Below are 1,153,433 nucleotides of genomic sequence, written 5' to 3'. Positions count from 1 at the left end.
GCTTTTCCACCTGGATGCAGCTGTCAACATTTTGACAGGAAAAAAACCACCTGAAATGAGGTTCACTCCCTGATCCGATAATGAGTGACCAGATTATGATTGAATTCTGTGTAGCTCCTGACTGACTTCCCATTAATGTTCATTCTGGTTTCACTGGGTCTGCAGGATTAACCATGGCCTACTCCCAACATAGTAACAATATGAAACTCCCAATCTTGCCCCAAGTGTCTAATTGTCCAGATGCTGTTATCAGACAATGTCATTGATTTACTGTGTTGGTGCCTCCTGACTGATGGCAATCCTCCTCGACTTGACTGATGATCAATTTCCCTTAGACTTTAAAACTGGTCCATGTGGCTGACACATAGTCAATGTGTTTGCTGCAAACGCTTCTGCCACACATGCCACAGGTATGATGTTGGTGTAGCATGGTACTATAAAATAACATGTCTTATCCCCTTGGCTTGCCATTGCGGCAAACCTGACAAACTGCCTGACTTTGCATTTGCGCTAAGAGGCAAGCTAAGACAGAAAGGCTGCAAGCTTGTTAAGTTCAGAATGATGCAACAATGCTCAAAAAGATGAGCCAAGGCAAGGCAAGCCAGGGATACTATGAAGATCCAAGTAGGCGCAGACCAAGTGAGCACTAAGAAAGCAAGCAAAGCACCCTGAGATGTATCCTGTTACAAAACTTCAGTTAGGTGCTTGTCCCTGCTCACAGAGAGGGCTGGCAGCAGCAGTGCAAAGTGAGAAGTTGATGCATTCTAAAATTCAGCATTGAAGTGGACAACTGTATTTAAATTGGTCTGAAATATGTCACAATGTGGTTAAGCTGGTCCATTTCTAACCTCCATGGGCTGGAGTCCAAGCCATTATTGTCAGTTGACTGGATCCAGAGATGTTGGGGACTGGTGGACAAAATTGAGGCTCAGTGGAGCAAACACCCATTCTCCTCCTTCCTTTGGAATGTTTCCGAAAACCTACCTCTTTAATCAAATATTTAGCTATCGGCATTCTCATAGCCTTTTTTGAATCAGTTTCAAATCTTACTTTATGTCTCATTTTATTATAATTGAAGTGTTCTATAAATACAAGTTGTTGTTGCAGCCTCATTAAGCCTGAGGCATTTCTTGAAACAGCTACGCTAACAATATTGCATGGGTCAGAGGTCACAAACTGCTGCTCTCTTCAATTATTATCATTCCAATCTATTACTGAAAAGCAGACATTTCATTAGTGATCAATGATTCCATATGAAAATGAGCATTTTCTTTGATCAGCAAACTTTAATCTTGAATAACAACAGTTAATAATCTAAAACTACCTTACTCATTGTCCTGTTGGGCAAAAAAGAATTGAATTGTGCCTGAAGGGAGTTTTTGTTAAAGAGGTGCATCTGAATTTGTGAAGTGCCAATAGAAACAATTCTTTAAAAAATAGGCTTCAATATTGTGTTACCCGATTTTAATTCAAATATAATTGCTCTATAATACCCCAACTTGACATTGACAAGTGTATTAGTGAAGGATTTGAGTAGCAAACATTGAAGAACATCTCACTGATATTACTTCATGGGAAAATGACTGTTATAAAGCAGGCGTTTTCTATTGGGAAATAAGCTATTAGAAGTTGCTCAGTTGTAACATGTGATAAGTGTTATAATAATAATATTGATGATAATGCATATTTTCTTTTGAAAAGTGGTAGCTATTCAAAATACCTGTCAAACACATTTACTGCCAGGATGCACTTCATTATACTCAAAGGCAAACAGGGTCTGAATGGGCAAATTAAGAAAAAACAAAACATTCGAGATCCAGGCATTAACCAGACTAAGCACAATCAACAGAAGGTATACATCAAGCGAGGGCAGCAGTACAAGAAAGGTGACAAGGAGCATTAATGGTGAGAAATTTCACTTTTACCCCATTTGATGGGAGAAGCATTGACAGGATATCAGCAGAAATATTGTTAGGGCTGCGCTGACCTCAGGCTTGTGTTTTGCAAACCACAAAAGAAACAATAATACTGCAATAACCCCATAAGCCTCAGTGAACAATGTTACTACTTAGCTGTTTCTGTTAAACATGTGTGGTGAATATCTTGTGGATATGGAAGTGGGGAACCATGAGAGCATTTACATTATGCATTATATTTTGTGAAGTGGATTTTCATGTATGCTGTTACTTATCTCTGTGCAAAATTAAATATTTAATGACATCTTTGTTGCTACTAAACTCGTATCTTGTAGTCTGAATTACATCTTTGACATTTAATTGTAAAGTAGATTTTTTTTAGCTTTCCTTACTTTAGTTCTTCAGCTTAATAATTTACGATACATCTGTAATAGACTCAATGCCTTCTGTACCACTACCAAACAACCTGCATATATCCTATTGTTTTACTTATTGAAGCATATAAATCTTCCCCTGTACAGAAACAGGAGTTCCCTTTTGGAGAATAATATGGGCCTGCTTCATACGTACTGATAACAAATTATCTCGTAAACTGTTGAGCAAAAAAATCTTTCATTACATTTCTATCCCTCAAGCATCCTTCAGGATCTTTCAGTAGTTCAAACACAAACCTTAATGGTAAAGTTTTACTCCCTGTGCTTAAATTCAGGCCCTGAGCTAGAGTTTGGATCTAACGATTTAAGCAAGACAGCTGAAACAAAAATTCAAGGGGGGAGAAACAAGAGTAGCTAAACCTTAAAGTTAATTAAGTTGCGGCCCCTGTCTCTTAGGTTCAATTTTAAGCTAAGTTGGCATGATTATGTCATTGGGAAATATCCAATAACACTGGGAGACATTAACTGTTTCCTCTTACTGAGGCAATATCATAAAAAGCTCATTGTATGATGGGTTCATTTAATTTTGAACAAATTGAACAAATAAAAATAATGGACGAACAAAATAAAATCAGAGCAGTTATGATGAAAGAAAATCAATGCATCCGCCAGATAAAACATGAACTCTACAGGGTTGCGAATGCCAACCGTTTTACATACAGAAGACTTTGCAAAATGGAAAAAGATGAACGACCTGTTTGCATCTTTTTTGTGCTGTGTGAGTGAGGAATCTTGGCAGATCACTTGGCAAGTTTTCTGTTTATCTTTAGTGTAGTACCGTGGCATCATTAATATTCACCTGAGCATACTGACTGAGCTTTGGTTTAACAACTCATCTGAAGGTTGTCATCTGCGACATTGCAGCATTCCATCAATACTACACTGTATTGTATAGATTACGTGCTCAAGACCTGAAGCGATACTTCAATGTGTGACTTCCAAGACAGAGGTGAGAATGCAATCAATTGAGTCACTCTAGCACCTAATACCAATATACTCCATGCAGAATACATTATTAAACAGTAATATGCAGAAAGATGAACTCATTAATATAATTCAAATGTTTTATCACTGGCTTATGTCAGATTGCAGGCGGCAAAAACAAACAAAAACACTCAAAATAGTTTTGGCACAACAAATTTTAACTTTCTGAGTATGCAGTAAGGAGGATCATTGGAACGTTTCACTCTCTTAAATGTGCTATGTAATTATTGAAGGTTGTGGTCCAGGTGGGAGTCATGTCTGTTGGGACCACATTTTAGAATCTTCTGTGCCATTTGATACAGTTCTGTGATACAAGTGTTCCTCAGATGATTGCAATCACCAGTTGGCCTAATTCATGATCTATGGAGTCAGTGAATGAGGTTTTCAACCTGCAGTGTAGTTTGTATCATTACTCCTTATAAACTACAAGATGTTGACATATGTTTTAAGATTGTGGCAAACCTTTCGCTGACCTGTTGTTTAACCATTTGAGATTTGCTTTGGAGACATATTGTCTGAATCTATTTACAAGCTGCTGCCACATAACACCATTGTTTTTTAGATTTGTGTTTTTCTCTGGCACTTCTGCATTTCCACCATCGTTGATCATTGCTTCAGTTGCCTAGACTTTAAAATCTGGAATTCTTACACTAGATATTTCTACCTTTCTGTCTTACTCTCCTTGCCCACTTTAAGATACTTCTTAAAATCTATTTCTTTGAGCTACAATTTAGTTATCTATTCTAATATTTCATTGTGCAGTGTAATACCAAAGCTTCACTGATCTAGCAGCTGTGAAGTGTTCTGTCCTATTTTATTAGGGTGACAGTATATATAAATACAAGCTGTTTTTCATAGAATCCCTACAGGGTGGAAGCATGCCATTCAGCCCTTTAATTCTGCACCGACGTTTCAAAAAGCATTCCCGCTAAATCCACCCCATCCCTGTAACCCTGCATTTCCCATGGTTCATCCATTCAACTTACAAATCTCTTAACACTATGGCTAATTTAGCATGGCCAATCCATTTAACCTGCACATCTTTGGATTTTAGGAGGAAACCAGAGCACCCACAGGAAACCCACACAGATATGTGGAGAATGTATAAACTCCACACGGACTGTCACCCGAGGGTGGAATCGAACCCAGGCCCTTGGCACTGTGAGGCAGCAACGCTAACCACTGAGCCACCATGCCACCCGTTTTTGCTTTAATGCTGTCATTGTAGGACCACAGAGGACCAACTTCATCTATCACTTCATGAAAGCACCCAATCAATTTGGAAAATTTACATTTTGAGGGAAACATTAACATTTTGTTCAAAACATGCCAGTATTTTATGCACTCAATGCACTCTAGTTAACAGAGATAATGGGAACTGCAGATGCTGGAGATTCCAAGATAATAAAATGTGAGGCTGGATGAACACAGCAGGCCAAGCAGCATCTCAGGAGCACAAAAGCTGACGTTTCGGGCCTAGACCCTTCATCAGAGAGGGGGATGGGGGGAGGGAACTGGAATAAATAGGGAGAGAGGGGGAGGCGGACCGAAGATGGAGAGTAAAGAAGATAGGTGGAGAGGGTGTAGGTGGGGAGGTAGGGAGGGGATAGGTCAGTCCAGGGAAGACGGACAGGTCAAGGAGGTGGGATGAGGTTAGTAGGTAGCTGGGGGTGCGGCTTGGGGTGGGAGGAAGGGATGGGTGAGAGGAAGAACCGGTTAGGGAGGCAGAGACAGGTTGGACTGGTTTTGGGATGCAGTGGGTGGGGGGGAAGAGCTGGGCTGGTTGTGTGGTGCAGTGGGGGGAGGGGATGAACTGGGCTGGTTGAGGGATGCAGTGGGGGAAGGGGAGATTTTGAAACTGGTGAAGTCCACATTGATACCATATGGCTGCAGGGTTCCCAGGCGGAATATGAGTTGCTGTTCCTGCAACCTTCGGGTGGCATCATGGTGGCAGTGCAGGAGGCCCATGATGGACATGTCATCAAGAGAATGGGAGGGGGAGTGGAAATGGTTTGCGACTGGGAGGTGCAGTTGTTTGTTGCGAACTGAGCGGAGGTGTTCTGCAAAGCGGTCCCCAAGCCTCCGCTTGGTTTCCCCAATGTAGAGAAAGCCGCACCGGGTACAGTGGATGCAGTATACCACATTGGCAGATGTGCAGGTGAACCTCTGCTTAATGTGGAATGTCATCTTGGGGCCTGGGATGGGGGTGAGGGAGGAGGTGTGGGGACAAGTGTAGCATTTCCTGCGGTTGCAGGGGAAGGTGCCGGGTGTGGTGGGGTTGGAGGGCAGTGTGGAGCGAACAAGGGAGTCACGGAGAGAGTGGTCTCTCCGGAAAGCAGACAGGGGTGGGGATGGAAAAATGTCTTGGGTGGTGGGGTCTGATTGTAAATGGCGGAAGTGTCGGAGGATAATGCGTTGTATCCGGAGGTTGGTAGGGTGGTGTGTGAGAACGAGGGGGATCCTCTTGGGGCGGTTGTGGCGGGGGCGGGGTGTGAGGGATGTGTCGCGGGAAATGCGGGAGACGCGGTCAAGGGCGTTCTCAATCACCGTGGGGGGGAAGTTGCGGTCCTTAAAGAACTTGGACATCTGGGATGTGCGGGAGTGGAATGTCTTATCGTGGGAGCAGATGCGGCGGAGGCGGAGGAATTGGGAATAGGGGATGGAATTTTTGCAGGAGGGTGGGTGGGAGGAGGTGTATTCTAGGTAGCTGTGGGAGTCGGTGGGCTTGTAATGGACATCAGTTACAAGCTGGTTGCCTGAGATGGAGACTGAGAGGTCCAGGAAGGTGAGGGATGTGCTGGAGATGGCCCAGGTGAACTGAAGGTTGGGGTGGAAGGTGTTGGTGAAGTGGATGAACTGTTCGAGCTCCTCTGGGGAGCAAGAGGCGGCGCCGATACAGTCATCAATGTACCGGAGGAAGAGGTGGGGTTTGGGGCCTGTGTAGGTGCGGAAGATGGACTGTTCCACGTAACCTACAAAGAGGCAGGCATAGCTGGGGCCCATGCGGGTGCCCATGGCCACCCCCTTAGTCTGTAGGAAGTGGGAGGAGTCAAAAGAGAAGTTGTTGAGTGTGAGGACGAGTTCCGCTAGGCGGATGAGAGTGTCGGTATTCCGCATTCCGCATGGAGATGGCCTCAAGGCCCTCCGCTTCTTCCTCTGGACTCCATTTTCTCCCCTTTGGTCCAGGAACTCCCCACCTATGTCCGTGACACCACCCACGCCCTCCACCTCCTCCAGGACTTCCAATTCCCTGGCCCCCAACACCTCATATTCACCATGGACGTCCAGTCCCTGTACACCTGCATTCCGCATGGAGATGGCCTCAAGGCCCTCCGCTTCTTCCTGTCCCGCAGGCCCGACCAGGCCCCCTCCACCGACACTCTCATCCGCCTAGCGGAACTCAGGTTACTTTTCCCTTCTCTTCTACATTTTCCCAAATCCCACCCACATCACCAAAAATATCTTGGATCACAGAGTGTATCCAAACGGTTCTTTTTGCATTCGGTTAAATGTAGTTAAGAGGATGTTTGATGACAACAATTTGCTTAAATACGAACATTTACTGACGAATAATAAGACGAGAAAAGAAAGGAACATTTATTAAGTAAATAAAAAGAATGAAAAAAGTGGGAAAAAACATTAGGCCTCAGGCCTTTCTGCCTGCCAGGGACCCCTCGCTCTGATCTGGTCTGGAGGCTGAGGCTGGGCCTTGCCCTGTTTGCAATCCCAGTCCGAGGTGAGGTCTAGCAAGTTGGAACAAAACTCTCTCTCTTATACAGTGTAACAGTCAGCCAGGCACAGGAAAACAATTGCAGAAAAACACATTAATTGTGTCATCTTCAGCATGTACAGGAACGTTCACAGGACGCATTCAAGGGCATGGGGCTGTCAAATATTATCAACAATCTCAGCCTTTTAGCCCATCCCATATACCTCCTGACAAGTTTTATTCCCTTATTCAAGGCTTTTTGCCTCATGTATTGACAAGTAATTGTTAACTTTATCTCTGCTACTTCACACAAACCTGGTCCCAATTTTATTCACCTTTCTGCAATAAGAGATATATCCCTCCCATTCTGATTTTCTTTCATCTTTCTTTCATCTATCATCTGCTAATAGGAAAATGCAAGCATTAGTATGAAACAACATAGTTGCTGATCTCTACACAAATCATGATATGGTGATCTGCATTCCATTTATAAATTATTGCTTTCTCACGCAACAAAATCTCCCCTTCCCCCACTGCATCCCTCAACCAGCCCAGTTCATCCCCTCCCCCCACTGCACCACACAACCAGCCCAGCTCTTCCCCCCCACCCACTGCATCCCAAAACCAGTCCAACCTGTCTCTGCCTCCCTAACCGGTTCTTCCTCTCACCCATCCCTTCCTCCCACCCCAAGCCGCACCCCCAGCTACCTACTAACCTCATCCCACCTCCTTGACCTGTCCGTCTTCCCTGGACTGACCTATCCCCTCCCTACCTCCCCACCTACACCCTCTCCACCTATCTTCTTTACTCTCCATCTTCGGTCCGCCTCCCCCTCTCTCCCTATTTATTCCAGTTCCCTCCCCCCATCCCCCTCTCTGATGAAGGGTCTAGGCCCGAAACGTCAGCTTTTGTGCTCCTGAGATGCTGCTTGGCCTGCTGTGTTCATCCAGCCTCGCACTCTAGTTAACAGTCTTGTTATGTTTCTGAATTATGATGAGTGTGTAATTTTATTAAGATTTCAGTCACTGGTTCACAGTGAAGCCCAGAGCTGTTGACTTTAGTGTAGAGAACCCTGCAGAGAAAGAGAGTTCAACATTGGACAAAAAAAAATGAAAGACTGAAGATACTGCAAATCACAAACGGGAATAGAAATTGTTAGGAAATCTCAGCAGATATGGAAACATCTGTGGAGAGAAATCAGAGTTAATGTTTCGGGTCCAGTGACCCTTCTTCAGAACTGATGGTAGTTAGGAAAAGGATGGTTTTTATACAGAAGGTAAGGTGGAAGCAGAGGGGAGAGTAAATGACAGGTGGATATGGAGCCCAAAGAGAGAGAAAAACAACTGGACTTGGAAAGGAGTGGGTAAAAGTCAGTCTGGAGAATGAATAGCTGCTAATGGGTTATTAGTGGCTAACAATGGATTAGCTGCCCATCTAATGACAAGGCCTGGTGGGTGGGTGTGGAAGAAAGCATGAGGAAAGATGCCCAAGCCCTAAAATTGTTGAACAGAAACAGGAGTTGCTGGAAAAGCTCAGCAGGTCTGGCAGCATCTGTGAAGAAAAAAACCAAAGCTAACATTTTGGGTCCAGTGACCCTTCCTCAGAACTGAAGGTAGCTGGGGAAACGTCAGTTTATGTGCACTAGCTGTGTTGAACTTGATATTGAATCCAGAATGTTCCCAGACTCTAAAACTAAAAATGTAACACTGCTCTTCTGGCATGCACCGAGCTTCACTGGAGCACTACAGCAAGCCTGTGACAGAGATGCTGGCCAAAAAACATAGTAGTGTGTTGGAGTGGCAATCATCTGGAAAATCAGGGTTTTTCTTGGACAGATCATGGGTGTTCTGTGAAGCTGTCACCCAGTCTGTGCTTTATTCCCCCAGTGTAGAGGAGACCATAGAGTGAACAGAAAAGACAGTAGACTGGATTGATTTGAAGTGCAGGTAAAGTGCTGCTTCATCTGGAAGGCGTGTTTGGGCCCTTGGATACTGAAGAGGGGAGAAGTAAACGGGTAGGACTACACTTTCTGTGATTGTAGTGGAAGGTGCCATGGAGCTGTTGGGGTCTGGGGATAGAAGTGGGTGGGGGAATGTTGAGAGTGAAGGAGGAGTGAATGGGTGTTCTGTAAGGAACAGTCCTTGAGGAAGGCTGGCAATGGAGGAGAGGGGAATATGTGTCTGGTGGTGGCATCCCACTGAAGGTGGCAGAAATGGCAGCTAATGATCCTCTGGATGTGGATGCTGTGGGAATGGTAGGGAAGGACAAGGAGTCCTTATCACTGCTGTAGGAGGGAAGAGGGGAGACGGCTGAAGAGTTGGACATGGATCAGATAGAGTTGAAACCCATTTTGAAAGAAAATGAATATGTATAATTTTCTTCTCTGCCAAGATATACACACAGTAATTTTATACATTCATTTAATCAACAAAATCCATTTACTATTTAACATATAATGTGACGTAAGGTGTTCTCAAATATATACATATATCATTTATATATTGAAATTGCAAGTAATGATGTGCTTAAATTTTAAGATAAACAGAACTTACATCATTGAATTTATATTTAATTGTTGTTCATTTTCCATGTTAATTCTTAAAAGTGAGTATCCCAGACGACAAGTGGTATTGTTGCGTGAGAAAGCAATAATTTATAAATGGAATGCAGATCACCATATCATGATTTGTGTAGAGATCAGCAACTATGTTGTTTCATACTAATGCTTGCATTTTCCTATTAGCAGATGATAGATGAAAGAAAGATGAAAGAAAATCAGAATGGGAGGGATATATCTCTTATTGCAGAAAGGTGAATAAAATTGGGACCAGGTTTGTGTGAAGTAGCAGAGATAAAGTTAACAATTACTTGTCAATACATGAGGCAAAAAGCCTTGAATAAGGGAATAAAACTTGTCAGGAGGTATATGGGATGGGCTAAAAGGCTGAGATTGTTGATAATATTTGACAGCCCCATGCCCTTGAATGCGTCCTGTGAACGTTCCTGTACATGCTGAAGATGACACAATTAATGTGTTTTTCTGCAATTGTTTTCCTGTGCCTGGCTGACTGTTACACTGTATAAGAGAGAGAGTTTTGTTCCAACTTGCTAGACCTCACCTCGGACTGGGATTGCAAACAGGGCAAGGCCCAGCCTCAGCCTCCAGACCAGATCAGAGCGAGGGGTCCCTGGCAGGCAGAAAGGCCTGAGGCCTAATGTTTTTTCCCACTTTTTTCATTCTTTTTATTTACTTAATAAATGTTCCTTTCTTTTCTCGTCTTATTATTCGTCAGTAAATGTTCGTATTTAAGCAAATTGTTGTCATCAAACATCCTCTTAACTACATTTAACCGAATGCAAAAAGAACCGTTTGGATACACTCTGTGATCCAAGATATTTTTGGTGATGTGGGTGGGATTTGGGAAAATGTAGAAGAGAAGGGAAAAGTAACCTGATGTTCCAGAGACATTCCATATTCCAGGGTGGAACGTGGCAGACTTTGGATTTAGGTCTGTATCTGATAATGTTAGCAAAATTAGAACCCCTGAAAGGGTGGGGGTAGTTATAACAGGAAAAACGATCAACAGGAGGCCAGGTTTCTGTGTTGCGCACATGCACTGAACCTTGTGGTAGTGTTAATTCTTTGTGGTCTGATTTGAATGCACCTTTGTTTGTTGGTTGCTAAAGTCATCCTGTACAATTTGTGTCTTTTTGTTCAATGGCCCTCAAGATTTGGGGGTACTTTGAAGTTTTAGTTTGCATTTTTGGAAAACATGGTGATTTGAAAGTATATGATGTGTCTGTATTAGTGTAGAACATGTGTGGCTAATAGAATGCCTTTTGAAGAAAACATCAGTGGCTGTGTAAAGTAAAAAACCCTGTGCCAAAATGTTGATTCAAAAATTTTGTTTGTAAAGTTTGGTAAAAATTTACCTTTTCGAATTGGCTCCATGCTATGTTCGGTCTGGGTAAATTTTAATTCTAGAAATTAACATGTTTGGAATTTCATTTTCTGGCCAGAGTGAACTTCTGAATACTGTTTTAACAGAAGTGAATCTTTAAAGATTGAGTCATTGTTAATATCCAAGTGATAGAGGCATTGGAATATTGAAAATGCAAATTTAACAAAGGAGTGGGTTTTTCTTTCCTTCAATGAGGAGGAGAGACGGAAGGCGTAATTAGATGCCAGAGTTTACACCCAAACTCATTTTTGAATCCATAGTCGATTACTACAAATTAATCCATTCTGCTTGAAATGGAATGGATGGAACTTATTTTTTTTTAGAAATTGTAGACACTGAAGGCTGAACCCACTTGCAGAACGTCAACGTCACAACACAGTGATGGATGAGCACCCTCAACCCATCAAGCCATTCATCAATAACACATTTCAGTGCTGGCAATTACCGTGGAAATATCGACTCTAAGCAGGAATCTTGAAGCCATTGAGTCTGGGCACATTTAAGCATATCATGACAAAAACTATATTTAGACTCCTGTGCCCTTGTATTCTAAAGCATTTAAATTGAATAGTTAACTGAAATTTTAAGGAGATTCTGTGGAATGATAAAGTGCATGCAGACCATCTCAATGGTTTCAATACATGAAAATGGATAGTGACTTTAAGATAGTAAACAGAATATTGAATTTAGACAAATTTACACAGAGATATATATATGAACCATCAAGTAACTTAAAAAAGTGGGTCATCTTAGAGAAAGAACAAACAGTATGTTGTGCCTGAATCAAACGGAAACGTTTGACTTGTGTCTAGAAATATTATAAGATTATGTTCCATTGACTATAAACTTCCAGATCTCTGGAATTAGACGTGGTAGTAATAGTTAAGTTGCAAAATTGGATAAGATGAAATAATTAAGGGTGGAGACTGGTGGCCGAAGAAAATACATAGAATAATGAGTTGAAATGACAATTGAGGTTAAAATGCATTTTAGTGAAAAGTAAGTTTAAATGAGTGTACCGTACTAACCATTTTCTCTTGGTGATGTTTGTGTCCTTGTCCTTCTTTTTAAGAAAAGTTGAATTGGTGATCAAGCCACTAACCAAGGCATCGGGATCATATTTGGAGAGAGAGGTAAAACCTCATAGGTCATTTGATAAGATCATGTGGGAGTCAAGAATGTGTGACACGGCCTTGGGATACTGGCGTAAACGTGCAAAAGTGAATGTTATCTTGAAGGTAGCAAACATGAGATAGTAAAAAACATGCACTGAAACATGTGCCTCAGACACATACACCTACTTGATGAAAGCATTAGTATCGCTTGGAAAAGCACAAAGACATAGTTTAAATGATAAGATACTGGCACATAATCCATAGAGAAACCGACTGTAAAGCAATTAATGTGGTTGTTGTAAAAGGGATGTAAGAAGAATTATGATCAAAATAAGGAACTGTGGCAGGTTATTGTGTCAAAATGCTACAGAAATGAAAGAAAATAGACCCTAGGAGGTGTATTAGTGGTCTGAATGAAAGGGCCCATTGGATGCCATACAGATACCCCCATCTTGAGCTTATGTACAACTCAGCCAGTTGGTGAAATTATAATGCTTTAGGGCTGTTAGTGTATGTGAAAGAAGGCTGAGCTAAGAATCAGGTTATGTCGGCCTCTATGGTAAGGGAACCCTGGGAAAAATAAAAAGCAGGAAGCATTAGCTGAAGGTAAAGCCATCTAATGACGAACATTAGAGCTATATTGTTTGACACCATGGATATTGTAGCTCAAAGGGGGTAATTGCCACTCAATGATACAATCGTTCATAAAATTTGCAAGGAAGGAAACATATTAAAGGCAGATACAGATGAAGAGAGCCGGAGAAATTTTGAGTGCATGTATGATGTTATTTTATTGTTATTGGGTGAGGTGATCTGTGGATAGGGAACTGTAGGATTAAAAGAAATATAAATTAAGGAACCTGAGTCTGGAATATACTGAATTTTAGAGCAAGTTATGTAACTAGATTAACTGAAAAAAAAAATGCAGACCATATTCTGGTTACCTCAATAGAACTTAGAACATAGAACATAGAATAATATAGCGCAGAACAGGCCCTTCGGTCCTTGATGTTGTGCCGACCGGGGAACTAATCTAAACCCTTCTCCCTACACTATCCCATCATCATCCATATGCTTATCCAAGGACTGTTTAAATGCCCTAATGTGGCTGAGTTCACTACATTGGCAGGCAGGGCGTTCTACGCCCTTACCACTCTCTGAGTAAAGAACCTGCCTCTGACATTTGTCTTAAATCTATCACCCCTCAATTTGTAGCTATGCACCCTTGTACAAACTGACGTCATCATCCTTGGAAAAAGACTCACTGTCCACCCTATCTAATCCTTTGGTCATCTTGTATGTCTCAATTAAATCCCCTCTTAGCCTTCTACTCTCCAATGAGAACAGGCCCAAGTCCCTCAGCCTTTCTTCACAAGGCCTTTGCTCCAGACCAGGCAACATCATGGTAAATCTCCTCTGCATCTTTTCCAATGCTTCCACATCCTTCCTGTAATGGGGCGACCAGAACTGCAATCAGGTCATATGAATTGTTGGTTCTATCACAACCTTGATTGTACAACAGGGGTGGGATATATATTTAAGGGTAGGTCCCCAAAGGTCACTGTGATCATTAATTTGATGGTACACCCTATTGTTATCTTCTTCCTATTCATGATGGTTATTTTCAATGTAGTTTTAATTTTCTGGTGTGCGTTACAAACCCTTATTACATGTTCTTGCGTGGCTGTTGCTGATTTGCACCTGCGTCTGCAATTGCAATGTGCTGTCAAATATCATCAGGGTCGGATTGTGTAGGATGAGTTGAAGGGTTAAAGTTGTTGATGATATTCAACAGCTGCATGACTTTGAACAAGTCCAGTGAATTTTCCTGTACATGCCAAAGATGGCACAATCAAGGGGTTTTTCTGCAATTGTTTTTCTGAGCTTTGCTTTTTGTTACATTGTATAAGACAGAGAGAGTTTGACTCCAAGTCGCTGGGTTTCACCTGAGACTGGGATCGTGAACAGTGCCGGAGCAACCTCAGTCTCCAGACCAGCCATCGATTGAGATATCCTGAGGGCGTGATACTTAATGGTATTTTTCCTCTCTTTGTCATTCTATTTATTTACATTAATAAATGTTCCATTATTTTATCATCTTTTACTATTATTTAACAAATGTTCGCATTTAAATAAATTGCTGTTGTCAAGTCTTCACTTAACTACATTCCACCAAGCCGGAAAAGAACCATTTGGATACACTCTGTGATCCCAGGAAGGAGGCTATATCGCTTTGTAGTTGAAGATAACATTTCCAAAATTTTCAACTGGTTGGAACTGTTGGGAATTGAATTGTGATGATGCAAACTGGTTAGAAATACAACCCTACCTCAAGGCGTAAGTGAGGGGACAAATGAATCATTCTCAGGTTGGTTGGGCTACTGACCGTGACTCAGTACAATCCAGCCCCATCAAAATCTGTTATATTCCAAGCAAGATATTAATAAATGCAGATTACTTGACAGTGACACCACAGACAGACATGAAAAGAATGATTTGGGAGTACAATTGGAACCATTTATACTTCAAGGACGCCTCCTCCTTCACTAACTCCTCTTAATTTTGTAGCATGTGTGCGTTATTGAGGTCCCTTGTGACCACACATGAGGGCCGTATGCTTGATGCTAATGTTATTAGTTTCCTTGGGGTCGACAGATAGCAAGATTTTTTTTTAATGAAAAACCTTGTGATTGGGTCCTTACTGCTTACTGTAAAAATAACAACATGTTTTAATTGGAAAAAGGAATATCCTTGCATTAAAAAGAAAATTTTGTTGTAACCAACCAAGGAGTCTTAAGAAAAGGAGCCAGGTCACCCCTTCTCACCTGCTTATTACAAACTATGCTGCCTTAGATCTTGAGACTCAGCTGTTAATTTTAAAACAGGCAGGCATTCTTAAAACAGCACTGGCAGAATGTCTTTCCTGGAAATTTCTAACGCTGCATGTTATTCCCTGGATTCAAAAACTATACACGATTTATTTCATTTCCTGAATAAAGCCAATAAGCCAGTACATTTTATTTGTGAAAAGACAGTAAATTCTGTCACAACTGTCAAAGTGGTTAATGCATGAAAATATTCCATCCACTGCACATAACACAATTAGTGACGAAAAATATTGTTGGTGGTAGAGCAGCAATCTGTCTTTTTAGGGTGCACTATCAGTTACACTTCAGTAATTAGCTTTGAATAAACATCAAAAGGATGCATTGCACAATTGGTATATTAATGCTACTGAAGTGAACTTGTATCTACTTTCCTGTTGAGAATGTGGCTGCAATCCACGCTGGAAGACTTATTTTTCCTATTGGGGCACTTTGTGCATCCTATGAAAGGAAGATTTACACCTTTAAATACTCCCTTATTTTTCTATTTGGTTACATTTCACCAAAAAGCAAAAACTAGAAATTTGCATTTTTGGTGCTCTACATCCTGCAAGTTCAGTATGGGTAGGAGGTTAATTGAAATTTTATGAAGTGTCCTTCAACTTGGAAATCAAATCAAAGTTGCAAACTGTTTACTCAATGCATTTGATGGGTGCTGCTCATTCAAAGAACATGAGTGCTTTTTCCCTAATTGGGCAATGTAAAGACCAAATTTTAACAATCTGAACTGCTGTACCGTTTATTCTGTAACACACTTTTGCATCCCTGAAAATAATCCATATTTGTATTAGCCTCAACATTTTCTTGACTTTTCTCAGTGGGACAAGCTTTTGTTCTGGTGCTTTTCACCACAAGTCTATTCTTCAGGCATTGAATGCACTCAGCTACTGTATGTACGATCCCAGTATATCAGCAGTATTACTGCTAATGATCAGGAACCAAACAAAAGCTATAAAGTCAAAAGCTATTAGAAATGAGATAAATGGAGAAAATGGTTCTGGTAAACTAATTATACAAATGTGTGGTTTATTACTTTTGATTTAAACAAATATTAGTTGCATACCTATGATCTATTACAACTTTCATTTCTCTCTGTTTAGTTCCACGGACTGCTAAGGAACAGGAAACTAAAGTAATTATTTATCTGAAATCGCCATATGAGAATATTAAGCCCTTTTTATTATTTTTCCAGCAACGTAATTATTTTTGGTTCTGAATAGCAATATAAACACACTAATCATTTAGTTCTTAAAATCCTTTGAAGTCTATTAAAAATACTTTGGTTTGAAAATTTTCAAACAAACCACATGTTCTATCAAATCAATCTAACCAACAGAAGAATATTAGCAAAATATTAAATGGCTTGTGATCAGATGTTAAGCATCTAATAAGAAGCAGCTGTGGTTTTTAACTTGGCTCTGAAGTTGTTGAAGTCCAAATAAAGGGGCACCTTTACAATTAAAGTCATCTGCCTTCTTTGAAAAGCAAGCTGCCAATCACTGCAAAATTAAAGGCAAGTTTATTACTTTGTGTGCAGAGTTTCAGGAATTAATTGAGTTTCATTTGCAAACTTCTCCTGAACAAAGGCTCCTATTAAAGAGAAAAACAAGGTTTTGATAGTTAACGCAGTCACATAATTCCAAGAAGTGACTACTGAGATAGGTAGTCCACCCCAACATATCCCCGATGCTGTTAGAATTTTCAATTAATTCATACAATATTCATTAGAAATTTCTTTTAATGCCACGGTCCACCCAAGAAGTTAACAGTGGGATAAGGGAAAAATAAAGGTCAATTCATGAGGAACTTGATCATTGAAGCCAGTCTGCTTGGAAGCTGTAAACTTCAGTAGATGGTGCTGTCTTCTTGCTTTACTTGAAGTGGAACCACAAGGTCATTCTCTCTATTGATAAATCACACTACTGTGATACGTAAATGACAGCTCAAACTAACATCAAAGTAGATGGCGGAGAACAAAAGACTATCAACCAGCCATTTCCTTGACACTTTTATTCAATCATCAGAAGATTGCTTACGACAGGGATACCAGCTGTTTTGTCTTCATCTTTCCACATTTGATAAAATGTGTCAACTCAAATTTTTGTGAATTCTTCACTTACCACTGCTGCAGACACTAGTAATGCTCAGCATATGTATTTCACGTGGGCGGATTGTACAGGCAGGTCAAATCTTTCTGTTACCCAATAAAGGTCAATATGGTTCTGAAAACAACAGTAAGAAAGCTAAAACAACTCTCAAAATCAAAGAATAAAGGTCACTTAACTCAAATGAATTGAATACAAACATAATCCCATTTTGAACACAAGATATAAAATACAATGTATTCATTAAACTCAATGCACACTTATTTATTTCTCATGTTACAAACAATTCTTGAATATTGGTAGCATTGCTGATTTAGGATATAATACAATTAGAATTAATTTTTGGTCAGTGGACAAGATATAGCCTATTTGTGAAAGTAATTTTAGGTTTATAGCAAACAGGGGCATTGGATAGTTCTTTGATAAAAGACATTTTGCTGTCCCCAGTGTATTGAAGAAACTAAATAGTGCTAAAGATAAAATACACTCTATGCAAAATTTGTTGTATAGCAATGCTGTGCTGGACTTTTCAATCTAAAATCCAATTGCTCAATGTAACATTGGAGTGCTTTGCAAAATTAGTTAGCAGTGATATTTGAAATGATTAATAGACAGTGTAGGACTGGCATGATACTATATCGTATCAGGATCAATTACTGTTGTTATTTCACATTTGTAGTTTGAAAGCCAGTTATCCTTTTTGTGAATTGGACCTAATATCAATGGCACCACATTTTTTATTAATCACTCATGCAATTTATGCACTGTTTTCTAGGCTAGCATTTATTGCCCATACATAATTGCACTTGAGGTGGTGGTATTGAGCTGCCTGAGATCGTGAAATTTGCCAGTGGCTTCTTTGTTTGCACTGTCAAATATAACGTGACAATAGGGAAGCAGGTTGAAGAGCAGAGTAGAGCACATCAATTACTAAATTAATTAATTACATTAATTGCATAATAAATTAATCAATTACATGATAGGAACAAATATGTTATATGCATAAGCAAGTTAACAAGGTGAGGAAACAAGTTCTAGTGTTAAGTTGATAAGGGATTCAAGCAACCTTCAGTTTGACGAAATAAACCACTCAAGACAAGATAAGTGCCACATTTCACAAGGGAAACAATATGGGAGAGGGAGAGGAAGGAGGGAATTAATAAACTACAAAGGAGGATAGACGAAGGCAATTGTGGCCCTTTGTGGGAAGAGGAGATCATTTTGAGTGAAACAGAAGCCACAGATATTGTCAATCTTCCTGAGTTCAGAAGGCACCATCTGAATTGTGAACGTATTATGTAAACAAGGGACTTTGAACTTTACACATAGCACATTATTCTCTCAAATTTAGCCATCTTCTAGACATTTACCATACAAAATTAGAAAACGGAAGTATTATAGAAAATAAAAATACTAACCAATAATGCAACATTAATAAATCATTAGTTATTTCTCTTTTGAAGGTACAGCTAAAATCCGAGATGTCTTTGCTAGATAGCTGCCATCAAATCCTACTAGTTAGTATCAGTATAGGCTACTGATACTATGTTGGGTGGAATGCCTACCTGATGCCCTAGACAGAAGATAGACTCAATTTTAAAGGCACATAAATAGTTTATTATGTAACTTATTGGTAATTATATGACATCTAGATACATGATATTCTTTTGTGAGACATCAGGCTCAACCTTGAGTGAAGCCACATGCTGTTCCTGCCAAGAAGGATCAGTGAACTTATGGAGAACAGGTAAGCAATTTCAGGAATAATCCTATGTATCCTGTTGGCGGGGAGCTTATCTTATGATTCAGTGGACTTGCTCAGGTACTTTTTGTTTCATTCAACAATACCCTTCTTGTGCACAGAACCCATTTGCTCTAGAACAGTTTTCTGAAGTGAAAGATAAATACATGAGCACCAGTAGTGTCTGAGTCCAAGTAAATGATACCAGTGAGCATACAGTTTGGTAGATTTCTTCACTGGAGCATCTAAACCATCGTATTTGTGCATGATCATTTTGATTTTAAATTCAATGATCTTGCCACATCAACATCATTGGATTTAGTTCCGTTGCGGCAGCTCTAACACAACTGGAATTTCTTCAGTCTTTGACTTAGTGTCATTGTCTTCATAAGTATTTGCCTTGTTCTTCCATTTTTCATCTTCTACACAATTTCTCTAATGGGTATAGGTTCTGTTTCATGTTCTTGTTTTGGATGCCTTTGTATATCAGCATAAAAGGACCTTGCAGCATTGTGTAATCAGAAGAATCTTTCCAGTAACTTGATAGGACTCCCTTGTATCCATCTGGAGGATGTTTGCATGAAACAGTTCTTCAGTAGTATTAGATATCAGTTTCTTAATTTAAAATGTAGCAGAGTGTCCTAGTCTCACAGATGTTATTGCCTTGCCTAGGTAATGCATTAAATAATGTTGGCACTAGAAACCGTTGGAAGACAAATGTGTACTGGTGGCTTCTAATCTGTGGTATTATGGGATGCTACTATGCACATATTACCAGGATATTCATTAAATAAAGATCCTTCTCATGTGTGACAAAATATTATATTCAAAAGGAGCCAGTACGACTCCACCCTAATATTTTTGGGAATCTAGTCACCTCAAGAAATTGCACCCTTCATCCCTGTAACTAGTAACATTGATAATGCCAAAGATCGCTAGTGGTCTGTTGATATCAGTGGTGTGTAAAATGGAGAAGGGTGTAAAGCCTGATTTTGGTTTCCTGACAGACAGGTGGGATTAAAATCACTCCCTATACTGTTTTTAAACAAAGGCTTCAAAACAGTGACTGCACTATACTTCACAGCAGTCCATTATTATGAGAAACATCTTCTCAACATCAGGGAGTTCCTTCATCCAACAGTATAAGTACAAGCAAGTTGTAAACTTAACCAGTGTTTAATAGATCTGTGCACCTTATTGAGCAGTTAACGTAATGTCATCTTATAACATCCTAATTTGGAATGTCATCTTATAACAGAGATGCAGCACAACATCATGTCCCCATGCCTTTGTAACTTCACTAGTTAGCATAAACTGCAGTCCTTTTCAAAATTTGTTTTGAAAATCAAAGATTAGTATTGATGCAATTGACTTTCCAGATGTTAACTAAAACTTTGGTCTGGTCTGACTGAAACATAATTATGTGACTGAGACAGAGAAGAATCATTTGCCCTGTTATTCTGTTCATGTTCTAACTATAGTTCCATTGCCATTGAACAAGATCACAAATATTGAAAATTCCACTAACCCTAAGAAAAGTTATTGGAGGGAGAGGTGTGGGAGTGAGGAAGCAGCTAGAATGAGTATAATAACATTAATAAAAAATATAAATAATTTACACTGTTATCATCCAACATAATCATGTGTACGTCTAAGTGAAGACATTGTTGTTTAATTTTTGTGTTTAGGTTGATGTTTGGAGGGGCAACACATTAGGCAATCGTCATTCCTCTGACATGAAGTACATGTTGTAATTTTGTCAAGCCATTGTATGTTATATAGTTCACTCGTACAATATTGTTCTGGAAATTTGATTAGCAAAAGATGGTTGGGGCTTGGAATTGTCCTTGTACCACCAGTTTATCTGGTTGCACTTTTGCCTCTAAGCCAGAAGTTTTTAGACTCTGCTCATTCATAATACTCATTCAGCAGCTGAATAAAGCTCTTAAGGAGATGACAATTCTGTTCTTGTCACTAAAAGTCCTATGATTTCAACCGAATGAAACTGGCTTCCCACACCTCCCCACTGTCTGAGCAAATTTCTGTCTTGTGTCTAATATGTTTGGAGGAATGCATTTGGAGCAGTGCTGAATAGCTTGCCATTGTCATGAGACATCTACCTTTGCTATAACTTGCTTTCACTTTAGTTTGTAGCAGCCAATAAAGACATCACATAAAATATGATATCAGAAGTATGAAGATAGATTGAATGTATTTTTTGAGCTTTGAGAAATCCAGTTGCCGTAATTAACCAGCAGGGAATTGGTAGTTCTACTATACCGCATGTTTCATTAATGTGAATTAGCTGTAATGCAATTGATGGATAGTGGATACTGTTTGGCTAACATGAACTCGCTGCTGTACAGGTGTAGTGATTTTCTACAGTGATTTCCCTTTAAAGCGATTTTCCATGGCAACTTTCTATAGCGTGAGGTCATACAAGAATGCAACTATCACGTAATAGGAGAACTACCCGTAGTAGTCTGCAAGTTTGAAGTGCTTTTCTGAATAAAAAGGTGAGATATGTGGATCATTGGTGTTCATGGCCCATCTCTAGTTGCAATTCAAATGGTGATGATGAACTGCTCTTTGAACTGCAGCAGTCCATTTGATGTAGATGCACCCACAATAAGAAAGCAGTCCTAAGATAATAACTCAATGACACTAAAGTCGTGGTAATATATTTCCAAATTAGGATGGCAAGTGACATAGAGGGGAACTTTCAGGTGGTTCTAATGTATCTGTTCTTCTGGATGGTAGTGGTCAAGAGTTTAGACAATGCTATGTAAAGACCCTTGATGAATTTCAGCAGTGCATTTTGTAAATGGAACACTAGTTGTTACTCCGCATTGGTGACCGGAGGGACTGAAAGTTTGTGGATGTGGTGTCAATCATCCATCATTCCCTCTGCTAGCAGCAGGATGTACCAACTAAATGATCCACTGCAACAACTCATCAAGGCTCTTTTGATAGCAATCAGAAGGACAAGGGTAGCAGATGCATGGAGACTTCGCCACTTGCAAGTTCTCTTCTAAGTCACACCTCACCCTAATGTGGAAATATATCACCTTTTTTTTCACTGTTGCTGGTCAAAATCCTGGAATTCCCTCCCTAATAACACTGTGAATATATTTACATGATATGGGCTGCAGCTATTCAAAAAGGCAACTCTGTAACACATCCTACAGGACTGAAGAAATGAATAAAGAAAATGACTCCACAAGTCTCCTCAAGAGCATCTAAGGTTTGAATGTGTTTTATTCTATAATCCTTTTCAGGCAATCTTTATTTGTAGAATTTAAGCTGAGACTCAATCATAGTTGTAGTATTGTTTTCCATTTTGATCACTGCTACAAAATATCAAGAAAAGAATGCTAATGGTAAACTTAATGTGAAGAAGCTCAGACAGATGATGGTAGAAAGTTTGTGCCTCTTAAAAGAACGAACAGAGGAACTATTTGTACCAGTAAACAATAAAACTCAGATAATAATTTCTATTATGTCAAAGACACTGAAGCAGTTGTAAATAGAAAGATAATTTTTAAAACGAATTCAATATTTGATAGGGTTCGGGATTAAGGTAATATGTTAACTGAACAAAAGCATAAGGTCATTCAAAATTAGATGTTAGTGCTTGTTAGAGTCATTATAACATGGGAGTCCATTCAGCCCAGAAAGCCTATTTAAGACAACTAAGAAGAATTTCAACATGCCCAGTGAGCCTTTGCGTTTTTGGCCATGTTTTAAACAAAAAAATCTGTTCAATTTTTGGACAAACTAAATTACCAAAAGTATTTAGCTATAAATGTTCGGAAATAATTTTTTTTGTGAATTTGAAGTTCATCAAAGGAAAAAATGTTAATGCTACGGAACATGGCAATTTCAGCTACCCAAGTCAAGTACAGGATAAATAGATGTGGAGGTGCCAGTGTTGGACTGGGGTGGGCAACGTCAAAAATCACGTGACACCAGGTGATAGTCCAACAGCATTCCCTCCTAAAGTGTGTTGTGGGACATTACTACATTTCATCCTCTTGTATCTTTTTATCAGCTGTATGTTTTTTCACTCTTTGAGTTTTAGCTCCAAATTCAAGTTCTTCTCAATTTGCTTTCTCTCTTCAGTTGCTGACCGGCCAAAATCTTGTATTTTTCCAGAATCTTATATCTTTCTTTCTGATTTCCAGTGTTTGCAGTTTTATTTTGCTCTTTCAGATTTAATCAGCAAAAGCTTGCATTCAAGTAACAAATTTTGGCTCAACTATGCATAAACTTGCCAAGTATTTTAAGCTACAACATTTTAAATGTGTTGACTTTACATCGAGAAATTGAGGCCCTACTTTCCGCATTTACTTAAAAAGCCTTATTATTTCACTGCACAAATGTAATTTTCAAAGATGTTTACTTTGCTCTCTTGATATATGACATGTCACGATCTAATCATAAACCAACTTTATTGTATTTGATGTGTTTACGAAGGTCATGTGCACTTACGACTAAAATAAAGCCCTGGATATCTTTACTGTGTAATCAAATTGAAGAAAAAACAATCATCTAGTATGCTTCCTTCACATATTTTTCTTTATTATTGTGAGTACAATGCAATCATGGTCACATGAAATTGTCACAAAGAATTAACAAAATGAACTGTCCATATTTAATTAATCAAACTCCACTACAACACTAACAGTAGAAAAGCAGGAAGTGCCCGGAATATCCTGAGTAGTGTCGAATATATATTCACTTGATAGCTATCACATTTCAAGTAAACACTGCTAACAAGATCAAAAATGAAAGACAGTCAATTCCAAAGTACTTTTGAGTGAAAGAACATGGAACTTTATTTTATACTGTCCTGAAAAAAAAGCTCATCATCAAATACTACATAACAAAGTGTGAAGCTGGAGATCTCTGATGAAGGGTCTAGGCCCGAAACGTCAGCTTTTGTGCTCCTGAGATGCTGCTTGGCCTGCTGTGTTCATCCAGCTTCACACTTTGTTACCTTGGATTCTCCAGCATCTGCAGATCCCATTATCTCTCTCATCATCAAATGCTGACTGGAAGGGGCAGAAAATATAAACAGAAGAGTGCAGTGGAAATTACAATCAAAGTAATATTGGTAAAAAGTCAAAGCTTAAGACTCGGTCAGCATGCATATAATATTTGTAACAAGATGGATGAGTTTACAGCACAAATTGAAACAAATATATGTATGCATTGATAGTTGCTACAGGGACTTGGGTTGCAGGGTGACCAATGCTAGTGACTCAACATTCAAGGAGATTTGATGTTCCATAAAAATCGGCCAAAGGAAGAAGAAGAGAGTATAATATTGTTAATAAAGGATTCAATGTCATTGGCATATGTGAAATATGTGCATTTGATAGTGATGTGGAAGCAGTTTCAGTGAAAATAAGAAATAGCAAGGGAAAGAAGAGTTGCCTTACTGTAGGACAAAGTATAAATCAGGAAATAATGGAAGTATGTAAAAATGGCACTAAAATTGTCATGGGTGATTTTAATCTAGTATTAACTGGCCAAATCAGATGAGCAAAGGTAACATGGAAGATGAAATGCTGACACAAATGCTTACAAAGAAGGCCGAGGGGTTATTTGGTACAGACAGAAAGGTGGAGACTGTTACAGTTTTTGGTTTTAACAGACTGTTGGGTTGTGAGAATGAAAATATCTAAGTCCAACTGCTTAGATGTTGTCCTGATTCCTCTGTAATGGTGAAGCCACTGATGTCCCTGAGTTATCAGTGAATCATTGTTTTTGTTCCAAATTGATTTTTATTGGTTAGTTTTTGAGCTTAAGGGAGATTGAGAAGGGTTTCCAGTAATCCTTGTTGTTATCAATCCAAGTTGTTCAGTTGCCTTGTTGTTTAAATCGAGCTTCTGAAACAGAATTTGTTAGCTAATTCCATGACTGGCTCCTTTGTCTTTTCCAAATGGAACACTTTGCAGGTAACATTTCATCTCCAACATGTGCTGTTACCATGCAAGAAATACAGATTTCTTTATAGCTCACTAATCTAGAGTGCCTCTTGATTAAAAAAGATGGTAATTCTGAGGCAGCTAGCTTGTATGTTTCATCTCAGTTATCTGAGCTTGTCAGGTGAGTATAGCAGCCATTTCAGATTGTCAGTGATCTCTTTAAAACCATTTTCAGCTCAGGAATATTAATAGTCAATTTTCAATTTGATCATAACTGCATTTCACAAAATCTTAAATGTTATAGTTTCATAACTGCCAAACACATTTATTAGCTCAGATATTGAGATAGCCCTAATTTAATTACAGTTGATTTATGCTTACAAAACAAACTTGGCATTTGGTGAGTAACTGGTGAATGATAAAGATTGCCTTCCAGTACAATTTTCATTATATTTATTGATCCAAAAAAGAAAAGTAGATGTCACTTGAAAATGCAAATATCTTTCATTTGACCTGAGTGTTGCAAAAATAGAAGAGATTCCTGATGTCAATCATAAAAACTTCTATTTTCTTGCAAAATGAGATAAACAGGACTGTTTATTTGATACTATCAAGAAAATGTTAGCAAAATAATGGTTGGATTGAAAAGCTGCCATTCTTTAGTTTGTAACTTTACCTAATTTTGGCCTATGATGTTGATAATGGTACCTTGTCTTGTAGCATAGCTATCAGGTAGGACTACATATCAATTTGACAATGCAGTCAATTTCTTTAGATTTTCACATTGGCTCTGTTGAAGAAAGTTTTATTTTAGTCTTCCTTTTGGTTGAATTAATTTGGCACTAGAATAAACAGGTAGTTTGTCTCTCAAAAAAATCAAAGGGCATGAAAAGTAGGCAACAAAGTGGAGTTGAAGCCCAAGATGGACAGTTACTGTACTGAATGATTCAGTAGTCTCGATTAGTCATAGACTCTAGCCCTGCTCCTACATCTTGTGTCACCGTGGTGAGCAGCTGTACTCAGATTTCACACTTATCTATTTCTGTGTTCTCAATTTCCACAATGCCCTGTAGGACTTATTTGAATGTGGACAAGGACATTCCTTCCACATGGGTCTGCTTTTATGACCTGTTATTTCACTGAGTGTGCGTGCACTGACTCCTTGCTATTGAACTTTAATCTTATAACAAATGGGTCATTAATAACAATAAAAGAACACAGATTGGAAGATCTGACTAACAAGATGCAACTTAAAAATATCTCTGATACAAGTGTTATACCATTCAATCACTAACACTACATTTTTATTGAGGAAGGATATTTGGAATGCTTGTGTTTTCTTTGCTATTTGTACAAGTGCAAAGGCAATAATTCATGGCAACGCTTCCACCAATTCTTATGTTAGAACAACTCTTCAATGGTCTGTTAATCTTCACAAAATTGAAGCTGCATTATTTGCACAAAGCTTTTCCGTAAAAAAAAAGCATGGATGGATGAGGAAAGATAATGGTGATAGTAGTTAAATTGGTGAGTGAAGTCTGATTTACAGCTGCAAAAAGTTAAAATTGAAGTTCAGTTGAAATTGCACTATAACTGATGAAAACAACATTTTATTCCCTGTTCATTTAACATAATAATACTGAGATTGACAGGGTAGCTATGGGTAAAGTCTTATACAAATAGCATAAATTATTGAAAACTGGTTGGTAAACAAGTAGTGAAGAGCAGCAAAAATCGCTCTATATTTTATTTGTTTCAATTTTTTTAAATATGAGAAGTTAGCAGGATATTTCTTCATCAACCTAATCCATTAAATATGTTAGTGCATCTTGGCAATAAAGTATCACTAGCTGTCATCTTCAAACAGGTCAATTCTGGATGGTCAATAAATTCTCGCCTTACCTGTGATACCTGAATAAAGAGAAAGTCTAAAGTCTGTACATATTGATATAGATAGTAGTCCTGTAGAATTTAAATACAATGGACGATGGCAGGTCCATTTTCAGAAGGCATATAGGTTGAGTTAAGCTGTTTAAATATCTACGGAGCTAATGTGGCATGTTGCTTTGATTTTGCAAATGAGAGTTTTGATCACTTTGGTGTCAAAATATTGCCTTTGCTAATAATAGTTACAAAAAAAATGCAGTGAAGAAAATGCAATATAGATTGAAAGAACTAACACTTCAGTCTCTCATCAAAATGTATAACTAGGACCGTAGGTTTGGGTTTAACAAGGGGGTGAGGCTGAAGTTGGGGGGGGAAAGGGAAAAAACATTTAAATAAAATCAAAAAGGAATGAGAGGGAAGACGTACAAGGTAGTGAAGAGGCAAACAATAATCAAAGTGTGATTGGAAGGGGCAGAAAATGTAAACAGAAGAGGGCAGTGGAAATTACACTTAATGTAATATTGGTAAAAAGTCAAAGTTTAAGACTCGATCAGCATGCATGTAGCATTTGTTACAAGATGAGTGAGTTTACAGCACAAATTGAAGTACATATATGTATGCATTGATAACTACTACAGAGACTTGGGTTGCAGGGTGACCAATACTAGTGACTCAAGAGATTCAAAGAGATTTGATGTTCTATAAAAATCTGCCAAAGGAAGAAGAAGAGAGCATAATATTGTTAATAAAGGATTCAATGTCATTGGCATAGGTGAAATATGTGCATTTGATAGTGATGTGGAAGCAGTTTCAGTGAAAATAAGAAATAGCAAGGGAAAGAAGCTTTGCCTTACTGTAGGACAAAGTATAAATCAGGAAATAATGGAAGTATGTAAAAATGGCACTAAAATTGTCATGGGTGATTTTAATCTAGGTATTAACTGGCCAAATCAGATGAGCAAAGGTAATATGGAAGATAAAACTGCAGAGTTCATAAAGGACTGCTTCTTAGAACAGTATGTTATACACCCTACCTGAGGATGGACTACTTTAGGTCCAATCATGTGAAATGAGGGTGGATTAAGAAGAGATCTCTTAATGAGGAACCTGTAGGGGATCACAATGTGTTAGAATTTCAAATGCAGTTTGAAAGAGAGCATTCAGATCTCAGATCAGTGTCATCAACTTAAATAAGAACATTTATAGTGGTATGGAGAAAGAATTGTCTCAAGCAGGCTGGGAAATAGATTAGTGGGAAGGTTAGTAGATGAGAAGTGGCAAACATTAAGCATGTATTTCATAATGCTCAGCAAAAATTTATTCTGGTCTAAAAGATGCACTTGGTGAGAAGGATGTGCTACCTAGGTTAACAAAGGTAGTCAAGGAGAGTATCCAGTTATAAACAAAGGCATAGAACGTGGCAAATAGTAGTGGGATACCCCAGAGAGTTGTGGAATCTAGCCCACTGAAAGTACTTAAAGCAATGAGAGAGTGAGTTTTTCACATATTGAGGTCATGAGGAGCTGGCACGAAAGAAGAGTTGAAGACTGGGGCAGAACAGCCTTGATCTTATAGAATGACAGGGTAGACTTGTGAGTTGACTGGTCTACCTCTGGTCTATTTCCTATGCTGTAAGTCTCCAAGCAAATGCAGTAAGTGTATTTCTTTCTGTATAATATCGGAACATCATTTTCTAGTACCTGAGGAAATATGCATGCAATTGTGTTGAATTTGCAAAGCAGTAACAGACCATTTTGGTGTTTGTGCCCCAAACAAGCTTTCTACTAATGCCACGTTAATTAACAATATCAGCATATCCTTACATTCCTCATTTTTTCATGTACGCACGTAATATACCTTTCAATGCATTTATACCATTCTCTTTATTTCAAAATATACGATTGTTCTTTTGGTTCATACAGAACCGAAACATTTCAATCCAAATAAGATTTGAAAAATATAATTGCTTTTCAATATTTACATAATCCTCATGGTTTTCTGTAAGAGTCTGTTTTGCCTCAGACACATATATGTAAAACAAAGTGGATGTGGCATAGCTTTTTGATTCTGTGTATTTTGTTTGCCGTTATTGGAACGTACTTGATTTTGAATATACTTAATATGTACTGCCCAAGAATTTAATGTTCCTGATACAAGCGGATGAATACTAAAAGCATTCTTTTGCCCTATTTTAGCAAATGCATTGAACCATTTAAAATAAACAGGCTGCTGTCTGTCTAAGCCTGAAGGACTTTTTATTTTGAGGATATATTATGCAAGCATATAGCCACAGCTCTCCATGTTTGTACTGTGTGAATTAATAGTGTTACGTGCCAGTGAATCCACTTTTTCCTCTTCAGTGGGTTGACAGCTGAAGTTGATCCAAATCCTAATATGAATTGGTTGATCCACTCTGGTGGTTTCAGGTTTCCCCAGTTTAGACTTATTAAGTCAATTAAGTCCATACAATCTCTCATCTGTTCACATGAGTTGACCAATTGAGTCACTGAGATGAGAAATTTTCAAATGGCTTTGTGGAATATTATTACATTGTGCAGATATTCTATCCTATCCTTGTCTCTTGACCTTTATGTTTACAAAGATAAAACTTTTAGACATATTAAATCTTATCTTGGTTATCCAGGCAGTGAAAAAAAGTCAAAAGGTGTGAAACAAAGTGTCCTCAGTTTCTTTGTCAATCAATGAGGCTTTTTTTCACTTTGATGTTTTGTTTTGGGTTCTATCAAAAATGATAGATTTAATCATATTCTTACAAGTACTGTTTGTTTTAGAAGCACAAGTAATGCACTGTTTACCATCAAAAACTATTTTCGCTGGAACATTTATCCAGATAAATATAAGAACAAATAAACACTCTAAAAATATGAGACAATGGGAACTGCAGATGCTGGAGAATCCGAGATAACAAAGTGTGGAGCTGGATGAACACAGCAGGCCAAGCATCATCTTAGGAGCACAAAAGCTGGTGTTTCGGGCCTAGACCTTTCATCAGAAAAGGGGGAGGGGGAGAGGGTTCTGAAATAAATAGGGAGAGAAGGGGAGGCGGATCGAAGATGGATAGAGGAGAAGATAGGTGGAGAGGAGACACACAAGTTAAAGGGGCGGGGATGGAGCCAGTAAAGTTGAGTGTAGGTGGGGAGGTAGGGAAGGGATAGGTCAGTCTGGGGTGGACGGGCAGGTCAGGGGGGTGGGTCGAGGTTAGTAGGTAGGAAATGGAGGTGCGGTTTGAGGTGGGGATAGGTGAGAGGAAGAACAGGTCAGGGAGGCGGTGATGAGCTGGGCTGGTTTTGGGATACAGTGGGGGGATGGGAGATTTTGAAGCTTGTGAAATCTACATTGATACCATTGGGCTGCAGGGTTCCCAAGCAGAATATGAGTTGCTGCTCCTGCAACTTTCGCGTGGCGTCATTATTGCACAGCAGGAGGCCCAGGATGGACATATCGTCTAAGAAATGGGAGGGGGATTTGAAATGGTTCGCGACTGGGAGGTGCAGCTGTTTATTGCGAACCGAGCGGAGGTGTTCTGCAAAGCGGTCCCCAAGCCTCTGCTTGGTTTCCCCAATGTAGAGGATGCCACAACAGGTACAATGGATACAGTATACCACATTGGCAGATGTGCAGGTGACCATCCGCTTGAGGTGGAAAGTTTTCTTGCGGCCTGGGATGGGGGTGAGGGAGGAGGTGTGGGGGCAAGTGTACATCTTCCTGCAGTTGCAGGGGAAAGTACTGGGTATGGTGGGCTGGAGGGGAGTGTGGAGCCGACAGGGGAGTCATGGAGAAGTGAGCATGTTTGATGAGGTTGATTCATATGCTCTCAATTAAACTCAACCAAATTAAACCAACCTGAGATATGGAAACATAGAAAATAGTTGCAGGAGTAGGCCATTCAGCCCATGAAGCCTCCACCACCATTCAATTTGATCAGAGCTTTCATTCAATTTCTGTATCTCATTTCCACTTTCTATCCATACTCCTTGATCCCTTTAGCTGCAAGGACCATGTCCAGCTCTCTCTTGAATATATCTAACAAACCAGCCACTACAGTTTTCTGTAGGAGACAGTTCCACAAATTCACAGCTTGTTGAGTGAAGAAATTCTTCCTCATCTCAATCCTGAATGACTTACCCCTTAGTGTTTGACTATGGCCCCTAGTTCTGGGATTCTCCAACATCGGAAATGTTCTTCCCTCTCTAGCCTGTTCAGCCCTGTCAGGATTCTATATATTTCTATAAGATCCCTCCTTCATTGTTCTAAATTCCAGCAAGTACAAGCCCACTCTATCAAGTCTTTCTTTATATATCAGTCCTACCATCTCAGGAATCAGTCTGATGAACCTTTGCTGGACTCCCTCAATAGTGAGAATGTCCTTCCTCAGACAAAGAGATTGAAACAGCACAACACTAAAGGCATGGCCTCACCAAGGCCTTGCAGGACTGCAGCAAGACAGCCCTGCCTCTAAGCTCAAATCCTTCTGCTATGAAGGAGAGCATACCATTCACTTTCCACATTGCCTGCTTCACCTGCGTGCCAAACTTCAGTGGCTGTTCCACCATGACACGCAGGTCTCATTGCACCTCACCTTTTCTTGAGCTGCCACCATTCAGATAATAATCTGCCTTCCCGCTTTTGCCATCAAAGTGGATAACCTCATTATATTGCATTTGCTCACTTACCCAACCTGTCCGAGCCACCCTGCAGCCTCTTAGCATTCTTCTCACAGCACACACTGCCACCCAGCTTAGTGTCATTTGCAAATTTGGAGATATTGCATTCAATTCCTTTGTCCAAATTATTAATATATATTATAAACAGCTGGGGGTCCCAGCACTGAACCCTGCAGTACCCCACTAGTCACTTCCTGCCACTCTGAAAAGAACCTGTTTATTCTAACTTTCTGCTTCTTGTCTGCCGATCAGTCTTCTACCCAAGTCAATACATTACCTCCAATACCATGAGCTTCAATTTTCCTTACTAATCTCTTGTGTGGAACTTTGTCAAAATTCCAGATACACAACATCTACTAATTGACCCTTGTCCACTATGCTGATCACATCCTCAAAAAATTCCAGAAGATTTGTCATGCATGTCTACAGAACACGCACTACATAATGATTTAGAAAAAAAAAATTGAAATATAATTGAAGTGTAATTCTAGTCTCTATTGAATAAAATGTTTATAGAGACATGGATTATAGCAGAGATGGGGCATTCTATTAGGATAGAACTTAAGACCATGAGATATAGAAGCAGACTCACTAACAATCTTTAGGCAGCACTTTCCAAACCCATGACCTCTTCCACCTAGAAGGACAAGGGCAGCAATTATAAGGAAACACCACCACCTTCAAGTTCCCCTCCAAGCTACCCATCATGCTGACTTGGAAATATGTCGCTATTCCTTCAATGTTGCTGGGTCAAAATCCTGGAATTCCCTCCCTAATAGCATTGTGGATCAATCCACAACAGGTGAACTGCAGTGGTTCAAGAGGGCAGCTCACCACCACCTTCTCAAGGGCAGGTTGTGACAGACAATAAATGCTGGCCAGCAAGCAATGCCCACATCCCACAAATGAATAAAAATAAAATCAGGCCATTCAGCCTATTGAGTCTAACATTATTCTATCATTCTAACATTGCTGATATCTTTCTCAACCCCATTCTCCTGCTTTCTCGCTATAACTCTTGGTCCCCTTACTAATCAAGAATCTATCTACCTCTGTCTTAAACATTCTCAATGATTTGGCCTCCACAGCCTTCTACAGGAATGAGTTACACAAATTCACCACCCACTGACTGAAGAAATTTCTCCTCATCTTGGTTCTGAAGAGTCAGTCCTTCACTCTGAGGCTGTACGCTAAGGTCCTGTGCAAACATCTTTTCCATGCCCACTCCATCAAGGGGCCCAGGACTGCTTACTATATTCCAAATGTGGTCTGACTGCAGCCTTATACAGTCTCAGCAGTGCATCTCTATTCTGAAAGACTGAACAGTTTGAGGCTCTTTTCCACAAAAATGAGAAGTCTATGCAATGGACATGGATCATTATAATTACAGAGGGGTATAACAGATAAACATAGAGAAGATTTTTCCGCAGGTAAGGAGTACAAAACTAAACGTCATAAATGCACTAATGAAAACGAAAGGGAATTCAGAAAAAAAAATGTTTTTATCAAGACAATGGTTAGAAATGGAACCTACTAGAACAAGGAATAGTTGATATGACTAGAATATATGTTTTTAAGGGGGAACTAGTGAGGTAATAAGGAAGAAAGAAGGGCATGCTGATATAATGAGAGATGATTATGGGATGAAGATGTTCATAAGCAACAGCATAGAGTATTTGGTCCATCTGGCCAGTTGCCGTGCTATAAATATTCTGGTCACCAATGAGAGTTGATATTAGTGCTCCCGGAATGGGAAGGAGAGAAAAAAAATTGGTAGAATATTCATGACTAGTTTCTATTTAATTTTAGAAATGTATGTGTCGAGGTTTTGCACCTGGTCTATTGGACAAAAAGCCTGCTCACAGTTATGAACCAAACTTTGATGTAATTTTTTTTGGGGTGGAATATTGTTGGCAACATGAAACTTCACCTCAGTAACAATCTTTCGATGCTGGAATGAAAGAACCAAGAAAACCACTGAGATGGGGGCAAAGTAGATTAAACTGGGAAGGTAAGTACAATATGCATTAAAATTGTATAGTTTATAGTCAGGAGAGATCTCATGCAACTTTAATGTGAAATTGTTCTAAACTTTTTAAAAAGGAAACATTAACATCACCTAGGCATTATCATTAATATTTTAAAACAACTGAATAATATGAGCATTAAGTAGAAATTCATGTCATACCCTGGAGTCATCTTGCACCAAATACTTCAATCCACTATAGACATTTGGGGTAAAATGCTTTGGGTAATTATCATACAGTGATTTCTTAAGTCAACTAAATACTGTGAAAAATGTTAACGTGAATGTTACTGTCAGTGCTTAGTTTCTCTAGCTGCCACCAGTTCAGAAGCTGGAATAGGTTTTTAAAGTCTGAGAGATTAAGAATAAAAAATTTCACTGAAAATTCACAAAAATTATTTGCAAAAACATTAATGCTTAAACAAATACAAGGAATTTAGAAAACATGCATTTACTCTCTAAGCAGCCATTCTAGGTTGACCAAATATTGATTGTTGATTCTTGATAATCTCGCTCCCTCACTGCTATATCAACGAGTATTCCTGGCACTCACTTATACCTAGTCGACACTAAATCTAACCTTGTGCCTTATCCTTTGACGTCCTTTGCTTTATAAAGTGCATGATCAGTCTCTGATTGGTCCACAGAGAGCTAGACATAGTCCAAGATATCACCCACAGGTGGTTTTCCCTGCTTGAATCGCTTTGCATCTATTCGTTTTATGACAACATGACTAGTGCACCTGCCTTTGGTTTCTATCAAGGCCCAACTGCCTAGAGGTGATTGTGCAACTATCTTCAGGTCATGAGCTGTTTGTATCAAAGTATCTTTGAGGAAAGGGAACTGCAAAATTTCTTTAGTCTGCATGCATCACATTTAAGAGAATTGTCAACTCAATTCCATTGCATCTTTGCAAGACCAACAATTTTTAAATATGACTTCACAGGTTTAATTGTATACATGAACTGAGGCAGTGCAAGCAGACACATCCAATTACTCAAATCTTAACTAGTTACTAATCTCCAGTGCAGAATGTAAATACAACAGAAGGCCAGATCTCATTTAATCCAAATCAAATTCTTTATGCATTGTTCAGCATGAAGACGAGAAACCACTTCTCTTTCAACAGGCAACTGATCAGTTTGATGGCCTGCCAAAGTTCCAAGTTTTATCCTTCTTCCAACCAGGTGCTGCAAACAATTATTCGTTGCTAAATCAAAATATTATACCTGTATCTAAGCAATGAACGGAGTTTGATTCAATAGAAGCTAAAAATAACAGAAATGACAAACTTTCAATTGTTGCTGAACCTTAATGAACAGGAGCCATTATCTTTGTTTGCATAGCTCAACTGTCTGTGTCTTAACTCACAATGAATCCCATCTACCCATGATCTCCAAGCTCACTAATTTGAATCAGTTCACCATCCAGTGAAACCCTGATTTAAGATTCTCATTCTTGAGTTTAAATTGCTTTAAGGCCTTATCTCTTTCTATGTCCACAACCTCTTCCAATTCTATAATCTTCTGAGATCCCCAACTCCAGTTTTGTTAACCTCCCTGATTTCTGTTATCTGCCATTGGTGGCCGCATATCTTCTGTGCCTTGCTACTAAGTTCTAGATATTCCATTTTGAGGTTTTCTACCTTCTTTGAATGAAAAACCTGCGAAAATTGAGAATGTTAGATATTGGCCCAAATTGTCTTGTACATTTCAAAATCTCCCCTTCCCCCACCGCATCCCTAAACCAGCCCAGTTCGTCCTCTCCCCCCACTGCACCACACAACCAGCCCAGCTTTTCCCCTCCACCCACTGCATCCCAAAACCAGTCCAACCTGTCTCTGCCTCCATAACCTGTTCTTCCTCTCACCCATCCCTTCCTCCCACCCCAAGCCACACCTCCATCTCCTACCTACTAACCTCATCCCACCTCCTTGACCTGTCCGTCTTCCCTGGACTGACCTATCCCCCCCTACCTCCCCACCTATACTCTCCTCTCCACCTATCTTCTTTTCTCTCCATCTTCGGTCTGCCTCCCCCTCTCTCCCTATTTATTCCAGAACCCTCACCTCATCCCCCTCTCTGATGAAGGGTCTAGGCCCGAAACATCAGCTTTTGTGCTCCTGAGATGCTGCTGGGCCTGCTGTGTTCATCCAGCCTCACATTTTATTATCTTGGATTTTCCAGCATCTGCAGTTCCCATTATCACTTATATGTATTCTGCCTGTTCAGATGTTGTTCAGATGGAATTTGAACCTAGATAGCTTGGCTCTAAGGCAGGGAACCTACCACTGCATCACAACATTCTTCCCAAGTCACTCTAATGTCTCCTTCATAAGATGTCTATAGTACTTTAACAAGTTCCAATAAGTTGAGTCTGAAGTTGATCAAGCACCTTTCTTGCAGCAGGCTCACATCATTGATATAAGGGTTAAGAATCCTGTTGGTTGGGCTTTAGTGGATCACTGGTAATGTCCCTACCTCTGAGCCAAGAGGCCCGAGTTTAAGTAGTCCAGCGATCTGTAATAACATCTCTGAACAGGTTAATTAGAAAAGACCTCAAATTTCATAGACTGACTACTTCCTATTCAAACAAATTCCAGGGGCTAGGCCGACTGATGTTCCCAATTACATAACTGTGTTTGCTTACAAAAATGTTATCATCTAACTGAATATATGTGAACTGGTCATATCGCAAATTATTTTAATTTGATTGTGCAGCAAGGGAGTGTACTACTATTGGTCATTAATCTTGCCAACAAAAAATTTAGTTTTTTTTCAGGATCCCAAAGTAAACTTGAGGCAATTCAGTTTTTTTTAAAGTTGCAACTGAATAATGCTGTCAGTAATAAAAACAAAGTTGCTGGAAAAGCTCAACAGGTCTGACAGCATCTGTGAAGGGAAAAACAGAGTCAACGTTTTGGGTCCAGTGACCCTTTCTCAGAACTGATAGTGGCTGGGAAAACATTAGTTTATATACAGAAAATAGGTAGGTGGCAGGGGTAGAGAATAAACAATAGGATAGAGCCCAAAGAGAGAGAAAGATTTTTGGGCAGACAAAGGAGTTGCTACCGATCAGGCTGGGAGGGTGAATAGTTGTTAATGGGAGCTGTTAGTGACTAACAACAGGGGCTGTGTAATGGCAGGCTATGTAGTAACAAGGCCTGGTGTCTGGGATAGGGAGCTGGGACATGGACGAGTTCAGGCCCTAAAATTATTCAACTCAATATTGAGTCTGGACGGCTGTAGGGTCCCCAAGTGGAAAATGAGGTGTTGTTCCTCCAACTTGCTTTGGGCTTTGCTGGAACACTTGGGCAAGCCAGAGACAGAGATGCTGGCCAGAGAACAGGGTGGTGCATTAAAGTGGCAAGGAATAGGTAGTTCAGGGTCTTTTTTGCGAGCAGAATGTAGATGTTCTGCGAAGCAGTCGCCAAGTCTATGCTTCGTTTACCCAATGTAGAGGAGACCACATTGTTACAGGGGAAGGTGTCGTCGGGCTGTGGGGATGTGTTGGGCTGAAGGAGGTATGGGCTTGGGGGTCCTGGAGGGAATGGTCCCTTCCGTCCCTCATCCACCTTCCGCAGGGACCGTTCCCTCTGGGATACCCTGGTCTACATCTCCTTCAGCCCCAACACATCCCCACAAGCCCTATGGCACCTTCCCCTGTAGCAGGCGAAGATACAACACCTGCCCATTTACCTCCTCCATCCCCAGTATCCAAGGGCCCAAACATACCTTCCAGGTAAAGCAACACTTCACCTGTACTCCCCAGATCTGGTCTATTGCATTCGATGCTGTTGGACCTGCTGAGCTTTTCCAGCAACTTTATATTTGTCTCCAGTTTGCGGCATCCGCAGTTCTTTTGGTTTTTGTTAAAGCTGTCAGTAATGCCTGGTTTGGACAGAAGATTTTTCTGCCAAGTACTGTTGAAGCTCAAGAGTTAAAATATCGTCGGCTTCAAATTCAACTCATGGCGTCATGAATCACGGTTACTTGCGATTTTCACAGAATTAAAATTTGAGCTCTAACTTAACGATTTATTCCGTACAATCAATCGGGATTATTTCTGGATTTTACATCTGATTCTGCTTCAGACTGCATGAAGTCAGAAAAATGGTAATTTGATGTACTAAAGATCAGGCCCTAATTGTGCAAACATGAGACTTGTCATGGTGGTCTCATAGTGACCCTGGCAATTATTCTGTGCTGTGAGATGGGATATGTTTTTCTTTCCTATGCAGCACGGTGCAGGCCGTGTAGCTTCAAATATTGCAATTTAATGCAACAGTAAAAATATCACTAGTCTTCAATTTGCTGCTGTATTCTACTGCGTGGATTGGAAGAAAAGGCGATTGTTGATGTCCATGTGTACCTGAAACTTCATATGGATGAAATATGGATAATTGTTGTATAAGGGAATGATTTTGAAGGACTTATTGATCATGTTACATTGGCCATTCCACTATGTTACATACATGGTGTTTGGAATTAAGTTGTTCGACTCTAGCATTTGGAGGGAGAAGATGCATATATACCAGCTCTCTAAGCTCTGAGTAATCTCCAGACATGCTGAATTTCTGCAGTATTTTCTTTCTTTATTTCAAAACTCCAGCTTTTTATCTGAGTAATTATGCCTGAACAAACATGGTTTTACGTGTGTTATCATGCAATAATTATGATTATTATCTGAGCATAGTGCTCTTCTGTGCAACAGGTCACTCACTCATTTGTTGAAACATTAGTCCAGCAACAAACTGTAATCATTGAAGAGGCCACAAGTGGAAGATTTCATTGAAGTTAGACTGATGATAGAATCCAAAAAGAAGAAAGTATCTGTTGAGATTGCAAAGTGTGGCACGGTTGCATTGCACAGGCTGCAATGAAATGGGAATCAGGCAGGCCAAGAATGACACAATCAAATTTACCAGGACAAAACAGCAAGCAAAAATGTGCAACTTTTCACTAGTAATGCATTGAAATATGGCCAGATCATGAGTCTAGCAAATTGGTCTAGTTTATTTAATTTGCTAATGGGATGTGGGCATTTGTTGTCTATTCCTAACTGCTCTGAAGAAGGTGGTGGCAAATTGGCTTCTGAAACCATTGTACTTAGGGTGTTAGGACATTCACTGTGATGTTAGGAAAGGAATTCCAGGACTTCAACCCAACAATATTGAAGGAATGATGACAAGCTTCCAAGTCAGGATGTTGTGTACACATACTTGGAGCATTGACCTGGAGGATGTTGTGGGGAAAACGTAGACATTGCCAGCTGTACAGCCAGAGCTGGCTGGAAGTCTCAAAAGAGATTGAAGACTTTATAACTCACAACGAAACCTGTAAGTATACAAGAAAAGAGCAGGCATGAATTCTGCAAAACATGCCTGTCAGCGCTGAAGGTCAATCCGAAGATAAAGCTAAACAAAGATTGCAGGAAGAAGTAAGTATTGAGGACAACGTTGAGCTGAGTTAGGAATATTTAACTGGTGTTGTTCCAAACACAGAACAGTCTTGTGAACAGATTGGTAGAGCAGAGTTGCAAATGCCAATGGTGAAGATTAAGCTGAGTGAGCAGTATTCTTTCAGTAACACAACAAAAAATTCAAAAATGTTTACTTGACCATTCAAAACAAAAACAGTGGATGACTAAGACATCCAACCTGATCGATAGCTTGAGGATATAAGTTGCATATCCCTGGGATACAAGCCAACATGTGCACATTCAGGACAGGGTCAAAAGGAAGAAACTGCCTGGTCTTAGCATCCAAAGAGAAGAAGGTGTTCAATTCAAAGACCTGCTGTCTACAAGGAAGTCAATTCAGATGTTAAAGGATCTTCCCCATGATTGAATGATTCACAAATCAGAACTGGGGCCAACAGTCCTCATGCAAATTTGTAGTGAGCACGTTCTGATTGAAATAATGTGAAACATCCAGACCAACTGCATATGTGAATTTAGGCATCTGTCATGAAGTGGTGTAATGGTAAATGCAGTATAATTACACATATGATTATATAATAGGTTATTGACAGGGAAAAAAATGCTTAGAGGAGACTGCATATAAAGAAATGGCTCTGAAAGGGTTAATGTTCATATTATGCACAGGCTCCACCGATTCTACGGATGTGAGTGGCAACAAGGCGATCTACTTTAGCTTTTAAAAGGAGTTATTGCATTTGTGTCAGTCATTGAACGTCCTAGTAATTTGGCCTGACCAAATGTAATTGCAATTATTGCTATCATGCAATAAATCTTCTTGTTATCAAAGAAAAGTGCTGCTTCTGCAGGTTCTCTTTGGTAGTATAACCTGTACTAATACTCATCTGATAGGCTCAAGACAAAGCAAAGGCAAACGAAGTTTGATGGCAGTAAATTATCCCTCAAACAACTGGATATATGCTGTTAGAGGTGGTAAATACCACATAAAACCAGGAATGGCCATCTTGAAAAGTACCATGCTAACCATAACTCAAGTGAAACAGAATGTGTCACTCAATATGTAACAAATACAAAATAAAGTTATCAATCACCAATCTCTGAAAATCTCCAAACAAGATTGAACTCACAGCTATCAAGAGATTTTAAAAAAAAGGATGAGTAAGTGGAATAAAAGCAATTTCACTAATTCCTCTAGTTCACCAGCGGCAATCTTTTCTTTTACAAGTCAATTACAACACTGGTAACAAAAAACTGTAAGATACTGATATGTAGAAATAAATGAAATTACTTTGGCATATTTAGATGATAGTATAAAGTTACAAACAGCTATTGATAGAGTAAGTGAAAAGAAAAAGAATTGTGGCAGATGGAGTTATTGAGTCATAGAGTCATACAGCATGGAAACAGACCTTTTGTTCCAACTAGTCCATGCTGCCCATAACCCCAAGTTAAACAACTTCCACCTTTCTGTACTTGGCCCATATCCCTTCACACCTTTCTTATCCATGTACTTATCTAACTGCCCTATAAACACTGTGACTGTACCTGGATCCACAGTTTCATGTAAGTAAGTGTGAGGCTATCCATTTTGGACAGTGAAAGGATAGACCAGATACTTTTTGGATGGTATGAAATTAAATACTGTAGGCATCCAAACAGATTTGAGCATTCAGGTGCATTGATTGATTTGATTGATTGATTTATTGTCAAGTGTACCAGAGTACACAGTGAAAAACTTTGTTTATAAACAGTACAAGTAGATCATAGCAAACAAGGATGTGCAGATCAGAGGTTGTAAAAAGACTTAGACAGAGGCATACAGGCTGTAATGCACAGGCCACGCGCTAGGTGAGATCAACATTATCAAGACCAGCATTATTTGAGGCTAGAGTGTCCATTACTCAGTCCAATAATGGCTGAGAAGAAGCTGTTCCTGAATCTGCTCATGCATGAGTTCAGGCTTCTATACCTTGTGCCTGACGGAAGAGGTTGGAGGAGATCATTACAGGAGGCGATGGATCTTTGAAGGTGTTGGCAGCCTTTCAACGGCAGCAAGCCATGTAAATGGAGTCCATGGAGGTTGAGTTCCATGATGGTCTGGACTGTGCACACCACCTTCTGTAGTTTCTCACGGTCGTAGACAGGGCAGTTGCCATGCCAGGCTGTTATGCACCCGGACAGAATAGTTTCAATGGTGCATCTGTAAATGTTAGTGAGGGACCTAATGGACATGCCAAATTTCCTGAGTTGCCGGAGGAAGAAAAGGCGTTGTTGTGCCTTCATGACTGTCACATTTACATAGGAAGCCTCGGACAGGTTGTCGGTTATCGTCATTCTGAGGAACTTGATGCTCTCCACTCTCTCAACCGAGGGTCACTGGACCCGATACATTAACTCTGTTTTCTCCTTCACAGATGCTGCCGGACCGTCTGAGCTTTTTCAGCAACTTTGTTTTTGCTCCTCACTTCTGTTGATGTAGGTGGGGTATGTTCTGCTGCTTTCTTTCTGAAGTCAATGGTCAGTTCCTTAGTTTTGCTGATGTTGAGAGAGAGCGTGTTCTCATTGCACTATGTCACCAAGCCCTCTATATTCCTATTGTATTTTGACTCGTTGTTGTTAGATATCTGTTCTATCACAGTGAGAGATAGTAGGAACTGCCAATGCTGGAGTCTGAGATAACAAGATGTAGAGCTGGATGTAAACAGCAGGCCAAGCAGCATCAGAGGAGGAGGAAAGCTGACGTTTTCTGAAGAAGGCTTCAGGCCCGAAATGTCAGCTTTCCTGCTCCTCTGATGCTGCTGGCCTGCTGTGTCCATCCAGCTCCACACCTTATTATGTCCTACCATGGTGGTGTCATTGGTAAACTTGTCGATGGCGTTCATTTGGAATTTGGCAACATAGTCATGGGTGAACAAGGAGTACAGTAGACGGCTGAGGCTGCATTCTTTGGGGCCTCTAGAGTTGAGTGTTATTTGGAGGAGGTACAGTTACCTACCTTTACTGATTGCGGTCTGTGGAAAGCTGAGGATCCAGGAGCAGAAGGCGGTACCGAGACCAAGGTCAGCGAATTTTGAGATCAGCATGGAGGGGATAATGTTGATGAAGGCAGAACTCTAGCCAATAAGCAGTAGTTTGATATAGGTGTCCTGGTGGTCCAGATGTTCCAGGGATGAATGCAGGTCTAGAGGTATGGTATCCTCTATAGACCAGTTATGTCAGTAAGAAAATTATAGGGGATTAAGACAGACTGAGGGACTGGAGTTGACGTGGGCCATGACTTTTCTCTCAAAGCACTTCATGATTATTAAGGTCAGAACCACTGGACGCATGCAAGTGCTTTCTCAGGTTGGGGATAACGGTGGTTTTCCTGAAGCAGGTGGGTACTTTGGCTTGTAGGAGGGAGAGGTTGAAGATGTCGGTGAATACCTCCACCAGTTGGTCCACACAGGATCAGAGTGCTCAGCCAGGGACAAGGTCTGGGACTGCCGCTTTCGTTGGGTGACTCCCAGGAAGACCGATTTGATGTCTGCAGTGGTGAGCGAGGGAACATGTGTCTGGGCCTGAGAGGGCAGGTGACACTGTGCGGCCAGCATTCTGCTCAAACTGAACATTGACGGCATTGAGCATGTCAGGGAGGAATGTGATTTTGTCTGCTGTCTTGCTCTGCTTAATTTTGTATCCCATAATGTAATTTACACCTTGCCATTGACAGCAGGAGTCTATTTGGTAAGTTTGAGACTCTAACCTGGTACAGTTCTGCCTCTAGACATCCCTGACGGCTCTGCAGAGGCTATGTCTGGATTTCCTGCATTGGTCTGAAGCATCTGACTTGAAAGCTGTTTGTCTGGTCTTCTGTAGGATTTGGATAGATCTTTAAAATGCTATGGACAGGTGTAAAAAGTAATCGAGAAAGCTAATGGAATGTTGGTCTTTGTACTTAAAGGACTTGATTACAAGGACGCAGAAGTCATGTTGCAGCTATACAAAACCCTGATTTGGGCCCACTTGGAGAAGTGTGTGCAGACTTGGGCACCACACCTCGGGAAGGATATATTGGCATTGGAGGGCATACAACAAAAGTTTGCAAGACTGATACCAGGGGTTAAGTTATGAGGAAGATTATACAATTTAGGACTGTTTGTTCTAGAATTTAGAAGGTAAGGGGTGATCTGATCATAGCCTTCAAAATATTAACTGGAAAAGACAGGAGATCATATTCCGCCTGGGAACCCTGCAGCCATATGGTATCAATGTGGACTTCACCAGTTTCAAAATCTCCCCTTCCCCTACTGCATCCCTCAACCAGCCCAGTTCGCCCCCTCCCCCCACTGCACCACACAACCAGCCCAGCTCTTCCCCCCCACCCACTGCATCCCAAAACCAGTCCAACCTGTCTCTGCCTCCCTAACCGGTTCTTCCTCTCACCCATCCCTTCCTCCCACCCCAAGCCGCACACCCCGCTACCTACTAACCTCATCCCACCTCCTTGACCTGTCCGTCTTCCCTGGACTGACCTATCCCCTCCCTACCTCCCCACCTACACTCTCTCCACCTATCTTCTTTACTCTCCATCTTCGGTCCGCCTCCCCCTCTCTCCCTATTTATTCCAGTTCCCTCCCCCCATCCCCCTCTCTGATGAAGGGTCTAGGCCCGAAACGTCAGCTTTTGTGCTCCTGAGATGCTGCTTGGCCTGCTGTGTTCATCCAGCCTCACATTTTATTATCAGAGATAAAGATAAATTGTTTCCACTGGAGAGTCTAGAATGAGGAAGCATTGTCTGAGAATTAGGGCCTGATCATTAAGGAGAGGTGTTAGGGAGCACTTCTAAACACAAAGGATGACAGAGACTTGGAGCTCCCTTCCACCAGTGGCAGTTTATGCTAAATCACTTGTTACTATTGAATCTAAGATAGTTTTTTTTTGTTAAGCACAGTGTAATGGGAAATGGGCCAAAGGCAGAAATATGGAGGTAGGCCATAGATCAGCAATGATCTCAGTGAATGGTGGAACAAGCTCAAGTGGCTGAATGGTCTAATCCAGTTCCTACATTCCTTTGATTGCTCAATCCCTGCTAGAAGTTATGCTATTAGGCTTTGGTCCACGGGTATAGCACTCTACACTATGTGAAAGGTTGACAGGCAAACAATGAAGTGAATAACACCTAACCAAGTGGGATAGCTGACTCCCATGGCAGGGAATAGATGAGACCATATCATCCACTTATTTTATATCTTGCCACAAAACTTTATGCCTACTGAACCCAAATGCTTCATTATTGCCATTATCAAATTCTTCCTTACTCCAAATGCGTTTGTTGTTTTCTCCAATTATTTGAGATTGCCCTGTCTGATCTGTACAGTGAAATACTGTGCCTGTTAAGAGTATTACAGTGTCTTCGTAACAGCACCCAAGTAATAGATATCTTTATGCATTGGACGTTATTATAGATATGGTAGAAAATATCTGTATTTCTGCTGGCTTCTTCTAGTCCTGGGTGCCAAAACTGGATTTTATAAACCATTAATGTGGATAGGAGTGATAATAGCTCTACTTTTGTAGCCTGTTCTTTTACATTGTACAACAGCGTCTATGACATTTTACTTGTATTGCTTCAAAGTTAGGGTAACATTTCAGTATCTTTTTCGAGATCCTTTGTTAAAAGCAAAATTATCGGTTCAGATGTAGAGACACATCACCGGGATAATTGCCCTAACTTCCCTCTGTTTTAAAAAGTCTCCATGTGAAATGGACTTCCCAGAAACCTAGATTTAAAACTTGTATTATTTTATGCCAATATTAACTCATTAAATTTAAATTGTTTGAATATCTTGGGATCTTCATGCAAGCACAGGCCAGGCTTCCAGGTTACTTTTAAACGATAAATTGAAAAAAAAAACTGGATGCTGGAGATCTGAAACACAAAAGTAGAAATTGGCAGAGAAGCTGAAGACAGAACACTGGACTCAAAATGTTAATGCTGTTTTCTCTTCACAGATGCTGGCAGACCTGCCAAGTTTCTCCAGCAATTTCTGTTTCTGTTACTTTTAAACAATGTTTATGAATAAATTGTACATAATGGCCAGGCAATGTAGCAGCGTGCTCTGCATTGTACAGGTTCCAACCTCCTAACAGAGTACTAGCACATCTATTGAGATCACATTTTTGTCACCTTAGCTCAGAGGTTCATATGCAGATTCATTGAATTCTGCACAGATGCTGATCTTATAATGTGTTCAGTTGGAGTATTGAAGTTATGGTAGCTTGTTTTGAAATCTATGCTGATTAGAGAGACATTTTCTATAGTATTATAAATAAATTTATTTATGTTTTTAAAAATCAGATCAGGATACTGCTATGTGCATTCTCCCAAAAAATAGTTGGCTGGAATGTCATCACATTAGACTAAACTTTTGTTTAACATCTGATAACCAAAAGTTTTGTCAAAGAGATAGGCTTTCAGGAGTACATTAAAGGTGAAAAGCAAGGCAAAAGAGTTCTGGGAGGGGTATCTTCTGCCTTGGTTTGGTGATGCTGTTTCTGATCAGCTCTAGCTCTGTGACTCTTGTCCAATGATCACTTAAAGCTGATATCTCTCATTTAATAGTTCTAGAAATGCAACACTGTCGATGTAACCTTTAGCACAGTGGAAGCATTCTTGACCTTTGAGGCAGGAGGTTGTGCCCTCAAGCTCCAATTCAAGAATTCAGAACATAATCAACATTGACACTTCCAGAGCAGTGATGCTTTACGGCTTTGGAGGTGCTATCTTTCAGTTAACATGATAAACTGGAGCAAGAACAAAGTTGCTGGAAAAGCTCAGCAGGTCTGGCAGTATCTGTGGAGGAGAAATCAGAGTTAACGTTTGGGGTCCGGTGACCCACCCTCAGTTCTGAGGAAGGGTCACTGGATCCGAAACATTAACTCTGTTTTCTTGTCCACAGATGCTGCCAGACCTGCTGAGCTTTTACAGCAACTTTGCTTTTGTTCCTGATTTACAGCATCCGCAGTTCTCTTGATTTTAAATATGCTTATCTGGAGCTCCATGTACTCATTCAGGGTGGATGTAAAAGATCCCTTGGTAACAATTGAAGTAAAAAGGGGGCCTCTTGGTATCTTGCCCACCATGCGTCTCTCAAAAAACGTCATCAAAAGGAATTATCTAGTCAGCTACCTAATTTCTGTGATATTGCGGTGTACAATGTGTTTATTAAATTAGCTTACAAAGCACTTTGAAAGTAATGTTATTTATTGATTGTAATGAACTTTGAGAAGTTCAGATACTAAATATCCTAGACTTTTTTATGCTCTTGATGGCATTATAATCAAATATATCATCATATTGTCACATGCAATAAAATGCATCTAAGTCAGAATATTCCAAATTTACAAACCTATCTCCACCAACGAGTAGCTACAAGTTGACAGAGAAATATTTCAGATTTTGAAATCGCTGTCTGATTATCTCCTATTATTGCTTCCTGTCAACCACTATGAGACTGATGACAGGAGAGGTAGAAAGTGGTGAAAATTGAACTTTGGGGTATTCTGTCAGAATTTAAATATTCAGGAATCATTTCAATGCAGGATTGTATAACATGTAATCACAGTGCAGATTTAATCAAGTAAACAGTTTGACTGACAGATTTGTAAGGAATGCCAGAATTTACCAGAAATCCATTCCCCGAGGTACCCAGTGTAGGAATTCATATGCGTGTAAAATTTATAAATATAAAAGATGCAGAATGCTGTGTTATCTGAATAAAGTAGCTTTTTCTTTGATCTGGTTCAAGTGTTGGCTCCAAAGGATGGCTGTTCCAGTGAGACAAAGATTGGATGTGAAGAAAGAAGGTACTACAATGATATTGTTTATTGCTGGTTATTAAGTGCTAAATGCTCAAACAAGCTGCAAGAAAAGAAAAAAATGCAGGCAGATGAATATAATATTCCTGGTTTTATTATGCTGCTAAAGGATATTTACAGTCTTCCAGAGCAAGGAAAACATTAACTTTATTGAAGAAGTATCTTACTGTGGCTCCATCTTGCCATAGGGCTACAGGAAAGACAAAAAAATCGTACTGTATTGCATTACTTCCTGTGATGATGTAAATGGTGTTACAATAGCATATCACATACTCAGACATAACCCTCTAAATTGCTTTTAATGTTCAAGCTTTCCTTTCAGTGCATCTCATCACACCTCCAAAATGTATCAGTTCATCATCTGCTGTCCAACATATATGGATTATTGAATTTCAGACATCTCCCACGAGTGATTTATGACAGTACTGCACAAAACTAAACTGTCACCAGCATTCCAGAGGCTCGATGAAAAGGACTTTTGTGTGAGTCAACATGCACTAGCACGGAGGCCTGTTTATTGATAAGCCAATTCTGATGGTCCTGCAGTGATTCGCCGTACATGGCATGTGACTGTGGCAGACTGCTGCTGCTAGTGTCATTGTGCTATCATGTTCTTGTGGCTAACTTCCTGAGGCCTCAAAACGAGGCAGGCTGTGACTGAGCCATTCTCTTGTATCAAATTCAAACCTCCTGCATGTCATTGGCTGCTTCTCTACCACATGTTACAGTATTGGCTGGTTCGTCCCAAAGTTGGAAAGACTCGGTCTACTGAAAGACAATTAGATGAAAGCAAAATGCTGTTGATGTTGGAAACCTGAAACAAACAGCTCTGACAGGAGTCATTCTGGACTTGAAATGTTAACTCTGAATCTCTATGCAAATGCTGTCGGACCTGCTGAATATCTCCAGCATTCTCTGCATGGAGCAAAAAGCATGGTGAATGGGATCTGCAAGTAATAGCCCCCATCTCATTTTGAACAGATTCAGTTTCTAACAGTAGGGGAAAAAATGGCCGTGATGGGGTTCATGCAGGACAGAGCTTGTCACAGCTACCTGAACTCAAAGACCTTGAGTTCTGCTTCTTTCCTGATTTCCTGGGCTCCTCTTTGGAAAGAATAGTTTAAGCATGTGATTTTTCACTCCAATGCCTGGGGAGAGATGAGAGTCAGAATCAAGTCCACTGACCCCAGAAATAGATTCTAGCTTGTTATAGGAATGGGCAAGTGTCTCATTAGAAGGACCACTTCAGTTCTTCCATTAGAGTTACACCTTGCCTCCTGCTTCTAGATCCCTTCACATTTCATGGCCAACTCCATGCAAACACATGTCCCCCATTCAGCTCATGGCCACCCATACCCCTCTGCCAACTCATTGATAACTCAGGCCCTCCGTGCACTCCCATGCCTCTCATACACCACCATGCCAACTCCTTAGTCAATCATCTCGCTTCTATCATGGGCAGACATTCAGTGCCATGTGTAGCTGAAAAATAGTTCTAAAAATTTAATGTGGTTCACACCACTGCATGCCTGATATTGAAACAAAAACTTCCATTCAAAGATCTAACTCAAAGCATTAAAATGTCTTCAAATGGTTAACATCTTTGAAAAAAAAAGCAATCATATTTAGATCCCACATCAGATACAGATAGGTCTTTAATAGACTTTCTAAACTTTTAACCAAGCAGCGATCTAAGAATTTGTTGCTCAGATAATTGTCACATCTGACACTCACCCAAGCATTCATAATGACAAGGTAATAGGAAACAAAAAGCAGGTACAGCTGCTGTGGTCAGAACTTCAAAGTGATAGAGTGAAACAACTTTCTGCAGTTTTAGTCCATATCCCTATCAATATGTGGGGATTGCAGAGCATATGGGTGTTTTCACTTGTACCTTTCACCATGGGACCATGGGAAATCCTTTCAGGCCAGCAAATCCAAATGGTCTCTCCACCTGTTTCCCTGTGGAAATAATGATAATGTCTCTCCTTTTGTACAGGGCCTCTGATAACTCCCTAATGCTGTGATGGATAGCATGTTGCTGATGATACCTGCTCCTACTTGAAAAGACCCACTGACATAGTGATTTAGGATGATGGTGACCTTAATGACCATTGACAGTGCTGGCTTTGTCCTACCATGGGCTTGCAGGAGGTGGCGCAATTCAGTGACCACCTGCTTGGTGACACACAGTTATCTCAGACGCTGTGTCTGAAGGCAGGAGAAGAGTTTCTGAAAGACCCTCGTTGGACAGGATCTTCAATTGTGACCTGTGAACTAATCTAAGCCCCTCCCCCTACACTATCCCTTCATTATCCATCATTATTATGCTTATCCAAGGACTGCTTAAATGCCCCTAATGTGGCTGAGTTAACTACATTGGCAGGCAGGGCATTTCATGCCCTTACCACTCTCTGAGTAAAGAACCTGCCTCTGACATCTGTCTTAAATCTATCACCCCTCAATTTGTAGCTATGCCACCTAGTACAAGCTGAAGTCATCATCCTCGGAAAAAGACTCTCACTGTCCACCCTAACTAATCCTTTGATCATCTTGTATGTCTCTATTAAATCCCCTCTTAGCCTCCTTCTCTCCAATGAGAACAGACCCAAGTCCCTCAGCCTTTCTTCATAGGGCCAACATCTGCTGCCTGATCTCTATTTTCATATCATTCTGTAGAATTGTGACTGCAGGCCCTGTTATTTCTCCTGTTATGGTAGAAAACTCCACAGAGCTCCCTGTCAGGATCCAGGGCCACTCCTTGGAAGTGCTCAAAAGCCAACTGATCTTTAGTGGTCCCTTGTAGACAAGGATGGTTCTCTTCTACTCTCAGGTTGAGTCAGTAAGTGGCTGTATAGACTGATGTGGCTTCTGCAGGCTCTGTTACACTTAGAGCAGAAGGTAGTTGCGGGAAGGGGAGGGTGGGGTCTTGGTATGGCAGCACAATCCTTTCGCTGTTCTCGCCTGGTTTCTGCTTTTTCACAACAACAAGTCTCGAGGTGCTCGACACCTTCCCAGATGCTCCTCCACCACTTTGGAGAGTCATGGGCCAGCGATTCCCAGGTGTTTGTGGGAATACCGCACTTTGACAGTGAGGTCTTGAGAGTATTACTGAAGAGCTTCATCTGCCCACCTGGGGCTCTCCAGCCATTTTGGAACTGGGACATTTTGGAGCCCCTGCTTAGAAATCCTTGTATCTCAGAGCCTGTAAGAGGTTGGGAGCCACCACAGCTCTGTATACCATGAGCTTGCAGTTAGATCTTATGTTGGTTCCTCAAACACGCTTTACCTCATGCGGCCAAAGGCTGCACTAGTGCATGGAGGCAGTGCTGGATCTGAAAGCCAGCTGAACACCCCCAAGAACAAGCCACATCATTTCCGTCCACCCTATTAGCAAAAGTGAATCATACACACCTCACTTGGAATTTGAATGGTATCTTTTTAATCGCGCTAAGATGGAAGGGAGATGTGATAGGCTCTTTCAATGTAGGCAGATACATTTAGCCGGCATTTTTCTGAAGAAGGGTCTCGGCCTGAAACGTCAGCTTTCCTGCTCCTCTGATGCTGCTTGGCCTGCTGTGTTCATCCAGCTCTACACCTTGTTATGTCAGATTCTCCAGCATCGGCAGTTCCTACTGTAGCTGGCTTTGGTTATGAGAATGCAGTGACTGAATCCAAATCCAGGTTAGCAGTTTGTAAGTCAGGCCAGTTTTAAAGATGGGTTGGAACATGTGATCTTCCATTAGTTCACTTCATGACTTATATTCGCTGACACCAGCCCCGTATTGCAGCCTACAAATTGTAATGGGAATCAGCTCCTAAAAATCAAACAGTGGTATCCTCATTAGCTATTGAAAATCATACATAGTCATGTGTAAGTACACAAATCTACACTGATGCAAAATCTAAAAGATAATTTGCATGTGTAACTAAACTCACCAGACATTTCAAACATAGCTGGTAGAGCTAACGGAGTTACACCGTTTCTTTTCTTTTAAAAAAAATCAAACAGCTTGTAAACAAGAAAAATCCATCTGTGAAGTTTTTAATTGGGATCAAACCAAGAAATTCCTCTCTGCAGATTTACTAGTTTTGGCATAGTGTTTTTCTTTGAACTGTCCTAAATCAGAACACATTTCATAAAATCTGGCAACTCTGAATACATTGTATCATCTTTTCCACGTAACATATCTGTAGTTTCTGATTGAAGCAACTACCTGTGCAAATACTAAAATCTTCCAAAGTCATGATAGGCTTTTCTTGTACAAAGGCAACATTGTAATATATCTTAGAGGTAGCAAGAACTGCAGATGCTGGAGTCAGAGATAACAGTGTGAAGCTGGAGGAATACAGCAGGCCAGACAGCATCAGAGGAGCAGGAAATTCAATGTTTCGGGTTGAGACCCTTCTTCAGAAGTCTGAAATGTCAACTTTCCCACTCCTTTGGTGCTGCCTCATGTTTCTGCCTGTTTCTTTATTCTGGTACTTCCCAATACATAGTGAAAAGTAAGAAATCTTAACTAGCAAATGTTTTATGTGCATACTATGACAAAACGAGATCACAGTGACGTTTGCATGTCATGTCTTGAAGGATTTTGTTAATTACTATATAAAGTTAATTGTGAGGAATTATTAATTGCCACAGGATGAAATGTGTCAGTCAGAGTGCTAAAAGATGGTAGGTTTGTCCACTTGTCTACTTGCAAAGGCTCTCAGCTAACTAGTTCTGACCATTCTGATGTTATCTAGAAACTAACTGCTGGTGTAAGGCCAGAGTGCATCATATTCACGATGGTAATTGGGCCTTGTGAAGTTGGCAAGTATCTTGCTCTTGTGACCCTTTGTTTGAAGTCAAAATGTAAATCATGCCCCAATTAACAGTGAGATAACCTGCACAGGTTTACTGGGAACTCTTTTTTAGCTGTTCTGCTTCATTTTGAGGGTGCCAGTATTTGCAGGAAAAGAAAGTTGAATGCAAAACCTTTTTAAAACCATACAATAGACAGAAGAATTTTAAAATGTACCCTCACTGGAAAGAGTCGGATTTGACAAATTGGTGCTCTCAATGCAGAGCATTTTATGATGGATTTGAGGATGGAGTTAAGCTCACTCTGCTTTATTTCCCTACTAGTAATTGATGTGTTGATCTGGACTCCTGAATTCCCGATTTGCTCTGCTGTTGCACAAAGTGCAGCAAAAGAAGCATTAATTCATAAAATCTGCCACTATTTCTTGCAATGTGAAGTGAAACATGATGTTAATACACAAATATTTAGCTACGCGGTTCAACCATTATGACTGCTTACTGCACTTTAAACTTTCAGTTTGAAGTTAAAAGTTACAAAATCAATGTGTTATTAAATAGATCTGGGAACCTCAACTAATTTAAATGGTTATATTAGTTCTGAGTTTATAGAATCATTAATGTTTGCCTTGAAAATAATGATACGTTGCAACAATAATAATGTAAGAAAATTATGCTTTGGATAATGGAATTTTGAACTCTTGCTCTAAAAGGTCAACTACAGCTGGCAAGGTGATCAAAGCAACTAACAAAATGACCAACAAAATTACAGGAAAATGGCCATCGAAGCATTAGACTTGATGATCAATATCTATGTCTGAAATGCAGTGCACAGAACATAAATTAATATTGATGTTTCTCCAAAATGCTTAGTGGCTAATACCTTGAGCATCATTCTGAGTATCCCAGAGATTTTATCAGTTAGGTCTGAACAATTATTCTTGAGGCAAGGATATTAATGGTTATGAAATGAAGGGTGATAGATGAAATGTAAACACAAATCAGTTATGATCTAATTGAATGGCAGCGCAGACTTAAGGGGCTGAATAGCCTTCAGATTTCTGATTGTCCTATTAATCTTGATCACAAAAAGTATACTAGTGTGGGATACTTCTGGAAAGGGGACAACCATTTTCTCCACTGAACAGCAGAGAAGTGGAAAATTATTGATGAAAATAGGGACTGGAGCCTGTTTCTGAATTTGTTTGTGTCTTCACTCTTTGCAGAATACTAGAACATAGAACATAGAAAAGTACAGCACAGTACAGGCCCTTCGGCCCACGACGTTGTGCCGTGGAATAATCCTAATCCAAAAATAAAATAACCTAACCTACATTCCCCTCAATTCACTGCTGTCCATGTACATGTCCAGCAGTTGCTTAAATGTCACTAATGACTCTGCTTCCACGACTAAATTCCACAATTAGAGAAGTATGATTTTGATTAAAAGGAGAACACCTTTTAATTTGGGAGTGCTATACCCAATCGTAAATGCCATGCTACCTTATTTTTCACGAGTAGAACAGTAAATCAGAAGAGTACTATGCCTGTATCTGTAGGTGATCTTTACTAGCCTAGACAACCTAATGTATTATTTTTAGCTGTAGTAACACATAACTCCCACATGAGGGAGTTTTGATGATGTCATTGAGAATTTATTGTTGAGTAAAAACTTGACAGTTTTGATTCTGCCATGTGTATCCATTTTTAGTCAATATTTTAGAATGATTGTTCTGATTGTGCTGACTAAAGTTTATAAGTTAATGTTTCAAAATGGCCATACCTGATATTAACATGGCACCAAAAATAAAACAGGGTTTTGTTTTATCACCTCCTTCAGGATGATTAGCAGAGAGGGCAGAATATTATGGGGTCTGAATGACTTGGGCTATGGTGCTATTTGTGGCAGAATCAGACACAAAGTTTGGCCTCTCTTAATATTAAAAGCGTCTCATTACATTGTTTAAGGATTTGGCAAATTGTAAGACCATCTTCTTATTTGGCAGTGGTGGGATACCACCTGGGGAGGGGTGGTTACAGCATGTTAAACATTTTATTAATGTTGCAATGCACCACATCAATATTCAGCTGCCCATCATATGAAACACATAGGAGAAGATAGATGTCAAGAGTTTTTGATGTGGAAGTCAGAGTGGGAGCAGTGGGCACCAACATCTCAGGGGATACTCCATGGGCTCTGGCAACCTTGAGTTGGGTTGGCAATGCTCTGGTGCCCTCATTGCTGTCTTGGGACAAGAAGAAGTCCTGTGCCTACACCACCCCGTCCAGCAAGGCCTTCACAATGCCAGTTTCCCCTTGTCTTTCACGTCTGGGGCAAAAGTCTGGAACTGAACAGCGCTCCAGACTGACTGTGCCCATTCAGTGCGCAATGGCCTTTTACTGGTGGTCTGAGAGCAGGGCCGTCAATATTTTTAATGGATACCTGCTGAATGGTGGCTATTCTGGGAATGGCATGTGTTAAGATGGCGATAGCCATGTGGTGAGGGACGCTGTGTGGTGGGATAAGTAGTTACTAAGATGAATTTGGTGAGATAGAATGAGAAATCCCATTGTGACCCACATTGAGAATGAATCCAAAAAGTTTGATGTAAGATTTAGTCCAATGGACAATTGGATTAAGTCTAATGGTAGTTAGGGGTACAGTTGGGGCTGCTGTAGGGTTGGAAGGGCAGTGACAGCAGTCTTCCCAGGGATATTTGAGCACAATGAATATTATAGCCAGCCAAGGCAATACAGATGAGGATCCTCACTTTATCACCGTTCCCAAACTGTTGAGTTCCTGAATGAGGAGCACTGCCTTTCTTTCTTCACTCACACACACGCACCACTGCCCATTCATAGAATCATAGGATCCTACAGTGTGGAAGCTGGCAATTTGGCCCATTGAGTCCACACTGACCCTCCAATGAGCATCCAACCCAGATACAGCACCCTACCATCTCCCTTGTAACCATACATTTCCCATAGCTAATCCATCTAGCCTATACATCCCTGGACAATATGGACAATTTAGCATGGCCAATCCACCTGACCTTCATATCTTTGGACTGTAGAGGGGATACCAGAGCACCCAGAGGAAACCCATGCAGACACGGAAAGAACATGCATAATCCACACAGACAGTTGTAGAACAGTGTGATCAAACCTATATCTCATATGCTGTGAGGCAAGACCGATAACCACTGAGTCACCATTCCCTCCTCAGTTGGTGGCAATGAAGTTAATTTTAAAAGGAACCTTCCCTGTGGACAAGTTTCTCTCAAACCCAATATGTGTATGTCTTAATAGACTCAATTTCACCAAGCTTTCTTGAATTACCAGAAAGGCTGAGTTTACTTATTACCGCACACAACTCTTCATACTTACCATTCTGGATTGGCAAGGGAGACTATGTGGAGTAAAATGTAAAATTAGAAAGAAAATCTGCTTTTAAGGAACTAGTGGTTTGTTCAATACTATACTGCAAACATTTTTGATGTCAGTGGAGGTAAATCCTGTTGAATTGCTTAAGAGAAAGAACTACTGGGTCTTTGGAAGGGTGGTTGTGCTGGTAAGTTTTTATTTAGCTGAATGAATCACTGTTTTCTTTATCTTTTCTTACAGCAGCATTTGCTATTTTTAGGATAATTGCACGTTAACTGAGATTCTGCAGTATTAAATAATATCTGCTGTTTATCTGCTGACTTGCCGATGCCGTTAAATTTTACTTTCTATAATGTTCTGAGGTCATACATAGTTTGGGATTTTCCAAAACTTTAGCCATTTCACTTCAGTTGTCACTAGTCATAAAATTAATTGATCAGACTGCTCACTGCTGTCCCGTTAGAACTCCTGTTTCTAATCCTGACTCTTTGTTTCCAAATATTCATCTGATTAAGATTTCTTTGTCAGACCTAATGAATAATATAACATTAAATATTTACCAGGTTTATTTATGGGATACAAAGTATTCCAGTAAATTTCTCATGGCCTGTTTCTCAAGCTTACATTGTCTTGTAGTTACTGGCTTCCTTTTTAAGTGGGCTTCCTTCATAATAGGAACCAATATTTTATCTATTCAAATGTCGAGTTAAAGCACTTGTATTTCCCTAGATCACTGCTTCTAACCTTGCCTCAAAATTAGAGCGGCAATAAATTTGACTACTGTGCACAATGAGCAGTGAGACATTTCTGCTACAATTCCCCTCCTTCAGCCTGCATTTCCTTAAGCATTTTTGGATCCATTCCATCTGATCCTGATGCTTTAAGGATATTCAAATACTTTTTAATGACTGCGTTTCATTACAAACTTTTAGTTTCACCATCTAAACATCTGTCCAAACCCTACTGAGTTGGTAGAGAAGAGAGCAAGTAGCCTTGTGGCACTCGGCAGCTGCCTGATGCTGGTAGTGTATCAGCTATGAGGGTCTCAGTGGGTAGGCGGCATCTAATCTTGATTGCCAAGTAGTAAGTGAAGTATTGATAGTTAGCATTCATCAAATCTTTCAGAAGGGATAAGGCGAGTGTGTATAACTTGGCTGCTATTAGCTTTGGAATCTCATTATATCTTCTGAACGCCAACCAAGAACGGAAACTTTGGCAATGTTTATTATGTCAGTGTGTTGCACAAACATTTCCACAACATGCAAGGCTACAAAATCTTCTTAAGCTGCCAGGTCCACTTAGGAGTTAATTAATGAACATAAGTTGCTTGCAGAAGAGGAAATATACATGGCTCAACAGGTTTATTTAAAATCACGAGCTTTCGTAGCACTGCTTCTTTGCCAGGTGAAGGGCCTGATGAGGGAGAAGTGCTCTGAAAGTTTGTGATTTTAAATAAACTTGTCTGACTATAAGCTGGTGTCATGTGACTTTTGACTTTTTCCACGCCAGACCCACACCAGCACCCCCACATCATGGCTTCATTTTAAAGTCATTTTGCCCTCCTCCTTCTTCCATACAGGTTATGGAATTCTATATCTTGTTAGCTGAAAAAATTGATATTTCAAATCAAAAGAAGTCTGTGAAATGACTTGCTTGTAAAATACTCCAAACACATTGAGCAAGCTTAAATTGAACAATCAGTACGGAACCTATAGTGTGATAGTATTTCAGAGCTCAGAGTAAGGTTCTAATGCCAGGGCTCATTAGAGTAAAAGGAAGGGCCAATTATAGGGTACGCTGCCATGTCAAGAGACCCAGATTCTAATGTTTAAATTTGCATACAGTACTAAAAGCTATTGAAGGGACAACCAACCTTGAACAAATAAAATTTTGTAACATTGTGAATTATATTGCAAAATAGTATGCAACGCTCCTTGGAAACGGGAATAAATTTTTCCAACCCCAGATTAATTCTCCCATATGAACACGTTGGGCAGAACTTTGCTTATTTTAGCTATGTCTGAGTTCCGTTGCATTTTATTGGGAAGGTTTTTGACTGCAAGGCCGAGTGCATTCTCTCATCATTTCTTATTAAACTTGCCTCACTAATTATATACCATGCTCTCTGGTGTCCTTCATGTCTGATTTCTGCCGCATCTTACCATGTGCCATTTCTGGAACAAATTACCACTCACTGGATATCCGTCAAAACACTGGCATTCCTTGCGCTGGTGCCATCTTTAATAGCAGCCAGACAAATATCGCCAGTCTGGACCTGCCCTGTGTAATTCACAACATTTGCCAAAGGCATGGCAGACAAGGGGGGATGTTGGTGCTGTGCTTTGTGAGCAGAGTCCTGGAGGTCTCACAATGCAGGGTGGTGCTGATGTGAGACATCCTTCACCCTGAAGAGCAGCAATGCAAGCCAATGACAGCAGTCTGTGCCAGTCTAGTCAAAAGCACTCTCAGCAGTCTGGAGGAATGTCCAGCCGTGTATGATGAAGTTCGATGGCCTACTCTACCTTGACATTGTATGTGTGCCATCATCTTCTCCCTGCTCCCACGCAGTCACCCTATCTCTGCTACTATACCCAACTCCAAGTCTCATGTTGTGCCACTCTCACTGTCGCCAGCAACATCTTCTCTCCCTTGCTGCTGCCACCACAATGTCCAACATTATTAACCTCAAATGCCCCTTTCTGCTGCCTACACACACTCTTGGGATAACTCCCCTTCTGCACCAAAAGTAATACCTGTGCCATCAAATTCCAACTCCCGTCATATCTGCCTGTCTCTCTCTCAGCCCAGAAGGAAAACAGCCCTACAATAAAGTAGGAAGAATCAAGACCGGTGACGTGTGGCCCATCATTCTATTCCTTTCCTGTTTTGATGAGAGAATCCTGGCTTTGAATGCCCTGAGCAAGAGCTGGTCTGGTATCAGAAGTTACCCTTTGACTCACTGTGGCAGTATCTACAGGGTGAAGGCTAATCGCTTTTAACTTGACTGAGGCTTCTTGAAATCCATAACAAACTTCCTGGCTTTGGTAAACACCACAGCAGACAGCAGCCATTTCTTTCATGGGGCAGCATCCAAAAATGTAAGACAAGGCTGCTAGGAACATCCAAGTAGGCTCAAAGTGAGTGAGGTGCAATCTGGCTCTGAACATGAGCTGGGTGCATGCCACGAGTGCACAGTGTCCTTGCTGTGGTGTTACAATGAGAGATTCTGGTGTTGCCCATGATGCAACACTGAAGTACAGAAGGGTCCTATAAATGGATTGATGGCGCACTGTGGGGTTGAGATTGGCGAGTGTTAGAAGCCAATGTCCATACATGTGGGCTGCATGTGGCTACTACCCATGGGGTTGCCCTGAGATGTTGGTGCCTGATATTCAAGATGGCAGTTGTTCGGTACAAAAGGTGAACTGAACATGCCAGATACCTACTTTTCTTTTCAATGAACTTTCCCACCATCTCGTGTGCTCAGCAAGTTTGGCAAGATGTGAAGCTAAATATTAATGAGGTGAGTTGTGCCATTAACATGGCAAATTATGAGTGTTAATCGCCGTCACTTGGCATTTTAAGACCATAAGACATCGGGGCATAAATGAGGCCATTCAACCCATTGGGACTGCTCCGCTATTCAATCATGGCTGATAAGTTTCCAAACCCATTCTCCAGCTTTCTCTCCGTAACCCTTGATCCCCTTGACAATCAAGAACGTGTCAATCTCTGTCTTAAATATACTCAATGAACTGGACACCACAGCCTTTTGTGACAGTGAATTCCAAAGATTCGCCACTCTCTGGCTATAGAAGCTTCTCCTAATCTTGATTCTAAAAGGTCTTCCTTTTACTCTAAGACCTTTCGGTCCTAGTCTCTCCTATCAATGGAAACATCTTCCCAATATCCCACTGTGTCCAGGCAATTCAGTAGTCTGGACGTTTCAATTAGATACCCCCTCATCCTTCTAAGCTCCATTGAACATAGACCCAGAGTCCTCAAACATTGCTCATATATTAAGCTTTTCATTCCTAGGACCATTCTTACGAACCTCTTCTGAACCCGATCCATGGCCACTACATCTTTCCTGAGATATCAGTTCCAAAAATAATCACAATACTCCAAATGTGGCCAGACCTAAGCCTTATAAAATCTCAGAAGTACACCTCTGCTTTTATATTCAAGCCCTCTCGAAATAATTGCTAAAGTAGCATTAGCCTTCCTAACTACTGGTTCAACCTGTAGGTTTACCTTGAGAAAATCCTGGACTAGAACTCCAAGGTCTCTTTGCACTTCAGACTTCTGAATTTTCTCCCCATTTAGAAAATAGTCCGTGCTTTTATTTGTCTTACCAAGCTGCATGACCTCACACACGTTCCCACATTGTAGTCCATGTGCCACTTCTTTGCTCACTCTCCTAACCTGTCCAAATCCTTCTGCAGTGTCCCCGCATCTCAACCTGCCCCTTTACCTATCTTTGTATCGAATTCAAACATCTTGCTGATGCCTAGTGAGAATCTCACCATATTGCTTATCAAAAGCAAAAAGGATGGAACAAGGTGATCTTGACATTGACAAAGATCCAAGAGCATTCATTGCCTAATTCTGCCATATAACTCAATATAACCTACGTCACTCAGACTCTAAAAAAATTACATAAATTAGGTTTAGTACTACCGAAACAATAATAGGGCACATTATCACAATCACAAATTTTTGGAGCAGGAGCAGCTGAACAAGTGGGGTTCCACAGGGCTCTGTCCTTGGGCCTCTACTGTTTGTAATTTTTATTAATGACTTGGACGAGGGAATTGAAGGATGGGTCAGCAAGTTTGCAGACGACACAAAGGTCGGAGGTGTCGTTGACAGTGTAGAGGGCTGTTGTAGGCTGCAGCGGGACATTGACAGGATGCAGAGATGGGCTGAGAGGTGGCAGATGGAGTTCAACCTGGATAAATGCGAGGTGATGCATTTTGGAAGGTCGAATTTGAAAGCTGAGTACAGGATTAAGGATAGGATTCTTGGCAGCGTGGAGGAACAGAGGGATCTTGGTGTGCAGATACATAGATCCCTTAAAATGGCCACCCAAGTGGACAGGGTTGTTAAGAAAGCATATGGTGTTTTGGCTTTCATTAACAGGGGGATTGAGTTTAAGAGTCGTGAGATCTTGTTGCAGCTCTATAAAACTTTGGTTAGACCGCACTTGGAATACTGCGTCCAGTTCTGGGCGCCCTATTATAGGAAAGATGTGGATGCTTTGGAGAGGGTTCAGAGGAGGTTTACCAGGATGCTGCCTGGACTGGAGGGCTTATCTTATGAAGAGAGGTTGACTGAGCTTGGTCTCTTTTCATTGGAGAAAAGGAGGAGGAGAGGGGACCTAATTGAGGTATACAAGATAATGAGAGGCATAGATAGAGTCGATAGCCAGAGACTATTTCCCAGGGCAGAAATGGCTAGCACGAGGGGTCATAGTTTTAAGCTGGTTGGTGGAAAGTATAGAGGGGATGTCAGAGGCAGGTTCTTTACGCAGAGAGTTGTGAGAGCATGGAATGCGTTGCCAGCAGCAGTTGTGGAAGCAAGGTCATTGGGGTCATTTAAGAGACTGCTGGACATGCATATGGTCACAGAAATTTGAGGGTGCATCCATGAGGATCAATGGTCGGCACAACATTGTGGGCTGAAGGGCCTGTTCTGTGCTGTACTGTTCTATGTTCTATGTTCTAATTGCTTACCTTTGGGCTCAATCCACTATCTTGAACATGCTGGTGCTAAAGTGGTGTTGAGAAGGAGCCATGTTTAAAGCTGGATCTAATAGATGATTCACAACAATAATAGGCCTTGACCAGGAAACTAAACAAGAATTTAAAATCCTCCTAACTTCATGGAGTACCAAGTTCAGACTGGCAATTAACTAGTAGGGACATTCTGCACATGCAGAAGTGCCAGTAAGCTGAGGCCCATCTACCCTCTGAGATGGATGTAAAAGGTCATCCAACACTCTGAAGAAGAACATAAGAATGAGGAGCAGGAGGAGGCAGTTCAGCCCCTGGACCCTGTTCTGCCATTTGACACAATCATGCATGATCTCATCACAGCCTCAGCTCCACTGTCCTGTCTGCTCTCCATAATGTTCAACTCATTATTAATTAAAATCTGTCTATCTCCTCCTTAACGTTACTGAAAGTCCCAGCATTTGCCATTCTCTGGGATAGTGAATTTGACACATTCATGACCCTTTGAAGGAAGTAATTTCTCCTCATGCTTATTTTAAATTTGTTACCTCTTATCCTATAGCCTCTTGGATGAGATTGCCCAACAAGAGAAAACATCCTTTCTATAACTCCCTTGTTAATTTCCGTTAGCATCTTATGTATCTTCGATATATCTCTGATATATCGTTACCATCACTGAATCCCCCATTATCAATATCCTGGGGGTTACCATCGACTAGAAGCTCAACTGGACTCACCACATTAACACAGTGGCTGTGAGAACAGGTCAGGAGCTATGAATACTGCAGCAAATAACTCACCTCCTGGCTCCTCAAAGCCTGACTGCCATCTACAAGGCACAAGTCAGGAGTGTGATAGAATACTCCCCACTTATCTGGATGAGTGCAGTGCCAACAACACTCAAGAAGCTTGACACCATCCAGGACAAAGCAGCCCGCTTGATTTGCATGACATCCACAAGCATTCAGAACTCCCTCCACTACCGACAGTCAGTAGCAGAAGTGTGTACTATCTACAAGATGCACTGCAGAAATTCACCAAAGATCCTCAGACAGCATCTTCCAAACCCATGAGTACTTCAATCTAGAAGGACAAGGGCAACAGACATATGGGAACACTACCACCTGCAAGTTCCCCTCCAAGTCACTCACCATCCTGACTTGGAAATATATTGCCGTTCCTTCACTGTCTCTGGGTCAAAATCCTCGAATTCCCTCCCTAATAGCATTGTGGGTCAACCCACAGCAGGAGGACTGCAGCGATTCAAGAAGGCAGCTCACTACCACCTTGTCATGGGCAATTAGGGATGGGCAAGAAATGCCGGCCAGTCAGCAATGCTCACAAGTCTCAAATGAATAGAGAGAAAAAAATTAGATCTCCTCTCATTCTTCTAAACTCTAGAGAGTACAGGCCAAAACTGCTTGATTTCTCTTCAGAAGACAAACCCCTCCCCTCCAGAATTGATCCAGTGATTGTCCCCTGAAATCAATAAAAATGTCTGTCAGGTGAGAAGACAAGTAGACTTGGCCATGATTTAATTCCTTCATTGACTAATCTCGCTACATGCCTGGCACCTAGAAGAAGGCCGACTGAATGAGTTAATCCAGGGTTGCTGAAAGTGATGGAGTCCTAAAAGCTAGTTCTATCAAGAATGAAAGATAAGTTGAAAAGTCTTTCTACGTTTGAACTCTGTTAAAAACGTTATAGTTTTTAGTTGATAGTGTTGGATAAGAGCAACTAAGGCAGGAGAGCTGGTGAGCAAAGATCTTATTACTGGCATTGGTGGAGAATACTGACGGTCCAGCTGTAACTCCGATTCTTGTTTAATGAACTCTATTTCAGTGAAAGTCATTGTTTGGTCTTACTCTGAGCATAATCATAGAGCTGATTGACAGTCCAGCTACACATCTCTGCTACATTAGCAATAGGGTTTCACAATGGATAGGCTTTTCTCATCAAATCCACTATTTAAGAATACACTGACTAGCTTCATTTGTAAATAGCTCTTTCTGTATATATTTTTATGATGAACAAACTCACCTTTTCAGCTGACAAAACATCTTCAACAATGGATCATCAGGGATTGCACTTCTTTTAATTAAAGATTGCTCTGGGCAAACCTTCCAGTGACTCTGAAGCCACAATGCCCTTCAAATGTAATGTTTCTTTGAAATGAAGTGAATAATTCATGCCAACAGTTTTCTTGACAGGCATCGATATTTTCTTGTCTTTTATTAGCGAGTGGGATAACTTTCTCTGTCTCTGATTTAACTGAAAAATCAGGCGATATTTGCATTCGTGGAGCAGAACTCTTGCCATAACTGTAAAGGGAATAAAAACTTCCCCTTATATAGCTCCTATCACAACTCAACAATGACCCAAAAAACTTTAGAATCCATGAAGTAATTTTGAAGAGGAGTCACTGTTGTAATTTAGGAAACATGACTGCTAATCTGTGCAGCAAGATCCCACAAAGGCAATTAAATAAATGATCAGCTACTGTAATATGTTTCAAGTGTTAGTTGAGCGATATAATTTAGCCAAGTCACTAGGCAGAATGCTCTTGCTCCTTTTGAAAAAGTGCTGTGGGATCATTAACGTCTCATCTGTTTAGATAGCAGCCATGATTTAATGAATTGTATATGCACCTCTGAGTCAGATGTTTCCATGTTCATATTCCATTCCAGAATTTGAGCTCAAAATACAAGGTCGCACTCCAGTTCAGCACTGGGGGACTGCTGCACTGTAAGAGCTGCTACGTTTTGAATTCTACATTAACCCAAAGTCTTGTCATCCCTCTCAGGTGGATGTAAGAAATTAAAACAAAAGATCCTATTTTTAAGAGGAGAAGTAGGAGAGCTATAACTATTGACCTGGTTAATTTTTATCCCTCAACCACTATTACAAAAACTTTGGTCTGAAATAACTACATGCTGCTTGTTGGAGATTGCTATATTCAAATAGGCTGAACATTTCCTAAATAGTAATAGTGACTACTCTTGAAAAAATACTTCTTTGGCCTTGAGGCATTTAAAAACATCCGATGGCCAGGAAAGACTCTACATAACTGCAAATCTTTCTTCCTTCATCTAAGAAACAATACTTCCGATTGTGCTCATCTCCCTCAGACCTTCACTGAAAAAGTATGAATGCAAGTGTTGAGTTTAACTTTTGCATTGTTCTTTGTTCTAGATCCAGTATAAAAATCCCTGTATTTGGAAAGGAGCAGAACATGTCTCTTGTCTCTACCAAAAATTCAACCTTTCTGTGCAACAATAATTATTAAATAAATCTGGCCCAAAGTGGCCAATGAATCCAATGAAAAGGAAGATTCTTCTGTAAAGTACAATTATTGCTAAAAGCTTCTGCCACTGTTATGTTCTCTGAGATTGATTCTTAACAGTATTTGTGTCTTGGTTGGCTACTCATCTGTTTTTCAAGTAACAGCATATTACCAAAACATAGATAAGGTTGGATAATTCAACCCATGTTGCTTCTCTCATTCTCGGACTACTGTCCCTTTTTTATAATCTTTACCTCTGATTTTAACAGAAGTGATAACAGGAAGGGTCCCTGTCTCCAAGAATGTATCTGTCCCTCCATAGGTTGAGACAGGAAGATTTTAACTCCAGAACCTTGCTGACATGGACTCTGTCAATCTCCTGACCAGACCTGATGGAAATCGTTATTCTGTCAGAAATTTTGAGCAGTATGAATCTACAGCTGAGGTTCAAAGAAACAATCCTAAGTCGTCAACGTAGATGACTGTCGATTGGGATGATTGAGAGGCCATGCCAGAGGTTCGGAATATAATGTGTGGAAGTTATTGCTGAAAATATGGGAAGACGGAATGATGCCAGTCAGATTTAACATTATTAATATTACATGTCTAACATTTGATTTTACAAAGCCATAGGATTGAGACTGAGTTATTCTTCCAAGGACGAGCATCATCTATTTTTGTTCTCCTATATGGTGACTGTTCAATGGTGGATTGATCGTACAAAATTTGTACATTACTGATAGAGAGTCATGTAGCCAAAATACTTGGTACTACTCTCATCAGGCCAATTGCAAGAATGCTGCATTTCAATCAATCACAACAATTTATCATACAGGGAAAAAGGTGATGATTGGTATCAATTTGGCTTTTATTATCTGAAGCATTGGCATGAAGAAAGCAAATAGGAATTTTAGCTCATTAATTTCCTTGCTAATTCAGAAAAGACACAGAAATTGAATGTATTCCTTTTGTTTGCAATTTTGAAGTTTGACATTCTTGCAGTTACTTTGATGCATGCAAGACAAAAAAAAAAGCTTTGGTAGAATGTCTCTCTTTCCTGCAGCATTCAGCAATTCAATGATTCTGAAGAAGATTTAGGTTGTCCATACAAACAGAGAGATTGGCTTCATTGTAAAATGCTCCTGCATAAAGTTAAACATACGAGCATGAGTGCATGTCAGGAATTTGGGAAAATAGGTCAACATAGCCAACATTAACTTTAATGGTTCGAAAATCTAGCAAGGCTTATCAATGTCTATGACTAATCAGAAACGTGCTCCGGATATGGAATGCTGTACAGAAAGAGTATTTTCTTTTTATTTGTTCATAGGACATGGCTGTCTCTGGCAAGGGCAAAATTTCTTGCCCATTCCTTGAGAACAATTCAGAGTTAGTCGCATTGGAGTCTGGAATCATGTGTAGGCTAGACCAGGTAAAAATCATTGATTTCCAATCTTAAAGTCTACTGGTGAAGCAGATGGCGTTTTACAGAAATTAATGATAGCAATGCCAACCATAAACTGACATTGACTTTTAGCTCCAGAGTTTGTTTTGTATATAGGAGAAAATTGATATAGGTTTTGATCATGTGTTTGGGGTTGAAGGGTTGCAGAAATCTCCCTCTTATATGAGTCATTGGATTGAAATTGTAATTCATTCTAGTGGAATGATTCAGCTGGTTTTACCCTGTCCTTTGCATTGTCCATTCTGAATTCTCCAGAGCACTAATTCTGGTTCCTATTCACTCACTTCTCTTCGATTCTTGTTCAACATCTTCATCCACTAATGATCCTATTTCATGACAGCTCACCTTATCCATGGGAATGTATGTTACACAGACAGTAATCATATGATTTCAGCTTGCTAGGACTGCACTTGATTACGTGTCATTCATGTGGTTGAGTACCATTAGGGAAACATCAAGAAACTTGATTCCTCCCTATGCTGAACAGCCTCCTTAGATGGCACTTCTGCCACAGTATTTAATTTTCACTGTGGACTGCAGCAACTGTACTGTAGCATTTCAACAAGATTACTTCAATGCCAATGCTTTTGTGTGATTATCACTGAGGAGGAAGACAGCAGCAATGATATGGGATCTTCAAGTTACACAATAAGTTGATTTGAACATTCAGCATTCTTCCTGAAGCATCAGAGGGACAGTAACCAAAAAGCCCTGCCTCATGTTGTATTTTAACAGTGGTTGATGTACAAAGCTCACAAAAGCATCAAGAGAAGAAAGGGTAGGCAACAAATGCAGTCTTACCCAAGATTTTTAAAGTAATTTAGGGGAAGCTCCATGAAAGAAAATCTTTATGTCCTGGAAACATTATCTTTCCTGATTGTTTTCACTTATAAAGTCTGTCAGCATTTGGAGATCGTCCTAGCAATTTTTATGTGAATGCTGCTGTCAAATCACCCCTAGTGACACCAATCACCTACTATTGTCCTCCAATTTTATTTTTACATCTCTGAAATTAAGAAGGCTGTTGGATATCATGTTACAATTTTGCAATTAATATAATCATATAAATATGATGCTTCAAAGTCAGTGTAATTAATGTATGCTTAAGTATTTATTGTACATTGTCCTTCACAGAAATATTAAATAACACATGTGTACTGAACATTTGTTATTAACTGCAAACAAATCTAGGCTACAAACTAGTTCATATTCATTATATAAAACTTCTAAAGACAGGAAATTAGTCTCAATACAAAGGGCCATGATCAACTTTTCAAAAAATAACCCATAGAATGATTACAGTCACCGTAGAGAATGACAAGTATTATCAACAAAAATTAATCTGGCACATCTTCTAGTGAACTCAATTAATAACGTGCAACAACGGGGCTTCTTTCTCGGATGAAAATTAATTAGTGGAGATAAGGTCACTTGGAGATGCTGACATCACTCATCAGAACTCTCTGGCAGCTCTAATTATTTGTCTTCCAGGCTTGGGTGATCAGAAATTATTGCAATACCTGAGCATCATTTTGAAAAATCTTTGTGCAAACCTTATTTTTAATTAGAGTCGGTATTTGATTAATACTGAGAAGGCATTTGGAACAATCCCTTATCTTGAGTGACTGCTACATTTCGAGTAATCTTACTGTGAAAGACAGGTCGCTGACCCACCACTCAACTCTTTCTATCTCCATTCTCATCTTATTCTCCGTTTCGTCCTTTCATCTTATTTCACGAGCTCTTTCATCAGATTTTGTCAGATTTTGAGTGGGTTTCTTTGCTGCCAAAGCAATGTCCGGTAACAAACTTACTTTCATGTTCCCGGATAATGACACAAATACCAAAAAGATTGCCATACTTTTGTTTCTTGTTCTTTTTTTCGCCACTAATTGGCCTCTGCAAATGTCCAAATGAGATTGCTTTAAGAAATATTGTGAGGCATAGAGAGTTCAAGGAGGTATCCTTTTATATGAAATAATATGACCAAATTTGTCAAGAAATATTTATTTGTACTTTTCAACAAAGTGAGATAGAGTAAGAGATTTTTCCATAACGGTTGTTGGACAATTTTAAAATTGATCATTAAAAATGTCAATATGTATGAAATGTATATTAAAGAGTTTTTTTTAACATTTCTAGAAGAAACTGCTTACATTTATATAAGGTCTAGCACAATCACAGAATATCCAAAGCACTTTGCAACCAATACAGTCCTTTCGAAGTGTGATCACTCTTGTTGGAATTGTTGCACCCAAATTGCACACAGCAAGCTTCAAACAAGCATCAAAATGTTAATAATTCAATCACCTGTTTTTGCTGAATAAATGATAAAGAGATGCCTGGAAAGTGTTGAGAAATCTGTTGCTCTTATTTGAAATTTTGCTGGGGTTCTTTTACATCCAATTAAGATCGCAATGGGTCCACTGTGACAGTGTGGGCCCTCTCTTGGTATTCCTGAGAGTGTCAACCCTGACATTGTGAATTCATGCACTGAGAGTAAGTATCGACACACACACACACACACACACACACACACACACACACACACTTGAATGAAGTTATTGTTAAAGTAATAAATTATAGGCTTCATCCTGTGATTTTTTTTGGTTGCTGTTGTCTTTGCATTGCAGATGATTCCAATGAATAGAGATCTCAGCTCTTCGCACCTCCGGTTTAACGGCCTCAGCTGCAATGTCTGGAAGTCTAACGACATCAATTTAAATTACCAGCAAATTAACAGAGTAACACTTTAAACCTGAGAGCAGATTTGATCCAAATAGTCTTTAAATGCCATTTCTGTTCCTATTAACCTACAGATCTGTGTGGCGGAAATTTTAATGCAGCTGCTCTGAAAAACAGGGTGTTAATGGCTGAATTGTGACAGCACAATTCATGATGATTTATGATTCTGTGTATAACTTGATTACTCTACTGCTGACTCTGAATACTATTTCAATTAGTGCACTGAAGGTCACTTCTGAAATATCCCTCTATAATCTATTCCTATTAACACTAATACACAGACTATCCAAATCTTTTCACCCTTGTTGATTCAAATCATCTGCAGCTCTAACAATAGACATGTTTACAGATTTACCAGTTTGGACATCTTCACAGATGTTCGTGTTGAATCACTTATTAAGTTTCATTACTGGCTGCAGTCTGATATGATTCTTAAAGTTACAACTCAGAGAATGAGCAGAGTCATCCAACCGACAAGCATTTCTCATGAATGCATTTGGGGCTTTGCAAGAGGCAGATGGCTATTATATTGTTTCCACAAGTCATTAAAGTTCTTCAGATGCTAACAGCAAATAAGAAAAATGCCACCAGGATTTTGGGTAGTTTGAGTGTTCTGTTATTCTGACAAAGCCACAGGGCAGAATTTTACCAACACATGGTTGGGGTGGGAAAGAAACTGGCTGGTGTGGTACCTGTGTAATAAGTAGATCCCCACCAGGTTGGTGCAAAGGGGATAGGCAGACAATTTACACAACCAAGGGTGCTATTGATGTTCAGTGGCAGGACAGCACCCATTGCCTGTAGACACTGCTGACTTTGTGGAGCACCTTCCATTGGCAGCTCAGGAATGTTCCGAGCTAGGGGATCCATGACAGAAAGAAGGCAATAAGTGGCATGATCATGATGATAACTCAGAGGAGATTTTTGTTTTCTGAAACCCATGGACAGAAGGTTAAGATTTCACGTTCTTGCTGGACCCAAATATGTCTTTTATTGCTCAAGGTTTACAACATGGTCTCACTTCCATCATTGATTACAAAATAACTTACATTAAAGGGCAAATCACCTTTCCTGTGCTTGAAAGAGAGTAGTGGAAAAATTAAGAGCACTGTATAATGATTTGTTTATAACTAATATGGATCAAATTTAAAATCTGCGTGAACGCTCAACTCATGTAGAGATGTGTCTTATTTCAAAATGTTACCATATCATACAAAGAGCATCAAAAACTGGTCACTTTATTTTTTTCTTATCACTGTTTGTGGGAATCTACCATGTTTGTATTATCAGCTGCACTTCCAGCATTACAACACTGATGATGTTTAAAAAATCCTTAATTGTCGATAAAGCTTTTGGCAGGTCCTGCAGTCATGAAAGGCAGTATATGAATCGAAAATGCATTGCACCTTCTTTAGAAAGCTTTTTTCTAGTATGTTTATTGTAACATAGATCCTGACTTTAGCTCAGGGCCAGTTTTCAACAGTGGTGCGATTTACAAACTCAACGAGTCCTTCAATGTCCTGAGCTATTTTAACTCTTAGGACTTCAAATCAATTCCACTGATCAGCTTCCAATTCATTTTATTTGGGAAGCCAGTGGAAAGTGCTGTAAAATATAGCAGGCTGTAAACTGCTCGCTGATAGCAGAAAGGCAGTAGGTTTGACTGCCAGCTTGTGAGTGGGGGAGGTAAGAGGGAAGGTATACCTCCTACTTCCTACAAACAAAAGGAGTGGCCATGGGCACTCACATGGACCCAAGCTAAGCCCGCCTCCTTGTCGGGCTTGTGGAACAGTTGCTCTTCCGCAACTACATTGGCACCATCCCTCACCTCATTCTCCACTATATTGCTGACTGCATTGGCATTGCCTTATGCTCCTGTGAGGAGTTTGAGCAGTTCATCAACTTCACCAACACCTTCCACCCTGCTCTCAAATGCACCTGACCCATTTCTGATGCATTCCCCCTCTTCCTTGGCCTCTCCGTCTCCATCTCCAGAAAACGACACACCACTGACATCCATTTCAAGCCCACTGACTCCTACAACTACCTCAACTACACCTCCTCTCACCCACACTCCTGTAAAAGTACTATCCCGTAATCTCAATTCCTTTGCTCCCAGGATGAGGCATTCTACTCATGGACATCCCAGATATCCTGTGACTTTAAGGACCATAGTTTCCCTTTCTCTTAATTAAGGATGCCCTCAATTGTATCTTCTTCATTTCCCACACTTCTGCCCTCAAGCTCTCTCCCCCTAACAACAATAAGGATAGCGACCCCTTGTCCTCACATAACACCCCACCAACTTCCGAATCCAATACATCATCCTCTGACATTTCCATCACCTACAATCAGACTCCACTGCCAAAAAGGCATTTCATTCCCCACCCCTGTCCGCCTTCCGCAGGGACCATTCATTCCATGATTCCTTCAACAGCTCTATACTTCTCATTAATTTCTCCAAAACACCCGGTGTTTGCAATTGCAAGAAGTACAACACCTGCCCCTACACCTCCCCTCTCACTTACGTCCAAGGCTTCAAACAATCCCTCCAGATCCGGCAGAGTTTCATCTGCATTTAATCCAACCTGCTCTATTGCATTTGTTGCTCCGATGTTGTCTCCTCTATATCGGGGAGACCAAGTGCAGGCTCAGGGATCAGTTCACAGAACATCTCCTGGTTGCCATCCATCTTAGTTCTTCCTCCCACTCACCTGGCAACATGCTCATCCTTGGGCTCCTCCACTCTCAGAATAAGGCCAAATGTAAACTGGGGGAACAACACCTCATATTTCTCTTTGGGAGCTTACAGCCCAATGGCCTCAATATTGATTTCACCAGCTTCAAAATCCCTCCAACATTATCCCATGTTCATCGCCACCCCTCCTCTCCACTTCCCTGGCCTGACCTAACCTAATCTGTCTATCTACCTACTCACGTATCTGCTCCACCCTTCCCACTGACCAATCACAATAACCCTCTACCTGAATTCACTTATCATCATCCCACCTACCCTTCCCGCAGTCCCACCCCATGCTTCTATTTACTTCTGGGCTTCCCTCCCCCTCCCTAGGCCTGACTAAGGGTTTCAGCTCAAAACATTGACTTTCCTGCTCCTTGGACGCTATCTGACCTGCTTTGCTTTTCCAGCTTCACATCAATTGGCTCCGGCATCCAGCATGTGCAGTCCTTACTATCTCTAAGGTAAGAGGGATGTCACCTTGTAGCTGCTGAGGTTTCCATTTCTCCCTGCTTTTGAACTATCTCATTCACAAAGCCAATTTCAATACCCTTGGCGTAACCATCGATCAGAAATTTAACTAAGACAGTCATATAAATATTCTGATTACTACAGCAGGTCTGAGGCTGAGAATTCATATTAATGCACCTCTTGACTCCCCAAAGCCTGTCCATCAAATACAAGGCACATGCCAAGATTCTGAAGAAATTTTCTTTGCATGCCTGGATGAGTGAAAATCCAATAACACATAAGAAGCTCAGCATCATTCAGGATATAGCAGCTAGCGTGATTGGGATCTCTCCCGTTACCTTCAACGTTCAACTAACACACAGTGGCTGCAGTACTCACCATCTGCAAGATAAAATGCAGCAACTTGCTAAAGCCCCCTCACCCATGACTTTTATCACCAAGAAGGACAAGGGCAATAGACGCATGGGAACATGACCATTTTCATGGCTTCCTACTCCAAAGATAATGATTTTAATTCAGAACTGTAGCACCATTTCTTCACTGTCAGTGATTAAAATTCAAAAACTCTATCCCAAATCATATTGCGCCCAAATACCATATGGCCAGGAGGGCAGGGACAATAAATACCAAACGAGCCAGTGATGTTCACAGCCCAGGAGCATTTTTGTTTAAAAATAGGGCCAATCTTTAGTGATCCATGGTTTAAAGAATCTCAGATAATCAGGAGATAACAAGAACTGCAGATGCTGGAGTCAGAGGCAATACAGTACAGAGCTGGAGAAGTACAGCAGATCAGGCAGCATCAGAGGAGCAGGAAAGTCGATGTTTCATGTTTACATCCTTCATCAGGACTCGGGAGGGGCAAGGGAGCTGGGAAATAAATAGAGGGAGAAGGGTCGGATTTGGGGAAATTAGTTAGGCTGGCGGTAGTTGGATGCAGGTAAGCGGTTATGGAGAAAGGCCCTGGGAAGGGTGGGGCAGATAAAAAAGATGGACAGGTTGTGTCAGGTCAAGGAGGCAGGGATGGGGAAACTGGTGAATTTCGTGTTGAGATCATTGGGCTGTAGGCTGCTGAGGCAGAATATGAGGTATTGCTCTTTCAGTTTGTGTGTGGTGTCATTGTGACACTGGAGGAGGCCCAGGATGGACACGTCGCTTAAGGAATGGGAGGGGGAGTTAAATTGGTTGGCCACTGGAAGGTGTTGTTGATTGTAGCGTACAGAGTGTGGATGTTCAAGAAAACGATCCTCGAGCCAACGCTTGGTCTCACGGATGTAGAGGATCCACATAGGGAGCATTGGATACAGTACACCAGGTTGGAGGATGTGCAGGTGAACCCCTGTCAGATATAGAAAGCTTGCTTTGGGCCTTGGAGGGAGGTGAGGGGCTAAGTGTAGGGACAGGTGTAGCACTTGCTGGGTTACAGTTAGAGGGAAAGGTTTAGTGGGTTTAGTGATGAGTGTGAAACAGACAAGGGAGTCATGGAATGAGCAGTCCCTGTGAAAGGCAGATAGGGCTGGGGAGGGGAATATTTTTAGTGGTGGGGTCGGATTGCAGGCGACGGAAGTGATGGAGGATGATGTGCTGGATGCTGAGTTTGGTGGGGTGATATGTGAGGGTGAGGGGGATTCAGTCCTTATTTTTGTTGGGTGGAGGCAGTTTGAGGGCAAAAGTGGGGGAAATGCAAGAGATGTAGTTGATAATCAGACTGGCTTAAGCATCTTGTTGTAGTTAGAACACAGAACAGTATAGCTCATCACAGGCCCTTTAGCCCACAATGTTTTGCCAACCTATTATCCTACTAAGATCATTCTACCGTGCATACCCTACATCTTAGTATCCACCACGTGCCCATCCAAGAGTCGCTTAAAAGTCTCTAAAGTATCTGACTCCACTACCACTGCTGGCAGCGCATTCCACTCACCCACCATTCACTGTGTGAAGAACCTACCTCTGATGTCTCCCCTATACCTTCCTCCAATCACCTTAAAATTATACTCCCTCGTAATAGTCATTTCTGCCCTGGGAAAAAGTCTCTGGCTATCCACTCTATCTATGCCTCTCATCATCATTTACTATAGAACACTGTAGGGTTAACGGAGGTCTATGAAAATAATTAAAGGATAGTATGCTGAGTGAAAGACTATTCAAGTTATATATATCCAGGAAGGAACATGAGTTTAAACTACTTTAAGTTTAGGAACAGACTAGATATTAAATCATTCTTCTTACCAGAAAGAAGTGAGCTGTTGAAATGCATTGTAGTCTTGCCTAATTCTGTGCTACCTTCTGGGGAAAGCAGAATCAGTTCTCAGCCAGGAGAATAATTGCGTTAAGTAGAAGCTAAAGGGATGATTTAACACACATGAAAGAAATGGACAAGAAGTTGGATATTCTCATAACTGGAGTATTGTGCCCACTTCTGGATATCACACTAAAAATGTGAAGGCTGCAGATTTCGAATAATGATTTGAGGGATGAGAGACTTCATTTACCTGGATAGATGGATTACTCATGCTGGTGCTGTTTACTTCAGAGAAGAGACATTTGAGAGGAGATTTGACTGAGGTATTCAAAGTCATTAAGAGTCTGGGCAGAACTTTTTCCTTTGTCACAATGCTCAAGAACCTTAAAATTGTTTTAAGGTGAACAGCAAAGTACCAAAATGACACAGGGTGAAAAATTTTTACATCATGAATTGTTAGAATGGGGAAGACTCTGCCTGAGGGTGTAATGGGTGCAGATTCATTTGTGACTGTTAAAAAATGAATTGAATAATTATCTGAAGAGGAAAAAATTTCTGGGCTATAGGAAAAACATGGAAAGTGATCTGGTTGAGTTGCTCTTGCTTAGAGCTAGTATGGATATAAGGGAATGGTCTTCTTTTGGGTGTTCAATGGTTCCTTGATTAAAATGCTGGAAGTGAGATTCTCAACCAAAAGTCATACAGTTACCTTTGAATGGAAACATTAATGGCTGGTACCTTGTCACAGAAAACCTGGCAACAACATACCAGTGAAAACTGTAAATTGAATCCAGGAGGTAAGAGACTTTACATCTACTTGCTGCAGTCGGTATGCGACCCTGGCCAAGCCTTGCAATCATGCCTCCTCCATTACATCTGACCTCCTCACCCTCCCCACTCCCCCAACAACATGATCTCCCACTCCCAGGCCACTGACATTTCCCTAGCCTACTGCTCAGCAATGTCCCCAACACCATCATGTCTTCTCCCAACTCGTACTCTTCCCCTGTCCAAGCCTCCAACCTTTTTTGAAAGCATCCTCCCTCTAAGACCTTCTCCCATACTCAGCACCATCAAACATCCTGAAAACCTTTACAGTGTGCAGGGGATGAAATGATGCATGCCTCCTTAAATCTAACTTAGCATTTCACTCTGATCTCATTCTATTCGCACAATTTAATTCAAAGAATTAGTCAGTCACTACATCATCAAATGCCTTCATTGCCTTAATAACCTGACTCATATTTCCATTCAATCTTCTCTATTTAAAGAGTGTATAATTTAAATTCTTTTAATCCATCTTTACAACAAAAAGCTTTGAATCCCAGAATCATTCATCTTCTCCTCATATTTTCTATGGTGTATCAATTTCCCTTTTGAGATAAAATCACCAGAACTAAACACAATTTTTAAACAATGAATTTACTAATGAGCTATAGAGAATTGTTGCAACTGGTTTTGGAACATAAGATAGTGAGTGAACCTTTCAACTCCTCAACTATACTCCACCATTCAGTTACAGCAAACCTTTTATTAACCGGCATAAGGCAACAATGAGTGTGTGTGTTGTTTAGATATTCCGGATAATCAAGACGTATGCACTATTGTAAACCCTAACCAAGTGAAGCTTCGTGACATCAGCATTCCTCAAAAAAACTTTGTGGAAACATCAACATACCTCCTAAAATCAATGTAAAAACACACAGTAAGCAATAGAAATATAATACAAGGTATAAACACGTCATCATAAATTATCCTTTATTTAAATACTCGGACATCGTGGTAGAGCACGGTACTTGCCGGTTTATCAAGAGTACCTGCCATTAGGTGCCAGTTAAAACAAGGTTTATTGTATTTGATGGCAGATCTGTATCCTAACTCCATCCAGTTATCTTAGCATCACATCTCTTCATATCTTTACTTAACCAAAATCTACTGATCTTCCACTTGAAAGTTTTAATTGAAATAGCCTCAACAGCTTTTGGGTGATAAAAGTTCCAATTTTTACTACTCTTCAGATAAAGATGAAGATCCTGTAGCTCAATGTGCAGCATCCCCATAAGTTCACTTCACAGGGGCTGGCATTCTGCCACCACGTCATCCTTTATTTACACAAAAATAGTCCTTGACTTTAGTATTGCCTCTTCAGAGTCAGCTATCAGAGTGGCAGTATTTCTGACTCTCCCTTTTTATCTGTCAGCCAGGGCTCCCTAATTGTACCAGATTAACATCCCCAACCAGGAACTTTTATTCTATGAGAATCAAAAGACTGTGGATGCTGTCAGAACTGCTGATGAAGGGTCACTGGACGTGAAATGTTGACTCTGATTTCTCCCCATAGATGCTGCCAGACCTGCTGAGCTTTTCCAGCAATTTCTGTTTTTGTTTCACATCCTATGAGGTCCAGCTGGCTGTCCTCATTACAATCACTGCACCCCGGAAGGTCTGGATTTGAGGCCCACTCCTGGACACGATGGTCAAAGAAGGTACAGTCATAGCACAACCAAACAGGATGTATATCAGCTTGTAAGTCCTCCCAGTACATGGCAGTATTAGGTGGTAAGAGCAGGAGGTACACCTAGTCAGCCACATGATGGAAAAAACATAAGACCCTCTGGCATCACAACCTACAGTTCAAGATTGCAGCATGCATGCAAAAGTGTATGTTGCCATGGGAAGTCAGACCCCTGGGGAGACCAGCGCCTGGACAGGTTCTTTGGATTAGAATCGTGCCGCCAGCATGGTGTTCAATCCTTGTTCCAGCTGGTCTGGTAAAGGGATTTGTCTCCTTACTTTAGGAGAGATTACAGTGTTGTGGGTCATACAGAAAACGCAGAAAGCAGAGCTTCCTGATGTAATAATATTCTTATGTTATCTAAAGATAGCGCAAACGGTGTAAGTATGTTCCATTTACTGGAATATTCCTGGTTGATTTATTTACAGCTGAACTAACATACACAGTACAGAGAAATCTCCAGATACAGCCTCTACCTCAAGAGATGCAGAACAGATAGCCTCTAGTTATGTGATAGCACCTGGGTACTTGGCTCAATTGCATGCTGCGCTCTTAAAGCAACTTCACTGCAATGTTCTTCACACAAATTCCCTTTTATTTCCAATAGCAGCTCTCAAACATAGAAAATACATAAACCTTGTATAATAACAAATTGTGTCAGAGATAATGGGAACTGCAGATGCTGGAGATTCCAAGATAATAAAATGTGAGGCTGGATGAACACAGCAGGCCAAGCAGCATCTCAGGAGCACAAAAGCTGACGTTTCGGGCCTAGACCCTTCATCAGAGAGGGGGATGGGGGGAGGGAACTGGAATAAATAGGGAGAGAGGGGGAGGCGGACCGAAGATGGAGAGTAAAGAAGATAGGTGGAGAGGGTGTAGGTGGGGAGGTAGGGAGGGGATAGGTCAGTCCAGGGAAGACGGACAGGTCAAGGAGGTGGGATGAGGTTAGTAGGTAGCTGGGGGTGCGGCTTGGGGTGGGAGGAAGGGATGGGTGAGAGGAAGAACCGGTTAGGGAGGCAGAGACAGGTTGGACTGGTTTTGGGATGCAGTGGGTGGGGGGGAAGAGCTGGGCTGGTTGTGTGGTGCAGTGGGGGGAGGGGATGAACTGGGCTGGTTTAGGGATGCAGTGGGGGAAGGGGAGATTTTGAAACTGGTGAAGTCCACATTGATACCATATGGCTGCAGGGTTCCCAGGCGGAATATGAGTTGCTGTTCCTGCAACCTTCGGGTGGCATCATTGTGGCAGTGCAGGAGGCCCATGATGGACATGTCATCAAGAGAATGGGAGGGGGAGTGGAAATGGTTCTTCTTTAAGGACCGCAACTTCCCCCCCACGGTGATTGAGAATGCCCTTGACCGCGTCTCCCGCATTTCCCGCGACACATCCCTCACACCCCGCCCCCGCCACAACCGCCCCAAGAGGATCCCCCTCGTTCTCACACACCACCCTACCAACCTCCGGATACAACGCATTATCCTCCGACACTTCCGCCATTTACAATCCGACCCCACCACCCAAGACATTTTTCCATCCCCACCCCTGTCTGCTTTCCGGAGAGACCACTCTCTCCGTGACTCCCTTGTTCGCTCCACACTGCCCTCCAACCCCACCACACCCGGCACCTTCCCCTGCAACCGCAGGAAATGCTACACTTGTCCCCACACCTCCTCCCTCACCCCCATCCCAGGCCCCAAGATGACATTCCACATTAAGCAGAGGTTCACCTGCACATCTGCCAATGTGGTATACTGCATCCACTGTACCCGGTGCGGCTTTCTCTACATTGGGGAAACCAAGCGGAGGCTTGGGGACCGCTTTGCAGAACACCTCTGCTCGGTTCGCAACAAACAACTGCACCTCCCAGTCGCAAACCATTTCCACTCCCCCTCCCATTCTCTTGATGACATGTCCATCATGGGCCTCCTGCACTGCCACAATGATGCCACCCGAAGGTTGCAGGAACAGCAACTCATATTCCGCCTGGGAACCCTGCAGCCCAATGGTATCAATGTGGACTTCAGCAGTTTCAAAATCTCCCCTTCCCCCACTGCATCCCTAAACCAGCCCAGTTCATCCCCTCCCCCCACTGCACCACACAACCAGCCCAGCTCTTCCCCCCCACCCACTGCATCCCAAAACCAGTCCAACCTGTCTCTGCCTCCCTAACCGGTTCTTCCTCTCACCCATCCCTTCCTCCCACCCCAAGCCGCACCCCCAGCTACCTACTAACCTCATCCCACCTCCTTGACCTGTCCGTCTTCCCTGGACTGACCTATCCCCTCCCTACCTCCCCACCTACACCCTCTCCACCTATCTTCTTTACTCTCCATCTTCGGTCCGCCTCCCCCTCTCTCCCTATTTATTCCAGTTGCCTCCCCCCATCCCCCTCTCTGATGAAGGGTCTAGGCCCGAAACGTCAGCTTTTGTGCTCTTGAGATGCTGCTTGGCCTGCTGTGTTCATCCAGCCTCACATTTTATTATCATATAATAACAAATTGGTTGGATAGGATAACAATTACATTTGTAAATACAGACATCTAAGAATCCATATATCATTTTGGCTGTTTAACAACTCTTTCAGAACTTATTTTGTGTGACCTTTCTTTTTCTTGTTTCTTTTGTCACCCTTGGTCTATATGTCACCAATGCATTTATTGATCTTTCAATGTTCCAACAGTGTTTGTTCTTTACAATTTGCTGTGCATAATCCATATATTGTACACATCCCCTTGATGGTTTCTGTACCTTCTCATGTTGCACCAAAAAATGGTCTTAGTTGACATGTAAATAACTCGCAGCTTTCCCAAATGACATATTCAGAACTTTGAGTTGCTCAACCTCATCCCACAGTCTCTGTTCAATCTCCATGAGGTCTGTTGCTAGTTTGGCTGCTCTCTTCTCTTCTGATTCGTTCCTTACGATGCTGGCCTTTGCTGTAGAATATTGGGTTTCTTTTCATACTTAGCTTCAGTGACAGAGCCTTTGCTCAGCTTCCTTCTCACCCATGACAACTTTCTACTCAAGCATAGGCAGGTTTTCGGCTGCCACCATCTCCTCATCCAACTATTGTTGAAGCAGCTTCACAGGCCCATCAATTGTTAATTGTTCCATTTCTTCTTTCAATTCATCAATGGTTCCGTTTGCTAACTGCAAATGTTCCTCCTGATTCTGTGTCACTCCCACCATATCTCTGTGCTCCTGATGACCTCCTCTGAACCATTCTCTACTTTATAAAAGCCTCTCCATGTACGGTTTCTCACTTGCCACCTCATTAATTCTTTTGAGTGGAGTTTTTTTGGAACTGCTGCGCTGAGAATCTTTGAATAAAATCATCTGGTTCCCTCTTCCCATCCCCCTTTTCTGATGAAGGGCCTAGGCCCGAAACATCAGCTTTTGTGCTCCTAAGATGCTGCTTGGCCTGCTGTGTTCACCCAGCTCCACACTTTGTTATCTCCATAAAATGTGTTACGTTCAATATGTGGAAAACCTGTTCATCCCCTGTATGGAAGCTGCTCCACTCTGGGTTTTGAAATGAGTCTCTATTACTGCGAACTTTGTGCATCAACTTCTGTTTACACATGTCTCTGGGGCATTCCTTGCTGCTGTTGCCATAGTGCTGGGCCTGTCTTTTATTTGATTGTTCTCTGTTGTAGTCTTTGGCTGCATCTTTAGAGCTGGGTTTCTCACATAGGTGGGCCCAGTATCCTTTTGTAAGGTGCACTTTGTGCAGAACTTGGAACGCAGGCAGTTTCACGGTATGATAGGCCAGACTTTACGCACTGCTTGCTTTTGTTTTGTGCTCTGGCATCACTTTACCTAACACTTGTAGATGGCGTTGCCTATCTACCATAGTTTTGTATTTTCTGCCCTCTGCTGGCAATGAATCAATGTTGTGAGCTTTTTGGATGTTTCAACAGGTGCTGTGGCAACCACCAGCTCAACTTGCAGCCTCTGAAAAGTTGCATTTATTACCCTTACTACCACATTTACTGACAAATTGACTTGTGGCTGAACATTATTACCAATTGATGTGTGTTTACGGCTTGCTTAATTGGCTCCATATCTCCTTGGTGTATTGGCATAGCTGGATCATTTGTTTTGAGGTGGGCCTTCTACCCCCATTCAAGGGGAAGAAACATCTGCTGCCAGCCAATTAAATAAATAGCAGATCTTTTGTCTCAACATCTCCCCTGTGAGTTGTGGCCAATGCTAGTAGTGCAGGCCGATTACAAGAGCCGTGAATTTAAAAGTAAATCCAGGATTTTGCTGGAGTGAAGCTGGAGGACTCAGTCATTGGAGAGGGGATTGAGACATTCAAGTTTTTGGGTGAGGGGCAACATGGGGAGTGGTGATGAATACTTGGGGGATAGGCCTGAGCAAGAAGCTGATCCTCTACACGCCCATTTGACCCTCCATCAGTCCAACCACAATCTTGGAAGGTTATATCTCATAGCCTGAACACTTGGCAAGAGTCTCCCCGTCGTTGACTAAATATTGCTGGGATCAGTTCGGATAAGTAGGTTTTTGGGAGCGATGCCACTGTTTGACACCCAATTTTGTCCTCTCTCTGTCACCTAGCATGCTGCCCTGGGGAAGAGTATGAAATTCTGTTCATAGATGCCAGTATAAGGAGAACAACACTGGAATCATGATATTCCTGGCATTCCAACAAGTTGTGCATGTTTCAGAAAATATTCGAATATTTTCCATTCAGCAGCCATAAATCAAAAGCATTTTCACCAGGCCAATGGCATGTAGACAGTGTTTGACTTCCATTTAATGCCTACTTTCCAGTGTTTATCCATGGGTTAGACTAAGCGTCAACCTGCAACGCTTCATGGAAGTCAAGCAAAACCACAACCTTCTGTATCAACAGTGTTCACAGTCACTGGAATGGTTGAGTGAACCCTAATATGTGCACAGGCTATTTGTCTAGAAATCATCTGCTTAATTGTCACTTCAGTGTTTTGAATATTTTCACTTGGTTATAAAGAGAAAATGGCATGATGTTGTAAGATTCTTGTGAAAAAGTCCAAATTCCTTACACAAGATATTCTCTGACTGACCAGGTGCAACTTTGCAGGAGATGCACCCTGAATTACATGTACTTCTTTGAAAAATGAATCAAGAAAGATAAATAAGCTGCCATACTATTTTTTTCCGTGATAATCAGATCTGTTTCATATTGAAGTGTATTTTAGCAAGGCATTTGATAAGGTTCTACATGATAGGCTGATTCAGAAATTAAGGAGGCATGGGATTCAGGAAAATTTGGCTGTCTGGATACAAAACTGGCTGTCCAATAGAAGACAGAGGGTAGTAGTAGATGGGAAGTATTCAGCCTGGAGCTTGGTGACCAGTGGTGTTCCACAGGAATCTGTTCTGGGACCTCTGCTCTTTGTGATCTTTATAAATGACTTGGATGAGGAAGTGGAAGGGTGGGTTAGTATGTTTGCCGATGACGTGAGTGTTGCTGGAGTTGTGAACAGCGTGTAGGGCTGTTGTAGGTTGCAACGGGTCATTGACAGGATGCTGAGCTGGGCAAAGAAGTGGCAGATGGAATTCAATCCAGAAAAGTATAAAATGATTCATATTGGAAGGTCGAAGTTGAATGCAAAATACGGGGTTAATGGCAGGATTCTCAGGAGGGTGGAGGAACAGAGGGATTTTGGGGTCCAGAGGTCCACAAAGAGTGGTGGGTGTGTGGAATGTGCTGCCTGCAGTGGTTGTGGAGTCAGACCTAGAGACTTTTAAGCAACTCTTGGATAGGCACATGGAGGGTAATAAAGGGTAAGGTTTGCAGGGTAGATTGATCTAAGTAGGATAATAGATCGGCACAACACCATGGGCCGAAGGGCCTGTACTGTGCTGTACTATTCTGTGTTCTATGTTCTATGTATGGTTTGTTGCTGGTTACATGATGAAGGCTGCACCCTTGTCAACACAAATGAGGCGAATAGGAAATTGATTTCAAAGCAGGCAAATGTAATTTCAGCTACTCTAGACCCAAATTGGATAAATCAAAATATTTTCTAAATGGTGAAGGACGAGAAACTTTGGCGTTCCTGAGAGACCAGGGCTCGGTGGGTCCAAATACAATTAAAACATATGTTAAAACATCATACACTAGAACTGAAAATAATCACAAAGGATAATATAATCCATGTCTTTTATCTAAATGATCACAATACACGGAATGTAAGTTATGCCTCAGCTGTACATAATTATTGTTAGACTGCATCTGAAGTTTCTCGAGCAGCTCTGAGCATACTACATTTGAAAGATTATATTGGCTTTGGAAGAAATACTGTGTGAATTTACCAGTCTTAGTACCTGAATTATAGGGATTCAATTATGAAGAAAGTTTACACAAACTTGAGTTGTTTTACTGGGAATTTATTTGGTCATGTTTTCATGATATAAAAGGGATCAGGTAAGGAAAATAGAGAAATATAAGTTCTGCCAGTCAGGCGATCCAGGATTTATAGAGTCACAGAGCCGTATAGCACAAAGCAGGTTTTTCAGCCCAACTCGTTCATGCCAACTAGATATCCTAAATTAATCTAATCCCTTTTATCGACATTTGACCCATATCCCTCTAAACCCACCCTATTCATGTATCCATCCAGGTGCCTTTTAAATATTGTCATAGTACCAGCCTCCACCACTTCCTCTGGAATCTCATTTCCTACATGCACCACCCTCTGCATGAAACATTTGCCCATCTGGTCCCTTTTAAATCTTTCCCCTCTCACCTTCAACATATACCCTCTAGCTTTGGACTCCCTTACCCTGGGAAAAAGACCTAAGATATTCACCCTCTCCATGTCACCCGTCATTTTATAAACATCTATGATGTCACCCCGCAGCCTCTGACCCTTCAGAGAAAGTCGCCGCAGTTTATTCAGCCTCTCCCTGTAGCTCAAACCCTCCAACACTTGCAACGTCCTTGTAAATCTTTTCTGCACCCCTTCAAGTTTAAAAACATCCTTATTATAGCAGGGAGGATAGAATTGAAGGCAATATTTCAAAAGTAGCCTAACAAATACCCTGTACGGGTACAACGTGAACTCCCAGTTCCTACACTCAATGCACTGGCCAATAAAGACAAGCATACCAAACACTTTCTTCACTATCCCGTCAACCTGCAGTTCCATCTTCAAAGAACAATGAGCCTACACTCTAAGGTCTGTTTGTTTGGCGACACATCCCCATGACCCTACAATTAATCCCTGCCCTGATTTGCCTTACCAAAATGCAGCACCTCACAGCATCCAAATTAAACCCCTTCTGCCAATACTTGGACCATTGGCTCATCTGATCATTTGAACTATAGTCTAAGAAGACTCAGGAGTGAGGCTAGGAAATACATTTGCATTCGAAAGAGTAAGAACTATTTGAAAGTATCACCATCAACCATTGATGCAACATCCGTTGTTGAATTTAAGTTGCATGTTGATAGATTTATATTGACCAAATGTATGAAAGGGTACAGAGCAAAGCTGTTCATACAGAATATACTGTCTGTAAGTTTATCAGCCATGAGCTCCATGAATGTTGAAACAGCTTCAAAGGATTAGATGATCATCATATGTTCCCATGAAACAGTAACCCTGCAATATCAAGGCACATGTTCTGAAACAGAATTACCCCCATAATTCCCTGCTTGCCCCCTTGAATCATTTAGCATAGGTACTCCGTCTTCAAAATGAATGCTACCAGTCAATGGAATCTGGTTGTTTTTCCCAGTGAATTCACTCAAATTGTAGCTTGAGAACTAAATCAATTATTAATTAGTATCCTAAGCCTCTCAGTGTAGATCCCAGGGCTTAGCCCAGCTAAATTCATTTCCTTACTTTCAACCCAGCAATGTCCTCCCAGGGAGCTCCAGCGACATGCAGATGGGTAGTACAGAATCATGTTGACCTCAGCTACGCAAGATAGTTAAGTGCCAGATCCAAATAAATTTACCAACTGTGGAAACTGTTAGGCCATGATGACAAATGAGGCCCACATAATAAAGCCTATTGTCATAATCTTCGGATATGTGAGTGGCACAGTGGCTCAGTGGTTAACACTGTTGCCTCACAGTGCTATGGATCTGAGGTTGATTCCAGCCTTGGGTGACTGTCTCTGTGGAGTTTGCAGATTGTCCCTGTGTCTGTGTGGGTTTCCTCCAAGGGATCCGTTTCCTCCCAAGATGTGCAGGTTAGGTGGATTGGCCATGCTAGATTAACCATAGTGTTCAGAAATGTGCTGGCTAGGTAGATTAGCCATGGGAAATGCAAGGGTAGGATAGGGGCATGAGTCTGGGTATGCTTTTCAGAGGGTCAGTGTAGACACAATGGGTTGAATGACCTACTTCCACACTGTAGGATTCTATGATTTCACATCAGCCTTTGGCAAAAGCTAACCTTGAAAACCTAAAAAGAAAATGAAAATAATTCAGAAAGTAATATGCAATCGCTTGAACTCTTGGTTCGCAACAATAGTTAACTTGCGGGAATGTTTCCTTTGCAAATACCATGTAAGAACACACAGATCATGAACTGTAGTAGACCATTCAGCCACTTTAGCCCACTCTACCTTGTGGTTGATCTGATTGTAATCATAAATTCACATTCCAGTTTAGACCTGAGCATCTTTGACACCCTTGTTAGTCAAAAATCTAGCTACATCTGCCTTAAAGCAAGTGAAGCATGACGTCCAGTGCTCTCTGGGGAAGAAAATTCCAAGAAACTCTGAGAGAAAAAAAACCTCTTATGAAATGCTTTTTAATAACTGGCAATGGATGATAAGTGGTAGATCACAAACTGGTTCATTTGGGTCATGAGGTCATGAAGAGTCCAGAGAACAGTGATATTGGCTGCAACAAAAGCAGTTTATTTTCTACAAACCTGTATAACCTACAGAAAGTTAGACAGGAAAACATTGAGAGCTTAAATGGCATGTTAGTAATTTGAGGTGGACAAGTGTGAACATAGCAAAGACTACCAGTAACACTATTTTCATTATGTGAGACTGACAGGAATCATTATGAATTTAGGGAGGAAAATAAACGCGTTAAATAGGGGTGATCAGTTTACAAGAAAGTATTACTATCCTGCTATTTTGAAGCACAAAGGTCTGGCAGTAGCTCAATAGAAGCATAAGGTGGACTATTTAAGCTTTACATAACTTAACTATTGTGTAAATAAATGCATCAAGACTCCTCTGGCAGCACCTTCCAATCTTCATCCCCTACCACCTAGAATTAGAGAAGTGTATTCGACACATGGGAATACCACCAGCTGTAAGTTTTTCGAAAGCCACAAAGCATCATGACTTGGGAACGTACCGTCATTCTTTTACTCACTGGGTCAAAATCCAGGTCTACCCTCCCAAACAGCTCTGGGGATATCTACGACAAACAAACTGCAGCTATTCAAGCAGACAACTCAAACAAACTCCCAATTAGAGGTCAGGAACAAACGCTAACACTGCTAGCACTGCTCAAATCTCATGAAAGAGTATTAGAAAAATGATCTCAATCTGAATAACCGACCTCTCAATAAAATCATTGAATGCTGAAACAAGTCCAGCAGTTTTCTTATCTGTCATCTGGTGATCCAATTCCTCAAGATGAAAGCCTGTGATCCCACCTTTATGAAATCAAACTGACGAGCCAATAAATGCCCAGTTTACACTTGAGCAGAAATGCCGAAAAGCTCATGATGGATCTGCACTGGGAGCAGGAATCTTTGTCCAGTTTACATGTCAGTTGACATCTTCCTTTTTATCATTCCCGAATAAAATGACCAGGATCAGTGGGAACTGTCCACTTGACTGATCAAATTATGTCAACCATTGGCTATCACAGGAGTCCAGTGGAAATGCACCTAGTTATAAAGTACTTCAATTGTAAGAGTGGGGCAAGGCAGATCAGAGTTGGGGCTGTGTTTTTTTTCCAATGACAAGTCCTAGTATCTTGTCGCATTTGCCACCTCTGCCAGCATGTAGTGCTGGGTAATAGTTGTTTGAGTAGGTTGTTGCCACATATCATCTTTTATTCTTTGCTTTGTCTTGAACCTACCCATTGATTTGTGGAAGAGGATACATTATCATAAAGTATCTACAGGAAAGGCATTATTCTTTAAATTTGAACAATCCTCTGTGGAAGTTTCATGATACACCTCTATGGCCATACATCCTGCAGGGAAATTGTACGGGGCCCTTCAAGATCTGAGGTAGGGATGTTACCTCTGTGCCAAAAGACCTTAGTGGCTCTGGCCTTAAATAACAAAAAGGTTTTTTGGACAACTACAGTATGTATAACCTCATTCTAACTAGGCTTAATTGCAAAGACCCTCAGGAACATTAGAGAGTACATCTGCTCCAGATGAGATGAGAACACCTGTCTCCACCCGAATACTGCAGTCTTCAATGTGAAATGAACAGTAAGACCTTCAAAACCATTACCTTATATGACAATGAGCATTAGGAAGCTAATGAGGAGAATTCCCATCAATAGGATGGGGTTTCTGAGCAGGTGAGCCACAAACTTTCTTTTTGTGCTTTGCATCTTCTTTCCCCTGGTTCACTTTTAAATCAAAACTCAGCTTCTGAAACGCAGCCGTATTTAATGTGAAACATTAACTCTGTTTCTGTTTCCACCATTTCTGCCAGATGAACTGAATATTTCCAGCTCCGTTTGTTTTCATGTTTGTTTCCAGACCCTGGTTACTGTTGTCGGCTGCTTTTTGCTTTGGCAGAGAGGCCATTACATCTTCCCCATGCCCAGGCCTCCATGTGTGAAAGGCTGATTAGGCCACAATGATGTATTTACAGTCCAATTTGTAGAGTTAAAGAGCACCCTTAGCAGGATGTTGGCTGCATTCCCTAAAACTGGAAATGGAAGTCGATCAGATCAGACCTAGAAAGTGATAGGCAATACACAGAAGGCTTATTAGGCTGATTCCTTGGATGGAAAGAGTGTCTTGTGAAGAAAAGTTTGGCCTATACTCATTTGAGTTTAAAAGAATGAAGGGTGATATTTTGGAAATATATAAGGCTCTGTGTCAACTTGACAGGATGTTTCTCCTCCAAGGGGAATCCAAGACCAAGCATAGACTAAGGAATCTCTCATAGAAGTTTCTTCTCTCAGAGGATTGTTAGTGTTTGGAATTCTCTACATCAAAGAGGAGTGGAGGCCCGGTTCTTGAATATATCAAAGACCGATTGAACACAAGTTTGATCTACAAGGGAATCAATGGATGTGGGAGGCAGACAGATGAGTGGAAAGTGATGGCAATCAGGTCACCCACAGTATTATTCATTGCAGGAGTGGGCCAGTTCTGCTCCTATTTATTTAATGATATAACATTTGTCAAATTCACTGCTTTGTTTTGGAATTGATCCTTGATCCCACCTGGTTAAAATGGAGGTCTGTATAACTCGTCTTTATAAGATGCTCTAATTACCTTTAATCTACATTTATATTGCTTCAACAAAGATGTGTTACCACACATAAATATCCATCTCTTCAAAGTTCTTTGTTTTCTACGTATTGTCTTTAAAACATGCAGTAATGTTTGGTCTATTCTGATTTGTAAATCCAAATTGAATCCAATTATGAAAGCATTACTTTGTCATCTGCTGTGAACCAGGATTTACATTAGCTGCAACCGAACTGTTTGCCACTGCATCAGTGGCCTATAAGGCAGTGCAGGAGGCTGGTGGGAAATGTAAGATGATTACTTGCACCAGCCACAGTAAAGTCTGTTTGCTTTGGGGATGATTTTATATTGGCAACTTGTGGTAAGAGTTTTACAGCTAGTTTAAACATTGCCAGAAATAAAGTGGTAAGATTTATACACTATCCACTCTGAATTGTAGATAAAAACATACCAGGCTGAAACAGAAATTCCCATCCATCAAATCATTTTCCATTTACATAAATTACAGCACATCAAATTCACATTTTCACAAGGAGCTGATTATAGTCAAACTATTGCTTGCTATGACCTAAAGCAGCAACATATGCTGCAAGTATAATTTGTCACACATTAACAACTTCCAGAGAAGAATTGGATTTCTTGATGTGTTTGAAACAGGACTTTTAAAAATTTTTATTTGAGACTGTTTTGAAGTAGGACTTCATTTTACTGTTTTGGTATGGGGATAAAATGATGTTAACAAAATTAAGAGGGCGCTGATTAATGTGGTCTGTAAATTGTAGTCTCCCATTGATCAATGATGCGGTCCTTCTTGTTTAATGTCATCAAAGTGTCAGCTTTGACTCAATATCAAATCAGAAGGTTGTAGGTTTAAGCCCTGCTCCAATGGCCAGAGAGGGTAATTGGGACTGTTATTCCAGTGCAGCACTAAGAAAATGCCGCATTATTGGAGATGCTGTATTTTACATGAGTCATATACCCTCTCACGTGAATGAAAAGAAAGAAAAATCCATGACATGATTTTGAAGTATCTGGCCAATATTTATCCTGCAGTCAACATCACTGAAGCAGATCACTACATTGTCATCATATTACTCTTCGTCGGAGCTAGGCTGCTGAGTTTCTTACAGTACAAAATAGAACTTCACTTTAAAAGTACTTTATTGGCTACGAAGCACTTGGGTGCATCTCGAGGTCATGAAAGGCACTATATAAGTGCAACTACATCAAAAATATACCCTTTTGTGTTTGATTTGTTGTTTCTAACCCAATTGACAATGCTCAATATGTATAAAAGGATGAATAATACTTTCTGATTATAACATTTAACTATTTACAAAGCCTGTATTAACAAGAGAACAGATAATTTCAGTGAAGCTCACAAGCTTGTGGAACAGAATGAATGTTGACATTCTCTGAAATGTCCGTGCTTTGAATGGTTAGTTTTTAATAGATCAGTTTTAAATTTTCAAACACCACAGTCAAACGAAGCTAATACAGATGAAGGATTCCTTTCAAATGAATTTGAAAGACTTGGAAACAAATTGATAACAAATACCTCTCTCCCCCTTGAAAAAAGATTTGTAAAGAAACTTATAACCTAAAGAGAAAGCGTGATGTCTTTTCTTCGCACTATTATCTTTAGAAAATTAACATCAATGTTGTCTGAGCTATTCTATGAACAATTCTCAATTATTTGCTCCACTAGAATTGCCAACATTATTGAGGCCTATTTCCTTGTGCAGTCAGGTACTTTGAACAGAAGCAACTGTCTCGAGAAATAAAGTCATACATCAGTGTGTTTTAACATAATATGAACTTCAAAAAAATGACTGCCACCTGGTATTTTAAAAATATCTTTCCATGCAACTAAGAAGTTGATCTGTTGTAACACATACAAGAGGGGGTGAATGACACAGGAGAGGCCAGTCTCACAGTTTCGGCCGCTGAAATACTGATGCAATTTATTTCATAATCAGGGACAAATAAGGTTCAATGTACACAATCAGAACTAAAAGTTAGATTCCCAGCTGAGACAACACAATACAATTTTTAAAAATTTCCACATGACTGAAAAATTTCCTGTAGTTTTCTTTCTAGAGAAGATACTTGTGTGCAAGGCTTTCATCCTTCCCATTTTTCTACAAGTCTCAGTAACTTGAATTACATAAAGACATCACTTCAAGGCCCTTGAGAAGTACCATCAATGCTATTCGAGATAAATTCTCCACAGAAACTGGGAGGATGGGCAAAACCAGCAACAGTGCCCATGAAGCAGCTCACAGCACAATGTCAAGGCCGTGATCATCCAAAACCAATTTTGGGTCATTGACATGCTTTACCCAGCCCAGGAAAGTCACTTGAAAGAGAAGGAGGTAAAGAAAGCGTTTCAAAGATTTCCTGAAGGCTTCCCTCAAGAAAAGCAACATTGATGTCAATTGATGGGAGACCCTTGTTCAGAAGTAACCAACTTGGAGGAACCTCCTGTAGGAAGGGACACAATTATTTCAGAACAGCTGCCAACAAGAGGAAGTATCAAACAGGAATCAGAGAAAGGAATGCTAGTGATTTCAAGGCTAAGGACCAATTATACCTCCCAGAGCCTCCAGCCAGATGTGTGGTCAGGCATCTGGTTCTAGCATTGGACTCATCAATCACACAAAGACCAACAGAACTCATGACCAGTGACACAGAATTTCCGAGGTGGACAATCATACTCGATAGCCAGTGATTGCCAATTATGACTGCATGCCCTTCTCAATTTCTGTAATATTCTCCAGCCCGACAATCTTATAGGTTCTATGCACTCTTTCCATTCTGGTTTTGTAAGAATCAGATTTCCATGACTCTACTACTGCCGGCCATTTCTTCAGAAATGTAGGCCCTAAAATCTGTAAGTTTCTCATTGAACCTGTCAGTGTTTTTGTTTCTTGTTCTTTTAAGACTCTCCCTAAAACCTTCCTACAAGAGTAGGCTTTCTGTCATCTGGCTGAATATGCTGTTATTTGGCTCAGTGTCAGCTTGTGATCGAGCAGACTCCTTTGAAGCACCTAGGGATTTATTACTGAGCTAAAGGTGTAATATGAAGGCAGGTTATCTTTGGCACAAAAACAAAATGCTGAAAACGAGATGTTGAAAATCTGAAATAAATGGTAAAAGTGTTTGAAAATACTGGTCAGTTAAGGCAGCATCAATGGAGAGAAAACAGTTAATGTTTCGTGCCTGTGACTTTTTGGTAGAAGTCAATTGCTCTTACCATTGTTAGGTGCCCTCTGGTGACAGCACTTGGGATAAATACAAATAATAACTGAGTGAAGGAAAAGAATTGCGATGACAAGTAATTTTGATTAAACTTGGCCATTTTTCTTGTAATACTCAGGAAAGGATGCTCCAAACTTTTGAGGAAGAAAAAGACTTCATATTGCAGTTTTTATATATTTCAAAATATACTTGTAAAAAAGTGCCTTTATACATTTAGTTTTTGTTCATATATAGTTACAACCTCAGTTTGATTCTGTACAGTAACACCTCAAGGATACAAACGAACATTAAAGTTTGACTCTATCCAAGCAAACCTAAGGCATCTCTTACTTGAACAATAATACATTTACATGTATTTGAGGTGCCGGGGGATCAGAAGACCAAACGTTCTTTTTCTAATCAGGTGACCTCTGAAATGGGTGTCCCTTGTAACTCTTGCTTTCACAAGAAGGAATCCTTTGGTGCAATTGCTTCTGAATTAGGCTGTCTCTTTACTCTGATCGCTTGATATTGTAGCTGTCCTGACCTTAAAGAACAACTTTTATCTGTATAGCAATTTTCAGACATCAAGATGACCCAAACTGCTTGATAGCTGATTAACTATTTTTTGAAATGTTGGAATGTAAGAAGTGCAGCAGCCAGTTTCTGTACAGCCAGCTCCTACAAACAATGGGATAATGACCAGATAATCTGATTTAATCTGATAAATCTTGGTCCTGGAAATTGTAGTGCATGAAAAATTGCATTAGGTGCTTTGCCCACTTAATGCTTTCATCCTCAACTCCCAGTAGTGGGAATCCAGAAGGAGAATAAAGGAAAATATGTTTTAACAGCACATGCAACAGTTATTTCTTCTGTAGAAGTGCTTAAACTTTGAGATAATTCTCCTGCTCTTCAAATAATTCTGTTGAATTTTTGTCATTGTTGAAGACAGCTGATGCAGTCTTGGTGTAATGTCTCATCCAAGAAAAGAGCATTTTTGACGCTGCAACACTCCCTCAGTATTGCACTCGTGTGAGTGTGGATTTTGTGTTCAAGTCTCTGGGGTTTAATTTAATCCACAATCTTCTACCCTATGGTGATTGCATACCCAAATGACCCAAAACTGACACCTTGCTTGGCATGTTAATTGGAACTAACTTGCACAGTGGCAATAACCACACACTTTTTGTGTCCAAATTGTTATTGTTTTTGCTCTAGCCCGCAGATTTGGATGCATTAGGAAATAGCCATTTTGAATAATATTCAAAACATTGCAATGCTTCCTCACTGCTGCACTAATGCAGCAAGAGAGATTGCTTGCATAACTTTGGAACTTAAACCCATGACCTACTGACACAGAGGCATAAGTGCCATTCCTGAGAAAAGGCAGATGCTGTGAATGCTACCTTGTAGGTGATAATAATCAAATCTTCGTGATAATCATCAGAGTATATAATTGGTTGTGAAAAACACAGCATGCTATGATTGACCTGTTTCAGAAGTATAATGGTTAGCCATCTCTGTACACATTAGATGAATGATACAACCCAGCTTCAGAGTTGGAAAGTGTGCATGCACTATTTCGAGGGCAAGCTGGATAGGTAAAATATGCACGTCAGTCTGCAGATGTAGGCTTACAGATACTGGCCTATGGAGATAGATCATTCTTGATGTGCCTTGCATCCTTTCACAGGTTTCCTCCTTAGTTTAAGCATTTATGGCAGAGTTCCTTTTTAAACCACCCATTATTGATAAGGACAATTAGAAAATTTAAAAATTAACAGAATGTGAAGAATAATTCCTGACTAATGGAAATGAATTGTCACAAGTCCAGCAAACTCAGCATTTCTAGAATCAATGAGAACCATAATTTATGTAGACGGTCATATAACATTTCTTGCAATCAGAAAGGTCTGTCCTTAAGTAAAAATTAGCAGTGGTCAAAACCAATCATGAAATTAAAGGGACTGAACCCAAGTACAATCAAAATACCATTCTAAAACGCAATATATTAGCTATACAAACTCAAAATACTGCAAATATTGGAAACAGACATGGGATTTTTAGATTCACTCAATTCAGACACAGTTTACAAAGGACAACAGTTAAGACTCAGTGAAGATGGTTCTCCCCCCAGCTGGGACAAAGTCATCTCATTAACTCTGTGCTCAGCAATAGGGAAATTAAGGTAAATTATATTTTAATGATTGGATCTCTAACTCAAAATATTTTATTGCATAGTTGAAATTTTAATCTACATTATATTTCTTTTCTTTTTGTCATCGAACTGATGTGAGATTCTAATTGATTATTTCTACTTGACTTTAAATTCAATGTTTTGTTCTTCAATATTATGCATTGTATTAGAGAATTTATCTGTCTTACTGTATCGTTAGCTTCAGAACCCAACTCCAATCTTACCGATGACGAATTACATCTGGGATCTCCAGGGGGATGCTAATGTCTGGAATGTTACAATCTGACTTAAACATCTTTCAAAGGTCATCTCGAGGATGATAATACCCTTATTTCACTACATTCTTTTTGGAGAAGGCTAGGGGATGCTCGGAGATGTAACACTCATTTGGGCCCATGTAACATCTTTGGAATCTGTCTTTTGAAACCAGAAGTTGAGGGGAATTGCGTAAGAGGTACTTGCGATCTGGGATTGTCCCAGAAAGAGATTAGATTCTGATCCTCCACAATAAATCTTTAAGAGAAACTAAATGCCAGAAAAAAAAATGATGGAGACAGATGAAAATTAATTACCAAATAATAGAAGTAAATCCTCTTAGGTCTGCTTCAATTATATTACTCAATGCTCAATTTCCACAACATGAAAACATCATGCAATGTTTATAATAATTGCATCGTTTCTAAGGCATTTTCAAATCATTTAGAGATTTCTGCTTGTTCCAGCTTGGAATTTCCTACACTAACAGTGTCCTGTCTGAAATGGGGTCATAGAGCCATACAGCACTGAAACAGACCAATCAGTCCATGCTAAATATAATCCAAAACTAAACTAGTCCCACTTGCCTTGTCCGAGCCCACATCCCTCCAAATCTTTCCTATTCATGTTCTTATCCAAATGTTTTTAAACATTATAATTTTACCCAAATCCACCACTTTTTCACTCCCTCTGTGTAAAAAATTCGCCCCTCATTTTAAAATCTCTCTCCTATCACCTTAAAATTGTGTCCCCTAGAATTGAAATCCCCCATCCTAGGGAAAAGACAACTATCATTAACTCTATCTGTACCTCCCATCATTTTATAAAGGTCTATAAGGTCATTCTCAACCTCCTATGCTCTAATGAAAAAGGCCCAGCTTATCCAGCCTTTCCTTATAACTCAAACCTTCCACATCGGCAACGTTCTGGTAAATCTCTTCTGATCCATCTCCTGCTAGATAATAACCTTCCTATAACTGGGCGAACAGAACTACACAGTATTTAGAAGAGGCCTCACTGACTATCTTTTGTCAAAAATCTGTGTGACCAAAATCAATTGAAATGTTCAAGATGGAAGCTAATAGATTTTCATTCTGTTGGGGTAACAAGAAAAACAGACTAAAAGCAATTGAGTGAAATAGAGATGCTGATATTTTGTGATCTAATAAAATGGCAAAACAAGGTTCATGGGCAACCGGTACTCGTTAACAGAATCTACAGAGCTAGGAATGTCTTTAGAATTGAACTATGTTAATACAACAAAGTTATTTTTCAAAATGCTGTGTGTCTCTGATAAGAATTGTTTATTTGCGTGGCTATGCAGAAGTAGGGACTTGTTTACGTTAGACCCATTTCACACGGTATAAAGCATATTGCTTATCATTGGACAGCCTTGTTTCAGGCAGGTGTTGGACATCTTGGTTAATCCATGTGGCTCCTTTTCTTTTTAATTGTTATTGGGGAGTGCTTACAAGAAATATTATGTCCTTTGGAAATGTGAATCTAGTGGGTACATTCTGCCAAGGGACTCATTGAAAGTTTGTCAGTGACTAATGTAGTAGTCCTCAGCCATATTTGACTGTCATTTCTTCAGAGTTCTCCACAGCTGCCAATGTGAGATTTGAGGGTTCTATTTTCTAGCTCCACTGCAGCTTCACAATGAGCTAAGTAAATCAAAAAAATCCACTGTCATGATGTTTTTCAGCCACACCTGAGAGTCTGGATTCAGGACACACTGGTTGAGGAGAAGGGAAGGTCGAGAGCTGTCTTCAACCTTAAGCTTCTGTAGAACATGTTATACATTAGCACAATTTACAACTATATGTGGTAATCTGAGAGATATCAGCTTATTGATTGGTTCAGAGACTGTGATCTCTGTGGGTTTCTCTGTTCACTTGCACTTACCTCCACCCCACTGTGTTATTGATGCCCTGTGGGTAGCAGATCTGGAACATCATTGTAAGAACCCTGACGCAACACTATACATCTTTGGGATAGTAGGAACTGCCAGTGCTGGAGTCTGAGATAAAAGGGTGTAGAGCTGGATGAACACAACAGGCCAGGCAGCATCAGAGGAGCAGGAAAGTTGACGTTTTGGGTCTGAGCCCTTCCTCAGAAATGAGGGAGGGGAAGAGGGCTCTGAAATACAGAGTGGGGGGGAACGACGATAGAAGGTGGATAGAGGAGCATATAGGTGGAGAGAAGACAGACAGGCCAAGGAGGCGGGGATGAAGCCAATAAATGTGAGTGTAAGTTGGGAGTTGGGATGGGGGTTGGTCAGTGAGGAGGGACTGATGGGTAGGTGAGAGTTAAGATGGACAGGCCATGGAGAAGGAGATGAGGCCAGTGGGTAGGATATTGGGGTGGGAGTTGGTCAGTGAGGTGGGAGGAGCAGATAGGTGGGAAAAAAGATGGACAGGTCAAGGAGGTGAGGATGATCTGGGCTGGTCTTGGGATAAGGGCAGGTGTGGGAAGATTTTCAAGCTTGTAAAGTCCACATTGAGACCATTGGGCTGCAGGGTTCCCAAGTGGAATATGAGGTTCTGTTCCTCCAGCCTTTGGGTGGCATTGGAGGAGGCCCAGGATGGACATGTCGTCCAAGGATTGGGAGGGGGAGTTGAAATGGTTCGCAACTGGGAGGTGTTGTCGTTTGTCACGAACCAAGCGTAGGTGCTCGACAAAGCAATCTCCAAGTTTAGTGTATCTCCAAGCCTGCTGTGTTCATCCAGCTCTACACACTATACATCTTTGGATGGATGTTTACACCTACTCGCTTTGATCTCTAGCATCTCTCATTTGTTGTTAGCCTGAATTAAGGCTCCTTGTTCTCTTCAGTACTGAAACACACTTTATTTACAAACCAATATACAAATATTGCTGAATACTCTCCTGTATTGTCAATGTCATGGTCCTTACACTTTTCTATCTGGTCTGCTGTGTTCTGTCAATGACCACATTCATGCAGTGGAGCCAGGTCTGTAATCATCTTGGTTGTCCCTATCAATGAACGTAAACATTGTTCCATCCAGGACCACACTCAAGCACCTTTCAAGCCCTCGTAATTAAGTTTTGGACCGGAACATTAGGAGCCCGTAGCAGTGACAAACTTCAGTACTGTACGGCTACCATAGACTAGGAACTCCAACATGTTGATATACACATCATTAACCTGAATGGGACATGGTGGGCAGAGAAGATCAACTCACAGAACAATGTGGCAAATAAGCCTTCTTCTGGAAGGGTAAATTCAAGGAAGATGCTGACTCCAGGAGCATAATTTCATCTTAAAACAAACTAGTTATTTAGCTTGCAAAATCTCTAACAAGAAAATGAATGCCACATGAATCTCTGCCTCACCTTAGAGGCAGGACAGTGCATTTATCAATGCAAGCAATGAAGGTGGTTAAAAAGAAATTCTGTACCAGCTTTAAGCAGTCTCAAAGGGAGAGCAACTAACTCCTCTTAGTGATTTCAATGTTATAGTTTAGAGGGGCAGAAGAATAACCTTTATAAAGTCATAATTGGCAAAAGGAAGGTGTGGGAAAGGCAGACACCAATCCTCCTGACAAAACGCCCAGAATGTAACCTGGTCATAATGAACACCCTATTTCAACAAATACAACACCTTGTGGTAAAAATGTCACTCTGGATATTAAAGATATTATCAGAGATAATGGGAACTGCAGATGCTGGAGATTCCAAGATAATAAAATGTGAGGCTGGATGAACACAGCAGGCCAAGCAGCATCTCAGGAGCACAAAAGCTGACGTTTCGGGCCTAGACCCTTCATCAGAGAAGCTCTCTGATGAAGGGTCTAGGCCCGAAACGTCAGCTTTTGTGCTCCTGAGATGCTGCTTGGCCTGCTGTGTTCATCCAGCCTCACATTTTATTACTCTGGATATTAACATCTGTTTGTCTATGTCACCATCCAAAACAAAGTACCACCAGAATGTTCACATCACCTATGCCATGGTAGGAACTGGTGACTGCTGGATTGACCTGAGTCTTACTGGTCTACAGTCTACATTAGCTTGGCACAAATACTGCATTGGCAGCTGAAGTGCTGCCACAGGAAATTCAATGTACAAAGACTGAAGGAGTCTGTGGCAAAAGCCCTACTCAAATTTAACCTGGCACTTTTCAATAAGCAGGAACCACAATGTTTACAGTGCCTGTTCTGTCCTCATATCCATAATAAACAAGCAATTTGAGGGGGCGTTAGTTTTCTGTACTAGAAAATTCTAAGGCTGGTTTGATGACAATGAGCAGGAGAATTAAGAATTATGAAATCACAAGTACAAGGTGCTCCTGAGCTGGAAGCAGCATCCAAAACTCAAAGGCAAGAAAGCAAGTCCACAGATAAATGAAGGTCAAAGTCCAATATGAAAGCTGTGAAGTAAAGAACAGATGATGGGCAGAAAGAGTGCAGGAAATTCAGCAGCTCATTGACAGCGATGATGTATATGGAATTTTCAGCACAGTCAAGACTCTATGACCCAAGCACACAAAGATGTACCCCACTAAGATACTCATCGAGGACAGAGACACAGTGAGCTCTTGTTGGAAGGAGAACTTTAAGGATCTCCTTGACCAAGACTCTGCCTCGATATGAGAGCCCTCAACCACATCTCAGAACATGCTAACCACCACCATCTCAACATAACATCAGTGAGCTCAGTTCTCAGTTAAGAACGAGCAAGTCTATTGTTGCAGGTGAAATCCCTGCCAAATTACTGAAATATGGTGAAGAAGCATTCTTGGCATGAACTTTTCATTACCCTCATCTGAAAGAGGAGAGCATGTCAGTGGATCTCTTAGTCATGATAATTATGGCTGTCTTGATTAAGGGAGATAAAACCAAGTATGGAAACTACAAAGCAGTGTCTCTGTTGAGTGACATAAGAAAGATCAAAAATCATCCTCGAACACTTTCCTCTAGAGGCTAAACGCTCCTACTGGAGACACATGAGGATTCCATCCATCAAGGGGCATAATGGATATACCCTTCACAGCAAGACAAGTCCAACAGAAGAGAGAGCAGGTGCAACCTTTATACGTGGCCTTCTCCGACCTCACAAAGGCTTTCAACTTTGTCAACTGGGAGGAATAATGAAATGTCCTCCTACAATTTGACTGTCTGCAGAAATTCACCATCAGCTTCCACCTGCTGCACAAAAACTTGCAAGAGATGATCGTCAACAACAGAATCCCGCACAGACCCTAGCTCTGTGCACTTGGGGTAAAACAAGGCTGTGTCATTGCACCAATGCTCTTCTCTATCCTCCCCATCGCAACACTCCATCCCGTATCCATGAAAATTTCTGATGGAAGTGGAGCTTTTCTACAGGGTAAATAACTATTGAACACACCCCACCGTTCATCCAGGACCCTGTTTAAAAAGCATTATAAAATGTAGCGCATACATTCAATGAGAATATCAATTGTCAAAGACAATATCAAGATTTTGGGACATGTAATACAAAGCAAGATATCACCATAGATCTCAGAAAGATGAAATCCATAAGTGAATTTCTGCAATAGAGGTGGATAAACAACAGGCAAGGCTACTTTGAAGTGGTGAGCCAAGTGGGAAACTTCATTCATAACTTACTCAGTCTCAGTCAACCCCTAAGAAAGCTTTTAAAGAAAGGTCAACAATGACACTGGAGTCAAAGCAAATTACAGCTTTTCAGAGAACTAGGGAGAAGCTACAATTGTAGATGACATCTTGGTGTACAACTGTGGAGTTGTACTGCAATCGATGAGGTTGAAAATCTGTTGATTTTAACTACAGCAGTCTGTCAACCAGTATAAAAAGGATTCACCCAGATTCAGGTTTAAATTCTGTATTAAACCTTTTCACTTGTGGGATGATAATCTGGAATTTTGCCTTGATCGCTTTGATCGGTATCCTTGATTCTTGGATTTTTGTTTTTCCAAATGAGTTTTCTGTTTGGGACTTCTTCTCTGTGTCTGTGGTGATGCACCAGTTGCTGATCTCCAGTATTCCTTAAAGTTTCTTACTCTTCCATGTTGATAGCATTCAGCTGTCACTGCTGGGCATTTGTCCTACTTGTGATGTTGCCTTGATTGACAGCTTGAGCATCCTAATATGGGCGATGATGCTGTTTGCCACCCTGGCATTTTGGCAGAATTTTTGGAAGATGACAGTGCCAGCTTGTGGTCTATTTACCCAAACAAATCAAAAGGATACCTGGTGTTTCCTCTAATAATGGGCCAATTCTGGTCCTTGGTTTGGCTTGTAACAGATTGAATTGCTTCCTCCAATGTGAATCCTCTTTTGACTGAACAAAATCAGACAGATTTTAATCCTGAAACCCCACAGCAATTCTAGTTTTTCAAGGCTTCATACTTGAGCACTTTGCTAATCTGTCTAAATCTGTTAAAAACATTTCAATTAAGGGGCCTTTCATTGAGTCCATTCTTTAAATCTCACTCTTTCTGTGACCAGATTCCCCTTCAGCGTAAAGTATGTATCAAATGCCTTGGTTAAAACTTTAAGATGGTGGTACTTTCTTCTACACCCAGCCTCACAAAGACTTAGTTGGCAGTAAGCTGAACAGTGTACAGGAATGCTCCAACCCCATGTGTGACATTGTCCTGTCTTTTTGGAACTGCTACTTCCGGACCTCTCACTTCTGGTCTCATTTGTGACACTTCAGCATTTTCACACTGCTATGGCAATGACTGGAAACACCATTCTGATCAATTATTGTACTGTACTAACTGGGAAATGCAGAGGATCTAAGGGACCTAGCTATATATGTACACTGGTCTCTTAATTTATCTACATAGGTTGATACAATGGCTAAGGAGGCTTGTGGTATGCTTGCCACAATTAGCCAAGGCAGAGATCAGGGAGATTATGCTGGAACTGTATAAATTTTGGTTAGGCCACTGCTAGAGTATTGTGTGCAGTTCTGGAATTCACATCATAGGAACGATGTGTTTACACCAGAGACAGCACAGAGGAGAGTTACTAGGATGTTGCCTGGGCTTGACAGTTTAGTTATGAGAGATTGGATAGCCTTGGAGTGTTTTCCTTTGAGCAGAGGAAACTGGTGGGATATTTGATTGAGATGTCTAAAATTTTGAGGGGCAAAGTTGGGGAGGACAAGAGGGATCTTTTCCCCTTGATGGAGAGTTTATTGACCAGAGGGCATAGAATTAAGGTAAGGGGCAAAGCTTTAGTGGAGATGTGGGGAAAGACCTTTCCACCCGGAGGCTGGTGAGAATCTGGAACTCACTGTCCTTAAAGGCAATACAGGTAGAAACCCTCATGACATTTAAGATGTACTTAGATGTGGGGTTGGGGTGTTCTTTGTCCAATTAGTGGCCTGTAACCAGTGGGATTTCACAGGGATCAGTACTGGGACCGTAACTGTTTAGAATAGACATGAGTAACTTGGAGGAAGGGATATAGCGTAGCCAAATTTGTAGATGACACAAAAATGGATGGAAAAGCAAGTTGAAATGGGGATACAAACAGCTTACAGAGAGATAGAGATAGGCTGGGTAAGTGGGCAAAAAGTTAGCAAATAGTGCGAGAAAATGTGAAAATTCCTCACTTTGTAAGGAATAACAAAAGAACAGTTTAATTTAAAAGGAGTGAAATTGCAGAAAGCTGCAACACAAAGGGATAATGGGAACTGCAGATGCTGGAGAATCTGAGACAACAAAGTGTGAAGCTGGATGAACACAGCCAAGCAGCAACTTAGGAGCACAAAAGCTGACTTTTTGGGCCTAAACCCTTCATCAGAAAAGGGGGATTGGGAGAGGGTTCTGAAATAAATAGGGAGAGAGGGGGAAGTGGACCGAAGATGGATAACTTCTTCAGGTTAGGCCATGGGCGTACTTGTGCATAAAACACAAAGCTGACACATGGATGCAGTAGGTAATCAGGAAGGCTAATAGAATATTGGCCCTCATTTCAAGGGGGTTGGAGTATAATTGTAGGGAAGTCTAACTCCAATTGTACAAGGTACTGATGAGACTACATGAGCAGCTTTTGTCCCCTTATTTAAGTGAAAATATCATTTTATTGAAGGCAGTTCAGAGAAAGTTCATTAGGTATGGAAAGGTTCTCTTCTGAGCAAAGGCTAAAGAAGGACTTTACTCAGTGGAGTTAAGAAGAATACGAGGTAATATCATTGAAACATGTTGAAGTCTTGAGCAGCTTGATAAAGTAATGAGAGGATATTTTCCCTCATGGGAGCGTCTTGAACAAGAGGGTGTATTCTCAGAATAAAGGGGTGCCAATTCAAAACTGAAATGAGGAGGAATTTCTTCTCTCAGAGGGTTGTGAGTCATTGGAACTCCTTGCCACAGAGAACTGTGTGGGCAGAATTTCTGTGTATAATCAAAGGCGAGATAGATAGATACTTTGTCAGTCACAGAGCCAAAAAGATGCAGGAGAGTTGACTTGAGGAACATTGGATTAGGCATAATCCTATTGAAGAGTAGAGAGGCTCAACGGGCTGGATGTTTTACTTCTGTTCTTGCTTATTATGGCCTTTTAGATGCTTTAGGAGGCTATGTAAAATAAAATATAAAACAAAATAATTAAATGGTGTTTTTGATGAACATGGACATGATGGGCCAAAAGGCCTTTTTCTGGCCTGGAAATCTTTATGACTTCATAACTATCCTGGATAGGTACTTCAATTCTTTTCTTTCTTTACTTGATGTTTTGGGATGAATTTGATGTGTTTTCTGAAGACTTCCCATTGATTTTGAAGTTTTATGAGCTACTGTCCTGTGTTTCAGATCTCACTTCTTCCTCATGCTGCCTGGACTGGCATTGACTTGAATTCCACAGTTTTGAAAGACCTTCTCGCTGGCATCATGCTTTTATATAAACTACTGTATATCTCTGACATTTGGTGTCTGCACCTATGCTCTTGAGACCATACTGTTTGACCTCAAGAATCCCTAGTTAATCTTTATTCGAAAGTAAAGGCTCTCTCATTTTCTTCAGGACTCTATCGCATCTTATTTGGATTTGTACATTTAAAGTTTACTGAATACGGCTTTCTAGTGTTGTATCTGAGTCCTCGTCTTTGCAAGTTTCTTTCTAGTTCATCCTTTTACTCTGGTCTGCTGATGTCAGACTAACATCATCAGGTATTTTTCTCATTTTCATGCTTCAGGAGATTGGCTCCTAATATCTGCCTTGGCCATGATCACATCCATTGCAACCTTCTATCCTTCTTGCCTCTCAAGATCTATCCATGGGTCACTTTGAGTCATAGAGTTTTACAGCTGAGAAACTGACCCTTCAGTCTAACTCGCCCACGCCAAACAGTTATCCTAAATAAATCTAGTCCCATTTGCCAGCATTTGGCCTAAGTCCCTCTAAACCCTCCCTATTCATATACCCATCCGGATGCCTTTTAAATGTTGTAATTGTACCAGCCTCCACCACTTCTTCTGGCAGCTTAATCCATATACACGCCACCCTCGGCGTGAAAAAGTTGACCATTAGGTTTCTTTTAAAACTATCCCTTTCACCCTAAACCTATGCCTTCTAGTTTTGGACTCCCCTATCCTGGGGAAAAGACCTTGGCTGTTCACCATATCCATGATTTTATAAACTTCTAGAAAGTCACCCCTCTGCCTTCGATTCTGCAGGGAAAATAGTCCCACTTCTTCCTTTCTTCCTGAAAGTTACACTTTTTTCATTAGCAACTGTGTGGGGATGTAAAGCAGGTGCTTAAAGCTCAGTGGTGTGATTTAAATAAGGCTCGAGCCCTGAATTTGATAAGGTCCCAGTGCAAGATTATGAGAATTCAGAGCTGGCGTAGATCTTTCGGCCCCTTGAGCCTGCTCCACTATTCAACAAAGTCACAGCGGAAAGGATTTTGGCCTTGTGTCCCATTTCCTGCTGGTCTCTCATCACTCTAGACTCCGTTATCAGACAAAAATAGTCTAATCCAGCTTGGAAAATGTTCAGTGATGCATAGCCTGCACTGCTCTCTGTGGAAGAAAGCTTCGAAGATTACCAAAGCAATTTCCACATCTGCATGCCTTATGCTCCCTCAGGCATCTTTCTTGGGTGAAATCAAAGTAATGGGCTTGCAGTTCTCTGATTCTGACTTGGTCCAAAACATGAAACATTTAGGATTTAATGTTTTAGTAGTAATTTTCAGTCTGTGCAGACTGAGAGCAGCGTCAGTGATTATTTACTGATCTCTGGTAACTCAGACACTTTGGGTAGAAATTCTTCATCGCTAGAAAAATGGGATCAGTCCCTATCATTGTCTTCATTGATGAATGGCCAAATATAGAGGTGTATCCAAACAAAACTACACTTCTTTTCTTTTTTTATTGATACTAAACTGTACCTGAATTACACTGCTTATTTTACAAAAATAGGCTGTTTCTTTAACAACGTTGACTTTGCATTGAAAGATATGTGTTCAGGTGAGGGATCTCAGCTGATATTCAATTTGAATATTGTGAATTTAACTTGCAACGCAAATGAGTCAGCCAGAAGAAAGGATGTGCACAGTTAACAGTCAAAATTCTTGGCACAGAATGTTACAAATTTTTCAGCATGCAAGCCTTTACAGAAATATTTACTGGCAAAGAAAGGAATGCTCTGATTGCAGGTATGAGATCTATCTTATTTAAAAAGTATGGTTGCGCATCTAACTGTGCTGAAGGTTATTTGTAGACTGAAGGTCTTTTCTTGTCAAGACATGATGAATACCATGTGCATAGAGAGAAGAGCATTGGGCCCTGCATTAACCGGAAAAGCCACTGATCTGTGAATAACTTAAAAAAGAAAACCTGAAGATTAGCAGTGTTGCTTTTTAAAATGATCCATCAAATTCAACTAGCACATCCACAGAGATGAATCATCTGCAGCCTTTGATTTGTGCTGAGAAGAAAATCCTCATTTCAATTTTTGTTAAGGAAATAAAAACACAAACAAAAAAATGAAAACAGAGACTTCTATTTGCTTCCTGCTCTTCCTGGGGATTATATTTCATGGGCATATCATTTCTCCTGAATGATGTGTTTCATCTACTCTGAAGAGTACTGGATTGTAGAATCAATCTTCTCCCTGAACCTTTTTCCATCCATAGGAAATCTGTGTGTTGCTTTGGCTTTACAACGTGCTGTAGATACTTTGACAGCTTGTCTGAGGGCTCAGAAACAAGATGACTTGATGGAAATCAGTACAGCTCGCTTTGTAACTTATATTCAACTCAAACATTGCAATAAATGAATGTCTGTTCATAGTTTAAACAAACACTTGGAATTTACATAAACATGCAATTTCAGCATTCAGTATGGACTGCCTTTTAGCTAAAACCTGCCTTCCCACATTCACTGATTGACATTTTTGCTGCATTGGGAAGTAAAACTGGGTAATAATCAATAAGCAATAAGCACCAACAACAGTGTAAGAACTCAAATCAACATTGCCTGGCACCGACTGTACCCAACAGGGCTATTTTCTTGCTCCATTTTATAGCTCACATATAGAAATTACTCAGGCACAAATAATGTGGACAGGATGTTAAACCACCTTTGTTCAAATTAATAAAGGAAAATGAGGGGAAATATTTTCTGCCCTTATTTGGTATAGCAACACAAAAAAAAAATGCTGCCTTGCATGAGGATGACTCAGTAAGGGTTTCCTGAGTTTATGCGACTTTGACCTCTTTTTAAGTGCGTAGAATGATTGCACTGGTCAGAAAAAGAAACTGAAGTAGAAAAATGTGGCCTTGGTAAGATAAATACATTTCTTTCATTCTTCTCTCTTGCTCGTATGGCAAGCTGTCTAGTTAAATGAATAACATTATGTTACATTTTATCTTATCAAATTTGAACAAAACTCTCCCTTTTGTTTTTATTTTATAAACTTCCTCTGTCCATTAATGAATGCTTTCAACATGTTTGAAATATGATTGATGAAATATGAAACTCTCCTTTATTAATAATATGCAATATGATTTGGGTGAAGTGGCAAGTAATACTTATGCCACACAAGAGCCAGGTAATGATCATTAGCAGCAAAAGAAAATCTAAACATCATCTTTGATGTTGAATAGCATTACTTTTGATGAATTCCCTGCCATCAATATCTTGGTGATTACCATTGACTGGAAACTTGAGTGAACAAACTTACTGCATCGACGAGAATAGGTTAGAGTCTCTGTGGCAGATAATTCACCTGCTGAATCCTAAAAGCATGTCCAACATCTAAAAGGCAAAATCAGTATTATAATGGAATTCTTGGCAGTTGCCTTGATGAGTACAGCTCCAAAAGCGCTTGAGCAGGTTGGCAGTATCCATAGCTAAGCAAAGTGCTAGCCAGCGCCCCATCTACCACCTGAAATAATCGCCCCCCCATCCACTTCTGATGCACATGGCAGTGGTATGTACCAAATACAAATTGCATTTTAGTAACTGGCCATAATTCCTTTGGCAGCACCTTCCAAACCAGCCACTTCCACCACCTAAAAGATGAAGAGAAGTAGAGGCAATGACCATCCACAAGTTCCCCTGCAAACGACACACCATTATGACTTGGAGCTAAATCTTCATTATTTCCTAGCTTGATTAAAAACCAAGCTGCACTGCTAATGTATCCACACCACACCAAGTGGTTTGAACAAATTTTGCTTCATCTAATCTTTCCTGGGATTCACTGGCTAGGCTAATATTCATGGCCAATTGGGATGGAATTCCAGGATTTAGATCCAGCAATAATGAAGTGGTGATATAGTTCTGAGTCAGGATGCAACGTGGCTTGCAGGGGAACTTACAAGTGATGGTATTCCCTGGCATCCATTGCTCTTGCTACACCATTTGGAGAGTTTATGGGTTTGGAACATGTTGTTGTGGGTAGTACATCCTTGGTCCTTATGGAATGGTGGGGAGCTGTGGCACTATGCAAGGAGGGAGTGAATATTTTAGGTGGTGGATGAGATGTCAGTTACGTGGGCTAATTTAATATGAATTATGCTGGGCTTCTTGAGTTGTTGGAGCTTCACATATCCAAGTAGAGACCTTTCTGTACTTATTTCTGATTTCTGCCTTGTAGATGGTGAACAGGCTTTGGGAAGTAAGGAGATGAATTACTCACAGCTGAATTCCCAGACTCTGACCTACTCTTGTAACCACAGTAATTATATGGCTTTTCTGGGTCACGCTGAAACACAGGATGTTGATAGTAGGGAATTGAATGATTGTTTTGACATTGCTTGTTAAGCATTGCTGGTTATATTCTCCTACATTGAACATGTTAATTGCCCGGCCCTTGTGTGTCATGAATGTTACTTGCCATTATCAAACCAAGCATGGAAATTGACCAGATCTTGCTGCATATGGACATAGACTACACTGTATTTGAAGAGTTATAGATGGTGCTGAATGCTGTGCAATCCTGTTCTTATGTTGTTGGTGGGTTGTCAAAGCAGCAGCTGGAGTTGGAACTCGGACACTACCCTGAAGAATGTCTTCAGTGAATGTCCTGTGACTGAAATTATTGACCTCCGATCACCACACCAATTCCTTTTGCATGACACCTACCAGATGAAAGGTTTCCTCCTGATTTCCATTGACACCAGTTTTGCTAGGGCTTCTTGATACCACATTCAATTCAGTGCAACCTTGATACTAAGGTGAGTCACTGGCACTTCGCCTCTGGAGTTTAGCTTTTTTGTTCATATTTAGACCAAGGCTGTAAATGAGATCAGGTTATGGCACAACTCAAACTTCACCTCAGTAAGCATATTATTGCCGAAGAAGTGCTGCTTGTTAGCACTGTTGATGACCTCTTCCATCACCTCTCGAATGATCAAGAGTAGACTGATAGCACTGCAACTGACCAGATTTGATGTATCATGCTTTTCATTGGAAGAACATCTCTAGACAATTTTATACATTGCTGGGTAGAAATTAGTATTGTAGATGCTTGAGGCACAGTTGGTTTTGGAAAACAAATCTTCTGTACTGTTGCCAGAATGTTATCAGTTCTCTGAAAGTTTGCAATGTCCAGTGTGTACAGCTGTTTCTTGATACCACATGGAGTGAAACAAGTGGTTACTGTGAAGGAGGAAATGAAAGCTCGAGAACTTGAGGAAATAAATAGCAAAATCTTGAAAAATGTCCTAGTGACAGAGGAGGAGGTGCTGGACGTCTTAAAACACAGAAAGATGGATAAATCCCCAGAATCAGGTATAAATAGAACTCTCTGGGAAGCTAGGGAAGTGGTTGTTGGGGGCCTTGCTGAGATATTTGTATCATTGATAATCACAGGGGAATTGTCAGAAGACTGGAGGTTGGCTAACATGGTGGTACTATTTAAGAAAGATGGTAAGGAAAAGCTGGAGAACTATAAACTAGTGAGCCTGACATCAGTAGTATCAGAGATAATGGGAACTGCAGATGCTGGAGAATTCCAAGATAATAAAATGTGAGGCTGGATGAACACAGCAGGCCAAGCAGCATCTCAGGAGCATCTCTCTGGTGAAGGGTCTAGGCCCGAAACGTCAGCTTTTGTGCTCCTGAGATGCTGCTTGGCCTGCTGTGTTCATCCAGCCTCACATTTTATTATCCTGACATCAGTAGTAGGCAAGTTATTGGAGGGGTCCAGGATTTACATGTAGTTGGAAAAGCAAGGATTTATTAGGGATAGTCAACATGGATTTGTGCGTGGGAAATCGTGTCTCACAAATTTGATGAGTTTTTTGAATAGATAATGAAGAAGATTGATGAAGACAAAGCAGTAGATGTGACCTATATGGACTTCGTAAAACATTCAACCAGGTGTTACATGGTTAGATCATGTAATATACAAAGAAAATGAGCTATTTGAATACAGCACTAGCTTGAATGTAGGCGATAGAGGGCAGTGATGAAATGTTGCTTTATTGACTGGAGGCCTATGATCAGTGATATGCCACAAGGATCAGTGTTGGGTCTACTGCTTTTTCTCATTTATATAAATGTTTTGAATGTGAAAATAGGAGGTATGGTCAGTAAGTTTGCTGATGTGACCACAATTGGAGGTGTAGTGGACAGCAAAGAAGTTTAACTCAGAGTACAAATGGATCTTGATCAGATGGGCCAATAGACTGAGGAGTTGAAGTTGGAACTTAATTTAGATAAATGTGAGGTCCTGCATTTAGGTAAGGCAAATCAGGGCAGGGCTTATACAGTTAATGGCAAGGAACTGGGGAGTGCTACTGAACAAATAGACCTTGGAATGCAGGTTCAAAGTTCCTTGAATGTGGAGTCAGAGATAGACAGGATAGTGAAGAAAGCATTTTGTATGCTTGCCTTTATTGGCCAGTTTGTAGGAGTTGAAAGGCCATGTTGTAGCTGTACAGGACATTGGTTCGGCCACTTTTAGGATACTGCGTGCAATTCTGGTCTCCCTGCTATAGGAAGGTTGTTGTGGAACTTGAAAAGGTTCAGAAAAGATTTACAAAGATGTTGCCAGGGTTGGAGGGTTTGAACTATAGGGAGAGGATGAATGGGCTGGGGCTATTTTCCCTGGAGTGTCAGAGGCTGAGGGTTGACCTTACAGAAGTTTATAAAACCATGAGGGGCACGGATAGGATGAATAGCCAAGATTTTTTCCCCAGGATGGGGGAGTCCAAAACTAGAAGGGCATAAGTTTACAGTGAGAGAGGAACTAAGGGTCAATGTTTTCATGCATGGTATGGAGCGTGTATAGAATGAGCTGCCAGAGGAAGTGGTGGAGGCTGGTACAATTACCATATTTAAATGGCATCTGGATGGGTATATGAATGGGAAGGGTTTACATGGATATAGGCCAAATGCTGGCAAATGAGTCTAAATTAATTTAGGATATCTGGTCGGCATGGACCAGTTGGACCAAAGGGTCTGTTTCCATGTTGTACAACTCTATAATGCTATGACTCTAAATGATGTTTAATGACTTGAGCACTGCAGCATAGGCAGTGCCTATCAGATTGTTCACATTAAGATCCTCAGGGAACTTTATGGGCATAAGCAGTCAATTTGTTTTCATGATGTTGGTTGAGGGATAAATAGTGGCCAGCGTACATACCAATTGTGACTACAAGTTCTAATCCTGTCCAAGCTTTATTTTGCACTTCAGGGAATCATGTTCCCAAGTGCCAAATGGGAATTGTTTGCTGATTGCTTTCAAGATTTCCTTTAAGGGATGGATTTACTTGTAACAGTGAACATCTTAGCAAATCTTAGTTGGTTAAGATTAGTCTGAAATTAACCCCTCCTTGTTAGAATTTAAACTTGAATTTTAATTAGTACTTGCATTTTGTTAATGCTTATTTGTAAACCAGTCCTTGGACATTAAAAGTGCATGTGCTTTTCTTCCTGCTGCTGCATATAATTCTGTATTCATTTTTATTTATCATCGGTTTGGGTTCAAGCCTCAAGGGCATTTCTTAGTAAAATGCCTTGTTATCAATGATACTTTCCTGTTCCTGGCTTTCTTCCATTTACTTGATATATCCCTGAGTAGAACAAGTCATCAAGATGAGAACAATACTGCAATAACAAATTTAATTGTGCTTATCAGCAGAGGTAAACACTTAAAAAAGACATGACCTTCACACAACAATATTGTTTTTAATTCCAACAGAATAATGAAATGCTTTCCATTTATATCCTTCATATGTGAAACACAAATTCAATTTACCTTAACCCATCCAATGAATGCAAAATCCATCAATTATTTTGGCAGAATTTTATCAACAAACGTCTTAGCAAAATGTAGGCTTTAAGCATTGGCCTCTGCAAACCATTTCTAATGGAAATATATGCAAGCTGTTCAAGGTTTAAATAAAGAACAAGATGACTTTTCTTGTCATTACTCTGAAAAAAATGAAAATTGAGTCCTGTGTCTTAACAAAATATTTTGGCGCATCTTTGTCTCCCACTTTTTCTCTAAACAATGTTATATATTAACAAACCATTAGATTCTTTTGTTTCGTTATCTCTTTTTGCCCTTTTTTATCAGTCTATATTCCTGTTTCTAAGCCTATTGTATTAATCTTTTTTCTCTTCTGTACATCTTCCGTGATGTTTTATGATGTTTTGCATTTGATTTCTTGGGTTGGAGATTGACATTTTGATTCTGACAGTGGGGAACCCAGCAGAACACAGGGAAGGCAAAAGGTTTCATCAGCCAATTTCAGTACTGTTTTAAATGCAGCTGCAACTTGCTTACAGGTTCGCAATTCAGTAACACAAGGGGGAAAATGGTAACCTTGATTTCATTGCTAGGATAAGTCTTGAAGAGATTCTCAAATCAATAGAGCAAGAAACTGGAGCAATGGGCTCCCAACATTTTAAGAGACTCTATCAATACATTGTTGCCTCCCTGAAGGTAATGCTGTGAATTATAAGGAAATGTAGGGAGACTATATTACCCGATGAGGAGGGGAATATATCTGATTTCATAGAATCCCTACAGTGCAGGGAGAGGCCATTTGGTTCACTGAGTCCACAACAACCCTTGGAAGAGCATTCCACCCAGACTGAGCCCACACTCTATCCCTGTGTAATCCCCATGGCTAACCCATATAGCGTGCACATCCTTGGCTACTGTATGCAATTTAGCATGGCCAATCCACATAGCTTGCACATCTATGGATTGTGGGAGGAAACTGGAGCACCCAGAGGCAACCCACTTGGAGAATGTGCAAACTCCACACAGACAGTAGCTGAGGCTGGAATTGAACCCAGGGCCCTGGCAGTGTGAGGTGTCAGTGCTATCCACTGAGCCATTGTCATGAGGAACAGTGGACAAGAAAGTATGATTAGAACCTGATGAGAAGATCAGCTGCAGGAGTGAAATGGATGCTCCCGGATGTGTGCTTAAGGAAATGCTAAAAGAAAGGTCAGAGCATTGGCACATGCAACTACATCCTGCCACAGGCAGTGTGGCAACCACCTCAACTCAGCACATCTGCTTCACTTCCACACCAACTGCACTTTACAGGTGCAGCCCCTGTAATTGTGCACTGACTGCATCACATTTCCATCTAACTATGCAGTACCATCACTCACACACTTCGTGAAAAGTTGCTTTCATTCTGCACTATGATCCTCTACAAATGTTGTCTGTCCATATGCTGAATTCATCCCAGCACTTCACTTGTGAGCCCCTTCTTTCCTTCCCTGCAGGAGAAGTGATTGCAGAGCTAAAGGGAGAGGCACAGATCCAGCACTGGTTCTCTAGCCCTCTTAATACTAATAACTTTAGAGAGGAGACACGAGAGGTGAACAGAGTTGTGAGTTGTATGGCTATTTGAGATGTGGATATCGGAAGCTGCCAACTATTTTGTGTTAAATACCATTCAGCCACTTGGAATGCAACTTCTAGATCTGTTGGCTTGATGTCAACTGGCAGTGAAATAAGATTATGTGTGATAATTTAGTGCTGCCTTACCTGACAGTTCTCTATCACATCATTTATTTCCCTCTTCGCACCAGCTCATCAAGCATCCTGCAGGGAATGGTGCATTACCAGGATGAAGGATTTTTAGAAGAGGGGATTCACCCTGACAATGCCTGACCATGGAATTCAATGCACGCCATCCACTAGCTCAGATATATTTCCTCAGTTCCGTTGTCAATAGTAGTTCTCCTATGATGTCTAACAAGTTGAAGTTGGAAGAAATTGAGAGTTTTTTTGCATTAAATGCAGCAATTGCTGGCAGTGCTCAGAAATGTCTGCCTTCCTTCAGTTCTGAAGAAGTCAAAATTGATATGATACTTAATGCTGTTTGTCTCTCGACATTTGCAACAGTCCTACAGAGCATTGCAAGCACTTTCTATTTTTATTTCGGATTTTCAGCATCTGCTGCATTTTGGGGACGCTATGAGAGAGTGTAAGCTACGGTGGCAGTTTTGGCTCCAAGCAGAAGGCTCTTGGTTCAAGTGCTACTTAGGGGCTTAAGCATAAAAGTTCAGGCTGATACTCCAGGGTAGTACTGAATGAGAGTTGCACTGTTGGTGGTTCTGTTTATCAGATGGGAGGTTAATCTGTGACCCTGTATGGGAGCATAGGAAATATCTAACTACATTACTTTAAAGAAGATTTAAATTGTGTTTTGGTCAATATTTATCATTCAATCAAAATCACACTGATTGTCAGGCTATTATAACCTTGCTGTTTATGATATACTGGTTGCTTCATTTCATATATTACGAGAGCGATTGAATGTCAGGAGTAGTTCATTGAGTCTATAGCATTTGTGTCCGGTGGTCAACATGAAAAGAACCACAGAAATACAAGAGATAGCATAGTGTGGATCTGGAGGAACGCAGCAGGCCAGGCAGAATCAGAGGAGCAGGAAAGGTGATGTTTCGGGTAAGAATCCTTCTTCAGAACTAGGGGAGGGGTTAGGAGCTCTGAAATAAATAGAGAGAGGAGGATGGGGCTGGGGAAGGTAGGTGGGATGGTGATACATGAGTGCAGCTAGGCAGCGGTGGTGATTGGTCAGTGAGGTGGGAGGGGCATATAGGTGGGAGAGAAGATGAACAGGTTGTGTCAGATCAAGGAGGCGGGGATGAGAGGAAGGGTCTGTCATGGGATGAGGCCGGAGATAGGGAGATTTTGAAACTGGTAAAGTCCATGTTGAGACCATTGGGTTGTAGGCTCCCAAGATGGAATATGAGGTGCTGCTCCTCCAGTTTCCGAGTGGCGTCATTGTGATTTTGGAGGAGGCCCAGGAAGACATGTCTTCCAGGGAGTGAGAGGGGGATTTGAAGTGATTTGCAACTGGAAGGTGTTGTCGTTTTACCACAAACAGAGCACAGGTATTCTACAAAGCTCAATAGAAATACAAATTTTTGTTTTCAATTTATTTTGGAAACCAGAGGAACATTTCTGGGCACCAAGTGGGAAAACTATTAATGTTCATCTTTGAGATGGATGCTCAATGTCAGTTTTATGTCTTTCCATTTCTTGTGCTCTGGTCCTGCTGCTTTTCAATTTTAATTTACACAAGGAATCTGTACAAAACTCAGCTGTTCAGCTCACTTGAGTTCTGCAGAATGTTCAGCTACCTGAAAAGTTTTTTTTTATTTCCTCTGACTGACCCGCAGTGATTTCCAGTAGTTTTTGTTTTCTTCTCAACAACTACAGAATGTGGTGTCCACAGCCCAGACCATCACTGAAGCCAACCTATGTCCATGGACTCTATTTACGCAGATTGCTGCCATGGAAAAGCAGCCAACATCATCAAAGACCCATCACACCCTGGTAATGACCTCCTACACCCTCTTCAGTCAGGCAGAAAATACAGAAGGCTGAACACACACACAAGCAGGTTCAGGAACAGCTTCCTTCTGGCTGTTATCAGACTGTTGAATGGGCTCTAACCTCAAATAATGTAATCTGCAATGTAATCTGTATGTCTCGGAGTCTTTTTGATCTGCACATCCTTTGCTTGCTGTGATCTGCCTGTGCTGCGCATAAACAAAGCTTTTCACTGTATTTCAGTACAAGTGACAATAAAATCAATCTTTGTCACAAAGTTGAGTAACCCTTCTCACTTGAAACCTGTGGGCAGCAGGATCACTCAGTGAGAAATTGAACTAGGAAGCAGAAGGGCAGCCCAGGAATGCCTGGGTGAGAAATTGGAGCTAGAGAGAGTAATCCCAATGGGACTAGAGATTGCCAAAGGCACATGGGCCCATAATTATCCCTCAAGTTATTCTGAGGAAGGGCAGAGGCAGAATTTTGGCACTAGATATGGATCTTCTGAAGCTTTTGCTGAGCCAGACACAACTGGCCTGTGAATAAATGAAGCATAGGTGCAGGTAATGCAGTAGCTTTTGATGGGAATGCTAGAGTGAAATGGGAATGAAGGTTAGCAAGATCAAAAAATGAAGTTGAAGTGTAGCATGATTAGATGTCTTACTGAATTGGTAAATGGACCGTAATTAATGATTAAGAGACAGGGTTAGGGAACCTTTATGCAATTTGAAAACATTGAAAATAAAAACATTTTGAAGCAAACTGATTGATTAAGAATCTCAGATATTTAGCATGACTCCATCTGCTTCCTAACAAAATTGCTATAATTCAGCAAGTTTGACAGACAGGCAAATATTCAGTTATTTAATTGGATACACGAAACTGCAACAAAATCATTCATTGGAATATAAACACATGTTTATCTTTTGACTATTTTGAAAAATCAAAGAAAAATATTGCCATAATAAATTTCAAATGGACTTCTCCTTTGTCAGTCTAGAAACTTACAACTCTAATTTAATAAACATGTATAGCCAGACTGCCTGGAACATTATTAAAGCAACTTGCATCCAGTTTACATATCATAATTCAACTATAATTAGAGACATGAAACTCCAGCTTTCCTTTTACTTACACCTTTCTGTAATCTCACAAGTTCCTTCTGTTTGAAATGCTCCATACTTTTATACAGATGGCTTTGTCATTTATAACCCTAGCTGGAGCTTAAATCTCCTGTAGACATGAAAAAGGAATCTTCCAGCATCCCTTTATACAGCTGTTTGTATAGATGCTGTATTGTATTGGGCTACATTTGAAATGTACAACACGTTGGGTGGTTGTGAAAGAAGGAAATCTTTTTCACATAGCTCTGAGTTAGCATGATAACTGCTGAACTTCTCCAATGTTATTTATTTTTGAGTGGAATGCAGGTGATTGTGGATCTTCTGCCATGTTCGATGTTGTCTCATTACCTGGCTGAAATTCAAGCCAACTTTCTTTTGTATCTACCCTTTTGTGTTTTGAGCAGGTGTAGTTAACAAAAGCAGGTTTTTATATTTCCAGTCTTTTGCCTTTTGTTTTCAAAATCTGTGTTGGAAGCTCTCCTGATGGCTGATATTCTAATTTTGGCACTAAACGAAGTATAATATGTGGGCCTGGTCAATGTGCCTATCATCAAAATCACTCAAAACCAGTTTTGCTGTGTGGAACACGTTGCTCATCTGCCTGACATCAGAATCCTGAAGTAACTGCTCTGCTCAGTACTCAGTCTTAGCAGGAGACTCCCAGAGGAGAAGCAGAAATTGGGATATCCTTACAACATCCTTGAAGAGGTCCGACATCCCTGCTAGTTCATAAGAGATGGCAACTTGTGAATGATTGTTTGTAGGAAGAAGTTGTACACTATACACTGCGACTTGCCATAGTCAGGTAACTTCTGACATATTCCTTGTTATTTAGAGAGAACTCATTAGAGCCAGCATATGAAACATAATGTTGAAAGTGAGAATCTGAAATTATATGTATTTTGAAAGCTATTGGAGACTCAGCTTTTGTAAGAACTAACAAGAAATCATTATAACGACAGTTGTACTACTTATATGAGTTAGGATAGCTTTGAGTTTTCCAATTTTTCTTGTTAACTTTACAAAATCCCTGCAGTGTGGAAGCAGGCCATTTGTCCCATTGAATCTGCACTGATCTTCCAAAGAGCATCCCACTGAGACTCACCCACACTACCCCCAGTCTTAATAGAGATGAGGAGGAGGACTGCTCAAGGAAGAGAAACATACACTCAGGACGTCTACTGACATATCCAGAAGCTTAGAGGTGGCTAACTGTCCGCTAAAGAATATTAATTGAAGAATGGCAGAAGATTTGCGTTATGCTGATAGCCATACCAGGCCTAACAAAAATAACCTAATGGAAAAGGGGGAACAAACATTTATAGAACAGCCAGCAGAAAAAGCAAAGCCAGGGCATAGAATGTAAATATTGCAAAGGACACCACATGAAAGGATGCATTCACAATGTTGGAAAGCAGTGACCAAACTGCTAAAAGCTGTGTAAGTTTGCATGCAAATACTTTGATAGAAAGAGACAAAGCAAGATTATAAACATGGCTGCCGAGAGCTTTCAGATGCCTTTTCTATTAACTCACTCTACAGCGTAAAACATGTCAGCACTGATTGTTCTAAAGTGATTCATGGTTTGTGACTGTGAGAATGATGACTGAGAATCAGAAGGACAGCATCAAGTGAACGTCAAGTGTCATATAGACACAAGTGCAATGCGCGACATCATGAGCTTTACAGAAGTGTATAAAGTGGCTGAAGAATGTGACACAAAAATGAAGCCCTCAAAGGTATGTTCCAAGTTTGTGGCTGACTCATACTCATTCCAAGAGGACAAAGGATGATGACCATCAGTGTAATACAAAGAACAAAGATCCTCACTTCCAGACAATAGGCATTAAGTAAAATCCACTTATCGCAGCTGAAATAAGTCTAAAGCTTTAACTAGTAGTCCCCCATGTAGCAGAAGAAATTCTTAGCATTTTCCAAGATAGCAGGCCATTGACTGCTGAAGATTTTTTTAAATTACAAAGATGTTTTCTCAGGTCTTAGATGCAGCTCTCGGTGAATACCATCTGGAAGAGAATGAAACAGCAAGGCCAAATCAACATCTGCTGAGGAGAGTTCCAGCGGCCCACAAGTTCAACCTGAAGACAAGATCGGGGAGTTTGAAAAGATGTGAGCAATCAAATAAATGGCAGATCCTACAGAAATGTATTCAAAAGATGGAATTAAAAACCCTGGAAAGCTGAGAGTATGCCAAAGGATTTCAACGAAGCTTTGAAGCGACCTTGATATATATATTGATGACCATTTAAAAAATTTACAACAACAGGGCAGTGCAAAGTTCTTTAACACTCTAGGTGTGAAGGATTGATACTGACAAATTCAGTTAGATGTAAGCAGCTGTCTGCTGACTACGTTCTGAATGCAAATTGAAAGGTACAAATAGTTAATCATGCCATTTGGATTTTCTACGGCTCAGGAAGAGTAAACAGCATAAAATAGTGATCTTTCTGTGTGGATGTGATCATGGATGATCTACTAGTCAGTGGAGATTTGATGGAAGAAGCCATGAACAGAAACAAATGATATTGCAAAGGGAGAGCTTGTCAGATGAATCTGAAGTTGAACAAAACATAAATGCAATTGATAATGACTGAAGTTAAATATACAGATCATGTGAAGTTGAGGGGGCCTTGCTGCCATCTCGATAAGGTAAAAGCTTTAATGGAGATACAGCAACCATTGTGAAGGTGATGCAAGAATTTGTTGAAGGGTCACTGGACCCAAAACATTAACTCTGATTTCTCTCCACAGCTGCTGCTACATCTGCTGAGTTTTTTCTCCCCCCAGCAATTTCTGTTTTGTTTCAGATTTCCATGAACTGCAGTTATTTCAGTTTTTTTGCCTAGTATGTGATGGTTGGGTCTTTTGTCCCTGCAGGTGGTGAAAATAACTCCAGCATACTGGTACCTTGGCTCCATCAGATCTCAAAGTCTTTGTAGTGATTAGAACTGACTGAACCTTGTTGACTATGAGATCCTTGATTGGGGCTGTTAATCAGGAGGTCCTGGCTGAGCAATATTAACGGGGGTTTTAGAGTCTCCTCAGTTCAGGAGACTGACTCTAAGGAGGTTGGCCACAGCCAGTATACTGTGCACAAGTAAATAAAGGGTGACTTGGTGACAGGACACTGGCCTCTATGCGGTTATTTCAGTGGCAACAGGTGAAAACAGTAGGTGCCTGAAGAACATTCGCTCATAAAAGTCACCCTGTTGTAGGGACAAGCATTTCAGTCATCATGCCTTTATTTGGGATGCTTCATTTGTTTGATCCTATTGTCAAAGACTGGGCCCATTATGTGAAAAGAATGTGATATTTTTTCCAGACAAATGCCATTGAGGTAGATGAAAAGCAATGAGTACTCCTTCTGGCTGCTTGTGGGCCAGAAGCATTTTCAGTTATAAGGCGCTTAACCTTCCTCAAGGCACCAGACGCTAAAACTTTCTAAGAGATGCTGAAGTTGGTTCAGGAATATTATGACCCCAACCTTCGTCTAATTCTGAAATGCTATTGGTTTTATTTGGCTGTTCCCCTGAACCAGGGGAATCCATATCAGGATTTTTGGTGAGGTTACAACAACTTTCAGAGGCATATGATTTAGGGTTAACCCTGAATGTGATCCTGACAGACCATTTAGTATGTGGGATTAACAACATAACCATGCAGAAGCACCTACTAGCTTGACTTCAAGTAGGCTGTAAGGCTGGCTTTATCATTAGAAAATTCAACAAGTGGAGCATTGGAATTACAGGTGGAAGTGGACTCCTTCACCACTCTGTCTGAGCTTGAGCATTGGCAATTGTAGAGCCTCATGCAGGACATATTCTGAGCAGAGGCACCATAGGACCACCCACAGCAGAAACGCACAACGAAGCCATGCTTCAACTAAGTGGCTAAAACATTCTTCAGGCTCAGGGCCGGCAAGCCATTGTCGCTGCTGCGGGTACGCAGACTTTAGACAGCAAAGGCGTCCTACAAGGTCTGACTTGAATAAGAAAACTCGTAGGCCAGTATCCAGGAGAGTGCACACCCCGGAAAGATCCCCTACGTTAGAACAATGGAATCACTTGGCAACATCCAAATCGGACCCGATTAAAATTAATGTTTGATTAAGTGGTCATCCTATTCCCATGGAGGTCAATAACAGTGTATCTGTGGCTACAGAGCCTGTCTTTAACAAGAGTCGCTCAGGTCTCCAACCTTTAAGTTTGCACAAGACCTCAGCCAGATTAAGAAACTACATCGAAGAACCATTGCAGATAAAGGGTATGACTTTGGTTCTGTTCTCCTATAAGAAGCAGTGGGTTGCATTACCATTGATGGTAGTAAGAGGTTTGGACCCAAGCCTACTGGGGCAGAATTTTTTGAGAAAGATTCATCCGGATTAGCACAATGTTTTTCAATTAGAAATTGGCTGCCTCAGTGAAGCTCTAATAAAATGTCCAGGAGCATTTTAGGAAGGACTTGAGATAAAACCAATTCACATGTCGATCAGGAAGCAATCCCACGATTTTGCAAGGCCTGCCTGCTGCTATTTACCTTGTGGGCAAAAGTAGGGGCAGAAATCAGCAGGCTAGAGAGTGAAGGAATCATCAAACCAGTACAGTTTGCAGAATGGCCAGTACTAGTCATACTGATTGTGAAACCTGACTGCTGAGTTGGCCTTCGTGGGGATTTTAAGCAAACAATAAGTCACTCCTTGCAGTTGGATAAATACCTGATCCCTTACATAGGACCTTTATGCGAGGGGACTGTCCTTTATAAAGCTGGAGATGAGCCACGCCAACCTGCAACTGCGGCTGGATGATGAGTCCCAGACATATTCTACAATTAACACCAATAACGGTTTATACCAATATATAAGATTGGGGTATCATTACCCTGCGCTGTTTTCCATTGGGCCATGGAGAACATTTTACAAGGGTTACCAAAGGTTACAAAGTCATTGTTTACCTGGATGACGCATTAAAAACTGGGAAGGCCAATAAAGAGCACTTGGAAAACTTGGACATAGTGCTTAAACATGTCTCCCAAATGGACGAACACCTTAGATGGGAAAAATGCGTATTCCAGGTGCCCTAAGTAACCTCCTTGGTTACAGAGTCAACAAAACCAAGTTATATCTATTGTAAGATAAAGTGAGGGTGATCGAAGAATCTAGCTCCCACATCTGCACCGGAGCTTAGGTATTTCCTTGGGTTAGTGAATTAATACAGAAAATTCATAATAACCTGGCATCTATCTTGGCACCCCTACACCTGCTATTGAAAAAGGGTCAGCCTTGGAAACGATAGCCAAGAGGTAGCCTTTAGGGAAGTATAAAGCAGGTATTGTAATCTAAGGTGTTGGATCATTGTGATCCTATGCGGGAGGTAGTTTTGACATGTGATACTTCCCTGTACAGTATCGAGGTAGTGTTGACTCGCTGGTGGCCCAATGGAGAGGAATAATGTGTGTTCCCTGTACTTTGGCTCTTCCTGAACGCAAATACACCCAGATAGAGAAGGAAGACTTGGCGATCATTTTTGGTGTGAGGAAATTCCATCAGTACTTCTATAGACAGGAATTTGCCATAGTAACAGATCACAACCCCTGCTCGGGCTACTGAAGGAAGACAAGGCAGTTCCACCCAAAGCTTCCAGGAGAATTCTGTGCTGGGCTATTTTTCTCAGTGCATACAAGTACAAGCCAGAACACCATCCAGGGGGACACATGGCTAATGCAGATGCTTTGAGCCACCTCCAACTGGCAGATACTCTACCACTGGTGCCTTCCCTAGCATGTCCACTCTGGTTTTAAACTTCTTGGACACCCTTCTGGTCACTGCTGACAACATCCCAACTGTGGACACAAAGAGATCCTGTCCTCGTGAAACTTAAACAGCTGGTGGTAATGGGGTGGACAGAAGGGCCATCACAACCAGGACTGCAAACCTTCTGGACCTGGCGACACCAGATCACCATAGAGGATGACATATTACTATGGGGAGCAAGGGTAGTTGTCCCAAATAAAGGTCTCTACCAGATACTAGCTGAACCTCACCAGGGTAACCCAAGGGTTTCCAAGATGAAGATGCTAGGAAGAAGCTATGTCTGGTAGCTAGGGTTGGGTGCTGACATAGCTGCATTGGTAGGGCAGTGCCCAGGGTGCCAACAAGGACATAAATTGGCACCAGTGGTCACCCAACATTCATGAGAATGGCCAGGCCAACTCTGGACCTGGTAACATGACAACTATACCAGTCCTTCCATCAGCTCAATGTTCTTGATCGTTGTGGATGCCCATTCAAAGTGGTTGGATGTACATAAAGTCCATTCGGCAAACTCAGGGACGACAATTGATAAGCTGCGAGCATCATTTGCAATTTGTGGACTCTCAGAAGTATTGGTCACGGCCAATGGGTCAGCATTTGCCATCAGAGAATTTGAGCATTTCCTGAAATCAAGTGGCATTCGACACATAAGGACAGCTCCATACCATCCGTAGTCCCACGATCTGGCAGAAAGAATGGTTGAAGTGTTGTAGGCAGGCTTAAAGAAGCAGCCTATGGTATCACTCGATACCAAACTGGCCCAGTTCCTGTTTGATTGTCAGACCACCCCACATGTAATAACAGGGATAGCTCCAGGAGAGTTGCTGATGGGGAGAAGACAGTGCACCAGGTTAAGCTTGATATTCCCAGACCTGGGGTGGTGGGTGTGGTGGAGGGTGGGTTTCACTGGGGCGTCTTGATGCTGCTCTTAGTCAAATGCTGTCTTGATTTCAAAAGACAGCTGCTCCCACTTACCTCTGGAACTCAGCGCATTTGCTCATGCTTGGATCACAACAGCAATGAGGCCAGGATCTGAGTAATTCTGCTGGAACTCAAATTAAGTGTTCATGAGCAGGTTGCAGCAAAATAACTATTGTATGAGAGCATTTTTGATGACTTATTCCATTTCTTTCCTGATTATCAAAAGTAGACAGATAGGGTGATAAGCTAGCCATTTGCTTATCATTACAGACAAGCTCAACATCATCAATTAACAGCTTGTCTGACGATTCTCTTCTTTTGAAATGTATTTCTAAAAATTCCTAGAATTGATTTCAGTATCCCTGGAAAGTTTCTCATTATATTTCCTTTTTATAGCTCTAACACTCCCTTTGTCAACTTTTGCTGTCCTTTGTTTCTTCCCCATTTACCAGTATCTGTTTTTTTTTGCATTTTTTATGTGCTTTCTCCTTTTGTTTTATATAGTGTCTTGTATCTTTAGCCGTCCACTGCTGACATTTTTGGCATGTAGAATGCTTGCCCTCTAAGGGCACAAGCTGATTCTGTATCACAATAAAAGGTTTCATACTTTTATAGAAACTGAATTGGACTAACCACGAAAATATAGTGGCTGCAGGATCAGGTCAAAACCGAGGAATCCTGCAGTAAGTTACTCACCTCCTGTCTCCTGAACACTGGCTAGGAACTACAAGGCACAAATCAGTCATGTGATGGAATAGTCCTCTTTTGCCTTACCAAGTGTGGCACCAACAATGCCAAGAAGCTTAACACCATCTAGGACAAATCAGTCTGCTTGATTGGTACCAAATCCAAAAACATTCACTCCCAACACAAATGCTTAGAAGCAGCAGTTTGTACTGTCAATAAGATGCACTGCAGAAATTCACTAAAGTTCTTTAAATTGCACCTTCCAAAGAAAGACAGCTTACATGGAAACACCAGCACTTGCAAATGCCCCTCCAAGCCACCCACCATTCTGGCTTGGAAATATACCTCCTTTCCTTCGGTGTCACTGGGTCAAATGCCTGAAACTCCCTCCTCAACAGCATTAAGGATCTACCTAAGGCAAATGGACCACAGTGGTTTAAGACAACAACACATCACACCTACTCAAGGAACACTAAACATGGGCAATAATTGCTGGTCCAGCCAGCAACATCCACTTCCCTTGAATGAATTGAAAAATGCTGAATAATTTCTTTGTTTTAGTATTTAATATTTACTGTGGTAAAAGTAATCAGCAGGCATGAAATCCTTGGGGAACAATAATTGAAACAATGACAGTGACTCCACAAAATACCATAAATAAGTTAACAATAATGTAGCAATTATTGGCACCAGAAAGCAACAAAGTCTCCAGAACCAGATGGTTTCCTTCAAAGGTTTTAAATGAAAGGGGTGATAATGTTTTAGATGCCCTATCTATAATCTTACAGTTTTTAAAATTACAAACTAATCCTTCAGATTTGAAAATTGTGCTTATTAATGTGCTATTTAAGAAACCCAAGAGAGAGAAACCAGGAATTAAGACAATAAGACTATAAGACATAGGAGCAGAAATTAGCCCATTCAGCCCACCGAGTCTGCTCTGCCATTCAATCATGGCTGGTAAATTCCTCACCTCCATTCTCCCACCTTCTCCTTATAACCCTTGATCCCCTTGATATTAAAGAAACTATCTATCTCAGTCTTAAATGTACTCAATGATTTGGCCTCCACAGCCTTCTGTGGCAGTGAATTGCATGGATTTACCACTCTCTGGCTGAAGAAATTTCTCCTTATCTCCATTCTAAAAGGTTTTACCTTTACTCTGAAGCTGTGCCCTTGGGTCTGGGACTCTTCTGCCAACAGAAGCATCTTCCCAACATCCACTCTGTCCAGGCCATTCAGTATTCTGTAAGTTTCAATTAAGATCCCCCTCATCCTTCTAAACTCCAATGAGTTTAGTCACAGAGTTCTCAAATGTTCTTCATATGTTAAGCTTTTCATTCCTGGGACCAATCACGTGAACCTCCTCTGAGCCCACTCCAGGGCCAGCACATCCTTCCTGAGATATGGGGCCCAAAACTGCACACAATTACAGACCAATTAGTCTGACTTATGATGACAGGAAATTACTAGAGTTTACAATTAAGGATCAGATGGCTGAGCACCTTGAAAGTTTCTAGCTAATCAGAGAGACCTGTAAGGATTTATAAAATGTATATCTTTTTTGAACTCTGATATTTTGAAGAGCTAAGTCAAGTGATGTACAGGGAAATGATATTGGATATTATTTATACAACCTCCCAGAAGGTATTTGATTAAGTATCCATAACAGGCTATTAGCTAAAGGAGAAGCCCATAGGTAAATTATTGACGTCATTGAGAAATTGACTGAACAGCTAGAGTAGCATAATGCGCAGAAGAGATCTAATTAGAAGGAAGTGAGTAATTGCCCAAAATGGCTCTGTGTTAGGGAACCTATCATTTTCCAAAGCTGTCTTTGCTTCCAAAAAGCTCTTTGTTTTCTTGAGGACTGTTGGAGTTCAATGTTACCAGCTAAATGTGAGCATCTCAGTTTCATTAAAATGATGAGTCTCTCTTCTGGGAGTATGTCAATGGTCTGGCTCCTGTCCTGTTACAGTAGAAATGGAAGTGGACATATCGCGATCGGGTTTTGAGACTTTGAGAACTTTTACATCTCTCTCAATCCCAGTCTACCATTATTGTGAGTAAACATTATCCTCCTGTCAGCATAGGAATGGAAAGAAAGAAATATCGACATAATCTTATTATTGCTCAGAAAAAGCAGAAATCAATTCATGGAGAAACTCAACAGTTCTGAAGAAGGGAAACTGGACCTAAAATGTTGACTTTGCTTTCTCTCTACACATGCTGTTGAATTTCTGTTTTTGTTTCAAATTTCCAGCATCCACAATTCTGTGTCTTTTTGTTTCACACATTATTTGATGTTCATTGAGTTGCATTTAAGTGCAGACAAAGTTGTTGGTATGATGAATGAGATTACCACTTGATACACAACAACATGGCACAAGTGCAATGATTTTTTATATAATTGTTGAGGGGAATAAAATTTCAAGAGCTGGAATGTTGGCATCTCTGGAGCCTTAGGTCATGGTTCAGTTCATATCATCTTCACTTCTGGGTCAGAAGTTGTGGATAATACCACTTCATGATTTGAGTGCAATAAGTGGTCAGTGTTCTACTCTTCACAGTGCGCTGTGTGGCTGCTGCAGTGTCAAAAGTGTCAGAATGAGTTGTTACGTTGAAGCACTGTTTACATCTTGTGGATGTAAAAAGTTCCCAGTTCACTACCTTGAGACAAACAGGGACCTTATCCCCTAATTTTTATCAAATATTGATGCTTCATTTAACATCAGAAAATCAAACCGTCTGGTCATTGGAACAATTAAACAACTCACTGGAGGAGGAGGCTGCACAAATATCCCCATCCTCAATGATGGAAGAGTCCAGCACATCAGAGCAAAAGATAAGGCTGAAGCATTCGCAACAATCTTCAGCCAGAATTGCAGAGTGGATGATCCATCTTGGCCTTTTCCAGTGGTCTCCAGCATTACAGATACCAGTCTTCAAGCCAATTCCATTCATTCCATGTGATATCAAGAAACGGTTGGAGGCATTGGATACTGCAAAGACTACAGACCCTGACAACATTCCGACAATAATACTGAAGACTTGTACTTCAGAACTCGCCTCTTCCCTAGCCAAGCTGTTCAAATACAGTTGCAACACCGGAATCTACCGAACAATGTGGAAAATTGCTCAAGTATGTCCTATACACAAAAAGCAGGACAACTCCAACCCAACCAATTACCACCCCATCAGTGTCGTCTCGATCATCAGGAAAGTGATGGAAGGTGTCATCAACAGTGCTATCATGCAGCATCTGCTCAGAAATAACCTGTCCAGTGACACCCAGTTAAGGTTCTGCTAGGGCCACTCAGCTCCTGACCTCATTACAGCCTTAGTTCAAACATGGACAAGAGAGCTTAATTCTAGAGGTGAGGTGAGAGTGACAGGCCTTGATATCAAGGCTGCATTCAACTGGGTGTGGCATCAAGGAGCCCGAGCAAAACTGGAATCAATGGGTATCGGGGGTAAGCTCTCCAGTGGTTGGAGTCATACCTGACACGTAGGAAGATGGTTGTGATTGTTGGCAGTCAATCATCTCAGCTCCAGGACATCTCAACAGGGAGTTCCTCAGGGCAGTGTCCTAGGCCCAACCATCTTCAGCTGCTTCATCAATGGCCTCCCCTCCATCATATGGTCAGAAGTGGGGAAGTTCACCGATGATTGCACAATGCTCATCACCATTCATGACTCCTCAGATACTGAGGGCATCCATGTTGACATACAACAAGATCTGGACAATATCCACGCCTGGGCTGGCAAATGGGAAGTGACATTTGCACTACAAAAATGTCAAGCTATGACCATCACCAATAAGAGATAATCTAACCACTGTCCCTTGACATTTGATGGTGTTACCATCACTGAATCGTAACTATCAACATCCTGGGGGTTACCGTTGACCAGAAACTCAACTGGACTCATCACATTAACACAGTGGCTACAAGAGCAGGCCAGAAGCTAGGAATACCGCAGCAAGTAATTAACCTCCTGACTCCTCAAAGCCTGTCCACCATCTACAAGGCACGAGTCAGGAGTGTGATGGAATGCTCCCCATTTGCCGGATAAGTGCAGCCCCAACAACACTCAAAAGGCTTGACACCATCCAGGACAAAGCAGTCCACTTGATTGGCACTTCATCCGCAAGCATTCACTCCCTCAATTACCGATGCTTAGTTGCAGAAGTGTGTACTGTCTACAAGATGCACTGAAGAAAATCACCAAAGATCCTCAGACAGCACCTTCCAAATGCATGACCACTTCCATCCAGAAGGACAAGGGCAGTAGACATATGGCAACACCACCACCTCCAAGTTCCCCTCCAAGTCACTTGCCATCTTGGCTTGGAAATATGTAGAACATAGAACATTACAGCACAGTACAGGCCCTTCAGCCCTCGATGTTGTGCCGACCTGTCATACCGATCTCAAGCCCATCTAACCGACACTATTCCATGTATGTCCATATGCTTATCCAAAATATCGTTGTTCCTGCACTTTCACTGGGTCAAAACCCTGGATGTCTCTCCGTAAAATAGCATTGTGTGTCAACACACAGCAGGACGACTGTAGTGGTTCAAGAAGGCAGCTCACCACCACCTTCTCAAGGGCAGCTAGGGATAGGCAAGAAATGCTGGCCAGCCAGAGATGCCCACATCCCAGAAATGAATAGAAAAGAATAAGTGCTGTTTGCTTGTGCAATGTCCACATAGAGGTGGCATCTATGTACTTTCACTCACTTGCGACATACTCAGACAGTGCACTGATCCTCTTCTACATCAAGATCTCACTGTGGGCTCCAAGTGGTATACAATGGCACACTGTCTCTGCTGGTAACCAAAACGTAGTGAGGAATGAAGTTGGTGAACATGACCCCAACTTGGTAGTTGTCTTCCTGAACAAAGATACTAGTAAGTGCAGAAAGGTTCTAAGCAATTCCAATGATCAAAACAATTGTAATGTTCTGAACCAAAGGTGGGTCACAGCATTTTCAGTGGATAATGGTTGTTGACTTACCATCTATGCATTAAGTAACAAGGATAGATACTCCCTTCAAATATTAGTTTGCAAACCCACCCAGGAGAGGGAAAATTCTGAGTCAAATCTATTGCTTGGTGACTTCTCTGCTGCCATCTTAGCTGAATGGATGGTGATAGAAGAGCTTCAGCCTCAAAACATGTGTCTGCAAACTGTGCTCCACCTCAAAGGGGCATCTGCTTCAGAAGGACCAAAAAATGTTTCACCCTGAACGCAACAGGAGTAAATCCTGTAGTGACAGGAAGCAGTTTAAGATGATACTGGGAAATGCAATTCCAATCCTGCAAGTAGATTGGTCAATTGACCATGCTTGATTTTGGTAATAGCAATCATCCCCAGTGATACTCAGCCCCGAGGACCTATGAGTTTTTCTTTAATTTCAAAAAAATACTTTATTCATAAGAAAATTTATACACATAAATGGTTACTGAACCAATTCAGCATTTCATTTGGAGAGCAAACAAACTTTTGACTTTCCTGAAAGTTCCAACAAACCCAAAGGCATTTCTTACTTATGCAATATATTAATTAAATATGTTAGAGGCACTGTGAATGTCCAATAACTGCACGGACCCCATTGTACTTTGGAAGAAATGCCTTAGACAGAGACCTTTCCCCTTTGCACCTTGGCAGCAGCAGCTGAAGATTTGGTGCATCCCTCAGCACTAGTCCTGGACCTTGGAATGTGTCAGTCCACATTACTTAGTTGAGGTCAACTCCTTGCCCTGGAAGATCCAGCAATTTCAGGCAGGTCAAACAGTGTCTTTTATTGAGTTGATGGTCTTCCAGGGGCAGTCAATGTTTATCTTGGTATACGTTCCAGGGATTAGAACTTCGAGCACAGTGTCCTGCACCATGGTACTGCTCAGGGCAAACCTTGACAAAAACCATTGCATCTCTCTCCAGACTTCCATTGCAAAAGAACAATCCAGCAGGAGATGTGTGACAGTCTCTACCTCTTTCCCTCAGCTGCTTCGAGGGTAGCATGTGGTTGGTGTGGGATCGTGTTCAATAATGATTGAGATTGGTGAGTGGTGAAAATAGCCTCTTCTTTGAGCATCCACAGTAAGACAGTTTCAGGTGGTGATGGAATGTAAGATACTGTTTTACAGTAGCCTCTTTTATACATAGTTTTTACATACGTTAAAATTTTAGCATTCTGTTGTCACATAGTTGTACGTATTGTACACAGGTTTGTGTGACATCTGCCCTGGGGAAGCAAGAGATAGTTTAAGCACTTGCTAAATTCTGGCTGTTACTCCTGATGGGATTAGAATATCTGTCCGTGCTGAGCTTGCATAATTAAGAGGTGTTAGTCCTTTTGTCATTAAAGTTAGTAATATAAGTAAAAATAGTAGACCTATATGATCTAAATAAGTATGAAATTATGCATGTACTAAATAAAAGTATAGAGGATATTAAACTGATCTCCCACAACTGGGTTGTGGGATTTCACTTACTGTTGACAGCTTTTGACAGTCCCTATGCATTCATTCATGCAGTTTCATGGAAGCACCATTTTGATAGTAAGTTTCTTATAGGGGTAGCGGCCTATTTAATATGTATTTAAAAAGTGCATACCAGTGGAAGAAACTGTTTGATGTTCTGTAACCTATTCAGGTCCCAAGAAAAGGTTGCTAAGGGATAATTAATATTATAATCTTTCCATAGTTTGGAGTGAGTTATGGACACATGACTGGGGAGATGGTATTGTTCTGAGTAGGTTATAGCATTAACACTTACTCGGGGTGGCCTTTGACACAGAATCTGGTCTAATCACTGCTTGCAGCATGGGGCTAATAAGAATTGAAAGGTGTAAAGAAACAGCAATGGGTTGGAAGGGATGCTTAATTTAGTCTTTCTTCTAAGAGTAAAATGTGCAACAAAAATGCAGTTTTATGAATGAGTGAATAGAAACTTGGTATCGTAAACCTAGTGTGCTTATGAGCAAGTCAGGAAAGCAAACCATAACACTATATCTCAAATTGGATGCAGAGGCTGAGCGCACATGAAAGAGCTGATGCGTACTACCATTCTCACCATCAGTCAAGTGATGTCTTGGTGCTTGTTGGAAAGTTCTGTCAATTAGACATTCCACCTAATTTTCCTGCAGAGTCTAGAGGACACTAGATGCTAACCACTTCCTGATGAACATATGTTTCAAAGGTGTTTCTCTTTGCAAATTTCTGTATGAGGGACAGGCAGAACAGAACGTTCCAATTGCTTGGAGGTCAGTCCCATTCCTCTCAAGGTTGGGGACAAGTAGAAGCTCAGTACATAATAACTTGGTGTTTGCACATCAAGGGCCAATGCACAACTTGTTGCAGCTGCATGCATAGGTGGCCATCTGGATGAGGGTGGCATTGCGTATGTTCTCCCCCACCTTAACTAGAACTGTGTGTAATGTGACAAGGTGGCAGCAGAGTAAGACATTCCTGCTCATCTGCTTTGCCCATTCCTTTTCTTTCTTACCTCTCATTCTCCTCCCTCTCTGCATTTATTTTTCAACTTTTGACTTGGACTTGTCCGGAGGTGAATCCTGGAGCAAAGGCCGGCATGATGAAGCAATCCTGGAGCAGAGGCCGGCACAGGGATCATGCCCCGGAGAGGAGGCTGGCAATGGGAAACAGTCCCAGAGTGGTGGCTGTGCAGCGAGCAAGTTCCAGCAGAGGCCAACGCAGTGAACGAGCCTTCGCCTGAGAGTAGCTTGCGGAAGCATGCCCTGGGGACAACATACTTTGGAGCAGCTGAGAGCTACTCTACAGTAGAGGCTTGGAGCGGAGTAGGGACAGCTGTCAGGCTCGGGTCTGACACAGCTGGTCGGACCACATGTGGAAGCTGCTGCCCTGAGCTACTGCAATGTAATGCTTAGCTGTAATATGTAATGTCGGTGGAGTTTGCACATTCTCGTCGTGTCTGCGTGGGTTTTCTCTGGGTGCTCTGGTTTCCTCCCAAAGTCCAAAGATGCGTAGGTTAGGTGGAACGGCCATGCTAAATTTCCCCGTATTGTGCAGGCTAGATAGGTTAACCATTAGAAATGTATTTTTAAGGCCTAGGCTACAGGTGTGGATCTGGGTGGGATGCTCTTTGGAGTGTTATTAGGGTTTTGTTGGGCCAAATGGTCTGCTTCTGCACTGTAGGGATTCCATGAAACCAACAGATTCAGCACCACCAATTGAAATGTGGTCATCTGAGGAATGTTGTTTTCTCCTTTCACAGTAGGGAAATATTCATATCTTCACTGCAGACTCTGGTTCTTTTTTCATGGCATCCTCCCACCCACACAATGTAGTTCGGCAGGAGGGTACACATAAACCACATAACCTCCTTGACCTCTGCGCTGCCTCACAAACATAGTTGAAAGGCAGATATTGGAACTGATAGCTTGTTTGCCTTATTTAAATATGTAATTGATGGGTAATTAAGCTTGTAACCAAGCCAGTTGATCCAGAAAATATGTTGCCCATCTGTAATATTGGCAATTCTTTACTTAAGCAAACTGCTTAAAAGGTTGGGATCCCAGAGGCAATAAAATATTTAAAAGATCTGTAATATTTGGAAATGAATGAACCGGTCACCCTTGGACTCCATTTTGTTGTATACAAGTTGAGTAGAACGAGTATGTGCCACTCACAAGTTTTTCTGGATTTTGCTTCTGGGAAATTCAGAGATGATGTTATCCCACTGCCTTCCTTGCTGCCTGTCCTCCAAAAAACACCTGTCCAAGCCTCTCAGCACATTCTCTTTCCATCCAGAAACCCTAGGACACGGCTGCCTCCAGCATCCATTTTCCCTTCTCTGTGGGTTTGTTTGCAATCCTGCCATATTGCTTAGTTTTTCTCATGATGCTGGAGCTGCTGGGCTTGCAGGCTAATCTGATTAGTCAGTGGCTCTCGATGTTAGGATTTACTCTAACTGAAGGGCAGAAGTTCCACTGTGAACTATCTGAGCCACTCCAATAGCAACTCCCCTATCCCCTCACCAACCATCACCCCAGTGTGTTATGGCTATTGGTAGGTTTCATTCAGGTATGTTAGTTACTAATTGGCTTTTCTTCCATGGGTGTGTGGCTGTGTGCCACATGCAGCCCTATATGTTGTTAAAAATAATTGCATTTCATTTGTCCTTTATAACAAGATTAGTTGCAGCTGCAGATTGATAGTTACGTGGAACCTTTTCATGTTTCCATTAATATAACTCTTTTGCATTTCTTTCCTTGTTGCTGCTCCATCTCCAAGTTGTGCTGAGATCTGGTTTGCAACACTCTGGATGAAGGGTTATTTCGCATGTCGTTCTTTATCTACTTGAAAAAAAATCCACTTGGTTCTTTTCATTTCCTCAGTCAAACATTTTCTGATCAACCTGCTCGGAGATGGTACTGCACCTTCCTGGAGCAGGTGAGACTTTAACCCCAGCCTCTTTGCTCAGAGGTAGGTGCACAATCACAGGGTCCCCTTATAACTAGGTTGGCAGGTAAATGTTTTGAAGTAACAGTGATGTGAATTGTAGTTCTGGGGAAAGGGTTATTTGTACTCCCACCGATCATTAGCCTGAAGTGACTTTCATCCAGCAGTCTTTTACAGAAATCTCTGAACCAATAAAACAAATGTTTTTCTCCCTTATAAGTAGAAATTTTGTTTTAGTTAACGTATGTACTAAGTAATTAAAACATCACTTCTATGAAATAGGTGAGCAGTATTACCTTTTAATTTTGTAAACAGGTTGGTTAAGTGTGCTAGCTACCTTCAGTAAAAGATACCAACAGTATATATTTATTCCTAAAAGAAATACATTAGTCAAAAGTGATATATCATACCACCTTGTGTATTCTTTACAAAAGGGTTGGCAAAAAAAAACTAGTTAGCATAAAATTAAATGGTGAATCACACCTCTGACTACAGACTCCGTATAGAGCATTTTCAGTGCATAATAAAGCTTTTGCATGACTGCCAGTGGGTTACTGGAATAATGATAATATAGAATGAATAACTACTAGAGAGAAAGATTAACAGCATAACAATGTATGTACTTGACTTTTTAAGATGCCAGTATAGGCACGGTTTATGGAGTCATGGCTACAGTTATTTAGGAACATATTTACTGGGAATTGCATACACCTAGGAGGCACATTGCAGTGCATCAGCACAAATTGTTCTTCTTAATTTCATCAGTGTCTGTAAATGAAAAATAATGATGCTGACACACATGATTAAGGGTGAAAAATGTAGATTATTCTAATTACTTTCCTAAAAATGGAAACGTGATCGACCTGGTCCTTGTATTACTTAGAACTATTAGATAAACCAAAAAAAAAATTTCAGTTGGACTCAGAAGAGAAGTTAGAATCTTTTCCTGATAATATTCTGCTCTGTTGGGAATTTATTGCTATGCATAATTATGCAAATGTGATTGCAATTAAGCATGAGATCTGTTGTAGGCTTCTATAAATTTATTGCAAAGTTGGCATCTGCATTACTCATGATGAATTTTGGCAGTACTATTTGGAGATGCAATGACATTCAAAAATGGTCAGATGTAAAGGACTATTCTGTACATCAATTAAATTCCTTTCCATACTTTAGATACAATATTATAACCAATATGCAGCTATCTTAAATCTCAATATAATTTATTATTATGTGTATGCAGACAACACAATGCTGTTCATTTGTCTGCAGCTTCACTTTGCAAAATTATTTCTTATGCAGTGTTACATTCACAATTTTATATAAGCATGTGCATATCATAACTATATAATTACACAAATACTGCATCCTTGAAAGAAATACATTAGCAAATCTATTCCATTGGAATGCGTTGTCCTGATCTTGAAGTATAATGCATGAATGCTGAAGGCACATCAGAATGAACAGGTTCTGGGCCAGAAATGAAAAATGTTCTATATTCAGAATGGCTCCCATTCGTATTCAGATCATTTAAAGTGACAGTGAGCAGCATCATCTTGTTTGTATTTACCTGTGGCTTCATGAAATAATTTAGTTTTGACACTTTTAACTGTAGTATGTACTCTTGAGGACAACAATAAGGTATGAAGACATGATCAGATAATGAAGTGCATGTGGTTTGGTTTTCCAAAGGTTGCTTCATTAATTGCTATGTATTATACCTATGGCTATGTTACGGGGTGCGGGGGCGTGCTGTTCTTTAATAAATAGATGTGCTGTCCCATGGGTGTTATCTAACTGGTCTGTGGGCCACACAAATGATATAAATAGCAATACCCATCAGCAGATACAAAATGGACATTTTTGTTATCTCAGTGTGGTAAATTATTAACCTGTGAACTGCTACAAAACATGTCCTTCAAGTCAAGTATCAGTTTGGAATTAATGGTCTTCCATCAATCTCATCAGTAGATATTGTATTCCTAGTGCATAATAACATGAAAATAAATATGTGTTATCATTCCCTGACAAATGCCAAGTAATAGCTGAAAGATACAATCTTGATTTTATTAAGAAACAGGATCGATCTTGATTTTATTAAGAAACAGGAATAAACATTGTTGAAGGCACTAGAATTTGAAGATTTTCATCTTGCACTTTTCAGAACTCGAATGCAAGAAGGAGACTTGAGAAAAGAGACATCATTTATACAGTATAAGAAGAGGGCTCAAATTGATTGGGCCATACTCAGGACCTTGTTTTAAGTAGGTAAAAGAAATTGCACCCTTTAAAAAAAAAGCTCTGATGCATCCCAGTGCAATGCCCTGAATAATCAGAATGTATCTACCCCAGGCTCTACGCGGACTGTTCCACTTAAGTGGCTACAGATTGCACATTTAGTGAAGAGGAACTGTGTTTATATTTGATGTATGATGTTTTAATCAACCCAGAGTAGAAAAAAAAATGTGAATTTTATGTTTGAGGAAAAAGTAGAAGAGAAGGGGTAAAGGTGGTGACTTCAAATATTTCTTAATGCAAAGTAGTTTGAACCGTGCCACTGTGTCAGTGCCTGTATAGCTCAGACTTACTGGGATGACAGGGTGTGCAGTTGGTTTGTGGGCTTGGGCATCACAGACAGAGCTAGTGGCAGAGACACTGAAAGCTGAAGATGACACATTTTTTTCTAAGTGAAAAATAAACACAAATTGCCTGATCTGTTTTACAGCAGTGGCAGGCTGATTTTGTTGTGACGGAAGTGTTTGTTTAAGTGAGAATCATGGTGGCGGTTCCACCATGGTCCACGGTGACTTTTCTCAAGCAATATGCCACTCTTCTTCTCATTTATTAGGCAACTGAATTTCCCAAAACTCACCTTGTGGAATTGGACAGCAGGAGAACTGCAAGTGCTCGCTGTTGCTGAGATTTTGCAAACCTTTATACTGCAGGCATTACGGTTCACCTCCAGCTCCACAGCATCTCAGATGCTAAAAACCAGTAACTGCCTCTTACTTTGTGGTATTATAGTGTCATCCTGAGATAACGTCCCATCAAGGTAAATTAGTTGCCTGCTTAATGGACTGAAACTCTAAGTGTGGTGGAGATAAGGGCCATCCATTTTCCAGCTGATTGCAAAGGAGGTCACACCACCAAACTCAGTTAGCAAGCACTGGGAGATGACTGAGTTTAGTGCATGTAAATGATCTTTAGAACTTTGCAAGGCTAACTGCCACCATCGTCTTCCATCTACCTCATATTCATCGAGCTACCGTTCAGTTTAACTGTACAATAACACAAGACTCTCAGAGGATTCATGGCTGCGAATCTTACTACTGCATGGCAACTCATGCAGCAACATGTCCAACTTGTTGACTGTTTAGTGTTCTGAATAGTGATCAGCCTGCTGAAAATAAGATTCTAATGATTGGATCGGTACGGAGGGAACCTGCAGTTCACCTCAAATTTGCCATGTAACCCTACATCTTTGTGCTGTGTGGACATACAGCAGGCAAAATGAGGTTTTGATGGATGCCACAAAGCTGGAAGAAGAGCAGCAGTCTTCTAAGGAGAAAGGTAAGGAAACTGAGTAGTATGAACCTCGCCTTGAGTATGATAGAGTATTTTAGGGAAGGTACAGCAATCCTGGGAGGACTTATTTGATACCTTATTCCAATAGGGGTGAACTGGGCGCAATGATCATTCATTGACTGTAAATTAGTTTTCACTTGAAAGACAAATAGTCCCTGTTTGGTCATTGACAACTTTTTGTCTTGTTTGTTTTTGCTGTTTTGAATAAATTGAATGTTTTAAACTTTAACTTTAGGCATTGTAGAGTCAGCCTGTTCAATTTCTCCCAATCAGGCAATGTCCTCATCTCTGGACCAGGCTTAGTGACCATAGATGGACTGGATCTGTGTTTGATGCCCTCAGTGGAGGCTGAATAACAAGCTGACCATTACAATCTAAGTTCACCCTTCTGTATATATAGGCACTCTTTCAAGCCTGGTTTTTCATTATGTGCTGATCACATCTCAGTAATCATTTACAACACCAAAGGTGGTCATTCTGCACATTACAGCCCTGTAATGTTTCACTACCAAATTCCCAAATTTTATCCTTAATCCTAACAAAGCACTGTTATTGCTAGAAATATCTAACCACTACTCTCTTCAAAATTGCAATGATTTCTTGTTTCAAATACCCTGACAAATTGTGCTTTACTGCAACAGCTCTCACAACAGGTCTTTTCTAGTCAGTGCAATTATATCATTGCCAAGGTCATTCATTTTTTTCATTAAAAATTGTATCATGGTTTAATTTTTCTGAGCTTAGCACAGGGGGAAACCAACTCAAGGTGACTTCTTGGAAATGGTTCCACTGAGGCACTATAGTTGAGGTGAAGTGCTACATATGTTAGGTTAGAATAAAGAACATAGTGGCACAAATCCAAAATATAATGAAATAGGTGTATTGAATGCATTTTAATGCTCTCCAATGTAATTCTTAAAATGTAAGGTATTTTCTTGAGACACCAGTGTTACATTTGAATTTCAACATTAATTATCTATTTGGTCTTTGTGGATGAATTAGCTGTGCACTGCTACTTACTGTTGAATTATACAGAAGGTGGCCTTATGCTCTCCAATTATCATATTGGTACTGTTCAAACTCATTTAAGTCTTAAGGCCAAAAAAAAGGACTTGCTATTATATAAAGCCTTTCATGATCACAGGACGTGCTAAAGCACTTCTTTACTATTAAGTATTTTACATAGGTGATCATGATCTAAAACCTGAAAGACAGCAAATAATTTCAAAATAGCAAGCTCCTACAAATAGCAATGTGATAATGAACAGACAGTATGTATTGATGTGGTTGTTTGATGATACATTTTGGTAAGGACATTGTGAATAACTTCCCTTCTTTGAAATATTGCCATGACATTGTTTACATCACATGAAAGAGTGAATGGAGCCTTAGCTTAACATCTCACCAGAAACACATCACTTCTAAAGGTGCAGCACACCCTCTAAACCTCACTGGAGTTGTCAGCTTCAAGTTTTGTGCTCAATGGGATTTAAACCTACAACAATGAGAGAGAAAAAAAAACTTTCACATTGGAAATTAAGCTGGATTTAATATTTGTAATACATCTGGTTGATGTATTCAAAGAAAAATCCTTTATTCAGTATTTTAACAAAATTAAAAACCTGTTTGATAGACAATGCTCTATCGTCAGGAACCCAAGATTAATTCAAGTCTTTGGAAGGCCTCACAAAAAATTTATTGACGTGTGCTGTTACAACAGCTAAAGCACTTGGCAGAAGTATTTCCATCAAATTAATTCCAACCATTTGTGCAAGAACATTTTTATGTTCGAATACATTTTTTAGTTTAACCTCTCATTATTTCTAACCTAAACAAGTCAGCCACCCAAATTTTATTTGTAAAAAACCCAATCTGGTTTGTAGGCTTGAAGCTTTGCCTAGTGTTATTCTCTAAGACCCTCCTTCTCACTTTTATCAAATAATGATAAGGCACATGGTGAGCACTCCTATAACATCCTTGGGAGCTAGGAATAAAGAAAAATAGGTAGAAGGAATGGAACCAATGAACTGCAGTTGGAAAATTTAGACATAAGCAACAAATGGAACACTGTACATGAAAAAAAAAGGAACACATGCAGGACTGTACAACGTTTTCCACTTTTACGTGGTGTGTGCAAACTTCTCTGATAGTTTAAGATGTTATTCCTACATTTTGAACTGTTGCTGCCTGGAGAACTTTCCAAACTCTCTCTAAGATGCTTAAATTGGAAAGTCAGAGTATGGTCAATGATAGTGAGTGTATAAATGGAGAGGTCCTGGAAATGGTTCTATGATTCACGTGCAGACCTAGCTGCTGTAAATATTGGAGGAAATATTTTATTTGTCAAGCAGACATTCCATCTGTGAATCAATTCTACATTCTGCTATTGAAGGAACTCAATCAGAATATAGCAAAACAAATTGAAGCCTGTGGCATTGAACAACAGCTCCTAAATACTTTTTCTCTCATTTATGGAGAAGCTTACAGGAATAGACTCTTTAAGATGGTGTGTGCAAAATCATGCGTTTTGAAATTCTTGGACTGAATTAGACACTGATGTCTGTTGAACTATGATGGGGAAGTGCCAGTGTTGGACTGGGGTGTACTAGGTCAGATATCAAATGACACCAGGTTATAATCCAATAGGTTTATTTGAAAATACAAGTTTTCGGAGTCTTACTCCTTCTTCAGGTGCTAGTCAACAGAGTTTAATTAAGAAGATGTTGAGAATTCCACCCACTGTTCCAGACAGCTGTATTCTGTAACATATATTTCTAAGCGTAAATGAAGTGTATTAAAGTACTGAAAAGAGTGGTAGAACGTTACTCTTGGAAAAGAGCAAATTAAGAATGCTGGAGACTAAGAATGGTAGGAACCTAGTAAAATAGAGCAGTCTCAAACAGTACAAGTGCAGACACCCAATCTCCTTAGAGAATCCATGAGGGGCAAACAGCCCAAGGCATGGTAACCACTATGTGCTGTCTAAATTTACTGGCAAAGATATTTTCTTAAAGCACCAACCTCTGGTTTACAATTTCCTAACTTTTCAGATTTTATATTCATATGGGATTTATTTTTCTCTGGGGTGAAGATGAGCAAAGGCACAGTTGATGTGATTTATACGTAAACATGTTTACAAATGCTAATTTATAAAATATACTGCTTGATGTAGTCAATCAGCAATTCATTCATCTGGAGTGTTTTTTTTCTTTTGTGTCTGCAAGAGTGCCGCTACTGTACATCTGTTGAGTGTTTCTGTAGGCAGCAAATTCATTCATTTCAGTACACAACGTGTCTAAAAAATGTGGCCCTTTAGGAGTCGTATTGAGGATGGGAAATTATTTGCAGAGCTGTGGTCATATCACTCCTTTATCCACCAGGGTTTCCCAGTAAATTGTGTACTTCTACTGGCTAGCCCTTCATTTCAAAATGGTACCATTCACTTCTATAATCCTGTGTAATAGCGTTTATCACGGTCTATAAAACAGGATTTGAAAAATCTTTAGCGGGACTCTTCATACAGGGTTTACACACTCCAACAGCTGAATACAAAATATTTATTATTTATACTAATCATCTGCTAAATGAAGTGCTTAAGAAGTGTAAAAGCAGTAGTATTATAGATGGGTCCTAATTAGCAGATATCCTTTCATTAACACTAATGAATTTAGTTTCTGAGTAAAGGAAACATCTGAAGCAAAATGGCACATGTTTGTCATTTTCAAATGAGTACTTTGTTTTGTACAAAACGGATAAATAATTGTTCTGATTGCTTCATTTGGTCATACTGTAAACCTATTACTGATAATGTTGTAAAACATGGCAATGACGATAATTTTTTTGCCATTGAGAAATATGGACCTTTGTTAAAACAAAGCAATATATACATTTATATAATTTGTATCTGAGAATGCACTTTGATAATCAGATCTATTGCAATTAACTGATTTACAATTTACAAAGCAGTAAATTGCTTCATACATTAAACAAATGGCAGTGATACAGGACTGCTCTGTTAGGGGCTGTCCTTGAGAGAAGTAGACTAGGAGGCAGTGGGATCTGGTAAACAGTTTTCCCAAGCGTGAGATCAGCTGTGTAGTGGCTATATGCTGAAAGAGGGCAGTCTGCCAATTTAAATAATCAAAGGCTGCATAAAAGATTACTTTTTTCAGGTCGCTGGCATTTTAATAGCAGCATATCAATGACCTGCCCATCAACTTCAAGAAAAGACTGCAGCCATCCAGTAGGACATTGGATTGAGAGTATCCATACCTTAAAGAGAGTGCTACTGGCGGGGAAGGGTGCTTGGAAGTCACAGCCACCCTGAAGCCTCAAACACCTATTTAGAGGGCTCTGCCTGCTTTGCTCCTCTGCTCTTTAATTTGATACTCAGCATGCCCAATGACACTTCAAAATGCCCTCAAATTCTCCAAGTTGCTCTTGCACTCTCCACTACTCTAATGGCACTGCCAAGTTTCAAAGCTGCTGATTGTCTGATTTAGCCAGTGGGAGCTAAATCCCATTCACCAACTTTAATTGGATGCAGAACCCAGAAGTGGACAATTACATTTCTGTGACAATTGAGGAGTTAGTTCCAGTGTTAGTACCTGTGTGCTGTGGATTTTACTGTTGATTCACGAATGGTTTTATTATCTACAAAATAACTTTATCATTAGTTCTATTCGTAGTAATGCGTTGAGGGTTGTCAATAATTCTGGTTCCAATGAGAGGTGTTTAGACTTTTGCTTACTTCCAGCACAATTTAATTATGTATAGATTGGTTAACTGATGTCAATAAGTGAAGATGTATTGAGTAATTGTGAACAATTGTAAAACAAGAGTGGTCTTTATGATTCAGTCAACTAGTGACTGATGAAAATTTATACTGTATTGTATAATTTGCCAATGATGAAATTTATGCATGGTAACTTCAATGTCATTAAAACAGAAAAAGTTAGAGGAACTCAACAGGTCTGGCCCGATCTCTCATGATGAGAGAGACAGAAGAGTCATAGAGTACTCTAAACATTAAATCTGTTTCTCTCTCCTCAGTCGTTGCTAGACCTTTTGCATTCCTCACCCACTTTATGTGTTTTATTTCAAATTTCTATGCTTCTCACTATTTTGTTTCTATAATTTCTTTGTGATTATTTTCTAATAAATAGGGACTAAAGTATTACTAAAAAATATTTCAATTTTAAAATTAATTAACATTTCCATGTAGTATTATTTCCATATGGCAAAAAAGAAGTTGAACATTTACATAGGGTCTTTCATGCCCTCAGGAACATTAGGTCCATCCTCACTCCCAAATAGTTTTACAGCCCGTTAACAAGTTATGAAATCTAACCATAATGTACTGTAGGTATCGTGGCAGTCGACTTGCACAAAAAAACAATGTGATAATGATCAGAAGATCTATTTTTGTAGTGGTGGTTGAAGAATGAATGCTGTCCAGGATATGCGGATGCATCCTTGGCCCTCCTTTGAAAAATGATGCCATATATATTTTATGACTCCTTAAGAGGACAGACAGAATCTTGGTATAATGTTTCACCCAAAAGATGACACCATTGGCGATGCAGCTCTCCCTTAACAGAACACTGGATTACTGAGTTAGATTATGTACAAAAATTCTTTGGAATTGGGACATAAGATGACAAATATCTGAGAAAATGATGTTATCCTGAGAAAAATATGACACTTTTGTTGTGGTCTAAAGCATATAATGACATTTCTAGCAGCAGTACAAATCCCTAGCCTCAAACTGAGAAATGCCTACTGAGAGGAAGAGTTCTGGTTTACCTATTTTAGAAAAAAATAATTCATGTGATCTCTGCCTCATTGCAGAGGGCAGCATTTATTGTCTATCCCTAACTGTCACTGAGGTGGTGGGGGTAAACTTCGTTCTCGAACCATATTGGATTATCTTTTTCTAGACTATACAAATGAAACATTTAGGCAAACAGAGAGGCTGAACACAGACTTCTTGTGGAGACTTGTTGGCTGCTATGCTTGTACATGCTGACTCGTTCTGCAAAGCAACTGAACCAATTGATATTGCATCACTACCTGTGATGATATTTATTAACATAAACATAGTATGCTAATATATATTTCTTAAAAATGTCAAATACACTTATTACACCATTTATTTTGCAAAAGGCCTGTGACAGACTTTCAACTCAAGTACTAACTCCCCAACATGAACTGCCTTTTACCCAAATACATAATAAGGAAATGTTTCTGTTGGACAAACTGTTTTGCATGCTAATTATATTTCATATCTTCAAGGAAATCCTACATTTTTTTGTAGAAAAGGAAGATATAGTAAATGCTAGCAGTTCTTTTATTAATATGACTTACTTCTCCTACTTTATAAAAGGCTGTTTATTTCAAAGGTATAATAGACATGTTCCTGGCTGGGGGTACAAAATACTTTGCACCAAGAAATGTGAGATAATAACAAGGACAATGCACAGCTTTCATCTGTAGGATTTTTGAGGGTGCAAGTTAATTGGAATCAACTTAAAATAGCAGGGCGTCATATTACAAGTGTGATAATGATCCTTTAATACTTTACGATCTTGCTAACACCCCCTAAAACAACTTGAAAAGTCCAACATTCCAGCTGCAATGAGTACAAGTTTTGGAAAATATTTTAGAAAGCTGTAACAGCTAATGCAGCGATTGGAATAAAACAGTCACACTGGAGGTTAATAAGATCTCTCTCTCCCTCAGCCACACACACACACACACACACACACACACACACACACTCTCTCTCTTCACCACCCCTCCATACACACACACAGACTCTCTCATCCTCCCAACCCCCGAACCCCCGACCACCACACCCCCAACTCCCCCCCGCACACACACACACACACATACACAAAACATGCACCTCCCATTCCAACCCACACACATTCTCTCTACCTCTCTCTCACACACACACACACACACACACACACACACACACACACACACACACACACACACACACACACACACACACACCCAAAAAGCACACAATTTATGGACAGTCAGTCAATATGGCGTTTTATAAATTTGTAGTTTAGAAATAAAACCAGTCTGACTCCAAACTGAAACACAAACAGATTCTAAATAAGGTCTGACAACTAACTTGCACTGTCTGACCTAAAATGTCATCACTTCTTTACACTGATAAAACCTTTAGCTCTCTCAGGATTATGACTCGAAAGGAATTTGGGGATGTACATATACATATTAATCAATTAAAAACTTCTAACTGATTAAAGATTTACCAGCATCTTAGGTTTGTTTTGTACATCCTCATCAATGGTGTGAATCTTTGATCTTATAAATTCTGTGTCTGATACTGCCTCTCTCAGTAACACCTGAAGAAGGACTGAGGCTCTGAAAGCTTGTGTTTTCAAATAAACCTGTTGGACAATGATCTTGTGTGATTTCTGACCTTGCCCAACCATATAAAGAAGGTACAAAGTGCATTAGTTTGACTTATAGGGCTTTTTGGAGCACGGCAAGAAAGATAGCTAGCAGTTCTTTTACTGCTAGTAAAAGGGTTGGCTGTGGTTTATGGTATGGCTGCATAAGAGGTGGAAGAAATGTGCCTGAGGAAGGCACCAAACATCAGAGAAAGATAGAAGCACTGTACACTACTCTGATGTTACAACCAAAATTCGGGACAGAAGAAATTTAAACTTCAAAGGCATAGCTAAGATGCATTTTGGTCATATGCAAAAGTTGGAAACAAACATCACCACTTCTTCACACTGAAAAATTGATCAAACAGAAAGAATAAAATAATTTCACATTTTTAAACTCAATTACCTAATTAAACGCCAGGGTAACTGATTCTGCAGTGATAAATACTGTATATGTTTTTATATTTTCAAGTGACTCTACAGTGAACTACAAGAAGCTTGACAACGTGATTCACATAGATTTCATGAAGACATTTTACAAACTTCCATTAATTTAATAGATGCAAACAATCCATTAGTTACCCTCAAGTATAGGACAGCCACATTTAGTCATAGAGTTATTCAAAGCAATGTTGACTACAGATACATTTTCCTTTCTTTCTTCTGATACTCTACTGATCTCTGTTTGCCTGTCTTTCCACTAAAATTAACAAAACAGCATCATTAGCTTGTTGATACAATGATTTGCATACAATATTTGGTCCTGATTTTCTCATACTAATCTTCAATCTGGGAATTATTTCAGAACATAATTTACAAGACAGTGCTTGATGTTAATAGTTGTGACTACTATTTACTGTTACCTGCATTTACCTATCAAAAATTGAACAATATTTGCTTATTTTTGCCTTAAACACCAGCATATTGATGACTAAAATGTTGAAGACTAAAAACTGTTATGATAATGAAGTCCATACATGACAGTATCGGCATTAACATTATCCCTGGAATCAAATGCTAATATCAAACATTTCCAATCAATGTTTCCACTATTTCATTGCCAAGTTAGTGCAACATAAGTAGCAAGCTACCTGTACCAACAATGTCTTTTATCTTGCATAAAATTCAGTACCACATTAGTATTCTTTACAGATACTTCAAGGGAAGTAACTACAGCAAGTGGTCAGGTCATAAAATTCTAATTGTGCATGCAAAGTAGAACTAACCAGTAAGTGCCAATTAAAGAAAGAACTTGTCTTAATATGATCTTTTATGCATCCAAATGCTTCACTTCTAAAGAATTGCCTTTGAAGTTTATTCACTCTGTAGACTCTGCAGTGTTGATCTGTAGACAAACATGACAGTAATTTATACAAAACAAGGTGTCACAAACAGCAAATGAGGTTAATGACCTGTGTGTCTGGTTTTCCTGGGGGCAGCTATAGGAAAAATTTGGGAATAATTTCTGGCTGTTCTTTGCCGGGGAGAAGAGACTGTTAATCACCTCCTTCTGGAGTGTGCCCATGCGCGCGGGAGGTCTGGAGGGGGATGCAGGGGTATTTGTCAAGGTTCGTCCCTGAGCAGCTCCGTGACATGGGACTCCGTGCTGTACGGGCTGTTTCCCAGGACGCACACTGAGAACAACACCAACTGCGCCTGGAGGGCCATCAATGCGGTGAAAGATGCTCTTTGGTCTGCCCGCAACTTGCTGGTCTTCCAGCTGAAAGAACTGACCCTGACTGAGTGTTGCAGACTGGCACACTCCAAGATCCAAGACTACGTGCTGAGGGACGTACTAAAGCTTGAGGCGGCCGCTGCCAAGGGATGGTGGGGAAAGACCACCGTATGAAACCTCTCGTCCAGAATAGAAATGAAGGCCCTATCTGGTAACTGGGCTCAGCTGGTGCCTTCCCCAACTGGTCAGGGGGCCAACGGGGACTGTGCGGGGAGACGACTGCCGGGGAATTTTTCTTTCTTTTGTTTTGTTTTTGCTTTGTTTTGTTTTTGCCTTTAGTTGGTGTACGTACCCCCTGGGTAACCCGGAGCGGCTTGCATGACTGGGTAGGCGTATAAATATGTTTATTTTTTGTACATCTTATGAATAAAGTATATTTTTTCAAATAAAAAAAGTGCTGGCTGTTCTTTGCGGGGGAGACGAGACTGTTAATCACCTCCTTCTGGAGTGTGCCTATGCGCGGGAGGTCTGGAGGGGGATGTGGGGGTATTTGTCGAGGTTCGTCCCTGAGCTGCTCCATGACACGGGACTCTGTGCTCTATGGGCTGTTTCCCAGGACGCACACTGAGAACAACACCAACTGCGCCTGGAGGGCCATCAATGCGGTGAAAGATGCTCTTTGGTCTGCCCGCAACTTGCTGGTCTTCCAGCTGAAAGAACTGACCCTGACTGAGTGTTGCAGACTGGCACACTCCAAGATCCAAGACTACGTGCTGAGGGGCGCGCTAAAGCTTGGGGCGGCCGCTGCCAAGGCAAGGTGGGGAAAGACCACCATATGAGACCCCTTGGCCTCAATGTAACAGGGGCCCCACTCGGTAACTGGGCCCAGCTGGCGCCTTCCCCAACTGGTCAGGGGGCCAACGGGGACTGTGCGGGGAGATGATCGCCAGGGTTTTTTGTTTTGTTTTGTTTTTTTTCTTTTAGCTGGTGTACATACCCCCTGGGTAACCCGGAACGGCTTGCATGACTGGGTAGGTATGTAAATATGTTTATTTTTTGTATATTCTACGAATTAAGTCTATTTTTATTTTAAATAAATTCTGCCTGTTCTTGAAGGATTCTCTGAAGCTTTTGTATCCTGTTGAGCAAGCAGACACAAAATTTCAGTTTTGAATCTTAATTGAAAGGCAGGACTTTGGATTATAAGGTGCAATGCAGTTTTCTGGCCTTGTGGTACGAGGCACCATTCCTCAGGAAGAACGTATTAGCTTGGGGAAACAATGCAGCACGATGTGCCCTACTGATGCAGACAGAATTAAGTTATTCAAGCGTATGACCTTTCATCAGATTTGCAAAAAGTTAGAAACATAACGATTTTCACTAAGTATGGAACAAAGGCAAAAGAGAGATCTGTGATAGCATCGAAGATAGGAGAGATTGAATGACTGAAAACTTAGTGCTCATGTAACTTTTTCTAGTTCTTATGAAAGATCACAAATCTGAAAATTCTTAAATCTGTTTTTTTCTCTTTCAATCTGCCTGATCAGATTAGTATTTCCAGTGATTTCTGTTTTTAATTCAGATTTACAGCATCTGTAGCATTCTGCTTTTCTTAACAGAGGAGAGTCTAGAACAGTTGAATTCTGAGGAAAGGGTGCAGAGCTTGTATTCCCTCAGGGATGAAGGTGAAGGTGATTTAATTCAGGTGATCAAAAAGATTGAAAGGTTTAATAAGGGAAGTAAAATGTTTCCTTTGCTGGACAGACAAGGCCAATGGCTACATCCATTGGGAGTAGAACCTCAGATTATCCCGGACCTGCGCACAGCTCCTGCTTTTTGCCTTTTCCCATTTGACTACGTTTGAAATTCTAAGTGTCAGCTGATATTGGTAAAACACATTCAATTTCACTGCTGGTAAGCTTTTGTATTTGTGAATCCCACCAGCAGCGGACAAAGCTGCAGCTACGAGCCAATCATCACAGAGCTCTGCTCTACATTATAGGCAGAACTTCCCTATCCAACTGTATTTTCAGTACCATGAGACTTGAGAGCATAAATACAATGGGCCTTCTTCTAGTTTAAATTTCAAGTAAATAATTCATATCACTTTGATTTCATTTTATTCAGATGTATATCCTTGTTATTTGTTGAGTTAAACTGAGCCAGAGAGGTAAAAATACTGACACACATGCACTGTTGATTACAGCAGAGATAGTGTATATTTCTTTATTGTGGAAGAAACAGTACCGTACTTTTGTCTTTAATCTTAATGGAAAGACCATATTAGTGTTGAGTATTGTACTACCCTATGTGAGATTTGGCTGAATTTAGCCCTACCTTCTGTGTATTATTTAGGGCATTTTCCAAGAACAATCATGCCAAGGGTGAAACATTGTATATGGACAGAATCTCTGCCAACAATCTGAGATGGATGTACATTTGGACAGTACTAGCACTGCCATTTAATCCCCTTATTTTCTTGACTGACTGCCCCAGCATACACAGGGAGCTGAGCTATCACATTCTTCCATGCCTTTGAAGCTCTGTTCTTCTCTAGGTCCCTCTTCCAATCTCCATACAACCAAATTAACTAACTCCTAGAATACACCTCCTTCCACCAACCTTCCTTCAAAAATGCCATCCCCTATTCCCTATTCCTTCTCCTCTGTCCCATCTGCTCCCAGGATGGGGCATTCCACTCCTGAACGTCTCAGATATCCTTAGTTTTCAAGGACTGCAACCCCCCCCCCGGCCTCAGTGGCTGAGAACCCCCTCAACCGTGTCTCCCGCATTTCCCGCAACTCATCCCTCACACCCCCGCCCCACAATAACAATCAAAACAGAATACCCCTCATCCTCACGTACCACCCCACCAACCTCCGGATCCAACACATCATCCTCTGACACTTCCACCGTCTGCAATCCAACGCCACCACCAAAGACATTTTTCCCTCGCCACCCTTATCTGCTTTCCGGAGGGACGACTCGCTCTAGGACTCCCTTGTCCGCTCCACACTCCCCTCCAGCCCCACCACACCTGGAACTTTTCCCTGCAACCATAGAAAGAGCTGCACCTGCCCCTACACATTCCCCCTCATCCTCAAACCAGGCCCTAAGAAGACTTTTCACATCAAGCAGATGTTCACTTGCACATCTGCTAATGTGATATACTGTATCTGCTGTTCGCATTGTGGCTTCCTGTACATCGGGGAAACCAAGCGGAGGCTTGGGGACCACTTTGCAGAACACCTATGCTCGGCTCGCAATACACAACTGCACCTCCCAGTAGCGAACCATTTTAACTCCCCCTCCCATTCCTTAAACGACATGTCCATCCTGGGCCTCCTGCAGTGCCATAATGCTGTCATCTGAAGGTTGCAGGAGCAGCAACACACATTCCACTTGGGAACCCTGCAGCCCAATGATATCAATGTGGACTTCACAAGCTTCAAAATCTCCCCTTCCCCCACCGCATCCCAAAATCAGCCCAGCTCGTCCCCTCCCCCCACTGCATCCCAAAAGCAGCCCAGCTCGTCCCTGCTTCCCTAACCTGTTCTTCCTCTCATCTATCCCCACCTCCACGTCAAGCCGCACCTCCATTTCCCACCTACTAATCTCATCCCGCCTCCATTTCCTGTCCTTCCTCCCTGGACTTACCTACCCCCTCCCTACCTCCCCACCTTTACTCTCCTCTCCACCTGTCTTCTCTTCTATCCATCTTCGGTCAGCCTCCCCCCTCTCTCCCTATTTATTTCAGAACCCTCTCCCAATCCCCCTCTGTGATGAAGGATCTAGGCCTGAAACGTCAGCTTTTGTGCTCCTAAGATGCTGTTGGCCTGCTGTGTTCATCCAGCTTCTCACTTTGTTATCTGCTGACTTTATTTCTCTACTTCAAATGTCCAATAGAAAATCAACATTTTGCATCCTGCAGGCCAAGTATTCCCACACTTGTGGGTTCCATTGTACCCCCAGCCAATGTCTCAATTTCTACTTCAATTGGACTGCCTTCCACATGTTAAACTGTTCAGTACTTAAAAGCAAACACAAAAGAAAATTTTGAATTTCATTTGCCACAAGGAATAAACAGAATTCTGTGGAGGGGTCACTCGATACGAAACGTTATCTCTGTATTCTCTCTACACGTGCTACCAGACCTGCAGATCAGTTCCAGTGGTTTGTGTTTTTGAAACAAAATCTTATTTCTTTTGAAATTTGATGTCTTTTTAATATCATTAATGTCAGCAATGGAGCAAGCATTAAGTGGACAAGTCAACTGAAATATCTACTGCCAAAGACAAAAATCTCACTACTGCCGAAGCAGTTTCCACAGTTTACAATCTAAGTGTTCACACAGTTGCACACAGGATGTCTGCTGATTGATGTAACTACAGCCAGCAACAACAATTTCTCTGAATGAGTTCCGCAGATGGCTACATTTTTCTTCTTCTTTCCAAGAATTGTGAATAGCAGCCTATCTACTGGCGTGTCTACTGTTTGATTGAAGAGAATCCAAAAGCTTAATGTTACACCTTGCCATCGAATCTTCCTGATTAGAATCTGCCTGCCAGGCACCTGTTGATCCTTTTACAATAGTAATCAGCCAGTCATACTTTAAGTTATTTATAATTCGCTAGTGCATAGAGATAGGAAGATCAAGAAACGAGAGGCTTTGTTTTCACCCAGAGGGTGGTTCCTGTGTGGAATGAACTGCCAGCGGAAGTGGGACAGGCAGGTACAGTTACAACATTTAAAAGACATTCGGACAGGTACATGAACAGGAAAGGTTCAGAGAGATATGGGCCAGGAGCAGGCAGGTAGAACTAGTGTAGTTTGGGAATGTGGTCGGCATGGACTGGTTGGGCCGAAGGGTCTGTTTCCATGCTGTATGACTCTATCTATCTATCACTATCTTATGATTAGTGAGGAAGGAGTTAAAGTTGTCTCCAGCAAAAGTGTCCCCAGCGACAAGTTTCCAATATTCAGCTCCCATCTTTAAGCACAGCTCTGCTTTTCAGCAAACACGTTGGTGAGTTTGCGAATTCAAAAGAAAAGCAAGAGAACACTGTGTTCTTCTGCCTGAAGCATGCCGTTTGTGTGACGCACTGGGTGATTTTGCTTGTTCTCCTAAAAGTTCTCCTCTGTATTGCCTTAGGCTTATCTTTGCATTTCAAAGACGCCTGGTGCAGCCTGTCCAAATTGATGTGTCTCTGGTTTTCCTGGGAGATTTGAAATTCATTGCACTTATAACGCCCCTGGCTTAAAGGCACAAGCTGCACTGCACATATCATTGTCAATTATAAGTTAAATATCTCATTACGAAGTAATGTCTTTAACCAGTTGCTAGCAACCATCACAATCTGGAGTAATTGGGTTCTTCGAGGTACAGTGCATTACAATGTTGTCCTGGAGTAAAATCTCTTGTATCTCTGGCAGTGGAGTCTACAGCTGCCCAAGTTTTTTTTGCAAAAAAACATAGATCCAGAGAGGATCAACTTTAAACTAGCCTGCTTACCCTAAAGCTGAATTTATAATACAGAGATAATGGGAACTGCAGATGCCGGAGAATTCCAAGATAAAATGTGAGGCTGGATGAACACAGCAGGCCAAGCAGCATCTCAGGAGCACAAAAGCTGACGTTTCGGGCCTAGACCCTTCATCAGAGAGGGGGATGGGGAGAGGGAACTGGAATAAATAGGGAGAGGCGGGGAGGCGGACCGAAGATGGAGAGTAAAGAAGATAGGTGGAGAGAGTATAGGTGGGGAGGTAGGGAGGGGGTAGGTCAGTCCAGGGAAGACGGACAGGTCAAGGAGGTGGGATGAGGTTAGTAGGTAGATGGGGGTGCGGCTTGGGGTGGGAGGAAGGGATGGGTGAGAGGAAGAACTGGTTAGGGAGGCAGAGACAGGTTGGACTGGTTTTGGGATGAAGTGGGTGGGGGGGAAGAGCTGGGCTGGTTGTGTGGTGCAGTGGGGGGAGGGGACAAACTGGGCTGGTTTAGGGATGCAGTAGGGGAAGGGGAGATTTTGAAACTGGTGAAGTCCACATTGATACCATTGGGCTGCAGGGTTCCCAGGCGGAATATGAGTTGCTGTTCCTGCAACCTTCGGGTGGCATCATTGTGGCAGTGCAGGAGGCCCATGATGGACATGTCATCTAGAGAATGGGAGGGGAGTGGAAATGGTTTGTGACTGGGAGGTGCAGTTGTTTGTTGCGAAAGAGCAGAGGTGTTCTGCAAAGCGGTCTCCAAGCCTCCGCTTGGTTTCCCCAATGTAGAGGAAGCCACACCGGGTACAGTGGATGCAGTATACCACATTGGCAGATGTGCAGGTGAACCTCTGCTTAATGTGGAATGTCATCTTGGGGCCTGGGATAGGGGTGAGGGAGGAGGTGTGGGGGCAAGTGTAGCATTTCCTGCGGTTGCAGGGGAAGGTACCGGGTGTGGTGGGGTTGGAGGGCAGTGTGGAACAAACAAGGGGGTCACGGAGAGAGTGGTCTCTCCGGAAAGCAGACAGGGGTGGGGATGGAATAATGTCTTGGGTGGTGGGGTCGGATTGTAAATGGCGAAAGTGTCGGAGGATGCTGCGTTGTATCCGGAGGTTGGTAGGGTGGTGTGTGAGAACGAGGGGGATCCTCTTAGGGCGGTTGTGGCGGGGGCGGGCTGTGAGGGATGTGTAGCGGGAAATATGGGAGACGCGGTCAAGGGCGTTCTCGATCACGATCTCGATCGCAACTTTCCCCCCACAGTGATCGAGAACGCCCTTGACCGCGTCTCCCGTATTTCCCGCTACACATCCCTCACAGCCCGCCCCCGCCACAACCGCCCTAAGAGGATCCCCCTCGTTCTCACACACCACCCTACCAACCTCCGGATACAACGCAGCATCCTCCGACACTTTCGCCATTTACAATCCGACCCCACCACCCAAGACATTATTCCATCCCCACCCCTGTCTGCTTTCCGGAGAGACCACTCTCTCCGTGACCCCCTTGTTTGTTCCACACTGCCCTCCAACCCCACCACACCCGGTACCTTCCCCTGCAACCGCAGGAAATGCTACACTTGCCCCCACACCTCCTCCCTCACCCCTATCCCAGGCCCCAAGATGACATTCCACATTAAGCAGAGGTTCACCTGCACATCTGCCAATGTGGTATACTGCATCCACTGTACCCGGTGTGGCTTCCTCTACATTGGGGAAACCAAGCGGAGGCTTGGAGACCGCTTTGCAGAACACCTCTGCTCTTTCGCAACAAACAACTGCACCTCCCAGTCACAAACCATTTCCACTCCCCTCCCATTCTCTAGATGACATGTCCATCATGGGCCTCCTGCACTGCCACAATGATGCCACCCGAAGGTTGCAGGAACAGCAACTCATATTCCGCCTGGGAACCCTGCAGCCCAATGGTATCAATGTGGACTTCACCAGTTTCAAAATCTCCCCTTCCCCTACTGCATCCCTAAACCAGCCCAGTTTGTCCCCTCCCCCCACTGCACCACACAACCAGCCCAGCTCTTCCCCCCCACCCACTTCATCCCAAAACCAGTCCAACCTGTCTCTGCCTCCCTAACCAGTTCTTCCTCTCACCCATCCCTTCCTCCCACCCCAAGCCGCACCCCCATCTACCTACTAACCTCATCCCACCTCCTTGACCTGTCCGTCTTCCCTGGACTGACCTACCCCCTCCCTACCTCCCCACCTATACTCTCTCCACCTATCTTCTTTACTCTCCATCTTCGGTCCGCCTCCCCGTCTCTCCCTATTTATTCCAGTTCCCTCTCCCCATCCCCCTCTCTGATGAAGGGTCTAGGCCCGAAACGTCAGCTTTTGTGCTCCTGAGATGCTGCTTGGCCTGCTGTGTTCATCCAGCCTCACATTTTATCTTTATACTACAGACCAGGTCTTGGGGAGCAACTCAAGTGCATCATTCTGTTGAATGAGTGTCTAAGTAATGAAGTTGCTCTCCCTACAAACTGGCTGGAAAAGCAAAATCCTGGTACTTTGCATATCTCATGGTTTTTTTATCGTCTGTGAGAAGGGCACATCAGGACAGTAGGTAATCAACTTATATACTCATTGGGTTGTATTAGTAGTTATTCAACAATTATTGTTCGATTGTGCATGAACTTGAAAAATTATGAGCTGTATCTGGAGCATCTTAAGCACTGTATCTTCACAAGCCACTTTGTTGTGGATCAGTTTCCTGATACACATATGAAATGTTTTTATCCATGCTCCAACAGAGTGTTTGAAGTGATAACCAGATAGATAAAACACGGTACGCAATGCGTTCGTGGAATTTTGTAAAGTGTTCAATAAAGCATCATGCAGGAGGTTTGCTATGTAAATTCACATGTGTGTATCAAAGGAAATACATCAATTAGCTAGAAAGTTGGCCAATGGACAGGAAAAAAAGTGAAGGTATGTTCCTTGGATTGAAAAGTATTTGATGGTGTTGTGTGCCCTTGCTAATCTGTTTTGTGTTCAGTAGTTTTAGATAGGTATTCATAGATGACTTGGACTTAAACATAGAATGGACAATATTGCCCTTATCTACGATCAATGAAGTAAAAGGTTTGACAAAGAAGAACTGTAAGTAAACATCACAGGGACAGAGATTGCCATGAGCAATTAAACTTGCACAGTTTTGCGTATTTTAAAAATAGATAGGCAATTAAAGCAACTTAGATTTTGAAAAGCTGAAGGCCATTCTAACTATCAACCTGACTTGTATAAAGCAAAGATTTTACTGCTATGGCACACCTATTACCTGAGTTATAGTCATAAGAGCAGGCAATTCATTAAACAAGTGCCAGGTTTAGACATGAGCAAAACTTAAGCTATTTGAAATATTGTCATTGGAGCTGAGAAAAATGGGGAAAGGTGTCTTTTTTTAATGCACAAAGTACTTGGGAAAAGAGGAAAGACTATTTATTATGGCATGAATGTCAGAGATGGTTACTAAGGGAATGAGGGAAAAGTATTTAGGCAAAATGTATTTAATATAAGAAAATGTTTAGGGATCAACTGAATTAACTGAGGGAGAGACAACTACCAGCTATTGTGGTGCAGTGCCTCTACTTCTGGACTAGAAGGTTTAGGTTCAAGTTCCACTTATCAAGAAGCTGTGTCCAAGCAGTTTGATTACAAACATTTTCTTTAAGGGAAAAATGAACACATATTGCAGCAATGCCAAATGCAGGGCTTTGGAAAATAATGTGGGGAAGTGGGATGAACATTGGAGATCGACAGCATAAAACTAACACACATCAGGGTGGGTATTATCAGATAGGGTTGCAGCTCCTGACCAGAGTCCAATGGTTCCTCCTAGGGTTGGGTAGGCCCAGTTGATGGGTAAGGGCATGATCAGGCTGGTAATGTGTTCGCCCTCAGTTGACTAGTCCACTGAATATATACTCCACAGTCACTTGGAAATGAGTGTGAGCTGGTCAAAGTACCTGAGGTGGCTAACACTGATGGAGTTGCACCTCAACTGTTGCAGAGGGGGAGAGATGGGGAAAAGTAAAACTGGGGAAGAAGGCATAAATTAAGCTGGATATGGGAATAGAAAAAACACAAAACTTTTACTTCAAGAGCCACATAAAGGTAATACGCACCAACCACCAAAAAATTGGCAGCTAGTCTGAAGGAAGCTCTCATAACACCTTGAACTAAATTGTAGTGATAGCACATCACATCTGGTCCACTCCTATTGACAGACACTTACCTGCAAGCTTATATTGAACCAAGGCTCTTGTTATCCCGGTGCTCAAGTAAAGTTTTTTATTTGGAAGAGTTTGCGAAAATACAACAATCCAGCGAAATCTCAGAGATTACTGAAATTTGAAATTATGTTATAATTCAGTACAAAATCGGTAAATGGGAAATGTTTGTGAGAGTTAATAGCCTGGGTTCCCTGCCAAAGTCAAATAGCCACAACACAAGACATGTAGGTAAGGGAGAATGTACCCTGCAACTCTCTCATTCTCACCTATTACTCTAAGTAACTAATTGATTGTTCACATCAGCAGTCATATCCCATCTGCAAATTTACAAACAATTCCTCCTAGGTTCTTATCCAAATAATTTGTATAAATAACAAACAACAGTGGATCCAGCATCAGTCTGGTGGCCTGCTGGTCACAGACCTCCAGTCCGAAAAACGACCCTTCACCCACCCTCTGCCTCCTACCATCAAGCCAATTTTGTATCCAATTGTCAAGCCCTCTCTGAATCCCATGTGATCTAGCTTTTCTAAACAGTTGACCATGTGGAACCTTGTCAAAGATTTTAACAAAGCCCATGTGGACAATATCTACCACTCTACCCTCAACAATCTTTTTAGTTACATCCTTAAAAATGCAATCAAGTTTATCAGACATGATTCTCCAGGCACATCTGGATGGTGTTGAGCTGCACTCATCTAGACAACTGGAAAGGAGTCCATTGCACTTCTAACATGTGCCTTATAGATGGTGGACAGACCAACTGTACTTTTACAGCTGGTTCAGTTCCATTTCTGGTCAATGGTTAGTCTCCAGGATGTTGTTAAGGGACAATCAGTGATAGTAATGCTGAGAGTGTCAAGAGGGAACAGTTGGATTATCTCATGTTGGAGACAATCATTGTCTGACATTTGCGTGGTGTCAATATAACTTATCACTTATCAGCCCAAGCCTGAACTCTTCATTGAATCAGGGTTGATTACTTAACTTAGTGGTAGTGTTAATGAAGAGAACATGCTGATCTATGAGATTACAGATTGTGGATTAATATAATTCTGCCACCGTTGGATATCCAATCTTGTGTTGCCAGGTCTATTTGAAATCCATCCAAAGCAGCACAGTGATTGTGTCACTGAGCATAGTAGTGGGTATCCACAATGTGATAATGGGATTTCACCTCCACATGACTGTTTGGTGGTCACCCCCAGCAATAATATCACAAACAAGTGCATCTGGAATCGTATAATCCTAACCATGCAGAAAGAGGGGCCATTGGCCCATTGAGTCTGCACCCACCCTCTGAAAAATATCCTGCTCAGACATATTCCCTTCCCTAACCCCATAAACAAGCATTTCCCATGGCTAATCCACTAACCCTACATATCCCTGGACACTACAGATAATTTAGTATGGATAATCCACTTAACCTGCACATCTGTGGGCAGTGGGAAGGAACAGGAGCACTCAGCTAGAATCTATGCAGACACAGGGAGAATATGAAAACTCCACACATAGAGAAGCACAAGGCTGATATCAGTCCTGGGTCCATGGTGCAGTGAGGCAGCAGTGCTAACCAATGAGCCACTGTGCTATCCTATGATGCTTTGATTCTATTTTTCAGCATCTTCTCCAGGCAGATTAGTGAGGACAAGGTAAAAAATATGTTTTCCCTCTTGTTGCCTCTCTCACCACTTGCTGTAGGCCCAGCCTCGCAACTACAACCCATGAAAACATTTTGCATGATACAATTAGTAGTGCTTGGGAGAGGATATGGCTGCATGCAGCAGGTTAATGCCTAAGATTCACCAGTATGTTTCAGCTTCAGTGTATGAGTGTCTGTGTAATAATTATGCTATCATTTGAAGGGATGCTCATTTCTCAAAATTGAAGCCCCCTCCATTGTAGAAGGTAACACAACCCGCCAGCTCTCAGTGTGGTGCCAGCTATCTAGGGCTCGATTTTTTTCCTTGAGAAGGGCAGATGTCCTACCCTGGCCCCATTAACGCTGCCCTCAGCTTCTTATCACTGCGGCGCAACTGAATTTCTATTCAGCAAGATGTGAATAATCTACTCCTCCCTAAAATTCACCCAAATGTCACTGCTATGCTTGCCCTCTGAGTACTGAAGCACTTATGCCGTTTCTTTATGGCACAGAAACGTGGTAACAGAGTGAACTGTTGTCAGAAAAAAAAGTGTTTTTATTTTGCTGCTGCTCTTGCAAGCAAGAATGGTGATTGTGACAAAGTTGATGCAAGTAAAAATCTTATAAAATTACCAGATCTACACATTTCATGTTCTAAATCCTGTTTGAGAGAAGCAAACATGGTCAGATCAAAGGCAGCAGCCTGTGGTTTTTCTACATTATTACTTTATAATTAAGGAACTTGTCTTTGCCTCATTCTGCAGTTACTTGGCCATGTGTGTCACCAAGCCAATTATCAATTCATTGTTCACTCTTCTCACATAGAAGTAATTTAAAGACTTTTACATGTACTTTACTACGCTAGTTTAAAAAAAATTCTCTAAAATTTCAACTATTAATCAAAAGAAAATTAAGTTTTATTTATATAATTTATTATGATTTGTTCAGGAGGAAACTATGAAAATATAATGTTCCAGTTTTCAGATTGAGGGCCAGAAATGAGAGAGAAGACTTTAACTATGTTTCACTTGCTCAAGATTTGAGTGGTTTAATTATATACAATGAGTCTTGATCTCTGCTACTTATAACCTCCACAGGGAATTGGTAAATGTTTGATCAGGAGAATACTTTTGCCATTTTTATTTCAAATCTGTGCATACCATTTCCTGAGGGGAAACTATTATTAGATTATGAGATGGAAAATGGAGTTTGTACAAACCATTTGAGCTTAGCGGAATCCCACAACAAATTTATGTCCAAGATATGTTGACATAGCCCTGAGATGTGATAGATAATAAATAGAGAAATTATGTCTAATAATGTATAAGCTTTTGAATTTAGATAGATGAAGAAAATCATAATTTCACCAAAGACTTGTTACTACATCTTAGTGACTACTTTGATGCATTTAACAAGGTCAGCAGAGCACTGGGCACTTCAGGGAATGGACCTTTAAGCACATCGCCTCACAAAAATTTGCTACCATAAATGCTGATACATTATTATGCGGTAGATTTTTTTGCATGGATTTATTGAACATAAATGCATTCAACTGCACTATTTGTCAAATACTTTGGACAATATACTATTTTTTGAATAATTGTCAGCATTGCAGGATCTATTTTCAAGCAACAACATGCTTCTATGCAAGTATTATCATACAGAAAATATGTTGACCGAGTAAAAAGCCAAAAGGCCTATATTGATATAGTACTTGATTCATCTTCAAGATATCTCAAAACACATTTCACCCAGTGGATTACTTTGGAGTGCAATCATGATTGTTATTTAAAGAGTGATAGCTGCTAACATATACACAGCATGATCCCAAAAACTATAAAAAGATTAATGACAAGAAAATCCATTTTTGACAGACCAAATCCAAACAGATGTAAAATTAAACAAAAATCGGAATATTTGTAAGAATTACATTTTATTTAGACTCCCTGTTCCATGACTGTTTTTCTCTTTTGTTCATAGTTTTGTAATGTCATGTGGTTGGCTAATAATGCACTGGAAACAATCAACTGAGCGAGCAAGAAACCTACTCCCAGTCTCGAAACTCTTAGCTGAGTGCCTTCATTCTTACTGACTTTTAAACTAACCTGTGGGTTATAAGCATAACAATGCTGAAAAATTTAATTTAGTATGGTGTTATTTTAACTGTGAAAACAACAGTGAATGACTTAAAACTCTCACACATTGATATATTGTATAATTTGTAGACTTAAGTGTCCCAGAGTCGATTTTGGCTACAGACTTTCATACAATCATAGAATGATTGAACACAGAAGAGGCCATTCGGCCCATTGCAACAGTGCTATCTACTTGGAAATGCTAACCAACTTAAACCCAGTCCAACACAAGAGGAAAATATTACTGGTGTAGGAAATCTGACAAACAAACAGAAAATGTTGGACGTTCCTGGCACATCAGGCAGCAAAAAGATAGCGTTAATAGGCTGGACTGAATTGTCTCCCAGCAACACCTTTGAAGTCGGTCTTGTTGGATCCAATGTGGGGCTTTGCACTGCTCATCCATCCGTCCCAGCCTCCACTGCAATTACACCAGAAGTGGGACAATTGAGACTTTTAATGGGGCAAGGGTCTCATCCTTCCAGATAAGAACAACTTTGTTTTGAACCAAAAATGTTCCCTCATGACATGTCTGGTTATTTTGCCAATCATCTAAAATTTGTTTCAGATCCTTTAGCTTCTGTTGGCAGGTTCCTCTGTCAAATCTCCTCTTAACCTTCTCTGCTTAATGGAGAGCAAATGAACAATGCTAGCTTGTCAATTAACTGAACTCCTTCATCATTCAAGTGCAATTTGAGTGAATCTGCTTGGCACCCTTTTATGGGAGTACGTGGGAAGAAAATATTTATATGCTGTTCAGACCTGATTATTTGGGTAGTTGCTTTGTAGTGCACAGCTTTTGTGGAGACAACGAGACTGCAAACCAATAAAAAGTGGCCTGTGTTTTGCAACAGAAGTAAATGTTTAATTTCTGGCCATTGCATTAATGAACCAATGTGTGTGTGTCTCTTTCAAAAATGTAGATTGTAAGAAAGCTGGTTCATCCTTGCATCATTTTACTTGGGGAAATTTTTTTTTGCAGAATCTTTTGCCCTGTTTCTCTATTGGTGAGCTTGGAGGTAAGGAGGGCACTTGATCAGATGAAACAGGCTCATATCTGAACCCTTTCTGCCTCCACTTGATTTAAGTTCAGAATAAGGAGTCCATGGTCAGTCTTTCTGCCACCCCTCACCCCCACCCACCACCCCCATTTGGCAATTGAGGGACTTAAATAGGTAATTGACATTATCACTTAAAAGTCTGAACCTCTGGTGCTGGAATTAACCGAAGGTCTGAAACCATGTAGCCAGCTAATTATCTCATGTAGGTGGGTAGTGAGTATTGATCAATCAAAGGTAATCAGTTCCTGATGAAGGGACTGGACATTGGGAAGGGAAAAGCCTGCTGAGAACCACTCCCCTGTCCTTTCTACTGACCACATTGTCTCTCTCTGCCTAACATCAAAGGATGCATCAGGATGCATCAAACAAGTGTCGGATGCCTTGCTTCCAAGACACAATGGAATCACCACTTACAGTTTTTAGTAGAGGCACCAGTTTGCAAGAGCATTCTGCTGCACAAAGTAAACAGGATAATAAATAGCATTTGTGTGCTGTACAATAGTTTTCTCATGCATTGGACATGGACGTCACTGGTTGGGCCAGGAATTATTGTCCATTCCTAGTTGCTCTTGAGAATGTAGTGTTGAGCTGACTTCCTGAACCATTGCGGCCCATGTGCTGTAGGTAGACCTGCAATAGTGTTTGGGAGGGGTTTCCAGGATTGTGACTCAGTGATGTGAAAGAAACAGATGTATTTTTCCATGTCAAGATGCTGAGTGACTTGGAGGAGAGCTTGCTGTTTCACATATCAGTTACCATTTCACTGCTAGATGGTTGGGTTTGGGGGTTTGGAAGGTGCTGTTGAAGGAGCCTGGTGAGTTTCTGCAGCACATAGGTGGTACACATTGCTGCTACTGCGCACTGATGGTGGAGGCAGTGAATGTTTGTGGATGTGGTGCCAATTGAGCACTTGCTGCTTTGTCTTGGCTCATGTTGAGTTTCTAGAGTGTTGATGGAGCCACATCCATCTGGAAAAGTGGGGAGTATTCCATCACACACTTGACTTGTGTCTTGTAGATGATGGACAGGCTTTGGGGAGCCAGGAGGTTAATTAATTGCTGCAGGACACCTAGCCTCTGACCTAGACTTCAAGCCATTCTATTTATATGGATAGTCCACTGCGGTTTCTGAGCTTGCTTGCATCCTTTTGACATTGAAAAGAAATAAAGTTATTCATGTCATCCAAAAAAACTTTGCACCCAATGACGTACTTTAAAAGTGTAATCACTGTTGAAATGTAGAGACCGGTCAACCAATTTACACACAGCAAGATCCGATAGAGACAGCAATGTAAAAATTACCATCAAAAAAATTTTTGGGGATGTTGATTTTGTTTATAAATATTAATGGGGGCATAAGGGAGAATTCTACTGACCTAGAAGTGCAGGATGGTGGGGAGAAGCATGAAAATTGCAGAGTGAATTGTGAATTGCTCTTCTGAAGATCTAGTATGAATACTATGGAATGAATGCCTTCCTTGGAATTGTTCATAGTAATTCCACAGAATCTTTTATATCCACTTGAAAGAGCAGATTTGCTTTATATCTTATTTGAAAGGCAGCATCTGTGACAGTGCAGCACTTTCTTTGAATTGCACTGGAGTGTTGGTTAAATTTTTGTTTCCGCAGGAGATTTGATCCCGTAGCCTTGTGATTCAGAACTGAGAGTGCTACCTGTCGAGGCAAGGCTGACACTGCAACCTTCAAAATTTGCAGATGCTCTAAATTTTGGAAAACAATAACATGACCAAGAAATTGCGGTCGATGGAGACTGGTTAAAATATAAATATTAGGAAATTATTCCCACCGCTATCAACAGTGCCCAGACAAATATCTACAGATCATCACCAAGTTTGTAAACAGAAACAAATTAAATATAAATTTCAACCAAAAACTGTTTTATAGATTATCAGGGCAATGAAAATAATTATACTAATGTTGGTTAACTGAAAAAAAACTTGAAACGAAGTGCATTTTTGCTCTCTGATTGTGTAACTTTGCCTTAATAGTAAAATAATTCCATGTTAAATATTAAAAACTGAGATATTTAATGTTGAAAATAAAACAAATCATAAGGACTGTTAACACTTAAGGCAAACTAAATGCTTACACTTCATTGTTAATTGCTATTTTAAAATGAATCCTTATTTCTTTTGGCAAGAACAATTACCAGGAATTAATTGATTTACAGTTAATTGAGCAACTTAAATAGTTGCAAGGCCTGTAAATTAATCACTTTTAATAGATGTGCAGTGTACCAGATTACTTGGCAATTCTGTATAAATTTGTTTTGTAAACGAATAAACAATTGCAACAACAATAAAGCCTTATATTGAGATGATTTTCGTTGTGAGCACTTGTTCCTTACTGTCATGTGGATTTCTTTGAAGACGCTGATTGCAAAGCTTTGCTAGAACTAATGGATCTTTCTAAGGCAGTCTCACATAAAGTCAAAGCAGAGCAAGTATAACATCTCTGTGGTAATGGAAAATGAATAATAGATACAGGCAACATTACATTCAGGAGCAACAATTAATTCTTCCCATCATATAACAATGCCAGAAGCAGATCAAACAGCATTGCATTTACATTAGGAATGTAGGATTCATCGTCAGTAAATGGCGTGCATTCTATTCCAAACAAGCACTCTTCTTTTGATTACTGAGTGCCATTGCTGTCATTAATCGCTAATAGTGAGTGAAAGAAATGAAAAAAAGTCTCTAAATGGGCATGATTGTACAATCTAATTAAATTGTCAATTAGTTTAATTATAAAATTAATACATAGGCGTAGGACTCTTTCTATGTGAGGTACAGAATCGCAAAGAGTATTGTCCCCAACCCATTTGCTCTTAACATTTACTTTACACTTTATTTTTAAACAGTAGGAGGTAAAAATTGCAACTTTGTTAACTTTGCTGATAATCTTTAATAAACTACACATGTGCAACTGCAGGCACAAATGTACAATTCACAGTCAATGTGTTTTTTTTAATGTTCATGTATTTTATTCTATAATTGGAGTTGTGGTGCTGAACTAGTGAAAACAGAAGAATATAATACATGAGAAGGTCCTCCAAATAGCAATAAGGACAGCTGGACTCACTATTGTTGGATATATCTCCCACTAATTATAATAAGCTTCCAGCATGGAACCAGGATTTAAGCCCAGTGATCAACAGGATTCCAAAAAATATGATTGGAAGAAAATTTTAGCGACTTGAATTTGTTTAGCATTGTCACCAGATGGCTTAAAACACTTTAATCAAGCCACTTTTGAAGTGTAGTCACTATTGTATAATAGGCAAGGTAGCAGCCATGTTGCACACAGCAAGCTCCCAGAAACAACAATGTCATAATGGCCTGATAAACTGTGATGTTAATTGAGGCTTTAGCTAGGAGACCAAGATAATTTCCCTGCTCTCTTTCAAAGTACTGACATGTGATCTTTTACATTCACATAAGTAGGCAGATGGGATCTTGGTTTTATTTCCTACTCTCGGCATAAACAGCACTGAAATAATTATGTTTGAGGTTCAACATTTAAGGCAGCTTAACTCACTGTGAGGACCATTAAATAAAAATATTGGCATTCAGTGCAATTGGTCATTCACAGGAATCATTTTAGTATGTTTTAAAGGAAATTAAGATTATTAATATAATGATTATTAAATTTAATCAATTCTTGCTAGTAAAATTATGATACCAAGATTACACCATGACACACAAGGCAACGCAGGCTAGGTAAAGAAATTAAGGAAATATGAAAAACAGTGACATCAACTCAGTTCTTCCACAATCAAAGTAAATTATTAAAATTAATGTAAGTTAAAATTGGCAGATTGGGAATAATTGGCGCTGATCCAATATTTAACACCGTCGAAGTTATCCCAATGGAATCAGAAAATATAGTTTTCCCATTCTGACACATTTCTAATGTACAAAGTTATATGACAGTAACTAAAATATTTCACTAGGCTATTGATTAATATTTTCATAGTGTGCTTTGGCTGCAGCACACAAGCTTCAAAATGTTAATTCAAATTGCAGGGTTGTAATTGTTTGCTCATAATTTAATTCTACTATCTTTTGGCTCCTTCAACATTACTTTGTTTTTGCTATTAATATGACAAACCTAATCCACTATAAGAACAACTTACATTTATATAACAACTCTAATGTAATAACACATCTCAAGGGGCGTCAGACAAGAAACATAAAGCAAAATATGACACAGAGCCATGGAAGGAGATGTCAATTTCATCATTACCATTCTTGTAATAAAAATCTTACCAATAACAATAATTTGTATTCAAAGGGCACCTTTAATGAATGACATGTCACACGGGGCTTCACAGGAGTATTATCAAAAATAACTTGGTGCTGAATAACATTAAGGATATAATAGAACAGATATCCAAGAATTTGGTTAAAGAGGTAGATTTTAAGAATTGTCTTAAAAGAGCTTAGAGATGGAGAGGTAGCAAGTTTTAATCCACAAGGCTAAACAGCTGCTGTAAAGGAAAGTGATAATGGGAACTGCAGATGCTGTAGAATCCAAGATAACAAAGTGTAGAGCTGGATGAACACAGCAGGCCAAGCAGCATCTCAGGAGCACAAAAGCTCTCTGATGAAGGGTCTAGGCTCGAAACGTCAGCTTTTGTGCTCCTGAGATGTTGCTTGGCCTGCTCTGTTCATCTAGCTCCACACTTTGTTATGCTGTAAAGGAAAGATGTCTTGAACCACAAATCCTCCACAGGAACCATCAAAATACTGAAAGTCATAAAAAGTCTTTCCAGTCAGTAATAAGGGAAACAAGCCCTTTTTTAAGGAAAATGTCATAGGAACCGTAAAAGCCCACTAGTTACTAAGAGGACAAACCTGAATAATTGTGAATATAGACTAATGATCAGATAGCCTTCAGGGAAGGGCCAACAAAGTTTTGTTTCCATCTGAAAAGCCTAAGTTGAGGAGAGATATTAAGACTTCTAGCAGTGAGTTAATAGGTTTCTGAACTATATACTTGATAGCAAAGTTAGCAACAGGAAGTTATGATAATTCTTCAGGCACAGTCTTTAAAAAAATCACTTATAAGAAGGAAAAGTGAGGAGTTTTATCAATTTTATTAAGTAAATCACAAAAAAATTAGACCAAGAGGAAGAGCAGGAGCCCAATCACATACGGTCAAATTTGCTACGTAAGTCGCTCAGAAAAGGAAATTTGGTGCAAATAACATCACAGCAAAAGCCTTTGATGCAGTCAAAAATATCACTAAATCTTTTTAAGCCAAGCATTATGAAAATGTTCTACTCACAAGTCTTTGGAAAATCCTACAGCCATCTTGGAAAGTGAATATCATCTTTTACCTCTATATAATTTGCATTAAAAATAGCATTTAAAGTGACAATCTTAAAAAGCTTTGAACTACAATAACAATTTTTGCAATAACAAAGACTTAGTAACTTTAATCAACAAAGAATTCAACAAAGCAACAAAGGATGAACATCTTAATAATCAGCTTCAAATGGCTATCAACCAGCAGTCAATGCAAAATGTTTATCACTATCAATCTTTCCTCTATTCAAGTTATCAGATTCATATCATAAACTGGCAAATGTGCAAAGCGTAATTCCCAGTATTTTGACTAGCTTCAGTGTCGGGTGCCAAGTCAAATGTGGAACAAGTTACTACATTTCTCTTCTACATGGGTAAATCAACAGGTTGTGTGTTGTATAGGCAACAGGTCGATGAGAAACAAATTCCATTTGGTAGCTTTATAACAGCTTTTGATTACATTTTTATTTCAAGAAGAAATAAGACACTGGTGAGATCATGCTTCAATAGCAGTTATCAATTTCCAGGAAAGCCTGTTTATTTAATGATTTGCACATACAATCTGAATCATGGAGCTATGACAACTTAAGGCAAGAGTTCACTTGTAACAAAATTTAATTGGCTTCTTCTTTAACCAAAAAGAATATAACTCTAGAATGAGCAGTCCAAATGACAGTGCATGGAGACAAGAAAACTGCTTAAGACGCATTATACAGCAAAAGTTCAATTCCATGAAGATCCTTCTCCAAAGTGTGTTGAACGACATATGATATGCGTAATATTTATACACCGCATGTCTAGCTTCAGCTCATACTGTAATCTAGCACATTCTCCAGAAGATTAAACAGTTATGTGCCAATTTTTTTTCCTTTGGTGGTTTCAATAACAATTCACCATGCCAGTTTACCATCCACTTTACAAAGAAGCAATGCACAGAAAGCATTTGTTTTCTATTACTTTTGTACCACAGGCCAACAGAAAGATGCATCTCTGCTGGTATGCTGCTTGGACATTTTCCTTTATTGTTTAAGCTTATAGTTTCTTCTAAAATCATGTAAAATATGACATTCCTCAATACTGAAAAAGGGGTTCATTGCTCATTTTTCATTAAAACATGCTCCCACTTATACCAGTCATGTTTGGACATCGAGCAGTTCTTCCGCCGCCTTTGCCTCCATTGTTACTTCTTTAACCGGGAGCCTAACCCTCCCTCCACTGACCCCTTCACCCGTCTCCAACACAAGTCCTCTTCCTGGACACCACCCCCAGGCCTCCTACCCTCCCTTGAGCTCTTCATCTCCAACTGCCGTCGAGACATCGATCGCCTCAAGCTCTCCAGCCCTCTCACCCACTCCAACCTCTCCCCCGCAGAACGGGCAGCCCTCCGCTCCAACCCCAACCTCATCATCAAACCCGCAGACAAGGGTGGTGCAGTGTTAGTATGGCGCACTGACCTCTACATCGTCGAGGCCAAACGCCAACTCTCCGACGCCTCCTCCTACCGCCTCCTTGATCATGACCCCACCCCCGAGCACCAAACCATCATCTCCAATGCCATCCATGACCTCATCACCTCAGGGGATGTCCCACCCACAGCCTCCAACCTCAATTTTCCCCAACCCCGCACGGCCCGTTTCTATCCACAAAATCCACAAACCTGCCTGCCCTGGTCGACCCATTGTCTCAGTCTGCTCCTGCCCCACCGAACTCATCTCCACCTATCTGGACTCCTTTTCTCCCCTTTGGTCCAGGAACTCCCCACCTCCGTCCGTGACACCACCCATGCCCTCCACGTCCTCCAGAACTTCCAATTCCCTGGCCCCCAACACCTCATTTTCACCATAGACGTCCAGTCCCTATACACCTGTATTCCTCATGCAGATGGCCTCAAGGCCCTCCGCTTCTTCCTGTCCTGCAGGCCCGACCAATCCCCCTCCACCGACACCCTCATCTGCCTAGCCGAGCTCGTCCTCACCCTCAACAACGCTCTCTGATGAAGGGCCTAGGCCTGAAATGTCAGCTTTTGTGCTCCTGAGATGCTGCTTGGCCTGCTGTGTTCATCCAGCTCTACGCTTTGTTATCTCCCACTGAGCATGTTTGCTAGACATCATGGATCAATATCAAAATAACATTATTGACCAATATTTATCAAATGAAGCTTAGAAAAGAAATCTGGCCATGTTGTCATTACTGTTAATGGAAGGTGGCTGTGTGTAAATTGACTCACACGTCATGAATTATTCCAGGGACTTGACTTCAAAAAGAATTTTTTTTAGAAGTGTACTGAGATGTCCTTGGTTTACAGAAAGATGAGTTTTTTTTTTCATAGTTCTCTGATAAAGAATAACAAATTTTACCAGGGAAGAATGGAAGACCTAAATCTCCAGCGATGAAGTGTATACATGATATTACAAATTCCAATTTCCTACACATAACTACAACTTCTCTACTGGAGAAATGTGAATGGAAAAAGAAACTGCAAAAGATATGGACGTGTTGCTGAATTTATCAACATGATTTCAGCCACTTGCATACTCCAGAAGATCAAGTGGAGGATGAGGGTGAGGGAAGTGATTAGGTTAGGGGACTATGATAATGATCAGGAGGGACACAAAGTGATGATTGTGGAAGGCATTGATCTGACAATTGGGGGGCAATGGGGTCTCCAAATATTGATTTGAGGTCACTGTGAGTTGTTTGGGTGGGGATTTTGATCTGGCTTGTAGAAGAAGGCGGTTTTAGCATTCAAATAAGAAGAACACTCTTTAAAATGCATTTTAAAAGGTATTTCTTCCAACTTGCCTTTATGGCAAAAGCTCCCAATAATCCCTTTGAAGGCATTTACCGAAGCTGCATGTGGACCAGGATTTTCTGAAAGTAGCTAGCCAGTGTTGGCCGTATCTAGGTCAAACGTATTTGGTAAATGAGGTGTCACGCAGTCATTAGGTCACTTATCTGTGATTGCAAACAGCTCTAAAACCTCTTTTGGGTATTGGTTCTCAACTGTACTATTGATGTTTCTATCAACAAGATGGTGATACATGCCAAGCTGGATAATTTGGAACTCAGTGATGCCTGGGAAATGAATGCAGCCTTATCAACTACAAAGGCATGTATGTTTTTAGCCAAGGTGCTAATATGCTGAATCTTTGTTTCAAAACTAAGAGCTGTGTATGTATTTTGAAGTCTGGCTGTCTTGGTTTAGAAAAATAAGATCATATAAAACTCATTGTCCAGGCAGCTCCTGCCTCTAGCTAGATCAACTGGACCAAGTGTCTGATTACTATAAGGCAAAACCTCATAATAACAGAGGGAATACCAGAAGGACAGGAGCCCGAGTTTCTCTGATGCACTGTCCAGTATTAAAGGACACAGAAAAGGTCTCTTTTAAGCACTCCCCAATAACAATTAAAAAGAAAAGAAGCCACATGGATTAACCAAGACGTCCAACACCTGCCTGAAACAAGGCTGTCCCAATGATAAGCAATATGCTTTATACCATGTACCCACTAGATTCATTAAAAAAGACATGAGATAAATACATAGAATGAAAGACACACAAAATGAATATTATATTGCGATACCTAGTGCGGTTCATTCTGAAGTGGAGTACTTAAAGTACATATCAATCTCGAACTGGCATTTTAATTTCAATGTCAGATACTACTTGCAGAAAAGGGAAATCATTCACAGCAATGAAAATAGAAAAAGGGGACATTTGTCAATAATAATCCCTGGCAGCACATTAGACAATTGATTAATAGAGTGCTTAACTGAAATTTTCATAAACATGTCTTTCCTTGCTAAATGAAATGTGCAGAAAACATTTCTGTACTGCTTGTTCCAACAACCGAAATGTTATATAAATATTAGCACAGCCTGACTATCAAAGATAATTTCCTCTGACATTAACATTACCTTATCCTCTACATTATCCTAAGTAGGTTCAAACCTTCTTTAATTCAACCCTGCACAATATTCTCTTCCATTTATCTCAGCATGCTTAGAAAATTTGCATGTATTTAATATAGTTCAAAAAAATGCTGACTTATTTGATTTTATCTCTTCTTCCCTTTGACTCTCTCCTACTTGAAAGCCAAGAGAATTCATTAAATTGAACCTTCTAGGGAGAGGGTGAATAGAATCATATTGGATCAATCACTCTGACTTGCTTCCTCCACAATCCCGAATAAAAAAATTGGGTGGCACCTACTTCGTCTTCCCTGTCAATTGGATGAGAAAACAAGATTACTGTGTGGGCATTAATAGGTTGGCAGCAAACTAAGTTGCCAATGTTTTGCATTAATGCATAACTCATGCCATTCTTAATTTCAACCCTCGCTCTTAATTTTATGTGCCACATTAAGCTTCTGCCACCTGTAATACGCCCAGCAACATCTCCAAAGAAAACATCCCAAAATTTCATAAACACACTTTTTCTGCAGAAACATCACTTTCTCTTTTAACATGTGGTATAGAAATAGAGAAACGATGATATCGGGTGGGACATTTTTCCAAGGATGACCAGGAGAGAATATCGGAAGTATTGTTCTGAATCCCAATTCATGTTTACTTTTGCTTTTTGTCACCCATCATTCCCTGTAAGTGAGCTGCAGGCATACTTTTACCAGCATTATTCAGTGATCTGAAACATGAGAAAGACAAGCAGTTGGAATTTCTGTTCTCCACTGTGAAGGGACAATGCTGCATCATACTTCTTGCAAGTCAGTCCAAGCACTCACCAGTGTGAGATGGTGATGTGTTCATTCAAGAAGTCTGAGGTGCTGTAACAATATGCAATTTTAGCATGGATGTTGTCGCCTGCAGAGCATATGATAGTTATGGATAATGCTGGTAGAGGCTCGAACATTGTTTCCGCCACATAGCTGGCTGCTACAGCCTGCAATTAACACACTTTGGAAGGGTTTGCAGGGTTGATACTTAACCTGTTTGGCTTTGTTATAATTCACATTCTTTAGCCATCAAGTGCTGGGGTGCTACTCAAACCCATGCTTTCTGGCTTAGAGGCAAAAATGTTAACTACTGCAGCACAGGACATCACTGACTTTCCTGCTCCTTGGATGCTGTCTGACCTGCTGTGCTTTTCCAGCCCCACATTTATTGACCCTCACAGGACATTCATATCCTTATACTCTTTTGGTATAAAATAAAAGCCAAGAGCTGCAGATGCTGGAAATTTGAAACAAAAAAAAACTGAAATTGCTGGAGAAACTCAATAGGTCTGGCAGCATCTGCGGAGAGACCAGCAGAGTTTACATTTTGAGTTAGAACCCTTCCTCAGAGCTATTGTGTGATAATTGTCAGTTTACTTTTAACAGAAATTGGTGCTTGTTGATATTATTATAAAGACTTTGGAACCCATGTATACATAAACATTGTGAAGAAATGGATATACTCTAAGCTATTTTGTAATAAAGAAGTCAGAGAAAGTTTTGTTATGTTGTATATCAGCGATTCAGACTTCCGTCTTTTTAAAGATAATGAGCCTATAGGTGAGTTCTTGAATGGGTTAACATCAGGTCCAACTAGTCACAGCAGACTGTTGTAATCTGTGTCAATGCATTGAGATAGTCAGGATAACATTCAGTCATGGCTGTCAGTCCTGATTGATGTCCAGTGATCCCTGCTGGAAGTGAATATTGGGTTCAAGCAGGAAAGTATTGGCCCATGATAGTTCATCTCTTGAGATTCATAACATAAGAATTATTTTCCTACTGAAGAACTACTGTTGCATCATATCATGAGCTATCAAGCTCCAGGGACAGAACAACGAGTGGAAAAAGGGAAGATCAGGGAAGGAAATTACATAAGTAGGGAATCATGGACTCTTACAAAGGAGGAGAATTACACTTGAAAAAATGGCTCTTTTTGAGACATCGACAGCTATTAATAGTAATGCCTTTTTATATAAGCTCATCTTGTGATACAGTTGAATGAGCGAGTATATTGATTTTTTTTCTCCTCTTGACAGTACTGCAGTGTAAATGGAAAATATCAGACGCAGCCATCACTTAAATCATGTGAAAATTTCATAGACTGTGGAGTATTTTAGTGTGCCCTCAAATGACCAAATAGAAAGATTTCCATGTTTCTGCAGATGTGCTCTTTGACAGCTGGTGAAAGCAAACTTCTCTCTGTTCTTTGTAATAAGCCAGTAAGTCTTTAGTCGAGGCCTGATCCAATGCTTTTTCTGTCACAAACTGAAAGAAGATGGAAGACCTGGACTTGTATTAATGGCCTTGCCGAACCATCAGTCTTTTAGCTGTGCAAGGCTGCTGTGCCATTTACATTAGTTTGCGCACCAAATAAAATTGAAGCAAGTTAGCTGCGACCTTGGCTTTGACAGTTCAAGTAGAAATGAACTGTACTGACAACAGAATTGCACAGTGACAAATTTGTCAACCTTATTCATCCTGAACGTACAGAAAATTCAGATGCATTTTCGAAGTATTTTTTATTTGTGTTGAAATTTTCTTTTAAGTTTGGCTCAATGAATCGAGGTAAATATGGACCATGATGTAACATTTGAGGTTATTGTCAAAAATACATCAGAGAATTTTTAAAACAAAAATTAACCCATCGAGTGGTTCTGAATTAAAAAGCACTGGAAGGGTGGTAGAAGGGGATTGAACAGTAACTTGGAAAAGGGAACTGGATAAATGTATGAAGGGCAAACATTTGTGTGGATTGGAGAGAGGGTGATGGAGTGGTATTAATTGAACGTATCTTTCAAAGAGGTGTGACAAAGGCTTGATGGGTGAAATGACCTCCTGTGCTATGTTGTTTTATTATTATGTGACTTCCTGTAATCAAATATTCCATCCTCTTCTTGAAAACTTTTTTTCTCTAAGTTTTGGAATAGAGGCAATGCTGGTCATGTTGCCACCCACTCTTTTCCAATTTATTGCATGTTACACAGGAATGTTTTCACAGGATTCCAATCTCAGTTTTAGAACCATGAGGCAACAATTGAACAGTTGTGAAATGTGGGGGACTTTTGCAGCAACAACATATCATACATATTATTATAACAACATTGTAATAAAGGGAAAGTTATATTCATGTCAGGAAAAGACCCAGGCAATGAGCATTCCAGAAAAGAGAGCTGAAACATCACTTCATAATATTCACCAACCACTCCTAAGTCAACTATAGCACGGTGCCTATTCATAGAGTCATACAGCCATAAAACACGAAAACTGACCTTTCAGTCCAACTTAGCCAAGATTCCCCAACTAACTAGTCCCATTTTCTTGCATTTGGCCCCCATCCCTCCTTTAGCTCTTGATGAACTCCCCAATCCATTAAGTAAAATAATAACAGAAAGTGCTGGGGAAACTCAACAGCCCTGGCACCATCTGTGGAGGGAGAATCAGAGTTAACATTTTGCACCCAATACAATTCTTCTTTGTTTTTATTTCAGATTTTCCAGCATCTACAGTCCTTTGCTTTCACTCCATTGATATAAAGTTTTTGATGCAAAGAAGCTCCTTTTGCCAACATTATTGTTCAGCTCTCAAATGCAAAAATTCACAACGAGAACACAATTTAAAGTTTTCTACTTTAGCCCTAAGCTCAAAAAATTTGAATGCCAGTTTCTATACAATAAAGTTATACAACCACTCTGATAACCCTGCTGATATTAATCCTAAAGTAGAGCATTAGAAAGCTTCCACCAGGACCTGCCAAGCTTTATCAGAGACAGCGATCAGACAGAAATAATTTTCATCCTATAAGTATGGCTGAATTTTAACCTAGAGGGAAAACAGCAGCGTTTAATTCATTGCAACACCTGGTCTAATTTTCGCTCGGTGCCATCTGCCTGGTATGCTGAATGCTAGGTCATGTCTGATTGGCATCAGCAGAAATAATTTCAGAAAAAAAAAGATGCACTGTAACTTTTAGTTTGTCTTCTGTAGCAGCCTCTAAGGACATCTATGTTGCATACAAAAGTCAGAAGTGATGTAAAGAAAGGGAAGCAGACAACGTGAAAAGGCAGGAAGAAAATTGAACAGATGGCCCCTGTCCTGCATGCATCCAATAACTGCACGTAAAGATTTTGAGCAACTCCCAATGCCTTAACGTAAAGTTGTCTTAGACGCGAAGAAACTGTACCTTGCATTCATTATTGCTTTCCTGATTGTCTCTGCAGATCAAAAATTCACAACTCAAACAAAAATGAGAACTTTGAGCTGAATATTCTCATTTGCTGTTAAATAGGATAACAAGTGAGATTCACAGTGTCTGGTTCAAGGCAAACTTTATCATGTGGCCCTTCACTTTTCATCTCTTTAGCTATCCAATCAAGATGGTAAGTATGCTCTATCGTAAGTCACAGACTTCGAGAGATGGAAATGTTTGCCATTGCCAGGCCTTTCTGGCCTATATGCTTCTGGTGCCATAGTAAATGCTCACTTCAGACACTGAAATCCAGGAACTACCTCTTGCACTTCAATATTCAGCCTTGAAAATGAAATAAAGGAGGGGCAGTTGAGGAGGGCTGCCCTTTCTCATACTGACAACCAAAGGACACCATGCCAACTGACCCAGCTTGCCTAAGTATAAACTGCAACGTGGTTCAGTGCGGCACCCTGAATGAAAAGGAATGATCAACAATCCCACATAATGCCATCAATTTGCTGAACACCACATGTGTGATGGGAACTGCAGATGCTGGAGAATCCAAGATAACAAAGTGTGAAGCTGGATGAACACAGCAGGCCAAGCAGCATCTCAGGGGCACAAAAGCTGACATTTTGGGCCTAGACCCTTCATCAGAATGCTAGGTCATGTCTGATTGGCATCAACAGAAATAATTTCAGAAAAAAAAATGGACTGTAGCTTTTAGTTTGTCTGCTGTAGCAGTCTTGAAGGACATCTATGTTGCATACAAAAGTCAGAAGTGATGTAAAGAAAGGGAAGCAGACAACGTGAAAAGGCAGGAAGAAAACTACACCACATGTGTAAGTGCCAGCTTCTTCTCACTGCTACCTCTCTCCCCCATGGGTCACTAATTCTGCCACTGAACACACCTCTCAGCAAGCCTCATGGGCTACAACCTTTACTATTGTATACATCATATCCACTCAAGGGCTCTCATCCTTGCAAACAACTAACTGTTCCAAGACATCTACATATCCTACTCACTTAATGGGGATACATCACCATGCTTCTACATCACCAATAACATCTCTTCAATCCACTTTCTTCTCATTTAATGGCATCTATTGTCTCCTTACAGAATAAACTGAACAAACTCTGGACTCCTGTCTCAACTGCACCTTAACTAACCTACTTATAATTCCCAGATAACAAAGTGTGAAGATGGATGAACACAGCAGGCCAAGCTGCATCTCAGGAGCACAAAAACTGACTTTTCAGGCCTAGACCCTTCATCAGAGAGGCTTGGCCTGCTGCGTTCATCCAGCTTCACACTTTGTTATCTTGGGTTCTCCAGCATCTGCAGTTCCCATTATCTCACTTATAATTCCCAGATTGCTTGCTTTTGATCTGCAGGATTTACTATTTTTTATCCCTAAATTGCAAAGAATTGGAGCCTTGGACTCTTGTTGGACAATTGCCTGATTACCGTGGCCAATCCCCTCAATTGAAATCACAGAAGTCCCTTGACTGAATGAAGTGGTATCTTGGTTGACTGTATTGCTTCTTCACTCCATTCAGGACGTTTATCCTCTGGTTTTCACACGTCACCATTAGCCTGAAGCACATGTTGTGCAGTTGCCATGTAAGCAGCCGGTATATGCAGCAGGTCTGAATTAATGATGCATGGTGCTGTACAGCAATATGCCTACACCATATATGGCTAATAGATTGATTGTTCAGTGCTCTCCTCCAACACAAGCGCTCCTGACTCTCCATCTGTGCAAAAAAATCAAGCTAAACTTCAGAGACAGAAGTCCACTAAGAAAACAATTTGATGCAGGCTAATGCTGGCAGCCTACAAGCAAGCACTGAAGCATGTGAGCACTAAGGAAACAAGCTAAGAACCATTATGTATGTGTGTCCACGTTGGCGTAAAGGCATCCTGTGTATGTACGTGAGACGCACAGATGTCAATGTGCAAGATGGATCAGCAGAAACACAGATCTGATACGTCTCCCTGAGCACCTTAGCAAATTAATGACAGGCTCAAGTGTTATCTGAGTTGATTCAAGTGCAGGTATGATGGTGGTTTACTGATACAGAGTTGCATAGCTGAAAGATCAAGTGGAATGGTAGCCATACAGCATACAGGAATGCTGAACAGAAGAAACAGCAGTATGGTGGCCAGGACAGGCCTTTAGTGAGCTGCAGCCATTAGATACTTGCTCAATTTACCTTTGCAGAATTTGTGGCATGTAGATTCTCAGTGGTGGAGAGAGGCATTGTAAATAGGTCCAGTTGGGACGGGTGTTCAATGAGGTGCAAATGATCAGAAATAAGCTACTTGTCACAAAAGTGCATGGTTCTGAAATTGTCATTTAAGGATTAACACGAAAATCAGGAGAAATCTTTCTCAGAACTGCGAATTTGGATTTTTTCCAGCCTCACAATACACCATCATCTTTCTTACCATTACTCTCGCCACACCAGGGAGGGAAAATTTCAACCCATTGAATCATAAACCTGAATTTTCTATGAGACATTCTTAAGCAGCTGGTGGCAGTCAATGTGCTAACTCTTTATTTTGTCCTCATAAAAACAGACACAACAACATCACTGTGCTCATGACATTTGTTGTCTGCTATGTCATTGGACTTATCATTAATACTTTGACCAGTCTGTGCAGAGCTAAGAACAGCATAAGTTACACTGTGTGATGCCCTGCAGTTTTAAAAGACAAAGAAACTCATCTTGCATTCCTCTTGTTTCCTGTTGAATAAGTTAAATAACAGGATTGAAGATTTGCCGTAAGTATTAATGCTAGAGAAATGCAGAGAATAAGGAAAGATGTAGTTCCTGGAAAAGTGGGCAAGTGTCTCCTTCTCTAACATTTAGCCTCCATGACATTTCAGCAGAGTACATTCCCTTTATTATGAAAAGTCAGATATGGATTTGGAAATATTGACATTTCTGAAATTCTGACACAGATTTTGAAGGGATATCTAGAAAAGAAAATTTGTCACCCTTAAGGCTATTTTCATGCAAGGACAAGGGATTATTTGCTTACAGTGTTGGTTTGCTACCTTCATGTTATTGTTAGCCATGGCTGGGTCTCAGCTGTGATTCAAATGGTCGAACACTCACCTCTGCATCACAAAGTTCTGGGATCAATCCCACTTCAGGAACTGAGCACACAAATCAAGGATGACATTTAGGTAGCACTGCACTGTTGGAGGTCTTGTCTTCCAAGTAAGATGTTGAAGTGATGCTCCATCTGTCTGCTCAAGTGGATGTGAAGATCCCGTATATGATATTTTTGGTGAGCTATCTTCAGGGTCCTGGCCAATATTTCTCCCTGGATATGCACCTGGAGATCCATGAACTCCTGTGATACAGGCCAAAAGTTGGAAAATGGGCCTAGGCTTGGTGACAAGTACAGACTTAGTGACATGTACCGAACTGGTGCCAGTATGGCCATGATGGGCAAAATGGCCTCCATTTGTACTGTAACTTTTTCTTTGTTTTGTAAATATTCCAATGTTCTGCAAAGAAGGTGCAGTATTATTGTGCAGATTACAGAAAGGCAGAATACCTTTCAGATGGCTAGAAGACACCATGTGGCTATCTGATATAAAAGTGTTTGTCTCACATTCGAAGTAGTAGCATTTGCAATATGTAATCATTGCCATGTGTCATGTTACAGTCGTGTGATGTCTTCATAACATCAGTGAGCAAAGATCTCAGACCATGTGTTAGTCAGAGATCTTATTATTGTGTAAAAAATTAGTATTGTTTATAATCTTCAAAACATGTATCTCAACAAGAATCTTGTCTTCAAGATATATGTTATACAGGAAAACTTATTATTTGACCCAAGAAATCACATCTGAAAAATATGCAGGAATGTGAAGAGAGGACAAGGGACTGGCAGGACATGAACTGTTTCTTAGGAAAGCTATTATGTCACAAGAGATTCAGTGACTTCTGTGATGTAATAATTTGTGATTCCATGTTCAATATTATAATCAAATTGCCATTTGTGGAGCGAACATTAGTTTCCAATTTTCCGATGTTAATATGGTCACTGTACTTCAAAAAGTCCTTAGTTGACCGGGAAGTGCTTTGAGATGTCCAATAGTTGTGAAAAGTGCTGTAAAAATGCAAATTGTTTCTCTTTTTCTCCCTGTTACATTGCCATAAGGAACACTATTTAGAATCTTAAGTTGTAGTTGTAGTTGCCATTCTGTCAACTTGATTTTCACGTTAGTTCTAAATGTGACAGTATCCAATTTGAGCATTAACATTCATCCTTCATTACATAATAAATAATTAAACAGTGGCCTTACTTCTGATTGCGAGTGCAGAAATTTAGAATTGTGCAGCTCGGAACACAACCCTGGTATGGCACCACCAATTTACTGTTGGATTCATCCCTGTGTCTGTGTAAATCCAACATTAGACTGATTATCTAACACTTTGCTTTACCACTTCAATTAGAATCACTGTCACTGTTCCATTTACAGTTTCTGTAATAAACAAGAGAGAAATTCTGAGTCTGCACTCCCATTGTATATGCTCAACCATAACTATCGATGCCAATGTATCATTCTGGCGAACCTAGACAAATGCATGCTTTATCTTGTACTACCTGCACACTTATTTCCTTATAATATAAGAAAAAGCAATGGTTGCGCCGTTGGGTACTGGAGAGTGCTGAATTTTGGAGCGCTTGATTAAGAGCTTTATATTAATATGAAATGTTCACCAGTGAAGCATCACAGCAAGATCTGAAACGTGCCATCCATACTTTTCAAAATACAAGCCAATGGAAAGTAAATCTGCCATAAATCCACCTTTTGCACAGTTTGATACAAAGTAATCAGCTTGAACCACTAACACTCTTTATGCTGTCTGACCTGGTGAGCATTTCCAGTCTTTTTTTAAAAAGAATGATTTAAGACTTCCAGGATGTGTAGCATTTTGCTTTTATATGTCCAGGAGGTCTTTTGAAATACTAGTTTAAATAAAAATGAGAGAGCACCAGGGTTAAACTGCTGAGTTATGGGGACAGATAACAAAAGACATTGATATGACGTTAGTCTCAAACTTGTGGCAAATGTTAATGAGAGATCTATAACTATAAAATATCAGATCTTTTAATACCTCTTCTTAATGTGTCTTTGAAAGAACAACATTCAGTGTTTCAAAACAATTCCTGTTGCCAAGCAGCTTTAACAAAAAAGCTAAGTTACTATATTTAGCAATTAGTTTGATACCAGTGAGGTTCAGAGAGTTAGATATTTAGAGTGAGAAATCATTGCAAACCAAATGAACAAAGGAAAAATTTATACATAAATGCTCCATGTTTGAGACACTCAAGCCTCTCCGTGAATTTGATCATACTCTTCAGAAAAGTGACTCCCACTTGGCAAACTGAGCAATTTAGCATTACTTTGGCATTAGAGTGGATTTAATATTTTCCCTTTAAAAACTGAGCTCTGCTTTAATTGAACTGTCACCCCATTGTGGTGTTGTTGCTCATTTATCCTCTGCGCCATTATTCCTTTTAATATTGTAATATATAACCTTGGCCTGCAGTTTCATGCAAGGCAAATATTTGTAATAGTTACATCTCTCTTTTAACCTTTTGTCAATCCATGTTCCACCAGACCAGATTTTACTTCTTTAAACTTGGAACTAAACTGTGCTCTTGATTCAACTAATGTATTCTATTGTCTGCTTCACTATTAAGGCCCAGGCATGTTGCAGAATATTTTCTTTTTCACAACTTTTTGCTTGTTGTTTCCAATTTTTCTATTGTTCACATTAATATCCAAATCCAAAACTTCTTCCTCCTCCAAGATCTTGAAGAGATCTGGATCAATTGGGTCAGTGGGCCGAGGAGTGGCAGATGGAATTTAATTTGGATAACTGTGAAATATTGCATTTTAGCAAGACAAAAAAAAAGGACTCATATAATTAATGATGGGCCCCGGGTGGTGTTGTAGAACAGAGAGATCCAGTGGTTCAGGCACTTAATTCTTTGAAATTTGTACCACAGGTAGACAGAATGATTAAAAAGGCATTTAGCATGCTTGCCTCCATTGCTCACACTGTTGAGTGTAGAAATTGGGCCGCCCTGTTGAGTTTGTGCAGGACGTTTGTGAGGCTTCTTTTGGAGTACTGTGTGCAATTCTGGCTGCCCTGTTATAGGAAGGATATTACTAAACTGAAGGGGGTTCTGAATTTACCAGGATGTTGCTGGGAATGGAGGGCTTGACACATAAAAACAGCCTCCTGCAGTGCCACAATGATGCCACCCGAAGGTTGCAGGAACAGCAACTCATATTCCGCTTGGGAACCCTGCAGCCCAATGGTATCAATGTGGACTTCACAAACTTCAAAATCTCCCCTCCCCCCCACCGCATCCCAAAACCAGCCCAGCTCGTCCCCGCTTCCCTAACCTGTTCTTCCTCTCACCTATCCCTTCCTCCCACCTCAAGCCACACCTCCATTTCCTACCTACCAACCTCATCCTGCCATCTTGACCTGTCGGTCCTCCCCAGACTGACCTATCCCCTCCCTACCTCCCCACCTATACTCTCCTCTCCACCTATCTTCTCTTCTATCCATCTTTGGTCCACCTCACCCTCTCTCCCTATTTATTTCAGAACCCTCTCCCCATCCCCCTCTCTGATGAAGGGTCTAGGCCCAAAACGTCAGCTTTTGTGCTCCTGAGATGCTGCTTGGCCTGCTGTGTTCATCCAGCTCCACACTTTGTTATCCTGGAAAGACTGGGACATTTTTCCCTGGAGCATAGCAGATTGAAGAGTGAACTTACAGAGGTTTCCAAGATCATGAGGGGCACGGATATGGTGAATGACAACAGTCTTTTCCCTAGGGTGGGGTCTTCAAACTGGGAATTTTGTTTTTAAGGTGAGAGGAGAAAGATGTAAAAAGGACATAAGGAGCAATATTTTTGCACAGATAATGGCTTGTGTGTGGAATTAATTGCAGGAGAAAGTGGTATATGCAGGTACAGTTACAAAGTTTTAAAGACATTTGGATAAGTTAATGAGTAGTAAAGTTTTGGAGGGATTTGGGCTAAGTGCAGGCATGTGGGACTAGTTTAGTTTGAGAACATGGTCAGAGTGGACTCATTGGAGTGAAAGGTCTGTTTTCATGTGATAAGATTGCATGACTCTATGTCTCCTATCATCTCTCAGCCATCTAAACAGCCCACCCGCCATTACTAATAGCTTTCAACTTTTGTGCCTTTGAAATAAATTATTACGGTTCATATAATCATCAAGCAGTAATTAAACCATTGGGTCATTTACTTGTGATTTTTTTAAAAAAAAAGTTAACTCTATTATAGCATACAATGAGACTTAGCATCACATTATCTGTTGATGTATTTCCTGTTTTATTCAATTCCTCTGATGTTATAAAAATATGATAGTATGAAAAATACCTTAATGATATGGACAGTTTAGGCTTTCCACCTATTTTGTACAATTCAACTGAAATTGACCATGTTCTGAAGTATTAAATTAGGTATTCTACTCCATCTATAATTTGTTCATCCACTGATATACAAACATTAAAAATACTTCAGAGCTTATCTGCCTCAAGAATTCCTCCCACCCTAACTCTCAGACCACAACTTTGTCTTGTTTTCCTAACTCCTCTCATGTTCTCTCCAGGCACCTCTTGTTCTGACTATTTGCCTCATTTCCACTAAATTATAAAATACTGAACTTTCCTTTCTGGTTCCCACACCAGCTGAAATTGTAAACAGCCCTCTGCCCTCCTTTCTTTCAAAATGACTCTGTTGTCACATCTAAAAGGAAGCAATTTCCTTGGTCATCCGTCCCTTCTCTCAACAGTGTAATTATCCAATGGGACATAGGATTGAGACCCACATGTATGCTTGATGGCACAGTGCTGTGCGTCCTTACCACTCGTTACCTTAGCACCAGCTCACTGCCCACCTTTAAATCCCCGCTTTGACACCAATTTTCTAATTAGTGATTTATTTGGGAATAATTTGCTTCCACTATCCCTGTTACTCAACTGGGTTTCAGCGCTGCCAAAGTTTACAATAGTGGAGGAAATCACTGGAGCATCTTACTGAGAAAAGGCTGTTGTCTTAAACAGGATGGACTTTATTGCATGAGAGTAATTAGGTAGAATTTACATTAATATGTTAGACAATTGTTACTAAAGTTATTAGGAGATTTGTGGATGTAGTCCTCACCCTGCAGCATCCTGTCTTTCCCCGCCAAAATACTTAATAAATTCATCTCATTGGGTGTAGTCTCCAACATTAACACTTTCAGAACGTTCACTTTATGCCACAGTCAGCACAAACACTTTCAATCAGCACCAGTCTCATTTTCAGCATCAAATCCCTGCCTTATCACCTCCTCTTTTCACCCATTCATCACCACTGTGTTATGCAGATAACTGTCCAATATCCAGTCGTGGTGTTTCATTGATACACACTTGAGCTATCCTATTACATTATGGTGTTGTGGGCTATGAAGCTGATTAAACATGCTACTTTCTTTCATTAGTTATGCATCAATTACACCGTGGTTTGAGCGTGGAATGAACTTCCAGGGGAAATGGTCGATGCAGTTATAATGTTTAAAAGAAGTTTAGAAGTGTACATGAATAAGAAAGGTTTGTAGGAATATGGGCCAAAAGCAGGTAGGTGGGACTACTTTAGTTTGGGATTACGTTCTGCATGGACTGGTTGGACTAAAGGGCCGGTGCTGTATGATTCTGTGATGCTGTTTGACTGTATAAATAATAGTCGTGTCAGCGACATCCAAATCCCATGAAAAAATAAATTTTAAAGCTATCAGTGCTGATCTCAAAAACTGGGCCAATAACCTCCTTCATGATACGTGGGCACTTACATCCATTTAAAAATGAAGAATATTAGATTTACTGGCACGGTGACTCAGTGGTTAGCACTGGAGCCTCACAGCACCAGGGACCCGTGTTCAATTCCAGCCTCAGGCGACTGTCTGTGTGGAGTTTGCACATTCTCCCCGTGTCTGCGTGGGTTTCCTCCGGGTGCTCCGGTTTCCTCCCACAGTCCAAAGATATGCAGGCTAGGTGGATCGGCCATGCTAAATTGCCCGTAGTGTTCAGGGGTGTGTGGGTTATAGAGGGGTGAGTCTGGCTGGGATGCTTCAAGAGACAGTGTGGACTTGTTGGGCCAAAGGACCTGTTTCCACGCTGTAGGGAATCTAATCTAATCATTCTCAAACACCATTTCTTTAGGTCACTTCACGCAGAGATGTATTTTGCTGAGAAGGTAACCGGTGACAGCTGTAGCTGACATATTCCTCTCCAGGAGTTGAGGAAAATTAAAAAGATTTTTTTAATACTTCACCGAACCTATTAATTAGATGTTAATTGTTAATTGTGTATTTAATTGATAACTCAGAGGCCCTTGTGGTGAAGTGACAATGCCCTTATCTTTTGGCCAGGAGGTCTTGCTTCAAGTCCAAGCTGCCATATAATATTGTAGGATGTCTCAATAGGTTGGTTAGAAGTAATGTTTTTATATTGTATGATAAGGGGTTATCAGAAAAAAAAGACTATTCAGATTTGGGAGCTTTAATTTAAAATGATAGGTAAATATTTTTTGGTTTTGGTTCTGCAAAAGCAATGCTGGAGATAACAGTGGGTCAGGCAGCATCCATGGAGAGAGAGCAAGCTAACATTTTGAGTCTATATGACTCTTTATCGGAGCTGAAGATCTGATAAAGAGTCATCTAGACTCAAAACGTTAGGTTGCTCTCACTCCACGAATGTTGCCTGACCCACCGTGATCTCCAGCATTTGTTGTTTTCACTCCAAATATAAAAACAGGGTAAGTACAGGCAAAAACCTAAGCCTGTGCCAAGGTAGCTATTGCATTCCACTAACATAGGGAATTGTGCAGCAATCTGCACACTGTGAAACTGGCAATCAAAGAGCTAAACTTCACAGGTAATTACATGTGCATATGCTGGGATTTCTTCAGGTTACTGAGAAACATTAGTGACTTGAGTTATTTGCCTCTGCCCATTCTGATTATGGTCAATGTCTATCCCCTTTCAATCAAATATTGTATTCAGTGCTTTGAGGAGATGCTTCAAGCAATAGAAGCAGATTTCAGACAAGTAGTCACAATGCTGTCTAGGGACATCGAGACAAAAGGAATGGGTGACCACCAATAGCTCCAAGAGGACCAGCCAACAGTGAAGAAGTCCCCAGAGGTCCTGCTCACTATTTGGCTTCTGTTTTGGATATTGGGTGAGGGTAGGGTCCTCGGAAGAGTGCAGTCAAAGACAAGTATGGCATCACAAACAGTTCATATGTACAAAAGGGAAAGAAAAGGAAGGGAAGAGCAGTAGTGGCAGGGAATGCTTTACTTTTGGGAACAATCAGATGATTCTGTGACTGTCCATGTGACTTAAGAATGGTATATTTTCTCTCATGGGACTGGGAAGGAGATTAAAAAGCAAGACTATTAACAGTAATCTCAAGAATATATCCAGATTATATCATTGAGTAGGCATAGAAATAGGATAACTGAAAAGTTGAACACACGAAAACTGGTGCAAAAAAAAGGGCATTGGATCTCTGAAGCATTGAGACCAGCTGTAAGTGGAGAACATATGCCATCTTATCAGGACAGGGGCTGACGCCCAAACAGAGAGGTTCACTTTTCTGTTAGAAGGGTTTAAACTAAATTTGCAGGCAACGGGAACCTTAGTGGAAACTCAGAGTCAAGGGAAACAAAACTTAAAAGGAAATGAAAAACAGCAAGCACAGATGAAGTGTAGACGAACATCAAATGTGATAGAATAGATAATAATGTTAAAAAACTCAAAAAGAAAGGCATTATCTTTGAATGTTCTGATCTCAGGTGATGGTAATACTGGATGAACCAGTTTTGAGAGCGAAACCTGATGGATAAATGAAAAAGTGATAATGGGAACTGCAGATGCTGGAGAATCCAAGATAGCAAAGTGTGGAGCTGGATGAACACACCAGGCCAAGCAGCATCTCAGGAGCACAAAAGCTGACATTTTAGGCCTAGACCCTTCATCAGAGAGGGGGATGGGGAGAGGGAACTGGAATAATTAGGGAGAGAGGGGGAGGCGGACCGAAGATGGAGACAAAACAAGATAGGTAGAGAGGAGAGTATAGGTGAGGAGGTAGGGAGGGGATAGTCAGTACAGGGAAGATGGACAGGCCAAGGAGGCGGGATGAGGTTGTAGGTAGGAAATGGAGGTGCAGCTTGAGGTGGGAGGAGGGGATGGGTGAGAGGAAGAACAGATTAGGGAAGCAGAGACAGGCTGGGCTGGTTTTGGGATGCAGCGGGGGAAGGGGAGATTTTGAAGCTTGTGAAGTCCACATTGATGCCATTGGGCTGCAGGGTTCCCAGGCGGAATATGAGTTGCTGTTACTGCAACTTTTGGGTGGTATCATTGTGGCACTATAGGAGGCCCATGATGGCAATGTCGTCTGAGGAATGGGAGGGGGAGTTGAAATGGTTAGCGACTGGGAGGTACAGTTGTTTGTAGCGAACCGAGCGGAGGTGTTCTGCAAAGCGGTCCCCAAACCTCTGCTTGGTTTCCCCAATGTAGAGGAAGCCACACCAGGTACAGTGGATACTGTATACCACATTGGCAGATGTGCAGGTGAACCTCTGCTTAATGTGGAAAGTCATCTTGTGGCCTGGGATAGGAGTGAGGGAGGAGTGTGGGGACAAGTGTAGCATTTCCTGCGGTTGCAGGGGAAGTTGCCGGGTGTGGTGGGGTTGGAGGGCAGTGTGGAGCGAACAAGGGAGTCACGGAGAGAGTGGTCTCTCTGGAAAGCAGACAGGGGTGGGGATGGAAAAATATCTTGGGTGGTGGGGTCGGATTGTAGATGGCAGAAGTGCCGGAGGATGATACGTTGTATCCGGAGGTTGGTGGGGTGGTATATGAGAACGAGGGGGATCCTCTGGGGGCGGTTGTGGCGGGGGCGGGGTGTGAGGGATGTGTTGCGGGAAATGCGGGAGGCGCGGCCAAGGGCGTTCTCGACCACTGCGGGGGGAATATTGTGATAAATGTTAGTTTTACAATTTGGTTATTGTGCTGGTCAGACACTCAACATATTCCCATGAGATTTTTAACAAATGAACATTAAAGTTTACTACACATTAATCGAATGAAATAAAAGCTCAAATTCCATTAAATTATATAAGGGCTATTTGAAATGGTCTTATTACAAATTTCAAAAATACAGACCCAACATTTTTTTTCCCCTCAATAGTTACTCAAACCTCAGAGAAGGGTCACTTGTTTCCACATTAAAATTCCTTGTTCATCTAGAAGTAATTATGCTCAAATCCTAGACTGACTATAGTCTTGGTGTAGAGCCGGATTAACACAGCAGGCCAAGCAGCATCAGAGGAGCAGAAAAGCTGACATTTTGGGTGACAAACTGCCTGCCTCTTCCACTGCATGCAGAAGCAATGCCCAGCCACAGAGAATGGCAGCCTCCAGGTAACTGCAAAGTAAGGGGGTGCTAAGCCATCAAGCTAAGATCCACAAGGTGCATCCTGTGTGAGGTGCAAGGGGTGCCTGTGTCCCCCCGCACACAGTGGCCTGGCAGAAGTATGCAAGATTGATGGTTTGCTGACACCGACTTGGGTGGGTAAAGGGGGAAGAAGTAGGTGTCCATGAAGCATGCAAAGATGTTGCAATGAAACCACAGTCAGATAAAGGCCTCGAAAAACAAGCATTGAGCAGCTACCTCTAAGCAACCTCTCTGACTTTCATGTCAGGAATTGGTACTGTCTAGTTTCTGAGAAAGACGGGAGAATTGGAAACTGAAGGGAAATGAGATGAGTTAGGCTCTTAATGAGATGGAATTGTGTGGAAAATCACAGCGGCTACAAGAGCAGGTCAGAAGCTAGGAATACTGCAGCCAGTACCTCACCTCCTGAGTTCCCAAAGCCTGTCCGCCATCTACAAGACACAAGTCAGGAGTGTGATGGAATACTGCCACTTGCCTGGATGAGTGCAACTCCAACAACTCTCAAGAAGCTTGACACCATCCAGGGCAAAACAGCCTGTTTGACTGGCACTACAATCGTCCACTGAGCATCCACTCCCTTTACCACTGATGCTCAGTAGCAGCAGTGTGTACTGTCGACAAGATGCACTGCAGAAATTCACTAAAGATCCTCAGACAGCACCTTACAAACCCATGACCATTTCCATCTGGAAAGAAAAGGGCAGCAGATGCATGGGAAAACCACTACCTTCAAGTTCTCCTCCAAGCCATTCATCATCCTAATTTGGCAATATATTGCCATTCTTACACTTGTCAAACTGCTGGAATTTCCTCCCTAATGGCACGCTGGGTCAACCAGCAGGTGGAGTCTAATGGTTCAAGAATGCACCTCACAACCACCTTCTCAAGGGCTGCTAGGGATGGGCAAGAAATGCAGACCTGTCAGCAATACCAACATCCCACAGGTGACTAAAAGAAAAGCATTTGGTACTCAATAGCAAGATTCTGAGGCTGTTATTTAAAACTTAAGAAGAAAATTAGATTCTTTTTTCCCAGTGTCATGTACCTGGCTTTTTTTCTCATTTTCTCCCATTCCTCACCATTTTTGACACTGCTCAAGGGAATAGAAAATTTCCCACCCCCTCCCCAAAACTGCTCTAATTGTAAAATTGTAAAAGCCCTTGACAGCATACTCAATCCACTGCCAAGCATGAGCTTTACACTGATACCATTTTACAGTTATTGTGTGATCTTTTCTCATCATGTTTTTGACTTTGCATTTCTTTGTTGAAAAATCGTTGTGACATAGAATTCCGCAGACAATTTTGACAACTTCACAGCTGTTCATTAACAATCATCAAACACCAAAAGTACTATAAGAAAATTGTTCTCTCATGATTAGAAAGATGCTGTCCATTTTTCAGAATGAAGGTCATGGTAACAATGATCAATATTAGTGGCAATGACTAGTGAACAATTCGGATAAAAACATGGATTGTGTTTCAGAATCAAATTTCATAATTTTTGCAGTTGCATAGACTCAACAGTGTGCGGCTGGTTGTCATTAGCCTATTAATATCAATATTGTTAATTATTTAACATGAAAACAAATATTCCATTATACATTTACTAAATTCAGGATAAATAAAATATGTCCTGTCGTGTTTGTGTTTAGCAGGTAACTCAAGATCAATAATACCAATTATTGAAAAGGGTAACAATTTGTCTTGCTGTTGAGGCTGCAAAATTGATTTCCAATGCTTTTCATTTTCCACGCTTAGATTAATCTTACACCATTTTGTACAAAAAATAAACATTACAGAATTCAGTGTAATCTACTGCATGAACTATAGCACTTTCAGACTTCAGGCGTATTCGTTACAGCATTATTATATAATGTATACAACTGGAATTGAAAATACAATATAATGCAATATAATTTATGTGTACAAATGCTTGCTATATTTATAAATCTATATCCTCTGAAGGGGAAATAAGGGATATGGTTCTAGAAAGGGACACAAATTCGAAGTAGATAGTCAACTGTGATCATATTGAATGGTGAAGCTGGCTTGCTTGGACTTCTAGCTTACTCCAAATCCTATTTCTAAGATTCTTGGATGCTGACAGCTTCATTCAGGATCAAAGCAATAATGCCAATAATAATGATGAAGCATGGTTACCTACCTGAATGGAAATCCATGTTTAGAATATACTTGAGTCACAAAACTTGGCTCATGTGGAACGTAAAAGTAATGATGCTATCTATTATTAATTTTATTGGTCTGTCATTTGTTTATTTTCTTGGTTTCATCAGTATGAACTCACAATTTAAACTATTACAAGCTTCAACTTACAGGTAACACTGCTTAGTCATATATATATTTAAGTGTCACTGTGGTTAGGCATTTTCTTTTGCTTGCTAAAGCTACTCCACCATGTATGGAAAGCAGATTAAGTTGTGCTCAAGTACATGATGAAGGTAGACTATTTTGACTTGGATCAATTAAATAAAGAAAATGATAAAGTATATTTGCTGCATAGTTATCTAATAGTTCAAGATCTGTGGAGTTGTTTTCTAAAGTAAAATATGAATAGTTACATCATGAAAGTAGACTTCTACATTTCAGAACTACAATAAAACAGTCAATACCATTATTTAGCACCCTATAAGTGTGTCGGAGCAGGAATGAGATCTTCAATCCTTTGAGTGTGTTCCTTCAATGAATAAAGTCATGTCTGATCTGTGACTTTAAAATTACATCTTGAATTCTAGAAATTTATTAGGGATTGTATACGGATAAGAACATAAGGTAAAATAACATCAGTATGCTCTCTAGCTCATCAAACTTGGCTCACATGCAATATGATCATTGTTGATTTTTTATTTCCACTTCCCCATATTATTCTTGCTTCTTCTAATTCTCTTCATATCTATCAATCTCCATCCTCAATGTGTTCAATATCTAAGCAAGCACAGTTCTCTGGAATAGAGCATTTCAATGATCCACAACTCTTTAAGTGAAGACATTTTTAGTCATTTCCATCCTAATGCGATAGACAATTTCTAACCATTTTAGGGTTTGGGGTTATTGAGACAAATGTGGAAAGTGGAGTTGAGAATGATCAAATCATGATCTTATTTAAGGACACTGTGGACTTAATGGGCCAAGTGGCTTTTTCTCCTTCTATGGCCTTACCTGGACAACTTCTGTTTTTTCTGAGACTGATCTCTTATTCTTTGAATAAAATACTTTGTATCTGTATTGACAAAGGAGAAGGACATGGTGAATGGTGAGTCTAAGTTGATATTCAGTATATGTTAATATAAAAGAGGAGGAAGTGTTGGGTGTTTTGAAAAGCATTAAAGTAGACAAGACCTCAGGACCTGATAGGATCTCTCCCAGAATATCAAGGAAGGCCAGGAAGGAGATTGCTGGCACCTTGCATGAAATATTTGTCTCCTGTTTAATCATAGGAGAGGGCTCAGAGGACTGGAGAATAGCCATTGTTGTTCCTTTGTTTAGGAAGGGCAACAAAGATAATTGGGGAAATTACAGACCAGTGATCCTTACATCAGTGATAAGGAAATTATTGAAGAAGATTCTTAGGGACAGGATTTACTCACATTTGGAAAAATATCAACATATTAGCATAAGGCAGCATGGTTTTATGCAAGGAAGGTTGTGTCTCACAAACTTGATTGTGTTTTTGAGGAAGTGACAAAGGTGATAGATGAGGGTAGTGCAGTACATGTAGTCTACATTGACTGTAGCAAGGCCTTTGACAAGGTCCCTCGTGGCAGACTGATACAGAAGGTGAAGTCACATGGGATTCATTATAAGATGGATACAGAACTGGCTTAGTTATAGAAGACAGAGAGCAGCAACGGAAGGGTCTTTTTCTGACTGGAGATCTGTGACCAGTGGTGTTCTGCAGGAATCAATGCTGGGACCACTATTGTTTGCAATACATAAATAATTTGCTTGGGAATGTTGCTGGCCTAATTAGTAACGTAGGTGGTCCGGAGAATTGGGCAGAGAAATGGCAGATGGAATTTAATCCAGGCAAATGCAAAGTGATTCATTTGGAAGATCTAATGCAGGAAGGATGATTAGTGTAAATGGCAGAACTCTTAGAAGCATTAACATACTGAGGGATACAAGTATAGAGGCCCACGGTTACCTGGAAGGGGTAAGGCAAGTAAATAAAGAGGTTAAGAAGTTGTATGATGTGCTTGGTTTCATCAGTCGGGGCATAGACTATCAAAATTAAAAAGTAATGTTGTAGCTGCATTGAACTTCAGTTAGGCCATATTCTGAATATTATGTACAGTTCTAGTTGCCACACTACCAGAAACATGTGGAAGGTTTGGGGAGGTTATAGATAAGATTTACCAGGATGTGGCCTGGTTTGGAGGATGTTAGCTAGGAGGAGAGATTAGACAAGCTTGTTTTTTTTTCGCTTGAACATTGGATGCTGAGGGGTAACCTGATGAAAGTTTACAAAATTATGAGAGGGATGGATAGAATGGGTAGCTGTAGTCTTTTTTTTGCCAGAGCAGAAATATCAATTACTAGTGAGCATAGATTTATGGTAAAAGGGGGAAAGTTGAAACAAGACACAATTTTTTTTTGTGTAGAGGATGGTAAGTGCCATGAATGTGCTGCTGGAGGAAGTGATTAAAGCAGAAACAATAGCAATGTTTAAGGGCATCTTGACAGATACATGAATTGACAAGAAATAGAAGGATACACACTCCGTAGAGACAAAAGCTTTTAGTTTAGAAAGGTGTAATATGTTCAAGCAGCTTTGGTTGGCTGAAAGGCCTGTTCATGTACTGTACTGTTCTTTGCTCTTTGTTCTTTGTTCTTTATTAGCTTCATTGCCAGATGAAATATTCTTCCAGCATCCATTTTAACAAGCTCTTAAGGAATTGCATGTTTCAATAAGGTCATCTCTGATTGTCCCAAATTCCAAGGAATGCAATCTCTGACTACCTATCCTAATATGGCCATCCTCTCATGTCTGGAAACAACTTAGTAAACATTTATTGCACTTCCTCCAGGGATAATATATCATTTGTTAGGGAAAAAACAGAATTGTATACAGTACTCCAAATGTGACATTGCCAAAGACCTATGCAACTGCATTGAGTCTTCCTTTCTCATGTAATATAATTCCTTTTCATTGAAAGCTGTAGATGTTAAGTAAGGGTAAACACAAATGGAAGTGATTGAACGTTACATGAAATATGTTGATTTCTGAGTTTCTTGTAGCCATGTCACACCAAGAGTGCAACAAAACAAAGACATATGACATTTGATCTAAGGTTAATGTGTATGCTCACCTTTTAGTTCAGAACCAAGCAATTGTGACTGGAGCCATTGAACTGTGTTAATGGCTGTCAGCCACACAGGCATGGGAAGAGAATGCCTTAGATTTTGCTTTACTGTATCAGTCACTCGTGTACAACTTAGTTTTATGGTGTGATATGTTCTGCAAAGAGATACAACTTTCTCAGTGAATTGTGGTTTGGCTTTACAACCTTTACCTCCAAAATATGCATTTACATAGTTCATTGGCATGTGCATGACAAACTGTAGCTACGACAAATCTTTTAGTTAAACAGTTCATTGTTAAATTATCAAAATATTTCATTCAGATTGCATTTAGAAGTATTTTAAAGGTAATTAATCAACTTAACAACCTCTTTCTTCATAATCACTGTATTTTGTCTGAACGTCAGTGCTGTAAATCTGTGCCTGCTAATTAAAATGGAGATCTATTAGCGAGTACACAAATTAAGTTCTGTCATTGTGATTGCTTTGACTATTGGTCATTTCTAAATGCCTTTTTAATCCCCTAATTTATATATTAAAATGCAATAGCTTTGCCGTTTTAATCGCTCTGGGATCAAATTTATCATTAGCAACAGGAAACCAGATGGTATAATTTTGATTTACCGGAGTTAAGCATGAATTAATGTACTGAGTGCCGATAATGAATACATCAAACCTGATATAGCCGAATCTCATCAATCTGGCATATTGAATTAATAATATGCACTATGCATGGATTGAACATAATCTCATACACAACTGAAAAGCAATTTATTATAGTACAACATCATAATGTTTTTCAATCCTACTTTTGGGACAGCATTTAATCATCTTTTCAAGCACAGTCCAGTAAAAAATAATATGAACACAATAACATTCCAGACAAAACAGTTTTGAGGAGACATCGGACTAGCGTACTTTTGACTCAACATCAGAAGTACAACCCTGAATCGCATGCAAGACTAAATGCTATCCTATTATCATTTAACACTGTTGCAGGTGAGTTTAGTTTCAGGAACAAATGACATCAAATCTATTGAATAATTGATGAAGCCAATAACATTCTCTGCGGTTGACAACCATTCATCCGCATAGCCTCAATTGATTTTTTTCTCCTTAAGTTTTTGCTGATAGTTTTTTTTGCTTGTTGGCTTCTTATGCATTGCTATTTCATAAACTCTCCTGTGGTTAAATAAAAACAGGTAACCATCAAAATATATTTGGAAAGGTTTATATGATTCTATCCAACCTAGAGTAAATTTTGACCTGCTTTCTTGCCTTAAAACCTGGTAGGTAATACTGATCACAGCAGTTCCACAATCATTTCACGCTCCAGTGACTGTTTATTGGCTTGATATGGTCCTTCCAACTCTTACTAAGTCCCACCTTAGAGAGCTGCTAGCCAATCTAATTAATTGGCAATTCTATTGTCACAGCAGCACCAGTGGCAGCAATGGCCAGGATTTGGGACTACAAGCCATACCTAAATTATAAATCCAGAGTTCAGGACCAAGTCAGTGCATGGTATCACATGGCAGGGAGAGGAGGTGATGCTCAGCGAGTGGTGGGCTGGGGTCTTTATTGGAGGTGAATGGACAAGGAAGCAGATTCAGGGGATGAGGCAATGCCTGAATGTGGGCACAAATCATTTCAGAGAGTTGACACCCTACTTTCTTCCTGAGCAGTGTGACTTGTCAGTCACCCGTCCTCGCTCTTAAATTCCTTCCACAATTCCTTTCAATTTGAATAGGAAATTGCCCTTCAGTGGTCAGTAATTGGTCACTTAAGAGTCTGGATTCTGCTAAGGATGAGTGGGCCATTAGAAGTTTCACCACCTCCCTTAAAATTGTGGGCATGTTGGAGTGGTTACTTCCTGTGGCCATTTTATACCTACCGTCTACAAACTTACCATAGAATCATAGAGTCATAGAGTCACACAGCATGGAAACAGACCTTCAGTCCAATCAATCCATGCTGACCCACGTGCACTTGGCCCATATCCCTCCAAATATTTGTGGTGAACAATGAAGGCAAGTGTGCTAAATGACTTCTCAACTACCCTGTTTATATGTGATGCAAGCTTCAAAGAATTATGGACCTAACACCCCTAGGCCTCTCTGTTCTACAACACTACACAAGGCCCTACTTTTAATTGTGTAAGTCCTGCCTTTGTTTGTTTTACCAAAATGCAATACCTCGCATTTATCCAAATTAAACGCCATCTTCCACTCATCAGTCTATTGACCCAATTGATTGCGATCCCTTTATAATCTTAGATAACCTTCCTCACTGTCCATAATATCACCAATCTTGGTGTCATCTGAAAACATACTAAGCAACCCTCCAATAATCTCATCTAAATCATTTATATAAATGACAAACAAAAATGGAGCCAGGACCAATCTCTATGGAATGTTGTTGATCACAATCCAAAAAACAACCCTCCACCATCACTCACTGTCTTCTACTGATAAATTAATTTTGTATCCAGTTGGCAAGCTCACCCTGTATCCCACATGATCTAACTTTACTAATGGGTCCACCTCACAGAACTTTGTCGAAGTCTTTATTAAAGTCCAAGTAAACAATTTTTACTGCTCTGTGCTGAGACTGTAAAATTCTGCCCATCGACAATGGTGTCTGCTCCTAAAGTTGCTGCTTTTATTTTGCTTACGCTTTATATTTAAAGAAAAACAATGTTGAAGAATAGACGTTATGAATCCCTGCTAGCCTAAATGGAGAGTTGCAGAAACCAGGCGGTCCCTTTGATCTGTGCTAAACACAAAAGATGATAATTATGACGCATTTGTTTCAGAGCTTTAAGCAGTTAAATTGGAACGCAATTCATTTAGAAATTAAATTCACACCCAAATAAGTGAACACAAGGACTCTTATGCCTTACTACACAAGGCTACTTAATTGTAATTATAACAGAAAGTGTTGGAGAAACTCAACATGTCTGGCAGAATCTGTAGAGAGACAAATGAAGTAAATATTTCGAGTCAAGTGACCTTTCATCAGAACTAAAAGCAAATGATAAATGATGGTATTTATGCAGATGACCAGGAGTAGGTTTTGGGGAGGGGGGTGCTGAAGGGCAGAGGCAGTAGGAGGACAGAGTGATTTAAATAGCTGGAGACAGTGCCCAGAGACAGAGTGTGCAGATTTGACTGAATAATAACTCTACCCAGCTCAGTTCCATTGGATGAGTTGCCAGAGAAGCCCTGTCCAGACTTCTTCACCTGCCTGGTTATGCTGTAGGATGGTGAAAGCTCATCCTCTTGATGAACATCCTCATTTTCATACTTGGTACAATGCAGTGGGTGTCACAGTCCCTCACTGACTATATTTTCTCCTCATTGCTACCTCCAGACATTTAAAGTAAGATAAGCAAGGATCATATGGTGGCATCAGTCTGTAGTGTAATGCAACTAATGTCCAGACTTGGGCAAGGGGGCAGCACAGTGGCACAATGGCTAGCACTGCTGTCTCACAGCACCAGGGCCTCGGGTTCGATTCCACCCTCGGGCGACTGCCTGAGTGGAGTTTACACATTGTCCTCATGTCTGCACGGTTTCCTCCTGGTGCTCCGGTTTCCTCCCACAGTCCAAAGTTGTACAGGCTAGGTGGACTGGGAGTGCTAAATTGCCCGTAGTGTTTAGGGGTTTGTAGGTTAGGTGGGTTATAGGGAGATCGGTCTGGATGGGATGTTCTGAGGTTCGGTGTGCACTTGTTGGGCTGAAAGTCCTGTTTTCATACTGTAAGTATTCTATCATTCTCTGATAAGCATGGGAAATGAAGAAACAGGAAAATGAAGGGAGTCAGAGATGTACCATGATGATGTGGTGAGGCTGGTGCTTAACCAACATCAGCCTGCATAAACAAAGGGTAAATTGGGCATTGTCTACTGAGTGTGCTCTGAGGTGTTGAGGAATGTTGGACAGAATGGAACCCTGGCAAAGATGCCAGTAAGCTGCAGCCACCATATTACAACTCCGGCTTTCAAGTCAGGAATTGTTGTTATTTGGTTTCACTCCACTGCCAGGGAAAATAGCAACCTGCATATAGATGAGGTGCCATGATGAGTCATTGATATGTGAATATAGGCTCTTTACTGCTCACTGGTGAGCTTTTCATCTTGCCATTGAAACCTTATGTACAAACTCTGACTTGATGCCACTTCTCTATTCTCACTACATTTTCCCAGCTCTCTCACAAATGACCATGTTATTTAGGGCCTGAGAAGTATCAGCCCAGAATTAACATTTCAGTTTGATGAATTTTCATCAGAACAGCTTTCCAGGATGGATTCTGATTCTTCTTTCTGCAATGAATTCATGATAATTGCATGGAACACCTTGCATCATATGAAAATGCTATTTAATACCAACGATTCACAACCATGTGATGATACAAGGGAAATTTTGAGTTTGTGAAAACTTATTCATTCCACATTTTATTAAAACAAAGCATGTTTTGAAATTGCCTGGACATTTTTCAGTGTGTGAATAAATTTTCATAATAAATCGTGACTGACTCACTGTTATATCATCACTGACATGAATTACTTAAAAGTTAATTATCTGAAAAACAAACTTCTACAAGTTTATGTACCTCTGCCTTTTCCAAAATGCTCTCTGTTATATATCACTCCTATTAGAATGATTACTTTGACTATATTCTTGTTGACACTTCTCTTTTGTATCTGTTAGCACATAATTGTAAGTTACCTAAGAAGGAAAACATCAGTGTATTGCTATTACAGTGTGAATTACAGAATGTTCTGGCATGCTAGCTAGATTCCACAGTGCATTGCCAATCAGCACTATCTCCATTCTCTACAAAGTAGATTTAGTATTATTGCTACTTTCTACAAAATATATTTCTGTATTAGTTATGTCTTCTATAGAAACTAGCTCAACACTATTTACTATCCACCTCGTGATACTATTTGTTGTGTCATTAGCAATGCATGCAAAATTTACCTGTAATGTTGTGATACTTTTTATCTGTAAGTAACACCACATTTCCCATGTCGTTCTTTGGAGTCTTACTGATACTATCACACTTAAAAATATTTTTACATATGAGACACAGTTACTCAAGGAGAAGATGTGTTCTGGAGACTAAGTTTCTTTTTACTGAATTGATAGCTTCATTTTTCATGAGCAGGAGGTTCGTTGTTGGGCATGCAATTGGGATCTCACCAGCTTTGTACAGTTTTATTCCATAGTATTCCAAAGCTAAGTCTTAATTACTACTAACTTCCAAATGAATTCTTGGAGATATGTAAACAGTTTGTGTTCACCATGAGAACAGCCCCTCTAGATGGAACACACAAGTAAAAGCAAAAAAAAGGCATAGAAATTGTTTGGGAAGATTTATGAGGTGCTGGTGATTGAGTCCCATGTCTCTTGTCCTTGGGTAGCATCGTAATATTAGCCATAAACATCATTTACCATTTGGAAGACCTCTAGCATCTCTATTATAGGTGTTACAGTAAGTAAAATTTTTAAAATGTACCAAGTAAAATCAAAATAACTCAATTTCCACAGTAGACAGCATTCCCTTTAGAAACCATTAGACAAGCCCAGAAGAATAACTGTGACCACACAGAGCTTTCAGGGCATGGTCCATGTATATTTCTTTGTGGATATCACTCAAGGGTCTTGAAACAATGCAGTTATTTGCATAGTTAGTTTGGGGCAACGCTACTTTCAGGTGGCCTCTAGAGATGCCAAAAAAAAACGAGCAAGGGCTCATCTGCTTACAGCATGCTGCCATTGCAAGTTGGCTGCAATTCCTTCTAACTAGAAATTAGGCAAATGATTTGTTCACTTTATGTCTGAATAATTGCTACCTTGTACACCTAAAGCCATATCCTTCCCTCCAGCTACCCCGCCCCTCCCACAACTCCATTTAGTTTGGAGGTCCCCTCCCCTTCCCCAGTCCTGATGAAGAGTTTCAACCCAAAATGTTGACTCTCCTGTTCCTCGAATGCTGTCTCACCTGCTGTGATTCTCCATCTCCTCATTTGTTATTTCCCATACAATTTATTTGTATAGATTATTCTTTATGTCAGCAGGAACTGATTGTATATTAGCGTGATTTTTCTTCTATGCCTGGGATTTGGCTAAGCAAATAACTCATAACAATTTAAATGCTTTTCTTATAACTGCATGCTTTCTCTTTTTGAAAGGCCAGAGGACCCTTTCCGAAATTTTCTTTTCCTCAGTGAGATAAGGGTTTACTCTGAATGTGTCTCCCATATTGAAACATTCTTCTTGTTCCTCTGTTTATTTTTATCTTTATGACGTTCCCAAAAGAGGCACAAATGTTAAGAGCATGACCTTACCAATTAATGTGATTGTTCAAAGTGGACATGTGTGATATAAGTTACCTATCTATTTTTAATATTCTTTATTTTATATGTTTTGAATTTGAGTTAGTAACGTGGGCTTTCTGTGCACTAATAATTAACTTGTAAGTACTTCTGTAGCTATGGTGATGTCTTTAAGTCAATTTATGAAGGCTACTTTTGTTTACTTTAGGATTTTAAGACCTAGTAATGTAGGCAATTGTACCTCAAGGTTTCTGTCAGGAATTTCTGCATTGGGAGAATACATGGCCACTTTTAAAGGTTTTTTAAATGTTTATTAATTTTATTTGGGGTTCTACATATAGCTATCCTGTCCAGCACCTCGTAGATACATGAAGAATTTCTGTTTGTACAGAAATAAATAGATTGAGATAATTTGTGCAAGTTTGTACAGTTTCCAGGTGTTTGCTTTTAGCATGCAGAGCCAGCATCAAAATACTCAGCCTCTCTTTCATTTCCTTGAACTTATTCACAGCACGTGACAAAAGCAAATAACATTTTTGATTTTGTCATGTAGTATACAGGATGGATTATTGATTGAATTATTTATTGCTGGTCACGTTATGTAAATAATCTCCATTACAGGCTGGTATACATAGACATTAAAATGTCACTTTGAAATGCTTTTATTTAATTTGTGTGTTCTTCCTTTTGATTGGAAGTTAATGATTGTTGGGTGCAGAGGATGAGCTCTATTTTGTCCCTTAATGTCCCTGATAACTACTAGACTAAATATTAATGCTGTAAAACTGCAGATCCAGAAGTTCAATGAATATTTGTGATCTTAATTTTCCAGCAAATATCCTTGAAGTCTGAAGCCTGTGAACGTAATAACACAGTTGAGGAATAATATGCTTAACATATTTTATTTGATGCATCCAAAGAAGTAATTGTGAAGCTTGGAGACTGATTCTTAAATTGGCCATTCCCAATACTCATACGAAGGTGATCAGAACAGGAATGGGCAAGGAAGATGTGATCACGAATGGACACATCAGTAAAAGAGTAACCTTGCTTCACGAATTAGTATAGAAGTCATGTCTATGTTGTCCTTGATAGCCCGAGAATAGTAAAGTCTGCAAATTATTGAGAATCTACCATTTTATTTACCTGTTTAATGGTCAATAAATCTGCCTGCTAGTTTAGAGTTTGAATTATTGTCTGAAAGAACATTTATTCTCCGCCTCCCAAAGTCAAGGGCATCATGCAGTGTTAAAAAGCGCACATAGTAAGTTATTCAATGTACAGTGATAGCATTTGCTGTTTCAATCTTTAGCATTAAATTTATCTTGATATTGGATGAATATGGTATGTAATGAAATACATTTCCTTTAAGGGAGTTGTCAGTAATACTGGCCAAGAAATTATCTGGAATGCACTATTTTTAAAAAATATTTATTTATGTGATCTAGGGGCTACTGGCTAGTGACAATGAAGAAGTGGCAACATAGTTCAAAATCAGGATGTTACGTGGCCTCCAGACCCAAAACATCAGCTTTCCTGCTCCTCTGAACCTGCTTGGCCTGCTGTGTTCATCCAGCTCTACACTGTGTTATCTCAGATTCTCCAGCATCGGCAGTTGTTATTATCTCTGAAGCAATATTGAAGATAGATGGGTAGAGGCACTAATCAAGTAGGCTGCTTTGTCCTGGATGTTGTTGAATGTTGTTGGCATTGCATTCATCCAGGAAAGTGGAGAGTATTCCAGGTCAGACAGCATCTGGAGGAAAGGAGCAGTCAACATTTCGGGTATTACCCTTCTTCAGGCCTGCTATGTTCTTCCACCAGCCAGTTTGTCTACCTTGGATTCCAGCATCTGTAATTTTTTGTATCTAACCAAGTATTCCATGTTACGGCTGATTTGGGCCTTTTAGACAGCATACAGAATTTGGGGAGTTAGGAGGTGAGTTACCTGCTGCAGAATTCCTAACCCTTGACCTGCTCTTGAAGCCACAGTATTTATATGGATGGTCCTGTTCTGTTTGAGATAGTTGGTAACCCTAGAATGTAGATAGGATGGCATTTCAGGACAGTCACTATCTGGAATGTCAAGAGACAATGTCTGGATTATCACTTATTGGAAATGATTGTTGCCTGGCATTTATGTGGGTACAAATGTTACTTTTCGCTTCGTAGCCATAGCCAGATATTGTTCAGATCTTGCTGCATTTGGAAACTGGCAACTTTGGTGTCTGAGTAGTGGCAACAATGCTGAACAAATAAGCAGTCCTTAGTAAACATCCCCACATCTGACCTTAGAATGATGGGAAGGTCATTTGTTGAGCAGCCGGAAATGCCTAGGCCCAGGGCACTGCAGATATGTCCTGTGACTGAGAATGTTGCCTTCACAATGAAAATCATTTTACATTGTGCTAGATATGACTCCAACTAGCAGAGAGTTTTCAACAAGATTGACATTTAAATCAATTTTGAGAGACATCCAAGATGCCTTACTTTGTCATATGCTGCCTTGATGTCAATGATAATCAGTCTCATCTCACCTCTTCAGTTCTTTTGGTCTATGGTTGGGCCACGGCTGTAATGAGGCCAGGAGCTGAGTGGCCCTGGTGGAACTCAAAACTGACCAGCAATGAGCAGGATATGACAAAGCAAGTACTGCTTGATAGCATTGCTGATGATTCCTTCCATCACTTTGCTGTTGACCAAGAGTAAACCGATTGATAACTGACCACGTTAGATATGGTTTGCTTTTGGTAGGCAGGGTATAGGTGTGCAATTTTTCATTACAGGTAGATGCCAGCAGTTGTACTGGAACAGCTTGACTAGGGGTGTGTTTAGGTCTGAAGCACAAATCTTCAGTACTATTGCTGGAATGTTGTCAGGTTTCATAACTTTGCAGTGCCTAGTCCTTCCAGCCATTTCTTGATATCACGTGTAGTGGGTTAGGTACTCTGATTTAGTGACCACATCATGTTACTGATTGCTGAGTTGAAGTAACTGGATCAGAAATTTTTGCAATCTTTATCTGTAAAAGCTGAAGTAAATCTAGTTTATGCACCAATAGTTTCCTGGTGCTTTAAAGTATGTCTTTCATACTTAATACCTTATTACCCTTTATGGGTGTACGAGGTGAAAAATAATGTTTACTTATTGATTTTATGGCAAAATACTGCACTTTAGAAATATTTTATTGTAATTACTGTGGCTGCTTAAAAGAACCATATAAATTATAACTGTCTGATATGAAAGCAGTTTTTCAGTCAGTTTGCAAGTTTGAGTTATGGAAAATCAAATAATAAGCCAAACTGTCCCTCCAAGATCAGGAATTCTAGTTTCCAATGTTGTCCATATTTTGGATTCTTTAATCAGTTTAAATATTAAAAACACTTTACCCAAGTGTTCTTGTCTGTGAGTCGGACAAAGAGACAGAATTCAGTTTGCAACTCAACTTTATTTTCCTTATTCCAAAATATTCCGTATTAAAAGCATTATGTGAGAATTTCCAAAATTCCCACAATATTTACTCTGCCTAACTCTATCATCTGGGAAAGGATATTAAAAACAGAAAGAACTGTGGATGCTGTAAATCAGGAACAAAAACAGAAGTTGCTGGAAAAGCTCAGCAGATTTGGTAACATCTGTGGAAAAAAAAATCAGAGTTAATGTTTGAGGGCCACTAGACCCGAAATGTTATCTCTGATTTTTTTTCTTCACAGATGCTGCCAGACCTTTTGAGAAAGGATATTACCTTCACTGATCCATCTGTTTGAGCTGGGCCCTTAGGATCCCTCTCCTCTCTGACATCGGGCTGGTCCTCGTCCATGATGCTGGGTCTCACAAGTCAGAGTGGATCTTTTCCTGTGTCTTCTTGGTTTGCTGCATGGACTTCCACCCCTAGTCTTACTGCAAATCTCCTCTGAGTGTCTTCACTGAGGTGCTGGCTTCCAAATGAGTGTTTTTATCCCCCCCTTAAACTGAACCTTCCAGGATGTTCTGTGGCCTGTGGCCAATGAGGTCATGAGCTGAATTTAAGTCATTCAATGGGATCACAGAGTAATAGAGATGTATAGCATGGAAACTGACCCTTCCATCCAACTCGACCATGACAACTGGATATCCTAAATTAATCGAGTCATATTTGCCAGCATTTCACCCGTATCCCTCTCAATGCTCCTTATTCACACCAAGGCCCTTCGCTATTGGCATGTTGGGAGGTGTAAAATGCACGTACTCAGGTAGTCAAGATGCCAGAACATCTGATCAACATTTCTCTAATACAAAAGGTTGGTTGTAATGGGTTCCCCTTGAAACTTTATAACCTCTTTGATTTTGGACTCCAATGTTCTCTGTAGCTGATAGCTGCTGCTTAACTTAATTTGGCCAATTTTCTAAGAGGCCTGATTTTTCTGGCAGTAGGTCAATTTAGAATGCCCAATTTTGGGCCCATGGTCGCTTGACCACAACACTGACCATTGGTGATGTACAAGAAGCATGCAAATGTAGACACACTAGACTATTAAATTCTCTGGGTATGCCTTGCAAGTTGTGTTCAACAGTTGCCAGTTAGATCATGCAGAGAACATGTCTCACACTCACACCTCTTGAAATGGGAATCCATCGTTCAGCTAAGATTTGCTTTAATGTTGCTTTGTGTGATTCCCTATGCCAATCCCAATCCAACAACAATTGATCTGTTAAGTAGCAGTTATAAGTTTTCATCTTGCAGCATTGGAACGTATATGAAGTTCCAATGACAATAGGGCTGAATCAGGAGATTAGTGAAAATCAACCTGTTCTGGTCAGAAGGCTTCGAAGGGAGGCCCCAGTTAGCGCAAAATGGGTCAACTTTGAGGGTGAAACCCGTCAGTTTGGCACAAAGCATTGTGGGAAAGTTGGAAAAATACAGTCAGAATAAAAAAGATCAGAATCTCCGGAGTGAGGAAAACACCCCCATTTTCCCCTCAAACCATAAATTGCAACTTCACAATCAGTCAACGATAACCTTATTTTAATGCATCACAATTTGTTAAAATCTCACTCAGCTTGTTTAAATGCCACTTCTCATTCCCCTCTCCTTCCCTCAGAAACAAAATAGCATAAAATTTCAAAGATTCAGCCAAAGCAGGGTAGCTGACGATTGAAGATCACCAAATGCTTGTCCTGGCCATCATCCAACTGCTTCTTCACCACAATGACCCTGCACACTCCTTGGCCACCATCCTCCTTGACTCTTTGTCATGCAAACTTGCATCTTCAAACCACATCATCATGCCTGTTCTTGGACCAACTCACAGAACACCTACAACTTGCACGCTTTCCAGGGTGTTTTACTTATAGAAACACACAAATGTCTCATATATAGGATGCATCTGATCACTCTTCACTTGCTTGCTTAGTGTTCTCTCACTTTGAGTTTTTCCAGTGATTTCCACCTGCCAAATCCTTCACGAATTTTTTTAAACACAGAATGCCTTCAGTGGTCAGTTACCAGTTGCAGGTCCTTTGTGGCTTGCGTTAATTTTAGCTCAGAGAGAGAGGCAAGCAGCTTGTCATATTATGGAGACCCTTGTACAATCACAGCTACGCCTTGATCCCATTATTTTCAAGGACCAAGTTTCCATCCTTTGGAAAATGTACCATGACATTAAAGGACTTTGAAGATGAAAACTCTGAAGACTCACTTTATGTTGGCCTGGCCAAGGAACAGCACAGGATGAAAGGTCATCTCAAAGGAGCACAAGACCAGTAAGAACCATAAGGCTCTACGGGTTGTCCTAAAATCTTTTAGACAATTTTCCCCAAAGCCTAAGGGAGCAGGCCAGTGATTTTATTTTTTAACAGTTAAACAGTTAAGAACAGATAAGAGAGTGGGCATGTCGCTGTGTGCTACATCAACATCACATTTGCATCATATGTCAACGGTCTGAGTGGCAAACACACTGCTACATGCTTTTTGAACAAATGGCCATGTGTGAAAGTCAAAAGGTCCTTAATGAGGAAAAGGGAGCTGCAGTCATTCTGTGTGAGGCATCTTCCAGTGCAGTGTAATGTAGTGAAGCAGTGCCCTTAAGGCCAGAGAGGACAGTCCTTCTTATACTCACTATTTGTAAAGTGAGCTCATAGATCCATTGAGATAACTAGGTGTAGAGCTGGATGAACACAGCAGGCCAAGCAGCATCAGAGGAGCAGGAAGGTTGACCAAGGGTCTAGGCCCGAAACATCAGTCTTCTTGCTCCACTGATGCTGCTTGGCCTGCTGTGTTCATCCAGCTCTACACCTTGTTATCTCAGATTCTCCAGCATCTGCAGTTCCTACTATCTCTCGTAGATCCATTAGTTTGGTATGCTCAACAACTGCATTAGATTTTTAAAAAATTTGTTGCCAGATCTTTTCTGTCAGTCTTTCTTTTGTTTATTCATTTGTGGGATGTGGGGGCCACTGGGAGACAAGCATTTATTGTCTGTCCCTAGTAGTCTGCCCCTTGAGAAGGAGGTGGTGAGATGGCTTCTTAAACCACTGCATTCTACCTGCTGTGGGTTGACCCAGAATACCATTATGGAGGGAAGTTCAGGATTTTGACATTACGACAGTGAAACAACAGCAATATATTTCCAAATCAGGATGATGAATGGCTTGGAGGGAATCTTGCAGGTGATTCCAAGCATCTGCTACTCTTGTCCTTCCAAACGGAAGTGGTTGTGGGTTTGGAAGGTGCTGTCTGAGGATCTTTGGCAAATTCTTGCAGTGTAACCTATAGATATTGCACAATGCTGCTATTGCTATCAGTATAACATCTTGCAGTTTCTACAATCTGCACATTTATATTTGTGAAATTTGTCTGTAGTCTTAAATATGCAACCCTTTTTGGACAAAATGTCATGCAGAAAATATCTATAATTTGAGAATAAGAAGCTGCTACAGTGATTGAGAGGCTTCACAGAGTGCCAATTAGTGGTTTTCTCATTCTAGTGGGGAAGGTAAACCAAAATAATCATTATTACTGAATGATTCCCAAATAAAGGTGTGCATAGAATCGCCACAGTATGGTAACAGGCCCTTCAGCCCAACAAGTCCGCACCAAACCTCAGAGCATGCCACCCAGACCCATCCATCTATAACCCACCTAATCTAGATACCTGAACACTATGGGCAATTTAGCATGGCCAATCCACCTATCCTGCACATCTTTGAACTGTGGAAGAAAACAGGAGCACCTGGAGGAAACCCATGCAGGCAGGGAGAGAATGTGCAGACACCACACAGACAGTCACCTGAGAGTGGGGTGGAATTGAACCCAGGTCCCTGGTGCAATGTGGCAGTAGTGCTAACCATTGAACCACTGTGTCATCAGCAAGTTTTCACTTTACGTATCTTGTACTTTAATATGAATCAGAACTAACGTAACTGAGACAAGAATAACAGAAAAATGATAATTTAAGTAAAAGAAATGTAAATTTTATTTTTAATAGTCTTTAGCAAAGAAATGATTTTACCACCACAAGAGCAGGCATCACTCCCTGCAGGCATGTGGAACTACATAGCTGTACAGCTTTTTACATAATGTTGTTTATTCACTCAAGGTAGTTCAGGAATCTTATCCAATTTCAGCCCAGTTTACTGTTTGGCATTTCCAAGCTTTTCACACATATTTACAGGCTTTAGACCTTGTTAGTCAGCTTTCTCATTGTCTCCAAGAGTCCCTGAATAATTTTATGCCAAACAGGAAAAAAAAACTCTTCTTAAAAGCGATTTTCTTCTCTTTGCAAGAACTTTTTGTGTTGCTCTTTCTTTTTCTGTCTGCTTTCCTTTTTTGCCTACATGTGGGCTCTTGTTCCAGCTCCTCTGTTTGAGACTTTCTTTTGCATCCACAACCTCCATTGTTGCTAGACAATGTCCATATTTTAATTTCACTTGTTGTTACTGATACCAGAAGAGGGTTTAAACTAGATTGGCAGGGGCTTGAGATTCTCAGTAGAAAGGAGGCAAGTGTGAGTCTGGTAGGAGATACAGTAATCAGAAATAGCAAGTTCAAGACACAGGTCAGGTTGGAACAGGACAGGCAGCAAGGAGTGCCTGTTGGAGTAAACTGCAAGAAGGCTGACAGGTAAAACCAATGAACTGAGGGCATGGATAGGTACATGGGATTGGGATATGAGAGCCATTATAGAGACGTGGCTAAGGCACAGCATTGCCAGCATAATGTGCAAGGGTACAGATGTTTTGAGCTGGACAGAGGTGGAGGAAGGAGGGCAGGGGGAGTAGCATTTTCACTTAAGGGAAGTATCACAGCAGTAGTCAGAGATGAAAATAACTGAGGGATCATCCAGTGAGGTTTAGTGGGTGGAGCTAAGAAGTAAGAGGGGGATGGTGACATTATTGGGGTTGTACTATACGCCCCAAATCAGTCAACGGGAATTAGAGGAACAAATACGTGGAGAGATTGATAGACACTTTAATGCGGAGAGATGATGAGCTTTTAACTATATTTCCTTATTTTTCTACCCTTTTGTTCTAAAGATTTTGTACATAGATACCTTTGCAATAAGAATGGTGACGTTGTATACTTTTTCACTTTTAATCCCTTACTTAAGCACATGTGACAATAAAATCTAATTCTAGTTCTAGAAAAATAGGTTCTACAAACGTTTTAGAGAAATTACAATTACAATTACAATTATTTTTTTTCTTAATGGCACTGCTTTCAGGTGAAACAATAAATAAAATTAGTACCAATTTCAAAAATGAATCTATGATTCCAAATTAGCAAAACTGGGAGATGAATTTGAATCAAATTCAGAGTTTATTTTCACCACACAAAGATAAAAAAAATCTAGATTGCTGCAGTTATTGATAGGAACTAGGTGCCATCATTTTTTCTAGTCATTTACACAGCGACTCATCTGGTAGAACTCTTCTCACTATCTTCATCCTCCATACTTTGTGTCACTGTTTTGCCAATTGTAAACACTTGTGACAATGCAGTTGGCAGTTATTGAGTTGCTGTGTACATTTGGCAGTGTTTTTAGCCTGTTAAAAACTGGTTTCAAGAGACATCCTGGTATTAGGATCAAAAGCTGACCTGGTCATTGAACCCTTTATTTTTCCTCCTTTGCCTCCCTTGAAGGCTCATGGCCTGTTTCAAGTTTTCAACCATGTGTTGGGATGAACGTGTGTTATGACTTATTGCACAGGATATGACCTTAACCTATTGTATCGAGGGTCCCAGAATGTTAGACAGTTAATAGCCCATACTGTTTGATAGAGATATGGTTCAATTCACCAATTTCTCACTGCCAGAGAGGCTAAACAGGAATTTCGAGAGCATTGGATGAAATTACAAATATATGCATTTTAAATGAAACATTACCTATACAGAAATATAGTTTATATTGCTGTGGTATAGGAATCATGTTTTTAATGTCTAATCTGATATAATTCCTGTCAATTCCTTGTCAATTTGTTGGATTAGTCAAAGTCAACTGCTTTTTGCTGTCTTCATGGAATTACTTTTGTCCAAAGAATAAGATGTGTAGGACACACAAATCTTGAATCACCAAAGATTGCGATGCAATGCTACAGCACATTTAGCTATTTGGAGCTCTGATCATTAGATAGCTATTGTGTCATAAGTTAGATTTGAAGAATTAATATTTATAGCTTGAAGGAATACGTATTGATTAGTCGGGCACAAAGATCTTCCCATTCTAAAATATTATCCTTCTATTAAAACTCCATCTAAAGAACACCTGTCCTGGTAATCCACATTTCCCTTCAGAGTGTACTGCAGTGTCAGCCTAGATTATTCGCTGTCATTCCATACAACATTTGAAACTCAAAACTTTGCCATACAGAGGCATAACCTCATAATTTAAATATCTTAATCTTCATAGGTCCTAAATTTTGGTTTCCTCTCTGCACATCTCCACTTCTCTCTGATCCTTGTAACTTTCTATTTGACTAATCCAATTCTAATGTTTCCTTTTGTTGATCAATATCAAACTTTGTTTGAGAACATGCCTGTGAAGCAATTAGGAAGTTTACTGCTTTAAAAGTGCTTTAAAAATGCATGATGTTACTGACTGATGAATAGATTGCCCATGTGTGCCTCACCAAATGAGTGCAACAAAAAGTTTACAAATCTCTACTTATGGGGCCATTTTAGGTACAAGAGTTCCTAAATACAGAATCATAGGTACAGAATCTTAGGTAATGCACAGACAATTATCAGACATTTTGCCCTGAAATATATGGTGTTCTGTCAATTTCCACTAGGGAATTTCCATGGGAGATGAGAGGATGACAGAATTTCAAGGTCAAACTATTGATTACCATGATGGGGGAATTTTCAGTCATGCCTGCTAATAACGCAACTTAAATGACGATGTATCACTTGTGCTTCCAAACTAGCCATGAATTAGTGTGATTTCTTTTTTCTATAGGCCATTGTTAACAAATTAGCTCTCTTTACTGCTCAAAGGGTTGGTATACGGTGGTATAGATCCATACAAACCAGTAAAACTTTGGTTCAGCACCAATATTTCAGAGTCAACTGATCTCAGCTGCTGCAATATTTGGGTATTATAATTGTTCATAGGCAAACTGCAATAAAATTCAGTCAGGTCAACGTTCAAAATAAGGGGCTTTCCATTAAGGATGTGGATTGGGGGCAATTTCTTCTCTGAGAGAAGGTGTAATCTTTGAATTTCTCTACACCAAGGAGCAGTGGATGTTGTGGGTCATTAATTATATTCAAGGCTGAATTGGACAAATGTTTGACAGATAAGTGAATCAAGAATTAGGGCTGCAGAAAGATGGAGTTAATACCACAATAAGTTCAGGCATGATCTTGCTGAATGGCAAAGTGGCCTCCAAGTGTCAAGGGACCTAATCCTACTCCTATTTTTTGCTTCATACATTCATTTCAATTTATGGCTCTTTGTGTAAAGTATGTACACAAAGGCAACGAGAGATGGTAAGCTTAGCTCAACTGTGATGCTTCCTGATGGTTCGACAACTTAATACTGATACTTAAACAATGATCAACAGAGTGATATATATATTTATGCCATGGGACTGTATCCCAAAGATGAGTCAGTACAACAAAAATAATAATAAAATTCGAATGTTTACTATCTGACAAAAATTTGATTGCATAAGCAACTGCATGTGGAACTCAATCATATTAATTTTGTCTTGTAGTTCTAAAATTTAAAACTAGTTACAGTGACCATAGCAGAATCAAAATAGTTTTAAGGAAATAAATCAATGTCTTTTCTACTTTGTTTCTCAATCTTGGAATCAGACAATGGTACGCTATAGGAGAAGGCTATCCTGGCCCTTCAATTTTCTTTTGAGAAATATTTGAAACTTCGCCTGACAAAGGAGCAGTGCTCCAAAACCTTATGGTTTCAGATAAACCTATTGAAGTATAACCTGGTGTTGTGTGACTTCTGACTTTGTCCACCCAAGTACAATACCAGCAATTCCACACCTGGAATTTCAGAATCCTAGAGCTCCTTAGCCAGCCATTACAATGGACATGAATTCAGTAAGGGTCTGGTGATTTGATTGCAAACTCTCTTGTATCCCAGTGGATCCCAGACTTAACCATTTTAATCATGCCAAGCCAGTGATCTGAAAATCTAAACATCTGAATGTTCTTCCCATATTTTTAATTAAAATTCCTATTATCCTATCCTTCCAAAAATGGGCCAAAAATGATTGTTTCTGGTGTATACAATCTGTTTCTTTATTTTTATGGATTATTAGTTGTGGACTGAAATGGGAAGATAAATAGTTTTAAAATCAAGGATTGCTACATATTTTGAGAATGAGTAACCTGACACTTGTAAACATCTTCTGCATACAACTGACTTGTGATCATGAAATCCCCACAGTGTGGAAACAGGCCCTTCAGCCAAAAAAGTTCACACTGACCCTTGGAGCATCCCACCCAGACACAGCCTCCTATAACCGACCTAAGCTACATATCCCTGAACACTACGGGCAATTTAGCATGGTCAAACCAGCTAGCCTGCACATCTTTAGGCTGTGGGAGGAAACTCATTCAGACATGGGGAGAATGTGCAAGTTCCACACAGACAGTCACCTGAGGGTTGAATTGAACCTGGGTCCCTGGTGCTATGAGACAGCAGTGCTAATCACTGAGCCAGCGTGCCACCCAGTATGGTTTGCAGGTAAGCTGGAGCCAATGGAAGGGTCTAGGCCCGAAGTGCCAGCTTTCCTGCTCCTCTGATGCTGCTTGGCCTGCTGTGTTCATCCAGGTCTACACCTTGTACAAACAGAGCTTCGGTTAGCAACAGGAAGCTAATATGTCCATGGACTAGTGACCAAATATTGATGGCAAAGGCATTCTGCCTGCTAACAACTGTGTGATTGGTTCTCAGGTAGCTGAACAGCTTAGGGCTGCAAACAGGATAATGAGAAGATTTTAGACTTCTGCAAGCTCAGGACCTTTTCCTGCTGCCTGCGATAAAAACCACTTTGAGCCTAAGGAAACCAGTTTATTTTTACTCCAGCAATTGTTGCAAGCTTTGACTTTTAATAAATAAGTCAGAGACATTGGATGAATTAAGGCTGCAAGGTAAACAGTCACAACCATTTAAGGCTGCTCAACTGAAAAGGAACACGAGCTCCAAAGTATTGGCTATTGACGGTAATGTTGGCTTTCCAAAACTGTTCATCATGGGCTATGACCTGCCCTATGGAAATATTTTGATGCATGGATTTACCCACGTTTTCTCATTATAGGCTTATTTTTAATGAAAACGGACTTTTGGGGCTACAACAATGCCTTTTGGCAGTGTGATGGACAACTCTTCCATAATGTGGACCTTTTTAATGTTATCTCGGAAGCTAGAAAAATGATGTTTGGCATCTTTTCTTGTGTGCTTCCCTTGTTGCTATGTTGGCAGGTCTACAGTACCACATCCTCTATGACAGCTCTACTCTTGTTTAGCCTATATGGGTCATTCAGCAATTTATTGTGGATAGGATTGGGTAGAATTCAATACTTGCTTAAGTTGAAAACCATCTCTGTGCTGCTGTCTATGTTGGCCAGCAGAATATTCTGCTGATCAGCTTGTCTTAAGGTCCTTTGCCCACTACACTTCACTGCCACTAAGTTTCTATTCAGGTTTCTCCCTTATCCTGCAGTCATATTACTGTCCTTATCCTTCACACATAATACTACAATATATGTCCTTCACCAGACATTTTTGATGGTTGCCTCCACTTCTGTGAGTGTGGAGACTTTAGCTGCCATCGAGAATGATCAGGCCTATGCTGAAATGAACGAACATTAACAGTGTTTATTAAGCACAACTACGTACAATGAGTGGAAAGAGTAGGCAGCTTTGGAAACTTACTTATTCAGTTCCCAGTTCCATGTGACTTTGCATCGCATAGCTCCCAAGTCCATTCTTAGTATTATGCTTGGACTAAAGAAAAAGGTTTCTCTTTACTCCACATACCTTATGAGTGCATCAATCCGCTTCACATTTTGACATCTTTTGTCAAACCCGCATATGAAGTCATTAATATGTGGACTACCATTCTGTAAAGTGTATTACAATCTGGCTTTATTATGCATCAGGCAGGCTCATAGAATGCCTATAGTGTGGAGACAGGCTCTTCAGCCCAAGAAATCCACACCAACCCTCAGAGCATCCCACCCAGACTCATCCCCCTAATCTACACATCCCTAAATACTATGGGCAGTTAAACATTGCTAATCCATCTAGCTTTGGACTGTGGGAGAAAACCAAAGCACCCAGAGAAAACCCACAGACACAGGGAGAACGTGCAAACTCTAGACAGACAGTTGCCCGAGGATGGAATCAAACCCAGGTTCTTGGTGCTCTTATGCAGCAGTGCTGACTATTGAACCACCATGCCACCTGTAATGTCTACTGGTTTAAAATATTTCAACTCAAAGTCCATTATTTTAAATTCCAAATAGCTTTGAAAGCTCAACATTGTGTTAAAAGATTTAAAGCCATTTTCTGCCTCTTTGAGTCAGTCATTCATTTTCTTTCAGTTCCTCTGCATTTAAGTGTTTTTAAAATCGCATCATGGTGCTAATAGACTTCAAGAATTTTATTTTCTTTCGATTCTACGTGAAATGAAATAGCTTCGGTTTTACTTGGTGGTTGCTCACATGTCAGGAGTTGATTACCATTTACCTCGTTAATAGACTCCATGATATGAATCTATTTATCAGAGTTCCACAGCTTTTTCCTCAGTGTCTTCAGTATCGTTGCATACACAGAAAAATTACTGATTCTTTCATTACAATAACTTATCTGCTGTCAGTTCATTAGTGCAGATAATCAAGGAAAATGAGATCAGTGAAAAATATGTCATGCTATTACGTACTAGAAAGCAGACTGTAAACAAGCAACAAATTCACTTAAATTGACATGAAGAGAATGGTTCTTGACCATGTTCTTTGCAAGTTCACATTTGTGAAACTAAGCTGCTGTGACAGCTCTTTATATTTTTAAAGCAAAAATACAGTTCCCAATGAGAAAATGCTAGTGTGAAAAAGTAGTTTCACAGATGACAGATTAATAATAAAATGAATGTGTACCTAAAAGAGTGTCATTTGTTAAAAGGAAACTACACTCAGGGAGTAAAGTCATCCCCATTCCTTTATTATTCATTTTCATTCCCTTTTCCTCAGTTATAGAGTCATGGAAACAGACAAGGCGATCCAACTCACCCGTGTCAACCAGACATCTTAAACTGATCCAGTACCACCTGCCAGCATTTGGCCCACAACCCTATAAACTCTTCCTACTTATGTACCCATCCAGATGCCTTTTAAATGTTGCAATGTTGCAATTTTACCTGCTTCCATCACTTCCTCTGGTAACTCGTACCATATATGCACTGCCCTCTCAATGAAAAGGTTACCCTTCAGTCCCTTTCGGATCTTTCCCTGTTCACTGTTAATCTATGCCTTCTAGTTTGGACTCCCATAACCTAGGAAATTTTTCACTGACTACAGTGCCACAATCTCCATGACAAAGAGGCAGGCTCTCAGACCACCCCAACCAGAATAAATATCGGAGCCTGTACTGCTGGCACAAATCTGATTCACAATGACTATCTATCCAATTGATCCCAATCTCCACAAGGGGACTGAGTTGCTGTGCCAAATGCACGACAAATAGCAATGATAAAGGCATTAATTTTATTTTTTTCCCATCTCGTCACTAATCAGGAATCTGCCCTGCTTTCTTATCATCTGCCATTTGTATGTATTGGAATGATTAACTGATTCTCAAAGCTTACGGCTACATTATTATCGAACATCCCATGGCTATCACAGGACAAACATAGAACTTCTAACTCCGTTGTAGGGAAGCCACTGCTGCACCAGAAGACCTCCATGCTCTTGATTACAGTTCACTTCTTTTGTCATATTTGTAAACAGCACTGCAAATAACTTTTTTAAAGGTGAATTGACTCCATGTCAATATGAAACACATTATTATTCGTACTCATGCTCCAAATGTTTGCCCTGCTAATTTCACTATTGTTGTACCTGCTACATAACTAAATTGGGCTCAATAATTGAGATAACAAGGTGTAGAGCTGGATGAACATGGCAGGCCAAGCAGCATCAGAGGAGCAGGAAGGCTGACATTTCGGGCCTAGGCCCTTCTTGTTGGTTTTTATGTCTTAGTGGTTTGAAAAGACAACACCAGATTCTATGTCAAAACAGGAGTTTCAGTAACAGCTTGACAGATATGACTAATATTACAGAGCACAGAGATACTCAACAGTGTGGTAGATAATAGTTAAAAACAAAGTAAAATGTCATGGTGATTTGGTGGCAGTAAACCCATTTGCTTGTGTATGACTGCACTTCCAATACATAAAATGGAACTCAATAGACACAGATGATCAAACACTGAACAAATTGAATAATTGATTATTACAACCATGTTAAATGTTTAGACCACGACTAACTTTATCATAGCTAGTTCTTGACCATCAAAAAGTATAAGCATCAAATCATGACTGAAATTAGAGTACTACATTAATTTTAGTTGACATTAGTACTTTCATTTTTAATCCCATCAATGTGACAATGGCAGAGCCATTGAGAGAAAGAGAGAGAGAGAGCTCCTCAGAGAGAGCTCCTTCGTCCATTTGTATTACTTTTGTACAGTTTTTCCCCGGATACCAACAAAGGCAAAGATGGAACAACATCAGCTTTAGCGAGGCTTTTAATTAGTTTATTGCACCATTTTATAACCTGAATGCTATTCTTAGATGTTTTAACATCATTGGCAAAATCCTGTGGGAAGAACTTTAAACTGTGAAAAATGTCTGAAATGACCGTGTAATTAGATTCAACCAACCAACTGAACTGGAATGAGTTGAATGGTCAGCTTCCTAAAGGAATATCACACTTATTTGCATTTCGAGAAAGTGAAACAGGAGGTAGCTAATGCATTGTTGACATACCTTAGAATTTCTGCTCTTTATGCTTTAAATCTTCTGGTAAGAAACAAGCTTGAATTATATATTTATTAAATGCCTACCCACTCAAGACCATTTTGCAGGAATAACAATATGCTTGACATTTTCACTTTTCATTCATGAACACTTTAATGTACTCTATTGATGGGCAGTTAAAATATCATTATGAATGGCTACTTCAGTGCAATGCTGCAAAATAATTTACTGAAAAGAATAATTTTAGAACAATTAATTCAGCTTCTGTATAGCACACCCAACTCTTCAGATATATTATTGTGTCATCTGGTATTTGAAATTTGTATATTTAAATTGTAGCGTAATCTGCCTAAGGCAAGTCCTTTGCTCATTTCTCCATTCCTCATGGGCTTACATTTTCATCTTCAATATCCCAAGGAACATTCAATTTTTTTCAGTTTCACTCAACAATGAATAATATGGCTGGAGAAAAAAAATGTGTGAGGTGTTTCCCATGGCCTTCCTCATATGTGACTAAAGAAAGTCCACTTCCCAAAGTAACTCATTTTTTTACTTGATATTCTGACTCTGCCGCCATCACCCCCAGTAATTTGCTTGTTCCCTAGTTAGCCATGGGTTGAACGTTGAACATTGGAACCTTGGGCCTGTGGTGGCTCAATAAATGGCAAGGAAGACTACCCCTTGAGGCCTTGAGTGACTCTGCTACCCTGTAAGTATCTTTACATGTAATATACTTTTGTGATATGCTTTGTCGTGCATATAGTTTAAAATATTGTTAAAGATAATATGTATCATCATAGTAACCTTTGGCCCTTTCTCATTTAGTGACCAGCCAGGTAAACCAGGCAATTGATATTTTCCAATCAACTTGTTCAGAGATGTTATTACGCACCTCTGGAGTAGGATGGAATTTACCTGGCTCAGGAGTAGAGGAACTACCACTGCACCACAAGAGCTCCAGACCCAGGACCATCTTGAATTTAAGAATTGAAGAGGAGAATGAACTAAAGACTACCTGTTAAGTGACTGTTAATGAATGACCACAGGAAGTGGTCCAGACAAAATCAAAGAGTAGTGGCTGAACAAATATTTGTGTTGATCTGGCAAACTTTTAAGTTGTACTGATACCAATAGTTTATTGATCAAATATTATTTCAAACCTATCCCTAACACAAAACACAATAAGGAAATTTTGTTTTGAAACTTCTTAAAAACTCCTGTGAATACTTTCCACACCTTCATATTTGTGAATATTGCATAGGCCTATGTAGAGAAACCTATGTTTGCTAATGCAACATGATTAGGTAACAAACTGAGTAAGATTTCTTCATACAATGCATGTCAGGACAGGTACTAAATGGTAACCCCATTATTTGTGTATAACCCCCTAAAATGATAAAAAAATCTTTTCACACTTAAGCCAAATCTTAAGTGCCCATCCAGTCTAAACAATTGCCCACCAGTGTAGTGAATGAATGTTTTAGTTTAGTATGCTAACTTATTCATCATTAGTTTTAGTTCTCGTCATACTTCATAGTGTCCATTACTGTGTATCTAGCTTGTTTTCCACTTTTCTCAAAATTTGCTTAGAAACTCAGAATTAGGGGAAATATAACCTTCAGAGAATAGTATTGAGAATGTTGATTCAGAGCTAGCAGGAACTGCAGATGCTGGAGAATCTGAGATAACAAGATGTAGAGGTGGACGAACATCAGAGGAGCAGGAAGGCTGGAATTTCGGGCCTAGGCCCTTCTTCAGAAAATGGTTTTCTAAAGAAGGGTCTAGGCCTGAAACGTCAGCCTTTCTGCTCCTCTGATGCTGCTTGGCCTGCTGTGGTCATCCAGCTCTGCACCTTGTTATCTCAGTATTGAGAATGTGCTAAATTTTTGTTTCTTACCATATCTCATCATCCATAAGACAAATATATTTACATCAGTGCAGGAAGCAATGCTAACCTGTGGGTATGGTTATGGTTATAGAATGAAAATCAATAGTTATGAGAGTGCTTTGCATTCTTTCTCTTGGATTATTGCTGTTAAGATGCATTATAAGACAATATTGTACAATTAGACAAAGTGTGAACATACTCTACCTGGCATCCTTTCAAAAGAATTTTCTTTATTGTATTAAAACAGAAAACACTGCAGAAACTCTAGTCTGGTAGCATCTGTGGAGAGTTCCAGCATTCTCAGTACTTTGCTTTCACTTAAGTTTCTTTTTTTAAACCCCTGATTGTGGTTTTAGGAGAAATAGCTTTGAGTTTATTCTTTTTGTTTCATCTACACTCCCCTTGCACATTTACTATAAAACAAATGCCTTAATATTTGAAAAAGAGTTACGACCCTTCTGGCAAAAATAATTTACATTATATCATAGAAGTAAACTATTTATCATCCTAATCCAACCATTTACATTCTTACTGTCACACTTTCAAATGTTTAGAAATGCCAAGAGGTAGGTGTATTAGGTGCATGAATATTAAAATGGGAAACCAGTCAAGATTTTGTTTTATGCACAATTTTGAGGGTTAAGACAGCAGTGCTTTTAACACGGGAACTTTACTGAAGTGAACATAAGGCGTCTGAACACAAAATGCATGTTTCATTGTAGAGGTCACATCACTATGGCAGACTAGGTCGACATTTGTATCTGACTGCATTTCAATCAAAACATCCCCCTCCCGCACTTTGATACAGATAAAAGAGAAAATGCCATGCTTTCCCATGTGCATTTTTCATTACCCAAGTTTGCAGAACCAGAAGTCACAGTGTAAGGGCATTTTAGGGCTGAGATGAAGAGAAATTTCTTCACTCAGACAGTCATGACCTATCTGTGGTTGATGCCAAAACATTAAATGTTTCCAAGAGGAGTTAGATATAACTATTGAACATAGGGTCATAGAGTTATATAGCATGGAAACAGATCCTTCGGTCCAACTCATCCATGCCAACCAGATATCCAAACCTGATTACATCCCATTTGCCAGCATTTGGCCCATATCCCTCTAAACTCTTCCTATTCACGTACCCATCTAGATGCCTTTTAAATTGGACCTGCCTCCACCATTTCCTTTGGCAGCTTGCTCCATGCACACATCGCCTTCTATATGAAAAAGTTGTCTCTCAAGTGCCTTTTAAGTCTTGCTCCTCTCAACTTAAATGCATGAGCTCTAGTTTTGGACTCCATTACTGTAGGAAAAATACATTGGGTTTTCATCCTATCCATGCCCTTCATGATATTATAACCCTCTCTCAGCCTACCTCAGCTCCAAGGAGAAAAGCCCCAGCCGAATCAGCTTCTTCCTCTATCTCAAACCCTTCAAACCCAGCAGCACCCTTGTAAGTCTTTTCTGAACTCTTCCAATTTGAACAACATCTTTCCTGTAGCAGGGAGGTCAGAACTAAATGGAATATTCTAAAAGAAGCCTAGTTAATGTCCTGTACAGCCACAACACAGCATCCCAACTCCACTACTCATGGCACTGACCGATAAAGGTAAGTGTGCCAAAAGACTTCTTCATCACCCTTCTTGGGACTAAAGGGTTCAAAGAGTATAGGAGAAAGCAGGAATGGGGTACTGACTTTTATGATCAACCATGATACAGGATAGCATAACAGCCTCGAAGGGCCAAATGGTTTACACCTGCTCCTATTTCCTATGTTTCTATGTTTACCAATAATATACAAGTACTATTCCCATGTATTAGCAGCTGTTTGTTATCCCAGCTAGTCCCACTTTTGTTAGTTTATGTTCAGACACGTCACATATTGTCCTTGAAATGCGTGTATCCTGTGATGGTATACATGTGAGTTGTAGGGTTTTTCTTCAATGCCTGCTGATTGGAAGGATGTGCTCTCTGATTTGGTTTCAAAGCTGACTCTGCAGATTTATGCTGCTACCTGAGGTACATTATTTTCCTCTTAGTTTTTTTCAGCTTGACTGACAAGGGAATCTTTTGTGCCTTCTGCATCCAGATTCTTTTGCGTTCCTGCTGTTGGACCCATTCTGTCTTGCACAGCTTGTTTGTCTGTCCATTAGTCAATGCAGCCTGTGAACCATTGCAAGCCTCTTCAAGAGCATTTAGGGTTATGAGTCAAGCTTTCAGCTTGCTTCGGCTGAGGCGAACGGCTTTTCTCCACATTGTTGCATGTGTAAAGTGTAGGATTATAATCTTAATTGATGCAATTGTCCAAGCTGCTTTTCCAATTTGTGACAAACTTTCCTATTCTTCTGCATATGTGCTGTAGCTGTTGATTTACAAGCTCAGAGTTTCTACACATAGTTAAGACTTCAAGAGCTAGATTCTCTTCTCTTTGCAGTTGCACTGTCATGATTCTGCCTCAGATGATTCCATCTTTAATTAGCTCATCTTTTAGTCAATCATATTCCCCTGTCACAATGAGCTGCATTAATGACGTCACATTGATCGATGGTCTTGTTACTTTTCTCTCTTGGTCTCTAACACTGAACAGATACCACCTAAGCATAACATTTATTTGTATGTTCACTGTAAACGTGTCTTCAAAGCTTTCAAATTCCTGTTGTGTGTTCTTTTCTGCTGTAGCAAAAGATTTATGGTGAAATATATTCTCAAACAATCGCTTTCCAACAGTGATAACAGTGACATTCACATGTTCTGGTTTGCTCAACAAGTCCATGTATTGATGCCAATCTTCATGGAAGATTTCTCAATTCTGCCTCACATCCCCAGTAATTTGAATAGGAGTTGGAATAGTGAAAGTGCAGCGATTTTCTGTTAAGCAGTGCTTTAACTGTGGCTTGCTTTGTTGATCGATTCTACCAGCAGTTCACAGCTCAACATGGCTGTGTCTCCTTGTCTGTAGCTGTGCTTTCTTACAGCTCTGCAACACTCGCTTCCATGCCTCTCCTGACACTTTGTTTCAAGTGTACAACTGGTGTGTTTAGCATGAGGACTTTATTGAATGAACTCAACTTGTCTGCTCGTGGTGTATGTGTGTATATCTCTTCACAGTGGCTACATGAGTATGCCAAACTAGGGCAGATATTTGTACATGACTGCACTTTAATTCAAAGAAGTGTTGTGTGCTCAAGGCTACTAGGTTATTATTGAAAATAAGCTGAATTTACTGAGACTTGAATTCAGCTCCTGGCAGCACAAGGAAAACAAAATAGCAGAGATAACATGGTGTAGAGCTGAATGAACACAGCAGGCCAAGCAGCATCAGAGGAGTAGGAAAGCTGACATTTCGGGCCTAGACCCTTCTTTGGAAATGGGGGAGGGGAAGAGGGTTCTGAAATAAATAGGGAGAGAGGGGGAGGCAGATAGAAGATTCTCCAGCATCTGCAGTTCCTACTATCTCTGAAACAAAATAGCAGAACTTTCACAGCAAAGAGCTGGAGTCATATCAACAGCCTTTCTATTCTGTTATGAAGAAAACTATGAGAAATGAGTTAATCTTGCTTAGTTTTGGTTTGCCAATTCTTCCAAAAAGCAAAAGCGATGTTTCTTTTTAAATGCTGAAGTTTAAATTCCTGTTTCAAACGGTTGCAAATTTTTGCACATTTTGGTAGCACAGGCTGGAGAAAGGTCATTCTGACTTGATGCCATGTGATGATCTCAATTTCCATTTCATTGACATTTCCTTTCAAGATCATTCTGGTCAAGCATTCAATATCCCATGGGAACACCAAGCATTCAAAATCCCATAGGAACAAGAGGAGACCTTCCTGCCCGTTGAACCTTTTCTATCATTCAACACGACTATGCTAATAACTGCAATAACTACCTCCTTAGTTCCTGGACACTCAATGTCCTCGTCTGGCAAAAATTCATCACAGCTATTCTCCTCTGGTCATTGCAAACTGTTTTGTTCAAATCAGAGAAGCAATCCAAAGAGATACAATCAATTTGTAATCCCTGAAAGCAAGAGAAAAAACAAGTCAAAATTACCAGATGCATTTTGCATAAATAAAACACTAAGTGCTAAAAACAAAACTGGAAAATAAATTCTCTCTTTGTAAACAAGTATTAAATAAAAACTAGCTTAGTTCTTATAATTGCATTACTTTTAATTTGTCCAATGTAAATATGACTACTCTATGTCCAAATACTACAGGAAGCTCAATAAATAGTAAGGAAAAGATAGATATTTTCAAACATTCAAGAAGTTAGAGTTCAGAATTAAGAATTATTTGAGATGCAAGTGATGAAATAACTGTGGATGAGACTGATAGCAAAAATGGAGTAATATGACAGTTGAAGAGAAAACGTTGATCTTCGAGGTGAACTTTTCTTTAGCAAAAGCCAATTCACAGGGAAACCACCTAGGATGAAGGGGATCCATTCATGTATGTTGAGTATATTGGATCTAGATCCTCTGGAGTTAAAAAGAAGAAATGAAAGGTGATCTTGTCAAACATACAAGACTGTAAGGCAGCTTGACAGGGTAAAACACTGCAAGTCTTGTGGAAGTTCAGACAATGGACAATAGACAATAGGTGCAGAAGTAGGCCATTCGGCATTCGAGCCCGCACCACCATTCATTATAATCATGGCTGATCATCCACAATCAGTATCCTGTTCCTGCCTTATCCCCATAACCCTTGATTACACTATCTTTAAGAGCTCTATTCACCTCTTTCTTGAAAGTATCCAGAGAGTTGGCCTCCACTGCCTTCTGAGGCAAAACATTCCATATATCCACCACACTCTGGGTGAATAAGTTTTTCCTCAACTCTGTTCTAAATGGCTTACCCCTTATTTTTAAACTGTGTCCTCTGGTTCTGGACTCACCCATCAGCAGAAACATGCTTCCTGCCTCCAGAGTGTCCAATCCCTTAATAATCTTATACGTCTCAATCAGATCCCCTCTCATCCTTCTAATCTCAAGTGTATACAAGCCCAGTCGCTCCAATCTTTCAACATATGATAGGCCCGCCATTCCAGGAATTGACATTGTGAACCTACGCTGCACTCGCTCAATAGTAAGAAAGTACTTCCTCAAATTTGGAGACCAAAACTGCACTCAATACTCCAGGTGTGGTCTCACCAGGGCCCTGTACAGCTGCAGAAGGAGCTCTTTGCTCCTATACTCAATTCCTCTTGTTATGAAGGCCAGCATGCTATTAGCTTTCTTCACTGCCTGCTGTATCTGCATTCTTGCTTTCATTGACTGATGTACAAAAACACCTAGATCTCATTGGGCTTCCCCTTTACCTAACTTGGCTCCATTTAGGTAGTAATCTGCCTTCCTGTTCTTGCCACAAAGGGGATAATCACACACTTATCCACATTAAACTGCATCTGCCATGCATCCGTCCACTTACCTAGCCTGTCCAAGTCACCCTGTACTCTCATAACATCCTCCTCACATTTCACACTGCCATCCAGCTTTGTGTCATCAGCAAAATTGCTAATATTACTTTCAATGCCTTCATTTATATCATTAATGTATATTGTAAACAGCTGCAGTCCCAGCACCGAAACTTGTGGTTTCCCACTGGTCACCGCCTGTCATTCCGAAAGGGACCTGTTTATCACTACTCTTTGCTTCCTGTCAGCCAGTCAATTTTAAATCCAAGCGAGCATTTTTCCCCCAATACCATGTGCCCTAATTTTGTTCACCAATCTCCTATGTGGGACTTTATCAAAGGCTTTCTGAAAGTTCAGGTACACTACATCCACTGGTTCTCCCTTATCCATCTTCATAGATACATCCTCAAAAAATTCCAGAAGATTAGTCAAGCACGATTTTCCCTTTCTAAATCCATGCTGACTCTGACCTATCCTGTTACTGCTATCCAAATGAGTCATAATTTCATGTTTTGTAATTGACTCCAGCATCTTTCCCACCACTGACGTCAGGCTAACCGGTCTATAATTTCCTGTTTTCTCTCTCCCTCCTTTCTTGAAAAGTGGGACAGCATTAGCCACCCTCCAATCCGCAGGAACTGATCCTGAATCTATAGAACGTTGGAAAATGATTACCAATTCATCCACGATTTCTAGAGCCACCTCTTTAAGTACCCTGGGATGCAGACCATCAGGTCCCGGGGATTTATCAGCCTTCAGACCTAAAATCTATCCAACACCATTTCCTGCCTAATATGAATTCCCTTCAGTTCACCCATTACCCTAGGTCCTTCAGCCACATTACATCTGGGAGATTGCTTGTGTCTTCCCTAGTGAAGACAGATCCAAAGTACCTATTCAACTCTTCTGCCATTTCCTTGTTCCCCATAATAAATTCACCCGTTTCTGGCTTCAAGGGCACAATTTTAGTCTTAACCATTTGTTTTCTTTTCACATATCTAAAAAAGCTTTTATTATCCTCCTTTATATTTTTGGCCAGTTTTCCTTTCTTACCTCTTTTTTCTCTATGTATTGGCTTTTTAATTATCTTCTATTTCTCTTTAAAAGCTTCCCAGTCCTGCGGCTCCCGGCTTCAGCACAGAAGGCACAATCTTCAGAACAGTCAGTAATTTAGAAATGAGATGAGAAGAAATTTCTTCACTCACAGGATAGCGAATATTTGTAATTCTCTACCCCAGGCGGCTATAGATGATTCATCATTGAACATATTTCTGGGGAGGCAATGGCTGAGTGTTTTTTTTGCTGGACTGTTAATCCCGAGATCCAAGTAAATTTCTGGGGGCTTGGGTTTGAATCTCGCAATGGCTGTTGGTGGAATTTGAATTCACCAAAAGTCTGAGATTAAGAGTCTAATAATGGCCATGTATCCATTACCGATTGTTGGAAAAAAACATCCGGTTCAGTAAGGTCCATTCAAGGAAGGAAACTGCCATCCTTACCTGGTCTGACCCACATGTGACTTTAGAGCCATCTGGTTAACTGTGAATTGCCCTCTCGGCAATTAGGGATGAGCAGTTAATGCTGGCCTAGCTAGCAATGCCCTCATCCTGTGAATGAGTAAAAAAAAATATTAAAACTGTAATAAATGGATTATTCACCTGTCAGAGAATCAAGTGATATGAGGAGCTGGTGGGATAGTGAAGTTAAAATCAGTGATCAGTCACGGACATATTGAGCAGGCCAAAGGCCAATGGGCTGTATTGTCTGCTTCTGCTCTACCTGTTATGTCATTTTACCAATCATTCCCTTTTATTCCAGTAAAGTCCCTGCTACATTTTATGGTAAATTCTATGTTAAGAAATGCACAAAACTCCTGGTTAACTACATTCCCGATAGTTGTACTCTTGTTACAGGCCGACAGACCAATTTGCTCAACACAATAATGTTCATGCTGAGTGGAAAATATGAAGGTGGGTGTTTTATTGTGCTCGTGAGGCGTAAAATTTACAAAATTACTTCTGGATTGTACCAAGCTCATCACATAAAGCATTTTTTCAGTCTACTTTCATGGACTGTGAAATATTCACAAGAATGCAGCAGCAGGTATATCCATCCATGTCACCATGTGGAAACTTCTGTTGTATCCCGGAATTTCTCTGTTCTATTGTTATGGGGAACAATTGAATATTGAAGAACAACATTGAAGGAACACCCATAACTCTCACATGCTCAGACCACAAGGCTGACTAGCACTCTACTTCTGAGACATCGAAGGTGAGTCCTTATTTGTAGCTAGATCTGATTCTTAAGTTCAGTTTGTTCTCTTGCCAAAGTATTGAGTACCTACAACAATGCAAAATTCAACCATTATCATTACAATGAAGATCGTCTGCAATATCATAAGTTCTCTGGCAAAACATAGCGAGCTTACCCAATAGTTACGGTATTGATAATAGGACTGCTGCTGTATCAAGCCATTTCCTGTTAATTAATGGCAGAAAAGTTGCATAAGCAAAGCATAAATAAGTGGTGTAACTTTGGTGAGCAGTAGATTGTGACCAACCATCACAGCAAGATTTTAATTCAATACATATAATAGTTTTCTACTACAAAGTAAATATTAATAATTGAATGTTCTCTGGATGCGTAAGGAGGAAAATAATTTGAAAATTAGATAGTGGATTTTGTAAGCACAAATTAGACAGTTTTTGAAAATTAGTATTTGTAATTTGTGAAGAAATAGGACAATTTATGGGCACAGGTACACAGCCCACTAAAAATGGTGATGTAGCTCAAAAAAAATTAAGTCAATAAGGTACTGATGTACATTTCCAGAGGACTAAAATTGAAAAGCAGAAGTGTTGTGTTAAATGTATAACAGAGCTTGATAAGATCATGCTTGGAGTCCCTGAAACCATTCTGGCCTCCATATTATGGAGAGCAAATTGAGGCATGAGGCAATATACAGATAAAATTTACTGGAATTAGGCCAAAACTAAGGTTATCGGGAAACATCAGAAAGATTGGGGTCTGAATCTAATTGGACAATGGCTGTTAATTTCAGTAAGTTTCATGGAGACTCCACAAGCCCTAATGAGTATTCTTATCTTATCTTCTCAAACTTAACAAACTGCATCTGCACCATGCCCCTGGTCATTGCACTTTCCCACTCTCTGTGGTGGAAATACTCCTCACAGTCAGGACCTCCTGAGATACCTGGTGTAATATGCCAGGGCCATATTTAAAAGACAGTCCAGGGCTGCCTTGTCTCGGAAATGTCTGGTGCAAAGTAAAATTAGCACTCCACTTTGCAGACGGAGGTCCTGTTTGATAAACAGATGCAGATGAGAGCTCCCCTTTTCTTCTAGGGTCAGCAGAGGAGGCCATAACACGAGACCCTGCAAGCAGGGTTCAAAGTTGCTACCTCAGTCAGTGCAGATTCACACATTAGAGGAAATAAGCATCAATGTTGGTACAAGGTCAATGATTGTCTCTAATCCATGATGGTAAGTGCTTAAATCTTCCATCTGCTACCTCAAATTCATTTGCTCTCTGCTACCTTGGAAGGCCATTGCATCCCCTACTCACTCACTCTGGTTACTATTTTCCCCACCTGAACCAGTATGAACAGATATCACACATTTTCATCACATTCCTCCCTTTCCCTCATTTCAGGACAGTACAGACCATAACAGGGTAGAGTAAGCCCAGATCGGTGGCAGGGAGCCCAATGTTCAGCTGCTCATCTTCTTTTGAGATGTGGTTCCTGACCCTGGCTGGAGAGAACCACAACTGGTCCTGTGGAGAGGCTGAAGCATCCATGTCTTTGTATGACTCATTGTTAATTGTTGCCCACCACTGCCATTACAGTCACTGTGAAAGTCCTCATAACATCTTTAAACGGCTGCCTCTTGTTTACAATGCATTCTCTTTTGTCTCTTGTCGGTATCCATCGTACCTGCACATCGTGGCAGCCAAGAAGTTGGCTCGCAACACATTTCTGTGTCTGCCTGTAAAGAAGAAGACGCAAAACCATCAGCATACAACAACAAGATTGCTTCGACTCGCTCAGATTCTGATACCTGTGTGGCTATTTTAGCTTGGATAGAGTTGGAAACGTCTGCTAATAAGCACATCCTTGCCACGTCTCAATTGCTGGTGGAGGAAGAAACACTCTAGGTCACTGGCACTCAGGGCCACCAGAGACCAGGCACCTCTCAGATCCAGTTAGAAGAGGGACCCCATGGTATCAATAACTCAAAACTCCATTCAAATGCAAAAGTAGACACAGGAGCACCAGACAGAGGTACTGAGCAAACTGATTGAAAGGTTCTAAGACCTCACCAATGCTATTTGTACCATGCTGTTTTTCTAGCATGCAAGGGCCTGATTATCCCCATGGACTGGTCCATAGCTGCCACTGAGAGAGCCTGGACACTCAGTGCCTTGTTGGAAATGCCTCAGATCTGCTCAAGGAGTATTGGCAAGACGACAAGGGACAAAAGACCTTGACCTCACTCTGGGTGTCTTTTCACAAGGAGACAGGACAGTGCCAGTTGGCACCCAGCCAGAAAAGGAACCCATACACAGGCATACCCCCACCCCTAGAAGTCTCTTCTCGGGACCTTCTAGAGGTGGCCAGGCTTTCCGCCTCCACCCTATCTGCCACACTCAAGCCTGTGGGAGTTCAAGCCAAGGACGGTGAACCCGCATCTGGGCAGGATACACTCAGTATGTCGGTTTGATGCAGTATGTTTGACACAAATGCTGCTGAGACATATGTGCTAAAAGGCACATCAATATATATGTAAGTCTTTAGGTTTTGGCTGAAGGCGTAAACCACAAAAAGGCAAATCAGGGATGCTACTGGCATTCAAGTAAGTGTAGTGTACGTGAGCACTAAGAGAATACGTGGGGATCTCTGAGATACACCCTGATCATCCATGAGTTAACTACCTATTCTTGAGTGCAAAGTATTCTGGATAATAAAAGGTAATAGTGCAAACCAAAGTAAAGCACTGAAGCACAGAACCATATTATACAAAGATTGGCAACATCCTAAGACTGCAGTGAGGCTGGTAATTGGATATCAGTCTCTGTGGATGGGGGAGTGTGGGCCATCATTGCTCATGAAGCTGACCCAAAATGCTTGCAACTGTTCGCTAAGATTGGGGTACAGAGGATTGAGTGGGTAACCACTCTGACTTCCACGTCAGGAGCTGCTGATGTCTAATTTCTATCAGGCTGGTGGGAGAATGGGAAATGAAGACAATTAATTCATTGTGGGATGTTAAAACACATGAACCGACCCTTCACTACTCACGAGTAAGAATCTCATCTCCCTGTTCAAACACTTAGCTGGAAAATGGGACTTTTGCCCTCAAAGTTTGACAGCTCCTCACTGCCAAGCTCATGAGATTTTCTCAACTTTGTCTGCAATGCTGACATTTTCCAGGGTCTGGAAAGTTTGCAGTCAGGATATCTTTTTTCCTAAAAACAGAAAACTGAGAGGTGACCTGGCAGAGACATTCAAAACTATGTAGGAGTTTGCAGCATAGATGTCGAGTAGATGTTTCCACTTGTAGATGAAACAAGAGCTTGTGGCCATAAATATAGATTAATTCTGTAGGATACAAATGAGATATAGAATCTGCTACTACAATAAGTACTCAAGGTGAACAGTACAGATGTAGTCGAGGGGAGTCCAGGTAAGAACATGACAAAGGAATCAAAGCTTATAATGATGCAGTCAGATGCAAAAGTGTGAGGACCGGCTCGTGAGGAAAGCATCATGGACCAGTTGGGCCAAATGGCCTGTTGCCACGACATAAATACTATGTGATATGAAGGGCCAATGCATTGACTAAAATTATATATAAAAGGAAGAAGTGCCATGAAAGAAAAACTAAATGTCAAGTCAACATTGTCAAAGTAATTGTCAAACACACACTCTTGTGCTCATAAATGCATCTTTGCAATGTGCCACAATACATAATGACTTAATACAAGGTAATATAAGGTAAAAGCTAAACTGTGTCTAAAAACATTTGTGTTACTAATACTAAATAGCCATAATTCAGCAAACACTTATATAGGAAATCGTAAATCTATCTGTCATGTTGTTACCCAGGAAATAAGAATGTATTATTTGTCCTCTCTGACTTCACACCATTTTAGGAAGGAGCAAGTTAATAAAGCTTATAAAAATATAAATGAGATTTAAGGCTTTTAAGTTCAATAACAAAGAGGTCATGCATGCTGCATAAATCATTAGTTAAACTACAGATTAGGAACTAAACACTGGCCTGATATAGTGCACGACAGTCTCTTGCTATTAACACATGATGTTAGGTGTGTGGCTTTCTACAATCTCCCAAATCTAATGGGGCAAACACAGTTTCATTTTTTCAAGGCATAAATGGGCCTAAGAAAGTATGATCACTTACTCCTTAAGTTAATGCCAGCTCTTGATGTTAGATTGCTTTCTCTACACAAATTGCATTTTAACTCGACAAAACAGAACTTTTGTGCATGACAGCCAAGTGTTATCAACTCTGTTTGAAGAATTCCTGGAAGTTTTATCTCATGACCCATCACTTCAAACATTTTATCCTACCATCTCACCTCTGCCACTGGTACAAACTCTAGCTGTAGGGTCAACTGGAAAGGCAATACGTATTAGTTAATAATTTTTACTCATCTTGACTGTCCATTAAACAGACCTTCACCATTTCCCATCATGCTGTTAACTCCACCCAAAACCCACTTCAACTAATTCATATTCAAGAAAAATAGAAAGGACACCTTCAAAAACAAAAACAGAAATTGCTTGGGAAGCTCAGCAAGTCTGGCAGAGTCTGTGGAGACAAAGTAAAGTTAATGTTTCAGATACAGTGACACTTCTTCAGAACCCAAAAAGAGTAACTTTCTTTTTGATATCCTGATATTGTTCTGATCAGCTGTGGAAAAAATGCATCCCAAGGATAGTTTCTTCATTTCCCAGAATGAACCTAAAAGTTGGCAAATCTCACCAGAACTAGACTATTACTGAACTGAGGAAATGCAGCGCTGTTGAAGGAGCAATGTTACAGATGACATGGCGATGTTAAACCTAAATTGTCCAACCTATGGCCTGGGAGCCAGAACCTGGTGTTATGCCTTTCTCTGTGATCAAAATTGTTCTCACTGGAGCTGAGTAATTAACAAACAGCTCCTCCTGCATTCACAAGCCATGTCCCTCCCACATTTGCAGCTGGTAGTCACACTAGGAAGCCTACCAACAGAAAATATGAGAGAGAATTAGTTTCACAGTCAGTGCATGTTCTCTTTCTGCACTTAGCTGTGGTCTCTCTCACCTTTCTATGCATGTACTGGCCCTCTGAAAAAAGCACACGGGTTAAGATGATGGAATGGAATTTGGAGGTCATGATGAATGGAGTTGCACCAACAGGACACACCCATCTGCTCACGTTGCTGGAGTCACGGGCTAGGCAGATTGAGAACATGCGTCTGGCTACATTCAAAACCATCCAGAGTTCACCTTCTGTGGTAAATTGTCCAAAACCTCTGCAGGCCTATGTAATAAGTGAGTGGGTCTGTCTCTATGTGAGAAGGAGAGAGTTAGTGGGAAGGAAAGAACGAGGAAGAGAGTAGCCTGTGGGATGAACGTATGTGCATATGAGAGAAAATGAGCACCCTGAAATTGGGGAAGAAGGAGACACAAATCCACACTTCTCCTCCTCTCTCCGGAAAAGCCTGTGTACCCTGCAGGTTGGGAGAGGATAAAACCGAGGCTAAAAGGCAAACCACTTCCAACACCCACTTCTGTAAAAATTCCACCTTGGCAAGCTCTGAGTATACACTAACACAAGGTTAGGATTAGTTAAACCGTACTCTTTCGTTTAACCTTTGTCCCCATCCATTTCCCCGGTGTTTAGAACTTAGTCTTAGTATCTCTCGTACTAGATATGCTAAAAGGCAAAGCGTTTAATTGGTTAGGTCTGCAGTTTGGCACTTTTTATTAATTACACTTTTAATGATCAATATATTTGTTTTTTTCTATTTCAGTTGCACCATTTAAGAGGTATTTGGGTAGACACATGAACAGGCAGGAAATGGAGGGATATGGGTCATGTGGAGGCTGATGGGGTTAGTTTAGAATGGCATCATGGATGAGATAGGGTGGGACAAAGGGCTTGCACCTGTGCTGTACTGGTCTATGTTTCAAGCTATTGCTTCGATATTGACTTTCTTCTGGTTTCATGAATTTCATGTTTAGTGCTGTGCCACACCTTCTGTTTCTAAAACTTGTTACTAGACCCTTGGCAGAGAATAAAATTGAAGTGAGATCAATCATATGAAAAGTTTGGACAAGTTTGTTAAATCAAAGTTTCATTTAGTCTCTCAGGTCGACAGAATACATTCATGGTGCTATTCTGGAGACTTTTTTCCGGTATCATTATCAAGATTTACTCCTCCATAAACGTAAATAAAAACCGGTTATCTTGTCATTATCATTTTGCTGCTTGTGGGACCATCAAGATGTCTCCAACTGCTTTGCAGCTAATGAAACAATTTTTGAAGTGTAGTTAATGTAATAATGTAGAAAATACAGAAGATAATTGTATTATACGGGATCAATAGGTGCAAGTTAATAGTGAGACTGCAGGTAAAATGTGAGATATTGTAGCCTCAAGACACTGGGATCTGAGAGAATCTAATATCATGAGAGATCTGGGCAGAGAAAATCAAGGGAAAACCTTTCCACACATGAAAGAATCAAGAGGAAGAGGGCATGGGCTTTAAGTAATTTGTTGAAAAAGAAAAAGTCTTCAGAAGAACATCATTTTCATGCAACAAGTGGTTAGGGTCTCGAATACTCTGCCTGTGAGTGTGGTGGAGGCAAGCTCAATTTGGGCCTTCAAAAAAGAAATAGACAATTATTTGAAAGGGAGTAATTCACAGGGTCATGAGAAAAAGGCAGGAGAATAACACAGTGTGAGATGCTCATTTGAAGGGGCAGTGCAGACATGATGGACCTCCTTCAGCATTGTAACTATGATTCTGTGATTATATGTCTCAAGGGCAATTCCGGTGGACAATAAATACTAGCTTTTCCAGTAATGCTTACATAACTTGGTCATGTGTGGCATCAAGGAGCCTTAGCAAAATTAGATTCAATGAGAAATCACAATTGGATAGTTGTAGTTGTAGTTGTCAAAAAATGAAGATGGTTGTGATAGTTGGATATCAATCATTCCAGCTCTGCAGGAATGCCTCAGAACAGTGCTCCATGCCAGAACAGTTCCAGCTTTATCAATGACCTTCCTCCATCATATTGTCAGCACCATTCATAACTCCTCAGATACTTGTAAAGATCCTTTCTTTTTCAATTTTCTGTATTTTTCTTCTTATGGCCTAAAATAGAGAACAAAAAGAAATTATTTTAAAACCTAAGCATTGTGGAAAGATTTATGGCTATTTTAAAAGTAATTAGCCTAATATTCATTTTAAGTATTGTTTACACAGTTGTTAGTTGCACTTGAGTGGTTTGGTAAGTTGCAGTTGCAAATGAGCTGGAACCAAGGGGCGTGCAAGAAGAAAGATTCAGCCAGCATTAAGCACCCAAGGTTAATGTTTCAGCTGGTGTAAAACCTAAATATTACTACATCAAACCCATTCACACACTTCCAACTCTGTCTAAAACATAAGAGTTGGAATCATTACTTGGTGCTACCAACTTTTATCAAAAATCTGTTCCTAATTGCAGAGGGACAGTGTAGCCTCTTTGGAAGCTGTAAAGATGCACAAAGAAAATGCACATTCACACAGTGAAAACTGTTTATTTTGAAAGCTAACATCTCTGCCAATCCTCACAAGTTCCAATCACAGGCAGGAAAGTGTGTCATGTGACAGGAATGAGATTGGAACATCTGTCATAGTATGGCGAAAGAAATCAACAACCAATTGTTGTGCATCAGGACTGTCAGAATGGCGATTAGGAACCATTAGCTTGCATCAATATTTGAGAATATATTAAAAGCAAAGTACTGCAGATGTTTGGGGATCGGAAATTACAAAGTGCTGGAGAATCCATGCCACCCCACCATCCCTCCCATTTTTTGTTACCTGGATTTTTGCTCAGCAGAACTGAGCAATTTCTGCCATTGACAGTCACAATTAACACCTACTCTTTATCTTGAACTCATCTACACTACATTCGCATTCCCTTTGTCTTTTGCTCTTGGCAAGATTTCCATCTGCTCCATTTGCTGCTCGCTGTGACAACCACCAGCCCTTCCAAAGAAAATATCACTTTTCAAGGCTCCTTTAGTTCTAAAGGATAATTATATTAGGACTTGAAACGTTAACATTATCTCTGTCTCCAAGATGCTGTCAGATCTGCTGAGTTTCTCCAGCATTTTATAGACATTGGCACATCATCTCTAGGGCTGAAAGTTCACTCTCCACTCGATTACCAAAAGATGACTACATTGTTAGCTACATTGTCAGGATTTGGTCAGCAAACTCTACTGATCACCCTCATCAGCGCAACTTCAAGCTTGAGTATCTCACTGGTTCATGTAATAGAATTTATTGCACAGAGCTGTAACCTCATTCGTAGATCTCAACATGCTTTTTATGAGCTCAGACAAATGAAGATAATTAATTTGTTTTCACTTGCTGCTTGATGGTGACAATCAAAATAGAACTCCAACCTCCATGCCACTAACTCCTTCTGTTATGGGCCAGGCTAAACTCCCTCAAAACATATCAAGGAGATAGTCTAGACCCTGACATTTTCTTAGCTTAAAGGCAAGTGCTAGGCGTTAATTTCTGGATGCAATTCAATTGGTCAAACTGCCTGACTTGAAGAGAAGCACACTTTATCCATACACTGTAGTTGAAATACAGACAAATAAAAAATAAAAAAAGAATAATTTAATAAAATAATAAGCTGCTCTTTAACTGTTTCAGTACAGCAACATTCTATGAACGCACCTTTGGCAAAGGAAAATTCAATAACATGGATTGACTTACATGCAATTCTGACAGCAGGGAAAGAACCCAAGCATTTATCTGTAAGAGAAAGAGCTTCCACATCCAGCTTCAAGATCCCAGCGACTTCTAGTGAAAGCTAAGCTAAAAGCCATGATCCTGTGGGAGCTTGACTTGAATCATTAAGGCTGCTTCTATTGATCCAACTTTTAAAAATAACAAGGCCTCACAATCTGAGATAATGGGAACTGCAGATGCTGGAGAATCCGAGATAACAAAGTGTGGAGCTGGATGAACGCAGCAAGCCAAGCAGCATCTTAGGAGCACAAAAGCTGACGTTTCGGGCCTAGATCCTTCATCATAGACCCTTTTTTGATGAAGGGTCTAGGCCCAAAACATCAGCTTTTGGACTCCTAAGATGCTGTTTGGCCTGCTGTGTTCATCCAGCTCCACACTTTGTTATCAAGGCCTCATAATCTGTTTACTTTATTGGCTTAAAGCAGACCACTCAGTACCCCGGTCTCAACCTCACTGCATAAAAATAACCAGGACAAAATACACCTCTTAAAGCCATAGTATCACCACACGTCCCCTTCCTCTGCTCTCACCTTTGTCTTTCCCACTGAAATAAATGAGAATTCGAGAATGATATGTGCTGATGGCACAAAGAGTGGATCAGTACTGCAGATAGTAAAGTTCTTTATGTACAGCAATGAGGTAAGCTGCAGTAATTACAAATTTACATTGGTTTTCTACCTGTGCTGCGTAAATGTACTCGCAAAAAAAACCAGGACTGATGAACAGGAGATTGTGCTGAGCAGTCAGTCTTTAATCTCTTTGTCATTGCCTCTGATATTCCAGTAGGTGCCATTAGCATTTGTTTTGGCATAATGCTGAAAGGTTCTAAGATTAATCTTTTCTCAAATACAGAAGGAATTTTTAAAAATTTTTTTTTGAAATGCAAATTTTGACATTTGCCACTAAGATTCCAGATCTGTTTATAGACTGTAAAACTGTGCATACATTAACTTGGAGCAAGTGAAACAACAATGTTTACGCAAATACACTTGGATATAATAAAAATCTGATTTATTGCCCATATAATAAAAGTTTTACTAGCTTTGATTTATGGCATGTGCTGTCATTAATTTTCATGAATCTAGTCAGTGCATTTTATAGAGTTTCCTTTGTGTTGTGTTTGAATTGCACTAGAATTGAGATCTGCATTGACGCAGCCTCAGAAGAGAGCTCTGCCCCATCCACCCTGGCCCCAGCCCCCCAAAAAACAGTGTCAGCAGTTTTTTATACCTTTCAAGTCAACTTTCTGAAATCTATTAGCATTCTTAATTGCATCAAAGCAGTCATTCATTTCCAACTGGCAAAACACCCAGTAGTCATATCATTTCCATTTTTTAAGACTGCAGATATGCATTGAGAGATTTAGGTCCAATAGCTAAATCATTTTACAGTGTGCCAAGTGTGCAGTTAAAGTTTCCTGTGGAAGACAATAACTGCTTAGCCCTGATTACGTTCTTAAGGGAAAAAAACAAAGATGAAACAAATAATGATTAAAGCAATTAAAACTTTCCTAAAAGTAGCTGAGTTTCATTGGGAGATGCCTACTGTGATTACTGAGTTTCAAATTAGACAAAATACCACATTGGGATGAAATCTGTCATGCATTCTACTTACTGTAGACACACTGGCTACTTTGTTAAAAGAAGGTACAAAGGCACATGATCATAATATTAGCACAGGTCTATTTTTTTTACACTCAAGCACTATATCTAGATAAACTCAGAAAGGACATTCATTTTGAGTCAAGAGAAGGTGATTGTTTAAATTACTTTCAAAACACAATTTCATTTGCTAGTCCCACATATCTTTTTCAGGCAGCATCCTCAATGACTCAGGGGGACTGAACCTTTATGTATGCTGATTTTACAAAAGCACATGTAGAAAGGCATATCCCAAGTCTATCCCCTCTAGAATGGGAATTAAAATTTGCATTGTTGATGTAATTCCAAACCATGTGTGCTAGTTGTCTAACCTACCGAACCAACCATGCCTCCTTCCTTCTATTTGTGAATCTAGTTAAGGAGCACAAATAGCTTTTTAATACCTTTGCTGACTTTCAAAAGCAGCTTTTTTCTGAATGTTCGTAAATATTTCTGCAAATTTTGTCAGAAATTTCTTTTTCATTGGGGGTGTGACGTAGAAAGAACAGTGGTAAAGCCCTTTCCATTTTATTAGAAAGTTATATCTATTTTCATCCAAATTCTTTTTCTCCTTACCTGTGGCAGCTTTACATTCATTTGCGGTGTGAGTGTACAGTCGCACTGGCAGTGGTAAACACATTACAACTTCAAAATGTTATCTCAAGTGCTATTAGAGCTTAAAAATCGGCAAGGTGCTGAATCCTGGTATTTGAATAAATTTGATGATACCACGTGATAAAACTAATATCATGCTGATAACATGCGGAGTTGACAACCATCTATGTAGCTGACTTGAATAATTTAATAACCAGTAATGGTGAAAAATGTACAGGAGATTAATCTGGCACACTACCTTCAATTCTTTAAAATATTGGCTTAAATCTTGTTGAATTGATGAAATGAACAAATAACTGAGATTATTTCTTAAAGAGTTTCATTGCAAAGCTAAGAGTTATGTTAAACTGATACTGAGCCTCAGTTCAACTGTACTTGAAATAATACAATGAATGATTCCGGTGTCTATTTTATCAAAAGGAAAGCCAGGCATTGGAGAAGGCATTCAAAAAAACAGTTCCCTATCAGGACCGCAAAATTCAGACTTGATACCTATCAGGGGACTTTAAAAAAAACAGGCTGGGCACTTCAAGAGACCGCAAACATATTTCCTGATTGAATTGTCCAGTTTTATAAAAATGTTTTTTGACAGGGTAGCTACAGAAAAATGTATGTGGACAAGACCAGAATTAGGGAGTATAGAGATGAATAATTGCAATAGGTAACTCAAGAGAATAATCTTTAGCCAGAAAGTAGTTACAGAATTCCCTACCACAGGGAATAGCTGATGTAATTGATGAAGATGAAGTCAAGATGAAGCTAGATAAGTACACGATTAAATGAAGAGAAGAATATCTTGATAGGGCGACAATAAGAAGGATAAGGAGGAGCAGAAATTGGAACTAGAGAATAAGAGTAAAATGTCCTGATGAAGGATTTTGGCCCAAAATGTTGGCTTTCCTGCATTTTGGATGCTGTCTGACCCATTGTGATTTTCCAGCTCCACATTTGTTGACTAGCTTTCAGCATCTGCAGTCCTTACTGTCTCCAATAACAACAAAATGTTAAGGATTAAGGGTCTTTATCTGAGTGCGCACAGCATTTGTAACATGGTAGATGAGTTAACAGCATAAATAGAAATAAGTTAATATGACTTGATAGGTACCACAGGGATGCCGTTACAGGGTAGCTGAATGGGGAACTCAGTATTCAAGGAGATTTGACAGCGTGCTAAAAAAGGTAGAAAAGTAAAGGAACTTGGATAGCTTTGCCAATAAAAGAAGATATCCATGTGTTGCTGAGTACCATATGACAGCATCATAGAATGTGATATGAATTCAGTTTGGGTGGAAATAACAAACGACAAGAGCTACTGTGAATGTATTAAAAAGAAAATTGTTAAAACAAATGCAGGACCCTTGCAGGAAGCATCTGACAGAAGCATTTGACAAACATGAAGTCAAGGAGAATTTATAAATTTATAATTTGAACAGATATTTTGCATTTGTCTTCATGGCGGAGAACACCATAATTGTCTCAAAAAGATCAGTAAGCAAGGTGCTGATGGGAGGAAAGGTCTTGTAACAGTCTCTGTCATGAGGAACATAGTATTTAACAAATTAATGCGATGAAGGCAGGCATTTTGCCAGGGCAGAATAGCCTGCATCCAAGGGCTTTAAAGGATGTGGCTGCAGAGATATTATGGAGTCATTGGTCAAAATATTCTAGAACTCATTGGATTCCAGGAGGGTTTTGCTAATGTGATGCCCTGTTTAAACAAGGAGATTAACAGAAAGCAGGAAGCTACAGGCCAGTTAGCCAAACATCTGGAACTGGGAGAAATAATCAAGCCCATTTGGAAGGAAGATATATGAGTATAGCTTAATATGATCAATCAGAGCCAACATGGTTTTGTGAAAAGCAAGTTTTTTTAGACATATTTGCTAGAATTCATTGAGGATGTAACAGGCAGAGTTGATAAAGGAACAGGGAGATGCAGGTATTTGGATTTCCAGAAGGCATTTACTAAAGTGCCAAATAAAAAGTTTATTATGTAAAATGGGAACTCATGGTATGAGTGGTAGCGTTGCATGAATTGAATTAATCACTAAAACAAAACATAGATCTGTGAATACTGGAAATCTGAATCAAAAAGAGAAGTTGCTAGAGAAACTCAACAGGTCTGCCAGCATCTATGGAGAGGGCGCAGAAAGGTCACTGAAGATTTCCAGTATCTTCTGTTTTTGTTTGAGCAAATGGGAATTGAGGATGGATTGAGGATTGGTTCACGCACCCAAGATAAAACATGGGATTAATGGATTTCAGGTTGGAATAAAGCAACTCGTGAAATGCTACAGGATCTGTTCTAAGGTCTCAAATACCGATTGTCTACATTAATGGCTTGGAGGGGGAAACAGATCATAATTTATTCATATTTGCTGGGTTATGTGAGAGGACATGTTTTGATGAGGACATAAGGGATATTCAAGGGGATATGGGTAGGTTGAGTGAGTACACCAACAATTGACAGATGGTGTTTAATGTAGGAAAATTTGAGATCATATGCTTTGGTAGAAAGAATCAAAAGGCAGAGCGAAATGGAGACAGTACCCAAATAAAGTGCAGCTAAGAGCAATCTGGGTGTTCTTGTACACGAAATACAAAGGGGCAGCATTTTAGTGCAGCAATTAAGAAGGCAAATGCAATTTGGACCTTTAATTGCCAGAATGTTGAAGGTTAAAAATAGGGACATCTTTTAACAATTGCACAGGACATTGGTTTGGGGGGACCTGGATTGTTTTGTGCAGTTTGTGTTCCTGTAGTTAAGAAAGGATTCATGAGAATTGGAGGCAGCTCAAATATAGTCTAATTCCTAGAGTGAAGTGTTTGAATTTGTCAAGAACTGCGAAACAAGTTAGACCTTTATTCATTAGAATCTAGAAGCATAATGGCTAATCTTATGGAAATATGCCAGAGTTTGAGGCATTTGTAGAATATAAAACATAGAACTCGGACACTATGAAACAGGGTCAGGCCTTTTGGCCCACCATGTCTCTGCCGATCATGGTACCATTCAAAGTAATCCAATCTGCCTGCACACAGTCCATATCCCTCTATTCTGAGTCTGTTCAAGTGTGTTTAAATGCCTCTTAAACTTTGCTTCTGGCACCTGTCCCTGGCAGTGCATTCCAGGCACCTAGTACCTTGGTGTAAAATAAATTTTCTCACGTATCTCCTTTAAACTTTCTCTCACTCATCTTAAACCCATGCCCCCTAGAATTTGACTATTACACCCTGCGGGGGGGGGGGGGGGGGAACTCTGACTATCCACACTATCCATGCCATTCATAATTTTGGATACCTCTATCAGTTCCACCCACAGCCTCTGACACTCTAGTGAAAATAATCCAAGTGTGTTCAAACTCTCCTTTTCAATAATATATACTAATCCAGCTAACATAGAGTGATGAAGTCATAGAGAATAATAGTACGGAAACAGACCCTTCGGTCCAACCTGTCCTGGCCAACCCAATATCCTAAATAAATCTAGTTCCATTTGGCAGCATTTGGCCCATATCCCTCCAAAACCTTCCCATTCACATACCCATCCAGATATCTTTGAAATGCTGTAATTGAACTGACCTCCACCACTTCCTCTGGCAACTCATTCCATGTATGCACCACCATCTGAATGAAAAATTTGCCCCTTATGACCCTTTTTAATCTTTCCCTTCACAACTTAAAACCTATACCCTCTAGTTTTGGACTCCCCCACCATGAGGAAAGACCTGGTCGATTTACCTTATCCATGCCCCTCATGATTATGTAAACTTCTAAAAGGTAGCCCCTCAGCCTTCGATGCAGCAGGGAAAATAACCTCTGCCCATTCATCCTTTCCCTATAGCTCAAACCTCCAACCCTAGCAACATCTGTGTAAATCTTTTCAAGTTTCACAACATTCTTCCTATAGCAGGGAGACCAGAATTACACATCGTATTCCAAGGTGACCTAACCAATGAACTGTACAGCTGTAACGTGACCTCCCAACTCCTGTACTAAATGCACTGACCAATAAAGGCAAGCACACCAAATGCCTTCTTCACTATTCTCTCTACCTGGGTCTCGACTTCCAAGGAACTATGAACCTACACTCAAAGGTCTCTTTGTTCAGCAACACTCTCCAAGGCCTTACCATTAAGTGTATAAGTCTTGCCCTGATTTGCCTTTCCAAAATGCAACACCTGGCATTTATTGAAATTAAACCCCATCTTCACTCCTTGACCCATTGGCCCATCTGATCAAGATCCTGTCGTACTCTGAGGTAACCTTCTTTGCTGTTCTCCAGTTTTGGTGTCATCTGCAAACTTACTAACCACACCTCCACTGCTCACATCCAAATCATTTATATAAATGATGAAATGCGGTGGATTCAACACTGATCCTTGTGGCACACCGCTGGTCACAGGCCTCCAGTCTGAAAAGGAAGCCTCTACCACCACCCTCTTTCTTCTACCTGCAAGCCAGTTCTGAAACCAGATGGCTAGTTCTCCCTCTGTTCTGTGTGATCTAACCTTGATAACCTGTCTACTATGTGGAACCATGTTAATGCCTTACTGAAGTCAATATAGATCACATCCACCACTCTACCCTCATCAATCTTCATTGATACTTCTTCAAAAAACTCAATCAAGTTTGTGAGACTCAATTTCCCATGCACAAAGCCATTTTGACTATCCCTAATCGGTCTTTGCCATTCCAAATACATATAAATCCTTTCCCTCAGGATTCCCTCCAACAATTTGCCCACCACCGGTGTCAGACTCATTAGTCTCTGGTTCCCTGGCTTTTCCTTACCACTTTTCTTAAATAGTAGCACCATGTTAGCCAATGTCTAATCTTCTGGCTCCTCACCTGTGGCTATCAATGATACAAATATCTCAGCAAGGGACTCAGCAATCTCTTCCCTAGCTTCCCACAGAGTTCTAGCGTGTACCTGATCAGGTCCCAGGGATTTAATCATCTTTTAAGACATCCAGCACGTCTTTCTCTGTAATATGGACAATTTTGAAGATGTTGCTATTTATTTTCCTGTGATCTTGATCTTCCAAATCCTTCTCCAAAGTAAACACTGATGCAAAATACTTATTTACTATCTCCCCCATCTCCTGTGGTTCCACACAGAAGTGGCCTTGTTGATCTTTATGGGGCCCTATTCTCTCCCTCGTTAGTCTTTTGTCCTTAATGTATTTGTAGACTCCTTTTGGATTCTCCCTATTTGCCAAAGCTACTTCATGCCCCATTTTTGCTGTCCCAATCTCCCTTTTAAGTATGCTCCTACTGCTTTTATATTCTTCTAGGGAATCTCTCAATTTCTGCTGTCCTTCTTATTCCTGGCCAAAAGAAAAAAAACAATTCCTCTAGATTTCCAGCTTTCCTTACACCTACCAGCCTTTCCCTTCCTGGTAAAGTTTATTTGCACTGTCTCCAAAATCTGCACTTCCTTCTTATTGTGTAATGACCAGAACTGCACACAATACTCCAAATGTGGTTGAACTAAAGTCTTCCACAGTTACAGCATGGCTTGCCAAATTCTATACTCAATAACCTGACTGATGAAGGCAAGCATACCATATGCCTTTGTTACCACTGTAATAACTCCATCGAGCCTAGCATCCGTAATTTGCATGTGAAAAGTCTTTGGTACAGGCCCAGTTCCATCAAAGCCAGATCACAGAGCGTCAGAATGTTTGACACCCATCTTTTGTCTGTTAACCAGTGATCCCTGATTGGATCAGATTAACAGCTCCAATCAGGGAACTCATATTCTATGAATTCTAGCTGGCTGACCTTGTTAGAATCATGACAAATACCTTTTGTATAGCCATTTTCATGATGCTATGGACTTGGACCCAAGATCCCTCTGTATATCAATGCTCCTGATGGTTTTCCCATTACTGATCTTCTACTTCTCTCTTATATTTGACATCACAAAATGCATCAACTCACACTTTCCACCTGCCATTTCTCCACCCAACTTTCCTTCTGAGTTATATTTTTAGATTTTGTTTGCATAGTTAAATTTGCATGCCATCAGCAGCTTGAAAGATCAGTTCTCAACATTTCTCTTCCATTAATGACACAGCACTGGAGGAACTGATCATTTTGTACAGCACCGGATGCAAATAGACAAACGTAGAAACATTAAATTAAAAACTGGAAATATTAATTGAGCTTAGCAGAGGAGGAGCAGTCCCTGGAATAGCCATTGCTACTCATTATTTTTCTTTTATTAAATAGTAACCCAAATCAATTTAAACATTAATCTTATTCATACTAATCAATATAAACTTTGAAAATGCAATGATTCAATTCCATGCAGTGATTTTTTTGCATGTATTTCATTTCCTTTAAAGTTCAATGTTACAGTTGAGGTCAACACTTTTTCAATTCTCTCCTAGATTCTAGCTTCTAAATCAACGTGTCATATTTACTTGTAATTCACAGTTGAGAATTCGTGCTAATCTGACTTCCCTCCAAACTTAACACTTACTAAAATTTAATGAGGTCGGCACTCTAAATCAACAATATTCCTCATGTTTATATCAATTCTAATTATTACGTATCTAACAGTTAATCCAGAACTATGCTGAATTGGAATGAAAATCTATATTACTGTTTTGATGTTCCTTATTCAATTCTCAATACTTGAGGCAGAATTACATGAGAGCATTATTTTCATAGATTGTTTGCCCACTTCACCTTCCCATCCCCAATTCTATAGCCCCAATCTGAATTTTTTTTAGCTCTTTTGAAATAACTCAGTAGAGACCATATTTGTCACAAAATCACTCTTTATTTGCACACAGAGAATCCTTTACCCCTAATCCAGCATCCTCGGAGCCAGCTCTCAGACCAAGCAAAATCTCTGACATTCCTGTTTGTACCTGCCAGCCTGCACTCTCTGATTGGACTAGATTAACAGTCCTAATCAGGGAACTCATATTCTAGGAAGCCCACCTGGCTGACCTCATCACAATCACTACATTCATCCCCCTCTAAGTCTGAGAACATAAGCCAGTTCTGTTTTTGTAACTCCTGTTGGTGTGTTTTAGCACCAGATCATACTCCTCCAACTGTACCTCGGTTATGCATGACATGTAATGCACAGCAGCTCACCTCTTGCATCTGGATCACATTGGAGCATCTCAGAAAATATATTCACTCTCCTATTTAGGCGGCAAAGGTGTCAAGGAATTGATATCCGCTACTTTCATCTCAGGTTCTGAGCTATCTTCAACACTTGACAGAAAGGGAGATTCCACGGGTTCTGGATCAGTCAGAAGGTCTGTGGAGGAGCTGGGCATGTCATACTCCTGTACAATGTGCAGGGTTGCAGCATTCAAATGGTCCACATGCTTGTTCAGGACCATCATACTTGCCCAAACTTAATACATTGCTGAGCTTAACCTTGCATCAACCATGCCTCTTACCCATGCAGAGCCATTCCTGCGATTCCTACACCAAACTTCATCCCCTGAAGTAAACTGTCTCTCTCACTTAGTGGAGTCTTGTGTCCAGCATGGCATTTCTAATGCTGTTTCACCTCCCCTCTGGGCCCAGCTCGATCAGATTTAGCCTGGTGCAGACTCTTCTTCCCATTAGTAACCCTGCTGGAGCTGTCCCTGTAGTTTCATGAGGAGTGGTCCTATAATCAAATGGGAACGGGGCAAGTTTGGTATATAGTGAAGCTGTAGCCTGTTTCATTAAGCCTGCCTTCAGAGTGTGGATTACTCTTTCAGGATGGTATAGAGCTGTCCTTATTTATTGAGTGCCATGCGACTTTCGGAGATATTCAAATTGTTTGCTGGTGAATGATGGCCCATTATCCTTGACCAAAACTTCTGGAAATCCATATGTTGCAAGTTTTTCTCTCATCATTCCTATGTTTGACAAATTAATTCCTTGCATGTTCAGCCACTTCGAGTAACAATGACTAAGACCATTGAGCCTATGAAAGGCCCTGCATTGTCGACGTGTAACTGAGTCCAGTGTTTGCCCAGGTATGTGATGAAGCTGCCGGCTGCAATTTCTGTCCTTGTTGACACTGTTCCACCAAGTTGCTATGTTTGCATTCAATCCAGGCCACCAGACATTATGTCTCACTAACATCTTCATTCTGGAAGCTCCTGGATGACCCTAGTAGAGTTCAGACAATATAGCGAACATTTACTGAGAACAATCATTCTCGCTCCCCATAATAATCTGCTGTCTTCTACTGTGATCTGGTGCCTCCAGGTCCAGAAAAGATTTCAAGTGGTGTTCCCCAAGCTCAATTGAACTGATGAGGGTGTCCACTGTACCCTGTAGCTCATATGCTCCACATGTCACATTTTCCAATGATAAAGTCAGTTGTAGAACCTGTTTGAAGTCCAGTTGGGCTTCAGCTCATAAGTGCTTTTGCATGGTTACATAAGTAATCCCACATGCCAAACAGCCCCTCAGCATCTCTTTAAAGTTTAAACCAAAACATGCCTCTGCCAGGCATTTTAACCTCATCAAAAATCCTGATACAGATTTCCATGTTTTTCAAATTGCAGAGTAAATCTGACAGTGCCTCAGAATTACAGGAGGCTTTGGGTTCTGGTATTCCTTAACTAAATCCATCAACTCTTGAAAGGTTTTAGTGTTTGGTGCTCAGGGAATGTTAAGCTGAAAAAGCTAAAGGTCTACAAGAATTCAGGATAATTACTTGTTGCTTTTCATCTGCCACAATGTCATTTGCCTGGAAAAAAAACACTTTCTTTCCATTACAGGGCCCAGTTTGTGAAGGCAGGATTGAATGAGTCAATCTTTGCTAATAGCAGCATGATGCCAGAAAAGTTTACCTCAAATCAAAGACAAGTGTTGAAATGAATTCCTTCATGAGCATGTTTTTCTCTCATCGCCATGAAATAGCTACACAGAGGCCAGTAACTCATCACCAACTCACCCTGTATTTACACATGGAGAGACTTAGCAATGATTCAGTTTTCTCAGAGACAGCTCTCAGAGTGAGCAGAACTTCTGCCATTCCTGTTTATATCTGACAGCCAGGGCTCCCCGATTGACCAGATTAACAGCCCAAGTAACCTGCTTGACCTCATTTCACTGTCCTTGTAACTGCATCTTGTGGAGTCAAATGTATGTAGCATCAATGGTCATTGGAAGAGTTGAAAACTCTGTTACACTCCGACATCTTTTTCTAGTCTTGACAATTGTTTTTGCAACAAGTTATTCTCTTTTCCCTTGGAGATCACTATTTTTACTTCCTAGGACATTTGAGCATAAGTCGTTAAAATCTCAGTTGCAGAAAATTAGAAGCTGTGGGGTTGTACAGATGCAGCTCTGGTTGTCAACAAGAAAGTGATACGTCTATGGACTAATGAACTATTATCGATGTTAGAGACATTTCGCTTGCAAACAACTGTGTGGTTGGTTCTCAGGTCACTTAATAGTTTGGAGTTTTGAACAAGTTACAGAGAGAGAAGAGTTCAATTCTTCCACAGCTTGGGAGTGGGGTTTCTGATAGCTGTAGTTAAAACAAACTTTAAACCTGAAGTAAACCAGTGGATCTTTCTTGCAACACTTGCGAGCTTTGATCGTTAATTCAGAGACTTTTTTATGAATGAACCGGCCACCTTGTGTCATGTTGTGCTTTAGTGGACCCATGGATGAGAATGTTATCCCTGTGGTATCTGGTTCTTTCCATTCTTGCTCATATGTTGGACATCATTGATGGGAAAATCTCAGATGCAGACGTGATTGCAAAGGACAGGCAGTTACAACAATGACATCCAAAGTATATTATGAATGTAGTTAGTAGTTTGGAAACCTAAGGAAACCTGCTCAAAGCCAATGTTGGCATCCAGTTTGATGAAGATTGTGTTGTTTGAAATTTTAATTATGCTCTCAGATGCCATTGTCCTGTGCCATTATCTTGTCAGATGTGTTCAATCAAGGCAAATTCCAATGGATCTGTTTGGTTTGAGAACGAGCACTATATCAGAACACCACATAGTCAGCTACCTGGAATATGGGCTCAATCCTGTTCATATACTGTCTTTAATTGGTTATGGATAATTGCTTATTGTGAATAAGCATAAGAGTATGGCATTTGTCTTCCATGTGATGCAATATGCAATGTTCAATGTCTCCAGAACTTTAAAGTTTCCTCTGAAGTAGCTGGCAGTCTGATATAAGGGAAACAGGACAATAAAAGGATTGTCCCACACCCTGAATACTGGAGCTTAATTACAGTGGAAAGGAATTAGAGCTACTGAACCTCGCTCTGCAAAACAAAAGATCACAAAACTGACTGTTCAACTACATCATACTGAAGACAAACGTCAAACTCTTCTGCTTTATCAGCAATGCAATAGTGAGTAGCAGATAGTTCTTCAGGATGTAACCTTCAGAATGCAACAAACTTGATCCCAGCTGGGTGCAAATGAAAACATTCTAGCACACTCCAGTAAAGTTGAAACTGGCTTTTTAACCCCAGCCCTGTATTTTCTTCAAAAGGAAAAACAAAACAAAATGACCCTGGGACAAAATCCACAGCCTCTCATTACATTCACCATCACAAGAGATCACAGTTCAGTCTGTTTGAAGTTTTTTGACACCTTTAGGTTTTATAATCTATCAATCCCATGCAAAACTTTGTCAGCCACTGAATTTTCACTTGCAGTTATTTTGTAGCAGTCTTCTTTTAAGAAACACATTTGGAATTAAGGGCTAAAAATGCCCATAGTATTTCATGATTCCAACCCATTGTCATTACATGCTAAATACATGCCAGTTTAAATAAAAAAAAACAGATCTTAGGGATGTTCTTGTGCTGCAGTGGTAGCATCCCTCTCCTGGAGCGGGATATGTGTAATAACATGACTGAGCAGGTTGACTAGAAAGCAGGTTAATTTTTTTCTAATTAATAAGCAGATACAGTCAAAGGGCACTTTTCGTGCAATTGTGGTGCCCCTATCTCCAGACCAGGAGACCCAAGTTCAAGTCTTTACCTATTCCAGCAATGTGTAATAGCAAATCTGAACATGCTGATCAGAAATGATCTAGAATCCAGCTGTAGGCATAAATGAATTCAGAATCTTTTCTTTAAATTAAGCAGACCCAGGGATCAGTCTGCAAAACTGTCTGTCCAGGGCTGGGACTAGCCTATGTATACATCAAGTAGTTGCTTTATTTTGGTGGTCAACAATAAATTATGTTCCTTTCCTGTCAGGCTTCTGAGTTATTTCAGAGATATCTAATACTTGGTTGAGTCTGGAAATAAAAAAAGCACGTTTCATTATAAAAATCTTTGAAATAATTTGAGACATAAACAATAAGACAATTAGGTAGTTAGGCAACTTTGCTATTAAAATTGTAGATAGATTTAAAGGATGAGATAAGTGCTCTCAGTCAAAAGAAAAGTGATACATTACATTGGCAATCAGAAAATATACATCTTCTATAATCTTACAAAACACTTTCTGAGAGATATTTTTAAGTGTTCAATGAATTCATTGCATATCAGCGATAGTATTTCAAGAATATTATGAGGGGGTGAAATCTTTGCACTCATGAAGGCAAAAAAAAGTGTGTCAGTGTGGATTTTAGACACCCAGTTCTAGAACCCAAGCCTTCCAAATCAGGAACAACATGGTGAGTGTCAAAGCAAAGCTCTCACACTCTGCCTTAACTCTCCAGTCAAAGGAACACTTCCACTACTCTAAAATGAATATTTCCATTTCCAACATTGTTCAAGCTTTTTTCCAAAGAGATTCTAATGAAGTTAGACCATAACAACTTAAGGCCATAAGACATCGGAGCAGGAATTAGGCCATTCAGCCCATCAGGTCTGCTCCGCCATTCAATCATGGCTGATAAGTTCCTCAACCCCATTCTCCCAACTTTCTCCCCGTAACTCTTGATCTTTTTGGCAAGCAAGAACCTATTTATCTCAGTCTTAAATGTACTCAATGACCTGGCCTCCACAGCCTTCTGTGGCAGCGAATTCCATAGATTCACCACTCTCTGGCTGAAGCCATTTCTCCTTATTTCCGTTCTAAAAGGTCTTTGCTTTACTCTCAGGCTGTGCCCTCGGGTCCAAGACTCTCCTATCAATGGAAGCATCTTCCCAGCATCCACCCTGTCCAGGCCATTTAATATTCTGTAAGTTTCAATTAGATCCCCTCCCTCATCCTTCTAAACTCCAATGAGTATAGTCACAGAGTCCTCAAACGTTCCTTATACATTAAGCTTTCCATTCCTGGGACCATTCTCGCAAGCTAGTGAATTAGTAGCAAAATAGGCACAATTTTTTTCTTTTCCAATTTGCAAGAAGTATAACTATTGCACCCATTGCATCATTTAGTCCACCTCATAAATTGCATCCTAGAAAACAATTACAGAATTGTTTACTATTACATTCTATGAAGCTAAATGTCCATGAAATTGTCACATTGAATTTTTCCGTTAGATGCCATTGTTGTGCCAGCAAAGCACATTTTAAGGGAGGCTACAATAATGGCAAATTCTTGTCCATAAGTATGTCTCTTCGACTTGCAGAATTATCCAAAAGCCAACCCGTCAAAACTCAATTATTTCATTCTTATTGATGCTATATAATTATTATTTCTCCCCCTTGCTATTTGCACTCACACAGTAGAATGTCAGTAGAATACGAAAAAGAGCTTGTTAGTACTTATTATGCAATTGAGAATCATTAAAGTTAGGCTTTGTGCCAACTTATAACTCAAATTAAATCCTACAGACAATCAATTAGCGAGTGGCATTGGGTGAAGTGTCGATGGTTTAGGCTCCCAGAAGAGTCTGTTTGTTCAAACAAAATGCAGAAAATTGGCTAAAAATGATTCAGCCCAGAATTTGCACTTGTATAACAATGAGACCATTGTTGGTCGTCAGAAAAAACTACCTGGGTCACTCATGTCCCTTAGAGAAGGAAATCTGTTGTCTTTATCTGGTCTGGCCTACATTTGACTCCAGACCCACAGTGATGTTGTTGACTCTTAACTGCCCGCTGGACGATTGGGGATGAGCAATGAATTCTGGCCTAGCCCAAATCTCCTGAATGAGTATTAAAACAAATGAGATGAATTTTATTGTATAAAAATTAGTGTAACTTGTGGCATCCACAATGGAATACAAAAATCAAGAAGTTGCTGCTGGTGATAAATTGCTTCTCCACGTGGTATACTATCACAGACTTCTGTTAGAACTAAATCCTGATGTTAGCATTCCATATTACAGGCTTCCTTGATGTTATGAACAAACAAGCTCATTTAAAGTTTTTGGCAAAGATCTGCAGCTCGGGCCATGGGTGAGGTTGTTGACCTATGCGCCGAGCTGGCTTGTTTTTGTTCATATGTTTCATCACCTTGCTAGGTGACATCACCAGTGGAGCTTCATCGAAGACCACTTTGTCCTGAATTGTGTCAAGTTTTTTGAGTGTTGCCAGAGATGCACTCATCCTGGATGTATTCCATCACACAACTGACTTTTGCCTTGTAGATGGTGAACAGGCTCTCGGGAGTCAGGAGGTGAGTTACCTGCTGCAATATTCCTAGCCTCTGACCTACTTCTGTCACCACTGTATTTATATGGTAAGTCCAGTTCAATTTCTGTCCACTGATAATCCCCAAATATTGTAAATATGGGATTCAGTGATGGTAACACTATGGTCTGTCAAGAGGCAATGGTTAGTTTGTCTCTTATGTACAGGCCAGCAAACTCCTGACCTGAACAAAAATACAAGACATTAAATCAGCTGAAGAATTTTACGATGAGTGGTTGATATATTTTAACTTCACATATTTATTTAGAGATCAATGATATATCGTAATCCTCAAGCATTTTCACACTATTGTCACTGTAAGAAGAAATAATGAAATTAAAACTTGTTGGATTGAGAGTGACTAAATTCACAATGGTGTTCTAAGTTCTGGTTACTATTGCACAACCCTCTTCATCCCTAGAAAATAAAATGTGAGGCTGGATGAACACAGCAGGCCAAGCAGCATCTCAGGAGCACAAAAGCTGACGTTTCGGGCCTCATCCAGCCTCACATTTTATTATCTTGGATTCTCCAGCATCTGCAGTTCCCATTATCACTCATCCCTAGAAAGTTGGCTTTACAACGGTAGTTTCATTTCCTCAGTTTAAAAAAAATTATAATTTTAGTTAGTAACTTTTAATTTTTAATGGAGAAAATGGAGTTAACATTCCAGGTCCGGCGACCCTTCCTCAGAACTGTTCAGAACAGTTCTGAGGAAGGGTCACTGCAACCGAAGCATTAACTTTGTTTTCTCCTCCACAGATGCTGCCAGACCTAGTGAGCTTTTCCAGTAACTTTGTTTTTGTTCCTGATTTACAGTATCCGCCATTCTTTTAGTTTTTATTTGATTTTTAATGATGTTTTTGTATTTTCCTTTATGCGTATATCCTAGTCTTTATTTTCTTTTATTGTGCAATTATTTAAAAGTCATTCACATTCATTTCTTTTTATTTCCTGTTTTGCCTTCTATGAGAACTCTTCAATTTGGTTGGTTAATCAGCCAGTTTATTTGCAGCCTGATAACAGAATGTCCCAAATCCCTTCATGATGTTTCCAAATCAACCAGACAATCAGGAGGACCAAATACACCACAAATGCTGTTCAACATTTCCAGGCAGCTTTTAAAATATTGGCAGTGAGAAATAGTATTTTACCACTGACTTCAAAATTCAGGCCATTATACTTCATTTTCAACATCAAAGGAAATGAAGAAAACAAGCAAGGACCTAAGTATCATCAAGTTAGAAATGACAACCCCTTGTATTGGCAGAATTAACAGGTAATGTTTATGGGCTGACCATCAGAATACTCATTTCGTTCCTAGATTTGTTCAGTTTTAAATTGAAAAGGTTGCCCTTTAAAATTTGACTCTAGCCGCTTTGTGGTGTAATATGAAAGGTTTAGCTTTATATGTGCATTGGTTGCAATCTTGCTTCCAGTACCTACTACATCTTTTGTGTGATTGGAGTCAACACTTAGTAACTTCATGTGAAGTGGATTTTCAGAGTCTTAAGCTGGAGTTACCCAACAACAATTGGGGAAGGGAGATAGGTGCCTATTGCAGTATAACATGTATAATCCCTGTTCCCGCTCAGGATCTAAAAAATAATCCAGTCCCCATTGAAAAGAAAACCCTAATTTGATGCTGCCACTGATTCCAAAAAGGTAGATGCAGATGTGTGCATATTGACACCTTGTAACACATGCTAACATTGAGAGTGCAATAGGTTGTACCTGATTTTTCAATCCACTAGTGTAGGAAATTTGTTTCAGAGATAGTAGGAACTGCAGATGCGAGAGAATCTGAAATAACAAGGTGTAGAGCTGGATGAACACAGCAGGCCAAGCAGCATCAGGAGAGCAGGAAGGCTGATGTTTCGGATCTAGACCCTTCTAGGCCCAAAACATCAGCCTTCTGACTCCTCTGATGCTGCTTGGCCTGCTGTGTTCATCCAGCTCGACACCCTATCTCAGTGTAGGACATTTCATGTTTTTCTCTCATTCAAATTCAGCCAGTGTTATATTTAATATATTCGGCTGCTGAAATGTTGTCTCTGATTCTGATTGTCTTTAATCAGAGTGAACTATTGACTGGTTGGAACAGTCAAAACCACTTTCAGAAGGCCAAAGGTCCACTTGGTCGCACATCAAGTGTATTGTTCCAACTCTTAATGAAAGAAGATAATCGATTAATATTATTAGATAGCTCTTTGAATTTTATTGTAATTTGATGAAAGAAAGACATCTGGATGAGATATCCAAAGCACATACAAGGACATGTTTTTAAAGGAGAAAATGTCATAAAATTCACAGGAAACTTTGACATAATTTCTTTTGGTCCCACTTTAAGCAATAATTTAACAGATTCCTATCCTATGGAATCTACCACTTTACAAAATTGGTATATGTTATTTGTATTTGTTGAAAAAAAGAGAATGAATTCATATCCTCCAGAAATACTGTATTCTAGTAACATTGGCTATTCTTGTGCATAATCAAAGAAAATGCTGTTTACTTAAACTAGCTCTTTCATTTATGCATAGGAGTAGAACTTTGCTCAGCCTAATCTTAGTGGATATGACAGGTGGTGAATGTCCACAATCAACAAAAAGACCTGCCAATTGTGCATGCGATAACACTCTGAAATGCAAGTAATGTTCCAAGGCATTGTCAACGTCTGCTTTATCTTGAAATAATAGTACATATAAGCAGGTGTAAATGGAGTGAACTGAAACTTTCTAAATTATTCCAACTCTCCACACTATGAACCATTCAGTAAAAATGTCACTTTTGGCACTTTCTACTTTAGTAGCTGCTATCGGATAGTACAATAAGACTACAAAGTCTGCATTTGCTGAATCTGTGGCTGAATGCTATCTAGCTCTTTCTGATATCTATCATTTGATAACCACAAGTGCTGTCTGTTTGTTTGAAGTTGCCTGCAGATTTGTTTTGGTTTGGAACAGAATATAGCTTGAAAATTTTGATGACAAAAGATAGGGAACATGTTTATTTAAAACAGTTTTAATCTGCAGAATATTTTTCTCTGATCGTGCACTTGCCTCACACCGTACTTTGATCTTCTTCATTTCACAACGTCTGGTTCAAAATAAGAATGCAAATCTAGTAATGCTAATATTATTGATGTTTTTATAACATGAGAAAAAACTTACATTATCACACTGCCAAGGTATGGTGCACTGAACTACCTAAATTGAACGGAATACTAGTCTGATGTTTGATAACATTCAGTATATAATAAATCATGCAATTAATGCTTGTTGACATCAATAAACTATAAAATATGTTTAAGCATAAAACCAACACCCCAGGCAATATCATCAATATGGCAAGGTTATGTTGGATTGGACACTTTAACTTTGTTTCTCTCTATGCAGATGCTTTCAGACTTTTAAGAATTTCTAGCACTTCCTTTTTTTTAAAATTTCTGTAATGTTCCTGCCTGACAAGACAGAATAAAATAATCTACATTGGGGATTTCAAGATGTTTATTACATAGCGAATGGAATTTGGTGTTCATAACAGTGGACCATCCATTCGATGGAGTTCAACAGTCTGCTTCAGTAGGAAGAATGTCAGATGAATGCATTTTTGCTTTCACATTGTTCCATTTCTGGGCTTAAAATATGTAAGATGCACAAAATTTGTAAGATCTGGAAGTTTGACAATGAGTCTTTGTTGGGAGATGAGATTCCTCTTTTTCATATTTATTTTGCAACTGGAAAAATTAGCTTGTCAGAATTTGGGTACTGTCTTTTGCTCACATCGAATATATTCCCTTCTCCTCTCTCAAAAATCATTAACTGGTTTGGAGCAGTTTCCAGATCCATGCTCTTGCTGCTTGTTGGAATGAAGAAGAAAAACTGCTCATGTTTCATTGCAATATTTGAGGAGACCAAAAAACACTACAAAGACATTTTATATAGCTTTCTCTCCATTCTTAACCAAAGTTGTTGACATAAGAAAATTTGACATTTATTCAAAAGCCTGTTTAGCTACGTACCTTGACTATACATACTTCGGTATTCAGATGAAACATGGCAACTGGAGATTTTGACTTTCTAATGTTTCACCTTTGCAATTCAGAACACATCTGACAAGCTAAGCCCATTATGTAGAACAGACAGATCAAAACTTAGCAATTCAAGTTAGTTTAATTCTATTGATGCTCCATATGAGTCTCCTCCCATCCTTCCTCATTTGACTTTGTCAGCATTGCCCTCTGTTTCTTTTCCCTCATGTGCTTGTCTAGTTTCCTACTTACTTTGACTACTTTCAAGTAAATAGGGCTACTTTACAGGTGGTATGGTGGCTCAGTGGCTAGCACTGCTGCCTCAGAGCACCAGGGAGTCGGGTTCAATTTCACCCTCAGGTGACTGTGTGGAGTTTGCACATTCTCCCTGTGTCTGGGTGCTCTGGTTTTTTCCTACAGTCCAAAAATATGCAGGTTAGGTGGATTGGCCATGATAAATTGCCCATAGTGTTCGGGGATGTGTAGATTAGGGGGATGGGTTTGGGTGGGACGCTCTGAGAGTTGGAGTGGGCTTGTTGGGCTGAAGGGCCTGTCTCCACACTATAGGGATTCTATGACTTTCTGCATTAGTAAATTTCACAACCTTACCCACTCTCTAAGAAGAGGTTTCTTCTGAAACTCCTGTTTGTTTACTAACATATATTTCTTGCATATCTAATGACCTGTGTCATTAGCTAATTGCTGAAAATACTGAAAATATCTGAAACACTAAATGAATGATTTTGCACAGAATCACAGTGGGAATACAAAATCTCTGGCCTTCCATTTTCTGCAAAATTTCTTTTCAAACCCCAATATTTATGCTCCATTTTTTACCGATGCTGAATGATGTAGGTTTGTCAGAATTCCACTGAATGTCTATATAAAACATCTCATTCAGCAGAAATATAGTGCATTTTGCCACATTCAAATATGTTTCAATAATTTCAGCCAACTTGAATTGAAGGTTAAATAATTTTACACCCACTAATGTTGCGGAAATATATTAATCATTTAGATTTAGGACACATTGAGAAAATATTTTTTAAGAATATATTACACTTTAATTTTGAGTTTCGCTCAGGCCACTATGAAGCATGTTGAATTTGAGTGGGCAGTACCTATAGCCTGTATTTATGGAATTGATTACAAGATGGAAAGTAAATTTGGATTAAAAAAAGAGCAATTTGGTTTCTTTGATGTTAATGCGATATCACATCAGTGAGACATTTTTGTCACTGCTTTCCAGCACATATAAAAAATGTAGATCAGGAAATTGCAGAACTTGAGCCTTTTCTGTCCGTTAAAAGACGAAAAAATCATGGACTAAATTTGTGTAATCGCCCCGTATGTGCTCCTGGCAGTTGTCACCTAGAACTATAACTCAGTCTCTCCAAGGAAGAAGATAGCACAAGTGAAGAGTTACAACTAACAGTTACATCTTTAAAATCATTGCAAAAAGTTCCAGAGGAGAGAAGAGAAATTATCTGCTCAGATTAATCAGCACCTGGAAAGGTGTTAGAAGCTGATTGCATAAATAATTTTAAGATCATAAGACCATAAGACATATGAGTGGAAGTAAGGCCATTCAGCTCATCAAGTCCACTCCACCATTTAATCATGGCTGATGGGCATTTCAACTCCACTTCCCTGCACTCTCCCTGTAGCCCTTAATTCCTTGTGAGATCAAGAATTTATCAATCTCTGCCTTGAAGACATTTAACATCCCAGCCTCCACTGCGCTCCGTGACAATGAATTCCACAGGCCCACCTCTCTTTTAATAGAGAGTTAGACAGGTATTTGAGAATGAGGACCTTACACAGAGAAAAGAAATGGGGATGTCTGACAAATCACAACTGTGTTTCAAAGAACACTAGCAAAGTAGTGGAATAATGTACCCCTGTGCTGTTAGTTTGATTCTAATTCGTGGAACTTATGTTTCTGTTCAATGGTTCAACATCTTGGATACAGTATCCCACAAATTATTATTGATAATATTATATAAACTATTGATACCCTTAAAGTTTTTGAGAAGATTTTTAGCTCGGATTGTGGATGAGGTTGTAGGCTTGCTCGCCGAGCTGGTGTGTTTGATTGCAGGTGTTTTGTCACCCTGGTAGGTAACATCGTCAGTGCGCTTCCGGTGAAGCGTCGGTGTTGTGTCCTGCTTGTTAGTTACATGCATCAGCTTGCTGAGGTGATTGCCATCACTTCTGGTTTTGTTTGTCAGTAGTTTCCATATTGGAAGTGATGCCAAACATCCCAGCAAACCGAGGCATATAATAACAAGTGGGACAGAACACCAACGCTTCACTGGAAGCGCATTGATAATGTTACCTAGCAGGATGTCGAAATGTCTGTGATCAAACAAACCAGCTTAGCAAGCAAGTTTACAATCTAAGTAATGCCTTTGTATGACTTCTTGTTGTTTATTGCATGAAGACTACTAACATACCCTAAGCTCCCAACAGAGAGTGTAATATAACAAATGCTTAGCTATTACAATACGTTACATTTCCTCTGCCTACTATTTTGGTTGTATTAGTCTACTTAAATACATAATTTAACATCTCTGGTAAAGAAAATCAGACAGAAAAAAAATTAAACAAATGCATCAAATGTTTGTTACTATCTTTTTGATTCAAATGACTAAAATGCAGTTAAGGATCATATAATCGAAAAATACTGGGATGACATTGAACAGTTTGCATTTCATTCAGTAGTTTTTTTTGTATGAACTGAATTAAAACATATAGTATTCACTTGGAGACAGTTTCCTACTCTTTCACTTTTCACTAATGTCAGTTCAGATGAACCAATACATTGTTACACGTGGCATTGACTAAACTATTGGCAGGAGCTGCCACTACATTATTTTGGTTCTAGTTTGATTCAGAGTCAGAAGACCTATAACCAAAATATCTGAAATACTTACTGAATGATTTTGGACACTAGATTCTGAGCACAGCAGAATCATAGTGGAAATACAAAATCTCTGCCTTTCCATACTCTGTAAAACTTATTGATGGTTGTTAAGTACATGATGGCATTGTTATTGAATCATCAGTTCAAAGCCATGTTTGCTAGAATCTTAAAACTTCAGCTATTGAATTCAATTCTCTAAGGTGGACTGTGCACTTGAGTAGGATTTGATCACCTGCCCATATGCAGTAATTGGTCAGATGGGAAAGAACACATGCATAGTTAAAAATAGCAGCAAAATGAAACAATCAATAGTTGAATTATTGCTAATTGATCTTCTCATACCTGACAGGGCAATAAAAATTCTCTTTCTCTAAATACATCAAAAAAATGGCCCAAGATCCACACCTTGTCATTCAAGATTTTCTGTTCAAGTTATGTTGGTCCTTGGTTATAACTCAGAATCATGAAAGCTGAAATTTCTTCAAGGGCTGTCGATTTCTACCCCAGCCACTGGAATGCAGAACATGTCTGCCCAGATATGGTTATGTACATTGTGATGATAGATAAAAGGTAGAAATGGGGACAGTGCGCTTTCATCCAATCTATGTTCTGTCATTTTCACCATTCACTTGCTGGCACGGGGGATGTTTGTTCAACCTTGACATGCAACAACGAAATAGATGGTGAAGGGACCATTAATTACACACTGCTTTTTGCTTCCTCAGGAACACTGTAGGCTGTGATCCATGCCAAACAGCAGGCATTCCTTAATTAATATCTGTACTACCCTCCCAAATGGCTTTTCAAACAGAGTTCAAAATGTCCTCATCCAAATAAAGATCACTATAGTGTTAAAAAAATTGCCCTGAGACACTGGTAAAGCCATTCTCCTAAGTCTTGCCCTAATAAAGATGCACTGGTAGCTGAAAATCCCAGCTACGCTTTTTTCATGATATATTTTGCAAGTGTCATGAACACAATTTCTGTGTTTTGTCATTGTCGATGATGATGTTCCATACGTGAACCATGCTCTTGATATTCCTCCTAACTTGCTATAGAACTTATGAATGCAATCTTATTATTATAACCTCACCGACAAGTGGAAAAATCCTTTTTATGTTTAACCTATCAAACACTTTCATATCCATGAGGACTTCTCACCCAATGAGGAAAGAAGTAAAGTTTTGGTGTAATGTGCAATTATTCAGCAAATAAGGGTCCATTCTTTGGAATATTTGGTCATAAGTGGCATCCAGTTGCATTGGATAGGATTGACATTTTAACAATAAAGATTAAACTTCAGTCAGTTCAGACAGAAGAGAGGACATAAAAGAAATAAAGTAGTAACGGGGCACAAAAGAGAGTTAAAGACAAAGACAAAGAATTCCTACAGTTAAGGAAGAAGAAAGACTGATGTAGAGAAAGCTTCTACATTATTGGGAGGACAGATTGCACAATAAACTCATTATTCTAAATTGGGGAGGAACTGTCCAAGTAGTCTAATGTATACTTATCACTTTCAAATACTGATATGAAATTGCTCCAAGTAACCCACAACATTCTCACTTTGCTGCAGTTGATTGATAAAGCAACTGATCATAGAATTCCTACAGTATGGAAGCAGACCATTTGGTCCATCGAGCTTACATTGCCCCTCTGAAGAGTATCCCACCCATACCCATACATGTGCTCCCCTGCATTACCCGTGGTGAATTTAGCTAGCCTACACATCTTTGGACACATAGGGCAATTTAGCATGACCAACCCACCTAACTTGCACATCTTTGGAGAAAACCCATGCAGGCATGGTGAGAATGTGCAAATTCCACACAGACAGTCACCCAAGGAATCAAAATCCATGTCCCTGGTGCTGTGAGGCAGCAGTGGTAGCCACTGAGACATCGTGCTGCCCTTCCTGGCCATGGCCTCTTGGTCAACCCTCTGCACCTTTGGAGAGATTAAGAAGTAAGAATGGAATCCATATCACAAAGGAATTTCATTGTTACAGTTCTGGGTCCCATTACGGTGCAACATGTACAGGATGCTTGGAATTAATACATTTTTTTCAAAAAGAGCAGATAACCAGGTTTTTTGACTTCAAAGATAGTAGGAACTGAAGATGCTGGAGAATCTGAGATAACAAGGTGTGGAGCTGGATGAACACAACAGGCCAAGCAGCATCATAGGTGCAGGAAAGCTGACATTTTGGGCCTAAACCTTCCTTCAGAAATGCCTAGAAGCATGGCATTCCAACCAGAACTCCATCAACAAACACATTGATTTGGAGCCAATCTACCATCCCCTGAGAAAAAGAACAGGAAATGACATCACTAATGCAGGAAATGACATCACCAACCCAAGGAAACCTAACCAGATAAATAGAAAGCGGGACATAACACCAGCGTTTGTCGGAGGCTCACTGATGATGTTACCTAGAATGGTGACAAAACGTCTGAAAACACCTTCCAGCTCAGCGAGCAGACTCACATCTAGAACCTCAACCTGAGCTACAAATCTTCTCAATGTCTCTTTCTCTCTGTCTTATGGGAGAGCAGCCCTATGGTTTGGTAAGGCTATGGTGACTTTATTGCTATAAAAAGACATATTGTCTTGATTTTTTTAAATCAAGGCAAATCTCCAATGCTAAAGTAAGGGGATAGCAACATTTAAATTTACATGAGAGTGCTAATTGGTTGGTAATTGGAAGCCAATAGTAGAAGTATTACCATGGGGAATGCACTAGTTAATGATGACTAGTGGTTAACTGCCAAGCTTTGTTCAAATTTTAAACAAGAAAGGTTGACTCTGGTTAGTCAAGCATTGCCCTAAGAAATGTAATAGAGAATATTTATCACCTATTTTGCTGAGTTGAAACCAGTGCTATGTTTGTACAGGCTTTTTCTATCTGCAAAGAACAAGACTCTGTGCCATAATATATATTGCATCCAGCACACATGGGCTAGTTGTGTATAGGCCTTCCTTTGATTGCTGAATGGATCTAAGAACATCATTCTGGTCCTGGAAAGGGCCCAGTAAAACTTAGGTCACCTAGAAAGGTAAGCTATCTCAAACGTTTGAGCAATGGGTGAAACTAACTGTCCTATGCTGCAACTATGTAGCACTGACATAAGTTGTGTTGAAGGGCAATGGATTGACCAATAAAGTTTTCTAAATTCACTTACCTGTGGGAAAGCCTGTGCTAAATGACTCTTCCCCTTTAGCCAAAAATGGGTGAATCTCTCAAATCATTTGATGGCTGCAGAATACATTTCTTTAACTGTAGACTATCTCCCTCCCACGTCTGCTGGTGGTAATTTGCAAGAAAAGGCCTCTACTTTCCATTGAAAGCAAAACAGGCACTGTCTGTCCATCATATTCATTGATTTGTAGAAAATGATCTCAAAAAGTGACTTTCTTTGTACTGTTCTCCAGAACACTGTGACACACATTAGCCCTCAGGTAAATTCTGTTAAAATTGGACCTAGGTGAGGTTTCACAGTTTGGTACAGAATAAAACAGGATATCTCAAACCGTTACAATCCCTGATGAGAAAGGATAAGCTAGTTCCTCTTCTTTATTCATGCACCATCTCAGTTGATCACCATAAAATAACAACAGATCTCTCTTGGGACTACTTAATTCACATCTGCATCAATTTTAGGGCCTTCTTTAAGAAAGACACATTTTGGAATTGTAAGTTTAAAATGTACACAATACTTCGGGGTTCTGACCAGTCATCATGGCACAATGCCATGGTTGGTTATTCTGGATAACAATTTGAAGAAAGAATAGAAACAAATTGACAGTTTACAACATAACTGTTTAGAACCAGATACCTTCAACACCTCTCTCGGACATCAGGAGACTTGATGAGTAACATTGTGAATTCAGAGACTGCTGCTATTACACCTGAAACCATGCTATATTGATACTATAAGGGCTTTGTTAATACAGTGAACTGCCCTAGTCCTGTTGTCAGTAAACCTCCGAAGAGGACACACAACTCCCTTGACTTTTACCTTGTTAAAGGCACAGTTCCAAAACAAAACAAACTCTTGACGACCATAATTGTAACAGGTGATTTCTCCCCCACAAAGCACAGCCATCTTTTATTTTATTATATATCCCAACGGCTGCTGGAAGATATTTCCTTTGAATCCTGTTGACTCTGATTTACTCAATCTCTTTGTATTGTTCTCTGTGGAATTCTGCTTTAATTTTGAGTGATTGTTCTCCCCTCTTCTTTTTAGAGTTTAAACTTGCATCCATGTTTGTGATTCAGACTGTTTTGTGAACTAAACTAAGGAAGATTTACCAATGGCCCAGATTTTACAAAAATATTGGTGTTGCTGTCATAACCTGGAAACTGAAAGCAATCTCTGGAGTTGACAGATATGCAGTTCAAGGCAGGAATCCAGAAGTTGCTGTCAGTGATTTTATGTCTTCTCTTCAGGCCCACTATTGAAGTCCTCCCAGACTACAATCACATAGACATCACTGAACCGACTAAACCATGCGCATTTATGCTTTTAATTTTGTTGAATGAGGGTTAAGTGGAGATTTTAATGTTGCACTAATTTATAATTACTGTTAAACATTTTATGTGCTGTGTAAAATGTATTTACATATGTGGAATATCAAATTTCTCTTATGACAAAGATATGGTTTTTAAAAAAATTCATTTTAAGGTTTGTTTATATTTCAGCTTCTGCCCAGTTGCGTCAGTCCCAGTTGTTGATTTCATTCTGTACAACCGACATAAAAAGTGAAAACTCAATGGAATTCACTCTGTAGTTTGCTATCTAAGAATATTTCAATGCATTTTGTCTGATTTCCTTACTTGATTCAATCACAGTTGTTGAACACCTGATATCTGTTTGACTCAGTACCAGGCTCAAGCTGATGTTGGGAAACAGAAATCGTACTGCAATCAGCGCTGAATCTTTGGTTGGTAGCTTTTCTCAAGAGTAGTGGTGAATGCCTTTGCTTCATTGCTGATTAGAAAAATCCGGACTATGTAATGAATGTTGAACATTACAACAAGGTTATTATTTGTTTTCCTCTAAGTTATGGAATGTCCTACTTAGGACTAGATGTCCATAGTGTTTGTCCACAAATTGTCAGATTCATAGAGTCATATTCATGCAGTCAACAGCATAGAAAGAGGCCATTCAGCCTCCGTGTCTGTGCTGACCAACAACTACCCTAATCCCATTTACCTGCACTTGGTCCATAGCCCACCCTACCCTGGCATTTTAAACGCTCTTTCAAATGCTTCTTAAATGTTTTGCAAGTATGTGCCCCTGGCACCCTTTCAGACAGCACATTCCATATTTCTACCATCCTCTGGGTGAAAACATTTTTCTCAGATCTCCTCCAAACCATGTACTCCTCATGTTATTCTTACGCTCACTGATCTTCGACATGGGGATTAATTCCCATTTACTAATTATCCTGGCAGTGACCCTACACTTCTCTGCCTGTGTAGTCCTTACTTATGGTGTGACCAGATTACTAAAATGCCAGTCACAACGTCCTCACTCTCAAAATCAGATTTCTCTTTCTCACTTTCTATTTTGTTAAAAATAAGGAGTTTATGGTCTGTCTCCTTCGAAGGGCTAGAGACTCATATTCTGAAGCTGGTTCCTAAGCAACCAATCTTGCATCCCTCGGTCACTTTTTGAACCATGACATTACCTCAGAAGTTCCGCTGATAGATTCAGGGAAAGTACCACCCACACCTTCCTGTCCCACTCCTGCTCCAACTGAGCTTGATCTGCTCTGCTCTGACTGAGCTCAATCCACTCCTCTCCTGCCCCGACTGAGCACAATCCACTCCTCTGCTACTCTGATTGAGCACAATTTTTCTGATGAAGTGTCTAGGCCCGAAACATCAGCCTTTGTGCTCCTAAGATGCTGCTTGGCCTGCTGTGTTCATCCAGCTCCACACTTTGTTATCTCCAACTGAACTCAATCCACTCCCCTCTGACTACACCTGAGCACATTCCACTCCTCTCCCACTCTGAATGAACACAATCCACTCCTATCCTACTCCAACTGAGCACAATCTGCTCCTCTCCTGCTCCGCTGAGCTCTATCCAATCCTCTCCTAATCTGATTGAGCACAATCCACTCATCTCCTGCTCTGACTAAGGTCACTCTACTCGTCTCCTACTCTGACTGAGCTCAGTCTACTCCTTTCCTACTCCGACTGAGCTCAATCACTCCTCTCCTACTGCAACTGAACTCAATCCACTCCTCTCCTACTCCGACTGAGCTCAATCCACTCCTCTCTTACTGCAACTGAGCTCAATCCACTCCTCTCCTAGTCTGACTGAGCTCAACCCACTCCTCTCCTACTCCGACCGAGTTCAATCCACTCCTCTCCTAATCCGACTGAGCACAATCCATTCTTCTCCCACTCTGACTGAGCTCAATCCACTCCTCTCCTACTGAGCTTAATTCTCTCCTCTCCCACTCCAACTAAGCACAACCCACTCCTTGCCCACTCTGACTGAAATTCAATCCATATGTCTCTCACTGCTGCTCATGTGATATGATTGCCATGGGAAAATACATGTTACTGAAACATCTTGGAATTTCCCAGTGACAACCTTCACAAATTCACACAGTAGGAGGAAAGCTGCTCTGGGAGACAGAATACAAAGACAAGGGAGGGAGAGAATGTGGGAAGAGAAAAGTGGCTAGAGTTGCGGTCTGCACGGAAAGCCTGTATTTGTTTCAGCAACTGTGCAGGATGCTGATGTGGGAAGCTTCCCTGTGTGTAAAGGAAAGGACAGGACAGACCTGACTTTTAGAGATATAAGGATCAAGGAGTTTCCAATGCAGCTCTTGCTGCTGTAAATCTGCTCTGGAATACTAAGACTAAGTGGAATGTTTTTTGGAGGACACTGAAAATTTGACCCAGAACGGCAAAAACAAATTAAACTGCTGGAAAATTGAGAATACCTGGAGCCTTAATCATATATTGCTATACACACACCAGAACTATGCTATTCAAAAAAAATCTTGGAAGATATACCTCAACTGCATTAAAGAGTTAATATGGAAATACCTTTCTTTAGTTTGATGTACTAACTGCCATTTCAATAATGTTTCACCTATGTTGATTTCAGTTTATTTATTACAATGAAACTCCTAAAACAGGAAGTCTGTCCATTGCAAATTTCTATCAGTTGCTGGGAAAGGCGTCTCTTTCAATAAGTTATTGATCTCCACAAAGATTGAAATACCAGCACAACTAACAGAAGACAGTAATGGACGACTACTATAGAAATACTGACAATGGTCCACCATATTCTATAACCTGGGTCAATAGTTAATCAGCTGCATTAATCAATAGGATTTCCCACAGTTGCAGCAAAATGCCATAATCTAATATATGGTTAATTTTGTGTATATAAAGTCTGTGAAGAAAATAAGACAAGCTATCGACTTATCTATGTATTTCTAACCCATGATTTTAAAAAAAAGTTATAAAACTTTTTTTTAACATCATGTGCTTAAATGCTATTGTGGAATGGAGAGTGGGTGGATTTTTAACTCAACACTGCATGATGATGACAAATATTTGATTGAAAGCAATCCAAAAATTTAATTTTTTGCAATGTCAATTGACTCATAACTCCTTGATAAGGCTGTTATTTATATGGTTGTTTAGATTCTTTATTGCCAGCTACAAATGGAAAACTGAATAATTTCAGATCTTACAATATGCTTCAATATCACTTTTCTCCATTAAAATTTACAGCTGTACAACACTGTCTGTTAAAGCTTTTTGTATGCTATTCAAATACATTATTTGAATGCCTCAGCTTTTCAGTGCCTTTTATAACTGTTTCATTGAGTGCCTTTGCTTTAGGACTGGGAGCAACTGGACTTTGCTTTCAGTCTCAAAGAATTCATTGATCTGACTGATTGTTTGAATTAAATATTAATCTGAGCCATACAATTCAAAACAATGTTGTCATTTTATGTATCTGGAAGATGTGCCCAGTTCTGTTTTCACTGTAGCTTTATTCAAATTACTTCCCAGTCACTTTCAGAGGACGTTAACAGCAGGTACCTCACTTCCACCTTCTCCCCATTGACTCCCTCTCCTTTTGCTCTGCTATATTTTCAACTGAGGGGGCACATAAAATAAAGCACGTGGCTAGAGATAGTAGGAACTGCAGATGCTGGAGAATCTGAAATAACAAGGTGTGGAGCTGGATGAACACAGCAGGCCAAGCAGCACCAGAGGAGCAGGAAAGCTGACGTTTCAGACCTAGGCCCTTCTTCAGAAAAGATTTTCTGAAGAAGGGTCTAGGACTGAAACGTCAGCTTTTCTGCTCCTCTGATGCTGCTTGGCCTGCTGTGTTCATCCAGCTATACCCCTTTTTAAAACAGGTGGCAAGTTCATTCCTTTCCTCCCAAGAGCCCTCATAATAGAGTGGACTGGTAATGAGACACTCAGGCTCTCCACCTTTAGCCATGAAGGCCCTCAACTGGCCATTCAAAGGTCTCATTATATCTCCATCACTGTGGTACAGTGTGTGCAGAGGAAGGCAGAGTTTCGGAAACCAATCTTCCAGAGCTTCGGGTTAAAGGGGATGGTATCTCCTCTGGCGGTGTCCTGTGTCCATCTAGGCATACCCACAAGATGGTTTCTCCACTCTGAGCCTCTTCCTGCTAACATATCCTTTAGATCATATCCCTGCTTTCTCAAGGTCTTTGACCAACAACAACCATCTCATTTCAAAACGCCTACTGTTTTCTTCGATGGATTCAGTTCTAGTTCCAGCAGAGGTCACTATTTGCTTCTGTTACTGTGGCGATAACGCAATTTCTGGCCAATTTGATTGGTCTGTAGCATTCAAGGGTGGGTGATTCCTTCCACTGAGACCAAGGCCCACATGTTATTTAGAAGAGGAGGCTTGCATGAATAGTCAAGCAGAAGAACTCCAGAGTCGCTGAGCAAGTAATGCTCAATCTGACCAGGTTGATTATAAAATATCCATAGCGTTCTTATAGTGCAGTAGTAGCGTCCCTACCTTTGAGCTAGAAGGCCCAGGTTCAAGTCCCACCTCCTCTGGAGGCATTCACAATACATCTGTACAGTCTAATTAAAAATAGCAAATAGAACATGATTAAAAAGCTCACTTGAAAGAGCATAGAAAATAACTAGAGGGTTCTTCTGGTGCAATGATAGTGTCCATATCTTTGAGGGAGGAGGCCTGGTTTTGAGTTGCATCTATTCCAGTGGGATATGATAACATCTCTGAGCAAGTTGTTTTTTTTTTAAAAAATGCAAGGAAATATTTCACAGGCACAGGCTGTGTAATGCGGTGACAGAATCACTACCTCTGAGGCAGGATGCCATATTTCAAGTATCACCTTTTCCAGAACAGGTTATTGGGAAAATGCCTTTAAAAAATAGCCAGGCAGAAAAAGGGGGAAAATGTATTTGAATGAAGAAGTTTCCGTTGTGAGAAGAAATAAATTAGAAATTATCTAGAAATAGAAACATACTCCTTGAGTGTCTTGTGCTGCAGTGATAGTGTACTTCCCTCCGGACCAGAATGTCTGGGTTCAAGTCCTACTTGCTACATACGTGTGTCATACCATGTCTGAACAGGATGATATAAAATATTTTTAAAATATAACTCTATTCTTGTGATGAGGTGGTAGTGGCCGTATCTCTAGACTAGTAAGTCTCAGTTCAATTCTTACCTCCCCCAGGACTCTGTCCAGGTTGATTAAAATATCTAGAAAATATGTAAGAGCTGGGTTTTTACAGTGCCCACTACCAACCTTTAAACAATTTGGGCCAGCTTCAAAGTGCAGATGGTCCAAGTAGTGTCTACATGTATTCCCTCGAATGGAAAAGATAGGGCAAAAAATCCAGAGCTTCCTGAATGACAAAGATTTGAGAAATTAACACTAGAAACAAAACTATGCTTATGACAGGTGTAAGGCGGAAAATGCAATTGAGAATCAACAGGAATACTGAAGATGTAGAAATGAGTCAAAAAGCAAATAAGAAAAACAAAGAGGAACCATGAGAAAAGGCTAACAGCTAATAAAGGGAAGCCCCAAAGTTTTCTGTAGGATTACTAGAGTAAGAGAATGGCTAAAGGAGGAGTAGGACCAACCAGAGACTTAAAAGGGGATTTATTCATTGAGGTAGGGCCATAGCTGAGATGTTAAGCGAATGTTTTACACATGACTTTGCAAAAGGGGAGGATTCTGCCCAGGCCAAGGTAACAGAGGAGGAAACTTTGTCACTAGAAAGGTTCAAAATTAATAATGAAGAAATCTTAGATTGTAGCCATTTAAAGTTGACCCCGAACTGAGGCTGGATGAGATGCATCCAAGGATTTTGAAAGAAGTGAGGGTCGAAATTGTGAGGACTCTGGCCATAATTTTTCAGTCTTCCCTGAACGCAGTGGAGTTGCAAGACAGATTGCAAATATTATGGCCTTATTCAAGAAAGGTTGTAATAATAAACCCAGTGTGCGTAGGCCAATCAGTATAACTTCAGTGGTATGGAAACTTCGCGAAACAATTATTTGGAATAGAATCCGTAGTGAATTGATTAGGAAGAACCAGCACACATTTCTACAGGAAATCAGTGTTTAACTATCCTTCTGGAGTTTCTTTGAAGAAGCAATAGAGTCAATCAGGGCAATGTTGTCGATGTGTTAAACATGGTTTCCGAAAGATGATTGATACAGTGCCACACAATAGACTTGAGGAAAGCTATACATCATGGCATTAAAAAGAACATTAATAATATCAATAGGAAAAAGTATCTGACTGAGTGTTCGGAAATAGTGAGTAACGGTCAATAGATACTGGAGTCAGTACTGAGGTTCTTGCTTTTGCTGATTTGTAGTAATGATCTGGGTCTTGGTATGAAGGTGGCAATTTCAAAGTTTGCAGATGACACAAAACCTTGAATCTGTGAGGAGGACAGTGTGGAACTCTAAAAAGATAGTGACAAGTTGGTGCAGTAGGTGGATAGGTGGCAGATGAGGTTCAAAGCAGAGAAATGTGAGCCTGCCCTGGTCGACCCATTGTCTCAGCCTGTTCCTAGCCCACTGAACTCATCTCCACCTATCTGGACTCCATTTTCTCCCCTTTGGTCCAGGAACTCCCTACCTACATCCGTGACACCACCCACGCCCTCCACCTCCTCCAGAACTTCCAATTCCCTGGCCCCCAACACCTCATTTTCAGCATGGATGTCCAGTCCCTATACACCTGTATTCCGCATGCAGATGGCCTCAAGGCCCTCCACTTCTTCCTGTCCCGCAGGCCCGACCAGTCCTCCTCCACCGACACCCCATCCGCCTAGCGGAACTCGTCCTCACCCTCAACAACTTCTCTTTCGATTCCTCCCACTTCCTACAGACAAAGGGGGTGGCCATGGGTACCCACATGGGCCCAAGCTATGCCTGCCTCTTTGTAGGTTACATGGAACAGTCCCTCTTCCGCACCTACACAGGCCCCAAACCCCACCTCTTCCTCCGTTATATTGATAACTGTATCAGCGCCGCTTCTTGCTCTCCTGAGGAGCTCAAACAGTTCATCCACTTCACCAACACCTTCCACCCCAACCACAAGTTCACCTGGGCAATCTCCAACACATCCCTCACCTTCCTGGACCTTTCAGTCTCCATCTCAGGTAACCAGCTAGAAACTGATGTCCATTTCAAGTCCACCAACTCCCACAGCTGCCTAGAATACACCTCCTCCCACCCACCCTCCTGCAAAAATTCCATCCCCTATTCCCAATTCCTCCACCTCCGCCGCATCTGCTCCCATGATGAGGCATTCCACTCCCGCACATCCCAGATGTCCACGTTCTTCAAGGACCGCAACTTTCCCCCAGCAGTGGTCGAGAACGCCCTTGACCGGGTATCCCGCATTCCCGCAACACATCCCTCACACCCCGCCCCCGCCACAACCGCCCAAAGAGGATCCCCCTCGTTCTCACATACCACCGCACCAACCTCCGGATACAATGCATCATCCTCCGACACTTCCGCCATCTACAATCCGACCCCACCACCCAAGACATTTTTCCATCCCCACCCTTGTCTGCTTTCTGGAGAGACCACTCTCTCCATGACTCCCTTGTCCGCTCCACACTGCCCTCCAACCCCACCACACTCGGCACCTTCCCCTGCAACCACAGGAAGTGCTACACTTGCCCCCACACCGCCTCCCTCACCTCAATCCCAGGCCCCAAGATGACTTTCCATATTAAGCAGATGTTCACCTGCACATCTGCCAATGTGGTATACTGTATCCGTTGTACCCAGTGTGGCTCCCTCTACATTGGGGAAACCAAGCGGAGGCTTGGGGACCGCTTTGTAGAACACCTCTGCTCGGTTCACAATAAACAACTGCACATCCCAGTCATGAACCATTTTAACTCCCCCTCCCATTCCTCAGAAGACCCCAAGTCCATCATGGACCTCCTGCAGTGCCACAATGATGCCACCCAAAGGTTGCAGGAACAGCAACTCATATTCCGCTTGGGAACACTGCAGCCCAATGGTATCAATGTGGACTTCACAAGCTTCAAAATCTCCCCTTCCCCCACTGCATCCCAAAACCAGCCCAGTTCGTCCCTTCCACCCACTGCATCCCAAAACCAGCCCAGCCTGTCCCCGCCTCCCTAACCTGTTCTTCCTCTTGCCATCCCTTCCTCCCACCTCAAGCTGCACCTCCATTTCCTACCTACTAACATCATCCCGCCTCCTTGACCTGCCTGTCTTCCCTGGACTGACCTATCCCCTCCCTACCTCCTCACCTATACTCTCCTCTCTACCTATCTTCTTTTCTCTCCATCTTCGGTCCGCCTTCCCCTCTCTCCCTATTTATTTCAGAATCCTCTCCACATCCCCCTCTCTGATGAAGGGTCTAGTTAGGATTAATGGATTTTTTTTCAGGTTGGGAAGAAGTAAGTAATGAAATGCCACAAAGATCAGTCATCAGGCCTCAATTACTATCTATTTATGTTAATGACTTGGAGTTGGAGACAGAGCGTAATGTATCCAAATTGCTGCTCATACAAAAATAGGACTTGTGATGAGGACATAAGAAATCTGCAACAGGATATAAATAGTTTTTCGGAGTGGGCAAAAACTTGGCAGATGGAATTTAAAGCAGGAAGGTGTGAAGTCATAGATTTTCCTAGGAATGATCAAGACAGGCAGTTATTTAAGTGAGGAGAGATTCCAAAAAATAATGAAGCACAGAGGGATCTGGGTGTTACTGTGCAAAAGACACAGAAAGTTAACGTGAAAGTGCAGCAAGTAATTAAGGAGGCAAATTAAATCTTAGCCATTATTGCTAGGGATTTGGAGTTTAAAAACAAGGAAGCCTTGTTACAACTGTATAGGCGGTTAGTGAGGCCACATCTGAAGAACTGTATGCAGTTTCATTTCCACATGTAAGAAAGGATAAGTGGATTGGAGGCGGTTCAAAAGAGATTCACTCAGCTCATTCCTGGGATGAACAGGTTGACTATTCAGGAACAGTTCAACAGGGTGGACTTTTATTCATTAGCATTCAGAAGAACAAAGATGATCTTACTGAAACATATAACATACCAAGATGGCTTTATAGGGTAGATGGTGTGAGATGTTTGCACTAGTGGGCAAATTTACAACTTGGGGACATAGTTACAGGATAAAGGAACACAATATTTAAAACTGATGTGAATGACCTTTTTCTCATGGAGGTTAGTGAATGTCTGGAATTCTTTAACTCAAAAATTGCACAGGCGTGTTCACTTAAAGTCATTTTTTAAAACAGGTGGCAGATAGAGCTTGCAAATATGAGGGAAATTATTGGTTAAACTTAGCTTGTCTGAAAGAAGAGGTGAGGCCTTGGGAAGATTGGTAACAATCTTGTTGAATGGCGGGATAGGTTTGCAGAATCAAATAGCCTACTCCTACTCTTATTGCTTATTTTCCAATGAAGCGGGATACAGTTATTCTGAAGGTCAGAACTGAGGAAAGCTAGTTGCTATGTACTTCCACCCTTTCTCTATTACTATTTTAGAAAAGTTTTGTTTCACTTTCTTAAAACATCAACAACCCTTCTATTGGTTTGATAATACTTTGGAATTTTTTGGGGATTTGAAAGGTCTCATTACAGAAATGCAAGATTTTTATTTTACTTAAATGTTCAAATTTGTATGCATTAAAATCATGATACCCATAAGTGACAAACTCTTCAGTTCAAAGTATTCCTCTAATTTGTAGGCCAACTCAACGTACTCAAAATGTTATTAATGATAGTTTTTTTAATGTAAGCTCCATTAAGTTGAATCTCCCTGCCTACTAGGTGGCTGCTAACATTGGTGATGTGGAGTGTTTTATTCTTCTGGAGCAGCCTCAAGTAAACATTAAGAATCATAACTGTACACCAACCTTAAAGCTGGATTGAGCAACTAGATATTAGGAAAACACATTCCCAACTCAAAAGCATGATTAGACAGGATCTTATGGCTCCACACTGGCCCTTGTCCTGTAGGATGCAAAATCTATTGTTTGTCGTAAATTAGCCAGAGTAAAGTTAAAGCTACGACATTCCTACCAGACAAGGAATGCTGCCATCTTACAGAGAAACAGTGGTTTAACCTGACAGTCATCATGCCTCAGGTAAAGGGAAAGTTGAGAAGAAGAGTCTCTTGATAACTACAGCCAGTGTAGGAATTGAATCCACACTGTTGGCATCACTCTGCCTTGCAAGCCAGCCGCCCAGCTACCCAATCCCTAGTATTAATTAGAGCAGAGAGCAGGAGTGAGTTTTCATGTATGAACCTCAATAATAAGGGAAACAGTTATCTACTGAATTTATTAGTTACATTATTTGGCAGCATTGTACCAATACAATATCCAATGCGAACTTAGAGAGGAAGCATGTGTGCATAATTCCCACCAGAATTACAATAATCTGCCATATTAGGAAAGGGAAAAAAAATTACCATGTCCAAACCGAAAAGAGATGTTAGGCCTCAGCAATTTCAGTGAAGGGACCTCAGGCTTTGAGAATCCTGTTCCAAAGTTGCATTCAATATAATCAAACCTGGGACAGCCTATTATTGCAACCAACACGATGAACTGAACTATACTTGATAGTGTGCTGAGAATAGCAGGATCGCTTGCTCCTGACACTACGTTTAAACAAGGAAGTCAGAAACTTACCCCTCATTGATTTTCTACTCCTCTGTAAGACTCACTAGCCCCTGATCTCTCTTCTCATCCTCTGATACCTAATGCCATTTATTCTATGTGGCCTCCAATCTGTTCTCCTTCCCGAGGTCCAATGCATTTTCCCAGAACCACCTCCATCTGATTTGCAATTTCTTTCATGCCGATCACCAAACCAATCTTCAAATCCTTAGACTCAAAATGATAGCAGCTTAGTTCATTCTTTGTTCATTGCCAAGATGATGGAAATGACGCTGAGGCTCAATAATCAGGCTCATCTAACCTCGTTGTTCAATTATAGTAATTGATACTCTGCCCCTGTGCGCTGAAAAATGTGTCTCTTCAGATTCCTAAGCAATTACTTTCCAATAAATTGGAGAAATACTTCAACTAGAAAGTACATTCATTGAATTATGGTGCATTGTAAACATTTTTCAATTTGTGTTCCATTGCTTCGACTACAGTGTTGAAGCTGATCAATTAAAAAAAATCTTCGTTTATGAAATATTATTTTCTATAGGGCTTGAAATGGATATTTTTAATCAAAATAATTTACAAGATGAAAAGATGAGGGTGTCAGAGGTATATAAAATGGTTTTGCTACAGGTATCCTGTTGCAGGTACAAGTAAGTGATAATATCACTTGCAATAATTGAGTGACCCAATCAGCTTTGAGCTATTATCTTATGAAGGAACACAGCAATTCTCATTTAAAGTTACAATTGATCATCAACTTTATTTCAAAACATATTTTGACATACATAGAATCAGAGAAATGCTGAAATGTTTCACTTGATTGGGGTGAAACTGCAGTGGCACCAAAATAAACTGATATACCATTACTGAAGAATTCAAGATAAGGTAAAAACATTCAAGTCATAACTTTATACATTGTGCAGCAGAACTTTTACACTGGCTCCTGTCCTGACTTCAGAGTTATATTACCACTTCTCCTGTCTCTGTGCTACCTTAATTCAATCAGTACAAATAAAGCACATAAGCCTTTGGGTGCCCTTGGCACAGAAATCCATTAATTTGTCATTTATAATGTTTTGTCAAAGAAAAAGCTACAAGTTGAACTTTGCTGTTTTCACTTATTTTAAAGGTTTTTCGGACGACTCACTGAAATTTAATACATTATGCAACTGTCTTTTTTTCTAAATGACCCAACAGCAGTTTAAGCTACAAAAAGCAATGTTCAGTTAGTTACATTTGAACTCTGTTTTCTTCTTTCCACCTAAGTATTTTGCCTAATGGCAGTGGAAATTAATAGTGATTAATACTCTCTGAAAGTATAAATAATAATTGTTAAATAAGGTTACCAAGCCTCCTTTGACAGCACCTTTCAATTGTATAACATCCACCACCATCGTCTGAGCTACAAGATCTAGATACAGGACAAATATTTGTTTTCTGTTTGCATGTGAGAAGAAGACATTTAATAACTGCCCTCCTGTGCAGAGCAGCAGAGACCAGGTTTATGAACCTGTAACTGACTGATCACACTGCTATTCAGCCAGGGCTGAGCTGGGCGTATCAAATATGAAAATTATGTAACGCTAAGACAATAGCTGTTAGTTGCATAATTGTTCCCTGCTTGTAAACTCCAGTGCACAGAATAAATTGCTCAATTAGTTCACTTCAAGTCTTTAGAAACTTTCAGGTGAACCTTCTATAGATTTTAAATCTAAGCAACAAAAGGTCATACAACACATAGGCATTAAATATAGTAGAGGTAATTAATGCCACAGAAAAGATTTCTGAGAAGGCTAAGGAAATCCGGCATGTCCATAATGACTTTGGCCAATTGCGGGTGGCATGGTGGCACAGCAATTAGCACTGCAGCCTCACAGCACCAGGAACCCTGGTTCGATTCCAGCCTTGGGCAACTATCTGTGCGGAGTTTGCACATTCCCCCTGTGTCTGTATGGGTTTCCTCTGGGTGCTCCGGTTTCCTCCCACAGCCCAAAGATGTGCAGGTTATGTGGATTGGATGGTGCAAAATGTGGGGTCATGGGGATAGGGCAGGAGCTGAGTCTGGGTCCGATGCACTTCAGAGGATCATTGCAAACTCAAGGGCCAAATGGTCTTTTACTGTCCCCGAAGGGATTCTATGATTCTACCCAGTGGGTTCGGGCAGGCACCTATTAAGAAAGTCACAGAGTTAACATTTCTGATCCATGAATCTCATCCAAACTGGGGAAGGTTAGAGACTAGAAAAGCTAGATGAATTTTGAGCAAGAGATAGATTGAGCAAAATCAAGAGGATAGGTGAAATTCAGGAGTCATGAAGAAGACAGAAGAGATAGATGCTCTTCCTGGGCCAAAGGGAATTGAACATAAATTGAAACTGCTGTTTTAAATAAATCAGACTTTTCAGGATGTGCAATATTCTGCTTTGAAAAGGAAGTGGAGATGGGGAAAGAAAAGAAACAGACAAGACAATGTTTCCAAGTACTAGTGTGCCACTAATTAAAAGGAAAAAAGGAAAGGAAACAAAACTGGGGGCAAAGATTACAATACAAAATTGTTGAAGTCAATGTCGAGTCTAGTGAAGCTCAGTACAGTCTTGAATAACAGCACCCTGTCTTTTGACTAAACACTTTACAGGCTTTTGGATTTGGGTAGAACAGTCTCAGACCATAATTTCTGCTCCACTTGGACTCCTTTTCTTATATTTTATATTTTTCTTTTGGACAGCAGCACTGTTTCATCCCCTCCTTTCTCTCTTTCTTCCAATCTTCTCCTTTGCCCCAACATCACTGTCTTTGGCTCTGGAAGTTTAACTCTTCTTTCACTCTATCACAGTCCTTCCTTTGCCGTCTTCCCACTCTCTCCTTGCGCAAAACCTATTACATCCCGAAAACCTTTCCTAGTGCTGGTGAACAGTCATTGACCTAAAATTTCAACTTTGTTTTTTCCTCATAGATACTGCCATAACCAACATTTTCTGTTTTAATTTCAGATCTCAGCTTCCACTTTTTAAGGGCTCTTGTTAGAGGAGATGGAGAGAAGCTGTTTTCATCAACAAGTAGTTCAAAAACCAGAACACACTAATTTTTACATTATTGGAAAAAGGCAAGTTATTTTTATACATAGTAAGTTATGTTGATAGGCAATGTATTACTTGGGTGGGTTGTAGAAATAGATACAAATAAGTGAGGCCAATGAAAATCACTGATCCTTTTGGCACTTAATCATTTGAGCCTGCCAATAAGGCCACAATTGCCCATTTTTACATGTTCTCTTCTCCACTAACAAATCCTTAATCCATGCCCATATTTTGTCCTCAGTTCCATAGGCTCTAATTTTGTCCAATAAGATCTTCCATAAAAGATTTTGAATGCTATTTAAAAATCCAAATACACTATACCCACTAGTTTCCCCTTATGTCTGCACTGGTCTATCATAATCAAGTTATGATTCTTGAAGTATTCTTTCACTATGTTCTTCCTAGTAGTTTCTAATGTTTGTCGAACTGAACTTTCTGCACACATATTTCAACATCATTGATGTACAAATACTTTTGATCTTTAGATATCTTGAGAGATTGTGATAAGATGGGTTCTTTATTGGAAGTAAGTAGCTGCCTGTATCCTGTACCTGTCCCTTTGCTCGTTTAGCCCGTGAAACACTGGAAATCACATGCTATAGCAATAATTCCATGATGATCTGCACACAGTAACACTGAGGCCATCACAAAGGCTTCACACCGGGTACCCAAAAATGTTATGTGTTACCTAAAACTCGCTCACACTCCTGAAATATTACTGTTGATATTTCATATACCTTTGCCTCAAGGTGTCTCAATGGTAGCCTTAAGCAGCCACTTTGGAGATGGTGGAATCAGAGAACAGGGTGACTCATGCTCTTGTTCCTCACTTGGCTGGGAAAACACCTGAGATCTTCAATTCATCTGTCTACTTCCAGACATGACTGACATAGCTCAATGAGTAGAAAATTGTGAGCTTCTGTGCCTCAGAACATTGAAACAATTCAAATGCACATGATTTCACCATTTAGTTGGTGTTGTAAAACCACACATTGAACAATTGAAAAGGGCATATTTCTCAAATATTAGAAAAGTCTTTTATGTTGTTGACAGGCAAATTAATTATTGTAAAGAGCTTTAACATTGACTCTGATTTAAATTACATCACAGGAGTTGTCAGTTTTGCTGGCTTCTCATATTTAACTGACTATACCTAGAACGCATCCCTCATAGGCTGAATTACACTTCAGGAAGATTGGTCCAATTATCTTTCCTCAGTTAGTTGAATCCAGTGTTAGATTAGTAGATATGTTCAGCCAAGGCTTACAGGAAGCAGTATTGACCAGCAATCCAAATTAACTTAATGTAAATATAGATTTGCCTGCAATGGTTTTTAGGTGGGCCATTCAGCTTTCATCCAGGTATCATCAGACTCGGTCCAATCAACCCTGCTAAGTTTAACCCCTTTGTCTGTCCAACTGCCTTTCTCTCTCTTTGGGCTCTATCCTATCGTTTACTCCCTACTCCACCCACCTCCCTATTTTCTGCATATAAACTGACGTTTTCCCAGCCACCATCAGTTCTGAGGAAGGGTCACCGGACCTGAAATGTTAACTCTGTTTTTACCTTCACAGATGCTGCCAGACACGTTGTATAGATCTTAGTTTGGATTTCTCTGCACCAGTCCTCAGCAGTCTGTATGTATCAGATGTATCCATCCATGGTAGTATTGATTGAAATGGCTAATACATTCATAGCTCTTGTGGAGACAAATCCCATCTTCACAATTAGAATAGACTGAATAGTCTCCTCTTAGGCAATTTGATTCTATGGTTCCAGTTGCTGTCAGTGAAAATGCCAAGTTATAGTTGCAAAAAAACATCTATTGCTATATTAATAGCCCATACCATCACTAATATTTTTCACACTGGGCTGACCAGCCTTACTGTGTGTAAAAATTTAAATTGTCACTGGGCTCATCATGATTTCATCAAGCAGATGTGTATTCTGAGCGTTGGTCAATTCAAACTGCCAACAACAATTCCCTTACTGTTTGGAAGCCTCCACTTTGACATATTTATTACCCAGGAATCGTCGGACAGAAACATCCTGGTCTAACTCTTAGGAAAGTGCAGATTGATTGGTAACTCACATTGATTCACTTACATTGATGATTTAACACAGCCACATTACCAGCCTTCACTCATCAACCACTGCTTACTACCTCCCATCACCCAACTGCTGACCTGATCCAACTTGATTAGCCCCTGTTATAACTACCCCTCCTGGACCAACTCACTATCCTCAATCCACCTCATCCACTACAGCCATCTGCCATCACATCCAGCTGCCATCCTCGCTGCCTACTACCTCACCCACCTATACACTTACCTTCTTGTCTGACCCACATGCTGCAAACCCCCACTCATTCATCCATTCATCTCCTCACCCATTCACTCTGGGCATTTAAACCATTCATATGGCAGCAAATGCCACAAAAAGTGGGCAAGATTTCTGAGCTGATTCTCTTCTCGGGTCTCTGCAAGGATTTCAATGTGGGCTGAATGAGTTTTTCTGGATGTTGTATTGGAATTTGGGTTCTTTTAATTGTAAACAATTCAGGGTGTAGTTTCTGACTGAACAGTGACAAATGCAGTGGTTCCTATGTTAAAGGGGGGTTAATGAGAGCCAATGTTGCATCATTACAGTTAATGCTCTTCCCAGGGATAAGCTCAGAGGCCCCAGAGTTTACATGATAATCTGCATTTCAGTCAGAAAAATACAGTGATAATGGGAAGGCGCTCTTAACTGGGGCCCTAGATGTCCCATTTCATTGTTAGGTGTTCACACCTTTGATGACATTTTGTGGCAGCAGGAAGACGCAAAGTTCCTCCCCTTTCCCCACCATATTAACAACCCCCGATCTCCCAGCCCCCTGTCCTACTGCAGTTTTGGGAATTTTGGAGTTGTGCTCAACTTATTTAAATGACCAGTTATCTTCTTCACAAATATCAGGAAATCCGCATGCCCTATTTCTAGGCACAAATATTGCTTCTGTTAAAGAACTAAATATTTGTTGGGACCATCCAAATACAAGAAAGGGAGCATTTTCACCTCCAATAATAAAATGGATCCTTAATGGAAACAGTAAAGATGAACAAGACCTTTGGAAAATCAATATGGCATTGAAACATCTTGATATTAGAGCTGCTTTGTGACAGCAGCCAGCAGTCCGGAGTGGAATGAGAACAGCCAAGTGGGCCAGGAGCAGAGCAGCGATGGCAACCTGCAGGCCCAGAGTGAAGATAGCCACTGGTTGGGAATTGGTGGGACCCATGGTCTGTGGAATCTCTTTTAGATAGACTGTAAGGTCTTTCCTTTTTAGCTTTATTTTTTAAAAATTTTCCTATACTGTGTATATCTTTAATGTGGTGTAACTTTGTTTCATTATTTTCTCTATTTTTCGTACCTAAGATTTGTATTTAGGTATTTTGTACCTAAGATTTTGCTGTGTCTCAGCAACATTGTATACTTTTCACTGTATTCTTGTTCTTTTGCAACTTCAGTAGACATGACAATAAACCTAATTCTAATTCTAATGTTTTCCCAGTTAGTAACTAAAAATCTAAGCAGCAATAGGTTTTCAATTATTTTATCAAGTAGATCTAACAAGTACTTTACCGGAGAAATTGATGGCTAAGCTATTCATTCATATGTATTAAATCACACATGAGGGTATGGATTTCTTTCAGCAGATGGTACAGAAATGAGCCTGGGATTTGTATTAATTCAGAATTTATATAATAAGTGCCCACAATAATTTCAGCATTATATGAATCTGATCTGATCTGCTTTGCAATGATGAAGACAAAGAAAAAGTGGGAACTCAGGGCATTGGCAAACCATTGCTGCACACTGATGTATTGTATTTTAAGGATCCTCTCATTCGGGATAATCTGTTTACATGTTTCATTATGATTCATGCCTTTTTATTTCAATTTAAAGAACAGCCAAGGCGAGTTCCTACCAGCAAATAGAGTTCACGGTCATTAGCTTTAGAAATGCATCAAGATGTCCCTGTGGGAAAATGAATGGGCAAGCTAGATGGTCCAAAGATGTATTGCTACCTGCAATTATGACTGTGATTGCTTTGCATCAGAACTATTGGTGCCACCACAGTGTATCATCATCTGCAAGTGACAGGTGGCTTTGTGGAGTCAATGTCAACAGATTATAAGTGTCCTTGTGATTATAAGTTTCCAAGTACAAAAACTATGTTGTCATTATATATGCTGGTCATGGAATTTCCCAGTAAATCAGCTACCAATTATCTTTTGATAAACTTGCAATCACTTCATAAGTGGAATAGCTTCATGCATCAAAGACATGGAGTACACTTGCTATTGACCTTTCCTGAGATGTGTTGCTTTGACAAGAACAGAGTGAGAACAAGTAAAGGCACCCTTTAAAGTTGATGCAACCTACAAATGGCACATAGCTTGAAATATCTTTTAAAGTAAAAAAAAAGTACTTGTAGTTATGTGGCACTTTACCTCAGAAAATTTCCAAATACTTTCCAGGCAACAAAATACACCTGGTTAAGATAACAAAGTGTGAAGCTGGATGAACACAGCAGACCAAGCAGCATCTCAGGAGCACAAAAGCTGACGTTTCGGGCCTAGACTCAGAAGGGTCTAGGCCCGAAACGTCAGCTTTTGTGCTCCTGAAATGCTGCTTGGCCTGCTGTGCTTATCCAGCTCCACACTTTGTTATCTTGGATTCTCCAGCATCTGCGGTTCCATTACCTCTGATCACAAAATACACCTGGTGCTTGCTCACCTTTCTAAAGTAAGAATTACAGATGGCCCTCATATATACTAAGGTTCTACAAATGAGAATGTGATCATGACTAGATACAGTCACTTTATGGTTGTAGTAACGATGGAATAATTACCAGCCAGGACACCAAAGATAAGTCTTTTACACTTCTTCAGACTAGTGGCATGGGACACTTTATATGTACCTGACAGAGCTGGTACTTCCTACAGTCATAATATTACAACCTTTTAGAAAACTGTTTTAAGTATAGCAATTTTAAACCTTGAGCTGATTTTTCACAATGGACTCCGAGAGGCAGTTGATATTTTACAACTACAATGTTTGTCCCAACTTCTATAAAGTTACAAGTAGGTTACAAACAGACATGCCTCGTTCGGTATACTTCTTAGGCTAAAAGCATCAGAGGGTATGGGGAGAAAGCAGGAATAGGGTATCAAATTGATGTGATCAACCATGATCACATTGAATGGTAGAACAGGCTTGAAGGGCCAAATGGCCTACACCTGCTCCTAGTTTGTACGCTAGTGTGTTTCCAGACTGTATACCTGCGCAGGTTTCTGCAAGCCATTCACAAGCATCAGCCCAAGAACGATGAGCCAGACTTTAAACATATTGAGGACCCAAAAATATGAATTAGTTATCAAAGTCTTTTTTGATTCATGATATAGTAATTTATCTAGGTCACATGATGCACTGTTGATCTTTGCTTGCTTGCCTACAAAAAAATGATACAAAGGGTATGGTAAACTGTTGAAAATCATAACAACCATGCCAGGCATTTTGAGATATCTTTGGAGAAAGACAAGGTTTTCAACTCAGAGAGAATGTGTGCGAGCGAGAGATACCTGGAAACATCCAGACAGCTGCTAAAACCAGTTTAAAATGCTTCAATCACAGAACCAGAGAAGCATTTCTCCTCTTTCTCCTTTATTCTATTCCACCTGCAAAACTTACCTGTGAAAAAAACCTTCAGAAATGCAACTGTGAATACCATCACAGCTGCTGAGACAAGCCTGAAACTCCAAGCACTCACTTCAGAAAAACACAATATCTTGAATGCAAATTACCACGTTTTCAATTAACAAAAGAGACTGAACTTACTTAATGTTTTGAGCTAATTTTTTGTGTTTTTTTTTAAATACATTCATGAGAAATGGGCATCACCAGCCAGGCCAGCATTTGTTGCCCATTCCCTAATCACGACTGAGAAGGGGGAGGTGAGCTGCCTTCTTATGCTAATCTATTGTTTGTTGTTCAGGTAAACCTACAATGGTTTTAAGAAGAGAATTCCAAGATTTTGACTTAGCAACAACCAAGTAACTGGTATTGTTTCTAAGAGATAATGGGAACTGCAGATGCTGGAGAATTCCAAGATAATAAAATGTGAGGGTGGATGAACACAGCAGGCCAAGCAGCATCTCAGGAGCACAAAAGCTGACGTTTCGGGCCTGGACCCTTCATCAGAGAGGGGGATGGGGAGACGGAACTGGAATAAATAGGGAGAGAGGGGGAGGCGGACCGAAGATGGAGAGTAAAGAAGATAGGTGGAGAGGAGAGTATAGGTGGGGAGGTAAGGAGGGGATAGGTCAGTCCAGGGAAGACGGACTCCCCCTCTCTCCCTATTTATTCCAGTTCCCTCTCCCCATCCCCCTCTCTGATGAAGGGTCCAGGCCCGAAACGTCAGCTTTTGTGCTCCTGAGATGCTGCTTGGCCTGCTGTGTTCATCCAGCCTCACATTTTATTATCTTGGTATTGTTTCTAGTCAGGAAGGTGTGTAATTTGAAAAAGAACTAACAGTTGGTGGAGTTTCCATGCATCTGCTCCCCTTGTCCATTTGGAAGGTTTGAAGAAACACCCTAACATTATGAATGACAGTGCAACAAGCCCATGGTTTAAAGTCTTTATTTAAAAGGCTGCTCCTTCAACCATGAAGCTTACCTCCAGTACTAGACTGGAGCTTAGCCTTTTTGTATGCAGATATCTTCAGAGGGACTTGAATACAAAACCTGCTGACTCTAAAGGCTTGATCACTACCGAATGAGTCACGGCTGACACAGATAGTTCATCAGTGTTCAGGTGTTAGAAAAATTCATCAAAGTAATCTCATTCCAAACAAAGCAGGTAGACTTTCCTGCTTTAGATAACAGTGTGGGGCTGGGCGAAAACAGCAGGCCAGGCAGCATCAGAGGAGTAGGAAAGTTGATGCTTCAGGTCAGGACCTTTCTTGAGAAGAGTCCCAACCCGAACTCTAGATCCACACTGTGTTAACTCTGACTGCAGCATCTACAGTTCTTGCTATCTCAGGCTTTCCTGTCTTGCAGTTTTGGAGTGGCTGCCAGTCACTCTGTTGATGTGTGGTAGGCCAAGGGCATTTTGATGGGCAATAGGCCAATGAATAGAGCCCCTAGAGCAGGCAGCATATTGACTCTGCACACCCACTTTGGCAGAGAGAATTATATAAAGGATTGCCTCAGCGTGCTGATAAAGTCTACACACTTTGTAATGGGGCACGCCACATTTAATTGGTCTGTGACATGGTCCTTAATGGACTCAAAAAAGTAATAATATTCTGATCTTTGCTGTACAATACCACCTTGACTATTGCTGAATTTAACCTTATTATCATTACAAATGAACAATAATTTATGCTAGCTTTTATAATACATCAGAGCTTAATATGAACTAATTTATACTGAAACTATTTCTCATTATAAAATATTCAATTAATCTGCATGCACTAGAATAAAATAAAATTTCCAGTGACAGAGTAGGTTCAAATTGTAACTCATGCTTAGTTTCTCCTATGTCTGTGTAAAATCCACTGACAGCAACCATTGGATTTTGGTGTTTAACAGCACATATGCAGACTGCTGAATTTGGGATTAGCTTCACAGGGATAGCGAATATGAATCCCAATGGTTTCACCATCATTATTACTGCTCGACCTGGCCATTTTGTTGACCTTTGTTAAGTGAGCATAGCAGAGAAAAGGTGTTTTAGCTCACAGGCTAATAATTCACTTTTGTGTGAATGGAAGTAAATGAAAAGAAAGCAGATAATAATGGTGTATTCCACTTGACTGAGCTTGTGGCATCTGGTTTGCAGCTCCTTGATAGTGGAATAGTATCTGGTACAATTACAATCCATCAGAAAGTCTTTATTTAATAACAAGTAAATACGATATTAAGAAGCATTTATTGACGTACAATTTATTGTTAAGTGTAATTACTTATTTGAGAACTAAGTCGAAATAGCAATGCTCTGCTTTGAACATGACTGACAATATATTTAAATTCAAGTCTCGACTTATCCAAGAAGCTCACCATTTACTTTCAAAACTGAATAGTGTTTAGAAAAAAAACCTGGCTCCACTTCCATCTTCAGCACTGTGGTTAAGTGTAAGGTCTCACAACGAGACCATTCACTGAGTCCAAACTAGGCATTGAAACAGCGTAGTCCTCACCTTAGAGTGCAGAGTGCATTTACCTCACTTTGTCCCAAATTACGTAACTTTCCTCCGTTATGGGAGAACCAGTGGCGTGTCTTATTATAATTTAATCTATAATTTAAAACAACCCAAAGAAGAGTTCAGAGATTTGCATACACTTAGCTAAATTTAATAATTTAGCATACAGGTAAGGAAAATAATGATAGTCCATTGTGATTACCAGTATCATTCTGTAGGCAAGCATGAAGCCATTAGTAATAATGGGAACTGCAGATGCTGGAGAATCCAAGATAATGAAATGTGAGGCTGGATGAACACAGCAGGCCCAGCAGCACCTCAGGAGCACAAAAGCTGACGTTTCAGGTCTAGACCCTTCATCAGAGAGGGGGATGGGGTGAGGGTTCTGGAATAAATAGGGAGGGAGAGAGACCCTCCCCCCTCTCCCTATTTATTCCAGAACCCTCACCCCATCCCCCTCTCTGATGAAGGGTCTAGGCCCGAAACGTCAGCTTTTGTGCTCCTAAGATGCTGCTGGGCCTGCTGTGTTCATCCAGCCTCACATTTCATTATCAAGAAGCCATTAGTAGTTCAGTTAGCCGAGATAATTATGAGTTAAAATACTTACGTGAAACACTGATGTGGGAGGATATCAATTTGCACTAGCCTAGATGCTAAACACTGGATCTGTACTGCAAAAACCAATTCAAGGCCAGGTGCTTCTCCATGCTAAACAGAAGAGCTTTCCAATTAGCCTCACTGCACAGAGTTGTTCTCATTTCCTGGAGTCTCTTTCCTTTGCAAGAACATGTTCAGTTTTATTGTTGGAAGTTTCAGACCAAGCCACCAACCTTGAGAGTTCAGGGGGGACACAGAGGAAATCTACCAAATAATTCCAGAAATGTAGGATTTTATCTCCAAAGTTAATCTTAGTGTAAAGAGCTGTTTCTCTGAGCTGAAGTGAGACCTAGGTTTTAGATCAATGATGCAGAAGAGCATTTTAGAGAAATTCTAAAAACAATGCTTTCACCAAATTTTCCAGCATTAATTTGGGGACAGTCAAACAAACGCTTGTAAACTTCTTGAATCCTGGTCTGCAAGTATTCAGGCAAAACTTGTGCGAAAATAAACTTCGATGGACTGAGCACTGTCAAGATGGCAGAAAAGTCTGCCCCGCCAGGTCTTGCTTTCTCAACACACATTAATAACCTTCCAGAGAGAGCAAAAAATTGCCTCAAAGACAGGTTGAAGTTCTTCTTGGCCTGTCAGTATTGGCATAAATGATTGGGAGGTGTTTGTTAACAACTGTTCAAAATAGCAACATGTTGTCCATCATACTGCATCATGCTTTGAGTTACAACATCCTTGTGACAAGGCAGAAAGAAAAGGAAACAAATCTAACCCTCTCAATCCCACTATGTTATGGACATCCTGCCTCTTTTGCCCAAAGAACTGTGGGTTGAGGATCAGTCTGTTCCATTAAATGAAGAGCAATGGCAGTAATCTGCAACCCTGAGTGGATGTCAACGTTGATAGAAAGGCAGATGCCCACAATGAGATTGACAAAGCTGGGGTTGTTTACTTTGCAGCAATGGAAATTGAGCAGAAATCTAACGGAACTGTATAACATTATGACAGATTTGCAAAAGATAGACAACAAAAAGCAAGTCCCATCTGTTGACTGAACCAAGGGCCATAGAATAGATTTAAGGTTTTTTGACATGAAATACAGGGAGGAGTAAGAGGACAAACATTTTACACTGTAAGTGGTAATGATCTTGAACTATGCACTATCAATGATCATGGTAAAATCAAAAATAAAAACTGTGGAGTTTGGAACTGTATCAATCACTCTATGACCTGCTTTCTAAGCTAAAGTCCAGCTGTTTTCCAAGATGATCAGGAAATAAGAAATATGAATACCAGAACTAGAATTAGGAAAATCAGTTGTTGTACTTTATATTTAAGACCTTAATACATTCATACTTGAGGAAGAACAAATGTCTTTGTTTTTCTTCAAATGTGTACTTTACCACAAAATTAATGACTAAACATGAAGTTGTAATTGAACTTGAAACAAAATATCTCAACTGCAACATGCTTTGAGATGGGCCATAATATTCTCTTGAAGCTGAATATTCAACACACAGCTACGATACCAATTCATCTGCAGGCTTCTCAAAGAAACTTCCAGAATTGTTGCAAGGGAATTGGCATTGTTAAGTGCAGCAGATTATATATTTTCCTAAACATAGATAATTCCTGCCACACTGCAGTTAATAATCCCCAGCTGATTTTCAAGTCTCCAAGACGCATTTTCTTCCATGATGCATGTGCTCAATGATTTTTCAGGTCTCCAATGGCAAGTGCAACATGATTAGGGTTTTATAAAGTTACTGTAATTTGAAACAGGAACCAAAAGAAAATCACATACAATTTGGAATTGGTTTCTAAGATGCGGGTTAATTTTACTTGAAGATGAGAAATATTATACTCCAGACATTTACTCTTCATAGGATTCATCTGAAAGCTGCGGGAGGACAGTTCATTAATTAAGCTAGATACAGGAATGCCACCTTTATTGAATGCATTTCCTACAAGCTGCAACAAATGTCCTCTTTGCACTGCAATTGAAATGTGATTGTTTTTAATCAATCAAAGAGGTCAAAGAGCAGCTTCTGTCTGCATTTTTAATAGAGAGGTCAAGTGGGATTCATTTAAATCATTCTGGCTGCCTGTGCATAAGAACAACAACCTTTCTCAATGGCAACGTAATTACTTATATTAATCCAGCTTCTCCGTGTTAATTCAGATGGCCATAAATTCCAGTTTAGTTTTATGGTAGCTAGCTGGCTTAAAAAGGACTACCCACAGATCATGATGGCTTTAAAGAGGCATTTGTTAATTGGTGCAGTTTATCATGAATACCAGTTGTAATGGATTTTTCTGTAACATAAGCCTACATTAAGCTTGCATCTCAATCTGTGGATGAAGTATATCAACTTAACTCCAGTTTAAAAAAAACACACAATTGTATAAGGTCCGGATTATAAATTGTTTATAGCATTCTTTGCAAATGATAGTGCGTTGTTTATCAAAGTTACTGTATGATGCCATCTTTAGCTCAATCTCTGGTTCCTACCCTCATACAATTCTCAGAAAGCCAATTGCAGTGAAATCCCAGGCAGTGTTTCTATTAATATGTCTTTCATTTTGCTGTTTTAACAAAGACTGGAATATCTAACGGATTGAATAAAGAAATAAATTGTACACTGTGTATAAAATTTAGAACCTTATGATGAAGTCTGGAGCCATTATATGCTGGTCTGAGTCTTGGAGGTGTTGCAGGAGATTCCACTATGATGTCATATGCACACTAAGCACGTCTCAATATGTTGTTGGGAATTATGATACGACTGCATGTAATTGAATTTCCCAACTGTTTACTCCTCTCACACATCTTGGTGTGGGTGAACAGAAGCCGAACTCTCAACAATTCTACTTCATTTTCCAGGCTGAAAGACAATGAAACTAATTGTGCTAATTCCATCGCTGTTGCGACTTGCTCAGCTAGTTCAATTCAAGCTGACATCGGTGCTTTCTACATCTGCACAGTTAGACCACTGAAGTGGTTTGCTAGTCCAAACTCCTCTGTATAAAGGTATGAACATACTGAAAGCATTAACTATGACTCACTTCGTCCAACCCATACCTGTGGTTTCAATTTCCGTCAAGGGACTTGAGAACAAAATCTGGCTGACAAGCCATTGCAGTACTGATGGATTCCTGTGCTGTTAGAAGTGTCATTTTTCAGGTGAGATATTAAGTTAAACCAAGGTGCTATCTCCCCCTCAGATGTAAAGAATCACATGGAAGGAGAAGGCTTGTTAGTTTCCCAGATGACATTTATTGCCCAGTATACGGTTAAAAACAGATCCAATCATTAACATGAGTATGGCGCACTGACCTCTACATCGCCGAGGCCAATCGCCAACTTTCCGACACCACCTCCTACCGCCCCCTCGATCATGACCCCACACCCCCCAACCATCATCTCCAACACCATTCGTGACCTCATCACCTCAGGGGACCTCCCACTCACAGCCTCCAACCTCATTGTTCCCCAACCCCGCACGGCCCGTTTCTATCTCCTTCCCAAAATCCACAAACGTGCCTGCCCTGGTTGACCCATTGTCTCAGCCTGCTCCTGCCCCACCGAACTCATCTCCACCTATCTGGACTCCATTTTCTCCCCTTTGGTCCAGGAACTCCCTACCTACATCCGTGACACCACCCACGCCCTCCACCTCCTCCAGGACTTCCAATTCCCTGGCCCCCAACACCTCATTTACACCATGGATGTCCAGTCCCTATACACCTGCATTCCGCATGCAGATGGCCTCAAGGCCTTCCGCTTCTTCCTGTCCCGCAGGCCCAACCAGTCCCCCTCCACCGACACCCTCATCCGCCTAGCCGAACTCGTCCTCACCCTCAACAACTTCTCTTTCGATTCCTCCCACTTCCTACAGACTAAGGGAAGGCCATGGGCACCCGCATGGGCCCCAGCTACGCCTGCCTCTTTGTAGGTTACATGGAACAGTCCCTCTTCCACACCTACACAGGCCCCAAACCCCACCTCTTCCTCCGTTACATTGATGACTGTACCGGCACCGCCTCTTGCTCCCCAGAGGAGCTCGAACAGTTCATCCACTTCACCAACACCTTCCACCCCAAACTTCAGTTCACCTGGGCCATCTCCAGCACATCCCTCACCTTCCTGGACCTCTCAGTCTCCATCTCAGGCAACCAGCTTGTAACTGATGTCCATTTCAAGCCCACCAACTCCCACAGCTACCTAAAATACACCTCTTCCCACCCACCCTCCTGCAAAAATTCCATCCCCTATTCCCAATTCCTCCACCTCCACCGCATCTGCTCCCACGATGAGGCATTCCACTCCCGCACATCCCAGATGTCCAAGTTCTTCAAGGACCGCAACTTTCCCCCCACAGTGGTCGAAAACGCCCTTGACCGCGTCTCCCGCATTTCCCGCAACACATCCCTCATACCCCGCCCCCGCCACAACCGCCCAAAGAGGATCCCCCTCATTCTCACACACCACCCCACCAACCTCCGGATACAACGCATCATCCTCCTACACTTCCGCCATCTACAATCCGACCCCAACACCCAAGACATTTTTCCATCCCCACCCCTGTCTGCTTTCCGGAGAGACCACTCTCTCCGTGACTCCCTTGTTCGCTCCACACTGCCCTCCAACCCCACCACACCCGGCACCTTCCCCTTCAACCGCAGGAAATGCTATACTTGCCCCCACACCTCCTCCCTCACCCCTATCCCAGGCCCCAAGATGACTTTCCACATTAAGCAGAGGTTCACCTGCACATCTGCCAATGTGGTATACTGCATCCACTGTACCCGGTGTGGCTTTCTCTACATTGGGGAAACCAAGCGGAGGCTTGGGGACCGCTTTGCAGAACACCTCTGCTCAGTTCGCAATAAACAACTGCACCTCCCAGTCACAAACCATTTCCACTCCCCCTCTCATTCTTTAGGTGACATGTCCATCATGGGCCTCCTGCAGTGCCACAATGATTCCACCCGAAGGTTGCAGGAACAGCAACTCATATTCCGCTTGGGAACACTGCAGCCCAATGGTATCAATGTGGACTTCACAAGCTTCAAAATCTCCCCTTCCCCCACTGCATCCCAAAACCAGCCCAGTTCATCCCCTCCCCCCACTGCACCACACAACCAGCCCAGCTCTTCCCCTCCACCCACTGCATCCCAAAACCAGTCCAACCTGTCTCTGCCTCCCTAACCTGTTCTTCCTCTCACCCATCCCTTCCTCCCACCCCAAGCCGCACCTCCATCTCCTACCTACTAACCTCATCCCACCTCCTTGACCTGTCTGTCTTCCCTGGACTGACCTATCCCCTCCCTACCTCCCCACCTATACTCTCCTCTCCACCTATCTTCTTTTCTCTCCATATTCGGTCCACCTCCCCCTCTCTCCCTATTTATTCCAGAACGCTCACCCCATCCCCCTCTCTGATGAAGGGTCCAGGCCCAGAATGTCAGCTTTTGTGCTCCTGAGATGCTGCTGGGCCTGCTGTGTTCATCCAGCCTCACATTTTATTATCTTGGAATCTCCAGCATCTGCAGTTCCCATTATCACTCTCCAATCATCAGCACATTGCTTTTTTTGTGGGAGTTGCCGTGTGCAGATTGGCTGTCACAGTTCCTTCAAAACAGCAGTAATTATGCTTATGAAGTATTTCAATGGCTATGTTATCCTGTGGGGATATCAATTGTGATATCTTCTGGTTTTGAAATGTGCCTTATAAGTGCAAGTCTTCTCTCATATGTTGTTTGTAGCATTGTGTGTCATATGGATTGTGTATCATGTGTTGGTGATGGTTTTACTTTGACATTAGCTGTTTCCGGCCATGGAAAATACCTCATGCTATGCAAATTGCTACAAATTGAACAAAAAGCAAATGAGTTGAAATCATCCTTCATTATTCAAACGCTAAAGTACTGTCAATGCTGGAAATCAGAAATTAAAAATACAAAATGCTGGGAATACTGAATAGGTCTGGCTGTGTCTGTGGAAAGGCAGAAAGAGACTTAATGTTTCAGGTTGTTGACCTGTCCATCATTAGTGCTCTGGGGACAAGTTATTCACACTATTTCCCTCTTGATTATTCTCCCACAGTCTCAGAACACTTTCTAACATGCTAAAATACAAACTATGTACAATCTTTTCCCACTCAAAGCAACAATATGTAAAACTTGTTAATAAACTTGCATTCATCAGGTCAGAGCAATTCAACCTTCAGATGTATCACATCAACAACTCAAAACTCAATTGTATCAATCATTGCTGCAAAGCAAATACATTAAGGTAAAATAAAAGTCACTGATCAGCTTGACAGTTTATACAAATAAAAGTAAATAGCCTGAAGTAATTTCAAGGCAGAATTGCAACCCGAGTGTTACAATGGCTTAGACTTTACTTTTTTATTGTAAAATCATTTGAACTGTAAGCATTTCAATGTATTAACTGTTTATGACAAAACAGTCTCTCCACAGTGTGAAAGTAAAATCTTTTACTTAACTAGATTCACGGTCTACTAAACATATTGAACTGTATTTTACCTAAAGTTAGCAAAATGTGGCCATTTCAGGGAGTTTCATGCAAGGTTTCTCTCTGTGAGTCCGAGTGAGTTTTTCTCACAGTTTTATACCACTCACCTCGTTATATATGGACCATGCTTCTATGGTGCCTTGTTTGCTACAGTGCACTCAGCAATTGAAATAGTGCTTGCCACGGCTATGATCTCCTGGGGTTTCCAGCATTGGCACCATTTTTACAGCTTAGATGTGATCCAGGTCAAGCACTGCCAACCAGGAAGTGCCCTTCACTGTGGGTATAATGGGAGCAGAAATGAAAAGGGAAGACTTATGAGGGCACATAGTTGGCACACAATACTTCACAACAAATACAAGCACATATTTATAAATGTATTGCTATTTTACTTCATCAATTGTCCCACTCTCATTGTAACTGCACCTAAAAGAATCAAGCTATACAGCCTGTATTAGAGTCTTAACATGTTGGTCTAAGGGAGTGTCAGACTTTCCCTGACACCCAATGCAGTATAACATCCCCTTAATCAATGTGGGAGTATTGCTATACTGGAAAGCCTTCAAATGGTTGAAAATGCTACTTTTTAATCAAACATCAGCAAAAGCTAAGGAGAAAAGAAAACAGAAAATGCTACACTTGCTACTACAAAACAAATCAGGACTGCTGGCTTTTTGAGTAACACCAAAATCTACTGTCAATGAATGATCACTGCACCTCGCTCACATCAGTTGGAACTGGGAACCAGTTAAGTTCTGTCTGGCATTTTTTGACTGACACAGCACTGCTCTATCATGCTGAAGGTAATATGCCTCTTGCTCAATGTCTTCATCTTCTTCGCCTGAAGACTGCTGTGCCTACCATCCCTTCCAAGTCCATCACATCCTTTCTTTCCCTGCTTTAGTTGCTTAGAATGCTGCTTGCGAGAATTATGCCAAGCATTCTGTTTGGTCTCAACTGCAAACAACTCCAGGTTAATCCAAGCAATTCAACCTCAACTTTAGGAAGCCCAGCATCTGCTCCTCATGGTCCTGCATGAAGACTGGCCAGCACTGGATCTACATTTGACCTCAGTAAAATCATCAGGCATGGATTTGGAGGGTAGCTTTTGTATCTCAATAACTATCCTGGTAAGGAATCAGGACATTGAATCAAACCAGGAACATGACAGGTCTGAAGGATATAGGCATCATGAAGCTCCTAAGGTACCTGTGATATTTATGATCAAAGATGACAAGTGCATTAATGGAATGGAATCCTTTTCTATTGATAAACTCAGTTGGATTACGATATGGCACTTACAATACAATGTGTCTACAGCCTGTAGTGGCCTGCACCTGGGTGAAGCCAGCAAAGCTTACAGACTGGGCTGCAGCACTGACCTTCCATGGGGAAACGAGGTGAAGTGGTGAGATCTGACAGAAAATGTGTCAAAAATGGTCTTGATGCATTTATATGTTAAGGATTGAAAGATCCCACACAGGTCCCTAGTGGAGTTTGGAAGCAGCTAGCTGCATCTATGTTTAGCACAGCTGTCTCCTTGACAAACACTGGGGTAGGATGGTCATGCACCCCTTCAGATCCAGCAATTGACATTGTTTCATGTCATTATCCCAGGACATCCTCATTCTGTGGTGACACCGAGTCCTGTTCATCTGAAGGAAATGGCACCATGGATGATTGATTCTGGGCCTCTGCACATTGTGAAAGGTCCTTCAGCTGCAGCTTCTTCCTGTGAAGGCTGTTCAGCAGCTGCTGAAGACTGCTGTTGGTCCTGGGTTTGTTGGTGCATTTTTTTGTCCTTCCTTTTATACCCATGTGGCCACAATGTCAATGATTCTTCCTGTGGTTCTATGTTGAACATAGAAGCATATGCAAAGTATTAATGTACACATCTATGACCTTGGCAACATTAACAGTCCTGCTTCCTTGTCAATTTACACATGAAGAAGAATTTCCACCAGAATCTCAATTCTGACTTTTTAGTTAATTGCAATACCTTTAATTGCTTTGATGCTCTCTCTGAATGACGTCACTCCAAAGCCACCTCTAAAGATGCCAATCAACTGTCGAAGAAAGATAGTGGTGGAGGAGGGCTTCTGAGCCTGATGTTAGTCCACTCTGTCCACTTTTCTTTCTATTTCCTTTGGGTTTTTTTTATCTCACTTCTCTCATTTCTTTTCTCTTCCATTTTGTTTTACTTACCTCTAGGTGAAGACCTCAGTCACAGAGATGGTGTCGGCAGATGTGAGTGGGCCCAGCAGTGCAGACACGAGTAGGCCCAGCAGTGTGGATTCATGGTGGCAGTGTAGGAGGCACATTTGGGTTCCTGGTGGCTTGCGCATTGCCAAGGCGGTCCTGGCACCAACTCATGGCTGCTGCGCCAGACGTGAGTTGAGATTTCCAACTGAATCTGTATCCAGCGCAGTTTCATGGAGGTGGGGGCGGAGGTAGGTTTAGGCCAATATGAGATCTGGCAGCATCAGCAACAGCTGCGTTGGTGAAGTGGGTTCAAAGTGGACTCATGGCGGCAGCAAAGTCAGGTTTGGGCTATTGCAGTAGCTAATGGCATTGGCACTGTCCTTCTTTTAAGTGACAGTGAGCCCTACACCCCTTATCCCACCAGCGCTTGCAGAACAAAAATCTGATTATTTGGAGCACTTGCTGCCAGATTAGGTTTGTGGAAATGGGAAACTTTTCAAATTTTCACATCCAAACCTGGAATGGAAATTTAGGGCCAGGTTCCAATTGTGACCTCCAGTGCATACCCAGTGAAGGCTAGTTCCAATGACTATCCAGTGCCTCCAGGGCTATTACAGGCTTCCAAGTTTCCTGCTGAATTGTATGCTCCATGATTTTCTCAGATGTCCCAAGCTGCATTTATGTTGACTTGCTTGCACAGGTGATATGTTGAGACAGGTAAGTCTGGTGCATATTAAAGTGCAAATACATCTCCTTGCCCAATTTCTGATCATAATGGCATGGGCAGCATGTTATCAAGTGGCTTGGAACAAGCTCATTTGACCCTTAATTATTTATTTATCTCTGGCAATCTGGCTGCAGATTGTGGCACATCCCCAGCTACCAAGTTATGGAATCAGTGGGAAGGTAGTTGCGTGGGCACCTGCCTTATTTTGCCTGACTCCTCAAAAGCTGCTCCAGGGTGGCACAGTGGTTAGCACATTCTCCCCATGTCTGCACGGGTTTCCTCCGGGTGCTCTGGTTTCCTCCCACAGTCCAAAGATGTGCAGGGTAGGTGGATTGGCCATGCTAAATTGTCCATAGTGTTCAGGGAGGTGTAGATTAGGTGGGTAATAGGGGGATGGGTCTGGGTGGGATGCGCTAAGGTTCGGTGTGGATTTGTTGGGCCAAAGGGCCTGTTTCCCCACTGTAGGGATTCTAACTGACATGACATGAGGCAGACAAAGCATATATTGTTTCAATCTCTAGGTTTTCCTGGAAAACGTCCTGAATCAGTCACTTGAGTCTATAGCATGAAGCATGCAATCCTGCCTCGTGCATGACTGACAAGGCAGAGTCATACACTCTTGGCACTTGACATAGGCATATTGGAAAGATTAGCAGGTTGATGATGAATCTGATTAGCAATGTTATATTTACCTACCATGCCACCAAGTCCTGGAATAGGACTAAAACCTAGACCTACTGGCTCAGAGTAGGGCCTCTAACCATTGTGCCATAGGGGCTCCTCTTGTTAGGAAAATAAGACATAAAATTGCTGTTAGGATACCTCCTAGTTTCCATTGGATATGGATGCTGCACAATGGGAATCATTCCGGGGACATAACAAAATAGGATTAATAGATATAAAGAGAATGTAAAAGTAAGGATTGTTTTTTACAAGAAATCTGATTGAAACATCAATTAGTATCTGAATGGCTATGCTATCATATTTGTAAAATTGGCATTTTAGTGCCAGGGTGTATCTCTATTGCTGTGCAATTTTCTTTTTGATATTAGTGGAATATGATTGCCATGGTGTTTCATGAAATTAAAATAGCCTACTTGGAGCTGTGCAGAAAAGTGTACAATGTCATAGCGGTCTGAGCAAGATGGGCTATGGCAAAATCTGTAGCAGAATCAGATGAGAAGTCTGGTAAGACCTATCTTGATGTTACAGAGTATCTTGCTTAACTTTTTATGCTTCAGATGATTATGATGGCAAATGTCTGGTAAATGCTCAGCCTGCAGGGCTGTCACCACCAAACAGAGGAGACCAGTAATGTTAGCCTGGGAGCCCCAAACACAGCAGTCAGGGGTCTGGTCTTTCATGTGTAAACGCTACTTGTTGAAATTGGTCAGAGGTCTGGGTGATGGCGATCCTGGGAGTCAATACCCCAATTGTTAAAGATGGTGCCAGGGGTGTGGGGTGTTTCTGTAAGGGAGGCAACAGGGCCACTGCCACAAAAAGGGGAAGGTGAGGGAGTCAAGGCTGGAGGGAGAAATCAGAGGCTTTTGCAAAAGTGGGGACAAGGACAGTGTGAGGGAAAAATTACAGTACATGGGGGAGGAGGGTACATAAAACAGCATCAGAGGCCATTGTCAGCTCTGTCAGGGATGTTAGTAGCAGTGACCATCATCCTGAACTCCAAAAGAAGACTATAGAGGAATAGAGTGGACATCAATAAAGTGTAACATTGATGTTCAGAGCAGTGAAGTAAGTTAGAAGTGAAGTCCAATGCAGTGGCTCTTTCTATTAGTAAATGGCTGCAAATGAGCTTTCAGGGCAGTGGGAGGTAAAAGGGGATATGGAGGTTCTTTGGGTGTTACCTGGTGACCAGGCCCAAACCAGAGCTGATTGCGCTTATTGTGAGCTATGTCACTGTCACCACCTTCCATTCTCTGGCTGTGAAGGACCACTTGAAACCGACTGGAGCAATGCCCAGTTTGGGAAAGTCATTGCTAGGTTCAAGGGCGACAGCACAAGATCCATAGATAGTAGGAGCTGCAGATGCTGGAAAATCTGAGATAACAAGGTGTATACCGAAATTTCTGAAGAAGGGCTTCGGCCCGTAACGTCAGCTTTCCTGCTCCTCTGATGCTGCTTGGCCTGCTGTGTTCATCCACTCCTACACCTTGTTAGCACAAGATCCATGTCTGCTGGACCCTGGAACATTGAGTAACAAATGCATGAAGCATAAGTTTGCAAACTTTAGCTACATTAAATTTTTCTTCACTCATGGAACCTGGGCATTGCTGACTGGTCAGCATTTATTGCCCTAGTCAACCTTAAGAAGGTGGTGGTAAGCTGCCTTTTTGGATCACCACAGTCCATGTGCTGTAGTTAGACGCACTATATGCTTAAGGAGACAATTCCAGGATTTTGACTCCAAAACAATGGTGATATATTTTCAAATCATGATGGTGGGTGGCTTGGAGGTAGAGGGGTTCCTTTGTTTCTGTTGTCTTTGTCCTTCTAGATGGAAGTGGCCATGGATTTGGAACACGCTGTTTAAGGATCTTCGGTGAATTTCTGCTGTTCATCTTGTAGACAGTACACACTATTGCCACTGAGCATAGGCACTGGAGGGAGTGGATGCTTCAGCCAGTCAAGTGGACTGCTTTGTCCTGGGTGATGTCAATCTTCTTGAGTGATGTCAGTGTTGCGCCCATCAAGCAAGTCAGGAGTAGTCTGCTGCAATTCTGACTTATGCTTTGTAGATGGTTTTGGGGGTTCAGGAGGTCAGTTACTCATCACAATATTCCTAGCCTCAGACTTCTCTTGTAGCCACTGTGTTTATGCAGTGAGTCCAGTTGAATTTCTGGTCAATGGTAACCCCAGGATGTTTATAGCAGGAATACATATTGGTAACATCATCGAATATCAAGGGGTGGTGGTTAGATGTCTCTTACTGGAGATGGTCGTTGCCTGGCATTTGTGTAGTGCTAAAGTTGCTTGCAATTATTTTATGGCCAGTTGTTATACATGCAGAATAAATGTGTGGAGGGTTTAGATGCTGGTCAAAGTTGATTTGTACTGTGCTATTGGTGCTTGCACATTGAACATTGGCATCTCAATGATGGTGATGTTAGCAGTGATGACTTAAAAAAGAGGTAATGGTAACCAAAAGGAAACTCATGCAGCTCTCAAGGGTGATAGAGTCATATCATCATTTTATCAGCTCTCTGTAATGAATGTAATGAAAAGTTGAATGATAACGTGAGATTGCAATAGCATGGGGTTAGGAGCATAGCAGACAATCTCTTAAAATATAATAGGCTGGTCATTCAGATAGCGTGGGACCTTTGCCAACACTCCACATGTGCTGATCCTAAATCTGAATGAATGGTAGATACCTGACCCTTGTTAATCAGGATGCAGCATTTCTCAGTGCATGGAGGAGTGTCTTCATCCCTTATCAGCAGTGTATGTCAACATGGCTTTTATGAGATCTCAGAAGCTCTTTCGCTGCTCGTGTTCCCAACATATGTATTTTCCACTGAGAGTCCTGTGCCCTGCTATTGGTGATATGTTGGTCCTTATAGCTTCCTTCCTAAAATGGTGAAAGTTGTCGCAGGACGGTCAGGACCAGGAGTAAGCCCAGGTGTAGCAGCAGTATACCAGATGACAAGGAGCAGCCAGCTCAGGCAAAGTTCACAGCCACAAAGTTCATCAACATGTGAGGGGTCTGCAGGAGGTCCAGTGATTTTCAACCCCGCCTCTATTTTCTGGCACAGGCTCCACATATCCCAGGACACTGACAGAGTCATGCTGTATGCTGGAGCATGAACTCTGGCCTGCAGGAGGGGCAGAGCAAGTGGCTGTGAAGTTGACAGTTGCTCTGACCATCTATGTGACTGGCTCCTTCCACATTATAACGTGTCCTGTGTGGGATTTCTCAGTCCTGCTCCCATAAACATATCACGACAGTGACTGTTACCAAGTGGACAAAGTCAAACTGGATCATTTTGCTCACCCATAATGAGGCCAGTGCTGTAACCCAGACAGTAGGATTCTGGAACGCAGTTGGCTTCCTTCAAGGCAGGGCAGTGTTCCCCATAAATTTTCTTACTGGCAGCACAGGTTTCCAAGAAACAGAAATCAATGCTGTGATCCGATTGCTTGTGCTGATTACCATCTGCAGAACATCAGAGCAGCGCAGTGTGCGCACAGCTTAGAACTGTTGCAGGGAGCCATTGACTGCATACACATGATACAGAGAGGACCACATCACAATGCTTCATAATTCATCTACACGAAGGGGTTCCACTCTATTGATGTGCATGTGCTTTGTGGTCACCGGTCCACTTCCTGGAGGCAAGGAGAGCGGTTATGACTCCTAGATGCTAAAGCACTCTTATATGCCTAGTGTGTTTGAGGCTCCAGATGCCTTGCAAAGCTGGTTACCGAGGGATAACATACACACACTGTAACCATTGAACGTGACACCATTGCACAGCCCCAGAACCCAGACCACATTCGTAATGCTGCCACCAGTGTTGTGATGGAGCAGATGACAAATTTCCTGACAATATAGTTCTGCTATTTAGACCTGAATGTGGGAGGCCTCTACTGTCATCCAGACAGGATGTGACACATCATCCTGGTGTGCTGGGCTCTACACAACTGGAGCAGGCAAGGAGGTGATGTGCTGCAAGCTGAGGAACTGTGGGAATAGAAGCAATCTTCTGAGGAGGAAAAGTACAAGGATACTGGGGAGGAAGAAGCTCTACTTCTGCATGACAGAGCTCAGCTGCATCAGGTGCTACAAGCCTGACAGGACCTGACTGACATCTGCTTACTATAGATGGAAGCTGGGTGCAGCGCACAATCATGGAATATTAAATAGTTGTTGGTCACAATGCCAGCTTTGTACCTCCAGTTGTGCTGATTTCCACCTACAGTCCATGCTAGTTTGGTGGATTAGCCATTAACCATTAGCCAGTAGCTAAATTGCCCATAATGTCTGGGGATGCACTAGCTAGGCGGATTGGACGTGGGAAATGGGATAGGGTAGGTATATGAGTCTGGGTGGGATGGTCTTTGGAGGGTCGGTGTGCACTTGATAAGCTGAAAGGCCTGCTTCCATATTGTAGGGGTTCTATGATTCTATTTGGGTTGCATTGTGGGGGCGAACTTCAGCCTGTATTAGTTTTGTTAGTAGATCTTCCTAAGATGCTGCTTGGTCTGCTGTGTTCATCCAGTTCCACACTTTGTTATCTTAGATTCTCCAGCACCTGCAGTTTCCATTATCTCTCTCTTAGTTTTGTTAGTGTTCCCTTTAGCAGTCTGTAAATAAAAGCTCATATCTGGAAATGTTCATTTGCTTACATGTGCAAAGTCATAGAGCCTTAGAAGTATACAGCGCAGAAACAAACTCTTCAGTCCAGCCCATCGCCCATGGCAACCAGATATCCAAAATTAACCTCGTCCCATATGCCAGCATTTGGCCAATATCGCTAAACCCTTTCAATTCATATACCTATCCAGATGCCTTTTAAATGTTGTAATTGTGCCACACTCCACCAATTCCACGGTTAACTCATTCCGTACATGCACTACCCTCTATTTGAAAAAGTTATCCTTAAGACCCTTTCAAATCTTTCCTCTCTCACGTTAAACCTATGCTGTCTAGTTCTGGATTCTCCCAGCCCAGAGAAAAGACTTTGTCAATTTACCCTATCCATGCCCCTCATGATTTTACAAACCTCTATAAGGCCACCTCCCAGCCTCTGATGTTCCAGGGAAAATATCTCCAATCTACTCAGCCTCTCCCTATAGCTCAAACCCTCCAAACCTGGCAACATCCTTGTAAATTTTTTCTGAACCCATTCAAGTTTCACAACATCCTTCTTAAAGCAGGGAGACAGAACTGCATGCAGTATTCCAATAGCGACTGAACCAATGTCCTGCACAGCCGCAACATGACCTCCTAACTCCAATACTCAGTGCACTGACCAACAAAGAAAAACATACCAAACACCTTCTTCACTATCCTACCTACCTGTGACTCCACTTTCAATGAACCATGAACCTGTAACCCAAGGTCACTTCGTTGAGCAACATTCCCCAGGAACTTACTGTGATGTTCCCCTACAGAATGATAACAAGGTTTCAGGTCTATGGTGCACACTAGTGACAGATTAACCGTGATTCAGAGAGACTGGATGTCGCAGGACAGGTAAATTGGGGCCTGGTCAGAGAGAAGGATGAGAGAATGAGGTTGTACGAATCAGCTGTGTACTGTGAGCTGCTTTGTTTTTGTCTTGCTGTGCCATGATGTTGCCAGTGAGGGGCAACACCAGGTTGCAAACACTTGCCTGGGTGCACAGCGGTCTTTCAAAGGTGCAGGCACAAAGGATGCCAATCTTTTGGCAGATATCCAGTGTGTGGTAAATTGTTTTGAGCACAGCTCATGGTAAGATAGGGCTGGGATCAGATGTGAGAAACACCTCAGGGGTCAGATATGTAATTAGTGAGGTTCGTTTGGGAAGATACTGGAAGAAAACTCACTAGACCTCATGGCAGGAAACCCTCCATAAAACTTGTACAACCCGCATTTAGCCAAAAAATATAAGATTCAGTCTAGAGTGCCTATTAATCTGAATCACTTGATTCCAGAGTGCTTCAGTGTATCATTGAAGCAGCCACAAATTTTTCTTCAAAGTATTTAGTTATATAAATGGACGTTATTGAAATGAGTTATAACCATAAAATAGATGTACTGAAATAACCATAATAGCTTTACTGTAATAAGTTCTTGTAGGGCAGTATTTACTTGCCTTACTCAGCCTCATCTAGATTTTATTTGCACTAATTTAACAATTTAACTTTGTTGTTGAATGAATATCAGTCTTTTCTGGGCACTGAAGGAATGAAGTTAAAGTTTGAGTTTATCAATCAGCCAGCTTATCTTCAACATCTTAATAGAACAAGCTAATTATTATCACAATCTCTCATGACCACTTCCATCTAGAAAGACAAAGGCAGCAGATATATGCGAACGTCACCACTTGCATGTTCCTCTCCAAGCCACTCACCATCCTGAGTTGAAAATATGTCAACATTCCTTCACTGTTGCTGGGTCAAAATCCTGGAATTGTCTCTCCCTTATTGCATTGTGGGTCAAGCCAACACAGGTGGACAGCAGTGGTTCAACAAGGCAGCTCACTACCACCTTCTCAAGGGCAACTAGGGACAGGCAATAAATGCTGGCCCAACCAGCAACGCTCACATCCCACAAATGAATAAATAAAAAGTATGTATCTGATTAGTATCTTAACTTTGAAAGTTACTTTATAAGACATTGCATGTGTCTTTCTTTTGCTGATTTCATACTCATCTGTGAGTATGATACCATTAATATATTTTAACTTGAGCTCATAATTTGATACCGAATGGAATTTTTTAGTGTTCAAGTGGGATATGTTAAGATAAATTATGCACGTTAAGTATTGTGCAAGTATGAAAACAAGCTGAGCCTTCATCCTAAGCCTTACAACCTTTTCATCCTAAAGACTACCCATTTCCATCTCATTGCTCACTCCAGCTCTGCATTAGCCCCTCTATCATAGAAAACCTTGTGCACGTCTTTGTCACCTCCACATTGCACTATTTTAATGTCTCCTGGCAGTGGTCCATTTATGAATATTTGCTAATCTCAATTCATCCAAGAATGTCCTATCCCTATCCTATCCTGCATTGAATCCCATTCATCCATTACTCTTCCTCTGCTGACCTCACTTGAATCCCCCAACTCCTAATACTACCATTTTAAGATTCTCTTAAACCTATCACATTTAGATCTTACAATAGTCTGATTGTGCTTGCAAAATTATTTGTGATGGTTTTCTATGTAGAGGTTAACTATGTGGGTACAAGCTGCCGTTCACTCCATCAGAAGCAGTAATACTGTATATCACTTTTGTGATCATAATAATAGGACTAACAACCCATACTAAATGGATGCACCATCCACAAAAAGCTGTTTGTTAAACAAGCAATAGCTCTGCTCTCCCGTATGCCTGGCAGCATTTAGACTTTCAGGGGGCACTGTGAATAACTACCATTTACTTTTCTATGGATGTTTCTATAAACTGTAACCTAGTGGCGTACTTTGCATGGAACTGATAATTGAATCTAGAGACTAGTTGATTCCATCTTACTTTCACCCATGAGATGAAATTATTTGTTCACCTTGCCTTCTGTTAGAGTGACTCTTTTTACTGTTTACAACTTTGTCCTTGTCTTAGCTCGATAGCCCTTTATTACCATCTTTTTGATGTTATTAAGCTTCTTTCCACAGTCCACTAGATCGCTTTTGCTTTCTGAAGGGCTATTTATTTTGTGAATACTGATGGCCTCAGCCATTTCAGGAATCAGTAACTATAGGTAAATGGTTTTCTGCACTGATATCTTGGCTCTTGTTTAATGAATTCTTTCAGTAAAAAATGACGCTTGAGCTCTCTGCAACGTGACTTCGATCTTAGTGCAGTTGAGTAAGTCATTTTTATTCAGTTACATCACAACAGGATAAGTTGCCCTTGTTAACAAAGGTCAGGAAGGTCAGTTCCAGTTGTTAGGCTGTTTAATATGTATTATTACATCTTGTGTTCCATTGGACGGTTTAACTTGCAGTTAACGTGCAAAAAAGCGGAAAATGGCATTTTAACTGTTGAATAGTAACTGGGTGATTACCATGTGTTAACTGCCCAAATAGTCTTAATGGCTGCAGAGTGGAAAATCAAGCTGCCTCTTTTAAGAAAACACAATTGTTGAACAGTAGGTGAGACTCACCTTAAAAAAAAGAAACTGGGAATGTAAAACCAAAGCACTAAACACGCACAAGAATATTCAGTTATGATTAACGCAATTCAGCACAGTTCAGAAGTCATTGAAAATTTTCCATTGTTAAAGGTAAACTATTAAATGCTCAAAGAATGCTGGTGATTATTTTAATGATCTCGGCTGAGGGATAAATATTGACCAGTCTCCAATCTTTCTAGGACACTTGAGATAGTCTCAAAGAAAACCCAAGTTATTGCTTCACATGCTCCAGAGTTTTTCACAACATGTCTGCACAGGTTGATGAAAAGTAGCTACGCGTGTTCTTCGAAAGAGTCTGGACAATTTTTTTATACCGTACCGTCTTGAGAGGGTAGATATTGGTGTTTTAAATCTTATCTAAAAGGTGTCAATTCCAACAGCACAGTATTACCTCTGTGGTATAGTGGATTATCATTCTAGATAAAGTACACAGAACTCCAGACTGGGATTTGAAGCTATAACCTTTTGGATGAGGGCTACCACTAAGCGACAATTTGATTTTGAGAACTGCAGACTTGTCAAAGCAGCCAAAGCCATTCGATGCTCTAAGCGCCCATGTAGAGAATTTGGCTGTAGAATGTTGAGTAGCCATGGAAAATAGCTGAATATCACCAGCACAAAACTGGTCTTTTTTCTTTGTTGGCATGGCAGTAATCAAATTCAACACTAACCATACATTCAACAGCTTCAGTTGACAAAGCACTAACAACTACAATATCATCAGGAATAGATCTCTCAGGTCAGACATTAAGTCAGTTTATGGTAATATTCTGTTTAGATAATCACAGTCACAATTTGAACACCACCTCAAACTCCACTTGTGAAGTGAGTGATCACATCTTCCTTGGTCCTTCTGTTATGATGTCATAAAATACAGGGCATTAACTTTGAATTTGGCATTAAATTTAATAGATGGGATTTTGTGGACTGTAATGGTATTGAAAAGGGCTCAAAAATACTGACTTCGAATGGCCACAGGTATCGCCTGATCCACATTGGTTGACCAAGTTTCATGAAGCCAAAATCGATTAGACAAAGACAACTCAAGTTGAAATTAACACCTTCTCCCCAAGGGCAATGAAATGAGCCATTCTCCTCCATGTAAACTGAAAATTTTCTCGTCTGCTCTGCCAGTTACACCATTATGAAAATCTTGATACAACGGAGATGAAGTATTACCAAGCCTTGACACAATGAACTCAGCACACAGAATGTACAAACATGTTCCATTTCTATGAACATCTCTCTATGGTAGAAAGAGAGGAGATTGATTTTAAACCCCAGAACTGAACCAGTTCTCTCTCACCCCCTTGTCACATTGTATGTATGTGTATGTGTTTGTGTTTTACTGGATGGGAAGCATATGCTTGAATTTGTGTTTTTATTACTTTTTACCGGGGTTTAACAGTTAATAAAATAGCGCTTTCTTTCTCAGAGCTTTTAATTATAGCCTTTTGTTTTTGCAACTTCTAACTTTATCTAATGATTTGCTCTTGAATTTATACTCTTTATTCCTTCTTGTCACAGCCTATTCATTTCTTTCTTTTATACATTGTCTCTACGTTTTTATTCACCATATTTTCCCAATACTGATCCTTCAATCCAACTTTTGGTTTAAAATTCTCTCTAAATCCTCATTATGTGTATCATTGGAAAATCAGCTCCAGCATGGTTAAGATGTAGATCATCCCAGTGGTACAGCAACTATTTGCTCCAATACTGGATCCAGCTCCTCATTAATGAAAACCCACCTCTATCACACCAATCTCTGAGCCACACATCCATTTTGCTAATCTTATTTCTCCTCCACAAATTTTGCACGTTGTTCTGGTTATAACAGAGTGTATTACCTTTGAGATTCTGCTTCTCAATTTGGTGCTTTGCTCCTCAAACTGACTATGCAGAATCTCTCCTGCCTATCTTGTTGGTATCTACAAGAACTAGAATGACGGGATTCTTCCCTCCCACTGTAAATTTCCCTTAAACCCAGAGCAGATGTCCTGAACCCCAGTACACAACAAGCAACACAACTTTCTGAACTCTTGCTCTTAGGCTGAAGAGAACAGTGTTGATCCTCTCACTATATTATCCGCTGCCAACACAACAGCTCTATCATTTGAGTGGTTTTCTGTACGCTATGCCATGGACAGTTAGCTCATCCATCCTGCAGTCCTCACTCTCAACCAAACAAGCTGAAAAGACTTCAAACTGTTGGGCCTTATATGTGTAAAGCACCCATCAACAATTAGTCTTTTCATGGTACTAAGTCACTTTTCTATCCAAGTTGTCAAATTTTCTTGGATCACATGAGTATTTTCTGAACTCATCTGTCATATGGAACGTTGTCAAAGGCCTTTCTTGGAACAATAACTCCGTGACCCTGTGACAAATAGACCACATCAATCCTTTGCCAAGTCTCCGTGTGCTTCTTCCAAAATTTAAATCAAGCTTGGTCTTCCTTTAACAAATTAATGCTGATCTTTGATTAATCTTTCCATTTCGAGGCAACGGTTTGTCCCATCTGTAAGAATTCATTATGATTCTTTACCCACTATGCATATTAGTCCGATTGTTCTGTAATTATTTGTTTTATCCTTTGCTCCCCTTTTAAAATAAGTACAACGTTAGCAGTCCTCTCATTCTCCTGCTCCACACCCGTATCCAGTAAGGATTAGAAAATGATGGTTAGACCCCTCACTCTTTCCTCCCAGGATTCTTGTAACGCACAGGGTACATTACATCTAGTTGATTTATCTACTTTCAAGAATGCTAATTCCAATTATATTTCTTCTCTCCCTATTTATCATGTTCAATACTTCACACTCCTTTTCGTTAACTTCAAAATCTACACCATCCTTTCTTTTGTGAAGGTGGAGACAAAGAATGCATTAAGAACTATAACTACATCTTCCTCTTTTACACTTAAGTTATCTTTTTCGTCTTCATGGGCCCAATTCTTTCTTTAGTTATTTCTTTATTCCTAACTTTTTTTTTGCTTTACACTTCTACTTCTTATGATCCTCTCAGTTTTCTGTAATATTACGTCCTTGGTGTTAGTCATTGATTTTCCTTTTCTGCCTTATTTTACCCTGTGAGCCCTTTGACATCCAGGGAACTGTAAATTTGACCATTCCAGCCTCAATCCTTCTGGAACATATTTACTCTGAATGCATTGTATATCCCCTTTGAATGCTTCCCACTGCTCTAACTCATTGAACTTATGAGGAGGCTCTTACAAGCACATACAAAATGAACACTGTCAAATGAAAGGATTCCCTGGGCAAAATAGATTCTTACAAATCAGGATCATGCCCTCGAATGGCTCTTTTCTAAATTACATGGTTTCTCCTGATACTGAGGTGACTTGCCCTCCTAATGATAAATTTATTAATTCTTGACATTATCCCTATTAGGTGTCTGGAAGGTTCAAGGGACATGAAAGTTGAAAACAAAGGTGAGATTTATTGACATTTGTAGACCATGGCAGATGAGTAATTATCACTGGGCACTGCAAGGGGCAATGCTAACTCAATTGCAGCCTCCTGCTGAACCTGACCCTCCTCAGGCACTGATTCTGTGCCTTGTCCAGGAATTAAAGCTGTGAAGTTTTGTGAAGAAACACTTCACCTGCACTTCCAAGAATCTAGTCTACTGCATTCGCTGCTCACAATGTGGTCTCCTCTACAATGGGGAAGCGAAGCGTAGACGTGGCGACCACTTCGCAGAACATCTACGTTCTGCTCGCAAAAAAGACCCTGAGCTACCTGTTGCCTGCCACTTCAATGCACCACCTTGCTCCCTGGCCAAGTTCTCTGTCTCCAGCTTGCCACAGTGTTCCAGTGAAGCCCAGCGCAAGATAGAGGAACAACACCTCATTTTCCGCTTGGGGACCCCACAGCCCTCCGGACTCAATATTGAGTTCAATAATTTTAGGGCCTAAACTATCCCATGTCCCAAACCCTGACCCCCACACACCAGGCCTTGTTACCACATAGCTTGCCACCACACACCCCCTGTTGTTAGTCACTAACTGTCCTCAATGACAACTATTCACCCTCCCAGCCTGACTGTTAGCGACTCCTTTGTCTGTCCAACTGTCTTTCTCTCTCTTTGGGCTCTATCTTATCGTTTACTCCATACCCCACCCACACCCTATTTTCTGCATATAAACTGACGTTTTCCCAACCACCATGCATTCTGAGGAACGGTGACTGGACCCAAAACGTTAACTCTGTTTTCTCCTCCACAGATACTACCAGATCTGCTGAGCTTTTCCAGCAACTTTGTTTTTGTTCCTGATTTACAGCATCCATAGTTCTTTTGGTTTTTAATTTTGTGAAGTTTGTTGCTTGATTTAATATTTGCTACAACTCATGGCCCTCCCTGACACTAGTCACTGTTTCCAGATGTTTGTGAATTAGATTAGATAAGATGAGATTACCTACCGTGTGGAAACAGGCCCTTCAGCCCAACAAGTCCACACCGCCCCTTGGAGCATCCCACCCAGACCCATCCCCCTATAACCCACACACCCCTGAACACCATGGGCAATTTAGCATGGCCGATCCACCTAGCCTGCACATCTTTGGACTGTGGGAGGAAACTACAGCATCCGGAGGAAGCCCACGCAGATGCGGGGAGAATGTGCAAACTCCTCACAGACAGTTGCCCGAGGCTGGAATTGAACCTGGGTCCCTGGCGCTATGAAGCTACAGTGCTAACCGCTGAGTCACCATGTCACCCCTGCAATAGTTTACATAATTGTAATATTTGATCTGAAATTACATTAAACGATATCCAAATACTTTCTAGATGTGCAGTGCTATTTTAGATGCTTATTTATGACATTTAGAAAATTTTAAGAGATTCCATTGATTTTGTTTTGCAATTTTTATCACATATTTGTAGTTTTGAATGCAAGAATGGAAAATTAACACATTTCAATTTCAACATTCTTAATATTCTTTAATTACATCTATTTTGCATAAAATTACCTTTGTAATGGTTCTAAGTTTTTCCTTCCAGAAAACTATGGTGTGAAGGATGGATCTGAAGCCTAACCTTAAATTATTCTATAAACATTTATTTATAGAGATAAACATTACAAATATGCATCTATTAACCTAGCAGCCACAGTTTCAGTCTGGACTTATTTATAGGGTTGCAAGTGAAAACTCTGTCAGTGCTCTACCTGAAACAACTAGGTACCCAATTCTAATGTGATTAACATTAGGAACCTATAAATAGGAACAGGTAAATGTATTTTTGAAAAGAACAGACATGTTTTTGAAGCTTTTTGTTTTGCTCTCATCTGTACAGATGCAAAAATATCAAATTAGCATCCTTGCATCTGTCCTGATCAGTGTACAATGAAAATCTTTGACAGCATGTCTCTCTTTGCAACAACTGTCAAGTTTTGTACTGCCAAGTGATTTTTTCTCACTATAGTAGCTATAGAAGCCTAGCTCTCTCAGAAATCATTCCTCAATCAACAATAACTGAGCACCACAAATCTAAACAATCATCAAAATAATCATTCAAGATTAAAAAGTACAGTCATATATGGTGCAATTTGTTGCCTGTAATTGGGGGAAATACAATTTGATCATTCGTCTGACCCTTTACATACAGCAAAGTCAAGTATCAATTTCCAGTTGGGTTGAAATGTGGTTACTAAAACATTAACTGACTTGCAAGGGCATTGTGCTGTTTTACTGTAATTATCAATCTAGGTGACTTTGGAGCTCCATCTGTGAAGAATACTGGCTGAGTGCTACATGTTTACTGGCATTATGCTTCAAAAATCCTCTATGTTATGAATTTATTACATTCCATTCTTATGATGATGTATTTTACACAAAATGTGCTGCTCTAGGGATCTATATCAATATTACTTCTCAATGTTTCATTTAGAGTTGTGACAGCCATAACATCTGAAAAACTTGTACAATTGCAGACTTAGGCTGGTTTACACAGAGCATTGAAATGCTATTTATTAGTGTAAAGTTATGAACCCAAATTGGTATGAAGTGACCTGTCTTCACCAACAACAAAGGTTGCTGAGAGGAACAGTATAAATGTATCCTAGAATATTTAATTCGACAGTCTGTTAGTATTGGCATTTTGTGAATCTATGTGGTATTCAGACTTTAGATCAATGGTTCTGCATAAACAATCAACTGAGTCTTATATTTCTAGTGCCTTGATCACAAGAAAATGCCTTTACAGATTGATGTGGAAAATTCTGATGATACAGTAGAATAAATTTCAAAATAGTGATTAAAATGATAAACTATAATTAGGTTCTAAAAAGATGGGAGAGATGTGCAGAAGTGGAAGAGTTTGGAGCTTGAATTCAAGTTGAAGACATGACTGCAACATTAAGCCACAGAAAGGAACACAGAAAAGACCCAAATTAAAGGAACAAAGATCTCTGAGTGAATTGAGATTACAGGTCATTTGGAGGTGTGGGGGGCAATAGTAGTATAAGACATTACAGATACAGCAGCAGGTAAATCTGTGGGATGACGTAGAGAGGAGAAAGGAAAACAGGAATGAAGGGATAATAGGTAAAAAGGTAAATTCTGAACAGGGTTCAACAGAACATGATATTAATTCCAACTAAAACAAGAGCTGTGTCAGGAATTATCAGATATACTATGGACTCTAAAAATGAAGATAGTCTGACATTGGATCTGGATCACAGGTCCAAGACAATGCTTTACTTTTATTGTACAATTCAACTGCAATATCATTCTTTTAATGTAACACTGCCATACAAACAACTTTCTGTTTCACTTTTTATTTTGTAAAAAGGAAAAAAAAATCCAGGAGGGAGAAATGTATTCACTTGCTACCATCACAGGCCTGCTTCAGTTCCTTGAGGGCAATCAGTATTGTTGTCTGTTACTTGAGTGACACACACATGTTCTCCATTGAAGGACTGTTACCCAAATAAATTCCTCCCCCTCTCTCTACTGGCTGCGAATTAACTTCCATAGCAAAAGAAAATACTCCCCAGTTGACGATGAGATGTGATGAGACCTGAAGACATGGCTTTTTCTAGCAGTGCTACTATATGATCTGACAAGAAAAGGTCACATTGCTCTCCCTTAGTGTGTTCTCTTGCATAATGTTCCTCTTATGAAACAGTTCAGTAGCTGACTTTTGGGAGTGAGACCAGAGAAATTTTATTGGTATATTGTGACTTGTAAGACTGAGCTACTACCTGATTTTTCTCGATAATGGCTAAACATTCTAAGTTGAGGTGACTTTTAAAAGCAAAATTGTCTTTTTTGATCTTAAGCTGTATACTTTAAGAAACAAAACAATTGACCTAACAAGAAATAATTTGAAAGGACTGAGACAATAAATAAACTCACTTAGAACTCCTGTTAAAGTGGATTAACCTAGTTATCCTTGATTATTTTACAAGTAAGCCTTCATTCAATCTAGCTGAGCCCTACTTTACAGATGACAACTCTCAAGCAGCTCAAATACGAACTGAATCTGATTGACTATCAACTCTCATTTATCGATATGATATGTGAACAAGGCCCAAAACTTTATAACCAAATTTTTGTCCATAGAGTGAAGGATCCCTTCCCATTTGCGAAGACTATTTTGGACTTACATATCGAAAGCAAATCAATGTCCACATACGCACATTTGACTTTGCTAACCTATTCACCACTATACCAACTCCTGCAAGCCATACATATCTAAAGTACTGCACAGTATCATGCAAAAATAGACCTGCCTCCATTGTGTGAATTGGTGATTCCATCCTGTACTCAAGCTTACCTTTGATCTGGAACGGTCAAATGGCCTCCCTTTTCTCAATGTCTTAGTTGAGAAATTATCCATTGATTTCTCTACTGCTGTCGACCGCAAACCTAGCTCCATTCAACAATGTACATATCATCAAGCTTCACAAGTTACAACATAGGTCTTATTGGCAACCTCGTAAATACCTGAACCATGTGTTCACTGTGCAAACCTGGAGCTTAAATAGACTTTGTCAAAGCTATCTTGATATAATAATGATCCTGATAAGGTTGTTTCTCGCCGTAAATGCACAAACTTATGAATGGCCCAAAGTCACCTTTGGTCCTGAAAAATGACTGGTCCACCACAGATTAAAATGGGGAGGTGATGGCCTAGCGGTATTATTGCTAGACTGTTAATCCAAAAACCAAGATAGTGTTCTGGGAACCTGGGTTCGAATCCCGCCACAGCAGATGGTGGAATCTGAATTCAGTAAAAATATCTGGAATTAAGAATCTAATGATGACCATGAATCAATTGCTGATTGTCAGGAAAACTTATCTCGTTCACTAATGCCCTTTAGGGAAGGAAACTGCCATCCTTACCTGATCGGGCCTACACGTGACTTCAGACCTACAGCAATGTGGTTGACTCTCAACTGTCCTCTGGGCAATTAGGGATGGGCAATAAATGCTGCCTGTCCAGTGATGCCCTCATCCTGTGAATGAATAAAGGAAAACAAAATTACCTTCACAAGCAGATGGAGCCAGCTGTTTCATGCTACCCAACAGTTGCAACACAAATGGGAGTATTCACTACCAGCTGGATGCAGCTATTAAGACAAATAAACATTCTGCCTATCATCAAATAGGATTAATCAATATCAGTGATGGCATGGTGCCATGTGTGTAGGTCGTAAGCCCTAAGGTTTGGCAGATCTTATTAACCACCTTCGGCTGTTTGTAACAAGCCCTGACCATGCCCTACCGACCTGCCTTTGCAATTCTCACAACAGGGCATTCAACATTAAATACGATTCCATAATTAGATAACATGTGCTGTATAGCCCTGAGTGTGTAAATAATTGCACTGAAAACCAATTTAGGGCAGTCAGTTGGGCTCACAGTGTGGAGCACTTGCATGCAACGAAAGCTACACACATTATTAAACGCAGTCCAGTTATTTGCAGACAAAGAACATTTACGAGCACTGCTCCTTTTTCAATAAGGTAAATCAAATTACAACAATACTTATTTCTCCAATTAATACCTTGACTGATTAGGGTGAACGTTCCTGGTTTAAAATTTAAACAAAACTTGGCAGTTTATTGTCAGTCATCAATAACCAGTGCATACTCCATGGCAACATCTCTAGCAATCAATGTTCACGGGCAACAAATTGGCACTCTCATGTTAAGCAGTATAAATGCTAGTTTCTCCTGAAATTGGTATTCTTGCAAATTGTTCTGATGAGTGCAAGGTAGAGGTCTGATGAAATGTGTCTTGTTTCAGAAATACTCAAATTCTGTTTTATTTCAGTTTCCTCCAGCTCTAAATTCAAACAATAAAAATTGACATTTAAAGAATGTTTTCTAATTCAAATACAATTGACCATACATCAGACCATAATCAGTCACAAAAATCAATGTTTATTTGTACAGCAACTTTTATTATTTTTGTTTTAAATTTCTAGAAATTCAAGGAAAATGCCAATATAGAGAGACAATCTCACAACTCATTGTGAGCGCCGCTTCGAATTCAAGCAGTTCAAAATGATAAAAGTCACTGTAATGCAACGCAGCACAATTGTAGTTTAATGCCTTAAGTGGAGGACAGTGACCAAATTAATCTCTTGCCACTGCATTTCCAATTCTCAAGCTTACTTGAGAATGTAATCCTTTGTGGCAACAAATCCAAATCAAGATACTCACATTTCAGCTAAATTTCTCTCTGCTAGAGTGGGAGTAATAAAGCTTCTTGCGAACAGCCTCAGTAGGAGGAATTTGAAAATGCTGTTGTAACAGTAGCTTTTATGTATCGGTTAACTGTACTCTGGAGACTTGCAAACTATGTATTAATATACCAGGCAATCTCAGTACGGGAATCTCATAATTCTGGTTCATGGGCTATAAGGTTATTGATTTTGCAATTAAACCAAGCAGCATTAAGAAAATACATAATATCCAGCATACAACAAAAGATCTATTGCAGCACAAAAAGAATAACGTCACTTTTAGTTTCCCTTGATTACAGTTTACTTAATGTCTGACAGAACTACTGGACTGAAAAGTTTGCAAAGCCCGTAGGAGATGTAACACAATTTTTTTGTTCCAGTGCAAAACATTTTGGCTCAACAAAGCCCTTTTTAACAAAATTGTATTTAATAATGCAATCAGATCATTCATATACGCTTATTTCACGCCACTCAAATACAGTTTTGCTTTCTTTTGCATCCAATAAGGGTTAGACTGCACACTTGTAAATTAGCATTTACATAGGATATTTGTCAGCCACCAAATTGAGAGTCTGCTGTTTTATGTACAGCAAATCTGCCAAAGGCAGATGTTCGCTCAAATGCCATGGTCATTTCAAGGATTTTGAAACAATATTGTCATGTTAACCATGCCAAATATCATTTGCTTACAAGATAATGATAACATGTTTGCAAACTGCTTTGATTGCAATGTTACCTTCATGTTGAACAGTGAAAAAAGATTAGTTTTAATACTAACATATAGTGCATATTATATTGGATGTTTAATTATTCACCATCAAAAATAGCCTGGAGTTTAGAAAAATTCTTGATCATGAAAGTTATATTCAGTAATCTTGTGTTTTGCAGAATGATTTTGATGAATTTACCAGCAAAAGTACACCATTGAAACAATGCTAAAACTAATTACCTACAGCAGTGACTACACTTCCAAAGCACTTCAGTGGTAGTAAGGTGGGATATCCTGAGGTAGTTAAAGGAGCAATATAAATGTAAGTCTTTCCTTTCAGAAATAATGTAAAATGGCGTAGATGTTGAAATAATTAATGCAATGTAGCCTCGTTAAACCATTATGTAATTGTCCTAATTCTCAAATTGGATTACTTCCTTGCATATTGCTGATAGGTATTCCATAGCTTTTAAGAATTTTGACTTTTGATATATTGAACAATTACTTACTGATGTGGCATTTTAGATATGTAGACTGTGCAGCTGTTTGAAGACTTTCACACTGACTTCTATAATAATCAATACAACCTCCACTAGAAACTAGTTATTATAATTCCTGTAGTTGGAGATTTGAGTGCTGTAGAAATAACAGTGAGTGTGTAAAGGAAGTGAGAGTGACAGCTCTACATTTTCCACATTGATTATAAAGTAGACTATAAATAATGCAGCTGACAATATGGTGCTTCACTAGGGATGATGCGCCATTTATAACCAAATAGGACAACAGCTGGAACAGTAGCAAGTGAAAAATAAATCAAATGGCTTTTAAGAACAGACACATCAATATCAAATTTTCTTTTCCACATTTTATTAAATCTTATTGTAACAAGGTTAAAGAACATTAACCAGACATATTTAAAGATTGCCGAACGTCATCTGATTTTTTTTTTAAATTTTAAATTTAATAACTTGAAGTGAATAATGGCACTAATTAGGAATCTTTACATGCTAACTGTAAAACTCTTATTTACAATTTTGTTGTTGCTGAATTAATGAATTATTGCTTAAGATAACTGACATTTGCAAAATATAAATTAGAAAACTACCTCAGTTAGATTGATATGATATTTAAATTGTCAAATACAATAATACAAATGTTACCTTGTTAACAGACTTATAGAACATAGAACACTACAGCACAGTACAGGCCCTTCAGCCCTCGATGTTGCGCCGACCTGTGAAACTAAAGGAAGCCTATCTAACCTACACTATTTCATTATTGTCCATATGATTATCCAATGACTATTTCAATGTCCTTAAACTGGCAAGTCTACTACTGCTGCAGGCAGGGCATTCCACGCCCTTACTACTCTTATACTGATGTGGAATCTGTGGAGATTATTGAAAGGGTTTCAATGATAATATGACATGTTTGAACATAGAACATAGAACAATAGAGCACAGAACAAGCTCTTCAGCCCTCAATGTTGCGCCGACCTGTGAACTAATCTAAGCCCATCCCCCTACACTATCCCATCATCATCCAAATGCTTATCCAAGGACTGTTTAAATGCCCCTAATGTGGCTGAGTTCACTACATTGGCAGGCAGGGCGCTCCACGCCCTTACCACTCTCTGAGTAAGGAACGTGCCTCTGACATCTGTCTCAAATCTATCACTCCTCAATTTGTAGCTATGCCCCCTCGTACAAGCTGACATCATCATCCTAGGAAAAAGGCTCTCGCCGTCCACCCTATCTAATCCTCTGATCATCTTGTATGTCTCTATTAAATCCCCTCTTAGCCTTCTTCTCTCCAATGAGAACAGACCCAAGTCCCTCAGCCTTTCTTCATAAGGCCTTTGCTCCAGACCAGGAAACATCCTGGTAAATCTCCTCTGCACCTATTCCAATGCTTCCACAACCTTCCTGTAATGGGGGCGACCAGAACTGCACGCAATATTCCAAGTGAGGCCGCACTAGCGTTTTGTACAGTTGCAGCATGACATCACAGCTCCGGAACTCAATCCCTCTACCAATAAAACCTAACACACTGTCTGCCTTCTTAACAGCACTATCAACCTGGGTGGCAACTTTCAGGGACCTATGTACATGGACACCAAAATCCCTCTGCACACCCACACTATGAAGAATCTTTCTATTGACCCAATATTCTGCCTTCCTATTATTCTGCCCAAAGAGAATCACCTCACATTTATCTGCATTGAACTCCATGTGCCACCTTTCAGCCCAATTCTGCAGTTTATCCAAATCTCCCTGCAACCTGCAACATTCTTCCAAACTGTCCACCACTCCACCAACTTTCGTGTCATCTGCAAACTTACTAACCCATCCATCTGTGCCTGCGTACAAGTCATTTATAAAAATGACAAACAGCAGTGGTCACAAAAAAGATCCTTGAGGCACACCACTGGTAACCAGACTCCAGGCTGAATATTTTCCATCAACCACCACTCGTTGCATTCTTACAGAAAGCCAGTTTCTAATCCAAACAGCTAAATCTCCCTCAATCTCATGCCTCCACATTTTCTCCAATAGCCTACCATGTGGAAGCTTATCAAAGGCTTTACTGAAGTCCATGTACACCATGTCAACTGCCCTTCCCTCATCCACATGCTTGGTCACCTTTTCAAAAAACTCAAATGAGGTTTGTGAGACACGATCTGGCCTTGACAAATCCGTGTTGACTATCTCCAATCAAACTGTTGCTTGCTAGATGATTATAAATCCTATCTCTTATAAACCTTTCCAAAACTTTTCTTAGAAAGGACGTAAGGCTCACTGCTCTATAAATACCCGGGTCATCTTTGCTGCCCTTCTTGAACAAGGGCACAACAATGTGCAATCCTCCAGTGCTCTGGCACTAAACCTGTAGACGATGATGATTCATAGATCAAGGCCAAAGGCTCCACCATCTCCTCCCTAGCTTCCCAGAAAACCCTCGGAAAAATCCCATCCAGCCCACAGGATTTATCTACCTTCACACCTTCTAGAATTGATAGCACTTCCTCCTTATTAACCTCAATCTTTTCAATTCTAATAACCCATAACTCAGTCTTCTCCTCTACAATATTCTCCTTTTCCTGAGTGAAAACAGATGAGAAATAGTCATTTGACACCTCTCCGATCTCCACAGGGTCCACCCACGACTTCCCACTTCTGTCTTTGACTGTCTCTATTCCTACCCTCGTCATCCTCTTTGTTCAGTTAGTTTTTCCATTGCAAACACAAGAAGGAGCTTGAGATTTCTACCTTGACAGAGAGTATCTTTTTTGCAGTTAAAGTGTTGTAAGAAGTCAGTAATTTCAAGTCCGTCTCCCTAAAATCGACTTTACTCATAATCAGTGGTGGGGTGTGGGATGGGGTTGCTACAGGATTTGGAGGTGGTGCATAGGTCATACATGCCTGGTTCTTGGAGGCAGCTGGCCATTTAAATACCTGCACTACTATTTGATATCGCTAGAGTGTGGAGATTAGACAGAGTAACAGCAGATCTAACCTCAGACATTTCAATTCAGGTGAGGTAACATATCCCTTTGGATCCAGTTGTGGAACATCTTTGGGTAAATAAGACACTCACTGTGGCAAATTAGACTCCATTTGTGATGTGAATACTTGTGTGAAAAATTGCATAGATATAGGCAGTTCTGGCATTTATTAACCATTCTTATTTTCTCTTTAGAACGTTGTGGTGGGTGGTCTGACTCCTTGGTGTAACTTTGATGTGTCCACTCAGTTTAACAGAATCCAGACAAAGAACACCACTATAACAAAATCTTGTTGCACCATCACCAATTATGATTGTCTCTCAGAGCAAAACTGAGTTGAATGAAATGGCTCAAATATATTTCAATTTTATCCTGAAACCATGATAGAAATAAGAACATGACTTAATCAAACATGGATTTATACATGGGCTACTTAGATCAAACTGTGTTGCTCTAATCCACATCCCCATCCAAATAAGTCTTTACACTGCCACATTCCTTTATATGTAATATTCTCCCTCATCATCCTTTGTTAATGCAAATTCTCCATTGATTGGCACCTTACAACATCACATTCCACTGATTAAACTTGAGGAGATGTGTAACACAACTGGCTGACAGCAATAAAAAGAATGAAATATAATGGGTTGGGAGTGGTGGTGTTTAATAAGTCAGGGGATTATATTGCATGCTTTACTGAAGATCTCAAACTGGATACTCACCTCACAAGGTTAGCACTGTGCTAGAATTGGAACAGAGATTGTATTTCACTTCCATCAAAACAGATTAGGAAAGTGGGTGAGGTCAAAATATTGTTTCAATGAAACAGAGACAAAATGGAAATTGTTTTGCAGCAAAGTGAGACTTGCTCATGTTAAGAATCTTGTCCAACCTCCTTGTGTTGGGAATTGACAATGCTGGAGGCAGTGAGAGATTTATCGATTTTGCGTTCCGTCCAACTCCTACATAATAGAGCATTCTGATTATTCTTTAGGAATGCAGGTAATTGTTGGCACATCTGAATTTTGATTCCTTACCACGAACAAATGCTTTATTTCTTTAAAAGCTATTAAAACGGCCTTCACTTTTCTGGCCTACCATTCTGTTCCATTTTATGTTGCCAACACAAAACCTTTGAAGTTGTCAAAGAAATGGCCTGTAAAGCAGAAATGTTTCTACTACGAGGTTAAGATTTTTTAAAATTCAAGTTGTGATCGTTGGAGAGTTAATGGCCTCAAAATTTGATAGTGTTTCATCCATTTTAAAGGCCTTTGGGTCTAATGTGACAGGCGCCTGTGCATCCACCTATATTGTGCCAGAAGGGCATTGGCAGCCATATTGGTATGAACTGTAACACCAGCATCCAGAACATATTTTGGAAATATTTAAAGGACTGATGAATGTATTAAAATAAGCGTCCTGTGCATACTGTAGAATCCTTTGTCAAAATGGTGCACCTGCCTTTCCTGTAATAAATGTACCCAGTAAATCACAGAACTAACAGCCAGAAACATTCCTGCTATTTAAACGGCATATCTACATGATATAGGCTACTTTCTGCTTTGGCTGCCCAGTCTGATGATCACTCTCTACGTCTTTATGGACACTTTCCTACTTTCTGCAAATGAAATCTGAATATTTGGAAGAAAATCAACGGTTTTGGATTTGCTTGGAAACTTATTCCTCACCTCAGATGGCACAGTGGCTCAGTAGTTAACACTGCTGCCTCACAGCGCCAGGGGTATACAATTCCACCCTCGGGCAACTGTTGGTTACACATTCTACCCCTGTCTGCCTGGATTTCCTCTGGGTGATCTGGTTTCTTCCCATTGTCCAAAGATGTGCAGCTCAGGTGGATTGGCCCTGCTAAATTGCCCATAGTGTCCAGGGATGTACAAACTGAGTGGACTAGCCATGGGACTTACATGGTTACAGAGTTGAGGGAGGAGTCTGCGGCTGGATTGGATGCTATTCAGGAGGTCAGTGAAGGGCTGAATGGCCTCTTTATGCATGGCGGAGATTCTATGATATCTGTCTGCTCCTTTGACCTTGGTTGGGATCACTTAGGCATTTGGGATCAGTTTAGGGTGGTGCATGTGGCTAGCACTGTTGCTTCACAGTGCCAGGGACCAAGATTTGATTCCACCCTCGGGTGACTGTCTGTATGGAGTTTGCACATTCTCCCTGTGTCTGTGTGGGTTTCTTCCACAGTCCAAAGGTGTGCAGGCTAGCTGGATTGGCCATGTTAAATTGCCCATAGTGTTCAGGGATGTGTAGATTAGGTGGGTTATAAGGTGATGGGTCTGGGTGAGATGCTCTGAGGGTCAATGTGTACTTGTTGGGCCGCATTTCCACACTGTAGGGATTCTATGATTCTATGAAACTTAGCATGGGGGCCTATGCAGACCAAAATGATGTGGGCTATGGTTAGTGTTGTGGTAGGCTCAAGCACGAAGCCTGGTGAGGCCTATTACGACATTTCGAGCACTTTGCTGCATCTTTTGCATATTTTCCAATGGCAAAGTGAGTTTCTCACCTGGCAGCAACGAATTACCAAGTTAGGAGGATTATTGCATGCAAAATGCCTTGTTAATGACGCAACTCGCCTCATGACTTTGTAGAGGTTTATAAAAACATGAGAGCATGGATAGGGTAAATAGCCAAGTTATTTTCCTTGGGTAGGGGAGTACAAGTTAGAGGGAATAGGTTTAAGGTGGAAAGGGAAAGATTTAAATGGGATCCGAGGGCAACGTTTTCATGCAGAGGGTGATATGTGTATGGAATGAACGGTCAGAGGAAGTGGTGGAGGCTGGTAAAATTATAACAGTTAAAAGGCATCTGGAAAGGTACATGAATAGGAAGGGTTTCGGGGACATGGGCCAAATGCTGGCAAACAGAACTAGATTAATTTAGGACATCTGGTCAACGTGGAGAAGTTGGACTGAAGGGTGAATTACCATAGAGTACATCACTATGACTGTAAGTATTCCTACTTTGATACTAACCAGACAGGGCTATTTTTGGAATGCAGTCAAGCTCTGCCATTTGTATAGCTGCTCTTTGTAAATAGCTTTATCATTGCTAAGCATAATGTCCACCTTTTCACCTGCTGTGAGTTTACACTTTGTGTATCCACAGTTTTAAAGGAAAAAAACCCTTTCTAAAACAACCTACTTCCTGCAGTGAACAGGGTCTATTTTGTATCAGAGATAATGGGAACTGCAGATGCTGGAGAATCCAAGATAACAAAGTGTGGAGCTGGATGAACACAGCAGGCCAAGCAGCATCTCAGGAGCACAAAAGCTGACGTTTCGGGCCTCGACCCTTCATCAGAAAAGGTCTAGGCCCGAAACGTCAGCTTTTGTGCTCCTAAGATGCTACTTGGCCTGCTGTGCTCATCCAGGTCCACACTTTGTTATCTAGAATGAGATAGATGATCAGCTATGATTATATTGAATGGCAGATCAGGCTCGAAAGACTAAATGACCTACTCCTGCTCTTATATTTTATGCTCCTATCTTTCTATCTTCAGGGAAGCTCTCTGACCCAATTACGAGATGTTTAGGAAGCACAGACCTGTAAGGCTGATGTGAGGTCGCATTGTACACAGGAATAGGGACCCTTTTTACAAAATGAAGCAGCCACATCTCAGAGTTGCTGACAAGCTTTTCTAGTGCTCATTCACTTAGAGCAAACGTGTACACTCACAGCATCTCTGCCTTTATCTTGCTTTCTCATCTCAGTTAGCACAGTCATGTAACCAGGCAGCTTGTTCTATTGATCAAAAGTCCTCCATCTGGGGACCCACACCTTGCTGTATGACATCAATTTCACACACGCACCAAGTGCCTTACCCAGCAGACATATTGCAAGTAGAGCAAGCAGACAGTCGTGTCTCAAAATGATTCAGGAGGAGTGCTGACAGGAGTCCATAAAGGCATAGATAAGTCAGGGGTCCCAGCACTGTAAGTGAATGGCAGCTGCGCATTCCAGTCCAAAGCATTGACCAGAGTCAGGGTGATGTCAGTCAGGAGATCTGTACCTTTGCATTCCAGTGTGGATCATGGATAGTGCCTAATGTTGGTCAGTGTGTTCATGGGAAGGAGTTTTGTGAATAGCACATTGTGCTCGAGACTTCAACAAAACATAGAAGTGGTAGCTGGAACCCACTGGCCAAAGAGCACTCGCTCTCATTGTCCATCATGCTGGAAACCCAAAGTATGGAGATAAAAATGGCTACTAAACACCTGTAGTGGGTGGGGCAAGTATCTCATTCTGTAAGGGAGGGGACTGCAGGGCACCCAGATGTTTTGCACAAGACACAGGACGGCAGAGCCCCTCAATCCCGTTGACCTGAAGGTGTGGGCTCCCTGTGTGCACCTCAATGCCTCAGGCATCACTGACCACCTCATTTATAATAACACTTTTAGGCACGGTGGCCAGGAAACAAATAGGTTAGCAAAAGGAACAATAGTAACAGCATAACCCAGAACCGAATGACCTCCTTGTTCATCTTACTTTCAACTATAATAACAGACCCTCAATACAGCCATTAATCTATGGCGTAGACTATGTGGACATGACATTAGGCAGCATGCTGTCATAGTTACATATCAGTTGCACAGAGGGTTATACAAACAGGTATAATACAAAATCAATCAAACTTTTACAAACATGATATCTCATATGCAGTGAGCTGTCACCTGTCCACCAAAGCACCCTGCTGCCCATTACATTTTACTGTTGTCTCAGGTTGAAGTGTGAAGGGAGTTGGCTTCCCAGTGCAGATGTTTGGCTCTGGAGGTTTGAATAGAAGACCTTAGCAGTGGTTGTGTCTGGATGACCCTGACACGTTGAGAGTCTACTTGCAAGAGGCATTCTAACACAGCTCAGCCTGAACTGCAAGGGCCAGAGGAGGGGAATGCAGGATGGAAGTGGAAGTGTTTCTACATCTGCAGAATTCTGCGTGAATGCTTTTCATAATTCATGGCATGTCAACATCGTTGACTGGTTCAGCATTTATTGTCCATCATTTGTTGCCCTTCAGAAAGTGGTGGTGACTTGCCTTCTTGAACTGTGTAGTCAATCTGATATAGATAACTGCATGATTATGTTAGGGAGAGAGCTTTAGGAATTTAACTCAATGACTGAAGGAACAGCTATATATTTCCAAGTCAGGCTGATGAGATATTGGAGGAAAACTTGCAGGTTGCAGTGGTCCCATATATCTGCTGCCCTTGCCTTTCCATATAATTGTGGCTGTAAGTTTGGAAGGTGCTGTCTAAGGAGCCTTGGTGAACTTCTGCATGGCATCTTACAGATGGTGCACATTGCTGATACTGAGCACTGGTGGTAGACGGAGTGAATGTTTGTGGGTGTAGTGCCAATCGAGTGGGCTGCTTTGTCCACGATGGTGTTAATTTTCTTGATTAGTGGAACTACATTCACACTGGCAAGGGAGGAGTATTCCACTCCTGATATGTGCTTCCTAAATAGTGGACAGGCTTTGGAGAATTGCAAGATTTATTTTGTGAATCCAATTCAGTCAGTTGTAACCCCAGAATATTCTTGTCATTAAATCAAAGATGTCTAGAGCAGAGAAAAGTCTCCTTCAGCCCATTGAATCTATGCCAATCAAAAACAAGCATCCGTGTGTTCCAATTCCATTTCCCAATGCTTCATCGAGTGCCTTATTTGCCTTGGCATTGTCAGTGTACATCAAAATACTTCTGAAATGTGATAAGGGTTTTTGCCTTTACCATAACTTACAGCCAGTGATTCCACCCATTGGTGAAGCAATCTTTCCTCACACCCTCTCTAAATCTCCTGACCCTCATATTATATCCATTGTCATTGATCCCTCCACCAAGAGGAAAAGTTTCTTTTATGCCTATCTTGTCTATGTCACTCATAATTTTGTGCATCTCAATATGTTCCCCCTCGTCTCCTCTGCTCCAAGGAAAAATCCCAGCGTATCCAATCTTTCATCATAACCAAATCTGTTCAGCCCAGGAAATATCCTGGTAATTCTTCTCTGCACCTTCTCCTCTACAATCACATCCCTCATATCATGTGGGTTCCAGAACAGCACACAACACATGGTGGTCCTGATCTGAGGAAGAATTGCCAGAGAGTGAGCACGATAAAATGAGATTTGTTCCTGGGATGGCGGGATGTTGTGTGTGATTCCAATTCCAGCTGGGCACTTCCTGTCACTGCCCTGCCTACTTGTGAGGAAAGGATACCTGCGTTGAAAACCATGTTCCCTGTCACCATGCCTTTGGTCCGGAGGACTAATGGCTGGTGCTGAAGTGCAAGTGTGTGTGCCTCTCCCACAGACGCTGAGGGTGTTGGGCTTTGTTCTCCATGGCACCTACCAGCCAATTCAAGAATCACAGGCTTGAGGCAGTTGAGTCCCCATAAAGGAATAAACATGAACACAGCATTTGTACACACTGATTTGAAATAAGACTTGAGTCGAGAAAGATAACTGTTCGTTAAAGAAAAGACAGCCTCTTAACAGTTCGTGAAGAGCAGATGATTGGACTTTTACAGTGGGTGTTACTGGTAGTACTGACATTAATAACTGAAAAGTCAATTTCAAGATTCATAGTCTTATACATTGATTCAAATGGTTTCTGTCTAGATTCCTTTCAGGAGTGGCTGACTGGCAACACTCTGAGTGGGAAGAAGTTAATTTTTCTCTCTTTTACCTGCACGGCAGGGGTGTTAAATTATCTCTTCTCAGGGCTGTGAACCTCATGTAGCATCAGTCCACACAGTACAACATCAGGCATTAGCACACAGATCAGAGTTGCAGTCAGCTTTTAATTCTTTTGCTTTGTAAATTCCAGGAAGGTGAAAACACAAAAGTCTTGCAAGAGATGAAAAAGATTCTGATATATTTTCATGACACTCTAAAATTACAAGATGTGTGACTTATATTCTACATGTATTGAATTCTTTTGCATCTGGCTTGAAAAGAATATTCCTAAATCACATTCTTAAATCTATTTTAGATTTCATACACTCAGACCGAAGACAGAAATGATCCATGTCACCCATCATCCCTATACTTGCTGGTCTACATTGGCTTTAGGTCAAGCAATGCCTCAATTTCAATATATCTTCTTTCTTGCTTTCAAGTCCCAGCATGATGCTTCCCTTCCCTATCATTGTAATGCCATTGAGCATCTTGATCCTTCAAGATATATGTGCTTAAATATATATGATCTCTTGTATATCTCCAATTGTAACTACTCTATCATTGATGGCCATGGCTTTGATTGTTTAAGCCCAAAGCTTTAAAATTCCTTTCCCAAAACTCTCCAATTCTCTATTTTTCTTTCAGGAGCAACTGAAACTGAAAAAAAATCCTCCTGCCTTACACGCATGTGACCATCTGTCCTAATATCACCTCATGTGACCTATACTCAAACTTTGCTTGATAGCGCTTATGTGAGTCTTCTTGACATGCTTCATTATGTCAAAGATACTATATGAATAATAGTTGAAGTTATTATCCAAATAAAGAAAATTTTAAAAGTAATTATAACTGAAATCAAAATCCTGTTGGAAGTAAATTAAAATACTTTATTGAATGACTTGAAAGGGGGTTACGCTATTAGAACATTTTCCACTTTCTTTCATATTTACCAATCATCCTGTCTCAACTGAGAACCATTGATAGGAGATCCTGATGATGCTCACTAAAAGCACAACTAAAAGTTTTTTTTTCTCTTCCCAAGTTAAAAAAGTACTGAGTAAATGTGGAACGTTTTCCCATTTTCCAATATTTAACACATGAATCTTTCATAACACTCTGTGCTTACAAATCTATTTAAGGGATTATTTAACTTGTGCTCTAGTCACTGAAATAACAGCACAGAGAGCGATATCCTGTCATCCTTTATTTACTGCGCATATTACACTGGCTGTGGCCAGTCTACTCAGTTAGTCCCCTGAGCTGAGGATATTCTAAATCCCCTGTTTATATATATTTTTAAATAATCAATTTTTCTAATTAACCTGTTCAAAGATGTTATTACAAAGCTCTAGAGCAGGCAGGACTTGAGCCCGGGCCTCCCGGTTCGGAGATAGGTGCTCAACCTCTGCATCACAAAAGGGCCCAATCCCCTGTTTATATTGATCAGCCAAAGCTTCCTGATTAGCCCAGGTTATCACCCCCAATCAAAGATCACAAAGTCAACATGATCCACATAGTTCCAATCACTGCAGTCATCTACAGGCAAATTTCAAGGCCCGATTGGGCTGGGCATACAACATGTATTTATTGTAATAAGCTTTGCAATAAGATACACACCAGCAAACTTGGTTATAAACTAGAAGTAAAGTCATCATAATCCCACACTCTCATATAAGAGATGCAACTGGTTGTAGTTTAACCTGAGGATTGCAATGCTTCAGGTGAGGGGAGAAGTTGAGAAGAGGAGCCCTTCATGGTAACCTCAGCCAATGCAGGAATTGAACCCACACTATTGGCATTTCTCTGTGTTATAAACTAGCTGCCCTCTCAAATGTCATTGATCTGAGGAGAATAATCCTAATTTCTTCAAATAAATGAAGCCCATTACTTCTGGTGCCACTGTACTAAACATCATCCTCATTCTGCTTCATTGTTATGTGTCATCCAAATAGTTATTTCATGAAGAAACAAAGAATTATTGCCTCTTCTCAAATCTGATTGCTCACATTGTGGAGACGTTGAGTGTATATTACAATGTGTAGATGTCAGTGTGCAGAGACTCCACCTTCAGAAGGATCAGATGGTGGGGTTCTTAATTGGGTGAAATCAATATTTTCTGCATTCTGACACCAGATTAAGCTGTTGCTATTAAGTTCTCTGAACATTTTTTGCAGGTCAGGTTTCCCAATTTTGATCAATGGCAACTTATTTTGCAGTTATTAGAATGTCATGGATATTCATTGACAATCCAGGTAGCTGGAATTACTTTCAGGGACACAATCTTGTTGGGCAAGAACAAGAAACCAGTTTGTTCACAAACAAAATTATGTACATAGTAAAAACAGGAGATGGCCACAAGATAATGACACTCATTTGGAGATCCAGTGTAGGCACAATGGGTTGAATGGCCTCTTTTTTGCTTAACACTTGTTGACAATATGATATATGGGACATGAATGTGGCAAGCGTAAATATCTTCACTGACGACTCCTCCAGAAAAAACTGGCATCTTTTGCATAAATGCTTAGTTTTAAGGGATGATAGTTCTCCACGTGGATTAGCTCATGCAAAGTCTCAATCATGAACAGAAGTTGAGTGATGCTCCTGGGTTGTAGAAAATGAAGTTCCATCTAGCTGCCTTTTAAAGATGGCTCCCAAGCTTTGAAGTAACAAAAGTCTTAGCAGGGGACACAACACCCTGCCTGAGACTACATGGTGGCGTTTCATCCATTCACAAATGTTTAATGAACTAAGAATGATGCAGGATAACCCTAACTGCCCACAAGTGGGTGATCCTTCTGTTTTCACATTGCATTCACATTTATTCTCAAAAGAAAATACTGCCCAGAAAGAAGTTTTAATCAGAAAGTATTTTTTATGTCAGATGATATGTTGGGAACAATTAAAACTTGAGGTTGGATCACCTCAATGGCTTTGGCTAATCAAACTATATTGTCACATTGTTGGAAACTCCAGTTTACTGGAAATTCTTTGAACAGAACCATGGTACATGCAGCATCATTTTAATGCAGTAATTTGAGAGTGGAAAATGGAAGATACTATATTTGGATAAGTAACACAATTTTTATTGCTGCTTCAGAATGTTTCAACACTGTTTTATGTTTGAAGTAAATATTTGCCTTGGGTGTGCTTACACATTTGCTATGAGGCATCCTAATGCCATTCCATAATCCTGAAAATTCCAAAACCGAGGTATGGCTTGGTCCTGAGTATTTCAGACTCAAGACATAATGGTTTATTGACTTGTTTATTGCGCACAAAACTAAAAATAGTTTGACAATTTTTCTCTGTCTCTTGGCTATGATCGTGGGGAGTGAAAAAAAACTCCCTCACTGAGATTTACAATGATCAATGGAAGGTGACTGCAGATAGAATGTAACTTTAATGTTGTCAGCTATGTTGAATACGTATAAATCTTCAAAGTTGCTACTAAATGTCACTAATTTGATGATCACTTGGAGAAACGATAAAATCAGAGAGTGTGGTAATTGGAAATGTCATGCAACTGAAGCTTGGGGTTAAGCTCTATAATAAGGGGGAATGCACTGCTCACTCTTGAAATTTACCAGACCTGTGTTAAACAATTATCAAGGGTAATTAATGGAGCCACTGTAGTGTCAGTGTCCTGGCTGTCAGCAAACCCTCACTTTAAAAGTTAAAGAAAAATGTAAAACAAATCTTTTAATGTCTTAACAATGGGATAATTTCAATGGCATCAGCTCACTGGTAAAGCTGATGAAATGTATCACCTTTTTTAGTCTCAGTTCATTGAGGAAGAGAGTAATTAACTTTCTGTTTTGTCATTGTTACTATAGGAATTTTGGGGATCGGCAGTTTGCTTCATATTAGGATGGTAATATTGTTTTTATTTACTTACTTTCCTGAAAATAGTTCTTTGGTTTCATAAAGCTTCTCTCTTAGAAATAATCTATCTGCAAGATTTGATGAGAATGTCCAGTTGTCCATCTTTCCCCTTTGAACCAGACCCAACTATCGTAATGGTGTCTTTTTTAATGCAAAAAAATTTTTATTTTGAAACGTCCATGGTTAGTTGTAGCATTCTTGGTGTTTCAACATTGTTATGGACAGAAAATAGAGCAATAATTTGATTAGTTGCTTTTATTTGAACTATGATGATTTGGTAGATAATTTTATCTGAAGATGACACAAGAATCTTCCTTTGAGGTACAGTTCCAAGAGTTTACTGGCTCTGTTTTACACCTTGTAGTGATTATGCCTCTGTGTACGAAAAGATCTTTGACTTGAATCGTCAGATCAAACTTACAATTAATGTATGAAGATACGTTTTACTGTTGCAAACAACTCAAGACATTAGCAAAGGGCATTGATACACCTTATCATGCCTCACTATTGATTATTGTCAAATTCATGGGGTAATGTGAAACTTTTTTTATGCTGGAGATGAGTATGTGCCCCAATATGCAAAGCAAACTGGCAGAAACATTCCCGTCATTGGAATCCTTGAGTTCCAAACTGAAGTGTTATAAGGGTGAAGCAGTATGTGAGTTAGACCGAAAGGTTACGAATTGATGTGGCGAGGTTGGTGATTTGATAATGCTGAATTGCCTGGCTGAATGATCAAGAAGTTTAGAGATAACACGTTTTGAAACTGGATGAACACAGCTGGCTAAGCAGCATCAGAGGAGCGGGAACGCTTGACGCTTCGGGTTGGGATCCTTCTTCAGAAAATCAAGAAGTTTAGTGACCGTGGAGTATGCAGTGCTAGTGTTGTGAAGACGCAGCTGGATGACGGCTAGGACAAGCAATCAGTTGTCAGCTGGGTACTTGTTCTACAATCTAGTTTCTCACGGGAGGAGTGAAGAACTGGAAGTAATGTGTAAAGAAGGTGAATTGGGGCTTTAATGTTATGGAGATAGTATAATTGTTGCTCCATGCACGATTCTGAAATTGCCATTCATAGCTGAGGGGGCAAATCGGAAAGGATTTCTTCAACATTGAGATTTTGATTTTCTCATCTCTACTATATTTTCCATTTGTCTCATCACACCAGGAAGAAGACAATTCTGTCAATGCTCAATATTACTGAATCTAGATATCAATTTTTATTGTAGTTCACACATCCTTTGTCTGAAAACTTCGATACCAATTGTTTGGTACCTGTTTCTGTTATTAGATACAAGGCAGGAAATAGATTTGTACAGTCTTAATCAGTTGTTTTAATTCAGCAAATGGAGTTAAAATCAAGGTCACAGTGTCTCTTTCAATTTCTGGAACTTATTGAGCTCTGCCAACTGCTGGGAAATCTTTGTCACCTTACTTGATGAGCCAATTAAATAATTCAGAATGGCTACTACTTCCCAAATAGCGGCAACCAACGATTATTGATTACATTGTGTGCAGAGGCGTGTATAATTAACTATTCACAGAATAGAAGAATCAGGCACAAAACAATCACCAAAAGACACACATTTACCAGGAGACACTTAGGTCCACTACAGGTCCATTCTTCTCTTAAAACTTTACTTAACCCAAACAGACTCAAATGGACTTAGAAACAAACTTTTTCCAAAGGGCACAGATGGACTTGTAGATGTACTGAGCCCAGGCCCCTTAGGGGAATAAATAGCTTCACTTTCAGTTGCTTGGGTCCAGGTGAGTTTTCAGACATGGATAAAGTTTACCTAACCTGTAAGAAAATTGAAATTTTGCCTATTGCTGTGGAAGGAATTGAACCCATGGCCCAGAGCATTCGTCAAGATCACCTGGTTATCAGTGCAGTGACATTACCACTATCTTCCATCTTGTTGAATTGCCGTCTTGGCAATCCTCCTGCACCTGAGTAATTGCTCATGTGAAGCTAAGAGTTTTGTTCTCCTGGCTACATCTCTGTGCTTATCATTGCTGGGTGAGAACCTTTCCCCTGGATAGTCATGTCATCGACCCCTTCTAGTGCCAATATCTGCTGCTTTCACTACTATTGGGTATATCACCACACACAAGCCTGTGTAACTCACTTGAAGTGCTGGTGCTTCCTCAGAAGGATTGTCCTCCTTTGAAGTACTTTCTATCAGATCTTGCTGCTGAGAGCTTGCTGAAGGAAAATGGTTACAGCTAATCTGGCACACTCAGAGCAGCCAATTACAAACTCACACAAAGCAAGTTGCCATCAACTGTCTGCTTGACTGCTGGATTTCCTGATTAATACCAAGGATTGCAAGTAATAAACAGAGATGTTGTAAAGAAGAGGCCAGCCTCTCATGATACAATTCGGGTAGCCATTAATGGCACTTTGGCGGTGAGAGCTGCCTTGTTCAGCTGAATGGGTATTCCGTCCCCATTCTTACTCCACCTTTTTTGCGCTGGGCACTGTTTGCTTCTTCAGAAAGACATTATGAAGCAGGAAGCACACATGCCAAATGTGTCACTTTACATATATATGCGGAGCCAAGAAAAATGCAACATTCAAACAGGATGACGAGAGACCAAATAAAAAGTGAGAGCAAATTACTGCAGATGCTAGAATCTGTATTGTAAACAAACAATGCTAGAAATCATAGCAGGTCAGGCAGCATCCATGAAAAGAGGGCTAGCTAATGTTTCAAATCTGTAGGATTCTTCATCAGATCTCTGGCACATTGTAATTTCCAGCATTGTTTGTTATCAAATAAAAAGCATATGGCTAAAGTATGAGGTGGGGAAGTTATCATCAGAGCAGTGGTTTCATCTGCACTTGCTATCATATGAGAAAAGAATTAATGGAAACACTGAAGTCCTGAGATTTCAGGAAGATTGAGTTTGTCTCTAGACTCAGAGGTGACAGAAAGCAATGTGACAGGTGGAAAAGCATGTGATACAGAGGAAAGAATTAAATGTTGGTTATGTAATGAGAGAGGGGATATATTGTTCTGGGAGTCATTGAGATGATGCAAAGAAATGAAGAGTTCTGTATTCACCTTTGCTGAAGGTGTTAAGAATATTGAAACTCTATTCTTGTCCAGAAAAATGATCACAGCGGTGATGATCTTAACAACCTCTTTCTAGGAAATATCTAGGAAATTCTGTGAAATATCTTCTTATTACGTTTGTCATTTCCATTATTCTGATGGAGAAGTCTCCACTTCACCTTCACCTTCACCTCTTCTGGGGAAGTTTCAAAAAACCTCATCATGCATTTTACAGCAATGAAAGAGTCAATGAAATGAGAATGACCTCAATGTCAAGAGGTACATGTCTTGCTTTAAATAGATTCCTTCCTGTTCTTAAAGTGAATCATCAGGGAACGCACCAATGACGTTGTAAATCCCTATAGAATTTATTCTCGGAGAGGCCTGTTCCTGTATTAGAAGCCTGAGGCTATTTTTGGAGTAATGCATTAGCTGCAGCTTGATTTATTGGGTAGAATGTTGCTAGTGTTTTCGTGTAAATGTTTTGATTTCTCCTTGTTATCTGCTTTCCATGCCAATAAGAGAAAACCATTTCCCTCTTTATTTAGGCTCTGGATTGTCGTTAATTATTGCTCCCCCTTGACTTTGTTGAAGGAGTGCATCTGAAATTCCCTTTGCTCCTTCCAGTCCAACAAGAAAATAAATCCAAATAACAATAAAGCAACTGAATAATCCCTTTGCACAAAATTGACTTAACCATCAACTTTGTTAGGCCTCTTCCAAGGCAAATAACAGGATTAACACCATACAAGGCAACTGTTTTTCTAATGTTATATATCTTTATATTTTGTAAAAATGGGTGATTATTTTCCCCATCTTGGTGTAGCAAGATTGAAATAGAGACAGAAATAATGGAAAGAAAGTTGGGAAAGTACAGTCAGAATGAAAAAAATCAGAATCTAGACATTGAGTTTTTTTTTCATTTTCTCCTTAAGCTTCAAATAACTTAAGACTCTTGCTGTTGAACAAAATTGATTTTATTTCCAATATTTGCATCTCATCATTAGTCCAACTTGCCTCATTTACACTTTCATTTTTCTCCTTCTCCAAGAAACAAGACAGTGCAAATTCCAAACATATATATACATCAGAGAATCTGCAATTTGCTGATTTCTTTGCCCTGGCCATCATCCAACTGTGTCTTCAGTAAGTGGCTCCTCATGCCCAGAGCTGCCTTCATCCTTCATCCACAAAACCTGGCATTGGCAGGCCACTAGCCTCACCATATCACCAGGCTTCATCTTGAACCAACTGTCAATCTAGCCCAGCACTTCACTTTATTTTGGAGCTCAGGGATATCGATGACCTGTGCATTTCTTTCAAGTCAGTTTGCATGCAGGGACACACGAACATCTCATCCATTTACACAAGATTCTGGTTCTTTGTTACATTTCTTAGCACTCACCTTGTGCTTATATGATGGCTACCAGCCTCTGGTTTGCATTGTTTTCTTCGCACACAGGCTGTCAATCTCTGCTACAATTGCCGCAAATGCCGGCAATTTGTGTAGCAAGTGCATTGCATGTGCTTCAGCCAAATGGCCCTGTCTGAAAGTCAAAGGGGAGCTGTTCTTGTGGAGTCTATGGGGCCTACAGGCTGTCACAGTCCGTCTCAGAACTGACGTGAATCCAGTCTAGGCGATCACCCATGGATGATCAAGTCTTAGGACTTATCAGAATCTGGCGATTCATGTCTTCACAGTCTGATGATTGGGCCAGACCAGAGATTCCGGATATGGCATGTCAGAAATCAATAATTCTCTTGCATTGTAGCACATTCCTTTTAACCTGCAACACAGGACAGACCTCGGCCACTCTCTTTGACCAGGTTGGCTATGTCTACTGAGCTGGTGTCCTTCAGCAGTGAGCAGGGTAAAAAGAACGTGGTTCTCCTCTCCACCAAACCATTCAGCAACCCCTCTGGGTTCCCGTTAGCGAAGCAAGAAGCAAAGTTGATTTTCTGGGACACATCCTCAGTGTGATGGGTTGAGCAACACAGACTGAGGGGCAGTCCCAAGGCTTGCAGAGTTCTGAAGTGGTGCACAACTGAGCTTTAAACATGACGGCAGTGGACTGAAAGTTGGCAGGTCCCAGATGAGGCGAATACTTCCTCTTCCCTGCCATTTGATTCCATGAGAAGGTGCTCGAGAATCTGATTGTATAATTAATGAGCTGAAGAGTGGAAGATTGCTTTGGAAAGGCCCATTCAGGCCATGGAGGACCAGCCACCATGAATTACTCTTGACAAAAGAGTTTGAATGAGAAGCTAAAAATTCAGCTTGGGATCATTTTAAGGTCCCTGTCAGTCCATGGTTATGTCTCCTGAAAGTAAAGAATGCACACTCTGAATTTTGTTGAGGTAAGCATTATGACATAAAACAAATATTCAAGTTTATTTCACGTGCAACATGTAAACTTTCACAAATGTTAAATTTTATTGCTGCTTTGGTTACTTTCTAGTAGTTACAACAGTCTCCTCTCCTTTATCTGCTTAGTTTGATTAATAAAATTTAAAATTACTATTCTTCATGTCAATAGATTGCTCACAAGGAAAATATGTTGATTTATTACTTGGAAACCAATTTAAAATTATCCACTGCTTTGAAGAAGAGATTGCTGACGAAATGTATACAGGCAGATCTTGGGACAGGCCTGCTCTAAGACCCTGACAACCGATTCCAGTTGAGTTCAGAGTCTCACATTGCATGGAGAACATTCACGTGGTTGCAATTTGACTGGTGAGAGTGAGAGGGCAGATTCATCATGTAACTAAGGATGTCAGATGGGTACTTGAAGTTGGAGGGCCAATAGTTGTCTGTCCAACAATGGTGAGAAAAAGCTTGCAATGCAAGGCAATGGGGAGCAGTCTTAAGATGGAAGCTCCCTCTCTTCAAATATTTTAAAATTTTAACTAAAAATCTCACCCTAGTGTCCAGGTCACTATTACAGAGGGAAGGTCCTCCACTGTACATCAATGAGGCAGGTGGGAAAGCAGGACTCTACAGCCTGCCTGGACCACAGCCCTCAGTCCCTGCCCAAACTCTTTGTTTTCTACCTGGCAACTGGCCTTGTTCCTTGATGCTATGGGTGGCCTGGAAACTGGGAAATTTTGGTCAGCCTCTGAAAGTAGGCGTTGTACCATCATTAAGTCATTATGAACTACCCTTGCAAGCAGGTAGCCCTGTCATCCACAATTCCTGCACTGCTAAGAAAAACACAGTGACAGGGATGTATGGAGCCAACAAACTGGCACAGTGGCCAGTTGCACAAGTTTCATGCCTTGGTGCTTACATCCATCAGGAGATGAAAGTCTCGCCCTTGGAATACCCATTTGATGTCTGTTACTTTTCCTTTGCCACACTTTCATTACAACAAGTTCCTGGATCAAACATATTAATGGTTGACCAAAAACTCCCAAATCATGATACAGTGACCATTGCAATTAGAGTACTGGAACAATTACAAATAAGGGCAGAGAGTTGTGTGCATGGTTAACTATATGTTTCCTCTAAGAAAAGTTCCTGACCATGTGAGTAAGAAACTATATCACAATTGTGTCAGATTAAATGGAACTGGGACCGACTATGTAGAGCTCCAGAGATGTCTTTTCTTACCATTCTTTGTACATATTTATGTTCAGTGAAACCAGTCAATGTTCACTCACCGAAGTGCAGACTTGCTGCTTACTGAAAACAGAAAGGAAAATAAGTTAATTGCAATTTCAATTCCAATCAATATCAGCAACAGCTATCACTGAAAAGGACCAGAAGAAAAACTAAGCAAATTGCTTGTGTTCGATATTTGCAAAGATTTTGGTCACTGTTTTAATTTTGCTCTGCAAGTGTACATTGAATTGGAAGTGATATATCTAGCCAATATAATGATACAAAACCAGCCAAGTTAGCAAGGAAAGGAATAAACTCAACTTTAAAGTAATACTTCCTTCATGTGCAATGGTTCTCATGCAGTTTTCTCCTGCGGCCTGTCCATGTTGAAGTTCCTGACTTCCCAAATCCATCAATGTCACCCAAAGGATCTCTTCCCAATAAAACACATTCCCAACATGCATTGGTGTTTGTTTTTCTCTCTAAAACTCATAATCTTCTCAAAAATCAAGTGCGGCTTTGCAGCATCATGTGCAATTTCATTAGAGGATCATTAATCAAGTGAGGAACTATTCAAAGAGGAAATTATGTTATAACGTCTAGTCTAACATCAAGATATTATCTTGACTTGTAGCACATAATCTGCACTAACTTTCTTCAATATTAGTTCTTCTGACTTAATTCAGTCCAAATTTGTGGCAAAAATCAAAAATGCAAATTCAAAAGAACTGATCACATAACATGAAACATAATATAGAGCTCCATTCTGGAATCCGAAATATGTGCAAATACCATTGCTTTGTAACAATAGGATACTCCGACAGTGTGAATTCTCCTAGTTTACATAACCAACAAGGAGTCTCAGCCAATGTCAATGCTCATCAGGAAGTTGTGGGCCTGATGCCTGAGATTCCCTGATATGCGCCGCTAGCCAGAGAAGCTCCGGCTGCTAGATTCTAAGCAGGAAATTGGTGCAAGACCTAAGTGCTTACTGCCTAAGCTGTCAGTCTTAGATAAGCCTGAGGCAAGGCTTTTTGCAGCTTGTTACTTTTATATGCAAAGTTTTAACTCATTGCATTTTTACCTCTATATCGCGTCATATTACTTAGAAACATAGAAGATAGGAGCTTGGAGGCCATTTGGCCTTTCGAGCCTGCTCTGTCTTTCTTCACGATCATGGCTGATTGTTCAACTCAACGGGCCAATCCTGCTTTCTCCCGATAACCTTTGATCCCATTCATCCCAAGTGCTATACCTTGTCGACTCTTGAATACATTCAATGTTTTGGTATCAACCACTTCCTGTGGTAATGAATTCCACAGGCTCACCACTTTTTGGGTGAAGAAACGTTTCATCATCTCTGTCCTAAATCATCTATCCCAAATTCTCATACTGTGACCCACCATGTGGAACATTTTCCCTGCATCTACCCTGTCCAGTCCTGTTAGAAGTTTATTAGTCTCTATAGGATGCCCCTTTATCCATCTGATTCCAGCAAAAACAATCCCAGCCGAGTCATTCTCTTCTCATATGCCAGTCCCGCCATCCCTGGAATCAGCCTGGTAAACCTTTGCTGAACTCCTCAAGAGCAAGAGCTTCCTTCTTCAGAAAAGGAGACTAAAACTGCACACAATACTTCAGGTTTGGCCTCACCAAGGCCCTATATAACTGCAACCACACACCCCTGCTCTTCAACTCAAAACTCTCACAATGAAGGCCAACATACCCTTTGCCTTCTTTACTGCCTGCTGCACCTCTATCCTTGCCTTCAGCAGCTGATACATAAGGGACCCAGGCCCCACTGTACACTCCCTTCTCCCAATTTACAGCCATTCAGGTAGTAATCTGCCTTCTTGTTTTGCTTCTGAAGTGAATAACCTCACATTTATCTAAATTGTACTGCATCTGCCATTAATTTGCCCACTCACCCAACCTCTCGAGAATATGCTGAAGGATTTTTGCATCCTCGTCACAGTTCACCCTCCCACCCAACTTGGTACCACTTGGTACAGCACTTAGCATTATTGGTTCCAAGCTAGTCTTCCTACCTACTCATCCATTTTAATTATTCTGTTTTCTTCTGTGATATAATTAATTTCTATTTTATTATTTAAGTAATATTTTTCATTTTGTTTGTTCCTCATTTTCTGCCTTTTATCCTGAAGACATTGACTTGCACTGACGTATTTCCATGATTCTACATGTCTTGAGTATTTACAGTTCCTCACAGCTCTCCATGATAAACCTGAACAGTGAATATCAGTTTCTGATTTGACCACTGAATCGCCATAGCCTAGATCAACATTACTCTTCCATCCATGCATGCACACTTTCCAACAGTCTACAATGTTCCAGATACTAAATCTTGACATAGTCTAGTTCTGCTTGTATAGTATTTTAAATAGCAGGGATATTGAATAGACACTTTGTCATGAATTTGACTGAAATGGGTGTCAAAGACAAAAACAAAACAAAAGTAGACCAAGTCTGGAAGGATTGTGCAACAGTGAAGAGAATAAGAAAGTAGATACAATGCAAACTCACTAAGGACAAGAACATAGAACAAAACATTTGGGGATACGCTATGGAAGTTTGGTAGAGATTGTAGATTAAAACACAATTTTTAAAAAATCTGTAGGAAAAGTAATAGTAACAGAGGGTGACATACAGTAAGATTAGCTCCTAACTTCAAAAAGGGAGATACAACAAATCCATGAAACTGAATTCCAAATTGATTAAAGTTAATATTATCGAGGATATAATATACTTCACTGATACCTTTCGGGGCTCAGTACAGAAGCTAGCATATGATTTGGGTTCTATACATGAGCTGGGAAATGCTCTGAGACAGAGTGCATCAGTGAGGTAGCAATGTAGTCTTCACTTTTTCCAGGACAGCTTAACGATCATTAGCTGGAGAGGCGGGACCTGAATGGAGGAATATGCTTGGCTGCACTAGAAACTTAGTGAGATAGGCTTACATCTGAATTGCTGTTTTATTTTATCTCCTGCCATAAATCAGTCACAGAAGTACTAGTTTCAGTCTTACTGCAATTAATATTATTATTTAAGCCATAATTATCAGTTTTATTCATTGAAATTAACATTTTTTAATCACACTTCAGTGAACTACTGTGTTTAATCATACTGCAGCTAATAGTTTAATCACAATGAATTGCTTGAAGTCCCAGAACCTTCTGCGCAGTCTGAGTTCAAATGAATCTCTTGCTCAGCTGTCTTCTGCTTCACCAAATGTCTCACATAATCTGAAAGCAGTGTAGAGTATGTGGTGAAGAACGCATCTTGGGTCACCTCTGAGGAGCAGATGCAAAATGGTAATGAATCATTTAATTAGCAATATCAAATTACAGAGAGACAATGGTTAATGATCTTTCATCTTAAGTCCCACCAATGCTGCAATCAGGCCATAAAATAAAATAAACACCATTGTTTAGATAGAAAAGCATCCTATGTTTGAAGAGATTTTATTTCCTTGATGATAATGGAATATTTATGGGCTGACCATATGACTCCAATACTGTGCTGCTGGGTCCTAAGGTATCCTTTGCTACGAGCATGATAATATAAGATCAATTCTATTCACTATCTCTTTGGTAAGACTCGACACAGTGAAAGATGTAATGCCACAGATAACTTTAAATGTGTACACTTCACATCGTGTAAGGTTGTCTTCATTAGTTGAATGGAATGCTGAGCACCAGCAGTGGGACCACAGTTAAACCACCACATCATTAACAAATTGACCAAAGGAGGCTTTAACGAAGAGGACCAGCAAACAAAGGGCTCGAAGCAAAAGGAAAGGGTCCTCTGAGGCTTAAATCTGAAATGTCTTGAGGGGCTTCTTTCCAGCTTCATTATAGAGTACTCCCTGACTTGGCAAAATTTCATATAAGGTTTTTTGTAAGGTTTGTGCATCCTTTGGCATAGTGTCTCACTATCCGTCAGTCAGAGGCTCTAGGTTTGAGTCTACCCCAGGCATGATAGTCAGGAAGGCATGATCAACTATGGTCAAACGGGTTGTGTTAACAACCTGCAAGTCTTTGCAATGTGCCAGTAGAAAAGGGTAACAGCGAGAAAGATTCCTGGTCGCTATGTACAGATATTTCTCTTTTAACACGATAGTTGCGATGTTGTGTATCTTCATGCTACAGAAAATTGTATGATAGAAAATCACCGTAGAAAGTTACATTACAGGAAAATTACTGTAGAAAATTGCTATACCTGTGCTGTAGACAGTTTGTGTTATAAAGACAGCAACCACTATTCATCAACCATATTACAACCAATTTGTGTTCCAGCAGAAATGCCTGTAGTGAAAAGAACATCAGCCTTAACTATCATTGTCCATGTTTCCAGAATGCAAGGTGCATGTGGAAATTCATATCATCACATCAATTTGGACGTGCTGAGTGCTCTGTAACATGAGGACCACCCTCGGTTATGCCTGAATTCAATGTGCTGGCTGCTTGCATTGACAGGTACAGCACTCATGAGGCACTAAATAAATCTGAAACGCTGAAGTGAGCTGTCAGTCAGCCCCAGAAAGATGAAATTATTTTGCTAGAAGCGCTGAGCACATTATCAGCCCTATGCTTCTAATTTTTGAATCATAGTCACAGTGTAAGTGGTTGGTCATCTGGCAGAAGTGATTGTTCATCCATTATAAGTCTTCAATTTTAATTTCATTGAAGGCATTGATTAGTCATGCAAGTAAAATGCTGTAAGTATGCAGTATGCCATTTTTATACCATTCCTGTTGTTTATGGTTATTCTATACGTATTTTTGCCATAATTTCAGTTTTCGATAATCTGGTGAGGGATATGAATGTCAATCAGGCTTAAAGGGTACTTTGGCAAAGGTATACTTCTGCATGTTGGCAGCCTTTATAGAAGTGATGGGGCACATGAAATCCTTGGTTAACCAATAGGAAAAGGCATGTATCAAGTCCTTGTTGGTCTAGTCGTCGGAGGACATATATATGAATTGTAATTATTTACAAAGAAGAATCTGTATGGTGTTAGCAATTATGCATCCAATCCCTTAAAATATGATTGACACAAGCAGTCATGGTTGGGAAATCATGGAGATGTAAACTCCAATAGGTTGATCTCTTTGTGCAAGAACACACAATCAAAACAAAATCACCCAAAATGTCTGCGTGGCCGATCATCGAGTGGATTCACTCCTATGAAAAATTCTGATTTAATGGGTTTTATTTAAATTTATTGAATTGTCTAATCTCATGTATAACTAGACCCTTCTATAATGACATTACATTAGTTCCATCGAAATATATCATATGGAATTGATCCTCTAACTAAGACAAGATGCATTCTTAATCCATCTGCGTTGATTACACTCACGAAATAACACGTCATGCCTCCAATAAAAGAAAATGCTGAAAGAACTCTTCAGGTCTGGTACCATCTTTGGACACAGGAAAAGATTTATCATGCAGAATCCAATGCTTCTTTGGAATAGGCCTTTAACTCTTGTTTAATGCATATACTTTGTCACCTGACACAGCAAAGCATGTTAAAACTGTGTTCCTATAATTGAACAAGATAAGGTATCATACTTGACATTAAACTTAAACTTAGAGTTCAAAGATCTAAACAGTCCCATTAAAGGATATTATTTCAATCTTTCAACTTAAGAAATTATGTGTTTTTTGCTGGTTAATAGTATGTTAGAAATTGGATCCCGATTTAATTTCTGTCAACTGAAACTGGATAAGCAAGTTTCAACTTATGAAAGTTCAATACTCTTCATGGAAGATGCAAATTTCAATGGCTTCCCTTCGGCATTGATTCAGCTCTGAAAGTATATCGCAAAACTATATGATAGATGAGCAGAATTATGGTGTAGACACATTGATTGATGATATAATAGCATAGAATTCATCCAACGAAGAACATGACAATAGACTTCATAAAAAACTCGAAGTTACTGGAAGATTCAACCTGAAATTTTAAAAAGACAAATGTGCATTTGGAGTCACTGAGCTGACATTTGTGGGTGACATGTTGACTAATGAAGGCATTAAACCTGACAATATAAAAGTCGTAGCTATTGTCCACAGTGAAAGAAAGACACACAAAGGTTCCTAGTTATGGATAATTGTTCAATCCAATTCACATATAACCTTTTGGAAAAATCTACCACCTCTATTAGTAAATGTGTTTGAAAGACGATTGAACAAATTGGAACTACAAGCTGGGAATATTTAGAGGCAATGCAACTCACAAAGCAAGAATGATCTTCGAATTAATAATCTACAAAGACCATTATTTCAGCTGATGCTGAATATGAAAGCACAGCATGAAACCTTGTGGCCAAACCATTTCTTTGAAAGAGTTCTAATTTTTATGCTCCCTGTTCATAGGAATATTGGATCAATTCCTGTTTAACTGCAGTTAGTTTCCTTTCAGCTGTACACCAGATGAGCTTCTGAAACTTACTGTTGGGCTGCTTTCAGGCACTGCAACAGCTGGCTGAGTAAAAATGCTTCTCCTTACCTCCTCATGCCTGACATTTTTGAACAATCATTTTAAAATCTGAGCCCCGGTTTACCAACCCTCCCAACAGTGGAAATAGTTTCTCCTCAGTTTGTCCACTCTAATTTACCTCTTCAGCTTGTAAACACCCCTTATACTTTAGAAAACCCCAACTGAATCTTTTGTCAACCTTCAGCAATGAAGAAATACCAAGGATACAAGTCAGGGCATGGCACTATGAAGTTAAAATGGTAATGCCAAGATGATAAGCACAAAATCACAGACGATCAAACAAAAATTTAATTCTTCATAAACATGCTTTTCCACTTCCAAGAGGGAGTGCATTTTGATAGTTCTTAGAAGTCATGCTAAAAAAGTATTGGGTGCAGGCAATACTTGTTAAAGTTAGTATCATTCAGCTCATGGGAAGAGAAAACAAAAGAGGCTCAAAGAAATACATTTTTAATTTTTTCACTTCATTTGAGGGACCCCTTGTTAAGGCCACCCCTGCCCCAGTCACATACAATCCAGAAACTCTCTCCCACAATGTACCCAAGTGCTGGGAACTGTTTCTTTAGCCCTCTCCTGTGGTCTGCTTTCACTTGACATTCTACTCGTGCCCACCGGCCAGTTGTCACTTCCCATGGGCTTGAGCCAATGGCTTACCAGGGACATGCCAATCACACGGAGGAGTTAGCATCATTTACCTTTCATGCTGCCAAGTTTGGAATGGATTGTAACTATCCTCAACCCTGTTACATACTTACTTTCACCACAGCAGGAATATTTATAGTGCAAAATTAAAATTAAAATTGTTTCTTTTAGAAAAAATGCCTTTGAATAAATTGCATGCATTTCTTTCTTACAAACTGATAGGATGAATAGTCATTACAAAGTAAAATATTCCTGTGTCATGATCTATACAATAAACTAACAGTAGTAAGAGCTGTTTTAATTTGCTACCCATATCATTCGAAAACAATGGGAAGTAAAAGCAAACCAGTTCATATTCTCATAACACACATATCCAGGCTATAAGGACACCCTAAAGGTTGTAGAAAGAAAAGCAATTGTTATCATTGGTTTGTGAATGTTGCCAACAAAAATTGTAATGAAAGCAGTGAAGGTCTTTCTGTTTCTTACCATTGTGTCTGAAGGAGGAGTTTCTTAAATGTGATTCCATGCATGCTAATGACAGATTTTTGTTGAACCTAATGAACAATTCCGGCACAGGACCCCAGATCTGATTGGTAAACACTAAACTGTCATTACTTTTCATGTCAATTTGTTTCCAACTATTGAACGGTTTGTCCTCCTTTGGGAACAAAGCATGCCCAGATTAGTTGCAATATGACCTATATTGTGCTTCATAACACAGAAATATGCAGTGAAGACACACACCGGGTATCTTGTGTGACCAGGACTTTTCTGCATAAACATTTTATTATTGTTTGCTGCCATAAGCATTCAGTTTATTTTCAATTTATGTTTTTTCTTCTTTAACTACATCCACAGGCTTTATGCTAACAGCATGAGGAACAATCAGTGGATTCTTATAAAACTGACACCCATCGCTATGGATATTTGCCAAGGTATGTTCAAAAAAGCAGGACAAATCCAACCAGTCAGTTACTGCCTGTCAGTCTATTCTCAATCATCAACATTATGTTGTCATCATTGATGGTGCTATCATGTAGCAGTTACTCAACAATAACTTGCTTACAGGTGTTCAGTTTTACCACTTCCAGGCCCAGTTAACTCCTGGCCTCATTAATGCCTTGGTCCAAACATGGAGAAAAGAAATAAACTCTAGGGAAAATGAGGATGACTGCATTTGAAATCATGGAAGCAGCTGTTTGATTGTGGCATCAAGGAACCCCCAGCAAAATTAGACTCAAAGGGAATCACGAGGAAAGTCTCTGCTGGTTAGGGGTGTGCAAAACTGCATACCCTGAGTTATGAAGCAAGTGACTGTTTGTTGGAGAGCAAAAATCTCTGCCACAGGACATCTCTGCAGTGGTTTCTCAGGAAAATGTCCAGGCTTAACCATCTTCAGTAACTTCCTCAAAAGCACCCCCCCCCCTGCCCACTCCAATATAATGTTGGGGTTGTGGTGCAGTCCATGTGGTTCAAGGCAGCAAAGCACCACCTTCTCAAGGGCAACTAGGAATGAGCATTATAGGGGATGAGCAATAATAAATGCACAACCAGCGATGCCACATACATTCCTGTATTGATGGTTTAAAAATGGAAAACTGAATACAAAAGCAGAGTAAAACTCCCTCAACCATTCCAATAAAATGTGCTTTCATTCTATTCTCAGCAGAGTAGGTTTAAGGCACATTGGCAGCAGTGTGCATTCCCTTCACTTCTAGTTAATGTTATAGTCTCTCCCTGACTGAGTTGCAAATTTCATCAACTTGGACTTCCAGCACAAAGATTTATCCAACAATATTGAGGATCAAGAATACTGGAATTTTCTGCCAAGTGAATTTAATGTGGAAAGTCAGGAGTATTATATTCTGTTGTCGAGTGAACCTCTACATCAAGAACACAAATTCTCTGAGCTACCACATTAGATTAAACTTGAGTTGAAAGTTGTAAACCTGTTTTCTGAATTCTATGAACTGGATGGAAATTGACTAAATAATTTTGATTAAAGATGGATAAACCTGAGAGAAATTAAGGGAATATTTTATGAAAAACAGCGGTACTTAAATGACTATAATATTTATTAGTCTGAACTGGTCAGGGTAGTGTGCTAACCTACTAAAATTCAACTAATTATCTTTTGATAAATATTGATTGCCTGCACTAAAGTACACAGCTTCATTTCAAGTTTTGTAGGTGACATTTTTAAATGTTCTTTCATAAGATGTGGGCACTGCTGGCTGAACCAGGGATTTACTGTTGATCACAAGTTGCTGTTGAGAAGGTGCTGATGAGGTGCCTTCTTGAATTGCTGCAGCTGTTTTGTGTAGGGACGCACACCACAGTGCTATTAGAAAGGGAGTTCCAAGATTTTGACAAAGAAACAGTGAAGGGACGCCAACATATTTCAAAGTCAACATAGTGAAAGACTTGGAGGTGTACTTGTAGGTGATGATATTCCCACATATCTGCTGCCTATGTTCTTTTAAGTGGAGGAGTCAGAAGGTTGGGAGATACCATTGAAGCAGCCTTGGGAGTTGATGAGTTGCTAGTTATTTTTCATTCTGAGCTTCAGAATCTAATTCCACTGCACACTTACTTCTTTCACTGTTGTAACATTTACTAATTGTTTATCATCCCCACTCACACAGCACCCTACCCACCACCCTTTCTCCTCCAGTGGAACATCCCTTGATTTTTCCTCAATTTTAGTCCTTCTGCAGAAGGCAAATAGTTGAGCCTGGCAGAGTTGCATACAGAGGTCTCAGATCACCTAGACAGAGATCACCCTGGTGGACTGCACATTGTGATCTCCTTGGTGGAGTGGGCACAAGGGGCTACCCTGACAGAATCAGAGGCATGGGAGAATGATCAGAAGGAAGGCTGTTATGGCCACTAGAAGTGGAAGAAATGAGGGAAGCTCTCAGGAGAAACATTAAAAATACATGCTGAAATTTGTTTAGTTTTGTTTATATTCTGACTTGTTGGAAGCTTTTGCTGAAGCTTAGATGCCTGCATGCACATATTTCATTAGATGATTGTTTTCAACCATTCTGGTTCGCTTCCATAAATGTAACAATCTGTGATCATTTTCAAACAAGTGGCTGCTTGACCATAACCATTTAGAATCGGGGCTCATTCCAAATTGTACCATTTTGATATTCATTGATGCCTACCACTGTTTTGAGCATTCTATAACACAATCAAATACTCAAACTTTTCTGCAAAGGACTGTAGTTGAAAAAAGGGATTTATGCATGGAGCCAAAATGCATGGCTAATAAAATCAGTAAGCACTTCCAATCCATTTTCATCAAGGAAGAACTTGACGCCAAAATCTGAGTAAAGCAGAAGGGAGATTGGACACCACACTATAATGAATCTTTAAAATCCTGATTCATTCTTAATTGGAATATTATTTCCAATTCTGAATACCAAACTTTAGGAAGGGTGTGCAGTAAAGGGGATGCAGAAAACACTTGCAAAAACTGTTGCAGGTAGTCAGTTCCCCAGAATATCAGATTCAAGTTTATTAATTACAAATAATTGCATTTTCATGCTTGTATTTGTAAAACACGGGATCTGTATAGAATTTAGCATTCTACATTTCTTCAGAAAGTCCACTTGGCAGCAAATTATATGCTGTCTCCTCCCACAGACAGCACTTTTAAATTTGAGCTCTGTTCCTTGCTGCAAGAGGTTCAGATACAAGTTTCACAACTATCCAGTACAGTACGATTACTGGAATGTGCTTTAGTGGAACCAGGGGACATCTGGTGAGTGGACTTGAGGTACAGCAAAGATCCACTGGACCTTTATTATTGAAAAAGTGTTGCAGCCTACATTCTGAAACTTTTTCCTCAATTCCAGCCGTACCCTATTATACCATTTAGTATACACAAGTTTCATATCAGCCACTGATATTTTTAACCTGTTGCCAGTATGCTTCTGAATGAAGTATCCCTCCATTGATGATGGCTGCATAAAATAGAGGCTGGCAGAAGATAGACCTTTTTAAGGTACTGTTTATTGCTGTCCGGAGGTTTGCAATCTTTTGTCACAAACTGCCAGCTAAGTGCAGTGCAGCACAACATCAACAAGAGACTACAGAAGCTATTTATGATGTATAGAGAAAAGCTCTGGGTTAGCTAATTTATTCCAGTTAATTACTTGAAGATTCTACGCCCAGAACATGTTAAAGGAGAAAAAACTGATGGTGGTAACTTGTCTGTGTTTGGACACTGTTAAAAACGCTTTACTTAAGTCCTGTTGTCCGTGAGGTTGACAACAGGACATTAAATTCAGTCTGTGATTCAACCTAATTTTATCAACAATATATTTCTTATGTTATAGACCAGATCAACACCCCTCAAAACATATCAATTTGATAGTCTACACCCTAACTCTGATCTTATTTAAAGGCAAATATAAGATGCTGCATTTCAAATTGGTCAAATTACTAGGTTTTAAGCAAAAGACATTTTATTCTGGCACCACAATTAAAATACACAGAAACAAAGAAAAATTGACTTAACTTTAACACTGTTGAAATACTTAAAATAATATATTATTTAACTCCTACTCATCAACTCTTCCAATATGGCTCCATCCCATAAACACATGTTGTTTGGCAAAGGCAAATTAAGTAAAACAGATTTTCCCACACTTGCCATCTCCTCCAGTACAGGAGAGGGAACACTGACAGAATGAATCCAACAGCAGAGAGAGAACTCAAGCTTTTGCAGCAGTAGAGAGACAGCTTGATCTAGCAGCTTCAACTCCAAAACCCCAACTTCAACAACTGAAAGCAAAACTAAAACTCTGGGCCCATGTGAGCCTCACTCTACCACTCATGCTGCTTTTGTCTCATATTAAAAGAAAACAAAGCTGTTTACTCTGCTTTCCATGGAGCTGACATCTTGGCACCTAGTTTACAACACCTACCTTCAAGAGAATCAAAACAGTCAAATCCCTCAAAGGCACATATTATCATATTTATTAAAAGCACTACATGATCATTTCCCAAATTCCTGCAATACTTACTCTTTATCTGGCTCTCTCCATCTAAGAATCAATGTTACACACACAATCCACATGTTTTGAGTTGGCCATTGGAATCTCCTTCTGCTCCGATGTAGGGCTGACTCTCTTTAACAAAGACAGGTTTCAGAGGTCAGAGTAGAGCTTCTCCTGTGTCACCTTGAGTTGGCAAACAATCTTCTGCCATGAATTTTGTTGTGAATCTTCCCAATGAGTCTTTGCTGAGAGGGTGGTGTTTTTATGACCCTCACCCGGGCCTTCCAGAATGTTCTGTAGCTTTTGACCAATGGGGTCATGAGGTGGTTTCAAATCATCCAATGGGATTGCGCCAACACTCTTCACTGTTGTCATGCAGGAGGTGTGAAGTACGCATACTCAGGTAGTCAACATGCCAGAAAGTCAGACTTCTCTAATATGAACTCTCAGGCTGGTTTTAACTGGATCATCTTGAACCTCTGTAACCTCTTTGGCCTTGGTTTCCACTTGTCTCTGTGGCTGACAGTTGTTAGCTACTGTTTAATTTAGTTTGGTCAGTTTTCTGTCAGGCTGGGTTTCTCTGGCTGTGGTTTAATTTAGAATATCCAACTTCAGGCTTGTGGTTGCTTGACCACTAACTTAAGTTTATAAAAGTTTCAACTGTGCAAGCTCAGAGTAAAAAAAATGTTGGAAAACTAAACTGAACGTATGGAATGAGGAAGAGGAACATAGAAAGTAACAGGCAGTGGAGTTGGGGGGTTTGGTAAAGGAAAACATGACTGGGGGAAAGGAGAGAAAGCTAGGAGGACAAAGGGGGTTGAATGCTGGTGGAAGCGAGGTGAGACTAGTGAACCAGGGGGTGCAGAATGTTGAAGAGTGCAAAGTAGGAACAAAAAAGGAGAGCATATTGGAATAGGGTAGGTTGGAGAGGAGGGAACTGGAAAGGAGATGAGGAACAGGGAAAGGGAGAAGGCAGAGAGAGAGGAGAAAGTGAGTAGGAGAGGAGGACCATAACAATACAATATCATATTATAATAACTAATTACGGCAATCATAATAACCAGTATGAAACCAATAACACAACAATGGTCATAATTTGAGGCTGGATGAACACAGCAGGCCAAGCAGCATCTCAGGAGCACAAAAGCTGACGTTTCGGGCCTAGACCCTTCATCTCTGATGAAGGGTCTAGGCCCGAAACGTCAGCTTTTGTGCTCCTGAGATGCTGCTTGGCCTGCTGTGTTCATCCAGCCTCACATTTTATTATCTTGGAATTCTCCAGCATCTGCAGTTCCCATTATCTCCAATGGTCATAATTTATTTGTTTACCTTAACCGGGACTTAGAAAAGTATGAGTTATTCTTTTTCTTGTTAAACAATGAGAGCTTGCCGGGAGGACTGGACACATTTGATCTCTGGGTTTTCCTTCTCTCAATGGCCTCTGGCTGATCAAGCTTTTATTTCAGCTTGCCTTCTCTTTTACTGATTTTTCAATGATTTCCATTGAACACTGTTCAGCATTTTAAAGGAAAACATACATTTGCAATTGATGTATTTGGAGCACCATGGGATTTCACTTCATGGTCATTATTTTCAAAGATCACTGATCATTGATTACAAACAATGACTGAATGAATGCTTTGGAGCAGACATTGAATGCAGTTTGACACAAATCTTTGCAAATGACTGCTGAGCTCAAAATAATGTCAGTTTTCTTCTGGTAGAGATTAGCTACACTTAAACCCCTTACTAGCCTTTTACTATTTATATAGGTACAGAAGACTTCATATTATTTCTTTTTATTTTAGCTGCCAGTCTTTTCTCATTCTATCTCTTGTCTTCTTTCATTTCTTTTTCCATTTCCTCTCTTGATTTTCTATATGCATCCTGGTTCTCAAGTGACTTTTGTTATATATGCCTTTTTAAAATCTTCTTGAATTCTATCTGTTTTGTTATCCAAGGAGTAATGGCTTTTTATCCCATCTTTCCCCATTGGAATTCTTCGAGGAAAGTATTTCAACCATACCGAAATAATTTCATCTTTAAAAGCATCCAACTGGTCAACCACAATTTTGCATTTTGATTCTGAAGTGAGTACATTTGTTAAGATAAACATCCATGGCTGTTGATGAACAATAATTCATTGAAGGTTACTCCTTGACCTACTGAAAATTGCTGACCTTTCAATTCAATGAACTATTCACAAATGAATGTTGCACACTAGCATATTCCGAGGTCACTACTGAGGGAATCAAAATGTTTGGGAAGCTCAATGGGGAAAAGTTACTTGCTAAGACCCTCCCACCATTGTAGAACGAGAGGCCTGAACCTGCACAAGACCCCTAAGCCTATATGCATGAAAAAGTGTTTAATATGAGATATAAATATAAGTTGTGCATATAGCGTGTAAATTTTAGTGTAGTGGGATATCTCAAAGTACCATATATGTAACTGAAATAAACTAAACTCTATTGCACTTTGTGTAACATTGATTTTTTACTATGATGTGATGTATTTGTGTAAATGTTATCAATAATGTACAATTTTCAAGACAAAGAAAGTAAATGAGCATCAGAGGGACCAAGAGATTGCATGGAGATGTATTGGGTCTGGTGTTAATTCAAGGCATTGCAAAACACGGGTTCTCACATCACTTGTTTACAGTATGCTTGACAGTCAGACTTGGACCTGATTCTATGCCTTCTACATCATGTACATATTAATCTCCAAAATAACTGGCCGAAATTGATGAAACATGATCAACATAATCCTACACTCTTTATTTCAGTAAGGCTTTATGTATGCGAGTTGTACTTTGTTATAAACTATGTGAACAAATTGCCACAAACTGTCTGAGGAAGTCTAAACTTGAATGAAATGATAGAAAAATGTTAAAATGATATTATTACCATTTGTTTACAGATACAGGCCATCAAATATATTTTGATTACTCAACAGCTTTTCTTGCACATAATTTATTCATTTGTGTGGTCTGGGATTAATTTTCTGCTCTACTTAGTCTGTAGAACTGCCTCAGTTAATGCACAGAAAACTATATATTTTAATAATGAGTCTTTTGGCAAGCTTATTTTGTCTCAAATAAATTGTTAGTTCTATGATTTAAATATATATATTTTAAAGCTTTCAGGCATCATAGTGGGATGTTAGTCAGGTGGAAGTATTGCATTATTGACAAATGAAACCATCACTGCAGTAATGAAGGAAGTTTCCACGAAGGGTTGGGAGGTTATGTTGATGATGTACAGGACGTTGGGTAGGCCACTTTTTGTGTGCAGTTCTGGTCTACCTGCTATAGGAAGGATGTTGTGAAACTTGAAAGGGTTCAGAAAAGATTTACCAGGATGTTGCCAGGCCTGGAGGATTTTAGCTATAGGGAGAGGCTGAATAGACTGGGGCTATTTTCCCTCGAGCATTGGAGGCTGAAGAGAGACCTTATAGGGGCTTATAAAATCCTGAGGTGTACGGATAGGGTAAATAGGCAAGGTCTTTTCCCCTGGGAATGGGGGGGCGGTGTCCAAAACTAGAGGGCAAAGGTTTAAGGTGAGAGGAAAAAGATTTAAAAGGGGCGTAAGTCGCAACTTTTTCACACCTAGGGTGATGTGTGTGTGGAATAAGTTGCCAGAGGAAGTGGTGGAGACTAGTGTAATTACAGCATTTAAAAGGCATCTGGATGGGTATATGAATACAAAGGGTTTAGAGGGATATGGATCAAATGCTGGCAAATGGGACTACATTTATCCAGGATATCTGGTCGGCATGGACAGGTTGGACCAAAGGATCTGTTTCTGTGTTGTACATTTCTATGACTCTATGACTCTATGACTCGACAAATCAGGCCATCTGGGTAGAGCTCGGAAATTTTAAAAGAAGGGTGATTAGTTTGCTGAGCTTGTACTAAATGTCTCCCAACAGGCAGAGGGAAATACTGAAGCAGATATGTAGGCAAATCATAGAAAGATGAGAGAAAAAATAACGTTAAATTTGGAGGGGATTTCAGCTTTGTTAACATTAACTGGAATTATCTTAGTGTTAGAGGATTAGGTGGGGTAGAAAATTTAAAGTACACCCAGCAGAGCTTTTTGTACCATACATAAATAATCCTACCAGAGATGGGGCAGCACTTGATCTGATCATAGGGAGTGAAGCTGATCAAATAGTTGAAATTTCAGCAGGTGTGATTTTCGGGATTCTGACCATATCTCGTTAAGTTTCAAAGTCATTACGGAAAGGGATAAAGGATAGCACATAAGTTATGTATCTAGACAGGGGGAAGGCCAATTTTAATATCATTAGACAGGACCTGGCAAACATAGACCGGGAGCAGTTACTTGTAGGTACATTTATATTTGGAAACTGGGGACTTGTTAAAAGTATTGTGGGAATTCAGGGCCATAAGCACAGGGCAAGGGCCATAAGTCCAAGGAACCCTGGAGCAAGGAATGTTGTGTATTTGATAAAGAAAAAAAAGAAGCAAATTTCAGGTTCAGTGTATTCAGAATGGGGGGGGGGGGGGCCATTAGAAGTGTTGAAAAAGCTCCAGCCACGTCCTCTTTAACATGGACATGCAATTCCTTTATGCATCCATCCCCTATGCTGATGGTCTTAGGGCCCTTCACTTCTTCCTGGAGCAAAGTCTGAACTGTCTCCACCTACCACCACCCTCCTCTGCTTAGCCGAGATTGTCCTCACCCTCAACAAATTCTCTTGTAGCTCCTCTCATTTTCTCCAGGTCAAAGGGATAGCCATGGGTACCCACATGGACCCCAGTTATGACTGTCACTTTATGGGCACATGGAACATTCCTTCTTCCAATCCTATCCCAGCCCTAACCCTGAACCGTTTTTCTGATATATCAATGATATCATTGGTGCTCCTTCCCTCTCTTTTCCGAAATTGGAAATGTTAATTGATTTCACTTCAAATTTCCACCCTGCCCTCACTTACACGTGGTCTATCTCTGAATCTTCCCTTCCCTTCCTCAACATCTCTGTTTCCATTTCTGGGGATGGACTGTCCACTAATATCCACTGTAAACATAACCAACTCCCACAGCTACCTGGACCATGAATCCTCACACCCCACTTCCTGTAAAGAGTCTATCACATTCTCTTAGTCCCTATGTCTCTGTTGCATATATTCAGATAAGTCCAACTTTAGCAAGCCAGCCTCCAAAATATTCACCTTCTTCCTCAACCAAGGATTCCCCGGCACTTTTGTCAACAGGGCCCTCAACTGGGTCGGACCCATCTTCAACTCTTCTGCCCTCACCCCTTTCTCTTCCCTTCTGCAATAGCGATAGGGTTCCCCTTATCCTTACTTAACAGCCCCTTCCATCCACATCCAGAAGATCATCAGACACCATTTCTGCCACCTCCGGCAAGATGCCACCACCAGACATATAATCACCTCCCTGCCTTATCCAGCTTCTGCAGGGACCATTCCGTCTGGGACAAATTGGCCCACTCTTCCACAGCACCTTCCCCTGCAACCGCTGAAGGTGTAACACCTGCCTATTTATCTCCTCCCTCCTCAATATCCAAGGGTCCAAACGTACTTTCAAGGTGAAGCAGCACTTCACATGCGCTTCCCAGAATTTAGTCTACTGCAGTCACTGCTCACAATGTGGTCTCCTCTACATTGGGGAAATGAATCACAGACTGGGTGACCGCTTTGTAGAACATGTATGTTCTGCTCGCAGAAAAGACCCTGAGCTTCCATCAGCCTGCCACTTTATCACACCACCCTGTTCCCTGGCCAACATCTCTGTCTCAGACTTGCTGCGGTGTTGCAGTGAAGTTCAACGCAAGCTAGAGGAACAACCCCTCATTTTCCACTTGGGGACCCTGCAACCGTCTGGACTGAATATGGAGTTCATTAATTTTAGGGCTTAAACTCTCCCATGCTTTAGTCCCTACCTCACACACCAGGTCTTATTATCAAATAGCCTGCCATTACATACTACCTGTTGGTAGTCACTAAAAGTCCCTATATCAACGCCTTTGTCCAAACAATTGTTCTTGCCTCTCTTTGGGGTCTATCTCCACCTACTGTTTATTTTTTACCCCCTCCCTCCACTCTATCTTCTGCATACAAACTGATATTTTCCTGGCTACCATCAGTTCTGAGGAAGGCTCCCCAGACCCAAAACTTTAGCTCTGATTTTTCTTCACTGATGCTGCCTGACCTACTGAGCTTTTCCAGTAGTTTCAGTTTTTGATCCTGCTTTACAGCATCCACAGTTCTTTTGGTTTTTATTTACCAGAAGACACTAGTTCATTTTGAGGAGTATGTAGTTTAGAGGAGATCTGAAAAAAAGTTTCATCCAGAGAGTAGTAGAAACATGGAAAGTGCTGTCTGAGAAGGTGGTGGAGGCAGGCACCCTCACTAAATGTAAAAAGCATCTTGATGAACACATAAAATGCCAACTATGGACCAAATGCAGGGAAATGAGGTTAGTGTAATTTGGTGTTTATTGGTTGTCTTAGATATAGTGGGACAAAGGGGCCTGTTTCTAAGCTGTATGACTTGATTGCAAGGAAATGTGTCTAATAGCTAGATGTTTTGCAGTATTTCAAGAGTCAAAAACAAAAATACTTATAACCTGAAGTCTCAATTGGTGCAATTTGCCTGCATTTCCGTGTTGGTGCGAAGTAGATTGGTGGTAGAAATATGATGCTAGAAATCCAGAGTGAATCTTGATGTTAATCAGAAATGGAATAGAATGAGGTCCAGTCAGATAAGCTGTCTATAATCACTTGGGCTTAACACCACATACAGGATACTTCTAATTGCATTATCAAACCAGGTTAACCAAATAGTTCAATAGGTTAGTTATACCTCCTGGGCACTCTGTGCATTTAGGCTGAGCCATTTCTTTAAAAAAAACTGCTCCTTGAAACCAAATTTCCTGCCTGCAGTGTAAGTTTGCTAACTGGTGTTTGGGACCCCTATGCATTCCCATGCTGAGGTTTCTTATGGCGGTCACATCTTTTAAGAGGGGTCTTAAAGTTATAATTTACTTCATGTACCTCAGGATCGCCGAGTGGTCTGTACAATGTTACCACAGCAAAAGGGGTCAAGAAGCCAGAAGTATTAACTTACTCTGCAAGAACGTCATAAACTGTAGGCTATTGCTAGTAATTGTTTTAACTCTCTGCTGACATAATATTAGGTTGGTGGTCAAATGTCTGAGTGCAGGGTAAACTATTTCAAGAGGATGAATTATATACATCCTGTGTTTGCAAAAGTCTACACTGTGGTAATCCTGAAGCCTTAAACTGACCTCACAGGCTTACCATTGGTCAATATTTAAGGTAGTCTGCTTTCCCACATCAATTGCAAAGCAACGAGATACTTTGGTTTCTGATTGGATTCTCCATGATGATGCCATCAACCCTTTATTCCCCATCTGCAACACTTGTGTAATTAATAATTGAAAATTGTTTGAAAGAAAAGGAAAAAGGCACACTGATACTAATCCCCCGATGGTGTAACTGGCCACCTTCTGCATTCACTACATTAACCACTTCAACTTCCTGTACCTAAGTGGAAAGCCAACAGGCCTATAATTCCCTATTGGAGTGATTCTCAACTGTCATTCATATAGCATCCTACTTTGTCTAACAATTTTGCAATGCATGAACAAAGGTCTTCAAAGCAAATGATGAGTAAACACTTTTTATCTTGAGTGCACTTATTCTTTTTTACCAGGCTGCTTAAGCTTATCAAATGTAAATTGTGCATATAAACTGGAGATTAATTTTTGAGAAGTCCAGCACAATCCTGGAAGGTTGGCAACCCCCTACCAACACCATTTGAGCAAGCTGCCAATTATTTTGTGGCTGCAGTGCAACTCTTTATATTCCCTCAATGTCTGCAAGGAAAAAAAAATTACAGTCTTAACAAAGTTACCTTTTTAAGACACAGTAGAAATTTCACCTTTAAGACTTACAAAATTGCCAGGATGTTTGGGTTGAGAAGTAAGCTCCTTGGCCATGTGTAACAGATTTATAAGATGTCAATCTTTTAGACGGATCATATGGGATGAGCCCTTTTAAAACTTTCTTGCTCTCTCTCTTTCCTGGGATTCTCTCAGTCTCCCAATTATCTGTTGCAATGAAAGAGTGCAAGGGAGAGTTAATAAATTCCCTGCTTTTCACTTTTGACAGCATTTACCATCATGCTTGTGTTTTTTAACAGTTGTGTTTTCAATACAATTTCTACTCATTCATGTTAAAAGCTTTATGAAGAAATAAACCACACAGGTAACCACAAAGAGCTTGTTTTACTATAGAATCACTCAAATGAAGTATAAAACTTCCTAAAAAAAGTCTTGTTCCCAATCCTGTGACATACAGACACACTATCATGCATGAGGGAAGAGTGTTGAAAGAGGTAAAACCTATAAGCAAATTAATTATACATTTAGAAGATTTTTTTGCAGTCTTGAAGGTTGTGAAGCTGAATGCTGGTTCTTCTGGAGTCAACCTCTTTAAAATTGCAGTCTATCACCTTCCTGAGTGGCTGCTATGGTATTTTTCTATTCTACATGCTAATAAGAGTGCTATTTTTAAATTATCTATCTCTGTGATGTATTCCAACTTGTAACTGAGATAGGGTCCGAGCTTGAAAAACACTGTGATTCCATCCTGCAGGCCTCCTTTAACGTCCTTCTGTAACCAACAGACAGACAAAGGGAAGTTTTGGTCATCTGATTGCTGACTGACAGCACAAAATAGGGACTAGCCATTATAGTGAAGGAGATCCAATCTCCTTTTGTCATAACTATCAAGATAGATTGGGGATTCTTCGGCATTCTTTTGCATAATATATTCTGGTTGTTTTTTTCATCTCTGGTAGTTTCTGCAGAATAGGTGACTGCTGCTTTACTGCCCTTTCTCTTTAACCAGAATTTCAAACAATGATAATGTACAATTCTATGGGGATTTTCCAGGTATGTATTCTATTTATCCATATTGCAGGCATTTAGAAATTCGGCTATCTTGTGGGTCAGGAGACCTCGGAAGCAATTTGAAAACATTGTCCTGTTTTATTTAAAATGGTGTTCTTTCAAATTAAAATCCTAGACATTAAATCAGTCAATGAGATTAAAGATTAATAGTCCGTATATTGCAACTTCATTATAACACAGCTTTTTTTATTGTCTTATGGGATGTGGGCATCGCTGGCTGGTCAGCTTTTACTGCTTGTCTCTAGTTGCCCTTGAAAAGGTTGTGACAAGCATTTCTTTTGGTGTGGATAGTTTTCATGTTTTTGTACCCTCTACTACATCATGTGCCATGCACTAATTTTGGTCTACTGTTGCTCATTTTTTGTAATTTGTTTTCCAGCAATACATTACAAATTATTTCCCAATTGCTGCTGGCAAAAAGTTTGCACTTCTGAAGAAATGAGAATGAAGGTTTTTTGGAGTGGGGAGAATTTCAAGTGCAATGCTAATTCAAAGGAGTAGGAAGTTGCTACAAAGGATAGGTACAATTATTCATGAGGGGTGGCCACATCAATAACAACCTGTTTTATTTCAAAATATACTTTAGTCAGAAAAGATATCCTTACACATATATATAGCCACAAATGCAGTTCAGTTCTGTACAGTAGCATATCAAATAAACAAGCAAACAGTGGAGTTTGACTCTATTCAAACAAACCAAACCCAAGACTTACTTTGACATTCCTCCTTCACATCTGCCTGAACATCTCAACAGCCAATTCATCTTTAATGCCTGTACCTCATAAGACACATTGACTGCACATTGATCAACACGTACAATGTGAATCCTGCAGGGATATTGAATGTTCATACACCACCTCATTCTCCCCACCTGTTTAGGAGACATGAATCACATAAGGCAGGGTGCAGAACATGAATATATCAATTAAATGGCAATGCCATACTTGCAAGGGACAGCCTTAAAAGGCATGCATTGGATGGACTCTTCATATTTCATTCGGTCCTGTTCTTTGAAAGAGTCATTTATGTTTGTTACTGGGCATTGGGGTTCCTAATCATAAATTCCAAAGCCAATAATAGCATGAAGAATTTACAGTGAATGAGTGTTCAGATAATGGACATAGTAAGATTATTGTGCACCTCAATGGCCAGTATTCTGAAGCCACCACAATATCAATGGAGGTTTGGAAGGAAGAGACATGACAGACAAGGTGATCAAAATAACAAGTAAATAAATCCAGAAGGAGTAAGAGAAAGTCATTATAATGATCTAATGATGTAGCAATTGCCAATAGTTATTGTTATCAGGTTCTGGAGATAGCAGTAATTCTGATACTCAACATGGTGTAAAACTATGAACCAGAAAGTGAACGGTATGATTAATTATTTAACTAGATTGCTTGACTATAAGTTGGAAGGTGCCCTACTCACCTTTCACAAGGCTGTGCTCAAATTTACAGAATCATACAGAAGAAAGACAGACCCTTTGGTCCAACTCATCTGTGCCAACCTGACATCCCAATTTGACCTAGCCCCATTTGCTACCATTTGGTCCATATCCCTCAAAACCCTTCCTATTCATATACCCATTCAGAAGCCTTTTAAATCTTGTAATTGTACTCACCTCCGTCACTTCCAAAGGCAACTCACTCCATATACACACCATCCTCTGTGTGAAAATGATACTCCTCAGGTCCTTTGTAAGGCTTTCCACTCTCACCTTAAACCTACCTCCCTTCTTCAGAAATGGGGTGAAGGGGGCTCAGAAGTAGAAAGAAGATGGTTGGGACAGGGGAAGGTAGGTGGGATGGTAATAGATGAGCGCAGGTAGCCAGTGGTAGGGATTGGTCGGTGAGTTGGAAGGAGCAAATGGTGGAAGAGATGTTGGACAAGTTGTGTCAGTTGTAAAATCCACATTTATGCCATTGGGCTGTAGGGTCCCACGGTGAAATATGAAGTGCTGTTCCTCCAGCTTTTGGGTGGCATCATTGTGACACTGGAGGAGGCCCAGGATGGACATGTCACCCAGCGGGTGGTTGGGGGAATTGAAACAGTTCGTGACCAGAAGGTGTGGTCATTTGTTGTGTACAGAGCACAACCTGTCCATCTTCCCTCCCACCTATCTGCTCCTCCCATCTCACTGACCAATACCCACCACTCCCTACCTGCACTCAACTATCACCAGCTCACCTAGCTTCCCCAGCCCCATTCATCCTCTCTCCATTTACTTCTGAGGTCCCAGCCCCTCGCCATTTATGAAGACAGGTCCTGATCCAAAACATCAGCTTTCCTGCTTGTCTTATGCTGCCTGGCCTGCTGTGTTCCTCCAGCTCCACACTGTGTTATCGTCAGACCATTCAGCCTCTTCATACAGCACAGAATTTCCAGTCCTGGCAACATTGTTGTAAATCCTTTCTGAACCCTCTCAGTTATAGCAACATCTTTCCACTAGAAGGACAGCCACAATTGTATGCAGTATTCCAAGCGTGGCCTCAGCAGTGTCCTGTACAGCTGCAACATGAAATCCCAACTGTGCATCTACATCCCCATAGTCACTTTTTTCAGCAACACTCCACAGGGCCCTACAATTAACTGTATAAGTCTTGCCCTGTTTTGTCTGATGAGATTGCAACACCTCACCTTCATCTAAATTAAACTCCATCTGCCACTCCTCAGCCCATGAGCCCATCTAATCCCATTGTACTCTGAGATAATCTTCTTCACTGTCTACAACAGCACCTATTTTGGTATCATTTGCAAATTTACTAGCCATGTCTCCTATATTCACATGCAATTCAAACGGCAATGCAGAAGGATGCAAACAAAGCACAGAGGTGAAATAAGGCTGATCCTTAATATCAAAGGATTACAGTGCAAGGCAACATTACCTTTGGTAAGAGACAACTGAGAGGAAACTGCTTGAAAATCTGCTTGCTATTGAATTTTACAGATAAAATAAAATTTTGTCCATCTATAATGTGATAAAACATCTCAAGGTATACACAGGAACGTTTACTGTACATAACTTGACTACAGTCAATATGAGGAAACATTAAGAGTCCAAGACCCTAGAACCAGGGTTCACAGTCTTAGGTTATGGGATAGGCCATAAATGGCCATGACGGTAATTAACCTTGAAATTATCTATCATAGAATACTGTGGAAGCCAAGTCACTGAATATATTCAAGAAAGAGATACATTATTTTTTAGTTGTTAACGGAATTAGGGGAAATGGGGAGAGCATGAGAAAATGGCATCAAGATACAGAATCAGTCATGATCATAATGAATGATTGAGTAGCCTCAAAGGGCCAAATGATCTACTCCTGCTTCTAGCTTCTATGAATCTAAAAAAAAGGTAAATTTTAAGGTGCATCTAAATGAAGAAAGGTGGACAGATTTAGTGAGAGACTTTTCTGAACTTAGGACCTGGGTAGCTGAAGGCTCAGACAGCTATGGTGGAGTTGAAGTTGAATAAATTGGGGATGTACAAAAGACTATTGCTGGACACACATGGAGGTCACAAAGACTCCAAGGACTGAAAGTCATTTTAGAGGTATGGAGTGGTGAAACTATGGAAGGATTTGAAAACAAGGAGTAGAATTTTAAAATGTAGGCATTGCTCGAACTTGTAATTAGAGGTCAATGAGAATAAGTGTGATGAATGAACAACACCTGCATTAACAGTTACACAGATGGGTTGGGAGATGAACAGCAGACCAGGCAGAACCAGAGGAATGTTTCAAAGTGTTGTAAAATAATAAAACAAGGAACCATTAGTTAAAATTAGTGGAGGCTAAACTAATGACATTGTTGAGACAGTTTCATGACTCACAAAGTGATGAGCCTTTGGAAAAATTAAGTCTTTGATTTGGGACAATGGCAGTGAAATTCTGGGATTTAATCATAAACTAGCAGGAACCTGACGAAAAATCTGTATTGTTACTTTGTGCTTGATCCATCCAAGATGAAACAAATATTTTTGTCCCCTGTACATCTCATTTTAACTCAACCAACTGGCTAAGCCCCAAATGAAATCATCGAGGGAAGAACCGTCACTAACCAAACCTATTTTATGTACTTTCCTTTTCTAAAGAAAACTGCGAATGTAACTTGCGTGCAAATACAATTGAAAGCACTTGAACGATTTTGCATACACGTTTTTTGTAAAATATTTGGTAAAAAGAACAATTATTACCTTTGTCCTATAGAGGTCGCTTTTATCTCATTATTTTGTTTCAGTCTGTCCTCAGAAAACAAACGGATAGCAAAAATATCCCGAATCGATTATTTTAGAAAAGCGCGCCTCGTAAATGATATTCGTTTCAAAAGTTTATTACCGTTTTCTGTTAAAAATGAGTTGTAAAAAGTAATAAAATATAAAAATGGGCAAAAAGTAATAACATTATTAAAAAAAACATTTTCCCAATAGATTATAAACTGGGAAGTCTAACGGGAATTTAAATCTTTAAAGTTGAGGTCTGGTAAACGTAAGAATGTTTTCATAATGAGAATATTGAAACGCAATTTTCTTCAACACACATGCAACAGATTAACACAAAGTGACACCTTTGCAGCCTCCAACGAAAAGAAATGGATCAATGTTAGTGTGTTAAGAGTGGATGCACTTTTCTAATAAATGCGCACTGACGAATGATAAAAGAAGAACTTTGTATAATCAAGAAGGTATTGTCGAAAGGCTGAGAGGTGATTTCAAACGCAGCAGAGCTGTGTTTAGTATGATTAATTCTCCAGAAAGGTCGCTTCGTTGCAAGACGAAAGCAAAATCGATAAACTCTCTCATGTTTGTTTACTGTTTTAATGCATTTGGATAGTACTTGGAAGTGTCTCACTTCCTTTCACAAAACACTAAGACGGAGCGTTTGGACTCTGAAGGCTGCGAAAGGAGACTCTCAGTATGCATTGAATACACTTTTTGTTTAAATCATTACAGTTTAGCAATGTTCCTGTCACTTGCAAAACTGTCCCTATTAATATGAGCATTGTTCCCTTTGCATAAAGAACGAGTCAGCATTAATTCGATTGCACTCTGCTGTGCAGCTTTATAACTCAAATATACGGACCTTGATCTTCAGAGCCTGTATTTGGCCAATAAAGAAACAGTTCAGTAGTGTGTTAAACAAAAGTCATTTTTATCCCGCGCCACTTGAAATCAGGCCGATTAAGATTCTGAAAATTGGCTGAAATGTTCAGAAACCTTTAGCGCACATTGTAAAAATCGTTCCTGGGAGTGTTTACGGGTCGTTCTTGCAATTCAAATGCAAATTAAAACCTTTCCATCCTTGAATGTCCAAGCCAGGGGGCTGCAATCAACCTCAGAAAGCACCGATTTTTAAAAAAAGTTTCTTTTGAAAACTTCTAGCCGTTTAGTTCGAACGATCTGTCCCGGTTATCGGCCTACTCCAGGATTAAGTCAGTTGCACCCAGGAACCGACATCACAGGGACAACATCACAGAGCTGCGTAAATAGCATTGGCAAACAAATAGGTAACAGTCCGCGGATGCAATTAGCTCAAAATGACCATGCATCATATTTACGTTGGAAATTAAATAAACCCTCCCTTTTTAAAAATAATAATAAAAGCGCACGATATAGTTTCCGCATTTAGTTCAATTCCTCGTTTCTCCTCTTTGCCTGTGTGTGTGTGTGTGTGTGTGTGTGTCACGTATGAATCATAGCTGTTCAGGGAGTTGCGGTAAATTTGAATATATCTGCTACCTAAGCAGCTGATGCATGCTGATGAAACTGACAAGCAACGACCAGATTCTTCAGGGACGTGTCGAGACAAGATGGACCTGCTCACAAAATGTGCCTTTTTTTTTATTTGTTCGCTCGCTGATCTGCCACAATGCAGGAGAGGAGCGAATTAACATGTTCTTTTCCTCCAGTCGCTTCCATTCAGTTTCTGTCTGGTGCCTTTGGAGCAATCACTTTTAAATCACTCTTAGTGTGCATTACGGGTTATTGGTTATTTGCAGTTTGCACTGTTTCCGTGAATCATTGATCAATTTAGCGATTTATTATCCAGTGTTTAATACACTGAGCCACATACTCGCGATGTGATTGGTTAATGTTTATTGCCTGTTCTGTCCCATATATAATGGCTACAAAGATTGTTAACAAATGCTGTACTTGGTCAATGGTTCGTGAATACATTTTGATCTCAAGAGAGGACCAAAATATTGTGTTACATGGGCCAATAGATAGCTGTGATTTACTTATTAATTAAAGATGAAAGGGATTTATTGACCGAAAATTCTTGCGCAGCGTCACTTAAAGGGATGGAGAATATGGTAGAACTGGAATTCCTGTTTCAGCAATAAAAGTGCGATGAAACCTCCATTAGGAGGAGCTTGTGGTGTGAATTTAAGTTTCGGGCAGTTTAGAATATCCGTTCAGTAAGCGCGTATCAACCCGGACTTAACCGTGTATACTGTAGGTGTCAGTACGAGTGTTTACAAAATATTTGACTTCCTCTGCTGGCTTAACCTCCTTCCTGAGTTCCTATCCGAGTCAGCATTAAGACCGTGCAGTCAACCTGATGTGTTTGGTACCTTTTACGGTAACCCAATAAATTTGAACTTGTGATCACGTAATCCTAGTGAAATTAGTGAGAGAGAGAGAGACGGTAGCAGTAGCAAACGGCAGCGGTCTCAGCCCGCATAATGCCGTCTCACTGGAGAAGTGTGTGTATTTGTGTTGGCGGGACAACTCCAAACAAGTCTGCGATCTTTCTGCACACTTTGGCTTCTCTCTCCAAGCCGCGTCTTTCCAATTTCTCGCCGCGTCTGAACTCATATTCTTCAAACGGCTTCTGATCCTGTAACAATTTACAGACAGAGTGACCCCGCAACCTGAGAATTGGGCACGGCTGAGCAGAAAAAAGCCGGATGATTTGTTAGATTTTGCGGGTTAATTGTGCGCGATTTTCGTTTTATTTACTGCTACTGCAGATTGTGAAACGTTGCCTGTTTGTCAGACCTGCTTCAGTCTTCATCTACATATATCTGCGGTCAAAGCGGCTGCTTTTTTTAAATATCCCTTCCATATGAATTGAAATGCAAGTTCTTGAAGCGCCCTGACTTCAATTAAAAGCAAACACAATTACACTGGGTCGTGCCTGGAATGCAAGTTCGACACTTGCATCTATTAATCATGAGATCCTGCTAGTCGCTATTTAAATGAATTTCAAGTTTGACTGTCAGCTGCTTTGGGAGCTAAGCCCTGTTTATTCACAGCTCCTAATCTCACATATGTAGCCCTCTATCTAAGGTCAAACACAATCGTTTTTAACGGGATAAACATAAACAAACTCTTCCCCCAAGCAACCAAACATGCCGTTATTAAAAGACTGTTTCTGGAAGTGTGTGGACCGGAGCTGAGGCTTGTTGGAAAAGGGGGGATATGTGCAACTCTGCTGACGGTCAGATCAGTACCGCAGGCGTGAAGCCCAGTTCTTGGAGATAGTAGCCTTTTCTTCACTAATGGAAATGAGGGCTCTCGATACCTTAAATTGTGACAATGTTGAATAAGCAATTTCTCCGGACCTCGGAGAATGTGCACTCGCCTCCCCCACCGCAAACCCCCATACTATATTGACAAATTTTACAAATCAGCTGTTTGCGCGTTCCTCCCGCTGCCCCCATGGAGATGAGAAACTGTGATTAGAACTCAGGATGTGTGAAAGGACGATAACAAAAGGACAAATTGAAGCCGTTGTTTCAGGGCCTCTGAATTTGAAATGATCTTATAGATCTGCTTTGCATCATGATCTGCCGCTTCCGCACTTAAAGGCTGGTCATTCTTTATGTCAAATTACAACGGTGTCAACCTTTTAAATAAAATGGGGAGGTGGGTAACTATCTTTCATTTAATGTGTTAATCTTTGCGCCAGGAGTAATAATTGTTCCCATGCACCGAGGAACACCAGCACTTTCCATGTCCCCTTAAAGGTCTTTGTGAATTTTTTGAAGGAGAAATAAAATAAAGGAAAAAGGGCACCCATGTGTCTTATTTAGTCAGTTTGTCGTTTCGTTTGCTAAAACTTCCCGTTCCTAACGTCTTTTCTTCCCCTGTAAGGATTTCAAGCAACTTTGGCGCACTCAGTCATAGCGTTTAAATTGAGTAATCTTAGCAGAATCAGAGAGCGGGCCCGCACAATGGATGTTATAAATTCGACCCCGCTGCTGCTAATCTCGTCTATGCTGTCTGATTCCTATTTTTGAATAGAATTCAGATTCGGGAATCGATCGTGTGTAGTTGTTCGCTCGATATGAGTGTGTGAGTTCGTGGTTAATATATCCCTTGGCTAAAGTAGAATTTCCCAGCTGGAGAGTCAGTGGTGTAAAAAGCTGACCTGGTGTGTTTTTAATAACTTTGGTATTTCTTGTTGTTTTCATATAAAATTAAAGAAGGCTGTCCGAGTCTGAACGCAGATTTTTCCAACTGCAGATGTAATCAACAAAATTGATTACCCTATTACTAAAAAAAAGAGTCGATGGAGCTGAATGAGTAAAATCATCTGACCGATACATATTGGTGGTTTGGAAGTGGCTAGAGTGCAGGATGTCTGGTAGGTCTCTGTAGGGACCCACATAAAAGACTTTGCTTTATAGAGGGAGGCATGTTGTGTATGGAATCTGATGTAGCTGCAAAGTTGATCTCTTGACTTTGAACAATGATGCTGACAATGTACTGAAGGATGGACTTGCATTAATTTATTGTGTGTGCGGCGGGGGGGGGGGGAGTGTGACGGGGCGTCTTCAGTTTAATTGGTATGGTTTTTTTTAAAGTAGGGGCAGGTTAATCGTGGTACTGCCTGGTTATCATGTTCTGCGGTGGGTGGATTTCTGCTGCCCTAAGTGAATGCTACTTGGCGAGTTGATCCCTCTGTGTTTCCACGAAATTGCGATGAACAGATCCGAGAAGTGACTTATTTGTAAACTCGGCCCGGCTCGGCTCTGCAACTCGTTCTCTCCTTGGCTGTGCGGAGCCAGAAGAAGCTGCTCGCTTGTCTCTCTCTCCCTCTCGGTGCGAGTGGATAGGGTGCTATTTGATTTATTCCTGGCTGGAAAGTTAATTGCTCCGCCCCCGGGATACCGTGTGACATGTCATTCCTCCTTTTGATGTTTATGTGTGTGTTATGTGTGTGTGTTTGTCCGACAGTCTTTCGCCTTCTCTCCGCTTCTCTCTACAAAAAAAACAATAATAACAACTTCAACGGCCGAGTGCAGGAGCCGAGATCAACTTTGATCAGTCACAAAACCCACCTTTTCTTTTAAATGAATGTGTGTTGATTCCTGTTCTGGTTCAAGAGGAGAAATACAGTGGGGATTTTTTTGTCTTTTTTTTCTTTTCCCCCAATTTTTCTATGTTCCAGCAACCATGGCCGTTCCGGTTGCACTGATCCCACCAGCTCCGGTGAATCAGACTCCAATCTCGACCCCTTCATCCTCCTCATCTTCCTCCTCTTCATCCTCCCCTGCAATCACTTCCTCGGCGGCCGGAGCTGCAGCGGGAGCAGGGCCAGGGACAGCGGGGACAGCACAGAGTTTATTCCGGGCGGACGGCGGCACGAAACCGGTTTACTCCACGCCGTCTCCGGTCGAGAACACGCCGCAGAACAACGAGTGCAGGATGGTGGAGCTGCGGGGGGCCAAGGTGGCCTCGTTCACCGTAGACGGACACGAGCTGATCTGCCTGCCCCAGGCCTTCGACCTCTTCCTCAAGCACCTGGTCGGCGGGCTGCACACCGTCTACACCAAGTTGAAGAGGCTGGATATAACGCCCGTGGTCTGCAATGTGGAGCAAGTGCGCATCCTGCGGGGCCTGGGCGCCATCCAGCCCGGGGTCAACCGCTGTAAACTCATCTCCAGGAAGGATTTCGAAATCCTCTACAACGACTGCACCAACGCCAGGTAAGAGAGAGAGAGAGAGAGAGGGAGTGTGTCCCGGGCCACACTATCGTCTGAGCGGGCAATGGTCATTGAGGCGGGGAGTGGGGTGGGGGAGGTTGACAGAGAAGCTCCTCGTGATGACCAGAGAGAGACCAACACGGCCATCCAGGGCACAATTCGGGCTCAGGGATACTGGACAATGAGTCCTCACCCTAACAACTCCCCGTAACTTGGCTTCCCTGGTAAATCTCTAGCCCTCCGCAGCAAACAACAAAAAAAGTTTAACTCTTACGTTCCTTAGCAGCAGAAATTTAAGTTCGGTTAAAGCGAGAACATTTTTTTTGAAACGCTGATAAATGTAACAGCTCTTTGTGCCCAGTTAAAAAAGACTAAAGATGAGTTGTTCCCCCAACTTCCTCTTCATTTCACTTCTCATTCCCCTCCTCATCCCTCCCCATCCTTCGTTCCTTATCTCCCCCCTTGCCCTCCCTCTTCATCTCCCCCATCTCACCGCCATCTCCCCTCTTTCTCTGATCACCCTTCCCCCATGTCAATACCCCATCTCCACTCTTTCTCTGATCATCCTTCCCCTTCCCGAGCCCTCTACCCTTGCACTCGCAGAGCCTTACAACTCCTTTTCCCACCCCTTCACACACGCATGCCCTTACCCCGTTAACTCACTTCAACCTCCAACCGGATAGTTTCAGTTTTAAGTTGCAAGTTTCCAAAGGTGAGTTCTCTCAAGTCCCAACCAACTCAACAGCTCTCGGGCAAAATCTCCCAAACTGTATGACATACCACAAACACCCAACGGTTCAAGCAACTCATTGGTAACGCGCCACCTGCTCGGTATCCCCTTGTTCCTGGTCGCCAATAACCTGTGCTGATGGCTAAAGTACCCTTGCTGGCGTGTGTGTGTCTCTGTGTGTGTGAGTACATTTGAAAACCTAGTTTCTTTATTCTGATTATATAAATCATCAACTGGAGCCCGCGCACCTCCCCTTTCTAATCCCACCTGCTGGTCCGAACGGAAAGTTTAGCCCTAAAATGAGGTGATCGGAGCCAATCCCACGAAAATAGCGCCCATGCCTTTGGTATGATCAGAAAGTGCATTCGGGCCACAGGTTTCGGCGCTTAGAGAGATAATCTTCCGCTGCAAGAGAATGCTTCGGCAAAAAAAAAACTGTTGTACGTAGGGCATGTTAATTGCACCCTGTTCTGGAGCTTTGCAATGTTCTCCCTTTCCATCTATTTGTATCGAGTTTAAAAGCAAATGACAATGTCTATCCCTATTTTGTTCTTTAAACGGAGCTTTAAGCTAACGCTTTATAGTATCTCTCACGTATCCCAAAACAAATTTCCGAACAGTTTCTTAGAGAGGGTATGTGTGTGTCTGCAACTTTCTTCCCCTTTAAGAACAGGCAACTTTTAACTTCTAAGAAAGTACTTTTTAGAGGAAAACTAGCGAATCGCAGTGGTGCATTTTGCAATAATAAGCGCTGAAATGTTTCCTGTAATGTTCTCTACATTTTCTCCTGTCCTCCTAAAAGGATTGTGTTTACCTAATGCTTGCACAATTACAAGTAACATCAGTTTCAAAGGAGATAAGGTGTAATTGACAATACCTTTTGTTCACTTTACGCCCATCTCCAACAGTAAGAGGCTTCCATGAATAAATGCTTAAACTAATAAAAAACCATTGAGTATACCCTCACTTGCATGATGTTATAAAATAACAAGCTGTACCAGATGGCTGCCAACAATTGTGCTTTTACACCACCCATTAATAGTTTTACTTTGATCTTTTTTTGCCTTAGAATATATGGCACATCACTGAGTTCTTATGTACAATGTGCTGTTTAATGATCCATATCAATTTTAAAGAAAGTTCTGGCTATATTAAATGTTGCAAGGGCAACATTCACAGCATCCACATTGATAACTATCTCTTTGCCCTCATCAGGTTTCTGTTGATCTAAAGTAATTAAACTACTTTAAAAAATATAGGCCAACTTTCAGTATTAAAGGAAAATTAGCATTAAAAATGATACTTTTCTATCTGTTGCCTATTATCACTAAACCTGATTTTTTTTTCATCTGAAGAACTTAGTAGTAAATTGGAACATGTTGGTGTCTTTCCTGACACAATGTAGTCTGGTATTCAGATGTATGATCTCATCCCATGGAATAGTTACTTTGAAATATGTTACCTTGATAACTCCTAGTTGAAAGATATCAGAGCTTTGTTGTAAGTACGGTTAAATAGATTATCGTTAGCCTATTTTGTTGAGAAGTTCACAATGATCTGTAGCTGCTGGAATATGGTTCCACAGGTTTTTAGAATGTGATTGTAAATATTCTTTTTGGAAAGAAAATGTTGTGTTAGCCTGTTTTAGAATCTTATCAAATCATAGCGCTTACACCCAAAGTTATGGCACTTGATCAGCCATCACTGTCACTTAATGCTCATTGGTGCATAAAGAGGTATTGAATCAATTTACCCTTCAGATAATCAAAGCGTTAACACAATGCAATGATGAAAGTGACTTCATAGTATACCATGGAGCAGGGATAGACTGTTTTGAAAATCATAACTTTACCCCCACCTCCTATTGACAAATGTTTATTTTTGTTAGATGTGTGATTTTAGTTTCTTTCATCACAGCTTAATCCTGTGATGGAGCATAAAATATTTACTGGCTGAATGGAGAATCTTTACACACTGCACAATTGCTGCATGCATTACTGTGTAGTAGGATGAGCTTTTCTTTAATGCAATAATATGGGATGTGACATATTGTATTGCACTGGCAAATATATATGTGATTTATGCAAATCTGAAACTATTCAACTGTTTTATAAAAGCAGAAGTTTTGTCTTGAAGATCATTAAATCTTTGCATAGTGGACTAGCTGTGCACAATTTTTAGTATTGTGCTCAAGCACCTTCTCAATATGGAATTAGTCTGCTTAATATTTTAATACATACCATTATTGTCTGTTACATATTTAACATGCAAAATCCCTTTTTAATCAGTTAGTTTTTTTATAAACAGGCTATAACATTTAATAGAAGATGCAAGATTCTACTTCATGAATCTTGTTCTATGAGAATACATGATACCATTGCTCAAATCCAGTATTCTGTGCACATTACTTGAATAGATGCATGCATAATCAAAAGTATCAATATGCTTGGATCATGTACATGAGCTTGAGCAGAATGCATAATATGTTATTTCACAAGTGAAGTAAGCTATACATTAGCAATATATTCACTACGTCCAGCAATAATACTTTCTTTAGTGTATATACCATGCTAGTTTTCTTGATAATAGTGGAATGATTTCTTGGGTCATTATACTATTATTACTGCTTGACTCCAATACACACATTTTCATTAAAATATTTAATTAGAACGATGACTTTTTTTGCTGAAAATGATCTCAACATACCCCTGATATATACAATAGACTTAAGGAAGCCAAGGATGTATCCACTGATTTTATCTCCTATTTCTATTTATAAGCACAAGGCTTGGAGTCTGTGTAGAACTTTAAATTTCCAAATGTGACATCTGAAACTCTTCAATGACTCATATTATGGAGGAACTATCCAGATTGACTGACAAATAAAGATTAGTTCCACATCATGTTTTGCAATTAAATAAATGCTACTGCTATCCATTATCATATGCCACATGATAAACCTATGTGTTGTGTATTACTTACAAAAATAGTATTGCACATCTTGAACAGAGATACACCAATTCCAAATCTACTTTTCAAATGTGTGCTTTTTCCCCTCCTTTAAAAGGTTTTCAAAAACTGCTCTGTGAGGGAAAAGCTGAACAATTTTAGTCAAAATCAAGTCTCAATGACAACAGCAAAATGTAGATTTCATGGTGCCAAAGTCTAAGTTAACACAAGTATAGGAGTTCCCCAACAAACAGTACAAGAAGCATTTCCATCAGAAATTCAGTGGAAGACTGAAGAGGCTTTGCATTGTAATTATCTGAAGCTTTACAGGTATATCTCGTAATTTGCAATCTACTTTGTGATTCCTTGCATTGTTAAGATGTCTTTGTACAAGGGAGAAATACAAATATGTTCTATTTGTGACATCTGTAGAAGAATCCTGAAGTGTGTAACCATTTCATGCTGACAAACCAGTTTATAATGGTTGAGGCAATAGGCTAGAACAGGCGTGAGTGAGAATATGCAACATTTTTCCAAAAATGTAACTCTATTCCCCATAGGTAACTTGTTCTCAGTCCAGCGTCTCACAATGAGGAAAAAAGAAGTAGGAAGAGGACTGTTGTGATAATAATGGCAGCGTTACTGAAAGGAGATGCCAAACTTTATATTGTCACTTGAATGTGGCAGAAACAGGGTTTTTTTAAATGAAATAGATACCAGAAGGGAAGATCCGTTTGTACAAAAAAAAGCCACAACTGACATTGGGAAGCAATTATGTCATAAGTTTGAATTACTGCTTACTTCTATGCACTGGAGTCTGATAGCAACAGTTGGATAAGGAAAATGCATACTTTTTAAAGGTTTAAGTAAAATGACAATTTGGAAAGTTGAAATTTCTTGGTAAGTAAAACTTACTGTATCTAAAATCTGAACCCGTGGACCATACAGGTTATCAACAGCTATAGTTTGTTAATGAAAACTATGGTACACTTTTGATACAAATGCTTATCATGCCAAGAAATATTCAAGCAGTTTGAAGGATTGCCTTGTATTGTAAGGACTTTTTTTAAAATAACGTTTTCTGTAATTACCCTTAAACTTGTCTGTGATTTCTGAAATAATCTGCTTTGTTTCTTTTGAGTCAGAAGAAAGCAATTGTTCCCAGAAAGCATGCTGGATGTCTTTAATGTCAAATGACTCGCTTTGAGTCCTTTGGAAGAACAATTGTTCTTTGAACAATTATTGTTTCTTCCAGTAATTTAGCAGAATGGGCTTCACAATTGATGTGACATGGTTAGAGAATCATCTTAGAAAAGATAATTATTAATTGGAGAGGTACAGACAGGATCATTAAGACTAAAGGATTTCTGAGATATTAGCTCAGTTGTCAAGATGACAGGAAGTTGTTACCCGATGTTGATGGACAACTAACGTCCCTTAAATGTTGCTTTCATTACATAATTTCAGATTGTTGAACAAACATATATCTTACACACCCTAATAAAGACTCTGTTGTTGAATAAACTAAAAGGCTCAAGGGCCACATATTTGATATTGCAAAAGATTAATTAACCAGCACAACTTCATGCACGTACTTCCAAAGTCTGAACATTTCAAAGTTAAGTACATTTAGATTAGAATCAGTACTGGAACAATAATTAGCTATTGAGTAATAAGGGAACTGTAATTTTGACATAATACCTGCAATAAAACTCTGCGTATGCGTTTGTGAGGGTGGGCTGGCCGTTCTTTAATGCAGTGATACATGGGAGTTTAATGGCAGCGAGGTGCTTGGATAATACTAGAACACACAGGCTTATAATTGCCTTTCAAAGCACCTGGTAGTGGCCGTGAAGATTAAAATCAATCACTTTCACAATCGCTCCGAACTATTTCAGGAAGCATTGCATCATTGCTGAAAATGCAAGCGTCCACATAATCGGAATTAAAGGTATCTTCCATCAGACAGTGAGCAGACTGGATCCTCGCACTGTAACATCTTTTCGCTGGCCATTTCTTTTACAGTGTGGGCTGCTAACTCATTTGTTGTTTGCGATGCCATTTGGTGTCATCCGATAGTTTGACAGCGAGATGCGCCTGCTGCCAAGAAGTGTCATCAAAAGGTCATGGATTCTAAGCAGTATTTCAATCAAATCCCTTTGAAAAGGCAAGATTAAATGAGCCGTATCCCTTCGGCTGTTATATGCAAGGTACCATTCCAAACTACCAAAACTTAAACAAAAATGCCACTATTGTTTTATTAACCGGTAGGTTACTTTAAATACTGTGAATCACAAAGTAACACGTGGTCAAAATGCCAACCTTCTTCGCAAACTGAGCTTTCAAACGTGGAAATGTTTCCCACCGCTAGCAATGAGAAATCACTTCAATTAAATTTTAATAAAACAAGAACGATCGAACTCCCGTTACTGTCAAGGCCTCCCCGTGATCAAAGCATCATTTGCCCTTCTTTCCCAGCCCATCTCTTCATGAAGTCCAATGATATTATGATAAATCGACAGCAAACTGGAACTGATGTTCTTTGCCGAAACGTAAAGTTAAACAAACCCACTCTCACTAACTTTGCTTTAAGCCGGGCCAAAACTTTTCTGCTTGATTTTCTGAAAGTAAATGAGATCTCAGCGCCAACATGCCAGTGTCCACAGAGCAAGTGTGAGATGTTTAGTGAGGAATGATCTGGAATGATGCCACTGTGACTATTTGATATTGTTGCATTGAGCTGCCTGTTCTGCTTCACTTTAGCAACATGCGGGTTTTAACTAGACTCCTGGTATATCGACATTTATAGCTTCTGGAGAAGACCTTATGTGTTTGTCATGAGTATTTCACATCGACGGTACAGTTGAGACTGCTGTGTCTACGTGAGGGAAAGATCAGTCGGACGAAAAAAGGCAACATTTTTTTCTCACTGCGCCTGATCTATGAAGATGTTTCTTTTATGAGAGAAGCTGTGCGGTCTCTTTTTTTATGTCGCTCTTTGGGGAATTGCTGGATCAGATTCAGATCATATCGAGTGGAAATGGGTGCTAAGATACCAGTCACCCAGCAACCGCATCCAAGCGGGAATTGGGATAATAATAACTTCAAAAAGGAACGACATACGGTTGATCAGGGTGGGAACCAAACTGCTTGAAAAATGAGACAGTGCAGAATTCACTCAAGTGGCCTTAATGCCAATTAAGGCAAAATGGCGCATTCTGATCCAATAAAATCATTTTTCAAATCATCTCCTTTGAGATCGACTTCTTTAGTAGACGGCTGAACTTATTTAAAAAAACGTCCGTGGAGTCTTTTAGTGTGATCCTTTCAGTTACTGTGTTAGCTGCCTTGGAGTTTTTAGAGACAGGGACGCACTGATTCAGTGCATATCTGCAAATACAATTTGTTCTTTTTTAAAGTAAATGGAACGGAGACCCTAACAAGCTTCAACTTTATTCTTTTAAGGGCTCAGCAACGTACGGTGGTCAGCAGTTAATGGGTTAACACTTACCTCCATGGGTTCGCAGGTTTACAAAGCCGCTGCTAACGCGGTGCTTCAATGGTCTGGGCTGCCCTTAAAGAGACAGCGGTGCTTCACGATAACCCTTCCTCCTCCATTCTATTTAGACTGCATTTCAAGGCTATGAATAATCCAAACTGCATCACCAGTACCTTTTTATCATGCAGCGACCTTCTCGAAATGTCCAATGCAGTGTGTTTAACGATTCACTTGATGTGCTGTGGAATAATATTTCAAAAGGAGGGGGGGAAAGTGACTGCTAATTGCATTGTAATATTGCTGTCATTTTTTTCCTTAATGTATTACTGCTGGGGAGTGAATCAATGAATAATCAATTACAATGGCTGAAGGCACATCCTGCTGTTGTGTGAAGACTTGCTTCCGGGGGGTGCAAATTCGAGAAATGTGTAGAATTAATCTGGATTTGCTGTCTTCCCAATCCACCCCCACCTCCCAATATTATAAATCCACACTACCCCTTGTCACTACACCAATCGCAATGTTTACTTCCATAGAGCTGACCCCCCCCCCACCCCGAGAAGACTTGAAGGAAACATGACTTGGGTCTTGGTTAGGCTTCGGTTTTAATATGATCACGTACAGAAATTGATTTTCTTCAGAAATTAATTAATTTTTCATATCGCCCTGAGCTGCGGTTAAAAAGAGTGCATACTTGCCTGTTTTTATTTTCAGAAATATTGCCTAATCATATTAATACGATTGCCCCAAGGATGGAAAGATAATTGTACAAACGCATTTGGAAATATGTATCACTGCGTATTTATGATTAGATTATGCAAATCGTCCATCGCCCGTCCTTTGCAGCCCCAGATCTTCTAATTAGGATTGATAAGCTGAGTAGCTGTTGCTGAATCTAAATACAAGCATGACCAAAAAGCATTAAATTGGAAATGACAGGGCTAGAATTTAAGAAAGTATCATCCGACTCTTTTGCAAACTTGAGTGGTGTAAGATAGCTACAGGAAGGAACATCCCAGTGACCTTTAACTGCTCTCGCCCATTGTTAAAGTGGGTAGGCAAGTCATTTTCCAGCTCCGCGCCGTTCCTGCTTCCCATCTGCGGGGTGATGGATTGCCTTGTTTCATACATTTCAGCTTTTGTCTGACTGTCTTGCTGGGGGAGGAAAGACAGACGCAGTCAACGAATTTTCAGCAGCGATTACAGACGCAGCTCCGCGCTCGCTTTCACATGTAAAGACTCAGCCCTGGGAAGGTAAAGCGTGGCCCCTAACTGATTGGGTTTGGAAGAGCGACAGCGGGATTGAGCACCGCTTCGACCCCGGTGTTAACCCTTCATGTGAGACGTGCAAGGAACAGAGGATCGCGTCAGAGGAGATCTTCAAGTGGTTATTTTGACGATCTGCCGGCCTGTGTAGTTGACTTCCACAGCCAGCGTTTGGCAATAGTACATCGTTCTCCCATTCGCTGTTGGATAGATCGCTTCCAACCGCGGTTACTTTGAAGTTTGTAATCTGCAATCTGGAATGGATCTGAGAATATCTCGAGATAAAAGGGGGAGGTTGTGGCTATTGTCCGGGCAAGAGAGAGAGAGACTTGGCTCCTGGCTCAGTGTTCAATACCCCCACTTAGCGCATCAGCAATTTTAGCATACCGAGAAAGATAGTGGTGTGAATATGTTTCTGTTGCATTTACAATTTGCCTAAGTATGACAAACTGGGGAGGTTAGCCTGGCTGCTTGCTGCTTTCCCCGCTTGTATAAATAGAACGTCCATATGGTTTGCACAATAAACGCCGTGATTAGTGGTACAGGGTGAAAGCTGTACAAACATTTCTTTCAGGAGAGCTGCAAGTGGCTGAAATAATCACTCATAATGGAATCAGGAGAATGTGATTTGGTCATTTTTGAAACACCGAGCAGGCGCGAGCGCACATCAGACTTGCTTTATATCGTCACCCCCAAAAACAGATCTCAAAAAAGTACTTTCATTAGAGAGGGCAGTAAATCAGAGGAGTTGATATATCGGTTAGTTTTCGAGCTAAACAGCTCGACTGTCTTTTGCCAGTGGGCTGTTACTTCCAGAGCAGCTCACCGAATGATTTGGAAAACTTGGATTATCGGTCCGCTTTAATTCTATTGGCTCAGATCATCCAGTTATTTTGACAATGAACCCCGCAGCTGTCAGGCTGCTGTACAGAAGGGTGGAATGGTCTCCAACTTGGCTTATCAGAAAGATGGCGTCATTTTGCAGGTGTTAGTACCGTTGTGACGGCGGGTTAGGGGTGGTGAAGGGGAATGAAGTGCTTTCCTGAGCTCAAAGCCACCAATACATGATTGGGGCGGGGGAATTCCGAAGATGCAGCCTATCGTTTAGGTGCGAGCTTTGGAACTCTTCCAAAACTCTAATAGTGGGAGGGAGGTTCAAATGCTGGGAGTACGTGAACGCATAACGTGCTCGATAAAATGCCATTTCATAATTTAGAATTCTTTAACACTATTTTTCTTTTAAGAAAAGTGCAATCTTGGCAGCATTGATCAGAAGGCCCACTGTAATTATAACACTGCTTAGATTTAGTAAGAGAACAACGGTGATCAAATAAGTTGTACTATACTGATTAATTTCAGCATCTGCAAGAACCCACTATCTAATTAGTTGTTTTATTTGTGTATATTAGAATAGCCATCATATTTCCCACCAACAATTACTTGCAAATGAACAGTCCTGCTTGTACAATAAATTTGCATGTAGCTTGAATGTGTAATATACGCACGAGCTGTAGCTTCCACACCACTAAACTGCGAAAACACAAGTGCGTTTTTTAATGAAGTTCAGTGTGGTGGCCGGGGCGGGCACGAAGTTTTCTGAAGTTTGCAAAGTGTGATGATGACCTGAGAGAGCAAGTTGGGGGACCAATGTTTTAGATTAGATTAGATTCCCTACAGTGTGGAAACAGGCCATTCGGCCCTACAAGTCCACACCGCCCTTTGAAGCATCCCACCCAGACCCATCCCCCGATAAGCCCACACACCCCGGAGGAAACCCGCGCAGACACGGAGAGAATGTGCAAACTCCACACAGACAGTTTAGAAACATTAATAACCATAAATGAAAAAGGAAAAGAAAAAGTGGTTTAATGACGTGATTGACGGCCTGGATAAGTTTTTCTTTTAATACTCAGCAAGTTAGAAGCCAAAGCTTGACATCAAATCGTTTAATCTGTCAAAATGAATGCGAATCGAAGAAAAATGCTTAAGCAATCTTTTGCAAAGTGCAGTGGGAATAGCAAAAATAAAACATGATAAATAAAAGTCATAATTCCCCAGTGCACGGGAGAGCTGCTTAGAAGGACTTTCTGCTAGGCTTAATGCTGTCCCATCGGAGATTTCAATCCCAGCGTGGTAAATATAATGTGAAATGTATCGCTGGGAAATCAACAGCAGAAGTTTAAAGAGGTTCACATGATCCTTCAAGGCCATCATTTAGTCGAGTGATTTATCTGGTGTCGTCCTCGGATTGCAGATTGTGGATTGGTTATTCTGAATGGAGAATGAGTTAAATTGAGCTGACATGGTATGCCAATAAGCATTGTTTCATTATTGGAGCGGAATTCATCTTTGGAGTCCAATGATTTATTGCATGATTTGCAATTATGAGCAGATGACCTAGTTCTTTGGAGGAGAACACAAACGATTTTCATGCCTCAAAAAGAATTGAGACATTACCTTTTTCCGTTAACATTTTCCTTTTGAAACAAAAAAAAGTATTGCACAGGCTTAATACAGCTCACCCACTTCCGAGGGGGTTCCCAGTGACTTGGGGTCGATTTGGGGTGGGGATTTTCGCTCCATGGAGCTTCAATAATTCCAGCTGGACCTAAAATGAAAGCATGTGCTGCAATGTTATCATCCTGCAAGATTGCTTCGCCAAACGCCCCAGAAAAGTGTAATTTAATGACAGAAGAACCCGTCCACAGGTTAACATTAGCTCTTGTTTTTGGTGAGGACAACGGGCAGTAACGTATAGAATGGCAAGACTAGGAGATTGGCGTTAGGCGTAAACACATGGGTACAGCGGATTGGCATGTTCCCTTTTGACCATGTGGGTCGTTTCATGTCAACAGTGTTGTGTGTACTAGAGATAATGGGAACTGCAGATGCTGGAGATTCCAAGATAATAAAATGTGAGGCTGGATGAACACAGCAGGCCAAGCAGCATCCCAGGAGCACACCTGGGATGCTGCTTGGCCTGCTGTGTTCATCCAGCCTCACATTTTATTATCTTAGTGTTGTGTGTACTGTCAGCTTCCATATAATACAGTCTCAGTGCCAAACCGCATCAATAGAACGCAATGAGGTCACTTTTTTGGGGGAGAGGGCTCAAAACAGATTTGTGAATCATCCGAACAGTTCTTAAGATTGCTCAGTGATCGACTTGAATCCAAAAATCAACGTGACCACCCAGCTCTCGTGCGCCTGACCAGATATGTGAAATACACTGACGGGGAAGCAAATCCGACTCTCCTGCAGATAAAGTTTCGTTTCCTTTGTAATTTTTTTTGAATCATTTTCGGCGACTTCCTGGTATTCGCGCAATCAAAGAATCTTATAAAGACCTTATAATTTTGCTCTTGGAATCGGAAAGGAGCTCGCACTTTCTCAAAGACCTTAGAAGCTCTGGAGATCAAAAAGCACTTATTACAGACTAAAGCGAACTTTGGATTTATGTTTAAAGAGAGTTCTTAGACCTCTTTGAATTTATGTCGGCTACAGATAGCTTGTGGTATTCTGTTTCCCAAAATAGTACTTAGGTCGTGAAAGGAAAACAAAATCGTATTTAAATCGCACTTTTCCGGAGGTTAGCCACTGTTGCTGGGAACCCGGGCAGCCAAGCCATATACAAACTCCCATAAATGGCACTGTGATAGTGACCAGTTAATCTGACATGAATTGAGGGGTAAATATTAACCAGGATACCAACTCCTCTGCTACGTTTTGGCCCAAATATGCTTGGCCTCAATAGCTCAGTTGGGGGCGTTTTAAAAGCCCCTGTCCAGTCCTAGAAGGGGTCTCGTGCTGCACTGGTTCTGCCCCTACTTCTGGACCAGGAGACCTACATTCACGTCGCATCTGTTTAAGAATTGTGGAAAAACATCTGGGAATAGGTTGATTCAACAATATCTGGAAACACAGATCTTTCTTTCAAAAAAAGTTGAACCAGTGCAATGGGATTAGAGTTATAGAGATCTACCGCACAGAAGCAGCTCCTTCACTCCAACTTGTCCAGAAAGCCGAAATAAATCTAGACGCATTTGGCCCATATTCCTCGAAATCCTTCCCATTCAGATGCCTTTTAAATGTTGTGATTGTACCAGCCTTCACCATTACCTCTGGCAGTTTATTCCATACATGCATTACCCTCTGCATGAACAAGTTGCCCCTCATGTCCCGTTTAAACCTTTGCTCTCGAGTTTTGCATTCCCCCAACCTGAGGAAAAGACTCTGTCTATTTACCCTATCCATGCCTCTCATGGTGTTAAAACCCTCTATAAGGCCAGCCCTCAGCCTCTGATGCTCCAGGGAAAATAGACCCAATCTATTCAGCTCAATCCTTCCAACCCTGGCAATATCCCTGCAAATCTTTTCTGAACACTTTCAAGTTTCACAACATGCTTCATATAGCAGAGAGACCAGAATTGCATGCAGTGTTCCAAAAGTGACCTAACTAATGTTTTGTATAGCCGCAATGTGACCTCCCAACCCTTGCTCAGTGCACTGACCAATAAAGGCAATCATTCAAAATGCCTTTCTTCACTATCCTCTCTATCTGTAATGTCACTTTTAGGGAACTATGAACCTGAATTCCAAAGCATCCTTGTTCAGAAAAACTTCCCAGGAACTTATTATTAAGTGTATAAGTCCCTGCTTTGCCCTTCCAAAATGTAGCATCTCCCATTTATCTAATTATCTAATGAAACTGCATCTGCCACTCCTCGGTCCATTGGCCCATCTGATGAAAATCCCATTGTATTCTGAGGAAACCTTCTTCACCGTCCACTACACCTCCAATTTTGGTGTCATCTAGGATTCTTGGCTTCCATCCAAGAGGGTCAACAGGACATTCAGTTCATGACTGCTCCCAACCCCACTACACTCTTTCAAAATTATATTGGCACATCAGGCTTGATCTTTGTGCTGCAAACATAGAATGGGACTTTAATCCAGAACCTCATGACTCAGGGAAGGGTGCTACCACTTCACCACAACAGTCACACAAGGTAATTCATATAAATTCGGCTGGAACGCTCTCTCTTTTCTTACCAAAGTACTCTCCTCCCATTCTTTTGCCCCCCAGGTATTTCCATAGCCCTTTTACAATGGCTTGATGACTGCCCAATCAGTAAAGGCTTTGGGACCTGTACTGTGTTAAATGCTTTGTAAAAAAGTAGGTTACTCTTCACAGCCTGTGGGTATGTCTAGTCAATAGAAAATTGTTTCTGTTTCTTTGGTTGTTTTATGAAAGCTACATAACAAAGATGGCATCTGACTTCTGTTATGAATGCTAACTTTTAGTTGGTGTTTAAATAATGTGAATATAAAAAAATCCATCAGAGTAAATATTGGATAAAATGAATTACTGAGCCCAAGACTATCTGTATGTTAATATTTACTGAAAAGTTATTACTGATTTAGAAATAAATCAAAAATCAGTTACACAAATAAGGGATTGTTTTGCCACCAATAAACAGAGATCCCAGGCAACAAAAGGGAAACTTGTCTCCATGTGGCAGTAATGCTTATTCATGTTACCTGACATGGGAAAACTGGCAAATTAATTTCTGTTGGCTGTGTGCAATAGGAAATGTACATTTTGCTTGCTGACTGCCTCAACAACACGGCCTCAAAGCAGTCACTCTTCATTGTTCCTAAGAAGCTGACTGATTAATTGTACAGGCTGAGTGGAAACAAGTACAGCTCTGTACGACCCCCTCCCCACCTACAAAACAAAGTTGTTTTAATTAACAGAAGAGTACAAAGGTTGGCCAGAGACTTTTCTCCATCATACAGCGCTAGATACTTTGGGAAAACGTTATCCAGTGTTAGCCGTGACCAGTGCACAATGGAAACTTGTGGAACATACCACAGCATGCGTTGAAATCTTATAATTAGTATGAAGCAATATTTGTTGGACACTTGGAGAAAATGACAGCCTGAATCAAAGTGTGTTCCTGAATATTTTTTTAAAATTATTGATCTTGTCAAACATCCACTTGCCATTTACCTCATCTTCTAGCTTCACTTAATCTCTCATAAAGATTTTTCCAGTAGAACTGCTTTTTAGTCGACTGCTGAATACATTAATAATAGTCCTGAATGCCTCAAGCTAGCACTAAGGCTACATATCACGAGAATTTAAAAAAAACTCCATAAAAGTTGACAGACAGTAAATAAAATGCATTAAGTGCCCTCAAACTTTGCTGAGTCTAGGCCTCTTTACTGACCTCAGAAGACTATGCACCCCATGCATTGTAAGCACACCGGAATGTGCACTCTGTATCAGTGTGTCTATGGTCCCTAGGACGCCACAACGTGTGCTGGACAGTCTTTAGAATTTCCATAATTACATGAGGTAAATGTCTCTCAGTGGTGAGGACATTCATTTGAGCCCCACCTCAACATTTACGTTGATTTTAAACTTCTTAGTGTTAAAGGAAAGCAACTGATATACCTATGAGATGGAGGACAAGTGCTTCTAACCGCTGTGATAAAATTATACTTGCTGGTGTTGAATATACTACCAACAGCTTTGAAAATTTGTCATCAGGTAACCTTTCTTAATGGCTGGTTTTAGAAACACAGTGGGTTAGAACTAAAATTACAGTGTATTTTCTTGGATATTTGCTATCCGTGTTTTTAAATCTGAACTGGATGTGCACTTCTCCCTTTGATTCTCTGTGATTATTGTATTAAAGGAAGTGCTTATAAATCTTCACAGTTTTCTAGTTTACAAGTTAAAAGTCTAACATTGTATCCTGTATGTATAAGGGAACAAACCCCAATTACACTTGTAGGTGACTCAAGTATATCAAACATCTACCAACAATGCATAGTATCCTTATTTCATTTGTAGAAACCAATGGTAAAGTGATACAGTATAACAAAGTGTGAAGCTGGATGAACACAGCAGGCCAAGCAGCATCTCAGGAGCACAAAAGAGTTTAGGCCCAAAGTGTCAGCTTTTGTGCTCCTGAGATGCTGCTTGGCCTGCTGTGTTCATCCAGTTTCACACTTTTTTGTCTTGGATTCTCCAGCATCTGCAGTTCCCATTATCTCTGTAAAGTGATACAGTAAACAGTTTTCCCGTTTTAAGAGAAAAACACACTTATTCAAGCCTTGAGTCACTCAGCAAAACGCCTTGACTCTAAGCCAGCAATTTGTGGCTTCAAGCTTCATCACAGAGTTAGATCTTACAATCTCCTTAACACAGTAGTGCAGTATCAAGGGAATACTGCATTATCAGTGGTGATATGCTGTGGATGAGTTGTTAAACTGAGGTCACATTTATCTATCCTGATGATTCAGGTGGACATTAAAGATCCAAACCACCATTTAAAAAATAACTGGCTTCTTAGCAAATATTTTTCCTGCGACTAATGCCTTTCAGAAAAGAAAAGGTTATTCTTTGGAATTTGAGGGAGTCTCACCATTCAGAATGGTTGCTGTGTTCATCTTTATAATGGCAGTTTTTGCTCACAAAATTAAATAATGACTTAAAACAATTTGAAATGGTATGAGCAGGTAACTCTAAATAAAATCAAGATATTATGGTTTTTGCCAGATGTGATTCAATGCACCTGTTTTGAGTTTACATGAACTTTGTAATGTTGTACTAAACAGTTTTACCTTAGTTTCCTCACTCAAGCCTATATTTGTATCAGGTTTAATTAGCACTTTGAAGTGGATGACTTGGAAATGTTTTTTGAACATAGAGTGCCATCAAAATCCTGGAACATTCACAAGATTTTAAATAAAGGCAAAGCACAAATTGATTGTTTTAGTAAAAAAGAATGACATAGTCACATGACAATTTGACTACTTCTCAAAACTTGGTTCGTTGTTGCTGCTGAGCTGACATCGAAAGCTGATTTTATATTGCATGAGTCAGTGGTTAATATAAAAACCAAGGCTCAACAGATCCAAATGTTTTAATTCCTTTACAGCTGGACTAATATTCCCAAGAAAAATCATCATCGATTCCATATTGATTTAAGCTTTTCAATGCCAATAATATGCAAATAAGGACAATTTGATAAAGTTTATCAGGCTGTCAGATGTAACTTTACAAATGATAACATATTTTTATTGACATTCTTCCATGTTGTTATCAAATGCTTGATCAAAGGAGACAAGATTTTAAACCATTACAGAACTATCAATATGTAGAGTTTGGTTTTCTTTACTTTAACTTCCATTGCATTATTAATTAACCAGCAAGTGGAAAATTTGTAAATTTTAAGCTAAATAAATGAAAAAGAAATAGAGCAGTGGAAGGAATATCTTTTCTTAAAGCTTTCTTAAAGCTATTGTTAATAGCTAAAGTACACAATAGTAAATAGATACATTTTCGGATCGGCAATTTATTATCTCATGGTTCAACTGGATTATTAAACAACATTTCGAAGAGTTTTTAGAAAGAATCACATCTTTTAACTTTCCTAATTGTGTGGTTTTTAACACAGTCTTTATTTAACGTGGGTTCAAATGCATACTACATTTGTATGAGCACTGATAATGTGTTAATTTATGATTTTCCTTTTTGTCTCCAACAGCCTCAGTAACATTTCTTTATAAGCATTGAGGGTTAGGACTGCAAGACATAGGAGCAGAGATAGATCATTCAGCCCAACATGTCTCCTCTGTTATTCAATGAGAACATGGTTGATCTGATAAACCTCAACTCCATTTTCTTGCTTTTTCTGCAAAACCCTAGACTCCTTACATGTAAAAAAAATTGTCTATCTCGGTCTTGAATATATTTCAGAAATCAGCCTCACTTTGCTGTGTAGAAAAGAATGCCACCGATTCACTCCACTTTGACTGCAGAAATTCCTTCTCCTATCTTCTTAAATGTGCAGCCCCTTGATTCTGTCCTGTGGTTCTAGACTCTTCCATGTGGGGAAACAGCATTTATCCATCTACTCTGTCAAGTCCTCTCAGAGTCTTGTATGTTTCAATAAGGTCACCTCTCATTCTTCTATATTTCAATGAGTACAGGCACAGTCTACTCAACCTCCCCTCATAAGACAGTCTCTTCAAACCTGGTAGCAACCTAGTGAATCTTCTCTGACTGCCTCCAATGCCAGTGTATCTTTTCCTAATTAGGGGTGTCAGAACTGTTCATAGTATTCGAATGTAATCTGACGAGTACCTTGTATAGTTTTAGTAAAATCTCTCTAATGTTGTATTTCATTCACTTCGAAATGAAGGCCAGTATTCCACTTGCTTTTGTTAGTACTGACTGAACTTGAATGCTAGCTTAATAAAAACTGAAAGGACCAATAATGCTGCAAATCAGGAACAAAAATTAAGTTGCTGGAAAAATCCAGTAGGTCTGGCAGCATCTGTGAAGGGAAAAAACCTCCTCCCTCTCCACTATCCAAGGGCCCAAATGTACCTTTCAGGTGAAGCGACACTTCACCTCCACTTCCCAGAATATAGTCGACTGCATTCGCTGCTCAAAATGTGATCTCTTCTACACTGGAGAAACAAAGCATAGACTTGGTAACCACTTCACAGAACATCTACATTCTGCTCACAAAAAAGACCCTGAACTACCCATTGCCTGCCACTTTAACACACCATCCTGTCTCTGGCCAACATCTCTGTGTCTGGCTTGCTGCAGTGTTCCAGCGAAGCCCAATGCAAGGTGAAGGAACAACACCTCATTTTCCACTGGGGGACCCTATAGCCCTCTGCACTCAATATTGAGTTCAATAATTTTAGGGCCTAAACTCTTCCATGTCCCAGTCCCCTACCCCACACACCAGGCCTTGGTACCACATAGCCTGCCATTATTCACCCCCTGTTAGTCACTAACAGTCTACATGAAGAACAGTTCACCCTCCCAGCCTGACCATTAGCAACTCCTTTGTCTGCCCAACTGTCTTTCTCTCTCTTTGGGCTTTATTCTATCATTTGCTGTCTACCCCACCCACCTCCCTATTTATGCATATGAACTGATGTTTTCCCAAGCCACCATCAGTTCTGAGGAAGAGTCACCAGACCCAAAATGTTAACTCTGTTTTTTCCTTCACAGATGCTGCCAGACCTACTGGGCTTTTTCAACAGCTTTGAATGTGAGCTTTTTGAAAGCCATGGAAAAGGATCCTCAAATCCGCCTTCTGTAGTTTTCTGCAGTCTTTCTCCAGTTAACTAATATTTAGTTCCTCTATTATTCTTGCCAAAGTGCAAGAACTCACATTTCTCCACAGTATATTCCTTTATTTTTTAATCTTTCACAGGATGAGGGCATCACTGGTCAGGCAGCATTTATTGTCTTAGTGATAATGGGAACTGCAGATGCTGGAGAATCCAAGATAACAAAGTGTGAAGCTGGATGAACACAGCAGGCCCAGCAGCATCTCAGGAGCACAAAAGCTGATGGTTCGGGCCCAGACCCTTCATCAGAGAGCATTTATTGTCTTTCCCTATTTGCCCAAAGGGCAGTTAAGAGTCAACCACAGGACTGAGGGTCTGGAGTCACATGCAGGTCAGACCAGGTAGGGATGGCAGTTGCCTTCCTTAAAGGACATTAGTGAACCAGATGGGTTTTTCCCCTGACAATCAACAATGGATTCATAGTCATCCTTAGATTCTTAATTCCAGATATTTTATTGAATTTAAATCCCACCATCTGCCATGTTGGGATTCGAACCCAGGTGCCTGGAACACTCTGGGTCTCCAGATTAACAGTCCAGTGCTGATACCACTAGGCCACCGCCTCCCCACTTCTTTCTGCCAAGTTTTTGTTCACTCACGTAAACTGTCTATGTCACTCTGCGGACTCTGCATCATCCTCAGCACTTGCCTTTCCACCTATTTTTTACGTAATCCTTATTCACTTCCTTCATCCAGTTCACTAATATATATTGTAAATAATTGTAGGCCCAGCACGTGATCTGTATGGCACGCCATTAGTTATAGATAAGATTAGCTGGATTATTACTATTTCTTTGGTTTACTTTGGAAATCTGTGCATAAATGCATTGATTTGAAGCAATACAGTTTGGTCTCCTTACCTAAGGAAGGATGTGTTTGACAGAGAGAGAATGTATGGGTGGTTCACCTGACTAATCCCTGGGATGGCAGGATTACTTATGAGGAGATATTGAGGAAACAGAGTTTATATTCACTGCAGTTTCAAAAAATGAGAGGTAAACTCATTGAAACATAGACATTACTTTCAAGGCATAACAACGTAGTTATAGAAAAGATGTTTCCCCTTGCTAGTGGGTCTAAAACCTGGCGACATAGTCTCAAGATAAATGGCAGGCCGTTTAAGATTGAGGCAAGGAGGAACTCCTTCAGTCAAGGTGAATCTTTGGAATTGAACATGTTCAAGACGTAAATTGATAGACGTTTAGATAGTAATTACATCAAGGGACACTGGATTGTTGAAATGCGACGTAGAGGTAGATAGTTGTGTGAATAGTGGAACAGGCTAGATGGACCAACTAGGGGCTCTTCCTGCTCCTATTTCCTGTGTTCCAGTGTAAACATGTGTGATTGGATTTAGATGGATGGGATTTGTGAAGCTTGGTTGAGAGGAGCCATTGCAGCAATGACTTTGTTAGACAACGATTCTTTTTAAGAGAATACAATACAGCATCCTTTATTGCCAGATGTACTCCAGTACAGAAGTACAGAAATACAGTGAAAAGTTTTTACAATGGCTGCCTTTAATGGTGCCATCTTAGGAACAAGTACCTAGGTACAAATCTTACAGAGCAATAAAATATAGAGTTGTTACAGAAAAAACATATAAATGAGCATGAAACAGTGAAAAAGTCCAGAATGATAATATGCGGCCATAAGTGCTTAAGTTCCAGTCTGTGCCTGCAGGCCCCAGAGCACGAATCTATGCTGTGTCCACATGCCGGCCTCCATCCAGGTCTTGCTCTGCCGCCGCTCTGGGAAACGCTCATTCTCCCTGCTGCAGGACTCAGCCACTACTTGTTCCACTGTAGGATTCTGACTGTACTTGCTCTGCTGCGTGACTTGGCCTGTATTCGCTCTGCTGTGAGACTCGGCTTATACTCGCTCTGCCAGTGGACTTGGCCTATGCTCTCTCTGCTGTGAGACTGGGCCTGTGCTCGCTCTGCTGTGAGACTGGGCCCGTGCTCGCTCTGCTGTGTGACTTGGCCCGTGCTCGTTCTGCTGTGAGACTGGGCCCGTGCTCGCTCTGCTATGCGACTCGGTCCGTGCTCGCTCTGCTGTGAGACTCGGCCCGTGCTCGCTCTGCTGTGAGACTCGGCCCATGCTCGCTCTGCTGTGAGACTCGGCCTGTACTCGCTCTGCCAGTGGACTCGGCCCATGCTCTCTCTGCTGTGAGACAGGGCCTGTGCTCGCTCTGCTGTGAGACTGGGCCCGTGCTCGCTCTGCTGTGAGACTGGGCCCGTGCTCGCTCTGCTGTGAGACTGGGCCCGTGCTCGCGCTGCTGTGAGACTTGGCCCGTGCTTGCTCTGCTGTGAGACTCGGCCTGTACTCGCTCTGCTGTGAGACTCGGCCCATGCTCTGTCTACTCTTTGATTCCACTCTCCAGGTTGGCCAGGGGTCACGGGGGCTGGTGGGAGAAAAGAAAAGCTATGGAAAGGAGAATAAATGAAGGGAAAGGAAAAAGGCTCTGGTGAGCAGAGGAGCTCTGGCAAATTTTTAATATTTATTTTACAAGAATAAAACTAAAACCTGGAACTGTGTTAAGTTTTCACTTTACCATTCAGCATATTGGTAATTTTAATTTTGATGTTCTCATTTTGGTTTGAATTGGGCATTGTCTTAGTCCATGATACTCCTGCTTCTGTGCTAGTCAATTAACTCATACTGACACTGAATATTACTGAGGCCAAGAACAAACTTCCCCTCTTTCTCTTGGATGAAGTTCCCAAGTGAAATAACTGCAGACATTAACAGCACAGCTGAGATCTTCCATTTTCCAACTTAAGTGTGTGTGTGTGTTCTGTGGTGACTGACTCTCTGCTGCTAGAAAGCTCACCAGATCGAGCTAACATCAGCTTATCAAGAGCTGAACAGCCAGCCTTTTGGTGAATCACTGGCCTGCACAATTGATGTTCTGCCTCACCAGAAGCTGTCAGCCAAATGGAGGCCATCAGCTGCTGGGACCTCAAGGTCACTGTTGGAGAGTTGGGCCTCAAGAAATCCAGTAGCAAGAAGGTAAGTCTTTTTCCTTATTTTGTCAGGTAGGATTGTGGGGAGGGGATTGGAAATAAATGGAATGATGTTGGATTTCAACGGTCAGCATATTGCTCCCCCCCGATCCCTGCAGCCAATTGGTACCAGACTGGACAAGCTAATGACCTGTCCAATCTGGCAGACAGGCCAATGGGAAGACCAGCCATCTTTCTCTGCTATTGAAAAGGCAGGTAATCAGGCTGGGGTAGAGTTGAGTTCTTTCAATGGCTGCTAATTGAACACTTCAGGGCATTTCTTTTCGGCGAATTGAGATTGACCCAATATTTAATTGCAGAGGTCATGGGAAAGGTGTGACTAACTGTGCAAGGCCAGTTGCACCATTATTTGCCTTTCTTTCCAGCTCCAAGAGACCAAATTTATGCTTTCTGTGTTCTGACAGCTAAGAATCCACAATAGCACACAGCCACTCATGATTCAGCATTGACTCAATTGGAACATTTCAGTTTGAAAAAAATCATGGTGTGGGAAATGGAAACAATGTTTCAGCACAGTGTGACTATTTTTCTGAGGCTGGATGTTTAGGCATTGTTGATAATATTGTATCTGCATCTCGTATCTGTACAATTAGCTGATTGAAGAAGTGAAACTTGACAATGTTTCAATTCCTGATGCTTTCATCCCTCACTAAGAATCATATCACTGCCCTCGAAAATCACATTATCTTGAGAAAGGGAAGAGAAATCAAATAGTCATTTTGGTATTTGATAAATCAGCTATTTACAGAACACTGATTCTGGTTTAGAATATCTCTACAGATCAGAAATACATTTCTATACTAGGTGATTACCACTGTTGATGATTTATTCTGCCCAACATAACTTATCTCACAGTGGAGCCCGTTTTTATTATGCGACAAACTTTGCAATCTGAGGTGTTTGGTCTTGTGTTTATTGTCATGATTTTTTTGCTTATAAGTCCAATTCATTTTATCACTCAATTTCTTTTCAAGATAGTGGAGTAAACATGAATGGGCGTTCACTGAAATAATTATTTACCAGCTGTGTTCTGCTTTGTGGTCATCTGCTCTTGGATAATCCAAATCTCATATAATTGTCTTTTTGTTTTTGTATTAAGTTAAAATTCTGTTGAACCAACATAACAGCAATTCATGTGGATAATGTGGTGTGTCAGAAATGCTTGTGTGATGACAGACATCCCACAGTGTTGTCACAGCAGGAAGACATCAGTTAAAGTAACAGATATGGCCCTTATATAAAGTGTGGTCAGCAGAATGGACAGGGCTACACAGGATTATAAATCACTCCAGGGTCACCTCTTTCCCACCAGAAGGACTGGGCTGTTGTTTTATTATTGTAATCTAATAAGTGAAGCAAGCGGGGACAAAATGAGCCTTTTGCCCTGACCTACAATTGGTTTTCTTTGAAAGTGAAGTGTACAGTTACTTTTCCTCTGATGTTGTGTAGGCTTATGTGTAAAGGAAATGCTTTGATCCCAGTTGCTCTCCATGACACAAGAAAAGAGTAACACACTCTTAAAATTTCCATTTGTGGTACAACGAGAGTTGTTTGGGAAAATGATGAACCCTATTGCACCATGCCATGTGAGAAAATACATTTTTCAGCTGAAATGAAAACAGCTTCACTAGCAAAAGCAGGCAAAAATGGCATTGCGCAAGCAACAATGAGAAATTGAGTGTTCTGATGTAATATTTATGGGAGATTTTATAATGGATATGTTTTCTAAAGTTGTTATCCTGGTATTAAAATACATACAATTTTGTTTTAAGTGCTCTATTATCTAATGTTTGGTCTCTGATATAATTACAAGCCATTCTGAAGGAAAACATTTGACTGGTTGGAGGCTGCAAATAAGTATAGTCTTCACTGATACTTAAAAGTATTGAGCAAGCAAAATACTTTTTCTACAAATGTAAACTCAAGAGCCATTTTAGCAGATGGAAAAGTTATGACTGAATCCTGTGCCCTTGCTTACTATTCTCAGGGTAGAATACATTTAAAAATAATTTTAGTCAGCAGTATAAATTCCTCACAGAAATAAAATTACAAGGCCTATAAACTCTCGATTCCTGTTTGAATCATTTTGAGTGACTGCTAAGGCTATGTTTCTATTTATTTTGCATCTGTGAAGTTGAGGCTTTGGAAAGCAAGAGATCGAATAAAATACGATTTGTCTGTCGTTTTTCTCTTCGCTCAGTGTATTAAAATTTCAAGCCTTATCCATTCAGCTTTGTCTGTCAATGGGTTATGTTGGGAATCAAACTGACCCCTGGAGATAAACTCTGTCAGATGTTAGGGTGATTTATTAAATTCAGATTTGTGCAAAGTACTTTAACTGTTGAGGGAATGAAAATACATTGCAGGTGGCTGACAGCTCGAGGCAAAATTTGTGCTAAATTGCATACTCCAAAGGCAAATGAGACAAAAGCTTAGAAGAAAACTCTGTTAGAATTCAGGACTTTGTTGTGGGATGGAAGCTGAAATTACTTGATCTAAATTTGGCACATTTCGCTTTTGATAAAAATAGAATTTGGTACTTGTTCAGATCTTTTAAAAGAGACAGTGTCATTTTTGTAATACCCCTCAGTTTTTGTTGAAGTTGCTGCTTCTTCCTAAGGATGGTCTGTTAACCATTCACTTAGACTGGTCTAGCTTTTTTTAAGAGAGTTTGGAAAACAGTGCTGAATCTCTCAAACCTCAACAGGGCCACTAGATGGAGCACCATATGACAGACAGCTTCATCTTGCAGGGTGGGGAAGGACGCTCTCATTCTGGTCATTGGCCATAAGGTCTCTGAGGTCCAGTGAATGCAGAAAGTTGTTGATTAGAGTGAGTATCACATACATCAGCTAGTAGATGAGAGTGAGGCAAAATTACTGTGATGCTGAAAGTACAACTTCAGTAAGTTACTAATATATTGATTGTCAGCCATTTGAGAGCCCACTTTTGAGTTTGTTGAGTGCTTACAAGATCTAACTGATGGTTTTCAATGCTGACATTTCAAAATGAGACGGTGTTTCCTTTTAAAGAAGACAACTTATTTAGCTTTATTTGGCAATATAACTACAGAGGATACAATATGTAAAGATTTACTTTAAGCCAGAAGGGAGAACATGTTCAGGGCTGCTAAGACATTTTGTCCTTCCCTTCAAAATTCCAGAAGTGATATAATTAACATTAATTTTCCTTTCAATTGATTCTCTGATACCCAAGTATGTATGCCACTGTCCTGGCTATGATTTGTGAATTTCATATTATCTTAGAAAACGAAGGTTTAAGTATGACCATTCGAGATACCTTTTTCATTTTAATACTTAAGAAGGATTGTTCAAACTTTGCAGTAAAGAACAGGGCCCCATAGGTATCTCGAAATGTAACATTCAATGAGTTTCTTTTTGGTTGAGGAGAGAGGGAGCATATCAGGCAGTGGCTGTATGGTTGAATATTGAACTCCCAGCATGTGGGTATGAGTTTGAATCAAAGCTGAGTCATTTATTTTCTTGCAGTCAGCATACCACTGTGTCTCCTAGGCTGGTTGGTAGGTGTAAAAATGATTGGGAGCAGAGGAAGATTTTTCAGAGGGGTGTGTAACAAAATTAAGATGTGTTTGAGAAACAAGGAGTAAGTACCTACTTTTTATTGTCTGTCTTCCTCTTCATACTGTAGCACAGAATCAATTCTGGCAGAAATATTGACCTTCTGTTCCCTGGCACATATTGAACAAATATTTCTGCAGAGCTTTGTGTGTTAGAGAAGGATATTGAACCGATTTGTTTGTTTACGAATAAACATGCTTATTAATGCTCTGAATAAAGCATTTGCTATGCTTCATCATTGGCCCAGTGAGTTTCTCCAGTGAGCAGTTCTAGGTCAAATGAAGCTGCTGTGAAGTTAGGTAGAAAGTATTAGGAGAGTTTTCATTTGTGGACGGAGTGAGTACTGACACCACAAATAAACTTGACTTCAATCATTGACAGCATCCACAGTTCTACATTTTTGAGGAGAGACCATGGATAACAATGAGCAGCGGACATCTTGATTAATTGTCCCCCCTAAACAAGAACATTTTGTAGCCAACTATAAACCAACACTAAATCTTGAACTGAGATAAGCTAACTCAGGAATCAAATATGGGATCTTTTTGGCCTAGATGGTTCAGCTGATCACTGGAGAAACTCACTGGGCCTCGATGAAGCACGAAAAGTGCTTCTTTGAGATCATTAATAATCTTGTTCTCTTATCATCAAACAAATCACACCAATATCCTTCTCACATACATAAAAATTCATTCAGCATTTGCCAGGGTACAAAAAGGCAACATTTTACATGGATATTGCTCCGTATTTTCATTTCATGGTTATGGTAGCATGTTAGTGAATTACTAATCCACAAGCAGGGCCTAATGAGACAGAGAGGTGAGTTCAATATTACCAGAGTAGTTGTTGAATTCAAATTTACTGAACCTGAGGCCTCTGTGACCCTGGAAGGCAGCCACTGAGGTGGGCAACTCCCAGGTGGGCTGGTTAGAAGGTCAGCCTCAGTTCTCTGGGACCTTATCCCAATTAAATAAGAATTCTTAGATCAAATAACTAACCACCCTTGCTCTTCATTGCCCTACATATGCTCAACTCAGTGCTGACTCATGACCTTTAAATACTCTGTATGGCCCCTCAAGCTCTCCTTGCCAACTTGGTACCAACTCATGCCCCTTGCGTTACTATTCAACCACCTTGCAATATGCATATAACCAGTAAGCCATACAACATGAATGGTAAGTGTAGAAATGCTGGGAGAAAATAAAATATATTAATTTCAAAATGCCTTTGACAACAAGACTACTGTTCCTATAATTCTACAAAAGTGACATTCTGACATAGCATTAACTTGTCAAAGACTTTTAACATTTCACAGCTTTTAATTTTGTGAGATAGGCATTAAGACATTGACAAAAGTGATCACAGAAACAGCAACTTATTAAAATTACTTAGAAATTCCAATCAAGCAATGTCAACAATTCACCTCACTTTCCAAACTGATTCCCTGCTAAGTGAATGCGTTTGTTGGCTTCAGCTCTCAGCTAAACATGAATATTACTGACAGTTGAAAGTCTAATTTGGTCCATGGGGAGCGGATAGAGCTATGAGTTAACGTTGAATTGGCACTGGATGATATGACGGACTTGGAAGTAGTTCTGGATCATTGGTAAAATCTTTTGAATTTATCTTTCAAAGTTTCTTAAATTCAGTCCAAGATCCATGACTCCTTTGAAGGGCTTTGAACTATAAGTTACTGAAAAGCTGTCCTTATTCCAACAAATTTTGGGGGATGCTGGGAAATGCACACCCTCACTGTAGAATTGATTAAGTCAGGACTGCTGGGTACAGGCTCACTATGTGCACCGCTTTTCCACACTGGTGAAAACTACTGGTGCCAGGAATAGGGGTTGGATTCCCATTACATGTTTCTTGAGCAATTCATAAATGGCTCCCAAGTCATCACAGCAAAAATCCAGCTCCCAGCATTAGCAATGGAGACAGTGAAACTATATGATTGTTGTAAAAAGCCAACTGGTTCACTAACATTTATTAGTAAAGGAATGTCCTCACACAGCTATTGGTGGCACAAGATGCGAGCTTAAATGATCTTTTAGACCAACCACACAACTCACTGCCAACATCTCAGGGGCAAATAGGAATTGTCAACAAGTTGTTTTTTTCCAGTGAGGCTCACAAGCCCTGAACTCACAAATAAGGTATGTAACTATCTAATAAGACTTTTATTATCTTCTGACAGTTATGAATACTTTAAGCCTACATTTGTGTATTTGTCTTGTAATGAAAATGAGAAACAACTGTTTGAAATACACGTTAGGTAATATCCTATGGTTCCTTAGTTTTCTTCTGTTCTGTAATAGGATTAGAAATGTAGAAGAAGTTGTTTAGTATGTCACCCCAGAAAACAGCACGCATCTTGAAAATAGTCATCAAAAAGTCACTGGGCTAATTCCCCCTTTCTTGCAAAAAGACTCCTGAAAAATTAATTCTATAACTTTTGTTAGTAACTATTGGTATCATTACGATTAGTTGAGATTTCCAAAAAGGATTTTAAGGACTAGACTGACTGCTCATAAAGTTCCTGAATGTATTGGCTTTAGGGAAAGGATGCTGCTTAGGATTTGTTGCTAGCTCGAAATTCATATTGTTACTTTGAAGTGAACATTTTGAAAGAGAAAGCGATGTTTAGTAGTGAACATGCTACTCATTTGTAACAAATCGGCACACCCCATTTTCTTAAATAAAATAATAACCTCCTCATTATAACATTCGAGATTTCATATGTACTTTTTAACTTAGTCAACACGAGCAACATGATGCCTCAGCATGAGGAGAAAAATCCAAAGTGACAACATCTGAGCAAATGAAATGAATTCAGTGCTGGCTATCATTTTAAACTGATTTAAATTGATCTGAATTAGATTTATCCACAGAGTGTTGGACCTGGGGCAGATACGGATTTAGATCAATCTGCTTTAAGTCTAAACTCTTAAACCATCTGTTACACAGAACTTGAATTGATCTTAAAAATGCTGATGTGGAAACATGGCATTGCAGAATATGATTACTGTATGAAGCAACAGATTACCTCTCAACAACTGAGACCAGAACACAGACCGGACCATAGAGAACTCGGGTTCTTTTCTCTTAGCAAGACAATGGCAACATTCGTGAATTCATATGGAAATGATTGCTGTACTGAAGCTGAAATTGTCAGTTAGTAAAGAAAGCAAATCTGACTGGTGGTGCTCAGGCATTAAAATTAAATAACACACCATTTTGAACAGGCACAAAATAAACCGTTTATTGCGTGTGTGTGCAAATTTGTACCCAGCCCACTAATGAATATTGCATCAGTTCAAAATGTAAATCAAAAGCATTCATGTTAAAATGACATTGATACCAAATAAATGTGCAACGGATTGAATCTCCTACAAATAGCAATCTCAGCAGATGATATACCCATTTGTTTTTATCTGAAGGTAAACATTGTTTTTTTGTTTCTTTCTCAAAACATGCATTCGTTTGCAACTGATCAGCAGGGTGATTTTGGGCTGCCAGTGTACTTGCTAGTGAGTGTGGCATGGAACTTGCCTAGAATGAAGGTTCCTCTGTTATCTGTCTCCTCATCCTCCACAGAATGTCATTGACATGCTTGTAAACGTATTGGCTTTAGGGAAAGAAGATGTTTCTCAGTATTACATTACACAGTACATTGATACTACCATGTGCTACATGAATTCACAATTCAAAGGAATGAGTTTGAAGTTCACAATGTGTAAATGCAAAGATTACTTAGAGGGACATGGTAGACCTCAAGTATGCTGATGGCAAGAAGGTTGTCAACTTTTCTGCATTGTCTGGTAATCTCTAGGAGTTAAGATTAATCTCCCAGATACTGCAGAAAACAACATAGTAGAGAAAACATAAGTGTACTCAAGATAAAAATGTTTCTTCTTCATTTGCTTTGTAGATATTTGTTCATGATTCACAAATTGATTGGAGAAGGTTAGGACACTCCTTGAATGGCGGTTGAGAATCACTCATTTGGAGAAGGATAGGCCTATTGAGTTTCAATTTAGGCTTGGGAAGTTGGCATGGTTGAGGGTGAATGTGTTTGGACGATATTTGCAACAAATAGGTGAGACAGAGTGATTGAATGAAGGAACAAAAACAAAGTTGCTGGAAAAGCTCAGCAGGTCTGGCAGCATCTGTGGAGGAGAAAACAGAATTAACGTTTCAGGTCCGGTGACCCTTCCTTAGGTTAGTTCTGAAGAAAGGTCACTGGACCCGAAACATTAACTCTGTTTTCTCCTCCACAGATGCTGCCAAACCTACTGAGCTTTTCCAGCAACTTTGTTTTTGTTCCTGACTTACAGCATCCACAGCTCTTTTGGGTTTGATTGAATGAAGGGATTCATGAGATGAAACCTCCAGAAATATGTCCAACTTGATTTGGCAAACTGAGTTAGTGGCATCTTCTTTTTCTTTATTCATTAACAAGCTGGGGGCATTGCTAGCTAGGCAGCATTTATTGCCCATCACTAATTGCTCAGAGGGAAGTCATGAGCCAACCACATTGGTGTGAGTCTGGAGGCACATGTAGGCCAGATGAGGTAAGGATGACAGTTTCCTTCCCTAAAGGACATTTGTACAGCGCAGCCACAGAGCAGAAGACAGAAGATGTGATTTCAGCTAGAACTGGAAGAACGGAGTTCTCATTGAATGAGGACTGATAGTTTGCTTGCTACTGTGAAGAAGTAATTGAGCAGAATTTTGATCTTCCCTGTAGCAGATACCAGAGAAACAGCTCTGTAGTTTCCATAATCAATCTTATCTCCTTTCTGCAAGGTACACTTGATGACAGTGACGCGGAGATCCACTGCGTGCTCTTCTCCTTCTAGAAAAGGGCAACAAGACCATGAATTCATTCTCTCTGCCGTATCTCAGTATTTTGGTATGTCATCACCTGCATCATTGGTTCTCAGTTGATTAATGTCCCATTCAACCTCACGTCAGGCTTAGATTATGCTGAGATAGAGTCTTAGTCATAGAGTCACACAACGCGGAAGCAGACCCTTCGGTCCAACCAGTCTATGCTGAACGTAAACCAAAACTAAACTAGTCCCACCTGCCTGCTCCTGCCCAATACCCCTCCAAACCTTTCCTATTCATATATCTATCCAAATGTCTTTTAAACGTGTCCAGTTCTAGTTACCCAGTTATACCCAGAAGGATATTGTCAAGCTGGAGAGGGGCCAGAAGAGACTTATCAGGATATTGCCAGGTAAAGAAGGTTTGAGTTATAAGGAAAGCCTGGACAGGCTGGGATATTTTTCACTGGAGCATTGGAAGTTGAGGGGTGACCTGATAGAAGTTTATTTTAAAAAAAAGAGAGCTGTAGATAGAATTGATGGTAGTTGTCTTTTTCCTAAGATGGGGCTTTACAAGATTAGGGTCACATTTTTTAAGGTGAGAGGACAGAAATTTCAAAAATACATAAGAGGCTATTTTTTTACGCAGATAGTAGTTCACGTGTGGAATGAATTTCATGATGAAGTTGTGGATAGTATACTCTGAGATGTTATTCAGTATGCTCAAATCAAGTATTGAGACTTGAATGTATAAAGCCTCAAAGTGCTCCTTCCAGTGACCATTGACTGCCTCTGTCCTTTGTTTTACATTCATTTGCGGGACATAGATGTCACTGGCTGGGCCTATATTTACTGCGGTTTCTCATCACTGTTGAGAAGATCATTGTGACCTGCCTCTTTGAACCACTGCAGCCTATGTGCTGAAGATGAACCATTAAGCAGTAGGTTTCAGCATAGTGATCCAGTGACACTGAATGAATGGTGATATATTTCCAAGACAGGACAGTGAGTGCCTTGGAGGGGAGCTTGCAGATGATGGAGTTTCCATGTATCTGTTGCCTTTATCCTTCTAGATCATAGTATTTGAAAACTTAGAAGGTGCTTTTTGTAGTGAATCTTGTAGATGCCATATACTGCTGCTATTGAGTGTTAGGGAGTGTAGATGTGGTGCCTGATGAAATGTGATGGTCTGCAGAAATTTGTCACCATTCTCCATCTACTGCTGAGCGACTTGCAAGCTGTGATCCTCACCAAAGGATTCACAACAAACGCAACGTGGGTCAAAACTTGGATGAAACAATGCTATGTCAACACACCAACTCTCTATCTTCCTCACTACACCACTCCACCCTATATCCAAGAAGCTTCCTGCTGGAGTGAAGATTCTCTACTCGTCAAGCAGAATACTGTTCAGCCTGTATCACCTGCAGTCCAAATCCAAACTGCTCCAATCTCTTCCATTGAGTTCCTGTAATACACACACTGCTTGTGCAAACTTTCACAGGTTTAGCTTCAAACATATTCATTGAGCCATATATGAGAATGGGCCTTCTGTTAAATATCTGGAAGACAAAGATCCTCAACCAGCCCGCTGCCACCACACAACACTGTCCTTGATGACAAACATCCATGGCTAGCCGCTAGGCAAGGTGAATCAATTTTCATACCTTGACAACCTCCCTTCAGTGTGGGCAGACATTGACAATTCAGCATCACCTCCAGTGTTAAGGAAGAGTGTGTTTGAGGTCAAAAATACTAATCCAGAGTAAGCTCTTGGTTTATATTGTAGCAGTGTCACCTCCCCTTCTGTATGCATCAGAGTTATGGACAAGTACAGTAGATTTCTCAGATTCCTAGAGAAATATTACGACAGCTGCCACCATAAAACCTGACCATCCAATACCAGAACAGGCTCTCCAATATTAATGTCTGCTCCCAGTGCAACATCTCCAATGAGAATGCGCTGGTCATGGTCAATCAACTCCGTTGGGCAGGCCAGGTTGTCTGCCCAATGTAAGGCCCCCAAAACAAGTTCCCTATTCTGCACTTCATAGCAAGTGGTTACCAGAAGAAATGCTTTAAGGATATATTTCAAGCTGTCAGGAAAAGAATGCAACATCCCCACTGGGAACCTCTTGCTCAAGACCAAACTGGAGGCCGAGCATCTCTCAAAGTGCCAAGCATGTCGAGCATCCCTCTCAGATCCAGGTGGAGGCCAAGCATAAACCCCAGAGGAAAGAGTGTTGGAAAATTTGAGCATCCTGCCCATGCAATTCTGCACCATCTGTGGCAGAGCATGTCTTTTACCTCAATGAGTTCCTTCTGCGCCACACCACTTCACGAACACCTCCTTGAGACTGTTCTTTTAAACTATAGAATATTGTCCTTGAGTCTTTCCACCATTCATCACTTTTCTCTTTCCTCCTTTAAAAGTCACCATTTTACTAAACATTTGGTCATCAGCCCTAATAGCTACTTATGTTTCTTGGCGTAAGATTTTGTTTGATAATTGCTGCTGTGAAGTGCCTTGAAATGTTTTGCTATTTTACAGGTGCTAAGTAAGCAGAATTTGCTTTTGTTGGGGACAGATTCATGTTTATGATTGCTCCAGACACACACACTGAATTACAAATCCAAGTTATATCCCATTATGTAGACCATATGAAGCAACATTAGGAAGAAAATTAACTGACATTTCTCTTTTACCCCTCCAAGTCATCACACATGAAACTGTATCAATACAACTCTTTGGATAAAAGCCAAGGTGCTTTCAACATGGTAGATCATTCAGCATATGTAAATTAGTACGTATCCTGAAAACAAACACATCTAAATCTTCAACAATAAAATGTGAGGATGAAGCAGCTGGATGAACACAGCAGGCCAAGCAGCATCTCAGGAGCACAAAAGCTGACGTTTCGGGCCTAGACCCTTCATCAGAGAGGGGGATGGGGAGAGGGAACTGGAATAAATAGGGAGAGAGGGGGAGGCGGACCGAAGATGGAGAGTAAAGAAGATAGGTAGAGAGAGTATAGGTGGGGAGGTAGGGAGGGGATAGGTCAGTCCAGGGAAGACGGACAGGTCAAGGAGGTGGGATGAGGTTAGTAGGTAGATGGGGGTGCGGCTTGGGGTGGGAGGAAGGGATGGGTGAGAGGAAGAACCGGTTAGGGAGGCAGAGACAGGTTGGACTGGTTTTGGGATGCAGTGGGTGGGGGGGAAGAGCTGGGCTGGTTGTGTGGTGCAGTGGGGGGAGGGGACGAACTGGGCTGGTTTAGGGATGCAGTAGGGGAAGGGGAGATTTTGAAACTGGTGAAGTCCACATTGATACCATTAGGCTGCAGGGTTCCCAGGCAGAATATGAGTTGCTGTTCCTGCAACCTTCGGGTGGCATCATTGTGGCAGTGCAGGAGGCCCATGATGGACATGTCATCTAGAGAATGGGAGGGGGAGTGGAAATGGTTTGCGACTGGGAGGTGCAGTTGTTTGTTGCGAACTGAGCGGAGGTGTTCTGCAAAGCGGTCTCCAAGCCTCCGCTTGGTTTTTGTGCTCCTGAGATGCTGCTTGGCCTGCTGTGTTCATCCAGCCTCACATTTTATTATCTTGGAATTCTCCAGCATCTGCAGTTCCCATTATCTCTAAATCTTCAACAATCTATTTATTCTCTTTCCTATGCCATCAGTCTGCTGCCAATTTCCATCAGCGTGTTTTTGTTTGTGACTTTTGCAGCATTTGCTCTTCCTTTACTCTTTTAGGTTTTGGAGGGTGCTGCACATCTATGTTCTCAGTCATGAATGTCATGTGATTCTAGCATTTGCTGGATCTGTGTGATGCAAGGAATACAAACATAATACTTACACTATAGCTAGAAGCCAGTTGAGTGAAGGAACAGTCAGGAAGTAGTGATACATTTTATAGTTACAATTAGAAGATCAATGGACTTTTCTGTAGCAAATTCATTGAAGCATGCATGCTCTATTAGGTAGTCAGTTTTATGCCGCTTGTCCCTGATTGTAAAGCATGAATAAACATCCGTATTCTAATTGCTTGGTTCATCTTCCTTTTTCCATAATCCGTTCAAAATAATAGACATCGAAAAGGAACCTAGACAATTCTTTATTACAAAAAGACAGTAAAAATGCTGGAAATCTAAAGGTGAGATGTCTAATCTATTCCACTTATTATATATCTGCCCATAGCAAAAAGCAAACTTGCATCTGTGTAGCATGTCTAACATTGTAAAAGGCCTCGCAGTGTTTCGAAGGAGTTTTGTCAAACAAAATTTGCAAACATCTCACTGAGGGAGATGTTGGTTGAAAAGTTTGGCAAAAGAGATATGTTTGAAGGATTATGCTAAAGGATAAAAAACAGATAGTTAAGCCAGGAGATTTTGAGTAGAAAATCATTGTGGATCACATGAACACCAACCGTGGGGCTAATGAAAATCTAAGATGCTCAAAAGGCCAGAATTAGAGGAGCACATTAAGAAACTATATTCCACTGCTTTCCCACACATGTGCCTATTCTTCATGCAGTATGTATTATAAGCCTTGGAGGACCAGGCAAACGTTCATAGAATCATAGAATCCCTACAACATGGAAGCAGGCCATTTGGCTTATACAGTCCACACCTACTCTCCAAACTAATCAACAACCAAATGAAAAGCTGAAAGAACAATAGCTTTAAGATGCCTCTGCCCAGATGGATTCCACCCAGAGGCACACACCTATATCTCTGTAATTCTGCATTTCCCATGACTAATCCACCTAACCTGCACATCCCTGGACACTGTTGGAAATTTAAAATGGCCATTCCACGTAACCCGCACAACTTTGGACTGTGGAGGAAACCAAAGCACCCAGAGGAAACCCACACAGACATGGGGAGAATGTTCTAACTCCACACAGACAGTCGCCTGTCAGTGGAATCAAACCCAGGACCCTGGCAGCAGTGCTAGCCACTGAGCCACCACGCTGCCCAAACATTAGAGCTGTTAGTTTAGAAATGAACTCAGATGCTTTGATTTATCATCTCTGACATTATCATGCTATCCACTCTGCCTTATAGAAACAAAATGAAAAACCCATCTCCACCTAAGGACAAGGATGTAAACATTGCTTTGATTATTAGCAACAAACCATTAAATTCTGATGCAAGTCCCATTAAAACCACAGGCTTCAATCACAGGGCTGCATTTCAGAAGGCAAATGCAGCCCGTGAGGTAACGGATGAACAGCTTGCAAATAGGTATACCAGTCAAGCTGTAATTGAAAAGACTGTATTCCCGTTTGCTAGCTTACATAGACAGTATTTCATTGTTTATTAAAAATTAGATCTGTGAGACATCCTCAGCTATGTACATCTATCTGGGCAGGGGCGGGGGGGGGGGTGCAGGTGTGTCATAAAGCTGTTGCTCTTTCAACTTTTCAATTGGTTGTTGATTCATTATTTTCTTGTAAACCTTGTTTTCATTAAATCTTTGGAAGGATCCTTGTTTGCACATGTCTTTGTGCTCATTGTAAAGTATATTTGTCCGTGTGCCTGTCCACATGTATATTGATGTATGTGTGTGTGTTAACTCATTTGTGAGATTGCACAAAATGTATGTGTGTGTTCATATGCTTGTATGCACATGAGGGGGGTGGCTACATGTTGGTGCATACTGTGTGTGAGGCTGTCTGCCTGTACACATCTGTATCATTGTTAGCATCTCAGGCTAAATGTCACTTTGCGCGCATCATGCAATATCAAGCTTATCGTAGAATATTCCAATTTGTTACTTTGAGTGAAGATGTCTGGAAGAATTTCTACTGAAGGAAACCACGTGCAGATATTCAATTCACTCTGTATGTGTGCAACAAGAAAATGTTTGCGCTCATATTCAGAAACCTCTCATACCTTTTACAGTATCAATCCATCATGTGGAAATTTCTAGTCTCTGATTTTTGCATGGGGTTTGTGACCAAATTGGCTAGATATTACATATAATTGCTAGAATGTGCAGCATAAAAAGAGGCTGTTTAGTTCAGCTGAGCCATAGTTGCTTCACAAGTGTCTTTCTCCATCCCCTCTCATTTAACTCTATTAGAATCACTTTCTAATTTTTAACCCAATGTTAATATATTACTGCCTATCAGATCTTGGGATGAGAAGTGATCACCTTTTTTTGTGTGCAAGGGTAAATGAGTACCAAAGTGAGGTTTTGTGTCTTATAACAGAAGAATTCAAAGAAGATAATTAAGATTCGTGATCTACAATTTGTTGGAATAGATTCATGTCATTACATGGCTGCAATCAGGGAGGTGGCTAAATCAGTGCCCATATCCATGGTAAAATGCAGAACAAGTCAACTCTGTTGATTTTGCCAAAGATGCCACTGATCTGCTGAGTATTCCAGCATTTTCTGTTTCTGATTCAGGTTTCCAGCACGCACAGTATTTTGTTTGATTGAGAAAATAATTAAATAGATGATGGATACCATTGTACAGTTCAAATTTTTCAATTTGCTAAATGCACCCCTGATGTTCAGAATTGATGAATTACCATTAGAAATTCACTGATGTACCTATGTTTCTTTCTAATTAAATTACTATGCAGTTACTGCGGTCAAGGAGTATGCACCGTCAGGTCTTGGCTATGAAAACAGAGTGCTGACAAAGGGATATCAACCTGTAATGTTAACTCTGTTTCTGTTTCCACAGATGCTGCCAGACCCACTGAGTATTTTTAGTATTTGCTGTTTCTCTTTCAAATTTCCAGGATTTTCTGTATTTGGCCTTTACCAACTATTACTTCAATTGGAAGATGCAAATTGTTCAATTCAAATTGAAAATTACTAGGATGATAACATTGTTTTCTAAAATGCAACACATTACTGGTGGATCCTACACAAGATCTGGTCAATGGTAGGATCAGGGTGCCCTAGAGTTATTTTTTTAAATTCATTCTTGGGATGAAGGCATTGTGGCTAGGCCAGCATTTTAAGGCCAGTTAAGGGTCAACCACTTTTGTTGTGGATCTGGAGTCATATGTAGGCCATATCAGGTAAGGATGGCAGTTTTCCTTCCCTAAGGTACATTAGTGAACAAGATGGGCTTTACCTGACAATTGGCAATGATTAATGGCCATTGTTAGACTCCTAATTACAGATCTTTTTTAAACATTGAACTTAAATTCCACCATCTGTCATAACTGGATTCAAACTCTAGTGGTCAGAATATTACCTGGATCACTTGACTAACAGTCTAGCGATAATATCATTGCACTGTAGCTTCCCCTATCCTTATGTTAACAATTGTGTTGAAGACTGATCCACTGGAAAAATAAAATCTTGATGTATTCTCTCATTCTTTTAAAGCATATTTTGGTGTGCGCAGCAACCCAAAAGTAAGATGTTGGTTGTTAATTTTTTAAAATGTCAATTTAGATCAAAATTATTTTGGTCCATTTGACTTGAGACATTCCTCACAGTTATAAAATTGAAAGAATGATAGCAGCAAGCAAACGCTGGCGTGAGTTTGTGTAAACGTAATGAGGGCCCACTAGAATGCAGTTTAACATTTTATATGCATTGCTGTGGCTTCTAGTAGTCATTTAGAGCCCCAGTGGTGATAAGCATGATACAGACAGATTTGCTAAGTGCTGATCTGGCTTGGTCCTGACTCCTCTCCAATGATTTCCTCCAATGTCTCATTTGACATGAGCTTTTGCTGCTTGACTGGCTTTCTGAAACTTTATGGAGATTCTAAGATGTCTCTTTGTGAAAGGAAGCTAAATAAAAGGCGATTAGGCTAATTAAACTGATGCCTGTCAAAGGCTTTGACAGAAATTACTTTGGCTTTTTCTCCATTAGAAAGATTGTTATGTTCCATTTCTCATATCAGAGAAGTAACTTATTTAAATGACTTCTCAATACCTTGAAAGCTGAGAGCTTCCACTATGGATGTAGCTAGCAACCTCAGCCCGTGCTCAAAATAGTGCTGTATTTCCAAATTGAAGTTATGCTGATTTTTCCTCTCAAACCCATTGTTACATCAACCATCATTGAATTTTCCTTCCACCTGTGTAATCAAACACTGATTTGTTTTGGGAAAATACTCATTGATAAAATTTGGAGTAGTGATCTGGTTCTGTAAATGTGTTCATCACAAAAGGATGACAATTTTAATCAGAGCGTAAAGTCACTGCTTGGTGAAACAAGTTATGTTCTGAAAACTGATTTCCTTAAAAATGGCTAAAATTGATCTAACTTTTCAATACTTCTGTTGTTTTTCTTCATGTAGTTGTAGAACAACTAGTTTTTACACCAGCTGCATTTAAGTCAAAATGTTAACTCATCTTTCTACAGAAATGTTGCTCGATATGCTGAGTTTCTCCAGCCCTTTCCATTTCTATTATTCTACCGTTTCTACACAAAGAACCTATAGAGCCTCAAAATCAGCATCATTGGGAACCAATTGAACCAGATATTGGATATTTTCACATTTTGGATTGAGCAGTTTAGATTGTGGGCAAATCAGGTCAAGCCAGATTGGGTAGAGCCAAGGGTCACTTGGAGTTTTGAATAGAGTGCTGTGCGAAGTGATGACTAAACTAAATAATCTGAAATCACATTGTGCCAATGCAGCAGCTAACAGAACCTTTGAGATAGATTGTTGTTAAAAGTTTACTCAATTAAAATTAGTGAAAGAAAGATTATTATAATGTCTGAGTTTCAAATATCACTGATTTTCAAGTAGTTAGCTTTGAGGCACTCTACGTATAACATAGATTTGCTCTAACATCATTATTCCAAACATAAGGGAAGCTCAAAATGCCCTGATGGGGTAAAAATGCTCCTTTAACAAAAACTGAGGAACTTTGTCGGTAATTAATGAGCTTTAAATCAGAGGAGTATGCAGTTTTGAGATGTACAGTCTCTGGGAATTCCAATTTGCACGTCTGGTTATGGCCAAAAGCATTTCCCTCTTTTTCTGTTAAGAGGAATCACTGCCTTCTGCTGAATAATGTATTCACAATGTAAACCCTCACACAAAAATCTCACTCTCAGTCTTCCCTGATACAACTTAGTTGCTCTTATTGGACTTGACTATCTTATGGACTCTGACTTTAGAGATTTCAGTCAATAGCAAAACAACTTTAGTGATAGCATTATATATGTGAAGCTCAATCAAGCTGTGCTCTTTGCTAAACATATTGCAAGTTTTGGAGTGGACAAAATGTAAACTTTGCCTTCTTTACTTCTTTAAGATTATGAAAGTGTTCAATAGGAAATTGTTTCCACTTGTGAGGGAGAGCAAAGATAGATGGCAAAAATTCAGAAGAAACTTTTTAAAATGTTTTTGAATTGGATAGGAACATTGCTGACAAGGCCAATGTATACTGTCCAGCCCTCATTGGCCTTGAAAAGGTGCTGGTGAGATTCCTTTCTGAGTTGCTGCCATCTACGTGGGGTAGGTAGACCCACAATGCTGTTAGGGAAGTTGTTCCAGTATTTTGATCCAGTGACACTGAAGAAATAGTGATATATTTCCAAGTCAGGATATAGTGTCTTTGATCTGCAGGTGATGGTGTCCTTGTATATTTGCTGTCCTCTCCTTCGAGATGGCAGAGGTCACGCTTTTAAATGTTGTCAAAGGAGCCTTGCTGAATTTCTGCAGTGCATCTTGGAGATGGTACACATTGCTGCCACTGGGTGTCGGTGGTGAAGGGAGTGAATATTTGTGGACATGGTATCAATCGTGGGAGCTGCTTTGTCCTAGATGGTGTCAAGCTGCTTGACTTATTGGAGCTGCACCCATCCACTGAAGCGGAGAGTATTCTATCACATTCCTAACTTGCATTTTGTCGAGGGTGGACAGGCTTGAGGGGTCAGAAAGAGAATTACTTTCTTCAGAATTCATTTCTGATATACTCCTGTGGGCACTATATTTATATGGTTGTTCCAATTTTGTTTCTAGTCAATGATAACCCCAGGATTTTGATACTGTTTTGATAGGAATAGATGTTTGGCATTTAGAGTTGGATGGAGCATAGCAGGATCCTGATTTTGGATCTAGTATAGATCTTTTGGTTGAATAGTCTTTTCTTGTAAATGCTTTGTATTTATGCATTATAAGGAAAGAAGCTGTATAAAAATATTTTTATTTAATGCTTCAGTGTTGACTTAGAAACTAATCACACTCGTGACTTCAGCTCAGATGTAATGAGGATCGTTTAAAACCGTAGACAAAGTGGACTCAGTGCAAGGTAGCACTTCTATTTGAAGTTGTCTTCAAAAATATCTTTGTATAATTAAACTAGGATGTAGTTAAATACTTGCTTTTATTTACAAAGTTTATTAGCAAGCTTTGAAAATTATCATAGAACATTTTGATTATGTTTAAATTTTAAACTATTTAGCCTTTCCTACAGTTGACATTTATTTATAAACATCATGAAAGCATGGTGAAGTGAATCTGAGTGTTTGCTCTTTTGTTTTAAATCAGGGCTAGGAAGTAGCTTTGTGACTTTGATATTCAAATGGTTGATGGTATTGAAACTCAAGACTTAAATGAATGTGTCAGGTTGAATTTTGGTTGAGGGAGTATCTGAAATTGGATGTCTTTTCCAATTCACCAGACCTGCTTTGGCAAAAATGTGAGATTTTCCCTTTGGTGAGGAGGGTGGCAGCATTCTGGGATAGAATTAGGGCTGTCAACTCTGCAAGTGGAGTGTAAATGTCTTTTGGCAGTGAGCCAATGCCAAGGCAGGCTACGAAGAAGGTTCTCTAGAACTTTGTCCCAGTTGTTTTACAAGTTGTTACGCCATTTAGCACTCAGCCTTTCATTCCCACCAACCTGCATTGTCACCTCATACCCTCTGTGCCAACTTAAAGCCAACTCATGTCCCCAATACATGCCATCATTGTCCTTTATGACCTCCATGCTTACTTCATAGACACTTACTCATTATCCACCCTGTCCAACCTCATGAACCATATAGAAATGAAAAAAGATAAGCTTTCGGAATGTATTATACCTCTCACTTTCCAACACACTTGATAGTAACTAAAATTTCTATGGTCACAACATCAAAGACAGCTAATTCTATATTGGCTTCTTTAAAATGTCAATCGAACTGTGAACTCGGACCCCAGCTGAGATAAGTTTACTTTTTAAAACTCAGCCAGCTGTTCATTATGACATAATAATAGCACTTGCAGAAAATGACAATAGGGAGAATTCAGACCTTGCGTAATTCTTCTTTTATCCCTAACTTATTCCTGTCAATCAAAACAGCTCAGTGAATTTTTTTGAAAGTAAAGTCTTGCAGCTAGCTGCATCCTTTCCTTATACTGTTTAATGAGCAGAACATTTTGAAAAGCTCCTGATCTTGATGTTTATGCAGACTTTATCCATCCTTCAGGGTGTTATGTCTGCTGCAAAGTTTTGGGACTGTGGATACAGCCTAGGAACCAGCCAAAAAGGGGTCTGTTTGATTTCAGCCCTAAATTGAAGTGACCTTGCTGAATTTGTGTTTCCTACCTCTGTGATTTTGTGCCCTTGTGCCTTTGCTGACAAAAAATGGATGTGTTGGAAATGGAGATGGAACCTTTGTTATTGGTTCTTGCATTTTACATTTAAGCTTCTTCAACACTTTCCATGAATGTGAAAATTTGGCCTGGCTTCTCTTTTGGTTGCATTGTTCAATATTACATTATGTGACACTTTTAAATTGCATTATGAAAAGGTGGAAGCAGACTGCCTGCAGTAATTCAAGAGATTAGTGAGAGGAGACAAAGATTTATGGTTGAAACAGTGCAAAGAAATCTTCTTACACAGGAATTGGTACAGATAGGTTGACATGTTTTGGAGTGTGTTGAATTCACTTCCAGAGTTGGTGATTGTATCTAGTTCAAAGTTAGGACTGATTTAAGATTAAATTGGATAAGTCGATGAAAGCAAATAAGATAGAAGGAGATATGTACAAGGCAGGTAAATATGATTAGGATGAAAGCATGAACAGATTTGTTGAGTTGAATAGCCTTTCTTCATTTGTAACTTCGCAAAGTTACAGAAATCGATGGATGCTCCACTCTAGTGACATCATTTGTAGTACAGAGGGTCATGAGTAGCACTCAATGTTAATGAAGAAGGGTTTTTAAAAGATTCGCTAGCTACATGAAACAACTGCCTCTAGCTAGTTTTTCAAAAGTATGAAGAAAGAGGTGACCAGGAAGCATCTTTCATCATATTTTGAATTTTTGCAGAATTTGGTCAACTATATTTCTCCCTTTAATGGTTACTCATGTGGTTCACAAATACTAAAAGGTCCCACTGCTCACAGGGATAACTTTCTTGAAAAACATTGTAAATGATCATTTTCATAAATGACAAGCATAGCAGACTGCATATGTGGAGCGCCAGACAATTGCACAGTATTCACTTTTCACTGCAGGAAGTACGTTGTTTTCAAAAGATTTTTTGCTTTGAAACTGTGGATACACAAAGTGTAGACTCACAGCAGGTGAAAAAGTGGACAGTATGTTTTGCATTGATAAAGCTATTTACAAAAAGCAGATATACAAATGGCAGAACTTGACTGCAGTCCAAATATATCCCTGTCTGGTTAGTGTGTGGTTAGTATCAAAATAGGAATACTTCGAGTCATAGTGATGTACAGCATAGAAACAGACTCTTCAGTCCAGCTTGTCCACACTAACCAGATATTCTAAATTAATCTAGTCCCATTTGCCAGCATTTGGCCCATATCCCTCTAAACCCTTCCTATTCATATGCCCATCCAGATGCCTTTTAAGTATTGTAATTGTACCAGCCTGCACCACCTCCTCTGACAGCTCATTTCATACATCCACCATCCTCTGTGTGAAAAAGTTGAGCCTTTATCCCTTTTAAATCTTTCCCCTCTCACCTTAAATCTATGGCCTCTAGACTCCTGTTATCTATCTAGACTTCCAAAAGGCCTTTGATACGGTGTCTCACAGGAGGCTGCTGAGCAAGGTGAGGGCCCATGGTGTTCGAGGTGAGCGACTGGCTTGGATTGAGGATTGGCTGTCTGACAGAAGGCAGAGAGGTGGGATAAAAGGCTCTTTTTTGGAATGCCAACCGGTGACGAGTAGTGTCCCGCAGGGTTCAGTGTTGGGGCCACAGCTGTTCACCTTATATATTAATGATCTGGATGAAGGGACTGGGGGCATTCTGGCGAAGTTTGCCAATGATACAAAGATAGGTGGCCAGGCAGGTAGTACTGAAGAGGTGGGGAAGCTGCAAAAAGATTTAGACAGTTTAGGAGCGTGGTCCAGGAAATGGCTGATGAAATTCAATGTGAGGTTTTGCACTTTGGCAAAAAGAATGCAGGCATGGACTATTTTCTAAATGGTGAGAAAATTTGCAAAGCAGAAGTACAAAGGGATCTGGGAGTGTTGGTCCAGGATTCTCTAAAGGTTAACTTGCAGGTAGAGTCTGTAATTAAGAAAGCAAATGTAACGTTGTCATTTATCTCAAGAGGGTTGGAATATAAAAGCAGCGATGTGCTTCTGAGGCTTTATAAAGCTCTAGTTAGAATACTGTGTCCAATTTTGGGCCCCACACTTCAGGAAGGACATACTAGCCCTGGAGCGTGTCCAGCGAAGATTCACACGGATGATCCCTGGAATAGTAGGTTTAACGTATGATGAATGGCTAAGGATCCTGGGATTGTACTCATTAGAGTTCAGAAGGTTGAGGGGAGATCTAATAGAAACTTACAAGATAATGTATGGTTTAGAAGGGGTGGACGCTAGGAAGTTGTTTCCGTTAGGCGGGGAGACTAGGGCCCGTGGGCACAGCCTTAAAATTAGAGGGGGTAAATTTAAAACTGAAATGAGACAACATTTCTTCAGCCAGAGAGTGGTGGGCTTGTGAAATTCATTGCCACGGAGTGCAGTGGAGGCCGGGACGTTGCATGTCTTCAAGGCAGAGATCGAAAAATTCTTGATCTCAGAAGGAATCAAGGGCTACGGGGAGAGTGCAGGGAAGTGGAGTTGAAATGCCCATCAGCCATGATTTAAATGGCGGAGTGGACTTGATGGGCCGAATGGCCTTACTTCCACTCCTATGTCTTATGGTCTTATGGTCTTATGGAAAAGATTTTGACTATTCACCCTTTCCATGACCCTCATGATTTTATAAACTTCTGTAACATCATCCCTCAGCCTCCGACACGCCAGGGAAAATAGCCCCAAACTATTCAGCTTCTCCATATAACTCAAATCCTTCAGCCCTGGCAATATTCTTGTTAATCTTCTCTGAACCCTTTCAAGTTTCATAACATGTATAGCAGGGAGACCAGAATTGAACACAACATTATTCCAAAGTGGACTAACCAATGTCTTGTGGAGATGCAACTAGACCTCCTGCCTCCTATACTCAGTGCAATGACCAATAAAGACAAGCATGCCAAACACCATCCTCACTATCCTGTCTTCCTTTGACTCCGCTTTCAAGGAACTACGAATCTGCACACCAAGATCTTTTTGCTTGGCAAAACTCACCAGGACCTTACCATTAAATGTATAAGTCCTGCCCTAATTCGCCCTCCCAAAATTTATCTAAATTGAACTCCAATTGCCACTCCTTGACTCATCTGCCCATCCGATCAAGGTCCTATTTGCACACTGAGCTAACCCTTTTCACTGTCCACTACACCTCCAATTCTGGTGTCCCCTGAAAACTTACAAACTATAACTCCTATATTCACATACAAAGGTGGCATAGCGGCTCAGTAGGCAGCACTGCTGCCTCACAGCACCAGGGCCTCGGGTTTGATTCCAGCCATGAGTGAATGTCAGTGTGGAGTTTGCACATTCTCCCCGTGTCAAGCATGGGTGTGGTCCAGTTTCCTCCCACGGTCCAAAGATGTGCAGGCTAGGTGGAATGGCTATGCTAAATTGCCCATAGTTTTCAAGGCTGTGTAGATTAGGTAGGTTATGGGGGATGGGGCTGTGTGGGATGTTCCGAGGGTCAGTGTGGACTTGCAGATCTAAAGGCCCTGTTCCCACACTGTAGGGGTTCTGTGATCATTCCCATAAATGACATTAAGCAGTGGGCCTAGCACCGATCTTTGTGGCAAACCACTGGTCACAGGCCTTCAGTCTGAAAAGCAACACTCTACCACCACCCTCTGTCTCCTACCTTCAAGCCAATTTTGCATCCAAATGGCTAGCTCTCCTGGTATTCCATGTGACCTAACCTTACTAATCAGTCTACCATGCGGAACCTTGTCAAAGGCCTTACTGAAGTCCATATAAACAACATCCACTGCTCTGCCTTCATCAGCCTTTTTTGTCACTTCTTCACTGGCAGATACTTTCATGTTTTCTTTCCATGGGTAAAATGTGATTTCATTAAATTCTTCAACTAGATTACATGCAACTTGTAGTTATATATTTTTGAGGGCACACTCTTTAATCAGTGTCTGTTGTTGCTGAATGTTTAATGTAGGTAAAGTGACATTTGTATAATGCTAAAATTAGTTATGCTAAAATTATTACTTAAGAGAAATCTTTTACTTTCCATTATTTATATCTATATATATAAGTAAAGTTTAATGAATTTTTAAGCTGATATACAAAGAAGTAAAACAAAAGAAATCAGAGAACTGTGGATGCAGGAGATTTGAAACAGAAACAGAAAGTGCTTGTGAAACTCACCAGGTCTGGCAGCATCTGTAGGCAGAAAGCAGAGTTAACATTTCGAGCCCAGATACTCTTTGTCAGATGATGACTCTGGTGAAATGGACTTGAAATGTTAACTATCTTCTCTCCACAGATGCTGCCAGAATTGCTGATTTTCACCTTCAACTTCGATTTTTGTTACATCTTGAGGTACTTAGCTTAACTTTCCCAAATGGTCGCAAATGCACAACACAATGGCATACAAGTGACACACCAACAGCTTTTATTTGACTACATCAAACTGATAATGATGTACAACCCTGCTGATTCCTCTCATGGTCAAAAGGAAAGTGAAAAGACTCTCCCTTGGGTATTATGTTGTCCAGGACTACAAAGAAATTGTATCATGAAAAGCTGAGATAATCATAAAGTGTGACCTTACTACTTTTGTTTCACTTTTACATCAAGATGATTGGCAGTAAACTGACTTCTAATGAGATATGATAATAAACAATTTGTGATGTAAAATGGTATGAGTTTATTAAGTTTAGGCCATTTTATGGTATTGGTTGGCTGCTTCAAGCTCCATCATTGAGTGTGGCAGATCCACATAGCTAATCCAGCTCACTGTATCTTGCTGTCATTCAATAAAGTACTATTAGCTTTAACAAATCTCCCACCATCAACATCCTGAATGCTTCAATTAGCCAAACATTTACCTGGACCAACAACTTAAATAATGCAGCTTCAAGGGTGGCTCAGAGGCTAGGAATTTTCATGTGTGTGACTTACTTTCTCACTTACAAAAGCTTTTGCATCTTCTACAAAATACAAATCAGATGGAAGAATGCAGTTCCAACGACGTTCAAGAAATGACACCATTCAGAATAAAACAGCCAGCTTTAATGGACCATCCGTGAATGTAAGTATTTATTCCTTCTCCTATTAGTACACAGTGGGTATCGTGTGCAGCATTTACAGCCACAACTTGCCAGGGTAACATTGACAGAACCTTCCAAACTCAAAACCTCCAACACCTAGAAGGACAAGGACAGCAAGGGAGAACCCATCATCTGCAAGTTTCTCTTCAAGTCCTGACCTGGAAATATGTCTCCATTCCTTTGTTAAGCTCGGGTCAAAATCCTGGAGCAAAGCTTTGCCAGTGATGGTCACATACTATGAAGGAATCGAAAGAAACATTGAGCTATCATCTTCATTATGAGTATTGATCCCTTGTTAAAATTCTCATAGTGATATATTTCCAAGTCAGGACATTGAGTCACCTCCACATGATTTACCATCCTGATTTGGAATTTCATTCTTGCTGCTTCAATGTAACAGCATTGTGGGTCTGCCTGCAGCATATGGGCTGCAGCAGTTCAAAAAGGCAGCTCACCACCATCTTCTTCAGGGCAACTAAGGATGGACAATAAATGGTGGCCTAGCCAGTGATGTCTGCATTTCGTGATTGAACAAATTTTAAAACTGTTCATGTCCAAACAAACAATGTATCCCCAGTTGTAACCTGATTGCAGAAAAAGCTTTAATTTATTATCTCTTTTAAGGATCCTTCACTTTCGAGTGGATGCACAAATGAGCAATTCTGATGGCTTTTATTAGGCATTTATGATTTGAGCAACAGCAAAATGAGTTGGGTTTGTCTTCTTTAAATAATGACCTTAAATTTATCAACGTATGTTTTCAAGATTATGAGATGAGTTGACAGTATTAGTCCCTACAAGTTAGGAAATATGAGGCAAGTTCAGTGAACTTAAGCAAAATCGATTTATATGTGGAATGAATTAATAGATGTGGTCATTAACATCAGGATATTATACATAATCACATAATAGTTATAGGATAGAAGAAGGACATTCAGCCCTTTTTCGTCTCTCTCCGCTGCTCTTGCAATTATTTTATTGAGATAATTATCCAAATTCCTTTTGAAAGTCATGATTGAACTTGCCTCTGTCACACTGTTGTGCAGCACAATCTAGATATTAACTACTGACTCTGTTAAAAAAATTCCTTTTCTTCATGTCACCTTTAGTTCTTAATCATCTTAAATTATTGTGCTTTGGCTCTCAGTGCTTCATTGGCAACAATTTCTCCTTATCTCGTCTGCCAGACCCATCACGATTTTAAACACCTTGATCAAATCTCATTCTCTTCTCCTTCTCTTCCCTTAAACAATTCTCATAAAACTTTGCTGCATCCTGTATAAAGCCTTCATGTCCTTCCAAAAGTAAGGTGCTCAATTTGAGACAAACCAGTGTGTTATAAAATTTCACCATTACCTGCTTTCTGTCATGTTGCATATCTTTATATATAATGCTCAGGCTCTTGCACACTTTACTAATATTTATCAATCTGGTTTGCCAACTCCAATGTTTTGTGTCCTTATGTTCTTGAGTTCGTTAGCCCCATCTCCCTTTTTGGATTAAATTGTCCCCCTCTTCCTTCAACAAAAATGCATCCTTTTACATTTCTATATTTCACCAGTCCATGTATTCTAGCTGATGTTTCAGTTCGAGACCCTTTTTCATTTTTCTGAAGAAGGGTCCTGACCCAAAACATCAACTTTCCTGCTCCTTTGAAGCTGCCTGGCCTGTTGCGTTCTTCCAGCTCCACCCTGTATTGTCTCTGACTCCAGCGTCTGCAGTTCTTGCAATTGCCATGTATTCGAACTGTCTGCCTATCTTCCTCATAATTCGCAATATGTTTGATTCGGTGTCAGAAGCAAATTTTGAATTTGTACTCTGCATGTTCGATTCTATATTTCTAATATAGTTCAAGAAAAGCAGTACCAGCACCTGAGGAACACCATATATGTACCTCCACTCTGAAGAAAAAAAAATTCACTCCTATATTTTCTTTAATTTGTTCAAGTGACACAGGCATTATTGGCTAGTCAGCATTTAATTCGCAACCCTAATTGCCCAAAGGCCATTAAGAGTCAATCAGTTTGGTGTGGAGACTGGAGTCACATATAGGAGAGACCAGGAAAGTATGACATCCTTCCCTAAAGGACTTTGGTGAACCAGGTGGATGTTTGTAGCAATCAGTAGTGGCTACATGGTTGATATTAGGTTGTTTTTTTATTGAATACAAACTTAGCCATCTGCCATGGGGAATTCAAACTTATGTCCCCAGAACAATAGCCTGGGATTCTGGATTACTAATCAAATGATGCTATTACTGTGCCACCATCTCCTCATGCTGCCCTTGTCCTATTTATTCCATGGGCTCTGACTTTGTTAACAATTTGTTTGTTAACAATTAAATGGAATTTTCTCATTATTCTTTTGGAAAACTCTGTGCATTGTGCACATCACATGGTCCCAATCAACATTCTCTGTTACCAACATTTAAAAAAATCTTTCTTTTAGGCAGCACTGCAGAATTGAGGATGGCTTGCTTCCACTCCAGCTAGAGGTGTTCTAAGATGTCTGATACGTCCAATTTGTGAACTGCAATCTCCCACATGTAGGGCAAGTGGTGCTTGAAGGAACAGATAGGTGAGCTCTTGGAGATTTGTAAACCCCCAACGATGCCTTCATTCACCTGGGCATGTTCCAGATGAAGTTTCTCAAGGTGTTCAGTGTTTTCCCAAAGACTTTCTCCATTTGGATGAGTCACAATCCAGCAACTTCCATCAGTCTGTGCAAATGTTTAACCTCTCTGGCGATGCTTGGAGGACACCCCTAAAGTATTTCTGTTGTTCTTCTGGTAGGGTCCTGTTGTGACCGAGTTCTCTGCCAATTGTGTCAGGCATGCAAGTTTTATGTGCTGCCCAGCAGAGCTGGTTGGATGCAGAGTGACCTTGCAGGAGGGATCGCATATTGCTGGCAGGCCCCTCAACACATCACCTGGTGCTTTTCCTACAATGACATGCTACAGGCTGCGATCTTTAGGTGGCTCCCAATTGACTTCTGAGCAGGAAAATTGTTCTGAACCCTTCCTGCCGCAGACTTAAGAAGGAGTGAGGTTGGGAAGGTGATCGGCTCTCCACTCTCACACCTTCTCATCTATTAAATATCATTCCTGACTTAGTTGGGGAACTTGGAGGGCTGTGCGGTGATGGGGGAATGGGTATTAAATTACAACCTTCATTTCCAAAAGCTTTCCCACAACCAATGTTAAACTGATTGATGTGTAGTTGCTGAGCCTAAATTTGCACTCCTTTTTAAACAAGAGTAGTATATTGTCAATCCTTCAGTTCCTCTAGCAATATCCCTGTACCATGAAGGATTGGGCTCATCATCGCCAGAGAATGTGTAATTTCACCCTTTACTTTCTTAAGAATGTACAGATGAAGTTCATCTAGTCCTGGTGATTTATCCACTTGAAGCAGATGCAACTTTTTGGTTACTTTTAGCAATATTTAGCTCAGCCAGTGTCTCAGCAACCTTTCACCAAGACTTTGTCAGCAGTAATGGACTTAGTATAGACAAATGTCAAATACTCAATAAGAACCTTAAACTTGCTCTCCTGCTTCCAATCATTCCATTTATTGCTTCCCAGTTGGCCCCATTCTCCCTTTTAATATTCTTTCATGATGTATATATCCAAAGAAGATGTTTGTATGCCCATTTATGTTAGCTGCCAGACTCTCCTCATAATGTCTTTTTGCATCACTTTTGTTTCAGTACTCCTTCGGACTCTGTTCAGCCTTGTTTTCACTTGTATTATCAACTGGGCTTCTGTTGCATGTTTTTTTTCTGACTCATCTTAGTTACTATCAGTTTCATTGCATAAAGAGCTGTCTTTGCCCTCCTTTTTCCCTCTGAGGAATGAACCCTGAATGTATTTTGTCAGTTTTTGATTCGAACCCACTCAAAAAAGGAATGGCTTTTTGGCCCAAATAGATAGCTTTTGGAACAATGTTAATGCTTCTGTAATGATTTCTCCTAAAATAAATAAAATTTTGAATTTTCATCTGCCTCTTCACAGTATCATTTGATTGTATCAGATGTCAATTTTGTGTTCTTGATTATAGTCTCTCTATCTGAAGCAAAAAGTTTTTACAAACTTTTTTGTTCTCTATAAACTATGACCTGAAAATGTGAAGAGGTGGAACTGCACATTTATTGTACGTAGATTTCCCCACCCCAACTGGTCAGACCAAGATGAGGTTATTGCGTTTTGACCCATGATATTCATAAAGTTGTGATATTGTGTGGAACATCCTGAAGAGATTAACGTATGTGAACATTCAGTAGTGGTGTTCTGCGTCCATTTCTTCCACTAACTCTGGAAACCTATTTGGATTGACCTACATTCAGAAGATTTGTAATTCAAGCAGATCCTACCCTACATCTCAGGCAATGCAAAAAGCAACTTTATGAAGTAACCAAAGAAGAGGCCAGTGTCAGACAAATGCCTAATATTGCCTTTTGTTTTTGCTGAACTTGTTTGCCTCATCAACATGATTGCTTATTCAATTTCTTTTGAAGTGTTTTATCTGGTTCCAAAAATATAAATGAGCAACATGGCTTGTGGAAAAGTAGGTTTTTCTCTTGCAAAACTGACTTTGCATTTCTTAGGGGATAAAAATAAATGAAATACTCCTGAATGATGAAGGCTGTGTCAAATACAATTTGGAAAAATCTTTGTTGAGAAACAGACATCTTAAGTCTTTTCTGAAGAAGGGTCCAGACCCGAAACGTCAGCTTTCCTGCTCCTCTGATGCTGCTTGGCCTGCTGTGTTCATCCAGCTCTACACCTTGTTATCTTAAGTCTCCTATTCTTCTGCTAGAATACCATGTATTTGGTATGGGCCTCATGTTAAAATGTACTGATTGATCCCATTGAAGATAAAATCAATCTAGATTTAAAGGAAATTCAACACTCACTCTTATTTTTGGCAAAGAATATACCATTGAAAAGTGCTGTTTTTTTCACTTCTGCCTCTACTAAAATGATTTAGCTCAGTTGATTGCATTATTGCATGTGTATCAGGAAAATTGTTGGTTCAAGTCCCAATTTAGACTCAATATCCAAATTAACTAGCCTAGTGTGGTTCTGACGGAGTGCAGCACAATTAGGAGTTGTACCTTACGGATGTGAAGTTAAGCTTAGGTGTCATGTGCCCTTTTGGGTGATGTGAGTGTTCCCCTAGCATGATAGAGCTGTTCTCAAAGCGTATCGTCTGGTTGCTAGCTGTTTGCGGGATCTTAACGTGCAAAAGTTGGGAGCCACACTTCTGACATTACCATGGTGACTACTTCTAAAAAAACGCATCTGGCTGAAAAGCAATTTGGGCCAGTCTGAGGCTGTGTGAAGTGTGAGCTTTCCTTTTTATAATTTTTACAGCCCGTTCAGTTATTTCAAAACGTGCACATTTCTTTCTATGACTGAAAATAATGACCTCGGATGACCGTTAAAGGGGCAGCTACCTTGATGTTGGCCGTGAACTACGAAGATATATACATCAAACCTTCTCAATATTCACTTTTATTTTAACTGCCTTAAAGTTCAAGGCATTTTAATTACATCCAGTCGAGATGACAGTTGTAATACTGAAATCAGCTCTCATCTTTATTTATGGTTCCATAAACATTATCATGTAGCAATCAAACTAATTTGCTTTTCAAAGTGAAGACATGCAATGCAGACCGAAGCACTGGGAAGGCGCGGGGGCGCGGAATGTGGTTGGTGAATACAATGATACAACATGAGAAGATTTAATCTTTAATAACACACAGGGAAGAATTTTTGTAGAATCTCAACAAGCCAAAGGATTCGGAAACTGTCCTTTACATTTGAAGTGCGTTCCCTATTGCATTTCGGTGTCAGCTAGAAGACAACGACTGCATTCTGTCGTGTCCCACACTGTCACAAACACCGCACAGAGAAGCTGTACATTAGAGCAACAGCTTCTACATCCATGCCGTAAATGAGTAATTAGCCTTACACACACTAGAGTTTTAACCAGCTGCATTGCGATGAATGTTGAGGCAAGTGACATGGTTTACTTGTTGTAAAGCTGGACATCTGGCTTGTCAAAATAGTTTAAAAGAAAACTGTTTAAAAATAGAAAATGAACTAAATGCTTCCTTATTTACAATTGGGAGAATAACTTATTTTGAGATTTGTGCCAGGAGGATAGAAAAAAAAGGCAGAATATATTTACTCTAAAAAGCAGACAGTGTGAGTGGATTAAAAAGCTCTCTAATCAGATAGAAATGGTTTGGCCACTTGATTAGGACTGATTTCCACCATCTGGTGATACTTAGGGCGGAGTTACCCTTGCTCATTGAACACTGTAGCTGCTTAATTTGTGCAGTTCCTAGACATTTAAAGCTCTCTGCAAGCAAATTAACTAGAAGGGCTGCTGGGTAATAACGGAGTGCTTCAGGTTTTTGTTCGATCAGACAGATGGATGGAGCGAGCTCAGATTGAATTCAGCCTAATTGCATTGTGCCGTTTACAATTCTATCTGCTCCATGTGTTTTGTTTACAGGTTTCTGGAGCCAAGACCCTTGGAAGTTTGAATGCAAAGTGAGACAAAGCACTGTAATTCTTTGACTAGGTATTCATTATTGTTGTTCGCCCTGGAGGCGAAATTGTTTGAAAGGGCACAGAAATGTTGTGTGTGGCACGTTGCATTGGAACAGGCATGATATCCACTCCAAAGTGTTGACTTATATCAAATTAGCAGCTATAAAAAGTGGTGATATGAGCTTAAAACTTGAGCTTGCCAGTACAGTTTTTGAAGAAGGTCACCTCACAAAGCGACAGGATCTGTTTTCTATTCCTTCTCTCAGTTACCAAACTGCTAGGGCTAAGTTTAACGAAAAAGTCAACTAATTTGAGGTCATTTAACCAACTGAAATAAACGCACCTGTTTACCTCAGATTCTGAATGCATCCCAGCGGAAATGTTTTGCACCCGTTCTTGTTTCCAAGGTAGATCGCATACATGGCTTAAAGAATAATTGTCTTTGTCATCTGGATCTAGCAAACACATTCTGCTCACTTGTGGCGTGTGCAAAGATTCCCAAGCATCTTCTAATGCAATGTACAAGAAAAGTCACCACTACATTATATTAGGCAACCATCATTGTTGTTAAAGTGAAATTGTTTCATTTAAACACATTTTTAATGAATAAATGATTTGTTTTAAAATCTGATGGCTCCACATTCTGCAAAAATGGGGCATCCGGGCCAATGTTGTGGGATTATGGAATGGGCCACAAGTATTGCATCAAATTCTATCAATGCTTTCTAACTGATGTGCTAATGGAAATCATCAAATAAATGGTGATGATGGGGGGAGGGAGGAATCAGTGGAAAAAATAGTAGACTGCTGTGCTGCATAGGATGTGTTAAGTTGTAGGACAAAAAAGGACATTTCTTATAGGATTTAAATATAACGTTCTGGATGTGAGTATTTATCAGTCATTGAGTGAGCACGTGAAAATCTGAGAGACTCTCAAAAGCACACTGAGATTTGCTGTATGTCTCAGTGTGAATTCTGGATCCATAGACTTGTATATGTGTGTCTAAAGATGGTGAGAGAATTGAAGGTGCATTATTCAATGTATTCGTACTTGATATTTTCCTTTGACATGACAGCAAGTACAGATGTTGCTAAGGAGATCCAAACAACTAGTTTATTGATTTTTTTTTCAAATCTCAAGTCCAGATGTCTTTTGCATGGTACAGTGCAAAAAGAAAACACCACCAGTTTAAATTTGGGTAGCAATGTGTCAGAAAGCAGAACCATCTTCTAGAGTCTGTTTTGCTTCACATCTGAAACCTTTGACAGGAAAGCCAGCATTCACAACAGACATATTAACATCAAGTTTTATATTAAGCAGAGTGTGTTTTGTTTCTTTGGAAGTTTCTGAGAAGTAAACTGATTGGTCAACAGCATACAAACAAATAAAATCTGAAACAGAAGCTTGGCTTTGCAACTGATCTTTGCTTTCAGTAGCAAAAGGCTGGTAAAGCAACAATTCACTTTTGGTCCCAATATAAACATGAATCTTCTTGTCTGCATTAATCAAACATTGACCTAATGTTTCTGACCAACTTTTGATATTCAGGGTCAAACAACCAGGGTTTGGGGCAGTTTTGGTGTAGCATTGGTTGTAAAATAAGATAAATCCTGCTTCCTTTTCAATATAAAGTGCATTTCTCAGTAATTTGTTTTCCTGTGAAATTAGTTCCTTATTTCCAAAGGAAGCAACTTAAAAATAGAACTTCTTTGCGTTAACAGCTGAGGGGTTTGGTCGGGACAATGTTCACAGGGGGTGTAGTGGGAAGACGAGTGACATTCTTATGTTGCAGCAATTTTAGATGGACAAATTACAGTCGGGAAAATTTCCTGACTCTTGTAAAATGAGCAATGATGACATCTGTGGATGCAGGTCTGTTCATATCTTTGTGAAGCCTTTGGGGAAATAAATATCTCTGAACATTCAGTGAAATGAAGCTCACTTAATAAATCAAACTGACATAATAACACTTCTGGCATATGACTCTCTCTCCCCATCTCCCCCACAACAACCCCCCCACCCCCACTTCCCTTCCCAGCAATACTTACTGTATTTATTCTTGCACCACCAAATGGTCTGTCTCTACAGGCGCCTGAAACAAATCAACTCAGAAACACAGGAAGAATTTATCGAGAGCTACTTCTGTTTTCTGAGGGATATCAGTTGTAAACAGGTTCAAATGATGATTTTTTTTTACACACGTTGGGCAGATTGTTGCAGTCTCTAGGTTAGCAATTTAGTTGCATTGAACCCCAGATATATCACATGAGGGTACAGGGTAAGGAAGTGATGTCCTGTGGACTTGGTTAACTGGGAAAGAGTTTGTTATTCTGGATGCATTGTTTTAGCACAGGGAAGGACAATGACACAATTAAGTGAATTTCTAGCCCATCAACATACCTCATAGCCCATATTTATGTTATGTTGGTCCACCAGCATCCTAAGGTTCAAGAAATATAGCATAAAAATACAGTTTTCATTATGATACTTTCTAACTGCTGTCATTAAATTTAAGATTGAGACATTTAGTTCTCTTACTCAAGTCCTTGACCTCATAGAAAACAACAATATAAGTATATGATACCTGAACCAGTTATTGGGGACCAGAGGCTGCATAAACGGTGCTTAAAGTGTCAAACATCATTCTCATTTGATTCTCTTTATCAACAATGTCCCCACAAAAGAGAAGAGGCTGTCAGTAACTTCTCTGTGCTGCTGTGCTGGTTTGATTCAGGTAACTGTAGAGAAATGCCCTCTAACTAATGACTTTAAGATACTCCTTGTATTTGCCCATGAGCAAGGATGGTCTCTGATCTGTGATACCCAACACTCTGACTCAGTAAAATGCACTGTGTCGTGAGCCAAATTCTTGACTTTATTTTCTTAAGATTTATAGCCCATAATTTGTAAATGTCTACTGTTCACACATATTTCTCTAAATCTTTCTGATATCCTTTAGTGCTGTATTTGTAAGTGGCAGCAAGGATGCAACTGGGGTTTAACACATAGCAAGGGTGTTCATTTTCTGTCCTGTCACTTCTGAGATTTAAATTCATCACAAAAGGTATCCTCCCAGCAAGGACTGACAATGCAACACAAGCAAAAATCAACTCAACTTCGGTATTTGTACTAAGCCATACTTTGCACCTGCACCATGTTCAGACTTTACTTACAGCTGTGACCATGAGAAGCCCACTATAATTATGTTTGTTCAATTAATGTGTTTACAGTTCACTGTAAGTTCTTAGTAAGTAAGCAACTGTTGCTTAAAATTCACGTTTAGTCAGATTTACAGCCCATTTACTCAATTGAGGTCAGGCAAGTTTCTACACATTTGATACAGTCACACATTTATTAAGTTTCAGGAAAGAAATTTGTCTGGTTATCTACAAGTGTTATAAAGGGGAAGGTTGTCAGTGATGATAAATAGGACAATTTTGCATTCCTTTGTACCTGATATCAGCGTTGAGGACGTCAGGTATAACAGGGGTTAGATTGAGATTAAGACAACCTCAACTGCATATCAATTCAACTGTTATCAATAGATGATTAATTATCCCCATATTATTCTAACACATCTGTGTAAAGCACTGCAGCAGAAAAGTTCTTTTTTTATTCTTACTGTAGAAATTGGAAATTTTCAATGTCTCTAGCTTAATAGTTCTAGTACTCTAATTTCAATCATGGGTGTTCAAGCTGAGCTGCCCATACACATTTTCAAATATTAGTTGACACAGATGAGGAATAGTTCTGTGAGAGAAATTCCTTTCAAACTCTTGCTAATATTGAATCCGTTAAGTGAACGAGAATAATCTACACATTTTGTTTTAAAAGCCTAGGTGTAAAACACTAATTTCATTTAAAATGAAAATGTTGACTTTTGTTGCCCTGTTGAACCATTTCAGTCATTAATATATACATTAATCAATATTGAAAGATGGGACAAAGTTATCTAAATACATTGTGGTATTGCTGGTAATCTGTAAACGCATTGAAATAGATTTCCGTATAGGACAAATATGGTCTCATTTGGGAAACACACTTCTCAGTGCAACATGTTCTATTGTACTGCAGTAATCACACAGCACTGTCAACTGGGAACCTTTAGACGGAGCAACTCCCATCCAAAATCACTTTACAGTCAACAAAGTACTTAATGCTTGAGGAAACATAGCAGCTGATTTGTACACAGCACATTTCCATAATCAGCAATGCAATGATGACTATATAACCTGTTCTTGTGGGGTATTGACTAAGACAATTGGTAGAACAGTGTAAGAGCTCTATGCATCTGACTAAAAGGGAAGATAGGACTTCAGTTTAAAGTTTCATCTGAAAGAACAGACATGCAACTTGGGCAACATTTGAGGATCAACCTAGATTTGTGTGCACAAACCTTTGGATTGGGGCTTGCATACACAATCTTGGAAAATTGAGGCAAGAGTGCTATCAACTGAGGCATAGCTGACACAAATGTAATCATTGACTACTTCAGCATTGGTTTTCTCATCGTATCGTTTTATTTAATAAAAAACATGTTTCTCAATGGCAGTTCTCCTCAGTGGTCTAATGTTTTTACTGTACTGTTGATGGTCACAATGTGTTCTCCAATTCTTCCCCCATTTGTTTATTTACAACATCCTGTCGGATGATTCGAGGACCACAGTTTCTTTAAAGGAACCCTTGCCTAAGGAAAGTGCCATTTGGCAGATTTCAAGGGGAGGAAGAAAATTTGTATCAATTTTGGCAAAGTAACATCATGTGGCAATAAAACAATATAATGCTTTTGTGTGCAATTTACGCCCCGGTACTGTGTTTTTTTGTCTAGGTTGTTAATCACAGCAGTGTCCAGAAGATTAATCTTTAATTCCCCTGGACGCTCCAGGACAATTTTGGCAAGTTACTGTAAATTAAAGGAATGTTGGCAGAGTATTGGCATTTCATCTTCAAATGGAGTCATGGGACCTTTAATGTTCACTTAAATTGCTGGAAGCTAAGTTTAACATTCTGTCCAAAGCGCCCCACCTCTGACAGAATAGAACAGGACCATCAGTGTAGTTTGTGGATATTTTCCTAATCAGCTTGTTCAGACACCTCTGGAGCAGGTGGGGCTTGAACTTGGGCCACCTGGCTGAGAAATAGGGCACTATCACTGCAGCATGACGGCATCTCAGTATGATTTGTATTCGAGCCTTGGATAGGAGATTTAGTCTTTTCACTGAAAGAAATGTTTTTCAGTGATGTAGAGAGAACAGAGATATAGAACAGTGCCAAGTATAATAGTTTGTAATCGTTGACATAATTATTTTTATAGTTAACTCAAGAAATATTGCGACTGCCTAGTTTCTCTCCATTTTCTTATCTCCTGAAGATATAACATGTTTCTGTGGCATAGTTCCTCTGATACCTCTTATCTCACCGTAGTGGCCTGTTTTAGTTTTTAATTCTTGGCAGTGGCTTACAGTTACCAACCCTCCAGGATTGGATTAGGCTCTCGAGGAATCAAAAAATTATGTTCAGGGTAATGTTGTAATAGGTGGGAGTTGGGGTGGGGGTAAAAAAGCTGTTTGACTCACAGTCTGGAATCATTCATTTGAAAACAAAAGCTCTATTCATATTTCATTTGATTTGAGAATGTGGACTGCTGTTAGGATGAGCACCTTGGACAAACAAAACTGTAGATGGGGTCTTTGCAGGCATGATTCAAATATTGTGTCATGTATAGGCAAGCATAGAATTACAAAGCGATATTGATAAGCTGGGTGAATGTACACAATTGTAGAAAATGGAATTTGTTGCAATGCTGTATTGGCAAAAACAAGGTCATCTACTTTGAACCTAAAAAGGGTAAATAAGATTATTTTATAAGTTGTGAAAAGTCAGATGCAATGGAGGACTTGGTATCCATCATTAAAATGTGATTTATGGGCATGAAAACTGATCAGAAAGGCTAAAGGCATTTTGGCCTTTATTCGTAGAAGACTAGAATACAAGAAGATCGTTTAAATCAAAACTGACATCATGGGAACAAATTTGGGCACCACACTTTATAAAATTTACATGGGAGTTGAAGTGAGTGCAGCTTAGATTTACCAGGGTGATATCTGAACACCAGGTCATTCACAACAAGGTGACAAATCAGGGTTGTACTTTCTGGAATTTGGAAGATTTGGGAATCATTTGGCCAAAAGTTTCAAGAGAATTCATAAGGTTGAAAGACCTTTTCTACGAGTTTCAGAAATTGGAGCCTGATCTAGGACTGAAGTTAGTAAATATTTCTGCGTGAGTAAAGTGGTAGAAATTTGGATCTCACTTCTGCAAAGAACAGTTAATGCTAGTTCAGTTGTTGATTTTTAACTCTGAGCTTATGTCGAACCGATTCATGCAGTTAACGCACTGTGGCTGTGAATCTGCAGAATTTGCTGGTGAATTTACATTTCCAATCATTTACCTCACGCATGCAATATCTTACCCTCCACCTCTGCATTGTTTTAACAACTTGCTAAGTTGCTTATTAAACTAATGAAACTGGTATGTAATAACCTTTAACAACATGGTCACTTGTTCTAACACCTCCTTTTCTTGGTACCAGATATTTAATAATATTTCTATCCAGGACCTTGGTAAGTTTTACAGCAGTGGATGTGTTACATAAATGCAAGTTTTTTATTCAATTGTTATTCCCCAGAGCTACACTTTTGTAAAAATGGATATTACATAATGCAGACTCAATAGTGAGCCTAAGGCGCTCAGCCTATTTACTCCAGTGACCATGCCTAGTGCACCATGTGAGAAAGCTGGAAATAGATCCTAAACTTGTAATAGTGTTTTGATTTCTTTGAGTGACATGGTTTGATATGCTTTCAGCCTCTTTGGATTTAGGGCTCAGAAACATATGTTTGCCAGCATTTTGAAAATAAGCCTGTGAACTCCCATTTCCTTGAGGCAGAGTTTGAGTTTTCTTTTAAATTAATCATTCTATATTCACAAATAAACTTCATTAACAGGGTCCTGTGAAATTGCAGTTAATTGATTCAGTTTTAGAAGATGTCATTTTATGTGCCATCCCCTTTAATTTTGCCAGTGACACCTCACTGATCCGGAGTGTATCAAATTTGAGTGGTACAAATTAGGCCAGGTTTGAACCTCCTCCAAAGATACCACTTTAGCATAGTGCATATTAGTATGTCCGTGCCATAGACCAACTAAATCAAAAGTATGTTGACTAATGTTATGTCCAAACTACAAACCATGATTCATGCTTATGCTGACATCAGTCATTGACCATGCTCATTCAGAGATGCTGGAAGATATTAGCAATTTAGTGCTTGTTCTATGTTAATTTTGGTTTTTATATAATCTCTTGCCCAATGAACTATAATGTCTCTCTCACTGTGCTGAGTATTCTTCTAATATACTTTGACCACTTCAGACATATTGGCACGGTGGCTCAGTGATTAGCACTGCTGCATCACATTACCAGGGACCCAGATTTGATTGCAGCCTTGGGTGTCTCTCTGTGTCGAGTTTGCACATTCTCTCTGAATCTGTATGGATTTCCTCTGGGTGCTCTGGTTTCCTTCCACATTGTGAAGAAGTGCAGGTTAGGTGGATTAGCCATGGAAAATGCAGGGATGGGTTTGGGTGGAATGCTGTTTGGAGAGTCAGTGTGGATTTGAATGGCTGAATGGGATTCTATATTACCACAACACAAGACAGAAAGGATAGCAAGCTTAAGTATATATATACTTTTAAAGAAGGATGAAAAGTCAGAGTAAAGAATGACTTGAATGTTTATTCATGAGAATCTTGTTAATGATAATTTTTCATTCAAATTTCACTTCTGTGGTTTACAATGTTTCTTTGGTTAGAAACTTCTAAATTAGTTACAGTATCCCTGGCAGTGGCAGGGACAAAGTCAACCAGGGCTTCTATGACTGGCCACAAACCAGTGTCCTATGATGAAGGGGCATGTATGGATATTGAATGAGGATAGGGCAGGAGATGACTGTCTGGTTTCCCATCCTTCATCCTGCCTACCCACCAATGATTGAATAGACTCTTAATGAACACCTGCAGGCATAAGGTTGAGGGCAGAATGCATTGACTATGTGAAAACATAAGCCAGTGTCAACTCTTGAAAGAATTGTTCAATAAAACTGCACTTGGGGAGGCAATGGCACAGTGGTAATGTCATGGGATTTGTAGACAAGAGGCTGATGCTATTACTCTGTGCACATGCTGGTGGGATCTAAATTAATAAAGAAATATGGAACTGAATGCTAGTCTCAGCAACGGTGATCATGGGCATAATCTTTTTCTGCCAGGGTGGGTCTTGGCTATTAGTTGCAAAACTGATGAGAGACCTGTGCTACATCTTCTGAAGAAGGCCCATTATGTTTTCTGCCAATTGGGAAGTTGTGAGGCCACAAGTGGGCCTTTGTCTGGAATTAGGTCCAGGAGTGAAAATGCCCCTAATGAGATCTGTCAGCAAGAGACTAGCAGTTCCTGGGCATGGCATATAGAAGCCCATGGCTGCTGGCAGGAAACAACCCCAAAGTCCACAGTTTACAGATGGTAGTGGCTTACAAATTTGGGGACAGTGGCTGGGGGAAAAGGAGAACAGGTGGGATTAAAAGCAGGACCCTCAACATGCACTTCCTGCCCTGAGTGCCTTTGCTCATGATTTCTCTCCAGTGTCCCCCTGTGACCAGGGGCCTCTTTTTGACCCTGGGCTGCTTGTTGGCAGACACACTTGCACTTGGGTTAACCCCAATAATGGATTGTTGGAGGTCCATTCGTAGTCCTTAATTTTCCACTTAAACGTTTTAATGATGGAGCAAGAATGTTGGCCATGGATCTTCACGGCTAGAACTTAATTCTAGAAGACACAGGAGGTGACATGGATTGGGTATGCTACCATCCCAATGAATTGAATGACCTTCCCACCTCATGCCTGAACCAGAGGGCCAGGTTGAATCCCTGCTCCAGAGGTGTTTTAACAGGTTAATGAGAATATATTTAACTCCTCTGGAAATGAATATTTCCAGTTAATGCAACTATTATTGATATGCATCTTATTCACTAATATAACCAAACTGGTTCACCAGTGTCTTTTATGGAAGACATGTGGTTGACTCTTGAGTGAAATAAGCAGATACGATTGTTTGCAAAGGCCTTGCCTATGACCCCCGTAAAAGAATAGATTTTTAAAAAAAACTCCCTGATACTTTCACAAAGTGATTTCTTCTCACTCAAGTACTTATTCAATTGCCTTCTACAAGTTATTATTGAATTATCTTGCAACACACTCTCAGGTGGTGGATTTCAAGATGCAACCTATTAAACACCAGTTTATTTGTCTTATTGATTCTGATTCATTTTCAATTCTCTAAAGCTTTGAGTTATGTGGAAAGAGCAGATGGGAGAGGAAAGGGAAATATGTAGTGACCAACAATGTAGGCCATTCTGCAAACCCCACAGTGTGCAGTGAAAACATTGTAGCAACCTCTCATTATACATAGCCACATACTTCTGGTTTGATTTTAACTGGAATTTGCTGGAATGAGATAGCCGTATCAGCAGTGGGACCTGCAACCTGTCTGAACAGGGTAAGGAATAGTGCCTTTCTCTTATCAATTTATCTCATTATTAATGATATTGCTAATCATCATGACAGACCCCCATATTAAGAAGTGTAACTTAGAATAATCGAATTCAGTGCCAACCCCTGTACATAATATAGGAGCAAATAAATTAGCAATTGAGAAAGAGATAAATAAAAGAGTAACTCTCCAACAATAGCAAAAATTTGAAGGAATGATTATCACAAGGATAAATGTTAATTTTCAGTCTCAGAGGTGTTTTGGCAGTAATCAAGACTTACTGTGGTGTCAGCTAGGTATTTATGAATAAACTCTAATTTCTTCTGACAGTTTTTTGGGTGTATACCACATACATCCAGCAACCTTACTCTATTTAATGTGTTTCCACATTGTGGATCTTGCTGAGATACAAACATACTTGGGGAGCAGGGAAACTCAAGTAGCAACTTCCTAATTTCAGCATATAACTGTATAAGCACACAGTGATTGTATGTTGCTGTCCTATTTTCACATTAATAATGGTCAGCATTGCTCACCCCATTGTTAGTTTTAGCCACAAAATCCAGATCAATATAAATAAACCTAGCAGAGAGTGGACCTCCCTGGCAGTCTAGTGATTGGGAAATGACAAACAAAGTTATAGAAGACAAAGGGAAATGTGGAACAAACTGACAGACCAAATTGCCTGTGCTGCATTTAGTAATTAGCTTTTAACAAGACACATGCCATCCTTGTTGCAGTTAATGAAGCACAGACGTAGCACTGAATGAAAGGTGCAGCTGGCATGATCAAACCTATTTGTTTTTGTGAGGTCCAGAGAAATTCCCATCTCAAAGCCTTGTACATCGTGCCCCTTATCTTTATTTGCTCAGTTGTTTGTAGTATTGCATACTGAAAGAATTTCAATAGCTTGTACCATGAAATCATTTGTTATCCTTCATCAGCCTTCCTTGGCTGCTGAATTGTGAGTAACCCATGCTTTAAGCCTCTGCGTACAGCAGCCTGTAAATGCTCACAGATACATCTAACTGTCAAATAAGTATATTGTTCATGTTTTTTTCTGCAAACCTATAAAGAAGTGTCAAACTTTATAGCATCATCAATTCATATGAAGACTTTGTTTAGGATCTTAAATCCTCCTCTTCTAACATTCTCAGTGTCACAGGCCCCGAGAAACCCATTTATTTTTGTTTCTGGGTCTGTTACTGGTTAAATAGGAGCTCAATAAAGAAAAAGCCAAAGAATTTGATTGCATTGTTTACGTCTGCACAATTGTCTAATTCAGTTGCAGTTTGTCGTCAGGAAGTACAATTCACATTTTTCCCAGGCTTCTACTATAAGCAGGATCTTAAGTTCCCAAATCTGTGTGGGGATGAAGTTCAGAACCAAGAATGAGAACTGGTCATGATTGCGCTGTTTTATCTTTCACAACTCGAGCAATCAGGTCACCCTTCAAAAACTGTACCTGCTGAACCAATGACAAAATGAAAATAAGGATCAATGAGTGCCGGAAAATTTTTTTAACCTGGTTCCTCATCTGTGAGCACTTGTGTTTTGAAAGTAAAGTTGAGGCTATCTACTTTTGTTTATGTTGCTATAAAATGCTTTTCAAAACAGGGTTTCTAATGCTAATTGAAAACACTGTACAAAGAAAATATACATTTCCGCATATTTCCTGAACAGTTATGAGTGCACAAAGTTAACCAGCTGGTCGGTCAAGTCATGATGGTTGCAGCATCATGATTAAAGTTGTTTTCCTCCAAAAACCTGTTTCCTGCTGTTGCTCTCTACTCTGCCTTACAGCCATATCATCTCCTGTCAGGGAGCAAACAAAAAAATCTCTGGACTGATGAGGCATAAATACATTTGATAATTATTCTAATTTGTGTAATGTTTACTTATTTACATCATCGAACAACACTGACACAATTTGCTGCTTCTTTCCACATGCATATGTTCATGGCCTTGCCAATGGGTGGCATTAATCTGAGGTTGCATTCTCTGCTAATGCAGGGGATCCACTCACCATGGAGGCAGTCATGGTCTCTGTGATGTCACTGCCAGAGATGCCACAGGTGTCCTCCTGCATCAAAGAATTGGACCATCCATTACAACCAGTAGTTCAAAGCCATTTTAACAATTGTAGATCTGATTAAGTGAATTGCTTTGCAAATTTTCTCCCACTTGCAGAGTCTTGAATGTGATCTTGTCCAATATCATAGGTCAGAGTTGAAAATTATACAGAGCCATTTACTGGGGTCACAAGCTAGGTGGTTATTGGGTGGTGGGGTGAAGAGCGAATGGAGCAGAGGAACAATGAGGTGGCAGGTTGAGTGGGACAGTGGGGTGAGGTAGGTGGTAGTGGAGTGAAAGGTGAGTGGGGCAGAGGGACAGTGAGGTGATGAGTCAAGAAGGGCAGCAGAGCAGGCGATTTGAGTTTCGGAGCTGGGTGGAGAAATAAGCATCTGAGGTGCCACACATGAACATTTCAGTGGAGTGAATGCCAACTTCCTGCTCCAGGTATGTACCAAAGACATTATCATCACTGACTTCTTGTCCTCACGCAGACCCGGAGATATTCAACTTTAAACATTAACTCTGTTTCTCTCGCTACAGATGCTGCCAGACCTGCTGATTTTCTACAGAATTTCCTGTTTTTATAATAGATACTGGGAGTTGCTCATTAAAGTAAAGAAGAATTTGAGAGATTATAATTTAAAAGAAATAAAGACAGTCGTTACAGTTATATAGCGCCTTTGACAACAACAGGGCATCTATGCACTTTAGAGCTGAATGCTTCCTTTTGTTAGTGTGATGTTGAAAAACATGTCAAACCAATTTATGCATAACCAACAGCAATGAGATAAATCTTGGTTCAGGGACGAATTTTGGTCAGGACACCGCCCATACTCTTTTTTTTGGAAAATGCCATAGAATCTTTTATTACCACTTTAGTTTAATTTCATAAATTTAAAGTGGCACTTCTGACACTGTAGTACTCTTTCAGTACTGCTCTGAAGTATTGAGCAATGCTTGTGTATTGTCAAGTGGCGCTTGACCCCCACCACCTCCAAACCTGGAGACACAAGAGCTGTCACTGCACTAAGAGCATCGCCAAATAATTCACATTTGCAGCAGTGCAAAATAAAAAGCCTTGTGATTGGATGAAGCATTGAGCCTTTAACTGAAGGACAGATTAATTAGTGCTATTAGTAAGAAAATCACATGGGTCACACATTGCTTACAGGAGTGACTGCACACAGGTTAACAGAAGCTGATTTAGTTTTTGTTGCACTACTGACATTATTTCAAATAACCCTGAATGGCTACATTTATTGATTAAATTTTTCTGAAACGTTAAACTGACAGCAGTTTTACGTTTGCCAGTGCCATTTGGATTTCTGTTGGTGTTTCGTATTGTGGTATTCCCACTTTTTTTATTTTGCTAAGTCACATCTCACTGTCTGACTTGTTTACTGAAGTGCAGCTTTTATAAGTATTCTGAATCAATATTTTAATTTTTTTTGCAATGATTGCTCCAGTGGAGTTGCTTGACTAAGTGTGAAGTTACTCAGTGTACTTAAATTTTAAATATGGTTTTTAAAATTGTACATTTAAAATATGGCTTTTGATAGGAATTTGCTTCCACTTAGAACAGATTATATAACCACTCCATTTGTAATATGCCTTTGCCCCTCCATGAGTTTTCCTAGCTTCCCTTTTAAATGCATCTACACCATCCTTATTCCTACTACTCTCTGGGTAAAGAGGTTTATCCTGAACTCCCTGTTGGATTTATTATTGATAATCTTATAATTGTAGCTACTGATATGATTTTCTTCATATTCCTACTACGTTGTCTCTATCAACTGCTTCATAATTTTAAAGACCTCTATCAAATCACCAGAGGAATGAGACCCATTTTCAACAATTTCAGATACCTTTCAGTTCTGATCCTTGTAAATCTTTTGAGAACTTCACCAGAGTTTCAATATATATTTTGTAATGTTGAGGCCCCCAAAATGCACAGTACTCTGACTGCATTGAATTAATTGAATTATGTTTATTGTCACCAATACTTATTTTCCAAGACGTATGTGGCTTCCTTGTGCTTTCTGACAAAATATACCATCTCTCACTTATTTATAATGAAGTTTATTTGAAAACTATACATCAATTTCTCAAGTTTGTAGCGATTGGAAACAGTTGGATCTTCATGACTGTGACATCCTTGATTTGGATTTGTTAATCTGGACCAGTCAGGGAGTCCTAGCTGACAGAAATAAACAAGGGATTTAGAATCTGCCTAGTTCGGGACTGACTCCAAGCTGGCTGGTCATAACCAGCATACTGTGCACAGGCAAATGAAGGGTGACTTGATGATGGGATACCAGCCTCTGTGCAGGTATTTCATAAGTTTATCAGTGCTTTCTGACACTTTAATCGGAGTCCTCTTCAGTATTGACAATCCCTAATGCGGTCTCATCTGCAACATTTTCAAGTGTTATTTCTGATTCAGAAATTTGAGTCATTTATTTAAAGAACAACAACTTTATTATTCCAATCATTTTGGAACACCGCTTCCCACTTTCTATCCCAAGTTGATGCACACTTTGAACTCTTGTTTTAAGAAATGCATTATATCAGAAATACTTAGTGGAGGATTCAAAACTCATTAGAAAGTGAGAGTGTGATAAGGGTTATACTTTGAGATGATGAATGGTATTTAAGGAGGGGAGGTGAAAGAGTGATTAACCCCATAGTGAAATGTTGGTGATTCACTAACAAGAAATTTGGGTGTGCTTCAGAAATCTCCTCAGGGTAGTGACATTGGTCTGTCCAATAAGTAAAGTGACATATCTTTCAACCAGAGTTTACCCAAGCTTCATAAGATCGGAGAAAGCATAAGGTCAGAGAGAACAGTCTAATCTGGGACTTTTACAATGAGAATCTCTTATGTCATGAGCCCAAGGCAGGTATATGAAATTAACCACAGATCAGCAATAGTCTCATTGAATGGTGGAATAGGCCCGAGAGGCAGAATGGTCTTTCCTGTTCCTATATACCATCCTCCACTAAATCGATTGATTAGTATTTATTGCGATGCACTCAATGACTCCTGATGAACCATTTGGTTATATTATGTAACATTCATTCAATGAACACAAAGTAATATTGTGGGAATTTTACCACACTTCAACCCTGCCTCCTAAGTAAAGACTATTTCTTTTGTACATTATAAGAGTGAAAGAGAACTGTCAAAGTAATAAGTGATTTCTCGACTGCATCAAATTAACTTCTCTGTTGTGCTTTGTTGGCTGCTTTCTAAAGATACATTGGCTGGTATATTCCCAGGAGTAGCAATCACAGTTGATTGCCGTTCAGCTCATTTAATCTTTTTTAATGCAGAGCTCTGCATTTCTAGCCGGGAATTCAAACCCACTCCTTGAGAAATGCGGAACTCAAATTAACACAGTTTCTTCGTAAAGCAGTAAAGTCAGGGGAAGTTAAATCCCACTTCACTTTGCAAGATTCAGTGTGCTGTGTCCTGAGACTTAAATGTCCAACAGTGCAGCCAGGTGCTTTGACAGCTGCTGTGAAAAGGTATATATGTTAGATAATTAAGGGATAGAGTTCCAGATGGGTAGGATCTCAATGTACCAGGTGGTTAGGGTGCCAGGTCAGATTGGTTAGTCTATGGGGGATGGGCTATGACTGCATTGGGTCCAATGGACGCAGGAGTGCCAAGGACAATGAGGGTCCAGGCCAAGGGTGGTGTTGGGAAGGTTTGGAGATTTTGAGTTGGTGGGCGAGGTTTGATTGGGATTTGGAAGCCTGTTTGTCAGGGGTGCTGGGGTGTTAGAAGTCAGGAGATGTGTGCACAGTGTAAGTTAGGGGGTTAGTTTAATTATCAGCCAGACATTAGTATTGATGGTTAATTGTCTAACCTTTCCTGGATAACCATTAACTGGGTGTGGTACCTACCAAATCCTCCAATGTTAAGAAGTTTATCATGGAAAGTTCCAGACTTTGGGGGATTGCCCATCAGAAATTTAAATATCCTGGGTAATTCTTATGGAGTCTGCTGCATCTGCGATTCTACAAGGTACTGACATGCATTTCCAGTTTGTACTGCTCCAATAACTACCTGGCCAACAGAATATCAAGGCAGCAAACTTTAATGATTGTCCTTAAACATGTGAGATGTAATCCCTTTTTGGCCTAATTCTCTGGCAAATTTGATAGTTTGACATGTGATTCCTTTCCTGTCTTGGATTTAAATTGTGTTCTGTCTGGCTCATTTATTGCTGTCTCTCCTCTATGGTACAATGTTCTGGTTTCAAGTTCTACTTCAGGGCTTGATAAAGAAAGCCAATATCAACAGCCTAGGGCAGTACTGTGGCAGTGCTGCAATATCAGAGGTGCTACTTATAAGATGAAACATAAAACTGATGTCCCATCTGCCTGCTTGGGTGAATTAAGAGATCCCACGTCACTATTTCAAAGATGGGTTTAGGTGTGATTCCTCGTGACCTGGGCAATATTTACTGCAGTTGATAATGAAAAATGTAAATTATCTGGCTGTTATCACATTGCTGTTTGTGGGAATTGGCCGTGGTCAAATTGGCTGCTGTTTTTTCTGTGTTATAGTATTGACAACAGGCTGAATCTTTAGTTTATTTGTATATGTGTTAGTTTTGTTGTGTTTCATGGAAGTTTTCTATCCATAAGGCCAACTTAATTTCCTCACCTCTTTTTAACAAACCAACCTCTTTTCATGCGTGCCATGTCCCTCTCATCTAATGCTTGCCTTATTCAACCACTTGCCATACCCAGGACAATTTGCCATTGCCAGGGTATCCTTGAAGGCACTGACATCCCCAAAACTACTGCCATCATTAAAAGACTGGACTAGCATTGTCAGTTCAAAGCTGCCTTGTACGTGCCTTAACATTGGCTGCAATGTGTGACAGAAGTGAAAATTAACACTTTGTTTTGTGAGTGGGAATTTGAAGGTCCTGGTGGATAGGGTGGTGCAGCCGCAAGTATTATTTTCTCCCAGGACAAGCAGAACAAGCCATTAAACCAGACCATTCCAACCTGATGCAAGGGTATTACCTGGGTCAGCATGGCCTCAGACAGCTGGAGGAATGCCCAGCAATGTAGAAAGATGGTCAATGATCTTCTCCACTCGGCCAGTATAAAATGCCAGGATCTTTTCTCCCGTACCTCGCACACATTCTATCTCAGCGAGTCATAGAGTGCTTTAGTCAAACTCATCCCAAAACTAAACTAGCCCCATTTGCCTGTGTTTGGCTTCTAAACTTTTCCTAATCAAGTACTAGTTGAAATGTCATTTAAATATTGTAACTGTACCTGTATCTATCACTTCCTCTGGCCAGAGGAAAACTCCACATACGAATAACTCTCTGTATCTGAAAAATTGCCCTCTCAGGCCTCTTTTAAATTTTCCTCCTGTCACCTTAAAATTATGCCGTCTCATTTTGAACTCCCTTACCCTGGGGAAAAGACCGTTGCTATTCACTTTATCTATGTCCCTCATGATTTTACAAAACCTCTTATAAGGCCATCTCTCAACCTTCTACCCTCCAATGGAAATAGTCACAGCCTATCCGGCCTTTCATTATAACTCAAACCCTCCAGTCCTGGTAACATCCTTGTAAGTCTTTTCTGAACTCTTTCCAATTTAATAATATCCTTTCTATGGTAGGGTGACCAGAACTGTACACTCTGCTAGACTACCCACCTCCCACAAAGTCTCATGCTGTACCACTCTTACTATTATCTGCAACATCTTCTCTCACCCACCCCACTCGCCAACATCACTAACCCTGCATGCCATCTGTGCTGCCTACTTACTCAATCAGGGCACCTCCCAACTTGCGTTAAAAGGAACAGCTGGATCGCATGCTTGCAGCTGCTGGTACTACCAGCCTGTCTCTCATTCCACGAGGAAAACAGATTGCAATAGTGCAGAAAGAGTCTAGATCAGTGGTAGGCTGCCTGACATTCAGCTCTTCATCCTTTTTTAGGAGTGGATTCTGGACCTGACTACCATGATTGGCTAACTGACTATTCCTAAGCCCTTGAGCTGGTATTGCCCTGATTTACTGTGCTGGGACCTTCTGAGTGAAGGCGGTCTCCCTTGACTTAACTGAGACCTATTGACAACAATGACAAGCTTCTTGCACTAAATGGCAAGGTGTTTCAACAGCAGTGAGAGCCTGGTATCGCTGGCTGATGGACTAAGTGCAAAAAGGGAAGACAAGGTAGGGATTCTATGAGCATCCAGATCAAGTCAAAGCGAGTGAATGCTAAGAGAGCAAGCAAACAGATTGGAAATGCAGCCTAGTCCAGTCCATGAACGAGGTGTGTGCCCCTGAGTGTACAGTCTCCTTGCTGCAGCATTACCATGATAGCTGCTGCTGCACTCCAATGTGCAGTGTTGAAACACAGCAATGTACTGGAAGTGGACTGGAGATGTGCCATGACGGTCCTCAGAAGCAAGCACTTGTGGGAAAGCCAATGTCCATTCATGTGCGATGCATTTGGCCAGTGCATATAGAGCTGTTTTATGGTGACCAACATGGAGGCTCTTTGCAGCCAGCAGCAAGCTGAAACTGCCAGGCACTCGCTTTGACTTCCATGTCGAGAATTCTTGACACCTAGTTTGCTCACTATGGATGGTCAGATAGAAAGCTGTGTAATGAGGTGAGATGTGCAATTTAATGAAGTTGTTAACAGACAATAATCCCCCTGAATAGGCAACTTGCTGCTCCCAAACAAAAATCTCACCTCTATGCCCTAAACTTCATTCCAAAATACAGCAAGTTGTTCCCATGTCCAGATGGATTTTGCCAGAATTCTTGTGCCATTCCACTGTAATTCTTGTTATAGCCCACATTGTTCAGGACTCTAAAATTTTATCCTCTACTTCAAAAGCACTTCACCAGCTGTAACACGTTTTGAAGAATGGGCAGTCATGAAAATCTCTGTATAAATGCCAGTCTTTGTTTGTTTTTGTCTGTCTTAAGCCCCTGGCAACTCAATGAGCACCCTTTTCTCCTCTATTATAAATTGCCATGATTATTTGAAATACAGCATTCTTCCATTTGTCCTGTTGAATGCAAAACAGAAAGCTTCAGCAACATGTGTCTCTTTCCAGCAATACATTCACTGTTCTGACAAATGAAACAAGTGAGCAAGCACTCTGTAGCGCAAATATATGTCTCCTGTGCTGTATTAACTCAATGTGGTCACAATTACTCAGCTGTTTCTTAAGGCTATACAGTTCCTGGTTCAGTCTCTGTAATTACATCCTTCTTCAAAATAGAATCTTCTGTATTTACTTGACAGGGCAGATCAGGCCTCAGCTTAAAGCCTCCAATGTTGCTGCATTCCCTCTTCTTCCTCAGTAGGCTAAGGAAATTCAGCATGTCCATAAGGACCCCCACCAACACTTATCAATGCATGATTGAAAGCATTCTACCTGGGTGCATCACGGCTTGGTACAGCAACTGCTGTAACCGGGACTGTAAGAAACTACAGAAAGTTGTAAATACAGCCCAGGCCATCTCACAAGCTAATCTTCAGTCCATTGACTCCATCTACATTTCTTGTTGCCCTGCAAAGGCAGCCGACATTTTCAAAGACCCCCTCCCTCCCCATTTATAATCTCTTCTTACCACTTCCATCAGGCAGAAGATACAAAAGCTTAAACATACATACCAGTAGGTTCAAGAACAGCATCTTCCCTACTGTTATTAGACTGCTGAATGTGCTTCTCAATTTCAAATCTAATGTTGATCTTACTTTCTTTACACGTTCGGTGCAGCTGTAAAGTGTGTGCCTTGCTCTCTTTAATCACTCCACAATCTGTATGTCCTTGTATGTTATGATCTGCCTGTACTGCATGCAAAACAAAACTTTTCATTGCATTTAGGTACGTGTGGCAATAATAAATCAAATCAAAACTATTGCAGTGTGAGTGCCAGTTGTGATTTTGTGCATGTTTCTGGAATCTTCAGATTCGGAGGTGAGACTGTTCCCAAATGATCCATGGCTGGCAGCTTTCTTATAAAAATAGTTTTGAGGCTTACATCATAAATTCTTCAATGAGTTTTGTCTTCAGATCTGTTATTCTGTACTGTAATAATGTGCAATGCTGGCTTTGCTTCTTGTGCTTGAATTGCCTTTTTGTCTCCAGGATGTTAAAGTAAACCTAACCAAGTTGATCCTTTCATAAATTGATGTTAGCTTGCAAAGAGACAGTTGTAATGACATAAAATGGGGGGTGGGGGGAGAGCAAGTAGTTAATTCATAAAGCTTATTCATGCCACAGACCAACATAATCGGTCCTTTAAGGAATTGTTCCCAATTCCCCCAGCTTGCTGCTATGGATTGACATCCAGAAACCCAATGGAATTTCTTCCAACCCCTTAAAAGGACAATAGAGAAACTTGCGAGATATTAATCAACAATACAACCGATTGTTCAAGGCTAAGTAGCCATCCCACGGGTGACTGATTCATGACTCCAGGGCAGCACAGATCATTGTATTTCAAAGTGCATTTGATCATCTTCATGTATCTTCAACTCTATAGATTTCAATCCCATCTTTTAAATAGCTGTTCATTTTTAAAATAATTAATTGACTCATGGTTATACTTTAAATTTTGGAAATACTTCACACAATAATGACTTTGCAGGAAAACCTATTTTGAATCTCCAGTTTCTGTTCAAGTCTGTTATTGCCTTTATGACCTGGTATTTCATGACCATGTGCTGAGTTAGAAATTATAGCCTGCGTTTTACTGACTCCTCTGTAAAATCTCCTGCGATGGTCATGTACTTGCTTCTCCAGTAGTGGGGTAGGTGGCAAGTGACCTATCTACCCCGGGGGTAACTGAGTTCTTTAAGTGTTTAATGAATGCCTACTCAACGGCCTGCTCCCACATTGCTAGTATATACAGGCAGCCTCCCCGCCAGCTTGCTGTTTTAGTTCCCTATGCTCCATGGTAGGCCGTTGCTGCTGCAGCTAAGAAGAATCTCATCTTGAAGAATCCACCCCCACCTATCAGCCTCTCAATCACCCAGTCTGCCTCTATGCCTGGCTAAAGCCCCGGTAAACTGTCACATTCACCTTAGCCCCAGACCTCCAGTGTTGCTTTGTTTCCTGGGTCTGCTGCAATTCCACCAGTGGCCACCAAGCATGGTATCGCCACTGACCCTGAAGAGTTGCGGGACATCTTAGAGGTGGGACTGTCTGCCCAGGGCTGATGATGGGTGAAAGGCAGCAACCATAAGTAACTAACTGCTTAGTCATCATAAAATTCAGTGATGTTTTCCAAAGAGGATCGAGGTGGGCTCACCATTGATTTTCCACATGCTAGACAGGGTGTCACTTGTATGCTAAATCATGGCTTACATCTATACAAACTGATAGTTTTTATGATCTGAATCATGTTATCCATCATAGCAGTTACAAATAGTCTAAAGTTGTTCCGATCCATATATTCCTAAATAATCTTGGATTTTGGCATTATTGTGCTTTATTTGTGGGTTGCCTCAAATATCCTAATTATGGGTTTTACCAAAAGTGAGAAATGCAACTGACAGATAAGAAGCATCAATGGAAGATGTGGCCTGTTATAATGGCTGAATCTCTACATTGTGCTGGTCAGCTGCACTTTTAGAATGATTGCCCTGAGGCAGCTTGCTGGTGCTGCGTCAACACAGATCAGATGACACTGACATTCCTGGAAGTCACCCTTATAAGCTCAGGGGCAGGATTCAGTGGATAGTGTCAGGGTCTGGGGTGATATCACCCCAAATCTCCTTATGATTTCTGACCCACTGAGCACCACAAAGATCTGCTTTACACTTACTTTACTGATGCCCAAACTTCAGCTGCATAGAATTTATTGCCCTTGAGCCCAACTCTTCTTTTGATGGTGCTTATGTCTACACAAACATTTCCCCCATGGTACTTCACCTAGTACTGTCCTCTATTCCTGACTTCCTCGTAATTATGTTATGTTACCCTTGAATGCATCTATCATATTTGTTTTAAGCTCCCCACATTGTGGGGTTCGATCCCCATTCAATTTTATTTTTAAGTTGGGATCAGATTGGAGCCTGAATTACCCCAGAAAGCATTGTGTTAATATAGTCATGTGTGAGAAATAAATCTCTCATGTAGATTTTAATTCATGTTCCTGTATTTTATCTTATTTCTGTTGGGCGAAGAGAGCTAAAACTACCTGTTTTAAAGACTGAAAGTAAAAATGTGCATTTCATTTCAGCTTCACATTAAGTGTTTAATCACAGTAGCCACTGAATCTCCTTCTTGTTCTCAAAAAATGTACAAAATTAGATAATTCTTTTGTGCGTATATTTCTTGTGTCATCTTGCAATTTGACTTATTTACTGTTCAACCTTTGCATTCTACTCTTCTGAAATAATTTATTTTTGTTTACATTGATTTTAAAATCACAGAGAATTTGGATGTAATCTTTATTGTAAGTAGTTTAGTATTAATTGGCATATTAAGGAATTGAAAATTTTACAAATTTTGGAAGAGAAATGCTTGAAAGAAATGTGTGAACTTCCATCCAGCTCATGTGGCCTGGAATATATTGACACGTAGTGAATGTATAATCATAACAAACCATACGCAGGTGGATGTTTGCATTTCTATAAGTAAATGTCAACACATCACTCATCACACCTGTATTGATATACCAGCACTAGTTCCCAGTTTGACACCACCTCAAATTTAAAATTTTCTTCCTTGTTTTCAAAGGCCACCTTGGCATCACCATTCCTTGCTCTCTATCCATTTCCCAGCCCTAGAATCCCCAGATACCTCTGTGCTCCTCCAATTTTGGCCACTTATACATTGCACATTTTATTATTGTTTGGCATGGGCATCTTGACTCCCGGGTCACTAAGGCTTGGCATCCCACTGAAACAGTTCACCTCTTTCCTCTTTTGTATTTTGCTTTTTAATGCCTGCTTCTTATACCAAGTCATTGGTCATTTGTCTTAATATTTCCTTAACTGGCTCAAAACCAAATTTTCTTTAATGTCTCTGTAGAATGTAGGGATATTGTACAATGTTAAAGGCGTTATATAAATGTGCATTGTTACACTTTCTTAAAGCTTTTCAGACATCTCACACATTTATCAAAATAAACAAAAAGCATTCCACTTCAGATGTTTGAAACTTCAAACAAAAAGAGTGAATTTTGGAAAAATTCAGCACATTGGGCAACATGTGTGGAAATGATGTTGACATTTGGGTTTAACATCACAGCTTGTGTTTGTTTTAATAGTTAAAGCCTTTCAAGGATATTTCACAGAAGCTTGATCTGAAAGAAAATGACATGACAGCAAAGCCATTGACTGTCCCACAATTCATGGATGACACCTACTTAGAGTTGTGAGTATCTTTCCTGGGTCTTCATGAGACTAAATTGAGTCATTCTCAGCCTACATGGCGCACTACACTACAGTCCAGGTTTGCTTCATTTTCTTTTCTCCTTGACTGATGTACCACTGTGCCTTATCATTAAGATATTATGAGTCAAAGCATGATTATAGCGTAATGGACAGTTTGAACAATTAGATGAAATCTTCTCCTACTCACTAATATCAGTACTGTCGTGTTTCAAGGAGAGTGTTGGAGTCTGTTTGACATGTCTGCTTTATCCTCCTGTGAAATGTTGGCCTTCATGGTATGATGCTTTCCAGCCATCAGAATATAGTGTCCAGTCCTTGGAAGTTATTTGTGCAGGAGACTGGCATTTATTTGATGATCGTCCCTCTGAATCACGAGAATGCAGCAGTGGCTGATAGAATTTCTCTACCCTTGTTATGCATCACTGATGTACTGTGCAGGTCTCACTTCAGTATAGGATTAAAACACCTGCCCTACACATTAAGGCTTCAGCAGACTTTTGGAAAACTCTCACTGCTATAGTTTTAGAAGGCTAAACAGCTGGAGCAGATCTGGTGTTGTATTTCCTCATCGATAGTTGCATTTTGAGACATTAGACTGCCAAGGGTTGAGGAGTGCTTAATGTATTCCAGAATCTGACACGTATGGTTTGCTATCTAAGTTTTGCTTCAACAACAGACTGCCTTTCTTATACGTAGAACTCAAAGGTAGCTTACAAATTTGGTGCTATTTTGGCAAGAATACATAACCTAAAGCCCACCAACTTTAAGGCCCTAATTAGGAACACTATTGTAGTCACAGAATTTGTTCCTTTTTAATCTGTTTGATTGCCTGTTGCAGTCCTCATCAATGTTAGTTTTGGAGCGAAACATTGGGATAAACTTGGCGGGTAAAGCCAACGCGACTGATGTTCTTCTATTAACAGTGTGTGCTCAGAATGGCCTCATTATAACAAACACTCTCTCTCTTCCATTCGAATGACAAATACAAAATGAATTGATGCACTGTAGATCAAAGCATAGACAAATCTTGGATTATGCCATTGTTTGGAACAAATATTTAAATGATGTCTGTGTATCTCAATCCACTGGATGGGTCCTCTTGCCTTCTAGAGAGATGATTGACTTGTTTGATTCGCGATGAACATCTGCCTAGAACCAAGACATTGCAAGATCCAAAGGACTAAGGGGCAGGAGATCTGTATCTCGGGTCTATATAAGCCTGGCAGAATGAAAATACCAAATGCAGCTCATGACTGATCTGGAACACTTTCACAAGTCCACCTCAGTTCCAAGACTTCTTTTCTGAGACCTTCACTGAGACCGAGCTAATGCACTGGGGGAGAAAAGGCTAAAATCCCTTCAAGGCAACTGCTGAATTTAAATGAAATAATAACATTTGGAATATAAAGCTACCCATAGGAATGATAATCATGACACTATCATCAATTGTTTTAAAAACATATTGTCCTTGTATAAAATGAAGTCTGCCTCTTTACTCAGGCTGGGCCACACGTGATTTCAGTTTCACAGAAGTGTGGTTGACCTTTCCACAGAAAACTAGAAGTGTAAACGCTTTGCATTGCCCTACTTTGATAGTCTAAACCTTCCAAAACCATGGACGCTTCCACCTAGTTGGACAAGGATAGCAAATACATGGGAACACCACCAATTACAAGTTCTTAACTCAGAAATATATGCAGTTCCTTCAGTGTTGCTGGGTCAAAATCCTGGCATTTCCTCCCTAAGGGCATTGAGAGTCAACCTACAACAACTGCAACAGTTCAAGAAGGCAGCTCACCACCACCTTCCCAAGGGCAGCTAAGGATGGGCAATAAATGTTGGCCAGCCAACAATGCCCATGTCACACAAGTGAATAAAAAAAAACACATTTCCACAGTCTTACAAGCCTGAAGAGATCTTTGCTACATCTCCCATTTTGTTCTCTTGTACATCCCCAATTTTCATCAATTCACTATTACCATTGAGAATGCCAAGACCTCAATTGTTAGAAATACTTCCTACATATCTCTTCTGTCAAATACCCCTGAAATCCTACTTATCTCACGTGGAGAATCAAACCTATAAACTACTTTGAAATAGTTTACTATGCAATAAAGGTGCCACAAAAATGCACAAAAATGATGTTAAGAATAATGCACATTTGGCTGGCCTTTTGTCTCTATGGTAAAGCCTCTAAGCACTATGCTGTGTTAATGAACGAGTTAACAATATCTAATTTCTGCCTTTATAAATTTCCCCACCTGAAGAAGCAATGCAGTGACATTGCAGCGAAAAAAGTAAACAAACTTTGGAACAATGTTTTCATTGTTCTCCTGAGAACGTGAAGCTGTTAACAATGAAAAGAAATGAGATGGACTTGTTTAGCTGAAAAGCAGGTAGTAAAATAATATTGTTGTTGCTATTCAGATAGTTCAGTCTTATTTCAGATGTCCTTGCCAAGTTCTCAATTTTCAAAATTAATCAGGTTAATTTTCAAAAGTTGCATTCGTATGTAAAAATGTTTTCTGAATCAATTTTTAGAATTTATATTTTTTCTTTCAAAGTCAGAAACATGCGGGGATGTTTTTATCTCTTACAGAATGTGGAGCTTTTACACCTAACCTTTGCACCATGATGCAGTCCCTGTTCATGAGTTTTAAATTTAGCAACTGTTTTAAGCCCAGCAGTAAGATGTGATAGGAATTTGATCAGCCTCATATGTTCATTTGTGTCGCTCCTGATTTAAAGAGTTCGAGCTTTGTTCAAGTTTCAAACAAATTACTTCTTCTGAGATAATGGGAACTGCAGATGCTGGAGATTCCAAGATAATAAAATGTGAGGCTGGATGAACACAGCAGGCCAAGCAGCATCTCAGGAGCACAAAAGCTGACGTTTCGGGCCTAGACCCTTCATCAGAGAGGGGGATGGGGGGAGGGAACTGGAATAAATAGGGAGAGAGGGGAAGGCGGACCGAAGATGGAGAGTAAAGAAGATAGGTGGAGAGGGTGTAGGTGGGGAGGTAGGGAGGGGATAGGTCAGTCCAGGGAAGACGGACAGGTCAAGGAGGTGGGATGAGGTTAGTAGGTAGCTGGGGGTGCGGCTTGGGGTGGGAGGAAGGGATGGGTGAGAGGAAGAACCGGTTAGGGAGGCAGAGACAGGTTGGACTGGTTTTGGGATGCAGTGGGTGAGGGGGAAGAGCTGGGCTGGTTGTGTGGTGCAGTGGGGGGAGGGGATGAACTGGGCTGGTTTAGGGATGCAGTAGGGGAAGGGGAGATTTTGAAACTGGTGAAGTCCACATTGATACCATATGGCTGCAGGGTTCCCAGGCGGAATATGAGTTGCTGTTCCTGCAACCTTCGTGTGGCATCATTGTGGCAGTGCAGGAGGCCCATGATGGACATGTCATCAAGAGAATGGGAGGGGGAGTGGAAATGGTTTGCGACTGGGAGGTGCAGTTGTTTGTTGCGAACTGAGCGGAGGTGTTCTGCAAAGCGGTCCCCAAGCCTCCGCTTGGTTTCCCCAATGTAGAGAAAGCCGCACCGGGTACAGTGGATGCAGTATACCACATTGGCAGATGTGCAGGTGAACCTCTGCTTAATGTGGAATGTCATCTTGGGGCCTGGGATGGGGGTGAGGGAGGAGGTGTGGGGACAAGTGTAGCATTTCCTGCGGTTGCAGGGGAAGGTGCCGGGTGTGGTGGGGTTGGAGGGCAGTGTGGAGCGAACAAGGGAGTCACGGAGAGAGTGGTCTCTCCGGAAAGCAGACAGGGGTGGGGATGGAAAAATGTCTTGGGTGGTGGGGTCGGATTGTAAATGGCGGAAGTGTCGGAGGATAATGCGTTGTATCCGGAGGTTGGTAGGGTGGTGTGTGAGAACGAGGGGGATCCTCTTGGGGCGGTTGTGGCGGGGGCGGGGTGTGAGGGATGTGTCGCGGGAAATGCGGGAGACGCGGTCAAGGGCGTTCTCAATCACCGTGGGGGGGATGTTGCGGTCCTTAAAGAACTTGGACATCTGGGATGTGCGGGAGTGGAATGTGACTCCCTTGTTCGCTCCACACTGCCCTCCAACCCCACCACACCCGGCACCTTCCCCTGCAACCGCAGGAAATGCTACACTTGTCCCCACACCTCCTCCCTCACCCCCATCCCAGGCCCCAAGATGACATTCCACATTAAGCAGAGGTTCACCTGCACATCTGCCAATGTGGTATACTGCATCCACTGTACCCGGTGCGGCTTTCTCTACATTGGGGAAACCAAGCGGAGGCTTGGAGACCGCTTTGCAGAACACCTCCGCTCAGTTCGCAACAAACAACTGCACCTCCCAGTCGCAAACCATTTCCACTCCCCCTCCCATTCTCTTGATGACATGTCCATCATGGGCCTCCTGCACTGCCACAATGATGCCACCCGAAGGTTGCAGGAACAGCAACTCATATTCCGCCTGGGAACCCTGCAGCCATATGGTATCAATGTGGACTTCACCAGTTTCAAAATCTCCCCTTCCCCTACTGCATCCCTAAACCAGCCCAGTTCATCCCCTCCCCCCACTGCACCACACAACCAGCCCAGCTCTTCCCCCCCCCACCCACTGCATCCCAAAACCAGTCCAACCTGTCTCTGCCTCCCTAACCGGTTCTTCCTCTCACCCATCCCTTCCTCCCACCCCAAGCCGCACCCCCAGCTACCTACTAACCTCATCCCACCTCCTTGACCTGTCCGTCTTCCCTGGACTGACCTATCCCCTCCCTACCTCCCCACCTACACCCTCTCCACCTATCTTCTTTACTCTCCATCTTCGGTCCGCCTCCCCCTCTCTCCCTATTTATTCCAGTTCCCTCCCCCCATCCCCCTCTCTGATGAAGGGTCTAGGCCCGAAACGTCAGATTTTGTGCTCCTGAGATGCTGCTTGGCCTGCTGTGTTCATCCAGCCTCACATTTTATTATCTATTAAATTACTTCTTCTGTTTGTAGACCTCTATTTATTGATCTTTTGTTATTTTCTCTCAATTTTACATTTTAAATTACATTATAGCCTATCCTATGACAAAAGAAATATCCCTATTTATTGATAACACTGTGTGGAGCTGGAGGAACACAGCAGGCCAGGCAGTTTCAGAGAAACAGGAAAGTTGACGTTTTGGGTTGGGACCCTTCTTCAGAAATCTATTTATTGAATTTTTTTTTCTTGTTTGGTCAGCCTATGAGCACTTCATTGCCATTCTTGTATCTGAAGGTTATGTTGATAACCTATCAGCCAGACTATGCTGAATACCCATTAGCCTGAGACTGTTTCAATTTTATATCCATGAACATGTCCAAACTGGAGGACAAATCTGAGCTACTTTATCATTGACAAATTGTCCCATGTATTGTGGAAATCAACAAAACTGGGAACACTTTCCTTGGCTTGAGCCCAAGGTCTGTACTTTGGACTTTCTCATGCATAATGGAAAACAATGGAGAGCACAGCTGCCCACACCAATTTTGATGGACTTTGCATATGTACATTTTTCTCCTTTCTCCAAGGTAGGAAGAAATGACACTTTCCTATATGCTGTCTTCCAGAATTCATTGATTCCTTACTGGAGAACCATTCCAAGAGGAGCTCTGGACTTCCATACTTTTTCAAAGTCACCACTGTTTAAGTGTAACTCCAGACACAATGTTTTCCAGCAACAAATGGAACTATCTTCAAGTCCCTGTCCACAATTGCACACATTCCAACAGGAGGCTCAGAATGTTGATCACTTTTGGACATGTTGCGTCCATTTCCTATTTAGCCTTCTCAACTCCCAAGACTCTTAAAAACAATGGCCACACTATTATCCTAGCAGTTAATCTGCTAACTCGGTACAGACCTGTTTCAAACCTGGGTTCCCTTTGATCTCTATTTCTCATCTAAGTCATCCAGCTATTGTGGTTTTCTTTGCGGTTGGGAATTGTTTCTTATACATCTACTTTATTTCATTATTTTCTGTAATCAAGAACAATAATGTTAAGTTTCTCTTTGGTGTTAATTCATTGCTAAAATGTCATCTGTGTGGACATATCCCTCCCAACTTTAGATTTTCTCTTCATGCTTTCAACGTAACCTCATTGCAACTGCAACATACATTTATATAACACCTTTCATGTGGAAAAGTATCCCAATACATTTTAGGAAGCAATTAGCAAGGAACATTTGATGCAGAACATTGTAAGTAAATACTAGGATGAAGGACAATTCACAGATGTGGACTTTAGCAAGCATCTTCAAGGAGGAGAGAGTGAGACTGGTGCAGATTTTAGGGAGGGAATTTCAGATCTTATGTCCTAAGTGTCTGAAGACATGGGTGAGAAGGTGCATGCATGTGTAAGAGTTCAGAATTGGAGGGGTGCAAGAGATTTAACTCGGAGTGTTAAAGTGCTGGAGCAGATGACAGAGATAGGCAAGGGGTACAGATTGAGTGATCAATCTGGCTTTCTCCAGCAAGTTTGTTCAACTGCAACTATTATTTGCAGAGCATGCAATGAAGATACATATTACATTGAAGAACTTTTCTTCATTAAGGCATTGTAGTAGTGAAAAACTTTGTGTTTTGCTGTTGTAGTGGCCTTCACTGCGTTTGGAAAAAAAATCTTTTAACCAGTCTCATTCCTTTATTACACAAAATGTTTGTTTTTGTGTTACTGCAATGAATGCACAGTTTCCGTCACATACAAAACATTGTTCCCTATAAACGAAGAGAAAACCAGACATTTAAAGCCTGCTGAAGCTGTGACGTTCATGCTAACAATTAGCACTTTCAGATTCAACTATCATAACATCAGTGGTCAAATACCTGTAATTAAATTCAGGATTCTGTGGTTTCCTTCAGGAATACAAACATGCAAGCTCTCCTGAATCTCTTTTTAATGACAGGTTTAGTTAGTAACATGCAGAGGATCAGGTACAATATTATTTGACTGAGAACAAAAGTGTAATAAAAATTTTGAAAACACTTGCTGCGACGTGGCTTTTTATTCTGTCCAACATTTTGCTTTGGTTCCCATGAGAGTAGGCAACAAATTTATTCAGACCTGCACGATGCACATCCTGATGCAGATGATTTATCATTACAACGTGGTGGTTGATTCAAAATGATTAAAAATCCTATTTCCTTTGGCACTGCAAACTCAACTTAGAAGTTCAACATCAGAAAGATGTTCCTGAACCTTTCTAAGCATGTGATTTGTGATTATAGCCAAAATAAATGATCCACCACTTGTAGGTATGGAACTTCACTTAACAGGAGCGGAAGTCGAAGCATTCAGGCATAGAGGTTGATGTGATTCATTCATTATTCCCAATGATCTAAGATTCTGTTACTGACCACTGCGTTTGATCACACTATCCTACATTCTCATCTGGCTGATCTAATACTTGTGATACCAATTCATTAAATTTACCCTGTGTTTTTCTCGGTCAGGGTCAACTCTCCAAAGTCAAACACTAGTGGCTACGATTGGGTCCTTTGGTGCTGGCTGTTCATTTGACTTGTGGACAATTGCAGAGAACTTTACTTGTAATCTCACTTCCTATCCACTTCGTATCCACTTGTGTGCATCTTGGACCTTGGGACTAAATGCAGCAGGAAATTACCATCACCCACACCATTGGTCCAGGGCCAACAATATCAATTATAGGAGGCCCATTGCTCCCTAAACATTGAATGTGGGACTTATACGATCTGCATGACTCATTGACTTCACATGCAATCTGTTTGCGCACTGAGCTGACAACAAAACCACAAAGCCGTTATTTTAAAAAGAGATATTTAAAGAATTTTCTAACCCTTGTATATATTGATCAATTTTCTTTTCAATTTTAATTCTTGGCTAAAGAGAATAAACCCTGCATTCCGACAAATTTCTGATGAAATTGACCACCAAGCCAGATTTTCCAAGAACTGGCAAACTCATTCAGATTGATGCTCCAGCCCTTTTTTTTCTGATTGGAGAGAGCTTATCATTTCTCAGAGGAGATTCCAAACAGAGGTCCTTTAACATCTTAAGTCTTACTTCCTTCTGACAATTCTTTTGTAATGAAGAACTGAGAGATGAGAGAAAACTATGACACATTTTCACAGGAATCAGATGCTGTGTTCTGAAATTAAAGGTCCTGATAGTGACTGATAGCTGCTGGGATTGTAGGGTGCTGGGTAAGTGGGGTGTAAGCTGTGAAGAAGGTAGCGTGCCAGGAGTATGATGCCAAATGAGTGCGGGTCGTGTACTAGATTAGGATACCAGCAACGTAGGGTTCCTAGGTGCCAGACAAATAAGGTGCTTACTGGGTAGGGTGCCAAGGATATATGCCAGATGAGTAGGGAGCTTGGGTGCCAGGTAACTGGGGCATCAGATGAATAGGAGATGGTGTGTCGGGGTAGAGAACTAAGTTGGTAGTATACTCTGGGAAAAGGGGTACAGAATGGGTAGGACACCAGGGTGTAGTGTGACGAGATAAATGGTGTATTGTTTAGGGTTCAAGGGGTGAGGGGAAATTGGGTCAGGTCTAGTGGGAATGTGTCAGGTCGGGTCTGACAGCTGGGGGTGTTTAGCTTGGCTCTGGTCAGGTAGGGATTTATGTTTTATTTACTAAAATATATGTACTTGAATTCCTCATCCATATCCTTGTTACTAGACTTGATCATTCTAGGGCATTCCTAGCTGGTGTCCCTAGCACATGCCTTCACAAACTTGAGATCATTCCAAAGGATGCTGCCTTCGTGTCTATACTGACTCATTGATGTACATTGCCTTTTGGTTAAACAACATAACAATTTACAATAAAACAAAGACCTGCAGATGCTGGAATTCTGAAACATAAACAGAAATTGCGAGAGAAACTCAGCAGGTCTGGCAGCTGCTGTGGAGAGAAAGCTGGATTAACGTTTCATGTCTAGCGACCCTTCTTCAGAACTGAAGAAATGTCCTGAAGAAGGGTTGCTGAATTCAAAATGTTGACTCTGCATTCTCTTCACAAATGCTGCCAAATCTATCAATTTAAATTTCTTGTTCTTATTTGCAAATCCCTTCCTCGCTTCATTTCTTTCTACTTCTATGATCTCCTCCAGCCACACAGCTCAGGCAAATCCTTGGCTTCCACCCCACTTCACAGCTCCATTCCTCTCTAACCTTCCTTTGAGATACTCCTCAATCATATTTCTTTGTCCAAATTTTGACGTAATATTTCCATTAAAACAAATAACTGTGGATGCTGGAAATCTGAAACAAAAACAGAAACTCAGCAGGTCTGCTGGCATCTGTGGAGAGAAGACCAATTTTGAATCCAGCGACCTCTGTAAGAAATGACAGCTCCTGAAAATGTGTGGTATTTATGATGATAATCTGGGGCGGGATTCAAACACCTTGGGACACTTTATTTTGTTAAAAGCACTTTATAAATGTAAGTTGTTTTCAATGACTAACCAGCTACCAAAATTCCAAACATGGCTCTTGCTGAAACAATTCCAACGTTCTCATAGGAACATTTTCACTTGCTCAAAAGAAATAGTGTCTCTTTGTTTGCTTATTTAGAAGGTCTTTGTTACCTAAAAGGATGGCAAGGTTGTTGGCTGGTGAGAAAGTTTACACTGTGAAAGATAATGTATTAATTGAGATTTTGATGCATCGCCATTGTGATTACTTTTCATAAGAATCAGTTTTTAAAGTAATCTATTTTAAGGCAATAAAGAATATTGCAGATGCTGGAGTGAAAATAGAAAATGTAGAAACACTCAGTGTGTAAGACAATATTTGCAGAGAGATAAACAGAACTCCGATGTTGGGGGGAGTGCAGTTTGACCATCATGTTAGCTTCACCATTCAACAAGATAGCGTGGTTAAGCAGCTATTTAGCCCGCTTGCCTTCATTGCTCAGAACTTTGACAATAGGAGTTGAGACATCGTGTTAAGGTTGTACATGATGTTGGTGAGGCTCTTCTGGAGCACTGTGTCCAGTTTTGGTCTCCTGTTATAGAAAGGATATTATTAAGTTGGAGAGGGTTCAGAAGAGATTTACCAGGATGTTGCCTGGAGTGGTCAGTTTGAGTTTTACCGAGAGGCTAGATATGCTGGGACCATTTTCACTGGAGTTTAAGAGGTATGAGTGACCTTATAGATGTTTATAAAATTATGACGGGTATAGATATGGTGGATAGCAGGTGTCTTTTCCTAGAGTAGGGAATTTCAAGACTGGGGGCATGTTTTTACAGTGAGAGGAAAAAGATTTTAAAAAGACACAAGGGGCAACTTTTTTTACACAGTGAGTGGTTCGTGTGTGGAATGAAATTCCAGAGGAAATGGTGGATACGGGTACAGTTACATTTACAAGACATTTAGATAAGCACATGAACTAGAAATGTTTGGAGGGATATAGGCCAAGCTCAGGCTGATGGGGCAAGGTTAGTTTAGGATGATAGTTGGCATGGACTTTTGGACCGAAAGGTCTGTTTCTATGTTGTATTACTCTTAAGACTCTAAGACCTTGGCTGATCTTCTGCCTATGCTTCACTTTACTGCTCTATCCTTTAGTTTTTACATCGTATCACTTTTTGCCTTAAATGTAACCAATGACTGAACAGCCACAGCTCATAGTGATTGAGAATTCCAATGATTCACAATGCTCTGAGTGAAGAAATGTCTCTCATCTCCGAGCTAAGTAGAAGTTGCCTAATTCTGAGAATGTTCTAGAGTTCCCAGTTATTTGAAATTCTGTGTTTATCTTAGCCCTGTAAGAATTTTCTATTATTCATTTAGTAGCCTCTCAATTCTGCTAAACTTGAGCGAGTATAGGGCTAGTTTGTGCTGTCCTTCTCATCTAGCCAAACTTCTTTAAACTTTCTGTATGGAAAGTATGTCCTTCATTATAGAAGACCTAAACTGCATACAGTATTCCAGGCGTTGTGTCACCCAGTGCTATGTATATTTGTAACAAGACTTATTTACTCTTCTATTATAATTCCTTTGTAACAAAAACTAACATGCCATTTGCCTTCCTAATTATTTTCTGAACTGGTGTGTTGAGTTTCTGTGAGATTCATGTATGAGGGTGCACAGGTCATTGTGAATGCAAACAGTCCCCGGTTTCTCACCATTCAAAATGTATTTTTTTGTGTATAATTTTCATACTTTGTTTACTGCTCAGTTCTCTATTTACTTCAGTTCACAAAATGGTCAAGAAGTATTCATGTCATCACAATGGCCCATGAATGTTTATGATTGAGATTTACTGAAGTAGATCACAGATGTTTTAGCTCGTATACTGCACTTTATGAAAAATTTGAGGGGAAAATGCAGTTTGAAAGTTAATTATTCAAATTTGTCCTCACTTCTGACCTGTAAACAGGCTGGGTCATGGGTGAACTATCAGGCCCAATGCTGATGGGGGAAAAAAGAAATACCATTTATCAAAACTATTATTAGCCAGCATTTGTTTGCAAAATCAATTCTGACAGCAGCGTGCACAGCACAGAGAAATAGTTTCATCTTGTATGCATGGCCTCAATACAAATTGTCTGTTCAACAGTCGAGTAGGCATTCCGCTTTCTATTTGTAGCGAGATTGGTTTTCCATGATTAACAAAATAGTAAAAACCTTCACCAGTTGATATGTGGGATATTATTTCAGACTGGGGTCCCATTGGGAAGATGGCTAATTGGAGAATTAGGTAGGAAAGTTAACTAGGGCTGTCGAAGCTCAAAGATTACTTCAGAGTTTATCAGGAATTATTATCTAAACTCCTGAACATCGCAAGAAAAATAAAGCCATTGACTAAAAAAAGTGTCTGAGAAGATCATTAACAATCTGAGTGCGGGAATTGATCGTCAAGTATCATCCAATCAGTTTGATTACTGTCCAATTCAAGTGGAGAGGTTGGGTGACCGTTGGTAGGAGTGGGGGAATGCTGACACAAGGGGCAACAAGTCACATGGTGATTTTCCAGGAGTATGCTCAGACAAAGCTGGCAGCCCATAGACCTGTGCATTCATGGAGGCCCTGATTTTGATTTGAGTTATTGCAGTCACATCCACCTAATTACAGTGAAAAGCTATGTTTTGTGAGCAGTACAGGCAGATCATAACAAATTCAGATCATAGGGTGCTGAGACAGACCAAGGCATACAAGGTTACAGTTGGACAGGAGGTGCACAAAGCAAGATGAACATTAGCAGGATCAACATTATTTGAAGTTAGAGAGGCCTGTTCAGCAGTCAATTAACAGCCAGGCAAAAGCTGTTCTTGAACCTATTGGTGCATATTCAAGCTTCTGCCAGACAGAAGAGATTGGAAGACAGCATTCCCGGGGTGGTGATGTTGCCAGCCTTTCTAGTGCAATGCCACATGTAAGTGGAATCCATGGATAGGAGGTCGACTCCTGTGTTGGTTTGGGCTGTGCAAACAATTTACTGTAGTTTCTTACAGTCCTGGGCAGAATGGATGCGCCTGGATAGAATGTTTTCTGTGGTGCATCTGTAAAAGTTGGTGAGGGTCCTTACGGACATGCCGAATTTCCTAAGCCACCTAAGGAAGAAGTGTTGTTGTGCCTTCTTGACTTTGTCCAGTCATGTAACATTTAAAAATAATGGCCAATCCTGGATATGTGAATGCAGTATTCTGACTTCAGCAGCAATACATTTTGCTACTGCCAAACGCTACACAATGAAAGAAGCCGAACACACTTGAGTGCCATTCCAGTTGGCCCATGTTGATGAAGTGATTGTGGTGAACATTGTTAAGTTGAATTGATAAAATAGGAACACCATACAAAAATACGTTCCACTTAAATATACATCAGTACGACTTTATCCCCCTTTGAGTGTGTTCATACAAAGACACAAAACATGTTCAAAGATGACACTAAAGAAAACCATATCAGGAGCAGTAATGGTAAAGTTTTTATTGCCAATCCAACAAGTGAACAGTTTGTGTGTTTAATAAATATGACAATTTAGAGATTAAATATATTTATGTTGAATTCTTCTGAAATCGAATGTACTGTTTTCATTTACTTTCAATAATTATTTGGTCAGGTGAGCAAGATCTTATACTATTTCATTCTTTCTTTTGTCTTTTAATGTGGATAACAATCTGCATACATATCAGTGCTGTTATAGCCCGTTAAAATATCTTAAAGGGAATTCACAAAAACAGAGTCCCACAACACATCACATAAAGAGGTGGTGGGCCAGGTGACTAACATGCTGGTTTTTGAAAATGTTACTTCAAACTAGTTCAAGAAGGAGAGTGAGGTAGAGAAGCGGAGGATTTTACAAAATGAAATCCAGAACTTGTGGCCGATGCAGCTGAAGACATGATTGTTGGTAATGAAACCCGAAGCTGTGCAAGAGGCCTGAGTTGGGCGGACAAAGCGATATTAAAAAAGTATTTTAATGTATGGATGGATGAGACAACAAACATAGGGAGGGGATGAGGTCACAGAGGTCACCTGAAAACAAGGTTGAAGCCAGAGCATTGCCCCCAATTCTGGAAATCAGAAAGGATTGGAGGAGATGGATGAATGGTACTAAGTGTGAATTACAGACAGTATTTAATATAACATGTTGTAAAATATTACCAAAGAACTCAATTAGAATCTACCAACGATTAACCTACATGTGCAGGAAACAATTCATCTTCAAAAGGCTGTTACTATCGTGAAAAAATTTTTGACGATTGTTGTAAGAAATTTTGTCAAACATGTGACATGCTGCAAATGAAATGTGTCATTTTGATTTCTTTCTAGCAAAGAAAATCCCAGTTGATGGAAAAAGATTAATTGTATTTTCTATGTAGCAAAATTAAAAACCAACAATATACCAGTGATAGGTAACCTGAACTGCTCAGTTATATATCGTCCCAATATAGAAATAATTCAGCCACTTCAATAATCTCAAGTGCGGTGTCTGTTTAATACATAGCAATTGACCAGCTGACACAAAGCAAAGAGCTCCTCTTTGCCCTCAGTAGATTGCATGAATCATAGCTATCTCAATTCAGTGATCGACCATAGAATCAGAAAACACACAAAGAGGCCCATCTTTCTAATGTTGGAAACCTTGACCCATGAAAAGCGAACATATGAAATATGGAGTCAAAAGGGAAAATACACAATGTATCCAATACATGTGGGATCTGACTAGCAAACCTCCTCACTCTGAGACGGGCCAATGTGAGGTCAAATATTGAATCTATTTTCCATCTAATTTCTAAAAATAATCTCTAAGCTTAGACTTTATTTTGCCTGCAGGCCTTTCTATACAAGATTTAGGATTTATATTTAAGATAAAAACAAACTTATCACACAAGCTGGAGCTACGTCTCTAAACCATGCTTTTTTCAATCTGTGCTTAGGTTATACTGAGAGCTTTACAGCCAGCCTAATCTCACTGCTCAGTGTAACCTCTAAACAAACAGATCTGACAATCAATGCTGAAAATCGTCGCTCAACTTATCTTGCTGCAAGCATGACGTGTCTTTCATTTTCTACTGTGTTTGCATTATTCACTTGAATGCACTGTGAGAAAATAGGAATACATGTCATAAATTTGAATATTTTGACAAACGAGGTTTAAGCAGTTCCAGAAGTGACAATGCAATGGCTCCCCCCATCTACCCCCTCCCACCCCTGGCTCTCCTTTTTCTTCTTTCACATCCCTGTGGGAGATTTAATTGCATCTGCTTTTTTTCACAGTGACTGGCTAAGGAGTGTCATACCTCCCTGCTGATGCCTTAGTTTCTCAACTATTCTAATCTGTGAAGGAGAATTTCTTACCCCCCATTTGGTCTTGAGGGCTGAGGGCTGGTAATAAAAGAGCTGGAATGAAGTATTGTCCGAGGCTATGCCTAACAGTCACAGTTGGAGCATAAAGCGAGGCAATGCATGACTGACTGCAAGACCAGTGACATGGCTTTAGTTAGTTCAGTGGAAGAGGCCTCCCAGCAGGTTAATGCTATTTATGATCATCAGTATGCTGCTGGAGAAGGAAATCAGGCATGTATTGCCCTTTTGTTAGAAAACAAGTATGAAAGAGAAAAAGTTCTTACAATCAGATACCTCGATTTGTATTTTGATGTTCAATAAATAGAATTGCATAATATTTCTTTCTATTAAGAAGAGTCGTTTTACTGTCACCTGCATATAGATAGCCAGATTTTGCTCTTCACTGTGTACCAGTGTTCTGTTGTCCATTTTATATAGCTCAAAACAATGCATAAATTGCAGTAGTTTCTAAGTATGCAATTGGTTTACTTACAAGAGTTTTAAAATATACCCACAATCACAGAAAGTCTACGCTCATACTTACAGCTCAATTTTAGGTCTTTGCTGAACTAACTCCACAGAAGCTGGTGTCCCATCACGAAGTCACCCTTTTGCTTACAGGGGACCAGTCCTTGACTTTAGTACAGCCTCTTCAATGTCATTATCTGTAACACTCCCCATTTTTTTTATCTGCCAACCAGGGTTCCTTTATTGGACCAGATTAACAACCCCAATCAGGAAACTCATATTCTGTGAGGTACAGCCTACAGCTGGCTGACCTCATTATAATCACTACTTTTACTCTGAGTCAACAGCCAGGCTTAACCAGTCAAACACAGTAAACATATACCCCTTATAAATCTCAGACAAACACGTGTTTTAAAATAAAATTAAACTCTTGAACATTATACTGGTCTTGAAGGCAGTTGCCCACTATGATCTAAAAATCTTGGGGTGTGCATTTCTCCTTTTGCTGATGTTACTTTGAGTTTGGCATCAAGTCAAAGGGATCTCTGGATATCCAGCAGCAGTGATGTCGTCAGGCAAGGTAAGCAAACAAATTTTCACACACCCGGCAAACCAGGAAGTAAGGATCACCAAATCTCTTGACTTTTAATTTTTAAGTGTTGCAGATAGTCAAATAAATGATTGGAACATACACACAGGATTAAGTTAGAAGCTAAACTATCATAAAAAATTATGTGCAACCTCTTATTATAAGAGAGGCAATTGACATTCAACAAATATAAAATTAATCTTCAGGACCAGTGAGACTGTTCATGCAGTATTTATGCACTCGGTGTACTGATGAAAGTTCAGCTTTATCTCTTTCAGTAAGTTGAATTTTTTCATGTGTTTTAAAAATGAGATTAAGAACTTAAGAGTGGGCATTCAGGTCTCTTTAGTAATTTCTAATTGATTGCAACAATTGTGGGGTAGGGGAGGGAATGTCCTCTGGAGAGGCATAGAATCATTGATAACAACTGGAGTTCATCATTCAATTGTCTTTATGTGGGATCCACAAATTGCTGTCAGTTTCACAGGAGTAATGACAGCAAACACTGACAGTTTTGCTGTCATTATCACTGTCAAATACAGGCCAATGTAATTTTGGTCTGACTTCATAACGTAAAAATGCCTACTTAATATGACGTATGGAGACAGTTCTTGGATTTAGTGGTGCTATTAGTGGAACATACAAACCTCAATCAAACTAATTGCAATTGTCTGAGTATTTTCATAATGCTAAACTATTGCTTCAGTCCATTTGCCACAGGTAAACCCACAGTTCTGTTAGCGAAGGAATCCCAGGATTTTGATCCAGTGACACTGAAGCAAGAATGGCATATTTCTAAGTCAGGGCATTGAAGGGATCTTGCAGGTGATGTTGTTCTCATGTAAGAGCTACTCTTGTTCCTATGTTTGTTGCCATGGGTTTGGAAGAAGCCCTAGTGAAATTCTGCAGTGGATCTTGTAAATGTTACACTCTGCTCCTACTGAGCATCAGTGATGGAGGGAGCGTCTGTCTGTGAATGTAGTGAAAAAGCAAACAGGATATTTTGACCTGGATGGTTTCTCAGTGTTGCTGGAGCTGCACTTGTCAGCCCAAGCCTGCATCTTGTCCAGAATTTGCTGCATTTGGACATAGACTGCTTCAGTATCTGCAGAGTCATGAATGGTACTGAACATTGTGCAGTCATCGACAAAAATCCCCACTTCTGACCTTATGATGGAAGGCAGGTCATTGATGAAGCAGCTGACGATGGTTGTGTTTAGGGCACTACCTTAAGGAACTCCTGCAGAGATGCCCTGGAGCTGAGATGACTGACTTCTAACATTCACTCCCAACTTTCCTTGTGCTAAGTGTGACTCTAACCAATGGTGTTTCCCTGATTCCAGTTAACTTTAGTTTTGCTTGAGTCCTTCAATGTCATGCTTCCTGACTGACAAGGATTTTCCACTGATAGTGTGGCTTGTTATCGATAAACAAGAATGCAGCAGGCACTTTTGGAGTATTGTGTACAGTTCTAGTCACTGTACTATAGGAAGGATACTATTAAACTGCAAAGGGCCCAGAAAAGATTTACAGGGATGTTGATGGGACTGAAGGGTTTAAGTTATAAGGAGAGGCTCGTTAGGTTGGGACTTTTTCCCCTGGAGCATAGGAGGCTGAGAGGTACCAGATAGAGGTTTTTAAAATCATGAGGGACAAAGATAAAATGTATTGCCAATGTCTTATTCCAAGAGTATGGGTGTTCAAAACTAGAGGGCATAATTTTAAGGTGAGAGGAAAAAGAAGTACATTGAAACGGGGGGGAGGCAACTTTTTCATACTGGGGTGGTTCATGTGTGGAATGAATTGCCAATGCAAGTGGTGATGTAGGTACTGTTACAACATTTAAAGGATGTTTGGATAGGTACATGAATAAGAAAGGTTTAGAGAGATACGGGCCAAAATCAGGCAAACGGGACCAGTTTAGTTTGGGAAGCCTGGTTACCATAGACGAGTTGAACTGAAGGGTCTGTTTCTGTGCTGTGTGACTCTAAGATAAAATGTGGCCTTACTGTCCTCCCACTTACGTCTTGTAATTCTTTCTATTCATATTTTGGCACATTATTGCTTTTGACTCCAGTAGTAGTAAATGGTACTACTGTTGTAGTGTGATAGAACAATAGCGTGGTTCATACTTCCTAAATTCAAAGAGAAACACAGTATTTTGTCAGTGAATGTGTGTAATATAGCATTGGTCATATGAGAGGATAAACTATTTGGGAGGCACATTTGTGCTTGTACCTATTTCGGAGATCAATGGAGTAATTTAGAGAATGGTCACTCATCAAGGCATTGTGTAATTTGAGCTGATGAGTGAACGGTAAAGAAGTAGGAGGAGGCTGGGATTACCTAAGGGTAACAAAACATACAGTTGGCAGTTGGTGTTTAGGAGAATTGGCACACCATGTGAAATAAGTGAGTGCTTGATGCGAAAATTTTGCGTGGCGGACTTAAACGAGGGATATGCCCAGCTCAGAGACTGGGCACTTTGCTTGCTCTCATAGTGCTCACTTATTTTCGGACAGTTTGGATGCTCGCAGCATCTCTGGCTTGTCTTGCCTTTTTGCACTTTGCTCCTTCAACCAGAGATGCAAGGTAAATATTACTGATGCTGTGCCACACTGAGTAGGGCAAGCCTAAAGGCAAGAAGATTGTCATGGTTTTCTTCAGATTTCAATCAAGTCAAGGAGAATAGCCTTCACTCAATTTCTTTGGCACCATAAGTCAAGCAGGCTCCAATTATAGCCCAGGGCTGGTGGACTAGTCAGAATAAGAATGTTCTGCACATGAAGGGTGAGACAGCAAATGTCAGGCAGCCCATCTCATCGTGATTCCTTCAGACTTATTGTGGACAGTTTATCTCCTGGGATAAGAGTGAGTCAGGTATTCCAGGAGGTGAGAGACGGTGGCATAGCTACTGCTGTTGGTACAAGTGGGGAGGTGTTCTGAACAAGTGAATTGGTAGCTAGAGTGTATACAAGGTTAGTGGTGTCTGGGTTTGGGGTGAGTGAGAATGAGTTACAGAAGATGTTGCAGGCAATATTGAGATTGGTGGAGCATGAGCCTCAGTGGAAGAGATTCAGTGTAGGAAAGGTGAAGCAGAGAAGATAGTAGCACTTGCCCTGGCAGAGTGGAGAAGGCTTATTGTCTTTCATTGTACAGTTCTGTGCATTCCTCCAAACAGCTGAGACTCTTTAACCCCGCTGGGCAAACTCGGACCAGGCTGACGTAGTCTGGTGTGATGACCCCCATTGCTAACCCTGAAGGAAGAGGAAGTCTTTCCTCTGCTCCAAACCATCCAGCAGGACCTCCAGCAAGTGGCCTACAATGCGGGTGACCAAAAATCCCCTTATTTTCAACGACCACAACAAACTTCAGGAAACGTGCAGTGTAGCTTGTGACTGACAGTGCTTGTTTGGATACACAGCAGGCATTGGCAGTGACTCTGGCAGCTGTTGCATGAGTGAGACAAAAAATTGGGAAAAGTCGGGAGAAGCTGTTCCTGCTGCACAGTTAGAGGCACCATCCTTTGGCTGAGCCATTAAGCCATGGTATTCAGGTAATCTTCTAAGATTTTATGTCTAAAGATTCTGTGGCACCCTTTTGAAAAGAACACGGTGCCCTGAACAACGTTTATTCCTCACCCATCAACGCTATCATTATAAGGTTGCCATTGTCCTATAACACTAAAAGAGACCTGGTCATTGTCACATTAGTATTTGTAGGAGCTTGCTGTGCAAAAATTGGCTTTATTACGTCCTTCATTACAAATCTTTAAAAATACTTCAATAGTGTTTGTGTGCTGTGGAATCTCAAGAAAGATGCTATCTGAATGCAAGCTCTTTCTTTCTTTGCACTCCAATGCAATTTGCTGTCATCCTTCTTATTATTCTCGATGCCTAATAATTTCATTTAATGAGCTATTTGCTGTTGTTGGAGATGTGCTCAGCTGCAGTTATTATGCCATTTAACAATATCAGAAAAGATATTGCATGAGTCCCCTAGTTTTGGCAAAAATGTGGTTAAAAAGGATTCCCTCCTGTCTGGACTCAACCCACCAAACACTCCACGATCGCCCCAGCACCCTCAGAATCTGATTTTAGCTGCACCAGCCCCACGATTGACAGGTACTTTTTGCATCTGCCTTGTAACCTATGACAAGTGACATGCAAGAAGGACTGGGGAGAGATGTTTAGGTTTATTAAGAAATCGACTTGAGATGCTGTGCCTTGTGGGGATGTGCTGATGCAGCTTTCACAGTGATTCCTACCATCTGAGAATCTGGCGTCTGCATTGTGTGGGACAAAACATGATGGCTGGACTCCCCCTCCAACTGGGCTTTATTACAGCTGCCTGTCTATTCACCCACTGTTGCCCTACAGATAACCTTCCTGCTCCAAAGAAAGGAAGAGTTGAGCTGAGATGCAGCATTCATTCAGAGTGAGTGAAAAGTGTATCGGAAATCTATGATGATTATGGTTGTGTAAAGTGCACCTAATCTGCTGACATAGATCTATCAGGGGCTTTTATTTGTGTGTTTACAAAGAGTTTGACTGCACAAACCTGTCTTTCTCGCATTCACTGCTCTATTCTTGTAGGAATGGGAAATGTTCCCGGTATGTATCACACTTTGACTGTCTGCATGAGAATATCCAATAATGTTGCATTAATCTTAAAGTGTCAATTCGGCAAGTCAACAATTTAAGAGGTTTACATATCTTTTATTAAAATCTCATTTGTATACTCCCTTGGTGGTTCAGTGAGCTTAAAGCCTGTGCAAGCAGAGCACAGCACAGCACAGGCTGCACTGCAGTATTTAGCCTGAGTTAACTTAGCTGATATTTGTTCATCTGGAAGTGGTGATGATATAGTTGGCTTCACTTCACCCCTGTCTCAGCTCATTTACTGCTAAAACCCTAATAGGCTCCTTCATTTCCACTGCACCTTGGGTTGGTCTTTCACATTCTATCCTCTATAAACTTGAGAGCATCCAAAACTCTGCCACTCATTTCCTAAAACACAGCAAATCCCACTCCCCTATCACGCTGTGCTCACTGATCGACCCTGGCTCCTGGTCAAGCAACATCTTGATGTTAAAATTCTCATCTTGTTTTAAAATGGTTTTACCCCTCTTCATCTCTGTAATCTTCTTTAGCCCTACAACTGATATACCCTCAATCTTCTAATATTGGCCTCTTTTGCATTATCAATTAAATTTGCTGCAATGGTGAGCATGTCTTTAGTTGCCTAATCATCAAAACGTTTCCCTTCCTTAAAGGACATTTGTGAACTGGATAGATTTATTTGACAATCAACAGTCATTATTTGGCTACCATTAGGACAGCTTTCAATTCCAGCTTCTCTTGAATTCAGATTTTACCATCCTGTACAGCAGGATTCAAACCCATATCCTCAAAACATTAATTTGTGCCGTCTCACATCAGGAACAAGAAAACATGCATGGATAGTAGGTGTGAATACTGAAGTGAATATTGGAAGTTGGTCTTATATTGTCAAGATCAGCTACCAAATGCCTCGGGTAAATTTGCTGCCACCAATCCTTCATGCTGGAAATATTCTCAGCTACTGATACCAGGTCAGCCAGGATATCCAAATGACATCTTATTGCAGAAGATGGGCTCAATCTCAGTGAAAATTAGGTTGGTTTATTACACAATTCTTCATAACCCATTCTATTATTCCTGAGAGATATATATATATATATAATTCCAAATAAAACATCAGGGTCAACCTAAGGGGCATTTAATTTGTGATGTCCATCAACGTTTTCAAATACTGACTACCTTATAAATAGTCAGATACTAAGTTAAGAAGAAAGCTGTTGCCACTGGGGTCACAGAAGGGAGTCGTAAGGTCTCTGGGAACTTATTCATATTCAAAAGTATTTCAGACATAATGGAATCAGTTTCCTCATGTTTCTGCTTGCAATGGAGGGAACACCCAGGAAACAACTCCTGTATCTACACAATATGGACTGTAGAGTGAACATCAATAAATTTGAACTCATGAAGTGCTGTCTGTCAGTTTACCTGAGGTCATATAACAAAAAAAGTTTCAAATGTTTTAAGTGTCTTGTTTGGTTTTGAGCAACTGTTAACCTGCTATATTTTGTGTGACAAGTTGAATGACCAGTTACCTCCCTGAGGTTTACTTTGATAGGTCACTGGTTGAGGATGTTGGGTAAAATTCCTTTGTGTGCTCTTTTAAATTCAAGATACACTATTTAATGGCTGTATTAAAATGGTGCACAAAGGAGTTTAACATAGACATTGCTAACCGAAGCATAACATGCTACCAGAGGAAATTAAAACCTTCCCTGGTGTCTTCTGAGTCTAAACTATGAAACTGATTCCACTCATGGATTATTATCATCATTTTTTCAAACTGAAACCATTCCTGTCAGGATTGGTTTTAATATCCCAATGAGCTTACTGCAGTGAAGTGCCTCGTTGAGCTGCAGAGAAAGGACACTTGAATCCTTCTAGCATTGTGACACTTGACACTTACAAAGCTGGCCTGCGTATGAAAATTAGCTGCCAATGTTGTGGCGTGTCACCTAGAACTGGGCTGGGCAAGTGAGTTGTTTTTATTTCCTGAAGTTTTCTATGGTCTCGGAGTGCAAGGATCCCTTGGATTGCTCGCTAGATTTCATCGACCCTTCCCCTTTCTGGCCCCAGTAATGTCCACCCCCAAACTCCCCAAATCATTCTCCTGACTATTGGACCCATTCCACTGTCATGTTCACCCTGCTGCTACTCACTGGCCTCATGACAGCTAGACCTGCATTATGCCAACAAAACCTGGGAGCTAAGGTGACCCAGGCCTCATGCTCCATGAGTTGGAGCTCTTTTTTAAGTTCTGAGTCAAGTCTCATCCTATCAGGTAGTTTATCATTGCTGTTGAATAATGTTTCAAATCTAACAAAAACCTGAAATTAATTCTAAAAGAAGAACTCTTTACTGATTATACATTTTATTAAAAGAAAGTATTTTAGCCCAAATGAGTAGTTTATAACTATTACGATCTTTTAACTCCCAGAAGTTTAAAATAATCACATTTATAAACTCAAAATGCTGGCCCTTCGCTGAGTATATTTCCTGAAGCATTCCACGTGACATCATGTCATTACTATGCAGCAATGCATTTGGGACCTTGGATATGCATTTGTGAAACAGGTAATTCCTATGGATGACATAACGATTTAAAAAAAAAATTGGTGACCTATTTTTATGAAGAGGCCAGCTTTACAGGTGTCAAGTGCCACAATCACATAGCAGTTAAGAAGAGCTGTGTCTGTTGTGGACTCCAGTCAATGACCACAACTCATTTTATCTTCTAAGTGAAGGGTCTACAATGTTTTACCTCATACCTAGGTATCCTTCAGAACACTGACAGTTCCCCCAGAATCTCAACAAAGATTCATGTTCATATTAAAGAACCTCTTTACCAGACACATGTGTTTCTTAACCCATCCTGAATACTCAAATGTGTCTCTTATTCTCCGGTAATAACTGGCTATTAATTTCCAAACTGGCAAATTTAGTTGAGCAGATTGTGAAAGTTTTACTCTCCCCGTCAAGCTTTATCTCGTCATGTGTTTGATCTTGACATAACGTGACACACCTCAGAAAATGTTCAGTTCTTCTCTCTTGAAGCTATTTTGTTTGGGAGTTTGGAATGAGGAGGGTTTGGATAATGAAAACCTACAGAAACAGTCACATAAAAATATAGGACACTGAAAACCGCAGCCCTTGAAATGTACACTGCAAAATCTGAGCTGATTTATTCCCAACCCAAACATGAGCTTGTTATATTCCATTCTGAGCTCATTTCCTTGCCAAATAGCAAAATAAAATAAATTGAATTCAGTTGCTTCAGCTCCCCAGTGTCTATAGAAACTACTTCATTGTTGAATGGGGTTATTCTAAACAAGTTGTTTCCTTCTGCGTTTGCTTGGCTTGTTTCAAGGAAATTCCATGTGTTCCACAAGCTCTGAGTGAGGGGAATGTGTTTAAGAAAGTTAGAACATGCTGCAAACTTTCTGCTGTCTGAGGGTGAGAAGTCTAGGAGCAAAGCTTAAATGGGGATTGCCGCTGTTTTAGACAACAGGACTTAAATATCTTGGTTTTTTTGCTGTCTGCATATCACATTAGCACATAACACACAAAAATGCAAATTGTACTTTTTGACATTCAAATGCTACAATGTTTGTGGATTTTTCAAAATTCTTGTGTAGGATGCAGGCATTACCGACTAGGCCTTAAATGCTGTCAGGAATTTGGTGCTGAGGTGCCTTCATGAGCTGCTGCAGTCTGTCTGGGTTAGATACGTATACTGTTGTTAGAGTGGGAGTTCCAGGATTTTGGCCAAACAACAGTGAATGAATGGCAATGTCGTTCCAAGTCAGGACGGTGTGTGATTTGGAGAGGAACCTATGTGTGGTGATACTCCAGTGCATCTGCAGCTCTTGTCCTTTTAGGTGGTAAACTTTGTTGGTTTGGAAATTGCTGTTGACGTCAGTGCATGCAAGTTTAACCCTTTAATATCATAACTGTATCTGTGGATGGAGTAAACTACCCAAGCATGATTACTAGGATTCTGAGATCATTTCAGGATTCACTGCATATTTGGGAAACAGAGTTCTTTGTTGAGCTATTTGAACATTTAACTGACTCTGAAACTTGGTAATGACTCCCAACTCTGTAATTCCCTATTAACTGCAAATGACTGCAAAATATTGCTTCTATGATTTGAGCAAGTTATACTGTGGAACTGAATGGCAGCAAATCTGGAGTGAAGTGCAGAAGTTGTTCTTCAGAGTGTGCTAAACAAGAGTGTGCCCTTGAAGATTTAATTTATATTACACTACATCTGTTTTTTCTACATTAATACAGGAATAAAATATCTGTTTTTTTTTCCTTTTAGGCGTGTGACTTGCCTATCTTATAAATACACAATGTTTTTTGTCACTGTGAAGATCTGTTCTATAAACATCACTCATACAGAAATACCTGCTAGTGTTAAAAATTGGATTATCATATCATTTACATTATGCTCCAAACTACAGAATAATAAAAATCAAATATTAATTTGTGCCATCAATGCATTCTCTAAACACTCAGGATAAAAATTACATTGATACTCATGTTTTAATAACTGAATATTCCCTCTGCTCTAAAGAAAAGTGGAGTCGCAGGTAGACAGGATAGTGAAGAAGGCACTTGGTATGCTTTCCTTTAGTGTTCAGTGCATTGAGTATAGGATTTGGGATGTCATGTTGCAGCTGTACAGGACATTGGTTAGGCCATTTTTGGAATATTGCATTCAATTCTGGTTTCCCTGCTATATGAAGAATGTTGTGAAACTTGAAAGGGTTCAGAAAAGTTTTACAATGATGTTACTGGGATTGAAAGGTTTGAGCTGTAGAGAGAGGCTGAATAGACTGGGGCTATTTTCCCTGTAGTGTCGAAAGCTGAGGGACAACCTTATAGAGGTGTATAAAATTATGAGGGAAATGGATAGAGTGAATAGCCAAGGTCTTTTCCTTGTGGTGGTGGAGTCCAGAACTGGAGGACATAGATGAGAGGAGAAAGATTTAAAAGGGACATAATGGGCAACATTTTCACACAAAGGGTGGTGTGTGTATGGAATGAGTTGCCAGAGGAAGTGATGGAGGCTGGTACAATAACATTATTTAAAAGGTTTCTGAATGGGTATATGAATAGGTAGAGTTTAGATGAATATGTGCCAAATGCTGGCAAATGGGACCAGATTAATCAAGGATATCTGGTTCGCACGGATGAATTGAACCAAAGGGTCTGTTTCCATGCTGTACAGCTCCATGATTCTATGACTGTGTGAGTAGACCTGCCTATTCACTTTATTTCAAAGGAAATATTCCTATGTTGTGTTTCCTTACACAGTTGCTTACCTAGTACAAATTAGAAGCTGGATGTTTTTAATGTAGAAAAGCTGTTCCACTTGCCCTTCTATACTTGGCCAAATTGAACTTTATTTCCGAAAATAAACATTTGTACGTATAAAGTGTCTTTCACTACCTCACTGTTGTGATGTTCAAGTGTTTGATTATGTGAGTCTGTTCACTGTTAATGCTTCCATGATTGATTGATTCAAGCCTGGGTGTTGACTCCGAGAAAATTAATTGTAGAAAGAGTTGGAAGCCAGAGCTGAAGCATGGAGTCAACATTTTAAAATAATGTGAATAAAATCTGTTACGCTAATAGAATATAATGTCATTTCATAGGTCCAATGTTCAACTCTCACAATGTTCTGATGCAGTTTGCAGTTAATGAAGTACTTGTCAAGTGTAATACAGGAAACACCATTGAATAATTTGAACAGAACAGGCTTTTCAAGAACAGAAAAGTGAGAATAAACAGCTACTGGAGAGAGAGATAATGGGAACTGCAGATGCTGGAGAATTCCAAGATAATAAAATGTGAGGCTGGATGAACACAGCAGGCCAAGCAGCATCTCAGGAGCACAAAAGCTGACGTTTCGGGCCTAGACCCTTCATCAGAGAGGGGGATGGGGAGAGGGAACTGGAATAAATAGGGAGAGAGGGGGAGGCGGACCGAAGATGGAGAGTAAAGAAGATAGGTGGAGAGAGTATAGGTGGGGAGGTAGGGAGGGGATAGGTCAGTCCAGGGAATACGGACAGGTCAAGGAGGTGGGATGAGGTTAGTAGGTAGCTGGGGGTGCGGCTTGGGGTGGGAGGAAGAGATGGGTGAGAGGAAGAACCGGTTAGGGAGGCAGAGACAAATTGGACTGGTTTTGGGATGCAGTGGGTTGGGGGGGGAAGAGCTGGGCTGGTTGTGTGGTGCAGTGGGGGGAGGGGACGAACTGGGCTGGTTCAGGGATGCAGTAGGGGAAGGGGAGATTTTGAAACTGGTGAAGTCCACATTGATACCATATGGCTGCAGGGTTCCCAGGCGGAATATGAGTTGCTGTTCCTGCAACCTTCGGGTGGCATCATTGTGGCAGTGCAGGAGGCCCATGATGGACATGTCATCTAGAGAATGGGAGGGGGAGTGGAAATGGTTTGCGACTGGGAGGTGTAGACTGGGAGGTCCTCTCAGTCTCCATCTCAGGCAACCAGCTTTTAACTGATGTCCATTTCAAGCCCACCGACTCCCACAGCTACCTAGAATACACCTCCTCCCACCCACCCTCCTGCAAAAATTCCATCCCCTATTCCCAATTCCTCCGCCTCCGCCGCATCTGCTCCCACGATAAGACATTCCACTCCCGCACATCCCAGATGTCCAAGTTCTTTAAGGACCGCAACTTTCCCCCCACAGTGATCGAGAACGCCCTTGACCGCGTCTCCCGTATTTCCCGCAACACATCCCTCACACCCCGCCCCCGCCACAACCGCCCTAAGAGGATCCCCCTCGTTCTCACACACCACCCTACCAACTTCCGGATACAACGCATCATCCTCCGACACTTCTGCCATTTACAATCCGACCCCACCACCCAAGACATTTTTCCATCCCCTCCCCTGTCTGCTTTCCGGAGAGACCACTCTCTCCGTGACTCCCTTGTTCGCTCCACACTGCCCTCCAACCCCACCACACCCGGCACCTTCCCCTGCAACCGCAGGAAATGCTACACTTGTCCCCACACCTCCTCCCTCACCCCTATCCCAGGCCCCAAGATGACATTCCACATTAAGCAGAGGTTCACCTGCACATCTGCCAATGTGGTATACTGCATCCACTGTACCCGGTGCGGCTTCCTCTACATTGGGGAAACCAAGCGGAGGCTTGGAGACCGCTTTGCAGAACACCTCCGCTCAGTTCGCAACAATCAACTGCACCTCCCAGTCGCAAACCATTTCCACTCCCCCTCCCATTCTCTAGATGACATGTCCATCATGGGCCTCCTGCACTGCCACAATGATGCCACCCGAAGGTTGCCGGAACAGCAACTCATATTCTGCCTGGGAACCCTGCAGCCTAATGGTATCAATGTGGACTTCACCAGTTTCAAAATCTCCCCTTCCCCTACTGCATCCCTAAACCAGCCCAGTTCGTCCCCTCCCCCCACTGCACCACACAACCAGCCCAGCTCTTCCCCCCCACCCACTGCATCCCAAAACCAGTCCAATTTGTCTCTGCCTCCCTAACCGGTTCTTCCTCTCACCCATCCCTTCCTCCCACCCCAAGCCACACCCCCAGCTACCTACTAACCTCATCCCATCTCCTTGACCTGTCCGTCTTCCCTGGACTGACCTATCCCCTCCCTACCTCTCCACCTATACTCTCTCCACCTATCTTCTTTTCTATCCATCTTCGGTCCGCCTCCCCCTCTCTCCCTATTTATTCGAGAACCCTCACCCCATCCCCCTCTCTGATGAAGGGCCTAGGCCCGAAACGTCTGCTTTTGTGCTCCTGAGATGCTGCTTGGCCTGCTGTGTTCATCCAGCCTCACATTTTATAAACAGCTACTGAGTTTTATTCTTGACTGAGGGGTAAAAATTGCCTGGGGAATCAATGAATAACTTTCCTGCTCTTGTTAAATAGAGTTTTTGAGCATCAGAGTTAGAAGAAGTCTATTCAGTTCACTATTTCTGTCTGCAGAGTAATCTCATCAGTTCTGTTCCTCACTGTAAATTCGTTTCCTTCCAGTGCCTATCTAGTTTCCTTTCAAAACCAGTCATTGTCTTCACTTTCACCAAAGATCCAGGTTATTATTGTTCACTGTATAAAAAAGGCTTTTTCCTTGCAAATTCCTAATGTTCATCTTATCCAAAACCTTAAACCTGTGTCCCCTGCTCTCTGTACATCAGTTAATAGCAACAGCTTTTCTCTGTCCAACTCATTTCATAATCTTCTACCCTTCCATTAGACCTTGTTTGTTCAAGAAGAGCCTAATTTCTTAATTTTAATCATGTAGCTAAACACCTTCATGCACGGTACTGTTTCAGTCAGTAAAAGTAAAATATTGCAATTGTTGGAAATCTGAAACACACACTGAGCATGCTGGAGAAACTCAGCAGGTCTGGCATCATTGGAGAAAAACAGAGTTAATGTTTTGATTTATTGGTCCAGGATTAGTCCCAGTTTTCCCTCTGAGATTCTGAGTAGCAAAAGTTTATTTTTTGTTTTAGTATCTTTTCCAAGGGTCCCATAAGCATATGAAAATTTGTTATCTTCCAAGAATAGAAAAAAACAGTTTCTTATTTAAATGCAGAGAGATTGAATGTCCTGATTTAGCTGAGTGCACTGATATGGGAAGTATAAGTTAATATGCAACAAGTGATTAAGAAGGCAAGTTAAATGTTGTTGATTATTACAAGAGAAATGGAAGATAATAGTAGCAACGTTTTACCACAATTATGCAGGGCATTGATAAGGCAACACCCTCCTGAGTATCAGAGATAATGGGAACTGCAGATGCTGGAGATTCCAAGATAATAAAATGTGAGGCTGGATGAACACAGCAGGCCAAGCAGCATCTCAGGAGCACAAAAGCTGACGTTTCGGGCCTAGACCCTTCATCAGAGAGGGGGATGGGGGGAGGGAACTGGAATAAATAGGGAGAGAGGGGGAGGCGGACCGAAGATGGAGAGTAAAGAAGATAGGTGGAGAGGGTGTAGGTGGGGAGGTAGGGAGGGGATAGGTCAGTCCAGGGAAGACGGACAGGTCAAGGAGGTGGGATGAGGTTAGTAGGTAGCTGGGGGTGCGGCTTGGGGTGGGAGGAAGGGATGGGTGAGAGGAAGAACCGGTTAGGGAGGCAGAGACAGGTTGGACTGGTTTTGGGATGCAGTGGGTGGGGGGGAAGAGCTGGGCTGGTTGTGTGGTGCAGTGGGGGGAGGGGATGAACTGGGCTGGTTTAGGGATGCAGTGGGGGAAGGGGAGATTTTGAAACTGGTGAAGTCCACATTGATACCATATGGCTGCAGGGTTCCCAGGCGGAATATGAGTTGCTGTTCCTGCAACCTTCGGGTGGCATCATTGTGGCAGTGCAGGAGGCCCATGATGGACATGTCATCAAGAGAATGGGAGGGGGAGTGGAAATGGTTTGCGACTGGGAGGTGCAGTTGTTTGTTGCGAACTGAGCGGAGGTGTTCTGCAAAGCGGTCCCCAAGCCTCCGCTTGGTTTCCCCAATGTAGAGAAAGCCGCACCGGGTACAGTGGATGCAGTTGACCAGTTTCAAAATCTCCCCTTCCCCCACTGCATCCCTAAACCAGCCCAGTTCATCCCCTCCCCCCACTGCACCACACAACCAGCCCAGCTCTTCCCCCCCACCCACTGCATCCCAAAACCAGTCCAACCTGTCTCTGCCTCCCTAACCGGTTCTTCCTCTCACCCATCCCTTCCTCCCACCCCAAGCCGCACCCCCAGCTACCTACTAACCTCATCCCACCTCCTTGACCTGTCCGTCTTCCCTGGACTGACCTATCCCCTCCCTACCTCCCCACCTACACCCTCTCCACCTATCTTCTTTACTCTCCATCTTCGGTCCGCCTCCCCCTCTCTCCCTATTTATTCCAGTTCCCTCCCCCCATCCCCCTCTCTGATGAAGGGTCTAGGCCCGAAACGTCAGCTTTTGTGCTCCTGAGATGCTGCTTGGCCTGCTGTGTTCATCCAGCCTCACATTTTATTACCCTCCTGAGTATAGTTGGGGACTTCTTACTTAAGATAAACTATAATTGCATTAGAAGCAGGTCATAGAACATGCGAACATACATTTCATTAGAAGGTGTAGGGCACTCGGTCCCTTGATCCTGCATCACCAATAAATAGGATCATGACTGATCTGACTGCTCGGTATTCCTACCAATACCCAATGAATTTTCACCACCCCAGCTAATCAAGAATCTATTAATCTCTACAACATATTCAAAATCGCTACTCGCACTGCCTTTTGTTATCTCCCTTATGCCTGACATTAGGCTGACAAGCTATACATTTCCTGCCTTCTGTCTCCTCCCTTTCTGAATAAAAGAGATACATTCACTATTTTTAAACCTTCCTTGAATCTAAAGAATTCTGAAAAATTAACACATCAATTATCACAGCAACTTTGTCTTTTAAGACTCTGACATGAAGTTGTTCAGGACCCAGATACTTGTCAGCCATAGCTTCAACAATTTGCTCAGTACTACACCTGGTGATTCTACTTTTCTTGAGTTCTTCCTTCCCTCCATTTCCTGAAGTACAGCTATTTCTGAAATATTACATAAATACTCTGTAGTGAAGACCAATGCAAAATTTCTGTTTAATTTGTCTGCCATCTCTTATTTTCCATTAGTAATATCACCAAACTCACTCTGCCTTGCAGCAACGTAATCTTTGCTCCATTTTAAAAAAGAAGAAACTCTTACTTTTTTTATATTTCATGCTTGTTTGGCCTAATACTCTAATTTTTCCCTCATTTGTTTTTGGTTATTCTTTGGTATTTTGTTTTCTTCGTAGTACCTCATTTGATTCTTGGATGAAAGGCATATCTTTTGAGAAAAAGTTGGAGAGTTTATGTCTGTATACGTTGTAGTTTAGAAGAAAGTATCAGAGATAATGGGAACTGCAGATGCTGGAGATTCCAAGGTAATAAAATGTGAGGCTGGACGAACACAGCAGGCCAAGCAGCATCTCAGGAGCACAAAAGCTGACGTTTCGGGCCTAGACCCTTCATCAGAGAGGGGGATGGGGGGAGGGAACTGGAATAAATAGGGAGAGAGGGGGAGGCGGACCGAAGATGGAGAGTGAAGAAGATAGGTGGAGAGAGTGTAGGTGGGGAGGTAGGGAGGGGATAGGTCAGTCCAGGGAAGACGGACAGGTCAAGGAGGTGGGATGAGGTTAGTAGGTAGCGGGGGGTGCGGCTTGGGGTGGGAGGAAGGGATGGGTGAGAGGAAGAACCGGTTAGGGAGGCAGAGACAGGTTGGACTGGTTTTGGGATGCAGTGGGTGGGGGGGAAGAGCTGGGCTGGTTGTGTGGTGCAGTGGGGGGAGGGGACGAACTGGGCTGGTTTAGGGATGCAGTAGGGGAAGGGGAGATTTTGAAACTGGTGAAGTCCACATTGATACCATATGGCTGCAGGGTTCCCAGGCGGAATATGAGTTGCTGTTCCTGCAACCTTCGGGTGGCATCATTGTGGCAGTGCAGGAGGCCCATGATGGACATGTCATCAAGAGAATGGGAGGGGGAGTGGAAATGGTTTGCGACTGGGAGGTGCAGTTGTTTTTTGCGAACTGAGCGGAGGTGTTCTGCAAAGCGGTCCCCAAGCCTCCGCTTGGTTTCCCCAATGTAGAGGAAGCCGCACCGGGTACAGTGGATGCAGTATACCACATTGGCAGAGGTGCAGGTGAACCTCTGCTTGATGTGCTCCACACTGCCCTCCAACCCCACCACACCCGGCACCTTCCCCTGCAACCGCAGGAAATGCTACACTTGTCCCCACACCTCCTCCCTCACCCCCATCCCAGGCCCCAAGATGACATTCCACATCAAGCAGAGGTTCACCTGCACATCTGCCAATGTGGTATACTGCATCCACTGTACCCGGTGCGGCTTCCTCTACATTGGGGAAACCAAGCGGAGGCTTGGGGACCGCTTTGCAGAACACCTCCGCTCAGTTCGCAAAAAACAACTGCACCTCCCAGTCGCAAACCATTTCCACTCCCCCTCCCATTCTCTTGATGACATGTCCATGATGGGCCTCCTGCACTGCCACAATGATGCCACCCGAAGGTTGCAGGAACAGCAACTCATATTCCGCCTGGGAACCCTGCAGCCATATGGTATCAATGTGGACTTCACCAGTTTCAAAATCTCCCCTTCCCCTACTGCATCCCTGAACCAGCCCAGTTCGTCCCCTCCCCCCACTGCACCACACAACCAGCCCAGCTCTTCCCCCCCACCCACTGCATCCCAAAACCAGTCCAACCTGTCTCTGCCTCCCTAACCGGTTCTTCCTCTCACCCATCACTTCCTCCCACCCCAAGCCGCACCCCCCGCTACCTACTAACCTCATCCCACCTCCTTGACCTGTCCGTCTTCCCTGGACTGACCTATCCCCTCCCTACCTCCCCACCTACACTCTCTCCACCTATCTTCTTCACTCTCCATCTTCGGTCCGCCTCCCCCTCTCTCCCTATTTATTCCAGTTCCCTCCCCCCATCCCCCTCTCTGATGAAGGGTCTAGGCCCGAAACGTCAGCTTTTGTGCTCCTGAGATGCTGCTTGGCCTGCTGTGTTCGTCCAGCCTCACATTTTATTATCGTAGTTTAGAAGAATGTGTTTTTTCTTCAATTCATTCATGGATAAAGATATCATCAGCTAGGACAGCAATTATTGCCCATTCCCGATTGCCTGGAGGGCAGTTCAGAGTCAGTTGCATTGATGTGGATCTGGAGTCACGTGTAGGACAGGCCGATAGGGATGGCAGATTTTCTTCCCTAAAGGACATTAATGAATCAGACGGGGTTTTGCCCCCAATCAACAATGGATTCGTGGTCATCATTACATTTTCTATTCCACTTTTGTTTTTTGGAATTCACACTCCACGACCTGCTGTAACAGGATTTGAGCCTGGATCCCCAGAACGTTTAGTTAGGTCTCTGGATTAACAGTGCAGCAATAAAACCACAAAGCCCTTGTCTCTCCTAAAATGTATGAGATCCTGAGAGAATTTAACAGGATGGTTGCTGAGAGGTTGTTTTCCCTAATGGGTAGACTAGAATTAGAAGACATTAATTCAAAAATAAATGGTCTCCCATTGAAGGCAAAGATGAGGCTTTTTTTTTCAGAAGTCATTCATCTGTGGAATTATCTTCCCAGAGTGCAGTGGAGGTAGGTTTGTTAAAAATGTTTAAGTCTGAATTAAATTGAACCTTGATTGACAAGAGAATCAAAGGGTGTAAGGGGTATACAAGAGAGTAGAATTAAAGTCATGATCAGGTTCGCAGTGATCTTATCATATGCCAAAGCAGACTCAAGATCCTGCTCTTGCTCCCAATTTGTATGTTCTTATGTTCATAAATAGACAAGTGATATTGTGTGATAATAAAATGTGAGGCTGGATGAACACAGCAGGCCAAGCAGCATCTCAGGAGCACAAAAGCTGACGTTTCGGGCCTAGACCCTTCATCAGAGAGGGGGATGGGGAGAGGGAACTGGAATAAATAGGGAGAGAGGGGGAGGCGGACCGAAGATGGAGAGTAAAGAAGATAGGTGGAGAGAGTGTAGGTGGGGAGGTAGGGAGGGGATAGGTCAGTCCAGGGAAGATGGACAGGTCAAGGAGGTGGGATGAGGTTAGTAGGTAGCTGGGGGTGCGGCTTGGGGTGGGAGGAAGGGATGGGTGAGTCCAAGATAATAAAATGTGAGGCTGGATGAACACAGCAGGCCAAGCAGCATCTCAGGAGCACAAAATCCAAGATATTGTGTGTTGATTTTTTGATATTGGTGCCTGTTAACAATCTGTTAACCACTGAAATGAAAACTGAAATTTTTGGAGAAACTCAACAGGTCTGTTGCATCTGTGGAAAGAAAGCAGAGTTGATATTTTGGCTTGGGTCATCGAACCTGAAACGTTGACTTTGCTTTCTTTGAACAGATGCTGACAGACCTGTTGAGTTTCTCCAGCAATTATTGATTTGTTTTAGATTTCCAGCATCCACAGCTCTTTGTGTCTTTTGTCTGCTATAGCCACTGGTTGTCATGCGAGTAAGTATCACTGAAGATATGTCTACATTTCTCTCTTGCACCAGTCAGTCGATGGCTGGTGAAATAATTGATCTTTGGAGCTCTCATGTCATTCTTGCAAGAATCATTTAGAGAGCGCCTTGAGAGACCCACAGGTTATTTGGTTCCAACTACCACACCCACAGAAGATTTCTTAAGTACACGCCCATCTTCCATTCTGCAGATGCGCTAACGGAACTAAGAAGTTGATTGCAACTGGGAACCCATCCATGGAGAGCATTGCTACGTTCATGATGAAAACATAATTTAAATAATCTTGTGTTGTACAAAACCTTGGCTAGACTGGTGTGCTGTTTTGGGCACTACATTATAAAAAGAATACTAAAACAATAGTGTGATACAACCAGAACTCAGCAGTATGATACCAGAGACAGGAAACTATATTTACAAGGAGAGAGTTGACATACAACACTATTTTTGCTGGACCGGTGACTATCAGAATTGATAACTATTGTGTTTTAAAATTGTGAAGAATTTGAATGAAGTGAATAGAGAAAGATTATTTTGTACTATTGTGGAGCAGTTACCAATTTAATACTGTCACTTGGAGTGAGGAGAGAAGTTGGGATAAAGTTCTTTATTCAGTCGGAACATGGAATTTCTACCTGAAATTGAAGCAAAGGCACAAGCACCTTTTAAAGAAAATTAGACAAATATTTGAACCTAAGGTATATGGACAACTGTAAGGAGAAAGATAAAGATTGGATTTATTTTGTACAAAGAGCTGACAAAGGCACTGAATATTTTTATTTGTTCATGGGATGTGGGCTCTACTGATTTGGTCAGCTTTTCTTGCTCGACCATAATCACCCAGAGAGCAATGAGGAGTCAACCACATTGCTGTTGGTCTGGAGTCACATGTCTGCTAGACCAGATGAAGATGGCAGATTTTCTTTCCTAAAGTGCATTAGCGAACCAAATGGGTTTTACAGTCACTGTTCAACGAGCCTTTAATTCCAGTGTGTTTATTTAATTCAGATTTCACCATCTGCAACGGCGTATTTCCAACCCTTGTACCTAGAATGTGAGCCTGATGTTTTGGATTACTAATTTTGAATGATATTACCACTATGCTACCACCTCTCTGCTCTGATTGTAAAGTCCACTTACTTTGTGAAGAACGAAGTTACAGTGTTAGTCTTGCCCATCCAAAGGCATCTGCATTTCTGTGTTGGAGTCTAACTGGTAACTATTTACTGAGCTCTGCAAACTGTGCACAATAAATTGAGAAGGGCTCTTGGCACTTTAAACTGTGAATTTATCCATTCATAAACATTCTTGTGCAATATGTGAAAATTTTGTGGTGGCAAACTAAACAAATACAAGCAAGCCAATCTCTGGGATTCCTGTACAAAACCATTGAGAAGTATGTAATTTTTCTCCAGTTCAAGTACTGACTTGTTTCTAGAAGAGTTCTCAAAGACACAGTAGATACTACAGTGGCTCAAAATGTGAGATGCTTAAAAAATACTTTAAAAATCGGAATCCAGGTGAAGGGGTGCTTCAATTTCAGGTTGAAAGCTTACTTTTTCAAGTGTTCAAAAAGCAGTTAGTAATGATTAAAGTAGCAATGTGAAATGCTGTGAGATTAAAGTGATGCTAATGATAACTGAAAGAAGAAAAGGCCAAGCTATATTTTAATCCCTGAGAGAATGGTTAATGACTTCTATTGCCTGAGATTAAACTAAACCTGTCTCATCAGCTCTTTCCACTGTGCAAAATAAAGCTTTCTGCAGTCCATTGTATTAAATTCTGTTCTAAGGTTTACATTTAACCATACAGACACTGAAAAGCTACACAGAAGTATATTGTCCAGATTTCTTGAGCGATTGCATTTCTTTCGTGTGCCAAAGACCTGATCTCAGTTTCATAAAGTATTTATCTTGCTCGCTAACAAAAATAATTGGAAATGTGAATGATTAAAGCAAAAAGCCTTTGCCTAGTTTGAAACTTGTTCCTCATATGAAGACTAAATATCAGTAGAGATGAACGTTCAATTAGATTCAGTCACATGCTAAAGTATTCTTTACTTTAGAGGCTATTTGAAACAATTAGTTCATGTCTACAGTGGTGAGCTGCCTCCAGCTTTAGAGCATGGCTGTTTGGAAAATACACTTGCATTTCTTTTGAAAAGTAGGCTGTTATCTTTGTGGAAAATATTTCATTTACCCCAAGTGTTCTCCTTAATAATTAAAATGGGTTAAGTGTGTTAAGCTCCAGTATGGAACAATAGTAACAATAATTCTTGTGTGGTTCATGCTCTCATGTTATTGTCTAGCAATGGAAATCAGCCAAAAAGAATAATGCACAAATTCCAAATATACATTTTTTGAAACACATTTGTTTTAATTATGTCTCTACCACACTGAAATATGATTGGACATTTACATTGCTAGATTTGGAGGAAGAACATAATGTACAAAGTTGAGCACAGTGATTTGTCAATGTTGTAACACACGATGTTTGCTGTCTCAGCAAATAATAACATGAATTTGTATGTTATTGAAAATTAATTCAAAGATGTCATTTTTTTGCTGCTCAGTTTTGGTAATTGCATAATATAACACACTCCTTGAGGAGGGGTGACAACATTCTACCCTGCGTGTAGAAGAAAATAATAGTTGTTCAGTGAAGCTATTATTGGCTTAAAATGGCAGTTTAGTCAAGAACAAGTTTTTAGGAAATGCAATAAATCTGAACCAGAACAGATTGGATTGACCATATCAATCATATTAAACATGTCTGATGTTTTTTGAAAACATGTAAGATTACTAGAAATTAAAGTAACACACCTTTGAACACACTTCAAGTGATGAGTTCTGTTTTTCTCACAAGCTTTTCATAAGCATAACGAGGGTGGCCTATTTCATGGTGTTGAAAAGTGAATTACAATGTCAACATTTTACTTGGAAAATCAAATAACTTCAAAGAATTATGCATGGACCCAGTATCCTTTTGATCAATGGGAGGAAGGACTGTTGCATTGGGGATAGGAGAATTTCTCCAACTGTTGTTTTCAACAGAATATTTAAATGAGAAGCCAAAATTCCTGAATCTAGAAATTTATGATACTGCTAATGTGAAGAAATCGGAGGAATCTCTCCTAATTTGTCTTCTTTTATTTTTGAAAAGTGCCAATTAGATTTTGTGTCACTGAAGCTGATTAATAAGTAACTTGGAATATATTGTCATCACAATGGGATGTTTCCTTGAACACTATTACACTCGTCCATCCAAGCTAGTTAGATGCTGTCATATTGTCAAGTTCAATGAATCCACGAGACCACTGGTTCCCAGGGATGTTATCAGTTGCACAAGTTCCAACCTGGAAAATCAGAGAACAGTTTTATTAATGATCACACAGCGATTGCATTATGGGACTGGTAACCTTGGGACCTGAGCTAATGATTTGAAGGTATGAGTTCAAATCTCACCAGGACAGCCAGGAATTTAAATTTAGGTCGAATAAATAAAACACGGGTGTCAGTCACGGTCACCATGCAATGACTGTGTAGCCTTTGTGAAACCCCATCTGGTGATTCACAGAATGAAGTCTGCTTATCTTACTTGGTCTGGATGTGTTATGCCTGTATATCTGAACTATCCTCTGAAATGCTAGCTAGCCATTCAGTTGGTGAGCAGATGGCCAAAAAATATTGGCTTTGACCGTGTAGCCTGCATTATGTGAATGATTGAATGAATGAATGAATGAAATAATTAATGAAACAAAAATCTTAAAAGTACTGGTAACTGGAAGAAGAAAACATCCTGACAATTCTAAAAGATTCTGGATGCTGACTCGATACTTAATAGTGACAATTAAGTTACATTTTGATCGTTATTATGAGATTCTGCAATTTGTTGCATGTTTTAACTTAATTTTATTGAAAAATCGCAATCCAGTATCCTGACTTATGATGTAAGAATAAATAGTTACACTTAGAATGCACAAGGATGTTAGAATTGTCATCACTCAAATTACAGGTAAATACAACGCTTGATTATCCGTATCATGGGGAAACGTGTAAACAATAAAAATATATTTTGCAGTGAAGAATTTTAAAGGGCGATGCAATGAAATATTTATTTCTGTGTTCTGTCTGCAGGTAAAACTGAGTTTTTAAATTTGATATAACCAGGTGTAGAACTGGATGAACACAGCAGGCCAGGGAACATCAGAGGAGCAGGGAGGCTGACGTTTCGGGCCTAGACTTTTTGGGATCTAACATAATTCTCACTTTAATTTGGAAGAATTACAGAAAATTAAAATATTACAATAAATTATTATTGTAATTGACAAATAGTTAAACTTTTAGAATTTAATGAGACGTAAGCATGTCACAACATAAGCACTAATCCAGCACATGGCCCCTAGCCTTGTATGCTATGGTATTTCAGGTGCTCATCTAAACTGTTCTTAAATGTTTTGAGAGTTCGCGCCTCAACCGCGCTTTTAGGCTGGGAGTACCAGATACCCAAAACCCTCTGCGTCACAAATCTTTTCCTCAAATCCCCTTTAAACATTCTGCTCCTTCATCTTAAAAAAAATGCCCCAAGCTAATGACACCTCTACTAAAGGAAACATTTCCCCCTATCTAACTTGTCTATGCCTTTCAGAACTTTGTATACCTCAGTTAGACTGCTCCTCAGAAACACAGCATCAGTTTATCTAGTCTTCTTGTTTGAATCACTCCAGCCGTAGCAACATCCTGCTGAATCTCTTCTACACAGTTTGTAGTGCAGTCTTACCCTTCCTATAGTGTGGCAACAAGAACGGTGCAGAGTGCTCCAGCTGTGTTCGAACTAATGTTGTATAACGGTCCATCAAAACCTCCTAGCTTTTATGTTCACTGTTTTGACTAATAAAGATAAATATCCCAAACATGTTCTTAACCATGTTATCTACCTGTCCTGCTCCCTTCAGAGATCAATATACATGCACATGAAGGTCCCTCTGATTCTCTGCTTCATAAGGTCCTACATTCAGTCTGTACTCCTTTTTCTTGATGATACTCCCAAAATGCACCACATCACAGTTTTAGGGATTACATTCCAATTGCTATCGTTCGCCTGTCTGATCAACCAATCTATAACGTCCTATAGTGTAAGGCTTTCCTCTCACTATTTACCATATCACTCATTTTTATGCCATCTGCAAACATATTGATCAGATCACCTACATTCATGTTTACATCATTAATGTACACAACAAATAACAAGTGACCCAGCACCAAACCCTGTGGTATACCACTGGATAATAAAATGTGAGGCTGGATGAACACAGCAGGCCAAGCAGCACCTCAGGAGCACAAAAGCTGACGTTTCGGGCCTAGACCCTTCATCAGTATACCACTGGATGCAGCTTTCCAGTCACAAAAACGGCCTTCAACCATCACCCTTTACTTTCTGCCATTTGATGTTGAGGAATCATTGAAATTAGGGACCACTGATTTAAAAAAAATCAATTCCTCTTGGTTCCATGTTTACCAAAATTGCAATAAATTAGTTTATAATTTTGTTACATGTGCCACATAAAGAACTTATACTCACCATATGTCCCACCACATCCCCCACCATTCCTCTTCCTCCCATCATGCATTTCAATCTTAATCCCTCCTTCACTCTCATAAAAGCATTTTCTTTCATCAAACTACTACGCAGGAAATCTCTGAGTTCAAAGCAAATAATCTCACTTAATATGTGTTTGTGAATAATTTTCTGCTATGTACTGTATTAAGAATGCTGCAGGGTTTTGCAGCACCTGTGAAGACTCCCTTTAAAGTGTTTTGATAAGTCTGGGTACATTTGTTCCCTGGCAAGCCAGAAAGATATGACTGAAATATGAAATGATACTATTCTTTATAGTGAGTTTCCTTTATTTCTAATATATTTTTAACACAAAATATGAGTGTGTGGGTTAGTCAAGGAGTCTGATAACTGATAATTGCTCTTATTGAGAATGGAATTAAGAATACTTTAGTGAAGCTGTTTCCTTTATTACTTTGTGCTAAAAGCAGATTAAGAGAAACATTGGTATGTTTTCTTCAGGTTATTAAAGGGAGTTAATAATTTGCAAATATAACATGGGAAAACATGACTTCTTCATGCACTGTCAGTCTCTTATAAGTGATCGAGACAATGATATCTGTCAGAATGATAAAACCAGCAAAGAGGTCCCTCACCTGGTGGATGTTCTTGCTGTTTGTCAAGTTAGTATTGACATGAGTGGGACTGTTTTCAATCTTGATTCAAATTTAGATTAATACAAAATAATCCTGAATCCGCACTCCAAATATTTGAGCTGCAAGTAATATATTTGCAACACAATGCAGATTGTACCTGGGGACAACAACAAATTGCATTAATACTGCGCCTTTAATATCCCAAGGTAATTCAAGTGAGCAAATACTTCAATGCTGGAGTCACATAAAGATATAGTTGGGTAGATAATTAAGCACTTGGCCAAAGATAGTTGTTATGCATTATATTAAAGTAGCAATGTTGCATTGAATTTGTGGGATTTGTTAACACCTTCAAATCAATACCTTCAGTCAAAATTTCCATTGAGCCTTGAACTTATATGAATAACCATGTTAATTATTTGGTGTTTCATAGATCAGAAGCATTTTTCAGTATTTTACTTTCTAAGTCATGCAACAATTCCCATGCACAAACAAAAATTTCTGTTCAATGACCTAACCATGATATAAAACTTGCAGTCAAAAAAGACCCATTTTGTCAAGGCTTTTCATTTTGCACATATCAGAGCAGATTTCAGAAATACTCATGTAAAGGGAAACATATAATACTTTATACTATATGAGAAGACTGTGCTGATTGGTTAGCAAATGGAGTCCATTTGATAGAAGTGTTGCCATGCAGAATGTACCAGTTAAATGACTATTGACAGTTAACTGCCAAGCTTAATTTACATTTAAATTAGGCAGGTTGATTGGGTCATGCATTGCCCTGAGGAATTAATCAGAAAATTGTCGTCATTGATTTTATTCAGTTGAAACTGGTTCAATGTGTGTACATGTTATTTCTGTTTACAAAATCAGTGCCTTGAATATTAAGATATGTAGCTTCCAGTGTATGCAAGCACACCTCATTGTAAGCCCAAATGACAATCTTAAACTGGTTGTCTGTATGGTTCTTGCACAACCAGGGTTATTTACCAATGTTGTCCAGATGCAGAATCACACCTAATGTTGGACCCTGAGTTTCAAATTTTGTAAGTGTTGGCTGCTTGGGTACAGTAAATATGCTGAAGGAATATGCTGTTCAATATAGTCCACCAGCCTTTGGGTCATACAGCCTATGAACCTATCTCAGAGTTCATTTGCTAACCAATCAGCACTCTCTTCTCATTGAAAATAAAAATGTTGTTTTCCTTTACTATAGGATTCTTGTCAATTGTCCTGATGAGTGCTAACTGAGAGTTTATACAAAAGATATATTTTTCCAGCATTATTCAAGTTCTGTATTGTCAATTAACTAATCGTATGGATGTGGTCTCTTTAAGAAATTTGTATTTTAGTTTCTTATGCATCTTTTTGAAGTCCTCTAAAACAATGGAACAAACAAACAACACATTTCCAATGGCTCCAGTCTGATACTTGTTGCATATGTGTAACCATGATCAAGTATATTGTGAAAATGAAACTTCCGCAATAACCTGCACCTCTTCATTCACTCTCTTCTTCACCTCTTCATATAAACTAACGTTTTCCCAGCCACCATCAGTTCTGAGGAAGGGTCACCGGAACCGAAACGTTAACTCTTTTTTCTCTGCCACAGATGCTGCCAGACCTGCTGAGCTTTTCCAGCAACTTTGTTTTTCTTTCTCTTCATTCGCTGTTGGTGCCATGACGAGAAGTCTGTGATCCGCCTGGGACAAGGTGTTATTTTTGCATCTGTGATGCAAATGGCATGATTAGAGGTGTATAAGTGAAGAAATGCCATTTGAAGTGAATTACAAGGAATGCAGATTGACTGCTTGACATCAGTGTCACTCAGTGATTTGTCGAAATGGTGTCGCACCTCTTGTGTTGTATGCTGAGGCTTAATTTCATTATCCAGCCTTGTAATTTAGAAAACACTCAAAAACGTATGTTCAAATGGGAGACGACAAGGTGTAGAGCTGGATGAATACAATGGTCCAAGCAGCATCAGAGGAGCAGAAAGGCTGAAGTTTCGGGCCTAGACCCTTTTTCAGAAATCTTAAAACTGAAAACATTTTTAAGAAATCTAAAAATGTTAGCCTTCCTGCTCGTCTGATGCTGCTTTACCTGCTGTATTCATCCAGCTGTACACCTTGTTGTCTCAAATTCTCCAGCACCTGCAGTTCTTACTATGTTTGTTCAAATGGGCCTGTTTTCATCCTTTCAGTAAATATGTTGAATAAGGCTCAATGATAAAACAGCCTGCACACATGCAATTCAACAGGCTTTAAACATTTCCAAATTAGTAATTTTGAAACAGAATGTTAATACTCTGGGGTAACCAACAAAGCGAAACAATAGTTGGGCAAGTAACTCTTGTTACTTGAAGCAGTGCATAAAGAATAATGCCAAATCTTTTGCGCTGAAATTTCAGCAGTTTAGCTTGGGAGAAGGGTTTTACAGTGAAAGTGCGATGGTGTGGTAGAAGAAGAATTATAGAAAAGAAACAACAGATTAATAGGTAAGAGATTGGGTTAGGTGAGAGTGAGATGAGAGGGAGAAAGAAGGGGAGGAGGAACAGGTTGGGACAGTTGCAAAGGTAGTTCCAATGTTTGCGATAAATAAAAACCAATTGGAATAGTGGCATGAAGCATATTTAAACCATTATAATCCTTAAGGCTCACAGACCATTTCTGCAGTGAACAATTACTGCACTATTTAGTTCAGGCTTCTAAATCCAGTGATTACAATTCTGGTAGAAGTAATCTCTGTTGTTATACAATATCTATTTTGATGGCTTACATGTATGAGTTAGAAACTTCAAAACTGTACATTATTGCCACCTCACCAGTGTGAACAGTAAGCATAAGCCCATATTTACTTTGTGGTCACACATGTTGGCCCAACTTGATCCAGTTAAGATGTATTTACAAGAACTGTGGAGCCTGAAGTGCTTTGAGGTGCTGACAATGACATGATTGGCTAAGGTCGCCATAGAAACTGATTAGGTTTCATTTCTGTGACAGTGTCAAGTGTATTGTACTACAGTCATAAATTGTACTTTAGGAAAGGTTCTGACAAAACAGTGCAATGGGGCCAGGGAGCCTTCAAAAGCTGAACGGAAGATGCCTTTACAAACTGAAAAATATGAGATAACAAGCATCAATATAAAGCAGTCTCAGTGGCAGTTGTTTAAAGTCAACCAATGATGTATGAATAACATTTGTAGGTTAGCAGAGAATACACAGAATTTTCTGACAATCTATGTTCGTCACATGCAGAATACAAAACAACATGCAGCAACTTACAATCCATCCTTCTAGTAATAACGAATTCCAGCATGATTTTTCTCTTCTTGATTATGAGGATTGATTTAAAGGGCAGTGCCAAACAAAATGATCAGAAATACCTGAAACATGGACACCGATGCAATATAGGTGATGGAAACAGTAATAGCTGCTCAATAAAAGGTTAGAAGATGTTTCTGAAGAATATTCAACAGTGCTAAGATCACAGGGAAAAAAATCCCAAAGATTGCTTATATTGTACTACCCAAAAAGGCAATAAAAATACCTGCAGTTTATTTGTTTCTCCAAGGCCATGTTTTGATGACCCAAATCAGTTACTAACTGAGGACATAATTTTAAGTCAGAAATCCCTGACATCCCACCTCCTTCAAAGCTACACCGTTAAAGCACCATAACTGACCATGAGGCAACAAATGTTTTTATAGACATGGTAATCCAGAAATTCCTGACTTTTGACTTTTCATTCACTCCTCTGTTACACACCTGACTAAGAGGAGGTTGAAGCTGTGGGGAGAGCAGAACGATGTTTCAATCTGCTCACAGTAGGCAAAGTGTTAAAAGGCCTAGAAAAACATTATTTCATCATGTCTGTTCCATTAGAATTCACTTGGGTGGCTGAGAAAATGGTTTATAGATCCAAGAGGGGAGTACAAGCAAAAACATTCCATGCCTTCATGTGTGATAAATTCCCCAAACCAATTTCTCACATCTATAGGCTATAAATAACAAACATGTGTTTTTTTTATTTGGGGAGGGGTAGATGTGTTGGCAAGAGCATGTCAGGCATTTAGTCTGCAAGCAGCCCTTTGTATTGTGAACTAATTAATGTTAAATATTATTTACACTTTAGTGCACGAGAGCATGCTTTCAATGCAGCTAAAAAGGGAATATTTTGCAAACTCAGCTTAGTTACAGCTGTAGGCAGTTTGGTGAGATGAAATTAATCTTTGGTTTTCTGTCAATAAGCAACAAGGGAAGATGGCAAAACACAACAAAGCGAAAGCACAAAAAAGCTGCTTTAAAATGTTGCTATGCCTCCTTAATTCTTGATGGGAAACAACAAAATACTTTATTCAATGAATATGGTGACTAGAAATGTTTTATAATTCTGGCTTTGTATTATAGGATGTCACTCCAGATGGACAGTGTGTGTGGCATGTATTTTCAAATCATTTAAGGGTGCATTCGGCAGTGTGTATGAAAATATTGGACACAGAAACATTTCAGAATGTGTAGCCTTGAGGGCTTTTTATTCCTATAGTTCTTAGAATTGTGGGAAGGAATTGGTGAAAGAATTGCAAACTGTCCACAACCAAATTCAAAAGGACTGTGAAATTCCAGTGTTACCAAGGATTGTCTTGGAGTCTTTGGGGTTAAAGATAATGCCCAGAGCACAGCTACCACTAATCAGGGAGGAAAAATAGTGGAGATTTTTAAACAAATAAATTATGGGTTAAATTTTCCAGTTTTTTTTTCTGCCAACTTCGAGTCACATCATATTTGGTGGAATAATTCTTGCCATGATGATGAACATGTTTTCCAATCGTACTGTGCCAAACTCACCCCAATAATTAGCGTTTCAACTTTTGTGTTGATTATTGTGTCTGATTTTCATCCCACTTTACCCACATGTTTTTCCCATCGCAATTTGCCATGCATTATTGATTGGTATTCCTTATGTGGTGTTGTATTTAAAAGCCTGTTGTGTGCCTGGATAGACACTGTCAGCCTACACAGTTCCTGACATTTGCTGCGGACATGCCAGATGGAGGGAAATGGGTACCCTGCTTTGCAGATATGCTCCTGAAGCTCCTGCTGGACAGAGTGATGCCCAGGCAGAACTCCCTCTTCCCCAGAACCAGCAGTACCGGCCATGACAACAGACCATGCCAGCCCTGTTCTGTTGTTGCCACCCAGGCCAGAACACTCTCAGTAAACTGAGCGACTGCACGGCAATATAGGAAGGAGGTCAATGCCCTTCTTCATTCCACCAGCATAAGTACCAGGAACACCTCAGTCTTATTTCTCCCAGCTCCCACCAAGGCTAATGCTCTGCCACTCTTACTATTGTCTGCAACATCTTCCCTACTCACCCTAACATATGCCAAAAAGCAACACGACTAACCATGCATACTCTCTGTGATGCCTACCCACTTGCTCAGGAAAACTCCACATTTGCACCAAAAATAACACTGTGTCATCTACTGCCATCTACTGTAATGCCTGTCTCCGTTCGTGTTTCCAGGAACAAAACAGCCGACAATAGGGCAAAAAATGTTAAGATGAGTGGTGTGCTCCCCATCATTTGGCTCCTAACCCCTTAAGAGTAGAGCATCCTGACTCTAAAATGCCTTAAGAAGGACCTGGATTGGTATCAGAGATTGCCCTTCACTTACTGGGCCAGGATCCCCTGGGCAAAGTCTATCCCCTTTGACAGTCATGTTAAACACCCTGGCTTTGTGCCTGTGCTAAACAGCACAGCAAGGCAATCCTAATAGGAGACCGGTATTTCTGGTTGAGGTTCAAAAAGCAAAAAGGCAGGGCAAGACAATGTAATGCAGGATTACTGTGACTATTCAGGAAGACTCAGAGTGAGTAAACGTTAAGACAGTAAGTGAAGAGTGTAGACAGAATCCTGGTTCAGTCCATGAGCTGGTTATGTGGCCCTGAGTGTAAAATGTCCTTGCTGCAGAATTGCAATGGAGGTTTCTGGTATGGCCTCACATGAAGCATAGAAGCACTCTATATAACACGATTGGACAATTGGATTCACAGAGTCTGGGACACATCAGTGGAGGTCTTTTGACACAAGCAGTGGGTTAAACCTGACAAGGAACTGCTCTGATTTTCATTGCAAATTTTCCAGACAGTTAGTTTGTATAGTGAGTTTTCAAGATCGTAACCCGTGGTGAGTTAAGCTGTTAACTAGGCAATAACCGAAAAAAAAAGTCAGTTGGGAACTTGGTATTGCATAGTGAGAAACTATGCTGCTTAAAAAAATGTACAAGATGCAACAAAATGATTTCAATTTCAAGGTGGGGTTTGCCGATCATCTCACTGAATTCTACCACTCACCTCACTATAACCTACGTTGCTCTGACTTTGATAAGATTCTGCCCTCTGTGTTTTTCTGACTTTCTTTGAAAGCTTTGAACAGTAAAATTGCAGGCTGACAGTGGAAGATCATCTCAAGCCTATTGATAATCATCAATAAGAGCAAGTTATGCTACTCCATGCCCTCACATACCCAATGTTCTACTGGTAGTGTTAATTACTGTTTCAGACCAGCTGGCTTGCAACAAACCTGGCACATTTCTGGTTTGGCTTTGGAAGAAGAGCATGTTAATATTTGAGATTGTGAAAGACTTGAGATAGTCTTACATCTTACAGACTGTGTGACCTTGTTCCCAGTTTGACAATACATTGGTCTCTTAAGTTCAGGAATAAAATCTAAAGACTTGCATTTGCACAATGTCTATCACACCTTTCTTAGATGGCTCAAAGCACTTTACCTTGTAGGCCAATGCAGGTAACGTGATTGCAGTTAGGCAAACACAGTAGCTATTCTGTACAGGATAATCGGCAAACAGTAAATGGAAAGAGCAAATTAATCTTTTTTTTGCAGTTGCAGGTTAAATAAGGAATGATATTTAAGACTCTGGACGAACTCCAAATTGTTCCTCCAATGGCAGTGTGGGATCTTTATCTGAATGATTGGAATAGGAAGAGAAACAGTTCACATGAAAGACTGGATACAGATGAATAATATGAATAAGTGTAAATACGTTGTTCGTGGAAACTTTTGTGATGTTTGTGCCCAATGTCAAAACAGATCCATTCTCCAGTAAAGGTCTCTGAGTATTACTACTCGCTGATAAAAAGATTTTTAAAACGTCAATAGATAGAGGAAAGTGTGTGCTCGTGATTATCAAAGATAAAATAATAAGATTTATTTGTTTTGCAATTTTCACTTCAAAACAGCTTAATGTACTCATCATTATTCAAAGTGACCTGGTTTCTCAAGCTGCCTGGGATCTTCTGGGAAACCAATCCTGCTTACATAATTTCCAGAGACCCAGCTGAAGTTGGTCTAAAACTCACCAAATTAGAACATAGAACATTGCTGTGCAGTACAGGCCCTTCGGCCCTTGATGTTGCACCGACCTATGAAATCAATCTGAAGCCCATCTAACCTGCAGCAGTCCATTATCATCCATATGTTTATCCAACTTAAAGTTGGCGAGTCTACTATTGTTGCAGGCAGGGCATTCCATGCCCTTACTACTCTCTGAGTAAAGAACCTACCTTTGACATCTGTCCTATATCTATGACCTTTCAAATTTAAAGCTATGTCTCCTCGTGCAAGCCATCACCATCCGAGGAAAAAGGTTCTCACTGTCCACCCTATCTAATCCTCTGATCATCTTGTATGTCTCTATTAAGTCGCCTCTTAGCCTTCTTCTCTCTAACAAAAACGGCCTCAAGTCCCTTAGCTATTCCTCATAAGACCTTCCCTCCATACCAGGCAACATCCTGGTAAATCTCCTCTGCACCCTTTCCAATGCTTCCACATCCTTCCTACAATGTAGCGACCAGAACTGTACACAATACTCCAAGTGTGTTCGCACCAGAGTTTTGTACAGCTGCAACATGACCTCATGACTCCAAAACTGAATCCCTCTACCAATAAAACCTAACAAACCGTGTGCCTTCTTAACAACCATATCAACCTGGGTGACAACTTTCAGGGATCTAGGCACATGGACATTGAGATCTCTCTGCTCATCCACACTACCAAGCGTCTTACCATTAGCCCAGTATTGGCAGATGTGCAGGTGAACCTCTGCTTAATGTGGAATGTCATCTTGGGGCCTGGGATAGGGGTGAGGGAGGAGATGTGGGGACAAGTGAGAGCTTGTCTTGCCATGTTAATAATCTACATCACTCGTGTGTAAAGATACATGAAAAATCAAGCAAATTGAGCAGTAACTGTAGAACATAGAACATAGAACAGTACAGCACAGAACAGGCCCTTCAGCCCACAATGTTGTGCCGTACAGTAGAGAGAAAACGCAAACACCTGAAATAGAAATCTCAAGAACAGCAAACATTCCACCTAAACTCCCAACTCATTCAGCAAAGCTCAGAAAGATTAAAGTACAAAGGATCCACTGAGAAAAAATGGTTTAGACTTTGGAACTTGCCATACCCTTTCTAAAAGAGGCGAATATTCAATAGTCTATCATTGGTATATCTCTTTATGTCTCTTTACCACCCAGAGTCTGTGAAACGTATAATTCAGGCTAACCGTGCATAAAGCTGTTAATTTCACTCTTGATTAGGAATCTGTTGTGGCATCACATGCATTTAGCATATCTATAGCCTCTCATTCGCCTTCTTTTTTTCTGCCCTTGTCCCTTTCAAAAAAAAATGTCAGCCACCTCCTCATGTTTTCTGCCCTTGACAAATGGATGAAGGACAAGAAATCTGCTGTGATTAATGGTCAGGGAGCACTGAATGTCTTCTATCATCTTTCTGTCGTGTATTATTTAAATTAATAATGCATTTTTAAAAGGGAAATAGTATCCTTATTGTTAATAAAAAAAACAACACTGCCCACTTTCCTTTTGGAAGCCAAAGCTGAACAGTGACAAAGTTGACAGAGCTGTAATTTTTTTCTATTTTCCCCTTCCTTGGCCCCCTTCACTCATCTTTACCTTTTCCCTTCGATTCCTTCTTTTGCTGTCCTCCCCCTGCTTCATTAGATTGGCTGAATGTTTATTTGAAATTGCAATGAAATATTTACTTTATATTGCAATAAGGATTAGCAGAGATAATTGACTGAAGTCTGCTTCAGAGCTTTGCTTATAATAGGGCCCCTCTGTTTGAATACAGGCTCAATGTGATGGGGAGGGCAGTGAGTATGTGTATGTGCATTTCTGCCTATCAGTTACTCTCCACATGTTGCTTTTCTCTTCTCGAGATAAGTGGGCCTAACGCTGAACAAATAGTGGAAATGAGAATCCACTGAGAATCATTCACTTCTCATTTTCCCATGGCAGATTGATAGGCGCCCAGTTACTAAACCCACTACCCCCATCCCTGCCTCCGCCACTGCCCCTAACCCCCCTTAGCAAAATTATTTTGTCACCAAGAGCAAATCCAATTGAACAGTACTCCGGATGGTGAAGGAACACCAGTTGTCAAAATCAGCAAATGTAATGAAAGGATCCAAGTGGAATAAATTGGCATCAGGTGCAGCACTCTGTGTATGATAGGCTGCCGCATTGTGTCTGATAGACATTCAGAGGTTTCAAATATAATGGGATAAATTAATGCAAATGAGGGGATGGAATTGAAGTGTATTTTAATGCAGATTTGTGGGGACCTGGTGAATGCTTGATAACAAGTTGCTCCAGGAAAAGGACTACATTGTGCCGGGTCATTTTTTTCCCATTTCTTGTCACTTGTGCCTTTATAAGGGTTCATTGTCCTCTTAAGTAAACTCTTTTAAACTATTGACATTACTGGTTTATTTGAATTTCAGATAGCTTCTCCCCTCGTGCACCCTCCCCCTTCTCTGACACTGTTGCCACAGGAGATCTGGGAAAACATTACCAGCAAGAAAACAGGGGGTCTGTTTGCAACACAAGATGAAATCATTAAGTGTAATGTTGCTGCTCTCCGTGCTGTGTCGTGTAGACCACATTCCAGGCAATAAACTGTACATTTTCACTGGTAGGTTCCTGGCAAAATAAATTACTCTGGGTCTGGGACTGTTCAATGCAACATGATGTGCTACTTTTACAGAGAAGAATGTAACTATCGCAAACAGTGTTTCATTTATCAGGCACTTCACTAGTTGTCCTCTTTTCATATCTTTGCTTCCACGGTTTTCCTGTCGTCTGTCTTTGCATATTGTGAATGGTTTCTACAAACAGCCGGTGTCTAGGAGCTGGAAACTGCATCATCATCACTGGCACGTTACCATGTGCCAGAACATGCCTGTGCAGTCTGCATAAGTCATGGCTGTAAGATAAGTTTGCTCAAACTATTCTGCCACAGGATAATAAATCTTCCTTGAACCCTGCAATAAAAAAATGTTTGACAATTTCATTTAAATAAATGATGTGCACTGCGTAATAAACAAATGAGTCCATCTGCCTGTTGGGGTAAATATTGCATCTATTAGTGGGAATCTGGCAGCATGTGTTCTATTCAAAACATAATAAAACAATGTCTTGTAAATACTGGGCTTATGGACAGCTTGAAGTGATGGTGTGATACAGTGGTTTGGTGGATTCTTAGGTTGAATTCTTACGAGAAAAGCGTACTTTTTCTCTGTGGGTCACATTGATTCTTAGCTTTCCTGCTCAATCTGGCACATGTGTATCTCCGCTTCCTGCCACAAATCTGTCCTGGTTTCCTTTTTCCACGAAAGCTAAGCTAAGCAACTTCCATTGTCAACAGTGTATCTGGGCAGTAAGTTGAAGATCCACTCCACAAACCGTGACAAGTGGTGAGAAGGTTGTGGAATAGTTGCATGCAGGACCTTCACTGCTGTACACCAGACAGAGGTACAGTCCTCTTTCCTTCTTCCAGTGCCACATAGAAACTAGAGGTACTTGGGAATGATTTGTCCTCTCCAGTCTGCCCTGCTCTTTCCACTAGAAAGCCTTACTTTTTTTTGATGTTCTGCCTTTGTTCCTTCAGAGAGAGCACACTGTTGTGGGCAAAGTGGCCCTCTGCCTACGGTCACTTCTCATGGTGGCTAAGCTGAAATTGAGAGCTTTATATGCCCAGAACATCACAGGCACCTAGTGCATTGTCCTATTAGACGACAGCACAGCATGCTAGAGGGTTTGGCCAACAACTACAATTTCTCCAGAGACGCATAATATCTGGGAAACCTTGGTATGGCTCCAGTATGAATGCATGAGGTTGGAGTATTGAGCCTCTCACACAGTTCTGCAATTCATTTACATCTTTGATGCCAGTCCATGTGCCACCATGATAATGCAAACTTTAACCATGTCTTGTGATTCTCAATTTGGTGAGATAGCTTAGCAACTTTGTCAATTGTCTAAAGTTTGGTAATGCGCCGTAAAGAGCGTAGAGAGTTTTTTTTTCCCCCTGAACAGATCTTCTCCATGAAATAGAATGTTACTGTCTGAACACATAGAGAAGTGAAGGAGAAGGAAACATTTTTGTGGTAGAGGAGAATAATTGAGCTATCTAAAGGTGAGGCAACACAACAAAACTGCGAGTAGTGTAAGTACTCATCGGCCAGTGGAGTGATAAAGGTGAATTCAGGTTATGGGAGTCACTTGACAGTTGTTATGGGAAAAGATCCATTAACTTGATAGCGTGAAATGGTGAAATTGAGAGAGTGAAAGGCTCTGTATACATATCTATATCTTCATCTATATCAAAAATATCATAGAAAATAAGGGAACTGAATCTTGTTACTTTACAGTGCAAAGTGGTTCAGAACTGAGAGTTGTGTCAGGACTGTAATGGGGCATAGGAGGTTGCTACCCCTCAAACAGGCAGAACAATCATTGTTAGAAAGTGATTTTATTTTTGCAAAGTAACAATTGATCGAAATGTGTGTGGATGGGATTCACAACAGTGACACAAAGAACGTAGTAATTTGCTTATTTTTTCCTCCCATCTTATAACTACATGTCCATCACAGTTATCTGAAAAGTGAAAGGAAGCATTTTGCAATCTCTGAATTTTGCAGGAGCAAAACTGGTGTAAATTTCTTGTCAGAATGAAGGGTAATAATAATCCTTAGGAACAGGAATGAGATGATAAATATAGAGACAGTTAGAAGTGTTTAAAACAATGTGTTATGTGCAGAAAGGAATGGGGGAAATTAGTTTGGTAGTGGTTACAGTGGTGGGGAAGAGGTAGTCTTTTACTATACCCTGAGGATTAATCACCCTGTGCTGTATAGAAAGAGAGCCATAATATGAGAGTATGATGAGTAGAGAGACGAATAATCTTGAACTATATGACAAAATTGTGTATTAACTCTGTAGTAAATATAGTGTCAAGAAAGTATATGCTGAGCCTGTAATGTATCCAAAGAAATGTATTGTACATAAAGAGCATTGGGTAGTAATTCTGCATTACGAAGGAGATAGGTTAAAATCTCATATGATGAAGAGCAGGAATAAGTAACCCTTCATTTTTGAAAAGGAAAGTATAATCCGATACACCGTCCTTTCTATGTTTAGCATTTTATGCTTCTTTCTCCATTTCAAGTCACAAGTGGGAAGGTATAGGACCTGTTAGTACTGAAATAGTGGCAGTGATAGAATGCATTATCAAGCACTAATACCTGGATAGATGATTGGAAATGAACATGCTGGTTATACTGGAGCTCCATTTTGAAGGTTATCAGAGAGTCAGATCCATCTGTCATTTACAAGTTTTACTGAGCTTTTCTCCTTCCTGGAAGAAACATGCCGAACCAGATTTTTGTGGAGTGGGGGAATTTCCAGAAGCCTTTAAAAATGGCAAGCCAGACTTAAATTCCTGGATTACTTGTTCCATTCCCGGAACCGGGAGATTTTGCTGCTGGGGTATCAATGTGTGGGTTATGACTCTATGACCTGCAGTCCCAATCTGGCTAGTTCCATTGCCGTGGTAGACATCTCATACCAACACCAACCCGACATCGCCACCACCCCACCTCAGCAACTTTCATGGAGTTTGACCTGCTTCTTGGACACTCAGGCTTCTTGAGCAGTGAGCGGAGTCATGAAGCATAGCCCGTATTCACAAACATTATAGAGGTTTAAAATCTCATACTTTTGACCCCATCATAATCCCCCATGTTGTCTCCATGTCCACTTACCTGATATACACCGTGCAGAGAACGAATGCATCATGTTGGTAATGTCAACATGGTCGTCGCCACCTGTGCGTTCACTCATGGCATGGGTGATGTCACACAGCTGTGACCGAGAATCATCTGTGCGTGCATGGTGGACATTAACAACCAACAAGCGCACAACAATGTGCTTACAGCTCTGAAATCTGGCTGTCGCATTCCACTTGGGACCCTTTTCCTTGTTCTGCTTTCCAGCTCCACTTGGCAGTGATGCCATAGGCCTTGCAAATGCATGGGAATTGAGTATGCTCCCTTTATTTGCAATGACAACATAACAATGATGGCAAGTCACAAAACATGAAATAATCAGGAAAGAAAACCCATTCAGAAATTTGTTTTGAAGGAAAAAATGGCTCTCTTCCAACCCTATAAAAGTATGAATCAGACTGAGACATCCACATCAGAATTTACAATGTTATTTTTCACTGTGGGTCACATTTGATTGTTCCTATTTTAAAAGACAAATCATCTATATTTTCATTAACCATTATTTCAAATTTTGAGAATTTCAATATTTTAATTGCTTTGACTTGGTTTAATTTATTTCTGTCACTCAAGTCTCCCAGTATATTTTCACCATGAAAGAGTTTTTGACATGAATGGAACAACCCATGATACTGGGATAGTAGGAACTGCCGATGCTGGAGAATCTGAGAAAACAAGGTGTAGAGCTGGATCAACACAGCAGGCCAAGCAGCATCAGAGGAGCAGGGAAGCTGATGTTTCACGTCTGGACCCTTCTTTAGAAAGGATAATTACTGAGTTTGGCACTGGTCAACTAAAGGCACCATCACCAGTGATGAAGCAAAGACACAAAAGGCCAAAATGAAGTAACAGAGACATTTCAGAAAGCCATGTGGTTGCAGGAGTTGACAAAAGCGTGGAAGGAAGGGGCCATGGAGAAATTTGAAAACAACAAAAACTTGCACTTGTGATGTGACTTTTCAGGATTAGTTACACCATATGTTTTGAAGGCTAGCTTCTGTTATTGTGCAGGAAATGTACCAGCCAATTTGTGCAGCAAACTCCGCCCCCCCCCCCCCCAAACAGATATGTGATAATTGACAGATAATCCATTTCACATGATTTTAGTTGAGGGGTTAATATTGGGCCCCAAAACACCAGGGAGGTCATTGCAGCTCTTCTATAAAATAGTGATTGTGGATCCTTTTAGGAAATTTCTGAAGAAGGGTCCAGACCTGAAATGCCAGCTTTCCTGCTCGGTCTGCTGTGTTCGTCCAGCTCTCCACCTTGTTAACCCATGATACTGAGTATGTTGAGAGACAGGGATGTTTTAGGTTAGGCATGAAGAAAGTTTACAATGTAATCAACTTCAAATGGCTTTCCTCTTCATAGTGCAATATGATATAGAGGAATCGAAACAACTGGAAGAGGACTTTTTTTTGCAGGTATATTAGCACCAGATGAGGAAATGGTCAGCTTGAACAAGATATTCCTCAAAGAAGCAAAATAACTCTAGTTTCTCCAATTAAAACAGAAAATACTGGAAATACTGAGCTGCTCTGGCAGCATCTACACACACACACACACACACACACACACACACACACACACACACACACACACACACACAGGATTAACATATAGATCTTGACTTTTCCATCAACCTAGATCTACCTGATGGATCGATTTTTTTTTCTCTTCCCTAAGCAGCATAGGAAAACATTACTTTCACTACAACCATTGCTGGCAAAACTATGAAGGAAGGTGATGAGCAACTAAGTGCCTGCTATTATCTGTGATAATGGGAACTGCAGATGCTGGAGAATCCAAGATAATGAAATGTGAGGCTGGATGAACACAGCAGGCAGAGCAGCAAAAGCTGATGTTTCGGGCCTAGACCCTTCATCAGAGCTCTGATGAAGGGTCTAGGCCCAAAACATCAGCTTTTGTGCTCCTGAGATGCTGCTGGGCCTGCTGTGTTCATCCAGCCTCACATTTCATTAGCCGGCAATTATCTATTGGGTCTGAAACCCATTTTGAATCACATTTAACTTTGCAGTTTGCATCCAAAGCAATTCAGACAGTCTTTTGCCGAGTTGAGTTTCTTTTACACAAAAGAAAATTATTGCTTTACGTTTGTTGTTTCTGACTTCACAAACATGCCCTGTGTAGTAATGAGTGTTTCTTCTATTTGTGTATGCTGAATGATTCAGTCTGCAACCCCTTAAAACCATTGTTATAATGTAAAACTTAAGTGCCTCAAATCTGATTACCTGCTGTGTGATAACTTTGAACAGCGAGCTTCATTTTCTGTTTCATTGGGATGCAGTCCTTCTACAAAGACCCAGAGAAGTATTTAGTTGTGATAGTTTAAAGTCACTGCACTCCCTATTCAAAGTGAGTCAGCCATTGATCTCTCCTGGGACTTTTGTTCATTGTTAGTTGTTACCAGGATTAGATTTCAAATGTTTGAAAACCTGGGCAGTCGTGAAATCAAGTTCTGAGTTCTATCATTACACCACATAAATGGGAAATATATCCACCTTTCAGATGAACAACTGAACCAAGATTCAGCCTTCCCTAGGGTCCTCTGCTGGACGTAAAAGAATCCACAATCACTATTTTATAGAAGAGCTGCAATGACCTCCCTGGTGTTCTGGGACTCACTATTAACCCCTCAACTAAAATCATGTGAAATGGATTATCTGTCAATTATCACATATCAATTTGGTGGGGGGGTTTGCTGCACAAATTGGCTGGTACATTTCCTGCACAATAACAGAAGCTAGCCTTCAAAACAATGGTGTAACTAATCCTGAAAAATCACATCATAAGTGCAAGTTTTTGTTGTTTTCAAATCTCTCCATGGCCCCTTCCTTCCACGCTTTTGTCAACTTCTGCAACCACAGGGCTTTCTGAAATGTCTCTGTTACTTCATTTTGGACTTTTGTGTCTTTGCTTCCTCACTGGTGATGGTGCCTTTAGTTGACCAGTGCCAAACTCAGTAATTATCCTTCCTAAGCCTTTCTGCTTCTCACTGCTCCTTCTCAGTACCTCTTCTTTGAGCATGTTTTATTTTGATTACTTCACAAAATGTCTCCTGCTGTAGCATAATGTGAATTTTTGTTAGGCAGTGTTGCTGTGTCGCAGCTGCTATATAAATGCAAGCCATTGTTGTTAAAAGGCATATCCACCCCACCAACAAAACTTGCAAGGGTCAAATACCTGCAACTGTCCTGACTGCACCCATTCCACAGTATAATAAAATGAATGTACAGTTGCATGGCTGAGCCAGGGGATTCGGGGGAGATGTAAGCATAAGAACAAAGCTGTAACAGATTTGCTGTTGTCTGAAAGTTACAGAACGTTGATTAATGTGTGAGATAATGGACTTGGGAAATGAGTAAACACTCCTGTGCTCCCTGCTTTGTGCTTGAATGCCTTGATGACAAGGGCAGAGCAAGGTGAGAATTTAACAGGACTGCAGAAAAGCCGGATGGAGTGAAGCATGACTGAGCATAGCAACAACATTATCTGAGTGGGAGGCTCTAACTTAATAAAAGAAAAAGTAGAAGTTTTTAGAACACGTATAATTAAAATAGCTCAGGGGAACGTGGTATAATTTCTCTTGTAAGTCTATGCAGATTTAATTTGCAGCTTTAAAGAATCTTGCAGGCTACCCAGAATGATACCAGTTTGAAAGACTATAGGGAACAATCTCAGGTTTCAATTACTCCGATGCACTTTAGCAGTTCAAACATATTTTAGGTGTTTAACAGATAAGAGCCCATGTCATTCTCTGAATGTTTTAATTTAATCATTTTTTGCCTGGTCCGTGGATTATAACCTGTTTAGGTACAGAAAGTCAGCCTTTCATGTGTTGAGAGCAGTGATAAATTTGTTCTTTTTCCCAGTCTTTTTAGCTAGAATATTTGAAAGAACAATTAAATTAGGGTTGCGTTGACAGACAATGTTGTGAGTATTCTTGGAGTAACCATGAGGTTATGCTCTTTGGTTTGTGCTCAGTACAAAGCTCCATCAGATCTTGGAAAAGTACGATCAATTTACAAACATATTGCCCGTTGTATTCCAGCAAGCTTTCTGAGGGAAATAATGTCAGTGAGCAGAAGGCAGGAGAGAAGTTACGTTGGGTGACTATGGGCATGTTTAAAAGGCATAGTACTTGCAGATTTCTTTTGAAGAAGGAAAGAGTGAAGCAAAGAGATTTGGGAAAGAGTTACAAGAATTTTTATTCTTTCAGGAATCATGTGCATTGCTAGTAAGTTGGCATTTGTTGCCAATCTCTTACTGCCCTAGAATGAAGTGGTTTGTTCAGCCATTTAAGAGACAAACACATTGCTGTGCATCTGGATTGACATGACAGCCAGGCCAGGTAAGGATGGTCAATTACCTTTCTCAGAAGGGCATTAATGTGCCATATGGATCTTCACAAGCATCAGTGGTAAGTTCATGGTCATGGTTACTGAAGCTGGATTTCAATTCCAGGTGTATTTAATGAACATCGCCTGCGAAGGTGGGTTTTGAGCCAATGTCTATAGAGCTGTTGGACTACTACTCCACTGATATCACCACTACGTTACCATCTTCCCAAATGGTCACTATGCTAGGGAGAAGCAAAAGGACCAGTAGACTAGATGTCACGGAATATGAAGTGTTGGGCTGAAAAACATTGTAGAGGTATTTTTCAGAGAAACGTTGGAGGAAAATGAAGAACAGGATAAAATCTAATATCACCATTTGTGGTACTGAGTCAATCCCATCCACCTTTCACAGCTGAATGCTTGGCTGCTGAAAAGCATGTGTGCATGAGTTCAGAGTGAGTTGGGACTATTTCTATTTAATATGAGCTGAATTCGCACCATCCTAGTTGTCTACCTGACAGAGTCTGGGTGCATTAAAAGCCCAATCCTATTTCTATTCCCACTACTTATTTGGGTTGACAGTACTGACTGATCACCAGGTTTTCTAATTCCTATCTCCCAAAGACTGGATTCATACTTCAGCTCTTCTATCAAACAATTTTTCTCTGATCTTCAAGAAGACTTCAAGGATTGATTTGTCCACTTTACTGTACATTATCTTCAGCGTCTCTACACCAAACATCCTTGCATCATGTCCTTTCATTAGTATATCAAGGAAATGGAATCTATGTTTGCAGATGGTGGTGCAGACCATCAACATATATGTGAGGAAGAGAAGGTACAAAGATGAAGCCTTAGAAACACTGGAGATGAATATAAATCAGAGGTGGAGAAACAATTGTATGAGAGAAATGAGAGAAAGCTAGCAGGAGAAAATGGCGCTATGGTATTTTATGGAGAAAGGTAATTACTGACAGCTGAGAGACGAATACTCTGGTTGGCAGGCATAAAAATTTTCATTGCTAGCTACCAGACTAACTTCATCCTGCAACTTGACCGTTTTCTGAGAGACAAGATCCCAGACAGCAGGGCTATATAGCCAAGTTTTTAAGTCAGCCTCCAGGCCCGCACAAAGTGCTCAGGAACAGGCTAGATTCTAAGAAGTGGCCTCCTTGCACCAGACCAGTGCTCAAGTCTATAGTTAATGGGTAAGACCGTGCTATGGGCAGGCATTAATATCCTGTCCATTGCTTGACCCACCTGTAGGCACAGCCCACTCAGTTGGAAGAATGATTTCTCAAATATCAGTGGTTGCAGCTGCTGAGGGACCAAAACTTTCAATTTGAGTTACAAAGTTATACAATGGATGCTTCCATTATTCCAGCTTACCTGGAAAGGCAATGTTTTTTTCATCCCATCCTGGAGGGCCACCTTTTGGACCCCACACATCAGCTTTGAGAGCTCACCCAGCATCTTCACTTCAATGCTGGATCTCCCCTCTAACCTCTAAGTCACAAATTCAGATACATTTGATGCCACTTTTCTACAATGTACAGGCTTCTGACTCTCATTTGAGACCCTAGCAGAGGACCTAAAGCCTTCCAGAGGCATAAACTATGGTTCCACAGTAACATTCCCACCCTGATTCAGGATATGACTATGGGTTCAAGTCCCGGGGAGCCTGAGCATAACATTCCCTGGGATCTGATCAGGTGCATCCGAGAAGTTTGTGAAAAGCTTGGGAAAAGATTGTTGGGCCCCTTGCTGAGATGTTTGTATCATCAATAGCACAAATGAGATACCAGAAGACTAGAGGTTGTCTAATGTGTTGCCATAATTTTAAAAAATGGTAAGGAAAAGCCAGGGAACTATATACCGGTGAGCCTAACATCTGTAGTGGATAAATTATTGGAGGGGATTCCAAGGGACAGGATTTGCATGCATTTGGAAAGGCAAGGACTGATTAGGGGTCATCAACATGGCTTTGCGTTTGGGAAATCATGTCTCACTAACTTGATTGATTATTTTGACAAAGAAAATTGATGAAGGCATTGCAGTTGACACTGTCTATATGGACTTCAGCAAGGCATTTGACAAAGTTCTGTGTGGAAGATCGGTTAGCAAGGCTAGATCATATAGAATCCGGGGGAGCTAGCCAATTGTATACAAAATTTCTTTGAAGGTAGAAGACAGAGGGTGGTGGTGGAGGGTTGTTTTTCCGACATGTAGCCTGTGACCAGTAGTGCACCACAAGGACCAGTGCAGGGTCTACTGCTTTTTTAAATTTATATAAATGATTTGTATGTGAATATAGGAGGTATGATTCCCAACCTTTGCAAATGACACCAAAATCTGTGATATAGTGGAGAGTGAAGAAGGTTATTTCAGAACATTCAGGACCTTGATCAGATGGGCCAACGGGCCAAGGAGTGGCACATGGAGTTTGATTTAGATAAATGGTAGGTCCTGCATTTTGGAAGGATAGATCAGAGCAGAAGTTTTCCAGTTAATGCTAGTGTCCTGGTGAGTTTTGCTGAACAAGAGGATCTTGGGCTACAAGTGCATAGTTCCTTGATAGTGGAGTTGCAAATGGACAGGATGGTAAAGAGGGCATTTGGCACACTTGCCTTCATTAGTTAATGCATTTAGTAAAGGACTTGTGATGTTACGTTGCAGCTGTACAGAATATTGGTTAGGCCACTTTTGGAATACTGTGTTCAGTTCTTGTCTCCCTGTTATATGAAAGATGTAGTTAAGCTTGAAAGGATTCAGAATAGATTTACAAAGAGGTTGCTGAGATTAGAGGGTTTGAGCTATAGGGAGAGAATGAATAAACTGGGGCTTTTTTTCTCTGGAGTGTCGGAGGCTGAAGTGTGACCTTACAGAGGATTATAGAAATCATGTAAGGGGCATGGTTAGATTGAATAGCCAAGGTATTTTCCCAAAGGTAGAGGAGTCCAAAACTACAGGGCATAGGTTTAAGGTGAGAGAGGAAGGATTTAAAAAGGACCTCAGGGGCACCTTTTTCATGCAGTGGGAGATGCACGTATGGAATGAACTGCCGGAAGAACTGATCGTGGCTGGTACGATTACAACATTTTAAAAGGCATCTGGATGGGTACACGTATAGGAAATGTTTAGAGAGATACGGGCCAAATGCTGGCAAATGGAACTATGTCAGTTTAGGATATCTTGTCAGCATGAATGAGTTGGATAAAAGGTCTGTTTCCATGAGGTACAACTCTAAGACCCTATTTCAGTGCAGTGTTGTAAGGATGCGCTGCTGTGTCAGAACAACTTTTTCTTTGGATGAATTGTTGAACCAAAGCTTTGGGTACCCTTCAGGTGGACAATTTAGATGAAGAAGTAATACTTATCCCATGACATATCATTGAGTCATTATTACATTTCTGTATGTGAGAATGTCTTCTGGGCCAATTGGTCTCTGCAATTTTTGCATTACAATAGTGACTGCACTTCAAAAGCTATTTCTTTTAAAACTTTTGAATCATGTGGCTCAGAGATGTTATCACGCACCTCGGGAGCAGGTGTGATTTGAGACCTGGCCTCCTGGTCTAGAAGTAGGGATACCACCACCTTGACACAACAGCCTCATTGGCAGCAAAGCACTTTGCAAAGTGTTGAGAAATATGTTTCATAAAAACAGGTCAATGTTTTGTGATGCATTATTTTGACCTGTTATCTATAAGCAGGGAGGATTGGCCCATATGCTACAGTTTGGTAAGTGGTAGATAGAGTAGCCAGTTCTCTTGTTGCTATCCCTGGGCCATACTGTTGTTAAACTGGACTTGCTGCTGAGGTGTCTGATAACATTTCTGAATAGACTGATTAGAAAATTTAGGAAGATATGCTCTTGAAGTGTCGTCACTGTTGTAATGCAAGAAATGCAGAGACCAATTGACCCAGAGCATATTACACGATAAAGGTAACATACTGGATTGTAGGGAATGTAAGACTCACTTGGGGGAAGAGTTTGTGATCCCAGGAGAATATCTGATGTAAATCTATAAATTCTGACTGAGCCCTCAGGGTGGTTTTAATCCTACATGGAAACTGTGAGGGTGAGGGGTAGTCTTAATCACCAAAACTGCTAACCTGCTTTTGAGCTGCCAGAAACAGACAGGTTTGTTTCTTAACCTCATGAGAATGTAGAAAGGATATCTGTTCGAAGTCAGAAGGGTCGTTTTTAAAATTGCACATGGGATCCAGCAATGTTGGACACGCTTGCTGTTCCATTTAAGAGGAGTACCTAAAGGAATATTATTATTCCTACAAGCTTATCCAAGTTTGAGGCATTAATTCTAAGCTTATAAACTACGTTTACTCTTTTAGAAAGTTAAATTTTAAGTCAACAAAGCCAACTCACTCCTGAACAACCTTGTGTGTCTACCTAGAGCATGTGGACCGCAGCTCACCACCACCTTATCAAAGGCAACTAGGAATAGGCATAAATGCCTGCCCACATTTCATGAGTGAATTTTTAAATAACTGTCTCCTCTCGGCTCCATTACTTCCCCACGATAAAATTATTTGTTATTTAAAGAAAGAAGAATGGTTGCAACAGTTTCTCACTCATCTGAAGTGACAGGGTTACAAGAAGGTGCTCTAAATTATGAGGTGTTTTGATCGAGCAATTAAGAAGAAAATATTGCTGGAGTTAGAAGAATTGGTAACCAGGCGACATGGATTTAAGATGATTGGTCTGGCAACAAAGGTGACAAGAGAGAACATTTTTTACACAATGAGTTGTTGTGATCTGGAGTGCACTGCTTGAAAGAGCAGTGGAAAAAAAATTCAATAGGAACTCTCAAACGGAAATTGAATAAATCCTTGTATGGGAAATAACAATTGCAGAGCTGTGGCGAAAGAGTAGGGCTGTGGGACTAATTGGATAGCTCTTTCAAAGGGCCAACATAAGTAAGATGAGCTAAGTGGCCTCCTTCTCTGCTTTGCCCTTCTATGATGCTATAATTTTGTCATGTTTTTAAAACCCACCAGTCATACTGGAAACACAATCATACAGTCTGTAGGTTTAGGAGATTCCCAGTTTTTAATTTTCGGCTATGTGGTGAACCATGTTTTTCATTATTTAGTCATTGTCTTCTTGTTATTTACAGTTGTATATTGGAAGGAAAAATTCCTTCTACTTTTTTTTAAACAAAATGCTCCAGTAATATGAAAATCTTCTGGGAGGTGTTTTTGCCAATATTTTGGTTCCCTCAGGACTTGTTTAAAAAAAATTCTCATTGTATAAATCTCAGTCTTTAGATTCAGTGTTGTAACAAAAACTGCTGTATACGTCTTTGGATATAGGAAGTTTTCTTTCAATATGTTTGTGCATTTTTCTTTATCATTGCCCAATTTCCATAATTAACTTAAATGTTGGCAGTAACTTCCCCAGCACAGCCCATTATCTGAAACCCTCCAGTTTCCTCATAGGTGCATTTCTGATTGTCTGCAAATTGCATTTCTTTTCGCCTCACGCATGGGAATCGACACGAAGAAACTTTTCCAGACAACCTATGCAAATTAACACACTTTATCTGACATTGGAGTATTTTGTGCTCATCAGTCTCTAATCAAACACTAGCAAGTTTGTCGCAGAAGGAAAAAAGCAATTCTTTTAATAGCATTAAACGAACCATGAGGATTCACTGCTTTAATGGTGCTTCTACCAGTTGCAGCTGTGCCTGTGTAACTGTTGCCATGCTGAAGTACAAGTTTATTTTCTTAGGAGACTTGATCGGTCTGAATTCTGAATTTGTTGGCTATTTATATACATACACACATGCCAGGCTCAAAATGTGAAGAAAATTGTTTCCTAGCTTGGTGTGTTTCCCAATGCACATAAATACAATGTAATGAACTTCAAAGTTACTTGCTTTAATGTGCACATTTTTTTAAAAGGACCATTAACTGCAAATTTATTTGCAAATTGAGTTGTGGGTTAAGAGGGAAACTACATTAAATGAGGATAAATCTGTTTTGCGAACAATATAGTTTCCCTATCTTGAATTTATCAAACTTTTGGTTAATTTTCATCTTCATGTGTCTTTGGTGAACAACAACTTATGTTTGCATAGCATCATTAGCAGAATGAAACACTCCAAAGTGGTTCATAGGACTGTTATCTAAAAAAAACACACTGAATCACATTTGGAGGTATAAGGACAGATGGCTAAGTTCAGCTAAACAGATCTATATCAGACACTGCCAGAAAGGGCAAAAGCAAAGAAGAAAATTAGAGAGGTGGAGGGAAAATATTTCAGAACTTGCAGCACAGGTAAATGCAAGCATAGCTACAAAAGGTGGAGCAATGAAAGAGATCATATTTTAAAAGTTGTAAATATTTAATGGACTGGTGGATATTATGGAGAAAGTGAGGATCAAAATCATAAAGGAGTTTGTAAACCAGGATGGAAATTGTAAAATTGAGATGTTGCTTGGCCCAAAGCCAAACTAACGTAGGTCAGCAAATGGTGGGGTGGGGGGTGGTTTGGTAATAGAACAACAAGATTGGTGCGACTTAAGTTACAAACAGCAGAGATTTGGATAACCTTAAACTTATGGAGAATAATATGTGGCAGCCAGTCAAGAGTGTGCTTGGATATAGTTTTGAGTTACTCGCCACAGAGCTCTTAGCTCTGACCTACTCCTGTTTTCCCAGTATTTAACTGGACTACACAGTTCAGTTTCTGGTCAATGGAATCACCCAGGATGTTCAGACTCAGGGACTCAATGGTAGTAATTCTTCTGAACATCAAGGGAAGATGATTTGATTTTCTTTTGTTGGAGACGGACCCATAGACCTTTGTGTGGCACAAACATTATTTGTCTCTTCCAGCTTGAACCTGGTTGTTGTCCAGGCCCAGCTGTGTTTTGCACAATCTGCTTCAGTATCTGAGAAATTAGAACTAATGCTAAACATTGCTCAATCATCAGCAAATATGGCCATTTCTCTCCTTGTGATGGAGGGAAGGTCATTAATGAAGCAACCAAAGATGGCTTGGCCTAGGACTCTGCCCTGTGGAACTTCTGCAGAGATGTCCAAGACTGCCCTTCAACAACTATTTTCCCTTGTTATAAATATGATTTCAACCAGCAGAGTTTTACTCCCAATTTCCACTGACTCCACTTTTGACCAAACAGACAAATGCAACCAAGAAGGGAATGGCAGGTACATCATTCAGGGCACCATGGAGACATCAACCAGTGGGGTGAAGTTGGAGGATTGTTGGGTGAGGGGGGAAGAGTTTTTCTTCCCTTGAGACAAAGGAAGGGATTGATTATAATGAAAGCAAAAGTAGAGCAGCCCCTCTCTCTCTCTTTATTTCAGAATCCCCTTCCCCATTTCTGAAGAAGGCACTAGACCTAAAATTCCTGCTCCCCTGATGCTGCTTGGCCTGCTGAGTTTATCCAGCTCTACAGCTTGTTATCGCAGTTAGTTGTGACGCAGGAGCAGGAGAGTTATTCCCAGTGGGTGAGTAGGAAGCACAGAGGATAAGAAGGGTTAATAGTTTGGGAGGGTGAGATGGCTAGGAGCTGTTGAGTGGACATGATGCATACAAAAATAAGAATTGTGGTCTATGAGAGGGACACGTGTACTGACAGAATTACAATGAGTGATGGCTTTGTGAGTGATGCTTGCACAGGCTCGAACTTAGGGAGTGCAAAAGATCATTAACTTTCTACTCGTATAATCTGTTTTGCATTTTATCCAGGATGCTGTACTGACCTGGGTCACTTTCGCAGTTCAAAATAATTTCATTGGCTCTAGAAGGTCAAGATGACCACCTTATAAATGCTTGTATATTTCTTCAGTGATTTAATAATTCAGAAATAGATTTGTTTCTGTACCAATCCCATACATGGTTGAGAATTTATGTAAGAAAAGCTGTTGAATTTGCAATGAGGAGCAATATGATTCTGACAAAATGACTTGAGTAGAGTCAGGTTTGTGAACTTCTTGTGTTTTGTATTTTAACAAGGGATACATTGGTTTAATTTAACAAGTATGTTAACTGGAGGAATGATAGTAAACAGGATATCAAATATAACTGTTCTGTCATTTCTACATTCTAATAACTCAGTAACAGAAGTACAGTAATCAGAAAAATACATTTTTTAGGTAAGTCTTTGGGCACAAAGCATATTAAATGTGATGCTTCAAACAGTCTCTTAAATTTTCACATCATCCCAGAGAAAACAAAAGAGTAGCTTTGTCCAAACAGAACTCCAAGTTGATGGAAATGCTATGTTATTCTGACCACAATTGCTTTATAACGCTGCCTTCGTGTCATTAGCGTATACTTAACTAGAAACAGGATCACAGTCCTCTGGGGAATCATTCTCTGATTTGAGCAAGTCTTCCAACATTGCAGCTCCTCTGGAGCCACATCTGAAGAAAATGTTGTTTCTAGTGAGTGGTGTGACACTTGATACTGTTCCCCTGCCATTACCAGACCAGTGGTGGTCTCCTCAATGTCTTACACTTACCAAGTCAGCTCTGTTATTCACCGCTAGATTTTTGTTTAAAAATTAGATTCTCTAGCTCTTAAAAACTGAATGATGAGCTCTCATTTCATCTTCTTTCCCACTAAATACTTTTCATAGTTCTATTAAAAAAAATCTTTTCTTCCTCTCTGAATTTCTTCGTCAATTTAACACAGTTAAAGGTCTATTAGCCAAAAAGATAATTCACTTTCCTTCGTCCTTACTCCTATAGTTTTTCAGACTTTCCAAACAGACACTGCAAAGCATTTATTTTGATGCTGTAATGGATGATCTGTTTTGAAATTCAGTACTTCTTTTGCACTGGAGGCATATGATCTAAATCCAAATATATGAATGTCCCATGCCATTTTGCCAGAGATTCAACGATGAATGTTCCCCTCTTTCTCTTCAGAAATCCACTCATTCATAAACAGGGCTCCAGACATTTTCTTGGTATACTGGCTTTAGCAGGAAATTACCTTCTGATGGCGCCACTTTGCTCTCTACTGGGGATTATATTTTTGATTACCTGCCCCAGCACTAGTGAAAGATAAGCCCTCAAACCCAGATTTGCTAATTTGAGTCTTCATCCCACTACTCCTCTCATGCTTTCTCCACTTGCAAATCCCTCACCTTGTTCCATGTCATCTGCCTTTTTCTATTTCTCCAAGCCCCAGTCTAGCATTTCTCACTGAGGCATTCTTCCTACTGTCCCCTCCCAGTATTTTTCACTTAATCATGTAGAAGTCCTGTCACAGAGGGAAGAAACAAAATGGAAAATTCAGTCTCCAAGCTTGAGGATTCTTCAATTCTAAGTCAGCTCTTCAAGTAGTGCAATGCTGAAAAGATGTAATTCCCCAGAGTTATTAGACTTTCCTACAATAAACATGTGAGCAATGCATTAACAAAGAATGCATTTGAGTAATAAGCTTCTTTTTGAGTAGTAAAGCAGCTAAAGGCCTGGGTATGATCTGCTTGTACTGCATGCAAAACAGAACTTTTCACTGTGCCTAGGTACATGTGACAATAATTAATCAAATTAAATCAAATCAAACAGTTGCACCTGCTCCAAGGATGTGTCACACGTTGATTTAAAAAATGTTACCATTGAATCATTTCTAGTGTAACTGCATGGCATTAAAATTTCGAACTGTCCGTTAGAACTGTGAGTTCATTTTGAGGACAATTTGTATCTGAAAATTCACACATTGAAACATAATTTTTGCAGGAACTTGGAAAATTACACCTTTGTTTCCATGATTCTATGCTAGGAATTCTATAATTCTATTCTGTGACTCTATGAAGTGTTTATGACACCTGCGATAGGGTTAGGGTTAGAGTTAGTTTATGACTAAAACTTAGATAACATTATAAGCTCTTTAAAAGAATAGTAAAACATATGATTATGACTTTATTTCAGAAAGCACACTGAACTGATGTTGCCTCTTCAATGTGTTTGAAACAAAAGTTTAGAGGGCATTGCTGCAGGATTACATTGAAGAATACATACATTGTGAAATCAAATATGGAGCAGGATATTTTAGATATTGCCTTGTGTAATAAGGCAGAACTAATTAGTAATTTCATAGTATGAAATTCTCTGGGAAGTGTGATTATAATAGTGGAGCATTTCATATTAAGTTTAGGAATCACATATACAGGTCTGAAATTAGACTAAGCTTGAATAAATCAATTTACAAAAATGGGACTTGAGGTGCATGTGGTTGATTGGGAATCAGATCAAACATTATGATGTAGAAAAACTAACATTAAGAAAAGGATTCCATGATTTAAATAGACATACATTCATTGAGAAACAAAATCTCTATAGAAAAATATCCATCAATGATTTCTTAGATATAATATGAGATTAAAAGTAAATGCTTATAATTTTTTTCAAGAAGTAATGTGAGTCTGAAGATTGGTAATGTAATAGCATGGTGAGATGATTGCAAGCTAAATTGTGGGAAACTGCAAGCAGAAATAAATGGACCATTCTCCATTTAGCAGGCTGTGCTAGTGGAGTGTTGCAAGAATCAGCGCTGTGCTTTTATAATATTTATTAGGGAAAGTGATGAAGAGATCAAGTGTAATGCATCTAGGTTTACTAATGATACAAAGTTGGGTAGAAAATAAGCTGCGAGGAGGACACAAGGAAGACTGAAAGGTATACATTTGGATGAAGTGAGTGGACAATGGATAGTGGATGAAATATGTTATGGAGAAAAGTGAGGCTATTCACTAAAATAGTAAGAAGAGAAAACTAGAATATTTTGCAAACAGTGAGAAACCATTTAACATTGATATTCAAAGGGGTTTAGATGTCCTTGTATACAGGCTGTTAACAAACAGTTACAACAAACAGTTAGGAAGGCTAATGATCTGTGGGCCTTTATTGTTAGAGATTTACAGTACTAGAATAACAAATCATTGCTGTAATTGCATTGACTATTTTGAGTATAGCTCATTTCTGAAAACTCTCATGAAATGTAATTTTTGCATTAGGTGGGAAATTATGTCATTGTTTCCATGAGACGTTTTCAATTAGCACTGCATATTATTGGCTGAAATCTGGATAACAGCAGAAGAGTTATGATATCATACTTGGCATGCTATGTGCAGTTTCGATCTCCATGTCTAAGGAAGAAGAAACTTACCTGACAGGTGGTGCAATAAATGTTCACTGAATTAATTCAAGAGATGAGAGGACTGGCCTATGAGGACAGAATGACTTAAATAAATGTATACTGTCTGGGATTTGGATGATTCAGGGATGATCTAATGTAGAAGACCTGGACATAAGATTCTGACATTGCTTGGCAAAGTGGATGCAAAGAGGTTATTTCTCCTCATGAATGAGTCTGGAACTAAGGTGCTTGCTTACAGGATAAGGGGTCAGACATTGAGGGCTGAATGTTCCCATTTTTAGGGAAGTGACATTCATGGTGCCTGGTCTGCCATGTCTCACGGCAACTTTTCTCATGCAATTTCCACTCCTCATCTCATTTAGTTTGCAATGGCCCCGTTATGTCATATGGTAGAAAAGTTGGAAGTGCTGTTCGCCGTCAGGCCTTTGTGACATTAATGCCTGTTACCATTATTAAAGCCAAGCTACATGTCACTTGAGATGCTGCAAGTCAGGAACTGGCCATTATATTGTGGTTCTGCACTGTTACACCCAGCAAAATAGCTGAGAAAGGCAGGTTGGCTCCTTGTTTCACCACTCGGGACCTGGAGGCGCTGGTGGACAGAATGGTAGGGAGGAGGGCATTGTACCCTGCTGACTTGCAAAGGAGGCTACACTACCAGCTTAATCTGTCTGGACCTTGACAGTAGTCCTGTTTAGTGCTCTGTCTCAGGTGAATGCAGGAAGAATTTTAGTGATCATTTGTGCTCCTCAGGGGTAAATGTCACCATCTTCTATTTGCTACCTCACACTAACTCTCTCGATGCACAGACCTATCACTAATACTTTAGACTGCAACTCTCAATATTGCACCCGTGATGTCTATTCAACGGCTGTCAAGCATCTCATACTCACGAGCTACAAACTTGTTGTCCCATACACCACCTACTCATTGGGAATGCCACACCACATCTGCTTGTGCATCACCACTATCTACTTTTCCATCCACTTCCATCACTCTCAGTCCTGCCTTTTAAACAACTGCAGGAAAAATTGGTCAGTCTGCTGGACTGATGTCTGTATGATGTATGTGTAATCTGCAGACTGCTTACACCTGACCTGCAAAAAATGTCCAAAAAATGTTAACTCTGCTTTTTCTCCACAGATACTGCCACACCTGCTGAGTTTTTATAACAATTTTTGTTTTGGTTTCCGATTTCCAGCATCCACAGTTCTTTGGATTTTTTTGGCCCGGCCCTTGGAGGCTAGTGGGACCACATGCCCAGCCAACTGCGGCCAATTCTTGCACTGGAATCATTGATCCCCTCAACACTGCCAGAGGCATATGACTGGCCATAGACTTCTTTGACTCTATTAAGAACTGGTACCTTTTGACTTTCAAATATAACCATTTGATTGAAGCATAATTGTTGTGACATTGATGGCATGTCCACCCCTTTAACTGTTCGATGTGCTAAAACGTGATGAGCTGCTTATCTCCCCCTCTGCAATAAAAACAATGCAGGCCACAGAGGCTGGCAACCTCCAAGTTAGTACAAAATGAACGAGAAATGAAGCCAAAGGCACATAGAGCCTTAGATGCATCCTGACAAGCTGTGTATTTGTGTCCTTGCACACAAGAAGACTTGGCAGAAGAACACAAGTCTTAGGTGTCCTTGAGCTCCAAAGTGTTGTCCTGAAGGGCTGAAATAGTGTATAGATCATAAAGCATTACAACGCAGTACAGGCCCTTCAGGCCTCTGTTGCAACAACCTGTGAAACCAATCTGAAGCCCATCTAACCTACACTATTCCATTATCATCCAAATGTTTATCCAATGACCATTTAAATGCCCTTAAAGTTGGCGAATCTACTACTGTTGCAGGCAGGGCATTCCACACCCTTACTACTCTCTGAGTAAACAACCTACCTCTGATCTCTGTCTATATCTATGACCCCTCGAATTTAAAGCTATGTCTCCTCATGCTAGCCATCACTATCCAAGAAAAAGGCTCTCACTGTCCACCCTATCTAATCCTCTGATCATCTTGTATGCCTCTATTAAGTCGCCTCTTAATCTTCTTCCCTCTAACAAAAACAGCCTCAAGTCCCTCAGCCTTTCATCATAAGACCTTCCCTCCATACCAGGCAACATCCTGGTAAATTGCCTCTGCACCCTTTCCAATGCTTCCACATCCTTCCTATAATGTTATGACCAGAACTGTATGCAATACTCCAAGTGCGGTCGCACCAGAGTTTTGTACGGCTGCAACATGACCTCATGGCTCCAAAACTCAGTCACTCTACCAATAAAACCTAACACACCATATGCCTTCTTAACAACCCTATCAACCTGGGTGGCAACTTTCAGGGATCTAGGCACATGGACACCAAGATCTCTCTGCTCATCCACACTACCAGGAATATTACCATTAGCCCAGTATTCTGTATTCCTGTTACTCCTTCCAAAGTGAATCACCTCACGCTTGCCCACATTAAAATCCATTTGCCGCCTCTCAGCCCAGGTCTGCAGCTAATCTATGTCCCTCTGTAACCTACAACATCCTTCTGCGCTATCTACAACTCCACCGACTTTAGTGTCATCTGCAAATTTACTAACCCATTCTTCAATGCCCTCATCCAGGTCATTTATAAAAATGACAAACAGCAGTTGCCCTAAAACAGATCCTTGCGGTACACCACTAATAACTGAACTCCAGGACGAACATTTTCCATCAACCACCACCCCCTGTCTTCTTACAGATAGCCAATTTCAGATCCAAACCGCTAAATCACCCTCAATCCCATGCCTCTGTATTTTCTGCAATAGCTTACCATGGGGAATCTTATCGAATGCTTTATTGAAATCCATATAAACCATATCAACCACTTTACCCTCATCCACCTGTTTGGTCACCTTCTCAAAGAACTCAATAAGGTTTGTGAAGCACAACCTACCCTTCACAAAACCATGTTGATTATTCCTATTCAAATTATTCCTTTCTAGATGATTATAAATCCTATCTCTTATAATCCTCTCCAACACTTTACCCACAACCAAAGTAAGGCTCACTGGTCTATAATTACCAGGGTTGTCTCTACTCCCCTTCTTAAGCAAGGAGACCACATTTGCTATCCTCCAGTCTTCTAGCACTATTCCTGTAGACAATGACAACATAAAGATCAAAGTCAAAGGCTCTACAATCTCCTCCCCAACTTCCCAGAAAATCCTAGGATAAATCCCATCTAGCCCAGGGGACTTATCTATTTTCACACTTACCATCAAGAGCTTTATGAGTTGCTCTGAGAGCAGGCACAATATAGTGATGCTTGTGGTCTGACAATGCCCACACACAGGGATGAGGATAGTGTCCATGGCGTCAGTGGGGACATTGTAATGAAAACAGAGTTAGTTGACATCTGGAAAAGCAAGCAACAAAGTAAATGGTGCCTGTAGTTTCTTAGGGAAGGCAGTTTGGACAATCAATAAGTTGTAATCCCTTGGAAATAAGGCAGTTGTTGCTCATCAAAGAGATTCAGGACTCACCATTTACATCTTAAGGGGCAAATTGTAAATTTTTTTCTTGACATCAGATTTTTTTTCTTCATCTTGTAATTGCCAATCAAGGGAGCAGAAAATTCCACCTTTTGGATTGCGATGAAAAATGTTTTCACTCAGAATGGCAAATCCTGAGTATTTTCCCAGAATTCCAAGATTTTTTAGAGCCTAAAAGAATCGAGCAATATCGAGTCAAGTGGGGAAAATGGATTTGAGGTTGAAGATCAGCCATAATTGAATGGAATGGCACAGCAGGCTCAATGAGCCATGTGGCAATAACTGCTTGTGTTTCTAACATTCCTGGGTCACAGATTTATGGGAATTGATTTTTAACTTTAATTGTGCTTTCTGGGGTTATCCAGAATAGAAGCCATCAGGAGAAATCTTTAGATGGAATATCACTCTTCGCTGCACTTGTGAATCTCCTCACAGTTAATTACTGACCAGTCTTTAAGTAGGATCACACCAAATAAATGTTGCCTTGACCAGTGGTGAAAACATAAACATTGCTTTTACCAGAAGCAGCGATTTACACATCTTTATTCATTTCATCCTCATCTTTCAAATTCAAAAGTCAGCAGAGTTAACAAAGGTGTGCCCTTTATACCAGGAAAGGCATTGGGGAGATTTAATCATGAGACTAGATTACCTGAAACATTTGATACCACAGTTTGCTGCTTCCCCGGTTATGAGCCAGATTTGGCTACTTCTTAGAGATCAACATCATACAATGACTCCGTTAAAAGGTTTAGGAAGTCTTTATTTTAATTCTGAATGTTTTGTTAAACTCAAATTTGCTGTGTTCTTCATAGATACCTCATTGATGTTGGATGTTAATGATAGTGGGGAGTTGATTCACTTAGTTGGTTGGATGGTTATATGGTATATGTTTTGAGACGCAGAGTTGGAACAACAGCGTGGTTTGATTCCTGCCTTAGTTGAGGTCACCATGAAAGATTTATCTTTTCTACCTCTCCCCTCACTGGAGGTGTGATGACACTCAATTTAAATCACCACCAATTGTTTCTCTCCAATGAGAGAGCAACTCTGTGGCTATTAGGACTGTGGCACCTTTGCCTTTATTTATGAAAATGAAGTTTCCATCCAATTCACAAATAAGCAGAGTAGTGAAAGCAGTTCCTTTAATTAATCCAAACGCTTCAGCTTTGGATTTCTACTGCTTTCTAGTACTGGTACTATTGATCAGCAGCAATCAATTTTATATTCTCATTGTCTAGACAATAAATTCATCCACTGTAATGCCAACACATTACTTTCAACATAATACGAATTGATGTGTTCTTTTTCTCAAGATTATGGTGCTGAACTGACACCATGGGAACATGTTGACCTATTTATTTAAAATGGGTTAGTGCCTTCATTAACATAACAGAGGAAGGCATTTCATGTGCCCGTGTTATATATTTATTTGGTCATTAATTTTCCAGGGAGTAGTTTTAGGACCTGTATTACATTTTATTGAAGAAAGAAAGTTTTTAAAAAATGGAAAAATAATTAAAGAATCAGAAGATTTAAACATAAATTGAGTTACTTGTTAAAACACAGATCAATTGGGCTCAGTGGAAAAGAATTATTTGCTAAAACGTGGTATCAAATGGACATTAGAACGGCTCATTGCAGTTGTCTGTATTAACTACTTGGATTCCAGTAATCTATTTAATTTGAATAGTGAGAGAGACTCTTGTTAAAATTAAAAGATATAGCAGCAACAATCAGTGCAAAATGTTGATAGGGCAAAATCTGTTTGTTCAGAAATGATTGAATAAAGCCTGCCTCATTAGGAAGACCACACTGTGCCAACCTCATTAGAGTTGATCCAGTATGGATTGTTAGACAGTGGTGAGAAAGTTACCACATAATCATTACAAATATTTTCTCAGCCCATGATGCCAAAAGTTAACTTTTGTTTTTCTTAAATAGGGGCTACTTTTCTGTGTTTCTGTGGTGGTTATTTAAATGTTACCATTTTCAATGAATAACCTGCTAATATTACCATATTTGGAGAGATAGCCGTGCACAGGGGTGCATTGCTCACTGACCAGAGACTGGCAAAGATGTGAGGCTGATCAATATCAACACAGCGATACAAGGAGCACAGGAACAGAAGGCAGCCTGGAATCTGTTACCTCAATCACTAAAATTATGCCTGATCTATGGCCTAATAACTGCCCTTTGCCCTTTAAATTTTGGAGTGACAGAAATCAATAAATCTCAAATTTACGAAGAACAATTGTCAACCTGCTGTTTGGAGACGTGAGATTCAAACTTCCCTCATCCTTTGCATGTAAAAAGTGTTTGCTTCCAACTTCACCCTTGAAAGACTGAACTCCAATTGTTGGCAAATGCTCTCAAGTCCTACGCCCCCTGACCAGCATTATCAAATTTTATTGAATAACTATAGTTAGAGATGGAGAGAAAACAGAACTAAATTATTATTTCAGTTCAACATGAATGAAACACACCTCACCAATATTGCACTATGCAAACAAACCTTTGTTTTTGATACTGCACGAAAATATTCATCAAGTAAAATGGTGCTATATTGGAATTGTCTATCATGGCATCCAGAATACTGTCATTTCTCTGTTGTCTCTTTAATACTGTGATATGTGGTGTGAATTTCTCTGCATTCCTCAAACATGCAAGATTTATTAGACTTTTAGTTTTAAAATGAATAGCACTACTTTAAAGTACTGAGAAGATTTCGCATGCTGTTCAAACAATACTTTGAAATGCATATTTCTGTAGATGGCAAGATGCAAAGTTGATCTTTGCAAGTCATGATATCTGTTCAAACGCATTTTTTCCCAAGAGACACTTATAGTCAAATAAAATAAGTAACCATAAAAAAGATGTTTTACTCCCTGTATCTTCTTGGTTTCCAACAACTTTTCTACACCCTTTTTTTGTAACTGATATGGTGTGAAAGAAAATATTCTGACAATCTCACTTTTTTAAGTGCGCTGATGAGAAGTAGATAAACCAGCAGGGAGTTGGCTTTTCTTCAGTTACTTTCCTTGATCTGTGTGACATATTTCACCTTTTCAAAAAGAGTCATTTTAGTTTAATGTAAGTAAGGATAGGACAAATAGTCTAATCAATATATGTACTCAGTGTAAGATTACAGGATGGTTAGGTATGCTCACTGCATATTCTTACAGCAGGAAAGTACATCAGAAAACCAAAATGGATGGAGGTGACATGTGACATTAATATAACTATAAAGCTTCACAATTTTATCCTGAAGCTGTTGTTCATAAATAACCCCTCATTACAAAATGACATAGCTGAGTCAACAGTTGTTTATTTTCTGCTGGTTTTATACAGAGGTCTATCTTAGAATGCAAGACAGCATAACCTACCAATCAGATGAACAATTAACTACAAAATATCACACTGTCACTCTTAAAATCTTGCAGCAGGTATATGACCAAGAGCAGAATTGGGAGAGGGGAGGCATGGTGAGGTTTGTGGAAAATCGTGATAATGTTGAAATGGTGTATAAATTCCTCCTTTAGTTTTTATTTTAAACGAACAATTAGAGTGAAAAACAGCTTTCAGTCTGTGGCCAAAATGGCTTCCTTTAAAATCAAAATGAAAGGAAAACTTGTTTTCTTTCTTTTGAAGAACAGCTGATTGCTGAGAGCAGTTCTATTCTGATGAAGCGATGTGACTAATTTTATCCCCTAAATGCATTTAGGTGCTGTCAGGCAAACTGGTTTCGCAAGTGAAAATGCAACGTGATGGTATTATAGTAAACAGCACTTAAGCACAGCTGGCAGAATTGATCAGGGCCACATTAGAACGAATTTCAGCAGATGACTGGAGCAGCAGAAACAATAACTGAATATGCAAACAGTTTCTAACGCAAATGCTCAGGGGATCTGGCACCATTATTTCCGACTTTGAAGAGGGAAACAGAGTGTAAATTTGTAACCTCCTTCTATACAAAAAGGTTCTGGGTATTGTGTTGGCATCTGCCTGTGATTATACTGTCATAGTTAGCAATTCTAAACTGTTAACTCCATTGACTTTATTTACATTTTATTAATTATTGAAATGGAAAGAATATAAACATTAGATAATTTTTGTTTATAAGGACATGCCTGAGAATCACAAGGCCTCAAACCAATCAATATTAATCAGAAAGGATTTCCTGTTGAACTCAAATGTAAAGGCACATTAATTGTCTCTACTTCAAAAATCTGTTTTCTTTCTATTTCCTGTGAGGGTTAGCTGATTACACGCTTGAACACAAAGAGATATTTTCGATTTAGTTAAAATAAACCAAACGGGGAGCTGCAATAAATCACAGTTTAAAATATGGCGATTTAGAATTTGTGATTTTTTTTCAATATCTGCACTGATTGTAAATTAGTGCAAAACATTTATATGCGCTGAGAAACATTTAAGCTAATTATATGTAATTGTCAGGTCAAAGTAAAGCATAAAATTTTCTGAATTTGTGCCTGTGATCTCAGCAATAGCAGCACTCTTAAATTTATGGAATAGAAATTCGTGGAGAGTTAAAATGCCTGATACACAATGATCAAGGTTGTGCAGCCTTCTTAAAATCTCCACTTAAGCAAGTAATTTGCAAGTCTTGATTTAATAAATAAATTAAAACTACATTCCATGTTGTGTTGCAGATTGCGTACAAATACTTACCATCAGAAATCCTTTTGGTTGTAACTGAAAGATTACAAATTTAAGTAAAACCCGTTCCTGGGAAAGGTCACAAACCTGACATTTTAATTATATTTTTCTCTCCATAGATGTGGTCTGGCATGCTGAGTGTTTCCAGCATTTTTTGTTTTTATTTCAGATTTGTACCTTCTGCAGAAATTTGCCTTATGTGCCATGCTGATTTTTAAAATCTATTCTAATACACCATTCCATTTAATTCCTGTTCTATTGCTATCACTGAAAATTGATTTCTTAGATAAACTGAAGATAGAGGGATGTTGTCAAAGTTTTCCACCTTGGATTCCTCATGACAAATGCAAGAATGTTAAACTTCTATATGGCAATGCTTTAGGCAATCAGTCAACACCTTTTTCTCAACTAGTAGAAATCGTTGTGATAATTTGAAATTTGGCATTCTTGTATTTCTCCTGATGGCATCACACCTGTCTCTTTCCAAAAGGTTTTGTACTGCCAAGCAACTGATTGGTCATCCAGACATTATTTGGCAGGGAATACATATAATGCAATGCAAACTAAAAGCTCCATGTCCTATAATGTCATTGATGGAACTCAATTTTGAATGAGGGTAGGCAATAGGTTAATGGTGGAACACCACATCTAACTCCCTGATTACTAATAATAAAGCAATTTTAAGCAGCCCTGTGCAGTCAACTCATCTCTACATCTCAATCAAGCATTATGGAATTTTGCACACATAAAGTGCTTCATTTCAGTTTACCTTTGACATGATATGAAGAACACTATTGCACATGGGCTTGAGTTTTCCAGCTATTGCAGCTATTTCCAACAAGACAGCTGGTGGTGTGACACACAGTCTTCATGATTATTATTCAAGCATGGACATCGTTGGGTGGCCAGCATTTATTGCCTGTATACCTAGCTGCTCTTGAGCAGATGATGGTGAGCTGCCTTCTTGAACCACTGGAGTCCATGTGCTGTACATAGATCCACAATGCCCAGAGAGAGGGAATTCCAGGATTTTGACCCAACTACAGTAAAAGAATGGTGATATATTTCCAAGTCAGGATGGTGAGTGATGTGGAGGGAATCTTGCAGGTGTTTTTGTATATCTGCTGCCTTTGTCCTTCTAGGTGGAAGTGGTGGTAGGTGTGGAAGGTGTGTCTAATGATCTTTGGTGAATTTATGCAGTACATTTTATGGATAGATTGCACTGCTGCTCCTGAGCATCGGTGGTGGAGGGAATAAATGCTTGTTGATGTGGTACCAGTCAAGTGGGCTGCTTTGTCCTGGACATCATCAAGCTGCTTGAGCGTTGTTTGAGTTGCATTCATCCAGGCAAGTGGGGAGAATTCAATTACACTTCTGACTTGTACTTTGTAGATGCTGGATAGGCTTTGAGGAGTCAGGAGGTGAGTTACGCGCTGCAATAGTCCCAACCTCTTAAATGTTCTTGTAGTCACTGTTTTTGGTTAATCTGTCCAGTTGAGTTTCTAGTTAATGGTAGCCCCCAAAATGTTGATTATGGGGGATTCAGTGGCAATAAGACCACTGAATCTCAAAGGGTGGTGGTTAGATTACCTCTTACTGGAGATGGTCATTACCTGGCATTTGTATGGCATGAATATTATTTGCGACTTATCAGCCCAAGCCTAGATATTGCCCACTTGAATGCAGACTGCTTCTGTATCTGAGGAATCATAAACCATGCTGAATATTGTGCACTCACGTTTGACCTAATGATGGAAGGAATCGAATTGATGAAGCAGCTGTAGATAGCTGGGTCTACTACAATATCTTGAGGAACTCCTGCAGAGATATCGTAAAGATGAGAATACTGACTTGCAACAACAGCAACCATCTTCTTACGTGTCAGGTATATCTTTATATGTATTCCAGTCCTTAACCAAATAATTAAATGCTATGACAAGGTGTAGAGCTGGATGAACACAGCAGGCCAAGCAGCATCAGAGGAGCAGGAAGGGTGATGTTTCGGGCCTAGGCCCTTTTTCAGAAAAGATGTGGAGTTTTTATTTGATTTTATTTTGATTTTATTGTCATGCATACCGAAATACAGTAGAAAGCTTTGCTTACAAGGATACTGGAAGATCACAGCAAGCAAAAGATGTACAGATTAAAAAGACTTAGAGGCATACAGGCTACATTTTGGGTTACGTTATTTGAGGCTAGAGTCCATTCAATGGTTTGATAACGGCCGGAAAGAAGCTGGTCCTGAACCCGCTCCTGCATGTGTTCAGGCTACTGTATCTCCTGCCTGATGGAAGAGGTTGTCGGAAGTCATTACCAGGGTGCAATGGGTCTTTGATGATGTTGGACGCCTTCCGCGGCAGTGACCCATGTAAATAGAGTCCGTGGATGGACGTTTGGCTTCTGTGAAGGTCTGGGCTGTGCACACCACCTTCTGTAGTTTCTTATGGTCCTGGGCAGAGCAGTTGACATACCAGGCCATTACGTACCCAGATAATGTGCTTTCGATGGTGCTTTGTAGAAACCTGTGAAGGACCAGATGGATGTACCAAACTTCCTGAGCCGCCTGTGGAAGAAGAGGTATTGTTGTGCTGTCTTGACTGTCACATTTATGTGGGAAGTGCAAGGCCAGGTCATTGGTTATTGTCACTCTGAGGATCTTGATGCTGTTTACTGTCTCAACCTCAGTTCCGTTGATATAGATGGGGGCATGTTCTCCTCCTTCCTTTCTGTAATCACAGGCTATTTCAAATGTTCTCCTGTTTTTGTCTCCATGAAATTAGTGAAGCTAGCTGCCCACTTCTGTTGTACTTGTCAGCACACTCACGGTCAATTTGCATCTGTTCCAAAAGGCCTCCATTCCTAGGGAAACCTGCACAAGACCAATAGTTTCCTTTTTTTTTAACCAGTTAAATTTTGTTCAACCACCACTTTCAAACAGTCACTTTTCTCTGATCCTTTTTTGAAGCTGAATTTGAGGCTACCTCTGGTTGTCTCAGCTTAGCTGATAGCTGTGGTTAGTAAATCCTAACTGGAAAGTTTCATTCTGGTTCTGTCAAAAAATCTTGCAGCGATAACATGAAAATAATTTCTAAAGCTGAGTTATGAGTTTGGTAATTGCTATCTTTCACCCCCGTTAATATTGGTACATTCCCAAAATTGTGCTGAAAGAAACTCCAGTCCTCACTTTGTTATTTTGGGACAAGCGCAGTGGCAGCTTGCAGTTAAGAGACACTTATAACAGTTACAATTCTACTTTCTTCCACTTTTACACATAGTCTTATTTTTGTGAAGTAATAGCAGATAATTAAACTTGTCATTTTTTTAGATACAGTACACCCAAATTAGAAGCCTATGTACGTGATTTGATTCGATAGTTTGGGTTAAGCTGTCATTTGATTGAGATCTTGATGAGGGACAACAAAGGAAAGATTTGCATTTATGTAACAACTTTTGCAACCATAGGCCTTTCTAAAGTTTTATTGTTCCAATGTAGGAAATGTGACTAACAATTTGTGCATGACAAGCTCCCACAAACATCAAGATAGCTTGATATCCTAATAGCCTGATAACCTACTTTTCAATGATGTTGATCAAGGGATTAACGTTGTACACCCCAGAGTTCTAAAGGAGATAGCTGAAGAGATAGTGGAAGCGTTAGTGGTGATCTTTCGGGAATTACGAGAGTCAGGGAGGGTCTCAGAGGACTGGAAAATCACTAACGTGACACCCCTGTTTAAAAAGGGAGTAAGGCAAAAGACGGGGAAAATTACAGGCCAATTAGTCTAACCTCAGTCCTGGGAAAGATTTTGGAGTCCATTGTAAAGGATGAGATTGCTGAATATTTGGAATTGTATAGTAAAATAGGGCAAAAACAGCATGGTTTCATCAAGGGGAGGTAATTCCTGACAAATCTGCTAGAATTCTTTGAGGAAGCAATGAGCAGGGTAGACTAAGGAGAGCCAATGGATGTAATCTACCTGGACTTCAAAAAGGCCTTTGATAAGGTGCCACACGGGGCTGCTGAGTAAGATAAGGGCCCATGGTGTTAGAGGAAAGGTGCTAGCATGGATAGAAGATTGGCTGTCTGGCAGAAAGCAGGGTGTGGGGATAAAAGTGTCTTTCTCAGGATGGCAGCCGGTGACAAGTGGTGTTCTGCAAGAGTCAGTGTTGGGACCACAACTTTTCACTTTATGCATTAATGATCTAGATGAAAAAACTGTGGGCATTCTGGCTAAGTTTGCAGATAATACAAAGATAGATGGAGGGACAGGTAGTATTGAGGAGGTGGGGAGGCTACAGAAGGATTTGGACAGGTTAGGAGAAGAAGTGGCAGATGGAGTACAACATGGGAAAGTGTGAGGTTATGCAGTTTGGTAAGAAGAATAAAAGCATGGACTATTTTCTAAATGGGGAGATAATTCAGAAGTCTGAAGTGCAAAGAGGCTTGCGAGTTCTAGTCCAAGATTCTCTCAAGGTAAACTTGCAGGTTGAGTTAGTAGCCAGGAAGGCAAATGCAATGTTGGCATTTATTGTGAGAGGACTTGAATATAAAAGCAGGGATGTGCTCCTGAGGCTTTATAAGGCTCTGGCCAGGCCACACTTGGAGTTTTATGTACAGTTTTGGGCCCCATATCTCAGGAAGGATGGACTGGCCCTGGAGTGGGTTCAGAGGATGTTCACAAGAATGGTCCCAGGAGTGGAAAGCTTAACATATGAGGAATGTTTGAGGACTATGGGACAAAATTCATTGGAGTTTAGACGAATGAGGGGGGATCTAATTGAAACTTTCAGAATACTGAAGGACCTGGACAAAGTGGATGTTGAGAAGATGCTTCCATTGATAGGAGAGTCTCGGACTGAGGGTACAGTCTTAGAGTAAAGGAAGACCTTTTAGAACAGGAAATTTCTTCAGCCAAATAGTGGTGAATCTATGGAATTCATTACCACAGAAGGCTGTGGAGGCCAGGTCATTGAGTACATTTAAGACTGAGATAGATAGTTTCTTGATGATCAAGGGGATCAAGGGTTACAAGGAGAATGGATTCAGGAACTTATCAGCCATGATGGAATGGCAGAGCAGACTCAGTAGGCCAACTGGCCAAATTTCTGTTCATATGTCTTAACTAAATCCTGGAGATAACTTTCCTATCATTTTTTGAAATATTGCCATGGGACCTTTTGTAGACTAGCTAGACCTTGGTTTAAGGGCACCTTAGAGAAGCACAGAAAACTGTCAATTCTGCACTTCAGTCTTGAAGTTTGTGTTTGGAGATTTGGAATGGAACTCAAACACACAGCTTTCTGTTTCTGGAAAGCCAATAGTAGGGGATTGCAATCATTCTTGGAATGAAAAAAAGCAAAATTTAAAGAAATAAAAGAAAGATTAGCAGTTGAGAACAAATTATTATCTTGTTGCATTATCTATTTTATTTATCAGCACACAAACTATCCGTGGAGAAAAAAAACAGGCCATAAAACACTTGCCAATTAGCTCAGATTTTCTTGGCAAAAGAATCAGTGACATTTGGACTGTGGGTAGCTGTATTGGATAAACCTCCTTATTTTCCCAGCTGTTGCTGTTCCCAAGCAGGGATCAGTTTTGTGCATCCTCCAGATACAGGCAGCTCTGAGACTCCCCAGTCAGGACAAATAAAGAATTCTACAACTGCAGCTCCCTTTCAATAATCACCTTCCAGTAAATGCTTCAGATTTAGCCTAATGTCTTGTTTCACTATTCTTAGGATCAGACTGTTGAGCTGAACAGGTGGTACAGCTTGCTAGGAATAAAATAACGTGCCTATTTTATAGGCAGGAAAATTCTTTTGCCATTGCAACACAGCTTGGAACAATTCTCATAGACAGCTCCTGCTGGGAAACATTTGAACTAAAAAATCTGTCTGTGATCAGACTGGGGAAAATATGCTGAAAATAAGATTTACTAATATTTTACAAATGAAACACTGATTTATTGGAAGTTGTTAATGTTGAGTGAGGCACTGGGAGAGAGGGATTGTGTTGATTTTGCTTGTAGTTCAAAAGTTCCGTTTAATAATGTGTGTAAATGATAATATTGTTCTGGTTAAAATTATATAGTTGATGGGTAATTTACAGGGTAGGTTGCAGTAATCATTACTTTCTTCTCTGAGGTATTTTGTTTTCAATGTAACATGAATGTGTGATGACTATGAAGAGAGATGGAGGGCTTGTTATGCCTTCTCACACCTTATGGTAGAATGCATGGGACACTGATTACATCAAAAGAAGATTGAGTCTGATGTGTAGTAATATGCTAAACACTGTCTAGAAGATTTTTTTTCTTGGTACTTTTAGCAAGATCAGAAAGCTGTTCAAAAATAAGTGCTGTATGTTTTTGTAGCGATGTCAATTGGAGACAAATCATCACAACTCAATGCTTACAATATCAGTACGCTGCTGTGTGTGCACTTTAGCTGTTGCAGGTCATAAGATTCACTTAATTACACCTGGAGTTGTTTTACAGGGCACGTTACTTTATAAGACAACAAGATGTAGGAGCAGACATTCAGCCCATCGAGTTAGCTCTGCCATTCGATGTGGTCGTGGCTGACCTGATAATGCTCAGTATGACTTTCCTGCCTGTGCCCCATAACACTTGATCCCCTTTACTGGTTAAAAATTGATCTCAGACTTGAAGATACTTAATATTCCAGCCTCAACAGCTTTTTCTAGGAAAGAATTCCAGAGTCAGTACCCTTTGAGAAAAATTCCATCTCTACTCTGTCTTAAGTGGACATGACATGATGAAACATTTCAAATGGATGTTTACTGATGGTCAGCAGTCATTGACCACAGCTGTGACCCAAATTTCCTCTGTCTGTGAACTGATCTGCAGCTTATGTTGCCACTAACTAAACCATGCACACGACAGAGTCCTAACTGTAGTGTGCTAATGATTATGAGCCTCCCACTATTTATGTTAAAATATAAACAGGATTGTGTAAAACCGAAGAGAAAAAAAAACCTGATTGTGCACCTCTTCTTGCATGAGTTTTAGATTTAAATGAGATTGGTTGTAAAGTGTACATTGAATTTGCTAGTCGTCTGCTTTCTGTTTATAATAATTATTCTTTTCTGAAGTAATTATTAGCCAAATTATTTTGAGAGAGAAGTGAGTTCTTCTCTTTGTAAAAACTATCCAGCAATTTTAAACCTTTCAGCTGGAAATCTCAATCCACATTCCATTGAGGAAATGCTTCATTTTGTGCATAAGAAAGTCAAACATGTAGAGAAAAATACATCGCAAGCTGCTTTACTTATGGAACATCAGGAGCAGTGCCTCCAGTTGTCATTATTGTGAATACGATATAGGTCCAAATGTTGTTAGAGTGGGGCATGATATAGTCTCCATTGTTAGGTAGGCAGACCTATTCCTGCATCTTTCAGTTCAAAAATAATTGGTGTTGTACTGACCTGGAAGTGTGAATTGATAGTAGCACAGTAAGGACTTCTAGGTTCACAAATGATGGGGCTAACATTCATTCACCTCAACCAATGAGACTAAAGAAATGAGCAAAATATAGATGAATCACTGAATATCATAGGAGGATAAATTAGAATCAAATCAAGTGCAGAAAGAGAAATAAAGTGCGGGAAAGAAAGATTGATTACAGAAAGAGAAAAGAGACAATGTTTCAATATCTGAATTTGTAAATTTCTAATATGATGTTTTTGTGTATGGGAATGATATATAAAAGCGTAAATTATTTACTTCATGACCACAGAAGTTGATGGACATTGCATTTTTTTTATTAAAGGGATATACTGTGAAGTATGAACCCTAGTTTTTTGCAGAGAGTTCAATGTGTAATTAATATACAAGGCCAGTCAATGCTAAAAAAGAAGAGTCTGGGGGTGAAATGGCACTTGTGCAAACTAAGTTGACTGGAAAGTTCTGAAATTTAGAAATCACAATGTTTGTAGTTCTCTGTAATGATCAATTTCTGCGTTAATAATGTCATACATCACAAATTTGCCATTATTTTTGAAGCAAGTATGATCCATTGACAGAAAGCTATTGAATATGATACTTATGATACTTAGGATGTTGATGGTGTATATGCTATTTCTCCAGTCAGCTGTAATTTATGGAACGAACATCACATTTCACAATTTTTCTGCAGAGCTGTTATGATCTGGAATGCAAAGGATAGGGAAAACACATTCAATAATAATTTTTCAAAACAATTTGTGTAAGTATATGATGGAAGGAAAAAAACTGTTCCAAATTTCAATTTAATGGCTTTGCAAAGTCCAAGTGGGAATCTTGAAAGTATCACGTGATAAACACGTGGGAAAAATAGCTAGCTGGGTTTCATAAGAGAGCATTTACATTAAGCCTTCACCAGTATAATGGGTCAAATGGCCTATTCCTGTGGTGATTATTCTATAATTTTGTGAACCTTTTGTAAATTGTATTGTGATGTATGCAATGGTCGTAAAATTTGAGGCTTGGGGGAGGGAGACCCACTTACCTTATGGAGATTACGCTACCTCATGGAGATAAGTCTTTCAGATCAGAACATTCTCCCTTTCTTTTCACTTTTTTTGTATTTCTGCTTTTCCTTAAATTCTGGTTTCTGTATCTTAGACGGTTCTTTTGGTTTTTATATCTACATGTTTTTTTTAAATTTGGGCATTTGTACCTAAGATGGTGCCGGTGAATGGTGACTTTGTACACTTTTCACTGTACTCCTATACTTGAGTGACAATAAAACCTCATTCTAATTCTGATTCTAAAATTATGTCATATCTGACTTAAAATATTCTGAAAGCTTTGAGATCTCAGGCTGGATTGCAAATATTGAGAGATGCATTCTTGTCAAAGAGGGAGTTTAGTCCACATTAGCAATTCAGAGAAGAATGTAATATGCTTGAGCTGCTTAACTGTCCGCATCACTAGATATTTGCTGATTACTTTATTTGTGCTTGGGTGCCACATGGTGGTTTCACTGGTTTCATTCAGTTTAGAAATGAGGCAGGTGCTTGTGCCCTGACAGATTTGTTACCATGTGCTGGGCTTGGAAAAGAATCTAATTCCAAATGGGGTCAAGGTAGCTGCTGTTGAAGGTTGTTTTTGAGGGTTGGGGTGTTCAATATTGAGCAGCCTTAGTGCTCCAACCTATAAGTAACTGGAGGGCATGAATTTCCATGCAAATTTGTGCTGGTTTGCTGCTGTCTTTGCTGGAAGCTTGATAGAGATCTCATTTATGCCTCTTTTCCATTAAAATTATGCATGTGCTATGGCAGAAATCTGAAGAGAGACTGGTCTTATAAAGGTGTATGATTTGTGTCTGCAAGAAATCACTACTGCCCCTAATTCTGCCCCTAGGTGAAGTTAATTTTCTGATCTGGAGGTCATCAGGGGTCCAACCTATATAGCTGTTGTCCTTGCTCAAGCTTCACATCCATACACTTGCAGTGGCATCTGCTGGACAGCAACTCCTCAAGGAAACCCTTTGTAGTGTTACTTTCTTTCATTCGGATTTCTGACTTCAATTTCAGAGTCCCACCATGTCCCAGATAAGATCCACTGTGGTTGATCAAACTGAGACCTTGCCACAAATTTAATCTATCAACTGAGCCATTACAGCATGCCTCTGAAATTATTTTGACTTGTTACTTTTGAGACTTTGAGTGAAAATTTGCTCCCCATTGAGTGTGTATGCCCAAATTAACTGGCATTTTTATAGACTGGAAATTTAGATTTCAACTTTTGCTTTTAAAATTCAAGCAAAACATGAAAATATAGTTACTGCAACATTTCAGACATATATCACATACTGTTTCAGAACTCAAAAACTAGCGTGGTGAGATGAAACATGAAAATGCACTGTTACATTTTGATATGGCAAGCACACAGACTGAAGCTTAGAGCACTTTGCTTGTCAAAGGTTTGTAATGAAGGGATAAAGATTACTGCAAGCTAACAGGAGACATTTGAGGAAAGTTTGCAAGAGCGCGTGACAGCCTTGCGCTCTCTCTCTCTCCCCCTCATTTCAAATGTTGGCAGAGCAGTCAGCTCCAAGGGAAATGTGGTGCTTTCATACTTGAGTAATTGATGAATTGTATGCAATATGCAAATGAGAATACATAAATCTTATGAATGACAGCTTAATTTATGTGAGCCTTAATGAATGCAGGATTAGATTTTAATTAAATATCCTCAAAGGCACCCTGACTTGTAAGTTTTTTTTTCTGGCCTTCTTTTTGAAGACTTGTTCCATATTAAATGGATTTTGTGAAAAGTAAGGGAGAAGATCAGTCAAAACAGGTTTCTCAGAATTGCTTTTTGCTTTAATGAGATTCAGTGTTGCCTGTTGTTCACGTAGACGTGCATTTACTATCTATCAAAAATCAGATCTACATTAAAAAATGCACTTTCTTGTTTCTGTCAAATTTCTTATGAGCCATGTTACATCAAAGAAATAGCATGTAAATATTATTGTAAATGTATTATATTTCTTACGCTGCATTAGGAGACACATCCTGAAAACAATTCAAATAGTTCTGCTTCTAATGCCTGTACATGCCATATGAAATCATTTCGAATCTTTGCCAGGGTTTCCTATAGGATATTTCTGCAAAAGAACAATATAACCACATTTTGTTTTTAAATGCATACATTCACAAGTGCAATGTTTCGTTCTTGTGGCACCACTCTCGATATACTGCCGGATATGTCTGTTCAATGTTATTTTACCCCGGTTTTGACAGCAAGCCCAGTGGAATAGTCATCTCCTAGATTCTGCACAAACATCTGAGCCCAATTTGAATGAACTTCCATTCAGCAGGGATGGAATGAAAGCTTAACATCTGCAAAATGATGTGCATGCCTGCAAAAACAAAGATAGGTGTGCAGGTTAGTGCAGTGCTGAAGATAATCAGGGCAACTTTTGACTTGCATCTATTGTTACTGTTTGCTCCCGATGAAACAGCTCAAAACACTGGTGACGGGCTCTAGAATTATCAATAAACATGATTGGGACCAGAAGCAGACGGCTTGGGCAGGGCTTTCTAATTTATTTTCGTCTCCGTATCTTTTGCAACTTTTGCAAATTAAAAGGGAATAACGACAGATCCTCAGCCAACGTTTCCCGAGCCAGGTAGCAACAGCTGTCTTTTTTATTGCTTGTATATAAAGTTGATTTTTTTTTCATTTGATGCCTCCAGTTGCCCATAAAAGACCGAGGTTCTCACTGCAGAGAGAAATAAAATGAAGCCACTTTGAACAGTGGTAAAGAACATCACAACGTGGGCCCGTCTGTTCATCCAGCTCCAACTCTGCGGATGTTCCCGCACCCTGACAGTTGTGAGAGATGGATGATTGATAATATGTTCTTTCCTGCTCAGTGTAAATCAACAGTTTGATAAGGCTGTCACAGCATGTGCTGATGAAAACACACTACATTACATAACATCTTGCTCAAAGAGATGGTATCCCTTTAAACCTGCCCTGGCAATGATATAACTCAGTTCATTCAAATCCACAATCTGCATAATATAACCTTTTACAGCACTTCAATCTTCTTTTAGAATTTAATGTGTACCTTTCTTGATTTTAAAACTTATTATATTATAATTTATAATACATTATATCAGAAACAAGAATATTTAGTTTCCAGTCTTACTGATCATGTTTAATTCCAGTTTGTAGGGTTGAGTTTACTTGTGATCGTCTTATGAACATTCATGTGTTTGTATCCTTCAATACTTGAAAAGGAACACTCTCTCTATATTTTATCTCCTATTGCAATCTCTTTTGTAGGCTGACCAGAACTGTAACTTGCATTAACTAGTATCGGGTGAATTTGAGTTTTGCGGTATCCGATTATTATTATATAACTCGGAGTATTCGGGTCTTTGAGAACAATTATGTTACCCTTTTCCAATCGGAGTGCCTTCACAATTTAATGAAAAGACTGACTGTCCGAATGTTGGTCTGGAGCCAAGTTCTGAATGAATTGACATATCTGAATAAGTTCCACATTTTCTGATGACTTAGAGTTGTACAGCACGCAGACAAACCCTTTGTTCCAACTTGTCTGTGCCGACCGGTATCCTAAAGAAACCTAGTCCCATTTGCCAAAGTTTCCTATAAGATACTTCTGCAAAAGAATAATACAACCGCATGTAACCACATCCCTCTAAACCCTTCCTAATCATGTACCCATCCAGATGCCTTTTACATGTTGTAATGGTACTGGCCTCTACCACTTCCTCTGGCAGCTCATTTCCATACACGCACCACCCTCTGCGTGAAAATATTCCTTTCTCACCTTAAACCTAATTTTGGACACTCCTACTTGGGTAAAAGATCTCGGCTATGCACCCTATCCATGCCCTTCATGATTTTATGAAGCTGCATAAGGTCACCCATCAGCCTCCGATGCTCCAGGGAATAAAATCCCAGACTCTCCCTATAGCTCAAACCCTCCAATTCTGGCAACATCTTTGTAAATCTTTTTTGAACCCTTTCAAGTTTAACAGTATCTTTCCTATAACAGGGGACTTGGTTCGTGAAGGTTTGCAAGCTAGCGATGAAACCTTACCAAACTGGGCTGGACTTAGGGTTTGGGCATCATGGCAGTTTGAAGTGGGTTTGCTGTGAACTAGGAGACTGACACCCCACATAACAGAAGTGCACATGAAGCAGCACTGAGAATAGCAGAACAAAAGCTATATTAGGAAGGAAATAATGAGGTAAGTACCTGCCATCTTAGCAACATTATTGAAGCACTTCTTTCAGGCACTACTTTCATATAGTGTGTATTACGTAGTCTTGAAATTTAAACATGGGGGAGTTGTGAATGAGGTCCTTGCTTTTTGAAATCTTCTGAAAGCGATAAGAAATGTTGGCAAACTCAATGACAGTATTTTTAAAATTTCTTTTATTAGAGCTATATGTTCCTGTTTGTTGCTCATTCCTAATTGTTGTTGTGAAGTGGTAGTGATCTGCCTTCTTGAACTACTGCAGTCGATTCGGTGAATGTACATGTGGGAAAAGGGCAGCGGGCTACAGAGTGACACAGAATGGAGACCAACGTCTTATTTTAGCATTTCCAAAATCCACCAGAATTAAAGTCACGCCCCATTGTATTCCCACGGAACCAGGAGAGTTGGGTGAATGACACATCATATGCTCGCTCACACCTCCTACTGGCCAGTTTGTGTAGAAGCCTCCGAACATGTCTCCTCAATGGGGCAACTCAAGATGGTGTAGGAAGTGATACTTTGACAGAAGTAGAAAAGGTCCTTTCTAAAAGAGTAACAGTCATACAACCATAGAAAAGGTACAATACAGAACAAGGTGATTCAACACATCTTATCTGGACCAGATGAATAAACTAGCCACAAATTCTGATTGCAATTTGCAGGCCTGTGGCCTTGCAAGTCATTATACTTCAAATGCAAATACAACTTACTTTTAAACGAGTTGAGGCTTTATACCTCAGCCACGAAACTGGGCAATGAATTCCAGGCACACACCTCTCTCTGGGGGAAAAGTTCCTCTTCTTGTCCCCTCTACTAGATCTTAAATCTCCGCTAGGGGAAACAGGTCTTCCCTGTCAACTTTCTACAAGCCCCTCATTATTTTGAACACATCAGTTAGGTCCCATTTCAGCCTCATCTGTTCCAGCTTATCCAATCTTGCTTCATAGCTGCGCTTTTCAAGCCTCAGAAATGTTCCTGTAAATCTCCTTTGTACTTTCTCTAGAGCAGCTATATCCTTCCTATAATGTGGTGACCAGAATAGTACACAACATTCTAGCTTTGGCCTAATCAGTATTTTTATACAGTTTTGTCGTACATCTCTGCTATTGTGTTCATGATCTTTCATAGTGAAGGAAAACCATCCCATGTGTCTTATTTAGCACCTTAGCTATCTGTCCCTTAACCTTCAATGAACTGTCAATATACTGCCCGATGTCTCTCACTTCCTTTATGTTTCTCAATTCCCTCCCATTTATTCTGTATTACCTTACATTTTCCCCTCCCTAAATGCACTTCTCAGGATTGAATCCATTTGCCGCTTTTTCATTGATATCATCCTGCATTGACAGCTGTCCTCTTCACTATCAAGTACTCAACTAATTTTTGTCTTGTCTGCAAAATTTCTGTATTGCTTTCTCCCACATTTGAGCCTGAATCATTTATAATACCACAAACAGGAAGGGACCCAAAACTAAGGTCTGTGGAACCAAAAGAGTAGTGGTGAACCAATAGTATTAGCAGTAGTGGTGAACTCTTTGTATCCTGTCACTGAGCCAATTTTGCATCCAACTCACCATGTTCTTCTGTCTCCCATTTGCTTTCATTTTTCTAATGTCTGAATGATTCATTGACTGTTGAGAAGAAATTGCATGAAAACATTGCCATCCTGAAGGCAAGAGCTGTAAGAATTCTGCACTTCCAATGAAACCCAAAGTCATTTGCTTTGAAGATATTACCCATTCCTATGTGAGACTGTAATCACGTATACAATGAAATCTCACATTGATTCTGCAGTGTCTGCACTCAATCACCAAGGTGAGAACTAGTTATAGATTTATTTGTGCCATTTACAGTTTTATTGCTCTAGATACGAGCATAGTATTTGATTTGTAAATGTAAATCCTTTTTAAAGATCACCTACAAACAGTCTGTTTTAAAAACTAAACAACTGATTTCCTCCTCTAACAGTTCAATTTGCACCAACCAGTGTTGAGTTGAGTTATGCAGTCTAAGAGAATTCCAGATTCAGACCCCCAATCTCTACTGGAATAACTGATTTCAACATTGCTGGCAGAGAGTGATGGACAATTATGCTTATCGTTCAATGACCCCTGTTGCAAAGTGTTTTGATGACACTTGAGAAAGATCCAGATCAAACTCACCTGTGAGGCACTGCATAAGGAAATAACCAATAGAACTTGGGTTGGGTCATACACTCTGACTCAATGGGATCACCTTAGCTTTCCCAACTAAAGCACATGGACCACATGAAATAGCATGTTGGAACAATTTTGATTCTGGCTTAAATTGCATTTCCAAAATCTGTATGACAGCTTTTTCAGCATGGTCAGTTTGCTGTTGATGTGCTGATTCCAATCAGCTGAGTATAACCTTGCATTGTGTGGTTTTCCTGTCCATGTACGGTGTTAGAAATGACTGACATTATGACTGTGGCAAATAGACTCTTCTAGGTGCTATGTTTGGAGTTGGATTTCTCTACCCAAATTGTGAAAATGGATCAATCCTTTGATGAACTCAATTCAGGACTATCTTTGGATCAGTGATGCCAAAGAAAGGGATCAACAAAGGGTTGCTGACAACTACTACTGCATTTCTTTTTGGTTTGCTTGTACCTTCTATTACCCTTGGTCCAAGTTGGAGATCCAAGCACTGCTAGCTGAGACCAAGCTTTTGAGGACCTTCACTGGCTATGGCTCACCAGGGAGGCTAGCACAAAGTTATGCCACCTACTGAAGAAAGAAATACAGAACACCCTAACTGACTGAGCAGGCATTTTGGAGTAAGCTCCTATGATGACCACTACCATAGTAATGGCATCAACGGTTGCAGTCAATATCATCATTGCTATCAACTTATGTACTATCATCCTTCTAGGTTAGCACAATGGACGTCTGCAAAATCACTCACATGCTGCTGCGGAGATGAGCCTAGCAGATGCTGTGTTTACGAAGGTAAACATCTACTATACTTTTCCCCAGGGAAAAGTGATGTTAGAATGACAGGATTTCCAGGACATTATTGATGGCACATGTTCAGCAATCTAGATGCCAAACATTATGGCGTGGCATTCACGAAATAGCAGTGCTGCTATTGTATAAGATACTAGTGACGTAAGATTAGTTGATAGTTGTCAGACCGAATCTTAGAGTTTGTTTTATTTTGAAACAGTCTTCTCTGCCTGGATTGCTTGAAGAAGGCAAACTGGAGTAATGGATAGTGGAAAACCAGCAAATACCATTTAGTTGAATCTCTGGGTTCTGTTATCAAAAATGATGCAAGTTGAACTTATAACCAGCAACTTTCTGCCTCTTCATTTGCTGCTCTCAATTTTGCAGTAAATCACCTCGTGTTGCCCCCTTGTCTGTACTATTCAGTTACTGTCTTACCTTGTTTGAAGCACACGAAGGTTCTTCTAAGGAATTTAGCGTTAAGGTCTGGACTGACACAGTGGTAAACGGTCATGATCTAGTTGAATGGCAGAAGGGGCTCGAGGGCTAAATGGCCTACCCGTGTTCCTAGTTTCTATGTTCCTGGGTCAGTACAATACCATTTTTCAGATTCAACATTGAACACCTTATTGCCTGTTCAGATGGATGTAATTCTTTGTCCGCTATTCCTCAAAATGTTGCAGCCAGAATTTGTGCCCAGCCGCATTATTGAGACAATGGCTATTCAAAGGAGTTCAAGCTGTCCTGGATTCTTTGAATGGGGCAAAAATCAATATATAACAGGGTGTGAGAAAACACTTGATGTCCTGTAAATTTTACCGAACCAAATTTGATGGTTGTGTCTCAAGGAGACAAAAGTTGCGCAGATGTATTGTGTCACCTCTGATCAGACATTTTTGACACAGCTCAAGTGGGGACTGACAGCAATACCTACTGCCTCCTGTACATTTCAGGAAAACTATCACCCACTGTATTCATGGCAATGTTCCATAATAGCAATTCAGAATGGAGAAGTGCCAAAATTGTTTGCCAGCAGAAAAAGATCCGTCTTGTCACAAGGTGCCTTAAAAAGCTGTGTTTGTGCTATGTCTTCCACTCCTACATGTGTACCCACCAGAATTGTTGAATTATCGGTAAAAAATATATTGCATCTCTAAGATTTATTTAGATTAGCCATTCACTTCTTGGATAGGTGCATCAACGTATTGCCCCATTTGAGACTGTTTGAGAAAATCTTTTCTCTGCCACAGCAACGCAAAAGAGGGCAGAGTGCATCAGTCTTCAGAAAAGAAATGAAGAAATTCAGCATTTGAGCGGGAAGAAGCTAAATTGATATCAGTGGAAAATCACGACCCACGTTGCTGCAGCAATCACGTTCTTTCAGTTGTGTGCATATTAATTCAATGTCTTCAGTCTCCTGAGTGCTGTGGGTCATTTCAATCCTTAAATCATTTCCAGAAGTTTATTTTGGTTTGAAATTCTTACCTTTGCTGTCCAGGCTCACAACTGAAATGACAGCTAGTCTCCCATGGTCCTCAGTTAGAGGAAAATCAGATCACAGAATAGAAACAGAGAAGCCAATGTCAATCTTAGTTCACCAGGGAGGATTTTCAAGAGTTTTACACTGTGCCTAGCACTGATTTTAGTGGAAAATAACATTGGGCAGGCTCTAAAAACTGACATGCACCCACTTTCATTTGTTTCCCAATGGGCAGTAGAAGTTAAAACCCTCAGAAATGTTATTACCTTTGACATAGTCAAAGGAAATCACCAACAGCATGAGACACAACAAAGGTTATTGGCTGTGATATCACACTGACAATAGTACTGAAGACTTAGCTGCTGTACTCGCCAAATTGTTCCAAACAAGTACATCACTAGTTTCCACCGACAATATGGAAGATTTATCATACCCATAAAAAAGGTACAAATTAAATCCAGCCAAGTATCACTGCATGAGTTTCCTCACAATCATCAGTAAAGTAATGCCAGATGCTGTCAATGGTGTGATGAGTACAAATCAGCCCATCGGAAGTTTCAACTGTTTGTTTGGTTACAGCAAATGGATATGCTGCAAGACTACATTGGGTGCTGATGTGTGATAACAACATAAGAACTAGAGCAGGAGTAGGCTGTCTGGCCCCTCGAGCCTGCCTCCCCATGTAATAAGATCGTGGTTGATCGTTTTGACACTCAGCTCCATGTACCTGCCCACTCACCATAACCCTTAATTCCTTCACTGTTCAAAAATTTAACTAGCATTGCCTTAAAAACATTTAGTGAGGTAGCTTCGAATGCTTCACTAGACAGGGAATTCCACAGATTCACAACCCTTTTTGCGTGAAGAAGTTCCTCCTGACCTGAGTCCCACATCTGCTTCCCTTTATTTTGAAGCGATGCCCTCTAGTCCTATTTTCACCTGCTAGTGGAAACAACCTCCCTGCCTCCGCCTTATCTATTCCCTTCATAATCTTACATGTTTCTGTAAGATCTCCCCTCATTCTTCTGAATTCCAATGAATATAATCCCAGTCTACTCGGTCTCTCCTCATAATCCAACCCTCTCAACTCTGGAATCAACCAAGTGAATCTCCTCTGCACCTGCTCCAGTGCTAGTACATCACTTCTCAAGTAAGGGGACCACAACTGCACACAGAACTCCAGATGTGGCCTCACCAGGACCATATACAGCTGCAACATAGCCTCTCTATTTTTTAACTCTATTCCTCTAGCAATGGCAGACAAAATTCCATTTGCCTTTTTAATTACCTGCTGCACCTACAATCCTACTTTTAGCGATTCATGTACAAAGACACCCAAGTCCCTCTGCACAGCAGCATGCTGCAATTTTTTTACCATTTGAAACATTGTCCATTTTGCTGTTATTCCTACCAAAGTGGTTGACCCCACACTTACCAACATTGTACTTCATCTGCCAGACTTATGCCCACTCACTTAGACTATCTATATCCCACTGCAGACTTTCAGTGTCTCATGACACTTTGCTCTACCACTCACCTTAGTGTCTTTGCAAATTTTGACACACCACAGTTAGTCCCCAACTCCGAATCATCTATGTAAATTGTAAACAATTGCGGTCCCAACACTGATCCCTGAGGCACACCACTAGCCACTGACTGCCAACCAGAAAAACACCCATTAACCCCTACTCTTTCCTTTCTACTGATCACCCAATCCTCTATCCATGCCAATACATGCCGATACAGAGCTAAGTCCAGACTTCACTGTTGTGAACATCAGAAGGTATTGTTGTACACTGCAGACTGAATATCTCACATGTAATGGCCATCCATTCTTGCTTCACGTGTACTTGAATTTTCATCCACGAAGCGGTTACCGTATGTTTGATTTTGACCACAAGATCGGTGGTTAGGTATATAACACAAACGCATGGTGGGGATGGTGGGCTGTTAACCCTTTCATCTGGACAGCTAGCATGTAGGTCAAGTTAATGGTGACAGTATAGAGAGAGTTCCTGTTTCAGCTGAGGTTGACCTGAGGTCTCTTCTTTGTTGTAACCTGTCAAAAATCATAGCACTTTGCTGAGTGCAGTGGTTATTGATCCATGCTTACCGTACTCAGTATGCTTGGTCTACCTCAACAAATTGTGGTTGAGAACTCAGCAGTGGACTAGTGCACCTTTCTCGGGCATATGCAGGAAATGGGATGTCCGAAATAGTACCTCTTATCCCATTACGCTCAGTTAAATATGGTCCTTTTCAGTCTGGAATCGTGCCGAAATGTAATATTTCCATTTCCCTTTGACCCTTATGTTTGCCTAAATGACTATTAAGATTGGCTCTTTTAAGGCTAATGACTATTAAGTAATATGGGATATTGTAAAGACATTGAAAGTAGCGTATAAATAATTACATGATTACAGAATTCTTTCTGTAAACTTCACCTTCTGCCCTTAGTTCTCCAATCCTGGTTCTTTTGGAGCTCAGTACTTGGTGAGGGAACACTAAATTTGGCAGAAATATGCATCTGCAAGACATCTTTCATGTTTACTGGTGAGATATCGGTTTCTCCTCAGGTCCAGACATGTCAGAAGTCGAAATTTACAGAAAGTGATGTTAAAAAGAAACAATTTACTTTGATTTGTAGAAAACAAACCTTCTTTAAACACAGGAATTCTTTGTAAGAGAAGAATGTTTAACTTGTGTTAAATTGATTTCTCCATTGCAACTTCTTCTGTTTAGAAATATTTTGCTGAAGTTCTCATCTCAGAGAATTAATCTATCCTGATCTTATAGCATAAGGCAGTGCTTTGTAAACGAACTGCATTTAAAATTGTATAGGTTTTTAATGGTTTCTCATGTTATTGTCTGCACATGGTAGTTTGGGTAAGTGCTAAAGTTTGCGTTTTTATTTTCAGCAGTGAGTTAACATGTAACTGATCTGATATTAGGTTAATAATGCTAAGGGCGGAAGTTCAAATGCTATCATTGAATTCAATAATTCTGCTGAGTGATTAGTTTGCACCAGAAAAAAAATGCAAAAATTTTGTGGGATGGATCAGCATTCTGTTCAATGATGGCTGTTGCTAGGAGCTCTTAACCAAATCACCTCATTAAGTCTTGCATTCAAAATAGGGAATTGAGGCACTTGGCAATACAGAAACCCATTTTTCAATTGATTTGAGTTGTGTTTGAACATATTGGAGGGAAATTCCCACTTTTGTGTTACTTTTGTTACAAATTCTACCCTGTTTTCTTCAGTATCTTTCATACTGATTCAAGTTAAATTAGTGCTGGATTAGGTTCTTCTCACAAAAGTGACCATACGGCAGGTCACGTTTCTGTGATTATGAGATTTCACCATTTGACTGGGTAGGGGACAGCTATTCAGATCGCACTCATTCACTTCCACATGGACGTACTAGTTCAAATTTTAAAACTTAAAAAAAATCAAAGAGTATTTAATTTACTAAGAAATGGAGCAACATTTGTTAAATAAAGTTTTGACTGTCCTTGGTGTACTTTTTAAATGTCATTTTCTTATAACTCATAAATGGAAGATTGACATCTTTGTGTAAAATGTTTATATTTGCTGATGAACCCATTTCTGCTGGATAATCAGTACTATTATCAGATATATTAAGGGATAGATTTCAATGGGGGAAAAGATACTTGCCTGTATTTTCCTGCCCAATTCATGGCTCATTTTACATCTTGGATTACACAAACATATTTTAACAGAAACTTGAAGTTTAACTTAACCTTTGAAATGTCACATGCATCTTGAGCACAATTTACCAAATTTCAGACAAAGTAGAAACTCCGCTCCATCTATTTGGTCAGCAGACTCTGTTCCTTTGTTCTCTTCAATGATTAAATTCTCCTAGAAACCCCACTGGTCCCTTGAACAGACCATATGCAGTCTTTGTTGGCTCCTAACACTTTTACAGGTGCTCATAGTTCCTAATTGCCCAAGGCTTCTGGTTCTGGGAAGATTATTTTTTTAACAAGTATACCTTTTATAGAAGAGAGCTTTTCAAATTTAATCCTTGGATCGTTGTGCTAAAAGATAACTGATCTTGTGAAATTTTCATTTGAACTGTATCTTGGCACTGTGTAATCGAAGCAAACTTGCCCTAAATGACCCAAGGCTATCAGTATCCAAGAAACAGAGTAGCTTTTATTGTTTGCATGTGTGTGTACACTTTTACCCTGGATTTTTGGAGCCCTTGCTTCCATTTCTGATGAGAATCTCAGCAAACTAATCAATAAAATATCAACTGTTATCTATTGTAAAGAAATTGAAAAATAAACTGGAGATAATATGCTGGGTAAAAGGTTAGACTGCATAACAGAAAGGTATTTTGCAAGTATATTTACTTACTGGTAAAATGAGATAACAGGGAATAATGAGGAAATACTGAATGAGGGATATGCAAAGCTAATGACTGCTACTCAATTGGAAAGTTTGCAGCTTTCATAGAATATTCACCGTGTTGATGTTTTGAAACATGATTGCAACACTTTTTGATGGGCCATTTTGAAATGTGAAACAGTTTTGGTTACAATACTGCAAGATTGAGAGAATGAGGTACTGTGCAATCTTTCAGATGAGGTGTTAAATTAAGGTCTCATCACCCTTTACAAGTAGGTGTAAAAGATCCAATGGCACTCTTAAAGAAGAGCAGAGAATTACCCTCTACTGCCTGGGCCAATAAAGGCAGTCAATTAACATAATTGAAATTGATAATTTGGCTACAGCCGCATAGCTGCTGGTCGGCTTAGAAGAAGAATCCCTACAGTGTGGAAACAGGCCCTTCGGCCTAACAAGTCCACACCAAACCTCAGACCACCCACCCAGACCCATCCCCCTAATCTACTTATCCCTGGGCACCACAGGCAATTTACCATGGCCAACCCACTTAGCCTGCACATCTGTGGACTGTGGGAGGAACCGGAGCACCTGGAGGAAACCCACGCAGACATGGGGAGAATGTGCAAACTCCACACAGACAGTCACCTGAGGATGGAATCAAACCCGGATCCCGGGCGCTGTGAGGCAGCACTGCTAACCACTTTGCAATGTGAAAGTTGGCTGCCATGTTTCCTATATTACAAGAATGATTATGATTGAAAATTCATTTCTGTGAAGCTGTTTGGAACATCTTGAGTTTCAGAAAGGCACTATATATAAATGGTAGCCTACCTGCTGTTTCATTGAATAAAATGAAGAACAGCAATTTAAATTTTCCCATGAATTCTTAATTTTGGGCAGATCGGAACTGGGGAGTTAGGGGTGAGTTGATTGCCCAATAAGATTGAGTTGCTCGTTCAAAATGAGGAACCTATGTAGTCTCTGTTGCACCAGCCTGCAGGAAATCTTTGAGAGGTATTGGAAGAATATTGAGAGCAGATGTTTTATATCTGACTGCTCGTGTCTTTTCGATGAACTGATACATGTTTGCTCCAAAAAAGGAAGAATGTTTAGAATGGTCAAATTACTTGGGTACAGATGGGAGTTCTCAAGATATTTTTGTCATACACTGAGCCGACAGTCCAAGTGCAAATTCCCCGCCAAGCAGTTAATCCATGCTGAATTGGAATGACATTGCTGTTCCACTATTGTCACTCAGTCCAAATCCTAGAACTCCTTTCCCTAAAAGACGCAAAGTGTTGCAGTAGCTCAATAGGAGCTCAGCATCACCATCTCAAGTAGGAATGGGCAATAATGCAGATCTAGCCAGTGATGCCTACATTCTGTGAATGAATAAATACAAAATACAAATAGAACTTAAAAGTTTACCACATGCTTCTCACTGTAGTAACAAAACAGATTAGAGTAAACCCTGCCTTAGTTGATCACCCATGGGAATAAGGTCAACCATCTGATTAAAATGTGAGTGGTTTAACAATTCAACTTCTGTTGTGACAACCATTATAGATCTATTCCATAACTAAACTATACCCTCCATTCTTTAATCCCGACGAGAACAAAGTGTCACTGTTTCTAAAACAAATTTTGTCAAAAGCCGCAATATGCTGTAGAACAACAGTGACCTGTCAAAACTCTAAAACAAAAGCAGGAAATGACCAGAGAAAGCCAGAAGTAACACTTTGAGTTGATAACTTTTGCAAAACAAGGTCCAGCCCTTTAACCTACCTTTCTTTGAAATGCCAAGAGGTTAAGCACTCCTTCCAGGATTAATAGTGATATAATAGTGATATAATTATATGTCTTCTAATTTAGGATAATATTCTTGCTGCTCATGATTTAAAATTCTCTACCTTGGAGAAATGATTGCTTGCATTGGCAGGCATGCCCATGAACTGGAGAACTGGTGGAAACCCAGTTGTGACCATTTCTGGGAGCCCCGTTGAGATTAAGCCCCTAATAGTTGGCTGCAATCTGTCTTGCTTGCACCACCGGTATCATTTTCCCACTAAATGTTCTCGTATGGAATTAATGCCCCACTTCTGAGATCCATGGATCCATTGAAGGCCAGCGGCACTCCAGCGAAGCCTACTTGGAGGTTGGCCCCGAAGCTCCGAGGCCAGACTGAGTGGGCGGAGTGATTGTTGTCAAAAGAAACAGGTGAGTCCCCAGGAATCCCCCCATTTCCAGTGTTGGGCTCAGGTATCTCGGAAGGAGAGAGAACCTGCCTTCTACACTGCAGCCATACCTAACAGAGTTTCAGCTCATGACCTTTTGCCTGCATTATATGACTTTCACCGTCTGCAGGTTCAATCCCAGTGGTAGCAGGATCAAAAACTTGTGTGTCATCCTTGACCCCTCCCACCCTATGCTAGGAAGGAGTTGTTGGGGATGGAAAGGTGCGCCATTATTCAATATCCAAGTCTCCTCGGCAACTTACGGAGTGATTTTCAATTAAGCTCAACCCTAATGCAGTTAGGGTAGCTGTTTTTAAAAAAAATGTTCCAGGGTCATGGGTATCATTGACCATTACACAAAAATAGGTGGGAAGGCAAGCAGTGGAGATGACACAAAGTGGTTGCAAAAGTACATAGACATGTTCAGTGAATTAGAAAATCTTATAATGTACAAAAGTGTGAGGTTATGCATCTTAGCAAGAAGAATAGAAAAGCTGAACATTATTTAAATGAGAAAAGACTGTAGAAATCTGCAGCATGAAGGGGCTTGGGAATCCTTGTGCATGAATCACAAAAAGCTAACACCCAAGATGGCGGTGGTGGGGTCGTCTGTGTTCACCTCCTGGCTCATACGGTGGATTCTGCCACAACCATATGGCTTCATCATTGTCTTTCCAGTTGGGAAGCATTTTATTTTAATTTGGTTGTCCTGGGGCTTCTCACTGTTGCCCTCCAGAGGGATGCCGGGGCCTTGTGTATCTCCACTCCTCCCTAGGTGGCTGCGTTAGAAGATGAGCCAGGGCCAGAGCCAGGACACAGTTATTCAACTCAGAGCTTGACCAGAGTCAGCATAGAATGCTTTAAAAATATATAAAGTTGATAAAGGAAGACTGGTAGAGGTAGTGCATTTGGATTTCTAGAAGGCATTCAGTAAGGCACCACATAACAGGTTTTTGCACATGATAGGAACTCATGGAATTGTGGGTAATATATTCACATGGGTTGAGGATGGTTAATGTTGAGAAGACAGAGAGTCAGTATGAACGAATCTTTTTCATTTGGAAATACATAAGTGGTGGGGTGTCAAAAGGATCAGTCCGAGAGCCTCAACAATTTATGGTCCATGTTAATGACTTGGAGGAGAGGCAGGGTGTGATGGATCCAAATTTGCAGATGATACAAAATTGGAGGCAGGACTTGTAAGAGGACAAAAGGGATATGCGATGGATAGGGATAAGTTGACTGACAGATGGAGTTTAATGTAGGAAAGTGTGAGGTCATGCACTTTGGTAGGAAGAATCAAAAGACATACTACTATTTGAATGGAGAGTGATTCCAAAAGAGTGCAACAGAGAAGCATGTGGCCATTCTTGTGCGTGAAACACAAAACGTTAGCATGTAGACGCAGCAAATAATTAAAAACACAGATGGAATTTTGGCTTCATCATTGGGGCTTGGAGCTACAAAAGGAGGGAAACCTTGAAACAATACACAGGGTGTTGGTGAGGGTGCCTCTGGAGTATTGTGCGTATTTTTGGTCCCTGCATTTAAGAGATCCTGTATTGGCAAAGCAAAAGAGATTCAGTTGGATGAAGAGGTTGACTAATTGAGAACTCATTGAGAGTGAGAACTGATCTTATTGAAACAAACAAGACTGAGAGGGTGCCTGACAGGGTACATGTTGAGAAGGTGTTACCACACGTGGGAGAGTTTCAAACTATGAAACATAGTTACAGAATAAGAGGACACACATTTAAAACAAGGATGAAAATGGATTTCTTTCCCCGTAGAATAGTGAATGTCTAGAATTCTCTACCCCAGAGAGTTGTGGAAGCAAGATTACTGAAATTATTTAAAGTGAAGGCAGATCATTATCAAGGAGTCATCCTGAACTAGCATGGGAAATGTGTTAAGGAAGACCAGCCGTGATCTTATATAATAGCTGAGCAGGCCGGAGGAGCTGAATGGCTACACCCTGCTTCAATTTCTTCAGTTCTGGTAAAAGTCACAGGTCAAAAGCTTTAGCTCAGTTTCCATCTCTACAGATGCAGCTTATGTGTGGAATTCTGCTTTTATTTCAGATTACCATCATCCGTAGTAGTTGGCTTTTGTAGTTGGCATTCAGACTTGGCTGCATTGATCAGCACATTTGACAGTTTGAGTTTCACATTGTCAAATATCCTCCAATCTACATGGATAGATTGTCATGGAATTTTTACATCAATACTACAACTCAGTGCCATGAAATGGTGCTGCAATATTGACAGAGCACTTAACGTCATACTGCCTGTTTTTACATGCTAAACCTGAAGTAAATCCAGCTTCAGGCTTAGTTTAAATTGTGCACTTAAGATGAGCAGTGCATAGTGACTAAATTAACTCTGTACAAATAGGACCTTGAAGAATACTACTATATTTCGTAATGAATCAAAGCTACATGGTGATAGAAATCCCTTTACAGGGATTTGCTGCTTCTTGTGCAATTACACAGTTATCCTGTTATATGAATATTAGGATGTCAATTTTAAAAGCTTTTTATTTAAGGGAAATGCTATGAGTGTGAAAGCTTATGTGACAGGTATGAGGAGAAACTGGAAGAATTTGTGAGGAAGGGGCATTGTAGCATAGTTCACCTCAGTGCTGTAGTTTTAAATATAGATATAGATGAAGGTATTATCTGAAGATTGTAGACAGTGCTTTATGAATCGCTGCTCTGGGGATTCTTGATAATGCTATGTAGAAGGAGCTGTACCCTATCTGTCATCTATCATACTTTCGTTGCAATAATGGTGTTGCATAGAGGGTGTCTCATTTTGTATTAATACGTATTGACCTAGTAACACTTGATTTTCCTGTGTGAGGGAAGCTCTGAATTGAAGCTTTTATGCACTGTATTGGACAAGCATAGTACATAACGGTCTGTGTAATGTGTGAGCAGCATTATATTCCTACCCAACAGCAAGATGGAAAATACAGAAGGAACTTCAAGTCACACATAAGATGAAAGCCAAGCCAAGTATGATTTGGATGGTAAATCAAATGGAAGAGTGCCAGGCAGTAGGTAGGCTATGTGGTAAATTTCAAATTGGGATTGTTGGAACAGATCTTCAACTTGTTACCCAGATGTAGGGATTGCACTGTGCATCAGCTATTATTGAAACCCATTCACTTTCCATGGGAATACATAGACGTGAAAATTAGCAGTCCTTGTATGTTGGCGTGTCTAAACTGTGAGGGAGAATGGACATGAAGAAGTAAAGTTACTGGATAGTAATCTCTTGTCCCATAGTATTAATATTTTGGGCAGGCAAGTTTGAAGTCGACCATGGCAGATGATGATATTTGAGTTCAATTAATAATCAAAATTAAAAGCTTGTCTAATGGTGACTGATGTAAAAACTCATCTGATTCATGAACGTCCTTTAGGGAAGGAAATCTGTTATCTTTTCCTAGCCTGGCCTTCATGTGATTCCAAACCCACAGTAATTGAGTTGGCTCTGAACTGCCCTACAAAATGGCTTAAGAAGCCACTCAGCTCAACAAAATTAGGAATGTGCAATAAATATTAGCACACCTAGTGATGCCCACATCTCATGAACATATTAAAAAATGTGTCAGCTTTGTGTTCAACTGTCAAGTGAAAATCTACTCTTTCGTATTTTGCAGATGTCTCACATTTACAGTGAGTGGACAGGAGGAGCCACTCAAAGTGCATTCTTCTAAACTGATGGGGAAAAGTCCTGTCTTGGGTTGCAGAAACTTTCTGTATCCAGTTAATTTCTACTCTAGGTAATTGAGTCAATCAACTTGTCTTGATTGGAATTTTCAATGGATTACTGAGTGTCCTTTGTTGGATGTTCCATGATATTAATCTACTACACAGTTAATGTAGTTATGAAAAAAAAAGCCAGCCTGATTACTATACAAATTGAGTGCAGAATGATTAGCATTTTAAAAGCAACTTTTGCAATCACAGGATATTCCAACACAGTTAACAGTCAATCAAGTACTTTTTAAATATAGATGATCAGTTTAGATTCCCCTTTCAAAATGGCAGTATGGGATCTGTTCTGCCAACTTGAGAGGGCATATCGGGATTTGGATCATCTCATTTCAAAGACAGCAACCCTAACAGTGTGATGCTTCTTCAACCCCACAGTGGAGCATTAGTATAGATTTTTTTGGGCTCCACTCTAGACTAAAAGTGGTGTCTTGGTAAGAGCTAAGTGTGCGACAGATTGAAATGCCATTCAGTTGAAGTTAACCTAAAGTGAAAATAACACCCAGAGTGTGTACTTTTGAAGTGACAAATTCTACAGAGGTGAATTTCTCAGTAGGTTAGTTTGGTGATTCGTGTAGGTGAAAGTGAGAATCCTCCAAATATATTACGCAGTAGAAAAATATTAGAAAGAAGATGCTCAATTGTTATTACTTGAGCACAAGAGGATAGCATATTAGAGTAAAGTCACTGTAAGTAGAATGAGTTATCCATTCTTACGTTTTAATTTTCCAGAATAATCACAGAAGACCACATTCCTTGGCATCAAGGGCTGTATTTTCAGCCACCCATTATGTGCAAGGTCGATAATGGGAAAATGACTGCCCTCTCTCAAATAGCATGTTAGTCTTCTAATATCTCTGTGATGTGCTGGAATCTTCAAAGTGAAAGAGGAGAAGAGGCGTTGGTGGATAAACAACCCGCAAGCCTCCAATTAATATGCTGATATACTCATTGAAGGTCTTGTTAACAGACCAGGGAGCAACAGAATTAAATTTTTCTATAGCAGGAAGAGCAAATGATCTGGGACGTGTTAGCACACAGCTGTTGGGAGCACAGAGAGGAGCCATTATTCATTGCTAATAAAAAGCCTGGTTTTAAAAAATGGAATTGTTAAACCGAAGTGCTCATGCAGTGATACAAGATTGCCATCGCTCAAATAAACATGACTGTTTAGGCACTTGTGTGGGGATTGTCAGGCACTTGACCCTCTGCTTTCCTGCTTGCTACATTCCTCTAGATGATGGCAAGCCCTATGAAAAATGCCAATGGCCTATTAAAAACCCTTTCTGAAGTGAATCCCTTGCAACCGACCATTAATTGGGCACTGAACTCACCTTGAGCCTGAGTAAGGCCTTCTTTATGGAAACCTGTATTGCCTGACTGATGTTTACCCATTATGGGGTCAGGATTCAAAAATTGTCCCAATGTTGGGCTTACAGCCCGTGTTCAGAATTCAGGCCAACATTTCATATATTTGATGCTTTATTTCTTCAGATAAGAAGAAGAGTGACAACAAGTTTTCTTTTGTTTCAAGATTTCAGTCAAAAAGATTAGCATGGTCAATGGTTATAGTTGAATAATAGGCTGATTGACTGTCATTCCTTCTCTTTGTAGAGACAGTGAGAAAAAACATTGTGTGCCTCTCATTCCCGCACTTTCTGTAATGGTTGAATAATTTATCAACATAGAAAGTACTAATTATGATTCTTGCTGGTTCGTTTGGATGACATAATTATGATTTAAAACATGGGTTAACTGTGTCTATTTTCTGGTGTTCGAAGCCTGCTTGCATAGCTTTCTTTCATTGATTATTCTACCTAATTGTAATGCCCTTTTAAAAAGAATTTAAAGAAAACAGTGAGAAAAAAAATTGCAAGTGATTAATTGAAGCAGTCTATCTTTCCCTAATGACAGTGACTTTGTTGTGTTGAAATTAGGAATGTAATTGAGTGTAGTTGCTCTTTAATCTGATTACTTTACCAGTAGCTTGTGTGATGGTATCAGGTTTTAGCCTGTATTGCTAGGTCAACATGGACCAGTCCATTAAAGGAGCAAGGTTCAGTGAAAGTTCGCACTCTATTGTTTCACCATGGTTACAAAACAAGAAAGGAGAAATTTTGCATTTATAAACTCCAATTACATTGGGCCCCCAAGGTACAGAAGCTTGTTATTGTTTAAAAATTAAAAGCAGAAATGTAAACCTCACAATTGTCTCCCGAGTAAACAGAAGACTGCCCTTCACTTGCTGTATAAGCAGTGCACAGATGTTCTGAGTTGAATCCAATGTCAATACATTAAAAACATATATTTGTTCCATTTTACCCGGCCATATTTAATAGTGTTTAAACAGTATGCACCCTAGTCAATTGTGTATTAGCATAAGACCATACAATAATATACCAATGTTGTCATATGTGTACATTGGATGTAAAACGTTGATCAAAAAACTTATAGGACTAAAAATTACAGTGTCTTTCAGTTGTTCATATTGTCAAAGGTACTCTGCTGAAAAATATCACAAGAACTTTGATGGTTTGCCAATGTGCACCTAGGTCAATATTCCAGGGTACATCAGCACACGAATAAACACTGGAACTACTATATTTTGCTGTAACAATGTGATGGGAAATATGGTCTTTGGGCTGAATGGTGTTGTCACATTTGTATTGAAAATTGTACTCTATTTGCAGGATATATTTCTAAAAAAAAAGCAGGATTTAGAGTAATTTTCTGGGATGGGACTAGTGAGGGAAATGTGTTCCTTGAGAAAGAGGGAATGTAGACTTTTTTTAAAAGTCCTGTCATTGGTGGATATGTTCTCATTGGAGGATAGGACATGCAAAGTTGGATAGCCCATCGCCTTCCAGCCCTCCCCAGTTTGATTGTCATAATGTGGGATTCAGTAAGGCACACACTAGCCCGCCCATCCTTAAGCCTATTGAGGCATTTGTGGCCAATTAATTTCCATTTGAGGATCTCAATCAGCTTCCGTGATATGCTAGGCAGTGGATGGCAGGCAGTGTGCAAAGGTCATTTTATCACCAAAGTTGGTGAAAGGAGTGAAGAGGAAGGGGAGGGGGTGTCCTGCTTTGAGAGGCATGCTGTGCACTTTGGGGCCACCCTACCTAAGATAATACCACTCTCCCGGGTCTCGCTCCCTGGCGTCCTAAATCAGCTTCCATTGGCCTTATCACTCCACACTTGTCTCTCCATAACGTATCTAATTCATCCTTGCTGACAATGAAGCTTGCATCTACTGCCCCTCTGAGATTGCTGAATGATTGATAGCAAGGGCTTTAGACTAATCAGATTGACCAACACCTCTCAAAGGTAAGCCTGCCATCCACTGCAGGGCAGAGGTCAAGCCTCCACTTGCTAAGGCTGTTCACGGTGGACCATCACTATGCCGTTCAGTTTGCAAATGACTTGTCTTCTGGATGGGACTGAGAAGGGGTTACTGCCAAATAAAATTCAGCATAGTGACCAAGAATGAATTGCGTTCATTCACTTTGAAAACACATATGTGTCCTGCTGCTGCCTAACAGGTTAGGTTTTTGACCCGACTGTTATGTGCTTTTCAAACACTTCAAACAAAATACCCTTCAATGAAACTGTTGACAATTATATGAGAGACTAAAGACAGCTTCCACATTGATTATGAAATAAGACTGTTTCAGAAAGGAATCTTTTATTTGTGAAGATGTTTCTTGTACATGAAAAGATTGACAGAGGTCATTTTGGATCCAAAAGCGATATGATCTAGTCTGTGGCCAGTTCTCGTGATCAGACATTAATGTTTACTGAAGTAAATCTCAGAATAACCACTGATTAAGTGATACAGACTGTCCAATATGATTCATTGAAAGTGATAACATGTTTTCTGATGATAAATCATTGAGTAAATTACTATTTCTGTAATAGCTTCTCATGAAAATCCTCTTCACTTATCAACATTCTTTACTGAGCTACGAATGTTCATGAGCATCATAGCAAGAAGGCAGTGTTTATCATGTGGGAACATTTTGCATCAAAGTGACAGAAGCAGTAAAGTTAAGAGAGTTCGAAAGAGAGAAAGCAAAGTTGCTGAAATTTGTTAAAAACCAGCATATGCTGTAAATTAAGAGCAAAAACAAAGTTGCTGGAAAAGCTCAGCAGGTCCAGCAGCATCTGTGGAGGAGGAAGGGTCACTGGACCCGAAACGTTAACTCTGTTTTCTCCTCCACAGATGCTGCCAGACCTGCTGAGCTTTTCCAGCAACTTTGTTTTTGCTGAAGTTTGTTGTCGTGCGCACATCAGGACAGAAACAAGAATGCCACATTTAAAATGATCACCGTTTGTACTACTGGAGAAAAGGGGTGCTGACAAATCAACTGTTATTGGCTGAGATGTTGCCAACGAAAATTGCAGATGATAAAAGAGTAGACAGAGGAATGGATTAATTGCAAGAAATATCTTGTGCTGCCTGCTTTATGGTTGAAACTATGGGTTATTTTGGTAACATAAGATAAAGTCAGCTCGACATACTGACTTGACGTTGAATTTCTTGAGTAAACACTTTTTTAAAAAAAAATTCATTCATGGGATTTGGACATTGCCCTGTGGGCCAGCATTTGTTGCCCATTCTTAATTGCCTCTTGATATGAGTGGCTTGCTTTGGCCACTTCCGAGGACAGATTAGAATCAACCGTATTTCTGTGGTTCTGGACATCATCAGATCATGATCACAGACTGTCTTCGCTAAAGGACATTATTGACCGCCCTGATATTTACAGGGAAACCGGGAAATGGACAGACTGTAGATTCACCTGGACATCTATCCTTTTTACTACCCGTCTGTTTCCTGGGGCTGTTGTGGCAGAGCAATAATATTTCTACCTCTAAACCAGAAGTCCCACCTGCTCCAAGATGTAATAACATCTCTGAATAGGTTGTTTACCAGATATAATCCCTCTGTTTCTTGTTTTGTCAGAGTGAAAGAGTTAACAGTTCCTGGTAGGGAAAGTGGAAGTCCAAGATTGTAATCAGGTGCCATTGGGAACGGGCACCATAAACTTGATGACTGGGTGTGGCCTGGCTATATGGTCCACTGTAAAGTTCCCTGAGCTCCTGGAATCGGCTGGCTCCCACATGCCTTTCATTTCCAAGATTCATGAGTCCTTGGAATCCTGGTTGGCCAGACAAACATACAATCAGCTGCAAAATTATTGGGAATGTGGTCTCATTTACATGTCACCGTATAGCTGTCTTGAGTACGCTTTCCAAAGAACTGCACACCAAATAGAGTTAAACTGGAAGCAGCCTGTTAGCCGTGGACTGATGTCAAGTTCCACAAATTTGCTGATCCCTCCACTAAGCCATTGTCTGCTCATGTCACAGGCGGATGGGAGGGAGTTCGGTGAAATTTCTCCCTCATGAGTCAGTGCCTTCAAGGGTCAGGGTACAAGCACGTACGACTAAAGAAAGCACATTAGTCTATTAATTTTTTTTCCAATATGCACATACGAGTCAGCTCTCATACTGAGAGGGTAGGTAATTTCCATTTCTGCATTTTACTTAGGTCGCCGAACAAAATGTGGTGCTTTGTTTGTTTTGGCTTCTCCCTGTTTTTCAAGCCTTTTGAAATAGTCAATCACTTCTACAGGTGTGATGCGAAAGGAAATGTATGCTTTTTTTAATGAAAAATTAACGGTGGAAACTCAGTGCTCCAAGTGTTATATGTTCCAAAACGAGGTCAGGTGCAGACTTCTGAAGGGAACAAAGTGTATTGTTTGTCCATTACTGTCTGAGATATAATGGGTTTTTCAACAATAGCCATTGTGTAAATGTTCACTGCACACAGTTCCTTTCATCTTTAATTACTTCTACAATCACAGCAAGACAACATACCAGTTACAAATGATCCCAAATTTATGTTTGCTGACATTTTGTAGAGCACTGTATTTTGGTAGGTAAAAATAGATTTTGACTTCTACTTTCAAAATTGTTCTGCTAAGCAATTCTGGACACTGATTTTTAAGTAACTACAGGTTAAATTCTAGCTGCTAATGGATTTACTTTTCAGAAAGGCACTGATGACTGTAGCTGTTTGTCAGATCGACATGTTAAAGAGGTTATGATGTAGTATTTCCTCTATAAAGCATATCACTACAGGATCATACACCACAGGCCAGATTTTATGGAGTAACATGGTCTTGGCATCTGGGTAAAATCAGCACATGGTAGCAGCGTGTTTTGTGCCCGCCCGTGAGCATGTTGGTTGCCCTACAGCAATTTAACATTGAGAACACTGGCCATTGCTTTAAGGTAACACGTCTGCCCCTACTTCAGATGGGCACGGTGGTGTACTGGCAGTCCCTACACACTAAAGACCCCAGGTATGTCTGGGGTGGAGAGTGTTAGGAGGTAGGGTGGGTTGGAGGACTTGGTTCAAAGGCCTCTGGCTGACCTTATAGGCAGGAAGTAGAGGGATGAGACTATGTTGGGCCCAACAAATCGACAAGGAAGAAAGCTCCACTCACCTTCCTTTACTGAAAGCACCTCTGGGCTTCTTGCTTCCCTGCAGCCTTCCCCCGATAACCCCTTACCACAGGTAAAATACTAACAATGGCGCAATACATCCCATGAGCTACAATTGATAAGCCCAACAATGAGGGGCTGCCTAATGCCTCCTTATTTCTCCCTGTAAAATTTCTGACAGGTCAAAGTGTGAGTAGGTGTGAGAAAGGTTATCCAGTGCTGGAAGGGGAGGTGGAGGGTGAGGGGGTGAACTTTCGATCTCCACTTTCTCAACACTCCTGTCTTCTCCACTGTCCACCAACCCAGAAAAGAAAACACAGCACCACTCACAAACCTACCAGCAGGAGGGGGGCATAAAGTCATAAAATGCAGCTTTGTGAACTTGACAAGGATGTCAGCATATGATATGATATTCTGTCTGTAATGACTCTGGTGACCTTTGCTTGAGTTGCATGGCTCTAGGTTAAGACAGACGTTGAGGAGTTTATACTTGTCTGAGTTCTGTGCATCAGCCTTGATTCAGTGGGTGATCCTGTTTCTTATCAGGCACAAGCTTGAAGGTTTCAGTCCCACTCCAGGGTGGCAGCACACACACAAAAAAATTAGGGTTGAACTGGAAGATGTGGACAGCTAAATGTCTTTTGGTGGACATAACTAGAAGCACTCTTTTCACCCTGAATAATAGGAAATAGAAAGCTATCTGTGTGGCCACAAAGAACAGCATTGCTTTTTTCAAATTGACTTTTTAGTGAGTGCATTTTGTGACTTTGTCTGTGGTGTAATATATGTCGTCAAAAGGCTGTGGAATCCCGTCCCACTTCGAAAAAACATCAATGCACAACCTAAGTTGTCAGTCCAGTATTTTGTTAAGAGAGAAACACTACTGGAGATTCTTTCACAGAAGTTAAACAAGGTCAAAATGAGGCCTGAGATAACAAGGTGTAGAGCTGGATGAACACAGCAGGCCAAGCAGTGTCAGAGGAGCAGGAAAGCTGACATTTGGGGTCTAGATCCTTCTTCAGAAATCTCAACCCGAAACGCCAGCTTTCCTGCTCCTCTGATGCTGCTTGGCTTGCTGTGTTCATCCAGCTCTATACCTTGTTATCTCAGATTCTCCAGCATCAACAGTTCCTACTATCTTAAAATGAGGACTTACAACAACACATTGAAAATGCTGAAGTAAAAACAAAATTTGCTAACATGGCAGCATCTGTAGAGAGAAACAGAGTTGATGCTTCAGACTGATGATTGTTCAAAACAACAAGCATTGGTCTCTGCTTCTCGCTAAGTTGACTTGAACATAGGAGGCATGATCAGTAAGTTTGCAGATGACATGAAAAGTGATAACCAGCAAGGAGGAAAGCCTTAGTGACAGGATAACATAGGGTCAGATAGGCAGTACAGTGGCAAATGAAATTTAATCCTGAAAAGTGTGAGGTGATGCATTTTAAGAGGACCAACAAGCCAAGGGACTCGGCAATGAATGGTAGGAACCTAGGAAGTACAGATGATCAGAAGGATCTTAGTGTGCATGTCCATAGATCCTTGAAAGTAACAGAGCACTTAGATAAGGTGATTAAGAAAGCAAATGAGATACTTGATTTCATTAGTCAAGGCAACTGAGTACAAGAAAAAGGAGGTTATGATGAAGCCATGTGTAATGTTATGTCACATCTCGTCACCACACTAAAGATGTGATTACACTAAAGAGGGCACAGAAGATATTCACCAGGATGTTGCCTGGCCTGGAGCAATTCAACTATGAAGACAGACTACATAGGTAGATTTGTTTTCCTTGGTGCAAGAAGGCTGAGGGGTAATCTTATTAAGATGGACAAAGTTCTGAAGGGCATAGAAAGTAGATAGGGAGAAACTTTTCCCATTAGTAAATGGTAAACAACCAGGGAGAAAAGCTTTATGGTAAGGTAGAGCAGATTTGCAGAAACCTTTTATTTACCTTGAGGGTTGTGGGTATCTGGAATTGATAGCTTAAAGGCAAGGTAAAGTCAGAAACCCTTAAGGCATTTAAGAACTATTTAGATGAGCACTTGAAATGCCATAGCATACAAGGCTATTTTCCCAGTGCTGGCGAATGGATTAGATAGTAGATAGTTGATGACTGGTGTAGACATGATGGGCGAGAGGGCCTCTTTCTATGTTGTAAAATCTCTATGACTATCTGGCTGTAAGTGGACAAAAATGAGTTGTAAGAGGCTTTAAGCAAATACAGAAGCAGGAAAGAAATGATGGAGATCAAAGGAGAAGCCCTATGACATAGCAAAAGAAACGGCAGATTAATTGTCAAAAACGATAATGATGCAAGACTAAGGAGGATGATAATAGAAGCAGTAAATCAGCAAGTTAAATATAATTGCTTATAATCCAAGGTGATTGTAAAATATCCCATTGCTTTTCTTCAAAGAGTATTGGAGATTTTCTCCAATGTCCTGTGCTACATTCCTTCTTCAACCAGCACTACTAATACAGCTCCACACATGCTGTCTGATCTCATGAATGTTTTCGGCAATCCTCATTATTATTCTTTTTGTATCATAGCAATACATTGCTTTTGTATCCCTAAAATAAATGAGCTCTCTGTTATCCCGTGGCTGTCTGTGGTTGCTTTCGTGTTTTTAAATCTGTTGCCACTTTTCCTGCAACAGTGACTTCACTTCAACAAGTACTTCATTAACTGTCAAGAGTTTTGGATATCTAGTGGTCTGGTGGACATCTAAGGTGCTATCAAAAGACACGCTCTTCCTTTCACATGGATTAATAATTTTTTTTGTTTATCTTTTCTTGAAATTCACTTACTTAAATCTTAGGCCATGGGAGTTGTGACAAGATTTCCTTCACAATTTGAATTTGTGGTGAAGTGGTGAACATTGGTGTAGGTATAAGCAACAATTTGCTCCTCAATTGAGTTTGCTCTATCTAGCATCATAAGTACCACCGTGATAAGCATAATGCAAAAAAACTACTCAGGGACACCCATAACAGCAGCTTAAAAAATAAGTAGCAACAGAGAAGCTGGAGATTGAAGGAAAGCAAAACAAATCAGGAAATCTAATCATTAAAAAGTATATCAATCTTGATAACAAATGATTGCTGGAGGCCTAATAGAAGCCATGGCTCAATTGTCAAAGGAGTCAGGATCATATAATCCACAAAGGGTGAAACTTGGTACAGTCATACTGTGTTAGTTCCACATGTTCACTTCCCTTCCAGTCTGACATTTTTTAAAAAATTATGTTTTACTTCAAAATAGATGAAAATGTTAAAGTCAATAATGAGCATCTAAGTCTTATTCTTGACAAGTTAATTGTAGCCTCATGAGGATTGACAAGTTTTTTTCACAGGGCTTCCTATAATCAGTGCATTCTTTTTCTTCGTCTCATACAGTGTTCTTTCCAACTGCATTGTAACTCATGGCTACAGTATATTGTTGCCCAAATAGCACCGTGCCTTCTTTTTCTTGTAAGCGGCCTTTGATGTGTGTGTGTGAACTGGATAGCAGCAGTACAGCACATACCCCGGAATTTATCACAAAGATATTGTGTTTCTGCAGTTGAGACAGGATCTTTGACTGATATCATGATTTATAATACACTTTAAAGGTTTATCATCCTCTGGAAGCTTACACTTAAGATGAAAATTATATCATGGGCATATTCAGAAACATGTAAAGTGATAATGCACTGCTTCAAGTTGTGGCACATTTAAGTCAATAAAATATTCATAGCACAAACTTGTCTTTATGACCTTTATCAGAATAACTGTAAAACAGGATATTCACTAGATATGGAAGTTTTCCCGTGCGTTAAGTCAATTTTGTTGTTTATCAAAAGGTAAAAGGTCAGGAAATCGCAACAATTTTTTTTCATACACCTATTCAATAATAGTGAATGACAACAAGAAAATGCCAGTAACAAAGACATGTATGACAGGGAGATGAGGAGAATAATAGATAATTTTTTTTCAGTGTTTTTCAGTCTAACGTTAAATGGGTCTGGCAATTGTAATTGAGTAATGTGGTTTTCAGTTGTCAGGTTTCTATCTTTTGTTTTAAAAAAAAACAGACAAGAGGCACATTTGAAAAGATCTTAATTTTCTTCAGATCAAACCTGCTAGCTTTGATTTCTCTCACAGCATTGTGGAAAATCTGTCACAACCGTTGACTGATTTGCTTTTCTCTAAAAGAAGATGGTTATTTTCCTGCGATGTTTGAACTGAGAAGTGTTTGATAATTCTCGATGCATATTAGATGTAGCTAATGCAAGTCTGATGACTAAGACAGACTTTGTGTTCTTTTCTGATCAGTAGTAGGCCTTGGGTTTGATGCTATTTTGGTCATAGCCAAATTTTTGTCAGAACTTTTACATAGTCCTCACGACTTCAGTAATATTCTGCGACACTTCATTCCAGACTTACATTGATTTTTTGACTTTAGCCCTAAAATTGAGTTCCTCAGGGACAATTGCTCTCAAGCGAAATGAATGTAAGGATGGTTCCTCTTTTCATTTCCCTGCAGTCTTGGACAGTCCACTGCATTTGCTTGCAAGAGCTTCCCGTTTCAATTTCAAGATGACTAACAATGCCGTTCTTGATCTACCTCATGCAGTATATCTTTCCAATCCTCTTTCAGTCACTTCCTTTGTTAAGTTCTTATGTTTTATAATTTGGCCAATCCAACATTTTTGCCTTTTTCTTTGGTAACATTCACAAACAATCTTTCCTCTTCCTCCATCCCGAAAATATCTTCTTTGCTCTTGTGCTCTTTTCAGCTGACCTGCCCTATCCTCCTCCAGTGACACATTTGATAATTTTCTAATCTTTGTTCTACTTTTCTCCAGGCCCATGTTTCAGTCTTGTGCAACAGGAGACTCCATATCAAAACTTGAATCTTCTTTTCTTAACATATCTATTTCTTCTTATGCTGGACAATTCTTTTCTCGGAGAGTGCATTATTTTGCTATTTCAGACTTAACTTCTTTACAACAATAATTATCTTCCAACAAATGCTTCCTATGTACTTACATTGAAATGCCTTCTCCAGCTATTGTCCATTTTTGCATCTGTGTGTGTGTGAGAGATTGTTTGTGTGGAGTTTACATTTTTTTCCCCCTGTCTGTGTGGGTTTCTCTGGGTGCTCTGGTTTCCTCCCACAGTCCAAACTTGCACAGGTTATGTGGATTGTTCATGTTAAATTGCCTGTACTGTCCATTGATGTGGAGGCTAGGTGGATTAGCTACGGGAAGAATAGGGTTACAGGGATAGGGCAGGGGTATGGGTCTGGGTGGGATGTGCTTCAGAGAATCGGTATGGACTTGATGAGCCAAATGACCTGCTTCCATACTGTAGGGATTCTGTGATTTATCTTAACTTCAACTTTTCCACTGTTGCTTCTTTCAGTAGTCAAAAAGAAGGTCAGTTGATGGAGATGGAGAGATTTCCAGATGATCAGATCTGAGTTGCCAGCACAACAGAATATCTCTAGACGCTAACAGATAAAATGAATGAAGAGTTGAAACATTACGGAATAAAAATTAATGTTAAAAAACTTACCTGTGAGGATTAGTATTCGAAATTAGCAGAGGAGACTTTAAGAAAAAAAACCAGTATCGTGAAGAATTGCTCTGTGAATTATTTGTGTTAAGGTTGAAATAATTTCTTCCTGTTTGCATTTATGATATTATTACGTGATTACAGTTGTTTGCTGTTGTATCTTTAGACTAGGATTTAGTTTTCACCTGGTCTCATCAGGCAGGAAGTAGTGACAGCAAAGTGCCTGTCTGGTTGCCCTTCCCGCTTGATTCTCTTCTTCACTTTGAAGTCTATGTGCCCTGCCCAGTGTGAACAGCTCAAAACTCCTAAAAGTTTACATAACTAACACAGCCCCAGAAATTTTAGTCTTTACCTGTGTGTGCTTAACATACATACAATGTATTTAATTATCCTCCCCATCGCTAGAAAAATAGTTTGAGTGCAATGGTTTTTGGCCATTTACTTTAACCCATTATTGTATGGTCTGCAGATAAGAGAGCTTTAGCTGGTAAACAGTAGTAACTGTTGGAAGATAGCTGATCATGGACAGTGGGCCCTCCCCCATTCATTTTCCTCCACCTTCCAGCTAATTGTCAGATTCAAATGTGTAAGAAATAGGAACAAATCACCTCAAGCTGACATTGCCTTTTAATTTCCCGCAGAATCCTAACATTCTATTCATTTAAACTATGACACATATTTGGCTTTTAAAAGTCCCATAAATCAATATCAAGCTAACTGCAGTAATTATTACAAGTTAGAGCATAATTTTCAAGCTGAAAGCTCCATGTCGAATTTTAGCATATGCAAACTAGGCAATTCTAACATGTATAGATATTAATATTGGGAATCAGGTAACGAGATACCAGCTATGAATAATGCATTAACAGTGGCTGATCTTTATGAAAGAAATGAATTCAGCATGTAATCTAATTAGTAAAGGCAGTCTATTACATCTAGCAAAAAAGCAATCGTCCTTGAAATAAGTTTATTTACAATATCTCTCCCAGCACTTTCAACAACTTCAAAAATGTTATTAACTGATGTGGAATGCTCACTGAATTTAGATGTGTTTGTTTTTAATATGACTTTTTTCATGTTCTCCAGTTCCAGGCCAGGAAGACCTCCGAAACGATCTCAGAGTGTTACATCCCCTGAGAACTCCCACATCGTGCCACACACTGTCCCTGGTCTAATGTCCCCAGGAATGATCCCACCTACAGGTAAGTGGTTTTTTCAAGAGAATAATCTTTATCTTGCTTGCATGTTGCCTTGAATTAACAGTCAGTGCTCTAATACCAAAGTGTGCCCTTCAGGTTTTGTATTTTACTCAGGATTGACATGAAATTAAATAGTACACCCATTTCCCCGTTCGTTGCAACGTGCGGATTCCTTTCATACCTACTGTCAGTAATGATTAATAGAATTTCATTAATTGCTTACACTGTATACCAGCCTTTCCTTGCCACGGCGGGAGGCAATTTCTAAAAATAAATCCATCCTCTCTCTCTGTCCTCCGATTTGGGAGGAAACAATGATTCAGGAAGTTTCAGGAGGTGTTAAAATGTCCCTATGGTGGTGCTTTATTGATTATTCAGTTAGTGAATGCTCCACCAGCATGGAACTGAGGTGCTTGGAGCTGGAGAATCACAGCTCTGGGTCTTGCTGTATAGTGAGTTCAATGGTCTCAGTCTAGCATCATAATTCACTTCAGTACTCCTGTGCTACAGGGGGAGAGGAGAAAGAAACTGCCTGGCTTCCTGTTCCACTGGGCAGAAAGTGAGATATTAGTCTTATGTTCAGCTGTGGAGTCCCTTTGGATTGTATGATCTGACAGAGAATTGGTGAAAAAAGACATTTTATTGAAGCTTTTCGTCTTGCACTCCTGAAGACACTTCTCAAGCAGGTAAAAGGTAAAGGGCATTTATACAGTCTAGCCAATGGATACAGTGCTCAAGATTGAAAATAGGGAGAGTTTTGGCAAGAATTTTCCAAAGGCACTCAGAGTCTTGGGTAATTTGTAATATAATTCTCATAACTCAAGAAGAAAATGGTAAGCACTTGTACTTATACACTCCCATGAAGATTTCTCATCTGCTGATGGGAGAAGTTAAATTTTAGGTAGCAAGGTCAAATCTCCAGGGACAGAACTGATACAATGGTGCTTAGCATTGATCCCAAGACCAATGGAAAGCTAAGGTTTTGTATGGATCTCACTCTGTTAAACAATGGAACTCGAAGAGAAATCCATTCTGTTTTATCAGATGAGGATAGTTGTCAAAATTGGCAAGGACCATGTTTTTCACAAAATTTGAAGCAAGCTGTGTTTTCTGGAAGATTCTCCTGCACAAGGGCTCAAGATTGCTGACTCCATTCATTATATCATTCAGGGATATTGCATCAGCTATCTATCATTTGGTATTTTCCCTGCACCAGAGATTTTTCAAAGAGTACTGTCTGGAATTCTGTAGGGGAAGCTGGGAACCATTTGCACATAGATAAGTTCCTGGTGCATGAAAAAAATGAAGAAAGAACACATCCAGAGCATTAGGGAATTACAGGCCTTACACTAAATGCAAAATGCTAATTTTCAAGAATGGCAGTCACATTTCTAGGACAGTTAATCCAAGAACAAAGTGGATCCCAGGAAGACAATGACCATCAGTGAACTTCAAGCACTGTTTAAATGACACACACAACTTTGGGTACTTTGAAACAAGTGGGGAACAACTTTTTTTCTGCAGGGGTGGGCAAAATATGTTCTAGGACATTGAGTGCCGAATAAATACGAGGAATGAAATGACAATAACGGGAGATTTATTTGTGGACAATGCCCATCATGATTGCTACCTGCAATTGCAGCTGGTATCAGGCAGGCTGCAACTTGCTCCTGAAACTATAGTGTCTCTTGTTAGGTGCCAATATCATCTCCATTTCAATTTGGCTATTTGCATTTGACAATCTTGCCCCAAAATTTATGCAGTTGGACATGTGCACAGAACCCAGAATTCCTACAGGTGTTAGGCTCTCTACCACACATTTCAACTGTACAAGGCTGTAGGCAGAAACATGAGTACATATTAAACATTGTAAAATATTTATAATTTCTGCAATTAAACTACCCCCTTGCAAATTTACTAAACATAGAATTTACAGTGCCAAAGGGAAGAAAAGATGATACAACTCTTGACAACTAAATATGTTTGGTAGTGTGTAGAAGATTTAATAATTGGCTTAATTTTAAAATTATGAACCAAGGGAATATAATGCCAGTCAATGTCCAAGCTGGATATTATTTTTAGATGCCTCATTTTCGTGCAAGATGTTTTGGGATTTATTATTTTTTTCTCCCCACATGTCATAAATAGATGATAACAAAGCCTTGAAAAGGAGTACTCTGACAGGTTTCTATGATTGCTGAGCTTTTCGCAAGTAGAAAAGGAAAAGGGAAGGAAGTTTAAACTCTGTGTGCTATACCAAGCGCCCTTGTTAAAACTCCAATACACCATGGGGAAAATTCATTGAGTAATTGATGCCATCGCAGCGCACACAGAAATCATGCACTTGATTCCAGAATATCATTAATTCCTCTCCCTTGAGTAGCTTTGATGTGAGGCCTTGTTGAGAAATGACATTGGTATTTGTTGCTGTATTGCTGGAACATTTTTATATATTGCATTCAATTGCACCTTCCTCGGAAGAGCCTTTCACAAACACTTCCCGATAGAAATGCCTGGAGTTGCTGATGAACAATACACAAACAGTAGCTGTGGAGAGAGTATTTACTTTTGTATACAATGCGAAAATGCACTTTATCTCAAGGTCTCTGTTGTACTACAGCAGTTGACATTGAAGACATGAAAGAAAATAGAAGAACCACTTGTTTGCTATTGTGGTTGTTATGTGTTTTGATCATTGTTACACCATGGTCAGGTTAAGTGCAGTTATTGAGGTGTGAACAAAGGAATTGTAATATTTGTGTTGACATGAAATAAATACCGAAAAACTGGGAATGTTTTCACATCTAGTCAGCAACCAAATGGGAACGGTGACTAATGTTTTGGGTGTAACCCCAACAAAAAGCTTTAAATTATGGGACAGAACTTTCCATCTAGCATTTTGTCCATAGATTTATCAACAACAGTAACAAGCAGCAAAAATAAGTTAATAGGCATCAGTTTTTGGATCACAAGACCATAGAATCAAATCACACTCCAGGATTTGAATACAAAAATAGTCACAGCTCGTACTTTAACCTTGCACTTTCATAGGGGGATGTCTTTTGCATGACATCCTAAAAGCCTGCACAGCTGAAAACAAAACTCACAGGGCATCATTTTGAAGAAGAGCAGGCAATCTGCTGATCAAATCACCACTCATTGTCTATCATGAAAACCTATGAAATATCCTACATCCACCATTTTTGATCTTGAGTGGAGATCAATTTACCTCAGACTATTGTGGAAGGGGAAAGGTGTCTGAAAATTTTGAACAGCAGGTGAACGTAGCTGTCTCACACTGCTGTTCTCGTTTCCTCCAGTAACAGAATGCTGCTGTCAAGCCAAATGTGTTGCTTCCCACACATGAGTGATGTGATATGACACCATCCAGTACTATGCAGCTTGACTGATTGGCACCACATCTACAAACATTCATTCACTCCACCATTGAAGATCAGTAGCAGCGGTGTGTACTATTGACAGGTTGTGCTGCAGAAATTTACCAAAGCACCTCAGATAGCACCTTCTATAACGACAACCACTTGCAACTAGAAGGGCAGGGGCAACAGATACATAGAAACACCACCACTTTCTGTAAGGTCTCCTTCGAGCCACTCACTGTCCTGACTTGGAGATATACCACCTTTCCTTAACTGTCACAAGGTCAAAATCCAGGAATTCCTCCCTCATGGTATCATGGGTCTATGGTACATGGACTGCAGTGGTTCAAGAAGGCAGCTCACAATCTCCTTCTCAGGGACAACAAGGGACATGCAATAAATGATGGCCCAACCAGCCGAGCCCATGTCCCATTAGTTAATTCAAACAACATATCCCATTGACCATTCTCGACTTGCAGCATGCCGCTTGTGCTCAACCATGCTGTTCTGGTAAGTCTAGGAAAAGTATATCCACAATTTGATATGATTCTGCATTTGGATATCATTTATTAAATAATCCAGACTGTTACACTAGAAACAAATTTAAGATCATTAGCCAGACCCGCAGTCTGATGCCTTGAGCATGCTAAAAGTTAAAACAATAAATACTCAGGACATTGTTTTATGTAGGCAAAAGGAATTTGCACCTCTATCAAAATAAAGTGTCATGAAGACAGTCAAATTTTGCTGCATCCCTATGACAATGTCTTGACCAGTGAGAATCTGCCTGCTCAGTCTGAAAATGAAGATTGACAGTTAGCTGTTCGTGTTGAATCTCCACGTCAGTTATGGTCCAACCAGTCAGCACCCTCTTCCACCTGTATAAAATTACTACTCTTTGCTGAAGTCTGTTTCTTGCGTCCTGGTTCTGATAATGTTAAGACCAAAAGTTTCAAATACTAGTCTCCTTTTACTGATGTTTAAAATTAGGAGAGTTATCCCTGGCCAAAAAAAAAATGAAGGAACTGTGAATGTAGGAAATCTAAAACAAAAACAGAAATTGCTGGAAAATCTCATCCGGTCTGGCTGTATCTGTGGAGAGAAATCAGAGTTAATCTTTTGGGTCCAGTGACCCTTCCTTAGACCTTAACATTAAATCTGATTTCTTTCCGTAGATGCTGCCAGACCTGCTGAGGCTTTTCAGCAATTTCTGCTTTTGGCTAAGTTATTCCTGGTGTTCTGGCCAGTATCTGTCTCTTAACCAACATTACAATAGACAGGTTTTTCTGAACATTATTATATTGCTGTTTCTGAGAGTTTGCTATGAGCAAATTGACTTCCACATTTCCAACATAACAGCAGTGACAACTTCAAAAAGGATTTTATCGGCTCTAAAATGCTTTTAAATGAATGGTACTCATGAAAATTGCTTCATGTAAATGCAAGTCTTTCATTAGTTATAAAGTACGAAGAGTTTTATGGGGCGCATAAAACTATCTGTTACAATTTTCGATTATGGTCTCATGTGAAGCTCTATACCAGCAAGACTAATTTGTAAAATCTATTTCGTCGTATTGTATAACACAGATGGAGACCACTTGGCCCACGTTGCTTGTATTGACTTACTGAAAGCGCAGTCCAAATTTATTCCCAATTCCCTCTTTTTCCCCCTTAGCCTTGCAATGCTTTTGCTTTTAAATATCAAACGTCCTTACTTCCCTTGCAAAAATGACTATTTGAATCTGTTTTACCAGCCTTTCAGAAGTTAATCGATTCTACATCACTGAAATTTTACTAAGTAAGACAAATGTCTCCTCATCTCATGTAAGATGCATATATTTTGAGATCTGCCTTCAATAGGGCTGATTTTAAAAAAAAGAGGTGGGATGAATCATAGATTTGTGATTCACCTTTTCAAAATATAGGAAGGTAATTTTAACCATGCTGGTTGGGCAAGGTAAATACAAGGACAGTTGTTAAAATTATGACAAAACCCATTTACTTCCAGTTTTACCTGGTTCGGATTGAGGCACAATACATTCCTCGAAGGAGGTTCCGTATTTTAAATATTTTAGTGACCCTGTCCCGCAGCAGACTACAGCAGGCCATGTTTTCAAACTCTCAGGAAAGATAACAGAGAAGGGAGCCTAGTACCGTTAGATCTGATGTGGAGGTGCCGGTGTTGGACTGGGGTGGGGAAAGTCAAAAATTACACCACACCAGGTTATAGTCCAACTGGTTTATTTGAAATCACAAGATTTCAGAGTGCAGCATCAGGTGCAGTGAGAAGAGAGGACTCAAACACAGAGTTTACAGGCTTGAGGTGAAGGGCAGAGAGATCAAAGGACCATACAACTGGTGTGAGTGGAGTGAACAAGACTAAACTGGCCTGTTGTGTATTTAATCATTCAAGTCTTCCTGCATTCTAGAAATTGCAGAAGCAGCGTATGAACGACTCTGTTGGAAAGGAGACACAAGTTTCGATTAAGATACAAATTCCAGAACCTGTTTCAAGTCACTGCCCTGAGATAATTAAAGGTTTCATCAGTGTCTGCCTAACTTTCCAAACTTCAAACGGGCAGAGCGATAGGAATAAACAAAAGGTGACATCTCATGTCAGACACTGGACTGTAGGTGTGAGGCCTTGACCAGAATCTCTCTGAGAGTTTTAACCTGGAATTAGACTGGTTTCATTCCGAAAGCAGGAATTTATAAAATGTCACACTGACTGACTGTGACTACAAATTGTTTGTTTCTTGAACAAAATAGAATGTATTTGTAAATAAACAAACAACATGGATGGAATGATTCACCCCATAGGCTTGTGTGTGTGTGTGTGTGTGTGTGTGTGTGTGTGTGTGTGTGTGTGTGTGTGTGTGTGTGTGTGTGTGTGTGTGTGTGTGCGTGAGAGAGAGACTGATTTTTTTTGTGCTAACTGAGCTTGTGATCAGCCTTTGTGATTTATTGTTAACCGCTTCTTACTATGGTATTACATCTATTTTGCTCCACTGCAAATAGAATGCCTTACACAAGGAACAAATGTGATCTCATCGTCATGAATTCATCAGAAATTTTCTCCAGCAAAGACCAGCTGCAAGCAATTTTAAGACAATTACGACACTTCTTCTTTCTACAGAACCCGAAGACAAAAAAAAGAGGTGCTGTGGCATTGTGCTTTTGTCACTGGACTAGTAATCTGAAACTTCAGATTACTCTTGGGTTCTTGTGGTACAATGGTAGTATCACTACCTTTGAGCCAGAAGCCCTGAGTCACTTCCAACCTGCTCCTGAGGTGTTTTATAACATGTTTGAAAAGATCTTACAAAATATCTAAGACAAAAGTAGCAAAGAACAGAGATAATGACCATATTCTAACCAAAGAGGATGAGGATTCTATTTCTATAACAGCATATACAAGATTAAACCAATTATGAACTAAAGGAAAATAAATTTATGTAAACTTTGTACATAATACAGCCTGCTCATTCATAAAATTGTTTCCCAGCTTAGTAGAAAACGCTGGAGGGTCTGTAGTGAGCAAGACACGATCTTTATATTTAAAAACCAAAAGAACTGCGGATGCTGTAAATCAGGAACAAAAACAAAGTTGCTGGAAAAACTCAGCAGATCTGGCAGTATCTGTGGAGGAGAAAACAGAGTTAACGTTTCGGGTCCGTTGACCCTTCCTCAGAACAATCGTTATATTATCTTGTTACATTAAAGTCTGACGCCGAAATGGAATCAATGATTTTTTATATGTTACCGAACATTTCATTGAACTATTTCTAAGCCATTCCCTTCGACCCCAACTTAGGGAAGCTTTTGGTTTTTTTTTCCAGGTACTTTTTGTTCTTGTATCCAGAGATATTTAACTGCACAGATTTCTTCCTAAATGCAATGGAAGTAGATTAATGTCCTGCAGAGAGAGCACAATACAAAGATGGAGCTGGATAATTTCTTAGAGGCATAAGGCAAGATTTTCAGAAGAAAATTTAAAATGTGAGCAACAGACAGCAGCGATTGAAAATTGGGAACGATAACCTGACTGCCTCCTGTTCATATCCAGGGTCTGCCTGATAAAATTTGCAAGTGACCCCGTAAGTGAAAAGACAGCAGGCTAATTAAAAATGCAAGTTGAGGTACTTCAATCTAGAATCCTAATTGTAATTTTTAATTAAAATGGATTTTGTATGAGGTACACATGCTCCATTCACTTATACCACACACTGAATAGTGCAGCAAAACCCAAAAAAAATTGGTGTGTGTGTGTGTGTGTGTGTGTGTGTGTGTGTGTGTGTGTGTGTGTGTGTGTGTGTGTGTGTGTGTGTGTGTGTGTGTGTGTGTGTCCACAAGTGACCTACCAGACCAGACAGAACTGGTGTGAGCTTTTGGGTGATTTTCGGTGCTGCCCGATACCATGTCATTGAGGTAACAGAACCTGTCAGTTTCCTTGCTGACAAGTATGGGATATGCTCATTGGGCTATCTTTGTGCCCAATGTTATCATGATTGAGAATCTCCTGATATCCATCCCTGTTGGCAGTTCCTCAGAATGCCACAGAGAACATGCGAATTATTTCAAAAACTCTGGAGGCACAATCAAAATCAGCCATGTGTAAATGCAAAGCAAAAATATGACTCTTAACATGATTACAATTCTGATATCAGAGCCCGGGGTCAATCATTACCCAAGCCTCTCAAAGCTATTCTTTATCACAATGCACCATGTACAGTAGGGCATAAACACATGCACCGTGAGTGTATTTATGTATATGTTGTAACCTAAAACTAATTGTTGGAAGTGATCCCACTCATAGCCAGCCATAGAATGGTATAGTGTGGGAAAATGGAATGCTGCTACTGGTATTGTAGAAGGGACTGTGTTGAGGTTTGTTTGGAGACAAACTGTAAGGGCAGCATTGGAGACGCCTGATGCTGTATTTGATATGTGTCACCCCAGATTACCCTCTCGATAATGGTGGTGCTTATACACAAACAGCTTTCTATTCCTGCACTGATCATGTTCAAATCAATCCCTTAAAATCTAGAAATAATTCCCATGCAAAATGATTATCCACTTTTTGGAATTAATTTGGAAAAGATGATTTGAGCATAGCATTGTGGGGAGAATTCAAAATTGAAGTCATTGTGCAGTTTGTTCCTTTTCTTTGTTTTTCATTTGTAATGTTGAAACAAGAGAATTAATGGGCATGTTGCACCAGTTTAAGACACAGCGCAGCAACAATTTCTGAAAACAAGGCTAAAGTTGCAGGTCACTCTGAACCTTGGTGGAGTTCATAGTGAGTCCATTGTTATCAAGTGCCAGGACACTGGATTGCACATTTTATAGTCACCACAACATAAACTCCTTTATATCTGTAATTGCCAGAATAATGCAAGAGTTGTTAAAAATAGAAATTCAAATACTTTAATTATAAAGAGGCTTCATGTAGAGTACTAATCACAGTATTTGTCATGCTAATGTTCAGAGCTTCAGTTTATTCAACAGACTGCAGAACTTGTCCACATTGGTTAATATAATCTGTCCAAGGCGATTTGAAAGTTTATGTATGATTTTTGTTTTCTCCCTTCCATCTTTTTAATTGCTAACTCTTTCCTCTAAATATTGTCATATTCTATTAAAGAGGTACATCACAAATTAGTGCAGCCAAATCACCAGAGGCACATTGCCGTCTTCATGCAGAACATCACTTGCCCAATCAGGCACTTTGTTAGAAGAAGCTACTGAGCTGTCCATCTGCAGTTTGTATACAGGGAACTTGTCTTCTCCCTGATTGCTCATTTTCAAGCTTTCTTCATTTACCACCAGTGGTGAAGTACCCATTGCAAATATTCAGGCAGCAAGTGCAACTTACTTAATTATGATTGTAATTATGGTCAAAATCCAATGAGATCAAATGGATATTGAGAATGTTATGAAAAGCAATTCTTGATCTTATCAGGGCTGTGGCCTTATTGTTCCCAGTTACGGGGATAAAATAGAACTTTGATAATGTTTGATTGAAAGTCAGTTGTGTTGTTAATCCAGAGATCCAATCAGGATTTGGCCATTGATGTTCTTTCTGTAAACAACAGTAAGTTCATTTGCAGTTGACAAACCAAACAGTGTGACCAGGTCTTTGTTTCTTTGCAGTCTGTGTTCGGTGAATCTAGTTAAATGTCAAAGAAAATTTCCTTTTATTCTGTTTGCCAAATATGCCCCTATCCACTTAAGTTATTGATTTTATTGGTATCCAAAAGACATTTATAGAGAAATCTGACTTAAGGGCAATATTCTTAAATGTCTAGTTTGATGCAGTATTCTCAAGGTTGTGGCATTCTTAAAAATATTGGGGACAACTTAATACCCTTCCCGATAGTGAGTTTTGTGGTGTGGGGTATTTAATCAAGTGGGCAGTAGATGGCTCAAAACTCTGCCATCTTCCTGCTTCTACATTGAATAGGTCTAGATAGGAAAAATTCACGCATGAGCTTCCCATCTACCATTAATGGTGCTTCTTAAGTAGGCAATCGATGCTACTTTGTGGCCTCTTCCCACCATCACTGGTTTTAACCAGTGGAAGGCTTACCTTGGAGAAAAGCCCAACAAACAAATATGTGATAATGGGAACTGCAGATGCTGGAGAATCCAAGATAACAAAGTGTGAAGCTGGATGAACGCAGCAGGCCAAGCAGCATCTCAGGAGCACAAAAGCTAACATTTCAGGCCTAGACCCTTCATCAGAGAGGGGGATGGGAAGAGGGTTCTGAAATAAATAGGGAGAGAGGGGGAGGTGGACCGAAGATGGATAGAGGAGAAGATAGGTGGAGAGGAGAGTATAGGTGGGGAGGTGTGGAGGGAATATGACATGTCTATCCTGGGCCTCCTGCAGTGCCACAATGATGCCACCCGAAGGTTGCAGGAACAGCAACTCGTATTCCGCTTGGGAACCCTCAGCCCAATGGTATCAATGTGGACTTCACAAGCTTCAAAATCTCCCCTTCCCCCACCGCATCCCAAAACCAGCCCAGCACGTCCCCGCCTCCCTAACCTGTTCTTCCTCTCACCTATCCACTCCTCCCACCTCAAGCCGCAACTCCATTTCCTACCTACTAACCTCATCCCACCCCCTTGACCTGTCCGTCCTCCCCAGACTGACCTACCACCTCCACGCCTCCCTGCCTATACTCTCCTCTCCACCTATCTTCTCCTCTATCCATCTTCGGTCCGCCTCCCCCCTCTCCCTATTTATTTCAAAACCCTCTCCCCACCCCCCTCTCTGATGAAGGGTCTAGGCCCGAAATGTCAGCTTTTGTGCTCCTGAGATGCTGCTTGGCCGGCTGTGTTCATCCAGCTTCACACTTTGTTAACAAACAAATCTGTCTGGGGTTACTTGCAAGGTCTCAGGATCGGCTGGTGGAGGGTTATGTTGAGATCCAGTATGATCATGGTTGATCATCAGTCTTCATTTCCTACCTGCAACCCACGACCTTCAATCTCTGAGAGCCCAGTCTGGGGGATTGCATTTGTTGGGTGTTAGAGGTGGCTGTGTTAGTAGGGATTGTGAAATAAAGCAGCAGAACCATATTGTCATATTTTGTTCAAGTCTTGGCCTTTCAGTGGACCAGACTGTGGAAGGATGTGGGATGTGATTTTGAATTAATGCAACAGGTTGAGGGACCGATGAAATGCATTCATCCCACCTGGTCCAAGAACAGTCCTCTATAAAGTACTTCCCTGCTGGATCTGGCATTCCTGTCTCTCTTTAGTTGCTGGGTTTCTTTAGTTTTCGCAAATCGATGAGCCAAGTGTGAAGAATGGAACCTCATTGACATCTTGTAATGATGGATCCTCCGCTCTTGTGAGTTATTTGCTGCCAAAACTGCTCCAATTAAATCACAAATGGATGCATTTTCAATGGATTGAACTCAGGTTTGCATTTTGTCCATTTGAAGTCATATACCTATCACCAACATTCTCCTGCTTTTTCTAAAGGATTTAAAGTTTCCTGTCATTTTTCAAAATTCAGGTAAGCTCTAAGAGTGTTGGATGAATGCAGAATGTTTATTCTAACCATTTTCTGAGGCACACATGCTGGGTCCATCCCACACTCATTTGCCAGTCTTCACAGCTACCCACATCCTTTTTCACAACAAATCTCATTCACCTATCACCCTCATGCCTTCACCTATATCTGTTTCCAACAGAACACCTCAAATTAAAAATTCATATTTTTGTTTTTGATTCCCTTCATGGATTTATCCCTTCTTTCTACCATAACCAAAACAGCCCTACAATCGTATACCTCTGAGCTCCTCCAATTCTGGCCTCTTGTGCATCAGGAATTTCCTCATCCTCTACATTGGTGGATGTGTCTTCATTTATCTCGGCATCAAACAGTGGAATCGGCTGTCCAAATCTTTCCACTCCTTTTACTGCCTTCAGTCCTCCTTCCTTAACCATGCACAACCTCATTTTATTTGGATCAGGATAAAATTTTTCATAATATAGTTCACTTTGGTATGCATGACAATGTTAAATATGCAATATAAAGACAAGTTATTGTTGTTGAAACAGCAGCTAGGCCTTAAAGTTGGCTTCACTTCATTTTATTATTTTGAAGAACATTTAACAATATTAGTTACTGTTATCATTTCATGCTTTTTATGTTCCAAAAAAAAGAATTGCCATGTCATGAACCAGGTTCACATGTAATTGTCAGGTGTCGTTGGGATCAGGCATGGTTTCAGTGATGAAAAGCTGTCATGTATCCTACATGAAGATGATCACTTGTGTGAATTACTAAAGGGAGTTTGTTATATGCTAAGTAGGTGTTGTATGATTTGTCAGATATTAGTCCTGCTTAAATACCTCATTCAGGTGGAAGAAATAGTCAGGATTAAAAGGATAAACCTTGGAGATGGAGGGGAAGAGAAAGATTCCAATTCACTGATCGATGAAACACTGGAAATACATAACAGGCTTTGTGTACATGATATAAAGTGACACATTGATTTGTACAGCAGGTTCTCAACAGATTTCTTGAAGGGAACACATGAGGGTCCTGTTTTATAGTGACTTAGTTGGTGCCATTCTTACCTCTAAATCACAAAACTCTAGGTTCAATTGATCTCCGAGGTATAAAACATCAAGGCTGACATTCCTTGAGTGTTACTGAGGAATCACTGCTTTTTTAAGTATGCTACCAATTGCCTGAAAGTTTAAACCAAAGCCTACTTGGAGGTAAAAGATCCCACAGCACTATTTTGAGGAAAGCAGTTAAGTTATCCTTGGTGTGTTGGCCCCACATTTATTCCACAAACATCACAATAAGCTGATCATCTGGTCATTACTACAGTGCATTTTATGAGGACAATGTTGAATGTCAAATTGGCTGCTACATTTCCGAAATCCAATGATTACGTTTCAAAATGTCCTTCATCCACTGTTTTGAAAAGCCCGGTGGCCGTGGAAAGTACTTTACAAATACACAATTTTATTTTCTTCTTTGTATCTCATTTGTGCCAGTGACAGGTTGGAATTTTACTAGCACTGTTCCAAATGAATGAACAGGAATTCATTTGTAGTTGCCACAATGGACATCGTGACCAGAGATTGGTGGCTCTGTAACATGTGCTTTTTGTGCTTGGTTGAGCTATAAAGAAAATTTACTTTTATTCTATTTGCCAAATACATCACTGCCACTTGAATTATAGATTTCATTGTCAATTAGTTAAACAAAAAGCCATAAAGATCCTTATCTCACATTACTACCAGCCTTTGCAGAGTGAACTATTGTGGGGAGTATTTTAGTGATGTCGGAGAGGACTGGTTGTTCATGCACTGTCATAAAAGGGAGAATTTGATTGGAGAGACATAGTCTGTTCAGAAAGTTATATGCCACCATGTTAATGTAGAACTAGTTTGTAACTGTATGGCAATTTCTTTTTTAAGCTTAGCACTGGGGTCTAAAACAATAATAACTACTTTCATTATAAATTGTACAGAATGCCAAGGTAATTCAAAGGCTAATTCAGCAAGAATTTGACACAATCCAGAACACCTACAGAGAATTAAAAAGGAGATTGAGGAATTGAGGTTTTGTTAATGATTTCGATCATCAGGTTTGAAGCATTGTGAAGAAAAAATGGATTCTGGAGACTACGTGGTTACAATTTGAGATACAATTTAAAAGTAAATTTATTTGGAGTCATTGAATCACATTGGCATAGAAGGACACCATTTGGCCCATCAAGACCATGGCTTTTCTTCATAGGATAGTAGATCATTGTTTGTTAATTTGAGGAACATGGGTGCTGTAATGATGTGGCCATGTTCTGAGTCATCCGAAATCTTGAAGGAGACCAAGTCTTCTTGTTGGCCTTAATCTAAGTTACTGATATCAAGTCAAGAAGGAAACCCACACAAAGTTTTTTACATGTAATTGTCAGGTCTCGTTGGCAGAAGATGGGCTCAATCGTGATAACAATATAGGTTTTTTACATGGTTTACTATTTAATAGCTAGTTTCATTACACCTGAAATATATGATAGTCTGTTGCGAGGCATCAGGCTTCAAGTGATAAGTAGGTTCACATTATTTTGAGTTACATTAGCATCAGAACAGCAATTTAAGACTCTGGAACTGACACAGGTTAGCTCTTCCAGGAACAGACATCTGTATCCTGAAATTCAGGGATTATCTCTTGATGTCTGCTAACCCTTTCAGTTAGTATTAATGGGTGTTGCTGACTAGGCCAGTACTTATTGCTCACCCCTTGAGGAGGTACTGATGAGATATCTTCTTGAATAATTGCCACTCCTGAAGTGCAAGTACTGCTACAATGTTGTTCAGGAGAGGTTCCAGGAATTTGAGCCTGCATCTGTGAAGGAAGGTCCAAATCAGGAAGCCATGTGACTTGGAGGTGAATTCGGGTGGGGTATTCTGTTGCACCTACTGTCTGTAGTGATTGTAATGAGGTCAGCCGGGTGGGCCTCATAGAATATGAATTCCCCGACTGGGGCTGTTATTCTGGTCCAATTCGGGAGCCCTGGCTGATAGATAAGACCAGCAGAGTCAGACTTCCTGTTCACACTGACAGCTGGCTCAGAGGGAGCTGGATCAGTGTCAAAGACTCTCTACATGTAAATAAAGCATGACTTGTTGACAGGTTACCAGCCTCTGTGAAGCTCTTTCACTGACCTTATCCTTCAAGTTAGTGGAAGTTATGGATTTGGGAAGTGCTGTTGAAGGAATGTTTATAGTGCTCTACATAACTTCAGCATGCATTAAAGTAGTTGACAGCCAGTGAAGTACTATTTGAAGTAGAGGATCTGTTATAGAAAACACAGCTGTCAATTTGTACACAGCTAAATCCTATATATTGGGAATGGCCGAGAGAGAATATTCACATTTAGTTGAGGCTTAGAAAGTGAAATGGGAACATTGCAAGGATAGAGTTACAGAAAGAAAGAAAATAAAGAGAGAAAATGTGATTTTTTTAAAAAAATGGAGCAAGTACATAAATGCATAGAAAAGACCCCTTAAAATATCATTTGCGTGGTGTTTTATTTGCATACAGTGAATTATTCCAACTTTTCTAGGTTTTAATGAGCACACGTAAAGAGTTCCCCTTTTGTATAACACGATTCAATGAGACTAATCTTAATGTCTGAACATATTGCAATTTTACGCATTCTCAAAATAGGTTGAGCCAGACTTAATGATAATAATCAAATTGTTCCTTTGCATTGTGAGAAATGAAATTGTTCTGGTTGGCCATTTTCTTAACAAATGGGATGTCTCTTCAGAGATGTAGACAATACCAAATTTATTTTGTGGTTCCATCTGCAGGATTCATTTTGCTAAAATCACAGTATTGCACAGAACGTATTGCACAATGTTAGAACAAAAGCACAATACGGCAAGCCAGGCATCTGTAGAGAGAGAAACTGAGTTAACGGCTCTGTTTTCTTGATGGAATCACAATCCTGGTGTCGGGCTCAACCCCAGCTGAGGAGCCTGGAGTTGGCCAATTAGGAAGTGCTTTGGAAGCCCAGAGACAATTGAGGACAGCGAGTGAACCATAGACCAATCAAAAGGCCTGTGGTAACGTGCAGCTGGCAGTGCCAACAGGAGAAGTCTGCACTGCTGAGACGGGCAAGCAACTGGAAAGGTACCTGAAGAGTTTTAGGTACCTATGGCAGCATGGCAAAGACTGATGCATGGCCACTGTGTCTGGCCTTCATTGTGAGGAGGGAATCCTCCACAAGGGTTATGGAGAGATTGTATCAACAGTCCAGTGGACACAATTTGACTGCTGTCTCTGTCCCTGGTATCTGTCGGGAGCTCATCTTTCATCTGCAAAATCTTTGTTGCACCACGATATTTCCTCTAAATGGTCAATTTCCTGTAGGGAACTGGCTTCTAATCATTGCTAGACTGGTAACATCTGCTATTTTGATCCTGCCTTGGTTACCAGACCAATATACTATCTTCTAACATAGCTTCTGGCCTTGCTTCCTAAAACCCCACTGTGAATATGGTAAAATTCAGGTCAGTAGCACAGCCTAATAAACTTTCTTAAGACTTTTCTTAACCACTGTGAGGAGAGTTTTAAATCAACACCTTAAAACATAAAGTGCCTCACATTATCTCAAGCTAAGTGAACCTGGCTCCTGACTCTGTTCCAACTTTGTCCTATTGCCGAGTCCCATAGATGAACCTCCAGGTTTATGTGGATTAGCGCTGCATGACTGGTTTAATGGCAGTGTACAGGCACTACAATTGACCACAGAGTGCCTGGGTCAGAGAGGGGAAACTGGGCCAGAGTTCCTATTTCTAATTATGTGTAGTGTACATATCAATCTTGCCTGGCAGTTGAATGATCTGCCAACACTTGGTGCCAAGGCATTGCATGTGAATGATGGCCAACCATGAAAGGTACCAAATGGTGATGAGTGTGTACAAATTACATGTCGTCAACACCTTCAGGAGAGCGTGGAAAATAAATTGAACCTTTCAAAGGCAATTTTCTGTCAAGCAAACTGAGTAAAACATTGTGCAATTTAGCCACCCAGTTTAGTGTTGCAGATGTGTTGTACCAATAGAATATTGTCATGCAATGAAAGAATTGCAAATAAATGTTAATGATCAACTTAATTTCATTGCAAATCAATGCATTGAGATAATGAGAATAGATATGGCTTTTTGCCTTCATTTCCCATTGGAGTAAGATTCTAGTCTTCAATCTATTCATGGTGGAGGGCGAAGCACCAGACAAGTTCAAGACACATTTCCCACAACAAGGAAACACAATTGGGGGAAACTAACTTACAGCCATTCTGAGCTTTTCTTCAGTAGGTTTTTAGAGCAAAGGCTTAGGCACAAGTGCTTTATTGTATCATGAGTCAGACAGTCCCACACAGCAAAGGGAAATGGGATGTAAAGAGAAGGAAATAGGTCATAATACCCCACCAGCTCACTCCTGAAAAGAAACCTACCTGATTGTAGTAAAAATGTGAAACTATACCACTGATTTTTCTTCCCAGATGATGTCATATTTGGTTCTGAAATGTGAACCACTGGCAGTTTGACTTTGGAGTGGTTTGCTGACTGAGTCTCAATGAGAAGGGGCCCTTGTCTTGAACAAGATGTGGTTTATTGCATGTTAGCCCTCAGTTCACAAGCAATAATTCCCCTTTAATAGACAATTTGCTGCTCCCCAGTGAGAATCTTGCCTTGACACCGAATACTTAGGTAAAAGATATAGTGAGTTTCTTCCAGTGTTGCGATAGGCCTGGGCAGAATTCCCATCCATTTCTGCCACATTTCATATTATGGTCCAGTTCACTGAGTCCTGCCTGTCTTGTCTGTTTGCTGTCAGCAGTCAGCTGCTGGGTGTGGCCAGGATCAAGATTTACCTGAATGTCAGGTAGGCCATCACCCATCCTGATTCTTTCTGCCCTATTGTGGGTTGTTCCCTCCTGGAATAAGAGAGAGCTTGGTATCAAGGGAGATGAATGTTAGCGGGGGGTGGGGGATCACATGATGAGAAACCCTCGTTCTTACTCAATGATACTGACACTTCGTCAAAAAACAAAGGATTCAGAACAGTGTTTTTGTATAACGGGAGGATACTCAACCGATGGTTTTTTTGCCTGATAAGTAAGGTTTTCACGTTTCTTTTGTGTGATATTGTGTGATATCTTATTTTGTGGAAATGTAGGTTATTTTTGTACTAACATCGACAGAGCCATTGAGATATGCCAGACAACAGTTCCTGCTGCACAGTTTAAGCAAAGGCATCAACTCTGCTCAGTATGGGGATCTAGCTCCATTTCATCAAAACTCTGTTATGATGTTTCTCCAAATTACAAATTTTGGATCATTGTTCTTTCTCAATTTGCTGTAACATTTGCTAAATTTTGTGGCTGTTGATAGAGGCAACATTAAACATTTTGACGCTGCTTCTGGTTTGTGTGAAAATGCATTAACCCAACTGTAACTCAAACATTGAGTACCTTTTGGGCTCATTTATCAGCTCCACTGTTCAAATGATTGCTAACCTTTATCCTCAGAGGATTGCACAATAGTTATTTATGAAACTTAAAATGTTTATGCGGGATACTTCAATAAAATATTCCATAACCTATTAACTAAGGGAATCTCTTGCTGGGAGTTTCCAGGTCATAGACTCATAGAGTCATTCGGCATGGAAACAGATCCTTTGGTCAGCTCGTCCATGTGATTATCTGGTTTTAACAATTCAAATTCTTTGCTTGAGCAGTAATTTCAGTCTTAAACACACATCACCAACGTATATTGGTCCAAAATAAGCCAGATGTTTTTGAATTGAGTTTGTGCTGAGATTCAATAATGTAATTAATAAAAAACAAGTTAGAGCTGCAGTTACAATGTGCTAAAGGGAGCATAAAAGTAAAGTGCAACCTAGATATCTGATCTTCACTGGCATTTGCTAAAATTGATTGATTATTTCAAAGCAGGTTGATGATGCTCTAGCCAAAATGTATCCCTTATTCAACATCACTGAAACAGATTGTCTGGTCATTATTGCTTATGTGAGTCTACTATGCCGAAATTGGCTGCCAGGTTTCCTACAAGCCAACAGTGGCTACACCTCTAAGCAAGACATCATTGTCTGTCCTATATACATGCAGATTTTAGATGGTCATGAACAGGAAGGGTTTAGAAGGATATGGGCCAAATGCTGGCAAATGGGACTAGATTAATTTAGGATATGTAGTCTGCATGGATGAGTTTGACCGAAGGATCTGTTTTCGTGCTGTACAACTCTATGATTCTAAATAACTGCAGATACACTTTCACTTTGATCATGCTGGTCTGATCATAATGAACAAAATGATGATGTTATGAAATTTTCTTGTTAGATAGAAAAATAAGTTTCACTCTAAAGAGAAAATTGCATTTATGGCAGAAAGCATGGAAGGAAAGTGTTGCCTGTGGACAGGAAATGCATTGGGAGGTGAGGATGATTGTAACTCTATGGAGCTACCAAAGACATCCTGTGCCTTCTGGTATCCTTTGTGCTAATTAAAAAGGAATGTTTCCACTGTGAAAAATGAAGCTGCCTGAGTCAGGAAGGCTCAACAGCTGACCCACTGATCGGAGGCGATTTTGTCAAATGGGTCATCAATAGGCATTTAACTCAATGTTTACATACGCACAATGCAGGCACCTGGTTTGGTGTTTGTCCAAACACATAAGCTTAGCAGTGGGACCTGTTGGGGCATCTCTGGTCTGTCCCACTGCTTCCTGCCATGCCTTATATCTATTTTATAGTTGACATGCAAACTTAAGTACAACGAACAATAGCCCTTCAAGCCTACTCCACCATTCAATAAGATTGTGGTTGACCTCATTATAATCTCAATTCAGCATTCCTTAATAATTTTTCATTGCCTTGATAATCAAGAATATAATCTATTTCTCTTTAAGTATATTTAAATATTCTGTACCCACTGCCTTTTGAGGAAGGGAGTACCACAGATTTACAAACCTCTGAGAGAAAAAAAAATGTTTCCTCATCTCTGTCATAAGTGGGTGGCCCTTTGTTTCTAAACTATGGCACCTAGTTTTAGATTCTCCAACCACAGGGATAATCTTTTTAATAGCCACCTGGTCAGCTCCCCCTAGGATCTTACATGTTTCAATTAGTTCACCTCTGTCTCTTCTAAACTTCAGTCTGTCTAATCTTTCCACATAAGGCAAGCCATTTATTCCAGTTGTAAGTCTGGTTAAGTGTCCCCTGAACTGCTACCGACACATTAAAATCCTTCCAGAAGACAGATGGGCACAATCCAGACTAATTTCTTCTCTAGCGAGTTTTGAGAAGATTTGTAGCTCAGGTTGAGGTTCTGGATGTGAGATTGCTCGCTGAGCTGCAAGGTTCATTTTCAGACGTTTCGTCACCATTCTAGGTAACATCATCAGTGAGCCTCTGACGAAGCACTGGTGTTATGTCCTGCTTTCTATTTATCCGGTTAGGTTTTTTTGGGTTGGTGATGCCATTTCCTGTTCTTTTTCTCAGGGGATGGTAGATTGGCTCCAAATCAAAGATAATGGGAACTGCAGATGCTGGAGAATTCCAAGTTAATAAAATGCGAGGCTGGATGAACACAGCAGGCCAAGCAGCATCTGAGATGCTGCTTGGCCTGCTGTGTTCATCCAGCCTCACATTTTATTATCTTGGCTCCAAATCAATGTGTTTTTTGATGGAGTTCCAGTTGGAATGCCATGCTTCTAGGAATTCTCGTGCGTGTCTCTGTTTGGCTTGTCCTAGGATGGATGTGTTGTCCCAATCAAAGTGGTGTCCTTCCTCATCTGTATGTAAGGATACGAGTGATAGCGGGTCATGTCGTTTGTGGCTAGTTGATGTTCATGTATCCTGGTGGCTAGCTTCCTGCCAGTTTGTCCAATGTAGTGTTTGTCACAGTTCTTGCAAGGTATTTTGTAGATGACGTTTGTTTTATTTGTTGTCTGTATAGGGTCTTTTAAGTTCATTAGCTGCTGTTTTAGTGCGTTGGTGGGTTAGTGGGCTACCCTGATGCCAAGAGGTCTGAGTAGTCTGGCAGTCATTTTGGAAATGCCTTTGATGTAGGGGAGAGTGGTTATGGTTTCTGAGCCCATTTTGTCTGTTTGTTTGGGTTTATTGCTGAGGAATCAGCGGACTGTGTTCATTGGGTACCCGTTCTTTTTGAATACACTGTATAGGTGATTTTCCTCTGCTCTGCGTAGTTCCTCTGTGCTGCAGTGTGTGGTGGCTCGTTGGAATACTGTTCTAATGCAGCTTCATTTGTAGGTGTTGGGATGGTTGCTCCTGTAGTTCAGTATTTGGTCCGTATGTGTTGTTTTCCTGTAGACGCTGGTTTGAAGTTCCCCATTGGCTGTTCTCTCTACTGTGACATCTAGGGCACTGCACCACACAACCAGCCCAGCTCTTCCCCCCCACCCACTGCATCCCAAAACCAGTCCAACCTGTCTCTGCCTCCCTAACCGGTTCTTCCTCTCACCCATCCCTTCCTCCCACCCCAAGCCGCACCCCCCGCTACCTACTAACCTCATCCCACCTCCTTGACCTGTCCGTCTTCCCTGGACTGACCTATCCCCTCCCTACCTCCCCACCTACACTCTCTCCACCTATCTTCTTTACTCTCCATCTTCGGTCCGCCTCCCCCTCTCTCCCTATTTATTCCAGTTCCCTCCCCCCATCCCCCTCTCTGATGAAGGGTCTAGGCCCGAAACGTCAGCTTTTGTGCTCCTGAGATGCTGCTTGGCCTGCTGTGTTCGTCCAGCCTCACATTTTATTATCTTGGAATCTCCAGCATCTGCAGTTCCCATTATCTCTGTTGTTTTCCTGCTCTTTTGTGAATGTTATGCCAGTAAGGGTATGATTGATGGTCTTGAAGATTTCCTCTAATTTCTTTTGTTTGGTGATGACAAAGGTGTCAACCACATAGCGGACCCAAAGTTTGGGTCGGATTTTAATTTCTTCTCTGTCCTGTCTGTGCCAAATCTTTTGTCACAGCAAGCTATATTTGACCAGAATGTTCAACTATTGCTTCATAACTCTGGGAGTGATTTTCTCTAAACATCTCCCACTTTGTCACTGAAGTTTTGGCTAAGTGTGAATTTCAAGTTGTTTCAGGTTTCTGTCCATGAGCGAGTTATATCATGCAGTGGTCCACTTCTTACCTTACTGAGTAAGCACCACACCCACTTTGTGTCACTCCTGTGGCATCACCTGCCGAGGAGCAGCAAGTACTCGTTGGTCTAGCATTGGCAGTGCAAGAGCCATCTTTATATCTCAACTGCATGCTATGTCAAACACTTGCAGCATGGTCCGCAGTGCACACAGTCTGGAGGAGCTTGAAACAATGCTAGAAGAACATGAATGACCTTCTGCGCACCAGAAGGGCAAGTGCTGCCATCTTCTCTATACTCGCACATACTTATTCTAGTGTTGACATTGCACCCAACTCCCACCGAGGCTAAACCATTCCCCATATTGCATGAGGCATCTTCCCTCAACCTGTCCTCCAAAATTACTAACACTTCTTGCCTCTGTATTCCTTGCTCACTTACTTGGGACACCTCACCAGCTTCCCTTACTGATGAAGGACCAGACCCCTGAGTGACTGTTGTCCCTCTGGACTGTTCCATGTTGCTAAACATGACAAGTCAAGGCAAGACAGAGATGCATTGAGCATCCAAGTAAATGCAAAACAAGTGAGCACAGAGAGAGCAAGGTAAGACCCCCGAGCCGCATACAGTTATGATACATGGGACATCAGCAGCATTGCAATGTGAGATGTTAGTCAGTCTTGAAGTGCTGAACAATATTAAAACTGTATCATGAATCTGCCTTAATGATGTGGCGAGTCTAGTGCTCTACCGATGCCCACCTCCTTGGATGAAGGGTGCTTGTGATTGCTGCCCATGGAGTGTGTCCTGAGATGTTGGGGAATGCTGGCCAAAGTGTCTACCTGGAAAAGAAGTCGGCATTTTGCAGCTGCCCTGTACCTGCTCAGACTTTCAAGTCAGAAGTTTTCAATTTCTCCCTGCTGCCCTGGAATATAGCAAACTGCATATAAATGAGGTGAAATTAAGTAACAATGAGATGTTAATGCATTCAAATTGGAACTTGCTCTTTAGCAAGATTCTCATCTCACAATTAAAACCTCATATGGAAAATTGGACTTCTTTTTCTTGATGGCATGGATCCAATTTTTCTGTCCTCACCATATTTTACCAACAGACTCACCATTACTCTCTTCATTGAGGGGTTCAGAAGATTCAACCCAGTGTTTTAGATTTAGGTGCAAAAGCAAATTCCATGTGGGGCTCAGAGATAATGGGAACTGCAGATGCTGGAGAATCCAAGATAACAAAGTGTGGAGCTGGATGAACACAGCAGGCCAAGCAACATCTCAGGAACACAAAAGCTGATGTTTTGGGCCTAGACCCTTCACCCCGAAACGTCAGCTTTTGTGATCCTGAGATGCTGCTTGGCCTGCTGTGTTCATCCAGCTCCACACTTTGTTATCTTCCATGTGGGGCTATTGTGTTGTTGAAACTCCGAAATAAAACAAGGCTTTTTGTTTTAAACATCCTGCAGTTTTTAACTGCAGGCTCCTTGTAAATTCTTTTCTGTTGGATTCCCACCCTCCAAGAGCCTCGTTGACTAGCAGGAGGCTTCTTGTGCAGGAGGCCTGGTTGCAAGGCCGCAACTTGTGAGAGTAGCTAGATGTAACGGGCAAGGGTTCATTCTTGGGGGAATGTCTGAAGGCAGCAGTGGGGAGGGGGTTAACATTGTGGTGTGTGACTGGATTACCCAGAGTGAGGCTGCCTTAGTTGGAGATTCAGTGGTCACCCGGGTTTGGGTGGAGAGACAAATCATAGCCATGGAGGGTAAAAATATTTCAGAGAGAGGTTTGGTGACTGGAAGGATCGCGTGGAGCTATAGAGTGATTAGGCACTTACTTGGTCGCATGCTAGATGTGGAGAAAGCACACCTCTTTTTCCTAACTCACAAGCAGCGCTTTAAAAACATTCATATCATGCATTTAATCCTTCTCATTTCTAAAGTCTCCTGTATCTGGGAAGTCTTGGTGGAATTTAGTTCAAAGTTGAATGACTTTGAGTGAAGTGAGGCTATCTCATTGTAATACTAAAATAAGCAACCAGGTAAACATGATTGGTTTGGGGAATTAAACACATTTCCTTGAGGTGAATTTGCTGGTGGAGGGCATTTAACATGACAAAAGGTGGTAGTTAGGAAACATGCCTCCTTCCTTCCTTTGACATTTAACCCTGGGTGGGAATGTTGTGGAAAGTTTTCCCACCTTGCCAGCAATTGAGGCCCGAAGTGGGCAATTAATACCCGATAATAGTCATGATACTGTTGTAACTGGTATTTGTAAGCACACTGGCACTCGCTATCTCGGAAACCCGACTTTATTTTTTGTAGTTTGCAGGGGTGTTTAGGATGATTTGGTTGTGGGCCTCTTGTTCAAAAGCATTCAATGTCTGATTGAGGGTCTAAACACTGGGAATGAAGAGAAAGAGACGTATGAGAACCACATGCTTGCTTTTCCCACAAAACCCCCATTCCCTCACAATTTCTTCCCTTACACCTGGATTCTGGGTCTCATTCTTTTCAAACTCATTTTTATGGAATGTGGATGTTGCTGGCTGGCTAGCATTTATTGCCCATCCCTAGTTGTCCTTGCGAAGGTGCTAGTGAGCTGCTTCCTTGAACCGTTGCAGCCCACCTGGTGTGGATTGATCCACAATACTATCGGGGATGGAATTCTAGGATTTTAGCCCAGCGACAATGAAGGAGCAGCAATATATTTCCAAGTCAGAATGATGAGTGGCTTGGAGAGAGACTTGAAGGTGATGATGTTCCAGTGTATTTGCTGCCCTTGTCCTTCTAGATGGAAGTGGTCATGGGTTTGGGAGGTGCTGTCTGAAGATCTTTGATGAATTTCAGTAGTGTATTTTGTACATAGTACACGTTGTTGCTACTGAGCATTGGTGGTGGAGGGAATGGATGCTTGTGGATGTAGTGCAATCAAGTGAGCTGCTTTGTCTTGGATCGTGTCAAACTTCTTCAGTTTTGTTAGAGCTGCATCATCCAGGCAATTGGGGAGTTTTCCATCACACTCCTGACTTATGCTTTGTGGATGATAGACAGGCTTTGGGGAGTCAGGAGATGAGTCACTATTGCAGCATTCCTAGCCTCTGACCTGCTCTTGTGTCTTTGGGTGAATCCAGTTGAGTTTCTGGTCAATGATAACCCCCAGGATGTTGATAGTGGAGAATTCACTGCTGGTAAGATAATTGAATATCAATGGTTGGTGGTTAGATTGTCTCTTATTGGTGATGGTCGTAGACTGGCATTTGTGCGGCATGAATGTTACTTGCCACTTGTCAGCCCAAGCCTGGATATTGTCCAGATCTTGTTGCATTTGAACATGGACTGCTTCAGTTTCTGAGGAGTCATGAATGGTGCTGAACATTGTGCAATCACGTGCAAACATCTCCACTTCTGACCTTAAGATGAGTGTAGTCATCGATGAAGCAGCTGACGATGGCTGGGCCTTGCATACTACCCTGAGGAACTCCTGCAGAGATGCCCTGGAACTGAGATGACTGACCTCCAACAACCAAAACCATCTACCTGCTTGTCAGATATGACTTCAGCCACTGAAGAGTTTGTCCCCGATATCCATTCATTCCAATTTTGCTTGGGCTTCTTGATGCCACACTCAGTTAAATGCAGCTTTGATGTCAAGGGCTGCCACTCTCACTCCACCTCTGGAATTCAGCTCTTTTGTCCATGTTTGAACCACAGTTGTAAAGAGATCGGGAGCTGAGTGGCCCTGGTGGAACTGAAACTGGGCATCACTGAGCAGATTATTGCTCAGCAGGCACTGCTTGATAGCACTGTTGATGACACTTTACTGACAATCAAGAGTAGATTGATGAAGCAGTAATTGGCTGGGTTGGATTTGTCCTTTTTTTATATACAGGATATACCCGGTCAATTTTCCACATTGTCGGGTAGATGCCAGTGTTGTAGCTGTACTGGAACAGCTTGGCTAGGGGAGTGGCAAGCTCTGGAGCACAGATCCTCAGTATTATTGTCGGAATATTGTCAGGGCCTGTAGCCGTTGCAGCACCCAGTGTCTCCAACCATTTCTTGATGTCGCGTGGAACAAATCGAATAGACTAAAGGTTGGTAACTGTAATGCTACGGACCACTGGAGGAGGCCAGCCTTGCCAATCTTGGGCCTCAGGCCTCAGGCCTCAGGCCAGTCACTCCCAAAATATGGTCATTTAATATGGCTGGGTCGTCTAGTGACGAATGACCTATCGCCTATAATATTACACTCAAAATGATCATATTCAAGGTGGGCAGGATTTCTGTTTCATATGCTTTTGGATTTTAACGGGTGACATGATCCCAACTCATTCATTTGGGAATTAAGTTTGAATTCATTGAATAGCCCATGAATCTTTGATACAGGAGTGATAAAAACTTCAAGGAAATTCATTTCCAGTGTTTCTTCCTTAGTTTGAAAATATTTACCACCACTTCACTTTAATACTATAATGTACCTCAATCACTCCATGTGTAAGCAAACTCCAGACTCTTAACAGCTCTGTACGCAAATAGATTTCTCCTAAGTCCTCTTTCAACTCTCTCAACGTTTATTTTACATTTATGTCTCCTAATCACTGCCTTCCAAACCAAACAGTGGCTCCTTACTCACTTAACAAAATGCTTCAGGATTTTGAAATCCAATAAGAAATTTCTTCTTTGCTTCCTCTGCTTTGTTGTAAGTGATCCCAATATCTGAGGTGTCTTTCCATAACGGTAGGTTCTCAAGCCTGGCCTTATCCAGATTAATCTGCATACCAGACTTTGCCAATATGTAGAGTATCTATCGGTTGACATTTCAGTTGAAAAGTTTAAGGGAAAAGTTCAGGGAAAAGTTTAAGGGAGATATGCGTGGAAAGTTCTTTATGCAGAGGGAGGTGGGTGTCTGGAACACGTTGCCAGTGGAGGTGCTAGAGTCGGGCACGATCACGTCATTTAAGATGTATCTAGACAGATACATGAATGAGCAAGGAGCAGAGGGATGCAGATTCTTGGAAAATAGGTGACAGGTATAGATAGTGGATTTGGATCAGCCCAGGCTTGGAGGGCTGAAGGGCCTGTTCCTGTGCTGTAATTTACTTTGTTCTTTGTTTTTGACCGTGATTTTTTGGTTGCAGAAAAGGTTTTCCATGCTTCTCCTCACAAGATTACAGTTGTTCAACTGAACCCCTGATGCAACAAGTTATACGCAGCTTTGGAAAGATTCGGTTTGATGAGCTAAATACCTATTCCTTCCTATCCTCTGTCACGGTCGACCGTCATCAACTACAATAAATGTTGGTGCTTCAGGCACATTACAAGCTATAAATAAATAAATACATATTATTTTGAAAGCTTACACAAAAATGTCAATTTTGGCAAAGATACATTTGCTCATTAAGTTTAGCTGTTAAATTAATAACAAGTTCCTTGACAAAGTGGCAGCTACGTGCAACATCTACAAGACGCACACCAGAAACTGCTTCCATTCCTCTCTCCACCTCATGCACTTGTCTAATTTCCTTTAAGTTCAATTTAAAGAGTGAATGGCCTGACAGTTTGCATAAATGTAGATCTGCTAGTACAGCAACAAAAGGCACTTAATTCAAGGTTACAGTTCATTTGAGCAGTGCATCCGAAGCACAGAATAAACCACTTAATTATTTTGGGGACTGGAGTGGCGAAGGCAAGTGAATGATCACAGCCTCGATTAGTTTACACATTACAAATAGCAGGATAAGTGTATAACACCTTTTTTTCACAGGGCAATCATTCAGATCCTTCAGATCTCCAAACAGAAGCATGTGAATTTCTGAGGCCTCTGACCCTTTCTCAACGTTGTTTCAGCACTTTTCTGTAATTTGTTTCCACTTTTTCAAAAAATTGGCTTGGATTTTGTGGAAAATATCAATGCTCACTGTCATTACTCCTTTGAAACTGACAGCATCTTTTGGAATCCACAAGTGCACAGTTAAATATCAAAATCCAGAGGCTACTGTCAGTGATTCTGTGTTGCTGTACTCTTTTAGTATCCCTCAATCTGTTATCAAGTAGAAATCACTGAACTGACAAGAACTTATTTTTTAAAAAATCTATTTGGCCTGCTGTCAAAGCTTCTGCTGGTACTAAGTATAGCTAGGATTTTAGAGGTATACTAACTTCATGCTGGACAGCCTCATAAAAACACTAATGTTTCATATTATTATGGACTTGACTAAACCCTGTCAGAATATATAAAGAAGATAGCCTAGACCCTGACTTGTTGTTATTTTAAAGGCAAGTGCCAGGTGTTGCACTTCAGATGCAATTTGATTGGTCAAATTAGCAGTCTTGAAACAAATTATACTTTGTTCACATGACAGTGAAAGTACAGACAAAATTAAAGTAAAACAAAAATGGCTTAACTGTAACTCTATCGAAATGCCTAACATAATAATATATATTAACTACAACTAAGTAACTGTTTCAATATAGTAACATCCCATAAATACACTCTTGCCGAAGGCAAATTCAGTAAAATAGATTGTATCAACAGGCAATTCTGGTACCAGAAAGAGAATGCCCAGCTTTTGGCTGTAACAGAGAGAAGAAAAACAGTTTCCACATCCAGCTTCAAGACCCCATTGACTGCTGCAACTTAAACTGAAAGCCCTGGTTCTGTGGGAGCTTGACCTCACCCATTCAGGATGCTTCTATTGTTCCAATTTGAAAAAAAAAACAGAACATCACAAACTGTTTAGTTTATTGGCTGTGATTGGACTGCTTAGCACCTCTCTCTCAAGCTTTCTTCATAAAGGAAGATCAGATAAAACATACCTCTTCAAGCCATAGTATCATCACTGTATATATTGTATATACAGAAATGATACGTCAAATTTCTGCTACATAATAAGAAAAAACACATTTTAAAAATACTTTCTTAAACAAAATTGTTCATTTTTTTAGTTTCCAGCTTAAGTGCAAGCGTATGTCCAAAATTTATTTCATTTTGTATAAAATTGAATAAAAAAATGAAGAAAAGTTTGTCCATTTTATGTTATAATTTGCTGTCCATGAAAATACTTTAAAATGATTGGCTGCTTAAAATGATACTGAGATACACTCGCTTGATGCCATCCCAATTACTGGATGCCTGGAGATTCCCTTAAATGATGCCACGTTCAAAATAATTTCGGAAAGTAGGAAATCCACCTCACAGACTTGCTGCATCATTGTGAATGGCATTCTTCAATGACTGTTGGATGCACTGATGCTCTTCTATTCTCTTGTTAAGACTTAAATTCATAAAAATTCACTTTCTGCTCATCAAAGTGAATATACTAATGCAAGGACACTTCTTATTTGACATACCTTCAGTTGTCTACAGAAACAGGACAGCTAAGTATGAAGCTCCCTTCATGTTTTGCCAGCAATATTCCTCAAACATAACTGCAAAAGCGAATGGATCTATTAGATGAAGTGTGGTGATATGTTCCTATCCTGTAAATTATCTGAATGAGACTGCTAAACCAAGAACCATTTTCTATTGTCACTCTTTTTCCTGGAATGAACTGTGGAAGATTACTCATGTTGAACACTAGCAGTCAATGGATAAAGAAAGCCTTTGTTTATTAGCCTGGGCTACAAATATACACACTATTGTCCAACAGCTGAGGTAATACACCTCATTGTCTCACATGTGAAACCTTAATCAGAGTGGAGTCCAACCTTGAGACAGGGGAGGGGAGATGGAAGAAAGGAGGATAATACAGATTGGATACCCATTATGCACATGCTTTAAAGGCAGCATTAAATAACATATTAAGCAGGTATATGACACAAGTGAGTGAATGCCCAAGACACAGAGTGCATCATTTTTCACAGTTGAATTTGGCTCATTGCATGCATGTCCCTGAATGTTCTTGAAATTGCTCATTGCTCCAGTCTTTCTCTAGTCCTGATAAGACATATTTTCTGCAGTGATTGTGCTTTTTCCCCTTTTCTCACTGAAACTTTCAGCAACTAAGTTGGGGCAGGGTACCTCAAGTTGATTGATTGACTGAGGATTTTGGTAGCATAGTAATGGTAGCATATCAATGGACAATGCATACAGAAGTCCAGGCTAATGCTGTGAGGTAGTGCACTCAAGTCTAGGCATGGCAGCTGATTTTAAACTTAATTAGTGAAGTCATTCAATGAAAAAAAAGTTAGTCTCAGTAATAATCTCAGGCTAGGTGGATTGGCCATGCTAAATTGACCATAGTGTTCTGGGGTATGTGGGTTATAGGGGAATAGGTCTGGGTGGGATGTTTCAACGGGCGGTGTGGACTTGTTGGGCCGAAGGGCCTGTTTCCACACTGTAGGGAATCTAATCTAATAATGCTCACAAAACAAATATCTATTGTTGTAAAAACACAGTAATTTTGTTAAGGGAAGGAAATCTCTTTTTCTTACCTTGTCCAGCCTTCATGTGATTCCAAAATTGCAACAATGCATTCAATTCTTAACACCTTTAAAGGACAATTTGGGATGGACAACAAATGCTTGCACTATCAATGGTGCTCACATTCCAGAAAAGAATACATTAGCAAAGTTGTACAACCGATCACAGGAGCATTTAGACATTTGCAGAGGCTCGTCAGAGGATCCAATATCTTAAAGTGTCTAAAATAGTCATTGAAATGATCACTATGGTTTTGCCATTCTGTTTGAAGACAGAATGAAATGTATTTTAAAACAAATATATTTTGATTTGTAAGTCAAAAATTTAAAGCAATATAGCATGTTTTTATCACATTCTTTGAGAATGAAACACAATGGAAACATTGATCAGTCAAAGCTTCTAAAGGTCAGGGCAAGATGCCACAATACATCGAGTTTTGCCTATTTGCTGTTACCTGCCAAAGATTAAATAAGATATATGGAACCAGAATTTAGTTGTAGTGGTGTTGTTTATACACGGTAGAAAGGACATAAAATGCCTTTATGTTCATTCAGTGACCGCCCTAAGCTGCAGCCTACACAGTCATATACCGTCTGTCTTATTATGACCCTCCTTAACATTAAGCAGGTGACTCAATTAAACATAAATCAGGCATAAAATGCCCTACATGGGGCAGCATAGCAAATCAAGCAAATTATCAAATGGCAAAACTGATTTTATGCTTTGGGCAGTGGGAGCTGCCATCACTTATACATCAAAACTTCACTCACTGTAATATTGATTTTATTTTATTTTGTTTATTTTAATTCCCTGCAGCAGCCTGCATTTATGAACTAAAAATCTGTCAGCATTACTAGAGTCCCTTGCCATTTTCACTCTTCTATGTTCAGTCATCGGCTGTCTGACTGAATTCTGTTTCATCACAAAATCTATCTGCGCAAACCACCGTTTTAGAAATAGTTTTTAGACTAGAAGGGTACTTTTAATAAATGACACCTAATTTAAGTTGCAAGGGGGATGAAATTATTCTTTGATTTTAATTAATGCGAAGGAAAATGAGGTGAGTTGCACAATAAATAGCAAATCTACACAATCACTACCACAGCCTCCCTGTTGAAACCATGAATATGTCACACAGCAGAGGGATTTCCTTCAGCCCATCAAATCAGTGGTAGCTCAAAGATGGATGCCCACTGCATCCCTTTCTTCCCCAAGTTATGTATCGTCCTCTGATTCCAATATTTGTATCATTTCAATCCCTTAAAAGGATTCAATTGTCTCTCCCTCACCAATTATTTAGGATTTCATTATCTTACAACTGTTACAAACAGAGATGAGAGAGAACTGTAACTCCCTTTTCATGTTCTTACTGCCTGTAATCAGGTTGTTTTGGAAAGTAAGATAGATATTTCCTAATCCTTGGCTATACCGCCCATTTGCATAATCAGCAGCACATATTTTATCTGTTTAAATAAAGAAGATTATTTATTTGCATGTTCTCCCAAAAACCTTAAGGCTGTGTCACTCACTCACCATTCACAGACAACATACACGAGTTAAAAATGCAGTTACAGATGATAGCATACTTTTACAAAGCATAATCAGAGAATAATTTGTAAAGCATATGATTTGACTCTTCTTAGGATTGGAGGGAAGTAAGCATTGCAGGCTTAGTGAAGAAGGCACTTCTAGCCCTTAAGGGTGGTTCAGGTTTATTTAGTAGCTGAAGTCAATGTATGAGCATTATTGCAAGGTTTCTTTGAAGAAAAGGATTTTTAGCAAGTCACAAAGTCACTTGTTTGTAGTTTTGTTATCAAGGGGGCAACTTTGTATACTGGTGATTTCTAATGTTATGGTCTGCAGTTTTAAGGTGTAGATGTTGCCGCATTTGCTGCTGCTGATGTTTATTGCTGCATTGTGTGCAGACTTATTGGCTTCTCTCTAGTTCCTGGTGTAATAAGATTTAATTTATGTGATGACTTTTAGTCAAGTGAATGCCTGGTCAATACTTCTGTTGTCCACCAAGAATGACTTGAAGTTAGAAACCAAGCTATATTTTAACCAGTTTCTGGACAGCTTTCTTTGCTAAGTTTAAAACTAAGAGCTTGTCGATTTTAGTTTTCAAGTAGGTCCACAAATAGCTGGAAGTGTGAATTCCACAAATGCTTTCATGTGGGGTGTCTGTTCAGGGAAGGCAATGGTCTTTCAGTTAGAAATTTTCTGGAGACTTGAAATACCCCTGGGTCCATGCAGAAATTGTAAAAAAAGTACTTTGACACACAGAAGACATATTAACAGCCTTCTATCATTGAATCATCTACAGTGTTGAAGCAAGCCATGCAACCTATTGAATCCACACCGATCCTCTTAAAAGCATCCTACCCAGACCCACCCTCTAGCCCTATCCTGTAACCCTGAATTTCCCATGGCTAATTCCAGCTCGCCTGCACATCTCTGGCCACCATTGGCAGTTTAGCATGGCCACCCCATCTGACCTGCAGATTTTTGGACTGTGGGAGGAAACTGTATCTTTGGAAGGAAATGCAAACAGACACAAGGAGAATATACAAACTCCATAAAGACAGTCACCCGAGGGTGGAAACAAGCCAGCAGTGAGGCTACAGTGCTAACCACCAAGCCACTGTACCACCTCTTATACTTTCCATTTTAAAAAGTAAAGGCAGTTCTAGAAAATACACTGAATATAAACCACATTTATAGTTCTGAGTGATGTGCTTTTACTTGACATGACACAACTCTCCGTATGAAGAGCTTTCCTCAAAATTTTCACCACACGCTCTTCGTGACGATGCGACATTGATAAAACTGATTAAAACCTATCCAGTTGCAGGAGCCTGATCTATTTGTTTATTCAAAACTTATCATGCTTTAAAAGGGAAATATGTGCTAGATCTCCTCATTTTCTGTTCACTGTGAAAAAATGCCATTATCAAAAATCTCTTATACACCTGTATTTTACAAACTCTGATAATAATTGATTTTTTTTTTCTGTTGATTCTTTCATGGGATGTGGGTGTCACCGAGAGGATCAGCAATTATTTTGCATTCTGACTGCCTAAGAGAATATGATGGCAAGTCACCAAATTGGTGAAGCTTATGTGATATGAATGCATCCATAGTGCTGATAGGAACAGAGTTACAAGTTTTGACCCAGTGACAGTGAAGGAATGGTGATGTGGATCCAAGTCAGTGTTAGTGTTGTCTGAAGGTGATGATGTTCCCATGTATTTGTTGCTTGACTTTCTAGGTGGCAGAGGTAGTTGGGCTTGGAAGATGCTGTCAAGGGACCCTCTATGACTTACTACACTGTATCTTTTAGATGGTACATGCAGCTGCCTCTGTATGTCAGTGTGAAAGGAATGAATATTGAAGGACCTGGATGGGCCCTTTGTCAGGATGGTATCCAGCTTTTTGAATGTTGCTGGAACTGCACAGTTCCAAGCAAGTGAGAGCATTGCATCACATGCCTGACTTGTGCCTTGCAAGATGGTGGACAAGCTTTAGGGAGACAGGAAGTGGAGTTACTCATGGTAGAATTCCTAGCTTCTGACTTGCCCTTGTCATCACAGTAATACTGTGGCTAGTCCAGTTCAGTTTCTGGATGATGCGACTGTAACTCCCAGGATGTTGGTAGCACAAGATTCAACTATAGTAATGCTATTGAATATTTGGAGGAGATGGTCCACCTGTCTCTTGTTATAACATTGCATAGCACTATTGCTGGTGTAAGTGTTTTACTTCAGTATAGAAAACTTTATTCAAGGAATTCGCACCAAATTATCATTCAATAGAGTTAAGCCCATAAAGTGATCAAAAAACTTTGGAGTTGGTAAAACAAATGTCTGTCATAAATGTTAAAATGGCAGCAAAGTCTGTTGTACAAGAAGAATTTGTAGTAATTATTCACATTGATTCCATAGTTTGAAGACGCAATGTGTGAAAATACACCATTGGATTCTCTGCCATTACCCAGTGCATCACAGAAGCCTTCTTGCCTCTTTTGTTTAGCCATTGCTGCCAGGGACTTGAATGTCTTTGATTCATATATGGCCAAACCCACAAGGAATTTATGTTTAGCTCCATCTGACACTTGACCAGGTCACTGATCCAAATGGGGTATTTCTGTCCATGCTCCCAGGAGGCAGCTGTATCCTCTTAATCCAGAGCATCTTCATGTTCTGTTTCTTGAGTTTCTCGGCCTTGATGGAGTAGAGAAAGACTGTCCACACTGCCTGTTCCTCCAGGCTACAACATCGGTTCTTCCTGCATTAGAAATGCAGCGCATGTTGCAGCACTTACAGGACCCAGCAGTAGCAGTAGGGTCAGAGATAATGGGAACTGCAGATGCTGGAGAATCCAAGATAACAAAGTGTGAAACTGGATGAACACAGCAGGCCAAGCAGCATCTCAGGAGCACAAAAGCTGATGTTTCAGGCCTAGACCCTTCATCAGAGAGCTCCTCAGCAGCGGAATCAATGGGATAGTTACAGAAAAGCCGTGGGAGGCTCTGGTACCCACTGCACCTCACAAAACTCAGTTTCCTGGCGTCACTTTGACAGACCCAGGCCCAGAGACACTGGGTGCTGTGTGGCGTAGGTGTTATTTTTCTTGTCAATCCAAACCCGAAAATTATCCGGGTCTTACCACATATGAATTTGGAAAAATTTCAGTATGTATACAGTTGCATATGGTCCTAAATGTTGTGCGATTATCAACAAATATCCACACTTCTGACCTTATGATGAATGCAAGATCATTTTACATGGAACTGAAATGGTTGTCTCTAAGACGGTACCCTGAGGATTTCCCATAGCACTGTCCATGGCATTGTCTTTCTTTGTGCTGAGTACGAGTTCAACCAGAGGGGCTGATCTCCATCTCATTCCCATAAGCTAGATACAACCAGAGTGGCATCAAGAAGCCTTAACAGAATGCCACTCAGAGTTACAGAGGTCAATTGGCATGATGCCTAGTGCGTATTTCAGAAAATGGCTACAATGTGGGTTTGATTTTCGCTCTGGTTCAGTTTGACTTGGGAACTGTCTGCTGGTCTTACCTCTGTCAGTGGAAGATGATGACAAACCACCAATGTAAAATAGAATGGCTAAGAAAGTGCACAGTGTAAAACATTAGCAAGCGTGGATACAGGACCTATCTTCAGGCAGAGCTCATGATAATAGTAACGGTCTAAGTTAAATGGCATTTCTTGGCTGTAAGGTCATCTATGAAATGGACAGCTGTAAACTTCACACAGCACTCAAACTGTTATCTGGCTGAATTGAGCAAAATTAACATTGCTTCTTTAATCTTTAAAAGATGTCACTATTCATTAAATCTAAAATGTTTTGACGTTTTTAAAAAAATGATTAATCCACACAGTCTTGTCCTTCTAAAGAACCACATTTCCCTTTATGAATTCCACAACATATTTCTGCTGAATGTATATTCTCATTCCTTCTACCTCCCAAAATAAATGACCTCACAATTGTTCATGATAAATTGCTTTCATCCTTTCCTGTCACCTGAATAGCATCAGTTTTGTAATTTGATTGAATCTGTAATTCATTGATTTTAAACCATTTACTTTATTGCATTTGTATCGCTATTGCTGTTTAGCAAAGCATTTGTTTGATGTTTTAGGCTGTTACCTACTCTACTAAAATGGAGTCCAAGTGATTTATATAAAAGAATCTTCATGAAATGAGATAGAATGCTTGGATTTATATCATACCTTGTAAAGCTTCACAGCATTCTGAAGCAATTTACAGTTAATGATGCATGTTTGACATGGAGTCAGTGTTGCTTACAGCAGCCAATTTGCACGTAGTAATATCACACAGGCAATGGTATATGAATGACGAGATAATCTGTTTCTAATTTTGTTGCTTTAAAGTAAATATTGATTAGGACACTGGGAGAGCTGTATTCCACTTCTTCTTAATAGTGTCATCAGGGCTTTCTCTTCTACAACAGGGTCTTGTTTCAATGTTTTGTTTTACATCAGAAAGAAAGCGCCTCTGAAAGTGCAGCACTCCCTCATGGGAATGGAATGCCAGCCAAATTATCTGCTCAAATCTCTGGACTGGGAGTTGAGCCAACAAACGTCTGACACAGAGACATCCACATTCTATACATCAAGAAAAAAAACTTAAAGTGTCAAGTTCAACAGTGGATGCTGTTGTTACAGAGCTGACTGACAAAGAAAGCTCATGAAATTTACTGCATAATGGATTATGAGGCAGAAAAGGATTATTTTAATGAAGTACACACTAGTCAGTGGTAGTAATATGATGGCAAAAAAATTTCATACTCTCAAGAAACATTCTGACTGACAAACCTGGATTATGCAATAGATGTAAAAAAGGAAAAGAAAGGGCCAGGGGTGGAGACAAAATGAAAGACTGTAGTCAGAGGTTTGGTTAACAGATGCTTGCATGGTAAATTTCAAGGAAAGCTTAAGAATAAGAAGCATGACTAGGCAATTCAGCCCCCTTTGCCGGCTCTACTATTTTAATATGATCATAAATGATCTCACCTTGGCCTCAACTCAACTTTCCTGCCTGCTCCCTCATTTAATCCATTACTAATCAAAATTTTGACTATCTCCTCCTTAAATTTATTCAGTATCCTTGTGTCAACTGCACTCTGGGGCAATGAATTCCATGGATTTATGACCCTTGGAGAGAAATAGTCCCTCCGCATCTCCATTTTGAATCTGCAACCTCTTAGCCTAAAAGTATCTGACCTTTCATCCTAGATTGCCCCACAAGGGAAGCATCTGGCCCACATCTACTTTGTTAATCTCTTTTAACATTTTGCATACCTCAATTAGATCTCCTGTCATTCTTCTAAACCCCAGTATGTATAGGTCAAAACTGTTCAATCTCTCCTCACAAAACAAGTCTTTCATCTCTAGAATTAATCTAGTAAACTATCTCTGAGCTGTCTCCACTGCAGTAACATTCTTCCGCAAGTAAAGCAACAAAAATAGTACATAGTACTCTAGATGTGATTGAAACAATGCATTATAAATGCAACAATTCCCTACTTTTTTACCAAATTCCTTTAACACTAGATGTCAAAATTTTACTTATCCTCCTTAGTACATGTTGTACCTGCGCTCTAGCATTCTGCAACTCATGTACAAGGTCACTTAGATCCCTCTGCATCAAAACATTTTGGAGTTTCTCTCCACTTCAAAAATAAGTTGTCTTTTTATTCTTCTGACCAAAATAGATAAGCTCACATTTATTCATATGAAATGCCATCTGCCCATTTGTCTAACCTACTCATGTCCATTTGTTAATTTCTTATTTCTTCCTTGCAACTTACTTTCCCATCTATTTTAGTATCATCTGCAAATTTGGCTATAGTATTTTCTAACTCTACACCTAAGTCTTTAAATGCATTGCAAGTAGTTGTGGCCCAAAGATCAAACCCATGGCTCCTCACAAATTATGGCTTGCCAATCAGAAAAAGAGCCATTTATACTAATCTCGACTTTCTGTTGGTTAGCCAATCCTGTCTCCAAGCTAATCTAGTGCTCCTAACCCCATAAAATCTTACCTTTAGTGTGATACCTTATCAAATGCCCTCTGGAGGTTCAACTGTACTACATCAACAGAACCTCCATTATCCACTTTGCCTGTTACGTCTTTGAGAGTCTAGCAAATTATTCAAACATGACTCATTCTTCATAAAACCATGCTGACTCTATGTATTGGGTGTGACTTTCCAAATGTCCCATTACTACTTCCCTAATAATGGATTTTGACAATTTTCCAAAAACAGATATTAGAGAAACTTGCCTATAGTTTCCTCCTTTCAGCATCTATCCCCTTTTTGAAAAATGCTACATTAGCATATTTCCAATACATTATAACCTTTCCATAATCCAAGGAAATTTCACTATATTACAACCAATGCATCCACTGTCTCTACTGCCACTTGCTTTTAAGATCCTAGGATACAGCACATCAGGCCCTGTGGACCTGTCTATCCTTTATCCAACAGTTTGCACATCTTCCTCCTTTAAGTTCCTCCTTTTCTATAAGCTCTGCATTACCTGTTACCATTCAGATGATTTCAATTACCATGAAAACTAAGGTAAAATATTGATTTTGTGTCTTTGCCATTCCTGTTATTAACTTCCCAGTCTCTTCCTTTAAGGGATCCTTCAGTTTAGCTAATCTCTTCCTTTTTATTTACTTATAGAAGATTTTGCTTTACATTTATATATGTTGTGCTAGTTTTCATTCATAATTAGGCTTTGCTCATTTTATTTTTTTTTGTAACCCTTAGTTGGTGTTTAAAAGTTTCCCAATCCTCCGGACTGCCATTAACCTTTTCAAAATGGTATGCCTTAGCTTTTCCTTTATGTTATCTTTAACTTAAAAAAGTACAAAAGAACTGCAGGTACTGTAAATCAGGAACAAAAACAGAAGTTGCTGCAAAAGCTCAGCAAGCCCTTCCTCAGGTCCCTGGACCGGAAACATTGACTCTGACTTTTTTTTCTTCACAGATGCTACCATACCTGCTGAGCTTTTCCAGCAACTTCTGTTTTTGTTTTCTTTAACTTCCTAGCTTAGCGATGGAAGCTTTCCCTTCGCCTCTTACAATCTTTTCTTTCTCTCTGGAGTATACTTTAGTTGGGAGGAATTGAATATCTACTTCAGGAGGATCAGAGGAGTTTACAAACAGGCCAGGAAATGGTGAAAAGTCTCACTCAGTGGAAGGGTTTTACAAAATTATGACGTCCACCTCATGGCAGTAGTTTTCAGCTAATGTGTTAGGGGAGAACCCATTCCCAAAACAGGGAAAAATGGAAGAGAACGTACCTCACAGTAGACACCACTGATGGAGGCCAACAGGAAAATTCTGATGAGGTAAGAACAGAATTAGTCACTCAGAGATCAAAGGAACAAAAACAGCTTTCAAACTTAACTGCTCTCCACCAACTCCACCTCAGGACTATTGATGCAGACAGGGACATGGCCTCCACTCTGCTTCCTGAAGTCAATGTCCAGCTACTATCTTTTCCTGATGCTGATGGAGAGATTGACCCATGAACTTCATGGATATCAACATTATACAAAAACAACTCATGAATCCTCTACTTAGATTATCAAACTGGACAGCAGACAGTTAAAACTTAGAAAAATGATAGAGCCTTGAGGGGTTGGTTGGGTGTGGGAACAAGCTGGGCTGTTATTCCCAAAACAGTTTTGAATCCAGGCTACAATCAAGAGAATGAATGCAGAATGCATATGATGTTGTCCAAAAATTTGTACTGTCCTTTCACGCCAATCTTTTAGCAAAATGCCCGCTGTAAACAAGAGGAGAAGAATTTTTTTTTTGTGTTCCTCAGGTTGCAAAGTGTTATCATAGTGCTAAAGGAGCCATTAATTTCCAACTTCCATCATTTGACTCTTGATACCGAGAATCTTTCATGGGTTTTATAATTGTTTTATGAAAAAGAAAGGCACTGACATCAAACGGCTCAGTGATCACCTGACCAGGTGAGCCAGTTCACAAAACCATCAATAAACAAGACCCAGTCTTAACTGAAATTAACATGTCATCAAAGTGACAGAAACCAGTTATTTGGATCTGTATCTCCTGTTTATTTACACCTTTCTGGGTGCCTCGCGTATTTGTTTGATGCTGAGTTTTATTACTTTTCTTGTAGTTAATTAGTAGTAAAATTCTTCTATATTTTCGCTCAAGAAAGCTTTGTAATTGTCACCAAATTTTGACAGATGCAACATTTTAGTTGAAGTGTGATATTGTTGTGCACTAAAAAGAATTTAAAAACCTTCCTTTTGACTGACCAAGGTATTTTAAAAGAGGGAGCTGATTTATCCCTCCTCACCTACTGCTAACAAATGGTCCTAAATTATACATAGCTTTATTCAGAACTACTGATCTGAATTAATAAATGCACACAGATACGCAGCTAATATTAGTTTGGAGTGATTCTCTTTTTGCATTTCTATGATGTAGTAAATGATGAATGTAATTTATGCCAGTGATTTCTCCCTGGTTCTACTTCCTCCACCCTCTCAAACAAAGTTACAATTTCTAAAGAACTGGGGAACTTTGTAGCTTGTCCCCAACTTTGGATTTAAATGTCACAGTCAATTATTAATCAGTATCACTCCCTGTGCACCCAACAAAGAATGAAGAATAGAATGTCTTGTATAAATCCCGAACATGTGTTCAGCAAAACTGCACTGTACATTTAAATATAACCTCACATACAGGGAAGGTACCAGAAGTGCAGTGCTCGTAAACTTTTATATACAAAGCATATTCTGGAAAAACGCAATGTATTTCATCACTGATGTTTTCTAGTTTGTTTTCCCTCCAAAATATCTACACATATGTAATTCTGGATTCTTGAACATCTATCATTAAATTTCTTCAAACATTGAAGGCCGCACATTCAGTTGCTCACTTCCTATGCTCTGACATACTTTCCCTATACCTCGCTGTCACTCCAATTTCCTCCTTTAGTACATTTCTTAAAAGCCACCTCTTTGATCAAGTTTTTATCAAGTGTCCTAATGTTTAGTCATGTGTTCCTGCATTGCATGTTGTTTTAAAATCCTCCTTTGAATTGCCTTGGTAAGTTTCATTACATGAAACGCTGTGTGTAAATATAAAATGTTGTTATTTTCTTTCAAGGAAAACCCAAATTCATAATCTATCTTATTCAGATTGTAGATAACAAAGTGTGGAGCTGGATGAACACAGCAGGCCAAGCAGCATCTTAGGAGCACAAAAGCTGACGTTTTGAGCCTAGACCCTTCATGACCCTCCTAAGATGCTGCTTGGCCTGCTGTCTTCATCCAGCTCCACACTTTGTTATCTCGGATCCTCCAGCATCTGCAGTTCCCATTATCTCCTTATTCAGGTTGTATTTGGTTTGGAAATATATTTGTTGCCTATTCTGAAACTGTTCTATAAACTGTGGAGTGTACAAAACAAATTTGTAGTTTTGTTTTAAACACCAAGGAATTTGATCCTGTTTTAAAAGCAAACAAAAATTTCTGAAACCTATTACATTTTGAAGGCTGGTTTAACAATGTTGTAATCAGTGAAGGCACATTATCAAATATTTATGTGGGCCTTTCCACTTTCAACAGCTCGCTACTTGCCATTTGATGTATCAAGCAAAGGTTACTGTCAAACTCCATCTTAAGCTCATTCAAGAACAATAAACACTTTCTTTATCTCCTGATGCTGTGTGCAGTGCCATCTGGTGCAGAGTTGAATGGGAGACCACTGTTTGCAATGAATACTGAGAATGAATGAATTATGATGTATTTAAAAATGTTAAGTATGTGTTTTGATGAGAGTGTGGATTTGCCGAAAGTCATTCAACCTGTCAGAATAGTTAAGATGAGCATTTCTGAAACTTTAGGATTTATGTGAAAGCTTGCTTTGTGATGAAAAAGTATGTTATTATTTCTTTTGGACTCATTGAATAAAAGTTAATTAATTAGAAAATACACATGAAATTTGGTGCTCGTTGTGTGATTAAATAAAAAAGAAAGTTACTGTAGTCGGAACAGACTCCTCTCTCATTAGAGAAAGATGGCTGATGGTGATTTAACCTAAGGATCACCATGCCTCAGGGGAGAAGTTGGGAAGGAGAGTCCTTATAGAGTCATGAAGTTCTATTGTACAGAAATAGATTCTTCGGTCCAACTCGTCCATGCCAACCAGATATCCTAAATTAATCTAGTCCCATTTGTCAGCATCTGGCTATATCCTTCTAAATCCTTCCTATTCATGTACCCATCAAGATGCCTTTTAAATGCTGTAATTGTATCTGCCTCCAACACTTCCTCTGGCTGCTCATCCCATACCACCCTTTTATATAAAAATGTTGTCCCTTAGGTCCTTTTAAATCTTTCCCCTCTCACCCAGTTTTGGCCTTCCAAACAATGGGATAAAGACCTTGGCTATTCACCCTATTCATGCCCCTCATGATTTTATAAACCTCTATAAGGTCATATCCCAGCCTCCAATGCTCAAGGCAAAATAGCCCCAGCCTAGTCAGCTTGCTCTTGTAGCTAAAACACTCCAATCCTGATAACATCCTTGTAAATCTTTTCTGCACCGTTTCAAGTTGAACAAATCTTTCCTATAGCAGGGAGACCAGAATTATCAAAAGTGGCCGAACCAATGTCATGTACGGTTGCAACATGATGTGCCAACTCCGATACTCAATGCAGTGACCAATAAAGGTAAGTGTACCAAATGCCCACTTCACTATCCAGACTACCTGTGACTCCACCTTCAAGGAACCACAAACCTGCAGCCCAAGTCTCTTTGTTTGACAACCCTAGGAACCTACCATTAACTGTGTAAGTTCTGATCTGATTTGCTTTACCAAAATGCAAAATCTCAGATTTATCTAAATTGAACTTCATCTGCCACTTCTCAGCCCATCAGCCCATCTGATCACAGTCTTGTTGTACCTCCTTATTGTTTACTACACCACTAATGCTGGTGTCATCTTCAAACTTACTAAGCATTCCTTCTATCTTCATATCCATGTCATTCGTATAAATGACAAGGAAAACTCATGTTGTTGGCATTAATCTGTATTGTAAACCAGTTGGCCAGTCCCCTGAGCTAACTACCTCCAATATGTTATGCGATGGTCACTTCTTCTATAAGGTGGTCAATGGTGTTATAAGGTAACAACATAAACTTATATTTAAACATCCCATTTTATAGAATAAAATATCTCTAAATGTTGCATTATGAAATATGATTTGACACTAACCACATAAAGAAACATCACATCAAATAACCAAAACTTTGCTGAAAGAGGTAGGATATTAGGGGAGTCCTAAAAGATGAAAGAGGGAAGACGTGAAGGCAGAGGAATGAAATCCCACAGCTTTGTGTCTCGGCAGCTGAAGGCATAACAACCAACGGTGGTGCAGTTAAAATTGTGGAAGCTGATGGTACTGAGGCCTGATAACTGATTGGAATTTGGTATACGTTGGAATATGGACAGCAGAATTTTGGATAACCTCAGTTTCACAGAGATTAGAATGTGAGTTTCTGGAGAATAACATGTTGAAATAGTCAAGTGTAGAAAAAAAAACAAATGTAGTCGTCAAGCTTTCAGAAGCAGAGGAGCTGAGGCAGGAGTGGAATCAGGTGATGTTACTGGTGGAAATTGACAGGCTTAGTAATGACATTGTTATATATCAGATATGATACCAAAATTGTGATTAACGTGGATCAGCCTCAAGAAACAGGGAGACGGATAGAGTCAGTAGTTGTGGTACAAAAGTTATAGTGGCACGATGATTCATGACAATAAATAGAAAATGACTCTTGTTTCAGTGCCAGTGTGGTTAGTTATTGGGCTATGAATTTCTTTTAAAAGTTATGAAGCTAATGGTGTTCACTGCCATTTATGTGCAAATGCATCAGGAACTTTAGATAAGGAGCAACTCCGTGACTAAACTCAAATATCTTTCCAACATGTACCATTCTGCTAACTGATTCACAGAAACATGTGTCACAGTCTATTGCCCCATTAATGTGTATGGAATGGTCTGTAGTTGTAACTGAAAGATAGACATGAACTGATCTCATCACAAAATTTAAGTCATCCCAAACACTCTTAAAGTGGTAAGTGTAATTTATTGCCAATTATTCTCTCTTTGTTCTGAGAATGAACTATTAAAAATATGAAATTTCATTCATTTAGATTTTAATTGTAGCTTTTATTTTTTATCTTTTTTTAGATAGAGCATTGATTTGATTTGGCATTGAGTCTACTCTCTCTAATTTCCTTCTTCATCCTTGTACTAATAATTCCATAGTCTTTCAATCTTATTTGATTACATGACACTCAGTTTGACCTGTTCATTTAGTTCTCAAATACCCTATTACCCTCCCTATGTTTTTATAAGCTTGCACTCTTAGCAACTTTGCAAGCTAATATTTTTAAAATCCAGACATGCAAGGACAGTTCGGACTAACAACAAATCCATTAGATGCCTCATTACAACAAAATTAAGGCCTTTTTGTTTTCAGAGATCAGATGAAATGAAAGCTGTAGTTTAATTTATCTTTTGGAAAGAGATGACAAACAGATGACAGCAGTATTTATTTCCTATCTCAAGATGTCCTAAAGGGCATTAAGTGTCAACCACACAGTTTGGAAGTGGAATCCTTTTGTGGACTTGCATAGCTTATCGCTGTAAACTCCTCTATCCTTAAAATCCATTAATATCTTTGTGATATAGCAATGTTGACTTCTGTATTTGTACATTTTATGTGCCTTACAATTCTAACCTCCTTTGGGACTGTTCTGGATCAGAAGTACCTGCTGATTAATCCATTTAAACTTCAAAACAGTACCAAAACCTAAAGACATTTAACTGATTCTGTCGGGTCTGATCAGTCTCTTCCCCAAAGGAAAATAGCTAATTGAGATTATTACCTCTCTGTACAGTGTTTTATTTCCTAATGCATTTTAGCAAGATTGTTATTTGACTGGACTATAAGACTCTGGGTGAAAACTCCACGATAAAGAATTCCGTAACCAGAATGAAATAGAGTTAGAATTTTTGAGTATTGATACAGAAAAATATCTGAAAAGTATAAATCGTAAAATATATAAAAGTTTGTCAAAAGAAACAGTGTTTAGGTAAAACTCAGAAATTGCAAGACTGGATGCAACGAGGAAAAGTGAAATTAATTGATTTACATTTCTAAAATTAAACTTTAGCGACTAGCGAGATAGTGTCTTAAAAATAGTATCTGTCAAATATTAATAGAAGTTTACCCTAATCCCTGTGTTCGACTAGTTCAGTTTGTGAAGTGAATCTGAATTGGTGAAGAAACTACCTATTATAATTGAGATATCTGTTCAATGAATTAATGTCTTGACCTTTTCTAGGAGGTAAGGCCTAGGTATCAGTCATTTTGGTGAATGTTTTCCTTAGCTGTAGGATGACTTCAAGTAAGATGACAAAAATGGGGACGCAAAGATCTTCTCTCCGTTTGTTTGTGATTTTAGATATCAAGGACTACATTGTATGTCTACATGTTAGTCTAAGAAATAAAGTAGATAATGCCTTGTTTTGGGAATATGCATTCTTTACCAGCAAATTCACATTATTGTGAAAGGAGTTGACCTCACCTTGCTTTTATGATCTGGTTCTGACTTTTGTTAAAAGGAATAATATTTTTCTATGAGCTTACAGGACATTAACATTTTCAATCTCATTTCCTTGCAATAATATCATGTCTTTTGACCCTTATTCCTTCAGAACATTTCCATTGACAGGTGGTCTTTCTTTATTTCCTGCAAGTGAGATTTTAGATAGTTCTGTATTTGATGGAACAATACTGTTTTCCTGCATATTGCTTAATACCTATCATGTGATTTAATTTCACAGTTCAATTTGAGATGAAATGGCCGAGAGGTTAGGGTAATGGACTCCTAATCCATTGTATTCCACATGCATGGTTCAAATCACACACTTGTCGCTGCTTCAGTAAACACCTGATGCCAGCTTGTTCAATACCTGCATGAGTCTATCCTTATCAATTTACAGGAGTGGCATCGTGGCTCAGTGGTTAGCAGTGCTGACTCAGAGTGCCAGGAACCCAGGTTTGAACTCATCCTCGGGCCACTGTTTGTGTGGAGTTTGCACATACTCCCCACGTGTGAGGACTTGCTCCTGCTTCCTCCCACAGTCTAGTGTATGCAGATTGGGTGGATTTGCCATGCTAAATTGCCTATAATGTCCATGGATGTGAAGGCTAGGTGGGTTATCTATGGGAAATACAAGGCCACAGGGATGGGGTCATTCTGGGTAGAATGCTTTTTGGAGGGTCAGTACGGACTCAATGGGCTGAATTGTTTGCTTCTAGGGAGGCATGGTGGCTCAGTGGTCAGCATTGCTGTCTCACAGCACCAAAGACTCGGGTTGTGCAGGCTGGGCTGGGAAATGCAGGGATGGAGTATGGGGCTGGGTCTGGGTGGTACGCTGTTCAGAATATCATTGTGGACTCGATGGGCTGAATGGCCCGGTTCCACACGATAAGGATTTTATTATGGCAGAATTGAAATTTTTGAGTTTGACCACTGAGGCAGGTAACGAGTGCTAGGGAACGTCTTACTCGCCCAACACACCTCACTGAAAGAAACCTTTTTTTGATTCCCTACAGTGTGGAAACAAGCCCTTCGGCCTAACAAGTCCACATCGCCCCTTGGAGCATCCCACCCAGACCCATCCCCCTATAACCCACACACCCCTGAACACTACGGGCAATTTAGCATGGCCGATCCATCTAGCCTGCACATCTTTGGACTGTGGGAGGAAACTGGAACACCCAGCGGAAACCCACACAGACACGGGGAGAATGTGCAAACTCCACACAGACAGCTGCCAGAGGCTGGAATCGAACCCAGGTCCCTGGTGCTGTGAGGCAGCAGTGCTGACCACTGAGCCACCATGCCACCCCAGTACCTTGTTCTGGTAATTTTCAGATTCTGAATTGGCGTTGGGTCCCGGCCAAAATGGAAGCTGAATGAAGCAGCCATGAGTGCAAGCGATACTGTGGTGGGCTGCTTAGAAGGCTCACATCAGTTCTATGGTACTTCATGCCAGTTGTTTTAGTGGATATAAACCCTTTAGCCCTCCCACATCTGTGCTCCTCTCACACATATTCTTCATGCTAACTCACACATATTCTTCATGCTAACTCAACAGCCTTTCATCCAGTAAGCGTCAAACGCAAACCTTACAGTGAAACCTTCCATTCACAAAGGCCATTCAAATCTCATAACAATAGACTAACATCCACTTCCATGAATCACATTAAAGGCAGCCATTTTTTTAATGGATTCTTTAAGCTGTCAATCTGTGAATTTAGAAACCTTTGCTGAGTTAACTGTAGCATTTAAAACTCAGCCAAGAATGCGAAGTGACATTATAATAACCCTTGAAGAAATTTTAATGAGGAATTCATTGAAACTGCATGACCAGAATGCTATTTTTAAAATCTAACTTATGCCTGTCAGTTGAATAGTTCTTGGAACAGTTTTTTCTTTCTAACTATCAGTGAAAGCTACAGGCTGTTTTTATGTTTAAAGAGTGTCAGATCTTTTTAACATATTAAGAGCATTTGCATCTGTTCCATCAATTTATGACACACACCTGTGAGGGGGTAAGGCACAAGCAATAGCCAAAATAGGATCATTGCAAACCTTAACCAGTTTTAAATAGAGCATTGATTTGTGATCCACACCTATACAACTCAGACTCATCTTCCTTGCTCCACCAGTGAAAATAGTTTTGGCCAGACTTCGGGATTGAGTCTTAATTAAAATTAAAAATCTAGAGTCTTGGATTAAAAATCCATGGCATTTTACCAAGTCTGTGAGCATCTTGACTCAGGATTGCCAATCTAGGACCAAAAAACCAGAAAGCTACCATACCCAAAAAATCTGGATCCTCTCTGCAACAGTGGAAGCTAGCAGTTTGGCTTTTGGATAACAACTGCAGTTTGAAAATACTGCTGTATGTTACAAACAAGTCTGTTTGAGCAGAACATAGTTGCACTCTGAGGAAAACAATACTATATAATTTGATTTCAGCTTTGCCTTCAGAAGGGAGCCATACAATCTCAATGAATGAAAGAATTAAGCAAAAGACAATATAGTTAAATGTACTATTACTTTTGAATTACTGCTGATTGCATTTGATCTGACTGCTGCACAGTGTAGCACTGTCTTGCATTAGAAGCACTGCTAATGACTCTTTTTAAGGCTGAATCTGCCGAAAAACCAGCAAAGTGTTATTTTTCTTTCTGGGAGTTCTTTATAATAATAAACAGTGGAAAATACAAGGAACAATAGCAGAACAAGATCAATGATATCATTCACTGTTCAACCACCAGCTGAGAAAGATTCAAATCAATAAGAAATTGCCATTGTTGTACCACAGTGATTAAAATCCATAGATAGGAATGGTGATTAAACCTCCCAGCACCTGTTCCCTGGTATTAGATCGCTGCTTCACTTTTGCGTAACATGTCAGACCATAATTGCAGGTAGGAAATAAATTTCTGCAAAATTATTCCTGTTCCAACAATATGCACAACCCAATAATCCTTAGGAAATGTGCATAGTAAACCTGCCGGAAAATTATTGTCTTGGTTGTGGGACCCAGCAGGAAGATACCTTTGGGACCAGCAGAGAGCTGATTTAATACAATTGCTATGAATTCTGGCACCTCTTGTTACCTGTAGATCTATTTGGCTATAGGGAAAAAGAGCTGTCATTTTCATTTTTCTTGTTCAAGTCAGTGATATTTATTTCAGCTTGCAGCTCACAGGCCTTAATCCAGAAGGTTCTAAAATCAGATACTTGGTTTTTTGTCATCTGTCAATTGTGACTGATGCCCGCATATGCCACAGGGCGGCACGGTGGCTCAGTGGTCAGCACTGCAGCCTCACAACGCCAGGGACCCGGGTTCGATTCCAGCCTCGGGTGACTGTCTGTGTGGAGTTTGCACATTCTCCCCGTGTCTGCGTGGGCTTCCTCCGGGTGCTCCGGTTTCCTCCCACAGTCCAAAGATGTGCAGGCTAGGTGGATCGGCCATGCTAGATTGCCCGTAGTGTTCAGGGGTGTGTGGGTTATAGGGGGATGGGTCTAGGTGGGATGCTTCAAGGGGCAGTGTGGACTTGTTAGGCCGAAGGGCCTGTTTCCACACTGTAGGGAATCTAATCTAATCAATGATACAATAGCAGGAAGCAGTAAAAATTGGTAGCAGCAAGTATTAAATTGTCACCTCTCACTGGATGTACTCCTGGCAGAGTCACCACATGACTGACAGCCTCCAAGTATCCCACTCCCACACTCTCGCTATGGTTTGCCCAAAAGACACACATCCAAGCTGTAATCCTACCCCAGTCAATCACAGGGCAAATAGGGACGCCATTGTTCAGTTGGAGGATTCTCCAGTGCCAGTCAAAACAGCCTTCCTCCACCTTACTGCCCCTCCAACTCCGTGTCTATTTTTTTCTCACTTAAAAATAAATGTGTTTAATAGAAATGTGAAATAAAAAATCTTTCTGTGGTTTTACATTTTCTCTTCTGGTTTTGTCAAAGAAGCATCATGGAGATTAATCTTCATTTCCTGGCGAAAGCCCAAGGCAATACTAGAGGGATTTCAATGCATATGACCTTTATTCACATTGTAATGTCAAGCTACGATAATGCTTATAAATTATTATATATTCCACACTCATTTCCAATATTTTATTCTTAATGCTAATGCTCTGAAACAGAATACATTTCTCAGTCAAACAGGAACAGAAAACTTGAGCCAAGCAAAAAAAAACAAAGAAATTACTTGCTTGCTTAAAACAAGTGGGTGCAAATACGGTTTGGCTTCCCATTGCAAAATCAATGCAGTAAGCCTGAACAAATGACTGTTGAAGGTAGGTGATTATTTAATCCTGATTCCAGTTAAATATTTGCAGGAGTTGTTGAAACTTGTCTCTAGTAGATTGTGCTGCTACCTCACAATGCACTTTAGAACATTTTGTTGTTATTTTAAATGTATAGTCATTTTGTACATCGCTCAATGAAAAGAACCAGGCTGTTATTTGATCATCCTTCATAATTTCTCCTCCTGTTCAAACTTCTTCTTGTCCCTTTTGATTCACTGGTGGAAGAACAAGAAAGCTTAATTTTTATCAGCATTAGATCGATGGCATCCTCTGGATTTCTGAGTTTTGAAGCCTACAGCAAGTGGGTAGTGCATTTACACAGGCCTTGACAATGGCTTGTAATTACATTGTTGATAGAGTAAAATATTCCAAGGCGCTTCACAGGAGTTTTCGTCAACAAAATTTCTCACTGGGCCTCACCACTGAATACCCGATCAAAGCTTGTGGATCATCTCGGTGAAATGGGAAGAGGTGTGAGAAAGATATTCCAGAGTATTGGGTCTTTCTATTTTAGGGGACAGCCAGCAAGGTTGAAGTGACAAAAAATTAAAGATTACTGAAAATGCAAGAGTTAGGAGAACTTGGATATCCCAGACGATCAGGGGACAGGAGAAAGTATATAGGTATCGAGAGCCGGGGCTGCGAAAAGTTTGGAAAAAAGAATTGAAATGTTAAAAATAAGGTTTTTCTCAACTGGGAGACAGTATGAGTCAGGCAGGATGGGAGAGATATAGAAGTTGGCATGAGTTAGGATGTGGTCATCATGTTTTGATTTTGACAGGTGTTGTCAGGATTTTGTCTTTTGCTGAAATGCATCTAGAAATAACAAATGATTCTTTTGATGGTTTAGAAGCACTCTGTGCCTTGGTCTTTTCTTTCCTTGTCGAAACCTTTGGCACTGGAGTTTGCTTTCTTGAAAATAATGAGGTGACTTTTATTCATTGAAGACAATCTGCATTTAAAATCCCAGGAGTTTCAATAGATCTGATGCCATCAAAACAAGTGCAATGCTGTTCCTACCAATTAGTCTGGGAGGCAGACCCCTACTGATTTTAATAAGACCAGGCGAGACAGGGGAGAAGATTAGTTTTAAAAACAAATAAAGCTCCTAACAAATTATTCTGATATTTGCAGAGCTGCACTTTAGAGTTAATGAGTTATGATGTGTACAATAATGGGTACCAAACAGTGATTACAGGAGGGTGATCTAATGAAGGGGTTTAACTGAGGTAATCTGACACCAAACGCTGCCTTACAATTAGTCTGGCTATAATACTCTTAATTTTATGATGAAGTTTTACTTGGTTTTACTTCATATTTTCAAGTTGACAGTTTTGTTCCTAATCTGAATTTTGTGCTGTGCTGACAGATGGGGACAAAAAAGGGATGTTTGGAAAGAAGCTTCAAAATGTGAGGAAAGTACACTAAAGCTTCCAAGGGCTCAGAATTAGATCCCGATCAAATGGATACCCTTGCCAGTCTGACTAAACTTGGGAACACCACTTCAGTAAAGGGCAAATGCATAGGCCATATCCTGAATGGAAAGATTCTAGGTCAGCCTACAACTAAACCCCAAAATAAAGTCAAGCCTCCACCAAATGATTAAAATTTTCTTCAGGATCCAGGCTGACAAGCTATTTTCGTTGCTGCTGGTATGTGGACTTCAGGCAGCCAGAGAGTCCCATGAGACCTTAATTGAGTAAGAATAGGCTGGTATCCAGGAGTGCACTCCCTGGAAAGTTCACCTTCATCTCGTTTGGAATAGTTAAATTAATCAACAACATCAAAATCAGAACCAATCGAAATAAACATCTGGTTAAATGGTCACCTGGTTCTAATGGAGGTCGATACTGGTGCAGCCGTTTCAGTGATCGCAGAATCAGTCCTAAACAAAATTTGATATGGACTCAGCCCCTTCAGTTTGCACAAGACCTCAGCTAAGCTGAGAATTTATGCTGGGCAACCTTTACAGATTAAGGGTGTAACTTCAGTTCTGGTCTCTTGTAAGAAGCAGTTGGTTCAGTTACCAGTGACTATAGTAAAAGGCTTGAGCCCAAGCTTGATGGGGTGAAGTTGGTTGAGAAAAACTCACCAAGATTGGCTCAACGCTTTTTGATAGAAAATGGCTGACTGAGTGAAGTCCTAATTAAATACCCAGGAGCTTGTCAGGAAGGGCAAGGAGCCAAGGCACATTACATGTTGACCAGGAAGCAATTCCGCAATTCTGCAAGGCCTTCCCAGTGCCATTTAGTTTATATGCAAAAGTAGAGGTAGAAATCAGGAGGCTGGAAAGTAATCATTAAACCAGTGCAGTTTGTGGAATGGGCAGCTTTGTACCAACTCTTAAAGGGTCAGGCTTGGAAATTGCCATGTAGCTTTCAGACAAGTGAAGAAACAGCTGATGTCCATTTCAAGCCCACCGACTCCCACAGCTACCTAGAATACACCTCCTCCCACCCACCCTCCTGCAAAAATTCCATTCCCTATTCTCAATTCCTCCGCCTCCGCCGCATCTGCTCCCACGATAAGACATTCCACTCCCGCAAACAAAAATGTCCAAGTTCTTCTAGGACCGCAACTTTCCCCCCACAGTGATCGAGAACGCCCTTGACCGCGTCTCCCGTATTTCCCGCAACACATCCCTCACACCCCGCCCCCGCCACAACCGCCCTAAGAGGATCCCCCTCGTTCTCACACACCACCCTACCAATCTCCGGATACAACGCATCATCCTCCGACACTTTCGCCATTTACAATCCGACCCCACCACCCAAGACATTTTTCCATCCCCACCCCTGTCTGCTTTCCGGAGAGACCACTCTCTCCGTGACTCCCTTGTTCGCTCCACACTGCCCTCCAACCCCACCACACCTGGCACCTTCCCCTGCAAACGCAGGAAATGCTACACTTGCCCCCACACCTCCTCCCTCACCCCTATCCCAGGCCCCAAGATGACATTCCACATTAAGCAGAGGTTCACCTGCACATCTGCCAATGTGGTATACTGCATCCACTGTACCCGGTGTGGCTTCCTCTACATTGGGGAAACCAAGCGGAGGCTTGGAGACCGCTTTGCAGAACACCTCCGCTCAGTTTGCAATAAACAACTGCAGCTCCCAGTCGCAAACCATTTCCACTCCCCCTCCCATTCTCTAGATGACATGTCCATCATGGGCCTCCTGCACTGCCACAATGATGCCACCCGAAGGTTGCAGGAACAGCAACTCATATTCCGCCTGGGAACCCTGCAGCCTAATGGTATCAATGTGGACTTCAGCAGTTTCAAAATCTCCCCTCCCCCTACTGCATCCCTAAACCAGCCCAGTTCGTCCCCTCCCCCCACTGCACCACACAACCAGCCCAGCTCTTCCCCCCACCCACTGCATCCCAAAACCAGTCCAACCTGTCTCTGCCTCCCTAACCGGTTCTTCCTCTCACCCATCCCTTCCTCCCACCCCAAGCCGCACCCCCATCTACCTACTAACCTCATCCCACCTCCTTGACCTGCCCGTCTTCCCTGGACTGACCTATTCCCTCCCTACCTCCCCACCTATACTCTCTCCACCTATCTTCTTTACTCTCCATCTTCGGTCCGCCTCCCCCTCTCTCCCTATTTATTCCAGTTCCCTCTCCCCACCCCCCTCTCTGATGAAGGGTCTAGGCCCGAAACGTCAGCTTTTGTGCTCCTGAGATGCTGCTTGGCCTGCTGTGTTCATCCAGCCTCACATTTTATTATCTATGAAGAAACAGCTGTCCTCTTAGATGCTGGCACACAATGACACCAAGCAAAATCTGGTTTTGACATACGAAGCCTTCCCGTATGGCATCTGGGTAGCATTAGCTCATAGTTGGCCCAATGGAGAGGAATGCCCAACAGCATATGCATCCAAGACATTGGCTAACGCTATGCCCAGATAGAGAAAGGAGGTTTGGCGATTGTATTTGGAATCAGGAAATTCCACCAATACCTTTACAGATGTAAATTTAAAGTACTTACGGATCATGAACCCCTGCTAGGCCTACTTACAGGGGACAATGCAGTGCCACGTATCGCTTCAGGCCAAATTCTGTGGTGGGATCTAATACTAAATGCATGTTATTACAAGTTGGAACACCTTCTGGGAGGCCAAAAAGCTAATGCAGACATATTGAGCCATCTCCTGCTGGCAGATACACCACTGGTGGTACCACCACTGGAAGAATCTGTAATGGTTTTAAATTATCCCGACATTCTTTCAGTCACAGCTGACAATGTCAGAGTTTGGACGCTGAAAGATTCAGTCCTGGCAAAATTGAAGCAGTTGGTGGTGATGGTGGAAACCAATCAGAACTGAAACCTTTTTGGACCCAGAGAAACCAAACCACAGCAGAGGACGGCATATTATTATGGGGAGCAAGAGTGATTGCTCCAAGCAAATGTCATCGCCAGATACTGTTTGAACTCCACCAGGGTCTTCGAGGGGTTTCCAAATTGAAGATGTTAGCAAGAAGTTACATCTGGTTGCCAGGATTGGATACAGACATAACTGCATTGGTGGGGCAATATCCAGAGTACTAACAAGGACAAAATCTACCGCCAGCAGTTCCCTCACATTTGCGGGAATGGCCGGTAAACCCTGCACTCAGTTTCACGTTGCCAATGCACGTTCTTTCATGGGTTTAATGTTCTTAGTCATTGTGGTTGCCCAGTCAAGTGGCTGAATGTGTATAGAGTTCATTCATTAAACAGGGAGATGACAATAGAAAAACTGCGTATCTTTTGTGAGCTTTGGACTCCGGGAAGTATTGGTCACAGATAATGGGCCTTTGTTTACCAACAGGGAATTTGAGTATTTCCTAAAGTTGAATGATAATGGACATGTAAGGGCTGCTCCATATCATCCACCATCCACTGGTCTAGTAGAAAGAGTAGTCCAAACTTTGACAGTTGGCTGAAAGAAACAACCTATAGTTTCACTCGCTACTAAACTGTTCCAGTTATTATTTGATTATAGGTCAGGTATAAAATTCGGGTAGGTGTTACAGTTCTGAACAAACACATGGACCGTTTGAAAGCTGCAAACTTGCAGATGGTGCAGGATCAAATGTGCCTAGCTCCTCAACAGTCTATTTGAATGTTCAAACCTATGGCCCATGAAAGTTTAATAGATCAGCTGTAGAAGAATATGGGTGGCATAATGGCTCAGTGGTTAGCAGTGCCAGGGAACCAGGTTCAATTCCATCCTCAGGCAACTGTCTGTGTGGAGTTTGCACATTTTCTGAAGCCTGCATGTGTTTACTCCAAATACTTTGGTTTCCTCCCACAGTCCAAAGGTGCACACATTAGATGGATTGATCATGCTAAATTGCCCATAGCATCCAGGGATATGTTGGCTAGGTGAGCTAGCCTTGAGATATGCGGGGTTATTGGGTAGAGGAGGTGGATCTGGGTGGGAGGCTCCTCTTTGGAAGGTCGATGTGGACTCGATGGGCCAATGGCCTGCTTCCACACAATGGGGATTCTATGATTCTATGAATATGCTTGTGTTTGAAGGAGAGGGCAGACATAAGGATCATAATTAGGATAGTCACTAATAAATCTGATAAGAAGCCCAAAAAACATCTTTACCTCGAGAATGCTTAAAATGTGAAGGCTGCTGGCACAGGGACTGGTTGGAGCAGATAATATATATCTATCTAAGGGGAAGCTCGATAAGCACGTAAGGGGGAAAAGATTGGAAGGATATACAGACTGTAAACACTGGCATGGATCACTTGGGCCTAATATTCTGTGCTGTAAAGATTTGGAGTTATTTTGTAAAATATCAGATATGGGTCTCCACCAGAACTGTGTCCTGATGCATTATTTATAACCATTACATCAATCTGCTAACTGCCCTTCCTTCCAGTGCAAACATACTTCCTTTGCATTCTCTGATATAAGAAAATAGGACAAGGCTAAAGTCTGATATTACAGGAGTTCATGTTTAGACAGGGTGGTGGGACACATGGGAGAAAGTTATAATATTGGGCTAACTTTCAAATACACAGTTGAAAACCTGGTGACATTTCGCACTGTGGCCTTGACACTCAGAAAATTACCCTCCCATCCTTGGTCATGTGTTTGGCTTGATCGGACAGTTTCAGAAATAAAGGATTGAGAGAAGAAATAGGAATGAAGAGCCTGAGTTAGTATAATAAGTCAGTTGGAGGTTATAATCAATCTTGGGTGTCAGTTGGAGATGAGAGACTGAGGGGTCATTCCATCTGCATTTGGCTTTCCCAATGTGCACAGCCAGTAGTTTGGAAGAGATAGAGATAAAATTGCTGTGTCACATGGAAGAAGTCTTTCAGGCCTTGGAAAATGGTGTAGGAAGAATGGAAATGTCCACTGTATTTGTATGTAAAAGTGACAGGGTATGAGCAGTCTAAACGATTGTGTTGATAGAACTTTGATCCTTAAGGGGAAAATGAATAGGAAGAGATAAAGAAGGAAGATGTACTGTGTGGAATGGTAGAAGATTACCAGCTGAATAACATTACAAAACTGTTACAAAACAGGAGGTATCTATTCAGTCCATCATGTCTACCTTGATTCTGTTGGTAACATTCTCACGTCTTCTCCCTGTGACTCTGCTCATTCTTCCTTTACAAAATACAATCCAACACATTGATTGGACTTGTCTTTTACACACTTTCAGGCAATGAATTCCAGATCCAAATCACATAGTGCATGAACTTTTTTTGTCAGGTAAACATTAATTCTTCTGTCAATTGTCTTAAATGTCTGCTCTCTAGTTCTGGATACTTCTACCAATAGGAACTGTTACTCCCTAACTACTTTGTCCAGACCACTCTGTCCATACTATTCTGATTTTGCATGCATCTACCACATCGTCTCTTGAATCTTTCTTCTCAAAAGACAACACCTTCGGCTTTTCCAATCTACCCATGGAACTGAAGTTCATGATCCTGGAGACCATTCTCGTGAATCTTTTCTAGTATGCTGTCTAATATCTTTGGATCCTTCCTAAAGTGTGGTGTCCAGAACTGCATTCAATACTTTTGCTGAACTTGAACCAGAATTCTGTACAAGTTTTAGAAGAACATCTCTGCTTTTATACTCTTTCTATTAATAAAGACTACAACACTGTAGATATTTTTGAATCAACCCACTCAGAAATGTTTGACACACCTCTGGAGCAGGTGGAATTTGAACTTGTACCTTTTGGCTTAAGGTTAGGGCACTACCACTGTGCTGCAAGAGCCCATAAGCTGAGGACATTGTATGCACTATTAACGGCCATCTCAACCTATTCTGCCACTTTCTGAGACTACTGGAATTAATTGTTTGGAAGGTGGCCACTATTGTTGCTGAGGGAAGGAAATGGGATTAAAAGCTGGTGTATGGGAAGTAGGTTCGACATGCTGTCTACAACCAAGGAATATGAGTTGCTGTTCCTGCAACCTTCAGGTGGTATCATTGCGACACTGCAGGAGGCCCAGGATGGACATCATAGCATGGTTTCAACAAAATGGGATCAGCCTAAGGCACTGGGCTGGCAATTTGGATTAGGAATTCCTCGAAAAATACTGAACCTCTGGGAACTGGAGAATGTAACTTGTATATTGAACAAACTAAAATACAGAAAGTCTCATATGTTCTAATGGCTGATCAAATACACAAAGCGAGACTTATGAACTGCACTATGATGTAACTGTTGAGTCACTCTGTGAAATGAGTCTGAACCATTTCAGTTCTACTCCTAAGTGGACATGGCTAGCATGTGAATAGGAAATGATGCACTTTAGGATTGGAGTTGTTCTTTTGAAATGAGGTTTTAAAGACTTTGCTGAAACATTTGTAAGGAAATTACATTCTACCTGATCCACAAATGCTCAGTGCTGACAGATTTGAACAATTTTCCCTTATAAGTCCCATTCTGCCTCATGTCATTCATCTTAAACAACCAAAAAAACACCATACATGGTAAATACACCTCTACATTAGGGAAACCAAGCGGAGGTTTGGGGACTGCTTTGTAGAACACCTATGCTTGGTTTGCAATAAATAACCGCACCTCCCAGTTGCGAACCATTTCAACTCCCCCTCGCATTCTTCAGATGACATGTCCATCCTGGGCCTCCTGCAGTGTCGCAATGATACCACCTGAAGGTTGCAGGAACAGCAACTCATATTCCGCTTGGGAACCCTGCAGCCCCATGGTATCCATGTGGATTTCACAAGCTTCAAAATCTCCCCTCCCCACCAATGCATCCCAAAGCCAGCCCAGCTCATCCCCACCTCCCTAAACTATCCCCTCCTCCCACCTCAAGCCACACCTCCATTTCTTCCCTACTAACCTTATCCTGCCCCCTTGACCTGTCCATCCTCCCCAGACTGACTAGCCCCTCCCTACCTCGCCACCCATACTCTCCTCTCCACCTATCTCCTTCTCTATCCATCTTCGATCCGCCTCCCCCTCTCTCCCTCTCCCTTTTCTGATGAAGGGTTGAGGCCCGAAACATCAGGTTTTGTGCTCCTAAGATGCTGCTTGGCCTGCTGTGTTCATCCAGCTCCGCACTCTGTTATCTCAGATTCGAAGCTTTGGTTTAGATCTGACCCATCTGCCTATGTTTGTTTGTTTGTCTTCATGTTGCTTCACCTCATGAAAAATGGTACAGAATGCTGGAGTATTTTCTGGCTGAGCAACAGCCCCTAAACCTTCTCACAAACGCCCCTTTGATGGCTAGCAAGTCCTGTAGGAGCACTTAAACTGGGAACTTTTGGCTCAGAGGCAGGGGTGTTACCAGTTGAAATATGTATATTCCTTTCTGAGCAGGAGCTGCAAATTCAACCAACAAGCCATCAGCAGGAGCCTTGTTTGTTGTCCATTTAAGATCAATGTTATCAGCTGATGCAGCCAAATAGGCTAATTAACAATCTTAATTTATAATGTCCATCATTTATAGTTGTTTAAAACATGTCTTTTGTGATTGAATATGTATTTTATTTCCATTTTATCACTTTTCTTCTGCATTAGAGTCTGACAGACGATGTGCTACTTTTAGATTAACTTATGGACAAAGCTTGGAACTTGCAAGTAAATTACAGCTCTACATTTTGATTGCAGGGAGATAAGGTTTTTGGGAACTTGATTTGAGAGGGTGTGGTGTTTGAAATGTTGAAGGAGTGCTGCTATAGAGTAGCAGCACTTGCAGCTGTCTTTTAACCCTATTTGTCTGATCATGTCCCTGAATACATCTGACAATAGACTTCTGAAATTGGAGAGCCAAGTGATTTAATGAGAGCATTATACATCAAATACTAACAGCAGAGCCACTATTCATTTGTATTGGCTGCTGTACAAATGTGTGGGATTTAAAGTACCACAACAGATCGGATCCTTTTGCATTTGCTAAAGGATCCAGCTTTCATCAGTAACTTTGATGTAGCCTGAATTATACTACAGGTGTGGTGTCAAATAACAGTTGAGTGTCTGCAACATCTGCATATTCTTCATAGTTAACCCTGACACATTACTACTTCTAGCAATAAAATTGCAGTCCTGAATAGTTTGATTTGGACATTGTTGCCAAATTAGGGGCATGCAAGTCACTTTTAACTGTTTACAATTGGTAACACTCTTGGTTCTGAGTCATAAGGTCCTAGTTTCAAGACCTGAGTGCAAACTGAATTGACAGTCCTGTGCAGTTATGAGTTTCCACAGTCCAGTTGAAGGTGCCAAATTTTGAGATGAGATTTTAAAGCAAAGACGTCAGTAGTGTGTTGTGAATGTAAAAGATCCCTTGGCACTATTTCAGAGAGGAGGAGAAAGTTTTTCCTGGAGTGCTGGTCAATATTTATCCCTCAATCAACTTTGCAAATGACCAGATTATCTGGTAATTATCACTGATGTTTGTGGGAAGTTGCTGTGTGCAAATCAGCTGCCACAGTTATGATGTGGCGATAGTTCATAAGTACTTCATTTCTTGGAAAGAAACTTGAAAGGGTTCAGAAAAGATTCACATGGATGTTGCTGGGTTTGGAGGTTTCGACTTATAGGCTGGGACTATATATCCTGGACCAAACAGGTGGATGAGGGTAAAGCGGTTGATGTGGTGTATATGGATTTCAGTAAAGCATTTGATAAGGTTCCCCACGGTAGGCTATTGCAGAAAATACGGAGGCATGGGATTGAGGGTGATTTAGTGGTTTGGATCAGAAATTGGCTAGCTGTAAGAAGACAGAGGGTGGTGGTTGATGGGAAATGTTCATCCTGGAGTTCAGTTCCTAGTGGTGAACTACAAGGATCTGTTTTGGGACCACTGTTGTTTGTCATTTTTATAAATGACCTGGATGGGGGTGTAGATGATCCTAAAGTCGGTGGAGTTGTAGATAGTGTGGAGGATGTTGCAGTTTACAGAGCGACATAGATAAGCTGCAGAGCTGGGCTGAGAGGTGGCAAATGGAGCTTAATGTGGAAAAGTGTGAGGTGATTCACTTTGGAAGGAGTAATAGGAATACAGAATACTGGGATAATGGTAAGATTCTTGGTAGTGCGGATGAGCAGAGAGATCTCGGTGTCCATGTGTGTAGATCCCTGAATGTTGCCACCCAGGTTGATAGGGTTGTTAAGAAGGCATACAGTTTGTTGGGTTTTATTGGGAAAGGGATTGCGCTTCGGAGCCATGAAGGCATGTTGCAGCTGTACAAAACTCTTGTGCGGCCGCACTTGGAGTATTGCATACAGTTCTGGTCGCCACATTATAGGAAGGATGTGGAAGCATTGAAAAGGGTGCAGGGGAGATTTACCAGGAAGTTGCCTGGTATGGAGAGAAGGTCTTATGAGGAAAGGCTGAGGGACTTGAGGCTGTTTTCGTTAGAGAGAAGAAGGTTAAGAGGCAACTTAATAGAGACACACAAGATGATCAGAGGATTAGATAGATTGGACAGTGAGGGCCTTTTTCCTTGGACAGTGATGGCTAGCATGAGGGGACATAGCTTTAAATTGAGGGGTGATAGATATAGGACAGATTGCCAGAGGTAGATTCTTTATTCAGGAGTAGTAAGGATGTGGAATGCCCTGTCTGCAACAGTAGTAGACTCGCTAACTTTAAAGGCATTTAAATGGTCATTGGATAAACATAAGGATGATAACGGAATAGTGTAGATTAGATGGGCTTCAGATTGGTTTCACAGGTCGGAGCAACATCGAGGGCCGAAGGGCCTGTACTGCGCTATAATGTTCTAGGTTCTATGTTCTATGTAGTGTCGAAACTTGAGGGGTAACCTTCTGGAGGTTTATAAGATCATGAGGGGAATGGATTGGGTGAAGGCCAAGCCAAGGTGGATTGGGTGAAGCCAAAGTCTCTTTCTCAGGATCGAGGAGTCCAAAACTAGAGGGGCATAGGTTTAAGGTGAGAGGGAAAAGATTTAGAAGGGACCTAAGGGGCAACTTTTTCATGCTGAGGGTGGTGTACATATGGAATAAGCTGCCAAAGGAGGTGGTAGAAGCTGATACAATTACAACATTTACAAGGCATCTGGATGGTTACATGAATAAGAAGTGTTTAGAGGGCCTAATGGGACTAGGTTAATTTAGGACATGTGGTTGACATGGACGTGTTGGACTGTGCTGTAGAATTTTATGATGTCAGACTTTGGGATGCGTGGAGGCCATGAAAAGCACCTCTTTATTCTTATAGCCACTAAAGCCAGCTATATCAACTCCGAGTGAATGGAAACACTCACAATTCACACAAAGTAATTGTGTTCAAATCGGGATTTCAAATCACTAAATCTAAATAAAAAGATGACACTGCAACTATGGATCCATCAAAGTGAACGCCATTTTGACTTTTTTTTTATTTTTGCCATGTCCTTTTCTTTTCAGCCTACAATGAAACAGAATAGGTCTGCCCTTATCAACTCTTTGTTGTAGCATAAAGTAAGCAGCATTTTTGAGTTTACAAGCAATTCCCTAGGCCTGGCATTCAGATAATGGATCATAAGTATTTTCCGTATAATAGGAACAGCTCCTGGCTTACTTAAACTACTCTGCTGAGTTTCCTTTTTGCAGATCTACCTGGCCTTTCATCCAAATACACACAAGGACTGACTTCCCAATTTTTCTGTTGGTATTCTCGGCTTTCAGACAATTTAAATATTTCCTCTTTAGTTACCATTTGTGGCTGAATCCTAAAACAAATAGCCAACATGAGAAGTCTTAACAGAAAATGCTGGAAATGCTCAGCATGTAAGGTAGTGCCTTTGGAAGCAGAATTAATGTCTCAGGTTGATGAACTTTCATCAGAACTGGGAAAAGCTCGGGATGTAATAGATTTAAAACAAGGGGTTGATGGAACAAGGACAAGAAAGGACTATGACTGGACAAAAAATGAAATTGAATGAACAAAGAGTTAATCTTCCAGGGCTAAGGGGAATAATAATGGTGCAAGAAAAAGAATCAAAAGATGTGTCTAGAAGCAGGTGTGCCTGCTAAATCTAAGAGAAAAAATATAGAAACAAAAATGATCAAAGGCAAAAGTTTAAAGAAAAGGATCTAAAATGAAGACACAAAATTTATGGCCTGACCTTGTTGAACTTAGCAACAGGAAGGCTGAAAAATGTCTAACTGAAACATGAAAACTTTGTTCCTCAAGCTTAAGTTGTGTTTCACTGGAACAGTGCTGCAGGTTGAAGACAGGAATGTGAGTGTGATAGCAAGGTGGAGAATTAAAATGATAGCCACTGAAGCCCAGGGTCATGCTTGGGTGTTAACATCATAGAATCCCTGCAGTGTGGAAACAGGCCCTTTGGCCCAACAAGTCCGCACCGACTCTCACAACATCCCACCCATACACATGCCCCATAACCCAACTTATCTACATGTGGACATAAGCATGGCCAATCCACCTAGCCTACACATCTTTGGACTGTGGGAGAAAACCCATGCAGATACAGGGAGAATGTGCAAACTCCACACAGTCACCCGAGGGTGGAATTGAACCCAGTCCCTGGCGCTGTGAGGCAGCAGTACTAACCATTGAGCCACAGTGCCACTCCAAAAGACAGACACTTTGGGTCCAAAATTAACAACCAGCACACAGCCAGGCACACACAGGGATTGAATCCACAATCTTTGGTTTACAAGACCAACACTTTTCCACTTGGCCACCATAGACGTGTTCTGTAAAATAATGACTTGAGCTGTATTTGTTTTCCCCAATATACAGGAGACCACACTGTGAACAGGAAATGAAGCATCATAGAATCCCCACAGTGTGGAAACAGGCCTTTTAGCCCAAAAAGTCCACACTGAACCTCTGTGCATCCCACCCAGACCCATCCCCCAATAACCCACCAAAGCTACACATCCCTGAAAACTATGGGCAATTTAGCATGGCCAATCCACCTAACCTGCATATCTTTGGGCTGTGGAAGGAAACCAGAGCACCTGTAAGAAACCTACGCAGGCAGAGGGAGAATGTGCAAACTCCACACAGACAGTCGCCCGAGGCTGGAATCGAACCCGGGTCCCTGGCGCTGTGAGGCCGCAGTGCTAACCACTGTGCCACCATAGCATGGTGATGCAAGAAGCTACCTTGAAAGTCTTCTGCTGTCATACTGGTATCCCATGTTAAGTTATTGCAATATCATCTATTTTCCATAATTTATTTAAGTATTCATCCTCAAACAAAGCCAAGTAGCTTTAATGCCTTCATTGCTTAAATGGTAAATTTCTTTAAATTGAACTGTCATGTAAACCAAATATGTCAGAAATGGAGTTGTCACATGTGCCAACTTTCTCAACTCTCCGAAGCTGACAAACAGCTTCAAAATCGCTGACACAGTTCTTCAGACAGTGACAGCTCAAAGGTAAAACATGCAACTTGAGAAACAGCCCTGCCATGTTCAAGGCCAATACTTCAAGGTGATTGAATAAACCAAATTCCCTTTTATTCCAAAGGATTGCATGATTTCAGTCAGCATTTTGATGGCACATTTCCATAGATTTATTATTTTTTTTTCTATCAAATCTGTCTGAAAATTTGTGACAGGCTCATGGGAAAATCACCTTTTCGTTCCTCTCCAACCAACTACCACCTGACTTAGAAATGTATTACCGTTCTTTCATCGTCATTGGAGCTTAAGGTGGTCTGCAATGTTGCCTCTAAGCTGTAAAAGAGTGCAGCCAAACGATAATCTGGAAGGCTGTGAACAGGTCTTATTTCATGATAAGTAACACACATATTTATAGGGACAAGACATGGAATAAAATTATCTGCTCACACCAACTAAGTTTTAAAAGAAACATTGGTGGGGAGTAAAATTGAATGCTTATTTATGATGACCAAAGCCTATTTTTACTGAACAGCCCACCATCTCCTGAGACACTTAGACACTAAAGGAATTCTTAAAAAAAAAGTTAGGCCATTTTCCTTTAACATTGTGATGAAAATTTTGATTAATCTCAAACTTACCAGGACACCTCATGGACTAGTGTCTTGCCAAAGAGAAAGGTGGCTTGAGTAGGGCCTTACAACCGCGATCCATCGCACCACCATCACATTCATGTACCCACATACCCATCTTGGCCTCTACATGCCAACTCATGCGCCTCCCAGCCATCAAGCTCCCTTATACACAACATACACAACTTGTATCTCACCCACTTGTCATACTCCCTCATTACATCCGTGCCTCGTTTATGGTCAGTCATTCTGGAGTCACTTGTGGAGACTTCAGGAGCTATGTGGAGATGAAAAAAAACCTAGCAATCTAATACAGCTCTCACTCATTTATGTTTAAGAGGAAAAAAAATCCTAAGCTTGACAAACAATTCAAAGCTTCTAATTCCCCTCAAATGTTCAATCTATAATTGAAAAAATCATATTTCTATGCAGCATTTATATCAATGATAGCTAGTTCTTGAACAGCTTTTAAATTGTTAAGCAAACTGTAAACTCAAAGCACACCACTGAGATAAATGGTTTTGTAGCTTTTGAAACTCAGTGAAGGGTTCAATGATAACCTGGAACAAGTTGTCATGGATTTATCTAAACTTTCCTGGCATATTAAAAAAGTCCACAAGTTTTGCTTTTACTCTGACAGCATAAGCATACTTTTTTTTAAGATTGAAGAGATTGGTTTAAAAGAACATTTCAAATCACACTCAACTACCCTTCCAGAGTATTAACATTAACTTTGTCATTTCATGATGGGTCAATAAAAACGGAGTTTATTTGAAATTGATAATGATTTCAAATGGCCCTGCTGTGTCCAGGTTTCCTTCCAATGTGATTCATACCCTGTACCTTCTCCTTTGCTGGCAAAAACCGGGTCTCTGGAGTTGGTCTGATTCTACAAAAATCCAACCTTATATTCCTGTTCAGAGCTCCATTCAAAATATTTGTTTAATTCTTATTGATATTGTAAGATTAAATTTGTAATAAGGAACTTAAAATTCCTTGAATACATTCTGTTATTCCAGTATGAAGTGTCATTGAGATTACATTTCAGCTGTGTCATTGGTACTGTAATTCAGAATGTCCTTGATTTGACCGTAAACAGACATGACATCAACTATGAAAAGAATGCGTATCACGTAGGCATTGATTTACAGGAAACATCAGCAGTGTTAGACTGATTCATATTGTAAACATACCTGCTCCGTGCATGTAGCCAGCCCACTGATACTGCAGCCTCCCAGCCACCTACATAGTTCATGGAAATAGGTTCTCAGAACCATAATAAATTTGTTCTCAAAGTTTGGATAGGAGCAGCAATATAGAATGAGGGATTTCTAAGGGAGTAAATAGTGACCATGTGTACAATAAATTCAGGTTTAAATTCTCAGTCATTGAGATTCTTTGTGTCAAAGCAGAGTATTAGGAATTTGAATCAGTTAATTTGTTGACAAATATTGACAACTTGAGTAGCAGCAAAAAAAAATTCTTTTGCTCTGCACTTGAACTGGTTGCTGGACATTTCTGACATTTGGGAGGGTAAAGTGTAACATGGAGTGAAGGAAAGCTGAATCTTCTGATTAAACTGTAGTTGCTGTCAGGTTTACCCAAACATCAGGTTGAACTAGTAAGTGTCCAACTCCTGAGCAAAGCAATCTTGTCAAAATCTGACAGCTCGGATTGGAAAGAGTGGCTTTCTATTGGTTTGAAAGCACACATGAGCCTAGTGATCTTTCAACCAGACTTAACCTGCATGATTTTGATTTATGCATATACTTGTCACATCTGATATTTCACCCGCTTTCCTTCTCAAAGTTATCGAGGTTATACCTGATCTATTTCATGGATACATGAATCTCACCCTCAACATTGTTCATGTTTTAGTCTGGGCCCTGTTAAACTAATAAGGAGGAGAGTAGATGCCATTATATCCAAGACCAGCCTCATGCTCAGCTGATATCTTTAGAGTTTTTTTGTTCCAATCCGTGGATCACTGGATTGTGATTTGGAATGTGGCATTCCCCTTTTGTGTCCACTACACTTGCCAAAGTAATGCCATTTTTGGCACAGGAGTCCTTTGTCGAGTCCTGAAATGGCAGTGGGGCATTGGCCACAGTTACGGTGGAGAGGGGATTCCTGGCTTTGTAGGCCCAATGTCTGGACTCCTGTAATGGCAGCGGGGTTTCGGCCACGGTGATGGCAGAGCAGGGTTATGGCTGGTTATGGCCTAGAGCATGGACTTCTGGCAGTGGCAGTGGTTCAATGACTGTGGCAGTGTCGGTGCCTGGAGTAGAGCTTCCTGGCTGTGGTAGGCCCAGAGCAGCCATCTTGCAGAAGTTCTGGAGCCATGTTTGACCCCAGCCTGTGAAAACAAAGACTGCGTAAGTACTTTCTTTTATTGTTCTTGTACCTCAAAATAGTGCCTGATTGTGGTGATGGAACATTTTCCACTGTTCCTCCCAGATATATGTAATAATAAATAAATAAATCATTTAAGAACTAGTTAAGTGTCTTGATCTAGAATGATTTAAATCCCTATTCCTTTAAAAATAGATTAAAGACAGGATTCAACTTTCAGCTGAGTGAAAGCACAGAAATCCATTGCTGTGGAGCTTGGTTATCAGAGTAGCACTGTGGGAATCTACAACATGGATAAATTCCAGATTCCAATCCTGCACTTGGATTGAGATGTTCTGTGAACACATTTTCAATGGAAGTGTCCTGTGGCCAAGAGAGATGCCCAGCACATTTGGGTGGTAGAGCTTCCCACCTGGTGACAGTCACAGCTATATTGGGACATGCCTGCTACTTTATCAAATGAAACATCAGCTTCTTAGAAGGTCAGAAGTGATAATGCAGAGAAAAGTGGGGCAGTTCAATGGTTAGCACTGCTGCTTCACAGCACCAGTGGCCTGAGTTTGGTTCAACCCTCAGGCTACTGACTGTGTGGAGTTTGCACATTCTCCCTGTGTCTGCGTGGATTTCCTCTGGGTGCTCTGGTTTCCTTCCACAGTCCAAAGATATGCAAATTAGGAAACGTGGCCATTCTAAATCGCTCACAGTATCCAGGGAAGTGCTGGCTTGGTGGATAAGCCATGGGAATCACAGGGTTACGGGGTAGGTTGGGTCTCAGCGGGACATGCTTTGGAGGGTTGGTGTGGACTCGATGGGCCAAATGGCATGCTTCCACACCGTAGGGATTCAATGATTAAGTCACCTTTAAGTAGCAAAGAATGATGTCAATCCAATGCAAATTGGCCCATCAAATTTCATTTCAACGAACAAAAATAAACTTTCTGATGCCCCCTTCAATGAACCTAGTAGCAGGGTGGTGATATGCACCAGACTGTTCGAGTTCACTGACTTGCAATTGGGAAGTATTACCCTCCCCAGCCCATTACCAAGCTTGGAAAGGAGTCCTATTTGCCAGCAGGGAGTTGGGCGTGGGGGTCAATCACACTGGAAGGAAATCTAATCTTAACATGGCTATTTGAAATCAAAGTTGTCAATTGACAGTGAATGGATTTCCCACTTGTCTTCGTCTTGACTTTGAAATTAGTAGATGATTCAAGCAGAGTTGGGCTCCTGTGACAGTCTTCAATTCTGTCATTTTAAAATCACTTCTGCCCTGAATCCACTGACATCTGAAAACAGCTCATGCTGGCTTTGCCTGTTGGGAAAACCATTGAGTAGAATTGTAACAGAGTTCACAGTCATATCATCATTCCCCAGGCTCCACATTTAATGCAGGATTCTGCCTGTTTCAGATCAGCATCCTTTCTCCTGCTTGGGAGAGTAGTTAAAAATATAAGATTGCAAGAATGTGTAGGTGTTATATTGGATGGGATGAGGATAGGAATCCCCTACATTATTCCCCTGGGTAAAGCCAAACAGTTTCACGTTCTCTTCCTGTGTGCCATTATATGTAGCAGAGGATGCTTTTTGCTTTGATGTACTACCCCATCTCCACTGCCATTGTTTCTTTATTTCTGCTTATTCTGAAGTTTAGAAAAGGCAGAGGAGTGTGATGTGGTACGTGAGTGAATCTCAAAGAGATACAACTGTGCAATATTTGTACAAAACTGGTTCTCACATTCTAATGAAATTTTAGCGCATACATTCTTGACTTTGGTGAGCCAGCCAATGCTGAAATTTCATCCAAGAGCATTAAGAAATAACAGCTTGCATTTTGTCACACCTTTCATGACATTAGCACATTGCAAAATACTTTATAATCAATTAAATATTTTTATAGATATTTCTCTTTTATGTGGCAAAACTGGCAGCACAGTCGATATGCACATAACAAACTTTCACATACAGCGCTGTGTTAATGCCCAGGTAAGTCTAAGTGTTTGGTGGGTGAATATTGACAGGGACATCACCAGTGTACTTTGCTGTCCAACAAAGGCTGGAGATAGGATCTTGGTTTAATGTTTCTCTGAAAGATCGCATCTCCAAAAAGTGTAATCTTACCTCAATACTGGGCCAGGAGTATCAGTCCAAATTACAACTCTGTAGTGGGATTTGAATTCATAACCTTCTGACTTAGAGGCAAGGGCATTATTAACTGAGCCAAAAGTGGCACAGTTATGCTTTGTGCACAGGTGTTTGAGTCAAGTTTACTTTGTCTTTGAGTCAATTCTTGTCTGATTCTGCTTCTGTGAAATGCCTGGGGCAGATTTCTGTACTAAAGAAATTATATAAGAAGGGGTTGTTGTGGTGTTTATGTGTATGCTGCTGGCACAGCATACATATAATCATTGATCCTTGTGTTGATAATTTATTTGGGAAAGAAGGTTTACAGTTTTGTGGTAATGTCCAAATATTTGATCCACATGAACAATATTCAAATGATTCTGGGAGTGAAAAGACAATTTTGACTGCAAGTGACACTGGTCAGACTGTGAAACTGAGGCCAACATTAACAAAGGACAATGCCTGTTTCTCCGTTTACAAACTGGTGGCCACTGCTCCTCTGATGCTGCCTGACCTGCTGTGATCCTCAGCTCTACACAATGTTGTCTTTGACTCCACGATCTGCAGTTTTTGCTATCTCCACCACTAAAAGGATTATTTACTTGTGATTTTTCTGTATTCTTGTCAAATTTGATCTCAGTCATAATCGTTACATATTTATTATCAGGATGTGAACATCACTTCAAATGCCAGCATTTGTTGCCCAGCCCTGATTGCCCTTGAGAAGGTGGAGGTCAGCCATCTTCCTCGATCCAACTAAGTGGCTAGCTGAGCTTTGTGGAGTTTAATTAAAAGTGTAAGTCACATGTAAGGCAGCAGATTTCCTATGCTGGAGAACATTCACAAAAAAGATAGCATAATTTTGTAGCTTCATGGTCACCAACACTGAGACCAACTTTTTAATCCCAGATTTACTTAATTTATATTCTCTCAGCTGCCAAGTTGGAATTGGAATATTTGTCTCTAAATCATTAGTCTGGTCTCTCAGTTCCTTGCTACAATCTGTTTTAAAAATCAATCTGAGCTCTAAAAGATTTGTGAAAATGGTACCTTTATGCAATAAAGCAGATTTTGCAGACCATGACCCAAAGAAGCAATGAAGCTTTCTATTTCCAAAATTGCTTGCCTTCATAGTGGAGCAACTGCTGGATTGGTCAGTTCTGTATTTGCATGCCTGTAGTATTCCTTGAAGATGTGACCTATTGAAAAAGAAAACTGCTTATAAGCATAAAGACAGTTACTGAATGAAAAGGAACATTTGCACCTGTCGGATTTCTTTCTAACAGAACGTGACCTCCACGTTTATGGTAGTTTCTAGACTGCTTCTGAGAGGTCTGCATTGTTTCTTATTAAATAAGGAGCCCCCTTTACGTCTGCAGTTTGAGATGAAATGTAATATCAATTTTAAGGATTAAAAATGTGTCACTCAAGACTGTTTTCCTTATTGCCCTGCAATACTTGAATGAAGCCTTCAATGAAGGTGTCTTAACTCGCTCCAGCCTCAGGGAATAAAAGCTCATTTATTATCAGTCTCTTGGCTGTTTTCTTCTCCCTTTGGCCAAAAGATGATCTTGTAAGATAATACTTACCGAAACAAAACCTTTGACCCCCTTAGTTAGCAATTCCACCATTGATAGGTTCGGGAAGACAATTGAGTGGGGCTGTTTTTGCTTGACCTGGGGTTGCAGACTGAATGAATAACTGAGTGGCTAGCTGCTGATTGAAAGAAAAACGTTGTCTCCCTGCAGCAGTTGAGAAATAGTGGCAGTGATTGGGAAGGAAAATAAACTGCACATAAATGTGTTTGTTCAGCAAGATGCATTTAAATCATAGGAAGACAAACATTCATTTTGTACAGTTTCAGCAAGGGCACTCACATTCCTTTGGTTACCTTCAGTGCTTTTGTAAAGAGTGCTTGTAACTTGAATTTTCCTACCAGTACATGGACTGAAATCATCCACTTGGTCTTGATATTTCTTTGCAATCTGCACCTTGATGGTGTGTGTGTGTGTGTGTGTGTGTGTGTGTGTGTGTGTGTGTGTGTGTGTGTGTGTGTGGTGAAGGAGCTATGGAGGAGGAACGCTTGAAAAAATTGTAGAGATAATTTAGTTACAAAGCAAAATGTTACAATCAGCTAGATGAGCAGGCTGCTGAATTCCCAAGAAAGATGGAGAAGTTGTTGGTTTAATAATAGTCAAGGTACATGAATGGTTACTGTCTACCTGATTTAACTTTTAATCCTCTGAGATATGAATGGACCTTTTTGCACCATAACTATCTCTTACATGTGGAACAGAAACACTCTCTATTTCATTTGTTGCATTGAATTTACAATTTCTGACAGTAAGTATATCTTTCTGTTAATTTTGAGGACTTGTCCACTTTCTCCAATTGGTTTACTGCCTCTCCACTCACTCACTTTTGCTTGTTCCAGGTTGAGCATCTCCCACAGTTCAGAAACTGATTGCATGACTAGTGTCTCAAGTACGAGCTTGATCCCTCCTGTCAACAGGCATGTGAGAATGTCCTAATGATGCAGCAGAGATCTTTGTTTGATCGTCAGGATGCCATGGACAAAGGGGGAATGGGAGTGAATTTAAATTCTGGTTGCTTTACTCCACTTAACCTGGAGAAAGCAAGGTGTTGTTTGATTTACTCCGTCCTGTTACTCCAATCCCTCATTGGCAGGCACAGGGCTGTTCCTCAAACCCTGATTTTTGAATTCCAATTTTTGGAATAAATCCAAATCAAAATCCTTGAAGTTGGAATCAAATAGGTACAGGTTATTAACAAACAACTCAAAACATGGGAGAATTGTTTTGTCACTACGTCCATGCATATAAGCACACAGGCAATTAAGGAGGAAGACAGGACAGGAAGGGAGTTGGTTTACAAATGAGATGTTGTGATAAATCCAGAGGTATTAAAAATCAGTTCATGTTAAATTCAACATCCCAAAAGTCAGTGTCCAATGATTGTTTCTTCGGTGAGGTGGACCCATTAGTTTTCCTTCTTCCAGGCAAAGTGTAGGCTTCTGTCCTGTGAGCAACTTGGATAGAGAGATAGAGGCTTCAAAACTGACTGCCACCTTGGCCTTGAGTCCTGCTGTCCCTCTGCACATCAAATAGCAACTGCCTTAGAATCCCAGCATTGCAGACCTGAGTAATTCAACATGCTCTGATTTCAGTTCAGTATCTTTTCAAGGGCTGATGTCCTAACTTAATGGACTAATTGGAAGTTCATTACGCTAACAGTATAACTTCACCACCTTCTCCATTGTGAGGTAAGGAGGTATCTGTAAAAGCATTCACATCTATTTCAGCATAATGGGTTTTCATGTTTTTTTTCCTTTGTCCAGAACTGATTAGTCTCTAAGTCTTTTGTGTGAGCTTTATTTGGAAGTCATTCAGTACAATGCAGGGTCTTCAGAAACTCCTGTAAGTGTAATCATGTAATCAGCCCTGGCCATTTTATGTCCAATCCAGTTGACCATTTTTAAGAAAAATAGAATTCAAACCCAAAAACATATAAGGGAGTACAGTTTTTCTTTCCTTTGGAATTGCTCTTCATTGGCTTTGGCCATGCAAAGTAACTCCACTTGCTTCCTCATCATTCCCTTCCCTCCCCTTCCCTCTGAGCAGATCTCAGCCTTAGGATGGATATATTAGCTTGAGAGAGAGTGGACTATAGATTTGCTAGAATGATCCCTGCACTCTAAGTACTAGACTGTGAGGAGGGATTACACAGTGAGGCCTGTATTCAGTTGAATTGAAGAAGGTGAAGAGTGATTTGATCAAAGTTTTCAAGACATTAGAGGAACTGACCAAGTGGATTGGGGAGGTTATTCTGAAGAAGCTCTGACAGCTTCTGATGAAGGGTCATAGCTGGCTGGAAACCTTAACCTTGTTTCTGTCTCCATAGGCATTTCCACATTTACTCAGTTTCTCCAGCATTCTGTGTTTGTTTCAGAATTCCAACATCTACAGTATTTTGCCTTTTATTAAGCTACTTGCTTGACTAGGGAGTCGTCTGAAAATTAGAGACAGATCTTTCAGCAGTGAAGTTCTAGGAAACAGTTAGTCACACAAAGAAGTCTGGAAGTCTGTTTTTGCTAAAGGCAATTAACATTGGATCAATTGTTAATTTTAAAACTGAGATTGATTTTTGTTATCTGAAGGTATTAAGGGATATGGAGGTAAAGATGGGAATGTAGATTGAGGGCAAAGATCACTCATAATCTCATTGAATAGCAAATGGACTTGAGGTACTGTATGGCTTCTTTCATCATGCATATAGACACTTACATACATGCAAACACAAGCGTGTATAACGATCATAGATAACAAGGTGTAGAGCTGGATGAACACAGCAGGCCAAGCAGCATCAGAGGAGCAGGAAGGCTGATGTTTTGGGCCTAGACCCTTCTTTGAAACTTGTATGTTGTTGGGGAGAAGGGACATATGCATTGTCTGGCTCGACTGTGCCGTTCTGCAGACTTAAGACTTGTTGACCTGAAATTTCTTCAGATTTCACAGTTGTTGTTTCCTTAAAGAACTGCATTCCATTCGTGGAAGTGACACCAAGGTTTCCTGGAATTGATTATTTGCCCCCTTATTTGAGCAAATGAACAAGAGCATTCAGCTTGATACTCAGCACTGGGACTTATACTGAAAATTAAAACCCACTATTCCCAGTGTCATTATAAAAGATGAGGATTTTTTTAAAAAGTATTCAGAATTCCCCACTTTACCTATCTCTCAGATCCAGATTGCTATAATGCATGGCCAGGTTTTTGTACTTAACAGAAATACAAGAGAAAAGTGGTTGAGGCAGGTACAATAGCAGCATTAAAAAATAACATTTCGATAGACACATGGATGGGGAGGGCTTAGAGGAGTATGTACCAAATGTAAGCAGTTGGTACTGGCTGAACGGGCATCATGGTCAGCATGGACCAGTTTGGGCCAAAGGGCCTGTTTCCATGCTGTATTACTCTATGACTGTAATCAGATGGACTGCAGCCATCAGGAGACAATTATAAAGCATTAGTACATAACTCTACCAGTTAAAACTCTAACTCATTTAAACTCCACCTTACAATAACATATGGAGGAATGTAGGCACAGCGGAAGAGATCAACCAGGGAATCACAGACTAGAGAGTGTCACATCAGTGGTAGGGACACTACCAGAGAAAATTCCGAAGGACAGAATTAATCTCCACTTGGAGAGGCGAGATTTGATGGCGATAGTCAGCATGCATTTTTCAGAGGGAAGTCCTACCTAGCAAATTTGATACAACATTTTTGAGGAGGTGACCAGGTGTGCAGTTGATGTGGTTTTTCTGAATTTCAGCACAGTCCCTCACAAGGTCCCACATGGGAGACTGATAAAGCAGGTAAAAACATCTGGGATCTAGGGTAACTTGACAAGTTGGATCCCAAATTAGCTTTAGTAGGAGACAGAAGGTGGTGGTAGAATGCTATTTGGGTGACAGGAACCTGGCATGGAGGGATGCCATACCATAGGTATCAATGCCAGGTCCCATATTGTTTGTGATGTATAAAAGTGTTTTGGCAGAAAATGTGGCAAGTATGATAAGAAAGTTTGCAGGTGACATGAAGATTTGTTGAGCAGTTAACACTGAGGAAGGTCGTAGGTTACAGGAGAATATAGGTGGATTGGTCAGATAGACAGGCCAGTAACAATCAGAAGAAGCAACAAGACAAAGAAGGGAGTAATCAAAATTTGGCAGGAGACTAGTAAGTCCGGAGAAACAGAGGAATCTTGAGATTCTTGCTCACAGATCCCTGAAAGACAAATTAATGGGGTAATTAAGGAGGCATACAATCCAAGACAACAAAGTGTGAAGCTGGATGAACACACAGGCCCAGCAGCATCTCAGCAGCACAAAAGCTGACGTTTCGGGCCTAGACTTTTCATCAGAGAGGGGGATGGGGAGAAGGTTCTGGAATAAATAGGGAGAGAGGGGGAGGCGGACTGAAGATGGAGAGAAAAGAAGATAGGTGGAGTGTAGAGTATTGGTGGGGAGGTAGGGACGGGATAGGTCAGTCCAGGGAAGACGAACAGGTCAAGGAGGCAGGGTGAGGTTAGTAGGTAGGAAATGGAGGTGCGGCTTGAGGTGGAATGAAGGAATGGGTGAGAGGAAGAACAGGTTAGGGAAGCAGGGACAGGCTGGGCTGGTTTTGGGATGCAGTGGGGGGAGGGGTGACCTGGGCTGGTTTTGGGATGCGGTGGGGGAAGGGGAGATTTTGAAGCTTGCGAAGTCCACATTGATTCCATTGGGCTGCAGGGTTCCCAAGCGGAATATGAATTGCTGTTCCTGCAACCTTCGGGTGGCATCATTGTGGCACTGCAGGAGGCCCATGATGGACATGTCGTCTGAGGAATGGGAGGGGGGCTTAAAATGGTTCGCGACTGGGAGGTGCAGTTGTTTGTCACGAACCGAGCAGAGGTGTTCTGCAAAGCGGTTCCCAAGCTTCCCCTTGGTTTCCCCAATGTAAGCTATTTGCCTTTATCAATCATGGCATAGATTGTAAAACTAGGAAGATTATACGGGAGCTGTTCAGAACTTTGGTTAGCCACATTATCGGAAGGACGTGATTACACTGGAGGGGGTACAGAGGATAGTCACCAAAATGTTGCCTGGAGAAAGGCAGCATAAGCTTGGGTTGCTTTCTTTGTAGCAGCGAATGCTGAGAGGGGACCTGACGATGAGGGGCAGGGGCATGTGGATAGAAAGCAGCTGTGAAAGGATCAGTGACAAGGCAGGGTGATTTTAAAGTGACAGGCTGGAAGTTAAGAGGGGATTTGAGGAAACAAATTTCAACCAGAGGCTGGTGGGAACCTGGAGTACAATGCCTGGGCGGGTTGTTGAGGCAGGAAATCTCACGACATTTAAAAAAGCACTTGGATGAGCCCCTGAACTGTCATAACATATAGGGCTCTGGCCCAAGTGCTGGTGAGTGGGACTAGTTTGAGTTTAGAGTGTTCTTTAATTGACGCAGACTTGATTGGCTAAAGGGCCTCTTCTGTATGATTCTATGATCCCTTTGATTCTAAGACCTTCAGGTTTTTGCCTGCCATTTGACTAGATCATAGATGATCTTAATTTAAATCCATTTACCGGCTGAGTTTGTTTAAGGTTTTATATCTTCACCAATAAAAATCTCACAGTCTCATTCTTGAAATTTTTAATTGCCCCCCTCCCCCTAAAAAAAGGCATATTATGTGAGAGTACTTCAAATGTACACTAGTCTTTGTGTGAAGAAGTGCTTCCTTGTGTCAATCCTGTCTGGTCCAATTCTGATTTGAAGATAAATGCCCTCAACAATCCTTGAGTATGTTTAAGGTTGAGATTGATCATGAATCTATCTGTTTATCAGCGAATCAAGGGTTGTTGGGCAAAAAGTAGAAATGAAGAATGCTGATTCAGCCATCATCCTTTTGAGTGGCAGAGCAGACTAGGGGTTAAACGGCCTATGTCTGTTCCTATTTCTTATGTTGTGTTCTAGACTAGCATAGCTGAAGAACATGTGAACTTCAAAGGTGGATTAGCCATGCTGAACTGTCTATAGTGTTCAGGGATGTGTAGATTAGGCGGGTTTATAGGGTTATGAGTCTAGGTGGGATGTTCTGTGGGTCGTTTGGACTTGTTGGGCTGAAGGGCCTGTTTCCACACTGTAGGGATTCTATGAATCTATGAAAATGGTTTCTCTTCATCCACCCTCAGAAATCCTTAAATTCCTCAATTATTTCATCCTTCGATCATCTGTACTTGAGCAAATGTAAGCTTACTACTCAGTGCAACATGGCCTCACTGTTTAACCCTTTCACTCCTATTTTTGGCTGTACCTCCTTCAAGGCCAATGTCTCCAACCTGAAGTGTGGTTTTCTGATCTGAACACAGTGTTCCAGTTACATTCCAAAGCTTTAAACAATTGCATTATACTTTCCACTCATCTGTAATCTGTTGATGTTGATGCTTGTGTAAAACCTCTTCAAATGGATGTAGTTAACAGCTGTCCAACCAAAGAATTGGTTTCCTTAGTCTTTGTACTGTTCCAGCTGAATAACTTTGTTTTGTTAAGAAAGAGATTAAGCCTGGTGTTGGAGGCCTATTAACCAAATGTTTGTCCTAGAGCTGGGGTGTTTAGTGTTTAGATGCATGAATTTTCGAGCATTACAAATGGAGCATTAATACCAAGGCACTCCTGTCATTGATACTTTGACAGCCAAGAGAAAAATTTCCAACATGAAATGCTGTTTATTAATTTGTGCTCTTTTGAAAATTCTTTCCAGCATAACAAGATCACCTTCGTTATTTCTTTGAAAGGCTGTGCCCTTTTGTGGTTTTTCCAATTAAATTTCTAACTCCTTTAATTTCTTCAGGTTCAGTAGCCCTTACACTTATGAAAATGACTGGATACTGTTTGTATTAAAAGTGCACTGGATCTTTCCTGAGTCAGCCTGTCTGTAGATATCCAATGGTGACATCATAGAGTTGCATAATCTTTTGCTCCCTGATGAATACCTCCAGCAGCCTCTTGCTCCCCTGAGTAGAACACTGTGGGCTCATTGAAAGACCGCGAGGAAACATCAAGCAGGCAGCAAATAACATGTAGAAATTTCTGATTTACCAGGAAGACAGTGCAACATTGAGTGGCTATTGGTCCGAGTATGAACCCAGAGTTCTTAGTGACAGGAAGTGATGCAATGAGACCTCCAAAAATTTGTCCAACCATATATCCAAAAGTCATCAAGACTTGCAGAAATGTGGGACAGGTGCCCATTAAAATGATTCTATTGTGACTCAGCAAGCACAATCAATAAAATCTATTTGGTGATACAAAAAATCGGACTCCCACATCACAGACGCACATAAAACAAGACAGGTTGTTTTAAAGAGGGAAAACAGTATCTTAAAGCAACTTGCTTTGAATCAAAACATGCCAAAACAACCAACCCTAGATATACTGAGCTCATTGGCACTGTTGGGCTGTCTATAAACCCAAAGCTGTCAACTTTCCAATTATCCAACACATTGCTAAGATAGGACCTCCTGCTGACATAAGAAAGGACATTTATCTTAAAACAATTGATGCCACTCCCAGCATTAAATGAGTGGGGTCTCCTCCCAATTCTTTTTAGCCAGGTGTGGTGAGGTCCATGACTCCTCATAAAATACAGCCCATTGTTTTATAGAGTTTTACAACTGTCAATGCCAACAGTTTTTCAGACAATGCTTTCTTGTTGGAATATGGAGCCTATTGTACTGCTAACCTTGTTTAACTCATCGTAGGTGGCACAGTCTTGGAAGAGGTTGGGATGGAAAGAAAATTTTTAAAAATCGATTATTTGTCTTCAAAGAATGACTGAGTAAAATTAGAAATTACTGAGGTAACTACTGTATTGTGAACACATGCAGAGGGTAATGATCGGGACTGACATCAGTGTATCAACAGATGGGTTGAGAGGTTATTTTGAGTTCCTGTTCTAATTCACAATGGTTGACTGCAAATAAGTCAGCCTCCTGTGTTTAATCCCTTTGAATTACAGGACTCAGGTCAGAAATGATATGTTTCTAGTTTGTTTCACAACAACACTATTGGTACCCTGTTCTCCTCATCATGAGATGGTCTATCAAGACTAATACTCTAACTTATGAGGAATAATTTGCATTTATGGAGTGGCTTTAACAAGGTGAAATGCCACAAAGTGCTTCACAGGTGCGATTATCAGACTAAACCTGACACTGAGTCACATTAGGAGGGCTTAAGGGGAGAGGTGACAAAGACTTGGTCAAAAACATAGATTTTGTGAGCATCTCAAAGGATTACAGTTGGGAGGAGAGGCAGAGTATTAGAAGGAATATTCCAGAGCTTTGGGACTAGACCCGTAAAGCATTGAGCACTTCTGCTGAAACAACTACAACTGGTTATGTAGGTGAGGCCAGACTTGGAAGAGTGCAGAGATCTCAGAGATTTGCAGGGTTGAAAAATGTTCCACAGATAGGGAGAGGAGAGCCAGAGAGCATAGGGTGAAGGTGACTTGGTGAGAGTTGGATACATTTAGTGGAGTTCTGGATTAGCTGAAGAATAAGAAGGGTGCAAGTTGAAAAGGAAGAAAAAGACATCGATCTATGTCATGTTCACACAAACTCAGCTGATTATTACCCTTGGATTACATACCTCTGAGCTAACTGCCAAGGAGTCAGCATCAGAATTCCACCTCCTCTGAGAATGGTGTATCTCGACTCAGTTAGCTTTTGGAGGAGGTTCAGCACCAATCAGCAATATAAGACATGGGGGATATACTCTTAAAATGAAAGCATGGTCATTCCACACCTATGTCATGAAACATTTTTTCACACAAAGGGTCAAAGATTGAAAATGTAGTTAGAAGGATCTACTGAGTGATATGAGATACAGTATGCATCATCACAGGAAGTGATGCAGTGTCACATGACATGATCATGCTCTTGCTCTTAAAAATCTCTGGCAATTCTGACAAATGTCGTGACTGTCAGTTTAATTAGTTAATGTCTTTCATGCTACAGATTTCATAGATATTCCTTGGCAATACAAGGCCAAGAATAGCCCGTACAATTATCATTGGGTGTTCTGTAACTCTCCCCCTAAAGGTTGGAGGTCAGGCGAAAATTTCAGAACTGAGACTGATACAACTATTTTTAGGTAATGACATTCAGGTTTATTGAACCAAGGGGGTAGATGAGGATCAACTCTGAGTCCTGTGATTGTAATACCTCCCATTCTTTCAGCTGGAGAAATGCTCCTGATTGATACTTCAATTGAAAGATGAATTAATAGGCACTGGGTTGGGAGGGAAAAAAAACTCAACAACATGCTGTATGTACTTTGAGAATTTTGCACTAACTCAGTTTTTAAATGGCCCATGCATGCAGCTACTTTTTTGTGTTTATCTATTTGAATGCAAAAAGCTTTTAAATGATGTGCCCCATCTTTCCAACCGGAAAATCAGCTTCACACCATCTGCCTATCAGATGTTTCGAATATAGGGCTGTGTATTAATGCTACATGTTTTGCTCTTTTATTCACCCCCCCTCCCATTTATGCAGCTGCACTTATTTTTGTTGCTAATGGCAGCTCCTGATTCATGTCACTGAAATGCTTACAATGACTGAGTGATGCGATATTTATAAAACTGCCCGCATCTCTGAATAAACAGGAGTCAGAACACCAGACATTATCCAATAAATAGTTTCTTAGGAAATCCTTCTAGACTTCTGGAAGATGTCATTTGATAAGGGGAATCATCTGTCTCTGCTTTCTGGTCGTTGGTCACGTTTCTCCTAGTGAAATTACATAGCCTGACTCTCTTGAAACTTTGCTTATTTAAAGGCATAGAGGCTTGAAATGACTGTATTCATGCCCCTTCTTTCTTTTGAGTATGTTTTGGAAATAAAGCTGTGTTTTGTTTACTGCTGATCTGATTTCCAGATTGCTCAATTTATAGCACTGTCGCATGATTATCATAAAGGATGGTTCAGAATTGGTGCCAAGATGTTGCAGGGAAGACAAAATAACTACATTTGAGCTAATTTTCTCTCATGCTGTGCATAACTTTTCTTGAGTGACATTTTCACATACTGAGCCTGCTTTTGGGCACACTCAGCTTAAAGGGACCACAGCTTTGGGAAATCCATCTGTTGATTTCAGAGTGATCAAGGGGCTTTGGAGCCATGGATTCAATCCCTGCTCTGAAATTTTGAGTAGGTGTGTTAGGTTCTGAAAGGAACAATGCTGAGGAGTGCATTGTCCACCTCCCAGTGATGTATGGATTTGAGTGGGGGAACAGCTTTATACACTCGACCAACCAGGTCTTGTGGATCCCTATTGGGAAAGAGCACATTGGCAGTAAATCTAACCAATGTGTCTTTCACCAAGATGAGCTGTTGTGAGAATGCAGCAAACCACAAGGAGCAAAATTATTTCCCTGCAAGTGTGGCCCCTTGCTTGGAACAAAAGGGGCGGCACGGTGGCTCAGTGGTTAGCACTACAGCCTCACAGCATCAGGGACCCGCGTTCAATTCCAGCCTCGGGCGACTGTCTGTGTGGAGTTTGCACATTCTCTCCGTGTCTGCGTGGGTTTCTTCCAGATACTCCGGTTTCCTCCCACAGTCCAAAGATGTGCAGGCTAGGTGGATTGGCCATGCTAAATTGCCCGTAGTGTTCAGGGGGATGGGTCTGGGTGGGATGCTTCAAGGGGCGGTGTGGACTTGTTGGGCCGAAGGGCCTGTTTTCACACTGTAGGCAATCTAATTAATCTAATCAAACCAATCATGGAATTGACTCTTCAATTCATCAATAATTATCATTTCCATTGACAGAATGTTTGATAGTTTAAAATGATGAATACTTTAAAAGAAAAGACAGATATTTAACTTTTTTTTTGCTTTCTTCAGGCCAAACAAACTTGGTGGCTGAAACTCTCCAACCGAGCTGTACATAGCCCAAAAACAGGCCATTCAACCCAACTGCTGTATACTGCCGCTTGTGCTCTGTGCAAGCATCCTTCTGCTCCTTTTAACCAATCAGCAAAACCAACGATTCCTTACGTCTTCCTGTATATGAGGAACTGCCTTTGAGTGTACCTATGATATGACATAAAAATCCTGCTGACAAAATCGGCACAGATTCAACAAACAAAAACAAGTTTTTGTTGTGGTATTTGATGAGTAAAGTGATATTTGCAGCAATGTTAATTAATATAATTCTTTCCTATCCCCACGAGTTTGTAATGCACAAATATTCAGAGTAGTGTATGATGAAGACTCCACATGACTAAATCTGATTGGATATCTTGGAGGTACCAATGCATGACATGTCTAACTGCCTCACCTCTGCACTCCTGCCATTGACCCCTCAATGTATCGATATTCAAAACAACAGCCTTCCTGGCCAGTTGGAAAACAAATTGTCTTTTCATTATCCAACTGAATGATAAATAAAGAACTGCCAGTTTTTCCAATAAAAGGAAGCTGCCAAATAAACAACAAACTACTTTGGTGCCAGAGATCTAAAATAAAAACAGAAAGTTCTGGAGAAACTCATCAGGTTTGTAGCATTTATGAAGAGAGAAGCAGAACTAGAGTTTCAAGTCCAAAATGACTCTTTGTTCAATTGCAAGGAGTTGAAAACTTATGGTTTTTATGCTGTTGACAAAAGAATGAAAGAGCAAGAGGAATAGACAGTGAGGGCGTCCAAAGCATACCAAAAAGAATTGTACTAATGGTAATTGAGGAGCGATATGAATGAAGAATAGGGTGTTAATGTCAGAAAATAGCTCAGCTTTTCTGAGAGCAAACCTATGCAAACAAGATGCTAAAAGTGTGTGGAAGTGGGGTGATGTATTGTCATATAATCAAAATGGAGTACAGTGTTTATGGTCTGAACCTCCTACCCATTTAACATCCTGCTGGATGGGATCCGGCCACCTCCCCAGCTAATTCTGTACATACTTGACACCATGTCTGTCTTGCATCCTACCCATCTAGCATTCTACCATCCCAGTGCCCTATCATCACAATTACCTTGTAGATAGATAGTTTCTAATCAAGCTGTTCAGGGATATTATTACACATCTCTGGAGCAGGTGGGTCTTGAACCAGGCCTCCAGGCTCAGAGATAGGAACACTTACCATTGTGCCACAGAGCCTTTTAACCATTATATTTAACCAACCTGTTATGATACATTTCTAGAATAGGTGGGGCTTGTACCAGAAACCTTCATGCCCAAAGGTGGTGATACTAGTACTGCACCACAAGACCCTTACACGTATGTCATATTCCTACTCTTTTACTAAGGTCCATTAACTGTTTGATGCATGCTTCAGTTTATGTGACCACAGGTGAGTTACATCAGTCGTTCATGACCAATCCGATGTGAATCTCTGACTTCAGATGAGGAGGTCAGGGATTGGAGTCTTTCATTGCATTAGCAGAGATGGAACGATAAACACCATAAAGGCTTCATAACTAGTCAGTTCTTCCAGTTCAGTAGGAATAGGCTTGGATGACTTATGACAAATTTCAAACATTCTTCTCCATCCTTCTTTCTTGAAGGTAGTGTGATTCGCATCTAGATTTAAGGCAGTGGGGTAAGGCACACCTGTAATATATCAAACAAGTGGTTAACTTCATACAGTAATCTTGAGGTTGAGTGCTGACTGTTGCTTCGGCATGAGGGAACATTATAGTAACAACAATAATTTGCATTTTAAGGCAGTACAACTAGCTACATAAGTTGTCAATAAGTAAAAGTTACCAACGAATAACATAGGAGGTACTTAGCTGGCCGAGAAACATCTTAAAGGAAAAGAACAAGCTAGAGAATTGGATGGATTTAAGGAGGAAATTACAGACTTTGTGGTTTAATCCGCTCAAGGAATGGCTGGTAGGAGCAGTTGAAATTGGTTATATGCAAGAGGTCAGTCCTGGAGTATAGAAATCTCTCTCACAGAGGGTTCTGTGACTGAAGGGGATTACTGAGATGAAAACGGGCAGAGCAATGGGGGAATTTGAAAAATAGAATGGCAATTTTAAATCCAGGGGCATTGTTGGATTGAGAAAGGTCTGAGAACACAAGGCTGGTGGATGGTCAAGTCAAGACACAGCCAACAGTTTTGGATGTGCTGAAGTTTATGTACCTTATTATCTGTCATCCTGGGCTAACCTTAGAAGTTTTTGCCAATCTCACCATATATTTTCTTCTTGTCTTGTCTTCTCTTTAACAGGTCTTACGGCAGCGGCAGCAGCTGCAGCGGCAGCAGCTACCAATGCTGCCATAGCAGAGGCTATGAAGGCGAAAAAGATCAAATTAGAAGCCATGAACAGTTTCCATGGTAACAGTAACCAGCATGGCGCAGAGTCTGAAAATGGCGACATGAACTCCAGTATTGGTGAGTCCCCTTCAAAATTAAGCTACAAATTCAGAGTCCCCATGTGTTAATATCAGACTAAAAATACATTCAGATTCAAAACAAGTTCAGTCAAATTTTTGCAAATGCTGTGACATGTAACTTAGCACAGGCTTTGCTGAGCGCTACTAGAGTTGCCAATCATTTCAATTGACTTAGATAGGTACCTTGCATACAGATGCCCATAATTTCAGGGAAGGTTTCAAAATAATGACAGTATTCGAACAGAGTTGTTCCATATTTATATTCCTTGGGAATATGAAGATAAATCATTCACCCTGGTTTTACCCCAAAACACCCGTACACACACATTGACATGGTCATATGCACTACTCCCTTTCACACTCTGAACCCCACTTGATTTATTAACATAGCTCTGCTCACATACAAAAGTACCGAGATTGTTCTGTACAGTTTCTGAAATTCTGAACACGTGAAATCTTATGGCCAAAAGTAAAGTAATGCCTGATGTCATCATTAGGGTGATTTTAAGGGATTAGCAGTTTGTTTCATGTATATTTTATATTATGCAAACCTGCATGAATCTTTTTTGTAGCTTTGAATGCTTTTTGCATATATTCTGTTCACAAGAGGGAAGTTTGCACCATTCCATTTCAAGATACTAGAAATTAGGAGCAGGAGTAAACTGTATGGCCCTTTAAAGCCTGCTCCTGTATTCATCATGGTCATGGTTGATCATCCAATTCAATAGCATGTTGCTGCTTTTTCCCAGTATCACTTGGTCCCTTTAGCCTCAAGTGCTAGAAACAACTCCTTTTTGAAATCATACACTGTTTTGTCCTCAACTGCCTTCTCTGATAGCAAATTCCACAGGTTTACCACTTTCTGGGTGAAGAAATTTATCCTCATCTCAATCCTAAATGGTTTAGTCTGACATAAGCACCCCTGTTCATGCATTTCCCTACACATATTGCATTCAATTTGTGCGAGTAATGGTTTGATGGCTTCAAACTTTAACTGTCAGAACTTGATTGCTTCCTTCTGTTAATTTTTGCTTGGTTTACACTGCTTTTACATTTTGTCGGATGCTGACAAGATTCTGGAAATTTCAATGCTAGATTATTGTTAAAAGCCATGCATTGTTTCTGTAGCAGTACATTCCAGGAAGTTTCACTTTTTTAAAAAAAATTAAAGCACACCTGTGTAGAACACTGTGGGATCACGAATACATTTAACTTAGTTTTAGTAGGTTAGAAATTAAAAATGGAAAGCTTATTCCTCACATAGAGATTCCATATTTCCTTCGCCCACCCCATTCTATCTCACTCATTGTCAGGCTTTTTGAGCATGCCTTGTTGTTGCACGAACTGGAAATACTAACGTGAATAATTCTGATAGCCTTATTGCCCAATGTCAACAATTGGGATTGTAAAGCATAATATAAAAGAAAACGAGACCTGCAAATAGTGTTGGTGCTATAGAACATACTCACAGCAGTATTGAAAATTGATGCCTTGTACAATTGAGGAAAGCATTTTCTTTATACTTTTCCTGAGAAATTGGTTTCCACTGCCTCTTGTTTGTATAGTTATCAACGTATATTTGTGAGGACATCAACTTCCATCTGGTATCTCATCCAAGTGACAATTATAAGTTGCTACTCTTTGTAGTGTGCTGAACTCCATATTTTTGGTGTATACAATTTGTGCTGAAGAAGCCAGCACTCTTTGAACATTGTAGTGTTCAGGGAACAGATTGTTTTGAAGGGATTGCTGCATTTGACTGTTGGGTTACTAAATTCAATTCTGCCTAGCATTAGGGGTCTTGTTGCAAGGTTTCCGATAGGTGATACAAAACAGTTTAAGGATCACTGAAGAACAGTTCCAGGATTATAGTTAGTTGGAGTTTAAAAACAGAGCAATACAGATGCATACTCCATGCAGAAAAGAACTCTTAAACTGTGCTGCTGACTGAGGTAATTTATGGCTGCTTGCTCTGTGTAGTTAGCTATCCAACCTTTTCTAGAGTTCTATGTATAGTCAGAACTTTTCGGAATAAGTTCTGTGATTCAGTAGGTGCATCTAAGTGTTGGAGGTAGGGCTCAGGAGATGTCCTAGAAGTTGTGCAGACTTGAAAGATGCCACCTCCCAATAGTAGTTGAGTTTAGCTTTGAGCTGGCCATACAAAACTTCATAATTGATGCCAAGTCAATGAACAGATGTAGCTTTAGCAACGTTTAGGAGGATTGGGATGCTAAGGAGTGTGGAGATGATTGTCATTCACAAGAGGTGTAATACGGTCAGAATTTCAGGCAAGTTGTCATAATGAAACTTACAGAGTCTAGCATTACATGGGTAATTCTATTATAGAAGTGGTAGACATTTGAAGGCCATTGCCTGGTGCTCAAAGGCAAACTGCTCTGGGCAGGTGCGGCTCATTAACAAAGTTTGTCAAGCTTCCAAGGAGATGGAAAACTTTAATTTTAAACCCCACAGCTACGGACCCAATAGTCAGAATTCAGCTGAGATTGGGGGAAAATACAAATAACACCAATGGACTGGTTGACGATGTAAAAGGGCCAGTATGGCTCTTCAGCTCGTTGAGCAGCTGATCTAGGAGCAGAACAACTCCAAATGTAAAACATACACACTTTCAGCTGTTGTAATTATGGCACAGGTTGCACCACTGCAGTATTAGCCATTGGCAACCAAGGATGGTATTAGCTCTGCACTGAAAAAAATGACCTTAACTTGAAGTAGCAAAATATAGAATCAGTTTGGGGAGTGAAAATAAACAGAAAGGTCATTGTTCACTTGTGGGAGTTGTTCATAGGCCCTCTAACAGACTAGTACTATAGGACATGTGTACAGAAAGAAATATATAGGGCATGTAAGAAATGTACTGCAATAAACATAAATGACCTGCAATCTTCATGTAGATTTGCAGAATCAGATTGGCAAAGATAGCATACATACTGGGTTCATGGTATGTTTTCAGGACAGTTCCTTAGACTAGTATATTCTGGAACCAGGAACAGGGTATCATATATTTAATCACTTATTATGAGGCAGGATTAATCAATAGCTTAATGAAGAAATTTCTCAAGATGAATGTGATCACGGCAAGTTGGAATTTCATTTTCAGCTTGATGGGGAAAAAAATGTGTGTCCATGATGAGTTTTTTAAAAAATGAAATGAAGGTAACTATGAGGGAGTGATGGCAGAGCTGGCTATGATTGACTGGAACACTAGGTTTAAAGGTAGTATCTTGGTCTCTGCTCTTATGTATTCTTTGTTTTGGCTATCTTTTACTTGGTTTTAATATTTTCCCAATCCTCTGATTTACCACTAATCTTATTCACATTGTATGTTTTGTTCTTTCAAATTGATGCTATCTTTAACTTCCTGGTTAATCAAGTTCTGTTTAATTCCAGTCAATATACTAGCCTAAGGAATTGTCCTGAAAACACACCATGAACTCAGTATTTAAGCTATCTTTGCCAATCTGATTCTCCCAAGTCTACATCTTTGTTGTGAGTCATTTTTTTTAAACCATTGGTCATTGTTCATCAACTGCCTTTTATGTTCAATTCCTTTCCATGTATAATTTGCTAACACTGTCCTCATTCCAATGTAATTACCCTTATTCAATTCAGCACATTTGTTTCCAACCAAAGTTTATCCTTCTCAAACTGAATCCTCAGTTCTTCCATGCTATGATCACTGTCCCCTAGATGACCTTTTACTTTAAAATAATTCACTAAACCTCCCTCATTTCACTTTACCAGATCCAAAATAGGCTAATGCTAAGTTGGATCCAGAGCATATTGTTCTAGTAAACTGTGCTAAACATACTGTAAGAATTCTTTCTCATAACTACCTCTGCCAATTTGGTTTTCCCAGTCTGCTTGAAGGTTGGAATTCATAGTCCTATTTCAAAACGTTTACAACCACTTGGAATATCAGTCAAGCACCACACTGGAATAATGGGAAGTTATAAAATCAGTCATGCAGCAGTAGTAATACAGTAATGGAATCCTCAGGCTTAAGTTAACAGTCATAGTGAAATAGCAAACAATAATTGTTTCTACACCGTAGCTGTTTTTTGCCAAACCTTTAAAGGCTGGACTTTTAAATGCCTAGACAATACAACAGCTCCGATCGAGTATTCCTTTTGACTGTTGTTGTTGAGACTTTTGACATTTGTTTTTGACATTTCCAGTGAGCTTAATTGTTTTGATGCATTTAAATACTTATTAAATTCATCCATGCATACTTTCACTGATTCCAAAATATACTTTTTCTCCCAACAGGCATCTTTCTGTCATAAAGATGTCTGGGACCATATCAAAGTGGTACTTTACCTCTCCAAAAGGGTGGCCTGGTCATCCAAAGAAACGCACATTGCTCAAACCTACTGCCACCATGTCAAAACTGCACACAACACATTTCATATATCTGGTCACTAAAGTCAGGTATGGCTGGTGACAAATCTGATTTGTAATATGTGCCTCAGCAAACACAGGCACCCAAAATGCACAATGTTTTCATTCCTATGCCTGGGAAAATGGTAGATGCTGTGTTCAGGATTGGGACTTCTTATTTCTGTCCATTTTCTTCAGTCATGTCCAGATTCACCACTGTTCTGAAAATTCAAGACTTGATGTTTGATTACTCCTCACACATATAATCTGTACAGATCAAGAAATGTGACCTACTCTTAATATAAAGCAAAGTAGAATCAAATAAGACTTATAGCAGGTAGTCAATCTGAAATCTTCAATTTCTACTCAGCATAAGTTGAAAGGTAACCTGGGTTTCTACAAATCTCCACTATTTTATTATCCCTAACTTACAAAATTTCAGGTTAAAGTCCCATTCTAGTACTAGAGCACAGAAATCAAGGCAAACATTCCAGTGCACTACTGAGCAAGAGTGGCACTATTCAGGATGATGCCTTTTGGATGAGACTTTGAATTCAGCCACCGCTTAGCTACTCAGGTGAATGTAAAAGATTAAATCAGATCATTCTCAAGAATAGGTGTCAACCGTGGTGTCCTGGCAATACCTATCCTTCATTCAATATCACACAAAAAAATCCTGTCATTATCACAATGCAGCTTGTTAGAGTTTGCCCAACACCAATTAGTTGCCACATGCCTAGATTACAAGAGTGAGATCATTTCAAAAGTTTAACTCAAAAGTGTTTTCAGGCATGTGACATGAAAAATGTGATGTAAGTACAAGGTTTTTTTTCTTTATATAGATATAGAACATAGAACAATACCGCGTAGAACAGGCCCTTCGGCCCTCGATGTTGCGCCGACCTGTGAACTAATCTAAGCCCATCCCCCTACATTATCCCATCATTATCCATATGCTTATTCAAGGACTGTTTAAATGCCCCTAATGTGGCTGAGTTAACTACATTGGCAGGCAGGGTATTCCACACCCTTACCACTCTGGTTTCAAAATCTTGCCCCTCAAATTTCCTGTGATCCTGGCCACAGGTCTTAAATTTTTATTTCTATTGCTTTATTATAATAGAATTGCACTATGACTTCTGTTCTCATGAAAATAACCCCAAATGATCACGTCACTTAATCGTTCTATGTTCTCACATCTGGAGATGGAACTGGGCAAACCAGTAGATAAATTGTGGAAGCCATTAGTCCAGTTCATTAGCAGCTAAAAGAAGTCAGACAGGATCTTATGTAAAATAAGTACAGCACTGATCTTAAAAAGTAATTCCAAAACTTAAGTGGAGCAAACGATCAGCTCTACCTGGACCACAGCGCATGATTGTGTTCACTGTCCAATGAGAAAGATATTCATAAAGGGCAGCAAAGGCCAACTAAGTTGATAGCTAGGATTAGGTACTTGAGATATGAAGCGAGACCACAGGAGTGCAGAATGTTTACACTGGAGAGAAGAGGGATCAAGACTGATCTTACTGAGGTATTTACGATTTTAAAGGAGAGATGAATATTTAACAAAGTCACAAATTCAATAACAAATGTATATTGATTCAGTGAAGCAAGGAGACAACAAAGATCGACAGTGGTAAAAGTGTTGAATGACTGGTAAGGATGAGAGAATTGAATTTATTACCCAATTTAAAAAAAGAGTCTTGGTAGAGTGTTGTAATCAGTGCTATGGGAAGTGTTTTGAAGACAGTAGAACTCAACTGACGATTCAATGCATTCTTACATTCCTGTGTTCCCACTGTTGATACATAAGTTGCCAAACCTTCACCAGGAAATTGTCAAATCCAAAACAGCACTCCAACACTGTCAGCATAGATTTTGTGAGGAATTATTTGGAATGAGATTTGAACCTACAAACTCCTGGCTTAGAGGTGAGAGTGCCATGATTGAGAAATGGAAATTGTTTGCTGATTCACGTTAAGGCGCAATCATTTTATAAAAATAAACTGGAATGCTTATTTTCACTACAAAGTGACTTGCCACCTAATACACAAGTTGCTCTTAGCATAATGCACAAGACAACTTTGTCATTGTTTTGAATGTACATGCATTGGATGGCTGAAATATTCACGACCTTTCACGACCATAACCATATTCATACCAGTCATAAGACAGCTCCTCTTAAATAACAGGAAGGGATTATGGCTTTTCACAACCTATATCTTGCTTAGCGCTGAACAGGGTTCAGAGACAGAGCATCAGCCTGCACTCATTGGGATTGTCTCCAGCCACATTCAAGTTCTGAGTCAAAAACAGAAATGCTTCCACTAAAGCATGGATAAGGGACAGGACCTTTGGAGTGGGTGTAAATCAAAAGTGTCTTTGGAAAGCCAGGATGCAATGATGGGCAAAATAGCCTCCACTTTGCTGTTAAATTCTATTAGTCTCTGATGTAACATATATTCATTTTACATGCCACATTCTGACTTCCCTAGTTTGATTGATATATCATCCATCAACAGTTTATTTTGAAACTTTCATGTGCGCTCTGTGTTATTTTTCAACTATTATTCCAAATGGACAGAAAATGAAGTGCAAAGTTACACCATCATTTGCACCATGACCTTTTTGGGGTAGCTACTCTGCTGGGAGCCGAAGGCAGATATTTAGCCCTCTTCTGTGAGTGAAAATGCTCTTTTCCCAAAATGAGAATAGAACTTTATGAGAGATAATGGGAACTGCAGATGCTGGAGATTCCAAGATAATAAAATGTGAGGCTGGATGAACACAGCAGGCCAAGCAGCATCTCAGGAGCACAAAAGCTGACGTTTCGGGCCTAGACCCTTCATCAGAGGTGGCCCATTTTCCATCTCACTTAATCCCTGCTGGCAGGAATTGTGGAAAACTGAATCAATGTCTTCTGTACAGACACCCTGTGGATTGGAAAGTATGTTGACCTAGCCTAGTACTTCTTCCTAAATCACTTTAATTCTGCTACATGATTTTCTATCTGGGTGTGACTTTTAGGCACATGTAAGGCTGAAATTGCACTATGAGACATCAGCAAGTGTTTTTGTATGACATTCCTCCCATCTGCTAGTTCAGTTTGAATAAGCTTTTTTAAGTGGAACAAAGCGAACTGGATTAATTTATTAAAGTAGCCAACAAATTCATTTTACTGGAATGCATCACATTGTTTATCACAACTGATGCACAACCAATGTCTACTGATGCAGAGGTAAGAGCAGAATAAGCGATAACAAGGTGTAGAGCTGGATGAACATAGAAGGCCAAGCAGAATCAGAGGAGCAGGAAAGCTGACGTTTCAGGTCTAGACCCCTCTTCAGCATCGGCAGTTCCCACTATCTCTAGGAGCAGAGTAAGTCCAGATGAAATTATTTTGAAATTCCACTGAAATAGATAGCTTATGTTCATCCTAAAGTGCACGTTATCAGCCAGGCCAGGAAGAAAACAGTAGTTGACTAAAGCAGGCAGACTTCAAGTAGTAGGCAAGCTGCAGGAGAAGGAATCCTGACTCCTGATGTTCACAAAGTTTGATGGATGACTATGTATCATAATTGAACAGTCAATCAGTGTCAATCTTGAAATTTTAAATTGACCAACAGATTCAACAGTAGTTATTTTCACAGAAGAGAGTTCCAGGTTTTTTTATCCAGAGTTCCCAAAATTACCCCTGAACAGCCATTGCTCTAAATGTAGATGTTTCTAATCAATCTGTTGAGAGACGCTATGATACTCCTCTGGAACAAGGAGGAGGGTTTACTTGGGCCTCCTGGCTCAGCGTAGGAAGAATATCACTATGCTACAAAAGTAAATAGCTCTAATTTTGACCTCTGAATAAGAAGAAATTGGATATAGAAAAAATAATCGGATGCTTCTAAACACCTCAATTAGGTAACCCCTCAATCGATTATCCTGAAGCAGTTGTCAGTCAAATCTGTGCAACCTTTCCTGATATTTTAGCGATGGGCTCTGTTGAATTCCAATGAACGTGTGCTGTGCCCTTCTGTAGTTGATACATCTTGTCTGAATACCCAGATAGCAATGGAGCTTTTCAGTTTCTTTTAGGGAACATGTATTATAGTAATTTGAAAATTAGTCCTTCAAACCCTTTTCTACAATGATTCCTTGTCCGATTATTGTGTCAATTTCTGAATTGCAGGCATGTATTTCATTGCTGTCCTGTAATAAGTACAATGATTCCATTCTATTTGTCAGAATTAATACAGCAACCTATGTTCAAATTAACTGGTAGATTTATAACACATACTTCTAAGTTCCTGGGTTGTTGTGAGAGGAAGCTCCCATGTCCTTTGCTGCTGTTTATATCTGTCACTTTGTTCACTTCTTGTGAAAATTAAAAAAAAATCTGTATTCAATGCAGTTTGTAATACTTAATCTTACACTTAATGTAACTGATATCTTTCATAAACAGTGTAGATATGAGACTGTATTTAATACATTGGTTTTAGCCAGAGTTCTCAAAACAGAATCATTTGCTCAACATCTGTTGTTACAGTTAGTACTTTATTGGCCGTAAATTATCTGTTAACTTCCATTACAGAAATGTGATACAGTGCTTTGTTTTGGTTAGGAATTTTATCTTCACAGTGTGCAATTGTATTATGGTCAGATGTACTTGTGCTTAATTGTAGTGATTCTCCGGCAGTTTATTGGAAAGGAAACCACAACGAGCCGAGGATACATTAATCAGTTATCAGATGTAGGTTGAAGAATTCATTGTCACGTTCTTTGTTTTTGCTTAAGCCTCAACATTCTTCTTCTCAATTTAATGCCATTTAGTTGAATGCCTACCTTCCATCTGCTTCCACCTGATCTTGAACAGTGTGATTGAAGAGAGATATGAGACAAGAGGCCTGTCACAAGGTTCAACATCGGGATTGCTACATTCAAATGCTGCACATTTGAAGTACAGAATTATATAAAACTACATAGAACTGACAGCTTGGGAGCATACGCTGCTATTGTTGCTTCACAGATCTCCATACTTCAAAAGCAAAATCTGATAAATAAATGCATTAAATTTTCCAACTCAAAAATAGTGAAAAAAAATTTATTTCTGAATAATATTATTTATGAAGATTAAAACACAATCTCCTATTCGTTATCCCCTTTGTGGTAGTGGTATTGAGATTTGCTGCACATAGTCCTTATACAGTAGGTGCATTCATGTCTATCTACATTGTTGATTGCGCATCAGTATTGACTTGGACAATGAAAGGTGTGTTGGTTCAAAGTGAGTTGCTGACTCATTTTTTTTGGAAAATGTGGTGACCAGTTAAATTCATGGGGTTTGCACAGTGTCTTTGACATCCAGATAGATAGGTGGCAGTTAGTTCTCATCATATGTTGGCTTTGCTATAGCTCAACCCATTTTCTAGCAAGTCTGATTCCACAACACAAAGCTATGCAACAGTGTACACTGTTTACAAGACCCGCTGCAGGAATTTACCATGCTCTTTAGACAGCCCGTACCAAACACACAAGCACTACCTTCTAGGAGAATAGGGGCAGCAGATATTACCTGTAAGATCGTCTCCAAACTACCCAGTGTCCTGATGTGGAAGTATAACAACAGTATTGTTGGGTAGAAATCCTGGAACTCCCTTCCGAACAACATTGTGGGTATATCTACAGCACATGGGCTGCAAAAGTACAATAAGGCAGCTCAGTACCACCTTCTCAAAGGTAATTGGGATTGGGCAATAAATGCTGGCCCATCCAGAGAAGCCCACATCCACTGATTGAATTAAAAAAAATACACAATTCCTGAACTGACACTAAATGTCTTACTGTCGTACCAGACTAGCAAAGGAGGGTTCGGTGAGAATAAAAGTAGTATACCTACTGTCAATACTATAAAAAAACTATACTCGTGTCAGCATGGTGGTGCTGTAGTTAGCACTGCTGCTTCACGGCATCAGAGATCTAGGTTTGATTCCACCCTTGGACAACTGTTTGTGTGGAGTTTGCACATTCTCCCCATGTCTGAGTGGGTTTCCGTCAGATGCTCCTGTTTCCTCCTACAGCCCGAAAATGTTCAGGTTAGGTCGATTGGCTGTGCTAAAAGCGCACTGTAGTGTTCAGGCTAGATGAATTAGCCAGGGTAAATGTGGGGTTACAGGGATAGGGTGAGTCTGGGTGGGATGCTCTTCAGTGGATTGGTGCTGTCTCAATGGGCTGAATGGCTTCTTTCCCCACTGTAAGTATTCTATGACTTTATACCGAAATAAATCCTACATTCCAAAAATAATAAACTTAATTATTGTGAGTGTATTTATCATCCTTTTATGAAGCTGAATCTGACAGTATTGATCCTGATTGTTGCAAAATAGATTGGCCTGTTGGTGGTATCAATCATGCCTTGTTTCTTTACCTTTTTGTGTAGTTCATTCAATATTTTCTTTGCTTTTTTTTAAGTACTCAATGCAAAGTTGTGAAGAGAACATAATGAGCCTTCAAAGGGATATTGACAGGCTACATGAGTGGACAAAGATCTGGGATGGGATTACAATGTGGGAAGGTGTGAAATTGTTTATTGTGGCAGGACGAATAAGAAAAGGTATATTATTTAAATGCTGAGAGGTTGCAGAACTCTGAGATGTAGAGAGATCGGGTGTCTCCATGCATGAATTACAGAATGTCCTTTTCTTTTATTCACTCATGGGATGTGGGCATTAGTGGCTGGACCGGGGGCAAGTCATCAGGAAACCAAATACAGTATTATGTTTTATTGTGAGGGGAATTGAAGTCAAGTGAAGGAAGGTCATGCTTCATTTGAATAGGGCATAGGTAAGGCCATATCTGCAATACAGTACTGGTCACTGTACTTACAGAAATACTTTGTAAGTAGTTCAGAGAAAGGTTATCAGAGTAATACCTGGAATAAGCGGATTGCCCATGAAGAAAATCTCAATAGGCTAGGCCTGTATCTTCGGCAGTCTTGAAGAGTCTTAACTGAGGTGTGTACGGTTCTGAGGGAATTTGACTGGGTAGATATCGAAAGGATGTTTTGCAGTTTGGGAGAATCTAGAAGTAGGGATCGTAGTTTAAAAAATAAGGTCTCCCCCATTTAAGACAGAGATAAGGAAACAAAAGTTAGTAGCTATAGAATGTTTCAATGTCTTAAAGGCAGAGAAAGATAAATTCTTGATTACCAAGGGGATGGAAGATTACAAAGATATGCAGGAATGATGAACTGAGGTTAAAATCAATTCAACCATGACCTTATTGAATGGAAGAGCAGGCACGAAAGACCGAGTGGCCTACTCTTGTTTCTTGTTTGTCTGATTGAACACGTTCTCTACTGTACGTGTGACAACTTTTTGTGTTTTGTTTTGCCTTGTACTTTTCATAGTGTCTGTCAGTTGATTTATGCTCACAGAAGTAAAAATTGAGAGCTAGAACCTCTTGAGTGCAGGCCCGGAAAGGCAAAGGAAAATGATATTAATGAGAGCAATCAAAAGAGTTTCCTGATAAGTGTCAGGGATGTGACTGGAGAGAAGGAGGGTGGTGGGGCAAGGGCTAGGGTTGGTGGTGGTAGGATGGGGGATAGTGGAATAGGAGCACACTTTTGCAATTTCTAATTGTAATAAGACAAGAAGATTCCAAGGACCTGTTGACACAAACCAGATGGGAAAGAAAAAATAAAACATTCAGCTCTCCTTACAAAAGAGCTAGTCTTGTGAGGGCCCCTCTGATTGGCTGTACTTTACATGTAGTATGTAATTTTAAAAATGGAGTTTACTTCACCTGAAATATGCAAATGAGGGAGGGCCCAGTCACAATCTGTGAAGGGCTGGAGCTCCTTGGCCATGAAAAGACGAACTGGCCTCATCATTCTCTCTCGTTGCCAAAACATCAAAACAAGCTTAACACTCATCAGGTCCCGACCCGAAACATTGACTTTCCTACTCTTCTGATGCTGCCTGATCTGCTGTGTTCCTTCAGCTGCACACTATGTTGATCTGACTCCAGTATCTGCAGTTCTTGCTAACTTCAATTGATTCATGTTTCAGTTTTAGTACTGGTTCTACATTTTCAACTACATACACACACATTTCCTTTTGCTGTATAAATGTCTAAGCTTAGAAAAGCACTTCACCCCTTAAAGGAACCACACACTCTTCTCCCTTATTTTTTTTAACCATCAAATTCTAGCTTCCTGCTTTCCAATTCACAATTACTGTACACAACTTTGTAACAAAATTTTGGCTTGCTTTCTCTCCGTGGATGCTGCCTGACCCGCTATGATTTCCAGCATTTTATGTTTTCAATAAAATAACAGCTCTCCATTTCACAGATCTATGGAGGTAAACAGTGGCTCACTCTGTGGCAGCAGGAACAATTACAAAGAGAATACCTTTTTGGTGATTAAAGGTTGAAAATGATATGCACCTCTTCAATGCAGTTTGAGTTTCATCAAGCCTTTTAGGGTGGCACAGTGGCTCAGTGGTTAGCACTGCAGCCTCACAGCACCAGGGACCTGGGTTCAATTCAAGCCTCGGACGACTGTCTGTGTGGAGTTTGCACATTCTCCCCGTGTCTGCGTGGGTTTCTTACAGGTGCTGCGGTTTCCTCCCACAGTCCAAAGATGTGCAGGCTAGGTGGATTGGCCATGCTAAATTGCCCATAGTGTTCAGGGGTGTGTGGGTTATAGGGGGATGGGTCAGGGTGGGATGCTTCAAGGGGCGGTGTGGACTTGTTGGGCCAAAGAGCCTGTTTCCACGCTGTATAGAATCTAATCTATTCCAATCTAAAGTGATCATTCTTTATTGGTGATCTCAGGTGCAAAATGGTATCGGATTCAATTCCAACACTGCATTGATCCCAAAAATCTAGGCCGGCAAAATAATGGCGTACTGACAGAATGCTGCACTTTTGGAAATACAACATTCAATGAGTATATAAAACAGAGGTTCCATTTGCACTGTTGATCTGAGTTTCGAAATCCAAATATTTTGAACAGGAGGTGTCTTCCTCAGTATCCTGATAATATATATCCACAACCTACATTGCAACAAAGAATGGAATATCTCATCTTTATCACAATGCTGTTTGGGAAATCTTACTGTACACACATTACCTGCCACATTTTCTGTAACAGTGACTGATGCTTCATTGTTTGTGAAGTGCTTCAGCATATCCTGAGGTTGTAAAAGGTGCTATAGAAGTGTCTGTTTATCTTTCTTTGACAGTCATATGGTCATATGGTTTTATTATTGTGCCTTCACAACCTGAAATCCTCACCTGGCATCTACATGTGCACTTTCTGATAAATGGATTGCAAGACAGATGGCGAAGTATGAAATTAGATGCAAATCCCTTTTCTTAATGGTTGATTAATTTGCACAATACAACATTACATACATCTGCTTCCCACCTACCAAACCAATGTCCCAACAATCTCTCTCTTGGTATAATTTATTTCTAAACAACCTAAACAGAGGTGTTGTTGCATACCTCTGGAGCAGATGGAACCTGAACCCAGTCTCCTGGCCTAGAGTTTGGGACACTAACACTATGTTACAAGAGACCCTTTAAAGTGCTGTAGAGACTTAATTGCACAATACCCTTCACTTGTTTATCCAAATGTAATTAGCATATCACTGATAGCTACATTAAGGTGTTTAAACAAAACTCACCCCTTTCCAATGTCAGTGTTGTGAGGCCGACTATATCAGCTTAGTGTAACTTGAAGTTGCAGAAAGACCTGGTTGTATATGTACACAGATCATTGAAAGTGGCAGGACAGGTAGAGAGAACAGTAAATGAAGCATGCAATGTCTTTGGCTTTATTGATAGGGGCATAGAGTACAAGAGCAAGGAGACAATGTTAAACTTGGGTACAGCACTTGTTACACTTCAACTGGAGTATTATGCACAGTTGAAAGCATCACATTATAGAAAAGATGCTAATTGGAGACATTGCAGAAGTGATTCACAAGAATGGTTCCAGCAATGAGGAACTTCAATTATGAAGATTGATTAAAGAGGTTGAGACTGATCTCTTGGGGAAAAAAGCAGGTTTAGAGGATATTTAATGGAGCTGTTCAAAATCATGAGCATTTTGGATAGAATAGATAGGAAGATGCTGTTGCCACTCATAAAAAGAAGAACAACAAGAGGACATAGATTTAAAGTGATCTGCAAAAGAAGGAAGAGTGGAGTAAGGAAAAACACTTTCACTTCACAAATGATTAGGGTCTGGAATGTACTACTTGGAAGTGTGGCAAAAGCAGTCTATTTGAGGCATTCAGGAGGGTTCTGGGTGATTATTTAGTTAAAAATCACATGGTGGGGTATGGGATAAAAGTGGGAGATTGACACTAGGTAGTGGTACTTATTTAATAGGTCTATGTAGGCATGATTGTCTAAATAGTCTGCTTCCGCACTGTAACATGTCTGTGATTCTGTGAAATCAGCACAGGGTGTTGAGACTGTGTCAACCTATCACACTAGGAACAGTATGGTAAAGTAATTATAATTAAAAACATTAACAATGTCTGGCCAATCTCACGTAGTCAATCTTCTATAACCTTAAGTTCATCCTAAATTCTGCTGCTCATGTACGAGTTAGTAACAAGTCCTATTCACCCAATTCCCCAGTGTTTGCTGATGTTCATTGTGTGCCAGTTAAGAACCACCCTGATGTGAAAATTCTCATTTTTTCATTTCAAAACATTCCATGGTTTTAAAGACCTCTATCAATGTAGTGTCATACAACACCTATAGCCCTTGGAGATGTCTGTGCTCCTCCCACTCTGGCCTGTCGACTTTTCCCAATTTTAACTGCTCCACCAGCTGCCAGTTGCTAAAGACCTAAGACTGTAATTCTCTTCACCTGCCTACCTCATCTTCCTCCTTTAAGAAACATCTTAAAATCTTCCTCTTTCAGCCATCTTGCCTAATACATCCTTTGGTGGTCCCCATGCTTAATTCTGTTTGATAACTCTTGAGTAACACATTAGATATCATGAGTTTTAATAGAAAATGCATTGCTAGAAAACCACAAGTGGTCTGGGCTCTGTGCTTGGGCCAGGGACAAGTCCAATATCCCCAGGCCAGCACCCCAGTCAGGAGCATCACCGGGGCCCACGATTTCTGACTTTCTCTCGGGGAATAACAGCCGTGGAGATGTTATGGTAGATTCGGCAAAATTGATGTGAAACCAGCCAAAAAAAGTGTGGGAGTTAGAGTTGGAAGGCAGGGAGGTGGAAGGGAAGGAATATAAAAATGCTAAGAGTGGAGACTTGTTCCAGAAGGGAGAGAATGTAAATAGATCTCTGGAGTGATGCCTCACTATTTACTGGTGATCGTGTAGCTTGTTTTTCAATAAGCTGCTTCATGTTTCTGTGATTTCTGCTTAAACCTTCATACATGTATTTTTCAGCTGAAATTTAGCATTTCTACTTTGTTTGAGTTCCAATGTGATCAATATCACACCACTCATAAACCATTGGATATGTGAGCTATTAACACAGTGATACGAATAGGCTGGAAATGTGTCTGGTTAAGTTTTTTGGTGGAAATCTGTTAAGGAAGGTGGGACAGAGAAGCTGTTACTGCAGATAAGCGAGCAGATAGGGTCAGACTAATCGGCTGAGCTGAGAACCAGTGATTAACAGAGTACAGTCATGCCAATGAAGCTAATAGGAAACTGTTTTATCTCTTCCCTTTCATACCGTAACCTTGAGCCACTGCCTCCAAGCAGCATTATAATTCTAGTAAATGAGCCACTGAAGGCACAGAAAGTGAGGCATTAGCACTTTGGGTAAAATATATGGCTGTGGCGTCTTCTCTCCTCGATCCACAATCAATTGGACTATTTTGCTTTAATATTTACTTGCGGGATGAGATGCTCGTCTGCATTATGAAGAATGGTCTGCCTGTGGCGTTTGAAGGTGACCTGTCAGCTGGAATGGACAAATCTCCCGCTTGTTGAAATGTACAAAATAAATCATTAAAGCAGGGAGCCATTCGGTCCAGGATTTAAATCACCTCAGATTTATTATCGGAATCAATGCTTCGTTTGGCCATCAAAATGCAGGGTGTGAAAAATGATGAACACTGGAGGAGCCTCGATACTGAAGCAGTCCTACTATTGATTACCAGCAATGTCTTTGTGATCTCTTGTTTATATCAAGCACTGTCTTGTGATGGATTTGCTGATCTGAACTAATGACTTCCAGATAAGGTGGAAGAGATGCGTTTTGTGTCACAGTCGACTGGGTCTGACAGCAGTACAAAGGATGGTCGCAAGTATACCGGAGAACTTTGAAAGCAGAACTTGCCTGGTTCAGAAAGTGGATTTATTTTTGTTTTACTATTAATGAAAGGCAAGCGGGTTTCTAAAAGATAAAACAGAAAGAGCTGTTCTCATTCATGGTGCCTGAGTGCCTAACCTAGCATATTAGAATATGTAGTAATTTAGTTGTTCAATTTAGACCTCTCACCCACAGCCTTCTTGAGGTAATAATGAAAAGGCTGTTGAACGTACTTGAAGCGTTGGAGACGAAAGCTTGTCTTTTTCCTTTATGTACTCTAGCTAGCAAAGAAATTGCCAGATAGTGAGTAATGTTTTCTGCATTTGGATGACTTTATTAAATGTTCCAAGTTTGAATAAACTGAACTATAAGAACATCACATATCTGCAGATATTCATGGCCTATTCTGGTAAGAGAATAGAGGTCATTGAGATAATGATATGAAATGCATGCAGGCTGATCACCATTAGCAACAAAGTCTTCAGCCCTCTAGATTACAACGATGGAACACACACACACACACACACACACACACACACACACACACACACACACACACACACACACACACACACACACAGAGTGTCATTTATTCTCATGTTATTTCTCCGATGAATTTTGATTTAAGAGAGATGATATACAGTGACCCATTCATGCATCCTAAATTTTTGCATTGCTTTGTTTAATCTTTAGCCTTTAGCTCTTCATCTTTTGTGGTAGCCTTGTCATCTCCGAATCAGATGATACAGAGTTCAACTCCACTTCCAGGTCTGAACTCTGATTTGGCATCTAGCAAGTTATTCACATCTGAGAGTGCATTCCCACTGCCTTATCATTGTAATCCTATAAAATCACATTGGGCTAGCCACCTATCAGCTGGTTAAAAAAAAGATAATTATGGTCAATGAATGAGTGCTCATTGTTAAACAGCCTGTAATCTCTGTTCACAAAATTAACTTCCTCCAACATAAAAGACGAAGGATACCAATAGAATGCCTTCTTCCCTTTCATTTTTCCTTTGTTACAATAATTGCAACATTTTGTGCTATCAAACATTGAGATTCTCATATTATCATCATTTTATAATCTCCCAATTTGCCAGAAAACTTGGATGAGCATCAAACAATGTACAAGACGATGCAGTTACATAATAAACATCAGTAAGCTTAGAGCAATCTCACCTGCAATTTGACAACATCTTACATTAAGCAGTACCTTTTACATTAATAAAGTTCTAAGAAGGTTTCAAACAGAATATGACACTGAGCCACATAAGGAGATATTCTGCCAGATGGTTAAAATCTTGATCAAAACCATTCGTACAAGCTGGTGTCTCACAGAAGGAAGGTCAGTTAGAGAGGTTAAAGACAGAATTCCAGTATATAGTATGTCATAAAATGGTGGATTGATTAAATCAGAAATAGTGGAGCACAATAATCTTGGGAAACAGTAAAGCTGTTGGAGATTATACAGATAAGGAGGTCAATGCATTTGCAAACAAAGATGAAAAATAATACAATTGAGGCAACCAGGGGCAGGCCAATGAGCACAGGGGACCTGAATGAGAGATATTTGCTAGGACATGGACAATAGAGTTTTGCAGTAGATAAACTAAGGCAGGCTGGCCATGAGTGCATTAGAATAGTCAAGTATGGAGGTAGCAATGGAGCATTTCAGGACAGGATGGGCTGAAACAAAATTAAAGTTGAGTGATGTCTTCAAGGTGAAAAAAGGTTGTCTTGTTGGTGGTATGTACACGTGCTAGGAAGTGCATCTTTTGTTATTGCCTCAAATTATTGCCAATGAGGAGCCCGAGTCCTAGAATCAATGGAACATTGCTTGTGTTGGGGGCTGATGACGATAGTTTTGGCTTTCTTCATATTTAGCTGGTCAAAATTTGTTTTCAAAATGTAGCACTTTAGAGACAGTTTGAGAAAGGTGGTGGAATGGTCTGTTATCAATGCACATGTGAAAACTGATGCTGTGTTGGGGTTGTCAGAGGCAAGGGCAGGGAGATGGCTTTCAGAGGCAGCCCCTTCGTCCCTCTGTGAGCCTTCAGTTGCTCCTTGATTGGCCGATTGGAGAGCCATCTCCAAAAAAACAAAAAACAAAACACTTATGGGCAAGCAGGGTAGAGGCCCATATCAGAACGATGAGGGGTTATGAGGAAGCATTGGGGATTATTGAGAACCATGGTCTGGTATGGGGAGGGGGAGGTGGAGAGAGTGGACCTGAGGAAGAGCTTATCTTTTATAATGTTCTGTCAGAAACTAGCTTTCTTTACACCTGTCGAGAAAGTCTGTAATTTAGGAGGTGGCAAGATGACCCTTTACATGGATATTAATTGCTCATTATTTGAGAAAGCCCTCAATGGACCTTCTTGTCCAGAAATTAACTCTTGAGATGGCAAGATGGGGATGAGTTGACTCTCTAAGGACAACTTACCCAATTATAATTACCTCCTCCCCAATTTTCTCAGCCCCTCCAAAGAAGGAAAAGTCCACCCAAAATAACTGTTTGTATCTAGTTTACATGAGCATCACAGTGGGAGAATTTAAATTGTTTGGAGAAAGTTTAAGGTCTAGATTTTCAATGAGTTGGAAAGATGTGTGAATCCCAACCACATTCCTAGCCTTTCCCATTTTTTTGGATTGACGTTTCAGGCAGGTTGATTTAGGCTACAATCCCACATCTTGCATCTCTGATGTGGCTAGCTCCATTGCAGGGATTGACATAATCCACTTTTAATGGAGTCATACCATGTTTGTAAAGAGTCATGGTTCACAGTACCCCAGAGGTGTTATGAACCAGAGTCTGCATGTGGGAACCTTTTGAAAGCTAACTTCATAAATTCCTTCAGAGATAGTAGGAACTGCAGATGCTGGAGAATCTGAGCTAACAAGGTGAAGAAAGGTCTAGGTCTGAAACGTCAGCTTTCTTGCTCCTATGATGCTGCTTGACCTGCTGTGTTCATCCAGCTCTACACCTTGTTATTTCAAAAATTCCTCCTCATGCCCCTCACCTGGCTCACCCACCATGCCAGGCTGTGGTCCTCACTAGCCCTCATGGTTCCTCTTACCCGCCTTTTCCAAGATGTGGGCCTCGAACTAACCCCCTGTCCTCTTATGCGCTCCCCCCATATCAGTTTATGGGACCTCCCTGCCCACTGGCCTACACACTGTAGAACAACAATGAGCCCTACAGTAACAGTAGAATATATAAAAATGCTCCAAAGATATAATTCATTCATAACATCCCACTCTGTTCAAAACATAAGGTCTTCTCTTACAGGGTAATAAAATTGTCATCATCCAGGCCATTTAAAGTATAAATAGCGGGGTCTGTTACAATTTGATATCTCTCAATCCTGTGTAAATACACTGTTCTATTGCTAGCAAATATCAAAGCTGCAGAGTTGTCAGTTTAGCAGTGTTTCGCTTGGGGCTTAGGTGTTTCAACAGACTAATGGATGTCTGGATCTCAGCCAAGAATGAATAATGAGCTGGGCACATAGAGCTAGGAATTTTCCTAACTCCTGTTACCCATCTTAAAGATGAATATCCAAAACTGTATCTTCAATGTATAGGTAATGCCAGATGAGAACAACAGGGGGCAAGAAGGTACAGATATGATATGGCTAATATTTTTAAGTAATGCATTCTCATGATGCTTTGAGATTTTACTTACAATTCAATAACAAAAAGTTTCCTGATTTCACAGTAGAATTACTGGCGACATTGAAATATTGCTGATGTAGCTATGGATTTTCAGCAGAACTTCATGATCAAAATCGAGAGTAAGCCTAGAAATTGCATAGTGGCTCCACAGCACTTTACCTTCTTACAGGAATAGGCTGGCAGGTGATATAGTAATCAGAAATAGCAAGTCGAAGAGACAGGCCAGGCTGGAACATGATAGGGAACGAGGAATACCTGGTGGAGTAAACTGCATCTATTTCAGTGCAAGAGGGCTGACAGGTAAGGCCGATGAGCTCAGGGCATGGATAGATAGATGGGGTTGGAATATTACAACCGTTACAAAGACATGGCTAAGGGAGGGATAGGATTGGCAGCCTAATGTGCCAGGGTACAGATGCTTTAGGCAGGACAGAGGTGGAGGAAGGAGGGGACAGGAGTTGTATTTTTGACTAAGGGAAGTATCACAGCAGGAGTTAGAAACGAAATAACTGAGGGATCATCCAGTGAGGCCTAGTGGGTGGAGCTAATAAGCAAGAAGAGACTTTATTGGGTTTGTGTAATCAGCTCCCAAATAGTCAATGGGAATTAGAGAAACAAATATGCAGGGAGATTACAGAGACTTGCAGGAGCAATAGGGTTGTTATAGTGGGAGATTTTGATTTTCCTAACATAGACTGGGACTGCTATAATGTTAAGGGCTTAGATGGGGTGGAATTTTTTAATTGTGTTCAGGAAAGTTTCTTCAAGCAGTATCTAGAGGGTCCTACTGGGGAAGGAGCAAAACTCAATCTACCCTTGAGAAATAGGGCAGGACAGGTGACTGAAGTAATAGTGTGGTAGCAGTTTGGGACCAGTGACCATAGTTGTATCTATTTTAAAATAGTTATGGACAAAACTGGTCCATAGATTCAAGTTCTAAACCGGGGCAAGGTGAACTGTGATGGAATTAGACAGGAGCTTGCAGGGTTTCATTGGAGTAGTTTGTTTGCAGAAAAAGTGACCCCTGGCAAGTGGGAGGCCTTTAAAAGTGTGATAGCTAGAGTTCAAGGTCTATATGTTCTTGTGAGGGTGAAGGGCAAACTTGGCAGGAGTACGTAACCCTGGATGACAAGAAATGTTGAGGCTTTGGCCAGAAAAAAGAAGGAGGCGTGGCTCAGTTAAAGGCAGTTGGGATCAAAGTATTCCCTGGAGGTATGTAAGGATACAGGAGTTGACTGAAGAAGGAAAGCAGGACGGCAGAAAAAGTGCACAAGATAGCTTTCACTGAGAAGATAAGGAAGAATTCAAAGATATTCCTTAAGTACATTAAAGGAAAAAGAATAAGTCGGGAGAATAGGACTTTTCAAGGATCAAAATGGACATGTATATGTGGAACCCCACGAGATGGGCATGATCCTCAATGAATATTTTTCCTCCGTGTTTGCCATGGAGAAAGACATGAAGACTTGGGAACTTGGGGAAGTTAGTGGTAATATTTTGGGAAAAGTCCATATCATAGTAGAGGAGGTTGGAAGTATCGGAATGTATGAAGGTGAATAAATCTCCTGGTCCTAACCAGATATCTCCAAATACCCTGCAAGAAGCTTGAAAAGAAATTGCAGGAGTCCTGGCTGATATATTTGCATCATCATTAGCCATGGATAAGGTCCCGAAAGACCAGAGGGTAGAGAATGCTGTGCCCTTATTCAAGAAGGGCTGCTAAGAAAAGCCTTGGAATTATAGAACAGTAAGCCTAACATCTGTGGTAGGTAAGTTACTTGGGAAGATTCTGAGGGATAAGATATGCATGCATTTGGAAAGACAGGGTTTGATAAGGAGTAGTCAGCATGGCTTTGTACACTGGAGAGCATGCCTCAAAAATTTGTTAGAGTTCTTTGATGACGTGACCTGGAAGGTTGATGAGGATAGTGTTATAGACGTAGTCTATATGCATTTCATAAGGTTCCACATGATAGGCTGCTCAGGTAGGTTAGATTGCATGGAATCCAGGGAGAGCTGGCAGATTAGATATACAATTGGCTTGATGGTAAGAAGCAGAGAGTAATAGTGGAATGATGTTTGTTGGACTGGAGGTCTGTGACTATTGGTGTGCCTCAGGGGCCGGTGCTAGGCCCATTGCTGTTTGTCATCTATATCAATGATTGGGATGAGAATGTACAAGGCATGATTAGTAAGCTTGTGGATGCCTCTAAAATAGGCAGTATTGTGGATAGTGAAGGAGGTTCTCAGAAATTACAGCAGGATCTTGATCATTGTAAGTGGGCCAAGGAATGGCAACTAGGGTTTGATATTGATAAGTGTAATGTATTGCATTTTGGAAAGTCAAATCAAGGTAGAAGTTTCATGGTGAATGGTAGAGGCTTAAGGAGTGTAGTGGAACAGATGGACCTTGGAGTTCAGGTGCACGGTTCCCTGAAAGTGGAGTCACAGGTAGACAGGGCAGTGAAGAAGGCTTTTGGCACACTGGCCTTCATCAATCAGGACATTGAGTATAGAAGTTGGGAATTATGTTGCAGTTGTGCAGGACATTGGTGAAGTCGCACTTGCAGTATTGTGTTCGGTTTTGGTCACTGTGATGTAGGAAGGATATTATTAAACTGGAAAGGAAGCAGAGGAGATTTACAAAATTGTTGCCAGGACTCAAGGGACTGAGTTATAGGGAGACGTTGGACAAACTTGGACATATTTTTAGAACATTAGAGACTGAGGCACCATCTTATAGAAGTGAACAAAAACAAAGTTGCTGGAAAAGCTCAGCAGGTCTGGCAGCATCTGTGGAGGCGAAAACAGAGTTAACGTTTCGGGTCCGGTGACCCTCAGAACTTAACAGTAGTGTATAGGTCATGAGAGGCAAATTCCATCCCCTATTCCCAATTCCTCCGCCTCCGCCGCATCTGCTCCCAGGATGAGGCATTCCACTCCCGCACATCCCAGATGTCCAAGTTCTTCAAGGACCGCAACTTTCCTCCCGCAGTGGTTGAGAACGCCCTTGACCGCATTTCCCGCAACACATCCCTCAGGCCCCGCCCCCGCCACAACTGGCCTAAGAGGATCCCCCTCGTTCTCACACACCATTCCACCAACCTCCGGATACAACGCATCATCCTCCGACACTTCCGCCATCTACAATCCGACCCCACCACCCAAGACATTTTTCCATCCCCACCCTTGTCTGCTTTCCGGAGAAACCACTCTCTCCGTGACTCCCTTGTTTGCTCCACACTGCCCTCCAACCCCACCACACCCGGCACCTTCCCCTGCAACCGCAGGAAGTGCTACACTTGCCCCCACACCTCCTCCCTCACCCCCATCCCAGGCCCCAAGATGACTTTCCACATTAAGCAGAGGTTCACCTGCACATCTGCCAATGTGGTATATTGTATCCATTGTACCCGGTGTGGCTCCTTCTACATTGGGGAAACCAAGCGGAGGGTTGGGGACCGCTTTGCAGAACACCTCCGCTCGGTTCGCAATAAACAACTGCACCTCCCAGTCGCGAACCATTTTAACTCCCCCTCCCATTCTTCAGACGACATGTCCATCATGGGCCTCCTGCAGTGCCACAAGGATGCCACCCGAAGGTTGCAGGAACAGCAACTCATATTCCGCTTGGGAACCCTGCAGCCCAATGGTATCAATGTGGACTTCACCAGCTTCAAAGTCTCCCCTCCACCCACTGCATCACACAACCAGCCCAGCTCTTTCCCTCCCCCCACTGCATCTCAAAACCAGCCCGGCCTGTCTCTGCCTCCCTAACCTGTTCTTCCTCTCACCCATCCCTTCCTCCCACCTCAAGCCGCACCTCCATTTCCTACCTACTAACCTCATCGCACCTCCTTGACCTGTCCGTCTTCCCTGGACTGACCTATCCCCTCCTTACCTCCCCACCTATACTCTCTCCACCTATCTTCTTTACTCTCCATCTTCGGTCCGCCTCCCCCTCTCTCCCTATTTATTCCAGAACCCTCTTCCCATTCCCCTCTCTGATGAAGGGTCTAGGCCCGAAACGTCAGCTTTTATGCTCCTGAGATGCTGCTTGGCCTGCTGTGTTCATCCAGCTCCACACTTTGTTATCATACACTCAGTTTTTTTTCCCAGGTTTGGGGACTGGAGGGCATCAGTTTAAGGTAAGAGGGGAAAGAATTCAGGGGAACCTGAGGATGGTGCGCATATGGAAAGTGCTGCCAACGGAAGATGTTGAGGCAGGTACATTAACAACATTTATAAGTCATTTTAACAAATACATGGATAGGAAGGGTTTAGAAGGATATGGGCCAAATGCAGAGAAATGGGGTTCGCATAGACGGACATTTTTGTCAGTATGGATCAATTTGGGCCGAAGGGACTGTCTCTATACATCGGACTCTATGACTCTTATATAGCACCACCCTTGGCGAGAGAACTGCAGGTACAGTTTTGCACCAATCTTTCAAAAGTGCACCTGGGGACTTGTAATAAAACAAGTCAATAGGAATTCCAAGATTTGTTAAATTCTACACCATTATATCAAAGCTTATTCAAGATACAGTGAGTCCCCGAATTACAAATGTCCAACATACGAATGCTCGTATGAAATCCTGGCCAGGACAGTAACTTTGAACATCCAACACATGAATGCTTTGTGTACTTATGAACGGCTACCTTCTCTTGTCCTGCATTGTGTTCCAACTGCCCTCAAGTTGACTTACAAATGTGACTCTAGAACCGAACCCTTTTGCAATCCGGGGATGGTCTGTATACTTTCACTATTTGTGTATTAATAATCCCATGGCAGATTTCTTTTTTGTTCTTGGAAAATGTATTGGGAATTCAAACAATGGAGACGAGAGGCAGATCATCACTTTCCTCCTATAATTTTAATGGATAGCAGTGTAACATCAGCTCCTATTATGATAAGGAATTAATTGATAATGAACAAATCTGAGTGTGCATAGCAGGAAAACAGTGTTGCAGTGAGACCTAGATATACAGTGACAGAGCAGCACACTGCTCATATGTTTTGTGTTTGCCTGTCATGTAGGAATGTACATTTTTGTGACAAACTCTATTTCACTAATAATGCAATAGCTATCATTCTGCTAGAGGAATGACAATCAAATTGATTTAAGCATTAAATAAAAAACAAAGAGCTGTGATTGCTGGAAATCTAAAACAAAAATAGAAACAGCTGAAGAAACTCAATGGGTCTGGTAGCATTTGTCGAGAGAAAGCAGAGTCACCGTTTTGTGATCCAGTGATCCTTCTACGGAACTCAGTCATTTTTTGACTCTATTTTGGTTGTTGTTTAAAAAAAGCTTAATTACCATGAAATGAAGTTCTGGCGCTTGGTGCATATATTGACATCACTGAGGACAGGTCAGTGATGCCAGCAATGCATGTGTAGATGATTCTCAAAGCTTGCCATAGCTAGCTGATATCATTGGACCTTTCTGCACATGCGTCATGGCTGTTTACTCAGCCATTTTGGTACTCAAATCACTCCAATTGAATGAAGCTCTGGGTAAAGTTGCTTTTATAAACCTGTCTCCATAAAAATTCTAATTAAATGATTTGAGGTATATCTTATCAAATTTTCTTTCTTATTCTAGGTGCATACATTTTACATGATTTTGCTATTCCAGTGCAGAGCTCAAGTATTCCTGAAAAGGGACACACAATATCAAGGCTTTTTGTCTTGAACGTACTAGAATAATATGTAAAAACTACCAATATTAAAAGGAACAACATTTTATACAGTGTGAAATGAGAGGAAGTCACCAAAGTCCTAGAGAGATGACTGATGGTGAGTTTAATCTGAGAGTTATCATACCTCAAGCAAGGGATGAGGTTCAGAAGGTGAGACTCTTCATGGTAATGTCAGCCACTGCAGGAAATGAACCCACACTGTTGGCTTCACTGCATTGCAAACCAACCATCCAGCCTAGTAACCCTCTATGAGAAGAGAGTGCTGCTTGGTTGGCAAGTGTATTCTGAATGGTAAAGGCTTTGCCATGGAGAATGCACCAGTTGAATGATGACGGAACAATAACTGACACGCTTTGCTTAAATTTTGCTGATAGCTACAAATAGCTCAGATAAGTGTATTTGATAGGCTACTTAGATCATGTCGACATATTCTGAATTTCTACATATTTAGTAATAATTGGGGGTAAGGTATTTGTTGTGTAAGGGCTTTAGGACCCTGGAGCAAATTTACAATGATGGCAATGGACATGCTTCCCACTGGGCATAAATAGCATAGTGTGGATGGCAATAATTAGATTTTAAGAGATAAGCACATGTAGAAAATAATTATTCTACAATGTTATAGTATGATTAGAGCCTGGTATATTTTAGATTACCATATATGTTGATAATTAGTATTAATATGCAATAAACAGAGATTTAAAAAAAAACATAAGCCAAATGACAATTCTTGGCCTTTCCTTCACCTCATCTGATCTGTCTTGATCCCAAACTCCGAGATGTGGGTGTAAACATGCAACTGAAGAGTATTATTTGCAGGTGTTGCTCTGAGTGGGAAAGTGTGCAATACAATGTTGCAAAGAAATTAGCATAAAAATTTACTTTGACCCATGCCAAGAAATGCAGTGTCCACACAATTCACAATACAACACAATTCTCTTCAGAAGAACTGCAGGGACATACGTTTACATGTCAATTGTGCACATTATTGCTTGCTGACAGAGTTAAATTAATGGGAGAGAGTTACAAGTGAAATATGAAGAAGGATCGGTATTTTTTGCTGTTCTTAATTGAAATAAACTTCTGTTCATTCGAGTGTTTTCCACAATCTCACAATTTCCCAGTGAGGCATATGGTCAGTTCTTGAATTGTTGGTAATTAGGAGATCTAATTGAAACTACTTTAAGCAAACCAGCACAATGTACAATGTGCATCTTATTTCATTTGCAGTGACCTGAAGTGAACTGTTGTCAAAAGTGTGGCACCCGTACACTGATTTTAAGAAAATTGAATTAATTTAACAGAGGGAAAAATGGCCATTCAAGAGAAAGGGAGGAAAAGAAGGAAGCCAAATCTTGGGCCATGGAACAAGACTTGGCACTTTCACACTTAATTCCCTGCCTAGCCGTTGTTAATGAACCTGAAATCCTCACCGTAATTAGATGTGGGAATTGCTTATACTTTCAAGCAGATGATGCTGTTATAATAAAGTGAGTGACAGGGAATTTAAGTCAGTCGACAGTACTCACTTTATTCCAGTCAAAATGGCTGGAAAAGAAGTTGTAAAAGCAAAAGCGATTTGGGGCTTTCAGTAAAAGGAGTTAGGTTAAATCCTGCAAGAGGCAGCTGTGAACGAATAAGTAGGACCTGTCTCGGTGCACCAGAGTCGGGAATTAACTGGGAAACAAATGGCAGCCATGGAGGATGCTGGGAAATGTTGGGTGGGGGGAGGTGGTTGATATGTTCGTTCTGCCTGCCCTGTTGTCTGAGAAGGCCAGGGCTCCAGAGAAGGATCTGGATCGAGTGCACAGCTGTAACTGCTGATGAGCTAATTGCTCCTTATCTCTCAGTCCCATTCATCTTCATTTTTTACCAATTACTGGGAATTATCGGTGTTCTCAGATGGATCTGAGAGTTAATCCTTTTGCCTTTTTCGGTTCAACTCACAGTTTCTGTCAACTGATTTCCTCGCAGGAGGATGAGGTTGATAGATAAAATGCAGTTTTCCATTGGTACAACTCAATATTGCGGCTTGATCCAACTTTCTGAATGCTGTACTTAGATTGATTTGTACTTTTGAGTACTCAGCTCTCCTGTCCTATCACATGTTCTTATGCAGACTCCTTCTCTGTAATGCATCTGCAAGTGACAGCTGCCTGGGCTCAGTGCTTCTCATAAATGACAGTGATGCTGCTTTGCTTTTACTGCTTACTCCAGCTGCACTGTGTGTTGGGAGTCAGGTCAAGTCACTTTCACCATGTTGCCAACTGCACTTAGCTTACTTCCTCATGACACTCCATCTGCTGGTCTGTTTGAGAAATGACATCTCAGCCACTTGAGCAGGTGAATGCCGAGCATCGTATTCGGATTTTGCTTCGTCCTTAAAAAATCAAATCCTCAACGAAGTGAGTTAAAGGCATGGCTAAGCTACTTATTTACAAATTCTGTATTCTTCCCTGATCGCGTGTACAACTGCATCAAAGATTTATTTTGCTGGAGCAGAGACATGTTCCTCAATTTCACAAAACATTTCCATCAACTATCCGGGAAATTTGAGAACTACCAGGAATGATATTTGGGAAATTTTAACCTCGAATTTACATTGTCAGAAACCAATTGGGAGAAGAGGCTGATTTAATCATCAGGAACATAAGGACAGTCATTAACATTTATGCTAATAAATAATTAGCATAGGTTGGCAATCATGAGGATGTTTTGGGCTCATAGCCATTCTAAGAAGGGGTATATACAATTTTTAACCCAATATCTCCCTCATCATCCACAACGGAAAATTTGAAAATGGATATTGCCCCAAGACCTGCCAAAAAAGAGATAATTTGAAAAAGCAGCACTCCGCCCCAAACGAGCCCTTTAACTCTTAACAAAAGATAGACTTGTGGTTTTAGTTGTTAAGTCAGGTCCCTGAAAATAAATTCACCATACCCATATACTGTAATGTAGGCCAAATGACAGATACGCAAGAGGTCTGTTACCAGTCAGCCATTCACTTACAGCCTGTAGCTCCACGTACTTAAAGAAATGTTCAATGACAACCTACAATACATGACGGACATTTTATTTGAAAGAAATGAAGAGCCAGCACAAAATCGATTCTCTTTCTACACAACGGGTAAGCTCAGAACTTATCCAAATTGTTTATCTTGTTGCCATTTTGCGGCACTACCAGGAGGAATAAAGCGGTGAGAATAATTTCAGCAAGGAAAAAAACTTTACACTAAAACACAGAGAGTTTAACGTGCTTGGTCTGGTCTTCCCCTCTACTCAAATTGCCAAGTCATTCTTGGGTGCTGAGTGAGGCACATACATTCAGTTCTTGCCCTGTGATCCTGATGTCGCTGCCACTGTTTCCTGCCTGTTTTGGTCAGCTGGCTGACTTCCTTTACAGATAACAAGGTATAGACCTGGGTGAACACAGCAGGCCAAGCAGCATCAGAGGAGCAGGAAGGCTGAGGTTTCGGGCCTAGACCCTTCTTCAGAATTGGGGGAGGGGAGCAGTAAAATTCCCTAAAAGCACTTTACAGGCAATGAAGAACTTTTCAAGTGTAGTTACTATATACTAACATTCACTCCATCAACTACTGGAGCACAGAGCCAAAACCTTGTACAGTTGCTGGATCAAAATCCTGGAACTTATTTCCTATCTGTGTTGTATGTTTAACTGCACCACATGGATTACTGAAGTTTTAAAGGCCAATCACCATCAAGTTGAAGGGAACTACAGATGGATAATAAATAATAGTTTCACTCCTGACTTTCCTGTGCCATAAATGATTAAAATGCTAACTTTCCACAGCAATCTTCCATAAACACCAATAAGATAATTACCAAATAACCTACACTCTTGATGTCGATTGTGGAATAATTATTTAGGGAGAACTCCCGTTCCTAATTTAAATTGCTTTACAAAAGAGACAAGACCTCAATTTAACATTCCGTTCATATGAATTTATAGATTCGGAGCATCAGTTGGCCATTTTGCACTTCAAACCAACTTAGTCACTTGGCAAGATCACAGCTGGTTTGAATTTAGCCCCCCCCTCCAAATTCCTACCTATCCCTAATAATTTTCCACCCCTTTGCATAGCAAAATTTGTCCCTCAGTATTACACTAGGATGACAGTTCAGATTATTATATGTCTGTGATTGGCCTTGAACTCTCACACCTATAACTCAAAGGCAACAATGCGAATGGTGATGGGGAGGTTGTGGGCTAGTGGTCATGTGACTTGGTTAGAAAAACTTTCGGCCAATGTTGTTGCCTCTGAGACGTGTTTAATCTCGCTATGGCACTTTAAATATTGGTAATAATTCTGATCAAGTTAGTCCCAGGAATCATGATAACTGTCGTTGTTGCATAATTCCATCTTGTTCACAAGTGCCTTTTTGGGAAGAAAATTTGCTGTACTTACTAGACCTGGCCTGTAAGATCCATAACAAAGTCTTTGATTTTTAAACACTTTCTGCAGTGTAGCAAGCCATATAACTCAAGGGAAATTAGAGACAGATAACAAATGTTGGTCTTGATAGTGATGTTCGCATCCTATAAAAGAACAAAAGAAAACAGTAGGCTGGTGCTCAAGTCATCAAGTCTAAAATATGAGCGTGTATACTAGTAATGCAGCAGTTCATTTTCTATGGTTGCTGTAGGCTAACAAACAGGACTGCCTTTTCTTGCTTCTTCGTAAGTTGAAGCAGTGACTGTTTTCATTGATACGCAGCTAATACTGTATATAGTAGGCCACGAAGATTCACCAGTAAATGCTAGAGAATTAATAACTGCAATTCACATTAGTTGTGCATCTTGGTATCAAACAACTACAATTGATGCTGTGCAAATTGCACAGGAAATGGCATACTTCTGATGTGAATTAATTGCAGAGATTGATGCACTAAATGTATTGGATCTAGGAGCTAAACAGTGAGCAACTATGGCTTGAGCCGAGCTATAAAGAGTCATTCGGTGAAGCAGGTTAAAGAAACTGACTCATTTTAATATTTCAGCTGAAGTGTCCGAAATTTTAATCATTGATGTACAAATAAAGTCTTTGGATATATTATGTCCTGGGCCTTATTTATAATTGCTTCATCAATTTTCCCACCTTCCAGTTCAAGAATGAAAGAAATGAACATGAGTTTTGCCTGCCCTTGAGCATCAGGTATGTAAAGTGGTTGCTTTCTCTCTCTGTTTCCCCTTCAAGGGTCTTTCAACTGGAAATATAGAGAGTAGGCAGAGAGTATGGATCCACTCATTCCCCTACTGGCCTGGGGGAATGCAATATTTACTTCTCCCTTGATCCAAACCTTGGCCCTCCCAACAAAATCTAATAGGGAATTGATTACTGACTTCCAATCATGTCACTGATTGGAAGGTGCGGAGGTAGAGTACAACAAATACTGAAATTCTTAAATAGAAACAAAAAAATGCTGGAATTACTCAACAAGCCGGCCCAGTGGTTGGCACTGCTGCCTGTCAGCATCAGGGACTCGTATTTGATTCCAGCCCTGGACAACTGTCTATGTGGAGTTTGCGTGTTCTCCCTGTGTCTGCATGGGTTTCCATGAGGTGCTCAGGTTTCATCCCACAGACCAAAGATATGCAGGTTAGATGGATTGGCCATGGAAAATTGCCCTGTTTTGTCCAAGGCTGTGCATACTAGGTAGGTTAGCCACGGTAAATGCACAGTTAGTTACAGGAATAGAGTGTGGGGCTAGGTCTGGGTCAGATGCTCTTTTGGAGATTCGATCCAACCTTTTTCTGTATTATAGGGATTCTGTTTGTTGTGCAGCCTCTGTGGAGGGTAAAACAGAGTTAATGTTTCAAGTTACTAGCCTTTTAACAGAACCTGGAAGGATCTGATCTGGTACTGATGAAAGGTCACAACCTGAGAAAAAGAATTAAAACAAAAACTGCAGAAAGCTGCATCAAAAATTGACTTGATGGTACTTGTGTATGAAATAAAGAAACCTAGCACAAAGATGCATTTGGGAAATCAAGAAGGCTAATAGAACGTTGGCCCTTATTTCAAGGGGATTAAATACAATCATCGGGATATTCAACTAGAACTGAACAAAGTGCTAGTGAGGCAACATCTGGAATGCTGTGAGCAATGTTGGTCCCTTCTTTTAAGTAAAGATAACATTTCATCGGAAAACGTTCAGAGCAGATTCATAAGGATGATGAATTTTTGATTAAGCTGGTTGGAATACATTGGAATTTGAAGAATGAGAGGTGATCTCATTGAAACATATCGGAATCTTAATCTACTTAATATGATTCACTTGATCTTGATCCTATTTCTTCTGATCCTATTGTTGCCCCAACCTACTTTTTTTTAGCCAATCAAGTTCTCCATTTGTGGCTTGGTCTTCCGATCCCAGATTCTTCATAAATGTAGAGTAGTCTTTTATTGAACATTTCTATTATAGTGCTGGATGATGGCTGGGGAAGACAAACCATGTATGCTCTCTTTCTGGCACTAGCTGCCATATTCTGGTATGTGTTCACCAACATACTAACAAGGTTGGAACTTTTGAACAGCATTTCAGCCTGAAAGTGAGTGTGGGTAATTGAGTGGATTAATGTGTAGGTCCATAGGACAAGTGAGGCAAGTGAATAAGTAGGTAGGGTGGATGGGATAAGTCGATAGGGTGACAGATGGATCAGGTGGCAGCTGGATAGGGAATCCTTGGGTGGGGTGGTGTGGGAGGTATTAGGGTGTTGTATAGGGTGGTAACTGTGTCAGAGGTGACATCAGATCAGCTCAAGGTGAGCTAGGTCAGATTGGGAGCAGTTGTCAGATGATGTTGTGACACGAGTGTTCAGGGGAATCTGGTGGCAGGGCTAATCAGGTTATTTCTTTTATTCATGTAAACTGTGTGGGCATCGCTGGCTGAGCCAATATTTATTGATCAGCTGTCAGTGTCATTGGGAAGGTGGTATTTGGTGTGGTCAGACGCAGTGTCCTAAAGGAATTATAGTATTTTGACCCAGCAAGTATGATGGAACAACGATATATTTCTAAGTCAGGATGATTCGTGGCTTGAAGAGGTACTTGCAGGTGGTTCCTACGTATCTGCTGCCCTGAAGCAATTGTGGAGTTGGAAGGTTCTGTCTTAGGAGCCTTGGTGATTTTGCTTCTTATAGATGGTACAGACTGCTGCTACTAACTGTCGGCTGGTGGAAGGGATGAATGCTTGTGAATATGGTGCTAATCATGTAGGCTGCTATTTCCTAGATGGAGTCAAACTTCTTGAGTGTTTTTTTTTTGGTGCACCCATCCAGTCAAGTCGGGACCATTCCAATCACAATCTTGTAGATGGTGGACAGGCTGTTTTAAATTTGGAGGTGATTCCTAGCTTCTGACCTGCTCTTGTAGTCAAATATTTATATGGCCAGCCCAGTTCGGTTTCTGATTGAGGGTAAACTCCACAATATTGATAGCAGGGATTAAAATGACAATGATTCTATTCAATGTCAAGGGACCACAGTTAGATTCTCTCTTGTTGGAGATGATCATGGCCTAGCATACGTGTGGTACCAATGTTGCTTGCCCCTTGTTAGCCATAACTTGGATATTGCCACATCTTGTGGTATTTGGACATAAACTGTTTAAGTTTCTGAAGAGTGGCAAATGATGGTTAACATTGTGAAATCATCAATGAACATCCTCAATTCTGACGTACTGATAGACGGAAAGCCATTGATGAAGCAGACAAAGATAGCTGGGCTTTGGACACTATCTTGAAGAACATCTGCTGAGATGTCCTAGAGATGAAATGACTGACCTCCATCAAACACAGCCATCTTCCCTTGTGCCAGGTATGAGTCCAACCAGTGGAGGGCTTTCCGCCTGATTCCCATTCACACATTTTTGCTCGGGTTCCTTGTTGCTGCACTCAGTCAATGGAGGTTTAATGTCAAAGGCAGATACTCTGCTGTTACATCAAATTAATCTCTCTTGTCTGTGTTTGATCAAGGTGATAGTGAGGTCAGAAACTGAGTGGCCCTGGTAGAACCCAATCTGATTGTCAGTAAGTAGGTTGTTGTTAAATAAGTGGCATTTCATTGCACTGTTGATTACTCCTTTTCATCTTATTGAAGATTGAGAGTAGACTGATGGTGTGGTGATTGGCCAAGTTAGATTTGCCCTGCTTTTATGTACAGATCATAGCAGAGCAATTTTCAAAATGTCAGTGTGCTGAAATAGCTTGGCTTGTGTTAAAGCAAGTTCTTCACAGGCCTATGGTGATGTTGGTAGGTCCTATCGTAACCGTCGCCTTCAATTATTTCATGTTACATGGATCTAATAGGCTGAAGACTTGTGTTTGTGATGTTGGGGCCTTTGGAGGAGATGGGAAGTTTTACGGGAGATCAAGAAATCAGTTATTAAGGAGAGATTTGGGTGTATTAGTGTGAATGATTAGGAAATCATTTTAGAAGTTTGACTGCAAAGTTTCTGTCTAACATTTCCTGGTAGCCATCTAGATAATTAAGTCAGAACCATCTGGAGTCTCTATCTCTAAGTCAGAGCTGGTGACTGTTTACAAGTTCTAGGAGCGCAGGCTAATTGAATGCCAGTCGTTCAAACAGCTGGAGCAATTACCATGGAGTCAGTTCTTTAAGACTTTCGAAATGCATCTCGAATTGAAATTTGTGTCTCCAATGGTCTGCAAACTGGAATATTTCAGCTTATGTTCAAAAAAAGTTATATTTAAAGAATAACTTCATTTTAGATTATAATTTTTTTTGCTGCTAAGACTTTTTTAACGGTAAATATCTTCTTTGTCTGGCACTGCCTCAAGTTGAGGATGGTATCGCTATGCAGATAGCTTGGTTTCAGTAAGATGCCAGCGTTGCATGTGTGTCACAATGGCTTCCCAACCCAACCCTAACTTTAGATGCTTTATACATTGAAGGAGGTGGAGGGACATTGTTGTTTCGAAAGCTGCCCTTTCTGTCTCTCTCATTATTCTGTCTTGGGGGCTGCTGTTGTTGCTCGTATAGTGTTGACATCATTTTTGATGCTGGATTACCATTTTAATTAGGATTGGGTATCTGCCTCTGATGTGTTGAAGTTAACAGAGCAAGCCTTCATAGAAGCTTTGATAATATGTTTGTTACGTATCCCTTGTTTCCTATGTGAATGAGCTTCTTGGTTGTAGCTCTGGAGGAGAATACCTGTTTGGGTAGTCTTCAGTTGACAAAATGTCCTATCTATCTCAACTGATGTAAGATTATCATGGGCTCAGTACCAGATATATCAAATCTAACATTTTCAATCGAGATTCATATTGAGCTCTTGGACAATATCCCTCGCTTCCTATAACTTGGACACTAATTATTCCTAAATGCTGAGTATTGATGAATAGGAAGGTGCAACACTGTGTCCAATATGTCAGCTCAGTCTGCGGGAAATTAGTGTGGTTACTTGAGATTTTGCGAATGGCAATATCAGACTTGACACCAACTTCAAAGTCTGTTAGGTAGATTCAGCAGGATTCTCTACAGTGCTGAAGAAAGTACAATTATAGATATGTGCTAGAACAGCATCATCACAATGTCTTTTTCTCAACTAAGAGAACAAAAAAATGAAAAAGCACCATAACACTGGTTCACCAAGAGTACAAGTTATGATAATCTCATTTCAAATGTGCAGTTATATCACTTATAGGCTAGCCTTCAAAGATTAAATCATATTGTAAGGCCAGATACGGTAGTCCAACACCCAATCTCAATGAGCAAACTGAAATTGCTGCTTGTTTCCCAAAGTATTTTTGAAAGATTATCTTAAAATCAAAGGAGCAGATATGTTTTTGAACTTACTAAGATTCAGGAATCATGCATGAGATGAATATAAGAGTCAGGGGCCAGAATTATCTTGAGCCATAATGTTTAAAAAGACCAAAACATGTGACAGTGTTCCTGCCAGATAAGATTCTTGTTGCCTTTCTTGCATTCAACCTGAGATTCAAAAGAATGTTGAATTATAACTCTTCATCAGAAAGTTTTATATCTTAAAATCTAAGGTCTGATGCACATTTTCTGTCTGCGCACATTTCAATAAATCTAATATATACACGTTTGCAAATTAAAATGGAACATAAACATTTATGGTGCAAGTTCCTATATAAAACATTACAGCCACAATGGGAAAGGTGGCTGTTTTACATGGCCAGGAGGAAAAACTAGTAAAATTGGCATATGGCACATATTGGTCTGGCTCATTTTGTATACTTCAACCTGGAAAACCATTTTGAGCAGAACGTGATTTCCATGTTGTTACTTTTTACTGGTTTTCCCCTCTAGGTTACCTGTTTGTGGATCATGCTGATTGACAGCATGAGATTATTATTCTGGAAATGGGACTCCATTGCCTGTACTGGAAGTGTGAATGTAAGCTACATATCAAGCTTGCAGGACTCCATCATGTAGAACAGTGTTTGCTTTTACTCATCATGTACAATGACATGAGAGATCAATGAATCTATGAACAATTTAATAATCCTTAAGCCTTCCTGCTACTTTTCTGTTTACCATAGTCCGTTAATGTTGTGTCAGAATCCAACAGAATGCTGTGAGATATTAAACTTGAGAAACTGGCATTGTTCACCTTAGAGGAGAGAAGACTGATTATGGAATCACTACAGAGTAGAGGCAGGCCATTCAGCCCATCAAGTCCACACAGATCCTCTGTAGAGTACCCCACTTAGACCCACTGCCCTATCCTATAACCCTGCATTTCCCACAGCCAATCCATCTAACCTGCACATCCTTGGACTGTGGGAGGAAATTGCAGCACCCGGAGGACACCCACACAGACACGGGGAAGATGTGCAAACTCTTGAGGCTGGAATCAAACCTGGGACCCTGGCACTGTGAGGCAGCAATGCTAACCCCTGAGCCCTGAGCGGCTAAGGAAAGACTTAAATAGAAGCATTCAAGATATTGACTGTTTTGTTGGGGTAAGGAGAAAAGGAATTACAAATGTGGCAATAAACAGAAAACACAGATATAAGTTGCTTAACTAAAGAGCCAGAATGACACAAGATTTATTTCGTGCAGTGATTTTTTTCTGGTTTGAAATCTATTGCCTGTAAGAGCAATAGAAGAATAGATTCAATTTAAAAAAGTCAAATGGGAACTGGATAAATACTTGAAAGGGAAATTCTTTTGGTGCTGTATGAAGAGGGCAGGGAAGTGGGAGTAATAGGATAAGTCCTGTAAGAGCTTGCACAGTTATGATAGGCCAAATGCTGCATCATTCTACAATTAAAGTTAATATTACACTGCTTTTTACTAGTTAACAATCCCAATCCCAACAGAGATTCTGCCTGTTTAACAAAGGGCAGGCCTGTCAGTAAATGGATTTGTGGCATTGTCGAGCGCTCATTGCTGTTAGTTTCACTCCTGTGTCCCAGCACGATCAGCAAAGACTTGATTTTTTTGGGGGGAAGGAAAAGGATCCCTGCTGTTGAAAGGTAATGAGGTTATTAACAGTTTTATTGCCAGGCAAATAACATTTCTTTTAAATGACTTTTCTGTTGAACTGAAAGATTGCAGATACAAAGAGAAAGACTTTCATTTTGTTTTAATCAATTCTCCTTCAGAAATTATACAGTATTATTTAATGCCTCTGCAGCAAGACTGAAAGTACATTATAAAGAATGGATTGAAAGTGAAGTGCCTCCTCTTTGCAGATATGGATCTATTCGGTCACAGGCAGTAACAGCTGTCATCTCAGCCACACTGCTGTGATTTAATTAGGCTGTTTATGTCCTTTCTAATAATAATTCTGTCTCTGCGAAAGGGCAAATGTGGCAATGATTTTTTTCCATTGGTGCTGCATATTGAGGAATCTGGCCTACATCTGATACACAGAGGATAGTTCATAATGTGGAATAGAATCACTATTCCAGTCACTTTGAACTGCTGATAGATAGTGTAGAGGAGAGGGTGCTTAGTTTTGAAAAGGTTATGCAGAGGCCAGGGAACGTGAGAAGGAGAGGTGTAAATGTAAACTGGGAAATGTTTTTTTTAATCCAGTTGTACCACATTTAGACTTGCCATGACTATACAGTAAATTGAAGGCAGTTTAACTGTTTTTTTAATAAAGATATTGACTCAAACCTTACTTGAAAAACAGGGGTATGTTCATGGTCCATTCTTTTATTAAAGGGCAATTTGTCCACTGAGTTCAGGGAGAGATTTGCCAGGAGTTACTCATCTTCAGAGCTTGATTTGTACCAATCCATCATTTGTTTTAGATAAACATCATCTTTCCCTTTGCAATAAGAACATAAAAATCAGGAGCAGGAATGAGTCATCTGGCCCTTCAAGCCTTCTCCACCATTCAATAAGATCATGGCTGATCTTTTTGTGGCCTCAGCTCCACTTACCCACCCTTTCACCACAACCCTTAATTCCTTTACTGTTCAAATAACTATGCATCTTAATTTTAAAAGCATTCAGTGAGGAAGCCTTCACTGGGCAGGGAATTCCACAGATTCACAACCCTCTGGGTAGAGAAGATCCTCCTCAATTCAGTCCCAAATCTGCTCCCCCTAATTTTGAGGCTATACTCTGTTGTTCTAGTTTCACCCGCCAGGGGAAACATCCTCCCTGCCTCAAGCTTATCGATACCCTTCATAATTTTATATGTTTCTATAAGATTCCCTCACACTCTTGTAATTTCAATGAATAAAATCCCAGTATACTCAGTCTCTCCTCATAAGCTAACCCTCTCAACTCTGGAATCAACCTAGTGCATCTCCTCTATATCCCCTCCAATGCCTGACCATCCTTTCTCAAGTAAGGAGACTAAAACTGCACAAAGTACTCCAGGTGTGGCCTAACCAGCACCATATACAGTTGTAACATAACCTCCCCACTTTTAAACTTAATCCCTCTAGCAATGAAGGACAAATTTCCATTTGTCTTTTTAATTACCTGTTGAACCTGCAAACCAACCTTCTGTGATTCATGCACAAGGATACCCAGGTCTCTTTGCACAGTAGCTTGCTACAATTTTTTACTGTTCAAATGATAGCCCTTCTTAATGTTGCTCCTACAAAAATGGATGACTTCACATTTATCAACGTTCTGGTTATACCTTATTAAATTTAAACTTAACTGGTTCCAAACAATATTTAACAGCATAATTTTATTTTTATTTTTGATAATTATTCCTAAAATACCAATCAACATCTTGAGATCAAAATGAGAAAAAATAACTACTATGTTTATTCCTTGTAGGTAGTACATTCTTAAAATATGAAGAACATTCAAATTTTGCATTTTTACTCCATTTGTACATTTTGTTTTGTCTCTCATGATCTAACATTCATTTCACTCTCTTTATTTCTCTTATTGTGTTTGATTTTGCTCCTGTTTATTTTCATCTCTTTCCTTTCACTCTCAATGATTTACATTTCAAGCAAAATTCTGGCTGATTATGTTTTATATTTTTCTATCTTCAACCTATGGTACAGGCATTTTTCCTCACTCTTTTAATCTCATTGGTTTAGGAGCTAGACTGTTGGTATTGCCACTCACACAGACCCAAATCCCATTCTGAAGTTGCACTTCCAAAAAGTTACAGTGGAAAAAACCTGAGCTGCAGATTGCTGGAAACAGTACACAATGAAAGATGCCTCATTCCATTTGGCATTAGGGACATGCATATCTTACTATTATAAATCTTGCATATATCTTTCCCGTAAGTCCCAAATTTATGTCGGATAATATTTTTTCCTTCATGCTAACTGTGCTTTTTCTGTTCATCATTCTTGCCTATAATACCCATTGGTACACACAAAATTATGACCATTCGTTTTATTTATTTGTTAGATCTCTGTGAAGTGCAGTGTTACTGAGCCATGTTGCCTCTCTGATGTTTCGTCTTTCCCTCCGACCCTTTTTGAGCACCAATGCCTTGTACCAATGCCTTCTCAACCGCCTTTAATTTCTGACTTAGTAGGAACTGCAGATGCTGGAGAATCTGAGATAACAAGATGCAGAGCTGGATGGAACACAACAGGCCAAACAGCATCAGAGGAGCAGGAAAGCTGACACTTCGGGCCTAGACCCTTCTTCAGAAACAGGGGAGGGGAAGGGGATTCTGAAATAAATAGGGAGAGAGGGGGAGGCGGATAGAAGATGGATAGAGGAAAAATAGGCAGAGAGGATACAGACAGGCCAAAGAGGCAGAGGTGGAGCCAATAAAGGTGAGTGTAGGTGGGTTAGGGAGGGGATCAGTCAGTCCAGGGAGGACGGACAGGTCAAGGGGGTGGGATGAGGCTAGTAGATAGGAAATGGGGATGTGACTTGAGGTGGGAGGAGGGAATAGGTGGGAGGAAGGACAAGTTAGGGGGGCAGAGACAAGCTGGGCTGGTTTTGGGGTGCGGCTGGGGGAGGGGAGATTTTGTAGCTTGTGAAATCTACATTGATATCATTGGGCTGCAGGGTTCCCAAGCGAAATGTGAGGTGCTGTTCCTGCAACCTTTGGGTGGCATCGTTCTGTCACTGCAGGAGCCCTAGGATGGACATGTTGTCTAAGGAATGGGAGGGGGAGTTGAAATAACTCGCGACTGGGAGATGCAGTTGTTTGTTGCGAACCGAGCGTAGGTGTTCCGCAAAGTGGTCCCCAAGCCTCCGCTTGGTTTCCCCGATGTAGAGGAGGCCACATCTTGAACAGCAGATGCAGTATATCACATTAGCAGATGTGCAGGTGAACATCTGCTTGATGTGGAAGGTCTTCTTGGGGCCTCGGATGGGGGTAAGAGGGGAGATGTAGGGGCAGGAAATGCTACAGCCCAACGGTATCAATGTGGACTTCACAAGCTTCAAAATCTCCCCTCCCCCAACTGCACCCCAAAAGCAGCCCAGCTAGTCCCCACCACTCTAACCTGTTCTTCCTCCCACCTATCTCCTCCTCCCACCTCAAGCAGCACCCCCATCTCCTACCTGCTAGCCTCATCCCGCCCCCTTGACCTGTCCATCCTCCCTGGACTGACCTATCCCCTCCCTAACTCCCCACCTACACTCACCTTTACTGGCTCCATTCCCACCTCTTTGACCTGTCTGCCTCCACTCCACCTATCTTCTCCTCTATCCATCTTCTATTCACCTCCCCCTGTCTGCCTGTTTATTTCAGTATTCCCTTCCCATCCCCCATTTCTGAAGAAGGGTCTAGGCCCAAAACGTCAGCCTTCCTGCTCCTCTGATGCTGCTTGGCCTGCCGTGTTCATCCAACTCTGCACCTTGTTAACCCTTAATTTCTATCTCCTTTGACTTACATCTTTGCATTCTTGACATTTCTTGCTGTGAGATTATTTATTTTGTTCTGAAATTCTGATCTCTATTGTTTTAAGGGAAGACCTTAATTAGTCTTTTAAGTGATTGAACTTACAGGTGTACATATTTTTTACATTTTCTGTTGGCTAGAAATATTTAAAGAAGCCATATACTCTCGTGGCCTTTTTAATCAACTGTTTAAACAGCAGATTTTGATTTTTTAAAATATAACTTTAGATAGTGCCTTTCATTATGTTAAATACCCCAAAGTGCCTTATAGCCAATGAAATACTTCTGAAGTGTAATTGTTGTGGTCATTCCGTAAACATGGCAGCCAGTTTGTGCACAGCAAGCTCTCATCATCAGAACTGTTATGAATGTCGATGGATTTCTTTCAGTCTTTACTCATTGAAGGAAAAATATTGTCTCAGGCACTAGGGGGACCGCCCTTTCTCTTCTCGAAAGTAAGGAGGTCTGTCATTTACATTCTCCAAGGAGGATAGGTGGGACTCAGTTTAATTCTTATCTTAAAGATATCTGTGGACCTCTTTCAGTACCCAACTAAATTTGCCTGCCTATATTTTATATGCCAATTTCTGGAGTCTGCTACAAACAGCTTTCTGACTCTGAGACCAAAGCGCTGTTAGCTGAGCCATGTCTCACACAATGCTACCTATACCTTGCCCATTGCTTAGGAAAACAAAGCAAAACAAACATAGTTATGTTCCATTCATTCCAAGTGGATAAACTTGAAATATTGGGGCTTGTTGAGTCTTGACTTAGAGATAAAATGTTGACACATTGAAGTATGTATGGAGAATCAGCAGTGACGATAGTCATCTCTGGAGTTGCCCAATTTATTGTCTGGCCTTGAACATGGTTTTCTGAAAAACGCACCAAAATCTGAGGATCCACCATGCAAAACGTCAAGATAAAATTTGGCCAATATGGTGAATAATAATGAATTGTGTCTTTTTTCTCTACTGCCCTCTGCTATCATTCCTCCCTATTTTCATAACCTCTTCCAGCCTTCCCTGATATCTGCATTCCTACAATTCTGGCTTCTTGTGAATTCCCATTTTTCTCCATTTCCATCATTGATTGCTAAACCTTGTATTCTCTCGAACAAAATTCTGAGATTCTTTCCCTAAACCTCTCCACCTTTCTTTCTCATTCTTTGAGACTATCCTTAAAATATATATTTGACAAACTGATAGCCATTTTTCCTAATATTTCAGAGATAGCAAGAACTGCAGATGCTGGAATCAGCATCAACACAGTAAAGAGCTGGAGGAACATGACAGGTCAAGCGGCATCAGAGAAACAGGAGAGTCAACGTTTCTGGTCGTGAGGAAGGTCTGAACCCGAAATGTTGACTTGTCTGATTTTCTGATTCAGCCTGACCTGTCGTGTTCCTCTGGCTCCAGGCTGTATTATCCTAACATTTCCTTGTGCAGTTTCTTGTGTGCATGAAAATGTTTCCCTGGAGGTGTTTCACTCTGTTAAATGGATTTTACCACCACTCCGGGGATGAGCTGGTAGTTTGGGAAGGGGAGGCAGTAGTGGTAAGATGGTGGAGCAGTGGGTGCATGTTTTCTGTCTGCCATCAAGGAGTTTTGCCAGTGCTAGGGAAGCAAGAAGATGGGCCTTCTGCCTAGTGGTCATTTGAGACACTCAATTGGCTCTTTCCACTGCCACTGGCATCTTACCAGTAATGGGTGTGCTTTCTGCCATCTGGGGAAACTGCTGGATAAGTACAGGCAGCCTTAGCAAGGATCTCTCCAGCATTGCATACTGTGGCCCTCAGAATGGTCCCCCAACAGAAATGGCCTCCCCAATGGTAATACCCTCCTCTCCCATGCTTGACAACTTGCAGCCCTTCATCAGGGCCTTCCTGATGAGTGACCGTGGACATTCCTCACCTAGTTTCAATCGTGGTATCCATCGCTTCCCCCATGCCCCACACTGTCAATCCAGCCATCCTGCTGCAATTTAAACACTTTCCCTTTATTTATTCTGTCAGAACAATTCACAGTGTTCAGAAGTATTATTAAATCTAACATTACATTTAAACTTCGAAAACAGTTAGGCTGAGACTTATTGAACAGCATGAAAACATAGACATTTCTTATTTCAGCAAAAGAGGAAAATGGTCAGGAGACTAAGGTTTATTTAGATTCAATCTGAGTAGAGACATTTAATTGTTTATATGCGTAATTCAGATTTAGTTTAAAATTTAATTGAGAATGTATTCAGATAAAAATGTTTATTAAAATTTTTTACCATCAGTGCTTGCATAAGATGCTGCACAAAGCATAAGTCAGAGAGCTCAAGGACATTTCTGCTTCAGATTCCCATGACACTTTCAGCTGTATTGTGAATGTTATCAGGAAGCACTTCATGTCCCACGATACATATGGCAAAGCTGTAAACAGCTGTCAGAAAGCAGGCCTGTCTGCTGTGCCCATTTGAAGCCAGAAATATCTCTGAGCCTGTCCTATTTATCATGTTTTTCCTTAAATGCTACTACCAGATTACAAATTAATGGGCATTTATTGCAAAGAATGGGTTGCTTTGCACCTGAAAAGTAGACTTTTGCTGTATTTGCATGAGATTAACTGAAAGAGACACATGCAGATAAACACAAGCATTAGGCAAAATCATCCAGGTTGCAATGCAGACATTTGCTTTTTCAAAGCAAATAGCATTGGGAAAATGCTAATATTTTGAATCACTGCAGAGGCAAGTATGCAAACATCAATTAAATTGTTCATTCCAAATCAGGTTTTAGATACATCCCACAGATACAGCGGCACTGTGTTAATTTAATCTTCAGAAGGCAAGACTGTCACAAGGCACAGATCTTCCGATAAGAAAATAATTGTTGTAACAGGGGTTGCACCTTCAGATACCAGTGCAGGAATTGCTGAGGAAGTTGAAGCTTCTGATGGCCAAATGCCTAGTGCTTGGCACACCCCAAACATACCAACGAGCAGAATAAGAGAGAGATATTTTGGATGGTTCTAACTTACTTCAATAGTTAATCAGAAAAAGTTTGACGAACTAAAAACTGCCATAACTCCTGACTAACTAAAAAACTGATTTCCCCAAACTCACCATTTTCCCCCCACAGAACAAGCCATACAACACCATACAGACACCCAACTTCCCCATTGAATATTCCCCCGACACCCAAGTTGACACAACAGACTAAAGACCTGAGATTGACACCATGTCCGACCCCCACACCCCATGAATCATTCAGACTTGACATGCCCAAACTATTGAACTTAATGGATGTCATCTTTGAAGTCAAGCAGATCCAAATCTCCAGACTGGATCTGGAGCCCATTGGAGTTAACAACCTCCCTCCCCTGGCTCCCGACACCGACCCCCCATCTGATACCCAAAACCAACTCCTGAACCCCACTTGATATCCCACAGACCCAACTCCCCCTCCACTCTCATGACTCCCACATTCCTGATCCAAAACCCAATCCCAAGATCAGCACCACAGGCACATCGTTACCTCAGCTTCTACATTCCTAACTCCCACCTAAAAACTCAGCCTGACCTCTACCAGGCCCCCAACAACTTTCTCTTCCCTCACTGTCACCTTCTTGATCTGACAACCCCACTCGCCACGTCTCAATCCAGTTGGACCCAAAACCATTCACCAGCAAACCACTCTCTAACCTCTAATCCAACCTGAACTCCACTGACCCTTCTTGATTCCCACCCACTCCCTCCCTGCTGCTGTCAAAGTGGCTTTGGAAATTTATGCCATAGACTACAGTACTGCTAAAACCAAGAGAGAAAGTTTCTGCATAGATCCACTCAGCTGCTGGCACTATGGATCCTTGATTTATTTTTGCTGGGAAGACTCTGGGCTCAGATGTTCATCCAAGAAATTTCACCAAATTGATGGGCACAACTCTTCATCTGATCTGGCTCAGAGAAAAGGATTCCAACCTAGATCAGAAGATTCCACCATTTCCAGTAAGATTAGAACCTGAACTTTTTTGCAGCAATTCAATAATTTTAGAAGAGCCACTGTCAAGTTCATGGATCCTCAGTCTAGATTCCTCAGGCACGCACTCTTTTATACGGGTGGCCTAACTTTGTCCTAAAAATGTTGTAGAAATTGAAACTCCCATCCATAGTCTTCAAACTCTGATTCATCTTGATTCTGCAGCCAGGACATTAACCTTTTAGCTACAATGTAAACTGTATTTAGGTAAATTATGCTATTGTTATGACCAGGTCTTGGGTAAAAGCACCCAATCTGCTATGGTTCCAGATGGCATATCTCAAACTGTTATGCTCCCACAGTGAGGAGGGGGAGCTGGCTCCCCTCGGCTAGTCACCTGCCCCTTTGTTGATTGCAACAAGTTTAATTTAGAAAATGATTCTTCTTTTAATTGAACAGAAGCTTTTCAAGACTGTTGGGCATTTTGTAGGTTGATTGAAACTCTTGTCCTGATTCCTTTCAGCAATGACTGACTGGCAGAACACATGGTGAAAAAAAATCTTCCCTTCTCTATGCCTGTAGTACAGGGGTGTTTAAATAGCCTTTTTCAGAGTTGTGACCCGTATAGCTCTAACCCACGCAGTAGGACATCAGGCCACTGATACATATACACCAGGGTTGAAGACTACTTTTAAACCCAATCCCTGATTATTCTAGAAAGGTGAAAAATACAGATATGTCTCTCACTCAAACTACTGTCCTTGTCTAGCTATCATGTTTACATTCTGAGGTACTTATCAGGTGTGACATACCAGAGAATCTTTCTTCAGGCCGCCACTGTATTAATATCTATAGTTAACATTTGGCTCCTCTATTTCTGCTCGCCCAGTTCCTTTTCCTTTTCCTTTCTTTTTCTCTTTCCTCTCTTCAGTAATTCTATCACCCCACCCTTTTAGCTACATACCCACGGAGTTGGGATGTGACTGGGAACCGCATGGTGGGAGCTAAATGGGCAGGCGATGTCCTGCAGCAATGGTGGATCGACTGTGGGCTGGTTTGGCGGTGAGAACAGGCCAGTGAGGTAGTGATAACAAGAGCAGGCCTTTCGCAGAGGGGCACCATCATCCTCCTGGGTGTCCAAGTGATTGTAATGGCACCTGCACAATTGTTGAGATGGGACTTGGGACTCTAAGAGCTGGACTTTTGTTTTTCTCTTGCTTGCCTTTTGGCTCAGTTAAAATATTTTAAATCTGTTTTTTGTAATCAGGTGGGTGTCAATAAATGGTGACTTTGTGCACTTTTCACTTACTTATGTTTTCTTGTACTTAGATTTATTGTACTAAGTCTAAAGTTCAGCATACCCATGGGACTTTGACCTGTGGACATGCCACAACGTGAAGATTTTATTAAGTTGCACATATTCAGTATTTTAGCATGTATTTTTTCTAAGGCAACAAAAACACTTAATTTGATCATTAAACACACACAGTTTAAAATGTCAGAGATAGTAAGAACTGCTGATGCTGGAGTCAGAGATAAAACACTGTGGAGCTGGAGGAACATAGCTGGCCAGGCAGCATCAGAGGAGCAGGAAATGTTTTGAAGAAGGGTTCCAACGTGAAGCATCAGCTTTCCTGCTCCTCTGCTACTGCCTGGCCTGCTGTGTTCCGCCAGTTCCACACTGTATTATCATAGTTTAAAATGTACTGGATTTTAATTAATAAGAATACTAAAGGATGTATTTTGCTGAAAATGGAAAAGAAATACTATAGATTCACACACCTCCTGCCAATAAATCTTCATTGAGTTGAGAGGATTCAGGTAAAATAATGGGAAAGTTACTCTCTATTGACCATTGAGGGAGACAAGAGTATAGTTTGAATATTTTACTTTGCATTGGAATTATCTCTGAACACAGAAGCAATATTTATGCAGGAATTCCTCAGTCAAAGAATAGAAAGCAAATGAGCCATGTTAACCACAAGTTTATACTGAAAATTCCAAATTTGGCCAGGATTAGGTTGTTTTAGATTTTGTCACATTGCTTGCTTTGAGTATAATGCCATAGTGCTATGCAATCCACTTTGCATGCTTAAATGGTCTCTGAACTTTCCCAAAATACGTGGCTTCTTTTTTCTCATCTTACACTTGTGTTAGTTTATTTGGTTTTTTTTTGTGTGGCAATAGAATGTTCTCAGGCTACTTTTCGTCAGTCATTATTTTCAATGCACTCTTTTTAAGGAGAAGGATTCTCTGGACTCCTTGATATTTAGAGGCAAAGATAGTCGTGTCACTCAATGGTACAACTGTCAATCTAGTGGCAGTTACTCCCCTAATTGCTGTCACAGACAGCACAGATATCTTTCACTTCTGTGAGCCTAGTTATGGCAATCCCTCTGAATACTGTTACTCCATCCCTAGAGGTACCTCCAACGCTCAACATCCTAGTGGTAGGGATACATCTCAAACCTACAAACTGATAAAGGCTGAACTAGGCTTAAGAATACAGAGTTTCAGGTGCAATCAGACATCCAGGATGCGCCTGATCATACAGGCATTGGATCTGGGCAGGTAACATGCCTATTGACTTACAGGAACTCCAGTAGGATCATTGCAGGAGAGTTAGAATTCTGGCAAGTGTGGGTTGCAGTGGTAGCAATGTGATCCAAAGAAACTGCTGGGATTATTACCATTGAGCTTATATGGCTGAAGTAAACTAATGCATTGCAGTGTGTCCTTTTTTGGTGGGGAAATGCATTTTTGCCACCCTCTTAAGAACTAATTGTTTTTACTAATACCAGGAAGATGCTGGCTTTGTTCTTCAGTTCCTTGGAGTTTTTTTTTTACACACTAGAAGCCTTTCACCTAAAACATCGACTATGACTTTCATCATTTAGTTCAATCCCGTTAGAGAAATCAATCCTGAACAGGTAGAATGTTATGTATTGTAACAAAGTTTTAAACAAAGCCTGCCTCATGAGGCAGTAAATCAAAGGTTCAGAAAAATCACTTTGATGCTGTATAATGTACGTGAATATTTAGAAGCTGTCTTATGTTTTGTTATCAGCGTGCTGTTGTTCTGTATTTAAACAGTGCTACATCATTAAACTATACCAAAAAGTTTGCGGATTACTGTACTATTTAAATGGAACAAGTGGAGTTGCTTGATGAGTCGTGGTTGGTGCTTAAAGTTTCCCATTCTAGTGCTCTGTCCGCCAGTAAGGACTTCAAGTGGTAAAATGTTCATAGTGCAATTACTCAAAATGCCAATTTAGTTTTTACAACAGAGTGTGCAAAAAAAATGAAGCGGAAGAACATCATTTTCTATTGCTCAACTTTATTTGTACCAGTGCGAAGTCGTATATCATTTAACAGAGGTTTCCAGGTCAGTTATGGCCTTACAGTCTGACAGAACCTGGATGATAAATGTCCTTTATTCCAGTTCCCTCCCCCCATCCCCCTCTCTGATGAAGGGTCTAGGCCCGAAACGTCAGCTTTTGTGCTCCTGAGATGCTGCTTGGCCTGCTGTGTTCATCCAGCCTCACATTTTATTATCTGATAAATGTCCTGTCCGGTTCTGCAGTAAAAATAGAGAGCATAGTAAAATCTGTAGATACTGAAGGTACGGGTCAAATATTAATTTCTTTTCAGAGATCTTCAAGATTTTTGGGGGGCTGTGTTGTGCTATTTAGAAGGTGCATCTTGGTTTTCATGAGCCCTTTTTCATTCTCACCCACTTATAAAGTGAGGCAGTTACACAGTGACAATATTTCCTGTGCTTGTGTCGACATATTTGGACTCACATATAAGTAGAATTAGAAGAATTAATTACCACAATAAATTCTCAATCCTCTGTTAAACCTAAAGCCATGACATACAAGGAAAACACCAATTTGCTGAAAACCACATTATTTAAATTGGCACAAGGAAACAGGCATAAGTTGGCAATAACTTTCAAACAACTTGCATGATCTATTATACACAAGAAACCAATATCCTAAATACACCTTCAACAGACATGAGTGAGGTCACAGCTAATGCATTTACATCACAAATATACGAAGCTGGAACATCTTAATTGAGCATTTACTGTCCTTTAAGCTGCGTTTCAGATCTCAATTTCAAATTTACATTGAACAATTGATGCAGTGTTTAATATGTTAAGGCCGCAGTAAAATATGTACTATTGATACTCAAATTTGTTTGTCTTACTTAAGGCCTTTCATAAACTAATTTGGTTTTAAAAATGACAAAACAAGATTTGCGTGTATTTGGAAAGGCAAGGACTGATTAGGGATAGTCAGCAGGTTTTGTGCATGGGAAATTGTGTCTCACTAACTTAATGGGGTTTTTTGAACAAGGAACAAACAGTTTTGATGACAGCAGAGCAGTGAACATGATTTATATGGACTTCAGCAAGGTGTTTGAAAAGGTTCCTCATGGTAGATTGGTTAGCAAAGTTCGATCACATGGAATACAGGGAGAGCTAGGCATTTGGATACAGACTGGCTTGTAGGTAGAAGACAGAGGGTGATGATGGAGGGTTGCTTTTCAGATTATGGGCCTGTGACCAGCAGTGTGCCACGTGGATTGGTGCTGGGTATACTGCTTTTTGTCATTTATGGAAATGATTTGGATGTGAATATGGGGGGTATGTTTAGTAAGTTTGCAGGTGACACTAAAATTGTTGATGTAGTGGAAAGCGAGGAAGGTTATCTCAGAGTCCAATGGGATCTGGATCATATGGACTAATGGGCTGAGGAGTGGCAGATGGAATTTACTTTAGATAAATGTCAGGTGCTGCATTCTGGAAAGGCAAACTAGGGTTGGACTTATACACTTAATAGTGAGGTCCTAAGGAGTGTTGCTGAACAAGAGATCTTGGAGTGCAGGTTCATAGTTCCTTGAAAGAGGAGTCGTAGATAGATAGGATAGTGAAGAAGGCATTTAATATGATTGCTTTTATTGGCCAGTGCATTGAGTATAGGGGTTGGGAAGTCATGTTGCAGCTGTACAAGGCATTGGTTAGGCTACCTTTGGAATACTGCATGCAATTCTGATCTCCTTGCTATAGGGAGGATGTTGTGGTACTTGAAAGAGTCAAAAAACAATTTACAGGGTTGTTGCGAGTGTTGGAGGGCTTGAGCTAAAGAGAGAAGGTTGAATATGCTGGGTCTGTTTCCCCTGGATCATCGGAGGTTGAGGGGTGACCTTATAGAAGGATATGAAATCATGAGGGGCATGGATAGGGTAAATAGACAGGGTCTTTTCCCCAGGATGGGGGGAATGCAAAACTAGAGGGCATGGGTGGAATGCAAAACTAGAGGGCATGGGTTTAAGGTGAGAGGGGAAAGATTTAAAAGGGGACCAGTGTTTTCATGCAGAGGACAGTGCATGTAAGGAATGACCTCCAGAGGTTGTGGTGGAGGCAGGTAGAATTACAATATTTAAAATGCATCTGAATAGATATATGAATAGGAGGTTTTTAAGAGGGATATGGGCCAAATGCTGGCAAATGGGACTACATTAATTTAGGATATCTGGACAGCATGGAATACTTGGATTGAAAGGTTTGTTTTTGTATTGTGTATCTCTATGACTCTCTAAGTACTGACTGAAAAGGGCTACTGTGAAATCTGACTAGTTTGAGACAAGGTCATGAAGCCATCAGTAAACAAGGGGCAGTCTGAGCCAAAATTAATACTGGCTGTCAAACCCAGATCTGTGTCTCTTGGTTGCTTCACACCTTTCTGGAAGTTGCACCTTAGGATGAAAGTCACCTGCAGATCATCCAACGTGAAAAATAGTGGAATTAGACTTTGAATACACATGGAACTATATCTGAACAGCTGCTTCGGTGCAGTAGAGCAGAGACAAGGAAAAATGAGCAAGAAATAAGCAATGTTCTATGCAATAAGCAATGATAAGAAGTCACACCCTTTCTTTCTACATCAAAGTCAGAGTCTGGTGAAAAAGAGCATTGGAAAAACAAACTTTTACCAAGAACTCAAGGATATTGCAAACTTTGCCAATTCTGAACAAATGCAACAACAAATAAATGTTCAGGACTCAGTTCATTCTCAAAACTCAAGATCTACAGGACCTTTAAACTGAAATTTACTTTACCTTTCTCGCTCTCCTAGATACAATCACCCCCTTTTAAGCTTTTCATCTGTGTTTGTGTGGATGTTTGCTATTATGTTTTTGTTATGTTTTTCAGAATAACACATAATAACATTTCTCTTTACTTTGTTCACAAAAGCTTGTAGTGTGATTCTTTCATCTTGATGTTGTCAATTACATTTTAATTTAAATGTGATAGCTATGCACTGAAATGAAATTTCAAAAAAAAATTGTTATTGCAGCTGAATGAGAGGCATTTCCAAAGAAGGGAGCAAAGCAAACCTCCTCATTTGGACATAAGAAAATCCAAAACATCTACTACACTTTTTTCTTCCCTATAATAAGTCATAAGTTTATTGATGGCCACAAGTTAGAGATTTCACATTCATTTGCAAGGAATTGGTTATCTCAATTACTTTGAGTTTTCATAGCTTGTATGATGTTGCCTGGGATGGAGCATTACAACTATGAAAAGAAGCTGGATAAGCTTGGGTTGTTTTCTTCGGAACAGACAAGCCTGAGGGGATAACCTATAGAACTGTATGAGATTATAAGGGACATGGAAAGTAGCTGTTCCCTTTAGTCAAGAGATTAAAATCCTAAAGTGAAAGGCCAGGTGTTTAAGAGGGGATTTGAGGAGTAAAATAATCATTCAGAGAATAATGCATAGGAGGGTAGCTGAGGGGGGAGAACCTCACAACCTTTACAAAAAAAAATGCGCATGAGCAATTGAAGTGTCGTAACATTCAAGACTACAGGCCTACTGTGAGAAAACTAGTGTAAGTAGTTGTGTAATTTTGGTTGTATAGACAAAATGGGCTGACGGGACTTTTCAGTACTGTATGATTCCTAGTGTATCGAGTAGTCCTTTGTTGAAAAGTCTAAAACTGTTCTCTCTCCTTTTACGGCCTCCCTTTCTACCCACCCCTCTTGCAGTATCTGTCTCCCCATACCACTTCTTACAGCTTCATCTCTCCTTCATGCTTCTAGCAGCCTCCTCAAACTCCAACACTCTAACAGGCTCCCTTATGCATTCCATCTTCCATTTCTCCTCCAGCCTCCCTTTCCTACTCATACCTTCTGCAACTTTCATCATTCCCACCACCCAACCACTTTCTCTCCCTTGGCAGACTGCTCCTTTCACCACCTTCCCTTTCATTTGCTCTCACGCAGCCCAGTTAAAGCTTATGGCAATTGACTTAGCTCTCCTGATGATTCCTTTCTGGCAGCACTTATTTTCCCCATGACTCAGCCTTCTCCCAATTATAGACTGTTTCTCTCCAATCAGCAGCAAGTATGGAGAGCACTATCCTGTGATTGGAAGGGCAGCTTCTCTGAGATTCTGTCCATTCGGTGTATGGGAGCAACTTTCCTTCCTTTGGCTGATCTGTGATTGAATTTTCCCAGTACATTTGGAGCAAATTTGCCCAAGGTGCCAATATATTTTGGGAGCTGATTAAAAGTTCTTCTTAGCTGTATAATTTATTGGAAGGTATTCCATTTAATTTGTAAAATAAAGGATGTCTATTAACTCAATCAATGAGCATCAATGTTGCATTCAACCGAGTATGTGACCAAGGCATTGGCATAAAATTGAAGCCTTTGGGAATCAACAAAAGGCTCTTCACTCGCTAGAGACTTACCTGACATTAAGGAAGACAGTTTCTGGTTGTTGGAGACCCATTAGTTTGCTAAAGCAGTTCCTCATGGTCATGCCCCAAACCCAAATCTCATTAGCTGCTTCATCCTGATGTTCCCCGAGTCATAAAACATTGTGACCCCATAATGGAGCAATGTTCTGCTCCATTTAAATTCATCAGTTTATGAAGCAGTCTGTGGCTATACCTGTGCTGATAAATGTCAAATAATGTTCATGCTACACAAGTGCCAGAAAATGACTGTATCTATTGATGTCCTATCAATGCCATATGAAGCTCAATGACTGCCACAAATCCCTGTCCACCATGAATCTTCCATTAGATACTAAACTCGTCAGATGATATTCTGGAAATCAACTAAGTAGCTTCTGGTGTTGGAGAACAATATGAAGATAGTGATCAGTGCAACAGGAATATTTTACAGGTCAAGGACAGGTCACATAGAAAAGAGCATTTATCTTGAGAATCAGAAACAGAAAGGGTGGTAAATGCACTACGGACCCCTCAGTTAATATTTTAGATGCGGCCTCTCATCAGAATGGGTTAATACTGACCTTCCCCAACAGAAACAGTACTCCCTGGAGTAGTAACAAAAAAAAATTGATATTTTTGACCAAGTACAGAAAGGTCTCTTTGATCTCACCTACCTTTGAGTGGTATATTTACTGCTGACCAAGACTGATCACTGGCAAAAACCAGAGACTAAACACTATGGGCAGATCCTTCTTGCATTGACAGTTGTATTTTATCTACCAGTTAGAGAACAGTTGAGAATGTACACTGTACTTTTTTCAGCCCGGTGGACCTTATAGAATTCCCTGATTGGGGCTGTCAGTCTGGTCCAATCAGTGATCCCTGGTTGACTGCTAGATACAGGAGTGTCAGAGGTTCTGTTCACTCAGAGCTGGCCAGATCAGTGTCAAGTGCTATGCAAGTAAAGGGTGATTTGTTGATGGAATACTGGCCTCTGTGGAGTTATTTCAATGATGAATTTATTATAATCACAATAAAGCATCTACTTTTGAAAGACAGTCCATGTTTAATTTTTTATGTCGCAATTTGAAGTTAGCGCTGTGACGAAGAAGAAATGGGCCATAAATATATAACCCTTTTGCCTTAAGCAAAACCTTCTGGCAAAATCATCCACATGCTTTTCTGCCCACTGTTTCTAAACTTAAAAGTAAGAAGGAACATGATGTATGACCTAATTTCACCGCTTACATTTTAATATTTTATGCTCAGCCTTATTTAAGTGGGTATATTACTTAAACGAAATGTAGCACTATCTCATGGAGGTGTCCAGCAGACTGCCTCACAACTTAAATTTTCTTTCCTGTTTTCCCAAGTTGCCAGTGAACAAATTCGAACCCATTATGCCATGTCAATTGGACGTGATAGGATGTGGCAAACGTAATTCCTCCTGATAATAATTTTAGCAGAGGAAATAAAGTAGCAAGTTAGGAAAACAAAGTCATTTGTCACAATTCTCAGCATAAGGACTTCATCTATTCCCAACAATATTTAATTCTGTCAGTGTCAGCCATTACTAAAGAGAAGATATATATGTATGAGAGACCAACTGAATGTAAATGTTTAAAAACAAACATTCAGCTGCCTGTTAAACCAGAGGAAGTATTTGCTTTAGGACATCAAAAAGGCTCTCGTTTCCTTGGGGTTTCTTTTCTGTGTGTCATGCTGAACTGTGTCGTTTCTTGATCAAATTGGTCCCACCATGGACTCATAGCAAAACAAATTCAAAACAGAATAATTATAGATTTGAATAGGTAGACAGACTCCAGAATATCCTGTTACAATAAGTATGTAAAACTGAAGCATTTAATCACCCTCAGGTCTTTTGGAGTTTGCATATTCTTCCTGTGCCTGCTTGGGTTTTCTCCACATGCTCCAGTTTCCTCAACAGTTCAAAGATGTGTACGTTAGGTGGATTGGCCATGCTAAATTTGCCATTGTGTTCAGGGATATGCAGGCCCCAGGTAGATTTGCATGGGAAATGTAGGGTCATGGGGATAGGATGGAGTGCTCTTTAGTGGCTCGGCGTGAACTCAGTGGGCCGAATAGTCTGCTTCCACACTATCAGGATTCTATGATTCTACAATTCCCTGACTAGCAGGGCAGTATCACATTAAGCAGGCCTGACTACCTCAGTGTTACGGCTATTGACATGATCCCTGTGGAGACTAGCAAATGTAAAATGAAAACCAAATTTACTGAACCACCCATGTGGAGTAAATTGGTGGTCAAGATTTTTCATAACTTCAATCAAAACCAAAATCAGGATAAACTGAACACAAATTAACAGGGAAATTGCAGTCAATAAAAATAATAAATCACTCATTAAAAGCAGATATAGCAGTGATCAATCTCAGGGATTTATATGGTTATATATAGCACTAATTTCAGCCGCAATATCATTCAAAATGCTGAAAGTACTCAGGTAGAATTCTAGTTCCTTTTGTCGCGGACTTAGTGTTTGAGCACCAGCCAACAGCAGCACCTAGCAGCCCGAGTTCCATGGTATGGTCTTCACTAAGATTATGTACATCTGTAGAACTCTCTTTAGCTCTGCTCATGACAGTCTTGTTGGCCTGGACCCATCCTCTGCACTGTACATTTGGTGCTGACATTTAGTCCTTTAAAATAACAAAAGCAACAGCAGTAATATTATACTCCAACCTTCATGTTCCTTAAGCCTGGCTACGTTGCACCACTGGCCCATGGCTCAAAAGCTCTGTAGCTTTTGTTTTGCTTGCAATCAACTTTGGTCACTTCAGAAAATTGAAGTTTCCATTTTCATTTCTATGTGAGCTTTAGTCTTAGTTTTGCTAGAATCCTGAAGAGTTGGCTCCCCTTTTAGTTAGGGTCTGACCCACAAACTTCGATACCATGGAATCCATCACACTATGTTTGGGAAAATGGAAAGTCTGCAAAATATGCCTCGCCTTGACATAATATCTACATATGGAGCTCAGCGGTGCAATACAGCATTGTACCATTGCAGGGTGTGGCACAAAGTTATGGCATCAAGCTTGTAGCCATGGTTGTTCATAAATTGAGTTCCTAATAACTGTATTAGTAATGGTAGGGAAACCCCAATGAACTTGCCAACAGTGAAAATTTGCAACCTGCTTATTTCACTGTCACTGCTCACTGAGCAGGTCTGGAGTCAGCTATCTCCATTTGCAATTTGTTTAAAAGAATGTGGGGTGCAGGGAATCTTAAAAAAAAGGACATAAAGAAACCAAAATAATGATTACGGGAAAGTGCTGGAAGACAGCCATTTGTGAGGAAGAAATCTGCTTTTTGAAAGCTATTGTCAAGTACAAGTTTACAAGGAAGTTGACTGGGATTAGTATTGCAAGCAGCTGTTTCTGAGAGCCCACACACATTTGCGATAGCTATGTAAGTGTGTTTGTGTTTTTTTGTCTAACAGAACTTTTTTTTTATTGTTAGTGTGTTACTCATGATCAATTTTCAATGCTTTGGTGCAGTGTAATCACAGCCTGGCCAGAATTTTTAAATTGATCACTTGGTTTTGCTGCTTGTTCTTAGTTTTTAAAATCGTAAATCATCTTAAGATCAATACAACAGCAGCCGTGGTCTATTTTATTGTACAAACATCATTCATAATGGAATAGGAAAATTCTTAGTATTAAAGGTCTCTGTGTTCCAGTCAAAACATTTCAGCCTGAGGTCTCTATGCAGGAGCTTTTGGAGCACTAGAAAACAAATTGTGCATATAAAGTACTCTTACCATTGATAAGCCCCTCTCAGCAGCTCATAAAGATATTTTAAAATGGACAGCGGCCCTGAGGTTGGCACGATTATGGAACCAAAACCTTAGAGACTGGAGTTAAAGCTGGATCCTGATTAAGGTGAACGGGCAACCAATGAAGATGGTGAATTCAAGGGTCTAGGACTGGAATGACCAAAGACATGGCCATTATTGAAAGGACAGGAGGGATTCACACACCTGAGTCAATATGATTGAGAACATTAAAAGGCTGGAGCAAGTTTCTGAGATCCCAAGTATAGAGTCCATGAAAGGCTTTAAATGCAATGATGAGAATCTTGACTTCCAAATGGGAGACTGGAAACCATTGTGGGTCACGAAAGATTGAAGGGATTGGTAAGTAGGACTAAACATTGCATACCAGAAGTTTGGAGAGAAATGGGTGTTTAAGATGAAATAGTGGATAATGCGCATAAAAGGATCTAGGCTTTTCCTATTGCAGCGGAGCAGACAACAATGTGACTGAACTCTTTACACAGTGTCATCCAAAATTGGGAGTGGAAGCTTGAAGATCAAGACTTTAATGGGAATGCGATTAAGTAAAAAGAAGTTTGGCCTCATGATAAGATTAGTTTAGGAGCAATCAGGGTAAGGCTGGAAACTTGAGATAAGACTGGCACAGTGCCTCAGTGGATGGATGGCACAAGAGCTCAGTGGTTAGCACTGCTGCTGCCCAGTGCCAAGATCCTGGGTTCGATTCCACCCTCGGGCGCCTGCCTCTGTGGAGTTTGCATGTTCCCCCTATGTCTGTATGGGTTCCCTCCCACAGCTCTGGTTTCCTCCCACACTCTAAAGGTATGCAGGCTAGGTGACATAGCTATGGGAAATTCAGGGTTACAGGGATGGGGTTGAATGCTCATCGGAGGGCCGGTGTGGACTCAACAGGCCAAACGGCCTACCTCCATATTGTAGGGATTCCAAATGATTTGCCTCACTGAGCCCAGGGAATGGAAAAGCTGTAGGGGGGGCTGAATGGATAAATTCTATTTGAAAGATGAAAGTATCAATTAACTGCTTTCTTGGCTATCTGTTTCTCCTGTTGTTGTGATCATTTGGAATCCAGTACATCATGATGGACCAATGGCCTTCTTCCTTGTAACATTTCTGGGATCCAGTGAAATCTGGCAATCTTGTACTTGCAAGATGAAAACTTAACCTGAAGAATTGAGAGAGAGAGAGAGAGAGAGAGAGAGAGAGAGAGAGAGAGAGAGAGAAAGGGAAGGGTGGGGGAAGGGGGAGGCAGTGAACGTTAAGGGTTTGATAGGAGCCCAAAGGAATATCTTTGCACTCTAAAATAGTCCTAGGATAGAGAATCAGTTCTGTTGAGATGCTAGAATCCTCTGAGTTTAAGATATTAAGGTTAGCTGTGCCAAAGAACACTATGCAATTTAAGAACAGTTATGTTTCTAGGGATACGGGATGCCGGAGTCAGCGATAACAGTGTGGAGCTGGAGGAACACAGCAGGCCAGACCGATTTCTAAAGGACGCGACCTGAAATGTCAACTTTCCTGCTCCACTAATGCTGCCTGGCCTGCTGTGCTCCTCCAGCTCCACGCTGTGTTATCAGAGTCATGTATATATAGTCATGCCACTGGAGATTTAGATTAGATACCATCTTTTTGTCCTGGGGACCATTGCTGGCTCCTGCTAATTTGCCTCGTTCTTTCAGAAGAGATCCAGATTAATTCTTGGCTGGGGTGGAGATTAGGGCACAGAAAAGGTATGTGAAATACCATCATATATAAATCACGATCAAGTTGATCTCTGGCTCCAGCTTTGATTTCCTAAAATGGTTTGGGAAGAATATTCTAGAAGTTTTCCCCATATATATTTGCCTTGTATTTTTTGGATTGCTTGTGGAAGGGGATTGCTGTGAATCACAACACTGCATGGACTTTTGTGGCACTGTGGTAGTGTCCCTATCTCTAAGCTAAAAGACCCAGGTTCAAATCTCACCTGGTCTAGAGGTGTGTTGTAATATGCCTGAACAAATTAGGGGAAAAAAGAACGCAGAGTGTGAAGTGGGCTCAATGGACCAGTTAACAAAGTGTGAGGCTGGATGAACACAGCAGGCCAAGCAGCATCTCAGGAACACAAAAGCTGATGTTTCGGGCCTAGACCCTTGTTTTTTTAACCTGCCCTTCATTTGCTGTCTGCTTAGTTTTTGAACATTATCAGAAATGAGCAACAATCATTCAGGCCATGCTACTTCATGATAATCGTGAACAATAAAGATTAATCTCTGTTTTGTGTTTCAACTCCCTCTCTCATTTCAAATATACCATTATCATCTCCCATCTCAATTTTTGTGTTTAATTCTGTGCTATGAAAAATCCAACTGAGGTGAATCAAACCTGTATGATACAAGAGCCTGAGACTATTGAAATTTCTCTGTGGTTTTTAACTACCTCCACACTACAGCCCTCCAAGATACCTGCATTCCTCTAAATCTATCCTCTTGTATATCCTGGATTTTCTTTATTCCACTAATGTGGCTGTGACTTCAGCAACATGGGCCCTAACTGCTTAAATTCCCTGGGATAACAAGGTTTAGAGCTGGATGAACACAGCAGGCAAAGCAGGAGCAGAGGAGCAGGAAAGCTGACGTTTTGGGTCTAGACCCTTCTTCAGAAAAAATTCAGTCTAGACCCAAAACATCAGCTTTCCTGCTCCTCTGATGCTGCTGGGCCTGCTGTGCTCATCCAGCTGTACACCTTGTTATCTCAGATTCTCCAGCATCTGCAGTCCCCACTATCTCTGCTAAATTCCCTTCTGAGATGCCTCCTTCATTTTTCTACCTCTTTCATTCATTAAGATTGACTGAAATCCTTTTTCTTCAGCAGGTTTTTGTTCACCTTGCCTTTTAGTCTGCTCATCTGTCTGTGTTATATGCTGTTTCATAAATCGCTTACTTGAAACACCTTGGGACATTTTATTATATCACCAGAACCTTATAAATGCAAATTTTTGTTGTATTAATCAATGATTTTTCCAGTTGCCATCTTCATCCCACAGTTTACAAAATATACTTAACAAGGAAACTTTTGAAAAACCTGTAGTATATTAAAAGTGAGTCAGATCCAAATGCTGATCCAGTGCAGCCTTTTGTCCAACTCTACAATGAGTCAGATAATGTGGTCAGTTACAGTATGACATTATCTCTTGAAGATTTCTGATTAATGGTTTGCAGTTCTATCAATTCAAATCAAACGCTTCCTGCAAAACATCATTTGCTTCTTATGATAATTTATTTTCATCAAAACTGACCCCATTAGATCAAATGCTTGCAATAATTTGAGAATATAGCTTATAAGCGACCATTACAACAACGTTAAATGCAAATGCATTGTTAGTAATTGTTCTAACCTTAGCATCTAATGAATATTCTACTTGTGCTGATGATTCAGTTTGAAAAAAAATGCAGATAGTTCAAACAGGGTTATTGATAACCAGAATGCTAGAAGCAATTAAGGATATGGCCTATTTAAGGATGTTCTCTTTGAAAATATTATTTAAATTGGAATGTAAGCATCCGAAATGGGAAGAGACATCCCCAGCTTGATGCATGTAAAGGGAAGGCTCTGCTTGGGACCTAAAAACAGCTGGAAGTTGCACAGCTAAAAGGTGTTCTGTACATGTTGAAAAATAAATGCACTCGCAGGCTCTTGTGCAGTGAGTGTGTCCTTACTGCTGAGCCAGAAAGCCCAGGTGCAAGTCTCAATACTCTAGATAACAAGGTGTAGAGCTGGATGAACACAGCAGGCCAAGCAGCATCAGAGGAGCAGGAATGCTGGCATTTCAGGTCTGGACCCTTCTTCAAATTTTCTGCCAGCCTGTTGTGTTCATCCAGCTCTGCACCTTGTTGTCTCAGACGCTACCATCGGCAGGCCCTACTATCTCTCACATACTCGAGATGTGTAATAACATCTCTAAACAGGGTTTTAAGAAAACATCTAGCTGTGAAGCAAAGCATTAAAAAGGTGTGCTGGGATTGTTGTAGAAGTTCTTTGTAAAGAAATGGAAGATTGGAATTTCAGGCCAGTTGGGGACAGCACTAGAAGCAGGAGAGAGCTTCAATTTGCTTCACTGTCTAGTACACAGATCCCTGAATCCATCCTGCCACTGGACCATTTGTGTTGGTGGGGCAGGGCAGGGCAGAGCAGAGGGTGAAATAGGGCGACTTGTCAGATTGCAGGTAGCAGCTCATTAAGACTTATTTAAAGGAGCTCACTGGAAGCTTGTTGGTAGAGTCCAGCTTAGGTGCTTGAAGGAGAACACTAAATGCTAGGCCAGGGATCCAGCAGTCCAGGCATGCTTATAGTCTCTCTCCACATGCCTGGATACAGGAAAAGTCATAGACCTCCCTAGGATGGGCCTTCTACATTTCCCATAGTCTTGGCCTTTTTTGATTTAATCTTAATAATGTTAGAGAGAAGATGTTATAACTGTGATAATGCCTGGATACTTTAAATAGAATGCTGTTGCAAATCCACTTTCCAATTGCTAGTCCAGGGACCATCTAGTAGTTTGTGTTAAGAAACCATAAATCTAAGCAGAAGAGGCACTGATGTTAGAGAATGAGCTAATTTATTAAATCTTTGTATCTCTATACAGATTATATTATACTGGTTGTAACATGGCTGGTAGAAAACTTGACTGTCTCCTACTACAATTGCCTCAAACTGCCCAGGACTGCTGCAGCTGTGAACCAGAGGCTATACTACAGGTCAAAGTGAGCAGAGCTTCACCATAGCTTTTTGATTAATTTTTTCATATCCGTTACCAGATACAACAGAGGGTGTCTTGATCTTGAAGCGCTCTCTCTTTAGTTGTCTTCAATGGCAGCTGCACCCCCCAAGTTGTAAAGCTGCCAGCCAACCAGCTTTGAGAACCCATTGCCTTCGATTGGACAGTCAGTCAATCTGCATGCTGCCTATTGCAGAGGTACCTGAAAAAAATCTTGGCACATATTCCAGCTAAGGCAGATGCAGCACCCCGAAACTGTTCTAATCTCTGTCTCTTGACCTCGGAAGAAGAACCTTGCCCAGAGCCCCTGAAATTCACTTGATATTTTGCTTTGCTTTGCTTTGAAAATCTGTTTGCCATATTGCCAGAGAATTACTAATTTTCAAATGTGCTTATTTTCTGGGGCCAGTTCTGGTTCTGAAGGTAAGTCAGTGATAGAAAAAGTGACATCCTGTGAACTTGATGTTGATTTCAGTAGACTATATTTGTAATGCTGACTGAAATATCTCCAATTAGCTCACCTGACATCTCAATGAGTCGTCGGTGCCACTAATTGGCTGACCCATCTAGCTCAGTTAGATCTCATGGAAAAGAAATATTCAGGTCTGATGCAGGTCAGCTGCATTAACAGGTTGTATGGATCTTAAACTTTACCTCTGCACACTTCAAAAGGAAGCTGAACATTGGGATGAATTTCTGCACGTGATTACTATGTCTGATTCCTGCGGATTGTCATTGAAGTGGATTTATTGAAAGTATGTTACTTGCACTAACAATTTCCTCTGTTACTCCCTATCGGTCACTTCAAGTTAGATGGATCAGTAGGAAGGAGATTGGTGGACTTCACATAAATGGGATTTTTGTCAAAATTACGATGATCAATCAGAAAGTTGTCCCAGGAAATGCGCAACATCACATCTCTGTATGAAAAATATTTATAAGATATTGTATCAGTGCTTTTCACTGCAGCCCTGGGCACTGTATCCCCCATTTCCTTTGCTAATTTTTAATCAAACTGTTCTGAGATGTTATTATACACCTCCGGAGCCTCGGTGTCTTGGCTCAGAGGTAAGGACCTACATAGACAAGAACATCCCAGTTCCTTTACTCCAGAATTGCCAAACTGGCCTTGAGCTGATGAGCCTGAAACCTTGAATTACCGATTTAACCATATCCACCAATCTATCTTCCTCATGGCACTCCTTGAAGCCTAATTCTTTGACTTAGCTTTTAGCCATCTGTGCTAAAATGCCCTTATGTGGCTTCATGTAAAATTGTGCCTGGAGGCCAGTACTTCAAATATTATGTTAAAGCTGCAGTATAAATGTAATTTCTTGTTGCCAAGCATGCAAGCTTATGAAATAGGACTGACAAAAATGTAATTGTGAAGTTGTCATGAAGATTGTTCTTAGATTTTTATATTAAAAATGGTGGTGAATCTATCAGCACTTACTGTTCTTAGATACACGCACAATTAGACACAAAAAACTATAAGCTGCTACCCTAATGATCCTGATTCTCCATAGTCTGATGTGACAAAACATTGCCAATAGTCTTAACATTTGCTACACAAGCAACAGCCTAAAGTAAGTGGACCTAGCTACTAATTAGACAAACAAACAGAAAATGTTCAGCTTTGGAGCTGTGCATTCAGACGTAAGTCAGTTAATTGCATGGTAGGTGATTGTTGCTCCTAAATAGCCTCTCTGACCTGTAAAATTTAATTTTACAAGTATGGATTCTTATTTCTTCAGAAGTTAATTTTTGTTTCAGACTTGTTGGTTAAACATTTTATTTTTTCAGTTTTTCTATTGTCGACGCCTATCTCAATTCTTTCTATGCACATTCCCCCAAATTCTATTCCCCCTTCTTTATATTTCTTGGTGTAGACACTACTTGGCTGAGTCAGGATTCTTCAATCTGAAACCTGTTCTCTCTTGTTATTTATATAAACACCTTGTTGAGGAAATCACACCAGATCAAGTGCCTGAGCAGAGTAAACAAATCTCCACTTAAAGGCCTGACAAACATTTTGGGTGGCTGTCAGGGAGGTGAATGACAAGTGCTGTTCCTTCCTTCGGAGGCTTGGGGACCGCTTTGCAGAACACCTCCGCTCAGTTCGCAACAAACAACTGCACCTCCCAGTCGCAAACCATTTCCACTCCCCCTCCCATTCTCTTGATGACATGTCCATCATGGGCCTCCTGCACTGCCACAATGATGCCACCCGAAGGTTGCAGGAACAGCAACTCATATTCCGCCTGGGAACCCTGCAGCCATATGGTATCAATGTGGACTTCACCAGTTTCAAAATCTCCCCTTCCCCCACTGCATCCCTCAACCAGCCCAGTTCATCCCCTCCCCCCACTGCACCACACAACCAGCCCAGCTCTTCCCCTCTACCCACTGCATCCCAAAACCAGTCCAACCTGTCTCTGCCTCCCTAACCGGTTCTTCCTCTCACCCATCCCTTCCTCCCACCCCAAGCCGCACCCCCAGCTACCTACTAACCTCATCCCACCTCCTTGACCTGTCCGTCTTCCCTGGACTGACCTATCCCCTCCCTACCTCCCCACCTACACCCTCTCCACCTATCTTCTTTACTCTCCATCTTCGGTCCGCCTCCCCCTCTCTCCCTATTTATTCCAGTTCCCTCCCCCCATCCCCCTCTCTGATGAAGGGTCTAGGCCCGAAACGTCAGCTTTTGTGCTCCTGAGATGCTGCTTGGCCTGCTGTGTTCATCCAGCCTCACATTTTATTATCTTGGAATCTCCAGCATCTGCAGTTCCCATTATCTCTCATCCCCTTCCTTTTGTGCTGACCACAAAATCTAGACTATTGTGTTTTAAACTGGTATTGAAGCAAACAAATAGTGTCACACAAGCACTAATTTTTTTCTTTAGCATATATGCTAAGTTTGTTGCTACACAAGCATATGCTTCGTTGAATCATGGAATCCCTTTAGTGATGGCCATTCAGCCCATACCAACCCTCCAAAGAACATTCCACCCTATAACCCTGCATTTTCAATGGAACATCTACTCATCCCTGGACAGTAGGAGCACTGTAGCATGGTCAATCCACCGAACCCATTAATCTTTGGACTGTGGAAGGAAACAACAGCACCTGGAAGAAACCCACACAGACACAGGGAGAATATGCAAACTCCACATAGATAGTCGCCTGATGGTGGAATCAAACCCTGGTCCCTGATGCTGTGATACTAACCACTGAGCTACAGCACCACTTCATTGAACCGTAAAATTGGCACATTATATCACTGGATGGGAGTGTTAGTCAACATTTGCAGTGCTTTAAATTTGCCAATTCTTAATATTCTTGGCTGGAAAATTGCGATGTCTGCAAATTTTTACAGCACTGGTCTCCAAGCTTGATACTTCAATCTGTGACATTTTGTTCACATTTATCCTATACGATTCATTTGTTAAAGATTTACTTGTCATTGGAAGCTGAAAACTCCTTGGATGGTTTTTGGAAGCTTCTTCCCTCAATTTTTTGCCACTACAATGTCCCAATCATTAAACTCTTTGTTAGATGTACAGTATCTGTGGACATGCTTCTCGACATCCCTATTAAAATTCTGTTGTAGATCTATTGGACTTTGTATTGTCCCAGACGTCTTGTCAAGCCAGAAGAATGAATAACTAACTTGTTGTCATTTATTAATGGCTGACTAATTGACTAAGATAGTAGTGAGATTAAAAAATGAAATGAATGATGCTAAATGCTAGAAGTATGTATATTACTGCCTTGGTATCAAGGAGGTAGTTTCGGAATGCCATAAGCTATTCCCTTGCATGGATTGGGCTGGGCTTCACCAGGACAATCTTTCAAGATCTAGTTTAGGCCACCTTTTCTAAATCTCTCACCCAAATCCAGATTGGGCCTGCAAATGGGGAGCTATTGTCAGGAGAGATCAGCAAGGAATAATGTTAGGGGTAATCCCACTAAGACTTCAGGCAAGATCATAGGCGATAATATTTGTCATTTTATGGACATTCTTTATTCTTTCAAAAAAGTAATGGAAAGGGAAAAGAAGTTCCTCACAAAACCCTTGCCTGAAATTTGTAGCAATACATGTTACTCTAAAAAGCAACATTTACAACTAATATTTTTACATTTATTTCAGTGAAAAATCATTATGCACGAGAAGGTGGTAGGAGAGAGTGATCATCCAAATTCAGAGTTAGTCCCATCTCACTCATATGTCTGCCTCCTCCATAAGGACACCATAGACTATCTTAGTCCATGTTAAAAGTTCTTTAGAACCAAAATTTCCTATCGCTTTCATTACAGACCTGAAGTAGCAGTCTGCTAACCCTGTCCACGTACCTGACAACCTTTCATTTCTCTTGAATGTAGTGACAATACGGTTAACCGTGTGAGATTTGGGAGTTTAAGCATGTGGTACCAATTGAGGCAGGATCGACCGATGAGGAAAAGCAAAACATTGATTGTTACAAGACTGCTATTCATGTTTTCTGTGGCTTAGTAAATGCAGCACTGGGGAACCATGGTTCTGTTTTTGTTCGCTGATAGAGAGACTAATTGATCTCCTGCTAATTCCATACAGGAACATGCATGAACTGATTACGGCCCTTCTGGAATAAGGGAAGGTAGAATATGGAGGATGATGCTGAACTGGAATGTCACTGGCTATGGCACCCCAATGGTATCGACTGACTATACAGACTATGACAGAATATTGTCATAGCAGTATATTGCCCAGCTCTGCTGTCGATCCCTTCTTGTCCCAAAAATTATGGATGCTGCTGTCATAAGTCATTCTCACTGCTTTTGCCAGGAGTACAATTTGCGCTTTCTGTATGATGCCTTGTTTTACCTGTTTCAGCCATAAAGTATTTCATATTGAACGCTTTAAAGAAACACCGATTACCAACTTAAACTCAATTTTCAATCACCTACAGACTACTGATCATTGACTTTGAGATGTCTGTTAATATATTTAGAGTTTTGAAATAGATTTTGGGGGACTAAAAGCCAATCAATGGCACGTGTGCTGATTCAATAGGTGTTAAAGAAAATCAGAAGTAGAGTCTCCACATTAAATTTGTTCCAATAGCTACCTATAGATATTTTCTAACTGTTGAGGGATGTCATTACATTCTTGTGGACTGGATGGGACTTGAATTCAGGCCTCCTAGCTCAGACATAGGGACATTAGCACTGCACTACAAGGGCTCTCCAACCTTTCAGTGTATGGCAGTATTTGAAAGTTCAACTAAGATTTTTGAAACAAGAAAGATGCTCCTAACCAAGCAGTCCAGTGCAGCAACAATATTGGCATCTATCTGACAATCATGAAAATTGGCCAGCTTTGTAATGCCCTCAAACACACAGGACAAATCCAATCTGGCTAATTATTACCCAATCATCTGTACCATCAAAGTGAAGGAAGAGGTCATTAACAATAATATCAAGCAGCACTTACATAGCAATAAACAGCTGTTTGTGTTCCACCACGTCCACTCACCTGCTGACTTCATTACAGCTTTGTTTTGTACAGGGACAAATTTGTTGAATTCCAACTTTGAGATGAGGGTGACTGCTCTTGACTTCAGAGTAATATTTGACTGAGTATGGCATCAAAAAGCTGAGAAAATTGAAGTCAGTGAAAGTCAAATTGTAGTCATACACACAAAGGAAGATGATTGCAGTTTGGTGCAGGAGTTCCTCAGGGCAATATCAGCATTTTCAGCAGTTTTATCAGTGGTTTTTTCTGCCATATTAAAATTGAAAAAAGTTGTATGCACTAATGCGCAGTGTCGAATAACCATTTGCACCTGCTCATTTTGGGTTGATAAATTGAAAGCAGCATTCATGTCACACAAGTGTTAGGCAATGACTACTTCCCACAAGAAAGGATGTAACCATCCAATATCCAATAGCATTACTGTTACTGAATCCCCCACCACTGCCATCCTGGGAATTCCATTGATCAGAATCTTAAATGGATCAGACATATATAAATAGTGTGGTGACAAGCAAAGGTCAGTGGGAATTCTGTAGTCAATTCCCTTCCTCTAAAGCCTTTCTAACATTCACCTCTCATAACTCTCAAGCTCAACGCCAGTCAGGACAAAAGCATGCTACTTGATTGGTATTCCATTCACCAGCTTAAATGTTCTCTCCCTTTACCATTGGCACACAATGGCTGCTGTCAATACCCACATTTTCAAGAATGTATTGCCCCAACTTCCCAAACCTCATTTGGTTGTCTCTTCCAAATGCATGAATTATCTCACCTAGAAAGACAAGAGCAGCAGTCACATGGGAACATTACCTCCTCCAAATTCCCACCATGTCACATGCCAGATTCTGAGTTTTGATTGTATTACTCTTCTTTCAATGCCAGTGGGATAATATTCTGGAACTTCTTCCCTAACAGCACCGTAGGACCCACACAGACAGTAGCAAGTTAAGAAGGCAGTTCACATAAACCTTTAAAAGGGTAATTAGGGAGTGGCAAAAATATCAATGATACTCACATACCATGAAGAATAAAACAAGAAAAGTCTTTCTTCAGAATTCACGTTAAAAAAAATTAAGATGTTACTTTCTTCTAAATTGATAGCTACAATCATTACCCCATTCAATATGGATTAAAAAATCATTCTACCCTTGTCAGAACCAATAGGTAATATTCACACATAGAAACAACCAACTATGAATCAGGGTTTGTTAAATAAACTGTTTAGTGAAATGCTTTGGAAATTATTTATTAAAAACTTTGTAAATAAAGATGACTGTTTCCTCCAATGCTACTGTTGATGTATTTGAGTGATTTATCTATAATACCATGACCACCATGACTAGTCCTGGATAAGTGAGAGACAGTGATGTATAGGGACCTTGATTCTTGCAGTATAAAAATCGAGTTCTGTACAGGTCAAAGAAGAGGGAAATTGTCTTTTTAATCAATCACACCAAACTGTAGGTGGAGTATTGCATTGATTCTTGATTCTGGTAATTCAGACTACTGTCTCTTTCCTCATGCATTTTAAGTGATGAAGGAAAATACAGGTCATACACCTTGAACACTAACCTTTTATTGTTTACTTTACCGCAAACAATGGTTGATCATCAGTAGCCATTCTCTATATCAAATCTTTTGCTAATGTTGAATTAGTTAAATTTTGTTCTTCTCCTTTATGGTGGAGAAACTGTTGGAGTCATTTTAAAAGTGAATGCTCGACTCGCGAAAATGAACACTGGAAAGATGTACGCTGAGTCGCCAATTTTGCTTGTTTTGGACTAATAATTGACATCAGATGACCCTTTGTGTGACTGAACCTCCCTAACTTTGTTAGAATATGGCAGCAGCCTTGTTCTGGGAGAACAGAAGTTTCAAGGACAGGGAATGTGAACAAGATGAGTTACAAACAGGGGCAGCAGAGGAGATCATTTATAATGTACCTGACCTGTGTGATTCCAAGGGTCGATGGAAAAAATGGCTGTATTTTTAGTTGATGATAAATTCTGTAAAAAATAGACATTTTTAATTCTGTGGAATCTACCTAATCCCAAGCTTTAAAATGAAATTCAGTAGCAAAGAATTGCATGAAGTAAGCTTTTGGAGATAAACTGCAAACTTGAGCCAGGAATGCTGCACTGTAAATGATTGCTAAATTTAAAAAAAAGGATTCCATTAGCGTGAGCTTTGCATGTTTATAAATGCTAAGGTGATTATATTTTTCTTTATGAATAAAGCCTCCAGCAAATTTAATGTAAGGCTTGAAGTTTATTAGTTAATTATTTTACTTTATTGCTTCCTTGTTATATCCAATATATTTGGCTTTATTAGTGCAAGATGTATCCTGGAAAAAAAAGTATTGAATTAAAATGTTACATACATAAATTTTTTTTAAAAAATTCAATTGATTACCCTGCATGAAGTGCACATGGAAGCAACAGTAGGTCACATGGCCCTGCTGCCCTATTCCACTGTTATATTAGTCTGTACTGATCACTCTCAGAGCTCCGTTTATCCAACTTGGTCCCTTAACCTTTAGTGTGCTACTGTAATTGATCGTGGGTCTTGCCATTTTTGAGGAGAAAGTTCTAAGTTTCACTACCTATGTAAGAGAGGAGGATGGTTTGGTTGATTTTGGCAGAACTGTATTTTATATGGAACTTGTTTAAATGTGGTGCCTTTTGAATTAATACAAAGACAAGCCAGTCATAAACAGATAGAAAGTGAGTCAGTTTAATGCCTTGTGAAAGTGTTGATATCTAATAAAATCCAAAATGCCTGCATTATCACTTCCTCGAGTCTTTGAAAAATAAAATGTATGTTTATCTGTCCTTATTTGACAGTGAATGTAGACGTGAACTCCGCCAACCTTCTCATAGATTTCATAAAAATTCCCGTAAGATTTTGCTGACATTTTTGACTGATTTCTCAAGCCTGGTAATAACCTGCCTCACTGCCTCAGTTCCATTACTGACAGAAAGTGGCTGATGTTAAGGCTTCCATCATCTCTCACCTTGGTGATCAAACAGCGTACCAAATGTGTCAGTGAAAAAAAAGCTTAGCTGTTGCCTCTAGATGTTAAGGGATACATATTAAAGAAGCTAAGCTATCATTTGATGCACAGTTAAACCTGTATTTAACAATCACTTTCAGACTTCAAAGAAGCCAACAAACAGATTCCAACAGCATAAAGACAGCTTTTAAACATTGCTGTTTTGTTTATAATGTCGATGTGATGACTTCATCTTCTAATAGTATGCAAAGTTAACCCATATTGGCGCAACAACAAAAACTAGCATTTATTTAGTGCCTTCAAAGTAGTAAAATATTCCTGGAAAAAGATGCCCTGTTTCCAATTTGACCATGAGGGCAATGTGAAGTATTGACCTTGATTATAGGCTTGTCATTGTCATTCAGGCCTAGGGGACACTGATAGGTGTTTTGAACCAATAACAGTGGCCCACATTGATAGGTGACTGCTTAATCTTGGTGCTGCCTCTGTTTAATTGAAGCAGACATTGCTTGATTCAGAATACAATTGGCTACTTAATCAAACTGACCATGATGTCAGGTCAGGGCTGTTTTTGTTGCAATTTGATTGTTGAATCAGATAAAGACAGTGTCTGAGGTGGAGAAAGTTCCTGTCAAAGACAGCAGCAACAGTTTGTCAACCAGCAGAATTTGAACAGCTATAATAGTAGGTATTAGAACTTCTGCTTATGAAAAAGCTTAGCTGCCTTTAGATGTTTATCAGCTTCTTAATAATTAAGATTACATAGGTATCACTATTTATGTTATGTGTCAATATTTCACTTGTATAGAGGCATACACAGTAGGTATTCATTAGAATTAAAGCATTTATAGTCTGATTGTGAGTCACAGATTATAACATTTTGTTTAGCTTCTGAATAAATTGTGTCTCTCAGCAGTCTCCACTGTATGGATTCTATTTATGAGCTGTGGCTGCAATGCTCTGAATTAATGTGCAATATTATGCTAGGAAGTTTACTCATAATCTTTAATTGATGTTGACAGCAAAGTTGTTAATATAGTGATTCTACTTCCAAACAATCTGACAATTAAAATGTGCAATAATTTATATTGTATTACTGGTTGGTCTCTTGTGCCATTGCTCCAGAAAATGAAATAAAACTTGTCCTTCTCTTGTTTTACTCTGATTCTTTATCCTATTTGTATTGTTTTTTTTACATTTCTTTCTCTGTCCTAAGTATTCGTATATTTTGTGTTGAGTCTATGCAGAGATGATGCTAGTTCTCAGCTTGCAATAGTGTTTAACATGTCTGTTCCACATATACGGCTTTTATTTCCAACTCTTTCTACAGCTTTGTTCACTTTTGTGTTCAACCCATGTTTAACTAATCAAGCATAGCGAACAGTAAATAGTAAACAGAATCAAATAATTAAAATACATAACAAGTGAACATTAATGCATGCTTTTCACTTTCTTGCTCTGTGTCTAAGTTGCGGGTATTGTCACTTGAGTTAAAACCTTCTAGGCCAATATCCCACTCCAGGTCTTGAGCACAAAAATCACAGCTAACTTTCCACCTCAGAACACAAGGGAGTGCTATACTGTCAGAAGCTGCCATCTTTCATATGAGACCTGAAACCATGGTCCACCTTCCTTCTAAAATGGATGTGAAAGATCCTGTTGCACTATTTCAAAGAAGAGTAAGAGGGATACCTTTGGTGCCTGCCAATAGTTACCGCTCACTCAACATGAAAACAGATTGTCTCGTGACTATCACATTACTGTATGCAGGGATTTGCTGAGAGTATAGTGGTTAGTGTGTTTCTGACAATACAACAGTGACTATCCCTCAAAAATACTTTATTGGCTATAAAAATGGTGGGTGAGTTTCAGGAAATCAAAGGGAGCCTGAATGTAGCTTGCTGGACTGAAACTGGTCAATTTGATCCATTTAATCATCAGTAAGGTATGTTGGATGTAGGGGCTATCCCAATCATGGAAGTGTGTTTTTTTTGTGTTACAATGCATACTCTAAATAGATCCAGCACAACACAACTTTTGGGAGGAGATCGTTCAAAGATTACTGATTTGCAGGTCAAAAGAAGCCTTTGCCCTGAAACACACAAGTGGTTGGACATCTGACAGGAAATTCTCTTTGGGATGGAACAACTTTTTTTTAAACTGCTTGGTAGTTGAGTTTACTGTTCTCAACTGGGGATATCAGATGAAGAATCAGAATTATTTGATTATCAGCACATCTCCTGTCCTTGACAAATGTTGGTCAGACATAGGATTAGGCTTGTCTGTGATCCCTGCTATGGTCAAACAGCTTGAGGAGACTGATCATCGTGGTTTACACATACATAATGCTGATAATGGTCTTTGAAAATAAAGCCAGCAGGAGCTAATATATCCAAGAGAGAACAGAGCAAAGTAGACAGCTTAAATTTGATACATTCCCCTTGAGATTCTCATGTCCATTCGCCTCACTGAACTGAAACAAATTCAGTAACAGCACTATCTTGGACACAAACTCTCAACTTCCTCCATGATGGACATGCAGTCCTTTATGTGCTGGCCTAATCACAGTTCAGGAGGAGTTTCACCATCTAACAATCTTGTTGGCTGAAGAGAAGTGAGTCAATTAACAAATGACCAACAGTTGTGTTACTCTGACTGCAATCTCAGAATCTTCATATATTTCATACAATTAGTTTTAAGTATAATTTGAACAACAATTTTCATTTAAAAATCTTTTAACGTAGGAGTTGTTGACAAACAAAATCTGACAGCAACCATACAAAATGATATTAGAATGAGTGACTGAAAGCTGAATCAGAATGTAGGTTTCCAGAAACAAACTAATAAGGAGAGGCAAATTGTAATTTTGTGGTTTAAAATACATTAGGATATAATGGTTGGCAATATTTTCATTCTCAACAGTATTATTTATTAAGAAATTAGCTGTAACAGCATGTTCGTTCTTAGTGATAATTTCTTCAAATTTAAATGACGTAGACTCAGTTAAAATGTCTTTCAAAAATAAATCCAGGATCATGATAAAAGCAAGAAGTTGTTCAGCCCATCACACGTACATTTTATGTTGTCTTTAGTTGCTGCTGTCAACTGTAATCCTAGCTTTCTATCGCTGCATCTGTATCATTTCATACGCTTTCATTTACAAACAGATATATTCATGCAAACAATAAGCATTTTTATTTAAAATCAATTCTTTATATCACCTTTCAGAGCAGAGAACTCCTAAGGTTCTTTGGAAGTGGTGTCGCAGGTAGACAGGGTGGTGAAAAAGGCATTTGGTACACTTGTCTTTATTGGTCAGTGCATTGTTGCAATGGTACAGAGCATTACTTCGGCCACTTTTGGAATACTGTGTTAAATTCTGGTCTCCTTGCTGTCGGAAAGATGTAGTTAAACTTGAAAGGGTTCAGAAAGAATTTACAAGAATGTTGCTGGGGTTGGAGGTTTTGAGCTATAGGAAGAGCCCGAATAGGCTAGGGCTATTTTCCCTGGAGCATTGGTGGCGGAGGGGTAACTTTATAGAAGTTTATAAAATCATGAGGGGCATGGATAGGGTGCATATTCAAGGTCCCCCCCCCCCCCCCCCCCCCCAGGCTTGGGGTGTCCAAAACTAGAGGGCGTAGGTTTAAGTTGAGACAAAAAAGATTTAAAAGATTTAAGGAGCAACTTTTTCATGATGAAGGTGATGTGTGCATGGAATGAAATGCCAGAGGAAGTGGTGGAGGCTGGAATAATTGCAACATTTAAAAGGCTTCTGGATGAGTATATGAAATAGGGAGGGTCTAAAGGGATAAGAAACAAATGCTGGCAAATGGGACTCGATTCATTTAGGATATCTGGTCAGCATGGATTTGTTGGACCGAAGAATTGGTTCCAAGCTGTCAAATTCTTTGACTCTATGATTCTACAAATGTCCATTACGCAAAACACTAGGCGTGTGATGTAGATTTTTTTTTTGTTATCTACAGGGAATTCCTGAATTATGGGGGTCAGGCAGGGGAAGTTGAGCGGCACAATGATTAACCATGATCATACAGCAAAAATCAATGGACTGAATGGCCTCCTTGTGTTCCTATTTCTTGTGATTTTATTTATTGAACATTTTAAAATCCCTTTGGCACAGGGACGTCCATTCAGTTTAAATCAGTATGAAATTATTCCTTCAATTACAGGAAAACTTTGAATTGAACGTTACATATCATGCTTAGCAAATTAAAGGCCATCTTTTGTCCATTTTAATTGAGGTGCGGGTAAATGAATCTATTATTTTAAATAGATAGGTGACTTTTTTAAATAGCGGGATAAAGGACATAGACAAACGTATATACAGTATTAGCAGTAAATGCATAATGTACTCTCCTCTAGAAAGGATAGATTGATCTCTCAACACTACTCTTGTAGAACTGTTTTATGGTAATCACCCAAAGGCAATTCTACAGAATTGAACCATTTTATTCTCCATTGCCTTAAGTCTCCCTCTTGACAGGCTGACAAGTGCTAACATTGGTCTTTTCCATGAAGGTGAATTGTGGTACTTCATAGGAAGTCATGAAATACTGCTAACATTCCCCTGAGTGAGGTTGATCCAGTTACTTAAGCGACACAGACACAAGTGAGTTCTTGTGTAAAGATGAGCCTTCTGAGTGGGAACAGCCTGAGAATCTTATGATTTCACAAGATATTCTGCCTCTGTCCTGTAAAATCGTGCTGCATGTGTTGTGACCACATTGATGTGAATGCGTAATAATTTAATACAAATGCTTTTTATTTTGGAGAAATCGTGGATAGTATTATGAAACTTGCACATCTCACATGTGATTGAAGTACAGGCACTGTCAAAATCATAGCTTTTTATAGTATGGAAAGAGGCCCTTCAGGCCATCATCTCTGTACTCGCCATCAAATATCCATCTATTAAAATCACATTATCCAATACTTTACCTATATCCTTGTATGCTATGACATTCCAAGTGTTCATCTACAAATTTCTTTAAATGATTGGAGGGTTCCTACCGCTACTACCTTTTTAGGCTTTGAATTTCAAATACGCTCAACACTCTGGTAAAAAAAATCTTTTCCTCAAACACTCTCTAAATTTCCTGCTCCTCATCTTAAAACTATGCTCCTAGTTACTTACCCCACCACCAAGGGGAAAGGTTTCTCCCTATCTGTACAGGAAGAGAGGAACAGGAATAGGCCATCCAGCCTATCCTGCCATTCATTCACATTGTGCCTGATATGTGGCCAAATGCTGTATACCTGCCTTTGGCCCAGCTCCTTTAATGCCTTTTGTTTAATAAAAATGTATCAATCTCCGATATAAAAATAACAATTGATCCAGCATCCATTGTAGAAGAGAGTCCAAACTTGTGTTTTTCCCTTTAGAGAGACACAGTGGCTGGCAACGTCAAATCCAGTCAGCAAGGAGATGCTGGCGGCTCCAGGAACTCAACTCAGCCAGAGGTTGGCAAGCCCAAAGATGACCCCATACCCCCAGTCTGCCTAACCTTCCCTCCAAAGCCTGTCCTTTCCACTTAAAGGCCCTTTAAAAGGGTGTCACACTGATTCACAGGCCAGGGACCCAAGTTTGATTCTACCCTATGACCATTTTCAGTGTGGAATTTGCACATTGTTCCCATATCTGCATGGGTTTCTTCCCACTGTTCAAAAATTTGCGGGTTAGGTGGATTGGCTATGCTAAACTCCCTCGTAGTGACCAAGGATGTGTAGGTTAGGTGGGTTAGTCATGGGAAATGCTGGGATAGGGTCAGGGTGATATGCTGTGAGAGGCAGTGTGGAATTAATGGGCCAAGTGACCTCCTTCTACATTGCAGGGATTCTGTGATTCTCTATTACCACCCTTTGTGCATCAAAGTGCTTCTTAACATCCGTCCTGATGATCTGACCCTAATTCTCAGACTATGCCCCCTTGTTCCAGAATCCCCAGTAAGATTGTCTATGCCAGTCAAAATTTTATATACCTTCATCAGATCCTCCCTCTGCTTTCTCTATTCTAAAAAAGACAACCTCAGCTAATTCAGTTTCCCTTCGTAGCTGTATCTGTCTAACCTAGGCAATATCCTAGTGAATCTCTTTTGCATCTTGTCTAGTACAGTTACCTATCGCCTACATGGCGGCAACCAGAATTGCACACAAAATAGTCCAGAAGTAGCCTAATTACCTGTTGTTTATAGCTCCATCATAGTGGTCATGGATAGCAATTGGAAAATGTGAAGTGATAAGATCTTGGTGCGATGATCTTTTTCACAACTTTAGATATTGCAAAGTACAACACTATTGTCCATCTCAGCACAAACAAATGCTTCTGTGAAGACTTCTAATATCATCTTGTACTTCTCAATGATGCACCTGTAAAAATATGGAGTAGATTTTCCATCTGTGTGGGTTTTCAAGACAGCTTCTGGTCCTGGCACATGCATTAGTTTATTTTGAGGGATGGGTTTTTAAACTGTGGAATGACAGAGCAGGAGCATCCTGAGGCAACCTGCTGACTTCCTGGGCCTGGAAAAGCCAGGCACGTGAGCAGAAGTGGGTTCATTCAATTAGTTGAGTGATAGGAAATTTGGATACAGAGGGCCTCCTGCCTTGTTTGCAGCCCATATTGTTATTGTGGAACCAAAAAAAATGAATGTTTGACTCTGTTCTGGATGGGACTGTATGGAGCATGCATCCTGGGATGACGTTTGAGATTTCAGTAGCATCACAGGTACTAACACTGAAGGTCCTCCTCCTGACTTGGTCACACCATCTGATCATAGAATATTGAGACCTTGGGGCGCTAGAATCAATCACACTGTCTGCAGGAACAGTCTTTCTGCCATCACTCTGTTACTAGGTTTCCCTATTAATTTCATTTTAATGATGTGAATGCTAGAATGTGGTCTCCTGAACAGAAGAAAGAACAAAGACCACTTCTGAATAGGCAAAAATTTAATCCCGGTCCAATGTTCCTTCTGGTGAATTTAGGAAGTCCAATGATGATAGTTTTAAAGGATGAAACAATTTGTTACCTTGTGTATCAGTAGTGTCAATGTCAATCAACAGAATTGTATTATCAGAATAAACTGATGGACCTTTAACTCTGTTGGAATAGTGCATATATATTAATGAGATAACTGGAATCTGGGAGTCATTTATTTATAAACTGCTATGCAATTAGCTCTGATCTGTTCTGCCCTTGTGATCTTCCACAATTGGAATGATGGTGTTTTTACCCTAAGCGGGTATTTGTGATGATGAGGTGATGCTTATGTTTACTCCTATAACATAAGAACTAGGCATGAGTAAAGCAGTACTGAAAGTTTCAATGGATGGTTTTTGTTGCTCATGGTATCTGTATATATTACAATCACAGACACTGTTGTGTCAGGCCCGGTACTAAGCAATTGGTTACAAACCAGGGCATGCTTCCCTTAGCATGTCATGCTGCTCAGGGACGCAGTAAGTTGGAGACTGTAACCTTTATTCCATCAGGTCACATACCATAATATAGGCTAATATCACGAGCATGTCTCTGAAAAATATATTGCATGCTAACTGTGAACACCACATACATGAACCAATTTAACATGCTTTTCTGCCACTGGGGTTTTCCAAATCTTACAGATGCAAGGCTGGGTTAATCAGTAATTGATAGTTTTACCTCATGTTATCATCCAACCTAATTTCATAATACTGCACAGTCCGTGCAAGGATATTCTGGAGCATTGATATGTTTCAAAATCAAATATTTAAGGGGCATCAACCTTCTCAATCTTGATTGTGTGTGGGGCGTGTATCATTTTTCCTATTTTCTGACGTGGGATGAGAAACTGCTTTGGTGCTGGCATAGGCGAACAATTAGTTTTTGATGTTTTGCAAACCTAAAATGTTGGCCCAATGCAGCATAGAATCATACTAAGCACAGTCGATGTGTTTGGAACAATTTCCCTCAACACTGATATTAAAGTACTGTTAAACTATTGCTGTCTTCTTAAACAGTAATGAATGACGAGGCATGCAGAATTAGTTTCTTTTTAACTACAGCAATGATTAGTTTGGCACGAAAAGACTCCAAGCAAAAACAAATTACTGGTTGGCTGGAAAAAAATGCAAATGTACAGATGCCTTATCATTCATTATTGCCATTAGATCAGTAAGTTGGAAGTAATGTTATTACATGAACATAATGTAAGGAATAATGATTAGCATTTAAAAATGACAGGGATCTTACTTCAGGAAGTATTCATTGGAATTGAAGTAAACTAAGGTTCTTAAGTTAATATAAGGATGTTCATAGAACTTTAACAATTCGCAGTATTACAATTGTTCCAATACTGCTGTTTTGATAATTAATCACAATGTGATGAACCTTGCAACTTCTGTGATAAATGCATTTAGAATGGGTATGTTGTTGTTACCATGGGCATAGAAATTAATGCTAAGCAGGCGCTTAACCTCTTAACTAATGGAATTTTTCAAACTCACTAATACGGTCACCTGAAATGCACAAAGCATATGTATTTTTGCAAGGTGAGGTCTATAATCAGCCCTGGTCTGAGAATGAGGCAATCAGCTCAGGTTCAAAACATTTTTCTCCCAGTTAGATATTTGTGCTGGCCACTAAACTCTTCCAATTTTGAGCACTTGAGGTGAACGTATCAATCCCTGCTAAGTTGCCCTTTTACGGCTGTCGTGTTTGTGTCTTGCATTTGCCATAAGCATGAATCTATCAAGACTTCCTAAGCTCTTTCAAAAAAAGTATCCCATCAACTCTTTAACTGGTAGATAGAAGACATTTTCAAATTCATTTTTTTGCTGGATGTGAACCTGGATCGTAGAGGTGAAACATGAATAACATTATCCCTTCACTAATTTTTGTAGTTCTCACTTGTTGCCGGTATGAATTGCCCAGTATTTTAAAATGGAAATTTATAAAGTTAGGTGAGGTTAAGAAGACCATTAGTAGACACAGACAAAGTTACATAACCTGGACAGTACTTGTTCTGGTTATCACTCGATAAAAGCCCATTTGAGCTAAGTCTTGGAAAGCCCATTTAGAATGTTGGGTTTGCTGCAAATGCCCTCCTGGGTCCATGATGGCACCAGCTTCAGTATGTGGATCCTACGTTTTACTTAAATACGAATGTAAATTTGCACTCACCAATATTAACCTATACCATCGTCAAATCTGTAGGCTAAGGAACATTGATAATGGGAACTGCAGATGCTGGAGAATCCAAGATTACAAAGTGTGGAGCTGGATGGACACAGCAGGCCAAGCAGCGTCTCGGGAGCACAAAAGCTGATGTTTCGGGCCTAGACCCTTCAGAGAGGGGGATGGGGAGAGGGAACTGGAATAAATAGGGAGAGGGGGAAGGCGGACGGAAGATGGAGAGAAAACAAGATAGGTAGGGAGGAGAGTATAGGTGAGGAGGTAGGGAGGGGATTGGTTAGCCCAGGGAAGATGGACAGGTCAAGGAGGCAGGATGAGGTGGTAGGTAGGAAATGGAGGTGCGGCTTGAGGTGGGAGGAAGGGATGGATGAGAGGAAGAACAGGTTAGGGAAGCAGAGACAGGCTGGGATGGTTTTGGGATGCAGTGGGGGAAGGGGAGATTTTGAAGCTTGTGAAGTCCACATTGATAGCATTGGGCTGCAGGGTTCCCAAGCGGAATATGAGTTGCTGTTCCTGCAACCTTCGGGTGGTATCATTGTGGCACTACAGGAGGCCCATGATGGACATGTCATCTGAGGAATGGGAGGGGGAGTTGAAATGGTTCACGACTGGGAGGTGCAGTTGTTTGTTGCAAACCGAGCGGAGGTGTCCTGCAAAGCAGTCCCCAAGCCTCCGCTTGGTTTCCCTGATGTAGAGGAAGCCACACCGGGTGCAATGGATACAATATACCACATTGGCAGATGTGCAGGTGAACATCTGCTTGATATGGAAGGTCATCTTGGGGTCTGGGATAGGGGTGAGGGAGGAGGTGTGGGGGCAAGTGTAGCATTTCCTGCGGTTGCAGGGGAAGGTGCCGGGTGTGGTGGGGTTGGAGGGCAGTGTGGAGCGGACAAGGGAGTCACGGAGAGAGTGGTCTCTCCGGAAGGCAGGCAAGGGTGGGGATGGAAAAATAGCTTGGGTGGTGGGATCGGATTGTAGATGGCAGAAGTGTTGGAGGCTTAGGAACATTGCCCAGTTGTGATCTGAGCTGCAAATCTCTTCGATCAAAGGTGAACCCTGAATATAATTATCCAAATCAGACTGGATGCAATTTTACCCCAAGCATATGGTATGCAAAGAGTATTGGGGGGACATGACACGAGTTGTTCTTTCCCACCTGAGTAAGAAGTTATTTAATCATTTCGACGAAATACATTTCTGAAGGTTATAGGTTTGATATTAGTCCCCACAATGCTGGGGATTTGATCATCTTTGCATGCTGACATGGAATGAACTTTTCAGACAAGATCTGTTGGTCAGTTTTCCAAGTGGCTGAGTTTGTGAATCCACAAGTCGGGGGTGAGCTCAAGTTCAACATTTCATGTTTGCTGTGCTAAAGCTTCCCTTTACAGTCTTCAAGAACTGATCTCAGAGCATTCGGATAAGACCAATGGTACAATTCATTTCAATCAGCAGGGGTACCATCATGTTATCCAGTGAATTCTGCTGGAAGATGAATTTTATTTTGGCTGTGATGCCCCATAATCTGAACAGACAGCTTGTAACTTGATACCTGATGACTGGCTTTGTCAGTGAAGTACTAGTGGAAATTGCTTCTAATTATATCTCCACTCACGAGGAGTGAGAAATTTGGGACAAAATTTTGTTTTCTGCTCTAGTGGTGCATTGCTTTTGTTTATCAGAATTAGCTTTCAGCAAGCCTAGTCTGATTATTGTGCTTCCAATTAATTAAAATTTCAAGTCAATAACTGAGCATAATCAATCATCACTTAATCAACTCATCATTACACCCAGAATGTATTGGACTCACTGCAGCACAGGTTTAATTTGTAACACATCGCTAAATTTACAAGCCTCAGTGATGTGGAGTCAACCTGTTTGTACCACAATGAGAATCTTAAACAGAAGTATGTACGGTAATTGAATCCATATAAATGTGCTGCTTAATTGTTAACTAAGTGACTTGCATTTGCTTAACTAGAGATTTTATTGATATCAAACTATTGCTGTTATGCCTTTTTGCATTCACGTCCATCCCATTGCTATTTCCTTAACATTATCAAACACTTCAACTGTGCACAGTCTTATTTCAAATACAACGTAATCAACATGTGAATGTACATACAGCATTTGTAATTTCTGCAAGCTTCCTCCTTTTTTTTTATGCAGTTCATTACTCATGCCTATGTAATTAATCTAATGCAGCTTTCGGCTTGTTGCCTGAAAATCTGATTCGCTTTTTAGTGCAATCTCAGCTACACTGGACAGATTTTTAACCATGACACACTATTCCCGATTGTCAATCAGAAAGTGCACACCACTTCAACTGTCTTGCATGTTCCCATATCCCACACAATTACAATTTAAAGGTCCAGTGGCGTACACAAAAAATACGTAATCACATGACAGGGAAAGCTTCTTCCTTCTGGAACCTGCCAAGAGCTGACAATGTGACAAATACTGGAATGCATGAAAGAAACCTCCTGGATAAGCACTTCTCTGTGCAATTCCATTCTAACATAAGATATTGAGAACACAAAAGTGGGATAGACATTTAGCAAAAATAAGTTATGCACGCTTCTCGATTTCACTCATTCTTGGTGGATTTTGTTGGCCCTAAGTAAATTATTTTTAGCAAAAACATGAAGTTCAAGTTAGTCAGTGCAACTTATGTACAATTTTCTGATTGTACCAGTGTGGAAAATCTGCCCAGTTGAATTAACACCTGGTAAAGTAATCATCAATTGAAGATAAATTAGCTGGAAAAATAAACTTTTCCTTTAAAGTGTGCCAACTTAAAACAAGAAAATCTTGATAGTTAGTATTTTGAAGATGAGAACTGCACAGAGACATTCTTCCATTAGTAAAATAGTTCCACAGAAAATTAAAAGGCCCCTTAGTAAGAAGCCGAGCACTTGTGTTCTTTCACTTTTGTACAATTAATTTTCACAAATGACATAGCAATTAAAGCTTAATGAAGTACAGTTAAGCAGAAGAGGGAGATACGCTGCCTATTTTGCCTCCCTTTGTAATCAAATGTTTGTTCTGTTTTACTATGCCCCTGACAGTACCCATGTTTGTAAGGTTTTGATTGCAAATTACACAGAGACATCTGGTTGCATTTACTGTAGTTTCTTCTGTTTTACTTGTTTGCTTCACACAAAGCTCAGAAAAAGCGAGAAGTTTCAGTGCTGTTTTGCAAGCAAAAGGAACACAAGTTGTACAAAACATTTACTGTGGTCAAGTGATACTGTATTCCATGCACAAAACACGGCAAGTGAGAAACAATGCTGCATTTGAAACAAAACAGCATTGAGCAGTGATGAAACATCTTCCAACTCTATACTTTGAACATGAATTTTGTGAACAAGTAATTTGCATTAAGGAAATGAACTATGTTTGAATTGCATAGATTTGTGGCTACCCAAATATAAAATAGCCCAATTCATTGTCTATTACGACAGTAGGATTATTGCTAAAATTTCTTGAAAATTGACTCCAAAAAAACAGCAAAGTGGAACGACTTTTTTCTCCAACTAGTTAAAATGGTCTTGGCTTGTGACCTAAGCATCTTTTGAGATATCATTTATGATATTCAGCTATGTAATATATGTGGGAGTCTCATCATGTTTGTTATGGAGCAATAGGACATCTATTTTCAGGGTGGTTATTCATTCTAAACATCCTTAGAGTACACTAACAAGAAAAAAACAATACCTATGTTAATTCCTATGTTTCGTAGACTATCATTGAGCATTCATGTTTAAGATTGGCAGGCACACAGCCCACTAGTTATTATAGAATATCAATAAATGAAGATTGGCCTGAGGTTCCAAACTCTATGGTGGAGAGATGGCTGTTCATAACACCAGTCTACAATTACTGTTGTGGTAGTATCCCTTCATTTGAGCCAGGAGGCCTGTGTTCAAGTCCCTCAAACTCCAGAGGTGTGTAAAAACATATCTGAAAAGCTTAATTGGAAAATGTACCATTACACCACATTCTTCCTGCAAACATTTATGTGCATGCCCTTCAATCTGCTTTCTAGTCATTTGAATAGTTTTGCATTATAATCAGATAAAACATTACCAATAACAAACTAATTAATAAGTGTATTCTTTACCTGGCAAAGTACCAACTGAAAGCTTCGTCATATTTTCATTTGCTTAGTGATTACAGTGTTCCTAATTTTCTCTTTCTGGCAATTAAAAAAGGATATAAAAAGGTAAAACTTTAATTTAAAAAAAAACAAAAGAATGAATAAAGCGCAGCAAGTGGAATGCTTCAATTTTAAAAAAATACTGCTATTAATTAGCAGGGGATCCATTTTGTCTGATTACCATAAAGGTGTCAAACCTGGAAATGTCCTCTATTTTATTGCACACATAAGTTCTCTGCTGACATTGGTTTAAGTGCTTTCTAAAGTAAATATTAATGTATGAGATACTTAATATGTTTAAAAAGGCTGCATTTCAAATATTTTTAGTTGTAGACTGTTTTATTAGATAATTAAAGTAGATGCAAAATTGGCCCTTGGCTTTTTATGTAGATTCTTGGAGTTATACACCTTCAAAACAGGCCCTTCAGTCCAACTCAACCAGACATCCTAAATTACACTAGTTCCTTTTTCCAGCCACAGGGCCATATCCCTCTAAAGTAGTGGCTAAAGAAACATTTCTAGCAGTGTTGTTTGAAAATTACTTACTTTCTTATTGTCTGTCATTTGTGTGTACAATTGCTTCCACATGAAGATCATTCCATCTGTTGAGAACAGCTGTTACTGAAAACATGGGCCCAGAATGTCCACTTGGCTTGATATTCAAGTCAGCAGGAACCCATTTTATTAGTGCTCAAATAGAATTGGCCAGAATTTCTAGACGATTGAAGCTGTTTAGTAATATCATTCATTACTAATTCATAAAATAGTTCTTAAAATCCTCCTAATTTCACTTTCTCTTTATTTTTGTGTACAATAATTGAATTTGTTTGAGTTTAGATGATGCAAGGTGCTGGAAATAATTGAATTTAAAAAGTTAACCTTGCACCAAGGACTTTGTCTTGCCATGGATGTTTGCACGAGTGAGCCATAGTGATCTGGAATCCACCATACAAAGTTCCACTCTTTCACCTTCATTTTAGTTGAATGTAGAATTGTAATATAAAAGCGAACTTTTTTCGATATTAACTGCAGAATTCAAACAAGACATTATTTTTTAACCAAACTAATTAAAGTACATCTACAAAATGGAAATGTAGCATGATCTGAAATGATATCACAATGCCTACTAAAGCAGTCACATCAGCACATGACTACCTCTTTACTTTAATTCTTATTTTGAAAATTTTGTTAAAGGTGTTGATTTTGGCCTCTGAGTCATTGGCTCAAGTCTCACTCCAGAATGTTTAGGGTGACAATCCTGAGTATTACTGTGTATGTGCTGCAATGTCATAAGTACTGTATTCCAGATGATTTATTACATTAGGAGCCTGTGTGCCCTCCCGTGTGGACAAAGGATTTTCCATGGCAATATTGCAAGGTATAGGGGAGACTTGTCCTGGGTGCCTTGGCCAAAATACAGATAACATTATCAAACAGATTAAGCAGTCATTATTAACAATACTGTTTGTGGGAGCTTGCTGTGTGCAAATAACTCTTGAAAAGTATGCCCTTGGCTTGAGGTGGGAGGAGGGGATGGGTGAGAGGAAAAACAGATTAGGGAGGCGGGGACAAGCTGGGCTGGTTTTTGGATACAGTCAGGGGGAGGGGAGATTTTGAAGCTGGTAAAATCCACATTGATACCATTGGGCTGCAGGGTTCCCAAGCAGAATGTGAGTTGCTCTTCCTGCAACCTACAGGTGGCATCATGATGGCACTGCAGGATGCCCAGGACATGTCATCCAAGGGATGGGAGTGGGAGTTGAAATGGTTTGTGACTGGGTGGTGCAGTTTTTTTTTACTGTGAACTGAGCATAGGTGTTCTGCAAAGCAGTCCCCAAGCCTCCGCCTGGTTTCCCCAATGTAGAGGAAGCCACACCAGGTACAGCGGATGCAGTATACCACATTGGTGGATGTGCAGGTGAACATCCGCTGTGGAAAGTCATCTTGGGGCCAGGGATGTGGGTGAGGGAGGAGGTGTGGGGGAAAGCATAACACTTCCTGCGGTTGCAGGGGAAAGTGCCGCGTGTGGTGGGGTTGGAGGGGAGTGTGGAGCGGACAAGGGAGTCGCAGAGACAGTGGTTTCTCTGGAAGGCAGACAAGAGTGGGGATGGATAAACCATTTATATAGGGTCATGTACAACCAAATTATATTCCAAAGTGCTTCATTTCCAAGCCATACCCCCATTTCCTACCTACTAACCTCATCCCACCCCCTTGACCTGTCCGTCCTCCCCGGACTGAACTATCCCCACCCTACCTCCCCACCTGTACTCTTCTCTCCACCTATCTTCTCTTGTATTCATCTTTGGTCTGCCTCCCCCTCTCTACCTATTTATTTCAGGATCTTCTCCCCATCCCCCTTTTCTAATGAAGGGCCTAGGCCTGAAATGTCAACTTTTGTGCTCCTGAGATGCTGCTTGGCCTGCTGTGTTCATCCAGCTCCACACTTTGTTATCTCGGATTCTCCAGCATCTGCAGTTCCCATTATCTTTGGTCTTTTCCCATTCATTCTTTCCTTTCTTTTTGTCTATATTGGCTTGAAGAGAGAGGTGATCATACACTGTGTTTAGTGTCAGTAATTTTGGGCCCCACCGTTATCCACAAAACATCCGTTATCTTCTTCGGTGAAGGTGATTAGGTGTTCAGGTGTTCGTAAATTTCTAAAAGACTGAAACAGATTTTGGAGCCACAGGCTATTACTCAAATGGAAAAAGAATGTTTCAAGCTTGGTTGAGTCTCATATGGAAACTTGTTGCAGGAATGACGAATGCAAATTACAAGTTTATAAATCTTTTCAATATGATCAAAGCTAGTTGGTGCTGAATATATATTTGATTTTGCCAATTTTACTGTCTTCATGCAAATCTGTTTTGTCTTATTAATTAGTAATACAATTGCTTTAAATTTGCTTCGTGCAAAGTGCAGACATTGTTTTAAAAAAACAGATGTATGATTTTCACTTTTCTTTTGACTGCAACAGGGTACCATTGAAGAAAAAGTCAAGTTACAGCTGCCTACTTCATACTTGCAAATAGAATATTAAGCTTCTGATTTTTGCACTGTGATTCGCATGCATCATGGTAACTGGCGATTGGCTAGACATCATTTTGGCTTGCTATTTTTGATCGTCAAAGGCCATAATCATCCCAAAGAGATGTTAAACTCTTTTTTTTTCTTAAAAATAACACAAATCAGATTATACATTGATTGTAGAGTATTAAAAGCAAAATTGAGGACCAAATGGATGGAACTTGCAAAAAGCATGTTCTGACTAATCATATACTAGATTCTCAACAGCCTAATCTATGGTCCTTAAGGGTGTCTCAGACATATCACTATACAAGACCTTTTACGAGCACCGATTATCTTAAAGCATATTTACCATCATTTATGTTAGTTACTGTTGTAATATAGGAAAATTGGTCAGCAATTTACACACGGCTCGCTCCCACAAGCAATGGTGCAATAAAGAACAAGTAAGCTTTTTTTGGGATGTTGATTTAAGGGATCAATATTGGCTAGAAAGCCAGAAAGAACACTGCTGCTATTCTTTGTAAAATATCCCAAGGTAGTTTTCCATTCGTCTGAGACAACAAGACAGCACTTCCAACAATTTTGCACCACTCAATATTGCAGTGTGAGTACCAAAACTAAATATTGGCAACCAAGTGCGGGATAGAGACATGAACCTACAACTTCCAGATTTAGAGCTGAGAAGGTTATGAACTGAGATACAAGAAACCCACAATGACCTAATGATATTAAGTTTTACTTCTGTGGAGCTAGGAGAGGGCAGAGTTAACAAGGTTCATTCCTCCCCGACTCCCACTCCCCCAATCTCCTACCCTCCAGAGATTCATCTCTTCCTTATAATGACCACTTAGGTAACTCCACAGGTGAGTTGGTTGAAATACTGCCATTCACGTCCCCCAAAACAGCACCTTGCAGCAAAACAACTGCTTGGGTACATGTTTGATTCATGCACCTCATTGACACCACAACAGCAAGAGTGTTTCTTCTGCCCTTTGTTTAAAACAAATAGTAACGAGTCAGTCTTACCTGATAGATTTTAGAATTTTATTGTACTGCTGAGGGTTGAGTCTGTTTTGAACATGAGCTATTAGAGGGTGGTGATATGCCCAATTAAATCGCTGCACCGACACAATTAACCTCCACATTTTCAGGTTCTTCAACATAGATGTCACATGGTGTGGTTGAGCTGCCAATCAAACTGTCAGCAGTTTCCTCAAAAGTTTGAAACAATTGAGATTTGTGAATACATTCAAAATTGGTGACAGGGGCTTTGGGGTGTTTTTCCATGATTTGATTTTGACCAGGGATGGTAGTGTTCCTGACTTGATTGAATCTGACTAAGACTGGTCTCTCCCCAGACTCCAAATGATGGGAAGGATCAGAGGTGAAGTCTTTGGCTTCCTTGCGGCTGGAATAAGGTGACATACAACTCAGAGGAACTAAGGATTAAAACCACTGTGGCCACTCAAAGGGCAACTATTCCTTGCTTAAGTTGACACATCTCTTACTTTCAGAGAATCACTGTTTAGAAAAGCATACTTCACTTGTTAACACATGCAGTGTTTTGCTTTTCTATAACATGGGGCCATTATGAAATAGATTAACATGGACTGTGAATTCTGTCCCTGCACATTCATATATTTCTGACTTAGTCTGTGGTATGAAGCTAATTGTATATTACAGTCTACCTCAAAAGAAATTAGGAAAATTGTATGCAGGACCACATGCAGAATTACTGTACCAGTTCACATCACTAGGGGTTTGACTGCCATAACCTTAAGATCATGCTATCATATGACTAGATATTTGGCAATAAAGGTAACTTCTTATCAAAGGTGACTTGGGATTCACACACAGAAGAGATCAAAGGTGCTGAGCATAAGTGGATAACTGTTTGGGCCTTGAAATTTGTAGCGGTTTCTTTTGGGCAATAGTGACTTGCAGTGGTATAGCTGAAGAAGCAGAGATAATGGGAACTGCAGATGCTGAAGAATCTGAGATAGCAAAGTGTGTAGCTGGATGAACACAGCAGATCAAGCAGCATCTTAGGAGCACAAAAGGGTCTAGGCCTGAAACGTCAGCTTTTGTGCTCCTAAGATGCTGCTTGGCCTGCTGTGTTCATCCAGCTCCACACTTTGCTGAAGAAGCATTCTGGTTATTTGGTTAGATTTTAGCTGTTTCCTATTGTCTCATTTTCTAGTTTTGATAAGTTGTTGTCCACTGCTTCTTTATTTTTTGTTCCTCGGCCATGATTATAAGGATTCAGTCCCTTCATCAGTAGGAAAACCATGCCTGTGTTGTGTACTGCCTACAAAGTACACTGCTGAAATTCACCACTACCACCCAAAACTACAACCTCAACCAAGGACAGAGGAAGGAGGTTAGAGGGAACACTATCACTATTGACTGACATATCACTTTGACGTATACGTTCATTGGCTTATCAAAATCACGGCCCTCCCCATTAAGTATTGCAATGGAAGCACCTTCAATTCATTGAATTGCACATGGTAGGCACAATAAATGCTGAATTTCCCACAAAGGGGACACAGTTAGAGTAAACAAATCTCTTCAGGGCACTTATTCATACCAAAGTACAGAATTTGTGGATATTAAAGAAGTTGTCATTCTTGTGTGTCCGAAGGCTGCAGGCTTGAACTAGGAGATATGACGGTGTTATTTGTGAATTTGACTTTGAATCCACCCATACATACATGCCTATGTATTCAATTAAAACTGTCTGATGTAGGAGCAGAACTAGGCCATTCAGCCCATCGAGTTTATTCCACAAGTCAAAGGTAGACTGAGCTCAAATGGCTGAAAGGCATTTTCTGTGTTGTGTGACTCTATGACTCTCTGCTCTGAGAAGGATTTGGCCATTCAGCCATAACATCTATTATTTTGGCAGCCACTTCTTTTATGACCCAAGGATGAAACCCATCTGTACCAGCAACTTGCTCATACTTGTATTTCAGAAATGAAATTTGGAACACATTGAAAAAAATGTTGAATTTATATTATAGGAATAAAATTAACCATGAATAGTTGCCAATAAAAACTCTGCTCACCTTACATAGATAGGACAAATGAATCATTATGGAAATTGAATAATTGCTTCTGACTGTAATGGTTCATGAACCTATGTCTTGTTTAGGAAATTAGTCGGAGATTTATTGTTAATGCTTCCAAGAGCCTCTTATTAACCCAAGATGTTATGTCACTTTTATGGATGACCAATTGGATCTTATGAAACAAAACCTTAGGTTTCACTAAATTTCTCTTTTATGAACCCAGCTCATCTGTTAAAAGACCTTATAGATTTCCTGTAATCCTCATTGGCAGGATGTAACAAGTGATTTACAACACTATCTTTATAGAGAGAGAAAAACTTTGACTTGCACTCGACTGGCCTTTATCAGGACTATTAAAAATTTAGCGGGCATTGGATGTTGCTGGCAAGTCCAGCATTTATTGCCCATCCCTAATTGCCTTTGAGAAGGTGGTAGGTGCTTTGTCAAACTGATGCAATCCATCCAATGTGGAAAGACCTGTGCCAGTAATCACGTATCAACTCTCAACCCATTTTCTAGGACTTGACTTGTAGCCTTGTTTGCTACAATGTTTCAAGTACTCATCAAAATACTTTATAATTGTAGTGATGGCTTCCAACTTGACACCCTTTTCAGGCATTGAGTTCCAGATACCCATCTCCTTCTGAGTTAAAAGAATTTTCCTTAAATTCCTTCTAAATTCCCTGCCCTTTCTCTTAAAGCTATATGCCCTTGATATTGACCACTCCTTTGAGAGAAGTTCCTTCCTATTTACCCTGTCATGCCATTCAACTTTTGTATACCTTGGTCAGGTCTACCTTCTGTATTCTCAGCACTAAGGGGAAAAAAACAACACACATGCTCTATTTGGTCAGTCTTCATAGCTGAAATTCTCCAGCCCAGCCAACATCCTGTTGAATCTTCTCAGCACCTTGTCCAGTACAATCACATCCTTCCTACGAAGTGGCAACCAGAACAGCACATAGTGTGGCTTAACTAACATGTTTAAACAGTTCCATCATAACCTCTCTGCTCTTGTATTCAGTGCCTCAACTAAAAAAGCATAATATTCTATATGCCTTCTTAACCACTGTATCCAACTACCCTGTTGCATTCAGGGATCCACGGACACACACATCAAGGATCTGTCTGATCCTTTGTATTTCTCAGGGCCTTATCATTCATCACACACTTGCCTTGTTAATCCTCACAAAATACGTCACCTCGTACTTTTCAGAATTAAACTCCACCTGCCATGGTTCAGCCCATCTCATAAGCCCATCTATAGCATTATGTAGTCCTCACCATTCGTTATCTCTACTCTCTATTCTATCGCACTGAAAAAAAATAGTTTAAACCACCATGAGCAAGCAACCCCATCACCTATTTGCAAGGGTGCAGATCCTCTTTCAGTTCAGGGCTACCTTTTGGACTTGTACAGGTGCTACATTCCCCAGAACCTGACTCAGTGATCAGGAATATAAAACACTCACTCCTGCTCAACTCCTCAGCCATAATTTCATCTGCTGTTTCATCCCAGTTCTTTACTGATTAGCTGATTACACTGGGAGTAATCCAGAAATTACAAGTCTTGAGGTCAATCTGCTATCTAGCTCTTTAGATTCTTGTGTCAGGATCACATTCCTCTTCTGACCTATGTAATTAGGCCCAATGTGAACCACACTTCTGACTTTTTGCCCTCCCACCTTCATAATGCCCTGATGCCATAAGACATAGGAGTGGAAGTAAGGCCATTCGGCCCATCAAGTCCACTCCGCCATCTAAACCATGGCTGATGGGCATTTCAACCCCACTTCCCTGCATTCTCTCCGTAGCCCTTGATTCCTTGGGAGATCAAGAATTTGTCGATCTCTGCCTTAAAGGCAACTTCTGTTTATATTACAATTAATTCATGGTTGCTGGGTGACATTTGATCCTGGTGCCAGGGAGGCATCACATTAACCAGAAGTCACACCTACAGCAACAAAAACACCTGTCCGTAATCGCCATTGCTGAGTGTCCCACCACTATTGCTTTCTCTCACTTTCGCCTCTTTCTTTAGAAGCTAGGCTCTGGCTACAGTCTGCAGAGGAACCATGACTTTCCCTGCTTTTCAGTGCAGTAAAACTGTTAGTGGACTGCCAATGCTGCAGACCCACTGAGAATGTGGGAAACCAACTGAGAGAGTAGGCACCACTGAGGCACGCAAAGACTTGAGTCTGTGCGATACATTGGTTGGAGGAGAAGCCCCTCCTCAAGCTTATTCTGTAGCTGGTCTGTGGCCTTTCAACCCTAAGGTCCCAAAACTTGGGGCATGGAGACTTGATCTTCATTGCACCAACCCCCCCCCCCGACCTGTCACTAAGAGGCCACTTCAGTTGAGCATGAATTGAACACAAGATAGAGGCTTGCCCCAACGTTGGTAAAATGCCATTGCCAGCTCAAATTGGCCCGCGGACTAAGCTTTCATTAGATTAATTAGCAGCCTGCCTCTATGGAGCATGCAATTGACCCAGTTTAGTTCAGTGCCCAAGCTCAAGAGTAGTGCCTTAACCTTGCTTTCAATCCAGTGTTCATGGGGATGGAAAAGACTGGAGCCTGGTGTCAGTATTACACCACAAATTTTATTTATTCATTGACCCAAGGAGATGGGGAGCTGTAGTCATAATGTGATCCAGAGGTGTCTGCTTGTACATGAAGACTGAAAGAGCTACAGATGCTGTCAATTAGGAACAAAAACAGACATTGCTGGAAAAGCTCAGCAGGTCTGGCAGCATCTGTGAAGAAACATCCAAGGTAACGTTTCAAGATCTGAGGAAGAGTCGTTGGATCTGAAACGTTAACTCTGATGTTTCTTCACAGGTGCTGTCAGACCCGCTGAGCTTTTCCAGCAACTTCTGTTGTTGTGTTTGTTAGTACTCTGGGTACATAAGGGTTCAAATTCCATTATAGCAGCGAGTGGAATTTATATTTAATGCATAAAACTTGGAATGGAAAGCCAGAATCAGAAATAATGACTACGACACCAGTCAGGGTTTTACAAAAAACAATATCTGGCTTATTACTATCCTTTGGGGAAGGAGATATGCTGCTCTTGTATGGCCTATTCTCGACCCACAGTAATGTGTGCTTGGTAGCAAACAGCATTCTGTAGTGGCCGAGCAAACCATAATTGATTCAAAGACAATTGGGGACAGGCAACAACAGCTGGTCTAACCAGAAACATCCACATCCCATGGAAGTATAAATGAAAAGACCCATGAACATTCATGTTCTGGAGTTCTCCCCACAACCATATTCTCAGTGGGTTTGCCATTGTGAAATCACTACACTTCTAATATTCTTCACAACTTGTTGCATATACTTTTCATTGGTTATATGTCTGTTCTGGTAGTGACACTGACCGTCGTGATAATGATCCATGCTCGTGCTCTAGGATATCAATTGCAGTTGAGAAGTAATTTGCACCACCAGAAAATTGCTCTGATCATGTGATGTAGAAGTTTTCTTTATATGTGTGTGTGTGTGTGTGTGTGTGTGTGTGTACATCTATATGTATATGCAACGCACACTTACATTTCTATGTGGAAAAGAGGGAATAAGCCAAGAATACAGCAATGCACACTGGGCAGCGCAGTCAACAAGAGGATTGTGTATTATGCTCTGGAATATTATTCAGCGCATTATGCAAAGAGTATCTTTGAATGGATATTAATGACAGAATAATTTTTTATGAAGGACTTCATGTGGAAGATCTGGGTCATGGAGAGAACACAAGGAAAGTAGATCAAGTTTATCACCACATGTTCCATCTGAAAGACGCAAAGGACTGAGCACCCGCTGATCTTCACCACACTCATGTAATCTTTGGGCAGAAGCCAAACCAAAACTGAAGGAAAACCCCCAGGGTCTTTAGGAGATCACAGTATCATGCTGGCTTTCTATCCTATTTAAGTACTATTTGAATATCTATTCTATTTATGTACTTTCCTTTTGTTCTTCTTGTACTTCAAAATGGCACTGGATGGTGGTGATATAACACTTTTCACTCTACTTCAGTGGAAGTATGTGGCAATAAATTAATCATATCCTTGCCTCCTTAGTCCCTGGCTAAGTATTGACTAAAGACAGTACACTCTGTAAATCAGAACTCAGGCCTGGGACCTAAACTGAATTATCACACTTGTAGCCCCTGAGCTGTGATCGGATACTCAGTTACAAAAAGGCATGTTTAGTTTTACTCACAGTGGTACCCATACATTGGCCTCATAAAGAAGTTCAAATGGTCTGGGTCAATAAAATCAAGGGTATAGTTCATTCAAATACAAATCTTGACTTTGGAATGGGATTAAAGGGTTAAGGAAAGACTTATTTCTCAACTGCTTTGCTCTGTGGAGTATGAAATAAGTTATTTTATCTTAGCTAGTCTCCCGGATACAACCAGTGTTGCATGTTAGCGGAATAACCCCTGCATGCAGAAGCTCAACATGTGTGTGCAAATGAGAGAATATTTATATGGAGAGGATGACATAGGGGATGTATCATAAGCTAAGAAAGTAATTTTGCTCCAATAATGGCTCCTAAAAGGAACAGTTTAGAGTTAGTAGTGCTTCATCAGCCATTTGAATAAAAGACAAAGGAGTTCACTCATGTGGCTCGAAACCATCTCAGGACTAATTTTCCACAACATAAACTCAATGTATCCTTTATTTCCTGTTAAATGTAGGCTGAAAGGTTGAGCTTGTCTTGCATTTGGTGCGATATGTAAACTGTTCTCCCGCACATACTTCTATTATGTGCTTGACTTCTGCAGGGTAGTAAGTGGGAAGTAGTGTGATTATTGGTCTCCTCACCTGAGGAAGGTTACTCGCCTTGAGAGGGAGTAATTCCTGAAGTGATACCTGGGATGAAAGTTTCGTCCTATGAAGAAAAATTGAATAGACTTTGTCGATATTTGCAATAGCTCAGGAAAATGATAGGTGATCTCACTGTAACATATCACCTCTCAGTCTTCCGAGGAGCAGCTCCATTTTTCTGCGGAAACTGCAATCTGCTATTTTTTGGCCAGAATTTCAGAAATGCAGATAGTAACACAAACAGACATTGAGACAAGATTATCTCTAAACAATGGTAAAAAACCTATTTATGTGTTTAATTTTTTTTATCTCCTCCATTAATACACAGCTTCCTCTCCAAGCACAGGATGAATACAAACAAGAAATCAAGAATCCCCAATATGTAACTTAGATTGGGTATCTGGACAGTTTTAGCTTGATGATAGCTCCTCCAGACTACCGTCTTGGAGAACTGGCACCAACATCTCACAGCTTCCGCGGGCAACCCACGTCCATGGATAGTGGCATCTGCCGCCTGTCAACCTCTCCGCAGTATCGTAAGATATTTCTGACCTACTTGTTGGATATTTCTGTACTTCAGTGATGAATATCAGGGCACAACAACAACTATCATCGAAATGCTGCTGCAGGGACACTTTGTGCAGGAACAGGAACTGGGTTCTGAGACCGGACCAGGCTGTATTTCAGGACTTGCTCCTTTTAGCACTTATTCACCATCCTACTTCCTGTGAATGGTCACAGCATCTCTGTTGTTTCCTGCCATGCCTTTTAAGTGCAGACAAAAAGGCAGGCAGCTTGTCAGCAGTCACCACTCAGGAGGGTGGACTAGGAGGCTGCATGCCACTACATGATGTAACTGTTATATCTACACTCTGTCTACAGCACAAATGGCATACAGTGCATGTGCTTCAACCAAACGGTTGTGTCTTAAAGTTTGAGGAGAGTGGTACTCCATTACATCAAAGGAGACATAACCCTCAGGCAGGGCCCTGCTCAGTATGTCAACAGTAGACTCTGATATCAAACCAGAGGCTCGGAAATGGTCAAATTACCATGAGCTTCAGTCCTTAGTTGCTAACTTGCGATAGTTTCCCAGGAGTTAGACTGATTTTTAATTTGCCTAGCACAATAGGGTACCTAACAAAGTAAGTCAATTGGGACTGTCTGCAATCTCTAAATCTAAATCTGCCTTGGAACCAGAGACTTGTCTGGATGGTCCCGGGGAACAGGTGAATTGCCCATTGGCCTTTCTCCAGTGCACATTCACAAATTCTGTTTTCAGAAAACAATTGAGAATGATGGTAACTTCATTCTGCCATGGAGTCACATTGAATAAGAACATCAGTCAAAAGACAAGGCCTTCAGTGCAGCTCCTGCTCACCAAGCCAACCTAGCGAAGGTTCCATTCTAAGAGCTGAGGTTTCCCTTCAAAGCCTGCCAACATCATAGAGATAAATTCAACTCTGATACCGGCTGTATTATTCCATATCCCACTCCTCCTCACATTCTGGAAAGGGGCTCAATGTCAGTAGCAAGTCCCCCAGCTTGCTAGAGGCAGTAACATAAACTTCTCAAGAGTTTGAAAGGGCAAAACTGACACAGCTTTTCACAAATGTTCTGCAGGATTACGTCTTGGGAGTGGAAATGTGCTTTATGCGGGAACGTGGTGATCACCTTTCTCATTAAATGAACGCTGCACGTTTAATTAATCCTGCACTCGAGATTGAACACTTATTTGATTCCCATTTTCCTTTTATGGAATAAAGCAGGATGGGGCATTGTAAAAGCTTTGTTATTTGGGATTTGCTAGTTTAGAATTTTTTTTACAAAAGCCAATTTAATAGCTATCTGTGGTAATGAAACGTGAAGTAAATGTCACAATATATGTGCTTTGAACACAATTTATTATCATGAACTATGTCCAAATTACAAGTTTATAAAATTTGTTTCATGGGAATTGGGCCTTGCTGGCATTTCTTGGCCATCCCAAATTGCCCTTCTACTGAATGGCTTACTAGGCCATTTCAGAGGGCAGTTAAGTGCCAACCATTTTGCTGTGAGTCTGGAATCACATGTAGGCCAGAGCGGGTAAGGGGGCAAATTTGCTTCTTAAAGGGCACCAGTGAACGAGGTGGATTTTTGTAACAATAAGTAATGGCACTAATTTCAGATTTTTACTAATTGAATTTGAATTGGCCTGGTGAGCCCATAACCTGGCCCACTGCAGTACTATTCCAGTGATATTACCATGACATCACCGTCTTCTCACTAAAGTCTAAGGACCTTGCAGGTCTGAAGAAGGTCATTTGTCCTATTGTTCCAACTTGAGAAGGTTCCTGTCATGTACTAAGTTAACTAATTCTAAAAGCTGAGTACAGTGCTCCCAAGTCAGGCATAGGGAGTGTAAAACAAGTTTCCAGGGTTCAAATCCTGGATGAGCCCTAGTGCATTCATTTATTTCAGGGACTGAGGAGTGTACAGCATGTCAAAATATCAACAACAAGCAAGAGTTGGGCACATGTCTGCGTGAGACTGCTCTTCATTCAGTAAAATCATAGCTGATCTGATTTAAAGCTCAACTAAACATTCCTACCTATCCCCAATAGTCTTTCCACCCCTCCCCCCCCCCCCCCCCCCCGCCACCTTGGTAACCAACAATCTATCTACCTTTAAAAATGATTCAAGATTTTGCATCCACTGCCTTTTGACGAAGGAATTCCAAAGACTCTTAACCTTCCGAGAGAGAAAAATAAGAGTCTTCACTTCTGTTTTAAATTTACATTTATTCTTCAACTATGGTCCCCAGTTAGAGATTCTCCCACAAGAGGAAACAGCCTTTCAACATCCACATGGTCAAGTCCCTTCAGGATCTTATGTTCCAGTTAAGTTATCTCTGATTTTCCTGAGCCTTTCCTCATAAGGCAATCCACACAATCTAGCTATTAGTCCAGTAAGCCTTTTACAAACTGCTTCCAAAACATTAAGTTCCTTCTGTAAACATGGTGACCAGTATTCCAGATCTCATCAATGCCCTTTATAACTCTGATAACTGCACAGTCTCCCTGAACTTGCAATCAATTCCCCTTGCAATATCACATTACATTTTATTGGATTCTCTGATTACTTGCTGAATCTGCATATAAAACGTCTGGTCGTGTTAATGCATGAATCACAGGTCACCCTGTATCTCAGAACTCTGGACCTCTCATCATTTAGATAACGTACTTATTTTTTAATTATTTCTGCCAAAATGGACAATTTGACACATTCTGACATTGGTATTCCATTTGTCAGATCTTTGCCCACTCGCTTATCTATTTCCCATTTTAGGCTCCTTATGTTCTTTTCACGACAAACTTTCCTACCTGCCTTTGTGTCATCAGCAAATTTAGGCACTGTCCCTTTGAAAACAACAACCAAATTATTTCTTTGAATTATAAATAGTTGAGGCTGTAAAATAGACTAGGATGAATGTGCAATGAGTCAGCACCACTTAGCATCACAGCAAATCACTAAGTCATTGGTTAGTAAATATAATCCATATTAGAACACAGAACAGTACAGCACAAGAACAGGCCCTTTGGCTCACCATGTCTATGCTGACCATGCTGCCATTCTAAACTAATCTCGTATGCCTGCACATGGTCTGTACTTCTCTCTACATGTTCATGTGTCTTACTAAATGCCTGTTAATCGTTACTACTGTTCTGTTTCCAACACCTCCCCTGCCAGCATGTTCCAGGCATCTATCACCATCTGTAAAAAAAAACTTTTTCCTTGTTTATCTCCTTTAAATCTTCCCTGTCTCACTCCCTAGTATTTGATATTTCTCCCCTGGGAAAACGACTCCGGCTATCCTGCCTATCCATGCCTCTCGCAATTTTCTATACTTCTATCAGGTTGCCCCTCAGCCTCTGACGATCTAGTGAAAACACTCCATGCTTGTCTAACCTCTCCTTTATAGTTTATACACCCCAAACCAGGTAACATTTTGACAAACCTGCATTGTATCCTTTTCAAAGCCTTGGCATCCTTCCTATATTGTGGCCATCAGAACTGCACACAATACTCCAAATGTGGCCTAGCTAAAGTCTTATACAGCTTCCAAACGACTTGCCAACATTGATATTCAAATGCCTTAACCGATGAAGGCAAACATGCTGTACACTTTCCTTACCACCCATCCACTTCTGTTGCCATTTTTAAGAAGCTTTGCACTTGCACTCCAAGATCCCTCTCTATATCAGAGCTCCTAAGGGTCCTGGCATTTACTATATACTTTCCACTTAGACTTCACAAAATGAATCATCTCACACTTGTCTGGATTAAAATCCATCTGCTGTTTCTCTGCCAAACTTTCCAACTGATCTATATCTTGCTGTATCCTTTGCCAACTTTCCTCACTATCCACAATTCCACCAATTTTCGTCTGCAAACTTACTGATCAGACCACTCACGTTTTCAGCATGATGGTTTATACATGTTACAAACAACAGAGTTTAGCACTCTAAGTGGCTGTAAAGTGAAAAGTGCTTTTCTTTAAAAATGAAGTTTATCTGAGAAATACCAGGAGTAAGTTAAAATCAGGGCAAATCAATACAACAAAGTAATATAAGGGCTCTTGTGGTGCAATGGTATGCGTCCTTACCCCTGAAGCAGGGGCCCTGGGTTTGAGTCCCACTTACTCCAGAGGTGAGCAGTAACATCTCTGAACGGGTTGATTTTAAAAATATATTTTTTAAAATAAGTAATAAAAGTGATCAGGAAGTGGAGTAAAGTTAACTTAAGAGAATTAAGGTTTAAAATGTGTCTACACAGATCGGTTGAATTGAATATGTGGCCAGTAATGTGTGGAAAGTTGTGTAAACTTACTGGTGTCCTAGATGACTACGTGTGCAAGAAGTGTGTTCATCTGTGGAAATTTGACCCTGTGATTTCAGAACTTGAGTAGCAGTTATGGAGGTGATGTCTGAGTGGTAGTATTTGCCAGACTAATATTATGGAGACCCAGGTAATATTCTGGGGACCCTGGCTCAAATCCTGGTGGAATTTGAATTTGATAAATATCTGGAATTAAGAGTCTAATAATGACCATGAAACCACTGTTGATTGTCAGGAAAACCTGATCTGGTTCACTCATATCCTTTAACGGAGGAAACTGCCGTCCTTACCTGGTCTGGTCTCATCTGACTCCAGATCCATAGCAAGGAGCTTGTCTATGAACAGCCCTCTGAGGATGGGCAATGAATGCTGGCCTGACCAGCGATGCCCACATCCTGTGAATAAATTTAAGACAAAGACACTGTGGTACAGCTGTGAAGCCAGGAGTTACATAGCATTTTAGAGAGATGGTCAGACCACAACTTCAGAGAGGAGAGACATGAAGGGAAAGAGTGATTAATGAACAGTCCAGAGGAGGAATCTCTCTCACCCAAAAGGTTCAAATTGATGAGGAAGAAATGTTGGTTGAATTGATGGCACTTTAGAGTCATAGATTGATAGAGATGTACAACATGGAAACAGACTCTTCAATACAACCTGCCCATTCTGACCAGATATCCAAAACAAATCTTGTCCCATTTGGTTCACATTCTTCTAAACCCTTTCTATTCAGATACCTATCCAGATGCCTTTTAAACTTACCAGCCTCTACTAATTCCTCTGGCACCTCATTCCATGTGTGCATCACCGTCTGCTTGAAAAAAGTTGCCCATCAGATCCCTTTTAAAAACCAAAAGAACTGCGGAAGCTGTAAATCAGGAACAAAAACAAAGTTGCTGGAAAAGCTCAGCAGGTCTGGCAGCACCTGTGAAAGAGAAAACAGAGTTAACATTTCGAGTCCGGTCTGGGAAAGGAAGGGTTCTGAGGAAGGGCGACCGGACTCGAAACGTTAACTCTGTTTTCTCTTTCACAGATGCTGCCAGATCTGCTGAGCTTTTCCAGCAACTCTGTTTTTCTTTTAGATTCCTTTTAAATCTTTTCCCTCTCGCCTTAAACCAACACCTTCTGGTTTTGGACTCTCCCACCCCTGGGGAAAAGACCTTGCCTATTTACCCTGTCTGTGTCCCTCATGACTTTATAAACCTCTATGAGGACACCCATCAGCATCCAATGCTCCAGGGAAAATAGCTCTGGTCTATTCAGCCTCTTCCTTTTCGGTCAAACTTTCCAACCCTGGCAACGTCCTTGGAAATCTTTTCTGAACCCTTTCAACTTTCACAATGTCCTGCATATGGCAGGGATACCAGCACTGCACACAGCATTCCAAAAGTGGCCTAACCAATGCCCTGTACGGCTGCAACATGAGCTCCCAACACATATTTTCAAGACAAGCGAACCAAATGTCTTCTTCACTATCTTCTCTACCTGTGACTCCACCTTCAACGAACTATGAACCTGCACTCTCAGGTCTCTGTGTTCAGCAACACTCCCCAGGACATCATCATTAAGTGCATAAGTCTTGCCCAGATTTGCCTTTCCAAAATGCAGCACCTCACATTAATCTAAATTAAACTCCATCTGACACTCCTCGGCCCATTGGCTCATCTGATCAAAATCCCAATGCACACTGAGGTAACCTTCTTCACTGTCTACTACACCTCCTATTTTGGTGTCATTTGCAAACTTACTAACCTTACCATCTATGTTCACATTTGTGTAAATGACAAAAAGCAGTGGACCCGGCACAGATCCTTGTGGCACTCCACTGGTCACAGGACTCTAGTCTAAAAAGCAAAACATCACCACCTTCTGCCATCGAGCTAGTTCTATATGCAGTGGCTTGTTCTCTCAGTATTCCGTGTAATTTAACCTTGCTAACCAGTCTACCAGAGAGAGCTTGCCAAAAGCCTTACTGAAGTCCGTATAGATCATGTCTACTGCTCTGCCGTCATCAATCCTCTTTGCTACCTCTTCAAAAAACTCAATTAAGTTAGTGAGACATGATCTCCCGCACAAAACCATGTTGACCATCCCTAATCAGCGCTTGCCTTTCCAAATGCATGTAAATCCTGTCCCTCAGGATTCCCTCCAACAACTTGCCCAGCACTGATGTCAGGCTCATGGGGATATAGTTCCCAGGCCGAGAAAATAGCACAGTCTTCCTGCTCTAAACGTCACTGCTCCAGGCTAATTTAGTACCTATGCTTTATTTTCTTTTAAGTTCAATCATGAGACAGGTTGCAATAAAAAATATAATCAGAAAGGAACCCACTCTAAGCACTATCTTAGCTTTACAAAAAAACCCAGTAAGGTTACACTTTTTAAAAAAATGCCTCTTATTTGCAGCCTTGCTGTGAGCTTACCCGCACAGGTTTATTTTTCAAGGACAGCTGGGAACTTCGTTGTTGTTTATTTTTCTTAAATGAACTCAGATGTCCAGAAATACTTGAAATCAAACAGGAGAACAGTCAGCTGTGCAGATTCACTAATGGGCCAGACAGAAGTGCAGATTTATTACTGTGTTTCATTCACTTTCCATATGGTCACTACGTTTGCCTGTCTTCCTCCTTTTTAAAGCACCATTGTTTTCATCTCTTATTTTCCCTCCAAACTTCCAAAACAATGCAACAGCCTATAAAACTGTAATTACTGCTCCTAGAATTCAAAGAAATCAGCTCCAACATTGAAAAAGCCTCAAAAGGAGGAGCAGCTCTTATGGCCACTAGATTTTCCTGTCCTCCATCTTGGATCATCCAGAATCCTTTTAAAGTTGACAAGGCAATGGGACCATTTTAGATGAATCCAATGACAGTGAAGGAAGTGAGAGTGAAAATTGCATGAGCAATAACAATAATCTTTTAGTCATCCCTCAACTCAAGGGATGTACCAGAGGACTGAAGAAATTTAAACATTTTGGCCTTGTACAAGGAAGTTGAAAGGTTTAATTCAGCAATTATAGACATCAGTGATGGAAAACTTCTAGAAACAATTATTCTGGATTGTCTTAGTAGTTACATTTAAAAAAAGATGTGTTGGTGAGGAAGAGTCAGCATAGATTTCAGGTGGAGAAATCATGTTAGCTAACTTGCTATTAAAGTGTGAAGCTGGATGAACACAGCAGGCCAAGCAGCATCTCAGGAGCGCAAAAGCTGACGTTTCGGGCCTAGACCCTTCCTCAGAGAGGGGGCTGGGGAGAGGGAACTGGAATAAATAGGGAGAGAGGGGGAGGCAGACCGAAGATGGAGAGAAAAGAAGATAGGTGGAGAGGAGAGTATAGGTGGGGAGGTAGGGAGGGTATAGGTCAGTCCAGGGAAGACGGACCGGTCAAGGAGGTGCGATGAGGTTAGGTAGGAAATGGAGGTGCGGCTTGGGGTGGGAGGAAGGGATGGGTGAGAGGAAGAACAGGTTAGGGAGGCAGAGACAGGCTGGGCTGATTTTGGGATGCAGTGGGGGGAGGGGAAGAACTGGGCTGGTTGTGTGATGCAGTGGGGGGAGGGAACGAACTGGGCTGGTTTTGGGATGTGGTGGGGGAAGGGGAGATTTTGAAGCTGGTGAAGTCCACATTGATACCATTGGGCTGCAGGGTTCCCAAGCAGAATATGAGTTGCTGTTCCTGCAACCTTCGTGTGGCATCATTGTGGCACTGCAGGAGGCCCATGATGGACATGTCATCTAAAGAATGGGAGGGAGAGTTGAAATGGTTCGCGACTGGGAGTTGCAGTTGTTTATTGCGAACCGAGCAGAGGTGTTCTGCAAAGCGGTCCCCAAGCCTCCGCTTGGTTTCCCCAATGTAGAGGAAGCCTCACCGGGTACAATGGCTACAGTATACCACATTGGCAGATGTGCAGGTGAACTTCTGCTGAATATGGAAAGTCACGTTGGGGCCTGGGATAGGGGTGAGGGAGGAGGTGTGGGGGCAAGTGTAGCATTTCCTGCGGTTGCAGGGGAAGGTGCTGCGTGCGGTGGGGTTGGAGGGGAGTGTGGAGCGAACAAGGGAGTCATGGAGAGAGTGGTTTCTCCGGAAAGCAGACAAGGGTGGGGATGGAAAAATGTCTTGGGTGGTGGGGTCGGATTGTAGATGGCGGAAGTGTCGGAGGATGATGCGATGTATCCGGAGGTTGGTGGGGTGGTGTGTGTGAATGAGGGGGATCCTCTTTGGGCGGTTGTGGCGGGTGCGGGGTGTGAGGGATGTGTTGCGGGAAATGCGGGAGATGCGATCAAGGGCGTTCTCGACCACTGTGGGAGGAAAGTTGCGTTCCTTGAAGAACTTGGACATCTGGGATGTGCGGGAGTGGATTGCCTCATCCTGGAGTTTTTTGAAGAAGTAACAAAGTTTCAAGGGTAACCACTACTATTTTGGCATACATGGACTTTCAGAAGTCTTTCAAAACAGTGCCATACAATAGACATGTGAAAAGAATTATAGGTGATGAATAAAAGGAACAACAACAACATAGATATAAAATGGGCTGAGTGGTAGGAGACAGAGTAATGGTCAATGGCTATTCCTGGAACTGGAGGAAGGTTTGTAGTGGAATTCCCCATTGGGACCCTTGTTTTTTTTTCTCACATATGTTATAATGATCTGGATCCTGGTATGAAGGGGATAATTTCAAATTTGTTGATGATATGAAACTTGGAAGAATTGTGAGCTGTGATGGGAACAGTGGTGGCAGATGAGGTTCAATGCAGAAAAGTGTGCAGTGAAGTATTTTGGTTGTAAGAACAGTGAAAAATAATATAAAATAGGGGATACAATTCTAAGGAGGTATGCAGGAACAGAGAGACCTGGGTGTATATGTGCAGAAATCATTGAAGTTGGCAGGGCAAGAGGAGGGTGTACTTTATAAAGCGCACAGTATCTTCAGCTTTATTAAGTGAAACATAATGAAGAGTAAGGAGGATTTGTTGAATTTTTAGAAGACATTTGTTAGACCTCAGCTGGAGTATTGTGTATAGTTATGGATGTCACGTTATTGGAGGGGTGTGAATGCATTAGAGAGAGTACAGAAGAGATTGAGACAAGTAATTCAAGAGATTAAGAGCTTTGGTTACGAGGTTAGATTGAAGAAGTTGGGACTGTTCTCTTCGGAGAGAAGAATGCAGTTTTTAATTTGTTTGCTGAGCTGGTTGTTTCGTGGTGTGCAGACATTTCATTACCATTCCAGGCAACGTTATCAGTGGGACCTCTAATTGAAACATTGGTGTTGTGCTCTGTTCCGAAATTAAATGATCCTCTGGCGTGGTGGTTCTGGTCACTTCTGGTTCAGTTTTTCGGGGCAGTGGTCTGTATACGGGGTCTTTTTCCATGTGTTTGTTAATAGAGCTGCGTGTTGTGAACCAGGCCTCCAGAAAATTCCTTGTATATCTGTTGTTTGCTTGCCCCAGTATTCTCATTTTGTCCCAGTTGAACCGATGGCCCTCAATGTCTGTGTGTATCAAGTCAAGTGAATATAGGTTGTGTCTTTTTACTAACAGATGTTGTCAGTGTATCCTGGTCATCAGTTTCCTCCCATTTGTCCAATGTAATGATTATTGCACTCACATGTGATGCTGTACATCACTTTAGTCCTGTGTTCTGCCAATATGGGGTCTTGAGTCTTTGATAGCTTTTGATGCAGTGTTGATGTAGGCTTGTGTGCAATCATGATCTTGTGCGGTCTAAGGAATCTGGTTGTCATTTTTGATGTAGGGTACCATTACTAGTGCCTTCTGCTGTACCTTGTTCTCTGGCTGTCATTTGTTTTGTAGGCATAGGTGGATAAAACTTCTTAGGTATCCGGTGTCAGTGAATACTTTGTACAGGTGTTCCTCTTCCATTCTCCAGAGTTCTGGGGTATTGCAGTGTGATCTGGCTCATTTAAGTAGTGTCTTAATGGAGCTCTGTTTGTGCATGGTGGGGTGGTTGCTATTGAAGTTCAGGATTTGGTCAGGTCTAGCCTTTCTTCATACTGATGTCCCGGATTTGCATTTAGTTTGTCTTCCTACCGTTTAATCTAAGAATGGGAGCTGTATGTTGTTTTCTTCCTCTCTAAACTTCCTCCCAAGTCCATGCTTGTGCGGGATATTGTTGACAAGTAAGTGGGTTTGTTCTACTTTTGTGCATTTGATTATTACAAATGCACTGTCCACATGTCTTCTCCAAAGTTTCGGTTGGATTATGGGAAGGGCTGTATGCTCAAGCCTCTGCATAACTGCCTGTGCGACAAGACCTGAGATGGGCGATCCCATCGGTGTGTTGTTGGTCTGTTTGTATATCTGGCTGTTGAACATGAAGTGCATTGTGAGGCATTAATCTAGTGGCTTCGTATAAGCCGTCCTTGCTGATGCTGTTGCTAGTGTTCAGCATCAGTGCTTCTGGTCCTTCTAGTAGTGTGGCTAGTGTCTTTCTGGCTGATGGTATGTCAATGGACGTAAATAGTGCTGTAACATTGAAGGAGATTGTGATCTTGTCCTCGTCAATTTTTGTGTCCGTGAGCTGTGTGAGAAGTTCTTGGGCTGAAAAGATGACTGTGTGAATCTGCTATTCAGGTGTTTAAGTCTCTCTTTTCATTCCCTCACTAGGTGGTGTGTAGGTATGCCTGGTAAGGAGACTGTCGGTCTGAGTGGGGCTCCAGGTTTGTGTGCCTTAAAAATCTATGGGCGCAGCATGCTACAACAGGCCCAACAATGGGGAGAAAACAGAACTGGAAGTGACAAGGCCCACCAACACCAGAGGATCATATGAATTTGGAATGGAGCAGAACAGCAATGCTTTGATTAGAAGTTGCACTGGTGATGTTGCCTAGAATGGTAACAAAATGTTTGCTTGCTGAGCTGGTTGTTCTGTGGTGTACAAAGGAACAACTGCATCCACAACCCAAGCTACAAACTTTCACTAGGAGAGAAGAACACTAAGAAGGGATTTGAGAGAGGTTTTCAGATTCGTGAGTGGTCTAGATAGAGTGGACAGCCATGGCCACAAGTGGTTCTTGTGAGGTCACAACAATGATCTGCCATTTTTCTTTCTGAAACTTTGATGCAGCTTCATACAGCGCCACCATTTTTGAGATGCCTTCACTGTCACCTACTTGTTTCAGCAGCACCATCCTCTCCTTGGGGTCAGATCAGCCATCCACATCTTCAGAGCCTTTGATTAGGTGTCTAGCCTTCAGGAGCCCAACCGTTGTTCTTAACTGGGTGGTGAAAGTGGAGGTGGCCTTCTGACCAGCACTCCCTACGCTAGAGAGATCAGGATGTGGGCTTTGGACTCTGGACTCAAGAGATTGTCCTGTTACTCTGGAACCTATAAAGAGCCAAAGATTCTGTGTGATGTCATACTTTGTTAGCTTTTCATCCAAATTAAAGATGCGTCAGATTTTGAACAGGTGCAGAGGTGATGAAAGACAAGGTGGGAGGAAGAAACATCAGGGAAGTCTGAGGAACAGATCCACAGAGACTCCCTGAGCTGTAGAGAATGACTAATATTTTCTACTTTGGTTTCTGATTTCTGTGAGAATTTACTTTTGCAAAGAAAAGCTGTGATACACTTTGTTGACACATTCTGAACTTGAAGTTATTTAAGCTGTACATGGACAGCCCAGGATACACTGGGGAATGAATGATAAATGGTTTTATGTTGAAGAACTTGATTTGGGATCTTTCTGCTTGAAACAGCACAATGTTCAATAACCTTGGTACAGTGCAAATTGATTCCTTCAGTCAGTCTCATACCTGCAATTTGCCTGGTACAGTTGAGATCAAGGCCTTCAGTTAGTTCGATATCTTCGTGAGTGCATTAGTGGTGCCATTCTTTAAAATATCCCACTGCCTTTTATTTACTGGAACAACAGAAATTCTTTTCGTTTCACTGAGAAATTATAGTCACAGCCACTGGGAGTCAATCGCTTATTTTTCTGGTCTTTGAGAAGTTGTAGCTTGGGGCATAAAAAAAAGTAGCAGCAAATTCTAATTTGCTGTCAGTGCCGCCACGTGTCATTGTTTCCTCACTCAATCAGGCCTGACTCATCTCAATTGAATTTGAAGATACACCACTGAGCCAATACACTGTGATTGAATTACGGATATTGTACAAAATGGAGCTGCCATTGTTCAAGGCGCAGAGGGGTCGAGAATATTTCACTGTCAGCAGAGAGTTCATTTCAATCTGTGTAATAAGATCATTATCCACAGAGAGTTTAGAAAGCTAGCTGTAAAACATGACTATGCTACACTTCCTGGGAACATTGTGGTGGTTGCCTGCTGAATACTGTGTTTTGCACTTGTGTAAAACAAACATTCTGCCTCACACAAGCTTGTCACACTGTAAAATGAGATCATACCAGATCTGTATCCTGACTCCAGCTGCCCACATAGATTCAAATTCCCTTAATAAGGAATAATCATATAGCCATAGAGATGTACAGCATGGAAACAGACCATTTGGTCCAACTCATCCACACTGAGCAGGTAGCCTAAATTAATCTCATGCCATTTGCCAGCATTTGGCCCATATCGCTCCAAACCCTTCATGTTCATGTACCCATCCAGATGCATTTTACATGTTATAATTGTACCAGCCTCCACCACCTCCTTTGGCAGCTCATTCTATCCAAACACCACTCTCTGCGTGAGCACGTTGCCACTTAGATATCTATTAAACCATTCCCCGTCACCTTAAATCTGTGCCCTCTAGTTTTAAACTATCCTACCCACGAGAAAAGACAGACTGGCATGCTCTGATTTTACATGGCGACAAACTTGTGAGAAGCAGAACGTCCTGTTTATTTTACTCAAATCACAGTATTGAGCAGTCAACCACCACAACGTACCCAGGAAGCGAAGCAAAACTATGTTTTACAACTAACTTCTTAAACTTTCTGTGGATAATAAGTATATTACACCGATTGAACTCTGTCCATGCCCCTCATGATTTTACAACCCCTCAGCCTCTGACACTCCAGGGAAAAAGCACAAGCCTATTAAGCCAGTGATAATGGGAACTGCAGATGCTGGAGAATCCAAGATAATAAAATGTGAGGCTGGATGAACCCAGCAGGCCAAGCAGCATCTCAGGAGCACAAAAGCTGACGTTTCGGGCCTAGACCCTTCCTCAGAGAGGGGGATGGGGAGAGGGTTCTGGAATAAATAGGGAGAGAGGGGGAGGCAGACCGAAGATGGAGAGAAAAGAAGATAGGTGGAGAGGAGAGTATAGGTGGGGAGGTAGGGAGGGGATAGGTCAGTCCAGGGAAGACGGACAGGTCAAGGAGGTGCGATGAGGTTAGTAGGTAGGAAATGGAGGTGCGGCTTGGGGTGGGAGGAAGGGATGGGTGAGAGGAAGAACAGGTTAGGGAGGCAGAGACAGGCTGGGCTGATTTTGGGATGCAGTGGGGGGAGGGGAAGAACTGGGCTGGTTTTGGGATGTGGTGGGGGAAGGGGAGATTTTGAAGCTGGTGAAGTCCACATTGATACCATTGGGCTGCAGGGTTCCCAAGCAGAGTATGAGTTGCTGTTCCTGCAACCTTCGGGTGGCATCCTTGTGGCACTGCAGGAGGCCCATGATGGACATGTCATCTAAAGAATGGGAGGGAGAGTTGAAATGGTTCGCGACTGGGAGTTGCAGTTGTTTATTGCGAACCGAGCGGAGGTGTTCTGCAAAGCGGTCCCCAAGCCTCCGCTTGGTTTCCCCAATGTAGAGGAAGCCTCACCGGGTACAATGGCTACAGAATACCACATTGGCAGATGTGCAGGTGAACCTCTGCTGAATATGGAAAGTCATGTTGAGGCCTGGGATAGGGGTGAGGGAGGAGGTGTGGGGGCAAGTGTAGCACTTCCTGCGGTTGCGGGGGAAGGTGCCGGGTGTGGTGGGGTTAGAGGCCTCTCCCTTTAGCTCACACCCTCCAATCCTGGCAACACCCTTGTCAATCTTTTCTGAACCTTTTCAAATTTCACAACATCTCTCCTATAGCAGACAGACCAGAATTGAACCCAGTATTCCAAAAGTGGCCTAACCAATGTTCCACAAAGCTGCAACATAACCTCCCAAGTTTCATACTCAGTGCAGTGCCTAATCAAAGCAAGCATATCAAACGCATTCTTCAATGCCCTGTCTACCTGCGACTCCACGTTCAAGGAATTTAATCAAAGAAACAAGATAGTTAAATTTATTGTTGGAATTAGCATCATCTACTTTTGTTGGTTGTGGTCTTGGTGGAGTTTGACATTCCAGGCATCCTTTATATAAATAAACATTTCATTGCCTGACTGCCTTTTGATAATAAGAATGTTTCTCCTTTCTCGAAACTCTGACTATCAACTTTTGCCAGCAGAAAAAAATTCTCTCTGTCTTCTAAATTTCATTGCCTATAAGAAAGGTGACTTTTCGATGTTGTTTTGTACCATAAGGGATTAATAACAGCTATATCAAAAGCTGGAATGCATCATCAATGATGTCAGTTTAGACAGAACTACGAGTTGTGGGAAGAAAGTTCGAATGGAATATTACTGAACCACATCTCTCTGCAAATAACTGATAAATATTCATCAGTTTGTAAAAATATAATTACCAGTGTTCATCTTTTGAAAGCTCCAAGAACCCTGGTTGTGATTCTTTTAATCATTTTCATGCCATCACAGGATTGTTCTGCTAATGACAGTGTTTCATTTTATCCATTCTCTTTGGCTTATACTTGGTAATAGTCTGGATGACAATTAGCCAAACAATTTAAGAACGGCTCTTGCCAGTAATAAAGCCTCCAGAAACGATAGCATCCAGCTGAAATAATCAAAAGTAGAAAACTAACATTGCCGCAGTATCCCCCTGAACTTTTGTGTTTCTATTTGAAAGAATGATTTGTCCTTCAACCCTTGTGTGATGCAAATATAGTCACCTTCTACAAACACAAAGGAGATTGCGGTGAATAATAATCTTCTAAGTATGCCCTTGTCAAATATTGTAGGCAAGGCCTGGGAAAGAGTTGTGCATACAGTGAAAGTCACCCGAGACCCATGGCTTTGCAGAGGGGCAGAGCTTGGGTGACAAGTGGGTGCCTCATGTCTCGAAAGTGAGTGACTCTCAGGAGGACACTGGACCCAGAGCCACTGCTTTCACTTTACTGACAGCATCATCCTTTTGCTCAGGCATCAGATGGCCATAACCACAGGCTGTGCTGAATGTTCCTAGTCTGAAATGCAGTCGTTGTCCCTGGTTCAACAGAGCTCCCAGAATATGGCACCTCAATTGTCTGCCACATGAATATCTACTTGACAGATTTATGATCTCTCCTGCTATCTGCAGAGCTTGCCGGCAGCTCAGATGAAGGCAGCAAGCTGGTTGTATGAAAATTGCAAGATGCCTTACACTTGGTAGGTCATAGGTAGTACCCACAAGTTTTGACAACAATTGATCAGTTGAAACTCGTGAAAGGAAAGAAAATCCATTTGAATATCCAAAAAAACTGTTTAGCAATAGTCATTTGGCAGTACCGAACATGAGTACTCCTGAAAAAGTGCATTTTTTTTTAAGCTTTTTGCCTTGTGCTCACCAGGACTAGTAATAAAAATACCAATTAAGGGGCAAACAACATTTATACTGCATGGGAGGGCAATGCTGACTAATTGGCAAGTGGAGCCTGGCAGAGGCGTTGCCGTGGAGAATATACCAGTTAAAGACCATTGACTGTTAACTGCCAGGTTTTGTTTAGATTTTAAACAAGGCAAGTTGATTCCCATTGGTCAGGGCATTCTCCTGAGAAATGAAACAGTGACTGACTTTCACTTATTTTGTTGAGTTCAAGCAGGCACAGTTTAAATGTAAATGTACGGTGTTGCAGTCCAGATGCAATTTGACTGGTCAAACCACCCGATTTGAAGCACAACACACTTTATTCATACACTATAATTAAAATACAACAAAAGAAAGAAGAAATTAGAATAACAGCTCTACTGTAAAACAAAACAGAATAATAAAATATTTTACTACAAACAGTAACTGCCAGGACAAAAGGACAAAATACACCTTTTAGAGTCACAGTATCATCATGTTGTAAACACTCTAAGGGATATGCTGTTTCGTATGACTCTTCAGTTTTGGAGGCGAGCAGCTGACATATCTGGTGTCATACATGCATGGAAATTCAGATGCCATACTATTCATTTGTATGATGAGCAGAGTGCCTTTTTGGCTTGACAGGAGGATCCTGTTAGTAGCAAACACCACTCAGGCTCAACAGCTCAAACTGACGTGAAACAGCCAGTTTCACCTGTTGGCAAGATTTTGAGACACTTTCCGGATAATTGAAGGAAGATTGGGCACTTTTCAGGACTAAGTGTATCTGCCTTAGGGCCTTTCATGAGGTTGAGCGATTATAAAGCAAGAAATTATCAGATGAGGATAACCATTATCTGAAGGATGTCTCTGTCACATTGTACTGCAGCATCAAGCAAAACTGAAAGAAGTGTATTGAAGAAGTCAAGAGATAACAAGGTGTAGAGCTGGATGAACACAGCAGGCCAAGCAGCATCAGAGGAGCAGAAGGCTGACATCTCGGGCCAGAAACAAAAAGGGGTTCCTCCACCTCCCAAAATCTCCAACCCGACCCAGGACCTTCCCCACAATGTGCCCGCCGCCATTGGCAATGTGGCCACTTTCGGAGCACCCATGGATGACTTCAAAGGGTCTAGGCCCGAAACGTCAGCTTTCCTGCTCCTCTGACACTGCTCGGCCTGCTGTGTTCATCCAGCTCTACACCTTGTTATCTCAAATTCTCCAGCATCGGCAGTTCCTACTGTCATTGAAGAAGTCATACAGGACATGAAATAGTTCTCTTTCCACAGACCGGCTGAGCTCCTACAACACTTTGTTTTTATTTCAGACTTATAGCATTCACCACATTTTGCTTTAACTAAAGAAAAAGTGTAGATTAATTTGGTTCCATTGATGGGAAGAAATTGTAATGAAAAAGAAATTATTTCATAATTTAGAAGTGATTTATAAAGAAATAACTGAAGGTGGGATATTCCCATCTTTGTTTTAGGTGTGGGGTGAGCATGTTAGGTGGCAAATAACACGCTGTCTTCACTGCATAGAAAACTTGTCCAAATGCCCGCCAATCAGCTCATTAAGAGCTGACATGTGAATACCAGTGTTTAGCGACTAGTAGATAGCTGGAAACGCACCGTCGATACAGTGTAGAGCTGGAGAATTGCAGCAGGTCGGGCAGCATCAGAGGAGGAGGAAAGTTAACATTTTGGAATAGGACTGTTCATTAGAACTGTTGCTGGAGCTGGGAGTGGGGGCAAAAATTGCTTTTGGAGTGGGGGCAAACATTGCCTTTGGAGTGGGTGCGACTATGGGAATGGTCAGAAGGATGGAAGCAGGTGTAGCGATGTGGTCAGCAGAAGCAGTGTTGTCAGAGGAAGTGACATCGGAGGTGGTGTTGGCAGAAATGACGTCACTGGTGTCAGGAGCAGCGGCTGAGGCGATCGTGTATTTAATGGCACTGGGCAGATTCAGGAAGAGGTTGGGGATGGGGTTAGGGTCTAGGGTAGAGGAGGAGGTCTGTGTTTGGAGTTAAATATGAGTGAGTTTGGTGTACTGATGATCTTTGATGTCTGATAGGGCGGAGAAAAACTTTTTTTTTCAGGGTGTGGATTCTATATAGAATGAAAATCAGTACAGGTCTTTTGCAGATCTGGTAGAGGAAGGCTCTGAGCTGGGTTAGGGCTGACTATAGTCAGAGAAGACGTTAGCACATAGCTGCGAGTGAAGAGGAGGATCAATAGGGAGAACCATTTCTAGAGGCTTTGGAGGTATTGTACATAACAACAGTTGTCGTGGTTTGTCCAAATTGGGATGGTCTGAAGTTGTTTGGAGTCCATGGGGATAAACTGTTTATGAAGGCAGGCTCTGAGAAAGGAGATGTGACTGTAATAACGGGTTTGTTTCAGGATGTGGTCGAAGAGCTTTAGGGCAAAGGGGGTTGCAGTGGGAGAGAGAGCCACTGAGATCTCTTCAGAGGGAGCAGGATAATTTCTTCAAGATGGGCGTTGTAGGAGGAGGCTGGGAGATAGCAAGAGTTGATATGGTGTGGAGCTGGAGGAATTCAGCAGGTCAGGCAGCATCAGAGGAGCAGGAAAGTCGATGTTTCAGTTCAGTTCAGGACCCTTTTATCAACAGTAGGTGCTGACCCAAAACGTTGACTTTCGTGCTTCTCTGATGTTGCTTTACCTGCTTTGTCTTTCCAGCTCCTCGATGTATCTTTGGCCAACCACAGGTGTCAACACTGTGTCCAGGCCTTCTCCTCTGGTCATCCAATGATGATAAGCAAAACTTTATGTACTCTTCTCATGGGTTAGAGGACATTAGGCAGTTCAGGTTCTAATTTGTACGTGGGATTAATATTTGTGGTGCTTATCAGGTTCGGCAGATATGGAACCAGTTTTTTTTAATATAAATGACCAAGCTGTATGTAGGGTGGATAGGGAGAGCCTTTTTCCTAGGATGGTGATGGCGAGCATGAGGGGGCACAGCTTTAAATTGAGGGGTGAAAGATATAGGACAGATGTCAGAGGTAGTTTCTTTACTCAGAGAGAGTAGTAAGGGAATGGAACGCTTTGCCTGCAACGGTAGTAGATTCGCCAACTTTAGGTACATTTAAGTCGTCATTGGACAAGCATATGGACGTACATGGAATAGTGTAGGTTAAATGGGCTTTGAGATCGGTATGACAGGTCGGCACAACATCGAGGGCCGAAGGGCCTGTACTGTGCTGTAATGTTCTATGCTCTATGTTCTATGTTCTAAATTGTCTGAAAACACTATGGTTGTAAATTGTATCATTGTTGAGATCTGTGCTTTGTGTGGATTTTATAAACACGGGCATAGAGTCTGAAGTTAAAGGATTTTGCTGAACCAACATAACACAGTTCAATGCCATTGTGACTACAGTTTCCAATTCTGAGCATGAGAAGGCTGTGACAGTTTTGTTCAAAAGAGATATACTAAAACAACTCTGGAAATATGGGATTTCAGAAAAGATAGATTGTTCCATCTAGATGCAGTAAGCCAGATGGGTTTTAATGGAAGTATTTAAAAATATGAAATCTTAGAGTAAATTGAAACTCTTTCCAATAAGCTGTAAGATTTTTAACCAGAGAGCGCACAGTTAACTTCTTTTTAGTTGATTGGCCAACAAAGTGAAACAGCAAAGGAACACGGTGCATAGCTTTTGGACTGTGCTTAGATGCTGAAATTGTGGTGGATACAGATTCAGGAAATTGTATACCTGAGGCTGCAGTGAGATGTTGGAATGATTTGACTGACTGGATTTTTCTTTGAAAGAACTGATGAAGAGTCATTGAGCTGTGTGGCCTCCTTCTGTGATACACTACTCTATTCTATATGGCACAAAGTGCATCATGAAGACATGTGAGATGCTGTTGAGGGTGAAAGCATTAGCAGAATCCCTAAGCAGTCTAAAAACAGGAGCGCCACCAGTGCCCATCATTGCAATATCAGGAAAACCTAAGTTATGAGCTAGGGCACAGTGACTCCACCTTTCGTCAATCCACACCACCTCACTGTGGTGTTGACAGTTTCACATACCTTTGATCAATAATTAGAAACAATCTATCTGATAATATTGAAAATAATGCTGGGATTTAATGCTGCAACCATCGAGTCAAAATTGAGGAATGTGGACCAGCAGTAAATTAGTCATCACTACAAAGCTAAATGTGTACCAGCTTCTGCTCTTGGCACTCTCCTTTATAGCACTGAGTTTAGGCTGAACAGCTTTTACCTCCACTGCCTCAACATAATATGACTTATCTCCTGGCAAGACAGTGTGCCAAATCTGAACCCCAGCATATTTATTCTACTGGATCATGGGAGCTGAATGGATGAGGCTGCATCTATTCCAAAAGTATTTTCAATGACAATCTTGGTAGATCTGCGATACTAAAGTGTTTGCAAGTGAGATTTAAAGTTCACAGAAACCAGAGTCAATGCTGAATGTCCTCACTGCTGATCAGAGCGCCTAGAGGCAAGCTGCAAAGAGAAGAATGGGGAAAATGAAGGGGAATAAAATACCAGATAGAGGAAAAAGTGTTTGCTAAAGTAAGGAAAAAAAAATCAGCCAACCTCAATCATACTCTACTCACCTGCACCAGCTGCAGGAGGGACTGTTACTCTCAAATCCACCTCTACAGCCACAGCAGATTGTTAAATCCAGAAGTGACACATACTCTTGGTGCAGTCTGTCATTTCTGGCAACACGCACATGCCATCATCAGAGAAACAACTTAAATTTTTTAATTTTAAATGCTTTTCTCAGATTTTAATTGAAGGTCAAAATGCTAAATGTTTTAAGTGTCAGGTGAATTTACTTTGAACATCTCTGGACTGATTGAATAAGTTGTGGGTTGTGCAAACAATAACATTTTCAAGATTTTTTTGATTACTGTGCTAAAGCATTGGCTGTGCAGAATTTAAATGTCCATCTAGGGTTACATGTGGCATCAAAAGTACAGACAGTGTACACTTTGTGATTAAATAGCCAGGAAATTGTGTGAAACTCTTATCCCCATTTAAGGATGGAATGTCTTGCTAACCACTAAAACTTCTCACTTACAAAAAAAATACCAGATTTATGTGGTATTCATAAGCGTGCTCTGTGCCTTTGGAACTGCGCTGCAGAGTTAGAATAGGAAAAGGAGATTTGCAGAGATAATTGAGAAAATAAATACGCTTCCACAGCTACTGTGACTAATTGACAGTTTGGTGAAAATTTAGAGTTTAAAGCTGCATGGTTAGTGGCAGAAAGGGCATCTGGCTGTAAAACCACCCGCCAAATCCAAAATTACGGTTGATCTCTATGTGATCAAACAGCTTTATTGGCAACCTCATGTAACATGGGAAAAATCAAAGGAAAAAGGAAAAGACTAAGTAAAAAGAAGACAGTCATGCATTGCATTCCCCAATAAGCTGCAGTTAGATGCAAACATCATAAATCATCGATACAGATGGAATTGCAGTGTTTCATGTATATTTCTGCCATAAGAAAAGGAATGTATGCTGAAACTTTCAATTTGGCCAGAGTTGTAGAATGTGTGATATTGGATCCACTGCGCATTATGCGAGTCACCTGGTTTTCTTTTCTCATTACTTTGATGTTGTTGATTTTACATCCTCATTGCAGCTGAACATTTCATTCATATTGTTTTAAACGGGTTTATGTGGCGAGGATTTACACATTGGATTTGACTCAGTGGCTAGCACTGTTGCCTTGGTGTCTGATGGTTATGGGTTCAAAATCAAGAACCACTTGAGAAACCGGAGCCTAAGATTTACTGGTGACGCCCCAGTGCGGTAGAGTGTTACACTGTTGGAGAAGTTACTTTTCAGATGAGAAAGTAGACTGAGTCCTTGTTTAGTGTTCAGGTAGAAACAAACGTTCCCGATGCACTATTTCAAAAAGGAATTCACCTTCATGTCCTGGCAATGTTAATCCCTCAACCAGCATAACAACTACAGCGTCTGTTTTAGTAATCACATTGCCATCCATGGCAGCTTTCTGAATGCATCTTGACAGCCACATTCCCTATATTAATACAGTAACTCCACTTCAGATATACTTCATTTGCTGTAAGGTATTTTCCAATGATCTGAGGTTGTGAAAGGCACTATATAAATGCAAGTTGTTATCCTTGTTTCATTTGCAGTGTCATCTCACTGGATTTCACTGTTTAGGTCAAAAAGCCTATTCAGGAAGTCTGAAGTAACAGCTGCTGTGGCTTTTTTTTATCACAAAATGTACATTTTTAATTAGCTCTGCATCTCACCAACAGCAATTCTGCTCCCATGTAGAAGAGCTTCACTATCAAACCACATAAATGATATTACAAAGAAACAGAAAGCAGGATGTGTGTCTGGGGAACGCCGGAGAGAAGAAGGTTAATGCTTTGTCTAGAACTAGCAAGATTAGAGTAATCATACTATTCTTCATATCGTAGGACTGGCTTTTTTCTTGTTTGCTTGCGTGAGAATTTGTTTTAAACTACTAACTTCTCTAACATAATGTAAGATGTATTTTTTGCCATCTGTAAGATTTACATTAAATATTATTTCAAGATGTTTTGTTATACAAAATCAGATTATTGTACTAACTAGCCATGTTTCAGCAATAGATCTGGATCCTAGATTCTCGAGCTGTCATCTTACTTTGCACCAATAGTAATGCTTCATACTTATGCCATGTTTCATACTGGGACAGTTACTATATATTCATTTCATTTTCTTCACAAAGCTATCATGCTGTTTCTCAGCTATGTAAGAATGTTCTCCCCTTTAAAAACGATGATGTTGGCATGGTAAAACATTGTAAATAAAAGAAAGCATCATGGTAGTGTCCAAATTCATTTTCCATTTTTTCCATTTCAAAATTGTTTCCCCCGAACAAATGTAGAATCAATAATCTTTCACTTTGTTCTTTTTAACATTTTGTTGAAAAGTCTTTCAAGGACATTAAGGGAACTGTTTTTGAGGAGGCACCAATCATGACAGGGAGAATGATCTCAACTAACATTAGTGGAGATACTCATTAAACTATGCATGATTCAACAATGGTCTCATTTCAACTATCTGCACATTTATGTGTACGTGTGTGCATGGACTGATTGCCCTTCACTGTCAACTTTAACAACTCCTTAAAGTCAATCCCCTCAGTGTAAAACTAAAATGAGTTTCAGCAAAACATTGTTAACTTGATCAGAGGCAGATTTGTGGCTTGCCGTGGTTGCACACTGGTTACACTTTTTGATGAGTGCTCCTCCATCTTTAGGACTTGGCATTTTGATGAGTGTGCAGTAGAGTCAAAATTAGGGATGTTGACTGCACAATATTCAGAATCATTCTTGACTCCATAGATACTGAAGCAGTCCTTGTGCAGACTTGGCAAATATTCAGGTCTGGACTGACAAAAGGCAAGTAACATTAGTGCAACACATGAGTGCCAGGCAATAACCATCTACAATATTTAAAAACCTAAACGTTTCCCCTTGATATTGCTGAATCCCTCATTATCACCTTGCTGACCTGAAACTGACCTGGCCCAGCCATATAAACACTGTAGTTTACTGTAGAAGAAATAATGTAAACACATAATACCATAAATTCAATGGAGAACTTCAGATTGATGTCATAGACATCACAGAGTCACAGAATTAGTATGTGCAGAGGAGACCATTCAGCCCAGTGTGCCCGAACCAGTTCCATTACCTCCCTGCCTTTTCTCCATATTCCTATATGCCATTACTGTTCAAATAATCAACAATACCCTTTTGAATACTTCAGTTGAATCTACTTCCACTACATTTCCAGGCATGCAGTGTGAAAGAAAAGTCGTTTTCTCACATCAGCTTGGTTTCATTTGCTTATCACTTTCAATTTAAGCCCTTTCGTTTGTTTTGCTTTTACAAGCAGAAGCAGTTTCTCCCTATCTCCTCTGTGCAGCCTGCTCATCATGCTCCTAGTTGACTTAATTACCGAAAGGATCTTAAATGCCCTCTGGGCAATTTGTGATGGGCAATAAATGCTGGCCCAGCTAGCAAAACCCCCATCCCATGAATGAATTTTTTTTAACAAGTACACGATGGGTGAACACATAGTGGATGAAAATCAATTTATAGGGTAGTCTTTTCTTTTTCTAGAGCTTCTTGTGCAGTTCACAACTAAGTTTGAGTTGCAATTGTACAAGAAGTGCCAGGGAAGAATGTATATTTCCCCTCCATTACAGACAAGGTAAATACCTGTGACAAGCAGCTTCATTGGATAACTGTCGACAATCAGCATGTACTTTGCCAGTTAAATAGCAAGCTTTTACTGGAGGGCACCTGCTGACCTTCGATCAATTATAGCTGACACCACTGTTTGTTGTGAGCTTCTCCTGGATATAATAGGCGAGTAAGGCTGCCGTGGCAGAGAAAATGTAATTTCCCTCCTTCTTTTTCTCCACTCGGACTGCAAACTATAAATCATCCTCTTGAAGAGATAATGAAGCAGCAAACGGATGCGTCTTTAATTCTTGTCAGGGGAAATCTTCAATATTTGCCGAAATAATGTGATGGGAGAGGGCCAAAGGTTCTAGGTTAGAAAAACTGCCCTGATTGGAGGCTTCATTGTGGAAAGAATGATGGATGGGCAATGAGTTGTTTGAAGAGGAGGAGGAGAAGGAGGAGAGGGAAGTAGAAAAAATGTAATTGATTTGTTTCTGCGGAACAGGAGGAAGCTGTGTTTGCTCAGCAGTGTTTGAGGTCTGATGGGTCTATTGGTTAATTCAGTGTGGGTTGTAGGCTTGCTTACCTACTAGATAGAAGGCCAAACAGAGAGATGTTTGCTCTGAAGATTGCTCAGCAGCACAGAAACTATTATAGTCCAGCTGGAAATGAAGAATTTGTCAGCAAGCAACAATAACCTATTACAGACAGATGGAACATCCTGAGGAATAAGGCTTGTGTCTTAAAGGTGCCTCATGGGAGTGATCTCAGATGCAATTGTTGGAATCACTCAGGTGGAATTTGTGGCTTACGTGATTTAATATTCTGTGATTTTTGATAAATAGGCAACAAAATACTAAGACTCACTTTGTTTAACCTGGATCATTTACAGAATTACTTCAGTCCATCCTAATTAGAACAATTAGTTTTAAGTTTTGTTTAAGATCAAAGATTCACTATTGGTGTTTTTTGTAAAAACCAGGGCTCAGAGTTTCCACTCTGTATCCAGTCTATGAGCTCGGTGCAAATTACTGAGAAAATTGCTCTAATTTTAATGTTTTTCCTCGTTGAATTTCTGGTCAACTAATTTGCATAGCATTTAAAGACACTGGGTATGTAATTTTCCAAAAATGGCATTGAGATAATTCCTTTAATGTATTTAGCTGTAGCATCTTTAATGTAGTTTGAATAATACAACAGAAAATGGATTTATCACAAAAAGTAAGCACTTTCACTGGCTGAATCATAGGTATTAGATTTAGGCAATTTCAAATAACTGAAAATGACTTTTAAAGGAAGCTTACAGACAAGCATTCATTGGTGTACAGTTTTTTTCCTTTTAAATTACAAAAATACATTCTAAATGTTTTTTGGAATTAATGCTGTTTTCAAAAAAAATCATTTTTGAGCTTTTCCAAAGGTATGCAAACAACTACAGCTTGTGGAATTCCCAATGGTCAGATATGCTTTTCAAATTCACACAAAAAGCTTGTAGAATTTTTCTTGCATTGGGCATAATTTGTGCTTAAATACCTTTCATCTGCTTTGCTGCTTTATCTGATTTTAGATAAAGTGGCTGGTAAAAGCAATGTAACCTCAGAGGCATCGCAAGTCCCAGTGAAATAAATTATTGTGGTAAATGTGACACTCTTTCATTTCTCCAGCCTCTGCATTGTATTTTCAAACTATAATTTCTTTTCCTCTATCATTTTTGATTTAACAGAATTATGTAGAATGAAAACAGAAAGTTTGATGTCGGGAAGTATACGCAATAGATCAGTAACTGTAGTTTGTGACTGCTGTTTGTGGTCATGGGATGACAGTTTGAGGTCACATGCTCTGGGGTAGCAATGGCAACTGTTGAGCACATACTCTGGCCTCTGATTCAGGACTTCCTTACCATTTCTTGTAATAGAGGAGATACTCCAAACATGCCAGCCAGAGTTACTTTGAAGTGGTGGAACAATCTCCAAGAGCAGCACCATTACTCCCAATTCTTAACACTGAGGCCCTGTCTGAACCATCAAAGTGTTTGTGAGCAAAACCAATAGCCACTAACCAACAATTCTCCACCCACCCACGACACATCTATACTCCCCTTCTGCTTTCACTGTGAGTCAGAAGTTGCACAGAATGGAAACAGACCGTTTGGTCCAACTCTTCCTTGAGGACTATGTATCTTAAATTAGTCTAGTTCAATTTACCAGCATTTGGCCCATATCCCTGTATACCCTTCAGGGTCTTTAAATGTTGTAATTATACCAGGCTCTACCATTTCCTCTAGCAGTTCATTCCATACAAGCACCAACCTCTGTGTAAAAATGTTCTCCCTTTTGAATCTTTCTCCTCTCAACCTTAAACCTATCCCTTCTAGTTTTAGACTCCCATACCCTGGGAAGACTACCTTGGTGTGTGCCCTCCATTATTTTATAAATCTCTATAAAGTCACATGTGGTTGCATCAATTTTCACACTTTAAAGGGGGTTTGCAACAGGGGTAAAATTGGGAAGAATTGTGGTTGATTGACTACCCTATATAGAGGTGAAAAACACAAATGGATAAAGGCCCATTTTTAGGTTTGAATGAAACTCAGCATAATGACCCCAGATACAAGTAAATACATAAATGTTAGCAAAGGCCACCCTTTCCCAAATAATCTCTGGGCTGATTTTCTTTTACGAGAAATCAGCCAAGTCCCAATGTTGGCACATTTCATGGAGGCTTTCACCATGAGCCTTAACATGTTTTCTTATGCTATCTGCCTAAAGTTGCCTCTTTACCTGTGCAGCTTGTCCCCATGGCATTCCACTTGTGGTATTCTCCCACTCAGCACAGGCAAAAGTATCGCCCATTGCTGGATCTCCTGGGATTCCTGACACCGGTGCCATCATTAGAGGCCAGTCATGCACCTGGTCAAGTGTTGGCAGCCTGTAGCTGCCCTGCACGATTCCGGTCCACAGATTGGAGTTCCAATAGCAAGGCAAGGTGTCAAAGTCATGAGGTGCGGTTGTTGTTGGTAAGTGCAATCATTGCCATGGAGCACACTCTGATCTGTAGGTGCCTGGAGCCTTCAATTGAGGAATGGAGGAGTGAGCGACAAGCTGGAGTTGCCTAGTTATCACTCTGGCTTACATGTCGGAAATCTATTTTCTATTACAGGTGTGAGAATGGGTAATTGCAAGCCAATGAGGTGAAATGGCACCACAATAAGAATGTTAATACATGTAAATAGATGTCACTGCTCCCTCGCAAAAATCCTGTCCCGCTGTTCAATGCTTGTTTAAAAAATGAGACTTTTTGGTCTCCAGATTGGGAATCTCTTTATGGCCAATCTGTCCAATTCTCCCAACTTTTTTGTGAAGGTCTGTGTTGTTCACTCACTGGGAAGATTTTATTCCGTGCCTGCATTTACCCTTACATGTGCAAGTAGTCTTAATTGTATTTTCAGGTACATTTTCATAACCCTACAACACAGTTCCATTCAACTGCTTAGGCAGTTGAAAGTGGAAATACGGATGTAGTTTCTGCTCCACCTACTAATCTAACCAAGTGAAATTTGCTATCTCTTGATTCTTTTTTTAAAAAAAATTTCACATTCTCTGTTTCCTTGCAAACCAGCTTCTTCACCTGTTGGAAGCAGATTGCTACTGTGTACCCTTTCCTTTTTTTCCATAATTGTAAATCTCCTCTATCCTATTTCAACTGAATCTGCATTGTTTTGTTCAACAAAGGCCCAAATTTTCAATTCTGTTTTTTTCTATCATATGTACTTGTGTGTTTCCTATGTCAGACAGTAAAAAAAATCAGGGAGGCTTGCTTTTCTAAAGCTTCAATGCCTTTTTAAAGTTGCTGAATTCACTACTGCACCTGGGTTCTGAATGAAGCTTCTTTCTTCTTTAGGTTCATCATTGCATCTTTCTTTGCACTTTCTGTGTTACGTCATATTAAACTGAAGCACCAACTTCACTTGCACGAGCTCCTCGTGTTTGATTAAAATAGTGCAATGTAGTAAATTATATAAAATCATTTGGAAAAGTTCAATGATACAGTAATATTATAATACACATCCTGTTGAGTTTATAATTCAGTGCAACTTCTGCTTAATAACTTGCACAGAAATGGTTCAGGCAATCGCTATAACATCTTCCCATGATTAACATCATTCCCTCAAGGGTGTGATAAAAGGCTGTTGCTGAAGTCTTGCGTGTCACACTTTCAGCGCTCTTTACTGCTAACAGACAGTGAAATGCTTGCATTCATTCTCACTCTTTCAAAATTGATTCTCGGTTCTCACAACTTCTCCTCAGGGCACTTTCAACATCCCATAAAATTCTCCTCATGCTGAAATGTAAAAGCTGAAGGTTGACGTGCATCTACTTCTGTTTGCAATCCCACATATCTGTAAAAAGATACACACAAGAAATTTAAGTGCATTTCTAAATATTAAAGATACTGTAAATGCTGGAAACGTGAAACATCAACAGAAAATTGTGGGAATGCTAGGTAGACCAGGCAGCATCTGTGGAGAGGGAAAGCTGTTTCTGACAGAAGAAGGAAGAAATGGACATGTAGTGATCTTTAAACAAAAATGAAAGCAGGGAATGCAGAGGAGGAGGGAAAGCCAAAAGGGAAGGTCTGTGCAAGGTTGGAGTTAGGAGCAATTTGATGAACAGCCAATTTAATATCAACATTGGCAGACCAAAACAAAAGAGAGCATTCACTATGATCTAAACTTTTAGAATTTGATAGTGAATCCGGAAAGTTGTAAACTACCAAAATGAAAAATCAGGCCCTGTTCTTTGATTCTCTAGTAATCTTAATTTGGAAAATGTGCAAGGCTGAAGATATTGAAGTCAGATGAGTGGGGATCTCTGTTTAAAATGTCAGTGATCAGAATCTTCAGGACTGAAAGGAGATTTGATCTTCCCAGTTTACATCATGTGCTGTTAGTAGAATGTACTAAACAACATAGGGCATATATTAATATTTCACCTGTAAAGAGTTTGAGGTCATGAATGGTTGAAAGGAAAGAAGTAAGAGGGAAATTGTTGTATCTCAGATAAGAGGGGAAGGTGTAATGGAAGAGTAAAGGTATATTGTTGGTCATTGAGCGCTGGACCAGAGTGTCACAAAGGAACAGTCCGTTCAGAATGCTGAAAACTGGTGAGGAGAAGAGAAGATATCATTGGTAGTAAAGTCCGACTAGAAATGGCAGACCTGGTGAATGACAACCTGTTGAACGATGGAGGATGGGAGGGTGGAAAGTGACAACATGGAGAGCCCTGTCAGGAAAGGAGATGAGCGAAGAATTGCAATAAGTGGGATGGACATGCCTACAGGCCCTGATAGCTATGCTGATGGGAGTGCAAGGGCGTTCCTTGCTGTATTTCTTACTGAGGAATAAGGAGGACATATTGGATGTACTGAAGTAAAGGGCAGCATCATCAGAATATATGCAATCGATATTGAGAAACTGGGAGTATAGAATTGAGTGTAGAATTTCAGGAACTAGGGTGGGTGGAAGTGTAATTGGAGGTTGGTGGGAACTGTTGAGCTTTTAGTCGATATAGTAAAGACACGCTGTTAACGGCCCCAAACCAAAAATGGAAACAAAAAATTTGAGGAAGAGAAGAGTCAGTAATGGCAAGGAATAGGTAGAAATTGGAAGGGCTTGTACATGCCTTGCCACAATCTTAGATAAAGCCTTATATGTGGATAAGGCAGAAAGGAGTAGAAGATTATATAAATAAGGTTAGAGTACAACATAATGGGTGTAGGCTCACATGTCATATCAACATTGATTTGGTTTAGTTGAGGCAAATGGTTATCAGCATGCTGAAAAATCTGTGTAATTTTAGAAGTGACATCTTTGGATTTAACTTAACCCTGCCACTTAGTCAAAACCTTATTTTCCCTCAGTCACAGAATAAATTCTGATAATGCTATGAAACAGAGATTTGGTAGAGAGTTTGGAAGATTGTACAGTGCATAATAAAAATATGAACTCCTGTGCTTTCTGCTTTTTAAATTTTAATTAGGATAGTGTATGAGGCCGAGGGTAGTGAAATCAAAATGTGTTTGTGATGCGGTGTTTGTGATTCCATGATTGAAAAGTTCTTCTTCATAGTCATGAAGTCATAGAGTCATACAGCATGGAAACAGACGTTTTGTCTGACCAATCCATGCAGAACATAATCCCAAACTAAACTAGTCCCAGCTGCCTGCTTCTGGGGCATATTCCTCCAAACCTTTCCTATTTGTGTACTTATCTAAGTGTCTTTTAAATGTTGTAACTGTGCCCACATTCGCCATTTCCTCAGGAAATTAGATGCATAGGTGAGCTCCCCTCTGTGTAAAAATTTAAAAAATGCCCACATGTCTTTTTTAAATCTCTCCCCCTCACCTTAAATATAAGCCCCTAGTCTTGAAATCTCCCATCTTGATGAAAAGACACTTATCATTAACCCTATCTATACCTCTCATGATTTTATAAACCTCTGTAAGGTCACCTCTCAATCTTCAATGCTTCAACGAAAAAAGTCCCAGCCTATCCAGCCTTTTTTATAACTTAACCCTTCTACACCCGGCAACATCTTGGTAAATCTCTTCTGACCCTCACTAGCTTAATATCCTTCCTATAACAGGGTGAGTAGAATGAGACACAATACTCTAGAAGAGGCCTCAGTAATGTCAGGTACAACCTCAACATGACATCATAACTCCTATACTCAGTTCTCACCTAACAGTTGCAAGTTCACTCTGAGTTGTACTATCAATGAGTTTAAAATTATCATCTGGGCCTGTAATTTAGCTCACTTAAGCTTACAACAAAGAAGCTACATAAGTTCATACACCGGGACCTCTCCTCTGCAGAAAAAAAGAACATATTGAACCTTTTTTTTAAATCAAGCAAAAGCTTTGGGGCAGAAGATCCTGACGCAAACTCTATGGCAACACCTCAACCATCAGCTTGCTGGTTCTTGTACAGCAATAATTATGGCATTCTTGTGTGACCCAGTGTACACAAGACAACAATTTTTGCCAGCATGTCGCTTTTTTTTCCCAGTAAGATAGGAAATAATGCAATTCCAAATGTAATTATAGAGTATAAAATGGAAATCTAGGATTGATTACAAAATGGATTTTGATCTCTATGAGCGATTACAAAAGGAGAGACTTCAGGATGATTTTTAGAAACTTACCGAAAATATAGAATAAATATTTGACTCTTTAATTAAATAGGGAATAGAATCTGTGGAATTAAGAGAGCAGATTAATATGTTCACATAACAGGACCATTTCAAATATCAAAATTTGAGGAGCTTTGCACTATCATTTCAGCCCAGAAACAAGATCCTAGAGTAATGTGTCTGTTTTACAGATATAATGTTTGCATACACGGCAACATTTTTTTGGAGGAGGCTCTGCTTTAAAGCAGCAATTTGTTGCTACAAAATATTATGATTGATGCCAACATTGTTTGGTATTCATAGTGATGGATTATTTCATTGCTACCACAATGTAAAATCAACTTTGGTTTAGCAGAAAATAACAGGATTAGTGTACATTAAAATAATTTTACATAGTCTTTCCATGGTTTTACAATTCATTTCTTATGCTCTTTGTGATACGGCCCTGCCTAAAAATGTAAATACCATTATATAGAATGTACAGCTCAGAAATGGGCCATTCTGCCCAACTAGTCCTTTTCTGGTGTTAAGGAAAGGTAAATCTGCTATAGCTTCCAAAGACCATAGGGCTTCTGCCTTATTAGAGAGAGACGGGTGGTAGTGAGCTGAACCTAAGAGTCACCATACCTGTGGCAGAGGGCAGGGTTGAGAAGGTGGGACCTTCATGGTTTTTTTCAGTTAGTGTGGGAATTGAATGCACACTTTTGGCATCAGTCGACATGCTAAATCAGTCAATTAAGCAAGCTGTTTATCTGTTCTGCTGTTAATGATTTACTCAAGCCTCCTGTTTTAATCTACTAATTCTAACAGTATGACCGTTTATTCCTTTCCCCTTATATGCATATCTAATCTCCTGTAATGTCTCAAACGTTCCCACATTCTCACCATGCATTTTCACCAAGGCATTTCTTCTGGATTTTTAAATTTGATTTCTCAGCAGTATATAGATGACTCCCTGTTTTCCTTTTTGATGCCTTTTTTGTGTGTGTCAACTGCACCTAAAATCATTCATCCTTTAGAGCACACGTTGGTCTTTTCTTTTCAAATGGCCTGAGCTTAAGATTGTTCACCCTCTCCTGGTTTGCATACCCCAGTATTTCTAGTATCAACCTTGAGAATCTTTTTTTTTCTACCCTCTACAGCTAAGACTTTCAGAATGATGTTGTCTCAATTTAATTTAGGGCGAAGAGTCAGTAGTGAATGTATAGTAACTGATACTGGCTGCCTCACAGATATTTAACTCTTCCAGGATTGATAATTGGCTCAAGGTGGGTCATCATCCTTCTCTGAGGAACATGTTCTGCCTTTGACCTACCAGTTTGGCCTAGTCCCAACAATATGAGAAGCAACAGTAATAGGTCTGACCTTGCAAGCAATCCTCCAGAGTCTAAGCCCCAGAAGACCAGGATCAGATAATTTTGGAAATCTTGAAGCAGGAAAGGAAAATTGGGTGGGAAAGTATTTGATGGAGTAAAGTGAGCACACAAGGATTCGGGCAGGTACAGAAGATCTATTTCTGCACTTCCTCTACCTGCCATGCTTGTGAATTCTTGGCGGTCACCCTGAAAATTGAGATTGGATGAAAACATCCTTAAACAGCCCATTGATTGCCCCGAAAGGACCTTGATTAGGTCAAGGTCAAACAGACTCACCTGGCCTTGATCATCCCACCATAAAATTGTGGAAAGGTCAATGTGTGTAACCTACTGTGCATTCTAGAATGAAAATAGTCATATTGGAAGTTGTGAGTTAATTCTAGAAGAATTTATGTGGATTTGAGGGAAATTTGATCCTACCTAACTAACTTAGTCCTCGATAATGCTATTAATGTATTATTGGATTTCTAAAGGGCATTTAACATGGTGCCACACAACAGACTTGTGAGGAAAGTTTATTGGTCGTGGAATAAAAGGGGTGGTAGCAATTTGGATAAAGAAAGAAAACTTGAAGGCTAGGAATCAGAGAATAATTTCTGTTGTGAATTTTTCTAGCTGTCGAAATGTTTGTAGTAAAATTTTGAGGTGTGGAATTGGGACTTTGCTTTTCCTTAGGTCTTAACATGCAGGAGACAATTTCAAAGCTTAAGATGAAACAAAACTAAGAAGAATTGTACATTGTAAGGAGGAAACTATAGAATGTTGGGAAGACATTGATATGTTTTTGGAGTAGATGGATAGGTTGCAAATGACGAAGACAAAGGATATGCAGGATCTATATGTGCTTAAGATATTAAAACTGGCAGGACAGGCAGAGGGAGCTGTTTGAAAAAGCAAATGATGTCCTGGATTTTTATTAATAGGGGTGTGGTGTACAAAAGCAGGAGGGTAATCCTGAATGTATACATGACTGTAAACCCGAGCTGAAGTGTTGTGCATAGTTCTGAGCACCACACTGCATTGGAAACATTGCCATAGGGAATTATGGGAAAGGTGATAGGGATAAGAAATGTCATCTTCAAAGATAGATTGGAAACATTCACAGACTCTATTTCCTATTTAATTAAATTAAGAGTCAAATATTTATTCTATATTTTGCCAAGTTTCTAACAGTCATCCGGAAGTCACTCTTTTTGTAATCTCATTTTCCTTGGAGAGGAGAAGGCTGAGAGAAGATTTGAAAGGGGTCCTCCAAAAATAATGAGGAGTCTGAGTAGAGTAGATAGAGTGAAAATGTTTCTGCTTGTAAAAAGGTCAAGGACCAGAGTGCAGAATTCTGACATAATTTAGAAAAGTAGTAAATGCAAGATGAGAAAATGATGAGTAGTTAGGTTCTGGAATATATTGTCGGGAAGCATTCAAGAGGAGATTATTTAAATGAAGACGATGTGCATAGCTATTCAGAAAAGACAATAGATTAGCACTCAGTCAAAATATTCAGAAAGCCAGTGCAGACCCAATAGGATGAATGGTCCTATTGTTCCTCCTGAATTCTGTAAAACCAATAAAATCTGTGAAAGATGCATACTCAACCAGCCTTTCGTTTACACCTCATAATGATCCTCCCGTAAGACCAGTATGTTCATTTCCAAGTATCACTGTATTTTCTTTCACTGTGTTTTCTGCCACTTGGAGGCCATCTGATGTGTTTTATGGGCCATTACAACAAGCCTGCACAGCTCCATAAACCTGCCAGTAGGGCAATGTCAAATTTTGATCCTATATCCTTTTCCTATAATGTCAGGACAAGAATTGTACATAGTGCTCCAAATATGGACTAACTGCAAGATTTAGTACAGATTTAACATATCTGTACTTTTTAAAATATACATATTTTGCATTGGTATTTCCAGACTCCTATGTTGACTGCGTTATTCTATCAAAGACCAGGTTATCAATCCATTTGCACCGATGATGAAATCGGATATTGGGTGTAGGATGCTTTCAGAATTGAGAATGTATACTGAATCTATGCTTTCATACTCACTGCATCTACCTGTGAATGCCCTGTCTACTGTAATTTGTATGGTGTAACATTCAAATATATTTCATCTCACGGCCATTGTAAGATGTGTCCACTTGTGAAAATAGTTGAATGAATAGATAATTCACTTGTCTTCCTTTAGTCCTGAAATTTCGTGATTTTTGATACATTCTGCCATCAAAAACTACTGTGAATGTTCATGAAAGAGGCTTCTTATGGAAAAGTGCTCATAAATGGGATTGGGGTTGTCTTTATTGGTTCTGAATTTTATCGTATATTTTCTTGCCAAAGTTTTATTTCTCGGCTTTTCTTAAAACCTAGTGAAAGCCTAAGAGTCATATAACACAGATGTGCAAATAAAATCCATTACCCACCATTCTTGCTGTTTACATTTCTCCGCTACGACAGCTCCAAATGTGATTTCGTACTCGAGTACTAAAGAATTCCTACCTGAATGGGTCATTGAACATAGAACATAGAACATTACACCGCAGAACAGGCCCTTCGGCCCTCGATGTTGCGCCAACCTGTGAACTAATCTAAGCCCCTCCTCCTACGCTATCACATCATTCTCCTTATGCTTATCCAAGGACTGTTTAAATGCCCCTAATGTGTCTGAGTTAACTACATTGGCAGGCAGGGCGTTCCACGCCCTTACCACTCTCTGAGTACAGAACCTGCCCCTGACATCTGTCTTAAATCTATCACCCCTCAATTTGCAGCTATGCCCCCTCATACAAGCTGAAGTCATCATCCTCGGAAAAAGACTCTCACTGTTAAATAACTATAAAATTTCTTCTTATTGATTTTGATGTCCCTAGCGAGTTTCCTTTCGTAATCCCTTTTAATAGATATTGTAGCCCTATACAGGTCTTTATATCATTCCCATTCAGCAGAATCTGTGCTTTTTTCTGTAGTTTTGTAAGCCCTTTCTTTTAGTTTTATGCTGTCCCTTTATCTCTTTAGTCGTCCATGTCTGTTTTTCCGTGAAGTGGAGTTTTTCCTTCTCAGTGGTATAAAATGGCTCTGTATCGTGTTAAATGTTTCTTTAAACATTCTCCACTATTCTTCAGAGATAACAAGGTGTAGAGCTGGATGAACACAACAGGCCAAGCAGCATCACAAGAGCAAGAAAGCCAACGCTTCAGGCCTAGACTCATATTACACATTGTTACCACATTCTTGGAAAGTGCACTGGTTCTCTTGCCCCACTACTCCCAAGGTCACCACAAACGTTGTTAATTTAATCAAAATATGCAAAGTCCCCAGATAATAAAATGTGAGGCTGGATGAACACAGCAGGCCAAGCAGCATCTCAGGAGCATAAAAGCTGACGTTTCGGGCCTAGACCCTTCATCAGAGCTGATGAAGGGTCTAGGCCCGAAACGTCAGCTTTTGTGCTCCTGAGATGCTGCTTGGCCTGCTGTGTTCATCCAGCCTCACATTTTATTATCTTGGAATTCTCCAGCATCTGCAGTTCCCATTATCACTGATGCAAAGTCCCCAGTTTACCTGTCTGATGGCATCTGCTTAACAGAAAACACTGACCAGATTCCTGTACTTAGCAAGAACTAACTATTTCTTAAACAAACAAATGGGTCTTGCCACAGGTAAGCAAAACTCTGAAGTATCAGCATTATCACTTAGCTAATTGAAACTCTAACCTGTTTTAAAAACTCTCCATGCACACAGATGGGCAGACACAGACAAACAAAAATGCATGGTTGTTTGTGGAAGAAATAAAGATGCGGAACACAGTTCAATAGCACCAATTTAAAGGGCTTGATGAGATGTTCCTTTTGCCTCCCGAGACTTCAGTCATCAGATATACTTTCTGGATTCTTTCACTTTTTCACAGGAGATACAAGGATTGGTACATGACTTACAAAGTCTCTTAGTTACTGGTTGAAAGCAACAGCCTTCACGAGAAAATAGTTGACCTTCTCAGATTTCAGTTGCTTTTACTGCAGTGAGATAATAGATACAGAACCTGCTCTTTCAGTCATCTAGAACCTTCTCACCCTTGATCTTAAACACTCAAGCTGTTCATCTCCCCAGGAGCCAATCAGAGAGCTGTTGTCAGGATGATAATGTCTGGAATCCACGGCTGGTGATATTTGCATAACGAACTAGGTGTTGCTGGACAAATCTTGCTTTGTACACAGACCTCTGAAGCTGTGGTGTCTCATCTGTCCTCCCTCACTGTTTGCCATACAACAGAGTAAATGCAACTACTCAAAATGAGTTCCAATAAACTGGTTTTTAAAAGTGCAGAAATTCCTTCCACAATCTTTGGTTTTAAAGCACCACTTTTACATGTTTCAGTTTACAGTCAAAAATGGGGGGAAAAAAAGCGGCTTTTACAAGATAAACAATTGGATGTGGTGGCAAAGAGTGATTTTTTTACCTTTCATTACAAAGGCTGGCATTTTTCATCCATTGAAAACATAGCGATGATATAGCATAGAATTTAGTCGATCCTGGTAGCCCTTCTTTGAAACTGCTATCCAGTTAGTCCCACTTCACTGCTCCATTCCCATAATCTTGAACATTTTCCAATTCAGCATATTTTCAAAAATCCAATATATAATCAGACTTCAGTTGCCCAAAAGGTCGATGACAGAGTCAACATGGATGTTTTGTAGTAGGAACTGTAATGATTGCATTGGAACCATGCAATGCAGTCATAATGTAAATGTGGTTTTCATTAGCATATTAATGAGAAGAAAGAAGCCAGACATAAGTTTTTCCTAAAGTACCTTAACTAGCCTGTTGATTTATTAAAAGTAATTACAATAGCCTAGAAAGCACCATGTGGACTTTATAGAAGCATGCATAATTCTTCAGTCTACAGGCTTAACAGAAATATGCATCTATTTTTGGATTAAAACTTTGATGAAATCGTTAATGAAAAGTCTCAAATAAATATATTCAATGTCTGTTCAAGAATATTGCAGTATAATTTCAATGTTAATATTTCTCACCAAGTTAAAATTCAAAATGCTCCTTGGAGTTGTTACTTTGCAGTGTTTGTAAGGTCTAATCCTTCAAGGTGCGAATAAAAACAAGTTTTCCCAGCACAAATATAGAATATATGCAACCCAAGAGAAATATAAATCTAACTCAGAGTGTGTTTAAAAAAAACACATTACTGCAGTAAATTAATTCACAGCGACAGGTGCTCAAAGTGAAGATTGCTATACTTCACGTACAAAACTCACCTTTCCACAGCCAGTGGGCAACCTCAAGAGTTTTTTTTTAAGCCACTGAAGTACTTTTTCTAGTGTAGTCAGTGTTGTAACTGTCTCCATGTGTAAAGCGTGAGATAAGAGTGAATTTACCAAGGTTGGATTTCTAAGTCAGAGTTGGTAGAACATAGGCAATTGCAAGATTGGTATCTGGACAGGTATAAATATTGGAGAACTATCTAAAGGTGACATTGAAATGCACCAAAGGTATTACTCAGACACTTAATCATTATGGCAGTGCAAAGCAAAAGGAATGTTTGAAGTGCGCTGGGTGCACTTTTATGTGGCTGCTCCTGGCAAAGAAAGCCTCAGTTGACGGCAGAGTGGATAACATTGAACAGCGAGGTCAGTCCAAACATAATTTAAGCATTTGCAAATAAGGGAAACCATGCATTCAATATCCCACTAGATGCAAGTAAATGCATCAGAGAATTGTTTGAAGGACTTCATTTTAAAAGTACTTGGGGGAGAGGAGACTGGGACAGGAGAGACTGCTGCTGTCTTCAATTCCTTTTTGTTCCAAAACCGAAAGATTTTTCATTTTAGCTTTTCAGGATCTCCTCTGCCTGCAAATAGGCTGTAAATGCACTGGCCTAGGATTGCTGCAGCAACCTCCCCAACTTAACTCCCAGTTAAAATGCTGTCCGGTTGGTTAAACATTATAAAACTTTGGCTCATCTCTCATCCAGTTGCAGGCTGGATGCTGATGTGTTGCATTATGAATGGGAAAATAACCCATTTCTTTTATCTTCTAAGTCACTTTGAGCTGGGTAAGTAGCTTCCAGAATGTCGTCTATACCTGTATGAATGCAGAGATTTGAATTCTGTCATGTTTCTTCCAACAACCAGATTGCAATTTAGGCCAAGCAGCATCAGAGGAGCAGGAAAGTTTGATGTTTCTGGTCGAGCCCCTTCTCCAGCAATGGGAGAGGGGAAGGGGACTCCAAATCCAATGCATCATCCTCCAACATTTCCGCCATCGGCAATCTGACCCCAGTACCAAAGACAATTTTCCCTCCCCACCCTTATGCGCTTTCCGGAGGGACCATTCTCTCTGTGACTCCCTTGTCCGCTCCACACATGCCTCCAGCCCTACCACCCCCGGCACTTTTCCCTGCAACCAAAGCAAGTGCTACACCTGCCCCTATACCTCCCTGCTCACCCCCATCCCAGGCCCTAAGAAGACTTTTCACATCAAACAGATGTTCACCTGCACATCTGCTAATGTGATATATATTGTATCCGCTGTTCCCATTGTGGCCTCCTCTACATCAGGGAAACCAAGTGGAGGCTTGGGGACCGCTTTGTGGAACACCTATGCTCAGTTCGCAACAAAGAAATACACCTCCCAGTCGTGAACCATTTCAACTCCACCTCCCCACTCCTTGGACGATATGTCCATCCTGGGCCTCCTGCATTGCCACAATGACACCACCCGAAAGATGCAGGAACAGCATCTTGTATTTTGCTTGGAAGCCCTGCTGCCCAAGGGTCTCAGTGTAGACTTCACAAGCTTCAAAATCTCCCCTCTCCCGACCACATCCTAAAACCAGCCCAGCTAGTCCCCACCTCCCTAACCATTCCTCCCACTCAAGCCCCACCCCCATCCCCTACCCACTAACCTCATCCCGCCTCCTTGACCTGTCCGTACTCACCGGATTGACCTACCCCCTCACCCTAACTTCCCCACCTACATTCACCTTCACTGACTTTAACCACAACTCTTTGACCTGTCTGCCTCCTCTCATCCTATCTTCTCCGTTATCCATCTTCTATCCGCCTTCCCCGTCTCCCTAATTATTTCAGAATCCCCTTCCCCTCCCTCATTTCTGAAGAAGGATCTCAACCCGAAACGTCAAACTTTCCTGCTCCTCTGATGCTGCTTGGCCTGCTGTGCTCATCCAGCTTCACACCGTGTTATCTCAGATTCTCCAGCATCGGCAGTTCCTGCTATCTCAGATTACAAATTAAGTTTTGAAGGGGGTAGCCCCAAACATTAGTCTAATCTCACCATTATCTTTCGTTAAGTAATTTTCTGAATGAGTTCATCATCAAAGTTATTCCTTTTTGGGTGGAAAAAAAAGTTTTCTGAAGAAGGGTCTAGGCCCAAATCGTCAGCCTTCCTGCTCCTCTGATGCTGCTTGGCCTGCTGTGTTCATCCAGCTCTGCACCTTGTTATTTCAGATTCTCTAGCATCTGCGGTTCCTGCTATCTCTGAAGTTTCTTTTAATAGGCTGAATCATAACAAAATATCATGTGTGCTGCCCAAGTTCTAATTTGCAGCAAATCTTGCTCACATAACTCCCCATACTCACTGATTTACATTGTTTCCCATTCAAGAAATGTCTTGATTTTAAAATTCTGATTCTTGTTTTCAAATTTTCAGTGGTTTGTCCTTCCCAATCTCTACAAACTCTTCCAGCCACATAACTCTCTGAGATACACTCTCTGCAATTCTCTAATTCTGGTTACTTGAGTATCCCCAATTTTAATTGCTCCCCATTAGTGCCTGTAAATTTAGCTGTCCATGCCCTAAGCCTCAGAATAACCCCTTGACACCTCTCTGCCTCTCTACATCACTTTTTCTTTGAAAAACTCCTTTAAAACCTATCTCTTTGTTGCAGCCTTTGGTCCTCTGACCTAAGATACTACATTGGTCGTATTCAGTGTTGTGTTTTTTTTATAATGCTCCTTTGAAGCAACTTGGCCCTTGGAATGTTAACAAGTGCCATATAGCTATCTGTTGTTTAAAAATACCCATTCTGCCTTTTTAAAAGTAGAGATAAAGCCAGTATCCGATTCAGTTTCCCATCAGTTGAAAGTGCAGGGATGATGGCCTTGCTTTAAAGAATTTTTGATCCAGCTACCTAAGCAGTTTGCAGTATGTTGGAAAGCATCATTTAAAATGTTCTACATCACTGCATACTGTTGTATAGGTACCATATCAAAGGGATTCTCTTTCATGGATTCTGCAAGATAAAAGCAATTAAACTGATTAAACATTGAAAACAAAGTGATAGCCACTTGCGATTTGGCATTATTCCATAATGCCATAGACATATCATTGGCATTTTTCATAAAGAGTATCTTCTCACCAGCACACCATTCTACTGCAGAAAAAATAATTGTTTCTTTAATAGATCATAGATAAATTTCTAAATATAACTGATTGGTACTGCTCAGGATTTTTTTTTATTTTGCGTATATGCCTTAAGTTTAACTTAGCAAGAGAAAGCCATGGGATCCAATGAGTAGACCAATACTGGGACATTTAATCTGCACTTTCAAATTAGAGTTGACAATTGCGAATATACACCAACCAACGCAGTAATAAAATCAATACACACTTTTCCCTTGGGGACCCATATTTATGGTTAGCAATGCCATTTTCTTAAATGGATGGCATTTATGTCTGAAGAAACCTTGTAAGCACTGCTCACTATGCTTTAACTCAACAAACATTGTTGCAGCTACACAGGAGAACATCCTTTTTTAACTCCCAGACATGTCAGAGCTGTGGCATCTGTATAGCCTTTGATAATGTCTTCCTTAGAGACAGTTTTCTTCCCCAACTATACAATAAGTTTCAGGAATGATGCACATGTTGGATGCTTCTGCACTGTCTATCAATTTTTGTTTAAGATTTGGTTTTGTTTACAGCCTATGTTTTTAAAAGCATTAAAGCTGGTACATGCAGTCGGATTTATCAAAGTATTAAGGGTGACAATCGAGATGTATGGACAGGGAATGTTTTGTCACCACAAGATCAGAAATGGGATTTTTGTTGATGATTGCACACTGAACAGTACTATTCACAACCCCGATTAATGAGGTAGTCCATAATTACATACAGGAAGATCTGGACCACATTCAGACTTGGATTGTTAAGTAGCAAGTAACAGTTTTGCCCACCTAGATGTCAGTCAATGACTGCCTATGACGAGAGAATTTAATCATCTACCTTGACATGCAATGACCATATCATTAGCACATCTAAAGTTTTTGAGAAGATTTGTAGCTCAGGTTGTGGATGAGGTTGTAGACTTGCTCACTGAGCTGGTGTGTTTGGTTGCAGGCGTTTCATCACCCTGCTGGGTAACATCGTCAGTGTGCCTCCAGTGAAACGTGGGTGTTCTAATCCATTTGTAATTTATATGCCTTGGCTTGCTGGGGTGGATGGCATCACTTCTCGTTCTGTTTTACAGCGGTTTGTATATCGGGTGCAGTTCAATGTGTTTATTGACGGAGTTCCGGTTGGAATGCCAGGCCTCCAGGAAATCCTTGGCATATCTCTGCTTGGCTTGTGCTATTAATGGATGTGTTGTCCCAGTCGAATTTGTGTCCTGCTTTGTCTGTGCGTATTGAGACCAGTGAGAATTGGTCGTGTTTCTTTGTGGCTAGTTTGTGTGCATGTATCCTTGTTGTCAGTTTTCTTATTGTCAGTGATGCTCGGTGAGCAAGTATACAATCTAATTAACACATCTCCGATCTACTCTGGGATTTACTATTGAACAGAAAGAGAACTGGGTCAGCCTTGTAAATATTGTTGTTGTAGAACAGGTCAGAGGCATGAATTTCTACAGCTCTTCACTTCTATAAGCTTGCCCACCATACATAATGCACATGTCAAGATTGTAATGGAATACACTCCACTTTCCTAGAGGGTGCAGTGCTAACAACACTGAAGAAGCTCAATACCAACAATGACAAGCAGCCTTCTAGATCAGCATTCCATCCATCAGCTTAAGCATTTACTCACCGCATCACTGATACACACAAGATTTCCGACAACAACCTAGGGAGGCAATGGCCTTCTGGTATTATCACTGGACTGTTAATCCAGAGACCCAGATAATGTTCTAGGGACTCGGATTTGAATCCCGTCATGGGAGATGGTGGAATTTGAATTCAATAAATATCTGGAATTAAGAATCTGATGATGACCGTGAGTCCATTTCTGATTGTCAGGAAAAACCCATCTGGTTCACTAATGTCCTTCAGAGAAGAAAACTGCCATCCATACCTGGTCTGGCCTACAGGTGACTCCAGACCCACAATAACGTGGTTGACTCTTAACTGCCCTCTGAGCAAATAGGGATGGGCAATAAATGCTGCTTAGCCTGTGATGCTTTCATCCCATGAATGAATAAAGAAAAAAACAACTTACCAAGACAACTTCAAAAGCACTTTCCAAACTTGTGGTGTCTTCCAGCTAAAGGCACATTTGATATATCACCAATTGCAAGTTCCCCTACAAGTCATGCACCTTCTTGGATTTGGCATCGTGAGATTAAAAATCCTGGAACTCCCTCCCTAACATCACTGTATGCCCTTGTAACATATTGATTGCAGCTATTCAAGAAGTTGGCTCACCACCACCTTCTTGTGGGCATTTGGGTGCAGTGACAATCACACTCCATGAGTAAACGATTAAAAGAAAACATTGGGCTATCATTTATATGCCAGTCAGGACATAAATGGTCGCTATCATATCAATGATGGGCCAAATCCCTGAACTGAGTAGGCACAACCCCTTGTACTAAAATGGTCTACTTTGCCCTGGTTTAACGATTGTATCACGTATCACTTTCTACTTCTTGATAGTCAATACTAATGAAACTCCAAAGTCCTGGTTTAAAAGGTAAATACTGGTATAAAGACTGCCAAAAGAAATTGTTTTATATTGACATTAATATTGCACTTTCTTTATCAAGAAAGTATGTGGCAACACACTTTTTTTAAAAATCCGCTTTATTTCTCAAGCACTCAGACATGCTGGGAACTTTGTATTGAAATGTGTGGGTGCATTGCACAAATGTCACTGTAGTGATTGTATGTGATACTATCATAGCTGTAAGTGTTGCCAGCTGTTCAGGTGTTTTTGCTTCCTATGCAAAATTAAGTTCTTCTTTGAAGAAGCTGTACTAAACAGATTTTTAGTCCTTAGCAATTTAGCAGAACAATAAACACCACTGTGAGCTTTCCATTTGTGCATTAAATGATATGGGTTTTTAAAACTCAACAGTTTAAGACAGTCTACTCTTAAAGAAAATAACTGTATTTTTTATAGTGTGTTACTGAACTTGGGATATCATAATGAAGTATTTTCAAACTATGGTTACTATGGTAATGCAGGAAACAGGACAGCCAATTTTCGCACAGCAAGAAACAATGTGATAACAAACAGAAAACCAGTTCTTATTCTGTTGATGGTTAACTATTCACCAGGATACCAGGAAGAATTCTCTTTTTATTCTTCAAGTGGTATGGGATGTCATGCATTTGACTATAAGGAAAAGAAATGCTTTCCTTTAAAGTTTTCTCCGAAAAACTGCACTTCCCACAGAATTACACTCGCTCAGTACTGAAAGGATGGCATCAGCTTAGAACACGTGTTCTAGTTTTCAGAATAAGACTTCAACCCTCTACCTTCTGCCTTCACTTATTAGACTGCTATCACAGCAGTAATGGTGCAGGATGTTTAATGGTTCAGAGAAACAGCTATAACAGTATGGTTATTGTGCCATCAAAGTGAATTGAAGTATATGGCACTTACAAAGAAAAATAAGCACTGATTGGCTGAAACAAATTTATGTGAAACTTAGAAGTTTGGAATCTAAAAGCTTAGCAAAGTATCAGAAATCTAAAGCTGGGGCAGGTAAGGAGTTCCACATTTCTGAGGACTTGTATAGAACACTCATTGCCCCACAACAAAGTTCCTCAGAGAACGACTATGCAAGATTTGAGCTTTGAAGTAATTGGAAGAGCAATTACATAGGAAGCTAGGCATCATCTAGGCCATTCAAGGGTTGAAGCCTATTCGGAAATTCACTTTGATCAAAGCCAATCAGTATCTTACATCTGTTTACACCCATTAATAGTTATTGAGCTATTGTCCTTGACTAACAGTGATGTATCAAACTGGGATTTTAAATTTCAATAAATTCTCAAGCTACAAGATGACATATGGGCATAAGAGTTCAAGATTTCTACCTCCATAACCATACTTGTGCTGACTGACAAGCACATAAGTGTACATGCTTTACATGAGAAAAATCAGGTAAAGCAGCTTAAAAACCACACGTGGAGGTGCTGATGTTGGGCTAGGGTGGACAAGGTCAGAAGTCACATAACCCACTACCTTCGCCACCTGACAAAGGAGCAGCGCTGAGAAAGTTTGTGATTTCAAATAAACTTGTTGGACTGTAACCTGGTGTTGTGTGACTTCTGACCTCAAAAATCAAACACAGTTGAAGTTTCCAGTGGGGGTCTGCTATTTCACCATTCGATCATTTGCTACACGTGGTTATGTATGCTTCCTTGTGGAATTATAAAATCTTAATATTTATTGTTATAATGGATTGTACATTTGAATTCAGTGTTTGTCATCATAAGGCATTATATAGTCAAAGGAGGTTTGGGGAGGTATTGGCATAGTGATAATGTCACTGGTCAAGTCATCCAGAGTGCCAGGTTTAATCTCTGGGGACATGGCAGATGGTGAAATTTGAATTCAATAAAAATTTGGAAGGAGAAATATGGGCCTGATGCAAATCATGTAACCATTGTTGTAAAAACCCACCTTGGTCACTCTGCCATTAAGGGAATTTATCTGTTATCCATACCTGGTCTGAACTACATGTCACTTTAGACCCACAGCAATGTGGATGACTCTTACCAAACCCTTTGAAGTCACTCTGAAAGGAGACAAATAGTGATACGCAGTAAATGCTAGCTTAGCCAGTGATGTCTCCATACCATTGTTGCCCATCTCTAAGAGACAACAGTGTATACATAGACAAAGATACATTGGAATCATTTAGTGCTGTCTAAAATTCAATTAATTTATTAAGTACTTAAATGAATAACACACACATTTAACTACTAGAGCTATCTCAATCACTGTCTTTTAGTCCCTTGGGTTCTGTATCTAACCACAAACATTATTACCCGTGAGATTTGGCAATTGGCCAAGATAGAACTCTTCTTGGAGCTTTCACCATGCCTCCTGACAGGTTACCTCCTGCAGAGCTATTCTTCAAAGTTCTGCTGAAAACCAAGAACTGTCTTGGGCTACATTATACATATGTCTCTGTGCCAAATGTATGCCTTATTTGGAATTACCTATCTGTGCACGTGACTAATCCCAAATGTTTCATCCTTATTTGGTAGAGACAGCAGTTATTGATTTCCTGCAATCTTGGCTTTTAGCAGATCTGAATGACTCAACATAACTCCACTCTCATAATAGCCCATTGTAAAACCTCTTATCAGTTCCTGTTATCTTCAGTCTTATCCAGAACAATGAACTTAAGGAAATGGTTTTCTTGGAAGGCGATTTTCTTTTGATATAATTAGGTCTGTAATAGATGGACGAATTTATTTCATTTCATCTCTGTGTGAGCTAAACTCTTCCAATGATGCACAATAAGTGAATTGACATGGTAAGTGTAAAGGAAAATTGGGACATGGGGTTATCATGAGTGTGCATAAATACTATAAAAGATCTTAAGGATTAGACAGAGATGCGTGAGCTGACAGAGGTACTATGAAATGCCATTGTGGGTTGGTTGCAGGTGTATGAGTTGGCATTGTTGGCTACGTGATGTTATATGAGGTTCAAGGATGTTCTGTAGTGCGAAGGTTTGATGTGGTGATTGTGTAGTGTGAGCATTGTAAATGATGTAGGCTGAGGCTGTTGTATGTTTTTGTTCGTTTTTCCTGAAACCTCAATACAGTGCTGGTGCGTAGGGGCAAGCCTTCTGCCCAGCTCTTCCCTGCACTTGGAATCTTCCATTCTTGTTCTGAGCTTGCCTGGCCTACTTGCCAGAGAACATAGCTCCCCAGAAGGAAATTGCCCAAATTGTCTCCTTGTGTTTCCCGGGCTAGAGCAGGAAATTGTCCTAATTCTCCTCCCTTACTATTGTAGTTCTAGAGATTTTGTAAGATTAAGAGTTGGTTATTGATTAGAAATTCCTTGCTGCCTTCCCAACACAACAGTGGTGAATTCAGTTGCTGCCCCTCTCTCTTACTTCATCCAAGGTCAGCTACAATGGATTTCCAAAAAATATCAGTTTGGAATCTGATAAATTTATTGCTTTATTACTTCTGTTCAAATTAGAAGGTTTTGTGCTTTTCTCAAAGGGAGGATCATATGCAGTTTTTTTAACACATTTTCTAGAATTTGTAAGTTGTCTTTGTGTAAGAATGGATTTCACAATTTGCTTGTTCCTATACATTACAAATTTCACATTCAGGCTGCTTGCATGTGAGTTTTTGATTGTGTCCAATAGAGTGAGCTGTGATTGATACAGAATCGTGATCCAACAAGAGCTGTACTAACAAGGTAATGCTGTTTCCTTTTAAAGCTCCTTGCTCTTGCTCCTTAGATGTTTCCTCATCTAAATTAATTCTGTTGTAGCTTGGTAAGGTAACTTTTGTATGGAAATGAATCATTTTTCAGGCTTTTACTTTCAAGCCTATAAATCATTGGCTTGTAATAGAGGACTTTTCATATTTGCATCAAGATTTTTCGAAAGCAAACTCAAAAGGTCCCCAAAGAAATACTGTGACTGCACAGAAAGCTGTGCCAACCATCAAAAAATGCGAGGGAATATTTTTTGTTAACCTGAAGGGAAATTACAACTTTCAATGTTTTCAATAGCTGAAGTTGATTCTCTGTGTGTGACTGGATTTCTTTTTAATGTTTCTGTCAGGCTGGGTTAACCTTTGGTAGGGGAGCAAGGAAACTTGAATTTTAAGTAAAAGCTCAGTGGTTATTTCTATCTGAATGTAGGTGAATAATTACAAATATATACACTAAGTAAGTACCACACTTTTAATTAGATTTTAATTAGATTCCCTACAGTACAGAAACAGGCCCTTCAGCGCAATAAGTCCACACCGCCTAATGGAGCATCCCACCCAGACCCATCCCCAATAACCCATACACCTCTGAACATTACGGGCAATTTAGCATGGCCAATCCACCTAGCCTGCACATCTTTGGACTGTGGGAGGAAACCGGAGCACCCGGAGAAAGCCTATGCAACACAGGGAGAATGTGCAAACTCCGCACAGGCAGTTGCCTAAGGCTGGAATCGAACCTGCGTCCCTGGTGCTGTGAGGCTGCAGTGCTAACCACTGAGCCACCGTGCCACCCCTATCACAATATACCATTTACCCAAGGGCTCCAGTTTGCCCTGTTTGCACTTGAGGAGTCCATTCAGGCCCTCACCCATGGTCTGCCATCCAATTAGATCAAGGCTTATGCTGTTTTCTAACAGAAACCCCCAACTACAATGTGCTTTTTGGAGTCAGAGATTTCTAGATAGCCACTACCCATTATGCGATGAAGCGCTTCTTGCCATAAACATTGAACATCCTTGCTCTAATCTGCATGTTATTTCTCCTTGTTTTGCATTCCTCAGTTGAAGCAAATAGTTTTTGTGTAGTTTAGCAAGCCAACTGTTATATAGGCTTGGTCACCATTCCGTGTTAGTCACATATTTTGCATAATAAATAATAAACATTTTACTGCTACACTCTTGGTACCTACAGGTGACTGACCTTGTAGCAATCTCAATGGTTGGAAAATCCATTCTATCTTTTCTCATACCAACCCTGAAGACCACGCTCTGCCTGATACCAATTTGTCAGACAATGGTTGGAATCCAACCAATTGTGTTTACTGATTCAGATTTGAAAAAGAAAGCAAATAATGAGTTGAAAAATAGAATGTATTTGCAGCACAGAGTGAGCCCATTTAGCCTATCATACCGTCAATGGTTCTGTACAAGAGCGACTCGGCTCATTCCGGTCATCCATTTTTTTTTTCTCATAGCCCAGTGAAGTAGCATCTCAAATCCTTAGAATTTGCTAACATTATAAAGAGGTAGAGCATTAGTAGGTTATTGATGATATGCACACTGTGGATTGTTTTTTTTAAATTATGTGCTGTGTGTCGCTAAATATAAAATAAATCATAATCTTATTATCCACTTCCCCTAATTTATTGTGTTTTATATATACTTAGGTCCCCAAAAGCGCTCAGTTGAAATTTTACTGGCTTTAACTCTAATGAAGTCATAATTAGAATAAAGCTGGAAATACAGAAAGATGAACTGTTTGAACTCATATGATTTATAGCTGAAGTATTAACTCTGTAAAAGATAATTTAATCCTTGATTTATAATGAGTCAAAGAGTAATGAATAATTAAACCATAGGCAATGAGCGTCATAGATGTAACATATACTGAGATTTGTTTAGGCATGTTGGGCCAATACTGAGCAATGTTATTTTCCTGTTAAGTATACTTGTCCCTTTATTACTCCATTTCTGTTCCACTTTATGGGTCAATTTGTACAACTCAAATGATGTGTAACTTATATCAAAAGATGTCAAGGCACTCTATGAAAGGCTGACTGTAAAGCTGCACTGGTGATTGTCTCATAAAGGACGAAAGGACCTTGTCAGGAGGGGTAGTTGTGATCGAAGCAGAATCCTGTCTTACAGGAAGTTTCAAAAGGCAATTAAACTAGAGCTGGAAAAGGCAAATTTTCAGGAGAAAAATGCCAGGCTCGACACCCAATCAGATAGTGCTTTCGAAGAACTGGCACCTATACAATGGATTGAATGGTCTGTTGTGCTGCAAGATTGTGCTTTTATTCAATAATCTTGTTATTTCTTTAATAACTAGGTTTCTGTCACTCTTTGCTCCCGTGAGCATCCTCTGTCCTTGCCAACCCTGTCCATTGCTTCCTTTGTTACTTCCAATTGTTGTCTCTTCTCCATATTTTGGAGGTATTGGACAAGAAATTGATCTCTGCTGTGTCCAGTTTGGGCATTGGGCAGAAATTCACAGCAGGAAATTCAAATTGCTCAGGTCTGTGCCCCACACCCCAAAAGATGTTTGAAATACATTTGATGTCATATTCGCCATTGATGATTTTCAGCAGGGCTTCCAACATACACAGGCATTGTATCACTTGCATATACTAATTAAGATTTTAATGCATGTTTAAGGACTCACTAATCTTATGTGTACTGCTGTACTGGACCAAATGGCCTCCTGCTGCGCTGTGTGTATTTACATGGACCCAAGTAAGGTATGATTTGTTTGGCTAGCATGCTAAGCAACACTTTTCACGGTGCCTTAGTACATAAAGTCATAGAGTTGCACAACACCAAAACAGACCCTCCCATCTAATTCGTCCATGCCGACCAGATATCCGAAATTATTCTAATCCCAGTTGCCAGAATTTGGCCCCTATTCATGTTCTCATTTAGATGCCTTTTTACATGTTGTAATTGTACCAGCCTTCACCACTTCCTCTGGCAGCTCATTCCATTAACGGACCACCCTTGGCATGAAAAGGTTGCTCCTTAGATACCTTTTAAATCCTTCCCCTCTCAACTTAAACATATGCCCTCTAATTTTGGATCCCCCTACCCTGACTTTATAAACCTCTACAAGTCACCCATCAGCCTCTGACTCTCCAGGATAAGTATCCCCAGACTATCCAGCCTCTGTCATTAGCTCAAACCCTCCAGTCCCAGCAACATCCTTGTCAACATTTCTGAACCCTTTCAACTTTAACAACATCGTTCTGTAGCAGAGAGACTAGAATTGAATGCAGTATTCCAAAAGTGACCTCACCAGTAATAAATCAAATACAATTGAAAAGGAGCAGGTATGTTTGTTGTGCCTTCACAAACATCCAGAAAGTCACTCTCAGTCTGAGGTAGCATGTCTTATGCCACCCTGTGGTTGACAGCCAAGCCAATTTGCAAATCTTTGAATCGTGAGCTGCCTCTGGAAGCACAACAAGCACAGGTGGAAAAACTGAAATGCTGCCTGAGGAACAATTTTTGGGTATTTCCAGGCTCACCCAGTCAAGCAGTTTCACATCCATCACAGCATAGTTGCCAATTTCTCCCTTATAACGATCCTGTTGTGACAGAATTGGGTTGACAACAGTTGCCCTCTGGTATCTGGCCCAAGCTCGTCATATCTTCAAGTGTATGTGGGGGTAGAATTAAAAATCCTCATCAAACATCTACACCTTCGCACATACCCCAGCGGACTCTGATAGGGATCAATGACAGTAACTGCAGAGACACTGCCAAGCTATTGGATCAACTATAACATTCTCGCCACAATCCCAGCTCTGAAACAGGACATTTTAGGAGAGATTAAACATCAAAATCTGTTTGTTTTATATGCGATCACACGGTGTGAAGCTGGATGAACACAGCAGGCCCAGCAGCATCAGAGGAGCAGGAAAGCTTGACGTTTTGGGTTGGGACCCTTCTTTCTGAAGAAGGGTCCCGACCCAGAATTTCAATATTTCCTGCTCCTCTGATGCTGCTGGGCCTGCTGAGTTCATCCAGCTTCACACTGTGTTATCTTAGATTCTGCAGCATCGGCAGTTCCAACTATCTCTGTAATAATTGTTTTATATGCATTTGTTTCTCTCTGATATTAGCAAATAATGACCTTCCAAGCATAACTAGATATTCAAGGTGTTTAGATGCTGGTTGACGGAGGAAGGGGTGTTTACGATGACAAAATAAACATGTCATATTAATGAAGAAATCTTAATACAGTGAAATGTCCCAAGCTGATTTCACAGTCACCCAAGCAAATAATATATAATACTAGACATATTGGCTGATATTCATTAAGAGTGCCTCAATGTTTAAACGAAAAGGTTGGTTTTAAGTCTTAAAAGAGGAGAGAGAAGTAGTGAGATACAGACATTTAGAAAGGGAATTTCAGAAATAGTTTTCACTAATGGCAAGCACAAAGCTGTGTTCAATTGTCATTAAAAACTCATCTGGTTCACGAGCTTCCTTCAGGGAAAGAAATTGCCTGCCTCTACCTGGTTATCTAACATGTGACTCCAGACCTACAGCAAATAGTTGACTCTTAACTGCTCTCGAAGATTAGTTCAAGGTGAGCAGCAAATTTTGGTCTTGCCAGTGATGCTCACATCCGATTAATATTATTTTTTTTTAAAAAAGCTGAAGCCATGAACATCAATAATGGAATGAAGAAAGTTAGATATGTGTACAAGGCCAAAGTTAAATGAATGCAAAGTTCTTACATCTGTTGATTTTAATTTATTAAGTGCACCATCAGAAAGGACTTAGCTTCAGTGTTTTTTAGGCTGAATGGTTGCTCTCACCAAAGATACTAGAGTCATAGTTATACAGCACGGAAACTGACCCATCAGTCTAACTGCCCATGCCAACCTGATATCCTAAATTGATCTAGTTCCATTTGCCAGCATTTGGCCCATGTCTATCTAAACCCTTCCTGTACATATACCCATCCATTTGCCTTTCAGAGTTTTTACAAGTAATTCTCTTGTAACGTGATATTTGTGTTCTTGTGTGAACTCGCGCTATGGAAAATCACCAAACCTCTGTGGCAGAAAGTTTGCATTGTCCAAAAAGCATTACTATTCTTCAGACTTCAAGTGTTACACCAATTCACGTTAACGAAACACGTGTTATAGCAGTTCTACCAGTCTCTACCACTACTTCTGGCAGATCGCTCCATACACACACCACCTGTGCATGAAAAAGTTGCCCCTCAGGACCCTTTTATTTCTTTCCCCTCTCACCTTAAACTCTCTAGTTTTGGACTCCACCACCCTAGGAGTAAGACATTGACTGTTTACCCTGTCCTTATTCCTTATGATGTTAAAGACCTCTATAAGGTCACGCCTCAGCCTCCGACACTCCAAGGAAGAAGGCCCCAGTCTATTTAGGTTCTTTCCATAGCTCAAACCCTCATGCCTGGCAACATCCTTGTAAATCTTCTTTGAACCCTTTCAAATTTAACAACATCTTTCCTATACCTCGGAGATCAGAATTGAACGCAGCATTCTCTAAGTGGTTTAACTAATGTCCTGTACGCTGCAATATGACATCCTAACTCCTATCATCAAAGCGTGGACCAATGAAGGCAAGCATGCCAAACATCATTTTCACTACCCTGTCTACCTATGATTTCACTTTCAAAGAACTAAGCACCTGCACCCCTCGATCCCTTTATTTGGTAACACTCACCAAGGCCCTTCCATTAACTGTATAACTGCCTAGATTTGCCTCACCAAAGTACAACACTTCAGTTTTAAATTAAACTCCATCTACCACTCCTTGGCCCCTTGGTCCATTTGATCAAGGACTTATTGTACTCTGAGATAACCACCTTCACTGTCCACTACATCGCAAATTTTGGTTTCTTCTGCAAACGAATTAACCATGCCCACTATATTCAAATCCAAAACATTTCTGTAAATGACAAAAAGCAGTGGAGCCAGCACTGATCCTTGTGGTACACCACTGGTCACAGGACCTCCAGTCTGATAAGTAACCCTCCAGCCCAATCTCTATCTCTTAGCTTTATGCCAATTTTGTGTCCAATTGTCTAGCTCTCACTAGATTCCGTGTGATTTAACTTTGCTAACCTGTCTACCAAGTGGAACCTTGTCAAATGCCTTGCTGACGTCCATACTGACAATGTGCACCACTCTGCCTTCATCAGTCTTCTTTGTGACTTCTTTAAAATCTCAATCAAATTAGTGAGGTTTTAATTTCCCATGCACAAAGCCATTTTGATTATCTGTAATCAGTCCTTGCCTTTCCAAATGCATGTTAGTTCTGCCCTTCAGAATCCCCTCCAACACTGATGTCACTCTCACTGGCCTATCGTTGCCTGGCTTTTCCTTGCTACCTTTCTTCAATTATGCCACCACATTAACCAAACTCCAGTTTTCTGGCATCTCACCTTTGGCTATTTATAACACAGATAACTCAGCAAGGGGCCCAAAAACCTTTTCTCTCGCTTCCCACAAATTTCTGGAATGCACCTGATCAGATCCTGGGCATTTATCTCTTTTCTCACTATCTCTTTGGACTTCCCCTTCCCCCTTACTAGTTTAAAGCCTCCTGAGTAGCACTAGCAAATCTTCCAGCTGGATGTTGTTCTCCTCCCAGTTCAGGTGCACCCTGCCCTTCTGATACAGGCCACTTTTACCCCAGAAGAGATCCCAATGATCCAAAAATCTGAATCCCTGCTGCTTTCACCAGCTCCTTATTCCAAGCATTCACTTGCCCCCAACTCCGATTCCTACTTTCACTATCAATGGCACTGGGTGTTATCCAGACATTACCACCCTTGAGGACCTTTTTAACCTCCTGCCAAATTTCCTACATTCTCTTTGCAGAATCTCATCCTTTTCTGTTCCTATTTTGCTAGTATCAGCATGTAAAATGACCTTCTGCTGGTTACTTTCCCTTTTGAGAATATTCTGCACCGTCTCCGAAACATCCTTGACCCTAGCACCAGGGAGGCAGCACATCATTCTGATGTCTCACTGTTGACCACAGAAAGGTCTGCCTGTGCCCCCAACTAAACAGTTTCTTTGGAGCCTGACATACCCCTCATTACAGTAGAGCCAGTTTCAATACCAGAAATCTGGCTGGCAGTGCTATGTCCCCCTGAGAGGCCTTCACCAAAACTGCATATTTGTTTGAGATGAGAAAAGCCACATGAGACTCCTGCAGTACCTATTGCGCCTTTCCTAGCAGCAACTCATCTAACTTTCTAAAGCTGCCATCCATTAAATCCCCTGGTTCCTATAAACTCATTGCCTCTCACTGTCACTCCAACCAATCCGTGCGATCCAATGGCATTTTCAACCAAACACACTTCCTGCAGACGTACTCTTTAGGAGCATTGAAATTCTCCTTGATGTCTCACACCTGACAGGGAGGGCACATCACTACTTTTGTAGATGGCCATTGATTTGGAAATAAAAACGTCAGCCAGGTTTAATGTTGCCAATCACTAGCCCACTGGCTAGTGGCATTAATGCTCTGCAGCTTAGGGAAGTATAGATGTAAAATCAGGTCTTGTCGTGAATAACTTCTCAGAGTGTACTTAGCCACGAGCAAGAAAAGTGACTGGGTGGTAGAGGTGACAGACTGCAGGAAGCACTTAAGAAACAGGCCTCTGCAAATTCAGGAGAAAACTGGAGAGAGAGAGTTTACAGGATAAAGTATTTTCTGACAAATCCGGATTAGGCCTATCATGTGACTCAATGGTTTGGCTAATGAGCAAAGATTCCGATTCCTCAGAAATTTGACAAAGTGCCATGCCAGACCTTTTTTTTCGCATTTTGAAAGGGATATCAAGCTGTTTAGTCAGACTAAGGTTGTATCCTATTTATCACCCTGGTTACATAACATTGGCACACTAAATTAGCCACATCTTTCCCGAGCACATTAAGTCGTAAGTGTTGCTTTGTATTGCACTTTACTGAAAGTAATGTTCATCAACATGTCCAGTTAAGATGGTGAAAGCACATAGGAATAGGCAGGTCTTTAAGTTTCAAATGCATTAGGACAGTTTTCCACACTGCTCAAAAATTTATTCAGAACAGGACAAGATGAACGAAAATGTGATTCTTACATTTTTTTAAATAAGCTATTTTAATGGCAGTGAGTAAGTAAAAACGGCAAGGTTATTTAAAGCTCCTGTTAGATCAAAATAATCTATTGCAGTGTGGGGATGTAGGAAGGGGGTCTGCATTTAAGAAACCAATTAAAATATGTGATGCACTGTAATTATATAAATTCTACATTAATTACAATCTAATGAATAAGTTTGTGGACTACATTTTTTATATTATTCAAATACATATACTCTAGGGGTATCAATAATTCATTGCACATAAAGGCCAAATTAATTTATTTATTCAGAAAAAAAAATAGGATTCATGCTTTTCTTTTGAACAATGAAGACTCAGCATAAATAGAGCTTCTTAGGATCCAGCTGGCCTCTTTTCCCTGCGAGAGACGCATTGAATGTTCATCTGATGTGTGTGAAGATTGACACTGAACTTAACATTCAAACATGATTGGATGACATCAGTTCCACTGGAATAAAGATCTGGATGTGGCACAAGCAAGTCTAAAGCATGTCCTTGTGCCTCTGTCAGCTCCTTTATTGGTTGAATTTCACTGTTAATCTGAACAGTTGATCAGCATGAGCTTTACAGAAAGATTTCTTATTTCAAATGTATTTTTAATTTCTGCTTTGAGCAATTGCATTCTTATTTTCCTTATTGCCCAAGTTAATCATTTATACATTGAAAAGGAGGGTGGAAAGGAAGAAAAGAAACATAGGAACATAGAAGATCGGAGCAGGAGCATTCGGCCTTTCGAGCCCTCTCTGTCATTCTTCACGATCATGGCTGATCATCCAACTCAACAACCTCATCCTACTTTCTCCCCATAAGCTGTGATCCATTCACCCCAAGTTCTACATCTAGCCGTCTCTTGAGTGCATTCAATGTTCTGGCATCAACTACTTCCTGTGGGAATGAATTTCACAGGCTCATCGCTCTTTGGGTGAAGAAATGTCTCCTCATCTCCATCCTAAATGGTCTACCCCGAATCCTCATACTATGACTGGTATTTTGAGGCAAGAAAATCTTGGGATGAAACGACTAAGGGAGTTAATTGCAAAGGTGGAGCCACAAATGCTTAAATTGTAGCACCGGATGCTTGAATATAGTAACTGGGGGAAATCAAAGATAGTGAGTGTTAAGGGAGCCAAAAATGCTAATAAAGACATGATAGAGGACCTGGCTGAGTTAGGGACTGTTGTGGTCATGAGGAGATCTGAACATTAAGAGTGTGCCCCGTGTTTTAGTGTAGACATGACAGCAGTTTGTGATATTTTGGCTGACTTGTGGAAGAAGTCTAGGAAGTAGCTAAGGACACTGTTGGAAATGCCTTCTCTTGGATAAAGGATACAGGTGTGATGTTGGGTTTCAGCAGCTGAATGGCAGAGCTCATGGAGCAGTGAAGTAACTGTTCACAGCCAAAAGAAAACTGTCTTGGTATCGAGATAACACAGTGTGGAGCTGGATGAGCACGGCAGGGCAGGCAGTAGCAGAGGAGCAGGAAAGTTGACATTTTGGGAAGGTAGGTGGGATGGTGATAGGTGAATGCACATAGGGAGCGATGGGGATTGGTCAGTGGGGTGGGTGGGGCAGATAGGTGGGAGAGAAGATGGAGAAGTTGCGTCAGGTCAAGGAGACAAGGATGAGAAGCACCTCCTTGACCTGACACAATCTGTCCATTTTCTCCCCCACATATCCACCCCACCCCACTGACCGCTCCCTACCTGCACTCATCTATCACCATCCCACCTACCTTCCCCAGCCCACCCCTCCTCACTATTTATTTCTGAGCTCCCTTCCCCCCTCCTCCATTTCTCAAGAAGCGTCCCGCCCCAAAACTGCAACTTTCCTGCTCCTCTGATGCTGCCTTGCCTGCTGTGTTCCTCCAGCTCCATACTGTTATCTCTGGTTCCAGCATCTGCAGTTCTGACTATCCTGTCTAGGTATTGAATTGGACTAGGGGCAGGATAGTGAGCTTGGGATTTCCAGAGGCTGTGCAATTTCCTCACCTTTGGGATGAGCTTGAAATGACAGTCAGAAGAGTTTCTAAAGTCTTGCAAGATGTGCAGGTGTTTGTGTGGGCTTAGAAGTTTTACTATTATTTACTGCCGGCAATTTTAATTTAACCTAATTTTATATTGAATGGCAACTTCAAGTTTTAACTTCATAGTAAGAAATAGGACATTTAAAAGTCTCTGTTTAACATCATTTTGGAAAACATTGCATGTGAAGCTACATCTTAGCACAGGCATGTTTTCCTGCATGCATCTCATCTGCTTCTCATGAAGAGCAAAACTACAAAGCATCCCTTTTGCTATTTGTACCAATCTTGGGCTTCATCACTTGTTTCCCAAGGTTTTTGTTGCACTATGTGCAGAAGACCAAATTGCCTTCCAATGCCTAACACTTACTGATGGTTGGGAAAAGATTGTTTTTCAAAAGTAATGGTATTCTTGAGAATTCCACTCATGATTTTGCACAAGTAGAGAAGACTTCCATCCAGAGACTGACCAGAAATTACAATGATGTGCTTCTCTTGCTGTTATAATATTACCCTTGATGAAACTGTGTTTATATTAAACATTAGATCTTGGGTGGGCCATAAGCTGACCTTAAAATGAAGTGACTGGTGATCTCCGGAGGACTGTCCAGATATCCATGCATTGAAACTATTTCCACTGGCCACTATTTAAAAATAGACTGCCTTATATTGAGTATATATGGAGTCTATCCCACCCTGAAAAATTTAAAATATAGCAATTGGGAGTAGTACTTTGTACGAGCAAATGAACATATTTATACAGTGATCACTCTTGAGCAAGAGTTAGGCAGTTCAAACAACATGCTATCTCCTCAGAAGTCTAACATCAATGATGTCAATCTAACCCCATTGGAAGAGTGAGGAAGAATCAGTAAGCTTTCCAACAAAGTTATGTTGCATCTTTTCTCTTAGATTACAAGCATTTAGGTGAAATGAATTTAATACACAGTTTCTGAATTCAATCAATTCGGATTGTGGAAGTTTTGAAGTTGGCATGAATCTCAGACCAATAAAATATCAGAGATAATGGGAACTGCAGATGCTGGAGAATTCCAAGATCGTAAAATGTGAGGCTGGATGAACACAGCAGGCCAAGCAGCATCTCAGGAGCACAAAAGCTGACGTTTCGGGCCTAGACCCTTCATCAGAGAGGGGGATGGGGAGAGGGAACTGGAATAAATAGGGAGAGAAGGGGAGGCGGACCGAAGATGGAGAGTAAAGAAGATAGGTGAAGAGGAGAGTATAGGTGGGGAGGTAGGGAGGGGATAGGTCAGTCCAGGGAAGATGGACAGGTCAAGGAGGTGGGATGAGGTTAGTAGATAGATGGGGGTGTGGCTTGGGGTGGGAGGAAGGGATGGGTGAGAGGAAGAACCGGTTAGGGAGATATCATTGTTTTTCCAAAATGATGCTCTAGAATGGAGTCTCACTCGTGGTCAGTTATATAAGCCATTGTTAAAGTGTTATTTATCAATTTCACCTTGTGATGCATGAGACTGCTTGTAATTTTGAAAGTATGCCCTGTATGAGCTTAATTGTATATTGGATTATTCTGTAATGCTTTTTGTGATAGAAAGGAATATTTCATTTTGACAGTGGTATTCTTTGTTCATTCTTTGATTTGGATTTACAACTTCAGGCTTTGAGGAAATTCTCATTCAGGCAAAAAATATGTGTTTTTTGTTGTACAATATTGATGTGTTAATACCAGTGAACAGAAAAGGAAAAGCGTTTGTGTGTCCATTGTGAAATTTTAATTTAAAAAATAATACAATGGTGTCTCATCTGATCTCCCCTCTGTAACTTACTGTTTCTAAAGATGTTATAATTCATTGTTTTTTTTTTAAATAAGGGACCAAATCTAAATCAAACAAGTGTGCATAAGTCACTCAGAGATAGTAAGAACTGCCAATGCTGGAGTCAGAGACAACACAGTGCGGAGCTGGAGGAACACAGCAGACTGGGTAGCATCAGAGGAACGGGAAAATTGACATTTCGGGATGGGACCCTTCTTGGTATATCATTGTCTGTTTTAAACTAAATGATGGATAATGAATACCTGGTGGGAGTCAGTTGAAGCAAAGTCATTTTTGGGTGGGAAGGAGTCACGTTTAATGTTTAATAAAAACATGAAAGCAGTTTACAACTATTGAACCTCGAGATTTTACCACATAGCCTGTGTTTCGAATGAACCCATTGATTACATTATCGAGACCTCAAGAAAAAATCAACAGGTGCTTTTAAAAGAGGGTACAAATGGAGTCTTAGAGTGAAAATAAAACACCCAGGAATGAGAAATAGGCTGCAGTGCTTTCTTCTTTATTCTTGGCCTTCATCAAGCACACACCACAAATTCAACAGCAGTTCAGACACCAGCAAAACAACATTTGTCACTGTCATATCAACATATTTATTAATATCAAACAGAGTAGAATTTAAACATCAGCAAAAAAAAACTACTGTGATTTTGGCTTTGAATAGATAAGTGTAGAAATGTCAGCCTGTTATTGGGTAGAATTGTCATAATGTGGGATAGACTTTAGGATAGAGATTCATTCGCCAGATTCTTTTCACTCACTCGTCTTTGAAGAATTTAACCTGGCGGCAGGAGTGAGGGGAAGTTGAGGGTTGGCCCATTGTTCACTTTCTTTTTTTTAATCCCATCAGTAGCAACCACGACTAAAGCTGCACTTCCAGTGATCTTGTCCCAAGCACTGGAATCATACCCTAAACCTTTCCTCCTTACGATGCCTCTTTCCTCTTTCAGACCCCAGTTGAAACGTGTTTGTTTGACTGAGCTTTTACTCACCTATGTTGGAATGACTCCTTCTTTGGATCAGTGCCAAATTTCAGCAGATAATGTTCTTGTGATTCACTTTGAGACATTTAGGACATGAAAATGCAATATGAGTGCAGGATGTTGTTTTAAGTGGTATCAGCATCCAGCCTATAAAGTAAATCCCAGTCTATAACGTAAATACCTACCCCAAGCCCCTAATTTAGGCAGGCAGAAATTTTACTTCACCTCACCTTTTACTCACTTCCAACAACTGAGCAGAATCCTGAAGGTCTACACTTGAAATACCCAATTAATTAAAAACACAAAAAACAAGAAGCTGGTTTGAGCTGCTGCTTTATGTACATGCACAGATTTGTGTTTTCGTACAACTTGTTCCAGCCCTATCATTGTTAATTTATTGGTTTCTGTCTGTAACTCAGAATGTTAGATTTGCTGTGTAATAATGAGCATAATCTCTACTCTAAATTAATCTATAGCCTATTCATTTTTAAAGCAGGTTATCACAGAGCAGTTCATAGTTAATATTCATTAAGGCTCCCAACATACTTTATACAGACTGGTTTTATCTGTATTAAGTCTTAATTCATATTAAATCTAAATTAATAGGTTTTGTGTCGCTGGAACTGGTAGGCAATTTGGTTTCATTAAAAGCCAGTATAATAGACATATACTGTTGATGTGGATTTAAGTCGATCTGCCATACAGATGCAATTTAGGCAGTAGACTTGAACAAAACTGGAAATTAGCACATTTAGTATTCTCAAGACATAAATACACATCGTTTTCTGTGAAGTGTCTACCTCCCTGGAATGTTAATGCTGATTAATAAACGGCAGAGCCAAGTTTTTTACTTCAGCGAAGGCAAGCCATTTACTTTGGCTATTTGAGCAAAGGTTTAGGTCCCTTTTCTGGGCAGGAGGCAGAAAAGGACCAGTTGTGCAAGGACAATATCCCCTACCCTAAAAATGCCTAAAATGCCTCCGGTGCTATGTTGGCTTTGGATCATATTCAGGCAGCTATCTTAAACCTTTTGTCCCTTATGACTATTAACGAGGGAGCTTAAAGCCCAATTTGCCAAATACAAATAACACCCTCTTCCAAATATTGGGAAGCTCGAAGCAAAGTGAGTACTGTTGGGAATGTTTAAAAAAATACTCATTCCAATGCCAGCCTTAGCCAACTCAGCATTTTTAGCTTGGAATTGTCGCATATTGTGCACTTCAGGAGCCTTCAACATTAATGCCATTCCCAATTCTGTATAAAGGCAGCCAAAGACCCAATTTGTTCTGGAAAGGAGAAGATGAAAATCAAAGTGGCTCATTTTCTGCTAGAGTTTCCTATTAGAGTTAATTGCTCCCAGCATGGTGCTAAAGTCATGAAAGTGGTAAGACACATGTTCTTCAGCCTCATTTTGAAAGGTGAAATGCCATTATGGAAAACTAAAAAAGAAGAAAAATAATAAGATCATTGTGTTTTACTTTATGAAACTATAAGTAATTTATTGTCCTGTAAACTTCATGGACAAATGAAAACAATTATTCAAACTGCGCATTTAGATAAATAGTCAAAAGAAAAAAAGACACATATTTTTGCTTGAAGGATGGATGTTCACAGTTTTTTTTATTAAGCAACATTTAATTTTGTTTTGTGAGTAGAGCAGCTAATAGTGGATGAAATGCTGGCGCATGAAGACTCTTTTCTGTAAATTCTTTTTAGCTTTGTTAGTTTTTGGATGAACAATGAATCTTGATAATATTACTGGGAACATTTATCTGGATAGTTGTGTCCCATGAGCAAGTAAGCTGGTCATTATTCACAGTGGTACTATTAACAATGCCTGTCAGTTGTTTATGGGCACAGACTTACTCAAGTAAAGGTATAATTCTTGCGGCAAGTGCCTCACAATGTTGAATTCATCTGACACTCCAAGTCAAAGATATCATTGTTATTCCTTGTTCAATCCGAGAAAAAAATGACAATCAACAGAAAGACAGAAATCAACAAAGCAGCAAGTGAAAATTCCTGATAACGTTTGACGTTTTTGTATGATCAATACTCTCAGTGACAGCAGGGTGGATATTTATTTTGGAGTTAGATTATCAGCATGGATCATCTACCTGTTATACAATCAAATGACACTCTTTACCCAGACAATGTTCACAATGTGGCTGGGGCCCACTGCCACAAGGAGTTAATGGAGAGTTATAGCTCAACTGCCTTTGAGGAGAAGAGACACATGCGTGAGGGAGGTTAGCTGAAATGGGGTGGAGGGAGGCTGATGTGACATGCATTTACCAGCATGGGGAAGTTGAGGGAAAGCTCCTAATTTTGCTGTAAATATTAAGTACCTCCGTGCAATTAATTTTCCCAATTAAATCAATGAGATGATAGTCATGCACTCTAACCTCACAAGATTACAGTCCCTTCTACCCACTTGCAGGGATAATGAAAATTTACTCCCAATACCTGTATATCTTAAAATTTCTGTACTTAATTCCTTGTAGCCTGATGATGATTTTCCAATGTTTCTATCACATCCCATCACATTTCACATCAATGTGCCCAGAAATACATTCCCATTCTATCTCTTTTTGGCCATTGTTTTCAATTGAAAGGCGGTTCTCTGACCATTGCTCTGTGACCTACAAGGTGTCAGAAACAAATAGCAGGCAAAAGCTGATCTTTTTTTCCATCAAAGTCATAAGGTAGTTCTGGTCATTTGGAAACTAATTGGACTTGTTGATTCCAATTTCAACACACGTGAAATGGATATGAAAATTTCACTTTTGTGCGTATGGATAATTGGGCCAAGGTGTTCAACTGAGAAAAATGAATGGGTTTTGATCTGATGGTGCTTGTCTGAAATATCAGATTCCGAATACAACCTCAGTCCCAGCTTGACCAGTCAAATCTTTAACTGAGGTGGGAAGGTGGTTGTATGGATAAACCCTCTCTAAAATGATGACGCGTGCACTCCACATTGTTGCTTTTTTGGAATGCAGCTATTTTAAACATTACCATGGTGTGATGCCAGTTATGTAGGCCGTATGTCCCAATGGTTAATGGAACATATCAAGCTGCATACCATATTGATTCACAGGGGGCAGCATGCTCATCCAGCTCATTTATTAAATATTCCAGACCATGCTAAAAGTGACACTGGAAACCAATTTAAGATTGCCTGAAGAAGGGTCTAGGCCTGAAACGTCAGCCTTCCTGCTCCTCTGATGCTGCTTGGCCTGCTGTGTTCATCCAGCTCTACACATTTTTACCTCTTTTTTTTAAGATTATCAATTGAGCCCATAGTCAGGTGCATTTGCCTGTGCTAGAAGGTGCAGAAGTACAAATACACAACCCTGTTTTTAAGAAGTTGAAACAAACTTATTTATACATTAAGCCCTGACCAAACTACCTGCAAGGTCCTGAAAATTCATATTAGAGTTCACTGTTCATGCTGAATCCCTATTGCAGTTACAGCTCAACCAATCATCACCCTCTTCTCATGCTGCATGGAAATAACATCTCTTATCTTCTAATCAGTTTCTTCAATCCTAGTTCTGATGAGGGCAAGACAAAATAACTCCTTTTCGCAATGTTGAAGATTTTTTGTACCATCATTAATGCAGCTATTGATGGCTGCTTTCCTGACATCTTGAGAAACTTGACAGCCACATCCAGTTAAGACTTCATTAGATCCCAGAAGATGAGTCTTATACATCCACCTTTTGGATCCAGCATGGCTGCCCAGGCAAAGCTGAAGATTTGACAGCTCTGTACCCTGTCTTCCTGATGAGGCTCCCTGATTGCCTCCAACAGAGCACAGACTTCCCCACTTCAAGTTTCCAACTTACTTTTCATCAGGCAACCCTCCTCTTCCCTCCCCTATCAGCTACTCCCGAGGTTTCCATTCGCTCCTGCCTGATGCTTGCAACTGTTACATCCCTCCCTAACTAAGGTTTCCAAGGTTCCAATTGCACCACCAACCCCTGCAAAAGAAAAGCCAGCTTCCAAGAATCAATGCTTCCTAATTCAGATTCTGACCCATTCACTCATAATTATTCAGTCTGATTCATTAAGGAGCAGCTGAGCTCCCTCCCACACAGCTAGCCTTAAAGACTCAATCTGCACTGTTCAACTGTTCGGGCAACAGGAACTTGCCAAGCCTATGGACACAGTTGATCAGTTGGTGACATTCCTTAAGCCCTCAAAACGAAATCGAACTGATCTCAAGCTGGTGCAAATAAACAGTTTGAAAAGAGTTTGTATCAGAGATAATGGGAACTGCAGATGCTGGAGAATCCAAGATAACAAAGTGTGGAGCTGGATGAACACAGCAGACCAAGCAACATCTCAGGAGCACAAAAGCTGACGTTTCGGGCCTAGACCCTTCATCAGAGAGGGGGATGGGGAGAGGGAACTGGAATAAATAGGGAGAGAGGGGGTGGTGGACCGAAGATGGAGAGTAAAGAAGATAGGTAGAGAGGAGAGTATAGGTGGGGAGGTAGGGAGGGAATAGGTCAGTCCAGGGAAGATGGACAGGTCAAGGAGGCGAGATGAGGTGGTAGGTAGGAAATGGAGGTGCGGCTTGAGGTGGGAGGAAGGGATGGGTGAGAGGAAGAACAGTTTAGGGAAGCAGAGACAGGCTGGGCTGGTTTTGGGATGTAGTGGGGGGAGGGGATGAGCTGGGCTGGTTTTGTGATGCAGTGGGGGGGAGGGGACGAGCTGAGCTGGTTTTGTGATGCAGTGGGGGGAGGGGAAGAACTGGGCTGGTTTTGGGATGCAGTGGGGGGAGGGGATGAGCTGGGCTGGTTTTGTGATGCAGTGGGGGGAGGGGAAGAACTGGGCTGGTTTTGGGATGCAGTGGGGGGAGGGGATGAGCTGGGCTGGTTTTGTGATGCAGTGGGGGGAGGGGAAGAACTGGGCTGGTTGTGGGATGCGGTGGGGGAAGGGGAGATTTTGAAGCTTGTGAAGTCCACGTTGATACCATTGGGCTGCAGGGTTCCCAAGCGGAATATGAGTTGCTGTTCCTGCAACCTATCCCCTCCCTACCTCCCCACCTATACTCTCCTCTCCACCTATCTTGTTTTCTCTCCATCTTCGGTCGGCCTCCCCCTCTCTCCCTATTTATTCCAGTTCCCTCTCCCCATCCCCCTCTCTGATGAAGGATCTAGGCCCAAAACGTCAGCTTTTGTGCTCCTGAGATGCTGCTTGGCCTGCTGTGTTCATCCAGCTCCACACTTTGTCATCTTGAAAAGAGTTTGTGGTGTGGAGTTGGCAAAACTGGTGGAGACATTTGTCTTTGTAAATCATTTTCTGGAGTTTGTTGAGGCTATTTCACCATCCTGCACTACTCTGCAGTTGTCAATGGAAGCCATTATTCTGTGAGAAAAGGAGGTGTTGCATATTATGAGGAAGGGAGGATGGATGATAGACTTAGCTTCTGTCACTGCTGCTTTGCTGTCACCTATCTGCTGCCTGATCGTAGAAGGAGGGTACTGAGTCTTCCCTCTGTGCAACCCTGATGGATGGCAGGTGTTGAGTTTCTGGCTAAAGTTGGAAATTGGGCAGAGGATATGGAAGGAATGCTGATGAACTCACATTGTGTTCTCTTTCCTATCGTGCAGGTAGCAGCGATGGCTCCTGGGATAAAGATAAACTGCAGTCTCCCACTGGCCCATCCTCACAGGGGTCTGTCAGTCATCCTCCCCTCTCCAACCAGCACAACCTCGCAGCAAACCACTCCCTCAACTCCCTGCAGCAGAACCACTTATTACCCAATGGTGAGGACAACTTTCTGTGTCATCAGATGTCCTTGTACATGCCATTTTCTTTTATTTTTGTGAACCAATCCATGTTGAATAAGAATGGTGAATGCGCAGCTCATGTAGCCCTGTGTCATAGACACCACTGTATCGTCAATCTGTCAAATGTTGCCAGCAACTATTGATCACAAAGCAGAAATTACTATCAACTGTTTCTGAGCGATATTCATTTCATGAATAGAAATTACAATTCAAATCTAAGATTTACTTTTAAAAGAGCAAATTGCAGATAGATGCATTTGATAAAGCAAATCTGCACTTTGTCTTTTAATTAATTATGTTCAGCATCACGACACACCTTGGTCAGAAGATGATTCACCTCACCATCCCGATGCCATTCAAGAGCAAACCCTCAACCCCTGCCCCGCCCCCCCGCCAACCTCCCACAGCCTCAGGAAGCAAATTCCACCAGAAATAGGCTTGCTTTTTGCAAGGCAGCCCCACAGCTGTAACACATTATGTGTGACAAATATTGCCTATTGGTGGGAATTCTACCTCTTAGTTGGGAGGAGTCCAGCCCTCAGAAGCTGCCAGTCAGCCCAATTGGCTAGCAGCTTCACCACTCCTGGTAGTGCCAAACCTCATCAGTGGGACAACAGGAGTGCAGAAAGAGGGCCAAACTGGATCGTGGTTGCCCCAAGTGGCAAATCCTGGAGTCTTATGATGGGAAGGGATTCTAGAGTTTACGTTGGGGGCTGAGGTATGTGAGCGTGTGGAGCTAGGCTCTACTGAATAGGAGAGTAAGATGGCATCTCTGGGAGGGTGACATTGCTTCCATGCACACAGGGTAACCCACGAATAACTGACAGCATCACCCACCCCACCTCCATCCTTTCCGTATTGTTCTTGTTTGACCTTTGAAAAACAGGCTGGACATTCAGAGCTGCAACAGCCAAATTTCAGAGTGGACAAGGCATTTATTGGGGCCTGTTGAACTTTTCAGCAAGTTCAACTCACCCCTTAACCATTACTTACATATGTCAGGCAGACTGCCAATTTCAGTAACCATCCGTGCTTCCTATTATGAGGATGAATGAAGGATGAGTGGGAAAGTGATGGGTTGAAAAGAGATATTTCACATGCCTCCCCAACAAAATGTACTCAAAGGGGCATGTAATATCCAGCCTTTTTGTAGTAGGACTCACAAACATGGGCTTGTGAGAATCCAGGAGCTTGTAATAAATACATATCAATCAGAGCTGTGAAAATTATATAATAAAAACCAAAAGATCTGTGGATGCTGTAAATCAGAAACAAAAACAGAAATTGCTGGAAAAGCTCAGCAAGTCTGGCAGCATCTGTGAAGGAAAGATCAGAGTTAACGTTTCAGGTCCAGTGATCCTTCCTCAGAACCTTCCTCAGGCTTCTCAGGGACAGTCACCTGACCCAAAATGTTAACTCTGAATTTTTTCTTCACAGACACTGCCAGACTTGCTGAGCTTCTGTTTTTGCTGTGACACCTATCTCTTATTCTGATCGTTGCCTCTGCCGGTAGAAGAAAATTTATAGTGTCTTCAAGTCCAGGTTTTTTTAAAGTAATATTCAGTTTCAGTACATTTTCATTAATTGGTTTTTGACTCCACACTTCTATTGACATCGCTCAATTCAATCTTTTGACAGAACATGATCTGATTGTTACTTAAGCTTGCTTGTTACTCTTCCTTCAGAAGTCCTTACTGAATTACACTGCCTTGTGTAAAATGGAAATACTTGATTTTCATATTCTACCACTTTTTAATTTTGAATTCATGATCCCTGGAGTTTGGGGCCTTTGCAACAGTGAGCCAGTTTCTCAGGTTGTAGTATGAGGCTGAGAATTTTAGAGTAAGCAAACTCACCTCTTGACTTTCCAATGGCTGCCAGCCATTTGCAGGCTACAGGTCAGATGTGTGATAACAGTACAATCCACTGGCCTGAATCAGCGCAGCTTCAACAGCACTCAAGAACTGACCACTGTTTTCGAGATGCTTCATTATTAATATATTTAAAAATTCATGCCCAAGAATTTTGACAGTGTTTCAATTGGATACCCGAATACAATTTTTTTTCAAAAAATGTCACAAAGAGGACTTGGGGACATTTACATTTTATAAACTTCTTTGAAGTTCTTCTTCTCATGGACCAAGTTAAATCCTTGGACTTGTTCATTCGAAATTCACATGCCCAAGTTTATGGCTTTGTCATAGATATTACTTGGAGTTCTGTTGGGGTGCTATCTAATGAGAGAGACAGAAGGTACCCAACTCATCCTATATCTTTCTGAGCAAAGTCTCTTAGAGTGCTCAATGTACGATTTGAAAAACTGCAGCTATTCTCCTGAAAAGCCTCTGAATCATTGACATCTCCTGACTCACTGTGCTTAAAAGCCCCAGTGTTGAGTGCCAGAATGCTGACCAAAAGTGTTCTAGAACTCTCATACCTTACCCTCTCTGTTCTTCAATGTTTTCTTCCAATTTTTAAAAAAATCTCTGCAGGTGGAGTTGTTTTTTCCTTTAAGTGGTGTTGCAGGTAGCAGTAGTTGAGATACTGTGTAGAGGTGTAAATGCTTATTTTCTGAAGAAAGGTCTAGGCCCAAAATGTCAGCCTTCCTGCTCCTCTGATGCTGCTTGGCCTGCTGTGTTCATCCAGCTCTACACCTTGTTATCTAAGCACTTATACTGTCTTTTTGAAATTGTGCATCAATCGGCTTTACAGACTTACTGAATATGCTGTTTTCACAATGAATCAAAACTTTAGCATTAAAGAAACCTCTGCTTTTTAAAATTTTATACCAAATACACATCAGGTATATAATTGCCATTTCAGTAATTGGGTTAAGTATTTAAATTTGTTTCATGACCAGCGAACTGCTAGAACTTGAGACTCACACTGCAGTCCTCCAACTACAGTCATAACAACGCCATCGAGGACAACATAGCCCCTTTTGATTGGCACCCTAACCACCATGTTAAATATTCATTTGCTTTCACCACTGCACAGTTGCTGCAGTGTGTAGCATTTACAAGACGCACTGCAGCCGCCATCTCCTTCAATAGCACCTTACAAACCTACAACCTCTACCTAGAAGTACAAGGGCAGCAGTTATATTGGAACAGCACCACTTGTAAGTCCTCCTCTAAGCCATACACTATTCTGACCAGGAAATATAGCAATGATACTTTGCTGTTGTTGGATCATGTAAGACAACTTCCTGACAGCATCACACGCACATTTTGTAACGTTCTCAAGATTCAAACATCTCCTATTTTTCAAGTTGGTCTTCTCCATCTGGGTTCCCTTGCTCCCAGTTCAATTTTCAGTCAATCTGCTCTTTACAGTGTTTTAAATAACATTATAGAAACATTACAATAATTGTTATTGCTTAGATTGAAGGAACTTCATTTGATAACACTTCTCTTTTAAAAGAAATTTTCCATGCTGATCATCCCTTGCATTTTTGCAGTTCCGTTTAGTCATTGTGTAAATGCTATAAATCTTTGCACATAAAACATAATATTTGTTTTTTTTCTATTTCTGCTTTTCACGATGATGTATTTACTGGGATTACTATTTGATGGCTAACTTGGTGTAATGGTGCATGTCAAAGTTGGTTTGGAATCTGAATTGCTGTAACAATGTGCACTTGTTGCAGTCTGAAGCTATGAATAGTGATAGTAAAGGCTTTAATGTTCTTCCCACCACATGGCTTCCTGCTTTCACCACCTGCCACTGGCATATGTTGGAAGAACTTCAGGTCGATACTCAATCTGTTTGGCCATGTTATGAACTTGCCTTTCTCAGCCATCGAGACATGAGGTGGGACTTGAACCTTTGTCTTCTGCCTCAGAGGCGTAGGCTTTACCCGTTGCACTCAAGACCTGATCCAAAACAGCACATTTGTTGTCCGCTACTATCAGCCTTTAAAATGTTTCAGTTGAAGCGTGCTGGCAAACATTAATTTAAATCCATATTAAAAATAATACGTGCATCAACTTCCAAGTATTTATGATAGAAGCTAAAATATTTAGCTCTCAAATATTTTGGTCCTGGACTTTGGATTTGTTTATCTCTGTCTCTAACTTCTTCTTATTTTTAGTTAATTAATTTGTGTCTTCAGCGCTTTCCTCCACTGTTTTGCAGCAACAATATGGACTTCTCAAAATAACAAACAGTGCTTCATCAGTTTTTATCAGCAATGACCCTTACAGGAACTTAAGCAGAGAAATTGATCTCCTCTATCCCATTGTTTTATTTGGAAACGCACTCAAAATGACCAATAACTCAAGGTCATCAGAAAGTTACTGTGGTGTAATGGTTAGCACGCTGGTTCCCAAGCTCTGTGATCCAAGTTTGAATCTGCAGGCAACTGCAGCCTCACAGCGCCAGGAACCCGGGTTCGATTCCATCCTCGGGTAAATGTCTGTGTGGAGTTTGCACATCTCTCCCTGTGTCTGCGTGGGTCTCCTCCCACAGTCCAAAGATGTGCAGGCTAGGTGGATCAGCCATGCTAAATTGCCCGTTGTGTTCAGGGAATTGTGGGTTATAGTGGGTTGCATCTGGGTGGGATGCTCCAAGGGGCTGTGTGGATTTACTGGGCTGAAGGGCCTGTTTCCACACTGTAGGGAATCTAATCTAAAAAGCAGGTGACACTATACTGGCCTCTGTTGAGCTGCAGTCATCTGGGATGGCCAACGAAAACAAGTGTTAGACAACTCTCACAAATAAATGAAGATGGTGATTATTTTTGGAGGAAGCAGTAGCATTATCGTAATGGTACTAGGCGAGTAATCCAGAAGGCCGTGCTAATGCTCTGGGAACATTTGTTTCAAATTCTGCCACACAGTAACTGATGAAATTTAAATTTGATTAATCTGGAACTGAAAGCAAGTCTTTGTAATGTTTCTATGAAACTACCATCAATTGTTCCAAAAAATCATCTGATTCACTGATTTTCTTCAGGGAAGGAAGTCTGCCAACTTTACCTTTTCTGGTATACATGTGACACCAGATTCACGTGGTTGACTCTTAACTGCCCTCTGAAATTGCCTTGGAAGCCCTTCGGCTCAAGGGCACCTAGGGATAGGCGACAAAGAGAGGATGTTTTTTTCTTTTAAAGAGTCGTCATTTTAAATTACTTTATAATACCATAGCTGTCCTGTTTTCTCATTCCTTCCTTTCTTGAAAATGTTGGCATGTTTTTAGCTCTTGGAATGTGCCATGTGAAACATGACAACTTTGGTGTATTTCCCAAACAATTATTGCCCCAAATTGGTGAGTCTCAACAAGGTATTTTGCTGTAAATAACACCACCTTAATTGAAACTGATCTTGCCTGAATGAAAAAGCCACACATGCATGGGTCAGTTTTCAAGCCAAGGTGATTGGATGTGGATGGTGATACGAATGAGGAATAGGAATTGTCCAGAACTTTCCATTGTTGTGTTGTGTATTGACCAGTCAGAAAATCTCATTAACTGCTTTGACATATTATCAGCTGAGTCAGGACTGCCTGAGAAATGAACCTCAGAACTTCCAATCTGTGTAAGCTCAATCCCATAATTGGCTTTGCATGGATCAGAGACTCTAGTGCTAGTTTTTCAAATAATTTCCACAGTCAATGTATTTGAGAAAATTGTTCTTCTACGAAATAGGCAAAACTCTGATATAATAACTAAGTCCCATATGTTTTATATTATCTTTCAGAAATTATTAATAACCAATGTTTTTGACCTCAAAGTGAATGCAACTCCAGTTGGCATTTAGTCCCGGAGTGGGACTCCATACTGCAATTTTCTGGTTCAGAGTCATGGATCCTACACATTGTCTACTCAAGGTCTTGTGGCATAATCAGAGTAGCACGGATACAAAAAGGGTGTTAAAGCCCTGATCCATCTGGCACCCTACCCCTGTCATTGACTAGAGACCTTACCACCCTCACTCAACTGCCAAATTATCCCCTCACCCACCTTGCTCCCTACCCCTCATCCTTCTGCCACCCAAGAACAATATCCCCTACCTACCTGGCACCCTGATCCCTTGCCCATCTGGCATCCAAACCCACCTTTTACCTTACCCACCTGTCACCCTAACCCCACACATACATGTTATTCTTAACCTTTCACTATAGCTGTAAAGTGGCTGTTGAACATATAATCGTGGAATATTACACAGCTACTACTGTAACAAGTGGCATGGTTACCATGCTAATTCTTTCTATTGCTGGCTGTTCAGTTATGTCCGAGGAAGAATTCTTCAAACCCTAAGTGTGCGTTTGTCAGAAATAGGGTTTTTGACCTTGATTGGAATTTCTGTGTGAATGTTTCAGGGTTGCTGATCTTACAGGACCAGATTAGGATGGTATTGTAGCTAATATGAATGTGGTGGCCACAGTCCTCTTGAATTTCACTGGTACTGCCTCTGAAGCACTCTCAAATAATTTTTATTTAATGATACCCATGCACATGCTAAATATTTTAGAATTTCCAAGTTGCATGATTCCCTGTGCTGATTAAGAGATAAATATTAGCCAAGTCGCGGAGAACTTTTGAAATCTTAATTGAGGGTAGAAGATATTTTACACCCTAACACGCATTTGGGGCCCAAGAGTTCAGAAGGATGCATCGCAGAAAATAATTAAAAAGCAAAGTATGGATATTTAAACTTAGTTTGCTGATTATGGAACATTGTGTTGAAACGTCTTTTTATCTTGTTTTACACCCAGAGTCAATTGCACAAACCATTCTTCAAGTTGCTGACATGATTCTGTTTTTCCCTTTCAGGTCTGGAGCTCCCTTTCATGATGATGCCTCATCCGCTCATTCCTGTCAGCTTACCTCCTGCCTCTGTTACCATGGCTATGAGCCAGATGAACCACCTTACCACTATTGCTAATATGGCAGCCGCAGCTCAAGTACAAAGTCCCCCTTCCAGGATGGAAACCTCAGTTATTAAGGTAAATACTCTGCAGCTACCGTTGTATCAATGACTGATCAGTGCCAACTTCTAGTATTGTCATACTGCTCTAGGCGATATCTTAGAGTAGGCTAATGTGTTACAATGAATAGTGTCCAAACCTACTTGATTTCATGAACTTTGTATATCTATTCCTAATTGCTTGAGTAGGTTGGTTATTCGGGATCTATTTTACAGAACTGGGAAATTTTTGGGAGCAATGATTGGATACAAGTACATTTTTTGCACGTTCACTGCTGCTTTTTCTCTCAATGGACAAAATAGCAGAAAAAATTACCCTCGAATTTCGAAAGCCACTAAGTTGGCTCCCTGCATTGATTTCACAACAAGTATCAATCGTACAGGAAGACGTCAGGTTTCACCTGATTCACCATACTGGCCATGGAACACCCAGCCTTGGAGCTCCCGACCTCCGAACTACTGGCCTCTGTGCAGGATGGAGGAGGCATCCTTGTAGTGGCCTAGTGCGACAGCCTTCCAGCCCAACTTGGTGGTCTCTCAGGCTGGCATGGCGTCCTCTCAGCCCAGCATCGTGGTCTCTCAGCGGCCCAGTGTAGTGGCCTCACAGGCTAGCGTGGTGGTCTTCTGGCAGTATGAGGTGGTCTCTAGGCATGGCATGGCCTCAGCACGGGCTGTTGGCCTTGAGGTGATTCCAGAGTGACCTCCGGGCCTTGTGAACCCTGAGGTAAAGCCTGAAGATTCCTAGAATCTGCAATATTGGACTTTTAGTTTTTTTTTGAAAGACTGTAACTGCTGAAGCTGTACCTTGGAGCCTTTGTACCTAAGATGGCACCATAAATGGCTACTTGTGCTTTTTTCACTGTACTTATTCGAGTACATATGACAAGAAAGCTCACTCAAATTCTAAATTGAAAATACAATCACTTGGACACACTGCAGTAGAGCATTCGATCTGTGGAGCTACATAAAGGATGTTGATATGCAACATTTCCCTTTTATTTGTGATGGAGCCCACACTGCAACATATTGTGCCATGGGTATGCAGAGTGTAAGCACGTGCCGAATGAGAATAGTGAATGGTACAGTATTATGTAACATGTAAGTACACAGTGACTAATAATGGGTTGTTCCACAAGTGAATAAGACTTTCATATCCCATATGAGTTTGTCACTTTTATGATTAATGAGTCATTTATTACTTGCAGAATAAACTGTATTAATTCACTGAAACACAGGAATGCAGTGGTGCTGTATTGCATGGGACATAATAAAATAATACAAGGATTTGACCCAAAAGCATTGGGGTTGATTTTAACCCTAGCTTTCTTATGTCAATCTGACGGAAGAGGTGTGACCGGTTAAAATCAACCGGGCACCTCATTAGCTCATATTCCACCCAAATCAGTTGATCTATTCTCTTGAGCAAGCAGGAAGTGCATCTGTGTTTGGCAAGCCCTTTCTTTACAAGTGCACATTGAGGTATTCGTGCCATAAAGTCCTAAGGCAATTTTGAGTTCATCCAGAGCTTGGAACTGATAGACCATGGACTTGAAATGGACTGAATTTTCTGTTTGAAGTCAGGAGCTCAATGTTACAGTCAAATGTGGCTCCTGACCCACACTTTATCAGGAACACTTATCCAAACAGATTTTTGGTAAGCTGTCCATACATTGACCGGAGAGCATGAGCTCTGTCCAGCAAAGAATGGTAGGTGACTTCCTGAGAGTATAAAGACAGTAGGAGACCTTCAGAAGTGTCATGGAAGTGCTTGTTGAAGACCCAGTTTAATAACAAAATCATTTGAATAATAGTCACAGATACTGGATGATGGAGAGGCAATTCTCCATTTCATGGCGAGGGGCTACTACATGTGGATATGGTGTGGAGATGTTGCCAGTGGAATGAAGCACTGCCCCCACTAAAACTGCTCTATCTGCAACCCACCCCTCCATCTCTGCCAATGCAACACCCCAGGAGGCTATTGCCTTTGGGTGGAGATTGAATATTGGGTCCAGCTGCAGACTGGAATTATCTAATCCACGGGAGGTCTGAACCTTAATAGACCTCTTCATTATCTCGAAATGGCTAGCTACATCCTTGACTTTGCCTTCCCTGTTCAAAATGAACATCTGTGCTCTGTTTCTGAAAGTAATTTTGTTAGAGTGTCAGACCTCCTATCACGTAAATTGTAACTTATTTTTATAGATATTTTGTGAGCATATTGTTTCCCACCTCCTCAACTTCTCTCGTTCCTCCAGACAATTTTCTTATGTCTCCTGACAGTCATCCTTCAATATTTCTCCCAGTGAAATGATTACTGTGAGGAGCAATTTATATCCCACAATGTTTAAGGTGGTTGGGAGGCAGGATAAATGCAAAATGCCCTCTCAGGCTTCACTATCAGGCCACAGAAGTATTAATTCACTGGCATATCGGACTCAAAACATGAACTCTGTTTCTCTGTACCAGACCTGCTGAGTTTCTCCTCCATTTTTATTTTCTATTTCAGATTCCCAGCATCTGAAGCATTTTGCTTTTATTAACAGAAAATTAAGTTTGGTCAATACATGATGGTCTAGCCAGCATAGCTGACATCCCATAAAGGAATAAGAAAAAAAACAAGAATGATAATCACCCAGAGATAATGGGAACTGCAGATGCTGGAGATTCCAAGATAATAAAATGTGAGGCTGGATGAACACAGCAGGCCAAGCAGCATCTCAGGAGCACAAAAGCTGACGTTTCGGGCCTAGACCCTTCATCAGAGAGCTCTCTGATGAAGGGTCTAGGCCCGAAACGTCAGCTTTTGTGCTCCTGAGATGCTGCTTGGCCTGCTGTGTTCATCCAGCCTCACATTTTATCATTTTATGATAATCACCTAAGCTTGTTTTTAAATTGTAAAGACCTTTCTACCTATTTTCTAGCAGCAGTGATCCAGAAATTTAATTTTAATTCCTAGACATTGCAGGACAGTCCAGTGTGGAGCAAAGGTTTCACTAGACCTTTATTCAAGGAATATCCATTGAGCATGTTCAATAGGAATTACGTCATGGTGACATCAGGTTGCATGGAAATTAATTCTGTGTTCTGTAGGACTTTAGAGGATGCCATCTCTCAGAATCCCTTTCATGTAGATATAGTGAATAAGATCTGTTAACAGTCACTCAAATTAGTGTAGACCTCATGTTACTACATGTGGGAAGACTAACAACATTAAGTGACACCTAGATTGACCAGAGGAGGGAAAAAAGCATGGAAATAAATGTACTGGTCCTCCATTTAGAGATATATGTGTTGGACGTCTATGTCTCATTCCCCAGTTTTAGAGGGTTTTTTTTCCTTCTGGCTTGCATACATTAATGATGCTCCTTCCTGCTCCTAGTATATACATAAAATGGTGGACAAAATGAAACTGGATTGATAAAAGTGTGAACTGGTCATTGTACCCATCCTTGTTTGTTTCAGGAGGAGGTATAGTGTTCAATTGTTCGGTGTTTGATTATGAGAGACTGACTGACAACGGATCCATTGTCACTGTGTTTGATTGGTAGAGCCTGGATCTTTAGGAGGCCAGTGAAATAGACACCATAGAAAAAGCTACCAGAGAATTGGAAGCATAAGTGCGCATATATCATAAAACTCTTGCGAACAAACCTGTTGCACTCTTAGAAATTAGTGTCATCTTTGCATTGCTCTGGGATATGTAAGATGGATGTGCAGTCAAGGTGTGCTGAGAAGTTCCCTCAGCCCAGCTAGTTAGATTGGTGGAAGCCATGCCTCAGCATGTGTGTGAATGCATGTTTGGTTGTAAGGAACAGCAAGCCAACTGCATTCTTTCAAATCTGGAGGTTCTTCATCACCATTCCAGTTTAGCAATCTCGGCACATGGCTAGGACCATTCTGCTTGCTGTCAGTAATACATGCAGCATATCTATTATTTCTGTTAATATTTTGAACTTTGCATTAATATTGAGTAGTTTTAACAATATTTGGATTTACAGAGAATCATTCGCTGGACACAGGAATCGCAGTTGGTTACCTGGTTTCAAAATGCACTCAAATCTGTGCTTGTTTTCCAGAGTGAATTTACAATTCTACCCAAGTCTAATTACATTATCACACAACGCAATAATCTATAAACCAGCAAAGTGGGAAGTCCATTAAATTCGTGTTTTTCCTCGCATTAAAAAGTATTGCTTGATGTATTTCATGACGTAGTCTAGTGCTGTTTAGTTAATATAGCAGAGATTGCGTTCATCATAAAGTGCCAATGTCCCAGCAGAGTTTAAAATAGCTACAACTTTTGAAAAGCTTTGGGCAGTTTTAAAGCAAATCGCCGAATGGAAACTGCAGAATTCATAATAAGAAAAGGATAGGCGTTAGTCGACAAGACCGCACATACAAAATCCAAAACAAATATTTTTTGTTAGAAATGATTCTGTGATTAAGCAGGGCTTGCTGAAAAACCCTGGGTATGCTAATAGCAGAAGTATTAACCAATTTCTGATATTCAGTTGAGCGAGTAGCATGGCTTATTTATGCTTGCTAGCAACAACATACATTCGTGCTAATGTATCTATTCTCTGCAAACAAGGGACTATATTCAAATGTTATGCCTTATTTGAATTACCCAGGATCTTGGGTGGCTTAAAACTCTTTGAATCCACACCCAAGGCAAGGAAACAGAAGCTACCTCTGGAGCAAGCAAGTTGAAAGGATATCAGAGATAATGGGAACTGCAGATGCTGGAGAATCCAAGACAACAAAATGTGAGGCTGGATGAACACAGCAGGCCAAGCAGCATCTCAGGAGCACAAAAGCTGACGTTTCGGACCTAGACCCTGTGTTCATCCAGCCTCACATTTTGTTGTCTTAGGTTGAAAGAATACCTGTGAAAGAGTGTTCTAATGTCTAAGACAGTAATCTTGCCGCTTCTAAACCATTGGTTTAGCGTTATCAACAACAACTGCTGTTTTCCTAATAAGCTCCTGCCTGCCCTTTTCCCAAACTCCACATTTCGGACTCCATTGCTGTGCATCCTCTGTGTTGGATATTTAAGACAACCCTTTAGTGTAGCACATCACTAATAACTCTCCCTTTGTATCACCAGTATGTCCCTTCCTATCACGTTCACGAACCCTTCTTTGTGTTCCTCATCGTATACCATTCTAAATAAAACTAACTTCGATTATGCCTCTAACCTTCATAATGTTTTCATCTTTTCTGATTTGCCTCTGATTTGATGCACCTATGAATATACAAAGATGTGATATATCAAGAAATAGACTTCTTGACCCTGTAAGCTTGCTCCACTATTTGATAAGATCATGGCATGCCTGTTTGACGTATGAATTCCATGTTACTATTTACCCATGACTAATTTTGATTCCCTTGCCTAAAAAGGATAACCCAACTTTTGTTTAAAAATATTACAGCACTTCCTCTGCATTCTGATGCCAGCAGCCTCAAAGTCACACATCCCTCTCAGAGAATTTTCCTTTCCCCTCAGCTCATCCAAAAAAGGTGACTTCTAATTTTAAAACAGTGTCTCTACTTCTGGACTCACCCACAAGAGAAAAGATCCTGTCTACTTTCACATTGCCAAGACCGTTCAGGACCCAATACGCATCAAGCAAGTTAAATTTTGTCCATTCATTCAATATATCTATATTAGACTGCAACCACATTATGAACCTCTTAACAAAATTCTTCCCTACCTATCTTTAGTGTTAACTACAAATTTATCAACTAGACTTTTGCTCCCCTCATCTAAGTCATTAAGGTAAATTGTGAAAAGTTGATGGCATGGTACAGACTCCTGTCAGTACCCATGTGTTACATTGTGTCAAAATAAGATTCATTTGTGTATACCCTTAGTTTTCAATCAGCCAACCAATTAACTACCCATGCTAATATGCAATGCCCATAGTTATAAGCTTTTATTTTCAGAAATAACTTTTGATGTTGCTGCTTCGGTAAATTCAATTCCAGTACATCTACTGGCTCCCCTTTATTCACAGCACATATTATTCCTTTAAAGAAAGCTTTTAAAAAGAGGTTCATCATGATTTACCCTTCACAAACTATGTTGACTCTTCCCGTTTACCTTACATTGTTTCTAAGTGTCTATCTATAACCGCTTTAATGATTGATTCTAATATTTTCTGTACGACAGATGCCAAGCTAGCAGATCTATAGTTTTTTGTTCTCTTTCTCCCTCCCTTCTTGAATAGTAGTGTTACATTCATACTTTCCAGTCAAATGGAACCCTTTAAGAATTTATGAGATCTTAGAAAATTAATGCCTATGCATCTTCTATCTCAGTCACAAACCATTTTGAGACCAAAGAATGAAATTCATCATGACTTGGAGAGTTGTCAGCTTGTATTGACATCAGTGTGTATAGTACCTCTTACATCATAACTTGCAGTTTCTCTATGCTTCTCTTCCTTTCCAACACCTGATTCACGGTTATCTTTGGAATATTTATGTATCCTGGATCATAGAATCCCTACAGTGTGGAAACAAGTCCACTCCGACCCTCAGAGCATTCCACCCAGACCCATCTCCCTGTAACCCAACTAACCTACACATCTCTGAACAGTACGGGCAATTTAGCATGGCCAATCCACCTAGCCTGCACACCTTTGGATTGTGGGAGGAAACCAGCGCACCCGGAAGAAACCCATGCAGACATGGTGAGAATGTGCAAACTCCACACAGACAGTCACCCAAGGGTGGAATTGAACCTGGTCCCTGGCATTGTGAGGCAGCAGAGCTAACCACTGAGCCACCTTGCTGCCAATTGTTTCTTCTAGCCTTTTAGCACTTGTCACCATAAGTTTTTCAGCTTCTCATGACAAGCCATAGATTGATTAGTGTCTAGTTTCCATTTGAACGTCATCATGGTTAGAAAGCTCATGAGGGTGATTCTTCAAATCTCAAGTGCTGCGCTATCCTGAAGGTAGAAGCAAAATAATGTCTATTTAATCTGTTGTTTCCTTATTATTTACTATTAGCTCCTCATTCTTGTTTTCTAGAGGGCCAGCATTTGCTTAACTTATTCTTTAAAAATCTGTTGAAACATTTCCTATCGGTTTCTACATTTCGAGCTATCTTTCTCCTATGCTTTAATCTCTTTACTGTTCATGCATTTTATAACCAGTCATCTGATCCGTTACTCTTTTCTTTGTGCACATACATGTTTTCCTTAATTTTGAGGCTTTGCCAAATGTTATTAGTTGACTATAGATGGTGGCTCTCCCTTTAGAATCTTTCTTTATGGTTGAACAGTAAGAAATATCCCTTTAAATACCTGCCACTTCATGTCTTTTGATCTATTTCCTAGCCCAGTATGCCAGTTCACTTCAGCTAACTCAGCTTTCATGCTCACATGGTTGCTGTTCTTTAGGTTTGCTGTGCTGGTCTTTGACCCATACTTCTCTTTCAATCTGAGCATAAAATTCAATCGTAATATGATTGTTGCAACCTAAAACTTCACTTACGCTGAGGTCATTAATCCTATCACATTACACAATGCTAAGTTTAATGTGAGCTGCTCTCTGATCAGCCACAAAATGTACTGCTGTAAGAAACTATTGTGGAAGTATTCCATGAATTCCTGATCTAAGCTACACCCCCCATTACACATTTCTGGTATGTATTTAGATTAACGTCACCCATAAATAGTGTTGCCTCTTTGTCACAATATCCCAATATTTCTTAAATGCTTTGACCGACATTGTGATTAGTGTTGGAGGATCTGCAGACAACTCTGACCAAACTAATGATCCTCATTTCCACCCAAACTGTTTTTACATCCTGATCTCCTGAACCAAAGCCACCACTAACTTATTGCACCAAAGCAACATTTAAACAAAAGTGCTATACCTGCCCCTTTACTTAGCTTCCTATTCTTCTTGAATGTCACATAAACCTCAATATTTAGATCCAATCTTTAACATCCTGCAGTCATGATTCCAAAGTAGCTATCAGATCATATTTATTCACCTTAATGTACATTACCAATCATTTAATTTGTTATGAATGCAACATGCTTTCAGAAATAGTGCTGCTGTTAATTTTGTCTTTTTGTTAGCTTTGTAGTCTAGTCTTGGTGTTGATGCATTGTGAACATTTTTACTTTGTCTCTACTCTTTAATGCATGACATTTTCCCAGATTTGGTCCCTTGCCCTCAGTATTTAGTTTAAAACTTTATCTACTTCCCTAAAAGTGCAGTTTGCAAGAACACTAGTTCCAGTATGATTTAAACATAAACCATCCTAGTGGTACAACCCGCACTTTCCAGTACTAGTGCCAGTGATCTATGAACCAGAGACCATTTGTCTCACACCAGAGTTTGAGCCAGATGTGATCTCTCTCAAACTGTATGTACTCTAAACCAATTTGTGCAAACTAATCTGGCACCTACCTCCTATGATCTCCAGTCAGACCATCTTGCCTAATTCTACCTATGATATTGGTCTATACATGAACAATGACAACTGGATTCACTGCCAGTTCCTGTCCTGTCCTGAACAATATTCCAAAATCAAATTCTACCATCCACAGTGATGAGATTAAAACTGCAGCCTTAGAGCGTTGCCTAGGTTCCTGTATTACTAATGCAGTGACAATATGTCATTGCCTCCTCTTGGATGGTTTGATTTTTATATTTGCAGAGGAAAGAGGGGCTTTTACATTGAGCAAATATCCAAAAATGGTTTCACATTGCTGAGTATTGTACATATTAAGGCAACTAGTTTTTTCTAAACCGATCATAATGTCTCCCAGACATGCATCATATGTTTTGATTATGGACATGCACCTGCCGTAGAGGGGTATGGATGCATCATACACAATTTTGCCTTAACATTGCCTATAGTTTAGTTGTAACTAGTATGAAGTAATTATTTGTGACAATAACAAATTAAGTGGCATTTGGGCACCAAGAGATCAATCCATTGCAAAATGTGCTTTGTCTGCTAAGTGTGAAGCTGTAGTAATTGTCTGCGTATTTATAAGGTGGCAATGCCAGCCAGTATCGAATTGGCATCTGTAGTCTAATAATATTGGGTTCTAACCACTTAAATGACATTGCTCTGTGGCTTCAGTTTTATGTCATCTGAACCCTAAGATCAGATATAATTCCATTCAAGTGCTGTTATTTTGTTACCATTCTCTTGCAACAGTTTCTTCCTCTTTCTGACCTTAAAGCTTTTCCTCAAGTTCTGATGGAGCATCTGTTTTGTTCACCTCATCCTTGACTAACCTTTTTTTCCTGCCATTTGTAGGAACGTGTACCTGACAGTCCCTCACCTGCCCCATCCCTGGAAGATGGCCGTCGGCCAGGGAGCCATCCTTCTTCCCATCGGAGCAGCAGTGTGTCAAGTTCACCTGCTCGGACTGAGAGCTCCTCTGACAGAATCCGTGAGTTCCTTTCCCTTCAGTTTCTACTTTAATTTTTTCATCTGTCTGAATTACTTTAAAAAAAATTCAAATGTGGTATTTAGGTTTGAAGGGCAAACATGAAGAAAGAGCATCACAAGAAAAAAGGTGAATGAGAATACAAATTCTGAAGCAATATATAGTGTTATTTTGCAATACAATATGACTGGAAATGGTTACTTTGTAATTGTGAGTCATTGAAAGTTGTGTTTCTTTCCCACTTTTTGACCATTGTAGAATCTCTACAGTGTAGATGGAGATATTTGGCCCATTCAGTCTGCACCAACCCTCTGAATAGCATCCCACCCTATCACTGTTACCCTCCATTAATGATAGTTAACCCAACTAAACTGCACATCCTTGAACATTACTGGGCAATTTAGCATGGCCGGTCAACCTAACCTGCACATCTTTGGACTGTGGGAGGAAACCCTCACAGACACAGAGAGAATGTGCAGACTCCATACAGATTGTCGTCCAAGACAGGAATCGATCTCAAGTCCCTGCCACTGTGAGTCAGCATGCTAACCATTGTGTTAGTGTGCCACCCTCTTTATACATGTTTTATTGTCGTCCAAACAGAATTTGGAGTCAGCTCTTTGCTTAATGGAACCCACTGTGCCATTTACTCTGAACATGGTTGCTTTGACTATGGTCTCCACTGAAGCTGAACTCAATATCTTCTGACTAACTCAATCCCCTAACCCAATCCCCTATTAACCTTGATTGCCTTGTGGACCAAATTGTTCTTCAGCTTTGAACATATTGAGTGACTGTATTACTTTCTGGAACTTAGAATTCTTCATCTTCTCCATCTTAAATAGGGGACCCCATATTCTGAAATTGTGCTCCTTATTCTTCATGTCTCCCAACGGCACAGAAACATTCTCTCAACATGAAACCGGTCAAACTGCCCTCTTCCTCAGAATGCTGGATAGGTGCAGTTATGTTTCTATTCCTCAGGAAGCAAAGGTCAGGAAAATGAATCCCAAAGTGTCAACAGTACATTTGACACTTGAGAATCAGAGCCATGCTTGATCCTCTGCTTGTCTGATGGACATAAGGATTTTCAAGAAGGATGCACTATTTGGATGCATAGTTCAGGAACCTTGTCTGATTTAAACCCCACCCCCATCTTTTGCCACTCCACTCAGTCCAGAGAGACCAGCGGTATTAAGAGCACTTTAGCTAAAAGATGGTGGCTCCAGCAGAGATTTGGATCAACCCCAAATCTTTCCAAATTTTTGACCATCGTAGAATCTCTACAGTGTAGATAGAGCTATTTGGCCCATTGAGTCTGCACCAACCGTCTGAATAGCATTCCACCCTAACACCACTACCGTCCATTAATGATGGTTATCCCAACTAAACTACACATCCTTGGACATTACTGGGCAACTTAGCATGGCCGGTCAACCTAACCTGCACGTCTTTGGACTGTGGGAGGAAACCCTCATAGACACAGGGAGAATGTGCAAACTCCATACAGACTGTTGTCCAAGGCAGGAATCGATCTCAGAATCCAACAACCTTTTCTTCTCAACTATTGGGAAAGTTTTTGTTGATTTGATTGTAATAATCACTGGGTTCATGCATAATGAATAACACCGTCTAGAAGCCCTACTTTACGAATAGGCTGCTAAGAATGTATCAAGTTCTATTTCTATATGCTGCTAGAAGTACAACATGAATAGATTTGGCCCGCGGGTATTGTAACAATATGGTCTACATAGTCTTATTTGCGTACAGCCTTTTAATTAGATTAGATTAGATTAGATTCCCTACAGTGTGGAAACAGGCCCTTTGGCCCAACGAGTCCACACCGCCCCTTGAAGCATCCCACCCAGACCCATCCCCCTCTCACCCACACACCCCTGAACACTACGGGCAATTTAGCATGGCCGATCCACCTAGCCTGCATATCTTTGGACTGTGGGAGGAAACCAGAGCACCCGGAGGAAACCCATGCAGACACGGGGAGAATGTGCAAACTCCACACAGACAGTCGCCCGAGGCTGGAATTGAACCCGTGTCACTGGTGCTGTGAGGCTGCTGTGCTAACCACTGAGCCACCATTAGGATGCCTTGCAATACCGTTGCAAATGAAAATACTATATAAGTGCTAATGTTACTTTTATTTTCTATTTCCTTTTAGTTCTTTTATGAATACTTGTGATTGAATAGTGGGTTCTGATAACTCAACTGGTACAACTGGCTTGACCATGCTTATGAGCGTAAGAAATAAACTGATTGCAGAATAGGTGTTTTGCTGCTGATATCAAACTGACATTTGTCCCACTGCAATACATAGTAACAATGCCATCAACACCCACAATTTGTGTAAAACCGAATACCAACAAGTATTATTATTATGTTTGCTTTATTAAAATATTAACAAATTCTTGCACTGCATATTGGATGATGCTGAGTAGATCATGTCAAGTGTGCTGCAGGGATACTGCCTCTCCCTTGTCTAAAGGTTAACTGAATGGTTACCAAAAAGTAAATTGTTTGCTTTAACTAATAGCTGTCCATCAGAATGGATTGTCAATTAACCAGACTCTCCTGGGGTTGTCCCCAACCATCCTACCTGGACCCAAGGAAGGAGATGTTGCTTGTCAGGATGGAGGGCATGAAGTGAAAAGAATGCACACTGAAAAAGGTAAGATACCTGATGTGTGTTTTGTCATTTACTGCAGTTTGTACTCAAGCTGGTACTTCTACTGGCAGTCAGTGTACAGTAGGTTATTTTCAACTTGCCTCAGCACTTATCTACCTTGGTCTGAGCTTTACCCACAGCTGTCAGTGGAGTTCAGAGCAAAGCACATATTTGTGCTGAGACAAGTTGAAAATAAGCCATTGTTCATTGAGACACATCTGGTGTGTGTATGCGGTAAACTTTTTTTCCGTATCCTTCAGCTAGAATGTTTCTTGCATTGCTAATTGCCAGCCTTAACTTAGGCCAATTGAATGGACAGTTAATGTGTGAATCCAGCAGGTTTGTTCAATGTCATTTGGGATGTTTAATCTAACCAACCAGCAAGTTTTAGAGGTTTACAACTCTTTTACTCCCCTGAATTTGCTAAACCAATTTTGTGCATTAACAAGCTGTTATTTTTCCATTATTCATTGTGATCTGTGATCTTTAAATAATTCCCGTTAACAGAATGCAGCAATTTATTTAATATTCCAAGCGCAGAGTGCTTTACGGAAATCTGCTTGTTTAGGGAAGCAGAAGAGGTACTCTCTGGAGATTGGATACTGCTATTGGAGAAAATCTAAAGAACAGAAACTCCATACAATTGATATCATAAAGATAGTGGTCATTGCTTTCATATGTTACCTTTTAGTTAGAGTTAATTCCATTAATTACCTGATGTGTTTCACATCGCTTGAGACTGACATTAGCAATGTGCAAATAATTTATGTATGGATAAAAGGTCAAAATCACATGAAACAAACTTTTCTTTTTATCCTTCTATTCTTTTCTCCTAAAAGTATTAAAACTGGAAGTGAAATACAAGTTTTGGGAAAGGAAGAAAATAAGGAGTTTATCCCAGCTGACCCTAGGCACCTCATACCAGCGTTTAAGGTTGACATTCGAGACATTTGGGCACTATTGCTCTATTAAGCTCTCTATGCAGTGGGTATAAAATGGGTAAAACACTTCTGGCAGATTTGGTCTGCCCATGATTGGAAAAAGAAGTAGATGTTCATGACCTCCACCAGGAAACAAGCTCCATTCAAGGCATGTATAAAAAAAGGGACCAAAGTTGTCTTGAGGCCCCACTGCAAGATTTGATTTACCCTGATGCAACTGCTCTGATCAAAACCAGACTTTTAACTACCTTCTGATAAACATATGTCACAGAATGCCATGCTAGGAGGAGCAGAATTTTTCCACTCTATGCCATGTTTATAAAATGCAGGCTTCTGACCTCTCCTCCTCAATATTTGTCTTACACACTGGCCTGGCCTCTTCTCCACTTGTCACGGGCTCAGTAGATAGCAGACTCAACTCTTAATTAGATATCTGTGGATCAATGTCCCACACTGCAGATTTGAACCCACCAGTCTAAGCAGAGACACAATGCAGTGCTGAGCAAATTTGTATTACTGAAGATGCTGTCATTCAGACAAGGACATTAAGCCAAGACTGTGTCTGTTCTCATAGGTACATAAAAGATCCCATGCTGTTTTGAAGGTGAAGAGCCAAAAAATTGTCCCCAAAGTCCCAATGCATACTTTTTCCCTCAATCAACGTTACTAAAACAAATCATTATCACATTGATACTTTCGGGAGCTTGCTGAGTGCAAATTGACTGTTGCATTTCCTACATACGCTAAAGCACTGACTATATGTCAAAAGAAATTCATTAGCTGTAAAGCCTTTCAAGGCACTCTGATGTCATGAAAGACTTCTACCCCTGTCTTGCTCCAGTGACATCATGACACTAGAAAGACCAAAATCACTCTGGATCTTTCACTGGTGAATGAAAAGAAGACATGAAATCATTTGTCATTCTCTGATAATTAATTATACTCTTTGTGGCCTAATACATTGGTGTTCATCCATTTGAATTATCAATACCAACATTTCGTGAGGATTAGCACTGGGTATATGGCTTCCCAGTTTAATAACATAATCATTTTCTCCCACACACTGTGGAGGATCATAAATATAATATGCAAGTCATTTTTATTAATTTTTTGTGAAGAGCATGTTAAGTGAATATAAAGCCATACATGAATGCTTAACCAGAACAGTGTTGCACATTATTACCAATTAGGGGTGTTCCGATCATGAAACAGCAAGTAAAAAGTAAATTAATTCTCAGTCACTTGGAACCTTTAAAGAGAAAAGCAATTGAGGATTACATGAGAATACAAGCAATAAGAGTTCACCGTTCTTCCCCTCAAGACTGCTCTGCTACTCAGTACAATCATGGTTGATCAGCTGCCTCAACTTCACTTTTCTATCTGCTCTCTATGCCCTTGTCTCCCTGTCAGTTCAACAGTTTTCATCAGTTTTGAATATACTCGATGGAGTCTATAACCACTTAAAGTACAATTCCAATAATTCATAAACATCCTAAGTGAAGAAATTTCTCTGTATCTTATGTCTAAATTGTCAACGCCTCTTGTAATGCCCCTGTGTTTCAGAATCCCCAATGCAAAGAAATTAATCGTGAAGTTTTAACAGTTAAGCCCCTTATGGATCTTAAATGTTTGAATAAGATCACCTCTCATTCCTCTAAACTCCAGAGTACATAGGCCAATTTATTCAGTCTTTCAGTCCCTTATCCCAGGAATCACTTATGGTATCTCCAAGGCAAGTATATCCTTTCTTAGGTATAGAAAACAAAACTGCATACCAAGTATCAACTCAAAAGCCCAATGTAATTGCAGTAAGATGACTTTATGCTTGTGCTGCAATCATCTTGTCGTTGTGCCATTTGCTATCCCTTTTGCATGCTGCAGCTAAATAATAACTTTTTGAGTCTTTACATTCAAACCTCTATGAACATTAACATTTAAAAGTTTGGTATCATTTTTTTCTCAACTATTCCTATGGAAATGAATAACTTTTCACTACCCCAGCCTATCTGCCATCTCTTTATCCAATGACTTAATGTGCATGTACCTCTTTCGTCACTTGCTACTTTTCCGGCTAATTTTGTATAAGAAGAAAACTGAGGTACAGTGCTTTCACTGCCTTATAAGTTATGAATACAAATTGTAAATAGTTGAGACTCCAGCATTGAACCTCTCAGCACTCCACTGTAGTCTGCCATCTTGATAATGCCTTATTTATCCTTACTGTCTCCTATGCAAAAAATCAATCCTTCATCCATGCTAATGAATGACCTCAAACTCCAAAAGTCTTTACTTTGCAAATTAAAACTTTTCATGACTCCTTATCATCACGGAGATCTCTTTTAGTTGGAAGGATTATGAAGAAAATATCACTAGTGAAGAAAATATAAACAGTATTTGGTCATGGAGAGCTCAAGATCAAAGCAGATATTCAGGGACAGTCAGGCAAAAATATATTTGGTGGCTTGAATGGCCTATTCTGACTTCAAGCTTTCTTGTGTTTATATGAACATCCCTGCAAATGTTTACTAATTATATCCAGTTCTTACATTGTTGCGTTCTGATTGGATAAAGTGAAGATAAAATCCTATTTCTACCTCTGTGATTTCATTATGGCATGATAAAACAAGTCCTTAACTGCTTATTAAAATGATTTTCAGTTGAAAACTTACGCTGAATATGAAATTTCATCCAGCCATGAATTACGATGAGTATCTCCACTTATCCTAGCCCTGGCTCATTATGTTTTATCTGGTTAGTCTCACTTATGGAGTTACTTATCAAACAACAAAGGAATACCAGGGAATTTGCATTTCAATAGTTGCATGTAAAGACACCATGAACGATTCATTCTTAGTGTGTTTTTCCATGTATAAAACACCTTCTAATATGTTAACTGTCATGCTTGCAAGCTCTTGTAGAAAGGTGCTTCACTGGTATAATCTTATTTCATTAGCTTGTGTTTTTGCCAAAATAGACTGCAGCCAAGGACAATGAAATCTAAACTATTCCTCAGCCTGTCTGATCTTCCTGGCCGTACTTCTGAAGGGTAATTTTGGGAGGTGAGAGTCCTGGCTTGCATTATTGCTGGATTGATGTATGGGCCCTAAAATAGATCTGTATTACCTCTGTCCAACTACCATCCTGGTGAGAATTCATGCCAGGAATAGAACCTTGCAAAGTTAAATATACAGAAATAGCATCAATCTCCAATAGTGTAAATGCTCCATAAACCAGCATGCACCTTGGACCGTTTGAAATTTTAAATCTGTTCCAATTTCTAGATTGGAAAATCCTACGCAGCTTTGGAACTTTATTTCAGCAAGTTGATACCTATCACTTGTGTATGTCCTCAAAATTTCAGTCACATTAAACTAAGCATTAAGCAATTTAAGTTTCCTGGATTCACTCAGGTGATGAACAATGTTCTGCTCCATTTGATAGCGATGGAATTTAGAACATGGCTTGAAATAATGCTTTGCTCTTTGCTTACATTTTGTTAGCTGTGTAGGTATCATTTTAACTGGTATTTTGAAATAAATATCTTCGGCCCTGTCAATACCAATGACAGGAAAACTGTAGGTTCTTTTGCCCCATTACTTTACCTGCTTTTTGTGGACTAATAGTGAAAAAAACAACTTTGTATGGGATGAAAGGCTTTCACATGAGAAGCGGTACTGCCTTCAGTTGTATCAGAGATTGGAACATTTAGCAAATAAAGAGCTATTACCGTGGATATTGAGATATTTGGAGACAACAAGACAGAAATCCAAAACTGTAGTACATGAGAAGACTTGCCCAAGGTAAGTTTTTCGAATATACTTTGTTTCTCATCCTGAGATCCACTTGCCTCAGTCACTGTCTGATGGTCTACATTTGTAATGGGACCTCTTCTTTGAAGAGGGGATTTTATCACTTGGGTTTCTCATTAAAACCTTTTGCATTGGCTTATTTAACACAGAGGCCAATATTTGAAATTTGATCCCTTCAGATCTGGAATGCTATAAAACTGCAAGAAAATGTGGTTGGCATATAGATTGACAGTGGATCAATTTTATTTTAAAGTCTTTTTGTGAGTCCAAGACTTGCAAAATTGGCAGAGCGTAAAATACATGGTCACAAACCATTGGGTGGAATCTTATAAGGCCCTGAGTGATGTGAGCTATGGTGGGAACTCTGAGAAGATCACATGAAAAGTCAGGTGAGGTCTTTCTCAATGTTGAAAGCAGCTTGTGGTGTTGGCGTTGAGTGAGAGTCAGTGGTGGCACAGATGCTGGTGGGATGGAAAAGTTCATTGACCTTCTTTATTCACTGCTGGGCGTTCCTCCAAATAGGAAACAACCTCAGCTCTGGTTGGCAAGGTCTGATGGCCCAGTGTCCTTTGCTGATCCTGGAAGAAGAGAATAGCCCTGCTCTGTACCAACCTGCCTGCCAGGAACCCCAGGTGTCTGCCCACAAAGCAATTCTCCATAATCTCCCAGGTCTGGGGTGAATGTTACAAACCATTCAGTATGGCTTCTGGGCTGACACTGCTTGTCCTGGTCCACAATGGCCTTTCAAATGGAGCAAGAATGCCAAAAATGATGGTCTTTTCTGGGATATCTAGGTATGATGATTGGTAGAATCTAGCTAGCATCAGATGAGAAGAGCTCCATAGGGCTATGCTCTGTAGGTAATGGGGAAAATTTGAAATGAAACATTCCAGGAAACTCAAAAAAGCCAACACTTTGCCAAAATTAGGGAAGGCTCTGTCCGTAGTTATTCTTTCCTATCCAATGATATTAGTTCAAACCAACTGGATCATAATAGATAAACTCTTGATGTGGGTAAGAGGCACTAGATTTTGAGTGGAAGGTTCCCCTACGCACACAATCCTTAGAAGTCATCTTTAAATCTAGGCCCCACCAACTTCTTTGTCAAGCTCATAGAATTTTGGAGCTAAATTTTACCAAAGTTCAGCTGTCAATTTCAAGAATTTTGTGCGTTTTTTTTAACAGTGCGCTTTGGAGAGTTATATCGTATGATTTTCCACGTTTGGTTATATTATGTGTGCATGGTGCTATGCTTGCATTACTCTGTGTTGAGCAGTTGTGGAAATATTCATTTCTGTAAGCATTTTCTATGATTTACGCCACCAGCACCATATATAGAGCCCAGCTTTGTGGCAGGTCCTTAGTGGCCAACAATGAATAAATCTTCACAGCAGTAGTGGGAGGGACATGAAAAAGTACAGCTTCTAAGTGTACGTAAGTGGTACACGTCTGCCATTGTATCTGCCACAGAACTAGCTACACAGCTATCTATCCAGACCATCTGGGGCAGCATAGTGGCTCAATGGATAGCACTGCTGCCTCACAGTGCCAGGGACCCAGGTTTGATTCACTCTTGGGCGTGTATGTGGAGTCTGCACACTCTCCCCATGTCTGCGTGGGTTTCCTTCGGGTTCTCTGGTTTCCTCCCACAGTCCAAAGATGTGCAGGTTAGGTGGATTGGCCGTGCTAAATGGCCCGTAGTGTTCAGTGGTGTGTGGCTTAGGTGGGTTATAGGGGGATGGGTCTGGGAGGGAAGCTCTGAGGTTTGGTGTGGACTTATTGGGCTGAAGGGCCTGTTTTCACACTGTAAGGATACTATATTCTCCCTGTGTCTGTGTGGGTTTGCTCCAGGTGCTCTGGTTTGCTCCCGCAGGCCAACAATATGCAAGTTTGGTGGATAAACCATGCTAAGTTTCCCTGTAGTGTCCAGGGATATGTAGGCTAGGTGGTTTAGCTATGAGAAAGGCTGAGTTATGGGGATAGGGTAGGGAGGTGGATCTGGGTGGGATGCTGTTCAGAGGGTCAGTGTGGACTTGATGGGCTGAACGGCCTGCTTCCACACTACAGGAATTCAGTGATCTTAAAATCCTCCTAAGGGAGTACTACATCTTTTCCTAATTCCCAGCATATCATAAGGGATTGTCATTGTTCAATGAGGAAGCATCACCTTTTGAAAGCTTTCAAACAGTTGAACAACAAGAAAAGTGCAAAAACAAACAAAAAACAAAAAAAATCTCCAATTGTTTCTGGAAACAAGTATGAAATTTACACTAAATGAATGATGATTTCACTTAACTCAGATTTATAGAAAGCAGATGTCAGTTAAGTTCTGCCTGCCTTGTTGTGCCCACACCTTGCCACCCTATTATGGCGAAGATGTTCATCCTGCTTGATATTTTCATCTTCCTGCTTGAAAAACGACAGCTGTCCCAGCTCTATAGCATTCACCACATGCCCTTCTTTGTCTGTTCCAAGCATTGTGTGGCACGCTCGATCTGGAATTTACTGCCAAACCCCAAGTCTGATGCGAGCATTGGGACCCCACTTCCAGGAGGCCTATCCTGCATAGACTGCATTGTATTTAAACTCAGCCTCTTTAAGGAGCTTGTGTTATGCAGTCATTGGTCATTGCATGCAGAGTGCAGTCCTTTTCTGCCAGTAACCATCCTTGTAAGGCACCTGACCTCTGAATCAAAGCAGGAACATGAACGTTCCCAAGAATGTTGGCATCGTAGCAGCTAGCGGTATTGCTGGTGCAATAAGATGTGGTACAAACTCAGAGAGACAAAAGAAGTTGACCCAATCAGAACAGAAGTCGCTGAAAAAGCTCAGCAGGTCTGGCAGCATCTGTGAAGAAAAAAAAATCAGAGTTAACATTTTGCTCCAAAGGGTCACCGGACCTGAAATGTTAACTCTGATTTGTTTTTTCTTAACAGATGCTGCCAGACCTGCTGAGCTTTTCCAGAATTTCTGTTTTTGTTCCTCATTTGCAGCATCTGCAGTTCTTTCAGGTTTTAAAAGAAATTGACATGTCCACTCCAGGTGTGTTGGCAGACAATTTTAATTTCCACTGCTTATTTGTGATTTAAAAGAGGATGGAATGTAACACAGTTCATGCTTCAGAGTTAGTCTCAGGCTCAGCTTGGTAATCATTAATGTTCCTCTGTTCCTCTCGCCCCCTGTCAGCCTCATCAGTTCTGAGCTCCATACGTTTCAGCTTTTTCTTTGTATCAGAGATAATAGGAACTGCAGATGCTGGAGAATCCAAAATAACAAAGTGTGGAGCTGGATGAACACAGCAGGCCAAGCAGCATCTCAGGAGCACAAAAGCTGATGTTTTGGGCCTAGACCCTTCATCAGAAAATGATGAAGGGGCTCGGCCCGAAACGTCAGCTTTTGTGCTCCGATGATGCTGCTTGACCTGCTGTGTTCATCCAGCTCCACACTTTGTTATCTCAACTTTTTCTTTTCTGTCTTAAACTCCCAACAATACCTCCTGAGCCCCAGGCCTAAAGGTAAACCATTGTGTTGTCCCTTCCAGTGAAGTCAGGGTGGTGGTGGTCATTGATGACACTATCTCCCACATAACTCACGCCCTGCAATGCACTGTGGATTCCCACGTTTATATGTTGAATTGCCTCCCTTCACAATTATCATCCCCTGTATCCCAGCACATGATCTCTGATCCCCAAAATTGACTTCTCCACCATCCCTGCCACAACCATGGCCCCGATAATGATCCTTAACTTTATAAACAGATCCCCAGGACTGAATGTGGTCCAACCTCTTGACCAACTTTGTTAGCCGGCCTTGACTGATGAATGACCTGACTCCTGGCTGATCCTAGTACAGTTCCCTGACTGAATTATTGCTAATCCCCTGATGTTTTGCTCTGGACCCACAGGACTGACCATGGCTTCCTCCTCTGACAGTCATCTTACAGAATCCTGGCCCCTAAATGACCCAAGTAGCCAACTGACTGTGTCCAAGTGCCTGAAGTGAGATCAGATTCTGCTCTTGAATGTCTGTGGTGAGAGGCCCTGACTGATGACCCTTACTTTGTATGAAGACTGGTCCCATTTGAAAGAGGCTCATTTAGCTGAAGAAAATGAATTGTGTTAGTCGTGTGCTCTCCTGGAACATGCTCTAAGAAGAACAACACCAACTTCTCCAAATTGTCTGCACAACTCCATCCCAGCACCACTCCCTTAACTATTTTGAGGGCTGCCGCGCCATAGCTCTTCTAGAGTATGGTGCATAAAATTGGACACAATTCTCCATTTGAGGTCGAACTAGTGTTTTACAAAAGTTCACCAGAACTTCCTTCCTTGTTTACTTAACAGCGATGAAGTAACTATTTTTTTGTAGTCATGGCAATTTAAAATTCACTTTCAATTTTTAATAGCATTGGAGGATGTCAGACACAGCAGCGCTGAAGAGATAATAACTGAGCATAACACCAGGTGTTCCGGTTTCCTCCTACAGTCTAAAGATGTGTAGGACAGGTGGATTGTTCATGCTAAATTGCCCATAGTGTCCAAGGATATGTAAATTAGGTGAGTTGTAGGGGGATGGATGGGATGCTCTGAGGGTCATTGTGGGCTTGTTGGGCAAAAGGGACTGTTTCCACACTGTAGGGATTCTGTGATAGGATAAAAAATTCACCCAGGGTCTTTCTGAAGGCCGAGTCAACTTGAACTCCAACTCTTGATTCTTCCCTGGCAATCCTGGGTAACATCTGCTCATTGGGATTTAAACTGTAAGAGTCTGGAGTCATGCAACATGGAAACAGGAGTTTCAGTCCAACTAGCCCATGCTGACCAATATTCCTGAACTAAATTGTCCCACTTGCTTGCATTTAGCTCATTGTCCTCTAAACATTTCCAATTCATACACCCATCCATATACCTTTTACATGTTGTAACTGTACCCACATCTACCAGTTCAGCTGGCAATTCATTCCACATATGAACAACCCTCAATATGAAAATGTTGTCCCACAGGTTCTTTCTAAATCTTTCTCCTCTCATCTTAAAAATATGCCTTCTGGTTTTGAATTCCCCACCCTAGGGAAAAGATCTTTGCTATTCTTCGTGTCCATGTTCTTCATGATTTTATAAACCTCTATAGCATCACCCCACAACCTCCCACACGAGGGTCATCACCACTGTACAATAAGAACCCTTGATTTCTCCTTCAACCTCAGCCCAAGAAGTTAAGTTCATTAATTAATCGTGTACATACTCTTGTATTGAGGCAATTTTTGTATTATTAGTGCAAATCCATCTCTCCAGCCCAGAAAGTGAGCAATTAAACAAATGTTATGAGATTGGAAAACGCTCAAAAAAGATTTACCAGGATTTTGCTGGGAATAGAGGGTTTGGGCTGTAAAAATAGTCTGGATAGGTTGGAATTTTTTTGTCACTGGAGCGCATGATATAAGCAAGTGGGACCAGTTCAGTTTGAGAACATAGTTGGTGTGGACTGTTTGGACCGAAGGGTCTGTTTCCATACTGCATGACTTTATGACTCTAAAAATGTGGCTGCTCATTCCTTTTGATGACATATTGTCATTAGACAGTTTTAAGCTGTCAAGTTTAGGAAAAAATAATCTTACTTTCCATTCATCTTAATTGTGTCCCTTTTCCACAGTCAATTCATTTATTGACAGAAAAATGAAGTCTAATGTTTTCCCCTTTCTAGTTTATTTGTGTTTATTTCTCATTTTTTACATCTTTCTGGTTAAGACAACATATTTCATTGCTTTTGCCACATAGTTATCAGCTTGAAACTCTCTCAAATTTTGGTGCAAAAATTCTTTGAGCTGAAGATTGCTGGAAAATGTTGAACATGACACTGTTGTTTGCCCAACTACAGCAAAATCTGGATCATTGTAATTTCTTTCTGCTAAACAGTTATGGAATCTATTAGGGTTTCCTGTTTGCCATTCGTACACTCTTGACTGCTCTGCACATTAGTTACTGTATAACCTAATTATAAAAATGGTTATGGTTTGCAGAATTTAGTCAGTGTAAGGTAATTGAAGTAATTCCCTGAGTAAACACCACATGACTGAAATCATTCTTGTGGGATTTCATTATTTTCCTTCAGCCTTACAGGCAAATGATTATTCAAACATTTTCCTGTTCATAATAGTGCTAAGCATGTTTATAATTTAGAATAACTGAAATTGTTTCAGCAAAAGCATGTCCCTTTAAAAAGACAAGACATTTTATCTCTTGTTCTTTTTTAAAAATTAATTCATTAATGCAGAGGATGGCAAGTAAATTGCTTAGCAATTTGCTGAGAATGAATTAATGAACAGATCTTCATCCAGCTCCCAGAGTTGCAATTTTCGTAATAACCTCAGACCTCTTTTCTGGCAGGTTGTTCAGGTTTCTTCTTTGGTTTGAAGGTTTTCATTAGTCTAATGAGTACTGTGGAAGGGCAAGCAGTTAGGACAACTTACAGTGGATTGCTATCATAACAAATGAGGCAATTTGAATAACATGCATAGGTTTATGCAAAAGGTTATACAACAGGATCCGCAGTTGACTAATACATGAGACCAACTAATAAATAAAGTAATCCTGATAAGAGGATGTTGGTGAATAAAATGAATAATTTAGACACCAACTGTAAGGAGAATTGTTGTGCAGTCTGTAGCAACAGCAAGTATTCTCCAGTTATGAGCCTCTCTGACCTTTTGTCCATTTATCCTAGTGCATTTAAACTAACACTGGATACATAACTAGCTTAAATCACCGATTATGAGTACCAAGGAGAGTGTGTGATAGTTTAGTCATCAGGTACACTCATATTTCCCTTACCAGTTCTGGTGGTTTTCCAACTGCTCCTCCAGTTGACTGCAACCATCATAATTAAGCATTCTCAAAATATTTTGTTTTTGTAACTGGGGTAGGTGCTGTGGTGTAAACAGAATAAAGCTCCATAGTTACCATTTGTGCAAAGGTTAAAAGGCAAAGTGACTATGAATTTGCTAAGATTTGCACTGGATTAACTAATCCGAGCCATGGTGCTAACTAAGGCTTTTCAATTAGCTTGAAGGCCTTCTCAACCAGCAATATAGGGAGAGGGGAGTAGAGGAGACTTATCTTGGCTCTTTATTCTTTATCACTACCCTATAAGCGCTGCTAATGTATATGTGTTAAGTAATGAATCTTGAACACAGCATCATGATATCAAGGCTAATGAATGAGTTATGGTTATTTGGGAATGAGCTACAGGTAGGTCATCAATTCTTGTGGAACTATTGTCCAATAAAGAATTTGAACTGTCAACAGAGGAGGGAAGGAGTGGTGATGTGGTTGGTGATGGTGTTGACTGAAGTGGGAAAACTAGAAAGGACCAAAAAAAAAGAGAAGTTGCGGGAAATATCTCACATTATCTGTGACAGCTTTCCGGAAATGAATGAGACCCGCACGGAGTTGGTATGACTGGGATAATGTACAGGAAAAATGTTGTGGGTTAAAGCTGGGAAGAGTTTATTACTGGACACAACAGAACAATAAATTTGTATATCAGTTTTCAATCAACTTTTCCTCAGACAATTCTGTGTCAAATTAACATTTTAGCTATGATTTCAGTAGCTTAGCAGTTATGGTAACTGCTGTGGTAATTAAGCTTGTGAAATTTGTGAATTTCAATGACACAGGTTTTTGTGAGAGTGCTTCAGAAATGACCATGAAAAGTGTCAGGCAGTCATAAAATGAACCAACAGTTTACTAAAGACTTTCAGTTCTGGGAGCCTGCTACCCCCATAACAGAAAGAAACAGTAAAACTTGCATATGACTCTTACTGGTCCAGCTCGTGTACTTCAAGATGTAACTCTGATATGACCTAAGGTGTTTGCTTCCAATTATGACTGGTGTTTTGTTTTGGTTTTTCCCCCTGTCTGACCTAATGAGACCTTAGTTTACGCATTGCATGCCTAGCCTTATACAAGGCTCCCTAAAAGGTTCTCTATCTTTAGGCTGTCGTGTTCAGAAAGCTTGTGGTAAACAAGAGGTCGCATTCTCGGTGAAGAAGTTTTGTGGCATGGAATAGCTAGGCATGCTGCATGTTTTAATTACAATTATGAGAGGCAAATCTTGCCCTTGTCTGAAAATATGCAGTCAGCAGAAGTAATATCACTGTTTGTTAGAGATAGTAGGAACTGCCGATGCTGGACTCTGAGGTAACAAGACGTAGGGCTGGATAAACACAGCAGGCCAGGCAACATCAGAGGAGCAGGAAAACAGATGTTTCCGGTCTGGACCCTTCAGCTCCGTGAGATTTGTTTGATAGTTAAGTATTGTAAGACATTGGAAATATTTGGGTGATGGTGTGTTGACCAATGTTAGTTTCTCCAGCACTGGTTCTTTTAGCTTGGTCTTAACTTGATGAACGTCTAAATGCTTTCAGAAGGAGTAACAGCTCAGATGAGATACTCACACTAATAGCTGGTTGGGATTGCTGTACAAATGCAAGCCATGTTGGGCAGTTCTGGTCACATGCTGTATTGAAAAGATTTAAAAGGAAAATGGGTTATGTGTTTGTTTAGATACAGGGGAAGTCATTTCATGACAGCAGCCGAGAGAATGTTTTCTTCCCATTGTGTGTGTGGGGAATTGTTAATTAGGCTGTCATAAAGATGGACTTGAGCTTGCCAGCAGCGGGAAGGTTTTTATTGTATCCTTCAGAGACTTAGATCTTTGAGGTGCATGTGTTTCATTGTATAATATGCCTTGATTTTAGTGCATGTGATTACCAGAGGACAGTGCAGAATGAAGATTTGTTGAAACACTTCAGCTGAAGCTCCATTTAGACTATGACCATACGATGGATTCATTATATTGAATAAAATATTTTTCATTGATTGAATCAATTTGCCCAGGTATGCCCTGTACACAAAAAGCAGGACAAATCCAAACCGGCCAATTTCTGCCCCATCAGTCTACTCTCAATCATCAATAAGTATCATCAACAGTGCTATCAAGCAGCAACTGCTCAGCAATAACCTGCTCAGTGATGCCCATTTTGGGATCCGCCAGGCCCACTCAGCTCCTGAACTCATTATAATCTTGGTCCAAACATGGACAAAAGAGCTGAATTCCAAAGGTGAAGTGAGAGTGACAACCCTTGACATCAAAGCTGTATTTGACCGAGTGCGGCATCAAGGAGGCCGAGCAAAACTGGAATCACTGGGTATCATGGGACAAACTCTCCACTAGCTGGAGTCATACCTGACACTTAGGATGATAGTCATGGTTGTTGGATGTCAGTCACCTCAGCTCCAGGACACCTCTGTAGGAGTTCATCAGGGTAGAGTCCTAGGCCCAATCATCTTCAGCTGCTTCATCAATGACCTTCCCTCCATCATAAGGTCAGAAGTGGTGATGTGCAATCATCAGCAAACAATGTTCAGCACCATTCACAACTCATACTGAAGCAATCCATGCCCGAATACAACAAGATCTGGACAATATCAGGCTTGGGCTGACAAGTGACAAGTCATGTTTGCGCAATACAAATGCCAGCCTATGATCATGACAAATAAGACAATCTAACCACTGTCCCTTGGTATCCAATAGAGTTACCATCACTGAGCCCCCAGTATCAACATCCTGGGGGTTATCATTGACCAAAAACTCAACTGGACTCACCACATTAACATAATTGCCACTAGAGCAGGTCAGAGGCTAGCAATACTGCAACAAGTAACTTATCTCCTGACTTGTCAAAGCCTGTCCACCATCTATAAGGCACAAATCAGGAGTGTGATGGAATACTCCCACTTGCCTGAATGAGTGCAGGCCCAACAACACTCAAGGAACTTGACACCATCCACGACAAAGCAAACCACTTTATTGGCACTGCATCCCAAGCATCCACTCCCTCCACGATTGATGCTCAGTAGCAGCAGTGTGTACTATCTACAAGACGCACTGCAGAAATTCAGCAAAGATCCTCATCAGCACCTTCCAAACCCATGACCACGAACATCCAGAAGGACAAGGGCAGCAAGTATATGGGAACACCATGACCTTCAAGGTCCCTTCCAAGCCACTCACCATCCTGATTCAGAAATATATCGCTGTTCCTTTACTGTATCTGGGTCAAAATCCTGGAATTCCTTCCCTAATGGCATTGTGTGTCAACCCACAGCAGGAGGACTGCAGTGGCTCAAGAAGGCAGCTCACCACCACCTCCTCAAGCACAACTAGGGATGAGCAAGAAATGCTGGCCAATCGGGAAAGCTCATGTGCCGCAAATAAATATTTTAAAAAAGAATAATTTTATCTAAATGTCATTAAACGGCTAGTTTTGGAAGAAAATCAAATCATGATCAGCAGTCTGAAGTGAATTTCTGATTTGTTATCATAAATATCTGAGCATTCAAGGTTGTGGCAGAGTTCAAACTTCAGCCCGTTTGTCAAAGAATAGATCCACATGCCTCTGCTCCTCATTTTTGTGAGTGGTGGGAGCCCATTCAGCTCTGCTAAGTGGAGATGAACTTTATCTGCATGGTAACTTATTAATAACATTACTCAGCAATTACATTTCAGTGAGCAATGGCAGAATGGGATCGGAATAATATTGGTTATGGTGAGGAGTGTGGCAGAATCATGTGGGAAGTCCAGGGATACCTATTTTGATTGTTTGAACAACTTGCAGCATCTTTTCTCCAAGTTCACTTTGTTGAGATTAGTTCCTCACCAGACAATGGTGAGTAGTCTATTAAAAGGGTTGTTCACTTCTTAAGATCTGTAATAATGGCTGATCTTGCCTCACTAATATGCAGTTTTTATTTACTGTACCATCTGCTGTAAGCATCTCGATACCAAGAATTCTCCCCATGGATGTCAGAGCAGGTATTAGGTGACTTCAGCTTGCTGTTTGCTCCAAAGAACCTCCATGGCACTCTTTGAGCACCAGGCACTAATATCTCTGGGCAAGGACCATGGACATTGGCATCTGATATATTCCAGCCTGTAAGAACTCACATGGTATGTCCCAGATCCACTAGTAGGACATTTCTACATTTCAGTACTGCACCTTGGTGTACAATAGCAACTATTATTGCAACACTGCAGCAAGGATGCTGTGCACTCAGACTGACGGGAGGTGGGTGGGTGCAGGGGGCACACTTAGTTTGTAACTGAACAAGGCTACATCTTCATTCTCCATGAACATTCACTCACTTCGAGTCTCCCTGGATGCTCACATTGTCCCTGCCATGCCTTGCCCCTCAGTCAGAAATACCAGGCTGACAGTACGACTGTATCACCATGCCATTTAGCACAGATACAAAGTTGGAAGCTTGTCATGGTTATCAGCAGTCTTCAGTCAAGTCAAAGAAGATAGTCTTTGATAGGGGGTCCCAGCACAGCTAGTCAATAGGCAACAATTAAGGGGTACAGATACAGTCATTCAGCCATTCATGGCAGTCACAGTCAGGATTTCTGCACTCAAGGGGTGAAGAGCTGAATGGCGGACAGCCCATCACCCTATTTGACTCATTCTGCTTGATTCCACAATGCTTTCCTCCTGGAATGTGTGAGAGAGAGAAAGAGACAGGTATTATGGGAGATAAAGGTGGATGGTACTGCTATTACTTTTCCTTGCTGATGGGAAGGTGTCCAAGTGAATGAATAGGCAGTGCAGAGGGCATGCGGGCTCAGTACTGGAGGTCTGTGACGGAAGATGTTGCAGACAGTAGTGAGAGCGCTGGAACATGAACCTTGCTGGAGCTGGGTCCAGGAGCAGAGATTGAGTGTGAGGTCCTGATGAGAACGTGGCACTTATGCTAGTGGAATGGAGAATGTCCTTGACCTTCCAACAACTGCTGAACATTTGTCCAGATAGCTAAAACTGGACAGAGCTGGGTGGCAGCTTTGGACCAGGCTGGCATGATCTGGTGTTGTGGCCTCTTCACTAAATCTAGAGGTAACAAATGTCCTTCCTTGCACCACCCCATTTATCAGAACCTCCTGTGACCCAGGCAGCAAAGAAGAGTGCCAGTTGTCTTTTCTCTGCAAATTGCAATGCAAATGTCAAAAACTGTGCAGGGCAACTACAAGCTGACAGTACTTGCCCAAATCCTTACCTTTTAGTGTGTTACCGATGCCAGGGATGCCCTGTCCATTTTGGAATATTTCGACACAGGCGAATCGTACAATAGGTCTAAAATTGTACAATAGGAGCACCATTCAGACAGCATAGATAAGTAGAAGTAGAATGCAGTGAGAAAGCTCTCTCAGCCTTATGGAGAAAAACCTTACGTCAACTGTGATGAAATGGGCACTTTTTTTAAAAAAAAAATAAGATTCGCTGTAAGTGCTTATTGCAACTGTGAAAACAATTTTGCACAGGTAGCATGGAGTTTGAGTGCACCGTATGGATTTTATTATTTCGCTTTTATTTCCTCTAAATTTCTTCTTCCACTTTCTCCCTTTTTCTTGTTGAAGGCATTGATTCTTATGTTGTGGGTCTATATTTGAGGATGAGGTAAATATTCAGTCATCAGTTCTAACTATGACTCTCGGGTCTATTGGCATGGAGAGTTTAACAATTGAACATTACCCTGTCACTTGGTATATTGTGAACTTAGAAAAGGTGACAATCGTAAATCTGGAGGACATACTTGAGTTGACAGAAGTCATGCAGAACTTGACAATCTAAATGGAGGCCACTCAGCTGGTTGTTGTTGTGCCAACATGATGTAGGACCCCAATGAGATTTAATGCCTTATCCTTTTCCCCATATTGAATATAATTGTAGATTTGACAATGTTTTGTTTTCTGTAAAGTAAGTGACTTTTCAGTTTTGCATGGTTGAAAGTAGAATGTTCAAACACTGTAGCTATTTACCCTTGGAGAACACGTTGATATATGAAAACCCACCAGATATATTCAATCTAAAAGCAGCTGCAAAAGTGTGTCGGTGATGAATTTCAACATTTGGCAGGGAAACAGTCTACAATTGTGTAAGGCCTTCAGGATCCTGGAACAACCTTGCAATTATGTCGCAGTTCTACTGAGTATAAATGATGCAGTGTTGCAGAGTTAGGACACATTGCACGCTTTGGAAGAACACTGCTCGATTTCAGCAATCTAGCCTGGAAGACACGCATGAGCATGAGGACATGAACATGTGCAAAAGATATATTCGATCCTACTTTGATTAAATGTAAGGCAGAGCCTGATATATCTGTGATGACCATATGTAGCTGTCCTTGGTGTTAATACATAATAAATGGAGTTACTTTGAAGTCTAGGCCAGCAGACAGTTCTGACTTAGCCTTCTCCTTGACCACTGTGTCATGAACCCAAACTCATAGTGTGACGCCAAACCACATGAGGAAAAAACACAATAGTGTTCCAGCTGCCCATGAAACACCCTGCTCTTTTTCCCTTCCTATTAATGAGAGGCAAGCAGTCTCCTGCTGATCATGTGTCCTTTGCCCATATTGAATTTTCTCCTTTACAGTCAAAATTAAGTCACAGAGATATGTACAGAAAAAATAGCTTTTTAGTATGTTAGCTTAGAGTGTGACGCATTTTCTTGTCTGTTCGGCTGTAGTGAAACTTTCACTTCCGTAGGTGAAATAATGTACACATTCTCCTACGTGTTGCACAGAAAAACTAAACTAGGTGAAGCTGAAGACTAAATATAAATATCTTTTGCACCCATTTGAAAGGAGGTGTAAAGTATCTTTCTTTATGTTTGTAATGATTTTGTAACCAGGGTCAGAAGCTGCATGTGCAAGGGCAAAGTTGAGTCACTTTGTACGATAAGTTATCCCTTGTTGCCGTTAAAATTTCTAGATTGAGTTTGTGTAAACATATTAAACAGTTCTAGTCTCAAGTATTCATGATGCAATACTTTTTGTATTTTCTGTTGCTTGATGCTGAACATCTGGTTTGCAGAGATGATAATTTAAAAATACCATATTGCAGCCAGAATGGCATCTTCAACCAACTTAAAATATAACAGATTTTTTTTAAAAAGCTGTTTTTCCCTCAATGCATGACTTTATTTCATTAACAACAGCACCCATCTAAATAACAGTATAAATATGAAATTAAGATCTTAGGTGTTTCAAAAAGGAATAATCCACAAAAAAAGCAAATCATCAAAGCACAAGATATCATGAGGGGTGATTTGAAGTTTGTTCAAAGTGTTTTGATTGGAATGGCAGGGAGATTTAGTGAAGGAATTCAAGTATGTGAAGCCTGGAGCAGGAAAACAAAGTACAGAGAAGATAAGCTTATCGTAGGTTCGAATCAGAAGAAGCTGAAATGGAGAAGAAAGCTGGAGAACTGAAATGGGAAAGATGATATGTTCCATGTACGAGAAGAAGCAGGTTACAAAGACGGAGGTGGACTTTGTAAGGATTGGAACAAAACGACTAGTAGTATAAATTACAACTATAATCCAGTATGGGTCAACAAGATTGGGACATAATGCAGGCAGCAGAGTTTCCAATGAACTAAAGTTCTCGTACAACCTTCAAGGTGAGAGGCTGGCTAAAATTATATTGGAATAGTAAAATTGAACTTTACTGCAGATGTGAGTTTCAGCAGAAATTTTAGCAGGTGAGTGAGGAAAGAACATGCAGTATTATGCTAGTGGAATTAGCCTTTGTGATAAAGAGAATATGTGGCCAAATGTTCTGCTGGAGGTCAAAAGGTTTAGGCTGAGGTTCACAAATAATAACCTTGGTCTTCCTATGCATAAATGGAGGAAATTACGTTTTATTCAAGATTGCAGCAAGCAGTTTGACATCATCAAAACATTAAAGGCATCTTGAGATTTTGGGGATAAGATCATGTGGCATATGGTATGTCATATGTCATGTATCACCAGTCATGTGGTGGTTGATCTTATATTGTCAAGTGACAACTTGTAAATGAGAAGGAAGAGGTGCATTCGGGAACAAATGAACAGACCGTGAGGATCTTCTGTATTTTTATGAAATTTGGTAAAATTCAGTCACGTATTTGACACACAAACATCATAGACACAGCTAAATAAAACAAAGAACTGCAGATACTGGAAACTTGAAACAAAAACAGAAATTGCTGCAGAATCTCAGCAGGTCTGGCAGCATCTGTGGAGTGAAAGTAGAATTGATGTTTCAAGTATAGTGATAGTTAATTTTTTTTTACAAGAGGGTACATTGCAGGGAAATCTACAGATTCAAAGAGGGCCAGACTTACACAGTCAATGGTAGGGACATGCGGAATGTTAGACAATAAAGAGATCTAGGGAGAAAAGTTTTGTAGCTCCTTGAAAGTGGAGTCACAGGTAGACCAGATAGTGAAGAAGAGAAGGTTTTTGGCCTCCTTGCTTCCATCGGTCAGATCATTGAGCATAGAAGTTGGGACATCTTGTTGCAGCGAAACAAGATATTGGTAAGGCCAAATTTGAAGTACTGCATGCAGTTCTGTTCGAACTACTCCATAAAGGATATTATTAAACTAGAAAGTGTGCATGATAGGTTTACCAGGATGCTACCTGGACTGGAAGGTTTCCCGTTATAAGAAGAGGTTGGCTAGGCAGTGACCTTTTTCTCCCCGGAGTTTACAAGACTGAGGGATGACATTATAGAGGTTTATAAAATCATGCAAGGCATAGATATGATAGATAACTAACAGCTTTAGCCAAGGTAAGGGAGTCTGAAACTAGAGGACATAGGTTTAAGGTGAGACAGGAGAGATACAAAAAGGTCCGGGGACAGTTATTTCTCACACAGAGGGTGATGAGTGTCTGGAATGGGCTGCCAGAGGTAATGGTGGGAGGGAGTACAATTTTATCATTTACAAATCGTTTGGATAGGTGTGTGGAAGGGATAGGTATAGAGGGTATTGGACAGAACACAGAAAAATTAGACTAGATTAATTGTGAAAACTGGGTGACATTGACAATTTGGACCTGAGGGCCTATTTCTGTGCTGTAAACCTGTACAACTCTAGGATCAGTAGAATGCCTACACTGTGGAAATTGGCCATTCATCCCAACAAGTCCACACCGCCCCTCCAAAGAGCACCCCACCTAGACCTGTTCCTGTATATTTCCCATGTCTAACCCACAATAGCGTGGCCAATCCAACTATCCTGCACATCTTTGGACTGTGGGAGGAAACCAGATCACCAGGAGGGAACCCATACACAGAGATCTTGTTGCAACTCACAAGACATTGGTAAGGCCAAGTTTGAACTGCAAATTTGAATGTACAAACTCCACACAGACAGCCGCCCAATGTTGGGATTGAACCCAGGTCCCTGGTGCTGAGAGGCAGCAGTGTTAACCACTTAGTCGCAGGGCTGCCCCAATAATGGATAGTCCTATTGAAACCTGTGGCCTTAGTATTTTTGGCAAAACACAAAAATGAAATTGCACTTTGAGAGTCAGGCAGCAGTTTTGTTCCAGAGCTCACTATAATGATTGCATTAGATTGCAGTTCATTTTTTTTCCCTCCGAATCACCTGTGTGTTAAATGTCAATTGTAGTTCGAAAGCTCTGCTGCTCCATCACTTTTGTGAACATTTGAATTGTTAGGCATTATCACAGCCATCAGGGTAATCAATGCATTGACTCATTGTGACTCATTTATAACAACTATACAGACCAGCTTTTTATTGTCTTTGTAAACCACTTCCTACTCTGTCAAGCCAGTAGCAAAATATGGGACATAATTTCAACTGAACTGCTCTTGATTCTCATCAAATATCCACAAATCCAAAATTTATAGGATGCTACACCTGAAATTTCTCAGTCTTTGCAGCCCAGAATCAGTGTAGATTTAATGTGGGTATAAACTATGCTAAAATATCTATTGAATCTTAGTGGATCTAAGTGCTGAAACTGACCAATGCCTGTAGAAAAGCATAGAAGTTAAACCAGGAAGTGGTTCTGATCAAAACAAATACTAGCAATTTGGCAAGTCCATTTTTATTCTCAGAACTGCCTATTAACAGATATCAGAGCGTAATTGCTTTGAGTCAGAACTTTATTTTAAAATGGTGCTGCTGCCCACCACCGGGCTTGAATCCTGTAATTGGAAGAATGAAATATCAGTCAAAAACTGCATTTGACTCATTGCTTAGATGCATTTGTTTTCTGTTATTTACTATTGGTGATGGCTGCTTTTTTGGGCTAATGTATTTTAATCATCTTCCAAAAAATGGAAAATGGACATTAGGTTGAGCTGATAGTTTTCTTCATCCATAGGAACAAAATTCAAAGGAAACCTGATCTGAATATTCCATCATGTAGCAGGGCTATAAGCATATACTGGAGCCACAAATCTAAATGAAACAATAGTGGAACAGCCTGTTGTTATCAAAGAGGTGAAATTCATTACCTTCTGTAGCCATTAATAGAGATTACAATGAAACATTGACTCCACATGTAGGCATCTGCATAATGACTGATGGGTTGATTATAAGTATGCTAAGATACAACACTGAAATATCTGTGGCCAGTGCCCCTCATGTGTTTTACAGATGTAAGTGTTTCTGGTGGAATTGGTGACTAAATGAGGTATATAACTCATTTGTAAGGTCATTTCCTGTCTTAATTTCTGCCAATTTCCACACTGTAGGCAAAGCACTGAGAGATTTCTTTGCCGAAAATGTGGATTCTCAACAATATAATGCAGTCTTACTCATCGTAGCAGGTTTTGTGGCTGAATAGTGAAGTTGAATTCATACGCCCTGGAGTTGTTTTTTTTCTTATAAATATTTGTAATTCTTCAGATAAGCTGTGATTGCTGGTTTCTGATTTTAAAAATGGTTGGAATTGTCTTTTAACAGACCATTGAGTTGGTTAAAATGGGGGACGATAATATATTTATTCAAATCTTGCAAGAAATACATTCTGGTTTCCTATATGACTGGAAGACAGGTGATCAGCCACTGGGCTCATAATTATAGTAACGGTTGTATGCTCATGATTGCGCACTGTGTTGTATAAGCTGCTGCTCATGATGAAGTTACTGCCACCATCCTTCTTAATTGTATGAGTCTATAGGTCCTATTTGATCTAACGTGGTTGAGAAAACCACTTTCTGGTATAACGAGAAGGATCAGTGCAGTTAGCAAGATGTGGTTCATTGCACCTTAGCAAGTAATTACAGGTTTCTTTGATATCATAGTCATGATTAACCATAGAATTCCCACAGCGCAGGAAGAGCCCATTTAGCCTGTCAAGCTCACACTGACCCTCCAAAGAGCATCCAACCCAGGCCCAGCCCTCTGCCTTGTTCCCACAGCTGCGCATTTAGCTTGGCCAATTCACCTAAACTGCACATCTTTGGGCTTTCGGAAAAAAACAGAGCAGCCAGTGGAAATGTTATGGGGACGTTAAGGAAAACTAAATGTTGGGTCATAGTCGTTTGAGATCTGAAGCTGTTCTGCCCACAAGTACATATGCCACTATAATAATGGGTAACTCATATTACCCCTTTTGACACCATACACACCAAAAATCTTTCACATTGTACATGTATGTGTAATGTTTGACATAACTGAAAAAGTGTGATGCTGGAAATCTGAAATAAAACCTGAAATGCAATTAAGGCAGCATCTGTTGAGAAACAAAATGTTGTGAAGAAAACACGTACACTTCTGGTTTCTGACCTTTTGGTATGATCACCAATTTATTCAGCCTCTAACTTGTGAGAACATGCATTATCAAAACTTGTCATCCATTTTATTCAATATGTTACTCAGGGATACTCAATCATCAACTTCGATCTGTGTGTGACCAAGATTTTCTGAAAATATCTTTCCCTTTTTTGTTTTGGATGTGATGTTGTTTCTGAAAGCAGAAGAATGGTGGAAATACACTTTCTCATTTCAGTGTGGGAAGAGTTAAGCAATAAGAAAACTTGATCTGTTGGTGTGAAATATCAGGTGTGTATCTGGAAAGAAGACAAATAGCATAGGAATTTTAATCACACACAAAGTTTTTGAATTTTACATGTGGCTAGTGTCATTGACTTGCTGCGTCATTTAGGCAGAACAAATGAACTGCTCAGCTTCAACTGCGGGTTCATTCATCTTGAAATTGTCTCCATACCATACTTATATTGATGACTGTGTTAAATCTGTGGACAAAGGAAATTACCTGAAATGGTGCCAAAGAGAAGCATTTAATGGAGGTGCTGGTGAGAACCCTGGGTTGGCTGTTTTTGAGAAGACCTGTCGCATTCGGCATGTAACAGGGCATTGAACTTTTCCAGGATCAGGAGGTCATAGCCACAAAGAGCTGCTGGCCATTCACTCACACACGATCTAGCATTATTGCTGTATCACAGTTCATAGTTGATGGTTGGGTCACATTTGGGTGTCACAGCGGAAAGAAAAGGGTGTTGGTAACAATGGCAGTGACATGCCTTTCAGTAGAATGCCCCTTCTCTACGTCAGGTTTCTCAATCAGGTACCTCCACCACCCTCCCACACAACGCTAAGAAACAACTCTGACAGGGGCTTGCCGCTTGGTATAAATCAATAGTAAGGGGATTACGCAAGGGACAAAAAACAGATTTTAAAATAAAAAGTAATACAGGCAGTTCCTGATTTACAAATGTCTGACTTACAAATGCTTGTACTTTGGACAAGATCCAATATTAATATTATTTCGAAGGATCTGACATACCATCATTTGCTCATACTTACAGCCATTTTAAATTGTATTTCACCTTGAGTACAAATCAACTATCACAGAATCCCTACAGTTTGGAAGCAGGCCTTTCGGCCCAGTGAATCCATAAGACCATAAGACATAGGAGTGGAAGTAAGGCCATTCGGACAATCAAGTCCACTTCGCCATTTAAATCATTGGCTGATGGGCATTTCACCTCCACTTCCCTGCACTCTCCCCATAGCCCTTGATTCCTTCTGAGATCAAGAATTTGTCGATCTCTGCCTTGAAGGCATCCAATGTCTCGGCCTCCACTGCACTTTGTGGCAATGAATTCCACAAGCCCACCACTCTCTGGCTGAAGAAATGTCGTCTCATTTCAGTTTTAAATTTACCCCCCCTAATTTTAAGGCTGTGCCCACTGGTCCTAGTCTCCTCGCCTAACAGAAACAACTTCCTAGCAACCACCCCTTCTAAGCCATACATTATCTTGTAAGTTTCTATTAGATCTCCCCTCAACCTTCTAAACTCTAATGAGTACAATTCCAGGATCCTTAGCTGTTCATCATACATTAAACCTACCATTCCAGGGATCATCTGTGTGAATCTCCGCTGGACACGCTCCAGGGCTAGTATGTCCTTCCTGAGGTGTGGGGCCCAAAATTGGACATGGTATTCTAAATGGTGCCAAACTAGAGCCTTATAAAGCCTCAGAAGCACATCGCTGCTTTTATATTCCAACCCTCTTGAGATAAACGACAACATTACATTCGCGTTCTTAATTACAGACTCTACCTGCAAGTTAACCTTTAGAGAATCCTGGACCAATACTCCCAGATCCCTTTGCACTGCTGATTTGCGAATTTTCTCACCGTTTAGAAAATAGACCATGCCTGTATTCTTTTTTCCAAAGTGCAAAACCTCACATTTACTCGCATTGAATTTCATCAGCCATTTCCTGGACCACTCTCCTAAACTGTCTAAATCTTTCTGCAGCTTCCCCACCTCCTCAGTACTACCTGCCTGTCCACCTATCATCGTATCATCGGCAAACTTTGCCAGAATGCCCCCAGTCCCTTCATCCAGATCATTAATATATAAGGTGAACAGCTGTTGCCCCAACACTGAACCCTGCGGGACACCACTCGTCACCGGTTGGCATTGCAAAAAAGAGCCTTTTATCACAACTCTCTGCCTTCTGTCAGGCAGCCAATCCTCAATCCAAGCCAGTAGCTCACCTCGAACACCATGGGCCATCACCTTGCTCAGCAGCCTCCCGTGAGGCACTGTATCAAAGGCCTTTTGGAAGTCTAGATAGACAACATCTACTGGGTTTCCCTGGTCTAACATATTTGTTACCTCTTCAAAGAATTCTAACAGGTTTGTCAGGCATGACCTCCCCTTACTTAAACCATGCTGACTTGTTTTAATCTGACCCTGCACTTCCAGGAATTTAGAAATCTCATCCTTGACAATGGATTCTAGAATTTTACCAACTACCGAGGTTAGGCTAATTGGCTGATAATTTTCCATCTTTTGCCTTGATCCTTTCTTAAACAAGGGGGTTACAACAGCAAATTTCCAGTCATCTGGGACTTTCCCTGACTCCAGTGACTTTTGAAAGATCATGACCAAAGCCTCCGCTATTTCCTCAGCCACCTCCCTCAGAACTCTCGGATGTAGCCCATTGGGGCCAGGAGATTTATCAATTTTTAGACCCTTTAGCTTTTCTAGCACTTTCTCTTTTGTAATGCCTACTGTACTCAACTCTGCCCCCTAGCTCTCCCTAATTGTTGGCATACTACTCATGTCTTCCACTGTGAAGACTGACGCAAAGTACTTATTAAGTTCTTCAGCTATTTCCTTATCTCCCATCACTAGCCTTCCAGCATCAATTTGGAGTGGCCCAATGTCTACTTTTGCCTCTCATTTGTTTCTTATGTATTGAAAGAAGCTTTTACTATCATTTCTAATATTACTAGCTAGCCTACCTTCATGTTTGATCCTGTCTTCCTTATTGCTGTCTTTGTTATTCTCTGTCTGTTTTTGTAGCCTTCCCAATCTTCTGATTTCCCAGTGCTCTTGGCCACTTTACAGGCTGTCTCTTTTTCTTTGATATATTTCCTGACTTCCTTTGTCAGCCATGGCTGTCTAATACCACCCTGCATAATCTTTCTTTTCTTGGGGATGAACCTCTGTACTGTGTCCTCAATTATACCCAGAAACTCCTGCCATTGTTGCTCTACCGTCTTCCCCGCTAGGCTCTGCTTCCAGTCGATTTTCGTCAATTCCTTTCTCATGCCCCTTTACTTAACTGTATCACCATTACATCCGATTTTGCCTTCTCTCCTTCAAACTGCAGACTGAACTCTACCATATTATGATCTCTGCCTCCTAAGTGCTCCCTTACTTTAAGGTCTTTTATAAAGTCTGGCTCATTTCATAGCATTAAGCCCAGAATAGCCTGCTCTCTTGTGGGCTCCATCACAAGCTGTTCCAAAAAGCCATCCTGCAAACATTCCATGAATTCTCTTTCTTTGGATCCACCAGCAACATTATTCACCCAATCCACCTGCATATTGAAGTCCCCCATGATCACGGTGAACTTGCCTTTCTGACATGCCGTGTCTATTTCTCGGTGCATCTTGCGCCCCGGTCCTGATCACTGTTAGGAGGTCTGTACATAACTCCCATTATAGTTTTTTTGCCTTTGTGATTCCTCAATTCCCCCCACACAGACTCCACATCTTCTGACCCTATGTCATTCAGTGCCGTAGATTTAATTCCATTCTTAACTAACAAGGCAACCCCACCCCGTCTTCCCACCTCCCTGTTTTTTTGATATGTTGTGAATCCTTGGATGTTTAACTGCAAGTCCTGAGCTCCCTGCAACCATGTCTCTGTGATGCCTACCACATCATTATCATTCAAGAGGATTTGTGCTGTTAATTCATCTACTTTGTTGCGAATACTACGAGCATTTAGATAAAGTGTCGTGATGCTAGCTTTCTTATCATTATTAGAGAGGTTGGAAATCCCAAGATGTATTAAGCTATCCTTCCTTTTTGCTGTATTCCTAGTCTGCCTTGAGCTTAAACCCACCTGTACACATGCTATCCTGTTGCTTATCTTTCCATTTAACTCCATACTCCCTGTCACTTTCACTTTCCCTCCCCACTGACTCACTAATTTAAAGTCCTACTGACCACCCTATTTATCCTTTTCGCTAGAACACTGGTTCCAAATCAGTTCAGGTGGAGACCGTCCCAACGGTACAGATCCCCCCGGTTCCAAAATTGATGCCAATGCCCCTTGAAATGGAATCCCTCTTTCCCACACCAATCCCTTAGCCACGTGTTTACTTCCCTAACTTTCTTTTCCCTATGTCAGTTGGCACGTGGCTCGGGCAGTGATCCGGAGATTATGACCCTTGAGGACCTGTACTTCAATTTCTTTCCTAGTGCTTGATAATCCCTGAACAGGTCCTCTACCCTAGCTTTGCCTATGTCGTTAGTCCCAACATGGACCACATCAACTGGATCCTCCCCCTCCCGCTCCAAAATCCTTTCAACCCGGTCTGAGATGTCCCGCACCCTGTCGCCGGGCAGGCAACACACCATGCGGGACTCCCGATCCGGCTTGCATCGGATACTATCTGTCCCCCTAATTATAGAATCCCCTATAACAACTACCTGTCTTTTTGCTCCCCCCTCTTGAATGACCTTCTGCGCCACGGTGCCGTGGTCAGCCGTCTCATCATGTCCATAGTCCTTTTCCTCAACCGTACAGGGAGCAAGAATCTCATACCTGTTGGACAAGGTCAAGGGCTGAGGCTCCTGCACTCAGAATCTCCCTACCTGTCTCACTTACGTCACACCTTGTACCTGAACACCTTCTGAATTTGAGTTATTTAATCTACCGGGTGTGACTGCCTCCTGAAACAAAGTGTCCAGGTAACTCTCCCTCTCCCGGATGTGCCGCAGAGTTTGAAGCTCAGATTCCAGATCATTTACTCTGATCCAGAGTTCTTCCAGCAACCAACACTTGCTGCAGATGTGGTCGCTGCCGTTCACAATGGGATCAGCCAGCTCCCACATCGTACAGCTACAGCACATCACCTGTCCAGCCATTACTACTTATTTAGTTAACTTTTACAACTTTTCTATTAAATGCTTTCAAGTACTTCTCTCTACACTCTTTTTCAATTAAGCAATTAAACTTTTAATAAATTACACAATAGAACATAGAACATGACAGCTCAGTACAGGCCCTTCGGCCCTCGATGTTGTGCCGACCTGTCATACCGATCTCAAGCCCATCTAACCTACACCATTCCATGTACGTCCATATGCTTATCCAATAACGACTTAAATGTACCTAAAGTTGGCGAATCTACTACTACCGTTGCAGGCAAAACAAAATACACAAGGATATAAATAAAACCCTGCACGGCCCATTTCTATCTCCTTCCCAAAATCCACAAACCTGCCTGCCCTGGTCGACCCATTGTCTCAGCCTGCTCCTGCCCCACCGAACTCATCTCCACCTATCTGGACTCCATTTTCTCCCCTTTGGTCCAGGAACTCCCTACCTAGGTCTGTGACACCACCCACACCCTCCACCTCCTCCAGGACTTCCAATTCCCTGGCCCCCAACACCTCATTTTCACCATGGACATCCAGTCCCTATACACCTGTATTCCTCATGCAGATGGCCTCAAGGCCCTCTGCTTCTTGCTGTCCCGCAGGCCCGTCCAATCCCCCTCCATCGACACCCTCATCCACCCAGCCGAACTCGTCCTCACCCTCAACTTCTCTTTCGATTCCTCCCACTTCCTACAGACAAAGGGGGTGGCCATGGGTACCGCATGGGCCCAAGCTATGCCTGCCTCTTTGTAGGTTATGTGGAACAGTTCCACTTCCGCACCTACACAGGCCCCAAATCCCACCTCTTCCTCCGCTACATTGATGACTGTATCGGCGCCGCCTCTTGCTTCCCAGAGGAGCTCGAACAGTTCATCCAGTTCATCCACTTCACCAACACCTTCCACCCCAACCTCAAGTTCACCTGGGCCATCTCCAGCACATCCCTGACCTTCCTGGACCTCTCAGTCTCCATCTCGGGTAACCAGCTAGAAACTGATGTCCATTTCCAGCCCACTGACTCCCACAGCTACCTAGAAATCACCTCCTCACACCCACCCTCCTGCAAAAATTCCATCCCCTATTCCCAATTCCTCCTCCTCCGCCACATCTGCTCCCAGGATGAGGCATTCCACTCCCACACATCCCAGATGTCCAAGTTCTTCAAGGACCGCAACTTTCCTCCCACAGTGGTCGAGAGCGCCCTTGACCGCATCTCCCGCATTTCCCGCAGCACACCCCTCACACCGCGCCCCCGCCACAACCGCCCCCAGAGGATCCCCCTCGTTCTCACATACCACCCCACCAACCTCCGGATACAACTCATCATCCTCCGACACTTCCGCCATCTACAATCCGACTCCACCACCCAAGCCATTTTTCCACCCCCACATTTGTCTGCCTTCCGGAAAGACCATTCTCTCCGCGACTCCCTTGTCCGCTCCACACTCCCCTCCAACCCCACCACACGCGGCACCGTCCCCTGCAACCGCAGGAAGTGCTACACTTTCCCCCACACCTCCTCCCTCACCCCCATCCAAGGCCCCAAGATGACCTTCCATATTAAGCAGATGTTCACCTGCACATCTGTCAATGTGGTATATTGTATCCATTGTACCCGGTGTGGCTACCTCTACATTGGGGAAACCAAACGGAGGCTTGGGGACCGCTTTGCAGACACCTCCGCTGGGTTTGCAACAAACAACTGCACCTCCCAGTCGCGAACCATTTCAACTCCCCCTCCCATTCTTTAGATGACATGTCCATCATGGGCCTCCTGCAGTGCCACAATGATGCCACCTGACGGTTGCAAGAACAGCAACTCATATTCTGCTTGGGAACCCTGCAGCCCAACGGCATCAATGTGGACTTCACAAGCTTCAAAATCTCCCCTTCCCCCACTGCATCCCAAAACCAGCCCAGTTCTTCCCTCCCCCCACTGAATCACAAAACCAGCCCAGCCTGTCTCTGCCTCCCTAACCTGTTCTTCCTCTCACCCATCCCTTCCTCCCACCCCAAGCCGCACCTCCATCTCCTACCTACTAACCTCATCCCACCTCCTTGACCTGTCCGTCTTCCGTGGACTGACCTACCCCCTCCCTACCTCCCCACCTATACTCTCCCCTTCACCTATCTTCTTTTCTCTCCATCTTCGGTCCGCCTCCCCCTCTCTCCCTATTTATTCCAGAACCCTCACCCCATCCCCCTCTCTGATGAAGGGTCTAGGCCTGAAACGTCAGCTTTTGTGCTCCTGAGATGCTGCTGGGCCTGCTGTGTTCATCCAGCCTCACATTTCATTACCTCACACTTTGTTATCTTGGTTGCTACTGATGTTTAATTTCACTCATTGTCTTGAGTAACACAAGTTTGAAGAAATGTCAGTAGACACATGAAAAGGAGGCAAACAGAGGGTTAGAAACCATTTATGGGTAATAAGTAGTGGGTCTCAATAAACATGAGAATCAGCGCAGGCTTGGTGGGCCAAATGGCCTGTTCCTGTGTTTGTATTGCATTATATTGTTTCAGTTAAGCATGTGATAACTCAGCTGATATTGGCCCAGATATTGCAATCAGTGTTGAAAATTTCAAATATACCCAGCTTGTTGTAGATGATGTTTAAATGTGATATTTGTGAATAAAGGTTCCTTTTACAAACCTGTCCAGAGAGACAGGTTCAATCAGCAACTTTTAAAATAAAACTGCTTTTGTAACAGTCACTGCACTGTGTTCTGTGATTTTAATGTCCAACAAGACAGCCAGCTAATCTAATAGCTGCTGCGAAGATGATCTATGTGTGAGCTAAGTGCTGGGTTAGGCTGGGAGGGTGCGAAGTGGGTTATGGGAGAGTTGGTGAGTGCCAGTTCACTGAAGGAGGAGTAGGCTGTCAGATGGATGAAGGGGCAAGAGTACTGGGTAACTGAGAGGAGGTTAGTCTGACAGTTTGGGAATGGGACCAGAGGGCCAGATTCGTAACATTCCAGGAAGGTAAGATTGGCAGCATGTGAGGTGTGTGGGGTGTCAAGGATACGGATAAGTGGTTAGCGTCTTATGGAGCCAGTGGGGAAGTGGAGAGACTAGGAAAGTTTGGGTCTGATGATGTGAAAGCAGTTTGGGCTCAGGGACTGGAGGGATATCAGGTCCATTTTCCATTTGTATCTTTCCCAATTCAGTGGGTATCAGGGTATAAGATCTGGGGACTGTCTGGGAGCAGGGTTCAGGGAATGTGTGGGCACCAATAGGTTGGATTGGCAGCTGATGGTTCCAGGGATTTGTCAGATCCAGCAATGGAAGTTAATGATGGGTTTCAGGGCTTTTAGTAGTGACAGATGGAAGGCTGATGGTTGGCTTCCAGTGGTTAGGCTAACAGAAGGGAGGCTGTCTGGTCCATGGATTGGCTTGTGGGTGTGCGAGTCTGTTCAGGTGGCATTTGTCAAGATCTTAAGGGTGTAAGGGGTTGATAGAGGTGTAATTGTGAGTTTCAGTTTAATAGTTATTCTGCAGTTAGAATGGCTTTTTAGTCTTTTAATATTTTCCGGGTAACTATTAAGTGAGTCAGAATCCTGTGAGGTCTCTGATTTTAATGGATTCTTTCAGAGGGTCCCAGAGAGGAAAGATTGAAGACTTTGCCATATTTATAGATTCTGAAATGAATACCCATATACTTTGCTTTAAAATCATGTTCTTTCTTGTGTCAATGACAAGTAGCATATAATAACTGGCCACTTTTTAAAATTTCCAATAGTATTCTGGCAGTGGATAACATTGTTGATGCCAAATGCAAACATATTCTCGAAGAAAATGGAGTTGTCACTACTGGAAGACTGCATCTCTTGTTTACAAGAAGACCATTCTCTGTTTTATTAAATACGTTTCATTGACTTGCTAAATTTCCATTTTTGTCTTTTCTAACAATTATTGCTCTAATTTGTTCCATTGCATAATATGGGCTCCATTTCTCACTAAGTACTCATCGATGTTGTTAGTTCTTGATGCTAGATTTATATGCATTTTTCTTTTCGCAAAGCTACTCAATAACAGAGAAGGAAAAACGATGAAAGTGGTCTGCACAGGAACTTGTAATCTTTTTCATTTTGTGTTGGGCTAACTGCGCATAACTAGAATTGATCACGACATTTGGCTGATCACAATTTTGTGCACCTTTGTGACCTTTAGCAAGTTTGGATAGCTGTCTTAATGAGTGAGGCATAACACTTCCCAGATGGTGTTGGTAAATACTTGTATCTCTTTCTTTTGTCAGCACTAATGGCTAATTCATTTTGAAACTCTCTCAAAAGAATATTCTATGAGGAAATAAATTTAGTCCTGTCTTTGGGAAGTGGGTCTTCCCTGCACAACTAATGAAGATGCTGATCCCTCATGAGGAATGTGCTTTTACAAGACAGAAGTGAATTTGGGAATAAAATGTATTGAAGAGTCGCTTTGAATTCAGAAGAATGAGTGAACTAAGAAAGGTCTTTGTTGATGGCAAATTTTTCAAACTGACATGTGTACAACTTCAAATTAACTACAAGGATCTTCCAGCACTGTATAATATTGTAACAGGGGAGACAGTTAATAAATTTGCTGATGTGTTGATCGAACTGCTCTGTGATTGTGTCTCTGGAAGAAGTGAAGGACTATCAAACTGAATCTAAAGTAGAGTCTGTTCTGGTGAAACCATTACTGTATCTGTCAGTAAAATAGACATTAATCAAAAGCCAGGCACGTCTATGCTATTACTAAATGAATCTGCTAAAGTAGTTATCATAGAATCATAGAATCTCTACATTGTAGAAACAGGCCATTCAGCCCACCGAGCCCACACTGACCTTCCAAAGAGCATCCCACCCAGACCCATGTGTCCCCCCCCACCCCATCCCTGTAACCCTGCATTTTCCATGGCTAATCCACCTAATCTACACATCCCTGACCACTATAGGCAATTTAGCATGGCCATTCAACCCAACCTGCACAGCTTTGGCCTGTGGAAGAAAACCACAGAGTACCCAGAGTAAATTCATGCAAACATTGGGACATTGTGTAAACTCTACAGAGACAGTTGCCTGAAGGTAATAATCCTGTATTTCCACTGTCACAAACGTATAAGTGAAAAAATTGGCACAATTTAGACCAAAAAAAACTGAAAGAACCGTGGATGCTGGAAATCAGAAACAAAAACAAAACTTGCTGGAAAATTTCAACAGACCTGGCATTATCTGTGGAGAGAAAGCAGAGTTAATATTTCGGGTTAACAAATTGTGGAGCTGGATGAACACAGCAGGCCAAGCAGCATCTTAGGAGCACAAAAGCTTATGTTTCGGGCCTAGACCCGAAACGTCAGCTTTTGTGCTCCTAAGATGCTGTTTGGCCTGCTGTGTTCATCCAGCTTCACACTTTGTTATCTTGGATTCTCCAGCATCTGCAGTTCCCATTATCTCTGATCACAATTAATATTTCAGGTCCAATGATCCTTCTTAGAAAACTTTATTTTTTTTGTATTGTTTTGTTTCTGGTGTCTATTAGCTGAATTTTAGTGACAGGAGCAAACTTTCACTTTGTCATATTTGGGGAATAATTGTAAGTCATCAATTGATCAGAATTCTTAAAAGAAAAGAGGTAATGTTAGTGCTGACACAAGAACAGTATTCATTTGATTAATTTGTGTTTTGGTTGTCATTGGTCATTGGGAAAGACCTGAATTCGTCTATGGAGGAAATGTCAGCACATTTTACCACCAGTCAAAGCATAAGAGAGACAATTTTCCATTCAAAAAAATACAAAACAGCAACCACATGAAATAAGTAAGAGGAATGATCTGTTCACAGCTTTTTTTTCAGCTAGTTGATAACGCTTTGCCACAATTAAGATGATTTAAGTGTTATTTGTTTAATGGAAGCTGACATTACTTCTGGTTAATGTATCTCATCCAATTAAATGCAGTTTTGTGGCCGTTCCAAGCTAGTGAGTGAAGGCACTGTGTGTTGTGCATAATGATCCAAGGTCCAACTTCTACCCCATGCTGTGTTAGTTGATCACAGCCAAGGCAATGTAAGAAATATTGCAATTGGCTTCAACATTTCAGAACTAGAGAGGAGAAAAGTAATCCAGGTTTCCTGCTCCTAATTGCTCCCTATTGCTTACTTCTGGAAAGCATGGAAGTGTGGCTGAGAATGTAATTGGGTGTGGTTGCAATATCCTCTGTGGTCAGAGTTGCTCATGAAGAGTGCTTTCCTGTAGATATGGATAGGAAGGATTGCGAGCATTCAAGTCAGCAGGATTTTATACCTTCAAGGCAAAGGAGAGGATGGGCCAAAAGAATTGTTTCTACAAAGAAAGAATGTCTTACATTTATATGACACCTTTACAACAGTGGGACTTCCCAAAGCATTCACAGCCTGTTAAAGCACTTTTAAAATGCAGTCCCTGTTGTAATGTAGAAAGTGCAGTAGCCAACTTGCGCACAGCAAACTCTCACAAGCAGCAAGGTGATAATGATCATATCATGTGTTTTTGAGGGAGAGAGCAGAACATGAAAGTGAAATCTCTTTGAAATAGTACAATAAGGACTAACTCTAATGTTAGGCCTTGTATTTTAATTAACTAACCATTTTGTTTCCCCTCTAATTAAGACACTTAGGTCCTTGTTATAGGAGAAATGACAAGTTGGAAAATAGTGGAAGATAAGGCACAAAATTGTGTTTAGCTGGAGCTATGCTAGTTTCATGATTGGATTAGACGAAGTTGAATGTTCTGGAATCTAAAAGTCATGTTAAAAGCTAATGGGAGATGGTTAATCGTGGAAGGCAAGTAAAATGAAGTTATTTACTTTGGATTAAGAAAATCTAAACAGACTTCTGTAATCCAACAAAGCAAAGTTTTAGAATGCTATATTATCTTTGGCAACTTGCAGTGTATGAATGAGTTTTCCAGCACATAACATAGTCAAGTATATATTGGTCCAGAATTTGCAATGGCTAGATAACTGCAGACTGGTTTCCATGTCAGGACTGTGCAGTAATCCAACACAACAGAGTCTGAGGAAGTGCTTGGGAAATTCAAAATTCTGACAGGGAATTACCCTGCATCTGGAACCCACTGGATAAAATCCCTTGTAGTCAGAGAATCATAGATACCCGAGAGAGCAGATGGAGGCCATTCAGTCCATCAGGTCTGTCCCAACCTTCTGAAGAATAACCCACCCTATCCCTGTAAACCCAACACTTAATCCACTTAGTCTATATATCCCTGAACACTATGGCACAGATTTGCATGGCCAATCCACCTAACTTCTACATCTTTGGATTGTGGGAGGAAGCTGCAGCACCCGGGAGAAACCCACGCAGACACAGAGAGAATGTGCAAACCTCACTCGATCACCCGAGGGTGAAATTGAACCTGGGTCCTGGCGCTATGAGGTAACAGTGCTAACCAGTATGCCACCCAACTCAGAGGATTCCAACTGGCTTAAGGTCAATAGATGCCCAGGAAAAGTTAGAAGATTACATTCCTACTGTAACTTCTGGGTAACTTAAACTTCATCTCCGATTCAACACTTAAACCCCCCAACTATAGCCCTGTCTATCCTGACACCTCTCCCACCCCACACCTCTTTACCCAACCCAACCTTGACCAACCCCCATTGGAAATGACAAGACTCCAACCCTGACATTCTCTGCCAGTGGACCTGACACCCACCCAACTAATCCGATACCCCAACCCCAGCTCTTCCCCTAGCATGACATTCCCCGCACAAAGCCTGCCCCCCAAATCCAACCCTGCTGGGCCTGTCGGAACATCCCATCACCTTCCACAGCTCCCACACCAACTCCCAGACTTTACAACATGCCCTCAACCTGAGCTCTCAACCTAGCTTAAAAAGAAGCCCTTTTACTTGACATAGTACCCACATAGACATTTGAGACGCTACCTCCACCTGTTAGTACAAACCCTCCCATCATCTGGTGCCCTAACATCTACCAAACTCCCTGCCCACCTGATCTTTACACCCCACCTCCCTCACACTCATTTTGCATACATACTCTTCCACAGTAGATGTCAGTGTGGTTACTCGTTGCTTAAAAGTACAGAATAAAGCAGTTACCGGTGTAAAAGGGCAGTGGTTTCCACGCTGATCTTCTCTGCTGCTGACTGTGATGTTTCTTGGAAAAGCCTCTGTTGTTTCAATAACGGGAGACTCCTGCCCAGGAATTTCTAGTGTAGAAAGGATCTCAGTGCAACAATATAATTTCTTTTGTCCAATTATGCTCAGAAATAGTAATCCAGAAGCTGATCAGAATTTCTATGCCAATGTTCGGTAATGCTGACATGTGCAGGATTCCTTGAGTGTGCAAGTGATTTCCCTTTATCCTTTAACATGCTGCAATAATTCATTTGCTTAAAGGTGGATAGAACTTGTTCAATATTTAGAATAGCTATTTTCTTGCATTAATTTTCACATCGTATGAACACAGTCCGCCGATTTCCCAGCAACAAACCCAAACAAACAGACAAAACGGGCCCAGAAACCATAACCACTCTCCCCTACATCAAAGACATTTTGGAAATGACTGCCAGACTACTCGGACCTCTTGGCATCAGGGTAGCCCACAAATCCACCAACACACTAAAACAGCAGCTAATGAACTTAAAAGACCCTATACAGACAACAAATAAAACAAACGTCATCTACAAAATACCTTGCAAGAACTGTGACAAACACTACATTGGACAAACTGGCAGGAAGCTAGCCACCAGGATACATGAACATCAACTAGCCTCAAAACGACATGACCCACTATCACTCGTATCCTTACATACAGATAAGGAAGGACACCACTTTGATTGGGACAACACATCCATCCTAGGACAAGCCAAACAGAGACATGCACGAGAATTCCTAGAAGCATGGCATTCCAACCGGAACTCCATCAACAAACACATTGATTTGGAGCCAATCTACCACCCCCTGAGGAAAAGAACAGGAAATGACATCACCAACCCAAGGAAACCTAACCAGATAAATAGAAAGCGGGACATAACACCAGCGCTTCGTCGGAGGCTCACTGATGATGTTACCTAGAATGGTGACGAAACGTCTGAAAACTAACCTTCCAGCTCAGCGAGCAAACTCACATCCAGAGCTCTCATCCTTTGATGGTTAGATTTTCCAAAATTTTTATTTTGTTTTCTGTAGATGACTTGTGGGCCCTGGTTTGGACTCTGCATGCCTCAGCAAAAATGTTTCAATCCAATTGATTGAAGAAACTCAGTCTTGTTTATCATGTTGGCGTGTGGTGTAGATGTCCTGTTGATGGCACTGCACTGGATAAGTTGGCGGACCAGAAAAGAAATCTCCAGTCAAACTCTCAAAAGTGCTATGAGCACATTTGAGCACGAGTGATGGCTGAATTTTTTTTCTTTGCCACTGAAAGCAAAATCTGGTCTAATTTGTAAAAATCAGAAACACGTATATTTTTGTTCCATGGGGCTGAAACTACTGGGAATTAAGCTAAAGCTACCTGAGTTCATTCCACCTTTAGTCTACATTTTTGAAACAGTTGAATTTAATAAAAATCTATGAAAATGGGTAATGTGTCTTCTAAGATCAGCAATGCAGGATTAGATCCAATATGCAGTTATTACTTGAGACTACACACAAATCCAAGTGGCCTGTCAGGATATTGAAAGTATTATCTTTGAAAACCAACTTTGGACATTTAGCTGTATCCTGGGAATGACCTGTTCACATTTGGAAACTCCCAAGCTGTCACCTGACAATAACTGCTCTTTCATTCCCTACAGTGTTATTTGGTTTATTCTGGAGAAGTGACATGGTGCTTCCAAATGTAACTTTAAAATCAAATAAGACAACAAAAAAAAAACTGCACAGCCTTTGCAATGTAAGAACTTCATCCCTGTAAAACTTGAGAGAAATTACAGTGATGTGATGCAGCAGGTGCGAGATATTTGACACCACTACTTATGCTGAACAAATTACACACCCTCTTTTCTCTCCTTGGGCCTCCTGGTGTTTCCGGAATTTTCTTAGAAATTTCAGAAACCATGTAACGAGGAAATAAGAAGCAGAAAATGCTTGATCTGCCTATTAGCTAGGACCACAGGAAGAGTATATGAGAAGACTAGGAAGCAAATTGATACATACGAGTATATGGAATGAAAGTTACTGAGGCTCACTGAGGGTTCAGTGGCGGTGTTCCTGAGAAATTTCAGTAAGTTTTTGGATCGGAAATTATTTTCACTATTGACTTGTACTGAGTCTTGTATTGTCTGAGTCTGACTAAGTTTTGTTAAGTCTCTGTCTTATTTGCTAGCTACACCCATCATGTAAAATTTAATAGGAGGCCAGTGTTTTTGTAGATTTTCTTGCTCTCATTTGTTTCAAAGATAATACTTTCAATTTCCTGACAGGCCAATTGGATTTGTGTGTAGTCTCAAGTAAGATCTGCTAAGCCCCAGGCAGAATGTATAGCTCAAGTTACTCAAAGATGAAGCACCAAACCAGTAATAGTATTAGGTAAACTGGTTTAAAATATCTGCTTTAGAGAGGATACTTTAACTAAAGTAAGTCAGAACAGAACTTTCTATTATTTATGCACACTTGGAGGAATAGAAGTTATTTTACACAGCCCCACTCATATCTCCTTGTGGGATATGTTTTCACTTTCAATAAATTGGCAACCAGCTTGTAGTACAAGGTTGGTGATAATGGGAACTGCAGATGCTGGAGAATCCAAGATAACAAAAGTGTGGAGCTGGATGAACACAGCAGGCCAAGCAGTATCTCAGGAGCACAAAAGCTGACGTTTCGGGCCTAGACCCTTCATCAGAGAGGGGGATGGGGAGAGGGAACTGGAATAAATAGGGAGAGAGGGGGAGGCGGACCGAAGATGGAGAGAAAAGAAGATAGGTAGAGAGGGGAGTACAGGTGAGGAGGTAGGGAGGGGATAGGTCAGTCCAGGGAAGATGGACAGGTCAAGGAGGCGAGATGAGGTGGTAGGTAGGAAATGGAGGTTATCAGTTTTGGGATGCCCAGCCTGTCTCTGCTTCCCTAACCTGTTCTTCCTCTCACCATCCCTTCCTCCCACCTCAAGCCACAACTCCATTTCCTACCTACCACCTCATCCCGCCTCCTTGACCTGTCCATCTTCCCTGGACTGACCTATCCCCTCCCTGCCTCCTCACCTATACTCTCCTGTCTACCTATCTTGTTTTCTCTCCATCTCCGGTCCGTCTCCCCCTCTTTCCCTATTTATTCCAGTTCCCTCTCCCCATACCCCTCTCTGATGAAGGGTCTAGGCCCGAACATAGAACATAGAACATTACAGCACAGTACAGGCCCCTCGGCCCTCGTTGTGCCAACCTGTCATACCAATCTGAAGCCCATCTAACCTACACTATTCCATGTACGTCCATGTGCTTATCCAATGACGACTTAAATGTACCTAAAGTTGGCGAATCTACTACCATTGCAGGCAAAGCGTTCCATTCCCTTACTACTCTCTGAGTATAGAAACTACCTCTGACATCTGTCCTATATCTTTCACCCCTCAATTTAAAGCTATGCCCCCTCGTGCTCGCCGTTACCATCCTAGGAAAAAGGCTCTCCCTATCCACCCTATCTACCCCTCTGATTATTTTATATGTTTCAATTAAGTCACCTCTCAACCTTCTTCTCTCTAATGAAAACAGCCTCAAGTCCCTCAGCCTTTCCTCGTAAGACCTTCCCTCCAGACCAGGCAACATCCTAGTAAATCTCCTCTGCACCCTTTCCAAAGCTTCCACATCCTTCTTATAATGCGGTGACCAGAACTGCACACAATACTCCAAGTGCGGCCGCACCAGAGTTTTGTACAGCTGCAGCATAACATCTTGGTTCCGGAACTCGATCCCTCTATTAATCAAAGCTAAAACACTGTATGCCTTCTTAACAGCCCTGTCAACCTGGGTGGCAACTTTCAAGGATCTGTGTACATGGACACCGAAACGTCAGCTTTTGTGCTCCTGAGATGCTGCTTGGCTTGCTGTGTTCATCCAGCTCCACACTTTGTTATCTTGTAGTAGATTCACTGCAATTGCGCAACTTATGGCTGACGACAGGCTCCATTCTGTTATCCTGTTCGACTACCTCTCATATTGCTCATTTTCTCTCTAAATTTCTATCCCTATATATTTCGTCTATTTGTTTCTGCAGGTGATAACAGCACACTTGTTCTTCACCCAAGAGATGCATTTGTCAATCTGGACAATGACAGTCTTGCTTGAAGGACCGAGATGTCAAACTTGCGATCCTCACTGGGTCATACCTGTTGTCCCTGGCTCCTGATTAGCATGTTAGACGTCATCACTAAGACTATGTAATTTGCTACCAAGCAAAGAAGTACATCTTGTTGTTAAGGCAAGCACCTCTTGTTAAAATTAAGGAACAGTTCATTCTCTACCAGAGTGAACCAAATGGTTCCCAATCCCAGTGTAGAAAGAAACATTGGTGGCACCATTCTAACCACACCATTGGTTGGTGTGAGGGTTGTTCATTCTCTCTCTCTCTCTCTCTCTCTCTCACTCACACACACACACACACACACACACACACACACTCACACAGCCAGACTTTGCTGAGTACTGAGTTTTTCCACCACTTCCGCATTTTTAAAGTTTGGAATTCTAACATCTGCAGTATTTTGCTTTTACTTTATTGGAACATGATTTTGATCTTCTGTATCTTTCAAACATCCCTTTTTCAGCCAACTGTTTGTTAGGCAAACACAAGATTCCTCACCATGTAACAATTACCACCTCTGCCCCCGCCCAGCACCGCCCCACATCCTGACCCCTGGGGTGAATGGTGATAATGGGAACTGCAGATGCTGGAGAATCCAAGATAATAAAGCGTGAAGCTGGATGAACACAGCAGGCCAAGCAGCATCTCAGGAGCACAAAAGCTGACGTTTCGGGCCTAGACCCTTCATCAGAGAGGGGGATGGGGAGAGGGAACTGGAATAAATAGGGAGAGAGGGGGAGGCGGACCGAAGATGGAGAGAAAAGAAGCTAGGTGGAGAGGAGAGTATAGGTGTGGAGGTAGGGAGGGGATAGGTCAGTCCAGGGAAGACAGACAGGTCAAGGAGATGCGATGAGGTTAGTAGGTAGGAAATGGAGGTGCGGCTTGGGATGGGAGGAAGGGATGGGTGAGAGGAGGAACAGGTTAGGGAGGCAGAGACAGGCTGGGTTGGTTTTGGGACATAGTGGGGGCAGCGGAAGAGCTGGACTGGTTGTGTGATGCAGTGGGGGGAGGGGACAAACTGGGCTGGTTTTGGGATGCGGTGGGGGAAGGGGAGATTTTGAAGCTGGTGAAGTCCACATTGATACCATTGGGCTGCAGGGTTCCCAAGCAGAATATGAGTTGCTGTTCTTGCAACCTTCGGGTGGCATCATTGTGGCACTGCAGGAGGCCCATAATGGACATGTCATCTAAAGAATGGGAGGGGGAGTTGAAATGGTTTGCGACTGGGAGGTGCAGTTGTTTATTGCGAACCAAGCGGAGGGGTTCTGCAAAGTGGTCCCCAAGCCTCTGCTTGGTTTCCCCAATGTAGAGGAAGCCACACTGGGTACAATGGATACAGTATACCACATTGGCAGATGTGCAGGTGAACCTCTGCTTAATATGGAAAGCCATCTTGGGGCTTGGGATAGGGGTGAGGGAGGAGGTGTGGGGGAAAGTGTAGCACTTCCTGCGGTTGCAGGGGAAGGTGCCGGGTGTGGTGGGGATGGAGGGCAGTGTGGAGCAAACAAGGGAGTCACGAAGAGAGTGGTCTCTCTGGAAGGCAGACCAGGGTGGGGATGGAAAAATGTCTTGGGCGTGGGGTTGGATTGTAGATGGCAGAAGTGTCGGAGGATGATGCGTTGTATCCGGAGGTTGGTGGGGTGGTGTGTGAGAACGAGGGGTATCCTCTTTGGGCGGTTGTGGCGGGGGCAGGGTGTGAGGGATGTGTTGTGGGAAATGCGGGAGATGCGGTCAAGGGCGTTCTCGACCACTGTGGGAGGAAAGTTGCGGCCCTTGAAGAACTTGGACATCTGGGATGTGCGGGAGTGGAATGCCTCATCGTGGGAGCAGATGTGGTGGTGGCGGAGGAATTAGGAATAGGAGATGGAATTTTTGCAGGAGGGTGGGTGGGAAGAGGTGTATTCTAGGTAGCTGTGGGAGTGGGTGGGCTTGAAATGGACATCAGTTACAAGCTGGTTGCCTGAGATAGAGACTGAGAGGTCCAGGAAGGTGAAGGATGTGCTGGAGATGGCCCAGGTGAACTGAAGGTTGGGGTGGAAGGTGTTGGCGAAGTGGATGAACTGTTCGAGCTCCTCTGGGGAGCAAGAGGCGGCACCGATACAGTCATCAATGTAACGGAGGAAGAGTTGGGGTTTGGGGCCTGTGTAGGTGCAGAAGAGGGACTGTTCCACGTAACCTACAAAGAGGCAGGCATAGCTTGGGCCCATGCAGGTGCCCATGGCCACCCCCTTTGTCTGTAGGAAGTGGGAGGAATCGAAAGAGAAGTTGTTGAGGGTGAGGACGAGTTTGGCTCGGCGGATGAGGGTGTCGGTGGAGGGAGACTGTTCGGGCCTGCGGGACAGGAAGAAGCGGAGGGCCTTGAGGCCATTTGCATGAGGAATACAGGTGTATAGGGACTGGACATCCATGGTGAAAATGAGGTGTTGGGAGCCAGGGAATTGGAAGTTCTGGAGGAATTTTAGGGCGTGGGTGATGTCACGGAAGTAGGTAGGGAGTTCCTGGATGAAAGGGGAGAAAATGGAGTCAGATAGGTGGAGATGAGTTCGGTGGGGCAGGAACAGGCTGAGACAATGGGTCGACCAGGGCAGGCAGGTTTGTGGATTTTTGGAAAGAGATAGAAACGGGCTGTGCAGGTTTGGGGAACAATGAGGTTGGGGGCTGTGGATGGGAGGTCCCCTGAGGTGATGAGGTCATGGATGGTGTTGGAGATGATGGTTTGGTGCTCGGGGGTGAGGTCATGATCAAGGGGGCGGTAGGAGGAGGAGTCGGAGAGTTGGCGTTTGGCCTCAGCGATGTAGAGGTCAGTACGCCATACTACCACTGCACCACCCTTGTCTGCGGGTTTGATGGTGAGGTTGGGGTCGGAGTGGAGGGCTGCCCGTTCTGCGGGGGAGAGGTTGGAGTGGGTGAGAGGGGTGAAGAGGTTGAGGCGGTTAATGTCTCAACGGCAGTTGGAGTTGAAGAGGTCGAGGGAGGGTAGGAGGCCTGGGGTGGTGTCCAGGAGGAGGACTTGTGTTGGAAGCGGGTGAAGGGGTCAGTGGAGGGAGGGTTAGGTTCCCGGTTGAAGAAGTAAGCGTGGAGGCGAAGGCGGCGGAAAAACTGCTCTAAGTGCAAACGTGACTGGTATTCGTTGATGTGTGGTTGTCGGGTAACAAAGGTGAGCCCCTTGCTTAGGTTGCAGGAACAGCTACTCATATTCCGCTTGGGAACCCTGCAGCCCAATGGTATCAATGTGGACTTCACCAGCTTCAAAATCTCCCCTTCCCCCACTACATCCCAAAACCAGCCCAGTTCTTCCCCTCCACCCCCCACTGCATCACAAAACCAGCCCAGCTTGTCCCCTCCCCTCACTGTGTCCCAAAACCAGCCCAGCCTGTCTCTGCCTCCCTAACCTGTTCTTCCTCTCACCCAGCCCTTCCTCCCACCCCAAACCGCACCTGCATTTCCTACCTACTAACCTCATCGCACCTCCTTGACCTGTCCCCTCCCAACCTCCCCACCTATACTCTACTCTCCACCTATCTTCTTTTCTCTCCATCTTCAGTCCGCCTCCCCCTCTCTCCCTATTTATTCCAGAACCCTCACCCCATCCCCCTCTCTGATGAAAGGTCTAGGCCCGAAACATCAGCTTTTGTGCTCCTGAGATGCTGCTTGGCCTGCTGTGTTCATCCAGCTCCACACTTTATTACCCTGGGGTGAACGGCTACATTTTATTGCCTCTGTTTTAGTGAGGCTTGAAACCAACAAGTTCAACATGGAGTAAGGACTGAAAATGATCCCTACTTTTTGCCTCCATGTCTCATAAGTAATTTGATCTGTAATACGTTTAGAAATGATAATTATATCATACTCATGACTGCATAAATTCTATTGAAAATACTGCACACTTTTTGCATTTTGGGGAAATTTGCTTTTGGTAAATCTCTGCAGGAAAGAATTTGATCACATTTTGCAATAGATTTTCAACTGGAAAGTTAAAATAGTCTTTGAAGCAAGCCAGTAAAACATCCTTTTGGGAAAGAAGCTTTCTGTTAATTAGCATTGAGTTCATTTCCACACAAACTATAAGCTGAATGGAATGGTTTTGTGGGAAAGTAAGGGTAATTGAGTTCAGTCCATCTGACTTATCTGTACCTTCAATTTGGTATCTCCAGTGTGATTTTATTTCTATGTACAATGTGTGACACTATGTGCAATCCTATAAGCAATGATCACGAAAGACCATTTTTGCCAGAAACCAAATCAAAATCTTTACAACATGCAACTTGTTCCATCTCTGGGCAAATGGGTACACTTTGAAATTTGACTTTCGAATGACTACAATACAGTGAAGAGTAATGAAGAGAGCAGAAGTACTGCATTGTGAAGCCACAACTGTAAAGGTTAGATTCAAACATAAACATGAACTAAACAAGGCTGCTGTTCAGTTGGTTAGGTCCTACAGCAGATTGCTGAGAATTGAATGCATATTCTGCTGAATTATTGGAAATCTGTCAGACACAGTATTCAGCTGTAGGGTATCAAGAACTAATCAGTGGATCATGAAGCAAGTCGACAAAATAACAATAGTAATAACAAGAGATAACACAGTGTAGAGCTGGAGGAACACAGCAGGCCAGGCAGCATCAGAGGAGCAGGAAAGCTGACTTTTCGGGTTGGGATCCTTCTTCAGAAAATTTCCTCCAGCTCTACACTGTGTCATATCAGACTCTAGCATCAACAGTTCCTACTATCTCTAATAGTAATAACATTTATTTATATAGCACCCTTAATAAAAGTACTTTGCAAGAGTGTTGTCAAACACAGTTTGACACCGAATCAGTTGAAGAGATTTACGATTAAATAACCAAATGTGTCATCAAAACTGTAGGTTTTAAGTAATGTCTTGAATGAAGAGAAAGTGTTAGCCAGAAACAGAGGCTAAGTAAAGGAATACCAGAGTTTAGGACCTGAGTAGCAATAATGTAGGCTGGAATTTTCCGCTCCCTGCTGTGGCAGGAGCGATGATGAGAAAGGTGGAAAAACATGAAGAGAGTAAATCTCGACAGCAAGAAAATGTTTTGTAATCTTCCGTTCAAGCTTTAAACGGTAACTTCAGAATTTTACCAGCGAATGATGACCATCTTTTTTCAAAGCTTTTACATCTCAATAGAGCTGCAACTGAGCTTATTTATTCTTGTCTCCATCAGTGAAATGTTGGAGGGCATAAATTACCAAGATGTAAATCAGGGTGGGTACCTGGCGGGTGCTGAAGACCATCATCCAACACCTTCTTCCCGTCATCCTCCCTCATGCTCCATGGTTACCATTCTTTTTGGCCATTTATCCAACCAAATCGTCATCAGCAACCACTAGCCTCAGCACTTGTCATCACTACTCAGACCAACTCAATCGCCACTTCACCAATTGTGGATTTCACTTTGGAGCTCCAGGGCACCTACAAATTACACTTTCTGTATGTTGTTTAATGTAAAAGGGCACACATGACTCATACATTTACACAGATGCATTTTATGACTCTTAGCCTCATGCGTGGCTTACATTGATTGTTAGTGCTCAGTGAGATGTAGGTGACTGGTGACAGTGGGGATAGAGGCGAAGGAGAGATGAGGTGCCCCCAGTGAATGGGTAGAAAGTACAAAGGGTAGGAAGAGTGAGTAATTGAGAGGACGAGGTTGGTGACAGAGATTGAGGGAAGATGCAGACATGGGTAGTAAACTGAGTCTTGATGTGAGGTACCCTCTTCTTCCAGAATCAATCCATCAAGATTTCCAGGTCTGTCCCTGTGAAGTGGAGAGCTAGGTTTCCTTTTCACTGGGTCATATTCTCACTGATAATGATAAGGCACCATTGCTGGATATCTCTGTTGAATTTGAATATTAAGTATGGCCCATGTAGTGTGAGCACCAAAAGGCTCTGGCGGCAAACACTTCCAGCTGTCTGGCTGCCGGTTTCCCCAAGCAATGTGCCCTAGCTCCCAGTTGAATGCTTAATGGTTTTGAAGAACAGGCAGATTGTATGTGAAAAGCCATTCTGAACCATGATGGATTGAATGCCGTGAATCATACTGAAAATGGCTTTAACTGAAAATGATAACATTCCACCCACAGTTATCAATGATTAAGCATTGAAAATCTGGTGTGCATAAGAGGCCAGAATTGGAAGAGCAATGTTACAGGGTTGGGGAGGTGCAAGGCCATTAAGATGTTTGAAAGCAATGTTGCACATTTTGGAAGTGTGGTATTGCTAAATTAGACAATGCAGTCAGTGAACATAGATTATGGATGAATCGATTCACGTCCTTCCACCAGTAAAGAATAAAAATAAATTAATTATATCTGTAAAGTCCCTTTTATATCATCTAGAACTTCTCAAAACGCCACAACTGATTAAATGTTCTTAAAAATTTTACTGTTACTATGTTGGCAGGCATAAGTGGAGAGTAAAGGATATGTAATCGCTATCGAATGTAGTTTCAGATTCAAGATAGCAGACAAAATATTGTTCGTGGGTTAAGCCCATCAAAGATAAGACACTCTGTAGTTGTGAATCATGCAAAAATTGCAATACATCACCTACCAGTGAGCGCTTCATAACTGCTGACAGTGTAAATTATGAACAATCATGAAAGAGCAAACATGATGTGTGCTTATATACATTAACACACTGTTCTTTTGTGTTGGTACACAGCACTTTTGTAAGAAGTACCTGGAGCAAAATGTTCAGAGTGGAACTGCCTATTTATTTATTTATTATCTAATTCTCAATACTTTACACTTGGGTATACTTGCATTTCATCTCTATTCCTCCATAATCAAATCATTATCCATTAGCACATTTTTTTACCTTTTTCAATCTTCTGACTATTCACATATCCTCTTAGTTTATATGTAATTTCCCAAAGTTTTAAATATGTATAATGTGTGTTAATACAGCTTTGATGACCTATTTACCTGCCAATGACTGCACCAGTCAGCTTTGTGATATGCTTTGTTGTTTCATTCGTTATAGGTGGAGCATGAATTTTTGATAGGCAAATAGAGGATTGTATTATTCTCATTCCTCCCAGATAAGCTTGCAGGCCAGAGCCCAAAGTGATAAGATGATGCAAGTTAACAAACAGCATAGGGTTTGAACAGAGCTTTGTCCTGGTAAACAGTTTTGTTTCGGTCAAACTTCAGCTCTGTTCCCCTTTAATCTAAAGGATCTCTGAATCTAACACAAACTTCTGCCAAAAATTCTCTGGCCTTTTATGTGTGTTGTCATGGAGAGAGTGTGTACCCAAAATTAGTCAAACATAAATGCTACTCATATGGGTTTCTGAGTACAATGGTTCAGAGATAATTGAATAAATAAATTGGTTTACGTGCACCTGTTGTGCCAGAACAAAGTTACAATCTTGCTTGAAATTGAAAGGAAAACATTTGTGTTACTACATCAGGTAGAACATTGTATCAAAAAGACACCCCTGTATTGTAAATGACTATTTTTGAAACGCCAGAAGAAATGAAGGAGAATTGTCTTTATCATGCTGACATGACTGCAACATCAATTATATTTGTAACCTCATTTCATTTTTCATTTAATTTTAAGGATGAGGTTTTTAAAAAATAATCTAATTTTCTAAGGTTACTGTGATGATCAATGTATCTGACCAGCATCAGACTTTATGGAGTGTATTGTTCTTGACTTTGTAGAATTTTACTGAAACCTTAAGAACTGAGGCCATGAGAGTGATTTAATAGATGACTGCACGCTGCTGCTTTAGTGCCACATACATAAAGTTCTTGCGTGCATAAGCAAATTAACTTTCTTCCTGAATTCAATAAAATGGATAAACTGCTGCACTTTTTGCTTCTTCCTTTTTCAGTAGTTGATTGGTATAATATGATGAAGAAAAGTATTAATGACAACAAACACACAAATCACAACAAATACTGTTGTGAAGCACCTTGCACCTAAATTTGTTCCTGATTGTGGAAGTACGTACATTTTGATTTGCAGTTATTGAAAAAGGCAGGATGCTCACAAAAAAAATGTTTGTTAGATCTTTTTCATTTGTTTACAGGCACTCAAAAACATTGAAGTCAATCTTGTTAAATCTATCATCCTGTCACAGAGAAGTAAGGAAACAAAAGTTAAGATCAATGTAATAAAAATAATACGTAATACTTTATGGTCTTATTCTTGAAGACAGTGCTTTAGTAGTTTATTGTTCAATAAAATGATTATCTACTGTGATAATCCCATTTATTCGCATTTTGTACAATCCCTTTCTTCGTTTCTAAAGTTTCAGGCTTTCCATAAAGCATCCTTTTTGCTCATAGCTTTTATTCTTAACATTCAAGTGTTATGTCAGTGGAAAGTAATTCAAAGTGATTGAATGATTAAGCTGCTCCGGTTTGCATTTCAACAGGGCAAAGGACCTCCTGTATTAAAAAGTCTTCACTCTCTTCCTATTTTACGTGTATTTCTCCTGGCTCTGAATATGATATAATCTTTTGTGATCAATACCTTTTATATTTTTGGTTCCAGCCCATCTTCTTTTAAAATGCATACCTGGTCATTAAATATCATTTTTTTGTCCCTACTCACATTTCCATTGCAACCAGCCATTTGCTATTCATTATTATGTAAAGTGTGTCTCCCCTTTACATAATATATCCTGGTATATCCAGAAAATGTGGTGTGTTCAGCAGTTTATCATGCGCCATTTTCAATATGGTTTAAAAAATTCTGGAGTATTTCAGATACACATCATTGCTGAGGCTATCCTCGTCAGCACTTTAATGTTATATATTTTGAGAGATGACAACATTTAATTTAACTCTTGGCTTGCTTGAAGTCCAGAGCTATGAAACCAATCTTCTTCCTGTTTTTAGATTTGAGATGAATAAGTCATACCTGATGTTGGTATGTGTTGCTTTGCGACACTTAACAAAACCTCCAATCATTAACACTTTAATGCCACCATGCATCATTGACAGCGTTGCTAGTAATGGTTTTTACACTGAATGATCAAAACTGAAGGACATTTTATGGTTTAGCTATAAGGTGCTCGGAATTAAAGATTTAGGATATCATCTGAACTTTTTGAAGGATGTAATGTCTGAGAATCACTGCCATCTATAATTAGTTATTGTAAAATCATTCTCAGATACTTCAAGACATTCATTTATTATGCGTTAATCGAGGGTCATTATCTATTCTTCTGTAATCACTCTCAGTCCACTATTCCCTCTGTAATTATTATTATATGACTATTATTCATTTTGTAACTCCTTGTAGCTATCCATCATTCACTCCCAGGTATTATTAGTTATTCTCTGAGCATTCTCATGCTCCTAACTTTTGTCCCTCTAATCACCCTCAGGTACCCATTTGTCATTTTTAAATTACTCCAAGATACATTAGCTACTCCAGAATCATTCAAACATTTATCTTTCTTGCTGCGAAACCTAGCTTTTGATATTTATGACAATCACTTTCTGTGAGTTTAATCTTTATTCCAAACATTGGAGGACTGACACTTCGTGTTTGAAATCAAAAATGGCATATCAACATAACATCAAATGGAATCATACAGCATTCCATAATAAGTTTCAAAGTGTATCCAGAATCTTACCAGGCACTACCAGATAAAGAAAATCTTTCCCAGGAGTACTGAGGTCTATTCAGCGCTTCTTTGGCATGTGCAAGGATTAAAATGGACCAGAGAGGTCAACATTGGTCCTTAACAACTTTTCTCTGACTTGAGTTCATCTGAATCATTGTCCTGCCCCCTGCAAGTCCTATCTGGAATGACTTGCTTTATTCTGTACATCTCACTCTTGCCTTTGTGACTTCATTTTTTCTAACCATGAGAAAATAGCCTTAACTCACAGAAAACAAAGTGGCAGTAGACAAAGAATAATGATGCACTTTAGGGAAGCAGAATCCTAATGAGGACATATGGAAATGCCTTTTGAACAGCTAAGTGACTTATTGAATGATATGAACTAATAATGTTGACTGCTGATAATTGTTACTAATTTAATCAATGAGGAATCAAAAATTATGTGTCATAACTGCAAGATAGTCAGTAATCCAGTAAGAGAAAACTTCTTTACTCATAGAATGATGAAAATGCATAACTGACAACCATAAACAGTAGTTAGATCTAATAGATATAAACATTAGCATTGATTCGTTTAAAGGAAAAATAAGTAGACACATAAGGGAGTGATGAAGAGAAGAGTATGCTGATGAAGTATTCAGGGAGGAGTATCTTGGGAAACGTTAAAAAAAAGCATAAACCAGTATGACCATATGACCTGTTTGAGTTGTATATGGGAGCTAGGGATTTGGGAGTAAGAGTAGACCATTCAGCACTTCGAGTTGCTCTGATATTCAATAAAGTCGTAATTGATCTGGTTGTGGCTTCAACTCCTCTTTCCTGTCTGACCCACATAACCCTTCGCTCCCTTGTCTGTCAAAAATCAAACTTACATAACCTTGAATAAATTCAATGGTCCAATCCCCACTGCTTTCTTGGAAGAGAAATTTACAGACCAACGACCTACTATGATAAAGAAAATCCTTGTTCTCCATATTAAAAGGAAGATCCCTTATTCTGAAAATTGTTCTAGTTTCCTGCCAAAACAAACATTCTCCTGGGAGTACAGAATCTTGTATGTTTCATTAAGACCACCTCTCAGTCTTCTTTTCAACCATTCTCATGAGATAAGCTCTTCATTCAAGAAATGAGTGAAATCAACTTTTTCTGAGCTGCTGCTTACAGTGTAATAACTCAGGAAGCCTGACTGGAAATGACCCCCACTTATTGTTGAATGCCAAAATAGAGCTTGTGGCCTACATTAGCTAGTCCTTTCCCACAGTAGAGAGCTTTGCAGACCCATCCACGGGGTCTGTTTTTATTTTCCAAGTGTCATGACACGGAACTAAACAGTTTTGTTTTTTTCCATCACTAAATCACTGTGGCATTTTTCCTCCATCTTTTAGCCATCACCAATAAATTCTCCATGATCCCACTAGAATAATTTATTTTAAAGGCGATGCAAGCCATCAAAGGTGATTTGGTCTGTGTTATAATAGTTTCCCATTCAATCTGTTCAGAGGTGAATGACACACCTCTGGAGCAGGTAGGACTTGAACTAGAGCCTCCTGGTCAATAGGTAGAGGCACCACACTGGGCCACAAGAACAACTTGCGTCTGCTTTATGTAGGGCTTATGTGTTCTCCTGGACAGGCCATTACATATTACCAAGACAATTTATACTCAACAAATTCCACAGGGAGATTACTTAGTAATTTCCCATCAGCCTGATAGGGGTTATTGCACAAAGTTACATATTTTTCTTAAAATAAAGGAACAAAAAACTTTACAGATCGTGCTAGATCTAACCTTACAAATGCTCTGTACAGCTGTGGTAAAATGCTACACTTTTTTGTTAATTCCTCTTGCAATAAGCATCAGCAGTCCATTTAAATTCCTTATCACTTGCTGCACCTGCATTATTTTTTGTGACAATGATGCTCAGATCCCTCTGCACTGCCACATTTGGCAAGCTCTTGCCATTTAAGTAATGAATTGCTTTTCTATTCTCCCTGCCAATTTTTCCACATTATAGTTCATTAACCATTTTCTTTTACCTACTCCTTTTAACTGCTATATATCACTTTACCTCCTATATCAAAGATATGTTGATGTCATCAGCAAATATATTTTCATATATTAAGCCCCTTCACCAAAGTCATTGATGTAATATGTATATAGTTCAGGCCCCAGCACTGATGTCAGTGACAGCTTACCAATGTAAAAAGTAGACATTTAGTCTGACTCTGTTTCCCGTTAGCGAACCATATGCTTATATGTTACCCCCTTCATCATCTGTTCTTATACTCTGTTTTACTCTTTGTTGCACCTTATCAAATGCCTTTAGGAAATTCATGTATACCACATTCACAGGTTTTGCTTTAAGCACTTTGCTTGCTACTTCCTCAAAGTTTTAAAGTAAATTTGTAAAATTTATTTTGATCTGCCTGATCACATTGTGATTTTATAAGCATCATATTAGAGCTATCTTGAAAATGAATTCTAGCTATTTTTCTTTGGCCGATGACTGACAGTTTCACTGTCTTATATTTCCTGCTTTCTGTCTTCCTCACTTCTTGAATAAAGTTATTACATTCATTGTTTTCTATTTTTAGAGCCTTTCCAGAACTTAAGACAGTTTGGATGATTTTACTATCTCGGTAATCACTTCTTTTAAGGTCTTAGGATGCAGGCCTTTTGGTTCCGTTAGCTATCATTTCATGGGGGTCTGGGAACACCTTCACAGTATTACTGTTGGCACCATGTCACATACTTTGATACAATCACTGCTGCCAGCGTGTGGTATTCTGGTTTGAATAATTCACTGCCATCAATCCTCCTTTCATAATTTGTATCAAGGGCCTTTTTAATTGTCACTGGTGAGTCTCAACAGGCGGGACACTGTCTTAGATAACAAGGTAGTTTGTTCCACGATAACAATAGGTACAGCCTACATTAATGGTCATGCATAATGACCGAGGACTCTCAGGAGCTGGACAGAACTCATCTGTCTCCACCCAAAGACCATGTGACTTCATTAGATTGAGTGGCTCTTAATAAGATATGAACTTTAGCTCGTTCAGAATCACCAACTTGCATAACAAAGCTTTGTCAGACTTATGGCAGAAACGCAATCCTTTTCCCTGGTGATGGTGATTGTCTCAAGTTTCTCCACCCAGTTTGCCTGTTGATTGTTATGTATCTTTGGAAAGTTGTCAAAGTCTCCTGAAGTGAAGAGAGACACAAAATGCCTGTTCAAATCCTTCAGCATGACCAATTCAAACTCTAGAGCATATCCAGTCAATCAACTGTGAGAATCGAAAGTGTTATGTTGATGATGTTCCAAAGGTCTGGTGGCTTATTCTGTTCCCAATGTCTGACGTTCTGTTTCATTTCATAGAAAACTGCATTGTTTAGCATTTATGATCCATATTACACTTTTTTGGGTGCATATTTTGTATTTCCTCAATAGCTTGGGATTGCCAACTCAAGTGAGGTTGGCATTTGGAAGGGATGAGTGGACTTCTGCCAGAATATCAAAACACATGGCCACAAGTAGAGCAGCATTGCTAAATCTACTTCATTTGCATCAGCACATTCACAAGTAAGGACTTGGTTTGCCCATACACCTTTCTTAATAGGTTACATTTAATGTAAAAGTTCTTTACTGGTTGTAAAGCATTTTGGGACAACTTGAGGTTGTGCAAACTATAAATACAAGTGTTTTCTTCCTTTTACACCTCATTTGGTTGAATGAAATTGCTTATTATAGAGACAGAGTAGGTGATGGTTTGCTGAGAGAAGATCATTCGGAGAGGGTAGATATTCCATTTTCTAAAACAAAATCCATTTCAAGCCAGTCAAACTTTGGAAAAGTCAATACAATGCAGAGCTGGAGGAACACAGCAGGCCAGGCAGCATCAGTAGATCAGAAAAGTCAACGTGTTGGGTCTGCACACTTCATCAGCACTGGTGAGGGGGAAGGGAGCTTGGAAATAAATGGGGAAGGTGTGGTTGGGGGAAGGTAGCTGAGATAGTGATAGGTGAATGCAGGTAGGGGGTAGCGGGAATTGCTCAGTGGGAACGGTGGGATGAATATGTGGGAAAGAACATGGACAGGTTGTGTCAGGTCAAGGAGGTGGGGATGAGAGGGAGGGCTGACATGGGATGAGGCCGGAGGTGAGGAGACTTTGAAACTGGTGAATCCTATGTTCAGGCCATTGGGCTATAGGCTCCTGAGGTGTAATATGAGGTGGCCCAGGATTGGCATGTCACCCAGGGAGTGGGAGGGGGAGTTAAAATGGTTGGCGACTGGAAGATGTTGTTGATTTTAGCATACAGAGTGCGAATGCTCCACAAATTGGTCACCAAGTCTGCGCTTGGTCTCACTGATGTAGAGGAAGCCACTCCGAGAGCAACGGATACAGTAGACCAGGTTGGAGGATGCACAGGTGAATCCCTGTCAGATTTGGAAAGATTATCTGGGGCCTTGGATGGAGGTGAGGGGGGAGGTGTAGGGGCAGGTGTAGCACCTCCTGTGGTTGCAGGAAAAGGTTGCATGTGTTGTAGGGTTGATGGGGAGGCTGGAGCAGACAATGAAGTTGTGGAATGAGTGGACCCTATGAAATGCAGATGGGAGCGAGCAGGCAAATATCTCTGGTGGTGGGGTCAGATTGTAGGTGGCAGAAATGCCAAAGGAGGATGCGCTGGATGCTGAGGTTGGTGAGGTGGTATGTGAGGACTGGGGGACTGTCCTTATTTATGTTGGGGGGGGGGGAGTTTGAGGGCAGAAGTGCAGGAAAGCAAGAGATGCAGTTGAGGGGATTTTGGATTAACAGAGGAGGGGAAGTTCCGGTCATTGAAGCAGGAGGATAACTGGGATGTGTGGGAGTGGAGCACTCCATCCTGGGAGCAGATGCAGCAGAGACAGAGGAATTGGAAGGTTCGCATTCTTGCAGGACGTTGGGTGAAAGGAGGGAGCTTTGGGAGTCAGTGGGTTTGAAATAGTTGTCGGTGCTGAGACATGCCTGGAACTTTGGAAAATGTTGATCAGTCCCCATCTTTCCCTTTCCTCTGGAAATCCTAAATGTGTTCCAAAATTCTGTTGCTTCCTTGTTTTATGAGAATTTCATGCCAAAGCGATTTTAAAAAAAATAAGTAGCTATTATTAATTTTATACAAGAAGTTATTGAAAAGGATAAAAGAGTGAGTTACGTTTATTAATGATGTTTCAAAGCGTTGAACTCTGAAGAATTTCTGTAATTTTCACTACATTATTTTCAATAGGAACTGATTGTTTACTGGAATCTGATTTGTAAAGCTGACTATAAAACATGGAAACAACACAGATTGTTTCCTGATTCATATGTTTTCCACTGTGTCCTCTATTATGCCTAATCATCTAAATTCTGTTAATAGAGTAGTTCTGCAGGCCCAGATGATAACAATGAACTGATATAGTAGACATACTAACAGTTACTTTTCTTCAAGATTTCATTTGAAGAAAAGTACGTTTCCAAAGCCTGCCTCTTCACCACAGATATTTTGCGCTTGGAGGAATTTGTTTTAGACACTGGCCTGGATTGTTTTGTTAAAATTACAGTGGCTGTTTAAAAACTGAATGTGATGCACTGGGATTGAGTTGCTTTTGGAACATGGGGAATGTTTAACTGTCACTCACTTGTATCTATCCATGCTCTGCATGAAATGCCGACTAACCAAAGCAGTGAAATGAATGATGATAATTGTAATGGTCCTAAGTGGATTGAAGGCACTTGCACAACACCAACAATAACACCACCAACAACAACAAAATCTGCCTTTAGCTTTCAATCTTAATATTGCTGGCAGTGTAAAAGGAGGGGTCTGTGATATGATGGAAAGGGTCAGGCTTGTATAGTATGGATGTGGGACAGATATAGCACGAGCGCAAATCAGCTTGAAGACATAGGAAGTAAGATAAATTAACCATTTAAAAGATGCAAAATATCGGCAGTATAATTTAACACCTGCTTTGAAAGTATCAAGCAAAAATAATCCTTTGATTATTTACATATGTGCGGTGCAAGTCAACAGTGTCTAAATAACAAATCTGCTAAACGTGATTCTTGGCCCTTTCTGCGATTTTTCATTAGTGCTTACAAAATCCATTTTAACGGTTTTCTCCCACACACCTTCTCCCTCAGGCCCATCCAAACCAAATTTCACAGCCAGCCTCTGTAGCTTTTGAAATGGAAAAATGGTTTCAAATCACTGGCAGAGCTTAATGACTTCTGACTGCTGAGAAATGTTAATTTAAGCCAGACCAAATGTTCCTCAGCTGCAAATATTTGGTGTTGTTCACTGGGAACTGGGAAGATTTATGAGAGCCCGGTGGCAAAGACTCTGCACTCACATGCTTTACATTACAATTGTTTCACATATTAGTGGATAAAAGGCTGTTGGAGATGGGAGGAGAGCTTTCGACGATAAGCAATGCAGCCTAAAAGAAATAAGGATCAGAGACAGCTGTCAGGGATACATTTTATAGCTTGCATATTTCTATTTCTGAAAATTTGCAGCATGGAGCAGAATAAATAGGCTATTTATTTGCCAATCTATATGTTGTTTGTCTCCCTACTGTGATCCCACAGTCTCTAGCAATGTCTTACAGGACTGTTTCATTGTATTGATTGGAATGTTGATAATTTTCTGATGCGTGCCACATTGAAAGACAATTTTGTTTTGTCAATCATTTTCTGAACATGTATAATACTATATGATTTTGTCTCGGTGAACACAAGATAACCTCTTACAAAGTGTTTATTTTCACTACTGTTCTGTTGGTAAGTTGCTGCTTGTTGCCTTCTCTTTATTCATCAGTTTTGAGAATTGATGTGTGTCATAAAAGTGGGCCTTTTTCATCTGGAGGGAGCGCTGGCCCACATTTTAATATAAGATACATCGTGGACAAGTCCGATCTAGCATTTAGCAATCATCCTCAGGCAAACGCTTTTTAGCTTTGGTCAGTGCTTGGTATCAGAAGTAGGAATCCAGTCTGATTTCCCCAATGTGCACACCTCATTAACTTTGGAAGACCAAAGCAGATAACGCTGTTATCATCCCAAATCCAACTCTTCCCCTGTACATGTTGGGAAAATTTTTAAATTGATGTTTTAAATTAGTAACATTGGAATTACAAAGTGGGTTTAAGCCTTCAAGTGATCAGGCTTTAGATCGGGATCCGAGAGTTGATAGAATTATCTCACATTTGATCATATTTATATCATGTAGATGATATTTTTTTTCTCCAACTAACTACAAAAATAATCACCTTACTAGCTCTAGTTGAGGTTAGTAACTTACTTAGCTCTGACAACACTATTTGGTGACACAATTCCTGCGAGGAGAGATTGGCTAAGCCTATTCCTGAAAAGATCGGAAGAACTTAAAATCGTAGAATCCCTACAGTGCAGAAAGAGGACATTCTGCCCATCAAGGATCCACTGACCCTCCAAAGAGCATCTCATCCAGAGCCAGCCCCTGCCCTTTCCCTATAACCTTGCATTTGTCATGACTAATTCACATGACCTGCATACCCCTCAACACTACAGACAATTTAATATGGCCAATCTACCCAGCCTGCACACACATCTTTGGAATGTGGGAGGAAACAGGGGCAGCCACACGGAGAAAGTGCAAGCTCCACAGAGACAGTAACCCAAGGCTGGAAGTGAACCCAGGTTCCCAGTGCAGTGAGGCAGCTTTGCTAACCACTAGACCATCGTGCCACCCTTTCTTAAAACATTTTACGTTCCCTTTGATGCTTGCCCTGGCTTGGGAGTCTAGAATGAGGGGTCAGAAGAAATAATGGGACCTTATAAGAAAGGTACTACAATAATCATGGGTGATTTTAATTTTCATATACATTGGATGCATCAAATTGACAAGACTAACTCATGAGAATGATTTCACAGCATGTTTTCAGAATAGTTTCTTAGAACAATACTTTCTGGAACCAGATCAAGAAAGATATTATTTTAGAGCCAGTAATGTGGAATAATGGAAGATTAATTAATGCTCTCACAATAAAGATTTTTGGTTGACACTGAAACTGGCTAAGGTGCATTGGGAGAATGCAGCAAAAAGAATGATGGTGCACAGGCAATGAATAGTCCTTAAAGAATGATTGTGTAGTTATGGCAACTCCACATTTCTTCAAGATGCAAAATGCCCAAAAAAAGTCAGTGAACTGAATTTAACAGAGGAAGTTAAGGATTGTATATAACTTAAGGAAATAACCCACAAGCACAAGAAATAATAATAAAACTGACGATTGGGAAGATTTAAAAATATATGAAAAAAGGAAGCTTGAAAGAAGTTAATAAAGAAATGGAGAATAAAACATGAAAGTAAACTTTCAAAACCTCATAAAAATGAATGGTAAAAGCTTCCATATGTACATATAAAGGAAACATTTAGAAAAGACAAATATGGTCCATTACAGTTGAAGTCAGGAGAATTTATTATGATGAATAGAGAAATATTAAAGAAGTTTTTTTTTTCTGTCTTCACTGAGAAGCGTACAAGAAATCTTCCAGGGCTACAGATCCAAGGGAGTTGGCAAAATGAGGAACTGAAGGAAATTAATTTTAGTAAGAAGGTTGAATTGAAAAAACTAATGAGACAAATGTTTGATAAGCTGTGCGACCTGAAATGCTACATGTCAGAATGTTGGAAGAATTAGCTATAGAGACAGTGGAACTATCATTCAAGTACAACCAGATGGAATATTATGCAGAAAAATCTGAAGTTAGCCACTTTGGTAGAATGGTCTGATATGAAGAGTACTTCTTAGATGATAAAAGATTAGAAAGTGTAAATGCACAAAGGGTCCTGGTTGTCTTTATCTGTAATAACATGCAGGCACAAGGAATGCTAAAAGGTATTTTAGCCTTTATGGCAAGATTATTTGAATTTTGGAATATTGGTCTTGGTTCAATTATTTAGAACCTTGCTAAGACTGCACCAGTGTACAACTTAGGTCCCTTTACCTTAGGAAGGATACAATTGCCAGAGAAGGAGTACACCAAAGATTCACAAGTCTTGTTGCCAGAATGGCAGGGCCATCCATGATAGAAAGATTGGGGAAACTGAGCCTGCATTCTCTAGAGGTTCAAAAGTGAAATACAATCTAATTAAATCCTACACGATACTTAAAGGGATGGACTGGGTAGGTGAAAGATGTTTCCTCAGGTTGACGATGTCTAAAACCAGGGAACATATTTTCAAAATAAGTGGAAATGCTGCTTAGGACTGAGATGAGGATTTTTTTTCAACTCAGAAGGTATTGGAACATTGAAATTCATTACTTGAGATGGTAATGGAAGCTCAGTCTTAAAAATAGAATGGACAGAATTCAAAGCACCAATGACAGAAAGGGATATGGAGATAGTTTAGGAAAAGACACTGAAGTGGATGATCAGTCATAACCATTTTGAATGGTGGAACAGACTCAACAGGCTGAATGATCTATTCCTGTTCCTATGTTTCTATGATCTCTTGATTCTGTCACAAATGTTTACGTGATGCAGCTATCCACAGTATTTTTTTTTCCTTTTTCTTTAACTGAATATTCCACCCTCCACCCCTGTGGTTGACAGGGTCCCAAACATGACAGGTGCATTTTCTTCTCTTCTGTTCTCTCTCATCTCCATCGTGGTGCCACCACCACTTGTAACTTCTGCTCTCATTATCTTTCACTTTGCCAAATGGGCCTTTCTCTCTGTAACATCTTGGTCCACAATAATTCCTGATTTCTTAAAGATAAATTAAGCAGTACATAGATAAGGGGTGGATTTCTGGTAGGTATCCCCCAGTCATTTGTAGTAGCTTTTGGTGAGTGAGTCATGAAAATTATTGACAAAATATTGTTTGAGAGAAGAAAATGGGAGGAATTCAGAGAGATTGACTCCTAACCCAGTTGTAAATGGATGTAGTTGTACTTATTCATGGATAAATGTAATTTCAAACACATAGTTGACTATGATGGACAAATATAGAAAGATCAAAGTGGGTGGTTTTATTGACAATGAGTTAGTTACTGTGGTTCCTGGAGAGGATTGTATTTTAAGGATAGGTATACAGAGACTTCTCTGCTTCTGGGATTTCATCCACCCCATACCAGTAGCATGATGGAAAATGTAACAACAGAATTGACTTTGGGAGATAGCTGCATTCAGATCACTATGCCACCACAGGTCTCCACATATCTCTTTCAAATGATTATCTGACTGGTGCCTCTTAGGGGCTCACCTGTAAACCTGACTTCTCTTTGTACCTTATAGTGTATCCACTTGTTAGAAATTAATTACTGTCCACATAGTACCTATCCTGATAATTTGTACAGTTGGTAGTTTTTATTCAAAAAATGAGGGTTACAACAAAGCCTCCTTTCCACCCTGAAAAGGATTTATATCATTATATTATTTCAAGGTTAAAGGCAGAGGTTAATTAGTAGCAGTCCAGTTAATGGGAAAGTGCATTTAAAGGGAACATTTGCTTAAGCCTCATTGAGTTTCCAGTATACCCCACAGTGTTAACAGGGCTGACTGATTGATTAAAGAGAGTATTTTGTTCCAAGTAAGGAATTAACATTTGTGTTCGGAATTTGGGTGAAGAAAATTAGAAACGTCCTTTTTTAAAATGGTCGTCATTGACTATATTCAGCTTCTGTAAGGTCAAATATATTTTTTTAGAGAAGCATGAGTGGATAGCAAAGATTTAAATGGCCATCATCTGAACGTTCTGTGGAGTTAGAATAATAAATTGGTACCCAATTTAGGATCCTGAAAAAGAGACATACATTCTGAATCTTTGTGGTATTTGGAATGGAATTGTGAGCCAAGTGCATTTGCAGATTTCTCAAAAAGTTTAGTTTGAAATTGGATAAAAGTTAACATTCTGAGTATCGCAAAAGAGTCATGTAAGATGTCTTGCTTCTATTATATACAGTTTTATTTAGATCATACTGGGAGTACTGTGCACACTCCTTAATGATTTACTTTGCTTAGAGGTGCAATAAAATTTCATTGAATTGATTCCTAGGATAAGAGGGATGTCCTATGAGGAGATATTGATTGGAATAGGCCTATGTACTTTGAAATTCAAAAGAATAAAAGGGGATCTCAATGATTGCGATAATATTTGTTTGTGAACGAGGCTGTTCACTGTGAATGGCTGTTTCCAGTGGCTAGACATGGGATTCACCATTTCAGGCTGTGGGGTAGTCTATTTAAGACTGAGATGAGAAATCATTTTTTTCACTCAGATTATGAATCACTGGAATTCTCTATGCTGGAGAGCTGCGAGTACTCAGAGAGTGAGTATAATCAACACTGAGAGGAATAAATTTTTGGTTTCTAAGGGGATCGAAAGATATACGAATAGACTAGGTTATTGAAATAATATAGAAATTTAGCCATGATCTTATTGAATGGCACACAGCTTCAAACGGATGCTGTGGGCTATATGCAGCTTCAGATAGCATTTGCCTTTCAGACTTCACTTACACTTATTTTTGTTTGGGTTACAATTACTCCTAAACCTGATATTCTTTCTGTGCTGATAATCGGTGGTGAGTTTAAACTTCAGTTAGTGTGCACGTACAGTAAATTATTTTTTAATAAAGGAGAGGCCAGAGTTGAATATATATTTCTGTGAAGCAAACAGCAGAGCGGCAGAAATTGACCAGCAAGTAATTTGCAGCTTATAACATTTCTGTTCACTTCCTGAATTTCCTGTCTGATTAGCAGATTGATAATGTCATGCATGGTTATCATGCTGCTATTTTCCAGCAAAATCTGAGCCATGAAAATTCAATTAATCCAAAGTTCTGAAGCCCATGTTTTCAGCCACAGCCAGTCTCATTTTTATATCATCCTTGTGCTCACTGGCAAACACTGATTCCTGTATTCTCATCTTTTATTTTCAAATTCTTCCATGATCTCACCTCCTTATCTGTCCAACTTACAGGATAAATATCACAAGCTGGGACCCTCAGTGAGTCAAGGAACTGACACCATATTAATACTGCCTGAAGGACTATTTTTAATGACCTACTTTGTGTTGAGAGGCATGGCTAAATTTCACTAAGTCTCTATTCCATGTAATCTAACGTCATTTGACGTCACTGATGGTACAATATGCTAATAGAGGAACATACACTTGTGGTTGGGATGGTTCACTGCCTCTATTTTCTTTCTTTAACAATGCTTAAGAGCCTGCCTAGCTTACAGGAAAAGAGGAAAACCATTTTTGAGTCTAATGGAGACTCTTGACTTTAAAAAAATGCAGTTTATTGCATGACTGTGGTTGGGTCCGAGTTACCTTAGTAAGTTAGACATTAGCTTCGGTTTCTAGTATCCAGATGGTCTAATCTGCAATTTGGATGGGATTTGTACGATGGGACTCTGCAAAATCCCCAGCTGAGAAGACGCCCAGGAAATTGAAGATTCCATTGGGCAATTCCACTGCACATAGAACCCTCTAAAAGTATCCAATTATTTGGAGAATTCAGAACATTCTGCTGCTGTTAATGATTACCCAGGAGAAGTTAAACGACTAACAATAGTCTAAATCCTGGGAGCTATTCCACTGATCCCCTACCCAAACATACCACAGGTGTCCCTGCTTGCAATCCACTGCTGGACCTAACTTTGCTCCTTTTCCCAGTACCTCCCCCTGTACCCTTCCTGGGACCCAACAATCTTCCTTCTTGCTTCCTGGGACCTAAGACTGCCGCTGTCCAGCCGAGATTGGACAATCCATCCATCTCCCGCCTGGGCTGATACCCTCATCCTCCATATCCCCAACTGGTTACCCCCCCAACTCCGTTTCCACAGACCATTTTCTTCATGGGAGCCAACGCCCACTACCCACTCTTCTCTCTGAGACACACCAACTCCTCTTCCTCCCCCACCCAACACCAAGCTCCTTTGCCCCAAACAGAACTTGATTTTGCCTTCTTTCCCTAGAATCCCTCTAGCAACACCCTCCCCACCGCCCCCCCCCCCCCCCCCCCCCCCCCCCCCCCCCCCCCCCCCCCAGGACCTGACACCACACTGTTCCGGACCTGATATTCTGACATAACCCAATACTCAGCCCTTCCCAATGGACAAGACTGAGCAACTGTACATACTTAAACCTGACACCTCACTCACCTGGCACTCTTTTCACACAGTACAATATATTGCATTTATCTGCTGATACCCTGACCCCTCACTTACTTTGCATACTTCACCATTCACAACAGCTGTCAATGTCACTGTGCTGCTGGACATTTAAATGACAGAGTACGATAAATGCTGCCATGAAAAAAGATGCACAGGTTGCCTACCTCTGACCATCCTTCACTATGAAAACACAGTTGGATTTTAGGTATTCTCTGCATTTCTGCAAGACCCCGATGGGAATCTTGCACCAGAAGTATGGAGCACTTTCTTAACTGAACAAAGTCGGACTTGTACGCTTAATGGTAAAGTTCTGGGGAATGTTGCTGAACAAAGAGACCTTGAACTGCTGGTTCACAGTTCCTTGAAAGTGGAGTCCCAGGTAGACAGGATTGTAAATAAGGTGTTTGGTCTGTTTGCCTTTGTTGGTCAGTACAATGAGTATGGGAGTTGGCAGGTCACGTTGTGGCTGTACATGACATTGGTTAGGCAACTTTTGGAATACGTGTGCTATTCTGGTCTGCCTGATTAGGAGGGATGTTATGAAACTTGAAAATATTCAGAAAAAAGATTTACAAGGATGCTGCATGTGTTGGAGTGTTTGAGCTGAATGGAGAGGCTGAATAGACTGGGCTATTTTCCCTGGAGTGTTGGAGGCTGAGGGGTGACCTTATAAAGGTTTATAAAATCATGAGGGGCATGGGTAGGGTAAATAGACAAGGTCTTTTCCTTGGGTGGGGAAGTCCAGAACTAGAGGACATAGATTTAAGGTGAGAGAGGAAAGATTTAAAAAGGACTAAGGGGCAATGTTTTCAAGTGGAGGGTGGTGCGTGTATGGATTGAGCTGCCAGAGGAAGTGGTGGAAGCTGGTACAATTACAACTTTTAAAGGTATATGAATAGGAGGGGCTAAACATTGGCAAATAGGACTAGATTAATTTTGGATGAGTTGAACTGAAGGGACTGTTACCGTGCTGTCTATGACTCCATGATTTCTATGAGAGTGGGAATCTGACGGTATCTGAAATATGATTACCATTCCTCAGAAAGCTAGCAATAGTTACTAAAACAATGTGAGACCTGTGGATGTGTTCCTTCATCCTACAAGTCCTAAGAAGTTCAGCCTTTGCAAAGCCTAAGTCCTTATAACAATATCAGATTTGGTGTCACTTGATACAACTTTTATTTTTAATATTTTCAGAACCATTATCTTCACAGTATTAATATCCATATACTCAAGTTAACTTCACTTCCTAATTCTGCTGCTGATGCATCCTCAGTGATTTTAATTGCTCTGTCATCAGTGGCTGAATCTTCAGCTGCAAAGGCCCTAAGTTCTGAAATACCCTCCTTACGCCTTGCTGTCTCTCTAACTTGCTTTCCTTCTTTAAAGACAGTTGTTAAAACCGACCTCCTTGACTAAGCTTTTAGTCATCTGACTTTGTAGCTCCTTATGAAACTCAAAGCCAAACTATGTTCTATAATGCTCTTGTAAAGTGGCTTGGGACATTTTCCCTTTAGGTGCAATTACTGATCCATTGCACTCAACATTTGCATTCATTTTGAGAAATATTTGTTTCTTGAGTTTCTGCTCAAACAAGCTTGCATATCATGAAATGTGAAATCTGACAGGATCCTGGGAATATGCCAGTTTTTTTTGAGGTAATTTTCCAATAAAATAATTCTTTGAAAAAAAATTAAATTCCTTGACATAGTTAAGAATGATGACTTGGTACAGTCTAATTAATATAGCTGAAAATAGGTGGATCACAAAAGGTAATCACATTTTTAATCACAGTGTCAATCCAACACCTCATAGTTTATGCAACAGCATAGAAGTCAACCATTCAGCTCATTTGGCACATACTGGGACTTACTGTGAATGACCAAAATACACATAAGTGAAAATGATTTCTAAAAGTAGTAAGCCACCTACAGCCAGTACAAGCAGCAGAAACTTACAATGGGACCAGCGTTCAGCACATATTTATTAAAAACTAGTGTGAAAGAACATACAAGAATGAATTAAACTGGATGTCATGTGCCCTTGAAATTTGGCAATTTTTTTTAATGGTTTGACCAATTTCACTGAAAGGGAAAACAACAATACCCAGCCATTGCATCCTATGTGTAAATAAAAAATATATTGCAAAAAACTGCGGAAATAATTATTCTGGCAAGTTGCAAAAACAGAAATTGCTGGAAATGATCGACAGGTCTGGCTGCATCAGTGGAGAGAAGTCAGAATTAATGTTTTGAGTTCTGAGGAAGAGATACTCAACCAGAGACTTTAACTCTGATTTCTTTCCACAGATGCTGCCAGACCTCCTGAGTTTTTCCAGCAATTTGTTTCTGATTTACAGCAACTGCAGCTTTTTTGGTTTTTATTCTGGGAAGCTATATTAGTGCAGTTTTTACATGTCACTCGTTATAACACAAGAAAACAATTAATTAAATGCAAACGCTACCAAATCTCCCACTTCCCTGTTGCTTCCCATGTTCCGAAAGAAGTAAAGAAAGAAGTAGAATAGTCCAAATTATTGATGTGTTACCTGAGGATTGTTAACATTTTGCAAATGTTTTGTATCCTCCTACTCACTGCTCCATAAGAAAATGAATTTGTTCTCCTGCTTTAGAGAATAACTCATCAATTATTGACACTTTAGTGTCATTTCGAAGGAGCTAGGATTTTCTGAGTATAATGCTTCCTGACTATGAGCTGAGGGAAAACTATGTGGAAGGAAACTCTTTATCATTTCTCTGTCTCTAATTGTATGCAAAGCTTTGCAAAATAGTCACATGTTTGACAAAGCTGCACTTGCTTTTTTATTTCAAATTTGAAGTAAAGGTTTTCCATGCAAGGTCTATTAGATAGTACTTGATCTGTTCCTCAATGTAATTTAACCATTATTGCTCCCTATCCCTTGATACTGTTACATAAGAAAAATTACCAGTTTCTTCTTTGTTCGAAAATTTCTACTGACTCAGAAATGAGCACCATTTTGGGGAGCAACTCACAAATTTCCACCACATTTAGTCTTCCCTGATATTGCTCTTAATAAAACTAATGATAGTTTTAAGTCTATAAATTCCCTGTTCTGTGTTGCTCGCTCCACCCCATCAAGGTAACTAGTTTCTCTGTACCTGTGGTATCAATCTCCTGAATCACCCTGCGATTACTCCTAAACATTGTAAACCCAAAAACATACAAACTCAAGGAATAATTGGCTTTAACCCTTTAAATGCTGGTATTATTATAGTGAATGTGTACGATACAACCCTCCATATTCAGAGTTTTGTCCTTTGGTGTAGAACTTAAAACTGATGGGATCGAGATATGGCTCTGTACAATTCATAAGTAATTTTCTCACTTTTGCATCCCAGTTCCTTGAGCTTACTATTTTATTTCATTAAAAATGATAGGTTATCACTATCGCCTATAAAAATGTATGATAACTCAAACAACACTTTGCAAGAGTGAATTTCTTTTGCTTATTTGTGCAGTGTCTGTTGCCGAATGTAAACTTTGCTCACTTTGAAATTGCCCTTAAATACAATGACAAATTGGAAAGTAAAAAAGCAAACTACTGCAGGTACTGGAGATCTGAAATAAAAACAGAAACTGCTGGATATGCTTATCAGTAGAGGAAGGAGCAGAGTTAGTGTTTCAAGATCACTATCTTTCTTCACAACTGGCCTAAAACAAATTTAGCCACAAATGCTGCCTGCTGTTTGTATTTTTATCACAGTTAACCTGGCAATATGGTTGACTTTTAACCGCCAATTAGGAATGGACAATAAATGCTGGCCTAGCCTGTCCACATCCTGTGAGTTAATAAAAAGGAGAGGAGATTGTGAGTTGCTGCTGTATTTGTATGGAGATGAAAAGCCATGAAGCTCTTCTAAATGTGAGAATTGTGGCTAGAAAATTAACGGCGGAGCAGTGCCTGTAAATTTTTGGTCTCCATTTGAGCATAGCCACCCTTTATTAGAGTCTTATTTAGAATATAGAAATATCTTTGGACAAGCTGCCGCTGGAGAATTTTCATTGCGGGGTTTTCAAGAGCTAAGTGCCAATAGCAGCAAAACTCAATGGCTGTTGCTGAGGTAATTATGGACTGGTGACCTGAGCTCTCAGGTTGTTCATAGAGCTTAAAAATGTGTGATTTCACTGCAGTTATGAAGTCAATGAGTCAAATTCAGAAAGCCCAAAACCTCGGTTGTGACAAAGGTCGTCAGCCATTCCCACCAGCAGCCTAGGAAATCAATAGAAAGTTCCTCATGACAAGCTGAAATTCCAGCTAGAATTTGGGATTAAGGGAACTTGTGTATGCTTGGCATAAGAACTTAAAATAATTAGAGAGGACTTAGACCATGAAAGATTGTAAAAATCATGTTCAAGCTATGAATTGACATTGAGATCTCCTGATGAAAAGGTGTTTAAATACTGCAAATATCACTGAACCTGCAAACAAGTTAAAAGTACCATTGATTGGAGGGAAACTGATTGAAAGCTTGCCTGCTCACCCACCTTATTCCCTAACTGAAACCACAAAGGCCATAGAAATGCTCCAGGATTTTGCAGTGAAAGCATTGAAAAGATGGTTGACTCCATTGACAACTTAGCATACTTCCAAAAACACTATGTTAAGTTGAAAAAGGTGACTGAGATTTTGCAGAGGTAACTCCCAACATTTTTCACTGTCTTTCACTTATAAACTGAGGTCATTGTAATGTGCGAACAGACATTTTTCAAATGTTTACTGAGTCACTGTGCTTTTGTTTGTTTGTTGTTTGACGTGTTGTGTTTCTGTAGGCAAATTGTGTTATGCAGAGGGCATCCTGGGCTATCTCAAAGCTCCACTTAACACAAGTTAACATTTGTGTTAACACTCCACTCAACATTGTTTTTCTGAAGAAGAGTCTAGGCCCGAGGCGTCAGCCTTCCTGCTCCTCTGATGCTGGTTGGCCTGCTGTGTTCAACCAGCTCTGCACCTTGTTGTCTCCACTTAACACAAGTTCTTTTTAGGAAAGAAAGTTCCTAAGATAAAGAAATCCTGGAACATGTTTTAGTTGCAGTTGCGTAAGAAAGAAATTAAGCCTCAACGTGTTATGATACCATTAGACCAAATGTTACATGAGTAACTGGAATGTTAGAGTTTTCCCCATTACTCTGATTGGAATGATTATCCCCCTAGAAAATACATTATGTTGTACATTTATTTTAAACATCAACATTGGAATCAAAGAAATCTTAGAGCAAATTAGAAGCCCTCAAGTTTGTTGCCATGCTGTCCTCGCCTATTATTATAATCAGCTGTTTCATCATCTAACGTTCGAGGTCATGTACACCAAGTCGTAAAGTTTAATCTACCATACTGTTTTGGCCTGCTGGTTCTGTGTGAAATATGTCATAGTTGGTAAGAGGATCATGTTGCCCATAATACATATTGGGACAATTTTGATGTGAGTGATGTTAGGATGTTGATATATTTGACACAAGTTGGACATGCGGCAGAAGGAGAATGCATCTGCGGAGCTCAGGAATAGTCCTAGACCACTTAACTCCTGTGCCTCTCTTGAATAAAGCAGAAAGATATAGGAGAAACATCAGTCTTACAATTGGGGGAGAAAAAGGAATGTCAGCAAGAGGTCACTAATGATCAATGGGAATAGTAAAGATATGAACTTGGCGTTGAGGAGGAGATTTGGCAGCTGGGTAGGGTACATAAAGACAGGCCTGGAAAGGGTTAAGGTCTGCTCCTGATCTTCCTGCCTTCAAAGATCCTGCAGAAAAGTTTCATTGTGTTTTGTCTGGACAGAAATGCTTGAATTAGAGTTCAGCCTTTTATAGACTTCCAAAATTGAAGATTAAAGGACATCGCAATGTAAATCATATGATTTGCTGATACTTTCCAAACTACGATAAAGGAATGGCTCCTCCTGCCTTTCCTGAAGAGAGTTAAGATCATTGCAAAGGGTAGGGTGGAGGGGTGGAGTAAAGTGTGCCTGGAGCACTGTATGATCCTCTGCAAATAAAGTAACCACTTGCCACATCTGCCCAATACTTGGGGACAGAGATTTAAAATCCAACCTGCTGCATTATGTTAGTGATAATCAAGTCTGAAGTGGCGTAGAGTTCACATGTTGAATCCACAACACATTAAATCTACTAAACATCCTTACCCTAATTTGTCCAGAATGTACTGCACTTGATGGATTTGTCAGAGCCACTTCTAGTGCCCATTGTAATTTCTGTACAAGTGTACGTACACATTAACAGTCCATGCCAGTGTTTATGCTCTACATCTCATCCTCATCTCACCCTTACAACAATACCTACATTTATATTGCATCTCTAACATGACAAAACACCTCAAGCTACTTCACAGAAATGTCATGAAACAAACAGAAAATAAAACATGCTGGAAATCTGAGCAGGTCAGACAGCATCCATAGAAGGAGAGCAAGCTAACGTTTCATCATGACTCTTCATCAAAGACTTGTCATAAACTAAATTTTGACACTAAGACACACAGGAAAACTCGGGTGCAGCCAAATAAAAACTTGAACAAAGAGCGAGTCTTCAGAAGGACATCTTAATGAAAGGTAGGGGGCCATAGAATGTCAGGGCAGAAATTCCAGAATCTCGGGCCTAGTCAGCTGGAGGCCCACTACCGATGATAAAGGAACTAAGATCAGAGACTTCCAAGAGGCCAGAATCAATTGGATGCAGAAACGTTGGAAGGTAGTGGGCCAGAGGAGATCACCGAATTAGGTGGGTACAAGGGAGTGAAGGGATGATGAAACAAAGGTGAGAATCTCAAAATCAAAATGCTACTTAACAGAGGGCCAATATAGATCAGAGAGCATAATACACATCAGAGGTAATGGGCAAATGTGACTCAGTATAAGCTATACATCAAATCTGGTCCAATTAAGTGGCTAATACCAGTCACAGTATATTTAAGGTTCTGCTGTTCAACATGCATGTATGCATGCCATTCTTAATTAATAAACAATATATTTCCTTAATGGTCATCTTCGATATAATTGCAACTGACTCTGGAGCAAAAACTGCTCCTTACTTTCAATGACTCCTGTAAACTCGTAACAGACATTGGCTGCCAATTTATACATTTACTTTGGGCTGTTAAAGAGGCAAAATTAAACCTTGAAAAATTACTATGTAGTGAAAAGGAAAGCTGGAATGAGCTTTCATCTTACTCATTACAACCAAGGCTTTCAAATAAGGCCAATGTTAGACTGGCTGTTAGCCACTTCAAACGTGAAGTGGTTGAAGACAGAAATTAATGTTGCTACTCATTAGCAGCTACCATCAGGTCCCTTCAACAAAGATGTCATTTCATAAACCACTTTCAAAATAATGCAGTTCAAATCCTTAAAAAGTAAATTTTGAAGGGAGCGAGCAGCATTTTATTAATTGTTTTTCTTTCACCCCTTTTACACACTTACGCTCTATTAGCTGAACACAATCCAGAGAGCGTAGGGCTAAAGACACCAAGCTTGACATCACATGGACATATACACTCACTAAGCAACACATTATAACATATAGGGCTAAGGCAATTATTAATATAATTCCAATAATTCAACAAGCAACCATAGTCATGTGATTGAAAACTACTGCAGAATTAATGCTGTATTTGTATTATTGCATAGAATGACATTGTGTTAACATTTTCCATCAGATGGTTCACTGTTAAAAAATATACATTTAGTTGGGCCTTCTGCCTCCATGCAGGCAGGAGACGGGTCATTGTGGCAAAGAACGTCATTCTTTATCCTTCCAACGCAGGACAAAGTTTAATGACTTTACCACAACAGTAGAGTCAAGCTACCTGTATATCATAACCCATCCATGCAGATGCTAAGGGCCATTTATGGGCCATTTCCTTGGGGATAATACTAGAACATTACAGTGTAAAGGACAGTTTCTGGCTGTGGCATCTGAAGCATTCTGGAGTAAGCATTTAAATATGGCACCCATGGTGTAGCCAATGCAAAATCCTGATGGCAGCAGGCAGTTCTGCCTCTCCTGCCACACAATGCCAGGAATTAAGCACAGAAAAATTTCTTTGTGTAATTGATGAGATGAAGAGCAGCTAATTGAGTGCAAGAAGGTAACTGGGCCATAGACCAAGCATCAAAATGGATAAAATCAGGCCATAGTGACCGTTGTGCACCTGTGTACTAATCATTACATCTTGAGTATGATCTCTTGCTTTGTCAACACTGTGTAAGAGTACCTCCAAATGTTCAACTTCTCTGCTACAGCCTTAAACTTTATGCTTGTATCATTTCCTTTTCCTTTTCCCCAGCTTGTATTTTCATGAAATGTGTATAAAAGCATAATGAAGCCTATTGTAAGGAACCAAAAGAAGAGTTTATGCTGATGATGAAGAAATATGATTGAGGTACTTGTAATCTTGAAAGGAAGTATAGGGTAAATAGAATTACACTCTTAGTTGAGGATTCTAGGGCAAGAGACTATAAGTGTAAAAGTTAAATTTACCCATTTTAAATCGAAGAGATTTACAACAGAAGAAGAGTAAGAGAAGTGTCTTTGTAGAATATTGTGAGACTGTGGCCTTCATTTCTATGCTTCATGTTTACATTTAAAATGAGCTAGTTTGGGTGGAAAGGATGACTTCACTCTTGAGGATGGTGAATAGTCACGTTGACATATAGGACTGGAAGGTGCTATTTTCTGTGTTGTATCTGCTTTAAATGTGCATTTGATTCAGGTAATTGCAGTCTAGTTTTTGGATGTAACTCCATTGTACAAACTTATCCATAGTTTTGCATGAAATGTTTAATCACAAACAAAAACAAATAGCTTGCAAAGATAACAAAGTTCTAGAAGTTGTGTACAGGTTCAGTAGGATGTGCTTGTCTGAAGCAGTGGAATAACATTTTAGGACTGGCTTGCTTTGAAATTTTGGAGCATATTTTATTCCAAACATATTTGAAACAAGTTGATAATGCAGATACCAGCAGGATATTTTCCGTTGTTACAGAGGCTAGACTAGTGGCTGCTTTAAAAATAAGAGGTCACCCTTAAGGTCGAGATGAAGAAACATTTTGTTTCTCTCAGGATGTTGTTGGACTGTGGAATTCTCTGTGCATGGTTCAGTGCAGGCTGGAACGTAGAACTTGTTCAAAAGCTGAGTTAGATAGATTTTGATAGACAACGGAATCCAGAATTGTGGTGGCCAACGGAAAAATGAGTTGAGAGAAACATTCCGTCTTAGCTACATAGCCACACAGATGCTCTGAAGTGCCTCCAAGATTCCATGTATGCTGATGGATGTACTGACACACTCGAATCAAAGATCATAGAATCCTTACAGTATGGAAGGCGGCCATTCAGTCCATCGGGTCCACACAGACCCTCCAAGGAACATCCCACACAGACAAGCCCCTTAAACCCTATGCTAACACCCTGCATTTGCTATGACTAGTCCTGCACATTCCAGGACACAATGGGCAATTTAGCATGGTCAGTCTACCTAAATTGCACGTCTTTGGACTGTGAGAGGAAACTGGAGCATCCGGAGGAAACCCACACCACACGGACAGAATGTGCCAACTCTATGTAAGCAGTCACCCAAGGAATCAAACTCTGGTCCCTGGTGCAGTGAGGTAACAGTGCTAACCACTGAGTCACCGTGCCTCACACTGACTTACGCTTTTGAACATCACTGCCATGCGTGGACTTTGAAGGCCTAAGCACCGAAAGAAAACCTAGAGGGATTATTAGGTGAGTGCACGATCTGATCAGCTATGATCTTATTGAATAATGTGACAGGATTGAAGAGCTGAATGGCCGACGCTTAAGTCCTTTGATCCAATATATTAACATGTTGAAGTGTTGTGTTTTAAATTAAGTGCACATGGGTTTAAAATAGGCCACAGGTTTTAAAAGCGATTGTTAAAGTTAGATTAGCCTATTTGTAAAACATTACAGCTTACATTTTACTTTAAATAGAGAAAATGAAAAGCATTTGACATATTCCACATTAAAGTGAAATGATCGGTGCCCACATAGAAATTTGTGTAAGATTGTGTCTAGATGTCCACACTCTTCAGTTGGGAGTCAGCGTTATTAATGATACAGGGACAGTCCTTCTAATTGTTGAAGAAAACGAGAGAGGGACAGGTATTGAAGCAACTAGATCTGTATTGAAAGCTAACTAGATTTAAGGGGAAAATCCACTTATTTTCAAACCCAGAGCTCTTGACAATCAGAATATCAATCAGAAAAAGCTAAGTGCATGTATTAATTGGACGGTATAGCTTTAAAGTGTTTTCCTTGTTTCAGGAGGGTTTTGCAGTTGTTTCAGTCAAGGTGACATTTGATTGAGCATTTTACTCTACATTTCTTGCTGTCTGCAAATTAAAGCAGTTGAATGGTTCTTTTTGGGCTTTGTCCAACTAACAATTCCTGTTTCCCTGATTAAAAATTGGAGAAGTGCATATAAAGCCAAGGGCAAGATTATACAGGGACTCCTATTATTAAATTTCATCATGATGCTCTGTAATTCAATACTGGACTTTGAGTGTACACTCCAGAATATTAAGATGGTCCAGTTACCTACAAAAGTGACAAGTTACTGTTCTACCCGAAAAGAAAACCTTTCAGAAGATTCTCGCAGGAACGCTGTGGCCCACATTTAATGTGTGCTGACCTCAGGTGCAAGCAGGTTTAGTGCAAAAGATGAGAAAGCTTTACCATTGAAAAGCGTGGACATCCCCTCACTTTATCAGTGGCAAGATCTTGCTCTGCCAAAGCTAAATACTTAATGCCAAGCTTTTACAATTACCTCTGAGGTACAAGACAAAAACAATGGGCAGCAATTCTCTTTTACTGCGACGAAAAGAATGTTATCCCTTGGCATGAAGAGAAATGTTTGTGTGCTATGTCCGTCCCTGCCTTTTCACAGATCAATCCTTCCAACAACATGTCTGCTTTGTGAGGAATAGTGATTATAGCACACACGACAAATGATTGCCTACAGAGAGAGGCCTCTTGTGTAGATCAATATCATTACCAATGTTCATTGCACTTAATGATGCAAATTTAAATCAGTGATTTATTGATGTGCTTGTGCTTTTTGGTTACAGTCTAGATCTAGTGACAAAAACAACTAGAATCAAATGGACTGATGTTTGCGACCTGATCCTATGAAATGCAGGGATCAGGGGAGGGTGTGTGGTGGGGGAACATCTTTGAGGTGATTAGACCAAAACTTTCCACAGACAACGTCAAAGGCAGTAAATAGGCTTTTTTTTCCCCTCTAATGACAGCACACTGGTACAGCTGGGATTGTTTAATATTTTACGAGTCTTACTTTGTTTGGCTCCGACTGATGTCGGGCAGTCAAGGATTTATGAAACATGTTTTTTTTTGCAGGCCATCTGTGATTTTGTATCTTTTGTGGCCTTGAGAATATGTTTAAATTTATTAAAGAGAAGGAAAGGCCTCATTATTTCAAAGTAGCACCAAAGTGACACCGTGAATTGGTTATTAATGGAAAGGCACTGCCATAGGGCGGTTGGAATTTAATGATATCCTCCAAGAAAATATGAGAGTGTCACTTTCTGAAAAGTCATGCTAAATGTCAGCTTTTAAAGTCACGTTGCTAATTTTCTGCTATGGCACAGTAATGTTTTCTATAGCATTTAAGAAACATGGACCACTGCATTTTACCGATTATTCCCTCACCTCCTCAAGCCCTGCAAATGTGCTGGCACAGCTTGCCATTAATCTCTAAATGTACTGAACAGAAAAATAACATCTCACTTTTTAGAGACAACTGAGATGGTCTCTAAGCAGCCCCTTCCTTACCAAAATGTTTTGCGAATATATCAGCCTGCACATATTTTGTGTTGAATCCATTGGCACTTTTCAACCAGTGTCTCAATACTGGACTTTTTCTCCATCAGTTTTTTCTATATATTCTGTTCACTTGAAATATTACCTTTCTACTTGCTAACCGTCTGCCTCAGATCAATCTATTCAACACTTTTTGGTATTTTGTTTATTTTTTTGAGCTTGCGTTTCTAAAAGAAAGCAGTTGCTGGAGCTGAAATATTTTCACTTTGATTAAAAGAACAGAAATGAATATGTGAAAGTTTGTTAAAGGAAAATGTGGACTGAGTTGGAATGACCACAACACAAACATCCACTTTAACAGGGAGAAGAGTGGGCCTAAGACTAGTTTTAACTCACATTAGGGCCTCTATGTGAATCTGAAGGCTAAGCTGGCAGAAGTGAACTGGGATATTTGGTGAGAACATAACCATTTACAGGTATTGGTCAGAATACTCAATAAATATACTCCTACTGTGATGAAAAAATGCAAGGAGAGAATTCACCATGTCATTCACTAAAGAAGGTGAGGAAAACATTGAACTTAAGAGAAAAGCATATAATTCCTCAAAAATAAATGGCAGGTCACATGATTTGTATAAATAAAAACAAAGAATGACTAATAGTTCAACTGAGAGAGAAAAAAAATGAAGTATGAGGGGAACCTAGTCAGAAATTTAAAAATGGGGATAGCAAGAGATGTTTGTTTAACAGATGGCTAAAAAAGCGAAAGAGTAAGTAAGAGACAAAAAAAACTGCAAATGCTGGAACCCAAGGTAGACAATCGGAAGGCTAGAAGAATACAACAAACTTGGCAGCATCTGGAGGAAAGGAGCAGTCAACATTTCAGGTATTACCCTAAAAGTCAATGTTCATCCTTTAAAGAATGAAAATATGATGGTAGTAGTAGATAATAAGGAAATGGTGTCCTTCTGCCTTCACTGTCGAGGATACCAAGAAAAGGTCCTAGTCAGAGTTATAAACCAGGAGGTGGAAGACAGAGAAAAACCTGGTGAAATTGTAATCATTGGATAAATGATATAAGGAATAGCAAAACACAGAAATTGTATGCATGGACCTCTTCTAGATATCTTGACTGGTGTCCTGCTGGTGCCTGTGTTGGGGTGTCAGCTTTTTACAAACTGGGTCAATAACATTGATGAGAGGAGCAAAGCCACGATAGCTAAATTTTAGAGAACAGATAAGTAGAAAGAAAGGTAAGAAATATAATGGGAAGAAGGTGTAAGGAGGGTGCAGACTGATATGGATACATTGAGTGAGTGAGCAAAAATCTGGTAAATGGTTTATAATGTGGGAGAATATGAAGGAGGTTGCTTTGACAATAAGAATAAAAATACAGGGTATTATTTAACAGGAGAACTGTTGCAGAATTGTGAGGTGCAGAGAGATCTAGGTATTTTGGTGCATGGGTAACAAGAAGTTAGTATACAGATATATCAAGCATTTGTGAAGGCTAATGAAACTTATTCTTTATTACAAAAGGATATGTACATAAAAGTAAAGTTAGAAGGTGCTGGAGAGACTCAGCAGGTCTGTACAGTGAGAAACCTACACCTACTCTGCAACTGTAGCTCTGTATTCTGCATTCAGTTCAACTAGATGCACTTTGTATTTTATGATCTCCCTGTTTGGCACAAACACAAAACTTCTCATTGTATTTCGGTACATGTGACAATAACAAATCAAACCAAATCTTTGCAACAAAGAGTGAGAGTTCAGGTGGTTATTTTGCCCGCCCAGTGCAGAGTTAGGGTACCCGCTCAAGGCTGGTGAGGACTCCTATTATTCTGACCCAGGTGCACACTTGCATAGGGTACATCAAATTAGAGAAATGAATGCATGCTTCTGAGGATGATGTGGGAGAAGTGGGTTCCTGCTTTTGGGTCACTGGCACAACTACTGGGAAATTAGGAACTGTATCATTGGGATGGTCCACACCTGAACTGCACTCCTGCAGTGTTCATGCAAACCAGATAAATAAGGAAGTAGAGAGAGTTAAAATAAATTGGTCTGAGTAAGGATCATCTATGAAAAGATGTGGTATATCAAAGAGGAGGGACAAGTGTTCTGATGCATGTGTCACGTAAATTAGTATGCAGACATTGTACCAAACATAGAAGGCTCAGGGGATGCTATACTTTATTGCAAGTGGAATTGAACTTAACTGTAAGGATAAAGCACAGCAAATGCTAGAGAGACTAAGCAGATCTAGCAGCATTTATAGAGAGAGGAACAGAGTTAACATGTCATGTCTTTAGACTTGAAATGTTAACTCTCTTTTCCTCTCCACAGATGCCCGCAGCACTGTAAAGATATATTATTACATCAATACCTGCAATGAGCAGGTTGTCTTGTGAGGATAGATCGGGAGACTTGTTTCCACTGAACGAGAGACTTAATTGCCATTTACAAAGACCTATGCAGCCTTGAGAAGGTGATTGTGTATAGGATGTTTCCTTTTGTGAGTGAGTCCAGAACCAGGGAGCACCATTTTAAAGTTAGTTATCACTTTTTTAGAAAGGAGATGAAAAGAATTTCTTTCTCTGAGGGATGTGTGACTTTGAAACTTTGCCTCAGAAGACTACAGAGACAGAGTAATTGAATATTTTTAATGTGGAGGTGCATTGATTTGTATGAAACAAGTGAATTAAAGGTTGATGGAAGTCTGGAATTCAAAACACAGATAAGAAATTATCTTGTTGAGTGGTTAACAGGCCTGAGGGGGCAAATGGCCTACTTCTGCTCTTAACTTTTCACAGATGGCCTGGTGGCTCAGTGGTTAGCACTGCTTCCTCATAGCACCAGGAACCTGGGTTAAGTTCCACCCTTGGGAGACTGTCTGTGTGGAGTTTGCACATTCTCCTTGCGTCTGCTTAGGTTTCCTTCGGTTGTGGGTTCGGTGAATTGGCCATGCTTAATTGTCCATAGTGTCTAGGGATGTGTAGGTGAGGTAGATTTGCGATGGAAAATGTAGAGTAGGAGGTTGGGTCTGGGTGGGCTACTCTTCAGAGGTTCAGTGTGGACTTGATGTGCCAAATGGCCTACTTCCACACTGTAGTGATTCTATGAACTTGTATGTTTTTATTTGATGAATATCAGATACAAGTGTTGAAAATCATGTGAAGTCTGGGCAGAGTTAAACTATCTCTATTCACAGAAAGCTTGAGATCCAGAGAATGCAGGTTTGACATGATTGACTAAAAAAGACCAGAATTGACAAAAGATATTTTTCTCTGTAATGCTTTGTTAGAGTCTGAGTGCACTGCTCAAGTGTGTGGTAGTGGTAGTAGTGTATGCAGATGTGATTTTTAATGGGAATTAGATAAACAAATGATGTAAAGTAATTTGCAGATTCACCGGCAAAGACCAGGGGAGTGGAAATAACCAAATTGTTCATGCATCAGAGGACTGACCATGACAGGGGGCCGAATGGCCTCATGTGCTGTAACCATTTAATATTTCTACGATTTTATCATTTTTGCATGCTCACGACCATTGGTAGAAATCACTGGGAAAGGTTTTATTGACATTGGGGCACTTTCATCTGTCTTGTAAGTTCTGATTATGTCAACTAGCAAAGCTGACTTAATTGTTTTTGCAGTAATTTGAAATGGATGGTTACACAAAATGCACATTGAAGAATTTATTGAACAGACACAACTTCTGCAGTTACCCAACTATACCATGGAAATGAAGCTGTAAAGAAGTTAACTCAGTTGGTGAAACTGTAGATATTAGAAGGTCAGAAGAAACTGTGCTAAAATTCATATTTCACTTTCTCTCACAAGGTGACAATTGTATCAGAATTGTTATGCCTGGCACTGTCATGTTATACAAAGCTGTTTTCACAGATAGTCTAAACTAGAAAGGGTGTATGTGTGCGTGCCAATAAAGATCCAAACATATTCCCTTCTGCATGATTTCATGCTGTAAGTAACATGGAATCTACCAAAAGTTAATCCATGTTTTTTTTTGAATATTGAAGATAATATTCAGCATGTGCTGCATTGCAATATGTTTTAATATAGATGGTAGAAAGTGGCTGCTATAGATTTCATTTCAGATGGGTGAGTAGTTTTTGCTACTCACCGATGATAATGATAGAAGATGACATTCTGGTGCAGAAGTTCTAAGAGAACAGATTGCATAGTATGTAAATTGAAAGTGTTCAGCTGAAAATTGCTCAAAAAGTAACTCACGGATAATTGTGTCCACTACTCATCCAGAAATGCACTGAGGCTATACAGCTATATGAGAATTGTGACACATCGCACGATGATCCTTCCAGTTCAAAGATACACACTACAGTATTGAGACGTGAATGTTTCCAGTGCCCCATCATGGTTTACTAATGTTAGCAGTGACAGATTTTTCATTATCATTTGCCAAAGTTACAAACATTGAGTCATCCTTTCTTTGACTGGTCCTTTAAACAGCAAACCTCACGATGGGAATGGAGACAATTAATCCGAAGGTTATTTATCAATGCCAGGAACTGTCAGAGGCCCCTGTTGTAGCCACCGAGAAAGCAATTTCACATTATGCTATTTCATTCTGAATGCATTTTATTTACAGATCTCCATTGTTTTTTTGCTGCCTATTATCAGGTGAAAGAGTTGCGGCTGAGATGTTGTTTGTGACACAGGTGACCTGTTAGGATTTGATAAGTATTTACTGCAGAGTACCCGGAGGGTTGTCACATCTGTTGTTGGCAGAAGTGATGGAAAAAAATAACCTGGAAATGAGGCGTTTGATTTTTCTGGTTCCTATACTCAAGCATCTGTTGCCATAATTAAGTGGCGTTCAATGATTGCAAACTGATGGTCAAATAAACATGCACACAACTCTCTGAATTGCCAGCATAGAATCTTCTGTTCTTAAAGCAATGAGGGGTACAAATGCAATGAGGAGAACAAATATGCTCACTTCAGCTGGAACAGAAGGACAACTTTTATTTTGATGGCAGCTGCTTGACTTTAATAATTAACTTTCCCAGAAGATTGAACTGTTTGTATAATTAATCGCTAACTTAGAATTGTAAGAGTGAAGTTGGCACTGGCAAACGGTGGGATAACTGTCAATTCTAGAGAGCTCAGTTTCATTTTAACCAAGTTTTTAAATAGTAAACCATTGCTTGACTGTTTTAAACTGCCCACTTATTGAATAGCTCAGCCTTTTTTGAGAGTGTGCAAAGATCGAGAGGTGGAAAGGAACTGACAGCTTAAAGCAGATATCGTTATTCAGCATGCATTTTGGCAATAAAAATGTTCCACTTTATCGATTTCTATTGAAGACCTTCCACACTGAAACTTTAAGTAAGCCAAAGTTCCTTTTTAACTAACTATGAAAGCTGTATGCACACGCGCTTGCGCACACACACATAAACAAACACACAAAGTCTCACCACATAAATGAGTCCTGTTTAGTATTCAGCACTGTCTATGGTGGTAAGATGAATGAGAATGGAAAACTAATTACAATCAAAGCCCTCATTATTCTGCACAAATGGATGTACAACAAGTGAATCTGTTTTTTAAAACAATTGTCAGGTAAACAGAGTACCTATCTACATGCCCAAGACTGACAGGCTAATCAGTAATTTCACAGTGATGTGATGCCACTTGCATAAACTAAGATGTAATGGTACTGTGCAAGCACCTCAAGACTGCTGGCCTGAAACTCTTTGACACAAATGAGGAAGTTAACTTCCACGAAAAGTACCAATGTGAAATGTAATATCAGTAACCCAGAGGCAAAGCTTTCATTTATCGAAGCTAACCAAACTTCATAGCAACAGGCTGCGATTGTTGAATATGATTGAATTATCAAAAAGATGTTAAAAATACACAAAACCAAAATAAATATTTTGCAAATTACAACTAATGGTGGCTCTGCATTTTTAAAAATACTTCGGGAAATAAATCAGCCCAGAAGTGCTGACAGTGTTTTAGTTAATTCAATGGTGCATTCTTGCTTCCAGCTTTTAAAGGGATGCACATTCAACTTTTAAATCTGATATTAGTTAATGACTGATAGTCTAGGACTGGTAACTAAATGCTTGCAGTCTATGTGCAGATGCTGGGATTATCTCCAATGTTTTCACTCAATCTGCTGTAGAAATACATGGAATAAATAGTATAAACTAATTAACATGGCACCAGCTGTTGCCACTGTTTGGCAGGCATCTGCAGATTGAGAGCTGCAGCATTTTCTTCCATGTAATTTAGTTTGCAGTGCAAGTGGGATCCTAATGTTGCAGGCTTTTGAATGTAACTTAAGAATCTGCTGCCTTTGTGTAGACTGTTACCTTGTGGACAGTTGTATATGTGTGTATAAGCAGTTTTACTGCAGATGGAACAGATGGCAGATGTACAACTGTGAAAATTGATAGATGGGATATGATGTCATTACTTAGACTTAGCAAAGGAATAGATTTTTTTGTGGGGCTATTCAGGCTCTGCGTTTTGGCCTGTGCTAATCTTAATTTTTAATTCTGATCTCCTTTGACACATTCATGATTTAAAATGTATTGCTTGTATCGTTTTATGTCACAGCTTAACCTCTGTGGAATGGAAATTTTATTTTAACATGTTGCTTAAAAAGGAAATTTACAGACATTCTTTCCCTGGCTTTCCACATTTATTGTGCTGAATTTTGCTTGTTCTAATTCAATGATAATTCAAACTGTTGTGTGGAGGTTAATTGCTGTAAAGCTAAGAACAATCTTTTGTTTGAAGTTACGTATATCCCCTAACCTGATTCAGCACTGCACAAATGTGAACATCATGCATGTATTGATTAGAATATATTTATTAAAACCTAAACTGGTTTAGAATGCTAGATTCCCTTATGAAATTGAGCAATTCTGTACAGGAATTAACACACGTACTATTTCTATCCAATATAGAATATCAGCAATCAGGCTATTTCTCTTAGTTCTATACTTAGTTTAATAACTAAAATTGCAGAAAGAACAAATTATCACAGAAGGTGTTATTTTCAAACTCTGTGAGATCTTGTAATGAAATGTGTAATAAAAGTCAATAGCATACAAAAGAGCATATGACCTTGAGCAGGCAGAAAGCAGCATCATGTTTTGTCTAATGCATCTGGGAGTTGAGAATAAATCCTTACTGTTTTGGACTTGGACTCCAGTGCCAGAGCTTGTGGCATACTGTGTAGAAAAGATAAAATATTAATACAAGGTAAATCAGTGCTTGCTGAGCTGACCGTGCCATATGGCCATGGTAGGAGAAACAGGACCCTGGCCAGTCTCAGCTTAACATATGGAGTGGGTAAAAGAGAGAGGGGCAAAGCTTGGACCAAGCTGAGCTCACCATATGGGCTGGGTGGAGTAGCCTTTGAGCTGGATGCAACAAACACATCTGCACACTGATGCATCCCAAACAGAATGTGCAGGAAATGTATAAATAATAGAAACAGTAAAAATTAATAAAGAAAATATAGCCTGATGGTTCAGATTAAAGTAGGTGAGCTCTGCTTTTCATCGCTCTTTTCCAAAAGTGCAACGCCCACATAAAAGATGAATAATCAAAGTGAGCTGAAGTCTGTTAAAGGGTAACATCAATCATTTATAGTACTGACATTTTTGCATTGCGTTTAACATATGGTATACAAGAACACTTTACAATAGTGCATGAAAGATGGACAAAAGAACTTGTTTCATTAATTATTTTACATAAGAATTATTAATAATATATTGTCAATTTTGTACCTAAGTATAATTCTGCTTTGAGCTGGTATATACCTTATTTATGCCATTTATTATAGATGAATATAGCACTCATTCCTCCATCTGTGCGCTCAGTTAATTTCTGTCTCTTTTGAAGGGAATGACATGAAAAGTTCACATAGTTTGCCTTCCAATTTTAAAAAGAAACAAATTCTAACTTTTACAACAAAAACTGAAACTATTTTAGAAATGAGAACTCACATAGGCCAAAACTTGTGCATACACTGGAGTTGATGTTTCCATAATAATGACTGTTATTTGCTGAACTCCACAGCTTTTGCAAAGTGTAAAGAAAAGATTCTAAAAGGGTGCATGAACCTGATTAACCTGCCGTCATTCTGACGCAGTTGTGTTAGGAACAGTAACATTGACAGGGGTAGTACACACTCTCGGAGTATGGTTGAAATTAGAGGCAAGACACATGTATTTCATTTCTTGACCTTACACAAAACTTATTGGAGTGACCCAGTTGGTGTAAAGCTATCTCTGAGTCATAAATGTTGTGTACGATATGGCCAGGGCTACTATCTTGATTTCGCTACAGTAACATTTGCAGAGGGCAGCAGTGATTGTTCCTAGTGTGTGTATGATCCTGACTTTAGCTTTGAAATCACTATCCATGGACATTTTGAGGTACACCTCTTCAGAAGCTGGGAGGGAGAATGTCATAATTCTTTCCAAAGTGAGTGCAATTTGCTTTGTCATGAGAATATTTGTAGTTCAGGTGCTCCATTTGTTTTGTTACACGTTCTTCACAGAAATCACAGTATCAAAGAAAAAGAATGTTATTTGCAAGAATTGCAATGATCTCAGTTTGAACTTTGGGCCAAACACAGGATATGTGTATAAGATATAGAAATCTAGAGCAAAAGTTACATTGCTGAGTCCAGACCATCTATTTTTATCTTCCTTTTGATCATATGCACTTTATTAATTCTTTCTTCAGAAGTGAGCATTTCTGGCAGGGCCAGCATTTATTGTTTATCCTGAATAATCCTTTATTGGACCATTGCAGTCTGCATGGTGTAGGTACACACGTGATGTTTTGGTTCCTGTCTTGGCTTGGTTCAACTGAATGATTGCTACATCATTTCAGAGGGCCATTAACAATCAACAATTTTTCTTGCAATGGTGGGTTAAAACATGTCGCAATTTCAACATGTTGAAAACTTTGGTCTTTTAAATAGGACAAGATTTTGTTCATTTTACTGTCAAATCAAGTGTAGTGTTCCGATTGCATGTGAAGCTTTAGTGAAAAACAAGTAGTACAAATCCAATGATGTATTAATGACAGTTTGACTGACTTTAACTAATTGATTTCTATCTTGCACACACTTTTATCAGTTGAGCTATCAAACCAGTCTCTCAACTCACCTTTTAAGAGTGTCCTTTAACTAAAAGATTTTGGAATTTTTCTGCAAGTAAAAGTCATTTGATTTGATTCTTGCATCCTAGTATATTGGCAGTCCGATATTAGTTGTCTCATAATGCTTTCATACTGATTGATGTAAAATTCTTTAATCTCAGAGGGGTGCCATTTAGCTATTTAGTTTCTACTGGTTTTGTTATGTTTAATTAGTGAATATTGGATTTTAGGGCAGTAGTGACCCCTTTGAAAGCTGAAATTTGCTTTAACCGATATTGCTCAGTTTCATACAGTAACATTAACAGCAATAATTTCAGGTTTAGGAATCTACTTTCATGCAAATAAAGTTTGTGCATGTGCATTTCGACTTTTGAACTGGAGCTAGAACTAGGGATGGGCACCAAAAATTGAAATGGCCTTAATTCTACAGTATTGTCAATCAAGTTTTATTCCAGATTAGTGTCGCACATGTAATATATAAAGACAGTATTTTTTTTTCCCCCTCTGATTTTTATCAAAAATAGCTAGTCAATAGAACTTGAGTAGCAGGTAAATGAGATTGAATATGAAGAATTTTCTATTTTCACTCCGTAACTGACCATTATTCCAAAGACATCAACATCAATTTCTTTGCATATTCAGCATTAAAGTAGGATTTTAATTTGCTCAAACCCCATTTATTGGCATGAAGCTAAACACAGTGTCAATATCTTCCACACAATGGTCAACAAAACAGATCTGTCAAAAACAAACAGCATCAATGCTTTGGAAAAGGCTGCAAATTAACAAAGTAGGCAAATGTTTACTATTTCTGTTGTGTACAGATGAAGTCCTGATTTCCACTCCAACCACAAGGGAGTGTTTTGAGAAGCTTTCCCTGGCTGGCCAGCACCTACCACCAGGTTTTCCAACTCCTCTCCTCTTTCCTGATGGACTTTCTTCCATAGAAACTCTTCTGACGAACATCCAGGTAAGTGCAGTGGACAGTCACAGTTACATTCCAGGTCTTGTAGTAATTTTCCAGATCTTGTAGTAGAGTTGATGTCAGCCACCAATATGATACACACATGGCCCATTGGAATGCAAAATGGGCCTGGGTGCAAAATGAAAACAGCATTGCCATAGGTGTGATGCAATTGTTTCCAAACTAAGGCCATGTGCTGAGCAGTTTATCTGCACTTGATGATCAGATCGTCCATTAATATACTGATATTTTCCAAATCCATTTAGAAAAATCCTTTAGTGGAATGCCATTTGACCATTATACCTATGTTGGATCCTAGAGCCACCTTGTTAGTAATTCTTCCTACCTTTTCCCTATTTTCCTTTCAAAAGATACAGCTATTTCCTGTCGAAAGTTACTACTTAATCTGAATCCACTACCCTTACATCTCTGTATTCCAGATGATGAAAACTCACCATCTTAAAATATGGTTCCCCACTCACTCCTCTGTTTGTTCTTTGTCAGCTATTGTAAATCTGTGTCCTTTGGTCACTAACCCTCCAACCAGTGGGAATAGTTTCTCTTTATCTACTCTAAATGTCTGTCAAGAATTTTAATACCTCTATTAGATCTCCTATTAACCTTCTTTGCACTCCATTATTACTTTGGTATTTACAACACCTGTACTGTAGACTTTGTTCACTTGAATTTAATTTTGTTTTCTCGATCGGATTACTGCTGAAATCAGCAATTTTTAACTTTGCTGTCACTTATGCTAGTCATTGTTTGTGTTAAATATTTTCATAGTTGCCTTACATGCCAGAAAAGGTATTATTATTTGTCTTATGTAAGATTAATTTCTTGGGATACAAGTGCCACCTGCTGGAAATGACAAGTGACACTTATTGCTATGTTTAAAAGTTGTTATAATTAACCTGAAATGTGATACTTTAAAATAAATCAAAAAAGTAACACTTCGTATATTGTTGCCCTGGTGTCTTTGAAAAATATGTTTGGTACTTTGCTCAAGTCATTTTGCACCAAGCTAAGTACAAATGTGTATTGGAGACATAGTATAAGAAATGTTCCCAGGCTTTGAATCGTAAATATCACTCAATGACACAACCTTGTGAGCATCTCCCCGTAAGTTGAGCCTTTCAAAATGTGCAAGATATGGATGTTGTATAGTTATATCTCAATCAACACCATTCCTATTAGTGTTACAGGTTTTATGAGCAGTAATTTAAAATGTATACTCCATGTTGCAGCTTTAGATTCCAGGTCTTAGTGTTTGTTCACTGAGTTCACAATCAAGCTTAACCGATCAAACAGAATGAGCGTCATAAACAAAAGAGCTCACTTAATCAAATGCAAATAATTGAGCACCATTGTAGGGGTGATGTCAAGGCCACCATTATTTAGACATCCCTAGTAGCTGTCTTTGAACCATTGCTGTCCTGTGGTGTCTCCTCCAATTGGTTGACTATCAAGTTCCAGGTTATTCAGTCAATGACATTACAGCAACTGGCCAAATCAGGATAGCTTATAATATAATTCATAACTTGAGTTGATTCACGAGACAAAGAGGGAGAAAAACATCCCTTATAATGATCTTAAACCTAGACACAGACATTTCGCTAATGATGTTTTGTTGTTCTCTGACTTGCTTTGTGTGCAAAGGGTTGGCTAAAGGTTTTCATTGACAATACAGCACCAAGTCACATCCTATAATTTTATTTCGCTCCTTTTTGGGAGTGGATTTGGGAGGAAACACGATGGCTTCGATGTCTTCTGATCAATGAAATGAAGAAATATAGCCACTATCATTGATCATTATCTGTGAAACAAAGACATGCTTTTAGACTTTAGGAGAGGAGTGAGTTCAGTTATGGAGCCAGTGAAGTTTGGCATTTAACTCAATGATGGTCATTATTTGGCCCTACAGAAAAAGACATGTTAATAAATGTGACATTGGAAGGCATAGAGTTGCACCAGTCATCAGTTACTATTTTCAAAAGAGATAGAGTGGAGACAAGGGGAGGGATATGGGAATAACTTATTTCGTAGATAGCAAGCTCAATATTTTCACTGATGGGCTACTGTGAATAAGCCACCAGACATGAATTATATCACAGATAAAACAGCTTCCTAATGTTCACCATTGTCTAACATTTCAAAACAGGACCAAACATTATGATTAAAAAGTGTGATACTTTTACAAGAGGTGATACTGTGTGCACCTGGAGGAACACAGCAGGCCAGGCAGCATCAGAGGAACAGGAAAGTTGAGGTTTTGGATCGGGACCCTTCTTCAGAGCCCGAATTTTGACCCAAAATATCAATTTTCCTGCTCCTCTGATGCTGCAGGCCCTGCTGTGTTCCTCCAACTCCACACTGCGTTATCTCAGACTCCAGCATCTGTAGTTCTTAGTATCTTTGAGTGATACTTTTACAAAACAGTTTATCGTCTTTGAAAGACAAGTCAAACGCATTGTTGTTGGATTTAATTCAGTTTTACAACAGCCCATCAGAAATGAGTAAAATTGCTGGAACAGTTTGTCTTGTTGTTTGGAAAAACTGCAAGTGCAAGAAGACCTTCGCTGTGTCCCCTTATCTAAGGTTTTCAAAACTAAGCACGGGCATTTTGAATACATAGCTAATGGTGTTTGTTACTTTGTGATTTGTTTGGTGTGCACAGGGGCTACTGAAGGTTGCCATAGATAATGCCAGAGCCCAGGAGAAGCAGGTGCAACATGAAAAGACAGAGTTGAAGATGGAGCTGTTCAGGGAGCGAGAGATGAGAGAAAGCTTGGAGAAGCAGTTAGCTGTGGAACAGAAAAACAGAGGTAAGTGAGAAGAAGACAGAAAATGTGCTTTCTGCCTGACAGAGAGAGAGAGAGAGACAGACAGACACACTGAAGAAGCAATGTGATGTGTAAACAACCAGTATTTCAACACAAAATTTGTCAACAGTGTTTCACTGCGCCTCTTTTTCAGCAATAATTCAGAAACGGCTAAAGAAAGAAAAGAAGGCAAAGAGGAAATTGCAGGAAGCGCTTGAATTTGAAACCAAGCGAAGAGAACAAGCAGAGCAGGCATTAAAACAAGCTGCCTCTGCAGACAATCTTCGGGTCCTGAACGGTAAGAGCATGTAAATGACCTGTGATTGAATCTCATGAAACGACGTGGGCTCTTGTCACTTATCAATGCACAATAAACTTTGACAGAAGCACTAGTCACTCTGTATTCTGATTGCAGAGCAGGCTGATTAAAAGGTCGATCGCAGGAGAAACAAAGCAGTATAATTCACTGAGATTTCAAGAAATAAAATAATGACAATAATTGCCTGGCTCCATGTGTCAACGTGAAATAAATGATGCGAACATATATTGTCCAAGTACCCAATTTGAGAAGTGAACTCAGTATTCTGATCTTTCCCATTGTTAGATTCGGTGACCCAAGAGATGGAAGCTGACCGCAGCACTGGACGAACAGATGCTGAAAGGACAATACAAGGTACTTGACAGCATTGGTTATAAATGTGGCTCATGTGCTATACATTTTGCTTCAGCTTGTTATTCAAGCATGCAGGTTTCCAGCTGGGCCACATTAAAACGAGCTTTGGCAAGGTCGATCTTAGTCTGAATGTTTACTCACAATCTGTGCATTGATCCAAATTAAAAAAAAGACTTTCCTTTAAAAGTCACTTGATTCTTTTGATTTTTAAAAAATTACAAATGCAATTTTATCTGCTATATTCCACATAACACTTTACCAGTTTACTAAAATCAATTCTATAACCTATGGAGTAAACCAGACTCGCTAAGGTATATGATTACAATTTAATGATTTAAGTGACCTCAAAGTTTATTTTCCCTTAGCCGCATGATCACCTTTGATCATTCTCATGGTTTGATGTTTGCCACTCTCCTCAAAATTCACAAATCACCCTTGGTGTGTTGTTTAGAGTCTTGAGAGTAACTTGCTGAAAATGGATGCTGAGTTACACAGTGCATAGTTCGTTCGTCCACACTGTCATCACAGGGCATAGCTCGCAATAATTGCCATTAGTTCGAGGTGAACATCCTAGGAAGAACATGTTACATTTCCCGTGTAGTTTCTGCAGCCCAGCCACTACCTGTCCCAACTTCAGAACGGGTGACTTACCTGCCTGGTCAGATTGGTGTGAATTTCAATGCACATCTCCTGCGCCATAGGCTGACCAGCCAGGTTATGCATCCTCTGCAGGTCTCATATGAATTTTATTCAACTGATTCACCCACCCGCTTGCCAGCTATGAGGCAAAGGCTAAAACCTGCTTTGTTGTCTTTGTCGGGGACATGAAGATTCAGTTTTCTAATATTTATTGCTCAGTTTGAACTTGAAAGTGAACATATGATGGGGATAGTAATACCATATTCTAGCACTTAAAAATCAAAATATGACACCAATATGTAAACTGCATTCAAATGCTACTGTGATGATAAACATTATTTCCAAAATTGCTGCTATTTCCTTTTTAGTTTTACAACTGTCTGACTTCTGTTTCCCCTGACTTGTGTCCTCTTTAGCATCTCTGCTTTTAATCGCTTCACTATTGGTGGCCATAGATTCAGCTTCCTTCCCCTGAGTTCTGAAATTTTACCACTCTACCTCTCTCTCTCGTCCCTTTCATTGCTCCATAAGGTCCATAACTTTGGCCAAGCTTTTCATTATTTGTCTTAACGTATCGCCTGCAAATGATTCAGTGTCAAGTTTAGTTTGATAAACCTCTTGTGAAGTGGGTTAGGACATTTTACTATGTGAAAAGTGTGAGATAAATACAAGGTTCTAGTTACTTCTCTGCATGGAATGTAAAATATCATTGTGACAATGTATTAGTTCATAAAATCCCTACAGTGTTGAAGAGGACCAATTGGCCCATTAAGTCCACACCAACCCACTGAAGAGCATCATTCCCAGATCCAACCCCATACCTTATCCCTGTAATCCTGCATTTCCCATAGGTAATTCAGTATTATAATTTAGGAAGTGGCAGCAAGCTCCCACAAACAGCAATACAATAGTGACCACAAACTCAGTTTTTATGATGCTGATTTAGGGATAAATCATAGTCAGGATACTGGGGAAAAACTCCCTGTTGTTGCTTGAAATATTGCCTTTGCAGCCACCTGAGAGACCACGTGGGGCCTTGGTTTTGTGTGTGATCAAAATTGACACAATGCAGTATTGAAGTTTCCACCTAGATTGATGTGCTCAGGTCTTCAAATGGAACTTGAATCTGGAGTCTATTTTGTATGGATCTGAAAGGATCAATATTAAATAGTGCCATAAGCATTGCCCACTATGATGATGTCCTGTGGATTTATGAGTATAGCAGCTTAGGACCTTGATGGACGTTTGGTCCTCCTCGTAGTCTCTATAGCAATATCTATTATAGTAATGTCACTTGTAACTAATTACTAACATGCAATAAGGTACATTTTCTTTCAATACAATAACATCTTCAAGTTATACCAGTGAGTGATTTTCCTCTACCACAATAGACCAAGCAGTCCCTGAAGGTCCCTGCACTTAAAGAGGATGGTGGAAGCAAACCTACCATGTAATAAGGTACACACTGGGGTTAGCTGGATTTGGAGGTAACTTGGAGGCATGAGTGTTACCAACTGAGACATGGTTGACTAGGCCAAATAAATGGAGCTGAGATGTAAAACAGCCACAGGCTGCTTGATTGATACAGACCAGAAGGGCTAATTTCTTTTATTTCAAAAAATACTTTAGTCATATCTATATTAATCAAAAATGCAATTCAGTTCTGTAAAGTAGTATGTCAAGAAAACAAACAAATGTTGGAGTTTGACACTATCCAACAAGTCAAAGACATTTCTTCTAGTTACAAGAATATACATATATGCATTTAAGGCACTGGGAGGGTCTGATAATTATACGGTCCCCATTTAACTTCAGCAGGAAGGCCTTGCACAGTGGCCTTTCCCCACTGTGCCTTGGTAGCAGCTGCCCCAAGCTTTAGTGCGTAACTCAGTACATAGTCCTGACCTTGAAATGTGCCATTCTGTAACACTCCGTCAAGGTCAACTCCTTGCTCTGGAAGACCAACGAGTTTCGGTCAAACAAACAGTGATTTTCACCGAGTTCATAGACCTCCAGGCTCAGTTGATGTTTGTTTCAATATGCAGCCCGGGGAACAGACCATAGAGCGCAGAGTCCTAAATCATGGAGTTGCTGGAGACGAGCCACAATAAAATCCGACCAATGCATCTTCGTCCACACTTCTTTTGCAAAGGCACATTCCAGAAGGAGATGTGTGACAGTCTTAACCCCCCTGCAGCTGCTTTGAGAGCTCGTGCAGTTAAATGAACTTTTCCTGTTTCTGTAGTCCAAGGTTTCTAAGTGGACCTGAAGGTGCACTCAGGCACCTTTATCCCACCTTACAGCTGGACCTTGCAGATTCAGGTGGCTGTGTTCATGAAGTCATTGAATGAGGCAGTTAAAAATACCAGTTGGGCTGGTATTTGTTTACGAGGTAGCTTTATGGTAAAATGTTTCAATGAGGCTGAAGAAATTATTTGAACAGAATGTCCAGCACTGATATAAATTTCTTTTAGAAGTTGCAATGAAAACACCTTTACCTGTGACAGATCCTTTTGCATAGCCCTGCCCCGTTTTGCATTTCAAATGTATTTATTTAATTGTTGGCAGTCTACATTTTAACCACTTTAATTTGAAGAAAAATCACCACCTGATGCCTCCTCTGCTTTGTCGGGCCCCCTCCCCTCTTGACCGTCTTCACTTTATTTCATTCCCAGGATAACATTATCACAAATGTATTCCTTTAATGTCATCTCAGCTCCACTTATTCTGACACCTTTGATCCATTTGTTGCCCATCATTCATTTTCATGGGGGAAAGACTCTTCGCATTATAATGTCACCTTTCAAGGGAAGGTGAGATCAGTATGGTAATGAGCTGTAACTGATGCCAAGAGGCAAGAAAGGAAAGTGCAGGTGCAAAGTGTTTTATATACCGCCCCCAGGGTATCTATAAATCAAAGCTGAGGTGGAAACGCTTTGTTGCAGGCTGACAATGATGTCACTTTTTATTACCATTGTATCCACAATGACTGAGTTTGAGGCAGCCAGCATTTGGGTGAGTTTCTTCTTTTACTTTCAATTAGCTGAATGTTTGAAGAGCTAGTGCAATTCGATATACACCATTTAACTCAGCTCATTCAGGCACAATCAAATAAAGATGCATTCATTATAAATTGTTTCGAAGGGGTAGGTTTTCAACTTGACCCTCAACCCCCCTCCCCCCCACCTATTGCCCTAAGGCATTTCCGTTTTTTTTCATTATCTATCAATCCATCTCTCTAACTTAAACGTCTAATTTATCCATCTAACTTATCTATCTAACTTATCCATCTAACTTATCTAACTTATCTATCTTATCTGTCTGCCTGTCTGTCTATGTATCTCTCCTTCAAGCCTCCTGTTGCAGCGTTGCCTGTCTTTGTCCCTGCTGAAGTCACCTTCTGCTGAAGCCCTCATCCATGTTGTTTTTCTCCAAAATCTCTTCGTGGAAACACCTTTTCTAAAAAAAACTTGAGCGTATCCAAAATTCATTTGCCCTGGCTAGACTTTATCATTTAACAAACAGTAATTTTAAAATATCAAGTCACTATCTATTGGCTGTTTGTGGGAGTTAACCACAAGCAAATTAGTTGTCAGTGTGAAGCTGGAGGAACACAACAGGCCAGGCAGCATCGGCAGTTCGTATTATCTCAAATTGGTTGTCATTTTTGTTTCTACGTTAAAACGGTGGCTATACTTCAACAGTACATCGTTTTGCTGGAAAGCACACCGGGCCATCGTGAAGTCATAAAAGTCACTGCGTAAATGAGAGACTTTCTTCTCTTTGGCTTGTATCCTATCTCACACTAACATTAGTTTAGCCATCATCTTTATGCTTCCTGACTTATATTAACTGTTGGTCCAGCAACATAGCTGTTGTTTAAAATTGTCAACTTTGTTTTCTAATTATTCTTGCTTTCACCTCTCTCTATCATAGTAGCCTCCTGCAACTCCACAACACTCTTGAGATGTTTGTGTTCCTCCAGTTCTGCTCTCTTGCACACTTTAATGTTAAGTACCCTACTTTTGGCAGCCATGTCAAATTTTAATTTGATAATGCTTCTGAGAAGATCTTTTACTGTTTCCCTCTGTAAGTTGTTTTTGTTCTTTAGGGTGCAATCCCAGATTCACACCATTCAGGAAGCTTTGGGCATTTTATGACAATATGAAGGCCAAAGAGGTGCAGGTAGAATGGGAGACTGGGTTGGATTTTGCCCTCCTTTAGAAGGCTGCAAACACACATAATTTAAGGGGTGTGTTATCCAGGCTGTACCAGCTGCTGCATTCATGTAGTTTTACCAGCAATGGGGGTGACCTTGGGTAGCACACCTGTGCCAGTGGACCAGTTGAGGCCTCTAATTGGGCAATTATTGCCAAAATAAAGCCTCGCCCTTCTGTCAATGAGATTTACCTGTCAGCTACACATGCCACTCCACGCCCATGCCAAGCAGCTAGCCCAACAGGTTTTCAAGTACAGGCTGATGATGGGCAGAGAGCGTGAGTAATGGCGCCGCCCCATGTCCAATGGAGAACCTCCCAGCACCACACCCCCACCCTGGCCCTCCAACTCAGATGCTTTTCTCATGTTTCCCTCCTCCGTGGCTCTCAAACCCCAAACTCCACCCTCGATGAGTCTGTCAGTTTGATATCCAATGAGAGCGCTAGACTGCGTAATGTGCACAGCTCCATCCCTCATTGCACAAGTGCAGTAACAACAGTGACCCGCAGCCCCCTTATGGCACTGTTGACATTTTAAACTTACAAGCATCTGACTGGCTGCCAGCTTACGTAGGTGGAACTTCTTGGCCCTGAATCAGGGTAGCCATTCTTCCTCTAAACAGGCTTCCTCAGTCTGTCACAGCATTCCCCCACCCCACATTTTAAAAGGAGGGTAGGGGTGAGGGTGATGGTAGGGTACGCCAGTCAACTCTGCCTTTCTGTGGCTAAGAAATGGTTTCCAGAATGCACAAACAAAAATGCTGTTCCCACAGCCTGAGGCGTTTGTACTTGTTAATTTAGTGATGTCTTATTGCAGACACTACATTAGATTTTTTTTTAAAATACTACAACATCTTCTATGTGTTGCTTATTCCTAGGCCAGGACAGTTTTGTTCATGTTCTTAACCACAATAGAGATGACTTCAAATCCATCTCCCAAGTCATTATCAATTGCCACTTGTGGGAGTTTGCTATGCACAAGTTGGCTGCTGCATTTCCAACTTCAGAGACGAAAAATACTCTTTGCAGTATGCTTTGAGACACCCTGAAGTTGTGAAAGCTGCTGTATAAGTACAAGTAATTTCTTTAAAAAGCAAATTCTCACTTGCTCGATGCAAAACTTTGGATTGGGAGCACTGTACAGGTTCAGTCTCTGGGCTGACAGGTTTCACTCAGTGCTGGGAATTTGGAGCAAATAATCTCACCTGGTTCCACAGGAGACTTCGTTTGATATCCAAGTGTAAATTGAAAGGAAACACAAATTTGTAGTTTTAGCTTTAACATAATATATGAAGCAAGTGACAGCATGTTTCTAAAAAATAGCAGTTGGGATCTTCTTGCACCCCAGTGAAAATGCAATGCTTTTTTTTAAAGGAAAAATGATCTTGCTCTAAAATCTTACTGAGTCCTTTGTAATAAAGTATAATACACAGATTCATCTGAAGGGAGCTGACAGGACAAGTAGTAATTCCTGTCAGTGCTTTTATTCCTCTTTTCTGTTTTTCTTGACAGTAGTAACATAGATTTTGTTTTATCAGGCAAAGGAGTTTATTTTCTTATTGAAGTTAATTAAAATTACACTGTGCATTGTTAATATATAGTCTAAGGTTTCCAAGCCCATGATTCCTAATGCTTAGATCTCCAAAAGCCTTCCTGCAATAAAATAAGCTGTGAAAAATCATGTCTGATTTGAAACTGAGACCAATAAACCACCAAGATAACAGAGCTGGATGAACACAGCAGGCCAAGCAGCATCAGAGGAGCAGGAAAGCTGACTTTTCGGGCCTAGACCCACCCATTGTTTTCTTTACGTAAAATGTTCAAAGCCCACTTTACTGATCACCATACAATACACAGAAACCAAACATCATACTGCTTGGCCTTATCTCTTCTTTTTTGTGGCACAGCCATTTTGGCGCTTGACAGTTCGACAATTCCATGTTCGACAAACCCATGAATCGAATGACAGCAACTTTGGATGAACGAAAGCAAAAGGTCCAATTTATTGCAGGCATTAGCAGAAAGGATAAAAATAACAATATTCAATAGTTTAAAGGTTGCTGTTAGATAAGGATTTACATTGGTGCCTTGCACATTAATTGCTGAGAATTGTCCCATTCTAAGAGGCATAGGCTGCAGGCAGTTTTATAAACTCTATGCAGCCATGACCTAGAACCTTTTGAAATGTATTAAAAAAAATGACACCGCCAATAAGAATTCTTAATTTAGACATGTACTACTTCATCACGGTCACTGTGACAGGGGAGAGAACGTAGACCCAGTGCAATAATGTTTTTGCACTGTTAAAACTGCATTAATGAGAACATCATTTTGGGGAACTAATTATTTCTATTTGTCTTGTGTCATGCTTTATAATTTCACTATATTAGCACAGGCAAAGCAAATTAATTGCTTTTGCAGAAGTTGAATCATTTCCAAGAATGAGTGCAAATTCACTCCCAGGCTCTTAATTACTGGCAGTACATTGTGTCAGAAAATTCTGTTGATCTTCCTCACAGCACCTGGAATAGAGATGTATTATATAAATGTACATATATTAATATTATTTTAATAGAGACGATTGTTTAATTTTTTTCACATTTATGTAGGGAATGCTCTGCTAGCGTTGGTCATACACCAAAATCAAAGGGCTCATCACTTAAAGGGTTAAACTGCAGAGGGGAGAAAAGAACAAATCTCATCGAAGCAAAAAGCAGTAATTAATGCCTCCCTTAATTGTCTTCATAAAATATTTGCATGTGTCTAATTTGCATAATGTGCATGTATTAATTAATCTTTCAAAGGTATTTTATGCTGAAAGAGGCCAAAACCATTATTTTTTTGTTTTATTCAACACCTAATTAAATATTTATTCTGTCTTTAAAGAATATTTACACTATTCAATGGTCCTGGTTTTGATTTCATTTTCTTGTGACTAGCACTAAGAATAGCAAAATTCGAATTTGTCTCAAACTGAACATTGCACATGTGAATTCCCTCATAGGTTTATGGAGGATTCCAAATCAACCACACAGCATTGACTGTCTGTCCTCCTCTTTCTATTTCATATTGTTTCTAAATTTACCCAGCCCCAGTAAATTCCTCCCCTGTTGTATAACACACAGCTTGAACATTATTGTGAAGCATTGGTAGGAAAGGTAAGGGAGACCAACTGCAGCTCAGAGCTGGGTTCGACTAATTAATTGGTGTTACAATTAATTTTACCAATAATTAATTTTTTAAAAAAAAACTTAAAACACGGCAAGTATTCCTTTTAATTGGCCTCCGTGGACTATTTTAAGATATTGTAAGTGTATTAAGCTCTTCCATAAAGGAGGACCTTGCAATGATTCAAGCTAGGGCTTTTTGTTCCCTCACTCACAATGCTAACCTTGTGGAAGATGGTGACAGTTATAAGTGAGTGGATTCTACCTTTTCTGGGGTACAGGATGATATTTAATGCTGATTATTTCGTTTTCTTCAAACAAATACAAGGAACAGTGGGAAAGCTGAATGTGAAAGCTTAGTGACGATGTGTTGCAGTGTTAGCATGGGGGACCAATACAGCACCTTTCTTCATCATAGGCTTTCTTTTACCTTTGAAGAAAATGGTATTAACCTACATTCCTGCTTGGATTGTTATCCCATAACCCGTGTACGCTTTATCTCCCATCTGCAAACAATGTTATTTTTCAAGCAGTTTATGTTGTGTGAAGTGTCAGCTGGACATCTGCATGCATTTAATACTTTTATGTGATATTAGTGTGAGAAGGATAGGAAAGAAAATCATTTAGGTCTACTTTTATGGATATTGTTTGTCAAATTCCTGGTCATACAGTCATACAGCACGGAAACAGAACCTTTGGTACAACTCATCCCCGTTGACCAATTATCCTAAGCTGATCTAGAGATAATGGGAATGCAGATGCTGGAGAGTCCACGATAACAAAGTGTGGGGCTGGATGAACACAGGCCTGCTGTGTTCATCCAGCCCCACACTTTGTTATCTAAGCTGATCTAGTCAGCATTTGGCCCATATCCCTCTGAACCCTTGCTATTCATGTACCCATCTAGATGTCTTTCAAATCCTGTATTTGTACCCACTCGTCCACCACCTCTTGCAGCTCATTTCATACACACACCACCCTCTGGCCTCTCCTGTGTTTTCTCACATCAGGCACCAACAACAAATTGGATTTTTATAGCCTCTTTAAGAAATGAAACATCCCAAGGTATTTTGCAGGAGCATTATAAAAGAAAATGTCGACTCTGAGATGCGTGAGGAGTCATTGGCCCAAACATTCTAGTCAGCGTTGGAACCCCTTTCTCTGACATAGTAAGAATTACCCTGATTCAGTCTTTTCTGCCTGATCTTTCAACGTGGCATTCTTCCAAATTCAAGTTGCATTGCAATCCAGAAGGAAAAAAGAACCATGAAACCTGCAACCTCTGCATACTGATCTGACTTATACACTTCAAATGAAGGTCTAGCAATAACAGTTTGTTCATTTTCAAATATCCCAATTTTTAAAATTTTACCTGTGTTTTTTCCCCATTGGAAATCCTCAGAGTGAGCAGTGAGGAAAATCCACACAGCTGCCATGCCCACACTTGGTGCCACTTTTGCGATACTCCAATCAAGCCTAATTCACCAGCACACTGAAAAGCTTTGGAACATTGAAGGAGCTTTCCAGTAATTGGGTAGATTGGCAGAATGGTGGCGAGCCTGCAGAGTAGCAGGGTAGTTTGACAAGGCAGATAGGCTAGGAGAGTTCGTAGGCAAATAGGTTACCAATGTGTATGGAAGCCGTTGCATTGTGTAATAGTGGGGAAGGGTGTTAGCTGGGTAGGATGACTGGTTCAGCTCAGATGTGTTGGGTCAAAACATTGGAGAGAAATTTGATATATGAGACATGATTTTAAACTGCCTCATATTTCTTGCCTAACTACCCAGGTAAGTAAGTCAGATGTCGCATAATTCTCTGGTTCTGAGTCAGAATTGGAGATTTTCATGCAGGATCCTGGAGTTCAGAAATTGCCCAGGGAACTCCATACTTGTCAAGTAGTTCTCCTGTATTCATTCATGTGATGTGGACTTCAGTGGCTAGGCCATCATTTATTGTCCATCCGTAATTGCTCAAAGAATAGTTAAGGGTTGACCACATTGCTGCAGATCTGGAGTACCATTGGATCCAGATCAGGTAAAGACAGCGAATTTCCTCCCCTAAAGAACGTTGGTGAACTAAACAAGTGTTTAAGACAATCAACAGTGGTTACATCATTGCTGTTAGGCAAACATCCTATTCCAAAGTGTTATTGAATTCAAATTTTAGCATCTGCCATGGTGAGATTCGAATTCATGTTCCCTGACCATTAGCTTGACATTCTGAATTATTTGACTAGTGTCGTTACCATTACTTCTTCTAAAGCCATGGATTCAGTGCATGGATGTATCCAGGGGGTCCCAACATGCGTCTCTTGGAGGTACATTCAGTCTCTGACTGAACACAGGAAGGTTTGGGTCAAAAGTGTTGAGCTAACAATATTTTGGTTCAATAGTTAGGTTTTATGAAGATTTGTAAAGCAGAAACAAAGAATCAGCGTGTTGGATAGATATTTGGAAAAGAATTCCAAAGCTTAGTGGCCTTGGAGCTGCAGACTTGGCCTGTAAGATGGAGATCTAAAATTGGGGAGGCTGAACAGGACAGAATTGGATGTATACACATATCTCTGAGGGCTGTGGGCCCTTAACAGTTGCAGAGATAGGGAGGGAAATGACTATGGAAGGATTTGATGTTGAGATGACTGGAATTTAAAATTGAGGTATTTTTTAACCAGGAACCAATGTATTTGACCAAACAGGAGGGTGCTGTAAGATGTGTAACACATGGATAATAGCATTTTGGATAACCTTAACCTTACGGAAGTTAGAATATGAGAAAGTCAGATCATTTTTGCCTCATTTCAGAATTTCTGTGACTAACCAAGTCACAAAGAGTGGTAAAGGTTTGAAACTCTTGTCCACAAACAGCAGTTGATGCTAGATGAGTTGTTAATTTTAAATCTGCGATAGATTTTTTTGTTAAGCAAAGGTATTAACAGATATGGGCCAAAGGCAGGTTATGCAGTTTGGCAAGAGATCAGCCATGATCTCTTTTAATGACGGAACAGACTCGAGGGGCTGAATGGACTACTTCTGTTCTTGTGTACTTTAGCAGGGTACTATGTGTCCAGTGGGTGCTCGACATCCCAGTATTGCCTACTCCATCCTATAATCTCAAAGCTGGGACACACAATTACTGGTGTGCTTTGTTCAATTGAAATTTAGTTGATTCCGTAATGAGAAAATTGGAAAAGATAACAATGAACAAGAGTCATTTAACAATAACACCTGTCCCCTTCAAGTTTCCAAGGTGCTTCACAGCAGTATTATAGGTAATTTGACACTGAGCCATGCAATAAGATAATAGAGAAGGTGACCAAAATCTTCAACACATAGGTTTTAAAGAGAACTTTTAAATAGGAAAGAATTGTAGAGGTTTTTGGGGACATGGATTTTTGTGCTTAACGCCTAGGCAACGAAAGGAATGGCAGTCGACAGTTAACATAGAACATCAGTTTCACAAGAAACCTGAATTAGAGGAGTATATAGGTATTGGTGATTTGTTATGCATCTGGATGTTACAGAGGTATACAACAACTCATTGTTAGTCTGTTTTCCTTGATACAACTTCCTACTTCGTGGCCCATATGATGTATTTAGCTGTATGTGTATAAATGTATTTAAAGTAATCAAATGTTAAGATCAACAACTCTTTGATCAAAGCTCTCACATCAGCTCTTTGTCCAGTTTTGTGTATTTCCCTGCAGCAACATTTTCCATTCAAACAGAGCAAAAAAAATCACAGAACAAAAAGGATAACATGCAAAACGTATTTTATTTCGTAACATTAGTAACCCAGCAAACAGCCCACTCTTAAACCTAGATATTAAAGTTACTGTCAGTAATAACAGTGGATAAACAAATGGTCAAGTTGGAGGAGACCATTCAGCCCTTCTAGCCTGCTCCACTATTCAACAAGATCATAGCTGACAGTAACCTTAAATCCCCATTCCAGCCTATCTCTATTAATATTTCAAGAACCTATCTACCTCTGCCATATAAATATTTAAGGGCTCTGCTTCCACTACATTTAGATAGAGAGTTCCAAAGGCGCAGGACACTTTAAGAGGGGGAAAAAATTCTCCTTTTCTCTATCTCAATCTTCCTCTTTATTCATTGATGGGCTGACAGCATCACCAGCTAAGCCAGCATTTAATACCCATCCTAGAGGGCAGTTAAGAGTCAACCACTTTGCTATGGGTCTAGAGTCATATGTAGGCCAGACCAGGTAAGGTTGGCAGCTTCCTTGTCATTAGTGAATCAGATGAGTTTTTCCAATAATCGACAATGGCCTCTTAACTCCAGATTTTTATTGAATTCAAATTCCACCACGGTGGAATTACCTAGGTCTCTTGATTAACAATCCATCAATAAGACCACTGGTCCAAACCTCTCCTTTTATATTTAACCATTCAGATATCCCTAGTTTTATGTTCTTCCATCAGAATAAACAATCTCTCCTTCAGGGTTTTCTATGTTCCAATTCTTCTTACTCTTTTAAACTCCAATATATACAAGCCTAACCTTCCAACCTTTCCTCATATTATTTATCTGGCTCACATTCTCAGAACTGCTTACAATGCTGTTACATACAACCTTAAATAAGGGGACTAATATTGTATATAGTACTCGAGATATGGTCTCGCCAGAGTCTCCTCTAACTGAAGCATTGTGTAACAACTAGTCCCTGAGTGAGTTATAGTGTGGTTCCAGATGGGATACCCCAGAATACCAAACTCAAACATGAGGTAGGTTGAACTGGCTCCCCTTCTTTATCTATTTAGTCTTCATTTGATTACAACGAGAGTCCCCTCCCTTATGGATATCTTTCCTCCAGAACAAATGAATTTATGTTTTAAAAGGACCCAACTTATACCAGACTTTCTATAATTGGTTATGAAATGTGAGGAGAAATAACAACAAAATACGTATACATACAGATTAGAAATGAGATGCAAGTCCAAAAACAAATTAAATTCAAAAAAAAATTGAATTAGTCTACTGATTCTGTGAAAATCTATTGCAACATATCAGCTATTATTTTAGGTGTTACCAGTTTTACTGATTTCGGGAGGTGAACAGTTAGTTTTTAGATGTTTGGACTTTGTACTCTACTGAGGCCTTTATCCCATTTTCTTTCGACTGCAGTTTCTCTTGCTTAATGGCTTTAGCAAAGAAAAAGACTTGCTTTCTTTCGACCTGCAGTGCAGGGATGACAAGGACTTTTACTCAGCCCTGACTTTAAAAGCATACACCTTTGCCCACTACTCCACACTTACCAGGATTGAAACTGGCTTTTAACTCTGGTCCTTGTGTATTCTTGAAAGGGGAAAGCACAAACATGATTGCAGTTAAGAACATAATCCACAGCAGGTGGTTTTCAGGTAAGAGGGAGCAGTTAGCCTCTCATTATCTCTGTAACCAGAGGAAATCATGGTCAATAAAAACTGAAAGAAATGCAGACGCTGGAAATCCGAAACAAAAACAGAAATTGCTGGAAAAGCTCAGCAGATCTGGCAGCACCTGTGGAAAGAAATCAGAGTTAACGTTTTAGGTCCAGTGACCCTTCATCCAAGTCATGTATATAAACTGTGAACAGTTGAAATTCCAGCACCTCCCCCTGTTGTAAACCACTCATAATCTGCTAACCTGAATGAGGCTAATTTATGCCTGTTCTCTACTTGTTGGCCAGCTAATTTTCTATTCATGACAATATGTTATCCTCTGCCGTGAATTTTTATTTTCCACAATATCCTTTGACATGACATTCTATCAAATGCCTTATGGAAATCTAAGTTCAGAAAGGATTCCCTTTATCTACCTCCTTAAAGAACTCAACATATTGGTTGAACACGGTTTCCTTTTCACAAAACCACATTGATTCATCCTTTATCTTGACCTTATTTAATTGTCCTGTTATTACATATTTAATAATAACTTAGAAGGTTTTCCCTATGATGGATGTTGGCCCGTAGTTTCCTGCTTTCTGTCCCATTTTGAGTCAAGGAGTAGCATTTTCTGTCTTCCAATCAAATAGCCTTACCCCAAATCTAGGAAATTTTGGAAAATTACAAACAGTGAATAAACTATCTCACAAGCCGAGATAACAAAGTGTGGAGCTGGATGAACACAGGAGGCCAAGCAGCATCTTAGGAGCACAAAAGCTGACGTTTTGGGCCTAGACCCTTCATCTGATGAAGGGTCTGGGCCCAAAACATCAACTTTTGTGCTCCTAAGATGCTGCTTGGCCTCCTGTGTTCATCCAGCTCCATACTTTGTTATCTCAGATTCTTCAGCATCTGCAGTTCCCATTATCTCTCTCTCACAAGCCATTTCTTTTAAGATCCTAGGATGAAGTTCTTCAATACTTAGCCCACAGTTCTGATAATTTACTTAGTACAATTTTTCTGGTGATGATAATTTTTCTGAATTCTTCCATTTTATGATTTATAGCTGCTTCTGCAATGTTACATGTATTGTTTGTGATAAAGACCGATGCAACATATCAATTCAAATCATCTGCCAGTTCTTTATTTTCCACCATTGACTCTCCAGAAAAATTTTCTATATGATCGACAGTCACTTTTTTTGAAAATCTATTGACAGACATTCTTGCTATCTGCTTTAATATTTATGGTAGCCAGATTTCATGCTTTAATTTTTGCCTCCTTATGCTTATTATTTAAATATTCTGTCTAATTGTATACTTATTCTTTTCTAGTTCACTGCAGAATGCAGGTCTGTCCCTTGGAAATCATCTTACTTATTGAAATGTGTTTATCCTTTGTGTTCTAAGATCAAGTGTGTAGGCAGGCCATTCGGCCCATCAAGTCGACACCACCTGTCCGAAGACCATTCCAGCAAGACCCAACCTCCCTATCCCTGTAACCCTGCATTTCCTATGACAAATCCACCTAGCTGACATACCCTGGGTGATTTAACATGGCCAACCCACCTAAACTGCACATCTTTGGACTGTGGGAGGAAACTGGAGCACACGGAGGAAACTCACACAGACTGTTACCCGTGGCACTGTGAAGCAGCAGTACTAACTACTGAGCCACCATGCTGCCCCATAGATATTTGCCACTACATCCCTTTTGATATGTCCCTTAACCTAGTTTGGCAATTGACTTTAACCAACTCTGCTTTCATATCATCATAATTCCTCCTTTTTACATTTTTTTTAGAAAAAATAGCCTTGGACACACTACGCTCTCCTTCAAACCGAATATAAATGTCAATCATATTATGGTCACTGCTACCAAGATGTATTTTTACTGAGATTGTTCATTCATTTTGTTACATTGCACAATACCAGGTCTAGTGCAGCCTGCACCCTGTTTGGCACCAGAACGTGCTGTCCTAAGAAATTAGCTCGAAAGCATTCAATGAATGTGTCATCCAGGCTACCTTAGCTATTTGATATTTCTAGTTTTTGTAAAACCCTAAAACTCCTGTCATTATCAGCAAACCTTTCTGAAATGGTCCCTTTTATTTTATTTGGTTTGTATGGCTGGCTAGGTCAGCATTTATTGCCCATCTCTAATTGCCCAGAGGGTAACCACATTGCTGGGATTGTGGAGTCACATGTAGACCAGACTAGGTTAAGTAATGCTGATTATATCCCCCAAAGAACTGAAGTGAACCAGATGTAATTTAAAACAATTGACTATGGTTTCATGGTTCCAATTTTACTATTTGCCATGGTGAAATTCAAACGCTAAACCCCAAAACGTTATTCTGGGATCTGGATTATTTGACAAGTGACAGTCCACTTTGCACTCCCTCCCCTAATCATTTTCCTTTCTGCTAAGCCCTAAAAACACACCATAGGGCTTAGCAGAAAGGAAGAAGGTTAAGGGAGGGAGTGCCAAGTGGACTGTCACTTGTCTAATGATTTTCTCATCAGAATAGCTTTGTATGTGTCAGTTCCATGTTCATTTGGCTCATCCACACTAACACCCCCACTCTTACCCAAACAAGCTGAAAGAATTGCAAACTTGTTGGACAAATTGCAAAGGCTGAGGATTTCCTTATCTTCCTCACTAGCTGTGACACTTTCCTGTCCTTGATCAGTGCCCAAATCAGGAGAGCTTGTCTTTGGAGTGTGAGTGTATCAATGTGTAAAAAATGCAGGGAACTTACTCCTTCTTTGATTTATCATACTGTCTGTAGTTCAGCCTCCAGCTCATAAGCTCTGAAACGAAGGTACACAAACTTTAATCACTTAGTGCAGGAGCTCCGACTTGCAGCAACAGTGATGTATCACCTGTCTTGCCACCCTTAACATGTTTTTCTTTAATTCATTCACACGATGTGGGTTTCACTAACTGATCAGCATTTATTGCACATCCCATGTTGCCCTTGAGAAAGTGATGGGGAGCTGCTGGTTCTAAGTGACTATTGAATTATTTTATTGAATTATTTATATATTTATATTATGTAGCTTATTAACTTTACCTCCAGTTGCAGTACTCCTTTGAATATAATAAGCCTAGATACCTACCAAACAAGTAGCTTCCTCCTCTGTAGAAGAGTAGAAACCAATTTCTGGAGGCTGAAAATGATTCAGGCAGTTAGAAACATAAGTAATGGAGCACTTCTTTCCTTCTCTCCACTAACTAATTATGTCGCCCAACTCCAAGCACTTAGTGTAAGGCACACTAAGTTGGATCGTTTTATATGTTCCTAACACAAAAGGTTTAGCTGACCCAGTTAGAGAGATTTTAGCTACTTCGTTGATTAACTAAGTCCAAGCACTTTTCCACTAGAGACCACGATAAAGCTCTGACAGGGCTGGCCCAGTAGAATTTAAACTGTAGATTTCAGTTAAAGGTCAAATACAAATTAAATTAGATTTTGTTAAAAAAAAATGACTTATACTCTTTTAATGACTAACTGTCAAATTCAGTCCAATGTTATATTGGTACAACTTTTCAGTATTTGAAAAAAGAAGTCAGCCTGTTTAAGTTCAAGAGCACACATGTTGACAAAATATTCACTAAATATTTTTGCAAATAGTATATTAATTTTCTACCTTCAAGTTCCATGAATAAATATTTCAATAATTCCATTTCACTTCATTTATCAGAAGCTATGCAAAGAATTTCTGATGAACTGGAATTGTATCTTTCAAACATTTTGGTAAAATTGCACTGTATTTATCTCAGCGTTTGCAATAAATTTTTGCCTTGATTGTTCCTAACACTAGATTAGTGAAAATGAACAAGTATGCTGTTGGTCAGGTTCTTAAGTCTTGGCACTAAATCCATGACATGGCAAATGCGATTTGATTGTTAATAAGTTTATAGGAATGTATGACACAATCAAAATCAGAGCATGACTCTAATGGTAGGAAATCTGCATTTTTAATTACAGCACAGGGTTGTCCCATATTTGGGACTGGAGTATGTTGGTCCTGAGTTCAAAATACCCAACAACCAGCTGTTTGGTTCTGGCTACTTGAACCTGAAAATCTATTTTGCCCTGCTAACATGATATTTAAAGCCCATGTTGGTTGATCAAAATTTATTTTTAACCCCCATTCTCCCATTTTCTCCTACATGCACTTGATCATTTTTAATGGAATAGCGTAGAAGCGTGTAAGCAGAGGAACAAATTGTACTGATACATGAGAGAACTAGATAGTAGGATTTTTTTAGATTGCCCTATAGACAGACTAAGCATTGATATTTGTATTTAGGGACAGACAGGGCAAGACTTTCTCCTATGACGACTCTTTCCCCTTGTCCCTCTTACCCCCACACGCAGCTCTCATCAATTCCTAGGCAAATCTGAAGTTACCAGGGTAGAATGTTACTGAGGAAATAGCTTACCCGTATTTCTGTATAGTGAAAAATGATTGAGCACATATCCTAACTGCTATTATTTGTCCTTAGAAACATTGCATTTAAGGGATCCATGTTTGTCAGTTGACATCTAAAATAATTTTACAGAGTCCGGAGTCCCGTCACTGAGTGTCTCTTTATTTATACATGCACGGTACTTATCACTGGTCCAGCTTCCTCAGAGTTAGGTTTCAGAGTGAACAGAATCTCTGATGCTCATGTTTACATCTGTCAGCCAGGGCTCCCTGATGGGGCTGTTAACCTGGTCCAATCAGGGAACCATATTCTTTGAGGTCCACCTGGCTGGCCTTGATACAGTCACGACAATGTCAACCAGTGCTGAATAGTGGACAGTTTTGTTTCTAGGAGCTCTTACTTATTTGCATGTGTTGAGGCTGCTTAATGTCATTTTACAACATCTAGAAAGAAGAATTTTATCTCTTAAATTTCCGTTCAACTAAAACCCAGTTCTTCAATGTTAAATAACAACATACTAACATCCCATTCCCAATTTGGAAATACTGGATTAGTAAATTCATCAAATAATCACTGAATTTTTTTTTCTACATGAAACCTTTGATTTTTTTCACTTGCCATTATGGCCATATATCGGATACTTTGAATATTATAAGCCAGTAACGCCATGTAATCATTCAAGGAAATTTATAGTAAAGAGATGGATGCAAGATTAAATTCGCTTAGCCTTTGCTCCCAGTGGGAAGAGCACTTGAGGGTAGTACAGATTGGATAACTGTTTGAGTTTAGATTCAACAGTTATAGGGGCTTAGCAATTTGTTGTGGTGTGCCTATGATTCAAAATAATGGTGGGAATGTACCTTGGCCTAAAGAATGATTGATTGGAGAAGGCCATATATAATTTTTGCCATGATTTAGTTAGGTAGATGAGCACAGTTATGTCATAACATTGCATGCTTCCAGACTAACTAAATGAAGTTGCTTTTCCATATTGTTCTATCAGCAAAACTAGCTTCCTTTGATTATGGCTGTGCGCTACAGCAGGGGGAAAATCTGTATAATGGTGTGCTTTCTGCTCTAGAGTAAGGCCTGCTGCGCCTGAACAGAATCACACTAGCAAAGTCAACCCACTTGTGGCTCTGGCTGACTCAGTTACCAACTATAACTGCGTGTTGTGAGAGTTCCTCGTCCCAGTCCTAGTTCCACTCAGTAAATTCTCAACCATTCTTCCTGCCCACAAAAGGCACATAAATAACAGAAGACTATGCAATGCTGTATCAAACATAGCAGGATATTGAGATACAAGACTACAACATACACAGAAATAATGCTGAGCTCAAGTTCTGGCCAGAGGTGTTTTGAAATAGTAGGACAAGTGTGTCATGAAAGCTGCTTTTGGTTTATAAAAGTAACTACTGTGTAATGACTCCATAGTGCAGCTTACATTGTTTCAGAAATGACAACCTCATTTTTTTAATTGCACAAATGAGGGCCAATTTCCATTAATCACTAATTACTCAATTATAAGAGTTACAGCAGTCCATATGACTAATTTGTCTTTCAGAAAATTTGGATCAAATTAATTAAAAGCTATCTAGGCATTTTGCATTAGGCAGAGTACAACTTGGATGCACACATCTACCTGCAAACTGCAGGTTATAATCTGGCTGAAAATAAAGTGAAAATTTAACAAAAAGAAAGTGCTGTGAATAGTCTGACCTTGAAATAACCCTGCTGTTAGAGACTGTTATAAAACTCTGCACTAATAGCTCACTAAAGAAGTGGTTGACCAGTTCCCACACTAGACCTGGACTAACACTGATTTCATAGGCACTTAAACAAGGCCTGCATGGCTCTTGTCCAAAATGGCTACCATAAATCATCAAAGTAGCATTGTGTAACTGCAAGGTTATGGAAAAGAAAACTTTTCCTTATCAGCTCACAGAATTCCATAAAATATACTGCACAGAAAAAGACCATTTGGACCAACCATGGGTAACTGTGCTTGGTCATCCTTTCATCCATCCCTATTTATCTTTCAGCGTATCCTTCCATTCTTTTTGTCTCCCTCGCATGTTTATCTAATTTACCCTTAAATACACCTGAACTATTTCCTTGATCTGTTCCTTGCAGTAGCAGCTTCAATGTCCTCACTGCTGCATGTGCAAAGACAGTTCTCCTGAACACTCTATCCGATTGCTTGATGTCAACAAATAATGTTGGCCTCCACATTTTCTAGCGCAGTTGATGGAAACACTGCATTGACTTTATTTAGATGTCACTTCTGAGACACTGCTTTCAAGACATGTTTGATGAAAATACAGATGAATTATTCAGTGTGGGTTAAAGAAACACTGCCTTTCAATCTGAACTCAAATAATAATGACAAAGTCTGCAGCAATGTATGTGACATCTCTATTTAAAAGTAAACTGAAAATGAAAAGTCAACCACGAAACCGGACTGACCACTCATAAAGGAATACATAAATTTCCATTTGCTTATGAATTTCAATTTTGAAACTTTTTGGGGGGTTTTAGTGTGATTTTGCCTCAAGCGGAGTATTTTCACCTGATGTGGTAATGCTTACTTTGTCTCTCGTAATCTAAGACACTGATCATGGATATCATTATGTTGAAGAATCCTACAATTGTTTATTACAGCCAACTATTATGTACAATAATTACATTCACAGATGCATCAGTGTCTGAGCTCATATGAAACTATTCATTTGTACAGAGCAACATGCTTGTAGTGTGTCATGCTTCAGGTGATCTGAGGTAAAATGGAGAATGTGATCTTTCTGACCTTGGATCACATGCCCCATGATATAATGATGATACCATATAGGTACTGTGTATCTTCAAGATATACCATCGTGACACAATCGATTCTAGATTAGTTCCACCATTTAGTTTCAATTCTAACTTGCTCATTATTAAACCTAATTTTGTCTCCAGCAAGAATAGTCCTGGTGTAACTTGAGAGTCAGTTTCATGTTTGAGGACTGCTCTTTTCTGGTATTTTCCTACCTAACAGAGGGATCTTTGAAATTTACTCTAGTCAGGAAAACAGTCTTTAGTTCTAACCTTGTACTGTGCTATCAATTATCAAATAGATCCCTTGATACCCAGTTTCAAGTTTGCTACCAGGCTGTGTTAAGAATATGCATACAATGTGAAATGCAATTCTCAATACACTAAACAGCCTCACAGCCTTGTGCAATAAAAATGCAATTTGATTCAACCACTGTAAAATGATGGTCTCCAGATTCTGCACAAGATTTATTCCAAATAGCAGGGCATTATTACTCGAGTGTGCAGTGAGATTTGCTGGGTCACACCCCTTTTTTTTCAAAGAATTATCTTATTGTTTAATTAAGTTTGCACAACTTCTCTGAACTGTTGCTTGAAAAAATATCACAAGAATGCAATGCCTTGGAGGTTTATAACAAACTAATTTAATTAATCCTGCTGCTGTCTTTTTCCTGGAATTGCTTACATTTTGTTGACAGGAGGCACACCAACAGTAGCCAAGTTAATAAAAATAGAATAAATTCATAACAGATATTAAACCAGCTGTTAATATTGTTGTGTATAGCGACATATTCTTGTAATGTCCATTTATAAGTTTGAAACACACTTTTAGTGTCTAATGTTCTTGTTGGTGATATTAAACTTGTTGAGGTAACTCCTTTTGTCAGTTTATTCTTAAATGCTTTCCCATGCTAAAAGTTAAAGACACGTTCCCATTATGTTTCCTGCTTCAATTCCAGGGAACTCCATTGTATATCCTTCCTGTCCACTTCTCTATCTAAAAATTGTATTGACTTAAAAGCAAATCCAAATACAAAACTTATTTTTACAATCCTGCTCATCTCTAATTAGCTGCTTCCTGTTTTAAGTGATCTTAAGAAAAGGGATGAGGAATTTGGAACAGATGTTCCTCAATGTTTGTTTGCTTTATATTTTGACTTCTTCCTGGCTGTGTTATCAGCTCCTGATGGAACATAACCACTTGTTTGTCATCAATTACTTTTGTGTTCCTTTCCAAAAGAATTAGTGCATCAGATTAAGACATGACTGTGAAATGAATTTTTTTATGCCCCTTTATGCACAGTAGTGCTTAAAAGTAAACCATAGCTTTTAGATTCATTAAAATAAATTGTGCAGGGCCTAATAGATGCTGCTAATGGCTGTGGACAAGAGAAGTTGTACCTGCATACAAACCCAATCTTACAAATAACAGAACAGCACCTTCATTCAAGGTATTGGCAAATAAAAACAAATTAACTCTGACCTCTTCTATATCTCCAAATTTCACTTCATTTTTTCAGCATGCCTTAGCTGTCTTAAACACTGTTGCACCTTCTCTCAGCAACTCCTTAAAACCCGCTTTGTTTAGCTGCCTATCATAGAATCTATACATGAAAAAAGAGGCCATTCAGCCCACATTGACATTTAGAAGAGCATCTTCCCAGACCCACGTCCTATCCTGTAACTCTGCATATACTGCCCACGTACCTTGCACAATTTAACACGGCCAATTCACCCAACCAGCACGTCTTTGGACTGAGAGAAAACCAGAGTAGCTGGTGGAAACCCACAAACGTCGACACAGGAGAATGTGTAAACCCCACACAGACAGTCAACTAAGGCTGGAGTTGAACCTAGGTCCCTGGTGTTGTGAGGCAGCAGTGCTAACTACTGAGCCAGTGTGCCAGCCTACACCCTCTGTGTTTACCATGTGTGCTTGGTGTCAAACTTTATTCATCATTTCAGTGACATACTGTGATATTTTGGTGACAAAAGTAAGCTGTTTCAAACATTGACCCTACTCTACTATTAAGTTAGATCTTGTCTACGCCAGTATCAGTTTGCTATATTGTCACCACATCCTTTGCTGTTGGTCACCAGAAATATGTTGATTTCTTTTGTGAACATGATTAGAGCATCCACAACCCTCTGGTGAGACAATTCCAAAGATGCACCACAATTGGAGTGAAGACATTTCTCTTCATCACTGTCTTAAATTGCCCTCTTCAAAGATTATGTCCCCGATCTAGACTCACCGTCCTATCTAGATCTACCCTGTTACGTCCTGGGAAAATTCTGAAACTTTCAATGAAATCACCTCTTATTCTTGAAAACTTTTGTTAGCCACAGTTGATTCATCTTTCCACTTGAGTTTATGCCCTATGGAATCTATATGCAGTCATAGAGGCCTACAGTACAGAATTATCTATTGTAGGCCTTGTAGAATGCCTCTACTTATTAACCAAAAAAAACGTTCAGTGTATTTTCTTAATCCACCGTAGTCAACTCAGTCAGTGGATGTGATATATTTTGATTTGCAGTCCCATAAAAGAGATTATTGTGTTAAATAACAGCACATGGGATTAATAGTAATAAAGCGGCATGGATTGAGAATCAGTTAATAGACAGGAAACACAGAGACACAGAGAATATTAATAGACAGGTTTCCAATAGACACAGAGAATATTGAAGAAACTCAGTAGATTTGGCAGCATCAAGAGAGAAACAGAGTGGATGCTTTGAGTCTTGTATGACTCTACCTCAGACCGAAAGACATTGAAAAATGGGTGTTTTTATACTTTTGATAAAGGTGGAGATGGAGCAAGGGACAGATGGTGTAGAGGCCCAATGCAAGAGACAAAAGGGGTTGTTTGTGGTGGTGAAAGATGAAAAGACAAGTAAAATGATTGTAAATTAAGGTGAGAAAAGGCGTGAAAATGGGTCCTATATACTGAAAACAAGGTAAACACGACACAAACAAAACAAAACAGATGTTGCTGGAAAAACTCAGCAGGTCTGGCAGCATCTTTGACGAGAACGTTTTGGGTCCTGTGACCCTTCCTGAAACTAATGGCAGCTAGGAAAATGTCAGTTTATATGCAGAAGATAGGGATGGGGAGGGGGTGAGGAGTAAATTATCGGTGAGGACAGAGTCCAAAGGGAGAGAAGAGCAATTGGATAGACAATGGAATGGATGACGATCTGGCTAGGAGGGTGAATAGCTGTTAATGAGGATTGTGGGCAGAGTGGAAAGTGGAAGCAATATCGATGAACTTTTCTAATTCCAGTCAAGAGAGGGAATCAATACTGATATCTTTGATGAGGATTGTTACTGGCTAACAGTAGATAGTATGTAATAGCAGACTGTGATGGTAAGGCCTGGTGTGTGGGGTAGAGGGCTGGGACATGGGAGAGTTCAGGCTTGAACCATCCCCACCCACCACCACCCTCCTCCACTTAGCCAAGCTCATCTTCACCCTCAACAACTTCTCTTTTAACTCCTCTCATTTTCTTCAGGTCAAAGCAGTGACAATGGGAACCTGCATCATCTGCAGTTAGACCTGTCTTTTCGGGGGTATGTGGAACATTCCTTGTTCCAATCCTAGTCCAGATTCCTTCTCTGTTATATCGAAGATATCAGTGCTGCTTCCCTCTCTTGCCTGGAATTAGAAACGTTAATCGATTTTGCTTCTACTTTCCACCCTGCCCTCACTTTCATCGGTCTATCTCTGACTCCTCCCTCCCCTTCCTTGACATCTCTGTTTCCATTTCTGGGGATAGACTGGCCACTAATATCCACATTATCCCACCGACTCCCCCAGCTACCTGGACTACAAATCCTCACAGCCTACTTCCTGTAAAGACTCCATTCTCCATTCCATTCTCCTAGTTCCTCTGTCACAGCTGCGTATGTTCCAATGAGGCCAACTTCGACAAGGGAGCCTCTGAAATGTCCACCTTCTTCCTCAACTGAGGATTCCCCAGCGCTGTTGGCAACAGGTCCGACCCATCTCCCACACTTCTGCCCTCACCCCTTCTCATCCCTCTGACAACGGCGATAGGGTTTCCTTTATCCTCACCTACGATCCCACCAGTATCCACATCCAGAAGATCATCAGCCGTCACTTCCGCCACCTTCAGTGATTCCATTCACAAGACACATATTCTCCTCCCCTCCCTTGCCTGCCTAACACAGGGACCGTTCCCTTTGGGACACCCTGGCCCATACTCCCTTCACGCCCCAACACACCCCCCACAGCCCCACAGCACCTTCCCATGCAAGTGTCATTTGTGTAACACCTGCCCATTTACCCCCTCCCTCCCCAGTTTCCAAGGGCCGAGACATACCTTCCGGGTGAAGCAACATTTCCTGGAATTGAGTCTACTGCATTAGCTGCCCACAATGTGGTTTCGTCCACTTTGAGGAAATGAAGCGTAGACGGAGCGATCACTTTGTAGAACATCAACGTTTTGCCTGTAAAAAAGACCCTGAGCTTCCATGAACCTGCCATTTTAACACATTACCCTTTTCCTTGGCCAAGATCTCTGTCTCAGGCTTGCAGCATTGTTCCAGTGAAGCTCAGCACAAGCTGGGAGAACAACACCTCATTTTACACTTGGGGACCCTGCAGTCTTCTGGATTCAATATCGCATTTAATAATTTTTGGGCCTGAACTTCCCATGTCCTACACCCCTATTCCACATCACCAGACCTTGTCATCACATAGTCTGCCATTTCACATTACCTATTGTTAGCCACTAACATCTCCGTTAACAGCTATACACCCTCCTAGCAGATTGTTCTAAGGAAGGGTCACAGGACCCGAAACATTAACTCTGATTTCTCTTCACAGATGCGTCCAGACCAGCTGAGTTTTTCAGCAACTTCTGTTTTTGTTTCTGTTTTATAGCATCCATAGTTCTTTCTTTCTTTTTTAAAACAAAACAAGGCAATGTGTTTGGGGGTTGGACAGAATATAAGAACGTTTGAAAATAGACTTAATCTGGTCTGTTTCTGAAGCTATGGAATTCTATATTGATACCACAAGGCAGTAATGGGCAAATGTTATACATTCTGAAATTGCATGGGGAGGTGCCATGGGGGAAGTGTTAGGAGTAATGGAGGAGTGGATCAGCGAGTCACACAGGAATGATCCTTGCAGAATGCTGACAGTGGAGAGGAAGGGAATATGTGTTTGGTAGTGATATCCAGCTGGAGGTGGCAGAATTGGCAGAAGGTGAACCTTTAACTGCACAGACAAATAGAGTAGAAAATATGGACAATGGGAACCCTATCATTGTTCTGGGAAGGAAAGGAAGGGATGGGGACAGAAGTGCAGGAGGTAGATTGATCATGGCTAAGAGCTGTTCCAGTAACAATGTGGGGTGGGAGTCCTTACTTGTGGAGAAAGGACGTCCTGTCAGAGGCAACCTAGTGGAAGGTGACATCAAAGAACAGATGGGACAGTGACAGAGAGACTGTGATAACGGAAGGGAATCCTTGCAGGAATCAGGGTATGAGAAAGTGTAATCAAGGTAACTGTGGAGTCGGTGAATTTGTAGTGGATTTTGTTGGACGGCCTGTCCCCAGAAAATGGAAAAAGTGAAGTCCAGTAAGGGAAGGGAAGAGTCAGAGATAGACCTGGTGAAGGTGAGAAAAGGATGCAAATTGGAAGCAAAACTGAATAATTTTATCAATTCTGGATGAGAACAGGAAGTAGTACCAAAACATCCAGTGTTTTGGAGAAATATTTGTGATAATGATCCTGAATGAGACTGGAACAAGGAAGGTTCCAGAAATGTCACAAAGAGACTGACATAGTGAGAACCATGCAGGTACCCAAGGCCATAATTTTACTTGGAGAAATTGAGATGAGTTAAAGGAGAAATTGTTCAAGGTGAGAATGAGCCCATCCAAATGAAGGAGGGCAGTGGTAATGGATGGAACAGTGTGGGTCACTTTCCAAGGAAAGAGTGGAGAGCCTTCGGACGGTCCTGGTTGGGGGTGATGGATATGTAGAAGGATTGCATGTTCACGGTGAAGAGAAGGCAACTAGGACCAGAAAACTGGAAATTATCACGCCAATGTAAACAATCAAAAGAATCACAAATGTAAGTGGGAAGAGACCGAACAAGGGTGGATAAAATAAAGATAGGAAGAAATAAGTTCAATGGGGCAACCGCAGGTTGAAATGGTTAGTCTGTCAGGGCAGTTGTGTTTATGGATTCCGGAAAGGGGATGGAAGCAGGCTGTGTTTAGTTGGTGGACTATGAGGTGGGGAGCTTTGGATGGGGGATCTGTGGAAGAAATGACATCTATGATAGTCCTGGAAACTACAGCCTGATGTTCAATGGCAGGGTCATGATCTAGGGAAGATAGTAGGAAGTGATTGAGAGTTTGCAATCAGCTTCTACCAGGTAGAGGTCATTACGCCAAATAACAATACCATTACCCTTTCATTACGTTTGATAATCAGGTCAGGGTTAAACCTGAGTGAGCGGAATGCAGTAAGTTCAGAGATAGACAGATTAAATTGGGCAATGCAGTAAATTCAGAGACAGACAGATTAAATTGGGTAATGCAGTAAGTTCAGAGACAGACAGATTAGATTGGGTAAAAGGAGCTGCAAAATTAAGGTGGCAAATGTCACATCAGTAATTTTTTAAGCAATCAGTTGCAGAGGGAGGGTCCAGATAGAGAGAACAAATTGGAAATGAGTGATATAATTTGTGTGGTGGGGCGGGGACTCCAGTCTAAAGAAGTGGGCACAGAGGTGAAGCTGACAGAAGAAGAGTTCAGCATCAAGTTATGTCACGTCTGAAATTCATTGAGGTGAGGGCATTTTCTCCCTTTCACACCTCAATTTGCAATCATTTTGCATCTCTTTTTCTCTAACTACCATCAACAACCTCTTTTGTCATTTATAATGGGCCTGTCCACCATCTGTCTCTTCCTCCTTTACCTCTGTCCAAAGTGTAAAAACATCAGCTTTCCAACACCTTTCGGTTCTGAAGAGTCATACCAGACTCAAAATTTTAGCTCTCCACAGATACTGCCAGGCCTGCAGGATTTTCTGAAAACAAAAAGGGCTGGAAATCACAGCAGGACAGACAACATTTGTGGCAACAGAGCAAGCTAACATTTTGAGTTGAGATGAATCTTAATCAGAGCAGCTCTCTCTGCCCATGAATGCTGCCTGACCCACTATAATTTTTAGCATTTACAGATTCCAACATCTGCAGTAATTTGCTCCTGCAGAATTTTCTGGATTTGTTTCAGACTTCCAGCATCCCCAGTATTTTGCTTTTATGAGAGTGGGAACAAATGGGCGATTTTCACATAGGGAAGCCATGATGACAGGGTAATGCAGAGTTCAGTGAATGATTCCCAGCTATTCACGATATATCAATACTTTGGGTGAGGGAGTCAAAATATTTTCAGGTTTTATGATGACACAAAACTGGGTGGGAATGTGAACAGTGAGAAGGATATAAAGAGGCTTCAGAGTGATTTAAATTAGTTGAGTGAGTCGGTAAATACATGGCACATTCATTATAATGTGGCTAATTTTGAACTTGCCCACCCCATTAAAAAAACAAATCAACAGAGTTTATTATGAAGCATTGGGAAAGGTTGATGTACAAAGAGACCTGGCTGTCATAGTATCTCAGTGGGGTGGTGATGGCCTAGTGGTATTATCACTGGACTGTTAATCCAGAGACCCAGATAATGTTCTGGGGACCCACATTTGAATCTCACCATGGCAGATGGTAGAACTTGAATTCAATAAAATACTGGAATTAAGAATCTAACAATGACTGTCAATCTATGGTCGATTATCAAGAAAAACCCATCTGGTTCGCTAATGTCCTTTAGGGAAGGAAACTGCCATCTTTTCCTGGTCTGGCCTACATGTGACTCCAGACCCGCAGCAATATGAGTGACTCGTAAGTGCCCTCTGGGCATTTAGGGATGGGCAATAAACGCTGCCTGGCCAGTGATGCCCTCATCCCATGAAAGAATAAAGGAAAAGTTACTGAAAGCAAGCATGCAGGTGTAGCATGCGGTTAGAAAAGCATATTGTATATGGAATTTCATGGCAAAGTGGTTTGAGTGCATAAATGAAGAAGACTTACTGCAGCTGTACAGTGCCTGGTGACCATGCCTCCAGAACATTGTGTGCAGTTCAGGTCACCTTACCTAAGATATATTTGCCATAGAGGGAGTGTAGCGAAGACTCACCAGACTGATTCCTGGGATGACAAGTTTGTCATATGAGGAGAGATTGGGGTAAATGGTCCTGTGTTTACTGGCATTTAGAAAAAATAGAGAAGGTTTCATTGAAATGTATCAAATTTGGACAGAGCTAGGCAAAATGGATGCAGGGATGATGTTTCTCCTGCCCGGGGGAGTCCCCAGCAAAGACTCGCGGTCTCGAGATATGTGATTGGCCATTTCAGTCTGAGGTGAAGGAAATGCCTTCGCTTATTCTGTGGCAAACCTGTGGAATTCTCTACCACAGGAGGCTGTGGGGTTGCAGTCACTGGATATATTTATAGATTTCTAAAAGTTAAAGGTATCTAGAGATGTGGGAGAGATTGTCATTGTAATAGAGAATCAGCCATGTTCCTGTTGAATGGGAGAGCAGACTTGATGGGCTGAATAGCCTACTCCTGCTCTTACTTCCTGTGTTTATTGCTCATGCCGTCAAAAATCTCCTTTGTTGGGGACATGTAAATATATCGAATTATAAACTGAAATGTAAGTTACTGTTGCTGTGAAAACATTGCTTCTGAAAACAGCACATTGGTTAAAAAAACTCGAAATGAAGATTATTAAGTACTTTTTGCTGTGAGTACTGCTTTTATTTTAAGCTGAATGGCTGTAAACTCTGTCATGACTGAGATTCTAATGTAAAAAGCTATAGAGTAGCTTTATCTTTTGTAGCCATGGCAGGTGGGATATATTTCACACTTGACACCTTAAAGGCAAGATACATTCATCCAACTGTTAGGAGCATTATGCAAACATGCTGATAGAGGATACATTAGCTTTTATACAGGACCCAGTGACAGCAGATCAAACCTCACAGTTCTGAAATGGGGTATATTACAAATCCATCAGTAAATGCATTTCTGCAGTAGTCTCCTCAACATTCAAATAATAGTTGATAAAGCACTTTATTCTATACTTTGCTTGAAGGGTGAAATAGTAACACTGATTGAGAATAACTGATTGATGTAGTGTCAAATGAAGCTCAAAAAAACAATCAAGGTTGTTCTAATGTACATAAACCACAAGAGCTAGTGATTTAATTGCCAGCAGAACCTCCTTCCGGTTACATTCGGAAATATGAAGAAAACTGCAGAGCTATTGGGAACGGCAGAGAAGTTGGACTGATTAGATCATTTCAGAGAGCTGGCAGAGTTGTGATGGACTGAATGATAACCCATTCTGGCATATTATTCTATAATCCTTAATCACCTCAGTTCTTACTGTTGAGAATTTGAAGAAATGCTCTTTTCTGCAATGCAAAATCTGCTCAGCGTATTACGGGGAATCACACCTCTATGCAACCCTAGGGGGAAAAGAATTTTTTTCTGAACACAGTGTAGTTTAAGCATAGGAAAATCAGCAGGTTCAGTTGAAGGGTTATTGGATATGAAACATTGACTCAGTTTTCTCCACACAGATGCTGCCAGACCTGCTGAGTTTCTCCAGCAATTTCTGCTTTTGTTCCAGATTTCCAGCAACCGTACTTTTGTTGTTGTTTTGTGTGGCTTTAAGCGTCTTTACCTCAAGAATAGTCATTACCCATTCTGGAGAGAGACCTCTTTTACTTTGTAATTAGTTGTGTGATGCCACCTGCTTCCACTGTATTCTTAAGTCTCCTGTGGTCCGAGTGTAGAGTCAACTTCATTTAAACATATCGGGTAGGTCCCACACTCAGTGTTTGGTTATAAAGTAGCTCACATCTCTGTTCCATTTCTCCTTGAAGCATAGTCTTTTCCTACCTTAATCTGTGCCATTTAAGATTAAGCTATATTGTGACAGGCTGGTAGCCTTGATTTTGACTTCTCCAACACAGATCCCAATGTTTACTTTTCACAAAGTGTGCCAGAGACTTTTTCACATCTGTTGAAGGTTGTTTAGCAACAGTAGTGTGATAAAAACATGACAGTTTATCTCAGACATGCCCTTATTTGATATGCAGATGAATCCACTTTACAACACAACTCGTTGAATAGTGATCAGGAGTAGGAACCCCAGACTCATTGTAATTCTTTGATCCAATGTGCCGCTTTTCAATATAATCAAAAGGATAAACTCACACAGAGATATAAATGGACCCATTGTTGTGGATGCCATTGAATCATCCCATTTTCACCAGAGTGCATGTAAGCGTAAAATGTAAACTCTAAACTGATACTAGTAAATGAAAATCGAGAATCCTAACCCCCTCCATCTAGTGAAATGTACATAAATATATTAAAAAGGGTAAAGGTCGGACTTAGAGCAGCAGCCCTCACCCCCCGCCATCCCAATTTGAACTGAATCCGAATATTGTTGTTTAAATATAGGTCACCAAATTGTGTTTTTTTTTTACAGATGGAAGGATGTATCTGAAGTCATCTGTCATGTACTGAGATAACGGCGCAGTAACGCACGCTACATGGCATGAAAAGACAATTAGGAACACAAAAGAAACAATGTATAAAAAGACAAAATACTGTCCTCTCTGAACAAGCGGGTTAACTGTACTTTCGAGACAGCTTTACCCAGTCTGCATAACTATGTTACTGTGTCACCCATGAAATGTTTGATGTATTAACGACGAGAGTCCTCTTGCACCAACTGACTTCGATGGCAGAACTCGCTGAAGCAAACACTGTTGCTGAACCAGAAACGACTAAACTCAAATGGTGACTACATTCAGGAGGTCACGGCTGGCAGGCACACATGAATAAATGGCGCAAGCACGAGCTTTGTGCTTTTTTCTTTTGGACTAAATTATGACCAGTGCTGACAGGTACAGTGTTAAGCACACTACGCAAAAAATAAAATACTCACCAGTAGTCAAAAAGAAGCAAACAAATTTTTCTTTTAAATATTTGTTGTCCACCCCTTTCCCTCCAGCTCTCTCGTGTTCCTGTCATTGTGTTTAAATCCAGCAAGTAAGTTTTAAAGTGTTCATTCTGGAATTCAATGGAATTTAACTCAGAATTTGGAGGTAATTACAAATCAAACAATACTACATCCATATTACGCAGATGTGTGTTTGAGCCGGAGACAAAAAGACATATTAAGGCAAACCTCAGAAGATAAACCTGGTATTGAGATTTTTCAGCATTAGCAACTAAAATTTAAAGAAATACATAATAAAGAGAAGTGAATGTAAGTTGTTTTTAAGTCATGAAAATACATAATTGTGCACTCCACCCAGACAAACCTGTGAATGCTGTTTGCTTCTTCCAGCCAAGCTACTGGTCGTGTGTATATATGACACAGGGAGGTAATGTGTATGCAGTAGATTACTAGAGAATAAAACTACACAGTACTTTTGAAATTTAGATGCTGATATGTTTTGTCACTATTTGTTCCAGAAACTGCAATTTTTTTTGTGATGAAGCTCATTAACAAAGCATGCAGGCATGTAAATATTTGTTCTCAAGTCACAGTATTACTGATCGGGATCCTTGGCGTCTGATGTGCGCCTCTGCAAAATCAGCACGGTGGGTCAGAAGTTCCTTTCTGCCTGCCACTCATGTGAGGAGAGCTTGTCTCTAACTCTCTGATACAGAACTGATGATATTAATTAAGATCTGTGGCAATTGCAGCAAGTTGGATCAAAATGCCACAGAAATGTTTCTCATTTTATTTTTTTTTGCGTCACCTTGAGACGTTACTCTTCAAAAATAAAATAGGAACTTTGCAACACTTGATGTAACAGTTGAAAAAAAACCTAGCTGAGTGGTGAGTTGAAGTCTGTATTCTCCCTGTGTAATAGGGAAGGATGGTTATGTGTAATTATCACTGTCTTTGATAAACTGTGTGTTCACCTTTGTGCAAATACTTGGAAGTAAACTCCAACACAATGCTAATTTGCTAGTGTAGCTTTTTCTCTTCATTTTGCCTTTGTTCACTGCCATAGTAACCCTTAAAAAGACTCTCCTTGCAAAGAAAAACAAACTGCCACTGTTGACCGCAGTGCAAAGAGAACAAGTTAAACTGTACTTTATTGTACCTTGTCATTTTTCTTTGCCATAGGTGAATTTTGAACCATCAAATCTGACAAATTTATAGGTATTGCAGGGCCCTGAAAATGCTTTCAAGTTCGCAGCTTGTCAAAAAATCTTTCCCTTGCTAAACAGTCTATTTGACTGACTTTGTGAAATCTGGTAGCACTAGTCAACTTTTGTTTTTAAGAAAGGGGCAAAAGAGTAACAAGAGATGTGGTTTCAAGTTCAAAATGACAAAGAGCTCAGAAATGTAAAATTACCAAAAAGAAGCAATGAGCAAGTTTGAACTTCTGACTGGATCTATCAACTTGTTTTTGGTATTTGGACAAAACATCTGTGCCTGTTTTTTGAAATGGCAGACCTGAAGTACCAAAAATGCATGGATTTAGAAGAAAAATAGTTTTTGAATATACAAAGCAACAATAAAAAAACCCATCATGAGATTTTAGTATTTGGGTGGCAATAATGGTATGACAGACATTTGAAGGAAAAGTTAACATGTAAACCTACCATCTTGGAATAATCAATGACACAACCTGGCAGGTGAATTTTCCATTGTCTTCCCAGTATTTTACTTCCCAGGCAGAGCATCTTAAGAATTGAGAAAGGAAAAACTGAAAATGGAAGATTCTTGTTTTTTTTAGCAGTGATGGTCTTGAAAGGGTTAACAACTGTGTTGATGTGCATTCTGGTAAGGAAAGCAAACAAATTGTCCATGTGATCCTTTGTTTTTAAGACGAGAAAGAAAACATTTAAAAATTCTTACTGAACATTTGTTGTTCCTCTGCTCCTTGCATAGAGTCTTTATTTTAATGTAGATCAACCTGGGACAATTACATGTTAGTACATTCCCATCCCCTTCACAGATTTAGTGCAGTTGTGATCAGTCATATTTCAATGGTTAACATGTGACTGTCAAGACAAAACCATACTCTGCCAATCTAAGTCAGACATTCCCACATTCCAGTTGGCACAAGACACAAGTGGCTGGCACTTTGATGGTTCATCAGGTTTCAACATTTGGTTGAACTGTTTGAGATGCCAAACGCTTTGGTTTTGGAAACAGAAGTGAAAAGGGTAAAAGGAAGCTTATTTAGAAACCCAAATATTGGCAAGGGTTTCAAGAGAAAGAGAATATTTTAGAATATTAATGCAGGATTTCAAGGAAACATGTCATAATAAGGTTGTGCTGTAGATTTATTTCTGAATTACCCCAGTTTTACAGTTTATTAGAATCTGCTCATTGACTCCCAGTACAATTCATTTTCTCATTATTGTTTATACATTTTTCACATGAACATTTTAATGTTTAGCTACCCTGTATTATAACCATATTTGTGCTCTATGCAAGCCCTTGGAACAGAACACACTCATCTTCAACTAAGACATACGAAAATTGTCTATTTTTATCTATATATTTAAAGTTTTCTAAAAAAAAAGGTTATTACGAATTTTGTTGTACAAAATCTGTACAAAAAAATCTGTTTTTACATCATAATGCAAGAAATCGAGATTTTTCTATGGTAGCTTAGTTATTTGAGCCTGGTTTAAATGTGAGAACCACGTTTACTGTATTGTATTTAATTTCCTTTCTTTTCAACAATCTGCTAATAAAATTGTCTGAAATCTCCATATGACGTCCACATACTTATTGATTTCTTCCTTCGTAACCTCAGACAGGTTTTTTTTTTCCGGCTCACTTCAAGATATCTGCTCGGCTAAGCTTTCTCCAGTAAGTGCAATGTTATACATGATGAATATTTCCTCATGACTGCGAAAAAAAACAGAACTAAATTTAGACCCTCTGTCAAACATCCAGTGAAAGCATCATGGATTAAGTCGCCTCCTTCTGTGACCACCATTCTATGATACAAAACTATGATAGCCGCCTTGTTTACTTGAAGAATTGAATTGTTAAAATGTAGTTACCAGTTTGAGTTATACTGCATCTGTATGTCTTCCGCTTACATGTGCAGAGCTCCCATTCCTGGTGACCCGGGACCTTAATGTTAGTCAAATTCTGGTTTGAAACACTGCTCATTTGATAATAGGAAAATTGTTCACAATGAATTGTGCAGAGACAAGTGGCAGGTCAGATGACTGAGTAGAACATAAATAAGCAGCGAAAAATGACTGCAAAAAAAGCAAATGAAGGAAAACGTTTGTGTATGAGAGAAAGATAGAAAAATAAAAGCTGACATTAAGAGTTTCTATAAAAATTTAAAGAGGAAACAGTTAACAAAATGAGCCTTAGTAGGAAATGAGCCTGGAGAATTGATAATGATAAATCAAGTTTGAAAGTTGATTTGAATAGAGATTTTATATCACTCTTCAATATACAGGACACAAATAATATCCCAGAACCTGTTATAAATCAGTAAATGAAAAGAAGGGAGGAACTCAAGAAGGTTATAAACACAAGAGAACTGGTACTGAGTAAATTGCTGACATGTAGGCTTGTCCATGTCTCTTATCCTAAAAGAAGTGAGAACTGAGACAGTTTATGCTTTGGCTTTGTTTTAGTTTTCCAAAACTCAATAAATTTGGGAAAGATCCCATTAGATTGGGAGCTGACAAGTGTAATTCCTGCATTCATAAAGGGAGGGAGATAAATACAAGAAACTACAGGAGAGTTAGCATAATATCTGACAAAAGGCAAATCTTAAAGCTATTATTGAAGACATTATAGCAGGGCACTTAGATAAGTTCAAGGTAAAGGCAGAGTCAGCATGGCTTTATGAAAGGGAAATCATGTTTAGTAAACTACTGAATTTGTTTGAGGATGTAAGCTGTGCTATATATAGAGGAAAACTAGTGGATATTCTGTACTTAGATTTCCAAAAGGCATTTGATATAGAGCTACATCAAAGATTATTGCAGAAAAATTCATGGATTACGGGATAGCATACCAGCTAGGATTGGAGATTGGTTAGCTACCCGGAAGCAGAAAGTAAGCGAACATGGATTTTCTTCTCTGTTTGACAAGCTGTTGCAAGGGTATTGTGACCTCAACTGTTCACAAATTATTTATTTTGACCAAAGGGAAAGGATAGAAGATATGGTTGTTAAACTTGATAATGACACAGATAGGTAATAAACTAAATTCTGAAGGATACATGAGGAGGCTATAAAAGACATGGGTGGGAGTGGGCAACAATTTGAAAAATGTAGAATGATGTGGATGAATGTGAAATTTCCCATTCAGGCAGCAAAATAACCAAATTGGCAAGAGATTACTGAGCCCTGGGGTGCAGAGAAATCAGAGTGCATGGATCCTTGTGCACAAATCACAAAGTATTCACATAGAGGCATAGCAACTATTTAGGAAAGCTCTTAGAATATTATATTTTGTTGTGAGGAGAATTGAATACAAGAGTAGGGAGATTATTCTTCAGTTATGCAGGGCACGAGTGAGATCATGTCTGAATACCCTGCACAGTATTTGGTTCATTTTTATTTTAGGCAGGATGTAAATGTGTTGGAAGCTGAAAGTTTTCCATATGAATAACTGGAATGGCCAGGTTGTCTTGTCAGGTTGGGTTGAACAGGCTACTTTTATATTACTAGAATTTAGAAGAAGAAGTGGCGATTTGATTGAAGCCTATCATGAGGAGTTTTAACAGGTTGATGTGGATAGAATGTTTCTTCTGACAAGATATCACTGGTTTGTATTAAGGAATGACCCATTTGAAATAGAGATGAGGTGATTTTTTTTATATAGAGGGTTGTGAGTTTGTGGCACTCTTTTCCTGTAGAAGTGGAAACAGAGTCATTGAATATTTTGAATATAAGACAGAAGTGGGTAGATTTTTTAGTAAGCAAGGGGTCAAAAGATGAGCAGTGTAGGTTGAAAATGTAGGTTTGAATTTACAGTAGGATCGACCATTTTATTAGAGACAAAAAAAACTGCAGATTCTGGAATCCAAGGTAGCCAATAGGACACTGGAAGAACACCATTCCAACGACTGACCAGGTCATATCTACCACCAGTGTCCACCTATCACCATCATTCTGCCTCCTCCCTGTTTCCCCCCCACCACTTTATCTGCTGCTCCCCCTTCTCCATATACAGTTCTGAAGAAGGGTCATACCTGAAACATTGACTGCTCCTTTTCTCCAGATGCTGCCTGGCCTGCTGTGTTCTTCCAGCCTCCTGTTTGTCTACCAACCATTTTACCAATTGGCCAAATAGTTTGCTGCTCCTTATTCATATGTTTGCATTCCATCTGACTCAGGCGACTTTTTGGTTTGCCCAATATGCCCGGAGAAAGTGGATAGTAATCAGATGATATGATATTTCCCATTATTTTGGGGGTTCTGTTTCAGCTGGACGGAGCCACAAGACCTGTCCCTATAAATTGTGCTTTGCCTGTTGAATGGTGCAATTAGAATATTTATAGGAACATAGCATTTGAACACAAGAGTTTTGGCCTTTCCAGTCTGCTCCACCTGGCAGGGACTTTGCGTAAGTCTTGGAGTCATGTTTGGGAACTTGATGATGTAGATGGACTCTCAGTAATTTTCTTTCATTCTTTCATACCTCAAAACGCCACTGGATTGTGGCGGCAGAACACATTTTGTCTCTAGATATATGTGACAATATATCATTCTTTCATAAGGTCATGGCTAATCTGGTTGTAGTATCAAATTAACTTTGCTGTCTGTACCTCCCCATAATTCTTTACTGCTGTATCTACCAAAAATCCAATTCAATCCAAAATATAATCTCATTTCCTTTTCACTTATGCCATGACAACATTTAATTTAATCTATTTGATTCACACAAAGTGAGAGATCTAGTGGCTGTAAATGAGTAAATGAGTCAACTAATTCAAGTTACACTTGTATCTTGATGTCTGCCGTGGTTTGATTGTGCTACCTGCTGAGAGACCTAAGCATTAAGATTGCAGATGCTGAAATGAGCATTTTGCACATAGTCTAAGGGCAAGGTCTAACTTCTTAGTTACTTATCCGTCATCCTGAGCATCTAATTTAGAGGGGGAAAAAGACTGCATTTCCTGTGACACTGTTGTGCTTAATATATTGGCATCTTTTTGGCTGTGCGAAGGTTGGCCACGGTGGGTGGATGTAATGGCAGATTGCACAGAGGTCAATCGATTAAAAATGGCTACAATTTCCCTTCTCCCTCTTGCCAATCCATTGATACATATTTCTACTAAATTGCTGGGTTGTACAGGTGGTGCAAGTGTACTCTGGGCAAAAAAAAGGTGTTTGGCAAATTCATAGGAGCTGATACTGCCTGCAACAAGTCGGGGTGTTGGCTAATCTACAATCTGCTCATCGCTACCTCCTGACTCATACTTAAACATAGAAGTAGAAGAAAAATAAGCAGGAATAGCCCCTTGAGCCTGCTCCAACATTCAATAAGGCTGGCCTGATTGTGATCTTAGTTACCCCTTTCTGTTTGACCCTGTCCCCACTATTCTTAACTCCCTTTGATCAATTGTTGCAGAAGAATTTTTCAGAATTCATTTTTGTCTAACTTGGCCAGCAGATTTATGTTTTAAATCTGTTGTTTTATCTTTTCTGTATAACTACAGGCTACAGGGAGATGTGAGAATATTAGGAGTTATGATGCCCAATTACATTGTACATGAATGGATAGACATGGTAACCAGGTGGTCTTCCGAAGAATTTTCTTTGCATTTTTGTACTACAACTACATTATCAGTGAAAAGTCTTTGGCAGTAATCCAGATATTTGTAAACAATAACAATTTGCATTTATACGAATATTTTGCAGTTATTTTGCATTTATTGATTTCAAGCAAAATTTGCTGATGGGTCACATGAGCCACGAGGGTAGGTGACCAATAAATTGATTAATAAGTGTCAAAGATTTTAATGATTATCTTAATGGAGGAGAACATGATGAAGAAGTAAATGGGTTTAAAGGGTAAAGTCCCCAATTCAGGATTAAAGCAGCTGAGAAAATGGTTATGAATGTTGGAATGATTAGAGCCTGGACGCTTAAGAGGCCGGGATTAGAGTGACACATATATGCTGGAGGGCTATGGAGCTCTAGCTTACAGCGATAGGGAGGAGTGTGGCCATGGACTGATTTGAAAACTAGGTTGAGAAATTTAACGTTGAGGCTCTGCCTTACTGATGGCAATGTCAATCGAAAGACATGGGTTGATGGCTGAACAAGACTTTGTATGGGTTGGGACGTGGTAGCTGATCTGGAATGAAATCAAGCATTATAAAGGTGTGAGATCAGGTAGAAGTCAGAAATTGTGAGGTTCAGCAATAATGAAATCTTGAATGAGGGTTGCAGCAACTTTTGGCCAGATGTGGGACAGGATTGGGTTATGTTCCAGTAGTGGAATCAAGTAGTCTTTCTGTGTTTGCAAACTCATCTCAGGATCAAACGATACAATGATTCATCATAGCCCCATAGCACCTGGTATTTGGATGAGGAATCCTTTGTTCTGAAGAGTTCCAGTCTTTACTGTTGTAGCAAAAATTATCCCCAAGTCTTTTACAACATTATTACAGCTGAGTGAAAAAACACAAGCAGAAGAAATTTTCCCGTCTGGCTTTTCTAAGTGTATCAACGGGTGTGAAAGTTATTGTGTGTAGTTTGCATAAAAAGGACTGAGGAGCTGGATTAATTTGAATTACAGAATTACAAATTAGCTGACGGTCGTGAGGAGACAATGCAAAGCAATGCAGCCCATATCAGAAATAAACACAGAAAATACTGGAAATGCTCAGCAGGTTAGGCAACATCTGTAGAAGGAAAAACAATGAACAAGCTCAGATCAACTGATGACCATTGTTGACATTATGATTTTTAGCATATGCCATTTGAAAAAAAAGGATGTGAGCTTTAGATAGAAGTGTAGCTTTTGTTGCCCTTCTCTAATTACACTCAAATTGAATGGCTTGTTCAGCTTCTCCAGAAGACAATTTAGGATCAACCACAATCCTGTGGATCTGGACTCAGACATACACCAGACCAAGTAAAGATTGTGAATTCCATTCCTTAAAGGCCATTGGTGAACCAGCAAAGTTTATTCATGACAGGAAACGATAGCTTCATGGTTACCATCTCTGGAACTCTTTTCAAAATTCATTGATTGAATTTAAATTCCATGGGCTACTACCGTGGGAATTCGAGCCCGTGTCTCCACGGCAATAACCTGGGCCTCTGGATTAACTTTTTAAAATTTAATTTTGTTTATTATTGTCACATAAACCTAGGTACAGTGAAAAGTTTCATTTTGCATGCAATCCAGGCAGATCATACCACACAAAGTGCATAAGTGTAATAGAACAGAGTGAAGAATAAAATGTTACAACTGCAGAGAAGGTCCACGATAGTGAAATCAACATTGTATTTAAAAATTGAGAGATCCACTCAGAAGTCTAAAAGCAGAGGAAAGAAGCTGCTCCTGAATCTCTTGGTACGTGTATTTAAACTTCTGTATCTTTTGGCCTATGGAAGAGGTTGGAAGAGATAATAAATGAGGTTGGAGGGGTCTTTGATCATATTGACTGCCTTTCCGAGGCAGCAAGAAGTATAGATAGAGTCAACAGATGGAAGGTTGGCTTGCGTGATGATTTGGGCAGTATTCACAACTCTCTGCAATTTCTTACAGTCTTGGGCAGTTTCCATATCAAGCTGTGATGCAGCCAGATAGAATTATTTCTATGGTGGAGCTCTTAGAATTGATAACAGCCTTTATGAACATGCCAAATTTCCTTTGCTTCCTGAGGAAGTAATGGCATTGTTATGATTTCTTGAACATTGCATCAACTTGAGTGGACCAGGAGAGATTGTTGGTTATCATTACTCCTAGGAAATTGATGCTCTCAACTATCTCCACCTCAGCTCCATTGATGTAGACAGGGATATGACCTCCACTTTTCTTCCTGAAGTCAATTACCAGCTCTTTCATTTTGCTGATGTTGAGGGAGAGATTATTATATTTACACCATGCCACCAGGTGCACTATCACTTTCCTGTAGTTTGTCTCATCATTGTTTCAGTTCCAGTCTTCAACAGTTGTGTCATCAGCAAACTTGTAGATGGAGTTGGGACAAAATGTGGCCACTCAGTCTCAAGTATACAAGGAGTGTATAGTAAAGGACTGGTGGTGAGTATTGTCACGGAGGGGATATTGTTACCTATTCTCACTGATTGTAGCCTGTGGGTCAGGAAGTCAAGGATCCAGTTGCAAAGGGTGGAGCAGAAACCTAGGTCTCCTGGGGGAGGATTACTAATTTTAATGAAACTACCATCACACCACTGTAATGTCCAAGCAATGATGAAACTGAAGAAAGTCATTTTGAGACTTTTAGCATTGGTTGACTACAATGCAAAAATCCACATTGAAATGAGAGAACTGTATTTTGAAACAATAGTCATTCTCCAATTCCTACTGTTCACTCTATTGCTCTATAATTCTCTAGCAATTCATATCCTTCAACTCCATGGTGTCGTAGTGTTTCCTTAAATTCATTGTCACAGAAGATTTCCACTGTGCATTGACTTTGGCAAAATCATAAATCCACTCTTTACAAGCATGTTCGCAATTTCCTCACAGCTAACACACAGAGAAGGCTCCCCAAATGTTTTCTGTAATAATTAATTGCTAATATTTTCCTCTGCACATTAGTGTAACAAATTTATAATGGTATTGGCAAATATCATTAAAATTAATATGTAAAATATTGAGATATATTCATAAACATCCTATCATATTGAAAAATTACATTCAAACTAACTTGATTCGAGCTTGTTGGCAATGATCTAAACTAACTCTTAAAATGTTCTATTTTTCTTTAAATACAAGATCTCCTGTTTTGAAAAAATATTTGCAGAATACTATACATTTGAAACAAAGATATTCTATGAACAGTAATTCATTTGTGCTCTCGTTTTCCAATTTAAATGCTGATGCTAAACAATGCTAACAACATGGAAAAATTAATGTGTAGCTTTTGAATTAGGGCCCAGGGGTGTTAATTTAAGGGAAGGGACATTTAAAACAAAACAACACAACACACCATAAATCATATGAGCAGAGAAATTATTGTTAGTAATGATCTTTAAAATCACCTTTGCACCAAAGAAAACCTCATGGATATACAATTCAACTTACTGAATAAAACCAGGAGTTCCACATCTTCTGTTAAAAGTTAAGTTTATTACTCGTCCCAGAAAGTATTCCTCACAACTCCAGGGAATAATTGTCCAATAAATTAACTGTGGGCTTTAGCAACCCAAAGCCTTTTAGTACAAGCTTTTTCAAATGTGACTAATGATTGCTGAAAGTCTATCCTTTGTGATCCAATTTACTGCAGACCTGTATTTTGCATTTTTGCTTTTTAAAAACCTAAGCATTTTCTGTCCCACTTTTTTTTTGCTTGCCCTTGAAATAATCCGACCACTCATTGACACTTCACCAATTGACCATTGTTGTGTGAAGCTGGTGGATGCTGCTTAGTTGCCCCATTGTGGATATTAATTGTGACCCTGGTCCATCTGGCCCATCACTCACTTTTAACCAGCATTCTCTAAACAGAAAACCCTTAGGACACAAAGAAAATTGAGATATGGGCATGGAGAGAGAAGTCAAGTTGATATTGAAGTTCAGACTTAATCTTATGAATTATTTTTATTTCAAAAATATACCTTATTCATAAAAAAAGTTGTATATGTACATAGTCACAAACATGGTTCTGTTATATACAGTTTTTCATATCGAGGAAACAAACAAATCATTATACTTTGACTCTTATCAAAAAAAACCTCCCTCACACATACAGTGCTAATATTTACATATATTTGAGGAGCTAGGAAGGTGCAATAACTGAACTGACCCCCATTTACCCCCAGCAGGAATACCTCGGACAATGGTCTTACCCCACCGCACCTTGGCAGCAGCTGCTCCAAGCTTTAGCGCATCCCTAGGAAAGCAACAACTTTTTATTTCAAAAATATACTTTATTAGTAAAAAAAATCTGCGAGTATACATAGTCACAAACACAGTTCTGTTCTGTATACTAGCTGAAATGAAAGATCAAGCCTAAGGGACAATATTCCCCTGCTCCTCTTTCTTCCGCTCTGATCTGGCTAATTTCCTAATCATGCTGGGGTTAGACCAAACATTTTTTTAGTGATAGCAATGTTTACTTTTGATAGGTTATTTGAATTTGAAATAAATATTTCTTATGTACCCCAACCCAGCTCACATACCTCACGGAGATACTGACTGAATACTGATAAAATTCCAAGGATGGCAGAGAAGTTGGCAATTGGTTCATGAGGGGTTAAGTCTGAGGCATTTTACATGATACTATCAGATTGGAAGGATATTTAGTTACTGTGGGAGGCTAAAAACAACAGAAGTCAGCTATTTACAATGGCAGGAGAACAATGCACTTAGGATTTGTGTACATTCAAATGCTATTTTCTTGAGATGAATTACTGTGGGGCAAAACAGCATAAAAGCATACTCGATAGTTCTTGTTAAACAAGCACATTTTCCATAATTGTACTGCCAGCTAAGCAAACTACTTGCATTTAGATGATTTATTTATGTGCATTTCTGTATTTATGGTGCAGTTATTCGTGTTTTTATTTCTGCTTTTCATTCACAAGACAAGGCAAGGAATCATTCACCTCCTCAATTAGATGTCTGATCTCCGCTAAGACAAAAAGAATTTTGTGCGAGTTCTTCTTTTTGCAAAATAAGTTTAACATTAAGAAGGGTAAGGCCAAATTTTAGCTTAAGCCTATTTACATTCTAGCTTTCAATATATTTCTATTGCATAACAAGAGCAAAATAGAAGCAGCTGTATGAAATGATTTTTTTCCTCATGGTGAAATATTCTACCAGCTTTTGAGTAACAAATTAACCAGCCATGTATACTAAACCGATATCAGTCCTGCAAACCTCCAGCAATATGATAAAGTAACTCCTTTATTTCAGCCACAAACCTAAAGTCTGCAGTTGATCTGTAACAGGTACCTCATTACAAACCAGCGTGGAAAAAAATAGAATCAATGTTGAAACAAAAATTTGTCTTGTAAGCAATCTGGAGTGAAATGTGTTGACACAGCAGACATAGCATTCTGTAAAGCCATTTCTGCATGCTTTTCAAGCACAGCCATCTCGAGCTGGAAGAGATGAATAATTGACTGATTACTGCATAATTCAACATACTGTTGTAAAAATTCAAGGTCTGGCAAATTTGAAGCTTTTTTTTTATTGAGACTGAGGTTAAAGTTTCAATCAACCTTGAAGTAAAGCTCTTCAAAAAAGGCAGGAATTAATTATTTATTCTAGATTTATTTATTTCTGCAACACAAAGGTTTTTTTTACATTTTAAAACTTTCTTAAAGCAGACCCTGCCAATGACCCAACCCCCACACAAACCATCACCGTTCTATTGCCTTGTTGGGTTCCTGTCTCCAGGCAGTAGAAGCTGTTGGCTCATATGTCAAAATGTGTCACAATTTAAAATGGTAGAACTGGCATTCAACGGCAATTGGCTTTTCAATCAATAATGCAATCAATATATTTCACAGATATTTTCCCATATCTAAATTACTCCGCCTCGATGATGTACACTGAGTGATGCTTTTAGAATTCAATAGAGTGCAGTGCCAAAGGATGTTTGATGTTGTTTTTCTACTTCAAAGTGCTCTGCGGTTCTGATTGCTTGCTGTGTGTTTTAAATATCAGCTAATATTGATATAGTTCCATATGCAGCCATTTCACCTTCTACTTCTCTTCCTTTTAAAACGGTCCACTGCAACATCTTTGTACCTCCTTCAACTCCTGAGATTGGAAATGATTTTGCTGCCCGCATTCTCATCCACAGGTGGGAAGTAAACCATTTGTAAATCATGAGAGTGGTTGCTCCTCTTTCTAAATATGAGACACCATCACTATCAAACTCCCATCATTCCCCACATCTGCTGACTCTTTTAATCCCTACCTCCAGCCTACACCACATCAGAACACAAAAAGTTAATTAATCTAATCACAACCCTTTAAGATGGAGGCCCAAATAAGATTTTGGCAATTCTGGTGTATCTGGGCATCAGTAGCTAACATAGCCATACTATTGAATGTGTAACATCTTTTCTAACCATTATACTTCTGTCCAGTTCATTCATGTAGAGGTCCTCTGAAGGAAGACTCTGGAGATGCCTGTCAGCAAGATATTTGACAATCTATTTTTAAACGGATGAAATTGTTTTGCAAGCTGTTAGTTGGAAAAGGAGGCAAATAACTGACTAAAGTACAAAATTTCAGCTTTTGTGAGTTTTTTTAAAAAGAGGTATATGATATACTAAAGTTACTTGTTCATAAATATTTCTAACTGCAAATAGCTCTCAGAATATCATAGCGTATGATTCCCTTTAAGGAGTAAGGTGATTTTTTTTCTTCTTGTTTGCTGTTTTTGGATGGGATTTTACAGTAGATTGAAACCAATTTATCAGGCAGTGTCAGTTTTGCACGACAGCATAAGAAATGTTCCAGTTTGCACAGAGGGAAATACTCTGTCATATGTGCAAATGTTCTTTTCTGTTTATACAGGCAAAACTGTTGTTCTACATAAGGTTTCTACATCAGAGGCATTTTTCCATACATTTGTGCAAGCACAGAATTCTTGAATTTAGTTGTTGTTGCAATTCACGAATACCTTAACAATTAGCATAACCATCTTTGAGCTGTTCTCGTGATAAATTGCATTCTTGAGTGAAATCTGTTTGTAGCAAACTTTATTTGTGTACAAGCAATGGAAATGTGGCTAGGCATATTGCAATGCTGAATTACAAGAGAAGTATTAGAACTTCACTTCGGGAGGTTCTGAGGCAAAGCATTCAAGGGCATACAGAGGAAGGACAGAATATTCTGTAGTTGTATCAGCCTTGAATACAGATTCATTTAATTTAATGCAATTGCATTTCGGTTTTTAGATGCTGAAGTAAGTTGTATTTGCAACATACAATTTGCATGGCATAATATACAAGCTTTATGATATTGACCTTTATCGAACAGGCTAAATTGGTGTGGGAGGCAATGTATGGACGCAGCATCATAGAATCTCTACAGTGTGGAAGCAGGCCATTTGGCTGTATAAGTCCACACTGACCCTCTGAAGAGCATCCCACCTAGACCCACCACTCTACCCTACCCCTGTAACATTGCATTTTCTCTTGACTAATCCACCTAGCCTGTACAGCCTGGACACATGGGGACTATTAGCATAGCTAATCCACTTAACCTGCACTTCTTTGCCTTGTGGAAGGAAACTGGCGCACCTGGAGGAAACCCACACAGACACAGGGAGATTGTATAAACGTCACATAGAGAGGAGTCTGAGGGTGGAAACAAACTTGGGTCCCTGGCACTGTGAGGCAGCAGTGCTAACCACTGAGGCACTGTACAGCCAGAGAATGGCAATCTGTGAATATCTTTTTACAGACAGTATCAGGCTGCTGTAGTTCTAATTGAGCTTTAGGATTTTTTTATTCAGATGGGACAGATTCTTCTTCAGATGCTGGGTGTTACAGCAATGTGGGCAGTGGCATCAAGATGCTGTTTGTGGACAAACAATGAGAACCAGATTTAAAAGGATCTCTCAATGTTTGGCATCCTGGAATGGGGTGATTTTTATGTCACGAGTGTCATTTGCCCAGAGTGCAGATTAAAAAATAATATCCAGTAAATTCCTGGTGGATGGGACAATGTAGGCAAGGGGCATCATATTTTGACAGGACCAGCAAAGGAGGCCATGACACAAGACCCTGCTAGCCTGCTCGGAGTTTGCCATCTGGGTCAGTGTGGTCTCAGACATCTGAATCTTTCAGCACAGGGAGAAAAACAATGAACTTCTCTGGTTTGCCATAATAAGTCACTTCTCCTACAGGTGCTAACAACGTGGCTTCCACCGTAGACGTCACTTTCACTTCCACTTATGTGACCACCCCCATATACACACACCCACACACCTGAGACAGTCTCCACCCCGACCCACAGCTCCAGCTCTACACCCAACCCCAGCCCCAAGCCCTGCCGGCTCTTCTCCATTGCCCCCACCCCAGACCTCCCCCTCATTGAGGATGAACGGTCAATCCTCAGCAAAGGACTCACCTGGATTCCAGCCGTGCCCACACATCAACAGATCCTGTTCATGTTTGGATGGTGAACTTTTTTTCCACTGCCTCCACCTCCACACCTATTTCTTTGACTGGGAATCTAACCCACCTTTGACAAACTCCACACTCCTGGAAACCACGCCAAGGCCTTCCTAACCTCCCTTGACCTCTTCATCTCCAACTGCCATCGCAACATTAATTGCTTGGATCTCTTTACCTCTCCTGACTCCATCCTCTCTCCATTGGAATGTGTAGCCGTCCACTCCCTCCGCTCCAACCCCAACCTCACTATCAAACTCGCGGATAATGGGGGTGTAGTAATGGTATGGCGCACTGATCTCAACATTGCAGAGGCCAGGCATCAACTCTCTGACACCTCCTATCGTCCCCTCAATTATGATGCCCACCCCTTATCATCAAGCCATCATCTTTCAGACCATCCATAACCTTATCACCTCAGGTGACCTCCCAACCACAGCCTGCAACCTCATCATTTCCCAACCCTGTACCGTCCGTTTCTATCTCCTTCCCAAAATCCAGAAACCTGAATGCTCTGGCTGACCCATTGTCTCTGCCTTCTCCTGCCCCACTGAACTCATCTCCTCTTACCTTGGCTCTGTCTTTTCCCCCGGGTCTAGGAAATCCCCACCTACATCTGGGACACCACCCATACCTTCCACCTTCTCCAAGGCTTCCAACTCCCTGGCCGCCAACACCTCATCTTCACTGTAGACATCCAATCCCTATACACTTGTATCCCCCATGCAGACGGCCTAAAGCCTTTCCTGTCCCACAGGCCCAACTAGGCCCCCTCCACCGACACCCTCATCTGCTTAACCAAACTTGTCCTTTGCGCTGAATAACTTCTCCTTCAACTCCTCCCACTTCCTACTGACTAAGGGGGTGGCCATGGGAAGCCACATGGGCCTAAGCTATGCCTGCCTCTTTGTAGTACACGTGGAACTGTCCCTTTCGTACTGTTGCACCAGCACCATCCCTCACCTCTTCCTCCGTTACATTGATAACTGTATCAGTGCTGCATCATGCTCCCACGAGGAGGTTGAACAGTTCATAAACTTTATCAACACGCCTTACCCCGAACCTAAATTCAACTGGATGATCTCCGATACCTCCTGCCCCTTTCTGGACCTTTTCATCTCCATCTCTGGTAACCTTCTTAACACCAACATCTAGTTCAAACCCAGCGACTCCCACAGCTACCTGGACTGCACCTCCTCTCACCCACCCTCCTGCAAGAATGCAATTCCCTATTCCCAATTCCTTCGCCTCAGCTGCATCTGCTCTCAAGATGGAACGTTCCACTCCTGAACATCCCAGATGTCCTTCTATTTCAAGAACCACAACTTGCCCCTTCTGGTGAGCACAAATGGCCTCAACTGCATATCTTGTATTTCCTACACTTCTGCCCTCATATCCCCTCACCTCAACAAAAAATAAAGGCAAAGACACCAGTCCTCACATATCACCCAACTAACCTTGGTATCCAACATATCATTCACCGCCACTTCTGCCACCTACAACCTGACCCCACTACAAAGGTATATTTCCCTTCCCACCCCTGTCTGTCTTTTTTAGGGACCGCTCACTCCATGATTCCCTTGACTGCTCCACAGTCCCCACCAACTCTACTACCCCCAGCATCTTTCCATGCAACCGCACGAAGTGCAACACCAGCCCCCACACCACCCTTCTCACCACCATCCAAGGCACAAAACGAATTTTTCATATCTGACAGGGGTTCAAAAGTACATCGACCAACCTGGACTACTGTATCCATTGCTCCTGACGTGACCTCCTCTACATCGGTGAGACCAAGCACAGACTCAGGGACCATCTCATGGAACATATATGCTCTGTACACAATATTCGACAACACCTTCACTAACCATTTTAATTCCCTCTCCTACTCCCTTGATGACATGTCCATCCTGGGCCTCCTCCAGTGTCACAATGACACCAGCCACAAAGTGGAGGAGCAAACCTCATATTCCACCTCAGGAGCCTACAGCCCAATGGCCTGAACATGGATTTCACCAGTTTTAAAATCTCCCCACCCCTGGCCTCATCCCACATCCAAAACTCTCTCTCTCATCCCTGCCTCCTTGACCTGACACAACCTGTCCATCTCCTTTCCGAAATATCTACTCCACTCTTCCCGCTGACCAATCCCCACTATCCCCTTCCTGCATCCACCAATCAATACCAACCACCCAAACTACCTTTCCCCAGCCCCACCCATGCTTTCTCTCACCTCCTTGACCTGACACAACCTGTCCATCTTCTCTCCCACCTATCCGCCCCACCCTTTCCACTGACCAATCCCCATTCGCTACCTATCACCATCCCACCCACATTCACTCAGTCCCACCCTTCCTCCCTTGATTTATTTCCCAGCTGCCTTTCCCCTCCCAGTTCTGAAGAAGGGCCCCAACCCAGAACGGTGACTTTCCTGTTCCTCAATTTCCACAGCCATCACCCCAATGTCCACAAGCAAAGCTGTGTTAAGACACTATTCAAACAGGCCACAACTCATTGCTACATGCCAGAACATGCAAGGAGGAAGAGCACCTGTACAAGGTATTTTCTAACAGCAGATATGTTGTCAGCAAATGACTTAATCCACAGGTGCCTACGAGACAGACAACGGCAAGAGGACACAGTATGCCCGAATACACTTGCCACACTACCCTATATCAGGAACATATCAGAACTGACAATGAGACTCCTATGACCACTAGGAATCATGGTGGCACACAAGCCCACAGCCACTCTACAGCAATCACTCGCAAGGACCAAAGACCCCATATCCATGATATGCAGGACTAACATCTGGCCCTCATCTTGGTGCACTCCAACAACCCAACTTAACAGATTGGGTCATATAAGTTCCAAGTGGAGTAGAACATTGCTTAATTGGAAGCTGCACTGATGATTTTACCTCGCATGTTGCCAAAATGTCTGTTTAGTAATTAGCCTGTTGGCGAGCAAGTGAGCAACCTCATCCACAACTGAGCTACAATCTTTGCAAAAATCTTTGTTTGTGTTAGTGCCTATTGCCAATCAATTGTAACCAATCGTCACCAGCGCGATGCAAGCCCGTGTACAAGCTGCCATTTCCCTCTTGTGTCAATTAGTATTTTCCAAGGAGGAAACTCATTGCATTCACGACTGAAATCATCCTTGAGTGGACTATTTGGGCATCAAACGGGTCATCTGGCTATGGCTACTTTGTCCCTTAAAAATTCATTCGGTATGTTGTCATCATGCATCCTACAAATGTGCCCCTGCCAACAATATTGTCTCTGGTTGAGTGCCAACATACTGAGGGCTTTGAGAGGACTGCTTCATTTGTGATCTTGTTTCTCCATGATATGTCTGGGATGCAGTGCAAACAAGAAAGATGAAATTGTTGAGCTGACAGCCATGTGTTGATGAATTTCCAAAGATCATCATAGCCTGTTCGTCCTGCCGCACCCATTACTTACCAGGTGCATGGAGGTAGAATAGCTCACTGCAAGAAGATTCGATTTGCAAGAAGGATCCTTTTCTCTGATTTCTTATTGAAATGGTATTTTTCCCCCAGACTGAGTAGAACATCAATAATTTGCTTTTATATAGCATCTTTTATATAATGACTCAGATGCTTTACAGAGACTGACACAAGCCAATAAGATGTGGTCACACTTTCAGACAGAGATAAAGACCTATCAAATATCAAAACTCTAATAGATGAAAAATCTACATCTACAAACAGAAAGATAAAATAAAACATACCAGCTTATCAAATTACAAGATGATATTGGAGTTTTCTAAATGATTAAATCTTAATTTATGATTTAACTTTCAAATGAGGTTCAATATTAAAAGGAAAGTTCTCTAATACTTCAACTGGTTAAGGCAAAGGGTAATTGAGCTGATGTACAAAACAACAGTCTCCCCAGTTTCACCTCTGACTCAGCTCCATTGATTAAATCTCTTCTATGGTGGTATTAGTCTTCTTGAAATTGGCTTCATTGTCCTAGGTTCAGGAAGGAATGTCAACTTGGATTCACTTTCCTGCCAATTACCTTAGCTTTTTCTGGAAGTATGCATGTGAGGACATGAGGTAATAACAGAATTGGATAGAGATGCAGCATTCCGTCTTCTGAATTGCACTGCTGCCTCAAACAGCATTGCTAAAGCAAAGTTATCAATTTTCTCCAGTTGATGTGTTTCTTCCTGTTGTGCAGCTTCTATTAGTCTTTTCTTTAAGAGATTTAAACCATGATTTAAGTAGCTAATTAAACATAACAAGGTCTACATTTTTAGCAACACAGTGCTGACAACTTCTTTAAAACAAGTGACCAGTTAAGCCTTCACCTATTTCTTCCTTTTACAGTAAGACACTGGGCAGCTTATTCCCAGAAGTGTGGATCAAGCATATTGGAATCAGTCAGATGCTGGAGTGAAGGATGGAGATGTTGATGGTAACCCTATAGGTTTCAATGGATGACTGGATTTCAATTTTTCATGACGGATGATTTTTAATAGAAAATGAATTTAAAAAATAATTTATACTAAAATTGGTAAGGCGCAGCTGCTACAGATTGGATAGCTCTGGCAGAAGTTGATTAGTTCGCTGACCGGGAAGTATGAGTTTCTCTCCTGATACAGCTTGTAGTGACAAGTAAAGAACACATTACAGGAAACAGTGCTTCATCTTTTTTTTATGGCTTGAGCTACCTAACCAAAAGAAGAGCTCAGCTTGCAATACTAAAATAAGCAGCCTTCTCTCAGTGCTTTGCTGCCACATAGTTTAATTGATTTTAAAAAAATCTATCAAGAAGTTAATCATTTGCCCTACTTAACTCAATTATTTCTAATTGAAAGTGCACATTCAGTCACATTTACCATGGAGGCCTGCTTAACCCTTAATTTCCTCTCCACAATCTTTGCTTTATTTCCACAGAGAGGGGGAATGAGAGATAGAGGGAGAGAGGAAGAAAGAGAGAAATTAAATTCTAAAATGCCCAGAATAAGAAATAAGCACTCTTATGGCAAAGTGATAATGTCTCCTTTTTACCCTGAGTCAGGAGATCCACATTTAAGTCCAATCTGCCCGGGGGGGGGGGTGTGCCATATTATTGAATCATACAGCATTGAAACAGATGCTTTGGTCCAATCTGTCCATGCCAGCATCATCCTAAACTGTGTTGAAACATGTTGATTTTAAAAAATAACTTTACAGATTAAGAAAGGAAAACCTAGAAGACTAAATACAATTACTCAACTATGACATCTTCATTATTTCAGTTGACTAGGAAATTACTTCTTTGAGCTCCTAGGAAGAATTTCACCCTCAGCCCAGAGAATAGCACCTTGCATCTGTGTCAAACAGTTGTGGGTTTTAAACTTTACTCCAGGCTCTTGGAGTACCACAACCTTGGCAAGAATTTCAGTGTTTAGGTGGTGTCTGTGGATAAAATGTTTAGCACTTAGTTTAAATGATAGATTGCAATCTACTTGTTGAAGAATAATATGGAATCGATTTTAACCAAAAATTCTCTCTCAATCAAGTTCATAAAAACATTGGTCATCAAGTGATAACATTTTCAAAATTATTTCATTGATTTTTGAAGCATTTTGAGACTTCCTGAAGAAAGTATATATTGTTTAATATAATGGATTCACAATTTTATGCATGAATACCCAAGCGATACAAGCCTATTTTTTTAAGAAAATGAAGTTACATTTGAAATAGTTTAAAGTCAAAAATGAAGGGCAAAATGTCCTTGAAAGCTTGTTATTTTGATCTGAATTATATAATGAGAAAATATCCACAGGTGACAATAAAATCTTAATATCAAACTATGCTGTTGTTCAAATCTGTATTGACTGGTTCTTCACACTTAGCTTTGATTCAGAAAGCTTGGAGTATCATGTGTGTTTCAATTCATTCTCATGGCTATTTATATAGTGGAAGAACTACTGTGTTGAGAAGGTGCTAGATAGGGGTCTTAATCTCTGGTGGAAAGATGAAAATAAAGCTTGGGTAATTGACCAGATCTTCTGAATGGAATAAGTTACCTGTATCTTGACACAGAACAACTATGGTTCATCGTTCTAGCTGAAGTAAGCCTATATAAAAGCACAGAGGAAGGAAGATAAATCATTGAGACAATTTATTCATTAAGAGATTAGAATTGTAGATTTGTTAACACACCACATAATATTGCAAGCAAACATAGGTAAACAAGTCTATTGTTCATCCCTAAATGAATTACAACCATTGAAGATTGTGTTGGATGAATATCATCTGAAATTCAGCATTGAACTGATAATTGAAATTCCCAGAGATATTGTTTACAATGCATATTATTTCAGTACCTAAATAACATTGTATACTTTCTGCTTAATTTGTTTCTTGCTGTGTTTTGCACTCTGTAGCTCCTATTTCATTTGACAGTAACCGAGGTACACATCCTTTAGGTCAACAAGAATCTCTGATTTTGATGATGGATTCAAATGTATGTTGCACCAGCTAATAGAATCTTCTGTAATTTTAATAGTGCCTCAAAGGCAAAACCAGTATTTTTAACAGGGAATACATATGTGTAACATTTAGAGGCAGAAAGATTTTAAAAGATGAATAGTTTGTTCTGCAAAGTTAGCTGTATTACATCAATAAACATGTCTAAGAAAGTTCAATTAAATGGAACTGACAGGCTTAGTTACATATCATTTCTAAATGTTAGCTAAGAGTAAGCAGAACTTGAAGAAAGCATGTATAGAAGTCCAACTCCAGTATACTCATTATGAACCTGTAAAATTGAAACCCTGTATGTCCTCTTGGATGAATGCAAAAGATCCATGACATAATCACAAAGGAATATGGGAGGATTATTCTCGTGTCCTATCCTACCAATATTTATCCTTCAATTAACATCATAAAATTTAATAATTAAATCATCATTATTATATTGCTATTTGTGGGAACTTGCAATGGAAATTTGTTGCCAGTTTTCCTACATTGCAACAGTGAGTTCACTTCAGAAGCGTTTCATTGATAGGAAAGTCCTTTGGATCTCCTGACGTCATGAAAACTACAAATAGCAGTAAGTCCTTTTTGCCTTATGCAATGTTCAGTTCAGTGTGACTTCCTTGCCCAGAGTATTCATCTGAAATGAACATGAGGACATTTCGGTCAATCTTACTGCCCTATCACCAAATCAAGTTACATGTATTTCTAAAACCAACCCACAAAACTTGGGTATGAGCAATATAAAAGTGGCTTCGCCAAAGTTATTTAGTGATTGTCTGCTGTAATTACTAGCCCTACCCACAAAATACACATTGGGAATGTCCTACCCACCCTGATGCTTGCTTCTCCATCCCAACACACTCTCCTCCACCACCAGTTATAATATCTTCCAACCTCTTCTGTCAGACAGAAGATACAAAAACTTAAAAACACATGCACCAACAGTTTCAAGAACAGCTTCTTCCCCACTGTTATTAGATTGCTGAATGGACCCCTCAAAGTTTCAAATCTAATGTTGATCATGCCTGTTGTGCAACTCCTGTCCAACTATAACCTTGTGCGCCTTGCCCTGTTTAAGCACCCCATGATCTGTACGTCCTTGCATATTATGACCTGCCTGTACTGCATGCAAAACTAAACATTTCACTATACTTATGTACATGTGACAACAATAAAAGAATCAAAGAAAGCCTTTGTTTCAGAGGCACCATCAAAGACTGTACACACATCAGTTGTGTAGAAGTGAATGGGTTGATTTAACAGCAGACAAAGATAATGCTGCCTAATCAGAACAAACCATTATGCATTAGTGAAACTGCAGAAACAGGATCATGCAACACAAGGCTAAGCTACGTTACTTAAATTAACATTTTGCAAGCATGAACATGAAGGGCCACAGAGGGAAAAAAAATCAGAACTAAGAAGATGGTCTTCATTTATTCAACCTGAAGTAATTATTAATTTATGCTTGTCTACGGTCTTAATGAAAATGAGAGCTGAGAGGAATGAATGGGAAGAGATAATGTGCCATGAAATTGTGTTTCACATGAATAGGGGTTACCTTTACTTTTCCCACTCTCCTTTCTTTTTGGAATAAAATGTCAGGGGCCCAGGTGTATTGTTTTAGCTTTTCATTTGTTGAAATTTTGGAAATAAATAGAGAGTGAGTGAGAAAGAGAGAGGGGTGAAAATGTAATTTAAGAAAAAACACACACATGATATCAGCCAGAATCCTACGGGTTTTTTTTCTTTGTTTAATGGCTGTGTCATAGCCGACGAGTGAATGTTGCTGTGCAAAAAAGCATGTCAGCTATTAACCTTTCCCCAGCCCATCAACTTTACTTTGCAATTTTGCCTGTGAACCATTAGAATACCCTGAAGTAATGACTTTCCAATTAAAGCGGATCTTTGAGAACAGGTCCTTTTTTTTATCTCTGACTCCTGGTGTTCTTTATTCCAATAATTTAAATTGGAATTGATTTTTCAATTTGGACCTCGAATTCAACAGACACGCATCCAGAAAAGGCCGAATGCAGTTGCAGGGCTGAAATATTTGTCACTGTGATACCCATCCCATAAATTCACAGAGAGCTGACTTTTTAATGCATTTCATGCTGCTGTGCGAGACAGCAGATTCTTCCGAGTACCAAAGGCAAGGTGCGAGCAAGCACCAGGTAGAGCCTTGAGGCCTCGTTCTCACTTTTATGCTATGCTGACGATGATTTTTATTTTGTAAGGCTGTATCTTCTAAAATATCGAATGAAGAGATTGTGTTTAAGCTTTTGCTGCCACAGTTAGGAGTCAAGAAAATGTTAGGCTAATGTTTATTTTATATTGGTAAAGGAGTGACAAGTTCTGTGAAGGTTTTAGACCTCTTTGGCTAGAATGTCATTGGTGCCACACCAGTTTCCCAGCATCTAAACCAGAGCCTTGGCCCACTATGCTGGGTGCATTTGCCAGCATATTTCATACCTAAAGTGTGCCTTTACCCATCCCAGGATATTGGTAAAGGCCCCAATATCGGTGTCCTGTGTTCCACAATAGGTTTTGAGTGTGCCTTTGGCCTGCTCCATTCACCATAATCATGTTTCCCTGAGGCCTGGTTGGTAGTTCTGCATGGAATTACTGGATGCTGCCAACAATACAATATGGGGAGTATTCCTCTTGATGCCACAGAAGTCATCAAGGTAGTTACAAACCTTTGCTGGTTCCATCCATTTCAATTTCGCTCCTCTGTTCTTTTGTTATCTTCTTTTCCTACCATGGCCTCTACCCTGGCTTCTGAGTGTGTAGTGACCCTAGCCTCATAAGCAAACTACCTTTGGACACTTAATTGGTATTTTCAGCATATTTGAAAGATCTTGGGCACTCCCGATTTTGGAGCATTTTATCTACGCCTGGCCAATAAAAATGGCCACAATAAATTTCAATCTTGTTTTAGTTTATGCCTCATTTATTCCTCTGTCCTGCCCGGAAGGTTATGACTCTTGCTTGGGTTCAGTGCCACATCTTCTAATTACACTTCATTACTTTGCCCAAGTGATAATTCACAGCATACCTATGTAGACAACAGGTATTGTGAAGTTCTTAAAACCTAATGACATTTCAACCAAACCGGTTCATATCTGTCAGATTGTGGGATTTTTCTTCACAAATTCTCAACAGAAATGATTTCAAAAGACATTTTTTGAAATCCTGTAATTTTCAATCTGTATGCCGAGACAAAAATGGCTACATAGAATTGTTTTCTGTAGGGATGATTCTTCCTGAGCCTGGTAGTTCAAAATGGTATAGGGGACTGGTGACTGCAAGTCTAACTTAGAACTGTACTTTCATCAGCTGCAACTGGAAGTGTAGGATTAGTAACAGTATCTCAAAACTCACAGCACTGAAAGAACAAGTAGCTAGTGTTGTTGCAGACAACAGGGTGATGATGTGGGTATTCATCAAGATGGTATCACTTCCAATTGACTGGGCACTGATTATTTTGATCTCTTTCATGATACCCGTGGATCTCAGAAGAACTGAGAATTACCATCAGCAGCAGCATAGTGACCTCTTGGGACCAAGTTGTATTCTCAGGTTTAGGACAAAGAGATGAGTGAAGACCATAGGATATAAATTCACTTCTTCCAGAGAATTGCATAAGAAACTGTGCAAAATAAATGAGCATTTCTTCAGAAATAGCATATCTTCCAGTGAAATCAGCAGCCTGGGCAGCTGAAACTGCATCTTCAGGAACTGCACTGGGCTCAACATGAGAAAATGAGATTAGATGAACTTTAGCTTTGCCTTCTGTCATGTCTAGTAGTGTCTCTGGGACACTAGGTGAAAACAAAGAACTTTCTGGGCTCTTACACAAAGTTTATCATCATCCTCGAGCTTTGTTATTGCCAATGAAATTTCCTGCATAAGTGGGGTTTCTGTTTCTTCATGGAATTTCATCCAGTCATTTTCACAGCCATATAAGCTTCCCATTAAAAGAGGTTGAGTAGAACATAAAACATAGACATAGAATAATACAGCACTGGAACAGGCCCTTTGGCCTATGATGTTGTGCCGAATACAATGGCAAATTAAACTAATCCCTTCTGCACGTCAGGCAAATACAGTATACCTCTGAATGAAGGATCAATGTAACCACTGAGCAGATCTAAAAAAGTAGGAACTTCCATCAGTAATATGTAATGCTTCTTCATTAGCACTGGCCATCGTACAAACTGGCTTCACTGTAAGATTAATTGAAGAATCCTTTTCCCTGTGATCTGGAACATTATGACAAGAATTGTAATGTACTGCATCAAGAGCTGAAGAGCCAGTTACCATGGGATCTACTTCTTGTAATGATAAAACAAGGCTTGATAGCATGTTATTAAGTGCACTGCGGGTGTGTCTCTTGGCTAGGAACTCATAACTCTCTTGGAAAAGCTGAAGAAGTTCTTCACAAAATAACTAGCCTATCACCTGGGCATTGATTTTAAATAAGCAGAGAAAGTTTGGGGAAATCTTCAAGGAATTTCATCCAGTCTTTTTCACAGGCACATGAGCTTCCCATTAAGAGAGGCTGAGTAGAACATAAAACATAGACATAGAATAATAGAGCACTGGAACAGGCCCTTTGGCCCATGATGTTGTGCCGAATACAATGGCAAATTAAACTACTCCCGTCTGCCTACCCTTAATCCATGTCCCTCTAAGTAATTTCTTAAAAAATAAATAATTATCATCTGGGCAATGCACCATATCATGGAATATGGAATATTGTTACCATCTTAACTTAGAATTATTTAACCTGTACTCGAACATCTGGAAGCTATTGCAGAAGATCTTGTCGGACACACGCTTGCTAATTCAACAAGTATTTGTTTTGATTCAGCAAGACACAAATAGTCTCCTCAATTTAATCATTCTGGGAATGTTGCTTCAAACCAACCTTTAACTGGAAGGGTTACTCAATTTTACCTTGTGGTTTCTTTGATTTCAGCTGAGATAAATCATCACCTGCCTAAGATTGGTGCTTCCATCACTGCCACCACATTTAATCTGTTACTAGTATGAGCTCTCTGGGTCATAATGTCACCTCAACCCAGTAACAGTTATTGTTGCACTGCACAGTGTGATAAGGATATGGAGCATCATTCTCTGTAAAGTGTCTAACTTCTTCACAGAACACTAACAGGTGACTGCTGGGAGCACAATGATATTACAGCTTGCCTCAGTGGCTCTTTTATCCATTCTTTTAAACTCTTATTCCTATAGGAGGCAGCAGAATTTTATGAAGGTGGGAGCTAGGAGGTTTTAGTGATGGCTCGAATGTGGTTAAAAGTTCATCTCACGTCTACAAAGCATGCAATACACTACTCATCATCGGCATATCATTGAAAATTCAAAGGTATTACGATCAAGCCATATTGCTTAATTAAATACCAGGTTTTGTACCAGATGAGGAATATGCAGCACCTTTATAGCTACATAAGATACATAAAAATCAAAGGGTTGTATCAGCTCAGAAGCAACTGTCATTAGCAGTTTGGAATATGTGCCATGAGGAGGATTGCAGTGGGATTATGGGAAGTTTTTGTTTGCAAGGAATATTGTTCAGATATGCTGTTCCTAAACGTTTCCGCTGCCTGAGATGGAACTTATGCTAGCACATCTTGTAGATGCCACAAGTGGTTTACAAAATGAGAACCAATTTAACAGTGTTATGTGTTCCTGTATTATTTCAGAGATTTGGACCATGGGCAATATATGTTTCGGTCATGTTTCGGTACTTAACCCCTTTTAGACTTTTGCTGAAATTACCACAGTCACATGCCTTGCCCTCTCACTGCTACATTACCCAAGCAATAGCATGTTGATACATGCTTACAGTTGAAGATGAGAGGAAATCCGTTCCATTACCTTATACAGCCTGTGAGATCTTGGATTGTCTTTTTGAATTGTGGCCTTCAGTTGCTTTTTTTTTGAGGTCACCTGTCATCATTTTTCTTCACAGAGATAACTATCTTCAATCTGCAATGACCAATAACATGATCAAGATTGTCTGTAATCAAATTTCTTTTCTACATAATTGGACACTGAAGTTATTTCACAAGCACAGCACTATGATTACAGATATTCTAACCCTGTGCTTTGTGAGTACCTGATAAATGCAATTGCTGCTTGAAGGGCCTCACATTGCTCTCAAATAAAAATCATGAATTCAGACAAATAATACTGCTCGGTGCTGCCACACCTATTCTCCATTTCAAATGCATACTTATAACTCATATGATTAGGGGAAGCAACCAGGTTACACTTGACACAGTGAGTCACAGGATCAGCCTGGTCATCAAGGGCTTCCGATCCCGAACCTGATGTTCTTTTCTTTATTCCACTCCCTGTTGATCCCATCAATTCTTAGCTTCCATGTGTTGTCGCACATCAGCCCTGACTAATGAGCAATACTCGTGACGGATATCTGTGTAGTTGCCTGATTGACTTCACATAATTCATTGAGCTGTTTACACTGGACCTTTGGGACCGACCTTTGTCCGCTCCCTAACCACCTCAAGCAGTTAGTCGATCGTATCCAAACCAATATCGGATGCTGCCTTGACCTAGTGTGCCAGAAACCCTGACTGAAGGCTGTCTTCCTTGGCTTGCCTGAGGACTAATCCTCTTTAGACATTGAGATGTAGCCTTTTAGTTGAAACACATACAGTGTGTTTCCTGCATATGCGGCAGGCACATGATGACACACGTGTGAGATTGATGGAGTATCATGCCATACGGTAACCGGTCGAGATCTATGACTGATGACTTCTGACAACCATGACTGACTTGTGGATGAATAAGGATTATGAATCTTTGGAATTCTCTAACCTCAAGATCCTCCATCATAAATTTCATTGGGACAACAAAAACCATATATCACAGCCTCAAATGTATTCATGCAATCTGGGGCACAGGCAGCAAAGTAGAGTTGAGACCCAAGATCTGCCAGAATTGTATTCATTGTTGAGCCAACTCAACGGGACATATTATCTATTATTTCTCATGTTCTTGAATGGATTAAAGTTGAACCCCTTAGAAACATACATTCTAGCAAAGTTATTGTGACGCTATATCTCATGGTCAGTGTGCATTTGGGAGACTCTCATAACATGATCATTACATCATAGCAAAATAACAAAGTGTGAAGCTCGATGAACACAGCAGGCCAGGCAGCATCTCAGGAGCTCAAAAGCTGCCATTTCGGGCCTAGACCATTCATCAGAAGGCTCTCTGATGAAGAGCCTAGGACTGAAACGTTAGCTTTTGTGCTCCTGAGATGCTGCTTGGCCCGCTGGCTTCATCCAGCTTCACACTTTGTTAGCGAGTTTTGAGAAGATTTGTAGCTCAGGTTGAGGTTCTGGATGTGAGTTTGCTCGCTGAGCTGGAAGGGTAGTTTTCAGATGTTTCGTCACTTTTTTTTATTTGAAAAAATATACTTTATTCATAGAATGTACAAAAAATAAAACGTTTATACACCTACCAAATCATGCAAGCCACTCCAGGTTACCCGGGGGTACGTACACCAACTAAAGGAAAAAAACAAAACAGCGAAAAAAAAAACAAAGCAAAGAAACCGCCCCGGCAGTCGTCACCCCGCACAGTCCCAGTTGGCCCCCTGACCAGTTGGGGAAGGCGCCAGCAGGGCCCAGTTGCCATATAGGGTTCTTTTCCCTTTTCTGGACGAGGGGGCTCATACGGTGGTCTTTCCCCAACGCGCCTTGGCGGCAGCTGCCCCAAGCTTTAGCGCGTCCCTCAGCACGTAGTCCTGGACCTTGGAGTGCGCCAGTCTGCAACACTCGGTCGGGGTCAGTTCTGGCAGCTGGCAGACCAGCAAGTTGCGGGCAGACCAAAGAGCGTCTTTCACCGCCTTGATGGTCCTCCAGGCGCAGTTGATGTTGGTCACGGTGTGCGTCCCCGGAAACAGCCCGTAGAGCACGGAGTCCCGCGTCACGGAGCTGCTCGGGACGAACCTCGACAAATACCACTGCATCCCACTCCAGACCTCCTGCGCATAGGCACACTCCAGAAGGAGGTGATCGACAGTCTCGTCCCCCCCCGCAGCCACCTCGAGGGCAGCATGCGGTGGTGCAGAGATTCCGGGCATGCATAAAGGATCTCACTGGCAGAGCCCCTCTCACCGCCAGCCAAGCAATGTCCTTGCGCTTGTTTGAAAGTTCTGGCGTTGAGGCATTCTGCCAAACGACTTTGGCAGTCTGCGTGGGGAACCACACGACGGGATCCACCCTCTCCTTTTCCCGAAGGGTCTCAAGGATACTACGTGCTGACCACTGCCTGACGGCCTTGTGGTCAAAGGTGTTTCCTTTCAAAAATTTCTCCACGAAGGACAGGTGGTACGGAATGGTCCAACTACTCGGAGCGTTCCGCGGCAACGAGGCCAGGCCCATCTATCGCAACACAGGGGACAGGTAGAACCTCAGTAAGTAGTGACACTTGGTGTTCGCATACTGAGGATCTACGCACAGCTTGATGCAGCCGCACACAAAGGTAGCCGTCAGGGCGAGGGTGGCGTTCGGTACGCCCTTTCCCCCATTTCTCAGGTCTTTGTACATGGTGTCTCTGCGGACCCGGTCCATCCACGATCCCCAAATGAAGTGGAAGATGGCCTGGGTGACCGCAGCGGTGCAGGTCCAGGGAATAGGCCAGGCCTGCGCCACATACAACAGTACCGAAAGCCCCTCACACCTGCCAACCAGGTTCTTACCCGTGATGGAGAGGGACCGGAGCGTCCACCTGCCCAGCTTCTGCTTCAATTTGGCAATACGTTCCTCCCAAGTCTTAGTGCATGCCCCAGCTCCACCAAACCAAACACCCAGCACCTTCAGGTAGTCTGCCTGATGGTGAAGGGGATGAAGGAGCGGTCGTCCCAGTTCCCGAAGAACATAACCTCGCTCTTACCCCGATTGACTTTGGCACCCGAGGCCAGTTCAAACTTGCCACCGATGTCCAATAGTCTACTCACCGACCGACGATCGGTGCAGAAGACGGTGACATCGTCAATGTACAGGGAGGTCTTGACCTGAAGGCCTCCGCTGCCTGGGATAGTCACGCCCTTCAGGCTCACGTCCTTCCTGATGGAGGCGGCGAAGGGCTCCACACAGCACACGAACAAGGCAGGAGAGAGCGGGCAGCCCTGCCCGACTCCAGATCTAACAGGAAAACTGTCTGATTCCCACCCGTTGATCGAGACTGCGCTAACGATGTTGGCGTAGAGCAGCCGGATCCAATTGCGGATGCCCTCCCCGAACCCCAATTTGGAGAGGACGTCCCTCATGTAAGCATGAGAGACCCTGTCGAAGGCCTTCTCCTGGTCCAGGCTGACGAGGCAGGTGTCCACCCGCCTGTCCTGTACGTAGGCGATCGTATCCCTGATGAGCGCGAGGCTCTCAGCGATCTTCCTGCCCGGCACAGCACAGGTTTGGTCAGGGTGAATCACTGACTCCAGGACAGACCTGACCCGGTTGGCAATGACCTTGGCCAGGATTTTGTAGTCCACGTTCAAAAGTGAAATGGGACGCCAATTCTTAATTTCTTCCCTCTCCCCCTTCCTCTTGTAAATGAGCGTGATGATGCCCTTCCTCATGGACTTGCACATTTCCCCTGCCCGAAGCGTGCTATTGTACACCTCCAGCAGGTCCTGGTCGACCAGGCCCCACAGAGCGGAATACAGCTCGACCGGTAAGCCGTCACTTCCGGGAGTCCTATTCCTCTGCAAGGACTTCAGGGCTCTGGCCAGCTCGTCCAGGGATATCGGCCGGTCCAGCCACTCCCTCGTGCCGTCGTCTAAGACCTCCGTGATAGACGACAGGAACGACTCGGAGGCCGTGCTGTCCGTGGGCTTCGTGTTGTACAGTCCGGCATAGAAGGATCTGCTGATCCTCAAAACGTCGGGCCGAGACGACGTCACCGAGCCGTCGTCCTCCTTCAGCCGGCTAAGCACAGAGCTCTCTTTGTGCACCTTCTGAAAGAAGAAATGCGAGCACATCTCGTCCTGCTCCACGGAGTGGACCCTGGACCGGAAGATTATCCTGGAGGCCTCCGCGGCGAAGAGCGAGGCTTGCTGGCCCCTCACCTCGCGGAGGTCCTCCGTGACATCGACCCCCATCAACTGCAGAAGGAGCAGGTTCTGCACCCTTTTCTGGAGTCGAGACAGCTTTGCCCGCCTCTCTCGCCTTCTGAACACCCTTGAGGACAAAGAACCTCTTGATGTTCTCCTTCACCGTCTCCCACCAGTTGCCCCGGAGACTCAAAGAGGGGTTTCACGGTTCTCCAACTGGCGTACTCCCTCTTAAGCTCCTCGACGTTCTCTGGGGTCAACAGAGTCGTGTTGAGCTTCCACGTCCCCTTGCCAGCCGGCTGGTCGTCCTGTAAGTGACAGTCGGCCAGCAGGAGGCAGTGGTCAGAGAAGAACACCGGCTCGACGCCGGTGGACCTGACCGAGAACGTCCGTGACACAAACAGGAAGTCTATCCTTGAGCGGATAGACCCGTCTGGCCGCGACCAGGTGTACCTCTGCTGCGCTCCGTCTGCAGGGGTGCTGAAGACGTCGAGCAGCTTGGCATCCTTCACCGTGCCCATCAGGAATCTGGACGTGACGTCCAGTTGACTCCCCCCACCCGCTGTCCCCACACCGGATCTTCCATCTGCATCAATGGTGCAGTTGAAGTCCCCGCCTCGGATGACCGGCCTGGACGTAGCCAGCAGGGGTGGAAGCCGCTGCAGGACGGCCAACCGCTCACTCTGTACCGCTGGGACGTACACATTGATTAGCCTCAGGGGAGCGTTCCTGTAGGTGACATCAGCCACTCGGAGGCCCCCCCCCCCACCACCTCCTGAACTTGAGAGATGGTGAAGTCACGCCCCCGCAGCAGAATAGCCAGGCCCGAGGAGCGACAGTCGTTACCCCCCGACCAGATCGAAGGCCCACAGGTCCAGGCGCCGGACCATTTCCCGTACCTGCCGAGGTGTGGTATCCCGCACTCCTGCAGAAACAGGAGGTCCGCCTTGATGGTGGTCAGGTAGGCCAATGTGGACACACATCTCGCGGTTGACTTGACGCTGCGCACATTAATGCTCGCGACTTGTACCCCCATTGTGGGCAGTGACCGCAGTACCCTCCCCAAGTCCAAGGTCCAGCCTCTCCATCTGTCCCTTCATGCCCATTGCCCAGGCTAACTGCTGGACCCTCTCCGGGCTCAGGAAACCGTCCGTGCTGCCTTCCGCTTGGCATCCCCCCGTCAGGGGTGCGGAGGCAGGAGGGTCCGGCTCCGGGTCAGGCTGGGGACGCGCTGTTTCCTCCTTACCGCCTGGAAGTTCCGGGGGGCCCTCCAGTGCTCCAGCGGCACTTGACTGGGTGTCGGAGGGAGCCTCAGGACGCCTCCCGTCACCTCGAAACGGGGTGCTGCTTTCCTTCCCCCTCGAGACCTTTAACTTCTGCTTCGGGTGGGTCCTCTCCGAATCCTCCTCGTCAGAGGAGCTCTTATAGCCCCCCTGTAGCTGCCTCTTCCCGCCTGATGGTTGCGGTTCCTGGGCCCGTCGACGCACCTTCCTCCTCGCTGTCCGGACTGTCGTCCACTCCCCTGGGTCGCCCTTCGCCGCCTCCATTGGCTCCGGGTTGTCGGGGGGGGATCGGAGCCTGCAGGGGTGCTTTGCTGGCCTCGGGCCCATCCTGCAGGGCTGGGCCCTCCTGCACGGCCTGGCCCTCCTGCACATTAGTGGGGTCCTTGCTGGGCCCTGGTGCCTTCCTCTCCTCTGGGGGGGCTGGCCCCGCATTTCCCCTGCCGGCGTCCTGGGCGTAGGTGGTACCCTGCCGCGGTCATGCCCTATAGAAGAGGCCCGCTTCCCCGCAAAGGTTGAAGCTTCTCTCTCGTGGGCAATCCTTTGCAAGGTGTCCCTCCTCCCTGCAGTTCCTGCAGATGGTGACTTTGCAGTCGGCCGCCATGTGACCTAACCTACCACAGGCATGGCAGACTTTAGGTTGCCCTGCATAGGTCAGGTAGCCCCTGCTCCCACCGATCGCGAAGCTGGACGGTGGGTGTGCGACATTCCCGTCTGCGCTCATCCTCAGCGTCACCTTGACCTGCCTCTTACTCGTCCAGATGCCAAAGGGGTCCACGATGTCAGTTAGGTCCCCTTCCACCTTCACATACCTTCCGAGGAAGGTCAGGACATCAACTGCTGGCACATGCGTGTTGTGCATATGTACAGTCACCATATGGCTCCTCTGCGCTGGCATCACAAACAGTGGGACAGCGGTCAATACAGAGAGGGGGCCCTCACCTCCTTTCTCCTTGAAAACCTCCAGGAAGCACTCGCAAAGCTTGGCACTTCTGAAGGTCACGTCGTAAAAACCTTCTGTGGGGAAATCCTGCAGGCAGTAAATGTCCGCAGCAGCGAACCCACAACAGTCCAACAGGACCCTCTTCACGAAGAAGGTGCAGTCCGCAGGTGCACCTTCATCCACCTTCTTTACAGAAACACGGATGGTGTTCCGGACCCCCTGACCTGGGGCACGAGCACTTGCCGCAGCCATCGTTGCAGGTTGGCTGCTCCCCTGAACCAGCGTTAGGCCGAAGCCAGCATTAAGATCCACTGGTCGCAAGGGTGCACAGCCAACCCGACGTCCTCCTCTCACCTCCAAGATAGCACTCTCGTCCTCTCGGTCCACAAGAGAGTGGGTCTTTATTGTGTTCGAGATGTAAGCTAGTTCACTGAGCTTGCCGGTTTGTTCCCAGATGTTTTGTCACCATTCTAGGTAACATCAACAGTGAGCCTCTGACGAAGCGCTGGTGTTATGTCCCGCTTCCTATTTATCTGGTTAGGTTTCCTTGGGTTGGTGATGTCATTTCCTGTGTTGGTGATGTCATTTCCTGTTCTTTTTCTCAGGGGATGGTAGATTGGCTCCAAATCAATGTGTTTGTTGATGGAGTTCCGGTTGGAATGCCATGCTTCTAGGAATTCTCATGCATGTCTCTGTTTGGCTTGTCCTGAACCAGACGAAGTAACCAGATAAATAGAAAATGGGACATAACACCAGCGCTTCGTCGGAGGCTCACTGATGATGTTACCTAGAATGGTGACAAAATGTCTGAAAACTAACCTTCCAGCTCAGCGAGCAAACTCTCACACTTTGTTGTCTTGTATTCTCCAGCATCTGCAGTTCCCATTGTCTCTCTTACGTCATAGCACATGACCAATGGGTGTAAAAGTCTCAGCTCCGTCTTATCTTGCATCACTTGGACCCTGAAACACGAATGGAAGCGTGCTCCTCCCCTAGCTAATAGATTGGCATTAGCCCAGGCCCACATGTGTATGCAATAATAATTTAGAGGGAATGTCTGTTGGATTCACACCTAATATCTGATATTATGGAGATACAATATGCATTACCACATCACACAACAGACTTTATTGGAGGTAAACTCATGCCAACTACTGGCCCATTGTGTCTTTGTAAAAATCTATCCAATTAATTTGAGTCCTCTGCTCTTTTCACATAGTCCTAAAAAATTCTGCTTTAAGTACTTAGCCATTTTCCTTTTCTGAAAATTACAACTGAATCAACATCTAGCAGTCATTCAGACAATGCATTCCAAATCATAGGAATTTGTTGCGTGAGAAAATATCCTCCTCATTTTCCTTCTGGCTTTTTGGACATAAATCTTGTACTTGTGTCCTTTGGATACAGACCTTACTGCCAGTAGAAACAGTTTGTTTTCCCCATATGGAAAGACTATGAAATCATGGTTTTTGGAAACATGCTTTGCTGTTGTAAATATAATTTGGGAGTATATGCTCCCTACAATTTTCTAACCTAAATGGGCAAAGTCATGGGACTATATACCTAAGTTCCTAATGTCTCATCCTGGAGACTACAAAGTGAGGATATGGTTTTGGAACATTGCCAAAATGATTGTTCTTATGATTTGTCGAAGAAAATTAGTGAGTATTTTCACCTTTTTTAAAGGACAAAATGTTTAAGTGTAAAGTTTCCAATCTGATCTGCTTCACTCTTCATCATCATTACTCGTGTACTCTTAGATATGCTTGTTCCAGAAGAAAGTTGTGAAAATAAAATAATTCTGATCTACGATGCACAACAATTGCCACTCTCATTGATCTAGCTTAATGTGCTGTTGCTTCTTTAGCCTTTTTATTCTCTTTCTCTTACTCAAGACACTGGTAAAGGAAAAGAAACTGTTCTTCAGGATTTAAAGCTTCTTAAAGAGAATGTGATTTCTTGTTGAATGTTGCCTATTAATGGAATGCCTCATTACAAACTCACGCATCATCACAAATAACTTTCACTTTGCTCAAAACAGGGTATAAATGCTGTCCTCTTTAAATATAATGAGCTAAGGTGAATACGAGAAAGATGTTTTGCTGGTTTGCAAATCTAATCTGGTCTTGCTGATTTTTTTGAATGCTGCCAACATAACGAGCAGTTATTGCTTTCTTCATGCCACTGAAAAATCTTCACAGCTCAGATTCATGACAATTTATGGAATAGTTGCAGTGTATTTTATTGAAGGATATTTTGAGATGCTTGAAAGCATAGCGTGCCTCCTGTTGCAATGTCTGTGATTGTCATGTTAACAAGGAAATTATTGTGCAGTGATTGTCTCTCGCTTCAGCGTGATTCTATGTTCTTTAGTTCAATTTATATACCGGCATTTCTATAAGATTAATGAAGAGTACCTTGAAATGGCAGTATTTGGCAGGAGGGGGACAAAGCAGGCCATTGCTTCTCTGCAACTGCCTCCAACTCAACGTTTTAAGGTAAATAACAAAGACACATAATTTTTAACACAGTAGAAATTAAACTTGGGACAATTAAACTTGAAAGAAAACTTTTCCCCTCCAGGCTGAATTACCCCAAGATAAATTTATACCATTGTGGTATATGTGTGACAGCCATCTCTACTCATTACATCGTCACCTCCTGGCCTGGAGGCTTATATGGGAACATGGCTAGGCTGGGGTTGTTTCTTTGAACTGGAAACACAATTGAAGTATTAACTAATTATTGTGTATAAAATAGTGAGATGTCTGGGCAGAATAGTCAGGATATTTAAATGAGAGTTCATAAAATGATAGATATGAATTTAAGTTACAATGTAAGATGTATAGAGGATACTTGAATGAAAATTGTTTCAACCAGAGGGCAGTGTCAATTTGGAATTCACAGCCTGAAAGGGTGGTAGGGGCAGAACTCCTCATGGCATTGAAAGAAAACTTAATGCATATGAGGCCCTGAACTTGCAAGGTTATGAACGAAGAGCAGTAAAGTGGGATTATGCTGGATGACTACTTGTCAGCCAGTGTGGACATGATGGTCCAAATTGTCTTCATGCATGTATGATGGCCGTGACTCCCCAACTTCCAGGCTTCTAAATTCATAGAATCCCTACAGTGTGAAAGCAGGCCATTCAGTCCATCAAGTCCACACCAACCCTCTGAAGAGTATCCCACCCAGACTCACCCTGTGCCCTATCTCTGTATTTCCATCCCTAGGCACCATGGGCAATTTAGCATAGATAATATACCTAACCTGGACACCTTTGCACTGTGGCAGAAACGCCATGCAGACATGGGGAGAATGTGCAAATTCCATACAGACAGTTGCCCGATGCTGGAATTGGACCCACGTCCCTGGTGCTGTGAGGCAGCAGTGCTAAACATGGAGCCACCGTGCCACCATTGATTCTTCTAACCTGTTCGCACTTGTCACCATAAGGTTTTAGGCTTTTCATGATAAGCCACAGATTGCTGGTGTCTGCTTTGCATTTGAATATCGTCACGGCTAGAAGACTCGTGAGGATGATTCTTCAAATCTGAAGTGCTGCTTGCTTATTTAATTTTTAGGGCAGTTTGCATAATTTTGGAAAGGCCTGAGAAAGATTAGCACCAAATGGCTGTGTGTTTACATCTATGCCATTGTAAATGTGCATTTGCTCAATGCCACAAAAGGCTTTATTGCAGTCTGTGGTGAGAGAGGATAGTCACTGTTAAGAGAAAAAGATAGTTGTATCGTCAATAACTTGTAACTTGTTGTTACTTTCTGGGCTTTTTATATCTATAACTGTTAATTTCTCTTTCCATTCTTCTGCACAGCCTTTGAGTGTAGAAGGTTGATGGGTGACATCATAGAGGTTTCCAACATCATGAAGAGAAGGATTAGGTGAATAAGAAAGGTCTTTTCTCCAGGATAGGGGAGGTCAAAATTAGAGAGCACATTTTTAAGATGAGAAGTGAAAGATTTAAAAGAGATCTGTGGGGGAGTTTTTCACAAAGAGGGTTGTTCATTTGTGGAATGAGTTGACAGAGGAGGTCGTAGACGCAGGTATGGTTTTAACATTTAAGAGACATTTGGATAGATGCATGAATAGGAAAGGTTTAGAGTGATATGGGCCAAATGCAGGCAAATGGGGGCTAGTTTAATTTGGGAAGTTGGATGAGTTGGGCCAAATGGCCTGTTTCCATGCTAGGTGACTTTATGTTTCTAAAACTCTATTTAAATGGTGTCTAGCTTAGTAACAGGAGGGAGAAAGTGATACAAGTTACGCTGATACAGGCAGATGAAGTAAGGTGAGAAACAGTATAAGTTCTGTGAGGGGCCAGAAGACCTGACTGACTTGTTTCTCTATTGTGAATTTGATGTAACTCAAATTAAATGATTGTTTGTCAATCTTTCCTTATCATTTTGTGCAAGTTTGTCCTGTGAAAGGAAAGGCAGTGCATTATGTGGTGTTGTGCAGAAGAAGAATTTTTTTTCAGTGCCATTATTATAGTGGTGAATGAGGGTTGTGCTGATGAGAACCAGCCTTCCCTTAACAGGCAGAATCAGATCATTGAACTTCTTCTCTTCCACCCTGAAAGCTTGCGATATTCAATTTCTTGCATTAACGTAGTGACCCCCCCCCCACCCCCCCCCCCCCCCCCCCCCCCCACCCGATCATATTTGCCTGATACTGGTGGAACAGTTTTCTTCCTTTCAATGGGAAAAGGATAACTATTTTGCTCAAAAACCTCAAGGGCACAAGGAGAAATTATTCTTGTGGACATTGTTACTGCCTGCACAGGACAAATTTCAGCTGAGTCTTACAATGAACAGTGCCCCTTACCTTTAAGAAGTACTGTTATCTGGAAGAGACTTTAAACTTATGATAGATGCTCCTCAACCTCACTTATGAGCACAATCTGTATTAATATCTCTCGCAATAAGTCACAAGTGTGAAAAAATATTCTCAGCTTCTTGTTTGTACTGCCTTGGTCATTCTGCTTACTTTGTATCGTTTAGGGTTAGGTTATTCCCTTCAGCCTCTGTGTCTGGGAAATGTATACAATGTTCAAAATCTGCCAGTTTCTTAATAATATGCATATACATTGTCATTGGCTAATCACCTTGGTGAATGTCCTATTCCTGTAGCATTTTTTTGTTGCCTATTTATTGTTTTACTTCCAATATTGGGTTGCTGTGGTCGCCTGGGTCTGATGGTTGAGCTGTGGATCTTAGTGTACAATAAATTAAATTTTGTCAGAGTAAATATGTTGCTTTTTTGGTGATGTATTTTTGCTCATTAATCTCGAGGTGTGATCCTTTAGGAATAACGGGCTGCTTCATTACCTATTTCACCATTTTTCTGAAAAAAATTCTCACTTTCAAATGACACATGTTGATGAATAAGGTTTCATTGGATAATGTTATGAATTCAACCAAATAGATTTAGTTTGTATTTATTTTGTCCTTCACACTTCATGAAGTGATTCTGAAACAATGTAAAATTACTAATATACTTAAGATTTAAATTCTCTTGTCAGTGGAATTTTTCCTTTTAGGTGATGAGAAAATCTCCAAATGAACCAATTATGCAAACAAAAAATCAGCAAAGTGGACATTTGTGCTTCCCCCATCCAAGACCACAAAGTATGATAACATGCATTGTTTCTAATGTTTCAGTTTTATGCCAATGATATAGGCAAGGTTGAATATATTAAGTTTTTTTAAGGAGAAGTTGGATAAATATGGAGGAGAGAAGTATGGAGGGACATGCTGTTAAGTTCAGTTAACAGAACTTAGTTCATGAGCACTAGAATGCAAGTCCAGTGAATGAGCTCTGTCTGCAGGTTTACAACCACCAGCACTTCTGCGCACGCTGACTTGTTTTCTTGAAAGTACGTTTCTCCTCTCTCAGTGGACATGGCCCCCCATGGGATACCTCCTGCTTGACACAATCCTGTCTTTAAATTATCTTATGTTCGCACAAATTCATAAGATTCTGTGAGATCAGTTCATGAAGTCACATTGTTCAAAGGTCTCAGGGTGAAAACGAGTCTAAACATTGGATGAGAACTATCCATAGATTACATTAATTTTGCATTCAAAGCAAGCCTACAAGGCTTTTAAAATTTCTGAAGTTGTTTCTTGCTGTTGTTCAGAGAGGTTTAAGGTTTGAAACAGTCTCTTCCTAAAAATGGAAAGACTATAGCTAAGTGCAGTTGCCCTGGTTTGGTAAGCACATCTGTTGCACAGTCATAATTTTTCCATTGTATGGAAAAAATGCAAGTTCTGCTCTATGTCGCCTTTTATTTTGACTGTGATTGGGAATGGAAAACTTGCAGCCACTGTGTCTTACCCAGTGTTTCACCTGTGACCGGCTGTTTTGTTTTTTTTCTTTCTGCTTCTTGTTTTCCTTCTGCAGTTTCCTCACAGCGGCACCTTTCATAACACTGAACATACTGGTATATCTCTGTCACCTTTCTGTGTTTTCTTTCCAATTCTTCAAAACTCACCCTCAATCCCATTCCTGACACCATGCACAATCTCTCAAGACAACAGTGGGGTTTGTACCATGACTTATGGTCAAGGTTACGTGACTGTGGTAGGCCAGGAGGCTGATTGAGACAAAATAAAAACCAAAAGGACTTTGGATGCTGTAAATCAGGGACAAAAACAAAGTTGCTGGAAAAGCTCAGCAGGTCGGAGACCTGCAGAGCTTTTCCAGCAACTTTGTTTTTGTGGCTGATTGATACAGACTGGCATTTCAATTCTAATCACTATAATACTCGAATTTCAAGATACATCACTTGGAAACATTGAAACTTCACTGTCTCATCTGGATCTTCCCGATAGTGCAGATTCCCTTCCTGGTCCAGCACTAATATTTAGAGAATTCTCTCGTTCCATTTCTGCATTTTTGCAAATTTCCCGCCATGGTAAAAAATGAAACTAAATAAATAAATTGGAAACTTATTGGAGAATCAATCTAGGTAAAATTCAAAGCAAATAGATTAGTTTCTTCATAGAAAATATATCTGGTCACTTTTTGAAGGTTTTAACAGCCTTACATTTGAAGGTAAATGTTAAATTTTGTAAAATTAATGTGTAGTTTGCATTTTTCATGCAAGTGCAATTCTGACATCATCCATTTGTGCACTACATATTTGTGGAGTAAAATTTAAACATAGTAGCTGTTACACAGTGATATTAATAAGTAGCTTACAAATCAATATACATGAACATAAAATATGAAATATAATAGTCTATTTTTTCCTCAAACAACAAATAGTCCGCTCTAAAACCATCATATTGCAAATGTGTAGATTGACCAACTTCATTTAAAACAAAGTTCAGATGGTGATTGCTTTGCACAATATCAAAGAGTTTTTTTCAACAAGGTCAGTTTAGTTCAGTGATTTAAATTGCTAATAGCTCCAATTGCAGGAGTCCTTGTGAATAGAACAAGGAAAGTTTATTGATTACTGTGAATGTCAGGAAAAATAACTTGCAGAGAGTTATACCTTCAAAGACAGAAATGGATAGCTCTGTTGCGATGATGTGGATCTCTCTGTCCACTTAACATTCTCACGAGGAGTGTTTCATAAGATAGACTCATGGGCATTTACAACACGGAAGGAGGCCATTCAACCCAATGTGTCTTTGCTAGTCCATAATGATCTGATCACACATATCCTGTTTTTCAGAAAAAAAAGATTATTACTTGTTTTTGAAGATCAGTTTCAGAACAAATAAAATTATTGACAAACTGTATGTGGGCTTATCTGGAACATTCGATTTGGTTTATTATTGTCACATGCACTGAGATACAGTGAAAAGTATTGTTTTATGTGCTATCCAGGCAAATCATACCCTACACAAGTACATCAGGTAATAGAACGGAATGCAGAATATAGTGTTACAGCAACAGAGAAGCTGCAGAGAAAAATCAACTCTAATATAAGAGGTTCATTCATAAGTCTGATAACAGTGGGGAAGAAGCTGTTCTTGAATCTGTTGGTATATGTTTTCAAACTTTTGTATTTTCTGCCTAAAGGAAGAGGGTGGAATGCAATCTTTGATGGCAAGACGATCTTTCTTTTTTATGTTGGGTCCTTATTTAATGCTGTGTACACCAAACAGTTTTAACTTGCTAGATGTAGAAGGATGGTAAATTAGCTCCACCCAGTTTGGGATGGGGTTGGAGGCTAAGTAATTTTCCAAAGACCCAGGAGGAGGGTATTCTTGATCCATCTAAAGCTATAAAAATAAATATTTAAAAATCTCCAGCTGTTATTGTACAGTCATTTTAAGTCTTCCACATACTAGAATAACTGTTTGGAACAGGTATTACAGATCTATACCCAAAAATATAATTCGCATTTTTGAAGAATGTAAAAATATTTGAAATACAAATAATTGCCAAGATCACTGGTCAGAACCCCGAAGTACTACGGGTATTTTGATCATACAATTTGAAAATCTGTCTGTTTTTTTAAATGGCTGACATAACAGAAATTGGCTGTCAAAGTAATTTGGTGGCTGTCAATAGAGAGAAACCTCCTTAGAAAGAACTAACTTAAGATGCAAAGGGGTCTTCAGAAAAAAATAATCACTTCAATGGGGAAAGAAGCAAAACAGACTAGAATATGACTGCAAAGATATGAGGACTGATGATTCCTCTCTCAACAGCAAGCCACCCCTTGTGAGACCCAAAATGTGGGCACATTGTGTTTTTCCTTTTTGAAGAATACACAAAAAAGGGGTTAAAAGTTCTCAACTCTACTGGAGTCTGCTAGTGGGAATTAACAGTCTCATACAAGCTAATGGGACTAAAGTTCGCATGTGTTATGTTATCTTTTTATCAAAGCAATTTATCAAAACAATTTATCAAAGCACTTGTGTGTTTGGTGAGATGTTTGTCCCTTTAAGAAACATCTGCACCACATTTTAGTTACATGGAGGTAATTCAACTGTATTTTATAATGTGAGCTTCATTTTTGCTGTCAACATGAGCACAACAATCTGCACATAACATCTGATTGAGGGACACAACCATCAAACTCAAGCAAATATGTCAATAGTAAACCAACTCAACTGGCCTTGATTCTAAAAAGGGTGGATAATGTTGGTGTATAAGATGTGGAGAATCTATTGTTGACTGTACATGAGTGAATGATGAGAATTTAAATGAGAACAGAAGTTGCTTGAGAAACTCAGCAGATCTGGCAGCAGAAGTGGAAATAGAAGCAGCATTAATATTTCAATTCCAATATGACTCTTCCCTAGTTCTGAAAGGGGCTGAAAAGTTTGAATTTTTCTGCTGTTGTTAAAGGGAAGGAAGGGTCTGGAACATGTAGTGAAGGTGCACAAAGCAATAAAGAAAAGGAAGTGCTAATGGTAATCGAGGAACGGGATGCAAAATAGTTGCTAATGGCAATTATGAAATGTAGGAGACCAATGCAAAAAAAGTACGATTGGGGAATGGGGGTGGGGGAAGTCATGTTGAGAAAAGATGATGCAACCAAAATGGAAGAGCGTGTTCATTTCACTGTGAAATTGTTGGATTCAATATTGGCTCCTGAAGGCTGAAAAATTCCTAAAGCTTGATGCCATGCCAATATTTCTGTCCTCGGCATGTGCTACAGCAAAGGCCAGAGGATTAGCTCCCAGTTAACCAATGGTATCAACCTACTGTCAAGTAGACATAAAATTAGTGAAATGGTGGTGGAATCCCAGTGGCCACCTGGGATAAGGAAGGCTCTTAAAGCAAAGGGGACTCTGTGGATTTCAGACCTCCAGAATTGAAAACTAAAATAAATCCTCCTCACCTACCACCTATAAGCTACAAGGGTCCTTATCAACTTCACCATCACTATTGATCCCAGTGATAGTGAAATGCCATGGGCCCTCTCGTGGGGCTGACATTCCGCAAGGCCACCATAAATAGGCATCCCTTGCGTCCTCCACTTATTTGGCCAAATGCCTAGTCAAATTCAGGCCATTGAATGAATGGAAATTGGTTCATAGAGGTAAGACCAAAATAGGGGATTTATTGGTCACAAATATTTTGACCATTCTGCTTGAATTACAATTAGAATGAGATTTATTGTCACATGTGCTCAAGTACAGAAGTACAGTGAAAAGTGTTCAATTTCACCATTCCTGGTGCCATCCTAGGTACAGAGGAACCCAGGTACAGAGTAGAATAAGTTAAAAGTTCAACATTATAGCCCTTCTATAGCCATGGGCCTGCAGTCATTCCACACTGGGCTTCCCTCACAAGGGTTCACTCATGTCTGCATTAGGCCTATGCTTCCCATGAGGGCATTGCTGTGCCAGCACTGGGCTGAGAACCTCATCGCTGACCACCATCCGGGCTCGCCATCCTTTTCATTGGCGATCGGCATCTGGTCTCATCAGCTGCTTCTCCTCTGACCATTAAAATCCTTCCGGTTCCAGCTGCTGCTTCATTCTGAACTCCGGACTCCAATGCCATTGCTGCCGCTGCCTCCATGACTGAGCTGTTTCCAGAAAACAAAATGCAAACTAAAAAGCTAAAACTAAAGAGAGAAAAAGATGAGAAAAGAGGGGGGAGAAAAGAAAAGCAGATGGAATGGACTAACCTCGGGCTGAAGAGCCTAGATGCTGCCTGCTCCACCGCCATCTTTCTGAATTAGTTTGGCATAAACCATAATGATTATTGACAATCTAGCTGACACCTAATGTTCTCTGTGTTGATTAGACTCGAGTTTGACTACACACAGCTATATTTTTGATCACCTTATTTGAATTAACCTGATGTGTTACTTTCAGGAATACAGGGATGACAGGGATGACAGGTCAGTCAGCCCTCAAGCCAATTCTGTGAATCACTGAGATTATTGCTGATCTATATCTCAACTGCATTTATTGGCTTTATATCTTTAACGCCTCTGCCTGCCATAAATATATTGAACACAGATTTAAAATTACTTTTTTAAGATAACATCTTCTTTTTGTCTGAGAGACCCTCACTTAACAACTTCCGCATGAAGAAGTGTGGCCTACTTTCTCTCTTGAACTACCTTCATTCTCTTTATGTACCATCATTCCCAGCAGTGGAAAAGGTTTATTTCCATATATCCATTCAGTTGCTTTAAACATCTGAAAACCTCAACTGGATCAACTTTTAACTTTTGTCCCTTTTTTTCTTCTAGAAATACAAACTTGAGTTGATCAATCTCTCTTTTTTTCCAATAATCTAAACCAAGGAAGCTTAATAACATTCTGGTAAATCCCCGGTGCAGTGTATCTATGACCAGTACATATTTCATAAGGTCACCTTCTTCAAAAGCCGTCCCTTGAGATCAATGGTTTCCTTCTGTTCTGATTCAATGGACTCTGAGATGGCTGATACAAAGTGATCAGCAGACTCTGCCACATGCAGGGCAGGTAATGCTGGAATAGTAAGGTTGATGAATTGTTGGGAGGCTTGGATGCTTTCTATCACATCTCAACCCCACCTTTGAAGGGGAACCAGTCAGCTGTTCTCATCCAAGATCTTAACAATTTGGCATATCCCACCCGGAACTGTATTAACTTGGGGAGCCTCTGTTTATAACAAACTATAAATGCTGTATTTCAATTTCCAGCAAGAGTTTACTTTCCACTCATGCAATACCAAAAGGGATATGTAGATGAATTTTTCTTTGAGATCCCATCCCATTTCTTTACCTCCTCTTGATACTCTTATTTGCAGATCCATTGTCAATTTCTACTTAAAAAAACAGAAACATCTGCAGATGCTGTACATCAGAAACAAAAACAAAAGTTTCTGGAAAAGCTCAGCTCGTCTGGCAGCATTTGTGAAGAGAAATTAGAGATAATGTTTCAGGTGTGGTGACTTTTCCCTTACACATGTGCTCAGTGTCTACTCCTGGAGTCTTAGGACAGTTAATCATTTGTTCTACAACTTTATCTATAGTACAGGAGAATCATTGTATATAATGGATCTCTGCGAGAGCAATTTAGCCATTTCCACTCTCTGCTATCTCCCCACAAGACCTGCAAATTATTTCTTGTCTGACGATTACTCAATTTCTTGCTAAAATCACAATTAGTTTTACATTCACAGCTATTACATTATCAGGCATAGCATTCTAGATCATAGCCAATTGATGTATATAAAAGCTTTAGCGCGCAGCACTGTTGCTTCTTCTGCCAGTGGCCTTAAATTGGTCTCATCTGCTTTTGAACACCTGTACCATTGGGACAAGTTTCTCCTTTTCTGCTTTGTCTAGATTCTTCATTATGTTTATTGTTTCCATTAAACATCTTCTCAATTTTCTCTTTTCTGAGGAGAACAATGTTAGTTTGTCCAATCTATCCTCGTAATGGAAGGTTGTCATAGTTGTGACCATTCTCGTAACCTTTTTCTGTGCCCTCTCAGAAGATATATCATCCTCAGTGTCGTATCCACAATGAACGCAACATTATAGCTGAGGTTTAACCACTGCTTTAAAAAGATTCATCTCAACTGCTATGCCTTTGTCCAAGCCTTTGTTAATAAAGCGCAGGTTCCAATTTTTTTCTTCTTAATCTTGCCATGTTTCAATCTATTTCATTAACTGTTTACACAGAGTATGAATAGATATATAGAAATTCGAATGCTTTGAACTAAAAAACTATTGTTTTGATAACATTAATTATCTGTAAAGTTGACAGTTCCTGTAATAATTTATTGTCCCCATTCCTCAGCCAATTTCTCCAATGTAAAAATTCCATTACCTTCAAATTAAAGAGTCACAAGGGATTAGCCAGATCCATTTTTTGCTCAGAATATCTTCATTTTATTCTTTTTAAATATTGTGAATTGTTTTTGCATATAATTGTGTTGTTATTTTTCATAGAATCATAGGAGATGGGGGCAGGAGGAGGCCATTTGGCCCTTTGAGCCTGCTTCACCAATTTATACAATCATGGATGATTGTCCAACTCAATAGCCTAATCCTGCTTTTTCCTCATCACCTTTGATCCCATTCGCCACAAGTGCTATATCTAGTTGCCTCTTGATCACATTCAATGTTTTGGCGTCAACTACTTCCTGTGGTAATGAATTCCACAGGCTCACCACTCTTTGAGTGAAGAAATGTCTCCTCATCTCTGTCCTAAATTGTTTACCCCGAATCATCATACTGTGACCCCTGGTTCTGGACACACTTACCATTGGGAACATCCCCCCTGAATCTACCCTGTCCAGTCCTGTTAGAGTTTTATAAGCCACTATGAGATCCCCTAAGCCTCTATGAGATCCCACCTCATTCGTCTGAATGGTCATTAAGTCTTTATTGGATATGCTTATGATAACATCACTGTATCATAGCATGTGACCTTAAGGTGAAAGGTCTTGCATTCCACCTTATCTTGGATCGCTTGAGGTATGACACTCTATTAGAAGCATGATCCACAGTTATAACCCAAAAGTAACCCAGGCTCTTATGTGTCTAAGGATTGTATTATTTGTACATAACAGTTATGACTAATAGCTGTTGGACTCTTCAGTGTTGTGATATTTATCCCTAGTTTCATATATTACAGGAAATAACATTAAGCACTATTGAATCAGCTAAAACATCCTGATGGAATAAAACTCGCATCAATAATAAGTATCAGGTGTCTCCATCTCCTTACATGGCTTCTCTTCCTCTTTTTATTAAAAAAATGTAATTTTCTTATTCTATTTGTGCTTTCCAACTTTGAACCAGCTGCTCACCTCCTTTCCAGAGAAATAGGATTGATTAGCATATATTTTGCATGTTAGACGTGTGTGGGGCATCATGCCAACCATATACACGCTCCTATTTCCAGATAACACATGTAGAGAACTACATGGATTGTCAGTGAAGCAATCTTTGCAAATTAGATGCTGAGTATGTCACCAAAGTTTTTCACATTTCACACTGAATTAGCAAACTTGTCAGCTATTTTTGTTTTCTTTTCAGTTGCAATAAGAAGTATTTAAAGGATTATCATTCCAGATGCAACATCCCTGTCTACTCCCATTTGTAAAATTATCTTGCATATTAATACCCAGAGCAAAATTGTATGCATTCACCATTTTGATTGAAGGTCATTATTGTGAATTCCTTCAAGAGTAAAATTTATAGGAAGATATTTAGATAAAAATATATTTATAAGGGGATTTTACTTTGTATTTCCAGCTGTCTGGGCCACCAAGGGAGAGTATAGAAATGGACATTGAATAGATTCAGAAAGACTGTGTATTCAAAGGGAGAGATAATGTGAAACTGTAAACCATCCAGGTTTGGTTTGAATCTGAATCTTTGGAAGTAACCTACCAAGGAGAAATTTGGATTCTTAGTTTATTTATCCTGCTTCTCCTTTTTATTGTCATAAAAACAGAGCCTGCCCACGCAAAAATTTTGTCTGGCCTAATTGAACTGGTTTGAGTCCAACAGCCTTGTTTTTTTTTGTTTTCAGATCACTTAAGAATTAACTTGGTACAATAAATTTCAAAATGGAAACAGATAAGTAGTAACAAAGTGCAGTTTCTGTACTGAACACTGATCTTTTTATAGCTTGTTTTCTATGACTTATATTGATTTGCTAGTTGAAATTCTTAATTGACATTGGTTACAGAGAAAAATATTATCCCTTTCACCTTGGGTGATTATTCTCAAAATTCCTGTAGTAACATGCATGGATAATTATTAATCACTTGGTTATAGCCGGTGATTATTACCATTTCCCAGTAATTATTCATGGATTCAGCTGAAGCTGGGCTGTGTGATGATACATTAAATTGATTGGCCTATTAGCTGGTGATGTACAAAGGTAAAAGATACAAGCCTGAAAATTATGCTGTGTGGTATATTGAACGCATGTTTACCATGTTCTCTCAAATCCTTTCATCTATTATTTTAACAGAGGTGTTAGTTCAATTAAAATGAGGAGGTTAACAGCTCCATTAATGCAGCAGACAGAAGAACTTGCTTTGAATGCATTAAGCTTCAGTTGACACATACACATTGTGAAAAATATGAATTTTTAGCACTGGCCAATAATATACCAAGCTTTATTGAGTCTGGCTTGATGGAGTGAGCAATATTACAAGTAGGCAGGAGGAATAAATGCTAATAGAATTGGCTGATCAATTTATTTTCCATGTGTAACAAAAATAAATATGATTGCAAAACTAGTATCAAATAGTGAATGGATACCAGCACTTAACGTTTTGGTGAAGTTGTCAGGTCTCTGTTCCGAAATATCTTTTAAGATGTGTGCCCAATTGAGTACATATGGTGTACTTGCATCATGTGATTTGGGAGCAATGAGCAATGGTCTCCCATTATCTGGTTTCAGCATAGATGAGACTTTTTATTAAACGCAAAATCATTATCCTACACATTTAAAATAGTTCCATTTCGATTTCTGGAATTTTTAAAAAATATTTTGTGGGTCTTGGGCATCTCTGGGAAGGGCAGCTTTTGATTCCTGCACCATTTCAGTAGTAGCTAAGAGTAAACCACATTGCTATGGGTCTGGAGCCACATGCTGTGTGTGTGTGTGTGTGTGTGTGTGTGTGTGTGTGTGTGTGTGTGTGTGTGTGTGTGTGAGCGATTTATGGTAAGATCATGGCTTATATTGGGCCTCCTCATGGCCTCATGACAAGGTCTTTCTTGCAGCAATGGCATTACATTATTTTTGCACCACTGACCACCAGGGCCTCCATACTTTGGCCCCGTACTCCTCCTTCAATCTTACCACAGTACCTGAGCAATTAATTGTTTGGTTTTAGGTAAAAAAATGAACCCAAGGTTTCTGCAGTATCTTTTCTGCTGCCTTGCAGAGTGGGGTCTGCTCGTGATTTTGTGTTTGGTGGCAGGAATTTCAGCTAAACCAAAAAGCTCTACATTCTTTTATTTTCAGGGCTGAAAATGAGTATAAATATGTCTTGAAAACTAAAAATAATATAAAAATAAATTTTTTAAAGAATAACCTATTCCGTGAATTAAGTCCTAACAAACATTGATCAGCAAGTTTCTCCCAAACACTTTTACAACTGAAATGGGGAGAGAAAGCCCAATCACGAACAATGCAGTGGTCTGTGCACAAACAGTTACAGTGCTGGATATATACTGGTCATATCCATTCCTCATCTGGGAAGTGAGATAATTAATTTACATTGTGTTTGAATTAGATAAGGGAACATGAATTTTCAGCTGTTCATCTGTTTATTTAGTGGAGCACAAGATTCAGTGTATATGTTTCTCTCTGTATATTAGTCATTAGATAGGTTGGTTAATGATCTACTTCAAAGAGGAGGACCAATGGAAAATAAGGTTTCCATTGGTTTGGCTGCTGACTTTGAAGAGAATTGAAAGAAACAGTACTTTTTCTTGTTAAATGCACTTCAGCTCTTGTGAAGGATGGATCAATTGCTTCATTCTCCAGAGCTACACGAGGCAGAACACATATCAGAAAAGGAAGATGGCAGGCACCAAGCGAGATAGCAAATGGGGAAACAAATATTATCTCAAAACTTGCATTCGTCAGTGACTGCGAGCGAATCCACCTCACCATGACTTTTGGGTATATAATCACATAAGATTAAACTGACCTTATTGTTTGCCATTAAAATTTTGCAGTGTTATAGCTTTAGCCATCTCTACAATTTTTACTTTGTTTAATATCAATTGAAAAGCTTCAGTTAAAAAAGCACAACTGAAATCTAAACTTTCTGATAGTTACCAGCAGTGCTTGAATATCAAAATTAACATTGATATATCGACATCTCCCTATTCTGACAGCTTGAATTACCATTTGTACTGATTTGGTCATTGACATAATCTCTAATGTATAAGGAGTTGCAGTTTTTTGCTAAAACCTTTGAAAATTGTACATTTATTATAAAACAAATATATATATATACATTTTAAAGAATTCTGCAACACACTGCACTATGCTGATAACAACATACTGCAAAATATTGCTGCCTTTTAACATCATTAAAATGATCTCTGTCTAATGTAGCAAAAGACATTGTGGCACTTTTGATGTTGTCCTTGCCTAATTAATATGCCATCAGCATATATTAAAATCCTGCATTGTAATATTGTTAAATTCCAAAATACTACTATCTATATTTAAAAATGCCTTAGTAGATATAGTACATCACTATTGATTATAAATGTACCACCTTCTGATATCACTGAGTAATCAGGTCATTGTGATGGATAGTGGGAATCCTCCACGACTGATCAAATTGTAGAATATTTGGAGGCATAAAAGGAGCTGTCGTCTGACTGTTAGCCATACAAAACTGTCAACAAAGTCCACATTTACCCAAAGGTGTCCACAGAATCAAATTAAAGGCTGCACATTTTTACTGCATTTAAAATGTGCTCTTTGAAACCAGAGAAAAGCCAAATTCCTACCCAAGTGCCATTTTAAAATAAATATAGTGATGTAATTCAAAGAATAGCCTTCTTCTGAAAATAATACCATTTGATTTCAGTAAACTTAATCTGAAACATATTTTAATGTAATTAACAAAATAAGAATATTGAAGACAGACCAGGGAATAAATTATTTCTCATGACATAAGTAGATAAATGTTTTATAACATTTTTCAATGTGTTATTTTAAGCAGCAGCATTAATCCATTTATTTTATAAAATATGGTTTAACTTATACTATCAGATGGGTAATACATTTGGAATGTTTATTATGCGAACATTTCTACAATGTATGAATATATTTGACAGATGGCTGTGTTTCTGAATAAATGATTGAAACCCAGCATTTTGTCATTGCTTTCGATGTCCCTGAATGGTGATTTAGAGTTTGCCCCTTGTAATCGAGAAACAACAAGTTTGCTTCAAAGTACTTTGGCATTCATAACAAAATGATAACTCGTTTAATATTTTGGAGTTTTTTTGCCCTTTTCATTTATTAAATCAGTGTTTGCAAAAATAAAGACCGTTTTCAATCAGTCAAATTACCCCCCGTGAATCCATACATATTCCCATTCTGTTAACTATCAGATCACCACTGTGAGCAATAGGTGTGAAGTTAACTACCGGACTCACATCTGGATAACAATGAAGTGTGTCAAACAGTCAGATGACATATTCCAGTGTTCATTTCCTGGGGAACACTGTGTAGTATTTGGCAGACAAATCGGAGGTACAAATAAGCATTATGGTCATGGAGAAAGATACGACAATCATCAGGAGGATAAAGTCAGACATGAAGTGTGGTGGCTATTAAATAATATCAAAGATATGCAGCAGAAGAGAGATTACAAATGGCTGCTCAATGAATTAAATTTTAAACACAGCTTCTTGCACAATATATAAAACAGCTTTTACCTCATACTTTAATAGGAAGGCAAGTATAAACAGAGGTTTAACACAGTGACAGGTTTGAAATACTTAAAGTTTTAAGGAAAAATAACATCGAATGTGCAAATATTAGATAACCTAGAAAATTCTGTTATCACAGAGTTTCTGTAGGAGGAATTATATCGAGTTAAAGTGAATTTGTAGTTCCAGAAATCAGGGAGACCATACCCAACTTTACTGTAGTCATAGTTGGGATGAGTCAAATAGCTGAGGGTTCAAATCTCACTGTAGAGACTTAAGTACATCATTCTGAGGGAGTGCTGGACTCTCAGTGGTGCCATCTTTCAGATGAGATGTTAATCTGAAGCTCATTTCCTTTTTCATTGGGTGACAAATTACTTGCACCACAATTTTGAAGGACAACAGAGGAGTTTTCCTCCAATGGCTAATATTTTGTTCCTTATCTTAAGAAACTAATCATCAAGTCATTATAAAATTGTTATTTTGTAGCGTTTGCTATGCACATACAGGATGATGCATTTCCAATATTACAACAGTGACTGCACATGAAAAAGTACTTCATTCACCGTAAAACACCTCTGGATGTCCTGAAGCTTTACGAGATGCTTTATATAAAAGATGAACATCTTTCTTTTTACTGGGCAACTTCTTGGTCAAGAGCTAGTTAGCTAAGATCACTCATATACTCCATGATAAGTATATCTATTGGATGTCTATGAAGGTGGGGGGATGGAGTTTTAGTTTGAGAATGGACTATCAACTGTCTGTGCAATATCTTATTTGATTTTAGTTCCCTAGCATATGAAGCAAATATTGTATTGTTCATTGCTTTAGAACAATATTATTGAGAGGTGGTTGGTTTAGCTCAGTTGGTTGGTGGGCTGGTTTCTGATACAGAATGATGCCAACAACATGGGTTTGATTCCCGTACCAACTGATGTTACCATGGAGGAGTCGCCTTCTCAGCCTATCCCCTTACCTATGGTGTCATGACTCTCAGGTTAAACGACCACCAGTCATCTCTCTATCATGAGCAAGCCACCCTGTGCTTTCGTAGGACTATGGCCACTTTACGATGAAAAGCTACGCAGATCTTGGGACAGTTTATAAAATATAACTTCTGGATTGAACAATAATTTTTCACAACATAACATAATGGAAAGAGATTGTTACCTCTCACATTTAGAATGCAATATTGCTTTTAGGTGACATGCTCTTCACTGTACTATAATGTGTGATCCGATAGAACGGTCTGTCTCAGTTTTCAACTCGTTGAGTTTTCATGCAGCATGATACACTGTGAAAAGTGTACTACATTTTGCATCCAAAATTAATTATCTTAAGCCAAGACACACAAATTCGTTTGACTATCAGGTGTATAAATACCAGGAGCTGTAATTAAAGTCCATTGAATCCTTCAGTACTATGTTAACCATGTCTGTGTTATACATGTTACACAAGCTAATGTAAGTATCACCTTGACAGGTACAAATGCCTTGCTGAAGCTAAAAATCCCATCACTGCAGGGTAGATAGTTAAGGCAGAAAAGATCTGTGTTAACAGCAGCAATAAAAAGAAACAACTCCGAAATATCACGTCTGGGATGCAATTCATCGGCTTTAAATTGTCACAATTCCTACCTTTCTCCATACCTAATGACAAACTAAGAAATCCAGATTAGAATTTTGATAACAAAATAACTGATTATACTGCAAAATATTTGACAATTTTGACTTTTCTGAATGAAAATGGGAAAAAATAACAGTTGTCATTTTAAAACCTCGCATTCGGTGATTGTATTATGTGTTGTAATTATCTTTGACCTTCATTTTCTTAGTGTTTTCCTCATTCATGGCTCACCTATGTTTACTTTTCACAAGCAGTTGCTTAGTTAACCTCTGTAGACATGTCTTAATTTGCAACTAGCAAAGGGAAGCTCGATATACATGGATGACTGATTTTTTTTCCCCCTCAATTCTGTACTGAGGTGTTAAACAATGTTATTTCCAATCATCCTGCAAACTCTCCCCCAGAATATTTTAAATATTAAAAAAACTCGTTATGATTCTCGGATATCTCCATGTTGGAAAGCAGTCAGTTTACCAAATAGACAAAAGTGGGTTTTTAATTGCAGTTTGTCCTTGTCATATCTTTCTGTTCAAACTGCTTTCGCACATTGCTGCACATTTGCATACAAGAATTTTGAAAATTGTCTGATACGTTTTGGTGTAACATTAATTATACAAAGGAAAGACAAATGCTAATCCTTTCAGTCACCGACATATCGGGATTAAATGAAAAGACAATTCCATGCACGCATCTCAACATACTGTATAAGAGTTCTGAAATTTCTGATTGCAAAATTGAATCTTCGTGCAGGCAATATCACTATATCAACAGTTTTCAAAAAGCACATTTCCTTAATATAATTCTGATACAACCTTTCCTTGAAATTAAATATATTCTGCTAAGTGTGCCAGCAAATAGGATATAAACTGAAGAGAAATGGGGTGTATTAAGCACTGTGCAGTTGAGTTATAGCCATAAATTGTATTCTCTCAATCCTTAGCATGCATTCTCATCAATATTAGTGCCTTTTATCCATTTTATCTCAGCTGCATATTAATAACCTGCAGTTCCAATGACCTACACAGCATAAACTGTTTTTTATTCATTAACTGTGCTCTCAAGTGAAGCACAATCAAAGGACTCATCCTTCCTCAACAGCTTGGATCAATATGCCAAAGGCCAAGGGAAATATCTGCAACAAATGGATATATCCATCGATAAAAGTGAAAAAAGGCAAAATAAGCCTTCCCATCAATTAAAATGAAGGAGCTCGATTTAACAATCCTCTTCATGACAAATTTCAAAAATGAAGCATGTGCTGTTTCAGAATGATTGGTCAGATGTGTTAAAAATTAAAATTCTGATCCCTTTTCCTCTGATTAGGAAATTAATTTATGCAAAGATTTCATTAAAATTTAGCATGCTCCTGCAGTTTATTGAAACTGACTCAATCAATAAAAAAATCATGCATTGAATATTTGTGTAGTACAGAAGGACTATGTATAAAAATAACAGTTAAACAACTGTTATATTTCAATTGTGCACTTTATGAATTTAGAATATTATTTAAGGCTAAACTAACTGTTACCACCTTAAGGAGTTTGTTTTATGGTTCCTATGGAAGTGCTTTTTCTGTAACCTAGAGATAGCTTAACTACGCAAAGCCATAGTGAATAAACATAGTCTTTGCTCCACGTCTGCTGAAATTACAATGAAATGATGATAGATTCAGACACTTGTACTGAAATTAGACTCATAGAGGGACTCCATCTACTGGTGTTCAAAATGCATTAAAAATAAAAAGAAGCTGAGTTAGCCTTGTAGTAGCTACAATCTAACTGCTAAGTTATTTTATTGTTTCATCCCAAACCTTGACATGTGGCATTCTTATCCTGACAGCAATAAAATAATTGGCTTTGATTCATTCATATTATAAGATATTGTATTGATTACCTTCTAGGTTAAAATTACATCACCCAGATAACACCGATGAGATTATTATTTATATGATCAAAAGGCAGTGTATATATTTTGCCTGCAATCAAATATCACAAGACAGCTAAACACAGAAATGCAAATTGCAATTTGAATATGATCAACAGAATTCTAGTATGATTGGTAACATTTGCTCTTTTACATAAGCCCTAACTGCAATGTTGAGGAATACATATTTGGAAATTGTCCTGAGTAATACTGTCAGAGAGTTAGCCAGATCTAGGCAAAAGACAATGGATGGTTAACTGCACAGTTTTCCGTAATATTTTGCTTTAAAAAATCTTGCTTTTGAGCTGCAAAGAAGCTAGAAGCGCAAGTCAGGGAAACCCAACGTGTAAGAGGAAAAATGAGGGAAATCTAATATCTGGGACTTTGGAAGCCAGCAGATCAATTGCCCCATTCCTTTACAAAGCAGGTTCAAGGGCTGAAAAAGAGAGGAGAAAGGAAATAGGGTAAATTTAGAGACTATCTGCAGAAAGAAAAACATAGGATGAAGTGTTCAAGCATTCAACACACTCCTTTTTTGTGTTGTAAGGAGAAGCTGGATACCCTGGGACTTTTTTCACCGGAGTGTAGGAGGTTTGGATGTGACCTTATAGAGGTTTATAAAATAATTAGGGGTACAGATATGGTGAATGGCAGGCATCTTTTCCCAAGGTTGGAGAATTTCAAGAATGGGGGCATATTTTTAAGATGAGGGGAGAAAGATTTAAAAAAGACATGGGGGAGGGCAATTTTTTTTTAATTAGAGAGCGGTTTGTGTGTGGAATGAACTTCCAGAGGAAGGGGTGGATGCAAGTGCAGTTTCAAAATTTAAAAGACATTTGGATAAATACATGAATAAAAAAAATAGTTGGGAGAGAAATGAGCCAAGCACAGGCAAGTGGAGATGGTTTAGTTTGGGATTATGGTTGGCGTGGAGTGGTGCTACATGACTCTATGTTATTCACTTGCTCAGAGTTAAAATCGAGTTGTGAAAGTCGGGGAAAACAAAAGTTTGGCTTGGCGGTGGGTGGACGTGGGGAAGTGGGGGGAGAGAGAGAGAAGGAAGGGAAAGGAAAAGAATAACTTTTTTTCTTCCCTAAAAATCATAATTTTTAACCAACTGGGTTGTCAGCAGGTCAGGGTGCTGGGTAGGTTTGTTGCAGGGTGGAAAGTGGGTGCTTGCTGGTAAGTGTATAGTGCAGGTTTGGGTTGGGTTGGAGAAATCCCGCATTGAGGGAAGGGTGGGGTGGTGAAGTGAGGTGTGTTGGCTGCAGTAGGTGCAGTGGATTCAGCTCAAGCCCAGACTTTCCAGGGATTGGAATGGGCAGTTGGGTTCAGTCTGGTAATGGGTGAATAGGTTTGGTGACAGCAACCTGGAATTTCTTGCAGTCAAGTTGGATTCTGTGGGGGTTGTGAAGTTGGTTTATAAAATTGGCCAACTCTTTAAATATTCAAAAATTAGACTGAGTCTGTCTCTTTGAGTTTTATAAATTTCCTCTTAACTGCCAGTTGGTGTAGGTATTTTTTAAAAAAAAAACAGGTCACACACTCACAATCGAACTCTATGCTTACAATTCCACAAAGGCTGTAGTTAGTATTCTATTGCGAATGCTTGGCTGCATTTCAAAAACTACAAGATTTTAACAGCTTTCCAAGCTCACTTTGACAGTTTGAAGTTTATTAAAAGAATAGTACCGCTTCATAATAGTGTAATAATATTGTTTGTTTGGGTATTTAATTTCCTTTAACAACAATGTAAAAGTTTTGAATAGATTTCCTGAATGGAAGCATCTCTCAATATCAAGTTTACTACAGGTTGATGTATATTTGATTGATAGCTTTTTTAAATTCTTATTTTCATATGCATCCTGAATTCTTCCCATGATGGGCATATGTTGTAAGGCAATGGAGATGGTATGAGGGCCTTGAGGAAGTTTCATGATGGGTGAGGGACATGAGTTGATATTAACAGGTGTAGGGGTTGTCGGGGAGACATGCAGTGGTTGGGGTCATAAATTGCCCTTGAGGTTATGAGGGGTCATGATGGTGAAGTGCAAATGTTATGTTATAGGGTGTATTAGTTTTTAAAACAACAGGGGTGACACTGATGCAGGCTTCTATCACTCGGTCTTCAATGCATCTGATCTTTTGAGAAAATAATTCCAAAGGAAACTTTAAAAAAAGGTAGAAATTAAACCAATGAAAAATTGTACTTAAGTTAAGTGCTGTTATCTATATATCCAGTTTGGTTTAAGTGATTATATATATTCACTATACACCGATAGCTTAATCAGCAGATTGCTGATGATCTATTGGATAGGACGGGCTCATTGGGCCAAATGATCTGCCATCATTTTAGGATTGTTTTATTGACATTCTTGTGGTTGTGCCATTATTTTATGGAATAATGAGGACTTGCAGAGAAATGACGTGAGCATCAGTAGATTAAAATAATAGCCGCGGGGAACCATGTTTTCTCTACCCAGGCAGCTAACTTGAATTGGAAATTTCAAGATTCGCAAGACAAGCCTTGATAGCGAAATATGACGAAACACATAATTTTCACTCAGGGTGCTGATCCCGGAAGCAAGGGCATGTGAGTGCCAAGATATGCTGGTTAGGATGGGTCACATCAATTCTCTTGCATACTTTATTGCTGTTTTTTCAAAAGCTGCCAGGGATCTTCTCACACCCCCAATCCAGCTTTCATTGCCCTATAAAGTCTTGGTCATAGAGTCATGGAATCACAGATATATAGAGCATAGAAGCAGACCCTTGGGTCCAACTTGTTCATGCCGACTAGATAACCTATATAAATCTCGTCCCATTTGCCAGCATATGGCCCATATCCCTCTAAACCCTTCCTATTTATATTCCCATCCAGATGACTTCTAAATGTTGTAATCGTACCAGCCTCCACCACTTCCTCTGTCAGCTCATTCCATATGTGCATGACCCTCCACGTCAAAAATTTGTCCATTAAATGCCTTTTATATCCTTCCCCTCCCACCTTAAACCTATGTCCTCTAGTCCTGGACTCCCCCCATCCCTGGGAAAAGATCTTGTCTTTTTACCCTATCCGTGCCCCTCATGATTTTATAAACCTCTACAAGTTCACCCATCGGCGTCTGATGCTCCAGGGAAAATAGCCCCAGCCTATTCAGCCTCTCCCCATAGCTCAAACCCACCAACCCCGGCAGCATCCTCAAATTTTTTTCTGAGCCCCTCCTAGTTTCAAAATATCCTTTCTACAGGAGGGAGACCAGAAGTCTTGAGTTACCATCCCTTTGTGACATTTTAACATAAAATGAGGTTACCACACTGGATGCAATTCTGTAATCATGGCATTTCCACATGAAATAGTTTTTAAACAAAACTGATAATAAAATGTCTCCGTATAATATTATACTAGTACAAAGTTTTACATTAACACTGGAAATTTATTGCTTTGCATTTATTCATATCCAAAATTGGTTTCAAATTCTTGTTAATGATTAAGCAGTATTTACAATAGTGTGGCATTTTAAAAGGTGAGGTCAAAAATGCGTAACCCATAGAATTAAAAATACTGTGTACATAATCTTTCTGCATTTTGTTTTGAACTTGCCGACTAAAAGTTCTTTGGTCTGCATTTATTGAGGTGGATGTCAATACAAACTCTGTTCTGGTTATCCAAATGTTGCAGCACCACCAATGGAAGAAAGGTGCAATTACTACAAGAAAGACTATACCAATCACTTCCACTGTTAAGGCCCTCTCAAATGCATCATGGAAATATAAAAATAAGAACGGAAAATGTGGTGCATGTTTAAAATGGTGAAGGCATTAGGTTTTCCCATGCTAGCCCAATGTTTGCTTGCTTTTTAACCCCACTTTGTTTGAAGACATATCTAATTGCAACCCTGCTTCAACACTGATTTGTATTTACATGGCATCTGTAATGTAAATTGCCCCAAGGTATTCCACAGCAATATTAGACAACCACCTGCTTAAAGTGTTATGACAGCAAATGCTGAAAAGCTTGGTCAAAAAGAAGTTTCCTTCTTTTTCTTCTTAGGCAGTCTTTTGGGGCTGAGGATGACTTTCTTCTGCCCTGGAGTTGAGGGGCTTGAGGTGATGAAAGGGCAGGTATTGCTGGAAGAGTTGGGTGTTTGGATGCTCAGATTTCTGCAGGTTCTTTCTGTTGCTTGAGACAATCTCCGTGTGGGTCTTTGGAAGTTGCACAGATGCTTTTTCTGCAGTTTGGGCAGTTATTGGCGAGAGATTTCCATGAGAAGGTGGGAACCGGTGTTGCATCTTTCCAAGAAGATCTTGAGAGCATCCTTGAACTGATTCTTCTACCCTCCAGCATAGGCAGCTTATTTTAGGAGTCTTCATACAGGATTTTCAATGGTGAGCATACCCAATGCAGCTGATGTACTATAAACAGTGCTTTGATGCTGCCGTGAAGTTGTCTTGAAAAAGGAAATTTATATTGGAACACTATCCTGTCATTAAATTATAGGATTTTGTAGAAGCATCACTGGGGATATTTCTTAAGGCATCTGCTGCACATTGACTGTGTCTCCAATGTATCTAGGAGGTTAGATTACACTGATTGGATCTGAGGCTTTTATTATTATCACTCTTTTTCTCACATGGCAAAAGGCTGCACTGGCACACTGGAAGGAATGCTGAGTTTCATCTTTGATGTTTGCCCTTGCTGAGAGGAGGTTCTTGTTGTATGAGAACCAGATATATATATATATATTGATCTGTATTGTCCAATTGCTTCTCATAGATCTTGTTCAATGGAGGGCAGTGGTGAGAGGTAGGAGCAGGTCATAGAGGACTTTTTAATCTTTCAAATATTTAACTGAAGGCCTGTTCTTTCAAATACACCCCCTTTCCCATTAGGCAGGTATTTGGTAAAGGTATGATGGGATGGGAAAAGGAGGTTCAAGTAATTGTGCTTAGCAGAGCAGATGTGATGCTGTAGCCTGTTATGTCCTTTTTATCGTAACATTTCTGATCAATTATTAACCCACCCCATGTTTTCACCTGCACCGAGTGTCCCAGCTCACTGTCTTTCTGCAACCCTTCTTATAACCTGTGGTCTAAAAGTTCAACTATACCTTAACATTCAAAATAGCTACTGAACACATGCAGAAGGAGTTATTTCATCATGATGTTAGATCACGCAGTACTGGAGACTATGAATGTAGGGACCCAGAATATTTTGTCTTTTATAATTGCTTTTATCTAGTTATGTTCAATAGAGCCTGTTCGTGTTCACTTACAAGATGAAATTCTTTGTATTCTTTTAACATTCATCATTACTCCTACCTCTTTTCTCCATGAGCTAACATTAAAACACTTGTATCTTCCCTTACCTTTGACTTTGATGCCACTCAACTGATCCTTAGTTGTTCAACCACTCCGACCTAATCTCCCACAGAAAAGTGGTTAACAGTTTCAGACCTTTTATTTCTCCCATTCTACCTCTCACCTCCTACTTGGAAGAAGTTTAGACTTTTCACTTGATGTAGGAGTTGTACAGACAATATTTGCATCTCAGGAGATTCCACAAGTACTGAGAGACTTTAATACCTGAGTTCCACTTGTCCTTGTTGCTTGTACATTGGAGCAATTCAAGATTAGGCTGTGTGGGAAAATGACGAGGCCAACATGAGTGACAGGTATCTGCTATTTGATCTGCCCTGCTCGACAGTTTGTATTGGAGTGACAAAGTTAAAATTGCCCCCTTGTTTTCAAAGCCACATATGTATTTTTAACAATTTTTATTAAATAACAATTTGTGATACAAACAGCCATTTCTTATTTTCTGTCTTAATAGAATCTCTGTCCAACAGGTGTACATAATTCAAATTAATCTTTTGTAACCATGATTAAAAATAATTAAAACCATGAATGAAATTAATGGCAAAGGCCTTACCTCTGAGCCAGGAGATCCAAGTCCGAGACCCACCTCTTTAGCGGTATGTAATAGTATCACTGGACAGGTTGATTAGAAAATATCTGCAAACTGTGAACAGAGACTAGGATGAGATCATTTCCCAGCTTTAGCATTCAACAGTTCTGTTTTGAAAATTGAACATGAAATATAGACAAAAGCATTCTCTCTCTATTTTTATTGCTTTCATTATCTCACGCACATTCCCTATTTGATGCTCTTTCTAGAGTTCATAAAGCTTAATTCAAAAGCAACAATAATCAGAATATTGTCATTTCTCTCTCTATTTCTATCTTTAATTCTTGCTCTCTCTCTCTCTCTCTCTCACTCTCTACCAAAGCCTTTGCAGCTAGACAATATAAATTTCTGTTACTGAAAAGAAAGACAGAATATCTCAGAAAGCATTAGGAGTGATTTATTGGAACCTGTGTCAAGATAGTGTAATCTAACTGCTGAGTGCACAGAGGCAAGGTCTATTATGGTTGTAGACATAATGGGGAAAAGATGATAAAGAAAATGCATCAGAAATTGAATATTTTTACAGTAATCCTTTGTTATGGAAAACAAAACAATGTGATAAGTGTTAGCCATTGTATGCTTATAATTCCCGCCCTCCACATTACCTTGCTTCAATCCTCTATGGTGTCTAAATGATCTGTCCAACATCCAGTAATACATGAGTAGAAATGTCCTCTAATGCGTTTGGTTCTAGCGTAACTTTCTCCTCCTCGCCATGACTACATTCCTGTTTCTCTTCTTGGTGACTGCCTGAACTGATTCTGACTGCTTATGATTATGATGTTATATTTGATCACGAGATGAACTACTGGCCACACATCATGTAATCACCAAGTCCTCCCATTTCCAACTCTAAAATATCACTGAGTTCACTGTTGTCATAGATATTTCAGTTGCTGTAACCTTCTTCTATGCCTTTTATACTTCTAGGCTTAACTATTCCTAGCTCTCCTCCCTTATTCCACTATTTGTAAACTTAAAGTCATTTACAACTCTGCTGTCCCTATTCCTGTTTGCAGCAAGTCTGCTTCACTCTTCTCCCCATGCTTGCTTCATGGTTGACTACATGACCTCTCCCTTCCCCATCTCTGGAATTGCCAACAGTCTCCATGGCCCATCCTCAAAGATGTCTACGCTTCTTCAAATCTGGCGTTTTGAGCACCCTTGATTTTAATCACTCCACTATTCATAGACAAAGGCCTGGAGTTTTCAATTTCCTGTCTAAACCTCCACCTCTCTTTGTTCCCTTGAAGTACTCCTTAAAGCCTTCCTTTTTCAGTTAGCTATTTGACACTTGACCTAACATCTCCTTACGTAGGAGTGCTTTTGTTTGATAAGGTTTACATTCTGGTCGATTTAATGTGCTAGATAATTGCAAGCAGTATAAATAATGAACCCTAATAAAAAGAAAGGTGTATTATGGGTTTGTAGGATTACGTTAAAGTTAGAAACTTACTCATGCCAGAAAAATAAACAGCATATTAAAATTCTGTATTTACATCTATAGTGTGCTTGAAAATATGTCTTGCTTAATTGTTATCCTCTCAATATTGTATGTGTCAGTCTTTTCTGGTTGGTCTGACAATCTTGTCTTTCAGTCAGAATGTTGTGGGTTCATGCCAATACGTACTGGGCTCTGGGTTTCCAACCATTGGCAGCTTCTCTTTGAAGTATAGTGCTGCAACAAATACTCTTTTCTATTCTTTTCAAAGAACTTTAAATCTGAGTTATTCACCCCCTGGTGGAGCACTGGAATAAAACATTAAAACTTACAATGGAAACTTATCAAACTTAAAATTAAGATATAATTCCCAGGAGTATTGGTACACCTCAGCCGTTGTGGTGCCCTCTGATCACAAAGGGCCTATACCATGATGATTGACCCCACCTATTCCCTCTGGATCAATGTCTGAGTGTAGACATTCAGAGGTAGAGGGTCAGTCAGCCCAGTATTATAACCTCATTCATGGCCCAATAGCCAGATATACTGATTATCACCTTGACCAGACTCATCTGTATTCCACTCAAAGATCGTGTGACATCTTCAAGCTGTGTGGAGTTGATGCAACCTCTTTCAGATCCCTTATCTTGCGCAAAACTAGCACTTCTGCAGAAAAATGTAAACAGATATTCCTGTGCATTACTGAGGGAATGCTGCATTAGCAGAGATGCTTTCTTTTGACAGAGACACTATACAAAGGTCCTTTTGTGGATGAAACAAAACAATGCCTTGTTGCTATTTTGAGGTTGTTGTTCTGATTCATAATTACCCTTAAGCAACATCACTAAAATAAATGAACTGCTGATCATCACATTGCTGTTGTTGTGAGTTTGCTATGTCCATATTGGCTGCTATGTTTCCTATAGAATAATAAAGATTTCCATTCAACATACTCCACTCACTTGAATGTTCTTTGGTTCTTCCGATAGTTGCGAAAGGTGTTTTAATAATATAAATCTTTTTGTTCCCCTGTTTACTATGCAGTCACATGTAAACTAGAAGGCAGAATCAAAAATCAGGTTACCCAGAATGCACTTATCCAATTAGAATACAAGATAAATCTCTGACTTTATAACAAATGCCATTTTTAATAGAGTTAAGCAAGTTGTTTATTTAAAATCATCCTGAGTTAGTCCAGAAGTTTATGGCTTAGTTTGCCTGTTCTGTTAAAATTGCTTTCTAATAGTCGGCTTTTATTCATTTACCTGGTAAATATGTTTCAACAGTTCAGCCTAGAGAAGCACATTTCTGTTGCTATCCAAGCACAGCTAATTGATAAGTAGAGTGCATAATGTAAAACAAGAAATGTCAATCAATAAGGCACAATCACTAATACTTAAAATTGGTTAATTCAGTATTGCTGTCATTTCTTGTAATGAGGCAATGTTCTAATAGGAGAGAGGTTTCTTCAATTCTCTGATTCCAACAATGTCAGGAATGCAATAACAAAGATTAATGTAGTTTACTTAAACAGTGGATATTTTACACCATCTATTCATGTCCACATAATCAATAATCAAGCATACGTGGAATCATGGTTGCAGCTTCATCTGTCTTGCACAGAAACCCTTCACAAAGTTGCTTCAGTTTAACAATGCAAACGCACAAAAGTAAACTGGTTAGTCATCCTGATTTTTTTCCAGTGACAACATCACTTTCACCATCATTAATATATTACAATTATGCAAGTTAGAAAAATGGGAAAAAGAAACAAGAATCACTTATTTGGCCTCTTAAGCTCGTTCCAACATTCAACTAGATCATCCTCTTTGTTATTATCATTTTCCTGAAATATACATGCACAAATATTGGAGCAAGTGGTCAAAAGCCATTTCACAAATTTGTGTAATGATTTTATAATGCTCTTGAATTCACCTTCTTTGTTACCGGAGAAATCTAAGAACTCCGTAACTCTTGAGAAGGATTAGTGAGGAATGTAATTCTCTGCCCAGTGAGCTTTATCGACGTAAGGAATTAATTTACATTGATCAGCAATATAAAAACTGCAGATCAGGTCGATTTACTAGGCCAGAAATTTGAACATTTCTTGTACTGTACCTGCAATATTTAACCACTAGATGAGTCCAACTGCTGTCTTGGGTTATGGAACAGGCCGTATAGGGTTAGCTGTGCCTTTATTCATGATGTGCTTTATTATGGTGATGTTGGATAGCATAGAACTGGAGTCTGAATGTGGAAGATTCCAGAGGAGTCTTCTCTAATCCTTGCCCATGTATAAAGCGTATATAATTAGTATAGATTGTTGACATTTTGTCTTACATGCAACCACTGAAATGGGAGCAGAAATGTACCATTTGGACCCATGAGCCTGCTCCACATTCGAGCAGATCATGGCTGATCAGTTTCTTTTTCAAATTCCACATTGCCTTTATAACTCTTGATTGACCCTGCCTAACAAGAGTCTATCCATTACTGTCTTAAACATTTTCAATGACTTTTTATGAGAAAGAGTACACCAAGGCTGCTCAACACTCTGAGAGAAAAGCCAACTCCTCATCCCTGACCTGTGAGACATAGTTTTAAAGCCTTAGTTTAAAAACAGCACCCCCTCATTGACCCACAATTGGAAACATCTTCTGCATGTCCATCTTGACAGAACCATTCAGGGTCTGAAACACTTCAATCAAGTTATCCCTCACCCTTCTAAGCTTGGGAAAGCTCAGACTGTCCAGCCTTTCTTCATACGACTGTCGGTCCACTTCAGTGAACAATTCAGGAAGCCTCCTCTGAACATGCTCCAATGATTTTACGTTCTCCCAGAAATACAGAGACAAAAATTGCACACAGTTTTCAAGATGTGTTCTCACCATTGTCATATTTATCTGAAACATAAATTCCTTATTTTTATGTTCCAACCTTTTGTAAAAACAAAGGATAGCATTCCGATAGCTGCCATGAATATATGGTCTGTCTGCATACCACCATTTGAGGATTCATGCAACAGAGCAACTAAATCCCACTACACCTCAAAATGCTGCCATTGTTCGACATTTAAATAATACTCTGCTTTTCTATTCTTTCTGCCAAATTGATCAAATCCATATTTTCTCACACTATACACTGCCTACCAGATTTTTAATCAGTCACTCATTCAACCAATCTATCTTTATCTGCATCCTTCTGTCCTCTTTACATTTTTTCTTACTTATCTTGGCATTTTCTGTAAATATAGCTACTGTACATTTGCTCCTCTTGTCCTAAATCATTGATGTAAATTGTAAAAATTGAGGGCCCTGCAGGACCCCACTCATCACAAGTTGCCAATCAGACAAAGGCCTATATATGCATACTTTGTTTTCTGCCAGTTAGCCAATGTTCTATCCATGCTAATATGCTACTCCCTGCACCGTGAACATATACACAATAATCTTTGGTTTGGCATCTAAGCAAATGCCTTCTGGAAATCCAAATATTGTGCACCTGTGAGCTCCTCTTTATCCACAGTGTAGGTTACCCCTTCGAAGAACTCCAATAAATTGCTCCAAATGATTATGCTTTGATGAAACCAAGCCGACTCTTCCTAGTTTCACTTGAGTTTTTCTAAGTATGCAGCTATGTATTCTCATACTTTCCCTGCAGCAGACATCAAATCAATTGGCCTATAGTTTCAGAGATAATGGGAACTGCAGATGCTGGAGATTCCAAGATAATAAAATGTGAGGCTGGATGAACACAGCAGGCCAAGCAGCATCTCAGGAGCACAAAAGCTGACGTTTCGGGCCTAGACCCTTGAAACGTCAGCTTTTGTGCTCCTGAGATGCTGCTTGGCCTGCTGTGTTCATCCAGCCTCACATTTTATTATCTTGGCCTATAGTTTGCTGTTTTCTGTATCTCTCTCTTCTTGAAGAGATGGATTCTATTTATTATTTTTCTGATTGAACCTTTGCTGAATCAAGAGAATTTTGTAAAGTCAACACTTTGTGCATCAACTAACTTATTATCAAAGACTTCGGGTGAAGTCCGTCAGGGCCCAAAGACTAATTAATCTGTAGCTCAATGGTTTTCTTCAGACCACTTCTCTCATGATTGTAAGTTTGCTGAACTCCCCTCTTCCTTTCAAATCATTATTTATAGCTGTTGTTAGAATTCATAAAATCAGAAACAAAATATTTGTTCATTTGGTCCACAATTTCTTTTTAATCTACAATTAACTCCCTATTTTGATTCTCTAGAGGACCCGCCACTGACTTTACTTGCTCTTTTCCTTTTAATTATGAGCATATGCACTTGCTTTCAATGTTTATATTCCTAGATTCCCTCATACTCTAATTTCTCCCTCTTGATTTATCTTTTCTCTATTCTCTGTCCTTTATATTCAGACTAATCATCTGACCTTCAGTTAATCTTTGCACGGTTACATGTTTTTTTTCCTTACATTCAATGCTTTCCTTAACTTCTTTAGTTAATCACAGATGGTGAGGCCTCTCTTTAACAGTGTAGACAGTCTTCAATCGACAACTCAGACATGATATTGCCAGAAAAGGAGAGAAAGAGATGAGGTTTTCACTTGATGTAGGTTATAAGAAATGTTCACTGCGTGAAATCTTTTCAGAAACAACTAATTTTCTGTCATCAATAAGGGACTAATGCTGCTGAACTTTTTTTTTGCCCGAAACGTCAGCTTTTGTGCTCCTGAGATGCTGCTTGGCCTGCTGTGTTCATCCAGCCTCACATTTTATTATCTTGGCCTATAGTTTGCTGTTTTCTGTATCTCTTTCTTCTTGAAGAGATGGATTCTATTTATTATTTTTCTGATTGAACCTTTGCTGAATCAAGAGAATTTTGTAAAGTCAACACTTTGTGCATCAACTAACTTATTATCAAAGACTTCGGGTGAAGTCCGTCAGGGCCCAAAGACTAATTAATCTGTAGCTCAATGGTTTTCTTCAGACCACTTCTCTCATGATTGTAAGTTTGCTGAACTCCCCTCTTCCTTTCAAATCATTATTTATAGCTGTTGTTAGAATTCATAAAATCAGAAACAAAATATTTGTTCATTTGGTCCACAATTTCTTTTTAATCTACAATTAACTCCCTATTTTGATTCTCTAGAGGACCCGCCACTGACTTTACTTGCTCTTTTCCTTTTAATTATGAGCATATGCACTTGCTTTCAATGTTTATATTCCTAGATTCCCTCATACTCTAATTTCTCCCTCTTGATTTATCTTTTCTCTATTCTCTGTCCTTTATATTCAGACTAATCATCTGACCTTCAGTTAATCTTTGCACGGTTACATGTTTTTTTTCCTTACATTCAATGCTTTCCTTAACTTCTTTAGTTAATCACAGATGGTGAGGCCTCTCTTTAACAGTGTAGACAGTCTTCAATCGACAACTCAGACATGATATTGCCAGAAAAGGAGAGAAAGAGATGAGGTTTTCACTTGATGTAGGTTATAAGAAATGTTCACTGCGTGAAATCTTTTCAGAAACAACTAATTTTCTGTCATCAATAAGGGACTAATGCTGCTGAACTTTTTTTTTGCATTCTAATTGTAGTATCTGTAATAATCTCCAGTGGGGAGATGGAAGCCAAATGGTATTGCTGTTATATTATCCTATGTTGTCAGATTACAACTGATTCCGTCCTTTGCATTTGAAATTTGTAGTTTACACATTATTTAATGTTTAAGCTTTAGTTTCACATGGCAGTTATCATGATTGTGGGCTTTAGTGCAGAATAAATGAAGTTTTGTCGGGGCAAATATGTTGTATTTTTACCCATGAATCCAGAGATACAAACAACAGGCTACTTCATTCCCTATTTCATCAAGTTTCTGAAAAAATAAACTCTTAAATTCAAATGGTACACATTGATGAATAAGTTTTCATTGGAAAATGTTATGAATACAAGCAGATTTATTTTGCATTTATATTGTCCTTCAGATTTCAAGAAGTGATTCTGAAACAATGTGAAATTACTCACATATTTAAAATTAAAATTCTCTGCAAGTGGAACTTTTCCTTTCAGGAAATGAGGAAATCCCCAAATGAACCAATTATGCAAAAAAAAATCAGCGAAGTGGGCATTGGTGTTTATCCCACTATGGCCAGAAAGTATGATAGCATGCACTGTTTCTATTGTTTAGGTTTTCTGCCTCTGTAATAGAGAATTTGGATAAACATGGGGGAGAAAAGTACAGAGGCACATATTGGCAAGTTCAGTTCAGGGAACTTGGGAGGATACTCGAGCAGTTTATGAACACCACTATGAATCTATTCGGTTGAATGTTCTGTTTCTGTGTGGTAAATTCAATATATAACAATCCTTTAGTATAATAGATAATGCATTTTAATTACATTGAGAGAAAATTACAACTGTTCCAACCAAGAAACTAGGCAAACAGATTGATGGCAGTGCCAATGAGTAGCATGAGGTCTAACCAAGTAGACCAGGAAGTCCTACATGATCCTTGAAGCTTTGAGTTGGCTATAATCCTTCATTTATCCAAAAGCAAGAAGCAAAGAAAAAAGCATTCAGAGTGCTGGAGATTTACAATGAAGACCTGAAAACTAGTCAGCAAGTGTGCGCCCTGTTTTTTGGCTTTACAGATAGAGGTGGTCCGTAGTATTCATGTTGTACAAGTATAAAGCAATCCCCATCTCCAATAGAAGAGAATGTGAACATCACCCATACTTACTCAATGACAATACCACTGCTGAATTGACCACTGTCTGTTTCTCTGGATTACCGTCAAACATAAATTTAAATGGCTCTGTTATATAAATACTGTGGCTACAACAGCAGATCTGAGACTGGGAGCATTGTGGGAAGTGATTTCTGACTTGCTATAATCTCTCTGGCACCTGCAAAGCATAGGCCAAAGCGTGACAAAATATTCCCGACTTGCCTAAATGAATGCCAAGGAAATGAACGTGAAGGAACTCAACACCAACCAGGACAAAGCTGCCTGTTTGATCAGCACCGAAATCAACACCTAAACATTCATTCCCTCCTACAGTAGCACATTGTGGTTACAGTGTGTACTGTTTACAAGTTGCACTGAAGTTTCCTCCCCTGGCCCAGATGTTAACATAGCAGATTAGCTAGAACAAAACTGGATCCTAACCAACAACTCTCAGGTGTATTTTCAATGACCTTAAGAGAGCTCTCAGCAGTAAAGCATGAAAAAAGACATTTGGTTTTCACTGCTGACACATAGCAATAATTCAGAGATACATCAAAGGGTGGATTTTGAAAATATAATCTACGTTGATGTAATGTTTGTATTTCATAGAGTGAAGCATCACAGGCTAGGCATTTGAAATGGTCAGCTGGATCAGAATAATGCCTGTCTATTGTGAGATTCATTGTGTGAAAAGTTTCAATATAGACCACCTCCTATACATAGTGATTAGTCTTTCTAAACAATTTCTCCAGGTTTATACAAAGACAGATTTTTTTAAAGATTGTGGGATATGGGCATCGCTAGCCGACCAGAATATATTGACCATCTCTAATTTCCCTTGAGAAGATGGTGATGAGCTGTTTTCTTGATCTGCCGCTGTCCACCTGTTGTGGATTGACCCCAAATGCCATGAGGGATGGTGACATATTTCCAAGTCTGAGGGGAACTTGAATGTGGTAGTGTTCCAATATATCTGCTGCCTTTGTCTTTCTGGATCAAAGTGGTTGTGGTTGTAAAAGATGCTGTCTGAGAATCATTGGTGAATTTCTGCAGCGCATCTTGTGGATAGTACACACTGTTGCTCCTGAGTGTCAGTGGTAGAGGGAGTAGATGCTTGTGTATGTAGTGTCAATCAAGCAGGCTGCATTGTCCTGGATGGTGTCAAGCATCTTGAGTGTGATTGGGGCTACACTCATCCAGGCAAGTGGGGAGTATTCCATCACACTCCTGACTTGTGCCTTGTAGACGATGGACAGGCTTTGGGAGTCAGGAGGTGAGTTACTTGCCGTGTTATTCCTCACCTCTGATCTGCTTTTGTAGACCCTGTGTTTGTGTGGTGAGTCCAGTTGAGTCTCTGGTCGATGATAACATCCAGGGTGTTGTTTTTGGGGCATTCAATGGTAACACCATTGAATGTCAAAGGGAAGTAGTTGGATTTTCTGTTATTGGTGATGGCCATAACCTGGCATTTGTGTGGCACAAATGTTACTAGAAGTGGTCTTGTCTCAAATCATGCCCTGAGTTTAGATATCAATACAAATATCAATAACATTTTCAATATCACGAGTTATTTCCCTTTATTCTGTAGAGTATGGTCAGTTTCTCTTTACTGGGTATCTCATCATTGAAAGTGGCCATTTCCCATCCCATTTCTGAGATGATAAAAGCTTTATAATGAGGAATTTGAAGTGAATACAATTGTCAATGAAAATGTGAACAAAAGTTATAGATTGATTTGAACCAGCTAGAAATTGAAAATATCTTGCTAGTTAAGCAAACTATAAATAGAACTGAATACCTTTTTTGTTACTTAATGGTGGTCTATGATTGTGAACAAAAAGTACTTGTAGGAATTTAGAAGGTATACATTTATGAACATGCATTGAATTGCATTTATTAATATTGGCATGATTATTTCTCAATTATCGGCAATTTCAAAATAGATCCTTCACCGAATAAAAGATATGTTACCTTTTCAAGTGGAATACATTAAATTGTCTCAATTTCCCTCATTTTGAGTTGGTACAAATGAGTTGAGGGACCACATTTCTTTATCTTTGCTTCTCAATGTTCTTTTTTGACGCAGGAGCCTAAATTGGATCAATCTATGTACTTATTCTTTTTCAAGACTTTTGTTGCATTATGCAACCATTTTGAAACTGTTCTTTGCATTAAGATCAGAGAATGGCAATGGTAACCCTGAACTTTTAACAATGCTGTGTTATCTAATTTGTTTATGAGCTGTTGGAAATGTTTATAAAGTGACTTTTCTTGCTCATTCTTGATTGTCCTGAGGTGATGTTGGTGAATTTTCTGTAATCAATGAAGCTGGTAACTACTTTATAAGGTCATGTTCCTGAAAGGGTTAATTTCATTGGGGTCTGCTCAATCTGAGACTTGGTTGAAAACTAAGGAGTCCGGTTCCAGATCCCGATTGGATCCGACATGTTATTTTTATCTCCAGTTACTCTTAATGCTTATGCCTAACTAGTCAATGTCACCTGTGTCTAATTCTATCATATGACTGATTGTGTCTGAGTGTTGAGACAAGTTTCCTTTGTTCAGAATTAGTACTGGTTTGTCCTTTACCACTATCAGCCAAAATGGTCCTCAAGAATTGGCGAAAGCACACTGTGCCAAACATAAGCTGCCAGTGGCTGGTCCAGCCACATGTAGCAGTGAAAAAAAATCCCACAGTGCTTTGTAGGCACACAATTTTGTTATTAATATTGCATTATGATTATTATTATTATTCCATTATAGAATCAAAGAATCCCCACAGTGTGGAAGCAGGCCATTCATCCCATTGAGTCCACATGGACCCTCTGAAGAGCATCCCACCCAGACCCACCCCTCCCAACTCTATCCTTGTAACTCCACATTTCCTGTGGCTAATCCACCTAGTCTGCACATCATTGGACACAGTCGGCAATTTAACATGATCAGTCCACCTAATCTACAAATCTTTGGATTGGGGGAAAAAACCTGGAGCAAACCCACACAGACAGTCGCCTGAGGGTGGAATCAAACTCACATCCATTGTGTTGTGAGGCAGCAGTGCTAACCACTGAGCCAATAATGAATCAATAACGATGATAGAATGACAAGTTTGGTCAGGACCAATGATTCATTGGTCATCCTTATCCATTCCTATATTGCGGTTAGATGAGATATCAAACTGGGTCCAATCTGCTGGGTGAACCTAAAATACAACTCTTTCAAAAATGTGCTCTGGATGTTGTTATCTGTAATAAAGAAAACTTACTTTTCACGATCACTTAATTTACTGTGGGCCCAACTGACTGGCCCATTTTAGCATTGCAAATGACAGCTTACGGTTTCCAAAGTGGAATAATCAAGGCACACTTGCATGTGTCAAGTAGTTCATCTACAGTTTGGAGCAGATTAATTGAGTATTTATTTGTGTCCCATTGTGTGGGTTTAAGTTAACACTGAAATCCAAAATGATTGGGCTGTCACTAATATTTGAATGTATCTGGATATAGACAAATGGGTGAGTTGGTTACCATATATAACAAGAGCTTACCTTTAGACAGCACCTGAAAAGTTAAAAAAAAACATATAGAGATTCACATTGGGGACTAAATCTGACCAGAAAGATTGCATCCAATTCATAATCCTAGTCAAATACTATGCAAGTCAATTTGATGGGAACAGGATCACACCCATTAGTTATTACGATAGTTCTACAATTCAAAACTTGCTACTGAATTGAAATTGTAAGCATTGCAGAACACTTTGATATCATGTACATTAGTAAGGTTTTGATATGATTGGGATGTTTTTCTTTATTTTCTACTTCTGTTCACGCTTGCATGTACTTTAGTTATTTTCACCTCTACCATTAAGCTTTTGACAGGATATTTGCACTTCCACCAAAGCATTTTTTTGCATTATTGTTATGTATGTATGAATGATTCTTTCGATTGTTTTATTTCAGAAGCTCAGAACTGAATGGCTCCAGGCTGACTTTGTTGCATTCTGATGGTGATCTTACTAAAGGTTTAACTCCAGGGAGGTTATGTCCATGAAAATTGAAAATATTAGCCAAATTTTGAATTCACACATCACACCAAACATTTGTTGCCAATCCCTGATGGCTCTTGAAAAGGTTGTGATGCACAGTGGTAATAAAGTGTGAAGGTGGATGAACACAGCAGGCCAAGCAGCATCTCAGGAGCACAAAAGCTGATAATGGCAACTGCAGATGCTGGAGAATCCAAGATAATAAAATGTGAGGCTGGATGAACCCAGCAGGCCAAGCAGCATCTCAGGAGCACAAAAGCTGACGTTTCGGGCCTAGGCCCTTCATCAGAGAGGGGGATGGGGTGAGGATTCTGGAATAAATAGGGAGAGAGTGGGAGGCGGACCAAAGATGGAGAGAAAAGAAGATAGGTGGAGAGGAGAGTATAGGTGGGGAGGTAGGGAGGGGATAGGTCAGTCCAGGGAAGACAGACAGGTCAAGGAGGTGGGATGAGGTTAGTAGGTAGGAAATGGAGGTGCGGCTTGAGGTGGGGGGAAGGGATGGGTGAGAGGAAGAACAGGTTAGGGAAGCAGAGACAGGCTGGGCTGGTTTTGTGGTGCAGTGGGTGGAGGGGATGAGCTGGGCTTGTTGTGTGATGCAGTGGGGGGAGGGGACGAACTGGGCTCGTTGTGGGATGCGGTGGGGGAAGGGAGATTTTGAAGCTGGTGAAGTCCACATTGATACCATTGGGCTGCAGTGTTCCCAAGCGGAATATGAGTTGCTGTTCCTGTAACCTTCGGGTGGCATCATTGTGGCACTGCAGGAGGCCCATGATGGACATGTCGTCTGAAGAATGGGAGGGGGAGTTGAAATGGTTCACGACTGGGAGGTGCAGTTGTTTATTGCGAACCGAGTGGAGGTGTTCTGCAAAGCGGTCCCCAAGCCTCTGCTTGGTTTCCCCAATGTAGAGGAAGACACACCGGGTAGAATGGATACAGTATACCACATTGGCAGATGTGTAGGTGAACATCTGCTTAATATGGAAAGTCACCTTGGGGCCTGGGATAGGGGTGAGGGAGGAGGTGTGGAGGCAAGTGTAGCATTTCCTGCCATTGCAGGGGAAGGTGCCGGGTGTGGTGGGGTTGGAGGGCAGTGTGGAGCGAGCAAGGGAGTCACGGAGAGAGTGGTCTCTCCGGAAAGCAGACAAGGGTGGGGATGGAAAAATGTCTTGGGTGGTGGGGTCAGATTGTAGATGGCAGAAGTGTCGGAGGATGATGCGTTGTATCCGGAAGTTGGTGGGGTGGTGTGTGAGAACAAGGGGGATCCTCTTTGGGCGGTTGTGGCGGGGGCGGGTGTGAGGGATGTGTTGCGGGAAATGCGGGAGATGTGGTCAAGGGCGTTCTCGACCACTATGAGGGGGAACGTTGCGGACCTTGAAGAACTTGGACATCTGGGATGTGTGGGAGTGGAATGCCTCATCCTGGGAGCAGATGCGGCGGAGGCGGAGGAATTGGGAATAGGGGATGGAATTTTTGCAGGAGGGTGGGTGGGAGGAGTTGTATTCTAGGTAGCTGTGGGAGTGGGTGGGCTTGAAATGGACATCAGTTACAAGCTGGTTGCCTGAGATGGAGACTGAGAGGTCCAGGAAGGTGAGGGATGTGTTGGAGATGGCCCAGGTGAACTTGAGTTTGGGGTGGAAGGTGTTGGTGAAGTGGATGAACTGGATGAACTGTTTGAGCTCCTCTGGTGAGCAAGAGGCGGCGCTGGTACAGTCATCAATGTAACGGAGGAAGAGGTGGGGTTTGGGGCCTGTGTAGGTGCGGAAGAGGGACTGTTCCATGTAACCTACAAAGAGGCAGGCATAGCTGGGGCCCATGCGGGTGCCCATGGCCACCCCCTTTGTCAGTAGGAAGTGGGAGGAATCGAAAGAGAAGTTGTTGAGGCTGAGGACGAGTTCGGCTAGGCGGATGAGGGTGTCAGTGGAGGGAGACTGGTCGGGCCTGCGGGACTGGAAGAAGCGGAGGGCCTTGAGGCCATCTGCATGTGGAATACAGGTCTATAGGGACTGGACGCCCATGGTGAAAATGAGGTGTTGGGGGCTTGGGAATTGGAAGTTCTGGAGGAGTTGGAGGGCGTGGGTGGTGTCACGGACGTAGGTAGGGAGTTCCTGGACCAAAGGGGAGAAAATGGAGTCCAGATAGGTGGAGATGAGTTTGGTGGGGCAGGAACAGGCTGAGTCAGTGGGTCGGCCAGGGCAGGCAGGTTTGAGGATTTTGGGAAGGAGATAGAAATGGGCCGTGCGGGGTTCGGGAATAATCAGGTTGGAGGCTGTGAGTGGGAGGTCCCCTGAGGTGATGAGGTCATGAATGGTGTTGGAGATGATGGTTTGGTGCTCAGGGGTGGGATCGAGGGGGTGGTAGGAGGAGGTGTTGGAGAGTTGGCTTTTGGCCTCGGCGATGTACAGGTCAGTGCACCATACTACCACTGCACCACCCTTGTCTGCGGGTTTGATGGTGAGGTTGGGGTTGGAGCGGTGGGAGTGGAGGGCTGCCCGTTTTGTGGGGGAGAGGTTGGAGTGGGTGAGAGGGGTGGAGAGGTTGAGGTGTCCAGGAGGACGACTTGTGTTGGAGATGGGTGAAGGGGTCAATGGAGGGAGGGTTAGGCTCCCGGTTGAAGAAGTAAGCGTGGAGGCGAAGGCGGCGGAAAAACTGATCTATGTCCAAGCGTGACTGGTATTCGTTGATGTGTGGTTGTAGGGAGACAAAGGTGAGCCCCTTACTTAGGACTGACCATTTGTCCTCAGTCAGTGGGAGGCCTGGAGGGATGGTGAAGATTCGGCAGGGCTCAGTGTGGCTACTTTCTCTGGGATTGCTGGCTGTGGAGGTTGTGGGCGGAGCGATGAGGTTGTCAGCTATGGACGGGGTACCGTCGGCGTTGGCCGTGCGCGGGGTTCCGTCAGCATGATTTTGATTCAACAACAGTGAAGGAGCAGCAACACAGTTCCAAGCTAGAGTAATGTGTGACTTGGAAGGAGGTCTTGCAGGCGAAGGTGTTCCCTTACATTTGTTGGCCTTGTCCTCCTAGGTGCTAGATTATATTGGATGTGGAAGGATCCTTGGTGAATTGTTGCAATGCAATCTTGTGGATGTTGCTGCAACTGCATTTTGATAGCAAAGTGAGTGTATGTTCAGTTTATTGAGTCAGGCACTGATCAAATGACCAATGGATGCTGTCAAGCTTCTTGTATTATTGGAGCACACTCATCGAGCCAAATATATTCAGTCACACTCCTAACTTGTACCTCCGGTTGCCCAGAATCTACCTGCTTTTCGTATTCATATGGCTGGTGCAGATCAGTTTCTGGTCAATGGTACTCTCTTCAGAGTGCTTGTAGGGCACGGGGATTGAGCAAAGTTTATGCTACCGAACATCAAAGGGAGATAGTTAGATTCTCTTGTGTTGGAAATGGCCATTGTCTGGGACTTATGTTGGAATGTTACTTGCCTGACACCACCTAAAAAAAATGTTCTCTGCACAACTGATGGCAGTGACAAAACTGTGTGCCATCTATAAGGTGCACTTCCGTAAACCAAAAAGAGTTGTTTTTTAGTACCTTCCAAACCCATAACCAGTACCACCTAGAAGGACAAGGGTAGCAGATACATGGGAACACCAACACCCGCTCCTTTACTTTCGACACCATCCTCACTGGGAACTATGTTGCTGCTCCATCACCGTCACTGAATCAAAATCCTGGGACTCCCTCCCTAAAAATATTGTTGATGCATTTACCCCTGTAGACAGCAGTAGCTAAACACGAAGGCTCACCATCCCTATTAAGGGTGATCACAAAGGCCAATTAAACATTGGCCTAACATTGCCCACTTTATGTAAACAAATTAAATGGAAGTATTTTTGCTGCACTGGAAAAGTTTAGTGAGTGTATGGCTATATCTGGAGTATATCTTTAGACCTATTGCCAACAGATTTTGAAGCCTATAACCTTTCAGGTATTTATCAGGTTTTTATTAATATCAACTGGTGTAAATCAAATTCACTGAAGAGGGTTTTTTTTCCTATTCTTTTGTGGGATGTGGGTGTCGTTATCTGACCAGCATTTCTTACCCATCCCTAGTTGCCAATGAGAAGGTGGTGGTGAGCTGCCTTCTTGAACTGCTGCAGTCCTCCTGCTGTGGGTTGACCCACAATGCTGTTAGGGAGGGAATTCCAGAATTTTGACCCAGCAGCAGTGAAGGGGATATATTTCCAAGTCTGGGTGGTGAGTGTCTTGGAGGGGAACTTGGAGATGGTGGTGTTCCCATATGTCTGCTGTCCCTGTCCTCGTAGATGGAAGTGGGCAAGTCTGTGATGCTAGGAATCATGAGAGGGGGCTGAGGTAGAAATTCGTATCACCGTGTCTAATGATGTTTGCAAATGTTTCAGGCTCATGCTTAGCTGAACTTCTCTTTCATCAATGATGGGGCTATTTGTTAGCCTCCTCTATCAGTTTGTTGTTTATTGTCCACCACCCTTCCTGACTGTATATGAATGCAGAGTATTGAACCGTTCCATTGGCTGTGGGATTGCTTAGCTTGACTATTGTATACTAAATCCACAGCTTGGCACAGAAGTAGTCCTGTGTTATAGCTTCACTGGGTTGACACCTCACTGTTTAGGTATGCTCGCTTTTTCTCCTGGCAGGTCTTCCTGCATTCTTCATTGAATCAGGCTCATCTGTCATTGTTAAAACAAGCTTGGGATTTTAATTCATCAATAAGCATTTTTTTAAAAATCTAATCGATTGCAGAGACTATCTGAAGATTCATGTTAGTTTTTTTTCTTGTTTGCCAGATGTTTTGCTCATCAGAGGAACAGCAGGAAGTCATTTTGCCCCTTGAGCCTCTTTGCCTATTCAATGTGATTAAAGCTGATCGTTAACCTACTTCTATATCACCACTTTAACTCTTATATCCCCGAATAATGCGGTGAGCAAAAATCAGGTCAAATGAGAGAGCAGGTATTCCCCATTTCCACATTAACTGCATCTATTTTAATTCAGACTGTGAGAGATCTGTGTAGGTAAAATCCACACTCTAAAATCTATTTTTATTTAAATATGGTCCAATTGTCAAAAATATGGAAGCTATCATACCTTTAAAGGTAGCTGTGGAATATTCTCAACACAATCAAAATATTGCAGATGCTGAAAATACTCTGTATGTCTGTATAGTAAGGTGAGAGATCTACGATCTCAAGTGAACATAACTACACTGTTATGACTAGGTAAGGAAGGGTAATTGTTTCCTCACAGCTTAACAACTCTCAGTCAGTCACAACAATTTTTTTAACACACAGGTATTATGCTTCAATTTGGTTTTAGTTAATGGGATCAAAATGAAAGAATCAATTTAAAACATTTCCTGAATGAAAGAATAAGGGATTTTTATTACAACTGCACCCCTCTCAAGGGAAAAAAAATCTTCAACACGCACAAACTCACCTATTAAGTTTCAGTAAGAGGGAGGAAGAGGATACAAATAGGAAGGTCAGGGCAGTTGGAATTTAACATTTTGAGTATGAGTTACAACAGTGAAGTCTGTTTACCTGTTTCCTCAGAGTGACAAGACTGATAGATTACCTTGATTTCTCAGTGAGCAGTGTTTGTTCCAAGTTTTTCACCAATGCTGGCTTCTGAGGACCTGAGGAGCTTGAAGTATTTTTGCAGTTATCAGTACATGTTGTCTTCTCTGTCCTTATTTGCTCAAGGGCTGTCACTGACATACATTTCCTTTGTGAATCCTGGTGTCTGTGTCCTTGTTCCATTCTGAGTGGATAGTTGCATACAGCATTTTACCTGTGTATGAAGCTACCATGCAAGTACGAGGAAAGCAAGAGATGCACATTTCTTGACTCCTCATTTACACTCACAGACACTCCTGTGCCTCTTGATCAAAATGATAATTCTGATATTAACACTTTTGTATAATTCATGAGGGTTTCCTGGGTTTGAAAGGTGGTCACAGTAGTTACTTTAGGTATGTTTTATTTTGGAAAGCCATTTTGAGTCCGCGAAAGTCTGGATATTAATTTGAAATGATGAAGATTGAATATTGACAATCCATTTCCAATACAATCATAACAATACACAGAGGATAATCAAAGAAGAACATCAGCTCAGCATCAGTGGAGAAAGTAAGAGAGCTAACAGTCAGAAATTTAGGTAGTGGTTGTGGCCCTGTCCGCAGCTCATTTGTCAAGGGTGAACCCATCTTCGCATGGTCAGGAAGCCCCACACTGATTATACAGCTGTTAGGGTGTTAATTACCTTAGGTCCCTTCGTCCAACTACATCTGTGAAGATGTCCTGGCTCCAAGAGCCACTGGTCAATAAGATGTTTGGAAGCTGTCCAGCTATAACAGCTCCGCAGAAGAGGTGGTCATTGTTGGGATTACAGCTGGTCACCTACTAGAATCCTCATCAGAGGGTGAACAATGATGTAAATGGGATTGTTTCACTCTTTTAGCAAACCTTCTGCAATGTGTTGGTGAGAGAAGATGATCTGTTCTTTAAACTGGTGGATGTGGAGCAAGCAGAACACTGTTGGTTGCCGGCCTCCATTGGGTAGGAGGTATCCGAATAGAGATAGCACGACTCCCTCAAACCCAGGCATCAAGTATTCCACTCTGACACCCCTACCCCAACCTCCAAAGATGCAGGGAGGCAACAAGCACTGTGTACACCCACAAAGCATTCAACTTTTTAACACGCCCATTCATCTACTGCCTGCTATCATGCTTACAGGATGAGGGAGGATAAAATTCCATACAATGTTCCATGTTAGTGATGTTTGATCAGAACAGACATATGCCTCCTGACCGGTTCAGTATTTTCAGCATTTTCAGTTTACATTTTAGATTTCCGCATCTGCAGTATTTTGATTTTGTCCACATCTTAAAAAAGACAGAACAGTACAGCATAAAAATGGCCCTTCGGCCCACCATGTTTGCTTTGATCATGACACCATTCTAAACTAATCCCATCTGCCTGCACATTGACTATATCCTTCTGTTTCCTGCCAATTCATGCGTCTGTCGAAATGCGTCATGAACATTACTGTTGTATCTGCTTCTATCGCCTCCCGAGGCATCATGTTCTCAGCACCTGCCACCTTGCACATCTCCTTTAAACTCTCCTGTTTCTTAACTTGAACCTATACCCCCTAGTATTCCACCTGGGAAAGACTCAGACTGTCCACCCTATCCATGTCTGTCATGATTTCGTATACTTCTATGATGTTGCCCCTCAGTTGTTTTGGATGAACAGAAAGGGAGAATACACAAACCCTTCTTTGACCATTTTTCTTTTGTTAAAATTACATCCAAATTCATCTTTGTTACATTTCTTTCTTCATTTGGAGCATGTCTGATTGTCCTTCTTCAAGTTTTGTGCTCACTATTCTGTGCCAGTGCAGGCTTTAGTTAAATCACACATTATCATAAATCACCCAATTAATAGCTGATTGAAAGTGATATGATTACATTTCCTTTTTTCCTTACACATACTGAAAAAACATTTATTATTTCATTTGCTTCCTCATCTATCGTATGTGCAATCTAGAAATTGTTCCTATAGCCTGACCTGAGCTTGATGTTTCAGGCATTTTTTTCACTTTGGGATATATATTTCAGTAAATGACTGAGTGAAAATGAAAAATATTCTGATATTGCATTCCCAGAGAGAATGCTTGCCAGCTGAAGCTACATCTTGGAAATGTAGGCCAACGCTGAGTGTGGTTTCCTCATGATTCTTGTTGGAAAATTAATCCCAAAAATGTCCTTTCTCCATCATCTGTAGGGGTCATAAATGAACAGAATCTGAGCAATTTCAAACTAAAATTATATGGTACGAGTCCAAACCATACAATGATGCCCAACCAGGCTTTACTTGCTACTAGTTTCATTAGCGAGTTTTGAGAAGATTCGTAGCTCAGGTTGAGGTTCTGGATGTGAGTTTGCTCGCTGAGCTGCAAGGTTAGTTTTCAGACATTTCATCACCATTCTAGGTAACATCATCAGTGAGCCTCCGATGAAGCGCTGGTGTTATGTCCCGCTTTCTATTTATCTGGTTAGGTTATCTGTTGATTGGGACAACATATCCATCCTAGGACAAACCAAACAGAGACATGCACGAGAATTCCTAGAAGCATGGCATTCCAACCGGTACTCCAGCAACAAACACATTGATTTGGAGCCAATCTACCATCCTCTAAGAAAAAGAACAGGAAATGACATCAACACAGAAAATGACATCACCAACCCAAGGAAACGTAACGAGATAAATAGAAAGTGGGACATAACTCCAGCGTTTCACCGGAGGCTCACTGTTGATGTTACCTAGAATGGTGATGAAACATCTGGGAACAAACCTTCCAGCTCAGTGAACGAGCTTACATCTGGAACAAAATAAAGACCCACTCTTCTGTGGACCAGGAGGAGGAGAGCGCTGTGTTGGAGGTGGAAGGAAGACGTCAGGTTGGCTGTGCACCCTTGCAACTGGTGGATCTTAATGCTGGCTTCGGCCTAAAGCTGGGTTCAGGGGAGCAGCCAACCTGCAACGATGGCTGCGGCAAGTGCTCGTGCCCCAGGTCAGGGGGTCCGGAACACCATCCGTGTCTCTGTGAAGAAGGTGGATGAAGGTGCACCTGTGGACCGCACCTTCTTCGTGAAGAGGGTCCTGTTGGACTGTTGTGGGTTCGCTGCTGCGGACATTTACTGCCTGCAGGATTTCCCCGGAGGAGGTTTTTACGACGTAACCTTCAGGAGTGCCAAGCTTTGCGAACGCTTCCTGGAGGTTTTCAAGGAGAAAGGAGGTGACGGCCCCCTCTCTGTATTGACCGCTGTCCCGCTGTTCGTGATGCCAGCGCAGAGGAGCCGTATGGTGACTGTACACATGTACAACAAGCATGTGCCAGCAGTTGATGTCCTGACCTTCCTGGGAAGGTCCGTGAAAGTTGAAGCGGGCCTAACTGACATCATGGACCCCTTTGGCATCTGGACCAGTAAGAGGCAGGTCAAGGTGACGCTGAGGATGGGCACAGACGGGAACGTCATACACCCACCGTCCAGCTTCGCTATTGGCGGGAGCAAGGGCTACCTGACCTACGCAGGGCAACCTAAAGTCTGCCACGCCTGTGGTAGGTCAGGTCACGTGGCGGCCGACTGCAAAGCCACCATCTGCAGGAACTGCAGGGAGGAGGGACACCTCGCAAAGGAATGCCCACAGGAGAAATGCTGCAACCTTTTGCGGGGAAGCAGGCCATCTCTTTAGGGCATGCCCGCGGCAGGGGACCACCTACGCCCAGGTCACCGGCAGTGGCAATGCGGGGCCAGCGCCCCCGGAGGAGAGGAAGGCACCAAGGCCCTGCAGGGACCCCACTAATGTGCAGGAGGGCCGGGTTGTGCAGGAGGGCCCAGCCCCACAGGATGGGCCCAAGGCCAGCAAAGCGCCCCTCCAGGCTCTGCTCCCCCCCGACAACCCAGAGTCGATGGAGGCAGCGACAGGCAACCAAGGGGGGTGGATGACGGTCCGGAAAGCGAGGAGGAAGGTGCGTCGGTGGGCCCAGGAACCACAACCATCAGGCGGGAAGAGGCAGCTACAGGGGGGCTATAAGAGGTCCTCTGATGAGGGAGATTCGGAGGGGGCCCGCCCAAAGCAGAAGCTAAAGATCTCAAGGGAGAAGGAAAGCAGCACCACGCTTCCAGGTGACGGGAGGCATCCTGAGGCTCCCTCCGGCACCCAGCGATGTGCCGCTGGGGCCCTGGAGGATCCCCCGGAACTTCCAGGCGGGAAGGAGGAAACAGCGCGTCCCCAGCCTGACCCAGAGCCGGACTCTCCTGCCTCCGTACCCCCGATGGGGGGATGCTGTCCGGAAGGCAGCATGGATGGTTTCCTGAGCACGGAGAGTGTCCAGCAGTTATCCCGGGCAACGGGCATGAAGGGACAGATGGAGGGGCTGGATCTTGGACTTGGGGAGGGTACTGCGGTCACTGCCCACAATGGGGGTACGAGTTGCGAGCATTAATGTGCGCAGCGTCAAGTCAACCACAAGATGTGTGTCCACGTTGGCCTACCTGACCACCATCAAGGCGGACCTCCTGTTTCTGCAGGAGTGCGGGATACCGCACCTCGGCAGGTACGGGAAATGGTCGGGCGCCTGGACCTGTGGGCCTTCGATCTGGTCGGGGGGTAACGACTATCGCTCCTCGGGCCTGGCTATTCTGCTGCGGGGGCGCAACTTCACCACCTCTCAAGTTCAGGAGGTGGTGGGGGGGGCGCCTCCTAGTGGCTGACGTCACCTACAGGAACGCTCCCCTGAGGCTGATCAACGTGTACGCCCCAGCGGTACGGAGTGAGTGGTTGGCCGTCCTGCAGCGGCTTCCACCCCTGCTGGCTACGTCCAGGCCGGTCATCCTAGGCGGAGACTTCAACTGCACCATTGATGCAGATGGAAGATCCGGCGTGGGGACAGCGGGTGGGGGGAGTCAACTGGACGTCACGTCCAGATTCCTGATGGGTACGGTGAAGGATGCCAAGCTGCTCGACGTCTTCAGCACCCCTGCAGATGGAGCGCAGCGGAGGCACACCTGGTCGCGGCCAGACGGGTCTATTCGCTCAAGGATAGACTTCCTGTTTGTGTCACCGGACGTTCTTGGTCAGGTCCACCGGCATCGAGCCGGTGTTCTTCTCTGACCACTGCCTCCTGCTGGCCGACTGTCACTTACAGGACGACCAGCCGGCCGGCAAGGGGACATGGAAGCTCAACACGACTCTGTTGACCCCAGAGAATGTCAAAGAGCTGAAGAGGGAGTACGCCGGTTGGAGAACAGTGAAACCCCTCTTTGAGTCTCCGGTCATCTGGTGGGAGACGGTGAAGGAGAACATCAAGAGGTTCTTTGTCCTCAAGGGTGTTCGGAAGGCGAGAGAGAAAAAGCGGGGAAAGCTGTCGCGACTCCAGTAAATGGTGCAGAACCTGCTCCTTCTGCAGTTGATGGGGGTCGATGTCATGGAGGACCTCCGCGAGGTGAGGGGCCAGCAAGCCTGGCTCTTTGCCGCAGAGGCCTGAAGGATAATCTTCCGGTCCAGGGTCCGCTCCGTGGAGCAGGACGAGATGTGCTCGCGTTTCTTCTTTCAGAAGGTGCACAAAGAGAGCTCTGTGCTTAGCCGGCTGAAGGAGGACGACGGCTCGGTGACGTCGTCTCGGCCCGACATTTTGAGGATCAGCAGATCCTTCTATGCCAGACTGTACGACACGAAGCCCACGGACAGCACAGCCTCCGAGTCGTTCCTGTTGTCTATCACGGAGGTCTTAGACGACGGCACGAGGGAGTGGCTGGACCGGCCGATATCCCTGGATGAGCTGACCAGAGCCCTCAAGTCCTTGGAGAGGAGTAAGACTCCTGGGAGTGACAGCTTACCGGTCGAACTGTATTCTGCTCTGTGGGACCTCGTCAGCCAGGACCTGCTGGAGGTGTACGATAGTGCGCTTCGGGCAGGGGAAATGTGCAAGTCCATGAGGAAGAGCATCATCACCCTCATTTACAAGGGGAAGGGGGAGAGGGAAGAAATTAAGAATTGGGTTCCCATTTCACTTTTGAACGTGGACTACAAAATCCTGGCCAAGGTCATAGCCAACCGGGTCAGGTCTGTCCTGGAGTCAGTGATTCACCCTGACCAAACCTGTGCTGTGCCGGGCAGGAAGATCGCTGAGAGCCTCGCGCTCATCAGGGATACGATCGCCTACGTGCAGGACAGGCGGGTGGACACCTGCCTCGTCAGCCTGGACCAGGAGAAGGCCTTCGACAGGGTCTCTCATGCTTACATGAGGGACGTCCTCTCCAAATTGGGGTTCGGGGAGGGCATCCGCAATTGGATCCGGCTGCTCTACACCAACATCGTTAGTGCAGTCTCGATCAACAGGTGGGAATCGGACAGTTTTCCTGTCAGATCTGGAGTCAGGCAAGGCTGCCCGCTCTCTCCTGCCTTGTTCGTGTGCTGTGTGGAGCCCTTTGCCGCATCCATCAGGAAGGACGTGAGCCTGAAGGGCATGACTATCTCAGGCAGCGGAGGCCTTCAGGTCAAGACCGCCCTGTACATGGACGACGTCGCTGTCTTCTGCACCAATCGTCGGTCGGTGAGTAGGCTGTTGGACATCTGCGGCCAGTTTGAACTGGCCTCGGGTGCCAAAGTCAATAGGGGTAAGAGCGAGGTCATGTTCTTCGGGAACTGGGACGACCGCTCCTTCATCCCCTTCACCATCAGGCAGACTACCTGAAGGTGCTGGGTGTTTGGTTCGGTGGAGCTGGGGCGTGCATGAAGACTTGGGAGGAGCGTATCGCCAAACTGAAGCAGAAGCTGGGCAGATGGACGCTCCGGTCACTCTCTATCACGGGTAAGAACCTGGTTGTCAGGTGAGAGGGGCTTTCGGTACTGTTGTATGTGGCGCAGGACAGGCCTATTCCCTGGACCTGCGCCACTGCGATCACCCGGGCCATCTTCCACTTCATTTGGGGGTCGAGGATGGACCGGGTCCGCAGGGACACCAGGTACAAAGACCTGGAAAATGGGGGAAAGGATGTACCAAACGCCACCCTCGCCCTGACGGCTACCTTTGTGTGCGGCTGCATCAAGCTGTGCATAGATCCTCAGTACGCAAACACCAAGTGTCACTACTTACTGAGGTTCTACCTGTCCCCGGTGTTGCGAAGGATGGGCCTGGCCTCGTTGCCGCAGAACGCGCCGAGTAGTTGGACCATTCCGTACCACCTGTTCTTCGTGGAGAAATTTTTGAAAAGAAACACCTTTGAACACAGGACCGTCAGGCAGTAGTCAGCACGTAGTATCCTCGAGACCCTTCGGGAAAAGGAGAGGGTGGATCCCGTCGTGTGGTTCCCCACGCAGACTGCCAAAGTCGTTTGGCAGAATGCCTCATCGCCAGAACTTTCAAACAAGCGCAAGGACATTGCTTGGCTGGCGGTGAGAGGGGCTCTGCCAGTGAGATCCTTTATGCATGCCCGGAATCTCTGCGCCACTGCATGCTGCCCTCGAGGGGGCTGCTGGGGGGACGAGACTGTCGATCACCTCCTTCTGGAGTGTGCCTATGCGCAGGAGGTCTGGAGGGGGACGCAGTGGTATTTGTCAAGGTTCGTCCCGAGCAGCTCCAAGACGCGGGACTCCATGCTCTACGGGCTGTTTCCCGGGACGCACACTTAGACCAACATCAACTGCGCCTGGAGGACCATCAATGCGGTGAAAGACGCTCTTTGGTCTGCCCGCAACTTGCTGGTCTGCCAGCTGAAAGAACTGACCCCGACCGAATGTTACAGACTGGCGCACTCCAAGTCCAGGACTATGTGCTGAGGGACGCGCTAAATCTTGGGGCAGCCGCCACCAAGGCGTGGTAGGGAAAGACCACGGTATGAAACCCCTCGTCCAGAATAGAAAAAAGGGACCTATCTGGTAACTGGGCCCAGCTGGCGCCTTCCCCAACTGGTCAGGGGGCCAACTGGGACTGTGCGGGGTGACGACTGCCAGGGTATTTTCATTTGCTTTGTTTTTTTTTCTTCTTTGTTTTTTTTCCTTTAGTTGGTGTACGTACCCCCTGGGTAACCTGGAGTGGCTTGCATGATTGGGTAGGTGTATAAATATGTTTTTTTTGTACATCTTATGAATAAAGTATATTTTTTCAAATAAAAATAAGTGACGAAACGTCTGAAAACTAACCTTCCAGCTCAGCGAGCAAACTCACATCCAGAACTAGTTTCATTCTCAGAGGCCTGTATGCTTGGTTTGGTCTACCCAAAATACTATAATTGTGTTCGAAATCTGGGAATAGAGTATATTTTTGATTAAAGGCTGAGGGATGTCAGCCTGGGGCCTGCAGAATTTGATTCTGTCGCCACATATTGAAGGTGGAGAAATATCTCACTCCTGAGCAATGGCCTTGATGAAACCTATACCTGCCTTCTGGATAACCTAGTTCATTCTCTGTAACAGAAATCTCACCATGAAGTTTAATCCTGTTATTTAATCGTTAGTCCTATTCCTCATTCTTTGTGAGCTGGAAATGCTGGGCAGTTAATGTTGTATCGAATAACTGATGTGATCATTCATTATGAGACCCAAATTCTCAGTTACACTAAAATTATGATTTTTGGATTTGCTCTGACAGAGATCTTTATTTTGTCCTATTATGTTCTCTTGATATTGTTTGTGTGCTCACTTTCATTGCTGTAAATACTTTAAGGAAGGTTGCTCTTTCTCTGTTCCTTTGCATATACAGTACGTCGAAATAAATGTATTTTGATCTCCCTTTCTTATTTGTTTGACATTTACAGTAATTCTTCCAAACAGCACCCGATTTGTCAGATGGTGCTCACCACTGCCAACATATACTTGAATAAATAGCTGTCACCACCTTCCTTTCCTCATTGTGTCTACAGGACATTCTTGGTCTAAAAGTAGTAAATAAAAGAAGGCACGAGATAGACTCTTGTCCAAAACAAGATATGGTTTATTGCCTGATAGTCATAAAGAATAAGTTCAGTTCGTAAGATAGCCAAAAAAATGGCAAGATGCGTCCCAATATCTAAGCACAAGTTAAGTTGAGAGTTTTGGAGGGTTTCTTATAGCAAGGCCTGATGTAATTTCTTGCTGTACCTGTTCAAGCTAGCCACCCTATGACATCCCTCATGTCTGATTCTGTCTCCATCTTCCCACTCACCGTTGCTAGGACAGCTCACCACTGAGCAAATTTCTGCCGAAAGAACAGCAGCCCTTACACCTGTGCCATTTTTAAAAGACCACTGTGTACCTGGTCAAGCACTGCAAGTTCAGGGCTACCCTATGTGGTTTGCGACCATTTCCCTGGTCATGATAGAAATGGGGAAACTGACATCCCCCTCTGTGGACAGGACACTAGAGGTCCTGATAGTCATGATGGTGAGATACAGGACGTCCTGTTCTCCAAGGACCAGAAGAGGATGCCACAATACCAGACCACGCCAGCTTTGTCTGAGGTTGTCCCACCAGATCAGTGCAGTCTCAGTCATCTGGAGGAAAACACTGCATTGTAGGAATGTCAGATAACAAAGTGTGGAGCTGGATGAACACAGCAGGCCAAGCAGCATCTCAGGAGCACAAAAGCTGATGTTTCGGGCCTAGACCCTTCATCAGAGAGGGGGATGGGGTGAGGGTTCTGGAATAAATAGGGAGAGAGGGGGAGGCGGACCAAAGATGGAGAGAAAAGAAGATAGGTGGAGAGTAGAGTATAGGTGGGGAGGTAGGGAGGGGATAGGTCAGTCCAGGGAAGACGGACAGGTCAAGGATGCGGGATGAGGTGGTAGGTAGGAAATGGAGGTGCGGCTTGAGGTGGGAGGAAAGGATGGGTGAGAGGAAGGGGATCCCCTTCCCCCACTGCATCCCAAAACCTGCCCAGTTCTTCCCCTCCCCCCACTGCATCCCAAAACGAGCCCAGCCTGCCTCTGCTTCCCGAACCTGTTCTTTCTCTCACCCATCCCCTCCTCCCACCTCAAGCCGCACCTCCATTTCCTACCTACCACCTCATCCTGCCTCCTTGACCTGCCCATCTTCCCTGGGGTGACCTAACCCCTCCCTACCACCTCACCTATACTCTCCTCTTTACCTATCTTGTTTTCTCTCCATCTTTGGTCCGCCTCCCACTCTATCCCTATTCATTCCAGTTCCCTCTCCCCATCCCCCTCTCTGGTGAAGGATCTAGGCCTGAAGCGTTAGCTTTTGTGCTCCTGAGATGCTGCTTGTCCTGCTGTGTTCATCCAGCTCCACACTTTGTTATCTTGGATTCTCCAGCATCTGCAGTTCCCATTATCACTATAGGAATGTCATTGACTTTCTCCATTCCACCGGCATAAGTGTCATCATCTTCTCACTGATACACCCATTTTATCTCCAATACTGGACAAATCGTAACAAGTCTTAAGCAGTACTACTGTCGTAGATGTATGCAGCAGCTTCCTCACTCAGTCTCTTTCACCCAACCTTCAACAGCACAAACCCTGCATTCCCTCTCTGATGATGTAATAAAGTGTAGAGCTGGATGAACACAGCAGGCCAAGCGGCATCAGGAAAGCTGACATTTCGGGCCTAGACACTTCTTTAGAAAATCACCCTCTCTGTTGCTCTCATTTGTTCCGGACATCTCCCCACCTGCATCAAAAATATAGCTGGTTCACATTTTCAGCTCATTGTAATACCTGCGCCTCCCTCATTCCAATAGAGTAGAAAGACACAAGACTGTTAGTTGATCATCTCTCACACTTATGCAGAAAGCATCCTGACTGATTTCCCTGAGTTGTTCACTGACCATGTCCAAACACCTGGTTTGATATCGCAGCATCCCCCTAGCATTTAGTGCCAGAACAACCTGCGCAAAGATTTTCTCCTTTGACCTGATTGAGGATGACTGATAGCCATGTCAAGCCTCTTTTTTTTCAGTCTGCAGTAAACAACATGATAATACAGCTGTACAGCAACTCTGATGTTTCTGCTGAGGGACAAGTTGTTAAAAAGATGAGGCAAGGCAATAATGCTGTGAGCATCCAAATAGGCTCAAACTGAGTGAATGCTGTGTCAGCAAGAGAAAGGTCAAAAATCAGCCTAGTCCAGCCTATGAGCTGAGAACAACTCCCTGAGTGCACAATGTATTTGCTCTGCATTTCAGTGATAGTTCAATTTAACGTACAGCATTGAAATGGAGAATTTGGTATGATAGGAAGCTGCATATTAATCACATGATTTCTGCCATTAATAAGCCATTTAACAAGCATTAATCCCACCTGCTCCTTAGTGACAACCTCACCTGGACATCTTGCCCAATTCTGTCATAAATGCTGCCATCGCCCGCATCGGTCAGGCCCCTATGAAATTCAACCCATTGTTGATAAAACTATTTGATTTCCACAATAATAAGCCAATCTTATTTGGGATGCTAAGATGTTCTGCCTTTTCCTTTCATTGCCCTTTTCTCACATCACCAGATGGGGTGAAGCTTAAAACAGTCTTCAACATTAATGCTTTCCCAACCTTCACCTTATACCACACATTTTCTTTTCTCAAGTTAATGTCTAAATATTGATCTTAGTTCCTCATTCTGGGATTGATTATTTGAAGGAAATGTATATGAATACAAATGCCTGGAAATGCAATTTATTTTTAAAAGAAGCAAAATTTTCAGCAACATGCCAATTTTATTTGTAACAGTTTAAAACTCATCACAGAAAGTTTGGAGTAGTTGCTTGAAAACTTTGAAAGTACTTCTTATTGTCTCTAAGCTTAGTATATGATAGCCAAATAACGCAAGATACCAAAATATTATTCAAGCAATAGTTAGATATCAAACTTTTTCAGTTGCCAATCTGTGAACAATTCTGTCTCATTCCTGATTGTTAACCATCTCCTCCAGCTATATTTTTGCGCGAGAATGAAAATAGAGATTATCCTCAGGATGACAAAGCTTTGATACCTTGTTAACAGATTTTGTAACATAAACAGTTTCCAACAAAGCCCAGTTTATTAATTTAACAATATGTACATATATTCCTGTGTTAGTTCCCATCTACCTCAGTACCTTTATTAACATACAAACCATCACGTCCCAGTGCAAGTTTTCCATACACTCCTCTACTTGATTTTCAAGGCAGTACATTCACATTTTCTTTCAAGCTATTATATATATTTGTATATGTTTATTTTTATGATGTTTAACAGGCATATTTATATATTCATTGTATATTTTATTAAGACATGCATATTTTTGAGGCCATTGCAGAGTTCATATATTTAGAAGACGATTTTTACTTCAGATAAATGTGATTGATTACGTATTTACATGTGTACATTCTAATTAATGCTTCATCTTTGGTTCTGTGTTTGTGCTCCTTTGAGCTTGATGGTCATGAGGTCAAGTCCTGCTCCAGGACCTGAACAAAAATCTGGTTTGATGTTCTTTTGCAGTGCTATGGGAAGTGCAGTCTTCTGGATCAAACGTTAAACTGAGATGGTGTCTTTTCTCTCAGTTATCTGAGATCTCATGGCACAATATGAAAAAGACGCTTGTGAGTTTTTTTTTTACTCTGACCAAAATTTATTCCTCAATCCCCTTTGGGGCAGTAGGACGGCCAGGATCCACATTCGATTCCAGCCTTGGGTGACTGTCTGTATGGAGTTTACAGTTCTCCCAGTGTCTGTGTGGGTTTCCTCCAGGTACTCTGGTTTGCTCTCAGTCCAGAGATGTGCAGGTTGAGTGGACTGACCGTGCTAAATTGTCCCAAGTGTCTGGGGGTGCTCGAGCCAGGTGGATTAACCGAGGTAAATCAGGGGACACGGCGATAATGAAGGAATCTGGTTGGGATGCTGTTTGGAGGGCGGATGCAGACTTGATGCACCAAATGGCCTCTTTCCTGATGAAAGGTTACAGGTTTGAACTGTTACATGTCTGTTTCTCTCTGCACGTATACCATTGGACCTGCTGAGTACTTCTGCTTTTCTATTATTTTGTTTATGGTCCGATTTCCCAGTATATTTTGAACTGGGTAATCTAATTTTCAACCTTAAAACCAAGCACATGGGGCTTCAAAATGTTGCTCTCAAAGGGTCACATGACTCCTCCTTTTGTGGATCTAAGCCACTCTTCTGTCATAGGAGGGAGCATAATAAATATTCTCAACTGATATAAACCTATGTTCTTTCCTGAAATCAATTCAAAACACCATTGTCATCAAATTGAATGGCTCTTTCAAGCGGAAAGACACTGAGTGTCTCAAGCTCTCAAGATATTAAATAACAATCCAGGGGTGCATTTGACAGTCACATCAGCCTATATTTGGAAAAAGAGATTTGAAATTATAGAAGTCTCATGACAAGGGAACCTTTGTTGTTGTTTAATAAAATGTGAGGCTGGATGAACACAGCAGGCCAAGCAGCATCTCAGGAGCACAAAAGCTGACGTTTCAGGCCTAGACCCTTCATTCCCTAAACCAGCCCAGTTTGTCCCCTCCCCCCACTGCACCACACATCCAGCCCAGCTCTTCCCCCCCACCCACTGCATCCCAAAACCAGTCCAACCTGTCTCTGCCTCCCTAACCGGTTCTTCCTCTCACCCATCCCTTCCTCCCACCCCAAGCCGCACCCCCATCTACCTACTAACCTCATCCCACCTCCTTGACCTGTCCGTCTTCCCTGGACTGACCTATCCCCTCCCTACCTCCCCACCTACACTCTCTCCACCTATCTTCTTTTCCCTCCATCTTCGGTCCGCCTCCTCCTCTCTCCCTATTTATTCCAGAACCCTCTCCCCATCCCCCTCTCTGATGAAGGGCCTAGGCCCGAAATGTCAGCTTTTGTGCTCCTGAGATGCTGCTCGGCCTGCTGTGTTCATCCAGCCTCACATTTTATTATCTTGGAATTCTCCAGCATCTGCAGTTCCCATTATCTTTGTTGTTGTTTGTTCTTTTAAAATCTGCTAGATGCTCTTTGCAGACTGAGTTCTATCAAAGCCATCAAACTAGATGCAGGTGATACCAGCAGTTAACCTAACTAACAACAATACCTTATACGTGCAAGATCCCTACAGAGAGAACTCCTTGTTCCTGGTTCAAAATCAAATTCACCGGAGAACCGTGAGCATAAATCAGAGACTGAGCTAACTATAATTTGTAACATTTTATATTCCTTTTATCAGTAGCTTTTTATATTCCTTTTATCAGTAACCAATCTTTGTGTATATGTATGTTTGTATGCACACACATGAAAATGTTGCTCTTTTAAATTTTAAATTGTGGGTAAGTGTTTAGAGATAAATAACATTTTTATTTTAAAACTTCCAAATGCATGCTGCTGAAAAGGTTCAATCAGTGGACTCACTCTATATGTTAAAACTCTCACTTCGACCAATCGAAACAAACTGATCACAGGTAGACAGTAAAGGTAACATACAAATTCTATCTGTGACGTTATGATCATTATCCACACTATTTTAATTTTAAAGACTTCAGTCACATTTCTTGTTAATTACTTTTCCAATATAAACAAGACTGGTGTTGGTTAGAACTTAGATCTTCTATTGGAATTATGATCACCTTTCCTTGCTGAATCCTCTCAATGTGGTGACACCATTTGGTGTTATTGCAATTAGAAGCCATGTTGCAAATATGGCCTCATCAGAGAGTTTTGAGTAATTCCAATGCCAAATACATGTGCAACAAAAATGCTGAAATGTTTTTCTTCATTTAAAATATTTGGAATGATTCCAGGCTACAAATGTTTGCAATTGATTTTTCATAAAACAATACCAGCAAAAATGTATAAAACAAAGTCTACTGCATTCATGGTAAGCAATGAAAGCCTCTCTACAGTGGGGAAACAAAACACAGACTGGGAGACCACTTCTCAGAACACCAACAAGAGTGACTCTGAGCTTTCAGTTGCTTGCCACTTCATCATATGACCCTGTTCTATGGCAAACATCTGTCTCAGGCTTGCTGCAGAGCTCCAACAAAGCTCAATGCAAGCTGGAAGAACAACACTCTCTTTTCTGCTTGGGGACCCTGCAGCCTTCTGGACTTCATTTCGAGTTCAACAACTTTTGAGCTTGAGCTCTCCTGTGTCCTTATCCTAAGCCCCACACACCAGGCCTTGTTATCACATGGTTAGCTATGACACACAACCCAGTGTTGGCCACTAACAGTTCCCGTTAATGACAATTCACCTCCCTAGCCAGAAAGCAATCCACTCATTTGTCTGCCCAACTGTTCTTCCCTATCTTTAGTTCTATCTCCACCTATCACTTGCTGCTTACTCCCTCTGTCTACCCTATCTTCTGCATATAAACTGACATTTTTCTAGTTACAGAGATAATGGGAACTGCAGATGCTGGAGATTCCAAGATAATAAAATGTGAGGCTGGATGAACACAGCAGGCCAAGCAGCATCTTTGTGCTCCTGAGATGCTGCTTGGCCTGCTGTGTTCATCCAGCCTCACATTTTATTATTTTTCTAGTTACCATCAGTTCTGAGGAAGGGCCACTTGACTCAAAATGTTACCTTTGATTTCTCTCCACAGACACTGCCAGACCTGTTGATCTTTTCCAGCAATTTCTATTCTTGTTTGTTGTTGTATAAAACAAAACGCTTCCTCTTCCTCTTTGGTGTATCTTTATGAACAACATTTCTTCATTCTGTGCCTGCATGTGATAAAGTTTAATATAGTAAATGAAAATCAGGCAGGAGGAATGTAGACTTGACTGAATACTTCTTTTTTCTCAGCCTAAATAGCCTACAAAGATCTTTCAAAAATGTGTGCATTCAACTCTGTTCGTACAGCAATGCAGAGAAGTCAGCAGATGAAAAATCACTCCTGAAAGCTATTTTGATATAATTGTTTGCTTTGGACCTGGAACAATTACAGTAGCCCACAATATGACATATATAAAATTAGCAAATAATTTTTGGTCTCTAGGCTGACAGCTTTTCTCCTGATTTCAGTGGAGAATGTAGATTTTTTTCCCCTTAGAATATATAAAAGATAAGTAACTTTATGTTATGATAACATAATTTATTGTAAAAATAAACAGTTGATGAAATTATACTGTGATATTCCCTCACTACCAATGAAAGCTGGCAGGCAGAATTGTTAAGAAAACTTCTGCATTTATAGGAATGAATTTAAGCTGTGATAGAACTAACTTGTACAACGAATGAAATCTGATTTTTCTTTTTGTTGCTACATTACTTTTGGAGATCGATAAACACACTGTTTTAAAATCTTTGCAGACAAAATCTGTTCTATCACTATAACATCAACATGCGAAAATGTCACAATACCACTGTTTAGGATCACATCCAATTTTTGGGTATAATTCTATACAGTGTTCTATTTAAAATTTAATGAATATATTTATGGGATATTTGCAAAGATAACCTGCCAAAAACAAGACAACTGCAGATCTTTGCACACATACTTCCTATTCAGCCAGCAAAAGAAATGGAAAATAGTCACGGAACTGGCTTCAAACACTTTTATACCGGCAGAGAGCTTTGATTTGTGAAAGTGCATAACAGGGTTTCATGTAACTCGTATTTCCAATATTTACATATCATGTCAATGACAGAATTCCTTTTTTGGCACATTTATACTCCTTATATTGTTTGCTTGTTGGAACTTTTTGCACAGTTTGTAATGAGATTCAAATCTTTTGGATGTTGTTGCTGTATGTAGGACCGGTTTAAAAGGAATGGAGCATGTTGCATGACATGACCAACCAAATTTTAGGCAATTGTCCAACAACGCTGTGGTTATAAAATGTTCCGTACTGAAGCCTTGTCTTTTGATAGGCTTTATAAATACAGGCTTAGAATATAAAAGCCAAGAAGCTTTGATAAAAATATATAGTTCAACTAACTGTAATGATCATTTCCAATTCTGGGTACCTGAGAGATGATGAAGAAGAGAATTAAACATTGGATTGGGTGGGAGAGGAGTGGAATGCAAACAATAAGAAGCCCAAATAGGAGAAAAGCAGCAGTGCCCATAAATTCATTCCTGGCCATGGCTCCCACAAGCAGCAATGTCATAATGATCTGGTAACATTTTAGTGACACAGATTGAGGATATATTAGTCTACGACCAATAGACAGAAATTCCTTTCTCTTACTCAGAAAAAGTGTCACAAGATCTTGACACAACTCATCACAGTGGTGTGCTGGAAATGAAGCCCTGCTATTCCCAGAGTCATCACAAGAGTTAAAGATTTTAAGATAAGTGCACAAATGCCACAATTTACCTGAGTTTCAGACACAGGGTCAATTAAATGCAAGGGCCACATTTCTGTGCTCAGTAAGAAATGCTATTTATTACGAGTAATTACACTCTGGTTAAACTGTTGGCATATGAAGACAAATTAAATCTCTAATACCCTCATAAACCCCCCTTACATACTTGAACATGCAGGCACAGACAAATAAATAGGGAAAATTGGTTCTGGGTGGTGGGAAGCTAGAAGGCAGTACAGTGGTTCCTATTTATGAGTTGCTGAAATGGTATTAATGATTCTTATGCTGGGCAGAATGTTATTTCACAGGTGTCTTAATCTGGATCGTTCCACTGATTTTGAAGAAAAATGAGATGGTTGCTCACTTACAAAAAGTCTATTGCTTATCAGTTGAAAGCTTACGACAACTGCCGAGGGTTAGATTTTTTCAGCTTTACAATGGGCTTTAACTGCAGAGAACAGAGAAACAGCTCCTGTGCCGGTGGAGATCAAACACTTGTCTCTGTCCTGTTCCCAGCCTCAAAATGTTCAATTATCTGAAAATCAATTCCATGACTGTTGGCAGGTGAAAGGCTTTTCTTATCACCATGAGTCTCCAGATTAATCAATTTCTAGTTGTCACCCACCGCTTCAACCAAACACAAAGCCTCTCAGCTACAATTTGTCTGAAACCACTTCAGTTATAAGATATTTCCCCCTCCCACTCCCTTGATGATATATCCATCCAGGGGTTCCTCCAGTGCCACAATGGCGCCACACACAAACTGGAGGAATAACACCTCATATTCCACTTCAGGAGCATGCAGACCGATGTTCTGAACATAGAATTCGCCAGTTTCAAAATCTCCCCACCCCCAGCCTCATCCCATGTCCAACCCTTCCTTTCATCTCTGCCTCCTTGACCTGACACATCCTGTCCATCTTCTTTCTCACTTATCTGCCCCATGCTTCCTACTGACCAATCCCCACTACTCCTACCTGTATCCACCTATCACCATCCCACCTCCATTCCCCCAGCCCCATCCCTCCTCCCCCTATTTATTTCCGAGCTCCCTTCCCCCTCCCCAGTACTGATGAAGGGACTTGACCTGAAAAGTCGACTTTCCTGCTCCTCTGATGCTGCCTGACCTGCTGTGCTCCTCTTGCTCCACACTGTATTGACTTTGACTCCAGATTCTGCAGTTCTTGCTGTCTTCAATTATAGATTGTTCATGTAGCTGTTTACTTGATGCCTAATGTAAGTGACAGGGTATCTTATTTTCAAAACATGCTGCAATCTTTCAAAAAAAAAATTGGTTTTACAATCAGTTCTTTCTCATCTCAGCCACAAGTTTAGAAAAGCACAAAAGCTGCAGCTTCACAGCGCTCTAAAAGACAACATCTCTGACAATACAGCTTTCCTCAGGAAGATATTAAAGGGCCTGCCTATACTTCTGTGCTCAGGTTTCTGGGCTAGGACTTTGAACCCAAAATGTTCTGACTCAGAGACAAATGTATCATCCATTGGGCCATGGCTGATATTGTGAAAATAACAAAAACATCCAAGCCTTCCATACCTCTGCTATAAGGACACTTTCAAATCAATGACCAAAATAGTGGACATTGATTGTGACAACTTGGAGATAGTTACCAATAGCTGTTACTCCTGAAGGTTCACTATTTGGAAGAGTAATGGGAGATGTAAGCTGACCCTTGTACATTGTGCTATTTGTCACATGCTATCAGTGTGTGGCATTGAGTAAGGTTGTTTTGAGATTGTTTGCTATAATCAATCCTCTTTTGTCTTTGTTTTTGTCAAATGATTATTGGTAGAGGATACTCCACTGTAGAACGTTTACAGCAGAATCATTGTTCTTAGTTAACAAGAAAGTGTCTCATGTGATAATAATATGTAAAACTACGTTTGGTCAGGCATTATCACTAGGGAATTGGTTTAGATACAACTGCTTCCTCCATTAGGGAGAGTAAATACAAGGTAAATACGAGGTATACAAGATAATGAGAGGCATAGATAGAGTTGATAGCCAGAGACTATTTCCCAGGGCAGAAATGGCTAGCACGAGGGGTCATAGTTTTAAGCTGGCTGGTGGAAAGTATAGAGGGGATGTCAGAGGCAGGTTCTTTACACAGAGAGTTGTGAGAGCATGGAATGCGTTGCCAGCAGCAGTTGTGGAAGCAAGGTCATTGGGGTCATTTAAGAGACTGCTGGACATGCATATGGTCACAGAAATTTGAGGGTGCATACATGAGGATCAATGGTCGGCACGACATTGTGGGCTGAAGGGCCTGTTCTGTGCTGTACTGTTCTATGTTCTATGTTCTATGTTCTAAAACTATAGAGTAGTGTGAGACATCAGTAAAATGCGAGGAGCCAATGTAATATGAACATTAACCTCCTTGGGTCCATTTGTTAATGCAACATAGATTACAATTAACACTGTGCTAGTATTAATGAAACCTCCAGTTGTGAAGAAAGGACATGATTACACACATTAACAGCAAGGAATGTGTATCTCTAATGGCATCTGAGGACTGAGCAGAAAAAAATCTAAGATTCCATAGTGATACATTGTAGTGAATTTGAATGCAAATACAAGCAATAATTCGCTATGGATTCGGGCATTGTCTGAGGATAATAAATACTACTTTTTGACTGGGAAACATTAAGTACTGATCTTGAGGAGCATCATGTGTGTAGTGCCACACAAATACATAATTCTTTATAATGCCAGCATGATTCTCCGCAAAATGTGTTGGTTAGAAGATGCTGGTGAAGCAAAATTTTTCCTGGATCAACCATGCAAGGCATTCCTTAATTATCTGGTTACAGATAGTAATTAGAGGCACTTAATAAGAGTTAGAATTATAAAATAATACCCTTTCAGGCAGTCATTATGCCTGACTCTTCTATTGGAAACATTTGTGAAAATTGATCATAGCACAGATCTCAGAGTAGGCCATCAATATATATAAAATAATTTAAGTGCTGAATGTAATGAGTAATATAATAAGCATCAACATCACTGTATGATTGTTATGTCATAGAATCATAGTATATTTTAGGACAAATAGAAGGCAATGTGCCAATTGTGTTTTTTGAAGAGTGTTAGAGTTGGCCTAGATAAGTCTAGATTAGATCAGATCAGAGCAGGTCCTTTCTCAGTGTATTTCTTTTGGATAGACAAGTTGCCCTTTGGCAAGGTGAAGTACCTATTGCATCTAGTGCCAGCTTCATTCAAGGGAGGGAACTTGACCTATAGTGGAGATAGGGCATGCTTTGAAGAGACTTATAGAGCCTTTTGGGAAATATAGACATGACAATCTACAATAATTGCACAACATCATTTTGTAAATCATTCAGAGGAAATGGACATCACTGACTATTCTAGTATTTATAGCCAATTCCTAATTACCCTCAAGAAGATGGTGATGAACTACCTTCTTAATGGCTGCAACCCTTGGGGCCTACGTATATCCTCAAAGTTGTTAGAAAAGAAATTCCAGAATTTTGAACAAGACAGGGAAGGAGCAGCAATAGCAGTACAGTTCTAAGACAGCATCGAGTGTGACTTGATAGGGAACTTATAGTTGGTGATGGTTCCAAATATCTGTGGTGCTTGTCCTTCTTGGTGGTAGGTGTCTTATGTATGGAAGGTGGTCTTATAGGATTCTAGGTGAATTACTGCAGTCCACTTTATATATGGTAATAAAGAGAGTGCATGTCTGATAAGACATAAGTCCAGCAGACTGCTTTTGTTCTGCATGGTGTCAAGCATCTTGAATGTTTTTTGGTACTGATGCATGCAGGCAAGTGGAGACTATTCAATTCCACACTTGAGTAGTGCTTTGCAAATGGTGGATGGCATTGGGGAGTCAGGTGCTGAGTTGCTCGCCACAGGATTCCTAGACTCTGACCTGCTGTTGAAGCACTGTATTTATACAGTTGATCCAGCTCAGTTTCTGATCAATGGTATCTCCCCAGGGTGTTGATCGTCAGCAACAGGGATTCAGCAATGGTAATGCCATTGAATGTCAAGGGGAAATGATTAGGTTCTCTCTTGTTGGAGATAGCTATTGACTGGCATTTATCTGGTGCAAATCTTAGTTGCCACTTAGCAGCCCGAGCCAAGATGTTGCCAACGTCTTGCTGCAAATAGATATTACTTGCTTCATTTTCTGAAGAGTTGCAAATGGTGCTACACATTATGAAATCTACCACAAACATCTCCCACTTCCGATCTTGTGATGGCGGGAAGGTCAATTGCAAAGCAGCTGATGGTAGTTGCATCTGAAAACTAGGCTTTCACTTTACTTACCCCATTTAAGTCCTTCATGATTTCAAAACACTCAATAAAATCTCCTCCTCTTCTTTGAAGAAAATATTTCCAGACTTTCCTGTGTGTTACATTTTCACAAAGTCAATCAAGTCAATTTGCTCTGAATATATTTCTGCTAATTCATTGTCAATGGTTCATGCTTACCCAAGATCTTTCTTTTTCCTGAATTGTTGTACCTAGAAACTTCCCCCATGAAAGGGTTAAACTTGCTGGCCTGCAATTGCCAATTTTAGCCTTGATCCCTTTGACAGGCTAGGTGCAGAAAGGTTGTTTCGCTTGTAGAAAAGTCAAAGACCAGAGGGCATAATCTCACAGTAAGGGCCCTTACATTTATGACAGAGTTGAGGAGGAATTCCTTCTCTGACGTTTGTGAATCCGTGGAATTCTTTGCTACAGAGAGCTAAAGAAGTTGGATTGTTCATTATATTCAAGTTTGAGATAGATAGACATCTAACCAGTAAGGGAATCAAGTATTATAGGGAAAAGGCAGGAATGTGGAGTTGAGGATTCCAGATCAGCCATGCTCTTGATAAATGGCAGGGCAGACTCAATGGGCTGAATGAACTATTTTTGCTTCTGCATCTTAAAGTCTCATTGTCTCCTTTGTTTTCTTTTTCATTTTTCACTTATAATTTAAAATAATTATAATTATCAAATTATCCCAAATTATCAAACTGACCTTTATCCTATTTTTCATACTTCATCTTACTCTCTAACTTTTTAATTATCCAGGGACCTACAGATTTGGCAGTCCTCCTTTTCCTCTTAGGGGCATTTACTTCAACTGCACCTAAACCTTCCCTCATTAAAGGCCACATTATTACATTCCTGTTTAGCAATCTCTGGTTAAGGGCTTTTAAGCCACATTGCTGCTCATCATTCTCTGTAACTGACTTAAATCTTATAAAACTATGATCATTAATATCTTCACTTGAACTGACTCATTCCCCAGGATGAGTTCCAGTCATGCCTCCTTCCTTATTAGCAGGGAACATTCTCATCAGGAAAACACTCCTGATCATAATTTCAGTGACTCTTCCCTTCTCTGCCTTTAACACAATCTGTGTTTATGCTCAGACATTTGTGAGGTTCCAATTCAGCTCCAATTCTCACGCTTAACATTTCTCCAGTTTTTCATCAGTACACATTTGTTGCAGCTGCCTTCATCCTAACCAGTAGAATTCCCTCAATAAACCTCCCTGCCCTTTCAAAACACACACATGCATGCACGCATGCTCAGACACACACTGCATGCATGCATGCGCACACACACACACACACACACACACACACACACACACACACACACACACACAACCTTGTCACCTCTCCTCATTCCTTAGTGTGACATTTCATTTAATAAGATCTTATAGTTTACTACTCTTACACACAACCTTCTGTAATAGTTACACATATTTAGAAGGCAAGATTGTACAAAAACTTACGAAATAATTTTAGCCCAGTTTGCCATTTGGGAATCCAATGAATGGGATGAAAGCCAAAAGCGAGGAATTTTTTAAAAACATTGGCTGGGCTTTAAAAAGTATATTGTGTCTGGTGATGGTGACACACTTCAGGAAGTATATGAATGCATTGCTGAGTATGTAGAAAAGTATTTATAAGAATTATTCCAGGAATGAGGAACTTCAGCCATTAAATACATCAGGGAATGTGAACCTTCTGCATGGGTAAGACAAAAATATGAAGAACTTTGAGACAGGTCTTCAATATCACCAAGACTCTAGATTGAAAACTGGAGTGAAACATTTCCTATTGGCAGACAGGTTAACAGCCAGAGGAAACAGATTTAAAGTAATTGACAAAAGAAATATTAGCAAGACCAGGGAATACTATTTTTATGCAGGACGTGGTTAGTATCAGAAATAAAAAACGAAAGAACTGCAGATGCTGTAAAAAAGGAGCAAAAATAAAATTGCTGGAAAAGCTCAGCAGGTCTGGCAGCATCAGTGAAGGAGAAAATAGAGTTAACATTTCGGGTCCAGTGACAGGTGATTAGCAGGTTAGTATCTTGTTGAACTGCCTGAGAGCGATTCCATCAAGATTCTCAAAATGGAATTGTTTTTTAGCTGAAAAGTAAGAAAGTTGCGGGGAAACATAGGAAAAATGGAAAGTTGAGTTTGTTCTTGCAATGATATATTGGGGTAGCACAATGGTTCAGTGGTTAGCACTGCTGTCTCATAGCGCCGCGGACCCAGGTTCAATTCCACCCTCGGGTGACCGTCTGTGTGGAGTTTGCACATTTATGCTTTGTCTGTATGGGTTTCTGCCAAGTGCTCCGGTTTCCTCCCACAGTCCAAAGATGTGCCGATGGGTGGTTTGGCCATGCTAAGTTGTACAGAGTGTCCAGAGATGTGTAAGGTATGTGTGTTAGCCATGGGAAATGCAGGGGTACGGGGAGAAAGCGGGAGAATGCCACAATGAAAGGTGGAGCAAACTCGATGGTCCGAATGGCCTAATTTCTGCTCCTATGTCTTATATTCCTATGGTTCAAGGAAAGTATAGGGGATGGGTCTGAGTGGGATGATGTTCAGAGGGACAGTGCGGACTTGTTGGGCTGATTGGCCTGTTTCTATACTGTAGGGATTCTATGATCTGTAGTTTATCAACCTTAAAATCATTCTACTTAAGTCTTCTGTGTGCTCTCTAGAACATCTCATAAAATATGGGGCACAACTCAAGACACCACATGTTAAACCATTGAAACTAGTCAACTGATGTGCTTTGTGCTCTCTCCCAAGCTCCTTTCTTAAAGTATGGTGTCTCAAATTGTCCACCATGCCGGTGCTAAACTAGTGCTTCCAATAGATTGGCATAACCTTCTACCTTTTACATACTATGCTTTAATTTATCAAGATTTGGTTCTCAAATGTTTGATTAACAACGCTGCTAATCTATTTTGCCAAATTTGTATATAAGCATGCCAGTTCCCTTTCTTCTTGCACCATTAAAATTGTACCATTTGCTTTTGGTAGAAAGCAATAGTGGAGATAATATCAGCTTATATATTTTCTGTGTTTAATCGAATCTGCTATTTATCTATCTATTTCACCAGACAGCTATGTCCACTTGAAGTCAAATGTGATCTATCTCACTACTTACTTACAGTTACAACCCAGACACAATGGGCCGATTGGCCTTTTTTCATTTTGAAATCATTCTATGATTATATGAATGATACTCTTCGTCAGCAGAGTTGAATACTTATGCTAACAGTGAATAAAATATATATTGCAATCGTAAAGAAACTGTTCAATCCAATATATATCTGACAACGTAACTACAAACAACCACAGGATAACTGGCAAAGCCCCCATTCATTATGTAATTTTGTTTACAATTGTTATTCCCAATGAGTGATTGGCAATAAATGATATTCATTCTGATTTTGAGTGCCCCAGCATTAAAATAATCAAATGGAGATGTTCTCTAATCAGTGTTTCTAGCAGAGCAATAAACCCATTCCATCTTTTAAGTATTTACCAGAGAAAGCCTTCCTACTATGGCTGAAGACACTTACAAATTTCCTCCCTAGATCTTCCCATCTTTCTTCTGGTCACCTGTCCTAACATTTCTCTATGTGGCTTAGTGTCAAATTTTGGCTGATGATATTGCTGTGGAAAGCCTTGGGACATTTTAAAATATTAAAATGCTGCACCAATGCAAATTGTTGTTGTCTTGATGTACAATGGTGGTACTCTTGTTAATGCAAAGGTTTTATGTAACCTGATCTTCTCCACATTTCCAGATTTGACTGTGAATTCAGCATTTTGCCTCGATGGCCCAATGATTTCACACACATTTCTCAGTCACAGCTGAAATTTTTTTTGATTTTCTCTTCATTCTACAGTGTTAGCAAAAATTGCTTGTTACACATTGTAAAAAGGTTGATGCTAATAAGTGCCACTTTTGGCGATGATGATATGTCCTCCTTCCAAGATTTTTGGCAATGCTTCTGTTTCCTTTTCCTGCAATGTTAATCCTGAAACATCCCTGAATGTACCTCCTAATTCTTTACCCTCATTTGCACCATCTGGAATGGGAATAATGTACATCTGAATATCTATCTGAGATTCACCTTAACCAACTGCAGCTTAACATAATGGAACGGTGAATCCTCACTTTAAGCCCAGCGCAGTTAATGATTTAAGTACAAGTATCACCAAAGCAAAATACTGCACCCATCTCTTGCCTGCAAATTCAGGGTTGTCAAAGCGGTTGGGGTTTGTACTTTGTTTCTTTGGCAGCATTTATTTTCTGAGTTTCAAAGAAAATTCCTGGAGGATACAATGATACTGTCAGTGCCAGCAGCTGAGTCGCATCATGTGAGGCTGAGGGACCTCCTTGTTCGCACTGTGTGAAAGGATTAATGAGATACTTCCCTGCCCAGGCTTAACTCTGATCAATGGACAGATGGATACTGACTGATGCAACCGCCCCAAAACAATAATACAGAGAACGTCTGCACTTATAATTCCTAACTAATTAGAACAGTCATGTGGGTTTAATCTCATCCGGACTTGAGCACCATAATTCTATTGCAGCTCATATTGGAAAATAATTAAAGCCCCTACCTGTGTAAAAATGACAGTAATTTTGCCTGGGTGCTCTAATGTAGTTGGCACAATGGAGTTTAATATTTTGGTATCAGTGTCAAAGTGACAGTTCAAGGTCACCAGATAAATATTCTGCAGCACTCTCTTCATCCACTTCAAAATGGTCTGACTTTGCATACCATATTTTCCTCCTTGTGCTATTTTTGCTGTGGTTTTCCTCATATAAAGTCCTGGTTTGCCTCAGTCTATGAAGTAAAACCCCTCAAATAAGCACAACATGAATAAAATGATTAATACAATTTCTCAAGTAGCTAAAGCACATCAATAACTGGGTACACTTTGTTGTAATGGAGACATATGCTCCACTCAAAATATTGCTGAAAGCTTTTGAACTCTTGTATTTCTTTTTGATAGAATCACATATGCTCCAGAAAAGATGTTAAAATTGGACTCTGCAAATTCCAACATTTAATCACAGGTAATATCATAAAAAGGAGTAAGGAAGGATTATATGTCTGAAGTATTTGTATGTTTGAACATGGTTTCAAGATGTTCCCATTGACTTTACAAGTTTAAACATAACATTGGACTAGATAGATTCAATTAGCTGAAACCTGCCCAGTTCCTTCATGTAGCAAGTGACCATTAATGGCTAAAGGCCATAACAAAAGTTATGGCTTATGTTGCTTTGCAAAGGGAGCTGATTGAAGTGCAGCGGTTGCTTTACAATTCCAGCATAAATCATCACAATGTACAGTGTCAACATATTTAAAATTCAACAATGCCAGCGAAGAAAATTCTTGAATGTTCTTTATTAATCGTTCCTTACAGAATTTCAAATCATCCAAACAGATTTTGTGATGCAGTTCAGGTGGACCAGGAAACACAGAAAATCTACAGTAGAAAGAGTCGCCATATGGCTTCCAATGTAAATTAACAAGTGTTTTCAGCAAAGTGCTTTTTGTTCAAATGAAGCAATTTTTAAAAAAATTGAGATAACAAGGTGTAGAGCTGGATGAACACAGCAGGCCAAGCAGGATCAGAGGAGCAGGAAGGCTGACGTTTTGGGCCTAAACCCTTTCTGAAGAAGGGTCGAGGTCCGAAACATCAGCCTTCCTGCTCCTCTGATCCTGCTTGGCCTGCTGTGTTCATCCAGCTCTACACCTTGTTATCTCAGATTCTCCAGCATCTGCAGTTCCTGTTCTCTTTTAAAAACATTGACTTGTGGTATAACATGATAATATGAAGAAAAAATGTTCCTGCAATTAATCATGCATCTTTTTCTCAGAAATCTACAGCAGCGAAATTATCAGTTTTGGTGACAATTAAAGGTACAGATCTCACTGGCCACAGTTGTTAGCTGTGACATTTTGGTGAAGAAGAGACAATGATCAAGATTTGTGCTGATTACGTTGTTCATTTTCAAATTCTGTGAGATTTAAGTTGTGAATGCCATATTATAACCTAATTGAAGGAGGACTGTCAATATCATAGACTGCACCAGCAAGCCGTGAGCAGTTTATAACATTACCTGAGCTGGCAAATTAGATTGCTTCTTTGAAATATGTCAAGTACCTGTTATTGTTCTGATATACACTAAATTTCTAGGCTGATTTTAATCAGGTTTTGCCTCAATAACATTGCACATTGTAGCACTATACACAGAAACTAAATTGTTGGTTGTTTTTCAGTTACTATAAAATGAATTGTCTATCTGTCTCATCCATTCACATACATCAACTAGTTTATTGACTAGGTTTTAGTTGAGAACCACTCAGTGACAAATCTTGAGTTAACATTTAATTGTTATATGTTTACACTTACATTGAATGATTAACCATTCTAATTAATTCAAACAAGTTTGAATGAATTTATCAACAACTATATTGTATTGACTGTTAGGAATGATGAGCAATTATTGTATGTTATATTAATTTTATTCTCAAGCTATACATGCAGCTAATTTCTCTTTCTCGTCTCATTAACACATTCTGCTAAGATTCTTTCGTTGACAAAACCTACAGAATACTTAATGTATTTGCTGAACAAGTACAAAAGTTTCAATTGTTTTATAGGGCAAATGCTGTGCTTATATAAATAAGTTATTAAAAAGGTGACAATGAATAAAAGCAACACTTTGTTCCCACTGTAATCATTTTAATGGCACATCTGTCACATAGATGTCAGGACTCACAGTGATATGACATTTACATTACACAAAATGGATCTGTTAGAAATCTGCCAAAGTAAAAGTCACAAACACCTTCCAGTAATGATTACAATAAATCACAAAGCCCAGGCAGAAAGAATGGGTCAGAAGAGTGAATACATAAATTGTATGTTCTCTTGCTTGACCTTTTGCTCTGAGAATACAAATAGTCATCATAAGGGATAGGGTGAGACGGCAGTTTTATTCCGACATATCGGCATCTTCAGGTCATATCCATATGTCTGGGAAGGCTTTAGCTTTAAATCAAAAGCTTTGTGAAAATGAGTTTTATTGGCCTTTTATTAAGAGCACTGTTAAGACAAAAAAATTAAATTCCTTGCATCTTGCAGTGAGATATTTTTATTGGCATCAATTTAAATACAACCTGCAAATGGCTTAGTATTCAAGGCAAAACTCTGCTTTTGTAATTTGAAATTCTGTCAATTCATTCGGCCTTAATCCATTGAGTTCCAAAATGTACTCTGTGAAAACATTTCTTGAGGTCTCGTTGACATTGTATATTTAAGAATGTGCGCAAATGTGTGTGTGTATTTGTGTCTCTATATCTGTATCTTTAATTTTATGTATTAATGTGTACATTTGTATATGTATATGCACATTAAATAATGGAAAATTGCTTGGTGAGACTCTCATGCACCAGCAATTTAATCAGATCAGCAGGAGGATGAGGCCCTCAATTGGTAATGAATTCCTCACTTAAGGGCCTTATCTGACACACTGATAGATTGGCTGCCTGATGCCACCCAAGCCACTGACGAATTTACATTGGACCTAAAGCTAGATGGGATAGATAATGCTTCCATGAGGTTGTTGTTGATAGTTTCTCCTTCACAGAACCACACTTGAATTGTAAGCGTAAGAGATGTGGACGTTTGTTGATGATTGCATAATATTCAGGACCATTTGCAAGTACTCAGATACTGTAGCATTCTACAATCAAAAACAGCAAGACCTGGACAAGACCTAGGCTCAGACTGTTAGTTGGCAAATGACATTCACACCACACAAGTGCCAAGCAATGACCACATTCAATAAGACAGAATACAACCATTGTCCCTTGACGTTCAATGGTGTTATCATTGCTGTACTCCCACAATCAACATCCTGGATGAGGATCAACAGAAACTGAACTGGATTAACCATATAAATACTGTGGCTGCAAGTGCCAATCAAAGACTGTGAATCCTGCAGTAAGTAACTCACCTCCTGAATTCTCAAAGTATGTCCACCATTTTCAAGGCACAAGTCAGGAATGTTTTGGAATACTCATCACTCACCTGGATGAGTGCAGCGCCAACAATGCTCAAGAAGCTTGATAACATCCTGGACAAGAAAGAGACTTGATTGACACGACATCCAACATCTCCAACTTTCACCCCTTCTTCCACTGATACAATGAAGCAACCATCTATAAGATGAACTGAAACAATAGCTTTGTCGTCGGCTACTTCCAAACTCCTGACCTCTACCACCTGCAAGGGCAGTGGAAATAGGTACGTAGAACATTGCAAGTTTGCTCCCAAACCACAAACAATCCTGGATTGGAACTATGCTGTCATTCATTCGCTGACACTGGATCAAACCCTTGGGGCTACTGCCCTAAAAGCACAGTCGGTGTACATTCGCCCCATGGACTGCAGCAGTTTAAGAATATGGTGCACCATCACTTTCTCAATTGCAATTAGGATTCAGCAAAAAAATGCTGGCCTCGCCCACATTGCCACAAATGCATTAAGAAAGTGATGTCGCTGTGTGCATTTGCACGTTTTTGTGTATATTTGGCCTGCATTTGACAATCTTGGGCCTGCAGGTTTGCAGACAGGCTACTTGTTACATTCACTGCTTGGCTGGCCAGCTGCCTACCTATTGTCTCCTGCCCCTACTGCAATTTCACAAGTGCTGGGGTGGCATTCAGTGGTCTTTAAGTGGGCAATTAATGGCTCCAATTAAGGGCTTTATCTTGCTGCTGTGAGGATCTAATCACTTGTGATTAAACTCAGCAGGTTTCCGTTCATGGTTGACGGTATCCCAACTGGACTAGTTGGAGAGACCCTCAAAGCTGTACCACTGCCCCCTCCTCTTAGGGGTCCGTCAAACCTCATCCATCAACCCCCTCCTTGGCACCAATGAGACCCTGAAACAATGACCCCGATGCTGATGCGATTATGTGCCCCCTACCCAAAGTATTGGGAGTTGCCAGTCTCGGATTGGAGTCAGCTTTCCGAGGTATGGCTTGCGGTTCCCGAAGGATAGAAATCCCATCTCCCACAATTTAATAGGCACTTGAGCCTTAAATGAGCATTTGGGGAGGTAATGGCCTACTGATATTCTCGCTGGACCGCTAATCCAGGGACCCAGATAATGTTCTGCAGACCCGGGTTCAAATCCTGCCATGGCAGGCAGTGATATTTGAATTCAATAAATATCTGGAAGTAAGAATCTAACAATGACCATGAATCCATTGACGATTGTTGGAAAAGCTCATCTGGTTCACTAATGGTCTTCAGGGAAGGAAACTGCCATCCTTACCTGGTCTGGCCTACATGTGACTCTGGGCCCACGGCAATGTGGTTGACTCTTAACTGCCCTCTGGGCAAATAGAGATGGGCAGTAAATGCTGCCTGGCCAGCAACACCCTCATCCTGTAAATGAATTTTTAAAAAATTGGCTGTCATCTGAATTTTTGGCTGGGAGATGGGCAGATACAATGTGACACCTTGTATAATTTATCTCTTTGTGGTGTGTGTGTGTGTTTGTGTGTGTGTGTGTGTGTGTGTGTGTGTGTGAGAGAGAGAGAGAGAGAGAGAGAGATTATGTCTGCATTTGTATTTCTGTATATTGTCCATTTACATGTGTTTGCCTGCTTCCCTCCTTGAATCTGTGTAGTGTTGAATCAAACAGCAAAAAGCGCCATCTGCTGTCCACAAATATTTAAGAATCAAAATTCAAAACACTGGCCCAATCTCTTGCAATATGAGAGAGAGCCTTCGACTCAACTTGACTAACTTGAAGGAATCCCTAACATGAACACACCTGATGTAGTGACATGGAGAGTTTAAACTTCCAATTGGTGGTTTAACCACTGCCTGCACTGCTTCGCGGTCGCTGTGAAAGTGTGATCAGATAGTCAAGGTGTGGGTTTCTACATGGATTTATTGGAAGCTTTTCAAAGTAGGCGGAAAGCTAATTTATCTCTAAATAAATCAGCTGGAGCATCAGCGAACAATGGAATGACAAAACAAAGCAGCTACGACAGTATCCGCCAGTCACTGTTCACCAATGTTCACCATTGACACAACAAAAACAAAGTTGCTGGAAGAGCTCAGCAGGTCTGGCACCATCTGGGAAGGAAAAAAAAACAGACTTAACATTTTGGGTACGGTGACCCTTCCTCAGAACAGTTCACCATTATCTCCGCCCCTCCTTCCAACAATGTCCTGTTCGTTAGCTTAGTGAAATATTCCATCAAAAGCACCCTTGTAAAACACAGTTTAAGCCCTAAGTAAAAACTGAAAGAACTGCGGATGCTGTAAATCAGGAACAAAAGTTCTGAGGAAGGGTCACCAGATCCAAAATGTTAACTCTGTTTTCTCCTTCATAGATACTGTCAGACCTGCTGAGCTTTTCCAGCAACTTTGTTTTAGTTCCTGTTTAAGTCCTTCTAATTTTGTTGTTTTCACGTTAGAATGTTTGGTACGTGGCTGTCTTACCATAATTGCCGTAATACAGAAGGAATATCAGCATTGATTGTTTTGCAGAGTTTTTTTGTCGTCAGACCTTCTGAGCATCAAAACCAAATAGATGCTTTTTGATTGCTTTCATATTAGTCATGTTATTTTTTGTGGATGGTGGTAACAATTGACTAAACTGGGTCTGCACTCAATGGAGTTTACAAGGATGAGGGAGAAATCTCATTGAAACTGGACATTAGAGTTAGTTCTAAGAAAAATAAACAAACGGAAATTCACAGCTGACCTTGGAGAAACCTATGGGAGCTCACAGCAGGGGAGCAGCTAAGTCGATTTTTAAAGTGTAACCTTACTGTTTTTCTTATGTAAGCTACAATAGTGAGTGGAGTGGGTTCTGTTTTTATTATTTTTTTTGAGATCTGTCTCCAATAGTTAAAAATATAAAAACATAGTTACTAAGCTAGCCTGGAGCAGTGTTTTTAAAGCAATAAAGTTGTGATATTTTTTAAGTCTGCAGATAGTTAAGGTGCAAAGATGGCCTTTTGTGGAGTGATGTACTCTTCCTGTTGGATGTGGGAGATTAGGGAGAGTTTCCATGTTACTGATGATTAAGTCTGCAGGAAGTGTGTTTGATTGCAAATCCTATTAGATTGCGTCGATTGGTTGGAGTGGCAGTTAGAGGCAATGAGGAAGCAGATCTAGGAGGTGTGATGGATGGCTGTTACGGGGTGGGGGGATAAACCGAAGATACATTTAGGTAGATGAGTGACCTCCAGGAAAGGTAGGAGAGGAAGGCAACTAGTGCAGGAGTCTCCTGTGGCTATCCCCACCTCGGATAAGTATGCTGTTTTGGAAAATGTAGGGGTTGATGGATACACAGGGAAATGTGATACTGACAGCCAGGTTTAACGTACCGACACTGGCTGTAATGTAATAAGAGTTTCCAAGCAATCGATTGTGATAGGGGACTGTCTAGTCATAGGCACAGACAGACAATTCTGCAGCCATCGGCAGGACATCAGAATCATGTGTTGCCTCCCTGGAGCCAGAATCAAAGATATCTCGGAGAGCTTGCAGAATATTCTCAAAGAGGAAAGTGATCAGCAAAAGGTTGTTGTACATATTACAACTAATGACATAAGAAGAGAAAAGGATAAGATTGTGAGGAGTCAATGTAGGAAGTTAGGCATGAATTTATAAAAGGAGGTTCTTGAAGGTAGTAATATCTGGATTACTTCTAGTGCCATGAGCTATTGTGGGTAGGAACAGGAGGATAGAGCAGATGAATGTGCGGCTGAGGAACTGGTGCAGGGGGAGAAAGCTTCACATTTTTGGATCATTGGAATCTCTTCTGGGATAGAAGTGACCTGTATAAGAAAGATGGATTGCACCTGAATTGGAAGGGGACTAATATGCTGGTGGGGAGATTTGATAGAGCTGCTTGGGAGGATTTAAACTAGTAAGTAGGGAGGAGTTGGGGTCTGGTGGTACCCAGGGAGATAGTGAAACTCAGACAGTTGGGGAAAGGAGTAAGTCAACCAAACTGGGCAAGCAGGAACAAATTAGATAATCTGGTGGGACTGATATATTTAATTGCATTTATTCCAATACTAGAGGCCTAACAGGTAAGGTAGATGAACTGAAGGCATGACTAGGAACGTAGGGCTAGGATATCATAGCAATTACAGGCATTTGGCTCAGGGATGGACAGGACTGGCAGCATAATGTTCCAGTGTGTAGATGCTATAGGGAGGATCGAAAGGTCGGGCGGGGGGGAGGGGTGCGCAAGAGAGGAGGGGGAGCAGTATTTTTGATTAGGGGTAACATTATGGCTTTATCTGGTGAGGATATTCCTCGGGATAACTCCAGGAGAGTTATTTGCTGAGAAATGAGAAAGTTGATGACCACCTTATTGAGATTGTACTATAGATTCCTCAATCATCAACAGGGAATTGAGAAACAGATTTGTAATGAGATCACAGCTTCTTTTATTCATTAATGCCCATCCCTAATTGCCCACGGGGCAGTTCAAAGTCAAACACATTGCTGTAAGCCTAGAGTCACATGTAAGCCAGACCAGGTCAGGATGGCAGTGATAATGGGAACTGCAGATGCTAGAGAATTCCAAGATAATAAAATGTGAGGCTGGATGAACACAGCAGGCCCAGCAGCATCTCAGGAGAACAAAAGCTGACGTTCCGGGACTAGACCCTTCATCAGAGAGGGGATTGGGCTGAGGGTTCTGGAATAAATAGGGAGAGAGGGGGAGGCGGACCGAAGATGGAGAGTAAGGAAGATAGGTGGAGAGGAGAGTATAGGTGGGGAGGTAGGGAGGGGATAGGTCAGTCCAGGGAAGACGGATAGTTCAAGGAGGTGGGATGAGGTTAGTAGGTAGGAGATGGAGGTGCGGCTTGGGGTGGGAGGAAGGGATGGGTGAGAGGAAGAACAGGTTAGGGAAGCGGAGACAGGTTGGACTGGTTTTGGGGTGCAGTGGGTGGAGGGGAAGAGCTGGGCAGGTTGTGTGGTGCAGTGGGGGGAGGGGACAAACTGGACTGGTTTTGGGATGCGGTGGGGGAAGGGGAGATTTCGAAGCTGGTGAAGTCCACATTGATACCATTGGGCTGCAGGGTTCCCAAGCGGAATTTGAGTTGCTGTTCGTGCAACCTTCGGGTGGCATCCTTGTGGCACTGCAGGAGGCCCATGATGGACATGTTATCTAAAGAATGGGAGGGGGAGTGGAAATGGTTTGTGACTGGGAGGTGCAGTTGTTTATTGTGAACTGAGCGGAGGTGTTCTGCAAAGCGGTCCCCAAGCCTCCGCTTGGTTTCCCCAATGTAGAGGAAGCCACACCGGGTACAATGGAAGCAGTATACCACATTGGCAGATGTGCAGGTGAACCTCTGCTTAATATGGAAAGTCATCTTGGGGCCTGGCTTGGGGTTGAGGGAGGACGTGTGGGGGCAAGTGTAGCATTTCCTGCGGTTGCAGGGGAAGGTGCTGGGTGTGGTGGGGTTGGAGGGCAGTGTGGAGCGAACAAGGGAGTCACGGAGAGAGTGGTCTCTCCGGAAAGCAGACAAGGATGGGGATGGAAAAATGTCTTGGGAGGTGGGGTCGGATTGTAGATGGTGGAAGTATCGGAGGATGATGCATTGTATCCGGAGGTTGGTGGGGGTGTGTGAGAACGAGGGGGATCCTCTTTGGGCGGTTGTGGCGGGGGTGGGGTGTGAGGGATGTGTTGCGGGAAATGCGGGAGATGCGGTCAAGGGCGTTCTCGATCACTGTGGGGGGAAAGTTGCGGTCCTTGAAGAACTTGGACATCTTGGATGTGCGGGAGTGGAATGCCTCATCCTGGGAGCAGATGCGGCGGAGGTGGAGGAATTGGGAATAGGGGATGGAATTTTTGCAGGAGGGTGGGTGGGAGGAGGTGTATTCTAGGTAGCTGCGGGAGTCGGTGGGCTTGAAATGGACATCAGTTACAAGCTGGTTGCCTGAGATGGAGACTGAGAGGTCCAGAAAGGTGAGGGATGTGTTGGAGATGGCCCAGGTGAACTGAAGGTTGGGGTGGAAGGTGTTGGTGAAGTGGATGAACTGTTTGAGCTCCTCTGGTGAGCAAGAGGCGGCGCCGATACAGTCATCAATGTAACAGAGGAAGAGGTGGGGTTTGGGGCCTGTGTAGGTGCAGAAGAGGGACTGTTCCACGTAACCTACAAAGAGGCAGGCATAGCTGGGGCCCATGCGGGTGCCCATGGCCACCCCCTTTGTCTGTAGGAAGTGGGAGGAATCAAAAGAGAAGCTGTTGAGGGTGAGGACGAGTTCGGCTAGGCGGATGAGGGTGTCGGTGGAGGGGGACTGGTCTGGCCTGCGGGACGGGAAGAAGTGGAGGGCCTTGAGGCCATCTGCATGCGCAATACAGGTGTATAGGGACTGGACGTCCATGGTGAAAATGAGGTGTTTTGAGCCAGGGAATTGGAAGTCCTGGAGGATGTGGAGGGCGTGGGTGGTGTCACGGACATAGGTAGGGAGTTCCTGGATGAAAGGGGAGAAAATGGAGTCCAGATAGGTGGAGATGAGTTCGGTTGGGCAGGAACAGGCTGAGGCAATGGGTCGACCAGGGCAGGCAGGTTTGTGGATTTTGGGAAGGAGATCCCTCACCCCATCCCCCTCTCTAATGAAGGGTCTAGGCCCAAAACGTCAGCTTTTGTGCTCCTGAGATGCTGCTGGGCCTGCTGTGTTCATCCAGCCTCACATTTTATTATTAGGTAAGGATGGCAGTTTCCTTCCCTAAAGGAAATTAATGAAATAGACATTTTTTTTCCTGACAATTGACAATGGATTCACGGTGATCATCAGATTCTTATTCCAGATTGTTTTTATTGCATTCAAATTCCACCATCTGCCCATGACGAGATTCAAACTCGGGTTCCCAGAACATTATCTGGGTCTCTGGATTAACAGTCCAGTGATAATACCACTTATCTGTAAGGATAATAAGATGGTAATGGTTGGAGATTTTAACTTTCCAAACATAGACTGGGACTGCCATCAAGTTTTGGACTTGGATGGAGAGCAATTTGTTAAGTGTGTACAGGAAAATGTTCTAATTCAGTTTGTGGATGTTCCTCCTCGAGAAGGTGCAAAACTTGACCAATTCTTGGGAAATAAGGCCGGGAAGACAACTGAGGTGTCAGTGGGAGAGTGCTTTGGGGCTAGTGACCATAATTCTATTTGTTTTAAAATACCGATGGAAACGGATAGACTGGATTTAAAAGTTAAAGATATAAATTAGAGGTGGGCCAATCTTGATGGTATTAGGCAAGAAAGTATGAGGCTTTTTCCTGGGGCGAGGGGTCAATTACTATGTGACACGGATTCAAGGTTCAAAGGGGGATGTTTAAAAGAGATTTGTGAGGCAAGGTTTTCACGCAAAGGATGAGAGTGCCTGGATTGCGTTGCCTGAGGAGGTGGTGGAAGCAGAAACAACAGTGACATTCAGGAATTACCTGGATGAAAACATGAATAAAAAGGAAATGCAGGTATATGGATCCAGTGCGCGAAGACAATTTTATTATAGGAGGGAAAAACATGTAGGCGCAGGCTTGGAGGGCCGAAGGACCTGGTTGATTGGTGGTGGATGTTTACAGGCAAAGGGACAGCTGAAAATTAGGAAGCCTTCAAAAATGAGATAATGACATCCTGTCCAGAGACCGTATGTTCCTGTTAGGATGAAGGGCAAGGCTGGTACATGTGGGGAATGCTAGATGACTAGAGAAATTGAGATTCTGGTCAAGTATGGGAAGGAAGCATATGTCAGGCATAGAGAGGAGAAATCAAGTGATTCCCTAAAAGAATATAAAGTCAAATAGGAGTATATTTAAGAGTGAAATCAGGAGGGCAATAAGGGGACATGGGATAGCTTTGGCAAGTAGGGTTAAGGAGAATCCAAAGGGTTTCTAAAAATACATTAAGGACAAAAGGGTAACTAGGGAGAGAATGGGACTCCTTAAAGATCAGCAAGGCCACCTATGTACGGAACCGCAGGAGATGAGGGAGACTAAATGAGTATTTTGCATCAGAATTTACTGTGGAGATGGATATGGACCCCAGAGAAAGTGGAAAAATAGAGACCGCTTGAAAAATGTCCATTTTACAGAGGAGGATGTATTGAAAGACATAAAGGATGATAAATCCCCAGGACCTGATCAGATGTACCCTCGAACTCTGTGGGAAGCCAGGGAAGTGATTTCTGGATCCCTTGCTAAGATATTTCTATCATTGATAGCCACAGGCAAGGCGCCAGAAGATTGGAGGTTGGTTAGTGTGGTGCGACTATTTATAAATGGTGGTAAAGTTGGAACTATAGCCCTGTGAGCCTGACATTCGTGGTGGGCGAGTTGTTGGAGGGAATCCTAAGGGACAGGATTTGCATGTATTTGGAAAGATGAGGACTGATGAGGGATCGCCAAAATGGCTTTGTGTGTTGGAAATTGTGTCTCACTAACTTGTTTTTTGAAGAGGTAACAAAGAGATGAAGGCAGAATGGTGGACATGCTCTTTATGGACTTCAATAAGGTGTTCAATAAGGTTTCTCATGGTAGACTATTTAGCAAGTTTAGATCACGTGATATACAGGGAGAACTAGCCATTGGATACAGAACTGGCTTGAAGTTAGAAGACAGAAGGTGGTGGTTGAGGGTTGCTTTTCAGACTGGAGGCCTGTGACCAGCGGGATGCCATTAGGATCAGCACTGGGTCATTTTTGTCATTTATGTAAATGATTTGGACATGAACATAGTTTTGGTAAATAAGTTTGCAGATGACACTAAAATAGGTGATGTAGCAGACAGTGAAGAATGTTATTTCAGAATACAACAGGATCTTGATCAGATGGGCCAATGGGCTGTGGAATGGCAGATGAGGTTTAATTTTGTTAAATGTGAGTGGTTGTATTTTGGTGAGGCGAATCAGGATAGGACTTAAAACACTTAATGGTAAGGTCCTGGGGAGTATTCCTAAACAAAGAGACCTTGGAGTGCAAGTTTATATTTCCTTGAAAGTGGAGTCACAGATAGATAGAATAGTGAAGAAGGCGTTTGCTATGCTGGCCTTGATTGGTCATTGCATTGAGCACATGAGAGGTCACGTTGCAGCTGTACAGGAATTTGGTTACGCCACTTTTGGAATACTGCATTCAATTCTGGTCTCCCTGCTGTAGGAAGGATGTTGTGAGAGTTGAAAGGATTCAGAAAAGACTTGGAAGGATGTTACCAGGATGGGAGGGTATGAGCTCTAGGGAGATCCTAAATAGATTGGAGCTATTTTCCCTGTAGCATTGGAGGCTGAGCGGTGACCTTATAGAGGTTTATAACATCATGAGGGGTATGGATAGGATAAATAAGCAAGGCCTTTTCCCCGGGGTGGGTGAGTCCAAAACTAGAGGGAATACGTTTTAAAGTGAGAGGGGAAACATTTTGAAGGGAGCTAAGGGGCAAATTTTTCACACAGCTGGTGGTACATGTGTGGAATGAGCTGTCAGAGGAAGTGCTGATACAATTACAACATTTGAAAGGCATGTGCATGGCTACATAAATAGGAAGTGTTTAACAGGATATGGGCCAAATGCTGGCAAATGGGAATTGATTTATTTAGTATATCTGGTCGGTGTGGACGAGTTTGACCAAAGGATCTGTTTCCTTGCTGTATACCTCTATGACTCTTTGAACCTATGAAACTCAACTCTGAGAGGCTTGGATAGAGTGGAGATGGAGAAGATTTTTCCACTGATATGAGAGACTAGAACCCAAGGGCACAATCTCAAATTGAAAGGCTGACCCTTTAGAACTGAGATAAGCAGGAATTTCTTCCCCCAGAGGAACTCATTGGCACAGAAGGCTGTGGAAGCCATGTCATTGAGTATAATTAAGACAAAAATGGATAGGTTCTTGATTTGTAAGGGGATCAAAGATTACAGGAAGAAAGTAGGAAAATGGGGTTGAGAAACATCAGCCACAATTGAATGACAGAGAGGTCTTGATAGGTCAAATGGCCTAATCCTGCTGTATGTCTTAGGTCTTATGCTTTAAAATTGACCTATAAATGAGGACGTTTTCTATGATCTATTGCTACCCACATATCCATTCAGGATCAGAATTAATCAAGATCTATACAGTGTTCAATCCAACGGGCTATTGACTCTAAATGGTCTATTGAAAGCAAGTGCCCAATTATTTCAACAAAAGCAAAATACTGTGAATGCTGTAATTCTAAAATAAAAACAGAAAATGCTGGAAAAACTGAACAAGACTGGCAGTGTTTGTTGAGGAAAAATCAAAGTTGATGTTTCAAGACTGATATGACTTTTTCAGAAGTTTATTGAAAGTTGTTTTTGTTGGCATAATTGACATATTGTTGTGGTGGTTTTTATTTCTTATAATTTCTGTTTTTATGTCAGTTCATGTTCTCACATCCCAGAGGCACAGGGTTTTAAAATGTGAGCCGTGGATATTCCTAAATGTTTTATGGTCTCCTAAACAATCCAAAGTCATTATGATAGCTCCCCCACCCCCATTTTCTCGCAGTGTGCTGCCTTCCCATGAACAGTTCTGAACAGAACAAACTTCTTATTGGCTAATTGGATTAACTTTGACTGTTGCTTTCTCACAGAGCTTTCCTTTGTCTCGGATATTTTCTTGAGTAGTCAGGGAAAGCGTTCAAGCAAATCCAAAACCAAGCACAATGTTGGCTCATGTTCACCATGTAATTTTCTTCTGTGTGTGCTCCACAGCTCATGTCCTTCAGAGTAATATTCAAATCCTGTGTGACAAAACTGGAGGACTTCCTGTCATGACTCGGAGGGCAGGAAGGGTCCTTCATTGTTCATCAAAAAAACCTCAACCAATAGCTAGTTGCAGGGACTTCAAAAACCAGCATGGAAGAGAGGTGTGGGTGGGAGTGGACACCCCATCACTGGAATGGATAACTGACTATTGTCTCAACTTCTAGCCAATGTCTAGATATGAAAAGAAATTGTGACTTGGACATTACGGAAATCGAGTATTTGGTGTAAGGAAGTACAAATGAGATTGACGATTAGCTTTAACCTTATCTTGGAACAATCTTGAAGGAGTAAATGGCCTGCCCCTGCTCCTATTTCTAGCCCATATTCTTATGTCATGGTTTGAGAACCGCAGATAAAGTGTCCCTGGAACAGAATTGGGCATCTTAGCTGATTCATTGATATTGCAGATAAAAAGGCTTCTGGCCTTAAATGATAAGGCAAAGTTACAGAGTGCCTTTTAGTGGAAGAATTATACATTTTGCATTATGTAGTCCCTCTCTCTGTCCTGCACATCACATTCTCTTACTTATCATCTGTATCTTGATCGGAAATCTGCACTACATCCTGACTAACAAGATGGTTTTGGAAGACGTCAATCAGTCTCACATTATATAATCAAGAGAGAAAGTAGTTTTAAAAAACAGTCATAACTTTAGTTGATACTGTTGTTCACTTTTCACCATCAAGATAACTCAGGTATACATTAACACCATAAAGGGTGTTATTCATAGTGATTACCAATCAGTCATACCCTGCACAGAAAGAAATGCATTTCTTTTTGTATCCTTTTTACATAATTGCCATTCAATTGATTCAGCAAAAGATCTGCTGAGCAGCTTTACTGTGTACTTTGTCTCTCTGATTACAATAAAATGAATACAGTGTGTAGTGTTATTCTCAAATGTGACAGCAGATGGATGGCCCATTATTCTTTTCGTGATGATTAAGAAAATGACAAAAGTAAGATAGAAATGAGGAGAAACTTCTTCAAAGGATCGTGAATCTTTGAAATTTTTTACCCAGGTTGCAATGCATGCTCAGTTGTTGAGTATATTTGGAGACAAAGACTGTTCAAGTCCTGGATAAGAAGTGAAATAGTGAATATGGGAACAGTGTTGAAGGCAGAGTTGAGATCATGGGTGAGCCATATTCTTATTGAATAGCCATCCAGCTTTGAAAATCAGAATTATCGGCAATGTTTTCATTTCTTGTGTTCTTGTGTTTAAAAGAAAACTTTACATCTGGTTTAGGCTGAAATAAAAATGGCCTGGATATTTGAAGGAGTGGTAATTTCAGTCAGATTACCTCTCTACTCCTTTTCTTTTTCAGTTAGTACTGAACTCTCCATTTTGAATGCGGTAGCTGTGATGGAGTCAAAACCGAGCAAGAGAACAACTTGGAGGCATTTGGCATTGTGTAAGTTAGTACCAAGACAGTAATAGAAAGAAGGTTCTGCTGATGGAATTTGAACACTTAATAACTAAACTAAAATGCAGAACCAACGAGGTAATAACCCATATTACCCAAGCCACAATGATTCTTGCAAATGGACCTCCCATGGCAGTCTCTGTTGGCTGTGGTAGTTTTGACACAATTTTTACTACAACAGTGATGCTTGTGCCTCCTCGCGAGCATCACTGAAACACAGCACGATCTTTTAACAGTGACTGGCCAAAGGATCCAGTGAAATCCTGGGACAGCTGTATTATTTGCATGGATCAGCTCACCAAGCAGTGCGAGATATCACCCCCAAAATATGTTACCGATGGAGATGTTGAACAAACCACATATGTCCAGACGGGATGTGTCCTGGATTGAAAAAAAACCTTCCCTCAGGTGCGTATGTGGTGGTGCTGTGTAGTGCACAAGAGAATGCCCACTAGCAAGAAATCTATCTCTACACAGACAGAAGTGATGGAAGTTAGAATAATAAGTTTGAGATCCATTCATTATGTGAATCCAGGCCTGGGAGACAAGACAACAGGTTCCGATAGATGCGGATAAACCTGTGATAGAAGAAAGCATTTGGGTGTACCACCCATTAGAGATTCTCGACACTATGAAGCCTTAGATCTTCTATAACAGATGTTTTAAGGATTTGAGAAGGACAACTTTGACAGAAGATGTTGATAATACTTCCAGTGATAAAACATCCAATATGAATGATATAATCCCTACAGTGCAGAAGAAATTTGGCCCATCGATTCTGCACCAACCCTCCCATACCCACTACAAAAAAGACAGCCTATATGGAACCAGTCATCAAGTTGACATATGACAGAACTGCTGTCAAGAGGTTGTGATGCACTACACCACTGACGGATTACTTTGCACACTTTGTAACTCTCTCCTGTCAACAGCAGGCACATTCTGTGTCTGTATGGCAGTGAAACATCAAATCAAGAAAGTCCAAACAAGGTGCTCCAAGTGTGAGAAGAACAGAGGATATCATGCAATAGCCTGTCCTTATGCTAAGTGTGGGTTGAAGGACCGACCAAACAACTCAGGAACTATGCATGCTCTGAGTGCATATTGATATTCTCATCTAAAATTGGCCTCTGCCAACATCAGCGCTATATGCATGCAGAGCTACTCAATGAGAAACACTTGGAGCTATAGTAGAGTTGGGCAGCCAGAAGATCCAGGTAACTGTGGTTAGGTGCAAACTGATTTCTGAAACAACGACATGCTTCCCCTTCTTGCAACATCATCCATGTTGATAATATGTGGTTTTGTTAACAAGTTTCAATATGCTGCTTCTTGATTTGTTTTTTAATATTCTTTCATTGAAAGTCGATGTCGTTGGCTAGGCCAGAATTTATTGTCCATCATTTGTTATCCAGAAAGCAGTTAAGTGTCAACAACATTTCTGTTTTCACATGTAGGCTAGACCAGGTAAGGACAGCAGTTTCCTTCCTTGAAGGATATTTGTGAAGGAGATGGGCTTTTCCTGATAACCAGCAACGATTTCATGGGTCATCAATAGAATCTTATTCCACCCACACCTTAACATTTCATCTTCTCAGGTTGTAAATGTGGCTGTTCGATTTTCTAGTTGCATTGAGAAGGTGATAGTGGGTGATTTTATTTAAGAGCATAGATGTATATAAGAGAACTTAGAAAAACATATGAGAGGTATGCTGCTACAATTAGGTGAAGAAGCCTGGGAAGTGGCTTGTGACGGCCTTAAGGATATCATTATCTGATTACGTACATGCCAATCCATCTAGATTGCATATCTCTGGACACTACAGGCAGTTTAGCATGGTCAATCAACCTAACCTACATATCTTTGGACTGTGGGAGGAAACACATGCAGACATGGGGAGAATGTGTAAGCTTCACACAGACAGTTGCCCGAGAGTGAAATCAAACTCGGGTCTCTGGTGCCATGAGGCAGCAATGCTGACCACTGAGTCAATGTGCCACCCTGAAATGACCCACAGCAATTCCTTTAGACATAAATCAAAGCAAAGTTTATTTGTTGGGCCAAATGAGCTTTTTCTGTACTGTAAATGCTATGTAATATTTTGCAGTTCTGGTTACTTTGCAGCAGCTTGATAGAATGTAATGGCTTGCTTAGACATATCACAAGGCATTCCAGTATCACCTAGGTAGAATATATTGAGTAACATTGCTGTTAAGCAGTCTAGACACACACATTACATTCAAAATTGTACTGGAATTCCAAAGTGAAATTATGGAACACAAAATTTTCCATGGTCAGGTGCAACTGGTTTGTGTAATAGAACACAATTTTGTTTGTTTTCCTTTCTATGTAAAAGTACTCCTCAATTTATTTTATAGTAATGTTTTAAATAAATGCCCGGTTACATCAAATAATCTGATTCCAAATAACTGAAAACAACTTCAAAAAGCTATATCGAACCAATTTCTTTTTTCACTGGTAGACCAGTCAGTTTAGTTTTAAATAAAATACTTCATGATATGTAAGTGATTTTCAAACTTTCCTACTCATGCCTTTGCATGTAATAAAAACTGTTTAATTTGATGGTGAGCTCCAAACAAGAACAGTTAATGGAAACTTGCCAAGCTTATTATTTTGATGGGGGGGAGTGCGGTGGTGAGGTGGGGATGTGGTCATTCTGTAGGGAGTGCTGACTTTCAGCGCGATGTGTTTCAGGTCAAAACTAAGGATAATATCAGGGACAAGAGGAGGGGTAAACTGAGATTTTTTTTTTCATTTTCTCATCCCCCTTTAAAGGAAATGGTTTCTTTTCTTATATTCTATACTTTTTAAAAATACATGGTGGTAGGCTTTCCAAAACCCTGTACATAAACTTCAATTTCACGGAATTGCTACGGTGTGGAAGCTGGCTACTCAGCCCACCAAAGTCCACACTAACCCTCTGAACAGCATCCCACCCCGACCCTTCTTCCTACCCTATCCCCACCTTTTCCAATGTTAATCCATCGAGACTGCACATCCTTGGACACTACAGCAATTCAGCATGGCCAATCCACCTAACCCCCATATCTTTGGACTGTGGCCCAAGACAGTTGCCCAAGAGTGGAATCAAACCCAGGTCCCTGACACCATGAGGCAGCAATACTAACCACTGAGTCACCGTGCCACTCTAAAATGACCCACAGTAATTTCTTTAGACATAAATCAAAGCAAAGTTTGTTACTGCATTCAGAATCCAAGGGAAAGGTGCACAACACATCCAAGAAAAGAAGAAAAAAGAAAATAAAGAAGAAAACTTGCAAATTTCAAATTTATTCAAATCAAAGATATCGGAATTGGTTCATTCAAATTAGAAAGTCCGACAGTCCATGTCCAGTGGAGATTTTCAGTTTCTTGTACACAGAAACCTCTTGTACAGATGTTTATATGGTGTCAAGCTTCTGGTAAGGATGCAAATAGATGTATACTGGTGATAGGTTTGCTTTGCAATGAAATACATGGTTCTTCCCAGAAATCAGACTTCTGTAGAGTTTGAGATCAGAGGTAGACATTGCTTAAGCTTGGAGTTGCTTACTCGTCTGATGTGTCAATCAGAATGATGAAAGAAGTCAGGAAGTGGTTAATAAAAGGTCATTCAAATAAAGCAGCATCTTCAGTTACATGACTGGGGTTTCAGATTGAGACACTTTGTTTATGAGATAGCTTTAACATATCATCATCAAAAAAATTTGTGCATTGTAGCAGGTAACTGTAGAGTCATTATCACCAAGTCAGGCAATTTTAAGTTTGGTGGTTTCTTTATTTTTCAGAACAGGCTGGAGTTCAGCAGAAGAGTGGTTAGCACTGCTGCCTCTCAGTGCCATGGACCAATGTTCAGTTCTAATCTCAGGCAACTGTCTCTGTGGAGTTTGCATTTTCTCCCTGTGTCTGCATAGGCTTCCTTCCACAGTCCAAAGATGTGTAAGTAAGGTGGGTTGACCAAGCTAAATGGCCCCATAGTGTCCAGGGATATGCAGGCTCAGTGGATTAGCCATGGTAAATGTAGGGCCATAGGGATAGGGTAGGGGTCTGGGTATGATCCTCTTTGGAGGTTTGGTGTAGACTTGATGGGCTGAATGGCCTTTATCTGCATTGTATGGATTCCGACAGCTGGTTTACTATTCCTTTGTGTGTTGGCTTAGCTGGAATGCCCATACACTGAAAGGACTATGACAGCCCAAATGTGATGTGTTCATCTTGCCCTGGCAATTGCTGAGAATTTCAAGAAGCAGCCAACTTGTCCACTTGCTGTTTGATAGCAGATATTGTAAAATTCAGCAGGAGTCCATTTTTGAAAAAGTGAATTTCATTTTAAAAAGAAACAATTTACGATCTCCCCTTTCCTGTCACCTTGGCATTACAATCGTATAACCTTTATTTACACTTGGTGAAAGTGAAGCAGTGACAGACACTGGATCAGTGATCCAGATTCATGCTCTGGGGTATCCCATCATGCCAGATTGTGAAATTTTAATTCAATTACGAAATCTGGGATTAAAAGCAAGCACACCGGTGACTATAAAGTTACTGTTGATTGTTAATGACAATCCATCTAGTCTGATAATGTTCTTTAGGGAAAGAAATCTGCCGTCTGGTTCTGTGGAAGGGTCATTGGACCTGAAATGTTAACTCTGATTTTTTTCTCCACAGATACTGCCAGACCTGCTGAGCTTTTCCAGCAACTTCTGTTTTCATTTCCCTGGCATGGCTACATATGACTCCAGACCTATGGCAACATGGTTTATTCTTAAATACCCTCTGAGGTGGCCGAAGAAAGTTGTATTCAGTTGTACTTGATCACTACAAAGTCCGTTCACAGTATCACAGAATATTTTATGGCAGAAGGAGACCATTTGCTCATTATGTCTGTCGTGGTTCTTTGACTATTTTAACTTAAGAAACAATCTCCTGCTCTTTCGCTGGACGCTGACACATTATTTTTATTTAAATAGCCATCCAGTTCCCTCTTGAATGCCTCAACTGAACTTCAAGGCATTGCATTCTAGATTCTAACTACCTGCTGCAAAAATTGTCTTTATTTCTCATTTTGCTTTCTATTTTTTTCTAATCAAAACATTTTAAAATGGTGCTGTCTGTTTTCCGATCATGAGCACAATCGTTCGATTACACAGGGAAGCATTTTCTCCCTATCTTACAAGTTTCATACAAAATAGGAGCAGAACTAGGCCATCCGGTCCCTCAAATCTATCCTTCCATTCAATAAGATCATGGAAAATGTCCCTTCTTTAACTTTTTGGATATCTGATGTTCCTGCACAGCAACACCGTCCAAAAGTGGAAGTCAATGTATAAGTAGGCTGATCGCACAGATCAGCTTTGTGTGTGGAATCTCGGATAGCTGTGCAACTTAGAGGGATAGTTAATTATGGCAGATTCGCTTCTGTTTTGAATTCTAAACCCCCACCTACCAGTGATAAGACTTGATTCCTCTGCCTAACAAGAATTTATCCACGTCCGTCTTAGAATATGCGATAATCTTTCTTCACCACTTTCAAAGTCAGAGAGTTTCAAAGTCATGCAGCCCTCACACAAATGTTTTTTTCATACCTGGCCTGAAAGGCCAATCCCTAAGTTTAGTACAAGTCCATTTTGTTCTGGACTGACCTTCAACAGAAATCATCCTTTCCATCTCCACTTCATTCAGACAATTCAGGACCTCATAAACTTCAATGAATTCACCACACACTCCCCAAACTCCAGTGAAACAAGCCCAGTCAGTCCAACCTATCTTCATACAACTGACTCATTCCAGTATCGAGCAAGTAAATCTCCTCTGAACTGCCTCCAATTTATTTACATCTTTCCTAAAATATGGAGACCAAAATTGTATGCAGTATTAGGGATATGGTGTTATCAATGCCCTGTATAAGTGAAAAAAAAACCTTAAAGTAATGTTCAGTTACTTTCATGACAAAGGATAGCATTCCATAAAGCCTTTTGATTACATGCTTTACCTGGATATTGCCAAAATGTGACTCACACACCAGAACACCATGAAATTCCTCTTTACTCTAAATTCTGAAGTTATTCTCTGTTTAGATCATACTCCTGATATTTTTATTCTTCCTGCCAAAGTAAACAACTTCACATTTCCTACGCTATATACCATTTGCCAAATTCATGCCTCTCACACAACCTAACTATATCCATGTGCAACTCCTATGGCTTGAAAAGATAATTTCCTAACTATCTCATTGTTTGTGAATTTAGCTACCATGCCTTCACTCCCCTGGTTTAATTCATCAATGTAAATTGTGAAAATTTGACTTCCTAGTTACAGACACACATAGCACTTCATTTACACAACCTGCCAATCAGACAAAGATCTATTTATGCATATTCACTGTACTGCAAGCAAACCATCTTCTATTCATACTAATGTTACCCACTATAACATAAACCTTTATTCCTGCAATAAATTTTGATATTTCACCTTAGCAAATGCCTTCTTGAAATCCACGAGCTTGCCTTTATCTATTGATTCACACGTTTCCTAATCAAACTATCAGGGTTGTTAGAAGAAAAGAAATTGCTGAAGAAATTGCTGGGTCTGGCTGCATTTGTGGAGAGAAAGCAGAGTCAATGTTTTGGGCCCAGTAACCCCTCATTAGACCGGAGGCCTGTCAAAGATGTCATTACACCACCTACAGAGCAGATGGGGCTTGAATCTATGCTTCTGGCTCAGAGGAAGGGGCGCTATGACTGCACCACAAGAGCCCTCAGTGATCCCTTATATATATGGTGCATTCATAACAAAATCAGGGAGACTGTTACTGCTTCAAAGAACTCCCAACAAATTGGTTAAACATGATTTTATTTGGATGAAACCATGGTAACTCTTCCTGATTAACTTGAGTTAAGTGCACAGCTATAATCTCTTTCATTATCAATTCTAAAACCTTTTACATGTCAGTTGGAAGCTAATAGGCCCATCGCTGCTGAAATAACTGCACAGAGGCCAGTATCCCATCACCAAGTCACCCCTTATTTACTTGTGTACTGTACACTGGCTGTAGCTGAGCCAGCTCGGGGTCAGTCCCTGAACTGAAGAAATACTAATCTCCTGGTCAGACATTGTTTTTAATACTTTTTTTAATGTTTTTATCCTTTTATTTTCTCAACTGAGGAGATTCTAATCTCCTGGTTATATTAGCCAGCTTTTCTGATTGGCCCAGGTTAACAACCCTAATCGATGACCTTGTAGTCAACAAGGTCAACCTAGTTCCGATCACTGCAACTTTACCGCACTTAGGTTTGGGGATGTAGGCCTGGTATTTTGCTTGTAGATTTTCCTGCGACAGTTTTGGTCGAGGTCCGGTTCTTGTGACTTGGACTCTGACATGGGCGGCATGCACCAGACCATAACTGACAGTAAAGGCATCGAGGCTGCATCCATCTCAGACTCTGAGTTTCTTCGACACCAGTTGGAGGAGGAGAACCTATGGTTTCTGACAGGCCTTTTGGCTGTTCTGAGGGGCCAGGTATGTTTTGCTTTTGCTCCGTTTGTGAGGTAACAGCTTTCAGGTGATCCACGTGTTTGTTCATGGCTCTATCACCTACATGAACTTAGTAAGTGATGTGACCTGATCTGACATCAACCTCACTTTGTACCCATACAGGGCCATTTCCATAGTTGTGGCATCAAACTTTGTACCCTGAATTAAATTGCCTCACTTGCTTAGAGGCAGCATGTGGCTGGCATTGGTGTTCCTGATGCCAATTTGCCCTACCTGTCCAGCGTTTGGCAACATCAGATTTAACCTGGTGTGGAATCTTCTAAACATCAGCAACTCCACTGGTGCTATCCCTGCTGTTGAATGTGAGGTGATCCTATAATCAAACAGGAACTGAGACACTTTGGCATCAAGTGACACTGCACGTTGCTTCTTTTAGCCCGCCTAGTATATTTGGACCACTTTTTCTGCTTGACCGTGATGATGGAGGGTATAGAGCTGTCCTTATGTGTCGAATTCCATTTGACTTTCGGAAATATTCGAATTCCCTGTTGGTGAATGATATCCCATTGTCCGTGGCCAGTACTTCCGGGAGTCCGTGTATCATGAACGATGCTCGCGGCTTCTCAATTGTCATCCCCGAGTTTGCCGAACGAACTTTACGCATGTCCAACCACTTGAATGGGTGTCCACAATGACCAGGAACATTAAGCCCATGAAAGCACTGGCTGTGTGGACATTCAATTGAGTCCAGAGATTCCCTGACCATTTGTAAGAATGTGGGGGCCTTGCTGGTGGCAATTTATGTCCTCATTGGCATTCTGGGCACTGCACCACCAATGCAGCTATGTCGGCATCCAACCCCAGACACTGAACATAGCTTCTTCCTCACATCTTCATTTTGGAAATGCCTGGATGACCCTGCTGGAGTTCAGCCAGTATTTGGTAGAGACCCTTATTTGGCACAATTAGCCTTGCTCCCCATAATAACATGCTGTCTTCTCCAGTCATCTGGTCTCACGGGGTCCAGAGAGGTTCCAATCTGGGTTGCGAGGGCCCTTCTGTTTCACCCATTACCACCAGCAGTTTTAGCTTCACTCAGACCGGATCTTTTTGTGTCCACAGTCGGATGTTGTCTGCGGTAACTGCAAGTGTGCCCAGGAGGTTCAAAAACAAAATAAGCTGTTCCAGGGGAGGCACCGCTGATGGAGTATCTGCCAGTGGGAGGTGGCTGAAGGCATCCACATTAGCCACTTGGCTTCCTGGACAGTGTTCTAACTTGCACATACTGAGAATAAGGGCCCCACACTGAATTCTACTGGAAGCGATGGGCGGCACTGCCTTGTCTTCCTCCAGTGTCAACCTGGTGAAGCTATGACTCAGGATTATTTGCATTCCAAGCAGCGTAAGCAGCAAGTGATATGTAGACTCAAGCAATTCCACAACCAACAGTTCAGATGTTAACTCTGCAGTCCTGCCACATCCAGATAGAATGGTCGTAGACATTTAAAAAAATGACTGGATAAGGATGTCCTCCAAATATCCCCATCTTCAATGATGAATGAGCCCAACATATCAGTCCAAGTTTAAGCCTGAAGCATTTGTAAACACCTTCAATCAGACGTGTCATATAGATGCTCCAGCTCAGACATCTCCTGAGGTGCCAGCAACTCAAATGCTAGGCTTCATGGATGCTGTTGTTGACAAAGGAAGTTACTGCAACAACAGCTTACTCATTGACACTTAGTTATTTCTGTCAGGTCCACTCAGATCCTGGCTTCATTGCAGCCTTGGTAAAACATGGACAATAAACTTGAACTTGAGAGGCAGTGAGTTGTGGGTGTCATTGACATGAAAGAAACATTTGAATGAGAGTGACTTCAAGCAGTCTGAGTAAAATTGGCATGAATGGGAGTCACAAAGAAAACTGTCTGCTAGTTGGAGTCATACCGAGCACAGGAGAAGTTGCTTTTGCTTGTTGAAATTGAATCATGCCAGTTCAAGGACATTTCTTCGAGAGTTCCTCAGAGTAGTGTCCTAGGCCCAACCACTTTCAGCTTCTTCTTCAATGACCTTCTGTCCATCATAAGGTCAGCAATGGGGATGTTTGCTAATGATCACGGGATTCTCAGAGATAATGGGAACTGCAGATGCTAGAGAATCCAAGATAACAAAATGTGAAGCTGGATGAACACAGCAGGCCAAGCAGTATCTCAGGAGCACAAAAGCTGACGTTTCGGGCCTAGACCTTTCATCAGAGAGGGGGATGGGGAGATGGTTCTGAAATAAATAGGGGGAGAGGGGGAGACGGACTGAAGATGGATAGAGGAGAAGATAGGTGGAGAGGAGAGTCAGTGGGAGAGAGATTCCCTGAGGTTGGTCTGGAGGGTAACTTCTTCAGGTTAGGCACCCCTGGAAGAGGCTTCGCAGTGAGGTTAAAATTGTGATCATAGATAATGGGAACTGCAGATGCTGGAGAATCCAAGATAACAAAGTGTGAAGCTGGATGAACACTGCAGGCCAAGCAGCATCTCAGGAGCACAAAAGCTGACATTTCGGGCCCAGACCCTTCATCAGAGAGGGGGTGGGGAGAGGGTTCTGAAGTAAATAGGGAGACAGGGGAGGTGGACCGAAGATGGATAGAGGAGAAGATAGATGGAGAGGACAGTCAGTGGGAGAGAGATTCCCTGAGGCTGGTCCGGAATGAGGAGGGTCTGGAAACAGGCCATTCAGCCCAACAAGTTCACACCAACCTTCCGAAGAGTATCCCACCCATACCCATCCTCCTTCCCTATCCCTGTAACCCTGCATTCCCATGGGTAATGCACCTAACCTACACAATCCTGAACACTATGGGCAATTTAGCATGACCTATCCACCTAACTTGCACATCTTTGGACTGTGGGAGGAATCCAGAGCAGCCAATGGTAACCCACGCAGACACGGGGAGAATATGTTCACTCCATACAGACAGTTGCCTGAGGATGGACCTCAGATATTGAAGTGATTCATGTCCAAATACAGCAAGACCTCGACAGCCTTCAGGCTTGGGCTGACAAGTAGTTCATGCTATACATTAGTGCCAGGCAATTACCATCTCTTTCAAGAGAGAATCTTACAGTTGGGTTTTTGATATTCAATGGCATAGGTATCGATGAATTCCTCACTATCAACATCCTGGGTGTTATCATTGACCAGAAACTGAACTAGACCAGAAATATAAATATTTTGGCGACAAGAACTGGTTACAGGCCAGGAATTCTGTGAATAATAACTCACTTTCTGACTATCCATCGTTGACAAAATAGAAGTGAGGAGTATGATGAAATACTCCCCACTTGCCTGGATGATTGCAGCTCCAACAATGCTCAACATAATCTAGGTCAAAGCAGTCTGCTTGATTGGAACCCGATCCGCCAGTTTCAGCATCCATTCCATTCACCACCAACACATAGTGGTAGCAATGTGTACTGCCTACAATATGTACAGTAGCAACTTTGCAAAGCACCTTTGACAGCATCTTTGAAACGCATGGCCACTACTGTACAGTAGGCCGAGGGAAGCAGATACACAGGAGTGCCACGACCTGCAAGCTCCTCTCCAAGGTACACACATCAACCTGACTTAGGACTTTATTGCCATTCCTTCACTGTCGCTGGATTGAAATCCTGTAACTCTTCCCCTAACAGCTTGTGGATATATGACAATGATTGCAGCAGTTCAAGAAGGCAGTTCACTACTGCCTTCTCCAGGAAAATTAGGGATGAACAAGAAATGCTGGCCTCGCATTTGATGTTGAGACTTGCATTTAAAATTCCTTTTCCTTTAATGCTGGTTGGCTTCAGATTAATTGACTGATGTAAGCCCAAGGCCATTGACATGAATATACCTGGAAAAAAAAGCCTCTGTTCTCAGAAATGTGTAAGTACCAGCACTGGAACACAAACGGTTCAAGCTAAATCACTCGTATTCTCTTATGCATTTATGAGCTTAGCTTCCATGTGAAACTTGTGCTGGGCCAAATTGCACAGAAAATATACTGTGTTAAGGAGATAATCAATTGTAGGAAGTCAAGGAAGAAATAAACCAGAGCAAATCACTGTGAAAAGGAAAGTCTGCTGTCAGCTCTAATTAGATTAATGCATTAGCGCTTTTGACCACAACACAATTTTGTCTGATCTGTTCTTTATATAAAACATCTCAGATCGCCACAGCTGAAGTCATTGTAGCAGTAATTTGGGGAAGAGGGTGGGGGATGGGATGGTGGGTGGTCACTGAATAGGGGAAGTCACCTTGTCTTTCTAAGTACATGTCAGATTCTTTATTCAAGTAAATAAGAAATGGATTGGCAGTCTTTTTGCATAAAGGTAACAGTAAAGCTATTACCTTCAACTTTTAATGGGTAACTGTGTACATCTCCTCTTTCAGCATGAATAGACTGACAGCTGATCTTGCATAAATCCACAGTATTCTGTTACCAAGAATCTGCCTGTCAGCTTTAGGCTGGTTTCAAATATTCAGAATTAAACAGCAAGCAATCTCTTCGTGCTTCTGTACAAAAGCTAATTGACATTAAGAAGGAAAAAGAAGTAAGCAGATTACTGCAGCTATTGCAGTAAGTGAAATAATAAAACAACACAGAAAATTTAATACATTTTGGAAAAAAAAAGACCATCAGAAGATAGCTGCAGAAATCAAAGCAGATTTATTAAAAAAAATCTGTTTTACATGTAGAAGCATGGTAGATCGGGGCAGGAGGGCTTTTAAATTCAAACTCAATTATTATTTCCTTGCCATTTATTAAATGTGCATAATCTAGAGCAAAATAACATCACCCCTCTTGTTTGACTAGTACTTTCCTATTAACATCATGTCCTATTTGGCCATCAAGATGTGTAAATAGATGGAATGTATAATTGTATCACCATTTAATAATGTAAATCTTGTTATTCTTTACTTGCTGATGTTAAATATATTTGAAAATGATGCACAATTATGTGCTCCTTTCCTGTTGCATGTGTTGTGGTGTTGTTAAAATCTGTGTTTTGTATAACAAGCTTCTGAACGCTTAGAAGAAAGCTGAGAAGAACGTGCTACAAGTGGAGGTTAAAATGCTTCTAATTCTCAAACTAACATTATTGAATTTCTGACAAAGGTAACAGAAGATTTGCAAGAGCTCTTGCTCTTTTGCAAAAGCAAAAGAGCTTCTGCATTATTTATATGCAGTAATGGTGTTGCATTGATTTCTGTGAGAAACCTCAAAAGCATATGTGTGTTTATGTCATACTCTTGCCATAAAATAGGATCTAGCTGGTTCCAACCATCTTTGGCCATGTAAGAATGTGATTCTGTTCTGTCCTGTCAGAGATTTTTTAAAAAAACTTTGTCTTTTGTAAACCCCGCAACAACCTTTCGTAAGCATCTCACTCAAATTTTGTAGATAATATGATCTTTAAAAAATCATACAACGTAAATAATTTCAAGTCGCATTAAAAGAACAGGAGCTGAAATGAAATCATTTTCATGGTTAAGCAACAACTGTCCAATGAATGTTGCATTAACAAACGTTTTGGGTCATGCTTCAAAACTGGATGGATTTCTGCAAGTGTTTCACTTGGTAGTTAACAAGTTGAGGGAAAACAAGCTCCATAATAATATCTTGTAGTGATTTGGTGATTAATTACACAATTTGTTAAATAAATAATTTAAAATCTTTCTGCAGATGAAAAAGTGTAATGCATTGGTCCTATGATTCAAGATGCCCGAAATGGTTGGTTACTGGCACATGATTATAATTTATTCCCCTTTATTTCCAAATTCCTCGACTAGTGATGGGTGGAGCCTGTGAAGAATGATATTGTCCAACTATGCTGCCATGTGACAAGTACAGCTAAACAGGGCTTGGAGATATACATCTGTTATATGAGTGTAGTGGGAAATGGCAGGTAGATATTAATGTAGATAGATGTAAGCTAATGTATGTTGGAATTAGAAACAGCAAATGTGTGTGTGTTCGCTGTCAGACACAGAAAAGAGAAGGGAAATGGAGTGATTACTAAGCATTCACTGAAAGTAATTAGTGCACTATGACGCATAATGCATTATGCTAGCTTTCTTTAGATTCATGGGAAGGTAATGTTTCTAACATTGTGAAATAGTTTTGTAGAAAATGCGTTGCTGTTTTGTAGAGGGTTCAGAGAAGAGTGATGAATTTGACACCAGGAGTTAAGACATTAAATTATGAAAGGAAGCTCATATCTGAACTTGATTCCAATGCATAAAGAATACAAGGGCCATAATTCAGGAATAGATGCCGCAGATCTGTGTAAAAGGCTTGATTTTAGTTGTAAAGATAGAAACAGAAGTTGCACATTCAAAATTAGCAAAATTAATCAAAAGTGCAGGCAAGGAGATTATTTTCCTGAAGTATTTCATGTTTACAACTAATTGCCAATGAAAACAATTCCCACTGAGAAAATTAAAATCTTCAAAATAAGTTAAATAAGAAAAGATTACGTTTTATAGAGACATTAACAGACAGCTGGGGGCAAAAACTCACATTCCTGGGTAAAAGTGTTATCAGTTGAAGTAAAAATCTGAAGTAAAATTGTTCACTGGCCAGAATGAATATTCTGAAGTTTTATCAATTGGAGGATAGAAAGAAGCTTCTTTCTGGATATTAAATAAGTTGAGCAGAGTCAGTGGCAGTGCAAGTTTTGTATGCTGTGTTGGGAAAAGGAAATTTGATTGACAATTGGCCATGTTTTTAATACTTTTGATTTTCAGTTGCGTTAATTTTATCAGCCGAAATATTTATTGACTTTGCATCCTACCCCACTTACTATTTGCTCAATAGCTATCTGAAAATCTTTTTCAATATTGTGGTAGTGAGAAAAGATTGTGCATTGTATGAATGCAACTTAATTCCCCCTCAGGAAATGTCCATGAATAGGCCTTATCAAACGAATAATGTAATGGTTTCTGTAATCTAAGTTAATTGATTGTGAATAATTTGTATTCAGCATATAATGACATTGTTAATAGCCAGAAAAAGAGAAAGACCAAAGATCCATATTCTTTTTCTCTTTTCTAAAAATCATTTCTATTGAATCTAATGTTTTGTAACATCAAAAATAGCCATTTGGAGACCTCAGTCTGAAACTGAAGTTGAAACGTAGGTTGACAGTTGAGTGAGACATCAGTTGTACGTTGGAATCATTATTTATAAAATATCAGGCAGCTCATAATATCAGCCTTGATGCTGATCTATCAAGGGGCTTAGCAACAGCTGCTTCCAATTTAATACAAAGTCATTGATGAAAGTAAGATTCAACTATCCATCAAACACCACATGGGAGCTTGAAGAATAAAAGTTATAAACTGGCCTGAGTCCTGTGAGCTCCAGTTGGTTGATACTGCCTTCACCCCAAAGCTGACAAATTTCAGCCACTGAAAGCTCCATCTACAGCTAGTGCCCCATGATACCCTCAATCACTTGCTTTCCCATTTGTAGATCCTTGTGGCATAGGCCAACCAATTTTCCTCCACTCAACTTGGAGTGATATTGTACATATGTATCATCAGTCAAACTGGTGCATTTAGAAGAGTTAAAGTATGACAGCAGTGTGACATCGTGCCATATGATATTATTGTATAAAGGTGCCCACTCCATCTTGAAAAGATACTACTGTAGTGTCAAATGGCCTCCATCGTCTTTTGTTAAGGCAAGTACCCTCTCCTCATAGAGAGTGAGGAGATGGATGTTGAGCACTTGTCACTGATTCTGATTCTCTTTGCCCTACAGAGCGCCATTTTCTCCTGGAATGAGACAAATGGGGGCTTCAGTGAGCACATGATGCCAGAAGCATAGTGTTTTAAAGAGACGGTACAGTGGCTCGGCAGTTAGCACTGCTGCCGCACAGTACTAGAGACCCAGGCTCTATTCCACCTTGAGACAGCTGTTGGTGTGGAGTTTGCACATTCTCCCTGTGTCTGTGTGGGTTTCCTCCAGGTGCTCTGGTTTCCTGTCACATTCCAAAGATGTGCAGGGTAGGTGGGTCAGCCATGGGAAATGCAGGGTCCAAGGGACATGGGTGTGGGTGGGATGCATTTTGGAGGTTAGAGTGGTGCAAAGCTAATGAGCTGACCTGCAGAAAATTTTGTGAGAAAACTCACTGGAGATGAAGGAGGGAAACCTTCTGATGAAACTCCCTAAATTTGACATTTGATATTTTTGGTTACATGCAACCCCCAAAACACAACTTTTTCCGCTGAGCTAATATTTAATAAAAATGCAAAGTGGGGATAAAAGCGAAAGCATAAGGACCTGGAAACAGAAGGTAGAATGTAATGACTTCTCATGCTATACTAGATCTCCTGTTAATGAAATCAAATTGCCAGCAGCTGTAGAATGATGGTATTAACTTCTATTCTGATTGCAATTAACCTGGATCCAAATCTCTGAAAAAAAAATGGTCACAGTCTAGCTTTTCAGGTTTTGCATGATAGAAATATTGGTGTTTGAAAATTCTAATAGGCTGTAAGGAACACCTACTGAAACAAGAATTTCGAGAGAGATGCTTGGAGTTTTTGGGGTGTCTTTTTTTCTTTACTGACCTAGTTCTCTAAAAAAAGGTAGAAAACTTAGTCCTGCCAGGGTTGCTCGGCAACCATTGACATAGACAATCCATAGACTTTGCAAATCTAGGTTTTCCAGTAACAAATAACCACCAACCCAATCTTTTATCTCCTTTGCCAAAGGCAAACAATTTTTTTTCTAAACTTCAATGGATTAGAGCACATATTCAGTTATTGCTAAACCTGCACAATTAATGCTTTTCAATCCAGAAAATACCCAAATAGTTCCACATTTTCCATTTTTCCATATGATGCTGTAATATAAACAATATTACCCAATACATTTTTTGGGAGCTTAAGAAGTACTGAAAAAAATTGAGTTCCATGAAATGCTCTGTTTCAGCCTTGACTATACAATAAAATTCCTTTATGTTATTTGCACCATCTAAACCTTATGTATTTGTTCAATTTGTTTGTGTACAGAGTGAGCTTTTTTTCTCCAATGCTCTTCTGCTGCTGTCCATTTGTATTGCCCTAAACTGTTAAGCAGCATCCTAATTGTTGCATGATTGAAGTCAGTGTTCAGGCTATCCACTGCTTGGCCAAGGAAAAGATTGCGGTGATATCAGCAACATTAGGTACATGATGAGGCATCATTCCTCAATATTTTTAGGTACTATTGCCCTATTTGTGAACTATGTGTAATCCAGAGACCCATGTTATTGTTCTGGGATATAGTTTTGAATCCAACCAAGGCAACAGATAGAATTCAAATTCAATGAATATATCTGGAATTGAAAGCTCTTTTCAATCCTGATCACGATGAAACTATCATCAATTTTCATAAAAATCATCTGGTTCACTAAAGTCTTTCAGGGAAACAAACTACTGTCCTTTCATGGTCTGGCCTACGTGTGACTTAAGACCCACAACAATGTAGTTGATCCTTAGCTGCCTGCCAAAGTGGCCTAACAGCTCAATGGCAATTAGGGATGGACAATAGATACTGACCTTACCTATAGCGTCCATACTCTATGAAAGAATAAATTAAAACCTTATCAAGATTGGAGGCCTTGAAACTTCCACTGCCTTTCTAGCTGAAACCAGCTAAATCCATCTTTGCCTATATGTGGACTTTGGTCGACAATATGGATAGCTGCATGTCTCAAGCTGGTGTAATCTGATGTGCTTGATATCCATTCATTCATCTCCCTCTTAATTGTTGTGTTTCAGATAACTGAAGAAAAGCTCTTTGGAATGTCAAAACAGAGGTTTCAGGTAAGCAAGTGATGATCCCAATCACTGAGTTAACCCAGGAGTAAACAAATACATGGAATGACACCATAATTCTCAGGTAGGACTGAGTCGATCATTTCTTTTCTCTGATCATCAATGGAGACTTTGAATGCTTAAAATGATGGACATCAATTTTACAAAGCTAAATTGTAGAATGTCCTCCAGCTATTGCATTTCACGAGAAAAATCAGTTTGCACGATGTAACTAGTTTCTATACACTGCATATTGCATTGGAGAATAATTCACTTTTTATTAGGAGATTCTGTGTAGTTTTACTTACAAATGTTGTCTGTTATATTTTATTGAAGGACATTTTCACAATAGACTTTGCTGACTGAACAGATAAACTGCTGTCAGCATTATTACATAAATTCTGGAGGTGCTGTTTCGATAGATTCTGTTTATTGCTTGAGGTAATGTGTTGTTTCAATAGATTATGTTTGTTGTAACATGTCTAAACATCAGTTATAGGCTGCTGTTTGAATAGATTCTGCATTTTGTCGTGCTCTGTTTGAATGGACTCTGTCATAAAACTGCTTGTTGGGAGGGCTGCCCTATATCCTATCTGTTTCTAACTCCGATGTGGAGTTGCCAGTGTTGGACTGGGGTAGATAAGGTTAAAAATCACACAACGCCACTCCAGTTTGCTTTTGTTTGATCTGATTTGATTTCATTATTGTCACATGTAGTGAGATACAATGAAAGGTACTATTTTATGTGCTATTTAGACAAATCATACTTAACACAAGTACATCAGGTAATAGAACAGAATGCAGAATATATTTTGACAGCTACAGAGAAAGTGCAGAGAAAGACCAATATGAGAGGTCCATTCATTAGTCTGTTAGCAATGGGGAAGAAGCTGTTCTTGAATCTGTTGGGGGGTGTATGTATTTTCAACAGTTTGTATGTTCTGCTGATAAAAGAAAGTAGAAGTCAGTATAACAGGTGTGAGAGGGTATTTGATTGTTTTGGCTGCTTACTTGAGGTAGTGGCAAGTATGAATAGACCCAATGGAAGGAAGGATAGTTATTGTGGAGGAGGTGTTGTTAGTTCCCTTACTGATTACGGTCTATGAGCCAGGAAATTGAGGGCCCATTTGCAGAGGGGGGAGCAAAGTTTTAGGTCTTGGAGTTTGGAGATGAGTTTTTTTGGAATTTTGGTGCAAAGGTGGAGCTAAATTAGACTGCATTTGCAGCTCTCTGTAATTCCTTTGACTCTTGAACAGAGCAGTTGCAAAACTAAGCAGCCAATGATGCATTTCTAAAAATTGGTAAGAATCATTGCAGGCATGATGAACTTCCTTAGCCTTCTGAGGAAATGGAAGAGTTGGTATGCTTTCCTGACCATAGAGCTAACATGGACAAGGACAGGTTGTTGGTGATACTTACTCAAAGGGCCCTAAAGATCTCGATCACCTCCACTTCAGCACCATTGATACAGACAGGGGAGTGTCTGCCTCTCCGCTTCCCAACGTCGACGACCGGCTCCTTTGTTTTGTTGACATTGAGGGAGAGATTGTTGTCTTTACATTGTGCCACTAAGCTGTCAATCTCTTACCTGTACTCTGTCTCGCCATTGTTTGAGTTCTAACCAACTTCAGTGGTATCATCAGAAAGTATGTGAATGTAGTTAGAGCTGAATTTTGCCTCACCGTTGTGAGTGTATATGGACTACAGTAAGGGGCTGAGTGTGCAGCCTTGCGGGACCCCCAGTGTTGAGGATTATCGTGGAGGAGGTACTGTTGCCAGTCTTCACTGATTGCAGAGTGCGTGCCGGGAATTTGAGGATCTAGGTCCCGGTGTTTGGAGAGAAGCTTGGCTGGAATTATGATGTTGAAGGCAGAGCTAAAGTCAATAATTAGGAGTCTGGCACAGGTGTCCTAGATATGCAGATGTTCCAGGGAGAGTGTAAGACCAGGGAGATGGTATATGCTGTGCATCTGTTATGATAGTAGGTGAACTATAGCAGATCAAGGCAATTGGAGAGGCTGCAGTTGATGTGCACATCGCAATGATGGATGTCAGGCCACTGGGAGGTAGTTATTAAAGCAATCTGCCTGTTTTTTCTATGGCACCAGGATGATAATGTTCTTCTTGAAGAAGATGGGAACCTCACATTGGAGTGGGGAGAGACTAAAGATGTCTGCGAATACTTCTACCAGCTGATTCGCGCAGGTTCGGAGTGCATGGCCAGAAATGCAATCTGGACCAGCTGCTTTCCCATAGGTTCTCTCTCAAGAAGACTAATCTGATATCTGCGATGGTGGTTTTGGGTACAGGTATATCTAACATTGTCGGGGCATGTGACTTCATTTCTTTGAACTAATGTTCAAACGAGCATAGAATGTGTTGAGGTCTAAAAGATAATCAATTCTGTTTGCTAAACACAAGTTCTCCCTCTGACAAATGTGGTTTTGGCATCCTTCCTACCTTCCCTAATTGATTGGGAAGCCTGGAGGTTGTTCTTAATTGGTTACCTTCCAGAGAGAACAACTGGAAGGACTGCTGTGCCAATGCTTGGTTACCTAACCTGAAAATTATCCTCTCACACCCTGAAATGATTGCACTAAGAGTCTGTCCAATACGTCTGTCACATTTTGTGAGCTTACAATATTGTTTGACAGCTATCTGAATAAAAGTAATTAAAATATAGATGAGCTTGAAGTTGTGTAAGGATTCTGCAGCAAACACCTGAAATTAACAGAGATAACAAGGTATAGAGCTGGATGAACACAGCAGGCCAAGCAACATCAGAGGAGCAGGAAAAGACCTTTTCTGAAGAAGGGTCTCGGCCTGAAACATCAGCTTTCTTGCTCCTCTGATGCTGCTTGGCCTGCTGCGTTCATCCAGCTCTACACCTTGTTATCTCAGATTCTCCAGCATCTGCACTTCCTACTATACCTGAAATTAACATATACTTGGACAGCACAGGTATTGCCCTCATTTTATTACCTCCACCGAAGGTCCCCAATAGCTCCTTCTACCATACTCAAGACTCCAGGCTGTTCCCACTTCAGTCCTCAATGTCTCAATTCCACCCTGTGTCCTCTCCTGGACCTTCCTTGAAATGTTCTATACTAAGATATGATAATTAGGGAATTTGAAACAATGCACAAGTGTTTGAACATTACAAAAGGTCTAAGGGAAAAATAAGGAGACAATAAAAAAAGGTGTTGAGGTTCCTATGCTGCAGCAAGAATATTGTATGTTATTTAGGTCAGACAAAACACCTCAATAGAAATCATTCCCTTCAAGTGTTATTGATCTTTTACAAAATTTATCATTTTATGTGGAAATCTTGAGCAGAGAAATCGATGGATAAGAGCCATTGCTGTGAAGAAAAATGCCTGCCAGCAAGAATCAGACAGTTTCAGTTTAGGGTGCTCAGAGTCATGCCTGGCACAAAGGATGATTGTTGTGGTTGTTGGAGGTTAGTTATCTCAGCACTAGAACTTCTCTAGTGAAAACTGACTCCTGGAGCACAAGAGGATGATGGAATTCGATTGACTTTTCTGGATGAGTGCAGCTCCAACAGCACTCAGAAGATTGGCACCATCCAGGGCAAAGCAGCCCACTTGTTTGGCACTGCATCCATAAACACCCATTCCATTCACCATTGGCACTCAGTAGCAACAGTGTGAGCCATGTTCAAGATGCAAGGCAGAAATTCACCAAAGATCCTTAGACAGCACTTTCCAAACCAACTATCATTACTACCTAGAAAGAAAAAAGTCATCAGATACATGAAAGCACCACCATCTGAAGTTCCTCTCCAAGTCACATACCATCTTGACTTGGAAATATATCACACTTCCTTCAGTGTCTCTAAGCCAAAACCCTGGAATTCCCTCCCTACTGGCACTATGGTTCCATCTAAAATTCATGGGCTGCATTGGTTGATGAAGGCAGATCACCTCCACCTTCTCAAGGGCAACCAGATGTAGGCAATAAATGCTGGATTAGCCAACAATGCCAGCACCCTATAAGTGAATGATTGAATACAAAAATTGCCACTTTCTCATGAGAATCTCGCCACACCACTTGAGAATAGCAGAGAAGTCACAGTGGCTTGCTCTTGATATTAAGATAACCACTTGCAGTTAGTCCGACTTACTCATATTGTTCTCATATCACTGCAGTGATTCCTCATTAAAGTTTTTTATCTATGCCTTTTAAAGACAACTCTTGAATTTGCATCTTATCAGTAAGCAAATTACCAATTCCAAGTACTTGTTGTATGAAAAAGCTTTTCCTCATGTTATGATTGGGCCTTCTGCCAATCCTTTTAAAATTGTGTCCTCTGATTATTGAGTCTTTGGCCACTGGAAACTGTTTTCTCTTTATATACTTCCTCTGAACCTTTCCTCATTTTATCAGCTTGACCAAACATTCTCTGAAGCTTCTCCGCTCCAAGGAAAACAATTCTATTTGGTCTGGGCTTTTCATGTAACTCATCCTGGGATGCATTCTTTTATCAAAATTGTGTGCGTTTTATTTGATGTAGCCTTTATTGAATGGTCTCTATTGAACGCTTTCGGATGATGAAAAGAAAATGAGCTACTTTTAACAGCAAATTTATACATTCAACATTCTACAACATTTTCTTTCGGATGGTGGTATAGGAAGATATTGCACTTAAAACTGATTAGCCCAGTATTGAAAGGTTTTGCACAGAACAGAACAAGTCTAAAACACAAAATCAAACAGCACCTTGTACAAAGAAGCATTCCTAAATTTGGAAATATTGTAATTGTGGAATAATGTTTAAGATATTTCAAAACCCAGAACAAAGCCAAAACTTCAAACCTGCAATAGATGAAAGGGTTTTTATTTCACTGCTCAGAAGAATTCTATAAACAGTTCTTGTATTATATTCCAGTCGCAATTTGTGCAATGTACTGAAGAAAGGGCCAATCTTTCATCAAACAACCTGCCATCATGGCCTTAGAGTTATGAGTTCTAATAATAACTCTTTTTAAATCAAACCTATCTTCAGCTGAAAAAAAGAAGAGCCATGAACATTGTGAGGTTATTGTCTCTCGGTGGAATAAATTTAGACAGTTTGTCAGAACAACTTCAATCATTTTTTCCCCAGAATATAAACATGTTAGAACAGCAAAATAAATCCAATCGGCCTTCTGGTAGCTCAGTTCCTTCATATGCTTTTCTATCTTATAGCTTGTTGGAAGAATTACAAAACTTACAGGTCAAGCACTGCTTTCATAAGATCCCTGCAATTTTATTTCGGATAAGATGAGATAAACCTGTCAGAATTTAATTGAAACATCATTTTAACTGGGATGAGGAGTTGATGTTTCTCTTCACAGTTAGTGTTTGGCTTTGCCTGTGAGTTAACTAGCAAAGTTGAACATAGCTATTGCAAATTAGTAATAAATATGACTTGAAAATGAATATTTACTGTTTTACATTTCGAGCAAGAGCAAGGTATTGATCTTTGTTTTAAACTGTTCTGGTTCTAGAAAGCAACTTCAACTGTATGATCAACAAACCTATATTTTTCCAGATACAATTGAAAAATCAGTCTGAGAGCCCTGAACTGAGTCTGTAGAAATTTGACATGGAATAGGAAGCACTTATAAAATAATCAATAGAGTTTCCCTGTAAGATTGATGTTGGCCAGTCACAAGAACATTACAGGAATTTTTTTTTTGCTTTTCTTTAATTCAATGCTTGTCTATAGTTGGCATTGTAAATAGTTGAGAAACAGGTGCCAAACTAAGCTAGATTTTATAAATTGTAGCACAGCAACGTGTTGTCATTTGATACTTACGATCTGCATTATGTGAGCTGTTACTGGATGATGCACAAAGTTTATTTGTTTTTTTATACAAGCCCAATTGTGTCCCATTAGTCAAGGATCAAGGAGCAGTCAATTGAAAATAACAATCATAGATCACAATGTCTATATGGACCATTGAAGCTTTGAAAAGTCCTTCCAAAATTAAGGGTCAATTTATATGCCAAATATAAAATTTGCACCATCAGTGTGTGTGTAGCTAATTGCTATTTGCAAGTGTGAAAGAAAATTGCACCAAAAATTAAAATTAATGTGTCTTTCTTTTATTTAGTGAAATAATTCTACAAGGATAGTTTAAATGACAATCATAACATGTTAAAAGTTGCAAATGCATCGTTTTCAGCATTTGATGCAGAGGCTTCCAAGCTCCTGCAGAGCCACTTTAGCTTTGGTGTCATCATTAGGGTCCCTGAATCAAATGTGGCATTTTTGGTCTTAGAAATCTCCTTCCCTAATGAATCACTTTCATCTGTATCCCTGAACTAGATATTCTATTTTTGCTTTGAATGATTTGATGACATCATCTATCATCTATGACAGTTTCTTCTCTAATAACATCCCACAATTTGATGATGCACCCAAATAATATATTGAGAGGTTCACGTATTTATAGCCAAAAAATAGAGATTGACATTTGATCTAGGTATAGGCCTAAAGAGGCATTTTAGAACCAAGAAAAGTGATTATCCTCGATCAGAGATAATGGGAACTGCAGATGCTGGAGAATCCAAGACAACAAAGTGTGGAGCTGGATAAACACAGCAGGCCAAGCAGCATCTCAGGAGCACAAAAGCTGACGTTTCGGGCCTAGACCCTTCATCAGAGAGGGGGATGGGGAGAGGGTTCTGGAATAAATAGGGAGAGGGGGGAGGCGGACCGAAGATGTAGAGAAAAGAAGATAGGTGGAGAGGAGAGTATAGGTGGGGAGGTAGGGAGGGGATAGGTCAGTCCAGGGAAGACGGACAGGTCAAGGAGGTGGGATGATGTTGGTCGGTAGGAAGTAGAGGTGCAGCTTGAGGTGGGAGGAAGGGATGGGTGAGAGAGAACGCTTGGGAACCCTGCAGCGGTATCAATGTGGACTTCACCAGCTTCAAAATCTCCCCTCCCCCCACCGCATCCTACAACCAGCCCAGTTTGTCCCCTCCCCCCCATGGCATCACACAACCAGCCCAGCTCATCCCCTCCACCCACTGCATCCCAAAACCAGCCCAGCCTGTCTCTGCCTCCCTAACCTGTTCTTCCTCTCACCCATCCCTTCCTCCCACCTCAAGCCGCACCTCCATTTCCTACCTACTAACCTCATCCCACCTCCTTGACCTGTCTGTCTTCCCTGGACTGACCTATCCCCTCCCTACCGCCCCACCTATACTCTCCTCTCCAACTATCTTCTTTTCTCTCCATCTTCGGTCCGCCTCCCCCTCTCTCCCTATTTATTCCAGAACCCTCACCCCATCCCCCTCTCTGATGAAGGGCCCAGGCCCGAAACGTCAGCTTTTGTGCTCCTGAGATGCTGCTTGGCCTGCTGTGTTCATCCAGCTCCACACTTTGTTGTCAAAGTGATTATCCTTGTACACTGGATTCACTTATATGACAGAACCCACAATGTACATTGAGTGCATAACAGGCCCATGCTGTGCTCTGCTTCATCATATTTAAGCAAAAATATCAACACACGTCACCTTTAAATTTAATGTAATGGGTCAATTTATGCACCCTATCTTGTGTATTCTGTATATGTCTCTGAGGTATAATTGCTATTATTGAATTTATTATCACTGCATGAGAGTTAAAATGTTATTAAAGTAACTGATTTTGATCTTATGTGGAAAGTTGATTAAACAAAACACATTGATGTCCCATTTCAACTGTACTTCTGGCATTGTTGAAATCCATTAATTGGGCTCTCACTAACTGCAAGGATGCAGTTTAATGTACTGTTCCTAATATAAGCTCACAGCTGGTAGGATTACTACTGGTGGCATAGTATTATCAATTTTATCCTCAGATGTCTGCAGTTTGACATTGGTAACATTATCAAAGGGAGATGAAAATATGTAATGGATTATAGCTCATTAAATGTATCGTAAAAAAAATGCCTCGGTATTAAGTCTGAATATCAAGAGAACTGATAAGGGAGAGGATCTCTGATGTGTTGAACATGCATCTAAGCATTGCCACACCTCCCTTAAATCAATTGCAGTGTGTTACCTATGTATTACTGTTTATACATCTACTGTTAAATGTACAGCATGTAATAAGAACTTTGATAGAATATAAAAGTTAAACAACAACAGTCTGAACTTCACGTGGATTGGAACTGTATTGGCATTAAAATAACCCTATCCATAGTCAAGTTTATAATTTTCCTCAATCATTTCATTGACTCGAATGTTTGCGTGAGTGATAACTGCGTGCAGTATGTTCCAAATGAGTGGTTGATAAAGAGCAAGTTTCAAATTCTTTTCTAATTTGTTAGTGATTTCTAATCTTTTTTTTTAACATTGGTAACAAATACTGGGAAAGGGAATTCAAAGAAACCATTCTGAATCCACAGGAATGTTTTGAAAGCAGATACCAAAGGAAATGAAAACATTTGAAACCATAAAAGAAAACAGCTTCTTCCAATTCCATGTGTTTCTCAGCCAAGTAACTAAACTGTTCAAATTCCAGATTCTGTATTTTCTTTTGCTTGACTGGATCTAATTTTGTGAGACTGCATCACTCAAAAAAGTCACTTGAAAACAGAAAATTAAAGAAGTAACTGCTGAGAATGTGGCCACTGGGCACATTCACAGATCAATTATTAAAATAAACCATACCACACTCAAAAAAAAAAGAAAGCGACTGCATGTAATTTAATCAGCAAGTTAAGAGAATAGGGCCAATTACAAGTTTGCATTATATTTCCCTTAACACTTGCATTTATTTTGGCCTCTAAACTGCAACACATCTAGAGAAAGCCAAAGCTGCACCAATTATGTCATTTTTTCCTCTATTCATTTCATGGCTGATGGGTGTTGCTGGCTGGCCAGCATTTCTTGCCCATCCCTGGACCATTATCTGGAAATTCCTGGTGGCTGAAAGTTTGAGATAGATGAAGACAGAGCATAATATATAGACTGTTTGAAACAAGGTGAAACATTTTTCTGAGAGCATTTTCTGGAGAAAATCATGTTGTATGGAACTATCAAAGTGAAAAGTGTATGGCTGAAGTCAAGAAGACAACCTCTTGAGTATGCAATAGTAATACAAAATCATAATATATTTTGAATTACCAATAAAAATGGCCATGGGGTGAAGCACACCTGGAAGGGAATGTGGGCATACCTTATGGTGATTTTTCTGACAGGGTGATTTAATGGTAATGTGACTGGATGAGTATTTTAGGTGCAAGGTAATGCTGTAGGGATAAAGTGGGATTCAAATCCTTCAAAATTTATATTCGTATGCAATTCTGCAATTGAAAGCTGATTTCAAGAATGGTGAGCTACCATGGATTTCCATAATTAAATTCAGTAATGTCCTTTACATAAGGAAATCTGCAATCCTTGCCCAGTCTGGCCTACACAAGATTCCGGATCCACAGTAATGTGGTTCACTTTTCACTTCCCTCTCATATGGCCAACCAAGTCACTCAGTTCAACAGAAATTAGTTTTGAACCAGAAGTAGTAGCCCTTCCAATGATAACCCCATTCAAACCCACAAAAGAGTAAATTGAGAATCTCCAAACACTGTCGTTAAAAACGCAGAAAGGGCAAGACGAATGAGATCTTGTCTTAGAATTATCAATAGGAAGTAAATGTACACATACAGTTTTAAAGACAATATTGATATCATTAAAAACCAAAAGAACTGTGAATGCTGTAAATCTGGAACAAAAACAAAGTTGTTGGAAAAGCACAGCAGATCTGGCAGCATCTGTGGAGGAGAAAACAGAGTTAATGTTTGGGTCCGGTGACCTTTTCTCAGAACTGATGGTGGCTGGGAAAACATCAGTTTATATGCAGAAAATAGGGAGGTGGGTGGGGTAGGGAATAAACGATAGGAATAGTGCCCAAAGACAGAGAAAGACAGTTGGACAGACAAAGGAGTTGCTAACGATCAAACTGGGAGGATGAATAGTTGTTAATGGGGACTGTTAGTGACTAACAACTGGGGTGTGGAGTGGTAGGTTATGTGGTAACAAGGCCTGGTGTGAGGGGGTGGGGGCGTTGGGACACGGGGGAGTTTAGGCCCTAAAATCATTGAACTCAATTTGAGTCCGGAGGGCTGTGGGGTCCCCAAGCAGAAAATGAGGTGTTGTTCCTCCAGCTTGCGTTGGGCTTCACTGGAACACTGTAGCAAGCTAGAGACAGAGATGTTGGCCAGGGAGCAAGGTGGTCCATTGAAGTGGCAGGCCACAGGTAGTTAAGGGTCTTTTTTGCGAGCAGAACGTAGATGTTCTGTGAAGTGGTCGCCAAGTCTCTGCTTCATTTCCCCAACGTAGAGAAGACCACATTGTGAGCAGTGAATGCAGTAGACTAGATTCTTGGAAGTGCATGTGAAGTGTTGCTATCATTGTTGGCTATATTAAGGTGTTAGGTTGGTTCATGCGTTGGAAAATTCTATTCTTGATCATCAGCAAGGCATGCAACACGTTTTCAATAGTGCTGTCAAGTGGCACAAGAACAGGAATAGCTACTCACCTGTACTCAACTTGTGTTTTGCCAGATTCTCTTTGCTCCAGACCTTATTATAGTATTGATCCAAACATGGACAACGGAGCAGAACTCCAGAGGTGAGGGGGAAATGAGTCCCCTTGATCAAGCTAGTATCATGGAATCCAACTCAGTAAGAATTTGAGAAAATACTTCCATGAGTTGGATCCCTGCCTAGCATAAAGGAAAATGGTTGTGAGAGGCCAACCATCTCAGGCTCAGGACACTGCTGCAGGCATTCCTCAGAACTCCTTAGAGTCTGCTAAGATCAAGTAGCGTCAGCTATTGAATCAATGATCACTGCAAGGTCAGAAGTAAGGTTGTGATGATTGCACAGTGCTCATTTCATTTATTCATTAGTTACTCCTCAACACTGGAACAGGTCATGTTCATGTGCCAAAAGCTTTGTACACCTTACAAGCGTGGGCTGATAAATGATAAGTCATGTTCTGCCATCGGCCATCTCCAACAAGACAGAAAAAAGAGGAACTGTGGTCTAGATTTATGGTAGTTTGGACAACATATTGGCAATGGCAAAAATGCCAGAAGAAGTCAGAAATCCATGTATTTGGGGGCAGCTTGTATCCAATGTGCATGTGGTTTTCAGAGGTAACTGGCTATTCAAATGATCTGCTATTCTTCAATGAAATCAGATTTAAAATGTCCTGGTTTCTAGAATCAGGAGTATGGATATTATATCAGGTAAGAGCAACTCTGTTTTCAGTGTGTTTATTTTGGGTAGCCAGCTGTTTGGACAGCCAAGATGCACTGGTATGGTTCCAGGACACCTTTGCGATTGTGTCTTCTCTGGGAGCATCAAGTATCTTTGATTTCCGGAGATTTCCGGAGGACATTGATTGGTTGTATTAGTCATGTTATGGTGATATGAGTAGGAATACCTGGGTGTGGGGAAGATGGACAGGTAACCTTCAAAACTGTTACATGAGGAGAAGACTGTTTGTCAAAAGTGTATAAAATCCTTGCAACTGTTCAAACTTTGTCATGACCTGTCAAGAACTTTCAAAATCTGCTTTTAATAAGTGAGAGTTTTCAATAGAATGCAATCTGTAATGTAAAACTTTAAGCAATAAACCTTTTTTTTGTTGTGAGTGCGAGGATAATTGATTGGCTGGCTCAGTAGGTGAAGGAGAATGTTGGTGGAGGGATGTAGACACACAATTGGCATGAGGGTATAAGAAGGCTTGGGGATGATTAGAGGGGCATAGGGAAAGACCGGTGATACAAAAGGCTATTCAGCATGAGTAGAGTGCTTTAGGTTACATGGATTGGCACTGCTGAGGCATGGTGGAGGAGGGTTGTAGATTGCCTGGAGTTGCATGAAGAGTGAAGGTTGGAGAAATGTTTTGTATTTACTATCTTTTGGAGAAGCAAAGTGTCCCTTTAGATCTGGTCTTAGGATACCTTCATTGGAAACAAGGAACCCTTTGGAGGAGATAAGCACCATTGAAACTGCTAAGTTTTTTTACTCTTTCATTTGCATGTAGACATCACAGGCAAGGTCAACAATTGTTGCTTGTCCTTAATTTACCTTGAACTCAGTGACTTCCTCGACCATTTCAGAGGTCAGTCATCATGTTGCTGGGTAATGAGGAGAGTGGAGATATTTTTTAGGCCAGGCTAGGATTACGCCCAGGGTAAAGGGCTCAGTTAATTATTACTGAGATAAGGACAAACTTCTCGACTTGGAAGGTTGTGTATCCCTAGAGATCAATGGATGTTCAGTTATTGAGTATATCAAGACTGACATTTTTGATGTAAGACGAATCAAAGTCTATGAAGATAATGCGGGAAGGCGGAGTTGAGATTTAGATTAGATGGTGGCTGTAGGAAGAATGTCCCTGATCATGAGGGAGCCTAGCAGCAAGGGCCATAATCTAGGAAGCTGAGTAAATCACTTAAGATTGAGGCGAAGAGAAATTTCTTCACCCAGAGAGTGGTGAGCCTGGGGAATTTGCTACCGAGGAAAACATGTATGATTTCATGCCTGAAACGTCAGCTGTTGTGCTCCTAAGATGCTGTTTGACCTGCTGTGTTCATCCAGCTCCACACCTTGTTATCTCTTGATTTCATGGGGGAGTTGGGCTTATCACTTGGGGCTGAAAGGATCAAAGGCGATGGGAAGAAATCATGAGCGGGTTATTGAATTGGATGATCAACTATGATCATAATGAATAGTAGAACAGGCTCGAAGGGCCAAATTGCCTACTACTGGTCCTTTTTTTTTCATTTTTACAGTTAGTTTTGATGATTATGTTGGTGCAATTTCAAAAAGCCAAGTGGCGTAATCCTGCGATTATTTCTTGTGTCTTTACCAGGACAAAAGATTTCCAGGAATGCAAATGCAGATTGAGTGATGATGAACTTCCCTAAGAAGTTAGGAACCCATTTGATATTTACTGACATCTGTATTTAAATATATACAATTATTGTATCAGAGACAAACTCCAATCTTGTATTTACTCACTGGGCTGGATTTAAGGCAGTCCTTCAGGATGGGAAATAGAGCAATGGCAATGACGAAGGACATCTCTTATTCTTGGGTCTACTATAATTCAGTGGTGGCTCATGTATCAAATGGGGGTCACACAGCTTCCTCCGCCCCTTGGAATACTGCCCTGGCAGGTTTGCCGTCAATCCCTCTGGATGATGCTTCATAATTAAGCACACTCTGCCCAAATCAAGGAATTTAGTATTGGGAAGGGGAGCTGCAGAAAGGCCCTGCTTTGCCCTTGCTTCCAATTTCCCTGTTTTCCCAAAACTCGTGAACTCCTTCTCATGCTCCCTATTCCACCTACACTCAGTTTTGTCCTGAGGTTTGAATAGTCTGGACTTCTGATATTTGCATTGCCATCAGCTGCCACTGCTCTCACTGTCACTGTTGGCATGGAGATGCTACTACCTTCTGAGTGGTTGGCAGCTCTCAACAGGCAGGATTTCCTTCGGCGGAGGGTGGGAGCTCAACCAATGGGAAAACACAATGGTGTCATCTAAATTGCTGAAAGGCACTTTATTCAGTTGAGGCGCTCCTTGGTTTTTGAGACCCATGTTGGCCTGAATATGTCCCAGCCTGCATTTACAATTTTCATGCAGAGCAACTTAGTTTTGTATCAATTTTGCAGTGACTTGTTAATGCAGTTCAGCTGTATTCAGGGTCTGATATGACACAGACTGAAGAGGAAGGGCATTTTGAAGAAGCAATTGTTTCATTATGCCTTGCTTATTTTATTTCTCATTCATACTGTACAAATTTAGCATTCAATAAACCAAAAATGTTTTGCACCTGCACTATATTTATGGTGTGAATGCACCATGAAAGATCTCAAATAGAACATTTAGATTTTTAATTAATTTTTGCCACCTACTTAAAATTTGACAATGTGACTTTGATTTTTAATTTTTAGTGTATTTCATATTGTATATTTGCTGAGTTTAACTTGGTAATTATCTACTAGGAACTGAAAATTGCATTCCCCTCTTTCAAAATAGCTTACTTCTCATTATGTAAGCTTTTATGCCATTTATATCACCACTATTGCAATTATAATTTCAACTAGGTGCTAATCAATAATTTAGCAATTTCAGGGAAATTATGATCAACCTTTAAAATTATACTTTGTTAGCCCTCCTATCTGGTTAAATATATATTCCTGTATTGCAGCATCATCCAAATATGTGTGATGATCATTAAAATTACATGAAATGGAACTGTTAAACGTGGCAGGAAAGGGTTTCCAAATGATTCTACTATATTTATTTTCAGTGCAGTGAATCTGACATTGATGTAATTGGAGCAAGTGGTTAGGGAATTTTAACAACAACTTGTGGTGAGTTCAACTCAAGTTTCCAAGATCTTTTGTGCTAGTTTTAGGAGCAACTTTCTAGAAATTGCTCTTTCCCACAGGACTGGCTATATCCCCAAAATGAATTCATCTCTATTGGGAGCTTGAAAACTCTCAAGGAGCCTCCAAAAATAAGTGGATATCTTGTATAGGTGGACAGTAAGAGATTTCTTCACATCAGCACTGTCAGTGCAGCAACAAGATATGCATTGCAATACCTTGAGAAGATAGCACCACCAACTTTTTAAGTACAGTTGGGTATATGCTGGCCATACCAATGACATGCACATTCGAAGAATGAATTAAAAACAGACGTGATTAAGATTTTTGATTTTTTTCAATTTAGTAATACACTGAGCATGAGAAATAGAGTGCGAGAAATTGAGGTGCTGAAACAGAGTAAGAGAAACAGACAGGCTGAAACAGAGTGTGAGAAACAGAGGGGCTGAAACAGAATGTGAGAAAGAGAGTGTGAGAAACAGAGTCCGACAAAACCAAGAGGATGAAACAGAGTGTTAGAAAAAGTGTGCAAGAAACAGAGCGCAAGATACAGGGGGCCTGACACAGAGGTGCTGAATCAGGTTGAAAGAAAGAAAGTGAAAGAAACAGGGTGAGAGAAACAGAGTGTGAGAAACACAGGGACTGAAACAGAGTGCAAGAAACAGAATGAAAGAAACAGTGTGTGAAACAGATTGCGAGAAACAGTATGAAAAACACAGGGAATGAAGCAGAGTGTGGGAAGCAGAGTGCGGGAAACTGAGGGGATTAAACAGAGTGCAAGAAACAGAGTGCAGGAAATAGAGGTGCTGAAAAAGAGTGACAGAAACAGAGGGGCTGGAACAGCATGTGAGAAACAGAGTGCGAGAAACAGTGCGAGAAACAGAGAGTGAGAAACAGAGGGGCTGAAACAGCAGGGCTGAAACCAAGTGCGAGAAACTGACTGTGAGAAATTGACTGTGAGAAACTGACTGTGAGAAACAGAGAACGAGAAACCGAGTGGTTGAAACAGAGTGGCTGAAACAGAGGGGTTACCCTGGGAAAAAGACCTTGGCTATTTACCCTATCCATGCCCTTCATGATTTTACAAACCTCTTTAAGGTCACCCCACAGCTTCTGACCCTCCACAGAAAATAGCCCCAGCCTATTCATCCTCTCCCTATAGCTCAAACCCTCCAACCCCGCCAACATTCTTGTAAATCTTTTATGCACCCTTTCAAGTTTTACAACAACCTTCTTATAACAGGGAGACCAGAGTTACATGCAGTATTCCAAAACTGGAATCTGGCTAGAAAAATTCAACCCTGTAATTTTTTTGTCTCCCACTTCAGATGTTATCTGAGCTGCTGATAATTTCCAGTATTTTCTGCTTTTGTTTCACAATTTGGAATGGTTGATTTTGCTCCCAGCGAGAGATTTGGATGGCTAATTGGGACTGCAACGTTGTGGCTGCATTTTCCAGCTAAGTTCACTGTGAGCAGTAACTACCCCTTTGGGCAAAGCAGGATCACTGAATCAGGGCTTACAGGCTAACCAATGAGGAAATTGTCAGAAGTCACACGACATTGGATTATGATCCAATATGTTTATTTGGAATTGCATGAAGTTTCGGTGCACATCCCCTTCATCTGTTGCACTTATTGGACTCTAACTTAGTTTTGAGTGACTTCTGATTTTGTCCACCCCAGTCCAACACCTGTCATCCCAACAATATGGAAATTGTTAGAGCGTACATGGGGCATTCCCAATTTACAAACAACAACTCACAATTGCTTGAACTTACAAACAGGTTCACGTACATGCATGTAGTTTTAAATATCTGACACACAAGCTTTTCTTGTACTTACAAATGGTGAGTTTATATTTTTCTGCATTGTTTTCTGGCTTGCATACAAATTGACTTGTGAACAGACTGAAGAATGGCACCTATTCACAACCCAATGACTGCTTGTTCTGATTTGTTCATGCCTGTTGTTCTGGAAAGGGGTGGTATTGAGCTTTCTTCTTGAACCAATAATGTCCGACTGAATTCATGAAATATAACCCAGCAACAATGAAGAAATGAGTGCCTGAAACTCTGTTACCTGAGCAAGTGAAAGATCTGACTCCTTTTAAACAGCTGCCTTGTTACTATACAGTCATTCAGATGTTAACATGTCTCCTTATTCATCCTTGTGAAATGTTGTTAACACAATACGCACTAAATAAAAAAAATCCAACTTGCAGCATTTTAAGTGTTCTAAATTATTAACTGCAACAGCTAACCATCTCATAACTTGGCAATTGCTAAAATTTAGCTGCCTAAAAGTCATACACATATCTCTATGTACACTTCTGAGCTGTCTATCTCAGTGTGCTGTTACTTGTTTAGCATCCAGCATGTCAGAACGAAGAAATGTCAAGACAGCTCACAGGAAAATGAGAACGGGCTACACAACGTTGCTCCAGTAAATTAGAAAATAATTTCATTTCTTTTAGGTTGAAGAACCCCTTTTCAAATATATTGGTGATAATGGAGTGTCACACCCCTGCAACTACAATTTTAGCAACAATATGAAATCATACACATTCTGTAAATATGCCACAGGTAGCAACAATTTAATTTGTTAACGTTCTGTTAATCTACCCTTTCGAGCCAAGCCATTGCTCAGTAAGATTTTGAAGTGAGTTAAGAAGGTAAGGAAGTTTGCCATCAGCCACATTGGAGCAGAGGCATCTTTCTCCATTAGGCAGACAGAGAACAGAAGAGACAGAGAGAGACAATTGCATTTATAGAGTTTGAGGGCACTACATTTTGAGGTTTTACAATCTTGTTGATTGAAAATCAATTTTGCTGGTAGAATTTCTTCTGCTCAGAAACATTTACCAACACCTGTGAACATTACATTGGTTTAGCTGGTGATCACATCTCATGCTTGCTTTCTTGAATAAAGCTCATGGGCTTGCATTAAGTGTTTTCTTTCCTGGTCAGTTCTCTCACACCAGTAATTTGATCAGTGAAATGATACTTTCTGGTTGAACATTCTACTGAGTCTGTCCAACATGTCTATTCACTTTCTCTATTTAGGTAAAAATCAGATTCTTAGATGTGCTTCTAAGAGCATTTTCTTAATGCAATCGTGTTAAACGTTGTCAATGACACCTCTGGGTCTATTAGATTTGACTCAAAATAATTTGCTAAATTTGATAAAAAATTGAAAAAGATTTAAGCGTAATAACACTACTTTGCAACATTAGCCTGGGTGGCATGGTGGCTCAGCGGTCAGCACTCCTGCCACACAGCACCAGGGACCTGGGTTCAATGCCAGTCCTTAGGCAACTGTCTATGTGGATTTTGCACATTCTCCCCGTGTCTGTGTAGGTTTCGTCCAGGTGCTCTGCATTTCTCCCACAGCCCAAAGGTGTGCAGGTTAGGTGGATTTGTCATGCTAAATTTCCCTTAGTGTCCAGGTTATGTAGGTTAGGTGGATTAGTCATGGAAAATGCAAGGTTACAGGGATTGCCTGGGGCATGAGCCTGGGAGGGGGATGCTCTTTGGAGCATGGGTGTGGATTTGATGAGCCGAATGACCTGTCTGCACACTGTAGGGACTCTTGAACATTGTATAGTTGTAGGCTTTCTGTTGCCTAAGATGTTATAAATATGCTTATCAAATTAAATATGTTATTTACATATCCATGGAGCAATAGCCCATAAGGATCAGAGACATTTCTTTCCATGAAAGAGAGAGAGAGAGAGATGACTGGTTATGTATTGAGGGTAACCACTCTACAAGTGCAGGATAAGGTGATTAGGTGGACCTCCAAAAACTATCATAGCTGAGAGAGAGACTGAACACATGTTTCTGAATCACACTCTCGACATCTGGTCAACTGAGCTAACTAACCTCTACCACTGTTACACTTTTAATAAAGATATAAATTGATACAATTAAGTTATTAGGTGTCATGAATCTGGATTCTATTGACTAATTTATTTATGACATCAATTGCTTCTTAGTTTGAAAGTAAATGAAGAAATAACAGTTCAGATGTGAGATAAAATAATTGTGGAAACTTTTCCCCCATACTGAAAAATTTACATCTTCCATTCAGAAAAAAAAGCCAAAAAAATTTTCCTTCTTTTCATTTGGTTCATGTAGCCTCAAATAGCAAACGGTGAGCCATTTTGTTCCGCAGGCTATTTTGATCAAAGTCTTTTGAAGGACAAAAATAAGCTTTGATGAATCTGATGTGATGTGACATGGCTTATATTTCAAATTCCAAAAAAACTTTTCCAAACACTTAATCGAATAAATTCTGCAAGTAAGTGCCAAAAATAATTCATCATCTATGCTTTGCCCAGATAACCAAAAATGTCTCATGATTTGTAGTTTCCAAATTTAAGAAAAATAAAACTCCTGCTCTATGCTTTGCCAGAACTCATATTTATCAGGAGTAGTGCATTTTTAAATAAATTTCTCCTCTGGTCTCAAAGAGAACCAGTGATGTGTACCATGGTTTATCACCAGCAGACATATCTCTTACTACAATGGAAGTCACCTTACAGACCATATTTGATTAAGCACCAAGTCCGTGAGATTATTTAAAAGTTTTTATTTGCCTTCTCAATTATGTTTTATTCCACTGGAAAATCTGCATTATTTTCCTGTAGGAAAAACCAAGCTTATCACATCCAGAAATGAACAAAGCTTGGGTCTGGACCAAAATCATCAAGCAAGAGTCAGATTACCTCAGGTTTTCTTTTAACCAGATGTGCGCTCATTCCTGTGGAGTGCATAATCTCGCACATTGTACATTTAGGTTGTATTTTGGCATGGCACAGACAGCAAAATAAATAGCAAATTCTGAAAGCAATCCAATTTCTGGTCTGCTCACTCCGAATGCATAACTCAAGTCGTTTGGAGTGAGCAGAAAAAAATTAAAGAAAATTACTGTAACATGAATTGCAAAAGAGACTATTCATGAAAGACTGAATCACATTTCTGAAAAGGAAAACGTTCGCACATGGAATAGTACAGCTTCATTAAGATACTTTGGACCCATCATGTTAGATTTAGTCCAGCTTGAGTAATTACCCTATTGTTATCTGAACATTCTTCAGATATGCACTAATCTGTTTTCTTTCCTGTTTCCTTCCTAATAAACACTTACTGCAGTTAACAGAATGAGAGCACAATGCAGTTCTGCTTGTCTTCCAAGATCCATTATAATGAATCACAATGCACATTTATTGATTTTGCTCATTAGAGCACCATGATTGGTTGCATAATGTTGGATGGGAACTAATTAAGTAGCAGATGCAGTTTCTCCCTCTTTTGGAAATTAAGCTGCTTTATGTAAAATACTTTTGCAATATTTCATTTTGTTAACTCATTTCCTGGCACTGCACCACGAAAATATATTTTACATTGGGTAGATGGTGGTTAATTTGGAAGCATTATGATTTATTTTAAAGTCATTTTAAAACACACACTGATTCTTTTCTTTATAACTGCCAAACAGCTTCAATGCCTACAAAGTAGGAATTAATAATTGTCTTCAATATTCTTCACCTGGATCATAATGATTGTAAAATGCTCATAACACTGTCTGACATATTCTATACAGCCACGTTTTGCTCTGCTAAAGTAAATTAATCAATTTCTGAATGAATAACATTGAAAATTAATTCCTACAAAGTTGGCCTGTCGTCCACTTTCTGCCTAGAATACTTAACTGTCTTCCCAGAGATTTCACTGCAGCATTCACTGAATACCACTGTGACATTACATTAGAATTTGGGAACAACATTCTGTGGCTATTTCTGTTGATTAAATATCAATATCGCTGTTGCTGATTTTTAGCCAGTTGGTGGGATTAATGTGCCTAACCATGATGATATGTTGTAATTGCTATTGTTAAGTTTGTGACACCTTTGGACCTTAAAATGCAATTGGTACATAACACAACTTTTTCAACTTTTGAGCTCCAACTGTTGACCACTAATATGGAAATGGAACTGGCCTTGCAGTATTTTACTCCGAGGCCAAAGTTTTCTGAACAAGGTCTTTGTTTTTCAGCATTACTCCATTTTGAAGTTAGAGCAATGTAGATTGAAAGAAAGTTAGTATATACTCTTTGTCTACAAAACTTTTGCTTTTCTGTATCGCTTCCCTTCTGCACAATTTTATGTTATAGCACCTATGTGCAAGTCATGAAAGAACTTAAAGGTCCTTAAAGGATTAAAAGAAACCATACACATGGGAAAATATGATTCCTGTTTAGCCTGTAACTAATACAATGAAGTGTGATTGCCTTATTCCAAATTCATAAACTGAGAAGACCCTTTTAGACTCAGGTGGCCAACAACACTCATGCCTGTTGTAGTGAAGATAATTCCATATATGTGAACACATCTTGAGGCATTTTGCAGAGAATATACTCAAGGAAGAATTAGGGAGCTTGTAAATAGTTGTCAATGTCAGATTTAACAGAAAAGAGAGACAGTAGCAGTCAGGATTTGAACAAGGAAATGCAAAACACAGTCCTTTATCCAGGCAGACAAGAATTTAGGAAAAAGTGCCATATTTTACCGTCAATATTAAATGAATAATGCCAACCATTATCATCCTTGCTTTGGTGAGCAGACATTGGGCTTTTGCACTAGAAGTTTCATTTAGACAAATAGTGAAACACCATTGCACATTCTACAGGTCACCTGGGGCATGTGAACAGGGCAAGTAATTGAGCAATCGTTTATGAGCAGCTTAGATTCTGAACCACACAGTGACAGCTACAATACTCAGTTCATTCTGATTATTGAGTAACACAGAACTTCAGCATTGTAAAAAGACAACTAAAATCTTACAATCTCTGAAAAAGTTAAAGCTTTTCATGATGATCCAAGTTAGAAACCAGATTTGAAAAAAGTAATGTCAATTGATACAATATGGGAAGATGGTGTTATTGGTTGTGCTGTCGTTGACATGGGGGTACATCAGGAACATTTACATGTCAACCTTAGATTTCAGGCAGGCACGTACATTCTAATTAGTCAGGACGTTGTCACGGGAGTGCAACAGAGATTGGTATCAAACCACATGTCCGACTGACCATTTGCAGCAAGCAGCATGGTAATTGTTCTCAACATGCTGTGAGCCTTACAACATAATTCCAACACTGAATGGGATTCTGTCATTGGACAACATTTATTAAATAATCTGGAGTGTGAACGAATTACAACCAATGGAAACTAAAGTAAGAGTATCACTTAAGCTCAAAGTGTGATGCATCGGTGCATTGTGGAAGCTCCATATATTGATGCATATGAACCTATTTTATGTAGGCAAAAGGAATTTATACATACATTACATCTTTTCCATTGGGAAAAGGATCATAGGGACTGCCAGTCTCAGAGCTGAAGAAAGGTTTATTTTCTCAATGGGTTATTTGAATTTAAAATTCTCTTCCCAGAATGCAGTGAAATCTGAAACATTAAAAATATTCAATGCTAAGTTTTTTGACTGATAACGGAGTTAATTGTGGAGTTGAGACCATATTAGATCAGACCTTATAGAAAAGCAAAACGGGTTCAATGGCTGAACAGCCTACTTCTAATCCCATGGTTTATGATCATATGATGTGTTTGGTATTTTGTGGATACTTGGTATATACAAATTGACCACCATGTTTCCTACATGAAAGCAGCAACTACACTTCAGAAGTACCTTATTAGCTGTTAGGCACTTTCAGATGTCCAGTGGTCATGAGAAACAATGTATGCCTTTCTTTTTCCACTGAGAATGAGCTTGCCCACATCAACTGAACTTGCTCAGTCCTTAACTCAGGTGACGTTTTCAGCACTGGGTGAGGAGTGGGGTGGAAACTTACCTCTGTAGCCTGGGCATGGGTCAGTGCCAGTCATGTGACTCCACAGCACTTAATCCGTGGAATAGGGTTAGTGAGGTCAGGGAGGTGTATAACAAAGGGGTGCTCAAAGGTATGGGCCACAGTCTGTTGGGCCCATACTGGATCTAAGGGAAAGTGAACGGGTGTGAACCAGACAGATTGCTGCCATTGGGAGATGACTCAGGAAGTTGTTCATCAGTTCTGGAGGTTATGGGCTACGGAAGAGAAGGATGACAAATGTGAAGGCGTCAGCTATCCGCAATGGAAGAGGGAATAGATTAAAGCATGAGTGGGAAGAGAAAATCACACTGAAGGATGGAGTTTTTTTAATATTAAGGAACACTATCTTCAAGGGGAGGACTTTGTAGGACTACACATGGCAGGGTCACCACATATTTCAGGGTCTAGGGGTGATAAATGGGCAGGTGCATCCTCATGTTGATGGGGTAGGTAAGTTCTGGGAGAAGTACAAAGCCAATGGGTTTATATGATCGGATACCAGGAAGGGGATTCAGATATTTGGAACTCACCAGCATGTTGTGACAGAGGATGGAAGTCCTTGGCTGAGGAGCATTCACTGTCACACTCCACTGTGCTGGAAAATGGGGAATAAAGTGGCTCCAACTACAATGAGAGTGGGCTGGTTAGTGTGCTGGTGTGTCAGGGAGGGACCTCCAAGAATCACCGGTTTGAGGGCTTTTAAAGGGAAAGGATATTACACGCAGACCCATGCACTGCACCTGGCACATACCTGTGGTGTCCCTCATCCCTGGTCTTTCCAGTGTTTTTCCTCTCTGCTAACTGTGTACCTCCTTGCCCAAGGCATGCCTGGCCATCTTTTGGACAGGGAGCCTGGGAAAGAATAGGGATGTTTAAAGGCAAGAGTCAAACATGCCATCATGATTCATTATCCTCCATTTGCCTTGATCCTGTTGCTTCCAGAAGCTGCTGACATGTTCTCACGTCAGACATTGAGCCATGGATATGTGTATAGCCATAATGTTTTGCCTCATGTTGGAGCAATGATATTTGGAGCTACACGGGGAAGGAAAACAACCAAATATGAGGTGAAAAGAGTGAATTTAGGAAAAGTGCCAAATATTGTGGCAGTGTATTGTCAGCCATGCCGCCAAATTAAGTTTTCTTCTTCCTTTCTCTCCCATGAGGTCGAATGCACTCCCAGGTTCTGCAGCCAGGGTGGCCTGAGTCTGCTCATCAATGGAACCCATTGTCTCTGGAGGTTTGGTCAGGGAATCCTGGGGCACTTGTTACTGTACAAGCCAGACATGGTGAGAGTCATCTTGCCAAATGAATATTGACCCTCTTCAACGTGGTCTTTGAAGGGTCTCGGGGGTAGGTAGGAGGGCCTAGCCTCCTCTGAAGTGTCATGAGCAAATTAAACACCAGCATGGTCGTTTTTGGTGACATTCTGAGGAATTTGGAGCTGCGGTACTCAGATATCATTTGGGAAGGAGTGAAGTTTTTCCAGGATGTAGATTGAGTCACACGTGTGTCTACAGGCATCAATATTAAGTCCTTGAAGTAATGAATCTCTGAAGTGAGTGATACAGCCAATGAAACTAAAGAGTCTTAATGAGATGGATTGAAATTCCAGGTATAATTTATTTCAGCGCTCAATTAGTGTCCCCTGTGCTCTGGTTTAACTGACAAAACTTGGATTGTTAAGTGGGTTTCCAGTTCCTATAATTTATATCGAATATCTCAGGCTGTCAATGGCAAGGACATTAAGAACTGGCCTGTGCTAGCCAAAAACTTTTATTTTCACAGTTATCTGCACAAAGCTGTTAATTAAATAGACCAGGAAACATTTAAGCGTTCCTCCTCTAACATAAACCAATGCAGGTAAGCAAAGTGAAAATCAACTTGTCCCAAAGCATAATACCAGCTGTTATGATAAAGTGAGAAGCGTTATATTGGTGATAATGGGAACTGCAGATGCTGGAGAATTCCAAGATAATAAAATGTGAGGCTGGATGAACACAGCAGGCCAAGCAGCATCTCAGGAGCACAAAAGCTGACGTTTCGGGCCTAGACCCTTCATCAGAGAGGGGGATGGGGAGAGGGAACTGGAATAAATGGGGAGAGAGGGGGAGGCGGACCGAAGATGGAGAATAAAGAAGATAGGTGGAGAGAGTATAGGTGGGGAGGTAGGGAGGGGATAGGTCAGTCCAGGGAAGACGGACCTGTCAGAGATTCATTACTTCAAGGATGAGGTTAGTAGGTAGCTGGGGGTGCGGCTTGGGGTGGGAGGAAGGGATGGGTGAGAGGAAGAACCGGTTAGGGAGGCAGAGACAGGTTGGACTGGTTTTGGGATGCAGTGGGTGGGGGGGAAGAGCTGGGCTGGTTGTGTGGTGCAGTGGGGGGAGGGGACGAACTGGGCTGGTTTAGGGATGCACTAGGGGAAGGGGAGATTTTGAAACTGGTGAAGTCCACATTGATACCATATGGCTGCAGGGTTCCCAGGCAGAATATGAGTTGCTGTTCCTGCAACCTTCGGGTGACATCATTGTGGCAGTGCAGGAGGGCCATGATGGACATGTCATCTAGAGAATGGGAGGGGGAGTGGAAATGGTTTGCGACTGGGAGGTGCAGTTGTTTGTTGCGAACATCATCCCAGATGTCCAAGTTCTTTAAGGACCGCAACTTTCCCCCCACAGTGATCGAGAACGCCCTTGGCCGCATCTCCCGTATTTCCCGCAACACATCCCTCACACCCCGCCCCCGCCACAACCGCCCTAAGAGGATCCCCCTCGTTCTCACACACCACCCTACCAACCTCCGGATACAACGCATCATCCTCCGACACTTCCGCCATTTACAATCCGACCCCACCACCCAAGACATTTTTCCATCCCCTCCCCTGTCTGCTTTCCGGAGAGACCACTCTCTCCGTGACTCCCTTGTTCGCTCCACACTGCCCTCCAACCCCACCACACCCGGCACCTTCCCCTGCAACCGCAGGAAATGCTACACTTGTCCCCACACCAACTTCCTCACCCCTATCCCAGGCCCCAAGATGACATTCCACATTAAGCAGAGGTTCACTTGCACATCTGCCAATGTGGTATACTGCATCCACTGTACACGGTGCGGCTTCCTCTACATTGGGGAAACCATGCGGAGGCTTGGGGACCGCTTTGCAGAACACCTCCGCTCAGTTCGCAACAAACAACTGCACCTCCCAGTCGCAAACCATTTCCACTCCCCCTCCCATTCTCTAGATGACATGTCCATCATGGGCCTCCTGCACTGCCACAATGATGCCACCCGAAGGTTGCAGGAACAGCAACTCATATTCCGCCTGGGAACCCTGCAGCCATATGGTATCAATGTGGACTTCACCAGTTTCAAAATCTCCCCTTCCCCTACTGCATCCCTAAACCAGCCCAGTTCGTCCCCTCCCCACACTGCACTACACAACCAGCCCAGCTCTTCCCCCCCACCCACTGCATCCCAAAACCAGTCCAACCTGTCTCTGCCTCCCTAAACGGTTCTTCCTCTCACCCATCCCTTCCTCCCACCCCAAGCCGCACCCCCAGCTGCCTACTAACCTCATCCCACCTCCTTGACTTGTCCGTCTTCCCTGGGCTGACCTATCCCCTCCCTACCTCCCCACCTATACTCTCTCCACCTATCTTCTTTACTCTCCATCTTCGGTCCGCCTCCCCCTCTCTCCCCATTTATTCCAGTTCCCTCTCCCCATCCCCCTCTCCGATGAAGGGTCTAGGCCCGAAACGTCAGCTTTTGTGCTCCTGAGATGCTGCTTGGCCTGCTGTGTTCATCCAGCCTCACATTTTATTATCAGGGTTATATTGGTTTTTCTTTTATCCTACTCCTTGTTTGACCACCACAGATTTTTAATTCAAAGCATAGGAACAGGAACAGCTCATTCATTCCAATGAGTGTAATCTTCTGTTCTAGATCATGATTAATTGTCTACCTCAACATTATTGTCCTGTGTAATCTCCAGACTGCTTGACATCAAAGCTTTCTGAAAGCTTCAGCAGTTATAGCAGAGATAATGGGTACTGCAGATGCTGGAGAATCCATGATAACAAAGCGTGAAGCGGGATGAACACAGCAGGCCAAGCAGCATCTCAGAAGCACAAAAGCTGACGTTTCGGGCCTAGACCCTTCATCAGAGAGGGGGATGGGGAGAGGGTTCTGAAATAAATAGGGAGAGAGGGGGAGTCGGACCGAAGATGGATAGAGGAGAAGATGAGTGGAGAGGAGAGTATAGGTGGGGAAATAGGGAGGGGATAGGTCAGTCCGGGGAGGATGGACAGGTCAAGGAGGCAGGATGAGGTTAGTAGGTGGGAAATGGAGGTGTGGCTTGAGGTGGGAGGAGGGGATAGGTGAGAGGAAGAACAGATTAGGGAGGTGGGGACGAGCTGGGCTGGTTTTGGGATGCAGTGGGGGAAGGGGAGATTTTGAAGCTTGTGAAATCCATGTTGATACCATTGGGCTGCATGGATATTACAGATTCTTGAAGGCCAGCAAAATATTATTAGTCATACTGATGACGTACTAGTACATAGTCAGACAAAAAAGGAACATGACTAAAGAGACAGATTAATCTTTAAAAGATTGCAAAGCATGGAACTTACAATCAATGGCAAAGTGTCAATTCTCAAAATCAAAATCAGCTTTTGGGGAACAAAAGAGAGGAGCAAGGAGTCATAATGGATCTCAAAAAGATAATGGCCATTAAGTGATTTCCCACAACTGAAGTGCATCAACAACATTCAACATTTTTGGTAAAAGTGAACCAAGTGAGAAAATTAATTCTTAACCTAACCACTTTTATATGGTCATTTTGAAAGCACTTCAAGGAAGGCGGCAGAGATATTACAGTCGGGAATAGACTTAAAGATTTTAAGAAGAAAAAGAAAATCATATTCTTCTTGGATACATTGTCTCAATACAACTTGGAACTATTGATAAGAGTAACAGAAAAAATGAATCTTCCATGGGATTACGGTTAATTCTCATTCAAATATATAGTAATGCAAGTAGGAAACCATTATACTTTGCAGCAAGAACATTGACAAGAATAGAGCAGAGATATGTTACAATTAAAAAAAAGCATTAGCCATTACATAGGACTGTAAGTGTTTCTCAGCATATCTCATGGGATTGAGATTCTAGGTCAAAACAAGGCACAAACTATGAGCCACATTGTTAGGATCCAAAGAAATAACAAAACTGACTCTGAAAATACAAAGGTTTAAGTTGACATTCTGAGATATTACTGGTTAACAGTCTATATCCTGGACAAAAGACAATTATGGTTAGTGTGCTCAACAAGATAACAGTAGATCAGGTTGAAAAGGAAGATTTAATCCTCACTTAAAGGTTGAGTCATTTTAATGAATACACTACCAACTACAGATGAAGCAAAGATCAATGCTTTAATCCAAAAGCAGATGAAGACTGCACAAGAATCAATAACTGATTCTGGAATGTTGGTCCAGACATTGTCCAACAGACTAAGATCCAAAGGAGTAGCATGAAAAGAAGCAACACTTAACAGTTATAGATGGTCTGTTAGTGTATGACCATGTACATGTCAAAATCCAGGAGAAATGAAATTTGAAAACAGCTTCAAAGAGACATTAGACACAAGGAATCATTAACTGTAGGATACAGTCTCAACAATCTATATGGTGATCAGGCAGTTTGAAAGAAATGGAGGGTATTACGTCACCTTGTCACACAAGTGTAATTAATAACCAAGTGCCTATAGAACTATAAATGTTTTTAACACTTCCATATCAGCCATGGTAGAGGCTACTATTAGATTTATTTGACTTCAGAGGGGAGACTCGTTTAGTACAGATGGATTATTTCTTCAGATGGAGTGAAGTTTCAAGACCTCAAGATAGCCATGGACTCATTGATTAGAGCACTGAAGTAAATTTTCACAAAGCATGGTTTTCCAGCCACAATGCTTTCGGAAAATGGATCACAAGCTGTGAATGAGGAATTCAAATTCATGACAGAGGCAGATATCAAGCAGTTTTGAACTTTTCTACTTCATTGCCAGGCAAATGGAAAACTAGGGAAGGCAGTCTAAACAGTGAAAACGCTAATGGCCGAGAATATATTATGGAAATTAGCGTTACTAAGTTATAAACTCATGCCAGTAAACAATGAATATTTACTGGCCAAACTGCTAATAAAAAGAAGATTTCAAACAGACAATCCATTATTCAGATGGAAGCCCAGGCTGAGCAGAATGACTCAGGACTGTTAAAAGTTCAAAGAAATGGAAGAAGATCACAGAAGTTGAACAATTTGAGACAGAGAGCAAAAACGCCTTGAAAGTAGGAGAAAAAGAATCTGGTTAAGGGACAGAGAAGCAGAGGGAAAACCCTTCAGAAAAGCAGAAGAGCCATGATTGTTCACACATCTGAGGTAATATTGAGGAGACTGAAGATTATGACCTTTTATTTTCTTTAATTTATTCTTTAGTATGATGTTGGCATCACCGGCAAGGTCAGCATTTGTTGTCTGCTCCAAATTCTTTTGAACTGAATGGCTCGATAAGCCATTTTAGAGGGTATTTAATAGCCGACCACATTGCAGTTATTGGAGGTCAATAATTTTAAATCTCGGACATTGCTACAGGAGTGTCTCAGGCAGGTCCTTGACCATTTTCAGCTTCTTCACCTTCTCCCCACCATGAAGTCAAAGTAGGGTAGTGTACCTAGGATTGCATAATATTCTACACAGTGAATGCCCATATGCAGCAAGTCCTGGACAACAAACAGGCTTGTGTTGATAAGTAGAAGGTAGCATTCATGTCACCCAAGTGCCAGGCAAAGTCCATCTCCAACAAAAGAGAATCTAACCTTTATCCCTTGAAATTCAATGGCATTACTGTTGCTGAATTCCTTGATATTAATGATCTGGAATTCCCATTGACCAGAAACTAAATCGGACTAACTATATAAACTCCATGGCTTCAGGAACAAGTCAGAGACTAGGAATTCTACAGTGAGTAACTCAAGTCCAGTTTCCCTAATGTTAGCCCACCTTATCTAATGTTATACAAGGCAGAAGTCAGGAGAATGATGGAATTCTCCTACTTGCGTAAATGAGTGCAATTTCAACAAGACTCAGGAAGTTTGACACCATTCAGGAAAAAAAAAGTCCACTTGATTGGTGCCCTAACCAAACCATTAAAATACACTTCCTTCACCACTGATGCGCAGTAGCAACAATGTGCAATGCCTACAATGATACACTTCGATACCCTACCAAGAATCTTTCAAAAGCACCTTCCAAGGCTGCAACATGTATTATCTGGCAAAGCAAGAGCAGCAGTTGAATGGGAACACCACCATCTGTACAATCCCCAACAAGTCACTCACCATCCCGACTTGGAAATATATCACTGTTCCTTCACTGATATTAAGTCAAAATCCCTTCCTAACTTCACTGTGCAGTAGTTCAAGCAGACAACCCACCATCAGTTTCTGCAGGGCAATTATTCATGAGCAATGAAGGATGCCTGGTCACTGACAGCCACATGCCCTGAAGGAACAAGCAGAGAGTTTTACTGTTTCACGATAATCATATGCTGTCAGCACAATTCAAAGCATGAGGAAACTCAATGATACTCCCTTTCCTGGCAAAAACATTTCAGCTGTGTTATGATGCATATAAAACTTTATAAGATACACACTGATTGACTGTTCATTGTGCCCTTTGCATTTCTAAATTGCTTTTAATGTGAAATGATCTTGTTTAAGTAATATGCTCCTGATTCAGCAAAATTCTATGGAATTATTAATGTATAGGGTGCAATTGGAGGAAGCAAGGAAGACATTTCTATTTACTAGTCTATTATTCCCCTAAGTTTGGGCACTGAGACAGCTTGAAAATTCCTCTGAGTCTTTATGAACATATTTTGCTGATTGAATAGTTGTGTGAAATTATGCTAAACATTCTTGTCATCTGCAGTTTCTTGATAATTCCTTTTGCTATTCAACAGCTGAGATAGAATGTTAAATGCATGTTTACATTCCCCAAAGAGAAATGAATAGCAATAACAGTGATGGCGCACCGAGTACAACAATCAGATTTATCTTTCCTTGTAAAAGCTTTTTCGTTGCTGTGAGTAATGCCTCTAAAACCTGCCTCGCTGGTGGCTTCACTACAATTTTTAAGAAGTGATTGCTCCCATACACTGTTACATGTTCTTCTGTGATGTATAGCCATCTGTTTTATGTGCTAGCTTTCTATAAGGGTAATGTCTGCTATGTCTGTCGAGAAACAATATATCTGCATTCAACTTCATACCACCTGTCATCAATTTTTTGGTGGTGCTGCCAAATAGTATGTAGAAAACCACAGAATCATTATTTGAGGTATGACAAACCCATCATTTACAACAAGACAGTTTTTTGGAAGGTGGAAAGTTCTGTGTAAAGAGCGTTAGTGAGTTTCCTTATTCATCCTCAGGATGAAACATCACTGCCTCGGCAGCATTTACTGTCCGTCCTTAATTGCTTAACAGTCAACCATATTATTGTGGGTCCACAGTCACATGTAGACCGGGCAAAGTAAGGATGGCAGTTTCCAGATTTTTTAGTTGGATTCAAATTTCATCACCTGCCATGCTCAGGCCTCCAAAGCATTAACTGGGTCTCTGGGCAAAAAGCTCATTGTTAATACCACCAGGCCATCATCTCCCTGGAATTTTTGAAGTGCAGCTGGGAAATAGCACATGCTGCTGCTCCTGATCACCAGTGGTGGAGGGAGTGAATATTTGTGGATATGGTGCCTATCAAGTAGGCTGCAATGTCCTGGATGGTGTCAGCTTATAAAGTATGTTTGGAGGCGCACTTATCCAGGAAAGTGGGGAGTATTTTAGCCTGACCGATGCCTTGTAGATGAAACTTTTCCAACATTATTGTCTGTAAAACTGGGGCTTCGTAATCCAGTTTCTAGATTATTATGTCAGAACAGTTTCATTTGATGAACTTTCTGACAAAATAATGTTGGAAATTTTCATCTTCACAGTTTGGTGGATAATTCAGTGGAACAGGCATCTCAGCAATTGTAGAAAAGGAAATGTTTGCAATAAAATCAACCAGCCTGGATAGGCAATTATACCACAACCCAAAGTAAAAACCAGTAAGACTTGGAAATTAAGCACTGACCATAGTGACAGTCCATGGTCTGGTATAGTCTATGTCATTCACCAGCTTTATTTGATTTTCCTTCGGGGAATTGAGTTCAGATGAAAGTTCACTGATCTGAAAGGTCAGCGCTCTTTCTTGCTGCACAGATGCTGTCAGGTCTGTCGAATGTTGCTAGCATTTCCTGTTTTTATGGATCTCACCAGATTGCTGTCCAGGCAATGAACAAGAAAGAATGCTCCCATCCAGTGAAATTCTTTTGCTTTCGATGCTATGTGCTGCCAATGAAAACAACAAGCCTGAACTAGGGTTAAAAGCAAAATTCAGGATGTCATGTTTTATCTGGACCATGTCTCAGATTCATTTGAGGACGAGTAACAGAACTGGGATCTGGACTGAATAAAATGGACCTTTTAATGAAACATAATAATTGTGAAAACTATTTTAGTGCCTCATTTTCAAAATGTAACATTTATTTTAACTGTAGACAATTATCTTTGACCTACATATGTTTAAAATCAATTCTGAAATTAATTGAAGCGTTATACTTCAATTGCAACAAGAATTTGATATTTACCACTTTTGCCTGGTATTGTTTGACTCATACCCTGCTTAATCAGAAATGTGAATAAAATTTTCTGTAGAAGCGAACGCCCTTAGAAAACTAAAATTGGTCATATTTTGACTCTGGTCAAAGGAAAATCTTTGCCGAATTTGCAAGCATTTTTCACTTGGTAGAGGTTAAATAAGGATACATTGTGAGCGTACTCTGTCAAGATGATATGCACACCAGAGCAACTGGAAACAGTCAACTACATGGTTTCTCAAATTATTTGGAACTTTTAAATTAGATATGGGAAATTAGGAATGGATTTTAACTTGAATTGTGTCTAGAAAATGTGGCCAGCTACTCATAAGAATATTAGAACATTAGAAATAGGACCAAGAGTAGGCCATCTGGCCCCTCGAGCCTGCTCCGCAATTCAATAAGATCATGGCTGATCTTTTCATGGACTTAGCTCCACTTACTCACTCTTTCACCATAACCCTTAATTCCTTTACTGTTCAAAAGAATTATCTAATTTTGCCTTAGTAACATTCAACAAGTTAGCCTCAACTGCTTCACTGGGCAGGAATTCCTCAGATTCATAACCCTTTACAAGAAGAAGTTCCTTCTCAACTCAGTCCGAAACCTGCTCCAGGGATTTTAATTAATTTATGGTGGTCATTTTGACAACATGCACATGAGTTGTCCCTATATGTTAAATTAGCAGTGAAAAGATGCCTTACTTTAATATACAGGATTCTGCTAATCGTTCTGAACTGTCTTTATTTAGGACTGATGATTGAATATTCAACTTAACGTTTATTTTCTCAATCGGTGATCAGGCGCAAATCTAGATAGCGAAATGAGAGAACAGAAAAAGAAGGATTTACATGTAAATTGGGCTTTTCACTGGACATCCAGGAGCATTTCACATTCAGTGAAGAACTTTTAAAGTGTAGTCACAGTTGTAGTAAAGGAAATGAGGCAGGCAGCTTGCACACACCAAACCCTCACAAATGGCAATTTGATAATGACTGAGTTATATGATTTTTGATGTTGATTGAGGAATGAGTATTTTTCAGGTCACTGAGGATAACTCCTTCACACTTCTTCAGAATAGTGCTATGGGATCTTTGATATTCAGTGAAGAGGGCAACCAGGGCCCCACTTCAACATCTCTTTCAGAAAACATCATCTCCAATAATGCACACAGAGATAGCAAGAACTATAGATACTGGAGTCAAAGATAACACAGTGTGGAGCTGGAGGAACACAGCAGGCTCAAAACATCAACTTTCCTCCTCCTCTAATGCTGCCTGGCCTACTCTGTCCCTCCAGCTCTACACTGAAGTATCTCCAATAATGCTGGATTTCCTGCAACAGAGTATTACACTAGACTTGGTGCTTAAATCATGAAACAACACATGAATCCCTAAACCTCCTGACTTAGAGACAAATGTGCTGTAGCTAAGCCACATGATGGAAGAAGCTAAAAGATCTGGAGTTCCTGCTCCATCACCTGTTGTATCATTGCAGATCAGACATGTAGTGTACATTTGAGGCAGCTGGATGACATCTTGACATGTAATATGCTAGTATAAAATACTTGCCTCAACTTTCATAACAATAGAAGTTGTATTTGTAGTAGGCTGCTTGCAAGTTACTGTATCTTTAATTTACGTTGTCAGTAAAGACAGAATCCAGACTATGAACAAGTCTGAGACCTTATAATGGTGTGAACACCTAGTGTTGTTAACAAATTTCAAGACTCACATCTCTTGAAGAACTCGATTTTCATTGCATATGCTACAAGAGCTTATATTTAGGAACATTTAGGTCAGATCATATTGGCAGCAGTGTTTTGTCCAGAAACGAAATTACTACCTGAAAGGAGAAAAGCAACATGCTGAATTATATGAAGGGAATCACTGAAGTAGGTTGAGTGATGCCTTTCACAGATGCAAAGAGATGTATGTATCCTATTTGGCAGCTAAAAATTCTGGAGTAACATTTGATAGAATTTGAAGGATCTTAATGAGTTGAAGATAGAGTTGTTGAAAGTTTTATTTTGAACAGTGAACAATATCTGTAGAGGGTAAGGTAGCTGAAACTAATTCTGCTTGGGGTCAAATTTAGGCCCACAACAGAAATCACCAGCCTTCAAATAGGCCTACTTAGGGTTTGCTGGATTAAATCACTGAACAAGACTGGAAACTACCTGAAACATGTCTGATAGTTGTTGCACATAAAAGGTGGAGCAGGGAATACAGAAGGGAATTCACTAAATTTGGGATCAAATGTCAATTCCATGCCTTGCTCTATGTGTGTGAATGCTTCCCTTCCTCCTCTCCCAACCCCAGATTTCTGATTCCAGTGCTACTCCATCGTCCACAATTGTTGTATGTAAAATAAGTCAGAATACTTTTGACTGAGAAGCTGTGAGCTACAAACTGCTCATAACTGAGCAGAGGCTGGACTGAATGTAACTTTATCACCCATAACATCATAAAAATCAGTAGCGTGTGCAATAAATAAAAGAATCTCTATAAGGCTGAACACGTTATTGGCACAGATTGAGGGGAACTTTATTTTGGATGTAACCTCTATTATAAGTAACCTGGGTGAGCTTGATAGTGATACTGCATTTTAAATCTGGAAATATTCCATTTTCCAGCACTTACCTTAATGAACACTGCATTTTCCAAACCATGCAACTTTTAAAAAATGGAAACAGAACATATGAGTGAGAATTTAACTCACTCAGTTCAGATTCAGTGAAAAAGGAAGGACTCCATGGTATTTTATTCCTCAGAGGGAACAGACTCCATGTCATGGAAAGATACTCAAGGCTAAGTTTAAGGGAGTCAAGAGTGAAACTGAGTTGTCAGGCTGGGCCACAATCAGATCAGTTTATCGAATGGTAGATGAGGTTCAAATGGCCTATTCCTGATCTTAATTTTTGCATTCTTGTGAGAGATTTGCTTTTATATAGTATGGTCATTGGAGATTTCAGAAAGCTTTACTGCCAACAAATTATTTTTGAAGTGGTACCTTTATGCTCTGATAATATGATTTGATAATGTTAAGTGAGCATTAAATATCAGTTGATACACTGAGGATATCTTCCCCGTTCTTCCTTGAAATAGCAGACTGGATCTTGTCTATCCACCTCAGAGTGCAGAAAAGGCCTCAGTTTAACAACCTGTCCGAAAGGCATCAGCTCCGAGAATGTAGTGTTCCCTAAGTATTGACCCAGAGTAGCAAAGTTGAGTTCTGTGCTCAGGTTCCAGAGTGAGACTTGAACCCAAAACCTTATGATTCAAAGGCCAGGGTGAACAGCAGCTGACACCCACTCTAAGATTCCCATGCATGGAAGCATATACTTGGAAACTCTTGTGTTGACTCTCTTTTCTGCATGGCCCACATAGTTACGTTGCTCACTGATGCTCACTTTCCAGTCTGTTCCATCCAGAACAACCAATTGGATGAGACCTCTAGAGACTTGGAGCTGTGTCCCTGGACTTGTTGCTGTTCTTAGCACTGATGGGATTGGATGAAGGATTTGAAATAAAAAAATAATGCATGTCCCAAATTCATTCATTATTTCTTATCTTCAACAAAGAAAAGCCAGAGCTCAGCATTGAAGATGGTGAGCCAGAATTCATGTATGTTTTATGCACACAGTGATAAGTTTGTGCTTTCAGCAATAGCCTTCAAAATGCTAACTATGTTGAATAATTATCTGCTTTTATATTTTGGACATAAAATTGACTTCAGAGGAGTAAATGGGAAAGAAATGTAAGAGATCAATATGGTAGCTAATGTGTGGTCATGCTGTTGTTTATGCTTCATTTGGCATTTTCGGAACAATTCTAAGAGTTGACCTACATTTGCATGTGTACATTGGAGTATAATGCTTTTCCATAATGCAGCTAGTAAACCAAAGCAAACAGCCTTGATGTACACATACTCTGGTGATTCCCTTAATAAACTGCAAGACAAAACACAAGTCTGGAGAACATGCTAACAACCTGCACTGAGATATCGAGTCACATAGCTTGTATTGGTTTTGCACTGAGTGTTTGCTTTTGTTTCAAAACAAAAATTGCTTGGTTACTGATGCTGCTGAGAAAGATTAAACTTAAAGCCTTTCCATTTGTGCTTGATGAGTTAGGAGGTATTCAGCGCGTTTAAGCATTCCACTCTGGTTGACTGAATATTTAACAGTGAGTAACAAGATAGCTCAATATTCTGCTAAAAGGCTAGATTTGACGTTTTGACATTTGATTCACTGCCCTCAAATATAAAATTTCACTTTATATCTATATATATATATGTGTATATATGAGATACCTATATATAAAAAGTAAATGTACTTATTACTTCTAAGGGTAGATGCAAAAACAAAAAAAAATCGATTTAACCTGAAGCAATTCATTTTTTTGAAAGCTGCATGCATAAGTAAGATAATTCTTCTTAAAATGTATCACTCTGCAGTCCATACACACAACACAAATGTCAGCTGCAGATTAATCTTCCATTCTCATCCTTGTAAATGCTAATCTTTGCACTGTTCGGTGATTTTAACAGCACACTAGTTACCATCTACAAGTGTCTCACCACTATTGGTACATAAATATGTTAATTTTAGCATAATATTAAAACCTTCAGAGTTTCTATTGACACCATGGTCTCTCCAATGTATTGATAATTGGGCCGAACTAAAACATGTTGCTAATTTTCCCGCAACAAAGCCTGTTTACAATCAGTTTAAATGGGGTAAGTCCTTGTGGTGCCTGTTAGCAACCCCATCACTAAGTCAGAAATTCTAACTTCAAAATTCCACTCCAGAAGTTGATGCCAAGGAAGGTGCTTTCATAATGTGACCAAACAGGTTGATTATCAATCTGCTCACCCGTCAAAAACACACTAGTGGCAGATAGTAAGAGCGAGAGAGATTCTTGGTCAGTTGGAGATTCATGGAACAGTTCTCTCCTCATTCTCCCTTTGAGGCCTAGCAGGTTTTCTATCTCTAATCATCCCAAACGTGCCTCATTATCTACCTACTTACACCCATCTTGCCTGCAGTGAGTTCAATTTTCCCATTGAACATAGTATAAAGGACTTTTTATTAGAACATAGAACATAGAACATAGAACATAGAACAGTACAGCACAGAACAGGCCCTTCAGCCCACGATGTTGTGCCGACCATTGATCCTCATGTATGCACCCTCAAATTTCTGTGACGATATGCATGTCCAGAAGTCTCTTAAATGACCCCAATGACCTTGCTTCCACAACTGCTGCTGGCAACGCATTCCATGCTCTCACAACTCTCTGTGTAAAGAACCCGCCTCTGACATCCCCTCTATACTTTCCTCCAACCAGCTTAAAACTATCACCCCTCGTGTTAGCCATTTCTGCCCTGGGAAATAGTCTCTGGCTATCAACTCAATCTATGCCTCTCATTATCTTGTATACCTCAATTAGGTCCCCTCTCCTCCTCCTTTTCTCCAATGAAAAGAGTCCGAGCTCAGTCAACCTCTCTTCATAAGATAAGCCCTTCAGTCCAGGCAGCATCCTGGTAAACCTCCTCTGAACCCTCTCCAAAGCATCCACATCTTTCCTATTTTCCAGGCAAAATCTTTTAAATACTCAGTGGAGTGCTGACAGTGTGGATGTGCCCTGTGTGGTTTGTGACATTTACCTTGGATGTGGCAGATAGGGGGAAATTAGAGCCCTTTGTGGATAGGGAAGTCTTTGCGGGCTGAATACACTGAATACACTTCTTCCCATAGGAGTGCAAAGGGAGGCTATAACATCAGTCCCCGCCAGGCTAGTCTGAAGTTTCCACCTGGGCCAGTGCAGTCTCAGCCATCTGGAGGAATGCCCAACTCTGTAGGAAGAAGATACTTTACCTCTCAGCATTGCCAGACATAGTGCCACCATCTTCTTTCTGCTATTCTGCACCCACAATCTCTACTATTGCACCCACCTCCCATCAAGGCTCACAGTCTATGGCTCTCATGAATGCAGGCGACATCTTCTCTCACTCATCTCATCCAGCTCCCCACGCCAAAGCCTAGGTGACTTCTATACTGTCTACTCACTCACTTGCAATAATTCACCTCTTTTCCCTCATGTGCCCTCAAACTGACAGCTGTATAACCAACTATCATCTCACTTGGTGCCACCCTTTCTCTTATCCCAGGAGAAAACAGCCCACAACTGGACAAAAGGAGAATGGTGTGGTGGTGGTGGGTGCCTGACATTCCGCTCTCCACCCTCTACGAGTAGAGCATCCCAACCCTGATCATCCTGGGTGGCTGAGTGACAGAGATTTAACATGTGGACTGATATCAAAGGCTGCCCTTGACTAACTGTGCCACAATTTACAGACAGAAGAGTGTCTGTCTGGACTTATACGGAAGACTATTGTACTTAGACTTGGAGACATAGTCGTTTGATTGCAACACAGGCAGTGTGGTAGCTACATAAACTTCTCGCACAGGATGCAGGTGTGAGATTAATGAAATATCATGGTCTGTAGCAAAGTGTCCACAACCTGGACTGGTGACTGCTGACCGGCATGACCAACGTCCCTGCTTTTTGTCTGCGCTAAACAACAAAACAACTTAGTAGTATTGTGAACCATTAAACTGCAACTGAGAGGGGAAAGCACAGAAATGCATGGCAACACAAAGTGGTGATGCTGTGAGCTTCAAAGTAGGTGCAAGTCAGTGAGCGATAAGGGACCAAGGAGACAGCCTTAACTAGAATTATGAGGGTGATCCCCAGTAAGGGGAAATTGTCTTACGAGCAAAAGTTAAACAGGTTTGGACAGTACTCTTTGGACTTTAGAGGAATGAGGGACGTTTAAAGGGTTTGACAGGGTAAATGCCAAGAGGATGTTTCCCCTCATGGATATTTTAGGACCAGAGGGCATAGTCTCAGAAAAACGGGGCTCCAACTTAAGACTGAAATGAGGAGGAATTTCATTTCTCAGAGGGTTGTGAATCTTTGGAAGTTCTTACCACAGACAGTACACAAATTAGATTAAATAGGAATACAAGAAAGCTTATGCAAATAAATCACACATAAGATAAATAAAGAATAAGTGAGCATATAATGGAAGAAAGAAAAACATACAGAATTGGAACATAGAAAAAGAATAACTGGCACGTGATACTATCAATGATCCATAATGTGCAAATCACATATTAGTTAATTGATAATCCTGATTAAGACATACAGCAAACTAAGGATCAGAAACATTGGAATTTCATACATGCTGTTGCATTCTTGGGAGTGTCCTGTGTCACATTTTGACCCATCTGTTCCTCATCTACTGACATTAGATAATTAGTATAGACACAAAAGCATATCTTTCAGATGTTTCTTGATTTCAAACTATTTCGGCTGTTGTCATTAAACCTCTTCCAAATAATCCTTCTGCCTTCTCCCAGCTTTCTTGTATATTTTCTTTCTTTTGTTTCAGATTTCTATCGACTCATTTGAGAGTTCACTCACCTCACATTTCATCCACAATGAAACCATCTAACTAGCAACAAAACTTCTGGGCGTTACAAGCTCTTCACTTCTGTTTTGTGGAGGTCGTGCCACTATTTATTCAGATCAGACATTTGGCTACCTTCACTCCATCTAACTAAATGTGGCCACCAGTTGATTGGGCACTGCACTGTTTCCTTCTTTTGAATACTGCTTATTGCCCTGGTACTTAATGGAGAGCCTAACAATGCTGTTTAGAAGCTACTCAACTACTTGGTGCATCTTTTCACAGCTTCACTCAATATTGTTCATTCATTATAATTAATAAACAAATGTACTAACCTATGGCAGTAACCTTTAAATAGTGCAGTAATACTGTCATACAAGTAACAATAAGTCCAGAATCAAAATAAGAAAAAAAACCTCGGATTTTCTACTTTATCCAAAAAATCTTTGCACAAAATTCATTCTACATATTTATATAATTAAAAACATTGACTGACTCCTGAAATATTAATGTTTTTTATTTAATTCATATGAAAAGCAAGGCAATTTTTCTTCACTGACTAAAAATGTCCTTGCATTTATCTTCATTTGTCTTTGTGGGTGATTAAAATGTATACTGGATACATAAAATTATTTTTTTTGATAATTATGTTGCCTAAAATGATATTGTTTGTAATAATCATATATTGGTTGCCCTATTTTTGGTCTAGGCATCAGGCAAATCACATCAGTTAAATTCCTTAGGAAGCAGACAACTTTGGTTTCTCAATGGACATGAAAAGTTATTTTTGCTGGAAAATCACAGCAAATGTTTTAATCACAGCAAATGTTTCAAAAGGAAAAATAAATAATGTGATTATTCTTCACTGATCATTGCAAACTAAAATAGACTTGAAACATTTCAGGCATTTAACTTCTGAACAACTCTGAATATTTTGCCATTCTCAAAATTTCATAATAATTTTCAGATGTATAATTATGAGGAAGGACTTACTTCAGATTGAAGAAGCATGTATAATGCATTTGCCTCCAGGAAACAGTCACTTCTATTGAATGAAGCAACCTATAAAAAGACTCAGTTCACAAAAGAAAGGCTTTGTTTTGTGTTTATGGTTCAGACCATCTTTCATCCAATGCTACAGCAAACAGCAATTTATGCCCATGATTATTTTGCTAAAACATATTTTGGATTTTTCAGCCAATGATCTGAAATCTAGGCACATGCAGAAAAGCGTGAGTAGAAATATATTAAATCTGACAAATAGCCTCCCATGTGGAATAGAGGAAATAAAGATTCATTCGATGTGTTTGCGGGATCATTTTGATGAAGCAAAGGCTAATTGAGGATGACATGTATTCCAAATCAAATTCAAATCAGCATTTTCACATGAAGACTCATCACATTTTGATTTGGATCATCTATTGAAGAGAGTACTCAGTAGGGATATTCCAAACCTATGCATTATTACTGTCTGCAGTGCATGCACCATGGATCTCACTTCCGTGGTTAGCTGTTAACTAGACAGGAGCTACTATTCACTGCCGTTGAAAATTCAGATTTATTGTATATTAGCAGCTGAAGTGAAGTGAAATTTCTGATGTACACCTTGCAGAACTGCCCTAGTTTGACTTCAGCACATTAGCTTTTAAAGTCTGGTTGATTAAGGCAGGTTGCAGATTGGAGACGTGTGACTTGAACTTAAATGGCATGCTTTGAGTCTCCCATTCTCTTATGGATCTGCAAAAAGGACAGATGTATCAGTCTAGGCTAATAGTTTAGTACCAGCCAACTAACGTCCTGAAATGAAGCAAAATAGAGAGAAAAAGCACTGCCAAAATGCATTCAGTTCAAATCATCCTTGTTCAATAACTCAGTGCAAAATGTGTGATGTAAATCTTCCTTATGATTGCAGTGTTCACACCATGCCCAGGCACACCTTTCTAAGTAATAGATTAGTTGGTAAACCCAATGGAACAAACAGACAATGTTTGAAAATTACGTCCATTCAATTACATTTACACGATGTCTTGTCACTAAATCAGCTGCTAAGGCAAACTCATGCGTTTGCACATGCTTCAACTGTTGCAGGGTGACATTTCTAACCTTGCTTTCATAATTTTCTTTTGGGTTTATTAGAATTAAATTGAAGCATTTAACTTGTTTGAAGCTTCAATATATCGTCATGTCACGAAAACCAAGTTGCAGTGTTCACCTTTCTGCTCAAATATGGCAATGTATCTTCTGAGTCACTTTCCTACTCTGATTCTTTGCCTTTCAGGAAAAAAGCTGTCCCTTCAGTATGTGCATTTTGATATAGTAATTGTGTAGGATCCAGCAATATGGTGCATAAATATATGCTACCTAAAATTGAACTTCATGCATTAAATAATTTACCATATACCAAAGAAGCCATAAAACAAAATCACATGCTTCTTCATCAGGCATCAAAGGTCATTCATAACTTCTACACTGTTTGGCATCTTATGTTGCATCCCAAGAGATCAAAATTCAGAATTGAAAACATAATACATAGCTTTGCATGCCAGTAATTCACTGTAGCCTTAATATGATCAGTAATGCATTTTCTCTGTAGTGTACATTATCAGCAATAGCACGCAGAGTGGTAATTCAGCAGAATTACCATGCTGACCTTCGTTTTTATGCTTCTGAATTTCTGCAAACAACATGCTAGATATCAGAGAAAATTAACACAAGGGTAGGACTTTCTTGGTGAAGCCAATTCAAATAAAGTCATTCCAGATCTTCAACCTAAATCAGAAGCATAAACTTCACCTATCACAGTGATGAACTTGAGCATGTGGGTGGAATTTCCCTAGCCTCTAAACAATGTGGTAATTCCTAGGAAAATATAATGAGATCAGTGGTCAAGCGGTTTCCAATATTGACTAAAACAAACTTTGATTCTGCAACCATGTTGCAAGGGGCCTAGTTGTTCTGATCATTGATGTGCATTTTTGTCTTCTCCCATTTGCCAGAGAGGAACTAGGTAAAGATAATAGCCAATATGAATGTCAGAGTGGCTACCTGGCAGATCCAGCTTGCTGTATGCTCCTTGGGGCATCCATCTTCAACAGTAGTCCTGTGCATCTCAATTGCACATCATGGACAGCAACTCGCACCCCGCATCCACAGACTGTGGGATCAGATACACATTTGCCTTGCTGTATCCTCATGACTCCTCTCCAACCCACTTACAATGCAATTCTCCACTTCAGTGTTGCTTTTTGGAGTGGACTAGCACCTTTCATTATAATGCTGCTGCCAGGACACTTTGCCCAGATTCAGGAACCCAATCTATAAACAGCATTGTCTGATCTCAGTCAAGAAATTTTGACGTGTTCAATTGGCTGCTTGGGCCATTCAGGATCAGGGCATACATATACTTACAGTCTGGGGAATAGGCCACCTTCAGTTCTGCAGGCCCAATGCAACCAATTTACAGTACGTCAGTCGGAGAGCTGCACAAAAATATGTCTGATGCCCAGCTCCTTGCCAGCCAGGGTTGTTCACCCAAGTTGGTCAAGGGATGAGCTATGGTGAGTCATGGGGGTCAACTCAGTGATAGTTAAGGAAAGTTATCAAGGGCCACTGCTGTGGTAGGGAACTTGGGGGAGCCAATTGTGGGGATTAGGGCAACAGGATGGAATGCAAAGGGGACAATAATTGTAGATAATGAAATGTGAGGCTGGATGAACACAGCAGGCCCAGCAGCATCTCAGGAGCACAAAAGCTGACATTTCGGGCCTAGACCCTTCATCAGAGAGCCTCTGATGTTCATCCAGCTTCACATTTCATTATCTTGGATTCTCCAGCATCTGCAGTTCCCATTATCGCGGGGGCAATAATTGTGATGGGCCTCCAGCAGTGTGCCACAAGGGTCAGCACTGGGTCCACTGCTTTACATCATTTAAATAAATAATTTGGATGTGAACACAGGAGTGATGGTTAGTAGGTTTGTTGGCACCAAAGTTTGAGGTGTAGTGAACAGTGAAAAAGGTTACCTCAGAGTACAACAGATCTTGATCTCTAAGTCAACATATAAGGAAAGAGAATCTGCTGTACTGGAGGATACGTGGTTACGGCAGGAGTTGGGGGAATAGTCATCAATGGTCTCAATCGTCCTGACTTTCGTGGTGGGGGTTGGGGGGCAATGAAAAATAATTGCTAGCACGGCTAAACTGCAGAGCTGGGGCACAAGGAATAATTTTGAGAGATAAGATGTAAATGAAAGAGATGTGTGGGAATGTGTGGAAGCTTGGTACTGACACAGTCAACAGCAATCAGACGGTAAATGGATCATGGAGGTTTGATAGTGCCTCTGATTGCCAGGCTGTACCTGTCCCTCACTCACTCTGATGCCTTCCATTTTCAGACGAGTCATAAATGCAAAATGGCAATGTGAAATAGCTGCAATCACACCCAGAGTGGGTGGATTGAATATCTCTTTATTTGTCCAATCAGACACGTCGTCCACTTCCTTCATGAGGAAAATGCATTAATTAGGCTCTTAGTTTGTACAGGTTAAATATATCTTTAATCATTGACCCCTTCATCTCACCTTGAATTGTAAGTATTCGACAGCAGGCTCTTACTAACATGCAATGCTACACTTCTTGCATGATGCAGGAGATAGAGTGGAAAGGTGCATGGGGTGAAACATGGTTTCAGTAATCCTACTGCATTTACAATCTCCTACTGTAATTACATAGAATAATTTATGTTGGAATAAGGTCCCCTTTATTAAAGACAACAACAGAAGTTGCTGGAGAAACTCAACAGGCTTGGAAACATCTGTCAGGAGAAAACACAGTGAATGTTTTGAGTCAAGTGACTCTTCATCAGAATAGAGCTCTTACTCATATCTTCCATAGTGAAGATTGGTACAAATGATCAGTTCAATATATATACCATCTCTTCATTTTCCTGAATTAGTTCCCTAGACTCATTTTCTGCAGAAACAATGTTCATTTTGTTCATTCTTTTTCTTCTCATCTGCCACTCAACTTTGCACAATTACATGCTTTTCCTATAAGTTGAAACTATGTTTTTAGTTAACCATGGATGGTGGATCCTCCACTTAGAAGGCTTTTTTTACCTTAATGCAACCTAATTAATTTGTGTATTGTGAAATATCCCCTTAAATGGTTGCCATTGCATCTTTATTGACTTGCCTCAGTTTTGTTTGCCAGGTCACTTTAGCATGACCTGATTTCATGTCTCATAGTTGTTGTTAATTACTTTGAAATACCCATCTTTGACTTTCTTCTCTCTTCCCTCAAACTGCATGTAATATTCAATCATTTATGATCATTGCTACCTACAAGGTGCCTTCTCCACAAGGTCATTGGTGAATCCAGTGTCTATAATGCCAGGTTTCGTAAAGCCTGATTACAATTAACTTCCTTACATGCTATTCTAAGAAACTATCTCAAAAAAACACTTTCTTTGAACTTCTCTTTTGACAACCTTTGTCCACCTACTTTTTTTCCAGTGGTGTAAAATTCCCATGACTATCACCAAACCTTCTAACAAGCTCCCATTATTTATTTCTTTATTCAACATTCCTGAATGTGATTACTGTTATGGCCGTACATCATTTGTATATGTGTCTTTTTGCCTTTATAATTTTCATCTTTACTAAATCCATTTCCTCATTCTGGGTTCCCTCTGTATTATACCAATGTTGTCATTAATTAACAGAATTAACTCTATCTTTTCCTGACTGCTTGTCCTTCCTAAATATCTTGTACCCTTCAATATTCAGATCACAATTTATAACATCCATTGCTCTGTAATGACTATCAGATTGTACTTATTTATTGCTATTTGCACTTTCTGTTTTGTTCTGAATTCCGCATGCTACATAAAACCTTTCATTTTATCTTTTTATTATTTTTGTAACCTCCAGCCTTCTCTGTTGATTTAGATTTAGATATGTACTTTCTATCTCTCCCATTTACGGTCTATTTATCATTTGCCATATTAATACCTTTATCTCTTGTCACTAATCTTTGAATTGCCTTATCTTCCAAAATTTAACCCCTTGCCCTGACTATTTTTTTTATAGCCCTCTCTGCGTTCCTTATTATGTGGCTCACTAGAATACTAGCTCCAACTTGGTTCAGCTGTAAACTGCGCTATTTGCATGGATTCCACTTGCTCTGGTACAGATGCTAGTCCCCCTTGAACTGAAACTTACTTCTCCTTTACCAGTGTTTACTATACACATTCTAAATCTTCCTAGTAAACTCCAGGAAGCAGTTAAAAGAGATAAATAATTCTTTTTAGTACAAAATCGCACAACCCATTCCATATAATCACTGGACATTTTAGGTATTAGATATGTAAAGAATGTAAGAGTTCAATGGCATTATTTCTACTGAAATTACCAATCCTCCCAATTTGTCCTTTGGGCAAAATGGCCCCACATTGTAGATTTAGAATAGGAAGCATATTTGCTTTTAATGTTTGACTGAACTGAGAAAATTTTGCATGTAATTAGATGTGTCACGTTGAAAATTAATAATGAATGGCGATGAATCATATTTTCATAATGGGGCAATCAATTTCAATTATTTGCAAAAGAATTAAAGAAGGAGGCTTGCAATTAGTAACTCCTAAAAATAAATTATTCTAAAGAGTTGTCATTAACTTTCATTTATCCTTTTGTTTTTGCTACACGCTATTGGTTTCTGCTCCCCAATATTTTTCTCCCTAAATTCAATTGAAGTTCTGCCATGTCAAGAAGAATCAGTAAAGTCACTGGTGGATGGATGTCTAAGTTTCATACACATAGACATAAAGCTGGCAAGATTTACTGCAATGTTAATGCAGTTTCTCACTCTACTGGACTTAATAACTCTTCCAAACTTAATTCCTCCAATGATGCCAACAAGTCTTTTTAAACAAGTTGAAAAAAATTTAAAAACAAATAGGGAAGAAATAAGATTTATTATGGTCACTTGCATCATTTGTTATCATATCAATGCTTAAGTTGTTTGTATCAGTTATTTGCTCTATTTATAAAGAGAAACATGACCTGTGCAATACAATAGCCTACCAGATTTGTGGCTGAGGGCTGTATTTAATACAGTATAGAGAATATCATTTTTTTAGGGAAGGATGAGTGCCCTTTTTATCTGGCCTGACATACATGTAACTTCAAATCCACAATAACAAGGTTCGCTCTGAACTGCTCTTTAAAATAACTTTGCAAACGATTCAGTTCAAGGGCTATTAAGGATGGGCGACACATGCTGGAATTGATAGTGACACCCACATCCCATGAAGAATCTAAGAATATAAAGAATAACATACAATAACATTATTGACAGTGATAATTATTTTAGAAATATAAAAATAACTTTAAAACTACAAAAACATCTACTAGTTTCATGGCTGTACACTAGCCTACTCCTTAATGAATTCAAAGCCAATTTAAGACATTCAAAAGCTGCCAGTCAGTGCCCTTGTGTCTGAAAACCATAATTTAAAGGATGTTTTTGAAAGTGATTAATTTGAACTGACGGAAATGGTCAATATTCTGGTTAGTGTACAAGCCTGCAATATAAAACATTATGGAAACTGCATCTACACGACATGTAATTTGTAGCTGAAATTCTAAGATCTGTTGTATCAGTCTGATCATATGCAGGCAGCAGCACTGAGAAAACAAATAAACAAATAGAAGCTCCAAGCTACATGGTAAAATCCCCACTTAGACTTTTCTTTCCATCAGTAATTTGGAGATGAATACCAGCAGAAGGCATTTTGTTTTAATTCGTGTGTGGGATGTAGATGTTGCTAGCTGGTGAGTATTTACAGCCAGTCTCTAGTTGCCCTTGGGAAGTTGATGGTCAGTGCCTTTCTTGAATCACTGCAGTCCTCCTGCTGTGTGTGGACCCACGGTGCTGTTAGGGAGGGAATTCCAAGAATTTTCCCCAGCAACAGTGAAGGAACAGTAAAAAATATTTCCAAGATAATAATGTATAGAGCTGGATGAACACAGCAGGCCAAGCAGTATCAGAGGAGCAGGAAGGCTGATGTTTCAGGCCAAGACCCTTCTTCAGAACTGCTTGACCTGCTGTGTTCATCCAGCTCTACACCTTGTTATCTCAGATTCTCCAGCATCTGCAGTTCCTACTATCTCATATATATTTCCAAGACAGATATTGAGTGGCTTGGAGAGGAACTTGAAGGTGATGGTGTTCCCATATATCTACTGCCATTTACCATCAAGATGGAAGTGCTCGTGGGTTTAGAAGGTGTTGCCTGAGGATCTTTCATCATGTCTGCAGTGCATCTTGTAGATAGTATACACTGCTGCTACTGAGTGTCGACAACAGAGGGAGTGAATGCTAGTGGATGTAATGAATTAAGCAGGCTGCTTTGTCCTGGATGGTGTCAAGCTTCTTGAGTGTTCTTGGGGCTGCACTCATCCAGGCAAACAGAGAGTATTCCATCACACTCCTGACTAGTGGCTTGTAGATGATGGACCGACTTCGGAGAGTCAGAAGTTGAGTTAATTTGTGCAGTATTCTGTTCTTGTAGCCACTGTGTTTATGTCGTGAGTTGAGTTTCTGGTCAATGATAACCCCCAGGACGCTGATAGTGGTGGATTCAGTGATGGTAATACCACTGAATGTCAAGGGATAATGTTTAGATTGTCTCTTACTGGCGATGGTCATAGCCATGCAAATGTCACTTGCCATTTGTCAGCCCAAGCAGATATTTATCCAGTTGAGGACAATTGATTATCCAATATTAATTTAAGATGATTGAAAAAAAAATAAATGTGAGTTATTTTCTCCTACAGAAGAGTCCAGAGTAAACTATTTTTGAACCATGTCATTGGGGTGTAATGGCAAGTAACACTTCCTCACATGAAATGTTGATGCATTTAATATACTGCATAGTTATAGTCTAATTCAATAAGACATGAGACATTGAATGAATTACTCTTGTCTCAATGTCCCGACGGTCAGTTGGAAAACAGTCGCTCACTTTCCACAGGAGAACAACGTTGTCCATAGCTATGAAAGTGACAAGTGCCTTAATGCTTTGACCATTGGGTTCTTTCAGGCAGCTTTGGAGGAATCTTGTTATTTTGCTGCGTTGGTAGCACAGTGTTATGAAGAAACATTGATTCTTTCTTGCTCTGACTCCTGCATTGCATTATCATTTTCATGGGCAAACAAAAGCTAGCAGTTCAATTATGCAGATTGACAGGACCACCACAGGGGCAAGAAACAATTGATGAAATTCATGAAGAATTGAAAGTGTTGCACAACAACTTCAGTCCACCTCAATTTAATTAATAGGAAAGGCATTCATTCAATAAATGTCCAAATAATGTGTGATGCCAATCACCTCAGCATGTATGTTCATGCTTGCTGTCATGATGCTTTCATCGTGTGACAATCCATTATACCAGCATAATGAATCAGGGTCACATGTTAGGATGGTTGATTGATGATCAGTGATGATCTTTGAACTCATCACTTATGACTATATGAGGTCTACACAAGCAGAAAGGAAAAATGGCAATAAATGAAACCTCTGGAACCATATGAATTTTAATCAAGAAGATTACAGGAATTTTTCTGCTTTGTTCAGAGTGCCTGGAAGAATCTATCAGAATTTTGCATAGTTTAAGGTTAATTGCTGCTTACTTCATTGTGTCAAGATATAGAAATGTTTAGTACATTTTGAAGCTGAAGGGTTCGATGATAAGTAAGATGGCGAAAGCTTTATATTTTCATATTAAAGAGGTGAAGCATAACATCACTAAGGTAACGTCAGAAAGCATTGACCTTGGTCACAAAAATAGGAAACACCATCTTACAGATAATTCTTTTCAGTTGGTAATAGTTGAGACACATTTAATTAAATAAGAATCTGCTCTTGTCTGTATTTATTCACCTTCCCATCTCCTCTTCCATAACGACTCTACACACCCCTGCCTTCCCAGCGGCCTCTGTTCTTTCCCCTATGTCTATAGAGTTATTCACAGAAATGTTCCCAAATTCCATGTGTTCACACTATTTTTATTTTTCGCAATATTAACAAAAATCCATTAATTTCTTACATTCTAACCCTACTTTTCTCTTACAGAGCCTATTCAACCATTACACCTGTTCAGTCATTCCTTGACTCCATTTACTTATCTTTGATCCAAGCCCCTTGATATTGTTATTCACTTAAAATTTATCGATCTGAAATTTCAAAAATTCAATTGATTCACTAACCCAAAATCATTTCTAGGGACAGTTTGGAGTTTTAGATTTTCACTATTGTTTGAGTGAGAACATGCCTCACTTTGAAGACAAACTCTAATTTCAAGGCTATGACCCAAACCTCTGAATTTCCACACCAGAGGAAATAGTTTCATGATATGTACCCTATCAAATCCTTTTCACTATTGTAATAATCTTATCACAAGGTCTATCGATTGTGTCAGCTACAGTGCTACCAATAACAAGAAGAAGTCAATCTTGTTAGAAAGATACAGAGACAAGTAATGAAGTTGAACGGCAGAGATTTAAGCCTGGAAGAAATTTTTAGAAATTGAAGTTTTTTTTTAGTGAAGAGATTTTTAATTGCTCAAAGTAAAATGGTGAAGATCATGATGGGAATTAATATAACCCATCCAGGCAAACTACTCATATTGATATACCACTTTTAATGAAAAGAAACAAAGCTTAGAAAATTAAATGAAGACAGGGATCTATGGTTAAGTGCCAGGATGATGGTTATGTGACATGGAGGCTAAATGATCTTGGAGAGGAGGTGCAATAATAGTGCTCTGTGGTGGCATAGTGGTAATGTTACTGGTTAAAAATCATAGGCCCAAGCTAATGCTTTGGGTTCCAATCTCACCACTACAGCTGCAATGTAAAGCAAGTCTTCTGAACCACAGGGATATGGTGGATTCTTAATTGTTCTCACAAATGGTCTTTCAAAGCTACACTATTCATGAGCAATTGGGTATTGGCAACAAATAATGGCCCAGTCAGTGATGCTCATATCCAATGTATATATATAAAAAAGCATTTTTCTGAAAGGTGTCTATTCATACCATGTAATTGAAATGTAATCGATGCTTCGTTACATTTTGCAGCCCTTCCCTTTCAAAGAAATATACAAAAACCACAGCATAAATCATTGTACTGGGGCATGAATTTTACTCAGTTTTGTAATCTTAGGAAAATAAAGTTGGTTATAGAGCACCATTTCAAGCTATCCTGCTTCACTTTCCTTGCTTCATATCTGGGGTGCTGTAGATGGAGATGAATATTCTAAGCATCAGTTAACAACCACACCTCTGATCTTATGATTGAGGGAAGGTCCCTACTGAAGTAGCTGATGGTTGGTAGGCTATCTTCTTGGGAGATGGTTATCATTGATAATAACAAGATACTTTCTTCACCTTTTCACTCTTCACTTGAGAAGATGCTGATGTGTATTCAATCTTTGTTGTAATTTTGATATAACTGAATGCCTTGCTCAGCCACTTTAAAGGGTTGTTAGAAATCAATAATTTTATAGGCTGCTTTCCTCCAGAATCCTCGTCTTCTGTACCCAAACCACTGAAAGGCTGCAACATATTTTGAACATACCTCAAAGTCTGCAATGTGTATCCAGCTGTTCTTTTCACTTTAAACATTTACATGCTCCAGCTCAAAATATACAACCTCCATTGTCATTTGTATATCATCAAATACGCAAAAGGACATAATATTTCCATCATCACTGACTGCAGATTTCTTCTCGGTGCTTTCAAGTGTTTACATGGCTATTCTTCACTGTCCTATTATTCCCTTCCTCCTTCTACTCCACAATATTCCTTTCTTTTTCTCTAATGATCAACTTTTCCTTGTCCCATTCTGCCTCTGTTCCATTCTTGATTGTTGCGTGATCAGTTGTTTTGCTCCAGACCTCTGAAATTCCCTGTCACGTTCCACTGCATTGTTCTTAAAACCTGCTCCAAATTGCATCACTTTTTTTTCATATTGGAGATCAAACCTCCAGTGTTCTTTAGTTATTCTGCCTCCTTCAGTTTGGTGTCCATAACTGGGTCATTCTCGTGTTTGATGAAAAGTTGTTTTGAGTTGTACAGGTAATGGTTCTGAAATGGTTAATATTGCACCATACATATTCGATTTGGTTCTCTTGAAGTAATCAAGAGCGAGTTTGCCAATTGTGAGCAGGTCTCGAGGACCTGGTGCATTTCACCTCAGAGATGCTAGGCATCTATTTGTTCCTCTTAGTCCAAAGCAACTGATTGGTATCTTCAATCAGTTCTCCGGGGAAGATCCCTGTGACTGGACAGGAAAACTATGGAGTTTCAGAGGGGGTTCTAGGGCATCTTGGAAAATTATTTCATGGAATTCCTTGATGAATGTTTGGTGACTGGGGAGGTGCACCTCTTATAGTGAATTTCTGCTGCCAATGACGGGTGATCTCCACCTTCTCAAAAACTGGTGCTTGGTCTTCTTCCTCCACACAGACTGTAAAATCTTTGTTCGAGTGATGTCTTTCCATCTTTGGACCATACTATACCATTTGATCAACGATGACCAGTCCTACATCATTGCTGACCGAATTACTTATGACAATAACCAGCTGGTCCAGATCCTGATCCATCTTTCCCAAGGATTTGGTCTGTTGACTGTCTTACTGTCTATTGATGAAACAAAGGCATTCAACAGAGTGGGTCAGGAGTACGCTTTCAGAATTCTGCCAGCATTTCGGTTTTGGATGCAGTTTGTCTCCCAGATCCATCTTCTGGACACCACTAATTAGACAGTGCCCCTTCACTCTGGGTGAGGAGCGCGACAGAGCAACCCCTTGTCTTTCCTATTAGATTCAATTTGTGTGTGGAGCCATTCCTGTGCCTCTTGTTGATGAGGCTGTGGGGTTTGGTTCTGCATAGGTATGAGGCTGAGGTGGTCCTTTAAGTTTATGCTCATGATGTGTACCTTATGTTCACAGACCCAGCTGACTAGCGGAGGATATTAGAGTGCCTGAAGTTTATCCTGCAGCCTGCTCTGCAAGGATCATCTCGGCAAAACTATCCTGAACTCCTGCTCAGTCATGTGCTGGAGGCATTCTGGCCCTTCGCTTAGAGAACCATCCATCTCCCATACTTGGGGGTTTATCTTAACTTCACAGAAGAATCCTGGCCAGTGAACGGGCAAAAGCTGGAGGCCAAATTCACTACTCACCTACAACACAGGACAGTACTGTTTTGAGTGCCTTCACACCACTGAGACCCAGACTCAGTAGAGGTATTGACACCCTCTTGTATTGTGTGTTCTGGTGATATATTTCTTCCATAAAGTGCGTAGACTCAATTACGACTTGCAGCTCCTGCTTGTAGATTGATCTGGTCCTTGTAACTTGTTACTGAAGTTGTTGGTCTCTAGCCAGGACCTGATCATGGTCTGTGACATGGCCTTTGCACATTAGAGTTCTCTGCCAAGAATACTGGCTGTTGTCAGGGAACCATTGCTCATGCATCTGTACCTCCACCAATATAGTTGCAGGTGGCTGTCTGAGGGAAAATTGAGGCTGCTGGGAGGATTGACTTGGAGAAACTGGGGAAGTGATGTTGCAAGAACTAGGTGGGTTTGCATCTCTAAATGTGAAGTTTGCAGCCAAAGCCATTGAGAGTCTGAAATCAGAGATATTTAGCCATAAGGGTACTGTAATGTCAAGGTGGCTTAAGAATGTGGTGCATTTCTGTCAGAACAGATGACCATTCGAACAGAATGTCATTTTGCCTCCGAACCCTGAGACAAGTCATGCACAATTTCCTGCTTATGAAGCCGTAGTGACTGTGATTGTATTATGTATTTAAAGTGCTTTGCTATTACATCTTCTATAATAGGCTATTGCATTTTCCAATAACAGACATTAACCTAACTGGCCAGTAGTTATCTTTTTTTGTCTCCTTTCCTTTCGAAAATAAAGGTACTAGTCATAGAACCCCTGCAGCATGAGAGCAGACCACTCGGCCCATAGTGCCCAAACTGAAATCATGGCACCCAGATTCAACCACCTGCCCAGCCCCTGCAACCTTGCATTTCCCATGGCTAATCCACCTAATCTGTGCATGTTTGGATTGTGGGAAGAGACCAGAGCAGCTGGAAAAAAACCTATACAGACATGGGGATAAGGTGCAGATTCTTCACAGTAAGTCACCTGAGGGTGGGATTGAACCCGGGTCCCTGCCACTGTGAAACAGCAGCGCTACCCACTGAACCACCATTCTGCTTTAAGTTGAGGGGTGAAAGATATAGGACAGATGTCAGAGGTGGTTTCTTTACTCAGACAGTAGTAAGGGAATGGAACGCTTTGCCTGCAACGGTAGTAGATTCGCTAACTTTAGGTACATGTAAGTCATCATTGGATAAACATATGGACGTACATGGAATAGTGTAGGTTAGATGGGCTTGAGATTGGTATGACAGGTCGGCACAACATCGAGGGCCGAAGGGCCTGTACTGTGCTGTTATATTCTATGTTCTATGTTCTATATCCTCTGAGACCTGTACTCCACAACATGAGTTGTCTTGAGGAATGTACCTCTGCATCCTTCTGGTCCGTGTGTGCAGGTATCCTGTACAGACTGCTGTGCACCTTTCACTTCCTTAAATGCCCTGGCAATGTAGAAGTGCCAAGTGGAGGCCTCTCTATGCAGCATGCCTCCCCATATTATTGATGGAAGTCTGGGATGGAAGGTGGTGCATGAAGCAGCCCCATGAGCTCTTGCTGATGTAGGTTCACAGGCTCCAAGGCCAACTCAAGTGTTTGCATCCTTAAGACGTCGGTGGGGGCGGGCTGTGCTTATATAGATTATTTTCAGGCTCAACCCATCTCCTGCTTTATGAAGGGGTTGTTATTAAATATTTGCTAGCACAATAGTTCCATGTGCACATCAGATTGGAAGACCTCCTCTGTTCTTGAGCCTAGCCAAAATGACGTACAACAGGTTCAGGTAGTGGGTCACTGAGGGAGATACTGCACAGACTGCTTGCCTCTCTACCATGGTTACATTCGTGCTCAAGCATACAGTGCCTATTGGAATGTTTCCAGCCATCCAATACCTATGGGCACCATAGAGTTTGGTGGGGGCAGTCACCCTACAAAATTACATTTGAATTAAAGCACATAAGTTTCCCATTGTTTGATTTGACTTTCATGACAGTGCCCATCATAGAACATAGAACATAGAACATAGAACAGTACAGCACAGAACAGGCCCTTCAGCCCACAATGTTGTGCCGACCATTGATCCTCATGGATGCACCCTCAAATTTCTGTGACCATATGCATGTCCAGCAGTCTCTTAAATGACCCCAATGACCTTGCTTCCACAACTGCTGCTGGCAACGCATTCCATGCTCTCACAACTCTCTGCGTAAAGAACCTGCCTCTGACATCCCCTCTATACTTTCCACCAACCAGCTTAAAACTATGACCCCTCGTGCTAGCCATTTCTGCCCTGGGAAATAGTCTCTGGCTATCGACTCTATCTATGCCTCTCATTATCTTGTATACCTCAATTAGGTCCCCTCTCCTCCTCCTTTTCTCCAATGAAAAGAGACCGAGCTCAGTCAACCTCTCTTCATAAGATAAGCCCTCCAGTCCAGGCAGCATCCTGGTAAACCTCCTCTGAACCCTCTCCAAAGCATCCACATCTTTCCTATAATAGGGCGCCCAGAACTGGACGCAGTATTCCAAGTGCGGTCTAACCAAAGTTTTATAGAGCTGCAACAAGATCTCACGACTCTTAAACTCAATCCCCCTGTTAATGAAAGCCAAAACACCATATGCTTTCTTAACAACCCTGTCCACTTGGGTGGCCATTTTAAGGGATCTATGTATCTGCACACCAAGATCCCTCTGTTCCTCCACGCTGCCAAGAATCCTATCCTTAATCCTGTACTCAGCTTTCAAATTCGACCTTCCAAGATGCATCACCTCGCATTTATCCAGGTTGAACTCCATCTGCCACCTCTCAGCCCATCTCTGCATCCTGTCAATGTCCCGCTGCAGCCTACAACAGCCCTCTACACTGTCAACGACACCTCCGACCTTTGTGTCGTCTGCAAACTTGCTGACCCATCCTTCAATTCCCTCGTCCAAGTCATTAATAAAAATTACAAACAGTAGAGGCCCAAGGACAGAGCCCTGTGGAACCCCACTCACCACTGACTTCCAGGCAGAATATTTTCCTTCTACTACCACTCACTGTCTTCTGTTGGCCAGCCAATTCTGTATCCAAGCAGCTAAGTTCCCCTGTATCCCATTCCTCCTGACCTTCTGAATGAGCCTTCCATGGGGAACCTTATCAAATGCCTTACTGAAGTCCATATACACCACATCCACAGCTTGACCCTCATCAACCTTACTAGTCACATCCTCAAAAAACTCGATAAGGTTTGTAAGGCATGACCTACCCCTCACAAAGCCGTGTTGACTGTATTTGATCAAGCCATGCTCTTCCAGATGGTCATAAATCTTATCCCTCAGAATCCTTTCTAACACCTTGCAGACGACAGACGTGAGACTTACCGGTCTATAATTGCCGGGGATTTCCCTATTTCCTTTCTTGAAGAGAGGAATTACATTTGCCTCTCTCCAGTCCTCAGGTACGACTCCAGTGGAGAGCGAGGATGCAAAGATCTTCGCAAGTGGCGAAGCAATTGCATTTCTCGCTTCCCAAAGCAGCCGAGGACAAATCTGATCCGGGCCTGGCGACTTGTCAATCTTAATGTTTGACAAAATTTTCAGTACATCAGCTTCCTCTATCTCTATCCATTCCAGCATGCACACCTGCTCTTCAAAGGTTTCATTCACTACACAGGTCGTTTCTTTCGTAAAGACAGAAGCAAAAAACTCATTTAGGGCTTCCCCTACCTCCTCAGGCTCCACACACAAGTTCCCTATGCTATCCCTGATCGGCCCTACTCTTTCTTTGACCATTCTCTTATTCCTCACGTAAGTGTAAAATGCCTTTGTGTTTTCCCGGATTCCTTCTGCCAAGCCTTTCTCGTGCCCCCTCCTGGCTCTCCTCAGACCATTTTTGAGCTCCTTCCTTGCCTGCATGTAATCCTCTCTAGCTGAACTTGACCCTAGCTTCCTCCATCTTATGTAAGCTACCTTCTTCCTTTTCACTAGAAGCTCCACCGCTCTCGTCATCCAAGGTTCCTTTATCTTACCCCGTCTTGCCTGTCTCAGAGGGACATATTTACTCATCACTCCCAACAACTGTTCCTTAAACAATCTCCACATGTCTATAGTTCCCTTACCATGGAACAACTGCTCCCAGTCCATGCTTCCTAACTCGTGTCTAATCGCATCATAGTTTCCTCTTCCCCAATTAAATATCCTCCCATTCTGCCTAATCCTCTCCTTCTCCATAGCTATGTAGAATGAGAGAGTGTTATGGTCACTATCACCAAAATGCTCTCCCACCACAAGATCTGATACCTGCCCCGGCTCGTTTCCGAGCACCAAGTCTAGAATGGCCTCTCCCCTCGTCGGCCTGTCAACGTACTGCGTTAGGAAACCCTCCTGAACACACCTTACAAAAACAGCTCCATTCAAACCTTCTGCTCGAAGGAGGTTCCAATCAATATTAGGAAAGTTAAAGTCACCCATTACAACAACCCTACTGCGTCCACACTTTTCCAAAATCTGTCGACCTATCATGTCTGCCTACACTAATTTTGTTCAATTTGTTCATTTTTAAACAGTGGAAAGGAGGATTGGTTGCTGCACTTTACATGAACACAAGCCATCAGCGGCTGGTACTGCAACATATGACACTTTGAACATTCAAATTGGTTTTGTAATTGATCTATTTGGAGTAACTACATTTAACAGCGGTGAAGTATTTCACTTCTGTGGCAAGATTAGTGAAGCCAGGACTGTCATCCTTAGAGCAGAGAAGGTTAACGGATTTGATAGGGGTGTTGAAGATCATGAATAGTCTTGATCGACTAATTAAAGAAAAAAATTAATGATCAGAGGATGGAGATTTAAGGTGATTTTTTAAAAGAACCAGAGGCAACATTAATAATCTTTTCTTTAACATAGCAAGTTTTTGTAATCTGCTGCCTGGTAGAGTTTGAGAAACAAATTCACTACTCACATTCAATAGGGAATTTAATAAATGCTTGAAGAGAAATCTTTGTGGTGCTGACAGACCAGGGAGTGGAATTAATTATTAGCTCTACAAAATTTTCATATTTTGATTTGAATGAACGTACATTCTCTGATTCATCCAGCCATCTAAATCACTAGCTCAGTAGTTGTCACATTATTATGCACAGCACGATCACGGAATCCCTACAGTGTGGAAACAGGCCCTTCGACCCAACGAGAAGAAAGGTTCTACAATTGACTGCTAAGTGCAACCATGACAGATATCTCTGCTCAATCCTGAACCACAACTGAGAAAGGATGCAATGTTGCACATGGGAAATCAATGTATGATCAAACAGCACAGAATCAGATTCTTGGTCCAGGCAGCAAGAGATTTGCCCAATATTTCTCAAAGAAGATCAGCAAAATATTCACAATCTGTTCTGATTTGTCCCTAAATTGTCAGACAGAAGGTGTGTGTATTACACGTTGAGAGGAAATTTCTTTCAGTTTATTATTAGGATACGGAAAGCATTGTCTTCATTCCACATGATAAACTCAATTCTCTAGCCAGCTCAATTCCTCTTCTTTGCAACCATCAGAGCTGAACAACTTTGTTCACAACCTTGGTGCCAAATTTAATCCAGAGGTGAGGTTGTTACCACACAGTCACATCATTACTAAAACTGTCCTTTTCACCCAAATAACATATCCATATCCATCCCTGGCATTGAGATATTGGGAACTATCTGAGATAATTATCTGAAGATCTGAAATTTCTGAAGAAGAGTCTAGGCCCAAAACATCAGCTTTCCTGGTCCTCTGATACTGTTTGGCCTGCTGCATTCATCCAGCTCTGCACCTTGTAATCTCCCATCCCTGGCAATGTTCATTAGTGTTGAAACACTTATTTCCCCAATTTGCGGCTTTAATACATTTTTTATAAAAAAGTGATACACAGAGAATCCCTACAGTTTGGAAACAGGCCCAGTGGCCCAACAAATCCACACTCACTCTCAGAGCATCCCACGCAGAACACTGCAGGCAATTTAGCATGGACAATCCACTTAACCTGCACATCTTTGGACTGTGAGAGGAAATCAAAGCAAGCCCATACAGGGAATGGGCAAGCTGTACACAGATAGTCACCAGAAGGGGGAATTGAGCCCAGGTCTCTGGCACTTCAAGGCAGCTGTCCTAACCATTAAGCCACCACGCTACTCATGCTGAAGCAATCTAAAAATTGGTCAAGTAAACACTTTTTCTACTTATTTTATAAAGCAAAAGAACTAAAGATTTATAAAAGACACAAGGGGAAATTATATTACACAGTGAGTGACTCGTATTGAATGAACTTCTAGAGTAAGTGATGTATGCAGATATAGTTACAATATTTAAAAGACATTTAGAAAGGTATATGAACAAGAACCATTTGGAGGGATATGGGCCAAGTGCAGGGAGGTGGGACTAGTTTAGTTTGGAAGGCATGGGCTGTTTGGACTGAATGGTCTGTTTCCATATTATATTTCTCTCTGGCCCTATGACTCTATAATGATGGGTGCTGGAGCCCTGAAATAAAAACAGAAATTGCTGGTGAAACTCAGCAAGCCTGGTGGCATGTGTGGGAAGAAAGCAGAGTTAATGTTTCGAGTGTGTTGGGTCTTCATCAGAACATCTTTTCAACTTCAGTTACTTGGTTCTCGACTTAAGCGCTGAGGTCAGTATTGGTACAGATCAGGTAAGTATGTTTTCACATTATGTTAACAACAGCCTCAGACAGAACCCCTTTCCTGCACTCAGATTAACAACTGAAGTTTATATTTTTCTGGCTAAGAATCAGTTTCGTCAGGTTTCACAGAGGGGTTCTCTCCATAAGGCCTAGCGATGCATCTCGCCGTGTCCTACCAAACTTGTCTCATTAACTGAGGAAGTTAATGAGCTCTGAGGAAGAGTCACTCACCCAAAATGTTAACTCTGATTTCTCTCCACAGATACTGCCAGGCCCGCTGAGCTTTTTCCAGCAATTTCTGTTTTTGTTTCTGATTTGCACTGTCTGCACTTCTTTCAGTTTTTATCTCATTAGCCACCAACCCCATCTCTATGTGCCCCTTTCACCCTTTTCTAGCTCCATTCTACCACTCATCAATCTTGGAACAAATTTCCAAAAAATTTCCATTTTCTACATCAGACATTGTGTGGCCTCTGAGTGACTTTGTCAATTGAAATTAAAATAGGCTCTTGATTGCGGGATGTTCAAACTGGGGTGATTGAAATGACACATGGAGGTGAGAGGGATTATTTTGTCTGCTCAGAATGTTCAGAACAAGTTGGCATGGCTTTAAAAAATAGAACTGGACTATTCAGTGGGGTCACAAGCAAATACTACTTCAGAACACAGGGAACCAAACTTTTCAGGATGTTAGCCAGCTGAGCATTTCAATTTTCAAATCCACAGAATATTGTTAATTATTGATATTAGAGATAGGCAGGCAGATGGAATTAAGGTACAGAGCAATCATGATCTAAGTGAATGTTGAAGCAGGCTTGAGTGGCTTCCTAATACAAAGGCAATAGGTCAGCAGGGGTTCAAATGCAGTCCGTATTTCCCAAAGAGCCAAAGCTTAATTCAGACTAGATACAAAGACATTGTTCTAATCCATCGTAAAACCAGTTACCTAGTGGGGAATCTTACATATTTGCTGTGCTGAGATATTAGGCAAGATTTGCTGATTTCTTGCATGTAAAAGTGCCGATTAGATAATGGACCACTTATGATTGAGGATCAACAAATTACCCACAAACTATTTTAAATAAACTGGCTGGTAAGAATGAATCTTTCCACAGCAGGCAGAATCATGGCAATCTTGTTATTTGATTTTCTGCACAGCATTGAACCTCCTGCATACAAAATTAGGAAGAGTTAGCTGTATTAATAAGAGCAATAATAAAACAATAACAGTTTAATCCTGCAGATAAGTAATCTCTAGGTAATCTGTATGAAGTCCTTTGGTAACAAATGATTACTGCATTACAATCAGTCGTACCTTCAGGGGTTCCTGCAGAAGGAGGACAACCTGTAAATCAGAGAATATATTTCTAATATGGCTAGTTTAGGGAAAATTTCAAAACATTGCTGTAATTAACAAGAGATTTTTCCATAAGTGGTAATATTTTACATCTTGAATGTATAAATTGGCTTGTTAGAATGAAATAAATTGAAAGCAGGATATACTTGACTTTTCCTACCAACTGCAATAAACTGGGGACTCAACTGCTAACGCTTTCAGATTATAAAGTAAGCTCCTTAGCGTATTTGATTATTTCTGGAAGACGAACAGAAATGTTCAGGAGGTCTGACAGCACCTGTGCGTGAAATACAAGCTTCAGGTCAATGATTTATTCTTTCGGGGATTTAATATTACTGGCACCCAAGAAGACAACCTGTTTCTACTTCAACCTGAAATCATCTAGAAATCCCCAACTAAGATATCCCTAATTTAAGTGCCCGAACTCACTTCCCTTAATTTGATACCAGTTGGCAGTCTTACAAAGTAAGGCAAAAACACGATGACTGATGGGGCAGCTGATACACTTAGCATGGTGAGATGAGAGGGATGGGGTCTTATTAGAAAAGAGGCATGGGTGAGATTGACCAGAAGGCAATGCATCTTGTGGAGGGACACACAATATGGGGATGTTGAGGGAGGTGTCAACTCTTCCCAGTCCAAGGGCAAGGGTATTCCCTGTAGGTCTTTCTTTTATTCACTCATGTTCTTTTCTGGCTGGGCCAGCTTTTATTGCCCGTCCCTAAACACTCAGAAAACAGTTAAGAACGAATCACGTGACTGTGCATCTGGAGTCACATGTCAGCCAGACCAGGTAAAGATGACAGGTTTTCTTCACTAACCCGTTGGGTTTTCCGACAATCAACAATGGTTTCCTTATCATTTTAGACCCCTAATTCCAGATTATTTTGAACTCAATCTGCCATGATGGGATCTGAACCCAGATCCCCAGAATTAATAGTCTAACAGTAATACCATTAGGTTATTGCCTGTCCTGGCCTCTGCTGGTAAAATTGCTGATAGGTCAGTGTGAGCATGATGGCTTTGGCAAAGTCAGTCCTCATCCACCCCTGCAAATGCACCAAGAGAGGATCTTAAAGTTTAACCATGGAGATCTGATTCTACAACAGTGTTTCTTTCATTTTGAAACCAATTACTCACAGCATGACTAAACAATTACCAATCATTTAAAACATTTGGATGGCAGAACCTGGTGAAAGTGGGCAAATTTCACTGACAAAATAATGCTGAGAGAAATAGCAATCAGCTGTACTGGTGGCAAGCGTACAGTTAAGTGTGAATTTTCAAAATAAGTTTTTGTTCTGTGTTTAATCATCAATGCATTCATAAAAAAAAATCACTCTTCCACCTCAGAATGGACAAGCAATGAATATTGTGAAGTTGCTGTTGTAGTGTCGCACATAGGACTTACGTTCACTACAGAAATAGAAGGCCAGTAATTGCTATTGGGGTTACCCTTTTAATGTTAGAATAGGTAGGAGTAACTGTTAGCATTAGAATTAGAATTAGGTTTTAGTGTCACACATACACAAGAACAGGGATGCAAGAGTACAGTGACATGTGTATGAAGTCACCATTCCCGGTGCCATCCAGGTACAAAGGTATGAAGGTACAAAATCTGAGGTGCAAAGTAGAAAAAAAGGAAATAATGTTAAAAGTTCAACATTACAGTCCCTCTAAAGTAGAAAAAAATAAAGAAATGAAGTTACAAGTTCAACATTATAGTCTTTCTGAAGTGCTTAGCCATGCTGGCCGCGAAATCCTCATAAGGCTTCAATCTCCTCCACGTTGATCTCCTCTGCTGCAATGGGCTGACTGTCCCCACGTTGGCTTGATCTCCTCCCTGTGCTCGATGTTGCGCAGATGCTGCGAGACCTCGAACTGCTTGCTCTTGATGTTGCCTCGGATGTTGGGGGACCTGTTGTGCTGCCACACTGGCTCCATCTCCTCCACGCTGAATGAACTCACTGTCCACAGAAGGTGATTAGATCCTCGAAAGTAAGCTATTATAAGTGTGAAGTTTCATTCCTTAGTTTGTGAATGGTGTAGGGGAAGAAATTAAAAATAGCATATGTTAGTCTAATTAGTAATCTTATTCTTCATGTCCACTTCTTATTTCTCTCTCTTTCTCTCTCTCTCTCTCTCTCTCTTAATCCAATATTTCTTTCCCTCTCTTTGGGTAAACTTTCATGTCCCAACCCCCGAGGCTTGTTTGGAGGTGGTTGGAGGCCCATAATTGGGTAGTAAGTTATAGGATGGAATCCATGACACTTTCTCACCTGCCTCCAATGTAGCCCAGGATTAGAACATCCCATGGGAGCCTCCTGGCCTGGTCATAAATGGTGCTATTGTGGATCACTTAACAGTCGCATCCTGTGATGCTGACTGTTAATCAAAGGTTGACAGGTGCTCCGGCATGAAGGCAGGCAGGCAGACAGAACCTGGTGAGCATATCTCTTTTACTTCTTTCTGACAAGCCAAAGTCAATGGGGGAAGCTGCCAAAAAGAAGCGCTTCCATGGGTGAAACTTAGCTTTGCCCAAAATATTGATCTCTTATTCTCTTGCTAAAGTCTCACTGCTTCGTCCTGGAAAATCCACCTGATGTACCTTATTTCTGGGACTCCAGGTTCATCTTCTGCCTCATGCATCCACCCATCCATAACCAAGACCACTGAAGTTTTAAAAGAGCTGGGCAAACGGAAGCTGGGAAGTGAAATGCCCAGTCAGGGCTTAATCCCATTAGACTTCTTGAAAATGGCTCCAGTGCAGTTACCATCTGTTTTCCTGATCACGGGAGCCGAAACTCCATCCTTCATTATTGCTATAGAATCATGCCATTATTTTTCTTCCTGTACTTCACATTACATTGATTCACCCTCTTTAACTCATCTTTATTCTCTGACTTTCTGCTAATTGTTTAAGGTACAGTCTTTTTCTTGTTGCCTGGGAGGTTCAATTCATAGATGCATTCTTTCCCTTGCACTATCATTATCAGGTCATCCTTCTGGAACTTAGTAGGCAAACATTATTTGTGACAGCAAAATCTGGCCAATCACAAGGCTGAGTGATTGAGCTCGTGGATGTTAATTTAGTGGAAGTCATACGGGCATGGTTTTATGCTACCATCATGAGGTTTGTAAGGTGGCTACATTTTGGGAATGTATTTTTAAATGCTAGGTAGATTGGAGGACATTATTTAACCTGTTTTGAACTCTGGGAATAAGCCTGGGTGGTTTCATTGTTAAAGATGAAAGAAAGACTTGGATTGTTTTATTGGGAAGAGGTACAAGGTAGTTACACTCAGGGCCAATGACTGTGTCCAATATGTCAACAGTGCAGACCATAACCTAAGAAACATTTTGAGATTGTTGGATTGTAAATATTGTGTTACTCATTTTCTTCTATGGAAAGAAGGAGATTGGGATAAAGAATGTCTAATCTACATTTCTACCTGGATGCAACATTATTGTGTCAGACAAGAGGACAAAGGAAACCCTTTTGGTGATCAGGTTACAGGTTTCTCGACAAAGCAATGACAATCACAGACAAACAGCAGTTATGAGTGTTAGCAAAAAGAAGAGGCTGCTTGACACTATAAGCAGCTAGATGTGGAATGTTGATGGTCTTTGGTTAAAAAAATTGCATCCTTCAGACATTTAAGGATAGCTATTCTTATAATCAAGCAGTGATCAGATGATAATTTGAATAGAAATAATGTGCAAGGGTATGGTAAAAAGGCAGGAGGATGGCAATAAGTCATGATGCACATTTGGAGAGCCAGTGTAGCTGCATTCAGCTAAATGGACTCCTTCTGCAACATTTCTGTGATTGTGAAAGATCCTTGGAGATCCACCTTGGTGTGGCCAGAATGTAAGAATCATTGGAGCATGCTCTACCAATTGTAGTAGATTTAAGAAACTCTACATAAGTCTGAGGGAAAATCACCTGAAGGTGGTCACTTGAAGTTACCACTCACCAAGATGGGATATTTTGAACCCTTTGGAAACAAGGAGTAACTGTGGACAGTTTGCTATAAAGAGTGTCGATCTGTGGAGAGGACAATTTATGACAGATATGAAACTGGAATATTTCTCACTGTGGTTTAAGTGTAAGTTGCTTACAATATTAATATTTAGCCAGAGTGTTTCTGTGATTTGTTACCTTGCACGTCTTAAAATATGAAATGTTGGCTTGTCACTTTTTTCAGCAACTAACTGGAAGTTTGATTTTCTTTTTAAAATACATAAGTCTCTGTTGGGAACATAACACTTATTGAAGATGTGTTAGTACCGGATAGTGCCACATCACTTATGGGAAAATGGACTATTAGCTGCTAGCTAATAGAGGCCAGGCTTTCAATTTTGAATACAATTACTTTAAGTAGCCTTGTTATGAGTTTTATTAATGTGTTCTGGTCTCTTAATCTCTGCATATTTTACTTTCTGATCAGGATATTAAGCAGGATTTTCTTTGGAATTTTTCTCTGCAACTATTTCAATATGAATTTAATATATTACACTTTACTTGTTATTGGGCCAAAGAATTATAATAAACTCAAGCTGTGTATTGTGCTGGAATTTAGTTTCACCAGTAATATACCAGGCTAAAAAATGTGACAATACCTTCTTGGTAAGTTGTTAGCACTTCTATTCTTGTCGACAGTATGGCTGCAGAGGTTAACCATATCTATAACTATTCTGTCAATTAATTTATTTGAGGCTGTAGGAAAGTGGAAGTGACTCACAGCAAATCCATTTGTACTACGTTCCCATCTCTGCTATTTAAAAGGTGCCATGCATCCATTAAAACATTGGATAACAGATCATGATGTACTTATGTTCAAGTGTTTACCATAGTATCAGTCTCTGCCCTACTGCCCACCAGGTACCTTTCCACACACTGGTGCCCTCCCCCAACTCTAATCAAATGTCAATTAGTTAACACCCCAGGGGAGAACAAAGAAAGCACATCACACATGCTCTGAAACATTCCTTGGCCTCATCATAACATTGACATTGATGGCTATGATGAGCTTGCTACAGTTTGTTCAATAAATGGTAATGACTTGTCCACCAACTTTCATCACACTTCGAGTCCCAGCACCTTAAATGATGAGGCAGAGTGATAGCAGAGAAGGAAGAAGATAAAAGAACATCCTTTTGTCACAAGCCTACTATCCTATGGGACTTCTTGCCATAGTGTCCAAAGATCTTCAGATTGAAAATAGACCTCTTTAGTTTCATATAGGCACATGACAAAAACTCTCAACCCAGGATAGGTATTTAATACTTTGATAAAAGTGGATTTATGTTTAAAATTGAGCAATGATCTTACCAAATGGCTTAGTCCTGCCGAAATTTCTTCTGCTTTTGAAAGCGTTGCACAAATATAAGTGTTTGATATTGGTTTTGCCCAATCTTGCATTATTCTCTGATTATACTCATTACATTTAATCCATGGGCATAGCCGTAGCAGTACATTGGCTTTGCAATAAAGAGACTGTGTGGAGAATTTCCAGTCAACAATGTTCAGTAATAAGTTATATTATTCTTCTTTTGCAACACAGGGGCCATGGGACTTTGTATAGTGTACATGCAGAGCACATATAACACACAGTGATGGCATGTTCCTTAGAAAGCTCCACAGGCAGGAAACAAAAGCTGCCCCTGGTGAAAGGAACATTGCAATTTATATTTCTGCACAGCACCAACATTAGTCAAAGCACTTGCCGGTAGATTGTACTTATAAATATTAGAATGTGTAACTTTCAAATAGCATTGAGATTGCATGTAAAAGCGATTTAGATAATGGAGTATATTTCACTTCTCTTGAATTTTACATGTCATAATATTTCTATCAGATTTAATAGTCTCTGCAGGATACACAGTTATCCTCATTTCATTTACCCAGATCTAGAATTCTGGGTTAATTTGCACTTTTGTTACCTTAAGGGTTCAAATGCCTTAATAGTATCCATGATTACTGGTCGCATGCAGTCTATTAAGGTAAACATTCCTCACAAAGTGAATTATATGCTTCCTATTCAGCCTTCAGACATCTTTTATGTCCCATTAACCTTTTACAACATTTGTCTGGCAAATTACTCTTACTGTTAGAAGTACAACTACAAACTATTGTATTTGATGAATTGACTTGTTTAATTGAGAACTGACTTGCTCTTGGAAAATTCACACTTGCTGATCTGGGATCATGTTGCATACGGGAGGGCAGAAAATAAAACTTTGAGCTCATGTAAGATATTTCTATTCTGCTATGATCCTCGTGGAAACCTAAAGCTTTAAAAAAAGAAATTTGAACCTCTAACGGATAGCCAAGAGGATGATGAGATTACTAATTTTAAGCATTCTAACAACATTTGGACTAAAAGCATGATTGACTGTACAATGATGTTGGAGGCATGCTTGTGTTTTCAGTACACAACTGAACTTTCCCATTTTACTTTTAATATAATGGAATCACATCAAGATATAATGTCACTTTTTTTTAGTTAGTCATTTGCTTTTTTGGACACAGTTTACAATGATTCCTCGTTTCCAAGGTCTTCCTTCTATTCTTTTCCTTTCACAGCTCTATAATACTTTTAAACAACAACTATTTAATACAGTGATAATTGTTTCTGGCTATTTGACCGTTGCTTAAACGCACGGTGTGGAATTTTCCCAGGCCCTGAATGACGTGGCATTGACAGTTAGGGAAATGGGCAAGATTATTCAAATGAAATTTTCAACATTGAGAAAAAGAAAGCATTCGAGGTTTTAAACACAAGATGAAAATCTCATCAGTGAACAGTGAAGTATTGATATCGTTATTATGTTACCTTACCTCATTCGTGTATACTTTGCTATTTTCCCAGGCATGGCATGATAAAAATTCCTAACATGAAAGTCTGATTGGTGATCTGGCACCAGCAGCTCACCAGAGTCTTCACTGCCATTGGAGTACCACCATCATTATCATCGTGGCCACCATTTCCCAACCTGTCAGGGTGTGCTCCATCGGCAGAAACCAACTCCTCCACTTCTATCCACAGAGATTGGCAATGTACATGCACAAACATCACCACATCATCATGGAATGTCGACAACTCATTTATGATAGGGGTTGGTATGTCAATACTGCATTTGGAGCTCACCAATACCTTATATTGCAATATTGCTACCAGACTGCTTTGCTCACAGGGGCCAGTGCTGATCTTATGCTTCAGAACAAGCTTTACTTCAGGTGTCTTAGCTTGACCTCTCAGTGCTCGTTCACCTTGCATTTACTTGAATGCTCACTGCACATCAGCCTTGCCTTGTCGATTTGCACATTTTTGTCTCATTCAGAACTTGAAGGCTTACCAGAGTTCTGTCTTATCTTGCTTTTCATGGCAAAGATGAAACCAAACATTATGTCATGTTTACCATCAAGATCAGTCAAGGAGGGATACATGTTACTGCTAGGCATGGTGTTATGTCAAAATTACACTTACACACTGCACTAGCAGTATATATGGCAAAAATACTGCATGTCCATCAACCAATGGACATAGGTTCCACAGCATTAATAGTCCGGGGTGTGGACTTCTATCAGTCCTAGAGCTCAACAAGGGATGATAGAGAAAAGGAGGGAAATGAATAAAGGGGGCTGCGAGGGGAAAAAAAGGTGGTTTGAGTAATTAGCAGTCAGCATCATCCTGGCTTTGATTGGTAGAGAGTACACTCCTGTATCTGCTATGGTGGGCTTGATATCCACTCAAGACAACATTGGAATTGTCTTTCCTTCATTTTTACTTGATTAAGTTTAACTGACTATTGATGGTTCAAAGAACACTCTTAGCATATAATCGTGCTTCTACATCAGCCATGTTGTCTCTTGGATGAAGTTGAGTTATCTCTCTGTTCCTGCAGGTAAAATATGCCACGCCAGAACCTCAAAAATGAGGAACACAGTTCCCTTATCATTCTGATCATATGCATCTCTCAACCAAAACAATTAATAACTGGACAGCTTGTTATTTACTGCTTGGCATTTTGTGAGATTCTGCATCATCAAATTGTCTGTTGCATTTAGTATATCTTACACCAGTCGGTTCAGTTCAAAAGACCCTTATTGTCTGTAATGTGCTTTGGAATGACTTGAAGATTTGAAAGTGACAAGCTTTCAGATCATATGCACGGTCGCTTGTACCAAGTTGTCAGTGCTGTGTTAGACATCACCTGCTGTGGCTCAAGAGCTCCATTCTGGCATAGCTGCCTTTGCTGCAGAGAACCATGGACTGAAACAATTCTTTAGGCCCTTTTATCTCTGAGACCTTTTCTTAGCCAACTGAACATATTGTTTCTGTCACCTCTTCTAACACCCTTCCAAAGAGCTGATGGACAGATTGTCTCCCAATTATCAGCACCAATATTTGATATCTTCATAGCTCATTTACAGGTTTTCTTGTAATAGATAAATGGTTGGTCAGAAAGTCAGAATCAATTCACTGGATAGAGAATCTTTGGGTATATAGTTGTGATTCGACTGATGAATGTGGCTGAGCCAGCAGAGACATCATTGAATTAGCAATAATTATATATACTTCTAATCAACCCATACAGAGACATTATGACGCTCCTTTGGAGCAGGTAGCACTTGCATCTGGCCTCAGAGGTGAGGACACTACCAGCGTACTATAAGAGCCCCAATCAATTGTTATGTGGTCATGAAATTAACACACTCCATTGTGAGCTGATGACCTTACCCAGCTAAGGAATACAAAAGATGTCCCATCTTTGAAAGGTATTAAGTGTGACTTTTGTCAATGACCAAATTAGGCTATGAATCTTAAGCTTTAGTTTCATGGTAGTTAATGACATTAGCACAGAATTATGTCAACTTATATTACGGTGAATATATTTTCACATTGGATTAAAAATATATTAAACCTAGAGGGAACTTAGCCATTGGTATAGTTTGATTTGAAATAACACCATAGCAAAAAGTCAATATTGTGACCTTATGCAGTTTCAATGAAAATTGTTCTCAAATATCCTGCAATGTTTAGCAGCATTTTTCTGGAATTAAGTAAGACGACTTTATGCATTACTGAAATGTGGACAGACCAGTTGGCCAGATATTGATGGAGCAATCACGTTCTTCCAAACCTGGCCACTGCAAGATTAATTATCTGTTATTCTTGTTTCTTCGAACATGAGATCTTTGTTTCAGTAAATTAATTTATCAAATAATTTAGTCCCTTAAATAAGATCAAAAAAGCAACAGTTCAAAGAGTTATCAGGCTTCATGCAAACAGACAGTTATTTCATCTGTGCCAGTACAAACACCAGGAACCAGCTGCCATCTGCCAGAAAAACAGAAAGAAACAAAGAACAAATCTAAATAAAACATCTTTGTTTTTTTTTAAATAGAACATTCATGGAAATGTTGGCAGCCTGATGCAGCTATCCATCTGTTTGTTATTTAATATGTGTGAATAGATGGGCTAATGAGTTTGTTTCTGGAGCATTCAATAACAAGCTAACATAAGTATCCTTCTAATACAGAACAGTTTAAATGAAATAACACCCTTTTAAATCCACACAAAGCAAGTGACAAATGAATTTTCATAGTTGATTTAGATGCACATTTTACACAGTATTTATAGCACAGAAACAGGTCATTCAGTCCTACAGGTCTGCGCCAGTATTTATGCACCACATGAGTCTCCTCTCATTTTTTTTCATCTAAACCTAATCACCATATGCTTCTATTCTTTTCTCCCTTGTGTTTTCCAGATTCCTCTTAAAAGCATCCATACTTATTTGTCTCAACTACTCACAAAAGGAATTTATTCTATTTTCTAACTATTCCCTGGGTAAAGAAATTTCTCCTGATTTCCCAGTTGTATTTTGCTAATAACTCTTATATTTTTCCCTGATTGTTGTCTCCTGTACCAGGAGAACCATTTCTTCAACATTTGGCTATCAAACCTGTTCACAATCTTGAAGTCTTCTGTCATATTACCTCTCTGTCTTTCAGGGAAAACAGCCTTGGCTTGTTTAGTCTTTTTTTGTGAATGAACACGAATGTGTGTTTAATAAAGTGACATTTCTGTGTGATTCTTGTAACTGTACTTTGAAATCTCTTTGCTTGATGTGTTTGACTTACTAGAGGTTCCACTGTTCTCAATCCAACTCCAAGACCTGATAGACATACACACAGACACACACACACACACACACACACAAAAACAACAATAAAAGCTGGACAGCCATATGATGAAAGAAATTTGGAGTCTCTACCATCAGTGTCACAAATTGTAGTCAACAAATTTTTTTCTAAAAATACTTGTTGTCACAGTAACTTGGGCTACCTGATTGCGCTGTGATACATCACTGCAAGTGCTATCTGGATATATTGGCAGCAAGCAAAACACGAAGTTGGCCTCAGTAGTTTTTCTTTTAATTCACTTGGGGGTGTGTGGGTCCTACTACTTGGCCTGCAATTATTTCCCATTAGTTGCCTTTTAGAAGGTGGTAGTGAGCTGTCTTCTCAAACCACTGCACTCCATGTTCTGTAGGTTGACCCACGGTGCCCTTAGAGAGGAAATTCCAGACTAATGACCCAGCAACAGTGAAAGAATGGTGATATGTTTCTAAGTCATGATAATGGGTGGTTTGATGTGGCCTTGCAGGTGGTGGTGTTCCCATGTATCTGCTGCACTCGTCCTTCTGGATGGAAGTGGCCATGTACTGGGAAGGTGCTGTCTAAGGATTTTTGGTGAATTTCTGCAGTGCATCTCATACGTTGTGCACACTGCTGTTACTGAGTGTCAGGGTGGAGGGAATGGATGCTTGTTGATGTGGTGACAGTCGATGGGCTGCTTTGTCTTAGATGGTGTCAAATATCTTGAGTGTTGTTGGAGCTGCATCCATCCAGGGTTGTAAGGAGCATTCCATTGTCCTCTTGCCTTGTGCTTTGTAGATTGCGGTCAGGCTCTGAGGAGTCAAGCTGTTAGTTTTTTTGCTGTAGTATTCCGAGACTCTGATCTTGATAGCACTGTTGGCGACACCTTCCATCCCCCTCCTATGATCGAGAGTAGACTGATGGGGCAATAATTGGCTGGGTTGGATTTGTCCTTTTTTTTGTGGACAGGGCATACCTAGGCAATTTTCCACATTTTTGGATAGATACTAGCATTGTAACTGTACTGTAACAGCTTGGCTTGAGGAGCAGCATGTTCTGGAAAACAAGTCTTCAGTACTATTGGTAGAATGTTGACAAGGCCCAAATCCTTTGCAATATCCAGTGCCTCTAATTATTTGCTGATATCATATGAAATCAATCTAATTGGCTCAAGATTGGTATCTGTGATGGCGGGGGCCACTGGAGCAGGCTGAGATAGATCATCCACTTGGCACTTCTGGCTAAATGTTGCTAAGAATGCCTCAGCCTTATCTTTTGCACCAATATGTTGGGTTCTTCCATCATTGAGGATGGGGGTATTTGTGGAGCCTCATTTTCCAATGAGCTGTTTAATTGTCCACTGCCATTCTTCACTGAAGGTGACAGGACTGCAGAATTTAGCTCTGATTTGGTGGTTAAGGGTTTGCTTAGCTCTGCAGCTTATGCTATTTAGTACACAAGTAGTCTCATTTGGTGGCTTCACTAGGTTGTCAGCCTCATTGTTAGGTATGCTTGGTGCTGTACTGGCATGCCATCCTGTGCTGTCTGTGGAAAAGAGTTGATCCATGGCTAGATGGTGACTATTGGGTGGGGGATATGACAGGTCATGAGGTTGCAAACTGTGGTAACAAGGTGTAGAGCTGGATGAACACAGCAGGCCAAGCAGCATCAGAGAAGCAGGAAAGCTGACGTTTTGGGTCTAGACCCTTCTTCAGAAGTGTGTTGGAGTACAATTCTGCTGCTGTTGATGGACTACAGTGTCTCATGGATGCCCTCTCAGGAGCTGCTAGTTCTATTCAAAGTCTGTCGCATTGATAGTGCCACACAACAAGCCCTCATCTTCACAGGATGCTGCCTTAGTCACTGCTACTGGCACCGGTATAAACATTTACATCTGCAGCTGGCAGATTGGTGAGGATGAGGTCAAGTAAGTTTTTAACCCCTTGTTGGTTCCCTCACCACCTACTGCAGACCCAGTCTAGCAGCTGTGTCCTTGAGGACCCATCCAGCTTGATCAGTAGTACTGCTGCTGAGCCACCCTTGGTGGTGGACAATGAAATCCTTCACTCAGAATTTATTTTGCACCCTTTCTACCTTCAGTTCTTCCTCAAGTCTTGTTCAACATGGAATGGTATTGATTCTTCTGCTGAGGAAGAACAGTACACGATCATTAGGAGATTGCCTTGCCTATGTTTAACATGATGCCATGA

The 1,153,433-nt window shown here is 40.5% G+C and overlaps 1 protein-coding gene and 1 long non-coding RNA gene across 10 annotated transcripts; one reads left to right on the top strand and one right to left on the bottom strand.

The window, feature by feature from the left end:
• Positions 1 to 328,126: 328,126 nt before the first annotated feature.
• On the bottom strand, positions 328,127 to 369,301 carry LOC125453140 (uncharacterized). Of its 6 annotated transcripts, XR_007247704.2 has the most exons (5): positions 361,186 to 362,225; positions 350,875 to 351,030; positions 334,960 to 335,045; positions 330,727 to 334,031; positions 328,127 to 329,434 (listed from the first exon to the last, which is right to left on the bottom strand). It is a non-coding gene; the product is annotated as an uncharacterized LOC125453140 (long non-coding RNA). The 6 variants fall into 6 exon arrangements; XR_007247706.2 differs by lacking the exon at positions 361,186 to 362,225 and adding an exon at positions 369,021 to 369,301 and having other exon boundaries at positions 330,727 to 335,045; XR_009445825.1 differs by lacking the exon at positions 361,186 to 362,225 and adding an exon at positions 363,438 to 363,475 and having other exon boundaries at positions 330,727 to 335,045.
• On the top strand, positions 360,661 to 944,030 carry LOC125453139 (dachshund homolog 1-like). Of its 4 annotated transcripts, XM_048532306.2 has the most exons (13): positions 360,661 to 361,833; positions 543,306 to 543,428; positions 556,588 to 556,703; positions 639,943 to 640,107; positions 801,144 to 801,299; positions 808,099 to 808,271; positions 817,547 to 817,682; positions 820,228 to 820,362; positions 905,866 to 906,011; positions 908,683 to 908,830; positions 908,982 to 909,125; positions 909,432 to 909,500; positions 940,770 to 944,030. In XM_048532306.2, the coding sequence occupies exons 1-13, from the start codon at positions 361,202 to 361,204 to the stop codon at positions 940,805 to 940,807; spliced, it is 2,181 nt and encodes a 726-aa protein (XP_048388263.1). In that variant the 5' UTR covers positions 360,661 to 361,201; the 3' UTR covers positions 940,808 to 944,030. The 4 variants fall into 4 exon arrangements, with proteins under 4 accessions (XP_048388263.1, XP_048388265.1, XP_048388264.1 ...); XM_048532308.2 differs by lacking the exon at positions 801,144 to 801,299 and having other exon boundaries at positions 360,662 to 361,833; XM_048532307.2 differs by lacking the exon at positions 543,306 to 543,428 and having other exon boundaries at positions 360,663 to 361,833.
• The last annotated feature ends 209,403 nt before the right edge of the window (positions 944,031 to 1,153,433 follow it).

Source organism: Stegostoma tigrinum, chromosome 6, assembly GCF_030684315.1.
Source record: "Stegostoma tigrinum isolate sSteTig4 chromosome 6, sSteTig4.hap1, whole genome shotgun sequence".
Classification (NCBI taxonomy): Eukaryota; Metazoa; Chordata; class Chondrichthyes; order Orectolobiformes; family Stegostomatidae; genus Stegostoma; species Stegostoma tigrinum.
The sequence above is the reverse complement of the archived record's forward strand: the minus strand, read 5'-3'. Positions and strand labels throughout refer to the sequence as shown.

What these genes read in the sequence shown, in the direction of transcription:
- LOC125453139 (XM_048532306.2), top strand. Translation starts at nt 361,202, where the DNA reads ATGTGTGTTGATTCCTGTTCTGGTTCAAGAGGAGAAATACAGTGGGGA. An exon ending in CGACATGAACTCCAGTATTG is followed by an intron (nt 640,108 to 801,143) that starts GTGAGTCCCCTT and finishes CCTATCGTGCAG; the next exon opens with GTAGCAGCGATGGCTCCTGG. An exon ending in GAACCACTTATTACCCAATG is followed by an intron (nt 801,300 to 808,098) that starts GTGAGGACAACT and finishes TTTCCCTTTCAG; the next exon opens with GTCTGGAGCTCCCTTTCATG.